The sequence below is a fragment of the Saccopteryx bilineata genome, chromosome 2 (genome assembly GCF_036850765.1).
Source record: "Saccopteryx bilineata isolate mSacBil1 chromosome 2, mSacBil1_pri_phased_curated, whole genome shotgun sequence".
NCBI classification, from domain to species: Eukaryota; Metazoa; Chordata; class Mammalia; order Chiroptera; family Emballonuridae; genus Saccopteryx; species Saccopteryx bilineata.
Window position 1 is genome coordinate 391747627 of NC_089491.1, and position 1131807 is coordinate 392879433.

The 1131807-nt window shown below is 51.2% G+C and overlaps 22 protein-coding genes, 2 long non-coding RNA genes, 6 other non-coding genes and 1 pseudogene across 77 annotated transcripts; 14 read left to right on the forward strand and 17 right to left on the reverse strand.

Annotated features, from left to right (window-relative positions):
* Positions 1-41130: 41130 nt before the first annotated feature.
* Positions 41131-55749, reverse strand: TVP23C (trans-golgi network vesicle protein 23 homolog C). The gene is made up of 7 exons (XM_066264314.1): positions 55609-55749; positions 51349-51431; positions 49984-50128; positions 46946-47035; positions 45724-45855; positions 43645-43773; positions 41131-42320 (listed from the first exon to the last, which is right to left on the reverse strand). The coding sequence occupies exons 1-7, from the start codon at positions 55618-55620 to the stop codon at positions 42294-42296; spliced, it is 618 nt and encodes a 205-aa protein (XP_066120411.1). The 5' UTR covers positions 55621-55749; the 3' UTR covers positions 41131-42293.
* Positions 55750-58759: 3010 nt separating this feature from the next.
* FBXW10B (F-box and WD repeat domain containing 10B) lies at positions 58760-85591 on the reverse strand. Its single transcript, XM_066264357.1, has 14 exons — positions 85072-85591; positions 82195-82371; positions 80983-81183; positions 80689-80816; positions 79803-79925; positions 74828-74937; positions 72192-72392; positions 68894-69015; positions 68633-68781; positions 66853-66995; positions 65417-65575; positions 63311-63573; positions 62591-62701; positions 58760-59675 (listed from the first exon to the last, which is right to left on the reverse strand). The coding sequence occupies exons 1-14, from the start codon at positions 85571-85573 to the stop codon at positions 58900-58902; spliced, it is 3165 nt and encodes a 1054-aa protein (XP_066120454.1). The 5' UTR covers positions 85574-85591; the 3' UTR covers positions 58760-58899.
* Positions 85592-86274: 683 nt separating this feature from the next.
* Positions 86275-106796, reverse strand: TRIM16 (tripartite motif containing 16). The gene is made up of 6 exons (XM_066264358.1): positions 106222-106796; positions 100278-100373; positions 96027-96260; positions 92793-92958; positions 91989-92084; positions 86275-87369 (listed from the first exon to the last, which is right to left on the reverse strand). Exons 1-6 carry the CDS (start codon positions 106702-106704, stop codon positions 86786-86788), a joined length of 1659 nt encoding a protein of 552 aa, XP_066120455.1. The 5' UTR covers positions 106705-106796; the 3' UTR covers positions 86275-86785.
* A 15777-nt stretch (positions 106797-122573) lies between these two features.
* ZNF286A (zinc finger protein 286A) lies at positions 122574-136078 on the forward strand. The gene is made up of 5 exons (XM_066264320.1): positions 122574-122632; positions 124752-124840; positions 128519-128633; positions 131028-131120; positions 133256-136078. Exons 1-5 carry the CDS (start codon positions 122575-122577, stop codon positions 134485-134487), a joined length of 1587 nt encoding a protein of 528 aa, XP_066120417.1. The 5' UTR covers position 122574; the 3' UTR covers positions 134488-136078.
* Positions 136079-152983: 16905 nt separating this feature from the next.
* Positions 152984-189683, forward strand: LOC136327280 (zinc finger protein 624). 4 transcript variants are annotated; one of them, XM_066264316.1, is made up of 7 exons: positions 171685-171886; positions 172239-172377; positions 172559-173144; positions 174023-174123; positions 175967-176093; positions 178010-178096; positions 187657-189683. In XM_066264316.1, the coding sequence occupies exons 3-7, from the start codon at positions 172742-172744 to the stop codon at positions 189225-189227; spliced, it is 2289 nt and encodes a 762-aa protein (XP_066120413.1). In that variant the 5' UTR covers positions 171685-171886; positions 172239-172377; positions 172559-172741; the 3' UTR covers positions 189228-189683. The 4 variants fall into 4 exon arrangements, with proteins under 4 accessions (XP_066120412.1, XP_066120413.1, XP_066120414.1 ...); XM_066264317.1 differs by having other exon boundaries at positions 172295-172377; XM_066264318.1 differs by having other exon boundaries at positions 172295-172351.
* A 26606-nt stretch (positions 189684-216289) lies between these two features.
* LRRC75A (leucine rich repeat containing 75A) lies at positions 216290-258409 on the forward strand. The gene is made up of 4 exons (XM_066264363.1): positions 216290-216692; positions 246193-246321; positions 253126-253241; positions 256312-258409. The coding sequence occupies exons 1-4, from the start codon at positions 216441-216443 to the stop codon at positions 256850-256852; spliced, it is 1038 nt and encodes a 345-aa protein (XP_066120460.1). The 5' UTR covers positions 216290-216440; the 3' UTR covers positions 256853-258409.
* On the reverse strand, positions 246931-247973 carry LOC136327295 (uncharacterized). Its single transcript, XR_010729592.1, has 3 exons — positions 247942-247973; positions 247739-247754; positions 246931-247245 (listed from the first exon to the last, which is right to left on the reverse strand). It is a non-coding gene; the product is annotated as an uncharacterized lncRNA (long non-coding RNA).
* Positions 258410-258476: 67 nt separating the features above from the next.
* LOC136327585 (small nucleolar RNA SNORD65) lies at positions 258477-258549 on the reverse strand. The gene has a single exon (XR_010729772.1). It is a non-coding gene; the product is annotated as a small nucleolar RNA SNORD65 (small nucleolar RNA).
* Positions 258550-260012: 1463 nt separating this feature from the next.
* Positions 260013-260083, reverse strand: LOC136327450 (small nucleolar RNA SNORD49). The gene has a single exon (XR_010729664.1). It is a non-coding gene; the product is annotated as a small nucleolar RNA SNORD49 (small nucleolar RNA).
* A 1634-nt stretch (positions 260084-261717) lies between these two features.
* On the reverse strand, positions 261718-286012 carry TRPV2 (transient receptor potential cation channel subfamily V member 2). 3 transcript variants are annotated; one of them, XM_066264322.1, is made up of 16 exons: positions 285900-286012; positions 285472-285690; positions 283135-283369; positions 280281-280414; positions 277116-277409; positions 276194-276492; positions 274137-274310; positions 273582-273737; positions 272515-272610; positions 271299-271369; positions 270685-270850; positions 267855-267921; positions 267410-267741; positions 265767-265894; positions 265169-265248; positions 261718-262108 (listed from the first exon to the last, which is right to left on the reverse strand). In XM_066264322.1, exons 3-16 carry the CDS (start codon positions 283332-283334, stop codon positions 262014-262016), a joined length of 2292 nt encoding a protein of 763 aa, XP_066120419.1. In that variant the 5' UTR covers positions 283335-283369; positions 285472-285690; positions 285900-286012; the 3' UTR covers positions 261718-262013. The 3 variants fall into 3 exon arrangements, with proteins under 3 accessions (XP_066120419.1, XP_066120418.1, XP_066120420.1); XM_066264321.1 differs by lacking the exon at positions 285900-286012 and having other exon boundaries at positions 285472-285762; XM_066264323.1 differs by lacking the exons at positions 261718-262108; positions 265169-265248; positions 265767-265894; positions 285900-286012 and adding an exon at positions 267158-267276 and having other exon boundaries at positions 285472-285762.
* Positions 286013-301279: 15267 nt separating this feature from the next.
* Positions 301280-303341, reverse strand: UBB (ubiquitin B). The gene is made up of 2 exons (XM_066264324.1): positions 303218-303341; positions 301280-302116 (listed from the first exon to the last, which is right to left on the reverse strand). Exon 2 carries the CDS (start codon positions 302108-302110, stop codon positions 301421-301423), a length of 690 nt encoding a protein of 229 aa, XP_066120421.1. The 5' UTR covers positions 302111-302116; positions 303218-303341; the 3' UTR covers positions 301280-301420.
* Positions 303342-311053: 7712 nt separating this feature from the next.
* Positions 311054-326794, forward strand: CENPV (centromere protein V). 2 transcript variants are annotated; one of them, XM_066264365.1, is made up of 5 exons: positions 311054-311693; positions 312716-312814; positions 314505-314614; positions 324458-324572; positions 325992-326794. In XM_066264365.1, exons 1-5 carry the CDS (start codon positions 311326-311328, stop codon positions 326041-326043), a joined length of 744 nt encoding a protein of 247 aa, XP_066120462.1. In that variant the 5' UTR covers positions 311054-311325; the 3' UTR covers positions 326044-326794. The 2 variants fall into 2 exon arrangements, with proteins under 2 accessions (XP_066120462.1, XP_066120461.1); XM_066264364.1 differs by having other exon boundaries at positions 311062-311693; positions 314505-314574; positions 325992-326787.
* Positions 324587-382399, reverse strand: PIGL (phosphatidylinositol glycan anchor biosynthesis class L). 5 transcript variants are annotated; one of them, XR_010729590.1, is made up of 9 exons: positions 382162-382399; positions 376740-376839; positions 348914-349004; positions 347527-347594; positions 343271-343302; positions 342713-342823; positions 339934-341464; positions 325360-325525; positions 324587-324844 (listed from the first exon to the last, which is right to left on the reverse strand). XR_010729590.1 is itself a non-coding variant. In XM_066264359.1 (7 exons), the coding sequence occupies exons 1-7, from the start codon at positions 382397-382399 to the stop codon at positions 340959-340961; spliced, it is 1146 nt and encodes a 381-aa protein (XP_066120456.1). In that variant the 3' UTR covers positions 339522-340958. The 5 variants fall into 5 exon arrangements, 3 of the variants coding, with proteins under 3 accessions (XP_066120458.1, XP_066120456.1, XP_066120457.1); XR_010729591.1 differs by lacking the exon at positions 325360-325525; XM_066264359.1 differs by lacking the exons at positions 324587-324844; positions 325360-325525 and having other exon boundaries at positions 339522-341464.
* A 337-nt stretch (positions 382400-382736) lies between these two features.
* NCOR1 (nuclear receptor corepressor 1) lies at positions 382737-506599 on the forward strand. Of its 23 annotated transcripts, none has more exons than XM_066264326.1 (47): positions 382737-382871; positions 401565-401742; positions 402602-402726; positions 406877-407069; positions 408848-409030; positions 415824-415937; positions 422209-422265; positions 422781-422833; positions 423161-423187; positions 425115-425181; positions 426537-426709; positions 427728-427818; positions 429583-429761; positions 430264-430318; positions 430989-431090; positions 436119-436246; positions 437615-437835; positions 439966-440028; positions 442957-443096; positions 443604-443730; positions 445198-445738; positions 446459-446588; positions 451473-451668; positions 458270-458430; positions 460667-460787; positions 460879-460980; positions 461329-461429; positions 462229-462397; positions 464141-464281; positions 465997-466080; positions 466923-467179; positions 470134-470494; positions 474621-474848; positions 478078-478287; positions 478752-478901; positions 479239-479367; positions 482083-482248; positions 482438-482922; positions 485683-485811; positions 486549-486703; positions 486855-487078; positions 491005-491145; positions 492778-492923; positions 500151-500204; positions 501003-501224; positions 503283-503462; positions 504862-506599. In XM_066264326.1, the coding sequence occupies exons 2-47, from the start codon at positions 401635-401637 to the stop codon at positions 505047-505049; spliced, it is 7377 nt and encodes a 2458-aa protein (XP_066120423.1). In that variant the 5' UTR covers positions 382737-382871; positions 401565-401634; the 3' UTR covers positions 505050-506599. The 23 variants fall into 23 exon arrangements, with proteins under 23 accessions (XP_066120423.1, XP_066120422.1, XP_066120424.1 ...); XM_066264325.1 differs by lacking the exon at positions 382737-382871 and adding an exon at positions 383315-383531; XM_066264327.1 differs by lacking the exon at positions 382737-382871 and adding an exon at positions 383315-383531 and having other exon boundaries at positions 492781-492923.
* Positions 506600-507865: 1266 nt separating this feature from the next.
* TTC19 (tetratricopeptide repeat domain 19) lies at positions 507866-524018 on the reverse strand. Its single transcript, XM_066264362.1, has 10 exons — positions 523593-524018; positions 523383-523486; positions 520165-520275; positions 519678-519716; positions 518913-518969; positions 518569-518630; positions 517570-517664; positions 511508-511662; positions 510098-510260; positions 507866-509487 (listed from the first exon to the last, which is right to left on the reverse strand). The coding sequence occupies exons 1-10, from the start codon at positions 523771-523773 to the stop codon at positions 509360-509362; spliced, it is 1095 nt and encodes a 364-aa protein (XP_066120459.1). The 5' UTR covers positions 523774-524018; the 3' UTR covers positions 507866-509359.
* A 93-nt stretch (positions 524019-524111) lies between these two features.
* Positions 524112-536922, forward strand: ZSWIM7 (zinc finger SWIM-type containing 7). Its single transcript, XM_066264366.1, has 5 exons — positions 524112-524341; positions 526729-526750; positions 527895-527997; positions 533985-534089; positions 535323-536922. The coding sequence occupies exons 1-5, from the start codon at positions 524251-524253 to the stop codon at positions 535434-535436; spliced, it is 435 nt and encodes a 144-aa protein (XP_066120463.1). The 5' UTR covers positions 524112-524250; the 3' UTR covers positions 535437-536922.
* A 117-nt stretch (positions 536923-537039) lies between these two features.
* SPECC1 (sperm antigen with calponin homology and coiled-coil domains 1) lies at positions 537040-780228 on the reverse strand. 7 transcript variants are annotated; one of them, XM_066264352.1, is made up of 16 exons: positions 780168-780228; positions 734828-735001; positions 728094-728229; positions 676612-678215; positions 667815-668022; positions 661808-661881; positions 661210-661388; positions 642531-642676; positions 641314-641414; positions 638122-638203; positions 633923-634079; positions 620392-620494; positions 588557-588673; positions 585526-585585; positions 582661-582713; positions 537040-538035 (listed from the first exon to the last, which is right to left on the reverse strand). In XM_066264352.1, exons 2-16 carry the CDS (start codon positions 734972-734974, stop codon positions 537354-537356), a joined length of 3849 nt encoding a protein of 1282 aa, XP_066120449.1. In that variant the 5' UTR covers positions 734975-735001; positions 780168-780228; the 3' UTR covers positions 537040-537353. The 7 variants fall into 7 exon arrangements, 6 of the variants coding, with proteins under 6 accessions (XP_066120449.1, XP_066120448.1, XP_066120450.1 ...); XM_066264351.1 differs by lacking the exon at positions 780168-780228 and adding an exon at positions 759645-759783; XM_066264353.1 differs by lacking the exons at positions 728094-728229; positions 734828-735001; positions 780168-780228 and adding an exon at positions 714050-714242.
* Positions 615668-615774, forward strand: LOC136327881 (U6 spliceosomal RNA). Its single transcript, XR_010729940.1, has one exon. It is a non-coding gene; the product is annotated as a U6 spliceosomal RNA (small nuclear RNA).
* Positions 728338-734311, forward strand: LOC136325128 (proteasome subunit alpha type-1 pseudogene; annotated as a pseudogene).
* Positions 780229-791353: 11125 nt separating the features above from the next.
* Positions 791354-839233, forward strand: AKAP10 (A-kinase anchoring protein 10). Its single transcript, XM_066264367.1, has 15 exons — positions 791354-791633; positions 803398-803445; positions 806571-806753; positions 808189-808743; positions 816228-816326; positions 818382-818466; positions 819334-819457; positions 821095-821231; positions 823396-823540; positions 825235-825408; positions 829038-829147; positions 832626-832708; positions 835248-835300; positions 836192-836287; positions 838154-839233. Exons 1-15 carry the CDS (start codon positions 791546-791548, stop codon positions 838157-838159), a joined length of 1986 nt encoding a protein of 661 aa, XP_066120464.1. The 5' UTR covers positions 791354-791545; the 3' UTR covers positions 838160-839233.
* Positions 807369-807444, reverse strand: TRNAA-GGC (transfer RNA alanine (anticodon GGC)). Its single transcript has one exon. It is a non-coding gene; the product is annotated as a tRNA-Ala (tRNA).
* Positions 839234-854322: 15089 nt separating the features above from the next.
* ULK2 (unc-51 like autophagy activating kinase 2) lies at positions 854323-907485 on the forward strand. Of its 7 annotated transcripts, none has more exons than XM_066264370.1 (27): positions 854323-854956; positions 856234-856326; positions 857372-857413; positions 861459-861491; positions 861789-861825; positions 864647-864820; positions 865896-865969; positions 868198-868299; positions 869405-869463; positions 870855-870937; positions 875008-875055; positions 875379-875473; positions 878311-878482; positions 879695-879755; positions 879890-880078; positions 882336-882481; positions 885022-885102; positions 888595-888881; positions 889555-889742; positions 890123-890226; positions 897214-897363; positions 898698-898906; positions 900280-900473; positions 900818-900936; positions 901220-901377; positions 904083-904318; positions 905860-907485. In XM_066264370.1, exons 1-26 carry the CDS (start codon positions 854867-854869, stop codon positions 904302-904304), a joined length of 3210 nt encoding a protein of 1069 aa, XP_066120467.1. In that variant the 5' UTR covers positions 854323-854866; the 3' UTR covers positions 904305-904318; positions 905860-907485. The 7 variants fall into 7 exon arrangements, with proteins under 7 accessions (XP_066120467.1, XP_066120471.1, XP_066120470.1 ...); XM_066264374.1 differs by having other exon boundaries at positions 904183-904318; XM_066264373.1 differs by having other exon boundaries at positions 900298-900473.
* A 25456-nt stretch (positions 907486-932941) lies between these two features.
* Positions 932942-944545, forward strand: LOC136327297 (aldehyde dehydrogenase, dimeric NADP-preferring-like). Its single transcript, XM_066264368.1, has 11 exons — positions 932942-933080; positions 938204-938370; positions 939053-939284; positions 939792-939877; positions 940540-940748; positions 941390-941507; positions 942105-942246; positions 942490-942656; positions 943007-943106; positions 944114-944244; positions 944336-944545. The coding sequence occupies exons 1-11, from the start codon at positions 933011-933013 to the stop codon at positions 944399-944401; spliced, it is 1488 nt and encodes a 495-aa protein (XP_066120465.1). The 5' UTR covers positions 932942-933010; the 3' UTR covers positions 944402-944545.
* A 1344-nt stretch (positions 944546-945889) lies between these two features.
* LOC136327299 (aldehyde dehydrogenase, dimeric NADP-preferring) lies at positions 945890-954483 on the forward strand. Its single transcript, XM_066264369.1, has 11 exons — positions 945890-945979; positions 948208-948374; positions 949056-949287; positions 949797-949882; positions 950492-950700; positions 951538-951655; positions 952254-952395; positions 953041-953207; positions 953556-953655; positions 954054-954184; positions 954289-954483. The coding sequence occupies exons 2-11, from the start codon at positions 948213-948215 to the stop codon at positions 954301-954303; spliced, it is 1362 nt and encodes a 453-aa protein (XP_066120466.1). The 5' UTR covers positions 945890-945979; positions 948208-948212; the 3' UTR covers positions 954304-954483.
* A 9136-nt stretch (positions 954484-963619) lies between these two features.
* Positions 963620-994073, forward strand: SLC47A2 (solute carrier family 47 member 2). 2 transcript variants are annotated; one of them, XM_066264379.1, is made up of 17 exons: positions 963620-966353; positions 967564-967665; positions 968603-968671; positions 969452-969600; positions 970679-970721; positions 974027-974071; positions 974328-974425; positions 974671-974768; positions 976316-976429; positions 981045-981112; positions 982795-982903; positions 983817-983892; positions 984306-984375; positions 989046-989178; positions 989258-989352; positions 990705-990789; positions 992399-994073. In XM_066264379.1, the coding sequence occupies exons 1-17, from the start codon at positions 966231-966233 to the stop codon at positions 992617-992619; spliced, it is 1698 nt and encodes a 565-aa protein (XP_066120476.1). In that variant the 5' UTR covers positions 963620-966230; the 3' UTR covers positions 992620-994073. The 2 variants fall into 2 exon arrangements, with proteins under 2 accessions (XP_066120476.1, XP_066120475.1); XM_066264378.1 differs by lacking the exon at positions 963620-966353 and having other exon boundaries at positions 966360-967665.
* TRNAG-ACC (transfer RNA glycine (anticodon ACC)) lies at positions 973554-973629 on the reverse strand. The gene has a single exon. It is a non-coding gene; the product is annotated as a tRNA-Gly (tRNA).
* ALDH3A2 (aldehyde dehydrogenase 3 family member A2) lies at positions 993265-1033242 on the reverse strand. 2 transcript variants are annotated; one of them, XM_066264380.1, is made up of 12 exons: positions 1033093-1033242; positions 1032792-1032952; positions 1030205-1030436; positions 1029349-1029434; positions 1025811-1026019; positions 1023345-1023462; positions 1004473-1004614; positions 1002751-1002917; positions 1000250-1000349; positions 998338-998573; positions 997543-997646; positions 993265-995001 (listed from the first exon to the last, which is right to left on the reverse strand). In XM_066264380.1, exons 2-11 carry the CDS (start codon positions 1032942-1032944, stop codon positions 997581-997583), a joined length of 1509 nt encoding a protein of 502 aa, XP_066120477.1. In that variant the 5' UTR covers positions 1032945-1032952; positions 1033093-1033242; the 3' UTR covers positions 993265-995001; positions 997543-997580. The 2 variants fall into 2 exon arrangements, with proteins under 2 accessions (XP_066120477.1, XP_066120478.1); XM_066264381.1 differs by lacking the exon at positions 997543-997646 and having other exon boundaries at positions 1033093-1033241.
* A 14259-nt stretch (positions 1033243-1047501) lies between these two features.
* Positions 1047502-1091102, reverse strand: SLC47A1 (solute carrier family 47 member 1). Of its 2 annotated transcripts, XM_066264383.1 has the most exons (18): positions 1090903-1091102; positions 1084299-1084400; positions 1082193-1082261; positions 1080570-1080718; positions 1079305-1079347; positions 1072298-1072342; positions 1066996-1067093; positions 1066596-1066693; positions 1066377-1066490; positions 1066201-1066268; positions 1064469-1064577; positions 1064271-1064346; positions 1060077-1060146; positions 1059710-1059842; positions 1057394-1057456; positions 1051337-1051431; positions 1049817-1049892; positions 1047502-1048133 (listed from the first exon to the last, which is right to left on the reverse strand). In XM_066264383.1, the coding sequence occupies exons 1-18, from the start codon at positions 1091038-1091040 to the stop codon at positions 1047904-1047906; spliced, it is 1776 nt and encodes a 591-aa protein (XP_066120480.1). In that variant the 5' UTR covers positions 1091041-1091102; the 3' UTR covers positions 1047502-1047903. The 2 variants fall into 2 exon arrangements, with proteins under 2 accessions (XP_066120480.1, XP_066120481.1); XM_066264384.1 differs by lacking the exon at positions 1057394-1057456.
* Positions 1091103-1100202: 9100 nt separating this feature from the next.
* TRNAW-CCA (transfer RNA tryptophan (anticodon CCA)) lies at positions 1100203-1100274 on the reverse strand. Its single transcript has one exon. It is a non-coding gene; the product is annotated as a tRNA-Trp (tRNA).
* A 14045-nt stretch (positions 1100275-1114319) lies between these two features.
* RNF112 (ring finger protein 112) lies at positions 1114320-1124519 on the reverse strand. Its single transcript, XM_066264385.1, has 18 exons — positions 1124343-1124519; positions 1123819-1124020; positions 1123626-1123711; positions 1121467-1121783; positions 1119775-1120066; positions 1119504-1119541; positions 1118459-1118738; positions 1118027-1118230; positions 1117770-1117898; positions 1117476-1117580; positions 1116989-1117039; positions 1116645-1116701; positions 1116489-1116563; positions 1116249-1116363; positions 1115911-1116077; positions 1115780-1115833; positions 1115600-1115674; positions 1114320-1115490 (listed from the first exon to the last, which is right to left on the reverse strand). The coding sequence occupies exons 5-18, from the start codon at positions 1119826-1119828 to the stop codon at positions 1115020-1115022; spliced, it is 1875 nt and encodes a 624-aa protein (XP_066120482.1). The 5' UTR covers positions 1119829-1120066; positions 1121467-1121783; positions 1123626-1123711; positions 1123819-1124020; positions 1124343-1124519; the 3' UTR covers positions 1114320-1115019.
* On the forward strand, positions 1120229-1123612 carry LOC136327305 (uncharacterized). The gene is made up of 3 exons (XR_010729593.1): positions 1120229-1120396; positions 1120813-1121058; positions 1123400-1123612. It is a non-coding gene; the product is annotated as an uncharacterized lncRNA (long non-coding RNA).
* Positions 1124520-1131807: the final 7288 nt, after the last annotated feature.

Here is a 1131807-nt window from a genome sequence, read left to right on the forward strand (position 1 = left end):
GCAGACCCAGGCGTCAAGGGCCCGAAGCTCCACCGCCCTTGGGGAGGCCATCTTTGCACCTTGCCCAAGTCCCAGCGGCACACACTTGGACAACATCCTCGAAATCACATCAGCAGAGACGGAGAGAGGGCAGGGCTTGTCAGGAGGCCTGGAGGAAGACTGTGACCGTGGACCAACCCGAGACGCACGCACACGCACACGCACACACGTGTACACAACAACAAAGCACGAGCACACGGCATCCGGAGCCCGTTCTCTGACCGCCGTCTGTGACCCTCTTCCCGCCAGGGAGCAGAGTCTGAGTCTGAACCCGGGAGCTCCGGCTTCCCACATCTCCATCCTTCTTCACCTCTGCTTCCGGAGGCAGGGTCAACGCCGCTCAGACCAGGGCAGAGCCCGAGCTGCCAGTGCGGATGGGGTGTGGGGTGGTGGCCTCTGTGTCTCCGGAAACACCCCCCCACCCCGCTGGTGCCTAGGGGCTGGGCAGAGGGCGGGGCAGGGGCCCCTCCTCTCCTCCCCTCCCCCCCCATCTGCGCCTGCAGGGCCTTCCTGGATCACGAGGTTGATGGATAGTTATCACTAACTAACGCTTTTTATTCCTTCTCCTTCATTATTTTTAAACAAGCCACTTGACTCTTCCTTACTTTTTTTTTGTTAAGTCTACTGTTCGTGGGGCCGCTGGAGGCTCTTCCCCTGAGGTTCTTATAGGCGCTTCATAGACGAGGGACGTAAGCACCAGCTTAGCGCGTCCTTGGTGCGCAGTCTGTTCAGACGCCAGGCATCTCTGGGGAAACCCGACAGGATCCGCGTCCCCCGCCCTCCGCGAGGAAGCATGGGCACAGTCAAGTGTGTAGTGAGCGAGTGTGTTTGGGTGGGTCCTCCTGGTTCAGTAGAGATGCCACCCTGAGTCACCTGGCTCTTTAAACACCAAGCCCTCTGCAGGTAAGGTTCATCAGAAGGCGGGAGGTGGAGATTGACATCAGTATCGTTCAGAGTGGGGGGTGGGCTGGGGTGGGGGGCGTGGGATCAGTGTAAGCAGAACCGGAACTACCGAAGGACCCCAGGACCGTGCCGGAGGCTCCGGGGAAGGGCGTGGCCGCCTGGTAGGTGGGTCTCCTGCATTTTTTCTTGTCCCCCTGTCTGGGGACAGCTGGAGTCCCCAAGTGTGAAGGGGCACCCCGCCCGGACCGTTTACCTGCGAGATCTCTGAGATTCCTCATGCTTTCTCCAATGTCTCGGCGGTTCTCCTGCCGGGCTGTTACGTGTGGTCTGGAAATGTCCCCGTGTCCCAGGTCCGATCCCACGTCCCCCCTGTCCTCTCCCTGCCACCCCGGGTGTTCCAGGAGCCGGGTGTCAGGGGTGAATGGGGGCGTTGTGACATCAGCAGTTGCCACGCTTTCCTTCTGGAACCTTCTGTCCCGGTTCTCTTCCTCCTCCGAGCCCAGCCTGACCCGAGGCGGCAGCGTCCGACCCTGGTGTCGGTATCGGTGTCGGTGTCGGAACCGCGGCCCCTCCCTGGGCTTGTCACGGGCTGGGCCTCAGACCAGACGCTGCATGTGCACAATCTCGTTTGAACTCTTTGATACTGAAAGGAGTAAAGAGAACACTTGAGTTCACTTCATTTTAACGGACACGGATTCCGTCTCAGACGTGGCCGGGACAGACACGGATGAGACCAGCGGCCGGCTTACCTGGTGTGAGACTCAGAGCCTCTTAGGGCCCGGTCGGCGGGGGGCCACCCTGGAGTTTAGTTCAGGGCTGCAGCTCGGGAATCTGTCTGTCTCACGAGCTCCCTTCCTCGTTCTCCTGACACGAGGTGCTCAGAGGGGGACAGAAGAGAGCGTTGCTGTCAACAAAAAACAGTGTTTGGGGTCAGTGCCTGCCCCCTCCAGTGGCCCGTCCGTGCTCGCAATGGGGCGCCTGTGTGTGCAGCTGGCCCCAGGCGCAGCCCCAGCTCTGAAGCGTCCCCCAGAATTCAGGGAGGCCTGGCGCAGAGCAGGCTGGGAAGTGCGGCCTTGTGGCAGGCGTCCACTTGGGACAGCGTCGGGGACAAAGGCAGGACTCCTCTGTTACAGAGCACTCACTGCCTGCTGGTCATTCCTCTGAAGTGTCCCTCCCCGTGTCCACCGTCCCCGTCCGATGCCCCCGCTCCAGTGCCCGCCCCCAGCCCATCCCACCGGGACTCTGAGGTTCCCTGGTCCCTCTGCCACCTCAGCCGGCACTCCAGCCTCCTCAGCGTCACCAGCAATGTCCCATGGTCCCCTCTCCTTCGGGGCGCTCTGGAGTCCGTCCGGAGAGAGAGGCGTACGCAGGAAGGGGCCCCGACCCAGAGGGCAGAAGGCCCGTCTCTGCCGCAGCGTGACCACAGAGGTGGTGAGACGAGGCACTCCAAGGGCTCCCCAACACCTCTCCTCACCGCCGGGCCCAGAGTCACACTCAGACCCTCCTAGCTGCTGCTCCGCTCAGAAAAACATCCTCTGTCTCTGCTTCCCTTCCCTCCGAGGTCCAGGCCCACGCCACACCCAGTCCTGCATTCCCTTCGAGTCCGTCCCCGCTCTGTCACTTCCCTGACGGGGGATCAAGTCTGTAGTCTCTTCTCGGGCATCGTGAAAGACTCCCCAACCGAGGGACAGAGCACACCTGGCCCGGACATTTGGGGGTGCCGGGGGGTGCACCGGCCGGGGAGGAGATGAAGTCTGAGAAGGGTTTGAACTATCTCCTGAAACTGCGGTCAGCTTTGTGTGCACCGGCCAGGGGCGGGGATAGATGTGACGTGCGGAGGTGGCGGGCGACCTGCCCCACATTTTCACAGGGATCTCCAAAATGCAACCCTTGCAGCCCTTCATAGTTTGCAGTGACTCTCTGAGCTGCTTACAGGTCTAGCACGACAGGTGACAAGGGACCAGCGCCTGACTGAGAGCCAGACCCCTGGACGCCACTGCCATTTGGGGGTGGCATCAGCCCTGCCACCTGCCAGCACACAGACAGTGCTCTGCGAGGCCCCGACGCTGACCACATCTGTGTCCCTGTTGTTCATGGAGAGACCCCAAGCCTCAAAAGAGAAACTCTACAGCCCCAGTTGCGTTCTCCCCACAGGGCTTCCCCGTCTTTGATGGCTTTAGGGAGGTGCGTTTTTTCCTCCACTGAGGGCAGCAAATTCCCCATGAGTCAGCCTGGTGTGCAGCTGGACCCACCCACCAGCATCTCGGGATGTGAGAGGGATGCACTGTGCGAGAGTGCAACACAGCCCCTGTGCCTCCCCCGTGCGGACCAGCCCCGGGACACCCAGGGCCTCCAGGGCCCGCCGTCTGCCGCACAGCCTCATCACTGGCGCCCCTCGTGACCTCCAAACAGGCAGGGGCTGAGCATGGCCCCTGTGCCTTGATTCAGAGCAGAAGAGTGAAAAGTGCCGGGATTCCAGGGCTGGGGCTGGGTCCCCCGTGCACGTACCCAAAGGCCAGCACTGTCTCAACTTGCTGTGCACCAACTGATCCAAAGTCACAGCCTTCCACACAGCTGTAGTGGGTAGAGTCTCCCATTTTAATCCCCACTTTACAAATGAAGAAACGGAGGCACGGAGAGGTACAATGAGCTGCCCATGGACACACAGTTCCCAAGCAGAAGGCTCAGACGCGCAAACCCCTAGAACAGGGGTCCCCAAACTTTTTACACAGGGGGCCAGTTCACTGTCCCTCAGACCATTGAAAGTCAAGACTATGAAAAAAAACTATGAACAAATCCCTATGCACACTGCACATATCTTATTTTAAAGTAAAAAAACAAAATGGGAACAAATACATTATTTGAAATAAAGAACAAGTAAATTTAAATCAACAAACTGACCAGTATTTCAATGGGAACTATGCTCCTCTCACTGACCACCAATGAAAGAGGTGCCCCTTCCGGAAGTGTGGCGGGGGCCGGATAAATGGCCTCGGGGGCCACATGAGGCCCGCGGGCCATAGTTTGGGGACCCCTGCCCTAGAACATGAGCCGTGGGGCGAAGGAAGCCCAGGAGGCTCTCCGCGTGAATTCAGCGGGTTTGAAATCCATGGTGAACTTGCCCAGAACCCAGCCTGCCTCTCCAACATGTCCTACCCTTTCCCCTCCCTCGCCCCAAACCACAGGTGACGTGGACTCAGGTATATATATTGTGTATATATATCTATATCTATATATCTATATATCTATATATCTATATATCTATAGATATAGATATAGATATAGATATAGATATAGATATAGATATAGATATAGATATAGATATAGATATATATCTTTGGCCTGCACACTCAGATTTTCTACGAAAATGAAAGAGTAAAATCAACACTTTTGGTCGGACGTTGATCAGCTCCCCCTCTGGGTCCCTGAGTTGCCTTCCAGGGTTTTTAACAACATCACGCATCCCCCCCTTCCTAGCAGGGTCCCCCAAAGCCCTTGCACCTTCAGTTGATTCGGTCAAAGATGGACGTATTGTCAAGCCGGGCAGGCCGTGGCCCGGTCTCTAACCTCCGGCGTGGGTGAGAAGGCAGAGAGGAGTGGGGTCCGTCGACACCTGGCGGGAACGCTAACTGGAGGGGAAGAAGGATGTGGCACTTGGCAGCAGGACCACCCAAAGCCAAAAAGATGCTCTGAGCAGCACAAAGGCCAGTAAGGGTCAGGCAAACCCGAGTGAGGACCCCACGTCACAGCAGGTTGCTGTGCCTCTTAAATCTCTTTTGTTATCCAGGCTCCCGTGCCCTCTCTCGTTGTCTCTCCTCGTTTGCAGAAGAAGCTGGCTTCTCCACAGTCGGGATTGTGCCGATTGCATCTCCAGGGTGTGTCCTTTCACCTTTCCTCTGTCCCCTGTCAGTTGGCCCCGAGCTCTAGAGCAGGGGTCCCCAAACTACGGCTTGCGGGCCGCATGCGGCCCCCTAAGGCCGTTTATCTGGCCCCCACCGCACTTCCGGAAGGGGCACCTCTTCCATTGGTGGTCAGCGAGAGGAGCATAGTTCCCATTGAAATAGTGGTCAGTTTGTTGATTTAAATTTACTTGTTCTTTATTTTAAATATTGTATTTGTTCCTGTTTTGTTTTTTTACTTTAAAATAAGGTATGTGCAGTGTGCATAGGGATTTGTTCATAGTTTTTTTTATAGTCCGGCCCTCCAACGGTCTGAGGGACAGTGAACTGACCCCCTGTGTAAAAAGTTTGGGGACCCCTGCTCTAGAGCCTCCGCCGGGTCCGCTTGGCTTTCCCACAGGTGGCGCTGTGAATATCGGCAAGCGGCTCTAATGTCCGGTCGCCTCTCCTTCTGTGACGTCAGCAGCGGCTGGGGCTCGTTGACGAGAAAAGTCATTTCACTAGAAGCTTCAAATGGGCAACATTCCAATGACAACATTTCTTCTTCATTTCTTTTTCTTTCTTTCTTTCTTTCTTTCTTTTTTAATCCAGAACACTTCTTTAAGGAGATCCTTCTCGTCCACTCTTTGGTGACACGGAGGTGCTGTTTATAGAAAATGCAAGACGAATTCCGGATTTTTTCCCCCACTCTCCTACTTTTATTAGTTTCAAAATAAGAAATTAGATACTTTGCCTGCTCCAAAAGTGAGTGATGCTACTGGGTTTTGTAGTAAGCATGGATTTAAATGGTGTTGGTGCCAAAGATTAGACGAGAAAGACAACAGATAAAATATTCAGTTAATACATAACAGATAATTATCGATTCGAGAGAGAGCTAGGTAGACAGAGATTTAAATACATAGGCCATTGATAGATCGATTTCAACCTGTTTTCTGTTTGTTTGTTTTTCCCTCACCTTTTCCCTTCCAAACTCCCTCACCAACCTGAGAGAGTGAAAGACCTGTCGATGAATCCTGAGAGTGACTAAGTTATTAAGAAATCAGCAAACAACCAAGGAAGAGCATTAAACACCAAGTCATAGTGCCTGACCAGGCGGCGGCGCAGTGGATAGAGCGTTGGACTGGGATGCCGAGGACCCAGGTTCAAGACCCTGAGGTCGCCAGCTTGAGCACGGGCTCATCTGGTTTGAGCAAGGCTCACCAGCTTGAGCCCAAGGTCGCTGGCTCAAGCAGGGGGTTACTTGGTCTGCTGAAGGCCCGCGGTCAAGGCACGTATGAGAAAGCAATCAATGAACAACTAAGGTGACACGACGAAAAACTGATGATTGATGCTTCTTATCTCTCTCCGTTCCTGTCTGTCTGTCCCTATCTGTCCCTCTCTCTGACTCTCTCTCTGACTCTGTAAAAAAAAAAAAAAATTAAAACACCAAGTCATAGACACGCAAGAGCTCCCTGCTCCCCAGCTCCCTCCCTGCTCCCCGGCTCCCTCCCTGCACCCTGGCTCCCTCTCTGCTCCCCAGCTCCCTCAGCAGCAGGCCCTGGCTGGTGCTCACTTCCCACAGCCTTCAGACCGCCTGTGAATTCTCTTAGCTCTACTTCAAAGCTCCCGGCTTCGGACTGTGTGATCATGTTGGAGCATAAGACATATTTCAACCCAGTCAACCTTCAACTCTTAAGAAAGAGTGGTGCAATCTAGTTATCCAGAAGAGAAGGTACACCCACAGGAATTGTTTTTTTATCATCTTTGGAGCAAGTTGCATCATTTATTTTGCAAGAGAGCCGCCTATCTCATTGGTTTTTTCATTGGCAACTGTTCGCACGAGTTCATCATCCCAGAAGAAGCTCTGTGGCCGCGCGGGGCTCTGGTAAGGTGGGAGAAAGAGCGGAGTCTTCCAACCACAGCCCAGGAGCGCTGGCAGGAAGGGACCCTCTCTGAGTGAAGCGGACCTCAATGGCGGACCCCCACGGACCCATCAGCGAAGGACATCTCCACCGTTCAACAGCTCCTGGAACTGAGAGCGGGAAGGGACTCAACGATCTCCTAAGGAACCGGAGGTATGAAAGCAAAATCTTGCCCCAGAGGATCTAAACAGAACCTTTCAGAGGATTTCTCTGTGAGCCACGCCAGTGGTGTCGGGGTGCTGGATGCTCTCGTCTAGAGTGCCAACGATCCCAGCTCCATCAGACATGCCCGTCCGTGCCATCTCCTCCACCTGCACTGCCCTCTCCTCCTTCTCTAAGCAAAACTCGATGTATCCTCGAAGGCTAGGCTTCTGTGAGGCCTTCTCTGATCCCACGGGGCAAAGCTAATCCCTCCTTCATTTTTGGAACTCTACGAACACACCGTTCACACTTCACTCCCTGTCACACTGTGGGTTCTTCCAGCGTTAGTTTACTCCAGTAGGTCAACGGATTCCCTCAAGAGGGTTCCCTCAAGAGCGTATCAGCTGTGTTTGCATCACCTCCAAGGCACAAAGATCTGGCCGTGTGGAGGAGTACATGTCCTGCTGAGTGTTGCTGAATTGTTACTTTTTAGAAATCCTGTAACGAATTAGAAACAGTGCAATCATTGCCCTGAACCAGCATGGCTAGTAATTCCAGGTCCTGAGTGGGAACGGCCCAGAATTAAGAAAATAGACCTAGAGAGAAATAGGATGGGCTCGGGAAGATAGCTTGCAAAAGGCAAACCTCCCCCACCACCACCACCTGCTTTATTTAAAGGGCAAAGTGAGGCCATTAGCAAATCAAAAAGATCACTAAAACAAAGTCACATTTCCAAGGCATCCCAAGAATTCTACCAAGTGCAGAAAACCCCCACCCTACATAACATCTTCACTTCACAAAACAAAGGATAAAAAGAAACTTGCCTCTGGTCTCTCTGAGGGACATGGGGGATAGGAGGAGTATAAACAATCCAGCACCACAGCTAACATGAAAGTGTGGGAAAAACTAGCCTTTAGCAACGTCACAGAACAAGTGAGGTGGGGGGTTGGGCAGACTGTCAGCTCACTGCCAGTTCCCACAGCTCTGTCCCCCAAAGATCTACACCTGCAAAGACCCTGTTGGCTTTTGGTCCCCAACAAATCGTGTTGCCCTGTAAAGTTTTAGTATATCGAAAAGCATGGATGCATTATAATCACTCCCCCAAATCCATCGTCTACCTGAGGGTTCACCTGTATATTCTATGACAGGGGTCGGGAACCTTTCTGGCTGAGAGAGCCACGAACGCCACATATTTTAAAATGTAATTCCGTGAGAGCCATACAACGACCCTTGTACCTTACGCATTATCCAATAAAAATCTGGTGTTGTCCCGGAGGACAGCTGTGATTGGCTCCAGCCACCCGCAAACCATGAACATGAGCGGTAGGAAATGAATGGATTGTAATACATGAGAATGTATTTTTAACGCTATTATTTTTAACGCTTTTATTTTTTTTATTAAAGATTTGTCTGCGACCAGATGCAGCCATCAAAAGAGCCACATCTGGCTCGCGAGCCATAGGTTCCTGAACCCTATCCTACACAGAGAGCATTCAGAAAATAACTGCTACCTTTTTGTGTAAAATTTCTTTAAGATGGACCAATGCCAAAAATGAATTGAATAAAAAATATTGAATTTTTTTTTTTACAATGAAGCCAAAAGCTGCTGAACATAAAAATGGTATGTTCTCTTTTAAGATACAGAAAATACTGGAAATAGATTAAACCATTAAGATGATATAAACAACAGCAACCAGAGATTACAAGTGAAAACCGGACTTCCTTTCGGAAGAGGGGGCAGGTGCCGTAAGCCCAGAGGGACTCGGAGAGACAGCAGCCCCAGGGCAAGTGCCCCACGTGGGAACCCTGTACAAACAGGCTGAAAACGGCTACAGGAAACGATCGGGAAACGCCACCTGGGAGCAGGAAGGATGTCATTGTCACCCACAGCTGGGCAGAGGGCCCGCAGGACTGGACTCGTGCAGGCCAGGCGGCCCTCCTGCAGAGGACACAAGGCAGAGGGCAACGAGGACGATGCGGGGGCATCTCCCGGTTTGGAGGCGCACTGGCAGGAGGCGAAGGCAGGCCGTGGAGGAACTGGTACCCACACCCGAGGAGTCCCAGAGGTGAAGACTGGGGACCACCGACAGCCGGCTTGGAGCACGGCACGGTCACCCCAGGAGTAACGCGGAGGCGAGACCCCTCTCTGCCTCGATTCTCACGAAAACCTGGGCTGGGGGCTTACGGTGTTGGCCTGGCTTCCCCAGAGTGAAACAGATTCCGCCGACCCCACTAGAATATAAGCCCCCGACATTTCGGTCTGAGTTTCTCCCACTCACTGCGGCATCCTCAGCGCTGGAACAGCGCACGGCCCAGGGGAGATGCTCTTCTCTGGTGGACGTGTAAGCCACCGGCCAGAGGGAAGTGCAGGCATCACTCACCGCTCACCCTCAGGTGCGTCTGTCACAAAGGAGACGCCAGCCCTGGCCAGTTGGCTCAGTGGTAGAGAGTCACCCGGCATGTGGATATTCTGGGACTGGTTCCTGGTTAAGGCACACGGGAGAAGCACCCATCTGCCACAGAGCCACACCCCAGATGGGCAGAGCATCACTCCCTAGTGGGCATGCCGGGTGGATCCCAGTCGGGGCACCTGTGGCAGTCTGTCTCTGCCTGCCCGCCTCTCACTGAATAAAAGCATTTAAAAAAAAAAAAAAAAACAAGGAGATGCCAATCTATGACATCAGCTGCCCATGTCCAGACAGCCCCCAAATCCAGCTTCTGCCCTTCTGTTCTGCTGGGCTGGATGACCAGCCACTACAGGGAAACTTTAACAGCACCAGGCAAACACAGAAACCCCTTTGCAGAGACCCAATAATAGTCAGGTTAAGTATGCTGTGATCCCAGGATTAACACATAAGAAAAAAACATAGGAATTGTGAAACATTCCCTATCATAGATGTGGAGATGATGGATGGATGGATGGATGGATGGATGGATGAGTGGATCAGACGATCGGATGAATGAATGGATGGATAGATGATAGATAGATGGTGATGATGATGATGATGATAATAGATAGATAGATGATAGATAGATAGATAGATGATAGAATTACAGAGAATGTATACACACACTGTACACACATATATGTTTATCTCTATGTATATATTATAAATATATCATATATACTGTAAGAAATGTAAAGTGCTACCTTCTGCTCAAATCCAGTTTGTTGTTTATTTAGTTTCTGGCCTTCTTCCTCCCAATTACATGGAAAAATTGTATAGGGGGAAGAAAAGGAAACTTTCTGCTCTTTATTTGAATGGTTTTCTACAAAATGTCGGATTTGCTTTGTGAAATTGGAACATTAGCAAGTCCGGCTCTCAGCCGCCGGAGGGTGTGGCACGGACTGAACTGCGTGTCCCCTGCGAGGATGTCGCAGCCCTACGCCCCAGCCCCTGTGTACGGGGTCTGATCTGGACACAGGATCATTTCAGAGGAACTCGAGTTAACATGAGGTCATCAGAGTGGTCTCTCGTCCAAAATAACCGGGTTTTAAACCACCCAGTGGGTGGGGCATTTTGACAACAGGAAGCAAAGACAGACAGACACCAGCAGAAGCAGAGAAACTGATGTCATCAGCACTCAGTTTTTCCTTATTTCTCTAAGCTCCACTTTCCTCAGACAGGGCTCCGCCCCAGGCAAGCTGTCACTCCCTGGTGGCCCGCAGAGGGGACAGACTGACAGCCTTGCAGTTTCAAGTCCTCTGGGGAGAGTTTCTCTTCCCAGGAATTCCAGCAGAAGACCCGGAATCAACTCTTAGTGACTTAAACCGCGGAGGTGGGGCTTGCCCCCACCCAGCGCCCCCAGAGCCTGAGAGTGAGATAAGCCTGTTTTCCTGAGGTGGGAAGGCATCTGGACCGCCTTGAAGATAAGGGGCTCAGGCCTGCCTGCATTTCATCAGCAAGTATTTGTTGAGTACAAAGCATGATTCTAGGTACTTGGGATACATCAGTGAGCAAAACGGAGAGGGATCTTGACCCTCCTGGAGCTGACAGTCTGGTAGGAGGGAGAGTGAGTCCCTGAAAGCCGGGGAAATCACTGACACATTCGGTGCCTGCTATCTTAGGGGCTCTGAATGTTCCCTGGATGAATAAGTGAATGGAAATGAGAACAAGGGGGTCTGCCAACTGACCTCCACCTGCTCTGAAATCTCGGGGGACTATGGGATTCCCAAATGTTCTGTAACATGGGATTGCACAGAAAAAGAGGTGGGTGGATCTTAGAACCCCAGAATGTCATGATAAATAACTTCATCCACCCTGGGAAGCCTGACACCTGGTGATGTGACATTCAGTGACAGGCACACAGACAACCGGTCTTTCAAAACGGACATGCGAGGCCCCTGTGACAATGGTCCTTTCAGGGGGCTGGAACGGGGTGTCTCGTAAACGTTGTTTTTCTGTTCCTTCAGAGGACTCTCGCCAGGCTGCCCCAGTGCGCAGAGAGCGGTGATTATTCTCAGGAGGGAGGAAGAAGAGCATGAAGTCACCCTATTTTGCAACTGGGATTCTTCAACAGCCAAATGCGTTTAAACTCAAAACGCTCCCTCCCTAAATGAGATCACAAATGCAGTGAGTACTTGCAGCTGAGTTGGTGAGCTTTCAGAAAAAGAAAAAAAAAAAAAGCAAATTTTTAAAATAATAGCTTCAATCCATGCGACTACCTCTGAAATTCTGAATTATTCATAAAAGGTCCCTGTTCCCCAAGAGAAAGACCCAGTTTTTCTGTTTGCTTTTATACAAGGGCAAAGGTGGTGGAAACTGGTGTAGGGCAGTTGTGGATATGGACTTTCAACACCATCAGTGATGTTTGGCTTATTTATTCATTCAACAGGTGTTTTTTGGTCACACCGTGTCTAAGCATGAGAAGCAATGGCCAGCAAAACAGACTCAGCTCTACTCTCACAGAGCTTATGGTCTATCCTAGCCTATAGAGAAGCGTCCATCAATCCCAAGCAAACACACCATTTCAGGTGGCCTGGAGCGTGAATGTGGACATTGGACTCGCCTGGGGGAGGGGACGGGCATCAGAGAAGGCTTCTGTGCAGAGAAGTGGTCATCCACAGAAATTTAAAGGATCGAGTAGAAGGTACCCAGTGAAGAGGACGGAGAAGGAACAGAATGTACAAAGGTTATTAGGAAAGGAAAAAAAAAAGAGAGAGAGAGTGATCTTCAGCATGCCTGAAATACACAAGGGAGGGTGAAGTGGGAAATGAGCCTGGGAAATTTGGCAGGGACAAACATTAAGGAGAAGCCACATGAGGAGGCTTTGTCTTCCTCCGAGGAGCAATAGGAAAATATGAAAGGGTGTTAAGCAGGGAGGGAAAAAGATCCATGTTTTGAATTCACAGTGGACATAACATGGAAAAAGAGAGAGAGATAGCCAGTGCAAAAGCCCTGAGGTAGAGAACTTCCTATAAAGTTCAAGGAATGGCAAGGCAACCAGGCAGCTATAGCAGAAAGAGCAAAGGAGCCCGACCAGGTGGTGGCGCAGTGGATAGAGCATCAGAATGGGATGCTGAGGACCCAGGTTCGAGACCCCGAGGTCGCCAGCTTGAGCGCAGGCTCATCTGGTTGGAGCAAGGCTCACCAGCTTGGACCCAAGGTCGCTGGCTTGAGCAAGGGGTTACTCAGTCTGCTGAAGGCCCGCGGTCAAGGCACATATGAGGAAGCAATCAATGGACAACTAAGGTGTCGCGACGAAAAACTGATAATTGATGCTTCTCATCTCTCTCCGTTCCTGTCTTCTGTCCCTATCTATCCCTCTCTCTGTCTCTGAAAAAAAAAAAAAAAAGAAAGAAAGAGCAAAGGAAAAAAGGAGGAAGAAATGAGATGATACTCTAGCTGCCGGGGAGCCAGATCCTTCATGATCCTGTAGTTCCAGTTCGTGGACTTGGGCTTTTAATTTTTATTTTTTTGAGTGAAATGTAGAACTGTTGCTGGGTGTTAAGGTGAAGGAATGACATGATTTTAGCTTGCATTTCATTTCATTTTATTATTTTATTTTATATTTTATTATTTTATTGTATTGTATTGGCTTGGCTTGCATTTCAAAAGGATCCGTCTAGTCTGCTGAGAAAACTGGAAGGAAGGGAACCTGCTGATGATTACAATAATTCAAGCAAGAGATGATAGTGTCTTCAGTCTAGATACAGACTGACTCACCAGGTCGTCCTGGCAGATTGGAGACGGGGCGAGCGAGAGATGGGAATCGAAGACGATTCCAAGGTTTTTGACCTGAACTCCTAGAAGGATACATTTTGCTATCAACTGAAAGAGGAAAGGATGCAGGGAGAGCGGTGTGAGGGACAGGGGGGTCCGGGGGTCCGGGTTGGAGGTGTCCATTTGAGATGCCTCAAGAGCGAAGGCCTGGAGACGTCAGGTAGGCAGCTGTGGGGAGTCTAGGCTGGAGATTTTCCGTCGGGCGCCTTTGCGTATAGAAGACATTTACCCTGACCCTGAGTGAGATGACACCGAGGGCGTCTTCACGTATAGAAGACATTTACCCTGACCCTGAGTGAGATGTCACCGAGGGCATCTTCGTATATAGAAGACATTTATCCTGACCCTGAGTGAGATGTCACCGAGGGCGACGTATAGAAGACATGTATCCTGCCCCGGAGTGAGATGTCACCGAGGGCGCCTTCGCGTATAGAAGGCATTTACCCTGACCCGGAGTGAGATGTCACCGAGGGCGTCTTCGCGTCTAGAAGACATTTACCCTGACCCGGAGTGAGATGTCACCGAGGGCATCTTCGTATATAGAAGACATTTATCCTGACCCTGAGTGAGATGTCACCGAGGGCGTCTTCACGTATAGAAGACATGTATCCTGCCCCGGAGTGAGATGTCACCGAGGGCGCCTTCGCGTATAGAAGGCATGTATCCTGCCCCGGAGTGAGATGTCACCGAGGGCGTCTTCGCATATAGAAGACATGTATCCTGCCCCGGAGTGAGATGTCACCGAGGTGGTGGAGGTTAGCGGAGGACGGAGCCCCGCAGTGCCCCAACAGGGCGCTCCTTGCTGCTTCCTTTGCCACACCCCGATCCAAAACTTGTCACCCCAGGGGCCACACCTGTTCACCTTCAGCTGGCTCACATACAGGCAGCCCAAGCAGTCCCTCCAAAGTCAGACTCCATCGCTGCTGCTCCCAGACTTGCTGCGGAAAACGGCCGAAAGGCCCCCGACAGGCAAGTGGGTGAGCAAAACGTGGTACGTCCGCATCAAGGGCAGCGTCCCAAAAGAAAAATGGCCACCGTGTGGTTGTGTGCTCACAGCGTAGATGGACCTCAAAAAATAGATCAAGTGGCCTGATCTGTGGTGGCGCAGTGGATGGTCGTCGACCTGGAACGCTGAGGTCGCTGGTTCGAAACCCTGGGCTTGCCTGGTCAAGGCACATATGGGAGTTGATGCTTCCTGCTCCTCCCCCTTCTCTCTCTCTCTCTCTCTCTCTCCTGTCTAAAATGAATAATTAAAAAAAAAAATTTAAATAGACCAAGTGAAAGAAAGCCAGTCACAAAAAAAAAAAAAAAATCCCATATGATGTGTTCCATTTATGGGCGTGGCCGGAAGAGACCCGTCCGTAGACGCAGGAAGTGGGCGATGGGCGCCAAGGGCTGGAGGGAGGGGGGAGTGAGGGCGGCTTGCTCACAAGGGAGGTGTCAGCATTGTTACCGTGGTCAAAGGCTACAATTTTGCAGTTAGCGTAATGACAGTGGTGATGGTTCTATAACCCGGGCTCTACTAAAACCATTGAATGGTATGACTTAAGCGAAGGACTTGTGGGATCCATAAATTCTTTTCCCACAAGCCTATCTGAAAACCCTGCTGTGGGTCCCGGGCCATGCAACCCTGGTCAGTCAGGGCTCCCTGTCCAGCTCACCCTGCCAACAAGGCCTTCCCGGTGGAGCACGCCACCCCACGGTGGCCCTGGCTCCCTCCGCCCGTTCTCGCTGCCTTCTGCCCATCACCCTTCCCCTAGCTCTGAGCTGCTTGCCCGTGCTGTGCATTTCCTGGGTCTCCTCTGGGAGGTAAGTTCCCCCGCGGGTGGGAACTCACATTGGTTTTGTCCACTGCCGAATCCACCGGACCTGGGGCAGAGCAAGGCAGCCAGAAGACAGCCAATAAATAAAGACACACATCTTTAAGGAATGAATGGTCACCTCTGCGGGCAGCATGAGGATGACCTTCAGATACCGTTTCTGAGGCTTTCTCTTTCTTGTTTCCCCTGCAAGTGTTCGACAATGAACACGCGTGACTCGCGTAGTCAAGGGGGACGTGTTACATAAGAAAATAAACCCTGCCACTGCTCTCCGCAGCCCACAGGATGAAATCCTAAACTCCTTAGCAGAGCCTGGCTTTTTTTTTTTTTTTTTTTTTTTTTTTAAGCCACACTCCACGTCCCTCTCCCTCTGCTTGGCCAGAGGGAGTCTTGGTCTCCGAAATGAAAGTCAGTGCTTTCTGAATCAAAAAGGAGAGGGTTTCCTTTGCTTAAAAGCGGCTCAAAGGCGGGCGTCTTGCTTTGTCTTGCTGTGAGCCTTCCGCATCCTTCTGTGTGTGGTAGGATCCTTTGAAGGCCATGTAGCAGGCAGTGTTCCCTGACAGATTTGTCCCGGGAAACTCCTTCTGGTGACTGGTCTCCAGGAATGCTAGTTCCATGGAACAAGGCACCGTCCCGGGGCGACCCAGAAGCCTCTCGTGTTCTCCGCCTGCAGAGACCAGGCCCTGCTCGCTCCAGAACCCAGCCCAGCCACTCCTGACCCGCCAAGTCCTCCTCCACCTCCTGCTCCACCCAAGCCAACGTCTTACTCCCCTGTGTTTCTACAGAACTTGATTTATAGGATCGAAGCTTGTGGTATAGTTGCCACTTGAACACTAATCAGTTGTTTAGATGTCTGCCTCCAACGTCACACGGAAGGCCCTGGGCGGGGGGGGGGCAGCAAAGAGACCTCCCTCCCCGGGGGTCTCCCCAGGGCTACATGGCATGGGGCTCTGGGATGGTTTGTGCCTCTGGAACCAATGCCCTGGAGGTGGGCTTCCCTGGTGTGGCCAGCCACCTGGAAGCAGGCTAGAGAGAGACGCCACCTGCATGTCCCTCCACCTCCCTTCTCCCTGTCCCTATCAACTGAGTGGCAAGTGTCCCGGGGACCTTTCACTTCACTCTTCTCATTCTTTGTGTTTGGTATTTCTTAGAAAGGCCTTTTCCTCTGTTTTATTGAGGTATAGTAAGCGACATATAACATTGTATCGGTTTTAGGTGTACAACATAATGGTATATGTATCCAATGTTGAAATGATCACCACAGTGTTTGGTTAACAATCACCACCTCCCAGTTACAATGTTTTTGTTTCATGATCAGAACTTTCAAGATCTATCCCTTTCACAATTTTCCAATGCACGATTTATGACTGTTAACTTTAGTCACCAATCTGTACATTACATCCCTAGGATGTAGGTATCTTTTAACTGGAAAAACTGTATCATTTGACCATTTTCACCCATTTCCCCTAACCTTCATCTCCTCTGTCTGGACACCGCTAATCTGGTTTCTGTATCTATGACTTTGGTTGTTTTTAGATTCTGAATATAAATGAAATAATACAGTATTTGTCTTTCTCTTTTTGACTTATTCACTTAGCATAATACCTCCTAGGTCCATCCACATTGTTGCAAACAGCAAGATTCCCCTTTTTTGTTTGTTTTTAAATGGATCAATAACATTTCATTTTCTTTACCCATTGACTCATTCATGGACACTTAGATTGTGTCCGTATTGCGGTTATTGTAAATAAAGATACAACAAGCAGGGGGGTACATTATCTTTTCAAGTTAATGTTTTTGTTTTCTTTGGATAAACACCCAGCAGTGGCATTGCCGGGTCAGAGGTCGTCCTGTGTTTAATTTTATGGGGGATCCACCATGCTGTTTCCCATGATGCCTGCATCTATTCATGCACATTTCCACTGTCAGTGTACAAATGTTCCCACTCCTCCGTGTCCTCTCCTCTAGCTCTTGTCCTTTGAATAACTCATTCTGGTTCTGATTTGCACTGTCCTGATGATTGGGGATGTTGAACACTTTTTTGTGCACCTGTTGACCACTTGTGGAAAATGTCTGTTTTTTTCTAAAATCAGATGAGCTCGAATTCTAGAACTAACCGAGCCAGGCTATGATTGAGTCATAGAAAACCTGACAGCTTCTATCAACTTACCAGCTGGAAAAAGAGGTATTTAGAAAACAAAAAAAATTGCCTACTCTGTGGAAGCAGGGTTTATCTGCCGGAAAAAAGGTACTGGACTGGGAGTTGGGGACAATTCACTAATTTGAGCCTCACGATGTCACTAATATTTATAAGGGTTTTGGGTCAATCGTTTAAGTTTTCTGGGACTCTTATTTCCGCAATTCTAAAATGAAAAGATCTTAGAGATCCTTTTCAACTTTAAGACTAAAGAGCAACGTAAAAGCTATAATACCTCAGGGTTATATTTGCTGAGAACTTTGTTCTAAAACAGTCTAATGTCCCCAGAGTACCATCGCATGCAGTAAAGCTCCGTGGCCCCCACCGCCACCAACCAGAAAAGTCAGATGGGATTATCATCCTCCTCGTTCGTCCCTCACAATGTGGTCTTTGAGCAGGTATGCAGTAATCATCTATCTGGCTACACCACGGTGACTCAGGTCAAAGGCAGTTGAGTGTGACTTGGAGCCATCCTACGCTGCCTCCCCATGGGCAAACTTTATCCAGAGAACACATTCATAAAGACAGTTTAAAATAGGTGGTCCTCATGTCCCATCAGTAGCCCTCTCTCTCCATCCACGCACCCTGTCCTGATTCAGAATGGTCACTATGGCGACGGCGTTGTTCCCCCAGCAGGCATGAAACTCAAGTGGAGAATGAGTCAACTCTTCCTGGCCTATAGGAGCCTCTGAGCGCAGGGAGGAGGACAGGGAGGAGGAAACAAACGGAAATTCTAGAGGGACGGTCATCAGGGCTGTCATCACGAAACCAATCCCGGGACCCTCCCCGCAGAGCCATGAGCAGTCACTGATCTGGCCGAGGGAGGAAGGGGACCTGAAGGGGTGACATCTCGGACGAGAGAAGGTACAGAGATCTGTGCTGGCTGCGATAAGAGAATCCTCAGGAAGTCTGAGTCACCTGGGGCCCGCTCCTTCTGGAAGGAAGGAGACCTCGCCGCAGCACAGCCCGGAGGCACCGCCGGCCCTTCCTGCCCGCCTGGGGACCCCGGGAGTCAGCACTTCCCGTCAGTGCGACCCGACCGGAGCGGCCACCGCCCCTCGGAAGTTCCCAGCCACCCGCACTGCTGCACGAGGAGTCTGCTGTGAGCAGGGTTCGGGATCTGTGCTCCTCTCGCACTGGCTCTTCCCGCGTGTCCCCACCCCACCGTATCACCTCGTGCTGGGATCCAAACATTCCCGGGCAGGCGAGAGAGGCTTCCTGTGACTCATCCCCGCGTGGGACTTGCCCGGGGGAGGGTCCGGAGCCCTGAGCCCTGACCCAGCTCTACAAACAACCAGCAGTCACTCTCGGGCCTTCATTGCCTCGTATACCAGCAGGGGGTGAGGGTTAGGACGGAACAACTTCAGGAAGGCAGACGTTGAGAACTGCAACAATATTAGGACTTTTACGCCTCCTGCAAACGATTCTCTACCTGTTGGCTGACGCCTGCCCTTTCATCCCCGGATGGGAAAGAAATACGTTCAGCTGCTGACACGCATGTGCTCCCGGGTGTAAGTGAGGGACCTAAGTGGATTTCTAAGGGGTGCAGAGAAGACTCACTCACGAACACCGGTTCCCTTCGGGGGTGGACTAAGCCCTGGTGAGGGTACAAAGAGAAGACTCCAGTCCACACGCTTCTTAGGATGTGACCTAATGAAGGGGTTTCCAGAGATTATGACATAAGGGAGTAAGTGTGAGAGCAAAAAAAAAGTCATTGGAAGCGAACGAACCCATCCTGATTTCCCCGGTAAGGAGACCCCACGACTTCAGCCTCTGAACCCAGTTCCTAAAGCCCGGGGGAGGGCCTGGTCTCTCAGCCTCACGGCTCAGTGTAGGGCGAGTCATTCCGTCTGTCGGGTCTTGGTCTCCTTGGCTGGGAAAGGGGAGAGGAGGGAGGATGGTGAGGAATACAGGAGACGCCACCGACCACGCCCGGCAGGTGGAAGCATGCAGTCGGTGCTAGAATACCGTATTCCCCACGTGTGATGTAAGACGCTCCTGTGATGAGATGCACCTTCATTTGGGGCCTGAATTTTGAAAAAAAAAAATGTATTGCATAAAGTTATTGAACTCAAGTTTTATTCATCATAAAATTCACACAACTCCTCATCACTGTCAAAACTCCCATCCATGAGCTTGTCCTCATCTGCGTCTGATGATGAATCACTGTCTTCAACAAGGAGCGCAGAAACAAGCACAAAAAAGCAGGAAATGTAAGTAAAAAATTCTACAATCACTGTGTGAGATGTTCCCAGTTTTCAGACCCCGAAGTTTTCGAGAAAAGGTGCATCTTATACATGGGGAACTACGGTAGTAGTAATAATGATAAGAAGAAGAAGAAGAACAAGAACAAGAACAAGAATGCCACCCAGGTCTCCCAACAAGTCCTTCCTGCAGAACCGCAGCTATAACATCCTTCTGAAGAATGGAGGTAATCTAAAATAGTTCTTCCATAAACCGAACCTTAATTTTCCATGGCCCCGTTTGCCCAGACCTAGGGAGGGTGAAGGTGGAAACCCATCCACCACGACCAGCCGTCTCTGGGTGGGGGCTGGTAGGCGGCAGAGGTCGTTCACGGGCACAGCGACGTGGAGCCCCCGGCCCATGGAACCGCACACGCCCAAAGAGAACGGGGCACGGAGGTGAGGTCAGACAGTGAAGGGGCGGAGGGAAACAGAGACACGTGTGTGGTTGGACGCCTTCCACGGGCGGGAGCAGACTGCCCCCCACCCTGCCTGGGTCTCGCCGAGAAGCTAATCAGCCGGAACAGGGAGAGCTGCTGACTGGGCAGGACAGTGTGTGCCCTTCCGGGCACAAGAGAGCAGGGCACGGGGTCCAGAGCCGGCCCCCGGGCGGCTGCCAGGACAATGCGGTGGCCAGCTGCCACTGCCAAGTTGTCCTGCGCCCTGAGAACACAGTCCTTGTCAAAAGAGTGGATTGGGGCAGCTCTAACCCCACCAGGCTCGGGCATTGTGGACCTGTCTGCCTGCATTTCAACTCTGGGGCTTTACCCTCTGCTGAAAATGACTCCGGTCACACAGGCGGCCAGAGCAGAAACGGGAGCCCTACGCAGCCTCGCCCTACGATGCGATGAGCTCGGTGTGACTCCAGCCGGAGTCCTGTGCTGGGGACAGTGAGCAGACGGACAGGAATCAGGACAGCTGGACCTGCCCACAGGGAGCTGGCTGTCTCACCACCCGGAGAAGGAACCCGTAGCATCTGAGGAAACAAGAATGAAGGGCTGTCTTCTCGAGCCCTGTCCTTCTCATCTACATCAACATTGACTGACACTAACTAGTTCAGCCGCTCTTACTACAGGCACTGAAAAATGGCAACGTGCCTGAGACGGTAATGACAATGATGCTCTCCGGGGAGACACAGTGAAACCGGTCATCACTACCTTTCCCACATTGGAAGGATAAAATTGTCAACTGAAGGACACTGGCATCAACTCTACACCCAGAGGAATCCCCGGTCTGGGGCGCGGTGAAGAAGGGAGTTGTATCAGCGTAAACAGCTCCGCTGTGAAGACAGCACTGCTATCCAGTGGCCCTGGGCTGCACAGTGGGGGTGCTTCCGCTCCAGCCCGGGAGACGCAGTCTTCAGTGAAAAGGGAACTTGGGTGGGGAGAGTCAGAGGTCCCTGCCCCTGGTCCCTGGTTGGTGTGTCTTGAAAATTAAGTCAAGAAAGGCTCGTCTCAGGATCTCAAGTACGTGGCTTACTAGGATGGTGGATCTCACCGATATGTTGAGGATGAATTTTCAAGGAAAATGCTACATTCCCGACGGAGAGCGAAGAGCGTTCTGAAGCGAGCTTGCAGGCGGTGAGTGTAGGGGGTGCTCTCTGTGGTTGGATTTCCAAGCCCACCGGAGGCTCTCTCATCCCCCTGCCCGCCCCACGCTTTGCCCTTAACCTTCTGGCGGCAGGCAGGGGGCCTCCTAAGGGAGCTTGACTCTTCCCTTCCCCTTCCTCTTCCCCTTGGCCACACCGAAGAGATCCCTAACCTCATTCTGGGTGAGAATATTCCCGTTCCTAACGGTCACCAAGAAAGTGGAGCGGAGTCCCGGCACGGGGCGCCCAGGCCGCTGAGCACCTCACAGAGCCCTGCACGTTCCTGGGGCCAGGAAAGTGGCCACAGGCTTGGAGAGGGGCAGGCAGAGGACTGGGAGTCGGCCGTCCGCAGGTCTGAGAGCCGGGGTACCCAGGCACTTGCTGGAAGGGCCGTGAGGCACAAGCCAGTGGGGATAGGGATGCCAGGGTATTCGGTGGGCACCAGGCAGGCTGCTGCGTCCCTCGGGCGGATGCCGCTCCCCACCGCCCCTGGTCTGCGTTAGATAGTGGGTGGCTGGACTCAGAGACCTTTCCGGAAAGACAAGAAAGGAGAGAGAACCCTAGATTTGAGTGAAACCCTGCCATGACTAAGTGTATTCTAAATGCTCTGATTGGCAGGTTGTTCTCTGCTCTCTGATGGGACTGAACCTCAGCGTCTAGACCAGGGGTCCCCAAACTTTTTACACAGGGGGCCGGTTCACTGTCCCTCAGACCATCGGAGGGCCGGACTATAAAAAAAAAACAACTATGAACAAATCCCTATGCACACTGCACATATCTTATTTTAAAGTTAAGAAACAAAACAGGAACAAATACAATATTTAAAATAAAGAACAAGTAAATTTAAATCAACAAACTGACCAGTATTTCAATGGGAACTATGCTTCTCTCACTGACCACCAATGAAAGAGGTGCCCCTTCCGGAAGTGCAGCGGGGGCCGGATAAATGGCCTCAGGGGGCCACATGCGGCCCGCGAGCCGTAGTTTGGGGACCCCTGATCTAGACTGTACTCCTGCGACAAGCGTAAACATAACGACTGCCATGAGCAGAGCTCCCTTCCCCACCATGCCGAGTACACAGTTCAAACAGCTTAGCCCCGTGCATTCCTGAATTAAATGTAAATATAGACGTTCAGCAGGTGGAGATTTCTGTCGAGGCTCAGGTGAGGGGCATGCTCGCTGCTGAGGCACCAACATCAGAACATTTAAAACCCAAACCTGGGGACAGCTGTTTTTGCCTTGGCTTTCACCCCAGCGACCACACAGCCGCCGGCTGGGTGCCCACGCCAGGAGAGCTAGAGAAGAAACATCTGTCGCAGGACATTTCCTTGGAGCAGAATACTTGGGCATTGAGGGCTTCAGAAACACTAGAATTTTATTTACACAAACCAGAGTGACAGCCAGGAACTGGAAGGAAAAAAAAGGGGGGGAGGGGAGATGGTTACAAGAAGTTAAGAGTTTCAAGGAGCCTGTGGATTCTCTCCACAGAAAGAAAACAAAGAGTTTCAAAGTCCCGCCTTGGAATTTCCACATGGACGCAAAGCCCCAGAAGGAGCCGGTTAACCTGTCGAGAGGCAGCCCCGGCCGAAGTCCTTCTCTCTTGATAAGTGAGAACGAGCTAAGGATCCAATCACCATCATCTTCAAAGCCATCCTTTAAAGCTCCCTCCGAAGTTAACCAGACGCCCACGTAAGACAAGACCACCGAGCTCATCAAATGTTAGAGCTGAGAACTGCTTCCACATTCACCCTGTCTGGCAGCCCCGTGCGGCGGATGAGGGCTCAGAGACCCAGAGACGATGGCCCTGACCCTGTATTACCGAGTTCGCTTTGGGGAATCGGACTGAGAACAGAGCTCTGGTCCTGTACCCAGTCTGCCTTTTCCATCGCGAACACTTTTTGAAAAAAACAAACAAACCAATGTCAAGTTGTTCTTTGTGGGATTTTGTTGTTGTTGCTGCTGTTTTCCTGAGTGACTTGTTCCGTGATGACAGCAGGTCACAGCAGGGAAACAGGACGCAGCAGCGTGACCTGGACGATGGGAAGAGGTGAGGGACTCCCAAGGGCCACGATGAATGAGAGAGAGAGTTGGTCCCAAGAGTCTTGAGATGTGGTTTCCGAATGTCTTTGATCACCTGTCACTGAAACGTGCGAGCATTAGATCACAGACGTGCTCTGTGAGAGTCGTGTGTTATATATATACAGAAACATGCACCCCAAAGATAGAAAATGTTTGAAGATGTTATTTTTTAAAGTGCGTTTAATAGACGGATTCCATTCATCAGTCTACATGCAGTCAGGTGATCTCCAGCTAACAGCAAGGGAGGCTGGGAAATGTAGTCCAGCTTGTGCCTGGAAGGAAGAGGCCATGGGGCAGGGGTCCCCAAAACTTTTTACACAAGGGGCCAGTTCACTGTCCCTCAGACTGTTGGAGGGCTGGACTATATATAAAAAAAAAACTATGAACAAATCCCTATGCACACTGCACATATCTCATTTTAAAGTATAAAAACAAAATGGGAACAAATACAATATTTAAAATAAAGAACAAATAAATTTAAATCAACAAACTGACCAGTATTTCAATGGGAACTATGCTCCTCTCACTGACCACCCATGAAAAAGGTGCCCCTTCCGGAAGTGCGGCGGGGGCTGGATAAATGGCCTCAGGGGGCCACATGCGGCCCGTGGGCCGTAGTTTGGGGATTCCTGCCATGGGGTTTTGGTGAACACTTAGCATACTCTGACACATGAGCCAAGGAGAGGTATGATAAGAGAGTGGGAAGGAAAGGAAGAGGGGACGTGAGGGGAGACGGTCATGGAGGATCGGACAATCCAGAGCCGACGAGGGACGACTATTCTCATGATGGACTCAATTATCTGACCTCTTCTAACTCACCATGTTGTTTCTCAGCCTATCGTTGATCCATGTGTTGTTTCAATAAGAATGTGTTGAAAATCACCGTGTGTAAAAATCTTATAGCCCTTCTATCTTAAGGGGTGTATGGAATTCTTAGGTTTTAAGCCCGGAGGGAGAGGCCAAGGGGGTAGAAGGTACCGTGTCCGCCTTCAAAGAGCTCATACAGCTGGTGCTCAACTTACGACCACGATTGGTCCCGACAGAGCAGTCGTAACACGATTTGGTCGTTAAGTTGAGTAGCCTATATGTACAGTGCTGTGAAATGATGTTATAAAATCTTTAAGTCATATTTTATCATAATTTTCTTTCATTATGGCTATATATCATAATTTTCTTTGTTCATTTTATGCCATTTGTATCATCTCTACACCATTTTGTTTCTTATTTTTACATTCATCAGGTTTAAGTAAAACACTGCATTACCAGTACAACTGGTTTAATATTGGCAAAGACAACTTCCTCTTGGTAGACATCTTGGGAGGGGTTTGATGAAAAATATCCAAGAGACAAAACACAAGTTGCTGTACCGAGTCTGGGATAACAGTTGAAATGGTGCACACGGAGATGGCAGTGCTGCCGGAAGCTGGTCTGCACTGTCGTACGCCCAGCTGGGCAACGCTTGCGCTGCCAGACGTGGAGCAGTCGTGGTCGTAAAGTCGAATGGTCGTAAGTTGCATAGGTTGTAAGTCAATCAGTATTTGTAACTTGTTCAGCCTGTCACGCATATGTTCACTCAGTTTCTTAGACCAAGACTTTAATATCCTCTAAGAACAACGGGAAGGCCCAGAATGTAGCTGAAGTATTTCTGTCAGGGTTTTCCTGGTGTCTCTCCCTATGTGTCACGGCCTCATCTCATTGACTCATTTGAACTTGGGGTTCACTGTGATCACACTAGGCCCTTTTTTTCTCTCCTCTCTTCCTTTGGAAGATCATTCTGACCACGTGGAGATTATTCTAATTCCGTATTGACAATGCCTGCCTCCCTAATTTTGAGCTGACTTGGTGACTTATTAATAATAGTTTCAGCCCTGGCCGGTTAGCTCAGCGGTAGAGCATCAGCCTGATGTGCAGAAGTGCCAGGTTCAACTCCCGGCCAGGGCACACAGGAGAAGCGCCCATCTGCTTCTCCGCCCCTCCCCTTCTCCTTCCTCTCTGTCTCTTTCTTCTCCTCCTGCAGCCAAGGCTCCATTGGAGCATAGTTGGCCCAGGCGCTGAGGATGGCTCCATGGCCTCCATCTCAGGTGCTAGAATGGCTCTGACCGCAACGAAGCAACACCCCAGATGGGCAGAGCATCGCCCCCTGGTGGGCATGCCAGGTGGATCCCGGTCAGGCGCTTGCGGGAGTCTGTCTCTCTGCCTCCCCGCTTCTAACTTTGGAAAAATACAAAAAAAAGAATGTTTCTATTTCATCCAATCTGTCACTGGGAAAAGGGGGGATGGACGTCACATTTGTGGGACGCTGCAGTACACCTCCAGTCAGAAGCCCCTGACTTGCTACTAATAACCCCTCCTCAGGGAGCCCCCCTAAGTAAGGTAAAGCAGGAAAAGGCCAAGAAGGCAGCTTAGCCTAGTCTGATGGCTCTACCTTAGAGCTCTGAGCCTCTTCTTCCACGGCATCCCACCGAATCCCAGCCTCCGGAAGCAGTGAGCCGACCTTGCAGCTGTCCACGACAGGGCAGCCGGCGGCCGCGGGCTTGAGATGGCAACCAGGTGGCTTAGCTGTGAAGGTATAAAGTGACCAGCTGCAGGGGCTGCCACTCACCTGAGAGCAGGTGTAATCCCTCCGTGGGCAGAGCGACCCACAGGGTGACACCTCTCCACTCTGCCTCAGCCAGGAACGGACCTCTGGCCTCAGGAGGAAGAGGAGGGCCAGCAGACCTCCCTCTCCGAACTGGAAAGCCATCGCCACCAGGGCGGACACGCCCAACCCCGTCCCCTCCAGGCCCTTCCCCACTCGGAGGGTCATCTGGAGCTCTTTGCAGTACGTGCCCGCACGTAGGTGCTAGGCGGTGAAATCCGTAAACCACTCTCTCCGTGAAGACCCCGAAAAAAGTAAATAAGTAAAAGATGAAATCACATTGGGGCGGGGGTGATGGAAGTGCGTGTTTATTTTCTGGAGTCGGACCCGTCCAGCCTGACCCATTTGTTAGCCTGACCCACTGGTCACCCACAGCAGCAAGGGGGCACACCCACTCTGTAAACTGATCACGCCACATGCAGGGGGGGGGGCGGGCCTCCAGCACTCACACCCCTCTCCGTCTCCCCCCGGGAGGGACAGCACGCCCAGGGCTCTGGGGATCGGTCGTGTCACCCTCTGTTTGGAGCCCTCCAGTTCATCATGTCTGTCCCCCAGGCCATGCCCTGTCCACCCAGAGCCGAGGTCCAGGGGTGTGGACCGGCCCAGCGAAGGGCAGACATGCACAGGCTTCCCCATCACGCGGTCTCTGCTGGTCTGCGTCTCTGCCCTCTTCCCCCCCCCATAACGTTTCAGTCTCTCTCTCTCTCTCTCTCTCTCTCTCTCTCTCTCGATGAGATTCAAATTTGTGGACTGTGGTTAATGCATTCCAGATGCCAGAAGTCTTGGCCAGGACTCAGCCGTCTGGTCATTGGGCCTCTCCCTCAAAGCCCGCCCACCCCTCGCCCTCCCCCCCCCAAAAAAGGCTGGGGAAGAAAACAGGTGACCTGGCGCCCCCTGTGGGCAGCAGCAGGGGCTCGGGGAGGAGGAGGAGGAGAAGGAGGAGGGGGACAGGGAGGAGGAGGACGGGGAGGAGGAGGATTGTAGGGTGGGACTGGAGGTTTCCAGTAAAAGGGCTCAATTCACAAGTTCTGGGCGGAGGGATGGCGGCAGCTTATCTGACGACAGGTCCTTGGGGGGCAGAGGATGACATAAGTCAGAAGCTCCGGTCCCTGGAAATGAACGCTAGGAGGGGGACTTGAGATGCCGGGGGAGCACTGGGACCACCTCTGTCTCATCCTGCTCCTCTGTGATGTTCCATGAAAACCTGTCTTTTTCTTTTCTTTTTCTTTTTCTTTTTTTTTTTTTAACCCAATCTGCAGGGGTATTTCTAATGCCCAGTCCTTTGAAGGGTAGAGAGTTTTGCATCCAGTCTTGTGCTAAACAAAATTAGCCAAGAGATGACTGTGTGCAGCTCAGCGAGTAAGTCCGGCGGTAGCCGGGTGAGGCTTACTTAACGGGCAGAGGAGGAGGGAAAGTTCAAGTCCGTGAGGCGAGGTGAAATAAACGGTCCTGTTCCTGTTGGGGGAAGAGCCCTCATGAAGGTTTTCCAGGGCCGGCCTATATCTGCCACTGAGTGACATTTTAATCACACAGAAGGGAGCTTTTTCAAGATGGTGCGTTATGGCCGGGCCGTGCAAGGGGCATCGGGGAAAGCCCATGAACTCAAGTCCCAGGGACAGGGAGCCCAGCACCACCTGGTCATCGAAAACCTCGATCATCGTTTCCAGAGAAAAAGGAGGAAGAGCCCAGTCTCCCTGAGAGCGGAGGGGCGGCCCTGGCCGCCTGTGTCTTCTGTCCAAGCCTGGTCCGGTCCCCGTGACACCAGGCCTGGCCCAGGACCCAGAAACATCACCAGGGCCTGGGTGCCCCCTCTCTAGCCGCCTGGCCGGGACCCAGGCTGGGCTCGTGGGAAGCATCCCATAGAGTAAGGTGACCAACCGTCCTCCTTTAGGGAGGACAGTCCTTATTTGTAAGTTCCGTCCTCCCTCGAAAAGTGTCCTCTTACATGTCCTCCTTTTTGATATTGGAAGACTAATCTGTAAATGTCCGTCTTCGATCGATGCAGGGTCGATCCATTGTGTGTGATGTGATGTATTTGTATCTAAAGGAGTGCTTTTTTCTTACAATTATTATAAAAAATTAATAAGCACGTAAGCATAATTACAATATAAAATCTTACAAATGTTTTCATTATGCATTGATCATATCACAGTGTATTATTGTTACAGTGAACATAATGTTTCTTTTATTTATGATACTGTTTTCTTCCATTTATTTTTGTCCTCCTTTTCATTGTAAAAAAGTTGGTCACCTTGCACAGAGGGCTTTCTCACTTGTGCGTTTCCGACGGGGCCGAACGGTTTAACCGGTGGGGCTCTGCACCCTTTCTTCCTGCGATCCCGTGGCCGAGACCAGCGTAGGGCCCTGTCTCACAGGCCGTGTGGGTTCAGGAATGTCTTTGCGTGCTTTGCTGGAGGCTCAGGAGGAGCGCTGTAGGGGAGGGAGAAGCTGAGAGCAAGGGCGAGGGGAGAGAACGGTTAAGGATGGAGGCTCCAGGGTTGGGACAGGGGTTCACAAAGCCTTCCTCAAGCATCAGGTGTGGCTGCTCCCTGTGGTCCGGGGGAAGAGTTCGGGGCTAAGGGCCAGTCATCTCAGCCAGAGCACCAGCTCTGAGGTGGCCCGCATGTCACCAGAATTCACCTGCTCCCACACCGAACGATGACAAGAAATTAGTAACAACCGATGTTTACGGAGCGCTCACCGGGCCCCAGCTCTTTTATACAAATGGACATACTTTCCCCAAAATAGAAAGCCAGGGTCGCCGGCCCTGTTTAAGAAGGACAATGAGAGAGGCAGCCACCCACCCGTGAGTGTGACCTTAGACGAAGCCATTCTCCGTATCCCGTAGCTAAAGAGACGGGATCAACACGAGTTCATGGCGGGCACCCGGAATCTGCATTCGACGTGTCATGTGAAGACAAAACACAGGACGGAATGTCAAGGAGCTTTGATAGCTTCAGGGCCACACACGTGTGACAGTTTATTATGGGCCCACGATGACATTCCACCGCTGAAAGTGCACACAGCCACCGAGAACAGGGGCCCTGCTCCACTCTGGCGCAGAGCACTGCAACAGAGACCGAGCCCCTAATGTCAGGTCCTGAGGTCGCTCCGCTGGAAGCCACCCGACAATGCCAGACTGTCCCCCGCTCACAGAAAAGCATCCCAAGGCCCTGGCCGGTTGGCTCAGCGGTAGAGAGTCGGCCTGGAGTGCAGAGGACCCGGGTTCGATTCCCGGCCAGGGCACATAGGAGAAGCGCCCATCTGCTTCTCCACCCCCCCTCTCCTTCCTCTCTGTCTCTCTCTTCCCCTCCCACAGCCAAGGCTCCATTGGAGCAAAGATGGCCCGGGCGCTGGGGATGGCTCCTTGGCCTCTGCCCCAGGCGCTAGAGTGGCTCTGGTTGCGGCAGAGCGACGCCCCGGAGGGGCAGAGCATCGCCCCCTGGTGGGCAGAGCGTCGCCCCTGGTGGGCGTGCTGGGTGGATCCCGGTCGGGCGCATGTGGGAGTCTGTCTGACTGTCTCTCTCCGTTTCCAGCTTCAGAAAAATACAAAAAAAAAAGAAAAGCATCCCAAGAGTTTGCACAGCTTCCAGGAGCCCAGTCACTGGTTTCAGATCTTGAAGAACTGGAATCACTCAGAAACGAATGAAGTACCAAGAGAGTTTCCAGCAGTCCTATCGTTTTAGTCTCTGCCCGGTGAAGAGACCAGAGACTACGCCGTTTTTCCCACGTATCGTTGCTGAAATCAGAAAAACCTCTTCCAGCCTCGTCCTTCTCCAGATCAGAGGAGCCCGAGTGTGGAGAACGGGCCGCCCTCGCCTCCGCTTGATGCCCGAGAGCCTCTCGATGGCCCTTCACTCCCTCTGTCAGCCGCGTTCTGTGCCTGTGGAAGAGTAACTTACAGGACGGGAGTGTGTCAGCGTGGGGCAATCTGGTATCTGTACAGCTTAATGTCACACTGAAATCACTGAAGTGCAAAGAAGACTCCCGGGGCTGGAGACTAGGGTTTCGTTGGTGGGGACACAGAGCGGCGGTTCTCAAACGGCGAGAAGCCACCAGGATCAGGAAGCCCCCTCCTAAAACACAGACCGTCGGGCCCCATCCTCGGACTTGCCGGCTCGCTGAGACGGGGGTGCCACGCCAGAGTCTGCGTTTCTGGTCGCTTCCCGGGGGCTGCAGGTCTCGGCATCCCGCTTGGAAAGGCGTTCTCATCTGTTTTTCTTGGGCTGTGCGTTTCTACGACGGTGGAGGCGCTACTGTCAGGAAGAGACTGGGGAAGATGTGTTGAGCCGGGATGAGTCTCCTTCGTAAAATCTCTGCCAAGGTTTCTTTAAGTCAGGTTATACTCTTGGCCCTGTTATTCTCCCTCATGGAGCTAGGAATCATGAGATTTGGGTCCTTCTTTTTATTTTTTATTTTTTCTTTATTAATCTGGAGAGAGAAAGGAAGAGAGAGGGAAAGAGAGAGACAGAATGAGAGAGACAGAAACATCGATTTGTTGCTCCACTTATTTATACATTCATTGGTTGTTTCTTGCGTGTGCCCTGACTGAGGATCGAACCTACAACCTTGGCATTGTGGGCTGATGCTCTAATGAACTGAACTACCAGTCCAGGGTCCTGAGGCCCTTTTTTGGAAACCAAGTTTTGTCTATCTCCCTGGGACCCCAAGGGGACCTTCCCTGACAGCATCCAAGGGGCCAAGACTCCGGGCGGGATTCTCCAATATGAGTAACTAGGACAGTGTCCACACGGCCCTTGCAGGGTTTAGGGGCTCTTAGAAAAGAACCCTGTTTGTTGTCCCGTTTGGTGGTCCCCAGCCCCTGAATGGGAAGTAATTTGTGTTACTATTATATAATCTGGAACTGTTGGGAGTGTTCCCTCTGTTGTGTGTATTAATTATTGGATAAATTTGTTTGTTTGTTTGTTTGTTTAAATAGCCCATAGAAGATCATTGAGATCTTTTTTATTAATGTAATATGGTTCAGATTTGGAAACACTGGTGACACTCCCTGCTCACCGACCCCTGTGGCATGCATCGCGTGTTCAGCAAACCGGTCTCGCTATGACGAACCAGCCTGACTGCGCTCGAAGGAAGGCGCCCGGATTGGGAGGCAGCTCCCTGGAGTCATGAGGGAGACGAACCTCTGAAGAAGGGACAGCCCACGGGCGGCGTGGGACCCCGGGCGGATGCCTCTCCTGCTCGGAGTGTCACTGGCCCTTCTGCAAAGGGAGGGCGCTGACCTCCGTGAGCTCGCGAGCCCTGGTGGCTCTGAGGGCCATGAACAGTGACCCTCTGTTCTTCCACATGCCACACGGCCGGTCCCCCCTGCCCGGCGCTATGCTAGGAACTTGCCCTCTCATCAGATTTGAGTTAGGGGGGTGTTGGATGCTCAGAAAGGCTGTGAACAGCCCCTAGGAAACCCAGGCAGACTTCAGACTGCACGGTCAGACTCAAATGGCAGAGCGCTTACACAATGTTCCATTGTGGACTTTAAAAAACACGCATTTTTAAGAGCCTGGGCTTACTAAGTCAGCGATCCGAAACATTCTCAAGAGACTAAAAATATCTCGAGAGTGGACTGATTTTTAAACTACGCTTCAGAAAACTTTCTATGCTGAAAACAATTGGGTGTTTCTTCTTTAAAACAGTTATGCACTTTCTTTATTTAGATTTTCACGACTGGAAACAATAAGGAATAGAGAGGGGGTTCAAGCCTCAGGTGGGGGCTTGCCCATTGTGGACCGAACGACCAGCCAGTCTAAGGATTCCATCCAGAGGGTCAAGATGTGTAACTCCAGATCTCTCAGGCAACTGACATTGCCAAAGCAAAGAGGCAACTGCTTTCTCTTCTCCTTTGACTCAGCTGAGAATTCCCTTTCGTAGCATCAGCTAGCGGGACGTCCTCCAGGAACCAGCCTCTGCCACATGCCAGCCCTTGATCTTACCTGCCTTCTCCCAGCAAGACATGAGCAAGAGGAAGCAGTCAGAAACAGTCCAAATGTGTGCCCGAGTGTCACCACCATCACCCCAGCGCAACTTGTCACACTAAAATACATCGATGGGGACATAGGAGGGTTGACCATGAAGCACTGAGACACTTGAACCGCCTGCCTGGATCCCGTCATGTCACAGAAGGAGCCCAGTGGAGAAAGTGCTTCCAGCGGTGTTCTCAAGCGGGCTCCAGTCCAGGGGCCTCCGTGAGGGCTCTGAGCCCAGGGGCCGTCTGTGAGGGTGGCCCAGGAACCCAGGGATTGTCCATGAGGGCTCTGGATCCAGCGGCCTCCGTGAGAGCTCAGAGTCCAGGGGCCTCTGTGAGGGCTCTGAGCCCAGGGGCCATCATGAGGGTGGCCCAGGGACCCAGGGATTGTCATGAGGGCTCTGGATCCAGGGATTGTCCGTGAGGGCTCTGAGCCCAGGGGCCATCGTGAGGGTGGCCCAGGGACCCGGGGGCCGTCCGTGAGGGCTCTGGATCCAGGGGCCATCTGTGAGGGCTCTGAGCCCAGGGGCCATCATGAAGGCTCTAAGCCCAGGGGCCATCATGAGGGTGGCCCAGGGACCCAGGGATTGTCATGAGGGCTCTGGATCCAGGGATTGTCCATGAGGGCTCTGAGCCCAGGGGCCATCCGTGAGGGCTCTGAGCCCAAGGGCCATCTGTGAGGGTGGCTCAGGGGGCCGTCTGTGAGGGCTGTGGATCCAGGGGCCTCCGTGAGAGCTCAGAGTCCAGGGGCCATCCATGAGGACGGCCCAGGGACCCACGGGCCATCACGAACCAGCAGGAAGTAGCCTTGCACACGACCAAGAGAAATTTTCTTTCCTTGTCTCTGGAATGCAGCCCCCTTACCTTGGGCTTGTGGCTTAGGAGCAGAGGTTGCAGGTAAATGCTCAATATTTACTTTTCTATTTCTAATTGAAAATTACTCTTCTGTTCCAACGCAGACCATCAATATGGCGGCAAATCCACTCCCTCCTAGAGCTAGAGAGCCTTCTCCCCGGTTGGAGCGGCTGTTTGCCTCCATCATGTCTTAGTAAGCTTGGCCGCCGTGATAGAATGTACCGTAGACTGGGTGGCTGAAACAATAGAAATTGTTTGTTTCTCACGGTTCTGGAGAGTGGAACCCTAAGGTCAAGGTGCCCCGGTACGGTCAGTCTCCGGCGAGGACTGTCTCCCGGCTTGCAGGCGGTCACCTGCTTACCGGGTCCTCGCGTGTCAGAGAGAGACGGACAGAGAAAAGGAGAGGAGACGGGGCTCTGACGCCTCTTCTTCACAAGGGCACGAATCCCATCGTGAGGACCCTTCCCTCGTAAACTCCTACAAACGCCGTCATCTCCAAAGAGCCTTACCGCCGGACTTTCCCGTCCACGGTTAGGGCTTCAACGTTTGAGTCTCGGAGGGAGACACACACTTCCGTCCACAGTACGTCTGACATTCAGCATCCATTTATCGAGCACCTATTATGTGCCAGACAAACGCTGAGTGCAAGGATATGGGTACTAGGAAGACATAGGTCCTGACCTTCGGGAACTCGCAGTCTGCGGGGGCCTGAGAATTAGACAGACTACTGCAACTCAGTACAGAAGCGACAGTGATAGAGGCATGTGGCGGGTGCTCTGAGGACAAAGAGAGAGCCTGGGAGCACCCTGGAGGCTTCCTGAAAGAAGTGGCATCTAAGCTGACTTCTTCTTTCTCTTTCTTTTTTTTACTGGTTCTTTTAATTATAAATTATATACAATTGTGCTCAGTCCAACAAGTAAAATAATATAAAGGTTTGTTTTTTTTATTAAAGTATCCATCTTTCCTACTCTGCCTACTGTTCCGCCTTTCCGGTCGAGTCACGGTTAACAATTGGGCGCGGCTCTGAGCCCACCTTTGGCTGTGCTCTCACACATAGATAGGCACAGACGGAAGAGTCTATTTGTGCTCTCACACAGATAGGCACAGACGGAAGAGTCTATTTTTGTTTAATTCTGTAACATAAGTGAAATCATTCAACGCACATCAGTCTACACCTGCCTTTCCTCAATTAACTCTGCCTCACGGCAATCCCTCCCAAATGAAACACCTGGCACCAACTGGTTCTCCTTAACCAGCTGCCCCTGGAGTGGCCCTGTGCCCTGCAGCAGATCTTCACGGTTAGGATGAAAGCGTCAGTGTGTTTTCCTTCTGTCTCCCTGTTTCTCTTCATTGACTCCTATTTCCGTTGGCCACCTCTTCTCAGGCGAGCCCGGGGATCCAAATCTTGACCGAGTGGTGATCGCGACCTCTGACTAAGTAGATGTTAGGATGTGGAAGCCAACTGTCCACTCAGCTCCCGGTGGCGGCAGCCCCTGGCCGTGGCCCAGCCGGCAGTGACCCTCAGCGGCTCCAGCTCCGTGTCCTTGCCGCTCCATCCAGGGGCCCCAAAGGAAGTGAGGTGCGATTCGAGGACGCTGACAGTCTGCAGCCCGGCCCAGGTCTACAGCTGAAAACGGGACAGGCGTGTTCACTTTCTCTGGGCTGTCAGAGGGTGGGCACACACTCAGTAACTGTTCGTTCACCGCGTGCCGCTCGGTGCCCAGCCTTGGGCTACACCCTGCGAATATAAAGGCAGACTGACAGCTCTGGCTTGCGGCTGCCCCGGTGCTTGCAGACGGCTGGAGGACTGGGGTGGTTAGCTTTCCGTGTCACCTTGGTTAGGCTGTGGTACCCAGCTCTTTAACAACTGGCATCTCGGGGTTGCCCGGGCAGGTATTTCGTGGATGTGGTTAACACCTTCCATGGTTGCCTTTGCCGTCCTAGACAATGTGAGTGGCTCTGATCCAAGTAGTTAAAAGCCCTTAAGAGCAAAACTGAGTTCGCTGAGGAAAAAGAGAGTTGGCCCCGAGATTGCCGCTTGCCCCAGCGCCCCAGCCTGCTGCTCAGCCTCCTGAGCGGGACTTGCCCTCTCCCACATCTGGACGGGCTAATTCCTTAAAATAAATCTCTCTGTGTATGTGTGTGTGTGCATCCTCGGTACACACAGACTAAAGAGATGTACTTCAAGGGATATATCCTACTAACGTGTAGCTAGAGATATACAAATATATAAGTATATACATATTTCTCCCTCCTACTGGTTCTGTTTCTCTCCAGAACCCCGACTGGTACAAAGAGGCTCACAGACACCCAAGAAGTTGCATCATACGTGATACTGAACAGTCTAAGGCTTAGATCCATATCTGAATCTTGGATCCATCGTGTCCTAGACAGACCACGACCCTGGATGAATCCCTACACTCTCGAAGTCTCGGCTTCCCCAGCTGTAAATGGAGGTAGATCTCATAGGGTTATCGCAAGGGGCCGAGGGTCCCGCCCAAGAGCACACAGCCACGAAGTCTGCAGCCAGGATGAACACCAGCCCTGTCTGCCTCAGGCGCGGGCACCCTGAGCCCTCCGCCCGACACCTCGCTTCTGGGGAATACGCGTCAGCTGTTCACCCTTCAACAGACACCGTTGCCGTCGACAGCCCCACACACGGCCACAGCGTCCGCTGTGCTCTGCAGACGTGCCTCGCAGATGTGTACCTTTGGCCTCCAGTCGAATTCCAGGCGCCCAGCATTCTGCTACTGGAGTGTAACTACGGGCTTCAGATCCAACGTATCTTCAATTCAAAGTCATCTTCCTCCACTCGCCACCACTGACCAGTAAGTCCTGGCTTCACCTCTCTGTCGTTATATGACCCTGAGGAAGCTACTGACCCTTTATTCCTCAGAGCTACCATTTGTTCAGTGGGGGGGGGGGGGGTGGCAATGTGAGGAAGGCGGGCACTTATGACAGAGACTTCCTACATCTCTCCGTGTCTGTAGTACCTGTCTCAGTGTCTGGTCCATCGTAGGTACATAAATATATTATTGTACTTCTTTATTCAACATCTGTACATTCATCAGCACTGATTTAATTAATTGCTCAAGGGGAAACATGGATTCGGTCCTAACTCACTACTTGTAGGCTAATTTTCCAGGAAAACCATCCTTTTCCATTAGACTAAGTAAATTAGATGTGGCAATATGGCGGACCCTGTACATTCTACATTGGTGTATTGCCATCTAGTGGGAGAGGCACAAACTACAAGCAGAGGGAGAGAAAGGGTTTGCAAGGGAAGGCAACATCCTAAAAAAAAAAAAGTTTGCTAGTATAAAGATTGATCCATAACACTGTTGAATTTCAACAATCTGAAAAACCTACATAACAGGATGTGCTTTAAATATAAATGATCAATGCACACTTAGAGCAAGTTACAAGCTCGTCCTTATGATCTCTGACGTGTTCCAAGCAAAATTTTTTAAAAAGTCTGCATCCTTTTCCTACAACGGACTACCTTGCTCCATGTAAATTCTCCGTGCCGCATACTGGATGTGAATCTAAATGAAAGAGAAGCCACTTGACTGGGGGGCAGGGGATTAGATTTCCTGACAACTCTATCTTTAACTAGCTAAGCAAATCTATTTTACTTTCTGAATGAGTTAACCATTATCGAGTGCTTGCCGTGGGCTTGGAACTATGCTGAATATTTTATATGGATCATCTATCTCACTTAATCCTCATGAGCCCCTCCTACACCCCCACGAAAGGGTAGGTAATCTTCCTTAGGACTCTCGGCTTACTTACTGCCTCCTCTGTCCAAACGGGGTAAGAAACTTGTTCAAAGTCAAAACCAGGATGTAGACCTGGACCCACAACCCAGGTCAGCCGGAGCCAAACACAAGTCCTTCACGATTCTATTTTCCCGCATGCAACACCGCCTGCATTTTAAGAGTGGTGTTACGATGAACCAAGTCATGGAAAGCACTTTGGGGGGGAAGCACAATGTTGTAATGCTTATGTAACAGAACGTTAACGACATAAATAGGTATAAAATGCTTTCTCTTCTGTTGGGACAACCCATTTACTTTACGGTAGTATTTATTCAGAAAGGGTTGCTTTTTCTCAGTCGTGACATCCTCTCTTTCATTCCAGATTTACTGAGGCCTGTTTTATAGCCTAACACGGGGTCTCTTCTTGAGAGGAGTCTCTCAAGTTCCATGTGAACTTGAGTAAAATGTGTATTCTGCTGTTATTTGCAGACAGTACTTTAGAGATGTCTGTTAAATCTGTTGAACTTTAGAGTGTGGTTGCATCTCTATTTCCCTATTGTTCTGCCTAGTTCGGCTATCCATTACTAAAAACAAGGTATGAAAGTCTTCAGTTCCTATTGTTAGATTTCCTAACCACACCATCATTCACTAGCAAAAAAGGAAAAAAAAAACACCAAGTTTTTCATTCTAGATAACAGTTTTTCTAATTACCATGTGCCTGGGACAATGCTGAATATTTTACACATATTATCTCAATCACTAAAAAATAATCATGAATCGCTTGTAACGATAATCATTGCCTTGTCTAACTCTCCCTTCCATCTTCCTCAGTTTTTGCTTCCTGCATTTTGGGGCTCTGTTGTCAAGTGCATATATGTTTATAATTGTTGTCTTCCTGATGGGTTGATCCTTTTATCAGTATATAATGTCCTTCTCTGTCTCTTTTAACAATTTTTTGGTCTAAATCTATATTAAAGAAGGTCACCTTACAGCTTTCTGACCTCATGGCTTCTGATGAGAGGCAAACTTTTAACCTTATTGACCATTCTTTACAGGGGATGGGTTTTCTCTCGCTGCTTTCAACGTCCTGCCATTGACTTTTAACAGTCTGACTATGAAGTGTTTCAATGTGGATCTTTCTGAGTTTATCCTAGTTAGAATTTGTTGGGCTTTTTGGATGTATGAATTCATGTTGTCTCTTTGGAAGTCTTTCATCAAGTTTGGGAAGTTTCCAGACATTAATTCTTCGAATATTCTTTCAGACCCCGTCTCCCTTGTCCTTCGAGTAGTGCCATAACATGCGCACTGGTATTCTTCATGGTGTCCCCTGCTGTGTTCACTCTTCTCCATTCTTTTCTCTTTCTGCTCCCCATACTAGATAATTATATTTGTCTTATGTTTCAAGTTTTCTGATTCTATCATTTGCTCAAACCCATTGAACTCCTCTACTAAATTTTTCATGTCAGTTATACTTTTCAGTTTCAAAATTTCAAGTTGACCTGTTTTTATACTTTTTCTCTTTACTGGTATTCTCATTGTTTCATAAATCATTTTCCTAATTTCTTTTAGTTCTTTGTCCTTTGTCCACGGCTTCCTTTAGCTCCTTGAACAGATGTAAGAGTTGATTCAAAGTCTAGGCTTTTATGTTCTGGGCTTCATCAAGAATGGTATCTGTTGATTTTTTCCCCCTCTGTATGAAACATACTTGCCTCTTTCTCTGCATGCCTCATAATTTTTTGTTGAAAATTAGTCAATTTAAAAATATAAGATAGAAACTCTGGAAATCAAATTTGCTACCCCTTCCCTTTAGGTTTTTCGTTGTGACTAAAAGATTTTTTTTTTTTTAGTGGCTTTCATGAACTAATTCTGTAAAAGCTATTCTTTGTCATGTGTAGCCACTAAAATCTCTACTGAGCTTCGTCTTCAGCAATGGAGGCTGTTGTTTCCACGTTTTTGGTCACTACCCAGGTGCCCACATATGTATGAAACTGTGTGTGAGCCCAAGGATGGACAGAATCTCAGGGGTGGAGTGAAGTGGAGTGGGGTGGGTGGGGGATGAGGTGGAGTTTCCAGGGGGCCAGGAGGTGTCTGCATCCAGCAGGTGTAAGGCAGCAAAAAGATGATACTCTCTCTCCTGTCTTTCAGGGTCTTTGGCTGAGACCATCTAGAGGTTTGTGATAGGTAGTCACAATAGCAGTGGTCATTTTTATTTACACACATGATCATTTATAAGTAACACACAGAAGTACCTTAAAGTTCATGTACATAAAAAGTACAAGTCACATCACCTTCAGAATATTGATGCCTGTGTCGTGCAGAAATGTAAATACGTGATTAGCCATTCCACTTTTTGTCATTATCGTAAACTTCCCCCAGCCAGGAGAGGTATTTGATGGGCTGAAGATAAGAGGCATTCCTGGCCAGAAACCACCCAGCCCCAGTGGGTCAGGGTCAGGGTCAGGGTCAGGGTCGGGGTCAGGACTGACTGGACAGCATCCCTTTTTTTTGCCCCTTTCAGAACACCCCACTCAGACATGCCCTAACTTGGGTCCAACAGGGGAAAATGGAAGGTGCTGCATCTCAGCGAATTCATCGCACCCTCTCATCTAGTCAGCCGGCTTGCGCGGCCTCCCCAGGCCATGCGGACCGGACCGCCTCTCACTGGGACAGACCTTGCCGCCTGGCTGCCATGAAGCTTCCCACTCCTCTCCTGCCCTGGGTTCCAGTCTCTGCCAATGGGAGCGCAGGGGCTGCTGTGAGTCAGTGATCAGTCGGTGGTTCTTGTTCTCATGTGGTGATTTCTGTTGAACTCCACACAGCTTAGTTTGTGGTGGTGGTTGTTGTTGAGTTGGGGTGGGGGGGGATAATACTCATGCCCAGTGTCATTAACTAACCACCTCTTTTGGCATCCCCTCCATCCCTCCCCCCAGTCCCCTCCCTAGCCCCTCTGCCCCCTCCACACCACCACCACTACAGTCCCTCTCCCCTACCCCAACTCCCAAGCACCCCATCTGCTGTCTCCCTCCAGGGTCCGACTATTCTGGCTATTATTTCACATGAATGGGACCGCACACTCCCCTCGCCTTCGCCTTCGATGACGGGGCTCCTCTGATGCAGCACCAGGTCTTCCAGACCCGCCCACGTCTGTGCAAGTCCCAGTGCTTCATTCCCTTGCCCGGTCTAATAATTTCCCATCGAAAGCCTCTGAGACAAAGTAACTGTTGGTGGATTTTCCACCTGCTACCAAGTCCAAGTCCCCTCCCCCCTTTTCCGAATTTTAAGCGGTGGTAACACACTGCTGCCTCCGCTGACAGACGCCCCTCACCAAACACCTTGGAAGGTACGTTCCTTTAGGAACTGTTCTGAAAGGAAGCAGGATGTGCGTTATCCGGACCGCTGCGGAGGTGGCCTGTAGTGAGCGTTTTACAGAATCAAGATAGGACAGTGTTCCTTGTAAAGGGAAGAAAATCAGAAGCCCGCACCCCCAAATCGACCACGTGGGCCCAGTGGTCATTCCGAGTTCCAGGAACGTAGGAAACAGCGGGCGCGATGAGCACCGTGGCATCTCGTGTCCTCGTCCTTGAACACGGGGACTAAGCTCCCGCGGGACCGGTGCCCGCCCTGGACAGGACGGGGCAGAGCCACAAACGGAATCTCACTCCCTTTGGCTTCCTCCCATGTAACTGATCTTCCTTCCCACAGTGCCACCTTGGAAGCCTAAATAACAGTGCTCCCCAGAGATTCCGAGAGCAAAGCAAGGGCTGCCAGATGGGAAGGGGAGGGGGCTGGGTGAAGGGGGCGGGGTTACAGGTACAGGCTGGCAGTTAGGGAACGTGACTAGCCACACAGGGACGTCAGGTACAGCTCGGGAACACTGTCGGCAATACTGCAGTAACTCCAGGTGCTGCTGTGGGGGTGGGGTGATCACTTCCTCTTAGCTCCAGGGTCAAGCGGGCACCCTCTGTGGGCGGAGAAACTTGCCTGCTTGTTTTGCCTCTGTTGCTGCCTCCATGAAAATTCACTAAGTGGTAGACAGTAATAGGAATGGTAATAATTGCATTATAAATGTCCACGTATTTTCTCTTTTTTATAGAGGCATAAATTTATAATATTGTGTTAAGTGTGCACGGTGACAAGAACCGACCAGATTTTGTAGGGTGATCATAATGTAAGCTACAAAAATGTTGAACACCTGGAAGTGCTGTGCTATTGTATACCTACCTAGACCAACTGTACTTATGAAAATAGCATCAATATTTACCCTACCCCCTCCCACACCACCCTTCCCAAATAAACGAATGCCGAAATGATTCTAAGGAAAGGAAAAGGCAATAGAGACAACTATTTCCCCTAAAAACAGTAATTAATCTATCCTGATGCAGCTTCCTATAATCTACGTTTCCCTGAGCAAGTCGTCACCTGATCTGAAGTTCCTTTCGTCACCTCACAAAAACAGGGTTGTTGGCCCTGGCCGGTTGGCTCAGTGGTAGAGTGTCAGCCCAGCATGTGGAAGTCCCGGGTTCAGTCCCTGACCAAGGCACACAGGAGAAGCCCCCATCTGCTTCTCCACCCCTCCACCCCTCCTTCCTCTCTGTCTCTCTCTTCCCCTCCCGCAGCCAAGGCTCCATTGGAGCAAAGCTGGCTGGCCCGGGCACTGAGGATGGCTCTATGGCCTCCACCTCAGGCGTTAGAACGTCTCCAGCCACAACAGAGCAATGCCCCCCAGTGGGCATGCCAGGTGGATCCCAGTCGGGCACATGCGGGAGTCTCTCTGCCTCCCCACTTCTCAGTTCAGAAAAATACAAAAAAACAAACAAAACAGGGTTGTCATGAGGATCAAATGAGAGTGACATGTTGAATCAAAGTGCTTTGTAAACAGTCATTTTATATAAATATAAAGTGATACACCTTCAATGCTGTCACTCTGATAAGACACTTCCTCATTTAAACAAAACACCTTTAAAAAATTTTTAACAATGTATAAATGCATTGAACAAAATAAATTGTTAAGACTCCAACAAAGTTTGCAGTATAGCTACAAGAGAATTTACAGAGGTCTGTTACAGTTTGTAGATTGTTACATATATTGCCTTTTAGGAAAAACCATTAATACAAATGCATGATTTACAATATCCCCACTATAGCAAGAAAAAAAACCAGATTCATAAAATAGTATGTCTTTTAGGCATTTATTATGCCAAGTATTTATATTATTATTCTCACTATGACATAAGAATAATACTCCTTCTGTGGTAAAAGACAGATTTCTTTAGGCCGTGAAGCTCTTCCGGTAAGTTCCAAAGTAAAATCTGACGAGCCTCTCCAGGAAATAAATAGAACAGCAGCAATCTCGTCAACATAAACTACACTAAGGCAGCCCTTCAACATAAACTATGACAGTCACTGTACTAACTGATCCTAAAGTTCATGACTTACTACAAATTTTAAAAATAAATATAGAAACCAGATCACGCCACTGACCCAAATTTGGTTTGTATCTTCCCGCGAACACCTAGCATAAGAAGTTTCACCAGGAACTACACATTAGGTTGTAAAATTAACAATTTTTTCTAACTTATACATAAGCCAAAGTGCTCATTCTTACCATGGACGCAAAACTTTGTTCTGAAAATCATCTACAGAATTAATATATAAACACACGGGGTTTTGAGATAAGATTAAGAACAACTTCATACATCCTCTGGATCGCAATGCGAAGGTCCTCATTACACATGGACATGCACACAGACACTCTCGTCATCGTCAGGCTGCGGCACATGGGGCTACATGGCTGCACACACATGTATGTATGTACACCATGAACCAAATTCTGACAGTGTTTCTGGCAACACCGTATTTCCAAGCCCGAAAGCAAGAAAGAAAATAAAAACTCAATATGAAAATGATTTTCCCTTTTTTACAAGTAAATATTAAAGTGGAACAACAAACCCATGTATTGAGTTCTAACAGGTCCAGAGTCTCTTCAGCCGTTACTCAATGTAACAGAACACACAGGCTCTCTCCCTCTTCAGGAAGCCTGGTCTTCTCCAGTGTTCTGCAAAAGGACAAGAACTCCTTAATAAATTTTTTTTTTTAATTTTTAAAGCTATTTCACTTAACATACTCAACTTCAAAGCACGAAGAACAAATTCCGTATTTGCAGAGCCGGTTACAGGTGAGCTTACATTCAACGGCCCAATGATGTTGAAAACTACAAACTCGCTGGAAAAGCCAATCAATGGGTCCACCCCCCAAAATGTCCGGCGAGACCACCTCATTTTAACAGAGCATCCCCAGGCACCATGTAGGTCCACTAATCCTGCCCACGTTACGTCCGGTTCAGCTTCCATTCCAGCTGGACTCCGCACCCAGCCCCACCTCAGAAACACTGAAAATCCCGAGGGGAGAAAACTCAACACGATCACCGTCAGGTGGACCACAGCGAAGGCATGCGGGGACCGGGCAACACCCCTCAGGAGAATCAAGCCCTGCAGGAACATTCCTCTCTACTTCTTATCCTCTACACAGGAAAGCGTCCAGCAGAGTGGGAGGGACAATGAGTCTCAGAAGAGTGCTGTGCCCCTCACTACAGAGCCCTGAGCATGGCCTCCATCTCCCAGGGCTTCCGTTACCTGAATGCAACCCCTGGGCCGGCAGCACCAGCGGCCCCTGGGAACTCGTCAGACGTGCAGACTGCAACCCACCCAGCCCGACTGCGAAGAGCCCTGGAGGTGTGCCCCAATAATGAGCGTCAGCCCTAGGCGATTCCAATGCAGGCTTACGTCTGAGAACCGCTGTCCCTACAACACTATCTGTCCAGGCTACTGCACAGAAACAAAGACTTAACTGTTTTCCCAAGAGACCGAATCAATAACTGCTTGCCTATGACTATAACTTACCCCGCTGAACACCCTGGTTTCAATATTCATGCTAAGGAACTGCAGTCTAACCTGCATTCTAAAAAAAAATTGAGTACTTTAAAACAATCTTTAATTATATAGCCTTATTTTGTTTGTACTCGTTCTTACTATATAAACCCTAAGACCATATATCATTCTCCAAAACTGCCAGAGCCACCAGAACTCATGGAAAGCAACCAAACTTAAGGTCATTTTTTTTAAAATAAATCATTATCAATGATTATCTCTCTGGTTTTAAAATGATTTCAGGACACTGACAATACATTTGTGGAATGTCCTAAAAGTCTCCCAAAAGTAATTAAATTAACTTTATCATCATCATCATCTCATATCTAAATAAACACGTGCCTTAAAAAAACTTCAAGTAGTTCATAAAAAGTAAGCCCTACAAGAGTCAGGAATCACTGCATTAGTCCCTGACCACATCCGATTTTCCCCTCACATCCAGAGTGCACTCACCTGTCTCAAAAACTGCTTTCCAAGATAAGACGTCGCCATGCTGGTTAAATTCTTCCTGCTGCCCACCTTGCACCTGATGTAGCCGTAGAGGTTGGCACCCTGGAGCACCACCCCCATGGTGACCACCGCCTGGGGAAGGGGAGAAGAATCCGTGATTCCTGGATGAAAACTGACTGCGCTCTCCCTGCACCACGCACAAGACACGCGTGAGACACGCACGAGACACGCGTGAGACACGCATGAGTGTCCTGGGGAAGAGAAGGAACAGGAAGCCCTGCAGAGCAGGGTTGTGCCGCCAGACCCATCACTCCCAACGTGGGCTCCGCTCCGGGCGCTCCATCCCCCACCAGCCAGTACTCCTTAAACACACGGCTCCGTGCCAGGCACCACGCTGCCCCTGGGAATGCCCTGGGGGAGGGGGCACGCTCTCTATTCTCCATGGGTCTGTGCGTCAAGATGTAAAAAATGTAAATGAGACTCGAAGAAGCGCATATACGATTGATCCCTTTAAGAATTAGAAAGCAATGGTCAAGACCAGATCCAGCTGGATAAACTGGGAGCACACGGAGCGACCAAGTCGCTCCACACTAAAAGCAGTCTCGACTGGCTTCTCAGCGGAAAGCCGGCCTCCAGGCAGCTGCTCCAGAGTCGGCTGTGACAGGCGGGGCGGGGCCAGCGGAGTCTGTGACAGGCGGGGCGGGGCCAGCGGAGTCTGTGACAGGCGGGGGCGGGGCCAGCGGAGCACTGGGAGGACACACACCCTGGCAGTGTTTCCTTCCTGGCAGCCACGTCCGGACCCTACAGGGGACCCCCAACATCACTGAGGAGTAAGAATGAGCCACTAAGCCCACTTTAAATATTAAGGAAATAAAGTTAATCAGGACAATGTAAGGGGACCACATGATTAAATGTCCTAGAAAGGCTTGGCAGTTTTCCTGCAGAGGCCAGACAACCATGGTGGGCTCCGGGGGCCCTGTGGTCACCGCTGCAGACACGCAGCCCTGCCAGTCCAGTCTCACAGCGGCCAGAGACAACATGCAAACGAACAGCCAGGCTGCCTTCTAATACAACCCCACAGAAACCAGGGCAGGCTGCCTCTGGCCTGCAGGCCAGGGTCTGCCAACCGGTTCTTGAAAAAACAACTCGCCTGACCAGGCGGTGGCGCAGTGGATAGAGCGTCGGATTGGGATGTGGAGGACCCAGGCTCGAGACCCCGAGGTCGCCAACTTGAGCACGGGCTAATCTGGTTTGAGCAAAGCTCACCAGCTTGGACTCAAGGTCGCTGGCTCCAGCAAGGGGTTACTCGGTCTGCTGAAGGCCCACGGTCAAGGCACATATGAGAAAGCAATCAATGAACAACTAAGGTGTCACAACGAAAAACTGATGTTTGATGCTTCTCATCTCTCTCTGTTCCTGTCTGTCTGTCCCTGTCTATCCCTCTCTCTGACTCTGTCTCTGTAAAAAAAAAAAAAAAAAGAAAAATCTCGTCAACTCATCTGCTATTCAAAGGATTACCTGAGAAACGATTATATCTTTAAAAAGCAAGATGGTCAAACAGAACATCTTTTTCTGGCCCGTTGGCTCAGTGAATAGAACATCAACCTGGTGTATGGATATCCGGCTTCAATTTCTGGTCAGGGCACACAGGAGAAGTGACCGTCTGCTTCTCTCCCCTCCCCTTCTTCTCCTTCCTCCTCTCCCACAGCCAGTGGCTTGATTGATTCAAACATGGCGCAGGGCGCTAAGGATAACTCAGTAGGTCTAGCGCAGTCTTTTCAAAAGATCACTGTGTTAGTTCCGAACGAAGCTAAACACGTGTGTCTGGAGCTTACTGAACACTCTCATCCAACAAGATGATGACGTGATACATACGGTAACCTCTGCACAAGGTGGGTTAAATTAAAACTGTGCGAGGCCCCCGGAGAACTGGTGAAATGGGGTCTTTAACGGGACTCCATTCGCCAATACGTCAGTGCAGAGTTGGGAAGTAAACTTGGGGAAACACACGATCAAGCTTCCTGTCCAAGGTCAACAGGACGGCCGCCCCCGCGTCCCCTGTCCTCCTGCAGCCACACTCACCAGCCACTTCACTCGGAAGGAGAAGAGGGCGCTGAAGGCAAACACCACCCAGAGCACGGGGCAGGCGATGAGTCCCAGCCAGAAGATTCTCGACTCAGCCTCCGACATGGTCTTGCTCTCTTGAGCAGACGCCTATAAAAGTGTACACACTTCACAACCAATGCTTTGCGATATTTATCAGTTAAGAAGATCACCATTTTTGATGACAATACCTTACCCTCAAATTCAAAATAAGTGAAGACAGACAACCCAAGTTCTAAGTTAGAACCCCCCTCCCCCCGCCAATAAAAGAGGTGAGTGGACCTACCACTATTGTCATTTTAGGCACTGGTTTTAATAGACTTTGTTTTAAATCAAGAATTCTGCATTTTCAGGACAGAGTTTAAGAATGGTCTCTGATAGGTTTCTATTAAATTCCTCTTCTATTTATACTGTCTATTCATAAGGAAGCTTAAAATGATACCCTCTCAGGTGAGAATCATGGCCATCGTCATCCTAAAAGGTCAAGTCAGAGTCCAGAGAAAGAAGTAGAATTAAAGGATTCTTAACAATATCTTAGCAAAACCCAGGAATTTAAAATGGTGCCGAGTTGTTAAAACATAGTTTATAAATAAAGAAACAGGCCCACTGAGCGTACTGCTGCTCTCTGAGAAGCACCTGTCAAGGGTCTTCCGAGCAGAAGCAGCAATTCCACTAGCACTGCCTGCGAGAACTTGTCCTCTGCCCCCAAACTGATTTCCACAGGGAAACAATGCTCACTACGGGCGGGCAGGCCAAACCCAAAGCAGACACTGGTGCGACTTAAAGAACAGACTGCTCTGATCAATTCCGATTTTCTACCCAGCCGCAATCTTTCTCTTTCCTGCCCACCAATGGAAAGACCGTGGGAGCAGGGACAGAGCAAGGTATGAAATTGGTTATTCCAGGCGAGGCCACAGAAAGAGACCCGTTATCACCACCAGCCGCCAGCAGGCGGCTCGGCACATGGATGAGCTCTGACCCAGGGTCCACTCCCGGGGGGGTCTCTGCAGCGCTCACATCGTCTGGTCTCCGCTGGCCAGAAACACGTCACTGGTTCTAGAAGGCCGTCTGGTTCAGTGCTGATATGCCAAATGAGCTGGGGTGGTACTTTTAATCCTGAATACTTCATCCATACATATTCAAGTGGAATCTGCACGTAACGGATTGAATGACGCTCAGAAGAGGGGCCGGAGGAGCTTACCTTCCTGGACTCGAACACCCAGTGGCTCTTCCCATCCTCATCGATGTGATTCCACCAGCGCAGGCCGACCATCAGTCTACCGGTGACATTCTGGGAAAGAGAAATACATACACACACATTTTAAAGATCTACCAAGAGGTCACAAACAAAACAGCATCAGCTTTACCTCCCTAATACTCCACCAAAGACCTATATGTAACAGGCCTGGACAAAATGGCGGCAGCAGGACCTGCAGGGGGAGGTGACAGGGTGAGTACATCCGTGAACATCACCCTCCTCTTTTCCCTCAGGAACTCTTGTCCTTTCTCCAGTTCCCTAAAGTGTCCCTCAATCCCTGCTCTCAGCTCCTGTGACCCAGTTTTCCTCCGTGTCCTGACTCTAGCCATATACGCTTTATGACTGTGTATCTCTAAAAATGGTGGTTATGCACTAAATGCTTATGTCCCCCCCCCAAATGTGTATGTTGAAACTCTGACCCCCACCATGTGATACGAGATGATTAGGATTAGATGAGGTCATAAGGGTGGAGCCCTCATAAATGGGATCAGTGCCATTACAAGAATAAAGAGAGAGCTTCCCACCTCTCTCTGCTCTCCACCACGTGAGGGTACAAGCAGGTCGGCCATCTGCAACAGGCAAGAGGGTCCTCACCAGAAGCCAACCATGCTGTCACCCTGGCCTGAGATTTCCAGCCTCCAGAACTTGGGAAATAAATCCCTGCAGTTTATAAGCCACAGTCTATGGTACTGTCACCGCAGCCCAAACTAAGACAATGGTTACAGGGACTGCCCTTCACTCAGTACCTCAAACGCACAAAGTTCTTCTCCTCTTATGAACATCAAACATTGCTTGGCTAACTTTCCTGATGCTTATTCACGCAACAGATACCTAGCGAGCATGTCATAAAACGGTGGTAACAGTTACACTCGTCCTCAGGGAGCTTCCAGTATAGTGGAGAAGGGAGGCATGTCGACCAGTGTCCACCTGTACCGTTACCAAACGCGGTAGGTGCTGTGAGGCAGGAGGGCGGGGTGCCGTAAGGGTCCAACAGGAAAATATGATCTCGTCAAGAACCAGAAAATGTCTCTCTGGGGAATCAACATTTGGACTGAAATTTAAAGGACCAGTAGGAATCAGTAACGCAGGGGACCTTTGATCAGTGGTGTCCACGAACAGAGTTCAGGGATTCTGAGAACGTGGATGAGGAAAAGGCGTCTTTTCATCTCTTCTTTGAAGAACTGTATTGAGATTCCTAGTAATTATGGCACATCTCTGAAACTCTGCCTAGGTTTGCAACCCTGCCTACCCCTTTCCCAAGTTCATTCAGTAATTTCCCTGTCTTGACTTTGTAATTGTGCTTTCTAGAGCAATTGTTTGGATATCTGTAAATAATTGTGCCACAAGTAAAAGGGTGACATTTTTTAAGCCCTCATTTAAAAAAACAAACAAAAAACAGCTTATCAGAAAATACATTTTTTGGCCACATGTTTTAAAACCCCAAACCCAGAGGGATTTAATTCTACGAATTTGGGAGAGCTGACTGAAGTCCACGGCTGAACAGAAATGACATCAGCCACAGAAAGCATTCCTGTAGACAAACTGTGACCAGGATGCGGGCAACACTCAGAGCCTAAAGCAACAGAGGAAATTCAGAGAAAAACAAGCCAAAGAGGACCAGACAAAAGGAAGCCTAAAGCAAAGAGACCTCTGTAAGCTTCCTCCTCAGCAGTGTGTGGTCTGGAAGCTGGCCACTGCGAAGCCAACCCCTTCTGATATCTGTATCAATCCAGAGACATAACCGTGGCTCGGCTGGTGGGTGTGAACGAACTGTAACCTCTTACTGGTCTTTGTAGCGATACGCGTGTCTCCGAAGTTCCAAACTAGCCTTTGTTTTCTTTTCTTTTCTTTGATTCCCCCCCCCCCATTTTACTATGAAAACATCCAAACACACAGAAGAGTCTAGTTTTACAGTGAACACCTATCTGCCTACCACCTAGCGTCTACAGCTAATATGCTAAGTACCCTCATCCCACTGTCCACCTCTCTGCCCATCCACCTCTCAATTCATCCTTGCCGTCGAGTGTGAAATCATTTCTTACAGCCCCTTCTGTCCCCTACAACACTGTTTTCTCGGTTTCAGCCCTGACTGAAATGGGCTAGAGCAGGGGTCGGGAAACTTTTTGGCTGGGAGAGCCATGAATGCCACATATTTTAAAATATAAATATAATTCCGTGAGAGCCATACAATGACCCATGTAGGTTAGGCATTATCCAATAAAAATTTGGTGTTGTCCCGGAGGACAGCTGTGATTGGCTCCAGCCACCCGCAACCATGAACATGAGCGGTAGGAAATGAATGGATTGTAATACATGAGAATATTTTACATTTTTAACGTTTATTTTTTTTTTTATTAAAGATTTGTCTGCGAGCCAGATGCAGCCATCAAAAGAGCCACATCTGGCTCGTGAGCCATAGGTTTCCAACCCCTGGGCTAGAACACTCTCCGTTGTGGGGAGCCATCCAATCCGGGGATCTTAAGGTACTTACTAGCAACACCCCCAGCCTCTACCCACTAGATCTTTCAAATAGCACACTTCCCCCACCCCACCTCAGTTGTCTTCAGACACTGACATACATGCCCTGGGGGGGGGTGAGAAGTACTGCCCTCGAGCCTTCACAGTGGATACTGCTGTAGTGTCTGTGAACAAACTCTCTCGGGGTCTTATCTAGAAATCCGCACAGCACACTGAAGCAAGCCCAGTGAACTGGATCAGAAGTGTCGCGGGCTCTGTGGCCACCGGCCACACTTCTGTGTTGAGTGTGAAAGCCCGCGGAGGCTGGCGGAAGGGACAGGCAAGCGGGTGGCGTCAGAACCCACACAGGATCTGAGAGAGCTCGCACTTACACCCAGAGGAGGCCTAAGGTCACAGAAGGATTCGTTAACACCAATCCAAAATGCTAAGATTTTTTTTTTCTGTCCATACATCATTTAATCTCACATTAAATGGTTTCAAAAAATAAAAACCATCAAACCTACCTTGACTGCCCAGAAGTCACATGACAGCAACAACATAATCGTCACCATGCAGGCAATGAAGCTTCTGCTGAACAGCTCACAGAGGAGGTAGACTACAATTGCACTGACTCGGAAGAACAAATGGAAAAAGGACGCCACTGGGTGTCTGAAAACCGAAAGGTAACAAAAGAAACATGGTTACATTTTAGACGGGGCTGCCCACGTGAATGAGAGACACTCCGGCCACAGTGTCACCATGCAGGTTTGGTCAAAACAAAAGGACCAAAATAGGACCAAAAGGACCAGAAATAGAGACACCTGTCTCCTGCATCTCTATTTCCGTAAGTCCCACTACCTGAGTAAGCCATGCTGTTGCGGCAGATACACAATGGAAACAAACTACCCTACTGAGTATAAACTTGCACAGAATATATATGAAGAAACTTTAACCAAGCTTGGGGAAATATAGGTCATACCCTCAGGACTGAATCCTATTTTCCTATGTCTAAAAACCATACAAAAAAATTTACTAGGCCCTCAGAAATCACTTCAGGTAATAAGACAAAGTAACCATTAGGAAGAGCTGTTTCTTTTTTAACAGCTTTATTGAGATACAATCTATATACCATACAATTCACCCATTTAAAGTCTATAATCCAGTGGTGGTGGTTGTTTTCTAATATAGTCACAGAGTTGAACAACCATCAGCACAATCCATTTTAGAACTTTCTCATCAGCTCAAAGGACACCTGTGCCCACTGGAGTCACTGCCCATTCACCCCACCACCCCACCCTTTCTCCAGCCCTCGGCAACCATTCATGTACCTTTTGTCTCTACAGATCTGCCCCGTCTGGCCATTTCACATAAATGAAACTGTACAGCAAGTGGCCTCCTGTGACTGGCATCTCTCAGTATAACGTTTTCAAGGCTCGGGTAGAGTTTGATTTCATTAAGTGAATTTCTTCAGACAGAACGAAATTTGGGATAGAAACGTCTGGCTTGATATTTTCAGGTCAGTTTATACAAGAGATGCAGTTCTGAAACTTGCACCATAAAGCACAGTGCCCTCCTGCGTCTAGGGAAACAGTCTAAAGAAACGGTGCGCTCCTAGTACCCAGGAGCTAGAATGAACACACTAGTGTTCACATAACTGGGTCTGCAGACCCGAAAACAGAGCGGGAAGTGAAATTCCACACGGCAGCTGCTGGCAAAGAAAATCTGAAGTATCATCTCTGTCCCCGACTAAAGACCCCACCAGGGTCAGACAACAGTCACAAGGATGCCACCATCACTCTGCCTGGAGTCCCGTCCCTTGGCACCAGGCTACAGACAGAGCAGCAGCGGTCACTGACACACAACTCTTAAAAGTTACCTTCCCCTCATACCTGATTTTCGATTTCTTAGGTCTGTTCGCCGTTTCCTCTTCGGCATCAAACAGTGCGACATCCTCAGCATCATCATTACTGTCCTAACGAGACAATGAAATATCCATGAGGCAAAATGAATTCAGCACATGCGTGCCGACAACACGCGAGGCAGCACGCCGGTCAGAATGGAAGACAAGATCAAGACATGGTCAGAGCCATTTGGGAGTCCACAACCCAGGAAGACGGTTCCTTCATCCCCACCCCAACCAACTGGTGAAACCCCCCAGGGAATCGAAGTCCCTGCTGTCTCCACACACCTCCCAAGCTGTGGAGCCTGTGAGAAAACCACCCAGGTGCTGATAACGTTCCTGCAAAGTCAGAGACCCTGCGACTATCGGGGAGAAACGCAATTATTTTTGACTCCTTCACAGAATCATCTGACTTACATTCACATCTCCGACTGCTCAAAATTCTTTCTCTTTTTTTTTTTTTTTTGTATTTTTCTGAAGCTGGAAACGGGGAGAGACAGTCAGACAAACTCCCGCATGCGCCCGACCGGGGTCCACCCGGCACGCCCACCAGGGGTGATGCTCTGCCCACCAGGGGGCGATGCTCTGCCCCTCCGGGGCGTCGCTGTGCTGCGACCAGAGCCACTCTAGCTCCTGGGGCAGAGGCCAAGGAGCCATCCCCAGCGCCTGGGCCATCTTTGCTCCAATGGAGCCTTGGCTGCAGGAGGGGAAGAGAGAGACAGAGAGGAAGGAGGAGGGGGTGGAGAAGCAAATGGGCGCTTCTCCTATGTGCCCTGGCCGGTAATCGAACCCAGGTCCCCCGCACGCCAGGCCAACGCTCTACCGCTGAGCCAACCGGCCAGGGCCCTCTTTCTCTTTTTATCCAAAGCAAAACCGACTATTTGTGTACAGAATCACTTCTGTTCCTGCCTTCTCAGGAGACATGTTTCATCAATGTTCCCCTATTTACACTTTATCTTCAAAGCTTTCTATTGGATCGTTTTAATCAGCACATCAACTTCTTCAACTGTCCTTTAGAGCAGCGGTCCCCAACCTTTTTTGGACCACGGACCGGCTTAATGTCAGAAAATATTTTCACAGACCAGCCTTTAGGGTGGGATGGATAAATGTATCACGTGACCGAGACAAGCATCAAGAGTGAGTCTTAGACAGATGTAACAGAGGGAATGCGGTCATTTTTTAAAAATAAAACACCATTCAGACTTAAATATAAGTAAAATGGAAATAATGTAAGTTATTTATTCTTTCTCTGCGGACCGGTATCAAATGGCCCATGGACCGATACCGGTCCGCGGCCCGGGGGTTGGGGACCACTGCCTAGAGCATGAAAAAAAAAATTTTTTTTTTAAAGCCCTGATCCTGAATCTCTCCTGTTTTCTACTTTCGTTCCCACTGTGTTCCTTCCTTTCACAACTAAGAGCGGTTCACATTTCAACTCACTGCAATTCACCTTCAGTCTCAACCACAGTAAACCTGCTCTTTATAGCAGGGGTCCCCAAACTTTTTACACAAGGGCCAGTTCACTGTCTCTCAGACCGTTGGAGGGCCGGACTATAAAAAAAAACTATGAACAAATCCCCATGCACACTGCACATATCTTATTTTACAGTAAAAAAACAAAATGGGAACAAATACAATATTTAAAAAGAAGAACAAGTAAATTTAAATCAACAAACTGACCAGTATTTCAATGGGAACTATGGGCCTGCTTTTGACTAATGAGATGGTCAATGTGCTCCTCTCACTGACTACCAATGAAAGAGGTGCCCCTTCCGGAAGTGCAACAGGGGGGCCGAATAAATGGCCTCAGGGGACCGCATGCGGCCCCGTGCCATAGTTTGGGGACCCCTGCTTTATAGCTTCACAGGTGCCAGCCACTCATCGGCCTCCCTGCTGTTTCTAGCCACATGCTCAGCTCTACCCCAGCCTCTCATTATCCCTTATCGTACCATGTGCCTTCCCAAATTTTTCTCTGGTGCCCCTACAAGTACAGGAGAAAACTAACCTTCCTCACACATAGCATAGGAGATCTCATAATCTGATCCCCCTACTTCCTTCTGGCCGCTCTCCCAACAGACATTCCAGCAATAGTTACTGCACGTTCTGCAAACACCACAGTCTCTCTCCTCCCTCTGCCTTCCACGTTTTCTTTACCCAGAAAGCTCTTCCCTTCCCCATCCATTCCCTACGGAGTCTCACCATTAAGCAAACACCAAATCATCTTTCAAATTTCAGCTCACATACTGAATTGGCGGAGAAACTTTCCCTGCAGTTGAACAAATCTCAGGATATTCTAACTACAAGACTACCCCCACCTCCATCACTCTAAGCTACCGGAAGGCAAGGTCTGTCGTGGCTCTGTAGTAAGTCCTAGTGTCTCGTGGAGCATCAGGCCAGGTAATATAGTATTTGTTAAAGTAGCAGCGAACACAAAGAAGTCAGTCACTGGCAATACATGGCAGACTGTGATCGGCACCAGGAAAAATGTCAGTGCAGACGGGAGCACAGGGAAGAGGCTCCGGGGAAGCTTCCTGGAGGCGAGTTCATCGGCTGGGCCCTGACAGAACAAGTAGGCCTCCTGCTCATGCTAGTCCCTTGCCTAGGTGTATTTTCAAAGGTACAGAAGTGAGAACACACAAAGTATTGTATGTATGAGGACGTGACAGACAGAAGGATGTAGCTACTCAAGCTTAGAAAGGTAAAACAGATTCAGATCTAGAAGACCAATGGTTCTCAACCTCGGCTACAGGCTGGAATTACCTGGGGTGCTTCTAAACAAACAAACAAACAGACACCTGGGTCCCACTCTCAGGTTCCGATGTAATTAACCTGGGGCGTGGTCTGAGCCTCTGGATTTTTCAAAGCTCTCTAGCTCAGTGTTTTTCAACCACCTGTCTGCAGATCAGTCCAAAAACGCCACCCCACAACTGTATGAAGATTACAAACCCAATGACCTGAGTCAAATTCACTTAACGTCCAGGGTCATCTCTGCCTTAGAGGTCCCCAAAGTAATTCTCCTATTTTCACCAGTCCCCAAGTGTAAAAAGGTTGATCAACACTGTTCTAAATAATAATCATGTGCAGCCAAGATTGAAATCTACTGTGTGATGTTACATTAATGAAACACTGAGGCCTTCAGCTCTGGATCCAAAGAGTCCAATCTCCATCCAGCAGCGAAGGTGACCTTTCCACATTAGGTCATATCATCCCCTACTTAAAACCCACCGCACTTTGGCTGAAAAACAGACTCCTGTCCTGACATATCACCACTGGGCCCCTGCCCACCTCTAAGTCCATCTCAGGCCATCTCCCCTCCATCCCTCACCTCCATTAACTGTGCTTTAAACTTTGCTAGAACCAATAATGCCTCCTCTTATTCCTCCAAAGAAGTCCAACTTCTAATCCCTGGATCTTATGAATGTGTCAATTTACCAGGCCCTCCCCCCCAAAAAATTGTAGGGCTGACTAAATTAAGGATCTTGAGATGGGGAGATCATCCAGGTGGCCCCAAAGATGTAATTACAGTGGTCCTTACAAGAGAACCCCAGAAGGGCCAGGAACGGGGAGGAGCTAATGGAAGCAGAGGCCATAAAGATGAAAACCGACAAGTGGCCACGGTGTTTCTGACGGGTCATCAGGGGCCTCAGGAACAGCAGCTTCGGTACCGAGGGCCTAGAACAGTGCCTGGGCCATAGTCATCCCTCCAATAAGAAAAAAACAAACAAAAAAACAAAAACCCTATGATAATCTAAGTCCAAGTGCACTTTACAGTAGTAAATTTTTGTTTTTAAAAAAGAGATTAAGTTATTTTTACTATTGTCTGGTGTGTAAACTTGCGGGCTGTAATTCAAGTCATGAACCACCATGCCCTGCGGTAAACTCGAACGCGGACCCCGGAGGCTCCTGCGTCGCGTCCCTGCAGGATGGCGGACCCCCGGGGGGACAGGCTACTGCCCTCGCGCTCGCCCGTCCACGCGGCCACAGCCGGGAGCCAGCGCGACGTCACACGGGGCGCCTCTGCGATCCCGCTCCCGGAACCGGTTCCGCCTGGGCGCCACCAGAGTCTCCGGCCAGATCCACCGGATCTTCGCGGCGTCCACCCCGCTCCGCCTCGGGCTCGGGCAGCACAGCGGCCCCGGGACGGTCCACTCGCGCCCCACCCGCCTTCCAGGCCGAGCCTCCCTATCCTCCCGGAGCCGAGCCCGCACCCCCGCAGCCCCACAGCCCGCGCCACGGCCCCGCACCTCACCTGCTGCAACATGACGGTCCTGCGCCAGCTGCACTTCCGGGAGCACGTCAGCACGGCCGCCGCCCGCGGGGCCTGGAACTGACGCGGCTCGGTCACCGGAGCCCGGGCGGAGCCAAGGACAAGCGCCCCCTTGTTCCGACTTCCGCTTCTAGGCGCCAGCACGGGCGGAGCAAATACGGGGCGGGATGAGCGTGTGGGTGGGGCTACTGTGTAGTCCAGGCAACGTGGAGTTGGGGCGGGGCGAGCGTGTGGGCGGGGCGACTGTGTAGTGCGGCCCATGTGGGAACTGGGGCGGGGCGAGCGTGTGGGCGGAACTACTGAGTAGTCCGGGATTGTAACCGGGGCTTGTGACTGACATCTGGGAGTAGCCTGGGTAATGTGAGGAATGGGGCGGGGCGAGCGTGTGGGCGGGGCGACTGTGTAGTCCGGGACATGTGTGGACTGGGCCGGTGTGTGGGTGGGCGGGGCGAGCGTGTGGGCGGGGCGATGCCTCGTCTGATCTGTGTGCAGAGTGGGCGGGGCGGGGCGGGGCCACCCGGGATTCTGGCAGTAGGCTCGAGCAGGGTCGAGTGCTGACCCTACGGAGCAAAAACCAGCCGGGAAAGGGTCCCTGTGCCGCGGCTGGCTTCGGGGTGAAAGCTCAGCGGCTTGTCGCATGGAGATATTACTGCTCCCTATGAGCCGTCATTACCCCCGGCATGATGTCCTGCAGGCGGGGTTGGGGGGAGGGCTTTTATTACTTACGTAGTTGCGTTTTATGTGAACGGTTCACTCGACATTTCCTGTCCAGTGTCCTATTTGTACCTTACATTTTAGAAGCAATGGGAAAAAAATAATTGCATTGCTCCTGCGAAGGGATCAAGTTACTTGGAGGAACAAAGGAGGGGGAGGAGTCCAGGTAAACAACGGAGCGTTTTAATTATGGGCTGAAAACGGACACCGGGAGGCAGTAAGGAACCGGGAGCTGGGGAGCTGGACCCTGAAGTTGGAACTTCTGGGTTTGGGCCCACCCTCCCTCTGCTTCCCAATGATCTAACCTCTATGCACACCTTCCCTACCTTGTAAAGCGGAGACGATAATGCTATGGAACAGGATAAACACCTACTAAATAGAAGATGGTATTATTACCGTTTTTGAGTCTACCTCTGAATGGTGTGCTCTTGCCCATATGAATGAAGGGCCTGAAATTCAGGGACTATTAGCCATGTTTGGCACTGATTGTAGTAGCAACATCCTACCTGGACAGCCTGTGGTCAAACTGCTGTTGAAGGCGCACGGAAGAATGTGTACTGGCACTGTTCCTTAACTGGGAGGATTCTTTCCAATAAAATCACTATTTTTCCATGGCTATTTGCCAAAGCTACTTTCAACCTAATAATGGGAGGGAAATTTTGTTTTCAATTTGGCCAACAATTGTACCCTGCGCTTGGTAGTGAAAAGCAGAGGCTGTGAACGGGGTACCCTGTGCCTCTAGACTGCCCATGCCATGTTTTCAGTGGCCGATCCAAAGAGTAGGTTGTGGAGTTTTGTGGAGTTGGGAGTTTTGTTGCTTTTGTTTTGTGTTCTGTTTGAACTCCTTACCATCTGTATAGGAAAGTCTTAATTCAGTTTATCTCCTGTGTGTGTGGGGGGGGGACAATTCTTCCCTACTGTGTTTGTCCTCTGTGTGTGTTCTTTACTACTCATATAAAACACTTCACTCTGGTCACCAAGTGTGTGAAGGTTTTTCTCCACACCAAGTAATCCTCTGCAACACCAGCTAGGTATGCCACAATTTAAATTCTGACGCTACCCTACCTGGAAATAGCATCAGATCACATAGGTTAAGGGCTCAGTCCTACAAGTCTCTCTGTATGTCTCTATCTTTATCTCTCTCTCTCTCTCTCTCTCACACACACACACACACACACACACACACACATTCAGATGTCAGTCTCAAACCCAGGTTACAACCTGTGCTTCTGACCAACCGGCTATAGAAGGGAGGTTCCCGGGACCCCCTCCTCAGGTTCAGTGAACTTGCCAGAGCAAGTTGCTCACAGAACTCAGAAGAACACACCAGTTTATTAAAGAATGTGATAAAGAATACAAATGAACAGCAAGATGAAGAGATTCAGAGGGCAAGGTCCCAAGCTCAGGAGTGTCTATGGAGCTGAGGTGTGTCACCCTCCCAGTATGTGGATGTGTTCACCAACCTGGGAACCCTCCAGACCCCCTACTACTGGGATTTCTGTGGAGCTTCCTCCCGCAGCCATGTTCAGTCATTAACTCCATTTCCAGCTCCTCTCGTCTCTCTAACGAATGGAGAGGTGGGCTGAAAATCCCAAGCTTCCAACCATGGCTTGGTCTTTCTGGTGACCAGACCCCATCCAGGAGGCCACCCAGTCACCTCCTTAGAACACAAGATACTCCTGGTGCTCTCACCACTTAGGAATTAACAAGGGTTTAGGAGCCCCATTTCAGGGTGGAAATCAAAGACAAATATTAGAACAAGAGGAGCTCCTAGTGTTCTTATCCTTTAAGAAAGTACAAGGGTTTCTCTAGGAGCTCTGTGCCAGGAACCTGGGGCAGAAACCAACGTATATTTCCTGTTATCTCACAGCATCCTATTAGCCACGCTGAGCCACCAAGTAGGAGCTGTCCCCTTTGTATGGGGCTTGAGCTCTCCAGCGGACCGTAGCCCTGGTGGTGGGCTGCGCTGTTCTAAATTACCTGCCTGGACCCTGATACCATCCTCAGAAGGCATTAGGGGAAGCCTCAGCACACCCCATATTAATGATCCCCTCTGTATAAAGGGTAAATACATTAATCCTCACTCACAGGAATTAGCCCCAATAAGGAAAAGAACACCTCATGTTCTCAAATGGAGTAGATCAACCCCTGTTGAGGGCTTCTCCTTCTATATTCTTAACTGAACTCACTGAGCTTCAATGGGCTGCCATGCAAACATACCAGGGAAGTCCAGTGCGTTATTCTGATACAATCTCATCAGTCCCTTTGCTATAAAAAAAAATGGTGACACTAACCTGCGGGTGATGAGTGGTATGTCCTTGCCAGTGATCACTGCCCCACACCCCATCCAGGAAACTGGGCTTCCACCGTCTCAGGGAACAGCTTTGAGCGGGAATCCCAATGGCGACCCTCCCGGCCTCCCTCTGTTTTCTGACTTCGATAATATCCGTTCTTTGGCTTCACAGGGAGATAATTAGGAGTCCCCCACATTGAAGTCAAACACTGACATCTACTTGCTTTCCTTTTTATTGCGATACATTGCCATTTCCCAAGGCGGGTTCAGATGAATACGTTTGAGCTGAGTTCAGGGGCTGCCGTCTTCCCTCGCTTCATGAAGTTATCTACCGGCAGGCCTTTGATCTTCCTGATCCACGCAGCTCTTCTGGCTTTTTCTGGGTCGATCAGTCCAGGGGGCTTTCTGGCCTGATGATACTCTTCCATCCTGGCTTCCTCGTACTCCTTCTCCTCCCTCACGGTCAACAGCATGAATCCCGTGTTCATTCTAAAGGGGTCGAGGGCGGTGGAGAAGCACAGCCGTTCTTTCTTGGCAGACGGGGTCGTCACGCCTACCGCTGGAACCAGCATACGGTTGGGCTTAATGAGTTGCGTGCTGGTTAAAGGGCGGACGCTGAGCCCCGCCCCGACGAGTGAGCTGGTGGCTGGGGCCACGCCCTTCGAGCTGCCGGGGAACCTCGGGTGGATGACCACGGGCCGGGGGATGGTGGACTGGACTCGGGGACTGTGCAGAGAGTTCTTCAGGTTGGGCTGCAGCTTCTGGATCTCAAGGGGGACACTGGTCTGTGTCACATCCACGGGAGGGTGGTTGGCTCTCAGCCGATCAACTGCACGTTGCAGTGACTTTCCTTTGAAACTAAGGACCTTCCTTGGGTATGAAATTAAAGGTCCCCAGGCATCACTGACTTGGGTCTGGGGCCTACGAGGACAGGCAGACTGCCCTGAATTAATGAAGCGGTCTGGCGACGTTCTCTTTGACTGACTGGTCAAGCCTCCAGGAGTTCTCAGTTGTCCTTGTTTTTGTACTTTCTCATCATCATCTGGTTTTTCAAAAGAAAAAGAAGAAAGGAAGGGAGAAGGAAGGGAGGGAGGGAGGGAGAGAGGGAGGGAGGAAAAAAAGAAAGAAAACAAGTCAGTGTTCCATTAAAAAACAGTAGGTACTCATGCATGAAAATGAAATCCATCCTAACAGCCATCATGCGGGCAAAAATCCTCTTAAGATACCAGACATAATGACATATTCGATACAAGTCTTTAACGAATATGCTAGTACAGTGTTTGTCTGCAAGTCTGTAGCCACCTCTAGATATGCATATTTTGGAGGGAACATATGTAATCCCAGCGCTCCACACATTTTTGAAACTTCATACCTCATTTATGATTCACATGAAATAGGCTTTATATGTTTATAGTTACATACCTCTGTTTTTAAAGAAAATTTGAATCACAAGTTTTGATGTCTATCACATGAATCAAATTTAACTCCAAATGATCTTTGGACATTTTCCAACATCAAAACTGCCTTCAAAATATATACCGCCCCTGGAAATACTAAATAACACAGTATGACCAGAAGGAGGTCAGTTTGAACGTGCTTTGAACGACAACAGCGAGTCCAAAAGCTGCTAACAAGGACCAGAGATTCATTCTGTCACACCAGGTTACAGTCAAAACCTCCAAGGTGCCTGATACAGTGAGTTAATAAAGATGTCTCCACGAGTGAGCAAATCTATTCTGTACACTCTTGTTATATCTCATTTGGGGCCTTTCAACCCCTACAGTAGCTCACGGATGTGCGGAAAGCATTATTCCCATTTTACAAGAGGAATAACTGAATCATGAATAGAAGGAGTCATTTGTCTAATCTGACCTAGCTAGCAAGCAAAAGTCTGTATCCCAAACTATACCAGTCTATAGCTAGCAAATTAGACGCAGCCATGTGTTAAGCCTATAATGTTCCTTGACCAAATAGTTTTATTCCAAGATACCAATGTTGTATGGACATATTAGAATGGAACGAAACTTCAAACTGCTCCCTGTCTTTTACTTTGTGAATGAAATAGTATTTGATTAGAACATGAATTATTTTGTTAGGACCATAAAATTAAGATGTCAAAATCATCTCCACTGTCCTTTCAATCCCAGAATAATAAACCATTCCACGCATGCGTGTACATGTGTGACAAAACCCAGTTTTTTTCTTCTTTTAGAAAACAGGATTATGATGACTCATCATTCATTAACTTGTATTTTTGTCTACAAAATACACACGGTGAGTCTGTTTCCAAGGCAATATATGTATATCCTCACGATACAATTTTAGCTGTTGTATAACATTGCATAACATGGATTTTTCATCATTTACTTAGTTATTGCCCACTGACGGACATTTAGTTTGTTAGTGATCATCCTTAAAGAAAAATGCAAATACCATTTTTTCTTATCATCAAAGCAAGTACAGAATGATGGTGAAGACCCAGCGTTGGCATGGTGCAGAGGGAGCACTCTTGCATTCTTGATGGGGTAGTAATATGATACACCCTTTTTTTTTTAGCAAGAGAGGCAGAGACAGAGAGAGGAATAGACAGAACAGACAGGCAGGAAGGGGGAGAGATGAAAAGCATCAATTCTTCGTTGCACCACCTTAGTTGTTCATTGATTGCTTTCTCAAATGTGCTTTGACGGGAGGTGGGGGCTACAGCAGAGTGAGTAACCCCTTGTTCAAGCCAGTGACCTTGGACTCAAGCCAGCAACCACGGGGTCATGTCTATGATCTCACGCTCAAGCCAGCAAACCCGCACTCAAGCTGGTGACCCCAGGGTTTCAAACCTGGGTCCTCTGCATCCTAAGCCAATGCTCTATCCACTGCACCACTGCCTGGTCAGGTGATATACCATTTTTTAAGGACAATCATGGTAATATCTTTCTAGTTTTTAAAATGCAGCTGTCCTTGGGCTCAGCAATGCCACTCCTAAGACTTCACACTGTAGGTGTACACACACAGGTACACAGACCTAAGTACACACAAAGACGCCCACGGTTAGCAGAGCCCTCCGAACACTTAGTTGTCCTACCCTTCTTTTGAAACTAGTCTCTGCAGGGAGTGTGAGTCAAAGAAACATTATTATTTGGATGTGAGGGCGATCTGGCTGCGACATCTGTCACCCCATTGATCGCCAGGGTTGATTCGGCTGATCTGGCTGGCTAGGCGGGTGTCCCCTTCCTCCCTCACCGCTCCATGTGCGTCCCTCCCGAAGCTGCGCGCTCGGTCGAAGAGGACGACCTTCCCCGCTAGAGGAGAGGACCGTTTTTCGGTCAAGGGTATAGGAGTAGCTGCGCTCCCCTGCTAGAACCTCCAAACAAGTCTCAAGAAACATTATTATATTAACTGAAACTCTTTGAAAGACATTGTAAATCTTTATCAAACTTTCTCAAAAACAGCTAAGGGACATACTATGTGTGATATCCAGTAACTCTTCTTAAAAGCCCCTCCCCCATCTCCCTCCCTTATCTCCTTATCTCACATAGATGGTGCCGCCCATCCCCAAACCTGTCTCCCTCCTCATGAGATCCCCTCAAACACCCTCTGAAGTCTTACGGATGACAGGACAGTCCAAGAAGTGAGGAGGGCAGGGAGTCAGGCCAGGAGCCCCAAAACTGGAAACCCAGCTCTTACAAAGGCCGGCACTCTGTGGCCTCAAGTTAGTGAGGGAGACACTTAAGTCAAACCAGTCCCTCTCAGGAGAAGCTGGGCCTTTTGTCTATTCCAAATTCTCAAAGAGAAGCAAAGTTATCAATCTGTTGAAAAACTAGACTTAAAGTGAGCGAGAGAGAGAGAGAGAGAGAGAGAGAGAGAGATGGAGAGATGGTTGGGTCTTGCCGCTGATTCAAAGTAAAACATCACCATTCATCTTCTCCCCTGCATGGGATTTTGCTTCCAAACTCTCCTACCCACCTTCCAAGCCAGTTGTTTTCTTAAGAACAGAAACCCCTTTCTTCCTGCCGTCTTCATCTCCTCGGGGCGATTTTGGCTTTTCTTGAGTTTGCGGGACCTCGACCTGCGCAACTAAATTAAGATTGAAGAAGAAACTAGAGCCGTTACAAAATCCAATGAGGTCGGAATACTGGGGGCGTAGCTGACGTCTTGACTGGTTTCCACCCACCCCATCATCTTGCTGTTTGTCAAATGAAAGCGGGTAGTCACGCAAGACCTAAGGACGAGATCACCTCCTGATGCCCCTCCGCCTGCTTTTCCTGCTGATCAGTGAGCTCTGAGCATTATCTAAAACTCCCTGTCCTCTCTAACCATAGATTCAACCCAGGCGGGATGTGGGGAGAGGCTCTCGGTTGCTTGTGTTGCTGTTTTGTTGTTGTTTTGTTGTTGTTTTGTTTTGTTTTGTTTTAATAGCAAGTATTAAGGGCTAGGGTTAGTGTTCACTACTGTCCAAAGATTCTAATAAGTTTGAAAACATAGGCTTTGAAAATCAGGTGGTTCCCTGGAGCTAGCTAACAGATTGGCGAATCAGAGAGAATTGCTCCCGCCTTCCCTAAAGGTCAGGGGTGTGTATCATCAAGGAGCCACTGGGCGAAGGAGCCCGCCCAGGAACGGGTCCTGGCCGCCTGTCGCCCGTTCCGTCGGGGAGCCCCGGGACGGCCCAGCGGTCAGTCCTCTCACCTGACAGCAACCTGGCCGTCTTCAGGAGGACGCGGGTCCTGCGGAGTTTGGTCAGCAGCTGCTCCTGGGACGGCGTCTGTCTCTCGGGGGCAGAGCCGCTCCGGCTCTGGGCCTGCGAGCCGCCCCTCTCTTCTCGGGAGCCTTCTTCCCTGTCCTCCTCCTTGTCCCTGCTCCTCTTCACTTTGGCCCGCTCCAGGTAGTAGTGCCACTTGACGTTCTCAAACTGGAACATGAGGACGTTGCTCTCCGTGTTGATCAACATCCTGGGGGTGGGGGGGACAAGACTGCTCACCAAAGGGGCACGGAGGTCGCCGTGGTCCGCCTCCAAACCCCTCATCCGTCCACTGCGGTCCTGTCTAATGCTAAGGCCAAGGGGAAGTTCCCCAGGACATGGCTGCGCCCAGAGGGCGTGTGAGTGGCTGAAGGGCCTGGAGTGGCCACAAGGAGCAAGCCCGTGAGCAGGACATACGGGCTCCCTGGCTGTCCGCTGTCATGGTCGTCGCTGATTAAATGTGAGCAGGGCACATGTGGGTCGATGACTTTGCTTTTTTTTTTTTCTTCTTCTTTTCTTTTTTTGTATTTTTCTGAAGCTGGAAACGGGGAGAGACAGTCAGACAGACTCCCGCATGCGCCCGACCGGAATCCACCCGGCACGCCCACCAGGGGCGACGCTCTGCCCCTCCGGGGCGTCGCTCTGCCTCGACCAGAGCCACTCTAGCGCCTGGGGCAGAGGCCAAGGAGCCATCCCCAGTGCCCGGGCCATCTTTGCTCCAATGGAGCCTTGGCTGCGGGAGGGGAAGAGAGAGACAGAGAGGAAGGAGGGGTGGGGGTGGAGAAGCAAATGGGCGCTTCTCCTGTGTGCCCTGGCCGGGAATCGAACCTGGGTCCCCCGCATGCCAGGCCGACGCTCTACCGCTGAGCCAACCGGCCAGGGCTGACTTTGCTTTTGAAGTTAAACTATTTTTAAAAGGATGTCTGTTCTCGGGGTGAGTACCAGCTGTCTAGGATGCCCAAGGCAGAACACGTGGGTACTATGCACAGGGCTGTCTGGAAACTCACTCTGTTTTAAAGCATAGCATCCAAACGCCGTGTTTCTATTGATGTGATGGGAAGATGGAAATCTCTTTATTAAACCGGAAGGAGTTCCCTCCCTGGATGACCCTCCGGTCCATTCTTCTTCAACTCCACCGCTCCGGAGTCTCTGAGCATGCTCTAAGTTCAGATGGAGTATTTGTACTTTCTATATAAACAGAATGATTTCTGTCTTCCTAATCCCCACTTTAATGAGCTGGTTGGTAAGAAAGGCATTCTAGCCTGAGTCCGCCCTCCAAGAACTGCCTCCCCCTACCCACCTCTGTTGTCCGCAGTGTTCACAGAGCAGGCTGCTCGCCCCAGGCTGTGCCCGAGTCAACCAGGAACAGAAATACTGTGGGGAGGCTCCTCTCTGCCCCAAGGGCTGAAATTTTAAGACCCTTAGCTGTTAGGGTAGACTCTCTAAAAGAATGACTTATTTTGGCCTGACCAGGCAGTGGCACAGTGGATAGAGCTTCAGCCCGGGACGCAGAGGACCCAGGCTCGAAACCCAAGGTCAGCTGCTTGAGCGCGGGCTCATCCGGCTTGTGCGTGGGGTTGTCGGCTTGAACTGGAGCATGGGATTATAGACGTGACCCCACGGTCACTGGCTTGTGCCCGAGATCACTGGCGTGAGCAAGGGGTCACTCAGTCTGCTGTAGCCCCCCACCGCCCGCCCCTGTCAAGATACATATGAGAAAGCCATCGATGAACAACTAAGGTGCCCCAACGAAGAATTGATGCTTCTGATCTCTCTCTCTCTCTTCCTGTCTGTCCCTCTCTCTGTCTCTGTCACCAAAAAAAAAAAAAAAAAGGTCATGTGCACCTTGATTGCTAAGGTTGGTGCCACATCCACACCGTCTCCCACGAGACTATTTATTCCTCTCCTCCAGCCAAAACTGGGAAAACGCCCAGCTGTACACTCTCTTACTGCCAGAAGAGCCAGGGCTGGCGTCCCAGAGAAGAAGAAAAAAGGAAGGAAAGAAATCGTCCAAACAGAATCATCGCAGCTCCGACCTCCACGCCGACCCCCACCTGTTGCCGTGGACGAAGAAGTTCAGCACGGGGTCCCCGCGGCCGTTGGCTTTCATCACCTTCAGACAGTTCCCGTCCATGAAGTTGTAAATGCGGATCTTGCCATCTGCGCAGGCGCTGATGACCCGGAGGAACAGAAAGGCCACGTGGAGCACCTCCCTGGGGGGGAACAGAGCCACAGGCAGTCCCTGCCCCCTGGTAAGCTGCTGGGGGGGGGGTCTTTTGCTGCAGTTTAGGGTATTTCGTGTAGGGCTGGGGGGCAGCGGTTAGAAGTGTTTGCATGCATTAAACCCTCGAGACAGGGCTGTAGGCAGTCTCCCCTCCCCTTACGCAGTGGTTTTCTTTCCCCTGCAGTTTGGTCAGAGTGCCCCACGGAGGCAGAGCACAGAGGCCTGCGATCGGGGCCTCTCGTAGAGGACCGTGCATTTTTCCCGGCGACTGACTTCTACAGAAGTCCTGCTGAGGCTGTTTTAACGTTTTGATTTCTTCTCAGATCATATTTGAGAAAAGAAACAAGGCCAAGCCAGCGTCCTTCTAGGCAGCAGAACGTGGGCAGGGGAGCAGTTTCTTTTGGTCTTCGGTGGGTGGCTCTCACTCTTTAGTGAAAGGTCCTGAAGGAAGATGGGAGTCCCCTTTGGGGGGACACAGCAGCCAGGAGAGAGACGGGAGCAGGAGGGGGCTGAGGCACGTGGCCTTCAACAAAACCCTCGCCACGACAGCGACCGCGGGGGCCAAGCTGGACTCCAGATAGGTGGGGGATTCTGTGCTGGGCGGGGTAATAAACCCAGTCCTGCTTACGATACTGACACGTTTAATTCCATGCCACAAATGTGTTTGATTTTATACGCAAAGCAAGTCCACCCGTCCCTGCCGTCTCTACCCATCTAAATCCGCCCAGGGCCTTGCTCGTAAAACATTCTCTTATCTCCATCTTCCCCTACCCACCCCCATACACACACACACACACACACACACACACACACACACACACACAAACTTCAGGTGTACTGACAGACTCTTTGGGGGACAACCTATGTCTTACTCATCTTTGCATGCCCAGCACAGAGCCCAGCCCACAGGAAGCCGTCAGTATCTATTTGGGACAGTTCTGCCCACAGTCATACATTCAGAAGGCAACGGCTGTACCGCATGTGTCGCAAATACAATGTTTCAAACATTTCTCAAATTCAGACCTAGTATTGTTATTTCTTAAAGGAAAGAACAACTGGCTGAACAGAGGATGGTGGGGGGTGGGGGTGGAGGGAGATAGATAACAGGTAAAGGAGGAGAAAGAAACAGGGGAGGAGCCAAGGGGGCGGAAGGTCAGCAGAGAGCAGAGGGGCTGCCGTGCCCAAGGCCAAGGCCAAGGCCAAGGTCCCCGCTGTGTCGGGGGAGGGAGAGAGCACGCCCCCCCCCACGGGCTCTGCCGCACGTACTTGGGGTGCTTGTAGGCCATGAGGCACCGCTCGTACTTGCCCACCATGCTCCAGGCCATGACCAGGCCGTCCGCGCCGCCCGACAGGAGGTGCCACTGGTCGCAGCACAGACACCTGACGGCTCCCTCGTGCCCATTGAGAGTCTGCAAGGAAAGTCGCCTCTGTGTCCAGCCCTAGCGGTGGACTTCTTCTCAGCTCTGACGTGTCTCCTCCCCGGGCAACGCTGGAAGAAGCTCCTGGGATAAATTCCAGCACCGCACTCCACCCACCCATCCATGACGTCCACTCCCCTGACATTTCACTCACACCTGGACTTGGGCTCTGAGGAGGCCGGACGAGCCCGGGCCTCCCTCCCTCTCTGCAGAGCTCTGTTCCCGGGAAAGGGAGGCTGTGGCCAGGGAGAAGGCGTGTGCCTGGTGGGTCTGAGGCTGGGGCGGGCCCGGGCCTCCCTCCCTCTCTGCAGAGCTCTGTTCCCGGGGAGGGAGGCTGTGGCCAGGGAGAAGGCCTGTGCCTGGAGGGTCTGAGGCTGGGGCGGGCCCGGGCCTCCCTCCCTCTCTCCAGAGCTCTGTTCCCGGGAAGGGAGGCTGTGACCAGGGAGAAGGCGTGTGCCTGGCGGGTCTGAGGCTGGGGCAGGCCCTACCTTCCTAGAGTACCAGAGAGGGCCGGAATTCACCATCCTCTGCTTCCAGAGGAGAAGGGTCAGGGGCTCCTCCCCAGCTCCTGGGCAGGACCCAGTGGGCACCTGGGGCATCCTTGACAACAAGGATGTGGGGGGGCACATCTGCCAGCCAGGTCAGCAGCATCTTTCTCACTGGGACCCCGTGCCCCTGGCACAAATAATACCTCACCGCCACCCACTAGGGCCAGAGGGGGGGTTCAGATCCAACAAGAACGTCCTGTGTATTTGAACATTCGATCCCACTCAAGAGAACTGATGGTCTCATCAGAGAATGAAGAGAAAAACCACTGACTTGGCCCTGGCCGGTTGGCTCAGTGGTAGAGCGTCGGCCTGGCGTGCAGAGGTCCCGGGTTCAATTCCCGGCCAGGGCACACAGGAGAAGTGCCCATCTGCTTCTCCACCCCTCCCCTTCTCCTTCCTCTCTGTCTCTCTCTTCCCCTCTCGCAGCCGAGGCTCCATTGGAGCAAAGATGGCCCGGGCGCTGGGGATGGCTCCTTGGCCTCTGCCCCAGGCGATGGAGTGGCTCTGGTCGCGACAGAGCGACGCCCCAGAGGGGCAGATCATCGCCCCCTGGTGGGCAGAGCATCGCCCCCTGGTGGGCGTGCCGGGTGGATCCCGGTCGGGCGCATGCGGGAGTCTGTCTGTCTCTCCCCGTTTCCAGCTTCAGAAAAATACAAAAAAAAAAAAAAAAAAGAACCACTGACTTTGTTCACTCCCTTATCCATACCTGAGTCAGAGAGGAACATTCTGGAAAAAGAAGAGGTACTTTATTTCCACTGCTGTTGACACATCCTGAGCCCGTGTATAATGCCGAGTCAGAATGCAGCCTCCCACTACCACACACACACACACACACACACACACACACACCGTGACACCATGGCTCCCATGGGCCCTGATCCTTTGCCAACACACCATGGTCCACATTTTTTTGGGGGGGTCTTTCCCTTCGGCTCTCTGGGACTGCCCTTCTGGTGACCGTAAGTTGACTGCTCCATGTGGTTCGGGGAGTTACACGGTACACAGGGCAGGGAAGACCACCAGTCTCCTCCAACCCATCACCACCAGTGCCCCGTTCCCTCCACACCCTCCTGCCCTCACCTTTACCAGATGACCCATGGACACGTGCCACACTCGGACTATTCCTCGCTCACAGCCGCTGACGACGTAGGTGTCGTTGATCTTGGTGGCCAAGATGGGGTCGCTGTGTTTAAACGTCTTCAGGCATTTCCCTGTCTCTACATCCCACTCTGGAAGGGAGAGAAGGGAAAGGTGGAGGTGTGGGTGGTTGTGAGGGAGAGAGAGAGGCATAACAGGAAAGACAGGTCACCGTGGAGGGAGGTGAGGGCATTTCTTTCTCACCTTTCACATGGCCATCTCTTGCTCCGGACGCGAGCCTGTTCTTACACAAATCCATGCACGTGATTGTCCCCTTGTGGCCGCTGAAGGTTCGAATGCAAGTCCCACTTTTCAGATCCCAGCATCTGCAAGAATGAGGCCCCCATAAAAAGGTTTTTGAGATTTTTTTCTGAAGGCCCAAGGGATCATACTGTATAGAGGTCCTGTAGGTCAAGAAGTAGTTGGGAGTCAGGAAAGTTTCCTGCTTAAGCTCAGAGGCCTGGAGTTGAATCTCAGTTGTAGCACCTATTAGGTGTAAATTGGGGGAAATCAGTTAATTTCTGTGTAAGCTTTATTTCCCCATTGATACAATGAAAATGATAACAGTATTTGCTCCATAGGATTCTTGTAAATAATTAAATACATAAGCTCTGGCCACTTTGCTCAGTGGTAGAGCATCAGACTGGCATGTGGATGTCCCAGGCTCAGTTCCTGGCCAGGGCACACAGGAGAGGCACCCATCTGCTTCTCCACCCCCCCTTCTTATCTCTCTCTCTCTCTCTCTCTCTCTCTCTCTTCCCCTCCTGCAGCTATGGCTCAATTGGAGCAAGTTGGCCCTGAGGATATCTCTGTGGCCTCTGCCTCAGGTGCTAAGAAGAGCTCAATTGCTGAGCAATGGGGCAACACTCCAGGTGGACAGAGTATCGTCCCCCTGGTAGGTTTGCCGGGTGGATCCCAGTCAGGGCACATGTGGGAATCTGTCTCTATGTCTCCCCTCCTCTCACCGAATAAAAATAAAAATTAAAAAAAGAATTAAATACATACACGCAGTGACTGTCAACCCAGGGTGATTTCCCACCCCTAGAGGACACTTGACAATGTCTGAAGACATTTTTTTGGTTGTCACAAGCAGAGAGGGAGGTGCCACTGGTATCTAGTGTGTAGAGTTCAAGGATGCTGTTAAACATCTTACAATGCACAGGACTGTCCCCACAGAAAGCACCTTCCAGCCATGTCACATGTCAGTGATGCGGAAGTTGCGAAACCTTGCATTAAGGCATATAACATTAGAAAAGTGACAACATGTACAAGACTTGATACATGTCAGTTGGTATCAGGTAGAAGGGTCTCCGGAATGACCACCCAGCCTAGAATTCATGGCAGTCGTTCAGTGGCAGAGCTGGTCTTCAAACAAGAACAACAGAACGGTTTTCCACAGACACTTAGATCCAACATATTTTATGTATGTTTCTGAAGCATATCTAGAGATACATGAGAGCATGTATGGGTCACACTGTTTTTTTTTAATAGGCACACTTGCCTGAGGTCTCTTAACTGACATTTTTATGGATTTCCACTTCAGCCAGAGTGCTTTTGTGGCCTGGAAAATTGTAACATTTGGATAGTAGGCACTCTGGAGCCAGGATGCCTGAGATGCAGTCCCAGGTCCGTCGCTTGCTAGCTGCGTGGTCTTGGATACGTTACTGAACCACTCTGTACCTCAGCCTCCTCGTCGATGAGAATAAATGGGTCAACGGGGGGGGGGGGGGGGGGAATAGGCCAAACCAAAATAAAATAAAATTGAACAGGAATTTCATAGAAGAGGAAACACAACGGCCAATGGCTTCCGAACATGCTGTGACGGCTAATACGATGGGTCAGCCTGGAGAGTGCCTTTGGATGGAGATCAACATCTGCTGTGAGTAAAGCAGATCGCCCTCCAGAATGCGATGGCCTCATCCGGTCTGCTAACGCCCTGAGGAGACTGGCCTCCCCGGCAAGAGGGGATTAATTCTCCGGCAGACAGTGCGTGGACTCCGCCTGCACCCTCGGCGCTCCTGCGTCTCCGGCTTGCCGGCCCACCCACATATTTTAGACTTTCAGGGCTCCTTAATCGTGTGAGCCAGTTCCTCCGAATCTGTGTATCACCCTGACTAATACACATATGAAAAGAGGCTCAGCCTCATTAGTAACCAAGAAAGTTCAAACTGAAACTGCACTGAGGATTTATTTAATACCCATCACGTCGGCAAAAACGTTCAGCGCGGACGACCCTAAGTGCCGGCGGGGATTTGGAAGAAGGGATCGTCTCCTGCCCTCCCTGCCCACAAAAGTGTCAGGTAAATACAACCACTTCGGAAAACAATTTAGTACTCCTACTTAGACAGTCCACTGCTAAGAATAGAGCGTTAAAAAAAGTCATGCGCTACATAGGTAATGATACCGTGTCATATATTTGAAAGTTGCTAAAAGAGATCTTGAAAGTTCTCATCACAAGAAAATGACAGCTCTGTGTGGTAATGGCTATAACTCAACTTATTGTGGTAATAATTTTGCAGTACATACATATATCAAATCATTATGCTGTACACCTAAAACTAATACGTTGTGTGTCAATTATACCTCAATACAATTTTTTTTCCCTAAAAACTCATACACAGGCACCAGGAGACAAATCCAAGAACATTCATGAGAGCACTTCATGAAAGAAAAAAAATTAACCAGAAACAATGCAAATATCCATGAACAGAAGAACAAATAGTGAATTAAGATATATTCATCCGCCTGGCCAGGCGGTGGCGCAGAGGACAGAGCATCTGGCTGAGACGCGGAGGACCCAGGTTCGAAACCCCGAGGTCACTGACTTGAGCGCAGGCTCATCCGGCTTGAGCATGGACTCACTCACTGGCTTGAGCGTGCAGTCTCTGGCCTGAGCACAATAAATATATTTGGAGATATATAAATAGATAACAAAACTATAAAGAAGCCTATATAACTACAAGGGAATGATTAGTATTAAATTGAGCATAACATTCCCTCTGGTTGGGAGGAAGACAGAAGCAATAAGGAAAAAGCACAGAGTGGGATTTGAAGAATGATAATGTTATATTTCTTGGCCTAGGTAATGAGTACAAGGGTGTTTATTATATTCTTTGAATATATGCATTTTGAACACTATTTTGCTTCTATATCATATTTCTTACCCACAAAAACCTACTTTCTCCTGCTATAAAAAGGAATATAAGCATGCCTTCATCTAAGAATGTTTAAAAGATACTGTCTGATATTTCACAGTCTTCAACTAGAAAACAGATTCGATAATTGTTATATATCATTCAAAGTTTAAACAATATACCAACTCTTGGTTTTTACCTCGCCAAAAAAGAAAAGTGTTGTGGGTTCTTCTAGAAGTTAGTGTTAGTATCGTTTAGGATAAACTCTTCAACGGATACAAAAAGGGAAAGGTATGCATGTTTTTTCCACAAGCTGACTTTAGGCCCCTGAGTGGGGTGAGGAGCCACCCCTTCCGCGGACCACTCACCTGATGCTCAGGTCATAGCTGCCGCTCAGAAGGAAGTTTTCCTCCTCACACAGGAAGAGGGCGCGGACGCTCCCGGCATGGCCCCGGAACTTGATGGGCATTGTCTTTACTTGTATGATGTCCAGAAGTTGGAGCTTCCAGTTGGACAGCACAGCTATCAGATCTCCCCCGGAATAGTGGATGACTCTGTTTTTGTCCCACCTGAGTTGCCAGAGAAAAGGATGGTCCATGAATAAAAAGAGTTAGTGTCCCGTCTGAGGCTCGCTTAGCAGGGTGGCTTCTACCTGCAAGCGTAATGGAGAATTCGAGGCCTTCCAACAAGGAAGAGGCGAAGGCAAGGCCCAGGATGAACGGGCCCCGGAGGTTCCTACCTCACGCCATACCAAAAAAATTCGTTTCAGGCAGATTTAAAACCTACAGACAAAAAGGCAAGAAAAAAAATCCTCTAATTAATGTATGATAAATCCCTAAGGCATAGACTAGAGCAGGGGTCCCCAAACTACGGCCCATGGGTCGCATGCGGCCCCCTGAGGCCATTTATCTGGCCCTCACCGCACTTCCGGAAGGGGCACCTCTTTCATTGGTGGTTGGTAAGAGGAGCATAGTTCCCATTGAAATACTGGTCAGTTTGTTGATTTAAATTTACTTGTTCTTTATTTTAAATATTGTATTTGTTCCCGTTTTGTTTTTTTACTTTAAAATAAGATATGTGCAGTGTGCATAGGGATTTGTTCATAGTTTTTTTTATAGTCCCGCCCTCCAATGGTCTGAGTGACAGTGAACTGGCTCCCTGTGTAAAAAGTTTGGGGATCCCTGGACTAGAGTATGCAGCATTTTCCAAACTTATTTGACCACAGAAAACTTTTCTCCTGGGAAACCTCAGAGAACACAGTTGGGAAGCCCTCTACCCACTGAATAGACCGCTGTTTTCTTTTTTTTTCTTACCAATATCCAATGAGCCTATATTAGGTTCTGAGTCCTGTGCCAATAAAAGCCCATGGGAAACACAAAGATGAGTGAGATATGGACTTTGCCTTCAGTGAGCTTACCGTCCAATACAACAGGGTGAGTTGAATTCATTTTCCAGTCATGAGATTATTAGCAAATAGATACAGTGTGAGCAGGATGACCGCATAATTCATCGTCCAAACATTTTTTTGTTGTGAAGGGGGACACTGTTATTATTACTTACTCCAGGATCATAAAGCGAGGTTGTTCCGGTAAAAAGGGAGGCACGGTCACTCCAGATATGAGAAGCCATTTTGTTCCCATTGTCCTTGTCATAGACCAGGGGTCCCCAAACTTTTTACACAAGGGGCCAGTTCACTGTCCCTCAGACCGTTGGAGGGCCGGACTATAAAAAAAAACTATGAATAAATCCCTATGCACACTGCACATAATCTTATTTTAAAGTAAAAAAACAAAATGGGTACAAATACAATATTTAAAATAAAGAACAAGTAAATTTAAATCAACAAACTGACCAGTATTTCAATGGGAACTATGGGCCTTCTTTTGGCTAATGAGATGGTCAATGTCTGGTTCCATATTTGTCACTGCTAGCCGTAACAAGTGATATGACGCGCTTCCAGAGCCCTGACGCACATCCCGCGTCACCGGAAGTAGTACTGTACGTGAGCGATGCCACGCTTTGTGGTGCTGCCACATATAGTGCTCCTCTCACTGACCACCAATGAAAGAGGTGCCCCTTCCAGAAGTGCGGTGGGGGCGGATAAATGGCCTCAGGGGGCCGCATGCGGCCCATGGGCTATAGTTTGGGGACCACTGTTTAGACCATCTCTCCTGAAGAGTGCTTATCACCATACTACTTCTAAGAACTCAACTTTGCCACTGCCCTATCTGCTCTGTCTGCCCCTTAAGAACTGACTGGTCAAGATACAATTTGTTCGTACGATTCACAGCCAAAAATAAAATAGAGATGTCCTACACAACACCTCAAGAATGAGGAGTAAAGTCCTAGGCCTAACGAGTGGCAGGAAGTTGATTATTAAACGGTTTTCTTATGGCGAAAACAAATGATGTCACCCTATGAAGTTATCATACATACCATTTTCGTATCTAACAGGGAAAGATATCTACAGTGTTTATAGATTCTGTATCCCACAGAGCTGGGTAGCGGAAATACATATAGCATCACCCCATTTCTAATTTAAATATATATATATATTTATATTTTATGCATGCAAAAAGAATTCTAGAATAGACATCAATATTAATAGTGGTTATCTCTAGATTATAAGATTGTAGGAGATCGTTGCTTTTCTCTGTACATTTTTTTTGGCACTTGGTGAATTTTTTTCCCACTAAGCATATATTACTTCTAAAATTAGAGTAAAATAATAAAGATATTTCAAAAAAAAGAGAAAGATTTTAAGCACGTAAATTGTTCAAAAGTTCGTTGGTCAGTATACCCGAAATTTATAAGGAGACAGTGTCCTGCACACACCGCGGATTACGGTCCACAAATCAAAGCCCTGTTCTCGTGTTGGTTTGAGTCACAGCCTGAGGTGAGGAGGGGTTGCCTTTCCAAGCAAACAGGGTCACGGGGACCCCAGGAAGCAACAGTGGGGAGGTCAAGGGTCTCTGAAGACCAGGGTTCAGACCCTAGTACCTACGTGTCAGAGAGAAGACGGACGTTGTAAGTTCCACAGAAGACGTTCCGTTCCTCCATCTGGACGTGCTGGGTCTCCTGGTTCTGGTAGGCCGTCCACAGGTTGTAGTCGTTCTAACAAGGAAACACGTGCAGTCAAGGTGCAGCGGCCAGCTTTACCCACTCTTCCCCTAGGAGGGTCTCCCCGGGCAAGGACACGAGGGCCCATGGATTCTTCCTCTTTTAAAGGCGGTGGCTGTGTCTACACGGTGACGGGGCGGGGCCCAGGAGCAGGCGCTAGAGTCCTCTGTCAGTTAGAAAACGTGGGGCCCCAGGTCCTCATTCTTCTTCCACTGCTTTGTGTTTCCCGTGCGTTCTGATTCCGTGAACTTTCAGTGTGGCTGGTGGCACTTGTTTAAACAATGCGCTTACAGAGGGGATGCTCACAGATAAAGTCACGCGCGTGACTTTTGACCGACCACTTCGTGGAAGTGTGTGGGGGGGGGAGTCTCACATTTATATCTATTTACGTGTGCCTGACAGTTCAAAGTGTATTCATGGGGATTCAAGCCGTACGGGAGGTTACTGCTACGTGATCTATGCACGGCGCTTCAAAGGTTTCCTACCTCTGCAACCTGAATTTCTCCTTATCACTGCCTCAAAAAGTCCGTCATTTGCCCCACAAAGTACAGTGTGTCCGTAAAGTCATGGTGCACTTTTGACCAGTCACAGGGAAACCCTCCCAGTTTCTGTAGGATGATGTGGCAGCATGTGCGCATGCACAGATGATGACATAACACCATGTATACAGCGGAGCAGCCCACGGCCATGCCAGTCCAGATGTGGACGGTAGAGAGGAAAGTTCAGTGTGTTCTGTGGCTCGCTAAATTCGAATCCAGGACCAAAGTGCAATGTGAATATCGGCGCGTTTATAACGAAGCACCACCACATAGGAATAACATTACTCGGTGGGATAAGCAGTTGAAGGAAACCGGCAGTTTGGTGGAGAAACCCCGTTCTGGTAGGCCATCCGTCAGTGACGAGTCTGTAGAGGCTCTATGGGATAGCTACCTAAGGAGCCCTAAAAAATCTGTGCGTGAGCCCACATCGAAGTGCACTGAATAGATATGAAACTGGGAGAGTTTTCCTTTTATTTGGTGCAGATTTCACATTTCTATCGTCTTTTGTTGCTTTCCTGTGACCGGTCAAAAGTACACCATGACTTTATGGACATACTGTACTCCCTCATTTCACAGATGAGCCATCTGAGCTTCAGATAGGAGAAATCGATATATCAAATCTCAAAGAGGTACTTGCTTTCCCTTTTCAATCCTTTCTTCCTTCCTCTCTTTCTTCTTCCTTTCCTCCCTCCATTCCTCAATCACACATTTTTCTGAGCAGCTTTGGCATGCCCCGACATGCTAAATTCCAGTACCGATGACTCAGCTGGACTCCTAGTTCCACTCTTCTCCCCAGCGATACCTTTACCCTCCAATCAATGGCAGAAACGAACAATCCCACTACCAGGAAACCACGACACAGAGAGTTCATCATGAGCGCCAGGAAGACCACACCATCCCGTTTGCACTGGGAGCCCTCCTGGGAATATCTCTTCCTCATTCTCCTTCCAAACCTCAGCCATCCCCCTGCCTGTAGACTCCTCCTCAGCTCACTCCCCTCCTTTCCTGGGTTTGCTATCCTCCTTAATCTCTAACCAAGCAGTGATATTCACTTTAGAAGTGTCTCCCCACAAAAGAATCTGTCCAAGCAGCTATGATAGTCTGTCTTGGATTAAATGAGGCATCCCCGGCTTCTCCCAGCCCAGGCTGGGGACTCCTAAGCTCATGCTCACCCGCTGAGTTCGGAGAGCCTTAGAAGCCACATGGCAGGAGTCATTAGGAGGAACAAGACCTGACTTCAAACTCCAGCTCGGCCACTGAACAGCTATGAGAACTTGGGCAAGGGTTCTAACCCCCTGGCCTTCCCTTCCACACCCATGAATTGGGAGCAATGCTCTCTACCCGACCTCTAGTAAGGACCAGGTGCATGATGGACACAAAGCCCTCGGCATGCGCCCGGCACGGTGTCTGAGCTCAGTTCCGCTGCAGTCAGCGCTCCCCTCCACCTCTGCCCAGCAGACCCCTTAACCGCTCTCAGTCTTGCCACTTCCCACGTTCCCTCTGCCTCTCTCTCTTCTCTTAACTTGTACATTTCTAAAGCACTAAATCCCGTCTGGCGATGACAGCTACGTCGGCTAAGGAAGAGGGGTCGTAGTTTCATTCTACACTCAGCGTAGCAACAGACTCGGGAAGCGCAGGTCAGCGTCTAACTTGGGTCTGTCGCTCTGCTGGTCAGGGACTCACACTCTCTGTGCCTCCGTTTCTGTGCCTATAACATGAGTGAATGGGCCAACTCAAACAAATTTTTTAACTTTTTTTTTTTTTTTTACAAAGACAGAGAGTCAGAGAGAGGGATAGACAGGGACAGACAGACAGGAACGAAGAGATGAGTTTTTCGTTGTGGCACTTTAGTTGTTCATTTATTGCTTTCTTATATGTGCCTTGACCACGGGCCTTCAGCAGACCGAGTAACCCCTTGCTCAAGCCAGCGACCTTGGGTCCAAGCTGGTGAGCTTTGCTCAAACCAGATGAGCCCGCGCTCAAGCTGGCAACCTCGGGGTCTTGAACCTGGGTCCTCCGCATCCCAGTCCGATGCTCTATCCACTGCGCCACCGCCTGGTCAGGCCTAACTCAAAGATTTAAAAAAAAGAAGTCGCCGGTCAAATGAGGTAAACAAATGTGTGTTAGTTGGCCCACATAGTTTTTGGGGGTTTCTTTTCAATGCTTTTAACTGGTCACCAGCATTTAAGAAAAACAAGGAGTGTCAGGTGATAAACTGGAGTTTCCACTTCTCTGGGAAGTTCAGAGGGTCTGGGAGGCTGAGTGCTGCACCCTTCAATAGCGGCACCGTATTTCCCCATGTATCAGACGCACCCTTTTCCAAAAAATTGGGGTCTAAAAACTGGGTGCGTCTTATACAGTGGTTGTAGGGTTTTTTTACTTCTGTTTCCCCTTTTTTCGTGCTTTTTTCAAATTCCGGGCCCCCAAATTAAGGTGTGTCTTATACACGGGGAAATATGGTCATTAGCCGCAGCTGTGTAGCAGAGGGCTCCTTAGATGGGCGGTGAGCCCCCTCATTCATCCAGTCCCACCATCCTTTGCCATTCACGCCACCCACTTCCCTCATTCATGGGACCTGTCTGGCCTCTACAAACATATGCATTAGGTGGTCTCTCTGGACACTTCAGTCTCTCAAATTATACTTGATACTGTACAGCTTTCATACGGGGAGCAGCCATCTCAGCACCTGTCATTAAGTATTCTTTGGGGGCCCACTGAACAGTTTCAAAATACAGTGTGTTCGTAAAGTCATGGTACACTTTTGACCGGTCACAGGAAAGCAACAAAAGACGATAGAAATGTGAAATCTGCACCAAATAAAAGGAAAACCCTCCCAGTTTCTGTAAGATGATGTGGCAGCATGTGAGCATGCACAGATGATGATGTAACACCATGTACACAGCGGAGCAGCCCACAGCCATGCCAGTTGAGATGTGGACGGTACAGAGGAAAGTTCAGTGTGTTCTGTGGCTCGCTAAATTCAAATCTGTGACCAAAGTGCAACGTGAATATCGGCGTGTTTATAACAAAGCGCCACCACATAGGAATAACATTACTCAGTGGGATGAGCAGTTGAAGGAAACCGGCAGTTTGGTGGAGAAACCCCATTCTGGTAGGCCATCAGTCAGTGACGAGTTTGTAGAGGCTATATGGGATAGCTACCTAAGGAGCCCTAAAACATCTGTGCGTGAGCCCACATCGAAGTGCACTGAATAGGTAGGAAACTGGGAGAGTTTTCCTTTTATTTGGTACAGATTTCACATTTCTATCGTCTTTTGTTGCTTTTCTGTGACCGGTCAAAAGTGCACCATGACTTTAGGGACACACTGTAGAAGGCCCTGGAGCAAAGAGGAGGGACGAGGAATCGACCGAGCCCGGGTAGGCAGAATGGAGCTCAGCGTTTCCCTCCACTGTTCACGACTGCCCGAGACTCGGTAGGGAGGCCTGCGGTGAAGTGGCTCCCCCTGCCACCCTGGAACCAGAGTGAACCGGAAGCAGAAAGTGAGAAGGCTCAGTTCGTCTGGAGCCTGGATGCTCCGGGCCTCCCCTCTGTCCTTCTCGTTCCAGAGCCTCAGGCTCCTGCAGCCTCTGGGGGCCTCCCCTCTGTCCTTCTGTTCCAGAGCCTCAGGCTCCGGGCCAGCCCCAGGCCTCCCCTCTGTCCTTCTGTTCCAGAGCCTCAGGCTCCTGCAGCCTCTGGGGGTCTCCCCTCTGTCCTTCTCATTCCAGAGCCTCAGGCTCCGGGCCAGCCCCAGGCCTCCCCTCTGTCCTTCTGTTCCAGAGCCTCAGGCTCCTGCAGCCTCTGGGGGTCTCCCCTCTGTCCTTCTCATTCCAGAGCCTCAGGCTCCAGGCCAGCCCCAGGCCTCCCCTCTGTCCTTCTGTTCCAGAGCCTCAGGCTCCTGCAGCCTCTGGTGGCCAGTACTGAGTTGAGGAGGGAAGCCCCAGCCCTCGCTGACACTGCTCCTGGCTCTGAGCTCTCCGCCCGATGACTCGGGGCCACAGACACGGACACGGCCGCGGTGTTTGAAGTAAAGACAAACCCCGAGCGGACAAGCACCTCGTCCACTCTTTAACGGGTGAGGGCAGGCAAGGCTGACAGGAGGGAAGTGGCCTGTTGAAAGGACACCCAGCACAGAGCTCTGGCCTCCCTTAGGGAGTATCCCCTCCCATAGCCTGCATCCCTGCACTGTGAGGACTTTCCTGCGCCTTCACGTGAGGACCGAGCCCGCCTTCAGCCCTCAGCGGCCAGTCGGCCAGTCCCACGGACGCTCACAGTTATTTGCACCCCCTTCCCCCCCCCCGCCCCATGCCGTCAGCACCCACCTTCGTTCTCAGTTTCCATTTCTGGTTTTTCCCACGCGGGCGCTTCCTGTCCTCTGTCATTTTAGGGATCGGGATTAAGAGCTTGCAGGCATAACGAGGGTCGAGCCCCCTGACGTCGGAACCCTGGGGGAGGGAAAGCAGGAAACGGCCACTCTCGGTTAGTTCCTCTCTTCAGCACGAGGGCAACGACTCGGGCTGGGCAGGATCCGGAGGACGAGTCGGCTCAGGCCGGGGGAGGCCCAGGCCTGGCGGCCAGGCCTGTGGGCTGTGTAGACTGGAGTGAGGACAAGGACAGCAGAGATCTGGGGCGAGACCAGAAAGAGACGGACGGTCAGCGCCTCCTAGCTCTCCAGAGTGGCTCGCCTCACCGTGCTCGCCTCTTCTCACCTTCTCTCTCTCCCACCCGTCTCTGCGGGCAGAGCCTGTCTCTAAGGGCAAAGGGTCTACCAGCCAGGAACCCATGGTCTGAATTAGGCTTCAGGCAAGAAACAGAAAGTTAATGTGCCGGAAACGATGACCACCAGGCAAAACTGCCTTTCAACCTCGGAAGAGACTTTGCGTCCTGACGGACACTGTGTACCGTATTGGGCCGACCTGGAAACACGCTTGGGTCTCTCGGACGGCGGGAGCCACAGCGCAGCTCTCTGGGAGGGAGACGCCATGCTGGTGAGGTTTCGCCAGGCCCCGCCCTCCTCTCTCTGAGAGGTTTTGGTCCCTGCTGCCCTGCTCCCCGCGGGCACTGACATGGTACCGTGGACGGGGACGAGTGGGAGGTCGACATGGAAAGTGAGGGACTATTGAGCAGACTGAAAGGCTCACAGTCAGGCCGACCCCAACAAAGGAGTGAGGCTGGTCCCCAGAGCACCCCCTCCCGGACAGGGCGTACCTGCAGTAAGGTAATCTGGTTCTGAATGACCGTGTGCCTCCACAGGTCCAGCTTGACCTCCTGGGCCACCACGGCCCAGTGCCGGCTCACAGAGGCACATCTGTTCAGGGAGTTTTTATCCAGCAGACCTGTGGGGGGGAGAAAGGTTGGGAGGGAGAGAGGGAGGGAGGGAGGGAGGGAGGGGAGGGAGGGAGGGAGGGAGGGAGGGAGGGAGGGAGGAAGTTAAGCCTGGGAACCTCAAGCTGGATTGCCATGGGAGGTCCCCGAGCAATTTCCCAATACACCCCAGCATACTTAGAATATACTTGGAGAGGTGGATGGGCAGGTGATGGATGAAGTCCAGGTACTTGCTGACCCCGGAAGACAGGTCTCTGACAGCATCCAGGTCAACCAACAGATTGGAAGGGGTGTCCCCAACCTTGGGCATGTCTTCTTTTCTGGAAAACTGCCTGTTCATCTCGGAAATACACTGGAGAGAGCTCTTCCATGGTCCCTCTAGAAGGGAGCCAGAGAAGGGTGCATGGTGGCTTGTCTCGGTGCTGATTCCTGGCCAGGAGAACTCATCAGTCTTCCCTTAGGCTACTGGATTTCATCATTTCTTCTGCCCAAATGAAAAGAAAGGACCCTCCCCCCCCCAAAAAAAGAAAATATACAAGTACTTTTCAGCCTTCCCAACTCAAGGAGATGTCTGTAGTCTCAAAGCCTGCCCTGCTCAGGTGAAATGCATGGTGTCTGAATTTCCTTTGATCACCCCCAACGAGAAAGCATTATACACAACTTTTTAAAAAGAGTGGAATGAATAAAATAAGATTGGTAAAATGTTGATCGTTATCGAAGAGAGGTGATGGTTGTATGAATGGTTACTGTACTGTTCTGCTTTTGAAATTTGAAATTTTTTATATATATAAATATATATATATATTGTAAACTCTATGTGCTGCATTTCCTATCATTGTTTCCTGGGTCGGTCTTGCTTTGAAAACCAACTTAGAATGGCCTAGAGGTCAAGGTCCAAATGTCCCCATGGCTTTTATTTCCTCCTCCAGGAATCCAACGCTGCAAAACAACAGCCACTGAGTTCTTTCAAAATGAGTTGGTTGGATTGGAGAGGTGCCCACAATCATGCCACAGGTCGGGGGCCAGACAAGGGACTGTGGCGCGGGACAGAGGGAGACTCTCAAAGAAGCCCTTGAGAACCTCCCTTCTGATCTCTATTTTCAGGTGTCACCCAAAGGCACCCCACTGGAGAGATAAAAACATGGACCGTTTTTATCCTGGGTCGTATTGACTGATGTTACCCTTCCTTCTCCCCTTCCCGAATGTAGGATTAAATGAAGGAATAACTATCAGAGGGTCCAACATGCCACCGGTGGACAGTAAATGTTGACACACACACACCCCCCACATCTGTCGTCCCCACGGGTTATGGCCCTCTCAGCCCCTCCAACTTCCCTGGAGACTGCCAAGTGTCAGATCTACTGGCTTGCTCACCGCAAGTGAACTTACCGGTACTAGATGCTTTCCCCGCAGCTTTTCCAAGCAAGCTTTTTCTTCCTGAACCCTTGGACAAAGGGAAGGCAGTGTTCTTAGTTGTGGGTGCCCAGTAAACGTGTAAAGTTTTAAACTGGGGACTGTAAACTTTTTCGGGGAGGAAGAACACACGGCTGGCGTCTTGAGCAAGCTCTGAAACACAGAAGTTCCAGACAAAGTTATTCTTGAAGCAGGTGTGTAGAGGGAAAAAAAGAGACAGAAGTAAATGATTTCATTTCTACTTGCTTCTTTTTGTTTGTTTTTGGTTTTTATTGATTGATTGTTTAAAAAATTTTTTTTTCTGAAGTAAGAAGCAGGGAGGCAGAGAGACAGACTCCCACATGCGCCTGACCGAGATCCACCTGGCATGCCCACCAGGGGGCGATGCTCTGCCCATCTGGGGCTTCGCTCTGTTGCAACCAGAGCCATTCTAGCGCCTGAGGCAGAGGCCACAGAGCCATCCTCAGCACCTGGGCAAACTTTGCTCCAATGGAGCCTCTGCTGCGGGAGGAGAAAAGAGAGACAGAGAGGAGAAACAGAGAGGAAGGAGAGGAGGAGGGGTGGAGAAGCAGATGGGCGCTTCTCCTGTGTGCCCTGGCCAGGAATAGAACTTGGGACTTCCACACGCCAGGCCAATGCTCTGCCACTGAGCCAACTGGCCAGGGCTACTGATTGATTTTTTTAGAGAGAAAGGGAGAGAAGGGGAGAGAAGAAAACACCAATTTGTTGTTTCCTTTATTTATGCATTCATCGGTTGATTCTTGTATGTGCTCCGACCAGGGATCAAACCTGCAACTTCGGCGTATCAGTACAATGCTCCTACCAGGGGTCGGCACACTCATCAGTCAGCAGCGCCAAATATCAACAGTACAACGACTGAAATTTCTTTTGAGAGCCACATTTTTTAAACTTAAACTATCTAGGTAGGTACATTCCTTATTGAGGTAGCGCCCGCACGTGCTATTTTGTGGAAGAGCCACACTCAAGGGCCAAAGAGCCGCAGTTTGCCGACTAGGGCTCTAAAGCGACTGAGCTACTTGGATGGAGCCTCTACTTGCTTCTTTTATATCTACACAAAATGGGCCAGTCCGGTTATGTCAGCTTTCTTTTGGGGTCTCTGAGTTTCTCTGCAAAAAAAAAAAAAAAAAAAAAACCACAGGAAACCCCTAATTTTGCCAGCCCGCCTCCCGTGCAGAATTGGTCAGAGAGAGGGCATGAGAGGGCTGTGGGCAGGAACTGGAAGACAAATCGCTCTTATGAAGCTCTGGTTTCACTTTCTTCAATGACACGGATAACTGCCCTTTAGTCGAAATAGAGAATTTAACTTTTTAAGAGAGAAGCTTCCCTAGGAAAAGGGACAGGTTGCGCAACCCGTAACGGAACTGGTCTCTAATGTCAGCGGCCGGTTCCCAGAGTGGGTGAGGAAACCCTTTGAGAGAGGACCGTGGAGTAACGCACACGTGGCAGAACTGCCACCTACGCACGCACCCCCCACGCCCAGCGGCGAGGGTGGCGAGGGGTCGCCTCGCACAGTGGGAGACGCCCGGGAGGGGAGTCCTGGTTTTCAAGCCCCTGGCTGGGTGACCTCATTCAAGGCCCTCAGATTCCCTGAACTTTGGGCTCCTTATCTAATAAAATGAAGGAGCTGGACTGGTTGGCTTCTGATCTATTTGTGGAAGTCTCTAGTTTTTTGAGAGGTGTTCTTTTTTACCGTATCTTCATTCCAGATGATCTTTCTTCTATTTGCCCAAAGCACTAACGAAGTCTAATGGCATTATGTCAGGATCGAATTGCACCATAGGTCAATCTAGCTTGCAGTTTCTCTCAGATGCCATAATTCTCCAATGGTGACCATGAGTCCGACCTCGTGAACATCAGGAATTGTCAGCCTTCAAGATCAGGAACTCTGAAACCCCTCCATCTGACGGCTCCCTGCCGGCCTCCCACCCCTCGCTGAGCCTCCGCTTCCCCACACCGGACCTCCCACTCCTGGACCCTTCTAGAGCCTTCTATGTATCTCTTCTTGCCTCCGTTCTGGCTTACTTGTTCCCCTCATTCACTGAACCTGCCAAACATCCCCAAGATCTTCTCACCGACACCCCTAGGTCGGTGGCTCTCAAGGTCGGTCCCACACCGGCAGTCTCAGCATCTGCTGGGGACCGGTTAGATGTGCGACTTGTCAGGACCCGCTGCCTCAGGAGGTCTGAGGGAAACCAGCCGTGGGGGATCGCGTAAGCCCGACCGGGATTCTGACATGAGCTAAAACTTGACCCGTCCTGTTCTAGCCCGATTTGGCCCATTCATTCACTCCAACCTTGGATAACCTCTACTTCAAGACTGGACTTTTATGCACAAGCAAAGAATATGGTGGAATAAAAAACACTAATTCCCTAGCTTTTGACCTGTTGCCCTGGTTTCTGCACAAGGCTGGGTGACGGGGGCAAAACAATTCTCACACACACACACACACACACACACACACACGCCCTCCCAAGGCCAGTCAGTCACTGATGCAGGAGCCACATCAACCTTAAATAATAGAGACAGACCGGCCATTTCTGGGCTGAAGGGTACAGAAACCCACTTGAAAGGCTTGACAGTTCTAAGTTCTGTCCAGCCCTCTTTATTTGTCGTGTGACCATTTTCTACCAGAAAGTTACTTGCATTCGGCAATTTCTCCTTTGGTACATAGGTTTCAGGATCCCGTGTCAGGAAAAAGAGCTCTATCCCGCCTTCTGTAAAATCCCCATCTGACCTAAGTTTGTCCACACCCCCGGTGCCTCTACAGGGCTCCTGAAACCCAGCTCCCCGGCCCTTGGGGCTCCCCGGTCTTCTGTCTGTGGCTCCGTTCACCTGACACGTTGTCCAGCTTCCTCTGCAACAAGACCTTGACGACGTTGGCGGCGGTGAGCAGCAACGGGGGGTCACACAGCTGTAGCAGCGAGAGCGTGTAATCGGCCTTCGTCCGCGGGGCGCTCTTCCCAAACCAGAACAGCGTCTCCTTCATCTTCGCTTCCACCGTTCGATGCAACATCTGGTCGAAGGAAGACTTGGCGGTTTTCCCCCCTCGAGAGAGGCTGACCCGGGACCGGTGGTAGATGAAGTCCTTCCCCTGGGTGGTCTGGAGGATATTTTGGAAATACTGTAACAGAGGCAAGCTGTCTAACTGCTGCAGAACGCTGACGAGGAACCGCCTCCGGTCCACCTCACCGACCCTCCAGAACCACTCCTTGGTGGAGAAGGTCTTCCGAGCCAAGACGCACGTGTCGCAGTCCCGGCAGACGGGGACGGACCCGTCTCCCTTCTCGCAGTGGAAGTAGGGGACGGCCTTGAGGCTTGAGTCCAGGTTTTCCATGGTCCTGAGATGACCGGTTCACTTCCTCCTCTGCCCCTGGTCCACCCCACCCCACCGCAGAGGAACAGGAGACGCTGATTCAGATCCCGAATGAGCCTTTTCTGTGATCACATCTCCCAGAGAAAGAAAAAGTGACCCTCTGCCAGGGATGGAAGGCTGATCTCTCCCGGAAGGAAACTGCCAGGAAACTGCCGGTAGAAGTCTGGCTTTTTGTACTGACCTCCTAGGAAACAGGGCTTTACCGTAAATCTCCTAAACCTGGCCCTGCCGAGGTGGAGGCAGTTGCTGTATATGCTGAAAGAGCTGGTCATCTCAGTTCTAGGAAGGCAAGAAGAGGGTTAATCAAACGTAAAGAATAGATAGACTGGCCCTGGCCGGTTGGCTCAGTGGTAGAGCGTCGGCCTGGCGTGCAGGAGTCCCGGGTTCGATTCCCGGCCAGGGCACACAGGAGAAGTGCCCATCTGCTTCTCCACACCTCCCCCTCTCCTTCCTCTCTGTCTCTCTCTTCCCCTCCCGCAGCCAAGGCTCCATTGGAGCAAAGATGGCCCGGGCACTGGGGATGGCTCTGTGGCCTCTGCCTCAGGTGCTAGGGTGGGCATGCCGGGTGGATCCTGGTCAGGCACATGCGGGAGTCTGGCTGACTGTCTCTCCCCGTTTCCAGCTTCAGAAAAATACAAAAAAAAAAAGAATAGAGAGACCGCTTCTTTTCTTTGGAAATTTAATGGGGCGACAGTGATCAATAAGAGTACACAGGTTTCAGGCGAACATCTCTATATAGCATGTGGCTACACGAGGGTCACATGGGACAATGACACAGGGAAAACTCCAAAACTGTCTGGGACACAGGAAATGTGCAATCAAGTTAGTCATTTATTATGATTACTCTGTAATTTCTTTTTTAATCTCTCTGAAGATTCCTGGTTACCAATTCCAGGCCCAATGGGCCATCCGTGCACCTGGGAGGGCAGGAGCATGACAGATAGGAGACTCCAAGATAGGAGACTCAAGTATCCCCGAAGGGGGTCTTTCACCGGAAGATGGCTAACAGCCATGGAGAATGGCATAGCCTGGAGCAAAAGGGGGACACCAGAGGCTCCCCATTCCCAGACCCACATGATTTCCAAAGCCAGCCGCCACCGGCAGAGATTTCTGTGTCCAGGTCAGCCTCAAAGCGCATGCGCGTGAAGTCTGGCACGTGGACCCCGCCCCTGGCTACGGGGCAGCCTCCGGCGCGGCCGAGGCCGGCTTCTCGGGCTCCTCTCCCAGATCCACGATCCGGATGGCGTTTTCCTTCTTGGAGAGCCAGAAGGCGGGGTAGACTGGCTCCGCAAACTTGCAGTCAAATTTGTGAACCAGGGTCATGGCGTCAGGCTGCACCCCATAGAAGGAGAGCGTCCCCCCCGGGAAGTTGACGTAGACGCCCAGCCTCCGGAAAGGGCCGGCGCTGAGCGGGGTCTCCGTGTCGCTGTGCCAGGCCGCGAACTCCTTCCCGTTCCACTGGAGGCTCCAGGAGAAGCTGTTTCCCGAGATGCAGCCGTTGCGCTCCTCCCCCTTCCGGTCGATGCCTTTGCAGGTCAGGCCGACGTACGTGCCGGCCCCGGAGATCTCCACCTCGAAGTAGTACCGGTGCAGGTACAGGCTCTGCTGGGCCAGCACCTGCCGCCAGTGCAGGAACCGGCTGGGGAGGTCCGGGTAGGGGTGCTCCCACGGCGTGGTGTTGGTGACCTTGCGGTTGTCTTCCTGCAGCCGGAGATACCTGTGCGCCGTGTCGGGGTCCAGCGTGATGTCACAAGCATCTGAGGAGAGACGGAAGTCGGAACAGTAGGTCAGAAACCCACGGAACGTTTCCAACCTGACCAGCCTCCCAAGTCTGAGAAAATATCCAGACCTCTCTATTCTCTGTTTACCCAGGACACTGTCCCCCCCCCCCCCGGGGGGAAGAAAATACAGGGGCGTGGAAGCCAGAAAACAGAACGTAATGTGGTATCGTCATTTAGAATAATACAGTCCCACTTCTGTCCCTGTCCCCACCGTTTCCTGACACAGAACTCATGCAACTCTTGTCATCTCCTAACTGGTAAGGACACAGGGAGCATCTTTTGTTCTAATATTTGGTCTCTGAATCCCAGTTTCTGACACAGGACTCTCGAAACTCTTGTAATTTCCTGGGTGACTGAAGCATCTTTTGTTCTAAAAAGGCAACTTTGGCAGGGGTGGGTGGGGGGTCCTGGACAACTCCTAGGTGGGGCGCTGTTTACCGGAAAGATCAAGCCGTGATTGGGAGCTTGGAGATTTCAGCCCCACTTCTCCAGAGAAAAAAGAGGGGCCGGCAATAGAATCAGGAGCCATTGTGCCACCGCGAGCAGGCTCCATGAAAAATCCCATCGGGGGGAATTCAGAGAGCTTCCAGGTGGGTAAGAACGTCCACTCTGGGAGGTGACCCTGACTCCGTGGGGATAAGAGCTCCTGAGCTCAGGGCCTTCCCAGACCGCGTCCGGCTGTCCACCTGTGTCCTTTATCCCACCCTTTAAAAACACTGGTACACAGAAGGCAGTGTTTCTCTGAGTTCTGTGAGGCGCTCTAACAACGTGATCCACCCCGGGACAGGGACGTGGGGACCTCCTGTTGATAGCCGGGTCGGACAAGAGTCGTGGGCAGCCTGAGGACCTACTACTCGCCCGGCGTCTGAAGTGGGGTGAGGACGGGCAGGTAACGCCAGAACTGAGTCAAGTTGTAGCACACCCACCTGGTGCCGTGGAGAACTGCTTATTGGGGACACCCCACACACACACACACATGCTGGAAGGGGTCCCAGACCCTTTGTCACAAGTCCCTCTACTTTCTTTGTCAAACGTTTGGCATTTCCTCTGTTATTTGCTGAGCCGAATCAAGAAATAAGATCCATTTGTTCATTCATTCAAGCGACTCTGTGCTGAAAGCCAGGCACCACTCTATCCAGTGTTGGCAAGGGTTTGGGGGCACCGGCGCTCACGTACCCACATCCGATCCGTTGTTTGGGGTTTGGTTTTTTGTTGTTTTTTTTAATATCTGACCAATATTCAGCCTGGTAAACTCTCGAACAATCGCCACTCATCTCTTCTTCCCAGTCCCAGAAAAACGACAGCGCCTCCACGCACGCAGTCGCTCCAGCCTCACTCAGCTTATTTTCCCCATCTCTTTTGTCCCCACCCCGCCCCTCCTCACACACCCAGGCAGCAGCAAGCCCTGCGCACCCCACCCGCTCTCCAGGGCACTGCCTGCCCCCAGCTGAGACAGCACAACTCTTCCTGACCAGGCTAAGACAACAGGCTCCTTGCTGGACATGTTGCTCTCCCAGGACCATGACAGGACCCTCCCCATGATGGAACCACGGTGCCTGTTTCCGGTGTGGATTTAGGTGAGGCGTGTCGCCCAGCCTACAGCCCTTTGATAGTACCCCTTGCCCTTACAGCAGAGCAATGGCCTCTTGCCCGGACCAACACGGCCCTGCCTGACTGCTCCTTGCCTGTGTCTCCAGCCCTGACCCCTGCCCTTTCCCCATTGACCGCCATGGCCCCCTCACCTCAGACCCACCCAGCCAACCCCAAACCCACTCCAGAGCCTGAGCACAGACTGCTCCTCCTGCGGTGTCATCGTGGCTCCAGCCTGAGTCTGGGTGGCTCCTACCGGTCCTTGCCAGTTGCGGCTGAGCATCCATGTCCTCAGAGAGGCTCCCTATGACTCTCCGACCTCAGTCGCTCCACCCCTGCCTCTTTTTTTTTTTTTTTTTTTTTTTTTTCTTCATTTTTCTGAAGCTGGAAACAGGGAGAGACAGTCAGACAGACTCCCGCATGCGCCCGACCGGGATCCACCCGGCACGCCCACCAGGGGCGACGCTCTGCCCACCAGAGGGCGATGCTCTGCCCATCCTGGGCGTCGCCATGTTGCGACCAGAGCCACTCTAGTGCCTGGGGCAGAGGCCACAGAGCCATCCCCAGTGCCCAGGCCATCCTTGCTCCAACGGAGCCTTGGCTGCGGGAGGGGAAGAGAGAGACAGAGAGGGAAAGTGCGGCGGAGGGGTGGAGAAGCAAATGGGCACTTCTCCTGTGTGCCCTGGCCGGGAATCGAACCCGGGTCCTCCGCACGCTAGGCCGACGCTCTACCGCTGAGCCAACCGGCCAGGGCCACCCCTGCCTCTTTTTAAACGTCGTGCTATGTGTCACAATGTGTGACCATCTACACGGGTGTTCAGTTCATGCTTGTCTTCCTTCTTACTTATAAGGACGCTGGGGTTCTCGCTCAGAGAAGATGCACCGTGTACACTTGCCAAATGAATTAACATTAAAGGGTATGTCTAAGTCTGCTCATTTTAACTCTGGCTGGTTGGCTCAGGGGTAGAACATCGGCCCAGCGTGTATAAGTCCCAAGTTTGATTCCCGGCCAGGACACACAGGAGAAGCACCCATCTGCTTCTCCACCCCTCCCCCTCTCCTTCCTGTCTGTCTCTCTCTTCCCCTCCCACAGCCAAGGCTCCATTGGAGCAAGGATGGCCCGGGCACTGAGGATGGCTCTGTGGCCTCTGCCTCAGGTGCTAGAATGGCTCTGGTTGCAACAGAGCGACGCCCCAGATGGGCAGATCATCGCCCCCTGGTGGGCGTGCCGGGTGGATCCCGGTCGGGCGCATGCGAGAGTCTGTCTGACTGCCTCCTCACTTCACACTTCAGAAAAATACAAAAAATAAAATTAAAATTAAAAAAATAAATCTGCTTATTTTTAAATTGTCTCAGCTTAACCTGGGGCTTTCCAAATTCCTTTGGTAAGAGGTCTTAGTCCATGTGAAAGACATTTGGCTTCCTGTATTAATTCTGTCTGTGAAACACAGGTGTTCTGTCAGGAAGAAGGAAGGACTAATGGAAAGCTTGTCCTGGGAAAAGCGGGCGTGGTGGCAGACACGGGGGAGACAGGTGTCAGAGCCTGAGGCTGCATGTGATCACCAGAGACAAGGGGTCCAGGGGTGAGTCCGCCAGTGGCCGCCCCCCGAATGCCTAGGAGCACAGCTCAGTGGCATGCTCCGAAAAGATGCATTAGCCGAAGGTCCGGACAGTGAGCCCTGGGCATGCACCTGCATGGTCCTCCACGAGGAGATGAAACCCCGCCAGCTTGTTAACCATAACGAAGTCCGGCTTGGAAACATGGGGCTTATAATGATGCTGGCGGACCGGTCAACACCACATCATGACAGGACAAGGGGCTATGCAATTCCGGCCACGCCGGACTTCACAGGGAGCCATTTGGCAACAGCCAAGCTCTATAAAAGAGCCAAGGTCACAGAAGACAACGAGAGACGTCAGAGACGAGACCCAGATCGGGGGAGACCACAGAGGCACGGCAGCGTCCGTGATCCTGGATCAGACTCGAAGTCTAAAAAGAAGGACGCTGGACCCTGGCCGGTTGGCTCAGCGGTAGAGCATCAGCCTGGCGTGCAGGGGACCAGGGCTCAATTCCCGGCCAGGGCACATAGGAGAAGCGCCCATTTGCTTCTCCACCCCCACCCCCTCCTTCCTCTCTGTCTCTCTCTTCCCCTCCCGCAGCCAAGGCTCCACTGGAGCAAGGATGGCTCCTTGGCCTCTGCCCCAGGCGCTAGAGTGGCTCTGGTCGCGGCAGAGCGACGCCCCTGGTGGGCGTGCCAGGTGGATCCTGGTCAGGCGCATGCGGGAGTCTGTCTGACTGTCTCTCCCCGTTTCCAGCTTCAGAAAAATAAAAAAAATTAAAAATAAAAAAAAGAGAAGGACGCTGGCCAGAGCCCTTGGAGACACTTGACTAAACCTGGCAGATTAGTGGACAGCGTGGTAGCAACAACGTTCAGCGCCTGATTTTGACCAGTGCGCTGTAGTCACGTGAAGTGCTAACATTTGGAGAAACTGGTGAACACTATCTGGGGACATGTCTGTCCTGTTTTCCGCAGTGTTTTTGTAAGTTTGAAGTTGTTCCAAAATGCAAAGTTCATTTTTAAATTAAGTTTTTCACACATGTACCGCTTAGAGACAGACTAAAGACAGCAAGAACCAGAGGCGGACGAAGGTCGGTTGAGGCCCTGGCACAGAAGAAAATACAGGGCCCCTTAAAAAAACGAGAGAGAGACAGTGAAAATAAAAATACATGTTAGCCATCTGCTTAAATAAATAAAAAATATTATGCACTATAAATGTTAAAAATTACACATGAAACCAAACTTGGTGTCATTAGAAAAAAAAATGTAAATTGGGGTTTTGTGGGAGCCTTCAGAAGTCAGGGCCCAGGGCACGCGCTCGGTGTGCCCGCCGCTACATCTGCCTCTGGCAAGACCCGGAAACCTATTTGAGAAGTGGTGTTCCTGCTGCAGCCGAACACTGTCCTGGCAGCAATGGCTAAGGAAGAGAAGGCTGTTCAAACTCACACTGGAGGAACTGTGGCCTGGTGCTGGGCTCCGGTTTTGAGGTCCAGTACTTGCGCTCCATGACAGTTGACACTTGAGTCCTGATGTCATACTCCTCTAGAAAATCAGAGGGTGGTGAATGCACACCCGTCCAGGCGTGCAGGGGATCAAGAACAGGTCTTGGCCCTGGCCAGTTGGCTCAGTGGTAGAGCAATGGCCAGGCATGTGGACGTCCTGGGTTTGATTCCCTGCCAGGGCACGCAGGAGAAGCGCCCATCTGCTTCTCCACCCCTCCCCCTCTCCTTCCTCTCTGTCTCTCTCTTCCCCTCCCTCAGACAAGGCTCCATTGGAGCAAAGTTGATCCCGGCTCTGAGGATGGCTCCATGGCCTCTGCCTCAGGCACTAGAGTGGCTCTGATTGCAGCAGAGCAACGCCCCAGATGGGCAGAGCATCGCCCTCTGGTGGACATGCCGGGTGGATCCCTGTCGGGCTCATGTGGGAATCTGTCTGATTGCCTCCCCGCTTCTCATTTGGGAAAAATACAAAAAAAAAAAAGTACATAGGCATCAGCAGTCTGAGAAGCTGAACGTAGGGAGGCCAGTCCAATGCCTGCTGTGGCTAACTCAGCGTATCTGGGTCTCCTCCGTAAAAAAGAAGTCAGGATGTGTCCATCAGTAACACAGTGGGGCTGAAGGACGGCCTTGGAAATGAGCCGTCCCCCTGACTTTGCCCTGATCCCCGAGTTCTCTCTCCCTCCCCCCCCACCCCCGTCCCAGCAGCCACGGGGGAAAAACACACCTACCGCAGCCACAGACAGCCCCTCACCTTCCTTTGCACACTCCTGGAGCTTGTCCTTGTAGCTCTGCAGCAAGTGGACGAGGTGCCCCGTGGAGTCCGTGATGACCCTGCGGATGCCCGAGAGCTTGTCCTTGAGTCCTATGTAGACGCTGGGGGAGGCGCTGTCCTCTGTGTTCTTAAACCTGCTGTACTCCTGCGGGGACGGAAACAGGGCAGACCGTGCCTGGTCTCTATGTCTCTGACACGGGGCTCTTCTCCTCCGTGTGTCCCCTCTGCCTCTGTGAAGTGGGTGGGTGGTCCTGTGCACGCCACAAAGAAAGCATGGGATGTGCCCACCTCAGGGTCTAACAACATAAGAAGCATTTATTTTTTTAAAACTGGGAAAGTGGGCTTTTAAAAATCAAGAGATACTAGATGTCCGTGGGCAGCTTCAATACACACAGCCCAGACAGGAAAGAAAAAAAAAAAAGCACATTTTATTCCAACAGCCCAGATGGAAGTAACATTCCTGCTATGCTCACACCCTCAGGGCTTTCTTTAAAAATAGTAATAATAGGCCCTGGCCAGTTGGCTCAGTGGTAGAGCGTCGGCCTGGCATGTAGAAGTCCCAGGTTTGATTCCCGGCCAGGGCACACAGGAAAGGCGCCCATCTGCTTCTCCACCCCTCCCCCTCTCCTTCCTCTCTGTCTCTCTCTTCCCCTCCCGCAGCCAAGGCTCCATTGGAGCAAAGTTGGCCCAGGCACTGAGTATGGCTCTGTGGCCTCTGCCTCAGATGCTAGAGTGGCTCTGGTTGCAACAGAGGACGCCCCAGATGGGCAGAGCATCGCCCCCTAGTGGGCGTGCCGGGTGGATCCCGGTCAGGCGCATGCGGGAGTCTGTCTACCTCCCCGATTCCAGCTTCAGAAAAATACAAAAAAAAAAATAGTAATAATAATTTACACCCAAGCCACAATAAGGAAGGGAGGGCCTGGTGCGGGACTCCCAGGACGCACAAACAGGTTCGAAGAGTGTTTCCACATAGATAATCACATTAGGCCAGTTAATGCTTCCGAACAATGTGATGATCAGGAAAGGTTGCTTTCAGACGTAACACATTGTCAAAACTCAAACGCTGTGGACACATTGAAGAGCGGACTGGCTACCACATGAAAATTGGTGATGAAAACAGCTGAACCACAATGGTTAGACAGCTCAGCGGGAGAGAAGGGAAGGCCAGGCTGGAGGAGCTGACAGAGAAAAAGCTAGATGAACATTATAAAACCATGTGCACATTGTGCTACACGTGATAAAAGTAGCATTTTAAATCAGCTGAAGAAAGGAGAAGCTATCCAATACATGATGTCCTTCCAACTGGGAAAAAGGAAATTGTCTTTAACCAAAATAAATAAGGTAACTTATGCTACAATGTATTTAGTGCATTTTAAAATTTTAATGTCACATTATAAAAGGAAAAATAAAGACAAATATTTATATACTCTTTGGAGAGACTCTTGACATGGAAAGCCAATTTTTATTCATATTTCTTCATGTTGTGCTCTTGAAAAGCAAGGAGCTAACAACAACAACAAAACACATTCTGTCAGTATTTTTATCTTTGCTTCTCTTTCTCATGCATTGCAGATTTTAACCCTGGTTGTGTGGGGGTGATGATTTTCCTTGATATTTGTTGTTAACTAGAAGGGCATTTTCTTTTTTCAAAAACGCAATCGAGAAAAAGTATCTGCGTTTGGGAATATCAGATCGATCGGAAGGAACTAGTTACTTACACCTGAGTTGATTGTTTGAGGAATGAGGGATTTCAGACCCAGAGAAGGTAAGTGGCTTGCTTAAAACGACTCAGCTATTAAGTGACAGGTGTGATGCCCAACCACGTGTGTTCCTCCCCTGCAAGGTGACAGGAGCTCGGGTCCAGCTCCCACAGCATGTGCCTTAGTGTACAGTGGTGCCTTGTAACAGAGCATCTCATCTCCTCCGCCAGGCCTCCCTCAGTCACCCCAGCGCAGGTAACAGATCTGCAGTCTCAGCCCTGCCGGGCTCCCCCTTACCACCGTCCAGAGTGGTTTCCGAGGGGCACTGACCTTAGTTCGTCACCCCCTGATCGGAGGGCCCACCCCCACCCCCTCTGGATCTGTGCCTTCCTGGTGACGGGCTAACTTGTCTCACAGCCAGACATTGCCTCGTCCGGCCACCCTCATCTCCCCTCGGCCACCCTCATCTCCCCTCGTTTGTGAAAGCACTGTACCCCCGTCTGTGTGCTCTCTCAGCCCCTCCACCTGCATCCACACCCTCCCGAACCCCTTCCCCCCGTGAGTACCCACCTGTGCTCTCTCAGCCCCTCCACCTGCATCCACGCCCTCCCGAACCCCTCCCGCCCGTGAGTACCCACCTGTGCTCTCTCAGCCCTTCCACCTGCATCCACGCCCTCCCGAACCCCTCCCGCCCCGTGAGTACCCACCTGTGCTCTCTCAGCCCCTCCACCTGCATCCACGCTCTCCAGAACCCCTCCCGCCCGTGAGTACCCACCTGTGCTCTCTCAGCCCCTCCACCTGCATCCACGCCCTCCCGAACCCCTCCCGCCCATGAGTACCCACCTGTGCTCTCTCAGCCCCTCCACCTGCATCCACGCCCTCCCGAACCCCTCCCGCCCGTGAGTACCCACCTGTGCTCTCTCAGCCCCTCCACCTGCATCCACGCCCTCCCGAACCCCTCCCGCCCGTGAGTACCCACCTGTGCTCTCTCAGCCCCTCCACCTGCATCCACGCCCTCCCGAACCCCTCCCGCCCGTGAGTACCCACCTGTGCTCTCTCAGCCCCTCCACCTGCATCCACGCTCTCCAGAACCTCTCCTGCCCCGTGAGTACCCACCTGTGCTCTCTCAGCACCTGCATCCATGCCCTCCAGGAACCCCTCCTGCCCCGTGAATACCCACCTCCTGGGGAGCTGGCCCGGGCTTCCTGCTGGGGAAGTCCTCCCTGCCTACCCTTCCTGCCCTCCTCCTGGACCCCTGGACTCGGCTGAATGCACCGAGCCCTGCCTGGCTCTGTCCCCACGGACGCCTCGCCCCCCCCCTCCCCCTCGCCCCCCTCGCCCCCGCGCCCCCCTCGGCCCCTCGCCCCCCTCGCCCCCCTGCCCCCCTCGCCCCCCCCCTCGCCCCCACGCCCCCGCGCCCCCCTCACCCCCTCGCCCCCCTGCCCCCCTCACCCCCCTCGCCCCCCTCACCCCCTCGCCCCCCCCCCCCGCGCCCCCGCGCCCCGGCCCGCACCTCCAGGAACAGGACGGTGTTGCTGATGGCGGCGATCCTGCCCAGCTCCTGCCGGCCCCGCTCCATCTCGGCGCTCCGCTGCTCCAGGTGGGTCTTGATGCCGTTGGCCTGGCTCAGCGCGGCCTGCTCCTTTTCCTCCAGGAAGAGCATCACGTCGGCCTGGGCCTTCCGCACGGCAGCCAGCAGTTCCCCGAACTGCTCCTCGGCGACCATCTTCACCTCGGACACGGACACCTGGCCGGGCGGGGTGGGGTGGGGAGGACAGCAGAGACCCTGTTAGCAGGCGTCCAACGTCCTCATCAAAGGTCAACACACAGAAACGTGAGCCTGATAAGCTTATTAAATTAAGGAGCAATGTTCTGTTGTAAAAGGAAGTTTTTATTCTCGTGAGAACCCTGGATCCCGGGGGGGGGGGGGGGGGGGGATTTACTCCCCAGCATGTCGGTAACTTACTGACCCATCCTCAACGTAAGCTCTCCTCCACTGGCTGAGCCAGCGAATCCCATCGGTCTGCAACCCCTGCCAGCTCCCACCGCTGGGCTGCTATTCGAGGTTCTGAAATCCATTCTTCTACCAGGCAGGTCTAGCATTCGGTGTGCTTCATAGTTCTATTCATTGTGCTCAGTGCCTCATTTGTTTCCTTGTACAGATTCCCGGCCTGCGTCAGCTCCCGAGGTGTCAGGGGAAACCGCCCACTGGGGCCGTCAGAGCCAAAAGCACGTCTAAGCTGATGATGTCCCACCAGGCAGGGAGAGTTTAGGGGGTGTGCGTGGTCAGCACAGTGCCCACACATGGCAGGGTGAGCAATGAGCAGCATGGAACGGTGCGTTCAAACGAAACGTAAGAACCATCCCAGTGTGGTAAATTTCAGAGCTTGCATGAGGGCACCTGTGCGTGGGGGACTCCTCGACCCTTCCCCCTTCCGCAGGGGACCGGCCTTTATACACGCCTTCGGTCGATAGCGTGTTCACAATACCCATCCAACTTGTCAATGGTTTCCTCTTCTCTCGGGTAGTTCTTAAGTACTGATGCTGACAGCTCTTATAGTAAAAACCTGTTTGTTTGGGTGTTTTGTGTTTTTTTTTTTACTAGTGGTAAGTGTTCCTTAAATATAGTAAAAATATGACACTCTTGCAAATAATTAGTCCTACAACTATTAGCCCTAGAATTAGTCCAGAAGGGTTATCAGTCGGATATTAGGCGGTCTGGGTGGTGGTGGTCCAGGTCGTCTAGAGCAGCGGTCCCCAACCTTTTTTGAGCCACGGACTGGTTTAATGTCAGAAAATATTTTCACGGACCGGCCTTTAGGGTGAGACGGATAAATGTATCACGTGACCGAGACAAGCGTCAAGAGTGAGTCTTAGACGGATGTAACAGAGGGAATCTGGTCATTTTTTAAAAATAAAACATCGTTCAGACTTAAATATAAATAAAACGGAAATAATGTAAGTTATTTATTCTTTCTCTACGGACCGGACCGGTACCAAATGGCCCACGGACCAGTAACGGTCGGCGGCTCGGGGGTTGGGAACCACTGGTCTAGAGGATGGGTCCCAGGAGATTGGGTCCCTGCCAGTGGTCTGTATAATGGATGCGATGTGGACGTCAGGTGGCCTGGATAGGTGAGTCCTTCAGGGAGGCCATCAGAGCGTTATCTGGAGGCCTGGGGTGCCCAGATGCACAGGCAGGCCTGGACACAGAACTGGGAAGTTCAAAAAGCTTAAGTTCCCAGGAGAGTGAGGACAAGAACAGAGTCTTCCCTCACGCTTCAGCCTTCATGATGTTCATCATTTTAGCCGCTTGGTAGCTGTGACTTTATTTAAATTTTTTTTTTACTTATTTATTTTTAGGGAGAGAGGAGTAGGTCACCCAGGGTTTCGAATGGGTGACCTCAGCGTTCCAGGTTGATGCTTTAGCCACTGCGCCACCACAGGTCAGGCCAAGTGACTTCATTTTATATATTCTCTATCTTTTCTCTTTCTTCTGAGGCAACAAGCATTTACTTGGAGTCAGAAAGAACTGCAGCTCAGAGAGCACACATTTGGGCAGATGCCCAATGGTGTCCCAATTACAGGATGAGGGCAAGGGGGTTTTTACGAGAAAAGGAAAGGAATAATTCCATGAGTAGAAAAAATATGTATTTCTCTTGGTGCTGAGAAGCTGGGTTAGTCTTTAGCGATACACAGCTGGCTTCTGGCTCTGTCTCCAGAAAGAGACTCCATAATATCCGCCCTCGTGGTCAGGATGCCTGCCTGCCTTCCTGCTCGCTGCGCACACGCTCGTTTGTAAGTCCGTGCTGCGGTGCGGGGTGTTGGGGAAAGGAGCAGAACCGACCTACTCCTCGTACTGATGGCACGTAGGTTCTTCACTGAAACGGGACACCGTGACGCTCAGAGGCGTGACACTGAGGACAGACCTCGGGGTCCACATCCTCCTCCTCCGCTGAGCCCTCCTGAGGAGGAGGGGTGGGCAGGGGCCCTCCAATGACACCGGTGGGTTTACTCTTCTGCTGTTCGGTGCAGCCTCGCATTCCTAAACCTCCCGTGGAGAAATTCCTCTTCCCGGCCGTGCAAATGGAATGTAGACAGGATATGACGTACTGCCCAGATGATGACAAATAAAGGCCATGGAGAGGAGGGGCCAGCAACACATCAAGATACCAAAGGTCAATGGTTTAAAGAGGCTGGTGCATGTGCCTGTCAATGCACTGACTCACTCTTAAGTTGGGGGAGCAACAATCCCGGGTCCACCTGTTCCATCAATCCAGGGGGCCCAGACAAGACTGATCTCTTCTCTGTCTTCATGTCCCCGTACATGGTGGCATTGTGAGAATTGCATCCCCTGGTTGCCATGAGATTATGGAAAGAGCTACATCGCAATCAAAGTGTCTGAAGATGAAAGAATCAGGGAAAGGCAAGATGTTCCGTGTGGTTCTCCAGCTTGTGCCAAGCCTGGAGATCAACCCTCTGTGAAGGTCTGGAAGGCTTTTAACGGGCAATTGTTTTTCTTCTTTTCATAAGTTGACGTGGGAAAGAAAGAGGCATTTACCCTCTAGTAGTTAGTTAGTTGTGAACACTAAGAAGGGGGGAATTAGGTTGAAATGAATACATGCATTACATAGGGATGGATGGATGGATAGGTGGATGGGTGGGTGGATGAATGTGTGGATGGGTGGGTGGATGGATGGATGGATGAATGGATCGGTGGATGGATGGATGGATGGATGGGATAGAATCATTCTTGGTGTGCAAAGATGATGCTATCTATTCATTGCCATTGTGTAGGTATTGACGTTTTCTTCTGAGTGATGGTTATTGGTTTGCCAGTGTGAGAAGCACTTGTGGGACTGTTTGGATCTACTTAGAGTTCACATGGAAAGTGGTCAGAAAGCCAGAGGGACTACAACTAAGTAGCCTGGCACACCATTGACCTTGACAAGTATCACTCCCTAGTCTAGCAGTTCTCAACTCTCTTTCCTGGCTGCCAGGACACAGGACCAGTGACACTCACATGCAGATGGAGGAGCCAAGATTTTGTATAATTCCTGGAGCTCTATTTAAACACCACCACCACCTGACCCACCTCCCCCCACCCCACCCCCTACACACATTTCTCCTGGTAAAAAAGCATACATAAATGTAAAAAATAAGAAGGCTGTTATTACAGCCTAATCTTGGTTCTATTTTATATTCCAAAAAAGGAACTCACTTGCCAATTTTGAGCCTTAAACCAATTTTATAGCAAATCCCAACAGCAAGGTTGGGCCACCCAGTGGCGTGGCCAACGGTATCTGTACCTATAATTCTCCTTTGCTGAGAGATCGCAAGGAGCCCGTGGACACAGAGGCTGGGCCTGCATCCCCGTGCGCCACGCCCCCGCCTCACGGAGGCTGGGCCTGCATCCCGGTGTGCCACGCCCCCGCCTCACGGAGGCCGGGCCTGCATCCCCGTGTGCCACGCCCTGCCTCACGGAGGCCTGGCCCGCATCCCCGTGCGCCACGCCCCCGCCTCACAGAGGCCTGGCCCGCATCCCCGTGTGCCACGCCCCCGCCTCACGGACGCCGGGCCTGCATCCCCGTGCGCCACGCCCCACCTCACCGAGGCTGGGCCTGCATCCCCGTGCGCCACGCCCCCCACCTCACCGAGGCTGGGCATCCCCGTGTGCCACGCCCCCGCCTCCGCGTGCTCTTGCTGAGCCCACAGCAGGACCCAGGTGTACTGACGCCCGTTAGGTGACCCAGACCAGCCTTACCAACACGGATTTATGGTTGGCTTGGAGCCTGGCGATGGCGTTTTCATTCAACCTGAGTTTCCGCTCCAGGTCTAATTGGGTCCCCCGCAGCTCAGCCTAAGGAACGGAGAGGAGAAGAGAGAACAGCGTTAAGCGGGAAGGAGTTCGGTGCCCACAGAAGGTCCCAGCAGCAACAGCGCTCCCACTTCCTGCCGCGGGAAGGAGGGTTTGACCCGGGAAGCTGCTCTCCGAGGCCGACCACACGCGCTCAGGACTGATCTCAGCACGGATTGGCTAAAGCTCGGGGAGCACAGACATTGTGCTGTGCTGCCATCATTTTGAGCGTTGACATGGACTACCTCCTCCCACCCTGACCACACCCACATGAAGTGAAGGTCGTCATCTCCATTTTACGAATGATAAAATCAAGCCACCTATCCAAGTTCACACGGTTCAGCGACGGAGTTGAGCTCAGGCCGTCCGACCCAGAATAACCTAACAGGGAGCGTGGGCGTGGGGTCTCGTGATGGTGGAGGCCGCCGGTTTCTGACTTAGCAGCCGAGACTTCAGAAAAACCCCACGTAACATCTCCAGACTCCCGTTCCTTCACCTGTGGATTGCGGACATTGCCTAAGTGCCGAGTGCATGTGGTTATCAGGAGACTTGAATGAGGGAGCGTGTGTAACAACAACACTGGGCAGTAGCTGGTGCCTTGTCACACTCCACGTGACGTCACGCTCTATCCACGCCAGAGATGCCATTGCCCACGTCATCGTCACTGCCACGGCTGTTCGCTCTGGGGCAGGCACGGCAAACCAGCCGAGACACATGCCTGCCGCCTGAGAACCCCGGGCTTGGCTGCTCTGACCCCAGTGCCCAGCCTGACTGTCACCTCCTGAGTACATGCTGGGCCTCCCTGAGTACATGCTGCCCAAAAAGAGCGTGCCAGGGCATGAAACCTATGCCTTTGCAAAAGCAGAGGCCCCGGTCACTGTCCTGCTTCCACAAGGACATGAGACAGCAACAAAAAAAGAAAGAAACACTTTGCTTTTTTAACAGGCTGCATCTGCATAGCCATGAGTCATGATGCCTTTAAAGAACGCAGAGGCTGTAAATGAAAGGTCTCTCCTTTCTCCCGCTGACCGCTTGGGGGAGTCCCAGGCCTCCCAGTGAGGAAAGCCTGGGCAGGCAGGAGACACTCTGCAGAAGGCAAGACACGTTTGCTCAGGCTCTGCAGCGGTGGCAGACCTGAGGGAACCCCAGTGACCTCCCACTCCCGGGACCTGAGACCCGAGGCCCAGCAGCGTGGAGGCGGAGCGGGAGGGACAGAGGGTCCGTCCTATTTGGGGGGCCCCGTGGACTCTTGAGCTATCTGAAAGGCTTACACAGTGCCCTGGGGCAGAGGTGGGGGAAGGAAACACGGACTGCGTGTTTACGGGCAGAGACAGGCACAACAGAACACCCTGGCGACGGCCAGAGATGTGAGCGTGTGTGGCGAAGCGGTCAGCCCCGGCGTGATCCGGAGCCACAGGGAGAGAGTCCACGGAGTCTCGCGTGAGGGGCTGCTCTGCACCGCCTGCAAGCCACCATCAAAGGAGAACGCAGTACCTGACGAGGCTCCTCTGAGTGAATCACCCCCGAGGGAGGTCACTCCCGTTTACCATAAAAGGCGAGGCCACTCTGGGAAACCAGTACCTCCCGTTCTTCTTCTTCCTGTAAAACGTGGGGGCGGCTCAGACTCTGGCTGCAGGGCTTCCCAGGGTGCCAGCCGGCCACATCTCAGGCGTGAACAGGGGCCTCAGTGAGTGTGCACAGCCCCATGCTGATGGGCACAGAGCCCAGCCTCCCTCATCAGGACAACTATGCAGAAGGCACCGTGACAGGGTCTGAAGGCCCGCCGCTGCCGGCCACGCAGTCTTCGTCCAATCATTTAGCGTCTGCTCTGGTGCAGAGCCACGAGGATGTGCCAGGAAGATTGGTCTTGCTTCTAGCTACCGGGCAAAGGTGGCAGCCCAGAGTTGAGTGGCCGGGAACCAGCTTCGAGGTGCAAATAGGAAGAGCAGAGGGCATGAGGAAAGAGGAAGGTAATTCCAGATGCTGTCACTTCCTTTGTACTCCCAACCGTGAGATGTCGGTCCTCCTGGAGTGTGTGCATTTATTTGGTTTGCCTCTGACTTCATTCTTCGGCCCATTAGTCAGAACCCACCACATGCCAGTCCAGTTAAATAAGACACCCTCCCTGCTCTTGAAAGACAAACAGCCTGGCAGGATGTTTAAGGGAAAAAAAAAGTTACATAATATTGAGTCCAAGGCATTCCTCAACATTTCCGGAAGAAATCCTTTTCCCGAGTGGCCTCCAATCATCCACTTTCTGGACACGAGCAGACGGCCTGGGAACAATGCTGGTCAGCTGCTTCCTGAGGACGCACGAATGCCGGTGCCTCTCAGAAATTTGGCTCTTGTTCCACATGGAGACAGAGCCAGGTCTGGACTTAGAGGAACCAGTGTCAACATTGAAGGTAATGGCCTGTCACTAATGGCTTCAAAGTCTGGGACAGGGCCCAGAGCAGTGCCCCCTCCTGCAAGGACTGTGCCCTGGCCTCCCCACCATCACCACTCCCCCCATGCGATTACGTGGCCGTTGTGTGGCCCTAGGCCTGTGGCATGTCAGGGAGCGGTGGAATGCGCCTTGGCCTCCTGATTAGAGTCCCACCCTCCCTGAGGATAAACAGTGTAGCCTCACACTTAGCCCATAGGAAGCACTCTAAGACGTTTGATAAGCTTGAGGGAAAACAAGAAAGAACCATGTACATTTTGTGGGTCAGAACAAACAGGAAAGCAATTAGAAGGAGTGTAAATATTTCTTCTTCTTTTCCAACTGAGAGGAGGGGAGATAGAGAGACAGACTCCCACAGGCACCCCAACCAGGATCCACCCTGCGACCCTCATCTGGGGCCGATGCTCTGCCCATCTGGGCCCATGTTTGCAACCAAGCTATTTTTAGCACCTGAGGCAGAGGCTCCATGGAGCCATCCTCAGTGACTGGGGCCAATATGCTTGAACCAATAGAGCCATGACTGTGGGAGGGGAAGAGAGAGAGAGAGAGAGGGAGAAGGGGAGGGGGAGGGGAAGAGAAGGAGATGGGCGCTTCTCTTGTGTGCCTGACTGGGATTCGAACCCGGAACAGTTGCACACCGGGCCAACACTCTACCACTGAGCCAACCGGCCGGGGCTAAGGAGGGCAAACTTTACAGTGCACCTGTGTGCCCCTCCCCACGTTTCCATGGCAGCGAGCCTGAGACAAAGAGAAGGTGGGAAGAGAGAGGGCCAGCTGCTCTTAGATGGGAAAAGGCCTGGGAACTTCTAAGATTCCCGTTAGGAAGAGTCCAGCAGAATAGAACAAATAATCCAAGAACACCCAGGACTCCCAAACTCAGCATTGTCCGCCCTCCACACAGCACAGCGGGAGACCGGGCGAGCTGTAGAAGGGGCTCACTGGGTTAACTGAGAACTGAGTCGCTCCAGGAACCGGATCAGGATCTTGGCTACTCTGTGTCCTCGTGGCCGACCCTGCCATGCGCAACACGCCTGCCCGGGTCATTAGCCCTTAACACAGTCCAAAGTGACCTTCACTCAGCAAGTCGTGCCAGCAGGCTGGGGCCAGCTGAAGGGAACTTTGGGCTTCTAGGGCCTTAAGCGTGTCCAATATAACTTTCAAAATAACCCTGGTGGCAGCTGCCGCCTCAGCAAGGTACTGTGTCTCCTGGGCTCGTCTGCAGGGCTCCTCGCAAGAGATCTTTTGGCTCCTGCGATTGGCAGAGCGAACAATGGTGTGGTTTCCACTTACAGAGCAAATTTACCCTCTGAGCTAAAAGAAAAACAAGGGCACAGGGGAGAAAGGACAAGAAGGCGTGTAGGCAGACCCCAGAATGCAGAGGTTGGAACTGGAGCCGTCACCAGAAACAGGGGGTCTGGGGTTCTCGTCCCCACATTTATAACCGTGATTGCTTGTCAGCACTGAACCCTTCCCGAGGACCGGGACCCCGTGTCCTCATTTTACCTTCCCTGTTCTCCCTTGGGGGGATGTCTGAACTCGGGGTTCCACACGTGCCCTTACAACTCTTCCTGCCCAGAAGGACGATCCCCCTAAGTCTCTGTACTGCGTCAGTTTACACTACGTTTAAAATTCAGATCGTGTCTGTGCCCCACAGGCATAGAACGTTTCCTAAAGGAAAGGGAAGAGCGTGTAGAGGGTGGTATTTGCCGCTGAGGTGGGGGACGAGGTGCCGGGATGGACCGGAGACCTTTCCTGGGGGGGGGCGGGGTGCCGGGATGGACCGGAGACCTTTCCTGGGTGGACTCAAATCTATTGCGTACTTGTTGGAGATTGTTTTCCAACGTGTTACGTGCATCACTCATCTGATGAAGGATAATGAAACTCAGATGTTATACCCAAAGGGAATGTTTCTATTATATATTTGTTAGGTTTTCAGTGCCAAGAGAAAAAAGAAAAAAATAAGTAAGGTTCTAATGCTATGACTTTGGGGTCCTTCTCTTGCATCCCCGCAGTAAGGTGGCTTCCCAGGGTTCATTCCTCTGTGTGACTTGGTCGCCTGCAGGAGTTCGGACCCGCGTGGTGAAGATACAAGAAAGAGAGCACCACCCCTCGAGTTATTTGAGGACTGGCTGCGGGAACCCACGGAAAGCACGCAGCACACCGCAAGGCTCAGCGGACATTCATTTCCTCGGGACACAGGGCTTTCCCCTGTGATCTGTGGTCAAGGCCGCCTCTGCGCTGCGGTTAGGAAAGCAGGGGAATGAGCCACCGTCCCTGCCGACCCTGGAGACACGAAGAAACCGCCGGCGAAGGGGCTTCCAGAGTCGGAAATGGTGACTCATGGGGCTCCTGGACCGCAGAGCTTTCCACAAATAGTTCCCACTGAGGCTGGGTGAAATCTCCGCCGAGATGGGCATGGAGGAGGGGCTCTGGCCACTAAACTACATTTCCCAGCAGCCTCTTCCCTTGGCGGCCCCGGAAGACGGGACAGGGGTGGGTCTGGGTGGGTCTGCCCCTGTGTGCCGCGCAAACAGAGCTCTGCCCGGAGCATGACTGTGAGGATCGTGGGGCAGAAGTCGACCGCCCCTCCTCGCCAGGCACACGAACAGTGCGCGTGGAGGGTGCAGGGATGAGACACGAAGCGTAGAAAGTTGCTCGATGCCTTCCCAAGAACGTCCCCGAGGCTCTGCGCTTTTAGGCGCTAAGCTGTTCTAGCAACAGTTCCCTGTCCTGTCCTTCGGGAATAAAATGACAGGCTCTGCGCGCGGTGTTTTCTTCTGCCTCCGGACACCCCTATCTGATGGGGAACTGAGCTTTTCCCTGAGTCAGGCTCTCCCTGACATTGCACGTGGAGGTCAGTTTCCACGTCTCTGTAATCTTAGCGCTTTTCAAGGTCTTGGGTTTCACCCCACCCCCGCGTACCTGTGGGCACTTTCTCCCGGGGTTGTTGTTTGGGGGTAGAAGGAAGAAGAGATATGAAGAGAAAGGTTTGCTTCTTTTCTCTTGAACTTCTGCCAAGGTGTACGCTTCATGAAGCGCCAGATAGACCCAGACAGAAGGAGGCATCGCCGTCCCGAGCCCCACGGTTTCTGCGCCCCGCACCCAAACACGAAACAAGCTGCATGAGAGAGAGCAGGACTCCAGCCAGCATGCGGAGAGACCAGCGCCAGGAGAGACAGGACAGGGACAGCGGGGACCGAAATGGGGACAGAGTGACCTAATTCAGTGTTCTAAGCCAAGTGAAATTGATATTTCATCTGGGGGACGAACAGCCCAGGCCCCTCGTGGATCAAGTCCTTCTCAGGTGAACTCGGAGCACAGAAGGGACGGCAGCCTCGCCCCGCCGGGCGCACGGCTCACATCGCTCACCAGCCCCCCTCCCCCCAGATGGTGGACCCCAGCACTCACCTCCTTGTCCCTACGGGCGACATCCAGGGAGATGGAGGCGTGGCCCTTGTGCTCGCCCTGGGCACACTCCTGGCAGATGCACTGCCGGTCCGGGCGGCAGAAGGCCACCAGCGGGCTGCGGTGGGCAGGGCAGGTGCGCAGGTCCCTGTCCCTTACCGGCTCGGTCAGCTGGTGGCTGTGCAGTTTGCTGTTCTCCTGGTGTGGCCGCAGGTGCTCCTCACAGTAGTTCACCATGCAGGTCAGACAGGACTTGACCGCCGGCACCTTGCTGGCCCCCAGGCAGAAGTCACACAGGATCTCCTCCTCCCCTCCGCCACCAGAGCCAGTGCCCTGTCCCTGGATCTCCCCTTGGGGGCTTTCCAGAGGGCCCTTGTCCTCCTCTTCTGCTGGGCTGGCTGGCCCCAAGTCTGGGCTGAGAGTGACCAGGGAGTGAGCAGTAACCCCAGGCAGTGGCCCCGGAGCCATCAGACCCAACTCAGCCATTTGGAAGGCTCTGCTGCCTCGCCTGTCCTTCCGCTGCTCCTTGGCCCAGGATCTGTGCCGCCCTCCCCGGTACGAGTCCCAGTCCGAGTCTGACAAGAGGGAACCACGCCTAGATGACTACAGCTGCTGCAAGATTTTAACTGTTTCCTCCCTCCCAGGGGAAGCTCAGCTAGTCATTACTCCGCTCCGGGCTTGGATGGCAGCCAGCCACTGTAACGAGGCAGCTAGATTAATCACACACTCGGGACGGCCGCTCAGGATGTCTCCCCAGAGGCTCGGGCCGTTCCTCGGACCTGGTCCAAAACTTCTATTCTTATGTGAACCATGTGTCCACCATAGGCTTAGCCCAGGACCGTGTGTGTCAGTGGCGTCTCCGGAAAGGACTAGAAATTCCTGAGCTCTGTTGTAAAAAGCCTCTATTTCCTTTACATGTTTTGACAGGCTAAAGTGTGTGAGGTGTGTGTGTGTGTGTGTCTGTGTGTGTGCTTATTTTTTAAAGAGAGCCAGAATGTAAGGACTTCAGCCATAGGGTAGCCATTCATCCATACCCCTCTCATGGAACTGGACACGAGGCAGTGAGGAACAAGGTATGTGTTTCTGAATCTGGTCTTTTCCATGCCATCTGCTTGCATGTTCCAGGACACGGGCTTCAGATGGGTGTTTAGTGTGGAGCAGGAGGGTCAGGGAAGGACCTGCCTCCTTCCACACAGAGGTCCGCTCAGACAACCCTCCAGGCTGCACGTCGTGTCCTAGGGTCCCAGGAGGGCTGTTGGCCAAAAAATAGCCCTTTTGCCACCTTCATAAGGTGTTCCTGGACATGCTGTCTGAGTTTGCTCGGGCTGCCATAACAAAATACAACGGCTGGTTGGTTTTGTTAACTTGAAAATAGAAGGCTAAACTGAGAGGCAACAAGCGTTTATTTAAGATCGAAAAGAAAAGCTAGCTCTGGCCGGTTGGCTCAGCGGTAGAGCATTGGCCTGGCGTGCAGAAGTCTCGGGTCCGTTTCCTGGTCAGGGCACACAGGAGAAGCGACTGTCTGCTTCTCCACCCCTCCCTCTTTCTCTCTCTTTCTCTTCTCCTCCCACAACCATGGCTTGAATGGTTCAAGCAAGTTGGCTCCAGGCGCTGAGGATGGCTCCAAGGCGTCACCACAGGCACTATAAAATAGCTAGGTTGCTGAGCAACAGAACAGCGGTCCCAGATAAACAGAGCATCACCCTTTAGGGGGTTTGCCAAGTGGATTCTGGTCAGGGTGCATGTGGGAGTCTACCTCTCTGCCTCCCCACTTCACACTTAGTATTAAAAAAAAAAAAGTAAAGAAAAGCTATTCAGGGAACACTGATTCAGGAAGAAACCTGTGGAGAAGGAAGAAAATTTCTTCCATCCTTCTAGGTTCTCCCAGGTGGGCTACTATTCACATAGACAGGAGCTAGATTAATAAGAGAAAATAAGCAAATTTAATGACACACATACGTATGGGAACCCTGCATATGTAGGAGAGTCAGAAACCCCACATACATGAAAGGGCCAGAGACAGAAGGGGAAAATCGTGTGTGTGTGTGTATGGCATCCAAGCTAAGGATGAGGTAAGGGCACCTTGGGGCTTCCAAGGGGAGGGAGGCCATTCACAGGAGAAGGACAAGAAGAACGTATGTTCAGTCATTAGATGTGTGCCCTGCCCGATAGATAGCTCATAAAAATTTATCTCTGGGCAATAACTTTTCTATAATGGCAAGAACCCAGATCTAAATTCTCAAAGGAAAAGGTAGAAGTTTCTCACGAGACGGCAGGATCTTGACTACCTTCAGCTCCAAATCATCCACATGCCACAGTGGCACATCTTGGGGAAGCCTGTTCTGAACGCTTTCAAACCCAAATAGTTTTTTGTTTTTGATCGGGAAGGGGAGAGTAAGGGATTTTTATGCGGAAAAGAAAGGAAAATAATTACATGAATAAAGAAAGGAATTTCTGAAGGTGCAAACAAGCCAAGTCATTCTTTCGCTATACGTGGTGACACTCATTCTAAAGAAGGTCTTTCATTTTCAGTCCGGTGGCTGGGATGCCTGCTGTTCTCAGCTTCCTGACAGTTGTTTAAAGCACAGTGTTGGTTCGGCCCAGTCCAAAGATGACTCTTCCCAGTTCAAACATTCCAAAGGTTGGAGGAGTCGGATATGCAAGGTTTCCCCAGTTCTGTGTTTAAATGGCTTTAACTTACATCCACACTCCACAGTTTAATCAATGGGAACTTATTTCCTCACAGCTATGGAGGCTGGAGGTTCCAGGGTAAGGTGTCGACAGGATTCCGCTGAGGCCTCTCTTCTTGGCCGGCAGACGGCCACCTTCTCTCTGGGTCTTCACATGGTCATCCCTCTGTGTGTGTCTGTGTCCTGTTCTCCCTTTCTTATAGGGACAGCCGTCATATTGGGTGAGGGCCCACTCACTTCCACTGTTGAAGACCCCCCCAGAGGAGTCTTCTCTCTGTATTTCATTTCATGGTCCTTTAAATCTCCAAACCAGGAGGGACAGCAGCTGGCGTCTGCTGGCAGGCCTTCAGCTTTCTCCAGATTTAACGGGACAGGGCTGCTGCACTCTCAGAATAACCACCGGGTGCTGGCAACTGAACAGAGCCTTTGATCTTTCTAAGGATGGTGGTTGCCTGCCTGACCCGTTCCACAGCCTCAAGTGCCCACGAGGGGACATCAGGACATCATCCAGCTTGGGGTCCCTCCTGTTCTTTACCTGCTGGCCTCACCCCCTCCCCTTCCTGCTCTCCTGAACTGTCGCCGGCCACACCTCCTTTACCTCTAATCCTGCAGGGCAGCTCATGGTGGTGTTCAGCCCTGGGGGGGGGGGGGGGACGGGGGACAGCTGACATTCCACAGCCAAGTGGAAAACAGAAAGTCTGCATTTTTAATCCCAGGCCGGTCTGATAAAGTCATTTTTCCTCTCTTAACCTCCGTGCCCTTGTCCAGAAAATGAGGGTGTTGGCGGCCTAAATAGGCTGGCTGGCTGGGAAACCGCTAGTGCGTGTCAGACCCTTCCCTTGATGAACGGAAGAGCTCAGGAAAGGCTTTCCTAACCCACAGACACCGTCCGGCTGCTTCTGGCTCAAGAAGCCACTCCAGCTTTCGTCCTGAGCAAACGGCTTTCGGTTCGTCCCTTCAACGCTCTCTCCGGATTTTTTTGATCGGTGCCTCTGCTGAGCCGGGCAGTCCTGTGATTCACAAACGTGGGAGACGTCTGTCTGCCCGTCAGCCTGTGGAACCTCAGAATAATCCGGCCATTCGACTGACCGAAATGAGAACAGCATAATGAACTAGTCACAAGGCTTCGTTTGATCGATGTTAAGGGATCGCACCTGATCGCGATGTGCCCTTCCCCCTTTTCCGGAGCTGAGTCTGATCCTTCATGAAACTACGGCGAAAATAGTGCGGGAGGGGGTGGAGTTATCTGGCGGAGTGACATCTTAGTCTTCCAAATGCACATTGGCCTTTTTCTGGTACTTGCATCCCTCTTCCCAGGAACTAACCCAGAATTCTCCTGGTTCCCCTGGGGACATGGGCCCAGTGGGTTTTCAGGCGTGGGGTTGCGATCAGCAAATTGGTGCCCAGCCCTGCGTTTCTCGGAGAGTATCTGTTCATTGATCTTTGCTAGCAAAACAAGAGAATGAATTGATGGAGAGAAAAGAGAGGTGACAGGCTCGAAGGATCACTGCTCCCACTCTCAGAACCCGGGGGTTGTACCGTACACCCCCACGCCTGCCTCTTTGGGGTAGGGACTGGGGCCCTCGGAAAGGAGCGACCTTCCCCATCTTCTCTCTTCATAAAGACTGGGGCACGTGTGTTGCTCAGAAGACTAGACGACAAACTCCAATAGGGTCCAGCTGTCCAGCACCTACCACAGCACCTGACGGACTTCTGCTGGGGGGGGGGGGGCAGAGCACTGGCCGGAATCCCGGTGCCTTTAGCTATGGACACCCTCTAAGAATGTGCGCCAGGGTCATTTCCTGCGTAAGCCACAGAGCTCTAGTCCTGAGGTGTTCCCGGGCGTCCTTCTGTTTGCCGATAGGTGTGACCATGGTGCACCCTTGATCACCTCTACTCTGTAACCACCCAGGCCGCCAGAATTAGCTGCAGGACTGCCCAGAACCTGTGGGAGGGGCCGGCCCGCCTTCTATGCCCTGGAGTTTGACCTCACTCTGCAACTATAGTCAATGAATTCCAGACCCGAAGGCCTGACCTTTCTATGTGGCACACAGTACGCACAATCACCGATGTGTTGACTCTCCATAGCAACTCTGACAGCTACAGTGATAACAAAACCCAAAGTAATTGCACAGATGAACCTCGTTATTCTCATGCATTAGGTCAAAAATGGCAAAGTAACCTACCTGTAACAAATGAAATAAATCTCTTTTTTTTCTTTTTGACAGAGACAGAGAGGGAGTCAAAGAGAGGGACAGACAAACAGGAACGGAGAGAGATGAGAAGCATCAATTCTTCATTGTGGCTCCTTAGTTGTTCATTGATGGCTTTCTCATATGTGCCATGGCCAGGAGGCTACAGCAGACCAAGTGACCCCTTGCTCAAGCCAGCGACCCCGCACTCAAGCTGGTGAGGCCATGCTCAATCCAGCAACCTCGGGGTTTAAAATCTGGGTCCTCCGCGTCCCAGCCTGATGCTCTATACACTGCACTAGTGCCTGGTCAGGCGAAATAAATCTCTTAAAATATGTAACAATATAAAAAAAATGTAACAATATTATCTCTCGCCCTGGGGACAGAAGATGGGTTGGCTCACCCCCGAGGCCCCGAGCCAACTTTGGTACTGCCAGTTAAACTGGAAGTCAGACAGTTGCCCCGGCCACAGTGGGCGCCTCCAGTCTGGCTGTTTGCTGGGATACCACACATTCCATAGAGCCCTACCTGCCTTTATAACATTACCTGAGGTGAACCGAGGCCAGCCGAGGAGCGGCCACCGCTGGCGTGCTGAGACGGCCGCGACTTAGCAGCTCACAAGGGTAGTGGCCAGGCAGGGCGGGCTCACGGGCAGGGAGCAGTCAGGGGGCAGGCGGGTCATGTATGGGGCCAGGGTGAAGGACCCTGTAGATTTTCTGAGAGGTTATACATCTTGAGAGTCGGAGGAACCTTAGAAAAACCATCCCCTCCACCCTCGTCCTTCCCAACATTTACAGATAAGGAAACTCAAACTCAGCAAGTACTAGCATGAGACAGCAAAAACACAAAAGAGATGGTGGGGTAGGGATGGTGGAGTAGAGATGGTAACAGGCGCCGGGCACTCAGCACACTGACTGAGCGGGTGCCTGACCTCTGTGGGGCAGAGCCACACAGAGGAGCGAGTTGCACGGGTCACTGTTGTGACAAAAGATGATTGTACGCAGAAGGAAATAAGCCACACCCTTGCCCACCACCCGTGAGTGTGTGTGCATGCGCATATGCGAATGGCTGAAAGAACTAATTCTGGTCAAAGTGTGGCTTAAAAATGACCAAAACCCATGTGTTTTCCAGAAAACACGCAGGACAGCTCCAAGGTAGACAAAGACTTATCAAGAGATGAGGCGAGCAGAGATGGGCCCCTGGTCCTCACAGGAGCCCGTGTGAGTCTGCACAGCAGGAGCGCCACACCGGAGAAGACAAGAAACAGGGTCTCTGCAGGAGGATGACGCTGCCAAAAGCTCCGGAACCTTCTTTCATCCGCTCAAGTCGAGGCTGGCGAGACTGGACCATGAGCAGGTGGGGGCAGCACAGATAGGAGATTCGAAGCAGCCCAGACCCGGTCCAGCCCTGTGCTGGCGTGCCGTGTCGATAATACCAGCATCCGTGTCAAGATGAAGGCTTGACACAGATCACACGGGTGAACCTCACCACCACCCAGAGAGGTTGCTATCCCTGCTCCTACTTTAGTAGATGAGGGAACTCAGGCTTATCAGGGTGAGGTCGAGGGAGGAGGGACTCGGAGGGCTGACTGGGTTCTTCGTTTGAAAAGTCACACACCCCAGCTGGGCAGCGCCTTTATCAGCTCCCTGAAGTAACTTGCAACGCAGTTGAACAACGGGATATGCGACCAGTCAAGGACAAACGGTTTGAACCTCCTCTCGTGCCCCCTGCCCTCCCTCCTGGAGATGCAAAAGTCTCGTAGGTCTGCAGACAGAGTAGTCAAAGAAATCAGGCACTTGTCTCGTGCCAGCTCAAGCTGTAAAGGTACCATATGTCCCCATGCATAAGACACATCCTTTTTCAAAAAATTTGGGGTCTAAATCCTTGGTGCGTCTTATACAGCGGTGGTGGCGTTTCAAATGCCATGGATGGAACTGAGGACGAGGCAATCTGTGACGACGGTGATTTGTCACCAGACACAGACGAGGACAAGCTAATGGATGGGAGTTTTGACAGTGATGAGGAGTTGCATGAACTTTATGATGAATAAAACTTGAGTTCAATAACTTTATGTAATGCTTTTTTTTTTCAAATTTCAGGCCCTAAAATTAACGTGTGTCTTATTCATGGGGAAATACGGTATACAAAACACAGAAGAGCTAACTTCCCAGGAACTCCTGTGCTGTGATGCCTAGTGGGCCATGTTGTCTGTGGGCTAAGAATGTCTGAGCTTCTCTCTCCTCTGAGAGTCGCCTCCTTTGTTCCTGCAACAAAGTAACTTTTCCAGAGATGCTGGGTTCTGAACCACCCCGATGGAACCCGGGGTGCTGCCTCAGAGCCCCAGGTGCTGCAGTACAATGGGAATTACTACCCTGCGTTTTGTAACTCTCTTCCAGTAATCTGGGAATCGGCTCTTGTTTTTATGTACTTGTTATATTTTTATAACAAATAAGGACTACTCCCTTAGATCTCTCAGCAAAGGGAGGAGAAACATTTGTCGTTCTAGTTCCACAACCCGCCCCTCCCTCAAGGGGTTGTTTGTGGCCAGGCTCAGTGGACAATGGGTCATTCTCTCCGTAAACAATCTGCTCTGCCTTACAAAGTCCGCTTCCTGCAGGAAGGTGCTTGTGTTGTGTCTCGGGAGCCCCTTGACCACCAGTCTTAGTTTCACTTCCCTCCCCGGGGGGGTGGGGCGCTTTGCTCAGATGGTTTTGATTCTGAACCACTGCCTTGTTGCAAACCAGATGGCTGAGGAACGCTCTTTATTTCTGCACCCCTGACATCTGCCCATGGGTCTCCTGGGATGAGGGGCAGCCCTCCCCCAGAGGATAGCCCAGGAGACTCAGGAACGAAATAAAACACGAGAGTGGTCAGAAGAAAACACAGAAGCTATTGCCTCCACGGGAGTGAAATAAGTTTCTGTCTTGCCAAGAATATTCCAGGAGGAAGGCTTCTTCAACAGGACTCTTGAGTGGTTTTGTTATGGGAGGGCTCCAGAGGCCATCAGAAAGAAAAGTTGGACTTAGAGTGTCAAAGGGTTGGTGTCCTGATCCTACAACCTACGAGCTCTGTCACGGTTGTGAGTGGCGGAGCCTCCTCTGAGCCTCAGTTTCCTCTCATCCACCAGACGAGGCTGCCGCCTGGGCTCCAACGAACTTCCAGGGCGTTCTCTGAGAAAAGGAGAGTGAGGATATCATACAAATGCCAGCGGATTCATACACTCATAATACGGTATTCCCAAACACACCAGAATTCGAGGACCTGAAGAATGCTTCAAATGCGTTGTCTTAAGCTGTGAAATGAGGGACGGACTAAGGACAGCCCACCTCCCTCTAAAATTTGGGAAAGCCTATTTAAGCAGGGTCACATTTACAGTCACCATTCATCTCTTCTTGCTCCTTCCCTTACAGACGACGGACAGAGTCCCAGCTCCGCACGACCCCTGCTCCCAGTGTCTCTTCAGGTCCCCGGGGGGGGGGGGGGGGACACCACCGGGCACCTTCCTCCTTCTCCAGAGGTGCCCAAATTGCCCAGGAGAGAAGTGTAACATATCCTGTCAAAGGAGTTGCAAAGCCAGGGTGTTTGGTACATCGTGACACTTCAGTTTTGCTCAAACTGCTCTTTCTCTTTTTACTCAGGGAGCCTTTTTCTCCCCAAAACTTCATGATTTCACAGAGGCGGTGACCAGGGCAGATCCTAGTGACACAGTCGGCCTGACTGGAGACTGCTTTCTCACGCGGCCCGGGACTGGGACCCGTGGCCCGGCTCATTCTGGCAAGTCCTGCCCTAGGAGGTGTCTGGGTTTCTCACGCCATGAGACTCCTGGCGGGCCGCCCCACGCGCTCACCAGACTCGCCTGAATCCCACATGCGAGCGGCACTGAGTCACCCAACATCAGCTTTGCTCTTTTGTCCTCCACGGGTTGGGAAATGTGACGCCCAACAGCCGCGCCCTTCCAGCCCCGAGGGTGGGCTCCTGTACCGGAGCCGGACCGGCCCTTCCAGCCCCGGGGGTGGGCTCCGCTCGCCTGTACCGGAGCTGGCCGGTTCAGTCCGGCGGCCGGTGGGGACTGCTCCAGGGAATGGGGGATCCTGTGCAAACCTAGGCCAATGGTAGTCAAGAAGAAATTCGCGGGGCTTTTCCTGGCTCTTAAGAGAGAGGTTTGGGGAAATAGCCCCTTCCCCCCAGAGGAGGATAGAGAAGCATTGTTGCTCGCAACCACCCTAAGATGTGAAGGGACCAGCCTCAGGGCGATGCCCTCACAGCGGCGGCAAAGCAGAGAGGCTCAGAGGACCTTAGTCCTCTGGCATCATTGAGCTGTGGGACCGACTCGATCCATTTTCTGTCTGCTTTGTTACGGCTTAAACGTATATGGGTTGCTCTGCAAATACCCTGAAACAGCCTAACGGATAAAGCAGTACTTTAGACAGCCCGTACTCTGAGGTTGGCCGGAACTCTTTTGCCACAAGAACTTGAGGTCAAGCTGCACCTCAAGCTGCTACTGGCCTTATTTCAGGAAGGAATGAAAATTTTCAAGACACCTGGGTCACAAAGCTCATTGTGCACACCACTGCATTTAGCTCACTGTTCTTTCTTTCTTTCTTTTAAATTTTATGCATCCACATTAGAGAGGCAGGGGATGGGGAGAGAGAGAGAGAAAGAGAGAGAAGAGAAAGGTGGGGGGGGGGCAGGAAGCACCCACTCCAGTATATGCCTCGACCAGGGTTTCAAACCGGCGACCTCAGGGTTCCAGGAGGACGCTTTATCCACTACGCCCTCCCTCCCCCCCCGTCAGGTTGGCCATCACTTTTCAGCCTGCTTTTCCTGCTCCTCCCTTCCTACCTGGCTGCTAGAGGCCAGAAGCTCTGTGAAGGTCGATCCAAGACAGCCTCCTCTTCCCAACTTACTCCCTCTTTCTCAGATAGCTCCTCCTTTCCTAAGATGGCAGCTGCCGTCGGGACAAAGGGCGCAAATGAGTGCCTGCGGCCCAGACTTTCAGACTCTGTCCCCCCAACCTCAGTGTGCCTGTAAAGTCATGGTGCACTTTGGACCGGTCACAGGAAAGCAACAAAAGGCGATAGAAATGTGAAATCTGCACCAAATCAAAGGAAAACCCTCCCAGTTTCTGTAGGATGATGTGGCAGCATGTGCGCATGCACAGATGATGACGTAGTAACACCGTGTATACAGCGGAGCAGCCCACGGTCATGCCAGTCGAGATGTGGACGGTACAGAGGAAAGTTCAGTGTGTTCTGTGGCTCGCTAAACTCGAATCCATGACCAAAGTGCAATGTGAACATCGGTGCATTTATAACGAAGCGCCGCTACATAGGAATAACATTACTCGGTGGGATGAGCAGTTGAAGGAAACCGGCAGTTTGGTGGAGAAACCCCGTTCTGGTAGCCATCAGTCAGTGACGAGTCTGTAGAGGCTCTATGGGATAGCTACCTAAGGAGCCCTAAAAAATCTGTGCGTGAGCCCACATCGAACTGCACTGAATAGGTATGAAACTGGGAGAGTTCTCCTTTTATTTGGTGCAGATTTCACATTTTTATCATCTTTTGTTGCATTCCTGTTACCGGTCAAAAGTGCACCATGACTTTATGGACAAACTGTACTTTCTAAATGTCAACACCCGACTTTCTCACGGGCACTTCAAACCTGACACATCCAAAATGAAAGTGGGACCTCTGCAGGTCCCGCCACAGACATCCGGCCCTCTACACCGTTCTTTCCCATAGACTGCTGCCAGCACCCGCCCCGAGGCCCAAACCAGAAACCCAGGGAACGCCCCTCGCCCTCATCCCTCATGGCCGTTCCATCCCCAGTTCACGTTTCAAGTTCCACCTCCGGAACCTTCACCCTTCCTAGTCCCACCGCCATGACAGAGCCTCTGCTGTCTCTCACACACCGCCTCTATCCCCTACACCTTCCAGCACTGGCTTCCAGACTGGAATCCCCACACCCCACACTGCCCCCTCTGAGCCACTCTGCGAGCCGATGAACAGATGAAGAGATCTCCAACCTCATTAAGAATGAAATAGAGCCAAGTAAGAATTAAAACCATTGGCAGTAGCCTACATAGGCAAGAGTGTGGAGAAATGTGTTCTCTCCTGCACTGTTCAGACTATAAATTGCTACGGCCAACTTACCATGATTCTAAATGTACGTACACCCTGACCCAGGTCTCATGTTCCCAAGAATCTATGCCACAGAAATAACACCATGACCGCACAGAATTGCTTGTCTCAGCCAAAAACAAACAAACAAACAAAAAACTGGAAAGGACACAAATGCCCATCAGTAAGAAGATACATAAATAAATTATAGTACATCCAGATATATAAATAAATTATAGTACATCCACACATTAGAACATTATGCATCCATTTTATTTTACATGAGGTAGTTTTAAGTTACTTGTAAAGATGTCTACAGGATAATGTCAATGTTTAAAAGTGAGTTGCAAAACAAAAGACTCAGTACACTAGTCATATATGTGTATGCACATATACACACATATACCTATATACACATACACATGTAAATAAGAAAAAATCTGAGCAGATTCATAGTATCAAACGTAATTATAAAGGGTAGGACTTGAAGAGGGAAAAAGGAATCCTTTTTTTTTTTTTTTACTTTATACACTTCTATATTATTTGAATCTGTTGCCAAAAAAAAAAAAAAGTCACTTTTGTGATTTACAAAGCGCGTGCCTGCGTGTGCGAGTCAAGAAGAGAGTGACTGTTTCAATCAACTATGCTCCGGGAAAAACTCCTTTGAGTTTTTTAACATCACAACAGCAGTCATGACTGCCCCCTGGTGGTCACATGGTAAATTGCCTTTCTAATGATTCCTCAACCTCAACACTTCTGCCCTTTGGGGCGGGACCCTTCTCTGTTTAGGGCTGTCCTGTGCGCTGCAGGACCTTTAGCAGTATCCCCTACCCCACCTCTCTAAATGCCAGTGACACCCTCTCCCCAAGTTGTGACAACCAAAACTGTCTCCAGATACTGGCCATTGTCCCCTAGGGGAACAAGAAATGCTCTAGGTTGAGACTACTGACCAATGAGAATAAAAGTCTTGTGAGTACAAAGTAAACAAACAAAATGTGTTAATTCATTCACACTCACAAAGACATCACATTAGGCAAAATCTTGACGTTAGAGCTTCTCTAAGTCAGTCGAGGTGACCTCTAACCCATGGCTGCACAGAACCATTGTCACAGCTTTGCGATGTTCACAAGAAATTCCATTCTTACCCTGTGGCTCCCCGATTGCCACAGGCAGAGACAAAGACGGCAAATCCTGGCCCGCTTGCGCCCACTTGCCACTCTCAGGCCTGTGGCAGGAATTCATAGCACTCCTATGTCGTGGCCTCATCACAGTACTGCGGTCAGTATCTGCCCCCAAATAGGAAGGCGGATTCTTCCTGTCCCTCCATTCAGTCTGCCGATTGAAAGGACCCCTCTTGCAAGGGTCCCTCTGGCCATTGCAGCCCTGGTATGGCTCCTCTATAGTCTGCATGTAGCTAAGGGGTATTATTTGGAGAAAAAAGTCCATGGACATTCAGCTCTACTGACTACCCAAAATAAACAACTTAAGCATATCACTTAACCTCTGCAGACCTCTATCTCATTGCTTGTCAAATAAAAAGCCCTTTTTTTAAAAAAAAGTGCCCTTTCTTTTTTCCAATCTTTTCCATTCTAAAATCTATGATTAGAGATGATTAGAGATGACCAGGTGGTGGCACAGTGGATAAGATGTCAGCCTGGGACGCTGAGGACCCAGGTTCGAAATCCCGAGGTCGCCAGCTTGAGCACAGGCTCACCAGCTTGAGTACAGAGTCGTTGGCTTGAGCGTGGGATCATAGACATGACCCCATGGTCGCTGGCTTGAGCCCAAAGGCCGCTAACTTGAAGCCCAAGGTCGCTGGCTTGAGTCCAAGGTCGCTGGCTTGAAGTCCAAGGTTGCTGGCCTGAGTCCACCCAAGGCCGCTGGCTTGAGCAAGGGATCACTTGCTGTGCTGTAACCCCCCAGGCAATGCATGTATGAGAAGCAATCAATGAACAACTAAAGTGCTGCCACTATGAGTTGATGCTTCTCATCTCTCTCCCTTCCTGTCTGTCTGTCTCTCTCTCTGTCTACCTCTCTCTCTCTTGCTTAAAAAAAAAAAAAAGAAAAAGAAATTATCCACTACAGCCTTTGCCATACTTATTGCAATATAAATATTTTCTCCAGTAATGACTATACTGTATACATAAGTTTGATGTTTCTGAAGTCTTTCTATTTATATATTTACTTAAATTCCAGGACTGGGGTCTTATGAAAACAATGATTTTGAATAAGGAGAGTTAAGCCATGGCTTCACAATACTTTTACTGTATTCCGGGGTTTTGTTTTTGCAAGTGTGCATCATTTGATGTCAATAATATATGAAAGAAGATGGTCTAATGTCTTCCCACTTTGGTACATTAATAATATACCACGCATAATGTGTGCATTACCGATGCTATTTATGGTTAAGCCAAGATAGAAGGCTTTGCTCTATTTATGTGGTCCCTCCGGGATGAACCGTCAGATGTAAAATAAAAGCTCAGTGGTAACAGGTTCTCTCATAGTCACAGCATTTGTAAGATTTTTTTCACTGGGAATGCTCTCACTTTCATCTTTATCTTAGAAATATAACTTGAGGAGGAGGCACTGACAGGCCGTTTCTTTACTTTTTATGAGCATTAAGTAAGGCAGCATTCAATGTACAGACTACTCTTTTTTTTTTTTTTTTTTTTTTTTTTTTTTTGTATTTTTCTGAAGCTGGAAACAGGGAGTGACAGTCAGACAGACTCCCGCATGCGCCCGACCGGGATCCACCCGGCACGCCCACCAGGGGCGATGCTCTGCCCCTCCGGGGCGTCGCTCTGCCACGACCAGAGCCACTCTAGCACCTGGGGCAGCGGCCAAGGAGCCATCCCCAGAGCCCGGGCCATCTTTGCTCCAATGGAGCCTCAGCTGCAGGAGGGGAAGAGAGAGACAGAGAGGAAGGAGGGGGTGGGGGTGGAGAAGCAAATGGGCGCTTCTCCTGTGTGCCCTGGCCGGGAATCGAACCCGGGTCCTCCGCACGCCAGGCCGATGCTCTACCGCTGAGCCAACTGGCCAGGGCCCAGACTACTCTTTATTTTTATTTTTTTTTTAAGCTTTCTCCCAACCTTTTTCAGAAGCTTTCCTTGGGCAGCATAGGTAAATGTATACTCGCCTCCTCCCACAACCACATCAAAATTACAACTAAGCTTCGGAACTACGGAACAATCATCATTCAGAACCACCTAAAATCTGGCGGAATGGAAGTCCTACAACTAGGAGACTGGAGAAACAGCCACATGGAGACTGTTAGTAAGGGCAGGGACACGGGACAGGCTAGTCCCACACCCACACGTGGCAGATAAAAACTGGAAGAGATACTTTGGCTTCAGGGGTTCTCCAGAGTAGCCAGGGGTCCCAGTCGCACACCAAGCTCCCCAGCCCAGGGTCCCATGTCAGGAAGAGGAATCCTCTCGCTCCTGGCTGTGAAAGCCAACAGGGACTGTGGCTGAGGGGAAGAGAGGGCTGCTTGCTGGTGTCCCAGGTGTTCCCCTTACGGGGACGGTGCACGGACTTACCCACTGACAGACTTGCTGACTCTGAGCCCCAACTCCGGGGCAAGAGCGTGAATAGAGCCAAGGACATCTAGGGAGGAACTGAATTGTCTGGCTTCAGGATGAGGACTGGAGGAGCAGCTTGCTCCCCGACAGAAGTGCAGGCAGAAACCACTGTTTTTTCGTAGACCCTTCCCCACCCAGCTTGCAGACCTATGGATAATTCCTTTAAATGTAAATGGTTTAAATGCTCCAGTCAAGGGACTGGTTTCCACTGATACACAAACCATAAAGAAAAGATGGTACCAGTCTAGCCATAAATAAAAAGAATTAAATCTTACTATATATGACCACAGCCAAGGATGGACAGGGAGAGGATTGTGCTAAGTGACGTAAGTCAGACAGAGAAAGACCAGTACCATATAATTCACTTACACATGAAATTTAAAACACAAAATAAATGAACAAAACAGAAATAAACTCATAGATACAGAGAACTAATTGGTGATTGCCAGATAGGAGCAGCAAGGGATTGAAGAGATGGGTTAAAAAGATGAAGGGAGGCCCTGGCCAGTTGGCTCAGCGGTAGAGCTTCCGCCCGGCATGTGGAAGTCACTGGTCCGATTTCCAGCCAGGGCACACAGGAGAAGCGCCCATCTGCTTCTCCACCCTTCCCCTTCTCCTTTCTCTCTATCTCTCTTTTCCCCTCCCGCAGCCAAGGCTCCATTGGAGCAAAGTTGGCCTGGGCGCTGAGGATGGCTCTATGACCTCTGCCTCAGGTGCTAGAATGGCTCCAGTTGCAACTGAGCAACGCCCAGATGGGCAGAGCATCGCCCCCTGTTGGGCATGCCGGGTGGATCCTAGCCGGGCGCATGCGGGAGTCTGTGTCTCTGCCTCCCTGCTTCTCATTTCAGAAAAATACAAAAAAAAAGATGAAGGGAGGCACTGGTTTGTTGGCTCAATGGTAGAGCATCAGCCCAGCATGTGAATGTCCAGGGTCTGATTCTAGGTCAGAGCACATGGGAGAAGCAATTATCTGCTTCTCCACCCCTCACTCTCCCTCTTCTTTCTCTCTCTCCCCCTCCCACAGCCATGGCTCTATTGGTTCAAGCACATCGCCCCAGGCACTGATGGCTGGTGGAGCCTCCACCTTAGGTGCTAAAAATAGCTCAGTTGCCAGCATTGCTCCAGATGGGGTTTCCAGGTGGATCCCAGTTAAGGTGCATGTGGGAGTCTGTCTCTCTCCCCCTCCTCTTGCTTGGAAAAGAAGAAAGAAAGAAAAAAGATGAAGAACCTGTTGCTCAAAATTTGTTAAAATTGGCTAAAAACCTTTTCAACTTATCTCACACATGTGAATTTTCAATATTACAAGTAGCCTATGGATTTGTGTATCCAACTTGCTGTTCCTCAAAATATGCTTTTCACATTACTTGAAGGCAAAGACGTCTGGAGAGGTAAAATAATATATATTTTAAAAGCCATCGCCTCTTTTTATATACCTTACATTACATTAATTTAGGTTGAATTCCTCCGCATCCCTAAGCAAGCACCGGGCTGTGAGTCCCTGGCGCAGACAAGCGCAACTCCCGCGCACTAAACTAAACCAGACCACCTAACCCTAGGGATGTTCCCCTGCGCCGTGGCTCCAACGCGGAGGATGCTGGCCCATACTCTCGCGAGAAGAAAAGAGACGGCCGCTCCTTCGCATCCCCCCAACGGCGCCACGTGGGCTCCCCACCTGCTGAGCAACGGAGCCCGGCGGACGCGCTGAGGCTTCTGGGAATCGTAGTTCTGGGGCTGCGTGAGGCTGGCCAGCCCTGCTCGCACTCCTTGTGACGCATGCGCGACGCCGAGCTGGCCGGAGAAGTTGGTCGCCTTTGTCAAGCCCGGATGGGAGGTGAGTTGGTGACTGCCAGGCCGCTCTTCTCCGCTTGGCGTCGGGGGTGGGTCCCCCGGGGCATCGGTCTGTGCGCCCGGGACGGAGCCGGAGTGCGCGTTTGGGACGAGCGGCCTGGAGAGAGGGCCGTGAGCCTGGAGCATCCCTGCACGCTCCGGCCTGAACCCCACGCGCGGCGGCCGCCTCCCGGGGACGTGGGTGCAGACGAGGCGCAGCGGGCGGGCGGGCGGCTGGCGGGCTTGGGCCCGCGCCTTGCACCCGGGCGGCAGCCCCAGCGCCAGCTCTTCCAGCGGCTCCGTCCCCTCGGGTTCAGCTGCCAGCGGCGGGGACGGGCATCCGGGGGGCGTGCTGTCCCCGGGCTGCCAGGTGCCACCCTCGTAGTACCGAGGAAGAAGCCGGGCCTGACCCCCACGAGTGGAGGCAGGAAGGGGTGGGGGTGGGCGGACAGGAGGCCCTCCGGGGTTCTCGCTGTCCTGTCCCCGGAGGTCTGTAAGTGGAGGGGGCGGGGAAGGTGGGATCAGAACCTTCAGCACCGGGGGGCGGCTGATCGGGGGGGGGGGGGGGGGGGGGGGGAGATTTGGCCGCAGAGCCGGAGAAAAGAGGTGAGAGTGGCTGAAGTTGAACTTGGGGAAGGTGCACTTCTTCCTCCTGCAGAGAAGTCCTCTGCCTCGGGGGAGGTGGCTCGTGGCAGACAGTCCCGCCAGTCTTCTTTGTCCGGGACGTGGACGGGCTCCTTGAGTGAGAACGCAGGGCTTGGCCTGGGAACACCCCCTTTTCCACCCCAGCTGGGTGCACTGTACCCCCCTCTCCACCCCAGCTGGGTGCACGGTACCCCCCCCTCTCCACCCCAGCTGGGTGCACGGTACCCCTCTCTCCACCCCAGCTGGGTGACCGGTACCCCCCTCTCCACCCCAGCTGGGTGACCGGTACCCCCCTCTCCACCCCAGCTGGGTGACCGGCACCCCCCTCTCTCCACCCCAGCTGGGTGACCGGCACCCCCCCTCTCCACCCCAGCTGGGTGACCGGTACCCCCCCTCTCCACCCCAGCTGGGTGACTGGTACCCCCCCTCTCCACCCCAGCTGGGTGACTGGTACCCCCCCCTCCACCCCAGCTGGGTGATCGGTACTCCCCTCTCCACCCCAGCTGGGTGCACGGTACCCCCTTATCCACCCCAGCTGGGTGCACGGTGCTTCCTTCAAAGCCACCCCAAAACGTGACCAAAATGTTCGCTTCCAAGGAAGGCATGATCAAAGCCTCAATTACTTATTCTCACATGTGCTTTTTAACCAGACTATCAGTGAATCTGAGAATTTGGCTTTTTCTTGGGGGAAAAAACATCCTGCACCTGTTCTTTCACTTTGCACAACAGTCTTAACAATCTTAGCGCAGATATTTTTGTTTGTTTTGCGTAATAGAAAACAGGCATTACTAGCCCAGGCTTTCTTGAAATTTGATCTGGGACCTCCTTGTCAGAATTAATTACTACACCCCCCCCCATTTATTAGATTTCTAGATTGTACCTCAGACTTAACTAACAACAATTGTTTGGAAGTGGGATCCAGTCATCTACATTTTAAATGAGCTTGCAGGATGGCCCTGGGCAGGTGGCTCAGTGGGTAGAGCATCCTCCCCGCTGCCCCAGTCCTGGGTTCCCTCCCTGGACAGGGTGCATATGGGAAGCTACCAGTGAGTGCACAACACAGTGGAACAACAGTTGATGCCTCTTTCACTCCCCCCTTCTTCCTTTCTCTCTCTCTAATCAATGGAAAAATTAAAAAGAAACACAGATAAGCTTGTAGGGTGACTTTTGAGAACTGGGCATATTTTTTCTTATATTGAATGTAGGTTAAGCTTTGGAAATAAACTAATTCTAATTTCTAGATTAGAGAGTGCCGCCTCCCGGTAGGTGTTATTATTAAAGCAACGATAAATTTAGGCCCCTAAGTGGGAGCCTTCCTGGACATTCTCCGTGATCCTAGGGATTATGAGTTGTTGGGGCGCCATTCATTTGCACCATCTGGAGGAAGCTCCATTAGTATGGTGGAGGGATTTTTAGTCTTATAAATCTGGATCACAAGACAGATTTAGATCCCATAATCACCACCTTCTTGCCCGTAGCTATGTCTTCCCAGGATTCATCCTTTTCCCGAGAGAAGAGCCCAGAAAAAGGAGAAATGGCAGCCCTGCGCCTCATAGCCAGATCCCAGGTGAGTGTGAGTGTCTGCTGGTTACAGAAATTCCGCTTTCTTTCTCAGAGTACAGACGCTCTCCCTTCTTTTTTGGTGTGGAGTTTCTTTGCCCGCTGGAGCCAGTCTGGAGAGCTGAGTTCGAGTTCTGAGACTACTCAGATGGCTCAGGGACTCGGTGGATAATGTTTCCTACTAACCCGTGTTGTCTCCTCCATCTGGTATTTATTGTTAGTCAACAGGCATGTAAGGAGGAGTGTTTCCCGCCTTTAGCCTGTTGTGCTCGTTTCTGAGCTTGGCAACTTAGGAAGGTATTTTAAGAAGAAAATAGGGGGCATATCTTAAAATGTATGTTTCTGTAGGGAAACAGCGTACCCGTGTCTGGTGAGTAAGAACTCTAAGAAAGCACCTCTAGTGCTGAAGTGAGTTCCAAAAATAGTAACTACTCAGAAGTTCAAAGGAGTGCTTGAAACGAAAGCTTATTATGGACGTGTGATTTAAAGGGTTACAATCCAGCCCTCCGAGCTGGTGAACGCTGGCCGCGGTTTAGAAGTGAAGTAGTGTTCTGTGCGGTCTGTCCCACAAGGGCAACTCTTATACAAGAGTTGTTGAATCAGTGCTGGTTGTGCTCCAGGGGTGATGAGTGTTAGTATTATTAGTCTTTCAACTTTTTGTATGTTTGAAATTTTTGCTAAAAGAAGTTGGGTAAGAGAAAAGAGCTCTCCGTGATGTGTGTGGCATGCCACCACCCTAGGGTTCCGGAGCTAGCCTGTTCCTTTGCTCCCGTGACCCCTGTGTAAAGTGTGCACATCGCACATCGGTGCCATTGGTAAAAGTGACGTCTCCAGACCCTTGCACACTTTCCTGTCTTCCTTGGGTTTTCACCCACCTTTCATTCGTAGTGAAGACTGCGTTAGTCAAGAAGCTCTAAGTTACAGCTGATCAAAGCTCAGCTCCAACCGCTGTAAGCAAAAAGAGGTGTTTATTGACTAGCAGAGCTGAAAACTCCAGGTCTGACTCTAATGTCTCAAGCAGTAACATTAGAACCTGTTTCCTCCATTTCACTGGACCTTTCTCTCTGCCTTTGCCTCTCAAGCAGGTTTTCCCCCTAGGGCTGGTCCCCATCAACTCTAGGCTTCCATCTTCCCCCGGTGAAGAGCAGAGACACAGGGCAGCTCCCCGCCCCAGTCTTCCCAGCAGACGCGCAGGGATTAACTCTTGAAGGGGCGGCACGCCCAGTCTCGCCCCAGGTGTTGTCCAGAGCTAAGTGTAGTTCTCTAACTGGCCAGACCTACGGAATAGACCTGCACTCCTGCATAGACGCACACACCACCCATGAGTCGGAGAAGGGATGGGTGCTACCTGAACTACAGGGGCCAGGCGTCGTCATGGCAGCCAGGGGGGAGTAGGAACACTTCGCCAGGAGAAGCCTTTGATACGAGGTTCAAGACTCTTTAGAGCCTCGAGGTAGATTGCACCTTTCATGGAAATTTTTAGACACTTTCTCTGTCCTTTCTACACTGCATTAGACTTAATGTAATGCTGATATTATCACTATCTTATTAGAATTTACCTGGACTGTTTCTGTCTTTTCTTATTAGAGAGTTTTTTTTTAAAATATCAAAGTTTTCATTCTTGGCCGTTGAAACCAGGTGAACAGCACAGACATATATGAGTATAAAAATAATGTTGCTTCCCTCCCCAGATTCAGTCCCTACGTTTCCCTACTGAGGATAACAGTTTGGTGTATATTTTTCCATGTGTTTTTGTTGAACTTGCACAACTGTATTCAGATGTGATATTTCCTTAGGTTTTCCCCACCCCCAGTTCTCAACTTAGGGTGGTTTTAGGAATGCCTTTGTGTAAACAGTATTTGGCTTTTTAAAAAAATTATTTTTAGCATGACCAGGCGGTGGTGCAGTGGATAGAGCGTCGGACTGGGATGCGGAGGACCCAGGTTCGAGACGCCAAGGTCGCCAGCTTGAGCGCGGGCTCATCTGGTTTGAGCAAAGCTCACCAGCTTGGACCCAAGATCGCTGGCTCAAGCAAAGGGTTACTTGGTCTGCTGAAGGCCCGTGGTCAAGGCACATATGAGAAAGCAATCAATGAACAACTAAGGTGTCGCAACAAAAAACTAATGATTGATGCTTCTCATCTCTCTCCGTCCCCGTCTGTCCCTGTCTGTCCCTCTCTCTGACTCTCTCTCTGTCTCTGTCTCTTAAAAAAAAATTTATTTTTAAAGGAAAATTAATTCATTTACATTAATATGATTTCTTGTATGTTTCCAATTTTTCTTGCCATGCGGTTTTATAATTCTGTTTACTATGCTTTCTTTGTTCTTTTGTTTGTTTGTTTGTTGTATTTGTTTCTGCCTTTTGTGCAATAGTTTGCTTTTTAGTTCTGATTTTTTTTCTTCTAATGGTCCGGAAATTAATTCCCATCGAGTGTTATTTTCCCTGTGGATATGCAAATTGTAAGATCACAGTTGTTTTCCTCAAACTACCTTGTCTAGCCCTGGCCTGTTGGCGCAGTGGTAGAGCATCGGCCTGGCGTGCAGAAGTCCTGGGTTCGATTCCCGGCCAGGGCACACAGGAGAGACGCCCATCTGCTTCTCCTCCCCACCCCCTCTCCTTCCTCTCTGTCTCTCTCTTCCCCTCCCGCAGCCGAGGCTCCATTGGAGCAAAGATGGCCCGGGCACAGGGGATGGCTCCTTGGCCTCTGCCCCAGGCGCTAGAGTGGCTCTGGTCGCAACAGAGCTACGCCCCGGAGGGGCAGAGCATCGCCCCCTGCTGGGCAGAGCGTCGCCCCCTGCTGGGCGTGCCAGGTGGATCCCGGTCGGGCGCATGCAGGAGTCTGTCCAACTGTCTCTCCCCGCTTCCAGCTTCAGAAAAAAAAAAATACAAAAAAAAAAGAAAGAAAGTGTTTTCTATCCAGTGATAGATAGCATTTGATATATATTTATTCCAACAACCTTGGAATAAATTCTATATAGGGCTTTATTTTAAAAGGCATGTAAAAATACTGCTGTGTGTCTACCTCCTTACAGTTTTGTATTTTTTTTGTCTCATATTAACTTAATTCTCTGTAATTCTACACATAAACATATATGAGTTATTTCTGTACCCTTAAATCAATTTGTCATCATTTTCCAGTGAATGCTTTTTTGCCTTGAATTAATTCCATGCTTAATTGGATTTGGTGTTCGCTGCCAACCTTTTCCTCCCATGGTTTCTCTGTTACACGGTCTGTGTTTCCGTTTATCTCCTGGTTGGCTAGATCGAGTCTTCAGGTTTTTCTTGAGGACTCACAAGAAGAGTTAGGCGGACATGCCGTTGTTTCTCCTCGGCCTTTCTTTTGTTTACTTTGCCACACTCCACTGCTGGCTCCTCGGTGTGGTGCATGGTTTAGCTCTATTCCCCGGAAGAATGATCAACTCTCAGTGGAGAAACCGTGGTTGTGTTTCTTTGGGTTCTCCTGCTGACCCGAACGCAATGTGCCTGACACGTAACTGATACCCAGCGACTTGACCTAGAATGTTCAGAATCTGAATACTATTCAAATACTTGTCATTTATCACTGTCATTTTTCCTCTCAAATGTATTCGGTCCCTCTGTCCCCGGGCCACAAGCAACTGGAGGCGGGGTGAAAGGGATGCTATCAAGTGAAAGATTGTGAACAACAGTGTGTTTTGTGTCTTAGGCATCTATGACATTCAAGGACGTGGCCATGGACCTCACCCCCGAGGAGTGGGGGAAGCTGGACCCTGCGCAGAGGGACGTGATGCTGGAGAACTACAGGAACCTGGTCTCACTCTGTACGTGACTCTGCACGCTGCCTGCGGGACGTCGTGACTTTATGGGAAGCGGAGTAGCTCAGCACAGCCTTCGCTTTCCCGTTCCCCGTTCAGGGGGCGTGACGTCTTCATCCCTTGGGACCCCGACAAAACCCGTTTCTGTTCTAGGTTGTTAGTGAACTGTCTATGCTGGTTTTGAATCGGGATTCTTTGGATTCAAGGGACAGAAACCTAATTCCGCAGTAGCTAACGAGATTAAAAAAAAATCTCGGTTTTCTATTTATTTATTTAAATCTTTATTGTAAGTTAAATAAACTTGTCTATTTTTTTAAAGAGAGGTAACCTTTTCCCTGAGGGTCTTCTGGAATTGAGTAACGGTTGGTCGCCTTGATCCTGCCTGGTGGTTTTTCAGGGGGTTTCTCTGAGCTTTTCCCTGACCCCTAAGGGACAGCACTACCCCTGGGGAGGGGAGAATTACCTTGAAGGTATTTCTCTTCTTTGAAGGTCGTGGCCTTGTGGGTTTTCAGCTAAAAGCCCGGAGGAACAGCTTGCCCGTGTTGATTCAGAATAAACTACAACCTCGCTTTCTAGAAGTCTGTAGTTTCTAAAGTGTCTCCTCAGCGTTTTATGACCCCGCCCCCCCAGCTGTTGTGTTCTACGGGTGACTTAAAGTTGCGCTGTTCCTCCGTGCATACAGCTCAGGGCTCAGGAAGATTGAGTGGCATTTGTATATTGATCTATCAGGGGTCGTCAAACTTTTTATAAAAACCGCCCACTTTTGCAGTGCTGGTCAACCTGGTCCCACCGTGCAACCAAACAGCGCTGCGATTGGCCCATCATGAAAGCTGGAACGCCCACTAGTGGGCGATAGGGACCAGGTCTACCAGCACTGCAAAAGTGGGCGGTTTTTATAAAAAGTTTGACGACCCCTGATAGGTGTTCCGTCTCTGCTGTTACTTCCTCTGTTGGTTGTTTCCTAAATAGCAGGTCATTGGGCAGCACTAAGGCGCAGTCTCTCCGGCAGCAGCAGCGAGACTGGAGCTTTTTACCTGCCCTCTGCCGCCGCCCACCTGATGATCTGGAAATCTCATCAGGGTGACTGTGAACACTTACCCGTGTCTGCTTCTGTCGAGGACTGTCGCCCAAGGGTTACTGCTCGCCTGTGTCTTCAAAGTGTGGCGTTAGGAAGTGAAGTTAGGTTATTACTGGTCTTTCTGCAAAAGACTTGATCGGTTCGCATGTTGACAGGAAGTGGGAAGAGATGGGGTGTCTTTGCTCCGAGGACACTCACTCTGAGCTGGGCATTTGTGAACCTGGATTAGGTGTGGAATTTATAACTATTTGTCTTCCTTCAGTCGTAATGCTAGGCCTAGTGTACATCTCCGCCCTTTCTCCAGGGGTAAATGTTTCTCTTACCTTCCCATTCCGTTCTCCCAGCGGCTCTGGGTTCCACCACTGTCCTCCTAGAACGGTGTGGAGTCCAGCCCTGAAGGTAAAGTCTTCTGTTCGTTCAGAGACAGGTCTCGGTCGGGTTTGGGTGCTGGATTCCACTCCCCAGCGGAAAAAGAACCTCGATTCAGGGAATCAAATATATTATCAGGAACTTCTTTTATTTTTTAATCACGCGGCTTGCCTTTGCCCTGTATTGGCTTTTTTCTTAGGAGTTCCCCATGTGGCGAAGATGGCCCTTGGCAGCTCTAGGGTTATGTCATCTTATAGTTAGAGAGCTACGAGGGGAAAGGTGGTTCTTCTGTCCGGGAGTTTCAGCAAATAGGATCACATGTTGACCAGTTCAACAAGTACTAGACCCAGCGAGATGGGTACCCTGGCCTGTTTGGATCCCGTGCCCAACTCTGTGTGCGTGAGCGTGTACGTGAGTGTGCACGCACACACTGGCACACCTGCATGCACATGTGCAATGTGTGTTTGCACGAATGGGGGAAGAACTGTGTCAGCCCCTCCGAAACCTCCTGGAACAAATTCCCTGAGAGAGTGGGTTAGTGAGGAAACAGAGAGAGGAAAAGCAGGAGACAGCAATTCTAGTTAGCACGTCAGGACTTTGTGGGGACGCTGGGCTCCCCTTTTCTCCAGCTTCTTCCCTCAGCTGAGGGTTGATCTGCCTTGTCTCCCGGAACGACCTCGGGAAAGAGAGATGAGCTCTCTTCTTTTCTGACAGGGACAAGCGTTTGTGTTTTCGAGTACAGGCGAAGCCCTTGCCGGCCTGGCTACCGCTGCGGGTGCTCTGAGCTTCAGGCAGACGTGCTCTTCTTTCGTTCCGCACCGGCCCGGAGCTCCCTGTCCTCTTTGCAGAGCAGGGCGTGGCGCTGTGCTCTAGGGTGGATGTTTGTGCCCATCACAGATAGCTGCTAAGTCCCATTTCTGTCTTCCCCCCCCCTTTTTTTTTTTAATGAGCAGGGCTTCCGGTTGCCAAGCCTGAGAACCACAGTTTGGAGAGTGGAAAGGAACCGTTGATGCTTGAGAGAAGAGTCCCCAGAAGCAGCTGTTCAGGTGAGTGGGGGGGGGGGGGGAGTCCTCAGAAGAGGTCCCTCAAGACGGTGAAGAACTGGCACTTTTCACTGCTTGAGAGAGACTGTTAGAAGTGCTATGTGCTTTTATTTTTTTAATAATTTAAATTATGTAGAAATTTAAATATATATATATATACACACACACATACACACACACACACACAAGTCAAGGAGAAACTACACATATGATCTACCACCAAGATCAAGCACGTGCCAGTATTTTGTTTTATTTGCCTCTTTTTTTTCCTTTATTCCTTCTTTCCCATGTGAGAGGAGGGGAGATAGATAGACTCCCGCATGCACCCCGACCAGGATGCACCTGGCAAGCCCCCTACCAGGTGATGCTCTGCCCATCTGGGGCTGCTGCTTCGTTGCTTGGCAACCGAGCTATCTCAGTGCCTGAAGCAAGGCCATGGAGCCACTTTCAGCACCTGGGGCCAACTTGCTTGAACCATTTGAGCCATGGCTGCAGGAGGAGAAGAGTGTGAGAGAAGGAAGAATAGGGAAGAGTGGAGAAGCAGATGCTCACTTCTCCTGTGTGCCCTGACTGGGAATCCAACCCAAGACATCCACACACCAGGCCAACGCTCTACTGGTGAGCCAACCGGCCAGGGCTGAAATCTTCCTATTTTTAACTGTTGGCAACTAATCTCAAAATTTTGTATAAGCAGTGTGGTCCAAACAGATGTCTGAGGGCCAGATTTATCCAGCTGGTCCCCAGTTTGCAGCTTCTTGCTTTTTCAGCAGTCTCGTCTATTCCCATAAGCAAATCATCCCTTATATCAACCCCAAAGTTGTTTCCATCCTAGACCTCCCCTTGCTGCGCCTGTTCTCAACATCTGTGTATGTCTCCACTTGCCTATATCAAAGACACTTCAAATACAACGTATTTGAAACTAAATGCCTGATACATATATGCCCACATCCTCCATTCCTCAGCTGGGCCTTTTTCTAATAACTGTCTTGACGACACTCATCGTCTCATTAAATTGTACAAGCCTAGATCTGTGAATAGTCTTCACACTTCCATCACTCTCCTTTATCCAGTTCATCAGTGTGGTTATCTAATTATATTCTCAGCATGTCTTCATTGTTACCGTACCTCCCTCTCCTTTTGTTTGCTGGGACTGCAGTGATCATTTCTCTGCCTGATGCCACCTTTGCCTCCAGGTACTCCATTCTTTATATCATGAGAGTGATGTTTGCAAAATACAATTAGCGTGGTAAAAAGTAGTCTTATGGCCCTGGCCGGTTGGCTCAGCGGTAGAGCGTCGGCCTGGCGTGCGGGGGACCCAGGTTCGATTCCCGGCCAGGGCACACAGGAGAAGCGCCCATTTGCTTCTCCACCCCCTCCCCTCCTTCCTCTCTGTCTCTCTCTTCCCCTCCCGCTGCCAAGGCTCCATTGGAGTAAAGATGGCCTGGGCACTGGGGATGGCTCCTTGGCCTCTGCCTCAGGCACTAGAGTGGCTCTGGTCGCGGCAGAGCGACGCCCCAGAGGGGCAGAGCATCGCCTCTGGTGGGCGTGCCGGGTGGATCCCGGTCGGGTGCATGCGGGAGTCTGTCTGACTGTCTCTCCCCGTTTCCAGCTTCAGAAAATTTAAATTAAAAAAAGTAGTCTTATGTATAGATTTGCCATTATATCTCTGGGAGCTCATAGGAGATTTTTTTATAAAAGCATTGTTAGAAAAGGTTAAACTGGAAATGGAATGCATATTTGGATATGTGTAGGATTGGATGTTGAAACTGTCCTTAGCACTCAAGTGATTACTGCCTGGATATGTATTACTACAGTAGTATTTTACTGTGCTCATTTCATGATTTTAGTATGCCCATATCCTGCTGGAAATGTGGTGATGGATTGCTTCATCTGCATCCCTCCTTCTTTCGTTCTGGTCATCTTCCCCCCGTTGACTCCTGAATACGATCTGTTCATTTTCTCTGCTTATCCTGCGTTTCCCTTCATTTTTCCTCTCTTTGCAAATCATCCCGTGTGTCAGACCCACTTACTCACTGAGGACGTGCTTTTCACCTTTATTACTCTTACTTACTTCAGAACAGCCTTTTGATTGAGCCCAGAAAAAAATGAAGGAAATCTGCATTTCCAATTTCTTTCAGATTTGGAAAGTAGACCTGAGAGCAAAGAGTCAACGTCAGGGCGAGACTGTCCCGGAGAAGAACCGTGCCAGGTTGCACTAACGGGCAGACCGACAGGGAGCAGTGCCTATGAGACCAGCCTGGAAACAACTGATGAGTGTGGAAGTGTGTTAGAGAGTCAGCAGGGAAATCAGGGGAGACGCCTGAGAGAAATGTTCACCTACGTGAACTCACTTCCCAGAGAGAGAGCTCACGAGCACGATGGGTACTGGAAAAACTGGAGTCATAAGTCTGTCCTTCTCACTCAGGACAAGGTTTCTAAAGGATCCTATGCCTTTTATACGCTGGAAAAAAGACTGAAACAGAAATCAAATTTAAGGAAAAAGCAAAGAACCTATAAGGAGAAAAAACCTCATAAATGTAACGATTGTGGTGAACTCTTCACTTACCATTCAGTGCTTATCCGACACCAGAGAGTCCACACTGGGGAGAAACCTTACAGCTGCAACGAATGTGGGAAATCTTTTAGCCACAGAGCTAATTTAACTAAGCATCAGAGAACTCATACGAGAATTCTCTTTGAGTGCACCGAATGCAAAAAAGCCTTCACAGAAAGCGCATCCCTTGCAATCCACCAGAGAATTCACATCGGAGAGAGACCTTACGAGTGCAGTGAATGTGGGAAAGGATTTAATCGAAGTACTCACCTGGTACAGCATCAGCTGATTCATACCGGAGTGAAGCCTTACGAATGTAATGAGTGTGATAAAGCATTCATTCATTCATCAGCACTCATCAAACATCAAAGAACTCACACTGGAGAGAAGCCCTATAAATGTCAGGAGTGTGGGAAAGCCTTCAGCCATTGCTCATCCCTCACCAAACACCAGAGAGTTCATACTGGAGAAAAGCCATACGAGTGTAGCGAATGTGGGAAAACCTTTAGTCAAAGCACTCACCTTGTTCAGCATCAAAGAATTCATACTGGAGAGAAACCCTACGAGTGCAACGAGTGTGGGAAAACCTTCAGCCGGAGTTCAAATTTTGCTAAACATCAAAGAATTCATATTGGAAAGAAACCCTACAAATGTAATGAATGTGGGAAAGCCTTTATTCATTCATCAGCTCTTATTCAACACCAGAGAACTCATACTGGAGAGAAACCCTACAGGTGCAACGAGTGTGGGAAAAGCTTTAAGTGCAGTTCCTCCCTCATCAGACATCAAAGAATTCATACAGAAGAACAACCCTGAAAAATTACTGTATGTGAAGAAACGTAAGTTGGTTTTATCACTGTGTTGAATACGAGAGTGTTAAGTGAAGGACCCTTAAAATGCTGCTTACGGACCAATTTTGTATGCATCTAATTTTACCTGCATAGTACATATTTTTGAGCCATAAACAAAATGTTCCTCATATCTATTGATTTCATAATTATGAAAGCTCATAATTTTTTTTTTAAGTGAAAGGAGGAGAGATAGGGAGGCACATCCCCGCATGTGCCAAGCTGGGATCCACCTGACAACCCCCGTCTGGGACCAATGCTGGAATCAACCAAGCTATCCTCAGTGCCTGAGGCTAACACTAGGACCAATCAAGCTATCTTTAGTGCCTGGGGCTGACACTTGAACCAATCAAGCCACTGGCTGCAGAAGGGGAAGAGAAAGGGAAGGGAGAGGAAGGGAAAGAAAAGCAGACGGTCACTTCTCATGTGTGCCCTGACGTGGAATCGAACCCCATACATCGGCATGCTGGGCCAACACTATCCACTGAGCCAACCAACCAGCATCAGGAAGCTCATAATTTGATAATTATGAAAGCCAGAAATTTCAGATTTTGATTCCTAACCCCTCTCCAATACACAGTTGTGAAAATTCAAGAAATCCTCAGAAGTGGGTAGCAATATAATCACCATGGAATCCAGTTTCTCCTCTTTTCTATGTCCTAACCATGTTATAGCTTGTAAGGAAGTTCTTATTTGGTAGGTTAGAGGATTCATGTCCTTATCATCAGGAAGACAGAGTTGTTCCTCTTTGAATCCAAAGTAGAGATCCAGATTTACAGATAGTGTCATTTCTATTAGCAAATAAATAAATAAACAAAAACTAAAGGTTAAAAGTTGAAATATGCTTTGTATTCCTCCCTCTCCCCAAAAATGGCCACTGTTTAATTTGATGAACACAAATAGAATGTCTTTACAGCAGGTTCTAAGTTAGGTTCACATGGATGGTGCTGGTCATAGATTTAGACGGTGGTGGTCCTTCTGCTGTGTAGAGAGAGCTTCATTTTTACTTCCTTGGAAGTTATCCTGAAGTAGCATGGGTCAAAATCTTCACTGTGGGTTTTGATCAAGTCCCTCTCTTATCCTTGGCATTTCCTGAATAAATCCTTGGTTTTCTGTAAATACAGTGTTAGATTTCATTTCTTTACATTATTATACATTCTGTAAACTATGTTTGTCGCTTTGAGGAAAAGCCGCTGGGATGTTGAGGATCTGCACACATTGACGGGTTCAATGTGTGAGCATGTTAGGATCCCAGTCAAGAAATGGCACGGAAGCAGCTGTGCGACACAGGACGTGTGTTCCTGTTAGATACGGAAAAGAGCTCACAGGACAGTGACTCACATGAGGATAAGCAGTTTCTCTGTGAAGAACTTGTCATTCTTCTGACCTTCATGTTTACCCACATATTTTTTGTTCTTGTTCTCTCTATCTGTTGGCTAGTCTTTGCTATATCCCAGAGCCCTTTCAAGAAGATCAGAAAGGCATGAAACCACATGATCTATTGATATTCCTACCTGGGTGACCAAAGACCAGTGATGGGATGGGGAACACAAGTAAAAGTAAACGTTCAAATAAATATTTAGCAAAACACTATACAAATGTCAGATTTTTTTTTTGTTATTACATATTGTGTGAAAAGATGTTCATAGAAAAAGGGGAAAAGTAGTTAATAGATTCTTCTCTTATAACTTCTATCCTGTATGTCCCTGTGACTTACAATTCCCTCTCTGTAGACTTGAGTTCTATCACTGAAGGAAAGTAGAAGGCTGAAGTGTTAAAAGTGGTCGTGGTGGAGAGCAAGCTCATTAAGGATGGGGTGATCGTCAATCCAGCGATGGTGGAAATCAGACAACAGGAAAGAAGTGGGACGGAAAGGACTGGGCAGAGGCTTTATTTTATTTTATTTTATTTTATTTTATTTTATTTTTTGCATTTTTCTGAAGCTGGAAACAGGGAGAGACAGACAGACCCCCGCATGCGCCCGACCGGGATTCACCCGGCATGCCCACCAGGGGGCGACGCTCTGGGCAGAGGCTTTAGAAAGAACTCTTTTTAAGACATTGAAAGGAGTCAAGAGGCTTGGGAAGGCTCAAGGTCCGAGACGTCGGCAGAACGGCTGACGAACAAAATGAAGGAAGAGGGGCTCAGCCCTTGTTACCACCTTCCTGTTCAGTGTCGGTCTAACGCGGGGTTGACAAAGTGCCCTGACCCATGGATTATGTCTACTGCCTGTTTCTGTAAAGAATGTTGCATTGGAATTCAGCCACTCTCATTTATTCATATGTCGGCCATTTTATACCATAAATGGCAGAGCTGAGTAGTTGCAGTGGACAGTGTGTGTCAGAAAAGCCTAAAATACAGAGTGTCCGTAAAGTCGTGGTGCACTTCTGACCGGTCACAGGAAAGCAACAAAAGACGATAGAAATGTGAAATCTGCACCAAATGAAAGGAAAACCCTCCCAGTTTCTGTAGGATGACGGGGCAGCATGTGCACATGCGCAGATGGTGACATAACACTGTGTATACCAGGGGTCCCCAAACTTTTTACACAGGGGACCAGTTCTCTGTCCCTCAGACCGTTGGAAGGCCGGAGTATAAAAAAAACTATGAACAAATCCCTATGCACACTGCACATATCTTATTTTTAAGTAAAAAAACAAAACGGGAACAAATACAATATTTAAAATAAAGAACAAGTAAATTTAAATCAACAAACTGACCAGTATTTCAATGGGAACTATGCTCCTCTCACTGACCACCAGTGAAACATGTGCCCCTTCCAGAAGTGCGGTGGGGGCCGGAAAAATGGCCTCAGGGGGCCGCATGTGGCCCGCAGGCCGTAGTTTGGGGACCCCTGGTGTATACAGTGGAGCAGCCCACAGCCATGCCAGTCGAGATGTGGATGGTACAGAGGAAAGTTCAGTGTGTTCTGTGGCTCGCTAAATTCGAATCCAGGACCAAAGTACAACATGAATATTGCGCGTTTATAACAAAGCGCCACCACATAGGAATAACATTACTCGGTGGGATGAGCAGTTGAAGGAAAGCGGCAGTTTGGTGGAGAAACCCCGTTCTGGTAGGCCATCAGTCAGTGACGAGTCTGTAGAGGCTAACGGGATAGCTACCTAAGGAGCCCTAAAAAATCTGTGCGTGAGCCCACATCGAACTGCACTGAATAGGTATGAAACTGGGAGAGTTTTCCTTTTATTTGGTGCAGATTCCACATTTCTGTCGTCTTTTGTTGCTTTCCTGTGACTGGTCAGAAGTGCACCGTGACTTTACGGACACTCTGTACTTACTGTTTCTCACGCCAAAAGCTGGAGCGAAAATAAATTCATCGTTTGGAGGCCAACATCTGACCACCAGAATGACATCCACATGGGCCTTACAAAGCTGGTTTTTAACTCTGCCACCTCCGCTTAGCAACTCTGTGACCTTAAAATGCTACTTATTCTCTGAGCCTCTTTGTTTGTTTTTATCTGCAAAATGGAGATAAATCATCTCCCTTTCATAAGGTTGTTGTGAGGATTAAATACAATGCACATGAAGGGCCTGGAAGACAGTAAATGATACAGTGTCCCCTTTCTCTCCCACTCTCCCCTTCTCTCTCTCTCCATGTGTGTGCACTACACACACACATTTTAATAAAGTGGTGTCTTAGCCCATTTGGGCTGCTATAACAAAAAATCACAGACGGAATGGCTTATGTTCAACATTCGACATCACAGCTCTGAAAACGACATCGAGTCCAAGATCAAGGTCCCAGGAGATTCAGTGTCTGAGGAGGGGCTTCCTGGTCCATAGTCAGCCATCTTTCCACTGTGTCGTCACATTGTGAGAGGGCGAGGGAGCTCCGGGGCCTAGTAGCAGAGGACTGCCCTCGTTCCTGAGAGCTCCGCCATCATGGCCTCGCCCCCTGTCCAAGGCCCCGCCTCCTAGTGCTGTCACATTGGGACGAGCTTTCAATCCACAGCGAGAAGCTCAGCATCCACCAGTAGACACTAGGAAGGGGTGTGTCTCCCACCCCTCTCACTGACTGATTTAAGAACTGAGCAGCCCACTCTCCAGCTCCTGCTAGGAGGGGGCCTCACTTCCTGCTCTTGCTTCTGTCTGGTGCTGTCCTGAAGACCAGGGGTCCCCAAACTTTTTACACAGGGGGCCAGTTCACTGTCCCTCAGACCATTGGAGGGTTGAACTATAAAATACTATGAACAAATCCCTATGCACACTGCACATATCTTATTTTAAAGTAAAAAAACAAAACAGGAACAAATACAATATTTAAAATAAAGAACAAGTAAATTTAAATCAACAAACTGACCAGTATTTCAATGGGAACTATGGGCCTGCTTTTGGCTAATGAGATGGTCAATGTGCTCCTCTCACTGACCACCAATGAAAGAGGTACCCCTTCCAGAAGTGCGGCGGGGGCCGGATAAATGGCCTCAGGAGGCCGCATGCGGCCCGCAGGCCGGGCAGTAGTTTGGGGACCCCTGCTGTAGACCTTGAGGAACCTGGGGGGCGGGGGGGGGGTGTTGGTTGTTTTTTTGTTTTTTCCTCTAAGTACCACTGAATCAGGAGCTATCTCAGAGTTCGCAAGTTGGTAATCAAATTCCAGTTTAAGTGGTGTTAAAGGATTTGCTCTTCTGAGTTTTACTGAGAACTCTGGCCCTTTGCATTTCTGTATTTTTTTAAAAAAAATATTTTATTTATTCATTTTAGAGAGAAGAGAGAGAGAAGGGTAGGGGGAGGAGCAGGAAGCATTAACTCCCATATGTACCTTGACCAGGCAAGCCCGGGGTTTTGAACCAGCAACCTCAGCGTCCCAGGTTGACGCTTTGTCCACTGAACTACCACAGGGTCGGGCCATGTATTTCCATATCCGTTCTCTTTATACTTCGTGTCCAGTCTATGTGTTTGTACCTTGACATGAATCTTAGAAGTTTTAGCGGTCTGCTTGTCAGATGTTTTTGCTTACCTATAAACTAAATTTGACTGCTTTTATTGGTCCACTGTCAGTACATGATACTTACGTCTTTATGGTCAGAAACTTTTGTAAATTGCTTTTAAATTCTCCTGATTTAAGCATATTTTAAGAGGTAAAGAAAAACCAACTGGGCCCTGGCCGGTTGGCTCAGCGGTAGAGCGTCGGCCTGGCGTGCGGGGGACCCGGGTTTAATTCCCGGCCAGGGCACATAGGAGAAGCGCCCATTTGCTTCTCCACCCCTCCCCCTCCTTCCTCTCTGTCTCTCTCTTCCCCTCCCGCAGCCAAGGCTCCATTGGAGCAAAGATGGCCCGGGCGCTGGGGATGGCTCCTTGGCCTCTGTCCCAGGCACTAGAGTGGCTCTGGTCGCGGCAGAGCGACGCCCCCTGGTGGACATGCCGGGTGGATCCCGGTCAGGCGCATGCGGGAGTCTAACTGTCTCTCCCCGTTTCCAGCTTCAGAAAAATACCAAAAAAAAAAAAAAAAAGAAAGACCAACTGTAAAACATACCCATGTCATTCAGGAAACCAGGCACATTTCTAAGTGTTCGTCCGGGCCTTCACAACTCCTGGAGACGTGCACATTGTCCACTCTTCCCAGTTATGGGGGCGGAGGAGCCGTCCACAGGCGAGTTCTTGGATGCCAACCAGGGCTCAGACCCGTCAGCAGGCCCTTCTAAAGATGGCAGTCTCAGGCGTGCTGTGTTAAGTTTTTTCTGCACAGTTTTGTTGCCATCCTTGTTCGAAAATAAGTATTTCAACCATTCATATTAATTACAACTTAGCTAACCAAAATAATTCACTGGAACACGTGATCGAGAACTCTGTTCTACACGAGCAATTAGGCAGATGAGCACAGGTCACAAACGCATGATATGACCAGAGCCACAGACATCCCTCTCACACTTGAGCATGGGAGGGAAATCCACCCAACAGCCACGAAGTCACGGGTCCTCTCCTGGGGAGGCCTGGCTTATGTCTGAAAAGAGACCAGCTCTGGGCATTGTGGCCGCTGCGTCACAGTCTCTGCAAAGCTATCTCTGTCTGATGTTTGGAAGTCCACAGCCAGTAAACAAAGGAAGATCACAAAATCCCGTTATCCCATGCACCTGAGCTAGGACCTCATGGAAAGGTGGACAGAGACCCGTGTCCATTCCTGAGGCCTCTGACCTTGGTGACTGAGGTGTCTCGCAGAAGCCAGCACCCATGGTCATGGAGCTAAACGCACATTGGCAATCCAGGAATCAGAAAAGTGAAAGAGGCAGGGCAGGCAGGGCAGCTGCAAGCCCAGCTTCCACTTCCTGCCAGTGAGGTGAGTCAGCAGCCCAGCTTCCACTTCCTGCCAGTGAGGTGAGTCAGCAGATCAGCAACAACTGTGTCCCCGTGCCACAAGATGCACTTACTTGATTTTACTACCAGTTCTAGGTCTACTACTATTATTATTATTTTTTTTTTTTTCATTTTTTCTGAAGCTGGAAACAGGGAGAGACAGTCAGACAGACTCCCGCATGCACCCGACCGGGATCCACCCGGCACGCCCACCAGGGGCGGTGCTCTGCCCCCCAGGGGGCGATGCTCTGCCCATCCTGGGCGTCGCCATGTTGCGACCAGAGCCACTCTAGCGCCTGAGGCAGAGGCCATAGAGCCATGCCCAGCGCCCGGGCCATCTCTGCTCCAATGGAGCCTTGGCTGCGGGAGGGGAAGAGAGAGACAGAGAGGAAAGCGCGGCGGAGGGGTGGAGAAGCAAATGGGCGCTTCTCCTGTGTGCCCTGGCCAGGAATCGAACCCGGGTCCTCCGCACGCTAGGCCGACGCTCTACCGCTGAGCCAACCGGCCAGGGCATTATTATTATTATTATTAGAGGCAGGGAGGCAAAAAGACAGACTCCCGCATGCATCCCAACTGGGATCAACCTGGCATGCCCACTAGGGGGCGATGCTCTTCCCATCTGGGGCCACTGCTCTGTTAGCTATTTCAGCGCCTAAGGCAAGGCCATGGAGCCATTCTCAGCGCCCAGGCCAACTTGCTCCAACCATTTAAGCTATGGCTGCAGGAGGAAGGGAGAGAGTGAGAGAGAGAGAGAGAGAGAGAGGAGGAGGGGTGGAGAAGCAGATGGTCGCTTCTCCTGTTTGCCCTGACCGGGAATCAAACCTGGGACTTCCACACACCAGTCTGACACTCTACCTGCCACTGAGTCAACCAGCCAGGGCCAGTTCTAGGTCTTAAAGTTAACTAAAGTCCTTTGGAAATTATGTACTGTGTATAAGCTAACTACAGGGCAACATAATTATTGATATCAAAATGTTTGTCACAACTATAATTCAATGCAATTAAATACATAATACTAAAATTTTCATAATCTTAAAGATATGCAAGTAATATAATTTAGCCAATGAGTAAAACCGGTTTAGATTAACTCAGCCCTCACTGAAGAATGGGAACTGGTTGCCAGGAGAACCAACCATGCGATTAGGAGGTTACAGGAGGGGAGAGGGACTTGAGGTTGAATCAATAACCAATGACCAATGATTTAATCAATCGTGCCTGATGTCAGGAAGACGCTTTAAAAACCCAAAAAGGGCCCTGGCCGGTTGGCTCAGTGGTAGAGCATCGGCCTGGCATGCGGAAGTCCCAGGTTCAGTTCCCGGCCAGGGCACACAGGAGAAGCACCCATCTGCTTCTCCACCCCTCCCCCTCTCCTTCCTCTCTGTCTCTCTCTTCTCCTCCCGCAGCGAGGCTCCATTGGAGCAAAGATGGCCCGGGCACTGGGGATGGCTCCTTGGCCTCTGCCCCAGGTGCTGGAGTGGCTCTGGTCGCAAAAGAGCGACGCCCCGGAGGGGCAGAGCGTTGCCCCCTGGTGGGCGTGCCGGGTGGATCCTGGTCGGGCGCATGCGGGAGTCTGTCTGACTGTCTCTACCCGTTTCCAGCTTCAGAAAAATATATATTAAAAACAAATCCCAAAAAGGATGGAGCTCACAGTGCTTCCAGGTCGGTGAACATGTGGAAATTTGGGGAAAGTCATGTGCTTGGAGTGGGCGTGAAGCCCCTTGCCATGTCCCCACACCTTGCCCCATGTATCTCTTCCATCTCGCTGTCCCTGAGTTAAGTCCTTTTTGTAATAAAGTGGTGATCTAGTAAGTAAAATGCTCCTCTGAGTTCTGTGAGCCTCTCTAGCAAATTAATTGAACTCAAAGGATGAGGAGGGGGTCTTGAATCCTCTGATCTACAACCGGTAGGTCAGAAGTACAGATGGCAACCTGGACCTGCAATTGTCCTCTGAAGTGGGGATGGGGCGGTCTTGTAGGACTGGTCCCTTCACCTGTGGGAATTGATGCTATCTCTGGGTAGATAGTTCAGAATTGAGTTAAATTGTAGGGCACCCAGCTGGTATTCAAGAATTGCTTGGATGTTTGAGATAACACCCCACACTTTGGAATGGTGGTCAGAAAAATACAGTACCAAGTGTTACAAAAAAATAGAATGCATACTTACAGTATATTCCATACTGATAAAACTCAGAAAGAAATGTCTGGCTCTTTTTTTTTTTTTTTTTAAGTGAAGGGTGGGTATAAACAGGGACAGACAGGAAGGGAGAGAGATGAGAAGCATCAACTTCTTGTTGCTGCTCCTTAGTTGTTCATTGATTGCTTTCTCATATGTGCCTTGAATGGGGGCTCCAGCCAAGCCAATGACCCCCTTGCTCAAGTCAGAGACCTTGGGCTCATGCCAGCGACTATGGGATCATGTCTCAAACCGGTGACCCTGTGCTCAAGCCAGTGACCCTGTGCTCAAGCCAGGTGAGCCTGTGCTCAAGCTGGTGACTTTGTGGTTTAGAACCTGGGTCCTCAGCATCCCAGGTCGAAGCTCTATCCACTGTGCCACCACCTGGTCAGGTTATTCTTGCATTATCATTTATTAATTATTGTACTGTATTTTATTACAACTGCAAACTTTTGCCCACCTATGTACATAATCTTTGTTCTTCTGTTTTTTAGATGTTCCTTTATCACTGCTTTGCAGCAGTTTGATTATAACATGCCTTGGTGTGGTTTTCTTCATGTCTCTTCTTTGAATTTCATTGAGCTTCTTGGATCTATGGATTTATCATTTTCATCAAATTTTGAAAATAATTAGCCATTATTTCTTTAAGTATCTTTCTACTCCCTCTCTTTCCTTTCCTTCTAGAATTCTAATTACACATAGCTAGACTACTTCATATTTTTCCATAACTCGCTGGTGCACTGTCCGGACCGCATCCTTTTTCTCCATATTTCATTTTGGACAGTTTCTATTTGTATGTCTTTGGCTTCACTAATCTTTTCTTTTTCAGTGTCTAATCTGCTATTAATTACTCCAACCCAATACATTTTTCATTTTTGACATCATGTTTGTTATCTCCAGGAGTTTGGTTTCCCATTTGAATTCCTTTCCCCTCTAATGTTCAAAGGCTATTGGGTTATGTCGCACTTTCCCCAGTTAGCCACCGGCTCTTTGAGATCTCAACAGCCATTTTACACTGCGTTCACTTTCCCTGGGCTTTCTTGTGCCCCAGCTGAAGGGGGTGACCCAGAATGGGCCTCATACACAACCAAAGCAGCACAGAACGCCAGGCACACAGGTTAGGACTGGATTTCAGAGGAACAGTCTTGTCTTTGTGGGAAGCTGCCCATCGCCCTTGAGGACTATTGGTGCAGAATATGGTCTTTGGCCACTGAAGCCATGGAACCAAGACAAAGGGAAACATGCCTTTGTAGGCCCTGGCCGGTTGGCTTAGTGGTAAAGTGTCGGCCTGGCGTGCAGAAGTCCCAGGTTCGATTCCCTGCCAGGGCACACAGGAGAAGCGCCCATCTGCTTCTCCACCCCTCCCCCTCTCCTTCCTCTCTGTCTCTCTTCCCCTCCCGCAGCCGAGGCTCCATTGGAGCAAAGATGGTGTGGGCGCTGGGGATGACTCTTTGGCCTCTGCCCCAGGCGCTAGAGTGGCTCTGGTCGCAACAGAGCGAAGCCCCGGAGGGGCAGAGCATCGCCCCCTGGTGGGCAGAGCGTCGCCCCCTGGTGGGCGTGCGGGGTGGATCCCGGTCGGGCGCATGCGGGAGTCTGTCTGTCTCTCCCCGTTTCCAGCTTCAGAAAAATACAAATAGTAATAATAATAATAATAATAATGTAATAATAATATAAGACATGTATACTGTATAACCATTAATAACATTGTATATTAATAAGAATATTAATTGTATGATCTATTTGTTACATTGTATAATACAACTATTTGGATGAGACAAGAAAGAGGCTCTGCTTTCAAAGACTCGGAAACTATAATGAAAGCCTTAACTGATTTTTCCCGTCAAGAACTTGAATGAGCCTGACCAGGCAGTGGCGCAGTGGATAGAGCATCGGACTGGGACATGGAGGACTCAGGTTTGAAACCCCAAGGTTGCCGGTTTGAGCGCAGCATCATAGACATGACGCCACAGTAGCTGGCTTGAAGCCCAAGGTCGCTGGCTTGAACAAGGGGTCACTCTCTCTGCTGTAGCCCCTGGTCAGTGCACATATGAGAAAGCAATCAATGAACAACTAAAGTGTCGCAAGGAAGAATTGATGCTTCTCATCTCTCTCCCTTCCTGCCTATCTGTCCCTCTCTCTGTCTCCTGTCAGGAAAAAAAAAGAAGAACTTGAATGAAAAGAGAAGCAAAGGCGTGCACACACACGCACCTGCTGGTGTCTGGGGTTTTAATTTTTAACTAAGCCAGAGGAAGGCCAAACTGCCAAACTACTCTTTCAATGACTTTATTTCTTCAGCCTCAGGGAAATGTTCCGAGGCCAGGGCTGTCCTCCTTCTTTGGGACGCTAGCGCCCAGTGGTAGTGCTTGACACCTAGTTGTGGCCTCTCAGGACAAATCTATTCAGTCTGATAGCCTTTCCAGGTCCCCCACAAATGAATGATCCGCACAGCCAGCTCCCTCCCAGGTGCAGACAAAGGGAAGCAGGGGCAGCTGGGCGCGGAGGGTTCTGGGCCTTGTAGTCCCGGCGCCGCAGCCGCGCAGGCGCAGTGCCGGGCTGGCGGCCGGCCGGCCAGCCGGGCCGCCCGCGCCATCGCTGGAAGTGTTCCCGCCCTGCTCTGCGAGCGCCTATCCCTGGTCCTCAGTGCGGCTGCCAGGTACCCGTCGCCCCGGGCGCCACCAGGTCCCGTTGGTCGCCGCCCCGCCGCCCCTGCCCTGCGCGGAGCTGCCCGGGAGGGAGGCGCGAGGGCCGGGCCGCTCGTCCGCCCGCTTCTGCGCTCGGTGTCCCCTCGGCGTCTTTAGGGCGTCGGTGCCGCCGGGCGCGGGCCGGGCCGAGCCGGACCGCAGCCCCCTCTCCCCGCGGCGGGACCAGCCCGGGCGCCTGCACGCGCGATGGAGCAGGTGGACCCTCTCCCGCTTGGGCAGCTCATTCTACGGCGTTGGAAAGACTCCCCCCTTTTAAAATACACATACATATACGTATGTATGTATGTATGTATGTATATGTCACTTTTAAGTCGCTTCTCTCGCCCCGACAGGACAGTAGTGTTGCTTTCCGTTGGTAAATGGTGTTCTGGTCCATCCATGGCTTGGGAACCACAGCAACGGGCAGCTTTTTCCGTTAGCCTGTGATACTTCTGGCCATGCTTGGCGAGACAGGTGGAAGTCACCACATCCGGAAAAGAATATCTAGGGAATTAGGACTCTGGGAAAAGACTAGCCTGGATAGACATCATTTGCAGTCGTCATGGCGTGTGGCCTCATGGGCTCGTCATGGCCGCTTTGTGTGGAGCTTAAGTTGACTTGCTGATGGTCGCATGTCCGCAGGAGCCAGACCGACATTAGAAGCTGGGGGCAGTGCACACATCTGGAATTTTACTCCTATTCCGTATATGGAAATACGTCGTACTGTCTACTTGGAAAGTGTGGGAAAGTAGGAAGAAGGGTAAACACAGGCCCAAGTCTCAGAGGTCTCAGAATTTGGCTTCCTTGCTTGCCAGTTTTTTTCTCTCTGTGTGTTATTTTACACGGTAGAGGTCAAACAATACATTACATTTTAAATAGGATTGTTTATTCTGATACTAAAAATTAAAAAGATGTTTAATTATACAGTTTGGTTGTTAAACTGTATAATTTGGGACTAGCCTTTATCTACATGGCATATTGCCAAGGAGATGTTTATGAATCTTTACAAATTTTAAAAGAAATGATGGCTCAGACCATTCTTAATAAGTTTTAAAGATGCAGAAGACCATTTCTGTAGTTCCTTAGAATTGAAAATGTGTTAAGTCGCTCTTTGTAGTTCTGTTTTTGTGTTTTAGAAGAAATAGTTTTCACTTATTATTTCCTTAGCCGTCTTTTTTTCCTTTACAACCTTGTAAAACTGGACTTCTTAACTTGGGAGTCAGCGTATGGGTTTGGAAGGGACAGGCCTCAAACTCCCTGAAATAATATGCAGCCTCATTTATTCACGTGCATTATTCTGTGGACTAGGTCAGATTCCCAGATGTAACCCCCAAAAGTTAAGATCTGGTATTGATTGATATGTAGTCATTGTTAATATTTGTTAGAACGGCTTCAATTTTTGTTTTAACGTGTGTTTAAGCTTGGCACAGGTATTGCTTCTGCACTGTGAGATGAGGCCCTAGCCAGGCAGCTGAGTCGATTGAAGTGTCCTCCCCATATGCCAGGGTCGTAGGTTCCCAGGTCAGGGCACAGACAGGAATCAACCAAGGAATGCATAAATAAGTGGAACAATAAATTGATGTCTCTCTCTCCCTCCCTTCTCTTCTCTCTCTAAAATCAATAAATTATTTTATTTTATTTTATTTTGAGAGAGAGAGAGATGAGAAGCATCAGTTCTTCATTGTAGCACCTTAGTTGTTCATTGATTGCTTCCTCATATGTGCCCTGACTGCGGGGCTCCAGCCAAGCCAAGGACCCATTGCTCAAGCCAGTGACCTTGGGCTTCAAGCCACCAACTTTTGGGCATAAGCCAGCAACATTTGGGCTCAAGCATGCGACCTTTGGCCTCAAGCCGGCAACCTTGGGTTTCAAACCTGGGTCTGATCAGGCTGCCTGGTCAGGCACCTGAGAAAGTATTTTAAAAGCTCCTTGTACAATGTCTGGCCTACCAGCTGTGACTGCATTTAAGAATATTGAAACTCTCAAGATCTCCAACGGCAAGAATCTTTTTTTTTTTTCTCAGTGCTCCTGGGGTTACTCTCGTGTTCTTTAAGGAAATCATGCTTACTTATGTGTCAGAATTCCAATGTGGTGAGTCTGAGATTTCCAAGGCAGAGTTGGTTTTCATGACTTGTTTCTCATTCTCAGATATGTCTTTGTAGGACTCCACTCCTTGAGAGGGGAACAGAGAGGAGGAGATAATGGCTGCGATGGTTTCTTCAGCTGGACTTCTGGTGAGTTTGGGGTTTCCTTATCTCTGATCTGCTGTCTGGGTTTGAGGACATGTCTTTTCCTGAAGCCTTGTGAATTGTCTGCCTTACTCACACCTCTTCTGGTAACTGAATCAAATTGTTGAATTTTTGAGTAAAGGCTGTAACCTATAGAAAGATTCACTATACATATTGAACCAAATTTCCAGATCTTTCAAGAAATGTTGGGGCTATCTTTAGGCAATCCGGGAATTTTACTTACGTTGTTAAATTTGTATTGTTCCCAGGAAATTTCAGTTATTGATAGGGTAATAAATATTTTTCAGCTGGAAAATTTCATTCAGGAAACTTTGGAAAAAAATATGTACACACAGTCACACTGTTAATTCATAGGGACCATTCCCCTGTGCCCACTCTCAGTGACTTCCTCTTTTTTACCCGTTAAGAAGTGATCAAGCTTAATAGATGACAGGGAGAGAGATGTTTGAGACACAGCGCTTGGCTGTAGGAGCTTACTTCTCATTGAAGTAAGGCATACAAAAGGAATAGCTACATCGTTTGTTTAGGTAAGTAGTGGTTGCCTAGCGATATAGTAAGCATGGTGAGTGCTGCGAAAGGAAGGAAACGCGACAGTAGTGTGGGCTAAATGGGTCAAGAGAAGCTCCAGACGATGGTTAGGAGGGTGTTTAGATGGAAGCTCGGATTGAATTCCAAATGGGATTGAAAGCCGGGAAAGCACTGGGGAAGGTACTTCAGGTGAGAAAGGGGTTCAGGCCAAGGCTCTGCAGCAGAGAGTCGTGAGTGCGCTAGTGACTCCAAATGGAGAACTGAAAGAGAGGACTGGAAATCAGATATTTCAGCTGAATCTTTTCATGTTTCTCTGAAGACGTGTAAGTGTGTGTGGGGGTGTATTTGAGATGGGCGTGAACGTATCGGAAGCTGTGTCAATCAGCGGCTTTCTGAAATAGCTTGAGAAGAAAGGGAAAAATAGAATTTGTTGTAGTGTGGCAGGCAGTTAAGACAGACGTGAGCAGAGCAGAGACTGTAGGCCAGACACAGAAGGCCACCAAGATGCAAAACTCCAGGTGCCTAGCAATGAGCAAAGCTGGGAAAACAGGGACCTCGCCCCCAGTGTGGCACCTTTGTTCCTGCAGCTGATCATGTGGTTTAGACCCCCTGGCCTCTCATATCGCTGGTCATGGAATTCGGACCCTCCCCTGCCCTTTCCTCCCCTGCCCTATCACTAGTCACATGGCTTTAGACCCCCTTTGAGAAGGAACAAACGAGAAATCCAGACACTACTGCTCAAGCATTAACACCTAGAGGTAACATCTAGTCCTCAGTTGTGTTTCAGCTCCAAGCCCCCCAAAAAGCAAAGCCAGACAAAGGAAAGCCCCGGCTGACCTCAGGACCAGCTGCCTTGGTGCTGACCGCTCAGTGGAGAGTACCATCCTGAGAACACACCTGGGGAACACACCTGGAGAACACACCTGGGGAACACACCTGGAGAACACACCTGGGGAACACACCTGGAGAGCACACCTGGAGAACACACCTGGGGAACACACCTGGAGAGCTGAGGAGTGTTCTTTCGAGCTCCTCCCTTGGGGCCTCCCCTAAAATTGTCACTCTTAAAATCCCTTAGGCGGAGGTCCCAGCACTCCCTCTGGGAGTGCGCCCATGACTTCCCTTCCCTCGTCCTCTCCTCCTCTTCCCCAGGGGCGTTTCCATTGCCCCCTCTTTCTCCTGAGCTCTGAAGGGCCCCACGAGACTCGCAACCAGGGGAGCCGTGGGCAGCGGCAGTTCATCCAGGGCCCACCCCCTGAACCTGTCTCCCAGGCCCCCTTTTCTCTGAGTTTCTTCCTGCACAGCCAGTAAATTCTTCCTTTACTGGCTACACTTTGTCTCGATTGAATTCTTGCTCTCAAGAAAGACAAGAATCGCCGTCTCATTCCCCCGTACCAAGAGTAATGACCCATAATAACCTGTAGTAGTGTGGTGATCTTTCTTTCTTTGTAGCCTGGATGTATAACATGTAACCAATCCTAAAAACATACCCTTAAGCCCTGACCGGATAGCTCAGGTGGTTAGGCTTCGTCCCTGAAGCACAGAGGTTGCCAGTTCGATTCCCGGTCAGGGCATGTACAGGAGTAGATTGATATTCCCGTGTCTCTCTCTCCCTTCCTCTCCTGCTAGAAATCAATAAAATAAACAAAGAAAAAGAAACGTATCCTTGAAAAGAGTAATAAAAAACAAATATTACTGTTATTAGTAGATCCAAAGTATCTGGCCAGCATTGGCCTGATCAAAGCCACTCCTAATCATCAGAGATTGAAGTCGTGTCATTGTACAAACCTGGGAGGGGTTTTTACAACATTTTTCTCAATGAAATTTAAGTCAATACTTTTAACCATATTTTTTTAAGTGGCACAAAATTTAAAACTGGTAAGTGCTACTATAAGGCATAGTAAAATTTCATTTCATAATATCAGGCCCTCATAGGATATCATTTCTAAGGTTTGGAAGAAAACAGTCATACGAGAGGTCCCAGAAAATATTTCCTGAGTACTGAGACATGCCACCTTCCCAAACACTAATAATTCAACGACAGAAAACGGGGTATTAGTTGCTTTTGAATATTATTCTTAAGCAAGATAGATACTTTCTAAGAATTAGATTTCATCCCCATATGAAAAAGAATTATATAGCATCTGAAGATCACTTAGCTAAGTTTACTTTTGTTCTGTTAGGTTCTGTGTTAAAAGTGTCCTTTAGGCCCTGTGCACTTATCCCTTTCTCAGTCTTGTGTGTTTGATGAAAGGAGATTATGATTGGATGTTACTATGGGACCTTGATATCAGCCCTAATAAGACAGTAAAGAAGTCATCCCACATAGACCACGTCCACAGTGAGCTACTGCGCTTTCCGAGGCTCTGCTGTATTGGCACAGGCAGCCTGTCACTGAGTGATCTTGCCCTGTATCCCTCGGAGCCCTGAGGGCCCCAGCCAGATGAAGATCTTCATCTTCGGGCAGAGAGCCCGAGGTGGTAAAGGTAATACTTCCCACTGCGTGTAAGGAAAATAAAGAGGACGGTTCTCTTCCTGCCCTGCCTCTCAATGTTCCTACTTCATTGCAGGTTCGAGGTGAATTCCGTCTGCTGTGATGGCTGTAGTAACCCCAGGGCTGGTAGCATCAATTTGTCACATTTCATTTTTCTTGATGGTGGCAGCCCTGATTTGGCAAATAGTCACATCATTGTTGCTAATGATCAAGTATCGTGTATCACATAGTCTGACTCTTGATTCACATTGTAAGACCCGGTACCATTAAAATAACAAGAATACATCAACATCAGTTCCTATTCCTTAATAATATTTCCATTTTTAAGATGAGTTTAATTTGTTTAGATATTTTTATTTCATTGTATTTAAGTTTACTTTCTTATTTGTGAGTACAGAATCCACCTGTTTATTTTTTAAGAAAAATATCAAAATCAGAAATGAATCAGTTGTGTTAAGAAAAAATTTTCAGCTTCACCAGTGGATAGAGCATCAACCTAGAACAATGAGGTCCCAGGTTTGAAACCCCGAGATCACCAGCTTGGGCACAGGGTCACTGGCTTGAGTGTGGGATCATAGACATGACCCCATGGTTGCTGGTGTGAGTCCAAATGTTATTAGCTTGAAGCCCAAGGTCTCTGGTTGAGCCAGGGGTCACTGGCTCGGCTGTAGCCCCCCTGTCAAGGCACATATGAGAATGTAATCAATAACAACTAAGGTGCCACAACGAAGAATTGATGCTGCTTGTCTCTCTCCTTCCTGCCTGTCTGTCCCTGTCTGTTCTCTCTGTTTCTCTCACTAAAAATAAGAAAAGAAAATAATTCTCATGGTTAGGTCTTTCATTTTTTACACAGTATTGTATATATTTCATATCCTGACCAAAGAAGTTCCACAAAGTTCTGTGATTTCTTATTTGTGTTTCTCAGAGAGAGATAATACTCTTTATCGGTCGTCTGAAAAACTGTTTTTTGGTAAGCTGTATTTTATAGATTAAACTGAAAAAATGTTGACATTATGCATAAAGCCAGGGTTTTGAAGAAGAAAAAATAATTTGGGTGGAAAGTACTATGAGCTGTTATGAAATATTTTAAATATTTTCTCAGGAAGGAGGAGTCCATGCTTTTGACTCCAGATGATATAGGAGGACCAGTATATAGAAAGCCAGATTTGAATTGGTCTGAAAAAAAAAAATCCTACTATTAGGTAACACTAAAATTAGATTGGCCTCCTCTTGTGGTTTTAAGTTCTTGTTACTGGGCAGAGTCATACATTCTCTAAGGGTTGAACGGGTTGACCTCCATAGTCATTGGTGATTCTGATTTCTGGAGTTCTTCTCCAGTTTTGTATGAATTATGCTGCCTAACTGGTCTTATTGTATAGGCCCTGGGTGATCATGGTGTGTTTATTTTAGGAGTCAGTGACATTTAAGGATGTGGCTATAGACTTCACCTTGGAGGAGTGGAGGTTGATGGACCCCACGCAGAGAGCCCTGCACAAGGATGTGATGCTAGAGAATTATAGGAATCTCGTCTCCCTGGGTAAGGGTAACTCCAGTGTTCGTGTATCTGCCCGTTTGACCAGGTTTGCTGAACATACAGAGTCTCCAAAGTACTTAACTGAATTTTGGCACTGAAATTTCATAAGTGGCCCTGGCCAGTTGGCTCAGTGGATATGGACATCCCAGGTTCGATTGTGGGTCAGGGTACACAGGCAAACGACCATCTGCTTCTCTTCTCCCTCCAACTCCCCCTTATGTCCCTCTTTTCCTCACACAGCCAGTGGTTCAATTGGTTTGAGTGTGGTCCCAGGCACTGAGGATAGGTCCACTGGAGCACAGCAGCTTGAGGTGCTAAAAATAGCTCTGTACTGGAGCATTGGCTCCAGGTGGGGTTGCCAGGTGGATCTCGGTCAGTGCATATGTGGGAGTCTGCCTCACTATCTCCTCTCCTCTCACCTAAAACAAACAAAAATATTTAATTTTATCTTTTTTTTTATTTATTCATTTTTAGAGAGGAGAGAGAGAAGGAGAGAGAGAAGGAGAGAGAAGGGGGGAGGAGCTGGAAGCATCAACTCCCATATGTGCCTTGACTGGGCAAGCCCAGGGCCTCGAACCGGCAACCTCAGCATTTCCAGGTCGACACTTTATCCACTGCGCCACCATAGGTCAGGCTAAAACAAACAAAAATATTTAAATAGCCACATGCAGCCATTCACAACTGTATTGGACAGCATTTCTCTAGAACTCCACTTTCCGCAAGAGATTAAGAATTAAGACTGAATGTGGCAGTAGTTCTTGCTCATAGGAACAATAAAATCCTACTCATTTCTCTCTGAACAGGGCTTGCAGTTTCCAAGCCAGACATGATGTCTCATTTGGAGGATGGACAAGGACTATGGGTGGTAGTGAGAGAAACTGCAAGAACCCCCTGTCCAGGTAAGCTGGTCAGAACCAGGCAAGCTGGTCAGAACCAGGCAAGCTGGTCAGAACCAGGAGGTGGAACTCATTCCATGGATGAGTCAGAACGTGTGAGATATTTTGGAGAGTATCTTCTCGTAGCTATCTCAGAGGGAAAGATTCTCCCTCTTTCTCTCTCCCTGTTCCTCCTCCCTCTCTCTTTCCTCCGGTCTCCCTCCATTTCCCTCTTTCCCCTTTCCCCCTCTCTCCATCCTCTACTTTTGGTTCCCATCCCACCCTACATTGCTTTCCAGGATTCATTTTTATTTTAATTATTGTTCCTTTATTCCTTCTTCATTCAAACATGCATAAAATATCTCTTTCAGCTCCAGTTAAATTGTCTCCAGTTAAACTTACATTTTTGTTGTTGTTGTTTACCATTATCTGAAATCTTTTTTCTTTATTTTTATGAAAAGGCTTTCTTGAGAATCATCACTGATTTCTTTAAAGCTGAGTCTGCATGGTCATTATTTAACTTTATCTGTAAGAATGCTGAAACCTTGGGGTTCTTAGATAATTGAGAATACAAGCAACCTTGGGGGTTGTCGACAGTCCCTCAGATTAGGTTTGCCTCCTGGGTGGTTGTTTTTTTAAGGTTCTATGTATTGATTTTTTTAGAGAGAGAGAGAGAGAGAAAGGCAGGGGGAAAGGAGCTGGAAGCATCAACTCTAGCAGTTGCTTCTCATATGTGCCTTGACCTGGCAAATCTGGGGCTTCGAACCGGCGACCTCAGCGTTCCAGGTTGACGCTTTGTCCACTGTGCCTCCACAGCTCAGGTTCCTCCAGGTCCTTAACTAACTGAAAATACAAAAAAGAAATCAGTTGAGAGTCAAAATACCATATTTACTTAATCAATGTTTATTAAACATACTGTGAACTGGGTGAGTGTTTTGGGAAAAGGCGTGTATACAAAGCAGCCCTCAAATGCCAAAAGAATCGAGCAGCCGCGGAAGGAAGCAGACAAGTCTAACTTGTCAGTCTTAATAGAGGACTCATAGAAACACAGCCCTGGGCAGTGGCAGGACAAGAAGAATCCTTGTCCCATTCACCACCCCAGACCACCTGTTATATACCCCCCAGGAAATGGATCTGCACTCCAAAAGGAACGCAAAGTGATCAAGGGGAACAAAGGGACCAGATTGAGGGGGATACCAGGGAGGGCACCTTGCCCAAGAGGAAGGATTAATGTTGGTTCCTGATAAACCTGGAGTCTCTGTACACACTTATAGCCCACCTGGGGGGAAGGCGAGAGGGTCAGGTGTTCAGGAGGATTTGTTTTCAAATGGAGTCAGCTATCTCTGCCCAGCTAGATGCTAGACCTACAGCAGTAAGATGGACCAAGTCCCTGTCCTCGTCAAGGTTAATTTCTGAGAAATACTAGGTAGTCAATAGGTAAGTGAACAAAAGCAAGCTAAATAGTGGTTGCAGTAACTTGAGCTCTGAGATAATCGGGGGTATGAAAGAGTAACTGGGATGGGGTGACGCTGCCTCCTTCCGACAGTGTGGTCAAGAAAGGCTTCTGAGGAAGTGACGCTGAAGCTGGAACGTGACGGATCAGAGGAGCCAGCCCTGGGAAGAGGACAAGGGGGCGTTCCAGGCAAATAGCCTGATACAGACAAAAAAGAACTGTGTTCTAGAAAGGAAAGGGAGCTGCTGAGATTGAGCGTGAGAAGGAGACTGGTATAGAATAAGTTAGAGCACAGGACACTGCCTGTGTGGGGATTTGAAGACGATAGTAAGGATTCTAATCAAAGTGGGTGTGAAGACATACAAAGATTTTAATGAAGGAATTTTACTGAATTTAAGGGCATAAAGCAAGTCCGTAATCAGTTAAGAGGTTGTTAACAATAGTCTAGGCAAGAGGTGATAGTACATTTGATTACGATGATGGTAGAGATGAAAAGAAAGAAGTGGATTCTAGTTCATTTGCATATTTAGTTTATTGTGATGCCATTCATAACATGCATATGTGTTACATTGTTTTTATATATCAAATATATATATATTTTTTTACTTTTTTTGTGTGTATTTTTCTGAAGTTGGAAACGGGAGGCAGTCAGACAGACTCCCACATGCACCTGACCGGGATCTACCCGGCATGCCCACCAGGGGGCGATGCTCTGCCCATCTGGCGCGTCGCTCTGTTGCAACCAGAGCCATTCTAGCACCTGAGGTGGAGGCCCTGGAGCTGTCCTCAGTGCCCGGGCCAACTTTGCTCCAATGGAGCCTTGGCTGCAGGAGGGGAAGAGAGAGACAGAGAAGAAGGAGAGGGGGAGGGGTGGAGAAGCAGATGGGCGCTTCTCCTGTGTGCCCTGGCCGGGCATCGAACCCGGGACTCCTGCACGCCAGGCCGACGCTCTACCACTGAGCCAACTGGCCAGGATCAAATATATATTTTTAAGAGAGTAAATTAAAAGTAGACTTTGGGCCTGGCCAGTTGACTCAGAGGTGGAACATCAGCCTGGCATGTGGATGTCCTGGGTACAATTCCCAGTCAGGGCACACAGGAGAAGCACCCATCAGCTTCTCTACCACCCCCTGTCGCTTCTCTCTCTCTCTTCTTCTCCTGCAGCCATGGCTCGATTGGGGCAAGTTGGCCCTGGGCACTGAAGATGGCTTCCTCAAGTGCTAAGAAGAGCTTGGTTGCTGAGCAACAGAGCAACACCCCAGATGGGCAGAGCATCGCCCCCTGGCTGGCTTTCTGGATGGATCCCAGTTGGAGCACATGCAGGAGTCTGTCTCTCTGCCTTCCCAATTCTCACTGAATTAAAAAGAAAAAATATTTGAGAGACTTAGATTCTAGGAGAATTAGATTACTATGAATTAATTTTTTAAATCATTTAACTTACTGATTTTTAGAAAGAGAGGAAGGGGCAGAGAGAGACAGAAACACTGAACTGTTCTGGTGTGTCCCCTGATCAGGGATCTAACTGGGAACCTCTGTGTATTGGGATAACACTTTAACCAACCAAGCTATCCGACAGGGCTGGATTTTTTTTTTTTTTAATTTTTTTTCCATTTTTTTATTTATTCATTTTTAGAGAGGAGAGAGAGAGACTGAGAGAGAGGAGAGAAAGACAGAGAGAGAGAAGGGGGGGAGGAGCCGGAAGCATCAACTCCCATATGTGCCCTGACCAGGCAAGCCCAGGGTTTCGAACCAGCGACCTCAGCATTTCCAGGTTGACGCTTTATCCACTGTGCCACCACAGGTCAGGCAAACAAATTCTTTTTTTTTTTTTTTTTTTAAAGATTTTATTTATCCATTTTCATTGGAGAGAGAGAGAGAGAGAGAGAGAGAGAGAAGAGATAGAGAGAACAGAGGGAGGAGCAGGAAGCATCAACTCCCATATGTGCCTTGACCAGGCAAGCCCAGGGTTTTGAACTGGCAACCTCAGCATTCCAGGTTGACGCTTTATCCACTGTGCCACCACAGGTCAGGCCCTGGATTTTTTTAATAGAGGAAAACCTTCTTGAATTTATTACTTTGGTTCTTGGCTTAACCAGCATCCCTTTATTTTAGGTTCTTCTTTCTAGAAAACAAAGCCAATCTGCAAACAGGTGAAACCACATATTCACTGTCAGTCCAAGTTCTCTTTTTATTACTCAGTTTAGTGAGATTCCCCCCAACTAAAGAAATGCAGTCATTTAATTTTTCTTTATCCCCTCCCCAGATTTGGACACCAAACCAGCAACCAAGAATGCTGGACTAACAGAAGATATCTCTGAATGTCTGTCCCAGGAGACCATAGTAGAGAAACTCACAGAGAAGGGTCTGTGGGGGTCCAGAGTGGGAGGACTGTGGAAGAGGAGTGACAGGATGTTGAGACTGCAAAATAGTCAGGAGAGGAAGAGCCAGAGAACAGTCACACACAAGAAAACTTCCACTGCTCAACGAGGTGTTAGATTTGGGTCTGTTTTCTGTCCAGAACCAGGAGTTATCACAGAAGAAATCCAGAGCAGATGCCAAACACATGAGGAAAATTTCACAGAGAATTTAGATTTCAATACAGACACCCATTTGGGAAAGAAAAATTGCAAGGATACAAACAGCAGCAAAGCCACAAGGCCTACTTCAGAACTTACTTTAGGGAAACAACCCTATAATAAAGAAAAACCCTTTCAGTGCACTACATGTGAAAAGGCCTTTCGTTATAGGTCATTACTCATACAGCATCAGAGAACTCACACTAAAGAGAAACCTTATGAATGTAACGAATGTGGGAAAACTTTTAGCCAGCCTTCGTACCTTAACCAGCACAAAAAAATTCACACTGGAGAAAAACCCTTTAAGTGTTACGAATGTGGGAAGGCCTTTATTGCTTCTTCATCACTTATGGTGCATCAGAGAATTCATACTAAGGAGAAGCCTTATCAATGTAACGTCTGTGGAAAGTCTTTCAGTCAGTGTGCACGCCTTAATCAGCACCAGAGAATTCAAACAGGAGAGAAGCCCTATAAATGTAGCGGATGTGGGAAAGCTTTTAGTGATAAATCAAAACTTGCACGACATCAGGAAACCCACAATGGAGAGAAGCCCTACAAGTGTAGTGATTGTGGAAAAGCCTTTAGGAATAAGTCATATCTTAGTGTACATCAGAAGACCCACACCCAAGAGAAACCGTTTCAATGCAACGAGTGTGGGAAATCCTTCAAGAATACCACGATTTTTAATGTTCACCAGAGAATTCATACCGGAGAGAAGCCCTTTAGATGCGATGAATGTGGAAAAGCCTACAGAAGTAATTCAAGCCTTATTGTACATATAAGGACTCACACTGGGGAAAAACCCTACGAATGCAATGAATGTGGGAAATCATTCAATCGTATAGCCAATTTCACAGAACATCAGAGAATTCATACTGGAGAAAAACCCTATAAATGTAGCGAATGTGGGAAAGCATTCATTAATTATTCATGCCTTATGGTACACCAGAGGATGCACACAGGAGAGAAACCTTACAGATGTAGTGAGTGTGGAAAGGCTTTCATGCGTTCTTCATCCCTAATCATACACCAGAGAATTCATACTGAAGAGAAACCTTATCTGTGCAGTGAATGTGGCGAGTCTTTCAGAATAAAATCACACTTAACTGTACACCAGAGGACTCACACTGGAGAGAAACCATATAAATGTACTGACTGCGAGAGGGCGTTCACCAAAATGGTAAATCTCAAGGAGCACCAGAAAATTCACACTGGAGTGAAACCCTATAAATGCTGTGACTGTGGGAAATCCTTCAGGACTAAGTCATACCTTATTGTCCATCAGAGGACCCACACTGGAGAAAAACCATATAAGTGTAGTGAATGTGAGAAAGCTTTCACTAACACATCACAGCTTACTGTGCATCAAAGAAGGCATACTGGAGAGAAACCCTATAAATGTAATGAGTGTGGGAAGGTTTTCACAAGTAACTCAGGATTTAGTACCCACCAGAGAACACATACTGGAGAGAAACCATTTAAATGTAGTGACTGTGGAAAAGCATTTAGCCAGATGGTGCATGTCACAGAGCATCAGAAAATCCATAGTGGAGAAAAACCCTATAAATGTGATGTCTGTGGAAAAGCCTTCAGGAGGGGTTCGTACCTTACAGTGCACTGGAGAACACATACTGGCGAGAGACCCTATACGTGCAAAGAATGTGGAAAAGGTTGTATTACTCTGTCACAGCTAACTCTACATTGGAGAATTCATACTGGGGAGAGGCCCTATAAATGTGAAAAGTGCGGGAAAGCCTTCAGAACGAACTCAGACTTTACTGTGCATATGAGGATGCACACCGGAGAAAAACCCTATAAATGTAATGAATGTGGGAAGTTTTTTAGGAGCAGCTCAAGCCTTTCTGTACATCAAAGGATACATCAGAGAGAAACTCAGTTAATATAGAAAACAATAAGTCATTTATACAGATATCCACTCCACAAGAAAAGCTGTGATCTGTATATTTAATGAATGTGGGAAAAATTTTAGAAACAATTTGTGTGATATACAAAGAAAAGACACTCCATAAATATAAGAATGTGGAAAGGCATTTATCACATTCAGTCTTAGAAGTTATAAGAAAATTCATAGTAGAGTACAACAATGGACAGATTAAAACCTTCCAGCTCTCAAACTTTATTCATTTAACAGATGACCTTTAATGAATTGCCTGTATATTTTTGCCTATTTTTCTATTGGTTTTTCTGTCAAATAAATCTGGAGTTGCTCTGTGTATATTTTAGATATTCATCCTTTGTCATGTGTGTTGCAGATGTTTTTCTTAATCTAGCATTTGTCTTTATGGTTTTTTATGTAGTAAAAGAAACCACTGCATTTTTATTTTTATAGTAAAATATTTTGTCCATTTTTCTCTTTTTTTCTTGATTTACCATTTTAGTTAAAAGGGTCTCCTTAATTCCTAGTTTATACATAGTCTCCTAAGTTTGTTTCTAAAATTTTGATAATTTTTTTACACTGAAGTCTTTAACCCATCTGGACTGGAGGGCGTTGGTAGGAGTGCACCTCCAAATGGCCATTAACCTGTGACAGTATTAGGAACCTAACTAGTACTCAGGTTAACCTGTGACCGTATTAGGAACCTAACTAGTACTCAGGTTAACCTGTGACCGTATTAGGAACCTAACTAGTACTCAGGTTAACCTGTGACCGTATTAGGAACCTAACTAGTACTCAGGTTAACCTGTGACCGTATTAGGAACCTAACTAGTACTCAGGGAAATGCAAATGAAAACATCCAGTGAGCTGTCACTTCCACTTCCTGGAGTTGGCAAAATGAAGAATCAGTTGCTAATGGGGTTTGGGAAATGTGCGCTCTTACCAAAAGGTTATGTCAACTTGTACTTCCACAAGCATTCCAATTTTTAAAATATCTAATATTTTAAAAATAAAAATGCTTTGACCCAGAAGTCTGTCCCACAGAAATAACAGCATCAGTGCACAAGAGTACACAGAAATAAGGATGTTTCTTGAAGTATTGTTTTAGAGGCAAAAGAAGAAAACCACCTGGAGACTAAATGAATGGCCACTAAAAGGCTCGGCTGGATGAATTGTGATGTATCCTGATGCATGGAATAGCATGAGAGTCATTTTTAAAGTAAGTTATACCTACAGTAGTTGACTGCAAGGATTTTTTACAATCTGTGATAGGTAACTGCTTTATTTCAGATATGTACATCTGTAATATTTCACTTTGTTGAATGAGTACACCCACTTAAGTATTTATATCCGTGTGTGTGATCAGATGAGCATGGAAACAGGTGAGACAGTTAATGGTTAACTTGAAGGGAGCAGAAAAGGAGAGGTAGGGAGATAAAGGGAAAGACTGGGGAAAACGGACGTGTGAAGTGCAGCAGGTATGGAGTAAAACTATGTAAAGCTATGTATTTGTGTGAACTTTTGAGAGCCATGAATGAAGGGGTGGCCTCCCAATCTTGATGATGGTTGTTTCAAAGTTGGTGGAGAATCGGGTGTTTTTTGTCTATTTGACTTCCCTGCACTTTTTCTATATTTTTAAATTTTTCTTTCCAATGAGCATGTCGTATTTACACGATCAGGAAAAACCTATTTTTCTTGCGAAGCTGGTTTGTTGGACACCTGTTATATGCCAGGAATCTCCGTGGTTGCTGCATATACATTGGTGGTGTTGGTGGTGGGGGAGTGGTCATGGATCTAAGAACGTGGGGATTGGTTTTGATCCTGCCTAGATTCCAAGGTTACCCAGCACCTCACTCCTCCATGCTCTGGGATTCATTTGGAGGAGGTAATAGGTATTTTATGTAGATGGAAAATGTATTCAAGAATATCTAGAGACCCCTGTCCAGGCTATAGATAAGAAGACTGCAAGCCTCAGAAGTTCCACTTCCAACCTGGTGCCCAAGTGAAGGTCACAATGGTAAAAAGTTCTGTGCATAGCCTCACAGAACATTGGGGCATTGAGAGGGAGAATGGCCAAGGACTCCCAAGTCCACAGTGGAGGCCAGGAATACTACGTCCTGAGTCAGAGTGGGAACCCAGAGGCCAGGGACCCGATGCCAGAAGGTTCTAACTGACTGGACCTGATATCCAAAAAGAACAAGGCGTGATGAGCTATGCTTCAGTGGAGACCAAAGGAAAGAAAATCAAATGCCCTTCTTACAATGTATGCAGTAGACAAATATCTACTGACTATTAGGAGGGGATATTGGATAAATGATATGAGCTGTCTCCCATTGTAAATGAATAATTTGACGACGTGGTTAAAATGACCTTTTTTTTTTTTTTTTTGAGAGGAGAGAGACAGGTAGAGAGAGGAGAGACAGAGAAAGAGAGAGAGAGAGAGAAGGGGGGAGGAGCTGGAAGCATCAACTCCCATATGTGCCTTGACCAGGCAAGCCCAGGGTTTTGAACCGGCGACCTCAGCATTTCCAGGTCGATGCTTTATCCACTGCGCCACCACAGGTCAGGCTAAAATGACCATTTCTGATTGAGTTTTAATAATGAAATGTATTGACTATTACCACGAGACTTATCTTCTTTGGATATAATACACCACTTTCTGACCAGAAGGTTTGAGGATTAGACCTTGAAATACCCTTAAAAACCTCCACTGTCATTAGAAAATAGTCACGGAGATGAAAATAGAGTGCAGGGAATCTGGTCACTAATATTGTAACAACTATGTCTGGTGTTAGTTGGGTAACTAAACTTATTGGCAGGATCACATAAGTTATATAAATGTTTAACTAGGCTGTACACCTGAAACTAATATTGAAAGTTAACTGTAATTGAAAAATAAAAAAATATTTTTAAAAACACCCTGCTGCCGAAACAGTTGACATGACAGTGCCCACTCTATTGGCCGCTGCTTTTTACCCCTAACATCCACCGCACCTAGACCCCGCCTCCTGCCCGTGTTAGAGCCGGCCATGTGAAGGACAGGAGCACGGTAAGCAGGTTCAAATGACAAGAACTGAAGTGTCCTTGGGTTAGGTCACCTTTATGGGAGCGGTTTCGGTGGAGGAATAGGTTCCAAAGCCTGGTTCTAGTGTGTAACGCTACCTCGCTATAGGTACAGTTTCCAGTTCCTTGGTGGCTGAGTGTCGAGTCCCCTCTCAGGTGTTTACTGGTGTTCAGAATACTCCTCTTCTGAGAAGTGCATGTTCAAGACTTTGCCCATATTTTTATTGGGAACTCTGCTCTTCTATAGGTTTCTTTAACCTTGGGTATATAATGTATTTTTAGATACTTGTATCACAACTATCTCCCCATCTGCAGTTTGCCTTTATCTCTCTACATGATGTCCTTTAATGAATAGATGTCTTTAACTTTTTAAAAAAGATTTTTTAAAAATTAATTTACTTATTTATTTATTTTAGAGAGAGAGAAGGGGGAGGAGCAAGAAGCTCCATATGTGCCCTGACCGGGCAAGCCTGGGGTTTTGAACTGGTGACCTCAGCGTTCCAGGTTGACACTTTATCCACTGCGCCAACACAGGTCAGAAGTCTTTAATTTTTTTTTTTTTTTTTTTTTTTTGGATTTTTCCGAAGCTGGAAACGGAGAGACAGTCAGACAGACTCCCGCATGCACCTGACCGGGATCCACCCGGCACGCCCACCAGGGGGCGACGCTCTGCCCACCAGGGGGCGATGCTCTGCCCCTCCGGGGCGTCGTTCTGTTGCGACCAGAGCCACTCTAGTGCCTGGGGCAGAGGCCAAGGAGCCATCCCCAGCGCCTGGGCCATCTCTTTTCCAATGGAGCCTCGGCTGCGGGAGGGGAAGAGAGAGACAGAGAGGAAGGAGAGGGGGAGGGGTGGAGAAGCAGATGGGCGCTTCTCCTGTGTGCCCTGGCCGGGAATTGAACCCGGGACTTCTGCACGCCAGGCCAACGCTCCACCACTGAGCCAACTGGCCAGGGCCAGAAGTCTTTTATTTTAATGAAAAGTAATTCATCAATCTTTTCAGTTTATTGATTTTAGGGAGAGGAAGGGAGAGAAACTGATTTGTTCCACTTTATGCATTCATTTGGTGGTTTTTTAAAATTATTGATCGATTGATTAATTGATTTTAGAGAGGAAGCCAGAGAGAAACATCAATTTATTGGTCCACTTACATATGCATTAATTGATTGATTGATTCTTGTATGTGCCCTGAATGGGATCGAACTCTGAACCTTGGCAAATCAGGACAATTCTCTAACCAACTGAGCTACTCAGCCAGGGCTATGAATCTTTTTTTTCATGATTAGTGTTTTTGTGCCCGGTTTAAGAAATCTATTTCTAACCCTACGTCATATATTTTCTTACATTTTATTCTGCATGTCCACTGTTTTTATATCTGAAATTAACTTTTATGTATAGTGTGGGGTAGTGGTAAAAATTAATGTTTTCCATTCAAATATACAATTTATTCAACATTATTTAATGAAAAAATAATTTCCTCCCCTCCTCCTTGGGTTGAAGTGATACCATTATAATAAATCAGATGCTCATATTATGTGAGGATCTATTTCTAGATTATTCTGTTTCATTGTTCTATTTGAACATCAAAGTTTCTTAATGAAAACAGATTTATATTAAGTGTTGGCATCTAGTGGTTATGTGTCTTCTAATTTTTATTCTTGTTCAAAATTATCCCTGCAATTCTAGGTCCTTGGCATTTTCATATATATATTTTAATGATTTTTTCAATTATTCTACCCAAAAATGTTGGGATATTCATGGGCATTACATTAAATATATGTTAACTTTGGAAGAATGGGAATCTTATCAATATTGAGATACCCAGATATGAGCTTGCTATACCTTTTCACTTATAAACATGTTAAAATTTCAGCAATTTTTTTCTTTCTTTTTTTTTACAGAGACAGAGAGAGAGTCAGAGAAAGGGATAGATAGGGACAGACAAACAGGAACGGAGAGACATGAGAAGCATCAATCACCATTTTGTTGTTGCGACACCTTAGTTGTTCATTGATTGCTTTCTCATATGTGCCTTGACCATGGGCCTTCAGCAGACAGAGTAACCCCTTGCTCGAGCCAGTGACCTTGGGTCCAAGATGGTGAGCTTTTTCTTTTTTTCTCAAGCCAGATGAGCTGGCGACCTCGAGGTCTCAAACCTGGGTCCTCCGCATCCCAGTCTGACGCTCTATCCACTGCACCACCACCTGGTCAGGGATCAGCAATTTTTTTACATTTCCAGTGTAGATGGTTTGCACTTTTTTTTTTTTTTTTTAGAGAGAGAGAGAGGAACAGGAAGGGAGAGAGATGAGAAGCATCAAGTCATAGTTGTGGCACTTCAGTTGTTCACTGGTTGCTTTCTCATACGTACTGGACCAGGAGGCTCCAGCTGAGTCAGTGACCCTTTGCTCAAGGTGGCGACCTTGGGCTCAAGCAAGCAACCTTGAGCTTCAAGCCAGCAACCTTTGAGCTCAAGTCAGTGACCTTGAGCTCAAGCCAGACCTTGGGCTTCAAGCCAGTGAACTTTGGGCTCAAGTCAGCAACTCACTTCTGAGTATATATACAAAGAAACCCAAAATACTAATTCAAAAGAATATATGTACCCCTATGTTCGTTGCAGCACTACTTAACAATTTCCACGTGCTGGGAGCAACCCATGTGCCCTTCAGTAGACAAGTGGATAAAAAAGTAGTGGTACATGTATTCAATGCAATATTACTCAGCCATAAAAAGAGAGAGAGAGAAGGAAAGATATTGCCATTTGTGACAGCATAGATGAACTTAAAATGTATTATGCTAAGTAGAATAAGTCAGAAGGACAAATACCATATGTTTTCACTTATTTGTGGAATCTAATGAACAAAATAGACTCAGAGAACAGACTGGTGGTTGGCAGAAGGGAGGGGAGTTAAGCGGTGAAAAAGATGGTCATTAAGTACAGATGAACCTAACCAGTGGTGGTGCAGTGGATAGAGCGTCAACCTGGGACACTAAGGTCCCAGGTTCGAAACCTGAGCATGGGCTCATCCAGCTTGAGCACAGGCTTGCCAGCTTGAGCACGGGGTTGCTGGCTTGAGCATGAGATCATAGACATCACACCATCGTTGCTGGCTGGAGCCCAAAGTTTGCTGGCTGGAGCCCCCTGGTCAAGGCACGTATGATGAGCAATCAATGAACAACTAAAATGCCACAACTATGAGTTGATTTTTCTCATCTCTCTCCCTTCCTCCATTTCTCTCTCTCTCTCTCCCCGCCCCCATGCTTGCTAAAAAAGAAAAATTACAAATGAATAGTTACAAACTAGTTTGGGGGATGTAAAGTACAGCAGAGGGGATATAATCAATAACATTGTAATAACTATATATGGTGCCAGGTGGGTACTTGAAATATGGGAGGGACCACTTTATAAAGCACATGGTAATCTAACCACTATGCTGTACACCTGAAGCTGATGCAAAATAATATTGAATGTAAACTATAATTGAAAAATAAAAAATAACAATGAAAAAGAATCACCACATCTAATGAAGTCTGGCTCAGTATCAGGTAAAATAAAAATATCAGTTTTAAAAGAGAAATACTTTATTAAATGTTCCCTTTTTTTGGAAAAAAAAATACCAGGACAAATTTAATTTGTTTTATGTGATTAGAGTAGCCTTTACCCATTGTGATTCTGCAAAAAAACCCACACAAATAAAATGCTGAAACTACAACAGGAATTAAGAACCCTCAGCAGGGAGCTGGGTGTTTCACACACTGTTTGGGAGAAATGTCAGGTGACACAGCCCCTTTAGGGAACCGTCTGGCAGTGTCTTCAAAAGTTGAGTATGTGCCTAGGTATGACATGACCTGGCCATTCCAGATCTGGGTATTAACCAAGGGAAATGAAAGCATGTGTCCATACAATGAATTTTTGAGTGAAAGAGGCTAAACAGAAAATAGTACATACTGCATAGTTATATCTATTTTTAAAATACTAGAAAATGTGAACTAATCAAGAGCGACAGAAAGCAGATGAGAAGTCACTTGGTGAAGGGGCAGAGGTAACAGAGAACAGAAAATGACTGCAAAAGGGCCACTAGGGGTCCTGGCCAGTTGCTCAGCGTTTAAGAGTGTCCTCCCGAGACAACAAGGTTGCGGGTTCGATCCCTGGTCCCGGCTCACATGGGAAGCAACCAAAAAATGCAACACTGAGTGGAACCACAAATGTTTCACTTCCCCTCCCCTTTCTCCCTTCCTCTCTCTGTCTCGCTAAAAATCAATAAAAAGTAAGCGTTAAATTGTAGATTTTAAGTCTGTGCAGTTGTGTGTTAATTATACCTCAGTAAAGGTAGTTTTTAAAAAACTTTTCACTGGATCTACTCACCATCTGTAATGGACACTTTCATTAACATTTTGACCTAAGATGTATTTATATAAGGCACAAGTCAAATTAGTATTCTCATACAAAAACAAAAATAAAAATGAGAGCCAGACTTTTATACAATGCAGGCACCCAGGATTGAGCCCGGGCGGGGAGACCCGCTGGGTCCTCAGCCTCCTCGGCACCTGGAAGAGCAGCTCTTCTCCACAGGTGTGTCAGCACCTGGCTGGGTTTCTGGAATGTGTCGCTATCTGAGCTGACTTGAGAAGTTAGTCTTTACTAAGCGCATAACACAGCCTTTCCGAGAATAAAACAAAACTTGCAACACCACGCCCACCCGCTAGGGTCCCCTGCGGGCAGGTCCTGAAAGCCCTTAAGGACATTTGATATTCTCCCTAGTCCCTGGACTCAGGAAACCAGCTCTGACCTTTCTTTTAAATAGTGAATTAATTTACTTCCCTTTGCAACTGAAGACATGATGACCGGGTGAGAAAGGCTGTAGGCCACCATGTTTGTATAGCAGGGTTAATATAAACAAGAGCAGGGCTATTTTAAAGCCAGTAGCCGCGACCCCCATCACAGCCACCTGGCCCGTGCAGGTTCGCATTAGATTCGGACAGACAGTAATGAAACAACGAAGCCAAGAACTGGTAGGCTGTTACATTTAATCCTAGCTTGCACCCTGCGGGCGAGAAACACACACAGTGGGAAAACACTTCCCTTTCCATTGAGGGCTCTCAAAGCCACTGACTCATCCGAGAATCAAAGGTTTCTGTTGTAAAGTAGCGCACCTTAATTCCGTGATTTATGTAGAGACACCAAGGCAGGATACAGAAGAGTTTTTAGGAGATTTATTAATAAGCTGGCTGCATATGACTTACACAGGGTATACCTAACCCAAATTGTGTGTCCCCAAAATAGCCCTGCAGCTAGTTATATAGACTTGATCACATATAGGTTGGGGGAAAAGGAGGGGGAGCATGACACAATAATCATTAACAAGCTTACAATATTCGTCTATAGCAGGGGTCAGGAACCTATGGCTCGCGAGCCAGATGTGGCTCTTTTGATGGCTGCATCTGGCTTGCAGACAAATCTTTAATAAAAAAATAATATTAAAAATATAAAACATTCTCATGTATTACAATCCATTCATTTCCTATCACTCATGTTCATGGTTGCGGGTGGATGGAGCCAATCACAGCTGTCCTCCGAGACAACACCAAATTTTTAATGGATAATGCGTAACGTACACGGGTCGTTGTATGGCTCTCATGGAATTACATTTTAAAATATGTGGCATTCATGGCTCTCTCAGCCAAAAAGTTTCCCGACCCCTGGTCTATAGGCTCTATAAAAAACATTCCTACATATTGAAACTTACAAGGTAACACAATAGTGGTGTCATTTTACATATCAAAGACATTCACAAATCTTTCCGTGTACCTCCCATCCCTTTGTCTAGAGGTATATGTTACTCTCAGGACTCCAGGAAGGGAGGAAGAGTTAAAATCAGTGTGGGATACGTAAATATTGCCTCTTATTGAAAGGGAAAGGAAGTTCTTCAGATAACCTTTCTCTTCTTTGTTGTCTAGGAAGTAGTGGCCTCAGTCCTTCCGGAGAACTATAGTTAAACTATGACTACTAGATGACCCATTTGTCCTTGTAAGCCAGGAGAAAGCTTCTGCATTCTTCTCCCTCCATTTTCCACAGAATGGAGGGGACAAGAAGCCTGACTTTTCCTCTTTAAAATGGCGTTGCCAGTACTAAGTTTTGCAGTTCTTTGGCACCTTATCACACTGCTGCCTTCTGCTCCGTGGGCCTTGCAGTCCTGGCCCCAGCCTCAGCCCCGGCCTCCTGCCGCTGCTGGCTCTCCACAACGTCCAGGGCAGTCGGCAACTCACGAACCTGTGATTCCTCCTCCAGCGGCTGCACCATTTCCAGGTGAATCTCGCAAACCTGGTCGGCCTCCTCCAGTGCTTGCTCCAGCTCCAGGGTCGGCATCTCTTTCTCCCCATGTTTGCTCCAGCTCCTTCCACTGCTTGGTTTGCAGGTCCCGGGCAGCCTCTTCCACAGAGCTCTCGGTTTCCTCACGCATGGCTGTAAAAGTCAGCTAGCCTACTGTCCCCAAAAGGACAGCCATGGGGAACCATAACAGCAGCCAGTCCTCTACTCCACCGCTCAAAAGTGGTGGTGGCTCCATACCGATGTGTATCGAATCCTGCCACAGACTATGCCAAATGTAAAGCCAGTAGCCACGGCCACCATCACAGCCCCTGGCCCATGCAGGTTCACATTTGATTCAGATAGATGGTAATGAAACAATGGAGCCAAGAACTGGTGGGCCATTACCTTTAATCCTAGTTCACACCCAGCGGGCAAGAAATACACACAGTGGGAAAACACTTCCCTTTCCATTTAGGGCTCCCAAAGCCACTGACTTATCCGAGTTTCCTAGAATCAAAGGTTTGTACCTCACCAGCCTTATTCACCTCTGTTCCCCATCTCCTTCTCTCTGCACAAACTCTGCACAAACTGGCTTCTCCTTCAGCACTCCACCATCTTGGCTGCTTCTCCTCTGCAATGCTAATTTCAGGAACAGAGAGAGAGAGAAAGAGAGAGATCGGTCTGCCCCATTTTATAGTGTAGCAATCAAAACCTTTAAGCCAATATACAAATAAGGAAGTCTCTGATACAAAGTCACTTATCTGAGGCATAAATGGGGTTCCTCATGAGAGTGCACTACCCCACATCATGCAACAGTCAAGGGTGTGGGGAAAAGTTTCCTTTTGAAAAGATCTTAGTATTAAAGGGGTGGGAAAGGCTTAGTCTTAAAACTAAGCCTTAGGCTATAATGACTTTGCTGGCTTACAGCCTGTCCCCCACACCCAATGCAAACTATAAGCGAGCAAACATATATATCATATTTGCAAACTTATTTGACCCACAGCTATGCTTGGAGGTAGAAGCCCAGAGTGCAAGGCCAGGCTCTGCCCGTACTCACTTGTGTCTGGTTGGACCAAGAGTATGATGGAAGTGGTCCTCTGAGACTTCCAAGGCTGTATTATAATCAGTCATAGAGGGTTTCTCTTGTTCACTGGAACACCTCTGCTCCTGGAGCCCGGTTCTACCATCGTACTTCCATAGTGCTTCCATAGTACCACCCTAGTACTTCATGCTGAAAAGGACACATATGGAAACTCGGGTCAAATCCAGGCTGAGCTCACCCTCAAGCCATCTTAGCGTACGCACAGGACATGTGAGTCAAGAAGTCCTGTTGGAAGCGGACCCTCTGCTCCATCAAATCCTCTATCTCTAGGGAGGCTCCAGACGGGATGTAGCAGAGAAGAGCCACGCCCACTGTTCCCCTTCCAAATACCTGAACCACAGAATCCGTGAGCATAGTAATAATAAATGGCTGTTCTTGAAAACCATTAAGTTTGAGGGTGTTTTGCCAAGACAGCAGCAGATAATCGGAATACCTGGAATATGTTTTCCTATCCTTTTATTTTCAAGCATTTTGTTTGAGTCTCTTATAATGAACATGTTTTTGTGTTATAAAGTAACGCACCTTAATTCGCCAGGTTATGTAGACACCAAGGCAGGATACAGAAGAATTTTTAGGAGATTTTTTTAAAGTTTTTATTTTATTTATTCATTTTTAGAGAGGAGAGAGAGAGAGAGAGGGAGAGAGAGAGACAGAGAGGGAGAGAGAGGAGAGAGACAGAGAGAAGGGGGGAGGAGCTGGAAGCATCAACTCCCATATGTGCCTTGACCAGGCAAGCCTAGGGTTTCGAACCGGCGACCTCAGCATTTCCAGGTCTACGCTTTATCCACTGCGCCACCACAGGTCAGGCAGGAGATTTATTAATAAGCCGGCTGCATATGACTTACATGGGGTATAGCTAACCCAAATCATGTGTGAGCAAAATAGCCCTGTAGTTAGTTATATAGACTTGATCACATTTAGGTTGGGGGAAAAGGAGGGGGAGCATGACACAGTAATCAATCATTAATAAGCTTACAACATTTGTCTATAAAATCTATAAAAAGCATTCCTACATATTAAAACTTACAAGGTAACACAATAGTGGTGTCGTTTTGCATATCAAAGACATTCACAAATCTTTTAGTGTCTACCTTCCATCCCTTTGTCTAGAGGTATATGTTACTCTCAGGACTCCAGGAAGTGAGGAAGAGTTAAAATCAGTGTGGGATATGTAAATATTACCTCTTATTGAAAGGGAAAGAAAGTTTTTAGATAACCTTTCTCTTCTTTGTTGTCTAGCAAGTAGTGGCCTCAGTCCTTCCGGAGAACTATAGTTAAACTATGACTACTAGATGACCCATTTGTCCTTGTAAACCAGGAGAAAGCTTCTGCATTCTTCTCCCTCCATTTTCCACAGAACAGAGGGGGCAAGAAGCCTGACATTTCCTCTTTAAAATGGCGTTGCCAGTACTAAGTTTTACAGTTCTTTGGCACCTTATCACATTTGGATGTTCTTTTTTTTTTTTTCCTACCTGAGGGTCTCAGAATCAGACTCCGGAAGAGGGACCCAGAACCTTTCAGAGGGAATGTTTATCTGCAGTAAAGCCTGAACCAGCACTTTGGGTCTTTTTTCCTTTAGACCCCCATTTCTTCGGCCCATCCTTCCTTCCTTCCTCTGGGAAGTCGGGCAGCAGGTTTGCTCTGCCTCTCCCCAGCCGCATCTCCCTCCCTCAGCCTCCAAGTCGCCTGATCCCGGGAACTTCGAGGTTTCCTGCAGAAGAACCTCGAAGGCTCACCAACCAAGTCACACCGCGCGGGCGGAGGAGGTTGCCATGGCGACAAGTCCAGGGGATGGAGGCGGCGGAGGCTCGGAGAGCCGCTTCCGATTGGCTCGGCGGCCGCGAGCGTTCGCCGCGCGCACATGCGTAGTGGCGCACAGGCGAGGTCTCGGCGGAGCCGAGGCGCGCGGGTGGGTGGGTTCCGGCTCCTCGGGAACCGGCGGGCTGGACTCGCGCTGTCCCCCCCTGCCCGGCCGAGACGCGAGCTGCTCTCCGGGGAAAGGCAGCGGCGGAGCCGGAGGCCGCTCGGCAGCGCGGGACGGAGCCCGCCACGCAGGCGCCCGCCGCCATTGTTGCCCGGGGCCTCCCGGCCGCTCCGGCGGCGCGTCCGCCGCTTCCCGGCGACAGGTAAGGATGCCGCGGGGAGGGGCCGCCGCCTCCGCCGGTCCCCGCGCGGGCGGGCCTGGCGGCCGGGCGCGGAGTGAGCGCCGTTGCGGGGCCCCGGGAGGAGAGGGGCTGGGGGGGCCCGCAGGACCTGCAGGAGGCGAGGCCCGCGCGGCCACCACGCAGGACCCCCCCCACCCCTTGTCCACGGGTGGCTTTGGTGACACCCGTGTGCGGGAGGAGGCCCCGGAGCTGGATGGAGCCTTGTGGCCCCAGATGGTGTGGCTTCTTCTCCAGGGCAGGTCGGTTGCAGGTGTTCTTCCAACAGGGATCTTGGTTTCCCTTTCTTTTTTTTTGTTCTTTTTCTTTCCACAAGGAATTGTCACCTTGAGAAGCACGTCCACCAAAAGCCCTTCCTCTCCTTCTTTGCAGTCCAACCGGCCTGTCTCCCTCGCTCTCCTGGCCTCAGATACAGAAAAGCTGGAATAGGTGGGCATTGTTCCTATGCGGGACAGGTAAAGGACTCGCCCCTTCCCACCCCCCCTTTTTTTTACAAGTCTAAATTTCTAACAGGAGACCGAAGTAAATAGTCTATGTGTTTATCTGCGCTCACGGGAGAGTCTGGTTCTGTCTGTGGGTGTGTCTAGCGGAGAGCACTAGGAATTCTTGACCTTGTGGTCTGTTCTTGTGTTTCAGGGTTTCTGAACCATCCCTGCGGGTTCTAGGCACCAGACTGATCACGCTTTAGCTTGACTCTGTCGTGTCCCTTGGCCGCAGGAGCCCTAGAGAAGTCTCTGTGGCTCTGTCATGAGACTTCAAGCAGTTGGCTCGCTACTAGGGAAGTAAAAAGGATATTATTACCAGATCCCCTCTCCCGCAATGCCAGCCCCAAGCAGGAGGATGACCAGTTCTTCACGCTCCCAGATCTTTCTAATGTGGAAGCCAGACAAGGCTCCGAGCGGACCCCACAAAGTGGAAAAAGAAACCCTGGCTTCCAGACTCTTGCGGGACACTGAGACCCGTCGACAGAACTTTAGGAACTTTCCGTACCCGGATCTGGCTGGTCCTCGGAGAGCATTGAGTCAACTCCGAGAGCTCTGCCTGAAGTGGCTGAGACCTGAAATTCACTCGAAGGAGCAGATCTTGGAGCTGCTGGTGCTGGAGCAGTTCCTGACCATCCTGCCGGGGGAGGTTCGGACGTGGGTCAAGTCCCAGTACCCGGAGAGTAGCGAGGAGGTGGTGACTCTGGTGGAGGACCTGACACAGATTCTCGAGGATGAAGGTGAGGAGGAGCAGAGCAGGGAGGGGAGGAGTCCTGGGGGGTTAGGAAAGATAACGAACATGTCAGAGAGAAGCCTGTTGAAGGAATCAGGAGAAGGCAGGCAGTGAGTGAGTGGGAACAGGCGTTAACATGAGTCCGTCCTGCACGGTGTTCCCCTTCAGATTTCCTGGGACCAGATACACATTATCTAAGCCCAGAGGAGCTGTGTCGTAAAGCAATGACCAGACAACCAGACTACCTCCTCGTGAGCCCTCAGGAAGTTGACCTGCAGAGGTCTGGACCATTCTGCTGATAAGTCATTTGCTTAGTGAGTTGGATTTTACAGTGACATGCTTCCAGATAGATAGAAAAGGGGCTAGAAAACATTTCTTTATTAACTGGAGACACGACTCATGGAATTTAGATCATGAGGATTTAGTAGAAAATTGTGAATTGGGTACATATTCGTAAGCGTTGCAAAGCAGACTTCTTTTTGAACCCTACGCTGATGATTTAGGACAAGTTATTACCTCTTCCCACTGATTTTTTTTTTAATTTTTCTATTGATTTGAGATAGAAAAAGGGAGGAAAGAAGAAGAGAGATAGAAAGACATACCACCTCTTTCCTCTTAGTTGTTCCATTTAGTTGTGCACTCTATTTGCGTCTCGAATGTGCCCTGACCGGAGATCGAACCCGCGACTTTGGAGCTCTGGGACAGTGCTCTATCCATTGTGCCACCTGGCCAAGGTCCCCCGCTGATTTTTTGCACTTAGGGGTGCTTTGTTTTGTTTCCTTCTGATTTCTCACTTTAAGACGGTGTAGGCATCCAGTTGGTAGTGAGTTCCCTAGGCAGGTCAAACAGGACTAACCTCCATCATGGTCTCTTTCTGTTCCCTAGCGGCTCCTCAGAGCTCTGCCCTTTCCCAAGAGGTCCCAGAGGAAGACCCCAAAGAAAGACATGCTTTCCAGACTAGGTGGCTAAGTGACTTGGTGACCAAAGTGAGTTTTCGTGTCCTCTGTGATTTTAAAATTCCTTTGTAGTATCTGATGACATTTTCTTTCCTGGACCTCTAACTTCTATGACTCCAAAAGTCCCATCCAGGACCTACGCCTGTTTTTCCCCTTCCATCGCCTTGGCCTTGAAGGTAGGTGAATGCCCTGTGGAAGAAGTGGGATTACTATTGCTCACTCTCTGGCTTGAAGGCAGCAGCATCTCCCGGAGTTTAAGGGGGTTGACCTACACAGCCAGATAGATCCAGGTTTGGTTCCTGGTTCTGCCACTGAACCTGTAATTTGGAGCAAGATAACTGATTACTCAGCCTGAGTTGACACTAATAAATAGAATATTCCTCTTAGATTATGAGGATTAAATATGAGACTTGTTACCCTGGATTATAATAAGTGATCAATAAGATCACAGTAGGATAGAAAATAGTTACTAATATTTTTTTGTCATTAAAAAGTAATTAGCCTTACCAGGCAGTGGCGTAGTGGATAGAGCATTGGACTGGGACGAGGAGGATCCAGGTTCAAGACCTTGAGGTCGCCAGCTTGAGCGCGGGCTCATCTGGTTTGAGCAAAAGCTCACCAACTTTAGCCCAAGGTCGCTGGCTCGAGCAAGGGGTCACTCGCTCTGCTATAGCCCCCTTGTCAAGGCACATATGAGAAAGCAATCAATGAACAACTAAGGAGCCGCAACAAAGAATTGATGCTTCTCATCTGTCTCCTTTCCTGTCTGTCTGTCCCTCTCTCTCCCTTCTCTCCCTTTCTCTGACTCTGTCTCTGCCACACAAAAAAAACAAAAACAGGTAATTAAAAGCCTTGTGTTATATGCTGTTCCTTTTTTTTCTTTTTTTAGTGAGAAAGGGACAGATAGGAAAGGAGAGAGATAAGAAACATCAACTTGTTGCTGTGGCTTTTTAGTTGTTCATTGATTGCTTTCTCATATGTGCCTTGACCAGGGGGCTTCAGGCGAGCCAGGGACCCCTTACTCAAGCCAGCGACCATAGCATGATGTCTAGGATCCTATGCTCAAGCCGGTGACCTTGGGGTTTCAAACCTGGGTCTTCAGCATCCCAGGTTGATGCCCTGTCCACTGCTCCATCACGTGGTCAGGCTCTTTTTTAGAGAAAGAAAGAGACAGGAACATCGAACTGCTCCTGTAGGTGCCCAGACCGGGGACTCGAACTGGCAGCCTCTGTGCTCTGGGACGAGGCTTCAGAGCTGTCCGGCCAGGGCTGACTTTATGTTGATTTCTAGAAGGACAGCAAGAGGAAGGGAGGGAGGAGAGGGAAGTATTAGTTGTTCCACTCAGCTGTACATTTTTTGGCTGCCTCCTGTGTGTGCCCTGACTGACCAGGGATCAAACCTACAACCTTGTTTCAGGACAACACTCTTACCCAGGTGTCCCCAAACTACGGCCCGCCACACCTCCGGAAGGGGCACCTCTTTCCTTGGTGGTCAGTGAGAGGAGCACTGTATGTGGCGGCCCTCCAATGGTCTGAGGGACAGTGAACTGGCCCCCTGTGTAAAAAGTTTGGGGACCCTGCAACCTACTGAGCTAGCTAACCAGCCAGAGCCAGTCTCTTTTTTTATTTTTATTTTTATTTATTGATTTGAGAGAGAGAGAAAGAGGAAGGGAGAGTGAAAGAGAGGGAAGCATCAGTTTGTTGCTCCCCCATTTATGAATTCATTGATTGATTCTGGAATGTGCCCTGACCGGGAATCGAACCTGCAGACTTGGTGTAGCAGGACAGCACTCTAACCTAACCCTAACCCTAACCTGGGCGGGGCTCCTGCCTACGAGTTCTTACATCAGGTTAAGTGACATGTGATGTTTCAGGAGTCGATGACATTCAGAGATGTGGCTGTGGATGTCACCCAGGAGGACTGGGAGCTGATGCGGCCGGCGCAGAAGGAGCTGTACAAGACCGTGACGCTGCAGAACTACTGGAACATGGTCTCCCTCGGTGAGCCCCGCCCAGCTCCCCCAGCTCCCCCCAGCGGGTCTGTCTTCCTCCCCCCAGCTCCCCCCAGCTCCCACCAGCCTGTCTGTCTTCCTCCCCCCAGCTCCCCCCAGCGAGTCTGTCTTCCTCCCCCCAGCTCCCCCCAGCCTGTCTGTCTTCCTCCCCCCAGCTCCCACCAGCCTGTCTGTCTTCCTCCCCCCAGCTCCCACCAGCGGGTCTGTCTTCCTCCCCCCAGCTCCCACCAGCCTGTCTGTCTTCCTCCCCCCAGCTCCCACCAGCCTGTCTGTCTTCCTCCCCCCAGCTCCCACCAGCGGGTCTGTCTTCCTCCCCCCAGCTCCCACCAGCGGGTCTGTCTTCCTCCCCCCAGCTCCCACCAGCCTGTCTGTCTTCCTCCCCCCAGCTCCCCCCAGCGTGTCTGTCTTCCTCCCCCCAGCTCCCCGCAGCCTGTCTGTCTTCCTCCCCCCAGCTCCCCCCAGCGTGTCTGTCTTCCTCCCCCTAGCTCCCACCAGCCTGTCTGTCTTCCTCCCCCCAGCTCCCACCAGCCTGTCTGTCTTCCTCCCCCAGCTCCCACCAGCCTGTCTGTCTTCCTCCCCCCAGCTCCCACCAGCCTGTCTGTCTTCCTCCCCCCAGCTCCCACCAGCCTGTCTGTCTTCCTCCCCCCAGCTCCCACCAGCCTGTCTGTCTTCCTCCCCCCAGCTCCCCCCAGCCTGTCTGTCTTCCTCCCCCCAGCTCCCCCCAGCTCCCACCAGCCTGTCTGTCTTCCTCCCCCCAGCTCCCCCCAGCGAGTCTGTCTTCCTCCCCCCAGCTCCCCCCAGCCTGTCTGTCTTCCTCCCCCCAGCTCCCACCAGCCTGTCTGTCTTCCTCCCCCCAGCTCCCACCAGCGTGTCTGTCTTCCTCCCCCCAGCTCCCACCAGCCTGTCTGTCTTCCTCCCCCCAGCTCCCACCAGCGGGTCTGTCTTCCTCCCCCCAGCTCCCACCAGCGGGTCTGTCTTCCTCCCCCCAGCTCCCACCAGCCTGTCTGTCTTCCTCCCCCCAGCTCCCACCAGCCTGTCTGTCTTCCTCCCCCTAGCTCCCACCAGCCTGTCTGTCTTCCTCCCCCCAGCTCCCACCAGCCTGTCTGTCTTCCTCCCCCCAGCTCCCACCAGCCTGTCTGTCTTCCTCCCCCCAGCTCCCACCAGCGGGTCTGTCTTCCTCCCCCCAGCTCCCACCAGCCTGTCTGTCTTCCTCCCCCCAGCTCCCACCAGCCTGTCTGTCTTCCTCCCCCCAGCTCCCCCCAGCCTGTCTGTCTTCCTCCCCCCAGCTCCCACCAGCCTGTCTGTCTTCCTCCCCCCAGCTCCCCGCAGCCTGTCTGTCTTCCTCCCCCCAGCTCCCACCAGCCTGTCTGTCTTCCTCCCCCCAGCTCCCACCAGCCTGTCTGTCTTCCTCCCCCCAGCCTGTCTGTCTTCCTCCCCCCAGCTCCCACCAGCTTGTCTGTCTTCCTCCCCCCAGCTCCCACCAGCCTGTCTGTCTTCCTCCTCCCTTGGGAGAAATGGGTGGAGCCTCTGAAGTGCTTTGCTAAGAATGGGGCCTCAAGGTCAGTTGTTACCCCCGTCTGGGCACGGAGGCGGTATGCCTCTTCCCTTTCCCCAACCGGAAGGTTCCTAAAGGGAGGATGGTTGGAAGCTGGCACCCAGTGCCACGCCTGGCCTGTTCCCCACGTCTCCGCCGGTCTCCTTCCCCCATAATCTCTGTGCACATCTTCTCCGGTGACCCAGGAAATCTTTCCCAGCTCTGAAACGGACGAGGACCTAATTTATTAGATCGCACGTGTGAACTCTTGTTCTCCTGTCGAGCTCTGTCCGCATGGCTAAGAAGTCAGGTCATAAAGTTTGAGCAAATGTTTATCTCCAGGATAAAGCTCATTCTGTTCTCCTGGACAGGACTTACAGTGTACAGACCAACCGTGATTCCCACACTGGAAGAACCGTGGATGGTGATAAAAGAAATCCTAGAAGGCCCTAGTCCAGGTGAGAGAAGCGGTTTGCCCCCAGCCTCTGTTACCCTGCGTGTGGGTCCAGGTTCAGACATGCCCAGTCATTCTCCACAGAAACATCCAGGCTTCAGGAGCGCTGCGCTGTCCGCCTCACATCCTTACAGAAGCCTCCTCCGGGAGAAGGTGTTCCAGGCGGGATTCACACACCTCTCCGTTGTGTCTCCTGGAGCCTTTCCCACGACCCCTGCATCCCACCCTTAGCGCTCTGTCTGAGGCCTTCATGGTGTGGCTGTGCTCTCCCTCAGCACACGTGAAAGTCTCCTAAAATCTGAAATCCCAAACCTTCTTTTTGTGTTTCTTTTCTTCTGTTTACTGACAGAACCTAGTAACCCCGTTTCTATATTTATCTTCTAATCATTTTCCTACATAAATACAGTGCCATTCTTTCACTCCAAGTGTAAATATTTACATTTATACAGTAATGTTAGCTAATGTGTAATCAGATACTTAGATTTCTCCACCGGTCCCAAAGTATTCTTTTCCCCAGAAGTACCCTGTATAGATGTTTCTCCTGCTCCACTTGGTTAGCCTGTAGTAGCCCTTTTCATAGAATGTTCCATAGCCTTTTCTCTTTTCTTTAATCTTTCATGATATTAACATCTTTTGAAGGATCCAGGCTAGGTTTTTTTTAAAAAAAAAAAATCCACATTTGCCTGAATGTGGCAATAATTAGATTCATAATTAGATTCAGGTTAAACATTTTGCCGAGAGCCCTTTACGGTGTGCACTTTCTGTTGAGTTTCCTCAGGAGACACGTATGTCAGTTTGTCTCATTGTTGATGATACTCAGTTTGGTTAAGGTGCTGTCTCATTGGATGTGTCCATTTTAAAGGTGTATTTTTTTTCTTTCTAATTAGGAAAGAAATCTGTGGATTGACACTCATGACTACCCTATTCCCGATAACCTTTAATTTATTAGGTTCTTAGCGTACACTGATGAGCCTTGCTTTGTTACATTGCTGGTTACAAAATGTGATTTTCTAAGTTAGCCATCTCTTTTAAATGATTAATTCTGTAAAGAATATCTATCCCAGTCCTGGACGGGCAGCTTGATTGGTTAAAGTGTTGTCCCCATACTCCAAGGTTGCGGGTTCAGTTCCCCAGTCAGCGCACACACAAGAATCAACCAATGAATGCATAAATAAGTGAAACAAAATCAATGTTTCTTTCTCTCTTTCTCTTTCTTCTTCTCAGCCCATTTTTATGTGTATATATCACTGTAGACAGATAGAATTTTTTTTAAAGATTTTTTTTATATTTTATTTATTGATTTTTAGAGAGAGAGGAGTGAGAGAGAAAGAGAGAGACAGAGAGGAGAGGGAGGAGCAGGAAGCATCAACTCCCATATGTGCCTTGACCAGGCAAGCCCAAGGTTTCGAACCAGCAGCCTCAGTGTTCCAGGCAATGTTATCCCACTGTGCCACCACAGGCCAGGCGGCAAATAGAATTTTTAAAAAGTCATTGTATTATTAGTTCATTCCAGCCTTGGGGTATTTTTTTCCTCCATTTTTGATGCTCAATTGTCCCAGATTTGGGCAATGTAAGACTTTTTTTTTTAATTGAGTATAATTAACATAAAACATTGTATTAGTTTCAGATGTGCCACATAATGATTTGATATTTCTATACACAGCAAAATTATCACCCAAATAAATCTAGTTCCCATCAGTCACCATGTATAGTGACAAATTTTATGTGGGAAGAGAACCTTTAAGTTCTCTTTGTTTTCCATACAAGATTTATTCCCCATACAAGAATCAACCAATGGGCCCTGGCTGGTTGGCTCAGTGGTAGAGCATTGGCTTGGCATGTAGAAGTCCTGGGTTCGATTCCCAGTCAGGGAACACAAGAGAAGCGCCCATCTGCTTCTCCACCCTTCCCCCTCTTTTTTTTTTCTCTCTCTCTCTCTCTCCTCCTCCTGCAGCCAAGGCTCCATTGGAGCAAAGTTGGCCCAGCCACTGAGGATGGCTCTATGGCCTCTGCCTCAGGCACTAGAATGGCTCCGGTCACAACAGCAATGCCCCAGATGGGCAGAGCATCACCCCCTGGTGGGCATGCTGGGTGGATCCCGGTTGGGCACATGCGGGAGTCTGTCTCTGCCTCCCTGCTTCTCACTTTGGAAAAATACAAAAAAAAAACCCAAACCAATGAATGTGTAAATAAGTAGAACGACAAATTGATGTTTCTTCTCTCTGAAATCAATTTTTAAAAATTTTCTCTCTCAGAAACTTAAATATGCATTACAGTTTTATTGATTACAGTCATCATACTGTACATTACATCCCCAGGACTGACTGACTTTGCAATTGAAAGTTTGTACCTTTTGACCCTTCACCCATTTCTCCCCCCCCACACCCCATACACCCCTTCTCTGCAGCCACGGACTAGTCTCCATACCAGCGAGCCTAGTGTTTTGTTTTTTGTTTTTCTTTGATTTGTTGGTGTTTTTGTCTTGTTTCTTTAGATTCCACATATAAGCGAGACCATGCAGCATTGGTCTTTCTCTGACTGACGGCACCTAGCGTGGTGCCTGCAGGGCCTGTGCACGTCCACAGAGCAGGCTTCCTTCCTACGGCCGAGGAGTAATCCGTTGTCCATAGACCACCACGTCCACAGAGCAGGCTTCCTTCTTACGGCCGAGGAGTAATCCGTTGTCCATAGACCACCATGTCCACAGAGCAGGCTTCCTTCTTACGGCCGAGGAGTAATCCGTTGTCCATAGACCACCACGTCCACAGAGCAGGCTTCCTTCTTATGGCCGAGTAGTAATCCGTTGTCCATAGACCACCACGTCCACAGAGCAGGCTTCCTTCTTACGGCCGAGGAGTAATCCCTTGGTCTATAGACCACCACGTCCACAGAGCAGGCTTCCTTCTTATGGCCGAGTAGTAATCCGTTGGTCTGTAGACCACCACGTCCACAGAGCAGGCTTCCTTCTTACGGCCGAGGAGTAATCCGTTGGTCTATAGACCACCACGTCCACAGAGCAGGCTTCCTTCTTACGGCCGAGTAGTAATCCGTTGGTCTATAGACCACCACGTCCACAGAGCAGGCTTCCTTCTTACGGCCGAGGAGTAATCCGTTGGTCTGTAGACCACCACGTCCACAGAGCAGGCTTCCTTCTTACGGCCGAGGAGTAATCCGTTGTCCATAGACCACCACGTCCACAGAGCAGGCTTCCTTCTTATGGCCGAGTAGTAATCCGTTGGTCTATAGACCACCACGTCCACAGAGCAGGCTTCCTTCTTACGGCCGAGGAGTAATCCGTTGGTCTGTAGACCACCACGTCCACAGAGCAGGCTTCCTTCTTACGGCCGAGGAGTAATCCGTTGGTCTATAGACCACCATGTCCACAGAGCAGGCTTCCTTCTTACGGCCGAGGAGTAATCCGTTGTCCATAGACCACCACGTCCACATAGCAGGCTTCCTTCTTACGGCCGAGTAGTAATCCGTTGTCCATAGACCACCACGTCCACAGAGCAGGCTTCCTTCTTACGGCCGAAGAGTAATCCGTTGTCTGTAGACCACCACATCCACAGAGCAGGCTTCCTTCTTACGGCCGAGGAGTAATCCATTGTCTGTAGACCACCACGTCCACAGAGCAGGCTTCCTTCTTATGGCCGAGGAGTAATCCGTTGGTCTGTAGACCACCACGTCCACAGAGCAGGCTTCCTTCTTACGGCCGAGGAGTAATCCGTTGGTCTGTAGACCACCACGTCCACAGAGCAGGCTTCCTTCTTACGGCCGAGGAGTAATCCGTTGTCTGTAGACCACCACGTCCACAGAGCAGGCTTCCTTCTTACGGCCGAGGAGTAATCCCTTGGTCTGTAGACCACACCCTCTTTGTCACTCATCTGATGATGGGCACTGAGGTTTCTATATTTTGACTATTCTAAGTAATGCTGCCATGGACAAGGCGTGCGTGTATCTTTTCGAATTAGTGTTTTCATTTCCTTCAGATAAACATCCAGAAGTAGAATTGCTAGACCTTATGGTAGTTCTCATGTTAATTTATGAGAAACTCCCATGCTGATTGCTGTAGCAGCTGCACCGGTTTAAATTCCTGTGAACAGTTCACGTTCTTGCCCCAACATTTGTTCTTTCTGGTTTGGTTTGGTTTTTATAGGAGCCATTCCAGCAGGTGTGAGGTAGCATCTCCTTGTGGTTTTAAATTCCATTTCCATGATGATGAGTGATGCTAAGCATCTTTTCAGGTGTCTGCCGACCATCGTGTGTCTTCTAGTATGAGTGCTGCCGAAGCGAGCACCATCGTGTGTCTTCTAGTATGAGTGCTGCCGAAGCGAGCACCATCGCGTGTCTTCTAGTATGAGTGCTGCCGAAGCGAGCACCATCGCGTGTCTTCTAGTATGTGTGCTGCCGAAGCGAGCACCATCGCGTGTCTTCTAGTATGAGTGCTGCCGAAGCGAGCACCATCGCGTGTCTTCTAGTATGTGTGCTGCCGAAGCGAGCACCATCGCGTGTCTTCTAGTATGTGTGCTGCCGAAGCGAGCACCATCGCGTGTCTTCTAGTATGAGTGCTGCCGAAGCGAGCACCATCGCGTGTCTTCTAGTATGTGTGCTGCCGAAGCGAGCACCATCGCGTGTCTTCTAGTATGAGTGCTGCCGAAGCGAGCACCATCGCGTGTCTTCTAGTATGAGTGCTGCCGAAGCGAGCACCATCGCGTGTCTTCTAGTATGAGTGCTGCCGAAGCGAGCACCATCGCGTGTCTTCTAGTATGAGTGCTGCCGAAGCGAGCACCATCGCGTGTCTTCTAGTATGAGTGCTGCCGAAGCGAGCACCATCGCGTGTCTTCTAGTATGTGTGCTGCCGAAGCGAGCACCATCGCGTGTCTTCTAGTATGAGTGCTGCCGAAGCGAGCACCATCGCGTGTCTTCTAGTATGAGTGCTGCCGAAGCGAGCACCATCGCGTGTCTTCTAGTATGAGTGCTGCCGAAGCGAGCACCATCGCGTGTCTTCTAGTATGAGTGCTGCCGAAGCGAGCACCATCGCGTGTCTTCTAGTATGAGTGCTGCCGAAGCGAGCACTGCCGAAGCGAGCACCATCGTGTGTCTTCTAGTATGTGTGCTGCCGAAGCGAGCACCATGTGTCTTCTAGTATGTGTGCTGCCGAAGCGAGCACCATCGCGTGTCTTCTAGTATGTGCGCTGCCGAAGCGAGCACCATCGCGTGTCTTCTAGTATGTGCGCTGCCGAAGCGAGCACCATCGCGTGTCTTCTAGTATGTGCGCTGCCGAAGCGAGCACCATCGCGTGTCTTCTAGTATGAGCACTGCCGAAGCGAGCACCATCGCGTGTCTTCTAGTATGTGTGCTGCCGAAGCGAGCACCATCGCGTGTCTTCTAGTATGTGTGCTGCCGAAGCGAGCACCATCGCGTGTCTTCTAGTATGAGCGCTGCCGAAGCGAGCACCATCGCGTGTCTTCTAGTATGTGTGCTGCCGAAGCGAGCACCATCGCGTGTCTTCTAGTATGAGCGCTGCCGAAGCGAGCACCATCGCGTGTCTTCTAGTATGTGTGCTGCCGAAGCGAGCACCATCGCGTGTCTTCTAGTATGTGTGCTGCCGAAGCGAGCACCATCGCGTGTCTTCTAGTATGAGCGCTGCCGAAGCGAGCACCATCGTGTGTCTTCTAGTATGAGCACTGCCGAAGCGAGCACCATCGCGTGTCTTCTAGTATGAGTGCTGCCGAAGCGAGCACCATCGCGTGTCTTCTTTGGGGAAATGTCTATATAGGTCCTCTGCCCATTTTTGGGCTGTTGAGTTGTATAAGCTCTTTATATATTTTAGACATTAACCCTTATCAGATATATGATTTGCAAATATTTTAGGTTGCTTTATCATTCTGTTGATGATTTCTTTGCTGTGCAGAAACTTTTTAGTTTTATGTAGTCCTACTTACTTATTTTTGCTTGTTTCCTTTGCTTTTGAAGTCAGATCCAAAAAAAATCATTGCCAAGACTCATGTCAGGGAGCAGCTTGTTGCCTGTGTTTTATAGGAGTTTATGTTCAGTCTTACAGTCAAGTCTTTTTTTTTTTTTTTTGTATTTTTCTGAAGCTGGAAACGGGGAGAGACAGTCAGACAGACTCCCGCATGCGCCCGACCAGGATCCACCCGGCACGCCCACCAGGGGGCGCCGCTCTGCCCACCAGGGGGCGATGCTCTGTCCCTCCGGGGCGTAGCTCTGTTGCGACCAGAGCCACTCTAGCGCCTGAGGCAGAGGCCACAGAGCCATCCCCAGCGCCCGGGCCATCTTTGCTCCAATGGAGCCTCGTCTGCGGGAGGGGAAGAGAGAGACAGAGAGGAAGGACGGGGGTGGGGGGATGGGGGGTGGAGAAGCAGATGGGTGCTTCTCCTGTGTGCCCTGGCCGGGAATCGAACCCGGGTCCCCCGCACGCCAGGCCGACGCTCTACCGCTGAGCCAACCGGCCAGGGCCACAGTCAAGTCTTTAATTCCTCTGAGTTGATGTTTGTGTGTGCTGTAAGATGGGGGTCCAGTTTTATTCTTTTGCACATGTCTGTTCAGTTTTCTCACCACCTATTGAAGAGACTGTCCTTTCCTTTTTTGTCCTAGATTGACCATATATGCCTGGTTTGGGCTCTCTGTTCTGAAGTATTAATCTGTGTCTGTTTTTATGTCATTACCACACTGCTTTGATTACTCCAGCTTTCTGACATAGTTTGAAATCAGGGAGTATGATGCCTCTAAGTATTGTCCTTTCTCAGGTTTGCTTTGGCGGTTTGAGGTCCTCTGTCATTTCATACACGTTTTAGCGTCATTTGTTCTATTTCCATAAAAAGTGCCATTGGAATTCTGGTACCTGTAGATTGATTGCTCTGGGGGACATGGACCTTTCAGCAATATTAACCCTTCCAGTCCATGAGCCTGGAATAGCTTTCCATTTATTTGTGCCATTGGAATTCTGGTACCTGTAGATTGATTGCTGTGGGGGACATGGACCTTTCAGCAATATTAATCCTTCCAGTCCATGAGCCTGGAATAGCTTTCCATTTATTTGTGCCATCGGAATTCTGGTACCTGTAGATTGATTGCTGTGGGGGACATGGACCTTTCAGCAATATTAATCCTTCCAGTCCATGAGCCTGGAATAGCTTTCCATTTATTTGTGTCTTCTTCAGTTTCTTTCATTAAATTGTTTTCTCATCTTTTCTATTTTTACTTTACTTTTTTATGCAGTTGTAATTGGGGTTGTTTTCTTAATTTATCCTGATAGTTTGTTGTTTGTAGAAACAACAGATTCTTGTATTCTGCTACTTCAGTGAATTTTTTAGTTCTGACAGGTTTTTGGTGGGTTTATTAGGTTTTTCTATATATAAAATCACAATCATCCACAAATAGGGACAGTTTTATTTCTTCCTTTTCAATTTGGGTGCTTTTTATTTCTCACCTACTGTTCTGGCTAGGACTTCCAATACCATGTTGAATAAAAGTGGCAGAGTGTATAAAAGAATGTATCCTTGTCTTGTTCCAGATCTTAGAGGAAAAGCTATCAGCCTTTCACCATGAAATATGATGTTAGCCGTGGGCTTGTCTTATACGGTCATTATTATGTTGAAGTATGTTCCCGCTATACCCACTTTTTGAGAGTTTTTATCGTAAAAGGATGCTGAATTTTGTCAAATGCTTTTTCTGCATCTTTGAGATGGTCATAAGATTTTTATACTTCATTTTGTTAATGTGGTATAGTACATTACTGATTTGTGAATGTTGAATCATCCTTGCATCTCTGAAATAAATCCCAATTGACTGGTGTATGGTCCTTTTAACACATTGTTGAATTGGATTTGTGCTTTTTTTTTTTTTTGAGAATTTTTGCATCTGTGTTCATTAGGGATGTTGGCCTGTATTTCTCCTTCCTTGTGATGTTCTTGTTTAGTTTTGGTATGAGGAATAATGTTGGCCTCGTAAATGTGTTTGAAGACATTTCTTCCTCTTCAGTTTTTTGTAGACCGTCAATGAAACCATCTGGTTCTGAACTCTGTTGGGAGGTTTTGATTACTTAGTTAATCTCTACTAGTAATTGTCTTCAGATTTTCTGTTTCTTCATATACAGTCTTGTAAATTCCTAGGAATATATTTATTCTAGATTCTCCTGTTTTGGGGCACATAATTGCTCATAGTAGTCTTTTATGATCCTTTGTATTTCTATGGTATTAGTTGTGTTTTATTTTTATTATTGTCTTTTATTTCTGATTTTATTTATTTGAGCCTTCTTTTTTTCTTGGTAAGCCTAGAGAGAAGTTTGTCTTTTTTGGTTATCTTTTTCAAAGAACCAGCTCTTGTTTTTATTGATCTTTTCTGTTATCTTTTTAGTGTCTATGTCATTCTTTTTGTTATTACAACTTTTTTTGATTAATCCAACATAATTTTGTCTATATCATTTATTTTTATTTTGATCTTTATTTCCATCCTTATACTAATGTTGGGCTTTATTTGTTCTTTTCCTAGTTCCATGAGGTATAAAGTTAAGATTTTTTTGGAGTTTTTTTCTTGTTTTTTGAGGTAAGAATATATCACTATGAACTTCCCTCTTAGAACTACTTTTACTGCCTCCCATAAATTTTGGTATGTTTTTGTATCAAGGTGGTTTTTTACTTCTTTGTTAACCCACTGGTGGTTCATAGCATGTTGTTTAATCCACACCTAGTTGTGATTTTTTTTAGTTTTCTTCTTGTAGTTGATACCTAGTTTTATACCATTGAGATTGAAAAAGATTCTTGATATAATTTTATTTTTTTTTACTTTATTAAGACTGGTTTTGTGGCCTAACATGATCTGTTCTGGAGACTGTTCCATGTGCACTTGAGAAGAATTTGGGTTCTGCTGACTTTGGATGGAACATACTGTATATATCATATAAAGTCCATGTGCTCTAATGTGTTCTTTAAGGCTGTTATGTTTTGGGGGTTTTTCTTAACGAGCGAGAGAGAGAAAGTGAGAGAATAGACAGGGACAGACATACAGGAAGGGAGAGAGATGAGAAGCATCAACTCATAGTTGTGATACCTTAGTTATTTATTGATTGCTTTCTCATATGTACCTTGACCAGGGGGTTTGAACTAAGTCAGTGACCCCTTGCACAAGCCAGCAACCTTGGGCTCAAGCTGATAACCCTGTGCTCCAGCCGGATGAACCCACGCTCAAGCCTGCGACCTTGGGGTTTCAAACCTGAGTCCTCAAAGTCCCAGGCCGATGCTCTATCTACTGTACCACCACTTGATCAAGCTCACTTTTTTTTCAAGGTTTTATTAATTTTATAGAGGATTAAAGTTATCCCAGTCATCATCCCACACAGTGTTTCCCACTGTGTGCACCTCTCTCAGCTCTGTCACCTGACCTAACTCTGCTCTGTGCCCGTGTTGAGTAGTGGGAGCTTCCTTTTTTAATTTAGTCTTGTTCTTCTCCCCTTTTATTCTCCTCTATTCGTTATTTTGTTTCTATTTTGGCATTTTCCTTTCTCCAAATAGAGGAAAACTTTTTATATTCTTTTTATTTCAGAACAGGAAACAGAAGCCCAAGATTGTAATCCAGTTAAAAATACTACTCAACTCAGAACAGATGGAACCCAGACCATCAAGTTGGAAGATCCGTGTGACTGTGGTGATGGGTTAGAGAGGTGGGCACCAGATATCTGCCAGAAGCTCCTCCCCCATGGAAGGAATTTCCGTTTGAAGTCAGTCTTGTCGGAAGCAGATGAGCCTACAGCAGAGTATCTCAGTAAATACGATATATACGGAAACCATTATGAACAGCATTCAAACCTATTTATAGAGTTTGATACCCAGTCAGATAGTAAAAGTTCTATGTGTGATGAAGGCAGGGCCACCTTCACTCACGTCTCATACGGTGTCGTTCATGGGAAAATCCAGCCGGGAGAGAAGCCTTATAAGTGCAGCGTGTGCGGGAAGAGGTTTAGGAAGTACCCGTCCTTCGTGAAACACCAAAGCGCCCATACCAAAGAGAAGTCCTACGAATGTGAAGAGTGCGGGAAGGGGTTCCGGCACCTGTCGTCCCTCATCGCGCACCAGAGGATGCACACGGGGGAGAAGCCGTACGAGTGCCACCAGTGTGGGAAGGCCTTCAGCCAGCGGGCTCACCTCACCATCCACCAGCGGATCCACACGGGCGAGAAGCCGTACCGCTGTGACGACTGCGGGAAGGACTTCAGCCAGCGCGCGCACCTCACCATCCACCAGAGGACGCACACGGGGGAGAAGCCGTATAGGTGCTTGGAGTGCGGGAAGACCTTCAGCCACAGCTCGTCACTGATCAACCATCAGAGAGTCCACACTGGAGAAAAGCCTTACATATGCAACGAGTGTGGGAAGACGTTCAGTCAGAGCACACACCTCCTTCAGCATCAGAAAATACATACCGGAAAGAAACCATACAAATGCAACGAGTGTTGGAAAGTGTTTAGTCAGAGTACTTACCTTATTCGACATCAGAGAATTCATTCCGGAGAGAAGTGTTATAAATGTAACGAATGTGGAAAAGCCTTCGCTCATTCCTCAACTCTAATTCAGCACCAAACGACTCACACTGGAGAGAAATCCTATATTTGTAAAATATGTGGGAAAGCCTTCAGCCAGAGCGCCAACCTCACGCAGCATTACAGGACGCACACGGGAGAGAAGCCGTACAAGTGCAGTGTGTGTGGGAAGGCCTTCAGCCAGAGCGTGCACCTGACCCAGCACCAGCGGATCCACAACGGGGAGAAGCCCTTCAAGTGCAACATCTGTGGGAAAGCCTATCGCCAGGGTGCAAACCTCACTCAGCATCAGAGGATCCACACCGGAGAGAAGCCCTATAAGTGTAAGGAGTGTGGGAAGGCGTTTGTTTACTCCTCGTCGCTGAATCAGCACCAGAGAACTCATACAGGAGAAAGACCTTACAAGTGTAATGCGTGTGATAAAGATTTCAGCCAGAGAACATGCCTTATTCAACACCAGAGAATCCACACGGGAGAGAAGCCCTATGCATGCCGGATCTGTGGTAAAAGCTTCACTCAGAGCACAAATCTCATTCAGCATCAGCGTGTCCACACAGGTGCCAGACACCGCAAGTGATGGCTGTGGCAGACTTGAGGTGTTACAACATAATCACTTAAATTCTGTTTTGTATGCTCTCTCTGTGGTAACACATTATTCAAAAGAAAAAAGTGCAAATATATATTAGATATCGCTGGGCGGAAGTATCAGAATTAGTTGTGTGGACCTAACCTATTTAAATTGACTGAAATTTGAGAAGAAAACGCCATTCCCTTCTTATTTGTGATTTGGGTTATTCCAGAAAGAAACCCTATGAAAGAAAGAGTACTCGGAAACCTGTAAACTCACCAACTCTTAACTGTATTTCACGTACTTCTCAGTGAGGCCTTACGAATGGGAACGCTGCCCTCAGGTAGAGATTTCACACGAGAGAGTCTGGGTCAGGAGAGGAGCTGCTCTCGGGCTGGAGTGCTGCCCAGCTTTGAAGCCTTAAGTGTGTGAAGGTCCCCTCCCTGTGTGCCTCCCTCGTCCTGTCATGCCCTGTGGGGCCGGTAGGTTGGGGGAGGGGGAGGGGGGGAATTGAAAGTATCTTCAAGGTTTCTATATGACCACTGTTTATACTTCCCTTTCAACACTGAAATCGTATGGGAAGAGAACCCTAATAAAAGATGACTTTAGGATAGAGGCACTAATGTGTAGACCACCGTTAGGCATGCACAGATTTACTTAAACAGGCAAAAGCTAAACACCCAAGCTTAAGTGACTCTTTAAAACAGCCTTAGTTATACTAGGTTTTGATAGCTGTCATCCTATAGGGAAAAAAATAAGAATACAGTTTATCTTTTTATTTTTTCACCTGAATTCTAAATATATAACTTACAGTTTCCCTGTGACTTTTACTGTAGAAAATCCAATTCTTCCATTGAAACACGTATTTCTTGAGTACCTCCTATGCTCAGGGCCCAGACTGCCTCCTCGGAGCCTGTCAGGGCCTCTTGCTGTGCTGCAGACACAGCTGCCTTGAGCAGCAGAGCATTCTAAACCAGTGGAGGGTCCAAGGGAAGACGTGAACTTCACTAGCGCATCGTGGAGTAACCATCGGAAACCTGAAATGGGTTGCCAAATTTGACCCTGTGCACTAAGGCAAGAAAATGATAAAATCTATTTCAACAGTGAGAAAAATATAAGTAATGGAAAATAGTTTAGTGCAGAAGGTGCGTCGGGGGAAAAAATCAAGATGAAGACGCCAGCAAGGAAAGAATTCATAGAGAACTTCTAACATGAAGTTTACCAAAAAACGATGAGTAACTGAATGAAAAAGCAAAATTTATCCCTGTCGTTTGTAAGAAGAAACTAGAAATGATTGATTTTAAAGGCATAATTGGAATCGGTTTTCCTTTATATAGATAAGTAAAATAGAGTATACTCTTAAAATACCAGGAATAAGTTTCATTGGAAAAAAGCATTGATGCAGAAACTCATTGATGCAGTAATCATTAGACAGTAACAGTTTGTCAGAGCCCTAGACAGCATGAGAGGGAAACGGCAGAAATGCAGATAGAAATAGGTAAACGTACTATTGCATCGAATGTTCCAGCATCCCTCTGTCAGAATAGAGGGCTGTGTTCTGCGAGATTTCATCGGGCTTTTGTTTCTCCAGTGCCTTGCGTAGAGCCGGTGGTCATTATATGTTTGTTAAATTAATAAGTCGACTAACAAGGTAGAATTAACTGACATGGAGTAAAATTGGTAGAATTTTTTGTGCGTACGGGCAAAGAAATATTTAACAAATACAGGTCATTGACTGGTTCGTAGGAACTACTTAATAATGAGGAATCAGAATGCCAGTAGCAGCAGTGGGGTGAGTCTAAGAAACCACAGGACACCTTTGCACAGGAAGTTTTCCTGAGCTAGGTGAGGAAAAACTGATTGATTCTGGCGCCATAAACATCAGTGTAAACGTGTTGACAGTGTGGCTTCGTTTGGACGTGACTTGATACAAACATCTTACAACCCGGTGCTGAAGGCAAGACATCTCCAGGGTGTTGTTGCATGTTTTCTCGGAGAAGTTGCTTTCCCTTGTCCTCACACATAAACCATGCTGTCATCGAGTCCCCTTCACAAAGTGCAGATTGTCTCCAGGTTGCAGAAAACTCACACGGATCTTACTCCCCTTACTAGGTTAAAAAATAACCATTGTACTTAAGATGCAGTGTTTATAATGCCACTTCCTACCTTACACAACACGTTTTTCTCCTAGAGTGAGTGTGCAGTCTTGTTGTCCATTGCACCTTTCTTAGCATTAATTTGTATTTCTTTTATATGTTTTATGTAAATAATACCTTTTATAAGGTCTTCCAGTGATAACGCAAACAGTTGATGTCCTTAGAATAATAATAGTGGCCCTGGCCGGTTGGCTCAGCGGTAGAGCATCGGCCTAGCGTGCGGAGGACCCGGGTTCGATTCCCGGCCAGGGCACACAGGAGAAGCGCCCATTTGCTTCTCCACCCCTCCGCCGCGCTTTCCTCTCTGTCTCTCTCTTCCCCTCCCGCAGCCAAGGCTCCATTGGAGCAAAGATGCCCGGGCGCTGGGGATGGCTCTGTGGCCTCTGCCTCAGGCGCTAGAGTGGCTCTGGTCGCAACATGGCGACGCCCAGGATGGGCAGAGCATCGCCCCCTGGTGGGCAGAGCTTCGCCCCTGGTGGGGTGCCGGGTGGATCCCGGTCGGGCGCATGCGGGAGTCTGTCTGACTGTCTCTCCCTGTTTCCAGCTTCAGAAAAATGAAAAAATAATAATAATAATAATAGTGGAGCATTCCAGATCTTAGTGTATTTTTCCCACTTTTACAGTTGTCTGGCCCAAATATAGCTCAAGCTTTTTATTTTCCTCATTAAAACAAACTATTGTATCTGCCACTTAGATGTAAAAAATCACATTTTGCCATATTTTTGTTGGGAAGTAACTTAAAGACGTGACATTTTGCCCCAAGCATGCATGGCGTAAGGAATAGACAGTTCTGTTTTTTCATAACCACAACACTGTTACAGATCTCAAAAAAATGAGTAATTATTACCTAATGTCTAATGCTCAGCCCATGTTTAAATTTTCCTCTTAATCCAGTTAAATATTATGCATAATATTTGATTATGTCTGGTTCATCTGTAACACTGACCACTTTGATTTTTTCCAGGACTCTTTTTTTTTTTTTTTTTTTTTTAATGGGGCAGGTCAGTTATAGACTATCTCACATTCAGATTTATCAAATCAGTGGGTTTATTTTTTAAATGTTTATTTAATTTAACGGAGAGAGAGAGAGAGAGACAGGAACATAGAGCTGCTCCTGTACATTCCCTGACCGGAATCAAACCAGCAACCTCTGAGCTTCAAGAAGATGCTCTAATCAACCAAGCTATCTGGCCAGGGCAGATCAGTGGTTTCTTTATCTGCTGCTGTAGTTTCTGTAAATCAGCAATTAGGACCAAAGGCTTGATGTCTTCAGGTTAAGCTTTTAGCACACTTCACAGATGTATGTCATATTGCATCATATCAAAAGCCTTATTAATATCTGGTTGACTCACTTATCAATGATGCAAAATTTGACCCTTCAGTTGAGGTGGTCACCACTGTCTTTCCCATCTAAAGGTATGTTTTTCCTGTTGCAGTTAATGAATCTGAACTGAGACCTTGGCAGCATGTGGATATAGCCTGTTTACCCAGAAACTTGACCTGGTGGTTTTGGTATCCAATGATGATTGGATTTCATCAAGGTGAAATGCAAAATGGTGACTTTCTAATTCTGTCATTCTTTCTACATTCATTGACTGGCATTCTTCTGTAAGGAAGAGCTTCCCTTCAGCTGGAATACACTGAAGGCAGGCTCAGGCTCAGTTCTTTCATTATGAATTGTCAGAGTATGGAGTTGACAGTGATAGATAATTCAGTGTGTTATGAAGTATGATCTTTTTTTAGAATTTGAATGTAATGAGGCGACGCTGGTCAGTAAAAGGACATAGGTTGCAGGTGAACGTCTCCATAGCACTTGAACTGATTGTGTTGTGTGCCCATCACCCAAAGTCAGATCATTTTCTGTCACCATCTGTTTGTCCCTCTTTACTCCCCTCCCCCCACCTACCTTCCCCTGGTAACCACTTCATTTTTATCTCTGTCTGTGAGTCCCATGGTCATTGTTTCTGATGCTCGAATGATCTCAAGTTTGGCCAGTTGGGGCCCTTCAGGTAGCTCTTACGTCCTTCATTCAGCATTTCCCTCTCCGGTCTTTGGGGACTTAATTGCCTTTGGACGGGTTCACCTTGCGCTTCCATGGCCCCAGATATGGGCCATTTCTCCAGGAATTCATGGCTCTTGTCGACAAGCGTGTTTAGAACCCAAGGCCCAGGCACTAGGCATACTCGTGGCTACTGGGGTGTGATGAGCAAGGAGCCTTTGAGCCTTTCCAACCATTCAGCTTAGTTTTATGAAGAGATCTCTACTTGTCTAAGACCTAATTATGTAATGAGAGACTTCATTACGTACTGGGACAGACTTAGGAGCAAACAACTGTCGTGTTAAATCTACAACTTGGTTGGAGAGAATAGAAGTGTCCTGTGTGCTAAAAGCAGCAAACGTAACTGCAAGAGGTCTGTGCCAAGGCCATTAGGAAATTTTACAGAGGAAGAAAGATTGGCAGTTAATGTGGCAATTAAGAGCAACTACATGTATGGCACCTACTGTAATTGACTTCTATAAGTTAATCACACTTCTTTTCCATCACATTCCTTAAGGCAGGTTTCTGATCTAAATTTGAATTCTGAGGATCTATTTTATGCAGATTTAAGTACTAGAGATTTTTTTCCCCTAAAATTCCACTTGGTCTTCAAACTTGAAGGTTGTTAGCTTTCATTCTTGGACTGTTACCTTCTGGTACTAACTCACTTGCATATGTGCCTGCAAATGTACTCCTAGTCCTTTGTCTCTGTTCTCATGGCGTGTATTTCTCTATAGTGACTCGCTCCTTAGGACACTATAGCCATTTACAGTGGCAAGCATGTGCACTGTAGTAATGCCTATAAACTTGTAAGCAACACTGAGTCCTCTGTTTCGGTGGGGAAAGGGTGGCCTTGGTGCTGACACGTCTCACTGGAGGTCGTACGGGGACAGAATACAGGCTGGAGCCCATTGCTCCTGCACGAGGTCTTCCTGTGGAATGTTAAATGAAAATTCAGAGCACAAAAATATATATGTGTGTATCTACAATTTAAAGTGGCGCATTTTGATGAGATTAGAGCATTAAAAGTTTGTCTCCCCTCCCACAGTTGCCTTAATTCAGATTTTTAAAAGAAGAGCCCAACAAGATGTACTGCTCCCCTCATTTCTGGTCCTCCACTCAGATCTTTGCCAAGTTTCAGAACCACACAGTCATTGATCACTTGGAACTATCTCAAGGACCCCCAAACCTCCTTAATTCACTTTACCTTGGTTGACAGGGACGCAGGAAGGCACTCTTCCTCACCCACAGTCATGTTAGTCCCACTGGTGTTACCTCCAGTATAGTCCAGTTCATTCTCTGTCACCACTGCCTCAACTTCATTTCTGGCTTTCAATCAGCTCTTGTTTAGATTATTTTATAACCAGGTAAGTGTTCACCCTGACCCTGACTTTCCCCTCTTTCAGTGTATCTTGCACATTTTTGCTGATGTGACTTGAAAACATCTAGCTAGGACCACCACGGGCAGCTAAGCTGGACAGGTTGAGTAAGGACTTTAACCATGGAACAGTTTGCTTAAAACCCTATCTTGCTGGCAACAGCAGTGCATCTCACTCTTAGCTACACAGTAGAATGACCTGGTGCAGGGGGCTTTTAAAAGTACAACTCCCCCAGGTGATTTCTAATGCTATAAAGTGGTTCAAGGACAGATGCAGGGACACCAGCTAGGGAGAAATTTCAGTGGTTTTGAGGAACAGTGCTGGTTGAGAAGTGACCGAACCCCAGGCTACACAAGCATGTTGGGGTGCTCAGGGCCCGTGATATATCATCTCTTCCAAAAGAGCCCTTTCTAGTGTAGACTTGCTCCTCTGAGGGTCCGGAGAACGTTCTGGCTTAGAGAAGTCACAGGAAGCAAAACGAAGTTGCCTGTTTGAAGCGTACATTGTGGACATTTCCCTGAAGAAAAAACAATTTTAGGTCAAATCAGAGGTATGCATACCCAGGGGGTGGAAAAGTAATCTCACTACAGTGTACATGAGAAGCTACGGCAGGAATACTAAATTCATTCTGGGCATCCTATGTTACACTAGAGTATGATACATTCGGTCTAAATCGTTGAGGGGAAACATCTCGCCTGTCATGATATTCGAATTTCAGCGTCAACAGAACATATGAGCCAAACTCCCCAAGTGGTGTCCGTGGCCGCTTTCCTGCTCCAACGGCAGAGCTGAGAACCGTAAAGAGACCGCAAAGCCTAAAGATGTACAATTAACCCTTCATAGAACAAGTCAGCCAACTCGGCGTCTACACAACGGGGGGGGGGGGGGGGGGGGGGGCAAGACTATCGGCAAACAAGCAGCGACACTCACGGTGTGGGGAGGGGAGCGAGGGTGTCACGGAATAAGAGTCAGGATCCCCGCTGCATGTAAGTAAAGGGGGCGCATCGGCAGAACTCCGGGGAGGGAGGGGAAGATGCTGCCGTCCGTTCAGGCCGCGAGCGCGAGCGGTCCATGCGGCGGCGAGAACCTGGGACAGTCCCCCCCCCCCCCCCCCACACACACACACACACACGCCCGCCCGCGTGCATGTGCCCGGTCGTCCCCGTCGCACTGGAGAGCCTGCGGCAGGTGCGGGGTGCAGGTAGGTGACACTCGGGGGGGGTCACTTGAACAGGTTCGGGAGGAGAGGCGTTCCCCCCCCCCCTGCAGTCGCCCCTTTTCGCGCACTCGTTCTCCGGTCATGCGAAAAAAAGCAACGCGGATCCAAATTCCGCACTTGATTCCTAAGCCGCAGTCTAACGCGGTCAGGCTGGAACCCCTCGGTCCTAACACGTCGCAGAGCATGGACACCCCCTTTTCCTCCCTAAAGTCGCTCATCCAGACCGGACCACAGGGAGGGCCGCTTCTCGGAAGTGAGTCTTCCTTTTACTCTTATATGTGAACCCCACTTCTCATCGATGCCCCCGAGGGTCTGCAAGTCCACGCGCGTGGCCGGGGGACAACCCCCGGACTCCAGACCCCCGCTCGTCCCCGGAGACTGGCCGAGTGGGAGGTAGGTCACTTCCCGCAGGGAGCGGGGGTCGCGCCTAACGCTCGTGCAAAAACAAGGTCTCCTGTGCGACAGCGACCCCGCCCTCCACGGGCTCCGGAGGGGGCTCGGGAGCCCACAGCGCCGCCAGCCGCGTCCCGGGTAAACGCGGGACGCCGAATGCGCGGCGCAGGCGCACCTGCCGGCTGGGCGGCCACGCCCCGCACGTCTCCGAGCCCCTGGGGGCGCCCTCCGGTGGGGGGGAGCCTTCTCCATGGTCTGCCAGCGAATCCCAGAGGACCTGTGTACCTGCTTCGACCATCATCCTGTCGCGATGCCCCTGGAGAGCCCAGCCCGCTCCCCCTGCCGACACACGCCATGTTACTTTGAAGCAAATACCTGTTATTTTACCTGCAAATATTTCAATATACGTGTCAAGACGGAGACTGTTTTTACACAGTGGCATAACTTTTATTAATTATTATATTATTATTTGAGAGAGAGAGAGGTAGAGAAACATCCACCTGCTGTTCCACCCATTCATACATTTCTGCATGTACCCCGGCTGGACACTGAACCCATAACCCCAGCTCATCAGGATGATGCCCCAGCCAACTGAGCTAACTGGCAGGGCCATAGTAACACATCTTTTTTTATTATTTATTTATTTAGTATTTTTCTGAAGTGAGAAACGGGGAAGCAGTCGAACAGACTCCAGCATGCCCACTGGGGGTGATGCTCTGCTCATCTGGGACGTTTCTCTGTTGCAACTGGAGCCGTTCTAGCGCCTAAGGCAGAGGCTATGGAGCCATCCTCGCGCCCGGGCCAACTTTGCTCCAGTGGAGCCTTGGCTGCGGGAGCAGACGAGAGACAGAGAGGAAGGAGAGGGGGAGGGGTGGAGAAGCAGACGGGTGCCTCTCCTGTGTGCTCAGGAATCAAACCCAGGACTTCCACATACTGGGTCAATGCTCTACCACTGAGCCAACCCACCAGGGCCCATAGTAACATATCTTTATTGCATTTTTAAAAAATAGTTCTTAAATATTATTTAAATTGTTTTAATGTTTAGATTTCCCAGCTTGATGTAAATATTTTCCATTTTTTACAGTCTGTTTGAGTCGGAATCCAGGGAGGTGCACACTTAAAAGCTGATTGATGTGTCACTTGTCTCCTTTGCAAGCTGTAAGTTTCTCTGACATTTCTCTTTTATTTCTTTCAACATATTTCTTAGAGAACCGAGGTGGAGTTGTTTTTGTTTGTTTGTCTGTTTTTGTCTGTAGCACTTCCACTCCATGTGTTTCCTGTAAATTGACAGCACAAGAAGCTTGATCCCATTCAAGTGCAATGTTTAGGCACAAATACTTCATAGGAAGGCACATAATGTCTAGATTTCTCTTTCTGGGATGTGTGCAACTATTGATGATCAATACCCAAATCTATTGATTCACTAAGGGTTGCAAAATACTTATATCCTAAATCTGTAGTTCCTTCTTCATTTATAAATAGAATTATTTATAAACTTCCCCTCATCAACTCTTGTGCTACCCTGGTGTTGGGAAAACAGCTGTGTCAAGCTTGCTTGCTTGTACCTTGCCTGATCAGTGCGTGAGCACGTGGCAGAGCCACGTGTATAGTGTATGTAAGGCTAGGGGTGCTTGCCCTCAGAGCTGATGGCGGGTTGCAGATCTCCTGCTCGCCACTGTGAGGGGCCATTTTGCTGTTTGTTTACCTGAGAAGCGGTTCACCCCTGCCTGTTTGCTCGTCTGCCATTGCGAAACTCTTAAATGGGAATGGCCTAATGTTTTCTGGCTCTGCAATTTCTCTACTGTCCACCTGAATCCAGTGTGGACCTGCCTGGCTTCGGCCACCAGCATTACATCTTATAAGAGTAAGGCAGAAGAGAAAAGAAGAAAGTAATGTGAGTGACCAGGGAACAGAGACTGAAATGATGTCATCACAAGCCAAGCAATGATAACAGCCACCAGGAGCTAGAAGAGGCAAGGAATGGTCTTTCCCACAATGGTGAAAGAAGAAATTTCCATTATTTCAAGCCGCCCAGTTTCTGGTGGGTTTTTACAGTGGTCTTAAGAAACAAATACACCCAAGTTCATGTGTTTCAGTTTACTTTCACAATTCAGGGATTGCTTTTTCTTTACTGTGGATAATTGACTTTTTGGAGCAGGAAGCTAATACTTGGGGTCAAGAGCTCGTGAACAAGTCTTCTGTAAATGAGAGGTTGTTGGGGTGACCAGTAGGTTTGCAGAAATATGATAATACAATGAGCATGAAGCTGTATCCTAGAAACCATGAGGTTTAAAGGAAAATAAGGCAAAATAATTGTATACTGAACTTTGGTTAAGCCCTCTCATCATGCTGTCCTATCCTCTATATACTTTTCTTATGAGGATCAGAGAAATGGAGAATTTAAGAAGACAACGTATTTATCATATGCAATGTATGTAGATATTTGCAATTTTTCATATATTAGATATTTAAACTTGGAAGAAAATGAAGAGAGTGTTTAAAATGCAATTTTAGGCCCTGGTTCAGTAACTCAGTAGGTTGGAGTATTGTTCTGGTACATCAAGGTTGAAGGAATGGATCAATCTTTCTCTCTCCCTCCCTCTCTCTCTAAAATCAATCAATAAATTTTAAAATAAATAAAATGCACCTGACCAGGCAGTAGAACAGTGGATAGAGCATTGGTCTGGGACACAGAGGACCCAACTTTGATCCCCAGGGTCGCCAGCTCAAGCATGGATTCGCTGGCTCAGGCATGGGATCATGGACATGACTTCATGGTCATGTTATAAAGTACTGCACCCCAGCCTGACCAGGTGGTGGGGCAGTGGATAGAGCATCGGACTGGGATGCCGAGGACCCAGGTTCGAGACCCCGAGGTCTCCAGCTTGAGCTCAGGCTCATCTGGTTTGAGCAAAAAGCTCACCAGCTTGGACCCAAGGTCGCTGGCTCGAGCAAGGGGTTACTCAGTCTGCTGAAGGCCCGCGGTCAAGGCACATATGAGAAAGCAATCAATGAACAACTAAGGTGTTGCAATGCGCAACGAAAAACTAATGATTGATGCTTCTCATCTCTCCGTTCCTGTCTATTCCACTCTCTGACTCTCTCTATCTCTGTAAAAAAAAAAAAAAATAAATAAATAAATAAAATAAAATAAAGTACTGCACCCCAGATTCTGAAAGGCACTGTACCTCATTTCATCGAGTTCACGTAGAGACACCCAGTCCAGATGAATTTGGAAAAGTTTTATTGAAGGAGGAAATTTATTAAATATGCCGGCTGCATATAGCTTACATGGGGCAGCAGTCCCAAATCATGTGTGTCTATAATATTCTAGGGGCTGGTTATATACCTTTAATTATACATGGGCGGGGGGAAAAGACTGATATCACAGCATAAGCTTATAACCTTTGTTTTCACCTATACAGGTTTGGGAAAAGGATGAAGGGGGGGATGGGACATAATTCATTAGCAAGTTTATAACATTCATCTATAGGATTCATAAAAAATGTTTCTACACATTAAAACTTACAAGGTAAGGCCCTGGCCGGTTGGCTCAGCGGTAGAGCGTCAGCATGGCGTGCGGGGGACCCAGGTTCGATTCCCAGCCAGGGCACATAGGAGAAGCGCCTATTTGCTTCTCCACCCTCCCCCTTCCTCTCTGTCTCTCTCTTCCCCTCCCACAGCCGAGGCTCCATTGGAGCAAAGATGGCCCGCACGCTGGGGATGGCTCCTTGGCCTCTGCCCCAGGTGCTAAAGTGGCTCTGGTCGTGGCAGAGCGACGCCCCGGAGGGGCAGAGCATCGCCCCCTGGTGGGCAGAGCGTCGCCCCTGGTGGGTGTGCCGGGTGGATCCCGGTCGGGCGCATGCAGGAGTCTGACTGTCTCTCCCCATTTCCAGCTTCAGAAAAATACAAAAAAAAAAATTTACAAGGTAACACAATAGTAAAAATGTCACTCTATATATTATTTTCTAGTGTTCACCTGCCATTCCTTTGTTCAGAGATATATACATTAACTACATGCTTTCAGGAGGGGAGGGGTAGTTTCCATGGGGACAAATGCCTGTAAATGGCCCATCAATATAAGAAAAGGTTTAATTTAATTTTTCTCTTCCTGCACCTGGCTAGCTATTCTCTGGCTTCCTTAAAGGTGTGGGGTGAGGTCAGAGAATCCAACTCTCCTTCCCCTCTGCATTTACAATACAATGCCATCGGCCATCCTGGTTTTGGTGCTAATCACACAAGTACAAAGATCATTTTCAAAATCTCTCTGTACCTAGCCCAAATTAATAAAATGTCCTTTAAGCTTCCTAAAATATTAATATTAATTCTGTAGCTTTTTGGTACCTTACAACAGTTGCTGGCTTGAGCCCAAGGTCGCTGGCTTGAGCAAGGCCTCATTGGCTCAACTGGAACCCCCCCCCCCCCCCCCCCGTCAAGGCACATATGAGAAAGCAATCAATGAACAACTAAGGAGCTGCAACAAAGAATTGATGCTTCTCATCTCTCTCCCTTCCTGTCTGTCTGTCTGTCTGTGTCTCTCTTGCTAAAAAATAAATAAATAAATAAAAATTAAAAATAAATGCAATATGGCATTTAGAAAATGGTTATTAAAGTAGGGTGGAATCATTACTTAACTGATCACTCCTCATCTAAGAAAAAAGTACATATCTTTAAACCTGTAAAAAAATCTTTTTACCAAATAAAGTAAGACATTCTGGGAAAATGTCTCTGATAACTTTAAAAAGTAAAGGTGGGGGAGGGGCATAAGGAGGACAAATACGGTGACGGAAAATGAGTCGACCTTGGGTGACGCGCGCACAATACAATCAACAGTTCGACTGCCATCGAGATGTTCGCCTGAAACCTGTGTACTCTTAGTGATCCATGTCACCCCATTACATTTCATTTCTAAATTTCAAAAAAGAAGAAGACAAAAATAAAAGGAAGTAAAAATCAGCAGTGTTCAAGGAGCAATGTTCGGATCTTTCACCCTGAGCCGGGGAGACTTGCTCTCACCCTCGCTGCTGCCACGCTGTGAAAGAGCAGGCAACACAGCTGACTTGATTATTGACTTGGAATTGAATTTAGCCTCCTTCTCAGGGCTTGTGGGTACAACCACCAGGAGAACAATTCAGCTGAGAAATCCGGCCCTTCCGGCTCCTCCGACTTCCTGGTGCCGCCGGCGTCATTAGGAAGGTTGTTGCTTTGGTTAGGCTGCCGGACAGGTGCAACCGTGCAAATTGAAATAAAACAGCGTCTCTGGTACTGAGGGTTACCAAGAAATGCGAGTGTCGGGCTCCCTTTCCACTTCCTGGCCAGAGCTCCTAAACCCCTGTCATTTTCTAGTAATAAGAGGACGGGAGCACAGTGTTTGTGATACAGTGTGGGTTGTATAAAGGTGGAAATAGCACCTTTTGTTATAAGGACCCCTGAGTTCATGTGAATGGGGTGACTTCTGGAAAGCCCCAGAGGATGGGGGCTGGTGTAGGGAGGAATCAACCCTGAGATTAGAGACAGGATTTCAGCCCCTCGGCAGGGTGTCGAGGGACTAGACGTTGACTTAATCACGAATTGCCTGAGGTTTAATCAATTGTGCCTACGCAGTTATAAAGGAAACACTCGGTTTTCCACCTTCTGGGGTCGGAGGGGAGGACTCAGTTCTTCTCTACCGTGCCTTTCTTTCCCGCGCGTCTCCTTTACTAACACACAGAGCACCACCGCTCTGGCCAAATGTGTGAAGGCTCTTCTCCACAACAAGCCATTCTTTGCAACCCCCCGCCGGGTGTCTACGCTTTAACTCAATTCTGACACTCTCTAGTTGGAGATGGTGTCAGATCTCACAGGTTGAGGGCTCAGACCCACAAGACTGCTCCCGGCAGACGTGCATGCATGAATGTGCTTCGGATGCCACCGCCCAGCCTGGGGTTGTCCCCTGTGCTTCTGACCGACCAGTGGTAGGTCAGAGGTTCCCAGAACACCCTCCCCAGGTTCGATTCACTTGCGAGAGCGGCTCACAGGACTCAGGGAAACAAGTACTTTCATATACCAGTTTATTCAAGGATGTGATAAAGGACACAGATGAAGGGAACACACAGGGTGAGAGGTCTGGGAGGGTCCCGAGCTCAGGAGACTCTGTCCAACCCCACTTCCAGCCCCTCTGCCCTCTCTAGAGAAGTGGAAGGTGGGGTGAGAATTCCAAGCTTCTAATGAATCATGAATCGCTGTTTCCAGTGGCCAGCCCCCCCCACCACCACCCAGGAGCCAGCCAGGAACCCAGCCAGCCAGTGTTGCCTCATTAGAACAAGAAACGCTCCTAAGGGCTCTTATCACTTAGGAATTGACAAGGGTTTTAGAAGCCCTGTGTTGGGCCGAGCTACCGATGTATATATTTTCTATTATCTCCCAGTAAGGAAGCCTCCATGAAAACCTCAGACAACAGGACCAGAGACCTCTTAGATCAGTGAAGACAGTGAAGTGCTGGGCAGGGGGTGTGCCCAGAGTGGACACGGAAGTCTGCCCCTCCCCCATATCACGCCCCATGCGTCTCACCCCCTTGGCTCTTCCTGAGTTCTCCTCTTTACAATGCACTGGCCAGCAGTGGTCAATGTTTTCCCTGAATTCTGTGAGCCATTCCAGCAAATGATCAAATCGGATGATTGTAATAGATGCGGGAAATACGTGCATTCCTTTTTTTTTTTTTTTTTTTTTTTGTATTTTTCCGAAGCTGGAAATGGGGTTAGAGACAGACTCCCGCATGCGCCCGACCGGGATCCACCCGGCACGCCCACCAGGGGGCGACGCTCTGCCCACCAGGGGGCAATGCTCTGCCCCTCCGGGGTGTTGCTCTGCTGCAACCAGAGCCACTCTAGCGCCTGGGGCAGAGGCCAAGGAGCCATCCCCAGCGCCCGGGCCATCTTTGCTCCAGTGGAGCCTTGGCTGCAGGAGGGGAAGAGAGAGACAGAGAGGAAGGAGAGGGGGAGGGGTGGAGAAGCAGATGGGCGCTTCTCCTGTGTGCCCTGGCCGGGAATCGAACCCGGGACTTCTGCACACCAGGCTGATGCTCTACCACTGAGCCAAACGGCCAGAGCCACGTGCATTCCTATTTTATTCAACATCAGGAGATTTATTCTGCAGAGACATCTTTTCAGTGCGAAGTGTGCAGAAGTATTTTCAAGCAGAAGACACATACCTTACGCTCCATTGCGGAATCCAAGCAGCCGAGGGACCCTGGACGTCAGCAGAATGAGGAAATGCTTTGGGGCACAGCTCATCTCTGTGCAGCGCAGAGAAGTCGTACTGGAATCTGTGATTTCAGAATGAGTGCGAAGAATTGTGGGGAGACCTCAGTCCTAGATCATCCCTTACAGTACACTGACTCAGAGAACTCATCTGTGGGCCAAACGCTGGTGGTGTCTAAGTCAAAGATCGTTCTTACTTCCCATCAGGATACCAAACCAGGGGGAAACTCTAAATGTCATGAATGTAGGATGTGGTTTCATAATTGCAAAATCATTTTTGAACATTAGAAAATATATAATATGGCCCTGGCTGGTTGGCTCAGTGGTAGAGTGTCAACCCAGCATGTGGATGTCCTGGATTCAATTCCTGGTCAGGGCACGCAGGAGGAGCAAACATCTGCTTCTCCACCCCTCCTACCTCTCGCTTCTATGTCTCTCTCTCCTCCCCTCCTACAGCCATGGCTCAATTGGAGTGAGTTGGCTCCATGGCCTCCACAGCAGGCACTAAGAAGAGCTCAGTAGTTGAGCAATGGAGCAATGCCCCAGATGGGCAGAGCATCGCCCCCTGGTGGGCATGCCAGGTGGATCCTGGTGGGGCGGGGCAGGTAGGAGTCTGTCTCTCTGCCTCCCTTTTCTCTTACTGAGTAAAAAAAAAAAAGGAAGACTTATACTAAAGAAAAACTTTATAATGCATTATATGTGAGAAAAATTTTTAGATAAAGCAGGGGTAGTCAACCTTTTTATACCTACTGCTCACTTTTGTATCTCTTTTAATAGTAAAATTTTCTAACCGCCCACCGGTTCCACAGTAATGGTGATTTATAAAGCAGAGTTACAGCAAGTTAAAGCATAATAATAATTACTTACCAAGTACTTTATGTCAGATTTTCGCTAAGTTTGGCAGAATAAATCTTTATAAAACTACTTACTATAGTTAAATCTATCTTTTTTTTTTTTTTTACAGAGACAGAGAGTCAGAGAAAGGGATGGATAGGGACAGACAGACAGGAACGAAGAGATGAGAAGCATCAATCATTAGTTTTTTGTTGTGCGTTGCAACACCTTAGTTGTTCATTGATTGCTTTCTCATATGTGCCTTGACTGTGGGCCTTCAGCAGACCGAGTAACCCCTTGCTTGAGCCAGCAACCTTGGGTCCAAGCTGGTGAGCTTTTGCTCAAACCAGATGAGCCGCGGACCAGCGCGGCTCCAAATAATGGTGCAGAATTGAGGAAACACACTTGTCAAAACAAAACCGATGGGACCGGGAGGACTCTTCAAACTGCCTTGCAGTATCTGAGTGCCCCACAGCCCCAGTTCGCTTTATTATATAGACCTATGCAAATCAAGGACCCTGATACAAAGTTGCACATCAAAGGCTAAGACAGGAACTCTCCCAAGGCAAAAACAGGATACATTAGTGAAATTTACAAACATCTGAAACAAACAAAGAGTCAGAGGAAGGGCATGTATATTGCTTCCTGCAACCTAAGGAAGCAAGTGGAGTGGGTGCAAATACTCAGCATCAAAGCCAAACATGGAGATGGAGGGGGGAGAACTTAACCTCTTGCCAAGCCTCGAATCTATAATGGCTTCCTGCCATTAACGGTCCACAACCAATAACCATGAACAGTGGTAAGTCACAGCTCCTCTCTTATTGCCCCCAGAGGAATCCTAACTATGGGCTATGAGAGGAAAACCCACTAGGTGTCCTGAACGTGGTGTAATTGTCAAACAAAGTAGGTATCTTACCACAGTAGTCACCTCTTATCCACAGTTTCACTCTCAGTGGTTTCGGTTAACCACAAGCAACCGCAGTCTGAAAATATTAAATGGAAAGTTCCAGAAACAAGCAATTCACAAGGTTTAAATGCTGTGCTGTTGTGAATAGCATGATGAAATCTTTTCTTTTTAATTTATTCATTTTAGAGAGTGGGGAGAGAGAGAGAGAGAGAGAAGGGGAGGAGGAGCAGGAAGCATCAGCTCCCACATGTGCCTTCACCAGGCAAGCCCAGGGCTTTGAACTGGTGACCTCAGTATTGCAGGTCAACATTTTATCCACTGCGCCACTTCAGGTCGGGCTCTCTATTACTTTATTGCTCACAAAAATTAGGGGATATAGGCCCTGGCCGGTTGGCTCAGTGGTAGAGCGTCAGCCTGGCATGCAGGAGTCCTGGGTTCGATTCCTGGCCAGGGCACACAGGAGAAGCACCCATCTGCTTCTCCACCCCTCCCCCTCTCCTTCCTCTCTGTCTCTCTCTTCCTCTCCTGCAGCCAAGGCTCCATTGGAGCAAAGTTGGCCCAGGCGCTGAGGATGGCTCCATGGCCTCTGCCGCAGGAGCTAGAGTGGTTGCAACAGAGCGACAGACACCCTAGATGGGCAGAGCATCGCCCTTTGGTGGGCGTGCCGGGTGGATCCCAGTTGGGCACATGCGGGAGTCTGTCTGATTGCCTTCCCATTTCCAACTTTAGAAAAATACAAAAAAATATAAATAAAAAATTAGGGGATATTTCAAAATGAATATGAAGCAATAAAAAAAAGAAGCATTTGATTTGTTTTCTTACTAAACAAGAACATCAGAAAAGCAAACAAGTCAAAGAAAGTTGTTTGATTAAGCAAATGAGACGCAAAACCAACTTTTATTTCATTGGTGAAAATGCACTATACAAAAGGCTGAAAATATTGGAATATCTGCACGTCCCTTGATCCCCTAATTTTTGTATTTCTAACATCAAATTATCTTCCCAATCTAATGACATTTTGGCGTTCCCCTGCCCCATGGTGGTTTCCAAGTTACAGAGCATGCCAGCTGATGACTTGGTTGTGATGCTCAACCGTGTCTTTCTTCCTCCCGAGCCTTGCAGCTTACGATGAAATGCCATCTCCCCAGGTGGTGATCAGCAATCGTTGTTTATTTTTCCCCAACTTCCTTTCATGACCTATTCTGCCCCCCACTTCCAGCAGTGAGCCTCCTGTGGAACATTTTTAGTTCTCTGTATCCCATAGGATTCAGACTCCCAGCCAGCTCGACCGACTTCCGGACCAGAGCACAGAGCGCAGCGAGGCGGCGGACCCGAGGCTGCAGTCCCCCTTCTCGGCATTTCCGCCGGCTCTCTTCTACTCCCAAGTATTCATCTTACCTTTCAGTGTGTCCAGATATTTTAGGTTTCACTACAGTATTCTATCTGTTCCTGCTGCGTGTGTGTGTGGAGCAGAGAAGGTACATCAATGCAGCAACTGCCCATCTGCTCCCTGACCTCTCTGTCTGCCCCCCCCTCCCGGTTTTTACGTCCTGTGGATACTGTGCCAGGGAGGTCCTGTGTCTGTGGACGCCACGGTGTTGACAACCCACCGTTGGCCAGATAATTTCATCAGCTGCCCAAGCTTTAACAAGATATGGGGAAGGCTCTGTTTCTGAACGGCTGACTAGATTAGGAACCAACTCTCTACTTCATGCCTGGAGGCAGTAAAAGCGGCATCCAATTATTACAAAATCGGAGGTCTGGTCCAGATTGAAATGACCTGCCCTTAAGAAATTGCTTCAGAGGGGGGCACAGCAACCATGCTGTGTTGGAGGGTTTGAACCAGTGGATTTCTAATAACCAAACTTAAAATTATTTATTTATTTATTCATTTTAGAGAGGAGAGGGAGAGACAAAGAAAGAGAGGAGAGGGGAGGAGCTGGAAGCATCAACTCCCATATGTGCCTTGACCAGGCAAGCCCAGGGTTTTGAACCAGCGACCTCAGCATTTCCAGGTCGACGCTTTATCCACTGCGCCACCATAGGTCAGGCTATTTTTTTTTTAATTTTTTTTTAATTTTTACTTTATTTATTCATTTTTTAGAGAGGAGAGAGACAGAGGAGAGAGAGACAGAGAGAGAGAAGGGGGGAGGAGCTGGAAGCATCAACTCCCATATGTGCCTTGACCAGGCAAGCCCAGGGTTTCGAACCGGCGACCTCAGCATTTCCAGGTCGACGCTTTATCCACTGCGCCACCACAGGTCAGGTCTAATAACCAAACTTGATTGTGAGCTCATTAGCCCATCTCCGCCTAGGTCCGAGGATATGGAAGCCTGAACAGCGGGTGATAGCCTTGCTACAGAACATCCCTGCTGTCCACTTACAAGTGCGATTCTTCTCATTGAGGAAGCTCCTTTTGCATGGATTTTGGGTAGTGAATTTGCAAGTCGAATCCCAACTCAGCGGTGACTTGGTTTATTTGTTGGTTTGTTGCCCATCTCCCTTACTAGAATATAAGCTCCCTGGGAACGGGGAAGCCTGCCTGTCCTGTTTCCTCCAGTGTCCCTCCTGCCGAGCAGGGCACCTGGGGTGCCACCGCTTGTGACGTGTGCAAGAGACTGAAAGCACAGAGTTCCGGGACTTTGCTGAGGGTCCATTCCGCTTTTTCTCCGCGTAGATTCACTTAAATGTCTGCACCTGTTGCAGACGTTCCCAGGAGTCTCTGAGACCTTCACAGCTGCGTTCTCCTTGGTCCTATGTAATTTCCTGCTGCTTGGTAATATGCCTTCAGTCATGTCAGTGATAACCTGGAAGATGGAGGTTCCTGGCACAAACAGAGGACGCAAGATCAGAGAGGCATGAACTGACGGAACAGTGATTCCTCTTTGGAGATGGCATTCATTTCCTCACCTCCCAGGGTTTCCAGCTCATCCCATAACACGTATTTATTTCCTTGGCAGGGACCCAGTTCACTTCCCCCACCCCCATGGGGTTCTACTCTATTTACGTTTAATCCATGGATCTAACTAACCCACAGGTAAGCAGTGTCAGCCAATGGTCACTGATGCCAGTTCAGCCTCAACAGGACTCCCCAGTTCGGAAACTTGATTCAGTGTAAACGGCTCAGTTGTGATACTACAGCAGGGCTGTTAGGTGGCCCTGGGCGGAGGCCCCTTCCAGCTGGCCGGAGGGCTCTGCCCTGCTCCCCACTGGCCAGCTCCGATCTGGGCGAGGTATCTTCGGAGTCTCAGCTTCAGCAGGGGAAACACAGTCCTCAGTCTCCAGTGGAAAGGGACAGCCCCCCCCCAATTCCTATTCCTGAACCCGAAGTCCCAGGTCCTCGTGTGGATCCGTCTGGAGCATTCGGCACCACGGACTGCGCTTTCCGTTCCGCCCCCCTCGCCCCCCCCCGCCCCCCCCCCCCCCCCCCCGCTGCCCCGGTGCTTCTCCCGAATCCGCCCTCTTCCTCTTCCTCCTTGACGTTACCTCTAGGTTCTCTCAACGGCTCCCCGGCCTCCTCCAGCCTGGTAAACAACACAGTGCCCCACCGACCGGCCCTGGTTCATCTTCTCATCCCCTCGCTGGGGTTCAGTTTCTTCCATGACGCGCCGGTTGGATCGCATGCGATGCGCATCTCAAACTCCACGTGCGCAGAACAGAAGCCGTCTTCTCCCCCCACACACACTCGGGCTCCTCTCAGCTTCCTCTCCAGCCCTCCGCACGTCCCGCCCCCTGGTTCCACGGGCGCGGAGTCCTGTTGGTTCTAAATCCTCAACATCCCCCTAGGACTCTCGCTCTCCAGCCCCACCAGCCTTCCTGTGACTTCAGCCGGCATGGCTTCTGTGTCCACTAGTTAACCCCTGCGCCCCCCCCAGCCCCTCGCCTCTGTCAGCTACCTCTACCCCTCCGCTAGGAGCATCTGCCCACCAGGCTGCACTGCCACATCCCTCTCTGGGGGATGTGGCAGTGCGCTTTCCAACACGTCAGCGTCGGGAATGCAGGTTAAGCCCCAAGTTCTTGTCACCTAAGGCCTCTCACGGCCGGGCTCCTTGCCCACCTGCTCAGCCTCCCTCCATCACCTGCACCCGCTACCCCAACGCTGTGGAACCGCCTGCAGGCAGGTGCCGACCTGCCGAGCCACCTTGGGGACCCTCTTCCTGCACCCCACCCTGTGTTTATATGCCACAGGCCCTGTAACCCGTCCTTCACTGGAAGACAAGCCTGCCTTCCCTGCCAGACTATAAATTCCATGGCACACAATAGGCTCGCCACATAATACGTTCCACGAGTGACTATTATACACACATGAACTCCATGACAAGACTTTGTTGTTTATCGACTGCTCTATCCTTAGACACTAAAGCAGCACCTGCCACATAACAGATACTCAACAAATATCTGTTGAATCCGTGCGTGGATACAGATAAAAGTGTACACACCAAAGGCAGGTCCTCCAGACAGACATATTCTAGAGACCAGCTGGCCGGGGTCTTCAAAGCAAGCCCAAGGAGACATCATTTCCCTCCCTGCCCTCAGGAGCCAGATATCAGCCAGATACCAGCCCAACAACTGCCAGCTTCCTCCCGGGCCGCCTGATGACTCAGGAGAGCTTCCTCAGGGACGAGTGGGAGGCGATGGTTGACAAAAATAACCACAGACGCTTGAAGCATCATCAAATCTCTGTGTGTGGCGTGAACAACAGAGGTGAATCCAGAGGTTTCTCCCAGGCAGGGCAAGGCAGGTAACCATCGCACCAGCACCAGCGGTGAGCAAACAGTGACTGTCAGAGAGTCAGACAAACGTGGGGTAAACGAAGTAAACGAGCGCCCGCTCCGGAGCTGTCAGTGGCCGCTGTTCTAGGGGAACATTCTCTGTAGACTGCGAAGGAAACACGCTTGGGAGTTGGGATTATTAAGCTTCATTATGTTGATCATTCCTTTTGTGTGCCTTTTTTTTTTTTTTAATTATTTTGTCTGTGAGATAATTGCAATTTTTTTTTTTTTTTTTTTACAGAGACAGAGAGTGAGTCAGAGAGAGGGATAGACAGGGACAGACAGATAGGAATGGAGAGAGATGAGAAGCATCAATCATCAGTTTTTCATTGCGCATTGCAACACCTTAGTTGTTTATTGATTGTTTTTCTCACATGTGCCTTGATTGCGGGCCTTCAGCAGACCAAGTAACCCCTTGCTGGAGCCAGCGACCTTGGGTCCAAGCTGTTGGGCTTTTGCTCAAACCAGATGAGCTCGTGCTCAAGCTGGCGACCTTGGGGTCTCGAACCTGGGTCCTCTGCATCCCAGTCCAACGCTCTATCCACTGTGCCACCGCCTGGTCCGGCAATCATCAGTTTTTCATTGCACATTGCAACACCTTAGTTGTTCATTGATTGCTTTCTCATATGTGCCTTGACTGTGGGCCTTCAGCAGGCTGAGCAACCCCTTGCTGGAGCCAGCGACCTTGGGTCCAAGCTGGTGGGCTTTTGCTTGAACCAGATGAGCCCACACTCAAGCTGGCGACCTCGGAGTCTCGAACCTGGGTCCTTTGCATCCCAGTCCAACGCTTTATCCACTGCGCCACCGCCTGGTCAGGCTGTGTGCCTTTTTTTTAATGTATTTTTTTACCAAGGGCTTTCCCTATTTGATCTCATTCAGTGATCACATCAACCAGGAGAGAAGGGCAATTGGACACATGAAGGAAAAGACAGAATCAGCGGCCTTCTTAGAGCCCGATTCTCCAAGTGACCCGAGGACCGGCAGTGTCCTCCTCATCGCCTGGGAATGTATTAGACATGCAAATTCTGGGCCCCACCCAGGTCTCCCGAATTGGAAACCAGGATGAGACCCAGCAATGTGTGTGGCAACCAGCCCTCCAGGTGATTGAAACGCATGCCTCACTTTGAGAACCTCCGAGAAGTAAAATCCTGCGGGCAGCAAGTTACAGACCCTGGGTGAGAAACCAAGGTTGTCCTTAGGTGTGACCCTTCTCTGAGTTCCTTGCAGGTTAACAGCTAACAGTTCCCTACTACTACCCTTCCGTAAAGCCCTGCCCAGACCAGTTTTAGCTACACCTCCAACCTCTCCCCACTCCACTCTCCCTCCCACTAGACCAGGGGTAGACAACCTTTTGATACCTACCACCCACTTTGTATCTCTGTTAGTAGTAAAAATTTCTAACTGCCCACCGGTTCCACAGTAATGGTGATTTATAAAGTAAGGAAGTAACTTGACTTTATAAAATGTATAAAGCAGAGTTACAGCAAGTTAAAGCAGATAATAATAATTACTTACCAAGTACTTTATGTTGGATTTTCGCCAAGTTTGGCAGAATAAATCTTTATAAAACAACTTACTATAGTTAAATCTATCTTTTTATTTACACTTTGGCTGCTCCGCTACCGCCCACCATGAAAGCTGGAACACCCAGTAGTGGGCGGTAGGGACCAGGTTGACTACCACTGCACTAGGCTAATCTGTACCTTAGGCATGCCAAGCTCTTTTCTGCCCCAGGACCTTTGCATAGACTGTTTTCATTGCCTGGAATGCTATCCCTCCAGGCTTGATTCTTCTCACGTTAGGTGTCAAGGAGAGCCCCCTGTGGGACTCAGAAGCACCGGGAACTGATGCAGATACACTGATGCTGATGTTGCACGTGCCTGACAGTCAAGTCCGAAGCCTCTGACCCAGGAGTCTCATGTCTTCTGCCAGCATCCACGGGTCAGTGACGGGTTAACTTGTTAGCTTCTCAAGTTGGAAAGAGAGACTGGGAGTCATCAGTGCGTGTGTGTGGTGGGTAAAGCCCCGAGTATAAATAACACTGCCTAGGAAGAGGTCTGAGGCCGTACCCTGGGCAACACCAGGTAAAGGAAGGGGGTAAGAAGAGAAGATCTCAGGAGACCCCAAGAAGGAGACCTGCAGGAGAGTAGCTCCCTGCGAGACAGGGGAGAAGAGTTTTAACCAAAGCAGAGTAGGCAACAGCTTAACCGTCAAACAAGATGAAGAACAAGAATGGCCACTGACTTTAGCAACCAGGTCACTGGCAAGAATCATTTCAGTGATGGGGGTGGGGGGCCAGAAGCCAAATAGGAGTGGGTGAGGAATAAGTAGAGGAAAAGGAGGTGTGACGATAAATATAAGGTATTTAAAAAAACTGAGGCCCTGGCTGGTTGGCTCAGAGGACAGAGCGTTCTCGTGACATATGGACGTCCAGGGTTTGATCCCCAGTCAGCGCACACATGAGACGTGACCATCTGCTTCTCCCCCACACCCCTCTCTTCCCTTTCTCTCTCTCTGTTCCCTTCCCAAAGCCAGTGGCTCAACTGGTTGGAGCACTGACCCGGGCGCTGAGGATAGCCCGGCTGGTCAAGCATCAGCCCCGGATGGAGGTTGCCAGGTGGATCCCAGTCGAGGCACACACAGGGGTCTGTCTCTCTATCTCCCCTCCTCTCACTTTAAAAAGAAAAATAAAAAGCTTCACTGGAAAGGAAAGAGAGAGATGGGGCGCTGGTGACCAAATGGAAAGATGGGGCAACTGAAAGTTTTATTTCTAAATAAACAGAAGAGACTGAGAAGAACAAGGCAGAAAAGAGGGAAAAGTCAAAAATAAAAAAATAAAAGAAACTAAGAGCAAGTTGAAGAGGATAAAACAGTCTCTGAAGAGGAGGAAAGGCGGGACATTCAGAACCCGAGGGGACTGCCCGAGCCCTCTTCCGCTGAGATGGCCTTTGCCCCAGCCACGCCCCTCAGCAGGCCACCCTGCCACCTCAGGGTGTGGGTGGAGCCACCGTCCCCAGAGCAGGGCCTGGCCAGCAGAGTTCCCTGTGGGCCACTACGTCTGGTGGCCTGCAGGCCCGAGACGAGAGGCACCACAGGGCTCTCTGGAGAGGCCAGCGGGTCTGTTCCACACACAAAGGGTCCCGGCAGGTGTAGAAGGTGCTGCTCCAGGCCTCGTGGGGCCCACAGGCAGGGAGGCTGACTGAGTGCCCAAGAGCGATGGGCACTGGGAAGCAGGCATGCCACGGGGAGAGAGCCTGCTGGGGGTACACGAACCTCACCCTCCCCGCGCTGGGGACCGGCAAAGGAAACCCCTACGGGAAGACCGCCATGACTCCCAGTGCAGGCAGAGGAAACCCCTACGGGAAGACCGCCATTATTCCCAGTGCAGGCAGAGGAAACCCCTACGGGAAGACCGCCATGATTCCCAGTGCAGGCAGAGGAAACCCCTACGGGAAGACCGCCATGATTCCCAGTGCAGGCAGAGGAAACCCCTACGGGAAGACCGCCATGACTCCCAGTGCAGGCAGAGGAAACCCCTACGGGAAGACCGCCATTATTCCCAGTGCAGGCAGAGGAAACCCCTACGGGAAGACCGCCATGACTCCCAGTGCAGGCAGAGGAAACCCCTACGGGAAGACCGCCATGACTCCCAGTGCAGGCAGAGGAAACGGGAAGACCGCCATGATTCCCAGTGCAGGCAGAGGAAACCCCTACGGGAAGACCGCCATGACTCCCAGTGCAGGCAGAGGAAACCCCTACGGGAAGACCGCCATGATTCCAGTGCAGGCAGAGGAAACCCCTACGGGAAGACCGCCATGACTCCCAGTGCAGGCAAAGGCACTGTCCTCAGTGGAGCACCTGTGCTCTGCTTGGCGTTTCCGCCCCCCTACCCCCACCCTGTCCCCCTTACTCTCCCGATTCGTGGCAACATTCGTGTCCGTATCCCGACAGGGCAGACGGAGTTGCTGGGACTTGCCTGCCGCTTAGCGGTCAGCAGATGGTGGGTTCCCGTCCTCCCTGACTTGGGATCTGGCTCTCCCGCCCCTACAGCATACCCATGTCCTTTCCTCCCTCCCAAAGCAGCATCCAGGGCCTGGGGCAGAGGCCAGCACACACCCTGGGGCCCCTACAGCCCTGTGGCTGAGACCAGGACAGACACCCCCCCCCACCACCGCCACCAGGTGGTCTGTGTTCTGTGATAGGGACGGTCCTCCGGGTGCCGGATTTAGCCTTCTCTCTGAAAGGACCCTGGTTGGCCTTCCAAGTACCATCAGACCCCAGGGCGCTCTGGTCCTTTATAGGCTAGGTCACCGGTCACCGGGCAGAGGTGACCAGGGAGGGAGGGGGCCAGCAGGAGTGTGCAGGTGGGATTACTTGTGGGCATGCCACTGCTTTTTTGTGTGAGGACTATTCCCAGGAGCCTTCTCCAGAGGTGTGAGAATGAGAACAAATGACAGCAGTTCTTAACACGTGATGGTCTGGACCACGTGGTGTGCCCCAGCCGGCTGCAGAATCTTTTTTTTTTTTTTTAATTTTTAATTTTTTTTTACAGAGACAGACAGAGAGTCAGAGAGAGGGATAGATAGGGACAGACAGACAGGAAGGAGAGAGATGAGAAGCATCAATCATCAGTTTTTCGTTGCCATACCTTAGTTGTTCATTGATTGCTTTCTCATATGTGCTTGACCGCGGGCGTTCAGCAGACTGAGTAACCCCTTGCTCAAGCCAGTGACCTTGGGTCCAAGCTGGTGAGCCTTGCTCAAACCAGATGAGTCCACACTCAAGCTGGGGACCTTGGGGTCTTGAACCTGGGTCCTCTGCATCCCAGTCCGATGCTCTATCCACTGCGCCACCGCCTGGTCAGGCATGGCTGCAGAATCTTAAAGCACACAGTAGCTGACTATTTAGTCAGGGCACTGACCTCTTTTCCCTCAGATCATCCAACAAGAAAATGACAACAGCCACCAACAATAGTTGTCCAGTGTGAATGAATCAAGATTATACGTTTTTGTTTTGTCAAATTGACAAAATATATGTATTTTGTGGTGTGCTGGAGAATTTTAGTAATGTTTATGTGTGCCCCGAGATGAAAAAAAAAAGGTTGAGTCGCTCTAGACTCTGAGACCGATGGAAGCAAGAGATGGAGTCTCTGCGTAAAAGGACACACACCTGACCTGTGGTGGCACAGTGGATAAAGCGTTGACCTGGAACACTGAGGTCGCCAGTTGGAAACCCTGGGCTTGCCTGGTCAAGGCACACATGGAAGCTGATGCTTCCTGCTCTTACCCTCTTCCCTCTCTCTCTCTCTCTCTAAAAATGAGTAAGTAAAATAAAAAAAAAAAAAGACACACACATAGCCTTGTGCATAGTTTTTGGGTCCACTCACCAACCACGACCACCACCACCAAGAACAACAACCAGTAGCAGCAGCCAGGTGTCTAAGGAGTCTACATCAAAACCACCCGAAAGGCTGGCTAAAAATGCAGGTTCCCCAGCACTGCTGCGGGCGCCTCATTTAATTGGTCGGGGGCAAGGCCCTGGGGTCTGCGTTTTGAGCCAGCACCTCAGAGGACTTGGGCGCTGATGCTCTGCGGAGCCCACTTTGAGAAATCGGCGTGATGGGTACACAACATAATCAACACTTCAAATGCTCTAGAAATGTTTACCTGAAACCTATGTTCTCTTATGGATTAATGTCATCCCCGTTAAATGTAATTTTCTAAATAAAATTAAGAGAAAGAGAGAGAGAGAGAAATCGGACGACTCCGGGGTTGGGAGAGCGCCTCGGGCTTCGAACTTTCCCCACCCTGCCGGGCGCAGGACCATCTCCCTCCACCTCCCGTGGGCCTCACCCGCGCGCGCTCGTGGAAGCACCGTGGAAGCCTGGTGGGGACCCAGAGCGGCAGGGGCCGGGAGCGGAGGGCGGGCAGCAGGAGAGAGGGAGGGAGGGGAGAGTGTGGAGGGCGGGGGGGTGGCGGCACGCGGCGCGCGGAGCCCGGGCGCGGGCGCCGGGGTTGGGAGCCGTAGCCGGAGCCGGAGCCGGAGCCGGAGCCGAGCCGGGGGCGGGGCGGGGCGGGGCGGGGCCGCGGCTGGCGGCGAGCGCCGGGGGAGCGCGCCCAGGGAGCGTGGGGGAGGAGCTAGGGGAGCGCGGGCAGCCGCCGCCGCCGCCGCCGCTGCCGCCGCCGCCCCCACCCGCGCCGCGCTCTCGCGCCCGCGCCGCCCGCGCGCAACAGTTCCCCCAAAGTTGCCGCCCGGGAGGCGGGCCGCCGGACGCAGCCGCGGCGCGATGGGCACCCGGCAGACGAAGGGCAGCCTGGCGGAGAGAGCCAGCCCCGGCGCGGCGCCCGGTCCCCGCCGCGAACGGCCCGACTTCTGGGCGTCGCTGCTGCTGCGCGCCGGGGACAAGGCGGGGCGCGCGGGCGGCGGCGCGGGGCCGCCCCCCTACCACCGGCGCGTCGGCATGGTCCAGGAGCTGCTGCGGATGGTGCGCCAGGGCCGGCGGGAGGAGGCAGGGACGCTGCTGCAGCACCTGCGCCAGGTGAGCGGGCCGCGGGGTGCTGGTGTGGGGGAGCATGGGCGCGGGGGGCGCGCCCCGCCCCTCCCCAAGGAGGCCCCGCAGCGCCGGGGGACACCGCCCAGGGTCCCCCTGCGCGGGGATGGAACGCGGTCTGGCAGCAGGTGCCTCAGGGCTCCCGTGGAATTGAGGCCTCAGGACTGGGCGGAGAAAGGATGGCCGGGCGAGGCTGGGCTGCGGACGACCTGTTGAAATAATATTCCCGCTCCTCTCCTCTTCAGGCAGAGGAGGCTGGTGCCAGGGATGTCTGGTGGGAGAGGTGGCGGGGAGGGTCGCGTGGTCTGGGCCCAGGTGCTGTCTCCCCTCTCTACCCACTCACTGGCAGTCACCCTCTGTCAGGGGTCCTCCAGGAATGCGTCGTTGTCAGCTTCTCCAAGGAGCCCAAGGGCCCAGCTCTGGGGCTGGTGCGATGCCAGTGCCTAGGTCGTTTATCACCCGGAGGCATCCCGGATGGCCCCTCAGGTGGGAGGCCGTGTTTTACCTCCCCTGAGTAACTTTGACAGGTGCTGGTCACGAGTTCTCGCTGAACAGTGGAGGAGAGACAGGAGTTGGGTTGGTTTCCTGTGTCACTTACCTGGCAGCTGAAACTTCAGGAAGCTGCCCGCCAGCACTCTGCGCTCTGCCTGTCCTTGTCTCACTGGTTAGCAACTGACTGCAGGTCTGGCTGCCCTGGGACCCACACTGTCACTCGTCTCTCTTTGGCTTGTTTTCCTTCCTTCCTTTCTTCTGAGGGAGGGGTACACTGGCCCATGGATTTTGTTGAGTGGGAGGCAGGAGGGTATACTTCTTGCATCACCAAATAGATTGTTTTCACCTAGCTTTGGAGGGGGCGGGGACTCCAGGGCCCCATTAGTGATGGCGCCCATGTGGAGGGGAGAGGAGATTTCAGGTGGCCTTTTCAGTGTGTGGTTTTCCCATCACTGATGAAAGAGGATGAGGGGCACCTTCCTAGTAGGAGCTTTCAACAGCTACTCAGATGCACATCCCTCCTGACTCTGTGTCCCTGCCCCCTTTCTCTCTGGTACGCTGGTGCCCTGGCGTGTGTGTTCCCGAGTTGTGCCCTGCACGGGCAGAGGGAATCAGAGACCTACGGGCCAGGGTGAGAGGCTGGGGAGGTCCATTCTCACCGTGCTTTTCCAAACAATGAGTCCTGAGATGTCACTGGGTTCCCAGGCACCTTCTCTGAATTGAAGCATCAAGGAGAGATGGCATTACACGCCACCACAGTAACTTCAGCTGTATTTCTTTGTCTTTCAAAACTCGGAAACCAGTGCGTGGCCCTCGGTGGGAACTGTTGCTTTCAAACAGAGGAATGGATTTTCCAGACAGTCATATTCCCATTTGCACACCAGACAGTGAGGAGAGTCCACTGATCACATGCTGTTCCCCCAGCACTGGGGTGGGGATGCAGAGGAGTGGAGGGAGCTGACGAGACCCGCCCTGCTTGGAGAGGAAAGGGCAGAGGGAAGGCAGCGTTCTTGAGGGCCACTCGTGGTAGGCAGACACCTCAGGCGCCTCCAGTGGCCCTGAGGCCGAGTGTGAGTTCACATCCTGAAGCTGACCTTCTCCCTGGTATTTGGAAAAGAGATGGTTTCCTGTGGCCCCACGGGGCCCTTGCGACAGGGAAGGTTTCCTGAGAAACTGTTGGTCTGGTTGGTGTCCTGACGCCTGTCTTAGCCACAGGGCTGGCAGGGCTGAGGCGGGCAGGATGGGGTTAATCAGACTTTCCCTTTTTCTGTGAAAACAGAGGAATAACTTGGCCGCAGCTCCTGGCGTGCTGGCTTCCTTGGCCTCTAGCTATGGGTAAGGTGGTGGGCCCGTCCAGAGCCAGTGACAGGCACGCCTGCGGGCCCTGGAGAGACGCCCCGTGGCCGGCCTGCCTGCCTGCCGGGGCCCTGGGCAGTGCGCGCGTGCGTGTGTGCGTGCATGTGTGCGTGCGTGTGTGCGTGCATGTGTGCGTGCGTGTGTGCGTGCGTGTATGTGCATGTGTGTATGCATGTGTGTGTGCATGTGTGTGCGTGTGTGCGTGCATGTGTGCGTGCGTGTGCGTGTGTGCGTGCGTGTGTGCGTGCGTGTATGTGCATGTGTGTATGCATGTGTGCGTGCATGTGCGCGCATGTGTGTGCATGTGTGCGTGCGTGTGTGTGCATGTGTGTGTGCGTGTGCGTGTGTGCGTGCATGTGTGCGTGCGTGTATGTGCGTGTATGCATGTGTGCGTGCGTGTGTGTGCATGTGTGCGTGCGTGTGCGTGTGCGTGTGTGTAGCACCGGATGCCCACATGTCCATGAGGCACAGAGAGACCGTTTCCTAGCCCCTGAGACTGTTGAAAGGAATGTTGAGCTGGGTCTGTGCTATGCACCGAAGCGGCCCTTTCCCCCACATTTTGTGTTCATTCTCGTTTCCTTTCCTGGTCTGGAGGTGGTGATGTTCAGAAAGGCAATGAGCAGTCACCGGAGACATGAAAACCCCCAAGGCCTCCCTGGTGAGGTCAGACCAGGGGAGCCTCTTCAGTAACACTGTCGGCAGAGACAGGTGTTCGCAGAGCGCAAGGTGCTGTGTCCCACGGTGATGCCGTCTGGAACCCACAGGGTGGGTACTGAGGAACAGGCAGGGAGTGATGACAGCCAGGACAGTAAGAGCCTCCTGCACTTGCCTGGCACTTTCTCTCCTGTGTCCAATAATGTCTGTTTGGCTGCAGAATTTGTGTGTTCCCAGAGCCCCAAGGTCGGAGGTGAACCCAAGATCTTTAATCCCTGTGGTCTTAACCTCAAGCCCTGGAGCTTTCTAAGGTCACGAAAGACATTCTTCCCAGACAAAGGCACCAGCATACACAGTGTGGCCAGAACTTCAGAGGGTTCGCTGACCCCAAGTTCAGGACGTGCTCCAGTCTGACACCCCACCTCCCCCGTTTACGGGACTCGCTGTAAGCCGCGTGAGATCTAGAAACAGAGGCTGAGGGACCATGCGTGGCGGCTGCTGCGGCTGCTGAATGCTCCACGTTTGAATTTAAGATCGGGTGCGTGGAGATGCCCTGATTGGAGACTGTCCTGCTGTCCGTGCTTGTCACTGGCTAGAGAGGTAGCAGGAGGCCTCTGCTCAGTGTTACAGGTCCTGAGCTGTGGCCAGTGACGCGGACAGGAGGCCGGGAAGCTGCCTGAGGGAGTGGAGCGTGACCCCAGCCCTTCGGGGGCCGTGTACTCACAGGAGGAGCCCGGGCCAAGGGTCAGCCCGGAGCCTTGCCTTCCACGCCTTGCTCTGCTCTGACCTTGGACCCGGCAGATAACCCGGGCGGTGTTTCCTCCTTTCCCAAAGGGCGTTGGAGGTACGAGGCCAAGCAGATGCTACAAAGTGTGTGAAATTTCATGGGGTCTGCAAATCAAGATGTGTTTGCTTGTTTTCTTTTTCTTTTTTTTTTTACAGCAAAGATGATAAGAAACAGAAGAATCTGCCCTTCTGTGGGTTTGGCCAGGCTAACAGGCAAGGCCTTGGTGTCCTTGCTCCAAGCAGCCGGGTTCAAGGAGCTTTGGGATTCTGTCCACCGGGCCAGGCAGGGCTCAGTCAGGGTCACAAGCTCAGGGCAGATGCGGAAGCCGTCTGGAGTGGACGCTCCTGGGGAGGGATAAAAGAAGCCAGCTGTGGCTAGAAGAGGCCATGCCTGTGTCCTTCCCCGGACCTCAGGCCGGCAGGCCTCCCCCTTCCCCAGAGGACCCTCCCTGCATCTTGGCAATCAGCGTTGCCATCTGTGAGGAGCCCTGGGGAAGAAGTAACCGTTGAGTCAGGAAGAGAGGGTGGGTGCCAGGCTACAGGAAGGTGGGGGCATCTCTCATCTGCTCAGGAGTGTCCCTGAGTCCCAAGGTTTCCAGACTGCATTGTCAGCCAGCTTCATGCAGCAGCAGCAGAAGGGGTCCGTTTCCCCAAAAGACACCAAGCTGAAGTGGCTCCTCTTCTTCTGCTCACGGGCCAGCCCCCCCCCCCCCCGTTTTCCCGTATAGAGGCGGTGATTGGATGGGTTCGCTGCCACTCCGTGTGGCACAGCCCTATTGGGCAGAGCTGTCCAGGGCTGGCCTGCCCGCCCCACCCAGTGGTGCGGCGTGGACATGGACTCCTGGTTCACTCCTCTGTGGCCAGGGTGGCAGGACAGGCTTCACTCTGTGTGGGGGAGAGTGAGCCGCATCAGCTAATGCAAAACAGGACCCTGTGCCCCACCCCCACCCCAGGACGGGCGTGTCGTGTTTCCCAAGGGAGACTAGGTAATGGACAGGCACTTTGAAGTCCCGTGGGGACCTGGACACTGGGCGGGTCTTTCCTACCTAGAGGCCGGAAGATGAGTGGAGTGGCCTCTGATGACCCCCTGCTCCCTCCGACGCCCCACCTATGACGATCTCTGTAGGCGGACAAGTCAAAAGGCCACCAGACCCCCACCCCACCCCCCAAGCAGGGAGGCCCCCCACCCTTGGTTTTGAGCTTGTCTTCCTTCCCCTGGAATGCATGCCCTTGTTTCTGCTGAATGCCCCTGGCCTTTCCAAGGCCACCTTCCTGGGCCGGGTCAGCCCCTGGCTCTCAGACCCCTTGTCCTGCGGCCCTCCTCCCCTGGGCGGCACTGAATCTTCCGCACACAGTACACCCCTGCTGTCCATTCTGTTTGTCAGACTGAGTCAGATGCTTCCTGGGCTGTGGAGACAGCACCACCACCATCGTCCCTGGCGTGGCGTTGAGCACGCACAGGCCCGTCACCTTGAGTAAAGTCCGAGCTGCGCTGTGCGTCTGCCTCCGCTGTCCCAGTGTGCCCTCAGAGACCATCTGGCAGCCGGGCACAGCCGTGTGCCCGCGGGCATCGTCACCAGGCGTGTTAGTGTGGTCGTGAGAGCTGGCACGTTGCCTTGGGTTCCTGGGAGCGAGGTCCGAGGGGCTTGGCTGTTCCCGGCAGCCTGTCAGGTGGTGGCGTTCTTGGATAGAGGGACGTGGCACAGTGCCTGGCCTCCGTGGGCACCTCGGGGATGCCGTCTGGCAGGTGCAGTCTGGGGCCCCTGCCGAGGCGGCAGAAGGGGACAGAGCTTGCAGGGAGAACCTGGTCTCTGCCTCCCTGATCTGCTGTTGGTGCTGAATCACATTCATTCCATCCATAAACAGAAACCTCACTTTTTAAAAATCCGCCGCTCTCGGGCTGGGCTGGGCACAGGTGTTTCCAGGGATAAAGATACAGAAGGAATTCAGTGCCAGGACCTGCTTCACTGGTTTCTAAGGCCAGGGACACGGCAGCCTCTGTGTGGCCGGGCGTGACCGCAGGGCCTGGTGCGAGGCCAGCTCTCTTGACTTCAGGTGGTAGGTCGGGGCTTTTTTGGTTGGGTTTTGTTTTTTTTTTGGAACAAATGCCTACCACTTTAGTGATGACCAGAACCTGCTTTGCTCTCTCTTCAGAGCTCCTGAAACACCTTGTGATCTGTGCATGGACACCCCCTCCCAGGGCACCCTCCTTGGTGTTTGGGTGTATGCCCTCCCCCCTTCCGGTGAACGAGTTTTAAACTATTTGGGGCGGCTGCCCCTGAGCCCTCAGGAACCAGTGGGCTCTGGCTCAGACTTATCTCGTGTTCCGTTCCCAGCACCAGACCCAGTTACCCTTCCCATCGCTCACGGAATGGGGACCGTCCCTGCTCCTCACCCTCAGGGTTCCGGTGGCTCCCCTCTGCACCCCACACCCCTCCTGCCGGCAGTACGTGGACTGCAGAAGGGTCACGCAGGCAATTAGGGCCTTTCTCCGGCTTTCCAATCAGGACGCCCAAGGGGTGGGGTCAGCGCTGGAGAGGGTCTCCCCGAGTGGGGATCTGGGCCAGCCAGCTGCCCGATCTTTTCCTCCACGACCAACACTGGGGGTGACTTAGGAGAACAGTGGACACGTGTGTCCTCTTTGCTGCCTCCTGCTGCCTGGATCCTACCCTCTCCTGGGGGGGTGGGGAGAGGGGCCCACGTGTCTGGGCCAGCGGACTTGGTCACTGTATCTTGGGCTCACTGTCACTAAAGAGTTGGCTGTTCTAACAAGACTAGTGACCTTGGCTTACAGCGTCCCCAAGTTACAGTGCCTGCTGTCCTTCCTGCCCCGCCCACCCACCCACCCACTGGCCCTGAGCCGTGCCACATGGCTCTCTGGGAGCATTTCCCAGCTTTTTATTTTTATTTTATTTTATTTATTTATTTTTTTTAACTTCTATTAGCTCCAACGCCTGGTTGCTGCAGCCACATGGAGTTCTGCCCATGGCTACCTCTCAAAGGGATGTGGCATTTTGCTGTTTCCAACTTGATCGTAACCAGGACAGACCCAGGAAACCAGCTGAGAGTGGGAGGTGTCCAGAGCTCGTTTGCCTGCAGAGGTGGCCGCTCTCTGGGTCTGAGGTCCGAGCCCACCTTCAGGGCGGCCCCTCCCCCCCACCCCTGGGTGAGAAGCAGCTTCTCATCTCTTGTGAGTTTGCCCGGTCTCGGTCACCTTCCCTGTCTCTGCACTCTGAGAGGACGCCTGTCTTGAAGGCAAGAAAGACGGGAGGAGCAGTGAGCTCTTGAGGAGTAGGCGGGGGGTGGCACCAGGAAGAAGTGGCTGAGAAAGGGGTCCCCAGTCGGTCGTCTTGGTTATTTAGGGGTTGGCTCAGTGTCTCGGGGCGGGGGGGGGGGGAACAAGCATTGGAGACACCCTTCCCAGCTGCGTACGGCTTTCTCGTCTCTAAAGCATCTCCTTGTGTGTGTGTTTGGCTCCTTATACACAGTCTTTTGGGTTTGGCAGCATAGTTTGTAGAGTGAAAAGTGGGCAGGGTTATGTCATGTAAAAGCATCGTGCAATTATAGAGAAATGAGAAAGGGCAGGTGAGCCGAAAGCAGACTCTGGGAATTCGGTGAACGGACCCTCCGGGACTGTCCGAGCTTCCAGGCGCCATTCTAGGCGCTGGGGAGACAGCAGGCAGCCAGACAGGAAAAGCAGTACTGGTCACTGTTCCCCACTGCAGGGAGGGGACTGTGAGGACCCAAGAGGCCAGTGCTAGTGGCCCAGCAGAGCATGGCCCAGAGTAAGCGTTTTGTGGCTGTGGAACCTTGACTGGGAAACTGGAGTTCCCAGCCCAGCTTAGACCTGAACTTGCCCAGCCCCTTCCCTTCTCTGGCCTCAGTTTTCCCATCTAAAAAATGAAGGGATGGGTGTGCTTGAGATGATCACTGAGTCTCCCTGCCACCACTCTGCTGTGCTTCTGGAAAGATGTGTTTATTTCCACGTTTGATTGGTTGGTTGGATGGATGGTTGGTTGGTTGGTTGGTTGGTTAGATGGTTGGATGGATGGATGAATGGATGGATGGTTGGTTGGATAGATGGTTGGATAGATGGTTGGTTGGATTGTTGGTTGGTTGGTTGGTTGGTCGGTCAGTCAGATGGATGGATGGTTGGATGGATGTTTTGGTTAGTTGGTTGGTTTGATGGTTGGTTGGTTGGTTGGTTGGATGGATGTTTGGTTGGTTAGTTGGTTGGTTGGATAGTTGGTTGGTTGGTTGGATGGATGGTTGGTTGGATAGATGCTTGGTTGGTTGGTTGGTTGGTTGGTCGGTTGGTCAGATGGATGGATGGATGGTTGGATGGATGTTTGGTTAGTTGGTTGGTTGGATAGTTGGTCAGATGGATGGATGGATGGTTGGTTGGATAGATGGTTGGTTGGTTGGTCAGATGGATGGATGTTTGGTTAGTTGGTTGGTTGGATAGTTGGTTGGTTGGATTGTTGGTTGGTTGGTTGGTTGGCTATTTCTTCTGGGCTCTGAGCCAGATTCACATTCATGCACTGAGGTCACTTGGCGTGAGCCAATACAAAGCCAGGACACAGGGGGTGGGGCTTCCACAGGAACCAGACCCCAGAGGCCCTGCAGCCACCACCATCCACCCCACACAGTGGCCGCCACAGAGGCCACCCTGTCCTGCTGGTAGCAGTCCTGGTGACTTGCCCTCATCAGATGGAGGAGGGTAGTCACCCAACATAGGGGCACAGGCCAGAGCCGGGGCCTGTGTCAACTTCCGCGGTGTACTGAGCTGTAGTGAGAGAGCCAAGGCCAGTGGACAGAGGCCTGTGCTGACCGTGAGCCCCAGGCCTCCCCCAGTGTGTCTGGGAGGAGCTCAGCCCTGGCTCCAGCCCTGGCAGCCTCTGGGCCTGCCGCCTGCCTGACTCGGTTTCCCCACCGCCTGAGGAAGCTGCCCCTCCCCCTAAGCTCCTCTCCGCTGAGGGGTCACTCAGTGTTCATCTGGCCCCAGCTGTGTGCCCCTCCCGCCCACAGAGCTCTCCCGGTCCAGGCAGAGCTCGGGTGCCTGGTTCTTTCACTTGACTGACACTCTTGGGCCAGTGGGGTGGTGGCACCAGGAAGAGGTGGACAGCATGGGGCCTGCGATGGCTCTTTGTAGGATGGGTCAGAGCGGCAGCTGGTGCTATAGCAGGGCGGTGAGTCAGTGCAGAGCCGGCCAGGGCCAGTCAGACTGTGGCTCCACCTCTGGCCACAGATGCAGAATGGCCGGGCTGGGCAGAAAGCCAGGAGAGGGTGTGTGTGTGGTGGGGGATGGACAGGGTGGGGCAGGGGCGGAATTCACAGGTGCAGAACACACAGCACATGCCAGCCAGCCGCTGTACAAACCCCTCTGCTCCCACGGCGCTCCTGAACGGACCCAGGCTCTGGGCCTGGGAGTGCAGGGAGTCGCCTCCCCTCCCTGTCCCTAGTTGGGGCCTTGCCTTACTTACCTGCCCTGCACGGCACCTCTTGGCAGCTCTGATGCCCAGACCTGTCCCTCTCTGTCCTGTATCCTCAGCCCAGGGACCCCCCAGTGCACACCATGCCCTGGAGGAAGCAGGAAGCCCCAGCTCTCCCTGGGCCCCAGCAGGTACCCCGCCCTTCCATCCCTTACCTCACAATAGCTGTCCCCATAAAGCCACCGCCCACAGCTGCAGCCTGCCCAGGGAGGTGTCCAGGGCACCCCTCTCCGACCGAGGGCCACCAGGTGAAGGTGAGAACCCCACGGGGCGACCAGGAGCCTTTCCCACCAAAGCACACCGTCCACCTCCAGGTGGGCCAGGATTGGCGGCCTGGAAGGTGTCCGCCTGGGACTCCCAGCCCCTGCTGCTCCTGGTTATGGAAATACAGTCACTGCTTTCTGACATACTGGGCTCAGGCCAGCCTTACCGGAGCCAGCTGGTCCCAGCACACCTGGCAGCCCCCCACTTCACCCACCCCCCATGTGGACTGGCCCCTCAGCATCCACTCTGCCTCTTCCGAGACCCACCCAGGGGCTGCGGGGCCCACCTGGAGAGTGCTGGGCTGCGGGCACGGCAGGGGGCAGGATGGCAGCTGCTTGTTGGAAGGGAGGGCTCTGTGGGCAGCAGATTGCTTGGCTCCTCTGATCCCAGGGGAGTCCCGTCTTTCTAATTTTCACTCCCAGCGAGTGGTCAGACCTCCGGGGCTGTCCCTCCCTCCCTCTTCTAAATGCCAGACCCACTCACCCGCCTGCTTGTCTTGACGGTGGTGACACCCACTAACGCAGCCTGATGACTGGCCCCGCCCACCCTCAGGCGCCTGCTGGGGTGGTCTCCCCCCGGGATTGTTCTGCTCTGTTGCAACCTGCCAGGACCCAGTGTTTGGAGAGGCCGGCTCTGCGTTCCGGAGAAAAGGCCTATGGTAAACTCCGCGTGCCCGTGAGGTGCTGGCTGAAGCTGGTTTATGATCTCTTACCTAGGACTCCGCACGGCCTCCCTGTGGGAACGTCACCACGTCCTCCCTGGGTCTGTGAGCTAGCAGAGGACAGCAAGGGCCCCAGAGAAGGAGGCATGGGAGGGGCTCCAGGCCCACCTGGACCAGCTGCCGGGCCAGCCGCCCCACCCTTCATTGGAATGCCTGACCAGCTCGTACACTGTGGTCTGACTGGCTGAATCCTGGCAGTCCTCCTGGGTCCCAGCCCCCAGAGGACCACAGGGCAGGGGCTTCATGTTCTCAGAGGTCCGAGGGGCCTGGACTGGCCTGTCTGCCCGCCCGGTGGGATTGGAGGAAAGGAAGGAGGTTCCTGTGGCCTCTTTGGGTGGAAGGCATGCTGCTGGCAGGGCTGAGGCGGTCTGAGGAGGGTGGTCCGGGTCTGCACAGTGTCACACAGGAGCGGCCCAGGGCTGTGCCGCCCGAGGCCCTGTCCCGCCCAGGGATCCCTGGGGAAGCGTGGCCGGCGAGACCTCGGTCCGTCCCAGGGATTCACCTGTGTTCTGAGTGCCCTCCGGTTGGGGCAGGTCAGGGGCCCACTCGCAGGGGCAGGCCGAGGGATGGATGGTCTGTGGGACTCTGCACACGATGTGACAGGGAACCCTGGCTGTCCCTTCCCCATGGCAGGAACCATATGGTGACCAGGAGGTGGGAGGAGCAGGCCTCAGGGGAGGAAGGGAGTGGACAGCATCTGGCCCCTGAGTGTGTTCTCCTAAGATGCTTTTTCAACAGCTTATTTTCTGAAGTAAGATGTTGAATCAGCGTCGGCCCGTCATGTGGAAGTCCTGGGTTCAAGTCCTGGCCAGGGCACACAGGAGAAGGGCCCATCTGCTTCTCCACCCCCCCCCTCCTTCCTCTCTGTCTCTCTCTTCCCCTCCCGCAGCCAAGGCTCCATTGGAGCAAAGTTGGCCCGGGCGCTGAGGATGGCTCTGTGGCCTCTGCCTCAGGCGCTAGAGTGGCTCCGCTTGCAATGGAGCAACGGCCCAGATGGACAGAGCATCGCCCCCTGGTGGACATGCTGGGTGGATCCCGGTCGGGTGCATGCAGGAGTCTGTCTGACTGCCTCTTTGCTTCTCACTTCAGAAAAATACAAAAAAAAAAAAAGATGTTGAATCAGTGGTGGCCCAGACTCTGGTGAACTAATGTGGGGGGAAGCAGAAAGTAGGGCGTGGCCCGGAGAGAAGGTGGTCCCAGGAATGGGAGCTTGTCTCATGAGCTCCCACCCCACAGTCGAGCTTGGCTGCTCCTGTGCCCCCGAGGAAATCCACCGGCTCTGGAGGTGTGGAGGCCGGTCAGTGGGTCAGTGAGAGCCGGGCCCCCAAGGCGCCCTGTCGTCTAGGTTTCTTTCAGTGAGACAGAGGGCCACTCCTCGCCCCTGCGGAGCCTCTGTGAGAAGTGGGAGAGGGCAGGCTGGCTGGCAGGGCTGAAGTCAAGGCGCGCTGACTGTGCCCCACCCAGATGGCCTTGGGCACACCTGCTCCACCGTCGGACTCACTCGGCAGCGGTGATAAGGTGCCCGGAAATTCAGGGTCATTTCCAGCTGAGGCCAATGCGGAGCCTCACCCCGCCTCCCACCCACTTCCTCAGGCATAGCCTGCCCAGGTCACCCAGGGCAGGGGACGGTGAAGTGACCTCCAGCTCAGGAGCTCTGCTTCTGAGACAGACGGGGGTCCTCGGCTTACGACCATCTCGACATGATGTTTCCAGTTTACCACGCTCACGCCCATAAAAGCTTAAAAAACATTGAGACGTGAGTGTTTGGGCTTACGCCGTTGGCGTCGTACTTACGGACTACGTGGTGAGCTGGTTTGGCTGGGCGGCGGAGGAACACGCAGTAGCGAGGGCGAGGGCGTCCCCCAGGGCACTCGCCTGCGCCAGCTTGGACTGTTAAAACTGCAGGTGTTCCGTTTGTGTTAGGCTAAGGGCGTGTTTTGACTCACACCAGAATTTGGAGTTACATCTCTGTCGTGGGAACGGACCTGTGTGGTAACCCGAGGACCCCCTGTACTGGCTCTCTCCCTGCTGAACCAAGGAACTGAAAAACAGTTGGGCATCTTCTTGTAGAAGGTTCCAGCTTGACACCTGTGCCTCTCAGAGGGTGTCCGACAGAGCCAAGGATGACCTGTTTGGGTCTGGAGTCAGGCCCCGTCAGGAGCACCAGGGGACAGAGCGGTGTCATAGTGTCCCTTCTTGCCCGGCTCAGGGATTCGGGATGATCCAGCTGCCCAGACGGTCGCAGCCCCACCTACACCAGTTCGGAGGGGGCGGGGGGGGGGGGGCTGATGCTGTCCACCGGCTGTGAGGCTGCAAGTAACTTCTGCGTCTCCAGAGTGATTCCGTTCCGTCTAGTTCTCCCCGGGATGTACCAGTCTCCTGAGTTCTTGATGATTCTCCGCTACATCTGCTTTCCCCTTTCTTCTAGAGTTGTGGGCTGGGGTGGGGTGGGGGTGAAAAGAACCATTTTTTACCTGGGATCCTGGCTGATGGCGTTTCCAGACAGCTGCTGGCAGGGGGACCCTCAGGAGTGCGGAGAGGAACAGTTCTTGGATACGGAACTTGAAGACAGGAAAGGCGCCAGGTTACCTGTTCCAAGAATTCCTTTCTCTCCAGAAATGGCCTGCCGGTTGAGAACTGGCCCGGTCAAGTGGGGCGAGGGTAACAGGAACATGTTTGGCGTGGTGCCTCTGAGAGGCAGGCTGGTTCGTGACTGAGGGCCAGGGAGAGTGCTCTCTCTGTGGGGAACGTGGAGGGAGAGGCAGGCGTGGGACGGAGAGGTGGGGGCTCCCGGGATGGACTGAGGGAAGCCGTGTTTAGAGAACCGGCGAGTCTGATGGGGAGTGCCAAGCAGTGAGGCCGGCTGGTCGGGAATCTGAGGGCAGGAGTGGAGCAACGTGCCCTCCAGGTGGGTCTCACCCGGGCGTGCTCCTGAGGGAGGAGGGCGGCCAGCTGGTCGGGAATCTGAGGGCAGGAGTGGGGCAACGTGCCCTCCAGGTGGGTCTCACCTGGGCGTGCTCCTGAGGGAGCAGGGCGGCCAGCTGGTTGGGAATCTGAGGGCAGGAGTGGGGCGACGTGCCCTCCAGATGGGTCTCACCTGGGCGTGCTCCTGAGGGAGCAGGGCGGCCGGCCGAGGTCCTGCAGGTGGAAGGAGAGGCCTGGGACCCTCAGAAAGTTCTGGGACGTCACCGGGCCTACTGGTCTGCCCATGTCATCTCACCCGCTCATGCCACACCCTCTCCCTCCCAGGGTCCCTGGAATCTGGGGCCAAACTCAGTGACCTCTCAGGAACCCAGCGAAGTCCCCCCACCCCGCCTTCCCCGAGGACACTGCTTCCAACCCTTTCCCTTGCAGCCAGTAGGTCTCCCTGGTTCCTCCGTGCTGCTGCTGCTGCGGGTGTGGCCCCTGTTCTTCCCGCTGCAGGTGAGTGAGGCCCTGAGGCACAAGGCTTTTGGGTGGGAGAGATGCCACCTGCCTGGGGTGTCCGGCTGTGGCTCTTTCCTGGGCCGGCCCCTGCCTCCCCTGCTGCACAGCTCCTCGGCCACCGGCCCTTGTGCTCACGGATTCTGACTTTGTGCTCACGGATTCTGATTTGAGAGGTCTCGGGGAAATTGGCAGCGCCTGGAGGCGCAGGCAGGGCCTTGCCCTCAGCCAGGGATCCTGGGGGGATCTCCTCCTCCCTCTGCACCACTTCCTGCCTAGCCTTGGGAGAGAGCAGGATTCCTTCTCCAGCGTGACTCATCTCTGCTCACCCAGCTTCTTGGAGGCTTTGCCTGGAACTGCCTCTGACCTAGAGATTTAAAGTGGTAAAGACCCTCTGTTTGTTGCGACAGTTAGTTTGACCTGTCTGCCGGGCTAGGGCAGGGTACCCCGTTTTTTGTTTCAACACAGACCTAGACGTTGCCGCAAAGGTATGTTTCCGCCGATGAGATTAACATTGAAATCCTTGGACTGTAAGTGAGGCAGATGACCTTCTGCACTGGGTGGGCCTCATCCGATCAGTTGAAGTCCTTCAGAGGAAAGACGGGGAGTTCTGCCCCCAAAATGCCTCCAGATTCGAGACTGCACCCTGCACTCTTCCCTGGGTCTCCACCCTGCACAGACCTGCCGGATCCCACAGTCTCGCCCTCTCTCTTTCTCCCTCTCCCTCTCCCTCTCCCTCTCCCTTTCCCCTCCCCCCCCTCTCCTATGCACACACACATTCTGTGGGCTCTGTCTCACTGGAGAACCCTAACGCATAATAATACACTTGTCCCCAGGAATGGCAGCTGAGTGAGATGGAGTTAGAAACCTCTGCCCCCCCCCACCCCGCACCTGCCCACCCTCCGCTGTCCCTGGCCCTTGCTCCCTGAGACAGCCCTCCAGTCCTCAGCTTCCCACTCAGGAGTGGGCTGCTCCCGGGGAGTCCATACTTCTTGGAAAGCAGGTTATTAGCTGGAGGTGCCTCTCAGTCATTCCTCCAGCTTGTTGTCATGACCAAGAAAGAGTTCCTTTGTCAATGAACCAAACTGACCACAGAGGGGGACAGATGGGCTCGAGTGCCTTCGCCGGAAGGAAGGCGTCAACAAGCCACTCGGATGATTTCCCGAGCAGAGAGATCAGGAGGGCTCTGGGGTGGATCCTAAGAGCTGAGAATTCGAGGAATGTAGGAGCGGATGGACCGCAGGACTTCCTGTGGAAGAATCCCGGTCTGGGTCCCACGAGATACTGGGGAAGGGGGCGGGGCCGGGGTGTGTGTGCCGAGAAGTAAGTGTGGGAAATGGTGCCAATGCCACCCGCCTTTCCTTGAGTACCGAAGCACAGCGGCTAAAAAGTCTGAGAGGAAAAAAGGAAATGGATATTTGTTGAGTTTCTTGTGCTCCAAACCTGTGTGGTCCAAGGCTCCTCTCTCCCCCCTTTCTGCTCACTCTTCAGGAAGCAGGCGGCTGGTGCAATCCTCATTTGTGGGGGTGCCACAGTGTGCAAGGGGGTGTCTTAGAGTCTAACCCAGGCCCGGCGCTGGGGGGTCTCCCACCCCCTGCTCTAAGCAGAGTCTGTGATCACAGGGGGCAGACCAAGCCTTCCACAGGTGGCTGAGCCTCCCAGCTAACTGTACATACATATTTTTAAAATTATTTTTATTTATTCATTTTAGAGGAGAGAGAGAGAGAGAGAGGAAAAAAAAGAGAGAGAAGGGGGGGAGGAGCAGGCAGCTTCAACTCCCATATGTGCCTTGCCCAGGCAAGCCCAGGATTTTGAACCGGCAACCTCAACATTCCAGGTCGACGCTTTATCCACTGCACCACCACAGGTCAGGCTGTACATACATATTTTTAAAGAAAAAAATATCCTTTAAAAAAAATTTTTTTTAGATTTTATTTATTAATTTATCTGGAAACCTATGTACTCTTATTGATCAGTGTCACCCCATTCAATTTCATTTTCTAAACAAAATTTTTAAAAAATAAATTGCAGGCCCTGGCCGGTTGGCTCAGTGGTAGAGCGTCGGCCTGGCGTGCAGGAGTCCCAGGTTCAATTCCCGGCCAGGGCACACAGGAGAAGTGCCTATCTGCTTCTCCACCCCTCCCCCTCTCCTTCCTCTCTGTCTCTCTCTTCCCCTCCCGCAGCCAAGGCTCCACTGGAGCAAAGTTGGCCCAGGCGCTGAGGATGGCTCTGTGGCCTCTGCCTCAGGCGCTAGAATGGCTCTGGTTGCAACAGAGCAATGCCCCGGATGGGCAGAGCATCGCCCCCTGGTGGGCATGCCCGGTGGATCCCAGTTGGGCGCATGCGGGAATCTGTCTGACTGCCTCCTGTTTCCAACTTCAGAAAAATACAAAAAAAGAAGGATAAATAAATAAATTGCATACCATTTCAAAAAAAATAAGAAACAAAAACCACCCCTTGCGTATTTATTTGTTGTTGGTGCTGCTGTTTCTTGGATTTTAATTTAATTACGCTTGGCAACAGCCAGGCATCTAATTTCCAAGAGCCTGTGCCTTTCAGAGGGTGTCATTTTTAAAGACTTCGAAGTTCAGACTCAAGCAGCACACAGCTGCCTGGAAGCCCCTCACTGAGCCACTTCCTGGCGGGGCGGGCAGCTCTGGCAGAAGCCCTTGCCAGAGAACGGAGGGCCCAGCTGGCAGCAGATGCCAGGCTCCCTAACCCCACAGAGCAGGGTGACCTTGGAGGAGCAGAGAGTCACCAGCCATCCCTGGGCGGGCAGCAGCCCTGAGGCGGGACCAGAGGACGCCACTCTGTGCCCCTCAGCCCTCAGCCAGGGGGGCACGGCAGGCTGGGAGCAGTGGGTGACCAGTGTCCTTCTTCAGCCGTTTCTCAACTCGGAGCTCCTCAAAGCGGCCCTTTCCAGGAGTGTCTGGCTGGTGTCCTCGGTCAGCCGTGCAGTGGGCGTCGCCTTGCATGCGGCCAGCTCCACGGGCCCATGAGGGCGGTGGGCGCTGCACCAGCCCGCCCTGGAGAAACCGAATCCAAGGCTGCACCCGGGGCAGGGCAGTGGCCGCCCCGCACACCCAGGAGCACGGGGAGCCCTCACCCTCAACAGGGACCCGGTGCTCCCTGGGTTTCAGGGCAGTGTGGGGGTTGCTGTTACGATCCCCAAGTTTGCTTTGCTGTCTGGTGTTGTCTTGAGCAGCACGCCTCTGGCTCTTCAAGTCAGTAGCCCCCTCTCTCCTGGGCAGTGTGCTCTGCTACCCACAGGGTAAGAGCTGCCCCTCCTGGACCTCAGCTGCGTAAAAGTGTCTGGGAGATTTTCCGTGGCATCCTTGAAGGGTGTGTCTGTGTGCACGCGCGTACCCACCTACGCAGAGACGGAGACGGCGTACAGCCGCGTGGGTTTTCTCAATTACTATTCAGATTACTGTTCAGTATATTGCAGTGAAATTTGTTTTAAATTGAAGTGTAATTGCTGTGAAATAGAATTTTGAAGCCTAATGGTTCCGAGATTTTAAGTTTAACCTACAAATTTCGTTATTCTGCTTATGAGTCAGTCAATTTAAATGATCGTGTTGAGTGGTGGGAGGCTTATAATTTCAACTAAACTTATTAAAATGTCTTAGTGATTTTTACAAATTCAATGTCTTCTCTTTTTTTTTTCTTTCTTTTATTTTTTTTTCAGGCGAGAGGAGGGGAAATAGTGAGGCAGACTCCTGCATGCGCCCCCACCAGGATCCACCCTGCAACCCTGTCTGGGGTTGATTGATGCTTCAGTACTGGGCTATTTTTAGAGCCCGAGGCTGATGGGCTGCTATGAGCCATCCTCAGCGCCTGAGCCGTCCTAGGTGCCCAGGGCCACTGTCTGCAGGAGTGGAAAAGGAAGAGAAAGAGGAGGGAGGGAAAGAGAAGCAGATGGTTGCTTCTCCTGTGTTCCCTGGCCGGGAATCAAACCTGGCACATCCATATGCTGGATTGATGCTCTACCACTGAGCCACCGGCCAGGGCCTCTTTTTTTTTTTTTAAGTTGACAAACATTCCAAGTTCCTAAAATTCCAAGTTCCTAAAACGGTTCTTAAAATCTAATAAATTTAAGTGTATAGATAGACAAATATTAAGTTTTCTTAAGCATTTCAAAACTGTCGGAAACTCAGATCCTCTTTCAACAACATTCTGCTTAAAATCATCAGCCTAAATAAAAGTCAATGCCTCCATTGCCTGTTTTCCATTGGAATTGCAGGGCCAATCTGTTGGTCCTCTGATAGAGCTAATTCTCTTACATGTTACAAATATGTAACTCAACCCCTCTCTGGGTAAAGGACACTTTGTAACAAAGGAAGTAGTTTTACTCTCCAGAGCCAATGAGCGGGGAGCCCAGGGTAGTGGTTGGGCCCTTGAATTCCAAGTGCCACTTCTAGTAGGTGGTCTCAGCCCCTATGTTCTGGTACAAGTTCCCTTCCCTCTTTTCCAGTCTTCATTCTCTCCGCATCCCTCCTCCTCCTCCTCCTCCTCCTCCTCCTCCTCCTCCTCCACTCCCACTCCCGCCCCCATCCAGGCGGCTTCATCCCCAGATTAGATTTTTATGTATTGCTTGATTCTTTCAGCGTTCTTGCCCTATCCTATGACTCTGGCATCTAGCTTCCAAGTCCATACTAAGTGCTCATGACGAGAACCACAGGGAGCCGGCGGGAAGGTTCCTTGGTGATTCCCTTCCCTCTTGGGACAGACATCCCCTGCTGCAGTAGTGCTGCGTGCTAGTGTCTCTCCCCTGCTTACATACTTTCGATGATGGGAGGCTCACCACTTGTATTTTTAAAGTGGTGATAAACTATGCATAACCTGAAATTTGCCATTTATTTTAGCCACTTTAGGTGTGCCGTTCAGCCTCATAGAGTATCTTCACGTTACTGTGCAACCGTCGCCGCTATCCGTCTCGGGGACTCGCTTAATTTTTTCAAACTGAAACTCTGTACCTGTTAACCAGCTCCCGTTCCCCTCCCCTCCCCCAGACACCGGCCAGCCACCACACTACTTCTGTCTCTATGAATGTGACTAGGATGGACACCTCCTATAAATGGAATCACATAGTATTTGTCCTTTTGTGTCTGGCTTATTGCCCTGAGCACCATGGCCTCAGGGTTCATTCTTGTTGCCCATGTCAGAATTCCCTTTGAAACTTGTTTTTAAATGTTCTGTCTTATTCTGAACTGGGACCCGTCTTGGGGCTGGTGTTCCGACAGGAGAGGTTCCTGACTGACCCAGACCCGCCTCCGGACAGACGAGCGAAGGAGAGGGTGTTGGGAATGCAGGCACCCAGGGGACCTGGGCTGATGAAACAGCAGGTGGATTTGTGACAGTAATATAGTAATGGTCCTTGGTAGTCCCCCGCGAGGCTCCAGACTGAGGTCAGCACTGCCGGAGGGGAGGGGTCCCAGCCCACTTGCCCTCACCTGTTCTCGCTGATTATTTATATATATATATATATATATATATATATATGTATGTATGTATATGTATATGTATATGTATCTCCATCCATCCATCCATTTCCCCGGGGAAAATGCCACCTCTATGTTGATGTGGTATTTTGGCTTCCTAGAGCTGCCATAGCCAATCGCCCACCAACTCTGTGGACAACAACAGAAAATTAGTCTCTTGCAGTTCTGGAAGCCAGAAGTCTGGAATCAGGGTGCCAGCAGGGCCCTGCTCCCCCCAGAGGCTGCAGGGGGCGTTTCCCTCTTTGCCTCTGCAGCCCCCTGCAGTCATGGCCGCTGCAGCCTCCCAGTCTCTGCCTGTCTGTCTCTCCATGGCCTTCTTCCCTGTGTCCTCTCTGCGCGTCTCATCCGGCACGCCGATGGGTTTAGGGCCCGCCCGGGTAATCCAGGATGATCTCCTCTTGAGACCTTTCATCTGATCACATTTGCAAAGACCTTTTCCAAACGAGGCAACGTGCACCGTTTCCAGGGGTGGACGTGTCTTTAGGGGCCTGCCATGTAGCCCACGGCGTCTGCATCTGTCTGCGGCATTCAGTGTGTACACGGACTCCTCCCCGCGCCCCCCCCGCCATGTCCTCGTGGCCCTTTGGGGACTCCTTCAGCGAGCAGCTGCCTGGGGTCTGTCCCCACCGGCCCCTTCACTCTGAGACATCTGGCTTCCCGCCCTGGTGCCTTCCTGGGGCTGCATCTCCCTTTCGGCACCTGGCCGCTTTCTCTCCTCCCCGGGGAGCCCCCCTACCTCCCCCCCACACACACACCCGCCCGCCCCCAGGCAAGCCAGAATGTCATGGAGAAAGAGGCGCAGAGCTGAGTCACCAGCTCAGGGCAGTATGACACAGGCTGCCGCGTCCCCGCCCTCCGGGGGAGCTGGCTGCGATGTTGTCTCGAACCACCAAGAGAAAAAGGCTGGCCTCCTCCTGCTGGCCCCCCGGACCAGTTAACTTCTTTCCGGGAGACTGGATTTGATGACAGCCTCGGCGGCAGCTCTGTGCGCACAGGCCCTGGGGTTTCAGTCCCGGAGGCGCCGCCTTGGTTCCTGTGCGGAGCCACTGCCTCCTCACCGCCCCGCCCCGCACTGCAGCAGTCGAGGAATTATGCCTGGAGCCAGAGAGACAGATAGATACAAGGGCTGCTTTCCCAAGGCGCTTTCCTCCTGGAAATGGGTTTAAAACCTGGCGTTTCTCAAGAGAAGGGGAGTGGTTGTGGTTTAAGATATACATAATAGCACGGCAGCCTCCTGCCTGGCTCCCACCTCACCCCCCACCCCAGCTGTTTTCTAAAGGACCAAAGACAGGCACAGAAAGATGAAAACAAACAACAGAGAGGAGGAGGACAGTCTGAGAGGAACGTCCTCTGGTTCTAACATAGTTGGAGCTGGTTCTGGGCTCCCCACACCCACCCAGGCATCTGAGACCCCTCAGAGGGAGGGAGGAAGCCCCTTTCTTCCTCAGTCTGAGGACTTGACCCGTGGGAAAGTCGGGCAGCTGCCCCTTTCCCGTGTGAGTGATAGTTCAGGGGGACAGAAAGAGCGCTGCTTCATTTCAGGTCCTCTTAAAAGGAGGCTTTGTGGTTTCTTTGTTTGTTTGTTTTTGCATTTTTCCGAAGCTGGAAACGGGGAGGCAGTCAGATTCCCGCATGCACCCGACTGGGACCCACCCAGCATGCCCACCAGGGGGCGATGCTCTGCCCATCTTTGGGCATCACTGTTGCAACCAGAGTCATTCTAGTGCCTGAGGCAGAGGCCATGGAGCCATCCTCAGCGCCTGGGCCAACTTTGCTCCAGTGGAGCCTCGGCTGCGGGAGGGGAAGAGAGACAGAGAGGAAGAAGAGGGGGAGGGGTGGAGAAGCAGATGGGCGCTTCTCCTGTGTGCCCTGGCCGGGAATCAAACCCGGGTCCCCCACACGCCAGGCCGACGCTCTACCACTGAGCCAACCGGCCAGGGCCGAAAGGAGGCTTTAGTGTTTTGGTTTCCTAGGGCTGCCGTAACAGATGGCCCTCAAGTCCGCCGGTTGAGAACAATAGGAATTGAATCTCTCAGTTTCAGGAGCTGGACGTCTGAAACCAAGGTGCCAGCAGGGCTCTGTCCACCACCTCCTCCCTGGAGGCCGCAGGGGAGAGCCGTGGAGAGCCAAGCAGGCCGTGGTGGCAAAGCAGGCCGAGGGGAAGCCAGGCCTGTGGACTTCTGGGTGGGCAGCAATTCAGAGCAAACCGAGCGCCCCTCTTGGTGAGGTTGGATGTTTGTGCTGGCCCCGCCTCCTGGCCCCGCCTCCTGGCCCCGCCTCCTGGCCCCGCCTCCTGGCCCCGCCTCCTGGCCCCGCCTCCTGGCCCCGCCTCCTGGCCCCGCCTCCTGGCCCCGCTGCCCCGCCCTCCGCTCCCGCCCATCCCCGCGCATCTCTGCCAGCAGTGGGCGGTGGTGGGCCTGTGCTGGTCACGTCTGGAGGCCCCGGCCTGCTCTTCCTCATGGTTTTGCCCATCTACTGTTGCGGCCCCGGGGGAAGGCCACACAGCGGTCACAGGTCCCTTTGCACTTGCAGGGGGTCTCAGATGCCTGGGTGGGTGTGGGGAGCCCAGAACCAGCTCCAACCATGTTAGAACCAGAGGACGTTCCTCCCGGGTGTGTGACTGCCCCAGGTCCGGTCAGGCTATCGGTGGGATTTGTGGCGAGGCTCGATGAGTTTCCCGACAGCTTTGTTATACTGTAATTTTCCTCTTGGGTCTGGTGAACTTTTTCTGCTTTTCCCCAATGGCGGGGGTCTCCCGGCAGAGCAGAGGTCCCGAGCGTGTCCTGAAAGCTTTGGTCACCTGTTGAGTAACGTGGGGAGTGAGCGATGGTCCGGTATTACTTTGTAGTGAAGCTAGGAGCCCACATTTTGGAATCATTTCCTTCAGTATGGATTTTACTACTTCCTGGACTTGTTCGGTTTGGTTGGGGAACACTTCTTCCCATCCGGTGAAGGTATCTGTCGACCAAGACACGTAGGTATTTGTATCCCTGGCACGGAGATATTTGGGAGAAGTCTAACCGCCATCCCTCAGCCAGGGGGGTCCCTCTCCTCCGGACTGGCTCGGCCCGTGCAGGGGGTAGTTTTCATCCCTGCCGGCTGTGGACTGTGCAGAGGGAGGAGCTGTGGCCGACAGGTTTTGTTAGCCCCTTAGTACTAAGTAGGCGCTCGCCACGTTGGGCTGAATTATCTCTTCCAGCGGGCAGGAGCCGTAGAGACCTTTGACAGCCTTCCATCGGACAGCCTGGGGAAGGGGGCTAGGTGGTTCTGCCACTACCGTCCTCCTCGTTGTGAACGGGCCCTTGCTGTTCTGACCAGTCTACTTCTTCCCTGGTATATTGGGACGCTCGCTGGCACAGGTCTGTTGAGGGTATCAGTTCCCCAGTGACAGAGCCCCCTTTTATAGCAGTGGCTTTAGCAGTGTGCTTTGGAGGTCTGTTTTCCAGGATACCCTCTTTTGCTCCCTCTTGCTCTCTCTCACAGTGGATTGCTGTGATTTCTGTAAGTAGAGGGACTGCTTGGAGGAGCTATAAAAGATGTGTGAACTGGCCCTGGCCAGTTGGTTCAGTGATAGAGCATCACCCCAGCGTGTAGAAGTCCTGGGTTCGATTCCCAGCCAGGGCACACAGGAGAAGCGACCATCTGCTTCTCCACCCCTCCTCCTTCTCTCTCTCCCTCTTTCTCTCTCTCTTTCTCCTCCTGCAGCCACGGCTCAATTGGAACAAGTTGGCCCCGGGCACTGAGGGTGGCTCCATGGCCTCCGCCTCAGGCACTAAAATATCTTGGTTGTTGAGCAATGGAGCAGTGGCTTGAGATGGGCAGAGCATTGCCCCGTAGAGGGTTTGCCGGGTGGATCCCAGTCCGGGCGCATGTGGGAGTCTGTCTCTCTGCCTCCCAGCCTCTCAATTCAAAAAAAAAAAAAAAATGTGTGTCAACTATATTTTATTTATTTATTTATTTATTTTACATTTAGGAGTCCTTTTTCCTTTTATATAGCTGTTATAAGCATGTAGCGCTGGAAATGTATATTTGGAGTTTGTGTAGATGTGTAATCTTTTGGATGCCGTGACCCGCGCGACAAGTCTATTCCAGGGTCTCGAGTGGGAATGGCACGAAATTGAATGAAAAATAGAGAAAGAACTAAAGACATATACAGGATGGGTTTCGGGAGGATGCCACAGTTCCATGCCAGCAGTAAAATTTACCACCCTGGCAAAGCCACCAAACATGGACACCCCCAGCAAACATCCTTCTTTATTTCCTGGAGGAGGTGGGCCATTAGCAAATCAATCACATTTCCAAGGCAACACAAGAAAACCACCAGGTGCAGAAAAACCCCCCACCCTCCAAGAGGTCGTCAAACTTTTTATAAAAACCACCCACTTTTGCAGTGCTGGTCAACCTGGTCCCTACCGCCCACTAGTGGGCGGTCCAGCTTTCATGGTGGGTCAATCGCAGCGCTGTTTGGTTGCGTGGTAGGCACCAGGTTGACCAGCACTGCAAAAGTGGGCGGTTTTTATAAAAAGTTTGAAGACCTCTGCCTGAGAGTAACTTCCTTCCAGTCCTTCGGGGGGACGTGGGAGGCAGCATGAGCACTGAGGCTCAATCGGGCAGGTGAGGTGGCGGGCTGGGCAGACCGTCAGCTGACAGCCAGCTCCCAGCACCTCTGTCTAAACTGCAAAATACCCTGTTGATTTTTCGGTCCCCAACATTTGGGCTCCGTTAAAGCAGTTAACTCTGCAGGTTGTGGCTGAGGCTTGGAGGGCTTCTGCTTCCACTGCTTGGTGCGGGGAGGTTTGATGGCGCCTGGCGTGTAGTTGGTCCCTTCTCTGACGTCGCTGCCCCTGTGAGAGAGCCAGGCCTCATCGGGGTTGGGGAGCGATGGGCCTGTGAGATCGGGCCTGCTGGCGTAGCCATGGCCTCTGTCTCCGGCAGTTCTGGTCAGTCTCTGGTGGGCTTTGGCAGGAGTGCAGCCGTTAGGGTAGTCGGGTTTAGTGTCCAGTGCCCTACTCTCACCTGAGGGCTTTTCCGGTAGGATGACTTGGTGCCTTAATCCTCTATTGTTGGTAAGCCAACAAGGCCTTTTGATATTTAAGAGGGGTCCTGTTTGATGGGAGGAATACAAAGGGATTTATTTCCTGCCCCGGGATATTTTGAAGGCCTCCTCTAAGCGTGGGGCAGCTGCTGCAACATTTCTAAGGCCAATTCTGTGCCACTAAATGTAGGGTTGTTTGAGAAATATCCAATAGGTCTTGTTTTTTTTTTAAGATTTTTTTTTCTTTTTTTTGACAGAGACAGAGAGAGGGACAGACAGGGTCAGACAGACAGGAAGGGAGAGAGATGAGAAACATCAATTCTTCGTTGTGGCTCCTTAGTTGTTCATTGATTGCTTTCTCATATGTGCCTTGACGGAGGGGGGGGAGGGGGGGCTACAGCAGAGCGAGTGACCCCTTGCTCAAGCCAGCGACCTCAGGGTTTGGAACAATGCTCTATCCACTGCATCACTGCCTGGTCAGGAAAGATTTTTATTTATTCATTTTAGAGTGGGGAGAGAAGGGGGGAAGCGAGAAGAGGGGGAGGAGCAGGAAGCATTAACTCCCATAGGTGCCTTGACCAGGCAAGCTCAGGGGATTGAACCAGCGACCTCAAGAGTTTCAGGTGGACGCTTTCCCACTGCGCCACCACCGGTCAGGCTAGCCAATAGGTCCTTTATGCAACCCCTTGTTTTTCTGTGACATTAAGTTAAGAAGGTTTCTCAGGGTCTGGTAGTCCCATTAGGGCGCATTTTGAATGCTCAAATGCTCTTTGCTGTTCTTGCTCCCCGATATTGGGGCATTTTGCTCATTATTACTGTCTTTGAGGGCGTTATAGAGGGGCCTGGCTATTTCTTCATATTCCAGTATTCAGACGATAATAACCTGTTAATCCTAAAAAGGCCCAAAGCTGCCTGTGGGTGGGAGCAGTTGGGGTGTCTGTAATGGTCTGTGATTTTTCAGAGAACAAGGGTTTTTTCCTGGGGTTACTATTAGCCCCCAATATTCTACCCTTTGTTGGAGGACTTACGCTTTCTTTCTGAACACTTTGTATTCCCTTTCGGCCAAGAAATTTAGGGTCCGTAGGACATGTAGGTGGCCCCGTTCTTCTGTTGGGAAGTAGATGAGTAGGTCATCTATATATTGTATGATTTGGTCATCCCCCAACCTCAACAGCTAGGTTTTTCAGATCTTTAGCTAGGGCCTGCCTACACAAGTGAGGGCTGTCTTCTGCAACCCTGGGGTAAAGCAGTCCAGGTGAGTTGTTTGCTGGTTCAGCCCCCGGTCAGGGCAGATACAGGAGCAGCTGGATGTCCCTGTCTCTCTCCCTCTCTCCCTTCCTCCCTTTCTCCCTTCCTCTCTTGCTGAAATCAATAAATAGAATTTTAAATAATAATAATAATAATAATAAAAGAATTACATATCTGAGACCATAGTTCGGCATTGGCAGCTGAGTACCAAAATTACCACTTAAAATTCAAAACGGAAACCTGCGGTCTTTTCAGAATGCATTCCTCATCTTCATGCTGTCACCGGCGACTGAGCCACGTACTGTAATGTTGCGGTAAGCAAGCACTGCTTTGTCATTAGGAGGAAAAAAGAACAACGATCAGACATAGATCATAATGAGGTAGTCCTTGGAAGACTGCACACTCTTTTGCTGTGCACAATATACAGGGCACACTGTAGATGACAGCAACACGCAAAAGACAGGTTGTAGAAACGTTAGCATAGCCTCTGCTACATCAGAATTCTGTGTAGCTGTTTGCAGTTTGGGAATTATAAGGACAAAAAGCAATTCTTTAATGCTTACATAGTAGAAACATGAGGACGGGTGCATCACAGTTACCACTGGGCACTGACATGGAATTCACAAAAACATAAAAGATTTAAATAAAAGACTGACCCATGTAACCTATGTTTCTATACCCTTTTTACAAATTGAGATATAATTGGACACCTAACATTGTGTAAGTTTATGATGTAGCACATAGTGACTTGATACATTTATATGGCAAGATGATTACCGTTATAGCATTATCTAACACAGGGGTCCCCAAACTACGGCCCGCGGGCCACATGCGGCCCCCTGAGGCCATTTATCCGGCCCCCACCGCACTTCCGGAAGGAGCACCTCTTTCATTGGTGGTCAGTGAGAGGAGCATAGTTCCCGTTGAAATACTGGTCAGTTTGTTGATTTAAATTTACTTGTTCTTGCCCTGGCCGGTTGGCTCAACGGTAGAGCGTCGGCCTAGCGTGCGGAGGACCCGGGTTCGATTCCCGGCCAGGGCACATAGGAGAAGCGCCCATTTGCTTCTCCATCCCTCCGCCGCGCCTTCCTCTCTGTCTCTCTCTTCCCCTCCCGCAGCCAAGGCTCCATTGGAGCGGGGATGGCCCGGGCGCTGGGGATGGCTCTGTGGCCTCTGCCCCAGGCGCTAGAGTGGCTCTGGTCGCAACATGGCGACACCCAGGAGGGTCGCAACATGGCAACGCCCAGGATGGGCAGAGCATCGCCCCCTGGTGGGCAGAGCACCGCCCCTGGTGGGCGTGCCGGGTGGATCCCGGTCGGGCGCATGCGGGAGTCTGTCTGACTGTCTCTCCCTGTTTCCAGCTTCAGAAAAATGCAAAACAAAAAACAAAAAACAAAAACAAAAAAAAAATTTACTTGTTCTTTATTTTAAATATTGTATTTGTTCCCATTTTGTTTTTTTACTTTAAAATAAGATATGTGCAGTGTGCATAAGGATTTGTTCATAGTTTTTTTTATAGTCCGGCCCTCCAATGGTCCGAGGGACAGTGAACTGGCCCCCTGTGTAAAAAGTTTGGGGACCCCTGATCTAACACCCCTGTCGTGACACATAATTGCTATTTTTTCTAGTGGCAGGAACAATGAAGAGCTAGTCTCTTAGCAAGTTAAATGTTTAGAATAGTTTTTATTGTGTGTTGGGTTTCCAGGACTTACGTTCTTTTTTTTTTTTTTTTTCTGAAGTGAGAAGCAGGGAGGCAGTCAGACAGACTCCTGCATGCGCCCAACCAGGACCCACCCCACATGCCCACCAGGGGGCAATGCTCTGCCCATCTGGGGCGTTGCTCCACTGCAACCGGAGCCATTCTAGCATCTGAGGCGGAGGCCATGGAGCCATCCTCAGCGCCCGGGCCAACTTTGCTCCAATGGAGCCTTGACTGCAGAAGGGGAAGAGAGAGAGAGAGAGAGAAAGAGAGAGAGAGAGAGAGAGAGAGAGAAAGGAGAGGGGGAAGGGTGGAGAAGCAGATGAGCGCTTCTCCTGTGTGCCCTGGCCGGGAATCGAACCTGGGACTTCCACATGCCGGTTCTATTCTCAACCCTGAGCTAGCCAGCCAGGGCCTCCAGGACTTTCGTTCTTATTGCAAGTATATGCTCTTAAATGTCACCCGTTCCCCCAGACCCTGATGATTGCCATTACACTCTTCTTGAGTTCAGTTCATTTTGGATTATACATACTGTAAGAAATATGCAGCATTTGACTTCCTCTGTCTGACTTATCTCTCTTAGTATAATGTCCTCAGGGTCCATCCATGTTGTTGCAAATGCCACGATGTCCTTTCTTGTGGCTGAATAGAGTTCTCTTCCACACACACACCACATCTGTTTCTGTTCATTCATTGATGGACACTCATGTATTTCCGTATCTTAGCTATTATGGATGGTGCTACAGTGAGTCGGGGGGTACAGATATGTCTTCAGTAGCCTGTTTTTATTTCCTTTAGACAAATCCCCAGAAGTGGGATTGCTGGATTATATGGCAATTCTAATTTTAGCTTTTTGAGGAACCTTTTTACTCTGAAAGGTTTTCTTTTTTTTTTTTTACCTTTTTTTTTTTTAAATTTTATTCATTTTAGAGAGGAGAGACAGAGAGGAGAGAGAGACAGAGAGAGAGAAGGGGGAGGAGAAGCTGGAAGCATCAACTCCCATATGTGCCTTGACCAGGCAAGCCTAGGGTTTTGAACCGGTGACCTCAGCATTTCCAGGTCGATGCTTTATGCACTGCGCCACCACAGGTCAGGCTCCTCTGAAAGGTTTTCTGTGTCTGGGCTATAGCTGATGAATGTTATTTATTACATTAGAAATCAAAAGTATTTTAAAGATAGACTTTTTTCATTTATTGAAAATTAATAAGCGCATCTGATGGGTTGTTTTTTTTTGTTTTTTTTTTTTGTTTGTTTTACAAAAGTAACGGTATTTTCTAAGAGAAAATGAAGTGAGCAGAGCGGCATTGCGCCTTGTTCTGTGGTGTCGCTTTAACGTGTGGTCCCGGGCACGGCGCGGGCTCCCTGCCTGCTGCTTCTGCTGCCGCTCACGATCGAGTGTCGTGGTCGAAGGCTGCGAGGGAGATGCGGTCTGAATGATGTGTTGTTGGAAAGAGGACTCCGCAGAGCCCCTGGAAGGGTCTCGAGGGCCCCTTCACCCCTTGGGAAATGTTGTTCTAACCTTCCTTTTTTGGAAAGCCACCCCACCCCCCGCACCCTTGCACCTCTTCTCCTTGGAAAGAGGGCCCCAGACTTGGTCCCTCAAACTTCGGGAGCGTTAGGACCCCACTTCCATGAGACAGCATCTGCTGGCCCTTGTCCCCCTTGGTCCCAGGCCAGTGACACTCTCCGTGCCAGTCAGGGACTTGGGCACACCTGCTGGCGTTCCCGGGTTCTCTGCTGAGGGGCCACCGTATGCACGGTTCCTGTGGGCAGGCCCGTTCCTGCAGTGAGGGGGCTGGGGCTTCCCTTGCTGCCTCTGTTTTCCAGGCAGACGAACCCCACCGAGGCCTGGGCTCTGCGGGGGTGTCCAGGTCCCACGTGTGGAGGAGCCACAGTGGGGTCGTGATTCTCCCACTTCCCATTTCCGTGCACGCTGCAGGCGCCGCTGGACAGAGGGGAGTCGAGCGTGAGAGGCCCCTACTGGGGCGTAGTAAGGCCGTGGGTGCCCCATGTGGACAGTGCTCCCTGGCAAACCGGCCTGGGTGGGGGTGCATGGAGAGAGCAGTAAGAAGTCCAGGAGCGGCTCAAGTCGTCAGACCACATGAAGTGTCCTCAAGCGGCACAGCCTTCAAGGGGTCTAGGGAGGGAGGGTCACCATGAAGAAATAAAGCAGTGAGATGGGCCGCAGCCTTTGTCCGGGTCCGTCTGGCTGTCCTTGTGGTGGCAGCTTGTAACCCGGAGCCCTGGGACCTTTGGGAGCCCCAGCCCAGCTGGAATTCATGGGGAGGACGGTGGCCATGACTCTCCCACACATAGGGAGCAGGGCCACATCTGCCTTCCTCCTGGGGGACCGTCCTCCCCACCTTCCCAACCCCCGCTCCTCCCGCAGCAATGACGGAATGGCCCCGGGCAGTGCAGCCTGCAGAGAGAGCACGCTGTCCGCAGCTGGTCCCGGGAGAGATGGGGGCCGCGTGGGGGTCAGCAGCTGGTCCCCCCCCCCCGAGAGATGGGGGCCGCGTGGGGGGTCAGCAGCTGGTCCCGGGAGAGGTGGGGGTCGTGTGGGGGTCAGCAGCTGGTCCCGGGAGAGATGGGGGCCGCGTGGGGGTCAGCAGCTGGTCCCGGGAGAGATGGGGGCCGCGTGGGGGTCAGCAGCTGGTCCTGGGAGAGATGGGGGCCGCGTGGGGGGTCTCTGGGGTAGGACGTTGTGCACCCCTCAGAGCCTCTCCGCTGCCTCCAGCTGGCTGCTCCAGGCATCTGGGGGGAATTGAGGGCAGAGCAGGATCACCTCTGAACTCTGGCCACCCCTGATTCCCGCAGGACCTGGGCATGGAGTCGACCTCGCTGGATGACGTTCTGTACCGCTACGCCAGCTTCCGGAACCTGGTGGACCCCATCACGCACGACCTCATCATCAGCCTGGCCCGCTATGTCCACTGCCCCAAGCCGGTAGGGTGGGTGTGTCTCGCTAAGCCAGCCAGGGCCGGGGTCTGAGGCAGGCACGCCCTTCTGGGCAGAGCACGCTGTGATACTGCCCGGACCCAAGGAGGATTCCCCACCACCACCATGCAGGCACCGAAAGGGTGGGCCTGAGACGCCCAGCCTCCATGGCTCCGGCCGCACGGGTGGTGTGGGCCTGGCACGGTGCCCCCCCGCCCCCCCGTGCACAGACGTGGAGGTGTAACTGCTCAGTGAGCACCGGGCACTTGCCCAGCCGGGTGCTCGGCCTGAGCGGGTTCAGTTGTGGGACGTGGTGGCAGGTAAGACACAGCCCTGAGGCCCGGCCCCTGTGGGTTCAGAGTCTCGGAAATGACCAAGCTGGCCTCTGACTCCCATTTCCAGAGCCAGCCAGAGTGGGGTTGGCCCTGCTGGAGGCCCAGGGGCGCGGCGTGTCCCAGCCATATCCCCCAGGGCTCCCGGAACAACCTCCAACCAGACTCTGGGCCCCCCCCCCCTCTGCTCCGGGAGCAGCCAGAGAGCGTCTGCAAGGTAAACCGGGTCGTATATGCACCTACTAGAAACCTTCCCCGAGGCTTTGCGTTGTGATTGAAACGAAACCCAAACTCCTTACCCGGCCCTGCTGGAACCCCCATCTCCTCCCAGCCACTGTCTGCCTGCTGACGGCTCCACCGCCCAGGCCTCCTGAAGCCTCTAGCCCCTCTCCTGCCCTAGTAGCTCTGGGCCACCCGGACCACACCTGCCTCTGACCACACCTGTCTGAGGTCCCCTGTGCTGCAGCCTCGTCTGCCCGCCCCCTGGCACCCCTGGCAGGGCCCTCCTTCCCTCGGCCACTGGTGCCCGGACCACACCTGCCTCTGACCACACCTGCCTCTGACCACACCTGCCTCTGACCACACCCGCCTCTGACCACACCTGTCTCTCTGACCACACCTGCCTCTGACCACACCTGTCTCTCTGACCACACCTGCCTCTGACCACACCTGTCTCTCTGACCACTCCTGCCTCTGACCACACCTGTCTCTCTGACCACACCTGCCTCTGACCACACCTGCCTCTGACCACACCTGTCTCTCTGACCACACCTGTCTCTGACCACACCTGTCTCTCTGACCACACCTGCCTCTGACCACACCTGTCTCTCTGACCACTCCTGCCTCTGACCACACCTGTCTCTCTGACCACACCTGCCTCTGACCACACCTGCCTCTGACCACACCTGTCTCTCTGACCACACCTGCCTCTGACCACACCTGTCTCTCTGACCACACCTGCCTCTGACCACACCTGTCTGAGGCCCCCTGAGCTGCAGACTCACCTGCACGCCCCCTGGCAGAGACCTCCTTCCCTCGGCCATTAGTGCCTGGACCACACCTGCCTCTGACCACACCTGTCTCTCTGACCACACCCGCCTCTGACCACACCTGTCTGAGGTCCCCTGAGCCAGACTCACCTGCACGCCCCCTGGCAGAGACCTCCTTCCCTCGGCCATTAGTGCCCGGACCACACCTGCCTCTGACCACACCTGCCTCTCTGACCACACCTGTCTCTCTGACCACACCTGCCTCTGACCACACCTGCCTCTGACCACACCTGTTTCTCTGATCACACCTGTCTGAGGCCCCCTGAGCTGCAGACTCACCTGCACGCCCCCTGGCAGAGACCTCCTTCCCTCGGCCATTAGTGCCCGGACCACACCTGCCTCTGACCACACCTGTCTCTCTGACTACACCCGCCTCTGACCACACCCGCCTCTGACCACACCTGTCTGAGGTCCCCTGAGCCAGACTCACCTGCACGCCCCCTGGCAGAGACCTCCTTCCCTCGGCCATTGGTGCCCGGACCACACCTGCCTCTGACCACACCTGCCTCTGACCACACCCGCCTCTGACCACACCTGTCTGAGGTCCCCTGAGCCAGACTCGCCTGCACGCCCCTGGCAGAGACTTCCTTCCCTCGGCCACTGGTCTCCTGATCAGTCCCTGGCGTACCCCGTTTATTTCTCCATTCCACTTCTCGGTCTCCAGAATCATCTTGCTTATGTATTTGTTGGTGCACGTGGTGTGTGCTCCCCCCCCACACTAGAAAATAAACCCACGAAGGAGGTGAGAGACAGCATCGGTCCTGTGCAGGTCACACCCTGCACCGAGCAGACAGCCCGGGCAGGGAGCCGAGACCCTTCCACTGTAGGTTTTTAAGAGAGTTTATTAAAGGGGGGTGGGCAGGGTAAAGGAAGTGAGCAGGGGACACTGAGAGCCCAGGAACCACGGCGGCAGGAAGTCATTTTCCCGGAGGCTCTGTCGTTCGTTGCGGGAGCCAGGACCAGAAACCCTTCCCTAGAGCCAAGTTGTTTTTCTGTGGCTGCCCGTCACCTCCACGCTGCAGGTTTTAAACAGACAGATACGTCTTGCTGTCCAGTCTCCGCGGGCCAGGAATCCTGGAGCAGCTTAGATGGCGGTTCTGGCCTAGTAGAGTCTCTGGAGACATGGGCCAGGGCAGCGGATCTGACGAATTGACAGAGGTGGGGAGGCTCGCCCCCAAGGTGGCACATTCCACGGTGTGGGCAAGAGGCCTCAGCTCCTTGCTGCGTGGGCCTCCCCACGTCGGGGCAGCTGGCTCCTCCCGCAGCGGTGGGTCCAGAGGAAGATCGGCAGGAGCTGCTGTGTCTCCGCTGACCCAGCCTCGGCGTGTAGCGTCACCGCTGCCACCTCCTGTCGGTTTCCGGGCCTCTCTCTCTCTTCCTGCCCTTCTGGTCTCTCTCCCAGTTGGTCCCATTAGCTTAACCCAACTGGGAGCTGTGGGCAAGAGGGCTGGGCGATGCCGTTAATGGGAGCTCAGCCTCCAGAGCAGAGAGGAGGGCAGAGCGTGGACTGGGGGAGGGCGTCAACAGGAAACCCAGCACACAGGGTCCGGTGTGGGATTTGATGAATGAATGGACGTATGAATGGGTGAAGGAAGCCTTCGGGCATTTGTTTGCCTGGGGGCAGCGTAGGAAGAAGCCTGGGGAAGGGAGGGCGTCAGGTGGGTGTCTCTGGCTGACAGGGTCCCAGCACCGGGACCTCTGCTGGAGGAGAGTTCAGACAGGTGAGCCAGTCCCTCAGACAGATTCTTCTCCCGGGCCCCCAGCACTGGGCAGGCCCGACAGGCTGCCGCCCTGACCGGCACCCCACATGGTGCCGAGGCACCCCTGCCCCGCCCCTGCCCTTCTTCCTTTCCCACAGGTAGCAGAATTGATTCCACAAATGGCCTTTGAGCCCCCGGTGTGGGTTAGGGCTGGGCTGTGAATACCGGAAGTCCCCTGGGACTGCCTCCAGCTAGGGAGAGAATTTATGCTGATACCGAGGGGTCTTGTGGGGGCTGAAGGCAGCCAAGCCTGAAAGAGTGGCTGGGACTACAGACAGACAGTGCCGACATCTCCCCTCTGACTCTTCCCCAGGGCCCACGCTTCACTCCATCTTTCCTAGACCACAGGTGCCTGAAGCCCTGAGGCAGAGCCAGGATTCCCGGGAAAGGGCTGATTGGCTGTGTTCTCCCAGTGCCCACGTCTGGACCAATCAGCTGTAGCTTGAGAATGCAGGTGGCTGGTTGCACAAAAGGGTTGCTGGGTTGCAGCCCTTTCAGAAGACTTCCCAGAGGGGAGGGACCAGCAGACCGGCAGAGTGCTGGGTGGGGGGCGCACAGACCCAAGTAGCTTTTGCTGCCTGTTGTCAGGCCCCCCAACCAAGAATGTGTGGCTGCTTTGAAGCCGAGAGGGAGCTGTTTCTCACGCAGAAATGCCACGGTCTCCTTCTTTGCCCCCCCCCCCCCTTTTTTTTTTTTTTTTTGCCTTTTTTTTTTTTTATAAATAAATTTTTATTTTAATGGGGTGACATCAATAAATCAGGGTACATACATTCAAAGAAAACATTTCCAGGTTATCTTGTCATTTAGTTCTGTTGCATACCCATCACCCAAAGAGAGATCGTCCTCCGCCACCCTCCATCCAGTTCTCTCTGTACCCCTCCCCCTCCCCCTCTCCCTCCTTCCCTCCCCCCACCCCCCATAGCCACCACACTCCTGTTCATGCCTCTTAGTCTCGCTTTTATGTCCCACCAATGTATGGAATCCTGCAGTTCCTGTTTTTTTTTTTGTTTTTTTTTTTCATTTTTCTTAAGCTGGAAACAGGGAGAGATAGTCAGACAGACTCCCGCATGTGCCCGACGGGATCCACCCGGCACGCCCACCAGGGGCGATGCTCTGCCCACCAGGGGGCGATGCTCTGCCCATCCTGGGCGTCGCCATGTTGCGACCAGAGTCACTCTAGCGCCTGAGGCAGAGGCCACAGAGCCATCCCCAGCGCCCGGGCCATCTTTGCTCCAATGGAGCCTTGGCTGCGGGAGGGGAAGAGAGAGACAGAGAGGAAAGCGCGGCGGAGGGGTGGAGAAGCAAATGGGCGCTTCTCCTGTGTGCCCTGGCCGGGAATCGAACCTGGGTCCTCCGCACGCTAGGCCGACGCTCTACCGCTGAGCCAACCGGCCAGGGCCTAGTTCCTGTTTTTTTCTGATTCGCTTATTTCACCCCGCACAATGCTACCAAGACTCCACCCTTCCGCTATAAGTGATCCGATGTCACCCTTTCTCCTAGCTGAATAATAAACCATGGTGTATATATGCCCCATCTTCTTCATCCAGTCCTCTATTTTTTTTACAGTGATTAACAGCCTTTAAGCAAACTCTTGGCCAATACAGCAAGAATCCATGAATGAGTAGTGTCCTTAACATGTTTCCCAAGTCCAAGTTGGCCCCATCACCATGCCAAATCCCTGAAAAATGCAACCCAACCACAGTTCAGTCTGTTAGGAGCTGTCACAGGGAGCAGGAGTCCAGGAAAGTTCCCCACAGGAAAAGTCCGCATGGCACTGGATTTGTTGTCACCATTCTATGCTTTGCAGCTCATGTTCAAGTCCCAATGACCGCTGCTTCTAGCTGGTAATGATTCAGGCAGACTGGAAAAAGCCATTTGCAGCATGCGTGGATATGGAGCTTCTGTTCTCCTCTGCCTGGAGAGTTGAGACCAGGTGGCTTTTCCCTGGAGCTCTGTGACTGTGGCCTGGTAAAGAGAACCTTGGCTCCTCCCTCCCTTTTTATCCTTCCTTTCCCCACCATGTCCAGCTCTTTCTCCTCCACTTCTGGGTCTGTCCCTCTGTGTTCTGTTCTCTGCGGGAGGAAGGCCTGGAGCGGGGGCGGGGGGGGGGGGCTTTTGAAGAGCCATGGGGTTGAGAAAGAATTAGAAGGGCCTTCTGAAGTCTTTTCTGGGTGCAAATGGTAGAAACACCCTGAACTAATGTCAGGGAAAGATGGTCTTCAGGAGGGCAGAGCAAAGCGCAGGACTCGGGGGCGCGTTGGCACCCGGCCACAGAGCCTTGCCGAGGTTTTGGGGGGGGCCGGGTCCTGATGCCCCCTTACACGCTGCGTGTGGCTCGCCAGTCCGCTCCACTTCTTGACGCCCCCGTGTCCTCGGGTGTAGCATGGAGACCACGGTTGCTGCTGTTTCATAGGATTATTGTGAGAGCCCTGTGATGCGTTCACGAGTGGGGGGGGGGCACGCACGGAGAGAGTGCCCTCCCCCCGTGTGGGCATTGAGAGCAGGTGCTCGAGAAATGTTAGCTGTCGTTGATTTAGTCCAGACAAGTGGAGGGGAGCTCTCACGTCTGTGAGGACACTACCTTCCTGTTAGCCTCAAGCCAGCTTTGTTCAGTGACTTGCATCTATCTACTGTCCCGGGTTCATTGAAGGGGAGATAGGCTCTCACCCCATTCTCGTGGGGCGGAGCCCCATGGGGAGTCGAGCCTGCGCCTCGCCCCGGGCACGGCTACCCCCTTGTGGCCGTGCCGGCGCACTGAGGCGGCTGCCGGGGAAGTGGTTGGAGGAGGAGCTGACACTTGGAAGGACCAGCCTTGTGGGTGGGATGCTGGCAACAGTCTGTCCGTGGGTCGTCCCGGGTGAGATGCTGGGCAGGCCGCCGGATCCCACCCACCGGTCCTTCTTGTCTCTAAAGCATCCGAAACAGTGCCTCTCCTTCTGCACCCTGGCTGCACTAGGTAACCCCGGGGGGGAACTTTGTAAAAGCCCCGCACCCGGACTGCTCACGCCCGGCTGGGCTGGCCCGGGCAGCAGCGTATCTTAGAGCTCCCTGGTGATCCCAGTGGGCGAGAGCCCCTCCGTTGTCACCTCCACGTCAACCCCCTTTGGCCTCCAGAGTTGGCCTTCAGCCTGGCCCCTACCCTTCTCGTTGGGGACCTGAGTAGACGCAAGTGGTTCTGGGTGAGAAGCCAGTGAAAAGGCAGGACGCGGGAATGACTCGCTCATTTCCAGCTGGGAGAGGAGATGGGATTTATGAGGTCGGGGCTCAAGACCGGTCCAGGCAGGACACCTCCATTGGCCTTTGATGAAAGCAAGCCCCTGGCCAGGAAATGAGGCTGGAGGAGGCGGGGCTAGGGAGGCCGAGACACTAGAGGAGGGGCGGGACTGGGGAGGGGGCGGGGCTAGAGAGGCCGGGACACTGGAGGAGGGGCGGGGCTAGGGAGGCCGAGACACTGGAGGAGGGGCAGGACTGGGGAGGGGGCGGGGCTAGAGAGGCCGAGACGAGGAGGGGCGGGGCTAGGGAGGCCGGGACACTGGAGGAGGGGCAGGACTGGGGAGGGGGCGGGGCTAGGGAGGCCCGGGGGCTGGAGGAGGGGCGGGGCTAGGGAGGCAAGGTGGCTGGAGGAGGGGGCGGAGGTCTCACCCATCACCCTCCCGAGCGTTGCACCTGCAGGAGGGCGATGCCCTGGGCGCCATGGAGAAGCTGTGCCGGCAGCTGACCTACCACCTCAGCCCCCACTCCCAGTGGCGGCGGCACCGGGGGCTGGTGAAGAAGAAGCCACAGGCATGGTGAGTGGTGGTCACCCGAGGTGGCTCTGCCCTGCCTCCCGGCCCGCACGCCTCCCTCTACCAGGGGAACCCAGACGGTCTGTGTCAGACGTAGTGTGTGAGTCGCAGCGGCCCCTCCCAGGGTAGTGGGGTAACGGGAAGAGCACGACCAGAGGGGGCTGTCCTGGAGGGCTGCCTGAAGGAGGTGAGATGGAAGGGGCATTCAGTAGCCAGGGGAAGCCGTCAGGTGGGCATTTGGGTGAGCATGAGCTATGAGAGGTGCTGGAGGCAGGGCCCTGGTCTATGGGGAGAGAGCTGGGGAATATGGGCCCATTCTGTTTCTTTTTTTTATAATGTTTATTGTATTTATTTTAGAGAGAGAAGAGGGAGAGAGGGAGATAAAGACAGGAACATCCATCTGTTCTTATTTGTGCCCTGATCAGGGATCGAACCGGCAACCTCTGTGCTTCGGGATGACACTCGAACCATCTGAGCGAGCTGGCCAGGGCGGGCCAGTTGGATGGATGGGTGGGGAGGGGGACACGAATGTCTAATTCCTGGTGCCCTAAGCATCGCTGAACATGCCGGTTCTTCAGGTTCTCCCTTGGGAAGACCCAGACCCTAGGCCTTTCCCTGGTCCCTGCAGCAGTGGGGACCCTCAGAGGTTGTGTGGCCCTTGTGATTGGGGGAGAGGGGGGCACTTGGGACATAGGGGAACCTGTGGAGCCTAACAGGAAGCAGGAGGAGGGGAGCCTGGCAGGAAGACTTCCTGGAGGAGGAAGCACCCTGCCTTTCTTATAAATGACTGTGGGGCAGAGCAGGACAGGAGAACCCATGGTACCTGGAATGCCCCGAGAGGACTGGGAGCCAGCCCCTCAGGATTGAAAAGCAGAGGACGCTTGAACCCTGATGGAATCCAGGGGCCTTTTCTACTGTGCCCCCCCACACACACACACGTGGCTTCTGGTCACATGGAGCGAAATGCAGACAGGGCCCTAGGTGATGGGTCCACAGCCCCTTCCTGTTCTGTCCCCTCCAGCTCTCCTCTGCCTCCTGCCTAGTGCGCAGCACCCTCAGCTCTTTCCCAGCCAGTGTCTTAGCAGCTGCCTGTCCTTCCTCTGCAGGAACTGTCGCCAAAACCTTCCCACGCCTGGCTTTCTTATTCTTAGCCAGTCCGCTCAAATGTGACCTCAGAAGAGCGTTCCCTGGGCAGCCATGGCCCCAGGCTTCTCTCCGTGGTTTGTGCTCGAGCAAGTATCTGGCAGAAGGCAAACACGAGTCTTGTCCATCTTGCTCACCACCCTGGCCTCAGTGCTTAGGACAGCGCCCGGCACCTAGTAGGATCTTAGCAAACCCTGGTTGAGGGATTGATCAAGGTGGGGGCTACTCCTGTAGCCATTTGACTGGCCACGGTCAGCCAGCTGGTGAGGGGCAGGGCTCGGTCCAAACCCCAGGCTCAGGCTATAACCACAGCACTACTATTTCGCTGGTGTGGTAAGCCTGCTTTATTACTGACACTGTAAGAATCACCCCCGACGCGTAAATCCTGCTGAACAAAGACCAGGCAGTGTGCCAAGCCATAGACGTCAGGCCTTCGGTGTTCTGCCTTCCCGCTCTCTGGGCCTGGGCCAGGGGAACATGCTGTGGGCGGCCCCCAAGCTGCCGGAGAGCCCATGTGTGTGTGTGGAGGAGAGAGGTTTGCCCAGCTCTGGCTGTTCCCGTTAACGTGTGCAGGCTGTTAGCACCCCTGACCACCACCGCCCTCTCCTGCCCAGGGTTTGGGGCCTCGGGGCTTGCCTGGGATACCAGGAAATGGAGAGCTGGGGCCCCAGAGGAGCAGGGGAAGAGAGAAGACGAGGAACGGCAGAAGGCAGGGAGGGGAGGACACTCAGCCTCCGGGAGTCAGCAGCTCCCACCAGGCCTGGAACCCCTGCCCCGCCCCTGCCTGCTGTCCAGTGGCGACCTCCCTTAGCACCCCCTTCCCCTGGGGAAGATGCCCTTGAAAAAGGAAGCGGCAGAGATCTTGTGTTGCTCTTGAGCAGGGGTCCCCAAACTACGGCCCGCGGGCCACATGCGGCCCCCTGAGGCCATTTATCCGGCCCCCGCTGCACTTCCGGAAGGGGCACCTCTTTCATTGGTGGTCAATGAAAGGAGCACATTGACCATCTCATTAGCCAAAAGCAGGCCCATAGTTCCCATTGAAATACTGGTCAGTTTCTTGATTTAAATTTACTTGTTTTTTTTTTATTTTAAATATTGTATTCCCGTTTTGTTTTTTTACTTTAAAATAAGATATGTGCAGTGTGCATAGGGATTTGTTCATAGTTTTTTTTATAGTCTGGCCCTCCAACGGTCTGAGGGACAGTGAACTGGCCCCCTGTGTAAAAAGTTTGGGGACCCCTGCTCTTGAGGAAGCTCTTGCTCAGTCCAGCTGATTAATGATAGCAAATGTTTCTTTTTTTAAAAAATGAGAGGAGAGGAGATAGTGAGACAGACTCCCACATGATTTGGATCAGGATCCACCCAACAATCCCCTCACCCCCCCCCCCAAGTCTGGGGCCAATGCTCAAATCAACCAAGCTGTCCTCAGTGCCTGGGACCGATGCTTGGACCAAGTGAGCTGTCCTCAGTGCCTGGGCCTGATGCTCTAATCAACCAACCTATCCTCAGTGCCTGGGGCTGACGCTGGAACCATTTGAGCCACTGGCTGGCAGAGCAAATGTTTCTTCATCACTCCCCATACTAGGCAGTTTGAAATGCTTTGCATTTAGTAACTGACTTCACATGACAACCCCTTAGCACTCAATTAGCTCCATTTTCCAGGAAAATAACTGAGGCGTAGAGAGGTTAAGGACCTAACGAAAGGTCACGCTGAGTAGGAAGGAGTGTAAGGTGCAAACCCAGGCACTGTGGCCCCAGAATGTACCCTGGGGTCCCTGCAGAAACCCTCGGGCTTCTCCCTTGTGGTCCCTCGGGGTCTGGCCTGCGGGGCCCAGCCAGGCTGAGATGTGGGCCCACCCTGGAGCAGAGGCTGGCTCCATGTCTGTCTCTGCCACCTTCTTGAACCCTGCTTGTCCTTTCTCCCCTTCAGCCTCAAGGCTGTCCTGGCCGGAAGTCCCCTGGACAACACGGTAGACCTGTCGGGCATCCCGCTGACCGCCCGTGACCTGGAGCGGGTGAGCAGCTACCTGCAGCGCTGCGGGGAGCAGGTGGACAGCGTGGAGCTGGGCTTCACGGGCCTCACGGATGACATGGTCCAGCAGCTGCTGCCGGCACTCAGCACGCTGCCCCGCCTCACCACGCTGGCCCTCAATGGCAACCGGCTGACCCGAGCCCTGCTGCGGGACCTCACCGACACCCTTAAGGACCCCAGCAAGTTCCCCAGCGTCACCTGGATTGACCTCGGCAACAACGTGGACATCTTCTCTCTGCCCCAGGCCTTCCTGCTTGGCCTGCGCAAGCGCTCCCCAAAGCAGGGCCACCTCCCCACCATCCTGGAGCTGGGGGAGAGCCCAGGCTGTGCAGAGGAGGCCCGGGACGGAACTGTGGGCCAGGAGGACCCGGGAGGGGACCTTCTGGTCCCTGCCAAGGACGAGGGCGGGGAGACTTCAGGGGCAGCAGCTCAGACGTGACACGAAGTGGGGAGCCTCACTGGTGTCCTCGTGGGTCAGGACAGCTGAGGCAGCCTAGCGCCTCCTGCCCGGGTACTCAGGCTTCCAGAACCCAGGCCTGGGCAACCCCACCCAGGGGAGCCAGGCTGTGGAAGGTGGGCAGGGGGAGGCTGGGTGCGACTTCTCGCTGGTCCTCCAGCTTCCCACTCGTCAATCCCCATGGTCAGCGTGGCTCCTGAGAGGTCCTCCCCATACTCATGGGTCTGGGGTGCTGGTAGCTGGAGCTGAGTGGTTTGTAGGAGCTCTGCCCCAGAAAAGGAGTATAGTTGGGGCCCCACATCCAACCCAGGGCTTCACAGTTCTACATTTGTTCAGTTCAGGGCAACACACTCCAGCCAGGTGCTCCATGTGCCCCTGCTCAAGGCAAGTGGGAATCTTGGCTCCCTAACTGGAATGAGGGACAGTGGGTGGGCTAGGGACTGGCTGCCTTAGGACTGAAGGCTGTCTACCTCCTCCTTGTGGAGCCTTGGGCTCCAGGCGCAGCCCTCACTCATGGGTACCCCCGGCTGGCCCGTGCCACCAGCCTTCAACCCAGAGCGTCTCAGGGTGCCAGGACAGGTGGTGTGCAGATATGCACGGGGAGCCCACTGAGAAACCCCATACCATAACCACCCTCCCCACCAGACGGGGTCCAGTGTTGCTAGTGTGCAGGGCAGAGGACTGCTTCTTATACAAGGACTGCAGGACCTGGGCGTCCCTGAAGTAACCTTTCCTACTTTACACCCAGGCCCAGTGGCCTCCAAAGACAAAAGTAAACTGGACATCCCAAAAGCAAAGGTTCCCACCCACCCTCACCCAAGGCCTACCAGCTTTGGAAAAATCCCAGCACGGCACAACAAAGCCCTAGACCCAAGTCCAGAGGGCCTGGAAACGTCCTGAGCCAGAGAAAAGCACTGGGAGCCTCTGGTCAGCTTACCCCTCAGGCAACCAGAGCACCAGGGGAGTACAACCCAGGAAGGCAGCAGGACGGGTAAGCTCACTGATTAGGTGTCAGCTTCCCCGAGGAACTAGGGGCTGGACTCGTGAATGAATGCCTTAAATGCTCTGGGACTTTTACCCTGGAAGTCAGGAAAGTTTAGCCCATAAGGAAGCCAACAAGTGCTTATGTGACAAGAGCTATCAAATTTAACTTGTTCATCCAATACACATTTTAAGAACCAATAACCAAAGACCATCTTTTATTACAATGTTAGTTTATGGTAATTGCATGGATATTAATTTCAGGAGGAAATTTCGAGCTGAATCCATTCCCTTGCCCAACATAAATACAATATTGATATAGAATACAGTATTAAAACATCAATTTAGGAGCTCCTTTTGAGCAAGGGACAATATTAGGAAACATGGATTTAATACCCAAGTGCTTGTCTTACAAAAAGGTTGCCAAAGCCTGACTCTTAGCACAAGGTCAGAATATTTTTACACCAGATGTTGAAGCTTCGGTTGTCAAGAGTCCAAACTGACGGTAGCTCCTGGCCCTTGGACTTCAAGTACAGCCGACCATGCTCTGCAAACAGCCTGCAAAGAAACTAGCATCAGCCACACTTCTACTCCCAACAGGTCAGTCGTTCCCAGCACAGGACAGTGTCAGAAAACCGTAGGCTCACCACCACACAATCTGCCGGTAATTCCAGCTATTTTGGGTAATTTCATCATTTGCTATCCTTTTCTGCAAGTTAATTTGAACAGAACTGACCTTTCATTCTGTCATGAGGCCATCACTGCAGATGAAATCTTACCTCCTCCCAGGGTCACCACCAGCTCTAGAACCATGCTGATCACCACTCTTCCGCACTCAAAACCTAGGGAACAGAGCACTCAGTCAGCAGATGCGGCCCCCCCCTTTTTTTTAGCAAGAAAGAGAGGGCCGGACAGGGAGGGTGAGATAAGCATTATCTCAGTTGCCTCACTTTAGTTGTTCATTGATTGCTTCTCACATATGCCTTGGCAGGGGTAGGGGGGCTCCAGCTGAGCCAGCGACCTTGAGGTCATGTCTATGATCTCTCGCTCAAGCTGGCAAACAGGGTTTCAAACTTGGGTCCTCAGTGTCCCAGGTTGATGTTCTACCCACTACGCCACCACCCGATCAGGCAGCAAATGCAGTTCTGATCATAACTGCCTCCCTCTACTTAAAAGGCTTTAAGAATTCAGTCCCAGTTGGCTTTTTGGGTGTTGTTAACTGCCATTTGGTCAGTTTCTATTTATTTTTGTTTATCTCTTTTTTAGAGAGGAAAGAGAAGGGGGGCAGGAGCAGAAAGCATCAACTCCCATATGTGCCTTGACCAGGCAAGCCCAGGGTTTTGAACTGGCCCCCTCAGTCCAGGTCAACACTTGATACACCGAGCTACCACAAATCTTGGTCAGTTTTCAAATCTACAAACCTAAGGCTATCATCATTTTTTAAAATGAGGAAGAGCCACATCCTGGGGCAGCAAGGCAGTTTACCCAGGAGCATAAGGCCATCAAGTAACAAGGAACTCCTGTTGTGCCACTGCCAACATCCGACCTCACAGCCGTTTCACAAGGTTCAACTTCCCAACTAAGCACCCTGCACCCCTAACCTCTAGGGACAGAAGCTTACCTCGCGGCAGGCCGGTGCTCCTCACGCCACACTAGGCTCTTCCCTTCCCAGTCCTTCTTTCATTTGCAACCTGGGTGAACGGAGAAATTAAAGGTCCCAGTTTCAGGGCTCCAAGGACCTGCTGACTGCACTCAGCCAGAAATCACCCCGTTATCACCTCCGACCCCCTCTTACTCCCAGTACTAGTCTAGAACACCGGACATCACTTGGAACTAAACAGCCAGGAGACATTTTAATGGGAGTTTGTTAGGTAAGTTTCAGGTTAGGGAAGGCCGTGTCCCCGCCATTGCAATGGCGCAAAGCGGTAGTGCAAAAACCCGCACGTGTGCGCCCATCAGGCAATGTCAGTGCATGAGAGTAAGGAGACAGCCAAGTTCCATATTAAACCGGACCGGAATTGGGTCTCACCCCGCTGGGACGCTGCTCCCGGTCTTTGGTCCTCTTCAGTGGGGCCGCCACCTGAAAACATGAAGGTGGACACGCGTTAGGGCCCCCGCCGGGAGTCCCGTGCAATGTCACGACCGAGGTTTCGCAGACTGCGGTCAGATAGGCATGAAAATCGTCAGTTATCGCATCTGACGGCACTTCCTAATCTTCGTATCATCAGGACAGTCCAGCAAGCCTTCCTCGTGGTCCGCACCCACGCGCGAGCCCCAAGGCCATCCCCGACTCACCCAGTCTCTCGGACTTCTTCACTCCCACCAGCCAGGCCAGGGGAAGGGGTCTCGGCCTTCGGGCACCGCGGGGACAACGCGCGCGCCGTCCACGAGTCTCCGTCCGCTGCGGGCGCGGCCCTGCCGGTCTCAACACCCGGCCACGGCGCCGCCCGCCCCGAGGCCCACGTGGGCACAGCCGCCCTCCGGCTTCCGGTTAAGCATCCCGAAAACATTTTCCAAAAAACGAGAAAGGGACGACCAGCTCCCGCGCCCTTGCCACCAGCCACCGACTACAGTAACACAAGGGAACAAGCCGCATGGGAAAGAGCGCTCCCACCCTGGCCCCGGCCTTTAAGGAGTTGGAACATTCCATTCTCGCAAGAAGGAGGGTGAAACCGGCAAAGACTCACGGGAACTTCACCCCTGAGTGTTACAGAGCAGGCGCCGCACCACCCCAGGGATTCCCCCTCCCTTGGAACGATGGTCTCTTCCACGGCCTCGGGAATTCTGGGTACGGGGCGAGCGGCGCGGGCCAGGGCCAGGACGCGTGCGCGGAGGTCTGGAGCGCGGTTCCCGGGCGGGTGGCGGTCCCAGCCGCCTTTGCAGCCGCTGAGCGCGCTGCGTGACCTTGACCTTCTGATGGCTCCGCTGGAAAATGCAGGAACCGGCGGTGCTGAGCATCGCGAGTTCACGCGTCTGAAACCCCGCGGCCTCGGCACGGCGCGCGGCGAGCGCTCACCCATGGTGGCTGCTCCTGATTCCCGGGGCGTTGCCCGCCTGTTGTCTCCCCACGGCGATTTCCAGTACCCCGTGGGGCACTGGCCGCGCTCATCCCTTCGGGATGACCCCGGGGGAGCGAGCAGCCTTTCAGCATGGGAACATGCCCAGGTCTTCCCCACTCCGAAAATAAAAAATGCACGTTGTATAAACACACATTACCCCAAGGAAGAGCAATTCATATTCGAGCTGGTCTTAGAAATAAGGGGAGTTATCCTACTGGAGGGACGGGATTTCCAGGGAGAGCCAAGTCCAAGGGGTCAGACACCCATAAATGAGATCCATCATCAGCCTGCGTGAAAAATTTAGAGAAGTGCCAAGGTGAACATAGGGGCACCAGGGAGGGTATTGGGGTGTCTGGAAGTGGCTTGGGCAGTAGTGTAGCGGGGGTGGGCAAGGGGGTCTGTCATGCCCCGGGCGCCACATGGTTTCCAAGACAAACAAGAAAAGCGTAGTAGAAGCATAGTTAGGAGGGGGGTGGGGGGGCGCCAGTTATGTTCGCTATGCCACTGGGCTTGGGCACAACCGCACAGGACTGGGGGTGCCTACCCAGGCATCCTCTGCATTCTGGGGAGCCTTTCAAGCCTCCGGAACACAGAAGGGCCACGTTTCTCTTGTGTCTTAGAAAAGTCCCCTCTGACTACAGAAAACGCTTGCAGAGTTGTAAACTAAGCAGGAAGTCTAATGGGGAGAGAAAGCCATAATCCAGAGTCTAAATTAAGCCAAGAAGTTTAAAGGCTTTGAGAGACATCTTGGAGGTTCCCTTCAGGGGTGTCTGGAGAGGTGGCTGTCCTTGCCCATGTCCACCACCACAAACCTGCCGTTACCAGCGAGCACAACACCCCGGCTAGCTCCCTGATTCCAGGAAGAGACCATCTCAAGGCTGGGGGGCAGCAGGTGAGGGCGAGGGGAGCCCAGCCCCAGAGTCATGAAGATTCAGCCATCCAGAGGAACCAGTAACTTGGCTCAAATGTTTCCAAAACAGTCAGTCATGAGAAAATATTTATTTATGTTTGCCACCGACATTCCCGAGGGCCCCCGGGCCAGCAGGTAGGGCTGGAAAGATGTCCAGGCTCTGTCCTGCTGGCCACCTTCTGCATCAGGGCCGTCAATGGGACTTGAGGAGCTGCAGTGGCAGATGGTCTTCCTCCAAGGCACTGTCCTCCCCGGGTTGGGAGGCCAGGACAGGGTTCTTCTTGCTGCCTGTCAATGGGATGGGGAGGACTGTGACTGGCCCTTGGGGTGTGTCCCCAGGAGGCAGGAGGCCCCCACCCTGAAACCACATCACACCCTGGTGGACATCGAGGGACCCTGAAATCCCCAGCAATCCCTCTCCTCGCCTCCCTCCTCCCACAAGCACTTCCTGACCCCCAGCCATGAGCCAGTGGAGGGCCCCTCCCAGGAGCTTCAGGTTTCTGGAGGTGACAGGCTTTGGCGTTAGAAACCTGAACACGCCAGACTTGCTGGAGAGCTGCAGGGAGGCGGGATTTGGGTGCTCAGAAAGCTCATAGGAGAGAGGGGATCCAACCCCTAGGGGAGGTGGCAGCCTTGGACACCCAGAGGACCAGGAAAGGCACTTCTGACAGAGAGAAGAGCCAAGGAAAGCAAAGAAGAAGGAGCATTGAAGAGGGACTGGCTGTCACATGGAGAGATGCGTGGGCAATGGATGGGACAACAGCTTTGATCACTGACCTCCATGCGGAAGAGTTTGGCCTTCCAGGCGGGGGCGGGGGAGGGGGGCATTGTACAGTGTGGGCCGTGCATAGTTTTCGTCTACATGGAGATATTGGAACTGGAGTGGGCTAAACTCGGAGCGGAAGGACATATCTGGAGGTCGGGGTGCAGGCTGAGCGGCCCTGTAGTAGTGCAGAGTCAGGAGGAGTGAGGGGTGGGAGGAAAGGTCAAGGGGCTGCCCGTGGGGTTCTGAGCCCACTTGGCACCAGAATGGGGGACCGGGGGAACAAGAAACCCTCAAGGCCTCCCACCTGGATGAGGATGGGGTGGAGTTACATGGTACCTGGAAGGGCATTCCCAAAGCTGTTCCTGTTTGGAACGTCCAGTTGGAAGCCTCGGCAGGCCGTGGGGTGTGGGGATTAGGGTGTGGAATGCTGGAGGCAAGGCCAGGAGCAAATCTACGTGCGCAGCTTGTCGGGGAAGTGACAGGGCAGCAGGATTCGGAATTCAGGGACACACAGAGAGGGTGGGCAGGAAACCCAGCGGTGTGTGAGGGCCTTGGGAAAGCAGTGAGCTTCGGAGCAGGAGGCCAAGGCAGTCCCCTGCACGAGGGTCGCGGGTGGCACGAGAGGCTGTTGTGGGAGGGGTTGGGACAGAGACAAGCAAGCAGAGTCTGTTTGAAAGTGAATAATAAAAGAGAGCGGGAGAGGTCACGGATGAGGTGGGAGCTACTGAGGGTTCCAGAAAGAATGTGCTATGGCGAGAGCTCATTCTCGGAACAAGGCTCTGGGGGGGAGGTAGGAGTCTCTCTTGGTGGGAGGAAGCAGAGTGGGGGACCAGAGGGGCTGTCACCACACTGAAATGGAAAGGAGGCCAGCCATGAGAGGTGTGAAGGGCTCCTTCTCGGAGGTAGGGGTGCTGGAGGTGGGAAGAGGCTGAGGGCTCGCGCAGAGAGGGGGAAAGCCCGGGTGCTCGGGTCAGCAAGGCTCGGGACAGAGCCAGTGGGGCGCAGAGAGATGCCATCTAAGCGATGGGATGGGTCTGGGGACATCCCTGACTGGTTCCCCTGCTGGGCCTCCGGGCTCAGCCCAGGCCTGGCACATGAATGGGCAAAGGGTGTCATGAACTAGAGCCTGCCAGGAGGAGGGGAGGGGATGGAGACGCAGGCGGTGAGGACAGGGTGAAAGCCTCCGAGCTCTGCCCAGGCCCGCGGAGGGGAGAGAGGGTGGAACGGACAGAGGAAAGCACCGTGGGAAGGGGTGCAGGTCCTTTAAATGAGGCAGCCGGGGGGTGGCCCCCACCGGGGACCTGCCCCAGACTCTGCACGGCCGTGTGGCCACACGGACACACACGCCCTCCGTCTGCTCCGCGGTCACTCACCGGGGACGCCCGGCTGGGACCTGCCCCAGACTCTGCACAGCTGAGTGGCCACACAGATACATGCGCCCTCCGTCTCTCCCCGCGGCCACTCACCAGGGACGCCCGGCTGGGACCTGCCCCAGACTCTGCACGGCTGTGTGGCCACACAGACACACGCGCCCTCCGTCTCTCCCCGCGGCCACTCACCAGGGACGCCCGGCTGGGACCTGCCCCAGACTCTGCACGGCTGTGTGGCCACACAGACACACGCGCCCTCCGTCTCTCCCCGCGGCCACTCACCTGGGACGCCCGGCTGGGACCTGCCCCAGACTCTGCACAGCTGTGTGGCCACACAGATACATGCGCCCTCCGTCTCTCCCCGCGGCCACTCACCAGGGACGCCCGGCTGGGACCTGCCCCAGACTCTGCACAGCTGTGTGGCCACACAGATACATGCGCCCTCCGTCTCTCCCCGCGGCCACTCACAGGGGACGCCCGGCTGGGACCTGCCCCAGACTCTGCACAGCTGTGTGGCCACACAGATACATGCGCCCTCCGTCTCTCCCCGCGGCCACTCACCAGGGACGCCCGGCTGGGACCTGCCCCAGACTCTGCACAGCTGTGTGGCCACACAGATACATGCGCCCTCCGTCTCTCCCCGCGGCCACTCACAGGGGACGCCCGGCTGGGACCTGCCCCAGACTCTGCACAGCTGTGTGGCCACACAGATACATGCGCCCTCCGTCTCTCCCCGCGGCCACTCACCGGGGACGCCCGGCTGGGACCTGCCCCAGACTCTGCACAGCTGTGTGGCCACACAGATACATGCGCCCTCCGTCTCTCCCCGCGGCCACTCACAGGGGACGCCAGGCTGGGACCTGCCCCAGACTCTCCAGGGCCGTGTGGCCACACAGACACACGCGCCCTCTGTCTGTCCCCACGGTCACTCACCGGGGACGCCCGGCTGGGACCTGCCCCAGACTCTCCAGGGCCGTGTGGCCACACAGACACACGCGCCCTCCGTCTCTCCCTGGGGTCACTCACTGGGGACGCCCGGCTGGGACCTGTCCCAGACTCTGCACGGCCGTGTGGCCACACAGACACACGCGCCCTCCGACTCTCCCCGCGGCCACTCACCGGGGACGCCCGGCTGGGACCTGCCCCAGACTCTGCACGGCCGTGTGGCCACACAGACACACGCGCCCTCCGACTCTCCCCGTGGCCACTCACCGGGGACGCCCGGCTCTGCAGGCTCCTCGCACACGGTTGGCAGCATCTGCTCCCAGGCGGCCCAGTTCACTTCCTCCACCCTGCGGGCAACAGAGCAGCTCTGAGGCTGCCAGGGGCCACCAGTGCCCTCGGCGCTACCCCAGCGTGGAGGCCTGGCCCCTCCGTGGGTGGCCTGAGCAGACATTCTGGTGGACGTGGGGACTGCAAGGAGGACGGCGTGTCTCTGCCCTGCTCCTCAGGACGCTGGCCCGCACACTGCTCCCCCTGACCCTGCCCTTGCAGCCATCCGCCCAGTGCCCTCTGAGCCTGGTGCCCACATGGAGGGATAAGTGTCTGTCCCTTCAGGCAGCTCACAGCGACCTGGGTGCCCCGAACATCCGGAGAACGGTTTAGATCGGGCGTGGCTCCGTGTGCTCAGCCAGCCCCAGGCCTGTGAGACCCAGCACCTCCGAACTCACCTGCCCAGGGCGGGCTGAGTCCCTTGGCACTCCTAAGCCCTGCCTTTCTCAGCAGCCCCGCTCCGGACAGCTGTCCCTGGCTTTCAGACGCGCTGGGCAGGCTTTCACCGGCTGCCCACCCTCCCCTGCCCCTCCCTCACCGGAAGCACCAGCGCTCGTCGGGGCTGCCGTCGGGCCTGGTGCCAACCGTCAGCTTCACGCCTGTCCGCTGCTTCCTCCTCCTGCACCACCAGTAGCCTTTCTCCATCTCCAGGACAGAGATGGCTTTCTGGGGACAATGGACACATCAGACAGCGGCCGGCCGGGGCGCCACGACACGCCCCTTACGGGAGAATCCCAAGTCCCCAAAACGTGCAGGTTGGAACTGGCTCTGACGTGTGGGGACCTGCGTGGGGTCATGCCCTCAACCCCTCTGACTCCATCTCCTCACTTACAGGCTGAGGACGAGGTACCTAGTGTTTGGGGGACGTCGGCCTGGAGAGACCGCTCAGCAATCACCTGCGATTGTGTCATTGCATGTCCCGGGATTTCACACCAGCCAGGTGCAAAAGTTCATTTGCCTGCCCCGCACACAGTCGGGTGGGGACAGAACTTTGCAGGTGAGGACATGAAGTCTCAGAGAAGACCAGGGGCTGACCTGAGGTCAACAGTGCATTGGTGACACCGTCCAGTCCCGGGGTGAAGCTCTCTGACACAGACTGCCCAGACCTGCACCCAACCCTCCCCCTTCCCAGGTCAAGCTGCTGTGGCTTCGGCCACAATAGGCGGTGTCTTTCTCAGCCGCCGGTTTCAGGGATCTCTGGTCCTCCAATGCCCCCAAGCTGACCAGCGCCAAGAATGCACAGCCTGCCTGCCTCTCCCACCAAACCAACCCACTGAACTTATGGTGAACAGGCCCTGGCCAGGTGGCTCAGCAGTAGAGTGTCAGCCTGGCATGTGGAGGTCCTAGGCTTGGTTCCTGGTCAGGGCACACAGGAGAAGCACCCATCTGCTTCTCCACCCCTCCCCCTCTCCTTCCTCTCTGTCTCTCTCTTCCCCTCCTGCAGCCAAGGCTCCATTGGAGCAAAGTTGGCCCAGGCGCTGGGGATGGCTCCTTGGCCTCTGCCTCATGCACTAGAGTGGCTCTGGTTGCAACAGAGCAACACCCCAGATGGGCAGAGCATCGCCCCCTGGTGGGCGTGCCAGGTGGAGCATGGTCAGGCATATGGGGGAGTCTATCTCTCTGCCTCCCTACTTCTCACTTCACAAAAAAAAGAACACATATGGTGAACAGTGAATGGGGGGGGGGTCTACGTGAGGGCCAATACGTCTTCTCTGCTGTCCAATGAGAACTGAAGACTGTGCCTAGCCCCATAGTAGGCGCTCGAAGAAATAATTATTATGATGGCGGTAACTAACACACTGAGCACGTACTGGGTGCCAGACACTCACTGATCGAAGGGATTGAGATATATGAGCTTATTCAGCCGCCCCCCCCCTTTTTTTGAGAGAGAGAGAGAGAAAAAAAAAAGAGAGAAGAGAAGCCTCAACTCGCTGTTCCACTTAGTTGTGCAGCCACTGGTTGCTTCTCATAGGTGCCCTGACCGGGTGGCCTCAGCACGCCGGGGCGCTCCACCTGCTGCGCCACGGGCCAGGCGCCTCGCAGGAACCCTTCGAAGGAAGTTGTGGAGGATGAACACCCCGACGAGAGCGAGGCCACCCAGGTCCCGGACCTGCTCCTCACTGGACCCAGACCTGGGAGGGGGAGGGGCCGGGGGAGGGGAGGGGAGCCTCCCAGGGGTACCTGCAGCTTCCAGATGCTCCAGCTGTCGGTGGCGACACTGTTGACGGTCTCGTTCATGAGGGCAATGAGCATGTTGAGAAGCAGGATGTAGGTGAGCAGCACGTAGGCCAGCAGCAGCAGCAGCACCACCCCGCGGAAGCGCAGCTGGTCCTGGAAGGCCAGCTCCCCCATGCCGATGGTGAACTTGAACAGCTCCAGCGAGGCGTCCATGATGCCGTCGTACGCCGCCTCGCCGCCCTCCTCCTCCGCCTCCTGGCCTGCCCCCGCCCCCTCTGTCTTGGTGGCGTTAGACCGTGTGGGGCCTCGGGCCTCCCGGCTCAGGCTCACCAGGGCTGTGGGGCAGGGCGGAAGGGGGTCCTCCCTCAGCCTGAGGGGTCCAGCGGGCGGACTGGGGGGGTCTACAGGGCGGGCAAGGGGCGGGCAGGGGCCAGAGGGGAGCTTTTACCTACAGCGAAGCCGAAGAGGAAGACTAAGTAGACCAGGAGGAAGCGGAGCAGGTCCCGCAGGATAACCTAGAAGACACGCACCGGGAGCTGGGGGTTGGGGCGGACCACCCACCGGGACCCCTGTCCCCTGCCGTGGCCCTGAGCACGGATTCCCGTGTACCTACCGCACACAGACACACATACACGTGTGTGTGTGCAGGCACGGGGCTCTGTGAAGCTACACTGAGCCCATGGGTCTTGTCAAAGTCTATCTCAGATCACATCATTTTTCTGCTTAAAGCCCTCCAGGCTCAAAGGAAAGAGAGGAAAGAGTTACCATGTGCCCCAGTGCTGCCACATCCGGGTGTGTGTATACCCAAAGGAATTGGAGGCAAGAACTCAAGGAGATACTTGGACACACCATTGCGGATAGCTACTTTGAAATCCTCTAGTATGTGGGACCCCTTTCCTCCTGCATCTTGGGCCTGGGAGTACCAGCATCATCCCCAACACCAGAAGGGGGGAACCACCCACGTGTCCCCTCATGGGCGAAGGGATGAACAGAACGTGGTCTCTCCACACCGTGGGATATTCTTCAGTCTAAGAAAATGAGGCCCTTCTGACACTTGCTGCAGCACAGAGAAACCCTGAGGACATCACTCTAAGTGAAATAAAACCCACAGCAGAAGGACACATGCTGTGCGATTCCACGTCTGTGAGGTACTTTCTCACCGAGACAGAAAGGGGGTGGGTGCCGCGGGCTAGGGGAGGGAAGCGGGGAGGTCGTGGTTAATGGCTGCCGAGTGGCAGTCAGTCTGGGACGATGAAAGTTCTGGAGATGATGGTGCTGATGGTCGCACAGGAATGCGAAGGTGCTTAATGCCCCCGAAGAGTACACTTAAAAAATGGTAAATTTGGCCCTGGCCGGTTGGCTCAGTGGTAGAGCGTCGGCCTGGCGTGCAGGGGACCCGGGTTCGATTCCCGGCCAGGGCACATAGGAGAAGCGCCCATTTGCTTCTTCACCCCCCCTTCCTCTCTGTCTCTCTCTTCCCCTCCTGCAGCCAAGGCTCCATTGGAGCAAAGATGGCCCGGGCGCTGGGGATGGCTCCTTGGCCTCTGCCCCAGGCGCTAGAGTGGCTCTGGTCGCGCAGAGCGAAGCCCCATAGGGGCAGAGCATCACCCCCTGGTGGGCAGAGCGTCGTCCCTGGTGGGCGTGCTGGGTGGATCCCGGTCAGGCGCATGCAGGAGTCTATCTGACCGTCTCTCCCCGTTTCCAGCTTCAGAAAAATATATATAAAAAAAAAAGGTAAAATTTTGTTATATATGTTTTACCACGACTTAAAAAAAAATTCTTTTCAAGCCTCCTGGGCCTCCACACCATTCCCAATGGCCAACCACCACTCCCGAGCACACACACCACAGCTCCGCCCCCCCCTCAGCCTCCCAGCCTCCGCGGTCTGTCTCACGCACTCTGACCTTGTTCTGACTCCTGGCCTCTTTCTCTCTCTGCTGTTCTCTCTGTGTCCCCAGTGCCTCTGCCTTGAGTCAGGGCTGAGTCCTTCTTCCCAGTCTCCACTGACACTTCTTGAGCGAAATCTGTTTCCCAGACCACCTCATCTAAAGCACCCTCTGTCCATCCTGGTCATTCTCCCTCACCTATCACGCTGTCCTATGGATCTCCTCCATAGTATCTAGCGGTCTGCAAGGTTCTCATCTGTTTTCTCAGGGTTTCCACGTCCCCTACCAGAATGCCATCTTCAAAAGGGCGGGAATTGGCCCTGGCCGGTTGGCTCAGTGGTAGAGAGTCGGCCTGGCGTGCAGGAGTCCCGGGTTTGATTCCCGGCCAGGGCACACAGGAGAGGCGCCCATCTGCTTCTCCACCCCTCCCCCTCTCCTTCCTCTCTGTCTCTCTCTTCCCCTCCCACAGCCACGGCTCCATTCGAGCAAAGTTTGCCCGGGCGCTGAGGATGGCTCTGTGGCCTCTGCCTCAGGCGCTAAAATGGCTCTGGCTGTGGCAGAGGGACGCCCCAAGATGGGCAAAGCGTTGCTCCCTGGTGAGCATGCCGGGTGGATCCCAGTCGGGCGCATACGGGAGTCTGTCTGACTGCCTCCCATTTCCAACTTCGGAAAAAAAAAAAAGAGCGGGAATTTATCTATTTTGTTAGTAAACAAAATAGTGTATCTGCAACACTTGGGACAGGGCCTGGCCCATTGAGTGTGCTTCCTCAACATTTGTCGAATAAATAGCCTGACCTGTGGTGGCGCAGCGGATAGAGCATCGACCTGGAGGTCGCCGGTTCGAAACCCTGGGCTTGCCTGGTCAAGGCACATGTGAGAAGCAACTATACTAGTTGGTGCTTCTTGGTCCTCCTTCACCCCTTTCTCTCTCCTCTCTCTAAAATGAATGAATAAAATCTTAAAAAAAAATTTTTTTTAAAAACATTTGTCAAACAAACAAATAAATAAATAGACAGATAAATAGATAAATGCAGACGCATTCCTCTGCCCAGATGTCCCCGGGCGCGGGCACATCAGGGAGCCTCTGTGCACAGTTTCTGCTCCCTCCGTGTGCAGAGACGCACGTGCTCCCGCCTAGACGCCTGCAAACACTCACACGCAGGTATCTGTGTGCCCGTGCCAAGCGCGGACCCCTGACACACCCACACTCCTGCGTGCACTCAGCAGGCATCTGGGTCCGTGTCGCACACACGCGTGTTCTTCTCTGCCCAGGTGAGCTGTGGGAGATGCCAGCTGCCTGCCAAGGCCATGAGGAGCCCCGGCGCTGGGGTGTGGCGTCTACCCCACCCCACCCCACCCCAGGGGCAGCGGGGCACCCCGGCAGCCCCTCACCTTCTGGATCATGACGCTGTAGATGCCCGTGTGCTGAAAGCCGCGGGTGTAGTACAGCAGGTTCAGCCAGCCCAGCACCAGCGAGGACACGAGCAGAGGCAAGTACCACTCCACAGCCAGGAAACACAGCACCTGGGACAGCACCGTGAGCAGGGCCTGGACCAGGCTGGGGAGGGGGGGCGTCCAGGTCAGTGGGCAGGCCCCTTGGCAAGGCATCCTCAGCCCCCACTGGCCAACACTGGCCACCACGGCCTCCCCCGCCCCTGCCTGTCTTGGGCTAGACCCACCTCCCCACCAGGCAAGTTCTTTAACCCTATGGGGCGGGGTTCCCTCCCTGGGGGATGGGGTCACAGCAGCCACGCCCAACTCGTAGAGCATTTGGGAGCATTCTGTGAAACAGGAGAGGAAGAGGTCAGGCTCCCCTGGTGCCTCGTGAGGGCTCAGTAAGTGAGGTACAAGGACAAGAGCATGGAGAGCCCCACGGGGCTCCTGAGCCCGGCCTGCCCTCCGGGCCCAACCCCCTGGAGGGGACTCCCTGCCTGGGCTCCTGCTCTACAGCCCTCTTTGCCACTCCCAGGCCTGAGATGCAGGAGGAGGGAAGGGGTCCCACATACTAGAGGATTTCAAAGTAGCTGTCCACAAAGGAGGTCCAGATGAACAGGCGGCGTCTCCAGAAGTACCACAGCTGTGGGGGGGGAGGGGGTGTGAAACGCGCTCCCCAGACCTCGACGCAGCCCTGCTGCCCACCCCCCCAGAGCCTGGGCCAGGGCTCCCACCGTGCCTCCTGCCTTCTGGCCATGATGGGACCGGCTTTGACCTTTCAGAGGGGCTGGTGAATTTTGCCAATAGCTGAGAAAGATTAGGACACTGTTTCCAGAAAGTGCGGCCACCCACAGACACCCAGGCGATGGCAGGGGCCTCCCCAGAGGAGGAACTCCTACGCTGGCTGCGTATGGTCAGGGGGCAGAAGGCCGCTCCCTTCCCTCCCTCTCTCTGGCTCTCCACGGAGCACCCAGTACTCCCGCCATCCTGGGTCCGCTGCCCTCTCTGGGACAGCCTCAGCACCAGCCTGTCTCCTGCAAGCCTGCAGCATCTTCCACCGCAGCGGCCCTGCTGGAGGAGGCTGAGCCCCACCTGCTCCCGGGATGCCTCAGCCCAGGGACCTGGGGGCGGGACTTCCAGCTCAGTTCCCTGGGAGCAGAGCGGACACAGCCTTGGAAGCCTCGGAGCCCTTTCCTACCCCCACGGGCACCCCGGAAGGCAGGGTAGGGAGGGGATCCAGCTCCAGCTGGGGAGACCTCCCACCGCCCAGACGCAGGTCCGTTTCCCCATAAACAAAGGGACTGGCCCTGGCCGGTTGGCTCAGCGGTAGAGCGTCAGCCTGCCGTGCGGGGGACCCGGGTTCGATTCCCAGCCAGGGCACACAGGAGAAGCGCCCATTTGCTTCTCCACCCCTCCCCCTCTCCTTCCTCTCTGTCTCTCTCTTCCCCTCCCGCAGCCAGGGCTCCATTAGAGCAAAGATGGCCCGGGCGCTGGGGATGGCTCCTTGGCCTCTGCCCCAGGCGCTAGAGTGGCTCTGGTCGCGGCAGAGCAACGCCCCGGAGGGGCAGAGCATCGCCCCTGGTGGGCGTGCCGGGTGGATCCCGGTCGGGTGCATGCGGGAGTCTGTCTGACTGTCTCTCCCCGTTTCCAGCTTCAGAAAAATACAACAACAAAAAAAAACGGACTGCGGTTCACTCGCTCTAAGGTTCCTTCTCTCAGAGCTCCAGGTCGGCTCCTGGGTAGGCTGGGAGCCCCATGGACGGGGGTGGGGTAGGGTGGAGCCCTTACCTGGCCCATGAGGAGGTAGATCCCCCCAAGCAGAATCAGGATGTGGCCCAGCAGCAGCATGGAGTTTCCAGCGGTCACTTTCATGGGATGTGAGGCCTGGGAAGAGACACTGAGGTAGAATGGAGGGTCCCCGCCCAACAGCCCATTCTCTGAAAGCCAGAGCAGAGGGCCCAGTCTGGGTCCTGGCGACGGAGAGGCCACTCGGAGCAGCAGAAGGAAGGCACGCTCCACAGGGCAGGACTCCTGGATCCCCGTCTGTCAGTGTAGCAGTTGTGAGCCTGGGATCAGGAGCCAGGCGGTGGCGGGGCAGGCTCCACCCCCACCACTTCCAGCCTCGGTGAGACCTTCCGAATTACTCAACCTTTCTGTGCCCCCTCCCCTCACCTGCAACCTGGGGATAATAGGTCATCATCCCAGGCCCTGGCCAGGTGGCTCAGTGGGAGAGCATCAGCCCGGCGTGTGGAAGTCCCGGGTTTGATTCCCGGCCAGGGCACATAGGAGAAGCGCCCATCTGCTTCTCCACCCCTCCCCCTCTCCTTCCTCTCTGTCTCTCTCTTCCCCTCCCGCAGCCAAGGCTCCACTGGAGCAAAGTTGGCCCGGGCACTGAGGATGGCTCCATGGCCTCCGCCTTAGGTGCTAGAACGACTCTGGTTGCAACAGAGCAACGCCCCAGATGGGCAGAGCATCACCCCCTGGTGGGCGTGCTGGGTGGATCCTGGTCGGGCGCATGCGGGAGTCTGTCTGACTGCCTCCCCATTTCAACTTCAGAAAAATACAAAAAAAAAGTAGTTCATCATCCCAGAGGGTTGCTGTGAAGCAGAATTAAGTGAGTTAGTCCCCACAGACCACGGAGAACACTTTCTCACGTCTGGATGAGCTGTTGTTCCTGCTGTCACCCACACTGTCACCCGCTGGGGAAAAGCTTGAGTGTCCACACCGGCCATCGGAGCCTCAGCGTTAGCAGGAGTAGGATGGGGCGGGAATCCCTGCTGCCTGCCCCTCCTTCTCCCAGGGCCTTCCAGGAGGCCTCCCCAGGATATGCCCCCCCCGCCACCCCCCAGCCCTACCTCGTCCAGGGCAGGCTGGTAGTAGACAACGGCGGTGAACATGAGCATGTAGACCAGGTAACTCAGGAAGTTGAAGAAGAACCTGGGAACAAGCAGGTCCCATTTCGCCTGCAGCAGCTTGTTCAGAGGCTCCAGAACCACCATCCGGTGCCGGTCCTGGGGCGGGAAGGGGCGAGCCAGGGCACAGTCAGCGGGGCACACGGGGCACCCACTCCTGGTGAGCCCAGCTCAGGGGCTGAGGCAACGGAGCGGAGGGGAGGGAGGGCTCACGGTCGTGGCTGGGGAGAGACCGAGGGCCTCTCCTTCCTTCCGTGCCCACTCTGGCCAACGAGAGGCCCAGCCTCCACGGTAGCTACCAGCACCCTGGTGTGATACCCGCGTCGGGTGGGACAGGAGCACGGTCTGAGTGTGGGCCCGACGGCCAGGGGTCGGGACATGCAGCCACACCCCGACTGGCACAAGAGCAGGGTCCGCGAGTGAGCAGCCCGCACGGCTGACTGTGCAGGGAGCTCTCGGCCAAGACCCTGATGCACACCCCAGCCCGGGCGGGCTCACCGGGCTTCTGCAGTGGAAGGCGATGATCTCCAGCACCGAGTTCTCCTCCCAGCTGTCCACAGAGGTCAGGTCATACAGGGACACCCGGACAGGCCCGTAGCACCACTCGGTGAACTTGCGGGAAAGGCACTGGTGCGGTTCCGAGAACTCCCGCTGCAGGATGTGCCTGAAAATCTGCGGGCCGGTCACGTTAGCTCGGCCGGCTGGGCCGCCTCCCAGCACCGATGGGAGCCGGGGAATACTCAGGACCCTGCAGAGCGGCCCACTGTCTCCGGAGCTGCGGCAGACACGTGCACACGCTGCGTATCTGTGGGTCCCTGCGTGCGTGCACTCTTAACACGCACCCACACACGCTCAGTCACAGAGTAGACACCCCCACATCCACATACACCCAGGCCTGTCAGCCAGACCGGGTCTTCCTTCTTTAGTCCAGCCCTTGGCCTCTTTCACGGACGGACTCCTCGCATGGTAGAGGGACCCCCAACCCCACGGTCCCTAAGACTCCCGAGATCAGGAGCTATCGGTTACATACATGTGTGCCCTTTGGTGGTCAGAGTCCAGAGCAGGCAACCGAGTAGAAAGGGGTACTAGCCGTAACAGGTGAAGGAGGAATTTGGTTTCACAAATGAGAAAGGGGGGAGGGGTTGGGCTGGACCGGGGAGCAGCTTCTCTGGGCCCCATGGCCACGCCTCCAGAGAGAGAGAGAGCAGAGGGGAGTTCCCACAACCCAGCACCCCTGGAGGGCAGGAACGAAACAGCAAAACTTCTGCTTCTGTTTGCTTTTATCTTGGCCTTTCAATATGTGCTAAGCTTCTCTCAGGGCTTTGTAAGCTGCACAGTTGTGTAGCCATGAAGCCAACCCTGACAATAAGGAGAAGACAACTGCTAAGCCATAGGGAAAAGAATGTTGACTCTTGATACAAAAAAGACTTTCAAGTCTTAGGCATTCAAAAGGAAATTTCAAAAGTCTGGAAGAATATATGAATGTGGAATACACACGTGTGTACACACGCACACAAAGTTATAGCTACCTAACCTCGCAGAAAGATTAAGTAATAGCAAACTCTAAAGGAAAGCATAATTCAATTTGTGTAGCTAAAAATGGAACAGTTCTGTGTGGCAAAAAACAAACAAAAAAAAAACCCCCATAAAAATCTTTTAAATTTTGAACTGGGAGAAAAATTTTGCACCTGTTATAGTAAACAAAATACTCATATGTTCAGTATAAAGGGCATCTAACAATCAAGAGGAAGAATAACTAATAACAAGTAGAATAGAATAGCTAAGACTATGAGAAGACTGTCTCCTAATTAGGAAACCCAAATGACTTAAAAAAAAAATCCCTGTGTTTCATTGAAACCTGTATAATTTTATTAACCAGTGTCACTATAATAAATTCAATTTAAAAAATGAAAATAAGATGGAAAAAAAATCCCTGGGTATTATAATGTAATATATCAATCAGTTTAGTAGTTCGGATATAGTTTTATTTATTTATTTACTTATTATTATATCTTGAGAAGCGGGGAGGCAGAGAGACAAACTCCCACATGTGCCTTGACTGGGATCCACTCAGCAAGCCTCTACAGGGGAATGCTTTGCCCATCTGGGTCTGTTGCTCTGTTGCTTGGCAACTGAGCTATTATATAGCACCTGAGGCAGGGGCCATGGAGCCATCCTCAGTGCCCAGGGCCAACTTTGCTCCAATGGAGCCTTGGCTGTGGGAGGGGAAGAGAGAGAAAGAGAGAAAGGAGAGAAGGAAGGGTGGAGAAGCAGATGGGCGCTTCTCCTTTGTGCCCTGACCGGAAATCGAACCCGGACTTCCACACGCCGGGCCGACGCTCTACTACTGAACCAACCAGCCAGGGTCCAGATACAGTTTTATCCATAAACACACATATTAGAGGTACATGCTGAAAGTGTTCTTACCATTGGAAGTGTTCAGCTGAAAAGTGAGGAGACCACTGATCTAAACCACCACCCCAGGCTCTTTCTGCAGAGACCTCCCCGTGAGCCCAGCTGCTTCCTGGGAAGGTGGGAAGGGGCCGGCCACTCACCTCCATCTTTCCCTCCTTGGCAGCCAGCTTCAGGGGCGTGAGGCCCTGCAGATTGGGGATGTCCTCCAGCCGCACGGCGGGGCAGAGGCGGGCCCCGGCTCGGAGGAGCCCATCGTACATGTGGGTCACCAGGGCGCTGTTCTCCGCCGAGTTGTCTGCGATCATCACCAGCGCATGCAGGACCGTGTTGCCCAGCGAGTCGGGAGCCTGCAGGCTGGCAGGCTGGTGTGGGTTCTCCAGGAGGTAGGTCACCACGTCCCACTGGTTGGTGCATGCCGCCAAAGAGAGGGGCAGCTCGCCTGGGGGCCGAGGGGGCAGCTTGGGCCTCGGGCCTCCCAGCTTTCGCCTGCCTACTCCTCCCGGTCCTTGGACAGTCAAAGCCAGGCCTCCTCAAAGCCGGTTAGGCGCCCACGGGAAAGGACGGGGCACTGCCTCAGGGTCCTGGGCCCCATTTGGGGCCGCTGCGCCTCCCCCTATGCTGGTGGAGGCCACCATGTTGGTTCTGGCGCCAGCGGGAAGGGAGCCGAGCTCGGTACCGTCTCAGGGTGCAGAGCAAGGGCCAGCCACCCGGGCCTGTCTCCCCTGCCTCTTTCTCTTCTTCAGCAGAGCCTGGGCCCCTTGCTGCCTGGCGCAGACACCCTTCAGCCAGGCCCTGCCTGGGTGACCCTTGTCACACGTCACTTCTAGCAGCCGTTCCCCAGCCCCGGTCCCGGCTTGGGTATGTGGTGAACCCCCGCCCCGGCCAGACACAGGTAAAAACATCTCTTAAAGAGAAACATGTCAGCAGGTGGCCTAGGGGTTCGAAGCACGGGGCCCCAGGGACAGACAGACTGGTTGCTAAGGGCCAGCTTGGCCACCCACGACCGGCGTGACCCACCCCCACCCCGCCTCTGCGGCCTCCCTGGAATCAAGGACCCCTCACCGAAATAGAAACAGGTCCCGCGGCTCTTCCTCTGGAAGAAGCGGCCGCAGGCCCGGGCGTGCACATCGGCGCCGTTCTCCACCAGCAGCTGCACGCACTGCAGGCTCCTCTTCTCCACGGCAACGTGCAGGGCGCTGTGGCCGCGGTAGTACTCGTCTGTGCACTGGGCATTGACCAGGGGCCGGGGGTTGCCGGAGGCCCGGTCGATCTGCAGCAGCGGCAGGATGCAGGCGTTGGCGCCGTCGCGAAGGTTCAGCACGGCCTTCATCAGGCACGTCTTCCCCGTGGAACCCTCTGCGGGAGGAGGGGCGGGGCGCGGCACAGGCGCGCTCAGGCCTCAGGTGGTAGGCGCAGTGAGCCCAGGCTCCCCAAATGCCCTTGGGAGGACAGAAAAAAGATGGCCTCCCCTGACCGCCCGGGGGGGGGGGGGGCTCGACCACCAGGTGGGAGATAGAGGCTCCTAGATAAGTACCCTTTCCGCCCTAGAACTTGTTCCTAAAACTTCACGTCAGACGTGCGGCCTTCGGAGCAGTTCTCTGCTAAAGTGTCTTCACCCCCTGGCCTCTCGCCAGCTCAGGGTTCCTCACGGAAAACGGGAATGTGCCAGGGTCATTGTCAGGAGGAGATGGAATTATATCAGTAAAAATGCTTAGCCCGTAGAGGGCCTGGTGCACACACGACATGGAGGCCAAAAGCTACAAACAACCTAAACAGCCACCGATAAGAAATTAGTTAATGAAATGATGGTTAAGTCTCAAAAATGGAAAACTCTGCAGCTATGAAGTGACTGAGTTAGTGGTATTTACCGTATTTTATTAAATATTTTTAACACACCATTTGGTTCAGAATATTTTTTTTCTTATTTTCCTCCTTAAAACCCTAGGTGTGCCTGACCAGGTTGTGGCGCAGTGGATAGAGCGTCGGACTGAGATGCCGAGGACCCAGGTTTGAGGCCCCGAGGCCCCGAGGTCGCCAGCTTGAGCGAGGGCTCATCTGGTTTGAGCAAAAGCTCACCAGCTTGAGCCCAAGGTCGCTGGCTCGAGCAAGGGATCACTCGCTCTGCTGAAGGCCTGCGGTCAAGGCACGTATGAGAAAGCAATCAATGAACAATTAAAGTGTTGCAATGCGCAACGAAAAACTAATGATTGTTGCTTCTCATCTCTCATTCCTGTCAGTCTGTCCCTGTCTATCCCTCTCTCTGACTCTCTCTCTGTCTCTGTAAAAAAACAAACAAAAAAATAAAAACAAAAAACCCTAGGTGTGTCTTATGGTCAGGTGCATCTCATGAAGCGACAAATCCAGTCTACTGAAATGGAAAGTGCCACAGAACGTAGTGAGTTGGGGGGAAGCACATTACACATTGTGGCATGACCCCACTTACATAAATATATACCTAACATCTGTATTTTAAAGGTTTGAAACTGTCCCAAATCATGAACGTGGGTCCAGGATGACAGAGACACCTTTTACCCTCAGCTTGATACATTTCTTGACTATTTGAATCTTCTAGAATGCACTAGTTATTTTTCTCATTTATTTACTTTTTTTTTTTTTTTTTTTTGTATTTTTCCGAAGCTGGAAACGGGGAGAGACAGTCAGACAGACTCCCGCATGCGCCCGACCAGGATCCACCTGGCAAGCCCATCAGGGGCTACGCTCTGCCCACCAGGGGGCGATGCTCTGCCCCTCCAGGGCATCGCTCTGTCGTGACCAGAGCTACTCTAGTGCCTGGGGCAGAGGCCAAGGAGCCATCCCCTGCGCCCGGGCCATCTTTGCTCCAATGGAGCCTTGGCTGCGGGAGGGGAAGAGAGAGACAGAGAGGAAGGAGAGGGGGAGGGGTGGAGAAGCAGATGGGCGCTTCTCCTGTGTACCCTGGCTGGGAATCGAACCCGGGACCCCTGCACGCCAGGCTGACGCTCTACCACTGAGCAAACCGGCCAGGGCCTATTTACTTATCTTGATTTTTTTTTTTTTTTTTGTATTTTTCTGAAGCTGGAAACGGGGAGGCAGTCAGACAGACTCCCGCATGCTGTGCCCGACCGGGATCCACCCAGCATGCCCACCAGGGGGCGATGCTCTGCCCCTCTGGGGCGTCACTCTGTTGCGACCAGAGCCATTCTAGCGCCTGAGGCAGAGGCCATGGAGCCATCCCCAGCGCCTGGGCCATCTCTGCTCCAATGGAGCCTTGGCTGCGGGAGGGGAAGAGAGAGACAGAGAGGAAGGAGAGGGGGAGGGGTGGAGAAGCAGATGGGTGCTTCTCCTGTGTGCCCTGGCCGGGAATCTAACCCAGGACTCCTGCATGCCAGGCCGACGCTCTACCACTGAGCCAACCGGCCAGGGCCCTTATCTTGATTTTGAGAGTACCTTTATTGAAGCTGCGGGCAGTGACACAGGAAGGGCTTAGAATAGAAGCAGCAGCAGGAGAGAGCCAGGCGGGGCTGCCTGGGCTTTCTAGAGAGTCATAGAAAAGGAGACCTTGGAGACGGGTTCAGGGGGTCAGCCCTTCACGAGCTGCTGCTGCCCACGGCTCCCCTGGCTGCAAGTCTCATGTCTGTGGGGGAAGAGGAGGGGGAAGGGAAACGTGCAGACCTACTCCCTGGAGGGAGAGCGCACCACAGGTTATTTTTCTAATCAGCTGAAATAATAAAGGTATTTAGATTTGGGGCAAAAAAAATGCTCTGCTGCGGGTGAAGTGTATGATATGTGCATTATACTTCAACAATGCTGTTATTTTAAAAGAGAAAGGGAGGGAGGGAGGGAGGGAGGGAGGGAGGGAGGGGAAAGGAAGAAGGGAAGAAGGGAGAGAGGAAGGAAGGAAGGAAAGGAAGGGAGGGGGAATGCATTGAGGATGCCCACAAGTTCGGCTGGGGTGGTCAGGAGCCAGTGGGGTGGGTGGACGTGGTAGGCGCAGCAGAGACAGTAAGGGAAGCAGAAGCCCTTGGCCCTCTCAGCAGGGCTACCCTGCAGTCATTTGGCAGGAGGGCAGGCAGCTAAGCACATTCCCCCTTAAAAGAAAAAGAAGACACCAGCCCCTTGTCTCCTGAGCATGGCCAAGCACCCCCACCCCCCAGCCAGCACGGTCTGGGCCCAGCCGGCAGGACACGGAGCCCTGGACAGAGCTCACCTGTGTACTCTGAGTCAGTGAGGTACTTGGACAGAGCTCACCTGTGTACTCTGAGTCCGTGAGGTATTTGCTGGTACGACGCAGGTACTCCGGCAGTCCAGCCAGGTCCTCGGGGACACCCCGGGCAACCACACCGAAGAGCCGGTCACGGTCGAAGCGGTTTGGGTCCTTCTGGCTGCAGGAATGAGGTTTGTGACTGATGCTGCGAAAGATGCCACGGGCCCCGCAGAACCAAGGAGACTGCACGCGCTCAGAGCCCCCAGATCGGGGAAGGAGAGGCCGCCTCTCTGCGGCTCCAGGCATCGCAGATACTCCCCAGCCTCGGGGGCTTGTCATTTGCTGGGTGCCTTGATGATCTCCAGACAGGGTGGATTTCAGCATAGGAACTTGTCATGGCCCCTGACCTGGGGTCCCGGTCAAGACAGGGTGACAGGAGGTGCCCACAGACTGTCAGGGGCTGCAGGCATCACCTGTCTCAACAAGGAAATCGAGAAAGGCCCTTCGTCTTCTCGGAAACCATTTGTGGACCAAAAATGGAGTCTCTGCACCTTGAACTTTCACTTCAGCCCCGGGAATCAAGAATCGCTACTTTGCCTGACTGGGCGGTGGTGCAGTGGATAGAGCATCAGACTGGGATGTGGAAGACCCAGGTTTGAGACCCCGAGGTCTCCAGCTTGAGCGAGGGCTCATCTGGTTGGAGCAAAAGCTCACCAGCTTGAGCCCAAGGTCGCTGGCTCGAGCAAGGGGTTACTCGGTCTGCTGAAGGCCCACGGTCAAGGCACATATGAGAAAGCAATCAATGAACAACTAAGGTGTTGCAATGTGCAACTAATGATTGATGCTTCTCATCTCTCCGTTCCTGTCAGTCTGTCCCTGTCTATCCCTCTCTCTGACTCTCTCTGTGTCTCTATAAAAAAAAAAAAAAAAAAAAAAAAAAAAAAGGTCTTAGCCGGTTGGCTCAGTGGTGGAGTGTTGGCCTGGCGTGTGGGAGTCCCGGGTTCGATTACCAGCCAGGGCACACAGGAGAGGTGCCCATCTGCTTCTCCACCCCTCCCCCTCTCCTTCCTCTCTGTCTCTCTCTTCCCCTCCCGCAGCCAAGGCTCCATTGGAGCAAAGTTGGCCCGGGCACTGAGGATGGCTCCATGGCCTCTGCCTCGGGCACTGGGGTGGCTCTGGTTGCAGCGGAGAGGTGCCTCAGACGGGCGGAGCGTCAACCCCTGGTGGGTGTGCCGGGTGGATCCCCGGTCGGGCGCATGCGGGAGTCTGCCTCCCCATTTCCAACTTCAGAGAAATGCAAAAAAAAAAAAAAAAAAAAAAAAAAAAAAAAAATCGCTCCTTTCTCTTTTAGACAAACAAGGAAATAAAATCATTTTCCCAAAGCCCCGTGGCGCAGAGCCCAGGGCTCCCACGGGGCCTGTCTAACTAACTTCAACCCTGACTCCTGACCCCAAGGAGACTCTAGGCCAGGCAGACAAAGGTTTCTCAGAGACGCATGGGCCGGGCACGAAAACGTATCAGATGTGCACCGGGGTTTTACTGAGAAGACATATTCCAGGAAAGGCCCCCAAAGGGAACTTACATTTCCTCAGAATCTGGCCACCTCTGGTTTCAAGGAAGGGAAGGAGGAGCCTCTCCTGGACATGTCACTATTCACAGAGACAAGCTCGTCGCTGGGGCTTCCGGCACCATGACCAGCAGATAGAAAGGGACAGACCAAGGGGACTATTGGACATTTGGGGGGACCCTCAGGTCCTAGATTCACAACTTGGGGAGAATGAACCAACCAAGAAAGGGCTGGCCACTCTGATCAGTGAGGGGGATGGTAGGGGTCAGCTGTGTTTTAGCCACATCCACAGGACCGAGAGGGCCGGACCCCGCCCCCTCCACACCGGGAAGCTGCGTATCTGCCCGGCCTGGCCAGACATACCGCCCTCCGCCCAGCAGACCGTGTGGCCGCAGCATGACCAAGAGGGCTCTGTGGCTGCCTGCAGGAGTCCCGTGGAGACTCCAGCCAGGGGAAGTATCTGTTTGGAAAAGTACTTCCTTTTCGCAGGGTGACCTCACCGTCTTGGGGAAGAGGAGCCCCCAAAGGGCACGGACTGAGACCCCCCCCCCAAGGGCATCAAGAAGCCCGTTCTTGCAGGCATCCTCTCCTGCCCTGGTCTGCACCTGTGTGGTCCTCCCGCACAGATGGGACAGGGGCTCTGGGCTGGGAGGCCAGGGCTAGTGGCCACATCCCGGGCCTGAGGATGAAGGAAGGGGCTTCGCTGGCAGCGTCCCCCCCCCCCAGACAGTGAGGATTCTCCTGGTCAGGCCTCACTCTGGGGGGTGGAGGGGCAGGGGAGAGCCAGGTGCACCCCCCCATACACTCCCCGCAGGAGTGTGCTCACGCAGCCTGAACTGGTAGAGATCACAGGGAAATCCCAGTGAAGATGACCCCCAGCGGAAGCCTCCCGCCCGCAGTCCCCAGAGTCTATATACATCCCCCGGTTGGCAGGTTCAGCCTAGGAGCAGAACCCAGGAAGTCCTGGGACACCTGCAGGTGTCCTTGACTCTCTTCTTGGGCTGCAATGAGGATCCTGCCACCCTCTGTCACTGGGACCATGACTAGGAGGGGGCCAGAGCATACGCAGGTCAGTGGAATACTTGGAGCTGGAAGAGTATTCCTTATATAGAAGAACGTGACCTCAGAAGGCAGAAGGCCAAGAATAGGAAGGTTCTGGAAGGAGCAAGCCCAGACAGCAGAGCAGAGTTCAGCCCGTAGGGCAGGGAGCTATGGGAGCCGACTGAGGACCTGCAGGCTATGGGGGAAGGGCGCCGTGTGGCTGCCAGGCGCTTGCTCTGCTGGGAGGGAAGGGGCCCCGACCCCCGGGCCGAACCCCATTCCTGCCTCACCTGGGCCCTGCTCCCTTTCGGTAGTTGATGTTCACTTTTATCTGAGGGGAGAAGTTCTGGTCCTCGCCTTGGAACGGGGACTCCATGGGGGGCGGCAGGTCCCCACCACCCAGCTTTCCTTTGTCGGCACCAGCGCCATCTTCCGGACCCACGTCGGAGGTCTCCAGCCTGAAGGCAGGGGGGCTGGAGGGCGAGGTCATCCTGAAGGGTGAGGGCTGCTCTGTCTGTCTGGAACCTACGGAGACCAAGACGTCAGAGGCCCCTCCCTCCCAGCCCCGGGTTGGGGCAGGGGGTGTGGCTGAGGGTGCAGACAGAGGGGTTCAGGAGCTTGAGGGCATGCACTTAGACCCACACACTGTGTGGGGTTCAACCAGTGGGGCCGGGGGCCGGAGGGGGGGTGCTCAGAGGAAGGAGGAAGGCCGAGGGGGAGGAGAAAGGGAGAGGTCCCGGAGTGAGGACGGCAGTGTCCTGGAACAAGGACCCAACAAGTCTGCCTCTTCCCCATGGTCTCACAAGAAGGGGCCATGGTTGTCCCCAACTTTCCCTCTAGGACACTTCCTTATACTGAGAAGCCCCAGCCGCTGGGGGCGGGGGGGGGGCAGCAAGTGTTTGCACCAACAGCACAACCCTTTCTTTTTTTTTTTTTTTTTTGTATTTTTTCTGAAGCTGGAAACAGGGAGGCAGTCAGACAGACTCCCGCATGCGCCCGACCGGGATCCACCAGGCATGCCCACCAGGGGGCGATGCTCTGCCCATCTGGGGCATCGCTCTGCTGCAACCAGAGCCACTCTAGCACCTGAGGCAGAGGCCATGGAGCCATCCTCAGCGCCCAAGCCAACTTTGCTCCAATGGAGCCTCGGCTGTGGGAGGGGAAAAGAGAGACAGAGAGGAAGGAGAGGGGAAGGGTAGAGAAGCAGATGGGCGCTTCTCCTGTGTGCCCTGGCCAGGAATCAAACCCAGGACTCCTGCATGCCAGGCCGACGCTCTACCACTGAGCCAACCGGCCAGGGCCAGCACAACCCTTTCTATATGTGACATTTTGTCCAGTGGCTGGTATTCACAACAGATAAAGGTTCAGTAGTGGGGGGTGTGTGTGTGTGTATGTGTGTGTGTGTGTAGGAACAAGTCCCTCAATCTCTCACCACAGAAGGGGTGCTGCCCTGGGGAAACCGTTGGAAAACCACTGCTCTGTCAAACCCCTCATTTTGCTGCCAGGACAACGAAAAGCTCAGAAAAGGGAAGTCCCTTTCCCAGAGTCACTACCTGCCAGCAGAGACCCGGCTAAAACCACCTCGCTCTGCCATGATGTTCGTTCCTCTTCAGTTCTTAAAATCCTTTGGGGCCCCGTCTACATTCTCAGTCTGACTCATCTCGGAAGACACTGAATGCCACCCCTCCGAGCTGCAGGGTCCCTTCCGGGCTTCAGAAGGGGAGGGAGGGCCCCCCAGGCTGCGGGCTGCTGACGCCCCCTCGGCTCTGGCGGATCAGCAGCCTCACCGCAGGCTCTCCCCCGCGGGCGCTGGGAGCTCAGCTGACAGTCCCATCGCACCCTCCCGAGAACTGAAACCACAGCTTCTGCACAGCAAGCAGTGCGCCACAGCCAGGACGGGTGGGGCTGGAAGTCCTATGCTCCCCCCACCACCACCCCAGTCGGAAGAAGAAAGAAAGAAAGGAAAGAAAGAAAGAAAGGAAGAAAGGAAGGAAGGAAGGAAGGAAGGAAGGAAGGAAGAAAGGAAGAAAGGAAGAAAGGAAGAAAGGAAGAAAGGAAGAAAGGAAGAAAGGAAGAAAGAAAGAAAGAAAGAAAGAAAGAAAGAAAGAAAGAAAGAAAGAAAGAAAGAAAAGCAGAGGTGGGTGGAGAGACAGCGGGGTGGGGAGGGAGGCCAGGGAGCGAAAAACGCATGGGAATGGGAAGGGAGAGGTGGGGATAGGCGGGTGCCAGGGCCCGGGCCCCTCTCCGTCCAGCCTTAGGCCCCCACAGCCCTGGGGAGCGTGGCTGGGGAACTTTTCCACAGAAGCAGGAAGACCTGGCTGCGGTCCTTCCATCCTTCTGCGCGCCCTGGGCGTCCCTCTGGGGACAGCCACCATCTAGCCTGACGCATGTCCTCGCCGCACCCCGTTCTGCCTCCCTGGCGGGCCCCACGCCCGCACCTCAGCAACAGCTGTCCATCCAGCCCCCAGCCCTTCGCGCCGGAGCCCCCAGCCGCCCTGGCCCGGGTGGGGGTGGGGGGACGGGGGAGAGGGCAGGGATGGCGTCCAGCGGGCCGGGCACCGGGGGCGGGGGACCCCTGCGCACGCAGACGCACGGAGCCCACCCCTGCGGAGTGAGCCCCGACTTACCCCGCACCGCCGAGCTAGGGCGTGACAGCCGCTGGCCGCGGGCCCCGGGCGTCCCGAGCGTCTAGGCGGCGGGGCTGCGGGAGGAAGTGAAGCCGGGAGGGGCGGCGGGGCTGACAGCCGGCGACCGCAGCACCTCCCCGGGCTGCGCCTCCCCTGGCTGGGTCGCTCGGGGCTCTGGCTGCAGGCGCTCCGCACCCTCGGTCGGCTCGGCCAGCCCGCCTGGTGGGGTGCAGGATCGGAGGTTAACACCCCCGTCCTGACTAGCCGGCCACCACCGGGGACTGCTCATCTGGACCACTGGCCACACCCTGGCCCTCGTGGGGACACGCCCAGCCTCCCCACCCCCACTCCTGCCGCCTAGCCACGGAGGCCATAGATGGGGGGGGGGGCAATCACAGGCAACCCTTGGGTGCTGGCTGGTGTCTTACCTCTGCTGGAAGCTGGCATGGGTGGAGGGGTCTTGCCCCAGGGCACTGGCATCTACCCTCCCCTTCCTCACCACATGCCTCCCAGCAGCCATGTGGCTCCCACTGGGAATTGGTGGACCCATCACTGGCAGAGAGGGCAGATAAGGGTGGCCCCAGGGGAGAGCGAGAGGAGGGGAGGGGAAGGGAGGAGGGGAGGGGAGAGGAGAGCACAGCACCTGATGCTAGAAATGCACCCTACCAGAACGTTCGCATCTCCTGGGGCTTCACCCAAGGTCCCTAGCCAGGGGCCCAGAGAACCCCAGTCTTCCCCTAGTTAAAGGTGCTCCCAGCACCGGCCAGCAGGTGGAGAGAGGCGGGCCCTCATGTACTGCCCTGGTCTGGACTCAGCCTTGGAGCTTGGGAATACAATATCATCCTCCAGAAAGCCCTAGGATACCTCGCTCTCCCTCACACCCTAGAATCCAAACCATCAGCAACCCCACCACCACCACCACCACCACACACATACACGGCAAACTGACCGAGTTTATCTCACTCTCCGCCTGGTCCAAGCCACTGTCATCTCTCCCCTGGGAGACCAGCCACCTCCAACTGGTCTCCCTGCCTGACCCCTCACCCTCACAATCCATTCCCTAACAGCAACTGGAGCGGTCTCCCAAACACTGATAACCAAACCACCTCACTCCCCTGCTGAACTCTCCTACTCCCGGCCAGCGGTTCCCCGGGGGCCTGGGTAAAATGCAGACTCCACACCACAACCTGTGCCCTCTGAATGCCCCTCTCTGTCACTTCACTGTCATCTGTCACTGCAACCCTGTTACTCTCTACACCTTTGCTGTCGATACGGTAGTCCCTAGCCACAGTGGTCAGTTGCATTTAAATTAATGACAATAAAATAAAACAAAATACATCCAATCCTACAGTCACATTAGACACGTTTCAAATGTTCTGTAGTCACATGTGGTTGGTTAGTGGCTGTCGTATTGCACAGCACAGAGATATTCTGAATACATTGTAGTCTCTTCTGTTGCCTCTGGGCCTTTGCACAAGCTTTTCCATCTGCCAGGAACACCCCCCCACACACACACACACACAAACATTACCCTTGCTGCAGCCAACGCCTCCTTATCTGTCACCTCTCTATTTAAAACATCCCTTTCCCTGGTAGCCTGTCCTAGACCCTGGACTGGGTTGGGAGCCCTTACTGTGTGTTCGCATGACACCTGTGCTTTTCTGATCATGGCTCATTATCCATGATTACCCATAACCGTCAACATTTATTCATTGTCTGGCTTCACCTTTAACAGTGAAAAATGCCTACTCAACACTCACGACATGCCAGGCGCGATGCGAAGTGCTTTACACTGAACTCTCTGAGGAACCACCTTGCACAGAGGAGAGAACCGAGGCTGGCTAGGCAAGGTTAAGTCCCTTCCACGGCCACGTGGCTGGGACTCAAGTCCAGAGCTGCACCTTGACCCACCAAGCGCACCAAGGGATGCAATTTAGCTTTTTTTTTTTTTTGGCTGTGTCCCAGCACCCAGAACAGCACCCAGCACCCAGCACCCAGCAGGTGTACAAGAAGGCCTTGAAGGACTGGGTGGCTAGTTGTAATTGAGCAGAGGGCATTACTGTACTGTCGGGGAAAATCCGGAGAGGAAGTGGAGAGTCTCAAGTCCTTCGGAAACATCACCCCATCATGAGACAGTGACAGTTGGGCAGACAACCTCCAAATGCTAAAGCTGCTTACAAAACGTCCTCCGATCAGTAGCCAGCAGGGAAATCCCCAAAACCACTATGAGACACTACTTCACACCCAACTTAGGATGGCCAGGATAAAAACATAGATCGTGCCCTGGCCGGTTGGCTCAGTGGTAGAGCGTCAGCCTGGCGTGCAGGAGTCCCGGGTTTGATTCCCGGCAAGGGTACACAGGAGAAGCGCCCATCTGCTTCTCCACCCTCCCTCCTTCCTCTCTGTCTCTCTCTTCCCCTCCCGCAGCCAAGGCTCCATTGGAGCAAAGTTGGCCCGGGCGCTGGGGATGGCTCTGTGGCCTCTGCCTCAGGCACTAGAATGGCTCTGATTGTGGCAGAGCGACTGCCCAGATGGGCAGAGCATCGCCCCCTGGTGGGCGTGCCAGGTGGATCCCGGTCGGGCGCATGCGGGAGTCTGTCTGACTGCCTCCCCGTTTCCAACTTCAGAAAAATACAAAAAAACAAACAAACAAACAAAAAAACACATAGATCGTGACAAGTGCTGGTGACGATGTGGAGAAATTGGAGTTTCTTGTAGACTGATAGTGGACTATCAACTGGTGCAGCCACTTTGGAAGAGTCTGGCCAAGGTCACCCCAACACATTCAATTTAAAAATATTTTAAAAGATGAAACAGACAGTTACCATACAACCCAGCTGACAGTTCAAAAAAAACCTGACGAATGTATATATATATATATAACTGTATCACCACCACAGCTATCAAGATAGGCAGTGTTTTTGACGGCCTGTCCGCAGACCAGCCGGTCAGAAGTGTCCTGCCCTCGGGGAAAGAGTGTAAACACCCTGATGGTGTATGAAGATTACAGACCCAATGATCTTAGTAGAATTCGCTTATGCTCAGGGTGATTTCTGCCTTAACGGTCCCAGAAATGATTCTTCTATTTCCACTGGTCCCCAAATGTAAAAAAAAACCCCAAAAACGTTGAAAACCACTGATGTAGATAGAGCATTTTCTTCACCTAAAATGTGCTCTGGGGACCCTTTGCCCCCCCTCCCCCACTGCCAAGCACTGATAACCACCGATCCGATCTGATCTCTGTTCCTGGAGCTTTGCCATTTCCAGAACGTCCGGTGAACGGAATATGTGTATGACCCACGTATCCTCAGCTGTAAAGGTCCCACGCAGCTTGTCCTTGCTGCAGTTCCTTTTGGCAGTGTCTGTCCCTTCTCCCCAGCCCCCAGATTTTGAGGAAAATTGGTTGTCACTGCCTTGGGGAGGTAGTGCAAGTCTGAGAGGGGAAGGACGAGCTGGGTTACAGATTTGAAGGTGTATTAGTCTGTTTGAGCTGCTATGACAAACCACAGACTGGGCAGCGTATTAACAACAGAGACTTATTTCTCATGGCTCTGGAGACTGGAAAGTCTCCAGCATGACCCCAATCCGGTGAGGACCCTCTTCCCGACTCATAGCCAGTAACCTTGCTGCTTCTGCTTTTATAAGGCACTACTAACCTTCCTGACCTGAACACCTCCCAAGGGACCCACCTCCTAACACCAGCACCTCTGGGCTTTAGGATTTCAACATTAGAATTGGGAGGGCAGGGCCCTGGCCGGTTGGCTCAGCGGTAGAGCGTCAGCCTGGCGTGTGGGGGACCCGGGTTCGATTCCCGGCCAGGGCACATAGGAGAAGCGCCCATTTGCTTCTCCACCCCCACCCTCCTTCCTCTCTGTCTCTCTCTTCCCCTCCCGCAGCCAAAGCTCCATTGGAGCAAAGATGGCCTGGGTGCTGGGGATGGCTCCTTGGCCTCTGCCCCAGGCGCTAGAGTGGCTCTGGTTGCGACAGAGCGATGCCCCAAGGGGCAGAGCATCGCCCCCTGGTGGGCAGAGCATCGCCCCCTGGTGGGCATGCCGGGTGAATCCCGGTCGGGCGCATGCGGGAGTCTGTCTGACTGTCTCTCCCCGTTTCCAGCTTCAGAAAAATACAAAAAAAAAAAAAAAAAAAAAAGAACCAGGGGCAGGAATTTGGAACAAGAGCTTAGAAAATTTCAGCCTGACCAGGTGGTAGAGCAGTGGATAGAAGGTCAGACTAGAACACAGAAGACCCGGGTTAGAAACCCCAAGGTCGCTGGCTTGAGCACAGGCTCATCTGGTTTGAGCAAGGCTCACCAGCTTGAGCCCAAGGTCACTGTCTTGAGCAAGGGGTCACTCACTCTGCTGTGCCCCCCTCCATCAAGGCACATAAGAGAAAGCAATCAGTGAACAACTAAGGTGTCGCAATGAAGAATCAATGCTTCTCATCTCTCTCCCTTCCTGTCTGTCTATCCCTATCTGTACCTCTCTCTGTCTCTGTCACACACACACACAAAAAAAGAGTTTAGAAAATTTCAAATATGTCACTCAAATTTAGACTTTAGCTTGTTAGTAAGAAAGAATATTTTAAAGTTGAGTGTGAGACTCTCCCTCAGAGCCCGAGGGTTACCAGGACCTGCCTCCTTTCTGCTAAAGCCCATCTCTGAATCGTTGTTGGCCGTCTGCTCCAGACCTGGATGCTTCAGGCCCAGCACTGCCTGAAAGGAACACTCAGGAACTGGAGTCAGAGAACAGAAACATTCACGCATCAGTTTTCTTCCTCTGTGTTATCTCTCTCTTTTTTTTTTCCAGTTCCGTTGGTGAGTGTGTGTGGTTTTCTCTTTCTTTCTTTTTCTTCAGAAGTGAGAGGAGGGGAGGCAGAGACAGAGGCCTGCATGCACCTGACCGGGATCCACCCGGCATGCCCACCAGGGGGCGATGCTCTGCCCATCTGAGCTGTTGCTCCACTGCAACTGGAGCCATTCTAGCATCTGAGGCAGAGGTCATGGAGCCATCCTCAGCGCCCAGGGCCAACTTGCTCCAATCGAGCCTTGGCTGTAGGAGGAGGAGAGAGAGAGAGATTGAGAGAGAAAGAGAGAAGCAAGAGAGGGAGGGGTGGAGAAGCAGATGGACGCTTCTTTTGTGTACCCTGCCTGGGAATTGAACCTGGGACATCCACACACAGTCAATACTCTACCACTGAGCCAACCAGCCAGGGCCAGTTTTTTCTTTCTTCAAGATTTTATTGATTGATTTTACAGAGAGGAGGGGTGGGGAGAGAGAAATATCAACTCATAGATATTTCACTTTAGTTGTTCATTGGTTGCTTGTTGTATGTGCCCTGACCAGTGATTGGACCTTAGGCTCAAGCCAAGCCAGTGACCCCTTGCTGAAGCTAGCAACCTTGGGCTTTCAAGCCAGTGACCTTTGGGCTCAAGCCAGCGACCTTTAAGATTGTGTTGATGATGCCGCGCTCAATCCCATGAGTCTCTCTGCTCAAGCAAGCAACCCCGGGGTTTAACGCCCGAGACCTCAGCGTTCCAGGTTGATGCTCTATCCCCTGTGCCACCACTGGTCATGCCCGCAATCATGAGTTTAAAATGAAATCAGTCTCCTTAGTTGTGTGATTTTCTTTTTCCTCCCCAGCGTTGCGGGCAAACAGGAAGAAGGCGGGTGCTGGACTCATCTGGACTTGGGGGTTTTGGCTTGGTGACTAAGAAAGAAAAACACAGCCAGTCACTCCTCCACCATAAAAGAAATCCTCAAATCACGTTTTTAGACTTTGCTTTCAGACTCAGCCCTACAAATATCATTCCCTAGGCCTGGGTGTTTCGATGGGCGGGGCATGCGCAGGCAACTGCCAGAAGTCAACCCCTCACCTGTTTTTCTTAGCATCCCTCAAAAGCAGGAGGTGTTAGGGGTGGGGGGGGGGCTGATTTGACTCCACCTGTGCCTGGAGCAGAGACCGGAGTCATTGCTGAGGTGGAGGCTGGGCGTTGGCTCCAAGGCCATGGGCAGGGGGAGCAGAGGCAGAACCCCACCCTCCGTTTCATCTTCCCAGTTTGGAGCAGCGCACCCCTCCCGGCCCCCCCAGGAGATTTCCACACCTCTCCTTCTCTTGTGGGGGGGCCACCAGCGGTGCCAACTCGAACTCTTGTTTGGCCCTGACCCGGCACTGGGTGGACCGTCCCCGGTTACAAGCATCAGCGTACCTGCCTGTTTCCATGGGTTGACTGGGTGTATTTGTCGGAGTAGCCCTACCTAGCCCTTGGCACAGGGTAAGAGAGACCCGTTTTATTTCTGCAACTAGGGGGCTCTAGAGTGAAGCTTAGAACAGCATACTGACACTCCCTTGGGAGATGTTTGGGGCCTGGATTCACACAGAGCCCAAACCTTGGACCCACCTTTCCGGAATGGATAGGGTGCTAGGTGCCCATTTCTGGGTATCCCCAAACTGTGCCCCACAGAACGTCTGGGTTGCCCCCTTTTTTCCTACCTGACATTCTGTGGTTTGGGACAGCCTGTGCAGGCGGTCTGTCTACTTTGAGAATGTCTTTAGGGACAGGTCTTTTCCATATAAATGTCCATGTTCGAAGACCCACTTCAGGCCCTACTCCCCTGAGCCCTGTGGACAGAGCTTAGAGCCAGGACATGCGGCTCTGGCCTGAAAGACAGGCGGAGAGGACAGAGCTGAAAGCGAGAACAGTGAATTATTTCAAGTGGGGGGGAAGTCCGTCCGCAGCGGAGCAGCTACTTAGAGAAAATCGTCAGCCTGCGGCTGGAAGGCGCGAAGCCCCAGCCTGTGTTCCCGTGGTTTCGCAGGAGAGGAGGAGAGACAGCAGAGCCTCCCGCAGCTCCGGGCGGCGGAGGGAGGCCCAGGGAAGCAGAGGATGCTCTGAACACTGCGCAGACTCTGCCAGCCCCCACACTCGGCGGCGCAGGACGTTGCCCTCTGTCCAGGTGCTGGCCGCCGTGGGGGCGGGCGAGGAGCCATATTGTTCCAGTAAACACTGTCAAGCCGCTTCTGGGAAGAGCTCCGGGGAGGAGGGGAAGGAGTAGGTTACCTGAAAGGCCGTCAGAGTTTCTGAACTCAAGTACTGGCTGCAAAAGAGAGAAGGCCGTTCGAGCTTCTAAAGGAGACTACACTCAGGCCCGATGCTGAGACTGAACCGCTCTCACAGAGGTGGGAGAGAAAGGGGGTGCTGTTCTGCAGGAAGCCAGGGCCAAGCACAAGGGCGTTGGAGGCTGCCAGCTCACCTGACAAAGTGTGGGGGTGGAGGCTTGGTGTGTTGAAAGGCTGGGAGCATTGCCTGACCAGTCGGTGGTGCAGTGGATAGAGCATTGGCCTGGGACACAGAGGACCCAGGTTCTAAACCCCAAGGTCGCTCAGCTTGAGCGTGGGATCATAGACATGACCCTAAGGTCGCTGGCTTGAGTCCAAGGTCACTGGCTTCAGCATCACTGGCTTGGCTGAACGTCCCTTCCACCCACCCCCGCCGCCTCAAGGCACATATGAGAAAGCAATCAATGAACAACTAACCCACAACTATGAGTTGATGCTTCTTATCTCTCTCCCTTCCTGCCCATCTCTGTCTCTGTCTCTGTCTCTGTCTCTCTCTGTCTCTGTCAAAAAAAAAAAAAAAAAGAAGAAGGGTAATGGGATGGAGCAAGGTGAGCCCCTCCCACAGGCAGGATGTGCAGCCGCATTGGGGTGAGCAGGATGGAGAAGCAGGTGGGGGGCGCGGGTGGGGGCCTTGAGTCTGCCCCTCCTTATGGCACCCCATAAAGAAGGACAGTGGTCCCCAGTCCCCCGTGGCTCAGTGCCTTTCTCCTGCGAAGAGGTAATGGGAGCTCCGGCAGGCAGCCTCTTGGGAGGGCTGGGCAGTGAGTCCCGCAGGTCCAGCCCCACGTGAACGTGAAGAGAAAGCGTTTCCAAGGCAACCTCAGAGCTCTTCAGGCTTCTCAGCTTGTTGACTTCCAAAATAACCTGAGGGTACTGGTGCTCTTTACCGAAATACACAGTTTTCAGTGTACTCAGTGATGTCAGACCAAGCAGAGGCAGTTTTAGCGGCCACGAGGGAGTGTCTGTGGGCTGTATTCAAGAAAGGGAAAAGCCTGGGAGGGGTGGTCAGGTGGTTAGAGCATGGTCCTGACGCAACAAGGTTGAGGGTTCCATCCCGGGTCAGGGCACGTGCAAGAATCAACCAATGAATGCATAAAGAAGTGGAACAACAAACCGATGCTCTTTCTCTGTCTCTCTTCCTCCCTTCCCCTCTCTCTCTAAAATCAATCAGTATGGCCCTGGCCGGTTGGCTCAGCGGTAGAGCGTCGGCCTGGCATGCAGGAGTCCTGGGTTCGATTCCCAGCCAGGGCACACAGAAGGAGCGCCCATCAGCTTCTCCACCTCTCCCCCTCTCCTTCCTCTCTGTCTCTCTCTTCCCCTCCCGCAGCCGAGGCTCCATTGGAGCAAAGATGACCCAGGCACTGAGGATGGCTCTGTGGCCTCTGCCTCAGGTGCTAGAATGGCTCTGGATGCAACAGAGCGACGCCCCAGAGGGGCAGAGCATCGCTCCCTGGTGGGCATGCCGGGTGGATCCCAGTCGAGTGCATGTGGGAGTCTGTCTGACTGCCTCCCCGTTTTCAGCTTCGGAAAAATGAAAAAAAAAAAAAAGAATAAAATCAATCAGTAAATTTAAATAAAGGAAAATATCTGCTATACCAAGTGTTAGGCAGATAAAATATATTATGCTCACTTTGTTAAAGATGGCGCTGCCCATGTGGAAGCCGTCACCCAGGTGATATTAATGTGTGTTGGGGGCTGGCTGTGGGCAGGCAGAATCCTTGTAGCCTGGGGCTTGGTTTTAGGACTAAGCTTTTTTTACCCTTTTTGATGTGGGGTGGACTTTGTATCAGAGACCTCCCTATTTTGTATATTGGATTAAAGGTTTGAATTTCTACAGTATAAAACGGGGCACGTCGGCCTAGCGTGCGGAGGACCCGGGTTTGATTCCTGGCCAGGGCACACAGGAGAAGCTCCCATTTGCTTCTCCACCCCTCCACCGCGCTTTCCTCTCTGTCTCTCTCTTCCCCTCCCGCAGCCAAGGCTCCATTGGAGCAAAGATGGCCTGGGCACTGGGGATGGCTCTGTGGCCTCTGCCTCAGGCGCTGGAGTGGCTCTGGTCGCAACATGGCGATGCCCAGGATGGGCAGAGCGTCGCCCCTGGTGGGCGTGCCGGGTGGATCCAGGTCGGGCGCATGCGGGAGTCTGTCTGACTGTCTCTCCCCGTTTCCAGCTTCAGAAAAATGGGGAAAAAAAAAAAAAAAACCGGCGCAGACCAGGAGATTGCTCTCTCTCGGTTCCTGAGATTAGCATTAGAGGAGAGAGCAGAGAAAGGCCACATGAGGAGGCCAGGAGAAGCAGCCAAGATGGCGGAGTGTTGAGTGAGAAGCCAGTTAGTGCAGAGTTTGTGCAGAGAGAAGGAAGGAGATGGGGAACAGAGGTGAATAAGTCTGGTGAGCTAGAAACCTTTGATTCTAGGAAGCTCAAAGAAGTCAGTATCTTTGTGAGCACTGAATGAGTGGGTTTTGGAGTCCAGTGTGTGTTTTTACTTGCCTGCTGGGTGCAAGCTAGGATTAAAGATGATGGCTCACCAGTTTTTGGCTCCATTGTTTCATTACCATCTGTCTGAATTTAATGCGAACCTGCATGTGAATGGCCACGATAGCGGCTCCTGGCTTTACACCAAGCAGAATAATGATATTAGAAATCAATATCAGAAAAATATGCAGAGTCTGACCTGTGGTGGTGCAGTGTATGATGCAACGACCTGGAATGCTGGGTCACCGGTTCAAAACCACCGCTTGCCTGGTCAAGGCACAGAGGAAAAGCAACTACTTGAGTTGATGCTTCCTGCTCCTTTCCCCCTTTTCTCTCTAAATCTCTCTCTCCTCTCTCTCTAAAATCAATGAGGTCTTGCCTGACCTGTGGTGGCACAGTGGATAAATTGTCGACCTGGAAATGTTGAGGTCGCTGGTTTGAAACCCTGGGCTTGCCTGGTCAAGGCACATATGGGAGTTGATGCTTCCAGCTCCTCCCCCCTTCTCTCTTTCTATCTCCTCTCTCTCTCTCTCTCTCTCTCTCTCTCTCTCTCTCTCCCCCTCTCCTCTCTAAAAAAAAAAGAATAAATAAAAAATCTTAAAATCAATGAGGTCTTAAAAAAAAAGAAAAAGAAAAATATATGGAATATCACCAATTGTCAGAAAGTTGAGTGACACTTTGAAATAACCCACGTGTCAAAGAAAACAAAAAATATTAAATAATTTAAACTGAATGAAAGTAAACATTTAAAAAATTATAGGATATAGTTCAGGCAATATGTTAGGAAACTTATAGCCCTAAATACCTGTATTAGGATGATTTTAAATTAGTTCAAGCATCATTTCTTTTTTTTTTTTTTAACGAGAGATAGACAGGGACAGACAGGAAGGGAGAGAGATGAGAAGCATCAACTTGCGGTTGCAACACTTTAGTTGCTCAGTGATTTTCTTTTTTTTTTTTTTTTTTTTTTTTTTACTTTATTTATTTATTTTTAGAGAGGAGAGAGACAGAGAGGGAGAGAGAGGAGAGAGAGACAGAGAGAGAGAAGGGGGGAGGAGCTGGAAGCATCAACTCCCATAGGTGCCTTGACCAGGCAAGCCCAGGGTTTTGAACCGGCGACCTCAGCATTTCCAGGTCGACGCTTTATCCACTGCGCCACCACAGGTCAGGCCTGCTCAGTGATTTTCATATGTGCCTTGACTGGGGTTCTTTAGCTGAACCAGTGATCCCTTGCTCAAGCCAGCGACCTTTGGGTTCAAGCCAGTGACCATGGGATGACCCCACACTCAAGCTAGTCACCTCAAAGTTTTGAACGTGGGTCCTCTGCACCCCAGGCTGACACTCTATCCACTGCGCCACCGCCTGCCTGGTCAGGCTTTAATGTTTATTTATTGACTTCTAGAGGGATTCCTTGATTTGTTCCACGTATTTATGCATTCATTGGTTGGTTCTTGTGTGTGCCCTGAATGGGGATTGAACCCACAACCTTAGCATATCGGTATGATGCTGTCACCAATTGAGCTACCCAGCTAGGGCTTGGAAGTAGGTTCATCTTGGTCTCAAACTTTGCTCTACCCTGAATGAAAGAAGCCAGTTGTAGTCTGTGGTTCCTGCTCACTTCACTTTACCGCTGGCGAGGGGCCGGCAGTGCCACAGAAAAATGTGATCAAGAGTGGAGTTGGCGCCTGACCCATGGGGGTGCAGTGGGTAAAGTGTCGACCTGGAATGGTGAGGTCACCGGTTCAAAACCCCGGGCTTGCCTGGTCAAGGCACGTATGGGAGTTGATGCTTCCTGCTCCTCCCCCCTTCTCTCTCTCTCACTCTCTCTCTCTCTCTCTCACTCTCTCCTCTCTAAAATGAATAATTTTTTTTTTTTTTGTATTTTTCTGAAGCTGGAAACGGGGAGAGACAGTCAGACAGAGTCCCGCATGTGCCCGACCGGGATCCACCCGGCACACCTACCAGGGGCAACGCTCTGCCCACCAGGGGGCAATGCTCTGCCCCTCCGGGGTGTCGCTCTGCCGCAACCAGAGCCACTCTAGCGCCTGGGGCAGAGGCCAAGGAGCCATCCCCAGCGCCCGGGCCATCTTTGCTCCAATGGAGCCTTGGCTGCGGGAGGGGAAGAGAGAGACAGAGAGGAAAGCGCGGCAGAGGGGTGGAGAAGCAAATGGGCGCTTCTCCTGTGTGCCCTGGCCGGGAATCGAACCCGGGTCCTCCGCACGCTAGGCCGACGCTCTACCGCTGAGCCAACCGGCCAGGGCGGTCCAGATGCTTTAAAGGGCAAGTACCTCACTGCCCTTCCTTTAAGGAACTGTCTCACTGAACCTCCCCACCCCTTATACACAGAATGCCACAGAGGGCTGCTTGTGGGACCTTTGGGACTTGGTAGGGTGGTATCCAGAGTATATGTGGTCTATAGCCAAACACCCTGAACACACCCAATCTGCTCTGCTCAGAGTATATGTGGGTTAAGTCTAACAAAAAATTTATCTTGAGCCCATTTTATTTTGGGCCTGTGCAGCCTCCGAAAAGCAAATTCCGTGTTTATCGGAACGACTTGTATTGCACGTCATTATGTCTTGAGATCCCAGAGTTTGCAGAACCAAGCTGCAATTTAACCGTCTCCCACTGTAATCTGCATTGCCTATCTTCTATTTAGGAATGTTAATGTGTTCTATTTCTTGTGATCTCTTCTGAAAGAATGCTTGTACTTGTGTACAAGGATGTGTTAACACTCCTTTGGCTTGCCTGACCAGATGGTGGTGCAGTGGATAGAGTATCGGACTGGTATGTGAAACCCCGAGGTCTCTGGCTTGAGTGAGGGCTCACGAGCTTGAGGGCAGGGTCACCAGCTTGAGCGTGGGAACATAGACATGACCCCATGGTTGCTGGTTTAAAGCCCAAGGTCACTGGCTTGAGCAAGGGGCCACTGCCTGGGCTAAAGCCTCCTCCCCCCTCCCCCCCCGGGGGGGGCAGAACACATGAGAAAGCAACTAAGGTGCTTCAACTGAGTCGATGCTTCTCATATCTCTCCCTTCCCGTCTGTCTTTCCCTCTCGCTAAAAAAATAAAATTAACCTACTTCCAAAAATGGATTGAGAGCACAGCACATGTAAAGCCTTTCCCTTGCTCAAATCTCAAGTGTGTGCAGGGATTTGCTGAGACCCATGAATGCCTTGGGGGATCCCTACGGAAGACATCTTGAGTTAAGAGACGGTAACAGCTGAAACCTCTTTTCACAAGATCCGAGAGCTGTCATGTTAGCAGGGCCAAGTCATTCAGTGAAATGCATTTACTTTTCAGGTTTCTTCATCAAGGCTTTTAGTAGGTGTCAAGAAAAACGTGGGAAAGAAAATGACAATCTTGACAACCCAGCTTTACTATCAAAAGGCCTGTTTTTAAATTATTTTATTGCATATTCAGCAAAAAAAGCTTACTCAATTAATAAGCACTAGTTTGAGGACTTTTTTTTTTTTTTTTTTTTTTTTACAGAGGCAGAGATAGACAGGGACAGACAGACAGGAACGGAGAGAGATGAGAAGCATCAATCATCAGTTTCTTGTTGCGCATTACGACTTCTTAGTTGTTCATTGATTGCTTTCTCACATGCGCCTTGACCTTGACTGCGGGCCTTCAGCAGACCGAGTAACCCCCTGCTGGAGCCAGCGACCTTGGCTCCAAGCTGGTGAGCTCTTTGCTCAAGCCGGATGAGCCCGTGCTCGAGCTGGCGACCTTGGGGTCTCGAACTTGGGTCCTTCCGCATCCCAGTCCGACGCTCTATCCACTGCGCCACCACCTGGTCAGGCTACTTTGAGGACTTTTAAAAATTTTTTATTTTTTTTTTTACAGGAACAGAGAGAGAGTCAGAGAGAGGGACAGATAGGGACAGACAGAAATGGAGAGAGATGAGAAGCACCAATCACCAGTTTTTCGCCGTGACACCCCAGTTGTCCATTGATTGCCTTCTCATATGTGCCTTGACCGCGGGCCTTCAGCAGACCGCGCAGCCCCCTGCTCGAGCCAGTGACCTTGGGTCCAAGCTGGTGAGCTTTGCTCAAACCAGATGCGCCTGCGTTCAAGCCGATGACCTCGGGGTCTCGAACATGCATCTTCCGCATCCCAGTCCGACGCTCTATCCACTGCGCCACTGCCTGGTCAGGCGAGGACTTTTTTTTTTTTTTTTTTTTTACTGTAGAGAAACAAGTACAGGGCTGGGAGGTAAACCAGAAGAGGGGAGGAGTCAACTGTAGGTGGACACAGAGGGGCTTCCAAACCACTACAGAACTGCAAGGGAACCCGCGATTGCCTGTCTGTCGTCTGTAGGCCTCTGACCACTGGGAATGGACAACGGCCTCAGACCACCCAGCTTTGGGGAAAACTGCAGGGCAGGCTGGGAGTGGCAGGCTGCATCCTGGACACCCAGTTTGCTTGCAGGTGGCACAGGTCAGAGCTAGATGGCCGTTGCACTCGTCAACAGGGCCCAAGTGGGGTCTGGCCTGGGAGGAAGTTGTCTTTCAGGCCAGCATTTGCCCATTAGACCCAAAAGTAGTGGATCCCGACCTGGAGAACAACTCGACGGTTGAGAAGGAACCTAATGTAACTTACGAATTTGAGCCGGGTCAGAGTTGACAGGGTGCTTGGATCCCAGCCCGTGGTCTGCCCCTAACAGGAATGAACCCTAGAGCAAGTCAACTGTGAAACACGGGGCCTGGAAATGTCTCCTTCCTGTAAGAGAAATGTTAATGTTTCCCCAAGGTTTTCTCCCCAAAAGCCTGGGGTGGGAGGGAGGTAGGATCATGGACCATGAACTTGTAGCAAGACCAGGGTTTTGAGCCAGGGACCTCAGCGTTCCGGTCAGCAGTTGATCCCGTCACAGGTCAGGCTGGATGGCTTTTCTGAGTTTGATCTTCCATTACCACCTCGTGTTTAATGTTTCCCCCATTTCTGGCCAAAATATTACCCCTCCAAGCAGCTGAAGCTTTAATTTACTAGATCAGTTTAAAATTAAGTGCTATCTTCGGTGTCTAACTTAAGAAACCCAGAGTTAAACGATCCAATTTAACTTTTCTTCTCAAATTTAGGTGGGTTTCTAAAACATATTTGAGCAACTATTGCTAATGCAGAATTTTTCAAATTACAGTGTCTTTCTGAGGTACACCAGGAATGTCAAGGGCAAATTTCTAGGCCTGCTGCTTGACTCTCTACATTTTAACAATGCACCTCTGGATGTGTTACCAGTAAAGCTATTTCCCTGCAGTATATATTGGGAAACCCACCACGGATTACTGGTTATACTACAAGGAATTAACTAAAGGGAAAGGAAACTGGAAAACTTAAGCACTATAGGGAGTCAAGGGTCCTCATGTCCAAATACTAATTCCCTCAAAATCCCACTGGTGTTGGAAATACAGTGCCTAGTGTTACTGGTATAGCAGCATAAAAACTGCTTGTTAGCAGTGGTAGAGCGTCGGCCTGGTGTGGAGTCCCGGGTTCGATTCTCGGCCAGGGCACACAGGAGAAGCGCCCATCTGCTTCTCCACCCCTTCCCCTCTCCTTCCTCTCTGTCTCTCTCTTCCCCTCCCGCAGCCAAGGCTCCACTGGAGCAAAGTTTGCCCGGGCGCTGAGGATGGCTCTGGTTGCAACAGAGCATCACCCCCTGGTGGGCATGCCGGGTAGATCCTGGTTGGGCGCATGCAGGAGTCTGTCTGACTGCCTCCCTGCTTCCAACTTCAGAAAAATACACACAAAAAAACCCAAAAACACACAAAAAAACCCTGCTTGTTAGGTCTAGATAATTAAGACTTTTTATCAAGTCCCGAAGTGAGTTGCACGTGTCGTTGCAATCTCGTTTCTCCTTACAATAATGTCAAGCTGTCAGTCATTGAGACTTGACTGTTAGAACCCACCTTCTCACCAGCCAACCGTCAACCTTGACAAGGGCTCCACTTGATCTGACTTCAAATACAGCAGACTGTATTAATATCAGTATTCAAACTACCTAAACATGTGAGCATAATGCACCAGCAAAAACAGCACTACAGCCAGGCTGTAATTACAAGACTTAGACTTAGTCTAAGTAAACATACCCAATCTTTACTAAAGTCAAGTGATATCATTTTAGTGATGTTAATCTCCAAATAAGTCCCTTTCTTCATCACCATATTAAGCAGTTAGAAGTTCCCGAATCACTACATAATTTCATGACAAGACGACAAATGTACCATGCAATGAAACTTTTATTAACATTTTGAACAGGTTTAGCTATTACTGAAATGGTGATTTCTAAACTTAAATTGGGGCAAACAGCTAGAATGCAGAGTAATGCCATCACTGGGCACTATGAAAGCAAAACTGAAGAATTAACAGCCACCCCTCAGGCGCAGAACCAGGTGCAGGGTGGACTCTTTCTGGATGTTGTAATCAGAAAGAGTGCGGCCATCTTCCAGCTGCTTGCCTGCAAAGATGAGCCGCTGCTGGTCAGGGGGGATGCCCTCCTTATCCTGGATCTTGGCCTTCACGTTCTCGATGGTGTCGCTGGGCTCCACCTCCAGGGTGATGGTCTTGCCAGTGAGGGTCTTCACAAAGATCTGCATTCCACCCCTCAGGCGCAGAACCAGGTGCAGGGTGGACTCTTTCTGGATGTTGTAATCAGAAAGAGTGCGGCCATCTTCCAGCTGCTTGCCTGCAAAGATGAGCCGCTGCTGGTCAGGGGGGATGCCCTCCTTATCCTGGATCTTGGCCTTCACGTTCTCGATGGTGTCACTGGGCTCCACCTCCAGGGTGATGGTCTTGCCGGTCAGGGTCTTCACAAAGATCTGCATTCCACCCCTCAGGCGCAGAACCAGGTGCAGGGTGGACTCTTTCTGGATGTTGTAATCAGAAAGAGTGCGGCCATCTTCCAGCTGCTTGCCTGCAAAGATGAGCCGCTGCTGGTCAGGGGGGATGCCTTCCTTATCCTGGATCTTGGCCTTCACATTCTCGATGGTGTCACTGGGCTCCACCTCCAGGGTGATGGTCTTGCCGGTCAGGGTCTTCACAAAGATCTGCATTTTGACCTACAGAGTTCAAAAAACGAAAGTTAATATACAATTTCAGGACCTTTACTTTAAAAAACAAACAAACAAAACTATTGACTTTAGTGAAACACCAAGTAGTAGATAGAGACAGGACCATCTATTCCTGTGTGTTCCCTGACCAGGGATTGAACTTGGCAACCTCTGTGCTTCCGGGCGACGCTCCAACCAATGGAGGAACCATCCGACCAGGGTGCATTTATTACTTTCCCACCTGACCAATCCTTCGAAACAGTTAACTCTCTTCACAAATGCCTTCCACTATTTGGACTAATCATGGGGGCACAAAACTCTTGAATCAAAGCTTCAACCAATGTTGGCCAAAAGACGGAGAATTCTTTGTCAATCTACCATCCTGAACTTTCTCCCCCCCCCCCTTGTGACAGAGAGACAGAGATAGGGACAAATAGACAAGAAGAGAGATGAGAAACCAATTCTTTGTTGCAACACCTTAGTTGTTCATTGATTGCTTTCTCATATGTGCCTTGACTGGGGGGCTATAGCAGACCGAGTAACCCCTTGCTCAAACCAGATAAGCCTGTGCTCAAGCTGGCGACCTTGGGGTCCCGAACCTGGGCCCTCCGCATCCCAGTCCGATGCTCCATCCGCTGCGCCACCGCCTGGTCAGGCTGAACTTTCTCCCTTCACTGCACCAGATACTCAGCTCACCTCAACCATTTCCCCAAAACCTAAGCATAGTCCGTAAAATGGGAGAAAAAATAAAAAGAAAAAAATCCCACGGGACAAGCGAAACAAAAACCCCCGTTTAAGCGCGGGTTGGAGGCGACACCCCTACGTCGCGACTGAGAAAGAAACGGTCTCTAGAAGCCACAGTGCCTTTTCTCCGCCTGCCCCCTCCGACGCCGACAGACATGAACCTCCATCCGCTCGGCGGCCGTTGGGCTCCCGCCGCGCACGCGCGCCGCCCGCGCCCGCACGTAAACAAGGCCCGCACTTCCGGCAAGGCCGCCGCCGCCCCTCCCCCCACAGACGCCCACCCAGCCCCGAGAACCCGCCGGCTCCCCCTCACGAGAGCCGCCCCTCCGCCCTCCACTCCGAGCCTCGGCGGCTGCGGACCCGCACCTGCTAACGAACGCCCAGTCCGCCCACGTCGAGTGGCTCTAATAACGGCAAACAAACCACCGCAGCAAACGCCAATCGCCTCTGACTGTGCCAGCCCCGCGCGGCCGAGATTTATGCGACGTCGGTTATGGTCCATCACCGCTTACGTCGCCGACGTGCCCCTACGCCGCTGAAAGTAGTCCGCCCGGCCCCAGCGCCCGCGATGTGGCGAAGATCTGGCGCAGAGCCCCGGATTCTCATCGCCGTAACCAAAGGGATGATAAAAATTCATTTCCCCTCCTGTGCAGGCTTACCTTTTTCCTTTTTTCGGAAATAAGTCGGGAAGTTACCGGGCGGATGGATTCGAGCCGAAGGCCCTTCCTCGAAAGCTCTGGAAACTTCCTCGCGGCGCCGGCGCTGATTGGTGAGGCGTGCGAAGGCAAGGCCGGCGCTGATTGGTGGGAGAGACACGGCGGCTCGGCTGTTGCTGGGCTCCAGGAGAGCGGACGTTGCTAAGTGACGGAGTGCGCGTGCGCCGCAGAGGCGTGCCGGCTCCGGAGAAGGCTGTTTCTGGCTGGTCGGAGAGGGGGGAAGGGAGGGTCTTCCGTTCTTCCGGGCGGACGCTACCTTACAGAGCTCGTGTTTTCGTGCCATTAGAGGAGGAGGTGGGGGTGGGGGAGGGGGAGGGGAAGGGGGAGGTGAGGTGGGCGTGGGAGGGAAGGGGTCGCTGGCCTTCGTGCTCCGGGGGACTCGGGGTCCTGGCTTTTCCCGGCTCCCGCCGAACCTGGAAGTCCCTCTCCCTTCTTGCTGTGTCTCCGAACTCGGGTGGGGAGAAAAGAGAGGCGCCCTGGGGGACTTGAAAACCCTCCCCCGAGGAACTGGGGGTTCGTGCACGAGAAAGTCCTGTGTCTGCCATTCACGGCGTTTCTCGTGCAGGCGACCCTGCAAAGCCGGGTTTCCCTGCACCCCGGGCGTGGTCCCTGGTCCTGCTGGGAGACACCCCCCTCCCCAAGCCCCCAGGCCCGAGAGCGAGGCGAGGTGTTCGGATCCGCTCGCCCTGCGGTCCCGTCTGAGTCACGGACCGGGCTGGGGGCGAAAACACGTGCAGGCAGCTGTCTCCGAAGACATTCCTGAGCAGTTTCACGGTTTGCTTTCATCCAGGTAGCTAGACGTCACTTAGAAAAAGTGGTTTCGTCATTAAATTAGAACATTTCTAAGCATAAGATGAAACTGGCGATTCCCTGGGATGCGGAGGTCAAACCGCTGGGCTTGCCTAATCAGGGCACATACAAGAAGCAGCTGCTAGGAATGGATGCTACCCGCCCCTCCCACCGTGTCTTGTCTGTCTGTCTGTCTGTCTCTCTCCCAAAAAAGAATGTCGATATATGTACAGCAGGCAGGTATATGAGTTAATACCTCGACAGCTTTAAGTTAAATTGAGAACTTGGTCAAGTTGACTTACTTGAATAATCAGGAGATAGACATAAAGTTTAAGATCATTTTGGAAGCCCTGGCCGGTTTGCTAAGTGGTAGAGTGTCGGCCTGGCGTGCAGGAGTCCCGGGTTCGATTCCCGGCCAGGGCACACAGGGGAAGCGCCCATTTGCTTCTCCACCCCTCCCCCTCTCCTTCCTCTCTGTCTCTCTCTTCCCCTCCCTCAGCCGAGGCTCCACTGGAGCAAAGATGGCCTGGGCTCTGGGGATGGCTCCTTGGCCTCTGCCCCAGGCGCTAGAGTGGCTCTGGTCGCGGCAGAGCGACGCCCCGGAGGGGCAGAGCGTCGCCCCTGGTGGGCGTGCCGGGTGGATCCTGGTCGGGCGCATGCGGGAGTCTGTCTGACTGTCTCTCCCCGTTTCCAGCTTCAGAGAAATACAAAAAAAAGAGAGATCATTTTGGACTTGGAAGTCGCCAGTGAAACGTTTATTTTTTATGAAGTATGAAGTTTGATGAGTCAGACCTTGTTTCCCCAGCTGGCGGCTTTTCCTGAGTCATACCTGTTGATTGGTGGGGTTATCCAGAGTGGAGACTTCCAAGATACCGCTAATGGTGATCTTGCTGGAAGTTCTAGCAGTTGCCAAAAGTTACATCATACAGCATCCTGATTTGATATTTTGCCAGAATAGGTTGTTTGTTAACCGCAACAAAGCAAAATAGTGTCAGGAGGAAGGCCGTGTGCTGTCCGAGAGGAATTATTTTGTAGTCTGTTTATAGAATAGAACACAAAATACCAAAGAACAGGAATTTTATAATCTAGCACAGTATTTAGCATTGTGCTCCAGTGTTTCTGTTTAGTGAATGAAATGCAATTTTCCCTTTTGTTCAACTGGGAAAAGAAATGCACACAACTTTATGACAGCCTTAGGGGCCTAAAATCCAAAGCAAAAGACAGTGCTTGCTCTCCACAGGCATGTAGGTTTTTGCCCCCCGGGGCCAGATTAGAAAGAAAATTTTTTTCATGGGCCAGATGAAATATTAAAATTAAAAAATGTTAGGCCCTGGCCGGTTGGCTCAGCGGTAGAGCGTCGGCCTAGCGTGCGGAGGACCCAGGTTCGATTCCCGGCCAGGGCACACAGGAGAAGCGCCCATTTGCTTCTCCACCCCTCCGCCGCGCTTTCCTCTCTGTCTCTCTCTTCCCCTCCCGCAGCCAAGGCTCCATTGGAGCAAAGATGGCCCGGGCGCTGGGGATGGCTCTGTGGCCTCTGCCTCAGGCGCTAGAGTGGCTCTGGTCGCAACATGGCGACGCCCAGGATGGGCAGAGCATCACCCCCTGGTGGGCAGAGCATCGCCCCATGGTGGGCGTGCCGGGTGGATCCCGGTCGGGCGCATGCGGGAGTCTGTCTGACTGTCTCTCCCTGTTTCCAGCTTCAGAAAAATGAAAAAACAAACAAACAAACAAACAAACAAAAAAATGTTAAATACGCCCTGGCCGGTTGGCTCAGTGGTAGAGCGTCGGCCTGGTGTGTGGAAGTCCAGGGTTCGATTCCCGGCCAGGGCACACAGGAGAAGCGCCCATCTGCTTCTCCACCCCTCCCCCTCTCCTTCCTCTCTGTCTCTCTCTTCCCCTCCTGCAGCCAAGGCTCCATTGGAGCAAAGATGGCCCGGGCACTGAGGATGGCTCTGTGGCCTCTGCCTCAGGTGCTAGAATGGCTCTGATTGTGGCAGAGCAACGCCCCAGATGGGCAGAGCAACACCCCCTGGTGGGCGTGCCGGGTGGATCCTGGTCAGGTGCATGCGGAAGTCTGACTGCCTCCCCATTTCCAGCTTCAGGAAAAAAAAAAAAAAAAATGTTAAATACAAAAACGATTTGTTTAAGTAAACAAAATTTTATTATGTAATTTGTTTATGAATAAATGTAAGTAATTTAGTACAAATTAACAAAAAAAATCTTTATAATGGAATTTTAAAAAAAAAAAAGTATCACAAACCCATTCGACCAATTATTGGAAGTTAACCCTGGATTAGGCACATGCGGAATTCTTTTCCACATATCACTATCTTCTTTTTTTTTTTTAATTTTTATTTATTTTTTACAGAGACAGAGAGTGAGTCAGAGAGAGGGATAGACAGGAACGGAGAGAGATGAGAAGCATCAATCATTAGTTTTTCATTGCGCGTTGCAACACCTTAGTTGTTCATTGATTGCTTTCTCATATGTGCCTTGACCGCGGGCCTTCAGCAGACCGAGTAACCCCTTGCTGGAGCCAGCGACCTTGGGTCCAAGCTGGTGGGCTTTTTTGCTCGAACCAGATGAGCCCGCGCTCAAGCCAGAGACCTCGGGGTCTTGAACCTGGGTCCTCTGCATCCCAGTTCGATGCTCTATCCACTGCGCCACCGCCTGGTCAGGCATCACTATCTTCTTAAATATTTTGATTTTTAATAATCAAAGACGCTTTTGCTTCTGAGTAGCTGAGATTTTAACTTTCATTGTTGTACAGTGGTTAGATACTGTAGTTTATGTATAACAATTTAAAAGTACCACTTCATTTCCACAGTGTGTCATGTGGAGAATATTAAAAATTTAATCGTGGGCTGCATAAACTCATTACCCGGGCCGCATTCGGCTCATGGGCTGTATGTTGGCCATGCCTGGCCTAGGCAGTTCCTTTGAAAGAAACAAAGAGGAATTGATTCTGAGATTTTTTTTTTTTAATTTTATTTATTTATTTATTTTTTACAGAGACAGCGAGTGGGTCAGAGAGAGGGATAGACAGGGACAGACAGACAGTAACAGAGAGAGATGAGAAGCATCAATCATTAGTTTTTCATTGCGCGTTGCAACACCTTAGTTGTTCATTGATTGCTTTCTCACATGTGCCTTGACTGTGGGCCTTCAGCAGGCTGAGCAACCCCTTGCTGGAGCCAGCGACCTTGGGTCCAAGCTGGTGAGCCTCGCTCAAACCAGATGAGCCCGCACTCAAGCTGGCGACCACGGGGTCTCGAACCTGGGTCCTTCCGCATCCCAGTCCGACGCTCTATCCACTGCGCCACCACCAGGTCAGGCTGATTCTGAGATTTGATCAAGTGCTTTTACTTGGCTGGATGTCTTAAATTTTTTTCTTTTAATTTATTGAATTTAGAGAGAGAAGAAAAGAGAGGCAGACATCGATCTGTTAGTTATACCTATCCAGGCACTCGCTGGTCAATCCCTACTGACCAGGGCTAGAAACGTGCAACCTTGGTGCATGGGGACAATGCTCCAACCAGCTGAGGTCCTGGGCCTGGGTTTGGCTAGATATCTTTTTTTTTTTTTTTTTTTTTGTATTTTTCTGAAGCTGGAAACGGGGAGGCAGTCAGAGACTCCCGCATGCGCCCAACCGGGATCCACCCGGCACACCCACCAGGGGGCAATGCTCTGCCCCTCTGGGGCGTTGCTCTGTCACGACCAGAGCCAGTCTAGTACCTGAGGCAGAGGCCATGGAGCCATCCTCAGCACCCGGGCCATCTTTGCTCCAATGGAGCCTCAGCTGCGGGAGGGGAAGAGAGAGACAGAGGAAGGAGAGGGGGAGGGGTGGAAAAGCAGATGGGTGCCTCTCCTGTGTGCCCTGGCCGGGAATCGAACCCGGGACTTCTGCACGCCAGGCCGACGCTCTACCACTGAGCCAACCGGCCAGGGCCGCTAGATATCTTTTAATAGAAATCTGTGGGAAAACTGTGGTTCCAATTTCTACTTCACAATTGTATTGAGGTGATCAGTTGATATTTAATGTAAAGTTGGTTTGTGATTTGTCATATCCACATTTGGCTGTTTATCTCGATACAATTATGAGCAGTGGACAGCGGGTAAGAGTATAGGTGTGGGATGCTGAGGGCCCAGGTCAGAAACCCTGAGGTTGCTGGCTTGGGTGTAGGCTCATCTGGCTTGTGCATGGTGGGCTCATCAGCTTGAGTGCCGGGGACACCAACTTGAGAGTGGGATCATAGACATGACCCCACGGTCACTGGGTGAAGCCCGAGATGGCTGGCTTCAGCAAGGGTCACTGGCTCTGCTGGAAGGTGTTACCCCCACCCAAGGCACATATGAGAAAGCAATCAATGAACAACTAAAGTGCCACAACCACGAGTTGATGCTTCTCATTTCCCTGTCTGTCCCTCTCTCTCTCACTCAAAAAGAGAAAAAATACAATTGAGACTAACTCCTAATTTATTACCAGCAAATTAGAAACTTTAATTGTAAATGCCCAAATGAATATAGAGCACAAAAATTCTGTATTGTCTCTACACTGGACCTCAAAGTTATTGAAATCTCTTCATTTAGATGTAGCTACTTACAAATGTTTTATGGCTCTAACTGGGTTGCTTGGTGGATAGTGTCATTGTCCTGGGGCACAAAGGTGTCATGAGGTCCATCCCTGGTCAGGGCACATATGAGAAGCCACCAATGAGTGTACAACTAAATGGAACAACTAAGTAGAAGAATGAGTTTGTGTTTCCCTCTCTTTTCCTCTCTTCCCTCCCTTCCTCTCTCTCAGAACAATGGAAAAATATTTTTAAAATGTTTTATTATGAAATATGAACATATGGAAGTTGGAGATATAATATCATAAAACAACCCAAAAAATTAGAGTGTAAAACTTACCATTTTTTCTTTATTTATTTACTTTTGTATTTTTCTTAAGTGAGAAGCAGAAAGGCAGAGAGACAGACTCTCGCATACGCCCAACTGGGATCCACTTGGCAAGCCCACGCTGTAACTGGAGCTATTCTAGCACCTGAGGTGGAGGCCATGGAGCCATCCTCAGCGCCTGAGCCAACTTGCTCCAATGGAGCCTTGGCTGCGGGAGGGAAAGAGGGGGAGAGAGAGAGAGAAAGGAGAGAGGGAAGCGTGGAGAAGCAGATGGGCGCTTCTGTGTGCCCTTCTCCTGTGTGCTCCTGCTGGACACCTTGTGACATCGAACCTGGGACATCCACATGCTGGACTGATGCTCTACTGCTGAGTCAACCAGCCAAGGCCACCATCTTTTCATTTTTAAGTGTACAGTTTAGTAGGTGATGAGTTAGAGTAAATGTTATTTCTTTGAAGATCTGAATAAAATAGAGCAACTAATAGGTTTAGAAAATATGTAGGTTTCATCAATGGTTCTTGGGATTTGGGGCTTTTTTATATATTTTTTTTTGGCTTTTTTTTTTGACAGAGACAGAGAGAGAGAGAAGGACTGATAGGGACAGACAGACAGGAAGGGAGAGCGATGAGAAGCATCAATTCTTCATTGCAGCTCCTTAGTTGTTCACTGATTGCTTTCTCCTATGTGCCTTGACTGGGGGGCTACAGCAGACCAAGTGACCCCTTGCTCTAGCCAGCAACCTTTGGGCTTAAGTCAGCGATCATGGGGTCATGTCTATGATCCCATGCTCAAGCTGGAGACCTCGGTGTTTTGAACCTGGGTCTTCTGTCCCAGGCCTACTCTTTATTCACTGCACCACTTCTTAGCAGATTTTTGGCTTTAAACTGTGGTGCTGTGTTTGGCCCTGACTGGGTTGTTCAGTTGGTCAAAGCATGATCCTGATATTCTAAGGTTGCAGTACAATCCTGATGAAGGCACACACAATAATTGACTAATGAGTGCATAAATAAGTGGAACAATAAATCGATGTTTCTCTCCCCCTGTCACCCTCTCTCCCCATTTCCTTTCCTCTTTAAATAAATTTTAAAAAAGACCCCTTGGGCCTGACCAGGCGGTGGTGCAGTGGATAGAGTGTCAGACTGGGACGCGGAGGACCCAGGTTCGAGACCCCGAGGTCGCCAGCTTGAGCGTGGGCTTATCTGGTTTGAGCAAGGCTCACCAGCTTGGACCCAAGGCTGCTGGCATGAGCAAGGGGTCACTCAGTCTGCTGTAGCCCCCCAGTCAAGGCACATATGAGAAAGCAATCAATGAACAACTAAGGAGCCTCAACGAAGAATTGATGTTTCTCATCTCTCTCCCTTCCTGTCTGTCCCTATCTGTCCCTCTCTCTGACTCTGTCACACACACACACACACACACACACACACACACACACACGACTTTGGTGCTGTGTTCAACAAAACCATAACCACATAATTTAGTGAGGGTTTTATTCCTTTATTACTTTTAAACAAACCTGTTGACCATGAGGTATCAATCAATGGTCAATAGTTTTGTTATTTTTAAATAATAAGTTATAACACAGTTTTATAAAGTTAGAAAGAGAAAGTTGAAGAACTGTGATTTTGGCGGCGGCTTGTCCGTCAGGTATCCGGTGCCAGGCCATTTAGGCAGAGCTCATGTTGGGCGCGCTGGCTCCTGCGAGGTGAGCAATGCCCTCTTCTAGGAGATGAAGTTACCGCAGGCTGCCCTCTGGGGTGCGGCGCTGAATTCAGGGCTGACCCAAGACCACCTGATCGGGAAGGTAGCAAGAAGCCCTCTGGATTAAGAGGGACCGGGGACGGAAGCGCCTCTGCAGGTGCAAACGGGCTTTGGGTGTCGGGGGCTGCGGCCCGAAGAGCGGTCCCGCGGCAGGTGCGGACCCGGAGGCGGAGAGGGGTCAGGCGCTGCCGGCCGGGGCCGGGGCCGGGGCGCAGCGCCCCCTGGGCGCCCAGGCTGGTTGGCGCGTGGGGAGCGCGCAGGGCGGCGGGGACGCGCGGGCGGCCTGGCCTGCGCACCAGGCTGCGGGAGCCATGCGGCAGACCAGGAGCAACGCGTCCTCCGAGCCACGCGGGCAGAAGCGGCCTGGGGCCGCCCGGGCTCCTGCCTCTAGGGCTCCCGGCCACACTACCCGTGCGCGGACACCCGCGCGCCAGGCCGGGAACAGGAGCCGGGCGGCGACGAGGCGCCCACCGGCCAAGCAGCCGCCGCAGCAGCCAAGGCAGTCGGCGCGGGCACAGGAGGCGGGCCCCGGGGAGCCGCCGCCGCCCTCGACCCCGGTGACTCCGACGTCCTCAGTCGCCGCGCTGGACCTGGGCGACCAGCGGGAGCGCTGGGAGACGTTCCAGAAGCGGCAGAGGCTCACCTTCGAGGGGGCCGCAAAGCTCCTGCTGGACACCTTGTGAGTGCCGCCGGGCGGGGATCCGGGGCTGGGCCCGTCCGCCGCCCGGCCCCCGCGACCCTCTGCCTGCTGGCGGGCTGGGGGCCGCCTGGGCGTCTCGCGTCTCTCCCCGCGTCTCTGCCGCGCTGCCCGTGGGTGAGCGTCGCACTGGGCGCGTGGCTAACTCTTAGCGGCTGCGCGGCCTGGCCTGGCGGCTCCTTCCCGGGAAGGCTGAGCGCGCCCCCGCGGACACTGCGGGGGCGGGGGGTCGCGAAGGGTCTCTCCCGGGTGGGACAGCCGTCGCGCTGGGGGTGTGCTGTGTCGCTTGACTGGGCGGACCGAGGGTCCCGGGACCTTTCCCGATGAAAAGAAATCTCGTGACATTATTCGCACCTGAAGTCGCTATTTATGTTTACGCAGGTGTTTTTGGTGAGAAGGTGGGGTGGAGGGAAAGTTTCGGGGGGGTGAGAAAAGCTTAATATGTTTTGAACCAACTAGGATGCGAAGTCCCGGTTTTGTTCCTGGCGCTCGCCGCGAGGGGCGGGGTGGCCGAGAGGGGTTTCTGAGAGCATCCCGAAGGGCGCGCACAAAACAAAGAGGGGCTGGGTGCGGGAACGCAGCGCGGGTACCTAAGATGGAGGGAGTCTTTTTTTTTTTATTTAATGTAAAAATAGAGGCCTTTATTTAATTAAGGTTTCTAAGTAGCTTCTCTGGGAGCCTATTCTAACAACTTTAAATTTTCTATTTTTAGATCTTAAACGTTTCCCTTTTTTTAAAATTGAATTTATTGGTTTGCAAAAAACATTCAGGTTTTACGTGTACAAGTCAATAAATCATCATCTGCACACTGCATTTCTTTTATCAGATTCACAGTTCCTCTTCAGAGCGAGGCATCTGGTGGTGCTGTAGCGAAGAGTTCTGTCTGTCTTGCTTGTATCTTTCACCAGGAGGACAGAGAGAGAGCGCGCGCATGAGCTGTGTGTGCAGCAGGGTCCCGCGTGACTACTCAAATGCTTATCTTTCTGATTTTCCGTTTTACGTAGCGAATACCAGGGCCTGGTGAAGCACACAGGAGGCTGCCACTGTGGAGCCGTTCGCTTTGAAGTCTGGGCCTCCGCAGACTTGCACATCTTTGACTGCAAGTGAGTGTGTCCTCTTCCCAAGTCGGTTTAAACGGACTCATGAGCTAAAACGCAGTGTCTTCAGACCCCATCTGGGGAGCTGGGGGGGAGCTCAGACAACACAGAGCTGGTAGTTGTTGGGAGTTGAGTCCTGGGCGTGTGTTCTGTTCTTGTTCTCATGTTGTATATGTGCTGGAAGTTTTTAATAATGAAACACATTTGTAAAAGATGGAGTCTGAAGTGTACTGAGTCTGGTGTGTGTGTGTGTGTGTGTGTGTGTGTGTGGAAGGGAGACAGAGCTCACTCCCACAGCACAGCCCCAGGTGACACAGAGCAGGGTCCACTGGCTTGTGCCTAGCAGAGTCCCCCGTAGGCCTAATTCTGCTGGTGGGTGGAGGGAGTGGTAGCTGGAGATGTGGGTCAGTCTGGGCACTGAATGAAATGCCTTGGACAGAGTCTTCAGATTTAGGGGGAGGTGGAGGGTGCTAGCACCTGGAAGTTCACCATGCCCCAGGCCCTCTTGCTCTGCTCTTTCAAACAAGGCAGATGGCACTGCCAGGATCTGTGGAGGGCTTGTTTTTTAGTACCTTCCCGAGTATTGTAACTGAACAAGGGTTACAGTGAATTATGTGTGAAAAATATCACAGAACCTGACCAGGCAGTGGCACAGTGGACAGGTTCAAAACTCTGAGGTTGCCGGCTTGAACGTGTGATCATAGACATGACCCCATGGTCCCTGGCTTGAGCCTGAAGGTCACTGGCTTGAGCAAGGGGTTACTCGGTCTGCTGTAGTCCCCCAGTCAAGGCATATGAGAGAGCAATTAGAACAACTAAGGTGCCGCAACAAAGAACTGATGCTTCTCATCTCTCTCCGTCTGTCTGTCCCTGTCCCTTTCTCTGTCTCTCTTGCAAATAATAATAATAATAATAATAATAATAATAAATCTCATGGAACTATTCAGATGGGGTACTGACCAGGCTACTAACAGTGGAGTCCAGTTTGAAGAGTTGCCATGGATTATACTAGAGGATTAGAGGGTCCTCTAGGTAGGGGATTTATACTAAATTAGAATTTTTTTAAAAGGAAGACTGAAAAGAGGGGGCTTAGATTTAATTCCAAAGGTGGTAATCCTGAGGACCTCTTTTACTTGGAGCTAGGCTTTCTGTGATATGTGGACGAGGAAAGAGGGAAATATAACCTACCTTATCCACTTTTGGTATAGCTACCCCCAAGGTATAAGGTTGTAGTTGGCCCTGGCTGGACAGCTCGGTTGGTTAGAGCATCATCCTGAAGCACAGAGGTTGCCGGTTCGATCCCCGGTCAGGGCACATACAGGAGCATCTCGGTGTTCCTGTCTCTCTCTTTCTTGCTGAAGTCAATAAATAAAAATTGTTTAAAAAAAAAAAATGTTGTAGCTGGGCCAGACACAGGTGTCTCTAGAATGTGACGGTTCCCTTCACTGTAGTGAACTGAGGGTGGTCACAGGAATGCGGGTCTCTAGGTCCTGGCCTTCCTGTTGGTTGTGAGACCTGCAGGCGGACACCCCAGGTGGGTCAGTCGGTCTTCCTGAACACCCCGTCCTGAGTTGTCCTGGAAAGGGTTTCACTTCTGGGGTCAGCCAGTCTGAAATCATGTCAGGTTGGGCCCCGTGGGCACTCAGAGGGAGCAGATGGCTGTTCACGACCTGAGACTTGCTCTCTTTGTCTGTAGCTGCAGTGTTTGCAAGAAGAAGCAGAACAGACACTTCATTGTTCCTGCTTCTCGCTTCAAGCTCCTGAAGGTTAGTGCTAAGAGCAGGGTTGAAGATGCAGAGCCCACTGGTGAGTTCCTCCTTACAGCATACCCCCGTCTCTGCAAGGGGACAGAGAACACAGCAGGGCCTCTCTGGGGCTTTAATTTCCCTGGTCGCCTAACGGCTCTCCTTCCTTCCTCCCTCCCTCCCTCCCTCCCTCCCTCCCTCCCTCCCTCCCTCCCTCCCTCCCTTCCTCCCTTCGTTCCTTCCTTCTTTTCTGAAGCTGGAAACGGGGAGGCAGTCAGACAGACTCCTGCATGTGCCCAACCGGGATCCACCTGGCATGCCCACCAGGGGACGATGCTCTGCCCATCTGGGGCGTTGCTCTGCCACAATCAGAGCCATTCTAGCGCCTGAGGCAGAGGCCATGGAGCCATCCTCAGTGCCCGGGCCAACTTTGCTCCAGTGGAGCCTTGGCTGCAGGAGGGGAAGAGAGAGACAGAGAGGAAGGAGAGGGGGAGGGGTGGAGAAGCAGATGGGCGCTTCTCCTGTGTGCCCTGGCTGGAAATCGAACCCGGGACTTCCGCACGCCAGGCCGACGCTCTACCACTGAGCCAACCGGCCAGGGCCTCTTCTTTATTTTTTAAAGGTTGTGTTATGTTTTTCTGTTTCTTTTGGATGCTTATTTGATATTACTGAATAAATAGGTGTAAGTAAATAAGATGACCCAAATCCTGTCAACCAGAGGCAACCACTGTTAATATTTTGGTGTGTGTCCTTGTGTATTATCTTCTACACAGATAAATATGTATATATCTAAATATATATTATATGTTTTTGATTGAAGTAGATTTTGCCTTTCTGGTTTTTTTTAAATTTATTTATTTTTATTTATTCATTATAGAGAGGAAAGAGAGAGAGAGAGAGTGAGAGAGAAGGGAGGAGGAGCAGAAAGCATCAACTCCCATATGTGCCTTGACCAGGCAAGTCCAGGGTTTTCAACTGGCAACCTCAGCGTTTCCAGGTTGACACTTTATCCACTGCGCCACCACAGGTCAGGCTCTGTTTTATAATCGACTTTGGCATGCCTGGCCCAGGCGATGGTGCAGTATAGCGGTAGTCAACCTTTTTATACCTACCGCCCACTTTTGTATCTCTGTTAGTAGTAAAATTTTCTAACTGCCCACTGGTTCCACAGTAATGGTGATTTATAAAGTAGGGAAGTAACTTTACTTTATAAAATTTATAAAGCAGAGTGACAGCAAGTTAAAGCATATAATAATGCTTTTAAGTACTTTATGTCAGATTTTCGCTAAGTTTGACAGAATAAATCTTTATAAAACAACTTACTATAGTTAAATCTATCTTTTTATTTATACTTTGGTTGCTCCGCTACTGCCCACCATGAAAGCTGGAACGCCCACTAGTGGGCGGTAGGGACCAGGTTGATTACCACTGGTGCAGCAGATAGAGCATTGGAGTGGGATGCAGAGGACCTAGGTTTGAAACCCCAAGGTCACTGGCTTGAGCAAGGGGTCACTCGGTCTGCTGTAGCCACCCCAGTCAAGGCACATTCGAGAAAGCAATCAGTGAACAATTAAGGTGATGCAACGAAGAATTGATGCTTCTCATCTCTACCTTCCTGTCTGTCTGTCCCTATCTGTTTCTCTCTCTGTCACCAAAAAGAAAAAAAAAAAGGCAGATGAGTACATATAGCCCTGGCTGGGTAGTTTGTTAGAGCATCATCCCCCTGTGCCGAGGTTGCGGGTTCCATTCCCAGACAGGGCACATACAAGAATCAACCAATGAACACATAAATAAGTGGAAGAACAGCCTGACCTGTGGTGGCACAGTGGATAGAGCATCAACACAGAATGCTGAGGTCGCTGGTTCGAGGCCCCGGACTAGCCTGGTCAGGGCACGTATACCAGAAACAACTACTGTGAGTTGATGCTTCATGTTCCTCCCCTCATCCTTCTTTCCCTCTCTCTCCCTCTCTTTCTCTCTCTCTCCCCTCTCTTTAATATCAATGAATAAAATTTAAAAGAAAAAGTAGAACAACAAATCGATGTTTCTCTCTCAAGAAAATAATTTTTTTTTTTTTGTATTTTTCTGAAGCTGGAAATGGGGAGGCAGTCAGACAGACTCCCGCATGCGCCCGACCGGGATCCACCTGGCACGCCCATCAGGGGGCGATGCTCTGCCCCTCCAGGGCATCGCTCTGTTGCGACCAGAGCCATTCTAGCACCTGAGGCAGAGGCCAAGGAGCCATCCCCAGCGCCCGGGCCAACTTTTGCTCCAATGGAGCTTTGGCTGCAGGAGGGGAAGAGAGAGACAGAGAGGAAGGAGAGGGGAAGGGGTGGAGAAGCAGATGGGCGCCTCTCCTGTGTGCCCTGGCCAGGAATCGAACCCGGGACTTCTGCACGCCAGGCCGACGCTCTACCACTGAGCAAACTGGCCAGGGCCACAAAATTTTTTTAAAGTGTGTATATATGGTGAAAAGTTTTTCCTGCATGGTCCAGGCTCTTCCTCTCCCACACCATTTCCTACTGCAGTTATCCTGTCGTTCCTGTATTTGCATCATATTTTGTTGTATGAATCCACCATAAGCAGTTTCTTGTATTTGAACTTTGAGGTTGAATGCAGTTTTTTCAATGTTAAGCAATGCTCTGGTGAACCTCCTTTGTGTAAATCTCTGATGGTTTAGAAATTATTTCTTCCCTGGCTGGTTGGTTCAGTGGTAGCGTGTCTTCCCAGTGTGTAGATACCCTGGGTTCAATTTTCAGTCAGGGCACACAGGAGAAGCGACCATCTGCTTCTCCACCCTTCCCCTTCTCTTTCTTTCTCTCTCTCTTTCTCTCCCACAACCATGGTTTGATTGGTTTGAGTGAGTTGGCCCCAGGCACTGAGGGTGACTCCATGGCCTCCCCTCAAGTTGCTAAGAAGAGCTCGGTTGCTGAGCAACGGAGCAGTGCCCCAGATGGGCAGAGCATCGCCCCCTAGTGGGCTTGCTGGGTAGATCCCAGTTGGGGCACATGCAGGAGTCTGTCTCTTTGCCTCCCTCCTCTCAATAAAAAAATAAATAAATAAAAAGAAATGGTCTTTGTTAGTTCTCAGAAATAAGATCAGTGGTCAAGCGACACACTCTTCCTGGGAGAGCTTGTGGTACTCTGTTGCGCATGTGAGGAGGGCTGTCATTCCATCCTTGCTTGTCCTTGTCCCTGTTCTAGTCTCAGACCTCTCTGTGCTTTGGCGTCATGGACTGTCCTGTCTCCTCGGCTAGATTGTGAGGGTCTCCAAATACCATCTTTTGTCACGTCTGACCAGCTCCTGGCATCACAGGTTTGACAATTGAGTAGCCTCAGCACGTGTCTCGCAAGAAGGACTTGAGTGACCTCGTGAGTCCTGGTCTTTCCCGGGTCAGGAGACACGTAGTCCCAGATAGGTCGGGCCAGGATCCCTCCTCTTCTTTGTTGGCCCCCGTGATCCTCCATGGGAGCAGTGGGGGAGGAGGGACAGGTGGGCAGCACCCCCCGCCCCGTCTTTCCCAGAAGCCCCGGAGACTGCTGGAGGCTGTGGCCACTCCACCTTCGTCCTGAGCACACGTGACGGTGGTTTCCGAAGACACCGCCAGGTGCAGCCTTGGGCACTTGGGTCTTAGAATTGATATATTTTTTCCCTTTATTTCTCATTCTTAGGCCTGTTTCTCAGTGTATTTTTTATTATTAGTGCGAGAGAGAGAGAGAGAGACAGACAGGACGGGAGAGAGATGAGAAGCATCTTGGGTCACTTTAGTTGTTAATTGGTTAATTGCTTCTCATCTCAATGCTTTGCTTCTTTTTTGTGTGTGTGTGTGTGGTGTGTGTGTGTGTGTGTGTGTGTGGTGTGTGTGGTGTGTGTGTGTGTGTATGTGCGTGCGCGCTGGAGCTCCATTCTCTTTTTTGGCTCCAGCCTGTTGAAGAAGCAAGTTTCTGCTTATTTGTTTGTATTTCTTTCATTCTCCCTCTCTCTTTTTTTTTTTATTAGATTCAGTGAGAGGAGGGAGGCAGACACCGACTCCCACCTGTGCCCCGACCAGGATCCACTGGGCAAGCCCACTCGGGGGTGATTCTCTGTCCATCTGGGCGTTGCTCCATTGCTCAGCAACCGAGCTCTTAGCAACTTTAGGCGGAGGCCATGGAGCCGTCCTTAGCGCCCGGGGCCAACTTGCTCCAGTCAAGCCATGGCTGCAGGAGGAGAGGAGAGGGAGAGAGAGGGAGAGAGGGAGAGAGAGAGAGAGAGAGAGAGCGAGATGGGGGAGAGAGGGGTGGAGAAGCAGATGGTTACTTCCTGTGTGTGTCCTGACTGGGGATCAAACCCAGGATGTCCACATGCTGGACCGACACTATCTACTGAACCAACCGGCCAGGGCCAAGAGAGCCACTGTTTTAGAGAAAGGGCCAACAGAACTCTGTAAAGCAGTGATCCCCAACCTTTTTTGGGCCACGGACTGGTTTAATGTCAGAAAATGTTTTCACGGACCGGCCTTTAGGGTGGGACGGATAAATGTATCACGTGACCGAGATAAGCGTCACGAGTGAGTCTTAGACGAATGTAACAGAGGGAATCTGGTCATTTTTAAAAAATAAAACATCGTTCAGACTTAAATATAAATAAAACGGAAATAACGTAAGTTATTTATTCTTTCTCTGCGGACCGGTACCAAATGGCCCACGGACTGGTACCGGTCTGCCGTCCGGGGGTTGGGGACCACTGCTGTAAAGGATTGGGTGTGAAGACAAGGAAGAGGGAGGAGTCAGAGTTACATCCACAGTGTTGTTGCTAAGCAACTAGGTGACTGGAGATGCCAGTCCTAGGGGAGAAGCTGGTGAGAGTGCTGGGATCAGGGCTCTTTTCTGGGAAAGTTTGATGGAGGATGTGTTTTGGACATTCGTATAGGGACAGGAAGTCGCAGGTGGATATAAAGTCTGGACTTGTGAGAGAGGTCAGAGCTGGAGCTACCAACTTGGCAGTTGGCTTATTGGTGGTGGTTAGAGGTATGAGACCGGGCGTGGTCAGCTGGGCAGAGGGTGTAGCCAGTGAAGGGAGAGAGCAGAGGACAGAGCCCTGGGGCTCACCAGCACGGATAGCGCCCGAGAGGGAAGGAGGGAAAAAACAGGAGTGTGGTGTCCTCAGACACAAATGTTTCAAAGAGGAAGGGGGAGTACTGAGAGGCCAGGTGGAGAAGAACAAGTTAAGGACCCAGTGGTCAAGAGGAGTGGCCATCAGGCCCTAGCTGGTCTCTCTCCCTCCCTCCCTTTCTCTCTGTAAAATCAATCAATTACAAAAAAAGAGAGAAGTGACCATTAGATCTGTCACATGGTGGTCACTGGTGATTTCTGAGCAGGCATGAAGACAGAAGAAATGACCAGACAGGTTGAGAACACGGCAGTTTGACGAGGACAGGCTGTGCGTTTCCGCGGGGAGCAGGGCTGTGGTCAGGTTGGTGAGGGGATGAGGACCTGAATGGCGCGGGCGGCCTCTCCTACGTACTGCAGGAGGAGTAAGTAGGGTGTGAGGCAGCTCCCAGTTCCTCTCGGTCACGTCCTGGGGCAAAGCGTGTGGTCAGATGGCTCTGGCTGGTTTGGGACCACTGGGCAGCTGTCCTGTGCCGCTGTTCTCTGTATCCTGATTGGCGGCAGGGAGCTCTGAGGGAAAGTGTGACGGCCTGCGGCCCCCTGACACGCTCACGCACGCACACACAGGTGTGTGTCTTCTTTATCAAAAGCACGAAGAGGGCACTACGCTGCACGGTTTGTAGGCTTTGCTTTTTCACTTAACCTTGTCCTCTTGGAGGCTGGTTCTGTAGTCGAACTTGTAAGCAGAACTGCCTGGTTCTTTTCAAAAGCTGCAGGTTATCCCATTCTACGAGTGTCCCTCATTGCTTTACCCAGTCTTCTGTTGATGGACAGTTTCAGTTTTTCAGTCTTTGAAATTTACAAACAGTGCTATATCTCTATACATGTGTCGTTGCACACATATGGAGCTTTTATTTTCTTGAAAGAGAGAGAGAGAGAGACAGGAAGGGAGGAAGAGGGGGAGAAGCATCAGCCTGTGGTTGCTCACTTCAGTTGTGCTCTGAGCTTCTCCTGCATGCCCTGATGGGGGGCCGTGTCGGTGCCCCTTGCTCAAGGGAGCAACGTTGGCTTTTCATGCCAGTGACCTTGGGCTCAAGCTGGCGAGATTCAGGATCGTGTGGATGAGTCCCCTGCTCCAGCCAGGGACCCCACAGTGACAAGCCCGCGCTCAGAGCCAGGGACCCCACAGTGACAAGCCCGCGCTCAGAGCCAGGGACCCCACAGTGACAAGCTCGCGCCCAGAACCAGGGACCCCACAGTGACAAGCCCGCGCCCAGAACCAGGGACCCCACAGTGACAAGCCCGCGCCCAGAGCCAGGGACCCCACAGTGACAAGCCCGTGCTCAGAGCCAGGGACCCCACAGTGACAAGCCCGCGCCCAGAGCCAGGGACCCCACAGTGACAAGCCCGCGCTCAGAGCCAGGGACCCCACAGTGACAAGCCCGCGCTCAGAGCCAGGGACCCCACAGTGACAAGCCCGCGCTCAGAGCCAGGGACCCCACAGTGACAAGCCCGCGCTCAGAGCCAGGGACCCCACAGTGACAAGCCCGCGCTCAGAGTGACAAGCCCGTGCTCAGAACCAGGGACCCCACAGTGACAAGCCCGCGCCCAGAACCAGGGACCCCACAGTGACAAGCCCGCGCCCAGAGCCAGGGACCCCACAGTGACAAGCCCGCGCCCAGAACCAGGGACCCCACAGTGACAAGCCCGCGCTCAGAGCCAGGGACCCCACAGTGACAAGCCCGCGCTCAGAGCCAGAGACCCCACAGTGACAAGCCCGCGTTCAGAGCCAGGGACCCCACAGTGACAAGCCCGCGCTCAGAGCCAGGGACCCCACAGTGACAAGCCCGCGCCCAGAACCAGGGACCCCACAGTGACAAGCCCGCGTTCAGAACCAGGACCCCACAGTGACAAGCCCGCACCCAGAAACAGGGACCCCACAGTGACAAGCCCGCGCTCAGAGCCAGGGACCCCACAGTGACAAGCCCGCGCCCAGAACCAGGGACCCCACAGTGACAAGCCCGCGTTCAGAACCAGGACCCCACAGTGACAAGCCCGCACCCAGAAACAGGGACCCCACAGTGACAAGCCCGTGCTCAGAGCCAGGGACCCCACAGTGACAAGCCCGCACCCAGGGACCCCACAGTGACAAGCCCGTGCTCAGAACCAGGGACCCCACAGTGACAAGCCCGCGCCCAGGGACCCCACAGTGACAAGCCCGTGCTCAGAGCCAGGGACCCCACAGTGACAAGCCCGCACCCAGGGACCCCACAGTGACAAGCCCGTGCTCAGAGCCAGGGACCCCACAGTGACAAGCCCGCGCCCAGGGACCCCACAGTGACAAGCCCGCGCTCAGAGCCAGGGACCCCACAGTGACAAGCCCGCGCTCAGAGCCAGGGACCCCACAGTGACAAGCCCGCGCTCAGAGCCAGGGACCCCACAGTGACAAGCCCGCGCTCAGAGCCAGGGACCCCACAGTGACAAGCCCGCGCTCAGAGCCAGGGACCCCACAGTGACAAGCCCGCGCTCAGAGCCAGGGACCCCACAGTGACAAGCCCGCACCCAGGGACCCCACAGTGACAAGCCCGCGCTCAGAGCCAGAGACCCCACAGTGACAAGCCCGCGTTCAGAGCCAGGGACCCCACAGTGACAAGCCAGCGCTCAGAGCCAGAGACCCCACAGTGACAAGCCCGCGCTCAGAACCAGGGACCCCACAGTGACAAGCCCGCGCTCAGAACCAGGGACCCCACAGTGACAAGCCCGCGCCCAGAACCAGGGACCCCACAGTGACAAGCCCGCGCCCAGAGCCAGGGACCCCACAGTGACAAGCCCGCGCCCAGAGCCAGGGACCCCACAGTGACAAGCCCGCGCTCAGAACCAGGGACCCCACAGTGACAAGCCCGCGCCCAGAGCCAGGGACCCCACAGTGACAAGCCCGCGCCCAGAGCCAGGGACCCCACAGTGACAAGCCCGCGCCCAGAGCCAGGGACCCCACAGTGACATGCTCGTGCTTAGGGACCCGGAGCTTTGCCTGGTTTCAGGCTGACACTTGATCTGCTGGCCACGCTGGTCAGGCTGGAGCTTTAATTTTGGGATAAATGTGTAGAAGTGGAGCTGTTGTATTAAAGGGCGTGTTCATGTGAGATACTGTCAGGTGTCAGTTGTTACCTGTTTGTGTCCACATGACAGATACACAAGTGTGTGTTTTTCTGTGTACTGGCTGAGGCTGTGTTAAACAAGGTTTTGCTTTTTTTGCCCACCTGATGGTGGAAAATACCTCGTTGCATTTCGCGAGTGGAAACATTGTTTTGTGGGTTAAAGAGCTATTTGTTTGCTCTTTTCACTGTTTGTTCAGGTCTTTGCCCCTTGTTAGTATCCATTTAGGAAATTGGCCCTTTGTCTAGGATATCTGGCAAGTATTGTTTTCTTTTTCTGTGTGTGTGTGTGACAGAAACAGAGAGAGGGATAGGGACAGACATGAATGGAGACAGATGAGAAGCATTAATTATTAGTTTTTCGTTGTGATACCGTAGTTGTTCATTGGTTCTTTCTCATATGTGCCTTGACACAGCAGAGCAAGTGACCCTTTGCTCAAGCCAGTGACTTTGGGCTCAAGCTGGTGACCTCGGGGTTTCAAACCTGGGCCCTCTGCATCCCAGTCCAACATTCTATCCACTGCACCGCCGCCTGGTCAGGCAAATACTGTTTTCTTTTTTTTTTTCTGAAGCTGGAAACGAGGAGAGACAGTCAGACAGACTCCCGCATGCGCCCGACCGGGATCCACCCGGCACGCCCACCAGGGGCGAAGCTCTGCCCACCAGGGGGCGATGCTCTGCCCCTCCGGGGCGTCGCTCTGCCACAACCAGAGCCACTCTAGCGCCTGGGGCAGAGGCCAAGGAGCCATCCCCAGCGCCCGGAACATCTTTGCTCCAATGGAGCCTTGGCTGCGGGAGGGGAAGAGAGAGACAGAGAGGAAGGAGGGGGTGGGGTGGAGAAGCAGATGGGCGCCTCTCCTGTGTGCCCTGGCCGGGAATTGAACCCGGGTCCCCCGCACGCCAGGCCGACGCTCTACCGCTGAGCCAACCAGCCAGGGCCAAATATTGTTTTCTTAATTTGTCCTTTGTGGATGAATTCAGATGCAGTCAGCTGTTTTCTTAAGACTGTTCGCCGTGCTTTTTGGGGACAAGGAGAGCCAGTCCCCAGCGTGAGCTGCCTGCCCACCGAGGTCCCAGGAAGCAGACGCTTTCACTCCCTGACGTCGCTGGCGGGACAGGGACAGTGTGGGATGGAGCTGCTGTGTGCGCAGTGGACCCAAAAGAAGGCTGGAACGTCACTTCTCTAGGACGGGGACCCGTCTGTACTGATGTATCTCCTGGCAGTGTAGACGGGTCCCCGTCCCAGAGAAGCCTCTCGTCTCTGCCCTGGCTGATTGGATATGTCCTCATTGTCCCAAGCACAGCCTTACACAAGTGCTTCCCAACCCAGTGAGCCTTTTGTGTTTTTTTTTTAAAGAACTTTTTTTAAAAATTATTTTTATTTGTTTATTCATTTTAGAGGAGAGAGATTGAGAGAGAGAGAGAGAGAGAGACAGAAGGGGGGGAGGAGCAGGAAGCTTCAACTCCCATATGTGCCTTGACTGTGCAAGCTCAGGGTTTTGAACCGGCAACCTCAGCATTCCAGGTCAATGCTTTATCCACTGCGCCACCACAGGTCAGGCCCCAGTGAGCCTTTTAAAAGATACATATATATATATATTTTAGTGACAAAAAAACTTTGTAAACAAGACACCGACCCGTTGGTCTGTTTTCCCCTAGGGAGCCAACAGCATAACCACCTACACGTTCAACACGCACAAAGCGCAGCACACCTTCTGCAAGATGTGCGGTGTGCAGAGCTTCTACACGCCCCGCTCCAACCCCAGCGGCTTCGGTGAGTGCCCCGCCTGCGGGGACGCGCCGCAGGGAAAGGTGGGCACCGGCTCATGGGGCTGGCCTCCTGCGTGGTGTGGTATGGCGTGGCGAGACTCTTCTGTGGGCTCGTTTCCTGTGGATGGGGCTTCTTCAGCCAGCGGCACCCCTTCCAGACGGTGGGAGGCAAGACCGGCTCCGGTCATCCCTGGTTCTCACCGCTGGTGCCGCCACTGCTGTGCGTCCCTGAGGTGGACATGGAGGGGTGGCGAGAGTCCAGGACAACGGGCAGGCCTGTGGGAAGGGGGGAGTCTCTATTTAGTTATTTTTATGTATTTTTCTGAAGTGAGAAGTGGGGAGGCAGTCAGACAGACTCCCGCATACACCCGACCAGAATTCACCCGGCAAGCCCACTAGGGGGTGATGCTCTGTCCATAAGGGACGTTGCTCCATTGCAACTGGAGCCATTCTAGCACCTGAGGCGGAGGCCATGGAGCTATCCTCAGTGCCTGGGCCAACTTTGCTCCAGTGGAACCTTGGCTGCAGGAGGGGAAGAGAGAGAGAGGAAGGAGAGGGGAAGGGGTGGAGAAGCTGATGGGCACTTCTTCTCCTGTGTGCCCTGGCCGGGAATCGAACCCGGGACTTCCGCACCCTGGGCTGACCCTTTACCACTGAGCCACCCGGCCAGGGCCACTGGGGGGAGTTTTAGCAACAGTGCTTGAAGGGATAGAGGAGGCAATAACAAGGGGCATTGATAATACCAGGCAAATTGTTTTGGTTCAGAACGCAGAGAGGAGAAAGCCCCCTACCCGAGTCCCTCTTGGGGTCCCCTCGGATCTGCAGAGAGAACAGCCTGAGACGGTTGTTTGCAGTGTCGCCCGCCGCAGGGTGAAGGGACGCAGAGGGGCGTTGAGGACGATCCTGGGGGTCTCACTCCCGGCAGGCGGGCAGCCCAGGGCTGTGCTGTGTCTTGTGCTGGGGGTGGAATGTGACGTCACCCTGCCCCTTCCTGCCCCGTCTCGTCAGCAGCCCCTCTGTCCCTTGTGGGCCCCCCGAGGTGCAGGCAAGGCCTGTGGACAGCATAAAGCCTCGTGCAGGTGGGAGGCGCTTAGTGCTCACAGGTGACCTGCCTGAGCCCTGGAGAGGCCTGTGAATCCCTCAGACCGCCGGTCGGAGGTGGCCCTAGGCAGAGCCCTTCCACTCGTTTTGCTCTCATCGTGGTGGGGGCGGCCATCCAGCCTTGGCCGTCCCTGGCTTGGGAAACCTGACACCGTCTGAGACGGGGGACGTCGGCCAGGAGGCCAAGGCCAGCCTGGTGTGTCCCTCGGAGAGCCTCGCACACCCGGCCGCAATGCTGGCCGGTGTGCGTGTGTCCGTGAGCCGGGGCAGCCCCTGGGCTCGCTCACGCTGGGCACCCCATCTCTGTGCCCCTCCCCCCTAGGCATCGCCCCCCACTGCCTGGACGAGGGCACCGTGCGGAGCATGGTCATTGAGGAGTTCAACGGCAGCGACTGGGAGAAGGCCATGAAGGAGCACCAGACCATCAAGAACATGTCTAAAGAGTGAGCTCCCGCTGGCTCTTCCTCCCGATCAGGAGGACCCATGGGGCCGTGGTCTCGCAGGGCCCCCACACCGGGGTGGCGCGGTGCTCGTGAGCGGGGCTGACCCGGGCGGCCAGCGCTATCGGCCGCCCGCCCGCCGCCTGACCTCCGTGCTTTGCTCCAGCTCCAGCCTCTAGGGAGCTCTCTGTTGTTTCCCAGCCCAGATTTTGATGTAGGGTAGTTGACATCTTCCTTCCTCTTCCCAACTTTTGTGTGATCTTTTAGAAAAATAAATATTTTAATATCAAAGCAGTTACTATGATTTGTCATTTTCTTGGCACTTCAATTTTGTTTCTGAGGCCATCGATTAATAGCAGATATTGACTGAGCACCGTTAAGATGCGTCAGCCAGCCTGACCAGGAGGTGGCGCAGTGGATAGAGCGTCAGATTGGGACGCAGAGGACCCAGGTTTGAAACCTTGAGGTTGCTGGCTTGAGCGCGGGATCATGACCCCATGGTCACTGGCTTGAGCCCAAGGTTGCTGGCTAGAGCAAGGGGTCACTCGGTCTGCTGGAGCCCCCGGTTAAGGCACATATGAGAAAGCAATCAATGAACAACTAAGAAACCACAATAAAGAATTGATTTCTCTCATCTCTCTCTCTTCCTGTCTGTCCCTATCTGTCTGTCTCTGTGACACACACACACACACACACACACACACACACAAAGATGCATCAAGTTGGGAGGGGGAGAAAAGGCAGGCGAGCAGATACTAGAAACGTAAGGACGTGGGTTACCACAGGCCACGTGAGCTGTGGAGGTAACAGGCTCTGGGAGCTCAGGAGGGGAGAGGGCCAGTCGTGGAAGGCTTGGGGCGTGGGGAGGGTATGATTGGAACCTTAAGGTTAATCAGCTTCTCATTTTTTTTAAAGCTGTGGTAAAATACACATAACATAAAAGTTACCGTCTTAACCAGTTTTTGAGCGTACAGTTTGGTGGTGCTAAATACATGCCCATCGTGGCACAGCCGATTTCCAGAACTCGTTTCTGCAACACTTTTTTTAAGCCCTTGTACCCATTAGACCACACGTGAGTCTGTATTTTTTAAAAATTTTATATATATATATATTTTTAATTTTTTTAAAATTTATTTATTCATTCTAGATAGGACAGGGAGAGACAGAGAGAGAGAGAGAGGAGAGACAGAGAGAGAAAGGGGGGGAGGAGCTGGAAGCATCAACTCCCATATGTGCCTTGACCAGGCAAGCCCAGGGTTTTGAACCGACGACCTCAGCATTTCCAGGTCGACACTTTATCCACTGCGCCACCACAGGTCAGGCGTGAGTCTGTATTTTTAAAGGAAGTAAGATTTAGGAAGATAGAAGGGAACAGTAACTGTGAACAGGTATGGGCATGTGGTCATGCCAGGCTGAGACGGGTCCTTTTTTTTTTTTTTTTTTTTTTTTTTTTTTGTATTTTTCTGAAGCTGGAAACGGGGAGAGACGGTCAGACAGACTCCTGCATGCGCCCTACCGGAATCCACCTGGCACGCCCACCAGGGGCGATGCTCTGCCCACCAGGGGGCGATGCTCTGCCCCTCCGGGGTGTCGCTCTGCTGCGACCAGAGCCACTCTAGCACCTGGGGCAGAGGCCAAGGAGCCATCCCCAGCGCCCGGGCCATCTTTGCTCCAATGGAGCCTTGGATGCGGGAGGGGAAGAGAGAGACAGAGAGGAAGGAAGGGGGGGGGGTGGAGAAGCAGATGGGCGCTTCTCCTATGTGCCTTGGCCGGGAATCGAACCTGGGTCCCCCGCACGCCAGGCCGACGTTCTACCGCTGAGCCAACCGGCCAGGGCTTGAGACGGGTCCTTCTGATGGGAAGAAGCAATAAATAGATCAGAAAGACACGCTGAAGCCGGACCGTGGACTGTCTGGGATATGGAGGCTCAGGAATGTGGCCTGTGTCCTACAGGTACTGGGAAGCCCTGCACGGCTTCAGACACGATAGAGAAAGCCCAGCCTGTCCCACTGCGCTTCTCCTGGTCCCTGTGCCCCTCCTGGTTCCACACCCTGCTCTGTGTATGACAATCAGGTTAACTTTTTTCCTCAAGCATTCCTTTCACCACCAAACACATGATCTACAATATTGGCAAATGCTTAATAAGTATCTGCTCTTTGCTTTAGGAGAAGCAATCAAAATGATTTTAAGGTCTACGACGAGGTAAGGGAAACAGAGGGAAGAGGAAATGAAGTAGTTCCTCCTCTCCAGGGTTTGGCTTTCTGCAGTTTCAGTCACCCACGGTCAACCACAGTCCGAAACGATCACATGGGAAACACCACCACACGCTTCATCTCGCCACGTAGGCCTTGCACCATCTCAGGTCGCCAGAAGAGGGAGACGGAGCAATAAGATCTTTTTTTGGAAAGAGACCAGACCACTCGTTGACATAAATTTTACTACGGTCTATTATAATTTTTCTGTTTCATGACTAGTTTTTGTGCATCTCTCATGGTGCCTAACTTATAGGTTAACCTTTGTCGCAGGCATGTATGTATAGGGGAAAACCGTGTATAGCGTTAGGTGCTGTCTGTGGTTTCAGGTAACCCCCTGGAGTCTGGAATGTCCCCCGCTGTGGGGAAGGGGGTCCTGCTGTACAGATGATCGGTGCTGTGTGCGGTCACCTCTCCCAAGTTGTCGCCAGCCTGTTGGCAGATAGCCACGTTCAGACTTGACGGTGGCAGGAGCTGGTAAGGGGTACAGGTAAAACATGAATATATTCTGATACAGTGATTGTCCCCTCTGGTAGACCCACCTTGCCAATTGCAGTAGTATGTCAAAATACATAGTTTTGTGTCTCTTAAAAACATACATGACATGCTATTATACCTTTTGTTCTGCAACCTCTATTTTCGTTTAAACGCATCTTGATATTTTCACAGGAAGATAACAGACCCTCATCATTAGCTATTACATAGAATCCCACAGTAGGGGTATAATTTATTTAACCTTTTTCTTTCATGGAAATTGGGGTTTCCAGTTTCTGGCTCAGAATCAGTGTGAACAGTGAACATCTTTTTATATGCCTCTAGATAACCTGTGTGTTCTTACAGGATGTAGAAATAGAATCACTGGGTTGAAGATATGCAGATTATTTTTTTCTTTTTACAGAGACAGAGAGTCAGAGAGAAGGACAGACAGGGACAGACAGACAGGAATGGAGAGATGAGAAGCATCAATCATCAGTTTTTCATTGAGACACCTTAGTTGTTCATTGATTGCTTTCTCATATGTGCCTTGACTGCGGGCCTTCAGCAGACTGAGTGACCCCTTGCTCGAGCCAGCGACTTTGGGTCCAAGCTGGTGAACTTTTGCTCAAACCAGATGAGCCTGCGCTCAAGCTGGCAACCTTGGGGTCTTGAACCTGGGTCTTCCGCATCCCAGTCCGACGCTTTATCCACTGCGCCACTGCCTGGTTAGGCAATATATGCAGATTTTAATTTCTTAAAAATGCTAAGTTGCCCTTAAAGTGTATCCCAGCCCCTAAATAACCATCAACGTTGTATATAGCTGAGCTCCTCACCAACACTTGATGTTATTCATCTTTTTCATTGTGACCAATGTGTTGGGAAAAATGTTTCTTTTTAAAAATTATCATTATTGATTTTAGAGAGAGAGAAACATTGATTTGTTGTTCTACTTATTTTGTGCATTCATTGGTTTGTTCTTGTATGTGCCCTAACTAGGGATTGAACCAGCAACCTTGGTGTAGCGGATGATGCTTTTACAACCTGGCCATGGCATTCATGGTTTATATCCATTTTCCTGGCTACCTGTTAGGACAGTGAACATTTTTTTTTTTTTTTTTTTTTTTTTTTTTTTTTTTGTGACAGAGAGAGAGTAACAGACAGACTGGAAGGGAGAGAGATGAGAAGCATCAATTCTTCATTGCGGCACTTTAGTTGTTCATTGATTGCTTTCTCACATGTGCCTTGATCAGGGGGTTACAGCAGACCGAGTGACCCCTTGCTCAAGCCAGTGACCTTGGGTTCAAGCTGGTGACTTCAAGCTCAAACCAGATGAACCCGCGCTCAAACTGGCAATCTTGGGGTCTTGAACCTGGGTCCTCCGCATCCCAGTCCAACGCTGTATCCACTGCACTGCCGCCTGGTTAGGCGAGAGTGAACATCTTTATATACTTTCTGGCCATTTCTATTTCCTATCCTGTCAGTTGCTTCATCATATCCTTTGCCCATTTTTTTTTGGGGCTACATTTTCATCTGTCAATTTAAAAATATTAGTTTAAAAAAGAAGTGTTGCCCTGGCCGGTTGGCTCAGCGGTAGAGCGTCGGCCTAGCGTGCAGAGGACCCGGGTTCGATTCCCGGCCAGGGCACACAGGAGAAGCGCCCATTTGCTTCTCCACCCCTCCGCCGCGCCTTCCTCTCTGTCTCTCTCTTCCCCTCCTGCAGCCAAGGCTCCATTGGAGCAAAGATGGCCCGGGCGCTGGGGATGGCTCTGTGGCCTCTGCCTCAGGCGCTAGAGTGGCTCTGGTCGCAACATGGCGACGCCCAGGATGGGCAGAGCATCGCCCCCTGGTGGGCAGAGCTTCGCCCCTGGTGGGCGTGCCGGGTGGATCCCGGTCGGGCGCATGCGGGAGTCTGTCTGACTGTCTCTCCCTGTTTCCAGCTTCAGAAAAATGCAAAAAAAAAAAAAAAATAAAAAAGAAGTGTTTCAGATACTATTTTAAAATTTTTAATTTTTGGAGTTCCTTATGTTCCAGATATAATGTGTTATAATTTTATTTATTTATTTTACAGAGACAGAGAGAGAGTCAGAGAGAGGGATAGATAAGGACAGACAGACAGGAACGGATAGATGAGAAGCATCTAGCATTAGTTTTTTGTTGCACATTGCGACACCTTAGTTGTTCATTGATTGCTTTCTCATATGTGCCTTGACCGTGGGCCTTCAGCAGACTGAGTAACACCTTGCTCAAGGCAGCAACCTTGGGTCCAAGCTGGTGAGCTTTTGCTTAAACCATATATGCCTGCACTCAAGCTGGCGACCTTGGGGTCTCGAACCTGGGCCCTCGGGCATCCCAGTCCGATGCTCTATCCACTGTGCCACTGCCTGGTCAGGCTATAATTTTAAAAAAATATTTTTTATTTATTCATATTTATTTTCTATGTCTGTAACCTTTTTTTGTTTGACAGAGAGAGGGAGAGACAGACAGGAAGAGAAAGAAGTGAGAGGCATCAGTTCTTCGTTGCAGCACCTTAGTTGTTCATTGATTGCTTTCTCATATGTGCCTTAACAGAGGGGGCTACAGCAGACTGAGTGACCCCTTGCTCAAGCCAGAGATCTTGGGCTCAAGCTGCGGAGCCCAGATGAGTCTGCACTCAAGCCAGCAACCTTGGGGTTTTGAACCTGGGTCGTCTGCGTCCCAGTCCAACACTCTATCCACTGCGTTACCATCTGGTCAGGCGTGTTATAAATTTTAAACATTCTCTTTTGATCTCAATTTTCTTTATTAGTTTTAGGTTTTGATGTGTTCAAATTTATGTCTTTTTTTTCCTTGTTTTTATGGAGTTCTGACTTTTGTGCTTCGTGGGTTTTTTTTGTGATTTATGTCGTGTTTGGGATTATTTTCCTTAACATGCATATGAACATATTTACCTATATTTTCTTTTACTTTCATAGTTTTATGGTTGATTCTTGTATGTGCCCCCTGACAGGGGATCAAACCTGCAACCATGGTGTGTGGGAATGACGCTGTACTTAACTGAGCAACCCGGCAGGGCATACCTAATTTATTTTTTAAAACACTTGAGGCCAGAAGGGAATGGCAGGAAATATTCAAAGTAATGCAGAACAAGAGCCTACAACCAAGACTACTTTATCCAGCAAGGCTATTGTTTAAAATTGAAGGAGAGGCCCTGGCCGGTTGGTTCAGCGGTAGAGCGTCGGCCTGGCGTGTTGGGGACCCGGGTTCGATTCCCGGCCAGGGGACATAGGAGAAGCGCCCATTTGCTTCTCCACCCCCCCTCCTTCCTCTCTGTCTCTCTCTTCCCCTCCCGCAGCCAAGGCTCCATTGGAGCAAAGATGGCCCGGGCGCTGGGGATGGCTCCTTGGCCTCTGCCCCTGGCGCTGGAGTGGCTCTGGTCCTGGAAGAGCAATGCCCCAGAGGGCATTGCTGGTCGTGGAAGAGCATCGCCCCCTGGTGGGCAGAGCATCGCCCCTGGTGAGCGTGCTGGGTGGATCCCGGTCGGGCACATGCGGGAGTCTGTCTGACTGTCTCTCCCCATTTCCAGCTTCAGAAAAATACAAAAAAATAAATAAATAAAATTGAAGGAGAAATAAAAAGCTTTCCAGACCAAAAAAAAAACAACAAACTCAAGGAATTCACTACAACCAAACCAATGCTGTAAGAAATGCTAAGGGGCCTGTTGTAAACAGATCAAAGGGGAAAAAGAATATAGTAAAAGAGGAATACAGTTTTAAAGGATAAAATGGCAATAAACAAATATATATCAATAATAACCTTAAATGTAAATGAATTAAATGATCCAATCAAAAGACATAGGGCAGCTGCATGGATAAGAAAACTGTACCCATACATTTGCTGTCTACAAGAGACACACCTTAAAACAAAAGATGCACATAGACTGAAGAGGAAAGGATGGAAAAAAATATTTCACGCAAATGGAGATGAAAAAAAGCTGGGGTAGCAACACTTATATCAGACAAAATGGACTTTAAAACAAAGGCTAGCCCTGGCCGGTTGGCTCAGCGGTAGAGCGTCGGCCTAGCGTGCGGAGGACCCGGGTTCGATTCCTGGCCAGGGCACACAGGAGAAGCGCCCATTTGCTTCTCCACCCCTCCGCCGCGCTTTCCTCTCTGTCTCTCTCTTCCCCTCCCGCAGCCAAGGCTCCATTGGAGCAAAGATGGCCCGGGCGCTGAGGATGGCTCTGTGGCCTCTGCCTCAGGCGCTAGAGTGGCTCTGGTCGCAACATGGCGACGCCCAGGATGGCAGAGCATCGCCCCCTGGTGGGCAGAGCGTCACCCCTGGTGGGCGTGCCGGGTGGATCCCGGTCGGGCGCACGCGGGAGTCTGTCTGACTGTCTCTCCCTGTTTCCAGCTTCAAAAAAATGAAAGAAAGAAAAAAAAAACAAAAACAAAGGCTATAGTAAGAGATAAAGAAGGTCACTAGATAATGATTACTAGATAATAATTGCTTTCTTAGCAATCCAGCAGGAAGATATAACCGTTACAAATATCTACGCACCTAATATAGGAGCACCTAAATATATAGAGCAGACTTTGATGGATTTAAAGGGCGAGATCAACAGCAATACTATAGTAGTAGGAGGTTTCAATACCCCACTAACATCACTAGATAGATCCTCAAGAAAGAAAATTAACAAAGAAACAGCAGACTTAAAGGACACACTAGATCAACTTGATTTAATAATTATCTTTAGAACCTTTTACCCTAAAGCAGCAGAATATACATTCTTTTCAAGTGCTCATGGTACATTCTCTAGGATAGACCACATGTTAGGGCACAAAAGTGGCCTCAACAAATTTAAGAAGATTGAAATCATATCGAGCACTTTTTTTTTCTTTTTTTTTCATTTTTCCGAAGCTGGAAATGGGGAGGCAGTCAGACAGACTCCCGCATGTGCCCGACTGGGATCCACCCGGCATGCCCACCAGGGGGCGATGTTCTGCCCCTCTGGGGCGTCACTCTGTTGCATCCAGAGCCATTCTAGCACCTGAGGCAGAGGTCACAGAGCCATCCCCAGCGCCCGGGCCATCTTTGCTCCAATGGAGCCTCGGCTGCAGGAGGGGAAGAGAGAGACAGAGGAAGGAGAGGGGGAGGGGTGGAGAAGCAGATGGGCGCCTCTCCTGTGTATCCTGGCCAGGAATCGAACCCGGGACTCCTGCACGCCAGGCCAACGCTCTACCGCTGAGCCAACCGGCCAGGGCACGAGCACTTTTTCTGATCACAATGGCATGAAACTAGAAATCAACCACAACAAAAAACTGAAAAATACTCAAACACTTGGAAACTAAATAGCATGTTATTAAATAACGAATGGGTTAACAATGAGATCAAAGAAGAAATAAAAGAATTCCTAGAAATGAACGATAATGAGCATACATCCACTCAAAATTTATGGGACACAGCAAAAGCAGTCCTGAGAGAGAAGTTCATAGCATTACAGGCATACCTTAAAAAGCTAGAAAAAGCTCAAATAAACAACTTGACCCTGCATCTAAAAGAACTAGAAAAAGAACAGCAAGTAAAGCCCAGAGGTAGTAGAAGGAAGGAAATAATAAAGATCAGAGCAGAAATAAATGACATAGAGGCTAAAGAAACAATACAGAGGATCAATGAAACCAGGAGCTGGTTCTTTGCAAAGGTAAACAAGATCGATGAACCTTTAACCAGACTCACCAAGAAAAAAAGAGAGAGGACTCAAATAAATAAAATTAGAAATGAGAGTGGAGAAATAACTGACACAACAGAAATACAAAATATTGTAAGAAAATATTATGAAGAACTGTATGCCAAAAAACTAGACAACCAGATGAAATGGACAAATTCCTTGAAACATATAATCTTCCAAAAATTAATCTGGAAGAATCAGAAAACCTAAACAGACTGATTACAACAAATGAGATAGAAACAGTTATCAAAAAACTCCCAACAAAGAAAAGTCCTGGGTCTGATGGCTTCACAAGTGAATTCTACCAAATATTCAAAGAAGAACTAACTCCTATCCTTCTCAAGCTATTTCAAAAAATTCAAGAGGAAGGAAGACTTCAAGCTCCTTTTATGAGGTAAGCATAATTCTGATTCCAAAACCAGGCAAAGACAACACAAAGAAAGAAAATTATAGGTCAATATCCCTGATGAATTTAGATGCTAAAATCCTCAACAAAATATCAGCAAACCGGATCCAGCAATACATGAAAAAAATCATACACCATGATCAAGTGAGATTTATTCTTGGGAGCCAAGGCTGGTACAATATTCGCAGTCAATGTGATTCATCACATAAACAAAAGGAAGGAGAAAAACCACATGATAATTTCAATAGATGCAGAAAAAGCATTTGATAAAATCCAGCACCCATTCATGATCAAAACTCTCAGCAAAGTGGGAATACAGGGAGCATACCTCAACATGATAAAGGCTATCAATGACAAACCCACAGCCCACATCATACTCAATGGGCAAAAATTAAAAGCAGTTCCCTTAAGCTCAGGAACAAGGCAGGGGTGCCCCCTTTCATCACTCTTTTTTTTTTTTTTTGTATTTTTCTGAAGCTGGAAACGTGGAGAGACGGTCAGACAGACTCCTGCATGTGCCCGACCGGGATCCACCCGGCACGCCCACCAGGGGCGACGCTCTGCTCACCAGGGGGCGATGCTCTGCCCCTCTGGGACGTCGCTCTGCCGAGACCAGAGCCACTCCAGCGCCTGGGGCAGAGGCCAAGGAGCCATCCCCAGCGCCCGGGCCATCTTTGCCCCAATGGAGCCTCGGCTGCGGGAGGGGAAGAGAGAGACAGAGAGGAAGGAGAGGGGGAGGGGTGGAGAAGCAAATGGGCGCTTCTCCTGTGTGCCCTGGCCGGGAATCGAACCCGGGACTCCTGCACGCCAGGCCAACGCTCTACCACTGAGCCAACCGGCCAGGGCCCCCTTTCACCACTCTTATTCAACATAGTTCTGGAAGTCCTAGCTACAGCAATCAGACAAGAAAAAGAAATAAAAGGCATCCAAATTGGAAAAGAAGTAAAACTATCATTATTTGCAGATGATATGATATTGTATATAAAAAACCCTAAAGTCTCAGTCAAAAAACTACTGGACCTGGCCCTGGCCGGTTGGCTCAGCGGTAGAGCGTCGGCCTAGCGTGCGGAGGACCCGGGTTCGATTCCCGGCCAGGGCACACAGGAGAAGCGCCCATTTGCTTCTCCACCCCTCCGCCGCACTTTCCTCTCTGTCTCTCTCTTCCCCTTCCGCAGCCAAGGCTCCATTGGAGCAAAGATGGCCCGGGCGCTGGGGATGGCTCTGTGGCCTCTGCCTCAGGCGCTAGATAGAGTGGCTCTGGTCGCAATATGGCGACGCCCAGGATGGGCAGAGCATCGCCCCCTGGTGGGCGTGCCGGGTGGATCCCGGTCGGGCGCATGCGGGAGTCTGTCTGTCTCTCCCTGTTTCCAGCTTCAGAAAAAAAAAATGAAAAAAAAAAAAAAAAAAAAAAAAAAAAAAAAAAAAAAAAAAAAAAAAACTACTGGACCTGATAAATGAATTCAGCAAGGTGGTAGGATATAAAATTAATACTCAGAAATCAGAGGCATTTTTATACACTAACAATGAACTGTCAGAAAGAAATTAAAGAAGCAATCCCCTTCACCATTGCAACCAAAAAAATAAAGTACCTAGGAATAAATTTAACCAGGGAGGTTAAAGACTTGTACTCGAAAAATTATAAAACATGATAAAAGAAATCAAGGAAGATACAAACAAGTGGAAGCATATACCGTGCTCATGGATAGGAAGAATAAACATCATTAAAATGTCTATATTACCCAAAGCAATTTATAAATTCAATGCAATACCGATTAAAATACCAATGACTTACTTCAAAGATATAAAACACATATTCCAAAAATTTATATGGAACCAAAAGAGAACACGAATAGCCTCAGCAATCTTGAAAAGGAAGAATAAAGTGGGAGGTATCACACTTCCGGATATCAAGCTATACTACAAGGCCATTGTACTCAAAACAGCCTGGTACTGGCATAAGAACAGGCATATAGATCAATGGAACAGAACAGAGAACCGAGAAATAAACCCACACTTTTAGAGACAACTGATATTTGACAAAGGAGGTAAAAGCATACAATGGAGTAAAGACAGCCTCTTCAACAAATGGTGTTGGGAAAATTGGACAGCTACCTGCAAAAAAATGAAACTAGACCATCAATTTATGCCATTCACAAAAATAAACTCAAAATGGATAAAAGACTTAAATATATGCCGTAAAACCATAAGCATCTTAGAAGAAAACATAGGCAGTAAGCTCTCTGACATTTCTTGCAGCAATATATTTGCCGATTTATCTCCATGGGCAAGGGAAATAAAAGACAGGATAAACAAATGGGACTATATCAAACTAAAAAGCTTTTGCACAGCTAAAGACAATATCAGAATAAAAAGACAAACTACACAATGGGAGAACATATTTGACAATACATCTGATAAGGGGTTAATATCCAAAATTTATAAAGAACTTGTAAAACTCAATACCAGGAAGACAAACAATCCAATCAAAAAATGGGTAAAAGAGGCCTGACCTGTGGTGGCGCAGTGGATAAAGCGTTGACCTGGAAATGCTGAGGTCGCCGGTTCGAAACCCTGGGCTTGCCTGGTCAAGGCACATATGGGAGTTGATGCTTCCAGCTCCTCCCCCCGTCTCTCTCCTCTCTCTCTCCCTCTCTCTCTCCTCTCTCTCTCCCTCTCTCTCTCCTCTCTCTCTCCTCTCTCTCTCTCTCTCCTCTCTCTAAAATGAATAAATAAAAATAATAAAAGATTTTTTAAAAAATGGGCAAAAAAAATGAATAGACACTTCTCCAAAGAGGACATACAGATGGCCAATAGGCATATGAAAAAATGCTCAACATCACTAATCATTAGAGAAATGCAAATTAAAACCACAATGAGATATCACCTCACACCTGTCAGAAATGCGCTCATCAACAAAACAACACAGAATAAGTGCTGGCGAGGATGTGGAGAAAAGGGAACCCTCCTGCAGTGCTGGTGGGAATGCAGACTGGTGCAGCCACTGTGCAAAACAGTATGGAGATTCCTCAAAAAACTGAAAATCGAACTGCCTTTTGACCCAGCTATCCCACTTTTAGGAATATACCCCAAGGATACCATAGAACGGCTCCAAAAGGAGAAATGCACCCGCATGTTTATGCAGCATTGTTCACAATAGCGAAGATCTGGAAACAGCCCAAGTGTCCGTCAGAGGATGAGTGGATTAAAAAGCTTCGGTACATATATACTATGGAATACTACTCAGCCATAAGAAATGATGACATCAGATCATTCACAACAGCATGGATGGACCTTGATAACATTATACTGAGTAAAATAAGTAAATCAGAAAAAACTAAGAACTATATTATTCCTTACATAGGTGGGACATAAAAATGAGACTCAGAGACATGGATAAGAGTGTGGGGGTTACGGGTGGAGGGGAGGAGAGGGAGCAGGTTGGGGAGGGGAGGGGCACAAAGAAAACCAGTTAGAAGGTGACGGAAGACAATTGGACTTTGGGTGATGGGAATGCAGCATAATCAAATGTCAAAATAACCTGGAGATGTTCTCTCTGAACATATGTACCGATTTATCAATGTCACCCCATTAAAATTAATAAAAAAACCCAAAACCCCAGCATGTAGAGTAAAACAAAAGCAGAAACTAAGTCTCGGATCCCACCACCCACAAGCAGCTACGAATGATAATCGTATATCTCTAAGATTTAAAACTATTTGTGAATAGATCCTGTGTGCACTTGGATAAAAGATGTCCACTGTGCTTCCCTACCCCACCCCCTTCTCAGAGACAGGGTGTGGCTACCAGAGATAGCCTGTGTGCTTACACGCACTTGGATGTGGGGACATATTTCCCCCTCACAATTACAATTAGTTGTGTTCATTAACACTGTTCTGCACCTGGGTGTTTTTCATTTAATAATATACCTTAGAGATCTTTCCATATCAATGCATTGCCTTAGTTCTTTTTTTTTTTTTTTTTTACATAGGCAGAGATAGACAGGGACAGACAGACAGGAACGGATAGAGATGAGAAGCATCAATCATTAGTTTTTCGTTGCGCGTTGCAACTTCTTAGTTACTCATTGTTTGCTTTCTCATATGTGCCTTGACCGTGGGCCTTCAGCAGACCGAGTAACCCCTTGCTGGAGCCAGCGACCTTGGGTCCAAGCTGGAGGGCTTTTTGCTCAAACCAGATGAGCCCGCGCTCAAGCTGGCGACCCCGGGGTCTCGAACCTGGGTCCTTCCGCATCCCGGTCCGACGCTCTATCCACTGCGCCACCATCTGGTCAGGCACCTTAGCTCTTTTTAAAAATAGCTTTATGGTATTTTACTGTTTTTCCTATAATTTAAACAAGCCTTAATTGATGGACATTTGGACTGGTCCAGTATTTATATGTCTACCAGCAGTGTATAGATGGCTATCATCTCTTCACCTAATTGAAATTACACTGCCTATGCATTTAACATTTTAATTATAGCAAAAGTATTTTCTTACATCAAAACTACTCATCACAAGTTTTTTTTTTTAATTGTAAATGTTCTTTGTAGAAAGATGACTTAATGAATATAGATATTCTTCAATATTTTATTTATTTGGAGACTTTTCTGTATTGGTGTGTACCATTCCTAACCTGCTTTTTAAAAAATTTAATACATCATGAGAAGTTTTCCTTGTTACTAAATATGGTTGCATTACTGGTTTTTTTCTGGGTTTGCTGTTTTAAATAAAACTGTGATGATCTTTGTGTATATTACTTTTTTAACAAAATATTTCCTTAGGTCATAGAGTATGTGTATTTTTTTTAAGACTATTCATTTTAGTGAGAAAAGGGAGAAGGGGGCGGAGCTGGAAGCATCAACTCCCATATGTGCCTTGACCTGGCAAACACAGGGTTTTGAACCGGCGACCTCGGCGTTCCAAGTCGACGCTTTATCCACTGAGCCACCATGGGCCATGCTATTTTAAAAGCTCTTAACACATACCAACAGCTGCTGTCCCAGAGGCTGTGACAGTGTCTGTTCCAAGCAGCAGCTTGGGAGTCGGCCTGGTCCACCGCCCTCTACCTAGTCAGTGCCTTGTTCTTGGGTCACTTTCCCTGGAAGGCCATGAGGAGCTCCTGACCCGTGTTTAGCGGGCAGACGTTAACAGCCGGTTTTGCATTTTCGGTTCCGGCTTCGGGGCTGACAGCTGTCAGCCCTGGGGGGGCACTCAGGATGTCTGTGCCCTCTGCGCAGTACAGCAGGTTTGGGTGGGGACCCATGAAGCAGGTCTCTAAGCGGCTGCCCTGGCGATGGCCATTTGGAACGTCATCTGACAGGCGGGCAGAGGGAATTCCTGGGAGTTCTGTGTCAGGCGCCCGGTTTATGCGTGTCCCTCTGCTCCCTGCTCGTAGCTCGTCTTCCTTGAGCCTTTCCCGCTCTGCCCTTCAGGCACCGTCTCCGCTGAGGCATTACTGTCCCCATTTTGCAGGTGAGAGAATTGAGGCAGTGAGTGGTCAAGCACCTTGCCCGCCTGTGGTTACTTGGCTGGTCATTCTGTCCTCGCACCCAGGGTCGCCAGTCTGCCGAGCCTGCACTCTTCACCACTGGGCTTCCCTGCCGTGTGCCACTTCCCGGACCATTAGCTAGATTCTGTGAGTAGGTTCCAAGCCTGAGGTTTCTCTGTGTGTGTGTGTGTGTGTGTGTGTGTGTGTGTTTAAAAAGGTCCAGATTTCTCTTCCTATTTCCTGCTTTTCCTGAAAGACTGAGAGCTGAGGTACTCAGAGTTCCCTGAGGACTGGGCCCATGTCACAGTTGTCTCTGTGTGGAACAGTGCCCAGCACAGGGGTCGGCGCTGGGCTGCCCCAGTCAGCGGCTCTGGCATTAAAGCAAGTTCTCCCTGGATTCAATTCTGATACACAGGCCGCCAAGATGAACCAAAGGAGTTGTTGTTGAGCTAGTTGAATAGACTATTCTGCGTGTGCATGTGTGGTGAGCCTGCCTGGACACAGTGTAAACACACTGCATCGTCACATCAGTGACGTGGCTTTAGAGCGCTGTACATTCATTACAATAACCACAGGCTCTGGGCGAGGTGTCTGACACGCGCTGTTCTGTGTCTCACGAGAACTCGAGAAGCTAGCAGGGGTAGCGATGATCATCCTTGGCTCGTTTTTGCTTGCCGTGTTTTGTTTTTTTTCCCCAGAGGAAGAAGTTGAGGTGTAGCTAGCCCACTGGCCGCATGGCCTCCCTTTTATCAGGGTCGGACCGGCACCGCCGAGCAGGGTCGGACCAGCACCGCCGAGCAGAGTTCCGGGAAGCCGCCCTCCACCTGATCTCGCATGGCTCAGGGAGATGGGCCAGCTCCAGCCCAGGTCCCTCCGCCTTCCTGGTCTTTTCTCTCCTTGCTCCTTGGGTCTGAGAGGGCCTCCAGGCTTCAGAGGCGGTGCAGAGAGTTGATCCTCATGTACCGGGAGAAGAGTACATAGAGCCGGCGGAACCAGAGGAGCTGGCTGCGGTGGCAGGACATGGCTCTCTAGGAAAACCAAAGAGGACCCATTAGGAAACACCCACCTGGAGGAACAGTTCCTGTCGTTTATGTTGATCAGTTTTGTCTTCCTCCCCAAAACACGCCTCATGTTAGAGGCTTATCTGGCTTCTTCTTATAACCCGGGACACTCTCCAGATTGACCCCCAGCCCCTGCCGCCCCCCCATCCCATCTCCACTCCCTCCGTTGTAATGGCAGGTGATGCTAATGGCAGCTGGGACACTCCATCACTCCATCTCTGTGCATGAGTTCAGTTTCAACAACCCAGTGAGGTAAGTACTATTATTATTGCTTTAAAAAATATAGATGCGGAAACTCATCAATTTCAAATAGCAGGTGGAAGAGCTGACATTTGAACCTGGAGCTGTCTGATTGATTCTGGGGTCTTCTCTCTCAATCACTTTGCATAAACAACATCACCTCTATAACACCTACAGGGATGACTTATGGGAAGCAAGCTAGAACAAACACTGCCGGGATGCTGAGTTCGGCAGTCTGGGAAGGTGCCGTCCCTGCTGGAGAAGAAAGGAGAAGGCAGCCATAGGTTAGGGTTCTCTTTGCCACCTAGTGGAAGGAATGTGTATCATCTTGTCATGCACATCTCCTGTAGTTCAGTTTTGAAAGAGAATCATAGATCATAGCAACTGATTTAAGTATATGTAATTATATATAAATGATTCCTGCCTGTTTTTCTCTAAGTACCCAAACTGATCTTCCTAAGTTAATATCATTACAAACCTTTATATCTAAACAACTCATTTCACCCTGACTGGGTGGTGGCACAGCAGGTAAAAGCATTGGCCCGAGATGCTGAGGATCCAGGCTCAAACCTCGAGGTTGCCGTTTGGGTACAGGGTCACTGGCTTGAGTGTGGGATCACAGACATGACCCCATGATTGCTGGCTCAAGCAAGGGGGCTCAGCTGGAGCCCCCCTCCCAGTCAAGGCACATGTGAATGAATGAACAACTAAGGAGCCACAACAAAGAACTGAGGCTTCTCATCTCTCTCCCTGTCTGTCCCTGTCCGTCCCCTTCCCCCACACTCTCTCTCTCACGTAGAAAGAAAGGAAACCTCTGCCTCCGAGGTCTGGCAGCAGCACTAACACTGGGGCAGAGGCTGAGCTGCCCGCTGTGGAAGGTCTCCGGCTGGGGCCTGTGCAGAGCCAGTGTTCTGGGGGGCCAGGCGTCTGGGGCACAGTCTGGAGCTGGGGTGTCCAGGAAGCTGCAACCCTTACCTTGGCCCGGGCCGCCTCCTCGCTGCCAAGCACGAAGAGGACGTCGCGGGCATGCAGCAGAGAGAAGGGCAGGTCCAGGAGGGAGAGGTACTTGCGAAGCACATTCACCGACTGCAGCGTGAGCACAGTGCACCCTGCGTGGGGCGGGGACAGGGACAGGGAGAAGGGAAGGGGGCTGCTGCTTCCGGACAGGCTTTCCCCTGAGCACCGTGCCTGCCGCCTGGGGTGCAGGGCAGGGCAGGGCAGTGGCTGGGGCTGCTCTCTGTCCGTCATCCTTGCAGACGGGAAGAGCGGGATGGCCGGAGAACACCCGGTCCCCTCTCCCGGCTACAGGTTCCAGCAAGAAAAGGTTGGTTGTAGAGGCTGGGACTTGGCTACCTAGGGGCCAAGGGACGGGGGACAGTGACAGTCTATCACTGTCACCCCACCTCCCACCCACCTCTGCTGGGCCCAGGGCAGCTCTCTGTACGTGTATTTAAAATTTCATGCTAATACGTTTCCTAGAGGGGCCGTGGCTTTACTTGTCTCGTGGCCTTCTGCAAAAGGGACAGGCCTTACCTTCAGGTAACTTCCTCTCGGAGTGGAGGGTCCTGGGGGAAGGAAAGGCCAGAGTGAGAGCAGGTGAGCTCTCCTTTGCAGCGAGCGGGAGGGCCCCTGGGTGCGGCCCCCGCAGCCCACGGTCTCTCCAGGGGCCTTTCCAGGCCCCCTCTTTTGTGTAAATTGCCACAGAGATTTATGGGGTTCCGGATGTTTGGCTACAGCTGAAGGGACCATGGTGGGCACCTTGCCCAAGGACAGCCAGTCTGGGGGCTGGCCAGGGGCTCAGGAAGTGTCCTGGCTCAGGCTCGGCCGTCAGGGACCAAGGTAACAACAGCTGATGTTCGGCAGTGGATTCTTCAAGGTTTCTGTAAGGCCGGTGGCCGAAGCCAGGCAGGTCCACACTGGACTCGGGCGGACGGTAGAGGAACCGCAGAGCCAGAAAGGGTGGGTCCATTTCGTTCAATAAAGCCTCACAACGGTGGACAAGTACACAGGCAGGGAAACTGCCTCTCAGGCAAACAAACAGAACAGCAAAGTGGCCCCTCAAGGGCGGGCGGGCCATCTGTGCATCCGCAAACCACAATCTCTCCCTAGCAGTGAGCGCAAGCACCCAGTCACACAGGCCACGCACGTGTGGCACTGCCAGGCACTCGCACCCATCAGGCAAAGTGCTTGCCGCTGGTAGCCTGGTGAGCAAGCCTGAGACCCTGCTTTCCCCACAGCTCTCTCCTTTGAAATGGCAATGGTTCCTTCCTCCTTTAGGGCCTGCCCTACTCCCACCTCAGACAGTGACGGTGATGGTGATGTCAGGGTGTCCCCTGCCTCAGGGGGCGGAGGGGGGCAGGTCCACCAGCAATGACTGACCCATCTCCCCACCTCTGACGGTGACAGTGACGTCACGGTGTCCTGCTTCAGGGGGCGGAGGGGGGCAGGTCCACCAGCAATGACTGACCCATCTCCCCACCTCTGACAGTGACAGTGACCTCACGGTGTCCTCCTGCCTCAGGGGGCGGAGGGGGGCAGGTCCACTCACAATGACTGACCCATCTCCTCATCTCTCACCCACTTTGATTTGGAAGCTGAGAGATGGAGCGCGAGGTGGGTGGTCCCCAACACACAGACCGGGGTGTGCGCAATGGAAAGGGATTCCCAGGAGCAGAGGTTGAGGAAGAGAGGCCGGGAGAGAACGGATACACTAAGGGCCTGACTCCCCAGCGGAGCCCCGAGAAGCAGGAACACCTGGAGGAGGTTTCTGGGACCCTGGAAGTGCCTTGTCCTGCCGTCCCACCAAGCCATGAGCCACGGGGGATGTTCTGCGTTGGGGGTGGTCCGGTCCCCAAGAAGCCCCGGGCATCGCGCCCGTGCTGAAATCACACAGTGCCACAAGGAAGCAGCACTTACAGAGGCCCAGAGCCAGGAGGGAGGTCGGGGAACAGAGCAGGGGAGAGACCCAGGAGCCAGACGGGCCAGAGGACAGAAGACAAGCTGGTTCGGGGCAGGTCAAAGCAGCATCTCTGTGAGCGACAAGCAGCGTCCAGTGCCACAGAAAAAGTCAAGACAGAGGACTGAAATAAACGCTGGGAGTGCAGCAGCCGGGGTGACTGGGGACGACCGTGTTGGCAGACCGGTGGGAGCAGAAGGCAGGCGCGGAGGAGAGGAAGGAGGAGAGGAAGGAGGAGAGGAAGGAGGAGAGGAAGGAGGAGAGGAAGGAGGAGAGGAAGGAGGAGAGGAAGGAGGAGAGGAAGGACGGAGGTGGAGGGGAGCCATCCTCTGCTCCGAGGGGCTTGAGGACACGCTGTCCGGTAAGCGTCAGTGCTGGAGGCTGGCGCCCACCCGGGCTGAGGAGGGTCCTAGGGCCACAGATGGAGCCAAGGTCCAGAGAGGGAAGGCAGGCGGCTCAGAAGACAAACCTTATCCCCTTGGCATTTCTGCTCAGAACTGAGGGGCCGTGTGCGGCTGCAGGTGGCAGCGTTAGGGGACAAGGAGAGAGGAGCTCGAGGCCCCAGGGAGCAGAGCTGCAGGTGGCAGCGTTAGGGGACAAGGAGAGAGGAGCACAAGCCCCAGGGAGCAGAGCTGCGGGTGGCAGCGTTAGGGGACAAGGAGAGAGGAGCACGAGGCCCAGGGGGCAGAGCTGCAGGGGGCAGCGCTAGGGGACAAGGAGAGAGGAGCACGGGCCCCAGGGGGCAGAGCTGCAGGTGGCAGCGTTAGGGGACAGGAGAGAGGAGCACGAGCCCCAGGGGGCAGAGCTGCGGGTGGCAGCGTTAGGGGACAGGAGAGAGGAGCACGAGCCCCAGGGGGCAGAGCTGCGGGTGGCAGCGCTAGGGGACAAGGAGAGAGGAGCACGAGCCCCAGGGGGCAGAGCTGCGGGTGGCAGCGTTAGGGGACAGGAGAGAGGAGCACGAGCCCCAGGGGGCAGAGCTGCGGGTGGCAGCATTAGGGGACAAGGAGAGAGGAGCACGAGGCCCAGGGAGCAGAGCTGCGGGTGGCAGCGCTAGGGAACAAGGAGAGAGGAGCACGAGGCCCAGGGGGCAGAGCTGCGGGTGGCAGCGTTAGGGGACAGGAGAGAGGAGCACGAGCCCCAGGGGGCAGAGCTGCGGGTGGCAGCGCTAGGGGACAAGGAGAGAGGAGCACGAGGCCCAGGGAGCAGAGCTGCGGGTGGCAGTGGCACCTGGTCTGCCCCCAAGACGGGTGCTGGGCACCGGGGCCTTCTGTGAGACCGCGGAAGGGCTTTGGGGCTGGAAATGGAATGCTGGCATGGGGGCCGCCTCTTCCAGGAAGGCTTCCTGCAATCAGGGCCTCTCTACAAGTGTGGTCTCTAGCTGGGGCAGGACTGACTAGTCCTTTGGCGGGGGGTGGGGATGAGACAAACAGGAGAAACCCTGTGGAACGACTGGATGGGCAGCGATTTCTAGCCTCTTCCAGTAGGTTCTGCGTGACTCAGGAACCACGCTGGGAGGCCCCGACACGGGATCGGTCTTCAGTAGCAGACAAGAGAATAAGCGCAGAGACCTAAGGCTCCTGGGTTCTGGGGCTGCCTCTGTCGCTGCTCAGCCCGGCAGGGCCGGCTGAACTGCCTCACAGCCCCGGTGAAACGAGGAGGCCAGATTTAATGACGGGCGTCGGGAGAACCGCGGTGTCAGGCTGGCTGGCTTGCACTTGGCATGATGAGTGCGTGACCACGGGGCAGGGCCACATGTGTGTCGCCAACATAAGGCTACGGGCAGTGTGACGTGGGGCGATGGCGGCCAACTTGCCTGCCCCCGTGAGGGGTCGTCCGGCTGTTCTGTTCGCCTGCTGCCCTGAGAAGCGGCTCCCCCGGCCTGTGTGCTCGTCCACCCTCGCAAGAATCTATTAGACGGGAACGCACAGCACTCGCCGGCTCGCGGTTCCTCCGCCGCTGGCCCGGGTCTGGTGTGGACCGCCTGGCCTCGGCCACCGGAGTGACGGCTGGTGAGGGCATTTCTGGATCTGGTGTGGACCCGCCTGGCCTCGGCCACCGGTGTGACGGCCAGTGAGGGCATTTCTGTCTCTGCACACTTTCTGCTCCCATCTGAGGACACTGGGTGTGTCTGGGGGAAGGCAGCAGGGCAAGTCCTCCGCGTCCAGCTGCCCTTTCCCTCCGGCAGCAGCCGGGCCAGGCCAGCCGCACAGCTGCGCAGGGCGCCCAGGAGAAGCGCTTCTCGGGAGGCTGGGACACGCGACGCATGGTTGTGCGGCCCTGAGGAAGTCCCTACTGCCTTCGCCGTTCAGGTTATTTACTTACTTTTAACCAGTAAAATACAGACCCATATCAGTAAGATACGGTGGAGGAAGTACGCACGAGCTTTCATATTATGTATATATAGGAAGTGTACAAAATATGCCACAAACAGTAACAAAATAACCGAGAAGGAGGGAGGAAAAGGAAGCCAGAGGCACCCTGTTCACAGAACTCCGTCCTCCAAGTCTCCTGCATGTGCGACCAAGGCTTGCAGATTTGACCCTAAACCTTTCGCAGCCAAAGCAAAGAGGAGTTAAATCAGTTCCCCCTTTGCTGCCTCCATGGTGGGGCGGGGAACCCTCAAACCTCAGCTGTTTAGGGGCTGAGACAGTAATTAAGACTTGAGAGCCACGACTCCCGGGGGCACGCAGTGAGCTGTCACGGGCAGCGGGGCCGGCACTGGCTCACCAGCCGAGTGGCACGGGGTGCAGACAGGGAGGGGACAGCACTTTAGGAGCTGCCCCCCTGACCGAGCACCCACACCTCTCCCAACTCCAGCGCAGGAGACCCGTACCTCGCCGCCGCGTACAGAGCAACGTGATTGCTGTGACCACTGACCCCCTCTGCGTCGAAAGTCACCACCTGCGGAGAGACGGACAGAGTGTCACCCGTGCCTTGATTTCAGGCCAGATGTCGTCCCCATTCCCTTGAGGGGCGGGGGAGAAGCGTGCAGAACCATCTGGACGGACTGGCTCAGATCGATGGTTGGTAACTATCGGTTTGGCCAACTGCATGGAGGCTTTTCCAGAGGGGTTTTTACTGTCATTCTTGGTCCTGGCGGGTGGGGCAGAGCGGAGTCCAGCCAGGATGGAAACCTGGGTTCAGCATATCATTTTTAAAAAATTATTTATTCATTTTAGAGAGAGAGAGAGAGAAAGTGAGAGAGAGAGAAGGTGGGGAGGAGCAGGAAGCATCAACTCTCATATGTGCCTTGACCAGGTAAGTGCGAGGTTTCAAACTGGCCACCTCAAGCGTTCCAGGTCGATGCTTTATCCACTGCGCCCCCACAGGTCAGGCGGTTCAGCATATCTTTGCTCTTCTCTGCCTCGCCAGTGACGAGCTCATCTAGTTGTCCTGGCTGGCTGCTGTGGGAGCTGGGGTCCCGCAGGTACTGTCTGACTGATGGGGTCTCACCCGGTGCCTCACTGCGGACACAGCTTTCAGGGACAGTGTCCACCATGGCCCGGGGGTGAGTGCACAGAAGAGATCTGTTGATTCACAGACTGCTTCTGTTTCCCTTTTCACAAGATCAGATCTGCTCATTAACTAAAAGTTTAGTCTAAGTTCTAACATTTCACTTTGACCCCGGTGGATTTTAAAAAGCCCAAGGACCAATTTGAGTAATAAAATTGCAGGGTTGCCGGCTTGAGTGTGGGATCATAGACCTGACCCCATGGTCAATGGCTTTAACCCCAAGGTCACTGGCTTGAGCAAGGGGTCACTGGCTCAGCTGGAGACCCCCAGTCAAAGCACGTATGAGAAAGCCATCAATCAACAACTAAGGCGTAACAACTACAAGCTGATGCTTCTCACCTCCCTTCCTGTCGGTCCCTCTCTTTCTCCCTTGCTTAAAAAGAAAAGGGAAGTTCTAAACAAACGAGGGTTGCAGCCCAGGCTCCTGGGGACCCGAGTGTTCAGGTGGCAGGGCGGGGGGGAGGTGGGGAAGGTGAAGGGGACACGGTGAAGGGGACACACTGGGAAACCCTCTGTCTCTGAGTGCTGGCAGCTGGGTTCCTTAGTCTCACCAAGGTGTGTTGTCAGCGGGAGGGTGAGGGAGAGCCCTGGAGGTTCCGGCCCGTTGTGAGAGCGGCCCTGGAGAGGGGCTGGGGTGGGGTGAGTAGTCACAAGGCGGTTGTGACCGCGACCCCCAGCTTGGCCTTGTGGGTGGCCGTCCCCCTTACCAGGTTGATGTCATGCTCCTCTATGTGCCGGAGGAGGACGCGGGCCACGTGCTCTGTGTCCCACTGCACACCGGGGTCGTCTGGGAAATCCCTGCAAGGAAGAAGCACAGCTTGGGCGTGGGTGCCGCGTGCACGCAGGTGCAATTTCTCCCTAAGCACTGGTGGGTGTGTGCCAGTCCTGTGACAGGAGTTGTACGGGCAGGGGGCTGCTCTACTCTTAAGTGTCCATATTTCTGTTGAAAGAGGTACAATTTAGAACACGATGCAACTAGAAGCTGATGGACAGTTCCACAGGACACACTTTGGGGGCTTTGGGTTCATTGCTTAGGGGGAAGACACAGACATCAATGAGGAAAGGCTCTGTCTACAGGTCGGGAGACAGATGTTAACAGCAAGTCTGACACAGGCTGAATGACACACATCTTTATAAAAATAATGGTCATAGTGCTTTAATTGAAAGGGTACAGCCTGGCCAGGTGGTGGCACAGTGAATAGAGCATCAGACTGGGATGCAGAGGACCCAGGTTCAAAACCCTGAGGTTGCCAGCTTGAAGCCCAAGGTCACTGGCTTGAGAAAGGGGTTACTCAGTCTGCTGGAGCCCCCTGGTCAAGGCACACATGAAAGCAATCAATGAACAACTAAGGAACCGCATAGAAGAATTGATGCTTCACATCTCTTTCCCTTCCTATCTGTTTGTCCCTATCTATTTCCCTCTCTCTTTCTCCTTCTCTCCTGCAGCCAAGGCTCGATTGGAGCAAAGTTGACCCGGGCGCTGAGGATGGCTCCATGGCTTCTGCCTCAGGTGCTAGAATGGCTCTGGTTGCAACAGAGCAACGCCCAGATGGGCAGAGCATCGCCCCCTGGTGGGCTTGCTGGTTGGATCCCGGTTGGGTGCATGCGGGAGTCTGTTTATGCCTCCCCTCTTCTCACTAAAATTAAAAAAATTTAAAAAAGAAAAAAAAAGGACAAAGATATGCTACCTCATTGAACCCCACGAACGTCTTTTAAGGAGCCTGGACAGGTGAAGTTAAGGGGCCTGGACAGGTGAAGTTAAGGGGCCTGGACAGGTGAAGTTAAGCAGCCTGGACAGGTGAAGTTAAGGAGACTAGACAGGTGAAGTTAAGCAGCCTGGACAGGTGAAGTTAAGGAGCCTGGACAGGTGAAGTTAAGGAGACTAGACAGGTGAAGTTAAGGAGCCTGGACAGGTGAAGTTAAGCAGCCTGGACAGGTGAAGTTAAGCAGCCTGGACAGGTGAAGTTAAGCAGCCTGGACAGGTGAAGTTAAGGAGCCTGGACAGGTGAAGTTAAGCAGCCTGGACAGGTGAAGTTAAGCAGCCTGGACAGGTGAAGTTAAGCAGCTTGCTGGACAGGTAGTGAAAGCTGCCTGTGAACCCAGGCTTTCTGGCTTCAAAGCCAAGGGTGCTGGCGACACCCCACCGCCTGCCTCAGGAGCAGGGGTCCTGGGGTCAGTCTGCCCTTTATCTGCGTCTGCATCTTTCCACACCGCAAACCGGTCTCCCCCTTGGCCCCTTTTTCGGTGCATGGATCTATGGCATCACGTGACAGGAGGCCAAGGACTCGATTTCAACCCCTTTGTGAAGATACTATCAATACCTGTCCGTCTCTCTTTGCCTCAGGTCCTGTGGCAACACCCACGACGTGACCACGAGGACACAGGCTGCCGTGACCTCTCTATGGACGAAGGTGGTGACCACGAGGACACAGGCTGCCGTGACCTCTCTATGGACGAAGGTGGTGACCACACAAGGACACAGGCTGCCGTGACCTCTCTATGGACGAAGGTGGTGACCACGAGGACACAGGCTGCCGTGACCTCTCTATGGACGAAGGTGGTGACCACACAAGGACACAGGCTGCCGTGACCTCTCTATGGATGAAGGTGGTGACCACGAGGACACAGGCTGCCGTGACCTCTGTATGGACGAAGGTGGTGACCACGAGGACACAGGCTGCCGTGACCTCTGTATGGACGAAGGTGGTGACCACGAGGACACAGGCTGCTGTGACCTCTCTATGGACGAAGGTGGTGACCACGAGGACACAGGCTGCTGTGACCTCTCTATGGACGAAGGCGGTGAACCAGCTGTCTTAGGACTTTGGTCAAAGGAGAGTCCCTGGAGGGTTCTCGGCAGGAAAATGACATGAGCCTCAGCACTAAATAACAGAGTTCCTTCTATTGCTGCATTGCTGCCCCTACCGAACCCCTGGGGTGCCTTCTGTGGAGGGCAACTGTAGACCTTTCAAAGCGGTGTCCTGTTAGCCATTCGATGTGGTCCTCATAATGTCCCTGCAGGAAGCAGGACAGGACAGACAGCTCAGCTGGTGGGGGAATAGATAGGGAGAAAGTAGAGACCAGTAACGTCCAGCCTTATGCCCTGGGAATAGAGCTAAATATGGTATGTAGGACATGACCTGCTGAGCTCAGACTGCTGACGGAAAGAGACATAGGAATCAGGGAAAACACCTTGGTGTGAAAACAGCTACGTACATACTCCTGGTAGGGAGGTCTGCGTCAATGTATCAAGGCATCATTTTGGAAACTGAATGTACCAGTAATAGTCACATGGATGGAGAAGCAGTCTAAGGGCCCTCACCCTGGGGACTTATGGACTGAAGCAATCACTACAGCCTCAGAGAACACACCTTTCCCTCTTAGTTATTGTGGTTTTGTCTTTTTTTAACTCAGTGAGAGGAGAGGAGGCAGAGGTCTGCCTTCAGCAGACCAAGTAACCCCTTGCTCAAGCCAGAGGGAGACCCACATGAGCCCTGAATGGGATCACCCCGGCATGCCCACTAGGGGGCGATGCTCTGCCCATCTGGGGCCCTTGCTCCGTTGTTCAGCAACTGAGCTCTTCTGAGAGAGAGAGAGAGATATAGAGAGAAGCGAGAGGGGGAGGGGTGAAGAAGCAGAGGGGCGCTTCTCCTGTGTGTCCTGACTGGGAATTGAACCGGGGACTTCCACACAGGGCCAACTGAGCAAACCAGCCAGGTCCTTATTGTGGATTTTAGGTCATTTGCTATATTCCCAAATCCCAATTTATATATACCATACATTTTTTAAGTCTCTACCTTATCAATTATTTAGGTTCTTTCCAGATCTTTTTGTTTTTGTTTTTGTTTTTTCTTTTTTTCATTTTTCTGAAGCTGGAAACAGGGAGAGACAGTCAGACAGACTCCCGCATGCGCCCGACCGGGATCCACCTGGCACGCCCACCATGGGGCGACGCTCTGCCCACCAGGGGGCGATGCTCTGCCCATCCTGGGCGTCGCCATGTTGCGACCAGAGCCACTCTAGCGCCTGAGGCAGAGGCCACAGAGCCATCCCCAGCGCCCGGGCCATCTTTGCTCCAATGGAGCCTCGGCTGCGGGAGGGGAAGAGAGAGACAGAGAGGAAAGCACGGCGGAGGGGTGGAGAAGCAAATGGGCGCTTCTCCTGTGTGCCCTGGCCGGGAATCGAACCTGGGTCCTCCGCACGCTAGTCTTTCCAGATCTTATCATTGTAATAAAGTTGCAATGAACATCCTTCTACATAACTATTTGTATGCATCTCTCAATTTATTTCCTTGGGATAAAATAATAGACATGTAATTTCTGAGTCAAAGGTGTAGTGAAGAGAACGTGGGTAGATATCTCTCTTAAGAATCTTGTGCCTGACCTGTGGTGGCGCAGTGGATAAAGCGTCGACCTGGAAATGCTGAGGTTGCCGGTTCAAAACCCTGGGCTTGCCTGGTCAAGGCACGTATGGGAATTGATGCTTCCAGCTCCTCCCCCTTCTCTCTCTCTCTCTCTGTCTCTCCCTCTCCTCTCTAAAATGAATTAAAAAAAAAAAAAGAATCTTGTGCCTGACCAGGCGGTGGTGCAGTGGATAGAGCGTCGGACTGGGATGTGGAGGACCCAGGTTTGAGACCCCAAGGTCGCCAGCTTGAGCACAGGCTCATCTGGTTTGAGCAAGGCTCACCAGCTTGGACCCAAGGTCGCTGGCTTGAGCAAGGGGTCACTCGGTCTGCTAAAGGCCCAGTCAAGGCACATATGAGAAAGCAATCAATGAACAACTAAGGTGTCGCAACGAAAAACTGATGATTGATGCTTCTCATCTCTCTCTGTTCCTGTCTGTCTGTCCCTATCTAGCCCTCTCTCTGACTCTCTGTCTCTGTAAAAAAAAAAAAAGAAAGAAAGAAAGGAAAAAAAAGAGTACTGTTATGGCCCCTGACCCATACACTGAATGTATACCTACTTTCTTATTCCTCTGAGCTCCCCTGAAAAGGCGAGTTCTTTTACTTCCTTTCACAGCTGGAAAGACCTGGTTGGAAGAGAATGACCGAGTTCCATGGGGAGGTATGCGGGCGCTGAAGAGGCCGGCTGACTGGTGGGAATGTGACAATACGTATGTTGTCAAGACTGCAATTTCATCCTATTAGCCAGCCCTTGTCCTTGGAAATCCCATGTATGCAACTCAAAGCCAATATGAAAGTAGAACTCAAATCTCAAAGAGCAGGTAAGCTTTAGAGTTAAAAAAAAAAAAAAAAAAAAAAGCCAGGAGTCACCCTCCCTATCTGACCCGAAATACAAGCCAGGCAGCAGACCTGCTTCAGGAGAGCACAGGTACTCTAACGCTGCTCCTGTGCTGCTTGTGCTTGTTACCTCCCCAGATCAGTACAGACCTTCAGGGAATGGTGACAAAGTTTTGAGCATCGAGTTCCTAGAGACGTTCCTTAACTATTAGCCAAGTCCTTGATGGTGTTTGTTGCCTTTTTTTTTTTTTACAGTGACAGAGAGAAAGAGTCAGAGAGAGGGATAGACACAGACAGACAGGAACAGAGAGAGATGAGAAGCATCAATCATCAGTTTTTCGATGCGACACCTTACATTGTTTGCTTTCTCATATGTGCCTTGACTGCGGGCCTTCAGCAGACCGAGTGACCTCTTGCTCGAGCCAGAGACCTTGGGTCCAAGTTGGTGAGTTTTGCTCAAAACAGATGAGCCCGTGCTCAAGCTGGTGACCTCCGGGGGTCTCAAACCTGGGTCCTTCCGCATCCCAGTCCGACGCTCTATCCACTGCGCCACTGACTAGTCAGGCTGTTGCCATTTTAATGATAGTCTGGAGATCTCTCAGAGGCTGACACGCCTGGGTGGGTTTGGTAAGCTGTAAAACTGAGCAACTCTTTCTGGCTGAAACCAGGTTCCGTCCGAGTTGAGCAGAGATGACAGCTGTGAAGCACTGAGGGCCAGGAGAACCAGGGACTGCAGCGGGCGGTGGGGGCACATGGCCCTTCCAGGACGTGCCTCTCTTCTTCCCGGACGTGCCTCCCTTCTTCCAGGACGTGCCTCCCTTCTTCCTGGAGAATCCCAGTCTACAGAGCGCTCTAGGCTCAGAAATGACCACAGGAAGTCTCCGCCCTTCCTGGCAAGTGACACCTTACACCTGGACTTCCTAACTTTAGAGACCTGAGGTCTTTAACACTAAGCCTTCCTTCCATTCTGACCCCTCAGATCAATCAGATGGTGCCTTACACCTGGACTTCCTAACTTTAGAGACCTGAGGCAAGTGACACCTTACACCTGGACTTCCTAACTTTAGAGACCTGAGGTCTTTAACACTAAGCCTTCCTTCCATTCTGACCCCTCAGATCAATCAGATGGTGCCCCGTGCTAAGACGCCAGCAATAGCGAACTGGGGACAAAGGCAGAACTCCCAAAGGAAGTCTCGGGACTGTTTCTAAAACATTCAAGAAGGTCCATTAAAGAGTGTTGAAAGAAACGGGTATTTTACAAAGCAAGGCATGGAAGCCGCCCACATCCGTCCTTCTTTGCAGAAAGCATCCAAGATGCACTGAATCACAGCAGGGCCTTCACGTGGAGAAGGGCGCGGGGACAGGGTGGTCTGTGCAGTGGTCCTGAGTTTCAAGTGCTGCATCTCAAGCAGGGGGCAGCTTGGATCTACAGGTGATGATTTGTGCCCTCTGGCCTTATTTCTCTAGACACATATTGTCAGGACTTAGGAAGCCTCAAACGTCAGTCCAGGTCGGGCAGGCAGAGACACCACCCACTTGCCTGCAATAAAAGGGGCCGGGCTGCAGTTCTGCGCGGCCCCAGGGAGGGTTCTGTCTTCCTGTGCTGCGGTTTATGAAAACGGCTAAAGATAACAGAGTTTGAGGGCCTGTGCAGAGCAGAAGTGGACGAAGTATAGACACCCCCCGAGGTAAGGAATGTTCATGCAAAATAAACAAACAAAAAACCCCCTCAAGTTACTCAAGTTTAATTTTTGCTTTTTGATTCTTTGGTCTAAGAGAATGGGAAATGAAAGAGGAATGGAAATGTATCTAGAGGAATGGAATTTTGAAAGCAAAATCAGTTTGTGAAAGAAGTTCTAAAGAAAGGGTTCTGAATCTGTCCTGGTCTGCAGGTGACCCCGTCTAGGCCCCCGAGACAGCGGAGCGAGGATGCCTGCATCCTGTGTGTGTGTGGGTGGGTGGGTGGGTGGGGGGCGGGGTCCCGCGGAGCGCCCGGAAGCAGTGAGTGACGGAGGGAGAGCCCACTCAGGACACTTTTATCAACTTGACTCCCCGCCCTCCTCGGGCACTGGCGGCCTGATCTCCCAGGACTGGATGAAAAGTTGCATGAAGGCATCTTAGAACTGTTCATCTGTGCAGAAGGAGAAAGAGGGAAGTACTAGGGGGTGGGGGTGGGGGGCAAAAAGAGGTCTACAGTTGTTCCAGGTGTTATGACATAGCTCTGTTAACTGTGTTTCACATACTCATAGCTGTAAATCTACTTTCACCCACCCCCATGGAGTTTATTTGTGTGTGTGTGTGAGAGAGAGACAGAGAGAAGAGAGAGGGAGAGAGATAGGGACAGACAGACAGGAAGGGAGAGCAATGAGAAACATCAATTCCTTGTTGTGGCTCCTTAGTTGTTCATTGATTGCTTTCTCATATGTGCCTTGACGGGGGGGGGGGGGCTACAGCAGAGCGAGGAACCCCTTGCTCAAGCCAGCGACCTTGGGGTTTCGAACCTGGGTTCTCTGCATCCCAGTCCATTGCTCTATCCACTGCTACACCGCCGGGTCAGGCCCAACACCCCCCCATCGCCCCCATGTTTATCTTCATAAACTTCATTCTCCAATATCTGAGGGCTGAGCAGGTGTGCACACCTGAGTCTCTGAGCGGTGGCAGAGGAAAGAGATGACAGAAAGCAAAGGGTGCAGAGTGGGCCTGAGGGGAGCAGCTGGCACAGCCCTGGCTAGGGGTGGGGGGACCCGGAGGGGCACAGAACCCCCACCACTCAGGCAGCTCTGAGAGGGTGGATCACTGCACATCTAACCCGTTCGGGCTAAGGGTGTGCAAGGCACTGAGCCCGGGGCCAAGGACTTGAGATACCAACGTGTGACCATGAAGGGGAAGCACTGCCCCTTCCCTCAGGAAGCATCAGGCCGGGTGGGGGCGAGGGTGGCACTGCTGCAGGATGGGCAGGAATCTGCCTGGCGGGGAGGGGAGGGCAAGGCAGGGGGGCAGAGAGCTGGGGAGGGCTGTGGTGGCAGCCCCCCCCCCCCATTCGAGGCCACTGAGGCACACGCAGCCCTTGTGGAGACCGGCACGGTGTCTGGCTCCGGGGACCTCTGAGCAGAAGGAGATGAAACTACGGAAGGAACACCCCAGAGGAAGATGGCTCTTGCCAGTCTCTGGTCCTCAGCACCCTTCCCTGGGGGGCACTTATTAGCAAACATAGTGTTAACACCGCTGGAGCCTGGCCCAGCCTTCGCCCTGCCCTGGACCTTTGTGGTCAGTAAACAAGTTGGACCTCTCAGCCTGTGCGGGTTCATAAACACAACGTTTGTTTTCCTCCTGGCTGCGTGGCCTCAAATGCTGACCTTTTCTACACATTCTCATGACTCACCCCCGTCTGCCCGCCAGCCGGCAGGCTTCAGAGCCATGGAAAGGCTCCCTCGTCTTTTGGGGGCTGTCAGTTCCTTCAGACACAACAGTCCCGAGGCCCTGTGCTCCTGGGGCTGGGAAAGCCCCCCCCCGGGGGGGGGGCCCATGTCTGCCCTCCCTCAGGGCCACCCTGCAGGAAGCGGCTGGCTGCCCAGAGACTCCCCGGGCTTGGGCAAGAGTTTATCTCTCTCCAAACCGAGTCCAGTTTGCACACTGCACTCTGAACTTTCCTACAGACGGACAAGGCGGCCTGCACGCCCTTATTTGGTCTTGTGGCTGGTACAGCCCAGCTGGAAGGTTCTGCCCACCCTTCCCCCACGGGCCTCCGGCACATTGCTAAACTGGATTACTTCCTTTGTCATCCGAGGCGGGCAAAGGTCATTTGAGTTCGTGAACACCCGATGAGAGCACAGAATATTACCTGGGGCCCGTGGCCGCCCCAGAGGGCCTAGACTGCTCGCACACTGCCCAGGGGCCAGTGTGGGCCGGCGGTCTCGCCCTCGGCAGGAGCGGGGCTGCTGGGCGCAGTAGAAATCTGGAGAGGCAAAGGGACTGGATCCAGGCTGAAGGCAGGCTGGAGATGTGAGAGTCTACAGCCCGGCGGGGCAGCTTCAGGGGGTGTCTCAGATAAATAGTGAGGAAAGGAAACAGGGAAAATGAGTGAAGGAGACAGTGGAAGACAGAAAGTTCTGAGGACTGAAAAAAGGAGATGCATAATAAAAAGCAATCTATTCTTTTGTTTGTTTTGTTAGCATCTCACTCTGATGCTCAGGCCGTGGAGGAGCCCAGACAAAGACCAGGTGTCCCACCCTTGTCTGGGTGGGTAGTCCGGTGGTTAGAGCATTGCTGGGAAGCACAGAGGCTGCCGGCTCGATCCAGGTGCGGGCACATAAAGGAGCAGACCCATGTTCCCAACCCTCTCTCCCTGCCTCTCTGGGGGGTGGGGGTAGGGGTGGAGAAAGAAGCAATCAGTGAATGCATAAATAAGTGGAACAACAAATTGATGTCTGTCTGCTTCTCTCCCTCTCTCTCAAAATAAATAAATAAATAAATAAACAAACAAACAAACAGGAGGGACTTCAGTTTTAGTAACATTCCTTGAAGTCAAATGATGTCAATTTATTTATTTACTTGCTGTCAAATTTTTTCATGATTTTTTGGTATAACAATCCAAAACGCTTACCTTTCTGGTTCGTTTTAATATCAAAATCAAACCAATGCATTAAAGTATTATCATAAAGAAGTAACTGGAGAAACTGCTGTGGGCCGCCTGTCCCGCGTCCAGGCACCCCAGCCTGGAAAGCTCTAGGGGGGGGCAGGGAGGAAGGGCAGGCTTGAAGACAACAGGCCAGGGTAGCAGGACGGACGCAGGACGGACGCTGGCAGAGGGGCCGCACAGGGAGACCGCAGGGCGGCCACAGGACCCACGCCGCCTGGAGGCTGAGCAGGAGCAGGGAGAGGGGTCCCAGAAGAGGCCGTTGGGTCCTGCCCCTTGAGGGACCATGAGCGGCCTCAAAAAGCAGTGTAAGTGAAGGGGGGTCAGCACAAGGACAGAGGTCAGGGGGCCATGGGAAAGCACCAGTGCGCGCTTTCAAGAAGTTTCAGAGTGGGGCCTGACCGGCCAGTGGCGCAGTGGACAGAGAATTGCATTGGGACGTGGAGAACCCAGGTTCGAGACCCCGAGGTCGCCAGCTTGAGCGCAGGCTCATCTGGTCTGAGCAAAAAGCTCACCAGCTTGAACCCAAGGTCGCTGGCTCGAGCAAGGGGTTACTCGGTCTGCTGAAGGCCCCCTGGTCAAGGCACATATGAGAAAGCAATCAATGGACAACTAGGGAGCCGTAAGGAAGAACTGATGCTTCTCATCTCTCTCCCTTCCTGTCTGCCCCTATCTGTCCCTCTCTCTGACACACACACACACACACACACACACACACACACACACACACACACACGTTGTGAGTGGGAAGAAAGGAAGAGAATGGAAACGTGAATGGACGCACCAGGAGCGGGTTTCTCACGACCTTGAGCATGTCGGAGGAGGGAGGCTAAGAAGCCCGTTGGTTGAGTTGGTAGTGGCGAAATAAGAGACAGGACACAAGGTAAAAGAACAGCTGTTTTTATTAAGCATCTGCTGGTAAGGGTAGTTTGTAGAAGAGGAACAGGTCAGGCAGAGAGCAAACAGCTATCGGTCTTAACTGGGCCAACTGTTGGCACGTCATCAGGTTGCGGTGAGAGTGAAATGAGGTACTATCTGTAAAACACCTGCAACAGAGCTTGGCAATGCGGTGAGTGGCCCGTATATCGGCTGTTTCGCCGATTCTTGATCTGAAGGGGACTTCAGTGCCGGGGAGTGAGATGAGCAAGGGGGTGAGGGACTTCCCCAGGTACAGGTGTGCTGGTCAATGGCAGGTGTCCTGCGTGAGTAGCTCACACGATGTAAAGGAGAGCAAGGGCCGGGGTCTGACGGGCCGTGGACACTCGGCTAAAGACCCCTGGTTGCATCAAAAGGCAGGCCCAACAGGGGGCCTTGAAAGGTTTCTGAGGACTCAGGCTAGGCTTTGGGAGGGCACACACACTCCAGGGCCGGCGAACATGAAATTCTGGACGGAATTCCAGGCAGGAGACGCTGAGGGCTGGACCCGAGAGTGTGGGCATAAATAGATGGAGATCAACACACATGGAGCTGGACCCTGCGGGAGCAGAGGGGAGGGAGGCTGAGGGGGGAGCAGAGGGGAGGGAGGCCGAGGGGATCCAAGAGGCCGGACCCCGCAGGAGCAGAGGGGAGGAGGGCCGAGGGGACCCGAGAGGCCGGACCCCGCGGGGGCAGAGGGGAGGGGGGCCGAGGGGACCCGAGAGGCCGGACCCCGCGGGGGCAGAGGGGAGGGGGGCCGAGGGGACCCGAGAGGCCGGACCCCGCGGGGGCAGAGGGGAGGGGGGCCGAGGGGACCCGAGAGGCCGGACCCCGCGGGGGCAGAGGGGAGGGGGGCCGAGGGGACCCGAGAGGCCGGACCCCGCGGGGGCAGAGGGGAGGGGGGCCCAGGGGACCCGAGAGGCCGGACCCCGCGGGGGCAGAGGGGAGGGGGGCCCAGGGGACCCGAGAGGCCGGACCCCGCGGGGGCAGAGGGGAGGGGGGCCGAGGGGACCCGAGAGGCCGGACCCCGCGGGGGCAGAGGGGAGGGGGGCCGAGGGGACCCGAGAGGCCGGACCCCGCGGGGGCAGAGGGGAGGGGGGCCCAGGGGACCCGAGAGGCCGGACCCCGCGGGGGCAGAGGGGAAGGGGGCCCAGGGGACCCGAGAGGCCGGACCCTGCGGGGGCAGAGGGGAGGGGGGCCGAGGGGACCCGAGAGGCCGGACCCTGCGGGAGCAGAGGGAGCAGAGGGGAGGAAGGACGAGGGGACCTGAGAGACACCCACCGCAGCCACTGTGGGGAGGGGGCTGGGGCGGCAGCACAGGCATGAGAACGGCTGCCTAGGAGGCGGCCAAAGAGAACTTGGCAGCTCTACAAAGAAGAGTTAGCAGAGGAGCCCGCACCGAAGACCGAAGACCAGAAGGAACCGTGGACACTGCTGTCTGACTCGCTCTGGTGGTGTCACACGGACACCCAACACCAGCAGTGTGCGTGCCCAGGACGAGGCGCGGTTCCGGGCACTGAGCGTGAGGACCAGACAGGGACTGAGGGTGTATCACAGCGGCTTTCATGAGCAGTGTCCTGGTGGCCATCGGTGAGCGGGGAGGGCAGGACCGAGCCCGCAGTGAATTGAGGGGCTGGCCAAGAGCGAGCGGAAAGCCGAGCAGTCTCTGCAGTGACCGTCGAGAATGACCCTGGATCCGGGCCTGACCTGCGGAGTCCCGAGGCGACCCTGACAGACCAGGGCGGCAACGATGAGAGAAGACCTTAAACTTGCTCGATGGATCCTGAGACCATTAGAGTGGATGTGGATTCTTCATTTGTGATAGGTTCCTTTGGAACACTTCATTTATTTATTTATTATTATTATTAAATTTATTGATTTCAGTGAGAGAATAAGGGGGGGGGAGAGAGAGAGAGAGAGAGAGAGAGAGACAGACAGACAGGAACATCGAGCTGCTCCTGTATGTGCCCTGACCAGGGATCGAACTGGCAACCTCTGTGCTTGGGCATGACACTCGAACCAGCTGAGCTACCCAGCCAAGGATGCTTTGGAATACTTTAGACCAGGGGTAGTCCACCTCTTTATACCTACTGTCCACTTCTGTATCTGTTATAGTAAAATTTTTTTATTTTTTATTTTTATTTATTCATTTTAAAGAGGAGAGAGAGAGGGAGAGAGAGACAGAGACAGGGGGGAGGAGCTGGAAGCATCAACTCCCATATGTGCCTTGACCAGGCAAGCCCAGGGTTTCGAACCGGCAACCTCAGCATTTCCAGGTCGACGCTTTATCCACTGCGCCACCACAGGTCTGTTATAGTAAAATTTTCTAACCGCCCACTGGTTCCACAGTAATGGTGATTTAGAAAGTAAGGAAGTAACTTTACTTTATAAAATTTATAAAGCAGAGTGACAGCAAGTTAAAGCATATAATATTAATTACTTACCAAGTACTTTATGTCGGATTTTCGCTAAGTTTGGCAGAATAAATCTTTATAAAACAACTTACTATAGTTAAATCTATCTTCTTATTTATACTTTGGTTGCTCCACTACTGCCCACAATGAAAGCTGGAGCGCCCCCTAGTGGGCGGGAGGGACCAGGTTGACCACCACTGCTTTAGATGAACACCTTGCCTGATTAAGTCCCACCTAGAAGGCCCTGGTGACCTGAGGCTTTGGTCCACACCCTTTGAGCACCCAGGACATGAACTGAGGCCAGCACCTTGCTGACAAGGACGGGAGCCTCTCCTCAAGCTGGTGGAAACCTGGACACATGGAGGCCATCGCCTTGCTGACGAGGACGGGAGCCTCCCTTCGAGCTGCTGGAAACCTGGACACGTGCTCTTGCCCCGAAGCTCTGGTCAAGGCTCTAACGCCCCCGTCCCAACATGCTTCCAATGGCTCAGTTTAGCAGTAGGGCAAAAGGGAAAATTTACTTCTTTGAAAACTACTTCTTTTCCCCTTTTTGGCAGAGTGACATTTTCGGTGTCTAGCCTGACTGGGATGGCGGAAACCTAAGTCTTCCACTGGAGGTCACATGTCTGCCCAGTCACTGAACCCCCACATGGGGATCCCCTTTGGCTTCCCCTCTCCCTCGTCTCCGACGGCCAGCTCGTCACTACATGCTGGAAACACGACCCCTGCAGCAGCCCGAGCACCCACCCCTCCTCCGTGTCCTCTGCACCGTTTCCTGTCTGATCACACAGCTGACCCTTGTACACGTAGGGGTTGGGGGTGCCAATTTCCTAACAGGCAAAAATCGGAGTCTACGATCTGACTGCCCCAAACCTCAACTCATCCCTTGGTATCTACGGGGGGCTGGTTCCAGGACCCCCGTGGACATCAAAATCTGTGGACAGTCAAGTCCCTTTCATCCAATGGTGCAGGACAACGCCCTCAGTCGGACCTCCGCATAGCGGATCCGCGCTGCACTCTGGAAAAGGCTGTCTTCGCCTGCAGCTGGTCGAATCTGTGGATGCAAGACCCAGGGATACGACAGCCGGTGTATATTTACAGAGAGGACTTTGCACATAAGCAGAACTGGGACGTGCGAACCCGTGCTGTTCAGGGGTCAGCTGTGTTTCTCCCCTGCACCCGGTCTGGCCCCTCCTTCCCAGCTGCTCTCCAGAGTGTTGTCCGAGAGAGCTCCCGAAGATGCAAACCAGATTAAGCTGTTTCTCAGTTTATTATATTTCAAAGCTCCTTAGTTTTAAAAAACTATTAAAAGCCCTTAACCTTTACCTAACACAGAGCCTTCGTGGTGTGCCTCTGCCCAGCCAGCGCATGACCCTGTCCACTCACCGTCCCTCAGGCACGCTGTGCTCCAGCTCCCTGGAAGGACACACACTGGGCGTGGAGTGCATGTGGCTAATTCCGACTTGTCCTTCAAGACTGAGACCACAGGCCACCTGGCTGTGGAATCTCCCGACTCCTGCGCTGAGAGTCCAGGGCACCCTTGGGGGCTGGCCTTCGGGATAGCCCTTCTGTGCTGCCCTCGTATCCTAAGTTGGTGTGCTGGCCTTCTCTACTGAGCTGTAAGCTGTTTGAGAGCAGGAATCTGATTTTCATTTTGTACTTTTAGGGCTGGCACTGGAGAGACAGCACACGCCCCAAAGTGAGGGTTACATGAAGACTCAGAAAAGCACATTTCAAAATGAATCAAGATACAACCAGCACACGGAAAGCCAGGTGCCTCTCATGAGCTGTTTCTTCCTGACTTCCATGCGAACCTGGCTCAGTGGGCACTGGTGTTTTGTTGTTTTTTTTTACAGGGACAGAGAGAGAGTCAGAGATAGGGATACATAGGGACAGACAGACAGGAACGGAGAGAGATGAGACGCGTCAATCATCAGTTTTTCGTTGCAACACCATAGTTGTTCATTGATTGCTTTCTCATATGTGCCTTGACCGCGGGCCTTCAGCAGACCGAGTAACCCCTTGCTCGAGCCAGTGACTTTGGGTACAAGCTGGTGAGCTTTTGCTCAAACCAGATGAGCCTGTGCTCAAACTGGCAACCTTGGGGTCTTGAACCTGGGTCTTCAGCATCTCAGTCTGATGCTCTATCCACTGCGCCACTGCCTGGTCAGGTGGCATCGGTGTTTTGTAAACACCCTCGCCCCCATGTGCAGAATGTGCACCGAACATAGGCTTAGGGAGAAGGCAGAAAATTCCACATGGACTTGTGACATTTAAGGACCGGGCAGCTGAACAAGAGTGGCTGAAGATGACCGGCACCAAGTGGCCAGGGAAGTGAAGAGGTAGGTGGACAGTTAGGGCCAAGAACTGTTATGGACACCAAAAGTAGATTTCAGAAGTGGGAGGAGAGGGAATGGTCAACATTCACCTGAGCTTCTGAGAAGGGCAGTAAAGTTGGGACTGAAAAGTATTGGGCTGGCCCTGGCTGGTTGGCTCAGGAGTAGAGCATCGGCCCAGTGTATGGAAGTCCCAGGTTCGATTCCCGGCCAAGGCACACAGGAGAAGCACCCATCTACTTTTCCACCCTTCCCCCTCTCCTTCCTCTCTATCTCTCTCTTCCCCTCCCACAGTCAAGGCTCCATTGGAGCAAAGTTGGTCCCGGGCACTGAGGTTGGCTCCATGGCCTCCACCTCAGGCACAAGAAAGGCTCCAGTTGCAATGAAGCAACGCCCCAGATGGGCAGAGCATCGCCCCCTGGTTGGCATGCCGGGTGGACCCCAGGCGAGTGCATGTGGGAGTCTGTCTTCGCTTCTAACTTTGGAAAACAAAAAAACAAAAAAGAAGTATTGGGCTGATTTGACAGGAAGTTACCAGTGACCTCGAGGAAGAATAAGTTTTTAAAATTATTTTATTTATTCATTTTAGAGAAGAGAGAGAGAGAGAGAGGAGGAGGGAGGAGCTGGAAGCATCAACTCCCGTATGTGCCTTGACCAGGCAAGCCCAGGGCTTTGAACCGGCAACCTCAGTGTTCCAGCTCCGCTTGATCCCCGCGCCCCCACAGGCCAGGCAGGAGAGTAACTTCCACGGCAGAAGGAAGAGAGGAAACGGAAAGTGGGGTTTCTCTGCACGGGGGAGTGAAATAAAGAGATGAGGACGTGCAGATGGTGTAGTTCAGTGGTCAGCAAACTCATTAGTCAGCAGAGCCAAATATCAACAGTACAATGATTGAAATGTCTTTTGAGAGCCAAATTTTTTAAACTTAAACTATATAGGTATGTACATTCCTTATTGAGGTAGCGCCCGCACATGGTATATTGTGGAAGAGCCACACTCAAGGGGCCACAGAGCCGCGTGTGGCTCGCGAGCCACGGTCTGCCGACCAGGGGTGTAGACAGGTGATAGAAGATTATGAAAGAAGAGAGAAGTGAGTAGGAATGGCTGGGGGAGAGCTAAGTGGAGGGTGGTTGTTTTCTGTTTGTTTGAATAAGAGAATCTTGAACAAACATATGGTGAGAACCTCAAGCAGTGCCACAAGAGCACCAGAGGTCAGTGAGAATTCCCACTGATGCTCGCGACGGGTGCTACGAACTATGTGGCACAGGTCAGGACCCCTGACGACAGGCTGGCAACCAGGCGGTGACTAACAGAGGCCCGTCCAGGCGTGGCCCTGGCAGCTGGTTCTAGGAAACGTAATTGTTTCCCATCCTCTAAATTCTGGGAATTTCTTTCCTAGGGGAGGTGACGGAAGAAGCAGCAACGTGACACTCACAACCTGTTCTAGGCTACGAAGAGAAGACAGGAGACAGGCAGGCTCACCAGGGGGAAGCGATGGGATCAGACTTTCACAGATGAGATAAAAGGGTAATGACATTTTTGGGGCCTCTTGGCTTTTATCTGGTGACCCTGTTTAGGGTACATACCTTGTTGCAGGGCAATTATTCTGTGTATTGAATCACAAAATGTTCGTTGTGAAAAAGACCTCAGGGGTAATCTAACTCTGTGCCCTGTTGTGTTAAGAGAAGCGGGTGCCGGAGCGCAGACTTGCTGGACAGGATGTGGGGCGGGGGCCATGTCTCAGAGCCCCTGGAAAACCCCAGTCTGGATTTCAGAGTCTGGCTCCAGGGGAAATCATACAATTCTCTAAGATTAATCTGCATCACCATATTGATTTATTTAAAAAGGAACTCAATCAATGCTCTATGCCATTGTTAGGATCTATTCCAGAAAAGGCACGTCGTTAAATTGAGCAATCATGCAGCATAACATAATCCCAACTGTAAAAAAAGATTGAAGGATAATAGTTTACAACGGACCTAAGTCCAAGGGAGATGTTATGTCTACTTAAGTTTTCGGGGGGGAGGTGAGACTTCCATGGGTAATCTAGCGTGTTTGTAGGTAGGTGGCTGATAATCATACAGTGGAAAACATTGCCACACCTGGGAGATGGCAGTGACTGTGAGGCTGGCGTCTGATTATATCCTGCATGCCTCTGGCCCTGACGGTCCCTGCCCTATGTCCCTGAAGAATGCCATTCTAGCCCCCACCTGCAGGCTGAGGAATTAAACATGCCCACATTGCCACCTAATGCTTATTGGTGCAGTTATGCTCCGCGGACACTTCCTTCAGGATGGCTTAATAGGAGTCACATCAGGCATTTCGATTTTTTTCTTCAGCTCAGCTAGAACCAGTGAAAGATGTTTCTCTATGCCTTAGAGATGCAAGCCTTTCATCTGAAAAAGAGTGATTTCCAAAGCTGAGGACACTGGATTGGAGGGTAAGGAGGTGAAAGAGAAGACAGAGTCTGCAGGACAACTTCATGGAACACAAAGGAACTGTACTCTCATCTGTTAGGCGGAAGGAAGCTGAGATGGTGAGGAGGGGCCCTATCCACGGAGCCACACCCAAGGACCCAGAACAAAAGTGGCCACTGAAGTCAGAACATAAGGCTGTGTCATTTTGTACACTGGGTAAGGGCATACTCCATACTTTGGGTACACACAGAGGTTTGCCCCAAGAAGGACAAGTGACGAGAGAGTCCATTAATTTCCCCCTTACTCTCACAGTCCTTTCTGCCCTTGCATTCTTATCAGAAAGCTTGCTCCCAACAGGAGCCACTCAGCAGAAGCGTGCGCTGCAGGCGCTGGGCGGTGACTGGGCAGCTTCCGACTCCCCCCCTCCATTACTCCAGATCGAACAGTCGTGGGGATGTGTTTATTTCACAGTGACTAATGACTCCTCTGGTAAGGCCAGGAAACACCTGATTAAATAAATTATTGCCTGACGTGTGCTGGCGCAGTGGGTGAAGCATCAACCTGGAACTCTGAGGTCGCAGGTCTGAACCCCCGGCTTGCCTGGTCAGGGCACATAGAGAGGAAGCAAGTACTATGCACTGATGCTTCCCACTCCTCCTTTCTCCCTCTCCCCCTCCTCTCTCTAAAAATCAATAAATCTAAAAAAAAAACAACCCCCAATAAATTATTATATAGGTATCCCATGGAATAGTACACAATAGTTAAAAAAAGAACTCTATTTATGTTTGTATATCAAGAAGTATTTGTAAAGTTTTGAGGGTATGTAAGTTTACACACCAAATAGTTAACAATGGTTTTCTCCAAGGAGACTAGAGATGGGGGAAGAATAGAGGAAGACATTCACTTTTTCACTTGATATATTTTTGTATTGTTTGTTTTTACAATGAGCATGTATACTATTATCTTTTTTTTAAAATTTTCATAATTTTATTTTTTATTAAGTGAGAGACAGGGAGGCAGGCAGGCAGACAGACTCCCACACGTGCCCTGACCAGGATCCACCCAGTAGGGGGCGGTGCTCCGTCCATCTGGGGACGCTGCTCTGTTGCTTGGGCAACTGAGCTATTTTAGCGAAGGAGAGGAGGCCATGGAGCCATCCCTCAGTGCCTGGGGCCAACTTGCTTGAACCACTGGAGCCATGGCTGCGGGAGAAGTGGGGGTTTGAGAAGCAGATGTCTGCTTCTCCCCTATGCCCGCACAGGGAATCGAACCGGGGACATCAACATGCCGGCCAACGCTCTTCCATTGAGCCAACTGGCCAGGGCCTGTATGTTACATATTATCTTAATACAGCTTCATTGAGATATAGTTCATATACTATACAACTCACTCAAAGTATACGATTCAACTTTTTTTTAGTACAGAGTTCCCGCCACTAACTTCACAATTCATTTTAAAGCATTTTAATTACCTCAAAAATTAAACCCCATAATGAATCACTTCCAACTTCCCAGTTCTCTCACCCCCTCTCCCCAGAACCCCCCCCCCCCCCCCCAAGCACCAGCCAGTCTACTTTCTGTCTCTGTGGACCTGCCCCTCCGGACATGCCAGATAAATGAAATGAACATGGATGGCGTTCTGCGTCTGGCTTCTCTCTTAGCAGAATGCTGTCTGGGCCCATCCACGCCGCACCACGTGCTGGTTCTTCTTCCCTTTCCAGGGCTGAGGAATATACAGCGTACGAATGTGACACGTTTTGTTCATCCATTTGTCAGCAGATGGCCATTGGGTTGTTTCTGTTTTTTGGCTGTTTTGAATAGTGCTGCTGTCAACATTCACGTACCGGCTTTGGACTATCTGACCCCAATTCTTTTAGGCATTTACGTCACAGAATTGCTGGGTAATGGTCAAGTTACGTTAAATTTATTTTGAGGAGCCACCCAGCTGTATTCTATAGTGACGGCACCATTTTACCTTCCTGTTGGCGATGTACAAGGCTTGCGATGTCTCTGCAGCCTTGCCAGTGCGTGGTATTTCCTACTTCTGTGGCATCTGCGACTGTTTGAAGGAGCCCCTATTAGCCACAAATATGTGCTTTGTTGGGGCCCCCTCCCTGCCCTGTCCCACTCTACTGCTTTTGCACCGACTCCCCCTGCTCCCCTCCCTCAGGCCTCCGGGAGGCCCAGCCTCCCCCCAGTTCCCCGGGGAACCCTGCCTTTGAGTCGCCCTGAAGCAGCTCTCAGTTCTCGCAGAATAGCTCCGTATCAGATAGGCCCACTCCGTCTCCTTCCCTGGTTGCTTTTCTAGGAAACATTCTTGTCCACTGCGCCTCCCGGGAGGACGGGAGCCCTGCCTTGTTCTTGCCAACTGGGCCTGGAACTGTGCCCTCGGGCTCCGGCTGAGTCACCTCTTTGTGTATTTGGGGAAAAGGGTGGCAGGAGGGTTCCCTTTGTCTCTTCCAGCCAGAGGACTGTTGGTCAGATGCCCTTGGGCCTCCAGCAATTGGTCTGTTTTGCTTTTTGTTTGTTTTTTCCATTTTTCTGAAGCTGGAAACAGGGAGAGACAGTCAGACAGACTCCTGCATGCACCCAACCGTGATCCACCCAGAACGCCCATCAGGGGCAACGCTCTGCCCACCAGGGGGCGATGCTCTGCCCCTCCGGGGCATCGCTCTGTTGCCACCAGAGCCACTCTGGCGCCTGAGGCAGAGGCCAAGGAGCCATCCTCAGAGCCCGGGCCATCCTTGCTCCAATGGAGCCTCGGCTGCGGGAGGGGAAGAGAGAGACAGAGAGGAAGGAGAGGGGGAGGGGTGGAGAAGCAGATGGGCACTTCTCCTGTGTGCCCTGACCGGGGATCGAACCCGGGACTTCTGCACGCCAGGCTGACGCTCTACCACTGAGCCAACCGGCCAGGGCCTGTTTTGCTTTTTGTAGGGGTGGGAGCCTCAAAGAGCACATTTCATTGTCCACACAACCCCAGCGGTCCCGGCTCCGCTCTGCAGCTTCTCTTTCGCCCTATGGTTTGCATGGATTGACTGGAAATCACAGACTTCTAGGAACTGCCAGCGAGCCGGGCTCACGTTTCCTCCTGGTCCTGGACTCCCATTTCCTTGTGCAGCCGAAACTGGTCTGTCATGGTCCTGGGCTTGCTCGTGTCAAACGGATGCGAAGGCAAGCACTGGGAAAAGTGAGATTTTCATTGTGTTGTGGCCAACTCTGTAGAATGGCAAAATAGAGATGTAGAAGAAAATCCTTCCAAACTGAAATACAACTTTCCAAAGGGTTAAAAATAACCACGCAAATCAGGAATCCAGTTTTACTTAGTTAAAGAACGTGAAGATAATTTTACTCGAGTCTTGGGAAATGGTCCGCTAACCACCATTCCTGGGTAAACCGAGGTAAAGTGACGGAAGGGGCTGAGGTGTGTAGGGTGTCAGTGTCCACTCAAGCTCTCTAAGACCACAGGCTGACAGGCTGGCCCCAGGGAGAATGCTTATGGTGTAAGTGGGGTCACTCATTTATTCAACAAACATGTACCGAGCAATGACTATGTACCAAGGGTGATGACAGAGGCTGGGGATACAGGGATAAACAATGCAGAGGGGCTTAGGGCATGGAGCAAAAACCAGCCTGCGTGTTACTACATAGCGGGACAGTGACAATGTTACAAAGTGTCTGTGAAAATCTGTGTACATCAGGATGGTGCCGGCGTCTACGGGAACCCTTGAACTGAGGTTGGAGCACCTTTGCTACCGAGAGGAGGGGAGGGGTGTGGAGACGTGAGAAAGCCCGTGAGCAGCAGGGACCAGCGCAGGAAGAGGTGCGTGCACTCCAGACGTCACGAGAGGTCTGAGGTCAGCTTACAGAGGAGACCAGACGTGCAGAGGAGACGCAGACGGGGTGCTGGGAAGTCTGACCTGTTTCTGTTACGGGAATGGACGTGGTGCGGGGTAGAGCAGGGGCTGGGCGATGAGGCCAAGCAGGGAGACTGATCAGACCACGGACAGCCCTGAGACCTTGCAAGTTTTGCCAAATGAATGGTCACTGGGCCCCGGAGTATGTTAATGGTCAAGGATGATAACGGGGATCTGCCCTGTTTTGCCCCATCACAGCTCACCATTTCTAGTCAGAGTGCTCTGCAGGAGAACATCTGAGCCCCTTCCCACTCATCCGCCCCGCGGCCCAGGAGAAGACCATGATGTGTATAAAAAGGCTTAAAAACATTATTACCATATCATGCTTTTTTTTTTCTTTCTTTTCTTTTTTCTTTTTTCTGAAGCTGGAAACAGGTGGAGACAGTCAGACAGACTCCCGCATGTGCCCAACCTGGATCCACCCGGCACGCCCACCACGGGGTGACGCTCTGCCCACCAGGGGGCGATGCTCTGCCCATCCTGGGCGTCGCCATGTTGTGACCAGAGCCACTCTAGTGCCTGAGGCAGAGGCCATCTTTGCTCCAATGGAGCCTTGGCTGCGGGAGGGGAAGAGAGAGACAGAGAGGAAAGCGCGGTGGAGGGGTGAAGAAGCAAATGGGCGCTTCTCCTGTGTGCCCTGGCTGGGAATCGAACCCGGGTCCTCCGCATGCTAGGCCAATGCTCTACCACTAAGCCAACCGGCCAGGGCCATATGCTTTTTACTTAAAAAAATTTAAATTTCTTTTGAATGCTGATGAACAAGAGACGCCAAATCTTTTTCTCCTGCAAACTTGTACCTTCTTTTATTTGATCCAGCTAATAACATTGTTTTGTCTTTTTCCAAATAGCTCCAGATATACGGAAAAGGTTTATATAGGCGGATGGGGATCCTCAAACCCCTCAGTGAGATCTTCTGAGCATGGCTTTTAAGATACCAAGAGGCAGAAAAAGCCCAATAGAGATTAGGGGAACTACCAGCTTTTAGGATACGCCCTTAAAGGTTCCAACGCCCCAAGGGGTCTCATAGGATGCCATCTGGGTCCTGCTTCAATAGTGGAAAGGTCATTGAGCTAAAGCCTGCCAGACTTACATGCCTCTGCTGTGAGGAAACAGGGACACTGGAAGGTAGGCTTCCCCCTCACTCCTCTAAGGGAGGGTTCAGTCTCTTCCAGCGCTGCTCCAGCCACCTATGACCTAACCTTGCCCAGAAAGCTGGGGTTTGCCACTGAAGGCTGAAGGTGCCCAGGGCCATCGGCCCCATCTACGAAACTGTGGACGAGCCTAGGGTATTTCTTCCAAGAAGCAGGTAAACTGATCTCATTTGCACAAGGCCACTTAACTATGTCTTGCCTGAATAGTCAGGTTTTTTATTCTTCCCTCAAAGATCTCTGCTGTGGGTGTTGATAGTCCTATTTTCTGCTGCTTTGTTTAATATATAGTGTTTCCTTTACTCCTCCTACCTCAATGCCCCACTCATATTTCAGCTGGGATCTACTCCTAATTTAGAGCTCTCTTTCCCCTTTTGCCAACTTCTATTATGAATCTACCTTTGCCACCCAGCTTAATGTATCCCAAGGTTCTCTTTACCAAGCCACAGTCACAGAGCTCCAGGGAAAAGCAACCTGGTCTCATCTCTCCAGGCAGAGGAGAACAGAAGCTCCACCTTCACACATGCTACAGATGGCTTTTCCAGTCTACTTGAATCATTACCAGCTAGAAGCAGCGGTCATTAGGACTTGGACGTGAGCTGCAAAGTATAGAATGGTGACAACAATTCCAGTGCCATGCGAACTTTTCCTGGATGTGGACTTTTCCTGGACTCCTGCTCCCTGTGACAGCTCCTAACAGACTGAACTGGGGTTGGGTTGCTTCACAGGGATTTGGAATGGTGTTGGTGCCAACTTGGACTTGGTGAACATGTTAAGGACACTACTCTTTTATGGATTCTTGCTGTATTGGCCAAGAGTTTGCTTAAAGGCTTTAATCACTGTAAAAAAAAATAGAATACTGGATAAAGAAGATGTGGCACATATACACCATGGTATACTATTCAGCCATAAGAAATGATGACATCGGATCATTTACAACAAAATGGTGGATCTTGGTAACATTATATGAAGTGAAATAAGTAAATCAGAAAAAACCAAGAACTGCAGGATTCCATACATTGGTGGGACATAAAAATGAGACGAACAGACATGGACAAGAGTGTGGTGGTTACGGGGGGCGGGGGGAGGGAAGGAGGGGGAGGGGGAGGGGCACAAAGAAAACTAGATAGAAGGTGACGGAGGACGATCTGACTTTGGGTGATGGGTATGCAACATAATTGAATGACAAGATAACCTGGACATGTTTTCTTTGAATATATGTACCCTGATTTATTGATGTCACCCCATTAAAATTAATAAAAATTTATTTATAAAAACAAAACATTATTACAGTATTTTTTTTCAAGGAACTCTACTGTTTTGAATTTATCCAATCAAATATCAAAATGTACGCAGGCCCTGGCCGGTTGGCTCAGTGGTAGAGCGTCGGCCTGGCGTGCAGAAGTCCCGGGTTCGATTCCTGGCCAGGGCACACAGGAGGGGCGCCCATCTGCCTCTCCACCCCTCCCCCTCTCCTTCCTCTCTGTCTCTCTCTTCCCCTCCTGCAGCGAGGCTCCATTGGAGCAAAGACGGCCCGGGCGCTGGGGATGGCTCCTTGGCCTCTGCCCCAGGCGCTAGAGTGGCTCTGGTCGCGCTAGAGTGGCTCTGGTCACGACAGAGCGACGCCCCCTGGTGGGCGTGCTGGGTGGATCCGGTCGGGCGCATGTGGGAGTCTGTCTGACTGTCTCTCCCCGTTTCCAGCTTCAGAAAAACACACACACACAAAAAAATGTACACAGATTTATTTATGACTTAGTGTTCACTTGTATGACTAGAGGCTGAGTAGAGAGGAAAGAGTGTTTTATTAGCTATGTGGGGTGGTAATAAAGGCTTCCTTTAAAAAAAATCAAACTGGCCAGACCTGTGGTGGCGCAGTGGATAAAGCGTTGACCTGGAATGCTGAGGTTGCCAGTTCGAAACCCTGGGCTTGCCCGGTCAAGGCACATATGGGAGTTGAAGTTTCCTGCTCCTCCTCCCTTCTCTCTCTTTCTCTCTCTTTCTCTCTCTCTCTCCCCTCTAAAAAATGAATAAATAAAAATAATTAAAAAAAAATCAAACTGTACAGAATTCTGTGAGATGAAAAACTGAAAGTGTTCCTCTTCCCAGAGCCAATTAAGTAGCAGCTACTATTAAGGTGTCAGGTATGTATCCTTTTAGAAATTATCTAGGCTGTATAAAAATGTGTGGATGCTTTTTGTTTTCTTTTGCTTTGAAACGTAAACGAAAGAATTCTATGGATTCTACCTAATGTATCAAGATACACAAAAGCAACAGATGACAGTGGTTCCTCGTCTATTGCAGGATTAGGTTCCAGAACCATAGGCGAAAATCTGCAAAGTAGCAACCTTATATCTATTTTATTATTTACTATATTTTTCACTCCATAAGACGTACTTTCACACCCCCCCCCCAAAATGGAGGGAAAATGCCTGTGCGTCTTATGGAACAAAAAATATGGTATTTTATTAAATATTTTAACACACCATTTGGTTTGGAATATTTTTTTTCTTATTTTCCTTAAAACCCTAGGTGTGTCTTCTGGTCAGGTGCATCTTATGGAGCAAAAAAATATGGTATATATATTTTAAGGCTTTATAAACCCTCCCCACACTCTTATTAACCTTTCCCACACTGTTGTGAACCTTTCCCATACTCTTATAAACACTTCCTATGGTCTTAAATGCTTTCTAAATAATTAAAATAATATACTGCATAAAATTACCTATATACCACAAAATCCCACAATAGAGCGAAAAATCCGTGGTAGAAAATTAGATATATACAATTAAAAAACCCGTGATACAGTGAGACAGTGGAAAGTGAACCGTGCTACGCCGAGGGACGACTGCATTAAGTCCATAGGTTGCCCTTTCCAATCCCATACCATTTCCCAAGCATATCCCGGGAGTGTCTGGTCTGTGTCGCAGGCGCACAAGGACACAGCTTCCTGCAAACACAGCCGTGGTGGTTGTGTTGCCAACCAACGCCTCTCACTCAGCTCCTATACCTGGAACTGTTCTTCTCTTTCCTTCTTTTTAAAAAAATTTTTAAAGACTATTCATTTTAGAGAGGAGAGAGAAAGAGAGAGAGAGAGAGAGAGAGAAGGGTGAGAAGAAGGAAGCATCAATTCCCAAATGTGCCTTGACCAGGCAAGACCAGGGTTTCGAACTGGCGACCTCATTGTTCCAGGTCAACGCTTGATACACTGCGCCCCCACAGGTCAGGCTGTTCTTCTCTTTCTTCAACACCTGTGACAGCGCCTTGCCCACTCTGGGCATTTAACATGCGTCTGTTAACAACATGCGTTTTAGTATCATATGACTTAACAGGACCCCTAGATAGGAAGAAACTGGGCAGTTATTCAAAGTATCCACTGAGGTGTCTAATGACTGAAATGACGCCTTCTCCTCTTGAGAACTGATTTTTTTTGTTTTTGTTTTGTTTCCTCTTGAAGGGATTAGATAAGGGGTTTACTTCAGTAAGCTCCCCTGACTAAATGTTTCCCTGAAATCCAGTAATGTAGCTCAGAACAATGGGGAAGAAAAGAACTGACCATGCACAACGACCGACGTCACACAGTAACTCTTTTTTAACATGCACCTCGGTGGTGCAGATACAATAACAAATCGCTGACCTACTTACTTTCTTGCCAACAGCCAGAACACATTCTGTCTTCCTGTTTTTGAGCTTCAGCACTGCCGTTTATTAAATGTGTGACCTCAGAGGATTCTATTAATCTCTCTGAGCTTCAGTTTCTTTGTATGAGATGGAAAAAAAAAAAAGGATAATAAAACCTACCTTGCACAGTTAGTGCAACTCCCTTTGTGAAGGACATGTCAGGTGTGGAGCAGACATGAAATACAGTGGTTGAGCACAGGCTTTGCAGCCAGATTGCTTCAGCTCATATACCAGCCCCGCCATGTAAGCTGGGTGACACAGGACAAACTACTGGACCTCACTATTCCTTGGTTTCTTTTCTACAACGGCGGAAAAGTGATCGGGGTTATCTTAAGGATTCAGTAAGATGCTGTATTTGGTGTGGTCTTGGATTCTGACAATAATGGTTTAATACCTATTTGCTGTTCTTCATTACGGGTATAGGCCCTCCATAAAACTTTCCTTTCTCTTCCTAAGCCTTCATTCTTCTCTGACTCATCACCTGAAGTAAAATTCTAAAGCTTGGCTTTTTTTCTGGGTTATGATGTTAAGAGGTTGAAAGACCGAAGGTTGCATGTTGCTAGGGACTGAATTGTGTCCTCCCCAAATGTATCTGTTGAAAGCATTAACTCCCAAGGTGACTGTTTTGGAGATAGGATCTTTAGGAAGTATTGAATAATTTAGGTTAAGTGAGGTCATAATGATGGAACGCTAACCTTATAAAATGGGTGGTCTAACTTCTCTCTCCCCCCTCCATGTGAGCAGGGAGTGAGAAGACAGCCATCTGCAAACCAACAAGCACAATCCTCTCTAGAAATGGAGCCTGCTGGACCATGACCTGGGAATTCCAGTTTCCAGCACCGTGAGCTAATACACTGCTGTTGTTGAAGCCACCCAATCTATATTTTGCTGTGGTAGCCTAAGCAGACTAAGATACACGGTTTCTTTGCATCTTTAAACTGGTTTCTTAAAAATGTTATTTTATTTTATTAAGTGAGACAGAGAGAGTCAGAGACAGATCAAATCGTAGTTGCGTCACTTTTTAACTGTTCATTGATTGCTTCTCATACGCGCCTTGATGAGGAAGGGGGGGGGGCCCAGCTGAGCCAGTGACCTCTTGTTCAAGCCAGTGACCTTGTGCTCTAGCTAGTGACCTTGGGATTATGCTGATGATCCCACACTTAAGCCAGCGACCCTCACTCAAGCTGGTGAGCCTGCGCACAAGCCGGTGACTTTGGGGTTTTGAACCTGGGACCCCAGCGTCCCAGGTTGACCCTCTATTTACTGCACCACGACCACTGGTCAGGGTATTATTGTTAATATGAATAATGAGAATAAATCACAACATGTACCCACAGAATAAAAGGGAAGTTTGTGATCCTTGAAAACAAGTGAGCAAATAAGTCACTTCACAAACTGACTCCAAACCACTTCTCTTCCACGGCTTACTAGGAAGAAGTTTGGGAAGAGAGATTAAGTAACCTGCCTGGTGACACAGTTACTAACCTGATAAAGCCGGGGTTCGGTCGCCGCAGGACTGGCTCTAGATCTGTCCTTCTGAAGGCATTGCCAAACCCACTGGCATAGTTAGAGAAGAAATTCCCCACGACGATCTCAACAGTTTCCCCTGAGCCAAGTGAAACTGGGAATAAACTGAAACTTTTCCCTTAACTCTGTAGGGCACTGAAATGAGCAGGAGCTGCCTCCCCCAACCCTCGCCCACCCAATCTCACAAAAAGAATATCACTTCCCAACAACGTCTAGCATGAACGAGAACATCTTTCATATCTAGCAGCCAACACAGTGAAGGGTGCATCACTAGCTGTGCTCTCCATCAAACCACTGACACGCACACATTACCTGTCGTCAATAATCATTACACTGGAGGGCGGGATCCCCAGAACACCACAGCTCCGCACAAGCTCTTTCTTACGCGTCTCCCCTTGATTGTAGTAATTTCCTGAGGGTAACAGATATCCGGTGGAAGGTTTAACAGTGGGGATTTACGAGTTTGCTCATTTTTACCTCACCTTGTTCCCTAAAGGAACTAAGCCACTTGAAAAATGTGTGGTTGTGACACAAGGTTGAAGACATCAGAGATCCCACTCAGACACCGCCGTGAGACTACCAGCGGCAGAGCCTCTACAGTCACTGTGGGATCCGTCCCCATCTCTGTACTGACCGCTGTGTCTATCTCCACATCTCTCTGTCTGTCTGTCTGGCAGCCTGCCTGCCTGCATTTTAGTTTCATATTTACATTGTCCATCTTGGATTGCAATGGCTTTCGAGTTAAGCAGATTTAGGATAAAGCCTTCTGTAACCACTCAGAACAAGTGGGGTACCAGCGCCTACTATTCCTTTAAGGCCCTTTAGTTAAATCAACAGTCCTCAACTATCTGTTACAGTTATATAAAGAAGAGGCTCCTGAGTATGACAAGAAAACAGGCAGGCTTCATTCCGAAGATATCCTCCTCGGAAGAGTTTAGCAACCAGCCGTGCCAGCATGCCCCAGGGGACCCGGACACACAGGCATCCCACAGGGGACCCGGACACACAGGCATCTCACAGGGGACCCGGACACACAGGCATGCCCCAGGGGACCCGGACACACAGGCATCCCACAGGGGACCCGGACACACAGGCATGCCCCAGGGGACCCGGACACACAGGCGTCCCACACAGCTCATGCTGTTCTTCTCCCAGCACATGCATTCTACTTCCTAAGACTAGTTCTGGTAGGCGCAACTCCTCCGCATCCTGCAGGATCTACACAGTGACACTTGGTGTCACTAACCTGTCCTTATCTAGCTAATGCACCCCGTACTTAAGCGCGTAGGATCTGTGCTGGTCACCTCACTTTCCAGAGCCGCAGTTCTCTGCGTGTAATGTGGGGATAAGAGCCGTCTGGTAAGGCTTTCCTGACAACTACATGAGCCAATGTATATCCACCCAGCTGGGTCCTCAGTGTTCACTTTTTCTTTCCTTGACTTCTCTATCTTTACCTTCCCATTCCTCCTCTTCCTTTCTTCCTGATCTACAACTCATCCTCATCCTCATCCTCCAGATCACATGGCCTTCCCTTTGGCAAGCCTTGTCCTATTTTCCCTGGCAAGTAATCATTTCCAGTGTTCTGCTCTTCAACATGAACTTTTCTCCATGATTGAATTATTAATTCCCAAAGATCAAAGACCTAAACACTCACGGTCTCGGCCCCGGCAGGGCAGATCTGTAGGTTTGAGTGTCCGCCCAACACGCCAAGGTTGCAGGCCTGATGCCTGGTCAGAGCACATAAGAACCAGCCAATGGCCTGCCCTGTGGGGCGCAGCGGTTAAATGTCAGGCTGGAAAGCAGAAGTCGCCGGTTTAGAACCCTGGGCTTGCCCAGTCCAGGCACAGACGGTCAAGGCCTAAGTGGGAAGGAATGAATTGATGCTTCCCACTCCCCACCACCCCCTTTCTCTCTCTCTGTCTCCCCTCTGTCTAAAATCAATAAAATCTTAAAAAATAAAACGCAACCAATGAATGCATAGATATATGGAACAACTGTTCTCTCCCCCTTCCTCTCATTCTAAAATTAAAAAAAAAAAAAAATAGAAAGACACGGTCTCATTCAACTTTGTCTCGTCCCAGCGTCCAGCTCTCTGGGGGCACTCGTGAAGTGCTGAATGAGAGGCTCTGCTCACTGTTCCCCAAAACACAGAGAAAACTACCCACACTTTAGCAGGGATTCCCCCTAAGGCTAATTTTGAACTGTTTAAACCCAAATGAGACAGTTATTACACTGTATCTAACAAAGGGACTCAATTTTTTATTTTTTATTTTTTTACAGAGACAGAGAGTCAGAGAGAGGGACAGACAGGGACAGAGAGATGAGAAGCATCAGTCATTAGTTTTTCATTGTGCGTTGCAACACCTTAGTTGTTCATTGATTGCTTTCTCATATGTGCCTTGACAGCGGGCCTTCAGCAGACCTAGTAACCCCTTGCTGGAGCCAGCGACCTTGGGTTCAAGCTGGCGGGCTTTTTGCTCAAACCAGATGAGCAGGCGCTCAAGCTGGCGACCTCGGGGTCTTGAACCTGGGTCCTCTGCATCCCAGTCCACTGCGCCACTGCCTGGTCAGGCACAAAGGGACTCACTTTAAAGAGACTCCAGATAACAGCTTAATTTGTATATGCTGTCATCAGAATTTTTTTGTGTGAACATTTTTTTAATGTATCTAGGGTATCTAGGCCTCTGTTTCTATTTTGTTAACATCAGTTGTATAAACATTTTTTAAAAGTCAGATAGAAACAAGTTGGTCTTGTAATGGTTTTGACTAATTTTTTAGACTTTATTTATTTTAGAGAGGAGAGAGAGAGAGAGAGAGAGAGAAGGGGGGAGGAACAGGAAGTGCCAACTCCCATATGTGCCTTGATTAGGCAAGCCCAGGATTTTGAACCAGCAACCTCAGCTTTCCAGGTCGACGCTTTATCCATTGCGCCATCACAGGTCAGGTGGTTTTGACTATTTTGGTCACTGTCAAACCTATACAGATTTCCTGTCCCATTTTGTATTAAGGTTAGTTGATTCTTGGTGATGAAGACTCTAATGCTTATTTTTTTATAAATGTCAACTTTTATTTTTTTTAAGCAAGAGAGAGAAGAGAGACAGACAGGTAGAGAGTTGAAAAGCATCAACTCATAAAAAACAAACAAACAAAAAAAAACTACCTCATTTGAGGTACCTTAGTTGTTCATTGATTACTTTCCCATATGTGTCTTGACAGTGGGGCTCCAACTGAGCCATTGAGCCCTTGCTCAAGTCAGCGATATTGGGCTCAAACCAGCGACTTTGGGCTCAAGCCAGAGGCCATGAGGTCACGTCTATGACCCCACACTCAAGCTGGTGACCTTGGGGTTTTGAACCTGGGTCCTTGACAGCTCATTTCTCTTTAGCACTAATATTCCATTGCCTGGATGTACTAATTTATTTATCCATTCACCTACTGAAAAACATAAAAAAAATTGTTTTCCCCATTGATTTGAGAGGAGGGAGAGAGGGGAAGGGAGAGAAACACTAACTCATTCCACTTAGTTGTGCACTCATCCATTATTTCTCTTAGGTTCCCTGACCAGGGACTGATGAACCCAAGTCCTCTGGGAGGACCCTCCATCCATTGAGCCACCTAGGCAAGGCCCTGAAGAACATCTTAATTGCTTCCAAGTTGTGGCAATTATAAATAAGCTGCTTTAAACAACTGTGTGCATGTTAACATTTTAAAACGTTCATTGATTTTAGAGAGGAAAGGTTAGGGAGAGAGAGAAACATTGATTTGTTGTTCCATTTATCTATGCATTCATTGGTTGATTCTTGTCTGTGCCTTGACAGGGGATTGAACTTGCAACCTTGGCATGTCAGGATGATGCTCTAACCAAATGAGCTGAGAACATCTCCTGAGCCGGGGCTGTGTGCAGGTTTTTGGACATGTTTTCAATCGCTTTGGGTAGATAAATACCAAGTTGGCAATTGCTGGGTGGTTTGGTAAGAATGTTTAGTTTTGTAAGCATCTGCCAAACGAACTGACTTCCCAAGTGCCTGAACTGTCCTGCATCCCTGACACTCATAAATGAGGATTCCTGTCGCTCCTCGTCCTCACCAGCCCTTGGTGGTGTCAGAGTTCCAGATTCTCACTATTCTAAATGTGTAGTGTACACAAATTTTTACTTTTTGATTTTTAATTTATTTAATTTATTTATTCATTTTTAGAGGAGACAGAGAGAAGGGGGGGAGGACCAGGAAGCATCAACTCCCATACGTGCCTTGACGGGGCAAGGGTTTTAAACCGGGACCACAACGTTCTAAGTCAACACTTAATCCGCTGTGCCACCACAGGTCAGACTACTTTTTGATTTTTAGATAAGAATGGGAGAGGGGAGAGAATGGGAGAAAAAGAGTGAGAGAGATCAATTTGTTGTTCCACCTGCACGTGCACTTATTGGTTGATTCTCATATGTGCCCTGATAGGGAGACAATCACAACCTTGGTTATTGTGGGATGATGCTCCAACCAACTGAGCTACCCGGTCAGGAGTAGCACACATAAATTTTAAATAAATGTGCTAAATAAATGAAAAAATCATGTTCATTGAAAAAAATAAAACTGTATAAAATGGTATTTCTGTGAAAGATCTGTATTGAGCCTGACCGGTTGTAGCACGCTGAGGTCCCAGTTCCAGAACTCCAAAGTCACTGGCTTGAGTGCAGGCTTGGGCAGGGGAACATCAACACGATCCCAAGGTCGCGGGCTTGCACAAGGTGTCACTGGCTCAGCCAGAACACCCCTCCCCTCGGCATGTATGAGATGCAATCAATGAATGACTGAAGTAATGCAACTACAAGGTGATGCTTCCCATCTCTCTCCCTTTCTCTTTCTCTCAAAAACAACAGCAACTAAAAAACAACACTGTATTGAAGGAGAACTGGAATGACACACAAGCAAATGGGAAGAAGAGGTCATCAGCATGTTATAAACAGCTTTATTGAGGTAAAACTTTACAAGCCATAAAAAATTCACCCTTTGTATATGTACAGTTCAATGACTTCATTTACAAACTTGTACAATTTTCATCATAGTCCAGTATCACGGTCAATTTTGTTTTCTCATTCCATTTCTGAATGTATGGTAAAGGAGTACTTACTCTCTGCAAGTACCCTTCACTGAAAGATGGGCAGTGTTTAACTGCAAAATTACCTATAAAATTATCTTCTAGTCTAATGATCTATCTGTTCACTTTGGCGTGTGCATCTTTTTTTTTTCTAGGACAAGATCAACATTTAAAAGCATCAGGAAGGTCCTTTGCTATGGCTAGAAGTAAAACGTTCAGGGCTGAGCAAGCATGATACAACCTAGCTTGTTTGACAAAGCCTGACAAGACCGTTATTCATGGTCCTTCTGCAGGTAAAAGGTTCCACAGAATGAGCCCAGTCGCATTTCCCATGGGAAAAGTCGGTACTGAACGGAACCACAGGTGAGCAGTTCTCTTGCGCTCAGTTCTGCTATAATAGAAGAGAGTAGAGTAGATAAAGCAGAGGACGGACCCTAACCAAACCTGGGAAGCTGGGCGCTCCAGTCCCTAGGCTGGGGCCACCGCTTCTCGGTGAAGCGCCCAGAGAAAGGACCTTCGGCGTCATTATTCACTTAGCTCTCTGCAATATAAAGTCCTCTGGGGGAAAAAAAGTCGACCGAGATAGGTTAGCACTTTAAAACAGCCCCCGGTCCCGACACCCCGCCTGCAGTCTTCCTACCTGCAGAGAAGCAGAGCAGGAACACGCGGTGTCTCCGGCGGGCCAAGCCCAGCAAAGTGGGGGCAAAGAACATGGCTTCATCGTCGGGGTGCGCGATCACCAGGAGGGTCCGGCTGCCGCTTCCCAACGCGCCGGCCTGCCCCTGACGCTTCATTCGTTCCCAGGAGTCCCAAACCCAGAAGATACCGGGGACTAGGACCACCGCCACCGCCAGGCACACGACACCCATCGCGTCCATGCTAAGCGATACTGCGCCTGCGCCACAGAAAAAAACGTGCGGCGGGTCCGGCCTCCGGCGGGAAAACCGCTCCCTGCAGAAACTGCGTTCCGGTGTCGGTCCGTTCGCCAACCCGCTCCAATGGCTTCTGCAAGCTTTACACGTCGGGTTCCCCGTCGTGGTTCCACACGACCGCCTCCCCAACACGTGTTTTGCCAGGCCGGTGGCCAGCTCGATCTGAGAGCTGAGCCGAACCCCCCAACCCCCCTTTCCTTCCCGGTTCTCTACACTGATCTTTGCACCGTCCCATCATTTCCCTAGAAGCGTGCGCCCCGGGAGCACACTCTGTCGTCGCCAGGGCCGCAGGCTCCTCCGACGGGGTGACTCTTAAGAGAGTCGGGGCCGACGGCGCGGGCAAGTCGGCATCGCCCGTGTTTTCAGCGAGGTCTCCGTGCGAACAACAGCCGGAGCACCGCACCGGGCAATGTCTCAGGTAGGTCGACTTGCACCCAGCCGGCTCCCAGCATGTGGGGGGCCGGCTCTAACCCCCGCAGGTCCGGGCCGGAGGAGGCTGATGCCGTCCCGCCGCGCCGCGAAGGGGTCGCAAGGTCCGAGGCGTGACCCTCCGTCCTTCCCTTTCCCACGCGCGAGGGGCGTCGGCCGGTTCGTGGTGGGCGCCCCGGCTCGTGCGCAATGGCGGCGGGCTGGCCCCGGGCCCGTGTCAGGTAGAGGAAGCTGCTGTTATTGTTGTTGTCGCCGCCGCCGCCGCCGCAAGGCTGAGACGAGACAGGCAGGACCCCGGCGCAGGGCAACCCAGGAAGCAGCGCCGACTGCGGCGGCCCGTCCCGCCGGCGGAGGGAGTGGCTCCTCCCACTTCCGGAAGGGGCGGATCCCGAGCCGGAGCCGCCTCAGCCGCGGCCGCCGCGGCTCGGGGTGGGGGAAGGGGAGGGCGAGGGGGTGAGTCAAGATGGCGGCCAAGGTGGCGAAACAGCAGCAGCAGCAGCAGCAGCCGCCGCGGCGGCGGGGGTGGCGGCTGGAGTGAGCACCCGGCTCGCCGCGCCCAGCGAGGTCCGAAGCGAGGGACCCGCAGCCGGGGCCGCGTCCCGCTCCTCAGCGCCGGGCCGCGCCGGCTGCCAAGCTCCGCCCGCTCCCGGTGAGTAGGCCCCGGGCCTCTGGGCTCCCGGGCCCCGGCTCGGTGTGCGGGGGGCTCCCGAGGGCCCGGGCCGCGGGGGCGGCCTCACTGCAGGGCCGGGGGGACTCCTCGGGCCTGGCGGGTTGGGGACCCGCTTCTCCGCGGCCGGGCGAGCGGAGCGGAGGCGGCTCCGGGGTTCGGGGGGAAGGGGGGTGGTGGCCGCGCCCGGCCGGCGCGCGGGGGGCGGGGGCGTGCGTGGCCCGAGGCCCCCCAGGGGGACCCCGAGTGGGCCGGGCGCGTGTGGGGTTCCCAGGGCGGGTGGGGGTACCCCGAGTGGGCCGGGCGTGTGTGGGGGTCCCAGGGCGGGTGGGGGGACCCCAAGTGGGCCGGGCGCGGGTGGGGGTCCCAGGGCGCGTGGGAGTCCCAGGGAGGGTGGGGGGACCCCGAGTGTGCCGGGCGCAGGTGGGGAACCTCGGGAGTGTGGGGGGCCCCGGGGCGGGTTGGGGAACCCCGAGTGGGCCGGGCGCGGGTGGGGGCCCCCGGGGCGAGTGGGGGTCCCAGGGCGCGTGGGAGTCCCAGGGCGGGTGGGGGGACCCCGAGTGGGCCGGGCGCAGGTGGGGAACCCCGGGAGTGTGGGGGGCCCCGGGGCGGGTTGGGGAACCCCGAGTGGGCCGAGCGCAGGTGGGGGGCCCCGGGCGCGGCCCGCACAGGTGGCCTCGGCGCGCGCTCTTGGGGCGGAGTTGGTGGCCGGGTTACTAGGGGGGGTGACAGCGAGGGACGAGTACAGGGAGAGCAAACTCCTTCTTTCTCACCGGCTCGCTCCCGGGTGTCATGGCGAAGGGCTGGGTAGAGGCAGAGATTGCAGAAGATGAGAATTTTGTACCTTTCTCTGCCCTTTTCATTGTGGGGGCCTTCGTAGGCGAAGTCGGGACTTTTTTTTTTTTTTTTTTTTCTGTTTTGGGGAAGAAAGAGGGATTGTAGGAGCTATAATTGAGAAATCAGCTCTTCCTGGAGAGGAAACGGACTTTGCTTTTTCCTTCTTTTTTGGGGGAAGGAACTGAGTTAGGTAGACTCGTCTATGCAAGCCGTGGATGGGGAGAAGGATGTTGAAGTCGGTTTTGTTTTGCCGATGTTGTCGGCCACCCTGCGTGCTGCCTTAACAGAGTTCACCTGGGAGAGGAGTGGGACGTGGGGAATTATGATTTTTGGGATGAGGATATATCCACCTGCATCCCATTTGCTTCTCTAATCGTATTCTTCATTCTATTGACATCTACATTCCTTGTGTGCACCCGGGTGAGGTTAATAATAGGAGGAGAAACATTGTGCAAAGAGCGACAGGCCTGGGATTTTAAGATGGCAACAGATAATCATTCCTTCAACATATGCTGATGGGTCACATGTGATTGTCCCTCGGATAACAGAAGTTGATGGCATTATTTAATATTTAATGGTTGTTTTTTTTTTTAATGTTTTCATGTACCTTTTCATAAAGATGTTTATTGGTTGAACTAATTTTCCTGGGCTTCGGAGCAGACCGGTTTTTAGAACCTTAATATCTAAATGGGTAGAAATTGCAGACAAAATAAGTTGTTGGGAAAGAAATAGTGTCTTAATTTTCTTCTTTTGTGAAAATCCAGGGGAAGTTTATTTTCATGTTGATAGTACACAGCTGCTTTGCCTTGCTTTAATTTAAGCATACTTGTTAATGGAAATTGAGGTTAACACACGTGTGTGTATATATAAATACTATATGCATACACATACACATAAGGGTGTGATTACTTGCAATACTAAAATAAAATCGTCTTTCTCTTTACAAAAGGCTTGCCATATATTGGGCTACTCTCCCAGAGAAAATATAATACAGAGTCCTGATACTTCCTTTACTGAACATTATGACATTTGGGAATAATCAACCTTTGTATGCTTCAGTTTCCTCACCTATGATAGTATGAAAACATCTGCTCTCCTAGGGTTGGTGTTGTGATCCTGAGAAAGTTAATAGTTATGAAATTAGTACTTTGGCCAGACTGAAAGGGCTACATTTCTGTAAGGTAGTAATAGTTTCCTCGCGCCTGTGAAATGTTTTATTTGCCCATCTAATGGCATTAACTGTTTCTACCTTGTGTTTAGGTTTTTTATGTACCTGTTTTTATCTCCTCTTGAGGGCAGGACAGACCCTTCTCTGATTTTATGTTTAAGGCACTGTAAGATTTTATTTCTGTGTAAGATATTGGCATGGCAAATATCTGTTATAAACATTGTATTTTAACTAGAAAAATGTATTCCTGTTCCAACTTACCAGATACACTTGTTATCTCTGCTGTGACATATCTATATAGCTGTAATTCTCTCTCTGGCCTCACAAGAATATACATATATTTTTAACTGGATGTCTTGTTCAGTTTAATTATATAGTAAAACTTAAGTATTTGGCTGCCCACGTAATTAAAAAGAAGCACAAAATGCTTGAAAAGAACTTATGCTTTTTGAGTTTAAGTGATTAAAAGTTTGTTCCAAGGCCAAAGAAATTTATATTAGTTAGGTTTTTTAAAGTTTTTTAAAAAAAATTGGTGAAGGGTGAGATTTTTCTTGCCATTGTTTTCTGCATTTGAAAACGAAGGACTTTGACTAGGCCAGGGATTGATTGATGTAGGTTAGAGATTTTCAACCTTTTTCATCTCATGGCACATATGAATTACTAAAATTCTGCAGCACACCAAAAAATATAGGTTTTTCTGATCTGACAAAAAAAAATATAGGCATAATTTTGATTCATTCACACCAGACAGCTGTTTGTTGTGCTGTTGCCTTTTTTTTTTTTTTTTTTTTTTTGACAGGCTTGAGGGAAAAGAGGTCAGTGCTCCTGACTAAATAGTCAGGTATTACATGTTTTAAAGTTCTTGCAGCACACTGGTTGAAAATTGCTGATGTAGGGCAAATGTCAGGCTATTTGTTACTTGTTTTTTTTTGTGGGTTTATTTTTTGTTGTTGTGGGTGCTCTTCAGTTTTATTGTATTTTGTGATGTCTTAATTGCAATTTTAATTTCTTTTTGATGCCTAGGAATAATAGAGTCTCCCATATTTAGTTATTTCCATATCTGTTTGTTTTACAGGTTTGGCTTTTACTGGAATATGGCATAAACATGTAGTAAATGTTGATCATAAATTATTGTGTGGACTTATTTGTTGATTAGAGAATCAGTTATAGTTCATTGCATTGTAACCAGTGTTAGATGCCTTTTATGTTCTGGGTACATTACTAAATGTTATAAAGGTATAAAATTGAACAGATTAATATATGCACAAATAATTCAGTCGATGGGTTGCTTGATATTTTGTCCTTTTCAAGTTTAAGGATGGAAAAAATACATTTAGATAGATGGTTAAGAAAACATTTTGTGCGTGACCAGATGGTGGCGCAGTGGATGGAGCATTGAACTGGGACACAGAGGACCCAGGTTCGAAACTCTGCCAGCTTAAATGTGGCTCACCAGCTTGAGCATGGGGTCACTGGCTTGAGCCCAAGGTCTCTGGCTTGAGCAAGGGGTCACTTGCTCTGCTGTGGCCAACCCCCCCCCCCCCAAAGGCACATATGGAAGGCAATCAATGAACAACTAAGGTGCTGCAAGAAAGAATTGATGTTTCTTATCTCTTCCTGCCTGCCTGTCTGTCCCTGTCTGTCACAAAAAACAAACACAGAACATTTTGTTTCCCATCAGGACTTATTAGGAGTATTGGAAAGCTACAAAAAGCTTCTGCTATGTAGCAATTACTATGTAGAGCATCTGTTTTTTTATTTTGGTATTTTGTGATGGTGGTTTTCCTTGAACATTTTTTACTGTTTTACTACCATCTTTTTCTACCCTAGGAGCTAGTGTGCTCAAAATATATTACTTAGATAGTGTTCAGATATAACATGCGTTTTTTTCTGAGTCTTCTTTGTATTTGAAGGTAAGACTGTACAAAGCCATGTAACTGTATCTTGGAGTCCTTCAGTTTAACCCTTTGAGTAGAACGAACATTCATGTATGTCCTCGTGCCTCCTGAGCATCCAGAGTACAATCAATTTATTTTAAAAATGTGTAAGGCAACATTAAAGAAAGGCAAATGTATGTGTTCTTCTTGTTTCCATAAATTGGTAATCACACAAATACGATTTTAAATTAATAAATCTGTAACTGGAACTAATTTCATTTTTTGAAAAATAAACTCACTCCGGGGATCAGCGAGCATGAAAAAACTCACTACTCAAAGCATTAATTCTTCCATGTGTGCTGCTATTACTTTTACTTAAAGGTGATCTCAAAAACATTTAAGTTGCTTAGAACAAAATGCTAATTGATAGGTTTACAGACCGTGGAGTTACATGGATGCTCTAGAGGTGCTCCTCAGTGGTGTTACACCCTGATAAACCCACCTGCAGTTGAAAACAACGTAAGCCGGAAGTGCACTGAGCAGACCTAACCTGCTGAAGGAACATCCTAGACCAGCCTGCCTTCAACATGCGGAGGACGCTGACATTCGCTTACATTTATTTTGGGCTGATGTTTCATCTCAAGAGTGACTGCTTTCCTTTTCCCACCAGAAGCAAGAGGCACAGATGGCTGTTTTGTAGATGGGATGGGATGGGAAAACACAAAACACTATCCAAATTGTGCTGGTAACTCCATCCATTGTAGGGTGTCTCCTGTTTGCCCTTGTGAGGGCAAGCCTGACTGGGAGCCTCGCCTACCGTGCTACGCAGCGTTACCAGGGCGTGTTGTACTGCACATTGATAGCCCTGGAAAAGATGAAAACTCGAAGCATGGTTTCTACTGAATGCTATCACTTTCACAGCATCATCAAGTCAAAAAATGGCGTTAAGTAGAAGAAGTGTAAGTTGGGGCTGTCTGTAGTCTTAACTTGTTTTCCTGTTTTCTGAGGGTTACAGAAATGAAAAGATCGCCTAAATGACTGTAGTTGAACTAGCAGAATCTGATGCTTTGACATCCAGTGTAGTGTTCCTGTCATTATATACTGTATCATCTGTGACAGCAGTTTTCAACTGGTGTGCCACAAGAATTTTAAAAACATGTAATACCTAATTATTCATTTAGGGACAGTGACCTCTTTTCCCTTAGATTGTCAAATAAAAAAATGGCACCAGTCGGCCTGACCTGTGGTGGCGCAGTGGATAAAGCGTCGACCTGGAAACACTGAGGTCGCTGGTTCGAAACCCTGGGCTTGCCTGGTCAAGGCACATATGGGAGTTGATGCTTCCTGCTCCTCCCCCTTCTCTCTCTCTCCTCTCTCTCTCTCCTTTCTAAAATGAATAAAAAAAAAAAAAAATGGCACCGGTCAACACAACAATAGCCGTCCAGTGTGAATGATTCAGAATTAAGCCTACTTAGTAATTAGTTTATATGTGCATAAGATAAAAAAGCTTGAAAATCTCTAACCTATGGGATTATTCAGTGTGATGATTGACAGTTACTTAAAACAAAAATTGGAGTGGGTAGGAATGAGTATTGAATTTATTTCTTAATTTTAAATTTCTGCAATGAAAATGCAATTTGAGAACAGTATTATTGTATATCAATAGTATGATCACTGGAAATTATTTACTTAGCTTAATTTTCAATGCCATGATTAAACAAAAATATGTTTGAGCTTATCTGGACCTAGTGATATTTCATGTAATTAAAGTATTGACAGAAATTTTATTGTGCCAGTGGTTACCTCTGAGAACTAATCAGATGCTTCACTAACTCTAAAACTTCTGGATTTTTTTTTTATTATGAGGGACTTTAATTGTTATATAGAAGCTTAGATAACTAGCATGAGCATGGACTGTATTCTTAATGCTACATTGAAAAGCTCATATAGAATTATCAGTTTTCTGTAGTACTCAAGCCATAAAATTTATTTTAAAGAAAAAGTTTTGTTTTATTTTTTATTTTTATTTATTTTTGTATTTTTCTGAAGCTGGAAACAGGGAGGCAGTCAGACAAACTCCCGCATGCGCCTGACCAGGATCCACCCGGCACGCCCACCAGGGGCAATGCTGTGGCCATCCAGGCGTCGTTCTGTTGTGACCAGAGCCACTCTAGCGCCTGAGGCAGAGGCCATGGAGCCATCCCAGCGCCTGGGCCATCTTTGCTCCAATGGAGCCTTGGCTGTGAGAGGGGAAGAGAGAGATAGAGAGGAAGGAGAGGGGGAGGGGTGGAGAAGCAGATGGGTGCTTCTCTTGTGTGCCCTGGCCGGGAATTGAACCCGGGACTTCTGCACGCCAGGCCGATGCTCTACCACTGAGCCAACCGGCCAGGGCCTGTTTTATATTTTTTTAAGGCTGATATCTTCATATGAATACTCAAGTATTGCACATTTTTTTATTCTATTGGGCTGTTAAGTAATATGCTTCTTTTATGTTGTGTTAAGAAGTTTTGTGCCCAGGCCAATTTGCTCAGTGGTAGAGCCTCACCCGGTGTGAGTAAGTTCCCAGGTTTGATTCCTGGCCAGGGCATACAGGAGAAGTGCCCATCTGCTTTTCCACTCTTCCCCACTCTTCTCCCTCTCCTTTCTCTCTGTCTCTCTCTTCCCCTCCTGCAGCGAAGGCTCCATTGGAGCAAAGTTGGCCCAGGCACTTAAAAAGGCTCCATGGACTCTGCCTCAGGCGCTAGAATGGCTCCGATTGCAGCAGTGCAGTGACCCAGATGGGCATGCTGGTGGATCCCGGTCAGGCGCATGCGGGAGTCTGTCTCTCTGCCTCGCCACTTCTCACTTCGGAAAAATACAACAACAACAAAAATGTTGTTATTTCTCATACAATGCCTTTTGCTAGAATGCTGTTTCCCTACCTTCCTCTTCGAAACTTGACCACATTTTAATTCTGCCTATTTTTGGAGGGTTTGATGACATATCACTTCATCCAGCAAGTCTCCCTCCACTCCTGTTTCTCCAAAGATTTATATTTTTCATTCTGAAAATTAGTAATGTTTTATTTATGCCTCTACTATAACATCATAGTTATTTACGTTCGTGTTCATTTAGTCCCCTCCAGACCATAAGCCCATTGTGGGCATGATTATATTTCAGTAATTTCTAATTCTTCCTCTGTCCCAATTCTCAGAATAACACTTTGAACCCAGGGAGTGTACGGTAGAAATTGGTGAACTTCCAGAAAAGAGTCTAGCTGCTGGAATTTTTGGTGTGGTGGTTGTTGAAGCAGACTGATGCATATGTGGGAGCTTGATGGAGTCAGTTTTTGGAAATTAAAGGGCAGGTAAGAATTCACCAGTGCTGGCGATGCAGTATGTCTATAATCAGTGAGTTTCAAAGCATTTCTTTCTTTCTTTCTTTCTTTCTTTCTTTCTTTCTTTCTTTCTTTCTTTCTTTCTTTCTTTCTTTCTATTTATTCATTTTAGAGAGGAGAGGGAGAGACAGACAGAGAGAGAGAGACAGAGAGAGAGAAGGGGGGGAGGAGCTGGAAGCATCAACTCCCATATGTGCCTTGACCAGGCAAGCCCAGGGTTTTGAACCAGCGACCTCAGCATTTCCAGGTCGACGCTTTATCCACTGTGCCACCACAGGTCAGGCCTCAAAGCATTTCTTTAAAAAAATATGTAAGTTTACTGGGATATTTGGGAGAAAGAGAAACTAAACATGGGATTCGTTCACCTGGGACTTTATATTTCCAGATAATAGAGCAAGAATGTTAACTTATATACTCAGGGACTTTAGAGCTTTTCAGTGGTGGGAAAAAATTGTGAATTAGGAATATGGACTAGTTGGTTTGCAGGATTATTAGCGAATCCCTTTTAAAAAATAGTGCTGATAAATTTTTATTATTTTTTAAGGGTTTTTTTATTTAATTTTTTTTTTTTTTGTTTTTTTTTTTTTTACAGAGACAGAGAGTGAGTCAGAGAGAGGGATAGACAGGGACAGACAGGAACAGAGAGATGAGAAGCATCAATCATCAGTTTTTCGTTGCGCATTGCAACACCTTAGTTGTTCATTGATTACTTTCTTATATGTGCCTTGACCGCAGGCCTTCAGCAGACCGAGTGACCCCTTGCTCGAGCCAGTGACCTTGGGTCCAAGCTAGTGAGCTTTTGCTCAAACCAGATGAGCCCGTGCTTTAGCTGGTGACCTCGGGGTCTCGAACCTGGGTCCTTAGCATTCCAGTCCGACGCTCTATCCACTGCACCACCGCCTGGTCAGGCAAGGGGTTTTATTTTTATTCATTTTAGAGAAAGAGAGAGAGAGAGAAGGCAGGGAGGAGCAGAAAGTATCAACTCCCATATGTGCCTTGACCAGACAAGCCTAGGTTTTCGAACTGATGACCTCAGCGTTCCAGGTCGTCCACGTTTTATCTACTGTGCCAACACAGGTCAGGCCGGCACTGATAAGTTCTACATCAAAAATGAGCCCTGGCCGGTTGGCTCAGCGGTAGAGCGTCGGCCTAGCGTGCGGAGGACCCGGGTTCGATTCCCGGCCAGGGCACACAGGAGAAGCGCCCATTTGCTTCTCCACCCCTCCGCCGCGCTTTCCTCTCTGTCTCTCTCTTCCCCTCCCGCAGCCAAGGCTCCATTGGAGCAGAGATGGCCCGGGCGCTGGGCATGGCTCTGTGGCCTCTGCCTCAGGCGCTAGAGTGGCTCTGGTCGCAATATGGCGACGCCCAGGATGGGCAGAGCATCGCCCCCTGGGGGGCAGAGCACCGCCCCTGGTGGGCGGGCCGGGTGGATCCCGGTCGGGCGCATGCGGGAGTCTGTCTGACTGTCTCTCCCTGTTTCCAGCTTCAGAAAAATGAAAAAAAAAAAAAAAAAAAAAAAAAAAAAAAATGGAACCTTTAAGTAAATTAGTCAAATGCTAAGGAAAAGTCAAGATTATCAAATTATTTTAACCCCCTCCTCCAGTATCTACATTTCCCTTGGAATAACATACAGATTTGTATAATTTTGAAATGTTTAAGTAGTTATTATGTCTTTGAACTCTTCAAAGATGTTTAACTTTGTATGGCTTTTGATTAAGTTCTTTTAATTCAGTTTTGATTTACAATAACTTTTGTGTATTTGGAATGAAACCAAAACTTGTGGTGTATAGGAGTTACAGCCGAAAATATACACAGTGTAAATGCACCAGGCGTAGGTAGTGTGCAGTCCATTAACTGTGTGTGTGTGTGTGTGTGTGTGTGTGTGTGTATGTATGTGTATGTGTGTATGTGTGGGGGGGTGGGGGAGGAGGGAACTCCACGGAGCGGAGGGGAGAGGGAGAAGTTACTCTGTAGTCATGCAAAATCTCTTTCATGAGTGAAGGAGGATGTGTTATTTTAAAATCTTGTCTTTTGTTTATTATAAGTAATATTTTTCTTTTTTACACAAGTACAATATAGAAGGATATAAAGGAATTGAAATTTCCACTTTTGGTATGATCTAAGTGTTGCATATTCTTTCAGATTTTTTTTCTATGTATGTGTGTAATTTTTTCTGTTATGGTATCAGTCTAGACTGTTCTTCTGTATACTACTGTTCTGTGTTGGTGTAGTTAGAGCTATTTCTATCATTAATATTAAACTACATAGTATTATACTTACGAAAATACCATAATTTGTTTAATCAATTTATGTCCACTAGTGTTTTCTGTCAAAACAACAAAGCTGTAGTGGATTATTTGTGTGTGTGTGTATTTCTTTTGTACACTTGTGCTAGCAGCTTTGTAGGATAAGTTCCTGAAGTAGAGTTGCTTTTGTATGTGTGATGTCAGTTTGATATTGACATAAGTATATTGGTGTGCCCTAAACCCTGACCAGCACCAGATATATATTAAAACCTTTGACAATTTAAGAAGTGGGGAAAAAAGTTATTCTAATTGGCCTTTTATCAATCACTATTGATGTTGGACATTTTTTAATGGAATTTTATTTCTTTTATAAATTGCTTGCTTTTCAGTTATTTTTGATGAAGTTATTGGTCTTTTCAGATGGATTTGAAGAGTTCTTTACATAGTAGAGCATTTACTTTTTCAAACATGTGCACATTCCCCCTCCAGCTATTTTCTTTGTAATATTATATAGTCAGAGATTTCAGCCCAGCATTGTGCTATGTGACTTTGGGCACATGACTTAACCTTTCTGAGCCTCAGTTTCCTTATTTGTGGAATGGAGGTAATGTAAGCAACATTTAGTGTATTACTGTCACATTTAGTAAGTATAAATAATAAAGTTTGCTCTCTTTATCATTATTAGTCTATATATGACATCTGGTTTCATGCTCTACTTTACTTTTTTTTTTTGTATTTTTCTGAAGCTGGAAACGAGGAGAGACAGTCAGACAGACTCCCGCTTGCGCCCCACCAGGACGAAGCTCTGCCCACCAGGAGGCGATGCTCTGTCCCTCCCGGGCGTCACTCTGTTGTGACCAGAGCCACTCTAGCGCCTGGGGCAGAGGCCAAGGAGCCATCCCCAGCACCCGGGCCGTCTTTGCTCCAATGGAGCCTCGCTGCGGGAGGGGAAGAGAGAGACAGAGAGGAAGGAGGGGGGGTGGAGAAGCAGATGGACACTTCTCCTGTGTGCCCTGGCTGGGAATCGAACCCGGGACTTCTGCATGCCAGGCCAACGCTCTACCACTGAGCCAACCGGCCAGGGCTCATGCTCTACTTTAGAAAGGCTTTTCTTACTGTAAAATTTAAAATATTTCCCCATCTATAAAATGAAAATGCAAAATGAGGAATATTATGTAGAATATGCTATTGTTTGAAAGAGGAAAGAATAATGTATACATATTTGCTTCTATATCATAGGATATTTCTAGAATGATACCCAAGAAACTGGTAACATTGGTTGTTGTAGGAAGGAGAACTGAGTGACTAAGGCACATGAGTAAAAGACTTTTTTTTAAAATTTGAGAGGGGGAGAGGGAAGGAGGGAAGAGAGATGAGAAGCATCAACTCGTAGTTGCTTCACTTTAGTTCATTGATTGCTTCAGGGGCTGGGGTGCAAGCCAAGCCAGTGACCTTTGGGCTCAAAGCCAGTGACCAGGGGATCATGTCAGTGATCACCTGCTCAAGCTGGCAAACTTGGGGTTTCGAGCCTGCGTCCTCAGCATCCCGGGTTGATGTTCTGTCCACTGTGCCAGCACCAGTCAGGTTGTGTGTCTTTATTACAGTAGTCCTTCCTTATCTGCAGGGGATATTACCTGACTGCCTCCACACTGGGGGTGGCCCTGCCCCGGCACAGTCTGGGCTGGGGCTTGTTGGCATGCCAGGTAACCTCCAGGTTCCTGACTTACGCAGGAAATTTTTTTTTTATAACAGAGTCAGAGAGAGGGATAGACAGGGACAGACAGACAGGAACAGAGAGATGAGAAGCATCAATCATTAGTTTTTCATTGCTCTTTGCAACACCTTAGTTGTTCATTGATTGCTTTCTCATACGTGCCTTGACCGCGGGCGTTCAGCAGACCGAGTGACCCCTTGCTCGAGCCAGTGACTTTGGGTCCAAGCTGGTGAGCTCTGCTCAAACCAGATCCTGCGCTCAAGCTGGTGACCTCGGGGTCTCGAACCTGGGTCCTCGGCATCCCAGTCCGACGCTCTATCCACTGTGCCACCGCCTGAACAGGCTGCAGGAAAAATTTTAAGAGAGGTGTAAGGCTAGTGGCCGCTGTCATTGTGGCCATGCAGGATTCGGGCCGATGGTAACGGAACTGTGGACCAGAAGTGGTGGACCGTTCAGTTTATTAAAGTCTTGAAAAAGGCGGACGCACAAAATGTCAGGGGACACTGCTTCCCTTTCCAGGTCCAGTTCCGGGGCTCCCAGGCCCCGACTCTGCCTCGGGTTCCACAGCCCGTACTCCTCCAAACTCACCCTCCAACTCACAGCCCCTACCAGCCTCAGCAGTCTCCAGAAAAACAGGCTGGTGGGAAAGCCCTTTTCCAGCAAACAGTCTCCCTCCCAAGGCAGAGGGCAATCTGTTGTTTGCAATCTGCTGCCCTGAGGGCAAGCACTGCAGCGTTCCAGTTCCAGGGACTGTAGGGACTGTACATGCAGGGCGCTGCCCCAGGGCAGAACACCAGAGAGCCAACCTAACGCACTGTTCACCCAACAACAGGAGTCCTGGTGAAAGCCAGAATAAGTTTATTAAAAGTTTATTAAAGCTTGGGACCCTGAGGCAGAGGAAGGGCCCTGGACGCAGGATCGGGGGATCACCGGGATAAGCTGCCTGACGCAACCCATTGCTGCCCATTGGGATCCTGCGTTTAGGACAGAAGGAACCTCCTTTGTCCTGAGAGTTTTATCTGTTTTCTATAGGTGGGAATTTTAGGGGAGGTCCTGGGGAGGATCTCAACAGAATATTCATTAGATTTCCAGGTATGTTGTTTAGTATATTAAAATGAGCTTATAATGAGGTTTGGGGTCATTTTCTGGTTAGTTTTACTTTAATCTTGGATTAGTCTGGCTCTAATTGTTTTTGTTATTGTCATCTATCTCCCTGGCTAAAATGACTTAAACCACCTGACCTTATACTAGGTATCTTTGGGTTGGGAGGATAGGTTTAAACCCGGCTTGACCAGGGGCTCACCAGCTTGAGCGTGGGGTTGCTGGCTTGAGCAAGGGGTCACTCACTCTGCTGTAGCCCCTTGTCAAAGCACATATGAGAAAGCAATCAGTGAACAACTAAGGCGCCACAATGAAGAGTTGATATTTCTCATCTTTCTTTTTGTCTGTCTCTCTCGCTAAAAATTAAATATATAATAATAATACAAGAATAAACTGTTTTATGTACTCACAATTGTAAACCTCCTTTGCTCCACCCTGTATATAAAGAATTCCTGTCATGAATATATGTATACACACACACGTGTGTGTGTGTGTGTGTGTGTGTGTATTTCTCCGGGGAATTTTACATATTTGTAGATATAACTAAGATGAGAAATATATATATGTAGCCTACACATCTTTCCATTATATAATATTCTTTATCATATGTACATGTACATAAAATATTCCCATCTTAATTACACATACAAATATTATTTTCTATCCTAAAACATAACACATATATAATCATGTTAGAGGATGAGAATGCTCAGTAGTATAGAGTTATCTGTTGTTCTCCCCTTAGCCTGTGAGTTCAGTATTTCTAGACTCTTGTCCAGAATTTTAAGGGACCCGACAGGCTGACTGACCTTCCTGTGAAGGAGGTGCAGCCTGGATTAGCACTCTGAGGGCTTTGAAAGTAGCAGCAACAGCTAACCACCCTGAGGGGAGACTTGTCCGAGATAGCGAGCCTCCTAATGTTCCAGTAACTCAGTGTGGCGTTGGTGTAGGAGAGACAAATGAGTGAGTCTAGGGTCATGGACATATGGAAATACAGTTTATGATAAAGATGAGTTTTTCTTTATGAGTTATTTCAGGTCCATAGAAACATTCAGAGAGTAATATAACAAATATCCATGTACCTGCCATCTGTGTTTAAGAAAAACAGTATTTTATCATAGTTGATTCAGTTTTTAAGAAATAAAAGTAATAAAGATTATACCCCCTTCCTTGATCATTTTCCTTCCTTAGTTGTGGCTATTATCTTAAAGTAGGTGTATATCTTATATGTATATCTTATATGTTTATGCTTTTATTATGTACATATATAAAAATACATAGTATTGTTTTCTGTGTTTGCAACATGTTTGTATGACTGTAAATTGTTTTTATTCAGCTTTATTTACTTTGAGGGTTATATGTTTGAAACATAACTAGTTTTTTCATTGTAACTACTATATAGCATTTTAACATATGACTAGTACATTATGGAATTTATATTGTCTTCAAACTTGCCTTTTGCATTGCTGCAATAAATACCCTTTTGTCTGTAAGGATATGAGTTTCTGTAGGATATATGCTGACATTGCTGGACTGTAACAGGGATGGCATTTCAGAACTGTGTAAAGGCAGACATATCAATAAGTATTTTGTTGGGATAATTAACTACCAATTAAAATACAGGCAGACCCCTACCTAATCAGTTTTTAGAAAAAATTTGGATGATTAAAGAACTAAATATTAAAAAAATTAAAAGTTGTAAGAGGAGAATGTAAAAGAATATAAGATTTTATGTATTGATTTTACAGAGAGGTGGGGGGAGATAGAAGTATCAACTCCTAGTTGCTTCACTTTAGTTGTTCGTTGATTGCTTGTCCTCTGTGCCTTGACTGGGCCAGCCTAGGGTTTCTAACTGGCAACCTCAGGAGTCTCGGTTGACTCTATCCATTGTGCCACCACAGATCAGAGTATTTTTTAAATTTGAGGAAGAGAGGGTCTTCAGGAAGATGAAACAAATTATGAATTCTGGAAGAAAATACGTTAAGTCCTTGCCTAACTTACCTGATAGATTCTGTGACTTGAAGTGAAACAGTGTATAGTATAATGAAACCAATTTTACCATCAGCTAATTGAAATACTGTACACGAAATTTACGTTCCTATGGCATCTCATCAAATTATTAATGTAATGTTGAATGAAAATGACTTAAATTGGGGATCTGCTATATTTGTAACAGATAGAAAAGGATTCATGTTCAGAATACAGAGCTATTTCTATTTCTAAGTACTCTATATGCACCCCAAACCCCTCCCAGCACCCCCAGGCCCCACCCGTCCTCAGGCCTGGCCTCCTGTAGTCCTCTCCCTCCCTCTCCCCAGGCTTCTGCAGCGCTCCAGTGCTTCCATGCTTTTGTCTCTGCGGGCCCCTGGGCAGTCCTCTCCCTCAGCTTTGGCTCAGGTCATCTTAGAACTGGGAAGTTTGGGGAAGGAAATGGAGCATAATAAATAATTGCACTGGCACAATAGCTGTAAATTGAGTTTGTTTAAGGAAATCAGGGCCTCCAGTCATCCTAGCTGAGGTTGGCCTTCTGTGATCACCCCTAAGAATTGTCTGTCTTCCCCTCTTTTGTTCTGTTTTAGTTACAGCACTTAATGAGACTGTTTTCATGATTATTTCCTAGGTAGCCTCACAGTAAGATAGCATGTCTTGTCTTCATTCTCCCTCTCTCTTTCTCTCTCTCCCCCCTCCCCCTCTCCACTCTCCCCCTTTATCCCCATCTCTCCCCCTTTCTCCCCATCTCTCCCCCTTTCTCCCCATCTCTCCCCCTTTCTCCCCATCTCTCCCCCTTTCTCCCCATCTCTCCCCCTTTCTCCCCATCTCTCCCCCCTCTCCCCCTCTTTTTCTCCCCTCACTCCTTTCTCCCCCAGCACCCCCTCTCCCCCTCTTCCCCCTCTCCTTCTCTTCCCCCTCTCCTCTTTCCCTCTCCTCCTCTCTCCCCTTCTCTCCCCCTTTCTCCTTCCTCCTCCCCCTCCCCCTTCTCCCCCTTTCTTCCCCCTCTCCCTCCCTCCCCCTCTCTTCCTGTCTCCCTCTCTCCCCCTTTCTCCCCCACTCTCCCTCTTTCTCCCCTCTCTTCCCATCTCCCCCTCTTTCCCCCACTCTCCCTCTCTTTCCCCTCTTTTCCCTTCTTCCCCCCTCTTCCCCCCTCTTCCCCTCCCTCCCAATAAGGTAGTTCACTTGATACAAATATGGTATCAGAAACACACCTTAACTCTGGACAGGTTCTCTGTAAGGAGTGTGTGCACATGGACCTGGGGTGGCTGGCCTGTGTAGGACACGAATGCTAGTTAATCTGAAGATTGTCCTCATTTTTTCCGCCAGTGGTCATTAAACATTTTGGTCTCAAGACTTAGTTACATTCTTAAAAATTTTGAACTCCAAAGAGCTTTTGTTTATGTGGGTTATATATATATATTGATACTTAGCATATTAGATATTAAAATGGGGAGAATTTTAAAGATATTTATTCATTTAGAAATAATGTAAGCCCACTTAATATAATAACATGATAAATAACTTTTTTTTTTACAGAGACAGAGCGAGGGATAGACAGGAATGGAGAGATGAGAAGCATGAATCATTAGTTTTTCGTTGCACATTGCGACACCTTAGTTGTTCATTGATTGCTTTCTCATATGTGCCTTGACCGTAGGCCTTCAGCAGACCGAGTCACCCCTTGCTTGAGCCAGCGACCTTGGGTCCAAGCTGGTGAGCTTTTGCTCAAACCAAATGAGCCCGTGCTCAAGCTGGCGACTTTGGAGTCTCAAACCTGGGTCCTCGGCATCCCAGTTCAGTGCTCTATCCACTGCGCCACGGCCTGGTCAGGCTGATAAATAACTTTTTAAAAATTAAAAATTTGTTGAGAAGAGTGGCATTAATATACATTTTTTTGTAAACCTTTTAAAATCTGGCTTAAAAGAAGATAGCTTGATCCTCGTATCTGCTTCTACATTCAGTCTTGCAGTATGTTGTTTTGATTGAAGTTTATGAAGAAAAGCTAACCTCACACTTATGTTTCTGGAAAAGGAAGGGAGGGGTACTTTAATAACTTTAAGATAATTGTAAATATTCTTTTTTTTTTTTTGTATTTTTCTGAAGCTGGAAATGGGGAGAGACAGTCAGACAGACTCCCGCATGCGCCCGACCGGGATCCACCCGGCAAGCCCACCAGGGGCGATGCTCTGCCCACCAGGGGGGGTGATGCTCTGCCCCTCTGGGGCGTCGCTCTGCCGCGACCAGAGCCACTCTAGTGCCTGGGGCAGAGGCCAAGGAGCCATCCCCAGCGCCCGGGCCATCTTTGCTCCAGTGGAGCCTTGGCTGCAGGAGGGGAAGAGAGAGACAGAGAGGAAGGAGGGGGAAGGGGGTGGAGAAGCAAATGGGCGCTTCTCCTATGTGCCCTGGCCGGGAATCGAACCCGGGTCCCCCGCACGCCAGGCCGACGCTCTACCGCTGAGCCAACCAGCCAGGGCCTGTAAATATTCTTTGATACTACATCTAAACCAGAGAAGTGGTAACTTTATTTATTTATTTTTTATTTTTTTTTTTTGCGACAGAAACAGAGAGAACATAGAGACAGGAAGGGAGATGAGAAGCATCAATTCTTCATTGCGGCACCTTAGTTGTTCATTGATTGCTTTTTCATATGTGCCTTGACGGGGGGTGGGGGGCTGCAGCAGAGCGAGTGACCCCTTGCTCAAGCCAGCGACCTTGGGCTCAAGCTGGTGAGCCTTGCTCAAACCAGATGAACCCGTGCTCAAGCTGTCGACCTCGGGGTCTCGAATCTGGGTCCTCCACGTCCCAGTCCAATGCTCTGTCCACTGTGCCATTGCCTCGTCAGGCAGTGGTAACATTTTTTAAAGGTTAGATGCTGTGTAGAATCTAAAGCCATACCAGTGAATCTTTAATATTCTATCAGGGTAAACATTTATTGGTTGTTGTTTACTTTATTTATATGTATATTTTGAGAGAGAGGAGGCTGGGAAGCATCAGCTTGTAGTTGCGGCAATAACCTTGCTTCTCTTGAATGCTTTCCCAGGAATGCCTGTCTAGGCTAGGCTGTCTTTGGGGGCAGAATTGTTTAACAAAGACAAAATTTCCTCTGTACAGATGATTACCTTATAAGTACTCCTTTTTTTTTTTTTTTTGTGACAGAGACAGAGACAGAGGGACAGATAGGGACAGACAGACAGAAAGGGAGAGAGATGAGAAACATCAATTCTTTGTTGCGGCTCCTTAACTGTTCATTGATTGATTTCTCATATGTGCCTTGACTGGGGGGCTAGAGCAGACCGAGTGACCCCTTGCTTGAGCCAGCGACCTTGGACTCAAGCTGGTGAGCCTTGCTCAAACCAGATGAGCCCGCGCTCAGGCTGGCAACTTGTGTTTGTAATATATGATATTTGTCTCTCAGACTCATCAAAAGAAAGACACTTCCTGAGCAGTTGCTATGTGCCTGGTCCCGTGTTGTTACTATCTATAGCTACTGATACTATTTGTGATACATTAAAGAACCCTTTTTAAATGTAAAGGGAAAGACCCGATTATGGTTTTTAAATGTCAGTAACTTCTATTATATTAAGTAAACACATGAGAGAAAGCTTTTACTGGTAGTTGTGGTTTTATGAAGTTATAGTTATAATTTATTAGAAGTACACCTGGTGCTTTAGTTCTTATCAGTTGTTTTTTCCCATTCTGTTTAGGTGGTTTCCTAGAAACATGATTATTTGTTGGACTTGATCTCACAGCCTAGTGAGGACTTCTTTACTTATAATGTCAAGTTCAGGTTATCCTCCCAACCAAGGAGCATTCAGCGCAGAGCAAAGTCGCTACCCCTCCCACTCTGTCCAGTACACCTTTCCGGGCACCCGGCACCAGCAGGTAAGGAGCACATTCTCTGCAGATGGCACGTGTGTTCTCTTTTCCTTGACTTCTCTTATTACATTTGTTGGTCAGAAACCACATGTTATATTGTTACATATATATTTACTGGCAAGAGCCATTCTCAAAGGAGAGCCAAAGGTTGGGGATTAATTTGTCTTCTTCCTGTGGCTTTATGACAGATTTCTAACAGAGTGACCATGCAGGATTTTGTTGTGGGTTTGTTGTATCTGATTGTCGGGTTTGTTGTTAGAAGAATATCAGTTACCTAGAGTTTCTAGGGTAAGACCTAGGTTTATGCTCCAAGTTTTGGTTGAGTATTAAGCTGGCCGGATAACTTGGCCTCTTTTGAATATAGCCAGGAAACAAACATAAAATTCCTCACCTAGATATGATGGAAGAACTATTTCTCTTAACTAGCAGGTTGATTCTCTGGACTTTTCTTTCTTCCTTTGTAAATTTAGTACTTTGATTTAACTATAGGGCTTCTGTGACCCTTCCAGCTTTCTGATTTTGAATTTAAGATTGTCATGCTTTTTTAAGATTTCATATTGAACACATGAGTTTGAGATCTTACCACATAGATAATATAAATTGGAAATTATTGTCATAGTTGTTAGAAGAATGAATCAAAATCGAACACAAAATTTAATTTGAATTCTTTGGAATGGCATATAACTAAAATGTGAATTGTTTTAGGTTTATGGGAAGGAATTTCTAAGTAAAGGTCAAAGTCATCATTGCTGTTTTTTCCATACTTAGTGGCCTGTCATGGCCCTTATGCATTTACAGTTGGTCTAATTTCATGATGTTTTTCACTTTTTGATTAATAATTAATTTGTGGTTATTTTCATACTAGGAATTTGCAGTCCCTGATTACCGCTCTTCTCATCTTGAAGTCAGCCAAGCATCCCAGCTATTGCAGCAGCAGCAGCTCCGCAGACGGCCTTCCTTGCTCTCAGAGTTTCACCCAGGTTCTGACAGGTAGTGGGGGTTCTTTTATGTTTCTCTCTGGAACTGAACTTGTGAAGTGTGTCTACTTCACAAGTGGATCATTTTTCTGTATTTTTGCATTTTATAACTTTATTAACTAATCTGTGACTTTATAGTTTGTATTTCGGGCTCCCGCAGCGAGGCTCCATTGGAGCAAAGATGGCCCGGGCGCTGGGATGGCTCCTTGGCCTCTGCCCCAGGCGCTAGAGTGGCTCTGGTCGCAACAGAGCATCGCCCCCTGGTGGGCAGAGCGTCGCCCCCTGGTGGGCGTGCCGGGTGGATCCCGGTCGGGCGCATGCGGGAGTCTGTCTGACTGTCTCTCCCCGTTTCCAGCTTCAGAAAAAAAAAAAAAAAAAGGGGAGAGAGAGAAAGGGAGCAGAGGGGTCAGTGTCACCTCGTAGTAGTTGCTTCCTCTGTGTGCCCTGACTGGGCAAGTCCAGGGTTTCAAACTGGCGGCCTCAGCATTCCAGGTCGTCCCTTTATCTACTGTGCCACCGTATATCAGGCTCACGAGTACTCTTTAATTTGAGAAACTGGAAGTGTGGGTGGTGATGGTCATGGGTCTGCTTGGGAATTCTCATATACCATCCTCTGGGAAGGACTGTCATAGTGCATTGTTTTCCAAATCAGTGAGCCAAAACTCAGGACTGGTTTACATCAGCTGGTAGAGTGGGCCAGGATTCTTAGCAAAGTCTGTGCAGCCTCCACCAAAGATTCCCTCGCTTTACCCCGTTTTCCTGTTTCCTTGAGCTGTAGGAAAGTATCTGGAAAGCCACCCTCAGCCCTCCAGGTGTAGACAGCCACCTGCCAGGCAGAGTGGGGATGAGCAGGGAGAGCCCATGCCAACTCCTCCTCACCAAAGAGGAAGTCTGAGTGGGGCTGCTCACGGTGTACCTGCCTGTAGGCTGAGGCTGAGGGCTGCCCCAAACAGGGCACACATGTTCCTAGAAGGAAAATCGGTGACCAGTACAGTGTGCTCAAAACAAGAGCTTTGTACGTGAGAAGAGAAAATGCATAACATGCGTGTGAGTGCTGTGCACTGTGGAAGAACTTAATAAGTCTTCAAAACGCAAAAGAGCCAAATTAGATAGAATGAGAGATTGGGCATTCCAGTGCCCATCACTATAAATTCAACATATGAAATGAGGCAAGCCTGACCAGTGGTAGTGCAGTGGATAGAGTGTTGACCTAGGATGCTCAGGTCCTAGGTTCGAAATCCTGAGGTTGCTGGCTTGAGTGTGGGCTCATTGGCTTGAGTGCTGGGTCACCGGCTTGAGCACTGGGTCACTGGCTTGAGTGTAGGATCATCAACATGATCCCATGGTCACTGGCTCGAACCCAAATGTCACTGGCTTGAAGCCCAAGGTCGCTGGCTTGAGCAAGGGGTCACTCGCTTGGCTATAGCACTCCCACCTGTCAAGGCACATATGAGAAAGCAATCAATAAACAACTAAAGTTCTACAACTATGAGTTGATGCTTCTCATCTCTCCCTCTTCTCCTATTTGTCCCTTCCCCCAACCCCTGCTAAACAAAATAGAAAAAGAAGTTGATAAATATGGAGGACAAATTAAAATCATCCAATGTATTATAAGAACATGTGTTTCTTAGGTGGAGAACTTGGTAAAGGAAAGAAAATATATTCAAAATTAAACAATCTCTTTTTTTCCTGATGAAGTGAAAGAAGTATACTCTCTAGATTGATAGGACATACTCTTACCCATCTCCAGGAAAAATTTGCACAGAATTACCAATATTAAGACATCCTGGTAAAGTTGCAAAGTTCAAGGATAAGTAAAATAATCAGGTATCCAGCAAGCAAAATAAAGTTTTGACAAGGGGAGAAAACAGTCTGGCCTCAAACTTCATAGTGACAGAAGATAGTAGACCAATGGCTACAGAGTTCTCAGAAAAAGAAACAGATTCAAGAAAATTATGCCAGGCATGTTTAAGAAGAAAGGCAGGAAACATTCTTAGACATGAAAGCATTGAACATCTGAAAACCTCTTAGAGAATTTCTAGTAGGTGATGGAACCCAGTGACACAAAGAATGGATGCCAAGACCCATAGAAGTCAAGTCTGTATGAGACACCTAAATGAGCTATGCTTTCCTAACAGATGTACATAGTAAATCCTGACAAGATAACAATACTATAACTACCTAACTAAAGGTATGGCGGTACTAGGAGAATGTATAAAGGTATGAATTTGGAAAATGGCTGGAGTGATTTGATGCCTCTAAAATGGATATCTTAAGTTAAATAGACTTCTATGTTTTTAATGGTTTTTATCATTTTTTCCTTACCCCTTAGCAGGATTTTTTTTTTTTTTTACAGAGACAGAGAGTCAGAGAGAGGGGTAGATAGGGACAGACAGAAAGGAACGGAGAGAGATGAGAAGCATCAATCATCGGTTTCTCATTGCGACACCTTAGTTCATTGATTGCTTTCTCATATATGCCTTGACTGTGGGCCTTCAGCAGACCAAGTAACCCTTTGCTCAAGCCAGCGACCTTGGGTGCAAGCTGGTGAGCTTTGCTCAAACCAGATGAGCCTGCGCTCAAGCTGGCGACCTTGGGGTCTGGAACCTGGGTCCTCCATGTCCCGGTCCGACGCTCTATCCACTGCGCCACCGCTTGGTCAGGCTTAGCAGAAATTTTTTTAGGAACCAGTTTTCTTGTGGTAAAGGAACATGTGTCTGATATGTAGCAGCAATTCCTTCCACTTTAAGCTTTGTTACATTTTATTTTTTCTGTACAAAAGTAAACCAAAACCCTTAAAAAATACTGTGATTCTTTGTTTTATTTTTGCCGTGCATTTGTCCCTCCGTATGTAAAAATAAGTGATGTGTGGGAATGGTATTCATGTAATTTTAGCTTTGTTTCTTTTTCTTTTTTTTTAAAGTGAGAAGAGGGAAGATAGTGAGACAGACTCCTGCATGTGCCCTGAGCAGGATCCACTGGCCAACCCCCTTTTGGGGCTGGTGCTTGAATCAACCAAGCTATTTTTAGCACCTGAGGCTGATGCTTGGACCACCCGAGCTATCCTCAGCACCCAGGCTAATGCCCACCAGTCAAGCCTACTGGCTGTGGGCTGGGGAGAGGGAGGGGAAGAGAAGCAGATGGTCACTTCTCTTGTGTGCCCTGACTGGGAATCGAACCTGTGATGTCCATACCTTGGGCCAGTGCTTTATCTACTGAGCCACCAGCCAGGGCCTCATATTTTTTATAATAATAACAATAATTTTATAGATGAGGAAATTGAGGTTTAGAGATGTTTAATGGGTTCCAGAGTTACACAGCTTAAGTATATGCCAGACCCGAGACTTGAACACAGCAATTCTAAAGTGTAACGTCGTGCACCATGCACTGTACCACCCTGCCTCTCAAGGGAGGTCAGTTTATGTAAAGAATGTGGAAGTTCAGAATCTCTGAAGTTGATTGTTTTAAAACTATCAATTCTGGTTTCCCCTGTGGAGAATCGTTGTGTGAGCCAGCAGAAGGCTGTTAGAATATGACTGAGGGGAGAGCTTGTCCTGGAAGCCAACAGATGGAAGCTTCAGGCAGCACAAAATGGAGCAGATGGGTCAGCACGTGTCTAAGATATCTTTCTGTCTTCAGTGTCGGGAGGTCATTGCTGACTGAGTGCCTGGTGAGCTCTGGGAATAAAGATCTTCAAACCAGTGTTGAGTTTCCTCTCGAGAATTTTTTTTTAAGTCTTCATGATACCTCACAACTCAAGTCATTTGTCCATGTATCAATTACTCGACTTTTTTTCCTGTTTGTTTTTATTATTGGTTGCAAATGGTGGTGTTCTAGTCTAGATTATACTGAATTTAGCAATTGTATCATAGGTTTAGAAAGTCTATTTTATAGCTATCTTTCAACAACTTTCAATTTTCTGCAAACTGAAACCTGTGTGACATCCTGTACCTTTACCACTAGCCGTCCCGCCTGTCCTGAAGGACAGTGTTCTGTGAGGGTTCCTAGTCTCACAGTGCCGTGTAGTGACATGTAGGCTCCACTGGGGTGGGGCTCACTGTGCACCAAAGTAAGCACAGCTTTTCCATTGATTTCACAGTCCAGCCAGGAAGTTGTACATTGCCTAAACATTTTTAAATGCTCGTTTTCTTGGTGTGTCGTAGGCCTCAGGAAAGGAGACCCGGATATGAGCAGTTCCACCAGGGCCCGTCCCCAGGGGACCATGACTCCCTGGAGTCGAAGCGGCCGCGTCTGGAGCAGGTATCTGACTCCCACTTCCAGCGGGTCAGCGCCGCGGTCTTGCCTCTGGTGCACATGCTGCCAGAAGGCTTGAGGACCTCTGCAGATGCTAAGAAGGTAAATATTGGTTCTCCTGCCCTGTGGGATTGTTGGTCTCGAATGTTTGTTTAGTTGGTGATCAGGCACGGGGCCTGAAAGGAAGTCTAGTTAGCGCCGGTCTCTAAGTGTTAGTGCTCTGGGAAAGTAAAAACTTTGTTAAATAAAACTCAGAACCACAGACTCACCGTTTCAGACTTCTGAAGTCAGTTCTTTTGACTTTTTGGTATATGAAAGCGCTCTGAGGACTGTTGTAAGGAAATACTGCTGTTGAATAACTCATATCTTTTGTACTGGCTTGCTGGGCTGTAAAGTGAGGACGGGACACTCAAGACACCATAATTTTATTAACTTAAAATTAAATTTTAAGTTATCCTGTGAAATTCACTTGCAATTTATTAACTTGATACATGAAAGAAGACACATTTTTGGTAAGGTTCGGCTATGCTTTTTATCAGGAAACATTTTTCCCCTAAATTATTTTTAAAATACGTCTTGGCCCTGGCCAGTTGGCTCAGCGGTAGAGCGTCGGCCTAGTGTGCGGAGGACCCGGGTTTGATTCCCGGCCAGGGCATACAGGAGAAGCGCCCATTTGCTTCTCCACCCCTCCGCCGCGCCTTCCTCTCTGTCTCTCTCTTTCCCTCCCGTAGCCAAGGCTCCATTGGAGCAAAGATGGCCCGGGCGCTGGGGATGGCTCTGTGGCCTCTGCCTCAGGCGCTAGAGTGGCTCTGGTCGCAACATGGCGACGCCCAGGATGGGCAGAGCATCGCCCCCTGGTGGGCAGAGCATCACCCCTGGTGGGCGTGCCGGGTGGATCCCGGTCGGGCGCATGCGGGAGTCTGTCTGACTGTCTCTCCCTGTTTCCAGCTTCAGAAAAATGCAAAAAATATATATAAATAAATAAATAAATAAATAAATAAATAAATAAAATACGTTCTTTAGGAAACTTGCAAATACAAAGGAAAAAGTTACCTGTAATTTTGTATCTTGGAGATACCAACATTTTTTAAAAATGTTTATTTTATTATTATTTTTTTAGAGAGAGGGACAGACAGGGACAGACAAGCAGGCAGGGAGAGAGATGAGAAGCATCAAGTCTTCGTTGTGACAATGTAGTTGTTCATTGATTGCTTTCTCATATGTGCCTTGACGGGGGGGGGGCAGAGGGGGCTCCAACTGAGCCAGTGACCCTTTGCTCAAGCCAGTGACCTTTGGGCTTTAAGCCAGCAACCTCTGGCTCAAGCCAGTGACCCCACGGGGTTCTGTTTTGGATCCCACACTCAGGTTGGTGTCCCCATGCTCACACTTGATGAGCTTACGTTTCAGACCTGGATCCTCAGCATCCCAGGCTGACACTATCCACTACGCCACGACCTGGTCAGGCTATTTCATGTTTAAATTATTGTTTTAATTTACTGTTGACCTGTTTCAAGTGTCCCACTTAATATAACAACCCCCACATCATGCCCCCATGTTCCATGCAGAGTCTTTTCCATTCTCCTCACACCCCCTTTGCCCTTTCCCATACCTCCATGCCCCTTTTCCTCTGGCTACTGCCACCCTGTCTTCTGTATCTGGTGAGCCTGCACTCAAGCCAGTGAGCCCATGCTTCAGCTAGCGACCTCGGGGTTTTGAACCTGGGTCATCAGTGTCCCAGGCCGACACTATCCATTGCGCTACTGCCTGGTCAGGCCATTGGTTGATATTTTAAAATTGACTTTTTCAGTTAAGATTGTCTTGACACTAATATTGGCTATTAGTGAGTAGTAAGTTGTTACTCTTGATTTTCTTCTCTAAAGGATCCAGCATTTGGAGGCAAACATGAAGCTCCATCCTCTCCAATCTCTGGGCAACCATGTGGAGATGATCAAAATGCTTCACCTTCAAAACTTTCCAAGGAAGAGTTAATACAGAGTATGGACCGTGTGGATCGAGAAATTGCCAAAGTTGAGCAGCAGGTCCTTAAACTGAAAAAGAAGCAAGTAAGTGTTTCATTTTACTGCTTAATTTATTCTAAGGATGAATGTCTTCTTAAAGAAGGTAATGTTGAATTTTCCATTCATTTCAACTCTATTCTTTGATTCTGTGACTTCCCTTTATTTTCTTGGTGTGACAGAGAGAGGGACAGATATGGACAGAGAGACAGGAAGGGAGAGAGATGAGAAGCATCAATTCTTTGTTGCAGCTCCTTGGTGGTTCATTGATTGCTTTCTCATATGTGCCTTGATGAGGGAAGGGGGGGTTCCAGCTGAACCAGTGACCCTTTGCTTAAGCCAGCGACCTTTGGGCTCAAACCAGTGACTTGGGGTCATGTCTATGATCCCCTGCTCAAGCCAGTGACCCCTCACTCAAGCTGATGAGCCTGCTCTCAAGCCAGCAACCTCAGGTCCTCCGCGTCCCAGTCTGTCGCTCTATCTACTGTACCACCGCCTGGTCAAGCCTGTGACTTGCTTTTTTTATTTTTATTTTTTATTTTATTTTTTTATATTTTTAATTTTTTTCTTCATTTTTCCGAAGCTGGAAACACGGAGGCAGTCAGACAGACTCCCATATGTGCCCGACCAGGATCCACCTGGCATGCCCACCAAGGGGCGATGTTCTGCCCATCTGGGGCGTCGCTCTGTTGCATCCAGAGCCATTCTAGTGTCTGAGGCAGAGGCCACAGAGCCATCCCCAGCGCCCGGGCAATCTTTGCTCCAATGGAGCCTCAGCTGCGGGAGGGGAAGAGAGAGACAGAGAGGAAGGAGAGGGGGAGGGGTGGAGAAGCAGATGGGCACCTCTCCTGTGTGCCCTGGCCGGGAATCGAACCCGGGACTCCTGCACGCCAGGCCAACTCGCTTTTTTTTTTATTTTTATTTTTTGCTTTTTTTCTTAGTTTCATCTGTTAATTTCATCTGTTGTATTGTTTGATTGTATGCTAATAGATAGCAAACCTTGTTCCATCTATGTATTTTTTATCTAATTCGATGAGTTATTTCTAATTTGTTGCTGTGATGTATATTTTGGTTCACATGTAAACCGATTTTGTAGGGCATGTGCTCAGGAATGACGTTGCTTGGCCAGAGAGTGCCTCTGAGTATACTACTCCTGGATACCAAGTTTGCTAAAATTGTAGAACCATTTTACATTCTCACTGCTAGCATGTACAAGTTACATTTTGTGTATAACCTTGCCTTCATTGGATAATTTTCTTCAGTTGGATGTGAAACAGTTTTCACTGTGGTTTTAGTTTGCATTTCCCTCATCAGAAATGAGATAGAGCTTATTTTCATTGTTTATGGTTTATTTGTGTTCCTTCTGGGGATTTTTTGGACCATTTTCTTATTTCCTAAAGTCTCTTGTCATTTATGTGTGTAGCAGATAACTTCTATTTTGTGTCTTGTCATCTTGTGGGTTTTTTCTGTGGAGTTGGGGGAAGATTTTTTTATTGAGATAAAAAAATTCACAAACCATAGTAGTGACCCTTTTATTTTTTTAAATTTATTAACACCGTGACTGGGGATTGAACCCATAGCCTTGGCACATTGAGACAACGCTCCAACTGAGCCACCTGGCCAGGGCAGTAGTGACCCTTTAAAGTGTATAATTCAGGCCTGACCTGTGGTGGCGCAGTGGGATAAAGCGTCGACCTGGAACACTGAGGTCGCCGGTTCGAAACCTTGGGCTTGCCTGGTCAAGGCACATATGGGAGTTGATGCTTCCTGCTCCTCCCCCTTCTCTCTCTCTCGGTCTCTCTCTCTCACTCCTCTCTCTCTAAAAAAATCAAATTAAATATTAAAAAAAAAGTGTACAATTCAGTGGCTTTTAAGGTAGTCATAAAGTTGTGCAACTATCACCGCTGTATAATTTCAGAATATTTTTATCATTTCAAAAAATAACCAGATATCTATTAGCAAGTACTTTCTGTAACCCCCCTGCCCCCCGAAAATGAATACTCTGTTTTGGTCTCTATGGATTTATGTATTTTGTCCATTTTAGATGAACAAACTCATCTGATATGTGCCCTTCTGTGTCTGGTTTCTTTCATTGAGCATGTTGTCAATATTTATCCATGCTGTCTTGTATCTGCACTTCATTTCTTGTTTTTCTTTTTCTTGATTGATTTTAGAGAGGCAGCGAGAGGGAGGGAGATAGAGAGAGGGAAGCATTCATTAGTTCCACTTAATTGTGCATTTGTTGGTTGCAACCTGTATGTACCTTGACTGGGGTTTGAACCTGCGACCTTGGGGTCAGTGCTCTAGCTGATTGAGCTAACTGGCTGTGACAGCACTTTTTTTTGTGGCTGAATGAAATTGTATTGCACAGATATACTATTTTTTATTTGTTCACTAATTGGTGGACATTTGGGGTGTGTCTACTTTTGGGCTGTTGTGAATAATGCCGCCATAACTTTCATGTGTAAATTTTGTTTTGAGATCTTAGGAGTGAGATTGCTTTAAATCCTGGGAGGGGCATGGGTGGGGGGTGGGTCAGGAAAGGGGATTGCTATTTAAATAGAAGATTTCATTGTGGATGTTGGTAGTCCGCACTTTATTTTTCTCTTTTTTCCCTTTCTCCCCATTTTGGGCTCTGTTTACCAGGGCCTTTCAATGTGTTTTTTTTTTTCTTGATTTGCTTGAATTTTTAAATTTAATGTCATCTACAGCTCTTTTTGGTGTTTCAGTAGATTTTCCTGTTTTCTGAGTGTTTTTCATTCTGGTTTGATGTTTGTGATCCTTTGGCTGCAGTTATCTTGTATAGATTTATGAACTGGAGCTGTTTCTTCAGCCACCTCCTCGTTACATTCGTCATGATCTTCATAATTAAGTTCCTTTTCTCTGGGACTTGCTGTCACTTCTGGGGGCAGATCACTTTCCAGCTGCGTGTGGGAATTTCCCATCCTCTCTTCATCTTCCTCCACAGCTGTGCTGCGTGGTCCATTCATGTGCGCAGGCCCTGGGCCTGGGGAGACCACAGGGGGGGGGTATTTCAGAGCCCCCAAGGGAAACATTGGCTGTATGGATGGTGTCAGTTACCAGTGTTACTTAAATTGGACTGTCTTCATAATTCATTGCCTTTTCTTCAACAATCTGCAATTCATCCTTTGCACCAACCTCTACACTGACCATTTTTAAAGATAACTGATGCTCATTTTCATCTTATCCACTTGAGAGTGACAGTCTCCATTGACCTTTAGTTCACAACTGAAAAGATAGTTCTGGGAGATCCCTAGGGGGCTCATGTCCATGTCTGTTGAATCTTCTTTATATATAAATGGCTTTCACATTTTTATTTGGGGGCCAGAAATTTCACTTTAGCCAAAAAAAAAAAAAAAAAAAGTTTAAACTGTAGAATAACTTAACAATTTTGAAGAGTAGGAAGTGCTGAGGTAAAAAATGTGTAGCCTTAGTAATAGAATAGTGAGATTCCAGTGCACGGAAAGCAAAAGGAATTACCTAGAAATGTTAGCAATGGAAAGAAACACGTTGGGGGTTTATTTTATTTAATTAGTGAATTTAATTGGTTAATGTGGGGTGGTGGCGCCCTCTTAGGTAAGGGAGGAGGAGGGTGGAATTAAAGGATTACTGTTCTAGATAATAGCTGCTCAGACGGAGTTACACCAAGGCCAAAAGTTTTTAATTATGATGAAGTTTATCATTTATTACTTGTCCTCTTGGTGTCCTATTTAAGAAGCTGTTGTGTAATCCAGGGTTACCAAGATTTATATCTTTGGTTTCTTCTTTTTATTTTGTAGGTACAAACTTTATTTTCCATGTATGATTAACATTTTCCTGTCTAAAACTCTCTGTTTACCCTTTTTCTGTATTTCCTTTTTTACGCCTCCAGTTGTTTGACCCATTCATTTTCTCTGTGTTCAGCTTCTTGGCTTCTCATGTTTCTCAGCTGTTTGAACAAAGCACCCGAGAACGTGCTCCCTTTCATCACCATCCTGTCTTCTCCCTGGCCCTCCATGACCACCCACTCCTTTCGGGAGAAGAGTACCTGTTGCGGGTCCTGTGGCAGTCAGTTCCTTCAGCTTCTCTGTGTCTGGAAATGCCTCTTTTTTCTGTATAGATCATTGTGCTGGATATATTATTCTTTTGTGTGTGTGTGTGACAGAGACAGTGACAGAGAGGGACAGATAGGGACAGACAGGAAAGAAGAGAGATGAGAAGCATCAGTTATTTGTTGCAACTCTTTAGTTGTTCATTGATTTCTTTCTCATATGTGCCTTGACCAGGGGGCTACAGCAGATTGAGTGACCCCTTGTTCAAGCCATTGACCATGGGGGTCATGTCTATGATCCCACTCTCAAGCTGGTGAGCCCGCGCTCAAGCGAGTGACGTCGGGGTTTTGAACCTGGTTCCTCTGTGTCCTTTCTATCCACTGCACCACTGCCTATTCAGGCTGGATATATTATTCTTGTCTGGTGGTTTCTTTCAATAATTTGAATATTTTTTAAAACTTTATTTTTTTCTTTTTCGAAGTGAGAGGAGGGGAGCTAGAGAGACAGATTTCCGCATGCACCCCCAACCGGGATCCACCTGGCAGCTCCTGTCTGGGGCCAATGCTCTGCCCATTTTGGGTCATACTTGCAACCTAGCTATATTTAACGCCTGGGGCAGAGGCTCCGTGGAGCTGTCCTCAGTGCCCAGGGCCAGTGCGCTCGAACCAATTGAGCCATGGCTGTGGTAGGGGAAGAGAGAGAAGTGTGTGCATGCCAGCAGGAGAGAGAAAGAGAGAGAGAGAGAAGGGGGAGGCGGAGGGGTGGAGAAGCAAATGGTCACTTCTTCTGTATGTCCTGATCAGGAATCAAACCAAAGACATCCACATGCCAGGCCTATTGTCTACCACTAAGTCAACTGGCTAGGGCAATAATTGGAATATTTGCACTCTTTCTCAGCTTTTAGGGTTTCTGTGATGTCTGACAAGAATTTAGTGGGGTTTCTTTTAGAGGCTACCTTTAAAGGTTACTATCTTTTCTCTGGCTGCATTGAGAATTTTTCTTTTGTCATTAGTTTTTTGTTTTTGTTTTTTTTTTAAATTTTTTCTTTTTTCTTTTTTTTTTTTTAACAGAGTCAGAGATAGACAGGGACAGACAGACAGGAACGGAGAGAGATGAGAAGCATCAATCATCAGTTTCTCGTTGCACGTTGCGACTTCTTAGTTGTTCATTGATTGCTTTCTCACATGTGCCTTGACCGCGGGCCTTCAGCAGACTGAGTAACCCCCTGCTGGAGCTAGCGACCTTGGGTCTAAGCTGGTGAGCTCTTTGCTCAAGCCAGATGAGTCCGCGCTCAAGCTGGTGACCTCGGGGTCTCAAACCTGGGTCCTTCAGCATCCCAGTCCAACGCTCTATCCACTGCGCCACCACCTGGTCAGGCTGTCATTAGTTTTTGAGAGATTTAATATATGCCCTGGAGAAGACCTTTTTGGGTTGAGACAATTAGGTGTTAGCTTTTTGGAATCATGGGTCCATAGGTTTGGAAGTTTCATTGATTCTTTGTTTGAATAGGCTCTCTGTTCCCTTTTACCTCTCTTCTTCCGGTAGACCCATTATTTTCACGTTACTCTGTCTAATGCAGTCAGTTCTCATAGAAGTCTTTCATTTATCTTTTGGCTATCTATTTTTTTTTTTTTTTTTTAATAAATTTTTATTAAAGGTAATGGGATGACATTAATAAATCAGGGTACATATATTCAAAGAAAACATGTCTAGGTTATTTTGTCATCAGCTTTTGGCTATCGTCTCTCCCACCTGAGTCATTTCTTGATTTCTAGCTTCAGCGTAACTAATTATTTTCTTTGTCTGGCCTCCCCTATGTCTGGGCTCTGGTTCATTCTTCATTGCATATATTGAGTTCTTTGGCTCCAGAATTTGGTTCTTTTCTGTCATTTCAATCTCTTTGATGAAGTGCTGCTTTTGTCATTGATTTTATTTCTGGGCTCAGTGAATTGCTTTTCTGTTTTTTCTTGTATCTCCTTGATTTTTCCCAGAATTGTAATCTTGAATTCTCTGTCATTTAAATCGGTCTTTCCTATCTTCAAGTTTATTTTCTGGAGATTTTTCATTTTCTTTCTTAACTGCCTTTTTACTTTGGTTATTCATTGTACTTGATGGGTTATTTCTCCTCTTGGGCATTTGTGGGAATGAAATCTCCTGTTTTTTCTTTTTTTTTTTTTTTCCTGTTTTTTCTTTAAAATTTTTTTTTAGAAGTATTTGAATCTTCACTGTTCAGTGAATTGATAAGTAGGCCTTCCTTTCGTTTTCTAGTGGGTGGTACTGAAGGGCAAATGTCTATTTTCTCTTACCCGCACTGCTGGGCTTCTGGGATCAGTGTGGCAGTGCTGCCTCAGCCGTGGAAACTCCCGTGTTGCCTATGGTAACGGGTGTCTCCTTTATGGCCCAGTCCTGGGCCACCTTGGTCTTTGGCCAGCAGCCCTGTGGTGGGAAGTGGTGGTCTGTGGGTCTCCTGGCCTGCGTGTTCCCGACGCTGTCTTCCTGTGGTCAGGGGCGCTGGCAGGGCCGCTCTGTCTGAATGGCCCAGCTCTTTCTCTGGTCTCTGCAGCGATGGGGGCTGGTTTGTGCGTCTGCTGTTTAGTCATTAGTTCAGAGAAATCTGACTGGATGTGTTAGAGCTCTTGGGTCTATCAGACCCTAGTAGGTTAAGTGATCACCCCGTGGAATCAGCACAGCATTGCTCAGTAGCATGTGTTAACTCAGGTGATTAATTACTGGGGGGGGGGGGGGTGACATGCAGCAGATGCCTGACTCTTCCTGTCTGGGTCTCTTAGCAACAGCTCGAAGAAGAAGCAGCTAAACCTCCTGAGCCTGAGAAGCCTGTGTCTCCTCCTCCTGTGGAACAGAAACACCGCAGCATTGTCCAGATCATCTATGATGAGAACCGGGTAAGCGCTTGTCCAAACACGTCTGGTGGTGGGAGCCTTTGTGACCATCTGTGCTTCTCTCAGTCATCAGTGTGTCCCACAGTGGTGTGGATTACATTAGAGCTTGGTTTCTGTTATCTTTGTTATGAATTTTTAGACTGTTGACCTTTAGGTAGTCTTTGCTTTTTTAGGTTTATTAAAATAAAATTTTTTATATTCATAATTACCGTATTTTTTGCTGCATAAGACTCACCTGACCATAAGACACACCTAGGGTTTTAAGGAGGAAAATTAGAAAAAAAATATTTTGAACCAAATGATGTGTTAGAATATTTAATAAAATACGGTAAAAGTATCCATGGATTTAGGAAAGCCAGACCTCAATTCTGTGAATAATTTTGTAACATCAAAGTTAGTGTTTGGCTAGAATCCAGCCCAGGAACTAGGAGTTCAGAGGAAACCGACACTCTCCAGTGGAGCCGGTTAGCAGTGGACTTGCAGAAGTGCGCAGCGCAGCATGAGGAGCGTGTTTGCCCTGCTCAGAAGCGAGAGGCTTGTTAGGTGAAGGTGGTCACAAGGTAGAAGTTGGGATTGTTTCAGTTTGCTGCTTCTTTTTTTTCTTAATTTTTTTCTGAAGCTGGAAACGGGGAGGCAGTCAGACAGACTCCCGCATGCGCCCGACCGGGATCCACCTGGCATGCCCACCAGGAGGCGATGCTCTGCCCATCTGGGCCATCGTTCTATTATGACCAGAGCCACTCCAGCACCTGGGGCAGAGGCCAAGGAGCCATCCCCAGCGCCCGGGCCATCTTTGCTCCAATGGAGCCTCGCTGCGGGAGGGGAAGAGAGAGACAGAGAAGAAGGAGAGGGGGAGGGGTGGAGAAGCAGATGGGCGCCTCTCCTGTGTGCCCTGGCCAGGAATCGAACCCGAGACTTCCGCACGCCAGGCCGACGCTCTACCACTGAGCCAACCGGCCAGGGCCTCAGTTTGCTTCTTTGTAGTGAGTGGAACAGTAGATCTTACAGGCAACCTGTCCTAAAGGAAATTGACCTTAAGAAAAGCAGCTATGAATTAGTCATTAAACATTTACAGAAATGATCTTGGACTCATATATACATGTATGTGTCTGTATGGATAGCTGAAGGACGTCAGATACGTGAGATAACCGGACATGTCGTGGCAGGTAATGTGGGCAATTAATATTATTATCTTGACTGAGTTCAAAATAAGTTCAGTTTATTGAGTGAACAGAGGCATGTCCATGAGGAGGTCGAGCCAGTGAGGGTCAAGGGCAGTAGGACTTGCTCATGGCACACCTGGAGGGCAGTGCTCTGTGGTCATGCTGAGTGTGGCCTGACTCCACAGTACTCCCGGGTTTAAGAGAAGACGAACGTGGAGTTTTATATGAAATTTCCTGCTTTTTAAAAAGATACGCTGTGGAACAATAAAAATACCTTGGTGGGTTCATGGGCTTCAGGGCCAGTTTGTGACCTCAGGGATAAAGTAAATAGGGATTAGAGATGGTAATAGTGGCAAAGAATCTTATAAAATAAAATCCTGAATTCTTTCGTAGTATATCTTCAAATAAATTGAATTCAGTGATACTTATAAGTTGATTGGATTTCTTTATGAGCCTTGCCTCACAAGCCTAATGCACAGTTTGAACATTAGTAAATTCTGTGGTTGTCTGACCCGGATGTGAGGGCTGAAACCAACTGAATTAGCTCTGATATAGAATTTAATCTGTGTTTGCTTCTTGTGTGTGTATTCATTCATTAGTGTAGTAGATGTTTCTTGGTGCCCATCAACAAAATGGAAAACTTGGAGACGTCTCTCTTCCGTTTTAGAATTCACACATGCAGTTTGCAGTGCAGTCTGTGAGGAATAGATGACCAGACTTGAAGTCTGTGTACTGTTAGAATTACAGTGAGGGTGATTCTCAGCTCACAGTATTGTAGGAATCATCTTTTTGCAAACACTGTCTTTGTGCACCCTGCTAGCAGCCATCCGTTGTGTTGGCACCTGTGTGGCTGTGGACTTGGAGCGAGGTTCCTGGACAAGGTGAGGGAGCAGCCCTCGCTCTCACTCCTCACTCCTCACTCCTCGCTCCTCGCTCTCGCTCCTCGCTCCTCGCTCCTCGCTCCTCGCTCTCACTCCTCACTCCTCAGCGCCCTCTCTGCCTCGCCCTGCTGCCTCTTGAGGGTTTCCACAGCTTCTCAGGCTTTCTTTGATGGCTTTGCTCTGACACCATGGGCAAGGAGGGAGTGGGTGTACCTCTTGTGCCTTGTTTGACAGCAGTTGGTTCTGGTTAGGAGTTAAGCTAAATGTGGCTTAAGAGATAGGGGCCATTATCTTGTGTAAGACATCTTTCTTTTATTTAGAAAGTTAGTGGGAGGAAGAAATCTCCCCGCAGATGACTGTTAACTTTAAAATTAGCTTCCTGAGAAATTGCCTTCCATCATATTTAAACTTCAGACTAAGATTTATTTAGTCTCTAAACAGACTTTTATCCTGTACTGTTTTTAAAAAGTTTAATTTCTGTTACTCTTCCCGGTTTTGAGTTCCAAAAATATTTATAAGTGCTCTAATATCAGAATTATAAGATGTGTATCAGTAGAAGACCAGGATGAAGTGGACTGGAGTTTTAAAAATCATCTTGTTTATATATATATATATTTGTGTGTATATGTGTGACGGAGACACAGAGAGGGACAGATAGGGACAGACAGGAAGGGAGAGAGATGAGAAGCATCAATTTTTTGTTGTGGCACATTAGTTCATTGATTGCTTTCTCATATGTGCCTTGACCAGGGGGCTACAGCAGACCGAGTGACCCCTTGCTCAAGCCAGTGACCTTGGGTTCAAGCTGGTGAGCCTTGCTCTAGCCAGATGAGCCCGTGCTCAAGCTGTTGACCCAGGGTTTTGAACCTGGGTCCTCTGCGTCCCAGTTTGACGCTCTGTCCACTGTTTCACCACCTGGTCAGGCTTGTCTATATTTTGATTAAATGATTTGCAAGTTAATGTGACAGCAGAAGAAAGGAGATTGACAGTAGAGTGTCAACAACCTCTGCTCACCTGGGCAGGTGTCCTAGGAATGATCTATTTTGCTTTTTTTTTTTTTGCCACTGTAGATTTAGCTAATCAGTGAAGAGCATCAGTCCTACCTCCTAAATATTGGTCTGATTAGTTGCTTATCTTCCTTTTTTGGCAGTACCTTAATTTGAGTCCTTATCTCTCACATATTTAGTTTCCTTCCTTCAGTCTCTTCTAAGTCATCCTTTGTATGAGTCCCATGATGTGATTCTTCAAATAAAACTTTTTTTTTTAAGTGAAAGAAGGGCAGACAGAGACTCCCACATGTGCCAGAATGGGATCTGCCCTGCAACCCCCATCTGGGGCTGATGCTTGAATCAGCCAAGCTATTTTCTTCAGTGCCTGAGGCCGATGTCCTCAGTGCCAGGGGCAGTGTTCAAACCGAGCCACTGGCTGTGGGAGACGACGCAGCAGAGGGAGAGGGTGGGGGAGAAGCAGATGGTTGCTTTCCCGTGTGTGCCCTGACTGGGGATTGAACCTGGATGTCCATATGCCGGGTTGATGCTCTGTCCACTGTGCCCCTCGGCAGGGGACCAAATAAAACCTTTTGATGATATCCCACTTTCTGCAGAACAGTCCAGACTTTGTTTTATAAATATTAGTGATTACACGTCTTCCTGGCCCTTGGCCAAATATGTACTTCTTTCTTTAGTGATGTCCTGTCAGAACAAGTTCTGAGTGTTCCTCTGAGGTTGTTAGTATCTTTGCCCCATAATGTTGCCTCTGCCTTCAGGTGTTTTTGTGTCTTCACCTGTCTCTTGTCTGTTGATTGCACTTTTACTTCAGGACCTCGTTCAAGTGTCATTTTCTCTGTGAAGAACCTTCAAGACCCTTCTCTTCCTGGCTCACTAAAGGCAGTCTTATTCATTGTTACTTGGGGTCCAGCAAGTGCCCAGAACATACTCAGTGTATATTCGGAGAATTATTTCTGTTTCTAGACTTAGAATAAAAATTATAATATGGAAATGTGAGGGTTTAAAATGAAAATATTTTTCTGCCAAGCTATTGATAGGTTAATCTGTTCTTAGCAATTAAGCCAACATGAAGTTAAGTACTTAATAAAATTTTGCAAAGCTTAAATCTTGAGGTTTGCAAACACCTGAAGTACTAGCCTTTGATATATATGAATTATATATAATTACATATAATAATATATTTATTATATGTAAGAAATATATAATTATACATAATAATTATAATAATTAGCTCTGAAAAGGTAAGTGCCTTTACATAATATACTAGTAAATATTTGCTCTAAGATAATTTTTCTTCCTTGTTTCTCAGTATTATTTATGAACAGTTCCACTTAGCCTGCCTGTTCTTGGTATAGACTCTAATAGAGAGTGCTTTGTGAAAGCAGATTTAAAAACTGGTGTCGGGTCTAGAGAGCGTAATTTGCAGGTACTAGATATTTCCAAATTTATCATCTATAATGATATTTGTGTGTTATTTAATATATGCCTATGAATTTTTGTTATAATTACATTTTGGCTTCTTGAGATGAATAGTTGCCTTGGAGCAGCTATTCTCAGCCAAAGACTATGTATTTTGATTGTCATAACTTGGCTGAGGGGTGGAGGCTGCTGACATCTGGGGAGAGGCCAGGGATGCTGCCAGATGTTTTACAGTAAGTACATAGGGCAGTCCCGCAACGAGGAAGTATCTGGCCCAAAATGTTAATAGTGCCAAGGTCAACAAACCCTGCCTTAAAACTAGCTATGGAAATAAGATTTGCTCTGCCAATTTAATGGGTATATTTATACCATTGTTTTTGACATTTTTGATACATATTTTTTTATCTGAATAATTAATTGCCTTTTAAGTTTCTTGGAGTTTGGAAAGTGCATTACACTATTTTGTACTTCTTAATCTTTATTTATTTATTTTTAAAAAAAAAATTTTTCTGAGGTTGGAAACGGGGAGGTAGACAGACTCCCGCATGCTCCCGACCGGGATCCACCCGGCATGCCCACCAGGGGGCGATGCTCTGCCCATCTGGGGCGTTGCTCTGCCACAATCAGAGCCATTCTAGCGCCTGAGGCAGAGGCCACAGAGCCATCCTCAGCGCCTGGGCAAACTTTGCTCCAGTGGAGCCTTGGCTGCAGGAGGGGAAGAGAGAGACAGAGAGGAAGGAGAGGGGGTGGGGTGGAGAAGCAGATGGGCGCCTCTCCTGTGTGCCCTGGTCGGGAATCGAACCCGGGACTCCCGCACACCAGGCCGACGCTCTACTACTGAGCTAACCGGCCAGGGCCTACTTTCTAAGCTTTTTAACATGTTCTTTAAGCATTCTATATACTATATGATAAATAGGTATTTGACTGATTATGATTGATAACTGAGATGACAGGGTGAATACTTATTTTAAGGGAGCGTCTTTCTTTACTCTTGGAAAATACTGATTAATACCCATTTCCATTTGTATGTCACATAAGAAGCCTTGAAAAGTTTCCTGCCAAATGCAGTGGGCTCTGCCGTGGGCCTGAGCCGTTGTTACTAGGGAGACTGGTAGGGGCACCAGGGGCCTGAGAACCATGAGCCGTTTATTTGCTAGTCATATAATTCTAGTTTAAATATCTTCAATGTTGAATTTTGTTAAATTTCATTTGTCTTTTAAAAGGATTTCTGTTAGCACTTATTTTACTTTTGAAAATAGCACATAAAATATATATAATTCAACATTTATTTACTACTTACTGAACACTTGAGTAAATCAGCCTAGTAGTTTTCTCTATTGTTCAGGTTATTAGGAAAGTTTTCTTGTAACTAGAAAGTAAGCTAAATTATAAGCTGTTCTTCAAAGAGATCTTTTTGGCTTATCACAGTAAAAAATGACAAACTTTATGGTATTTTATGTATTTTAATTTCATTAAAGACATTGTGAAAGAGAGTACAATATTTAGAATGTTTGAGAGGTTATTTCTAATTGCGGATTTCTGTTCCCTCTCTAATACGTGTTTGCTTTTAAGAATTTACCAATTCTTTACGTAGTGCTTTCAGTACAGATGTTAAGCCTTGACCGAATTTGGCGAGGAAACTATGAAAATAGAAATAATATTTTAGGCTATCATGAAAGAAGAATATTTGGAAATAAGGATAAGTTTACCTATAGCCTGGTCTTTAGGTAAATATTATTAAATTGATAGTGATTTTGCACTTAGGTAATGTAATTTTTAATTATGCAATATAATGTCTTTGTAGAAAAAAGCAGAAGAAGCTCATAAAATATTTGAAGGTCTGGGGCCAAAAGTTGAACTGGTAAGAAGTTTTTTTGTTTTTAGTGCTTTTTGTAGTAGTTTTTCATGGGGTAAGATGGACTGCGATCTGTTTATTTTGGGGTGAGAGGAATGTAGCTAGGCGGTAAGTTTGTGATACAGTTTAAAATAATGGTGCATGAACTTGGCTACCTTTGAAGAAGCATTGTCCTAAGCAGTCATTCAGTTACTCCAGAGGGGAAGAAGAAGGAAGGACAGAACTAGCTCTTTGAATCATTCTGTTAGGATGATGATGGTGCTTAATCTTTCTTTGTCTTTAAAATTTTAAATCTCTAAATGAATGGATTTTCTATAAGATAAAATGGATTTATAAATCTTCTTATAGAAGTGGAATTATTAGGAAAGTTATTCAGGTAACCCAAAAATCTGGAAGTTTTGATAGGGCATACATTGTATAGACCCATTAGTACTTTATTTAGGCTTACAGTAAAGTATAACTTCTTTCTTTGTGGACCTGTGTACAACATTTTACATGTATATATTTGATTTATTTTATAGCCACTCTATAACCAGCCATCAGATACCAAGGTGTACCATGAGAACATCAAGACGTAAGTATTTGTTGTCTCTGGAGTTCTTCAGTTAAAGACCATTATTCTATAAAGAGATTGTTTTCATGTTATCTGCTGACATATTATAATATAGCATTGGTATAGTTTAGATTTGTGTAATTTGCTGTCGTGTTACTATATGTTATCTTCCTCTGGCTTCTTGGGGGTTGGGGTAACAACTTTGAGTTTCCGAGGCCAAAAATGAAATAAATTATTGCATAAAACTAGCTGGTTTTATGATCTGCTAGTAAAAAGGTGGATACTTAACATTGAAATGGCTTACCTTGAGGCTTGAATATTTTGCCTCCTGTTTTGTCTTTTTTTCAGTGGAGTCCCTGCAAGGCGCATGATGAAGTAAGATAATGAAGCTTTTTCATTTAAGACTAGTGATGACACCGTCCCCCACCAAGCCACATCTGCCATTGCAAAGTAGACGTGCCACGGATCATTTTACCATTATTCAAAACCCTATTCTAGGGAAATCCCTTCCATGACTCTTGCTAATGACGGTATTTGTAGACCCTTCTGCCATTTAACGTCCTGGTGCCTTGGAAGCGCTCAGTCCCCTCGCCTGGCTGAGGAGACGGCTCCAGTGTAGTTTGCTCAGCCCTGTTCATCCTAGATGCCAGGCTTCTAAGGATGTGGGTTTTGGAATAAGAAAATAAGTAAAAAAGAGAACCTACTTTCTTGATCTGATTGAAGTAAGAGAGGAGGCTAGATAGGTATCTTTTCAAAAAAATTATACTTTAAGAGAATTTTAGGTGAATTAGTTTGTAACAAAAATGTGATATTTCTACTTTATATGTTTTATTAAGTATTACCAGAAATTATAATTAGTAGTTACTAATGAGCATATTGCTATATATATATATATATATATATACACACACACACACACATATATATACCTATATGTCATTTCTATTTAAAAAACCTTTATTGAGAGTATATATAGTAGTTGACTACTTTGCAGAACTGGTGGCAGATATAATTTGCATGGTAGTATGCATGAGAAAAATGGAAATATGAATAATTTTAAATATTGTTAAAGTGGTTTCTAATTAAAGTCATATACTTAGAATTTTGGATAAAATATAGTTGGCTACTTTTAATGATTTTTCCCCCACACAGAGCTTCAGTTATGTTGTGTTCTGTGTTCCCCACTCTCCTCCCCCCAATATTAGCTAGAGAGCAGCTCTGTCTGATTTATTTTATGTTACTGTATTGTAGAATGCTTAGCACATTGTTCTGAGCTGGGTTACTGACTAGCTGTCTTCTTCATTTAAATACTTAGGAACATTTACAATGATGTATATTGGTTATCATTTGTTTTTCAGTAGTTCATAATTACAATTAGAGCAAACTTAATATGTGGTAATACTGCTACTGTACATGTGAAATTCCTTGAGAAGTAGCATTTACTCAGCTGCATGTACCCAAGTAGCTATTCTTTCATCACTGTCATTTGCTTTGTATGAAATAGCAAATGTATCTTTAATAATTCTTGTGCTCTCTCAGCTACTTTTCCATATAGCCAGCTCCTGATTGTCCATGCTCATTTGAGTGGAGCCAGTGTCACTATTAGTCCTGAGTGGCAGATAATCCAAAAAATTACTTCTGCTTGCCTTGGCCTTGTATTTATATTTGAATAATCTGCTTGAAATTCTTTCTGGAAGTAGGTGGGGTATAAAATATTTTTATTTGAACCTGCATGTTGTTGTTTTTGAAGGTCACAATGCTTCAAATTTGAAAAAAGTGAAACTTACATTAAGATAACGAGTTTTACTGTCTGGTCACATTGCCCTCCATTACTTCTTAGAGTGGCTGTGTCATTTTTGTGGCTGAAGGAAATCTTCTGTTTAAAGCAGAAGTCACCTCTGTGTGTTGGTGTACCTTCTTATAGAAGGAGGTCAGCACCAGTCCTGAGGAGAGGGGAGGACTCAACACTTTTCCTTCTCCCACCTCCCCTCCTCCAGAGTATAAAAGATGTTCATATCACCAGGGTTCTCAAGAACTGTGTAATTATAACTGGAAAATAATATTTACATTATAATTAAATGCAATTAAAAATAATCTAGATAAAGTCTTTTTGTAGATTGGGAGGAATTTTGGTTCTAATTATTGCAGAGATTTTACTTTGCAGGGTGAAAAATTAAGATTAATTTTGATCACATATGTTTTTAAGTGAACTTTGCTTGTTTTTCAGTGTCTGAAAAAAAGTAAATGCATCATTCAATTGTGGTTTTTCTTAATGTCATACAACCATATTTTTCTCTTCTAGAAACCAGGTGATGAGGAAAAAACTCATTTTATTTTTTAAAAGAAGAAATCATGCAAGAAAACAAAGGGTGAGGTCCTGTCCTTGTTCACTGAGACTTGTACAGCTTTTCCGTTCGTGCTCGTTTAGGCGTTCACCTTCTCATTATGAATGAGAGTCGATCTTGATTACATGTGAGAGAAGGTAAAAACAGATGGGACTTAAACATAAATCTAATTCTAGCACTTTTTGATATCATAATTCACATTTAATGTCATCAAATAAATTTCTTTGGTCATCTATGTATAAAATTTTCATCTAGCCAAAGTAAAAAAAATGGTGAGTAGTTAATAAAAAAACATGATAGTAGAGAAACAGGATGATCTACATTTATTTTCTTAACCCTCAAACAAATGTGGGTAAGTTATGGTCATGCTGATTAGATATTATTGTTTTCTCATTAGAATGTGGGTCACCTAAAGTTTAATAGCCTTTTCAAATTCAAATAGTTAGCTTTTCATATTTATTATACGACTTGCAATCCAAAAGTTTTGTGGGCATAGTCTTCATGGAAATTAAGTTACAGAAAATATACTAGTATATATTTTTTTTAGTGAGAAAGAGAGGGACAGACAGACAAGAAGGAAGGGAGAGAGATGAGAAGCGTCAGCTCCTAGTTGCTGCACCTTAGTTCACTGATTGCTTTCTTTTCTGAGCCTCAGCGGGGTTAATGGTGTCTCATGAGTCCTTCCACCCTTTTATCTGTGTGTCATCAGACACAGGCACAGTTTTTCGCAGGAGGGTTCTTCTTTCTTTCCATTTGTATTTATAAAATGAGATCATGTGTTACTCATTTTTCTAAAAGTGTTCTTGATTTCATGTCATTCACTGGATTTTTTAAATAAAGTACAACCAATTTCTTTTTTCAGACTGTCAAAAATGTTTCTTATACAGCATTATTTATAATAAAAATATGCATGTAACCAAAACCTGCAACAGTGAAGGAATGATAAAGTGTGTTTTTTCTGACACATTGAAAGGATAACAATAAAATGTTAATTAATATGGTTGCCTTTTTGGTGATTGGGATCGCAAACCATGTGTTTTTGTTTTTAATTTTACGTTTTTTAACAATGAAGACATATTGTTATCAGAAAATTAATAAAAGCTGGTCAGCTAAAAGTAGTAGTTTGTCAGTGTGTTGATTAATTTGTATAGTCTTCATGTTAACTAGAAAGTCCCAGCAGACATGTTCTCCAGATCGGGACTTGTGTAGGCATCGGAGCTCCTTCCTCTCCCACGCCATGGACAGCTTTTCCCTCACCGCCGAGTCACTGGGCAAACACTCCTGTGACTGAGCCTTAGGAAATAACAGGACTTTAAAGCGTTAGGTTTGTCAGAGTCACAGTTCTGTTTAAGTATTAATTTGCTATGGGTATTTAATAGGAACAAAAAATCTGTCAACGTTACGATCAGCTCATGGAGGCATGGGAGAAAAAGGTGGACAGAATAGAAAATAATCCTCGGAGGAAAGCTAAAGAAAGCAAAACAAGGGAGTACTATGAAAAGCAGTTTCCAGAAATTCGGAAACAAAGAGAACAGCAAGAAAGATTCCAGCGGTAAGTAGTGTCGTGTTTAATGTGCTGTTTCCTTTGAATCTCACTTTTGATCTTGTACCATATTTATTGTTACCTGATTGGTTGTTAAAAAGTTTATAAAGAAATTTTGTTTTGAGTATATCTTGGCGAATTTAGCATTAACTTTTTAACCCTGGCCAGGTAGCTCCGTTGGTTAGCGTCATCGCAATGTATCAGGTCTACGGGTTGGATCCTGGTCAGGGGACAAGAAAGCATCAACCAATGAGTGCATAAATAGTGGAACCACAGAGAGATGTTTCTCTCTCTTTCCCTGTCCCTTTCTCTTTCTCTAAAATTAATAAAATTAAAAATGTATATGTAATTACGATACTGAATCTAAATTTAAGTGACTATTTTGAAATTCCTCAGTTGTTGAAAATACTCATTTCTTTGGAAATGACAGTTAATAAGGATAGACTTGAATATCTTGTAATCCTTTACACCTACCAGCCTAGTCAAACAGTATCAAACTGATTGCTAGTTACAGCATTCTTTGATATTAGTAAGATAGTTTCTGATTTACTTTCGAGGAACAAGTGTTTTTTGCAAAGGGAAAAATGTTAGTATTCTTTGTTGTCCCATGGAAGAGTCATGTAAGTCCTTTTAATCACGATTAAGTTTTTGTGAGGGATGATGGTTTTCTCCTTGTAAAAAACATTTGAAAAAAACAAACAAAAACATTTGATATCTTTTTCTAACCCTACTATTCTGTTCTCTGAGAGGCGGCAAAAGACTGGTATTTGAAATGGAAATGGCACCAATAACTGATTTTTCAGAAGTTTCCCGTAAATAGTTCTACCATTTGAACTTGGACTTATAACCTTTAAATCTTAATCTCAGTGTTTAAATTATTATTAATCTTATAGATAACTCAAGCAAATTACAGCTTAGGCTTCTTCTCTGACTTCTAGTTTGTTAAAAAGGTCTTATTCAGGAAAGTAATCTATGTAAAAGTAGTTTAATTTATGTGTCTCGTATATAATTTCTCGCTCGTATTTAGAGTTGGACAGAGGGGAGCTGGTCTCTCAGCCACTATTGCCAGAAGTGAGCATGAGATCTCTGAGATCATTGATGGGCTCTCTGAGCAGGAGGTAAGCAAGCTAATGGATTTAATTTAAGCCAAAGCATTCTTCAGGAGTTTTAGCCTTCTACCCCAGGAACTAAGGGTTTATTTGTATGTAAGTGAGGGAACACTTTACAGTTGCATTTGGACTGTTCCAAAGACTGTAGCCGACCATCAGAGATTTTAAAGCAGGCAGTCACATGATCTCATTGGCATTTTACAGATGTGGCAGTAGGGGGTGTGGAAAGAGATGAGGAGGCTGTATGATGAAGGACCTGATTCCGGCCACAGTGGTAGGAGTTACAGGAGGGGCTGAGAGATCAGTAGAAGGTCAGATGGACAAAATGGATGGATGAAGTGTGGACTGAGAAAGGAGAGCAATAGAAAGGGACGCCCTGGTCTCTAGGTTGGAGGACTGGGCTGGTGGTACCTTTTCACAAAACAGCACTAGCTTGTGCGTTTTGCAGGTGATTGTGCTCTAGCCAGGTAAGCCTGGGAGAAAGAGGATGTGATACCAATAGAATCAATTTCAGCTTCAAGCACCGAGTCTTTGTAGTTGTGTTCAAATTATCTCTTAAGGTAGTTTCAAAGCCTTATCTACTTAATGAGTTTTCTAGTTTTGATTTTATAATACGGCTTTTTCAAACATCTCCAAATTTTGAAGGTCTTGCTTATTTGAACATGGCAGTCCCTTAAGTAATGACCAAAGGCATTTATTACATTGCTGTATGTTTCAAACTTTGTGGCCATAATTCCTGCAATGATGACTAAATCTGTGTTAAATTTCTTAGCTTGCTTTGTGACTGATTCCATGGAGGCATTTAAAACTAGTATCAGTTAAACTGATTTCAAACTGATGTCTGCCCCAAACAGTATTTTGGTATTCAAACGGATTGAGAACAGCTCCTAAAATTATAGACTTTATAAAGATTTGTAATATTTACCTATCTGAGGAAAAGTTTTAGGGAAAAACTTAGCCTTGTATTGGGTTCAGTACTTGTATTTTTGGTTAAACTTTGTTCATGGAAGTTTGAACTTGTAAATATAAACTAAACCTTGGGGAAATAAATTGTATAGATGTAAAAAAAGTTTTAGTTGAATGTCTAAGGATAATATTCTTAAATTTTTAATGGAAAGATATTTAAGATTAGCAAGAAGTATTCAATACTTAAATGAGTTTAATTACTTTAAAATCAGTGATCTTAAGATTTTAGTGCCTGTTTGCTTAATTTTCTGTTTATTTTTCTTTAAAATGATACTAAGTTTTGTTCTCTAAAATGGTGTTAATGCTTTTTAAAAAAGACTAAGTATAATTAAAGTATCTCATAAGTTCATTACATGAAGAAACTTGACATAACTGGTCAGGTCTCAAATTCTATTATCTGAAGTATCAGCTTTGTTTGAAGAACTCTTCTCAAATTGTACTAGTGGGTTATAAAAAATAATGTGCTGACCTGTGGTGGCGCAGTGGATAAAGCGTCAACCTGGAAATGCTGAGGTTGCCGGTTCAAAACCCTGGGCTTGCCTGGTCAAGGCACATATGGGAGTTGATGCTTCCTCCTCCTCCCCCCTTCTCTCTCTCTCTCTCTCCCCTCTCTATAATGAATAAAAAAAAAATAAAAAAAATGTATATTCTCTAACTATGGTTCACTGAATGAATATTAGATGTTATGATATGCACTGCTATTTTCATTGAAGTATGTGGTTTTTAAGAATATATTAAGACAGTTGGTCTGTGGCCCTCTTTACATTTTATTTTATATAAACTTTCCTTTTTTTTTTTTTTTTGCAGAATAATGAGAAACAAATGCGACAGCTTTCTGTAATCCCACCTATGATGTTTGATGCAGAACAAAGACGGGTCAAGTTCATTAACATGAATGGGCTGATGGAGGACCCCATGAAGGTTTATAAAGACAGGCAGTTTATGAATGTTTGGACTGACCACGAGAAGGAGATCTTTAAGGACAAGTAATTTAAATTTTAAATTATTATCCAATAGAAGCTTATGTAAGTCAGTAAAATAAACTTGGCCCTGTTTTGGCATTTGAATGGATACTCTGGAAAGTAGAGAATATAGATTTGACTTAATCTTCCCCTAAGCTTATAGGTGGAAATACAGGTAACAGATAAGAACTGGGGTGATAAAATTGTGTGAAGAGTGGAACCCAAACACGGGTGGTGTCTTAATCACCTGGCGGTGCTTTTTTAAAAGTACAGATTTCTGTGCTCGGCCATGGACCAATGCAGTCAGTTCCTGGTAGATGGTTCCCGGGAATCTGTGCCTTTGAAACGGCTACCGTGATTTTACCGTTGTTCCTCAGGGTGGCAGCTAGATATCATGGGGAATTAGTTGTTGCCTAACCTTTCTATTCTCAAGGTCCCCCCTGTCCACCCCCCACTTTTGAGTTGTTAAAATGTTTGTGTGTATGTGTGTGTATGTTTTTTCTGTGTTTATTTTTTTTTAACACAGGTTTATTCAGCATCCAAAAAACTTTGGACTAATTGCATCCTACTTGGAAAGGAAGGTAAGAAATGGTTCTCATTGAGAGTGGTTATAGGTTTGTGATGGTTGCTACTTTGAGATTATATGCTCTAGTATCCCATGAGAGCTGATTTTTGCAAAGGGATTGCTACAGTAAAGATTGTCATGTGACTAGTATAGTGATATTTACAATTATATGATCACACCCTGAACACATAACGCAGACTCATATATTCATGGTTATGAAAAATGATCTGATATACTGTATTTTTCTAAAAACACATAATTACAATGCTTTTTGAACCTCATTAAGTTTCTAATTAAAGTATCAGGGTTTTAATTTTCCCTGAATTCTTTTCACTGTGGAGTGAATGTAGTGTTTTGGGGCAAGATATTTAAAGAGGTATTTTGAATGTTTACATATATGCAGGAAGAAAGAGAATTTAGTTCCTGATTAATAAAGTGTTTGAATGTTTCTGATAGTTCTTGATATTTTTTTATGCAACTTGGATTGCCCATTAAAGCAGTAGACATAATGTGTGAAGTTTTTTAGCCTAGCTATGCTTTAAAATGCTAATCATGTATATTTCTCCTTAATTTATACTTTGAGATACTGGTGATTTTTCTTGAAAGTGTTACTTGGTTTTTTAAAAATTTTATTTTATTGGCTCCTCAGAAGTTGTTTTTTGTTTTTGTTTTTTTTTTACTTATAGAGTGTTCCTGATTGTGTCTTATATTATTACTTAACCAAGAAAAATGAAAATTATAAAGCTCTAGTGAGAAGGAATTATGGAAAACGCAGAGGAAGAAATCAGGTGTGTTTCAACATTGTATGGGTTATATATCAGGGTTGGTATAAGTATGAAGACAAAATTGTTATAACAGGAGCTTTGTACTTAATGTGTACTTTAGGGATTGGTTTTTCTATGAAATTAATTAGGCTACTATGAACATGTTATGATTATTTTGAAGATAGATAAAGCGTTATATTTTCTATTTTCAGTGTATTTTAAGTTTTTAGTATGAGAAACCTATTAATGATTAAAGTTTTATATTTAATAAAATAATTAAAGTTTTATATTTAATAATTCCAAGTTGCATGTGGGTTGACAGTAATGGTATAATTAAATAGACTTCTAACACCTTATTTAAGTTATCCTCTTTATCAGGCCTTTTATCTAGCCAGGACAGGTAGGTGAGGGAGAGAAATACAGTGTGGTATCCAGAGTAGAGGATTGTTCACTGAAATACACAGGGCTGATTTCCTCTCAGATTAACTTCATTTTGTGAGTTTGGATAGTTTAAGTCTTAAAAAGCATTTGACCTACCTGAATGGTAGTGGCACAGTAGATAAATCGTTGGCCTGGAACACTGGGATCACTGGTTTGAAACCGCGAGTTCACTGGCTCTGAACGCTGTCAGTGAGGGGGTCAGTCTTCAGTGGGGGAATTGTCCACATGATCCCGGAGCTCACCAGCTTGAGCCCAAGGTCGCTGACTTGAGCAAGGGGCACTGACGTGGCCTGGTCAAGACACGTAGGAGAAGCTCAGCTGAAGTGAAAACAACTACGAGTTGATGCTTCTCATCTCTCTCTTCCGGTCTCTCAAAAAACCAAAAAGCACTTGACCTAAAAAGATTAAGGGGTCCCCAAACTTTTTACACAGGGGCCCAGTTCACTGTCCCTCAGACTGTTGGAGGGCTGCCACATACAGTGCTCCTCTCACCACCAATGAAAGACCACCCCTTCCAGAAGTATGGCGGTGGGGGGGGGGCTGGATAAAATGGCCTCAGGGGGCCGCAGTTTGGGGACGCCTGAATAGGTTTTAATACAATGCAATAGATGTTTCACAGTTGAACTCAGGTAACTCCTCAGCAGCTGTGACAGCTCATGTCTGCTGTACCAGTGAGGCTGTGGGGCCATGCACCTCCTCTCCTGTTACCCTCCCCACCTAGAGACAGGCCGCTGTACCAGTGAGGCTGTGGGGCCATGCACCTCCCCTCCTGTTACCCTCCCCACCGAGACAGGCCGCTGTACCAGTGAGGCTGTGGGGCCATGCACCTCCCCTCCTGTTACCCTCCCCACCGAGACAGGCCGCTGTACCAGTGAGGCTGTGGGGCCATCACCTCCTCTCCTGTTACCCTCCCTACCGAGACAGGCCCCTGTACCAGTGAGGCTGTGGGGCCATGCACCTCCCCTCCTGTTACCCTTCCCACCTAGACAGGCCGCTGTACCAGTGAGGCTGTGGGGCCATGCACCTCCTCTCCTGTTACCCTCCCTACCGAGACAGGCCCCTGTACCAGTGAGGCTGTGGGGCCATGCACCTCCCCTCCTGTTACCCTCCCCACCGAGACAGGCCGCTGTACCAGTGAGGCTGTGGGGCCATGCACCTCCTCTCCTGTTACCCTCCCCACCTAGAGACAGGCCGCTGTACCAGTGAGGCTGTGGGGCCATGCACCTCCCCTCCTGTTACCCTCCCCACCGAGACAGGCCGCTGTACCAGTGAGGCTGTGGGGCCATGCACCTCCTCTCCTGTTACCCTCCCCACCGAGACAGGCCGCTGTACCAGTGAGGCTGTGGGGCCATCACCTCCTCTCCTGTTACCCTCCCTACCGAGACAGGCCCCTGTACCAGTGAGGCTGTGGGGCCATGCACCTCCCCTCCTGTTACCCTCCCCACCTAGACAGGCCGCTGTACCAGTGAGGCTGTGGGGCCATGCACCTCCCCTCCTGTTACCCTCCCCACCTAGACAGGCCGCTGTACCAGTGAGGCTGTGGGGCCATGCACCTCCTCTCCTGTTACCCTCCCCACCGAGACAGGCCGCTGTACCAGTGAGGCTGTGGGGCCATGCACCTCCCCTCCTGTTACCCTCCCCACCGAGACAGGCCGCTGTACCAGTGAGGCTGTGGGGCCATGCACCTCCCCTCCTGTTACCCTCCCCACCGAGACAGGCCCCTGTACCAGTGAGGCTGTGGGGCCATGCACCTCCCCTTCTGTTACCCTCCCCACCGAGACAGGCCGCTGTACCAGTGAGGCTGTGGGGCCATGCACCTCCTCTCCTGTTACCCTCCCCACCGAGACAGGCCCCTGTACCAGTGAGGCTGTGGGGCCATGCACCTCCCCTTCTGTTACCCTCCCCACCGAGACAGGCCGCTGTACCAGTGAGGCTGTGGGGCCATGCACCTCCCCTCCTGTTACCCTCCCCACCGAGACAGGCCGCTGTACCAGTGAGGCTGTGGGGCCATGCACCTCCTCTCCTGTTACCCTCCCCACCGAGACAGGCCCCTGTACCAGTGAGGCTGTGGGGCCATGCACCTCCTCTCCTGTTACCCTCCCCACCGAGACAGGCCGCAGCACGGAACTGTGTGTGCACTGGCGACAGTGCTGACCGTTCAGCAGCATTCCTCAGTTTCTTATGGTTTCTGTACACAGCTACCCTTTCTTCCCTTGGTCTCTCTGGTCATCAGATTCAGGGGATTTGACAGTTTTTTCATTATTGATAGTCATAACTCTTTCGTGTTCTCTGAGTCATGGTTTCTTAAAAGAACACTTATCACCTCATAAGATGTGATTAGATATTCAGAAATGGTATTTCTTGCTCAGAAAAGTATAGGAGTGTTTCCTGAGTGTGCTGTGTAGAATGCTGCTAGAGGCTGAGTCACCGGAGGTGACCTTGAGGTGTTTTCAGTGGCTTGGCGAGAGCAGAGATCAGTTCACAGTGACTGAAGGGGACATGAGGGTGTGAAGGCAGCCGAGGGGGAAGCATAGCCTTGTTGGTGAGGTTTGTTTATAAAAGGCAGCGGCGAAGCAGCTGGCAGTGTCAGCCGGGAGGAAGAGCGTGCATGCACGTTGATGGGACTCAAGGTCTGGAGACAGACAGACGGACGATCACAGGGCTCTGTGGAGCTCTGAACCGGGGGAGCCAGCTGGATGTCAGTAGTGAGGTCAAAGCCCCCCTCCCGCGGGCGGAGCCAGGACCTACTCCCCGTCCCCGCCTGCAGAGTTGGGACCAAGGCCCTTGATCCAGAGCTGCCTGAGCCCGTCTTCGTTTCCAAAGAGCTTCACTTACGCATTTTAAAAAATAGCCTTATTTTTAATTACAAAGTAGTGTTTATAACATTTTATTTTTAGAAATTGTATATGTAACTTTTTTTTCAATCCCAGCTGATGTAAAGGGATAATTTGACATTTATACCTTACTTTTGCTGGATTAGCAGCCTCTTGCCGGTGATGATAAAGGAGCAAGCTCCTGCAGGAAGTTTGGTGAGTCAGGGAGTGTCTCTTAACTTGGAGACATTTGTCTTGTGAAGTTATGTGGGTACCGTTTCCTTCTCTGGAGGCCCAAGGCCCTCGTCAGGGTTCCGTGTCAGCGGTTTCCTCTGCATCTTGTTCTGCGTGACGGCAGCTGGGGCAACCCCCCCCCCTCGCGTGCAGCACTGCAGTGTTCCTTCCCCATGGGCCGAGTCTTCCGTTGCTCGCCCCCAGGTCAGCTCAGTTTTGTTTTGGTCAGCCTTCCCAACGGTCTAGTCCTGCCCACACTCTCTTTGAGGTTACCTTGAAGATTTCCCCTCTACTTCTATATGTTTCTGGTTCTTTCACTGGGAATTTTTGAAAAGAGGGGGTTAAATGATTGATTTAAACCATCCAAGACCAAAAGAGTCTTATCTCTGTTTCTTAGTTGCTTATGAACTTCATTTTGTTTGTGTCAGAGTAGATGGACAGTTATTTCAGAAATGAGTTGATGACAGTTTAGTATCGAACTAATGATTTTAGAGCCGATACCAAATAATAGGACAAGAGCTGTATCAGACTGGAGCAGTGTCAGGATTGCTGCGGCTGCTCTGCTGAGGTCAGACTGAGGCAGCTGGAGAGGAGCTAGGAGAGCACGTTGCTCACGGGGCCCGTGGGCAGAGAGGTGAGGAGAACCGGCCATTTCTGGATCTGTAGTTCCAGGTAAGGTAGGCGATTCTGCTGAGAGATTGAGTGTGGCGATATGTGAGAAGCAGTTGTCAAGGATGAAATCCATCTTTGGCCGTATGGGGGTGCCCTTTACCGTGATACGCACGACAGGAGGAGGAGTAGATTTTGGGGGGGAATCAGGGCATGCTAATTTTCAGATACCTGTTAGAGACTCAAGTGGAAAGCTGAAGTACACAGGTAAGTGGTGTTTAGGAAAAAGATCTGGTTTGGAAATAATAAAATCGGTATAGGAAAAAATTCAGAAACACTTAAAAAATTAGTTATAAGAACGTTTAAATTAATTAAAATAATGATTTTACTCTGGTGGATATATCATAGAGATATTTGAAAATCACTTTACTGATTGTTATCCAGTCAAGTTTGAATCTCTAGGAATTACCTCTGGTAGTCCCAGAGTTACTAGGACAAATTTATTTGAAGACTGTAGAGTTCAGCTGAAGTTCTGCTTGATTCTTTCAGGTTTGTTTGTTTGTTTGTTTTAGCGAGAGAAAGACAGGGACAGACAGGAAGGGACAGCGATGAGAAGCATCAATTACTCGTTGCAGCTCCTTAGTTGTTCATTGATTGCTTTCTCATATGTGCCTTGTCCAGGGGGCTAGAGCAGACCGAGTAACCCCTTGCTCAAGCAGCGACCTTGGGCTTCAAGCCAATCATCTTTGGGCTCAAGCCAGTGACTTTTGGGTCATGTCTATGAGCCCATGCTCAAGCCAGTGACCCCATACTCAAGCCCTAATTACATTATAAATGAGGAAGAAATTATTAATATTCTATTGATCTGTTTTGCATAGATATTTACTAAAATTGATCATTAGAATTTCAGGAGCTAATTCTTTTGCCTCTGAATTTTACACATGATTTATCCCAGCAGCAAATTGCCCGACCATCCCAAGAAGAAAAAGTAGAAGAAAAAGAAGAAGATAAAGGGGAAAAAACTGAAAAAAAAGAAGAAGAAAAAAAGGATGAAGAAGAAAAAGATGAAAAGGAGGACTCTAAGTAAGTAAAATAGTTAAATGTTGTAGTTATTTTTAAATAATGAAATTGAATCTGTTGAAGGTATAAAATTTTAGATAAGAGAATCAACAGGGATGAGTGCTTTAACCACTTAATAGTTATTTGACATAATTAAGGGGTGGAGTATTTTAGTAAATATTCCTTTTGGCTTAATGGACTTAGGTGCCAGACATGATATACATGGTATATTACTTCATATGAGGTAGGCTACAGTAATACACACTTATCACTGAGGTATATCATATATAATTTAATCTCTGATTTGGAAGAGTCCTCAGGATCTTTTTTTGTTCCTCAGATAGTATACGTTAGTGTGAAATGCTGACACATGGGTTTTCATTTCAATACTACTTAAATTCCAGCCTTATTGATTTTATTGATCATATAAAGTAGAGTTTCTGGTTTGTTTAAGGTTGTTGATGCTGTTTTCCTGGTTATAAAAGTAATTCTCGCTCATTATAGAAAATTAGGAAAAGAGAGCAAAAGACAAAGAAAACTGACCTGTGATTCTGCCACTCAGAGACGGCCACTGTGGACCCTCTGGTGTGCACACTGGGTCAGGGCAGTGCGGGCTCTGAGCTGCTGGCTTGGTCCGTCTCCTCCAGGGGTCCACTTCACTGTAGCAGTTTTACACAGGACAAAATGCACCCGTTTGAGGGACATACTTGATGCATTCTGACAAGTGTGTGCATTGGTGACACTGTTGCACAGCCGTGCTGTAGACGGAACGTCTTCCTCACCCCAGGAGGTTCCCGCTGGCTCCTCTGCGTGGTTTGCCTTTCCCTTTGCTGGCCTCTGGCAACTGCTGGTCTCTCTCCTTTTCTATAATGTTATATAAACTGAATCACACAGTGTATAGTGTGTGTGTCGCTGCTTTTACTTAGGTAATGCCTTTGAGGTCCATACAAAACACACTTATCTGTGGTTTGTTCCTTTTTGATATTTATTGTGCTGTCTTTAGAATCCTCTTGAAAGTACTGAAGGGTCATCTCGTTTTGTGATCTCTAAAGCAGCCTGAATCACTTGATTTTCTTAGGTGTTTTTTTTTTTTTTTTTTTTTTTTTTTTTTTTTTGATTTTCTTAGGTTTTTAAAGGTTGTATACTCATGCCATTCTAATATTCTACTTGAGGAAGATACCTATTTAAAAAATTTTTTTTTTCAATGTTCAGGTATAGTATCATATTTATACTCCCACGTTTATTGGTTCTGCTCATATGGAACTTGTCTTGATTTAACTTTGTTTTTTTAAATCTCTATTTTAAACAAACATTCAGTTATTACTGAAGTGAGCTAGGTTTTATGGAAGGTGCAAAAACACACATAAATTTTTCCTGTGCTTTTGTTTCCAGAGAAAACATCAAGGAAAAGGACAAGACTGAGGGCGCCGCGGCGGAAGAGACGGAGGAGCGGGAGCAAGCCATCCCCCGGGGCCGGAAGACCGCCAACAGCCAGGGCCGCCGAAAGGGCCGCATCACCAGGTCCATGACCAGCGAGGCGGCGGCTGCCAGCGCTGCCGCCGCAGCTGCCACCGAGGAGCCGCCCCCGCCCCTGCCGCCACCGCCTGAGCCCGGTGCGTGGGCAGCTTGCGTGTGGGGTTCTGCTCCTGGGAGGCTAGGGCGTGGGCGACTGCGGGCTTAGACCACCTAGAAATAGCCTGCCAGTCTGGCCTGTTTCATTTTCTAAACCTTTCTATGAAAGTCTTGTAAAAATATGACAGCCCCAGTTTTGCTACCCTAATACAGCTGTTTTTCTTTTTACTTCTAATCCTGTGTACTTGCTACTTTGTGTTCTGAGGCTATAACTTAGCATACACCATGAATGTTTTCTAGGTTTTTGGGGGGTTTTTTGAGAGGAAGGGAGAGGGAAGAGTGGATGGGGGGAGAGAAGCATCAACTCATTGTTCACTTAGTTGTGTCTTACACATTGTGCTTCTCATACTTGCCCTGATTGGGGCCAGCGACCTTGGGGTCGAACCTGTGACCTCGGTGCTTTTGGGACGGCACTGGATCCTGTGCCATAGGCCAGGGCCAACAGTTTCTAGTTTCTAAGCGATCTTCAGTATTCCTTTTTGATAGCTGTGAAATGTTGGCATTGTGCTGTGTCCTAAGCCACAATTTCCTGAATTGTTCCCTGTTGCTGAATGATCAGGTTATCCCTTCTTCTCCTTTTAAACTAATATAGATAGCACTATAATTTAAAATATATTCACACAGCATTTTCTTTGTTAAATTATTTTTATAGGAATAAGTTATTATACGAAGGACTATTGAGTCTATAAGAGGCTATGCATTTTTCTGTTACTAAACATTGTCTCCTTAGTGGATAAAAGATCACGTTAATGACAAGTACCACTGTTGGTGGTTCAGTGGCACCAGTTTTGTGGTAACATTAAGTATGAAAGAAAACACAGGTTCTGGGAATGGCCAGAATGATGTGAGGGAACTAACTACACAGCAGTAGGAGGCAGATTACAAACGGCCTTGTTTAAACTGTATCCTGCTCTGCTTACAAAGTGGGGAGGTTGACAAAGGTTTGGGTTTTTTTTTACTTCAAGTGAGAGGAGGGAAGATAGTAAGACAGACTCCCACATGTGTCCCAACCAGGATCCACCCAGCACCGCCCCCCATCTTGGGCTGATGCTCACAACCAAGCTATTTTTAGTGCCTGAGGCTGACCTGCTCTGACCCTTAGTGCCTGGGGCTACACTTGAACTAATCAAACCACTGGCTGAGGGAGGAGAAGAGAGAGAGGAAGGGGGAGAGAAGCAGATGGTCGTTTCTCCTATGTGCCCTGAACAGGAAGCAAACCCAGGATGTCCAAATGCCGGGCCAGCACTCTATCCAGTGAACCACTAGCCAGGGCCTTAGAAAGGTTTTAAAATAGAGGAGTGCTTTGATTAGGTTGGTGTGTAGAAAGATAACTGGTGACTGTGGAGGTCAGGTTAGAGTAAGGGAGCATAGAGGAAGAGGCACCAGCTAGAAGGGTGTTGTTACTCAGTGGTCCAGGCAAGGAGGGGATAGATTCAGGAGATTAGAACTGACTCACATCACTGGATGTGCAGGGTAAGTGGGAGGAGGGACTCAAACATTAGTCTGAGGGTTCTGTTCCTGATTCTGGTGACTAGGTGGATGGTCGTACTATTAATTGAGAAGGAGGGTAGAGCAAGTAGTTCATTTCAGTCCTGATGATCTCAGTTTTCTTTATAAAGTACAAGAGAAAGTGTTCAGTTTGCTGTCCATCTATGTTTACTAGATGGCAGGCACCGGGGATGAACAGAAGAGCCTCCGAGGGTTAGGAGGAGGTGGGGGGGTCACAGGACAGGAGGGAGCTGTGGCTGGCAGGAGATGGGGTGTGGTTTTTTCCTCTGACACTACAGGAGAGGAGGGATGGAAGTCTAACAGGTGGGAGGGTATTGAGTAGAGTGGGACTTCTTAGATTGTAAATTACCGGTATTCAAACAAGTAGCTATGGGCGGAACTTTAAAACCCATTGAGAAAGGTCATGGAGGTGTTGAATTTTCCCCTTTAGTTTGGAGGAGGAAGAGGCTGATACTGACCTATGTCAGGAGTTCTTTCACCAGATGCTTTAAGCGGGCTTTGTGTCAGATAAATTGCTTACAGATTTTGTGGTTGGTGCCATCGAATCTACTGAAGGATTTAGCTTCATCTTTCTCTACCTTATTGGATTCTCTCTATTTCAGTTTCTACAGAGCCTGTAGAAACCTCTCGGTGGACGGAAGAAGAAATGGAAGTTGCTAAAAAAGGTAAATGATAGTTCAGATTCTATAGGGTTTTCTTTGTTTTTTTGTTGTTTTTTTGTTGTTTTTTTTTACAGGGGCAGTGAGAGAGTCAGAGTGAGGGATAGATAGGGACAGACAGGAACAGAGAGAAAAGAGAAGCATCGATAATCAGTTTTTCATGGCGACACCTTAGTTCATTGATTACTTTCTCATATGTGCCTTGACCGTGGGGCTACAGCAAACCGAGTAACCCCTTGCTCGAGCCAGCGACCTTGGGTCACTGGCTGGTGAGCTTTGCTCAAACCAGATGAACCCACGCTCAAGCTGGCGACCTCGGGGTCTTGAACCTGGGTCCTCTGCATCCCAATCTGACGCTCTATCCACTGCGCCACTGGCTGGTCAGGCTCTGTTGTTGTTTTTTTTAAAGATTATTAGTAAGTGAGATAGAGCTAATTTGTTTTTATTAAAAAGAAAAGTTCTTCTACAATGATAAATAAAATTTAGAAGTACACTTAAAAGTTTTTGTTTTTTTTTGACTGTGTGGTACCTTTGATGATTTCTCATGTGGGCCTTGTTGAAGAGGCCTGCTTTTTTTTTTTTTTTCCCCCTGAAGTTGGAAACAGGGAGGCAGTCAGACAGACTCCTGCATGCGCCCGACCAGGATCCACCTGGCATGCCCACCAGGGGGTGATGCTCTGCCCATCTGGGGCGTCGCTCCATTGCAACCAGAGCCATTCTAGCACCTGAGGCAGAAGCCACAGAGCCATCCTCGGCGCCCGGGCCAACTTTGCTCCAATGGAGCCTTGGCTGCAGGAGGGGAAGAGACAGAGAGGAAGGAGAGGGGGAGGGGTGGAGAAGCAGATGGGCGCTTCTCCTGTGTGCCCTGGCTGGGAATCGAACCCGGGACTCCTGCACGCCAGGCCAACGCTCTACCACTGAGCCAAATGGCCAGGGCGAGGCCTGCTTTTGAGTTCCTCATTTTATTAGAGAGCAAGTAGGCTATTTTTACTTTTCCAGAATAGTTGTGTTTAAATGCTATTAAAGTTGTTTTGGAAGATATTTTTATATAAAAAGTTTATTATTTCTGTTATTTAAAAGTTGCATTCAATAGAATAGTAAATATTTTCTTAGTTTTTACTTGGTAAAGCATTTGATTATAAACTCTTAAAGGGGAAAAAAAACTAAAAATTCGCACTGCAATTCAGAGAAGAGAGTGTGAACTGTGTAGCCAGACAGAAGTTTGAATCCTGTCCCTGCTGCCACTTTCCTAGCTGTGTGGCCTTGATCTTACTCTGAAACATTACAGATCTTGTATTTTTCTGTTGTTGCTTATTAATGTAATATAAAATGGAACTAAAGTTTGTAATAGGATAAATAACTGGTTTGTAAGTAAATATTTTAAAAATAATTTTGAGAAAGATTAACCAACTTTTTTGAGGGTTAAGTATAAATATTTACCTTGTAGTTCTAGAGAGAAGTGATTATAAATAGCTTGACTTTTAGTGACACATTCTAGACTTTCTGTCTAGCACAGGTAATGAGGGATACATTCAAGGATCATATAAGCCAACTTAAAGTGTTCTGTCCTTTATTTGAAATTTGTCTTGATTACATGTATAACTTTTTAAGATACATTTATTCTCATTTGATCAACAAAATGTCATAGTAAAATAAGTAGGTATTAGTTGTATCATAATCTTTTTCAGGTAGATATACTTCCATATGACTGTTCAGTCACCACTCTTCATCTCTTATTCATATATCGGGAGGGATTCAAAAGAGATCTTCCAATTATTATTAAGGAAGCAATACTATCAACTTTATTGTTTATTTTTAAAATTGATTTTAGAGAGAGACAGGAAGAGGGAGAGAGAGGGAGTAGAGAGATAAGAAGCATCAACTCGTTGTGTCACTTTAGTTGTTCATTGATTCTCATAACGTGCTTTGATTGGGGGGGCTCAAGCCGAGCTAGTGACCCCTTGCTCAAGCCAGCAACCCCTCCTTGCTCAAGCACACAATTTTGGGGTTTGAACTGGGTACCTCAGTGACCCAGGTTGATGCTCTGTCCACTGCACCACCACTGGCCAGGCATGGAAACAGTTGTAACCATGAAAAATCGATATTTTTCTATAAATTCTTAAATTTGTACTGGAAATGTTTGCTTGGTACACCTGTATTTAAAATTTATTTCTGGCAGTGTAGTATGTGTGCATACGTGTATCCATGCTCCTTACATATGTGTGTGTGCATAGATGTATTGTTTGATTAAAGAAATGGCCGATGGCATAGTTTTCTGTGATGTATTACAACAGGTTTTTTTTAAGTGGTAATTTTTTTAAGGGCATTTCTTGAGATATGGACTGAAGACATGCTGGTTATCGTCTATGGAATTGCACATATATATGCACACACTCATACATACATACACACATATGTATACACAGAGCAGGGCAAAACTAGATTTACAGTGGTATGAAAAACACAGAATTTGTTCTTGCATTATTATTAATTATTATATTTTCCATATGAACAACTGCAAACCTACTTTTGCCCCACCCTGTATGTATACCCTTATGTTAATTATTTATATTTATATATGATTACATTATTAACTTTATATTAATATACTGTTTCCAAAGATTTAGAAGTACCTTATTTATCAGTTTGAATTTTTACTATGTGTCCAGCATTGTCCTAGCCCTCAGGGAGATATATAAAGATAAGTTTGACTGCTTTCATTAGTGAACATGTTTTAAGTTTGGGTGGGTAAATAGAGCTGTTAGTGAATTTTGTGTCCATACTAATTTCAGTAAGTATTGAAGTATATCAGTAAGTAACTAAAAACACGTTTAGTGTTAATGATTGGGAATATAATAAATATGTTTATTATATTATTATTATTGTTTGCTTTACTCGGTTACTGTTAACATTGAGTCTGTTTTTAAACTACAGGTCTGGTAGAACATGGTCGTAACTGGGCAGCAATTGCCAAAATGGTGGGAACTAAAAGTGAAGCTCAGTGTAAAAACTTCTATTTTAACTATAAAAGGCGACACAATCTTGACAACCTCTTGCAGCAGCATAAACAGAAAGTGAGTATATCGGGTGGTGGGTCTTTTACTGTTTTTTACTTACAATTTTTTGTTTGTTGTTTGAGCCTCAAAGATTGTCTGTGAGAGAGCTTGTGTAGGTTATATTTTTATTTATTACACTCACCTGTAAAAGGTGTGCTAGTTTCTTGGCAGAAGGCAACTGTTTCTTTATTTACTGCCCTAGGAATAAAATTTCTCTTAGTAGTAATGAGAATTCATTACTTTTGAACTACTGTAGACTGGGACAGTTTGTGCATATATAGTGGTGAGTAGTTTGAAAAATGGTTCAGATGTTACTTTTGGTGAATTTGATGAAAGTGATTCATCTGCAGGAAAGGCCAGTTAGTGGGAACGCAGAGATCGCTGCACTTGGAATGGCAGTCAGACCCAAAGCCTTCTCGTGTAGTGTGTGTGTACATATTAGCGTTCTCTGCGCTCTCAGATATGGAAAGGTTCCTTTTGGTTATTTAAGTCATTAACAATTTATTTTAATACTTTCCATTGTAGACTTCACGAAAACCTCGTGAGGAGCGAGATGTGTCTCAGTGTGAAAGTGTAGCTTCCACTGTGTCTGCTCAGGAGGATGAAGACATTGAAGCCTCCAATGAAGAGGAAAATCCTGAAGACAGTGAAGGTATCCAAAATAGGAAGCTTAGTTTGACGACTGCTGTCCCAGTCATGTGGCTTTTAGCTTAATGATTTGACAATTAGGAATTGTTTCAATAAGAACATAGTTCATCAGTGTTTCATGGATTAGAGACTTTAAACTTAAGCAAAATGTATATATCTATTCAACAACAAATATAGGGTCTACCGGAAAGTTCTGTCCGTTTCTATCACAACAAGTTTCGACACGTAAGCACGTTTATTTGGCACATGTGTGCCTCTCTATTTTTATCACTTAATGTATATATACTGATGTAGCAAATTAACTAAAACAAAGTTGATTCACGTTAGTCTTATGTGTGAAGTGATAGTGTACCCATGGCTACTGATAAAGTTTATTTACTCCACTGTAATTTTTACGAATTTCAACAAGGAAGAAATGCTACAGAAGCATGTCTGTCGCATCCACCATATTCCCCGGACTGAGCACCCTCCAACTATCACTTGTTTTTGTCCTTACAAAATTTTTTGAAGGGCAAAAAATTAAAAAATGAAGATATCAAACAAGCACTGGTTCAGTTTTTCGCATCAAAAGATAAAACATATTTCAAAAATGGGATATACAAATTGCCCTCACGCTGGCAAGAAATCATTAATAATAATGGCAATTATATTATTCAATAAAGTTTATTGACGGTAAGAAAAATTTGTATTTTGTTTTATTCCAAAAACGGACAGAACTTTCCGGTAGACCTTATATTTATGCATGGAGTTCCTGAGCTGGTCCAAGTGCTACAGACAGAATATCTTGAAAACGGCAGTCATGCTTCAGATACTTTAGTGCCTCCATTAGTGTTTCTTTTCTTTCTGACAACAGCCATTCTAATAGGTGTGAGGGATTGCTCACTCTGTTCTTTTTTTTTTTTTTGAGTCAGAGAGAGGGACAGATAGGGACAGACAGACAGGAAAGGGAGAGAGATGAGAAGCATCAGTTCTTCGTTGCGGCTCCTTAGTTGTTCATTGATTGCTTTCTCATATAAACCTTGACCAGGGGGATACAGCAGACTGTGTGACCCCTGGCTCAAGCCAGTGACCTTGGGCTCAAGCCAGCGACCTCGGGCTCAAGCCATTGAGCTTGGGCTTCAAGCTAGTGACCTCTGGGCTCAAACCAGTGACCATGGGGTCATGGTCGATGAGCCCATGCTCAAGCCAGTGACTCCTCGCTCCAGCTGGATGAGCCTGCGCTAAAGTTGGCAACCTCAGGGTTTCGAACCTGGGTCCTCCGCATCTCAGTTCAACACTCTGTCCACTGCACCACCACCTGGTCAGGCTGATCATTCCCTGTCATCTTCTAGCTGACCCTGTGGCTGTAATACTTCAGTGAGGCCACTGAGGACTTACGATTCACCCTAGACATCTGCTGTCAAACATGGTTTCTGTCATCACCTGAAACATGTTCATTATCAGATTTTTATGCTGTACCATTATCTTTAAGGTGCTGAAAATAGTTCTGATACAGAAAGTGCTCCTTCTCCTTCACCAGTTGAAGCTGTGAAGCCCGGCGAGGACTGCACTGAGACGGGAACTTCTCGAGGAAGCACTGAGCCTGGGGCTGAGCGCGAGGGCACCCCCGACCCTGCACCCAGTGCGTCCCCCCCATCAGTTCCGGGTACAAAGCCGGCCGAGGGTGAGAGTGCGGAGGCCCTGGCTAGTAACAGCCTCCCTGGTGACCTGGCAGAGCGCATGGATCAGGAGCACAGTGCTGACGTCACTTCTGCTCTGGGTCTCCCCGCGACAACTGAAGCCGACTCTGGAGATGCTGAGATGGGGGTGCTGGGAGACAGCGCGTCGCGAGGCGAAGGCGATGCCAGAGAGAGGGAGCTGGAGAGAGTCAGCGAGAAGACAGAGCCCGGAGATGACGAGCTGGGGGGCGCTCAGCGGATCGGCGTCCAGCGGCCGGAGCCCCAGTCTGACAACGACTCCAGCGCCACTTGCAGTGCTGATGAGGACGTGGACGGGGAGCCGGACAGACAAAGGTGAGCCCCTCCCGTGGACGCCACTCTCTCCTCACCCTGTTGGTCGCCGACTAAACCCCAGCACCATGCCGGCTACAGAGCACACATGGTGTAAATAACGGGCATGGTAAAGGCAGAGTGTGCAGTCTTAGTATGTGGTAGGTTATGGGGCTCTTCATTTTAGTGACCAAGAACACTGGTGTGATCCTTTATTTATTTATTTATTTATTTGTTTATTTATTTATTTATTACAGGGACAGAGAGAGAGAGAGAGGGATAGATAGGGACAGACAGGAATGGAGAGAGATGAGAAGCATCAATCATCAGTTTTTTGTTGCGACACCTTAGTTCATTGATTGCTTTCTCATATGTGCCTTGACTGCAGGCCTTCAACAGACCAAATAACCCCTTGCTTGAGCCAGCGACCTTGGGTCCAAGCTGTTGAGCTTTGCTCAAACCAGATGAGCCCTTGCTCAAGCTGGCGACCTCGGGGTCTCGAACTTGGGTCCTCTGTTCGAGATGCTGTATCCACTGCACCACTGCCTGGTCAGGCTGATCCTTATTTTTTAATGAAAATGATTACATATTTGTTTACTTCAGTTGCATTCAGGCCACATGATAGCAGAAAATCCTTACTGTTCAGACGCCATGTAAGGTTAACATGATGTGTGTGTGTGCATGTTGACTCAGGAGGAGTTATACATGTATTTAAAGTTGACTTTTTATAATTGCCACTTGCAGAATGTTTCCTATGGACTCAAAGCCTTCAATGTTAAACCCTGCTGGGTCGGTCCTGGTCTCCTCCCCAATGAAGCTGAGCCCGCCGGACCTGCCCCAGCTCCAGCACCGAGCTGCAGTGATCCCACCAATGGTGAGTTTGCCAGGAAAGCTGGAAAGGGAAAGACCTTTACAGACACTTCTTTAACTAGTGCTTGATTTTTTAAAAATTTGTGGTAAAAAGCAGTGAACATATAATTTATCATCTGAACTGTTTTTTCGTTCAGCAGTATTAAGTATATATATATTATGGTGCAACATCTCCCGAATTTTTTCATTTGGTAAAACTGAAATTCTATTCCCATTAAACCATAACTCCCCTTTCCCCCAGCCCCACCCCAGCCCGTCGTAGCCCCCATTCTGCTCTCTGCTGTATGAATTTGGCTGCTGAGGGTACCTCGTTCAAGTGGAGTAGATAGTACTTGTCTTTTTATGACTGGCTTCTTTCACTCAGCATACTGTCTTCAAGGTTAATCTGAGTTGTAATGTGCCAGTATCTTCTTCCTTCCCTTTTTTTTTTCTTGTGCCAGAGACAAAGAGAGGGGACAGACAGGGACAGACAGACAGGAAGGGAGAGAGAAGAGAGGCATCAATTCTTTGTTTAGCTCCTTAGTTCATTGATTGTTTACTCATATGTGCCTTGACCGGGGGCTACAGCAGACCCAGTGACCCCTTGCTCAAGCCATTGACCTTGGGCTTAAGCTGGTGACCTCAGGGTTTCATACCTGGGTCCTCCGCATCCCAGTCCGACACTCTTTCCACTGTGCCACCGCCTGGTCAGGCTCCTCTTCCTTTTTAAGGCTGATAATAATCCATTTTGTTTATCTTTATGTTGCTTTTTCAAATGCATTCATTGTGATGATTGATTGAGATAGTCATTTCTAAGAAAAAAGTAATAAGATGCTTTAGCCATAAATGTTAGTAACTCTTGCTTTTGTTTGTTTTGCTGTAAAACGGTAATAGAATGGGAAGGTATTGAATAGTTAGGATGAACTAGAGATTATGGCTAATTTTAGTATACAGTTCCCAATCTAGTTTTACTTACATTTTTCCTTAATCTTCACAAATTTGACTCTGTCTTGATAATGAATTCCAGTCATGGGAATTGATCTTTTACTTAGTTATATTCTAGCTCCTGCTTTATTTCAGGGGATAAAAACTTGTTTCCTGTCTCATGTGGTAATTGGGAAAAGTTAGTGTGTGCTTATGAATGGTCTCACACACACAAAATCATTATACATTTGTTTATTCATTGATTCATTCAAATGCGTATTTAGTGTCTGCCCAGTTCAAGACAACATTTTTAATGCTGTATGTAATATATTCATATTATAGTCTCTAACTTCGAAAGACTTACAGATTGGTCTTGATAGTAAATCATAGATAAGAATCATCATAAAAATTAAAATGGGAAGCTTTCTTCTTAATGAGACACGTAAGGAAGACTCCACTTAGGAAATAATACTTTGGTTAGATCAGTGGTTCTCAAAGTGTAACGCCAGGACGCACTGGTGTGCCCTAGAACAGTGGTCCCCAACCCCCGGGCCGCAGACCGGTACCGGTCCCTGGGCCATTTGGTACCGGTCCGCAGAGAAAGAATAAATAATTTACATTATTTCCGTTTTATTTATATTTAAGTCTGAATGATGTTTTATTTTTAAAAAATGACCAGATTCCCTCTGTTATATCTGTCTAAGACTCACTCTTGACGCCTGTCTCAGTCACGTGATACATTTATCTGTCCCACCCTAAAGGCTGGTCCGTGAAAATATTTTCTGACATTAAACAGGTCTGTGGCCCAAAAAAGATTGGGAACCACTGCCCTAGAAGATTTTCAGGTATGCCCTATGGCAGGGGTCCCCAAACTACAGCCCGCGGGCCGCATGCGGCCCCCTGAGGCCATTTATCAGCCCCCGCTGCACTTCTGGAAGGGACACCACCATCTCATTAGCCAAAAGCAGGCCCATAGTTCCCATTGAAATACTGGTCAGTTTGTTGATTTAAATTTACTTGTTCTTTATTTTAAATATTGTATTTGTTTCCATTTTGTTTTTTTACTTTAAAATAAGATATTTGCAGTGTACATAGGGATTTGTTCATAGTTTTTTTTTATAGTCTGGCCCTCCACCGGTCTGAGGAACAGTGAACTGGCCCCCTGTGTAAAAAGTTTGGGGACCCCTGCCCTATGGTATTCCAGAGAAATGTGTGCCTGTTGGGGACCAAAAAACCAACAGGGTTTTTGGAGTTTAGATTTTGGGGGGACAGAGGTGTGGGGAATTGACTGTTAGCTGACAGTCTACCCAACCCCCCCCCCCCCCGCCTCATTTGCCTGATTAGGTTGCAAAAGGCTGTTAAGCTGTGGTGCTGGATTGTTTACACTACCCCCCATGTTCCCCGGAAAGACTGGAGGCAAGTTTCTTCTAGCCTTTGTTTGGTGTCAAGTTAAGATGATATGTATGGTGGGTGTTTTCTGCGCTCAACACAATTAAGAGTAAAAAGAGAAGAAATTTTCAATGTATTGACAAGGAAATGAGAGTTTGCCTTTCAAATACATGCCCAAACATTGAAGAAATTGCTAGGACACATCAGGCTCATGTTTCTCATAAACACAAGAATGAAAAAAAACTTAACACATTCATGCTGGAACCTGTCGAATTTACTAAATCTTACTAAGAATGTATCTATATATATAAAAAGATAACTTTTTTGTCATTTTTTAATTTTTTTAACCCCTTTTTTACGAATTCTAAAAAGCATAACTCAAAAAATGTAACATAAAAATGTTTTTTAATGTCAGAATAAATTTAATTTTGTTATATTTATTTTGTTTAATTACCATAAAAGCACGCTTGGACTTTATATTTTTTCCTTTAATATTTGACTTAATTGCCTGACCTGTGGTGGTGCAGTGGATAAAGCGTCGACCTGGAAATGCTGAGGTCGCCAGTTCGAAACCCTGGGCTTGCCTGGTCAAGGCACATATGGGAGTTGATGCTTCCAGCTCCTCCCCCCCTTCTCTCTCTCTCTGTCTCTCCTCTCTCTTTCTCTCTGTCTCTCTCTCTCCTCTCTAAAAAGTGAGTAAATAAATAAAAAAATTTAAAAACATTAAAAAAAAAATTTGACTTAATTATTCTATTTCTCAGAAATTTGTATATAGTCCACCTACAATTATTTGTCAGATTTTAAATGCGCCCCGACTTCAAAAAGTTTGACCACTCGGTTAGACCATAGTAGTTCATTTGGCTTTTTATAGCAAAAGGAGGAAAAAGCATGTTTACATATAAGCCAAAGCACAAAAGCAAGAAAATTATGTGTGTTTACATTCAGTGAAAAACCCTGTTTATAGTAACAGAAAAAAACTATGGAAGTCTTTAGATAATGGGTTCTAAAATATAGTCAAATCTTGCCTCTTCCCAAGACTGTTTTCACAAAATAATGGATGATTATTTCACAAAATAAGGGCAATTTGTTTAGTACTGGACACAGCAGCGCTTGGGTCTTTCCTTAATGACATGGGAGAGAAAAAGAGAACGAATACAGAATTGCAGAGTGTCATAAGTGCTGTATGCTGTGAAAGAAATGAACGGGCTACATACAGGAAGAAGAAAAATGGGGGGCTAGTTACAGTACTGTATGGGGTGGGGCAAAACAGACTTACAGTTTGTATGGAAGGTAATAATACAGTAATTAATAATAATATAAAACCATACTCTGTTTCGTGTACTCACAGCTGTATGCCTACTTTCACCTCATCCTGTTTGTTATTGGTTAGAGGTGGTGTCTCTGAAGAAGTAACCTTTAATTTTCCAAAGGGAGAATTGATATGCTAATGACTTAGTTATGGGAAGCTAAGAGATTGATTAGATTAGTTGAGGAAGATTTCCAGTGTCTGGCTCAAACTGCCCAGGTGCCATTTTCTAAAATGGAGATCGCTGAAAGAGAAGCCTTGAGTTTAGAAAATCAGTTCAGTTTTAAATATAATAGGCTTTGAGGTGCTTTGAGATATCCAGGTGGAGGTGTTAGGTCGGTGATTTTTATAAATGTGGACTCTGGAGAAAAATGTCTTAGAAAGTTACGAGCTGTTAACATATAGGTGACCTCTCACTCCACAGAGGTGGGAGTGGTTCCCTGGCAGGAGGTCACAGAGAGTCAGGGTCAGGGTGCCGGCTGCACCACCAGAGATTTGTCCATCCTAAGTGAGAAGCAGACAAAAGTATTATCATTCCTGATTTTGAGTTCTCTTATCACGACTTTTGTGATTTAAAAAAATAATAATTTTTTTTAATTGATTTCAGCGAGAGAGGAAGGAGAGGGAGAAAAAGACAGGAATATCGGCTCTCCCTTGATGTGCCCTGACTAGCAGTCTAACTGGTCACCTCTGTGCTTCCGGAGGGTGCTCTAACCAACCAAGCTGTCTGGCCGGGGCACAACTTTTGTGATACATATTGTGTTCAGTTCTAAAAGTAACTGATGATCTTTTTTTTTTTGTATTTTTCTGAAGCTGGAAATGGGGAGAGACAGTCAGACAGACTCCCGCATGCGCCCGACCGGATCCACCCAGCACGCCCACCAGGGGGCGATGCTCTGCCCCTCTGGGGCATCGCTCTGTCGCCTGGGGCAGAGGCCAAGGAGCCATCCCCAGCGCCCGGGCCATCTTTGCTCCAATGGAGCCTCGCTGTGGGAGGGGAAGAGAGAGACAGAGAGGAAGGAGAGGGGGAGGGGTGGAGAAGCAGATGGGCGCTTCTCCTGTGTGCCCTGGCCGGGAATCAAACCCGGGACTTCTGCACGCCAGGCCGACGCTCTACCACTGAGCCAACCGGCCAGGGCCACTGATGATCATTTTAAGCATGGTACTTAAAGATTACTTTGGTTCAAAAATGGTAAAATCACTTCAGCCTGTAATAGTAACAGAAATGTGCATTATTTGCAACGTGAGGATGTTGACTGTGCACGCTCAGATGTTCTGGTCTCCCGGCAGGTGTCCTGCACGCCCTGCAGCATCCCGATCGGAACCCCAGTGAGCGGCTATGCTCTCTACCAGCGCCACATCAAGGCCATGCACGAGTCCGCGCTCCTGGAGGAGCAGCGGCAGAGGCAAGAGCAGATGGACCTGGAATGCAGAACTTCGACCAGCCCGTGCAGCACCTCCAAGAGTCCGAGCCGCGAGTGGGACGGTAGGTAGAGCCTTCGCCACGCAGAGTGCGCTTGGAAGGAGACGGCGCTGTACTCGCAGGCCGTGTCCTGTGGGCTTGGATTAATCAGCACGTCAGCCGATGTGTGTAGTACACTTACTCCGCACAGAGAAACTGATTTCAGTTAAGTCACTAAGCTGTGTCAGTGTTACTAACTGTGATGCTCATCCTCATGCCGGAGACTGTAGAAAAGCCCTGCTTCATGCTCTTTGCCTGAGTTTTCAGAGTCAGTGTGAATTGTCTTGTCCGCCAAGCCAGTCGCCATGACAGGGCCACATTCTCTGTAATTCTCTGATGTGATGGGCGACAACCTTGTGTAACACGTAGAGCCAGTCAGACCCTGACTTGACCCTTCTCCAGCGTGTACCCGTTGTGTGGCCGTGGCCACGGCTCGTAACCTCTCTGAGCTTCAGTCTTCTCATCTGTCGAGTGCAAACTCCATGCCTACCTACCTTGCTGGGATCACAGCCCCGAAGAAAGAATGGCTATTCAGTATTGTTTATAACACATGGCTCAGTCTTGTCTTATGTAAAATATTTATATAATGTAATCTATAGCCGTAAATACTGATTGGTGTATTAATATAGACATAGTATAAGTGGATACCATGAAGGTACTTTGTTACATTAATGTTTTTATTTCAAGTGGCAGCTTTGACTTATGCATGCTTTTTTAGTTGCTGCATGATACACTTGTTTTGTTTTTTGACAGAGAGGGACAGATAGGGACAGACAGAAAGGGAGAGATATGGGAAGCATCAATTCTTTGTTGCGGCATCTTAGTTGTTTGTTGATTGCTTGTTTTTTGATTGCTTTCTCATATGTGCCTTGAAGGGGGAGGGGGAGCTACAACAGAGCAAATGACCCCTTGCTCAATCCAGCGACCTTGGGCTCAAGCTGGTGAGCCTGTGCTCAAGCTCACAACTTCGGCGTTTCAAACCTGGGTCTTCCGCGTCCCAGTCTGACACTCCATCCACTGTGCCACCGCCTGGTCAGGCTGCACTTGTTTCTTTTTAAAGGAGAAGAAATGGAGTGATTTCTAAACTTTATAAAGTTCTGGCCTGGTTAGAAGATGGCACATGTGTTCTGGTTGATAGTCCATTTATAGGCCTTATGTTTGATATGCTTAGAATCTAGGAATATTAAAATCTTCTGTAATTATGGTTCAGTTTTCTTCCAGTGATTCAGAAGACTGCAGTACCTTTTATAAATAAACACTATTAACTGTAGGATGCCATGCATTTCAAGGGCTGTGTAACGTAAAACAGGAACTGGAGAACTTAACTGATCCTGCTATCTCCCACCTGTCACACCAATAATGAGTTAACAGTTACATGATACTGAACCTCTTATGTTAGAGTTTTAGACACAAACTTTATGCTAGTAAAAATGTGAACCCAGTGATAATACCCATCAAGGCTTGGTATATAACAGATACTAAATGAACATTTCTTGAACGGAGGTGAAAACACTGATAACTTTTGGGATTTTTTCTGTATTGTATCTAGAGAATCCTTAATCACTAACTCAACAATTGATGTTGCAACTGGAGCCATTCTAGTACCTGAGGCGGAGGCTGTGGAGCTGTCCTCAGTGCCTGGACCGACTTTGCTCCAGTGGAGCCTTGGCTGTGGGAGGAGAAGAGAGAGAGAAAGGAGAGGGGGAGGGGTGGAGAAGTAGATGGGCGCTTCTCCTGTGTGCCCTGGTTGGGAATCGAACCCTGGACTTCTACACGTCAGGCTGATGCTCTACCGCTGAACTAACCGGTCAGGGCTGGTATCCTAATTTTTAATCATTATACAGTGGTCTTAAAATCAACCTCTTTATATTTTTTGATTAATATGACACCAAAATGTTTATTGATATGATACCAGTTAGGTTCAAGGTGACTCTACAAACTGGGACAGTTCATTACATTGTATTCCAAGCTTAAGTTTTGTTTTTACTAATCTGCCTAGTATGTTCATCCAGTAATTTGTTTAATAAGTACCTGAAGTCTCTCCTGAAATTTTTTTTTTTTTTTTTTTTTCCTGAAGCTGGAAACGGGGAGAGACAGTCAGACAGACTCCCGCATGCACCTGACCGGGATCCACCCGGCATGCCCACCAGGGGGCGACGCTCTGCCCCTCCGGGCGTTGCTCTGTTTCGACCAGAGCCACCTCTAGTGCCTGGGGCAGAGGACAAGGAGCCATCCCCAGCGCCCGGGCCATCTTTGCTCCAATGGAGCCTCGCTGCAGGAGGGGAAGAGAGAGACAGAGAGGAAGGAGAAGGGGAGGGGTGGAGAAGCAGATGGGTGCCTCTCCTGTGTGCCCTGGCCTGGAATCGAACCCGGGACTTCTACACGCCAGTCCGACACTCTACCACTGAGCCAACCGGCCAGGGCCGAAGTCTCTCCTGATTTATAGCTAACCTGTAGTTCACCATAAAGGATAATCTTCCAAATGACATTTGCATATTTGTAGTTAAATTACACGTATGTAGAATGTTTGACCAACATGTTTTTATTGTAACATCACAGAGTAGGTTCTAGGCTGTTAAATATAGTCAGAATGAGGATTTACGGATCAACCATCACTGATTTTGTAAACCAGGCTGGTACAGTCCTCCTGAATTAGGACTATGGTTTTGGTTTTTCTTTTCATGGTCTTAGGCAGCATCTGTTTTCTAGCTGTTTGATTATATTCATTTTCTCTTCATCTCAGTGGTTCAGGTAACTATGGTAGATGTGCCCTTTTGAAGTGACGTGAAGCCTTTCCATCTGTAGAAAGCTTAAAAAGTACCTTAGGGAAGGGTGGTTTTCACTTTCCAGGAACATTAGACAGGCTGACCCTTGCCTTGACTTGAAACCTTCATCCTACAGCGAAGGAACTAAAATTTATACATGTGGAGATAGAGTTAGAATTGAACCTTAATGCAAAGTAATAAAATCTAATTGAAATAAGAGTTAATTCTTTTATGCAGCTGAATCTAGTTTGTTTATTTTTTGGTTATTTTTTCAGCTCTGTGTACATCAATTTAAATAGCTGTACTTAGAACCATATAAATTATTTTATTTCCATTTCTTTAACTACTATGACAAAGTGGGTTTTTCCATATAATTACAAAACCAGAAATGGCAGAGCAACCAGGCACTGAATTTATAATACCTTATCACAGGGGTCGGGAACCTGTGGCTTGCGAGCCAGATGTGGCTCTTTTGATGGCTGCATCTGGCTCGCAGACAAATCTTTAATAAAAATAATAATAATGTTAAAAATATAAAACATTCTCATGTATTACAATCCATTCATTTCCTACCACTCATGTTCATGGTTGTGGGTGGCTAGAGCCAATCACAGCTGTCCTCTGGGACAATACCAAATTTTTATTGGATAATGCTTAACGTACATGGGTCGTTGTATGGCTCTCACTGAATTACATTTTAAAATATGTGGCATTCATGGCTCTCTCAGCCAAAAAGGTTCCCGACCCCTGCCCTATCATGTTCAAGTCTCCAGCAACCAAGAAGTGGTTTTCTCCTGAAGTTGGTTTATTTCATAAATCTTCACAGTGTTAGAGCGCTTCTTGATCTAATTACAGAAGTATGGCAGATCAGGATGAGTGCTGTTATCTTGTTGGGTGTCCCAGAGGCATATAAATTTCAGCACCCAGTATGTCAGAGAGAAGTGAGTACATTGTGCTTTAGAGGTCAGGGCCAGGAATTATATTGCTTTCGAAAAATCCTGGTAGTGTGACCTGGGCAATTAAATGTGGTTCTTTGAGTCTCAGTTACATTATCTGTAAAGTAGTATTAATCTCATTGGTTGTAAAGTCTAAATGAGACAATTCATGTAACACGAAGTAACACATACTTCATACCGAATATTAGCTGATATTATAATTGTTTCTGGGTTTCAAAAATATCTTAGTAAACCAAAGAAATTTTCATGCCTTACACTAATGAATCAGTTTTGGAGACGGAGTATAAATCTTCCACTTACTAGTGAAATGCTAGAGCCCTTCCCTTTGGAGGGGAGCTCCGGGGATGCCGACCATGACTTGTTACAGTACAGTCAAGATCAAAGGAACCAAAGAAGAGGGTTAGGCATCTGAAGGAAGAAGACATATTAATACTCACAGTATTAGATTATCTGCCTAGAAAGCCTGTAAGAGTCAACTGAAAAGTTGTCAGAGCTAAACGGAAAGTCCATTCAGTTTCTATGAGAAAATTAGTATACAGTATATAGAAATCTGCATCTTTCTCCACTGTATATCTAATAGTCAGTGATATACATAAACCCAGATATGAAAAAGATGGTTTTCCTAGCAACAAAATATAAAATTTCTGTAAACAATTTTTAAAGAATATATGAAAACATGTAGGTTTCTTAATTAGAAAACTCATTATGGTAAAATGTCAAGTCTTCTGTAGTCATAATTTAATGCAAATCTAAGGAATATTTCAGGGGTACTTTGGGAAGAAACTACTCAGAATGATTTTAAGTTTAGTTTTATTTTGAAGAATAAATGGGTAAGGCTAGGTAAGTAAAGGAACAGAGAAACGAGCAGGAATTTGTTCTGGGAGACATTACAGTGCCACAAACGTAAGTGGTTTGGGTAACGGGTGATATCACTTCTTTGTGCTTTTCTGGTTTTCCAAAATGATAGTGTGTCAATTTCACTTAAAAAAGGAAAAATTAGCCTGACCAGGTGGTGGCGCAGTGAATAGAGCGTCAGACTGGGATGCAGAGGACCCAACCAAGTTCAAGACCCTGAGGTTGCCAGCTTGAGCGCAGGCTCATCTGGTTTGAGCAAAGCTCACCAGCGTGGACCCAAGATCTCTGGCTGGAGCAAGGGGTTACTCGGTCTGCTGTAGCCCCACGGTGAAGGCACATATGAGAAAGCAATCAATGAACAACTAAGGTGTTGCAACAAAGAACTAATGATTGATGCTTCTCATCTCTCTCCGTTCCTGCCTGTCTGTCCGTGTCTGTCCTTTTCTCTGACTTTCTCTTTGTCTCTGTAAAAAAAAAAAAAAAAAAAAGGAAAAAGGAAAAATTATATATTATATGTAATACATATATTTTAAGTCTTAATATGACTCGTCTGTCTGATACATCCTTTAAATCCTTAAAGTTTATTCTTTCTTTGGATATAAATGATGTCGAGTAATTTTTATTAGCATTATTGTAGTAAATTCATAGTTTTATAAGCTTATGCAGTGTAGGTGTTTTGGATTAGTTCGACCGGCACTGTTGAAAGGCTTCTTCCATTTCTTCCATTTCTCATTACCTTTATCTCTGCACATTAAGCAGTGGGCTTCAACAGGCTACTCCTTAAAAGGTTTGGAATCCTCAGAGATCCAACCTCTGATTGAGGCCAGCCTTGAATACCCAGAATGGATGGGTAATGTGATGTTTGTGTGTATGGCCTTTGTTGCATGTGAAAACACTTGATTTTCCTAATGAGAGGAAAGAGAAGTCCTTTTACCTTTTAAAGAGAAAAATCACAATAGAAATTTTGGGGACTTGATTAGCTCATAGTGACGATATGTACACAGATGATTTCTGTGGAGGAATTTTTGGCCTTGATATTAGTATATAGGTGGATCTGCCCCGAATGGTGTGGGCTTGGTCCTTTCACACTTAATCTTTTAATTTGAAGCTCTTCCCTTATTTTGATGAATTGAACTTTCATAGGAAACTCAGTCGCCTGTATGCCTTATGCTGCGGTCAGACGCGCTCTAGAGCAGGAAGCGCAGAGGTGCCGTGCTGCAGGGCCAGCATCACTGCACAGACTCTCCCCAGGGGGCAGTAAAGCCGCTGCACAGCCTGGGGGAGTGCGGCCGCTCCAGGGTCCTGCCAGGCACGTGTCCCTCCGTGCAGTGGCTGCCGGATGTCTGCCCACAGATGTCCCACCTCATGAATGAAGTGCTCTTCTAGGACACGTCCTCGCTGTTTCACACTTTCTTGTTTCTCTGCATTCCATCACTAGTTACACTGAGCTGAGAGTCCCCGGGCCGCTGGGAAGTTGATGTTGACACATGTATACCGTGATGCTGACTGGCTTTTCTCTCAAGAGTACATTCACTTTGTAAAAATATTGAGATCCCCACTCTCCCCTAACCTGTTGCAGAAATTCAGGAGTCTGAGAGAGAGAATCAGTACATGTTTCTCAAACTGTGAGATGCAAAGAGGACGTATGATTGGCTGTCTGTTGATCATGTCAATATAGTCTCCAAAGTTGTAACAGCAACTCTTCCTGAGAGGCAGCCTTTGATCTCACCTCTACTGTGAGGTCCAGAGAAGGGTGGAGAGGAAGAAAAATTCTTAAAGATTGCTGTTTATGTATGCTAGGCAGAAAGTTTCAAAAGAACCTTAACTTGAAAGCTCTGGTTTGACACAGGGGGTTGAATATTTCCACCTCACAACCAACCATTAGTGACCTGAATATGTGTACAGGTTTAATTCAAGTGACAGGGAAATTTAAAACAAATGTTCATTTTCGGCTTAATCTTGTACTGATATTTTGGGAATGACTGAGACAGTAAAAGGTTGCAGACTCGGAAATTGACTATTTTAACTCATTTTTTTCCCTTTTAAAAGTGCTCCAGCCTGCTCCACATCAAGTGATAACTAATCTTCCTGAAGGGGTGCGGCTGCCCACGACCCGGCCCACCAGGCCGCCTCCGCCACTCATCCCGTCCTCCAAGACCAGCGTGGCTTCAGAAAAACCATCCTTTATCCTGGGGGGCTCCATCTCACAGGTGAGTGTGTTCTCACCCAGCAGCTCTTCTGCTGTGTGGCTCTGGCAAACTTTCCCCTCCTTCTCATACTAGTGTTTCAGAGTCCTGATAAATAAAAAGTCTATGTAGATATATGAAGGCACAGTGGCCAGAAAATGCAGCAGTCACTCTCCTCCATGCCACACACGAGGAGTTACATGCCCAGGTTGAGTGTGGCACGTTATCTGGTGCAAGTTAGAAAAGGCACATATGTGCTTTGAAGTTCAGTGCAATGTAAGTGAAAATGGAATATTTTCAAGGAACTACAGTGTGTGTTGACTCTATTATAAAGCCTCCACCTATTAAACTATAGATGATCAGCAAGCCCTAGTTTATTCTGGCTCTGGCCACTATCTCTGTCTCTCTCTCTTTTTAACAGTCTGATCTGAGCGGTCTAGTCAGCTTTTAGTTATTTTCGGTGCATGGGGGGCCACAGCCACCCCCATCAGGTCGTGGGCATGGCCATCACTCGGACCGCTCTCTCACGCCCTTTCTGAGCAGCCTTCTCTTCCAGAACCTGAAACCGCCCCTGTTCTGCTTTCTGTCGTGATGGATTAGTTTTGCCTTTTCTAGAACTTCATATGACTGAAATTATGCAGGGTGTGCTCTTCTGTGTCTGTCTTGAACTTTGCTCAGTTGTTTAAGGGATTCACTCAGGTGTGTGTGTAATCAGCTGTTTCTTCCTTTTTATTGCTGAAAACGACTCCAGTGTGTGAGCGTAAGAGTTTGTTTATCCATCTTCCTTGATGATGGAAACCTCAGCTGTTTTCTATTTTTTGGCTACAATGAATAAAACTGGTAGGGACATTTTTGTACTGGGCACTTTGAGGATGTGTGTTTTTATCTCTTTTAGATAATTCCGGCAGTGGAACTGCTGGGAGTAGGCACGTTTTACTTGGTAATTTTCCAGAGTTGGGTGTACAGTTTCACACCATCACAGCAGTGAGTGAGGGAGACTTCAGGCAGTGGAACTGCTGGGAGTAGGCACGTTTTACTTGGTGATTTTCCAGAGTTGGGTGTACAGTTTCACACCATCACAGCAGTGAGTGAGGGAGACTTCAGGTTGCTCCATTTTTTTGCTCAGTCTTTTTTATTTTAGTCAATCTAGTGAGTGTACAATAAAGCACTTTTTCTGACACTTATTGGTTGTTTGCACATCTGATTGTTAAGTGACTGTTTAAATCTCATTATTCAATTTTATGGATCTGTTTTGTTACAAGGCTGTAGAAATTCTTTACATTTAATGAACGAAAGTCCTCTGTTAGCTGTATCTTCTTCCATTCAGTATGTTGTTGCCTTTGATGTTTTGTTGATGGTTTTCTTTGTAGTGTAAAACCTTCTAAGTTTAATGTAGTCCTATTCGTTTATTTTTTGTTGTTGTTGCCCTTGCCTGAGGAGACATATCCAAAAAAACACTGCTAAGAATGATATCAAAGCATTTACTGCCTACGTCGTCTTTTTTTTTTTTTTTTGTGACAGAGACAGAGAGAAGGACAGACAGGGACAGACAGACGAGAAGGAAGAGAGATGAGAAGCATCAACTCTTTGTTGCGGTTTCTTAGTTAATTGATTGCTTTCTCATATGTGTCTTGATGGGGGGGGGCTACAGCAGACTGAGTGACCCGTGACCCCTTGCTCGAGCCAGCGACCTTGGGCTCAAGCTGGTGAGCTTTGCTCAAACCAGATGAGCTCGCGCTCAAGCTGGCGACCTCGGGATCTCGAACCTGGGTCCTCGGCATCCCAGTCCGACACTCTATCCACTGCGCCACCGCCTGGTTATGCTGCTTACGTATTCTTATAGGAGTGTTACAGTTTCAGTCTTACATATTTAAGTCTTAAATTCATTTTGAGTTTAATTTTGTGTGCAATGTAGGAAAGTTATCCATTTTTATTTCTTTACTTTTGCACACATCTGTTCAATTTATGAAGAGACTGTCTGTTCCCTATTGGACCTCCTTTGTCACAGATTAATTGACCATGTAAATGTATATTGACATTTAAAAAATTGACCATTTTATTAAATTTTTACTAATTGGCATTTTATTAATTGACCATAGAAACATAGATTACGTGACCAGATGAGGATTTTCTGCTTTATAGATACCTGTTTTAAATTTTGGGCAGTGGGGGTATAAATTTTTATGAACAGAAACGTGACCGTTACATTTAAATTGATTGTGAAAAGAGTGTTATTTTAGTCTTTAAAAATTATTTTTAGGGCACACCGGGCACTTATTTGACTTCTCACAACCAGGCTTCCTACACTCAAGAAGCAACAAAACCCTCAGTGGGCTCTATCTCTCTTGGACTGCCACGGCAGCAGGACTCGGCCAAATCAGGTCAGTGAGGAAACAGGCACTAGGGTTCTGGTCTTGAGCGCCCCAGCCGAGACGCGGCCCTGAGCGCCTCCCCTCTCTGTCTGGCCCCCAGCTCCTGTGCCCTACATCAAGCAGGAGGAGTTTTCTCCCCGGAGCCAGAACTCACAGCCTGAGGGCCTGCTGGTCAGGGCGCAGCATGAAGGAGTGGTCCGAGGTAAAAATCTGCTGTTACACGGAAATGTTAAACTTTTGTCCCCAGTAAATGTATTAAAGTAAGTAATGGATGTGTTTTAATGGTGGGTTTTTAAGTTTAGAGCCCTTAAATTCTAAATTTAAGTTTTTTTCCATATAAAAATGATTTAAGAACTTTGAAATTCCGTATTTCAGCTTTCCTTTGTAATAATTACAGTATTATTTTAAAAGTACATTTCAATAAAACAAAAGCTTTTTCTGTGCTGCTGTTTCCTTCTTATCCCTCTCCTCAGTAGAGGCTGATTTTGGTGGTGTTTTTTTTTTGCAGGGGTCAGGGCTGTAATTTGCTAACAAGTTTGTTTTGATCCAGGCACCTCAGGAACCACTCAAGAAGGTAGTATCACTCGGGGAACTCCCACCAGCAAAATTTCCGTGGAAGGCATCCCATCTCTGCGAGGCTCCATCACGCAGGTTAGTCCGTCATTCCTGCGTGTAGGGGTGCTCAGTGGGCCAGCTGTCCCGGCTGCGGAGTCTGTGATCACGTTGTTTGTTCTGGGTTATGGGACTGGGTGGTTATGGGTTTCAGGGATGGCAAGTCCCAGATCTGTAAACTGCCTGCATGAAGACATTACAGTGATTAGTTTGACTACAAGCTGTATAATCTGTGCTGTCGTTCATCTGAAAGGTTAGTTATTTGAAAATTGGCAGAAGAAACCAGTTCCAGTTGATGCGGCTTCACTGTCTTCCTAGCAAAGCTTTTGCTATGTGTTCAGCTTAAATGGAAATGGAGAAAGTCATTGTAAATTATTTGCTTGCTTTTGCCTCAGAAATCAATTAAAAAGTTATTTTTTCCTCTTTCACATTATGAGAAAATGTGGCACTCTAAAAGTGACAATTTATTGTCTTATTTTTATTAGAAATTTTGAAAACATTTTATTACATTTGCATAATTTTAGGCCTTGAAAGAAATCTTTTTCTCTAGTTAAGTGCCTTCATAAAGGTTTGACTTCATGGCAGAGAAGGAAAACTGATTCAACTCATCTCTCTCTCAGCATTTTGAGAGGTTTTGTGTGTCAATGATGTGTTTAAGGATGAAGCTATATAGCATTTCTTTACATTTATGAAAACTTAATGTCTAATTCTCTCATGCTTGCTTTTATCTCCTTTGAAGATATGCATGATCTGACTCTCAGTGTGGTAGGTTAAATTTTCTGAGTGTCTTGCATTTCCTGAGTGACTTTTCTGGTCCTTGTGTTTAATTTGATGACAGGGCACCCCGGCTCTGTCCCAGGCTGGCATACCAACGGATGCTTTGGTGAAGGGACCCATTTCTAGAATTCCCATTGAAGAGAGCAGTCCTGAGAAAGGCCGAGAGGAAGCTGCATCCAAAGGCCACGTCATCTACGAAGGCAAGAGTGGACACATCTTATCTTATGATAGTAAGTACTGCGTCTCTACGCTGAAGCCAATACTGCGGCGTGTGACTCAACGCAATGGTTCTGGTTCCCCAGCTACTTGCTTTAGGTAGGTTAGTTTCTCTCCCCTGAGCCGAAGTTAATAAACAGGGTTAATAATAGTACTATCTCCTGAACTGCTTGTGAAAGACGAACTGAGGCGGTCTGTAAAAAGTGATGAACAGTACAGTCTGTCCATTTAGCCTAGGAAAGAGTCTTTATTTAAATACAATCACTTCCATTTTAAAGAGATTCTGTTTTGTAAGTTAAGCATTAGGGAATAGATATACTAGCTTGATAATCCTGGAAAATATTTAATTTAAATTCTCCTTAAATAAAACTATTTTAATGTCTATATGAAAACATTATTGATTTTAGAGAGAGAGGAGTGGGGGGGATAGAGACAGACAGACCTGCTGTTCCACTTATTTTTGCATTTATTAGTTGATTCTTGTACGTGCCCTGACCGGGGATGGGACCCGCAACCTCAGTATATCGGAACCATGCTCTGACCTACTGAGCTTCTTGGCCAGGGCTGAAAACATTTCTTTAAATGGACTCTTTAAGTTATATGTTCCCAGTAATAATATTGTATAAGAATTACTCAGGTATGGTGTACAAGCCAGGTGATGAACTGGTTTTGAGTTGTCGTTTGAGACTGCTTTTGTGATCTGAGTGGCCATTAGCCGTGCTTGATCTTTCTCATTGAGTACAAAGAAGTAGCGGATGTAAACAGTGCCTGATGCAGAGCATATGGTGGTTTTCCTGTGTCCTTTCTCCTCTGGATTCTACCACGCTGGCATAGATCGGTTTACATTTTGTTCCTGGGGAAGTCTGTTCATGTACATTTTCTAAGGCAGAAACCTGGACGTCATCTCAGACAACTGCTTCTGACACTTTCCACATCCAATCAGTCACTAAGTTCTCTTTCCTAAAGTCTCTGGAAGGCGTCCATTTCTGTTTATACCCACTGCTGCCATCATTTTCATCCAGATATTTCAGGAGCTGCCTCGCTGGTCTTCCTTCAGGTTTCAACTGCAGTCAGAGCTGGACTTGACGTCACCTCTTCGGCTCCACATTGCCTTGAAGAAATTGTCATCAGCTCCTTCCCTTGGTCCCCCTACGATCTCCTCAGCTCATCTCTTCAGACTGTGCTCTTCCCACGTCTTCCTGAAGCCCCTCTGTGCTCACTCCCCTTCCTTCCTTCCTCCCTCCCGCTCGCTCTGCACGGTGCTGGTGCCGGGAACTGAGTGTGAGGTCTTTTCATGTACCACACACGCCTTCCTGGGGTCCTTGTGCTCACTGTCTCCGGGGCCTGTGTCCCTCTTCCTCCCTTCACTCTTGACTCCAGCAGCTCTTATGTGTCCTTCAGTTCTCAGCTTAATCTTCACTTCTAGGCGACCTCATCTGGGCCCCTAGGTGTTAGGTTTCCAGTCCAGCCTTTTCATAGCACGTGGTACTGCTCTTTTCATAGGGCTCGCTGTCCTCGGTAGTGACTGCCTAGAAATTTATCTGTATCTGACACTCTTAGGTAAGATTCATAAGCAAAGGGGCTTGATTTGTTAACCTTATCTGCAAGCCTTGCTTGAGCCTTGAACTCAATAACTATATTCGAATGAACAAACATTTTTATAGCTGTTGTTTTTATGAGCTAGACTATTTATGGTAATTTCCTTACTGTGTAGTAGGCCTTGAGCTCCGAGCAATTCTTGTTTGTATATTCTGCAGATATTAAGAATGTCCGAGAAGGGACAAGGAGCCCGAGAACAGCTCATGAGATCAGTTTAAAAAGAAGCTATGAATCAGTGGAAGGAAATATAAAGCCAGGGTTGTCAATGAGGGAGTCTCCTGTATCAGCGCCATTAGAGGGTAAGATCTTATTTCCAGAACGAGATACATTTAATTTTCTATAGGAAGTTGGCATTGTTGGGTTAGGTTGTATTCAACCTCTGTTGTTTCTGCCTGAAGTTTGTATTAATATGTAAGTGAAACACATTAAAATTAATACATTGTGAATATGAATATTATATAAAATAGACAATATATTAATTTGAAGCATTATTATATGTTTAAATTTATATTAATATTTACATATAAATCAGGTGGCACATGGCAGTGGAGGGAAGTAAAAATTAAACATGGTTGGCCAACATCATAGGTCACTATTAGAATGCTCATAGAATTTGTAGAGTTTTCATCTTTGAGTTAAATGAGTTTAAAAATGTAAACTTCATTATGAGAACTTTGTTTTTATCGCGAGGCAGATAAAGTGGTGTAATGCATAGAGCAAAGACATGCATGTGAATCTGAGCTTCACCCTTTCTTGGTGAGTCTCTGAGTCTCTGTCTTCTGCTGTAAATTAGTGATTATACCAATCATTGTGAGGGTTAGAGACAGGTGCCCAACCTGTGCTGATCATGTGATTGATATGCATTCAGTAAATGATAATATGATTTTGTTTTTTAATGACTCACTTTCTTTACATCTTAACCTGCCTAAACTGTTTAATTAAATCTAGATAAAATACTAAAAACAGGGTAAAGGCTCCTCAGTCTTAGTAGTCTTATGTAAATTTTTGAAGAGTTGGATTTTCTTTGTATTTTAAAAAAGGTCTCACTTCCCTTTATTTTAGGGTAAATGGGTGTGGTTATTTCCAGACCTTGATTCAAATTTATTAGCATTATGAGATGTTGTGAATATGCAAAAATTTATTCTTGTATTATTATTTATTATTTATTTGTATTATAACTGTAAACCTACTTTGGCCCCATCCTGTATATGTATAACATGAAACTTCATAAGAAGTTATTTATACCTCTTTGATTTTGATTTCCATGTTTCAAGTGGTTTATTTTATTTTTTTTTAATTTTTTATTTATTTTTTAGAGAGGAGAGAGAGACAGAGAGGGAGAGAGAGGAGAGATAGAGAGAGAGAAGGGGGGAGGAGCTGGAAGCATCAAATCCCATATGTGCCTTGACCAGGCAAGCCCAGGGTTTCGAACCGGCGACCTCAGCATTTCCAGGTTGACGCTTTATCCACTGCGCCACCACAGGTCTGGCCTCAAGTGGTTTATTTTTGAGGTGTCCATTTTTCAGGGTTTCCTTTTCTCATATATATTTCAAAGCTAAACTATGATTTTCAGTCCCATTGTGTTTTCTCTCACCTTGATAAAGAAACATTGGGAGTTTAGATTTAGCTCTGAAAGTGTTTTTCCTTTTTGACCTATAATAAATGTCTCTTGTGACCATTTTCTATTTAGGAAAACATTAGAAAAGAAATAGGTGATATCACGTCTGGTACTTTCAGCTTTCATTCTATCACATTCTTCTGAATAGTTCACAAATTTAAAATATCCCCCCTTTTTCTTCTTATAGTTGATATTCAATATCATATTAGTTTCAGGTGTACAGCATAGTACTTAGACATTTACATCACTTATGAAGTCCCATACCCACATAGGTCAGAATGATGCCCTTCTCCAAAGAGCTTTTATCAAAAATGTGTGCTCTGAAAACAGTGTAACGTACGTGTGAATTGGCGTGCACCTTGTGTTTGATACTTGAATTGCCTTCTTGTTTGAAAGGGCTGATATGCCGCGCGCTACCCAGGGGCAGCCCCCACTCTGACCTGAGGGAAAGGACTGTGCTCTCCGGCTCCATAATGCAGGGTAACGTTTCTGTTTGTTTCTCTCCACTTCCTTGCTGGCAGAGTAGCTTGACATTAATCTACGGTGCATGAAACCTGCTTTTCGAGATGTTTTCTCTTTTGAAATACTAGATATTTAAGTGTTGATTATAAGTGTTCTCTTTCTGAGCTACCTACTTGATTTGAAAATGATAGTTGCTTAATCTTGAATGTAGAGACATATTCATTGTATAAGAACCGTTCTGGGCCCTGGCCCGTTGGCTCAGCGGTAGAGCGTTGGCCTGGCGTGCAGGGGACCCAGGTTCGATTCCCGGCCAGGGCATGTAGGAGAAGCGCCCATTTACTTCTCCACCCCCCCCCTTCCTCTCTGTCTCTCTCTTCCCCTCCCGCAGCCCAGGCTCCATTGGAGCAAAGATGGCCCGGGCGCTGGGGATGGCTCCTTGGCCTCTGCCCCAGGCGCTAGAGTGGCTCTGGTTGCGGCAGAGCGATGCCCCGGAGGGGAAGAGCATAGCCCCCTGGTGGGCATGCTGGGTGGATCCTGGTTGGGCGCATGTGGGAATCTGTCTGTCTCTCCCCGTTTCCAGCTTCAGAAAAATACAAAAAAAAAACAAAAAAAAAACCGTTCTGTGATTGTGACAAATGATTTATTACATTTTGAATGACCCTAAAAAAAAAAATGACTGATGAATATTTATTTAAGGCTCCATTGGACCAGAAAATTAATTAGAAGCTGCAATGTGACAACCTTTATTTGATTTGTCATAAAATATACGTAACACAGAATTTACCATAATAACAATTTTTAAGTGTATAGTTCAGAGGCATTGTTGTAGTAAGTATTTTTCTTGAATTCTTTTTCTGAAGGCACACCAAGAGCAACAACTGAAAGCTTTGACGATGGCCTTAAGTACCCCAAACAGATTAAGAGGGAGAGCCCCCCTATCCGCGCCTTCGAGGGGGCCATCACCAAAGGAAAACCCTATGATGGCATCACCACCATCAAAGAAATGGGCCGTTCCATTCACGAGATCCCACGACAGGATATTCTTACTCAGGAAAGTCGGAAAACCCCAGAAGTGGTCCCGAGCTCGAGGCCCGTCATCGAGGGTTCCATCTCCCAGGTACCCGGGTCATGGTTCTGTGTCAGCCCTTCTGCCTTAGACTGTGAGGTTGATGAAGCATTTTAGAAAATGCAGCGTACTAAGTGTAAGAGCTCTTGGAAGTAAACGTGACAGTTTTATGTATGCTTTATCATTAGTTTTTTTGGTCCTTTCATTATTTATTTATTTATTGGATTGTAATACATGAGAATGTTTTATTTTTTTTTAGTGGGCCATTACGTTTTTTTTTTTTAATTTTAATGGGGTGACATTGGTAAATCAGGGTACATATATTCAGAGAAAACATCTCTAGCTTATTTTGACTTTTTTGTTGTTGTTGTTTTTGTTTTTGTATTTTTCTGAAGCTGGAAACGGGGAGAGACAGACAGACTCCCGCATGCGCCCGACCGGGATCGACCCGGCATGCCCACCAGGGGCGACGCTCTGCCCACCAGGGAGTGATGCTCTGCCCCTCCGGGGCATCGCTCTGTTGTGACCAGAGCCACTCTAGCGCCTGGGGCAGAGGCCAAGGAGCCATCCCCAGCGCCCAGGCCATCTTTGCTCCAATGGAGCCTTGGCTGTGGGAGGGGAAGAGAGAGACAGAGAGGAAGGAGAGGGGGAGGGGTGGAGAAGCAGATGGGCGCTTCTCCTGTGTGCCCTGGCCGGGAATCAAACCCGGGACTCCTGCATGCTAGGCCGACACTCTACCACTGAGCCAGCCAGCCAGGGCTATTTTGACTTTTGATTATGCTGCATTCCCATCGCCCAAAGTCTAGTTGTCTTCTGTCACCTTCTAACTGGTTTTCTTTGTGCCCCTCCTCTCCCCCAACCCCCTCCCTCTCCTCCCCTCCTACTATGTAACCCCCACACTCTTGTCCATGTCTCTGAGTCTCATTTATATGTCCCACCTATGTATGGAATCATATAGTTCTTAGTTTTTTCTGGTTTACTTGTTTCGCTCAGTATAATGTTATCAAGGTCCATCCATGTTGTTGTAAATGATCTGATGTCATCATTTCTTATGGCTGAGTAGTATTCCATAGTATATATGTACACCAAAGCTTTTTTTTTTTCTGAAGTTGGAAACGGGGAGGCAGTCAGACTCCCGCATGCGCCCGACCAGGATCCACCTGGCACGCCCACCAGGGGGCAATGCTCTGCCCATCTTGGGGCGTCGCTCTGCCGCAATCACATCCATTCTAGCGCCTGAGGCAGAGGCGACAGAGCCATCCTCAGCGCCCGGGCCAACTTTGCTCCAATGGAGCCTTGGCTGCGGGAGGGGAAGAGAGAGACAGAGAGGAAGGAGAGGGGGAGGGGTGGAGAAGCAGATGGGCGCTTCTACTGTGTGCCCTGGCCAGGAATTGAACCCAGGACTCCTGCATGCCAGGCCAACGCTCTACCACTGAGCCAACCGGCCAGGGCCCACCAAAGCTTTTTAATCCACTCGTCCACTGATGGACACCTGGGCTGTTTCCAGATCTTTGCTATTGTGAACAATGCTGCCATAAACATGAGGGTGCATTTCTTCTTTTGAAACAGCCGTAAAACCATAAGCATCTTAGAAGAAAACATAGGCAGTAAGCTCTCTGACATCTCTCGCAGCAATATATTTGCCGATTTGTCTTCACAGGCAAGTGAAATAAAAGACAGGATAAACAAATGGGAGGACTTCATCAAACTAAAAAGCTTCTGCACAGCTAAAGACAATAAGAACAGAATAAAAAGACAAACTACACAACGGGAGAATATATTTGACTGCATCTGATAAGGGGTTAATAACCAAAATTTATAAAGAACTTGTAAAACTTAATACCAGGAAGACAAACAGTTTAATCCAAAAATGGGCAAAAGAAATAAATAGACACTTCTCTAAAGAGGACATACAGATGGCCAATAGGCATATGAAAAAATGCTCAACATCACTAATCATTAGAGAAATGCAAATTTAAACCACAATGAGATATCACCTCACACCAGTCAGAATGGTAATCATCAACGAAACAACACAGAATAAGTGCTGGTGAGGATGTGGAGAAAAGAGAACCCTCCTGCACTGCTGGTGGGAATGCAGACTGGTACTGCCACTGTGGAAAACTGTGGAGATTCCTCAAGAAATTAAAAATCGAACTGCCTTTTGACCCAGCTATACCACTGTTAGGAATATACCCCAAGAACACCCTAGCACTGTTTCATTAGTTTTTATTGTGTCCATAGTGTGGAGTGTGTTATGTGGGAAAGCACGCAGCTCAGGATCAGTAGGTTTGTGATTGAGACGTGCACACCGACTATAAAGGCTACTACACCCAAAGCATTCGTTTGAAAGACTATGTGCCCCTGTGTGTGGTCACTGCAGCATTGTTTACAAGTCAAGATACTGAAGCAGCCCACGTGCCCATCAGTAGACAAGTGGATAAAATAGTTGTGGTACATACATGTGATAGAATATGATTTAGCCATTAAAAAAATTAGATCTTACCTTTTGCAACAGCATGGATGGAACCAGAGAACATTATGCTAAGTGAAACAAATCAAATACCATATGATTTCACTTATATGTGCAAAATAAATGAATAAAACAAACCTACAGAGAACAGATAGGGTTGCCAGGTGGGAGGAGTGTTGGGAGAGTGGGTGAAAGGTAAAGGGATTAGGAAATACAGATTGGTAGTCCCAAATAGTCATGGGTATGTGAACTACAGCCTAGGGAATATGGTCAGTAATACTGCAGTGATTACGTACTGTGCCAGGCAGTACTTGAAATATTAGGGGACCAATCATGTAAACTACATGATTGTCTAACCACTGTGCTGTACACATGAAACTAATACAGTCATTGTGAGTGTAAACTGTAATTGAAACAGAAGTAATGATTACTACGGGAAACTATAGTTACTATGAGCCAAGCATAACCTTAGGTGGGAAAAGACTCGGGTGCTATAGTGGGTGACCTGTAATGTTTGCTCCTTTCCCTTTAGGGTACACCAATAAAGTTTGACAGCAACTCAGGTCAATCTGCCATCAAACACAATGTCAAATCCTTAATCACGGGACCTAGCAAACTAGCCCGTGGAGTGCCGCCACTGGAAATTGTGCCAGAGAGCATCAAAGTGATCGAGCGGGGAAAATACGAAGACGTGAAAGCTGGCGAGCCCCCGCGTTCCCGGCACGCGTCGGTGGTAAGCTCCGGCCCCTCAGTTCTCAGGTCAGCACTTCACGAGGCCCCCAAAGCTCAGCTGAGCCCAGGGGTCTACGACGATAGCAGTGCACGGCGAACACCTGTGAGCTACCAGAGCACCATGTCCAGAGGCTCGCCCATGATGAGCAGAACTTCTGATGGTATGTTGTTGTTGTTTTTTTGTATTTTTCTGAAGTGAAAAGTAGGGAGGCAGAGAGACAGACTCTTGCATGTGCCCAACCGGGAGTCACCCAGCATGCCCACCAGGGGGCGATGCTCTGACCACCTGGGGCGTTGCTCCGTTGTGGCTGGAGCCATTCTAGCACCTGAAGCCGAGGCCATGGAGCTGTCCTCAGCGCCCGGGCCACCTTTGCTCCAATGGAGCCTTGGCTGTGGGAAGGGGAAAAGAGAGACAGAGAGGAAGGAGAGGGGGACGGGGTGGAGAAGCAGATGGGCGCCTCTCCTGTGTGCCCTAGCCGGGAATCGAACCCAGGACTTTCACATGCTGAGCCAATGGCCAGGGCTTGTTATTGTTTTTCTTGTGTCCTTGTCTGACAACTTTCCTGTGGGTTTCCACATCGGGCAGGCAGTGAAGGTCAGGTGGTTGGTTTACATTGTTGCAGGATCTGTATATAGGTTGTGCTTCATGCTGGCTGTGACCGTCTACCAAATTAAAAGTAGGCATCATTGTAGGTAGGATGCTCAGAATTTTGATCAGTGTAGAGGATGATGGAGTCTAGAAATGTTCTAGAATAAGTATAGTCTTAACAATGAATCCCCCCCCCCCCTCCAGCTGACCCTGTAAGGTTTTCTGGAGTCAGTTTTGACAGTTGTTTTTCACCAGCAATCTGGTGTGGCAGGTGAAAAGTTCAGGCTGTGAACCAGGACTGTTTGGGCTTGAATTAAGTTTCTCCTTACTACATGAGCTTGGACAAGTCACAGCATTGTGCCCTAGTGTCCTTCCTCCTCGATGAAATGGTCATGTAATATGAAGACCTTTCTCACTGGATTGCTGGGGAGATAAAATGAGGTTGTAAGTATAAAGAACTTAAGGAGCGCCAGGTGTGTCTGAAGGACTCAGTAAATGGAAACTGTTGTTGCTGGTGGGACGTCAGTGAGGCAGAGAAGACACTGACTTGTTAGGTTCCCGACACTCCAATGCTCTGAAAGGTGTATCCGAATGTCATTTACATTTTGCTGAAGGACCGGTGAAGTGAGAGCTCATGGGCGGGGCCCCAGGCTGCACGCGGGTGAGGAGGTGAAAAGGGTGTCAGGGTTTGGGAGGTGTAGCAGGTGGAGGGAGGAGGATGGGAAGGCCCTGCTGTGGAGACGGGGTGAATTCCAAACCTTGGGCTCCAGTCCGGAAGAACTGTCCGCTGGGGGGGAGTGCATTCTACAGCTGAGTAGGGTGAGGCTTGGAAAGGGATGGAATAAACCAGACTGTGTTTCTTGGTTGTGGCCAAGTTTGTTTGACCATGGTCAGATTGATATCAGAACATTAATAATTAGGTGGTGGTGGTGGTGGTTACATAACATGGTAAGTATATTAATGCCACTAAACTCGCTAAAATGATGTTTTATTTCCTGTGCATTTATTTTGGGTGTTCTGAGCCCCATTTTCTGAACAATTCTCAGACATCATTAGGGTGCCCAAGAACTCAGCTTAGTTCTAGCGCTGTCTTCCCAGAGGTAGCGCCACATTCCGCTGGTTAACGGTGCAGCCCGCAGGCTTGCTCCCCATCAGTTCTGCCCTCTGGAAACCTCACGTGCCAGTCGGGCTTTCCTTCTGCGTCTGACCAGCTGGCTGCAGGTTGGAGGGTCCAAGGACACCCTCCATTGCAGGATGCCAGCCACATGTCCAGATCGTTCCGTTCTTTTGACCAACTGGCAGTAACATCAGAGGTTCCTACCGCCCTTCCTGGGGTTCAGTTCATTTCTAGAGACTGATGGAAGTCGGGAACATTTTAGTTACTAGGTGACCAGTTTATTGTGAAAGGACGTAACTCGGGGCAGCGAGATGGAACAGATGCACAGGGCAGTGTGTGGGGAGGGGTGTGGGGCCGCCCTGCTGCTCCCCCAGCGCGCCCACTGCCCACCAGCTGGCTCTTTTGTGTTCTTGGGTGGTTAGATCGTTGGTGGTTGACAGTTGGATTTTGTCTCCAGCCTCCCTGGAGGTCTGGGAAGTTCTGACTCCAGTCATGTGCTTGCTTCTCCTGACAGACCTCCCCTTCCCTGGGTGCTTTCTGGAAGTCACTTTATTAACATAACAAGACACCATTATCCCTCTAACATGAGGGAATTCCAAGGGTTTTGGGAGCTGTAAATCGGGAACTATGGACAAAGACCACATATATAATTCTTATAACTCGCATATCACAGTGTTTTGCCACAATATGAAAACAGTTGAGGATGGTAGCCAGTAAGTGTTAGGGTATGATAGATGCTGGTGGGCTCATCTACCCTCTCAGCCCGTAATGTCATTTATAAAGGAGAGGCTGGAGCAGGGGGGAGATGGTGGTTGTGAGGGTAATGAGGAAGTCTCTGGAAGACAGAGCAAGGAAAAATAGTGCAGTATTTCCCATTTCTCAGCAGGGTGTACATTCTGGAACCCCAGGACCTGCCCCCCTTTGATGCCTGGAACCGAGGACAGTACTGAACCCTATACATATGCTATGTGTTTCCCTATACACTTGAAGTAGACTGCATCTTCTCTTTCACATATCTGAATGACAGCATTCCTACTCTTGTGCTGAGGCCATTATTAAGTAAAATTAGGATTCCTTGAACACAAATGTTGCCATATTTGGACAAGATACTCAGGATGGCTACTGAGTGACTAACGGGGCTGGAATCATTCTGAGTGTGCAGTGCTGCACCGAGAGCACTGATGGGCAACAGGCCAGGGTGCTACAGAGAGAGGAAGTGTAGTGCAAGTGACAGAGGAAGTGTAGTGCAAGTGACAGAGGAAGTGTAAGTGACAGAGGAAGTGTAGTGCAAGTGACAGGAAGTGTAGAGTGACAGAGGAAGTGTAGTGTGCGTGACAGAGGAAGTGTAGTGTGAGTGACAGGAAGTGTAGTGCGAGTGACAGAGGAAGTGTAGTGCAAGTGACAGAGGAAGTGTAAGTGACAGAGGAAGTGTAGTGCAAGTGACAGGAAGTGTAGAGTGACAGAGGAAGTGTAGTGTGCGTGACAGAGGAAGTGTAGTGCGAGTGACAGGAAGTGTAGTGCGAGTGACAGAGGAAGTGTAAGTGACAGAGGAAGTGTAGTGCAAGTGACAGGAAGTGTAGAGTGACAGAGGAAGTGTAGTGTGTGTGACAGGAAGTGTAGTGCGAGTGACAGGAAGTGTAGTGCAAGTGACAGAGGAAGTGTAAGTGACAGAGGAAGTGTAGTGCAAGTGACAGGAAGTGTAGAGTGACAGAGGAAGTGTAGTGTGCGTGACAGAGGAAGTGTAGTGCGAGTGACAGGAAGTGTAGTGCGAGTGACAGGAAGTGTAGTGCGAGTGACAGAGGAAGTGTAGTGCGAGTGACAGGAAGTGTAGAGTGACAGAGGAAGTGTAATGTGCGTGACAGAGGAAGTGTAGTGTGAGTGACAGAGGAAGTGTAGTGTGAGTGACAGCGGAAGTGTAGTGTGAGTGACAGGAAGTGTAGTGTGAGTGACAGAGGAAGTGTAGTGTGAGTGACAGAGGAAGTGTAGCGTGAGTGACAGAGGAAGTGTAGCATAGTGTAAGTGACAGAGGAAGTGTAGCGTGAGTGACAGGAAGTGTAGTGTAGTGTAAGTGACAGAGGAAGTGTAGCGTAGCGCAAGTGACAGAGGAAGTGTAGTGCGAGTGACAGAGGAAGTGTAGCGTGAGTGACAGAGGAAGTGTGTAGTGTAAGTGACAGAGGAAGTGTAGCGTAGCGCAAGTGACAGAGGAAGTGTAGTGCGAGTGACAGAGGAAGTGTAATGTAAGGCCACGGGACTCGAGAAGGTTAAACAGAAGACAAAACCACGTGTAAGGAGCTTTAAAGAAGAGTGTTGAACTTCATCTTGACCTTAACTTTAGGTCATAAAATACCGGTTCTGTGATCCAAGTGGTGTAATCTGCAGACCTCAGAATCTTCTGCTGCTGCTTCACACTTGCATATTTTGCAAGATTGAATGTTAAATGTTGAGTGGACTGGGAAGCTCAAAATATTATTATATGATTGTTGTCTGTATTTGACTGAAAGTTCCAACCCTCTGAGAAATGGTTCAATATCATACTCAGAAAATTTTCTTAAGAATTTGTGGTGTTGGCTCTTGTTTCCAGTTACGATTTCTTCTAGCAAATCTATCAGTCATGAGAGAAAATCGACACTGACCCCTACCCAGAGGGAAAGCATAGCCGCGAAGTCTCCAGTCCCGGGGGTGGACCCCGTAGTAAGCCACAGTCCTTTTGATCCCCACCATAGGGGCAGCGCCACAGGAGAGGTGTACCGGAGCCATCTCCCCGCGCACCTGGACCCCGCCATGCCGTTCCACAGGGCTCTGGATCCTGGTACGCACAGTGCGCAGCGCTGCTGCATGGCCAAGACACGACACCCCTGGAGGGTGTTTTAAAAAATATTTTAGAAGATTTTATTTATTGATTTTACAGAGAGAGGGGGTGGGGAGGAACGGGAAGTATCAGCTCATACTGCTTCACTTTCATTGTTCATTGGTTGCTTGTCATATGTGCCTTGCTCAGGCAGGCCTGGGGTTTCGAACCGGTGACCTCAATGTTCCAGGTTGGCACTCGACCCACTTTGCCACCACAGGCCAGGTTACCTGTATGATATTTTAAACTTTCTGTTTATTAAAGTGCAGAATGCAGATAATTGCACATATTATTAGTTACAGCTCAATGAATTTTCACAAAGTATATCATCACCCTCATGTTACCAGCATCTGAGTCAGGGAACAAAATATTACCAGTACCCCTTCAAGAGCTAAAACTAATAGGTATGCAAAGAACCCTCTTTGTTTAAGCTGACTGGAAAAGTGGCTTACAGACTGAAGAATTATTTTTAAATGGCACAGGCATAGCTTAAACATTTTAATTTACAGCATAGGTGTTCACTTAGCCCGTGTTCTCATCTGAGGCCAAGCTTCAGTGATTAAACCTCACCTTTGTCTTTCTTATATAAACAATACTTACATTTCTGGGGTTGATTTTTTAAGTGAAGCTAGAATTTAGAGACACTTCAATCTAAGTACATAATCCTTTTAGATCCTCCCCACCATCTTTTAGAATCATGTAGTTCATACTTGATTCAACTTTTTTTTTTTTTTGACAGAGACAGAGAGAGTCAAAGAGAGGGATAGACAGGGACAGACAGGAACAGAGAGAGATGAGAAGCATCAATCATCAGTTTTTCGTTGCAACACCTTAGTTGTTCATTGATTGCTTTCTCATATGTGCCTTGACCGCGGGCCTTCAGCAGACCGAGTAACCCCTTGCTCGAGCCAGCGACCTTGGGTCCAAGCTGGTGAGCTTTTTTTTTTTTTTCCTCAAGCCAGATGAGCCCGCACTCAAGCTGGCGACCTTGGAGTCTCGAACCTGGGTCCTCGGCATCCCAGTCCAGCGCTTTGTCCCCTGCGCCACCGCCTGGTCAGGCTGATTCAACTTCTATATTGAGTCTTTCCAAAGCAGTCAACTTAATTTCCAGAAAACTGCTCTTTTCATTCTTCTCCCATTGATTTACAGATGATTTCATTACATAATTACAGTAGCAGGTACAGCTAGGAGGAGCTTTTGAACAGACAGCTGACTGTGGGTCAGTGTGACTGGTGGGTGCAGGAGGGTGTGGTCTTGAGAGTGGTCCTTCAGGTTGTCAGTGGGCTGGAGGCACGCCCCCTCTGCTGGGGAAGCCTGTCGGGCCCGCCTGCTGTGCAGGCCCCGCCCTGTCCCCCCAGATCCCCCCAGGTCCCAGGCCCTGCTCCTCTTGCTGCCTGGCTTGCTACATCATTCAGGTTGAAGTTGGGACACAGCACTTGTGTTTGACCTTAGTCTTTAGGGAAGCGATTTTCATCACCAGTATACCATGGTTTCTAAGCGTACAGGTAGAAAATACTGTATCTGAAAGCTGTATTACTGCCATCAAGTCGTTTGCTAATCGAGTGTCAGACGAGTCCACATCCAGTCCATCGGGCTGTCCAGACTGAGGCAGAAGTTCCCACAGAATCAGTTGACAGACTTACCTGGCTGGAGTTCTAGGTCCCTGGTTGGCAAACCATGACTTGTAAGCCACATGCAGCTCTTTGACCCTTTGAGTGTGGCTCTTCCACAAAATACCACGTGTGGGTGCTACCTCAATAAGGCATGTACCTACCTATATAGTTTAAGTTTAAAAAATTTGGCTCTCAGAAGAAATTTCAATCGTTGTACTGTTGATATTTGGCTCTGTTGACTAACGAGTTTGCTGACCACTGTAAACGGGAAGTGACATTCCAGAAAACTTGTCATAGGTCGTTCTGGGGGGGGAGGGGTATAAACACACACACACACACATCATAGTTTACTCAAGTTTTCAGACAAAATCAAATGTTTATACTTTCATTTAGTGTTTATCATAGTTCTTTATTATAGAGCAGTTTCATTTTCTTGTCATTTTTGAGCTTTCCTGGGTTACAGATGTTTTGAGGCTAGAGATGTTGTCCTTTTCACCATCCCTCCCCCTTCCTAACACCTGTGTCATGCTCAAACTTAGGGTCTGCAAGCTGCAGCCGGGGGCAGGCTCCTGCTGCTGCCTGTGTGTGTAAATAAAGTTCCTTTAGCACACAGCCAAGTGCCAAGTGGCTCCGAAGGCAGAGACAGTGTGGTCACAAAGCCTAAAGTTTTTGTCATCTTGGCCCTGGCAGGTTAGCTCAGTCAGTTAAGAGCATTGTCCCAAAAAAGACATGGTTGAGGGTTTGATCCCCATTCAGGGCACACATGGGAAGTAACCAAAGAATGCACGACTGAGTGGGACAACAAATGAATACTTCCTTTCACCCTCCCCCTCTCTCCCTCTCTATGTCTCTCAAAGAAAATAATAATAAGCCCTGGCTGAGAGGCTCAGTGGGTTGGAGCGTTGTCCCCGAGCACAGAGGCAGCTGTGCTCCGTTGCCTGGTCAGGGCGCCTGCTGGAGCAGCTCGGGGTTCCTGTCTCTCTCGCCCTGCATCTCCCCTCTACACCCCCAAGTTATTTTTGTTATTTTTGCCATCTGGCCCTTTATTAAAGGAAAAGTTTGGTAATCTCTCCTAAACACATGGACTGATTAAATGCTTACAGATGAATCATTTTATCCCCAGAGAACTAAAGTTATTATTTTTCATTAAGTGTTCTCATATTTCCATTTGGGTGTATTGGATCATCAGTAATTCAGAAATAATTTTATTTTCAAACAGCTCTTGGAGGCTTCAGGTGGAAATAAAGTTACATGGCAAAGACTGAAATTGAAATTACTTGAGAATTTATTTAGCTTCTGTACTACTGGTGAAAATGCTAACACTCATAGTTTGTCTTATTTCTCCTTCCCCTCTTCCATTACATCTGACATTAAAATGTATATATTGATACTGCTGCTATATCAAGGTCTAAAATGAATCCACCTCATCTCTGTAGCCCCGACCCCCATGGTAAATAAAAGATGCATGTGCACGCTAGCTCAACAGATTGTTTCTTCCTCCCTCCTTGTATGGGAGATGTCTGGCAAATGAATTGTACCTGGACTAAACGAAATGCCTCTCTCGTTCTCTCGATCAGCAGCTGCTGCTTACCTGTTTCAGAGACAGCTCTCGCCAACCCCAGGGTACCCGAGTCAGTATCAGCTCTATGCGATGGAGAACACACGGCAGACAATCCTCAATGATTACATTACCTCGCAGCAGATGCAAGTGAACTTGCGCCCAGACGTGGCGAGGGGCCTCTCCCCACGAGAGCAGCAGCTGGGCCTCCCGTACCCAGCAACAAGGGGTCTGTGTCTTTGCCGTTCAGACTTCATAGGGTTTACTCTGTGTGCCCAGGGTTTCCCGGGCACTCGACGAACAGTTGTTGAATGAACGATGCAGACAAAGAAGGCCATGCCTTCTCCATGGCCTCTGGCCCTGGAAGGTGAACAGTAGTGGACTGAGACAGGTCGGCTGGTGAACGCTGAGATGACTAACCCAGTCACTGTGCTGGTTATTTGAAGTCATTGTTTGACCAGTTCTCAAACCAGTGCTTTTCGGTTCCTGGTGTGGGCAGAGTATTTCGTGTCCTTCCCTAGATTTAAACATGGTCTTACGAAGTGATGATGTCTTAAACATTTTTATGTGTACTGTATACAGGGTATCATTGGGTTGTAGAGATAAACAACGACAGAAAAGCCATGTGTTGTTTCTTATCTTGAGGGTAATACTGAAAGTTAACATAATTTCATTGTATTTGTCTTTGAGCAGGAATCATTGATCTGACCAATATGCCTCCAGCAATTCTAGTGCCTCATCCGGGGGGAACGAGCACTCCCCCCATGGACAGAATCACTTATATTCCTGGTACACAGATCACTTTCCCTCCCAGGCCGTACAACTCTGCCTCCATGTCTCCAGGTAAGGGTCCTCACGGCCATGCCCCTCTGCGACGGCCCACGGGTGCCAGTGGTCACAGCGCTGTCTCTGCTGATGCTTTAGGCTCTTTTCCCATTTGATCTGTTTTTCCTGTACTGTTTAGTGCTGGTTCCTGTGTGCCATCGGTCACTAGATACTCTAGAAATATCCTAAAAGCTTGTTATGCTCCATTTGTCATCTAAGACTCTTAATAAAATGAACTTCTCACCCCTCAAATAGGAAACTTTTTGACAAACTTGCAGTCATTGAGGACTTACAGTTACTTGGCAGGCTTGATGGGCTGCTAGTTCTGTCTGTGAGCACAGGGCTCTGTTTCCAGGACACTCCACACACCTGGCGGCTGCAGCCAGCGCCGAGCGGGAGCGGGAGCGGGAGAAGGAACGTGAGCGTGAACGTGAACGTGAGCGTGAGCGCATGGCGGCCTCCTCTGACCTCTACCTCCGGCCCGGTGAGTGGGGGCCTGTCGTGCTGTGGGGGCTGTTGGTCCACCTGACAAAGGAACTGTGGCGGAGACCGCAGCTGCGGGCCTCGGGGAGGGTTGCAGAGGAAAAGTGCAGCGGAAGCTGGACCAGGCTGAGGGGCGTTTTAGACGGGAGAAGGTTTTGATCATGACGCTGTCGTTTGGATGTGGCCCTATAGCTGGTTACAGTGGGGCCTGCAGGGACTGGCCGGAGCTCGTCGGAGCTGAAAACAGCCCAAGCATAAGGCTCACAGAGGTGAAACTATGGTTGAGCCATAGTTTAAAGGAAGAGTGGGAAATATGATGAAAAGGTTGTGGACATTTTGAATTGTAAGTGAAGTGCACCTGCCGTTTGGTGCGGGAGGGAGGTCACGTGATCAGGGGCGTTTGCACAAGAGTGGCGTGAGGTGGGTTAGACCCAAAAGGTGGGCATGGACGGGTGCCAGGAGGGACCCGTCTTAGTCTCTCCATGTCCTAACGGTGGCCTGACACACGGACAGTTGGACCTGTTGGAAAGGAGCTGCCGGAAGAACATGGTTCAGGTGCAGCAGGAGGACTTACTGACTAGATGTTTTCTGGATGAGGAACAAACCAGTGTGCACCTAAGAGACCACAGCTAGGGGAAGCAGCGGCAGTGGTTTTACTTTGGACATAACTTCCTTTGTCTTTGGAACATTTCTTCTTATGTATAGTATCCCTGTTTGCGGCAGTGAGATCAGATCACTGTGCTTATATCGTCATGTGTTGGTCTGACACTTAGGAGAAAGGGCAGAACTTGGAGACTGTGACCTAGGTGTCATCTGCAAAGGTTAAGCTGGCTTGACTGAGATTTCCAAGGACAAGCACATGTAGAGTGGACTAGGCCCACCCTTAGGTGTCACTGGAAGGGGCTTCGTAGCCGGAGGCAGAAGGGGCCAGAGGCATGGCCGAGAGGTTGGTGCAGAACTGAAGGGCAGAGCGCGAGGAGGTGGTCGCACTTATGAGGTCACAGGAGACGGGCCCTTTGAGATTTAAGTAATGGAGTGTAGAGGAGGAGACGGATAGCCAGCCGTCACGTCTGAACCCATGCTGTCAGGCCAGAGGATTTGCCTTCAGTTCAGCGGCTACAAAACCCAAATTTAGATGTCACCTATTATCTACATAGAACAAAAAATCACTAAGTGTCTGACAGTAGGAAATATTTAATGAATGGTGGGAATTCTATAACATTGATTGTAGTTTGTATAAAAACATGGAAGTTGACTTGATTATAGATAGCAAAGTACAAGTGACACATAGCTTAAGTAAGAACTGTATTTTTAAAACGCTTATGGTCCTACTGATGAGGAACATGCAGATTGAACATAATAAAATACTTTTTTTTATCACATGTAAAAGCTTGATAAAAACTCTGTTACAATGTGTGAAGAAACACCAACTCTCACACATTGTCAATCACATTGTAAATGTGGATAGCTTTTTCAGAGATAAAACTTTTCAAAAATTTATTTAGTGAGAGGAAGGGAGGCAGAGAGACAGACTCCCACATACACCCGACCAGGATCTACCTGGCAAGCCCACTAGGGGATGGTGCTCTGCCCATCTAGGGCCCTTGCTCCATTGCTCAGCAATCAGTCTCTTCTTAGCACCTGCAGCGGAGGCCATGGAGCCATGCTCAGCACCTGGGGCCAAATCATTCCAATCGAGCTATGGCTGCAGGAGGGGAGAAGAGAGAGAGAGAGAGAGAGAGAGAGAGAGAGAGAGGCAAGAGGGGGAGAAGTGGAGAAGCAGATGGACACTTCTGTGTGCCCTGGCAGAGAATTGAACCCAGAACTTCCACACACCAGGCCTATGCTCTACCACTAAGCCAGCTGGCCCGGGCCAGAGATATAAAAGTTTAACCAGCAATTCCACTTCTAGGAATACACCCTATAGAAAAATCCTATGAGCTGATGTGTGATCGGAAGGGATAAAGTTGCAGAAAGGGCTTGCTGCCATAGGTGCTCCGTGCTGTGAGAAGAGGGTGTGGACTGAAACAGCTGGCTCTCACCCGTGGAGCACAAGTTAGAGGTGGAGTGAGGGCACGAGATGGAGGAGGAAGTAAGAGTAACAGGACAGGAGACTTGAGTCTTTCAAGTGAAGTAGTTTTGGCCAAGTCCAGGAGGTGGCTTTCTCACAGGAGGGCTGAGGTTAAGGGACAGGACAGCCTCGGACACTGGGGTGTAGGTGGCTGGGCTGCACTTCGGGAAGGGCTGGGTCCACGATCTCACTCAGAGGAGGGAGAGAAACAGCTGTGGGGCGGCAGCAGCGGGGCAGCCGCAGACCCTGGGCAGCAGTGGGGCAGCCGCAGACCCTGGGCAGCAGTGTCTGTCTTCACTGTGATGCTGAGGAAGGTGCACCACCTTTGTTTTGGAAATGATGAGCACACCAGAGTTTGAGGGAACACCTGACAGATGAACTTCCGTGGTGTGTACTGGTCCTTCATTGCTGGTGTTATTTTTGTTCCTCTCTGGAATCAAGATGGAAACTTGTTCCAGATGGCAGTGGCAGTAAACGCTAGCTGGTGTTTTTATTTCAGTTTACTAGTGTGGTTATCTTGTGTTTCATTAAGAAGCTCTCATAGAACGTATTTTTATGAAGGCCAGAAAGTGAACAATCCGTGAGTCTTACTGTTTCTGGCTTCCTCCTTATGACTGTCCTCGTGCGCGCGCGTGTGCCCTGCAGGCTCGGAGCAGCCCAGCCGTCCCGGCAGCCATGGGTACGTGCGCTCCCCGTCCCCTTCTGTGAGAGCGCAGGAGGCCATGCTGCAGCAGAGACCCAGCGTCTTCCAGGGGACCAACGGGACCAGTGTCATCACACCTTTGGACCCAAGTGCTCAGCTACGAATCATGTACGTCGTCTGTACATTTTGACAGAAGACAGCATTTTCTTGCACACACCCTTTTTAGTTTGCGGGTGCAGTAGCTACAGTGCTGATGCACTGCCCACTCGCATTATCTGTTGTTGGGGTTCCTGTCCTCACCTGCCCTCCCGCCTCGTGCAGGGTCCCCTTACACCTGTGCTTTGGTTTTGTTTGCAGGCCTGCTGCGGGGGGCCCTTCCATAAGCCAAGGCCTGCCGGCCTCCCGCTACAACACTGCTGCAGACGCCCTGGCTGCTCTGGTGGACGCTGCAGCTTCTGCCCCTCAGATGGATGTTTCCAAAACGAAAGAGAGTAAGCATGAAGCTGCCAGGCTAGAAGAAACTTTGAGAAGCAGGTCAGCAGCAGTTAGTGAGCAGCAGCTAGAGCAGAAAGCCCTGGAGGAGAAGAGATCTGTTCAGTGTCTGTACACTTCTTCAGCCTTTCCAAGTGGCAAGCCCCAGCCTCACTCTTCAGTAGTTTATTCTGAGGCTGGGAAAGAGAAAGGGCCTCCTCCCAAGTCCAGATATGAGGAAGAGCTAAGGACCCGAGGGAAGACCACCATTACCGCAGCTAACTTCATAGACGTGATCATCACCCGGCAGATTGCGTCGGACAAGGATGCCAGGGAGCGTGGCTCTCAGAGCTCAGACTCTTCCAGTAGCTGTATGTATCTCCATCTGAGTTTCGCAATGTGCTATCTGAGTAAAGAACTACTTTGTTCTCCAGGCAAAGCAGAACAATATGGTATAAAGAAAATCCTAATCTTGATAGTAAATGTAATAGGAAGGTTTTGTGGGTTAGTAGTGCAATAATGTCTCTTCTGCTATTTTTATGATGATTTAAGTATCAGCGTTTCTTACATATACCTTTCAAGCTACTTTTTTTTTTTAAGCGAGAGAGAATAGACAGGGACAGACAGACAGGAAGGGAGAGAGATGAGAAGCATCAACTCATAGTTGTAGCACCTTAGTTCATTGATTGCTTCTCATACGTGCCTTAACTGGGGGGCTCCCGTGAGCCAGTGACCTTGGGCTTCAAGCCAGTGACTTTTGGACTCAAGCCAGTGACCATGGGGTTTCGAACCTGGATCCTTGGCATCCCAGGCCAGCGCTCTATCCACCGAGCCACTGCCTGGTCAAGCCAAGTTATTTTTCATGAGAAGATTATGCTCTTTATTAGATTGGAAAGTAGGTCAATAGAAATTAGAGCTTATTGACATTTTCAGGTATCTGCAAGGTAATGTGTCATTAGCTCTGCGCTACTGAAGCCTCATTTTCCAAGCAGTGATTTTTGGGATATGGTTCAGTATTTAGGCCGCTACTCCAGAGCCTCTTCTGTCTTTTGTCTAAAGCATGGAGTTTTTAAAAGGGAGACCACCCTGTATTACTGGTTATTGGTATTTACATTGTGCCCTTCTTGCAAGTTGGATTTTGATCACATCCGCTAGTCACTTGGGTACCTATGCTCTGTAGGTCTGTAAGAATTTACAACTGTATAGTAAAATGCTTGAAAAGTTACTATATTTTTAATTACTGCCTAATTCTGTGTAAGCAGGTATTCACACAAGCATCTGCTGTTTGAAGTAATTTAACTGTATATAGCCATTTCTCTGTTGTTACCATTAATGAAATTGAGTAGCGTTGGAGACAATGAAAAAGAAAAGATTTCTGGTGCATCATCCTGCAATGTGCAATTCTTTTTACCTCCATGCCCGATTATAATTTGTTTGGGTAACTATCTCCCCCAGTCCTGAGATGTTTGGAGAGATGGGGGGTAGCTTGGTAGTTGGGTAGACACAAGACTTCCTTTAGCCTGGGATCATGAAATTCTGGAAAGCAGGTGTTATGCGTGCAGACATTGCTAGGCCCTTGGGAGGGAAGTAGCAGCTCCCACGGGGACCCAGCCTGGGCTGACTGAGCGCTGCAGCACAGGGCTTGTTCCCTGCTGACACTTCTTAGTTTCCATCGCAGACCAGACCCCCGCCAGGAGGTGAAAATAGAAGGTCAGCTTCTCTTCTGAGAGCTCACGGTTCTGAGTGTGGTGTTTTTGTTTTTTGGGGTTTGTGGGTGGGGTTTTTTTTGTTGTTTTTTTTTTATTAGTGGGTAAATTACTTTCATGAAGCCCACAGTTATTAAGAGTTACTCAGTGTGGTTTTTGGTTTTTCTCTTCAGAGCTCCCCTTCCTCTTAGGGTGAAGCACAGAGCCTGCACTTGACCCCCTGGCGTTGGGAGCAGCCTGTGCACCAGACTCTGTGGCCTCTGTACTTGGTGTGGGAAGCAGATGTCGGGTGCTGCGTGCGTGCAGAGACACGTGCCAGTGGCTACCAACGTCACAGAGGGGTACAAGCTACTTTGGCTCTAGTGACTTCCTTCAGTTCCCCAAAGATGATTTTCACCCCAGGGTCAGGTTTCCGTTCTCCTGAGCAGCCTGGACCTCAGGTGGCTATGACTCCCTGGCCTGGTGGAGGGTCAGAGGGAAGGGCTGTGCATGAGGACTGTCGGGACAGGCGGTCCGGTGCTCCAGTTCTTCCCCGTCTTCTGTACTGTGTCCAGGACCCACTGAAGATCACACTTGCTGATCGTGGCAGCGTCGTGCTTCCTTTGGGGCTTGACGATTTCCCAGTCCTTAGTAAGCACGGAGGTGCAGAGAGCATACTCCGACGTGAGCAGGTCCCCAAAGAGGAGGCTACATCTGCTTGTCTCCTGTTCTCGACTCTGCGGCCTGGCAGGACGGGGGAAAGGTGCCTGGACCCCTGTTGAACAGACCCTCCGTTTCCTTAGCAACCTTGCCTCAGGGGCGCCCTCCCCTATGAGGGCACCCCGCTTTCAGCCTGCAGAGTGCACCTGCTCCCCTCAGACACCCCTGCCCCTTCTGTTCACTTTCCCAGTGTGGGTGGCACCAAAACTGTGTGGAGTACTTCTTGTCAGCAGTGCCGCAGCAGTTTGAGAAAACAATTATAAAACATTACTTAACCTATCGCTTTAAAATCGCCATGGTAACAAAGCAGCTTTGTTGTCTCAGAGTTCTTCTAAGAGTTGACTGTCCCACAGACTTTAAATGACTGGAAACAGTGAACTGTTACGATCTGCTCTCTCCTTTGTTAAATTTGTTCTGATGAGTGTTTGTCTCCTGGTGACTTTCTTTTCCAGCTCCCAGGATAATGTCACACGTCCGTTCCTTACTCTGCTTCACCTGAATGTCTAGAGCCAAAACTCCAGAAAACCCTGTGTCCGACTAGGATCAGGGACGCAAGGACGCATGTGGCCCACTGAGCTCTTTGTTTATTAATTGTATCACTAACCGGATGCCATTGAACAATTCTGAGAGCAACAGTGAAAACACGTGAATAGGTTTGAAGAACTTGGACTCTTAAAACTGTTCCTAGGATTCGTTTTAAAATCAGATTCTTTTCTTTTCTTAAAGTGTCTTCTCATCGGTATGAAACCCCTAGCGATGCTATCGAGGTGATAAGTCCGGCCAGCTCCCCTGCGCCACCTCCAGAGAAACTGCAGGCCTACCAGCCAGAGGTCGTGAAGGCCAGTCCACCAGAAAGTAGGTCCCTTTTAGCCACCAGTGCACGTGTTTTCACAGTTGCGTTTCATCACTTGCTTCTCGTTAGCTGTCCAGAGCAGGGTAGGAAATAACTAGTTTTATTTTAGAGTGATCTGCATTAATTAAAAATCATCTTTAAGCCCTGTCTGGTTGCCTCAGTGGTAGAGCGTCAGGTGATGTGTAGGAGTCCCGGGTTCGATTCCTGGCCAGGGCACACAGGAGAAGCGCCCATCTGCTTCTCCACCCCTCCCCCCTCCTTGCTCTCTGTCTCTCTCTTCCCCTCCCGCAGCCAAGGCTCCATTGGAGCAAAGTTTACCCGGGTGCTAAGGATGGCTCTGTGGCCTCTGCCTCAGGCGCTAGAATGGCTCTGGTTGCAACAAAGCGATGCCCCAGATGGGCAGAGCATCGCCCCCTGGTTGGCTTGCTGGGTGGATCCTGGTCGGGTGCATGTGGGAGTCTGACTGCCTCCCCATTTCCAACTTCAGAAAAATAAAAAAAAATAAAAAATAAATCATCTTTAAGCTATTATTTGATTATCCATTTCCTTATATTTTAACAATACAGAAGATAGTTGATATTAATTTTGTTTTGCTCACTTATGATTTCAATATTTGTTTCTCATTAGTCCTCTATTAAGATCTGAATTCTGCTTGGAGATCTGTACTGTGTCCCCGTCCTGGGTTCCCCTGGGTGGGAGGTGGGCATCCCCGGTTGACACACTGTCTTCCCTCTGGCAGCGGAGGCCGCCCGGCAGTACGAGGGCCCACTGCACCACTACCGGCCACAGCCAGGCTCACCGTCTGCGCAGCAGCTGCCCCCCTCCTCCCAGGCGGAGACGGCGGGCCAGGTGCCCCGGACCCACCGGCTAATAACCCTGGCTGACCACATCTGTGTAAGTCCTGCATTCTCTTTACTGGTCTTTGTTTCTTAATCAGGACACATTTCACATAGAGTCACAGTAAAGATGTCCAGATTTAGTTTTATGCACCTTTTTTTTTTTGCAAGCACTCAGTGGGTTTAATTAATTCTTTTTTCATTCACAGCAAATTATCACACAAGATTTTGCTAGAAATCAAGTTTCCTCACAGCCTTCCCAGCAGCCTCCCACTTCAACATTCCAGAACTCACCGTCTGCTTTGGTGTCAACACCTGTGAGGACTAAAACGTCAAATCATTACAGCCCAGAGCCCCAGGCTCAGTCTGTCCACCATCAAAGACCCAGCTCACGAGTCTCTCCAGAAAGTCTTGCAGACAAATCCAGGGGAAGGTACGGTCTTTATCTCAAACCAAATGAAGATTTTTCAACAGTGAGACATTTTCATACATCTATAAGGTAGATGCCTTTCTGACACCGCAGTTTATTGACCTTCATTACTTGGAAAGTGTAAATGAGGGAACGGTTCCCCTCATGTGTTCTTGGAATGTCCAGTGTGTGAGCAGTTGCTACTTTGTCTCTTCAGCGTGCATTCAGAAGGTGATTGCTGCATTTCGTTTGTGGGTTTGCAGAGGCAGGTATGAAGAGTGTAGTGTGGCAGTAGTTTCGGGTGCTTGAGAGGTCTTCAGAGTCACAAAAGCATTGTTCTTTCTCAATGGTTTTTATTGGGTCAGCAGCAATAGATGTTTAGGAAGCTGACCTTAAAGGAAGAAGAGGAGGCCAGTAGAGGCACCATGAGAGGTAACAAGTGTTACATGGCAGGTCTGTCTGGTAAAGAGAGTGTCTTCTTACCCGGTGTTAGTGCATACAGACCCAGAGGAAGGTCCTGGGACTGAACATGGGCCTCTGTAAGCAGAGGGCAGGAAGAGACCACAGAAAGAGGCTGCTGCGTCAGTCTGGTAATTCTTAGTTTCTTACGGAAGCGTGCATGCAGAGCGCGTGGGGGCGTTACAGGATGAAATGGAGTTTGCACTAGTTGGTGAGCATCAGAGAATCACACAGCCTGGCGAGGGGCTGGCACAGGGCTGGCACGTGAGGGCTGTGGGAAGTCACTGCACATGCCTGGCCGGGCAGCACAGTGGCCTGTGTCAGTCCCACAGGGAGTGGGAGGAAAGGAAAGGGTCACTAGTTGATGTCAGAACAGACTTCGATTACCAACAGTTTCCACTGCAGGTGGGAGGGAAGCAGTTTCCCTGTCTCGGGTCCAGCTCGCAGGCCGGGCAGTGGGCGGTGCCTTGGGACAGGGTCCTCTCCACACTCCACCCCTGCAGCTGGCCCTTATATCCCACGTGCCTCACTCGGTCTGTGGCGTGGAAGGGGGAGACAGTTTCTGAGACTTAGCGTGCATTAGGGTATATTCAGTGTGTGCCAACCACAGCAGTTCCCGTTCATTTCTGGGGGGCTAATGGATGGTGAGTTCCACAGGAAGCCTCTGACCGCCCTGCGCTGATCTTGGCCTTCCACCTGTCGGGGTGGGCGGTGGGGCAGCACCCAACTGGAGCAGGATGAAACCCCGAGGCCCCTCTGGACCTGTCAGCGTATCCACTGGAGAGCCGCGGGCGTTGGGCAGAGCTGGGGTTCTGGATCACAGCTGGCCGTGTCCCACTGGTACTGTGTCGGGCTGCTGCTCGGTCTTGCCTTCTGGGTGTCTGCGGCGGCCAGCATGGCCACACTTACTCTCGGGTTAGCCTCGCAGGCCCCTTCTCTGCTGCCCTCAGGCTCACTCTTTCTCTCCTTCTGTCCAAGTTTAAGTCTTCCCTACACTTGAGTGCGCTCTCATGAGTGGCTCGTTCCCTTTAGGTCTGCCCCATCTCATTACCCTGGTTTCTACCTCGAGCTGGGTGTCCGTGGTCTGACGAGGGCCAGCCTGCAGCTGTGGCCATGCACCCCCTGCCTCGCTGTAGTGTGCAGTGTGCAGTTCCTCAAAGGCCTGAGCCAGCCTGCAGCTGTGGCCATGCACCCCCTGCCTCGCTGTAGTGTGCAGTGTGCAGTTCCTCAAAGGCATGAGCCAGCCTGCTGCTGTGGCCATGCACCCCCTGCCTCGCTGTAGTGTGCAGTGTGCAGTTCCTCAAAGGCATGAGCCAGCCTGCCGCTGTGGCCATGCACCCCCTGCCTCGCTGTAGTGTGCAGTGTGCAGTTCCTCAAAGGCATGAGCCAGCCAACATTTTCAGGGGGTCTGGCACTCACGCGGTGGTCCCCATAGAAGCAGACGGCCAGCGTGGGACCCCTTGTAGATGGCTCTTTTCCAGGGCTCATTTCCTTGGTCTCTTGCCTGGCTCACCAGCTGTTAGTGCAGACAGACCCAGGGGAAGGGCGTGGGGCTGGAACCCGCCTCCCTAGGGAAGGACAGGAGACTGGGGACGAGGCTGGCACTCCGGGGTGGTGGCGAGCAGAGCTTGTGCCGGGGACCTGCCATGCGGGCAGCTGCAGGGCGAAGCACAGCCTGTGCCTGTGTCACTGTCTCGAAGAGGGTTCAGGAAGCAGCCTCCCCTTCTCGCCCCACAGGGAGTAGTTTCCTCCATAATGTTCTGCGCCTGGGTCTTTGAAAAATGGAGGCCAGTTTCTGGTTCAAGGTGGTAGGCAGACTAAGCATTGGCATCTGTTAAATTACAGTAAAGCAGCATGAACATACATAAAGTTCGTAAAAATGCCAAGAACAAGACTGCGACGTTAGCAGATCAGAGGTGCTGGAGGTGCTGGGAGCCCCTGCAGTGGGTGGGCCGCTGAGCCGATGCAGTGGGATCCAGAGCGTGGCGAGGAGCTGTGGCAGAGGGGCATCTGCATCCTCCCTGCCCAACCCTCACCTTAGCAGAGAACATAAAGAAGGAGTATGTCAGAAGCTGAATAGTCGTGATGAAAAAAAACGGTGGTACTTTTTGAACATACACCGAACTGGAGAGAACTGTACAGTGTGCTTGTGTGTATCCGCTGCCCAGTGTCAGCAGTCAGCAGTACAGGGCCAGCTTTGTTTTCATCCCCGCTTGACCACCCCAGTTGGATTGTTTTGAAGTGTATCTCAGGCATAATCATGTCAAGAAGCTGGATGACATCATTCAGTTGAAGAGCACAGAGCTTGTAGAGCAGAATCAGGGTTCGTTTCCGAGGGAAAGTGTGATGTAGCGATTGTGAGCAGTTGATGGAATTTATGGAAAGAAAATCCACTTGATTTTTTCCCTTGTAATTTCTACATCACAATAACTGTGCATCGGGAATAAGGATGGTTACATTTCTTTCATTGATTTTAGTCAAATGCGTGGTTTTGCAGTTTAAAGTGTTCCATACAATCCATAGTGTCGTAAACACCATTATTGGGTGTTTTCAGTCTATAAGCACACACAGCACAGGAGTTTTCCTGGTCTAGCCAAGTGCTGTGAGTCACACAGAAAGTGAGTGAGTATGCTATGTAAAGGTAACACAGGCAAACCACACATTAAAGTAAAAGGGGCAACAACATAGAGAAGGTTGTCAAGTTCTTCATCTTTCTTGGAAGTTGATAGATACTCTTTCAAGTTTGGTAAATCAAGAAAGGGATAAGATTATTTAGTTTTAGAGGTAACCACTGAAGAACTAGAAGAAAAGTAAAAAATGGCCACCTCTGAGAAATGTTTTACACACACATGCACACGCACACACATAGATATATGTATAACTATAATATTAATAAAGGCAGATGTTAAAAATCACAGGTATCTCATTTTTTTGTATCTTTAATATGAATAACCATGAAGCCAAAACCTTTTTTTTGGTCTAAACAGTGCATTGATCTCATACTGTCCCAACAACGTGGTAGCCAAAGGAAGAATATGAAATTGCAGAGACTGCTCAGCCCTAAAATGCTGTAACTAGAGCCTGTCTTCACTCACTGGACAAACTTCTCAGGTTTCAGTTTAGTGCCCAAGTCTTTTATCTTTTAACCTCGGCAGTAAGCCGCACGGGGGTTCACCCGAGTGGCTGGCCCAGGCCGCTGGTGGTTCTGAGCCCTGCAGGGCCTGGGCAGCTCTGCCTCGCAGGCTGTTTGTGTCACAGCTCCCACACCCAGGGGCGTGCATGGGTGGACCAGCAGGAAAAGAGCTTTCTTGATAGCTGCTTATAGAGTGAATGCCTGAGGACATTCTTTTTTATCCCAACCCCCCATATAAATTGGCAACTTTTGTTCTTTTTCTCCTGGATGAAGTAATGTGTTAACCAGTTTCTGTTTAGGGTCAACTGTAGGGGAGTCCTAGAAGCACAATCTAATATTTAGTATGTTACAATATTAGGCCTGGAAAGTCCCCAGAGAGGAGCCATGTCTCTTCAGAGCCCTACGAACCCATCTCCCCACCCCAGGCTCCAACTGTGCACGAGAAACAGGACAGCGTGCTGCTGCTGTCTCAGCGAGGGGCAGAGCCCGCGGAGCAGAGGTGAGCGCGTGCGCGGCAGGCGTGTGTGTGCGTGTGGCCAGGGCCCTTTGGTGCTCTTCAAGTCAGGGTCTTTTTCTCTCTTGGGTTGTATGTCAGGGTAGGACTCTCAGAGGACCATTTAGTCTGTTTTCCTAGTGACCTAATATAAGTGGGTTTTAATGAAAAATTATAATACTTAAATAGGTTATAGGAAAATGTGTTTGTTGTTTTTCTTGAAATTATTTCCTTCTAGATCTTTTTTTAAACCTTTTTTTGTCTGTGGTCACCCACTGAAGTCAGCCCCACGTGAGTGCTCACCATGTACCCAGCGCTGTGGACCACGTGTGGCAGGGAAGGTAACAATGAGCACCCGTGCCAAACTGCTCTCCGTTATTTTCTTACCCGTTTCTAACCATAACCCGGCCCTGTGAATGATTCGAGTTCCCATTTGGAGTGGACATCTCTGACTTGGCCCCTGTCCGGTCCATTTCCACCCCCGTGATTTGTCTGAAACTCATACCGTCAAGCACTAAGTCGATGGTGTGACATGGAGTTCATTTATGACTGCTCATCTCCTGTCCTGCCCCTCCCCCTTACACTTCATCATCGGCCATATCCACTGCCAGTTGTCGCTGATTTCTGGTGTGGGGCGCCCTCCCCTGACCGTTTGTAGAGGTGCAGGCGAGCCCCGCCTTAACCCGGGGTCTGTCTCCCTCCAGACTGGGACCGCGTTTCTTTCAGTGTAAGTTATTTACTCAGTACAGATGTTTGTTCGTAAGTGATCAAATAGATGTTTGTACCTTTCAATGAAATGAGGAAGAAAATCCATTTTTGAAGAGGGAGTGCTGATGAATGTAATTATACGCTTATATTTTCTCCTAAGTTTGCGTATTTTTTTAGGACATTTTATTCATTCTTCTGTCACCTTATCTTTCTTGGCAAATAGTAGCTTTAGACATGTTCCCATGTTTGGATGAAGAATGAATCTACGTGACCAGACTGTTATCTCCAGCCTTCCCTGTGTTCTGTTGTCGTCTCAGGCTCTAGTGAGGTCCTTGCTAGTCTTGAGCAATTAGAGGAAACTGGTTGTTTTAAATGTGTTTGTATAGAAAGCTGCCAATGCAATGTGAAACCTTTCACACAGAACTTATCTCATCCAGTGGGAGGCTTTGAAATGATTGTAGTGACTTCTGTTCACGTCCAATTGTTGACTGCTTAGGTGTGAGTTCTTGCTGTTTTATAGTAAGTGTGCTATTCATGATAATTTTATTGTATATACTTCAAAGTAATTCTGCTAGAAAAATAGTTCCCAGTCCGTGTGGTCACCATATCAGCATTGGTGCTGTGACTCTTGACAGCGTCATGAGCTGTTTCTTAATTTTTCTGTTAACATTGCTGCTTGTTCATTCTTTATTAAGAATCTTTATTCTAGATTATCTTCATTCTAGTCCTCATTTTATGATTTCATCTCTGAGTGTTAAAAGTATTTGTGTCCTGGTAAACAATGTACTGACTGGTTTGCTGTCACATGCAAGCACACACTCGGGGATAAAGAGGTCGTAGTTTTCCCGAATCCTCTGTGATTGTTAGTACCACTGATGGGAAAGTCCCCCGGGCTAGTTCATGATGCTAACAGACATACTGTGTTCCTAGCAGGAGTGATTCCCGCTCACCAGGGAGTATAAGCTATTTGCCGTCATTCTTCACCAAGCTTGAAAACACATCACCCATGGTTAAATCAAAGAAGCAGGAGATTTTTCGTAAGTTGAACTCCTCTGGTGGAGGTGACTCTGATATGGGTAAGTGGGATTTCTTTCATAAACTTCAAATAAAATGTGCATTAATAATGACATCTCCAATGTGACCTGGTAGTCCTGTGTTGAAAGGCTTTCGTAGGCTCCTGTCTAACCACACCTGACGCTAAATTTCTTCTCAAATGGCTGCCAGTGCATGAAGGTTTTCTGTTAGGGAGCAGGAGCTTGCTACTTTTGGAGCTGTCCCATTTTCTCTTTGAATAAATGCTGGGTCTAGGAAACCTTTCTTAAGTGGGGCTGGATTAACCTGCCATAGTTTTATACCCATGGGTCTTGGATTTACCCATTCGGGCTATTTTTACATGACATCTCTTCAGCTGTTGGAAGACAAGCCCTGGCCTTTGAGTCTTCTCTCTGTAAATAGCCCCAGTTGTTTACCCCATGGCTGGGTTCCCGGGGCTCATCCCACACCAGCTTCCCGGGGTTCATCTCACACCCAGGTTCCCCGGGTTCATCCCATGGGGGGGTAGTTCCCGGGGTTCATCCCACGCCCAGGTTCCCAGGGTTCATTGCACACCAGCTTCCCGGGGTTCATCCTTTCTCAGTTGCTCCACACTAAAAACGTTTTACTTCGTTGAGCCTTTCTGCAGGTTCTGAGAGTCACCATTGTTCAGGGAGTCTAAGACTGTCTCAGGATTTTTAGCCACCTGTGTCCTGTTAGTAGAGTGCGCGTAGTATCTGTGCACTGTCCAGGTCTCTGGACCCGTGCCTCGCCCTTGCTGTGCTTTTATAATTAACCAGCTCCAAGGAGCGGGTGGCGCAGGCTGCGCCTGTGTCATTCTGACCTTTTCTGCCCTGTGTGTTGTGGGTCTCAGTTCAGTCCGTTGGGATCCATCTGCAAATTGGCTACACCCACCTTCTAGAAATTGAGCATTAGTAATAACAAGGTAGGAAACCGTTGTGTGTGTTACATGTACGGCACTGACTTTGCTCTCAGCACTGCTCTAAGCATGTATGCGTGTGTGTGTATACTATGTATGTATGTGTACCAGTTTAATCCTCACAAAAACCTACACACTACATATTATAGTTATCTCCACTTTGTAGTTGAGAAAATTGAGACTCGGAGGTTTACTAACTGGTACAAGTGACACAACCAGCAGTAACGGGGCTGTGCTTGGTCAGGCGCTCCAGCTCCAGAGTCCGTGCTGCTGATGTGCACAGCTGGTTCTCAGTGCTGTGCTCAGCTTCTTGCCCAGGTGGTCAGTAGACATCCACCAGGATACAGCACGGGGCATCCAGGCCTGTCTTTGGGTTGATCCACACGTTAGTCAGAATCTTCCCGACCCTCATTTCGCACACTCCCTCACACCACCACCTAGTCTTCCGTGCCCATCTTTTCCTGAAGTCAGTCCAGGGGTAGAGACTTTGTTGAATGGCTTGCAGAAATCTGCGTAGACCACGGTTCCCTTTATTTCTGTGGTATAGATCCAGTGTCCTGACTCTGTCAAGAGAAAGGAAACTGTGGGCTATGGACTGGAAGCTGCCTCGTGGATGTGTGTTTTGATCTGTGACAGTTGGTGATTAATAAAGGTTGAATGTCAAAGGGGAAGAGGACATGCCCAGTGTCACTTATCATATATTTGTGGACTTACCCTAGCTCTTAATTACCAGATTATCTTAACTGGCAGCGTATCATTTAAAAGATAAGTACTGCAGCCTGACCAGGCGGTGGCGCAGTGGATAAAGTGTTGGACTGGGATGCAGAGGACCCAGGTTTGAGACCCCGAGGTCGCCAGCTTGAGTGCGGGCTCATCTGGTTTGAGCAAAGCTCACCAGCTTGAACCCAAGGTCGCTGGCTTGAGCTAGGGGTCACTTGGTCTGCTGAAGGCCCGCGGTCAAGGCACATATGAGAAAGCAATCAATGAACAACTAAGGTGTCACAGTGATGATTGATGCTTCTCATCTCTCTCCCTTCCTGCCTGTCTGTCCCTGTCTATCCCTCTCTCTGACTCTCTCTCTGTCTCTGTAAAAATAAATAAATAAATAAAAGTGCTGCAGAATGTTGACCAGAATTGCTCTTAGGCTTGCAGGTATCTTTTCTTCTCCTTCTCTTTAAATAGTACCATTACATTCATCTGTCTCCAGGCGTCAGTGGTTTCACCTTCATTTCCAGCTCTTGCGATAGGGTGCTCTCACTTCCAGTCTCTGAGCCCAGACTCAAGCAGCCTGTCGGCACCCGAGATGCACAGCTGTCAGATGCTGTCTCACCCCTGTGTGGTCTGCACTTGCCCCTGCTAGTCCGTGTGCTGCCTTTCAGTGGGGCAAAACCTTCTTGGCAGGAAATGCTATGTATCAGTTAAAGACGCCTACATTATGATTTTCTCTTACGGTTTGTCCATTATACGTATGTAGAAGCTCTCTCATTCATTAATTTAACAATTATTTATTGAGCAGGCTACTGCGTTGGGTGTTGTTAGAATGACAGGTGGTCTTTAGTCTCTGAAAATGTGTAATGAAACAATCTAACTTTAACAATATAAAGTACATATATTAATGTCTTAAGGCAGATACTAACAAAATTGTTTAAATCTTGGGGGTTTTTTTGTATTCCAAGACCTTGTTTTGATTGTTGAAAGGGACAATTAAAGAATTGTAGTAAGCAGTGATTTTCAATCTTTTTCATCTCATGGCACACATAAATTAGTTACTAAAGTTCTGCAGCACACCAAAAGAAATATTTTTTGCCAATCTGACAAGAAACAGGTGTACAGGCAGCCCCTGGGCTATGAGTGAGATGGGTGCTGTAGCTTGTTCTGTAGTTGAACTTGCATGTAAGTTGGAACAGGTACGTTTACCTGTTCAGTGCAACTTAGAGGCTTGTCTTAACATAGTGTTTTTAAATTATTTTTTTATTTTAAGACTTTATTGATTTTACAGAGAGGAGGTGGAGAGCAAGAAGTATCAACTCATAGTCGCTTCACTTTAGTTGTTCATTGACTGCTAGTCGTATGCGCCTGACCAGGCATGCCCAGGGATTCAGACCAGTGACCTGAGCGTTCTAGGTTGATGATCTCACTGTGCCACCACAGGCCCACAGGCCAGGCACACAGTATTTATTTTTACCTTTCTCTGCATATAAATACTTAAACCTTTTCAAACCTACAGACCCTCTCTCATTCATAACCCAGGACTAGGACTGTGTAATTTTGATTCATTCACACCAGATGGCTGTTGACATTTTTTTGACACTCTAAGGGAGAAGAGGTCAGTGCCCTGACTAAAGAGTCAGGTGCTGCGTGTTTTACACATTCTTGCCCCGGGTCTCACTGAAAACCACTGGTGGGAAGGAACCAGTGGGCTCGTGGGACTCCAGGGCTGACTCAGTCCTCAGCAGGACGTGTAACCGAGAGAGCCAGGAGCACTGTGGACAGCTCACGTGCACACAGGGGTCTCACTTCAGGGTTTCCCCTGAGGACGTCCGGGACTTCCTTCTTCAGAAACCTCAGTGTTGAGACTTCTGCATCTGAGCTCTCTGTAGCTGGTGATACTGGGGAAAGCACCTCCCTCTTCAGAAAGACTCGGCTTTCAGACACTACTTTTTAGTTTGTTTTTCTCTACTTCTTTGGCCATTTCTTATGTCTCCTCAGAGTCTCAGCCTTGCTTTTCCCTTGAATGTTTGTTTTCCTAGTTTTCTTCTCAAGCAGCTGATCTGATTCATTTCATCCACTCTGGCAGTTTAAACTGTGCACTGAAAACTCCCAAACCGTCCCAAGATTTTCGTTTTCCTACAGAGCTCCTTATGCATCTCTGCAGACCTCACTCTTAAATACTTGACTGGCTCCTTAAATGTCTAAAACTGAATCAATGCTGTGCCTCTGCACACAGACACCGCCCCCCCCAAGTACCCTCTGCACACAGACACCGCCCCCCTCAGGTACCCTCTGCACACAGACACCGCCCCCCCAGGTACCCTCTGCACACAGACACCGCCCCCCCAGGTACCCTCTGCACACAGACACCGCCCCCCTCAGGTACCCTCTGCACACAGACACCACCACCCCAGGTACCCTCTGCACACAGACACCGCCCCCCACCAGGTACCCTCTGCACACAGACACCGCCCCCACCAGGTACCCTCTGCACACAGACACCGCCCCCCTCAGGTACCCTCTGCACACAGACACCGCCCCCCTAGGTACCCTCTGCACACAGACACCACCACCCCAGGTACCCTCTGCACACAGACACCACCACCCCAGGTACCCTCTGCACACAGACACCGCCCCCCTCAGGTACCCTCTGCACACAGACACCGCCCCCACCAGGTACCCTCTGCACACAGACACCGCCCCCCCAGGTATCCTCTGCACACAGACACCGCCCCCCCCAAGGTACCCTCTGCACACAGACACCGCCCCCACCAGCTACCCTCTGCACACAGACACCGCCCCCCCAGGTAACCTCTGCACACAGACACCGCCCCCCCCAGGTACCCTCTGCACACAGACACCGCCCCCCCAGGTACCCTCTGCACACAGACACCGCCCCCCCCAGGTACCCTCTGCACACAGACACCGCCCCCCCCAGGTACCCTCTGCACACAGACACCGCCCCCACCAGCTACCCTCTGCACACAGACACCGCCCCCCCAGGTACCCTCTGCACACAGACCCCGCCCCCCCAGGTACCCTCTGCACGCAGACACCACCCCCCCCCCCAGGTACCCTCTGCACACAGACACCGCCCCCCCCCCCAGGTACCCTCTGCACACAGACACCGCCCCCACCAGGTACCCTCTGCATACAGACACCGCCCCCACCAGGTACCCTCTGCACACAGACACCGCCCCCCCCCAGGTACCCTCTGCACACAGACACCGCCCCCCCCCATACTCTCTGCACACAGACACCGCCCCCCCCATACCCTCTGCACACAGACACCGCCCCCACCAGGTACCCTCTGCACACAGACACCGCCCCCACCAGGTACCCTCTGCACACAGACACCGCCCCCACCAGGTACCCTCTGCACACAGACACCGTCCCCCCCCATACCCTCTGCACACAGACACCGCCCCCCCCATACCCTCTGCACACAGACACCGCCCCCACCAGGTACCCTCTGCACACAGACACCGTCCCCCCCCATACCCTCTGCACACAGACACCACCCCCCATACCCTCTGCACACAGACACCGCCCCCCCAGGTACCCTCTGCACACAGACACCGCCCCCCCAGGTACCCTCTGCACACAGACCCCCCCCTCCCCCCAGGTAACCTTTGCAGTGGGTTCGCTAAAGCATTCTGGGTAGCACTGCCCCTTTCTTAACCTGCTGGTGGTGGCACCTCTGCCCCCCCAGACAGCTCAGACAGCTAGTTTTCCGCCCCTCCTTGCTGACTAGTTGTGTTCTCTCATAAGTTTGCCTGTCTGTTTAAACCAGAAGTCCTTAAACTTGAATATTGTAACTATTACAACCACCTGGACTGTTTGTTAAGTGTGAATCACAGAGCCACGAGAATCCAGGACATTGGTATGTTTACTAAGCGACCTAGCGATTTTGGTTTGATGGCTGGCCTCAGTACCACACTGAGCTGTAGGCTCCATGGGTAAAAGAAGCACGTTTTTAAGTCCAGTATTACGGCAGGGTTCCCCAAACTACGGCCCGCGGGCCGCATGCGGCCCCCTAAGGCCGTTTATCTGGCCCCCACCGCACTTCCAGAAGGGGCACCTCTTTCATTGGTGGTCAGTGAGAGGAGCGTAGTTCCCATTGAAATACTGGTCAGTTTGTTGATTTAAATTTACTTGTTCTTTATTTTAAATATTGTATTTGTTCCCGTTTTGTTTTATACTTTAAAATAAGATATGTGCAGTGTGCATAGGGATTTGTTCATAGTTTTTTTTATAGTCCGGCCCTCCAACGGTCTGAGGGACAGTGAACTGGCCCCCTGTGTAAAAAGTTTGGGGACCCCTGATCTACAGTATTATTGCCGGCCGTAGTATACAGAATTTTCACCTGACCATTTTTGATTAATAGGTGATTTTATTATGGTCCAACCAAATAATAGAATATTTGTAAAAAATGAATGATTCCTATTCCATAAACTTCTGTGGTAACTACAAGGCTGTATCAATCACTATTTCAGGGTGTTACCTGGCTCCTAAGTAAGGAGGCTGTCATTGTAGTCACTGTTCATAGTCCTTCCTGGAGACTGTTCTTCTCCACTCCCCAGTTGAAAGTTCCCTCATGGAGGCCTGATCTCCAGGTGGTGCAATGGATACATCAGACTAGGACGCAGAGGACCCTGGTTTGAGACCCCGAGGTCACCGGCTTGAGCATGGGCTCATCTGGTTTGAGGAAAGCTCGCCAGCTTGGACCCAAGGTCGCTGGCTCGAGCAAAGGGTCACTGGGTCTGCTGTAACCCCCTGGTCAAGGCACATATGAGAAAGCAATCAGTGAATCACAACAAAGAATTGATGCTTCTCATCTCTCCTCTTTTCTGTCTGTCCCTATCTGTCCCTCCGTCTTTGACACACACACACACACACACAAATTAAAGTTCCTTCATGGAGCAAGTGGACGTCTAGGCCCATGCACTCCCCAGCTGCACAGATAGGTTTCACCTGTAGGGAAGGCTCCATCCTCCCACGGTCTCATCCAAAACACTCCTTTGGGACCTCACTTGTTTAGCCACCCACCCTCTGTACCCTTTCTTTTTCCAGTGGTCCCCATGGAGTTGAAAACACCCTTCACGCTCCCAGGTCCCTGTGTCTGGTGCAGTGCTTTCTAGGCTGCTCCCAGGCTGTCCTACCTGTCCCCTTCACACGGTACAAAGCAGGGATGAGAAGACTCCAAGGAGCCTCTTTGTCTCGTCCTGTAACAGACGAGCAGTTTCCAGGAGCCCTGGCGAGGAAACGGTCCTCATGCTATTGTTCGGGAGTGTCCTTCCCGGATGGATCTAGGCGGGCTCTTCTCCAGAAGTGTGGGCTCCTGCCCGAGGGCAGTGCCTCCTCTCTGCTCCTCCTCCCCCCGCAGTGCAGCGTGTCTCTCTCCACCCTCTGGGCTCCATTCTCCTGCCTTACCCAGCTCCCTATTTCCTGATTTCTTCTCTTCAAAAAGATTATTTCTTTCACTTTATATTAATGGGTGAAAAATAAGGTCAATATCATGGGAAAGAAAAAGGTTAATTTTATTGTGGGATTTTTTTGAGACTATCTCTCGTACTTGATGATCACATCTCAATTAACTTAAACGTTCATTTAAATACAGCAGCTGCTCAGCCAGGAACCGAGATCTTCAATCTGCCAGCAGTCACTACCTCAGGTAAGACTCAGACAACAGCATCTGCAGTAGGAAGTTGGTGTGATAGCAGTGAAGCCACAGGGAAATGGTGGGGACCAACTGCAGACCAGGCCACGACTCCAGCCTCCCAGAAGTGAGGAAGAACTTGTCATTTACTCGGGGAGAGGGGCACTAAAAAGTGAGTTGAGGCCCTGGCCAGTTGGCTCAGTGGTAGAGCATCGGCCTGGTGTGCAGGAGTCCCGGGTTCGATTCCTGGCCAGGGCACACAGGAGAGGCACCCGTCTGCTTCTCTACCCCTCCCCCTCCCCCTCCCCCCTCTCTCTCTCTTCCCCTCCTGCAGCCAAGGCTCCATTGGAGCAAAGTTGGCCCCGGGCGCTGAGGATGGCTCTGTGGCCTCTGCCTCAGGCGCTAGAATGGCTCTGGTTGCGTCAGAGCATCACCCCCTGGTGGGAAGAGCATCGCCCCCTGGTGGACATACTGGGTGGATCCCGGTCGGGCGCATGCGGGAGTCTGTCTGACTGCCTCTCCGATTCCAACTTCAGAAAAATACAAAAAAAAAAAAGAGTTGAGATTCAGTAAATACACGTTGAAAAGAGAAGTGAGCAAAGACTGATAGCAGTGTAGGAACTAGGACAGAGGAGACTGTTAGTAACTAACGCAGGTGGGTGGCTGACTCCATGGGGGGGGGTCGGGACGGCTTCTCCGTGGGCGCCTTGCCGGGCACTCTGCACTCAGTGGACTGGAGGAGGGTGTCACCGTCTGTGCATTTGTTCCTGGAGCGACCCTCAGAAACAAGCAGAACTGTGCTGTCTCTCTCAGGCTCCGTTAGCTCCAGAGGTCACTCCTTTGCTGACCCTGCCAGCAACCTTGGGCTGGAAGACATCATCAGGAAGGCTCTCATGGGAAGCTTTGACGACAAAGTGGAGGACCATGGCATGGTCCTGTCCCAGCCCGTGGGCGTAGTGCCAGGCGGCGGCAATACCTCGGTTGTGACCAGCGCAGAGACGCGGAGAGAGGAAGGGGACCCGTCTCCTCTCGCAGGTGAGGGCTGCACCCTTGGCTCCCCAGTCCTGATGCGTCACGCAGGGCTCTCGTCTGTGCCCTGAGGAGCCTCGGAGGCTCTCAGTTCTTCACTTAGACGTGTTGGTGACGTGAACAGAAATCAGTAAGAACCAAGAATTCTCCCGGAACGTCCCCCCTCCAGCGTGTTTCTCTGTGTGCATCTAGTCGTCATCTGCGGGCACACGGTCGTGATGACAACAGGACCATTTCTTGTTCTGCTTTTGAATAAAAGTGACTTACTATCACAACAAACAAAAAAACAGGTTCAGTATAAAAGAATTTTATACCATAGAAAAGAGTTAAGAGAAAAGGAGAAAAAACCCTTCAGAGGTCACCTTGCCCAGAAAGCTGGTGTTACTGAGGAATGAGCGTCATTCCACAGGTCACGGGGCAGGTGCATATAAAAGGATTAAGGCTGAGGTCATTTTACACATCCTGTGGCAGGGAGCAAACACACAGAAATGACTCGAAGGTTTTTCTTGTATTTTGAGAATGTCGCTTATGCGTAAAGCATGATGAGAAGGGCAGCTGAGTGCAGGTTTGGTTCCGGTTTCTTTTCCTCTGACTCAAGCAAAAAGTCTCACTGAGGTCACAGAAAAGGTTAGAGATTAGAGCTTCTTGTTTATGGTTTTTACTTTCACACATAATTTCAGGGCAGTGTGGATTCACGTCCGCTCTGAAAAACAAGCTTTTCTTCCCCCTTTTGCTCTTACCTTTTAATTTCATGATTTTAAGTGTGTGTGCTTTAAGATCGCAGCACTGGTGACTTAAGAGGTCATTTCCACTGCGGCATTTCTTTCTAGTAAGGTTCTCACACACCATTTTCTTACAAAGGGTTCTGTATTCCAAGAAACTTCATGCTCAAGATCGTCTTGGTGGCCTTTATATTTGAAATGACAGCTTGGCCGGTTATAATAGTCTTAACACATACTTTCCCCAAAACATCCTGTAGACTTACATTTTTTTTCTGGCATTCGTTGTTATATAAGAAATAAGGCCAGGTGCCCCCCCCCCCGACCCCCACCCTTTCAGCAGGTGACAGTTGTCTGCCTGAAGAACCTTTTTCCCTCAGTGTCAACAAATTAACTCTCAGCATGTGCCAGTAGCGCTCATTCTTCTGTGGCAGCTCTGGGCCACTGGAGGGTTTGCATTTTCAGGGAGATGTTAACACAGGTATCTTGTACCTTCTAGTAGTTACTTTAATCATCTTGAATTCTGTTATTTTTCCTTTGTACTAACAATTACATATATTCTGATCCTTGCTCTATTGTTTCCTAAGCCTTGACCCCCTCATTCTTGATTTAACTATTTTTTGAGCTTTTATGAACTGGTTTCAAATATTTTGAAGTTTTTCTTCAGTATACAAAGCACCTTTCGCCCCTTGTTCTATTATATTCTCTAATCATCAAGGACTTCTCTTTCTACCCACTTGTTTTCTGTACATTGAAGGACACGGGGCAGGATGGAACTTTCTGCTAGGCGGAGGAAGCGTGCTGATGACCCAGCTCTCCTGACGTCTTTGTCCCATTTAGTTTCCGAGCCCAGCAGGGCATCCCACACCTGTGAACTGCTGAGCTCACAAACTAGATGCAGAAGGCGTCGCCAAGACTTGCCAAGCCTTCGCTGAGGTCCAGCACTGCCATGCAGGGGTTCCTGTTCTGAGGCTTTTTCCTTTGACGTGTCGTCTTGGCCTGGTGTGATAGTCCTCTGTGTGAGGTAGTGAGGATTTTAGAGTCCTGTCCACCTGCCAGTGCCAGGAAAGAAATGTTCCACCTTGTTTCACAAATTGTTCCACAATGTTTCAGTTCCTTGGTTACATTTTTAAGTGTATAGCATGAAGATACACCCCTCTGTCTTAGTGGCCTTATTTCTGACTTTAAATACTTTCACTTCAGTGGATACTAGGGTCTGGGCTCTTCAGTGCTCAGTTCAGCTTCTCTCACTTGGCATTGTGCAGCCACTAGCTCTTTGGTAAGTTTTATCTTGAGAACATAATTACTATTTACCAACAACTGATTTAGTTTATTTCACTTATAGGAGGAGTTTGCAAACCAAAGCTTATCAGCAAGTCAAACAGCAGGAAATCGAAGTCTCCTATCCCTGGACAAGGCTACTTAGGAAGCGAACGGCCTTCCTCAGTGTCCTCTGTGCACTCAGAAGGGGATTACCACAGGCAGACACCAGGCTGGGCCTGGGAGGACAGGCCCTCATCAACAGGTGAGCCGCTTGCTGCTGGGAACTGCGTCTGACGGGTTCACTGAGTGCCTGGGTGAGAGCTTCTAAAGCCGGGCACTACCTGTAAAATATGTCTCCGTTACTGTACCATTGATAAGTCCACTTTCCAGAATGGAAAGTGAATACATACAACCTTAAAAACTAAAAATTTAGGGTCTGATTACCGTGAACAAAGGAAGTTTCCTCCCTTCTGCGCGCTGGGAGTCAGCCAGTCTGGTGGAGTCAGTCCTTCCGCAAACTCGCAATGGGACATGCACCCAGAACAGGTGCACCCTGAGCCTTCCGTACAACATTCTTACAGAAGGCTCTTTGGGGACACCAGGAAATCAGGATCAGAAATGGGAAACATAGTTTTGTCTGGACAGACTGATGAATGACAGTATTCTAGGATATTTATTAATGTTTTCCATTTTGTGCCCATTTGTAAGCTTTTTAAAAAAAAAAATAATAGTGGCAAGTCTCCAAAAGGAAGACTTTACTTTTTAAATCTATTTTTTAGCTAGAACTGGGATGTTTGCCGTGGATTTAAGTTTTCAGAGAATTATAAGCCGTATTTTCCTCAGGGGTTAAATATACATATATGTCAATGGAAAAATCTGAAGTGTGTCCTCCCCTTAAGACGTGTATAAATTTCATATGAATATTAGCATAACTTAAGGCGTTTTGGTTCCTAAAATTCTCACACCTCATGTAAAGTGGTTATGTTCTAACTTGAAAACTTACAGCCTAGATCAATGATTGTTCTCAGATTTGTCTTAGGGAAGGAATTACTAAACCACAAAGTTACTTGTCACAATGGTTGGTTTCCTTGAGTTTCTGAAGCTCTAAAAACGGAGCACAGGCAGCCGTGCTCTCATTAGGTTTGTCCCCCTCCTAAATCTTGTTTCTGCCCCGCGAGATCGAGGGTGAGCTGCTTCCTGCTGCCTGACCTGCTGAAACCACTGAGCCCCTGAACTGACCTCCAGCAGTCAGGAGGTGCTCGGGGTGACCGCTCCTGTGGTAGAGCTTGCTGTCTCGTAGCCCTGCTTGGACTCTAAGGCACCGTCTCACAGCCACCGGTCAGTGGACCACTGGTTGGAAACCACTATTCTATGGAAACACCTAGTTTTAGACTTAATGACTAAAACTCCGTTAAATAAACTTTAATTTCTGGGCTCAGCAACTCTCACCTCATGTGCTTCTTCATGTTACTTGTCCTTTCTAGACTCATTGCTGGATTGTCACTGGCTACAATCTCAGTGGTGAAACCTGGGCCCTTCTGTCGCTTTGTTGTGCTTAGTGTCGCGAAGCGGTTGAACCCGGTCCCGTTCTCCTCCAGCCTGTGCGCGCTGGTGGGTCCGCAGCGGGGCCTCTAACGGGGACCGTGCTTTTCCCTCACCAGGCTCCACCCAGTTCCCGTACAACCCCCTGACCATGCGGATGCTCAGCAGCACGCCGCCCACGCCCATCGCCTGCGCCCCAGCCGCTGTGAACCCGGCCGCGCCGCACCAGCAGAACCGGATCTGGGAACGGGAGCCCGCGCCGCTGCTCTCAGCCCAGTACGAGACGCTGTCGGACAGCGACGACTGAGCCGCTCGCCAGAGGCATCTCGGTGGGGCCGGAGTGTGGGGGCGGGTCTCCAGTCTAGGGGTTTTTTTTTCATCGCAGGCCGCACACCTGCCTCCCTGACTTACGCCCAGAGACTCTCCAGGAGCCTGGCCTGTGCACGAAGCAGAAACCACGGACGCGCAGGGGCCGGCAAGGAGGCGGCCTCCACCGCAGGCGGCTCTGGGTCAGAATCATAGTGGAGGCTGAACTGTAGAATTTTTAAAAAGTGGACAATTCTTGTTCTTACATCTGTAAAGAAACCGTAATGTCTTTAAAATCACTCTTCTGTAAATAGATGATCTTTTTGCAGTGTCTCCCCGTGCTGTAGTATCTGGTGTACTTACGTTCAAATCAGCATCAACCTCGGGGGTGATTTTTAAGAATCTTCTTGTCTCTCTTTTGAACCCTTGTCTTCTCGGCAACCTCACACAGCCCAGGGATGGAGTGCTGGCTGTCACGGGCATTGTATTTCTCTCCTCCTTTGCTTCCGCCAAATACAGGTTCCCAGGAGATATTTAAAACCTTGTGGAAATGTTTAGATTTTTAACACAGACCCAGTCATAAAATCTGTGCATTAACATGTTAAGGTTGGAAGGTAGAAGGAACAAAATTCTGCCATATTGTAAATTTCCAGCGCAGGCTTAAAATTTTTTTTTAATTAGCACTTAAAAAATATGACTGCATGGGTATGTTCAGTTTTTAAAGTTTTATAGCCTTATTTGAAGCATACCTCACTGTTATGCACACTGGTAACTAACCACGCCCCAAGCACCCTCTCTCCTCCCGCATCTGACGCAGCACAGCGCAGCTTCCATTTTGAAATAAATTTGATCACCTTGTCCACAGGGACAGCAGATGTGGTTCAAGGCTCTTGCTGTCTCAGGTTTCAGAGGAAAAAACTTCTCTTCACTCTGATGATGACTCACTGAGGCAGATGACCCTGCCCTTAGCCCTCGGCCACTAGGTGTGCTCTGAGCACACCCTGCACTCCCCCCTCCCCCCTGTGCCGCAGGACCAGTCTGCTGAATCTCAAGGAGCAAAGAACATCAGACTGAACTTGAAACGGACTATGGTACTGGAGGGTTGGTTGTATCTATTTTTCATACCACTGAGGCACAGTGTGGAAGTACTTCTGTAGCAGATAGCTACTAAACATTTAGGGAGAATGCCCAACTGATTACAGGGGAGAAATAGAGGTCTCTCAGGATGGTAAAAATTAGCACTTTAAAGACTTTTAAACCTAAACTTTTTAACAATAGTACTCGAGCCTCAAAACCGGTCTACGATAACCACTGCCTTCTTTGTAACGAAGCGTTTTGTGCTGATGGAGACCTTTCCGGCACCTGCAGCGCTGCTGTCTGACCTGGCTTTCTAGATGAGGCCCAGTACTTGGCCCATGTAGTGAAATAAGTGACAGAGGCCATAAACGCATGTCTGTCTACAGTTAAACCTTCACTCCTGTTACTATTCCACCCTTGTGTACTTGAGGCCCTCAAATAAACTTTAGATCAGGTTTAGTGACCAAATTCCTACCACCTGGAAAGTTGATGTCACTTTCTTATAAATATATATCGTACACATTGTCATATGAATGAAAAGCAACTATGTTCTACTCACCAGTGTTCTGCTGAAATGGGGGGATGGAGAGATCATTACTGACTTACACTGTCGGCTGACCCAGAGAAGAACACGATGGCATTTTTCTATGACCCTGGGGGTCTTGAGCTATTCCAAGTCAGAATGGTTTTTGAGAACATGTCGATCAGAGCCTACCTTGTCACTTCTGCAGTTCCACTGGAGGACCAGAGTGGGCAGCTAGTTCCTCACTCAGTCCTGTCACAGTTCCGTGTTTACTTCATCTGCCACCACATAGAGCAGCGCTGTCCGAGTGGGAGGTTAAGTCCCTGCTCGTTTCTCAGCTGAGTGATCAGGGACAGAGCTGTCACGCACCTTACCTGCGGAGCAGCCCGCTGGGAGGGAGGAGGCCCGCCGCAGCACGACAGAGTGACAGGCACAGCCCGAGAGGGACCGGTTTCCTGTTGAAGCGAGCTGTAAATCACGGTGACACTCTTTGCAGGCTGAGATTTCTGTGGTCAGCAGGTACGTCCTCACACACACGATTTCTTAGCACCCAGGACTAAATTACAAGGTCTTCCTAATACTGTTCCTAGAAATACTTTTGACAGTCCAATTTCCAGTGCATGTTCATAATCGAAACTTTCATAATGCTTTAATTTTGGTATGCTGAGTGACTGTTCTTAGAAACCTGAACACTCCAGTGATGTGATCAGTAAGTGGTCACAGTCCACTGGCCTTGCCACCTGGTTTTACACCAGTACAGATGGACTTGAATACGCACTCACATGAAGAGACTCTGAAAACCTCCACGGTTTTTCCAGCACTGGGACCATGAGCTGAGTTGTTGTGGAGTATCAAAAATCCTTAAAAACTTGAAGTGAAAACCTAGCTTTCAGTAACCTGTGCAGGTGAGTAGTAGTTGACGACGACGATTTCTTTTTAAATCATCAATAAATTAAGAAGGGGTGCCATGGAAACTTCGTGTGCTTCACATTAGTCTGTCTCCCCAAGTTAGGACTTGATTAAAGGAATTAGGTGGATGGTAAATAACATAACCTCAGACAGAAAGTGGGAAGAAATTTACATCTGCAAAATACAAAATTCTAGTTTCAGTCTTGTCTCTGAGGATCTGGACCTCAGGGTTTCTGGCACTTGATTTTTAACAACTCTTTGGTAAATTGCTTCTTATGAGAAACTCCAAGATTACAGAATACGTGCAATATTGTGGAGCCTACTTTATTATGAAAGGATTCTTCCAGTATGTAATAGGAACCAGAAACACCAGTGTACCATTCCCACGCACAGCCCACCCCGAAGGCATACCGACACCACCAGGGTTCCTTCGTGGGGCTGAGCAGAGCGACTTTCCCCGGCGGACTGCTGCGTGCAAACACCCAGCCAGACTCGCGTGTTTGCAGCTGGTCCACGGCGGCGTAAAGGCGATAGGCTCATTAGAAACCAGCTGGGCTGAGCCAGGGCGTCTGGTAGGTTAGGCGTGTTATGTGCACTTTTGACTTAACAGTATTTTAAACTTCGGATGGGTTTATCAGGACATAACCCCATCCTTTTTCTAGACTTCGAGGAAAATTGAAGCAGTCTGTTCCCTGAAGGTCATCTGACCACGAGGCTCTCATTTGTTCCCTACTGTACAAACGAGGGTGCTGAGACCACATTCGAGAAGCCACCGCCAGGACCCAGATCAGCAGCTCTGCGATCCCTCTCAGCATGACCAGGGGGGTGGGGGGGTGACCCTGAGTCACAAGGTTCTGCATGCAGTCTGGGCACTGTTTCTGTAAAGAGCCCCTCAGGTGACTGCTCTGACACCTACCTGGGTTGCGAAAGGAGTGTCCAGCAGCACTGACCCCGAGAGGCTCCAGCATCCCCTTCCCCCTTTCCCTAAGTGTATGTGACTGGATACATGTGGAGACAGACATACGGCTCACTTTTATTTACACTCTAGTAAGAGGCTATACTTTTAGGTGACTAATCCTACTTAAAACTTCACTGAAGATAGTGGTGGCAACAGCAGGATACAATGTTTCCTCCTCATGGATTTAGTCCCACACTGGGTCTCATGAAATAGGTAAGAAAAAATGACTCACCATAACACGTCTGCCACGAGGCAGGTAGCTCTGGTCTGCCAAAGGATGGTAAAATAAACGAGGGTAACAGACCCACGGGCCAAGCCCGAGGGCAGAGATGCTGTGTGACACTCGGCCACTCAGAGGAAAGCGGCCACCTTGGGACCAGCACGGATGGCCTCGCTACAGCCGACAGCAGCGTCCTTGGAGGTCTAAGCCGTCGGGGCTGAGGCTCTTTCCTTTAGAAGGCAGGAGTGGCAGTGTGGACGTGTCCCTCACTGAGGCTTTGCTGCGTAAGCCCAAGTGTCAGAACCGAGGACTCAGTCAGTGGTTTACGACCGCTTTCATCTCAGGACACACGTCACCGTTCCTCAGTGCTACAGCACACCAGCACACCGACACACCAGCACACCGACACACCTCCTCTTGCCAATCGGACAAAAAAATAGGTACTTGCTTCCCTCCCACCGGACGGCTACTGCGCTGGCACTTTTTTACTTGGCAGTCTGAGGGAAAGAGGCCGGTGCTGCACGTGTTCCAGAGCCTCGCCGCGGCGCACCCGGAACACCACTGACCTAGGCGCGGCAGCCGGCTGGCGTTCTCGGCTTCCTGGGGGAGGGCGGCAGCGCCAGGTCAGAGGCCGCTTCTCCTGGCCAGCTCGGCCAGCTCCTCCCGGATGTGCTGGGCCGAGGCCTCGTCCTGCTTCCGCTGCGCCTGCTGCAGAGCCTCCTGGTAGACCTCCCTCGCTTGTGTGTATCGCTCTGAAGCAGCCGGAGAGAGAGAGGGGAAGGAGAGATGGAGGTCCTCAGGGAGAAAGTGCTGCTGGGGACACAGACCTCACCCTGTGCTCGGGAAGGGTCCACCTCACTGCCCCCCATCTGGCGGGCCGGGTCTGCAGAGGAGGCGCACCGGCACCGGTGTGGGGAGCTCGGACCCGGGAGCACAGCCTGGGGGCCCTGGCTCCATCGGCCACAGACCTCCTGAAGGAAAGGGAGGACCTTGCCCTTCCAGGCGAGGCCACGAGGAACACGGCACAGTGCGGTGGCCGCCGTTTGGACGCACCCACCACTTCGTGAGGACGCGAGGGACCCCTGGGACACGCTACAGAAAGGAGCTGCCTCACTGCCAGGCTTTCCCGTGCTGATGTGGCTCAGCAGTTCCGTGAGGGGCACGTAACTCGCAGCCAGACCCCCGCTGGCCCGCCGGGACCTGGGCCTTCCTCGCTGCCCGCCCACCCGACAGGCGTGCACACCGGTGCCCCCTACCTCTGTGCGTCAGGACCGCCCACCCGACAGGCGTGCACACCGGCGCCCCCTACCTCTGTGCGTCAGGACCGCCCACCCGACAGGCGTGCACGCCGGCGCCCCCTACCTCTGTGCGTCAGGACCGCGGCCAGGTTACTGAGCACCATGTGCAGCTCCGGGTGCTCCGTCTGCCGGGCCAGGTCCGATGCCCTCTGCACGTGCACACAGGCCTCCTCAAAGCGGCCCTGAGCGTCCAGGGTGGTGGCCAGGTCGCTCAGCAGCACGATGGTCTGTGAGAGAAAGGAGGCCGCTTTCACGTGCATCCGGAGTCACGGACTGAATCTGCACTGGATTTCACCTCCCCTCGCCCTGCAGAGGGCGCCACCCGCCTTGAACCTGTGCCTTTGCCGCTCACACTGCGACCAGCAGCTTCGGTTCAACTCTCTGGACAGTGACGCACATCCAGAAAGGAGGGGACAGGATGAATGTTATTTAACTCATCATATTAGAAACAAAAAATAGAAGAAAAAAAAAAGCTATACCATCCCATTTAAGGTTCAGCAATCTTAAGTAGCCAGCCCCTGGAGACGTGTCTTAGAATAAGGTCATCCCTACTGGTGACCCTGGACTCCCCAAAAAGAAAGACATCACCCATGTTTAGGGAGACCCCCAGGAAGGGTACTAAAGGAGGCAGGTCCCACGCGCTCAGCCCCCAGTTGTAGAACTTGGTGATCTGAATTCAGTTTGTCTTATTCCTCAAGGATATTCCATTAAGGGGACTAACAAGTCTCCTTCCTGAAGGTCATTCACAGCCGTATAACTGCCCATCCGCCCCAACCTGGGGACACGTTCAGTCCAGTTACAATTTTTGTGCTCAACTGGTTAGAGCGTTGTCCTGAAGCACAGGTTGCCAGTTTGGTCCCCAGTCAGGGCACATCCAGGAACAGACTGATGTTCCTGTCTCTCTCTCTCCCTCTAAAAGCAATAAAGTAAACAAAAAAATGTTGTCCTTTGTTGGCAGTAGCAAGCCTTCACAGATCTACTTGTTATCTCTACAAACTCACTTTGATCGAGGAGAGACAAAGATGATTTCAAATCAGTGTGTTCAGTGTTCTAACAGAAATTCTGCTTTGCACACTGTGCTTTCTTCTGTCTGGGTTTTGTTTTGTTTTTTAACGTGGTCCCTCCTGCCTTCTTTCCCTGTCATCGTATCTGTGTGGCAAGGGAGGCGGGGACCCCCAGCTGTTACACTCCCACATTAGAGCCAACATTCGGACACACTGTGCTGTGTGTGGATTCTGGAGGCCCAGGAACATGCGGTACTGGCCAGGCCTGCCTTTGAGCAAGGCTGCTCTGCTCTGCACAGCGGCCAGCACTCGGAGTGCTCCGGGCAGACCCAGGAACTGACCGCCAGTCTCCAAGCCTCCTGACACAGGCGGTGGGAGGCATGAGGAGGGCACACCAAGAACCATCGGCCGATGGTTCTCCGTGAGTGTGGCCTCCACGCCCATCAGTTCTGAAACCTGTCCGCTCTCACCTGTGGGTGTCTCTCTCCTAGGATTTCTTCAGAAATACGCAGGGCTCTCTCAATCAGCGCTTGGGCCTGCGACGGGTGCTCGGAGAGCAGCAGGAAGCGGGCGTAGGCATCCAAGCACATGCCAAGCAGCAGGCGGGTGTTGGCCTTCTCGTCCACTGAGAAGGAAGCGAGAGCATTGCTGGGACACGTCCAGGACAGTGAAGCAAGGGCGTCAGAGTTGGTCAGCATACCCTCATCATTCCTCCTCCTTACCAAGACCCACAGATAAGAGTGTCTCACGTCACTTAGTGACAATTTAGGTAGATTAACATCTGCACTGGTTCTAATGCCAGCACGTGTGTACCGCAACATCTAGTTAAACAAGCTTTCCCCCTTTTCACTGAGTCCACACATTGATGAAAATGTGGGACATTTTTAGTTTGAAACTCATACTTAGCAGATACATGTGAAGATAAAACTCAAAGTGGGATGAGTTAAAGAAAAGTCTAGGGCCAATGAAAAAGTTTTAAGGTACAATGAGAATCCTGAAATGGAAAATCACAAACCAAATTTAAAAACCAGTTTTTGGAGAATAATTATAACGGCTGCAATGATACAGTGTCTCTTGAGACACGTTCTAGAAGTGACCACACAATGTCGGGGGGAACCATCCAGTGTCACAGAACTGGAGAACATGCAGGAGAACAGCACCCAGAGAAGGAGTCTCATCATACATGAGAATCGGCGGACAGAGGAAGGAGGCTTCACCTGGGAGAGTTTGAGACAACCCCACACTGTGAACTAAAAAGGTTACTTACACGTCAGGCGTGCTCTGCCCCAGAGCCTTGCCCTTGTTCCTCCTCTGCCTGTAACATTCTTCCCTCGGCTGCCACCTGGTGTGTGCCCTTCCATGCTTCAGTTTTCTTACCAACTCGGCCTTTCCCGACCCCTCCATCAAACAGCACCCTGTCCCAACATACTCGCTGTGCACGTATTCCTTCACACACACAGGCATGGAGCACTCCTTCATTTTTGTCTTTTGTTTTGTTTTGTTTGTATTTTTCCGAAGTGAGAAGCAAGGAGGCAGAGACAGACTCCCGCATGCGACCGACCAGGATCCACCTGGCATGCCCACCAGGGGGCGATGCTCTGCCCATCTGGGGCGTTGCTCTATTGCAACCAGAGCCATTCTAGAGCTTGAGGCAGAGGCCACAGAGCCATCCTCAGCACCCAGGCAAACCTTGCTCCAATGGAACCTTGGCTGCGGGAGGGGAAGAGAGAGACAGAGAGGAAGGAGAGGGGGAGGGGTAGAGAAGCAGGTGGGCACGTCTCCTGTGTGCCCTGGCCAGGAATTGAACCTGGGACTTCCACACACCAGGCACCAACCGGCCAGGGCCCATTTTTGGATAATTACCAATTTACTGGATAGTGGGGTTTTTTTAGAGTTGGAGAGAGAGAGAGAGAGAGGCATATAGGGACAGACAGACAGGAAGGGAGAAAGATGAGAAGCATCAATTCTTCATTGCAGCTCCTTAGTTGTTCATTGATTGCTTTCTCTGATGTGCCTTGACCAGGGGGCTACAGCAAAGTGAGTGACCCCTTGCTCAAGCCAGCGACCTTGGACTTCAGGCCAGCAATCATGGGGTCATGTCTATGATCCCACACTCAAGCTGGTGTCCTCAGGGTTTGTACCTGAGACTTCAGCGTCCCAGGCCAATGGTCTATCCACTAAGCCACCACCTGGTCACACTAGGAAGTATCTTTTAAAATGCTAAATTTAGACCAAATATCACTTTTTTTTAAGCAATTTTTTTTTTTTAACAGGGAAAGAGAGAAAGTCAGAGAGAGGGATAGACAGGGACAGACAGACAGGAACGGAGAGATGAGAAGCATCAATCATCAGTTTTTCGCTGCAAGACCTTAGTTATTCATTGATTGCTTTCTCATATGTGCCTTGACCATGGGCCTTCAGCAGACCAAGTAACCCCTTGCTCGAGCCAGCGACCTTGGGTCCAAGCTGGTGAGCTTTTGCTCAAACCAGATGAGCCTGCACTTAAGCTGGCAACCTCAGGGTCTCGAACCTGGGTCCTCTGCATCCCAGTCTGACGCTCTATCCATTGCGCCACCTCCTGGTCAGGCCCAAATATCACTTTTAAAAAACGATTTTATATATTGATTTTAGAGGAAAGAGAGAGAGGGGTGGGGTAGGAGTGGGAATTATCAATTCATAACAGTTGCTTCTCATATGTGCTTTGACTGGGCAAGCCTGGGGTTTCAAACCAGTGCCTCAGTGTTCCAGGTCAGTGCTTTCTCTACTGCGCCATCACACGTCAGGCCAAAGACCACTTTCAATACTAATATAAATAGGTTTCAAGATTATCGCAAGAGCCTGACTAGGCGGTGGCGCAGTGGATAGAGCGTTGGACTGGGATGCAGAGGACCCAGGTTCAAGACCCCAAGGTCAGCTTGAGCGAGGGCTCTTCTGGTTTGAGCAAAGCTCACCAGCTTGGACCCAAGGTCACTAGCTCGAGCAAGGGGTTACTCGGTCTGCTGAAGGCCCACAGTCAAGGCACATATGAGAAAGCAACCAATGAACAACTAAGGTGTCGCAACAAAAAACTAATGACTGATGCTTCTCATCTGTCTTTGTTCTTGCCTGTCCCTATCTGTCCCTCTCTCTGACTCTCTCTAAAAAAAATTAAAAAAAAAAAGATTATCACAAGATGTCTAACAGAGAGAGAGAGAGAGACCCTCGTTGTGCATTCACCAATTGCTTGCCACATGGGCCCTGACTAGGGATTGAACCCACAACTCTAATGTTTTAAGACAATGCATTAACCAACTGAGCTAACTGGCCAGGGTCAGATTAGGTTAAAAAAAAAAAGTCCAATCATAGCCTTCCACAAAAGATACAAAAAATAAAATGACTCAGAGAAAGTTAAAAAGATGGTCAACAATGTAAAATTAAAATTTGAGGCAAATAGGACAAAAATCATTTTTTCCTGATGAAAGGATAATGAAGATATGTATCAGTAGCATAGATATATGTATAGAGGAAAATAATCACAAAAAATTTGTCTAGAACTAAAAATCAGCAAGAAGACTTGGGCAAAACTGTAAGCCAATTAGACATAAAAGACGTACAGAACACCCTACCCACTGACAAGGGAATGCACTTCTCAAATGCACACGCAACATTCTCCAGGAAAAACCATATGCTGAAATTCTACAAAGCATGATCTCTGATCACAACACAATGAACTTAGAACCAACAGATAAAAAATTGAGTAATTTCCAATTGTATGGAAATTAATCAACATACTCCAAAATAGCCTAAGAATAAAAAAAAATGACAAGAAAAACTAGAAAATACTTTTAGAAATTAAAAAAATCAATTCATGTGATGCCACTGAAGCAAGGGAGAACTTTACAGTTGAAAATGCCTGTGTTAGAAAGATTGGAACTCAGTAACCGATTCCCACCTAATGAACCAGAAAAAGGGCAACATAAACCCAAGGAGATGTAACAGAAATCAGAGTGGAATTAATGAACTAGAAAAGTAAGAGAAAACAAAACTCCAAATTGCCTCTTTTTGAAAAGATCAACAAAACAGCAAAGGAGAAGTTGCACAGCCAGGCTGACCCTCTACAAACTGAGACCAGTAAACAGAGAAGGTAACCGTTTAATAAGTTACGTTACTACATCACATGGCAGCAAATTCTTACTAGTACTAGTGAGTGTATTAGTCCCAGCCCTAGAGCACTTAACTCCCATATAACTCCATAAGGGAGGTTCTACTATTACTTTATTGACAAGGAAACAGGAAAGTTAAGTAGCTTGTTTATAGTCACACCAAGTGGAACAGGCAGAATTCAAACTCAGGTGCCAGACTTCAAGCACTCATGAAACTAAATAGACCACCAAAAAATACTTCAACTTTCCAGAAATGCTTTAATTATTTAAAATATAAAAATAAAGTCAACTTTTAGTTCACGGAAAGGAGGAAGGACTCAATGGGGAAAATCTCTTAAAAAGAAAACTCCATAAAGTTAAAAACTAGAAAAGGAGTATGTTCTCAGGTACACAGAGAATACTGTAGCTTATGCGTTCAAAATATAATTCCATAAGGAAGTTTCTTCTAGGAAAACAGGTCTTTTCTCCCACTCAATTCCCTTGCAGCACCTGGCACTGTCCTAGGTACTGAAGTCAAGTTGAGAAAATGGGAGAAACTTGAGGATGAGTGAGAAAGGGGAAAGGTAGCCAGAGAATCAATTCTAAAGGAGATCTGGCCCATGTGGCGTCAGAGATCCCACAACTCTGAAGAGATCACTCCTATGGAAGACCCCATACATATTCCAGAACAGAAAATATAGAAAGCATCCCAATTCATTTTATCACATTCAGACAATCCTCTGATGACAAGCATAAAAAATAAACCATGGATGTCACATAAGAAAATAAATGCAAAAGTTCTAAAAATCTCAGCATTCAAGATTAATCCAGCAGTATACTGAACAATTAACCATTACTAGCAAGCCTGGCTTACTCTAGATATATAATAAATCCATTCACTCAGTTGGCACCAAATTCAGTACAAGACAAAGTTGTCCATTACCACTGTGATTCAATGTTGCTTTGCGATTACAGCCAATGAACTAAATTGAATGGGGGTAGGGGGAGGATTAGGGACACAGAAGTATATCTAAATGGAAACAATTATAATTTCCCAAATGCCTAATTACACATCAGGACACAGTATGAATATCAACTGAAGAACAAAGAGTCACGTATCCACTTGGAACCAAATGTAATAAAGTAGCTGCCACATCGGTGTGAACCCGTCTGTAGGCAAGAACGACATCAACATCGTGTTCCTCACTGTGTTCCTGGACGGGAACTCAGGGTCGCGGACAGTGCAGTGAGTGACTTCCCTTGCTAGCTCAGCTGCAGTCTGTCCCAGGACCCACCCCGTTCAAGCAGGGGGATTCCCACCCATTGTTAGGAATGGATCCTGATCAGTTTTAGCCAATCATAGTTATCCCATTTCTCACTGAAATGCCATGTCACCCAATTCCAGCCAATAAGAAATAAGGATAAATCTACCTGTGGACTTCTAGAGAAAAACTACCTTCATCCTAAGAGAAACAAAGAAATCCAAGGTCACTAGCTTGAGCAAGGGGTCACTCGCTCTGCTCTAGCCCCCCAGTCAAGGCACATGTGAGAAGCAATCAATGAACTAGAGACACAACTACAAGTTGAAGCTTCTCGTCTCTCTTCCTGTCAGTCTGTCTTGCTGTCTCGCAAATGGCAGTGCGCTTGGAATGTACAAGCACAGCAAGAAAAGGACCTGTGGGGTGGAAGTGGATTTGCAGGGGGAGCAGCAGGTGACACGGGAACAGCAGTCGGGGTCAGATCACGCAGGACCCCCGAGGTCCACACAGTCTGAGTTTATTCTGAAGGGGTTGCCCCGGCACTGAAGTTCTAATCCTAAAAAACCACTTTGCCTGCTGCACGACCCGCAGACTGAGAGAGAATGCAGGGAGCAGGACAGCCCCCAGGCGGCTTACACGTGTCCAGGCAAGAGACCAGGGTGGCCTGGACCGAAGCAGCAGGGCAGGAGGGAAGATGTGGTCCGGGATGGAGTTATTTGGATGGTGGGTCCAATATAACTTACTGGTGAAGTACCATATGAGGGAAGGAGGGAGGGAGAAGGATACAGCGATGTGGTCCCCTATTTACACATTTGCTGGTTGACTCCTGTGTCCCTGGAGATGGGACCTGCAACCTTGGCGAATCCGGAGGGTGCTCTAACCAGCTGAGCAACCCAGCCAGGGACCAGAGCTTATACACAACAAAGTGAACAGATAAATTATAGACATGCCACCAAAGGGCTAAAAAAAACACAAAACACCAGTGGTCATTTAACCAAAATATCTTATTCCAAATCTTCTGCTGAGAGCTTAAAAACAGCCACTTAATTTCCCAAACGGATGACACCCCCGACACCCAGTTCCCTTGACCACAGATGAACAGCGACGCCCTTTGTGGCAATCAATGTCCAGAAAGCAGTCAGACCTCCCTACCTGACAGGATGTCTTCTGACACTCCCTTCTCCCTCTCAATCCTTCCCTCCAGCGTGGAGACGCAGAACTCGTAGCCAGCAAAAGCAAACTCCGGCCTGGAAAGCAAGGGTCACCACTGGGCTTTCCCCTTCCACACGCTCCTCCTTTGTTCTCATTCTTCCAGGGTGGGGTTTGAATATTATCCACGGAGGAAGTGTAAGATGGGAGAGAAATCTTGTTTCAAGCCTCTGAGGGATGTCAATATGCCTTTTTTCAAAAGTTGTATTTTTCTTTCTGGTCATTTAATGTAAGGCGAGACATAAGGAGTTAGGAACACAGCCAGTTTCAGTGACTGACAACCAGCAGTTTCCATCAGTCCCTGACCTTGGGCACACGTCCAAGTTGTTTTCTGACGCCTTTCCTGTGTGGCCGGCACACTTTATACAAGAACTGAGACTCATCTAATACTTGACAGTCAGCACCTGTTTCCTGTCCTGCTTACGCCAAGTCTCTCCTCTAATCCTAGACATTGCACCTCCCTAAGACCTCCCTACCCGATCGCCTCTGCAAGCTGTCACCACACTGCCCCACTCTCCACTGAGACGTCCCCGTAGCAACGCCCGCCTCACCTAACCTTGTCCCTAAGGTCCCGGTCTCGGGACGCTTGTATCAGCACGATGGCTTCTTCAAACTTTCCTATCCCGAGCTGCTCTTACGCCACTCCCTCTAAACTCAAGTTCCAGCTCGATCTTCCCGTGATGACCTTGAGAGCAGTGTGCTGCCAGGGCTGAGGGCTGTTTGCCCTGCCCAGCGTGTTCACAGAAAAGGCAGGGGCCTGTCTGGGAAAGCCTAATGGTTTCCAAGATGAGGGAAGGAACACTCTGGATGTGACACCCAGTTTTCTGGAGACCCAATGATTCAGTAGGTAAATGAAAATTACACAGCACATCGCAGGATCCGAGTTTTCTACCCACAATCCCATTCCGTCTGCCGCCACACCTAGGTTCAGACTGTGCTTACCTATTCTGAGCAGCATAGATACTAGCCAACTTCAGAGAGATTTCAATTATCGCATTGTCTTCCTGTTGGGAAAAAGAAAACTGAAGGAAATACATACGAGTGAATCTTCCTTGTGGGACATTTCAGATTAGCCTCTAGACTGACTGGCAGGAATCAGTGAGTGGTGAGCCCCTCAGCCACTGTGCTGTGGGTGAGTGAGAAACCAGCAGTCTTTACACAAACCCTGGGGATAAAGCCACCTTTATTTTTATTTATTTTTGGCCAAAGTACGTGTTGGGTGTTTTCAGAAAGCCTGTTTGGAAACCTGTGTCAGCTGGGGCCCAACCCTAAGCGATGGTCCTTACCTGTAGCATGCCTTCTCCAAGAAGGTTAGTCATTGTTGCCTTAAAAAGGCTTTCTGCCTAAAAGCACAAGGACAAGAGTTTTCTTTTACTTGGGCCCCATCTTAAGTACTAGTCTGATACATCGTTCCTTATAAAACATAACAGACACACATTCACACACACCAATGGAAAAGTATCCTGGTGATGGGAAAACAGACCAAAATACCTGCACCCCCACATCCTCTGAGCACCTTCTAAAAACTATTCTATTCTGAGTTGAAACTTCAGGAATTAACTTCTCATCCAAACTCACTGTGGCAGAGGCTGCAAACTATTCCCTAATATTCAATTCCTCTCTCTACCTTTTAGTTACAAAATCTCAATTTTTAAGAGGTCAGCCTCCTCTGCAACTAGAGATGGTCACATGATAAAGTTTTGGCCGAAAGATGCAGGCAGAAGGCATACGAACCGTTTTTAATTCATATTGTATAAGGAAGCTGCCGGCTTTCCATCCCTTCTTCCTTCCTTCCTGCAAGCTGGAGGTGAGCCAGCTCATCTACCATGTGAGGGCCTGTCTAAGGAGCCTGGCCTCCGGGCCACTTGCCGGAACAGACGTCCACAGTCCTCTCCGGTGTTTGTCTGCCTCTGTGCCAACTCGTTAAAGAGAAATACACCTCCTTCTTGTAGGAGTCACCCTATCTTAAAGAGTTTCTTTGTTACAGTGGCTTAGCCTGTACCCTTACCAGTCCTTCACAAACTCAAGACATCACCACGTGATTTACTTACATTTTCAAGCTGACCCCGTATGTATGCTAAGTTGGCCATCTGAAAGCAAATTACAAGTTGTTTTTTCAGTTCACAGCACTGTGTTCCTACTTATTTCAAAATCTTTATGCTAAAAGCTCCTTTTTGCATTCTCCCTCTAAATAAAAACATTGTTCAGAGAAAAAAGTATGTCACTAATCTGCTAGAAGCAAAGGACAGCAACAATACGAGAAATAAATACCTGCATCTGCGTTGTGGAGGTCAAACCAAATATAAATCCACTCACCCCTGAAGAAACAAATGTCATTTGTTTCTTTTTGGTCTGGCATTGAAACTTTGGATAAGTGACACCCCAAGTGTAATAAAAATTGAACCAAAAAGAAAACTTAGTAAAAACAAAAACCAAAAAGCTTTCTATTCCTGAAGGTCAGGACTATACATCAGGAGAGCTAACACCCCTCTTCTGCCCCACCCTTCATTAGTGGCTCAGATTAGTGAGAGGCGTTACCAAGTCATAAGTGTAAGTGATGGCCTTCTTGTTGTCACTCTGGTAGGCAAGACGAAGTGCGTCGTGCAAAATTACCTCGGCCTCTTCCGGCTCATCTTTCATGATGCTCAACTGAAGAGAGAAAGATGTAAAAAAAAAAGTGGAACGTGAAGACAGCAGATGCATGTGCTCCCACAGAGAAGAGAATGTGGCCAGGCCCCCCATACACAGACCCAGTGGCCCGTTCATCAAATGTTGACTGACTTCCCACTGCGCACCAGGCACCCACTCTACAATGCCGACAGGGAGGTCAGCCTCCCTTGCAGCCTGCGTGTGGCTACAGGAGAGAGTTTTGGCCAACAGCTGCCGACAGCAGGGATGTGAGCAACTTTCACATCATATCTGATAAGAGAGCTTCCTGCCCGACATCCTCTCCCTCTTCCTGCAGGCTGGAAGGGACCCTGTACAACTCGTTAGCTTCATTATAACTGATAAGGAGAGCTATGAAAAAAGTGAGGGAGAGGAACAACAAGGGTGTCCTCTAAATGAGAGACAAAGCAGCTTTACCAGGAAGTGACAGCTACACTGAAGCAGAAAGGATGAGCTTTCAGTCAACCCAATAAGGAATTGTGGGGGGAAATGGCCAGACTGGACTGTAACTGGACCGTCTGTGCTGAGAGGCAGTGCTAAGGCACCTGTAAGGAACGAGGAAGGAATGAGCAAAGGTCCTACGGGCTGAAGAGAATGGTTAAGAACCACTCAAGAAATGAAAAGAAACACATGTGAAAGGAACGAGAATTATTACTGTCGAACGAGGGGGCAAGGCAGGGTGGTGTCACTGTGTAGGGTCGGGCAGGTCACGGCAAGGAGTTCAACTTTTTCTTTTTTTGGTATTTTTCCAAAGTTGGAAACGGGAGGCAGTCAGACAGACTCCCGCATGCGCCCGACCGGGATCCACCCGGCACGCCCACCAGGGGGTGATGCTCTGCCCATCTGGGGCGTCTCTCTGCCATAATCAGAGCCATTCTAGCGCCTGAGGCAGAAGCCATGGAGCCATCCTCAGCACCCGGGCCAACTTTGCTCCAATGGAGCCTCGGCTGCAGGAGGGGAAGAGAGAGAGGAAGGAGAGGGGGAGGGGTGGAGAAGCAGATGGGCGCTTCTCCTGTATGCCCTGGCTGGGAATCAAACCCGGGACTCCCGCACACCAGGCTGACACTCTACCACTGAGCCAACTGGCCAGGGCAGGAGTTCAACTTTTATCAAATGCACTAGGAAGTCATTCCTAATTTTGAGGCAAGAAGGTGATATGATTTATTTTTTTTTCCTCATCACTCTGGCTGATGTCTGAAGAATGGAACATTGAGGGGGAGGGGAATAAGGTAGGCAAGACAACTAGGTAGTAGGCTGTGACCATATATAGCCAGAGTGATAACCGGGGAGATAAGAGGAAAGGTGGCCGCCTGACCAGGTGGTGGCGCAGTGGATAGAGCGTCCGACTGGGATATGGAAGGACCCAGGTTCGAGACCCCGAGGTCGCCAGCTTCAGTGCGGGCTCATCTGGTTTGAGCTAAAACTCACCAGCTTGGACCCAAGGTCACTGGCTTGAGCAAGGGATTACTCGGTCTGCTGAAGGCCCATGGTCAAGACACATATAAGAAAGCAATCAGGCCCTGGCTGGTTGGCTCAGTGGTAGAGCGTCGGCCTGGCGTGCATAAGTCCCGGGTTCGATTCCTGGCCAGGGCACACAGGAGAAGCACCCATCTGCTTCTCCACCCCTCCCCCTCTCCTTCCTCTCTGTCTCTCTCTTCCCCTCCCGCAGCTGAGGCTCCATTAGAGCAAAGATGGCCCAGGCGCTGGGGATGGCTCCTTGGCCTCTGCCTCAGGTGCTAGAGTGGCTCTGGTCGCAACAGAGCGACACCCCGGAGGGACGGAGCATCACCCCTGGTGGGCAGAGCATTGCCCCTGGTGGGCATGCCGGGTGGATCCCGGTCAGGCGCATGCGGGAGTCTGTCTGACTGTCTCTCTCCGTTTCCAGCTTCAGAAAAATACAAAAAAAAAAAAGCAATCAATGAACAACTAAGGTGTTGCAACAAAAAACTGATAATTGATGCTTCTCATCTCTCCGTTCCTGTCTGTCCCTATCTCTAACTTTCTCTCTGTCCTTGTTAAAAAAAAAAAAAAAAGGCCCTGGCCGGTTGGCTCAGCGGTAGAGCGTCGGCCTAGCGTGCGGAGGACCCAGGTTCGATTCCCGGCCAGGGCACACAGGAGAAGTGCCCATTTGCTTCTCCACCCCTCTGCCGCGCCTTCCTCTCTGTCTCTCTCTTCCCCTCCCACAGCCAAGGCTCCATTGGAGTAAAGATGGCCCGGGCGCTGGGGATGGCTCTGTGGCCTCTGCCTCAGGCGCTAGAGTGGCTCTGGTCGCAATATGGCGACGCCCAGGATGGGCAGAGCATCGCCCCCTGGTGGGCAGGGCATCCCCCATGGTGGGCGTGCCGGGTGGATCCTGGTCGGGCGCATGCGGGAGTCTGACTGTCTCTCCCCGTTTCCAGCTTCAGAAAAATGAAAAAAAATAAAAAATAAAAAAAGAAAAAGAAAAAAAAAAGGTGGCTGGTTTGTTTGTTTTTTGGTGGCACCAGGATTTGTTGCTGAACTGAAGTGTATTACTGGGAGGCGGTGGGAAGGTACCACAAGGTTCAAGGATGGCTATGAGGTTTCCAGGCTGAAAAACTGGGTAGATAGAAAGAAAACATGGTGAAGAAAAAGTGTTCAGGGAGGAATTTAAGATCAAGAGTTTCGTTTTGGACAGGTTAAGTCTGAGAGCGTCAAGGTGGAGATGGCGTGTCGGCGGCACACTGCAGCTTGGCAATATAAACTCGGACGCCCTTGGCATCAAAGCAGTGATAACCCCACAGAAGAGCTAAGATAACCTGGGGAGGAGAAGAGAGAATAGAAGGGAAGGTGGCGGAACGGAAGCGTTTAGAAAGAAGGGACGCAAACTGCTCATCACTGGCACTCAACTGCATTTTCAGGACGTTACATACGGTACGTGAAGCATCCTCTGTGCCAGTCCTGGCGGCTTAGCTGATTCGCTAACGACCAACAATTCTGCTCATTCTGTTCAAATGAATGACACCTGTGCTGCCACTTCCTCCTGCATCCGAGACTGCAGTGGTTTCCCGGGATGGGGCCCAACGCCGCCCCGGCGACCGGGGACAGCGCCGCCCGGCCCGGCGTCTCACCTTGGCTCGCTTCAGCAGCTGGATGATCTCTGCTTCGGTCTCGTCCGCCGCGGGCTCGGCGGGCCCGTCGTCTGCGGCCGCGGGCCTCGAGAACCACGCGAGCGCTGCGGGGAGCAGGAGGTCACCGGGCGGATGCGCCTCCCTCCCCGCGTCCCCCACCCGGCCCGACCCTGCCCCGGCCGCCCCGCGCCCCCGGCCCGCAGCGCTCACCTGCCAGCAGCGGCAGCAGCCCCGCGCCCCCGCCCTGCGGCGCGCCCCGGGGCGGCGGCACCTGCACCCCGGCCGCCTGGCCTCCCGCCGGCCCCGGGAGCGAGGGCGCCGAGGCGACGCGGCACCGCCGCCCCGCGGCCCGCAGAAGCCGACCCAGGTTGGGGCTCAGGAGCCGGAACATGACCGCGCCGCGCACTGCAGACCCTGCCAGACCCGGGAGGTCCCGCCCCACCCCCCAGTCCGACGCCTGAGGGCTTGGCAGGACCGTGACGTGGCTACGCCGCTCCGTGACGTCACTGTCCCGCGCCGCGTCCCCTGCGCACTTCACCGGAAGGCTCCTTGCAGTGGTGGGCAGTCCCGCCCCCACAGCCCGACGCCCGCGGGGTTGGGAGAGCCGTAATGTCACCGCTCTTTGACGTCACTTCCCCGCGTCGCGCTCCCTGCGCACTGCAGGCCCAGTCAGACCCCGGGACGTCCAGCTCCTACAGCCCGACGCCCGCGAGGGGTCGGAGACCGTGACGTCACTTCTCCGCGCCCTATCACGCCGCGCCATGACGTCACTGCCCCGCGCCGCGGCCCCACCGGTGCTGGTGATCCCCATAGGTGTCGGCGCGTCACTCCCGCTGGGTGTGCGGGGCAGGTCGCGTCCCGCAGAGCTATGGCCGTCGCCTTACCGGCGGCCACACTGCCGGCTGTCGTGGAGGAGCTCCTGAACGAGATGGCCGCGGCAGTGCGGGAGAGCGCGCGAAGTACGAGTCCCCGGGGTGCGCCGTGGCCCAGGCACCGCCAGCGGGGAGGCGAGAGGCGGCGGCCTCTGTGCGCCCGACCCCGCGCTCCCTGCTCGCGGTGCTTTTTTCCCCTGTGGATCTATCGCCCAACCTCCTGGTTCGTAAAAGTTAAAAAAAAAGGAAGGGAGGGAGAGGACAGGGAAAGAAGCGAGGAAAGCTGAATTTGCTAAGGAATCAATAGCTCAGGTGTCCGTTCAGCCCCTCCGGAGGAGGCGGGCGGCTCCGCGGAGAGCCAGGGACTGAAGCGCCGAGCGCTGCCAGGCAACACGTGAGCAGGCTCCCGGGAAGGCGGAAGAGGTGGGGGCCTTCCAGGGGCTTCTAGAAATTATTAAACGTCCCTGTATTCTTTTTTCTCAAAACATTATGTTAACTTGAATCCTCTTAAACACTTTGTCCAGCAATTATTTTAGGGCCATGTAACGCCGGTGGGCAAGGCAGGCAGGTTCACACCGGGTTGGGGCGGATGGTATAGGAACCAACCAGCCGAACGGGGAGCGTTGGGTCACTGCCGTATTATAGTCTCCCAACGGGGACATGAGCGAGCAGGCAGGGGAAAACCGCTTCTCAGGGCAGCAGGGACCGAAAGGCTCCTTGCCCTGGCGGGCAGTCCGCCCTGAATGAAAGCACCGTCGCCTCACATAGACCATATACACCGGGCTCTGCCACGTGATCACGCACTAATCATGGAAAGTGCAAGCCTGACACAGCTGATTGCCCTACAGGCCACAAAACCCGGATGCTTAGGCAATGACGAGTAAATCTGAATGCATGCTATCTTTTTACTCACTCTGACCAGCAGAGGATGCTCTGTGGCCATGTTCGCCAAAACTACCAAGATCTCAAGATCGTTTTAAGGGGATACTTATAATCAACTGCATTGACTTATTAGAACTAGTCAACCAATGTAAAAACGGCCATTTTAATAAATAGCAGATTCGACCTCCAAGCTGCCACTGCTTATTCACTTGGAAGTCTTGTTTCAAAAAAGATTGCACTGTTTTTAAAGAGTTGGGAAGAGCAAGCCAATCTTTTTTCTCATTGCAATGAAAACTAATGCAATATGTAGGCTTAAAAGATTAGGCCAGCCAGGTATTCAAACTATTCTGATCCCAAAAAAGGTAGGGGAAAAGTCAATCTGTCCTCGGCTCAAACTGGCTGCTAGAAGTGGGCTCTGTGTCGGAATGTATCAATCTGTGCACTGGGACAGTTTTGAAGACCGCCTCTTGACACTCGGCTCAGACACATGGACCACGGCCATCGAGTCAGGCGTCTTTCCAGCAGAACTGTTGTCTGCTATTTAAAAATCTTTGTACTAGTCACATACCCTTCCTGACCCCCGTCCTTCAATGGCAGGGTTTTTTTAGAGCAAGAGTGAGTTTCCATTTGTGTAACGATGTAAAAAACCCAGTCACCGCTGAGCCATGTAGGGAGCTATGATTACTTTTCCGTTCCTGTGTAACCTTTCATTTCCCCTGGAGTTACAGCTGTCAGTGTCGTGTGTACTTGCATGTTTAGTTTTCTACATATTTCTCCCTAATTCAGCCTCAAACTCGTCCTCGGTGCTCTAAGCCCGTACTCAAGACGTTCAGGTGAACCACCTGTTTTATAAATTTCATCTTCCTAGACGGACTGGCTGCTCTCCAGGCTGTTTCTTGACTCTCCATTCGCCATTATTGTCCTGGGAAATCCCATTACCAGCCTGGAAACTTATGCTTCGACAGTGTTCTTTTTCTTGGTTTACTGCTTCAGAGAGCCCATACTCTAGTAACTTCCTGAAGAAAAGTACATGAGGTGTGCTTTTTTTTGAGACTTGGCATGTCTGGAGAAGTTCTCTTTCTATACTCACACTTAATTGATAGTTTGGCTAAGTAAGGATTGAATTATATGTTGGAAGTAATGTATCTTCAGGCTTCTGAAAACATTATTCTACTAATTGCAGCTTTTTACAGCATCTTATTTAAGCCCCCCTGATTCATCCCCACCTGCAGAGGTTTCTGGTGCCTCCAGTATCTGAGGGCTGGAGGGCAGTGGGTGGTGGATTCCGGAGTGTCAGTCGGGTCCTTGTCATTGCTTGGTTCTCATCAGTAGGATTCAGTTTTCTCAGGGCTTGTGCATTGTTTTCCAACATATCTTAGATGTTGTTTCTCCCTGTTGTTATCCTTGGGAGTTTATGCTTTTAAAAAAAAATCTTGTTATTGCTAAGTGAATACTGGGAAGGAGTAAAATTAGACACAGATTTCAACCCAGCACGTTACACAAGAGTCTTTTTGGTTTTAGGCTTTTTAAGATTTTAATGTTTGCAGTCACTGGTTAGTATGATTAACTCTCTTCCCATCTCTGTTTTACAGTTCCTGATGAGCATCTATTATCGTAAGTATGGATCTATCCTGTGTGGGGTCTTTAGTCATTAGTGTATTTTAAAAGCCAAATCCTTTCAACATCAACTCTTGATTTTAAAAAATACATATTCTTACTAAACTAGAAACAAGGTTTTCCTGGCATGATTATCAATAACCTGTTTCAAGTGGATCGCCAAAACCGTATTTGATTGTACAGGGCATTCCCACGTTGTCTGGTGTGCCACTTGAGTTTACTGTTGTTCGAAAACTGTAGCTGTCACAAGAAATTAGAGTTATACCTATTTGCAAGGAAAGACAATTGCAGTTATTTGTAGGTGAAAAAAAAAGTTACCAAAAAGCCCACAATATACCTTTTGTTTTAAAACTTAGAACACAAAACCATATATGTAACATATGTCTGTGTATACATGTACGTGTGAACATCCGCACATGCAGTGCTGCGTATGATAAAATATGGCGACATTAACCAGAAGGAAACCATCAAGTGTTTGTGGTCGTCTCAGAAATGACGGGAAGTTGGGAGAAGAGGAAGCATTTCGGGGCATAAAGAGAGCTTCTGTGTTTGTAAATAATGTGAATGTTCATTCTGGAGGATTGCTTACATGGATTTTTGCTGGATTATTATTTTTTTCCAAATGAAAATGTATTAAATATATATATATATTTTTTGTATTTTTCTGTAGCTGGAAACGGGGATAGACAGTCAGACTCCCGCATGCTCCCGACCGGGATCCACCTGGCACGCCCACCAGGGGGCGACGCTCTGCCCACCAGGGGGCGATGCTCTGCCCCTCCGGGGCGTCGCTCTGTCGCAACTAGAGCCACTCTAGCGCCTGGGGCAGAGGCCAAGGAGCCATCCCCAGCGCCTGGGCCATCTTTGCTCCAATGGAGCCTCGGCTGCGGGAGGGAAAGAGAGAGACAGAGAGGAAGGAGAGGGGGAGGGGTGGAGAAGCAAATGGGCGCTTCTCCTGTGTGCCCTGGCCGGGAATCGAACCCGGGACTTCTGCACGCCAGGCCGACGCTCTACCACTGAGCCAACAGGCCAGGGCCTAAATATTTTTTTTTAATGGCTGCTGGTGACCCTTTGGATCCCCAAGCTCCTGAGTGGAGTTTGAGAGTCAGGCCGTCTAACCCGAGGCCTTTCTGTTTCACAGGCTGAAGTTTATCTTCGGCTCAGCAGCCCTCCAGGCCTTGGACCTAGTGGACCGCCAGTCCATCACTCTCATCTCATCGCCCAGCGGGAGGCGTGTTTACCAGGTAGACATCTAGCGGTTGGGACTATCTCAGCAGAAACCCCTTGGGACAGAATGTTTTCAAGAATCTCCATGGAGACTGAGCAGTGGTGGTGCAGTGGATTGAGCGTCAGAGCCAGGGCCCGTTGGAAACCCAGAGGTCGCTGGCTAGAACGCAGGGCACATCAGCATGAGTGTGGGCAAGATTGCAGGGTCGCTGGCCAGAGTCCAGAGGTTACTGGCTAGAAGCCCAAGGTCATTGGCTTGAGCCCAGGGTCACTGGCCTGAAGCCTAAGGTCGTTGTCTTGAGCCCAAGGTTAGTGGCTTGAACAAGGGGTCATGGGCACAGCTGGAGGCGCCCCCCACCCCCAGTATCAAGGCACATATGAGAAGCAACCAGTACACAACTGAAGTAAAGCAGCTACGAGTTTATGCTTCTCATCTCTCGCGCTTCCTGTCTCACGGACGGGCGGTTAATGTCTGTGGAAGCTGGTGACCAGCTATAAGTTGTTTTCTGCACTTGTTGAAAAGCATTTGACCCAACTTAGTAAAACTAGTGTATTAGTAAATAAAATAAGTATGAGCTATTCACTCTATGTAGTAGCAATGTAGAGAACCAGCATGTACATATGGAAGGGCTCTTTCTCCAATCTGATGGAGTGTCGTTGACATTTCCTTTCCCGTTGATCAAAGGTACTCTCCCCACCCCCCGATGTACTGACATCTTCAGTTTGTTCGTTATCTCTTGCTCACGAGCAAAAGCCAAAGTGCCTCTGAAGTCCTTCCACGAGCTCGTGTTCATCAGAAGTGATCTTTTGAAGCTGTAATCAGGAAGTACTTACTAAGGTCAGACTGCACTGAAGGCCCAGTCCACTCGGACCTCAGCTCTGCCCTCTGGAGTGGAAGGCAGGGAGATCTGTGAAGTAACAGCCTCTCACCAGACTCTGAGTCACTGGCATGTATTTTTGATCATTCTCAGCGAAAGCCCAGCCACATGTGTTTCAGGGAACTGAGATGCAGAAAAGTAGCAGTCACAGGTGGCAGCTGGGACTCGTAACTGCTGCCCCAGACTGCCTCTCTCTCTCTCTGTCAGCAGTGGGCCCAATGCGCCCGGCCTCCCCACCCCCGCTTCAGCTCTGGGGGAAACCCTAAGTGCAGCGGACAGAAGGAAGGGGAGAAGGAATGAGACAGAAATATTGGCAGTGGTTTCCAGAATGCTGTGACTGGCTTAGGAGGGGCTGAAGAAGCAGCTGTCAGCTCCTGTAAATGCAGTGCCGGCCTTGCTGGAATCAGGCGGGGGAGCTTTGCCATGTTGGTTCCGGTTGATTTACAAGGAGCTCTGCTCAGAGCTGAGACCGGGTCAGTTCATTCTTAGGGAGTGAAGACGTGAGTAGAGCCGGCTCGGGCAGGAGGGCCTCTGCTGAGTGAGGTAACTTGCCACTCCACATTACAGCAGCGTCTGGCTGACCCGGCCAAAGCGTTATGCACTTCCTTGTGAAGGAAGGTGGGGCCACGAGTGTTGAATGCCGTAGTTAAAACTCCTGGGCTGTATTTACTTAACAGGCTCTCTGTGAGAATTTCCTCCTGGTGATCAGTAATCAGAGCTGTTAAATGTCTCTGCCTGGGGAGGTGTTTTCATTTTCTTTCCTCTGTTTTTATTTTTTATATATATTTATATATAACTAAAATACTCTAAGAAGGACCTTTGAATTTTTCTCACATCCTTTAGTCTCAGACATCTTTGTCTTGTTTGTAGTCTTAACACATCATCTGACCTGCCAGGCAGACTTCTAACTGTCCCTAGTTCTGTCATCCAGGGAAAATCTTAGAGTTTGTTTGAAACACTTGTCATTGTTGACTTTTTGTTCCTCCCAGGATTACCATGACTTGTTTATTTTTTGTCATTTATATCCCGTATCATATCTTTTTCTTTTTAATGAGAGGAGGGGAGATAGACTCCCCCATGTGCCCCGACTGGGATCCACCCAGCAACCCCCGTCTGGCTGGTGCTCGAATCAGCTGAGGTATTCTCAGCACCTGGGGCCAACACTCAAGCAGTGGAGCCACTGACTCTCGGAGGGGAAGAGAGAGAGAAAGGGGAGGCGGAGGATGAAGAAACCGATGGTTGCTTCTCCTGTGTGCCCTGACCGAGAATCAAACCTGGAATGTCCATATGCTGGGCTGACGCTTTACCCACTGAGCAAGCCAGCCAGGGCCCTATATTTATTTGTCATAAAAATGCTAACTTCCTAGAATTACGGCCGTTGGCTTGGACTTTGAATTAAATGAGGCTGTAGAAATCTTAAATACAAATTAACCTTCATGGTTTCATTGTGTTATACTACAGTAAGAATTTGGCTCAATTCACAGGTTCTAGGAGATGGTAAAAGTTGAGTGAGACGTTGCCTTGATACCCTTCTAGCTGTCTTTCCATAGGTCAACCTTCTGATATTCTTACATCCTCCAGCTATAATGGTGACTGTGCTGAAGTCATCAGTATGTTGCCACCTGAGTTGCTTTTTTTAAATTTTTTTGTATTTTTTGTATTTTTTCTGAAGCTGGAAATGGGGAGCGACAGTCAGACAGACTCCCGCATGCGCCCGACCTGGATCCACCCGGCACGCCCACCAGGGGGCGACGCTCTGCCCCTCCGGGCGTCTCTCTGTAGCGACCAGAGCCACTCTAGTGCCTGGGGCAGAGGCCAAGGAGCCATCCCCAGCGCCCAGGCCATCTTTGCTCCAATGGAGCCTCAGCTGCGGGAGTGGAAGAGAGAGAGAGAGGAAGGAGAGGAGGAGGGGTGGAGAAGCAGATGGGCGCTTCTCCTGTGTGCCCTGGCCAGGAATCGAACCTGGGACTTCTGCACGCCAGGCCGACGCTCTACCACTGAGCCAACCGGCCAGGGCCTGAGTTGCTTTTTTATTGACATGTTTGGTTCGCCTAGGAAGGGGGATGTATCAGTCAGGAGAGGCTAAGTCATGCTGTGGTAACAAAGACCCCAGAATTTGAAAGGCTTCCACAGTCTTGTGTGTCCTTCACACTACACACCCGTTAAGAGTCCATTGCTGCTCCTCTCTGAAACATCTTCACTTGGGGATCCCCGCTGGTGGAGCGGCCCCTCCCTACTGAGCTTCCCCTCCCCCCCCCGTGGACCTCATAGCAGAGGGAAAAGGGGGCTGGCGTGCACCACTCTTCAGTGCTCCTGCCTGACTACACACAGGTGACTGGCTGACGCAGGTCCCAGCCAGCCGTCTCTAACAGAACAGGGCAGGAACGTGTGCTCCCTCTCAGGGCGCGGCACCGAACACGGAGAACCATGAATAACACGGCTGACCACTGCGGTGGGTCCTGAGGCTTGGCGCAGTCGTAAAACCACCTGTGAGTGGATGGAGCTGGGCCCCTCCTTAGAACCTCGCTGAAGTCTCAGCACGCTGCCCCAAGTAACCTTCATACACGTCCAGTTATGGGTCTGAGTAGCCTCTTTTATGCTTGTTTCTTTTTAAAGCTCCTTCCTGGAATAAACATTTCAGACTAGGACTGGGGGAACTGGGAGCAACTGCTGTAAGAGCTTTTCCCACCGAAGAGTAAAGCAATTAAAGTAGACGATCCCCGAGGTCAGTTTCCAGTTCCAAAGATCGCTGGCTCAGATGGTTGCTGTGATCGGGTTCATTAATTGTTCCCTGCTAGAGGGGGAAGGAGCGCTTCCTAGGTTGCTGTCTCTCTGGTATTCACTGCCTCAGGCGACTGAACAGAGCTGGAATTTCTCCCCATCTCTGAGTCATGCATTTATTCTGCATAATCCAGAGCGCATTCTGATAGCTTGGAGACCCACAATAAGAAGGAACCAGTGGATCAGCCTTCCAGGGGCTTATGCCTGTTTAACTTTCTATAGAGAGAGAAGAGAGAACAGGAGACAACTAAAAGCTGAAGACATCTAAGATTTATTCATCGGTACTAGATTGGAGACCCAAGAATTAGTCATGTTACTTGCTGGGGTTGGTGGGTTTTCTTCCAGGATTAAGTGGAAAATGCTCTAATGTTCTCCCCTTAAATTTCAGTTTTCCAAGGTGTACTAGGGTAATTCCTCCACTGATCCTTCATGGTGTAGGTCAAAGGTCCCCAAACTACGGCCCCCTGAGGCCATTTATCCGCCCCGCTGCACTTCCGGAAGGGGCACCTCTTTCATTGGTGGTCAGTGAGAGGAGCATAGTTCCCATTGAAATACTGGTCAGTTTGTTGATTTAAATTTACTTGTTTATTTTAAATATTGTATTTGTTCCCATTTTGTTTTTCTACTTTGAAATAAGATATGTGCAGTGTGCATAGGGATTTGTTCATAGTTTTTTTATAGTCCAGCCCTCCAACGGTCTGAGGGACAGTGAACTGGCCCCGTGTAAAAAGTTTGGGGACCCCTAGTGTAGGTAATGTGTTTTTAAAACAAGTCAGTCAGGGCCTCGAGACTGGAAACGATGTCAGATGTGACTTTTTTTTTATACCTGCTTTGTAATTGAGGCTTAAGTTTTTCACGGGAATAGCAGGCATCTTCATGCCTGCAGTAATTGGCCATTTCTGGTAACCTAGCAACCCCTGAGGAATTCTGTTAAGTTCGTAAAAAAAAACACAAAAAAACAAAACCTTCGGTGAAACACTGGACGTCTGGCAGAAGCACAGCGTGTGGACGCTGTGGAAGCCTCACCTGCCGCTTTGCTTTTCTGTCGGGGAGAAGGAGGGAGGACCCTTGGGAGTGGGCTGCAGTATTTTCCAAAACAACAAGTTCTGGCCTTTCCACTTAGATTGCCATGTTCAGCCTGAAACTAACTTGAAAGTCGTCTGGCAGATTCTAAGTGGCAGCTCACAGTAAAACAACCCTGGGGGGGTGTCAGCTTCCTCAGTGCTAACCTTACCCTTCCAGTCTGGAAATTACCTGTAGGGATGAAGCTCTCAACATTTTTGTTTCTGGCTGTTTGGTGACAGAGAGACTTAAGTGATTTCTTCAATAAGTTTGTCACAATTGCATCATATTTTCCCTGCGCATCTGCTTTTGTTTCTTGACTGCCAGCAGCATTGTTTTTGGACAGGGCTCGTCCCAGCCCCTCACGTCTGCACGTCTCCCTCCCAGCCTCCGGATGAACAGGCAGACCCGGGCTGGCCTCCTCTGGGCCCTCCGTCCTGAGCAGCTGAGTCATCCGTTCTGCAAGCGTCTTTATTGGTTCTCCCTGTTCTCAAATACTTTTCGAAAGCCTCTTCCCAATCCCTGGCCGGTTGGCTCCGTGCATAGAGCATCGGCCCAGTGTGTGGATGTCCCGGGTTCAATCCCTGGTCAGGGCGCACATGAGAAGCGATCATCTGCTTCTCGCTCCCTCTCCCTCTTCCCCTCCCGCAGCCAGTGGCTCCATTGGTTCAAGTGTTGGCCCCAGGCCCCAAGGATGGCTCAGTTGAGTCAAGCATCAGCTCCGGACAGGTTTCCGGGTGGATCCCGGTTGGGGCACGTGCAGGAGTTTATCTCCCCTCTCTCACTTAAAAAAAAAAGCCTTTCCCACTTCCTTCTGAAACCTTTCTGCCTCACTGCTTAACCATGACACAGTGTTCCCACTGTCTTAAGGTGTGTGGTGGAGGCTTTTAGAAGTCTGCACATGTGCTGTGAGATACCAAAGGTTAAGTGAGAAGCGCCACACTAACGGGGATGAGGGAGCACCCCCCACCCCTTCTCAGTCACCCCGCAAGCCGGCCCTCGGCATCGCTAGGCAGAGGCACGCCACGGTCTGTGTGGATGGTTTCACCGTCCCGAAACTCCTCCGTCTGTGTCTCGCCCTCTGAGGTCCTCCGGCCGAGCACCACGGAGGGCAGAGTCTGCATGCAGGGGGCTGGGCTCCCACTTCTCCGTAAAACATCCGGGGGCAGTCTGCCCAGCGACTCGCCCACCCGAGTCATCCAATAAATGAGATAAATGTGAGGGAGCGAAGCCTTTTCCCAGCATGGGCGCCTTTTGAAATTTGGTCCCATCTCCTTTTCCAGGTGCAGGGAAGTTCTGGGAAAACATACACGTGTCTGGCGTCCTGCCATCACTGCTCGTGCCCTGCGTTCGCCTTCTCCGTGCTGCGCAAGGGCGACAGTCTGCTGGTGAGCACGGAGGGCGCTGCCTGCTGCGGTCGGCCGTCGGCCGGGACAGGGTCTGCCAGCCCTCTCCTCACGGCCGAGACCTGCACACGAGGGGAGTTTCTCTAGGTGTCGAAACAGCTGTTTCTTGTCCTCGGCTTCCGTTAGCCATCTCTTGGGTTTGCCCTCCTGAAATGCTGTTTTTAGAAATGCATCAAGCCCAGTTTTTTATTTAAAAGGGTGGGGGGAGACAAGAATCCTGGGAGTTGGCACCAGGGAATCAGACAGCCCAGTAGAAACATGGACTAAATTGGACGCTGGCAACTGGCCTGTCCCCAGCGGCAGCCGTGAAGGGCTTCTTCCCGCTGCAGGTGAAGTAGTGTGCACTGCGCCACGCTTGACTCGCGTGGGGCAGGACAGCACCTGGATGCCCTGGCCGGCACCTCAGGCGTCCGGAGCCTCAGGCAAGGGAGAGGACACACCCACACAGCCTTTACTGGGAACGGGCACCACCCACTCAGCAGGCAGCTAGTTTTTAGGCCTTGCTGAAGAAGAAAGTGATGGCAGCCATTCCGTTCTCCCCTTCCTTTAACTGTGACGTCAGTAAACATCTTGGGAACCAGGTGGCACACTGGGTCACCCGCCGTAGGACAGGCCACATTCCTAGCTGAAGTGCCCGAGGCTTACCCCACCTGTAGGGTGACCCAGGTCGACCAGCTGTGTGTCCTGTGACACAAGGTCCCACACAGAGCCTCTCCCCCGAGGTGTGTACAGGCTGCTGTGTGAGGGTTCCACCACATCCCCCCCCCCCCGTCCCCGTCCCCGTCCCCAGGAGAACAGTGTCGAGGTGCAGACTGCAGACGGGGTTAGATGGGATGAGAGCTGTCACGCTGTAGGTGGCGGATTTAAATGAGATCATCTGTGGAACACTGACGACACATAGCCCAGGGAATGGCATCCTTGCTAGGAACAGCTCTCAAATGCTGAAGAAAGAAGGGGTGGAGCACAGGCTGAAACGAGGAGCCAGTCGATCCTACAGCGAGCCCGTGCCAGCCCGTTTCCCAAAGCAGCAGACCGAGTCCGACGTCCTCGGTGCCCCTGCCTGCCAGAGAGGCCTCTGTCTCGTTTACCTGCAGGCTGCAGGCTGGGAGGCGAGGGCCCGTCCTCTGTGCCCACCCCGCCCCTGTGGACGGCAGTGGCGCTGGGAGGGCGTGGTTAGCCCCGCCCGCCAGCCCCTCACGGCATGTGTCTCTGCAGTGCAAGCACCTGCTGGCTGTCTACCTGAGTCGGGCTATGGGGACCTGTCAGGAGCTGAGCATCTCGGACAAGCAGCTGGCTGACATCCTGATGCAGAAGCCGCAGGAAGCCTAAAGGGACAGACAGACTGAGTACCACTGCTTTTCAGACAGAAGTCCCAACACGACAGCCTTGACCCTCTCGTGGTCCACAGGGAAGAGAGGTGAAACATCTTCTAGAAGCTTCTTGTTGCAGTCCCTTCTTCCTCCCGGACTGTAGAAGGCGCTGTGGGTTGGAACCTGGGACGTGTACGGTTTAAAACCCCGTGAATGTTTTTTTTTTTTTTTTTAAATGTTCTTTTTTAAATATTTTATTGATTTTTAGAGAGAGGAGAGAGAGAGAGAGAGAGAGAAGGGGGAGGAGCAGGAAGCATCAACTCCCATATGTGCCTTGACCAGGCAAGCCCAAGGTTTCGAACCGGGAACCTCAGTGTTCCAGGTCGGTGCTTTATCCCACTGCGCCACCACAGGTCAGGCCCCGTGAATGTTTCTTTGTGAAAAATAGGAACCAGCCTCTAAGCTCTATGGGTAAAAAAAATTTCTAGCTGAAAAATCAAGCATTTTAGACTCAAATAAAGGGTAATATCTTATCCACAATTAGATTCTTAAGTAACTAAAGTGCCAGTAATTTCTAAGAAGTCAAAATGGTAGACAAGTGGATGGCCTGACCCGTGGAGGCGCAGTGGATGGAGCATCAGCCTGGGAGCTGAGGACTCGGGCTCGAGACCCCGAGGTCGCTGACTTTAGCACAGGCTCACCAACTTGAGTAGAGGGTTGCTGACTTGAGCCTAATGTCACTGGTTTGAAGCCCAAGGTCGTTGGTTTGAGCAAGGGGTCACTGGCTCGGCTGGAGTCATCGTCTCCCCCCCCCCCCCCCCCCCCCGGTCAAAGCAGTGAACAAACAGATGAAAAAAGATGATTTCACAGCCTAGGAACCCCCGAGCCTGTGCCCCGACCATGAGGTGCTAGCGGATGAATGGTGTGTGCAAAGGCCCCAGGTGTGGCCATGTCTGTGGCTGGCAGAGCCTTTTGTTACAGTGAGGTGTGGCAAATAAAACCTCGCCGAGGCTGTGGAACCCCCTTTTTCACCCGAGTGTTCACTGCTCCAGTGGCTTCCACAACCTCAAGACCCTTCTGCTCCTTGGGAGACCTTACAAGCAGTCTTCAGGATAAAGAACAAGGTGTATGCAGCTCTGTGACAAGCCAGCACAGCATCCTGAGCTGTTCTTCTGAGTTTTGTATCTGTTTCCCACAACACACCTACACTGTGGTGTAATTTTACTTCGTAAGAATCTTACCCTTAAGAGCTATCAGGTTGGCAGAGCTTGAAGTTGGGAGAGAAGTGAAATGGACTGCTCACTCTGGGAGGGAAACCGACCCTGGTGGCAGGAGGCCCCTTTCTCTGCTTTCTCCGGGGTCGTGTGCTGAGATGGAGAAGAATGTCACCCAGATTGTTGGGGTGTTCCGCTAGGAGAGGGTCATGTCCCTGAAGCAGTAGTAGTTTGTTTGTTTTTGATGAAAGAATTATACTTTAATTTTTCTGGTCTCCTCCTTAGAAATAAGTGTATCATTTTTAGTATGTTCAACTGTCCAACTTTTATTTTTCCATTGCCTGTAAGTTTAAGGAAATACTGGTATAATAGTTCACAGTGTTTTCACAGTAAAATAGTTTCACTCATTTTCTACCATGAAACAGGCAGACTTTAAAAACAAAACATTCATTTACAACTCATTCAAGCTGTCAGCTTCCTGCACACAGTACGAGCGACCAGACAGACCACATGTGTCTGTGGACGCCTGGAACCCGTTACGTGTGCAGGACAGACACATGTGTCTGTGGACGCCTGGAACCCGTTACGTGTGCAGGACAGACACATGTGTCTGTGGACGCCTGGAACCCGTTACGTGTGCAGGACAGACACGTGGGAACTCCCGGGAGTGCTTGCCGTGTGCACGAGAGCACAGCTGTCTTCCACATGTCCTGTCCCTCTGCTCATGGTGACCTTGTGCCTTCTCGAAGGGGACAGGGCCGAGGCCGCAGGCCCCTGTCCAGAGCAGGCGGTGCCCCGGCCTGCCCACTGCCGCTCTGGGAGACCTGCGTCCGGCAGAGCACGTACCTGGAGATGATCCCGTGGAAAGTGGAGCGGAAGTCCCGGTTCCTGTAGGCGTACACGACGGGGTTGACGACCGAGTTGGCGTGTGACAGGAGAATGGCCACGTTCATGAGCCACTTGGACTTGTTCTTGACCTCCCCCCGGAAGAGGGTGACGCAGTTGATGGTGTGGACCGGCAGCCAGCACAGGGCGAAAATCCCCACGATCACGGCCAGCGACTTGGCGGCGTGGGCCTCCCGCCGCAGGGTGGTCCTGGAGTGTTCCACCAGCTCGGCGTGCTGCAGCTGCCGGCAGACCACCGCGAAGATCTGGGCGTAGATGACCAGCATCAGGAGTAGCGGCAGCAGGACGCAGCCGAAGAAGTTGAAGTACACCATGTACTCCATGAGGACCACGCTCTCAAAGAGGCACTGCACCCCGGGGCGGGGCGGCTCCGTGCAGTTGGGGGTACTGTCTGGGCTCCTCCTCCACAGGAAGGGGGTCAGTCCGATGCCAAAGCTCAGCACCCAGAGGACAGCAATGACTCCCCTCACGCGGGTCCCAGTGACCAGACTCTTATATCTGTTCAAAAGGACATCATCTGATTAGTGTCAGTTTACAGCACTCTGCAGCCCAGTCGGGGCCCCACCTCTGCTACGGCTCTGTGGCCTTCTGCTCGCGACCCGACCGAGACACGCAGACAGGTAGGAGCAGCGTTGCCCTAACGAGCCCTAACTTCGCGGACTTACCGACTCACCTCAATTTAGCGAGGAATCACGGTCAATGAGGACAAGTGCAGAAGTCTTGAGGGGCGCTCTCAGCCACCCAGGTCCTGACCTCTGAACCCGTGTCTCTAGGGCGCTCTCAGCCACCCAGGTCCTGACCTCTGAACCCACGTCTCTAGGGCGCTCTCAGCCACCCAGGTCCTGACCTCTGAACCCACGTCTCTAGGGCGCTCTCAGCCACCCAGGTCCTGACCTCTGAACCCACGTCTCTAGGGCGCTCTCAGCCACCCAGGTCCTGACCTCTGAACCCACGTCTCTAGGGCGCTCTCAGCCACCCAGGTCCTGACCTCTGAACCCACGTCTCTAGGGCGTTCTCAGCCACCCAGGTCCTGACCTCTGAACCCACGTCTCTAGGGCGCTCTCAGCCACCCAGGTCCTGACCTCTGAACCCACGTCTCTAGGGCACTGCCCCAGGGGTGGAGACCACCAGCGAACAGAACACACAGACACCTTTACTTTGACAGGGACTCGCGTTCTGGTAGGGGCAGACAGGTGACAATGACAGACATGGGTACTGAGGGCTCTAAGCAGGGGAGCGGTACTGACTCATGTTTCACAAAAGCTCACAGGATGGAGACTGCAGGTGGACTTGGAGCGTCCAGCCATGATGGCGGCACAGGTAAACGCAGTACGTCCCGCCTCCCACAACCACATCCCAGTAACGACTCAACTGCAGGGCAGGCTACACGCCTGCAGCTGGGCTGAGCACAAGTCCTAGGGCTGAGGTCAGCCAGACGTGGAGGAGGGGCAGAGATACGGAGTGGGCTGCTCACACCCACACCCACGTGGGGGAGCTAAAAGTAAACTGGAGGGACCAGCACTTTCCCGCGTCCTCTGTGGCCGCGGGGCGAGGATTTGGTCGCTGGTGCTGAGAGAAAACCCTCGGTGTCCTTGCCCGGGGACTGTGCCACGGGGCAGCTGCCACTCAGTGCCACAGAGAAAAACCACCACAAGTAAAGCCAAACGGGGGGCTATCTCAGCTGCACAGGTTCCCCCCTAAGAAGCCAGGGGTCCCAGCCACACCAGGCTCCCCAAGCCAGCCTTCTAGTGCCGGGAAAAGAGGCCCAACCTGGGCGATGACAGCGAGAGGGAATGGTGGCTGAGGTCAAGAGAGGTAGAGGTGGGGGCCAGTCCCAGGGATCCTCTTACAGGGCCCACGCACGGACTCCGCGTGGACTCACTCCCTGAGCTCCAGCGCTGGGGCAGCAGTTTGAAAGGCACCAGGGACACGTGGGGGGAGCTGAAGTGTCCAGTGAGGGCTGGGGGCAGCCTCCTCCCAGACGGAGGTGCTGGCCGTGTCCAGCGAGGGCTGGGGGCAGCCTCCTCCCAGACGGAGGTGCTGGCCGTGTCCAGCGAGGGCTGGGGGCAGCCTCCTCCCAGACGGAGGTGCTGGCCGTGTCCAGCGAGGGCTGGGGGCAGCCTCCTCCCAGACGGAGGTGCTGGCCGTGCCCAGCGAGGGCTGGGGGCAGCCTCCTCTCAGACAACCACCACGTCAGAGTCTCCGTCAACCTGGCTAACACCGTGTGGCTCACCCCGGTGATTCCCGAAACCCCACCACTCCCAACTGGCAGGACCACCCAGGCTGGTTTCAGTGGATTTTCCATACAAATCCTGGCCCACGCTGCAGTCCCGCTGCAGTCCTTCCTGAAGTCCGTCGGTTCTCAAACAGCACACAAGCAGCATCGAGCCTGCACGTGTCCCCTGCAGCTGCCGAGTGGCCCCAGGGGCGGCACTAGGGGCAGCCGGCTGTGGCTTGAAGCTTGGCCCGTCCAAGGCACCTCCCAGCCCAGCACAAGTAGCAGATGCAGTTGCTTTGCAGCTTGGGCTGGGTGGTCACGAGCAGGGCACGGGCAGTGGTGACCTCGGCCTGCACCTCCCGTGGACAGCTCCAGACCACACTGAGCACCACGCAGCCACCTGCAGGAGGAACACACATGAGCAGATGGGGCGGGCCCCAGGTCTCTGCTGAAGTGAGTCCCCCCCAGGGTCAGTGCTGGGGTCACAGCCAGTCCCCAGTACCCGCTGGCCTGGCGGAGGGCGTGGAAAATCTCTCCCATTGACCTGCCGACAGGAATGAAGACTCAACTACAACACGGGCGGACGCAGAGGGCCCAGCTCGGGACAGGAGGCCGCTCCACCGAGACCGGGAGACCCGGCAGCTGTTCCTGATACACAGAAGCAAACAGGGAAGCAGCCAGAGGAGGAGATAAACGTGTCCCGGACGAAAGAACAGGACAAAACCCCAGAAGTCAATCCACCAGATGCGGAGTTCAAAACACGGGTTGTAAGGATGCCCCACGAGCTAAGGGGAAAGGTAGAGGCACTCAGAACTCCAACGAACAGGCAGGACCCATCGAAACGGAGACAGAAGACAGGAAAGGACCAGTCCAACACGCCGACCAGCATCCCCGAAAGGAGGAGCGCCTCACAAGGAATCACCAGTAGACAGAAGGGGCAGGGTCGTGGGGCAGACCACCAGTAGACAGATGGGGCAGGGTCGTGGGGCAGACCACCAGTAGACAGAAGGGGCAGGGTCGTGGGGCAGACCACCAGTAGACAGATGGGGCAGATCACCAGTAGACAGGTGGGGCAGGGTCGTGGGGCAGGCCGGGCTGGGCGGAGAGCACACACCTCCAGGGGCCGTGCTGCAGGACTGCACCCGACTCCGTGAGACTGCTCACCAGTGTCGCCCCAATAAATTCAATAGAACTTTTCTTTTATATTGAAAAGAAAACCAAGCAAAACCAGAAGACAAAGCACATAATACAACCACGGAAACAAAAGAAAAGAGAGAGCAAAGGTTGACTTGGAGCAGGGCGATAGTGCAGATGGTAAAATAACCGCTCTTCTCACAAATCCCTGTCCCCTGCCCCCGCCCGGTCACCCAGCCTTCCCCAGGCACATCTGCTCTGGCCCAAGCTGCCCGTGGCTTCCAGGAGCCCGCACCTGCCCAGCGCGTGGGAACTGTGGACTTGCAGGAAGAGCTCCGCCACCCTCTGGGCAGCAGAGGGCGCCACCCTGTTGGACAGCGCACCAGACCCTCAGGAGAAGTGTGGGCTCCAGGGACAGCAGGACGTTCAGCCCCGGGGCTCCGGCTCCATGGTGGCAGCATGGTGTCCATGAGGCCCATGCCGGGGACAAGGGAGGAGAGGGGACGGTCAGGGATGCTGTAGGAAGTGCACAGGTGTCCCTGCACTGGGCAGGGTGCTGGACGAGGTGCCCACTGGGGTCTCTGGCATCTGATGCAGGTTCTGGGGACCTCTTGCCGCTTCTCATCTCCCACTTCTAGCTGTGCCTCTCTTTTCCCTGAATGCCCCCCACCCCTCGGACCCCCCAGCCCCCCCCCAGGCTCCCAGACCCCACCACTCGCTCTCTGGGCGCCAGGGACTCTCAGAACACTCTGCGTGCACGTCCAAACCATTCCTGACAGGAGGGGCCGTGACCTCTCCTCCACCTGCCCCTGTGCCAATCCGTGCCCATCTGTGGAGGACACTGACCGCAGCAGTAAGGTCAAGGAAGCAAGACATCCGTCCCGAGTGTAGAAGTCAATAAAAGGCCAAGAACGAGGGAAGGAAACATGGCGGCTCTACTATTCCAAACAAGCGGGTTCGGTTCTAGAACGCGCAGAATGGGGGTTCTGTGGACGTCCACGTTCTGGTAAGTGGCCATGCCCCACTGCTGGGCAGGGCTGTGTCTGGCCCACCCATCCTCCATGGAAGAGGCTCAATGGCTAAGGGGACGGAGAGAGTGACAGTCACACGGAGGGAATCAGCAAGAGGGAACAGTGTGGGCACTGAGGTTACATAATCAGCGCGAGCCGCCAGGCCCTGAACAACAGCTGCTGCCCTAGTTCTGCAGCAGGGGCTCCACAGCCACCCCGGGCGGGGACACGGAGCCCGGCCAGTGCAGCCGGGGGGCCAGAGCGTCTGAGCTCTGCAGCAGGGGCTCCACAGCCGCCCCGGGCGGGGACACGGAGCCGGCCAGTGCAGCCGGGGGCTGGAGCGTCTGAGCTCCGGCGTCAGGAGAATGGGGGTCGTCGAGGCTGCAGCACCCAGCTCAGTGCTGGGGCTTTTCACCCAGACACAAGGTGTGTGAAGCACTTTACAAACGCAAGTAACTACCTAAATAAAGGCTGCGGAGTTCTGTCCCGGCTCCTCAGAATGGTTTATTTAGGGACTTGGTTCTCTGTGCCCTGCCCAGCTCACGGGTCTCCCCGTGGCTCTGTCGCACAAACATTGCCACTACAAAGCAGTGTGCACATTCTCAGAAAACCTCCCATTCTCACAGCAGCACACAAATGATAAATAGCGGGACTCACGTGAAAACGGGGTCAGGACAGGCCACTCAAAACCTACAAAATGCCGTAACTAGAGCACTGATAAAACAGCTTAGACCACCCAGGCGCAGGTCAGCCTGGGCTAGGAGGATGCCACAGGGACTGTTTAAAAATGTACCCCGAAAATGTCTAATGGAAAACCTGGCAAAGTTTTAATTAGGGCAAGGTCCACAGGTGCCAAGACAATGGCATGGAAGAGGCACTCGGAGCTGGGGACCGTTGTTGAGCTGGCCACCACGGGAGGTGTGGTCGGCCGGGACCGCGGTCGAGAGGCTGGGTGACGGCGTCTGGAGCACGGAGGCCCAGGTCCCACACTGCCTCCCCCGCCCTGTCCCCCAGCGCCCAGAGGGGCTCCTGCCACCCCGCCTCAGACCGAGGGCTTTCCCCCGTCCTGACGAAGACGGCATGGCTGCTCCCAGCACCGTCTGCCTGGGCAGAGCCAGTGAGCCGAAGCAGCAGTCTGCTCGGAACCAACAGCCTTCCCCGTGAGCCGAAGCAGCAGTCTGCTCGGAACCAACAGCCTTCCCCGTGAGCCAAAGCAGCGGTCTGCTCGGAACCAACAGCCTTCCCCGTGGACCAGTTCACGTGACAGAAATCCAAGCCAAGGAAGAGCGGTCGGTACTGAATAGGCACAGCGCCCCGCGGCGTCCGTGATGCCCACGGCACACCACCCACATGACTCCATCTGCTGTCCCCGCCTGCAGAGCCACGCACGCCTGAACGGCTCTGTCTGCTGCACCCAACACACCACGTATCCGGAACACGCAGCAGTGGGCCCAGAGGAGCCAGAAGACATCAGGAGGGACTTAGTGTCAGATGATGTTAACCTTGGCCACCTAGTTATTGTGGTGTCTGCCAGGTTTCTCCACTTGAACTATGCTTCCCTTTGTCAGTAGCAGGTATCTTGGGGTAGATGCTGTGAGACCTTTCTTCCTTCCTTCCTTCCCTCCCTCCCTCCCTCCTTCCTTCCTTCCTTCCTTTCCCTTCCCTTCCCCTTTCTTCCTTCCTTTCCTCCCTTCCTTCTCTTTCTTTAAGATTTTATTTATTCATTTTAGAGAGGAGGGAGGGAGAGAGAGAGAGAGAGAGAGAGAGAGAAGGAGGGAGGAGCAGGAACCATCAACCCCCACATGTGCCTTGACCCGACAAGCCCAGGGTTTTGAACCAGCGACCTCAGCGTTTCCAGGTCGACGCTTTATCCACTGCGCCACCACAGGTCAGGCAAGCCTAGGGTTTTGAACCAGCGACCTTAGTGTTCCAGGTCGACGCTTTATCCACTGCGCCGCCACAGGTCAGGCCGAGACTTTGCTTTTCATCAAACTTTCACCAATGAGTTTTAGCACCTATTGATGAGTGTTGCCTAAATTAGTTATTACTGTGATAGTTGACAAATGATGATTTGCTTAACCCAGTCGTCCCTTATTCATCAGTTAGATGGCATTCTACATATGCGAGAGTTCTCCTGCCTGACCAGTGGTGCTAAGTGGACAGAGTGTTGACCTGGGACACGGAGGTCCCAGGTTTGAAACCCCGCGGTTGCCAGCTTGAGCGTGGGATCATAGACATGATCCCATGGTTGCTGACTTGAGCCCAAGGTCACTGGATTGAGCAAGAGGTCACTGGCTCAGCTGGAGCCTCCTGGTCAAGGTACATATGAGAAACCATGAATGACTAAGCTGCCATGACTACGAGTTGACGCTTCTCATCTCTCTCTCCACCCTCTCTTTCCCTTCCTGTCTTTCTGCCTCTCTCTCTCTCTCAAAAAAAAAAAAAAAAAAAAAAAAAAAAAGCCTGACCAGGTGGTGGCGCAGTGGATAGAACATCAGACTGGGATGTGGAGGACCCAGGTTCGAGACCCCGAGGTCGCCAGCTTGAGTGCGGGCTCATCTGGTTTCAGCAAAGCTCACCAGCTTGGACCCAAGGTTGCTGGCTCGAGCAAGGGGTTACTCAGTCTGCTGAAGGCCCGCAGTCAAGGCACATATGAGAAAGCAATCAATAAACGACTAAGGTGTTGCAATGAAAAACTGATGATTGATGCTTCTCTTCTCTCTCCATTCCTGTCTGTCTGTCCCTATATATCCCTCTCTCTGACTCTCTGTTTCTGTAAAAAACAACAAAAAAAGTTCTCTGTTCCTTGCAGAGGCCTGGAAGAAACGACACTCCAGTGATAATGAACACCCCCCCCAAATCTTGTCTTTTTTTTTTTTTTGCGGGAGAGAGCAAGAGAGAGCGACAGAAACAGGAAGGGAGCAGCATCAGCTCAGAGTTGCAGCATTTTAGTTGTTCACCAATGGAGAACACATACCTTGCAGACAGGTATAACCAGTGCTCAGGTCACACCTACCAACCACCTACCAACCACAGGACAGACTGACATCGCCTTCTGGTGGGATGCCCTGGAATGGATACAACGTTGTGTAGTCGGCATGCCAACAGTAAAGGACCAAAAATGTTTATCACGAATCTAATCATAAGGAAACAACCAAACCAAATTAAGGGACTTCAAAAATATCAGTGTCTTGAAAGAGAAAATAAAAACAAAGACTGAGGGACTATTCCAGATTAAAGGACACTAAAGGAACTAAATGCAGGCATGCGCATATATATACACACACACATATATACACACACATTTATACACACACACATATATATACACATATATATACACACACACATATATACACACACACATATATACACACACACATATATACACACACATTTATACACACACATATATACACACACATATATATACACATATATATACACACACACATATATACACACACACATATATACACACACATTTATATATACACACACATATATATACACACATTTATACACACACACATATATACACACATACACATATATATACACATATATATACACACATATATACACACACACATATATACACACACATATATACACACACATTTATACACACACACATATATACACACATACACATATATATACACATATATATACACACACACATATATACACACACACATATATACACACACACATATATACACACACATTTATACACACACATATATATATACAACATATATATACACACACATTTATACACATATATACACACATACACATATATATACACACACACACATATATATATATTCTTTTTTTTACTGCAACCTGGATTTTTTTTTAAAAAGTTTAAAGAACATGATGATTGGGAATATTGGGGACAGCTGACTATAAACTGGCTGTCCTTTTATAATTCCGAAGTATAATGTGAGTGGGTGTATGAGACAGAGAGAAAGCAACTACAGCGAAATATGAACAACTTGTGTATTTAAGTGAAGAGAATCCGAGGATTCATTATATTGGTTTTGCAATTTAGAAGTTGTGGAAAAGTAAAAACACTTTCAGAATGACTCACTCTTTCCGAGACCATAGACCACATTGGACGAGTCAAATGGATACACACGTGTGTGTCTATGTACATATATGTGTGTATATTTTAATGGCAGGCACACTTACAGAATGAATGCAATGTGTGTACACTTACATGTGTTTTCTCACAAAAACACATACTGCACTTGGTTTGTAAGCTTTAAAAATGTCCCTGTTATTGGAGTTATATTCCAAGATGGTGACAGAGTAGGCTGACGGATGTTCCACTCGCTTCCTCTCAGAACCAAACTGGAGTTATAACTAAAGTTAAGAACAGTCATCCTGAAGAACCAACTGAGGACTAAACGAAGAGGAGTCCATGACCACGGAGTCGCAGAAGCAGCCACCCGAGACTGGCAGGAAAGGCAGAGACACGAGAAGCCCCGCCCTGCTCCCGAGAGTGAACGGTGGCTGAGGGTCTGGAGGGACATCTCAGCTGCGGGGAGGTTTTCCCTGAGAGGTGAGGGTCCCAAACCCCAAGCCGGGCACCCTGCCCCAGAGCACCAGACCCTAGAAGAGGTGTCCACATAGCATCTGGCAGTGAAAAGTGGCAAGGTTTCTCTCCGGGAGAAAGAGATGGGACATCTCAGAGACTCAGGCACCGTCTTAAAGGTCCAGCGCAGAAAATCTCATTCACAGGCTTTACCTGGGGCTCCATGCTGAAAGGCCTGAGAGGATTAGAGTCACGTGAGGAGGGTGTGAAATTGGCAGCCTCAGGGAGAGACACAGTAGAGGACGGCTGCCGGAGGCCCTGTGCCTGTGCCGAGTCACTCTCCAGTTCTGCAGAGTCACCATCCCCTTGGGTGGCACAGTCCCCTCTGTGAGGCATCAGCTGGGGGAAAGCAACGGCCCCACCCTCGGTGTCCTCCTGCTCCACCCTGTGGGGATGGGGCGCCGCTGAGAAGAAGCCTTGGCCAGAAAGCAGGGGGCTGAAAAGACTCAGGGGGTGACAGTGACTCAGCTGCCTGGTGTTGAGGCCAGAGCGTCCCCCCTCTTCCCTGAGGATATGACTGGTGCTCCAGCCTCACGAGAGATTCAGTGGAAACTGTCCAGACTGTGGGCAGACCACATCTCTGGGTTTCAGAGGCCACACCAGCAGACTCCTACTGGCTACACCTTACTGAGATCTGAAAACCTCCAGGACAGACCAACACCTGGGGCCCTGGGGTGGGGGGCCACACCCACCACCTCTCCTAATTCCTGAGTGGCCCAGCCTCTGTACTGTACCAGCGGTCTTTCTCAGGGCTGAGCCCCACAAGCAGCCAGCAGACAGAGGCAGCAGGAGGCGGCTCTCAGGGAACCCTGGGTCTTTTGCTGACCTACTTCCAGGTCTGGCGCTGGTAAAAGCCAGCCCAGGTGTACAGCTGGGTCCTCCCATGTGCACCTAAGCCCAGCAGAGGCAGCCACAAACTCTGGATTGCTTGTAGCTCCAAACAGGTTGCTGAGGGCCAGTCACGGGCAGTGTGTACACTGGTCTGCACCAGGTTCCCTCCTAAGAGGCCCAGAACCAACACACCCAGTGGCCAGCTACAGACAACATCAGAGCAGGATCCAACTAGCTTCACTAGCAGCGTATTCAAAGGGAGAGCTTGTCAGACACCAGACCCAGCTGGGGTGATTCCGCTCCCTGTGGTCAGCACAGTGCAGCTCGCGTGCACTGGTCGAGGTACAGCCTCATGGTCAGCCGGCCCAAGTCCTGGACATCCTGCCCCCCTGGGCTAAGCTCCACATGGGAAGAAAGAGAGATCAGAGCACAGACATTCAGAGCACAGAGTGTGGGTTCCTTGGAGCCTATTTCTGGGACCGGTCGAGGGGCTTAGCCACCTGCTGGGGTCACAGTCAGCCCCAGTGGAAGGCTCGGTCTTCTTCCCTGAGACCAGGGGCTCCTCAGCTGGAAGAACCTCTGCAGAGGGGACAGTCGGCCCCACTCAACCTGAACCTGCTGCTCACCTCTCTGGGGAGAAATGGAAGAGGGGTATCCAGCAGTGGGGGCAACTATCCCCATTGCTAAGCTCTTGACCAAGAGACCCCCAAAGTAGGGGGTCGCACTAACATTGTCATCCCGACCCCAGTTGCCCTAACCCACCAAGCCTGCAGCCTGTAGAGAGGTTGGTGGGGTGAGGCCAGTCTGGGCCCATACTACAGTCTTTCTACAGAAGACTCTGTGGGAAGACCAGGCAGCGGCAAGAGGAGGGGGAGCAGCTGAAAAATGGAGGCAACTCTTAAGGATCTTGAGCCCTTTTGCAGAGCTGCTGTCAGCTCTAAGCAGGAGGATGCCGGTCCGTACACACAGGCTGGGCCCTCCCACACACACCCTGGTACGGGAAACGCAGACACAAACAGTGAACAGAGTGGTAGCCCACAGGAGGTTACAAACAATGTCAGACATCAACCCATATCTGAACCCAGCCCAGGAGAACCCAGACCAATACAACCAGTAGTGGGTGGCAGATCGCACGAACACTAGACCCAACTAGTCACACAAGTGGCACACCCAATGGAGGAGGACAGCAGACACCAGACCCTGCTAAAAATAACCGTGCCCCACAGGACAGACACGGCCCAGTGTCTGATACACCTGACCAGGGCTGACCCTCAGAGCCAGCCAGCCTGAAGGGTTAACTCTACCCATGAAAGTGGCCACCAGCATTCAAGACTCACATACAACAGGAAGTAAATATAACCTTCAGGAAACATTCCTAGAGCAAGGAGGTCAGGTTGCCAGGTGGTTAGTACCACTGAGCCCACCTTCCTCATAAAAACGTCATAACAGCCTGACAAGGTGGTGGTGCAGTGGATAGAGGATCAGACTGGGACGTGGAGGACCCAGGTTTGAAACCCTGAGATCACTGGCTTGAAGGAGGGCTCATCTGGTTTGAGCAAAGCTCACCAGCTTGAGCCCAAGGTTGCTGGCTTGAGCAAGGGGTCACTTGGTCTGCCATAGCCCCCTGGTCAAGGTACATATGAGAAAGCAATCAATGAACAATTACAGTGCTGCAAGGAAGAATTGATGCTTCTCATCTCTCTCCCTTCCTATCTGTCCCTATCTGTCCCTCTCTCTGTCTCTGTCACAAAAAATAAAAAAAGATGTCAAAACAAATTTGGGAATCAGGGCAGAGCTACCTAATACACAGACTAAATGATCTGACAAAGAAATATGATCCAAATGAATCAATAAGGCCCTGGCTCAGTGGTAGAGCGTCAACCCAGCGTATGGAAGTCCCAGGTTTAAATCCTAGTCAGAGCACACAGGAGAAGCGCCCATCTGCTTCTCCACTCTTCCCCCTCTCCTTTCTCTCTATCTCTCTTCCCCTCCCGTAGTCAAGGCTCCACTAGAGCAAAGTTGGCCCTGGCACTGAGGACGGCTCCATGGCCTCCATCTCAGGTGCTAGAATGGCTCCAGTCGCAACAGAGCAATGCCCCAGAGGGGCAGAGCACCGCCCCCTGGTGGGCATACCTGGTGGATCCCAGTCGGGCACATGCGAAAGTATGACTGCCTCCCGCTTCTAACTTCGGAAAAATGCAAAAAACAACAACAAATGAATCAATAAGAGAAACCCCCAGGAAAAGAATTAAATGAAATGGAAGTAATCACACTACCAGATGCAGAGTTTAAAACAACGGTTATTAGGAAGCTCAAGGATCTTAAATTAAGAATGCATGATCACAATGAGAACTTAAACATAGAGATAGTAAGCATTAAAAAGGACACTAAAACCAATTGTCAGAAATGACAAATACAATATCTGAAATAAAGACTGCACTAGAATGCATCAACAACAGGTTGGATGAAGAGGAGGATCGACTCAGCGATTTAGAGGACAAGATAAACATAAGCACAGAAGCAGAACAGCAAAAAGAAAAGAGGCTCAAAAAGGCTGAGGAAACTCTAAGAGAGCTCTGTAACAACATGAAGTGAAATACCATCCGCATCATAGGAGTTCCTGAAGGAGAAACAAACAAGGGATAGAGAACCTGTTTGAAGAAATCACAGTGGAAAACTTCCCTAATTTGATGAATGAAAAACTCACACAAGTTCAAGAAGTACAAAAAGTCCCATTAAAGATGAACCAAAAGAGGCCTACACCAAGACACATTATAATGAGAATGCCAAAGATAAGAGACCAAGAAAGAACACTAAAAGCTGCAAGAGAAAAGCAATTAATTACCTACGAAGGAGCTCCCACAGGCTGACACCTAACTTCTCAACAGAAACACTTCAGGCCAGAAGGGATCGGCAAGAAATATTCAAAGTGATGAAAAACAAGAACCTACAACCAAGACTACTCTATCCAGCAAAACTATCACTTAAAATTGAAAGAGAGCCTGATCAGGTGGTGGCGCAGTGGATAGAGCGTCAGACTGGGATGCCGAGGACCCAGGTTCAAGACCCTGAGGTCACCAGCTTGAGCATGGGCTCATCTGGTTTGCACAGGCTCACCAGTTTGGACCCAAGGTCGCTGGCTCAAGCAAGGGGTTACTTGGTCTGCTAAAGGCCCCACGGTCAAGGCACATATGAGAAAGCAATCAATGAACAACTAAGGTGTCACAACAAAAAACTAATGATTGATGCTTCTCATCTCTCTCCATTCCTGTCTGTCTGTCCTTTATCTATCCCTCTGACTCTCTCTGTGTCTCTGAAAAAAAAATTGAAGGAGAAATAAGTTTCCCAGACAAGGAAAAAAAAAAAGGCTCAAGTTGTTCATTACTACCAAACTAGCACTGCAAGAAATGTTAAACGGCCTGCTATGAAAAAGAGGAAAGGAAAAAATAAATCAAGAGAAAGAGGACTGTAGGTTTAAAAGACAAAATGACAATAAGTACAGGCCCTGGCCGGTTGGCTCAGTGGTAGAGCGTCGGCCTGGCATGCAGAAGTCCCGGGTTCGATTCCCGGCACACAGGAGAAGTGCCCATCTGCTTCTCCACCCCTCCCCCTCTCCTTCCTTTCTGTCTCTCTCTTCCCCTCCCGCAGCGAGGCTCCATTGGAGCAAAGATGGCCCAGGCGCTGGGGATGGCTCCTTGGCCTCTGCCCCAGGCACTAGACTGGCTCTGGTCACAACAGAGTGACGCCCCGGAGGGGCAGAGCATCGCCCCCTGGTGGGCAGAGTGTCGCCCCCTGGTGGGCATGCCGGGTGGATCCCGGTCGGGCGCATGCGGGAGTCTGTCTGACTGCCTCTCCGTTTCCAGCTTCAGAAAAATACAAAAAAAAAAAAAAAAAAGTACATGTCAATAATAACCTTAAATGTAAATGGATTAAATGCTCCAATCAAAAGACATAGGGTAGCTGTGTGGATAAGAAAACAAGACCTGCATATATGCTGTCTAGAAGAGACCTACCTCAGAATAAAAGATACACATAGACTGCAAATGAAGGGATGGAAAAAGTATGCCAAGCAAATGGAAAATTTTTAAAAAGCTGGAAGAACAATACTTATATCTGATAAAACAGCCTTTAAAACAAAGGCTATGGGTCCTGGCCAACTGGCTCAGTAGTTAGAGTGTCAGCCCAGTGCATAGATGTCCCAGGTTCAATTTCTGGTCAGGGCACATAAGAGAAGTGACTATCTGCTTCATCTGCCTCTTCTCCTTATCTCCCTCTTCTCCTATGGCCAGTGGCTCCATTGGTTCAAGCATTGCCTTGGGCACTGATTATAGCTGGGTTAGTCCCAGCATGTCAGCCTCAGGCACTAAAAATAGCTCCACTGATTCGACCATTGGCCTCAGACAGGAGTTGCCAGGTGGATCCCAGTTGGGGCGCATTTGGGAATCTGTCTCACTATCTCCCCTCCTCTCACTTAAAAAATAAACAAACAAATATATAAAATACAATAAAACAAAGGGACAAAAGGTCACTACATAATGATAAAGGGAGCAATCCAACAAGAGGATATAACCATTGTAAATCTGTATGCTCCTAATATAGGAGCACCTAAATGTATAAAGCAGATTAAAAAAAATTTTTTTTTACAGAGACAGAGAGTCAGAGAGAGGGATAGATAGGGACAGACAGACAGGAACATCGAGAGATGAGAAGCATCAATCATTAGTTTTTCGTTGTGACACTTTAGTTGTTCATTAATTGCTTTCTTTTTTTTTTTTTTTCTTTTGTATTTTTCTGAAGCTGGAAACAGGGAGAGACAGTCAGACAGACTCCCGCATGCGCCCGACCGGGATCCACCCGGCACGCCCACCAGGGGCGATGCTCTGCCCACCAGGGGGCGATGCTCTGCCCCTCCGGGGCGTCGCTCTGCTGCGACCAGAGCCACTCTAGCGCCTGGGGCAGAGGCCAAGGAGCCATCCCCAGCGCCCGGGCCATCTTTGCTCCAATGGAGCCTTGGCTGCGGGAGGGGAAGAGAGAGACAGAGAGGAAGGAGGGGGTGGGGGTGGAGAAACAAATGGGCGCTTCTCCTATGTGCCCTGGCCGGGAATCGAACCCGGGTCCCCCGCACGCCAGGCCGATGCTCTACCGCTGAGCCAACCGGCCAGGGCCATTAATTGCTTTCTCATATGTGCCTTGACCGTGGAGCTACAGCAGACCTAGTAACCCCTTGCTCGAGCCAGTGACCTTGGGTCCAAGCTGGTGAGCTTTGCTCAAACCAGATGAGCCCGCGCTCAATCAAGCAGGTGATCTCGGGGTCTCGAACCTAGGTCCTCCGCTTCCCAGTCCAACGCTTTATTTATTGCACCACCGCCTGGTCAGGCATAAAGCAGCTTTTTTTTTTTAATTTATTTTTTACAGAGACAGTGAGTCAGAGAGAGGGATAGACAGGGACAGACAGACAGGAACAGAGAAAGATGAGAAGCATCAATCATTAGTTTTTCATTGCTCGTTGCAACACCTTAGTTGTTCATTGATTGCTCTCTCATATGTGCCTTGACCGCGGGCCTTCAGCAGACCGAGTAATTCCTTGCTGGAGTCAGCGACCTTGGGTTCAAGCTGGTGGGCTTTTTCCTCAAACCACATGAACCCGCACTCAAGCTGGCGACCTCGGGGTTTTGAACCCGGGTCCTCTGCATCCCAGTCCAACGCTCTATCCACTGCGCCACTGCCTGGTTAGGCTTAAAGCAGCTTTTGATGAACATAAAGGGTGAGATTGCCAGCAATACCATAATAATAGGGGATTTTAACACCTCACTAACATCAAGAAATAAAATCCACAAAGAAACAATGGCCTTAAAGTGACACACTAGATCAACTAAATTTAATTGGTACCTTCAGAACATTTCACCCCAAAGCAGCAGAATATACATTCTTTTTCAAGTGCTCATGGTACATTTTCTAGGGCAGACCACATGTTAGGACACAAAACAAATCTCAATAAATTTAAGAAGATTGAGCCCTGGCCAGTTGGCTCAGCGGTAGAGCGTCGGCCTGGTGTGCGGGGAACCCGGGTTCGATTCCCGGCCAAGGCACATAGGAGAAGCGCCCATTTGCTTCTCCACACCCCCCCCCTCCTTCCTCTCTGTCTCTTCCCCTCCCGCAGCCAAGGCTCCATTGGAGCAAAGATGGCCCGGGCGCTGGGGATGGCTCCTTGGCCTCTGCCCCAGGCGCTAGAGTTGCTCTGGTCGGGGCAGAGCAACGCCCTGGAGGGGCAGAGCATCGCCCCCTGGTGGGCAGAGCGTCGCCCCTGGTGGGCGTGCCAGGTGGATCCCGGTCGGACGCATGCGGGAGTCTGTCTGACTGTCTCTCCCCGTTTCCAGCTTCAGAAAAAAAAAAAAGAAGATTGAAATCATATCACCAAACCTGTGGGGGTGCAGTGGATCAAGTGTCGACCTGGAATGCTGAGGTTGCGAGTTCAAAACTCTGGGCTTGCCCATCAAGGCACATACAAGAAGCAACTACTATGAGTTGATGCTTCTTGCTCCTCCCCACCCTCTAAAATAAAAAGTTAAAGAAATATAAGTCATATCAAGTATTTTCTCTGACCACAATGGCATGAAACTAGAAATCAACTACAATAGAAAAACTGAAAAACATTTAAACTTAGATGCTAAATAGCATGTTATTAAATAACAAATGGATTAAAAACGAGATCAAGGAAGAAATAAAAAAAATTCCCTTGAAACAAAGGAAAATGAGCATACAACAACACTAAATCTATGGGACACAGCTAACGCAGTCCTGAGAGGGAAGTTCAGAGCATTACAGGAATACCTTAAAAAGCAAGAAAAATGCAAATAACAACCTAACTCTGCACCTAGAAGAACTAGAGAAAGAGCCGCAAACAAAGCCCAGAGGAAGTAGAAGGAAGGAAACAATAAAGATCAGAGGGGAAATAAATGACATAGAAGTTAGAAAAAATACAAAAGATCAATGACACCAAGAGCTGTTTTTTTGAAAAGGTAAACGAGTGATGAACCTTGAACCATACTCAAGAAAAAGAGAGGACCCAGATAAATAAAATTAGACACTTCTCCAAAGAGGACATACAGATGGCCAGTAGGCATATTAAAAAATGCTCAATGTCACTAATCATCAGAGAAATGCAAATTAAAGCCACAATGAGATATCACCACACACCTGTTAGAATGGTTTGCATTAACAAATCGGCAAACCAGAGCTGTGAAGGGTGTGGAGAAAAAGGAACACTCCTGCACTGCTGGTGGGAATGCAGACTGGTGCAGCCACTGTGGAAAAACAGTGTGGTATTTCCTTAAAAGATTAAAAATGGAACTGCCTTTTGACCCAGCTATCCCACTTTTAGGAATACATCCTAAGAATCCCAAAACACTGATTCAAAAGAAGAAGTGCACCCCCATGTTCACTGCAGCATTGTTCACAATAGCCAAGACCTGGACACAGCCCAAGTGTCCGTCAGTGGACGAGTAGATTAAAAAGCTGTGGTACATATACACAATGGAGTACTATGCGGCCGTGAAAAAGGAGATATCACCTTTTGTGACAGCATGGATGGATCTGGAGATTATTATGCTAAGTGAAATAATCCAGGCAGAGAAAGAAAAGAATCATATGACCTCACATATATGTAGAATCTAAAGAAGACAAGAAACTGAGGAACAAAATAGAAACAGAGGCAGAGTCACAGGGAGCAGAGGGACGGCTGTCAGAGGGAAGGGGGAAGAGGGGACGGGATCAGAGAAGGTGAAGGGATTAGTGAAATTATATATACATGACACACAGATACAGACGACAGGGTAGCGACAGCTGGAGGGAAAAGGGGAGGTGGAGGCCGGGGTCGGGGGGCAAAGGGGGTAAAATGGGGGTGGAGAGAGACTTTGCATGGGGCATGGGGGCACAACGTAGTTTGCAGAGGGTGTTATATTGAGTGGGGCACTTGAAACCATGTCAACACATTAAAAATAAAAATAATTAATTAATTAAATAAATAAATAAAATTTAAAATGTCTGCCTGACCAGGCGGTGGCGCAGTGGATAGAGTGTCGAACTGGGATGTGGAAGAACCAGGTTCGAAACCCCGAGGTTGCCAGCTTGAATGCGGGCTTGCTCACCAGTTTGGACCCAAGGTCGCTGGCTTGAGCAAGGGGTCACTCGGTCTGCTGAAGGCCCGCGGTCAAGGCACATATGAGAAAGCAATCAATGAACAACTAAGGTGTCGCAACGAAAAACTAATGATTGATGCTTCTCATCTCTCTCCGTTCCTGTCGGTCTGTCCCTATCTATCCCTCTCTCTGACTCCCTCTGTCTCTGTTAAAAAAAAAAAAAAATTTTTTTTAAATGTCCCTGTCACTAAAAAACGAAGTTAGCTAATGATTCCTCAAAACGCCAAATTTAGGAGCTATCCTGACCCTCTGTAAGACTGCTAACCTCCCCCTGTGAAGTCTCCCCACCCCTTCATCTGCTCTGACCTCCCCTTCCCCACACAGGCAGCCAGTGCCTAATAGGTCACAAGTAGGTGAACCGGGTGCAGGAAATAATGAGGGAACAACGTGACTCCGCTGGAAAGGGAGAAGGGAAGGCAGCCCTAACAGGTTAGAGACCAGACAGCGGCACTGGGCGCGGAGCTGCTGAGGAACCCCAGCGGCTCCCAGGGACGGCATCGTGAAACCTGGGCAGAGTGGGCAGGTAGAGGACATCCCCGACCGTCCGTCCGTCCGAGAGCTGAGCAGTGCCACAGCCGGACCCCAGTCAGTCCCGGGAATTCAGCGGAGTCCTGAGAAGCCAGGGCAGAGAAATCAGAGGAGGACCCTGGAGGGGAAGGGACTGCAGCTGGTACGAGTTGCAACCTCCTCACAAGGCACTTGGAACAGTGGGTCGAGGAAGGTGGTGCCATCAGGTTTCCAATTTAGAAAGATAGCCGATATGTCCAGAAAGGGGTCCCGGACCAGCAGGGGTGCAGGGAGAGGCAGGCCTCCCGGAGCTGGGTCGAAGCAGAGATGGGACAGAAGGGAAGTGACTGGAGGGCGGGTTTAAGAAGTGTGAGTGACAGGGTCTGTTCTGTAATGTCTTTCAATAAAGCTCTACGGCTCTCTCCATTAAAAACTAGTGGATGTCTTTGGCAGTGGTGCTGAAATCAGTGTTGGAAATGAAGACGTCATCTATAGAGAGCCGCTCCGGGAAGCCTGTGGGTGGCGGGGCCGGAGAGGGAGAGGTGGTGAAGCAGAGATGGCGAGTGTGAGGGCAGGGACGGGAGCTTCCGCAGGTCTGAACAGCTCAGGGAAAGGGCCGGCACGCGGCCATGGACACTGCTGGGCTCCCACAACGCAGGAGGACCGCGGCCCAGAGCCCAGGAGAGGGGCTGACCAGCCTCAAAGTTACCACACTCCACCACCTACTGCACAACCCAACCGTCTACGACCCCATCACCAGCTGGCAGGTACCCAGACACATAACCTATGCCACACTTCGCCCAAGCTCCCCCGCCTTTGCGATGGCACCACCCAGCTGCCCCCCAAACCGGGGAGTCGCCCTGTACTCTCCCCTCTCCCACATGCCCAACCTCCAACCACGTCAACAGGTCCTCGTGCGCCTGCCCCATGAGCCCGGTGCACCGTGCACCAGGCAGTGCCCGTCCATGGACGCAGCTGCCCCTCACACGGGCTGACTGGGCCCTGCAGCTCCCACATCTCCAGCCCCACACCGGCGGGCCCTGACCAGCCCGCGTCCAGTCCTGGCTCGCGGACTGAGGCTCCAAAGACCGTCTTAGGTTCTCGAGGGTCTTCCCCATCCTGGTCTCTTGGTGGGCTATGTGGCTTGACCTGTGTGTGGCCCCTCTCTGCTCCAAACTCCGCCAGACCCCCCTTGGCTGGCACCAGATATGAGCCTTTCCTGGGGCAGACGTTCAGATCATTACCGTTGTGCTGGGTGGAATGGTGGCCTCCCCCCCAAAGGCTCAGACTCTGCCACCAGGTAATCCAAGAAAAGCTCCCCCTCTCGGGATCCGTATCAGGAAGCAGGCGTCCCTTCCCTGGAGAAGGTAGTGATCACAGGTTCTGGGGATCAGAACACAGACATCTTGTTTTGGGGGGGCCTCCATTCAACCCCCACAACAGTAACGTTCTGGAAGGGGAAGATAGCACTGATGTGGATAAAGGGGGGAACCCAGAGGGGGAGTCCTTGGAAAAGCCGGGGGGTGGGGGTAGGACCCAGAGCTGAAAATGTTCTTTCTTCGTTATTTCAAAACATGAATGGTGACTTTTACTGCATTAGAACTGTTAACTCAATAAAAATTTTTTTTAAAAAAAGGCAACCAAGAAAGGGAAAGAAAGGAAAGGAAGGAAAGGAAGGAAAGGGAGGAAGGAAGGAAGGAAGGAAGGAAGGAAGGAAGGAAGGAAGGAAGGAAGGAAGGAAGGAAGGAGAAAGGGAAGGAAAAAAACTTACTTTTGAAAAAACACTCAAAGTCCCCTGCGGACTCCCACCCTACACTCAGTTCTGTCAGCTAAGAGGAGGCCACGTTCTTACCCAAGGCATCAAGTGTGGCTAAGAAGTTACCAGATGCTGATCTGCTTCTCCACCCCTCTCCTCTGGCTTCTCTCTGTCTCTCTGTCTTTCTCTTCCTCTCCTGCAGCCAAGGTTCGATTACAGCGAGTTAGCCCGGGCACTGAGGATGGCTCCATGGCCTCCACCTCAGGCGCTAGAATGGCTCTGGTTGTAACAGATCAATGCCCCAGATGGGCAGAGCATCACCCCCTGGTGGTCATGCTGGGTGGATCCCCATCAGGCACATGCAGGAGTCTGTCTGACTCCCTGCTTCTCACTAAAAAACAAACAAATAAACAAAACCCCAGAAGGCTTCAATACCTACTCACAGACTGGACATGTGAGGTGCTGAGAAGTGACCAAGGGGCCAGGACCAGGCAGGGGCCAGGTGCCCGGACAGGCCAGACAAGCACGCCCCTTCCAGTCTGCTGTTGGAACCAGCAAACCATACACTCCCTGGGAAACCCACTCCTCAGCCCCCCCTGGGAAGCAGCTGCCCCCCCCAACTTAGAAGAATCACAGGCCCCTCGACCCCCATCCCCAACTCAGCTGGGTGTGGCACGAAGAGGACTGGACAAGGGACGGGGGTGGGGGTTCTCCTGCTGGGCCAAGGGGGGTGGGAGCTGCCTGGGCTGACACCCCCCACCACAGGCATGTGCCCCCCAGAGTCGCACACCTGGCTCTGCTGCGTGCACCTGGCTCCCCTCCGCCCCCAATCCTGCCCGCTCCCGACGGCACCACTAGCACTGGACCCTCTGTCAGGGGCACCCGGAACTGTGTGGACTCGGATTCTGAAGGCCAAGGGCAGCCCCTGGTGTGAGCAGACACTCCTCCTTTGCACGTCCGGCCAAAGCTGTCCTTTCTGCGCCTGGCATCACCTCAGTGCCCTCCTCACCCCCATGCCCCCCGTTCCTCTGGCACTGGAACCTCCCCCAGGTTAGTCACCGCCCTGGCATGTGGGGTGCCCTGCGGCTCCCTGGCCCGCGCTGTGCTCAGGCCTCGCACTCAGGGTCTTGAGGCACAAAGCCTTCCGGCCCGGAGCATCAGCGAACGGGGTGGAACCCAGGCCAGGCCCAGGGGCTGGCTCTGCCCTCACTGCCTGGACCTGGCCTTCGTGACCGCTGGCCTTTATAAGGGAGACACCTCCTCCCACACAGGGCACTTCCAACTTGACTGCCACTGGGCAGGTGGGCATTGCACGACTCCCCGGGGGGCCTCGGGGCTGAGTCAGAGCGCCCCGCTCTCCCACTCTGGTAGGACCACAAATCTCCCGCCAAAGACGCGGACACAGGAATCCCACCCACCCCCACCCACCCCGGGGACTGGTTCAGCGGGGCCGGGTGGGGCCCCGTCCTCGGCCTGTTTGCCTGCTCTCAGGGGGCCACAGGCCTCAGGAGCAGGAAGTGCGGACGCTGCCCGCCTACCTCTCCAGCCGCGAGGGTGCAGGTGGGCGCGGGGACCGGTTGGACGCCCGCAGGTACCTGGGACAGGGAGCCGGGGCTGCTCGGACACGCCTCTTCCGGGCCTCTACGCTCACGTGGGCAGGCCAGGAGGAGGGCGGCAGGACGGGGTGAGCTCTGTGCCCTCTCTCTGCCTCCACATCCCACCTCCTGCCCTTGGCAGATGCAAAGGAGAAGTCAGGGAGCAGAGATTCACATGTCAGCGTTTCCCTTAACGTGCCCACACCCTTCTTCTTTTTTCAAGACTCCACCCAGCACGAACCAGGGCAAGAACTAACAGATTTAAATTTCTATGGAACTTCCTGCTCCACGGGGCACATGGGATTCTTCCAGGATCTGCCACTGAGCTGGGGCCTCTCTGGACCTCTGCCAGGGGCAAGCCCCAGGAGTCTCCATCAGATGGGCAACCCAGGGTGGTGGCTTGGGACTGCCTGCCCGTTGGAGAATGCCAACGATCCAAAAAAACCATCAAGTAACCAACGTGAGGACCAAGAGGCAGGAACGTGACCTAGAGAGAGAAGAGTGTGCCACGCCACCCCAAACTTTGGAAAGCCCTGGACTCTCTCAGTCCTGGTGGGATGCATGGGGGGGGGGGGGCTTCCTGGTCCGTTGCCAAGGGCAGCAGCACCTGGAAAGGCCCAGACACACCGATGAGGCTCACAGGCTGTGCAGCCGGAGGTTCCTGTTCAGGTGGGGGCCCGGCACAGAACCCACAGGGATAAACACCTCTGCCTGTTAGAGACGCTGCTGGGAGCATTCTCCTGGTCTGTTCCTCCAATACATTTCCAGCCACCCACTGACGACAGGCAGGATCAGCCTCCTACAAACGGCAGTACACCTTCTGGCCACATCCCTAACACTGATGCTACACAGAGCCCCCCCCCCCCCCACGCAAGACAGCCTGACGGCACCGTAGGAATACAGTACCAGCTACGGGTTCAAGTCCTGGCTCCGACACACGTATTCCGAACGCACCCTCCTAAGTAAGACTCTCATCTCCCCCACCTGCAAGCCACCCTCCCCTCACGGACAAGACGCAGGTAACAGGACCGACCTTCTGGAATTACTGAAATAATTGAAAGACGTAAGTTTACGATAAACTGCCTCACGGAGGGGGCACTCAAATTAATTCCTTCCCTTCCTTCTTACTCCTGAGACAGTTTCCCGTCTCAGCCCCCAAACCCAAAGAGACCTCAAGCTCACCGAACTCAGAAATGCTAGAGGTGCCCAGATACCAAAGACGGAGCATAAACATTTTCAGTAAGGCACCCCCACCCCCACCCACCCAGAGGTTCTCGGACTCTCCTGCTCTCAAGCCCTCCACTCTGAAGTCCTTGGTCAGCTACAGCTGGGGCTCCACTCCCAATGCCGGCTGGCTCCATCCCCTGAACCTCACATTTTCTCTGTGGGAGAAACAGAGGACCCTTAGGCTCTTCAGTTCTGAAATCCCAGTGCCCTTCTCCCATTCTGCTGGGACAGGGCAGCGGGGACACACAAGGTTACACACGGGCGCGGGGCCCGAGGTTCCTGGTGAAAGGAGAGAAACAGTTCGCCTCTTTTTCAAAGTATATGGAGGTGACTTGAGTCACCATTAAGCATGCAGGGGCACATGTCTTAGCATTCCCCAAAGTTAACTGGCGCTGACCCGCACGGGGCTGCATGGCCCTCATTTTGCATCAAGTACATTCTGAAGTTGGGTCGTGAGTAGTGTCCATTCTGACAACGCCAAGTCCCATCGTTCCAAGTACCCCTGGAAACGACCCCCGGAGGGGGTGGAAGCTAGCAGTTCTCGCCGCAAAGGAGGGGATGCGCTCAGCAAACCTCCCGCCCTCTCCTGGGCCTCCACTCAGGAGTTTCCAGGGCAGGCGAGGCTCCTGGGGACCACACTCCCGGCAACCCCTAGACTGGCCCTACGCAGCATCCCTTATGGAGACGCGCGCGTCCGGAGGCGCGCGAACCCCCAGGGAAGCCGACCAGGGCACCGAAAGAGGCCGGGCGGCCCGGGCGGGCGCGCACGTCTCCGAGGCTGCCCGGCGTCCTCCAGGCGGGGAACCCGGGCTCCGAGCGCCGCGCGCGCCTCAGCCCGGCCGGTCTCCGAGGCTAGGATCCCGGGCCCGGGCCCAGGGCGGGTGCGCGCCTCACCTGAGCGGGACGCTGATGGCCAGGTACCTGTCGACGGCCACGGCCAGGAGGCTGAAGATGGAGCTCTGCGTGGGCACGAGCACGAAGCAGGCGAGGAAAAGGCAGCTGTTGATGTCGAGGCAGATGCCCCAGCTGATGGTGATGGCGAACGGGATGGCGAACAGCCCCACGGCCACGTCGGCCGCGGCCAGGGACACCAGGAAGTAGTTGGTGGGCGTCTGCAGCGCGCTGTTCAAGCCCACGGCGGCGCACACCAGCACGTTGCCCGCCACGGACAGCAGGGCGATGGCCAGCTCCAGCACCACGTACAGCGCGGCCGGCGTGACCAGCGTGTCCTGCTCCATGGCCGGTGGGTGGCGTCGCCTACCCGGGCCGCGCCGAGTGCGGGACAGCCGCTGGGGCCCCGCTGGGCATGGCCTGGCCGTCTGGGCCGCGCGTCCGCCGGCCGCGTCTGGCCCGCTAGGCTGGCGCACTCGGGGCCGAGACTCACGGGGCGGGACCGCGGAGAGCTGGGCACGCCCACCGGCCGGTGTGCCCGCGCGTCGGGGACTCCGCGCGCGGAGCACCGCCCCTCCCTCGAGCCTCGGTCCTCGCCCACGTGGGGCGCGGTGGTCTCCGCGGAGCCTCCCTGCGGGCCTCCCGGGATGACAGCCTCTCACTAAAATCAAGTTCATCAACTTTCCCTAAAGTCCCAGCTCGGTGGGCGGGGTGTCCCGAGAGGTCGCACGGTCTCCCCACCCCGCCCCGGGCGGCGCGTAGGCGGGGCCGCTCCGGGGGGGGGGGCTGAGACCCGCCCCCGCCCCGGGCGCCCACCGCGGAGGACTGCCGCCTCCCCGCGCCAGGAGCCACCCCCCGCTCGGCCCGGCGAGCCCAGGACCTGAACGAAGCCTTTGGAGGCGCTACCACGCGAACCCTGCGGACCCCGCTGGACAGGCAGGGAGGGCACCGCGGGGCTCGAGCTCGCACGGCGCCCCACGGCCAGGAGGGCTCTGCGCTGCTGCGCCGGCTGGCCAGCCCCCTCTCCGCCGTCCTCCTGTCCTGGGCCCGGGCGCCTCCAGCTCCGCCTTCTCCTACCTGGCGGCCTGCTCTGCCGTCCTCGGCCACCCGCCTGACCTTCGGTGTCCTCAGGCGCTCTCTTCATCCTCCACTCGCTCCCCAGGCCTCACGCGTGGTCTTTCCACCCTGAACTCCCAGACCTCTCCCCTGCAGCCCGAAGCGCCTGGCCTGAGCATCCCAACTGCTGTGACCACTCCGGGCTTCTCCCGGGACAGCCCGGGGCCCCAAACCGGCGAGTCCAAAATCAGGCTCTTGTGCAGATCCACACCTGTGTGCTCTCTCTCCTCTTTCTGGGACCCAGTTACTGACCTCACTTCCCATGGGCACCCACACCCAGGAGGGGCGCTGACACCCTCCTCCTCCACCCTTCCCGACGTGCCCATCGGTGGTGCTGCGATTCCGCTTCCAGAGCTTTCCTTCTCTGCACCCCGAGGCCATGACCGGGTCGGTCCCCCCTCTCGCCCCCCGCGCGGCAGTCTGCCTCCCCCCCTCCTCAGCGCCCCCGCGGCCTTCCCTCAGGGCTCCATCCATCTCCCCAAGTCCTCACCAGATCATCATTCTAGAACACACCTGGCTGTGCCATGCCCTCACCTGGTAAAAGGTAGTTATGAAGACGTTCAGGCAACAGGAAAAGCTGCTTGCAAAATCACTTTAAGCAAAAAAATAAAAATAAAACATGGAGGGGCCTGCTAACGGGTTGGCGATTTCTTTTTGGGAGGGGGTGACAAAAAGACTCAATGTGATGGCTCTACAGCTCTGTAATATACTAAAAACCCCTCAATTATATACTTTAAATAATCGAATTGTATAATACATGAATTATGTCTCAGTGCAGCTGCAGTAACAGCAGAACTGCTCGGCCTCCAACAGGCCTGAGCAGTAACATCTGTCTATGTATCAGCAAGGGCAACAAAGTCTCCACAAGCACTCATAGTAAGAGTCCTGGCTGGGTGAGGTTGTCATACATTTTCTCTCTCTCTCTCTCTCTCTCTCTCTCTCTCTCCATTTTCCTGCTGGTGTTTTACTTCCTTATAACAAAACACCAGGAAGGGAGGACAGTGCATATTGTCCTTCACTGTCTGTGTGACTGCTAGAGGGAATTTTTTTTTTATTTTTTTATTTTTTTTTTTTTTCTGAAGCTGGAAACAGGGAGAGACAGTCAGACAGACTCCCGCATGCGCCCCACCGGGATCCACCCGGCACGCCCACCATGGGGGGCGCTCTGCCCACCAGGGGGCGATGCTCTGCCCATCCTGGGCGTCGCCATGTTGCGACCAGAGCCACTCTAGCGCCTGAGGCAGAGGCCACAGAGCCATCCCCAGCGCCCGGGCCATCTTTGCTCCAATGGAGCCTTGGCTGCGGGAGGGGAAGAGAGAGACAGAGAGGAAGGCGCGGCGGAGGGGTGGAGAAGCAGATGGGCGCTTCTCCTGTGTGCCCTGGCCGGGAATTGAACCCGGGTCCTCTGCATGCTAGGCCGACGTTCTACCGCTGAGCCAACCGGCCAGGGCCTAGAGGGAATTTTTAAACTTATAATTCGAGTGTCCCAGGCCTCACCAGCTTGTACATAAAGATGGGGCACAGCAGAAATGATGGCCTATGTCCTGACCTGATAGCATGGTTGGTTAGAGCATTGTCCCAAAGTGCAGAAGTTGCTGGTTCGAGCCCCAGTCAGGGCACACAGAGGAATAAAATCGGTGTTCCTGTCTCTCTTTCCTTCCTTCCTCTCACTAAAATCAAGAAATAAAAATTAAAAATATATATATAACAGCCTATATAATGGAGAAATGGTGGTACATTTCTCCATTCACCTGTTGATAGACATTTGAGTTTCCAGGCTATACAAATAAAACTTCTAGAAATGTTAATAACAAACAAAGAAACAATGGGAAACAAACACTTTCAAATCAGATATCTGATAAGTCTAGGATCTGAAATATATCAAGAAGTTTTATAAGTGGATCTTGAAAAAACACAATCCAACATTTTCAGTGGGCAAAGTGTCTGAGTGGACATTTCTCCAAAGACGTTACCCAACAAGAACAAGTCACACAGCTCGGAACTTGATGCTGGGCAGAGAGGTGAAGTAGCCACGGCTAAGGGACGGGAGGAATGTTCCAGAGCCGGCACACAGAGCTGGGTCTTAAACCAGGTCCGTTCTCCTTCCAGCTGCCCCTCGTGGCAATGTCCACACCATGCCCGGGGCAGGAAGAGATCTCTCTGTGGGCCCTTAGTAAGGACAAGGGCATTGAAGTTTCTCTGAGACAGGCTGGTTCTATCCAATCCCCATGGTTTTTAAGGCTATCAAATCTCCTGCCCCAAATGGAAGGATGCTGGGAGTGACTTCTGAACCGGGGTGAAGAGCTGGCCTTAGGGAAGGGAGGTAGTTAAAGCACTGGGCCCCTGGGGGACGCAGGGCGGGGCGATGTGGAAATGGACGCCCAACTTCCTTCCTCTTCTCGTCCTTGTCTGTGTGGCCCCAAGGTTGTGCAGAATTCTGTTCATTCTTTATTTTGAATTTTTATTGATTGATTTTTAGAAAGACAGGGAGGGAGGGAGGGAAGGAGGGAGGGAGGGAGGGAGAGAGAGAGAGAGAGTTCAATTTGTTGCTCCACTCATTCATGCCATCATTGGTTATTTTGTTTTTAATTTTATTCACAGTTCTAAGCCAAGATAAAGTCCTGGATTACAGTTGTTTTTGTTTGTTTATTTTTAATTTATTCTTTTTTTTTTTTTTTTTTTTTTTTAGAGAGGAGAGAGAAAGAGAGAGAGAGAGAGACAGAGAGAGAAGGTGGGGAGGAGCTGGAAGCATCAATTCCCATATGTGCCTTGACCAGGCAAGCCCAGGGTTTCGAACTGGCGACCTCAGCATTTCCAGGTCGACGCTTTATCCACTGCGCCACCACAGGTCAGGCCTCATTGGTTGATTCTTGCCTGTGCCCTGACCCCGGGATCAAACCCACAACCTTGCCATATTGGGAAGATGCTCTAACCCACGGAGGTACCTGGCCAGGGCCAGGATATTGCTCACTCTGCTCTGAGTTGGGCTCAATGTACACCTCCAGTTTCCAACAGAGCAGGGGGCTGGAATGAGGCTGAAGTCACCATCCAGACCCCAGGCAGGCTGGCGGCTTCTCCCCCTTCTCCTCAGAGGGAAAGTAAAGCTGATCTCTTTCCCAGGCAACTGGTTCGATGTTCCACCCAATGCTTACGCTTGCAAGCCCATGACACCGTCCATGCCCGGTCTCTGGAGACGGCTAGAGTCCTATGTGTGAAACGAGGCGCTTGTTCCTGTCCCTAGCTATTCCACGGACCTCAGGTGGAAAGTGTCATTTTTCACCAGTGTGGTCTGCAAAACACATCGTCTGAGGAGGCTGAAGGAGTCATCAGGAAATTTCAGAACCCATTAATCGGCTCTTGAGCACATGTGTGAGCTGTTTAGTCTACATTTACGAGTGTGACTTCACTGTTCCCCTGAGGACTTTGGGACGGTTACCTCAGACCAAGGGCTCAGTAGGGTCACGACCAAGACCCAGGAGCTGGTGGCCACTGTGCTCCCTGGCCAGCCGGCAGTAAGCCCTCTCTAGAACGCTAACAGAACCTCAGTGTAGCTGTAACGTCCACAGACCAGAGGATGAATCATGACTGACCTAAGCCAATCAGACAACCCCTTTCTCCTCTGCCAGTGACTGATCTAAGGGATGGTCACGTGACAAATTCTGGCCAACAAGATGCAAGAAAATTATGCAGGGAGCTTTGGACCTCCTCCTTCCCTTCCTGCTTTGGTGCTTTGGAGATTGCCAGAGTTGGAGCTATGGCAGCCCTCTTGTGACCATGAGATGATAAATCTGACGTGAGCACCGGCCCTGGCCAGGTAGCTCAGTTGGTTAGAGCACTGTCCCAAGGCACAGAGGTTGCTGGTTTGATTCCTGGTTAGAACACATACAGGAGCAGACCAATGTTCCTGTCTCTCTCCCTCCCTCCCTTCCTCTCTCTTTAAAATCAATGAAATAAACATTTAAAATAAAATCTGACGTGAAGACCCACACACCGAAGGTGATCGGGGAAAAGGTGGAGGAGAACGCTTATGTCCCAACCAACCCTGAGAACGGCTCACTCTTGAGCTTCTTGTTTGGCAAAGCTCTAAATGTCCCTGAGATGTACACCGTTGTTGCACGCTTTCTGGGTCTTGCAGCAAAGCAGCCTACAGAATGTAGAGCCACACAAACGTTTAGGTCAAGGAAATGGTAGTGGCTGGCACATCCATTCAGACAGAACTTCACGGAAGAGAAGGACAGCCTCGTGTCCAGGGCAGGCCAGCAGCCCCTGCTGGACTGGGACCAGTGCTTCGCCTCTTTGAGCCTTTGTTTCCTCAATCATGAAGGGAAGAGTTGAATCCAGCGGTTTCTAAGGTCTCCTCCCTCTCAGTCTCTTGCTAAGGGAGCCCAGACAGAAATTCAGACTGCTGTATCAGCCCCGGGGAACAGCACAGACCACAGCAGGGGTGGGCAGGGGACAGAGAGACTCAATTCTGCCCTGTTCTTCCTGGCATCTGGGGTGACAGCTTGGATTCTGGGAAAAATGAACAAAAGCAATTGGGAAAGGAGAATTGCTACCACCGTAAGAGTAAAGGTTGTCCAGGGTGGGAAAGTTAAAACCGGCCGGTCAGCTGCCTGACCAGGCGGTGGCGCAGTGGATAGAGCTTTGGACTGGAATGCAGAGGACCCAGGTTCGAGACCCCGAGGTTGCCAGCTTGAGCACGGGCTCATCTGGTTTGAGCAAAAAGCTCACCAGCTTAGACCCAAGGTCGCTGGCTCGAGCAAGGGGTCACTCGCTCTGCTGAAGCCCTCCGGTCAAGGCAAATATGAGAAAGCAATCAATAAACAACTAAGGTGTCGCATTGAAAAACTGATGATTGATGCTTCTTTTTTCTCTCTGTTCCTGTCTGTCTGTCCCTATCTATCCCTCTCTGAATCTCTCTCTCTGTAAACAAAACAAAACAAAACAAAACCGGCCTGTCAGGGACTCAAGGTGAGTCCGGTGCTGCTGGCCAAGGCCGGATCAAGTCTGTCTGCTGTTCACGTTTTGTTAATATATATCTATATTGCAAAGGTGACGTGCTCAAAGTCCAAATATAAACTCCCAGGAATGTTTAAAATTAGAAGGGCTGCTCCCCAACCTCCTCAAACCTCCCCTCCCACAGTTCAGCTTTGAATATTGTTCCAGAGGTTCTTCTGTGCTTATGCAAATGTAGTGCCATAAATGATAAAATCAAAGATGCTAGTGACGACACATAGCCCATTAAAACAGGGCAAGGGCGCACCACCTGCATGGACGTAGTGAAAAGGAGAGTATGAGTTTATACCAGGGATCCCCAAACTTTTTACACAGGGGGCCAGTTCACTGTCCCTCAGACCGTTGGAGGGCCGGACTATAAAAAAAACTATAAACAAATCCCTATGCACACTGCACATATCTAATTTTAAAGTAAAAAAACAAAACGGGAACAAATACAATATTTAAAATAAAGAACAAGTAAATTTAAATCAACAAACTGACCAGTATTTCAATGGGAACTATGGGCCTGCTTTTGGCTAATGAGATGGTCAATGTCCAGTTCCATATTTGTCACTGCTAGCCGTAACAAGTGATATGACGCGCTTCCGGAGCCATGCGTGACGCGTGCGTCCCGCGTCACCGGAAGTGAGTGACAGCGCTTTGCAGCGTCACCACAAACAGTACTGACCACCAATGAAAGAGGTGCCCCTTCCGGAAGTGCGGCGGGGGCCGGATAAATGGCCTCAGGGGGCCGCATGCTGCCCGCGGGCCATAGTTTGGGGACCCCTGGTTTATACAGACACAGATTTAAAAATAGAATCAACGAAAGTAGACTCTCCCTGCCTACACCATCAAGAAACCTGTTTTCAACAACTCTAATTGTGGACATTTCCTAAGTACCCGTTTGCCTCAGTTTTCTCTTATTTCTTTGGTTTGTTTTTTAGTGAGAGAGAGAGCGAGCACACGCGACAGGGACAAACAGGAAGGGAGAGAGATGAGAAGCATCAACTCATACTTGTGGCACCTTAGCTGTTCATTGACTGCTTTCTCATATGTGCCTTGACTGGGGGGCTCCAGCTGAGCCAGTGACCCCTTGCTCAAGCCAGCGACCTTTGGGCTCAAGACGGCAACCATGGGGTCATGTCTATGATCCCATGGTCAAGGCGGTGACCCCACGATCAAGCTAGCGACCTCTGCCCCAGTCTTTCTGACCAATGTCTCATATTCCATAGCAGGGGTCCCCAAACTTTTTACACAGGGGACCAGTTCACTGTCCCTCAGACCGTTTGAGGGCTGGACTATAAAAAAAAACTATGAACAAATCCCTATGCACACTGCACATATCTTAAAGTAAAAAAACAAAATGGGAACAAATACAATATTTAAAATAAAGAACAAGTAAATTTAAATCAACAAACTGACCAGTATTTCAATGGAACTATGGGCCTGCTTTTGGCTGAGATGGTTAATGTGCTCCTCTCACTGACCACCAATGAAAGAGGTGCCCCTTCTGGAAGTGCGGCGGGGGCCGGATAAATGGCCTCAGGGGGCCGCAGTTTGGGGACCCCTGTTCCATAGTATTGGACACAATTTATTTTTAAACCACTCTTCCATTTAGGAAAATTCCTAGTTTACTGCCGTTATATTTTGCTGTTGCTCTTGTCCATGGCTCTTCTGAGTACCCGTGATTACTGCTGTGGAGTAAATTTCCAAAAGTGGAAACGCTGTATCACAGGTTTACGTTTGAGATTCTTCTGTGCACATTAAACGTCAAGTCACTGTCCAGACAGGGCGTACTTACTTATCCATCTCCAACGGTGTAGAAAAGCATCCATTTCTGCATAAGTTTGCCAAAACAGGGCGTTATCAATATTTTTTTTTTACAATCTAAGTAAATATATATATATATATTGTTGCTTTAATTTACATTTCTTTACTTTCTATAGAAGTCAAGCGTCTCTTCAATTTAATACATTGCAATTTTTCCCCCCTAAGAATTGTCTGAGAACCCATTTTCAGACTGGATTGTTTGTCTCACCCAATTTTAGAAGCTGTTTGTGTATCGGTTCTTATGTAATGAATATTATGTAGCGCTCACTGTGCACTGCAAATATTTTCCCCAGTCTGTTTTTAATCTCTTAATTTTGTTTATGCGTCTTTTGCTATACAGAAGTTTCTCATGTTCTGTGGTTAGGCCTGTCAGCCTCCCTCCCCCATTTTCAGCTGCTGGGTTTTGCGTCTCCCTCAGGGAGGGAATTTCGGATCTGTCTCCTCTCCTCTACACCAGCCGGGAGCCCCCACCCCTGCCTGAGGGCCGTCCTCTCTCCACAGGTGACCTCGCCTCCTTGGCTCACACCTGAAGTCGCTGTGGTTGAGTGCTGCGTTTCTGGCCCTGACTCAGGATCTGGTTCTCTCTCCTCTCTTGCAGGACCACACTTCTGACCAGCTCTGCACCTCTCGGGCGTGTCCCGACAGAGGACAAGCGTGCACACTCCTTCATTTTCTTTTATTTTTTTGTATTTTTCTGAAGTGAGAAGTGAGGGGGCAGACAGACTCCTCCTGCGCCCGACCGGGATCCACCCGGCATGCCCACCAGGGGGCGATGCTCTGCCCATCTGGGGCGTTGCTCTGTTGCAACCAGAGCCACTCTAGCGCCTGGGGCAGAGGCCAAGGAGCCATCCCCAGCGCCTGGGCCAACTTTGCTCCAATGGATCCTTGGCTGCGGGAGGGGAAGAGAGAGACAGAGAGGAAGGAGAGGGGGAGGGGTGGAGAAGCAGATGGGTGCTTCTCCTGTGTGCCCTGGCCGGGAATCGAACCTGGGACTCCTACACGCCAGGCCGATGCTCTACCACTGAGCCAACTGGCCAGGGCCTTCTTCCTTTTCTTGTTCGCTATGTCCTTGGTCCTGCTCTTCTCTGTGAGCTCTCCGCCAGGGACCCTGTCACATCTCCGATGAGCACCGCGGGGGCCAACCCCCCCCTGAACAGACACTCAGGCAAATACCATGGCGGAGTTCAGCAGACGCTCTTCTTTAAAGGAAGAAATCTGGATGTTTTAATGATAAGTTCGGAGATCTGGCACTTGCAGCTGAGGTCAGGAGAAGAACCACAGTGTCAGGCTGGCTGTTTGTGAGCGTTTTGTTGCTGAGCCCGGAGCTCAGCCAGGCCCGGGGAGCCCGGCTCCACCCAAGGAAAATCACCACCCTCGGAAACTCTGGTGTCTCCATGCGGTGCAGGATCCGAGTGTGGAAACGTTAAGCAGATGTCCTGCCCGATAGGCACCCAGAGCCCGTCGGGCCCCGCACAGCACGGGGGCTGTCCTCACCTCCAGTGACAACCAGCCATGATTCCACCCCCTAGCCCAGAGCCCGTAGGGCCCCCGCACAGCACGGGGACTGTCCTCACCTCTGGTGACAACCGGCCGGGATTCTACCCCCTAGCCCAGAGGCCGTAGGGCCCCGCACAACACAGGGGCTGTCCTCACCTCCAATGACAACCGGCCGTGATTCCACCCCCTAGCCCAGAGCCCCTTGCCGAGAGGGATGGGTCCTCTGCGTGGCCGTGAGGTCACAGGGCAGCCACATTCTCCCCACGTGGACTTTTTTTTAAGAAACCATTTTAACCCTTTCGACGTGTAGAGCTCAGTGACATTAAACACAGAGGGTTGTGGAACCATCGCCGCCACCCATCTCCGGAACTTTTCACTTCCCAAAGGGAAACTGTTCCCACTGCAACATCAGCTCGTCTCCCCCAGCCCTGGGCGGGCACCTCTACTTCCTGTCTCGATGCCGCTGGCCTGTCCGGGGACGTCACGTAAGTGGAGTCGCACAGTTGCTGTCCTCCTTGTGTTCCCGTCATTCCACTTTGGCATACAGGCCTTCAGGGTTCATCCACGCTGGAGAGCGTGTTAGGACATCCTTCCTTTTTAAGGCCCAATCGTAACCCACTCTGTGGACAGACCAGACTTCCACCTCTGGCTACAGTGACGAGGGCTGCTGGGGCAGAGACAGGCATCATGGTGACTTCTTTAAAAATAGTTATTTATTTTGAGAGAGACACTTTATTCATTAATTGCTTCTCGTATGTGCCTTGACTAGGGGGCTCCAGCTGAGCCAGTGACCCTTGGGTGCAAGCCAGCAACCTTGGGATCATGGTGAAGACCCCATGCTCAAGCCGGTGACCCTGCACCCAAGATGACAAGGTTGCACTCAAGCTGGCACCTCAGGGTTTTGAAGCTGGGACCTCAGCATTGCATCCGGGTCAATGCTCTATCCCTGTGCCACCACCGGTCAGACAGTGACTTTAGAGACAGGACGGAAGGAGGGAAGTCCAATGCTCTTGGCCACTTCCACAAGGAAAGGACCCTCAACCTGGCCAGTCCCCTGGAAGCTGGGCAGAGGTCACAGCCCCAGCTCACCTTGGGGTCCACCCCAGGGCTCCTGGGCCCATCTGGGGCTTCCATTCTGCCTGCTGCTCTACTCCTGACTTGACAGTTCAAACTGGACTCCACCTCCTATTCCACAGTTACGATCCTCAGATGGCTCCAGATGTTCCTTCGTGTGCCCCGAATGTCCCCCCTTCCTGATCCGTAAATTTCTACTGGGACACTGGTAACTCGATGTCACAAGAAAATGACTCAAACCCGTGGCCTCTTCCCTAAATGTTCCAGTGACCCCTCCCGCTCTGAAACAGACCCCTCGCCTCCGCCCTGCCTGGCCTGCTGCCCCTGCATCTCTCTCCGCAGGGGGCAGATTTTGTCGGGGAGGGGGGCGGGCTGCACCCCAGACCCGGAGCTGACTGAGCGCCCCTCCTCTGCCTCCCAGAATATTTCTCCCCTCCTTCCCTGATCACGAAGCGTTTTCTCTGCAAAGCATGCTCCAGACTGCGATGCCATCCCCCCTTCCCGACCGCGGTCCTCTGCTGACCTCTCCGTCCCTGTGCCCATTTCCAAGGAGGCTCTTAGCACCACGCCCCCTTTCCTCTCCTTTCAGCACCACGCCCCCTTTCCTCTCCTTTCAGCACCACGCCCCCTTTCCTCTCCTTTCAGCACCACGCCCTCTTTCCGCTCCTGGACGCTCCTGTCATCATTCCGGGGAGCGCCAACAATGTCTCTTTGTGAACTCCTCTAGCCCGTTGCCCAACGCCCTGGTTGGCCCTCTTTCCCTCCCGACCCGCCCCAACCACCTTCGCCCTGGTCGCCCCGCCCTCGCGTTGCTGGGGCAGCGGATGGCTCCAGGTTTCTGTTTCAGACACCGCCCGTCCCACCCCGCCCCCCTTCCTGCCCCGGCCAGCTGGTGCTGTTCTCTGGGCCCCTGTGCAGTTACACCAGCTGTGAAAATAATGACATACGTCCGCCCATGAGGTGGACAGACAGCCCCTGGCCCAGGTCCCCAGCCTTCCATTGCCTGGGCCCCCAGAACCTGCTCTTTCCCTCGTTGGTCCCCGCCGCCCTGCCCCCACACAGCCCACCTGTCCCAGGGGGCATGCGGGATCCTTCCAGCCCTTAAGGAGAGAGAGAGAGAGAGAGAGAGAGAGAGAGAGAGAGAGAGAGAGACTCTAACCAGGCAGTGGTGCAGTGGATAGAGCATCGGACTGGGATGCGGAAGGACCCAGGTTCGAGACTCCGAGGTCACCAGCTTGAGCGCGGGCTCATCTGGTTTGAGCAAAAGCCCACCAGCTTGAACCCAAGGTCGCTGGCTCCAGCAAGGGGTTACTTGGTCTGCTGAAGGCCTGTGGTCAAGGCACATATGAGAAAGCAATCAATGAACAACTAAGGTGTTGCAATGCGCAATGAAAAACTAATGATTGATGCTTCTCATCTCTCTTCGTTCCTGTCTGTCCCCATCTATCCCTCTCTCTGACTCTCTCTGTCTCTGTAAAAAAAAAAAAAAAAAAAAGAGAGAGAGAGAAAATGGAAATGAGAAGCCCTCCCTAACCTCACATCCCTTCCGCAGACTTCTCCTTCTCTCTGTTCCCGTTTACAACAAAACCCCCCGGAGCTAGGTCTTCTGTGGCCTCCACGTCCTTCCCCACTCCCATCAGTCTTGGGTCCCCACCCCATTCCTGAAATCCATCTGGCAAAGTCACCAGTCGCTGACATCTTGCCACATGGCCAGTGTCACTTCCCAGTGCTGCTCACTCAGGTTCTCAGCAGTGATGGTCGCAGCCTGTCACTTCCTGTGTTTTGAAACACTGGCTTCCAGAGAGGCCACCGTCCCCAGCGCCCTGGCTGTCCTCTGCTCTCCTGTCCCCTCCCCCCAGTAGCTCCTGGGCTGGATCACCTGGCTCTCCCAGCTGCTGGATGTTGGAGGAACTAAAAAACAACTCTGGATGGTTTTCTTTCTTTTTTTCCCTCTTCTGGGCTTTAGACTCCTATAGTTTCCAGTCTACTCAACTTCTCCACAGGGATGTCCAAAAGTCCTGTGCAACCTGACCGGAGATTCCCGAGCCCTCCGGCCCTCCTGTCTCCTCCAGTCTGGCAAGTGGCACCAGGGTTTGGAACCGGCCTGCTTCTACCCGCCTTCCCTGCCATCACTGTGATCGGTCTAAGCCCCCACCTCTCATCTGAAGAACTGCAGGGACCTCTTCCCCAAGCGTTATCATTTGTGTTTTCCTTTATCTGTACACGCTTGTCTCTCTACAATCACTTCCCTGCTTGACCTCCAAAAAAGAATGTTTAAGAATGTCAACAGCCCTGGCCAGTTGGCTCAGCAGTAGAGCGTCGGCCTAGCATGCAGAGGACCCGGGTTCGATTCCCGGCCAGGGCACACAGGAGAAGCGCCCATTTGCTTCTCCGCCCCTCCGCCGCGCTTTCCTCTCTGTCTCTCTCTTCCCCTCCCGCAGCCAAGGCTCCACTGGAGCAAAGATGGCCCGGGCGCTGGGGATGGCTCTGTGGCCTCTGCCTCAGGCGCTAGAGTGGCTCTGGTCGCAACATGGCGACGCCCAGGATGGGCAGAGCATCGCCCCCTGGTGGGCAGAGCGTCGCCCCTGGTGGGCGTGCCGGGTGGATCCCGGTCGGGCGCATGCGGGAGTCTGTCTGACTGTCTCTCCCTGTTTCCAGCTTCAGAAAAATGCAAAAAAAAAAGAAAAAAAAAAAAAAGAATGTCAACAAGACACTGTTCAGAACCCCCGATGATTTCTGATGAGGCTCAGAGGTTCTGACCCAACCACCTCTTCTAGCGGGCGGCTGCCTTGAACATTCTGCTGCTCACACCGGCCTTCCTGCCACGTCCCCAACACATACTCACCCACCCACACCTGCCCACCCCCCACCCCCACCCCCACCCAGCTGGCATGTTCCTGCTGCAGGGCCTTTGCACATTCTGTTCCCAGCCCAGCAGGCTCCCCTCCCCCCACATCTTCACTCCTTCCTACGAGCCTTTTTTTTTTTTATTTTTTTATCTTTTTTTTAAATTTTATTTATTCATTTTTAGAGAGGAGAGAGAGAGGGAGAGAGAGAAACAGAGAGGGAGAGAGAAAGGAGGGGGGAGGAGCTGGAAAGCATCAACTCCCATATGTGCCTTGACCAGGCAAGCCCAGGGTTTCGAACCGGCGACCTCAGCATTTCCAGGTCGACGCTTTATCCACTGCGCCACCACAGGTCAGGCCCTACGAGCCTTCTGAGAACAGCACCCGCCCCCCACGGCACACCCGACTTCCTGCCCTGCTCAGGCTTCTCCTCCTGCAGCACCTGTCGTGTTGTGTGTTCCGCTGTTTCTGGTCCCCCTCCCCTACCAGCAAGTGAGCTCCATCCAGAAGGGCCCAGGCGGGTCTGTCTGCTCACTATTGTGTCCCCGCACCTGGGACGCCCCGTGCAGAGGAGCCTCAGGGCTGAACCCGGGCCGCAGCAGAGAGACCACACACTGGCCGTGGCTTCCTCAGAGACACACGTGGCCAGCTACAGCACAGGCCCCGTAAGGAAGAGCGCAGGAGTGGTTAGGAAAACGCTTTAGAGAAAAAAAAATCAGGAGTGCCTCCCTCCCACGTCTTAGCCCCAAATCTAAGGACGCAGGAGGTGACCATGACTAAATCAGGCCACTTACTGGAAAATGAACAGATACTTCTGAAAAGAGAAAACTTGAAGACAGCCCAGTCCCAGTCCCAGCTGCCCAGTGACAGGCTGTCAGTCAGTCCGGACGGACGGATTACAGACAGATTTCACAGGCACTGGTGTTCAAGGCTGTGGGGGTAGAGGTGTTAAGACTGAAATTCTCATGTCACATAACAACAGAACACCTTTTTTTTTCCCTCCTTTTCCAAGTGAGAGGAGGGGAGATAGAGAGGCCAACTCTGGCATGTGCCCTCACTGGGATCCACCTGGCAACCCCTATTTGGGGCCATTGCTTTGCCCATCTAGGGCCCATGCTCACAACTGAGATATTTTTAGCGCCACCTGAGGCAGAGGCTCCACAGAGCCAGGACCCGATGTGCTTGAACCAATCAAACCATGGCTGCGGGAGGAGAAGAAAGTGAGAGACAGAGGAGGGGGAGGGGTGGAGAAGCAGATGGGTGCTTCTCCTGTGTGCCCTGACGGGGAATCAAACCCAGGACTTCTACATGCCGGGCTGACGCTCTACCCTTCAGCCAACTGGCCCGGGCCACTACAGAGCACTTTAAAATGATGACAGGGATACAAAGCCCTATAAGTTATACTTTATACATACAGAGGTGAACATTAAAAGACACTTTGGAAGAATTGGGAAGTGGCTAAGGAGGTCTAGGGTAACAGCAAGGGCAGGGGACTGCTTCAAATACAATTTGACTTTTTAACTATGAGTTTGCATTGCTATGGAAAAGGTAAATATACTTATTTAAACCTACATATATACCATGAGCCATCCCACATGCACCAAGGATTTAAAATAGAGAAATGAAAAGTTCTTGAAGAAACGGAGCATTCAGAACTGGGAAAGGCTTTCTAGCTTTGATTTAAAATCCGAAGGGAGCCTGATCAGGCAGTGGTGCAGTGGATAGAGTGTCAGACTGCGATGCGGAGGACCCAGGTTTGAAACCCCGAGGTTGCCAGTCTCATCGGGTTTAAGCAAAGGCTCACCAGCTTGAGCCCAAGGTTGCTGGTTGAGCGAGGGGTCACTCAGTCTGCTGTAGCCCCCTGGTCAAGGCCCATATGAGAAAGCAATCAATGAACAACTAAGGTGCCGCAATGAAGAACTGATGCTTCTCATCTCTCTCCCTTCCTGGCTGTCTGTCCCTATCTCTCCCTCTCTCTGCCTCTCTCTGCCCCTGTCACAAAACAAACAAAAAATCTGAAGAGATAAAAGAAATTATAAAAAATTTTAAAAAACTTCTGTATGGTAAAAAACAACAACAACAACAAACCAGCCACCGTAAGTAAAGACAGACAAACCACCAGCCGAGGAAACTGCTCGCACTTGGAAGCAGAGATGTCAGCGCTCTCGTGTACAGAAAGCTCCAAGCTCAGACTTCTGGACAGTGAGAAGTACGGGCAAAGGGAACACCAAGGCAATTCACAGGAAAAGGGACCTGAATAGTCACTTTTTAAAAGAGGACATACGAAAAGATGCTTAATGTCACTAATCATCAGAGAAATTCAAGTTAAAACCACAATGACATCACTGCACACCTGTCAGAACGGCTGTCATCAACAAATTCACACACAACAAGTGCTGGCGAGGCTGTGGAGAAAGGGGAACCCTCCTGCACTGCTGGGGGCAACGCAGGCTGCTGCAGCCACTGTGGGAAGCAATGTGGAGGTTCCTCAAAAACCGGAAACTGATGACCCAGCGATTCCCCTGCGGGGAATGTATATCTGAAGAAATCCGAAACACTGATTCGAAAGAATATGCGCCCCCCTATGTGCAATGCAGCGTTATTTACAGCAGCCAAGATCTGGAAGGAGCCCGAGGGCCCATCCGCAGACGAGGGGATAAAAAAGCGGTGGCTCATTTAACACAACGGAACACTAGGCGGCCACGAAGAAGGAGGGAGTCTTACCTTTTCGCAACCGCAGGGCCGGACCTGGAGAGTATTAGGCTGAGTGACACAAGCCAGTCAGAGAAAGACAGGTACCGTACGATCTCACTCACATGTGGAATCCAATAGAAAATAAACGAAACGGAAACAGACTCATAGATTTGGAGGACAGACTAGCAGCCCTCAGAAGGGAGGGGTTTGTGGGGCTGGGATGAAATAGGTGAAGGAATTGAGCAAAAACAAAACAAAACACTCCAAAATCACACAGACAAGTACGACAGCATGACAATTACTTGAGGGGAAGGGGGGTGGGGAGAGTTTGAAGAGGGCAAAGGGATACATGGTGACAGAGGAGTCTTGACCTGGGTGGTGAACACAATACAATGTACAGACGGTGAATTATAGAACTGCACACCTGAAACCATATAATTTTATTAACCAATGTCACCCCAATAAATTCAGTAAAAATATCTTTTTTTTTTTTTCAAAGAAGGAAAAACGACCAGGACCTTCAGGCTCTCAGTCTCCCAGTTTCTCCCCAAGGCCCTTCCTGTTGGTAGTGGCTGGACTGTTACCATCCGGCCGGAGAGGGTTGGAAACGACCGTCCACGGGACGCTGAGGCGGCTGTTCCCAAGCTCTGCGGGGAATTCCGAGCTGGAACGAGAGTTCACTTTGGTAGCCGGATGTTTCCGTCGGTGAAGTAGAAATGATTTATCCCACAACAATTATACAGAAGACAGGTTATCATGAGCCAATAAGCAGGTGGAGCTTATAGGGGGCTTATAGGGGGCTCCCTTTCGGGGAGCGAGGTGTGGCGTGGGGACGGGAGAAATGTCCGAAGCTCTTAGAGAAGGGGAGCCAGCTCCACACCAGGGGGCCCCCAGAGGCCAAGGCCCACGGCTTGGAGTCGTCAGTCCTCCGGAGTAGCTCAGAGCCACGCTCCACAGACCTGGTCACAAGCAAGTGCCGCAGAGCGCCGGGCACTGTCGGGGACCTCTTGCTGATGCCTGACTCAATACATACAGACCCAGACGAGGCACAGGCACGCATGCCAGAGACCTGCTTCACTCAGAGGGTCCGGGCCTCCGGGCTGGGCCCCAAACAGCGGGCCCCACAGGCGGGATCAATTTGCAAGTGCAGAGGCATTGGCCACCCGTCAAACGCCCGTGTGCGTGCATGCATGCGTGTGTGTGTGTGTGATGTACGCACATGCGTGTGTGCAGACGAGCAGCTGTGTTTGCTCTCCCGGGTGCCGTCCCTCACCTGACGGCCCACAGTCCCCACCTGCTTAACCCCACACCGTGTGCGGTTCCCAGGGTCCGTTAGCGTTCAAGCACGCCGCACGCCGGGTGGGGTACCGGTGTGTCTGCGGCATGCTGTATGGGCCCTGAGATTCGGCCCCAGCAAGAGGGCTGGGGATAGGAGGAGGCCGAGGGGTGTGAGGACCCCGGTCCGTTCCGGTAACTTCTAGCCATGCCCCCTAAGAGCAGCGCCGTGAGGAACCGCTGCCCAGCCCAGAATAAGAACGCGAAGGTGCTGGTTTGAGAGCAGACTCAGGGAACGTACACTTGGCACTCCGAGAAAACATTAATACATGTCACGGGGAACAATTCACACTCAGACAGAAACAAAATATATTTATTAGAAAGATCACACAGTCATACATCATACACTCTCAGGTTAGTAGTTAAATAGAGCTCTGTTGGCACATGACAGCCCAAGGATGCCGGCTACAACCTCGTGGGCTTTATTTAGAAACAAGGCTACAGATGTTTTCAGCTGCATTCAACTAACGCAGTTAAAGTGAGTGAGCTGACTCAGGACGCGATGAGCCAGACTCGAACCCGGGTCAGAGAAGGAAAACGCCTAGTCAGCGCGGGCAGCGGAGACATTAAAAATAGTATTTAAAAGGGTTGCTAGGTGACAGCCTTCCCTGCAGGTGCTTGGGAGTTCAATCTCAAAGCGGTGGCCGGCTTTGGAACAGGAAGAGCTACTGCTGGGTGTGGCACAGGGGTCAGCATCTACAGACCCGAGTCCTTCATCTCCACGCTCTCTCGCTGGCGTGGAACCCTCCCCTCGATGGGGCAGATGGAGGGGGGACAGGGAGGGAGTCCGCTGGAGTGTCCGTGGGGGAGAGGACGCTGCCCTAGCGGTCACTGCCAGGTGGCCCACTGCTTTTGGGAAGCGTATCTTGGGACACCAGCACATCTACTTCGAGTGGTTTCCACGGAAGCTGCAGGACAAACGACAGCGTGGAGAAGGACAGCTGAAGGCTGACGTTGGTTCTGGAGGGAGAAAGGCCTCGGACGGACGGACTGACTGACGGACGAGAGAGGTGTGCGCTGGGCGGCGCCTTGGGCCGCGTCACAGATCAGGTTGAAGTTCAAGTCCATGACACAACCCAGGGTGCGGAGAACCACGCACTTCTCTTTATGTCTTTGAAAAACTCCACTCTTCTGGGTCTTGCATTTTGCACGTCTTTTATAGAAATATAACACACTAAAAAACAAACAAGCCAGGATCTGCAGAACCACCAAATAATTTTAAAGGACGGAGTTCTGGCTGAAGGAAGACGGGAAGACACATGAACATTGAGGCCCCTGAAAAATCTCAGGACAGAAAACAGGAAATGATACAACTTGCAGACCAGCACTGTAGCCTCCGAAAACCTCAGAGGCGACCTGTTTCCTCAGCTTGTAAATTTCACACATTCACCTTGCCTTGGCCCTGAGCTCTCCAATTACAAACAGGGCTAAAAACCCCACTCCATGGCCCAGCCTGGGTGGGGACAGTTCACCCCAGTCCCTGCAGTGCTTGAAGGACTGACCTTGCACCTTGGCCGCCTTCGGCCCCCTCCCAGCACCCAGCAGGGTCAGACCCACCCCACCCACCATCACCTGTGTTTCTCGTAAGGGGACACATGCTTCCTCTCCATGCAAGCCCACCAGCAAAGAAAATGAAAGTAAAGGAACTTCCTTGAATTATAAAAATAAATGGCCACATGGCCCTCCTTTCCTATGACATTTGTTTCCCTCTCTACCCTGAAGGCAGCAGACCCCAGCATGGGGGGTGGGGGGGCTGCACCACCACACGGACGGCTTTGGGGACGCCTTTGGCCAGAGCCCGTGCGGCACCATTCCTGGTGACCACTAACAACAGGCAGTCACACTCCCTCCGGGGACCAAGGCCGCCATGTCTCCCATGCACAAAGCCTGGTGGCAGGTGCCAGCTCACACACAGCCACCAACAGCCCAACCCAACCGCGTGGCCTGTCACTCTGCCCCCTGGGGAAAAGGAAAGTGGATCAGTCACATCAACAGAAGACATGCAGGGAGCGACAACTTTCATCTGGACGTGCTCATCAGGAAGGAGGGGGGTGAGCCGGTTCAGACGGTGCCTCCCACTCCTACTGGACAACAAAGGGCCACTGAGGAGCTCATCACCATCGCCAGTCTGCTCAGAGTGCCCTGGGCTGGCAGAGGCTCTCAGAACTCCGACAGCACGGAGGACACACACCTGGTCCAGTTCCATATATCTGGATCCATCTACGGGGCAGGCCAGGAGGGCGCGTTTCTGACGGAGAGCGCAGCACCTGGGCAGGAGTATGGGCCTGCAGGGGGCCCTGCCTCCCCCAGGACAGGGGCTGGGCCAGTGGCCTCTAGTCCCCGACTGTGAACAAGGGCCACCATCCTTGCACAGTGGCTTTCCGCAGAGACAGGAGCAGTGCCTTTCAGTGTGACCTGTGGTAAGGATAACACTTTGTCTGAGGGGCACAAACAGAGCCCTGCCTGCGGGCTCCTTCATTTGCAAGAAAGGGCAGGTTTATTGACTCATGTGAGCCGCACCCCATTTGCTGTGTGTAGCGTGCTATTTGCCCACCGGGAATACCAAAGAACCACCAGGTGGCTACTTGTCCGGAGCACTTCCCAGGTGGCTGGGGCCCCTGGAAGGGTGGGGGTGGGGGTGGGGCTCTGCTGTCCTTTTCCTCTGTCCAGTTATAAACAGACCCCTCTCTGCCTGCCCCCACCCCAGGGCTTCCCTGTGTCACGCACACACGAGGCCTGATGCTGGATGAAACGCTAAGCAAGTCTAACGCTAAAATACGGTTTAAATTCGCAGTCTCTCTCGTCACCCAGGGACCCCAGCAGACACAGCTGGGTCACTCGGGCGGCTTTCCATCTGTGCTGCGCATGGGAGAGATGTGTGTGTGTGACAGTGTGAGTGTGAGCAAACGGGAGCCCAGACGGAGGAGGCGAACAGTCGTGCACGGGACCAGCAGGGCGCAGGAAGCCGGGTGTGACCGCCCCGGCACAGTCGCACGCACACAGGCACGCACGCACAGGACAGCACACGCCTCCCTCGGCCGCCACCCCACAAGGACAGCGAGCCAAACCGGCAGGGGCTCGGTCTGACTCTCACACGTCTTACCTCCCATCCCCAGGACCCAATGAGAGACAGTGAGATCTAAAAATATGTAACCAGGTTCTAGGTGTGACAGTGGTCATCCATACGGTCACCTAGAAGACGGTCACCTAGAAGACAAGCGCACTTCTCCAAGGGTGGGGTTCCTGTGTGTCCAGGGCTCCGAGAGCAAAGGTCTGTCTTTTGTTGGGTGGTCTTGTTTTGTTTTTTTTTGGAGGGCTGATGGGTAGAAGGGCAAAGTTTTTATAAAGGCAAAGGCCAGGACTGGTGGGGAAGAGAGGGACGATTTGGGGGGTGCTGTCTGCTGCGAATCTCCGTGCAGCCCGAGTGTGAGGTCATGCAGCCTGACTGCAGGTGTCATCCCGGGGCCTCAGGTCTGGAAGGAGGGAGGCCCCTGGGAGAGCAGAGCTTCCCCGACATTCACTCCAAACACGTCTAGAGTCGAGGTGGGTGCGTGGGGGAACCCAGCCAGGCTCCTTACTTGTCCGCTGGTCCCTCCCCCAATGGACCCTTCCAGAAACCCAAGATGGCCGAGCTGCGGCCAGGCAGAGCGGGCCCGAGGACAGTGAGCAGGCGCTTCCAGAACAAACCGCAGGCCGCGGGTGGTGGCTGTCGGGCCGCCGCATTTACGTCTCAAAGTATTTGTATATCTGGGCTACGTACTGCATCACACTCTGCCAGTCCGGCCGGTCCGTGTACAGCATCTCACTGAGCTCCTGCCGGAGGAAGGGAGAGGTCACAGGTTGGGGTGGGGGCGCCACAGACCCCTCCCACAAAGCAGCTCCAACCCAGCTGCGGGCTTGTGTTGCCCCGAAACCCCCCCCCCCCCGTCTGTGAGACTAAGGGGTAAGGCAACAGCAGACAGTGTGATGTGTGATTTGTTAAAAGAAAAGCTCTTTCTTCCTATTTATTCGGGAGATATCATCCCTTAAAAAAAGACATTAGCTGTGACCTTCCCCCCCTGCTCATCTTTTAACATTGACTCCATTAAAAAAAGTTTTGAAAAGAGAGACCCTGGCCGGTTGGCTCAGTGGTAGAGAGTTGGCCTGTTGTGTGGAAGTCCCAGGTTTGATTCCCAGTCAGGACACACAGGAGAAGCACCCATCTGCTTCTCCACCCTTCCCCCCTCTCGCTTCTCTCTCTCATTCTTCTCCTCTCCTCCTGCAGCCATAGCTTGATTGGAATGATTTGGCCTCAGGCGCTGAGCATGGCTCCATGGCCTCCACCTCAGGTGCTAAGAAGAGCTCGGTTGCTGAGCAACAGAGCAAGGGCCGCAGATGGGCAGAGCATCCCACCTGGCAAGCCCTCTAGTGGGCTTGCCAGGTGGATCTCGGTCAGGGTGCATGTGGGAGTCTCTCTGCCTCCCTCCCCTCCTCTCACTAAATAAAAAAAAAGTTTTGAAAAGAGAAAGTCACCCATGATTCTGTTATTGTAAAAAGATTTCCACTTCTCTCTGTGACCTCTGATTCCCACATACACTTTTGGTGCTATGGATCCTGCCTTTTTTTTTACATAATTTCCCACACCACTACACTGTGTCGCTGGCTGACATGTTAGTGGATACACGCTGTCTGGGGGAACTGCCATCCCATAACAAGCTTTTTAGTAGCTATCAACAAACCAACCTAAAGGCAATAATGGTACTACGACAGCCGAAACAATTTTGAAAAGATTGAAGTGGGAAGACTCGGTTTCATGATTTATAAAGCTGTATTATTAATCAAGACTGTGGTACCGATCCAGAGACACACTTAGATCATGTTGTTTGTATTTTACCACAATAAAAAATTAAAAAAAAAAAATCTGAATAGGCCCATGTAAGGGAACATTTTCCTGACTAATTTAAGGACAGAGCTTGATCAAAAGTCTGGGATGATTACCGCCGCCTATTCTAGATCGGATGGATGCATTTTAAAAAGTATCATGTGCAATTAAAGACATTATTTTTCCATTCACAGCAAGCTATTGAGAAGCAAATTTAATAATAGAGGAAGTTTCTATTCTGCTGATGACATAAGCTGGTTAAATTGCTCCCACACATTTCTAAATGCTTTTGAGGTTAATTGTGCTCCTCCGAATTCTCCTCACCAGCCTCTGTCAAGACGAATCTGCCGGCTCAGACAATTAGGTCAACAAGATGACTCACTCACTTCCCCGCTTCCACTAACTTCTAAAGCACATTAGATGAAAATTAGGAGAAAAAATGTTAAATTACAATGAAGCAAATATTAATTATAACATGATAAAGAAAAATGTATCTTTGTACCTAGTAGAATCTCCTAATATGTTCTCATCACATCTCTGATTCCTCATGTACATTATCTGTGGCTGCTTGTGAGCAGGTCAGAGTTTCCGAAGGGAAGGTAAATCAGTTCCTGACCGGAGGAGTAAGGCCCATCTTTACTTTTTAAATTCTCTAGATGCTGATATACGAGATAGGGATATCTGTTTTCTAAAGGGTTAGCAGAATTTGGGGCTTACTGATTGTGTGTGTATGTGTGTGTGTGATTCAAATTCTATTTATTTTTGAGTAAGTGTTGAAATACTGGCATAGCTGTGTTCACCGCACTAGCATTTCTGTGACAGGTAAACCTCCACTTTTCCCATTTCCCAGACTCTCGTACATCCCGAGGGCAGGGACGTGTCTCACTGCTATTTCAACTTAGATTTGCCTGATCGCCCATGACAGCAACCATCTTTTAAAATGTTCACTGGCCATTTATGAGTTGCCTATTCCAGCCTTTGCTAATTTTCTACTAGATTGTCTTTTATTATTATTATTATTATTTAATTAAAATTATTTGTAGATGATCTGTCTTGACGTTGCCCTTTCTGAAGTTTAGTTACAATTCATTTGAATGAGTATTTTGTTTTCTTTATCCTGTCTGAGATTCATGTCATCATTCCAGAAAACTTTCTTCAAATATTGTCTCTCAACCATTTCCCCCCCCCTCTTCTTCTGGAATTCCTACTTAACACGGGACAGAGTTGCTGTCTGATTTTATCTCCTATGTCTCCTAAGCTCTGTGAAAAATACTACCTGTTGGTTAACCCAACAGTCATTCCCAACCTTGTCCCTTGCAGGCTTCCTACTACAGAGGCCGAGAATATCAGCAGCTCACTTTGTCAGGCTCCCTTGCAGCTAGAGCGACCAGTAAGAGAGTAATTGCCAATGAGCTCGGAAACTCTGGGAAGTCTCTTGATTTCCTTGTCAAAGGGGAAAGGTGTGAGGCCCTTGTTCTGTCCCTTCCCCCTTCTTCCTGCCCTACGGATGGGAGTGACTTCAAGGATAACTCCACTCACTGTGTTGACAGAACGGACAGAGCCACAGTGACTTTTAATTGGAAGAACTCTGTATCCTATGTGGTCTGACTGACGCATAATTTTATAGGAGGGATCATAAGTCACAAACACATCTTCGACAAGTGGTTTTTTATGTTCTGTAAGAAACTCTTAGTAGAGGGCACCGAGTTCTTCCTCACAGAAGACAGACTAAAGTAGAACAGGAACACCAAATGGGCTACTTACCAGGCTGGGTTTAATGCCTACGCTTTCGGCTGCTTCAAATGCCAACAAGAGATTCCTTTTCTAAGTGGAAAAGACAGAGAGAGACTGAAATTACCACCTGAACATATAGAGCTTTTGCTAAGAAAGGACACCAACGAATACTACCCTGTAGAAAAATCTATAAAACAATGAAAGATGTTAAGTCAGGTCCATAAACAGTGCTCTCAGGATAGGAACAAAAATTCACAGGTTACCATCGTCACTAAAAATGACATTACTGATGGACTCCTGACTACCAAAGATAATTTTTTATTCATTCTGTTATTTTTTTTCTTTTACTTTGTCTAGCTCGGTGACATACGCTTCTTTTTTTTTTTTTTTTTTTTTTTTTTCTTTTTTCATTTTTCTGAAGCTGGAAACAGGGAGAGACAGTCAGACAGACTCCCGCATGCGCCCGACTGGGATCCACCCGGCACGCCCACCAGGGGTGACGCTCTGCCCACCAGGGGGCGATGCTCTGCCCATCCTGGGCGTCGCCATGTTGCGACCAGAGCCACTGTAGCGCCTGGGGCAGAGGCCACAGAGCCATCCCCAGCGCCCGGGCCATCTTTGCTCCAGTGGAGCCTTGGCTGTGGGAGGGGAAGAGAGAGACAGAGAGGAAAGCGCGGCGGAGGGGTGGAGAAGCAAATGGGCGCTTCTCCTGTGTGCCCTGGCCGGGAATCGAACCCGGGTCCTCCGCACGCTAGGCCGACGCTCTACCGCTGAGCCAACCCGGCCAGGGCGACATACGCTTCTGTTGTGTATCAAGGACAAGCCGCCCCCTTCTTCCAAATTAAGGGAAGTTGATGGGGATAAACCAGGAACCTCACAGGTGTCTGTAACGCGACCCTCTGTCCCGTTGAGAGAGGCCCTGCACGTGGGCTATGGCTTCCTTTAGCTCAAACTACGGTGGACAGCAACCCCTATTTTGATGCTAATGAGGTCTTGGTCCTTATTTTTTAAAGTCTTTTTGGTTAGTTTTGGGGAGGAGAGGTTTTGTAGCCAGGTGTTAGACTACTGTGATTTCAGACGTTAAGATACAAAATATTTTGTATGGCTTTTGATACGTAATGCAAAATTGCTCTCTTCAACCTCATGCCAGTTTTCAGCTCCAACAATCGTGTTTCCTTGTTCTTACACGCTTACCTGCTCAGAACACCATGATTCTGAAAAGCCTCTGCCCACTGGGACAAGCTAAAACTCATATTTCCTTGTTTGGTTTGTCTTCTTTGATGACTAGTGATTTCTAAGGAAAAGGCATTTCTAAACCTAAGGTTTTATACAGAATTGCCCCCCAAAAACCCCTCATAAAACTACTGGTGTTTTCGAAGTAGATACTCAACAAAGAGGAAATGGTTCATGGTAAGAAAAAAAATGGTCTCAAAATGCTCTGAAATAGTGTAGAGCAGGGGTAGTCAACCTTTTTATACCTGCCGACCACTTTTGTATCTCTGTGAGTAGTAAAATTTTCTAACCGCCCACCAGTTCCTCAGTAATGGTGATTTATAAAGTAGGGAAGTCACTTTACTTACTATAGTTAAATCTATCTTTTTATTTATACTTTGGTTGCTCTGCTACCGCCCACTATGAAAGCTGGAGCGCCCCCTAGTGGGCAGTGGGGACCAGGCTGATCACCACTGGTGTAGAGTATGACACGGACCAGGAGAGAGAGGTTCTTGGTGAACGAAATGAAATGAATTTTATTCATTTGGGCAGCAGCGGGGCAGCCGTAGCCAGCCAGCATCCCTGTCCCAGTTCCCTCGTCAGAACACTGTCGCCATCACTGAGGGGGTGCCCGGGGCGGGAGCTCAGGGGCCACCCTTCGCCAGCACGGCAGCTGGGTCCCGAGGCCAGGCTGGATGAGGAGACAAGACTGCTTCAGTCCGTGTCCCGGGTGGGCACAGCTGCAGACGCGGGACCTGTCAGTCTAGGACAGTGACAGTCCCGACCTTTCCGGACCCACAGTAGAACTTCGCCACCGGCCTGGCTAGTCGGACCCTCACCTGAACGGACAAGAGGAAATCCCAAGCCCAGAAGCTCTCCTCTCGCATGAGTATTTCCTTTCGGACACTGGCACGGACATTTTCCTCTGTCACCTGAATCGGTTTAGCATCATAAGCAGAAGTTTCATCGTGCGAACATGCTTTTTGTCAAAAACGCCTGGGCGCGGGTTACGGAGAAGGGTTTCCGCCCTACATTAGAGAAGCGGTCCCCTGGCCACAGGGCAATGGGACGGGAGCAAGCCGTGTGGTCTGCGTGTGCCAGCGAGCGTTTCCATGGCTGCAGCGGGTGGCGGGGAGGTGGGCGTGCACGGTGTGCGGGAGTCACTCACTGGGCACCCGGGCGAGACAACACGGGTTCTGTCTCTGGGAAGCCAGGCTTGTGAATTCAGAGCGCAAAAGCAAACACTTTTAGACTCATTACTTTCCCATTGATCCTACTGACCCGAGGACAAGGGGAGCCTGGTTGTGCTTGCATGACTGCCGACGAACGCTTCACGCTTTCACCAAGGTGCCTGTTTTAGACAGCATGTGTGCACGTATGTGTGCGCGTGTGTGCATGTGCGCGCGCGTGTGTATGTGTGTGTGCGTGTGTGTGTAAGTGCTCAGACTGACACTTGCAATCCTTTTAGTAAGGTCTTCCAATTATTTTAAGTGGTAGTATGCCCATTATTTACTCAATTATCTCCCTGAGGTCACCTGGAGAAGGCAGATTCTGTCAGGACTTTCTCTGAAAAATGGGTGATAGGAACTGAGGGGCCAGTTACACTGGTCTTCACTGCGTTCTTCTAGGTAATGGGCAGTCTCTATCAAGAAGGGAAACCAAGAAGTATTTCCGGGGGGGGGGCTCTGTAGTACTGTACAGTCACACACTGAGCGGTCCTCTGTGCCTGTATCAATATCCTAGTCTCTACTTCAAGTCAGTAAACCTCACCCCCAGTGGGATGTATGCATAGAATTAGGACCCCCCTGCATGTTCTATAGAATGACCAGGGTGCTCAGCAGGGACTTACTTTCTCCTGGCCGTTCAGCTCCTGGTATGGGATGTGAGCGGGCAGGTAGGTGTGAAGGAGAGCACAGAAGGCCAGGCCGTCACTCCAGCTGCTGCTGAAGTTGGTGATGTCGATGTTCTGTGGGGGAGGAAAGCAGTGTCAATGATCAAATGTGTGCACAGTCACAGAAAGCAAGTGAGACTGTGTTAAAGCAGATAGGTACCCATCTCTGGGTTGGCTGTGAGGTCAGGTAAGAAGTCACTGAAGTCTGCTGCTGGGAGTACCTTTAATTTTAGTACCAGGAGCAGCCTGGTGTTGCCCAAATCTGTTCACAGAATGGCATAGGGGAAAAAAAAGTCTTCAGAGCTCAAAACAGTAGGGGATTTCTGTCTCTGGTACAGTAAAGGATTTGAGACATCTTATTCCCAAATTAACATAACTGAGTAGGTCTGTACATCCCAGAATTTCCTGGCCCAATTTGGCCAAAGAAGAATCATCATTAACATCAACATCAGCATCATCATCATCATCATCGATGTCATCCATCTTCATCATCATCAATGTCACATCAACATTGTCACTATCAATGTCATCATCATCACCATCATCATCACCATCATTCATTATCTTCATCATCATCATCATCGTCATCAACATCAACATCATCGTCATCCATCTTCATCATCATCAATGTCACATCAACATTGTCACCATCAATGTCATCATCATCATCTACATCATCAACATCATCACCATCATCATCATCACCATCATTCATTATCTTCATCATTGTCATCATCATCAATATCAACATCATCAATGTCATCAATGTCATCATCATCATCATCAATATCATCAATGTCATCATCATCATCATCATCAATATCATCAATGTCAACATCATCATCATCATCCATCATCATCAACATCAACATCATCATCATCATGTACAACCTCAACTAACAACAGCTGGACCAAGACAAAAAGCAGGATCTTAAAGACCTCCAGGCTGGACTGTAGCCTGCTCCCCCACCACACTCTTCTCCCTACAGAGAAAAACCCCCATGCTCCAGAGTCACTGGCTGCACACCGAACACCAAGGGGTCACGAGGCTTCATGGACGGGGGGTGGCAGGGACCCTTGGAGCTACTTGGTAATGGAGGAGAAAGAAACCCAAATCCAAGTTCACACGGCAGCCCTTGGTGATGAGGGCTTCTGGCGGGTCCCAGGGCTCCTGGTAGCTCCAGTGTACCCCACCTCTTCGATCCTCACACCTGTCACCCACCTGCTTCTTTCCCCTGACTATGCTTACCCAAACAGGGTTTCCTTCCCTGGTTCACAGAGCTCGTCCCAAAGGAAGTGTCAGGCCCCAAAGCCCACGGATTCTTCAGCGCTTAGGCTGCGGGGATGTCAGGGCTACTTAATTGTATTGAAATGGTCTGTGAGGGGTCATGCAGGGAGGGGGACTGCAGAACTGGTGCATGTTTAGGTCTGTGCCTGAGCACTTCTGGTCTGATCCGGGGACTCAGAAAAGTGTGGGGCTCCCTTCTGCAGTCTCCCCATAGCCACTGAGCGCTGGGGTGGCAGGAGGTCTTCCTCCTCCTCAGAACACCCCATCCTGGGAAGCAGAGAGCCGGCAACACCAGCAAAGGGGAGGAGAGGCAGGGAGCACGTGGTTCTTTCTGGAGGAGGGAACTCTGATTACTTCTCCCTCCTTCTGCCCAAGCCAAATGCAAAACACCTGCCACATACCAAACACCGCCCCAGAAAGGGGATGAAGGGTGTTTGCCCCAAGAAGCAACAGCAGTGGTAAAAAGTGAAGAGGAGCAATGCATGACGTCCAACTGGTATGGGGTGGTGGGGCATTCTGGAATTCTCTCAAAGTCTGTGTCAAGACGGAAATGTGCAATAAAAAGTGTGGAGTTCTGTTTCCTGGGAGGTTTTGGAAGCAAAGGGCCTATAATCTTGTTTGAGCGTTTTCTTTGGACTTTGCCAGCACCGGTCTGAACCGGCTTGGCCCTGAAGGATGACTGTAAGTACAAGTCCTCCTTTGACAGTAACGAGACGGAGGCCAGAGGAGGAAGTGCTGCACACGGCACGCAGACAGACGCAAAGAACGGTACCGAGAACACGGCATGGCCCTGAGCCGGCAGGACACGCCAGTTTGTGAGGTGTCCCCTCACTCCCCGGAAGACAGTGTTCACATCTTCATTATCCTTCACGGACGTTTAAAGGGAACACTTCTGCTCTAATTTGGAAACGCGTTTGTTTGGTTCCCCGGGACAATTTGGGCAAAGAAAAAAAAAACACAACCCAACTTTCTTCTGTTTTCCAGCCATGAAAGATAATAAATGTTGAGAAACGAATGTATTTTCTTGAGAAATTTCACACCACGGGAATAACAGAGAACACTCTGCCATGTATAACATCCTCTACGGTGGCAACGGAATCTTCATTAGCAGGAGGTCCTCGGGTTATGACACGGTTCTGTTCCTATGACAGGGACGTAACCCAGTTTTGGTGTAAGTCGAAACACAAAACGGAACACCTGTGCTTTTAACAGTTCAAAATGGTGCAGGTACGTGCACTGAGGGCCGAGCCCCCTCCCTCCCTCAGACGCCCCCTTACTGTGCGTTCTTCCTCCGCGCTGTCAAACCAAGTTCACCCACACAGTCCCTAAGCGCGATGCTAACAGCGTCAGCTGAAACACTCGCGTCTCAATTTTTTAAAAGTTTTTATGGGAGTGAGTGTCGTAAACATGAAATGCCCTATGTCGAGACTGTCGTAACCTGAGGACCCTGCATTTTCTATTTTTTTTTTTTGTTTTTGTTTTTTAGATGCTCATTTTTTTTAAATTTTATTTATTCATTTTAGAGAGGAGAGAGAGAGGGAGAGAGAGGGAGAGAGAGAGACAGAGAGACGGGGAGAGGAGCTGGAACATCAACTCCCATATGTGCCTTGACCAGGCAAGCCCAGGGTTTTGAACCGGCAACCTCAGCATTTCCAGGTCGACGCTTTATCCACTGCGCCACCACAGGTCAGGCCTGCATTTTCTATTTTTAAAACAACCGCTGAATTGATTCGTGGGACGTCTACATCTTTTAACTTATGCTTCTGTAATAAAAAGACAGTTACGGTTCACGGGCAAAAACATTTCAAAGAACTGACATGAGCATGTGATGACATTGAGCGTTAAGATTGGCAATCTGGATCCTGGAACTGTACACCTGAAACATACCATTTTATTAACCAGTGTTACCCCACTAAATTTCATTTTAAAGGGGAATAAAAAAAAAGCAGTGAAAGAAATTCCAAATCTACTCAGGTCAACAAACCCAACACCTAGGCCGGGAAATACTTCTCTCCCAGGTAACCGATCGATGTTTACCCCGTTTAAAACCGTCATGCTAACAGACAGATCTTCACACACTTCTTTACTTCCGAGTGGAACAAACCACATTCCAGTGCCCTCAACGCCATTTAAAAAAAATATCTATAATGCTATTTGAACACGAGAGGTTCAGTAATTCCTAACTCCACACAGCTGGCCGAGTCATTAAACTACGCGCTCATTCACGACACCTCACGTCGATGGCGGAGTCGGACCTGCAGAGCGTGCCGGGCTCCCAGCGGCTGCTCTTGCTGCTGTCGTGGCTCCCGCAGTGGGTTGTCGCGGCTCCCGGAGGAGAGTCTGTGGGGCTGGAAGGTGCACCTGAGTGAATGAGAAGTGAGCTGCGTGGCAGCACAACTCTGTGACGCTCCTGTTTTCACACGAATCGGAAGAGAGGAGCTGCAGCAGGGCTTCCCTCCCTTCAGTCTGGAAAAGTCACCTCGTTGGAACTACCGTTCCCCTGTGGACCTCGCTGTCACCTGGGTGGTATCCTGGACTCTCTCAGCAGTCCCCAAGGGCATGCAGAGGAAGCTAAGCACAGGTGTGGTGGCCTCCCGGAGCAGGGAAGGGACAGGTTTAGCATGAAAGGGACCCAGGTTTCCCCGGAGGGCCTGTGGACTGGGCCGTGCGGACAGGACCAGGGACGCGGGCAGCAGCCCAGGGCAGATCACCTGGGGCCTGGGGGGCCAGCTCCCTGGACTAGACAAGCATCCCAGTGGGATGTGGGGGTCCCAGAGAAGTGGGCCAAGACCCAGCCACACTGTAGCGACCAGAGAGGTAAAGGAAACCAGTGCAGGAAGGTACTCAGGTGCTTAGACTGGTGGAGGCGGTGAGTGTCGCCAAGCTCGTGGGCAGCACCCCCCAGTGCTCCCAGACCCCAGGACAAAAACTAAGGCGCGTAACACAGACACCCCAAGGGGCGTCCATACAACCTCCTCGTCCACCCCACCCAACAGCCTCCCGCTGGATCTTACAGGTTCATCAAAGGAACAACATAGAGGAAGATGAAAAAATGGCCAACAGAGCACTCTGCGGGATGTCTTCAATTACCTTCCTGAGTAAAGCTGACGAGGATCACTGTGGTCTCTGAGTGGAGGCTCACAGCCAGAACGGAGCAGGAGGACGGTTCTGGGGGCCGACACGGCTGTGTTTCTAAACCTGGGTGCTACTTACATGGGTACGTTCACTTTCTGGGCAGGAAAATTCACGGAGCTGCACTTTTACAAGTTATCTACCTCAGTGAGGGAGGGCGGGAGGGAAGGAGGGAGGAACAGAGAGTGGAAGAAAGAGGGAGGGAGGGAGAGAGAGGGGGAGGGAGGGAAGGAGGGAGGAACAGAGTGCAAGAAAGAGGAAGGGAGGGAGAGAGGGAGGGAGGGAGGGAGGGAGGGAGGGAGGGGGGGAGGGAGGGAGAGGGAGGGAGGGAGAGAGAGGGAGGGAGGGAGGGAGGAAGAGAAGGAGAAAGAAAGAAAAGGAAGAAGGGAGGAAGGAAGGAAAACAGAAAGAAAGGAGACAGGCCTCAGGGACTGAACCGTGGCTGTTGAAAAGAACACTAATGCTAATGCTAATGCTACAGAATTGACGTGTATCACATTTCCTGGGAGGAAGAACGGGATGGGCAACGAAGAAAAACTTGCCGACTTATTTTCCCCGAGGGAGATGGCTATTCCTCACTGAAAAACAATCTCTAACTTTCTCTAGGATATAAATACTTCAGAGATATTTCTGAGACAAAGTTCTGGGGAAAGGGAGTTTCAGAAATTTAAAAAAAAAAAAAAAAGATAACCTTCGAAATATCTCCAAAATAGGTTAAGTCTCTAGGAACGCTTAGAAGGAAGTTTTGTTAAGACGTAGCATTTTGTCCTCCTTGGAAGAAGGAATACACTGAAAAACACCGGGGAAGCTAAAAACCCCACTGCTAAAAACCCCAATAGTTGACTATTCAAGAACATTCTCCCAGACCTGACCTGGCCATGGTGCAGTGGATAGAGCATCGGACTGGGATGCGGAGGACCCAGGTTCGCAACCCTGAGGTCGCCAGCTTGAGCACAGGCTCATCTGGTTTGAGCAAAAGCTCACCAACTTGGACCCAAGGTCGCTGGCTCGAGCAAGGGGTCACTCAGTCTGCTGAAGGCCCGAGGTCAAGGCACATATGAGAAAGCAATCAATGAACAACTAAGGTGTGGCAACAAAGAATTGATGCTTCTCATCTTTCTCCCTTCCTGTCTGTTTCTCCTTATTTGTCCCTTTGTCCCTTTCTCTCTGTCACATAAAAAACAACAACAAAAACTCTCAGGAGGGTTGAGGTTGGGGACTAACAGAGCTCTGCAGGGTGAAGGTAGCAGGGACTGGGTGTGTGACACAGAAGCAAAGCAAAACTCAACCACGCATGACATCTGCTTCTAGAAGGTTCATTCCATTTGCCTTCGTTGCCTGGAAACACCAACACTGGTGGCAACGTGGGTACCGGGGACAGAAGCCACCTAGCACTGAGCATGCGCTGAAATGGGTCCTGTGCACCCCCCCCCGCCTCCTCCCCCATTCTGCGGCTGCCCGACTTCCTTCCGCCACGCCTGTCCTTTTCGTCACTCCACTGGATTCCTATGAATGAATGAGTCGGCTCTGTGTGCAGGAAGTGCAAACGTTTTAAAAAAAAAAAGTTAAAAAGAAAACAAGCAAAGCTGCTGCGAGGTAGGCAGGAGACTGGCAGGAAAATGCAGTCTGTTCACTTTTGCCAGAAGGAAGCTGTCTCGGACCCGGTGACCTAAGCGTCCTCGGTTCCTGGAACTCCTCAGGGGCTTATCTCGATTGTACTTGATCTTCACAGCTGTGGACTAAGACCCAGTCTTCTATTTATGGGGTTTGGAAACAGAACCATCTAAAGATCGGAGAGGATCGTAAGAGCAGCTTGCTACTCAGGTTGGTCCAGTACGCGTACGAGGAATCCGGGGAGGGTCAAGCTCGCTTTGATTTGGTGGGAAAAAGTACAGGGCAGGTGTACATGTAAAAGCGTGTTCACCTGAAGCCTCAACAGCCGCTGCCTCCACCCCCTCCCTGCTGCGGGTGCTGTGTTCACATCCTGCCTTGGGCAGGTGTCCACACCTGCCTAGCTCTGGTGTATCTTCGTTCTGATCTCAGGCTGTCCGGTAAACCCTGAGTAGTCTGGTCCTGCACACAGCCGGCCCGGCCCTCAGCCCTGGACTCACAAAGACCCACGCGTGGACTGCTGGGGCCCCGCTCTGCACAGCTCCCTCCTTTCTGAGGCCCCCGCCCCCACAGGTCACTGAGATCACTGCCTCCTCTGCTCAGATTCAACTCCAGGTCTCCGCCCTGGCTACGCAAACTGTTCTCAAGCAGACAGGCGATCGATCGATCGATCAATCCATCTATCGAGGACACTACCTCCTGAGCTTCCCTTCTTTCAAAGACCAGTCCTGTGCTACCTGCTATTTAGAGATTAAGTTCCACATGGCTGAATTTATACTCTTGGAAAAAGAAAGCCATTGAAGGCATACAATAGGGTAGAGAAATTTGACCACATAAAAATGAAATTTCTCTATGACAAAAATTATACAATGAAATACGCATATATGACAAATTACCAATACCCAGACTATAGGTCTATAGTTAATGAAAATGAGATAAACACAGGTAAAAACTGGCAGATGAATGAACCGTCATGCACTAAAGAGGAAACACAAATAGATGGGAACATGTAAAAAAGGTGTTCAGTCTCACCAGAAAACAGAACAAAACAAAAAACACATCAAGGCCCTGGCCGGTTGGCTCAGTGGTAGAGCGTCGGCCTGGCGTGCAGGAGTCCCGGGTTCGATTCCCGGCCAGGGCACACAGGAGAAGTGCCCATCTGCTTCTCCACCCCTCCCCCTCTCCTTCCTCTCTGTCTCTCTCTTCCCCTCCCGCAGCCTAGGCTCCATTGGAGCAAAGATGGCCTGGGCGCTGGGGATGGCTCCTTGGCCTCTGCCCCAGGTGCTAGAGTGGCTCTGGTCGCAACGGAGTGACGCCCTGGAGGGGCAGAGCATCACCCCCTGGTGGGCAGAGCATCGCCCCCTGATGGGCGTGCTGGGTGAATCCCGGTCGGGCGCATGTGGGAGTCTGTCTGTCTCTCCCCGTTTCCAGCTTCAGAAAAATACAAAAAAACCCCAAACCACTCCCCCCCCCACAAAAAACGCATCAATTCGGCAAAAGTTAAAAAGACTGCTAATTCATGGAGTAGATGAAAATATGGGGGAAATGGGTATTCTTATATTAGCTGATGGGAATATAAATTTGTATACTGTTTTAGGAAGGCAATTGGGAGCATTTTTTTTTAATTTAATTTGTTTATTTTTTACAGAGACAGAGAGTGAGTCAGAGAGAGGGATAGACAGGGACAGACAGACAGGAATGGAGAGAGATGAGAAGCATCAATCATTAGTTTTTCGTTGTAACATCTTAGTTGTTCATTGATTGCTTTCTCATATGTGCCTTGACTGCGGGCCTTAAGCAGACCGAGTAACCCCTTGCTGGAGCCAGCGACCTTGGGTTCAAGCTGATGGGCTTTTTTGCTCAAACCAGATGAGCCGCACTCAAGCTGGCGACCTCGGGGTCTCGAACCTGGGTCCTCTGTATCCCAGTCCAACGTTCCATCTACTGCGCCACTGCCTGGTCAGGCGGGAGCATTTTTTTTTAATGAAAATATATCAGCCTGACCTGGTGGTGGCGCAGTGGATAGAGCGTCAGACTGGGATGCGGAAGCACCCAGGTTCAAGACCCCGAGGTCGCCAGCTTGAGTGCAGGCTCATCTGGTTTGAGCGAGGCTCACGAGCTTGGACCCAAGGTTGCTGGCTCCAGCAAGGGGTTGCTCGGTCTGCTGAAGGCCCGCGGTCAAGGCACATATGAGAAAGCAATCAATGAACAACTAAGGTGTTGCAACGCACAATGAAAAACTGATGATTGATGCTTCTCATCTCTCTCCGTTCCTGTCTGTCTGTCCCTGTCTATCCCTCTCTCTGACTCTCTCTCTGTCTCTGTAAAAAATAAATAAATAAATAAAATTTTAAAAAAGAAAATATATCATAATTTCAATCAAGTAATTTCACATCTCGGTATCTCTAGAGGAAACTGTCCTACAGCTGCCCAAAAACATAGCTATAAGCATATTCACTGTAGCACAACTGGTCAGAAAGGAGAAGTAGAAACATCCGACTTGTCTACCCATTAAGCTGAGTAAACCTGTTTCTTGAGGAGGGGCGGAATTTTTATGAAAAAATAGCCTATAACTCAGTTTTCTAACCTGTAAACATTAAGTTGAAGCTCAAGGGAAAACTCGGATGTTCTAGTTTTTTGATAGGTTTGCTGTAGGCAATAAATTCTAGATACTTGGTGTCTTTTTCACTAAGTATTGGATCAATGTGAACCTAGAGGCATTATCACCTGGGTGGGGTAGGGAACGCCAATGGGTAGATTCAGAATCCAGAAAGTTTTCAACCGGCCAGAAGCAGAAACCCATGTTAAATGAGATGACATTTAAATGTATTTCTTCTTCGTCTCCTTTTTGTGTCCATTTTCCAATTTTCCTGCAATGACCTGTCTGTTGCTTTAACAACTAGGAAAAATGATACGTGTTATTCAAAATATTATGATACCACATACTGTTCAGTAATGAATAAATAAGAATCTTAATAATTATATGTCTCTAGGCTGGAGTAGATTCTGGGGTTAACTAATGCCTTCTTGGTTTTTGTCCCCCACCCCCCCATTTTTTTTGAGGAAGAAGAGTAAAGACTTAGCTATATATAGGTGACGGAAGAGGGTTGCAGTTAAGAATGCACCAGAAAGGCAGACTAGAGACCTTAATATTTCTTCCTTCTGTGATAGATCAAAGGTGGTTCGAGTCCCTGAAATCTTCCCATTGAGAGGTGGAGTCTAATTCTCCTCTTGAATTCGGCAGGCCATAATGATTTGCTGGAAGGGAGAGGAAGTAACTAACATTCCGGACTTTCAAGGCTAAGTCCTAGGAAACTTGAAGCATCTACCCCAGAACTCTTGAAACCCACTGTCTGGGTGCCCGGGGGCTCCTGCACTGTGGGGAAGTCCATGCCAGCCACGGGTGGGCGGAGGCTTCCTGAGAAGAGGCTGGTCAGCCCCCCCCCCAACTGGTCCAGCCGCTAGGCCCCAGACCTGGTGGAGCAGAGGGGTCAGGCCTCCCCTGCAGACGTGTGAGCAAAACAGACCTCACTGTTACTGCAAGCCCTGCATTCGGGGGTGGCCGGCCATCCAGCTCCAGTGAACGTGGGAGCTGAGGCCGTTCCACTGTTTCACCCCCTCTACGCCCATGGCTGAGGGAGAACGAAAACCAGCCCCGGTTCCTCGAGTGAGTCGCTGTGGCCCGGAAGCTCCTGAACGTGGGAGCTGAGGCCGTTCCACTGTTTCACCCCCTCTACGCCCGCGCGAGGTGGAGGAAGAACGGAAACCAGCCCTGGTTCCTCGAGCGCGTCACTGTGGCCCGGAAGCTCCTGAACGTCGGATCCTAGTTGTACTGTTGCTGTTACCATTTATTCCATCCAGTCTGAAAACGTTTGCTTAATCTGTTTAGATTTTTGAAAAAAAACACGGACCGACTCGCTCTCATTAACGACATCTTTGATACCCTTACACATGCGCTTTGGGAACCGCGTTCCAGTCCAGCCCACTGCTGGTGTCATCCACCTGGGATGTGAGGCTGCAGAGTGGGACTTCTCTACTGCATGTTCCCAGTCAGCAGGGCAAACTCGCCTTCCTGGTTACTCTTTCTTAAAACCTTCTTGGCCATTCTTGTTTGTTTTTTCCAGGTGAACTTTTTTCTTTCTTTCTTTCTTTCTTTTTTTTTAAATGAGAGGAGGGGAGATAGTGAGGCAGACACCAGCATGCACCCCAACCAGGATCCACCTGGCAACCCGTCTGGGGCTGATGCCTGAGTACCGAGCTATTTTTTGCACCTGACGCTGACACACTCAAACCAATGAAGCTAATCTCAGTGCCCAGGGCCACGCTCAAACCAATTGATGCATTGGCTGCAGGAAGGAATAGGGGAGAGAAAGGGGAGAGGGAGAGAAGGGGGAGAGGGAGGAGAAGAGAAGCAGAGGTTGCCTCTCCTGTGTGCCCTGACTGGGGATCAAACCCGGGATGTCCACACACCAGGCTGACACTCTATCCACTGAGCCACCATCCAGGGCCAGGTGAACTTTTAATTATTTTAAGCACAAGAAGAAAAGAAATCATGTTGGGATTTTAATTGGAATCAAATTAAATTTAGAGATTAATTTAGAATAATTCACTTTTTTTTAGGGTGCTGTTTCTGGTGAGAGAATGATGGTGTGGCTACCAGCGTGACAGTGGAGACTGAGGAGAGCTGTCTACCCCGTCTGGCAGGGGAACCCTGGAAGGGCTGAGTGACAGGAGCAGGGGACGCGGCGGGGCTTCTGTACTCACAGCTGAGGAAGCCACAGTGACAGTGCAATGACGGAAAACAAGCTCCTCAACACAACAGAAAGGCACAGAGGAAAGGAAGGGGAACGATTGTAGAAAAGTGTTTCTCCAGAAAGCTTGCCCCAGGCCCGGGACAGACGTGACAGAGAGTCTCAGGAGCTGGGCCCGGGGACAGACGTGACAGAGTCTCAGGAGCTGGGCCCGGGGACAGACGTGACAGAGAGTCTCAGGAGCTGGGATCAGGGACAGACATGACAGAGAGTCTCAGGAGCTGGGCCCGGGGACAGACGTGACAGAGAGTCTCAGGAGCTGGGATCGGGGACAGACGTGACAGAGTCTCAGGAGCTGGGCCCGGGGACAGACGTGACAGAGAGTCTCAGGAGCTGGGCCCGGGGACAGACGTGACAGAGAGTCTCAGGAGCTGAGCTGCAGGCTAGAGAGACATCCTGCTCACAGGACGCTGTACAAGACCCGGCGTCCCCTGCTGCCACTGACAGCGTTGGCTGTGCCAGGCCAGCCCTGCTCGCGGAGCAGCTGGGTGGGGCCAGAGAGGGGGTGCTGGCAGGGGGCGGACCCTGCCGGGTGGTTTAGGCCTCGGGCAAGCCCTCAGGGGGAAGCTGTGGGTGGGGACCCCCTCGTGTTGCTAAGTCAAAAAGGAGGAAGAAGGAGAGAGAGACACAGCTGCAGCTGCTCTTGTGATGGCAACACCCTCCCGAGTCCACCTCTGGGGGAGGCTGTACCGTGTCTGCCTCGGATCTCTGGAGACACAGCAGCCCTTGTGTCACTAGAAAGCTGTCGTCTACAGAGGGCATTTCTGCTCTCCTCCTTCGCAACTTAGCAGTTTGGTCCTCACCATGCATGTAAAGCAAAAAGTGGCCCTTTCTTTCCTTCTTTTTTATTCAGTGAGAGGCGGGGAGGCAGAAAGACAGACTCCCGCATGTGCCCTGACGGATCCAACCAGCAAGCATCGCCCATCTAGGGCCACTGCTCTGTTGCTCAGCAACTGAGCTATTTTAGCACCTGAGGCAAGAGGCCATGGAGCCATCCTCAGCACCTGGGGCCAACTTGCTTGAACCATTCAAGCCATGGCTGCAGGAGGTGAAGAGAGAGAGAGAGGGAGGAGGAGGGACAGAGAAGCAGATGGGCACTTCTCCTGTGTGCCCTGACTGGGAATCAAACCCAGGGCATCCACATGTCAGGCTGATGCTCTATCACTGAGCCAACTGGCCAGGACCAGGGTGTCCCTTTCTAGACTTGTTAAGCATTGTGGCCAGCACCACATTCATCAGGCCCCTGTGTGTGCAGTGCTGAGGGGCGGGCGGGCAGACAGAATGCAGCCTGGTCCCTGGCCTGTATGACTGGCCTCCAAGGGTGGGGCAGGCAGGGCACAGGCAAGCCGGGTCCACAGTGTGGGGGGTCCACAGTGTGGGGGGTCCACAGTGTGGGGGCTCGACACAGGCTGGGCCACAGCGAGTGAGCACGTTGTTGGTGGTTCCGATAACACTGGGCACAAAAGTCTCTTTATTGCCTTTTTTTTTTTTTTTTTTTGAGCCGATCATCTGCTTGAACAAAGCCTCGGCAAGCTGGGATGTAACTTATTCTAGGGAGGAAAAAACAGGCCCAGACCGTGACTTAGCTCCAAGTCCTAAGTCTCCCTGCCACAGAAGTAGCTGTGTGGTGGGCAAATGACTCCACTTCCCTGGTTTCCAGTGTCCTCATCTCCAACGAAGTGGCTGGATCACGTCAGGGGTGTTGCAGTGATTAACAGTGGAACCTGTTCTTGTAAATAAACTTGCACGCAGAGCTTTTTCTAAGGTAGAGTCTGAAAGCCACAGACCAAATGGTCTCCCCCAGCCTCTCTCGCATTCTCCCTTACAGATTTTATCCCACACTGTCTGATACACATGAGCCGCTAGCCACGCGCGGCAACTTCAATTGGCTTAAATTAAATGAAATTTACAATTCAGTTTCTCGGTCATGCCGGCCACCTTGTAAGTCCTCAGGAGCCAGGGGTGACTACTGGCCACCCTACACAGCAGCGCAGGTCTAGAACATTCCCATCATCACAGAAAGTTCTGCTGGACAGCACTGCTCTGCACTTACACACACACACAATATATTTCTCTCCCTTTCAATGCAGATGGTAGCACGTGATCACAACCTTCTGCATCCTGTTTCTTGCCCCCACTTGCTAAGAGCTAACGAGCCAGGTCCTGTCCCAGCACGACAGGAAGAGTGACAGTGTAGAGGCTGAGAGACTGGACTGTGAGAACAGACGGCCCCTGTAGGATCCTGGCCACTCACTCACTGGTCATCTATCTGACTGCGATCGCTTTACTTCATCTCTTTGAGCCTTAGCTTCCCCATCCTTAAAAAAATGGGTATGGACAGACACCGCGTGGGACCGCCACGCAGACTACACACACCAGGGCGCGGAAGGCATCTCGGGCAACGCCCGTCATCAAGACGAGCTCATTTCTCATCACCGTTAGCGACTCCGCATGTTTTTCTAACGGCTTAGGCAGAGGTCATCATCGAGTTGGATCCAACATCGTCTGCTTAGGGGGTTTCCAGGGTTTTTTTGTAATTACTCAGCACACAGAGGAATAAATTATGCTGAATTCCACCAAACAGCGCTGGGGGGCTCTTCCACCACATACCCTATCCCCCCACCCCACAGGACTCCTCACCTCCCAAACAGTCTTAAGAGAATCCACAAAGTTTCAGAGAACTCAGGATTTTTTTCCACACTCCCATGGTCTAGCACTCCAAACAGAATATTTTTAGTCAAGGGGAAAAAAAATTTTTTTAAAGGGAAATGGTACTTCTATATTTTTGGATGTGCTTACTAAGAAAATAATATATAACAACTAAACAATCTGTTCTGAAGAAGTCAGTTCCAAGACCATGTTTAAGTTATACTCTAGACCAGGGGTAGTCAACCTTTTTATACCTTCCGCCCACTTGTGTATCTCTGTTAGTAGTAAAATTTTCTAACCGCCCACCGGTTCCACAGTAATGGTGATTTATAAAGTAGGGAAGTAACTTTACTTTATAAAATGTATAAATCAGAGTTACAGCAAGTTAAAGCATATAATAATAATTACTTACCAAGTACATTATGTCGGATTTTCGCTAAGTATGGCAGAATAAATCTTTATAAAACCACTTACTATAGTTAAATCTGTCTTTTTACTTATACTTTGGTTGCTCCACCACCGCCCACCATGAAAGCTGGAGCGCCCACTAGTGGGCGGGAGGGACCAGGTTGACCACCACTAGTGGGCGGTAGGGACCAGGTGGACTACCACTGCCTTTAGACACACAAGCCTCACCTCCCACCTCCAGAGAGACGGAATTCAGCCTCTGATTCATAAGCTTCTTCTGGCTAGACGACTTACTGCATTTTTCCCCCCAGATGAACATTTCATGAATAAGAAAATGGAAAAAATAAATATCCTGCAGACTCACTTGGGACTGTAACTGCCTAAATAGGCTTGCGTGCTGTCCTGAGGGACAGAGGAAATGGTGGCGAACATCTTTCTAAATGATGTCAAGATAATGGCCTTGGTGCTGGATGGAGCCAGGCTGCAGGATCAGCTGCTGGCACATCTGACTGACAGAGGGCCTGTGCCTGAATCAGTCATCCACAGGAGGAGAACGGGAAGGCTCTCTATTATTATTATTATTATTATATTATATATTATTATATTATATTATATTATTATTATATTTTAGGTGAGAGAAGTGGAGATAGTGACGCAGACTCCTGCATGTGCCCCAACTGGGTTCCACGTGGTAACCCCATCTGAAGCTGATGCTCAACTATTGAGCTATTTTTAGCACCTGAGGCTAATGGGCTCCAACAGAGCTATCCTCAGCACCTGGAGCAAAAGGCCAATGTCCCTTTATTACTTACTACTAATAGAGTGTATATATATATATATATACACATACTTTGTATCAAAGAATAACCACAGAGATTCTCCCCCAGGAATAGTATACCATATTATATAGCACGTACCATAACCAAGCTGGAATTTTGCCCCCAAGAATATAAGATTGTTTTGCTCCACTAGGAAATTAACATATAATGTAATACATATATACATTAATTACATAAATGGGTTAGAAGAGAAAACACTTTATGAATTGCTCAACAAAGGCCAAAAAGGAATTTCATACAACTCTTTCCTATTTCTGGTTAAAAAAACAAAAATGAAAACAACTCACTAAACTCAAACCAGAAGCTTCCTGCAGCGACAGAGTACCAGGAAACAATATAGAAAGCACACGTAAAGGCTAGATGTTCCTGTGAATGGAAACAAGACGGGGACATCCACCATCAACAGCCTTCAACATTTTTCTACACTTTCACAATTGCAATAAAGAAAGGTACATGAGGTGTATATATGATGAAAAGAAGTGATTGTTTGCAATAAGATAGCTTGAAGATGCTAGAAAATCAACAAATATGACCACATGATAAAAAATGTTAAGCTGTGAAACTCAGAATTCGGAATGTCAGTGACAAGAGGAGCAGGCACTTCCAGAACCGACCCTGCAGTAAAGCAGACTGTCCCGTATTTCTGCACGGACACCGTCTGCCAGAGGACCAGGCTAACCAATCTCCGGGTGGACAGTCCAGACACCTACGAAATTCCGATCAAGCGGTTAAACGAAGACTGTTCAATCAACGATACTAAAATCAATGACCATCCAGTCAGGGAAAAAAGTGACAGTACTATCTAGTAAAGTAAACCCAAACTGCAAAAGAGAAGAAAAGGTTTAAATGTTTAAAAAAGGGCACGCAGAACCCGGTGACCGATGAAGGTGACTGTTTCTCAGGTGTGACGAGCGCTGAGACATCTAAGTAACGATGGCAGATCGGACCCGCTTACTGCCCTTCCCTCTCGAAGCCCAGCCAGAACCATCGGAAGGAAATTTTCTTTCCCCCCAAAGGCATGAATTGGCAGGGAAAAGGGAAACAGAAATTCTGGCAAGCTGCCCTGGCCAGTTGGCTCAGTGGTAGAGCGTCGGCCTGGCGTGCAGAAGTCCCGGGTTCGATTCCCGGCCAGGGCACACAGGAGAGGCGCCCATCTGCTTCTCCACCCCTCCCCCTCTCCTTCCTCTCTGTCTCTCTCTTCCCCTCCCACAGCCAAGGCTCCATTGGAGCAGAGATGGCCCGGGCGCTGGGGATGGCTCCTTGGCCTCTGCCCCAGGCGCTAGAGTGGCTCTGGTCGCGGCAGAGCGACCCCCCGGAGGGGCAGAGCATCGCCCCCTGGTGGGCAGAGCGTGGCCCCCTGGTGGGCGTGCTGGGTGAATCCTGGTCGGGCACATGCGGGAGTCTGTCTGATTGTCTCTCCCCGTTTCTAGCTTCAGAAAAATACAAAAAAAAAAAAAGAAATTCTGGCAAGCTGATAAGCAGATGGAGCAGAAATAACTAACATAACAGACCTCAGAAAACTGAATCTCCAGCCAGCAGCGGGGGGAAGGGCAGAGGCCCAATCCGATTTCAGCACAAACATGGGTGGCGGGAGGTGCTTGGAGCGGGGATGGGGAACGAAGGTGGAGATGGGGGGACTGGGTGGGAGGATGTCACTGACCCGGCAGTGAGAGATACAGGTGCCCTCTGCTCAGCACCGAGCACAGCCCCGCCCTCAGCCACGCCCGAAGAGTAATGTGGGGTCTCTGACAGGGCGGTATTAACCACAACTGATTTCCTTCTGGATTTAAGAAAACGAATTCTCAGTAAACTCAAAACAGAAGCCAGCTTCTTTCAGTTACCAGAGCATTTATCAGAAAACAATGTAAAAAATTACAAATTACATTTCCTTTTATTTTAATTAAAAAAATTTTTTTTTCTTAAGTGAGAGGCAGGGAGGCAGAGAAACAGGCCCCCACAGGTGCCCCAACCAGGATCCACAGGGCACGCCTATCATGGGGCAATGCTCTGCCCATCTGGGGTGTTGCTTCATTGCTAGACAATGGAGCTATTTTTGGCACCTGAGTGGAAGCCATGGAGCCATCCTCAGTGCCTGGGGTGCAACTTGCTCCAACTGAGCCATGCTGTGGGGGAGGGAGGAAAGAAAGAGCAAAAGAGGGAGGGGTGGAGAAGCAGATGGTCACTTCTCCTGTGTACCCCAACCGGGATTTGAACCCAGGGCTTCTACATACCAGGCTGATGCTCTACCACTGAGCAAAACTGGCCAGGGCCAAAATATCACATTTCAAGGTGACGGATGAGTGATGTCTTGAAACTACAGGAATCAGAGGTGGCTACCGGCTGCCTAGGTGGTCAACAGTCCCTCCCAACCCTCGTTCCTTCTCTGGTTCTTCCCGAACCCTGGCTACCAGGCCAATGCCCACAGGCAGGTCCTGGAAGATCCTAGTCTGGACAGTGTGACCAGCTCATGACAAAAGCCCGGGAGACAGCGACATCAGGAGTCTGTCCGGACAGGCACAGGCACCACACTCTGCAGTGACGACCAGGGTCACAGGCCACACACACACAGCGAGGGGCTGCCGCAGGAGCCTCACAGGGTGGCCCACAGACGGCCGAGGGCCACCATCTTCTGACAAAGCCTCCAGTGCATGGAGACAGACCAGGTGATACCAAGAGGACCGAGGGACCTGCAGCAGAGAATCTGCTCAGGGAGAAGATGAGGGAGAAAACAGCCCGTCATTCTCAGTGAGGGTAACGGATATGACATCTGTCTGTGAAACAGAAAAAGAACAGAATGCTATAAAAAGTTCAGGGTCTGAAAAAAACAACAACCTCCTAGAACTTAAAAATACATTAGCAGATACATACAACAGGATATTACTCAGCCTTAAGAAAGAGATTCTGATACAGGCTCCACCACGGATGAGCCTGGAGGGCATGTATGCTCACTGAAATAAGCCAGTCACAGAAGGACAGATACCGTGTGATTCCACTTATCTGAGGTCCCTAACGTGGAGTGGTGGCTGCCCGGGGCCTGGGAGCAGAGGGAAGTAGGGAGCTACTGCTTGTGGGGGACAGAGTTTCAGGGGTGTTTTTGTTTGTTTTTGTATTTTTCTGAAGTTGGAAATAGGGAGGCAGTCAGACAGACTTCCGCATGCGCCTGACCGGGATCCACCTGGCATGCCCACCAGGGGGTGATGCTCTGCCCATCTGGGGCGTCGCTCTGTTGCGACCAGGGCCATTCTAGCGTCTGAGGCAGAGGCCACAGAGCCATCCTCAGCGTCCGGGCCAACCTTGCTCCAATGGAGCCTTGGCTGCGGGAGGGGAAGAGAGAGACAGAGAGGAAGGAGAGGGGGAGGGGTGCAGAAGCAGGTGGCCACTTCTCCTGGGTGCCCTGGCCAGGAATCGAACCTGGGACTTCCACACGCTGGGCCGACATGCTACCGCTGAGCCAACAGCCAGGGCTCAGTTTTGTGAGACGAAAAGTTCTCAAGATTGTGGCACAAACAATGCTTCAAACTAGTGAGCTGGAGTCCGTCTCAAAACGGTGCCAATTTTGTGATGTGCCTTTTACCACCACTCACGACGCAGAAGATGGAAACGACAGAGCGACCTAGGGCAGCAGAAATGGCACATTTACTGGATTCTGGAAGATGGAGTCAAGAAGTGTCTCAGAAAACAACACTGCAAAACCCAGAGATGGGGGTAAAAAAAAGTCAAAAGATATAATTAGGGAACCAGATCAGGAGGAATTCAAGAGGAAGGAAAAAAAAAGAGAAGAAACTACCAAAGAAATCACTGAAGAACGTTAGGTCGTGAGTTTGCTGACTGAAGAGGCTGAAACGGCCAGAATCGCCAGGAGCTTCCGAGATGAAAAACAAACAGAAAACATCACCTGCAAAGGGTCGGAATTGTTCTGTTTCTATGGCGACGCTGGGACCGACAATCAGGCTGATGTCTCTACACCATGATAAAGGAAAAATACCTGAGGAGCTAAAATCTTTTCCTTTTTAATCCAACACATCTGTCAAGGGTCAGGGGACGGGAAAGATGCACCGTCCTACCATCTGGCCTCCCAGGAGCCCTTTCTCTGGAAGATCCCAGAGGAACCAACAAAAAGAACAGAAGCAGGAGACGAGGACTAGGACGAGGACGAGGACATAGGACCGGAGAGAGGGAGACAGAGATGTTAACAGCCGGGGACACCTGGTCTGACCCCTCTCGGAGGAACTTCCTTCAAGGGGACACACCTGTGCACCTCTGACACACGCGGAGTGTGGAGACATCCATCCGGTTTGGGACTGAGTTAGAGATTAGAGATTCGTGCCTAGCACATTCCAGAACTCCAGACCCCCAGCAGGAGAGCCCACAGGCGTTCAGCATGAACCCCGTTGTACCGGTTCCCCGGATTGGGCACGGCGAGCCTCTCTGATCCGTTCGGGGAATGAGCGAGCCTCTCTGATCCGTTCGGGGAATGAGCGAGCCTCTCTGATCCATTCTGGGAACGAGTGAGCCTCTCTGATCCGTTCTGGGAATGAGTGAGCCTCTCTGATCCGTTCTGGGCACGGCGAGCCTCTCTGATCCGTTCTGGGAATGAGTGAGCCTCTCTGATCCATTCTGGGAACAAGTGAGCACCCTCCTGAGAGCCCAGTGAGCAGATGCCGCTGGAGGGCCAGCCTCGCCATCGCCCTCGCGAGGACACACCCACTGTCCTCTGCACGGCAGCGCGCGCACACACACACACACACACACACACACACACACACACACGGCAGGCGCGTTCTGTATTCCAGAGTCTTCCTTCTCTTGGTTCTACTTCTGAAACTCCTGGGGGAGGCTGACCGGCCGGCTCCGACCGGGTACCCGCCCCTGGACCAATCGGTTAGTGACTAGGACAGTGCGGGCTGCTTCTTTGTCAACCAAGCTCAGCAGATGAAGGTGGGGGAGGCCCACCGTCCGCCGTGCAAACAGTTCCACGGGTATCGCCACACCCTTTAATGTGATCTTTTTGTGCAAAAGATAACTTTTTGTGACTCGCAGTTTCAGACAGGCGCACACGCAGTGGAGACCGGGCGAGGGAGCCAGCTCCTCAGCCTGCTGGCTCCCGAGATAAAACCGACGGGAATCAGGGATTGCCAGGAACTGCCTGCCTGAGCGGCCACCACGACTCTCTTGGGGAAAGAAAGCCCTTCATCTCTGTTTTCCAAATAAACTCCCTTTGCCTTAGAATGTTAAGCACACTCCCTGGCGCCCTTTAAAATGTCGACACAAATCACTGGGTTTCATAAATAGCTGCAGAGATGGAGACATCGGGGCGGAATCGACGGAAGGGAGGCCAGTGGCAACATCCATTTTCTACTGGGAATCTGCAGGGAGGTCAGGAAAAGAACTGCCTTCGTGATGAATAAATCAGAACTTCGACATTCTTCGAATCGTGCAGCAGCCCTCAAGAGACCCGTCTCAAAAAATAAAGAAAACAGTGGGAACCCCAAACGGCCTGATCTCGCGGTGACGGCTCGCTGTGGGACGGGCTTGTGCCAGTGCTTGCCTGTGGGAACCCAGAGGCAGAAAAACAGAAGTCGGTGAGCAGCGAGGGTGTTCTTTCCAGAGGCAGAGTAAGATCTGTTCTGAACAGAAAGACAGCTTTTTTTCTTAACAGCTCCCTAGCTAACTGGTTAAAAAAAAACACAACAGGTTCAAAGATAACTTATTTGTGCCTTAGTGAAAACGAGCTATCCCCTGCCAGCTGAATTCTTGCAGACTTCAGAAACCGAACAGATTCAAAGTTTCAAGTAAGTCTTGCCGTCTGAACACTTGGTTTCCTGCTGGCCATCTGAGGTAGAAGAACCAGAGGTGCTTTGAATGACAGGAGACACTTGTGTCCATCTTTACCTAAGGGAGGGGTTGGCTAAGTTATTCTGTAAAGGGCCAGGTAGAAAAGAATTTGGTTATATAGGTCATATTTTTGCTGAGAACTCTGCAGTTGTTGTATAAAAGCAGCTACAGGCTGCCTGACCTGTGGGGGTGCAGCGGATAAAGCACAGACCTGGAACGCTGAGGTCGCCGGTTCGAAACCCTGGGCTTGCCTGGTCAAGGCACGTATGGGAGTTGATGCTTCCTGCTCCTCCCCACTTCTCTCTTTCTCTCCCCCCCTCCTCTCTAAAAAAATAAAATCTTTAAAATGATTTTTTTCTTAAAAAAAAAAAGGCAGCTACAGGCAATAAGTCAACAGTTGGGTGTGACCATGTGCTGATAAAGCTTCACTGATAAAAGCAGAGGTCTGCTGGATTGATCTGCTTTGAGACAAATCTAGGTAACAGGATCAGACCTACCTCATGGCTGTTTCCAATGCCAGAGCTTTGATGATTAAAAAAAAAAATGTTCGACTTTACTGTCTTAAAAAAATAAGATAGGGCTAGGCCAAAATAAAAAAATTCTGAGTTACAGCATGTGTAATTCAGGGTGAGTGCATTTTAAGTACTCCGTCCGCAAAAGAAACGCCACTTTTTCTGGGGGAAAAAGTTTTCTCAGTCTTTTCTGTTTGTGTTTTGATTTAAAAGCTGTGGTTAAAGTGGACACATGACCCAGCAGGGCCGTGAACGAGCCGGACCCCGTGAGCCAGCCAGATCCATGAACGAGCCGGACCCCGTGAACGAGCTGGACTCTGTGAACGAGCCGGACCCCGTGAACGAGCCAGACCCCGTGAGCGAGCCGGACCCCGTGAATGAGCCGGACCCCGTGAGCCAGCCGGACCCCCTGAACGAGCTGGACCCCGTGAACGAGCCGGACCCCCTGAACGAGCTGGACCCCGTGAACGAGCCGGACCCCCTGAGCCAGCCGGACCCCGTGAACGAGCTGGACCCCGTGAACGAGCCGGACCCCCTGAGCCAGCCGGACCCCCGTGAACGAGCCAGACCCCCTGAGCCAGCCGGACCCCCTGAACGAGCTGGACCCCGTGAACGAGCCGGACCCCCTGAGCCAGCCGGACCCCGTGAACGAGCCAGACCCCGTGAACGAGCCGGACCCCCTGAGCCAGCCGGACCCCGTGAACGAGCCGGACCCCGTGAACGAGCCGGACCCCCTGAGCCAGCCGGACCCCCGTGAACGAGCCGGACCCCCTGAACGAGCCGGACCCCGTGAACGAGCCGGACCCCGTGAACGAGCCGGACCCCGTGAGCGAGCCGGACCCCGTGAGCGAGCCGGACCCCGTGAGCGAGCCGGACCCCGTGAGCGAGCCGGACCCCGTGAACGAGCCGGACCCCGTGAACGAGCCGGACCCCGTGAGCCAGCCGGACCCCGTGAGCCAGCCGGACCCCGTGAGCCAGCCGGACCCCGTGAGCGAGCCGGACCCGTGAACGAGCCGGACCCCGTGAGCGAGCCGGACCCCGTGAGCCAGCCGGACCCCGTGAACGAGCCGGACCCCGTGAACGAGCCGGACCCCGTGAACGAGCCGGACCCCCGTGAACGAGCCGGACCCCCTGAACGAGCCGGACCCCGTGAACGAGCCGGACCCCGTGAACGAGCCGGACCCCGTGAACGAGCCGGACCCCGTGAGCGAGCCGGACCCCGTGAGCGAGCCGGACCCCGTGAACGAGCCGGACCCCGTGAGCGAGCCGGACCCCGTGAACGAGCCGGACCCCGTGAACGAGCCGGACCCCGTGAGCCAGCCGGACCCCGTGAGCCAGCCGGACCCCGTGAGCCAGCCGGACCCCGTGAGCGAGCCGGACCCGTGAACGAGCCGGACCCCGTGAGCGAGCCGGACCCCGTGAGCCAGCCGGACCCCGTGAACGAGCCGGACCCCGTGAACGAGCCGGACCCCATGAACGAGCCGGACCCCCGTGAACGAGCCGGACCCCCTGAACGAGCCAGACCCATGAACGAGCCGGACCCCGTGAGCCAGCCGGACCCCTGAGCCATCCACAGGTGCTTCCCCTGGCCCTGTGCTTACACTTTACAATTCTTTTCTCAGAAAGGATCTGGTTTAATGATTGATTGTAATACACTTTTATGGCCCTTTTCCTTCAGACTTTTGCCCCCAAATTATTGGAGACAAAGGATACGGGCTCTGAATCACCACAATAAAGCGAACACCTAGGAACCCTACCCGCCCGATAAACGCCAGTGCGAGACACCTGCTTCTCCCCCCCCTGCTCCCCCGCATTCTTGCCGACGACACAAAGTCATACGCAGGTGTGCTTAACAGGACAGTCTGATGTCTCAGTTAAATAGCTGTTCCCACCTCTCTCCCCCTTAGCCACCTCCCAATCCCCAGATGTAAGTTCTTCTAATTGCCTTTTTTAAAAAAAGAATAGTAATAAATGACAGGTTTATTGAGATATATTTCATATATCATAAAGCTTACCTTTTTTTTAATTGAATTACCTATTCTGTTTTTTTTGTTGTTTTTTTGTATTTTTCTGAAGTGAGAAGCGGGAGGCAGTCAGACAGACTCCCACATGCGCCCGACCGGGATCCACCCGGCACGCCCACCAGGGGGCGATGCTCTGCCCATCTGGGGCGTTGCTCTGTTGCGACCAGAGCCATTCTAGCGCCTGAGGTGGAGGCCATGAAGCCATCCTCAGTGCCCGGGGCATCTTTGCTCCAATGGAGCCTTGGCTGCGGGAGGGGAAGAGAGAGACAGAGAGGAAGGAGAGGGGGAGGGGTGGAGAAGCAGATGGGCGCTTCTCCTGTGTGCCCTGGCCGGAAATCGAACCTAGGACTTCCACACACCAGGTCAACGCTCTACCGCTGAGCCAACTGGCCAGGGCCAGCTCACCCTTTTAAAACTTACCTTGCAGTAGTAGCTTTTAGTATGTTCGCAGGGCTGTGTGACCCACACCACAAATTGTAGGACCCACTTTTATCAATCCCAAAAGCAAGGAACCCTGCACCCAGTCACCCCTTGGCCTCCCTCCCTCAGCACCTGGCAGGCACCAGTCTGCTCTCTGACTCCGTAAGTTGGCCCTCCCGAGAGGTTTCACGTCAAGGGAATCATAAATGATGTGGCTTTTTGCACCTGGCTTCTTTCTTTTAAAAAAGATGCAATTATAAAAAAAATTTTTTCTGTTAAAAATGTACATGTTCATTGTAGAAAATGAAAAACACACAGGAAAGCATGAATAAAATGTAAGTGACAACCACAGTTCATGTCAGCGTGACGCTGGCACGAATTATTGTCACAGAACTGGAACCACACTACAGAGACGGCTTTGATTCCATCTACGTCCTCTAGCTGGCAGGCGCCTTCTGGTCCCTTTCCACGTGTTTGTACAAAGCAACAGGTTTTAAGCTTGATTCCCCTATTTTTAGACATCTGTATCACTGTCAGGTTTAAAGTAATTCTAAGTAAGTAAAACTAGAGTACACTTGCTCGGAATGATTATCTTGTAGGTTTTCATGCTGACTTTCCTGAAACACAGTTTCGAGAAACACGATTTCTGTGTTAAAGGGCATCATCATTTTTGAGATTCCTGACACATACTTTCCTCCCCGAAAAGCAGTATTCATGCACACTCCCCCCAGAGCAGAGTACAAACCTCATTTAAAAAAAGAAGTCCCCAAAACAACATCTATTTTTCTGACTACATGTGAGATGGAATCATCTAATGCTTAGTTTTTAAAAAAACCAACGTTCATCTTTTTGGCTATTTTATAACGACTGTTCCTGTAGCTGATGAAAAGAACATTTTAGTTCACATAGAATTCGCTACAATAAAGCTCAGGGGTCCACAGCCATAGACCTACAGAGAAGGTACGCAGGACTCCGGAAGGCCCTTGGGGACTAACGAGGGACGCAGGGAGTGCCGCTGGGACAGCGCGTGACCACAGGCACGGCGTGTGACCCCAGGCACGGCGCGTGACCACAGGCGTGGCGCGTGACCACAGGCACGACTCTCCAGCCGGGACGCCGCTGCTGGTGGGGTTTTATTTCAACTCTCACCCAGGAGCCCTGAGTTCCGTTCTCACTGGAAATCAACCTACACTCCAGATGCTCAACTAACTATCCAGTCTTGTCCCAGCCCACTCCGTACCTTGCCGCCCAGGGTCTCCCCGCCCCCCACCCCCCAGCCACATGCGCCTGTGTTCTGTCCCTCCAACACATCGGGCTCCTCCTTTCTGTCCCAACTCCTCATGCTGACGGCTGCCTCTGCCTGGTGACCCTTACACCCGGTTCCGGTTCCGTAGGGCTGGCTCTGCCCTACGTCCCTCTGGCCCAGGGGCTCACACCCGCTCTCAGCACGCCCTTCCCACCCAGAGTTCCCCAGGTCCTGCCGCACCGTCCTCACTTCTCTGCATAGCCCCCGGGCCTCCTCCCGGCCCGTCTCTTTGATTTCTCCGTGGTCTGTCGCAAGGCCCTTGACCGACACCCTTCCTGAAGGTCGGAACCTGGGAGCTGAGCACCACACGCGGCGGCTGTTCCAGACATACCTGTTACACGTGTGCACACGCAAAATCAGTGTGGTCGCTACACCCCAACCTTGAACTACAAACCACTTCGGTCTTCCCGTGATCCACCCGCCTTCACGGGCTGTCTCAGGTTGGGGTCGGGAGCATCCTTCTAGCCTGCCCCTCCCCCTCACAAGGCCCTGAACCGGAACCGCGGGGAGCCCCCTCCTGCTGCTGCCACTGCAGGCTGACAGCGCGCCTCCTGAGACAAGGGTGCTGGAGGCGGCTGGTTCCTAACTTCCTCCGTCCCCACAGCTCAGCCAGGCTCCCCCGGGCCCTGCTGCTCCACTCCACGGGCTCTGTGCTTGTGACATAAAAATGATCAGGTCCCCAAACCTGGATCTGGCGCTGGTCAAAATGAAGAGGTAACATGTGAATCGCAGTGTCACGCGACGGGATGCTTTGGGAAGAAACAAACGTGTGGACAGAGGTCCTGACGAAATCCCTTACTGGAAGTCTCTTCCTGAGGGGCAGCGAGGAAGGGCTGGTCAGAGGGTGGTTGTGCCCCAGGGCCACAGCAGCTCCCTGAAGAGGATGCCAGGCAGGACGGGCAGAGGTCTCACGTGAGCTTAAACCCACGGGGCTTCCGTTACTCCACACGGATCACAGTCATTCTGCTTCAAGTTTCCCGAGAGGAGCAAAGGAGCCCCTTGGAACACCCAGCGCTTCACCCGGTTTTCTGGTTTAATCTTTCAGGAGTAAAACCGTTACCTCGGAAGCACACAACGGCAACAAAGCTTTGTAAAACAGGCTTGTTATAGAAAATAGCGTTCACTTACTAACACGTAGAATGTGTTATTAGAAAATAAATGTGCACTTAGGCAGTAAATGAACTCAAGAGGCTTGAGATAAATGACCCACTGCCTAAGTGCACATTCTCTCTCTCTCTCTCTCTCTCTCTCTCTCTGGCATAGGGCTTTTATTTTTTTAAGTCAGAGGAGGGGAGATAGAGAGACAGACTCCTGCATGCGCCCCAACCTGGATCCACCGAGCAGCATCCCCTCCCCCCTCCCTTCTGAGGCTGATGCTCCAATCAACTGAGCCATCCTCAGCGCCAGGGGCCAGGCTTGAACCCATCCAGCCGCGAGCTGCAGGAGGGAAAGAGAGAGAGAAGGGGGAGAAGGAGAGGAAGAGAAGCAGATGTGTGCCCTGGCCGGGGATCTGGGGATCTCACCCAGGAAGTCTACATGCCCGGCTGATGCTCTATCCACTGAGCCACTCGTCCACCTGGCGCATCAGAGGTTCAATCCCCATCAGGGCACATAGGAGAAGCAATCAATGTGTACTCAAGTAAACGGGACAACTAAGTGAAACAGTGAGTTGATGCTTCTCTCTCTCTCTCTTCCTCCCTCTCTTTCTCCCTTTCAAATCAATGGAAAAAACATGAAAGAGCTTCGGAATCACTGGTCTGTCCAGCCGTGTAAACCTCTGAAACGAGCATGCCGCCAGCACAGGACCCTCCCCCATCTGTGGTGTCGCTATCTATGGTTTCCGTTACCCATGGTCAACCACAGTCTAAAAATATTAAGTGGAAAGTTCCAGAAATAGACAATTCATGAGCTTCTGAACTGCACGCCACGCTGAGCAGTGGGATAGAACCTTGTGCCGTCCTGCTCCGTCCCCACCTGGGACGTGGGTGCCTCGCCCCTCGCCCCGGGCTGAGGAAGGGGATGGACTCGCCCCTCCACTCCGGGCTGAGGAAGGGGATGGACTCGCCCCTCCACTCCGGGCTGAGGAAGGGGATGGACTCGCCCCTTGGCCCCCCGGGCTGAGGAAGGGATGGATATGCCCAAGGCTGAACCGGGCTCAGCACCCAGGCTGGCCGGCCAGTCCCACTTTTCAGTGCCACCCAACGGAAAGGCCGCCTTAAAACCCGTTAAATTCCGTGCTTGCTTCAGCAGCACATATACTAAAATTGGAACGATACAGAGAAGATTAGCATAGCCCCTGCACAAGGATGACATGCAAATTCGTGAAGCGTTCCATATTAAAAACAAACAAACAAAAAAACACGTTAAATTCCAACCGATAAGGTCGTGAAAGGGACAACCTCCCCTTCCTGACCTTCCAAGCCTAGCGCCTGGTGAGAGGTGGACGCTGGTGAAAACACTAAGTCCTCACAGTTGCTCAGGTGAGGTGGGCCATCCCTCAGATGTCACCTCCCCGACCTCTGTATTAAAATCATATCGACACACCAAACATATCCAGTCCTCCTTCCCTGCTTTATTTTTTTCCCCTGCAGGTCACACCACCTTCTAATACTGCACACACTTTATCTTTCTTTCTTTCTTTCTTTCTTTCTTTCTTTCTTCCTTTCTTTCTTTTTTTTTGACAGAGACAGAGTCAGAGAGAGGGACAGGTAGGGACAGACAGGAAGGAAGAGAGATGAGAAACATCAATTCTTTGTTGCGGGACCTTAGTTGTTCACTGATTACTTTCTCATATGTGCCCTGACTGGGGGGGCTACAGCAGAGCGAGTGACCCCTTGCTCAAGCCAGCGTCCCCATGCTAAAGTCAGTGATAAGCCTGTGCTCAAGCCGGATGAGCCCATGCTGACGCCGGCGACCTCAGGGTTTCGAACCTGGGTCCTCCGTGTCCCACCCAGTCTGATGCTCTATCCACTGTGCCACCGCCTGGTCAGGCTACTTTTCTATTTTAATAAACTGACTCGCCCAAGAGAAGGTAAGTTGCATGAGAACGGATTTTGCCTGATACATTCACTGCTCCCTTCCCTGCCCCTGAAGGGTTACCTAGCACCAAACAGGCTCTTCAATAAACATTCATTAAGTTAATATATGAAGAGTTTTGTCGTAATCTAGCATCCTATTCATTGGTGGAATAAAAAAGAAAGTTATTTTGGCCCTGGCCAGTTGGCTCGGCGGTAGAGCGTCGGCCCAGCATGTGGAAGTCCCGGGTTTGATTCCCGGCCAGGGCACACAGGAGAAGCACCCATCTGCTTCTCCACCCCTCCCCCCTCCTCTCTCTCTCTCTCTCTCTCTCTTCTCCTCCCACAGCCATGGCTTGAATGGTTCAAGCAATTTGGCCCCGGCCACTGAGGATGGCTCTATGGCCTCGCCTCAGGCGCTTGAGATGGCTTGGTTGCCGAGCAATGGAGCAGCAGCTCCAGATGGGCAGAGCATCACCTGGTAGGGGGCTTGCCGGTGGATCCCGGTCAGGCCACATGTGAGAGTCTGTCTCTCTGCTTCCCTGCCTCTCAGTTCACTAAAATTAAAAAATTTTAAAAAAAGGTAGCCTTATGAAGCATCTTAGACAAACAGGTCGAGACAGGAAATATTTTATGAGTAAATAAATCAGATAGCTATGATTTCTATTTACCTTTAAAATTTACCGAAGTTTACCAATGAATGAAAAATACTCCAGGCAAAACAAGCTTTGGGTTTCATCAAAGGTAAGGTGTTTGGAAACTTGTTTCAAGATGTTCATAAAACAAAACAAAAAAAATCACGACAGCTGGAAATCTCCTTGCTGTCAGACCAGAAATGCCCTATTGCGTAACTCCTCTGGGCGATACAATGTTGCGTTGTCTAACTCCTCCTTAGCCCCCGGCCAAGCAGAGGGACAGAAAAGCTAACAGGAAAAACAAGGGGTCAGAAGCAAGTTTGTACTCTGAGTCTCTGTTATCAGCCATGAACTTGACCAACTCTTTTTTTTTTTCCTTTTTTTTTTAACAGAAACAATGAAAAGACGTTAATGTAAAAGATATATAGACACAAGACGTGTTTGTTCTTGGGGCAGACTGACTGTAAGACACTCTGCTATTGCATGAAGGGAATCCCAGCCTTGCTGGGGGTCAGCTCCCTGGGCCGGACTCTGTTTTCACGCCATTTCCTCCTTCCTCTGTCCCTGCCACCTGAAAATCCTGGCCTTGGGACAGGAGACCAAGGGTGCCAGCATCTTCAAAAAAAAATTTTTTTAACTCTTTTTCCTCCTTTTCAAGAGATAGGAGGGGAGATAAGAGAGACAGATTTCCCCATGTGCCCCAACTGGGATCCACCCAGCAATCCCTGTCTGGGCCAATGATCTGCCCATCTGGGGCCATGCTCACAACTGAGCTATTTTTAGTGCCTGAGGCGGAGGCTCCACAAAGCCATCCTCAGTGCCCAGGGCTGATGTGCTGGAACCAATCGAGCCTCTGGCTGTGGGAGGATAAGAAAGAGAGAGAGAAGGCGGAGGGGGAGAAAAGCAGATGGTCTATTCCAAGGTTATAATAATAGTTTCCTGTGTTTTCTAGAAGTTGGGTTATTTCATTTTCCCCTTGAATAAACACTCTCTTTAAAATTGTCAACTCCCACTCCCTTTTTTTGTCCATCTCAGCTTTCCCATGCCTTTCCCCCATGTTGTTAAAAACATGTTGTGTCCCTGGCAGGTTGACTCAATGGTAGAGCGTCGGCCTGGTATGGGATGTCCTGGGTTTGATTCCTGGCCAGGGCACACAGGAGAAGCACCCATTTGCTTCTCCACCCCGCCCCCTCTCACTTTTCTCTCTCCCCCCTCCCTCTCTCCTCCTTCCAAAGCCATGGCTCAATTGAAGCGAGTCGGCCCAGGGCGCTGAGGATGGCTCCATGAGCTCTGCCTCAGGCGCTAAAAAATGGCTCTGGATGCAACAGAGCAAGGGCCCTAAATGGGCAGAGCATCGCCCCCTCATGGGCTTGCCGGGTGGGTACCAGTCAGAGCGCATGCGGGAGTCTGTCTGCCTCCCCTCCTCTCATTAAAAAAAAGATATAAATAAAAGAGTGGTTAAGTATATCATGGTATGACCCATGAAGTGGGCAAACTATATGTGACACCGCTACGGATCAAGCTATAGGTTTATTTGGGCATCGATAAAACTAAAGCTCATATGTATATGCAACAGCCGTACGGATACATCTTAATACTGTGTGAAATAAGCCAGGTGCAAATGTCAGAATCTTTTTTTTCATTTTATAAAGTTGAAATGCAGGCAAAACTAAAAACATTCAGAGGCGCAGAGTTCTGTAGACGACGATAAGGAAAATAATTGTGGGTGACTTATGCTGGGAGCAGTGAGCGGTCGTGACTCAGAAGTCACCTGAAAAGACCCCGGAGGACCGGGAGTGCCCTCTATTTCTGGGATGTGAGAAGCGACTGCCCGAAGCTATTATTTATATCTGATGCCCGTTTATCTCTGTGTGCGATACTTCATCATGGAAAAGCTTAATCTGATATCCGATGTCACTTTCTTGTCTGGCTTTCAGAGAAAACAAAGACCGTTCTGGTGAACTGAAATTCCTAAATTAAGTAAAAACAAATCTTATAGCAACAGAGGAATTCTGGAGGTCAGCCTTTGTGGGACCTTTCCTGTGATTTAGAAAAAGACAGCCTTCGGGGGAAGACGCTACGGCAGTTGCTGTCTCCTGAGGCTGGGGCTGCCTGTGGGGGTGCCCTGGTTGGGGACTCTGTATCACCCCTTTTCCCACAGGGGACGGAGGCCCGTGCTCAGGCACACAGCTGCTGGGCGAAGTGCGGACCGGCTCTCGGCCCCACGTGCCTCTCTGCCTGGCACCTCTGTGCCGAGCGCGGAGGGCACCCTGCCGGGCACCTCTGTGCAGAGCGCGGAGGGCACCCTGCCTGGCACTTCTGTGCAGAGCGCGGAGGGCACCCTCTCTGACACCTCCGTGCTGAGCGCGGAGGGCACCCTGCCTGGCACCTCCGTGCTGAGCGCGGAGGGCACCCTCTCTGACACCTCCGTGCTGAGCGCGGAGGGCACCCTGCCTGGCACCTCCGTGCCGAGCGCGGAGGGCACCCTGCCTGGCACCTCTGTGCAGAGCGCGGAGGGCACCCTGCCGGGCACCTCTGTGCCGAGCGCGGAGGGCACCCTCTCTGACACCTCCGTGCTGAGCGCGGAGGGCACCCTGCCTGGACCTCCGTGCAGAGCGCGGAGGGCACCCTGCCTGGCACCTCCGTGCCGAGCGCGGAGGGCACCCTGCCGGGCACCTCCGTGCCGAGCGCGGAGGGCACCCTGCCGGGCACCTCCGTGCCGAGCGCGGAGGGCACCCTGCCTGGCACCTCCGTGCCGAGCGCGGAGGGCACCCTGCCTGGCACCTCCGTGCCGAGCGCGGAGGGCACCCTGCCTGGCACCTCCGTGCAGAGCGCGGAGGGCACCCTGCCTGGCCACCCTCACACGTGCCTCTCTGACACCTCCGTGCTGAGCACGGAGGGCACCCTGCCTGACACCTCCGTGCCGAGCGCGGAAGGCACCCTGCCTGGCACCTCCGTGCAGAGCGCGGAGGGCACCCTGCCTGGCACCTCCGTGCAGAGCGCGGAGGGCACCCTGCCTGGCACCTCCGTGCCGAGCGCGGAGGGCACCCTGCCTGGCACCTCCGTGCCGAGCGCGGAGGGCACCCTGCCTGGCACCTCCGTGCCGAGCGTGGAAGGCACCCTGCCTGGCACCTCCGTGCAGAGCGCGGAGGGCACCCTGCCTGGCCGCCCGCCCTGAGGAAGCAGGAAGGTGGCTCTCACAGGCACATGGGCCTGTCCATGCAGGAAAACACCCACACACAGAAACACGAGCTGGCCCCGGCCGGCCGCTGCCCAGAGCGGCGGGGAGCTGGCGGCTGCGTGCCTTACCGCATAGCCTTCTGTCTTCTTCTGACACCACTTCAGGAGGGCGTTGCGCTTGGAGCCGCCGTATTCCCGCGCCAGGGCAGCCAGGGGGTCTCTCCTTTCCACACTAGTTAGAGGGAAGAGCACACGATAAAGAGGAGATGAAAAATCCCAGAACCCTCAAGCACATAGAGAAGTAACAATCAGATCATTATGAACAGAAGCTGAGGTCATGCCAGCCAGATGCTAGAAACAACTATCGGTCCCACGAGCCACACACCTCTATCACGGCTCGCGGTAACAGAGAAAAATTAAATTGTGTTTCTTGGCTATGAGAAGTCTAGAAAGAGTTTTAAAAAATGTTTCCTTGAATCCATCTGTGGCTCTCGCCATCTAGCCCGTTATTTAAGTACAGTATCATTTTAATTAAAGATATCATCTGTGGGAAAAACACCTCAGGTGTTTGGAGGCCGTGCCAACATCCACACGTCATATACCAGGTTGGCTACGTACAGGGAGGGGCTGGGAACAGAGACAAAGGCCACAGTCGGCAGAGAAGGTTCAGAGGGGGCTCTGCCTACACCACGGCGGCCCTGTGCTCCTCGGTTCACAGCACAGTCACTCAATTCTCGCGCCTGTTTAACCACCGGAAGTGATTTCACGTAACACTTGGTGTCCTGAGAGATAAGAGCTGATGCACCCGGCCTTGCTCAGTCAACCCAGTGTGTGGAAGTCCTGGGTTCAATTCCCGGCCAGGGCACACAGGAGAAGCGCCCATCTGCCTCTCCACCCCTCCCCCTCTCCTTCCTCTCTGTCTCTCTCTTCCCCTCCTGCAGCCGAGGCTCCATTGGAGCAAAGTTGGCCTGGGCACTGAGGATGGCTCTGTGGCCTCCGCCTCAGGCGCTAGAGTGGCTCCCATCACGTCGGAGCAATGGCCCAGATGGACAGAGCATCGCCCCCTGGTGGGCATGCCGGGTGGGTCCTGGTCGGGTGCATGCAGGAGTCTGTCTTTCTTGCCTCCCTGCTTCTCACTTTAGAAAAAAAAAAAAAGAGTTGACGTGCCCCATCCTCAATTTTCCTATAAATGTCAATGTTTACCTATCCGCTGCCTAAAGTTACCCAAACCCTGAGTGGACCTTAGGATCACGCGGTTTCTCCTGGGAAGGATGCTATGAAAGAAGAATCATGTTCCTCTCATCTTGGGACAGGTCCCTACTTCCAGCCCCACGGCAGGAGTGTGGGGACAGAGCAAGAAGAACAGGGGGTGACAGCTCTGGAGCTTCAATGGTCATAGGCAACAATGTCCGGGCTGGCAGGCTCTACTCCCAGATGCAGACACATCATCAGGGCACCGGAGCATTCACGGCGGTGCGGTGGGCAGGTAGAGCGGAAGGAGCAGAGCAAGGACGATGGGTGAGGTATAGAAGGTCGCCAGGGCAGAAAGTCCTGGGTGCCTGGTAACAGGCAGAGCTGGCGAAACAAAGACTTCACCCCAAGGGTGACCTTTCTGCCCCCAGCACAATCCTGGTCCTGTGGTTTAGAGTCCCTGATCCCTTATATCACTGGTCATGTGGTAGACCGTCCTCTGACCTCTCCTCCCCTGGCATGTCGTGGGTCATGCGGTAAGCCCCCTTGGAGGAGGAACAACAGGACCCAGATTGGCCTCATGGGACCCCCATGTGGGCTCTTACATGACCATTCCCTTAAGTTTAGACCCCTAGGGACAACATCGAGGCCTCAGTTATGTTTCAGCCCCAGGCCCAGAAAAGCAGCAAAACCAGACAAAGCCATACCCCCCCAACCCCCACCCGGCTGACCTCAGGACCAGTTGCCACGACAGGACCCCTCCACTGGCTCGACCAATCAGTGGAGACCACGACCCTCAAGGACACAGCTGGAGAGCTCATGGATATTCCGTTGAGATCCTCCCCCCCCCCCCCCGACCACCCCTAAAACTCCCCTCCCTAAAAGCCCTGAGGACAGAGGCCCCCCACAGCTCTCTCTGGAACACACCTGCCCCCCACCCACCTCATTCCACCTGCGTTCCCCTTGCCTCTCTCCTTCACCTGAGCTCCAAGGGCCCTTCTTTTGCTCCTGCAACTTGTTTCCTGAGCCTGCTTCTTCAAAGGCTACTCTTCCCACCTCTGTGACTTTCTAAACAAACCCTCTCTTATAGTTTGAGTCCCGGCACTGAATGCTTTCTTAGCCAGAATTCAGGTACTGAGGCTTCTGAGCCAAGCTCTCTAACGGGCAGTGACCACTGGTGCCGTCTTTGCCGCCGCCACCAGCAGCACTTTTTACAACAGCCAAACACACATCCTTAGGGAACTGGGTCAGCTGTGCTCTATTTATATAGGAGAATACTATGTAGCAGTAAAAAAACAAAAAACAATGAATGACAGATGATGCAATAACTTGAACAGCAGAAACAATTTTGAATTAAAACCCCCCACAATATTTCTACGTATACAAAATTGCAAATATGCAATTTAAATAACGTAACATGTATGTACTACTTGGGATACAAAATACGTGGTGAAATTGTAAAGAAAAGCAAGGCAAGTCTTAACATGCAGAACGGCATTGACCTTGGAGCTGGGCAGGGCAGGGCAGGGGTTAAAAGGAAATTTCAAAAGTGGTAACAATTTTCTTTTCCTGGTCCCCACGTGGATCTCCATTGGGTGGATATTCCTTGTACCTTACTCGGATCTATTACTGTCATTTGATGTCCAGCCCATATTTAATAAAAATATTTTAAATGATTTACAAAGGGTTAACGGGATGATTCTAGGTCTTGGCCATCTGAATCAAGGTAGAGAGACTTTTGAGAAAAACATCACACTTGAATCAGAACCTTTCCTGCACAAGCTGGTGACAGCTTGCCCTTCTAGCTGACATGTTTGCAAACTCAAACCCATGACTTTCTTTCTTTTTTTTTTTTTTTGTATTTTTCTGAAGCTGGAAACGGGGAGAGACAGTCAGACAGACTCCTGCATGCGCCCTACCGGGATCCACCCGGCACGTCCACCAGGGGGCGATGCTCTGCCCCTCCGGGGCGTTGCTCTGCCGCGACCAGAGCCACTCTAGCGCCTGGGGCAGAGGCCAAGGAGCCATCCCCAGCGCCCGGGCCATCTTTGCTCCAATGGAGCCTCGGCTGCAGGAGGGGAAGAGAGAGACAGAGAGGAAGGAGAGGGGGAGGGGTGGAGAAGCAAATGGGCGCTTCTCCTATGTGCCCTGGCCGGGAATCGAACCTGGGTCCCCCGCACGCCAGGCTGACGCTCTACCGCTGAGCCAACCGGCCAGGGCCCCCATGACTTTCTGTGGTCAGAGTTGCTGCTGATCACAAAGTTAGGGAAACTGCCTGTGTTGACTGCCTGGCCTGATCTCATTTCACTTCTGGGAGCTGAATTTCTGGGCCTGACAGATGAGGGAAGACTGAAATACATGTTTAAGAAAGAGTTTCTGGCCCCAGCTGGGTAGCTCAGCTGGTTAGAGCATCGTCCTGATATGCCAAGGTTGCGGGATCGATCCCTGGTTAGAGTACATGCAAGAAGCAACAAATGAATGCATAAATAAGTGGAATAACAAACTGCTATCTCTCTCTTATTTTCTCTCTTTTCCCTGCTTCCTCTCGCTCTAAAATCAATCAGTAAAAAATTAAAAGGAAGAGTTTCTGTATAAATGGCTAACTAAAATATTTACCAAGCAGTTTTCTTTAAAAAATAGAGCTAACTAGATGATTGAAAAAAAATAAATAAAATTAAAAATATATATATATAATAGTATGGAACTTAATTTCTATTCTGCCATTGGTTTTGTCTCAATAACATGAATATAAAAAAATAAGTCACAAATTAACTTCATTAATTTAAGCTTTCATGATAAAAGGTACAAAATAAATAGCATACTAATATACAATTAACTTTTTTGGCATGAAGAGAAGAGCAAATTCAGAATGGCACTAATTTTGGTTCTTAAAACCTGTTTTGATTACTGAAATCTTTTGCACATAAACAAGACAGACCTGCAAAACCTGGGCTGTAAATTAAACCTCTGAATGATATGACTTCATCTACCGGGGCCCAAACACAGACCACACCCGGAGAGACGGCAGGAGCGGAGTGTATTCAGACTTTCACAAAACCCTTGTATAGAATTCATCACGGAGGTTACGATGTCTATCAAAGGCCATCCCCCCAACAGCCAATTCTGTGCACTCACTGATCTACCTGCTCTGAAGTAGTTACTGGGTGAAATGTGTGTGTAGCACAATTCTGGGGGCTGAGAACAACACAGATGTCAGGTGGAGTCTTTGTTGTCTTCTGAATTACAGTCTAACTGAGGACAAAGACATGCGTCCTATGCAGCAATGACTTAACACCCAAACGAGCGTAAGCCACCCAAGACAAAGGAGAGGGTGTCGATAATTCCTGGGTAGTTAGCCACGAGCTCATGCATAGTGTGACCCTGAAAGAGAAGTGGTATTCAGGAGTGTGGAAGGAGAAACAGAAGACAGGTCAAGCCAGACGCTTGTCCGTGGGCAGAAGCGCCTGCACTACGTTGCAAAGGTGAGGAGCAAACAGGCTCTGGGGGGAAAGGGCTGGGGTATCCTGGCACCTGAGCCGGGCGCGCTGAGACGCGGAGACTCCGGAAGAGCCGACGAGGAAGTGCGGCCGAAGTGTGGACAACAGAGTCACGGGAGGTGGACAGCGGAGTCACGGGAGGTGGACAGAGGAGTCACGGGAGGTGGACAGCAGTCACAGGAGGTGAACAGTGGAGTCACGGGAGGTGGACAGCGGAGTCACGGGAGGTGGATAGCAGAGGTGGACAGCGGAGTCACGGGAGGTGGACAGCGGAGTCACGGGAGGTGGACAGCAGTCACGGGAGGTGGACAGCAGAGTCATGGGAGGTGGACAGCAGTCACGGGAGGTGGACAGCATAGGTGGACAGCGGAGTCATGGGAGGTGGACAGCGGAGTTACGGGAGGTGGACAGAGGAGTCACGGGAGGTGGACAGAGGAGTCACGGGAGGTGGACAGCAGTCACGAGAGGTGGACAGTGGAGTCACGGGAGGTGGACAGCGGAGTCACGGGAGGTGGACAGTGGAGTCATGGGAGGTGGACAGCGGAGTCACGGGAGGTGGACAGTGGAGTCACGGGAGGTGGACAGCGGAGTCACGGGAGGTGGACAGCGGAGTCACGGGAGGTGGACAGCAGAGGTGGACAGCGGAGTCACGGGAGGTGGACAGCAGTCACGGGAGGTGGACAGCGGAGTCACGGGAGGTGGACAGCAGAGGTGGACAGCGGAGTCACGGGAGGTGGACAGAGGAGTCAGGGGAGGTGGACAGCAGTCACAGGAGGTGGACAGAGGAGTCACGGGAGGTGGACGGCAGTCACGGGAGGTGGACAGAGGAGTCACGGGAGGTGGACAGAGGAGTCACGGGAGGTGGACAGAGGAGTCACGGGAGGTGGACAGCAGTCACGGGAGGTGGACAGAGGAGTCACGGGAGGTGGACGGCAGTCACGGGAGGTGGACGGCAGTCACGGGAGGTGGACAGAGGAGTCACGGGAGGTGGACAGAGGAGTCACGGGAGGTGGACAGAGGAGTCACGGGAGGTGGACGGCAGTCACGGGAGGTGGACAGCAGTCACGGGAGGTGGACAGCGGAGTCACGGGAGGTGGACAGAGGAGTCAGGGGAGGTGGACGGCAGTCACGGGAGGTGGACAGAGGAGTCACGGGAGGTGGACAGAGGAGTCAGGGGAGTTGGACGGCAGTCACGGGAGGTGGATAGCGGAGTCACGGGAGGTGGACAGCAGTCACGGGAGGTGGACAGCAGTCACGGGAGGTGGACAGAGGAGTCAGGGGAGGTGGACGGCAGTCACGGGAGGTGGACAGAGGAGTCACGGGAGGTGGACAGAGGAGTCAGGGGAGTTGGACGGCAGTCACGGGAGGTGGATAGCGGAGTCACGGGAGGTGGACAGCAGTCACGGGAGGTGGACAGAGGAGTCACGGGAGGTGGACAGCGGAGTCACGGGAGGTGGACAGCCGAGTCACGGGAGGTGGACAGCAGTCACGGGAGGTGGACAGCGGTCAGGGGAGGTGGACAGCGGTCAGGGGAGGTGGACGGCGGTCACGGGAGGTGGACGGCGGTCACGGGAGGTGGACGGCAGTCACGGGAGGTGGACAGCGGTCAGGGGAGGTGGACAGCGGTCAGGGGAGGTGGACGGCAGTCACGGGAGGTGGACGGCAGTCACGGGAGGTGGACAGAGGAGTCACGGGAGGTGGACAGAGGAGTCAGGGGAGGTGGACAGAGGAGTCACGGGAGGTGGACGGCAGTCACGGGAGGTGGACAGCGGAGTCACGGGAGGTGGACAGAGGAGTCAGGGGAGGTGGACAGAGGAGTCACGGGAGGTGGACAGCAGTCACGGGAGGTGGACAGCAGTCACGGGAGGTGGACAGAGGAGTCAGGGGAGGTGGACGGCAGTCACGGGAGGTGGACAGAGGAGTCAGGGGAGTTGGACGGCAGTCACGGGAGGTGGATAGCGGAGTCACGGGAGGTGGACAGCAGTCACGGGAGGTGGACAGAGGAGTCACGGGAGGTGGACAGCGGAGTCACGGGAGGTGGACAGCCGAGTCACGGGAGGTGGACAGCAGTCACGGGAGGTGGACAGCGGTCAGGGGAGGTGGACAGCGGTCAGGGGAGGTGGACAGCGGTCACGGGAGGTAGACAGCGGAGTCACGGGAGGTGGACAGAGGAGTCACGGGAGGTGGACAGAGGAGTCAGGGGAGTTGGACAGCAGTCACGGGAGGTGGACAGCGGAGTCACGGGAGGTGGACAGCAGTCACGGGAGGTGGACAGCAGTCACGGGAGGTGGACAGAGGAGTCACGGGAGGTGGACAGCAGTCACGGGCGGTGGACAGCCGAGTCACGGGAGGTGGACAGCAGTCACGGGAGGTGGACAGCGGTCAGGGGAGGTGGACAGCGGTCAGGGGAGGTGGACAGCGGTCACGGGAGGTGGACAGCGGAGTCACGGGAGGTGGACAGAGGAGTCACGGGAGGTGGACAGCGGTCACGGGAGGTGGACAGAGGAGTCACGGGAGGTGGACAGCGGAGTCACGGGAGGTGGACAGCAGAGGTGGACAGCGGAGTCACGGGAGGTGGACAGCGGAGTCACGGGAGGTGGACAGCAGTCACAGGAGGTGGACAGCAGTCACGGAAGGTGGACAGCAGAGTCACGGGAGGTGGACAGCGGAGTCACGGGAGGTGGACAGCAGTCACAGGAGGTGGACAGCAGTCACGGAAGGTGGACAGCAGAGTCACGGGAGGTGGACAGCAGAGGTGGACAGCGGAGTCACGGGAGGTGGACAGCAGTCACGGGAGGTGGACAGAGGAGTCACAGGAGGTGGACAGCAGTCACGGGAGGTGGATGGCAGTCACGGGAGGTGGACAGCAGAGTCACGGGAGGTGGACAGCGGAGTCACGGGAGGTGGACAGAGGAGTCACGGGAGGTGGACAGCAGTCACGGGAGGTGGACAGCAGTCACGGGAGGTGGACGGCAGTCACGGGAGGTGGACGGCAGTCACGGGAGGTGGATGGCAGTCACGGGAGGTGGACAGCAGAGTCACGGGAGGTGGACAGAGGAGTCACGGGAGGTGGACAGCAGTCACGGGAGGTGGACAGCAGAGTCACGGGAGGTGGACAGCAGTCACGGGAGGTGGACGGCAGTCACGGAAGGTGGACGGCAGTCACGGGAGGTGGACAGAGGAGTCACGGGAGGTGGACAGCAGTCACGGGAGGTGGACGGCAGTCACGGAAGGTGGACAGCAGTCACAGGAGGTGGACAGCAGTCACGGGAGGTGGATGGCAGTCACGGGAGGTGGACAGCAGAGTCACGGGAGGTGGACAGAGGAGTCACGGGAGGTGGACAGCAGTCACGGGAGGTGGACAGCAGTCACGGAAGGTGGACAGCAGTCACGGGAGGTGGACAGAGGAGTCACGGGAGGTGGACAGCAGTCACGGGAGGTGGACGGCAGTCACGGGAGGTGGACGGCAGTCACGGGAGGTGGACAGCAGTCACGGGAGGTGGACGGCAGTCACGGGAGGTGGACGGCAGTCACGGAAGGTGGACGGCAGTCACGGGAGGTGGACAGAGGAGTCACGGGAGGTGGACAGCAGTCACGGGAGGTGGACGGCAGTCACGGAAGGTGGACGGCAGTCACGGGAGGTGAACAGTGGAGTCACGGGAGGTGGACAGCGGAGTCACGGGAGGTGGACAGCAGAGGTGGACAGCGGAGTCACGGGAGGTGGATAGCAGAGGTGGACAGCGGAGTCACGGGAGGTGGACAGCGGAGTCACGGGAGGTGGACAGCAGTCACGGGAGGTGGACAGCAGAGTCATGGGAGGTGGACAGCAGTCACGGGAGGTGGACAGCATAGGTGGACAGCGGAGTCATGGGAGGTGGACAGCGGAGTTACGGGAGGTGGACAGAGGAGTCACGGGAGGTGGACAGAGGAGTCACGGGAGGTGGACAGCAGTCACGAGAGGTGGACAGTGGAGTCACGGGAGGTGGACAGCGGAGTCACGGGAGGTGGACAGTGGAGTCATGGGAGGTGGACAGCGGAGTCATGGGAGGTGGACAGTGGAGTCACGGGAGGTGGACAGCGGAGTCACGGGAGGTGGACAGCGGAGTCACGGGAGGTGGACAGCAGAGGTGGACAGCGGAGTCACGGGAGGTGGACAGCAGTCATGGGAGGTGGACAGCGGAGTCACGGGAGGTGGACAGCAGAGGTGGACAGCGGAGTCACGGGAGGTGGACAGAGGAGTCAGGGGAGGTGGACAGCAGTCACAGGAGGTGGACAGAGGAGTCACGGGAGGTGGACGGCAGTCACGGGAGGTGGACAGAGGAGTCACGGGAGGTGGACAGAGGAGTCAGGGGAGGTGGACAGAGGAGTCACGGGAGGTGGACAGCAGTCACGGGAGGTGGACAGAGGAGTCAGGGGAGGTGGACGGCAGTCACGGGAGGTGGACGGCAGTCACGGGAGGTGGACAGAGGAGTCACGGGAGGTGGACAGAGGAGTCACGGGAGGTGGACAGAGGAGTCACGGGAGGTGGACGGCAGTCACGGGAGGTGGACAGCAGTCACGGGAGGTGGACAGCGGAGTCACGGGAGGTGGACAGAGGAGTCAGGGGAGGTGGACGGCAGTCACGGGAGGTGGACAGAGGAGTCACGGGAGGTGGACAGAGGAGTCAGGGGAGTTGGACGGCAGTCACGGGAGGTGGATAGCGGAGTCACGGGAGGTGGACAGCAGTCACGGGAGGTGGACAGCAGTCACGGGAGGTGGACAGAGGAGTCAGGGGAGGTGGACGGCAGTCACGGGAGGTGGACAGAGGAGTCACGGGAGGTGGACAGAGGAGTCAGGGGAGGTGGACGGCAGTCACGGGAGGTGGATAGCGGAGTCACGGGAGGTGGACAGCAGTCACGGGAGGTGGACAGAGGAGTCACGGGAGGTGGACAGCGGAGTCACGGGAGGTGGACAGCCGAGTCACGGGAGGTGGACAGCAGTCACGGGAGGTGGACAGCGGTCAGGGGAGGTGGACAGCGGTCAGGGGAGGTGGACGGCGGTCACGGGAGGTGGACGGCGGTCACGGGAGGTGGACGGCGGTCACGGGAGGTGGACAGCGGTCAGGGGAGGTGGACAGCGGTCAGGGGAGGTGGACGGCAGTCACGGGAGGTGGACGGCAGTCACGGGAGGTGGACAGAGGAGTCACGGGAGGTGGACAGAGGAGTCAGGGGAGGTGGACAGAGGAGTCACGGGAGGTGGACGGCAGTCACGGGAGGTGGACAGCGGAGTCACGGGAGGTGGACAGAGGAGTCAGGGGAGGTGGACAGAGGAGTCACGGGAGGTGGACAGCAGTCACGGGAGGTGGACAGCAGTCACGGGAGGTGGACAGAGGAGTCAGGGGAGGTGGACGGCAGTCACGGGAGGTGGACAGAGGAGTCACGGGAGGTGGACAGAGGAGTCAGGGGAGTTGGACGGCAGTCACGGGAGGTGGATAGCGGAGTCACGGGAGGTGGACAGCAGTCACGGGAGGTGGACAGAGGAGTCACGGGAGGTGGACAGCGGAGTCACGGGAGGTGGACAGCCGAGTCACGGGAGGTGGACAGCAGTCACGGGAGGTGGACAGCGGTCAGGGGAGGTGGACAGCGGTCAGGGGAGGTGGACAGCGGTCACGGGAGGTAGACAGCGGAGTCACGGGAGGTGGACAGAGGAGTCACGGGAGGTGGACAGAGGAGTCAGGGGAGGTGGACAGCAGTCACGGGAGGTGGACAGCGGAGTCACGGGAGGTGGACAGCAGTCACGGGAGGTGGACAGCAGTCACGGGAGGTGGACAGAGGAGTCACGGGAGGTGGACAGCAGTCACGGGCGGTGGACAGCCGAGTCACGGGAGGTGGACAGCAGTCACGGGAGGTGGACAGCGGTCACGGGAGGTGGACAGCGGTCAGGGGAGGTGGACAGTGGTCACGGGAGGTGGACAGCGGAGTCACGGGAGGTGGACAGAGGAGTCACGGGAGGTGGACAGCGGTCACGGGAGGTGGACAGAGGAGTCACGGGAGGTGGACAGCGGAGTCACGGGAGGTGGACAGCAGAGGTGGACAGCGGAGTCACGGGAGGTGGACAGCGGAGTCACGGGAGGTGGACAGCAGTCACGGGAGGTGGACAGCAGTCACGGAAGGTGGACAGCAGAGTCACGGGAGGTGGACAGCGGAGTCACGGGAGGTGGACAGCAGTCACGGGAGGTGGACAGCAGTCACGGAAGGTGGACAGCAGAGTCACGGGAGGTGGACAGCAGAGGTGGACAGCGGAGTCACGGGAGGTGGACAGCAGTCACAGGAGGTGGACAGCAGTCACGGAAGGTGGACAGCAGAGTCACGGGAGGTGGACAGCGGAGTCACGGGAGGTGGACAGCAGTCACAGGAGGTGGACAGCAGTCACGGAAGGTGGACAGCAGAGTCACGGGAGGTGGACAGCAGAGGTGGACAGCGGAGTCACGGGAGGTGGACAGCAGTCACGGGAGGTGGACAGAGGAGTCACGGGAGGTGGACAGCAGTCACGGGAGGTGGATGGCAGTCACGGGAGGTGGACAGCAGAGTCACGGGAGGTGGACAGCGGAGTCACGGGAGGTGGACAGAGGAGTCACGGGAGGTGGACAGCAGTCACGGGAGGTGGACAGCAGTCACGGGAGGTGGACGGCAGTCACGGGAGGTGGACGGCAGTCACGGGAGGTGGATGGCAGTCACGGGAGGTGGACAGCAGAGTCACGGGAGGTGGACAGAGGAGTCACGGGAGGTGGACAGCAGTCACGGGAGGTGGACAGCAGAGTCACGGGAGGTGGACAGCAGTCACGGGAGGTGGACGGCAGTCACGGGAGGTGGACGGCAGTCACGGGAGGTGGACAGAGGAGTCACGGGAGGTGGACAGCAGTCACGGGAGGTGGACGGCAGTCACGGAAGGTGGACAGCAGTCACAGGAGGTGGACAGCAGTCACGGGAGGTGGATGGCAGTCACGGGAGGTGGACAGCAGAGTCACGGGAGGTGGACAGAGGAGTCACGGGAGGTGGACAGCAGTCACGGGAGGTGGACAGCAGTCACGGAAGGTGGACAGCAGTCACGGGAGGTGGACAGAGGAGTCACGGGAGGTGGACAGCAGTCACGGGAGGTGGACGGCAGTCACGGGAGGTGGACGGCAGTCACAGGAGGTGGACAGCAGTCACGGGAGGTGGACGGCAGTCACGGGAGGTGGACGGCAGTCACGGAAGGTGGACAGCAGTCACGGGAGGTGGACAGAGGAGTCACGGGAGGTGGACAGCAGTCACGGGAGGTGGACGGCAGTCACGGAAGGTGGACGGCAGTCACAGGAGGTGGACAGCAGTCACGGGAGGTGGACAGCAGAGTCACGGGAGGTGGACAGCAGAGTCACGGGAGGTGGACAGAGGAGTCACGGGAGGTGGACAGCAGTCACGGGAGGTGGACGGCAGTCACGGGAGGTGGACAGCAGTCACGGGAGGTGGACAGAGGAGTCACGGGAGGTGGACAGCAGTCACGGGAGGTGGACAGCAGTCACGGGAGGTGGACGGCAGTCACGGGAGGTGGACAGCAGTCACGGGAGGTGGACAGCAGTCACGGGAGGTGGACGGCAGTCACGGGAGGTGGACGGCAGTCACGGAAGGTGGACAGCAGTCACGGGAGGTGGACAGAGGAGTCACGGAAGGTGGACAGCAGTCACAGGAGGTGGACAGCAGTCACGGGAGGTGGATGGCAGTCACGGGAGGTGGACAGCAGAGTCACGGGAGGTGGACAGCAGAGTCACGGGAGGTGGACAGCAGTCACGGGAGGTGGACAGAGGAGTCACGGGAGGTGGACAGCAGTCACGGGAGGTGGACGGCAGTCACGGAAGGTGGACAGCAGTCACGGAAGGTGGACAGCAGTCACGGGAGGTGGACAGCGGAGTCACGGGAGGTGGACAGAGGAGTCACGGGAGGTGGACAGCAGTCACGGGAGGTGGACGGCAGTCACGGAAGGTGGACAGCAGAGTCACGGGAGGTGGACAGTGGAGTCACGGGAGGTGGACAGAGGAGTCACGGGAGGTGGACAGAGGAGTCACTAGCGTGGACAGAGGAGTCACTGGAGGTGGACAGAGGAGTCACTGGAGGTGGACAGCAGAGTCACGGGAAGTGGACAGCAGAGGTGGACAGCGGAGTCACGGGAGGTGGAGAGCAGTCACGGGAGGTGGACAGCAGTCACGGGACGTGTTCGACACAGGATACACTCAGTGTTTGAGAGGACTGACCCCACATGGAGAGGCAGAGGAGTGACCGCAGGGTGGAGAAGCAGGGTGCACAGGTCACCAGGAGCCCTGACGAGGAAGCAGGTGGCAGAGACGGGGAGTGAAGCCTGGCCTCGTGCCCTCCCCTGCTGTCTCTGTCTTCCCCGTGTCCCCCTCCACCCTCACATCACCACTCAAGTTCTCTCTAACGCCATGTCCTGTGCCACCACCGCCACACCAACCAGAAACGGATCCTGCAGACTCAGGGGTCGCCCCTGCTTTTACCAAAATGAGCACAAACATCTTCCCTTGGCAGCGAAATACCTTGGTCACGTGGCTCCCACCTGCCTCTCCAAGTGTGACAGCCTCCCTGTCCACCTCCCGGCCAGTGCCCGGAGGAGAGCCGACTCTGCCTACAGTCCGGCCTTCCCAAGCTCACACCCACACGCCCCTGACTCTGTGCCAGAGCTCCTCCGGAGGGCACCGCGGCTGCTGGCCAGAGTGTCCCCAGAAGACGTCCTGAGCCCAGCAGCCACCACCGCGTCCTCCGCCCGCACCTCCGCGCCCACGGCCTGACCTGCGTTTGCAGGGCACTGCGGTCCGCGCCCTCCTCTCGGGTGGGAGATGCGTGTAGAAGTACACTGACCACAAGGGATAGAACAGGGTGAGTGAGCGTACAAGGCTCTCTGTCGACCGGCACTTTTCTGACTTCTCGTTGCGAACACGGTACCTGAGTTTGCTGGGTGGTTTCAGGCCCCCCGTGGAGGCGCTCAGCAGCCTGGTGCTTCCAAAGCCCAGGGAAGGGGGTCTGCTCAGGGACTCCAGGGAGGGGCTCTTGCGCAGGAAAGGGTCTGGCTTCGGGTCCTCCGCTCTGCCCTTGAGGAGACCTGTGTGGACAAGAACAGGGTCACCGACTCCCGAGGAAGACACAGGTGACCTCCCTTCCCGGTCGGTCGTCGCACTTTTTTCTCTCTCAGGTACAATACAATTCTCCTTTTATTCCCTGGCACAAACGGAGAACAGAGCTGAACATACAGACGTGGCTTCTGGATAAGTAATGAAAATACACGTAGGGGAATGGTCTCTTCCAGAGGGGACGCGTCAGGCAGGGCTGTCCTCTGCAATGCAAAGGGACGAAGGCCCAATTATCCCCTCGTTCAAAAGTTACCGCGGATTTCAAGATGGCACCCGCAGAGCGCCGGACCCACCCCTGAATCAGGAGCCTCGCTCAGCCCAGCCGCACAGGGTCCTGGTGCCCACAGAGCAGCTCTGCCCTCGGTCAAGTGCGTGGTCCGCCCTGAGGGCGCCCGACAGGGAGGGCCGGCCAGAAGGTGCCTAACGGGGGGGGGGGGGGGGGGGGGGAGGACCAGGTCACAAAGACCTGGGACCTAGAGTGACGACTGTTTTACATGAGAAAAAGCCAATCACAGGGTTGGGCTTGCTAAAAATAAGCAAAAAAATAGTAATAATAATTCATTTAAGCTCTTCCTCTCTGCTGTCATAATAGTCTGAATCTAAACCAGGTCATAAAACAGTTCATGAAACAGAGTGACCCCACCCCCGCCCCAGACGGACCACAGACGTGGAGACGGAAAAAAAACTTCTGGATCTCCGAGGCTGTGTTTACAAAGGAAAGGGGAGCTCAGCGGGTTAAGGCGCTCTGCTCAGTGCCCCAGGCGGGGCCCGCAGCCACCTCCTAGGATGCCATAAATAGCCAGGGAAGAAAATAATATTTGTACAGCTAATAGCCACCAATTATGGGTAGTCGAGTTGGGAGTGAGGCTCATTAGCTTGGCAGAGCGGAGCAAAACAGTGTTTACATCACTCAGGAAAACAACAACCAAACAAACCAGAACCCGAGTCCCGTTCCTGCAGCTTCTGATGCCCTCAGCCTCCCCCCCACCCCGAGAGCCAGAGCCTCCCCGTGCCCTCAGCCTCCCCCACCCCGAGAGCCAGAGCCTCCCCGTGCCCTCAGCCTCCCCCACCCCGAGAGCCAGAGCCTCCCCGTGCCCTCAGCCTCCCCCACCCCGAGAGCCAGAGCCTCCCCGTGCCCTCAGCCTCCCCCCCCACCCAAGAGCCAGAGCCTCCCGTGCCCTCAGCCTCGCCCCCCACCCAAGAGCCAGAGCCTCCCGTGCCCTCAGCCTCCCCCCCACCCCCAGAGCCAGAGCCTCCCCGTGCCCTCAGCCTCCCCCCCCCACCCAAGAGCCAGAGCCTCCCGTGCCCTCAGCCTCCCCCCCACCCCCAGAGCCAGAGCCTCCCCGTGCCCTCAGCCTCCCCCCCCCACCCCGAGAGCTAGAGCCTCCCGTGCCCTCAGCCTCCCCCCCACCCCCAGAGCCAGAGCCTCCCCGTGCCCTCAGCCCCCCCACCCCGAGAGCCAGAGCCTCCCCGTGCCCTCAGCCTCCCCCCCACCCCGAGAGCCAGAGCCTCCCCGTGCCCTCAGCCTCCCCCCCCACCCCGAGAGCTAGAGCCTCCCCGTGCCCTCAGCCTCCCTCCCCACCCCCAGAGTCAGAGCCTCCCCGTGCCCTCAGCCCCCCCCACCCCGAGAGCCAGAGCCTCCCCGTGCCCTCAGCTCCCCCACCCCGAGAGCCAGAGCCTCCCCGTGCCCTCAGCCTCCCCCCCCCACCCCGAGAGCCAGAGCCTCCCCGTGCCCTCAGCCTCCCCCCGGCCATCCCGAGAGCCAGAGCCTCCCCGTGCCCTCAGCCCCCCCCACCCCGAGAGCCAGAGCCTCCCCGTGCCCTCAGCCTCCCCCCCCACCCCGAGAGCCAGAGCCTCCCCGTGCCCTCAGCCTCCCCCCCCCACCCCAAGAGCCAGAGCCTCCCCGTGCCCTCAGCCTCCCCCCCCCACCCCGAGAGCCAGAGCCTCCCCGTGCCCTCAGCCTCCCCCCCCACCCCGAGAGCTAGAGCCTCCCCGTGCCCTCAGCCTCCCCCCCCCACCCCGAGAGCTAGAGCCTCCCCGTGCCCTCAGCCTCCCTCCCCACCCCCAGAGTCAGAGCCTCCCCGTGCCCTCAGCCTCCCCACCCCGAGAGCCAGAGCCTCCCCGTGCCAGCGCCTCCGCAAGGGGAACGGTGCCGGCAGACAGGTGCCCGGAGGGGGCACGGAGGGGAGGCATCAGTCCATGTCCACCCTTCCCACGAAAAGAACAGTTTCTCTACACAAAAGGGAACTTTCAAGACAGTGAAACAGAGAAGACACGAACATTATGACCAAGAGCGCACCCACCTAGTACACTCAAAAATGGCTCAGGCAGTGAGTTTTGGGTCATTTGTCTTTTACCACAGTTTAGAAAAGACCCTGCCCTCAGTCACGGTGCTCAGCCCACGAGGCGGCTGTTCCCTACGTTACACCACACACGGCAGACGTGCAGAACGCACACCAGGCAGGCTTCCCATCGTTCGGTTGCGGCCTCCCCTCGATCTCTAGCAGAGGGTCCCTCAGTCTGCAAAGGAGCAATGACCACCTTTATGACCTCCTTCAGCTCTGCCCTCTTTTCTTCTTACTCTGCTGAGCTGGGAGGACCCACTGGTCCCTGGCCACCACGTCCTTCTCCCTGGAGGTCATCACGGTGACCAAAGTCCCATGTAAACCCTTGTCACTCCTCTAGGAAGCCGCTCATCAGAGCGGTCACCAGCCTCACCGTAGAAAAACGAGGACCACCCCTGCCCAGGCCCTGGTGCCGTTCAGAGCCAGGGCCGCTACTGGACGTCAAGGGTCAACCACAGGGACGAGGCCCAGGTGGTCTTGACATTCTCAACGTCAGTATTTATCTCAGTCTAAAATCCTTCAGTCCAGGAAAAAGCAAACAAAACTCAGAAGAGGAAAAAAAAATAAAATAAGGGAGTCAGGCCAAAGAATTGACGATCAGAGTGAAACCTGACAGAAACAACCATTTTAAAGGATAACTCTGTCCATTGTTGGACCACGATCTAAAAAGAAGTTCAGTAGGATTTCCTCTTCGTCACACCGTGTTACAGAAATTCCGTCTTAACCTAAACACAAGGGACTTCTCTCCCCAGCGATCAGGGTTTTGGCTTTCGCCCCTTCGACAGGCAGCAGCAAAATAATCGCTTAGTGTTCCCATCTTTTCTGTTTCCTCGCAACAGTGACACAGAGACACCGCGAGGAGCGAGGGCGTGTCTTCTGGACGATCTAACATGCAGCCGCGTCTCCTTGTTCTGGCCCAGGAGGTGGGAAGAGCCCCACTGCCCAGCCCACAGCCCGCCCGGGCCGTGTCCAGCGCACCCCGACGTGACACTGTGTGGCGACAGCATTGTCTGGGCTTTAGAGACGGGCGACCACCGTGCAGGGAGCTGGAGTCACTGGACCAAAGACGGACTGCAGGTGGCAGTGCCAAGATTCAAATCCCGGGGGGTCCCATTCCTGCCTCCCCACCCCCACCCCCACCCCCACCCCCACCCCCACCCGCGACTTCCCACTGGCCGTCAGCACGCAGGCCCAGCAGGACGGAGGTGTGACCCTGTGAGGACCACAGGCTACGAACACCACTTCATCAGCAAGGTGAGGAATTAAAAAAAAACAAACAGACAGAAGAGGGCTATACCCAAAGACAGAAATATCCCAAAAGAGGCATATTTTAGACACTATGGAAGGAACAGACCTTCAGAATTGAAAAAAGATTTCTTTTTCTTAAAATACTTTTAAAGATATTCTCCTGAGATTTGGTAAAAAAAAAAAAAAATCTTCCAAAGTTTGACATTTCTCTCTCTCTCTCTCTCTCTCTCTCTCTCACACACACACACTGTGCAGTACAACCAGCAGGACAGGGATCTGACGATGTTCATCACACACATACATCTAGAGCCTGAAATCGTCTGGAAGAAATGCTACCAATCAATTTTTTAAGCTCAGTTTCATAGAGGAAAAGGTAACCCCCACAACAGGAAGTCGGCACCCCCTCTTTGCGGTGACTTACCTGAGAGGGGCAGGTCTGGGAGGTCCAGGCGCTGGGCCACCCCGCTGCTGGCCGGGCGCGCACTGCTGTAAGCTGAATGCCTCTGAAAAGCAAAGGGCACAGCGCCTAGGTGAGCCTGCGACATCAGGAACCACACGATCAAGGTGTGTGCCTACCGTGTGCACGCCAGTTCTCAAGCTCGTAGGCATCGCCGGGGGAGCTTTTAAAACGACTTACTACCGTGAGCAGATAATCGATGCAACTGGCATCGAGAGTTAAAAGAAAGTCTCCCTTTCACTTCCAGCTCCCAGTTCTTCTCCCAGGGGGCAATCCTCGCTAATCAGCTGTGTGACTCTCCTTCCTGGAGTAGTCTATATAGTATATTTAAGTATATCTATAAAAATACTGATTTTTTTTTAAGTGAGAAGAGGGGGGATAAAGAGACAGACTCCCACATGCGTCCCGACCAGGATCCACCCGGCAATCCACGTCTGGGGCTGATGCCTGAATCAACCGAGCTATCCTCGGCACCTGAGCCCAATGCTCAGACCGACTGAGTCATCCTTAGTGCCTGGGGCCGACACTCGAACCAATCGAGCCACCCACCAACTATGAGAGGGAAAGAGGGAGAGAAGGGGGAGAGAGAGGGGGAGAGAAGCAGATGGCTGCTTCTCATGTGTGCCCTGGCCAGGAATCGAACCCGGGACTTCCCGCACACCGGGCTGATGCTCTCTCCACTGAGTCAACTGGCCAGGGCCCAAAATACTGACTTTTTAAATAGCCAGCAGATCTGAAAAGATGCCCAACGTCACTCACTAATCATCAGCGAAATGCAAACCAAAACCACGATAAATATCACCTCACACCTCTCAGGATGGTTATTATGAAACAACAACAACAAAAACCACCATAAAATAACAAGCAGTGGAAGATGCGGGAAAACTGGAATGCCTGCCGCACTACTGGGGGTTTGCAGAGTGGCACAGACCCAGGGGGGAAGAACAGGAGGTTCCTCAAAAGTGATTAAAACTAGAACCACCCCAGGACCCAGCGGTCCCACTTCTGGGTCTATATCCCCCCCAAGATTGAAAACAGGATCTTGAAGAGATACCTACATGCCCAAAAGAAGTTAAACAGAGGAGTGTTTAAATAAACCATGGCGTATTATGTAGCCTTTAAAAAATGAATTATTTCTCCAAATGCTGCATTTGCAGCTGTCTCTGATAATAGTGCTTCGTTCGTTAAAGAAATGTTCACTGAGCTTCTGCTACCTAACTGCATACTGGCCACTGATGCAGACGAAAGACAAGAGCAAGTGCGGCAGGTTAGTCCCTGCCCGCAAGGGTGCTAGTCCCACGGCAAAGTGACATGAGCCAGTATCTGAATAATGTGTACAGCAATCCAATCACAAAACTTTCTCTCCCTCCCCCTCCCTACCCACACTCATACACACTTTTATGCTCAAGAACAACATCTACAATAGAAGAGTAGACAATCAGCTATATATAGTGGTTATTTCTGGGGTGATCGGGCCAGGGAGATTTTTTTTTTTTTTTATTCATTTTAGAAAGGAGAGGGGGGGGAGAGAAGGCAGGGAGGAGCAGGAAGCATCAACTCCCATATGTGCCTTGACCAGGCAAGCCCAGGGTTTCGAACCGGCAACCTCAGCATTTCCAGGTTGAAGCTTTATCCACTGTGCCACCACAGGTCAGGCAGCCAGGGAGATTTTTAACTTTTCCTTTTTAAACTAAAATTTTTGGTAAAAGACGCTTTTAAAATCAGACCCAAAAGTCAACCATCAGTAGAATGAACAAGCTGTGGCGTATTTCCACAAGGGAACACTAGGCAGCAATGAAAAATAATAAACTGCCGTCGCAGCATGAGTCAATCTCACAGGCCTAGGGTGAGCCAAACCATCCGGTCACAAAAGAAAAGATACAATGTGATTCTCCCTACAGGAAGTCCCAGATCACACAAAACTAACCTACAGTGACAGAGGTCGGGATATGGATGATGTCGACGGGGTTACAGACGGGCTGGTGAGGGGAGGGGGCCTTCTGAGGTGGGTACCGTGGGCGTACACCTATGGAGACATTCACGCCATACATTTAACATGTATGTACCTTACTTTACATGCCAGTAGCGTGCTGCAGCTGGTGCGTACCAGCTCATAATGGCCAACTCAATTCTTCAGGAATTTTGCAAGGCTAGTTGTCAAACCCATTATCGACATTAAACTTAATATAAGCAAAAGCAATTAATACTCAAAACTCAATGCCTCTTAGTTATTTTGCAACATTTTACGGTGGAGGCTATTTATGCCCACTGTTATCTGTACTGTAGAAACACTATACAATGCACATCTCTTTTCCACACCGTGTTCACTGATGTCATCAGGATACTCTGAAATCAGCAACAACGGTAACGTCCGCAGCACAGAAACTGGCGGACAGTACAAATCTCGGTCTTTCCCGCGAAGAGCCCGTTGTTAAACATTTACAGAAGACTCGTCTTTACAGCTCAATAAAAATAAGTACGAAGCCCTGGCTGGTTGGCTCAGTGGTAGAGCGTCGGCCTAGCGTGCGGAGGACCCGGGTTCGATTCCCGGCCAGGGCACACAGGAGAAGCGCCCATTTGCTTCTCCACCCCTCAGCCGCGCTTTCCTCTCTCTCTCTTCCCCTCCCGCAGCCAAGGCTCCATTGGAGCAAAGATGGCCCGGGCGCTGGGCATGGCTCTGTGGCCTCTTCCTCAGGCGCTGGAGTGGCTCTGGTCGCAAAATGGCGACGCCCAGGATGGGCAGAGCATCGCCCCCTGATGGGCAGAGCGTCGCCCCTGGTGGGCGTGCCGGGTGGATCCTGGTCGGGCGCATGCGGGAGTCTGTCTGACTGTCTCTCCCTGTTTCCAGCTTCAGGAAAAAAAAAAAAAAAAAAAAGTACGAATGAAGCACACCCTGTTTCAGTTCTATTAAATAAATGTGATGATTATCACAAAATAAATCATTGTTGGCCCTGCACCTCTTTTAGGCTTCAGAAGTGTAAATTCTAATGAAAGTGAAACTACTATTACTGTAGGCTTATTCAAAAACGATGGTTAACATGCCTCAAAAGATAAACCAGTTGGTTTTCTCCTTCCCTCTCGTGGCCTGTGTAGAGCAGGCTGTGACAGCATGGCGTGACCCCGGCCACCGCCCGCGCACGCAAACGCTTCCGGTACCTGCATGGGAGAAACGGCGGCGGCTGGGGCAGTCCTCACCGGTATGCCACTCAGGGGACTTCGCGGGGCCTTATGGACAGACACATTCTGTCCCGGTCCACCTGCCAAGAGATGGAAACACTGATATGTCAGCGAATTAAAAAATAGCAAATACAAGTTCCCGACTGGTTACTTTTCAGCGGCTAAAAAAAGCATCCCCTGCTGTTTATAAAGTATGATGTATATACACCTTTCTCCTCGGGGTTAGTGCTGAAGTGGGGAACGCCAGGGTGGGAATTAACTAAACAGGGTTGGTCTGAGAAAACAGGACACCCGAGGAAACAGAAAACATATTAACGAGGCTCCCATGGTGAAGGAGGGACAGGTAACTCCTGGCACAAACCATCGTGTTCACTCATCTCCCATTTTCCGGGACTGCAGTCACTGGGATCTCACGTCTTCCCATGGCTGTACTCTAACCCTAACCTAATCCAGCTGCAACCTATCTGAGCAGAGATAACCAGCCCCATCCTGAGATGAGCTATTCCTCTAGTCTTCCGACACGACAGACGTTCTTTGTTGCAGCCAAGTGAAGACACAGTCCGTTGTTATTTTGGGTAGACTCACGTTCGGTTTTTTCTATTTACTGTCTTTAGGTGTGCAGGGCATGGGAGCGCATCGTTCTCAGATATGTGGGTAATTGTGAATAAAGGCAAGTGGTCTGTCAGCCAGACGTTTCCAGGAAAAGGCGGGGCTGTGCACCGAGATCAGGACCGATAGGTCAGCCCAGGGGGTCACAGGGCAGAATCAAAGCCAGGTACAGAACAGCCTGGCCGCGCACAAGTTGCCAGATGAGGTAGGCACCAGCGAGAGAGCTGAATGCAAGGATTCGACGGCTTGTTTCCTAGGAGACAAACCGTCTGGCCAACCCTGCTCATCCACATCAGACCGGAGAAGGCAAATAAATAAATAAAGAGTAGTGACCTGTACGTAATAGGCGGAGAGGCAGAAAAGGAAGGGGAAGAGGCAGAGAGGAGACTGCGCTCTGTGTGAGCCAGCCCCCCCTGACAACATCCCATGGGGGGGGGGTGTCCCCGGAACACAAGGGGCCTCACGCGGAATGAACTGGGAGAACCCTGTGGTGGTTACCGATCTGGGGCCGGTGTGGGGTAGAGACACGCTTGCTCTTGGGGTCCCTGGTTTGAATTCTGAGTTCTGCTTATGAAACAAAAAGATACCTGGCTGTCCCAAGTCAAAGGACTTGATGAGGGACTTCACGGTGGCTGCAGGCTCCAAAGGCGTCGGGGAGGCTCTGCTGACATAGACCCCGGGCCACCGGCCAGGAGCATCGACCTCGGGGGGCTCGGGCTCTTCACGCACCAGTCTGCACGGTAAAGAGCAGAGCAAACTGAGCAGGGCGAGGGGGAGGGCTGGCCCTGGGGGAGGAGGCGCAGATCGATTTACACCGAGACAACGTGGAGAACACACACCCGTCTCGAAGAGGAGAACCCCCAGTTTAAAACCCCCGGTGTTTCTGTTTTGTTTTGCTTCAAATATTTTATTTATCGACTGTACAGAGGTGGTGCGGAGCGAGAAGGATCAGCTCAGAGCTGTCCCCGCTCTAGCTGTTCGCTGAATGCTTGTCCTCGGTGCCTTGACCTGGGCAAGCCTGGGCTTTCACCCCGGTGACTTCAGCGTCCCCGGCTGACGCTTTTTCCACCGCACCTTCGCGAGCGGAGGCTAAAACCCTGTGCTCTGAATCAGCGCTGCATCCTTAGGAAATCACCTAGGTGCTGCTGTCAGTGTTCAGCAAGAGATGTCTTCCTGGGAATGGCCAGAAATAGTCCTTTCACAGGTAGGGTGACGTGACCCCTACACAGAAAGAATGTGCCTGACCAGGTGGTGGCGCAGCGGATAGAGCGTCGGACTGGGATGCGGAAGGACCCAGGTTCGAGACCCCGAGGTCACCAGCTTGAGCGCGGGCTCATCTGGTTTGAGCAAAAAGGCTCACCAGCTTGGACCCAAGGTCACTGGCTCCGGCAAGGGGTTACTCGGTCTGCTGGAGGCCCGCGGTCAAGGCACATATGAGAAAGCAATCAATGAACTAAGGTGTCGCAACGAGGAACTAATGATTGATGCTTCTCATCTCTCCATTCCTGCCTGTCCCTATCTATCCCTCTCTCTGACTCTCTCTGTCCCTGTAAATAAATAAATAAATAAATAAACAAGAAAGAATGTGAGTCAACTCTGCAAACTATTCCACACACACAAGAATGTTCTTCACCGTAAATATCTACTGTCCATGGTGACCACGACCACCTGGCTTGTCAGTGTGCATTCCCACCCCCACCCACCCCCCACCCGGCATGGAAAGGTTGGAAAGATGACGTCGCAGGGCTCCCCGGCCACTAGAACGTCAGCTGCCACTGAAGTCCCATCCATCAGGAAGACGTGGGCAAGGCCCGGAGAGGGGCCCGAGTGGGGAAGAGGCCGGCACAGGGCATTCACTGCAGGCACAGGTTACGGCCGGCGTGCGATGCTTCTGCCGCTGTGCTGGCGGTGACAGCGTCCACCTGGGCGGGCGGGCTCCTGAGTCTAAGACCTGTTCGTTTGTTCGTTCAAACGTTCATTGGGGCAGAGACAGCAGCTCCTCTGGTGGCCCGGTCTCCTGTGCTGTGACTTTGGGAGTTGTTCCTGGGAGCTCAACCTGGAATCCTGTGTCTTCAGCCCTCCCAACGGTCCTGCAAACCCCGGGGAACCTTTCTGCTTAAACCAGTGAGGCTGTGATCTCCGTTATGTTCAACAGAACCCCTGACTCCCTACACTGTTTGCCCTCCAAGAGCGAGAACGGGAGCTGTATTCTAGAGGAGGGGACCTGCACTTCTGCGTGAGACGAAGCATCTCCCCTCGCCCAAACTTTCCCAGGAAGTTGTTTTAAAATGTGGTTTCTGCCCTGGCTGGTTGGCTCAGCGGTAGAGCGTCGGCCTGGTGTGCAGGAGTCCTGGGTTCGATTCCCGGCCAGGGCACACAGGAGAAGCGCCCATCTGCTTCTCCACCCCTCCCCCTCTCCTTCCTCTCTGTCTCTCTCTTCCCTTCCGGCAGCCAAGGCTCCATTGGAGCAAAGATGGCCCGGGCGCTGGGGATGGCTCTATGGCCTCTGCCTCAGGCGCTAGAATGGCTCTGGATGCAACAGATGGGCAGAGCATTGCCCCCTGGTGGGCATGCCGGGTGGATCCCGGTCGGGCATATGCGGGAGTCTGTCTGACTGCCTCCCCGTTTCCAGCTTCGGAAAAATGAAAAAATAAAATAAAATAAAATAAAATAAATAAATAAAATGTGGTTTCTAAACGCAGGTAGACTCAGAGAGAGCCTTTGGAAGCTCGGTCACCTGGCTCAATCCTCTCGTGCCTGGCTTCCTCATCCAGGGGACTTTAGAATGTCACTTCATCGTCCCGTGAATGATCTCCCAATCCTCTAGTTTCTACATCACCGCCTTTTATTATATATACCCAATCGCCACAGCTGTTTTGCAAGACGATGACTAATGTATGAGCCCGGCTCAAAGAAAAAGGATTATTTCTGGCAGCGTTGTTTAATAAGGTCAGTGGAAGTTTAAAATATCTGCTTACTGATCTTTTTAAAATTACCCTGGTTCCTGTGAGCTTCCACGATTGAATTTGCTTTGCCCTCAGCCCCCGAAGCCGTCTTCTGTTGGCCCGTGATCGACGTGAACGGAATAGGAGCAAGGCAGAACTCAAAACACTACGATCACACGGCTCTACACTCCTGTCTCTACAGCCCCCGCTTTTGGGTGGGGAAAAAAAAAAGCAGTCAACTGGTGACAACTTTGGGAGAAAACAGTAGGGATTCCAGAAGCTGGTAGGAGGTTGGGTTTAAAAAAATTTTTTTTTCTAATTGAATGGCTTAGTTTTTGTGTTTTCTTCATTGTGTGGCGTAGTATAAAATCGGGTGGTGTGGCCTGACCTGTGGTGGCGCAGTGATAAAGCGTCGACCTGGAAATGCTGAGGTCGCCGGTTCAAAACCGTGGGCTTGCCTGGTCAAGGCACATATGGGAGTTGATGCTTCCAGCTCCTACCCCCTTCTCTCTCTCTGTCTCTCCTCTCTCTCTCTCTCTCTCTCTCTCTCTCTCTGTCTCTCCCTCTCCTCTCTAAAATGAATAAATTAAAAAAAAAATCAGGTGGCGAACAGTATATGCAGAAAATGAATAAAGTCAGGCTGGGTATGAGCAGATGAAAGTATCTCAGGAAGGTCAGATATGCAAGCGGGGGACCACCCTGTCACAAATCCACTCATACAACCCGCTCCCTCACTGAGGGTTTCATTTGTATTTCTCTGGTGACCAGGGACGGTCAGCATCTTTTCATATGCCCTGCCGGCCACCTGTCTGTCCTCTTTGGAGCACTGGGTATTCAGGTCCTTTGCCCATTTTAAAATGAGGTATCACCTCACACCTGTCAAACTCAACAAACAAGGTGCTGGCGAGGGTGTGGAGAAAAGGGACCCCTCGTGCGCCGTGGGTGGGAATGCAGACGGGTGCGGCCACTGGGGACACGGTATGGAATCTCCTCAGAAAGTTAAACATGGAACTACCTTATGACCCAGTGATTTCACCTCTGGGGATATATCCGAAGAAACTCGGAATACCAATTCAAAAGAATAAACACGCCCCTGTGTTCACTGCAGCACTCCTTACAACAGCCCAGCGATGGGAGCGGCCCAAGTGCACGCGGACAGATGAACGGGCAGACAAGCTCTGGTCCATTTACGCAACGGATACCACTCGGCTGTAAGGAAAGAACGGAACCTCACCATCTGCGACGGCGCGGACGGACCCAGAGGGGGTCACGCTAAGTGAGATAAGCCAGGCAGAGAGAGACAAATACTAAGTGATTTCGCTTCTGTGTGGAATCTAAAGAAAACAAACAAATAAAACAGAAACAGACTCCTCAACACAGAGAACAAACGGATGGTTAACAGAGGGGGAGGAGGTGGGGGGCTGGGTGACAAAGGGGAGGGGCTGAGAAGTAGAAACTGGTAGTGATGAAATAGTCCTGGGGGGTCAAGTTCAGCATGAGAAAGACAGTCAATGATAACACTGTAACAACTATGTATGGTGCCCGGTAGGAACTCAGAATATCAGGGGAACACTCTGTGTATGATTGTCTAACGACCGTGCCGTACTCCTGAAATTAATACAAAATAATATTGAATGTAAACAGTCATTGAAAAAAAATGTAAAAGATTTTAAATAACTTGCTATCAAAGGGCCTTGTAGAAACTTAAGGCACCCCTCTTCAAAGGAAGATCAGTTAAAAAAAAATTCATTTTCAGCCTGACTGGTGGTGGCACAGTGGATAGTTTCAAGCCGGGACTCTGAGGTCCCAGATTCGAACCCCCCCACCCCCGAGGTTGCCAACTTTAGTACAGGCTCATCTAGTTTGATGAGGTTTGCCAGCTTGAATGTGGGGACGTCGGCTTGAGTGTGGGATCATCGACATGATCCCGTAGGTCACCGGATTGAGCCCAAAGGTCGTGGGCTTGAGCAAGGGGTCACTGGCTTGGCTGAAGCCTCCCAGTCAAGGCACATGTGAGAATCAATCAACAGCTAAGGTGCCACAACAATGAGTTGATACTTCTCATCTCTCTCCTCCCTTTCTGTCTCTCTCTCTCTCTCTGTCAAATAAATAAGTAAATAAAGAACTAATTCCTTTTCATTTCATTCCCTGGTAATATAGTAAGAATTAAATGGAAATTCAGTATCTCCTGAGGTATTCCCTACAATTATCCAAGCTTCTCGGTTGATTCAAAATATCAAATGATATGTCAGAACTCGTGTAGACTCCGTCAGAAAACTGCAAGGCTATAAGAACCAATTGCTCGTCCTTCTGCCTGCTTGCCTCGAACTAAAACCACAACCAGCCTGCTTGCCTCGAACAAAAGAGTCAGTATGAGAAAACTCTGCAAGTTAAGTAGATTACAGGATCTCCTGGTCTAAATACCCACCATGTTATGTAATAGTGTGTGTGCGTGCACGTGTGTGCGTGCGTGCTCATGGCTTCACAGAACAAAGCCTGAATTGAAGAACCACAGAAAGCAGTTATTAAGACTGCTACTGGTTTTATGAGTCCTTTCCTCATGAACAGGCTTGAACTTCATTACACCAGCCTGTCTTAGAATCATCTGGGGATCCACTAGGAAGAACCCTGGCAATAAACAAAGCACGGCTGACCTCCGACCACGGGTTTGAACTGTGCAGGATCACGTACTTATCCGTGGACTTTTCTTTCAATAAACACAGGACACACAGAGAAAAAAGAAATGTCTTTTCTCCTTATGATTTCTCCCCATAATAGCTTTTCTCTAGCTTGCTTCACTGTAAGACTGCAGTACTATATAATACACACCACACACAAAATATGTGTTAACAGACTGTTTATGTTATTGGTGAGGATGCTGGCTGACCCGTCGGCTATCAGTAATTAAGTTTGGGGGTGGGGGTCAAGAGTGACACACAGATTCTCGCCTGTGCCCCCAACACCAGCGTCGCTCAAGGGTTAAGTCTCCTATGTCCTTCTGTTCCAAGGAAGAGGAAGAACTCTGCATTACATAAAACCTATTAATAAACGTTGAAGCATACAGCCAAGGTGTATCACAGCAAATTCATTAAATACAGGAAAAACTGCAAGGGACTCCTACAGGGTAAACATCTGTCCAAGGCTAGCTACTGGCGCTTAAGACAGAGGCTCGCTTCTAAGGTCGATCCAAATCACCCCAAAGTACGGCTGACGTGTTTTGTAACCACGACTGAGGACCAACACGCCGCCATCTTTCAATCAGCCCGGCGCATTCACTTTTCCTGCAGCGTTTAGCTTTTTTCCTCGGGCACAGCTCAGATGCAACAGCTGCCCTCACTGAGAAGCCGTCTGTACATCAACAGAAATGGTGCACGTCTCCATGTGAGACTAGGGCAACAAAGGATCATTTCCACGAGAAAATACGTGCACGACAGAACACGACAGCACCGTGTGTCTTAAAAACATCTCATTGAATTTTCCCTCACGCTCCAACATTTTAGGAAAAAAAACCCAAAACTTGACAAAGGCCAACTGTCTTATAGATGGTACATCTGGAATGCAAATCTAGCCGTTTGACATGCTTTTCTCAAACTTTCAAGAATGCAGGAGTGTCCTGTGAGAGGCGTACAACGGTTCTTAAAAAAAAAAATCTGATGGTATTTCTTGGTTAAATTAGGTTAAATCTATATTTAAGAAAAATACTACCAATATTTATTTCATCGCTCTTGTTTTAATGCAATAATATGCCCTTAGGGACTGGGAACCCATACCTGAGAATGACAGGTTGTCAGTTGTAGGTGAGGTCACCTGATGCAGGGACACAGGGCAGGAGACCCATCTCCCGAGGACCATGTCATCTGCTACTCACTGGCTGCTGCTCTACCTTACAGAGCTTCCACTACAATCTAAACATATAGATGATATATAATCGCACATATGTGTGTACCTTTTATTATTTTTTTTCTTTCTTTTTTTTTTTTTTTTTTTGTATTTTTCTGAAGTTGGAAATCGGGAGGCAGTCAGACAGACTCCCGCATGCGCCCGACCGGGATCCACCCGGCATGCCCACCAGGGGGCGATGTTCTGCCCATCTGGGGCATCGCTCTGTCACGACCAGAGCCACTCTAGCGCCTGAGGCAGAGGCCATGGAGCCATCCCCAGCGCCTGGGCCATCTTTGCTCCAATGGAGCCTTGGCTGTGGGAGGGGAAGAGAGAGACAGAGAGGAAGGAGAGGGGGAGGGGTGGAGAAGCAGATGGGTGCTTCTCCTGTGTGCCCTGGCCGGGAATCGAACCCGGGACTCCCGCATGCCAGGCTGATGCTCTACCACTATACCTTTTATTTTAAAAATGTTATCAAATCTCTCCAATTTATTGCTTTCCCTGCTTGGTTACAGCAGGGAAACAGTCTACAAATGTTGGTTTACTACAGCACTTACATCACCAACACAGGACACCACTCTGTGTTCTCTAACTTGATCCGAGAACAGATGAGCTCTTCAGTAATGATTTTTAAAGTATTCAAAGGTTGGCCCTGGTCGGTTGGCTCAGTGGTAGAGTGTCAGGCCAGCGTGTGGAAGTCCCAGGTTCGATTTCCAGTCAGGGCACACAGGAGAAGCACCCATCTGCTTCTCCACCCCTCCCCCCCCCCTCTCTTCCTCTCCCGCAGCCATGGCTCCACTGGTTCAAGTCCATCGGCCCTGGGGGCTGAGGATGGCTCCATGGAACCTTCACCTCAGGCACTAAAAATAGCTCGGCTGTGAGCATGGCCCCAATTGGGGGTTGCCAGGTGGATCCTGGTTGGGGCACATATGGGAGTCTGTCTCACTATCTCTCCTCCTCTCATTTGGAAAATAAAAAAAAGTATTCTAAGGTTAACTAGGTTTGGAAGCTGTCACATTATGCCAGGGCAACCTTCACCACTGGCAGGTTAATCCTTGTAAAGAACACCGGTCCTGTCCAGCACGTTTACAGCCAGTCGTTCCGTGAAGGAAGCCCAGCTCCAAGCCTTTCCCGGTGCTACACAGACTCACTACCACGACCCGCCCCCGCCCACCTAGCTTCGGAACCAGACGCCTAGCCACCTGACCTTCCGTTACTTTATTTAAGTCCTGTCCTTGTGCCTTTGCTACTTCTATGTCCTGACCTGAACCGCAACTGTCTCCAAATATTTATTTGTGATTCACGAACTATATATCTCAAAGAAGTCTGTAGCTCCAGAGTGAGACAAATTAGTAAGTCTTCTGTCGCTCAGGTGTCAAGCAAAGTCTGCAGTTCCACTTTTGAACTTCAATATAAGTCTGTCGAGGACAATGAAAACAAACAGGGTGAGATGGTAATCTGGACGCCCGCGTCTCACTCTCTAAACCACAACAAGAAGAACCGAAGAAACAGATTGTAAAAATCCTTCCTCAGTATTGGAAACCGCAGAAAGATTATCATCTACTCTCATTAGACTTTGAAGAATTTCTGCTTTAGAGAGAATAAGGGGGGAGAAACAGGGAAAGAAAATACTAAGGGATTATCCCAATTCCCTTTTCAAGAAAACAGAGATAAGGGGAAACCCCGCTAACATCCCGTACAAGCGGGCCAGGGCCGGGAGCAGCACAGGCTGCCCAGACAGCAGGCAGAGCGTCCTTCCCGAGAAAGATCGGTGCCCTTAGGTTGTGACCGTCCAAGGAAGCTAGGGATGGTTTAGCCCAGGGACAAAGGACAGTGCCACATCAGGAAGAAGGCCATGGTACGTCCTGAGGTAGACAACAGGCCCAGACAAAACCAGTCCTAGAAAGCTGGCTCCCACATCCCAATTTCACCAAACAGAAGACACTGGACACAAATGAATTTTCCCCTAGGCAAGCACACCTATATACTCTCTCTGTAGAGAGTGCGTGCGTGCATGTGTGTTATATAGGTATATATATTTCTCTATTCTCTATCGGAGCTTCTGTGTCTCTGACATGTAACACAAAGTTACCTCAGGAGACTTCCTCCTTGTCTAAGACAGAAAAAGGTAGTTTGAAGTCATCAGGCAAAGGGAGTCAAGAACTCAGCAGAATCTACAGACACTAATCTGGGGGCCAGCGCCAGCCCCTACGACACTTCTATCTGATTAAGCAAGAAAAAGTGGTAGGCAGACGCAAGCTCTCATCTATGACTGCATTTTGTGACACAGATGGAGAGAATCACTGAACTCAAGGGAGAACGGGTATTTGTAAATTCATGACAGAACACAGAACCAGACGCTCGACAGCACCCACCCTGAGAACACAACGAAGTGCAGGAAAACGATACACGAACGATGACAACTTAAACGAAGAGACCAGTTCAAAGACGGTTATCAGTGATCAAATAGAATGCCATTCAACGGGGTTTTTTTTGTTTTTTTTTCCTGTATTTTTCTGAAGCCAGAAACGGGGAGAGACAGTCAGACAGACTCCCGCATGCGCCCGACCGGGATCCACCAGGCACGCCCACCAGGGGGCGACGCTCTGCCCCTCCAGGGCGTCGCTCTGTTGCGACCAGAGCCACTCTAGCGCCTGGGGCAGAGGCCAAGGAGCCATCCCCAGCGCCCGGGCCATCTTTGCTCCAATGGAGCCTCGGCTGCGGGAGGGGAAGAGAGAGACAGAGAGGAAGGAGAGGGGGAGGGGTGAAGAAGCAGATGGGCGCTTCTCCTGTGTGCCCTGGCCGGGAATCAAACCCGGGACTTCTGCACACCAGGCCGACGCTCTACCACTGAGCCAACCGGCCAGGGCCAACTGTTTTAAAGTAGAACCAGTTCAAGAAAAAAAAAGAGGAATGAAGACAGATCAGAAAAGTCTCCTGGAACGTAGAGGAAATGAACAATGAGAGGTGGGACTTCGAGTCAGCGGGCAAAGGGGGACTCTGGTTATAACCGGTGCTGGCAGGCCTGGCTTCCCACGGAAGGAGAAGACCTACATTTCACATCAGACGAAACAAAGAAAGGAAGGTTTAATATCTGAGAGAGAGAGAGAGAGAGAGAGAGTGTGTAAGATGAAGAAAATGTAACAGCTGATTTGTACAAGATTAGGGTAGGGGAAAAATCTTAAAAAAACAAAAACAAAAAACCAACACCCAGAAGGAGTCAAGAAAAATACTGACAGATTGTAACACGTAACAATATAAAAATTTTCTATGACAAAGAGGACAGAGACAAAAGACCCAAAATACACTGGGATGAACACACATCCTTAATGAGAAAAAAATCAGCTTGAGTGTGAAACGAGCAATTTTCAAATGATTAATATACATTTGGGTGTTGGGTTGCATTTCTCAGGGATTTGGCATGGTGTTGGGACCAACTTGGACTTGGTGAACATGTTAAGGACACTACTCTTTTATGGATTCTTGCTGTATTGGCCAAGAGTTTGCTTAAAGGCTTTAATCACTGTAAAAAAAAAAATAGAAGACTGGATAAAGAAGATGTGGCACATATACACCATGGTATACTATTCAGCCATGAGAGATGATGACATCGGATCACTTACAACAAAATGGTGGGATCTTGATAACGTTGTACGGAGTAAAATAAGTAAATCAGAAAAAAACAGGAACTGCAGGATTCCATACATTGGTGGGATATAAAGATGAGACTAAGAGACATGGACAGGAGAGTGGTGGTTACGGGGGGGGGGCAGGGGGAGGGAAGGAGGGAGAGGGGGAGGGCGAAGGGGAGGGGCACAAAGAAAAGTAGATGTAAGGTGACGGAGGACAGTCTGACTTTGGGTGATGGGTATGCAACAGAATTGAATGACAGGATGACCTGGACATGTTTTCTTTGAATATATGTACCCTGATTTATTGATGTCACCCTATTAAAATTAATAAAAATTTAAAAATATATATACAAAAAAAAAAAAAAGCTCCAGGAAATGTACACTGAAGTACTAAGGAGATGGCATTTGTGGCTTACCCTCTGGGCAAAAATTAAGACTGACACTCGCTGTGTGTAAACAGCGGCTCTCATCAAGGTTAAAATGTTACAGTCTTAGTAAAGCAATCTGACGCTACCTGTTAAAATAATGCAGCAATCCTATCTGTTAAAATAATGAACCCATCCTCTCAAAATAAAAAAACACAAGTCTATAAGGCTAGATGAATAAGGATTATTATGGTATTATCTGGAAAGAAAAAAACGGCAAAATATAATCTTGATTCATCAGTACGGCAATAGTTGAGTAAGGCACACATCCGTTCTCTGGGGATACCACATAACGATTAAAATGAGTTAAATTCCTGTATATCAACCGGGAAGGACGCCCATGATACAATCATTATGTGAGATGTAACCACCCGGAGTCACGTATAGGCTATAATCCCATTTTTTGTAAAAATATACAAATTAACCATATATATGCACACGTGTATGTGTGTGTGTGTGAATACATGAAGATGTTAAGGGAAAATATAAATATATACTATGAGCACTGATTACCTTACAGGGGGTTACTGGAGGGCCAGAAAGATTAACATTTTTCTTTTTTTTTTTTTCTTTTTTAACAGAGACAAGAAAGAGTCAGAGAGAGGGATAGATAGGGACAGACAGACAGGAACGAAGAGAGATGAGAAGCATCAATTATCAGTTTTTCGTTGCGACACCTTAGTTGTTCATTGATTGCTTTCTCGTATGTGCCTTGACCGCGGGCCTTCAGCAGACTGAGTAACCCCTTGCTGGAGCCAGCGACCTTGGGTCCAAGCTGGTGAGCCTTGCTCCAACCAGATGAGCCCGCGCTCAAGCTGGCGAGCTCGGGGTCTCGAACCTGGGTCCTCTGCATCCCAGTCCGACGCTCTATCAACTGCGCCACCGCCTGATCAGGCGATTAACATTTTTCTTGACACACCTCCATTTTGTTACCCATATAACCTAAAAAGTCTTCTTAAGAAGGAATCTGATGCATGACATCACCCAATGACCAATCTGTTTTTCAACTTCTACGAGACAAACCCAGACTTCAGATTTCATGTGGTATTTTCCGACCGAGTTTTGCTTTAAAGACTAATTCTTGCAAAATTAGTATAGTTTCGCTCCTTGCTCTCTTGTTCTAATAAGAAAACTGCGTAAAGGAAAAAATGACGCTTCCATTTAAAACCAGCCTCCTCCTCGTCCACAACTTGTCTTGGAACTCCGAGCTCCGTGCAGTTACTGGACGTGGCTTTCCCGGTCTGAACCGAACGCACTAGGAAACGGAGAACAAAATGCCGTCAAGGCCCTGTAGAAATGCAGCCGGTGATTAAAATAAATAAATAAAAAATCAGGCAATGGACTCTTCTAGATAACATTTATTTAGCACTTCATAAACACTTACATATAAAAATATCTGAAAGTCCCCAGAGAAAGGACAGGTCAGAACAGGGGTGCAGACGCAGCTGGGCGACTTGACCTGAGTACTTTTCTTCTTGCTGAGATCTGAAAACACCCGGCAAGTGAAATTTAGAGAGCATTCTAAGGGTTCTCAACCTGAAGTAAAGATCTCCCGGTATATAAATTTTTATCTGGCTAGGTTCTCCAGGGTGCCACCCACAAGGTCCTTCTGAGTTCGAGGGCGTTCCTGTTCCTAACCCCCCTAGGGGGTCAGACAGCGCCTCCTGTCTTAGCCCAAGGCCGTGGGGAGTGTGCCCCAGCTCCTCACGTGAGAACGGCCGTAGGGTTGGCTGAACTGGACACACAGAGTGTTCACCAATGTCGTGCTTCCAAAAGTTTAAAATCACACTTTGAACTTAATGCTTCTGAATTAAAAAAAAAAAAAAAAAAAAGTCTTGAAGTTTCCAGGGTAAGTTGTATTCATTTATGAGGCTTTGGTTGTATCAATAGTTTGTGACAAGTTTTCAGGGAGAGCTCAGCGCTATCACTGCGCTGAGCTACCTGGTGTAACGACATCCTTTCTTATCAACCCAACCATCTACTTGCGCTGGGCCCTGCCGAGATTTCTGGACATCCAACGGAAACTTAGTGGGTGGCTTTGCTTCAGATGAGGCAATGGAGTCAGACCCACCTTCCACAGGCCGATCGTGCCTCGGCAGAAAGGAAGCAGAATTTTCTAACTTCTTCGGAACGAGCCATCACACAGATGGCTTCCTCTTTTGCCTTAAATAGCATGAATGCCAAGATGATCTAACAGCATATGAAAGAGAAAAAAAAAAGCATGAAAATAAATTCCAGAAAGTAAAGCACAAGCAGGCTGGCACCTCGAACTTGTTCCCTAAACACTCTGGCTGCGCATTCAAACTTGGTTCACAACGGACGTGAACTTTTTTTATTTTTCCTTCCAGAATTTCGTTTGACGCTCCAATAAAAGACTGCTGGATCTTCTGAGAAAAAAATTTTTTAAATAAATAAATAAAGGGGAGGCACCATCTTTGCGCAATGAGTCGATGTCAGAAATGTTGGACAAAAGGTAACGAGACTCGAAGCAAATTGACTCTGTGTGAGACGGTCAGTGGTCGGAGGGGACGGTGGCTCTGTACAAAGGGGCAGCGGGTCCTGTCCGCGAGCCCCCGTCCACAGACATGGGGCAGCGGGTCCTGTCTGCGAGCCCCCTTCCATAGACATGGGGCAGTGTGTCCTGTCCGCGAGCCCCTGTCCACAGACATGGGGCAGCGGGTCCTGTCGGTGAGCCCCGTCCACAGACATGGGGCAGCGTGTCCTGTCCGCGAGCCCCTGTCCACAGACATGGGGCAGCGGGTCCTGTCCGCGAGCCCCCCGTCCACAGACATGGGGCAGCAGGTCCTGTCCGCGAGCCCCCCGTCCACAGACATGGGGCAGCAGGTCCTGTCCGCGGGGCCCCCCTTCCACATAGACAGGCTGTCGCTTCCCCTCACGGCAGGGCGGGGCTGGCTGGCTGTCCTCCGTCAGTGCTGTCTCTGCTCTGCTAGCTGACAGAGACCAGGGAGCTGTGGAAATAGAAGCGGGGGGGGGGGGGGGGGGAGGCTGGTGAAGGAGTGTCTTAGCGCAACGTGACCTTCGTGTATGAACGTCAGGGCCGACCGCCACGGACACTGTCCCACAGGGAGAAGGTAACGCCCGGGACGGGACCCACACGGTCCTGCCGTCCCGATTTCTCAGGAGTCAGAAGTCTTCGGGCGGGCAACACGGCCTAGGCTTCACTACCCTCCGCGAGGTCCTCCCCGGCAGCCGAGGATAAACAAAAGCAGGCTCCTGGTGATTGACAGCAGCCTGCGCCTCCCCTCATCTGTCCTATCATCAAGGCCAATAAAATGAATAATAATAATAATAATAATAACGCCTTTTTTATCCTAGCATAAAGCCCTAAAGGCCTGAGGGAGCTCCTGTCCAGACATTCCAAAGCTCATCCGTAAGGGGGTCGGGGGGCGAGGAGCAGGAAGGCAGACAGCTGTTTCGAATGACAGGCTGTGCATCAAAAGCCACAAATGCAAACTTAAGCCGTGAACAAATAAATAGTAAAGAATGGCGGGAGGGCGAGGCTGGCTGGGACACCAGAGGACTACCCTGGTTCTACAGGGACCAAATGAAATGTCGTCAGCCCCCAACGACCTAAAGAATGGCTGTGAGGTCTGCTCAGGCACCTCGTCGGGGTCTCCGCGGGAACCAGCCCCTTCCACCAGAGCCAGAGATGCCGATCAAAGCATCTGCAGCCAGACGGCTGGGGGGAAAAATAACTTCGTGACAGGAACCCACACCTCCCACTTGCACACGCTCCCTGGCAGTGACAACCACAGAGCACCGGGTGAGCGGCGGTGACGCAGGGCGGCCGTGAGGACAATACCACAAAGGGCGACGCGGACACGCGGCCGACAGGGCAGGTGACGCGGACACACGGCCGACAGGGCAGGAGGCGCGGACACGCGGCCGACAGGGCGGGCGACGCGGACACACGGCCGACAGGGCGGGCGACGCGGACACACGGCCGACAGGGCAGGAGGCGCGGACACGCGGCTGACAGGGCGGGCGACGCGGACACACGGCCGACAGGGCGGGCGACGTTTGCGCACACACAGGGTTAAGAGCCAGTTCCAGGGCATCTGGAGAATGACCTGCAGCCATGCCGCTCGCTTCAGAGGTGACAAGACGAGGACCAGCGGGGACAAGCGAACACCTGCCGAGTGTCCGACATGCTAGGTTAGAGACCGAGACAGTGAGTTAGGCACAGATGGTTAGTATTTTCAAAGATCTCTCTCTCTCTCTATCTTTTTTTTTTAAGATGTTTTCCTTGGGTGCTTATCGGCGTCATACGATAAACAGTAAAAATGGAAATGCGTCACCCTAACCCGAATGGTCTTGACTGAGAGAACACACAGACTGGGGTCTCTCCCTGCTACCGTCTGAGAGGCCTGTGTCAGGTATGGCTCACCAGCAATCCTCTCTGTAGAAAGACTGTTATGTGGCCTGTCAAGTCAGCAAACGTCAGGCTGTGTGTGCGCTCTCTGTGTCTGTCATGCTCTGGACTCAAGACGTTTCAGGAAAAAAAAAAAAAGATCTGATGTGTTTGTTTCGGTAGGTGAAAATTTTCATGGCCGCGTCTCTCTCCCAAAGGTTCACAATTAGAAGAAGCCGGCGTTGAAAAGTTCTTCATTCCCCTTTCATCCGTGCATCGGTCCATGTCCAGCAAAACGGATCACGTTCGGGTCCGTAAAAACTACACTGGCTTGCCTGACCAGGCAGTGGCGCAGTGGATAGAGTGTCGGACTGGGATGCGGAGGACTCAGGTTCAAGACCCCAAGGTCGCCAGCTTGAGCGCTGGCTCATCTGGTTTGAGCAAAGCTCACCAGCTTGGACCCAAGGTCGCTGGCTCGAGCAAGGGGTTACTCGGTCTGCTGAAGGCCCACGGTCAAGGCACATATGAGAAAGCAATCAATGAACAACTAGGGTGTCACAACGAAAGACTGATGATTGATGCTTCTCATCTCTCTCCGCTCCTGTCTATCCCTCTCTCTCTCTGTCTCTGTAAAAAAACAAAAAAAAACAAAAAACAAAAAAAACTACACTGGCTTGTTCAACTTTCTGGAAGAGGGAGGTGAGGTCCACAGCCCAGCCAAGAGATGGACATGCCATTTCCCCGGGAACCTGCACTGGAAAGAAGGTACTGTGGGCAGCTGAGCCCTGACTCCCCTGTCAGAGGAAGACCAGCTCTCCAGCAGTCTCAGGGAGCAGCAGAGCGCACAGGGCCCTTTAAAGATAGCCTGCTCTTACCTCCTCATTTAAGAGAGGAAGGAGCGAGGTCTGGGAAGGAACTGTTGACAACTGGTGGCAAAGAAGAGCCCAGTGTCTCATTTTCCCATAACATCAGTTACCTGCTACAATCAACACACCTTTGAAAACGTAACAGGACTGGTGATCACTAATGAGCCAAGTTTTCAAACTATCTAGAACGCTAAATTATATAACAGTCCACTTTGCCTGAGTTATTGAATTCTTGGTAATAGATGCCAACTTCATCTGCCCTCCTCGTAGCCGAACTGAATGTCTTCGAATGTCCGTGCCGGCAAAATGGGAATTCAGGTCAGTTAATCCCGTGTCACGGTCAAGGTATGCTTTTCAGGTGCTCTTACCTTCTCTTGGTTGTACTTGGAAGACCTCATCAGAGAATTTCCTTCGAGTTCTTTGGCTTGTGCCAAAACCAAGAATGACTTCTGAGTTCTCGCTGGAGGACTGTCAAAGTTAAATCGAGTTCCAGGCAAGAACCCCCTCAGTCAAGGTGAAAAAACACTATGTCACTTCATGACCCATTGAGGGCGTGAGTTGGTTTCAAGTCTTGAGCATGTGGTCAGGTTCAGGAAGTGGCTGAGCCCTCAGCGAGCCAGGAGTAACTTTCAAAAACAGTCAACTCTTTAGAAGGAACAGTTTGCCAGAGGAGCGCAGAACCGGACAGGAACAGCCCGACAGCTGTCTGAGGTCCTGCCCAGCGCAGTGACACTCAGGAAACGCACTGAAGCCTTACAGGGATTCAGGACTATGCCACGGGCTGGGTGGGTGTCAATTCTAAAATTTGATGTTTTGCAATAAGAGATTAAATTGATAAATGGGGAAGGTCGGATTGCAAATCACTAGAAAAGCATGTTTTTTTTTAATATGCTGTTAAAAAAAAAAAAAAAAAGTGAGCTTACGTTTGAAGAGGTGGGACCCACCACAGGGAAACAGAACTGTCAAGACGCATGCAAAGATTCCCTAGGGCCCAGGGCCCGGGCTGCACACCCAGGCCTGTCGTCCCAGAATCTCTGCTGGAAGTGCGGTTCCTCCCAGCATAACAGACTCAAGACTGGTCTTTTACTGTTTGCTTCTAAAAATACAACATAAACATGAAGTAATGCAAGCTATGGTTTGGTTCCTCTGCCAAAAACATACAATGTTAAAAAAAAGCAAGACAAACGGACACATCAAGGAAACAAAGGAAAACCAGAATAACTTCACAACCACGTCAGTACAGAACGGCTTTCTTACTCTCCTTCGCCCTGAACTGAGAATTCACACGCTGTCTTGGCCAGAGGGTACGGGCGTGGCTATAAAATCATGATCTTGCTTTTCGGGCGTGAACTGTGGAAATCAGCTACATGTCTTTATCTCAATCTTTCTCTTAGAGGCTGTTGTCTATAAAACTGAACAGGAGACTGATTGAAGCAAGTTGAGCAAAAGAATCAACACAAAATTCTGAGAAAGAAAAAAAAATCTATTCTTTGCCAATGTCACGAAACCCATAATACTCAGAATCAAGCCAATAAACAGCCTTCCCAATCGGGAAAAACAAGTAAAAAGAGCAGACTGTACAATCAACCCTCAGACCTACTAAATTTGATGTAAAAAATGCTACGTTTGAAAGACATCTGAAAATTCAAAATGATTTCCTAATGGCCAAAAATCTCAAAGTCAAGGACATTATTGGGGAACTTAAGACTGCATTTGTTGCCCTGGCCAATTGGCTCAGCGGTAGAGCGTCGGCCTGGCGTGCAGGAGTCCCGGGTTCGATTCCCGGCCAGGGCACACAGGAGAAGCGCCCATCTGCTTCTCCACCCCTCCCCCTCTCCTTCCTCTCTGTCTCTCTCTTCCCCTCCCGCAGCCGAGGCTCCATTGGAGCAAAAGATGGCCCGGGCGCTGGGGATGGCTCCTTGGCCTCTGCCCCAGGCGCTAGAATGGTTCTGGATGCAACAGAGTGATGCCCCAGAGGGACAGAGCATCGCCCCCTGGTGGGCATGCCGGGTGGATCCCGGTCGGGCACATGCAGGAGTCTGTCTGACTGCCTCCCGGTTTCCAGCTTCGGAGAAATGTAAAAAAAAAAAAAAAAAAAAAAAGACTGCATTTGTTTAAAACCTAACCTACTGCCCCTGGCCAATTGGCTCCCTAGTAGAGCGTCGGCCCAGTGTGTGGATGTCCCAGGTTCGATTCCCAGTCAAGATACACAGGAGAAGTGCCCATCAGCTTCTCTACCCCTCCCCCCACCCTCTATCTCTCTCTTCTCCTCCCCTCCTGTAGCCATGGCTTGATTGGAGCAAGCTGGCCTTGGGTGCTGAGGATGGCTTCATGGCCTCCACCTCAGGCACTAGAATATCTCAGTTGCTGAGCAACAGAGCAACACCCCAGATGGGCAGAGCACTGCCCCCTAGTGGGCTTGCCCGGTGGATCTTGATTGGGGCTCATGTCCAGGAGTCTGTCTCTCTGCCTCCCCTCCTCTCACTAAAAAAAAAAAAAGAAAAAAAAAAGCCTAACCTATTGTTTGTAATCCTGCAAACCATTTAAATTTTATATAACAATGAACTCTGGGACTGCTTTGGGAATACCTCTCTCTGAAATTCGCTGCTAAGAAAGTTTAAACGGGGCCACAGATGCACGTTTCCCACGTTCATCCTTTTTTAACCCTTATTTCAAGGGTTTTTCGAAGTAGCCCACCTATATTGCGAACACAGAAGCATGTCCCCGGGCCAGGAGGAACGAGTCCCTCCTCTGCGGGCCGGTCCCCTGCTGTAACAGAGTGCCCTACGAGAGGGGCCACGCCCCTCCCTCCGCTGAACTGTGCTTCCTGCGCTAACAGACGCTGCGATCTGAGCGGCGTCCGGGGCGTGACGTCCAGTCTCCCGCCCCGAGGCGCCTGGCTAGAGTGCTGATACACGTGCAGAGGCCCGAGAAGGGCATGACCAGTGCCGGACGGCCTGTGCTAGGTTGTGTGGTGGCGGCTGGGGTGGAGGGAGCCCCAGGGAACAGCCCTGCAGCACGGACAGACGCAGGGGCGCACAGAAAGCCATGCGCGGGGTGGGGTGGGGATGAAGTGAGAAGCCAAGTGCTGCGTGGGAGCGCGCAGCCTCGTGGGGCATGGGTGCGTGGGTGCGCGGGGGGGCCCACCTGCGGCGGCCCTGCATGTCCCCCAGCTCCTTCTGCAGCCGCGCGTTCTTCTCCTCCTCCTCCAGCAGCCGCCTCCGCACCGTGCGCAGCTCCTGCTGAGCCTCGCACTTGATGTCGTTGGCCACCACCACGGCCATCTGCAGGTCCGCCTGGAACCGCCGCCACTCCTCGGTCTCCTCCTGCAAACGCCCGAGTCAACGCCCGCATCAGACGCACGCGCACGGGGCTGGTGACCCCGCCCCCCACAGAGGGCTCCAGGGTCGTGTGTCCCCCCCACCCCCCTACACTCAACGCAGACCGCAGACCAGCTGGGCAGGCCTTTGGGAAGCACTGCTTTGCTGATATCTCACTTCCCCAGACGGCACAGGTGGGGATGACACCCCTCTGGTACCTGAGGGCTCCGCCCTGAAAACTGCCGGAATTTTACTTTCCGCTAACGCGAATTCGGGCCCAGGCCAACGCCCTGGAAATGGACCCGAGAGCACAGGCCAGACAGAGCGAGCAGGGTATCCTTCAGAGGTTTCCAGGCCTAAGAGGGAACCACTCCCTGTGAGGCGTGGGAGGGGGTCCCCGCCCCCGGCTGTGACGCGCCCCTCACCTTGACCTGCTTGGTCAGGGCCTTCAGCTGCCTCTCCAGGTCTGCCTTCTGTTCCTCCAGCTGCATCACGCTGCCTGCGGAGAAAGGAGAAAGGAGAAAGGAGCCGGGCAGGGGTTGGAGGGGTTGGTGAGACTTCCGTGGAGAAGGTACGCCAGGTGGCGAAGGGGCAGCTCAGGGCTGGGCGACCGGCTTCCAGTAACATCCACCTGTTCTCCTCTCCACTCCATTCCCAGCACCCAGGAGACCGGAGCCGGGCGCCTGGAGCTCTCTTCTGAAATAGAGAACGAACGGGAAGAGTGGAGAAACCCACCCGGTGGAGCCTAGGCTAGGCTGTGAGGAAACCCGAGAGCTACACACGTTTCACACTCGCTCCCAGCCTCCCTGGTATTCGTACACATCATCCTGAACGCCCTGTCGCTGTTGAGGCTTCTGTGGAGCAGGACCTGACGAATTATCCCTCTTGTGACGTTTAGACCCATTCTAACATTGCCGTGCTTGATCGCAGTTAAAACTCCGAATCCACTCGGGAAGCTTTTCAAAACCATGGATGCGGCCTGACCTGGGGTGGCACAGTGGATCAGGCATCGACCTGGAATGCTGAGGTCACTGGTTTGAAACCCTACACTTGTCTGGTCAAGGCACATGTGGGAGTTGATGTTTCCTGCTCCCCCCTTCTCTCTCCCCCCCCTTTCTAAAATGAATAAATAAAAAAAGACAAGCATGGGTGGTCAAGCCCCAGACTCGGACTCACGGAATGAGAATCCCCCCCGGGGCAGACGGGATGCAGGTATGCGTAAGCTCGCAGCTCCACAGGCGACCTGACCACCTCTCCCTCCTTACAGAAGAGCATGTTTAGTTCCTCCCTCTGTCTCCGCCCCGGTTCTCTCCCTGTGGCTATCAAATCTGGTTGTGTCAAAAAATAAAAAAATAAAAAAATAAAAAAAAACAAAACAAAAAAAATCTGGTTGTGTCCTCTACCGAGTTAAAATTCTGCAACGTGTCCTCACACTCCACCTTGGAGCAGGTAGTTGCCTATTAAGAATATGAATCAGAATTGTCAGAGAAGCTGAAGCCACCCCCAACAGCGTCAGGTCCTACCCCAGCGGTTCTCATTCAGCACGCGGGGAATCCGTGGGGGGGGGGGGGGACACTGCAGAATGGGAAAACACTCCTCAGGGTTTTATTTGATTTTCCTGTTCGTTTCTTTCAAGGATCTTATGGGGGAAGGAGTGGCAGTTACTCTCGGCTGGATTTGTGCGTCCCTGGGCCTCCGAGTGAAGACATCCAAAGAATAACCTTAATATCCCTGACAGAAGTTTACAACGTCTTGAAAGACACACCGTCTGTGTTTATTTTCAATCTTGGGTATGTTACCTTTCAGACACAGGAAGCAGGCCTGACACCTTCTCAACACATTAATTACATGCACTGGCCCAGTGTGTGGAAGTCCTGGGTTCGATTCCCAGCCAGGGCACACAGGAGAAGCGCCCATCTGCTTCTCCACCCCTCCCCCTCTCTTTCCTCTCTGTCTCTTCCCCTCCCGCAGCCAAGGCTCCATTGGAGCAAAGTTGGCCCAGATGCTGAGGATGGCTCCATGGCCTCTGCCTCAGGCGCTAGAATGGCTCTGGTCGCAGCAGAGCATCGCCCCCTGGTGGGCATGCCGGGTGGATCCCGGTCAGGCGCATGTGGGAGTCTCTCTGCCTCCCCTCCTCTCTCTAAATAATAGTAATAAGAAAAAGAATACAAAGCTGGACTTTTCTCCTTCATACTTTTCCAGAACGGCACTGCGTCTGTACAGACCCTGGCCACTGACAGTGGCAGGGAGGATTTGGCTGTGTTGTCAGCATGCCTGCTGAGAGCAGTCTGGACGACACTGACCTCGCGTGCCGATCGATGTCTACAGCTCTACTGTGTATCAGGTCTAACAGAGCCTGGAACCCGGACACTACAATCAATCGGTCAATCAATCAAGGTGAAGTACGTAGACTCAATTCTTATTACTTGTGTTCGCTACACAAAGGAGCCACGCACCCCGCCTTAGCGAACTGGACTATTAGGGTTCTGACACGAAACACAGAGCTAGCTAGGTCCTGCGGAGCCTCTGGTCGTATTTTCGTCAATTGAAATGCTCTTTGTGTTTTATATAACAAGTTCCTTTGCCAGTGTCCTTGTGGCAAAAGTCCCTCCCACGGATGCCGAAAACCTGCTCGTCCACCGAATGCTCTTCCTGCGTTTCAACAGGCAGTCTCCTTGTCTGCAGAGCCCACCTTGACCTGCAAGTGACTGAGGACAGGGAACACTTTCCAGACCCTGGGGAATGGGATTGTGAGTCTGTCCTGGTTTGGGCTTCACAAGAAGGTTGTCGTTTTGGGTTTTTTTCATCGGCTGTCATCTCGTGAAGCCACACACGACTTCAGCCACTCTTCCACGCTTCATCACACACCACCCATGTCTCTGTAGCAGTTTCTGACGTAGTCTCCTGGGCAGGCTGGTCAACTTCCTCTTCCCTTCTCTGGAAGTGTCAGTTAACGCTGGACCAACGGCGAGCACTGCTGATCAGTTAACACTGAACTCAGGGCCAACGGCACGGTGGCTCGTGTGTCAGCCCGGCTCCTCTGACACACCTGGGACCCGCACGTCAGCCCGGCTCCTCTGACACACCTGTGGCTCTCTGACACACCTGGGACCCGCGTGTCAGCCCGGCTCCTCTGACACACCTGTGGCTCTCTGACACACCTGGGACCCGCGCGTCAGCCTGGCTCCTCTGACACACCTGGGACCCGCGCGTCAGCCCGGCTCCTCTGGCACACCTGTGGCTCGCGTGTCAGCCCGGCTCCTCTGACACACCTGTGGCTCTCTGGCACACCTGGGACCCGCGTGTCAGCCCGGCTCCTCTGACACACCTGTGGCTCTCTGACACACCTGGGACCCACGCGTCAGCCCGGCTCCTCTGGCACACCTGTGGCTCGCGTGTCAGCCCGGCTCCTCTGACACACCTGGGACCCGCGTGTCAGCCTGGCTCCTCTGACACACCTGTGGCTCTCTGACACACCTGGGACCCGCGTGTCAGCCCGGCTCCTCTGACACACCTGTGGCTCTCTGACACACCTGGGACCCGCGTGTCAGCCTGGCTCCTCTGACACACCTGTGGCTCTCTGACACACCTGAGACCCGCGTGTCAGCCCGGCTCCTCTGACACACCTGGGACCCGCGCGTCAGCCCGGCTCCTCTGACACACCTGGGACCCGCGCGTCAGCCCGGCTCCTCTGACACACCTGGGACCCGCGCGTCAGCCCGGCTCCTCTGACACACCTGTGACTCTGACACACCTGGGACCCGCGCGTCAGCCCGGCTCCTCTGACACACCTGGGACCCGCGCGTCAGCCCGGCTCCTCTGACACACCTGTGGCTCTCTGACACACCTGGGACCCGCGCGTCAGCCCGGCTCCTCTGACACACCTGTGACTCTCTGACACACCTGGGGCCCGCGCGTCAGCCCGGCTCCTCTGACACACCTGGGACTCTCTGACACACCTGGGACCCGCGCGTCAGCCCGGCTCCTCTGACACACCTGGGACCCGCGCGTCAGCCCGGCTCCTCTGACACACCTGTGGCTCTCTGACACACCTGGGGCCCGCGCGTCAGCCCGGCTCCTCTGACACACCTGGGGCCCGCGCGTCAGCCCGGCTCCTCTGGCACACCTGTGGCCCGCGCGTCAGCCCGGCTCCTCTGACACACCTGGGACCCGCGCGTCAGCCCGGCTCCTCTGGCACACCTGGGACCCGCGCGTCAGCCCGGCTCCTCTGGCACACCTGGGGCCCGCGCGTCAGCCCGGCTCCTCTGGCACACCTGGGGCCCGCGCGTCAGCCCGGCTCCTCTGGCACACCTGGGGCCCGCGCGTCAGCCCGGCTCCTCTGGCACACCTGGGGCCCGCGTGTCAGCCCGGCTCCTCTGGCACACCTGGGACCCGCGCGTCAGCCCGGCTCCTCTGGCACACCTGTGACTCTCTGACACACCTGTGGCTCGCGCGTCAGCCCAGCTCCTCTGACACACCTGGGGCCCGCGCGTCAGCCCGGCTCCTCTGACACACCTGTTTCTCCACGAGGCACAGCACACAGCACAGCTTTTGCCTAGGGACACCACACAGCATCTGGGGACTACACCTGGGGTCCATTTTAGACAGTAAAATCACCCCCCAAAAAGCACAAAAATGCAAAAAAGAAAAAAAAAGAAAGCACATGGCACTCAATGAAAAGATGCTTGTCTTCAGCAGAAGAGCTGAAGTGAGAGGGAAGGGTCAGTCTGAGCTGGGAAGGCCCCTCGGGAGATAAACTCTTCACCGGTCCGCACAGGTCAGCACAGGACCGGGGCTGTGTCCAGAGTGCTGGTTCTGACGTTCTGGATACATTGTGGAAAGCAGGTGAATCCACAGGTATGGACTCCACGAATAACCAGCTTGAACCATACACGTTGGGGAATTTTTCAGGCCACCGATGATGCTATTTTTAGCACTGGTCAGTGTCACTAAAAGCTCTGTGCGTTCATTCTTTTGTTACAAAAGCAGAACACATTAGAAGACGTGATTTGAAAAGACCTATTTGGACGAAAGCAGGTGATGTTTAACTGGGCTCTTTTTAAAATAAGTCCCTATTCAAAGCAAACTGATTTCATACATAAGCCCTATGCATCAGTGCCTCTTGAGTAACAAAGTGACCACCTTTTCAGGTTATCTGATATCCTGCCGTCAACGGGACACACGCTGAAACTGTTTTCTCTCTGACACCAAGAGCACACACTGTTCGAGTCAGCCTGAGCCTCCGTCCCCCACCTTGTTACCCATCGGACCCAAGAGGACCCGCTGTCGTACCGGGTGAGGCTCACACGCTCAGTGTACCTAACACTCCAAAAATATATTGGCTTTTTTTTTTTTTTTTTTTTTACAATCACCCCACAGTTGACTCAAGTTCAACATCTTTTCCTTCTACATCCCCCGGTTTTCAACTTAGTTTAGGAGATGATTTCTCTTTCTTAATGGCCCTTCTTCCTAGGAGATGACAGGACAATCCGTTGACATCCTCCCCTGCCTTCCCCCAGGTCGCCCGCGGCCGGCCACCAGTTCCCTCTGTGCCCTGTGCGCTCTGGACCCCACGCCTCCCCGGAGCCCCCACTCACTCACTCTCCAGCTCCCGGACCCCACGCCCCCCTGGAGCCCCCGCTCACTCACTCTCCAGCTCCCGGACCCCACGTCCACTCACTCTCCAGCTCCCCGGAGCCCCCGCTCACTCACTCTCCAGTTCCCGGACCCCACGTCCCCCCGGAGCCCCCACTCACTCACTCTCCAGCTCCCGGACCCCACGCCCCCCTGGAGCCCCCGCTCACTCACTCTCCAGCTCCCGGACCCCACGTCCACTCACTCTCCAGCTCCCCGGAGCCCCCGCTCACTCACTCTCCAGTTCCCGGACCCCACGTCCCCCCGGAGCCCCCGCCCACTCACTCTCCAGCTCCCGGACCCCACGTCCCCCCGGAGCCCCCGCCCACTCACTCTCCAGCTCCCGGACCCCATGTCCCCCCGGAGCCCCCGCCCACTCACTCTCCAGCTCCCGGACCCCACGTCCCCCCGGAGCCCCCGCCCACTCACTCTCCAGCTCCCGGACCCCACGTCCCCCCGGAGCCCCCGCTCACTCACTCTCCAGCTCCCGGACCCCACGTCCCCCCGGAGCCCCCGCCCACTCACTCTCCAGCTCCGGGACCCCACGTCCCCCTGGAGCCCCCGCCCACTCACTCTCCAGCTCCGGGACCCCACGTCCCCCCGGAGCCCCCGCCCACTCACTCTCCAGCTCCCGGACCCCACGTCCCCCTGGAGCCTCCCGCCCACTCACTCTCCAGCTCCGGGACCCCACGTCCCCCTGGAGCCCCCGCCCACTCACTCTCCAGCTCCCGGACCCCATGTCCCCCTGGAGCCCCCGCCCACTCACTCTCCAGCTCCCTGGAGCCCCCGCCCACTCACTCTCCAGCTCCCCGATGAGCTGGTTGTTGTGGAGCTTGACGGCCCGGTGCTGCTCCACCTGGTCCTCCAGCTCGAAGATGGTCTCCTTCATGTCTTTGATCTCCGCGTCGTTCTCCGAGGCTCTTTCCTGCAGCTTCAGGCTGGTTCTGCTCAGCTGTTCGGCTTGACGGTCGCATATCTCCTTCAAGTAAGAGTAATCCTTCTCCACCTGAGGATGAGAGGAAGGTTCCCTGGTCAGGGTGACAGGAGGAGGCTCCCCGCACACCCCGGCACACGGCCGCACACGGGCATCGGGGCTCGTGGACGGGCAGCCAGGGGAGCTCTCAGCACACGCTGTGCCCCAGACGTGCCCAATGCTGTACACAAAGAAGTGTGGCATACGCAAAAGGACAGGGGGCTGGAATCTGTGTCCCCCCCCTTGCTACCATCCTTCTCTCAGGCACCTGGGTAGCAGGGCACTTGGCACTGGGAGGGAGGCTTAGCCCCTCCTGCAGGAGAGCCAGCTGGGCAAGCTGGGGGGTGTGAGTGTGTGTGAGATTCACCCCGTATCTGCTGTGGGACAGTGCCACCTGCTGGTAAGTCAGAGACAACACCCCTACGGGCTGACATCTCTCGACAAACCCCACAGCTCTGTAACCATAAAGTACTTCCGCTACACTGTTTTTCTTTTCTTTTCTTTTCTTTCTTTTCTTTTTTCTTTCTTTTTTTCTTTCTTTCTTTCTTTCTTTCTTTCTCTCTCTTTCTTTTCCTCCTTCCCTTCCTTTCTCTTTCTTCTCTCTTTCTCTCCCTTTCTTTTTATTTTTTAAAAGAAATATAACATTAAAATGCCATAGAGAATGCCAGCTAAAGGCACAGAATGTAGACATGTTGAGACACCAAAGACAAAAACTCATTCTACCTTCTCAATTTTTTAATCATTAAACATTTAAAATACACAGAAAAGCATGCCCATCTGCTTCTCCATGCCTTTCCCCTCTCCTTTCTCTCTCTCTCTCTCTCTCTCTCTCTCTCTCTCTCTCTTCCCCCTCTCTCTCCTGCAGCCATGGCTCGACTGGGGCAAGTTGGTTGGCCCGGGATGATAAGGATGGCTCCATGGCCTCTGCTGCAGGTGCTAGGAAGAGCTCAGGTGCTGGGTAACAGAGCAACTCCCAATACAGGCAGAGCATTGCCTCCTGGTGGGCTTCCTGGGTGGATCCTGATCAGGGCGCATGTGGGAGTCTGTCTCTCTGCCTCCCCTCCCCTCACTGAATAAAAGAAAAGGAAAGAAGAGAATAAGAGTTTTTATAGAGAACAGACTGGCAGTTGCCAGAGGGGAAGGGGGCTGGAGGGGCTGGGGAAGAAGGGATTAAGAAGTACAAATTGGTAGTTACAGAAGAGCCACAGGGATGTAAATGACAGCATAGGGACTACAGTGCAATAATACTGTGCTGACTGTATAATGCCAGGTGGGTACCTGACATGCCAGGGGGCCACTTTATGAAGTACATCGCTATCCAACCACACTGTGCTGTACACCTGAAACTAATACACAGAGAGTAACACTGAATGTCAACTGTAACTTAAGAAAAAAAAAAAAGAGTCCTGGGGTCAGACCCGACTTTGAATTCCGCCCTTCCTCCATTTACTAGCCTGAAGTATAATATCTATGATGATTCAGTGAAATGAAATGATGGAAAGGCTCTAAGAGTGCCTAGCACATATAAAAGCACGAAAACATTAGCTATTATTATTAAAATGTGATGAGATAAACTTTTATTTGTTTAACAGATGGATATAATGAGAGGGGCCTCCTGGTTCTGTTGCAAGTTCCTGTGATTCATTCCCTTGACTCATTCAACCAGTATTTACTAAAGACCTAATATACGGAAGAAGTCACCATGTTAAAATGATAAACACTGTAAAACTTAAATAAACTTGGAATGATGGCTTGAGGAACTTGACTGTAAGAAATGCGTTTAACTTTTTGTTGTGTCTGTTGTTACATCTCCACTTGCCTGCTCGTCCACTCCTGCTTAATTCCTGGCCCCGAAGGGGTGCAGCTGGCCAAGGGAGGGGGGGTATGGCTGAGGGAGGGGGCGTATGGCCGAGGGATGGCCGCCTTCATTCCTACTGGTCTAAGTGTGAGCTCCCTGACCCGCCACACTGCCTGCCGGGGAGGGGATTATACGCTCGTTTAGTGGACACTACGGAAGATCCGGGGGCTAAACACCAGCATCCCACTGGGGAACTCTCTAGAGAACCTTCAGAGAGCCCACCAGGGGGGCTTCGCAAGACCTCATCCAGGAGAGATAAACGCTGGCTGATGCCAGAGGCCTCAGAGACAAGTCCCCAGGTCACGTTCAAGACAGAGAATGGTGTTCCGGTCTCACTTCATGAGAGGTATTATTAACACGTGTAAAGAGAAAGCCAGGTCCCTGTAAAGCCAGTAGCCATGGCCACCATCACAGCCGCCTGGCCCATGCAGGTTCGCATTTGATTCGGACAGACGGTAATGAAACAACGGAGCCAAGAACTGGTGGGCCATTACCTTTTAATCCTAGCTTGCACCCGGCGGGCAAGAAATACACACAGTGGGAAAACACTTCCCTTTCCATTCAGGGCTCCCAAAGCTATTGACTTATCCGAGTTTCCTAGAATCTAAGGTTTCTACCTCACCAGCCCTATTCACCTCTGTTCCCCATCTCCTTCTCTCTGCACAAATTCTGCACAAACTGGCTTCTCCTTCAGCACTGTGCCTTCTTGGCTGATTCTCCTTTCCTCCACGTGGCCTTTCTCTGCTCTCCTCCAGCATGGGCTCCTCTGCCCCATTTTATAGTGTAGAAATCAAAACCTTTAATCCAATAAACAAACAGGAAAGTCTCTGACACAAAGTCACTTATCTGAGGCCTAATGGGATTCCTCATGAGAGTGCACCACCCCACATCATGCAACAGTCAAGGGTGTGGGGAAAAGCTTAGGCTTAAAACTAAGCCTTAGGTTATAACAACCCTGCCTGCTTACAGCCTGTCCCCCACACCCAATGCAAACTATAAGCGAGCAAACATATAGATCATATTTATAAACTTATTCGACCAACAGTTTCCCACAAGGAACCCCCAAAAAGACCAGTGACGATGGCTCCGTGCAGAGAAGCAGGGCCACCCGCCTCTCTGATGAATCACATGGAAGCCCAGGGGGTGGAAGCCCAGCTTCTGTGGTTCTGGCCCCACTGGCAAGACCGCCTTCCTCAAACCTCGGCTCTCTCTTTGTCAAACCCCCTCCACACAGTTCAAGAGCAGAGCCCTACACAGGGAAGTTCCAACAGTCTCATGCCGGCACACGACCGCCGTGTGTTCTGGGCCACATGACAATCACATCTGTCCTAATAAAGGACGGATGGGTATTCTGGTATGTCGCTGACTCTTCCGAAGCTGCAGCTCCTGGCGCACAGCGGGCTTCAGGCTCTGCACCAGGTGGAGGCCTGTGACACATTTCCTGAGGCCACAGCCCCCCTCAGAGGCCGCCAGGTAGACAGCCTGCGGCCCTCCCCAAAGCTGCCTCAACGTGCCTGCTCTGGACTTTCGCGGGGGAGGAGGAGAATGGGCTCTGTTCACACAAGTTTCTTACACGCCTTCTTCCCAGCACGAAGCTTAGGGCTCTGTTCTACCAGAGGTGATACACTGTTGCCAGCCAAATACACTGGGGAGAGGGGCAGGAGCTGTCCAGACAGCAGACACCTGAAAGGTCTACGTTTTCAGCTTAAACCTCCATCCTAACCAGTATTCCCAACAGCATCCGGCCCATGATTCATGGAGAAGTGACCCCAGGGTTCCCCTCAACTCTCCCAAAGCGATTCCCCAATCCTTCTGGGCCCCTCTGAGGTCCCAGGGCTCTTACACCAGTGATTGCAGCCAATCTGGATGTGGCAGCCTTCTGAGACACTCACCCCACAGAGCTGAAGGCTCTTAATATTCACCTTCCGCCCAGAACGGGAGAGCTGGGCACACGCAGAGCTCAGGGTCAACACTGCTCACCTCCGAGCGGTCTGCTGTGGCGGTTAACACAGGACAGGCACTCTGCTATCTGCTTCTGGCGGTTCTATCCGAAAGCTCTATGCAAAAACGTCAAGCGAAGCAACTTGGAACTGAAGAGTCAGAACTGACCCCAGGCACGCACAGAGGATTTCATACTAGACTACGTCAGAAAATCTGTTATTGTATTCACACCTCATTAAGGGAGAAAAACATTTTGATTCCATAAAAACTGTCAGATCATAGTAGATGTCCAAGAGCTACAGTACAGATCTTCCAAAATGCGTAAGATCCACAACAGATGCAGAAAAATCCAATCTTCCTTATAAAAATAAAACCAAATAAAACTCTTCTTAGTAAAAACACTTGCATAACTCAATAAAGTGTATAGAGATTTTATTGAGTTATGTATAGATGGCCACCACACATCCTTAATGACAGCATGTTGACAGCACTCCCTCTAGATAAGGAACGAGGCTGAGATCCCTCCGCGCTCACACTTCTATTCAACACTTAATGGAAAGGTGCTGCCCGTGGTCACAAAACTAACGGGCAGCCGGGTCAGGAGGGCCCAACCTTTCCGCCTCCCGGGCCAGCACTTATGTCCTTCACTCTAGTTTTGTGTTACAAGTCCTCCTATTTCCTCTGGGCATGGGTCCCTAATAAATTGTATTTATTTATTTCATCTGAATTCATGGTTGCTGGTGGACTCGTTGATATTCTGGCATGGGACTAAAATAAGCTGTTAGACTTCCTAGGAGGGCTGGGTTTTACTTTTTCTATAGTAATAGAAAAGGGCAGAAAGATTAGCACACGTTACTACCTCACGGCAATTACAGATCAATACGTCTAGGATCTTTTTCTTTTCTTTTTTCTAAAGTTGGAAACAGGAGGCAGTCAAGACAGACTCCCTCATGTGCCCGACCAGGATCCACCCGGCATGCCCACCAGGGGGCGATGCTCTGCCCATCTGTGGCGTCGCTCTGCCGCCATCAGAGCCATTCTAGCACCTGAGGCAGAGGCCGTGGAGCCATCCTCAGTGCCCGGGCCAACTTTGCTCCAATGGAGCCTCGGCTGCGGGAGGGGAAGAGAGAGACAGAGAGGAAGGAGGGGGGGAGGGGGGGGGAGAAGCAGATGGGTGCTTCTCCTGTGTGCCCTGGCCGGGAATCGAACCCGGGACTCATGCACGCCAGGCCGACGCTCTACCGCTGAGCCAACCGACCAGGGCCCGCCTAGGATCTTGATACATATAAAAGGAACTCTATGTGACACCATACCTCACACCTTTTACTTCAGACTCTTAACTCAAAATACTAGCTAGCCTGACCTGTAGTGGCACAGTGGATAAAGTGTTGACCTGGAATGCTGAGGTCTAACCATTCTAATCAGACATATGAATATATGAATAATATAATAACTTGTTTTAAAATACGTTATACCTCGTACAGACAATGCAAATGCTTTTCCTTTTTCTCCAAATTACACTTAGTTTATCCCTCTAAATCAGGGGTCAGGAACCTTTTTGGCTGAGAGAGCCATGAACATCATATATTTTAAAATGTAATTCCATGAGAGCCATACAACGACCCGTGTACATTAGGCATTATCCAATAAAAATTTGGTGTTGTCCCGGGGGACAGTTGTGATTGGCTCCAGCCACTCGCAACCATTAACATGAGTGGTAAGAAATGAATGGATTGTAATACATGAGAATGTTTTATATTTTTAACATTATTTTTTTATTAAAGATTTGTCTGCGAGCCAGATGCAGCCATCAAAAGAGACACATCTGGCTTGCAAGCCATAGGTTCCCAACCCCTGCTCTAAATTCTAGAATTTATTGTCTTCCTATAGCCAAAGCTGTACTAAAGGGCAAATTCGTACCTTTAAATGCTTTCATGAACAACCAAGAAAGGACAAATTTAAACAAAGAATTTTACTCAATAAACTAAAAAGAAACCAAGGACATCTACAAAAAAGCAAGATGAAAGAATTGCTTAAAACAGATTAGAAACAAATTAATCATAATTAGGTAAGAGTAGAATTTGATAAGGTACACTAGCTGGGTTTTGTATTCATAAAACATGTCATGACACACTCCATTTTTTCTAAGTAGGAAGATTAAATATGGTTAAGTATGTCAATACCAGTCTGTATGCATGCCCAAACATACATTAACTGGGAAAACATCTGCAAAGACATACAACAAAATGTTAGCGGTGTTTTGCTCCAAGCAGTTAGTTGAAAGATAATGTTTGTTTTCATCTTTATACTTTTCTGTATTTTCTAATCGTTCTGTAATGAATATTCAATTTTGTGGTCAGAAAGAAAGAAGCTGTTGTTTTGGGGTTTTTTTTGTATTTTTCTGAAGCTGGAAACGGGGACAGACAGTCAGACAGACTCCCGCATGCACCCGACCGGGATCCACCCGGCACGCCCACCAGGGGCGACGCTCTGCCCACCAGGGGGCGATGCTCTGCCCCTCCGAGGCGTTGCTCTGCCGCGACCAGAGCCACTCTAGCGCCTGGGGCAGAGGCCAAGGAGCCATCCCCAGCGCCCGGGCCATCTTTGCTCCAATGGAGCCTTGGCTGCGGGAGGGGAAGAGAGAGACAGAGAGGAAGGAGGGGGTGGGGGTGGAGAAGCAAATGGGCGCTTCTCCTATGTGCCCTGGCCGGGAATCGAACCTGGGTCCCCCGCACGCCAGGCCGACGCTCTACCGCTGAGCCAACCAGCCAGGGAGAAGCTGTTGTTTTAAAATGCCAAATTACTTCTCGTGGACACACATATATATTTGATGTAATACCAACTGAAACACCAAAGAAACAGATGAAGGACTGAGAGAAGACCTCAAAAAGGTTGCCTGGGAGATGACAGATACATCTTGCGACAGAGTAACAGAAGGGGGGCTTATTCCATAGACATTGCAACTTAATGTTGTCATGCTCCAATTAAAGCTACAGTTACCAATCGACAGTGCAAATGGGCACCTGGCTGCTACCTTCCATAGAACTGCTTCCACACTTTCAATAAAATGTGAATTTAAGGACACAGACAACGATAAAAACCCCAACACGACGACAGCCCAAGGCCAGTATCAGGTTGCAACTCACTAATCTGAAAGCAGATGAAGCCGCAAAGCAAAACCCCCCAGCAGCTCATGGCATAATCTCTTTCTTTAAACAGTCCCAACCCCTGACACAGGTGGGAAGACGTTTTCAGCCCCACTCGCCACGCAACCCCTAAACCACAGACCCAGAGCTTAGAGAAAATGGGGAACTCGGGAGTCTATCACGTCCAGCACTGCTCTGTGAGTGAGCAGAATATTATATGACCACCCACCACCTTTATCATGTTCCTAAGGCTTCTCACCTTTTAAAGCAAAGAAGTGATCGTTTAGTTTGGCCTTGGGTCAGAGGAATAGCTTTCTAAACAAAAAAAAAAAGGTGAGGAAAGAGAGGAAATGAAGACCGGGTTTGAATTATCCAACACCTCGATGTCAGCTCTGGCACGGGCTCAGGGAAACAAGTCGTCTCATGATCCGCTGGTGGGAACAACCTGGGATAATATTCCTGTAGGGCAATCTGGCTAAACGCAGTGAAAGTCTTTAAAATGGTCATACTCGGATACAAGTCAATGTCTAGGAATTTTTCCTAAGGAAATAATGAGAGCTATAAAGAAAATGTATTTATAATAGCAAAAGATTGGAAGGGAACACAAACGGTCAGCAGCCGGCAACTAGAAAAGTACATCCGCAACAGTTACGTAATAGAATACCAGGAGGTCTTTAAAATCACTTCAAAGAATAACAATGAGAATATGCTCAGAAAAACATTAAAATACCTCAAGTTAACAATATGTACAGGGTGATTCTAAAAAAGAACTGTATTTTAACGTGTAGGAAACAGAGACACATCTATCTGGAAGAAATAAAATAGTGGTGATATGACTACGTGGCAGGGAAATTGGGGGTGATGTTAATTTTCTGTTACAAGCAGCCCAAAGCAGACCTGGGTAACTCTCACTCGTTCTTCAACTGACCCAGCTTCCCACCTGACCGGGCAGTGGTGCAATGGATAGAGTGTCGGACTGGGACTCGAAAGACCCAGGTTTGAAACCCCGAGGTCGCAGGCTTGAGCGCAGGCTCACCAGCTTGACCACAGGCTCGCTGGCTTGAGCATGGGATCACAGACATGACCCCAAGGTCGTTGGCTTGAGCAAGGGGTCACTTGCTCTGCTGCACCCTCCCCCCACCCACGTCAAGGCACATATGAGAAAGCAATCAATGAAAGACTAAGGAGCTACAACGAAGAAGCTTCTCATCTCTCTCCCTTCCTGTCTGTCCGTCCCTATCTGTCCCTCTCTGTCTCTCTGTTTGTCACACACACACACACACACACACACAGACCCAGCTTACCATCACTTCTTCCAAGAAGTCCTCCTGCACTACGCTCTCCTTTCTCCCACCTATTATTCTTGGTGTTCCTCCTTGGCACAAGATTCCGGGCTGTCCTCTTATAACGAACATCCTTTATCCCTGCCTCACACATAGTCATTGATCTGGTTCGCTATTCCCCGAGGACACTTTGAACTGCCTGTGGTCAGACACTGGGGCGTGTCAGTTTCATACCCCCCAGTCTGCCTGGAGCCTCACAGATCTTCAAGCGGGAAAACGGGGCTGGCCAACGCAATTGACTAGGCAAAAGGTTCTCTGCGATTTCAAGATCAAGAGGGGAAATGTCCTAACAGGATGAGCGGGTCAATCCGGAGACAAAGAGGTGCCTTCTTACCTTGGCTAACAGGCTGGAAACACGTTTCACTTCCCCGTGCGCCTTCAGTGCCTCCTGCCTGAGCTCCGCGCAGGACCGCTCCAGCTGATCTTTCTCAGCCCGGGCGACGTTCAGCATTTCCTGGACGTCGCAGCCCTCCGCCGCCGGCTGCCCCGTGGGCCGGGTCTGCTGCTCGCTCTCCAGCTGGGCCTTCAGAGACCCGTTCTCGGCCGCCAGCCCGGCCACGGCCGCCGCGCGCTCCTCCAGCGTCTGGGCCAGCGCGCCGTGCTTCTGCCGCTCCAGCTCCAGGGCCCCGCGCAGCCGCTCGTTCTCCTCCTGCAGGCGCCGGACCGCGTCCGCCGCCGCCTGGTTCTCCTCCTCCGCCGTCCGCAGGCGGCCGGTCAGCTGCTGCTGGATGCTGAGCAGCTTCTCCCTCTCGAAGCGGCCCTGCTCCAGGATCTCGGCGCAGCGCTGCTCCAGCTCCCGCAGCCGCCCGCCCGGGGCGCCGGCCCCCGCGGCCTCGGCCTCGGCCTCGGCCTCCGCCCGCTCCTGCAGCAGGTGCACCAGCGTCTCCTTCTCCTGGCTCAGCAGCTCCGCCCGGGCGCGCTGCTGGTGGCAGGACGTCTCCAGCGCTGTCTTCTCGTCCGCCAGCTTCTCGTTCTCGGCCGTCAGCTCCTGCACCATCTGCTGCTGGTCCGACAGCTCCTGCAGCGTGGCCTGCAGCTCCTCGGCCGTGCTGTGCTGGCTCTCCTCCATCCGCTGGATCCTCTCTGTCAGCGAGGCCAGGGACAGCTCGCTGGCGTTGTGGGGCGAGCTCCCCGCGGGGGAGCCCCTGGAGTCCCTGGAGGGGTGGTGGCCCGTGGCGGACAGGGGCCCCGAGGGACTGTCCGCCGTCAGGTGCTCAAAATCGGAGGCGTCCGGGGACAAAGAAGCTTTGGTGACGTCGCTACTTGAAGAGCCCGACGTCCGTAACGCACTTTGGGGCACGTGTTTTTTATCCTGGTCGATGTTGTCCGAGGACAGCGGCTGGCCCGTCGTCGGGCTTCCCAAGCTGGACTCCTGGGTGACGGACGTGGGACAGCTGCTATGATCACCGCCGGTGTGGCTGGCTCCTCCCTCCGAACTGGGCGAATGCTCGAAATAACTCAGTTTCTCCTTCAGGGCCCGGTTTTCTGCCTCTAGATCAGCAAGCTCTCTCTGGAAGTTCTTGTTCGTCCCCTCGAGGGCCCTTCCCGGGGGTTCTGAGTCGCCTGGCAGGACGGAGGTCCCATCCGCCGTCGGGTCCGAAGCATCGTTTCCTTCGGGGTGTGGCGTCCGCCTCTCCCTGCACTTCTTCAGCTCGCTCCGCAGCCGGTTAATCTCGCTGTCTTTGGCTTTGGCCTCGGCCAGAAGCTCCCGGACCTGGGACTCCAGCGCGGCCTTCTCGGACCCTTCATGCTCCTGCTTGGGTCTGGCACACGCAGGCCTCAGGTGCTTGGTGGGGGTGGGCGTGCTGGAGGACGTCGGACTGGGCACCGGCTTCTTCGGGTTGGCAGGGCCGCGTGGCGCCGTTCTCTCCCTCGAGATAGTGGCCGAAAGTTCCCGAGGAGCTGGGATGCCCGTCCGTTTGGCCGTGGTCACAGCCCCTGGAGACAAAAGTGGACACCAGTGAAACAAAGCAAGCGCTTGTATCAATGAAGCCCAGATGACTTCGACGGGCGCAGTGCAGCCCACGGGAGGCCGTCGCCCGCGTCCACGGCCTCCCTTTGAGATGACCGCCGGGTTCTGACCGGGGCTTCTCCGCCCCCTCCCACAGCCCCGCACTGTAGGGAAGGCTGACTCCACGCCTGAGCGACTCAGCATAACCCCACCCCCAGCCACAGCGACTCAGCATAACCCCACCCCCAGTTCAAGCCCCAGACACCCCCCTCCACGAAGGTCAACGGAACACAAGGAAAGGCTTCCTGGGTGAGCTTCTAAAAGATCACTGGACAGGAGTCAGGAATCACTTAAAGCCTGGGAATGGCTGGAAACCATCCTGTCATCGGGAGAAGGTGAGGACCAGAGAACAGAAAGAAGAAAGAGAAATTCTTCATTGCACCGGGCATTTGCTCAATCAACCAACCCAATGCTTGGCCTATGGCGGGCCTTCCAGTTTACAGAGGCCAATAACTACCCTTCACAGAAGTCACCCTGAGTTGGGTTTTCTGTAACTTGCAACTTCGTACATCTGAGCTGACAACCTTGACAGCTAAAGAACAGTCTTTTGACAAAATAAGATTTCATATGAATTCCTCAATAAGTACTTAAAAATTCATTATTCACCTAATTTGACCAAGAATAAATCTAATTAAGAAATCAAGGCCCTGGCCGGTTGGATCAGCAGTAGAGCATCAGCCCGGCGTGTGAGAGTCCCGGGTTCGATTCCCAGCCAGGGCACACAGGAGAAGCGCCCATCTGCTTCTTCACCCCTCCCCCCTCCTCCTTCCTCTCTGTCTCTCTCTTCCCCTCCCGCAGCCAAGGCTCCATTGGAGCAAAGATGGCCCGGGCGCTGAGGACGGCTCTATGGCCTCTGCCTCAGGCGCTAGTATGGCTCCAGTTGCATCCGAGCAACATCCCAGATGGGCAGAGCATCGCCCCCTGGTGGGCATGACAGGTGGATCCTGGTTGGGTGCATGCAGGAGTCTGTCTGACTGCCTCCCGCTTATAACTTCAGAAAAATACCCCCCCAAAAGAAAAGAAATCAAAAGACTCAACACTACAAAGAGACTGATCTTGTCCTACTGCTTTTAACATCAGTAAAAACGGTGTGCTTATTTGTATCCATATATAAACCAGAATAAATGGGATAAGGGCATACTAAAAAAATTAGTGGTACAGCTTTAAATGTTAAAGGGACTGCCATAATATGGAAAGAATATAGACTTTAGAATACTAAATACTGCTAAGCCTCTGAGAGTTAAGTGCTTTTAAAAGTTCAACAATAAGAAAGGCTCAACTGTCCTACTGATGTACAGAAAAACCAAGCTATTCTTTTTTTTTTTTTTTTTTTGTATTTTTCTGAAGCTGGAAATGGGGAGAGACAGTCAGACTCCCGCATGCGCCCAACCGGGATCCACCTGGCACGCCCACCAGGGGGCGATGCTCTGCCCCTCCGGGGCTTCGCTCTGTCGCGACCAGAGCCACTCTAGCGCCTGGGGCAGAGGCCACAGAGCCATCTCCAGCGCCCGGGCCATCTTTGCTCCAATGGAGCCTTGGCTGAGGGAGGGGAAGAGAGAGACAGAGAGGAAGGAGAGGGGGAGGGGTGGAGAAGCAAATGGGCGCTTCTCCTGTGTGCCCTGGCCAGGAATCGAACCCGGGATTTCTGCACGCCAGGCCGACGCTCTACTGCTGAGCCAACCGGCCAGGGCCCACGCTATTCTTTTATATTGACTTTTCAAAGTGAGTAACTGGGAAGGTCAGAGTAGACCAGACACATTTATTGCTTACTTGCATCATACTGGATATGCAATGAAAAAAAAAAAGACATTTAATTATTCTTGTTAAAGGAAGATTAAAATCACTCAGCAATAAAATGTTTCATGAGCGCCGGAGCTCTGGAGTGGAGTCATCTTGGCCAGGACTGTAACAAAAACCGGAGATCGTTGAAGTTTCACCCAAAACTCTAGTCAGATCAGGCAAAACTGAGAGTCCGGGACTGACGATCACAGAGGCACCTGCCGTTCCTAATAACGCTACTAAAACGAAGGCTCCCTTTCAACTGTCTGTTGGGTTTGACGACGGCCGGAACTGAAAGGAGACAGCCACCAACTCAGTCTTCATTTCCAGCTACCGTCTTTGCCGCCAGACCTTTTTTGGCTTGGAAAGCGACTTCCCTGACCCAAGGCCAAATTAAATGATCACTTCTTTTACTTAAAAAAAAAATAATAACCCTTCGTTACATGATGAAGATGGTGGGTGGTCGTATGATATTCTGCCTGCTTACAGAGCGGTGCTGGGACGTGACACAGGTGACAGGTTCTGGTTAAACCCCCACCTGTCACAGCAGGAGTCGACACAGTGTCTAAATTTGAAAATTAAAGAGCAGTACCGGGAGAACGACAAGCCAAGCCACAGGACTGGGAGAAAATATCTGCCAGGGACCCACATGAAAAAAAAGGACTGTTACCGAAAATGTACAAAGAATTCAACACTCAGAAAATGAACCACTGAGGCTCAGATCCTGCCATCAGCATTGCAGAGAAGAGGCAGCCAAGATGGTGGAGTGCTGAAGGAGAAGCCAGTCTGTGCAGAGAGAAGGAGATGGGGATCAGAGGTGAATGAGGCTGGTGGGGCCTTTGATTCTAGGAATACTAGGATGAGTCAGTGGCTTTGGGAGCCCTGAATGGAAAGGGAAGTGTTTCCCACTGTGTGTATTTCTCACCCACTGGGTGTGAGCTAGGATTAAAAGTAATGACCCATCAAAAAAAAAAAAAAAAGAAAGAAAGAAAATGAACAACCTAATTCAACCTGAGCAAAATACACACAATGCTAGATTTATCAAGGGTACCACTTTGTCAGTTATATACGTGTCTCACAACGATGCTGGACACCTGAAATGAATATATTTAGTGTCAACTGTCATGGGCAAAATATTTGAATAGGCACTTCCCCAAGGAAGACATACGGACTGCAGATAAGCATAGGACAAGGTGGCTCCACATCCAATGTCAGTAGGGAGTTACAAATCACCATGACGATGGGATACCTCGGCACAACTACTAGAACGGCTAACACCCAGAAAGCCGACAACACCAGACGCCGGCGAGGACGTGGAGCAGCAGGAACCCTCATGCCTCACTGACCGGAATGTAAAATGGTACAGCCACTTGGAGAAGGCGGGTTGCAGCTTCTTACAAAACTACACATACTCTGGTCATCATCCAGCGATGGCACCCTGTGGTCTTCAGCCAAAGGAGATGACAACTCACGCCGTCACAAAGACCTGCACGGGTACCTGTGGCCGCTTTGTTCACGACTGCCGAAAGTTGGAAACAACCAAGGTCTGTCCTTCGGTTGGTGGATAATGGGTCAAGTGTGGTACACCCAGACCGTGGAATGTTACTCGGCGCTAAGAAGAAATGAACTATCAAGCTAAGAAAAGCCATGGAGAAACTCAGTGCATATCACTGAGTGAAAGAAGTGAGTTTGAGAAGGTAAATACGGCATGACTCTCACGACAGGACGTGCAGGAAGAGGCAGCAGTGTGGGGACGGTAAAAAGATCAGCTGTTGCCAGAGCTCTGAGGGGGGGGGGATGAATGGGCAGAGCACAGAAAATGTTTAGGACAGTGAAACTATTCTGTGTAATATTTAATGGATGGACATGTGTCATTATGTATATTTGTCCAAACCCACAGAATGTACAATGCCAAAAGTGAACTACGGAGTTTGGGTGACTCAATGTAGGTTCATTCATTGTAATGAGTGTACCACTCTGGTGAGGGATTCTGATGGTGTGGAAGGCTGAAGGGGGGGAGCAGGGGTGTATGGGAACTCTACTTTCCACTCAATTTTGCTGTGTTAAAACAGCTCTGAAAGTCTACTTAAAAAACAGAGGCCCTGGCTGGTTGGTTCAGTGGTGGAGTGTTGGCTCGGGGTGCGGATGTGGGTTTGATTACTGGTCAGGGCACATAGGAGAGGAGCCCATCTGCTTCTCTCCCCCTCCCCCTCTGGCTTCTCTCTCTCTCTCTCTCTCTCTCTCTCTCTCTCTCTCTTCCTCTCCTGCAGCCATGGCTCATTTGGAGTGAGTTGGTCCCGGGCTCTGAGGATGGCTCCATGACCTCTGCCTCAGGCACTAAGAAGAGCTCAGTTGCTGAGCAACAATGCAGCAGCCCCAGATGGGCAGAGCATTGCCCCCTAGTGGGCTTGCCAGGTGGATCCAAATCGAGGTGCATGCGGGAGTCTGTCTCTGCCTCCTCCCCTCTCATTGAATTAATAAAAAAGATAAAAACAACAAGCAGTATAAGCACAATGGAGTGGTTACCTTTGAGAAGCAGGATGAGGGACAGGAAGGTGTAAGGTCACAGCAGCTTCACTTTTCATACATGCTTTGCCCTGTGTCTTTTTTTTTTAAACCTGTGCACATACTTCCTGGATAATAAGAGTCAAGAAATAAATGTGAATGCCTGCAAGTGGGACACAGAAGGAGGTAATCGTCAACCTGTTCTTTTTATGGGCAGGGCTGATCTTTTGGACTTAGAACAAATGAGATAAAAGAAACAAAGTTTCAGGAGGCACAGCAACAGAGCAGGGCCATAAGGAATCACGTCGGCCATCAAGTCTCAGAGCCCCACCTGGCCCGTGGAATACTGTCCTTTCTTTTTAGAGTTGGTCTGTCCTTTGGGGAGTGTCAATGAAGTGTTTCCTAGAGAACAATGTGCATCTCACATTAAAGTGACTGGAAACTCTTTGCAAACCAGATGGAGGAAAAACCCCCACAAAAGTATCCATATATACATGAACCACATGACTTACTCATTTACTTCCTCTGTTAAAAGCAAACAGTGAGGTCCATGTTTAGAGATGGTTTTTATAACAGGATTATGTTTTCTATCTTGTTTTCAATCAATGAGAGGAAGGAGGTAGAGAGAGACTCCTGCATGTGCCCCAACTGAGATCCACCCAGCAAGCTCACTAGGGTGCAATGCTCTGCCCATCTAGGGCATTGCTCTGTTGCTCAGCAACCAAGCTCTTCTTAGCACCTAAGGCAAGGTCATTCAGCCATCCTCAGTGCCTGGGGCCAACTCACTCCAATAGAGCCATGGTTGAATGAGGAGAATGGAGAGAGAGAGAGAGAAGAGAGAGAGAGAGAGAAGGGAGAGGAGGGAGGGTGGAGAAGCAGATAGGCACTTCTCCTGTGTGCCCTGACCAGGAACCAAACCCGGGACATCCACACACCTGGCCGATGCCCTACCACTGAGCCAAGTGGCCAGGACTCTTTTTTTTTGCAGAATATCAAAAATAATTTGCTCACGCCCCACTTGCTCAGCTACTTGGGCTAGAGTTTAAAACACCTGTATATCTGCATCTTTCTCTTCCGCCAAATACTCATCCTGTTCCATGGCCAGTATGAATAGCGTTCCTGAATGAGGGGCTTCTGAACAAAAGACCCCCCTGACACCCTGAGAAAGGGCTCCGGCCTGGGGAGGACACAGTGGCCGCTCTCTGTCAAGTTAGAGACGAGATAAGGCAGGAGAGACAAAGCGACCGTGTCACAGGAAGAGAGAACGCTGTGGTCTGACCTGCTTCTCGCGGGCGTGGGCGGCTGGCCGTGTGGTTAGTCATCTTCGGGAAAAGCCAAAATTGCAAAAAAAACCAAACAAACAAAAAACCATTCTGGGAGGGCAGCTCCCACAGGGCCCGAGCCGTCTGAAGAAATGCAGAGCGGGCAGGGACGTCTGATTCCCATGGACACTGAAGTGGACGGAGAAACAGCTGGCCCCAGCGTCCGCTGTGCACACGGGGCGAGCCTCCTCGCCCACTGAATGAAATCCGCACCCCCTAGCTCAAGAGCTGGGCACCCCTGCGTAGGAGTGTGCCGCCCCCTCCGTGGTCGCTGGGCGGCAAACAGAAGAATGAGGAGAAGCTGAGGGGGCTGGGCCTGGAGCGCCTCTACAAACGTCCTTTCAGCCGAGGTGGGGAAGAGACGGACTCGACCCATCTGTGAGGCTTATCAGCAACTCAGAAGGACCTCGTCGATCACAGCTTCAGCTCTGGCTCCCTAGAACTATACACCTGGCTCGGTGACGGCTGTCTCAGAGTGGTCACCGGGAAACTTCCAGGTTCCACCATGAGAAGATAATGTACATTCATCTGAATTTACAGTCAGAGAAACTGGAGGATTCGGTGGACGGGGCGTGCTGAGTCCTATTTATTTGGATTAACGTCACTTTTTCTTTTTCTTTTTTCTTACCCCACCACTCTTAGGTCCAAACGTAATAGAAGGTTAAGGAGCTGTCCACATGCTTTACACCAGGGTTCACACGCAGGAAATGAACACGTAAGTTCACCTTCATGCCGCGCTGTGGCTTTCAAAGAATTTTCACAGACGTTCATCTGAGGCTCACAAGAGCCAGTCTGAAAGCTATCTTTGATTTTATGGATAAGGAAACAGCGTCCTGGGACTTGACAATTTTTGCCCAAGGGTCACATCAGTAAATACACCTTCTGATACCTAAGGGAGTATACAATTGTATGATTTCAGAACTGAAAGAAACAGAAGTCACACAATCTTTCACATGAAGTAGTATCAAGGGCCCCCAACTTGTATCGCTATTTGTTCAGCTCTGATATTCCAGTTATCGTTGAAACAGCGTCGGTGAAAGAGACCCCAGTGCTAGACAACCCGTCCACTGCTGAGCAACTCAGACAGCCGGACAACCATTTTCTATGTCGGCCTGAATCCTAGTTTCGTTAACATGACACGTGGTGGTTCCCTGTTCTCTGAAACAATCTGGAACCACAAAGGACAAATTCATTGCTTCTTCCACATGACAGCTGAAGATCTGAAGGCAGCTTTGTTTCTGTGGGTCTTTTTATTCTTTAAGCAAAACATTCCTAATCCTTCCCACCCGGCCTCACAGGACCTGGGGTCAGCTGAGCTAACTGCCTGGAGACCCTCTGATGTCGTAGTGAGGTCCCTCCGAAATGCTACCCAGAATCTCAGAAATGCTGTCCATGTGGTCACTAGAGGAGTCGGGAATCTTTTCATTGCAACAGAACACCCAACTCAAGCTTGCCACAATAAAAAGAGAAGTTTCTCTGGCTTGCCTAACTGAAAGTCTCGGCGTGGGTCCAACCTCAGGTCCAGCCGACTGTCAAGTGTGTTGGGGGGGGGGGTCCGTTCCTCTCCACTTCTCGCTCCAGCCTTCCTCAACAGGCGCCCTTGGTCGGGAAGCCAGCTTGTCTCACGCCAGCCCTTACACCAAGTCCAACGAGGAGGTCTACCCCCCTCTCACACCCCCACGGGTGTCTCCTCGCTCACGCTGAGTGGGTCTGTGCCACCCTTGACTCCTGGAGGTCAAGGTGATGGGCTGATCCGCTGAAAGTGGTGAATTATCCGAGGAGAATTCCAGAAAGAGGAGGGAAGCAGAGGCTGGACATGAACGTCAGAGTGTTCCTGACGTGGTCTGACGGACGCTGGGGCGGGTCTCCTGGTACAGTAACTCATCATACAGAAAATGGAACCATGCACCAGTGTACAACAAACACCACGGGCTTCCGACCCCAGCAGGCGATATCAGCCAACAATCGAACATGAAAATTAGGTTCATGGTTAAGCATGCGTTTATTATATATGCGTAAGAGATAATGCTTAAAATACAATGCTGAACGGAAAAAGACCAACATGGGATACTGAATTTTAAGCCTACGGTGATTATAACGAGGCAAACACTTCTTGTTTGTGATCACGTTTATCTGCAGTAAGTCGGGGGGGTCAGCTCTAGAAAGGCTCGTCTGACCTGCTGAGTGACCATCATCACAGGTAAGATGCTTCCTCCACCCGCCCGTTCCGGTGTCCCTGTTTCAGGACCCGACTGCGTATGTCCCAGCAACCGTTTTGTTCAGCCCACGGTTCCTGCAGCGCGTGAGTTCCGGAAGGGCTGGCCAGGCAGTTCTCACGTAGGACGCTGCGGGTGGTTGCAGTCCAAGAACAGCTGCAGCTGCAGTCACTCTGAGGACCCGGCTGGGCCAGCGGTCCCGGCCGGCCCACTCGCACGTCCTGACGGTGGACGTTGTCAGATGGGAGCTCAGCTGGGCTGCTGGTCAGAGCGCCCTGGTGCGGCCTCTGCAGCGCGGTGGCCTCGGGGCGGCTGGGCTTGTTACTGGGTGGCTCTGGGCTGTGCGTGTGCGTCTTTCTGCAAACCAGGGTGGCCGCACAGTCTCTTAGGACTGTCACCTGAGAGGGGCTGTCACCTCGTGCCACTTCTGTTACACCCGCCTGGTGGGACGGGGCAGTCCCAGGCTGCCCGTTTTCACGGGTCAGACTCCTTCACGGAGAACATGGCCGCGTCACACTGTGACAAGCACGGGGCCTGGGGACAGAGTCACAGCCATCTTTAAAAAAATACAACTCGTCAGGCCTTGGCTGAGGAAACATGAATTTTTATCTCCTAAGCCCATCAACCGTGTGCCTCTGCTTCCCAAACTGGCATTTCCACCGTTGACATGTCGGGACACGGAAGCCATCATGAGCTCTGCAGAGCTGCCAGCTCCCAGGATGCGGAAAAGACAGCGGGGAGGCCGCCTCTGGCGCACACGGGGCTCTCGGGGCTCTCCACCGCCCTCTGGCGCACACGGGCCTCTCCACCGCCCTCTGGAGCACACGGGGCTCTCCACCGCCCTCTCCACCGCCCTCTGGAGCACACGGGCCTCTCCACCGCCCTCTGGAGCACACGGGGCTCTCCGCCGCCCTCTACACCGCCCTCTGGCGCACACGGGGGCTCTCCACCGCCCTCTCCACCGCCCTCTGGCGCACACGGGGCTCTCGGGGCTCTCCACCGCCCTCTGGCGCACACGGGCCTCTCCACCGCCCTCTGGAGCACACGGGGCTCTCCACCGCCCTCTCCACCACCCTCTGGAGCACACGGGCCTCTCCGCCGCCCTCTGGCGCACACGGGCCTCTCCGCCGCCCTCTACACCGCCCTCTGGTGCACACGGGGCTCTCCACCGCCCTCTGGAGCACACGGGGGCTCTCCACCGCCCTCTCCGCCGCCCTCTGGCGCACACGGGGCTCTCCACCGCCCTCTCCACCGCCCTCTGGCGCACACGGGGCTCTCCACCGCCCTCTGGAGCACACGGGGGCTCTCCACCGCCCTCTGGAGCACACGGGGGCTCTCCACCGCCCTCTCCACCGCCCTCTGGCGCACACGGGGGCTCTCCACCGCCCTCTCCACCGCCCTCTGGAGCACACGGGGGCTCTCCACCGCCCTCTCCACCGCCCTCTGGCGCACACGGGGGCTCTCCACCGCCCTCTCCACTGCCCTCTGGAGCACACGGGGGCTCTCCACCGCCCTCTCCACCGCCCTCTGGCGCACACGGGGCTCTCCACCGCCCTCTGGAGCACACGGGGGCTCTCCACCGCCCTCTCCACCGCCCTCTGGAGCACACGGGGCTCTCCATGCTTTACCTTTTCCTGGGCAAGCTGGTCCGTTTCTTCATTACAGTGCAAGGGAGAAACGTCTAAAGTTGATGAAAATACCCACAGAGTTGTACCACAAAAGGAATCAGATAAATTTTCCCTTCTCTTACCCTTGACTTAATTTCTTAATTTTTTTAACTGAAAAAAAAAAAACCACAAAAAAACCCAGCCCTCTCTCTCTCTCTTTTTTTTTTGACAGAGACAGTGAGCTAGTCAGAGACAGAAACAGATAGGGACAGACAGACAGGAAGGGAGAGAGATGAGAAGCATCAATTCTTCATTGTGGCAGTTCAGTTGTTCATTGATTGCTTTCTCATATGTGCCTTGACCAGGGGTCCAGCAGAGCAAGTGACCCCTTGCTCAAGCCAGTGACCATGGGGTCACGTCTATGAGCCCATGCTAAGCCAGCGACCTCAGGGTTCTGAACCCGGGTCCTCCACATCCCAGTCCAACGCTCCATGCACTGGGCCACCACCTGGTCAGGCCAGCGCTTTCTTATGTACAACTTTATTCTTCCCCAAACCCTGAAACCCTATGGAGTGGGGACGGCTATTATACAAACTCTACCCCGCAGGAAATGGAGGTGTAGAGGTGTCTGGAAAACTTGCCCAAGGTTATATAGCTCGAGTTGGGATTCAAACCCAGGAAATGTGGGCTCCGGAGTTCATCCTCTTTAATTGCTAAACTCTCCCCTCTGCGTACAGAAATAATAATGCTCTTTCTAGAACTAAAATGATCAAATCCCTTACTTTCCTGAAATATCAATACAAAGTATGGAAAACTGAGTTCTCCCATGCTGACACAAACAGGCTTGGTCTTTGGCTGGGATCATTACATCTGCAGAAATAACACGAGGTGGTAAACATTCTTTTGTGAATTCTATTGTATTGCTTCAGAATACGTATTTATAGCCTTCCAGGACAGGAGAAATGGAGCTAACTTGTTCTTTTTAATAATGTAATACTTGCGAAGAATGATGTACTACAATTTATCACAACCAGTTCCCACGGAAGGTCAGAATGTTCCGACATTTGGGTTACGACAAAAAAAGTACTGCAATTAAGAACCTTTTTCTGTATTCGTACATACTTAAGTACCGGCGCTTTTATTTCTGGAGGACAGAATCCCCCAAATGGGATCCACAATGAGACTAAATACTTTTCACCTTATGGTCTATAATATTCTGGCGAAAATCATTCCTAGATATTTAATGATACCTGTGAATTGGATTTTCCCCAATTTCCAGTGATAACCAGTTAGTGCTAACACGGGGGAGGGGGGGGAGCTATTGTTCTTTTTATATTTATCTTATATACAGTTACTTACAAATGCTCTTATTTTGGGGTTTAATTTGTTTTTGTCTTTTTGATACATAAGTCAAAAGATGTTTTTAACCTTACTGCATGAACACCAAAGTGTTAAATAATAGTGATAACACGTCCATTTCCTCCTGTTTTTCAAATTACTTGGTCTAGACTGTACGGTTCGTCTCTTTCGTACCTGCAACAATAGATCCTTACGCATGCCTAACGTTTCCTCCAGTTTTCTCCTTCAATCAGAAATAATTTCCATCACTGGCCTTTTCAAAGAAGATCTTTTATCTTCTTTACCATGTTCTGTTTTCCTATTGTATTCATTTCAGTTTTCATCATTATTAATTTATTTCTTTTATTTTATTTCCTAGTTTCACAAGCTGAATATTGCGCTCCGAGATTTTCAGCCTTTCTTCTCTAATACTAATATGAGCGATCTGCGACATGTTTTCCTGAGTACACACAGCTTTATTTCTTTTCCTACAAAACTCTCCCATCCTCTCCTTCCTCCATTTATCTCTATGTGACTTAAATTTGTTTTGACTTTTGTTTGTGCAGATTATTCTTTTTTTTTTACAGAGACAGACAGAGAGTCAGAGAGAGGGATAGACAGGGACAGACAGACAGGAACGGAGAGATGAGAAGCATCAATCATTAGTTTTTCGTTCCGCATTGCAACACCTTAGTTGTTCATTGATTGCTTTCTCATATGTGCCTTGACCGTGGGGCTACAGCAGACCGAGTAACCCCTTGCTTGAGCCAGCGACCTTGGGTCCAAGCTGGTGAATTTTGCTCAAACCAGATGAGCCCATGCTCAAGCTGGCGACCTTGGGGTCTCGAACCTGGGTCCTCCGCATCCCAGTCCGATGCTCTATCCACTGCGCTACCACCTGGTCAGGCTGTGCAAATTATTCTTAAAAAGAGTCTCTGAACTTTAAAGTAGTTTTTAAAAAATAATCATCTTTTTATACCATTAATTGAATTGAATTAAAATAACAGATTATAGCATATATAATTAATTTTTTTATATTTCACTTTTGGTTCTCTGTGACAAAGTTACACGATCAACTTCCGTAAACAATCTGTGGATCCAGAGGAAAAACGTCTACTCCCCATTCTATAAATGTGTTGACTGTGTTATTTAAAACTTCTGTATTTTTGTTTTTCCTTGTTTTAGAGTTTGAGGAAAACTGGCAGCTTGCAAACTACTGATATCTTTTGTTTGGCTGGCAGAATGCTTTAAAATGAACAAATCTCAATGCCCTAGCATACCTTTCATCTCTGTGGTCATTCACCTCCTAAGTCACACAGCCACGCCCCCCACGGGTCCCTGTGGGCGTCCACGTGGGCCACCCACTTTCCCTGACCCCTCAAGTTAGAAAAGAAACAATTTACATCTCCAAGTAGAACAGGGGTCTCAAACTCACGGCCCGCCGAACAATTTTGTGCGGCCCGCAGACTAATCCACGAAGTTCAAAATATTTTGGATAAAATTAAGTAAGCCTAGGGGCCTACTTGTATTTGCCGAACGGCTGTGATCTTGCTCTGCGGCCCACATGCTGAGTTGAGTTTGAGACCCCTGAAGTAGAATATGATATTTTTAAAAATTAAATCCTTCTTTTATTCTATTTTTGTTCTGTGTATTTTTGGAGGGTTTTTTAAATTTCTTTTTTATTTTATTTTAGTCTTTTTGCTTAACGTTTAGAGACAATCACATATTTTTAGCCTTTATCAGGACACCATGTCCCTCTCTGTTCTGTGCAATGCTTTGTCCTTGCCCTCTGCCTTGTCTGACAACTAATATTGCTGATCTCTGTGTTTTCATGGGGAACAGAGCCTAAGAGTACAGACATGGTGGGACTCTCTGGCTTTACTGCCTGCTGTTTCCTACCTCTCGTCTCACCTCGTTCCCTTCTCCTCACTGTGCTGACTTGGTGTTGCTTCTCTTTTTCCCGTTCTGACCTGCCTACCCCTACCGCCCCCATTATCATCCCCGATCGCTCGTATTTCAGGAACATGGTGGATACTGACCATTCCCAACGCTCTTAACCAGGTCACCATCACAATTAAATAACTACGTCCCCCAAGTCCCGGACAACAAAGGCAAGATTAATTTTCGAGTACTTTTCCATCTCAGCGTCCCGAATGTCTTCACCCACAAGCTTGGGTTTTGCCTGAGTCTAGAATTTACAGTTCTGGGCTATTTCCTAGGTTTCTCCCGGAATGTACGATCTTTCTTTTCACGACTACGCCACGGACTTCAGCCACATTCGTTTCCTCCGTCTATGAATACAGTGGTTCACCTGCGAGATCTGCGGACACCAGTTTCTTACAGCCCTCCATCTGCCCCGAGCTTGACGCTTCTCCTGACCCAATGACCAGGTCTAACTGGGCATCTGACTATTTGCTCGAGTACACTGTGTCAATCTTTCACGTCTAAAACTATCCTTCTTTTGATCTGAGTCACTGAACACCATCCTGGCAGGAGACCCTCTGTCCGGCATTCCTTCTGATCACCCAAGCTCTTCCTGAACCTCTCCTTCCCAGGCCTGGGAGCGTGGCCGCACTGTCAGTCCGGGTCGAAGGCTGGCCCGCCTCCCATGAAATAAGCTGAAAATGTCAGCCGTTTGCTTTCTTACCTCCACCCTCAACCGCTCACAGCGAGGGCGGCCCCCGGACCTGCCATTAGTCACACCTGCCCCAGACTGTGACTTGGGAGCTAATGCTACGGAGCAAGGACTAGGATGTGCAGCAGCCACAGGCAGCGACGGGGGCTGTAGAAAGACCAAGGCCCCGAGCAAGGATGAGGATGGGCAGCAGCCACAGGCAGCGACGGGGGCTGTAGAAAGACCAAGGCCCCGAGCAAGGACGAGGATGGGCAGCAGCCACAGGCAGCGACGGAGGTTGTAGAAAGACCAAGGCCCCGATGAGCCAAGGACGAGGATGGGCAGCAGCCACAGGCAGCGACGGGGGCTGTAGACAGATCAAGGCCCTGAGCAGGGACGAGGATGGGCAGCAGCCACAGGCAGCGACGGGGGCTGTAGAAAGACCAAGGCCCCGAGCAAGGACGAGGATGGGCAGCAGCCACAGGCATGGCGGGGGCTGTAGAAAGACCAAGGCCCCGAGCAAGGATGAGGATGGGCAGCAGCCACAGGCAGCGACAGGGGCTGTAGAAAGACCAAGGCCCCGAGCAAGGACGAGGATGGGCAGCAGCCACAGGCATGGCGGGGGCTGTAGAAAGACCAAGGCCCCGAGCAAGGATGAGGATGGGCAGCAGCCACAGGCAGCGATGGGGGCTGTAGAAAGACCAAGGCCCTGAGCAGGGACTAGGATGGGCAGCAGCCACAGGCATGACGGGGGCTGTAGAAAGACCAAGGCCCCGAGCAAGGACGAGGATGGGCAGCAGCCACAGGCATGGCGGGGGCTGTAGAAAGACCAAGGCCCCGAGCAAGGATGAGGATGGGCAGCAGCCACAGGCAGCGACAGGGGCTGTAGAAAGACCAAGGCCCCGAGCAAGGACGAGGATGGGCAGCAGCCACAGGCATGGCGGGGGCTGTAGAAAGACCAAGGCCCCGAGCAAGGACGAGGATGGGCAGCAGCCACAGGCATGGCGGGGGCTGTAGAAAGACCAAGGCCCCGAGCAAGGATGAGGATGGGCAGCAGCCACAGGCATGGCGGGGGCTGTAGAAAGACCAAGGCCCCGAGCAAGGACGAGGATGGGCAGCAGCCACAGGCATGGCGGGGGCTGTAGAAAGACCAAGGCCCCGAGCAAGGATGAGGATGGGCAGCAGCCACAGGCAGCGATGGGGGCTGTAGAAAGACCAAGGCCCTGAGCAGGGACTAGGATGGGCAGCAGCCACAGGCATGACGGGGGCTGTAGAAAGACCAAGGCCCCGAGCAAGGACGAGGATGGGCAGCAGCCACAGGCATGGCGGTGGCTGTAGAAAGATCAAGGCCCCGAGGAGCGGCAGCCCAGGTGCCCGCTGCAGGCTCCAGTGCCCGCACGCCTGGGGCCAGCTGCAATGTCTGTGTTCGTGCAGAGCAGCGGTGCCCAGCCCGAGCCGACTGCGTGAGACTTCGAGCACTGTTTCTGGCTGTACAAGTCTCCACGTCTCGCTCTCCAGCCCCTGCGACAGTTACACAGCAACTCAATATCCTCTAAAAAAATTGACTTTTCTTCCTAAACCAACCAAAATCCGTCTCTGTGGCCCGCAAGCAAGAACCCCGGCCGACGCGGCTGAGTACAGAAGACTCGCTGTTTTAGCGTCAGTGGTCCCTGCAGACATGGCTGAGGCTCGTCCTGCAAGAGCACGCTGACACCACCCCGAGTCTCAGAACCGACCCATCTGACGACACCAAGAGGACCTGGGAGGCAGGCGTGGGGCGGAGGGGGTGCACTGTGGGTGTCACTACCTCCCTGTAAATTACTGAAGAGAAGTGGGAAGATGAGTGGTGGGAGGAGGAAGAAAAAGAATTTACTTGTTAACATTTATTAACATTCTTTTGACTCATTACTTCCAGGTGTTCTTCCGAGAATGCCTGTAAGAAGTGCTATTGTCCCCACTTTACAGAGGAGAGAAACAAAGCAAGAAATTAAGAAATCAGCTCACTAGAGAGCCTCTGGGGCAACTCCAAGCGTACCAGCCCTCACATCACGGGGTGCTGGAAGGAGAAGAAAGAGGGACAGCAAGAAATTGAAACCTAACTGAAAAAAAATGAGGCCCTGGCTGGTTGGCTCAGTGGTAGAGCATCAGCCTGGCGTGTGGGAGTCCCAGGTTCGATTCCCAGCCAGGGCACACAGGAGAAGCACACATCTGCTTCTCCACCCCTCCCCCTCTCCTTCCTCTCTGTCTCTCTCTTCCCCTCCCGCAGACAAGGCTCCATTGGAGCAGCGTTTGCCCGGGCGCTGAGGATGGCTCCATGGCCTCTGCCTCAGGTGCTGGAATGGCTCTGATTGCAGCAGAGCAACGCCCCAAGATGGGCAGAGCATCACCCCCTGGTGGGCGTGCCGGTTGGATCCCGGTCGGGCACATGCGGGAGTCTGACTGCCTCCCCGCTTCCAACTTCAGAGAAATACAAAAAAGAAAAAAAAATGACGGCAGAAAACTTGCCTACAATGGTGAAGGAAACAGACACACAAGTCCAGGAAGCACACAGAGTCCCACACAGAACGAACCCCGAGAGGCCACAACAAGACACAGCAGAATTAAAATGCCCAAGTTAAAGACAAAGAGAGAACCTTAAAAGCATCAAGAAAAGCAGTTAGTTACCTACAAGGGAGCTCCCATAAGACTGTCAGCTGATGTCTCAACAGAAACTTTGCAGACCAGAACAGATTGTCAAGAAATATTCACAAGTGATGAAAAGCAAAGACCTACAACCAAGGTTTCTCTACCCAGCAAAGCTATCGCTCAGAATAGAAGGACAGATAAAAATAAGACTTACCGGACAAAGAAAAAGCTCAAGGAGTCCATTACCACCAAACCAGTATTACATGAAATGTTTATTAGAGGGTCTTCTTTAAGAAGAAGAAAAAGATTTAAAAAAATACAAACAATAAAATGGCAATAAATACATCTATATCAACAACTGAATCTATAAAAACTAAACAAACAAGCAGGAACGAGACAGACACATAGATGCAGAGAAAATTTTGAGGGCTGCCAGGTGGGCGGGGTGGTGGGGGATGGGTAGAAAGGATGAGGGATTGAGAAGCACAAATTGGCAGTTAGTTACAGAACAGTCACAAGGCTGTGAAGTGCAGCACAGGGAAAAGAGTGAATAATATTGTAATCGCTGTGGACGGTGTCAGACGGGCGTGCGATTTATCAGGAAGATCACTCAGTAAGTTATATGACGTCTCATCACTGGGGTGTACCCCTGAAACTAACATAGTAATGTGTGTCAGCTGTCATTGAAAAATAAAAGTGAGTTTAAAATGGGGGAAATAAATAAATAAACCCAACAGGGTCCCAGGCCATGAGAGGGACACACACACACACACACACACACACGCAGAGGAAAATAAATCAGCTCCCAACGTCACTGCTAGTACACAGGAAAGCCATGATAATAATGCAGGAATTCCACCTCCAGGGCCCATGCTGTGAAACGTCAGGATGAGGACGTTTACACAGGGCGGGATTTACAGGAATTTGCGCATTTACGTAAGCCCAGGGACCACTCGTTGTTTAAATCAGGCTGAAGTTAGTAAAGGAATTCTTCTCGATCGGACGGCCCAGGACGACCCACATTCTGCGTGCTCTGCTGTCCGGGGCGGTCTGATTCACCCCTGGATGCAAATCCCTTGGCAGCGACGCAGAAGGGGACGCGGAGAGGCTGTGGACTGCTGCCCCGTGGCCACCCTTCACGTGCGTCCAGCACAGGCTCCCGCTGCCCTCCTGCAGGGGCCCAGAGGAGGCTCCTGCCCGGGGACCTGTGCTGGGCAGGGGCGAGAGCAGCCCCAGCACCTGAGTTCCGGTCAGGAACGCTGCAGGGACAGAGCTGGGTGACCAAGGGCAGGCGCTGCAGGGACAGAGCTGGGTGACCGAGGGCAGGCGCTGCGGGGACAGAGCTGGGTGACCAAGGGCAGGCGCTGCGGGGACAGAGCTGGGTGACCAAGGGCAGGCGCTGCGGGGACAGAGCTGTGTGGCCGAGGGCAGGCGCTGCGGGGACAGAGCTGGGTGACCGAGGGCAGGCGCTGCGGGGACAGAGCTGGGTGACCGAGGGCAGGCGCTGCGGGGACAGAGCTGGGTGACCGAGGGCAGGAGCTGGGTGACCAAGGACAGGCACTGCGGGGACAGAGCTGGGTGACCAAGGGCAGGAGCTGGGTGGCCGAGGGCAGGAGCTGGGTGACCAAGGGCAGGCGCTGCAGGGACAGAGCTGGGTGACCAAGGGCGGGCGCTGGGTGACCAAGGGCAGGCACTGCGGAGACAGAGCTGGGTGACCGAGGGCAGGCGCTGCGGGGACAGAGCTGGGTGACCGAGGGCAGGCGCTGCGGGGACAGAGCTGGGTGGCCGAGGGCAGGAGCTGGGTGGCCGAGGGCAGGAGCTGGGTGACCAAGGGCAGGCGCTGCGGAGACAGAGCTGGGTGACCAAGGGCAGGCGCTGCGGGGACAGAGCTGGGTGACCAAGGGCAGGCGCTGCGGGGACAGAGCTGGGTGACAGAGGGCAGGCGCTGCGGGGACAGAGCTGGGTGACAGAGGGCAGGCGCTGCGGGGACAGAGCTGGGTGACCGAGGGCAGGCACTGGGTGACCAAGGGCAGGCGCTGCGGGGACAGAGCTGGATGACCAAGGGCAGGCGCTGCGGGGACAGAGCTGGGTGACAGAGGGCAGGCGCTGCGGGGACAGAGCTGGGTGACAGAGGGCAGGCGCTGCGGGGACAGAGCTGGATGACCGAGGGCAGGCGCTGCGGGGACAGAGCTGGGTGACCGAGGGCAGGCGCTGCGGGGACAGAGCTGGGTGACCGAGGGCAGGCGCTGCGGGGACAGAGCTGGGTGACCGAGGGCAGGCGCTGCGGGGACAGAGCTGGGTGACAGAGGGCAGGCGCTGCGGGGACAGAGCTGGGTGACCGAGGGCAGGCGCTGCGGGGACAGAGCTGGGTGACCGAGGGCAGGCGCTGCGGGGACAGAGCTGGGTGACAGAGGGCAGGCGCTGCGGGGACAGAGCTGGGTGACCGAGGGCAGGCGCTGCGGGGACAGAGCTGGGTGGCCGAGGGCAGGCGCTGAGGGGACAGAGCTGGGTGACAGAGGGCAGGCGCTGCGGGGACAGAGCTGGGTGGCCGAGGGCAGGCGCTGCGGGGACAGAGCTGGATGACCGAGGGCAGGCGCTGCGGGGACAGAGCTGGTGACCGAGGGCAGGCACTGGGTGACCAAGGGCAGGCGCTGCGGGGACAGAGCTGGATGACCAAGGGCAGGCACTGTGGGGACAGAGCTGGGTGACAGAGGGCAGGCGCTGCGGGGACAGAGCTGGGTGACCGAGGGCAGGCGCTGCGGGGACAGATCTAGGTGACCGAGGGCAGGCGCTGCGGGGACAGAGCTGGGTGACAGCGGGCAGGCGCTGCAGGGACAGAGCTGGGTGACCGAGGGCAGGCGCTGCGGGGACAGAGCTGGGTGACCGAGGGCAGGCACTGGGTGACCAAGGGCAGGCGCTGCGGGGACAGAGCTGGATGACCAAGGGCAGGCGCTGCGGGGACAGAGCTGGGTGACCGAGGGCAGGCGCTGCGGGGACAGAGCTGGGTGGCCGAGGGCAGGCGCTGCGGGGACAGAGCTGGGTGGCCGAGGGCAGGCGCTGCGGGGACAGAGCTGGGTGGCCGAGGGCAGGCGCTGCGGGGACAGAGCTGGGTGGCCGAGGGCAGGCGCTGCGGGGACAGAGCTGGGTGGCCGAGGGCAGGCGCTGCGGGGACAGAGCTGGGTGGCCGAGGGCAGGCGCTGCGTCCCAGGAGCAGCACACCAGCCCCGGCCCCCAGGTCGCCCAGCAAGCCCAGTGAGGTCAGCAGTGAGGTCAGCAGTGAGGTCAGCAGTGAGGTCAGCAGTGAGGTCAGCAGAGAGTCTCTCATCCAAATCGACAGTAAGACTTACAAGGGAAACATCATGAAAAGAGGAAACTTGGCATCAAAAATAGACCGCTTCCACGTGCAAAACACCGAGGACCGGGGACACTGAGCGCTGTAGGAAAGCCCGTCGGTGAGTCAGAGACCGACTAAGGAGAGTCACTCAGGATTCTGAGAAAACGGCCAGGGCAGGGGTCTCAAACTCAACTCAGCATGTGGGCCGCAGAGCAAGATCACAGCCGTTCGGCGGGCCGCACTAGGTCTACAAAAGGCAAGTGTTACACAACACTTTTCTCACTGCAGTTGAAAACAAAAAAAAATCAGTACAACAAGCACAATCGTGCATGCAGTTTACTCAGTGTCACAAAACGACCAGAAACTGTAGTTTGCATCACAACTGCTGTTAACTAAGCTAATATCTAGCTAGGATGTTAGAGAAATACGCACAAAATTGTTCAAAATTGTTCGGTGGGTCGCATGTGGCCCGCGGGCCGTGAGTTTGAGACCCCTGGGCTAAGGTGATGAAGGCGACTGTTTGGTTTGTTTTTTTTTTGTTTTTCTTTCTGAAGCTGGAAACGGGGAGAGACAGTCAGACAGACTCCCGCATGAGCCCGACCGGGATCCACCCGGCACGCCCACCAGGGGCGAAGCTCTGCCCACCAGGGGCGATGCTCTGCCCCTCCGGGGCGTCGCTCTGCCGCGACCAGAGCCACTCTAGCGCCTGGGGCAGAGGCCAAGGAGCCATCCCCAGCGCCCAGGCCATCTTTGCTCCAATGGAGCCTCGGCTGCAGGAGGGGAAGAGAGAGACAGAGAGGAAGGAGGGGGTGGGGGGTGGAGAAGCAAATGGGCGCTTCTCCTGTGTGCCCTGGCCGGGAATCGAACCCGGGACTCCTGCACGCCAGGCCGACGCTCTACCGCTGAGCCAACCGGCCAGGGCTGGTTTGGTTTTAATGAAGAGGCATGGAGGAGGAAGAGTGGAAAGGTCCATTATGAGCTCGATGGAAACGCCAGACGATGAGAAGAAAGTGATGGGAGAAACTTAACCAGAGGTCAAGGAAAGGGTTTAAAGCCTGACCTGTGGGGCGCAGTGGATAGAGTGCCCACCTGGAATGCTGTGGTCGTGGGTTCGAAACCCCAGGCTTGCCTGGTCAAGGCACACGTGGGAGTTGATGCTTCCTGCTCCTCCCCCCTCTCTCTCTGTCTCTCTCTCTGTCTCTCTCTCTCTCCCTCCTCTCTTAAATAAATAGTCTTAAAAAAAGAAAAATCAGAAAAAAAAGAAAAGGGTTTAAAGACCTAAAGGGAATCACCAATGAACAGGCAAAATTAACGAAGAGGACTTCTTTGCACTTGGACTTACTACCGAATGTCTGGATTCCAAGCACCGGGAGCAGTGTCCTCGACCAGAGGCTAGAGGTGAGGGCTCTGACAACGTGATGATGCTGTTCGGGGCAGAAATCCCGGATGCCTAGATCCTGTCTGGCTAGGGGCTCCACCCTCCTCTCCATGGGGCCCCAGACCAGAGGGGCTGCACCCGTGAACAAATCCCACGGAGAACTTCACACCGGAAGGAGCGCCTCACTGAGGGCTGGCCAGGGCGCTCCTGCCAGCGCTGAGCGGAAGAACGAGGGGGTGGGCGGGGGTGGGATCGAGACACGCAGAGGCCTGGAAAAGGCAGTTTCTCCTCTGTATTCACACCGACTTCTGACACCAAGGGTGTGGGTTTCCTCATACTGACCAACTCCCCAACTCTCTGGGTGCCAACTGGGCATCCTGTAACGCAACTGACTACCCAGGCGAAGGGCTCAGCCCGAGACGTCCCCACGTGAGGTGCCAGTCACGGGTCCCAGGTTGACTTCTGACACCAAGGGTGGGGGTTTCCCCATACTGACCCACTCCCCAACTCTCTGGGTGCCAGCTGGGCGTCCTGTAACGCAACTGATTACCCCGGTGAAGGGCTCGGCCCGAGACGTCCCCACGTGAGGTGCCAGTCACGGGTCCCAGGTTGTCACCTGTACGTCGGACCAACCGGCTATCCATTGGGGGTGCCCACAAGCTCTGCCCCAGGTCTGGTCATTTGTTATAACGACTCACAGAACTCAGGAAGCGGCTGACTCAACTGGACGACAGGGTAAGGGAACAACCTGGGAACAGCCAGGTGGGAAGAGATGCTCGGGGAAGGCACGGGGGCGCACGGAGCTGGCCTGCCCCCGGCTGTGCCCCCCCCGCCTGGCATCTCCACGTGCTCAGCAGCCTGAAAGCTCTTCAAATGCCACAGTTTAGAGTTTTTATGAAAGTGACATTATGTGGGCACAATGGATTAACTCATTGGCCACGGGTGATTAAACTCGATATCCAAACCTCCCTCATTCCCCCAGAGGTTAGGGATGGGGCTGACCATTCCAACCTTCTAGCCGCTTGGTTGGTTCCTCGAACAGCCAACCCCACCATTCTCTGAGAGCATAAACTCAAGTATGGTTGAAAGAGGCTTATTATGAGTCACAAAAGTGCTCCGCCTACTGCTCCCTGTCACTCAGGAATTCGAGGGTGTCATGAGCTCTGTGCTAGGAACAGCAGACCAGACACACGTTCCTCATCCGTCATCCATCACAAGGCCTCCCACTGTCACCCTCCGCTCTGCAAGGCAAACAGTGGCCTGGCTGCCCCCCTACCCCAGCCGTGGGTACAGGGGAGGCAAGTGGTCATGAGGCCCCAGCCAGATGTCCCAGCCGGGGAAACAGGCCCCGACAAGGGTGGCAGCAAGGCGTGGAAGGGAGTGAGTCAGGCCTGGGTGCTGACCTCCTGAGTCAGAGCCTGTGGTCAGCCGTGGAGCCAACTCCCCGAGGGTGAACTCTTTGAGGAAGAAAACACTGGGTGGACGTTTATGTGCTTTCAGGGTATCAGAATGCCCTCTTTGGGAAAAAAACCATGAAGGAAACGAGGGGCTGCTGGGAAAAGCGAGGAAACAGATTCCCCGCTGAAACCTCGCCCAGCCCGCTGCCTTCACCCCATCGCAGTAGTGTGTGTGTCTGCAGGCGGCCCCATACACCTCCGCACACACACCTCTGCAGCAAGCCCTATTTCCCCGGGAAGCAACCAGGCAATCTGTTCTAGCCTAAACATTTATGTGCAGTCCATTCATTTAATTATTTTAACTAATCTCAATATTTATTGTAATTCAGTCTTACTCAGTTTTAACTAGTCTTATTTGTTTAAAATCAGAGGTCAAAGGCCCTGGCCGGTTGCTCAGTGGTAGAGTGTCGGCAGAGGGTATGGATCTCCTGGGTTTGATTCCCACCAGGGCACACAGGAGAAGCGCCCATCTGCTTCTCCACCCTTCCCCCTCTCCTTCCTCTCTGTCTCTCTCTTCCCCTCCCGTAGCCAAGGCTCCAATGGAGCAAAGTTGGCCCGGGTGCTGAGGATGGCTCTGTGGAGCCTCAGCCTCAAGCACTAAAAATAGCATGTCTCCAAATGGGCAGAGCATCAGCCCCAAACAGGGGTTGCTGGGTGGATCCCGGTTGGGGTGCATACAGGAGTCTTTCTATCTCTCCTCCTCCGTCAAGACATGATTACTCAGAAAGCCGTACGACCAATTTGTGTCCTCCGGACGCCACTTTTACAGAGACGTGATTGGTACACACACAGTGTTACCCTCAGCTTTGTTCGTTCGCCTCTACGTCAGACGTCCCTCGCCCTGGGGATGTAATCCTGACGGCTACCGTCTGGAGGGCGGTCTGCTTGCCGCAGCCACAATCACACGATCCTATCGCCACCGTGGCCACACCACTCCTTCGGGCTTCCATGGCTAACCGCCGGGAGTGATCTGGCGCTGCGTGCTGTGTTAGTTGACTGAACATCTACCGTAATCATTGCAGCACTGCCCCGGCACCTGTGCGACTAAGCACGGCGGTGTTCCAGGTACAGTGAGCCCAGCCTGCTCCAGGACAACACATCGTCTCTGTGTTACACAGACGTCTTAAAAGTCTGAAAGAGAAACTTCTCTGGGGAGAATGGTCAAAGCTGACCGTTTCACTTAAATATGAAATAAAACAGGAACCTTCAGGTCAGTCAACCGTCTGCATTCTTTCCCTGTCGGGGCAAAGGCCAGACGAGTATTTTACATATTGTTTCACATTGTTTCCCAGAACAGCTCGTGCCTCCTTATTTGGAAGTCTTCTTTTCTGGTCTACAAGTGCAACAAAACTAAACAAAAGACAACAGCCACGGTCCTCTGTAGAAATTCAAATGCTTTCTTGTTCAGCCCCTTCAAAGCAGCTGACGGAACCATCCACTCGTAAGAGGTGGCAGGGACATCGTGGGCAGTACAGGTCCCTCCGCCGTCATGAAAACCCACCCAGGTCAGAAACACGGAGGAGTGATCCTCGAATGTGTCTGTCTGCACCCGCAGCTTGGTCTAGCTTCCCATCGGTCACCTAGGGAAGGTGGATCTGTTTCCTGTGCTCTTTGTAATGAAGCCTCACCAGAAGTCTCTCTACGTCCCACTCCCCTCCGTCCACAGTCTCATCTCTAAAACACTCAAGTCTGACACGTTCCTCAGCCTGCAGGAGACAGAGGAGATTAACATTCCTCTGGGGATGACACACGTTAACCTCAGCAGGCCTTCCTGTGAGTTCAAGCCTCCACGGCCCCCCTTTCCTCTCCTCTCGCTTCACTTCACGGTCCCCCGGACACGCCCCTCCCAGTCTGGCCCTGCGCGGTCCTCACGGTCCTCACGGTCCCCGGACACGACCCTCCCAGTCTGGCCCTGCACGGTCCTCACGGTCCTCACGGTCCCCGGACACGCCCCTCCCAGTCTGGCCCTGCGCGGTCCTCACGGTCCTCACGGTCCCCGGACACGCCCCTCCCAGTCTGGCCCTGCGCGGTCCTCACGGTCCTCACGGTCCCCGGACACACCCCTCCCAGTCTGGCCCTGCGCGGTCCTCACGGTCCCCGGACACGCCCCTCCCAGTCTGGCCCTGCGCGGTCCTCACGGTCCTCACGGTCCCCGGACACGCCCCTCCCAGTCCGGCCCTGCGCGGTCCTCACGGTCCTCATGGTCCCCGGACACGCCCCTCCCAGTCCGGCCCTGCGCGGTCCTCACGGTCCTCACGGTCCTCACGGTCCTCACGGTCCCCGGACACGCCCCTCCCAGTCTGGCCCTGCGCGGTCCTCACGGTCCTCACGGTCCCCGGACACGCCCCTCCCAGTCTGGCCCTGCGCGGTCCTCACGGTCCTCACGGTCCCCGGACACGCCCCTCCCAGTCTGGCCCTGCGCGGTCCTCACGGTCCTCACGGTCCCCGGACACGCCCCTCCCAGTCTGGCCCTGCGCGGTCCTCACGGTCCTCATGGTCCCCGGACACGCCCCTCCCAGTCCGGCCCTGCGCGGTCCTCACGGTCCCGGACACGCCCCTCCCAGTCTGGCCCTGCGCGGTCCTCACGGTCCTCACGGTCCTCCCGGTCCTCACGGTCCTCACGGTCCGTGCCAAGTTTATCTGCTTCTCATCCCCCTGGCTCAGCCCAACCCAGCTGGGGGCTATTCAACAGCCCCTGCCAACTAAAGGATCCCATACCTGGGGGAGAGAGGAAGCCTACCTTGTGGGGAAAGGTCTACGTGGTGGTGACATCTTAGCTCAGGAGGCCAGAAAGGATGAGCAGGAGGTACAAATCTATCTTTCAAATGGCAGCACTTTTAAGAGTAAAAACAACAGGCGAGGCCCTGGCCAGTTTGCTCAGTGATAAGAGCGTTGGCCCAGTGTGTGGATGTTTCTCTTCCCCTCCCTCTTCTCTCTCTCTCTCTCTCTCTCTCTCTCTCTCCTGAAGTCAAGGCTTGATTGGTTCAAGCACATCAGCTTGGAGAGCTGAGGATGGCTCCCTGGAGCCTCTGCCTCAGGCACTAAAAATAGCTCAGTTGTGAGCATGGCCCCCGATGGGCAGAGCATTGGCCCCAGACGAGGGTTGCCAGGTAGATCCTGGTCGGAGAGCATGCGGGAGTCTGCCTATCTCCTCCCCTCCTCTCACTTAGAAAAGAAGGAAAAATAAAATAATAGGCATAAACTGACCCCCAATGGATGCTCACTGGGACTACCCTGGTCAGCGTCAAGTTCTGATAGGAGCATCCCTCAAAGCACAGGGTGGTGGTCCACGGGACACAGAGGAGCCCTGAGCACCTCAGGGCAGCACCAAGGCAGGGGACTGGGGTCTGGGGGTGCTGGGATACATCCATGCAGCACCCTGAGATACGGTCATTAACCAGGAACAAGAGGTCTCCAGAGAAGCTGAAAATGTCTGTGCCCTAACCTTCACACCCTCGTATCAGGAGAAGGATTTCCCACAGTCCCGGCAGCTTCTTCGGCTACTGGTTTCCAGGCTCAGGGAACAGATCAGAGGCGGCAAGTGATAAAGGGAGTTCAGGATGCTGACAAGCATATGACCCCAGCGTGGACTGACCACAGCCATCATGAAGCCCCCACGGCACCCCCAGAGTCAGGGGTGACAGACTTGACACCCACAGTGATGACCTGACTAATGGGAACATAATAAACAAACGGGGTGTATGTATCAATAATACCGTAAGAACCCTTTTGTATCGAAATGGTTAGCAGAACATTCTGCGTACCGGAGTTGATTATAAAAAAGAGGTCACACCAAGGTATGGTTTACATCAGGGGTCCCCAAACTTTTTACATAGGGGGCCAGTTCACTGTCCCTCAGACCGTTGGAGGGCCAGACTATAAAAAAAAAAACAACTATTAACAAATCCCTATGCACACTGCACATATCTTAAAGTAAAAAAACAAAACGGGAACAAATACAATATTTAAATTAAAGAACAAGTAAATTTAAATCAACAAACTGACCGGTATTTCAATGGGAACTATGGGCCTGCTTTTGGTCAATGTGCTCCTCTCACTGACCACCAATGAAAGAGGTGCCCCTTCCGGAAGTGCGGAGGGGGCCGCATGCGGCCCGCGGGCCGTAGTTTGGGGACCCCTGGTTTACATGAACGTGCAATCACTGATCCAATTCCTGTTATCCCTTGATTTTCATTCTTCTTTCTTAATCTCAATTACTGATTGAAAATTCCCTACGAAGACATAAAGCACAGAAACAGAATACCACAGAAGGCCAGGACGTCAGGGAAGCTGTGAGGGACACACACACACACACACACACACACACACACACACACACACACACACACGCCCTCCAGGCCACGCCCCCTCCCCTCCAAGCCACGCCCCTCCCCCTCTTGTTAACCTGCAGAGACTGTTGTACCACATCTCTCTGGTCTGGTTTGCAAGCATGTGACTCCGTGTAACTCTGGCACAACGTGATGTACTCAGGTTGAAAGCAGAGCAGAAAAGACCGAAATAAAACTAGACTCATCCTTTCCATGATAGTTCTATGACCGCTATGAATAGGCTCTTTGTTTATCTGTTGATAAATCTGAAGAATAGAATGCTGATAATTTAACCTTCCAAGATTTTGTTTTTAATTTGGCTACTGGCTCTAGAGATAAAAGGCAAAGACCAATTAGAGGAAGGAGATGAATTCTTTGGCAGACAAAACAAAAAGGATGTTCAAGGGCTTTGGGTGGAGGGTGGGGGGGGGTGTTGGCAGTAGCTCTTTATTGGATACAGTTTCAGGTCAAAAATGTATGACCACTTTGCCAGTTTGATCATAACCCCCTAATACCAACACTTATCCATGGTTAGGTTCAATTTGGAACAAGGATCAAGAGTGAAGAAGAAAAGACTAATTTCTTTCTGAAGTAACAAAGCAAAGGTTAAAAACATATATATATATATAGATATAGATATATAGATATATATGTATAAGCAGAGGCAGGGGATATCAGTAAGAGGATATTCACAAACAGATCCCAGCGGCAAGAGACAGGGGAACAGAGATGCAGGGCTGTGTGCAGTCTTTTCGGCAGGGACGCAAGGAGACAGTGCATGGTCAAGTTCCCAGTGCCGGCCTCCGGGGCACTCGCTGGCCCAGGATACTCGGGTTCTATTCACAGTGAGGTAGAACGCAGGAAAACTCTGTAAAAGAGGGTTTTCTGCAAGTTCAGAGCATTAAAGGATTTTTTTTTAATCTCAATTTTAAATATTTGGCCAATTAACTAATTCAAAAATATCAAAGCTCCTGTCTGCTGAGAATTGCAGAATTTTCCAGGAACTGCAAGGGACAGCTGCCGTCCGTGCAGAACAACCCCCCTCCCTTTTGCCAGAATCTCCTGTAGGGTGGTAGGGCCAGGGAGCTGAGTAAGACAACAGGGGTTCTCAGGTGGTTCTGACTCAGCTGGAGAAGAAACAACGCTTCTCCAATGTGTAGGGAAAGGGGAAGCCAGGGGGTCCCGACGGCAGATGGGAGCGTGGCAGACGAACCAGGGAGAGGACGGCTCACAAAAGGGCACGACAAGGGTCAAGACCCACCAACCCGCTTGGGTCTGGCTGGAGGACGGTTTCATGGGATGGCAAAGCCTTCAAAAGGATACAATGACACCTTCCAGCGTCTCAGTGTTTCCGTGCTCCTTCCGTGGCCCTACAACAGACGCTGATCTCATCTGACTGAAGTCACATATGAATTTTTTTTTTTTAAAGTAAAACAGAATTCAACAGATGAGCCATCTCATATCCAAAGCACATTTGGACAACTCACGCAACATGTGAGGTCCCAGTCTCCTTCGCCTTCAAAACACTGCTCTGAGTTAGAAAGTTTCAAAGTTTAAAAAATAGACAGTCACACCCCACACAACAATGAAGGCTCCACGAGCACAGGAGGGCACGTACAACCCACTCAAGGGGCACCCCTGGAAAGCACCCAGCTCAGGTGACCAGGGAGACGGTGTCACTGGGTCCCACAAGACATCCACCACATGAGGCTACTCTTTCAAGATGGGGAGATGTAGCAGCTCTCCCTGATACATAAAACAAACACAGGAGGCAGTCAAAGCGAGAGGGCAAAGAAACATGCCCCCAAATAAAAGTACTGGAGAACTTTCCAGAAAAAGAACTAAATGCAACGGAGGCAGGCAACCCACCTGATACAGACGGAGTTCAGAACAATGGTAATAATGCTCAAGGAACTTAGTGAGAATTCTAACAACATAAAAAAAGGACACAAAGCCTGATCTGTGGTGGCGCAGTGGATAAAGCGTCGACCTGGAATGCTGAGGTTGCCGGTTCAAAACCCTGGGCTTGCCGGGTCCAGGCACATATGGGAGTTGAAGCTTCCTGCTCCTCCCCCCTTCTGTATTTCTCTCAATCTCTCTCCTCTAAAATGAATAAAAAAATAATAATAATTTTAAAAAAAAGGACACAGAAACCATAAAACCAGTCAGAAATGAAAAATACAATAACTGAAATAAAGAAGAGGCCCTGGCCGGTTGGCTCAGTGGTAGAGCATCAGCCTGGCATGTGGATGTCCCAGGTTCGATTCCCAGTCAGGGCACATAAGTGATTCATCTGCTTTTCCTCCCCTCCCCTTCTTTCTTCTTTTTTCTTTTCTTCCTTTCTCTTTCTCTTTTCTTCCTTCCTTCCTTTCTCTCTCTTTCTCTCTCTCTCTTTCTCTCCCCCTCCAGCAGCCATGGCTTGATTGATTGGTTCAAGTGCATCAGCCCCGGGTGCTAAGGATGGCTTCACAGAGCCTCCACCTCAGGCACCAAAAATATGCTGCTCACTAAAGCTAGGGATATTTCAAAATGAATATGAAGGGATAAAATAGCCCCTAAAATTTGTGAGCAGTGCAGCTCAGTTGTGAGCATGGCCCCAGATGGGCAGAGCATCAGCTCCAGACGGGGGCTGCTGGGTGAACCCCGGTTGAGGTGCATGTGGGAGTCAGTCTATCTTCCCTCCTCTCACTTGGAAAAGAAGAAAAAAGGGGGAAAGGGAAGTACCCCAGCAGGAGGAGGTTAACCTGAGGGGGAGACAGGGCCAAAAGCCAACGAAGTCCAAACTAAAACATGAAGTCAGAGGAAGGCGAAGAGCAGCACAAACTCGCAGCTTCCGATGTGCAGCCTGCCCTAACTTCATGCCTTTCAACTCGCTAATCACCCCAACAACCCCTTTCCAGACAAAGAAACCGAGACTCAAAGCACTTACGTCTCCTGACCAAAGTCTCAGAGCTACAAAGTGACAAGACGAAGATTATGAATAGCCAGTCTGACTCCAAAGCCCAAACTCTCAACCACTTCTTTCTGTCTTTGAGAAGAATATAATTCTCTGTAACAATCTGTAAAGTTGAGAAGTTGGATAACAGGATAAAAACATGTTCACGTAATCTGAAAATTAAATAATTATATCCCTTGTCCCAACTCCTTTCTCCTCGGCCCCATTTTTCTCCTAAAGGAATACTGTCTGTTGCAGATCACAAGTTAAGCAATGCAAGGATTTCTTTCCTTCTCTGCAAACTTCAACCCACTGCCTGATTCTTCAGTAAGTACTGCCTCTGGGATCCTTATTGTTTAAATGCTGATTGTTATTCAATTTTTAGAATCAACCTGTAAACGATGCACAGAAGATTTAATAATACGAATCACAGGACAAAATGTTCTGGCTATGTAAAAAGGTTGAGAGGCAGACCAGGAATAGGGTACAGAGGATGCAAGGGAAAAGGCAGAAGAGATTTAGGGGTACCATACCTCACTGACCTAGGCAAGTTAACTCATCAACAACTACAGGGGGTAAGCAACAGAAGATTTCCTTAGAATTTTTAAGTATTCTAAAATAAAAATTTCATACAGGAAGCTTGAAAAAATTTTTCAGTGAAAAACTATATATATATATATCCATCCCCATTAGCATTTCACTACACTAGCAAGAAATTTTGAAAACTTAAAAAAATGACTTGCAAAAATGGGGGAGAAGAGGAATATATCAGCAAAAATGCACTTACGTCTTCAACTCAGAGTAAGGGTTGGTAGACAGCCTCAAAAGTCAGTAAGTTGGCCCTGGCCGGTTGGCTCAGCGGTAGAGCATCAGCCGGGCGTGCGGGAAACCCGGGTTCAATTCCTGGCCAGGGCACATAAGAGAAGCGCCCATTTGCTTCTCCACCCCCTCCCCCTCCTTCCTCTCTGTCTCTCTGTTCCCCTCCCGCAGCCGAGGCTCCATTGGAGCAAAGATGGCCTGGGCGCTGGGGATGGCTCCTTGGCCTCTGCCCCAGGCGCTAGAGTGGCTCTGGTCGTGGCAGAGCGCCGCCCCGGAGGGGCAGAGCATCGCCCCCTGGTGGGCAAAGCATCGCCCCTGGTGGGCGTGCCGGGTGGATCCCGGTCGGGCGCATGCGGGAGTCTGTCTGACTGTCTCTACCCGTTTCCAGCTTCAGAAAAATACAAAAAAAAAAAAAAAAAAGTCAGTAAGTCAAGAGACAGTATAGATATAGCATATAAGGTAGAATTTTACAGTCACTTACCATTTGTTTGAAATGCATAAAAAATATGATGGACAGATGGCTGGAAAGAGGGACAAATAGATGGATAGATATATGAATAGAGCGAATACAGCAAAATGTTCATTGCAGAACCTAGCCTGACCTGTGGTGGCGCAGTGGATAAAGCGTCGGCCTGGAACGCTGAGGTTGAGGGTTCGAAATTCCGGGCTTGCCCGGTCAAGGCCCATATGGGAGTTGATGCTTCCTGTTCCTCCCCACCCCATTTTCTCTCTTTCCTCTCTCTCTCTCTCTCCTCTCTCTCTAAAAATGAATGAATAAAATCTAAAACAATATGTTAAAAAAAGAATGTAGGTGGTGAGTATATGGGTATTTACTATATATGTCTTTCAATTTTTCTGATTAAAACTTCTGCAATAGAATACAGTCACAAATGCAGTGGAGAGTGAGTAGTCATCGTGTCTGGAAAGAGATTGCTAGGATTCACCAACATCTATCCATGGTCTCTGCTTGGCACTCCACAGAGACATTCCCAACCAATCAGCGTCCAGGTGGGGCCATGGGACGGGGTCTGGCCAGTGGAATGTGGGTGGGAACTATCTGCATAACTTCTAGGCCAGACCCCGAAAACGCCCCTGCAGGACCAGCCACACGCCTGGTCCACTCTCCTGACGGCTGGCAGGTCCCGTGTAACTCGGGAGCCAGGCATTGAAGATCAAAGCCCGCCAGCCAGAGTCTCTAACACCTGGAACTACACAGACGGCCACCAACTCACACTAGACCACGGCGTGAGGAAGAAATCGACTCTTAATGTCTATCTTGGGACTCCCCTTTAACCACAGGTACCATTAACTAGAACTACCCCAGAGGCGGACCGGAGGGAGGGTTTGAGAAGGAGCTTTCAGTCTGAACTCACTGTTTAAACACAGACATGCAAACTGAAAGCCAATAGTAAGAAGCTAGCAATGATCACGGGGAAGGCCTTCTAAACTCACCTTCCACGAAGACCTCGTTCGCATACTGGGCACCTTTGTGGGACTATAAAAAGGCAAAAGTGATCAATGGCATCTCTTCCTCTGGACTGATACAACCACAACTGGGCCCAATCATCCCTTTTCCCAGATGCCTCCGAACAGGGCACAGGCTGTGGCACTACACCCGGCAGCCCTCCCTGACCACACAAATGCTGACACCCCTGTCGGACACTGAGGGACTGTTAACTGGGACCTTCTAAGTAAGAGCTGCGGTCAACATGTGCTCATTCTACCTGCCCTCCTTCATGCAACCTCTCAGGTCTTTTACTTTGACCCATGTCTCTTGTCCATTCTGCAATACCACAACAGTCACAATGACCCAACTCAGAGGGCCGTGGACGCCAGCAGAGAGGAATCTTGCTGCTACCACGGCCAATTCCGGGGGCAGAGAGAGGCAGCAGGCGAGAGCCTGCCTGTTGCCCCAGGTGTGCCCCAAGTGGGCGGACAGCTTCCTCCTGGGAGGACTGGGCAGTCCCAACACCCAAAGCAAAGGGCGGGGCTAAGATGGGGATTTTACTTCATTGACCCTTAAACCGACCACCACCACCCTCATCTACCTTTTAAATAGACCACCCCCACCCCTGCCCAAGCCACTGAGGTCCTGCGGAAGCCAGCCATGAGGCGTGCCACCTGGGTCTCTATTCGAGAAAGAACCTGGCATTCAGCTGAGAGGGCACCCCCAGGACCCCAGCAGCCAACTTGGCTTTGAGCTTAGGGCCCATTCTTTCCCTGCAGCCTCCAGCAGTGACTGACCACAGCAAGAGGACTGGGACCGCCGATTCCCTGGGCCCACCTGGGACTCCTCTCGTGGGTAGTCTGCTTTGAAGCTCCCCCATCAGCTGGCCAAGTTTTCATCAGATCTGAGGCTCTCTGTGCCCAAACCGGCTGCTGCCTCATTTTCCTAAGTGTTAGGTCTGCATCATCCACTAACGCTTTCCTGGCCCAATTCTGTTTCCCACCTGTCACGCTGGTGGTGGAGGCCAGGCAGGTCCACACTGGATTCGGGCAGATGGTAGAGGAACTGCGGAGACGGGAAAGCATTGGGTCATTCCCGTTCAATAGGCTCTCTCAACAGCGGAGGAACAAACGGAGGAAAACCTCTTCTCACAGCAACAGGCGAACGAACAGCAAAACCGCCCCTCGCAGAGGCGGCCAGGTGATCCGCGATCCGCGATCCGCCATCCGCAATCTGCCCTGAGTCAAAGCACCGGTAGCCTTACATAGGCTGTGCACACGTGGTTCTGCCACGTGCTCACACACTGACCACGCAACATTCAAGCAAGCAAGCCTCGCACAGCTGTTTTCCCAACACCGCCCCTTTTGTCTTTCTTGTGTACTACTATACTCTCTAGTAAGCCTCATCCATTCCTAATTCTGTTTAAGGATTTGATGTCTCTAAGAACAAAACTCACACAAGGTGGAAACTGTGGAAAAATCGAACGTGGGCGTTGTTCTCGCCCCACCCAGCCTCCCTCGCTGGTCCCTTCAGCTGTCCCACTAATCTTTGGGCCCCTTGCTGTGATGGCCCATGGAAGCACTTGTTCTGATTCTAGTCCAATGCACAACTGCCTCATTCTAACCTCCTCACAGAGCAGACTGAAGGCACATCATTTCTAACAAAACGAATTTCCAGGATCTCATGGATGCATCCTAGAGTATTTCATCACAGCACTGAGACCAGTTAAAATCATCCTCACACTTTCAGCCAACTATAGTCCAGCATTGAAAGTCTTTCCTAAGGTTTGCTAATCTTATTTGCAGCAAATCAAACTGAGGCTCCCATTCTCAAGTGATATGCACTTTGAAAAATGCAATATTAATAAGTCACTGGAAAAAGTCTCCTTCTCATCTCCTATCTGTCAGAATGCTTTAAAAAGCACAGTCACTTAGAAATTGGAACACAAGGCCTTGGCCAGTTGGCTCTGCATTAAGTGTCAGCCGGGCAGACATATGAATGTCCCTGGTCTGATTCCCGACCAGGGCACACAGGAGAAGCAACCATCTGCTTCTCCACCCCTCCCCCTCTCCTTTCTTTCTGTCTCTCTCTTCCCCTCCCGCAGCCATTGCTTGGTCGGGGCAAGATGGCCCTGGGCGCTGAGGATGGCTCCATGGCCTCCTCTCAGGAGCCAAGAGCTTGGCTGCCAAGCAACGGAGCAACGTCCCAGATGGGCAGAGCATAGCCCCACAGGGAGCTTGCCAGGTAGACCCCAGTTGGGGCACATGCAGGAGTCTCTCTGCCTCCCCGCTTCTCACTTAAGAAAAAAAAAATAAAGGAAATTGGAACACAAGCACCCAAGTAATTCTTAAAAGCTCTAACAAGGGGGACAATCTCTTTACAATTTTGATACAGAGGAAATATATACACAGTTGGTTTTTTTTCACAATTCCTGGGCAGTTGTGTACTAATGAGAGGTGGGTTTTGTTTTTTTTAATGTTAACTAGCCTTTACTTAATAGTTTATTACAGGATTATTTATGACAAAGTCATTATTTTGCAAGTATTGGTTATTCTGCCCAATGAAGTTTGGGTAAGTGCTGCGTAATTTAGAGAATAGTAATCCTTATGTAATCTATGCAGTAACCCCATCTCTAAAACTTTCCTTCATAGTATTCCCATGTGGCAGTTTCTGACCCTGGGTGTTGTCCCAGTCCAAGGTACCACATCTGCCAGGGCGGTACCCACCTCAGCTCCACCCAGCCCCAAGGACAAGGCAGCTGAGGCACTGGGAGGTGAGCCCCAAGCTGAGGCTAAGACCATGGTCTTCACGGCCAAACTCCCAATTCAAGGAGGAAGTCACCTGAACAAACTGCCCCACCTCTCAGAACCTCATTTCCTCATTCAAATTCAAATCAAAAAATTTTTTTTACAGTCCTGGCTGTCATAGAAAATACATACTTGTCACCCATTACCTCTAGACTCCAGCATCAGATCGACCATCGCCCCCCCTCCCCTCCCCTCAACCAAACAAGGGGCAATGTTTGGGGCTACATTAAATCCTATGCACTTCATGAGACAGTACAGGAACGTTCTGTTCTGTATTTTAAACGCAACCCGGCGGCTGTCAGCATCTAAATCTGTGCTGGAGGCCAGGATGAAAACTAGGACCCAGCTGACTCTCCAACAAGCTCCCTTCATTTCCTCTAGGACAGCGGTTCTCAACCTGTGGGTCGCGAACCGGGCGGGGGTCGAACGACCCAAACACAGGGGTCGCCTAAAGCCAAAAAATATGTATTTCCGATGGCTTTAGGCGACCCCTGTGTTTGGGTCGTTCGACCCCCGCCGGGGTCGCGACCCATAGGTTGAGAACCGCTGCTCTAGGACATAAAAATGTTCTAAACCGGGTTTAAGTTTCTGGTATCCCAGAACATGCACAGGCTATCCTGAGTAAGAAACAGTCACAACCAAAACAAAACAAAACAAAAAAAACAAAGCCCGTGGTCTGACCATGAATAACAGATCTGCTGATGGGTCCACGGGACTCCAGAAAGTGTGTGACCTGCAAGCGATGCGCCGCAGAATGCACAATGAACCAGAAAACGACGGCCAAGTCCCACTTCTCGTGGCAAACGCCTAGAAAGTGCAAGAACCGCCTGCACGCGCGTAGACCCTCTGCCCGGGCGGCACACCGGGGAACCCGGTCCGAGTCCACCGTAAAATCCGGACAGAAGACACTCCCCAGCCCCCGGCCCCTCTCCACCGGCCCGGCCCGCGCACTGCGCCCACGGAGCCCGGGTCACGCCCGCCCCACTCGCGGCGTCCGGTCGGACCCGGGGCTCCCAGGTACGTGTTTACAGTGAGTGGCGTCTATTTCCTTGTCGCGGCGCAAGCACCGGTCATGTCACAAGCCCGGGAGCGCATTCCAAAGGCCAGACTCACGCCCCGGGAACTTCACCTCTCCGCACGCCCCCTCGGCGCCCGCGGGCAGCCAGGCCGCCCGGCCCCCGGCAGCGGGTGGGGGAAGGGCGCCCGGCCAGCGAGGGGGGCGCGGCGCGACCCCCGCCGACCGCACCGACCTGGCTCGGGGTCCTCCGGCCGCCCCGCGTGGTTGCCCATGCTCAGCCGATTCGGCCGCGGCCGCCTGGCCGGCCTCAGACACGGTGTCCACCGCGCGACAGCTCGCGCCGGCCCCGACTGGAGGCGACTGCGTCCGGCGGGTCCGCTCCAGTCAAAGAAAGGGCCGGGCGCCTTCCAGTTCCCGGCGGCCGCCCGCCGAGCGCTCCAAGCCGCGCAGGCGGGCCCCGCCCCCTCATCTGCATAGCGCCCGCCCACTCCGGCCACAATGCCCGCCAACTTCATCTGCATAGTGCCCGCCCCCTCCGGCCACAATGCCCGCCAACCTCATCTGCATAGCGCCCGCCCCCTTCGGCCCCAATGTCCGCCGGGGTGCGCCCACACCCTCTTATCTGCATAGCACCCGCCCACTTTCGACACACTGCCCGCGCCGATGGGTCCCGCCCCCTCACCTGCATAGAGCCCGCCCACTCAGGCCACACTGCCCGCCCACCTTATTAGCATAGATTACGCCCACTCCGGTCACCCTGCCCGCCGTTATCTGCATAGTGCCCGCCCCCCTTCGGCCACACAGCCCCACCGGGGCACGCCCACACCCTCTTATCTGCATACCGCCCGCCCACTTCCGTCACACTGCCGAGATAGGCGGGTTCCGCCTCCTCATCTGCATAGCGCCCGTCCACTCCGGCCACCCTGCCCGCCAACCTCATCTGCATAGCGCCCGCCCCCTTCGGTCACACTGTCCACCGGGGCGCGCCCACACCCTCTTATCTGCATAGCGCCCGCCCACTACCGTCCCACTGCCCGCGCAGACGGGGCCCCGCCCTTAGTTTGCATAGATCTCGCCCACTTTGGCCACACTGCCCGCCAGGCGCGCACCCCCGCCCACCTCATCTGCATATCGCTCTGGAGGGTCCAGTCCCTCCCCGGCGTGGGAGAGACTCACAGCTGACCGACTCCAGGCCCCTAGGGGCAGGCGCTGGGAACCGCAGCTGGACGAAGCTGGAAAAATCCCACTGCGGAAGGAAGCCCGAAAAGGCAACATCCTGCGCGTGGCAAATTAGATTTAGGAGGACAAGAAAAACCTACGGTTGGCGGAGGACAGGCGCTTAATAACTATTTTGGTGGGGAGGGGTAAGTGAATGAATGGACTGACGAGCCACTCTTGAGGAGTAGGGGGTGAAGAAAAAAGACAAAGACTTGCCCGTTACCCAACATGAATACTAACGCTAATAAAAAAATGCATACAACTCCAAGGAGTCACTGTTTTCGCGGCTATCAGAAATGACCGACTCATACAAATTACCCTGAACAACTTGAATAGTTCATCTTACAGTAACGCTTAGAACTAAATCTTGCTGTGAAAAAATAATATATTTTTTCATAAAATCCTGAGTTTGGAATGACTTGGTTCCTTCTCCTGCGTCGCTTGAACGTCGTCTCAGTTCTCATCTTTCCTAGCAGCATCATAGGTCACCGTTTACCACCCTCAGCGCCTCAGAACAGTTTCCTCACTTGGCTTCCAGAACCCCACGTTCTCCTAGTTTTCTGCCCGCATGCCTGGTCTCCTCTTATCAGTCCCTTTTACTGGTTTCTGCTCATTTCCTTGACCTTTAGACCCTGGAGTGCCCTAAAGCTTAGACACCTCCATCCCATGTCGTCATGTCTTCTCTAACTTGCCCAGCATCACCAACTTGCCGCTTTTTAAATACCATCCAGGTATCTTCAGTCCTCTCTTGGGAACTCCAGAATCATCTACCCAACTACCTTTGGGACACTCCTCTTCGATGCCTTAATAGGCATCTCCAGTTTAACTAGAACAAAGCTAAGGTCTTGATTTTTTCTTCCGTCGATGTTTCGTCTGGTCTTCTCTATCTTCGCGAATGGAATAGGTTGGAATATATATATATATATTTTTTTAATTATTTTTATTTATTCATTTTTATTAGAGAGAGAGAGAGAGAGAGAGAGAGAAGGGGGGAGGAGCAGGAAGCATCAACTCCCATATGTGCCTTAACTGGGCAAGCCCAGGGTTTTGAACCGGCGACCTCAGTGTTCCAGGTCGACGCTTTATCCACTGCGCCACCACAGGTCAGGCTATATATATATATATATATATATATATATATATATATGCCACCGTCTCTTAACACTTCTTACCACTTCTGCTGAGACCATCTGGTCCAAGCCATGGCCGCCACCTCTAGTAATCCTGCCAGGATTACTGCAAGTGTCTCCTAACCAGTCTCCCTGTCTCTGCCTCTGCCTCTCTCTAGTCTTCACATAACAGCATGATCCTTCTAAATAGGAAATCAAATCATATCACACCTCCACTTACCATGCTCTCACGGCTTTCTGTCTCATTAGGAGGAAAATCCAAAGCCCTCACAATGGCCTCCAAGGCTCTGAATAATCTTGCCCCACCCCCACCCCTATCAGTGGACTCACTCCCCCGCCCCTTCACATTGCTTTTGCTATAGGAGCGTACTTGCTGTTCTTCAAATAAGCAAAGCACGCTCCCACCTAAAGGCCTGCGCAGGAGCTGTCCCCTCTGCCTAGCATGCTCCCCACCCCCCGCATTCCTACATTACATAGACCACGTGGTTCACGCTCTCTCACAAATGTCACGGTAGTAAGAGGGGCTTCTCTTGCTGCATCACGTTAAATAGTAAACCGGACCCTCAACACATCTACTTTATTGCTTTGTTGACCTCCATGACACTTACCTCTGTGTAGTATAAATCCTAAGCATTTACTAGTTCATTGGTTTATTATCTCTCCTCTAGAGCAGTGGTCCCCAACCTTTTTTGGGCCACAGACTGGTTTAATGTCAGAAAATATCTATTTTCACAGACCAGCCTTTAGGGTGGGACAGATAAATGCACAAAATAAAATTATGCGACCAACGCAAAAAAAACCGTGGTATTTTTAAATATAATTGTCGAACTTATGAGACAAGCGTCAAGAGTGAGTCTTAGACAGATGTAACAGAGGGAATCTGGTCATTTTTAAAAAATAAAACATCGTTCAGACTTAAATCTAAATAAAACGGAAATAATGTAAGTTATTTATTCTTTCTCTGCGACTGGTACCAAATGGCCCACGGACCGCTACCGGTCCATGGCCTGGGTGCTGGGGACCACTGCTCTAAAGGACAAGGTTCGGGAGAGCTATACCAGCCACCTCTCAAGGATGCCAACGTCTGGCTTGGGTTCCTATAGGAACCAAAGCTGCTTCCCAGGTTGTCAACTGTACCAATAAGTGTTTTTATAGCTGTATCCCTGCTGAGAGAGACATCTGGAAAGATCATTACCATCGATCAATCGTTTAACACTGGTCGCTCCAGAGAGCTGGTGTTCTGGATCATGCTTTAACCTTCTTTGTACTTTGCTCTAACATCCGAAAAGTTTAAGCTATCAGCGTTCACCATTTTCATAAAAACAATGTCATTTTTTTTCTTACCAAAAACTATTGACTACCAAAAATAATAATTAAAGTGGCCTTATATACACCATACTATATATAACGAGAGATGAGATTTCCCCCCCATGTTTCAGAGGGGCTTAGATTGCTTTATTCAATAAATAATATTCAGTATCTGTTTCGTACATGACACTATTCAAAAGGGGGGGGGAGAATCTCAATTTTCTTAATAAGCCAAAGGCCAACTTGCTAAACTGGAGATAAGTTCACATACGGAAACCAAAGAAACGGAAGAAAGAATAAGAGAGGGTAGCAAAGTTTAGTTACTGAGTAAAAAAAAAAAAAAAAGTTCTTAAAAAGAAAAGGAAAGAGTCCCTGGCGGGTTGGCTCAGCGGTAGAGCGTCAGCCTGGCATGCGGGGGGACCCGGGTTCGATTCCCGGCCAGGGCACATAGAAGAAGCGCCCATTTGCTTCTCCACCCCCCCCCTTCCTCTCTGTCTCTCTCTTCCCCTCCCGCAGCCAAGGCTCCATTGGAGCAAAGATGGCCCGGGCGCTGGGGATGGCTCCTTGGCCTCTGCCCCAGGCACTAGAGTGGCTCTGGTCGCAACAGAGCGACACCCCGGAGGGGCAGAGCATCGCCCCCTGGTGGGCAGAGCATCGCCCCCTGGTGGGCGTGCTGGGTGGATCCCGGTCGGGTGCATGCGGGAGTCTGTCTGACTGTCTCTCCCCGTTTCCAGCTTCAGAAAAATACAAAAAGGAAAAAAAAGAAAAGGAAAGAAAAGTTCTTTGGGAAAATAGCGTGTATATTGGTCTAAAAAACAACAACACTCTGATGCTGAAACAATAAGATAAGCCAAGGGAGGATCTGTAGACAGAAAGCAGATTCGTGGCTACGTGGAGCTGGGGCTGACACACACACTGACCGGAAAGGGGACGAGGCATCGTCTCGGGACGATGGAAATCTTCTCAAACTTAGTTGTGGGCAGTTACAACTCGGTAAAATTGCTAAAAGTCATTGGTTTGCACATGATAAGTGGGTGAATTTTATGATACATAAATTATACTTCAAGAAAGCTACCTTATAAAAAAAAGGAATCAAGACAGTCTGACCAGGCGGTGGCGCAGTGGATGGAGCATCAGCCTGGGATGCTGAGGACCCAGGTTCAAAACTCTGAGGTTACCAGCTTGAGTGTGGGCTCACCGGCTTGAGCGTGGGATCATAGACATGACCCCATGATCCCATGACCCCATGGTCACTGGCTTGAGCCCAAGGTCACTGGCTCCACTGGCGCCCCCCCAGTCAAGGCACATATATGAGAAAGCAGTCAATGAACAACTAAGGTGCCACAATGAAGAATTGATGCTTCTCATCGCTCTCCCCCCCTCCCGACTGTCTGTCTGTCTGTCTCTTGCTAAAAAAAAAAAAAAAAAAAAAAAAAGTCAAGAGAGATGAATGGCTGAGGATTGAAGATCGTGTATTCTTCCCGGACAAAGGGAGCCCGTCCTCACTCTGAACCAGTTAGCATCAGTGGAGCCTGGGGTGTCTCACCGCCAGGAATTAAGGCCGGAAAGACCAAGGCTTTGAAGAAGATGGGATAAAGGGGAAAAAGAGAGACAGCAGCATCACCCACACTCAGGATGTGCTTGCTTACTGAATGTGCCACCAGCAGGTCCGACAAACTGGGTTCTGCCCGAAGCCACAAAGAACTTCGAAGGCAGGACACAGGCACAGTACAAGGCGGGACAAGGCAAGTGGCAGAACAGAAATACAAACGCAGCGCTACGGAAGATGTTTCAACAGGGAAGAGCACATCCTGCTGTGAGATCCAGAAAGGCTTTCTGAAGGAAGGGCTGCTTTGAGCAGGTCCTTTCAGGGAGCACAGCCTTCCTGTCAGTGTCCACAGTGGCAGGAGAATGCAGGGGGCAGTAGGAAGGAGGTGCCCGGCACGGACATGTGCGCCCTGGACGAGCAGGCCCCCGCAGCAGGGCCCAGCCTTTGTTCAGAGGAGTGAACAAGGGCTTGATTGTGAGACAGTCCTCTGTGTGTTCAAAGAACAAGCCAGTCCGTGGCCTGGGGCTGGAGCTCCTGGCGTGAGCAGGGATTGAACGAGGCTGCAGTGGGGTCTTACTGAGTCAAGAAAGAGGGCTGCCCTCGGTTCCTAACCTGTGAGCAACACCGAACAGATCTGAGCAGAGAAGCGGTCTAAGGAAAGCTGTGATTTATAGTGATCATTCTGCTAAGACAGAATAATGCTCTTTTAAAAATTTTTAAATATTTGCCTGACTGGGCGGTGGCACAGTGGATAGAACGTTGGACTGGAATGCGGAAGACCCAGGTTCGAGACCCTGAGGTTGCCAGCTTGAGCATGGGCTCATCTGGTTTGAGCAAAAGCTCACCAGCTTGAGCCCAAGATCGCTAGCTCCAGCAAGGGGTTACTCGGTCTGCTGAAGGCCCACGGTCAAGGCACGTATGAGAAAGCAATCAATGAACAATTAAGGTGTCGCAATGCGCAACGAAAAACTAATGATTGATGCTTCTCATCTCTCTGTTCCTGTCTGTCTGTCCCTGTCTATCCCTCTCCCTGACTCTCTCTCTATATATAAAAAAAAAAAATTAAATATTTTATTTATTCATGTTTAGAGAGAGAGGAGAGAGAGAGAAAGAGAGAGTGAAGGGGGGAGAAGAGGAGCAGGAAGCATCAACTCCTATATAGGCCTTGACCAGGCAAGCCCAGGGTTTTGAACCAGTGACCTCAGCGTTCCAAGTTGACACTTTATCCACTTCACCACCGCAGGTCAGGCCCAAACCCTGCTCTTAGATACCCTCTACCTAGCACTTTACAGATAACCAAAATCACCAACACACCCATTTTAATTAGACGTACTGACTAGCCCTGGGCAAGGAGGATACTATTGGTGGGCGGGCTCCTCTCCAGAACACCTGTGCCCTTCTGCTCCCACCATTGGGGTTGCCTGTTTACGAAGAGCTGGGAGCATTTGTTTCAAACCCATTTGTGTACTAAAGATGTTATTTACGTAACTTCATTATCGTGTAAACCAATGAAATAAGAGCACAAAGAGAGAGACAGTGTCTTTAAAAGCCATGCTGAGGTCCTGGCCGGTTGGCTCAGTGGTAGAGCATCAGCCCAGTGTGTGGAAGTCCTGGGTTCAATTCTCAGTCAGGGCACACAGGAGAAGCGCCCATCTGCTTCTCCACCCTTCCCCCTCTCAATTCACTCTCTCCCCATCTCCTGCAGCCATGGCTCAATTGGAGCGAGTTGGCCCCAGGCGCTAAGGATGGCTGCAGGGCTTCTGTCTCAGGCACTAAGAAGAGCTTGGTTGCAGAGCATCGCCCCCTAGGGGTTTGCCCGGACAAATGCGGGAGTCTGTCTCTCTGCCTCCAGTCCTCTCACTGAATTAAAAAAAATAAAAGCCATGCTTGAATGCTTTAAAAAGACTTGATGAAGGTGAGTCATTAAAAAGCAGTTTGTCTTATTAAAATGGGGTGTGTTGGTGATTTTGGTTATCTGTAAAGTGTTAGGTAGAGGTATCTAAGAGAGCAGGATTTGTGCCTCACCTGTGGTGGCACAGTGGATAAATGAAGCACTTTTATAAAAGGTCAGGGGGACATTTGTAAACACGTGAAAGGATTCTGCAGGAAGTCTTTTTCTGAAGTACCTAAGTTCTCGCTCCTGTGTAAAGAGACTAAAACTGGAAATCACGTAAGATGTATTACACGCGTGAAAAGACGTTAAAGGACTCCAGCAACCAGTTTGGCTCTAAGAGGACCTTGTGGCCCGGTAATTGAAGATGGGGGAATAAATACACACTTGTGTGTTTTGGGTGAAAATAACATGTGTAAAGTATACATGTTACATTTTTTAGTACTCCCTGATTTAACCAACTTTATCAATGAATTGACCCAAACTGATTGCAATCTCACAAGACGAAAGAGTATGGAGTAAGTGTTAATAGTAATGCAACTTGTCCTAGGCAGGTAACTCAGCTGGCTAGAAGGTCCTTCTGATACACCAAGGTTATAGGTTTGAATCCCGGTCAGGGCGCATACAAGTATCCGCTTATGAACGCACAAATAAGTGGAACAACAAATCAATCTCAATCTCTCTCTCTCTCTTTCTCCCTTCCTTTCTCTCTAAAATCAATAAAAGTAATTTAAAAAAATAGCAGCGCAACTCCATCCAGGAAACCTCTGTGCTGCTGTAGGTGAGAGAGACTAAGCTGGATGAGGTCAGGGGAACCCTGAAGAAATCAGAAGACGTGGAAAAGGTGCGGCTGAAAAAGACAATGCACAGGTTAAAAGGAAAGGAAGCTGACAAAAGTGAGATGAGAATTTACCCGGGTGACGGAAACAGGGCACTGTAGTCGTGCTAAGTAAGCCCAGACGTTCAAGGAAGCAGTTAAGCACCTCTGCAATGCATGCGGGTGGTGAGTTTCAACTACCGAAAATGCCGAAGAGCAGGAGCTTCCTGATATTGTTACGTAGTTGCTGCATCCCGGGCACCTAGAGAGACACTCAGCGAACAGTCAACGTTCTAAGTGCTCGTTAAAGGAACGAATGGGTGTAGCAGACACGTGCAGAACGCTCACAAGGCATTTCAGCAAACAGCTGGAGCACGGACAGAATGCGGGGTGCAGGCTGGGGAAGAAAGAGGTGCAGGTTGTGAGAGGCATCGGGCACCTCATCTATCTAGTATCCGAGGCCCTGACACAGTGTTTCCCACAGGGAAGGAGACAAGGGAAGGTATCACAGGAAATGTCTTTGACCTGAACAGCAAAGCCGTCAGGGTCAAAGGGACTTCAGGGAAGGTCCTCTCACCCTTGTTACCCGACACCGTCCGCACGAAGGAGTTGCTAAGGGCGGAGCGAACGCTTCTCTGGCAAGAACAGAGAATTCTTTCTTTCCTGCGGTGACACACCTCTCCGAACACCTGTGGCTATGGGACATTCTTCCACGTAGTAAGTCAAAACTTGGCCCTCATTTACCGTTTGGAACTGAAAGGAAACGTTTGATTTTGACCAGAAAAGGAATCGGTTGACAAAGCACAAGTGATAGAAAGCTTTGGAAGGAAAAAAACAAAAAACAAACACATCATGTTAGGAAAGCACAGCAGAGGCCCCGGCTGGGTAGCTCAGCTGGTTTGAGTACTGTCCCAATGAGCCAAGGTTGTGGGTTTGATTCCCGGTCAGGGTAGGTACGAGAATCAACCGATGATGGCATGAATAAGTGGGACAAGAAGTCGATTTCTCTCTCTCTCTCTCTCTCTCTCCCTCATTCTCTCTGCTTTTTCTCTTCCTCTCTCTAGAACTCAGTAAATAAACATTTAAGAAAAGTAAAATAAAATAATAAAATAGGCCCTGGCCGGTTGGCTCGGTGGTAGAGCGTCGGCCTGGCATGAGGAAGGCCAGGGTTCGATTCCCGGCCAGGGCACACAGGAGAGGCGCCCATCTGCTTCTCCACCCCTCCCCCTCTCCTTCCTCTCTGTCTCTCTCCTCCCCTCCCACAGCCGAAGCTCCATTGGAGCAAAGATGGCCCGGGCGCTGGGGATGGCTCCTTGGCCTCTGCCCCAGGCGCTAGAGTGGCTCTGGTCTTGGCAGAGCGACGCCCCGGAGGGGCAGAGCATCGCCCCCTGGTGGGTGTGCCGGGTGGATCACGGTCAGGTGCATGCGGGAGTCTGTCTGGCTGCCTCCCTGTTTTCAAAAAAGAGAAAAATAATAATAATAATAATAATAAAATAAAACAGGAAAGCACAGCCAGATAAGTCTGGGCAAGATGTCCCAGCGTCTAAAGGCAGGTGGATTTCTTTTTTTAATGGCCATAATTCCTAGGTAGGATATTCTGTTTAGGAAGACGGTGCGAGAGGAATATCACGTTTTACAAGAGTATCCACATTACAGGTTCTGCTCTTGGTTCCTGGCATGTTTTTATCTTTGCTTCATCCTTGACAACGCCCAGGATAGGTGTGATTCTCCTCGCCTTAGAGGTGAGGAGAGACCCCCAGAGAGGACGAGCAGCACACGACGCTTCTCCGAGGCGGAGGCTCCGACTCCCAGCGGGTCACGGGTACCGGCGGAGGCGGCTAAAGCCACGGAAGCCGCCGCTCAGGTGGTCCTCGGTGTGCTGCGGCCAATGCCAGGGCAGGTAGGACAGCGGCGTGTGGACGGCTATGGGACCGTCTGAAACCCAGCAGACACGGTCTGGAAAGCCACCCCGAGGCGGCACCAAGGGGGTGGGGACTCTAAGGACCAAAGCCACCTTGCTGTTTGTGCAGCGCTGCCTGGGTCTCGGTCCTCTCTCGTGCCAGGGCGCCCCCCCCCCAAAAAAAAAACAGGTCCGTGCCCTGTACAGGAATAGATCAAGCCTTCATAAGAGAAAACTGAAGTCCAAGAAAATCACCTAATGAGCTTCAGAATCCTGGCCGGCGGGGGAAGTTACAGCTCACGGCGCTGAGACAACGGGGGGAACGAGAGAACCAAGGAATGCGGAAACCACGCCAGGGAGGTGGACGCCAGAACCCGGGGGCTTCTTGCGATGGAGTGGTCCCCAAGTGCCACTGGTGAGAGAAAAAGCGTGCGTGCAGAAGGGTGTGTCCATTTACACCACCGTGTGTGTACAGGACACATTGGCTTCCATACACACCGGGCGGCTCTTAAAGGACACCAGCTTGCCGGATGGTGGGGACAGGGTGTGGGGGGGCTGCTCCAAGGGTTAGGAGCGAAACTTTTCATCCTGAACCATGTAAACAGTGTTACCTACTCAAAAATATGAATAAGCCCTGGCCGGTTGGCTCAGCGGTAGAGCGTCGGCCTAGCGTGCGGAGGACCCGGGTTCGATTCCCGGCCAGGGCACACAGGAGAAGCACCCATTTGCTTCTCCACCCCTCCGCCGCGCCTTCCTCTCTGTCTCTCTCTTCCCCTCCCGCAGCCAAGGCTCCATTGGAGCAAAGATGGCCCAGGCGCTGGGGATGGGTCCTTGGCCTCTGCCTCAGGCGCTAGAGTGGCTCTGGTCGCAACATGGCGACACCCAGGATGGGCAGAGCATCGCCCCATGGTGGGCGTGCCGGGTGGATCCCGGTTGGGCGCATGCGGGAGTCTGTCTGACTGTCTCTCCCTGTTTCCAGCTTCAGAAGAAAAAAAATATATATATGAATAAAATTAGACCGCTCTCCCTGACCAAAGTCTCCTCCCTCAGCCACAATCCCGTCTGGTTTTTACAGCCGGAAGTCCTGAGGACCTCTCTTCCTGGCTCTGCTATCCTGAGCTGGGGGGCCTGGGGTGAGGCTGGGACCCCTTGCTCATCAGGGGGGACCTCTGCAGCTGAGATATCTCCCCCCCAATTCTTCACCGCCACACATGGGTGTGGGACCAGCCCGATCTGTGTCTCCAGCCCTTCCTCCGAGTCTCCAGCGGCTTCTTTAAATCCCTGGTCTTTGGACTTCCATTCGGCTGGATTTCAGGTGGTTAACGATGGTTGTTCTGCAGTTTAGTTGTACTTTTGATGTGGCTGGGAGGATTAGAGTACTGCGTTTACCTATGCAGCCATCTTGACCGGGAGTTCTGTTTTTTGGGAGTATTTTTGTTTGTTTGTTTGTTTCTTTGTTTTTGTTTTTTAAAGTGCCTTTTTTCCATTTGGCAGTTTGATAAGGAGTCTTTCTTTTGTTTTCCAGCAGGTGGCACTGAAGCACAAGTTTTTCAGTTGCTCTTGCCCGGCTTCTCAGATCCCCGTGGGGTGGTGGGACCTGCCCTGAGTTCCCCAGGGAGCTGGGTGTCTGTCTCCTCTGGGACCGGGTCACCTCGGTGCCAGGGCTCCACCCTGTGGGGAATGCCATGGGGTTCCAAGCTCGTGTAACCCTGGCGCCTTTCCCTGCAGCGGTGGGCGCGGGTGGTGTGAGCTGGGAGGCTGTTGGTGCATTTGTGGGTTTGTACCTCCTCCCAGTAAGGGCGACCGCTCCACTTCGGCCACCTCCCCTCTGTGTCTCCACCGTCACGGGGGTTAGCTGCAGTGTGCACCTGCGGCTCAGGGAGGCATGCTCCCCTCTCTCCAGTTCTCAGAGCTGCGAGGGTGTGCTCTGTAACCCAGCACTCACTGCTACAGCTTGGGGCCCGCTGCTGGCCCTGGGAGGGTGAGGGGAGGCGGCCAGGCTTCGTGGCTCTGTCTGCCTGGCAGTGGCAGCCACCAAAAAACCATGCCCTCACCTCTGTGCTGCCTCTCTGCCCAGGTCTGGGCTCAGGCACCGTGCTACCAACTGCTCCCTCAGGATGCTCACCACACTGTCTTTCTCTGCTCCTCCATCTGTCTGCAGGGTGTGCAGGAGGCACTCTGCTCCCTCCCCTCTCCTGAGACCCAGCGAGCTTGGGCTGCGTCCCTTCCCTCCTCCCTGACCCCTCGGGGCCGGCGTGCCTCAGGAGTTTCAACGCTGGATCTCTGGGGTGTAGTTGTGTGGTGAGCAGGGACTGCTTCACGGAATGATAGCTGTTCCACAGGTTGTAGCTTCAAGGGGGGGGCAGGGGGGCCTCTCACGCCACCCCTCCTCCGATGTCACTCTCCCATTCTTTCAGGTTTTAAATTGTCCATGCTCTGAATTCAAATCAAATAAAAAATAATAATAAAATAAAAACCTTTCCTGTTTCTCAAAGAGATAGTAACACTGAGAAAGTTCCCGGTTCCAGTGGCCACTGCCGTGGAAGCAACTCAGAGACCTTCCTGTGAGAGTCCACCCACTCCCCACGGTGCGGAATGCCCTATACCCACCTCTGCAAGTGACCCACAGGGCCGGCTCGCTGACCACCCCGGGACACACGCCGCCTCGCCGGGATTCCACACGCACAGGGTGACAGATGGACAGCTGGAAGGACAGAGGGAACTGTGCCCACCCCCGCCCGGAACCTTCTCTTCTAGTCTGTCTCCCCACTCCATGCTGTGACCTAATACGGTTCCCGGCCCAGAGTAAGTGCTCAATGCAGATCGGATAAAAGACGGGGTGGGCCAATCCCTGAGGTGCTTTCATACGGCTGGGATGAATGGCCCTCCTCAGCCTCTCCAGCCTGGGTCCCTCTGACCTGGGTCCCTCCAACCTGAACCCCTCAGACGTGAGCTCCTCTGACCTGGGTCCCTCCAACCCGAACCCCTCAGACGTGAGCTCCTCTGACCTGGGCCCCTCCAACCCGAACCCCTCAGACGTGAGCTCCTCTGACCTGGGTCCCTCCAACCCGAACCCCTCAGACAAGAATTCTTCTGACCTGGGTCCCTCCAACCCGAACCCCTCAGACGTGAGCTCCTCTGACCTGGGACCCTCCAACCCGAACCCCTCAGACGTGAGCTCCTCTGACCTGGGTCCCTCCAACCCGAACCCCTCAGACGTGAGCTCCTCTGACCTGGGTCCCTCCAACCCGAACCCCTCAGACAAGAATTCTTCTGACCTGGGTCCCTCCAACCCGAACCCCTCAGACGTGAGCTCCTCCGACCTGGGCCCCTCCAACCCGAACCCCTCAGACGTGAGCTCCTCCGACCTGGGCCCCTCCAACCCGAACCCCTCAGACGTGAGCTCCTCCGACCTGGGACCCTCCAACCCGAACCCCTCAGACGTGAGCTCCTCCGACCTGGGACCCTCCAACCCGAACCCCTCAGATGTGAGCTCCTCCGACCTGGGTCCCTCTAACCCGAACCCCTCAGACGTGAGCTCCTCCGACCTGGGACCCTCCAACCCGAACCCCTCAGACGTGAGCTCCTCCGACCTGGGACCCTCCAACCCGAACCCCTCAGACGTGAGCTCCTCCGACCTGGGTCCCTCCAACCCGAACCCCTCAGACGTGAGCTCCTCCGACCTGGGTCCCTCCAACCCGAACCCCTCAGACGTGAGCTCCTCCGACCTGGGTCCCTCCAACCCGAACCCCTCAGACGTGAGCTCCTCCGACCTGGGTCCCTCCAACCCGAACCCCTCAGACGTGAGCTCCTCCGACCTGGGTCCCTCCAACCCGAACCCCTCGGACACGAGCTCCTCTGACCGGGGACCCTCCAACCCGAACCCCTCAGACGTGAGCTCCTCCGACCTGGGTCCCTCCAACCCGAACCCCTCGGACACGAGCTCCTCTGACCGGGGACCCTCCAACCCGAACCCCTCGGACGTGAGCTCCTCTGACCTGGGACCCTCCAACCAGAACCCCTCAGACGTGAGCTCCTCTGACCTGGGACCCTCCAACCCGAACCCCTCGGACATGAGCTCCTCTGACCTGGGACCCTCCAACCCGAACCCCTCAGACGTGAGCTCCTCTGACCTGGGACCCTCCAACCCGAACCCCTCAGACGTGAGCTCCTCTGACCTGGGTCCCTCCAACCCGAACCCCTCAGACGTGAGCTCCTCTGACCTGGGACCCTCCAACCCGAACCCCTCAGACGTGAGCTCCTCTGACCTGGGTCCCTCCAACCCGAACCCCTCAGACGTGAGCTCCTCTGACCTGGGTCCCTCCATCCTGAACCCCTCAGACATGAGCTCCTCTGACCTGGGTCCCTCCAACCCGAACCCCTCAGACGTGAGCTCCTCTGACCTGGGACCCTCCAACCCGAACCCCTCAGACATGAGCTCCTCCGACCTGAGTCCCTCCTACCTGGGTGGCCCCTCAGGCGGCTCTCGCTGATCTCAGAGATGGTCCCGGCCGTCGAAGTCTTTTTTAGCCGAAGGACCCCGGGAGCGGTGGTGCCTCCTGGTTTGTTGAGCATGTCCTCACTGCTGGCCCTCTTGAGCTATGTGAGAGGCGGAGGGGAAAAGAGAGGACAGAGAGATACGTTTTCAGTAAGGAGTGCTAGACACCGAGAAGGCACCCGAGAAGCACCTCCCGCCCAGGGGTTAAGATGCAGTGCTGGCACATCGAGGGGTACAAACACCAGGGACAAACACCAGGGCTGGACAGATCTGTGGGTATTGCTCACAGGACGGAGTGCAACCTTCCGTTACTGTCTCAAAGGACAGTGTAAGATTATGGGTGGGTATCACCCAGCATGTCGCATTTCAAATAATGAATTCTTTAAAACCCTGCTTTCCTGGGGGAAAATAAATTTAAAGAATGGGAACTGATGAAGAAAGAACTGAGAGGCACCAAAATCAGGACACGGTGACACACAGAACAAAAATTCAAGGACCACAACGTGAATTTAAAAGTACATGTCTGTATTATAATTACGTATGTATGCTGTCAGATGGGTACTATATTTACTAGGGTGATCACTCTGTGAGTTATAGAAATGTCTAATTGAGCCTGACCCGTGGGGGCACAATGGGATAAAGCGTCGACCTGAAACACTGAGGTCGCCAGTTCAAAACCCTGGGCTTGCCCAGTCAAGGCACATATGGGAGTTGATGCTTCCTGGTTCTCCTTCTTTTCTCTTTTTCTCTCCCTCTTCCTCTTTCTTTCTCTCCTCTCTAAAAACTGAATTAATAAAGTCATTTAAAAAAAAAGAAATGTTTAATTGCTAGGCTTCACACCTAGAACTAATAATATAATATTGTATGTCAACTGTAATTGAAAAATAAAATACTTAAAAATATATGTCGGCCCTGGCCGGTTGGCTCAGCGGTAGAGCGTCGGCCTGGCGTGCAGGGGACCCGGGTTCGATTCCCGGCCAGGGCACATGGGAGAGGCGCCCATTTGCTTCTCCACCCCCCCTCCTTCCTCTCTGTCTCTCTCTTCCCCTCCCGCAGCCGGGGCTCCATTAGAGCAGGGATGGCCCCGGCGCTGGGGATGGCTCCTTGGCCTCTGCCCCAGGCGTTGGAGTGGCTCTGGTCGTGGCCGAGCGACGCCCCAGGGGGGCGGAGCGTCGCCCCCTGGTGGGCAGAGCGTTGCCCCTGGTGGGCGTGCCGGGTGGATCCCAGTCCGGCGCATGCGGGAGTCTGTCTGACTGTCTCTCCCCGTTTCCAGCTTCAGAAAAATTAAAAAAAAAAAAAAAAAATATATATATATATATATGTCTGGCCCTGACCAGTTAGCTCAGTGGTAGAGCATCGGCCTGGCGTGTGGAAGTACGGAGTTTGATTCCCAGTCAGGGCACACAGGAGAAGCGCCCATGTGCTTCTCCACCCCTCCTCCTCTCGCTCCCCCCCCCCCACCGCCCTGAAGCCATGGCTTGGTTGAAGCCAGTTGGCCCTGGGCGCGGAGGATGGCTCCATCACCTCTCCTCAGGCACTAAAATAGTTCAGTTGCTGAGCAATGGACCGGCAGCCCCAGATGGGCAGATAATCACCCCCTGGTGGTCATGCCGGGTGGATCCTGGTCCAGGCACATGTGGAGTTTGTCTCTCTGCCTCTCCGCTTCTCACTTAAGAAAAAAAAAAATCAATATATATATCTGGAGGAAGCAGAGAGAAGAGATACAAAACACCTGAATATCTTCAAAGTGCTCAACGACAAGTGCTCTGTATACGATCTCACACAGATAACAATGTGTTCAAAGGGAAGAAAGAAACATTCTGGAGTCCGGAAGGACACTGATCATGGATGACAGAAAGACAGCAGAACCCCTCGCTCCTTTTCTGCCTTCTCTGCGGTGAAAAGGGAGCCCACACACATTTGTTGGAAGAAACTGACGTTTAAGAGGGGGTGCGTATCTCTGGGCTGGCGGGAGGGGTGGGGGGTGTCGGGAGTTGGTGTGTGGCCTTTCTCTCCAGAAGGGTTTTCAACCAGTATGGTAACGATGTCACTGTTTGGAGCCCTCGGGGCAGGATTCATCAAAGTGAATACGGAATAGAATCTGTCAAACCAGGTTCAGCCACAGTGGGTCTGAAATCAAAACGTGGCGTGGGCTGCGCTGAAGAGAGCACAGTCAGAACTCGCGGCTCATCAGGAGAAACGTTCTCCGTGTTGACAGCCACGCTGGCGTCTCAGTCGCGGGCGGACGGCGGAGGCCAGACATGCGTGGGACTTCCTGCTCCCGGCGCGTTTGGATTCCGGGTTTGCACTGGACGGACCTCTTCCCGGGTCTCAGCCTGTAGCGCTGGTGGGAAGCAAGGCCCAGACACCAGCGCAGGGAGATGGCCGAAGACGCGTGGCGCTGGGCTGCGCATTGCTGCGTATGATCCCGCGGGTCCTCCCGCTTTCCAAGCCTGCCCGTCCGCCAGCTGTTCTGACCGCTGAGCTACGTCCACTGGGGCCGGTTCCCAATCAGCTCCTACTTCCCTGGAGAGGCGCCTGTCTGACTGTGTGGAGCTCAGTCTGAATGAGCTGGTCGAGCGTGGTCTACGCGCTTTAAGAGGGACGCTTCCTGCCCTGGCCGGTTGGCTCAGTGGTAGAGCGTCGGCCTGGCGTGCAGGAGTCCGAGGTTCGATTCCTGGCCAGGGCACACAGGAGAGGCGCCCATCTGCTTCTCCACCCCTCCCCTCCTTCCTCTCTGTCTCTCTCTTCCCCTCCCGCAGGGAGGCTCCATTGGAGCAAAGATGGCCCGGGCGCTGGGGATGGCTCCTTGGCCTCTGCCCCAGGCGCTAGAGTGGCTCTGGTCGCGGCAGAGCGACGCCCCGAAGGGGCAGAGCATTGCCCCCAGATGGGCAGAGCGTCGCCCCCTGGTGGGCGTGCCGGGTGGATCCCGGTCGCATGCGGGAGTCTGTCTGTCTCTCCCGGTTTCTAGCTTCAGAAAAATACCAAAAAATATAAATAAATAAATCAATTAATTAAAAAAAAAAAAAAAAGAGGGACGCTTCCTGCGGGACAGAACCTAACGACAAGGAACGGTTCCACTGGAACTGTCAGTCAAGACCTGAGTTCAGGATTCGTGATGTTGATGATGATGATGATGATGATGACGGATCTCTCCATTTCTGGAAGGTCTTGAAAGGCCACAGAGAAAGGCACAGCCTGCTCCCCTGCTGGTGAACCCGCAGAAAAGGCTGATGAACCAACAGAGCACTAAGTGACAGTCCCCTGGTCTGTACGTGTGCTGTCAGGTGGGTAAGAACACAGGAACACGTATGTACTGATGACAATACTCTACACTTTGAACCAAAAGATGCAGAGGTGGAATGGTGTGTCCTAGGAGTCAGTCTAGACGTGAGTTGTTGTTTTTTTTTCCAACCAACTTCACTGAAATCATCTAATGGGGATGCATTTTTCTTAGAGACGTTCATATTCTACAAAGTATCTCTCTGTACAAATGTTTTTATATGAAGAACACAGTGTCTGTCTTTGTGGTTTTAAAGAGGGCTGTAAAGTAACATTGTTTCATCTGCCGGTGGGGGGAAAAGAAAGAAGGGGACCCCCTAAATAAGCTCATACTTCTGGTCCAGGAAAGTTACATTCAGGTTTAATGAGAAAAATCACAAATGAGGGCTCCCGACTATTCCAAGTCTTCTGGAAGGGCCACTGCTGAAGAGGAACGTAGTTCTAGCACGGTGACTTTGAACCGTTACACCACGAAAACGATAAAACACGGCATTCCTGGCTACTGAGTTAGGGGCTGTGATTTCTCTTCCTTCGCATTAGCAAATTTAAAAAAATGACAACAGCCAACACAACAATAGCCGTCCGGTGTGAATGAATCAAAATTACACCTATTTTTTTTTGTGTGTGTGTCAGATTGGCAAAAATACATATACATATTTTTTGATGTGCTGCAGAATTTTAGTAATTAGTTTATGTGTGCCATGAGACGAAAAAGGTTGAAATCGCTGTTCTAGAATACCGGAGGCTGGGTGATGCCCAGAGCCATTACGAATATATCTGACATCTGGATTAAACAGTGTGTACAGCCCTCGAATCAACAGAGACACGGAGTAGTAGTCCAAAGGCCCTGTCCCATCCTCCTCCACTGGCTTTTTAGGGGTTGAAAGGTTTTCAAAATAAAAAAAAAAAAAGCAGTTTCCACTTTTGTACTGTTTACATTTCAGGGTACCACATACCCCCCAAATAACTTAAAAGAGAAAAGAAATGCTCACACCAAGTGTCAGTGAGGTGGTGGACAAGGTGCTCTGCAGATGGGAGTGTAAACTGGTGTGAACATTTCGGACAGCCGGCACCGTCCGCTAGAGCTGCGTGTCCGTGGCCTAGGGCCCTGACGGGCAGAGGCAACAGAGGGCAGGAAGACGGGAGTCTGCAAGCAGTGGGAACACTCCCCACTTCGTGGTCCCAGTCTGTATTATATCAGATCTGATCCTGTCCCTTTAGGCAGAAAGACAACTAAGACACGCTACAGGCCCTGGCCGGTTGGCTCAGTGGTAGACCGTTGGCCTGGCATGTGGAAGTCCCGGGTTTGATTCCCAGCCAGGGCACACAGGAGAGGCGCCCATCTGCTTCTCCACCCCTCCCCCTCTCCTTCCTCTCTGTCTCTCTCTTCCCCTCCCGCAGCCAAGGCTCCATTGGAGCAAAGTTGCCCTGGGCGTTGAGGATGGCTCCGTGGCCTCTGCCTCAGGTGCTAGAATGGCTCCAGTTGCAACGGAGCAACGCCCCAGATGGGCAGAGCATCGCCCCCTGGTGGGCGTGCCGGGTGGATCCCGGTCGGGCACATGTGGGAGTCTGTCTGTCTGCCTCCCCGTTTCCAACTTCAGAAAAATACAAAAAAAAAAGAGACATGCTACAGCCTAACAGGGCGCCCTCTCCTCCCCACACAGCACGGGGAGCATGGGAGCAGCGAAGGTTTTACAACAAGCAGCAGCTCACGCCCCCAGCACCTTCCACGAGGAATTCCATTTGAGGAAGCGGTATTGCTTGGAAGATCTTTCAGGAAGCAGAACACAGAAAGGCAGAAAGCTCATTCCCCGTTCTCCTGAGCAAACAGCCAATGCTGCCCATCCCTGATCACCATTTTCTGGACACAACATCAGGCACGGGGAGCGGCTGGCCTCGGCTCCTAGTCCTTGCTCTTCCTCTGTTTGTGGCTTTGCATCCTGGTCGTGGGATGCCGCTTGAGCACGGCTTGTGGTTGCCTGGTTTGTCACAGAAGATCCCTACGAAGGCGTGCCCTTCGGTGTGGCTTTGACATGTTTACTAAGTCCTTTCACTGACTTGATCAGCGGCCAAGCACCTGCCCATGAAACTTAACAAAAGGAAAAAGTTTAAATAGCCTGACCAGGCGGTGGCACAGTGGATAGAGCATCGGACTGGGACGCAGGGGACCCAGGTTCAAAACCCTGAGGTCACCAGCACGAGCGCGGGTTCATCTGGTTTGAGCAAAAGCTCACCAGCTTGAGCCCAAAGGTCGCTGGCTTGAGGCCGAAGGTCGCTGGCTTGAGCGAGGGGTCACTCAGTCTGCTGTAGCCCCCTGGTCAAGGCACATATGAGAAAGCAATCAATGAACAACTAAGGTCTTGCAATGAAGAGCTGATGCTTCTCATCTCTCTCCCTTCCTGTCTTTCTGTCCTTATCTGTCCCTCTCTCTGTCTCTCTCTTTGTCAAAAAAAGAAAAAATATTCTCAATTCCACAGAGATGGTAAGAAAAATCCAAACTCCTGTCTACAATCATCACACATAATCCAGTCTTTTCAAGAGCATCTGGGTAGGTAGGTTATCCTACCTCTGATTTCATCTCGGGGGGGTAAAGCAGGGATTGGGTGTGACCCGGCAGGAAAGAGCTGAGGGTCACAGACCCTGCGCCCGAGGCCCAAGCCGTGGTGGACACCAGGCGGGAGGAGGAGTTGGCAGTGGAGACGCTAAGATGCTGACCCCGAGGGAGGAGACAACCGGGAGAAGATGCTCCCAGACACGGGGCCTTACCCACAGTGCCAGCTCCGCTGACCGTCAGGTAAAGACGAGGATGAAGAGTCGGCCGCTGGATCACCAGGGTCATCAGCGACCCTGACCCCCATCCGGTGGGTGCCGGGGATAAAACTGACCGGAAAGCCCAAGTAACCCGGGGCAAGGGGTCTGAATGACTGTTAACCACTTTTCCAGACTTTCCTCCCCTGAGCCCCCCGTTTGCTTCACTCCTGTAGGTCGGGGTACAGCTGGTCCTCCCGGGACCCCATCTGGAGGCCCCGTCCCAGCCCTGCGAGGCCAAGAGCCTCAGCTCACTGCCCTCTTCCCGTCCCAGCCCTGCGAGGCCAAGAGCCTCAGCTCACTGCCCTCTTCCAGTCCCAGCCCTGCGAGGCCAAGAGCCTCAGCTCACTGCCCTCTTCCCGTCCCAGCCCTGCGAGGCCAAGAGCCTCAGCTCACTGCCCTCTTCCCGTCCCAGCCCTGCGAGGCCAAGAGCCTCAGCTCACTGCCCTCTTCCCGTCCCAGCCCTGCGAGGCCAAGAGCCTCAGCTCACTGCCCTCTTCCCGTCCCAGCCCTGCGAGGCTAAGAGCCTCAGCTCACTGCCCTCTTCGGTCCTCCCGAGCGGGGACACGGAACACCCAGCCTCCCCTCCCTGTGTGTTCCGGTCTGCACCTTGCTGAGGTGGGACTCGAAGGCCAGCGAGGTCGAAGACTTAGAGCTCTTCATGCCAGGAGAGGCAGAGGGAAGGGGCCGTGTCCGGTCAGCCCCATGGCCCGCCACTCTGGTGACCGGGTTCCAGGACTTGGCCGTGCTCCTCATGTTGGTCAGGTGAGTCCGTCCGTCTTTCTGCAGAAGGGTAGAAGAGAGAAACGGGGGAGTTCACCTCTTGAGCCTGCTGAGCGACCTCACAGAGCTGTACCCCCCAGACGCCACATTCACCGCTGTTGTCACGGAGACCCGGTGTCCGTGCCTGGGCTGCGGATACAGCGTTGTTGCTAAGACAATGCCTGGGCACTAAGCTCATTTTTACAGTTTCACCAAACAATAAACACATGTGCAATGTTACTGATGTTCTGATGATCCTTCCAGAAAAAGATGGCTTCTCATTCATGCATACCGAATGCAATATAATCATGCACCCAAACACTCTATAGATAACTCCCCATGGAAAACAAACAGGTCAGCTTGAGCCAAGGCGTACGATGTCCACGAACCTTGCAGCCTTAGGGCTGACAATGGCATGACCCACCTAATTTTTTTTATTTATTTATTTAATTTTTTTTTTGTATTTTTCTGAAGCTGGAAATGGGGAGAGACAGTCAGACTCCCGCATGCGCCCGACCAGGATCCACCTGTCACGCCCACCAGGGGCTACGCTCTGCCCACCAGGGGGCGATGCTCTGCCCCTCTGGGGCATCGCTCTGTAGCGACCAGAGCCACTCTAGCGCTTGGGGCAGAGGCCAAGGAGCCATCCCCAGCGCCCGGGCCATCTTTGCTCCAGTGAAGCCTTGGCTGCGGGAAGGGAAGAGAGAGACAGAGAGGAAGGAGGGGGGGGGTGGAGAAGCAAATGGGCACTTCTCCTATGTGCCCTGGCCGGGAATCGAACCCAGGTCCCCCGCACACCAGGCTGACGCTCTACCGCTGAGCCAACCGGCCAGGGCCCCATCTAATTTTTAAACAGACGTCAATGAATTACCTGAATCTTAAGAGTTCACAGATGTACAGCTTTTTCCCTTCTCTTATGTTACGATCAACAACTTAAGATATAACTATCACCGGGCTCATGTTATGGTCACACACCTACATTTTTCAACATCTGCCCGGGTGGCCCCTGAAATTCAATGCCTCTTACTTATTCCCCAAAAGAAAGATAAGAATATGAAGATGAAAAATGGCAGGAAGAGGGATGGGAGTTTTCTTTGTGATCTTTTTATTTTTCAAGAGTTTAAGATCTTGGTAAAATGAAATGAAATGAAATTGAAATGAAATAATGAAATGAAATGAAATTAAAAAGCCATCTCAGTTCACATCTAAACTCCTCTCTCTCATGTTTTTTTTTTAAGATTTTATTTATTCATTTTAGAGAGAAAAGAGAGAGAGAGAGAAAGGGGAGGAGCTCCCACATGTGCCTTGACCAGGAAAGCCCAGGGTTTCGAACCAGCGACCTCAGTGTTCCAGGTGGGCGCTTTATCCACTGCGCCCCCACAGGGCAGGCTCTAAACTCCTCTCTGAAGCTCTGGCCACAAACCTGACGGTCTTCAGGACAGTGGGTTTGAAAACTGTTCAACCATCCACCAAAGACAGACTGGGCTGCGTGCCCTGAGGCGACATTCTCGGGGTCCCTTCATTGGTATCCCGACATTCTCGGGGTCCCTTCATTGGTATCCCTGCACCTCTTTGTGATCCTCCCACCCAGGACCTTCTGGAACCAATCAAATTATTCCGACCTGACTGTGCCCAGGGGGACTGCTCCCATCCGGACCCCTCCTGCCCACCATGCTGTCCATCCTCAGTCCCTCCGCGCTTCCTTCCCGTTGTTCTCCCCAGACTACGCCGTCTATTTCGTACCCACCCGCCAGCCAGCTTGTTCCCTTCCAAGTCCGCATTCTTCCAGAATTCTAAATACACAGCAGTGAAACCCTCGGGGTCCCACTCGCTTGAACCAGGAAACCTACAGTTTGGGGAAGTGCCAGGACGGGCTCTTTTTTGTTTGTTTGTTTTTGTATTTTTCTGAAGTGAGAAGCAGGGAGGCAGTCAGACAGACTCCCACATGCGCCCGACCGGGATCTACCCGGCACGCCCACCAGGGGGAGACACTCTGCCCCTCTGGGGCGTTGCTCTGTTGCAACCAGAGCCATTCTAGCGCCTGGGGCAGAGGCCAAGGAGCCATCCCCAGTGCCTGGGCCATCTTTGCTCCAATGGAGCCTTGGCTGCAGGAGGGGAAGAGAGAGACAGAGAGGAAGGAGAGGGGGAGGGGTGGAGAAGCAGATGGGCGCTTCTCCTGTGTGCCCTGGCCGGGAATTGAACTCAGGACTTCCACGCTTTGGGCTGACGCTCTACCGCTGAGCCAACAAGCCAGGATCTGCACCCTGCTCTTGTTCACCGTGTCTTAGGATGTGATTCAACACCGCCCGGCCCTCACCCCCAGCCCAGACCAGCGTCTCCCTAGTATTCTCCAAATTGGGAGGTTTCTCCTCTCTCTTGTTCTGTCCAGCCCAGCCCTGGGCTCTTCTGGGACAGACTCGGAAAGGTTGGCTCATCCTCAGAGCTGTCCACCCGCAGCGCTCGGCCCACCTGGGTCCTGCACTCTGTCCCCTTCGGGGAAGTCCCTCCGGCCACATGGAGAGAGGAGGTGGCCCCAGGCCCACTCTTCACTTTCTGCAGATTTCATCCAACCTGCGACCCCCCACCTCCCCCACCGCTTCCTCCATGGCCCTCCTTCCACCCCTCACCGTGGCTGTCTGATACAGGGAACACCGGTTAATTACACAAGGGCCGTCGTGTCCCAGAGTGGCCACGCTGACCCACTCCGAGCCTGGCAAAGCACAGCTACGTGGGCGGCTCATTAAGTCCCCGCTGGGACCCTACGACATAAGAGTCACCCCCAACTTACAGAAGGGGAGACCCCATTAGGCTCAAGGAAGGCTACTAAGCTCACACTGCGGAGATCACGACACAGACGGTTCGGTACTGACACCCAGGTCCAGTCGGCTTTCAGCACCAGGGATGGTCCATCCAGCCTTCCTGAAGAACTTGGGTCCTGTGGGAGGCACGAGGGCTCCCGGACCCGACGTCCCTGGTCCTGTGTCCCTGGTCCTGTGGGAGGCACGGGGGCTCCCGGACCCGACGTCCCTGGTCCTGTGTCCCTGGTCCTGTGGGAGGCACGGGGGCTCCCGGACCCGACGTCCCTGGTCCTGTGGGAGGCACGGGGGCTCCCGGACCCGACGTCCCTGGTCCTGTGGGAGACACGGGGGCTCCCGGACCCGACGTCCCTGGTCCTGTGGGAGGCACGGGGGCTCCCGGACCCGACGTCCCTGGTCCTGTGGGAGGCACGGGGGCTCCCGGACCCGACGTCACTGGTCCTGTGGGAGGCACGGGGGCTCCCGGACCCGACGTCCCTGGTCCTGTGGGAGGTACGAGGGCTCCCGGACCCGACGTCCCTGGTCCTGTGGGACCCGATGTCCCTGGTCCTGTGGGAGGCACGGGGGCTCCCGGGCCCGACGTCCCTGGTCCTGTGGGAGGCACGAGGGCTCCCGGACCCGACGTCACTGGTCCTGTGGGAGGCACGGGGGCTCCCGGACCCGACGTCCCTGGTCCTGTGGGAGGTACGAGGGCTCCCGGACCCGACGTCCCTGGTCCTGTGGGACCCAATGTCCCTGGTCCTGTGGGAGGCACGGGGGCTCCCGGGCCCGACGTCCCTGGTCCTGTGGGAGGCACGAGGGCTCCCGGGCCCGACGTCCCTGGTCCTGTGGGAGGCACGGGGGCTCCCGGACCCGACGTCACTGGTCCTGTGGGAGGCACGGGGGCTCCCGGACCCGACGTCCCTGGTCCTGTGGGAGGTACGAGGGCTCCCGGACCCGACGTCCCTGGTCCTGTGGGACCCAATGTCCCTGGTCCTGTGGGAGGCACGGGGGCTCCCGGGCCCGACGTCCCTGGTCCTGTGGGAGGCACGAGGGCTCCCGGGCCCGACGTCCCTGGTCCTGTGGGAGGCACGGGGGCTCCCGGGCCCGACGTCCCTGGTCCTGTGGGAGGCACGGGGGCTCCCGGGCCCGACGTCCCTGGTCCTGTGAAAGGCACGAGGGCTCCCGGGCCCGACGTTGCTGGTCCTGTGGGAGGCACGAGGGCTCCCGGGCCCGACGTCCCTGGCCCAGACCCAGCTGCGCACTGTTTGCTGGGGGAACGCGGGCAGGCGTTCTCGACGCGGTGACTCTGGATCTCTCCGCCTGGCAGAGTGGCATCGTTCATGCCCACGTCCCGACACGTGAGTCCCAACACGGAGAGCGAGGGCTGGGCACACGGGGGCACTTAAGCGTGAGCCGCCCTTCCCACAGACACTGTGCGAATGATGTTTCGAGGAGGCCCAGTCCCCTTTTGTTCCTGCAACAACAATACACGGCGTCGGAGTGACGGAATCAACGTTCAGTAGCAGAGGCCCGGACAGACACGCCAGGTGTAAGGGAAGTTCTATTTGTGTCCACAGAGCAGCTATGTTCACATAGAAATGTGAAAGAGGAAAAGTAGAGAGGAAAATAAACACTGAGAACAGACAACTGACAGTCGTTAGAATTGGTCCCAGCCTTAACACACCCTAGCTGCTGAAAGATACACACTGGTGGGAATGCTGGTGAGTGATACTTTTCTTTCTTTTCTTTTTTTTCTTAAATGAGAAGCAGGGAGGTGGAGTGACAGACTCCTGCATGCGCCCCAATCGAGATCCACCCAACAAGCCCCCTACTGGATGATGCTCTGCCTATCTGGGGCTGTTGCTCAGCAACTGAGCCATTTTTAGCACCTGAGGCAGAGCCATGGAGCCATCTTCAGCACCTGGGGCCACCTTGCTTCAACAGAGCCAGGGCTGTGGGAGGAGAAAAGAAAGAGAAATTGAGAGAGAGAGAGAGAGAGAGAGAGAAAGAGAAAGGCAAGAGGGAGTGGGGTGAAGAAGCAGATGGGCACTTCTTATGTGTGCTCTGACCAAGAATCAAACCCAGGACATCCATATGCTGGGCTGATGCTCTACCACTGAGCCAACCAGCCAGAGCTAAATGATATTTTTCTAATGGACATGAAGTAGTAACAGAAAATACATAGATGGGCTCTGGCCACATCTAAGACTATGAAAAAGAAAAGGTGTCACTCATCAATCCTTTGGTTTCTAAAAATCCTCCCAAACCACCTCAAAGGATCAGGCCGATCAAGGGATTGCGGTGAAATCTAGGAACCCACTCCCACAGCGGCTGGGCAGAAGGTCTTTCCGGGGAGTGTCTTGTTTAAATTTTTCAAGTATTTTATTTTCTTACCTGGCTTATTTCCTCTCCAGAGTAGCATAAGATGTATGTTTAAACTGTAACCCATCAACTGTATGACGTAAAGCAGAGGAGAGAGCAGAGAGAGAGAGCAGGAAGGAGGGCAGAGAGAACGGCGACCTCAGGAACACAAGAAGAAGAGGTGTTTGGGCACCGGAGGGTCAGAGCCCGCGGGCCAGCCTCCTGCCGCCTCCGGCACAGTACGCTGCCTGCCGCCTTCAGAGCCTGTGTCGGACGGGTGGCTCTGGCGGCCTCTGATTTACTACCATTTTATTAAGGCGAGAAAACAGAGAGGCAACTGGGAAGCCCTTCTGGACTTTCACAGAATAACGAGTTCCTGAGAGCGGGCGGGGCACGGAGGTCGCGGCTCCGAGCACAGTCAGCGCCAGGAAGTGGGGCGCTGAGGCACTGAGGTCTGGAGCTGACGGAATGAGAATGTTCCACATAGCTCAATCGCCAGGGGACTCGGCAGGAAGCGGAGTGGGAGTGAGCAGCATGGCAAACACATCTAGCTGGAGCTCTTCAGAACGTGCGTCCAGCTTGCTCGCGACCTCCTCGGCCGTGGCGGTTCTGACCTGGGCGTGAGTGGGTGAACAGAGTCCGCCTTCCCCGCCTGGGTGGGAGGCGTTTGGCAATGCGTGGAGATGTTCCGGTTGTCCCCCAACTTGGGGGGTTGCTACTGGGTAGGGCCAGAGATGCTGCTGGTCAGCCTACAACTCTCAGGGCAGCCCCCCAGCAAAGGAGCGTCTGGGCTAAAGTGTCAGTGACCAAGGCTGAGCGACTCAGACCTAGACGAAGAACGAGAACCGTGGGTCAACTGGCTCTCCGACCCACACCCGCTTCCTTTCCCGCCTGACACCCAAGTGTTCACGCTGAAAATCAGGCGGACGAGCAGCCAAGGGAATCCCAGGCCTCGTCTGGAGACCACAGGGAACATGTCAAAGCACTTCCTGTCCTCCTGACATGAAACATCCTCCCGTTAGCTCCAGATTCCTTCCCCAGAAAGAAGGAAAACAACTGGTATTTCTTTCCCCGCCATCTCGGAAAGAAAAACAGCAAACTAGAATTCAGTCATGCTCCCATCTGCCGGAAGTCACTTTAAGAAAACGAGAAAGAACCAAGAAGTGGGATAAAACAAAAAGCTAAATGGGGCCTGGCCTGTGGTGGCGCAGGGGATAAAGCGTTGACCTGGAAATGCAGAAGTCACCGCTTCGAAACCCTGGGCTTGCCTGGTCAAGGCACAGATGGGAGTTGATGCTTCCAGCTCCTCCCCCTTCTCTCTCTCTCTCTCTCTCTCTCCCTCTCCTCTCTAAAATGAATAAATAAAAATTTTTTTTAAATGAATAAATAAAATAAAAAAAAAATAAAAAAAGCTAAACGGGGGGGGGGGGGGAAGAACATTTGCACATCACTAACCAGCCACACACCACTGCAAGCCCGGAAACCAACTTTAAAAATGACATGAGAACATGTAGACACTGCAAAAACACTGCCACAGAGCAGAAGACCCAGAACAAAGAGGATGTAATCTGGGATAAGAAATAGAGGAGGAATCAGGTCACTAACCCTGAAATGCAGACAAGAGAGAGAGAGAGAGAGAGAGAGAGAGAGAGAGAGAGAGAGAAATGCTCTAATCTGGGAGCTATATTGAGACCAAACGTTCTCTCTCGGAATCACTGCCCTGGGCAACCCTTCTGTCTCCAAAGCTCAACCAACAAGCTGGCATCCCACAGAGCCGGATGGCCACTAATCAGGAGTTACTGCCTTACCTAGATTGTGGTTTTACATGAAAGCATTCAAAGTGAGGGGGCCAAGGCAGCAGAAAAGATGATGGAAAAAAAAAAACTTCATGAGCTCTTTCTCTAGGAGCGGTTCTAAAAGGCCCTCCTGAAGAGAAAGTAGGAACAAACACGGCAGTGCCCTGCCAAGAGCATTCCACAGGGGCAGTCCAGTCTTCTCGACAGACGGTGCTAAGTAAGACAACAGGATGTCCACCTTCAAAAGAATCAAGTCGGGCCCTTCCCTAACACCACAGGCAAAGCGGAACTCAAAAATGGATCAGAGCCCTGGCCAGTTGGCTCAGTGGTAGAGCATCGGCCCGGTGTGCGGAAGTCCCGGGTTCTATTCCTGGCCAGGGCACACAGGAGAGGCACCCATCTGCTTCTCCACCCCTCCCTCTCTCCTTCCTCTCTGTCTCTCTCTTCCCCTCCCGCAGGCAAGGCTCCATTGGAGCAAAGTTGCCCCGGGCGCTGAGGATGGCTCTATGGCCTCTGCCTCAGGCACTAGAATGGCTCCAGTTGCAACAGAGTGACGGCCCAGATGGGCAGAGCATCGCCCCCTGGTGGGTGTGCTGGGTGGATCCCGGTCGGGCGCATGCGGGAGTCTGTCTGACTGCCTCCCCGCTTCTCACTTCAGAAAAATACAAAAAAAAAACAACACCCAGAAATGGATCAGAGCTCTAAATGGAAGAGCTACAACCTGTATACCTCTTAGAAGAAAACACAGAGGGGAAAAGCTTGGTGACGTTGGATTTCGCAATGGATTCTTAGAGACGATACCAAAAACGCAATCAGCAACAACAAAAAGTGAATTGAACTACATCGAAATAAAAAACAAAAAGTTTTGTGCATCAAAGGACATCATCAAAAAGTTCCTCAGAATATCCAAAATCAAATAATCACACGATAGAGCAATTCCGCTTCGGGGCGTATTCCCAAACCACCGGAAGCGGGGTCTCAGACACTGGTACACCCGTGTGCAGTACTCATGACAGCCACAGGGCGGCAGCAACCCGAGTGTCTGTCGGTGGATGAACGAACCAGATGAGGTTCATCGCCGAGTGGGATGTTATTCAGTCTTCAGAGGGAAGGAAACCCGGACACCTGCTACAACCTGGACAGACCGCGAGGACATGATGCCAAGTGGAATTAGCCACTCAGAAAAAAAAAAAAAAAGAAAAGAAAAGAAAAAGAAAGTCAAGGCAGAAGGACTTCACTTAGGGGAGGTACCTTAACGCCCTCAAGTTCACAGAGACAGAAAATAGGGTGGGGGTAGCCAGGGACAGGGGGCAGAATAAATTGGGGGTTCTCGTTGAATGGGCCCAGAATTTCACTTTTATAAGATGAAGAAAACAAAAGTCCTGAGGCGAGATGGTGACAACGGCTGCACCACAAGGTGAATGTGCTTTTAAGGACACGGAATGTTCACTTCAACTGTTTAAGCTGGTAGATTTTATACGATCACCATTTTTAAAAAAATGTCATGAGAAGAAACAAAACAAAAACTGTGGGGTAAGGAGGGAACTGGGGACCTTTTCTTATTTTCTTTTTCTTTTTTTCCAATCTATTTAAGGCAGAGGCCTCTCCAGCGGTAACCCTCAGGCCCCATCCCTGGCCCCCGGTGTGCCCCCGGCCCCGCCTCCGTCCCTCCGGGACTTTAACCGTGGAAACAGTTAAAGCTCAGAGAGGAACGGTGGACCAGGGTGCGGGCGGGGCTCAGAGGACCACGTCTGGAAGGTGCAGAGCCCCAGGGTCAAGGCCATTATCGCCCCCAGGCCGTCAGGGGGTCAGGGGAGGAAGGTGAAGCCAGAGCTGGACCGAGACAGAGGCTGTGGTTTCCAGCAGGGAAGAATCAACTCAGGGAGACTCGGCTGGGAGGGGGCTGGGGAAAGAGAGACCTCAAACGAGCCCTCCCTCCATCCTGCTGCCCGTAGGCTCAGAGGGACGCCCCCCCCCCCCCCCCCCCCCGTCTGGGGGAGAGAGAGACGGGGAGGAGACCTGGAGGGGCAAACAGAGAAAGCTCAGGAGACCTGCCCCGCCGCCCCACTGGCCCGCTAACTTCAACACCGCCTTCCACGGGGAGCGCAAGGGCGTCTCCCCACTCTAGAGACGGCCCCCAGGCTAGGAGCACCCCGCGAGGGACTTGTCTGATGGCCTGCGTGCTCTGAACCCAGCCTGTGAGCCCTTCCTGGGGGCGGGGGGTGGGGGCAGCCTCCTGGCTCGGCCTGAGCAGAGCGCCCAGCCCAGCAGGCACAGACCCTGGGCAACCACCTCACCCCTGACTTCCGTTTCTACGCCCAGGGTGGCCTTCCCCTCGCTCTCCCAGACTCGAAACCTCGGAGGCCTCCCAGACGACTCTCTGAGGTTCCTGTTTCTCAAACCGGGTGCTGCCCAGACTGGGAGCTCAGACTCTGCAGTGCTTCCTGCCAGAGCCCAGCCTTTCTCTGCAGCAGAGACCTGGCTGCCAGCTTGGGAAGTTCCTAGTGAAGCCCACGGCCTTCCCAGCTCCCGACAGACTCCCAAGGTTCTGCCGGACGGGTCACTCCCCGCTCCAGACCCCTCGTTTTAACTTCTTTATAAGCTTCCACTTGTCAACACTGACTCCGTGCCAGGCCTGAGGCTCGGCGATCTCGGAGATGATCCTCTCCAGTGTGCCAGGCCGCCCCACGGAGCCGCCGTCATCGCACCTACAGCCAGGGACAGCCCGTGCCGGGGGCTTGCTAACCTCCCTCCCCGGAACCCACGTCAGGCAAGCACCCGAGTCTGGGGCCCCCGCTCCTCCTCGTTCCACAGGAAGGACTGCCTGGCTGACCCTGGCCATGCCATGCTGACCACCTACCCTGTAGTTTAGCCAAAACTGATTCTATTTTTTTGTATTTTTCTGAACTGAGAAGCGGGGAGGCAGTCAGACAAACTCCCGCATGTGCCCGACCGGGATCCACCCGGCACGCCCACCAGGGGGCGATGCTCTGCCCATCTGGGCCGTTGCTCCATTGCAATTGGAGCCATTCTAGTGCCTGAGGCAGAGGCCATGGAGCCATCCTCAGCCCCGGGCCAACTTTGCTCCAATGGAGCCTTGGCTGTGGGAGGGGAAGAGAGAGACAGAGAGGAAGGAGAGGGAGGGGTGGAGAAGCAGATGGGCGCTTCTCCTGTGTGCCCTGGGTAGGACTCGAACCCAGGACTTCCACACGCCGGGCCAACGCTCTGCCACTGAGCCAAGAGGCCAGGGCTCAAAACTGATTCTGGTCCACCTCGCCTCGTTGTGCGGCCCCCGAGACCCTGCTCTGAGACCTCCCCCAGTGACTGTTCTATCTCCTCCTTTGAGACACAGGCTGGTCTCAACTTTCTGACAGGTTCTGATACTCCCACCTTAACCCTCCCAAAAAGTCAGAGGCTCTCTTTCCATATGTCCAGGTGCAGGTGTGCCTCCACCCCATCCCCCTCCCGCCTGCTCCTGGCCGAGCCCTGCAGCCTCCCGCCTGAGCGAATGTCCTGACAACCCCCCTCGTCCTGCCCACGGTACTCAACGCCTACGCAGCAGCCGGAGGGCGTCTTTAAAAATGCAAATCATAAAAATGGCTAGTACGGTAAATTTCAGGTTGCATGTTTTTCACAATTCAATTTTTAAAAGTTATGAATAAGGGTGATGGGTATGCAACATAATTGAATGACAAGATAACCTGGACATGTTTTCTTTGAATATATGTACCCTGATTTATTGATGTCACCCCATTAAAATTAATAAAATTTATTTATAAAAAAAAAGACACACATAAAAAAATCCTACAAATAATTGTAAGTGCACTACATACAAATTTCTGAGAAATATGTTATAATAATTAAGTCAAATATTAAAGGAAAAAATATAAAGTCCAAGCGTACTTTTATGGTAATTTCTATGACAAAATTAAATTTATTCTGACATTAAAAAAGAAACAAACAAAAAGTTATGAATAATATTTTAAAACACAAATACAGATCATGTTACTCCCGGCATGGGGCCGTCCGTGCATGTGGGAGGAGGCACTTACCACGTCGGTGCTGAGTTGATGGGTAAATACACAATGAAACAATGAAGCAGTGACACTCCTTCACATGTGATACACAACATAGAACTGTCTCTGAACAACAGCAAAAACAAAATCCCCAAAGTTGCTCTTAAGATGAGAACCCCGTTGATATAATACAGAGCCTTCTAACGTCATTACCTCCAAATAATACTCCTGTTGATCTATCTTACAGGAACATTATAAAAGTTAATCTCAGGCCTGACCAGGCGGTGGTGCAGTGGATAGAGTGTTGGCCTGGGATGCTGAGGACCCAGGTTCGAAACCGCCAGGTTGCAGGACGGAGCGTGAGCTCACCAGTTTGAGCATGTGATTCGCTGGCTTGAAGCCCAAGGTCGCTGGCTTGAGCCCAAGGTCACTGGCTTGAGCAAGGGGTCACTAGCTCAGCTGGAGCCCCCCAGTCAAGGCACATATGAGAAAGCAATCAATGAACAACTAAGGTGCTGCAACGAAGAATTGATGCTTCTTGTCTCTTCCTTCCTGTTTCTCTCTCTCTCTCTTTCTCACTAAATAAATAAATAAATATTAATCTCATTTACTCATAAATGCTTGCGTTTCCTCAAGTTAATCAACACCCAATCTCTAAAAGCATCTGTTACATCCATTTCCTGGAATGATTCCTGAAGGGTGGCTTTTTAAAATGTTTTCTATAACGTCCTAGTTTTGCAGTACCAGCAAAGACTTTCTATTTCTATGGTTTCAAATTTCAGCCGTCTTCCTTGTCCACAGAGTAATAACTGAATTTATGGCAGGTGCTTTGAAAAGTGGTAGCCAAGGGAAACCGTCGACGTCGGGACCCCCCACCCCACCCAATCATTTCAAATGTCTGATCTCACTACCTCCTCTTTCATCCAACCTTTTCTGTTTCTTTGTTCCTAACTGGAGCACCCACGTCCGAGGGGACCAGAGGCAAAGCCCTGTGAGGTCAGCGGTGCAGCCGGTGCAGCCTCTCGTGGAACGGGCGGGCCAGTTCTGACTCAGTCTGCTCCGTTTCCTCCGGGAACAATGCAAGAGCTTCAGGGCATGCTGCCCCACCCACCCAGCCAAGCCCCGGTGCCCTCCACCCACATAATCCGCTGCACTGCCCTGGCACTACCAACCCCAGAAGGAGGGGACACATCCCCTCCCCAGCACTGCTGAGCAGAGATGCCAACAGGGGACCCCGTGACAAGAGCTCCTGTCCCCAGATGCGATGTAGGTCCCCTCACCCGTCCACCGTCTCCTCTTGGCTCACTTTGCATGAGCCACACTGGCCTCTGGCCGAAGGAAAATATAAGCAAGAAGGAAGCCCCAGCCCTGCAAACTCAGAGGTGCAGCCTCAGGGTCCCACGTCCCCCCCCCCACACGCCCCCCTCCCCGCACCACGTAGCTGGCTGATGGGACTCATAAGAGTAACCAGAGGGCGTCCCCTCACAAGTCCCCTTGCGGAGAATGGGGCTGAGCAGTTCAAGAATTGTAACGAAAAAATCCCACCCCACCGACACCCCCACTTCCAATTCCAGGGCAAGAGCACTGGTGTTGATGTCCCCAGCGTCACGGTCCAGTCCCCACCCCAGCAACCGATGGGACCTCCTCACGGGGCTAGTTTACCCATCAGCAGTCACTCCATCACGACCACTTCATTGCTCCTCCCTCGAGAGGGGCGTGCCCACCCCAACTCCCTCCTCTCCGCTCACCTGCATCTCCCGTCAGACAGGATGTCCTTAGACAAGTGTCTGACAGTGTGTATGTGTGCGGGCTGTGGGAACAACCCACTGAATAATAAAAGTAAATTTTGATTTGGGCAAAATATAGGACTTATAGATGAAAAAAACCATCCAGCCTGACCAGGTGGTGGCATAGTGGATAGAGCGTCGACCTGGGGCGCTGAGGACCCAGGTTCTAAACCCCGAGGTCACACTGGCTTGAGCATGGGCTCACTGGCTCGAGCGTGGGGTCATCAACATGATCCCATATCGCTGGCTTGAGCTCAAGGTCTCTGGCTTGAGCAAGGGGTCACTGGCTCAGCTGTAGCCACCCAACTCTCATCAGAACACATATGAGAAAGCAATCAATGAACTAAGGTGCTGCAATTATGAACTGGATGCTCCTCATCTCTCTCCCTTCCTGTCTGTCTCTCTCTCTCTCACTTAAAAAAAAAAATGCAGGCCCTGGCCGGTTGGCTCAGCGGTAGAGCGTCAGCCTGGCGTGCGGGGGACCCGGGTTCGATTCCCGGCCAGGGCACACAGGAGAAGCACCCATCTGCTTCTCCACCCCCCCCTTCCTCTCTGTCTCTCTCTTCCCCTCCCGCAGCCAAGGCTCCATTGGAGCAAAGATGGCCCGGGCTCTGGGGATGGCTCCTTGGCCTCTGCCCCAGGCGCTAGAGTGGCTCTGGTCACGGCAGAGCGACGCCCCGGAGGGGCAGAGCATCGCCCCCTGGTGGGCGTGCCAGGTGGATCCCGGTGGGGCGCATGCGGGAGTCTGTCTGACTGTCCCCGTTTCTAGCTTCAGAAAAGAAAAGAAAAAAAAAAAGTGCAGACTGGACCATGGTTCCTCTCCTGCTCCTGCTCAGAGCTGGTGGTCTTCCCCGCTGGTACGGTCCATCCGGGGGCCTGTGGCCCCTGACAGGCTCAGAAAGGACAGCGCCAGGGAGAGGTGGGTGTTCTGTCGCGACGGCCGTCATTGGGAAAGACTTGCACCTGCGTTGCCCGCCTGCCTACCCCAGAGGCACGGTGGAGAACCTCTCTGAGTGACGGGGAAAGCCCAAGACTTGGCACGGCTGCCCGCCTGCACTGCCAGGGACTGAGTCACAGCAGTGGACGCGGCTGATTACTCTCTGCAGTCCTGTTCCTGAGGCGGTCTCTCCCAGCCCAGAGGGGAGCAGGGCCAGCTGGCTAAGGGACGTGGCTTCTGTGCTCTGCAGGGTTAATTTATCCAGTGCCCAGAACAGGCCCTGTCCTTCCCCTGCATAAAACGCTTCTAGTGCTGTGTTTTAAGGATATACAACAGCAATACATGTATGTATGTACGTACGTACACACGCACGCAAGCCACCAATCTGAGGGGTAATGTTGCGGGCTGCGCTGGGATCACCTGGTCATTTCACGTCCCTTGCGTGGTCCTGGGAGCCACTCCCCAAGGACAGCTCTGTGAGCTCTTCTGCAGGGCGGGATGGAGGACAGTAAGGAACAGCCGGGTGGCTGCCCCCTAAGGACGGGCTCACTCGTGATACAGACTCGCTCAGCTGACGTGTCGTGAAGAAAGACCGTCCCTGTCCTTCAGAGAACACGGCGGGAGCCCCATCGTGAAGCCGCCCTCACCTCCTCTTGTTTCAGGTGACGCACACCACGTGCTCCGCCACTCCTGCCGGGCACCTCGCACCGCAAACCCAGCACAGCAAAATCCTCCGTGCTCCAGGCCTCCCCAAGGCCACTCCACACCCAGAACAGAGGGCTTCCCACCCTGATTCTTACTTTCAACCTGATCCCTGCTTTCCCATAAACCTCAGTTCCCGGCCCCTCGTCCAGCGGGCAGTCCAGCTTCTCCACCACGATGAGTGCCCTCGGACCCCTCACACCAGACCTCAGTTCCCGGCCCCTCGTCCAGCGGGCAGTCCAGCCTCTCCACCACGATGAGTGACCTCGGACCCCTCACACCAGACCTCAGTCCCCGCCCCCTCGTCCAGCGGGCAGTCCAGCTTCTCCACCATGAGTGCCCTCGGACCCCTCACACCAGACCTCAGTTCCCGCCTCCTCGTCCAGTGGGCAGTCCAGCTTCTCCACCACGACGAGTGCCCTCGGACCCCTCACACCAGACCTCAGTTCCCACCCCCTCGTCCAGCGGGCGATCCAGCTTCTCCACCACGACGAGTGCCCTCCGACCCCTCACACCAGACCTCAGTCCCCGCCCCCTCGTCCAGCGGGCAGTCCAGCTTCTCCACCATGAGTGCCCTCGGACCCCTCACACCAGACCTCAGTTCCCGCCCCCTCGTCCAGCGGGCAGTCCAGCTTCTCCACGATGAGTGCCCTCGGACCCCTCACACCAGACCTCAGTTCCCGCCTCCTCGTCCAGCGGGCAGTCCAGCTTCTCCACGATGAGTGCCCTCGGACCCCTCACACCAGACCTCAGTTCCCACCTCCTCGTCCAGCGGGCGATCCAGCTTCTCCACCACGACGAGTGCCCTCCGACCCCTCACACCAGACCTCAGTCCCCGCCCCCTCGTCCAGCGGACAGTCCAGCTTCTCCACCATGAGTGCCCTCGGACCCCTCACACCAGACCTCAGTTCCCGCCTCCTCGTCCAGCGGGCAGTCCAGCCTCTCCACCACGAGGAGTGCCCTCGGACCCCTCACACCAGTCCAACATTCTACTGACTTTTCTTCCCTCCAACTCCCCGGCCCCGGTGATCTTTGAGCAAAGCACTGTGTCTTATTCCCCCGTGTCTGGTCCACGATAAACATTAGTTAAACATGGATCATAAACCGAAACGTGAACGTAAAGAAAACTACAAAACTGCTGGAAGAAAACCGGAGGAAAACCACTGTGGCCTCGAGTCGGGCAGTGATTTCTTAGGTACAACACCAAAAGCATGATCCATAAGACAAACTTATTTTCCTTCTTTTCCAAGGGAGATGAGGGGAGATAAAGAGACAGACTCCCGTATGCACCAGGATCCACCACGCAAACCCCCATTTGAGGGCAATGCTCTGCCCATCTGGGGCCATGCTCGCAACAAGCTCTCTTTAGCGCCTGAGGTGGAGGCTCCACGGAGCCATCCTCAGCACCCAGGGCCAATGCGCTCGGATCAATCGAGCCATGGCTGTGGGAGAGGAAGAGAGAGAGAGAGAGAAGGGGGAGGGCAGGGTTGGAGAAGCAGATGGTTGCTTCTCCTGTGTGCCCTGGCCAGGAGTCAAACCCAGGACACCCACATGCCAGGCTGATGATGAACCACTGAACCAACTGGCCAGGTCCCCTAAATGGCCGGAAGGCAGAAGCTTCATCCACAGGGGGCAGACACACACACATACACACACACGTGTGAATGGGTCATCAAATTATAATATATCCACACCTGGCAGAACACAACATAGTACATGCTTCCATTGATATGAAATCTAGAAGAGGCAAAAATAACATAGAGTGGCAGTGGTGAACCCGTGTCTGCCTGGGGTCACAGGGTTGGAGGTGGGGGCGGTGGCCTGGAAAGAGACCTTCCATAAAGAGACACAGAGGAAACTTTCTGGGGTGACAAAAATGTTCATTATCTTGATTGTGGTGCTTGGTGGCTCCGCAGGGGCACACACGAAGCCAAAGTCCCCGAATCACACATTCAAGACGGGCATCCGCTGAGACTCGGAAGCCAGGACATGAGGAGGATCCCATCCCTGTCCCTTCGCCCCCTCTGTACCTAGCCAGCCACCAAGTCCTGTCACTCTGACCCGAAAACCTCGCCCAGATCTTCCTCTGCGCCTTGTCCCCGAGCCGGACAGGCGGGCATGACCGCTGGTCCCCCACCTAGACTCAGACCGCAGCCACCGCCATGCTGCTAGGAAGTAGGCTTCCTGGAAACACATGTCCACTCACGTCCGTCCCCTGCTCATAAACCTTCCACCACCACCACCCTCTTCAGGAAGAAGACCACATCCCAGGTGCCAGGCATCTCACAGCCTCACACCCACCTGCAGCCCCTCTTCCCCGTTCCGTTCTCGCCCACACGCATGGCCGAGACCCGCTCCCGCACCGGGCTCCCCGCAACCCACCGCGGTCTCGCGCGACTCCGGGCCTTCGCACGTGCCACCCCCCTGGCTGCACCTGCCTCCCTGCTCCCTCCGGCTCGGGACTCCCAGTCGGCGTTCCAGGCAAGGCGGAAGCGTCCTGACCCGGGAGCTTTCCCGGCTCGGTCCGACCCAGCCCAGGGTTGGGCGCCCATCCTCGGAACACAGGCATCTGCAGTTGCTACAACTGGTCTGTCTGTCTCTCCCCGAGGCAGCCAGGGTGGGCATCCTGGTTTTCACCGCGGGGTGTCTGGCACCCAGCAATGGATCACTGGCACACAGAAGGGGACTCAAGTCCTGTTTCTAGGTGTTTCGGAGGAAGGAAGGAAGGAATACCAAGGCGCAGCGTGTTAGTCCACCAAGGGGCTCTGAGGCAGCAGAGCAGGGAGGGCCTGGAGTTGAGCTGTTCTGGGCTGCACTGTGCCCTTCCCCCCAAAGTCCCGTGCTGGATGAAGCTCTCACCCCAGCACCTCCGAGTGTGATTGTATTTGTTGATAGGGCCCGTACAGAGACAAGATAAAAAGAGGTCCTGGGTGTGGGCTATCATCCAACGGCAGGTGCCACAGGAAAGGAGATGGGGCCACAAACACAGACAGGGACGACCGTGTGAAGACACGGGGAGAGAGGCCGCGGAGGGAGCCAGCCCTGCCCCCCGACACCTCCCTCCCGGGCTCTGAGCCTCCAGTGCTGTGAGGAAACCGATGTCCACTGTTTAAGCCACTCGGCCTGTGGAACACACACAGCTCAGAGGATCGGGAGGCCTTGCTAGGTGGCCGCTGGAGGAAGGGGCGTTCCAGGTGAGCCGTGCGCGGGGAAGGCGCGGGAGGGCGGGTGCAGGTGACCCACAAATGGAGAAGGGTGGGTGTGGCTGCCAGATGTGCATGGAGAGGCGTGGTCTGGCCGCACAGACAGCACTGGGGTGAGGGGCGGGCGACAGGCCCCCGAGGGCCCGAAAGCCAGGTGAAGGGGTCTGTATTTCACGCTGCAGGTCAGAGCACCTCATCCTGATGGGACTGAGGCAACTCAGTATTTTCTGTGACCGAGGAAGCAGCGGGCTGGCATGGGGCAGGCGTCCCTCGGGTGGGCCCCACGGGGAAGGGCTGGAGGTCCCCGGAGCTGCGTGTCCTCGACAGGTCGTACAAGCTGTGGAAGCCGCCCAGAGTTGTTCCCTTAAAAGTTCTATATGTATTTTAGCCTGACCAGGCAGTGGCGCAGTGGATAGAGCGTCAAACGGGGTCACAGAGAATCCGGTTTGAAACCCTGAGGTCACCAGCTTGAGCGCAGGCTCACCAACTGGAGCGCGGGTCGCTGGCTTGAAGCCCAAGGTCGCTGGCTTTGAATTCAAGGTCACTGGCTTGAGCAAGGGGTCACTTGCTCTGCTGTAGCCCCCGCTCCCCACCCCCGTCAAGGCACATATGAGAAAGCAATCAATGAACAACTAAGATGCTGCAACTATGAGTTGATGCTTCTCATCTCTCTCTCTTCCTGTCTGTCTGTCCCTATCTGTCCCTCTCTCTGTCTCTGTCAAAAAAAAAAAAAGAAGTTGTATATGTATTTTAACATGAGAAACTCAAGATCATGCTCTGTGGCTCTTCCGTAAAAAGTTAGAGCATTGTTGACCAGAACAGCAAACAAATACCGGGCCCCTGGTCATCAGAAGGGCCATGTGCCACTGGCTCTACGGCCAGGCTGCGTTGCTCACCCTCCACGGGTTCTCCCAGCTCGGGCTCAACCTGCCCACAGCGCCCCCCCTAAAACACAGGTCAGCGCCTGCCACCCCCTTGCGCAGACTCTTCCAGTGGCCCCCAGAGCCAATGAAATCCCAGCACCCCCATCATGTTTCACATGTGCACCTGCCTTTCCCCCACTACCCCAGCCTCCCAAGCTGCTCCCCGTCTGTCCCGCCCTTCGCTGCACGGGGGACAGGAAAGTCAGGCCCAGAAGGAATCGTGGAGGGGGGGGTCAAGCAGCTGAGAGCTGTTGTATTCATTAGTTCACTTGGGGAACACCCGCTGTGTCTTGGACAGGGTGACACTGCGTGCCGCAGATAGGGATGGGTACACAAGACCCCCCGCGCACCTGGGGTTCATGATCCGGAGCACGTGACTGTCAGACAGCCCCCAAAGTACAAGACTTCACCCGGGAGGAGGAGGCGACTGCTAGGAGGGGTCACGTGGCGCTATTAGACCTCGTCCTGAGGGAAGCCCGATCAAGTCCCGGAGTCAAGCCTGAGAAGGTTCCCCGGGGACAGGACCTTCCCAGGAAAACAGGCACTGACTTGGTGTCAAGGGGGAGGAGGACATCGACGGGCAGAGGGAAGAGCGGGGCAGGGAAAAGAGACTGCGGGGGCGGGGCGGCACCTGGGGGGACGCAGAGACCCTCGGGCTGCAGGGAGAAAGGCAGGGGTGGGGCTCAGGACGCCACGGTGGAGCGGGAGCAAAGGAAGGCCCTCGCCAGACCCCCTCTCCCCGCCCAGAGCCCATCCGAGGGACGGCCAAGGAGATGGCCAAGTGGTCAGCGGCCCGCGTCAGCTCACACACTGCTGTGTAGCCTCTCGCAGGGCCGGCGGCTGAGGCTCCTAGGAAGCCCTTCCTCGACTGACGCTCAGACCTCAGCCCCGGGACCAAGGACAGACCAAGGACGCCCTGGGCGTCCGAGAGGTTCTCAAGCCCCCAGGTTCAGCCAGGACTTCCGTTTGCGACGCAGGTCCCCATCATCACCCTAAGAGCTCATCGTCTGCGGACTTCATCCGCTGCATCAGTCCCTCCCGGACTCCTCGGGCGACTCTCCCCAAGCACCCCCCCGAACCCCCCCATCTACGTCCTTCAGGCCTTTGTGGAGGTGGCAGGCACAGTACCGGCACCGGGCGTGCTCCAGCCCAAACCCTGGATATGACAGTATGGACGTATCTGGAGATAGGGTCTTCCGGAAGTCGTTTAGATTAAACGAAGTCATCAAGGTGGGACCCTAATTGGATTGGATGGTGGGCTTCCTGAAAACTTTGTTTTTGTTGGTTTTTATTCTTTTTAATACTTTTCAGTATATTAAAATTTTTTTCCATGCCAAGACAGTAGGACAAATACTGTGTAAGTTGAAAATGTACATTTAACATCATAATTTCTTTGGCACAAAAAATACAATATCCTTGCATGTTGCCCAAAATAATTATAGGATTCAGGAGGGTTGTGACAGAGGGGCCCTGCCTTCCTGGTTCCCACGTGTCCTAAGCAGACCTCACTCTGCTGATTGCACAGAATAAATAAGTCCTTCCCCGCCCCCCCTTTATTTATTTATTTATTTCATCTCTTTCTTGTGGTGTCTTCCCTGAATTCGCTAACAAATAAGAGTCATTTCTACTGGCTAAATCTCTACACCTGATACCTTTCCTTCCACAAAGAGCAAACCTTTTGTGATCAGAGCAACCCTGAAGGCCCTTATGGACCATGTTACAGAGGTCTGCCTTCATTCTGAATAGCTTCCCATTTTAATTTTTAATTTAGCATGACTTCCTTTCTGTTGTTTCTCATTCACAACTACATGACAAAGTTTCTTTTTTTAATTTTTTTTCTTTTTTAAAAAAATTTTTCTGAAATGAGAAGCGGGGAGGCAGACAGACAGACTCCCACATGTGCCTGACTGGGATCCACCCGGCACGCCCACCACCAGGGGGTGATGCTCTGCCCATCTGGGCCGTTGCTCTGTTGCAACTGGAGCCATTCTAGCGCCTGAGGCAGAGGCCATGGAGCCATCCTCAGTGCCCGGGGCCAACTTTGCTCCAATGGAGCCTTGGCTGCAGGAGGGGAAGAGAGAGACAGAGAGGAAGGAGAGGGGGAGGGGTGGAGAAGCAGATGGGCGCCTCTCCTGTGTGCCCTGGCCAGGAATCAAACCCAGGACGTCCATGCCCCAGGCCAGTGCTCTACCGCTGAGCCAACTGGCCAGGGCTTTGCAAAGATTCTTGTGTCAAAATATATATGTTCATAATGAAAGCCGGCTCTGGGAACTCAAATGAGTCAATGACAGAATGTCAGCCACGGCAAAAACCTGTGAAAAAGAGGAATTAAATGTCTAAAACCTAGCAGACAGTGGTCCCAGCGAGAGGAAGGAGGAAATGAGAGCAGGGGTGGAGAGAAGGGAGCAGGGGTGGAGAGAAGGGGGCAGGGGTAGAGAGAAGGGGGCCGGCGCGATGGGACCAAGCAGAGGTCCCGACAGGTGGGACGTGCATGTGGCTGACGGGGAGGAGCCCTGGGAAAGGACGATGATGCCCCACCACTGCCCCTCTCCAGAACAGCCTCGCCCTGGCCGCCCCGTGGAGCGCCTGTCCATCTGCAGGACCTCTTGTCTTTTACCACCCACAGCCCCCCTCGGGTAGCTCCAGAACTAAGTGTGAACCCCGCCACATGAGAAGAAGCCTTACGCAATAACATCTGTACGAGTAGAAAGAAACACCGAGGTTGTAAGTTGTCTCAGGACACGGGGTCGAGCCACGCTCTTCTCTCCTGTCTATGCGTACTCCGGGTTTAGAAAGACCCGGGCTTCCATCCCAGCAGCACCCCTCTACCCGCCAGTCAGTGGGGCCGTGGCCAAGTGACAGCCCTTTGGAATGTCCCCGTTTTGTCACCTAGAGAGAGTGCACACCGTAACTGTAACCACCTCGTTAGAGGGCTGCGAGAGTCACACCACATAAGCTCGTGAAGAACTCAACGGTTACACCTGCCTGCCGCAGGGTCAGCGCACTCAAAAAGGCCATTTCTATCACTGAAAAAAAAAAATGTAATGATTTAAAAAGTAAAACTGAACTAAGGGGAAAAATATATTTCGCATGGAGTGTTTCTTTTTTTCTTTCCAACGGCGAGTTTTAGTCTTGTTGATGATTTTGACTCCCTCTACTTTTGTGGGTTCCTCCCACTGAGAACAGACAGCCCGTCAGTAAACATAACTTGGCGAACGGAGGAATGGAAGGAAGCGAAACACCTGCCGTAAACCAGAACCGCGTGCGAACATATAGTCCATGGCGCTGAGCTGCCCAGGGGCCAACGGAGCCACCTTGGGAGGGCGGCGGCCGGAACAGCCCATGCGTTCTAACGGGGGAGGGGACAAATAATCACATTTCTTTCTTTCCTTCTTTTGTGAGAGAGAGAGAGAGAGAGAGAGAGAGAGAGGAACAGATAGGAACAGACAGGAAAAGAGAGAGATGAGTCGCATCAGTTCTTCAATGTGACTCCTTAGTCTCTTTAGTTGTTCATTGATTGCTTTCTCAGAGGTGCCTTGACAGGGGGAATGGGGACCTACAGCAGAGCGAGTGACCTTTTGCTCAAGCCAGCGACCATGGAGGGGGTCATGTCTATGATCCCATGCTCAAGCCACAACCCCGCGCTCAAGCCTGCGACTTCTGAACCTGGGTCCTCCGAGACCCAGGCCGATACTCTATTCACTGCGCCACCACCTGGTCAGGCAGCAAATCACATTTCTTGAGTAAACATATGGCCTTCCTATAAGACTGAGCTAAATAGTTTATTTTAATTTATTTTAATAAGGAGTCAGCTCAATGTGGGAATAAAAAATGAAATAAAACCCCTACACTTAATTTCTAGAAAACAGAGTGGTGAAGAGACATTCTGAAGTACATAAACTGAGCCAGTGGTGGGATTCATCCGGCTCATACCAACCAGTTCGGCAGAACCGATACCTAACGTTTTGTTGAGTTCGGTGAACCGGTTGTTAAAATGGCACTTGTCATCAGGGTTCTCTCTAAGGGAGGCGCCTGGGCAGCCCCCCAATGTGCAGATCACCAATGGACATCCCTCATTCTTTTTAATGTCCATCTGTACAACGGTGTGTTCTAAGTGCCTTTAGGCATGTTCATTCATCCCTGGGGGCAAAAATTTTAAGCGAGGATGCCAATCAAGAAGCAATATGGAAATATCTTAAATCACAGTTTTATTGTTCTTTGTCAGGTATTATTTAATACTTCTTTTTTTTTTTCGTGAAGTTGGAAATGGGGAGGCAGTCAGACAGACTCCCACATGCGCCAGACCGGGATCCACCCGGCATGCCCATCAGGGGGCGATGCTCTGCCCATCTGGGGCGTCGCTCTGTTGCAACCAGAGCCATTCTAGCACCCGAGGCAGAGGCCACACAGCCATCCTCAGTGCCTGGGCCAACTTTGCTCCAATGGAGCCTTGGCTGCGGGAGGGGAAGAGAGAGACAGAGAGGAAGGAGAGGGGGAGGGGTGGAGGAGCAGATGGGCACTTCTCCTGTGTGCCCTGGCCGGGAATCGAACCCGGGACTCCTGCACGCCAGGCCGATGCTCTACCACTGAGCCAACCGGCCAGGGCCTTAATACTTCTTTTTTAAAATTTAATTTTATTTAAAAAAAATTTTTTTACTCATTTTAGAGAGGGGAGAGAGAGGGATAGAAAGAGAGAGAGAAAAGGGGGAGAAGCAGGAAGCATCAACTCCCATATGGGCCTTGACCAGGCAAGCCCAGGGTTTCGAACTGGGGACCTCAGCATTTCCAGGTCGACGCTTTATGCACTGTGCCACCACAGGTCAGGCTTAATATTTCTTCATTAATATTTTAAAACTCTTTCTTATAACATAATATAGTTTTGTGTACCTCTTTTATGGTTCTCATTTAAGTATCAAATCCATGAAATAATAAACTACCTTTTGGTATATCCATTTTTTATACATACTTAAAACGGTCATTAGGGCAGAGAACCAGTTGTTAGAGTGTTTGAATCCCACCCCTGGTGTGAGCCCCTTGCTGGGGGAAAGAGGGGCGGGGACAAAACACAGCCTACGCCCAACCAGGCAGTGGCGCAGTGGATAGAGCGTCGGACCAGGATGCGGAAGGACCCAGGTTCGAGACCCCGAGGTCGCCAGCTTGAGTGCAGGTTCATCTGGTTTGAGCAAGGCTCACCAGCTTGGACCCAAGGTTGCTGGCTTGAGCAAGGGGTCACTCGCTCTGCTGAAGGCCCGCGGTCAAGGCACGTATGAGAAAGCAATCAGTGAACAACTAAGGTGCCACAACAAAGAATTGATGCTTCTCATCTCTTTCCCTTCCTGTTTATCTGTCCCTATCTGTCCTTCTCTCTGACTCTCTCTCTCTGTCTGTGTCAAAAAAAAACAAAAACAAACAAAAAAACCCCACAGCCTACACAGAAACCATATAAGTGACTCTCTAGAAAAGCCTCCGTCTTTGCCGTATCTTCGACACTCTGCCACCTGAGCCACATCAGCACAATGTCTGGCCCAGAAAGTGAGCACCGGACATGGTCAGGCCCTCTGCAAGATGGTAGGGCACACTGGGAGGTTCCGGTCTTCAAGGGGAGAAGGCTCGAGAACCTCCTGGGGGCTGAGAACCAGTCAGGTGGGCCCCTCAGTTCCCTCCACAGGACTTCCCAACCTCTCGGGCTTGGGGGAGAAGAATGCACAGAAGCAGCCCTATTCACCTCAGTGGTGAAAAATAGGTCTCCGCCCCGCTGGTAATTACTACCCACAGAGAGGCTTTCTTTTCCAAAGGACTTTGTACAGTTTAACTTGAAGTGAGCATGAATTATCCTTACTTTGCAAGATGAAAAAAATATTAATAACAGGCAGAGTGAAAAGACTATTTTTTTTCCAAGAGGTCAGAAGAGAAGTTTCCAATGCACTTTTAGCCCCAGCTCCCCTCAAAGTATGTGTGTAGCGTGAGCCCATCGGGTCCACGCACTAAGTGAATGCATTGGCCGTGGCTTAGTCGAATCAAGATTCACGGTGGGGGCACGGAGACCTGCAGCAGAAGGACGCCTCCCCTCCATGCAGAGCCGTTCTTCTAAGATTTTTTTCCACCCCCATCTTAGATAACAACCGAGACCACGGAACTTACTGCAAAACCAGCCGCTCCTCACGCTTCTCTGGAGCTGCTGACCTCGATCGGCAAGTCAGCGGCACTATTCTGGGGTTTGGTGCCGGCCGGGGAGGAAAACCACACGGAGGGGGCCCAGGCAGTGAGCATTTGAGCAACGCCTCACTCAGGAAGCAGGCAGCCTCTGCTGGCCCTGACCTCAGCCTCTCCTTCCCCTCCCTCCGCCTTCCTCTCTCTCTCTCTCTCTCTCTCTCTCTCTCTATCTCTCTCTCTCACACACACACACACACTCACACACTCACATACACACTGGGCAAAATCATTTCTATCCTATTGACTCCTGAACACTCAATGCATGTCTCTGTAAAACCATGAGAATTGAAGATGTTCTCTGTACGACTTAGTTTCTTGCTGCTTGCCTCCTGAGATATCCAGCAGTTATCAGGAAACTAGCCTGACCTTCAGAGGCGCGTCTGCCCCCGAAGCCTCAGGGCTCTCTCGCTGGCCGTGGCCGGTGCCCTGTTGCTGAACGTTCTGGGTGGCACAGGGAACTGAGGTAACAACAGTTGGGAAGGATTTCAAAGCAGGCAGGTCTGTTAAGCCCACCCAAGGGAGCTCAAGGGGAAGGTGTCTTCCAACACCCCGGTGATGTGTTACCATTTCTTTCTCATTTGAAATAAATGCTTGCTTTCGTTCCTAGTTTTGAATTCAGAGAGCTCCAAAATGACACGAGCACTCTCACAGAACCTGGGGGTCCGTGTCCAGTGCCGCTACGGGGGTGTCTACACGCCCCAGCGACAATGAGATCTGCAATAAAGGAGCAAACACGCTGGGCAGAAAAACGGTAAAAAGAAATGGGAGGAACTTGGTGCAGGTCAACAAGCTACCCGTGTTCTATCCACACTCACCAAACACCCCAGTCCTCAGGGCGAGGCTAAACGAAGTCACAGCCGTGAGTTGCAGTTTTACCGGATAACAGGTGTGCAAGGCAACCACGTAGCTCTCACGTGGCAGAGAGCTCTCGCCAGACCACAGTGTGAGCGTGCAGAGCCTCAAGGACACTGACCCCTGGTTTCATCGCAAGTCCGACCCCCATAAGCACGCTGCCCATTCTACCCGCCGACCACAGTCTAGAGTTGTCCTCACGCAGCCTGGCGCTGGCCTCTGTCTGCCAGGGGTGCTATCACACCTGTGGCCCCTACCCCCACCCCGCCTCCGGCAAACGGGGCCACCTTCGGTAGCTCCCCCTCTTTGCCTTGAAGAGAGCAAGAGACACAAAGCCTGGAACCTGCGGTCACTGAGGAGTACTCATCCTCGTGGGGGTCGGGGGGCATACAGGGACCTCCCTTATCTGAGTGTTCCGCCAGGGCGTGGCATCATGGCACCGACACGAGGTGGCAGTGCTGGGTGGGGCTCTGCAGGTGACAGAACTCCACTGTGACCTTGCTTAAGCAAAGAGCAAAGTTACTGCTTGGCTGGCTGGAAAGTCTAGGGATAAATTCAAGCCGGTTTTAAGCCAGCTAGACCAACAGGTTCGAATATCATCGGGAATCTGCTTGTCTGAGCCTTTCAGCTCTGCTTCGCTAAGTTTGCTTCATTCAAAGACAGGTGCTCTTGGGATGGGAAAATCTCTTCCAGGAGCATTCCAGGACTAGAGTTTTTTAGAACTGAAGATTCCAGCAGGATGACACACCTCAAAAAAGAACCCCAGGGTGATGCTCTGTCTAACCTAGTGGCCAGGGAGCGCTACCTGGGTGACTGGCACCTCACTAGTTCACAAAACAGTTCACAAAAGGAAAATAAAAAATGCAAGACAAAAATGTAACAAGCTAGTCGCCCACGAGTGCCTTTTATTTATTTATTTAAAAAAAAATTTTTTTTTTCTTTTTCTGAAGCTGGAAACAGGGAGAGACAGTCAGACAGACTCTCGCATGCGCCCAACTGGGATCCACCCGGCACGTCCACCAGGGGGCGCATCCAGGGCGTCGCCATATTGCGACCAGAGCCACTCTAGCGCCTGGGGCAGAGGCCAAGGAGCCATCCCCAGCGCCCGGGCCATCTTTGCTCCAATGGAGCCTCGGCTGAGGGAGGGGAAGAGAGAGACAGAGAGGAAGGAGAGGGGGAGGGGTGGAGAAGCAAATGGGCGCCTCTCCTGTGTGCCCTGGCCGGGAATCGAACCCGGGACTTCTGCACGCCAGGCCGACGCTCTACCACTGAGCCAACCAGCCAGGGCCTACTAAGCCTCTCATGTGATCTTATCTTACTTCTCCAATTGGACTGCCAATCTATTAATAGAGGATAAACACAAAATTAACTGGAGGAACAGCCAGTTAACAGTGCTTATGTCTGTGGCCAAGCTTCCGCCAACCTGATAGTGCAGCCACAGAGGGTCCCAGAGCAGATGTGCAGACCCCTGGGTCAATCCAGGGCTCTCAGGAGCTGACCGCAGGGGATACATTTCTTGTTTAGTACTTAGAAAAGAAATTCATGGAGACAGTAATCAGTCCTAGAAAAAGTTTGTTAAAAGGATTAAAGTCTTGGCCCTGGCTGGTTTGCTCAGTGTTAGAGCATCGGCCTGGTGTGCAGGAGTCCCGGGTTCGATTCCCAGCCAGGGCACACAGGAGAGGCACCCATCTACTTCTCCACCCCTTCCCCTCTCCTTCCTCTCTGTCTCTCTCTTCCCCTCCCACAGCCGAGGCTCCACTGGAGCAAAGTTGGCCCGGGCGCTGAGGATGGCTCCGTGGCCTCTGCCTCAGGCACTAGAATGGCTCTGGTTGCAACAGAGCGACGCCCCAGATGGGCAGAGCGTCGCCCCCTGGTGGGCGTGCCGGGTGGATCCCGGTCAGGTGCATGCAGGAGTCTGTCTGACTGCCTCCCCGTTTCCAACTTCAGAAAAATATAAAAAAACAAGAAAAAAAACCAACATAAAAAAAAGGATTAAAGCCTTACATGGAAGAATAGAAACCATGCCCTGGCCAGTTTGCTCAGTGGATAGTCAGCCTAGAGCACATGGATGTCTTGGGTTCAATTCCTGGTCAGGGCACACAGGAGAAGCAATCATCTGCTTCTCTACCCCACCCTTGCCCTTTCTCTCTCCCTCTCTCTCTCTCTCTCTCTCTCCCCATCCTGCAGCCATGGTTTGATTGGTTCAAGCACATTGGCCCCAGGCATTGAGGATGACTCCATGCAGCCTTAGCCTCAGGCACTAAAAATAGTTCAATTGCAAGCATGGCCCCAGACAGGGATTGCTGGGTGGATCCTGGTTGGGGTGCATGCAGGAGTCTGATCTTCTATCTCCCCTCTTCTCACTTGGAAAATAAGAAAAAAAAAAAGAAATCCAAAAACTTCTGCAAATAAAAAATACTACACACAAGATGTAAATACTGATGACCGGATGAGACCAGCATCTGAGCATAACCTTTGGTTCAGTTATTCCATTTACAGGATTGTATCCTATGAAAATAACCATGAATGACTACAAGGCTATATGTACAAGGTATACAGTTATTATTATTTTTTTTTTGTATTTTTCTGAAGTTGGAAACCGGGAGGCAGTCAGACAGACTCCCGCATGCGCCCAACCGGGATCCACCTGCATGCCCCCCAGGGGGCGATGCTCTGCCCATCTGGGCTGTTGCTCTGTTGCAATCAGAGCCATTCTAGCGCCTGAGGCAGAGGCCACAGAGCCATCCCCAGCGCCCGGGCCATCTTTGCTCCAATGGAGCCTCAGCTGCGGGAGGGGAAGAGAGAGACAGAGAGGAAGGAGAGGGGGAGGGGTGGAGAAGCAGATGGGCGCTTCTCCTGTGTGCCCTGGCCGGGAATCGAACCCGGGACTCCTGCACGCCAGGCTGACGCTCTACCACTGAGCCAATCGGCCAGGGCCTATACACTTATCTTTGATTAAAGCAATGACAACAAAGAAAATAAAAGTCTAATTGGTTAGATCATGGTATATCCACATAATTAAAGACTATGCAGCCACTAAAAGTGACACTATGTCAATATTCTCTATGATATAGATGCAACAAAATAACCACCAAACCAAATATAGCTATATATAAAATATATGAAGGATTATACACCATAACCAAGTGGGATTTATCCTGGGGATTCAAGGTTGGTCCAACATATGACAATCGATGTAATACAGCACATTAGCCGAATAAAGGACGAAACCACAGGATCATCTCAAGAGATGTGGGAAAAGCATCTGACAAACTCCAATGTACGTTCACGATAAAAATAGTCCACAGATCGGGAATAAAGGGGAATTCCTCTACTTGATAAACAGGAACTACAAAACACTCTAGCAATGAACGATATACTTAATGGTGAAAATCTGAAAGTTTCCCTTTAAGAACAGAAACAAGATAAAGATGTCTTTTCTCACCACTTCTAGTCAACATTACAATGCAGTCTTTAGCCAGGGACATTAGGCAAGAAAAAGAAAGAAAAGACATCCAATTGATATGAAGATAAAACTATATCAGCAGATGACATAGTCTTGTAAGTAGAAAATTCTAAAGCATCTACAGCAACAAAACAGCTAATAAGCTTGTTTAGCCAGGTTGTAGGATACGAAAATCAATGTTATTTCTATTCATTTGCTACGCCCAATCCAAATGTATTAAGAAAACAATCCCATTTACAATAGTATCAAAAAAGAATAAAAGCCTGACCAGGCAGTGGCGCAGCGGATAGAACGTCAGACTGGGATATGGAGGACCCAGGTTCAAGACTTCGAGGTCGCCAGCTTGAGTACGGGCTCATCTGGTTTGAGCAAAGCTCACCAGCTTGGACCCAAGGTCGCTGGCTTGAGCAAGGAGTTACTTGGTCTGCTGTAGCCCCACGGTCAAGGCACATATGAGAAAGCAATCAATGAACAACTAAGGTGTTGCAACGAAAAACTAATGATTGATGCTTCTCATCTCTCTTCATTCCTGTCTGTCTGTCCCTATCTATCCCTCTCTCTGACTCTCTCTGTCTCTGTAAAAAAAAAAAAAAGTGGCCCTGGCCGGTTGGCTCAGCGGTAGAGCGTCGGCCTGGCGTGCAGAAGTCCCGGGTTCGATTCCCGGCCAGGGCACACAGAAGAGGCGCCCATCTGCTTCTTCACCCCCCCCCCTCCTTCCTCTCTGTCTCTCTCTTCCCCTCCCGCAGCCGAGGCTCCATTGGAGCAAGGATGGCCCGGGCGCTGGGGATGGCTCCTTGGCCTTTGCCCCGGGCGCTGGAGTGGCTCTGGTAGCAACAGAGCGACGCCCTGGAGGGGGCAGAGCATCGCCCCCTGGTGGACAGAGCGTCGCCCCATGGTGGGCGTGCCGGGTGGATCCCGGTCGGGCGCATGCGGGAGTCTGTCTGACTGTCTCTCCCCATTTCCAGCTTCAGAAAAATACAAAAAAAAAAAAAAAAAAAAAAAAAAAGAATAAAATATTCAAGACACATAGTTAACAACATATGTGCAAGATTTGTACACTAAAAACTATAAAATATTGCAAATACAATTCAAGCATAACAATAATATGTATCCTGAGAACACCAGCCTTTTTGTGACTTTGATGGCTTATACTACAGAAAGTAAGTTCAATTCAGCCCAAGAAAGTCTTTTTGTAATTGTAGAAATAATTAAACCATGGAAGAGACTCCCTTTGCAGAGACTATGAAATCTCTACTTGTGGATTTTCTGAGAATAGTCTAGCACAGTGGTTCTCAAAGTATGCATTAGGGTGCACTGGTGTGCCCTAGAAGATTTCCAGGTGTGCCCTATGATATTCCAGAGAAATAGGTGCCTGTTGGGGACAAAAAAACCAACAGGGTTTTTGGAGTTTAGATTTTGGGGGGACAGAGGTGTGGGGAATTGGCTATAAGCTGACAGTCTTCCCAACACCCCACCTCACTTGCCTGATTAGGTTGCAAAAGGCTGTTAAGCTGTGGTGCTGGATTGTTTACACTACCCCCCATGTTCCCCAGAAAGACTGGAGGCAAGTTTCTTCTATCCTTTGTTTGGTGTCAAGTTAAGATGATATGTATGGTGGGTGTTTTCTGCACTCAACACAATTAAGAGTAAAAAGAGAGGAATTCTTCAATGTATTGACAAGGAAATGAGAATTTGCCTTTCAAATAGATGCCCAAACATTGAAGAAATCACTGGACACATCAGGATCATGTTTCTCATAAACACAAGAATGAAGATACTTAACACATTCGTGCCGGGACCTGCCAGATATACTAAATCTTCCTAAGAATGTATCTATATATATAAAAAGATCACCTTTTTGTTTGTTTGTTTTTATTTTTTAACCCCTCTTTTTTACAAATTCTGAAAAGCATAACAAAAAATGTAACATAAAAATATTTTTAATGTCAGAATAAATTTAATGTTTTTATATTTATTTCATTTAATTACCATAAAAGCATGCTTGAACTTTATATTTCTTTTTCTTTAATATTTGACTTAATTGTTATAACATATTTCTCAGAAATTTGTATATCGTGCCCCTACAATTATTTGTAGGATTTTAAATACGCCCCGACTTCAAAAAGTTTGAGAACCCCTGGATCAGGATGATGGACAGTGAAGGCGTCCATTGGCATGGAGGCTGGACAGCGTGAAGGTGGTCGAGCTTTAAGAGCTGGGCCATGAGTTGAGACCACGGCTGGAAGGAAACTGCGCCGCTAAGCTCACAGTGCCTCCTCGGTGGGAAACCCGCCAGCTCTCCAAAGAACAGAATTTTCTAAACCTCCGCCAGAAAATCAAAGCCTAACTATGTTCTCTTTCCTCTTGGAAAGTAAATTTATCAAACCTAAAAATAACTAGGACAAAGTCAAAAGATGAAAGTGACTCGAAATGAATTTCAAGCAGATGTTGGGCTCATTTCCGCGAACGCAGTTGGAGTGTGAGTCCCCGGGATTCCTCCATTCCAGCAGAGAGGTGCCCGAGAGAATCCGTCACGATGTGAGGATGAGAAGGCATCACTCCCAGGGGCCAGAAAGGTGAAACTCTTTCTGGGTTGCTACGTTTCATCTAGGCAGCCACTGATCCAGTATTTATCACCAGGAAATGAGTATAAACAGAAATTATCTGGTGAGTCCGCAGGTCATGTCATGAATAGGCTAATCCACTAAATAAAACGTTACATTTGACATAAGCACATGGTATAGAAATATGTTGCTCTTCTTGGTAAAGATCTCTAAAGCCTGACTGGAAACACTCGTTCTTACTAAGAGGAACTTGACTTCTATGTTAACCAAACCTTCTCTTTGGATAAGTTTTTAATTTAGTTCTAAAACATAGCAATTTCACTAAGAAATGACATGGAGGGAAGTAATTACAGAGGAAGACACTGCCCGGGGGAAGCTGTGGTTAGCGAAGATGGCCTTCCCATGAGCTACGAGGCAAGGTTCAGTGCACCCTCCCTAAGAAAATATTGTTAAGGCAAGCTTCTTTTGTAAACATGACTAGAACAAGAAGTTTATATTTTATGTACTTATTTATTTATTTTCAGGTGAGAGGAGGGGAGATAGGGAGATAGACTCCGGCATGCACCCTGACCGGGGTCCACCTGGCAACCCCATCTTGGGCCAATGCTGGAATACTGAGCTATTTTTAGTGCCTGAGATAAATAATCTTCAATGGAGCTATCCTCAGTGCCTGAGGCCACACTCGAACCAATCCAGCCACTGACTATAGGAGGGAAAGAGAGAGAGAAGGGGGAAAGGGAGGTGGGGGAGAAGCAGATGGTCACTTCTCCTGTGTGCCCCAACCAGGCATTGAATCTGAGACATCAATATGCCAGGCTGAGCCTGACCAGGTGGTGGCGCAGTGGATAGAGCGTCGGACTGGGATGCGGAAGTACCCAGGTTCGAGACTCCGAGGTCCCGCGCGGGCTCATCTGGCTTGAGCAAAGAGCTCGCCAGCTTGGACCCAAGGTCGCTGGCTCCAGCAAGGGGTTACTCGGTCTGCTGAAGGCCCACGGTCAAGGCACATGTGAGAAAGCAATCAATGAACAACTAAGAAGTCGCAACGCACAACGAGAAACTGATGATTGATGCTTCTCATCTCTCTCTGTTCCTGTCTGTCTGTCCCTGTCTATCTCTGCCTCTGTAAAAAAAAAAAAAAAAAAAAAAAAAATGCCAGGCTGACACTCAGAGGTGGATTAAGGTCGGTTGAGGCCCTGGGTGCAGAAGAAAATATTGGGCCCCTTAAAGAAAAGAGAGAGACAGGGAAAATAAAAATACATATCAACCATATGTTTAAATACATAAAAAATATTATCTACCATTAATGTTAAAATTGCACATAGGTAACCAAACTTGGGGTCATTAGAAATAACTGTCAAGTTGGGGTTCTGCGGGGCCCCTCAGAAGTCGGGGCCCAGGATGCCTGTCCAGTGCACCCGCTGTTAAATCTGCCTCTGACGACACTCTATCCACTGAGCCACTCACTGGCCAGGGTCTGTATTTTCTTTTTACAAAGCAATTTACCTGAGGGCCCGGTAAATTCATATGCCTGAAGGAACCGTGAAAGGTGGTGTGGCGAGGAGACCTGCCCGGCCCTGCCCAGCGACAACACTCCTGCCATCCTCCTTCCCCAGCACTGACCTCCTTCCCTCGGGTCACACACCTGCCACCCACAATGTGCTCCCTTCCCTGGCTGTACGAGATCACTGAATGAGGCTATGCATGTGTGTGGATTTGTTTACCTGGCCAAGAATAAGAAAGCAGTTGACTGTTGAGTTTTAAGCAGATGTTAAAACTAATTTGGGGAGGACAATAAAAGACCCAGAGAGTCTGATGAGTGCCCAGAGAGTCCGCTTCAGTCCCCCGCAAGTTCCATCATACCCAACTCTTCTGCCATAAAGATTCTGAATCCAAGTCTTGGCCGGTTGGCTCGGTGGTCGAGTGTCAATCCAGCGTGTGGATGTCCCAGGTTCGATTCCTGATCAGGGCACACAGGAGAAGCGCCCATCTGCTTCTCCCTCTCTCCGTCCTCTTTCTCTCTCTCTCCTTCTCTCTCTTTCCCTGCCACAGACATGGCTCGATTGGTTGATTGGTTCGAGTGCATCGGACTGGGGCCCCGAGGATGGCTCCTTGGAGCCTCTGCCTCAGATGCTAAAAAAAGCTCAGCTGCAAGCATGGTCCCAGATGGGGCTGCCGGGTGGATCCCAGTCAGGGGATCCTCCTATCCAAAATTTATAAAGAACTCATACAACTCAACACCAAAAAACCCCCAAACAAATCAATTAAAAAATGGGCAGATGACCTGAATAGACATTTCTTCAAGGAGGGTATACAGATGACCAGGAGACATATGACAAGATGCTCAAAGTCAGTAATCACCAGAGAAATGCAAAGTAAAGCCCCGTGAGACCATCACGTCACATGTGTCCAAATGCTGTCATCAACAAATCCGCGAAACAAGAGCTGGCGAGGATGTGGAGAAAAGGGAACCCTCCTGCACTGCTGGTGGGAATGCAGGCTGCTGCAGCCACTACAGAAAACCAGTATAGAGGTTCCTGAAAACAATTAAAAATGGGACTGCCCTGTGACCCAGTGATTCCACTGCCGGGTGTGTATTCAAAGAAAGCGAAACACTCATTTGAAAGAATACATGTACCCTCTGTTCATTGCAACATTATTTAAAATAGCCAATATGTGGAGGCAGCCCAAGTGCCCATCAATAGACGACTGGTTCAATCAGATTTTGGATGAATACATAATGGGATACATATGACTCAGCCATAAAAAGAATGCAATCTTTCTATGTCCGCTTTACGTCACTTTAATGTCCACTTGTGACAGCATGGATAGACCTAGAGGGTGGTATGCTCAGCAAAATACATCGGCCAGGGAAAGACAAATACCATATGATCTCACTTATATGCAGAATCCAAAGAACAAAATAAATGGACAAACAAAATTAAAACAGACTCACAGATGGGGAGAACAGACTGATGGTTGCCAGAGAGGAGGCGGACACAGGAGACTGGGTGAAAAAGGTGAAGGCATTGAGAAGGACAAACTGGTGGTCACAAGAGTCAGGGGAGGCCCTGGCTGGCTGGCTCAGTGGTAGAGGATGGGCCCAGCATGTGGAAGTCCTGGGTTCGATTCCTAGTCAGGACACACAGAAGAAGTGCCCATCTGCTTCTCCACCCTTCCCCCTCTCCTTTCTCTCTATCTCTCTCTTCCCCTCCTGAAGACAAGGCTCCATTGGAGTAAAGTTGGCCTGGGTGCTGAGGACGGCTCCATGGCTTCTGCCTCAGGTGCTAGAATGGCTCTGTTTACAAAGAAGCAATGCCCTAGATGGGCAGAGCATTGCCCCCTGGAAGGCATGCCGGGTGGATCCCAGTTGGGCACATGCAGGAGTCTGTCTGTCTGCCTCCCTGCTTCTCACTTCAGAAAAATATATATAAAAGAAAAAGAGTCATGGGATTGTAAAATATATCACAGGAAATATAGTAAAAAATACTGTCATACTGTGTATGGTGCCAGGTGGGGACTGGGAATATCAGGGGGAACACTTTATACAAAGTAGATGATTGTCTAACCACTATGCTGTGCACCTGAAATGAATACAAAATAATGTTGAATGTCAACTGTAAGTTGAAACAAATTTTTAATCTAATATATATATACATATATATATACACACACACATATATATATACACATATATATACACACACACATATGTTTGGAGGGTTCAACAAGAAGCCCGTTAAAGTTGAATAACTCCCATTGGTCAGAGACACTGAAGGCCACATGGCTTCACAGGAGCTCAATCTCTCTAGTTCCCTGTGGAGACCCAGGTCGGGAACAAAGAAAGTGAATGGACCACGTTCTACACACATATTGTCGATGGTGACTTTCAAGCTGTGAGGGTGGGGCTGAGGAGTTGTGAGAGACCCCATCAACCTGCAAAACCCAAAATATTGACTGTCTGGCCCTTCACAGGAAAAGTCTTAGCCCCCTGGTTTGGGGCTGGCGCTCGTATGCAGGCTCCACTAAGGAACGGACTTCTGTGCATCAGAATAAGACACAAGTGAGGAGATGTCTGGCACAGCGAGTCTGTTTCCTGTTACTGTACTGGCTGGCATTCGTGTGACATCATGAGAAGCCGCAATCGTGGCTGGGCTCTCAACTCCTAGGGCACGTCACCCCCTCATCATGCTTACTTAACAGCTGCATGAATATTATCATCATGCGTGTTTATTTTCAAAATATGGCGCTTCACGTACCGCGGGGGTGGAAGGGGTCACACACTCAAATGACCAGGAGGTCCAGGGAAAGGCTCTCTCTAATCGATGTCAAAATACCTCCCACTTTTTCAACTGAGGCTAGATATCGGGATTTTTGTGTGAAACGGATCCATTGTTCAAATGCTGTCGATCAGCATATCAAAAGTCAAACTAAGTTTGTAGGAAAATGTAGGTGTTAACCTTGTAGGGGGGGGTAACTGGTTGTTTTGATTTCAGAATTAAGGATTTCCCTTGAACAAACACGCTAACAACAAAGTTAATAGACATGTCACATGTTCGGAGAAACTATGCACACTGCCTAAAAATAAACAAGTGGCTCATGTCTAAAATATTCCAGTCAGAAATATCAATTGAAAAATGGGGCAAGGGCAAGATCAGGCCATTTATGTCAGAGGGAACTCCAAAAAGATGAGTGGATGTAAAGATATTCTTCAGCTCGGTAGTAATCAAAGAATGGCAGATAACAAGCACGAGACTGCTAAAAACTAGAAAAGAAAAAGCCAAGTGTTTGCAGAGATAAGGGTCCCTGGACCCCTGGGCACTGCTGGGGAGAGGGGGGTGGTGCGGACACTTTGAAGATGGATTTGGCGGCCCTTGGTTCCGTGAAAAATAGGCATGCTATGTATGGCCAGTCTAAGTCTCAAAGGGTGTCTCACACAAGTCCATATGGAGACAGGGACGAGAGCTTCGTTCAGCACTCTTTGTGGTGTCTGGGTGTAGGAATCAATGTGGGTGTTCATCATCGGGGAGCAGAGAGGCACCATGTGGTGGGTACACAGACCAGATAGTCACGTAGCAACCGGGATGGGCCAGAAACCACGGGGGGGAAAGATAACACTGAGAAACAGAATGAGGCCTATAACACGCCACCGTTGACGTAAATTAAAAATACATGCACATAAAACAGTACCTGTTTTTAAGTATCCGGACAACAAAAGAGTCTCTATTGAACACGTTAGAATATTTGTCTATGGGGGGGGGGGAGAACAAGAGTGAGGTACACGGGATAAAAAGGAAGGAAGGAATAGAATAACCAACCAACACATGAACAAGTAAACAAAACAAGAGACTAAACTGTACTGTCCCACGATGATCAGGTCCTAAGAATGAGAGCAGGACTCGTGAAACTCCCCACGCCGAGTTCTAAAAACATGGAGAGGGGGAGGAAACAGGTCTCCAACTCGGTACAGCCCTCAGAAGGCAGAGAGAAGAGACGGTTGGACGGTCTACGCCCACATGCAGGCCACTGACTTCAAAAAGCCTTTCGTGCCCAAACATTGAACTATACCGTCTGCCGCTTGGTAAGACAGAACTCAAGCAGACAACCCCAAGCAGTTCACGTCCGCTTGGTGCTTGAACATACATCCCCGTGCACAGAACAAGAACAGGGTGAAGGGACTGCTTCCTGCTTCTCTGCAGCTATTCATTCAACAAGCACCAACTAGAAGCAGGTCACGCTGTTCGAGAGGCACAGGGGATTCGCGGAGGGGGCTTCCTGGTTGGTCTTCAGGTCATTTTCAGTCTTGTGGGAAGCTCCACTCGGAGAGACACAAAGTGAAGCAACAGAAATGAGTTCAGCCACGGAAGAGAAGGGACTGGTGAAATGCCCCAGGGGGCGGAGCCACCGCCGAGTGTAGAGACTTGAAAGGGACCGGTCCCAGCGTGAGCAGAACGGTTCCGTGGGAACCGTGCAAGAGGAAGCCGTGGACTGCTGTGTTCGGTGACGAGCTGCACATCGTCTTGCAGTGACCAAGGACCAAAAAGAAAAACAAAACTGTCTAAGGGTGAGCGGTTTCTCCGCGCTCTGCCCCTGACCCCAGGCTGCTTGGCGTGCAGCCGGGCGCTGGCTTCTTCCAAAGTCAAGCAATAGTCCTTGACACCCCCCTTCCCCCCCCCACCCCGTCTGCATCCTAGTACTCAAAAATGCTGCTCTCTTCTCCTCAGAGAAGGCGTGAAACACTCAATAATCTCACTGAGAGAAGTCATTTCCAGGTGTGGTATCCATTTTTTTTCCCTGTGGGAAATAGGAGGGGAATTTTGTAGAAAAGAGTTAATATAGCAGGCCTGAGGTTGCTGTTCTTTTTAGTGTTATTATTTGCATAGAGGAAGGGAGGGAGGGAGGGAGCGAGGGAGAGAGAAGCATCAACTCGTTGTTCCAGGTAGTTATACATCCATTGATTGCTTCTCATACATGCCTTGACCAGGAATCGAACTGTCAACCTCAGGCTCAAGCCAGAAACCTCAGGAGAGAAAAACCAGCAACTCCAGACTCGAGCCAGCAACCTTGGGATCAAGCCAGCAACCTCAGGTCTTGAACCAGTGACCTCAGTTCTCCGGGTCAACAAACTATCCACTGCGCCATCCCCAGGATCAGGCAAGACTACCATTCATTAAAAAGCCTATTTATCAGGTTGGCCCTGGGCTGACATCTGGAAACTTAGATTTCGAGAAAGTTCCTAACATTTGCAGAACTGATAAGAGAGGTTCACTGTGCCCACACTGCCTGTGTGAACACTGTGGTTTATACTGATTTACTTTGGGATGTCTGGGGGTTTGTTCCACGCTGGGCACAGGGTGTCCACCTGACCAGCCTCCGGCGGGACCCTGAGCCCTGAGTCTTGAGTGAGCCTCCCTGGCAAACAACATCGTACACATGCACTCTCAGCTCGTTGCTGGGGGATCAGCGCGTCCTCTGTAAACCACTGGGGAGCGGACTCTTCAATGCTTGTGCCTGACGCCCAATAAGCCTTTTCCCGTTGCTGATTTTGCTTTTTATCCTTTTCACTGTAATTAATCATAGTCATGTCAGTATGACAATATGCTGAATCCTGTCAGACTTCCTAGAGTGAATTACCCAGTCTGGAGGTGGTCTTAGGAACGCCCGACCTAGAAATAAATTCAAGATAAAAAATGAAATTGGAGATTGAAGTACAAACATACATCTGTCTGCCTTTCTGGGTGTCCTAAAATCCTTCGGAATGTAAGAAATATTATTTTTAAAACACTAAGCCAGTAAGGTTTCTTGTTCTAAGCACTGGTTATATGTGTGTTCAGTGTGTCCAAATTCATCGAGCTAGACACATAACATATATGTACCTTTACACATTTATCTTATACCTCAATAAAAAGTTGCCCCCAAATTTAAGGGCACCTACAACAAGCAGCATAGAAATAATATTTGTAACTTTCATGTCCTGAGAGGGATAAAATTAAACAAGAAAAATTCAGTCAATCCAACAGAAAATAGAAAAGGAGTGGAAGCTGGCAGGAAATAAGCAGAAAAATATAGAAAACATAAAATAAGATGGCAAGAATAAGCTCCCAAATATCAGTAATCAAAATAAATATAGGCCCTGGCCAGTTGGCTCAGCGGTAGAGCATTGGCCTGGTGTGTGGAAGTCCTGGGTTCGATTCCTGGCCAGGGCACACAGGAGAAGCACCCATCTGCTTCTCCACCCCTCCCCCTCTCCTTTCTCTCTGTCTCTCTCTTCCACTGGATCAAAGTTGGCCCGGGTGCTGAGGATGGTTCCATGGCCTCTGCCTCAGGCGCTAGAATGGCTCTGGTTGCAAAGGAGCAACGCCTTAAATGAGCAAAGCATCGCCCCCTGGTGGGCATGCCGGGTGGATCCCGGTCAGGCACATGCGGGAGTCTGTTTCTCTGCCTCCCTGCTTCTCACTTCAGAAAAATGCAAAATGTGTGTGTGTGTGTGTGTATTTAGAGATAGGCTTAAAGAGAGGATGTGAAGAGATTGGAGGCTTGTGCCCTGTTGGTGGAAATGTAGAACGATGTGGCTACTGTAGACAAACAGTATGATGGGTGGTTCCTCAAAAATTAAAAATAGAACTACCATATAATTCAGCAACTCCACTTCTGGGTCTCTAGCTAAAAGCACTGAAAGCAAGGTTGAGAAGAGATCACTAGAAACCTATGTTCATAGCAGCATTATTCACAATAGCTCAGATGGGAAAGCCACCAAGAGATGGATGCATATGCAAAATGTGGCACGTAAATACACACATGGACTGTTATTATTCAGCCTCAAAAAGTAGGAGAAGTCTGACACAGGCTACAAGTCAGACTTTATGCTAACTAAAATAACCCAGACAAAAAAAAAAGACAACTACTGTATGATTCCACTTATGTGAGATACTTAAAGTAGCCAAAGTCACATAGATAGAAAGTCGAATACTGATCGCCAGGAACTGTTGTTGTTTAATAAGTCCAGAGATTTGATTCTGCAAAATGAAAAAGTTCTGGAGATTGATTGCAAAGCAATGTCACTATACTTGACACTAGTGAATTCAAAACAGATTAAGAGGATAAATTCTATGCTGTGTGTATTTTATCACATTTTTAAAAAGACAAACATTAAGAAAAAAAATCTAGCTTATAAACTAATCACAAGACTTACACCTAAAACAAAATAGAGAAAATTGAAAATAAATGAATAGGAAAAGATATGCCATATACATGCTAAAAAAAGAAAAAAGAAAAAAAGAAAAAGCATGTATAGCAACAGTGATATCAAACAAAACATAAAATAAAAAGTATTAAATAAGATAAGATGACTATTTTATTCCCCAAAAGGTACAAATCACCATGAAGACATAAACACTGTGAAGTTTTAAGCATCTAAAAATATAGTGCATACATATTACATATATACATAGCAAAAAACTGATACAAATAGAATAAAAGAAGCCAAATAGGAAGCATAGTGAAAATCTTTTTTTTTCTTTCTTTTTTTTTTTTTCTTTTCATTTTTCTGAAGCTGGAAATGGGGAGACAGACAGACTCCCGCATGCACTCGACCGGGATCCACCCGGCATGCCCACCAGGGGGCGACGCTCTGCCCCTCCTGGGCGTCGCTCTGTTGCATCCAGAGCCATTCTAGCGCCTGAGGCAGAGGCCACAGAGCCATTCTCAGCACCCAGGCAATCTTTGCTCCAATGGAGCCTCGGCTGCGGGAGGGGAAGAGAGAGACAGAGAGGAAGGAGAGGGGGAGGGGTGGAGAAGCAGATGGGCGCTTCTCCTGTGTGCCCTGGCCGGGAATTGAACCCGGGACTCCTGCAAGCCAGGCAGACACTCTACCACTGAGCCAACCGGCCAGGGCCATAGTGAAAATCTTTAACACAACTTTCAGAATCAACAGTTCAAACAGAAAAAATAAGTTGGTACAGAGAACATAAATTATAATTAATAAATTTGAGATAAATATAGAACTTTGGGTGTAATATAATAAGGGCCCAGGGAAAGGTCACAAAACTAACAGTTCATTAGACTACAAATTAATTTGTTTTTAATCTTCACCTTCCTTTCAGCAATATGGAATATGGCAGAATAGAGATCCCAAAACATACCAGCTATAAATCTTTTTAAAATTATAGAACCAATGAAAAAATAACTTTGAAATCAATGGACTAGAAGCCAAAATTCAAGGATGCTGGCTAAAGACCAGTCAAGCCTGACCAGGCAGTGGCGCAGTGGACAGAGCACTGGCCTGGGATGCTGAGGACCCAGGTTCAGGACCCTGAGGTCACCAGCTTGAGTGCAGGATCACCGGCTTGAGCGTGGGATCATAGACAAGACACCCATGATCACTGGCTTGAGCACAAACATGGCTGGTTTGAGCTCAAAGGTTGCTGGCTTGAGCCCAAGTTCACTGGTTTGAGCAAGAGGTCACTGGCTCTGCTGTAGCCCCCCTGGGTCAAGGCACATATGAGAAAGCAATCAAGGAACAACTAAGGTGCCACAACTATGAGCTAATAATGCTTCTCATCTCTCTCCCTTCCTGTCTGTCTCTCTCTTGCAAAAAAAAAAAAAAAAAAAAAAAAGAGGACCAATCAAAACTGAAGAATACAATACCTGAAATAAGAATACACTAAAAGGAATCAACAGCAGACAAGATAAACCAGAGGATAAATCAGCAATTTGAAAGACAAAGTAGCAGAAAAAACCAAATTGGAATTGCAAAAAGAAAAAATAATAATAATTTTTAAATGAGGGTAGTTTAAGGTAGTGGTCCCCAACCATTTTTGGGCCACGAAACCGGTTTAATGTCAGTAAATATTTTCATGGACCAGCCTTTAGGGTGGGACGGATAAATGTATCATGTGACCGAGACAAGCATCAAGAGTGAGTCTTAGACGGATGTAACGGAGGGAATCTGGTCATTATTTAAAAATAAAACATCGTTCAGACTTAAATATAAATAAAACGGAAATAATGTAAGTTATTTATTCGTTCTCTGCAGACCGGTACCAGTCCATGGGCCATTTGGGGGTTGGGGACCCCTGGTTTAAGGGACTGCTGGGACCACGTCAAGCATCATAGCATTCGCATCAAAGGTGTACCAGAGCAAGAGAGACAGCAAAGGATGGAGAACGTCTTTGAAGAAATAAGGACTGAAAACTTCCCGAACCTGGTGCAGGAAATAGACATAGGAGCCCGGAAGTGCAGAGCCCCAAACGGGATGAACCCAAAGAGACCCACACCGAGACGCATCATAATTACATTGGTAAAGGATAAAAAGAGAGATTCTTTAAAGCAGCTATGGAGAAAGGCAGTTCGTTACTTACTAGGGAGCTCTCATAAGACTATGAGCAGATTTCTCAACAGAAATTTTTCAGGCCAGAAAAGATTAGAATGAAATATTCAAAGTAATGAAAAGCAAAGACCTACAGCCAAGACGACTCTCCTCAGCTAGGCTATCGTTTAAAATCAAAGGAGATGTAAAGAGCTTCTAGCTAAAGAAAGCTCATCACCACTAAATCAGTACTATGAGAAATGTTAAAGAGACTTCTTTAAGAGAAAGAAAAAAGGAACACAAATCTGAATTTAAAATGGCAATAACTACGTACTGATCAACAATCACTTTAATGTAAATGGATTAAATGCTCCAGTCAAAAGACACAGGGCAGTTGAATGAATGACAAAACAAGACCTATACATATTTTGTCTACTAGAGACCCACTTCAGATCAAAAGACACACAGAGACTGAAAGTAATGGAGAAAGATATTTCATGCAAATGGGGAAAAAAAAGGCTGGGGTAGCAATACTTATATCAGGTAAAATAGACTTTAAAACAAAGGCTATAAGAGGCAAAGAAAGACATTTTCATGATGATAAAGGGATCAATCCAACAAGAGGATATAACCGATAATGTATAACCCTTGCAAACATTTATACACCCAACAAAGAAGCACCTAAGTGTATGAAGCAAATATTGATGAATAAGGAGAGAGATCTACAGTAATACAGTCTTGGTAAGGGACATAACACCCCCTTGTTATCCACGGATAGAGCTTCCAGACTGAAAACCAATTTTCAGATATTACAAAAACCGAGAATTTATTATCACTGAAGGATGACTTCTAGAGAATGTTCTTCAGGGAGAAGAAAAAGTTCCAAAGGAGAATACCGGTGATTAAAAAGCAATAAAGAAAATGGTAAACGGGTAATTAGAGCTAATGAATACTGATCTAGAAAATAATAATAATAATAACAACCGTAGCAACGTCTAATTTGAAGAGTTAAAAGTAATGACAGAGCTAAGCCAAAGGGGACGTGACCGGACACCAAAACCCTAAATATCAATAAAATGTTTGGCTACTTGGATCTATCAGACAACCCAAAAGAGCGTTTTCAATTATTCCAGGATTTTAGAGACAGAAAAATCTAGCAGTATTATCACCTATGTTAACAATTTTAAGAAGAAAAGTACATGGTCATATCCATATACTATGTTGTGAAAGCAGTTGGGGGGGAAAAAAAATCAGTACCTAACCCCGACTTCTTAAATTCTTAATAATTTGACATAAAGGGAAACTTACTATGACACAGTGAAGATATAGGAGGAGCATTCCCCTAAAATCAAGCCCCTAACATTGTAGAGAGAAGGTGGTCAAAGGAAGACAAGAAACAAGAAGTACAAACGTGAGAAAGAGACACCTGTTGTTTCTTAACAAGAAGACAGGATTGCCTACCTAGAACAACCAAACCGATCAACTGACCGGGTATTAAAACCGATCGAGTTTAGAATGGAGACTTCAGCTGCAGACCTAGTCCCGGCTACCCAAGTATAAAGGTGGGTAAAATTATAAAGCTGCTTGCTTTGACAGTGAATTATGATAAGCTATTTTCTGCAGAAGCAGGCTATCCGAGTTGAAATGACATCGCGTTTTGTAACCAAAACCTTCTGAAACCAAAATTTGTCCTCAAGGGTTGACTTGTGACTCCACTCAAAAACACCTTATCTCTCGCCTCCAGGGATCGCAGTTACTGAAGGATAAGCACGTCAACCAGCCCAACATAATTCCTCCGATAGAGGGCAAGGAAGAGCACCTTCACACGAACATCATTATTTTTTTTTTCCAAACCGAAAACTGCCTATTACATAAACTTACATACCAGCAAATGGAGCTCCCACAAAATAAAAAATAAGATATTCAGGGTCAAACTTCTTCTTCTTCTTCTTCTTTTTTTAAAGCACAGAATACTAATTTTACTGTAAAGATCTTCGAGAAGAAGAATTGACCCTATTGCACTCCTGCCAACCGCGTAACCCCGGGCCACACCTAACCTGCAAGCGGCCCCCCAGGGTTCCGCAGGTGCACTGCGCTGTGACAGCGCCCGCGGAGCGCGGAGGCGCGCAGCCCGCGCCCTGGCCGGGCCAGCCCCGGGCAGGAGGAGGCCCGGAGCTCCGTGGACGCAGAGCAGCAGGGCCGAGGGCTCCCCGATGCCGGACACCACACAGCATCCGCAGGACAGCCCCAGCCAGGGAGGACGCGGGAGGCTCCCGGGACGCTGGGAGCCCCGGCCCGGGGCGCCCACCTATCTGTCCCACCGCAGCGAGGGCTGGGGGCGCCTCTCCGGCCGCAACTGAGAGTCGTCCCCCCCCCCACCCCGCCCCCGGTCCTCGGTCCTGGGCTCTTGCGCCAAACCCGGGGCCCCGAGGGGAGAGGACGCCCACTTGCCGCTGCCACCTGCCGCACGGATCACCGGGCTCCCGGGCTGGGCGGGCAGGACAGAGCTGGACGTCCGTCCGGGGCTGGAGGCAGGACACCCCGCTCCCCCCAGGAGGAGGGGATCGGTAAGAGGAATGGGGGGGGGGTGTCGGGGAAGAAGGGGGCTGGGGGGTTCCGGGGCCACCGCGGTGCGGACCACACGCAGCCCGTCTTCCCTCTCGGAGGGGCAGCCCTGCGCCCCCCGCGCCCGGACCCCCGGACCCCGGCGATGGCCCGCCCGCGCGCCCCGGAGACTGCCGGCGGCCAGTGCGGCTCCGACTCACCCGCCTCGCTCCGCTCCGGGCTCAGGGATGCTTGGCGAAAAGTCACCGGGATGCTACCGGCGCCTCCCGAGCCGCCTGCAGGGGGCGGGCGCGAGCCGGCGCGGGGCGTCCTGGGAGATGTAGTCCTGGGGCGCCTCTGCATCTTCACCGTGGGCTTGCTCTCCACCAGCCAGCGGGCTGGTGGTGGTGCTCCATGGCTTCTCCTGCTTCCGCTGTCTCCCTCAAGGACCCACCTCTGCTCACGGCTGAAGAGGTGTTGGAGCGCTCCGTCGAGCCCTGGCCCCTCTCTCCTTAACTCCAAACCAGTGGTTCACAAAATGTGATACTTGGACCAGTAGCTTCAGTGTCATCTGGCAACTAGGTAGAAACGCAAACTCTCCTCCCTATCCAGGCTATACAGTTTGTACTGTACTAAAAAAAAAAAACTCCAGAGATGGGTCTCATAAATCTGCATTTTTTCAAGGACCCTAAAGTTTGAGAACAACTGCTTTAGACACCCCCCTTTTTTCTTTCAAGGGACCTCGTCACTGTTACACACATACCCATGTGTTCCAGGTACACTGCCAAAGGCCCAGGCATTTAGGTCCCAGCCTAGACCTACTCCTTCACTCCAGCCCTTGTTGCCCCGATATCCACCCAACATCTCCTCTAGGATGCCGCCGAGAACCCTGAAACTCAAAAGGTCAAGACCAAACTCAGGACCTTCACTTCCCTCAATGTGGTTTTCCTCCAGTGTGCCTTAGGTCGGGCTGAAAGGAACGTCCTCTGCATATATTGACACGGAGGTCACTTATTTGAAAGCTATGGGACAGAATGACAAGAGCCTGGGCCATATTTGAGGGAGTGGGACACCGAGTGAGGAAGGAAGAGTTGGAGGCTGGGAGAGGAGCTCTTGCACGATGTGGTGGGGAGGAGAGCTGCTGGTAGTGGGGCGTGTTGTTGAGGGAGGGTATCTTCTAAGATGGGAGAAGCATGTTTAAACAGCTATGAAAATAATTCCGTTGAAAGGGAGCTATGCAGGAGAGAAGAAGATATTCCTGCTGAATGTTTCCTGAGAATATTGTGCCTCTGTGATGGGGCAGTAGCTTGCCAGGCCCAGGGAGAGGGATGAACCTCGATTAGTGCTTCTCAGCCAGGGACACTGGCTCCCACCTCCACCAAGGCATGTTTGGCAATGTCTGGAGACATTTTTGTTGTCACAACTGGGGTTACTACTGGCATCTAGCAGGTAGAGGCCAAGAAGGCTGGTAACTGTCCTGCAGTGGACAGGACAGCCCACAACAAAGAGTGAGCTGGCCCCGAGCATCAGTAGTGCTGAGACTGAGAATCCCTGGCCCAGACGGCAATAAGCTATCTGTCGTGAAAAGAGGGAAGAAAGAAGGTCAACAGTTTGGTTTGGCAGAGAAAAGTCTAAAGGAAGAGAGGAAGTTGTCTGTGAGGATAGGCAGAGGTAGGAAAGAGAGAGAGAGAGAGAGAGAGAGAGAGAGAGAGAGATGCTAAATCATGAGATCTAAACTGATTAAAAAGAGACGTGCCTGACCCGTGGTGGTGCAGTGGATAAAATGTTGGCCTGGAATGCTGAGGTCACCAATTCAAAACCCTGGGTTTGCCTGGTCAAGGCACATATGGGAGTTGATGCTTCCTGCGCTTGCTCTCTCTCTCTCTCTCTCTCTCTCTCTCTCCCTTCTCTAAAATGAATAAATAAAATATTGAGAAGTAAAGGAAAGAGAGAGCTGAATGGTTGGGAAACAGTAGTGAGTTCAATAGACTGGAAGTTTTGATAGGGCCAGAGAGTCACTGCTCTTGTTGGAGTAATTAGAAAACCAGGATGGAAAAGAGTTTCCAGTGAGAGAATAAGGATGGTTGATAATGAACAGCTCAGGCTATGAGGACGAATGGTTAACATGGAGGAGAAGGAAGGCCACCGAGTACCCCTCTGTGGATTGCACGGCCCTGGGTGGATGCGTGGAGTAAACAGAGAGGTCAAGATTGTGCCTGCGGATGTGGAAGCCAGTCATACACATGGCTGGACACTTTTTGCATCACTGGGAGCGATGGTTTCAGTAGGTGAAAAAGGCGAGAGATATGGGGCTTGGGGTAGAGTCAAGCAATTGAAACCTTAAGGAAGCAAGACTTTGGACAAGAGCTCAGGGGAGACGCGGTCTGGCCCTTTAGATAACAGGCATTCTCAGATATTTTCAGGGAGGTCTGTGTCCCAGTCAGGGCACAGGTGCAGAAGTGGAACTACTCAAAGAGCTTGAGGACTGGGGTGGGGGTGGGAGGTGGGAATAAAAGGTCTGGAGCAGAAGCTCCAGGGTGTTCTAGGTCCAGATGGGAACTGCCTGGGAGGTGGGTTCACAGAAGTATGAAGAAGGGGCCTCAGTTGGGGAGCCACAGAGAGCCAGACTCCGAGTAAGAAATAGAGAGCATGGGGGGAGGGAACTTGGAAGTACAGTAACATCTAACATTTGGGAAGTTGACTGATGAAAACAGAGATGAAAAATAAAGACTGAGCTTCAACACCAGAGGGTTTGCTTCATTCTGCATTGTGGAGGCTGAGGGGGGTCGTCCGTCCTGGCCACCGGAGTCTCAGCAAGCCTTGCCACAGCGGATTTCATCGTACTGAAACAATGAGTCTGGTTATAATAAATTCCTAATAAAAAATGTAATTTATTCCTGGAATAAGCTACCGTGTCATTTTGTTGTTGTTTTTTTGTTTTGTATTTTTTTTTTAATTTATTTATTTTTAAATTTTTTTATTTTATTTATTCATTTTAGAGAGGAGACAGAGAGGGACAGAGAGAGACAGAGACAGGGGGGGAGGAGCTGGAAGCATCAACTCCCATATGTGCCTTGACCAGGCAAGCCCAGGGTTTTGAACCAGCGACCTCAGCATTTCCAGGTCGATGCTTTATCCACTGCACTACCACAGGTCAGGCTGTTTTGTATTTTTTTGAAGTGAGAAGCAGGGAGGCAGTCAGACAGACTCCTGCATACGCCTGACTGGGATCCACCCGGCATGCCCACTACAGGGCAATGCTCTGCTCATCTGGGGGGTTGCTCGGTTGCAACTGGATCCATTCTAGCACCTGAGGTGGAGGCCATGGAGCCATCCTCAACACCTAGGCCAACTTTGCTCCAATGGAGCCTTGGCTGTGGGAGGAGAAGAGAGAGACAGAGAGAAAGGAGAGGGGGAAGGGTGGAGAAGCAGATGGGTGCTTCTTCTATGTGCCCTAGCCAGGAATCAAACCTGAGACTTCCACACACCAGGCCAACACTCTACCACTGAGCCAGCCGCCCAGGGTTTCATTTCTTTTGTTTTTTAAACTAAAATACAGAATTAGATAATCCAAGATGGAGGCAGAGCAGGTGGAAGCTACTGTCACCTCCTCCCAGTACCAAAGTGGAGTTACAACTAAAATATAAAAAAATCAACCTGAGTAACCAACTGAAGACTAGCTGAACAAAAGTCTTATAAACAGGACTTAAAGAAGAAGCCACTAGGAATCTGGTAGGAAGGGCGGAGATGTGAAAAGGGCTGACCCCAAGCCCTCGGGCAGCAGCTGAGATTCTGGAAGGAGGTCTCAGCTGCCAAGGTTCTCCCTGAGGAGCGTGGGATCTCCACCCCATGCTGCGCTCCCCGCCCCTGGACACCGGAGCAGGAAGAGGCATCCACATAACATCTGGCTGTGTGAATCAGTGGGGATTCCATCCATCCGGGAAGAGATGGGAAACCGCTGGAGACACCAGCATCCTCTTAAAGGGCGAGCGCACGCATAGATTTAGCACTATCGTATGTTTAGTTCATTCAGAGATAAACAACTGACAGTGCTTGAAAGAAGTTAGTGCCCTGGCCGGTTGGCTCAGTGGTGGAGCGTTGGCCTGGCGTGCAGAAGTTCCGGGTTCGATTCCCGGCCAGGGCACACAGGAGAGGTGCCCATTTGCTCCTCCACCCCTCCCCCTCTCCTTCCTCTCTGTCTCTCTCTTCCCCTCCCGCAGCCGAGGCTCCATTGGAGCAAAGATGGCCCGGGCGCTGGGGATGGCTCCTTGGCCTCTGCCCCAGGCGCTAGAGTGGCTCTGGTCGCGACAGAGCGACGCCCCGGAGGGGCAGAGCATCGTCCCCTGGTGGGCAGAGCGTCGCCCCTGCTGGGCGTGCCGGGTGGATCCCGGTCGGGCGCATGCGGGAGTCTGTCTGTCTGTCTCTCCCCGTTTCCAGCTTCAGAAAAATACCAAAAAAAAAAAAAAAGAAAGAAAGAAAGAAAGAAGTTAGTTATTCCATCCTTGGCGTAAAAAAATACGGGCTAAGAAAATTCAAAATCCAGAGGGAGTAGGTTGACTTGAGGGTTTTGCTGCCACCTAGAGGACTGATCTATTAGTGAACTGTGAGCGCCGAAATTCAGAGCCCCAATCCTGGAGGCTGCTTTCAACTATAATAAATAAAGTTAAAACGAAGCTAGAGTTAAATAAAATAATATCTATATATTTTAAACTTAAAGATTTTTCGGAATTTTTAACAAAACCTTTTAGATGTTTAGACATGAAGAACTCTTTGGATCATGAACCCATTTTAAGATGTGATAAGATGACGTCTGGATGTTATCGTTGGGTTAAAAAAACAAAGAAACAAAAAATGGACAGTGTCCTGGAAAAATACTCACACCAATGCAACATATTTCTAGGCCTCCAGGACCACAGAAGATCATACACTAGCTTAGTCCCAGTTGGGAAACTCTGTCTACACGGGGATTAACTAAAACCTCAGAATTCAGTTCAATTCCGAATGCAAATACAACTCAAAAACAATATTTCTGAACAGAAGTCAATGCAATTCCGAATGCAAATACAATTCAAAAACAGTATTTCTGAAGTACTTACTTGCCCCAGTTCCTGGTGAGATGCTGTTACCCACAGAGACAGATGGCAGAGCATCGCCCCCTGGTGGGCAGAGCTGCCCACAGAGACACACGCAGCGTGCTCAACGTGGTGGGGTGTGGAGCAGGCACCGTCAGGCCAAGCCAAATGTCCCTCTACGACCAGGACAACTCGGAGGACCCCTCCGCTTGCTCCAGAGCGGTGGGTGGTGATGAGCAGTGGGCAGGCCTTCTTGGAACACAGGAGGGACCATTAAACACATGTGTTGCGTTGGATCTCAGCCTCAGTTTCCCAAATACAACAGGCAATGGGCTCAAAAGTAAACTCCTACTTTTCTCCAGAGGGTTAGAATGAGCGTTAGATGGGGTAATATTGATACATGCAAAATATATGTCCAGTGCCTGATATAGATAGACTACAGGTTTCATGAATGTTAACTGTTCATTGCCTATAGATGGGTTTGGTAGGACATTGCACAGACCTCTTGCCTCCGCACTGCACCTTGAGTATTTGTGCAGGTAAGGAAGAGGTCCGGGTAAGGATGGCCAACTGACATGGGGCACCGGAATCTCCCACACCTGAAACATAATGACTTAACAAAATAGAAGGGGAAACAGTCAAAAGTTCACAGTGGCGATGAAAGAAAGTGGAAATAATCTTATACGATCAACTTCAAAGATTGGTAGCCAGGGAAGAGACCAGAGATTCTGGTCACAAGTCACACGGCTCAGCAGAGGGCCAGGTTTCCAATTCTGACCCAAGCCCCACGTGAGGCTGGAGAAGAAGCTGCCTGAGGAAGTGTGTGGGCAGAGGTGGGGGTCATTACCGCTGTTCACACGCACACTGTTTCTTCCTTTTCCAAGTTCACGGTGGGATAACAGCTCCCTGCTTCACTTCCCATTCCCTTTGAAGTTAGGCATAACCATGTGACTTGCTTTGGTAAATGGGGTAGGTGAGCAGAAGCTCCGAGACCTAGCGCATGCTTTGACATGTCCCGTTCACATTGATGTGGTCACAGTGGAAGCGTATGTGGCAACAGAGGCACTGTCAACTTGTGTTCTTGAGAACCACGATGAGCAGAGCTTCCCTGTGGACCTGTGCTGGAGATGTAAGAGGAACGGGGAATAAACTTTGTTGTCTTCAGCAACTGAGATATTAGACTTAGTTGTTACTCAGCATAACCCAGCCTATACTGACTGACATAGCTGGCTTGGAAAAAGGACAGAAATCAGCTTTTACTGATAGCAGCCTCAGTGAAGAACTCGAATAGACGTTTCTCCAAAGAAGATAAATAAATGTCCAATTCGCACGTGAAAAAATGCTCAACACCACTAGTGATCAGGAAAATGCAAATCCAACCCGTAATGTGATACCACTTCCAATAGTCCTTAGTATGGCTCTTGTTTATGAAAACAAGAACAAAAAGACCCAAACTAACAAGTGTTGGTGAGACTTTGGAACCCGTGTGCATTGCTGGTGGGAATGTAAATTGGTGCAGCTATTTTGAAAAAACAGTTAATGTTTTTGAAAATGTAAAATACTGGATGAAGAATTAGCCTTTGTTGTGAGTAGAAGGAAGGAAATAATAAAGATCAGAACAAAAATAAATGGTATAGCTGAACACACAATATGATATATAGATGATGTATTATATGATAGAGTTGTACATTTGAAAAGTATCTAATTTTCTTAACAAATTTTGCCCCAATAAATTCAATGAACATTCTTTTTTTTTTAATTTAATTAATTAATTAATTAATTTTTTTACAGAGACAGAGAGTGAGTCAGAGAGAGGGATAGACGGGGACAGACAGACAGGAACGGAGAGAGATGAGAAGCATCAATCATTAGTTTTTCATTGCGCGTTGCAACACCTTAGTTGTTCATTGATTGCTTTCTCATATGTGCCTTGACCATGGCCCTTCAGCAGACTGAGTAACCCCTTGATGGACCCAGAGACCTTGGGTTCAAGCTGGTAGGCTTTTGCTCAAACCAGATGAGCCCGCGCTCAAGCTGGCGACCTCGGAGTCTTGAACCTGGGTCCTCGGCATCCCAGTCCGATGCTCTATCCACTGCACCACCACCTGGTCAGGCCAATGAACATTCTTAAGTAAGAAAATAAAGATCTAGAGTCTAAGAAACAATACAAAGAATCATAAAACCAAGAATTGGTGGGAATGCAGGTTGGTGCAGCCACTGTGGAAAACAGTATGAAGGTCCTCAAAAAATAAAAAAACAGAATTACCATATGACTCAACAATCCCACTTTAGAATATTTATCTGACAAAATCTAAAACAGTAATTCAAAAAGACATACACATCCTTATGTTCATCGCAACATTAGTCACAGTAGCCAAAATATGGAAGCAACCCCAGTGCCCATGAGTAGACAAGTGGACAAAAAAGTTGCGATACATATGTACAATGGGATATCTATCTCTCAGCCATAAAAAAAATGCATGAAATGTTGCCGTCTGCGACAACATGGATGGGCCTGGAGGGTATTGTGATGTGTGAAATAAGTCAGAGAAAGACAAATGCCATGTGATTTCACTTACATGTGGAATCTAAAAAAATTTTTTTTAAAAGTAAATAAATAAGTAAACAAACAAACAAGCAAAACAGAAACCAGTCCATCGATACAGAGAACATTTTTTTTTTATTTTTTTTATTTATTCATTTTAGAGAGGACAGAGAGAGAGAGACAGAGAGAGAGAAGGAGGGGAGGAGCTAGAAGCATCAACTCCTATATGTGCCTTGACCAGGCAAGGCCAGGGTTTCAAACTGGTGACCTTAGCATTTCCAGGTCAACGCTTTATCCACTGCGCCACCACAGGTCAGGCAATATAGAGAACATTTTGATGGTTGATATCTTGGAGGAGGGTTGGGGAGATGGGTACAAAAGATGAAGGAATTAAGAAGGACAATTTGGAAGTTACAGAATAGTCACAGATGTAAAATACAGCACAGGGAATAGAGTCAACAGGATTGGAAGTCATTGTGTCTTGTGTCAAATGGGTACTAGAATTACTGGGGTGAGCACTTCATAAGTTATATAAATGTGTAATCACTGAAACTAGTACTGTATGTGGACTGTAACTGAAAACATTTTTTTTAATTAAAATAAGCTATGAGGGGCTCTGGCCGGTTGGCTCAGCTGTAGAGCGTCAGCCTGGCGTGCGGGGGACCCGGGTTCGATTCCCGGCCAGGGCACATAGGAGAAGCGCCCATTTGCTTCTCCACTCCCCCCCCCCTTCCTCTCTGTCTCTCTCTTCCCCTTCCGCAGCCGAGGCTCCATTGGAGCAAAGATGGCCCGGGTGCTGGGGATGGCTCCTTGGCCTCTGCCCCAGGCGCTGGAGTGGCTCTGGTCGCGGCAGAGCAACGCCCCAGAGGGGCAGAGCAACGCCCCCTGGTGGGCAGAGCGTCGCCCCTGGTGGGCATGCCAGGTGGATCCCGGTCGGGCGCATGCGGGAGTCTGTCTGACTGTCTCCCTGTTTCCAGCTTCAGAAAAATAAAATAAAATAAAATAAAATAAAATAAAATAAGCTATGAGGACTAGTATATTTGAAATTTAGGCATGCTTACAAAAGTTGGATTATAACAGATCTTTTTAAAAATCATCTTTTAGTCTCTACTTCTTTTCAGTTGTTAATCTTTAGGTTTCTTTCTTAAGACTTTATTTATTCATTTTTAAAAGGAGAGAGAGAGAAGGGGGGTAGGAACAGGAAGCATCAACTCCCAGGGTTTTGAACCAGTGACCTCAGCGTTCCAGGTCAACACTTTACCCACTGCGCAACCACAGGTCAGGCCAATCTTTAGTAAACACAAGATGAAAATAATTGATAGTAACCTAGTGATCACTTGTTTGTTTATTTAAAGATCTTAGTTATAAATTTTTAGAGAGGAGAAAGAGAGAAAGGCGGGAGGAGGGGGCTGGTGGAGAAGGAAGCATCAACTCATAGTTGCTTCTCGTGTGTGCCTATGGATGGCTGTGACTACCTAAACGGGATGTATTCAGCAGCCTGGGGTTAATAAAAGCAGCTCCAGAATTTCTGCTAGGAGGGGCTCAAGAGCAGAGATCACATTGGCTGGCAGGCAGGCAGGACGTTGGTATTCCACTGACTCTATGCTTAGTTGGAGATGAGGAACAACGTCAGAAGACAGAGCGTTCCTCCCGTGCACTTTGTTCACTGCTCCTATCCTGGAATCTTCAGGGGATTTCTTGCGCTGCCCCCCCCCCCATCCCAGCCAACTAATCAATCAACAAATAAAAAACAGTGGCTGCCAAGGGACTGGACTCCTCAAGTGACCGAGACAAAGGTGCTGCACTTTCTTGATGGAAGTGTCCGGGTGCTCAGTGCTCACACTAGATACCACTTCTTCCCTCACCCGGACCCGCAGAGAAACCCCAATCAGCGCCCAGCCCTGCTTCTCCCTGACTTCACCGAAATTCTTCCGTTGGGGCAGGTGGTGAAGAGAGACGTGATCCATGGTTGTATTGGTCACAGGCAACAGAGTGTTTGCTCTTGAGCACAGGCTGGTTTCCAGGCCCTTGTCTGACCCCCAGGGGCACCACTCAGACCTCTCTCTCAACAACCTCTACTGAGACCTGGAGGACACGGCCAGCAGACGTCCATTCTCAGCACCAGTCTCCCTTGCTTCTGCAGGGACGTACTCCTCTCACCCAAAAAGAGGCTTGGCCTTGGGTTCTGGGGTCTCATTCTTTAAGTTTGAAACCCAGACGTCATCTTTAGTTAGCTCTGACCTTGGGGGGGGGGTATTTTTATGTGCCTAGTTGTCCCCATACCAAAACTGATGCCAGAAACTATTTATTCATCTGGAGGGTTTAGCACAGTACCTGCACAGTTAACTTTCAATAACAATCAACTAAAAAACAAACAAACAAACAAATAAAACAATCAACTGCTTGACCTGTGGTGGCGCAGTGGATAAAGCGTCGCCCGTTCGAAACCCTGGGCTTATTTATTCTCTCTAAAATGAATAAATAAATAAATAAATAAATAATAACGATCAACTGTGATTACCTTACAGGCCCCAAATTGTTAGGTAGGGCAAGGGTCTCAAGGTCGTGGCAATTCTTACTGAATGCTATTTTTGCTAAAGGTAAAAATGTAAAATGTAACATAGCATTTTGCTGACCAAACAAAATAAGATTGCCCAGTCTCCTATGTGTAGCAACTGCAAAGAGGAAATCAACATGTAATTTGTTCATTAGCAATGGGTATGCCTCCCTTAGGGGAGACAGAGCTTTGGATAGGAATCCTGTCTCCTTTACTTGCTGCAAAGAAATAAAACTGCCTCGGACAACCAACCACATGTCGTGTCTGAACAGAGCACCCCCAAGAGGTGAACAAAACCAAAACAGAGAAATCAATTCATCTGCTCTGATTACAGATGGTGAAGAACCCGAGTTCTAGTGACAGCCTCGGTTTCCCTATCTGTCCCCTGATGGCCATCATCGGTGTTAAAAAGTCGGTCACCCTTGGCTGGGTTGTAATGGTCCCCCTTCGCAGCGGGAGCTCAAGGTTAAGTTACGAACGACCCGGCCCCCCGAGGTCCTGGTGGGGTAGCGAGAGGCCCTGAAAGGGGGCGGGCTTGTCCCGCTCTGGCTTAAGGAGGTAGGTAAGGGGACGGTCACCAAAGCCACAGGCTAACGGTCCGTGAACGAAGCTGGAAGAACGAGTCCCCGGCGTGTGCAGGGGGCGTCCCGCGAGGCTTGTTTTCTGTACCCCTGAGCCGGAGCCCTCGCCGGGCTTGTCACATATGGGAAGCATCAACTCCCATATGTGCCTTGACCGGGCGAGCCCAGTGAGGCCAACCCTCTCTCACTGCCAAGGTCACGGACGGAGGGAGCCAGGGCAGCCGCATCACACAGGCCATCTGGAGGCTCCCGGTGTCCAGCGGGGGCGCCCGGGCGCCTCCGACCGCGGCCGGAGGGGCGGGCCCGGGAAGGCGGCAGCGGCGGCGCAGGTGGAACTGCTCTCGCCCGCGGGCACCTGCGAGCCAATCTGGAATCGAGAAACCAGAGGGGCTGAGCTGGCGCGCGGCAGGACCCCGACCTGCCCGGAGGCGCGCTCCGCAAGGGGCCCCGGGGGCGCCCAGGCCGAGGCGGCTCTCGCCCCGGACCGAGAGTCGGGCAGAGGAGACCCGGCCCATCGGGCGCGTGCCCGTCCCGGGAGGCTGCGGTCCAGCACGCACGCACACGCACGGGCACGCGCACGGCACGCGGGCGGCCCAGGCACGAGCGCGCCCCGGCGCCCCCGCGCCCCGGCACGGGGGTGGGGCTTCGGGCGGCCTCCCGTGAAGCCTCGCGCGGCTGAGGACCGGAACTCCGGGCTGGCGGCTTGTTGATAATATGGCGGCAGGCGCTGCCCGGGCATCCCGAGGCGGCGGCGGCAGCTGCGGGGTCCACGCCCGGAGGAAGGGTCTCTTTTCGGGCTAGTACGGCGGCCTCTGCAGACCCGGCAGTCCGGGCCGGCGGCTGGATGAGGGGAGCCGGGCCTTCCCCGCGACAGTCCCCCCGCGCCCTCCGCCCCGACCCGGGCCCCGCCATGTCCTTCTTCCGGCGGAAAGGTAGCCGAGGGGGCGCCGGCAGGGGGCCGCCAGGCCTAGGCAGCGGCGGCGCGGCGGGCCAGCCCGGGCTCCCTGCGGGCGGCGGCGGGGACGGGGCAGGGGGCCTCCGCGGGGGGACGGGGGTCACCCCCGGGGCAGAGTGGTCTGTAGGGACGTTTGCACGTTACCGCCCGTGGGCGTGAGAGTCGCTTTCGAGGACAGGGGGCGGGGCGCGCGCGTGTATGTGAGTGTGCGCGCGCGTGTGTATGTGTGTGTGCGCGCGTGCATGTGAGTGTGCGCGCGTGCATGTGAGTGTGCGCGTGCCCCGGGTCACAAGGAGGAAATGCCCTGGGTGCTCTGTTGGGGACGTCTCTGCCTCTTCAGAATAGTGTCGGTTTTATGTCTAAAAGCAACATGTGAAATAACCATTTGTTTTCTCCAACGAGTGCTACGACGACTTTCCAAGTGTTCCTCTTTTTTGGGGAGGGGAGATGGGCGGGCAGGTCGGGTTCTGCTGTTCCCTCCATGGCATCGCCTGGCGTATGACTGAAAAGTTCCCCAGTGAAGAAGGCTTGACTTCTTTTGATAACGTAGCACAGGGGTCGGGAACCTTTTTGGCTGAGAGAGCCATGAACACCACATGTTTTAAAATGTAATTTCGTGAGAGCCGTACAAAGACCCATGTACGTTGGGCATTATCCAATAAAAATTTGGTGTTGTCCCAGAGGACCGCTGTGGTTGGCTCCAGCCACCCGCAACCATGAACATGATGGATTGTAATACATGAGAATGTTTTATGTTTTTAATATTATTATTTTTATTAAAGATTTGTCTGCGCGCCAGATGCAGCCATCAAAAGAGCCACATCTTGGCTCGCGAGCCATAGGTTCCCGACCCCTGACCTAGCAGGTGTGTGAACTACTGCAGCTCCTGGCTTGTATAAACAAATGACCTGATAGTTCTGATTTTGTGTGTCGGTTAACAGCTGTTCAGTTGTTTGTTTTGTTTTTTTTTTTCCTGAAGCTGGAAACGGGGAGAGACAGTCAGACAGACTCCCGCATGCGCCCGACCAGGATCCACCCGGCACGCCCACCAGGGGCGATGCTCTGCCCACCAGGGGGCGATGCTCTGTCCCTCCTGGGCGTTGCTCCGCCGGGACCAGAGCCACTCTAGCGCCTGGGGCAGAGGCCAAGGAGCCATCCCCAGCGCCTGGGCCATCTTTGCTCCAATGGAGCCTTGGCTGCGGGAGGGGAAGAGAGAGACAGAGAGGAAGGAGGGGCGGGGGTGGAGAAGCAAATGGGTGCCTCTCCTATGTGCCTTGGCCGGGAATCGAACCTGGGTCCCCCGCACGCCAGGCCGACGCTCTACCGCTGAGCCAACTGGCCAGGGCCAGTTGTTTGTTTTTTAAGTGGAGGCAGGGTGATTTTGGGTGTGTGCTGTACACTGGATTGTTGCATTTCATTAAAAACAACAACAAAAAATACATATCGAAAGGGAACAGGGGCTTCTGGGAACACAGGGGTTCTTGTATCAGTGCTTCCTGCTCCGGAGAGAATGTACCAGGCAAAAACTGGGCTTGGGAAAAGGCACTAAACTCAACTACAACTAAGTCACAGGAAGTTGGGCGCACATGACTACTAGCGGTGTCACCTGGGACAGAAAGGTGTTAACCGACTTTGTTCTCTGCTGTCAGCTGAGGATTAGTTGTTCCCCAAAGGCTCCATTCAATGAGGACTGAATGAAAGAATTCCTTTTAAATGCATCCCAGGTTTGGGGACTGAATAAAGACGCTGCTGCTGAGTGAACGAAACCCCGTCAAGTGGTACAGGGAAGTCGAGTACCCTGTAGTCAGTGACTGTCTGGTTTGTTTGACGGTTTTGATGTGGTTGGTTTTAACGGGTGGAAAAACATTCTTTGTATAATGAGACAGATTGCACGTTTCACCGTAGACTGTTGTCTCTGTTTAGTCAACAAGTACATTTGAATGTCTACGGCTTGCCAGGCACTGTGCTAGGTCCTTGGGAGAGATCACCGGAACAAGACAGTGTCCTCACCCATGGAGCTTATTTGATCTCTCTCTCTCTCTTTCTCCCTAAGTTGAGTGAGGTGTTTTGAAAGAGGTAACTTGACAGAAGAAACATTTAGGTTGGATGTTAGAGAAAGGCTTCAGTAGGTGACCTTGAGATTTAGAGCTGAGGCGGCAGCAGCAGGAGGTAGCAGGGAGAGGCCGGGAAGAGCATTCTAGGCACAGAGCATGTTCAGAGGTAGGGAGGCGAGAAAATGTGGTGCCCTCAGGAAAGGAAAGGAGGCCGTGGCACTCAGGCCTAGAGAGAGAGACGGGTCACATGATTCAGAGCTTTGTAGGCAAAGTTAGGTTCTTACTCCAAGTGCAGAGACAAGACTCTTAAAGTTTAAAGAAGAATAACTTGATCTTTATGTTTTAAAGAAGATGATTGTAGATGGTTTTTGGAGGGAGACTGAATGTAACAAGAGTTGAAGCTGGAGATGGTCTTATTCGGGATCCCATCCGAGTCTTTTTTTTTTTTTTTTTTTAAAGATTTTACTCATTTTAGAGAGGAGAGAAGGAGAGAAGAGCAGGAAGCATCAACTCCCCTAGGTGCCTTGACCAGCAAGCCCTCAGCGTTCCAGGTTGACGCTTTATCCACAGCGCCACCACAGGTCAGGCCTATCCAGGTCTTTACATACCATGTTTAAATACTTTCCCATGTGCTCATGACTCCCAAATTTACATCTCCAACTTGGATTGTCTCCCCCTAATCCAAACTGGCCTGTCAGTTGTCAGTCCACTGTGTACCTCTACCTGATAGATCTCTACTAAATAGACTATTAGTAGATAGTTATACCTCTTGATAGATATGCTAGACTGCCTAATAGATACATATTTAACTTTATCTAAAACTTAACTCCAGATTTTTGTTCTCTTAAACCTGTTCATCAGATTTTCTCATTTTAATAAATTTCATTTCTATCTATCTATCTGTCTATTTATTTTTACAGAGACAGAGAGTCAGAGAGAGGGATAGACAGGGACAGACAGACAGGAACGGAGAGATGAGAAGCATCAATCATTAGTTTTTCGTTACACATTGCAACACCTTAGTTGTTCATTGATTGCTTTTTCACATGTGCCTTGACCAGGGGCCTTCAGCAGACTGAGTAACCCCTTGCTCGAGCCAGCAACCTTGGGCTCAAGCTAGTGACCTTTTACTCAAACTAGATGAGCCCGTGCTCAAGCTGGCGACCTTGGGGTCTCGAACTTCGGTCCTCCGCATCCCAGTCTAGCACCCTATCCACTGCGCCACTGCCTGGTCAGGCCATTTCTGTCCTTTTAATTGCTCAGGCTAAGATTGGAGTACCTTCTTGGACCTTTCTCCCACTGCTACTCTGTATCTGATCCAATAGCAAATCTGTGAGGTCTACCCTGCCAGAGGTAAACCACTTCTCACCGTCCCTGACCTGAACGCCCTCCGCTAGGCGGTCATCTGCTTAGATTGGGTGGTCAAGGAAGTCCTCTGAGAGGATGCCATTTCCGGTCTCAGCTTAAATTTCAAGAGGAAGCTGGTTTTATGAAAATTGAGGAAGCAGCATTATTTTGCTTACGATGTGGTTTCCCTTCTTTCATCCTTGACCCCTATGGTATGATATCCAAAATGCCACTCTTCGTGTCCCTTCAGTGGCTTCCTGTGCGTGGCCCTCGTAGAGGTTTCATTTCCTCTTTGTTTTCACCTCCTGCTCTCCTCCTCCTCCTTCACGCCTCCGTTTACCTGCCCTCCTGGTTGTCAGGTGTGTTCCCACCTCAGTGCCCTGGCGCTTGTTTTCTCTGTCTGTCTGGGAAGCTCTTCCCGCAGACACCCGTCTGTTTCCCTTCCTCCTCTCTTCAGGTTTTCGATGCGTTGGCATCCTAGTGAAGCTTTGTTGGACCATCCTGGTTAAGATTGCAGTCCCCGGCCCCCAACACGCCCATCCAATGCCTTACATTATTTTTTCTCTATAGCATTTATCACCCTCTGCTCTACTATGTATTTTATTAGAATGGACACCAACTTTTTTTTTTTTAATGGCTGAATCCATGTCTAGGTCAGTGCCTAGAATATAGTTAGGAATTCAGTAATATTTGTTGAATAAGTGAGTAAATAAATAAATAAATATCAGCTAGCAATGAGGGCTGCCGGGGAAATTTAAAGTGATGTGGGGACGCATCACCAGGTAACAGCCTGCATTCGGGGACAGCTTGTCTGAGAAGGTGCTGTTGAATTGAGATCTCTGAGGAGAGCCAGCTTGGTAAAGATAAGGGACTGCGTTCTAGCCAAAGAGAACTGGTGGTGCAGGTGCCCTGAGCAGGGTGAGCGCCCTCTGTGCAAGGGGCAGAGAGAAGGCTGGAAATTACTTGGAGGGGAGAGGAGTGGGGCATGTTTTAGTTGAGATAGTGTCACTTGAGTAAGTGATGGGATGAATAAAAAGTGGGGGAAGGCTTTGGGGTCAGGGCTTGGGGCAGGGGGATGGGGAATTCCCTTTGGCAGGTGTGAGAATGCAGCACCTTGGACATCCGTGTGGACTTGTTGGGGAAGCAGTTGGATGTACAAGCCTGTCGTTCTGGATGGAGTTTGGAACTTGAGATCTGGATTTAGACGTACTTTGTATAAATGACAGACATGGAACCAGATAAGATCGCTTAGGGAGTATATAGTATAACATGAACTCATTAGGTTGAAAGGCTAAGCTGCCATAGCAAAGAGACACTGGAGTACAGTGCCTCGGACAAGACAGACCTTTCTCTCTCTCCTGGAGCAGTCCAGGCCCCTCACCATCGGGGGCTTTGCTTCACGGTCGTTCTAGGACCACATTCCTCCTCCCTCGTGATTTCTCTTTCCCTTGGGTTATGGTCTGTTTTATCAAAGGCAGGTCATAGCCTCTTCTGTCTGTCCTCGGCCCTCTGACCCATAGTAAGGGGAAGAAGTGTGAAGGAAAGAGAAGCTTTGGCCAGAAGATGGCAAATGCCATTTTTTCTTCCCAGTCTATCCATGAAAGCCTTGTCATGTGGTCATAGATAACTGATAAACCGGAGTGTTCCTCAGGTTAAGATCTGGTCTCATCTTTACGTTTTAAATATTTCATAATAAAAAGAAACATACACGTAAGAAAAAGCATAGTAGTACAAAATAAGGTGGCAGAAATAACCCTAAATGGGTGAATAATCACAATAAATGTAAATAGACTAAAATCGCTATGGCTGAACATCTAGTAAAGGTTCATTTAGCTAAAAGATGAAAACTCAGGTTGGGTGATAAACCAAAATCCATCCATAAGCTATTTATTAGAGACACAAGTAAAACATAAGGGCATATAAATGGAAAATAAATGGGTGAATACTCTAGACAAATATTCATCAGAAGAAAGCTTGTGTGGCCGATGAAAATACTTTAAAGCATAAAGCATTTTGGGGCAAAAAAAGTCACTACAGCCTGACCAGGTAGTGGCGCAGTGGATAGAGCGTTGGACTGTGACACAGAGGACCCAGCTTCGAAACACCGAGGCCACTGGCTAGAGTGTGGGCTCATCTGGTTTGAGCAAAGCTTACCAGCTTGAGCCCAAGGACACTGGCTTGAGCAAGGGGTCACTTGATCTGTAGCTGCCCGGTCAAGGCACATATGAGAAAGCAATCAATGAACAACTAAGGTGCCGCAATGAAAAGTTAATGCTTCTCATCTCTCTCTTCCTGTCTGTCCCTATCTGCCCCTCTCTCTGTCTCTGTCACATACACACAAGTCACTATAGCCTGACCAGTGGTGACACAGTGGATAGAGCGTCTACCTGAGATGCTGAGATCCCAGGTTTGATCCCGGAGGTCACCAGCTTGAGTGCAGGCTCACCAGCATGAGTGTGGGGTCGCTGGCTTGCATGTGGAGTCATAGACATGATCCCATGATTGCTAACTTGAGCCCCCTGGTCAAGGCAGTAGGAGAAGCAGTCAATGAAAAACTAAAATAACATGACTATGAGTTGATGCTTCTCATCTCTCTCCCTTCCCACCCCCTTGCTAAAAAAAAAAAAAAAGAAAGTCACTACATTATGATAAAGTGAACAGCGTACTAGGAAGATAGAATTCTGAACTATGTGGTTTGTACCTTATATCTGTCTCAAAATATATACTGTAAAGCAAAATAATAGAGTTACCAGGAGAAACCAACCAATTCGTAGTCATGGTTAGAGTTTTGAGAATGCCGTGTTTTAGAGATCAAGAGCAGTAATCACAGTAAGTAGAAATAGGCTAACCCAGACAGTGAAGAGGTGGTCATCTTCAGATTGGATCCCTGCTCTGTACTGCTTACATATATAAAAGATTGTGGGGGCCTGGCTGGATAGCTCAGTTGGTTGGAGAATAATCCCCATATGCCAAGATCGTGGGTTTGATCCCCAGTCAGGGCACATACAGGAAACAACCAATGAATGTATAAATAAGTGGGACAACAAAGCGATCTCTCTCCCCCTCTCTCACTCTCCCTCTTTTTCCGGCCATGCCCTTGTCCCTTTCCCTCTGTCAATAAAAATTTTTAAAAAGCATGAGGTTAAAAGTAAAAGTATGGGGATATACATCATGAATATACAAACAGAAAGCTAAGACAGTCTTCACAATAGCATAAACATGAAAAAATGAAGTAAAATTAAGTTTGGGGGGGGAAGGGAACAAATGAGTCATTTTCAGGTAATGATTGTATACAGTGTGTTGTAAAGTCATGATGCACTTTTGACCAGTCACAGGAAAGCAACAACAGATGACAGAAATGTGAAATCTGCACCAAATAAAAGGAAAACCCTCCTAGTTTCTGTAGGATGATATGGCAGCATGTGCGCATGCACAGATGATGACATAACACCGTGTATACAGCGGAGCAGCCCACGGCCATGCCAGTCGAGATGTGGACGGTAGAGAGGAAAGTTCAGTGTGTTCTGTGGCTCGCTAAATTAGAATCCATGACCAAAGTGCAACATGAATTCGGTGCGTTTATAATGAAGCGCCGCCACATAGGAATAACATTACTCAGTGGGATAAGCAGTTGAAGGAAACTGGCAGTTTGGTGGAGAAACCCCGTTCTGGTAGGCCATCAGTCAGTGACGAGTCTGTAGGGATAGCTACCTAAGGGGCCCTAAAAAATCTGTGCATGAGCCTACATCAAACTGCACTGAATAGGTATGAAACTGGGAGAGTTTTCCTTTTATTTGGTACAGATTTCACATTTCTATCGTCTTTTGTTGCTTTCCTGTGACCAGTCAAAAGTACACCATGACTTTAGGCGACCCCTGTGTTTTGGTCGTTCAACCCCCGCCGGGGTCGCAACCCACAGGTTGAGAACCGCTGGGCTATACAGTTAACTACTTGAGGCCAGATGGTCTCTGTCTCACTATGTAGCCATAGATAGTATCTAAACAAGTGGACAGGGCGGTGCTTCTGAATGATTTCTCTGTAGCACTTAACACCTTCTGATGGCATTTTACCCAGTAGTAGAACGTCTTTCAAAATAGAAATCAGTCGTTTCAAAGCCTGACACTGCTTATAGCTACTAGATGTATGTGCTATTCTAAATCCTTTGTTGTCATTTCAAAACTCTTCAGGACACATCTTCCCCGGGCCAGCAGATTCCATCTCAAGAAACTGCTTTCTTTGTTCATACGTAAGAAGCAACTTCTCATCTGTCACAGTTGTGTCATGAGATTGCAGCCATTCAGTCACTAGCCCGTTCTCTTGCTGTTTCCAAACTCCTGTTAATATTATTTTGACCTCTTCCCATGAATCACAAAGTCATAATTTTTTTTTAATTAATTGATTTTAGAGAGACAGAGGAAGGGAGAGCAAGAGAAGCATTCATTTGTTGTTTCATTCAGTTGTGCATTCACTGGGCACTTGTCGTCTTTGCCGTGACCGGGGATAGAACCTGCAACCTTGGTGTTTTGGGAGGACACTGAAATACTGAACTAACCAGTTAGGGCCACAAATGTTCTTAATGGCATCTAGAATGGTGAATCCTTTCCAGAGGTTTACAGTTCACTGCCCAAGTCCATCAGCGGAATCATTATCTGTGGCAGTTGTAGCCTTACGAAATGTATTTCTTTATTATATGCGGCTTAAGTGTCTGTTTGTCGCCGATAGCTTATTGGTTGCTTGCATAACTTGTACTAGCCAATGGGGTGAAGTTGCCACGGCTGAACGCAAATTGAGCGGGTCAGGGGGAAGATGAACATTTGTTTGCATTGGCAATCATCTGTTTTACATAAAAACTACGTCTTAACGTAATTTCTTTTAAGAATGCCTCCTAGAAAATACAGCACTGAAGAGGAGAGAAAAAGGAGCTAAAGCTGCACAAAAACGGCTTTCTCGACAAAAAGAAACCACTGAGCAGAGAAAAACAAGGCTTGCTTCAGATTTATAATATCTAGAACAGTGGTCATTTCGTATGACCGCCAGGCTTTCTAGTCTTAAATAATGACACTTGAAAGTCAGAAATGTTTTCCACTTGTTTATGCACTCCTTGACCCACGGTCTGTGGAATGGATGTGGCCTCAGCAGGCGTGAAAACAATGTTAATATTGCGCATGACCAGGGGCATTGTTGATGGGCAGTGGTATTTTGAAAGGAATCTTTTTCTGACTAGATCTCAACAGAGGGCTTAAAATATTCAGTAAACCATGTTGTAAACAGATGTGCTGTCTTCTGGGCTTTGCTGTTCCATTTATAGAGCACAAACTGTAAATTTAGCATGATTCTTAAGGGCCCTAGGATTTTGGAATGAAAAGTGAACATTGGCTTCAACTTAAAGTCAGCGGCTGCATTAGCCCCTAACAGCCTGTTCTTTGGAGCCTGGCACTGACTTCTCCTCTCTGGCTGTGAAAGCCCTAGGTGGCATCTTCTTTCACAGTAAGGCTACTCTGTCTACACTGAAGATCTGTTGCTTGCTGCAGCCCCCTCCTTAGTTCTCTCAGCCAGGTCTTCGGGGGACCTGCTGCAGCTTCTGCACCAAAACCTGCTGCTCCACCTGCGCTTTTCATGTTAGGGAGACGGCTTCCTTCCTTCCACCTCATGGACCAACCCCTGCCGGCTTCCAGCGTGACTCCTGCGGCTTCCTCTCCGCTCGGCCTTCAGGGAGCTGAGGGGAGTCGGGGCCTTTCTCTGGATTAGGCTTTGACTTAGGGAATGCTGGGGCAGGTTCGGTCTTCTCCAGACGCTGAGACTTTCTCCGCATCAGCAATAGGCTGTCTTGGCTCTCGACATGCCGTTTCCACTAAGTTCAATCACTGTGATTTAAAGTGAGACTGCCTTTCACTTGAACACTTAAAGGCCATTGTTGTTCCCAGTTGGGTTATTAGTTGGCCTGACTTCAACGTTGTTGAGTGCCAGGGAGCAGGGAGGCCCCAGCAGGGGAGACGGGAGTTGCAGCGGCAGGAACACATGCAGTATTTATCAGATAAACCCATTGTTTTATATGGGAGCTGTTCGTGGCATTCCAAAACAATGATAAAAGTGACATAAAATAATGAAAAAGTTTGAAATATTAGAATTACCAAAATGTGACACAGAAGTGAGCAAAAGCTTTTGGAAAGTGAGCAAAAGCTTTTGGAAAAATGGCGCCTGTGGACTTGGCTGGAAGCCGGGGCGCCACAGACCTTCAATCTGTAAACTGCACTTAGTTATACAGTGCAGTCAAGTGAGGTATGCCCATACCATGTTTGTAATTTTTAAAGATGTGCAGAATGATAGCACGATGGTGTGTCATTTATGAGAGAACAGAAAGACCAGCACAGGAACAGGTTTGGGGAAAGATGGTGGTGTACTTACGTCTTGAATTTAAGATTTAAAAGGATTTAGACTAGAGATACTAATTTAGTAGTAGCATATCTATGGTATTAAAAGCCTTAAGAATGAATGAGATTATCCAGGAAATATAGATACAGGAGTAGGCAAAAATAATACAAACCGGTACTACAATAATTAATAAATAGTAACACAAGAATAAACTCTGTCTTACATTCTCACAACTGTAAACCTACCATGTCCACCCTGATACGTGGTGAACAGAAAGGGGACCCAAACCCTTTCCCCTGGGAACTCCTGTGGGCGGAGGAGACGTACCAAGAGGTTTGTAAACCAAAGAAGGAGCAGAGAGGATGGGGGTGGGGGTGGGGGGGCGTCGAGAAGCCAAAGATGATGGTGTTTCCAGCAGATGGAGTCTGCTGGCAGATCCGGCGGAAAGGGCTGTGGAAAGCAGCGGCCCCGCCCCGTTTCCTCCTCTTGTTTCCCTGACAGCAGTGACGGGTGCCCGAAATGACCCTATTTTTGTCCGTGTTTCTGCACATACTTACACGTGAACTTAACTTCTTGAAGGCAGGACCATCTTTTCTGAGCCAGGAGAGTATCTGGGACATAATAGGCACGCAGATATTTATTGATGGATTGATTTATCAGATACTAGGAGAGCTGGTTGTTTCCTGCTCCTAGCCTTTAATGTTTTTTGTTTGTTTATTTGTTTGTATTTTTCTGAAGTTGGAAATGGGGAGGCAGTCAGACAGACTCCCGCATGCGCCCGACGGGATTCACCCGGCATGCCCACAAGGGGGGATGCTCTGCCCCTCTGGGGTGTCGCTCTGTTGCAACCAGAGCCATTCTAGCACCTGAGGCAGAGGCCACAGAGCCATCCTCAGTGCCCGGGCCAACTTTGCTCCAATGGAGCCTTGGCTGCGGGAGGGGAAGAGAGAGACAGAGAGGAAGGAGAGGGGGAGGGGTGGAGAAGCAAATGGGCAATTCTCCTGTGTGCCCTGGCCAGGAATCGAACCCGGGACTTATGCACACCAGGCCGACGCTCTACCACTGAGCCAACCGGCCAGGGCCACCTTTAATGTTTTTAAGAGCACAAGGCGAGAGATGGTTATATTTCGGGATTTATTTTGATAGGCTTTTCATGGTGAGGTTAAAGAAAATGTAAACTCAGGGAAAGAGGGTTAAAGTAGTCGTATGTGAGGTCCTGTAATAGCCCCAGCTGGCCTGGGGGCGGCCACGCACCTTCCTTTCTTGAAAATGTTGTTAGCATATCTGCAGTAGAATTGCCAACGTTTTGTGTGATAGAGATTGTATAGTTTTTTAAGAGCGAAATTGTTAAACCTTGAGTATTAGAGGTTTCGAGTGTTTGTATTTGATGCTGTGTGGGGAATACACAAGAAGTCAGATACACTCCACAACCAGAGAACTTTCTTCAGCACACATCTAAGTAGTGGGTGGTATGTGGCAATAATGTTAGCTAACACCCTAAACTTCCTGTGTGCCAGCTATGTCTCTAAGCCATTTACAAGTATTTATTTTTTCATCCATAACCCTCTAAGGTAGGTATTATGACTATTGACCTTATGTTATAAATCAATGAAAATTAAGACCCAGAGAGTAAAGTAACTTGTCCATAATCATATGGCTAATAGGCGGCAGAGCTAGAATTTGAGCCCAGGGGTTCTGACGTCGTCCCTCCGTAGCACACTCAGTGTTCTTGCCTGAGTGCTGCTCAGAGGTCACTTCCTTGGAGAGGCTGCCCCCAGCGCTGTGTGCTGGACTGCTCCCCTGCGCTCCTCGCCCCTCTCTTGTAGGGCTGTGAAGACTCGTCTGTTAGGATAAAGCTGTACAACTTTGAATACTTATGTTGGAATAAAGCTTGTCTAATTTTTACAATGTGTAGAGTGGATCGTTTTTTACTGTAAAGGTTGATCACAATGCTCTTTTATCTTCTAGTGAAAGGCAAAGAACAAGAGAAGACCTTGGATGCCAAGTCAGTTAGAGGTGAGTTCAGTGACATCCTGTTGTGTTAGAAAGTGATGTGCTTGGCATTTCTGACCTCAGTAATCCTGTTATCTTTGCCTTTTCTGCCCCCTTCTTTAGAATTATTTATTTAGATAGACTTATTTCCCTATTAAACATTTATATATAGGCTCTTACTAAGCATCTGTTGGCTGTCCTGGTGATTATAGCGAACCAGTGTGTTCCTTATTAATCACACATTAGATTGCTCCCTAAAAGCAATTGGTTGACTTTATTTTAACATAGTAAAAAGCAAAACAGGCCCTGGCCGGTTGGCTCAGTGGTAGAGCGTCGCCTGGCGTGCAGAAGTCCCGGGCTCGATTCCCGGCCAGGGCACACAGGAGAAGCGCCCATCTGTTTCTCCACCCCTCCCCCTCTCCTTCCTCTCTGTCTCTCTTTTCTCCTCCCACAGCCAAGGCTCCATTGGAGCAGAGATGGCCCGGGCGCTGGGGATGGCTCCTTGGCCTCTGCCCCAGGCGCCAGAGTGGCTCTGGTCGCAACAGAGTGACGCCCCCTGGTGGGCAGAGCGTTGCCCCTGGTGGGCGTGCTGGGTGGATCCCAGTGGGGCGCATGCGGGGGTCTGTCTGTCTCCCCCATTTCCAGCTTCAGAAAAATATTAAAAAAAAAAAAAAAAAAAAAAAGGCAAAACAGTACTCTGACCCGAGTGAAAACATGGCCACTTCCAAGGCTTGGTTTTGTCCCCTAGAAGTACAGACTGTTACAGTTTCACTTTGTCACTTTGGATGAGCGGCCTTAACATTTATTCCAAGTATGGACTTTATTGGAATCGCTCTATTTTCCTATTTATAAGACATTCTTAGATACAATCTCTGCTGCAGGTTTGACTTGCCTCATTCTGTCAGTGAACCACATTCAGAATGGGAAAATTATTTCCATAGCCATTACATATAAATTTTATAAATGGCATTTATTTACATGATATCTATGGATTGTTACTTAGGTTTTCTTTCAGATGCTTGTATGTGGGGTGCCTAGCATTGGATATTAACTCTATGTGCTCAGTTTGCCAAAGAGGGACTAATTATAACTTTCTAATTAATTTGTAAGATGACTTTCTGCTTACTTCTGATCATTTAAAGCTAGTTGGGTTCCACGGTAGCTCCTTGTGCCCTCAGATTTGATTGGTGTTGATAGAGGCCAAAGGCCCCACCCAGCAGAGGCCAGGGACCACTGCCTCTGGCTGCAGTGGGGGGAGGGGCGTTGATGTCCCAGGCACACCCTGTGCATCCACACTAACGGCGTCACTTTGGAAGTCTCCAACTCTCTTTAGATTCTTCGTTTGTAGAATGAGAGGATTGACTGGCTTACCTAACTTCTAAATCTGTACCCGGCTAAAACAATTCTTTGCTCTTGTTCTGTTTATGACACTATATCATCTGTACTTAGCATTCCTGCCATAACTGAAAAAAATTATTTGAAGACAGCTTCATTGTGTAATTCTCTCAACTCTTGTTGAACTACTGATAAATATAGATACCTGGGAAATAGGTATAGACATTCACGTTTTTATCTGTTTTATAAATGCATCTCAAGAAGTAATAGATTAAATTACAGTGCTGTGTATTCTTTATAAGAAATTTTGCCAAGTATTACTCAGACTCTGTGTCTGGGAACTGTTCGCCTAGACTGAGAACACCTGTCTGCTGCCTGCTCCATCAAACAAGTGGCGTTAATGGGTCAAGTTCAGTTATTTCAGAGTAACTAGGGTTGTGCAGTGCTGAGTGACCTGTGTCATTTCTGTCCTTGCTATAGCAATGTGTACTAAACCACAACTTACCGTATTTCCCCATGTATAAAACACCTGAATTCGGGGGCCCGAAATTTGGGGAAAAAATGTATTCCATAAAGTTATTGAACTCGTTTTATTCATCTTAAAATTCATACAGCTCCTCATCACTGTCAAAACTCCCATCCATTAGCTTGTCCTCGTCTGTGTCTGGTGACGAGTCACCGTCTTCAACAATGAGCACAGAAACAAGTGGGAAATGCAAGTAAAAAAATCTACAACCACTGTATAAGGCGCACCCAGTTTTTTTTGTGTGTTTTTTTTTTTGTTTTGTTTTTTTCTGAAGCTGGAAATGGGGAGAGACAGTCAGACAGACTCCCGCATGCGCCCGACCGGGATCCACCTGGCACGCCCACCAGGGGTGACGCTCTGCCCCTCTGGGGCGTCGCTCTGCCGTGACCAGAGCCACTCTAGCGCCTGAGGCAGAGGCCAAGGAGCCATCCCCAGCGCCCGGGCCATCTTTGCTCCAATGGAGCCTTGGCTGCGGAAGGGGAAGAGAGAGACAGAGAGGAAGGGGGGGGTGGAGAAGCAAATGGGCGCTTCTCCTATGTGCCCTGGCCGGGAATCGAACCCGGGTCCCTCGCACGCCAGGCCGACGCTCTACCGCTGAGCCAACCGGCCAGGGCCCGCACCCAGTTTTTAAACCGCAAATATTTGGAAAAGGGTGTGTCTGATACATGGGGGAATATGGTATTAAAAAGTAAGAGCCTTTGATATTTGTGTGGAGTAAAGAAGACAGGTACAGCCTGACTGGTGGTGGCGTGATGGGTCCAGCATTGACCTGGGACGCGAAGGCCCCAGGTTTGAAACCCTGAGGTCGCAGGCTTGAGCGTGGGATCATCAACGTAACCCCATGGTTGCTGGCTTGAACCCAGAGTCACTGGCTCAGCTGGAGCGCCCCCCCCCCCCCCGCCTTCAAGGCACATATGAGAAGCAATCAGTGAACAACTAAGGTGCCACAACTATGAGTTGATGCTTCTCATCTCTCTCCCTCTCTCTCTCTCTAAAAAAAAAGAAAATAGGATAGGTAGACTATTAATTCAGCTATAGCAACAAGTTCATAGTGTTACTTTATAACATTGTTTCATTTATTTGTTTGTTTATTTTAATTAAGTGAGAGGCGGGGAGGCAGAGACAGACTTTTCTGCTGGTAAATTTACCCTTAAGTCTTGTGAATGTGCTCATGCAAGTCAGAGGCTACAAAACTTAATTTTTAAAGCTCTCTTAAAGACCTCTTTTGAGACAGTCTTACAAACTATCAAATTTTGTCTAATTTTGAACAATTTTTGAAAACTTACAGCCTCCCTCTCCGTACATTCCCCACAAAAGAGCACTAGAAATCACGCCTTGCTGGAGGCGGCAGGGCCGAGTCCTGTTGCCCTCAGCGCCATCTCCGCCAACATGGACTCCTTCTCCAGCAGCAGGACGGCGGCTCTGCAGCGGCAGCCCAGCCACATGGAGGCCGCGCACTTCGGAGACCTGGGTGAGTGGCGGCCCCTCTGCTCACCTGCTCACCTGCGGCTGCAGAGGGAAGGAGCTGGGTATACCTTGGGAAACCCTTGCCAAAGGATACAGAGATGTATCATTGGAGGGGGCTTTGAAACAATGTATTTATGTTAAAATAACAGCTGCGAGTGTGATGGAAGCCCCCATGTTGTATTCCTATAAATACAAAATGTGAAGCAGGCATAGTAGAAACATTGGCCATTTCCAGAAGGAGAAATGCATTGGCCTGTGTCAAAAAGATGCCTTATTTTACTAATACTTGGGGAAATGCAAATTAAAATAACAGGTTAATGTTCCCCTAACACATTAGCAGATTTTTTTTTTTTTCTGAGGTGAGAAGCCGGAGGCAGAGAGACTCCTGCATGTGCCCAACCGGGATCCACCTGGCATGCCCACCAGGGGGTGATGCTCTGCCCATGAAATCTCCGCTGCAACTGGAGCCATTCTAGCGCCTGAGGCGGAGGCCACAGAGCCATCCTTAGCGCCCGGGCCAGCTTTGCTCCAGTGGAGCCTTGGCTGTGGGAGGGGAAGAGAGAGACAGAGAGGAAGGAGAGGGGGAGGGGTTGAGAAGCAGATGGGCGCTTCTCCTGTGTGCCCTGGCCGGGAATCGAACCCGGGACTTCTGCACGCCAGGCAGATGCTCTACCACTGAGCCAACCGTCCAGGGCTACTTTTTATTTTTTGTTCATTAGAGCCCACGTTTAAGTGAAGTCACGTGGTACTTGTTATTCTCTGACTGGCTTTTAAGATAAAATCCCAGAGCTACTCTTTATTCTGTTTTAAATGATACTAGGAAGTTCATAGCACTTTTCTAGCTCTATCCACACATCTACAACTGTTCCTCAGGACAAGGTCCTGGAGGTGGAGTTACTAGACTAAAAACCATGCTGATGGCTAAAGGTTACTCTGTTACTGAACGCTCCTCCAGAGGGGCGTGGCCGGCTCACCTTCTCCAGTGGCAGAGGGCTTCCTGTTTCATCCGCCCTTGTTAGCACTTGTTACCAGTGTTTGAAAAAAATACCTTCCCGTTTGACAGGCAAAAATGTAGTCTTGTATTGATCCTCTTTTCTGGGATTTTTAATAAAGTTGAAAAGTTAAACATTTTTTTGGCCTTTTTTCTTTCTCTGGGACTCGTATCAGAAGATTTTTAAAGAGTTTGCAGGGTCTGGATTGCCATTAAAAGAGAAGTAAGGATTATTTGATTAACAAGGAGCTTTTTGATCATGTGAATAAGTTTTGGACAGTTGTCTCTTGGCTCACTTAGAAACCAAAACCATAGTAGTTCTAGCTCTTTATTTATTTAAGTTGCTAGGAAGTAAACTTTATTTAAGAACTTGGATGCTAGGTGACTAATTTGTTCATCTTTAAAAACTATGTGTTACTGAACTGCTAATTCTTTTGCTTTTTTTTAGGCAGGTCTTGTCTGGACTACCAGGTTCAAGAGGCTAAGTCAAGTCTTTCGAAGACCCTTGAACAAGTCTTGCATGACACGCTTGTCCTCCCTTATTTCGTTCAGTTCATGGAACTTCGGAGGATGGAGCATTTGGTTAAATTTTGGTTGGAAGCGGAAAGTTTTCACTCGACAACGTGGTCCCGCATAAGAGCCCACAGTCTGAACACCGTGAAGCAGAGCTCGCTGGCTGAGCCCGTCTCTCCGTCCAGAAAGCAAGACCCTGCAGCACCCGTTCTGAGCGCGTCTCTGGACAAGAGACTCGAGGGCTCCAGCTCAGCCCAACTGCTTATGCCTCCGTCGGGAGGAACCGACCCGAATTACAGAACTAGCAGCTCCCCGAACCCCTTGCTCCTTTCCCGGGAATGTGACAGTACCCACTCTCTCCATCCCGAAGTAACCAGAAGAGAAGCTCATCAAGTTTCCATGGAAACCCAAGACTCCTGCAGACTTCCAGTAGCCAGTAGAAATAGTCTGTCTTCTCCACTAAAGGAATTATCAGGAAAACTAATGAAAAGTAAGTATGTGGTTTCCATCTCTCTGTATCTTTTTTTTTAATTAATTAATTAATTTTTTTATTATTTTATTTTTTGTATTTTTCCGAAGCTGGAAATGGGGAGAGACAGTCAGACAGACTCCCGCATGCGCCTGACCGGGATCCACCCGGCACGCCCACTAGGGGGCGACGCTCTGCCCACCAGGGGGCGATGCTCTGCCCCTCCGGGGCGTCACTCTGTCGCGACCAGAGCCACTCTAGCGCCTGGGGCAGAGGCCAAGGAGCCATCCCCAGCGCCCGGCATCTTTGCTCCAATGGAGCCTCGCTGAGGGAGGGGAAGAGAGAGACAGAGAAGAAGGAGAGGGGGAGGGGTGGAGAAGCAGATGGGCGCTTCTCCCATGTGCCCTGTCCGGGAATCGAACCTGGGACTTCTGCACGCCAGGCCGACGCTCCACCACTGAGCCAACCGGCCAGGGCCTCTTTTTTATTTTTTTTTAATCAGTGTACAAGGTGGAACTTGTGATGGGGAATAAAAGGACTGGAATGGTTTTTTTCTCTCTCAGACCCACTTTCAAGTTTGGAGAGTGCCCTGCAGTAGGTCAGTGCATCAGAAAGGAACCGGGCGGGTATCAGCAGTGGTGGGAGTCTCTAAGCAGAAGGCCCGCAGAATTAGCCGAAGAAGAAGGATCCAGTGCCATGCTGTCCTACATTCCCTTCCACAGATTTCGAAATCAAAGCATTGTGCTGATGATAGTAGCTTAGTCCCTCCTGTCGGTCTTAATTGTGTTACAATTTTACCGTCCTTTGCAGACGAATGTATTTTTTACTTGCTAGTTAGTAGGGGACTTTTCTCGAGGTCCTGTGCTCAGTGCTACACTTAGGGAACCCTGGCTTATGTCCTGCACCCTGGCCCTCGGCTGTATCTTCCGTGGGGAGCTGGAGGCACAGCCCAGGATTTCCTCAAGGGCACCTTTCTTGTTTTAGTCTCTACTTGGAAAGGACGCACTCTTATTTTTCAGTTTCCACCTTCCGGCATTTTAATTAGACCGCTTCTGTTTGTCTGTTTTTTATCTTATCTGTCCTTTGCTTCTCAAAGGGCTAGGTGATTTTCCTTTTTGTTTTCTTCTCTTGTGCTTTTTTTATCCTATTAAGACTGCATTTTTTTTTTTTTTTTTGTATTTTTCCGAAGCCAGAAACGGGAAAAGCATGCACCGGACTGGGATCCACCTGGCATGCTCACCAGGGGGCAATGCTCTGCCCATCTTAGGGCATCGCTCTGCCGCAGTCAGAGCCATTCTAGCGCCTGAGGCAGAGGCCACAGAGCCATCCTCAGCGCCGGGCAAACTTTGCTCCAATGGAGCCTGACTGAGAGAGGGGAAGAGAGAGACAGAGAGGAAGGAGAGGGGGAGGGGTGGAGAAGCAGATGGGCACTTCTGTGTGCCCTGGCCGGGAATCGAACCTAGGACTCCTGCATGCCAGGCCGACGCTCTACCACTGAGCCAACCGGCCAGGGCCGACTGCATATTTTTTTAGAGCAATTTGAAGTTGACATCAGAATTGTGGGGAGGGTGCTGATATCCCACGTACTGCCAAGGTACTGCCAAGGCGTTGTGTGGGTCCCGGGCCACTGCCCTTGAAACCGCAGGCTCTGCTTCTGGGATTGGTAGTTTTTCTCCTGTGAATCCCCCACCCCCATGCACTTTTACCCGTCCTGACTTGCACTGGCTTCTCCAGGTCCACGATTCCTTCTCCGCAGCTCAGAACTCCAGGAAGTGCTCGCTGCCACAAATTCTTTTTAAAATGAACCAAACTAACCCTGACCTGGCATGAACTTACTGCAGAACTGTGAACATATTTGATTACGGAGTATTGTCCCACATGCTGCTGGGTTAGTGATACGGGATATGTAAATACAGTGTGTTACCTCTAAGCAGCCCCTCCCCAATTTTGAATTCTAAACAATTACTAGCCCCAAAGGTTTCTGATAAGGGAGCTGCCTGTACTTGTTTCTGCCTCTTGTTTCCTGTACTCACCACAAGCTCTGATCCACTCTCTAAACGCTGTATGGAAGAATTCAGTGTTGGGGAAACTTCCTTTGAACATCCAGTCAGGCCTGTTTCTTTACTGTAATATACTTTGTTGTTTTGCTGGTACTTTGTCATTAGAAAGTATCAATAGAAACAGCAGCCCTGTCCCAGCACGCTAAGGTCCCTCCCGTGTTCCATCCTGGTCGTGCAGGAGAAGCAGTCGGTGAGTCAAGTGGAACAGCGAGTTAGTGCTCCTCCTCTCCTCTCCCTCCCCCTCTCCCCTCTCCCCCCCCCAAAGAAAAGGAAAGTAGAAATAATAGAGATATTAAAAGGGTACATTTTTTTGCCTGACCTGTGGTGGTGCAGTGGATAAAGCGTCGACCTGGAAATGCTGAGGTCGCCGGTTCGAAACCCTGGGCTTGCCTGGTCAAGGCACATGTGGGAGTTGATGCTTCCAGCTCCTCCCCACCCTCTCTCTCTCTCTCTCTCTCTCTCCTCTCTCTCTCCCTCTGTCTCTCTCCCTTTCTCCTCTCTAAAAAATGAATAAAAAAAATTTTTTTTTTAATCTTAAAATGGTACATTTTTTTTCATTATTTTAAAAATTTATGTGCAGTAAATTGATTTTTTTTCCCTAACAGAGACAGAGAGAGAGAATCAGAGAGAAGGACAGACAGTGGAAGACAGACAGGAAGGGAGAGATGAGAAGCATCAATCATCAGTTTTTCATTGTGACACCTTAGTTGTTCATTGATTGCTTTCTCATACATGCCTTGACCGCAGGCCTTCAGCAGACCGAGTGACCCTTTGCTCGATCGAGCCAGCAACCTTGGGTCCAAGCTGGTGAGCCTTGCTCAAACCAGATGAGCCTGCGCTCAAGCTAGTAACCTTGGGGTTTCGAACCTGGGTCCTCTGTGTCCCAGTCCGACGCTCTATCCACTGCGCCACCACCTGGTCAGGCAGTAAATTGATTTTTTTTATGTATACTTGTATGAACCCTGACACATGCATAGATGCCTGTAACTGTCATCACAAGCAAGATAAAGATCAGTTGTCACCTTTGTAGTTAACTCCCTTCTGTATCCCAACACTTGGAACCGCTAATCCATTCTCCATCTCTAGTTTTGCCTTTTCCAGAGCACCAGATAAGTGAGTTTATACAGTTTATAGCTTTTGAGCCTGGATTCTTTTTTCTTTTCTTTTTTTTTGGTGGGGGGTATTTTTCTGAAGTGAGAAGCGGGGAGGCAGAGAGACAGACTCCCGCATGCGCCCTGGCATGCCCAACAGGGAGCAATGCTCTGCCCATATGGGCGGGGGGGTGGGGTGGGTGCTCTGTTGCAACCGGAGTCATTCTAACGCCTGAGGCGGAGGCCATGGAGCTGTCCTCAGCTCCGGGGTCAGCTTTGCTCCAATGGAGCCTTGGCTGCAGGAGGGGAAGAGAGAGATAGAAAGGAGAGGGGAAAGGGTGGAGAAGCAGATGGGCGCTTCTCCTGTGTGCCCTGCCCGGGAATTGAACCCGGGATTTCCACACACCAGGCTGATGCTCTACCACTGAGCCAACCGGCCAGGGCCTTGAGCCTGGTTTCTTTACTCAACATAATGGCTTATATCAGTAGTTCATTGCTTTTTTTTTTTTTTTTAAGATTTTTTTATTTTTTTTTAATTTTATTTATTGATCTTTAGAGAGAGAGGAGTGAGAGAGAAAGAGAGAGAGAGAGAGAGAGAGTAGGGGGAGGAGCAGGAAGCATCAACTCCCATATGTGCCTTGACCAGGCAAGCCCAAGGTTTCGAACCGGCAACCTCAGTGTTCCAGGTCGACGCTTTATCCCACTGCGCCACCACAGGTCAGGCTAGTGCATTGCTTTTTATTGCTCAGTCGCGCTGGACTGTGTGGATGTACTTCCTCTCCATCCACCTGTCAAATGACACCTGGGTGGTTTCCAGTGGTGGATGACTATCAATAACACCATTATAAACATTTGTTTGCAAGATTTTGTGTGGACAGAGTGTTTATTTCACTAGGGCAGGTACTTCATGGGGTGCTGGATGGTGTGGTAAGTCTGTATTATCTAGGAAACTGCTGGACTGTTGTGTGGAGCAGCAGTGCTCTGCTGGGTTGCATTCCCACCCGCAGTCTGGGAAAATTGTTTGCTTGTTCCCTGGCCAGCGCTTGGTGTAATTGGCTCTTTGCTTATTTAGGTTGTTTTTTCTTGAAGCCATCCTAGCAGACGGTAGCAGTGTCTTACTGTGGTGTATCTTTGCATTTCCCCAATGGCTAACGGTGTTGGGTCAGGCACGTACTTGCTGTTCCTAGATCTCTGGGAAGTGTTCAGACTCCCACACATTCTGTTGGGTTGTCTGTTTTATTATGGTGTAATTTTGAGAGTCCTTTATATACGTCTTGGATATAAGACCTTGATTTGCACGTGTTTTCTTGTAGTTTATAGTTTACTTGCATTCACTGAACAATGTCTTTCACAGAGCAAAAGAACTTTTTGAATAAGTCCAGTTGATCAGCTTTTCTTCTGGAGATTGTGCTTTTGGTGTGGTATCTAAGAGCTCCTCGCCTTAACAAAGGTCATAAAGATTTGCTCCTGTGTTTTCTAAAGGAGGTGTTAGGTTTTATACTTGACATTTAGATATGGGCTCTGTTTTGAGTTAGTCTTGTGTAAGGTATGAAGGTTAGGTCAGCTTTTTGTTTAATTTTTGCATGTGGATGCCTGATTGTTCTTACACCATTGATTGAAAAGACTGCCCTGGCTACACTGAATGAATGGCCTCTGGACGTTGGCTGGGTTAGTGTGGGTCTGTTTCTGGAGTTTGGTTCCATTATTGTGTGTGTCCGTTTCTTCACTGATGTCACACTGTAGCTTTAGTGAGGCTTACTGTCGGGGGCTATGACTCTGCCAACTGTTTTCTTTCTTTTTGACTGTTCTAGTTTCTTTCATTTTCATATAAATTTTAAAATAGTCTTGCCTGTATTTATGAGAAGCGCTACTGGGATTTTTATTGGAATTGCACTCAAAGAAAAGGTCAGTTTGGGGAGAATTTACATCTGAACTGTACTGAGTGTTAAAATCCATAGACATGGTGTGCCTCTTTGTCGATTTAGGTCTTTGATTGCTTTTATTTATTTATTTTCTTTTTCTTTTCCAAGTGAGAGGGTGGGGGATAGAGAGACATACTCCCACATGTGTCCCAACCGGGATCCACCTGGCAACCCCCATTTGGGGCCATGCTTGCAACTGAACTATTTTTAGTGCCTGAGGTGGAGGCTCCAGGGAACCATCCTCATGCCTGGACTGATGCGCTTGAACCAATCAAACCATGGCTGCAGAATGGAGAGAGAGAAGGGGGAGGGGTGCAGAAGCAGATGGGTGCTTCTCCTGTGTGCCCTGACTGGGAATCAAACCCAGACATCCACGTGCTGGGCATGTTTTTTTGTTGTTTGTTTTTGTTTTTGTATTTTTCTGAAGCTGGAAACAGGGAGAGACAGTCAGACAGACTCCTGCATGTGCCTGACCGGGATCCACCTGGCACGCCCACCAGGGGCAATGCTCTGCCCACCAGGGGGCGATGCTCTGCCCCTCCGGGGCGTCCCTCTGCCGTGACCAGAGCCACTCTAATGCCTGGGGCAGAGGCCAAGGAGCCATCCCCAGCGCCCGGGCCATCTTTGCTCCAATGGAGCCTTGGCTGCGGGAGGGGAAGAGAGAGACAGAGAGGAAGGGGGGGGGGTGGAGAAGCAAATGGGCGCTTCTCCTATGTGCCCTGGCCGGGAATCGAACCCGGGTCCCCCGCATGCCAGGCCGATGCTCTACCGCTGAGCCAACCGGCCAGGGCCGGCATGTTTTATTTAAGGGTATCAAAACATTTTTCAGAGAGTTTTAAATCCCCAGAAAATAAATGTGCTTTAGCATCTCTACAGTGTACAAATGTTACAGCCTTTGTCAGGAATTAGCAACTTTTTCGTTGGTGGAAAAGCAGAGTCTCAAGTGCAGGGGCTGCTGCCTGTGTGGTGGTCTGATGTGCAACCCTTTTGGCACATGGGTGCATTTACTACCCTGGAAGCGAACCGCTGCTCTGAAGGTTTTTATGGTTTCAGTGTGTGGGCATGACTGATTTAATTATTGGACATTGGTTATTAGTTTTATGACCCCTGCCTTTCTACCTTGCTCTGACATCTGTCAGCCAGCCCACGTCCCTCCAGTCACCTAATTACCATACACTTCCCTAGGCTGAGAGGGGCGAGTGAGTAACTCAGGGTGCTCCCAGCATCCCTGCCACTCCAAGGGCATTAGAAGCTCTGTGCCAGGACCCAGGATAGGACTTCATGTGTTTCTTCTATCACGATGTCACAGTATACTTCCACAAAAATATAGTAACATAACCGATTGAATTCCAAAGCAGGTAGGAGAATCCAGCAGTTTCCCATCAAGGCAGATTTAAAACATTGCCTTCTTCTAATTAATTTTTTCAACTTGAAAAGGTTATTTTCCATTTTAAAAAAATGGTGTCTGTGTTAACTTCTAGCATATTTAATATTATTCATTTTAACTGAATCAACAGTTTTTCTTATTTTTAATTTCTAATACCTTAATGTCTGTAAATGAAATTCATTAAACAAAAGCTCATTTGGGCCTGACCAGGCGGTGGCGCAGTGGGTAGAGCGTCGAACTGGGATATGGAGGACCCAGGTTTGAGACCCCGAGGTCATCAGCTTGAGCGTGGGCTCATCTGGTTTGAGCAAAGCTCTCAGGCTTGGACCCAGGGTCACTGGCTTGAGCAGGGGGTTACTCAGTCTGCTGACGGCCCGTGGTCAAGGCACATATGAGAGAGTGGTCGATGAACAGTTAAGGTGTCGCAACGAAAAACTGATGATTGATGCTTCTCAACTCTCTCCGTTCCTGTCTGTCCCTAACTATCCCTCTCTCTGACTCTCTCTGTCTCTGTAAGAAAAAATAACAAAAAACTCATTTGGGGTTCTCAATAATTTTTAATATATCAAAGTTCTGAGAATACGAAGTTTGAGTTTCATTGTTTTAACATTCTGGGGTTTTGAAGGTCAAGTGAGTGTAGTATTCATAAGTGTGAAACCATTTTGTAAAATACGTGTAGATTCACAAGTAACTTCTGAGCCCCTGCGGTTGTAGTGCTGGGCGTGTCCCTGGAGCTCAGGCTGGGAGACCTGGAGAGAGTGTGCACTGCTGCCCTTAGGGAGGCAGCTCGCTCCGGTGAGGGCCGGAGGGGTCCACAGAGCTCCTCTCCCGCAGACCAGACAGCTCAGAACGACCTCGTGACGAGGCTTGTTTTGCCTCAGTGTATTTGTGTTTCTGTCTGTAATACTCACGCACACGTCTGTGTGTCTGTGTGTGTGTGCACGTGTGCGCGGGCTCACAGCACATGGCCCCCCGTGCATGCACAGAGTTCATTAGGAGGTCAAGTGCGTTTTGGGTTGTGACGTTTCCGCTTCTTTCCTTGCAGGTATAGAGCAAGATGCAGTGAACACTTTTACCAAGTACATATCTCCAGACGCTGCTAAACCCATACCCATCACAGAAGCAATGAGAAATGATATCATAGGTAAGCAGTGCTTCAAGCTGTGGCAAAAAGAAAAAGAAAAAAATATATTTTTGGTTATTGATTTTAAGAGAATTTTTTATGGACATGAAATTTAATATGCCCTTTCCTAGTCTGTTTTCAGATATCTGGTTGAAGCTCACTCACAAACTTTCTCTCTTAGATGTTCAGACCAAATTCTTAGACTTTGACTTGAACAACAGCAGCAGCAAGAACAGTAATATCACACATTTATTCAGTGTTGAGTTTGCCCCAGTATTCCGAGTACTGTCCAGTGATAAACTCATTTAATCTTCTAATGAACCTTGCCACATAAATACAGTTACTATTTTATAAGTAAGCAAGTAAGCACAGAGGGGAGTACTGTTCCCAGCGTCACACAGCACGGATGTTGGCCGAGGCAGGATTTGAAACCGGGTTCCTGCATGCTAACCAAGACGCTGTTGGGCAGTGTTTTCCCAACAGGAAGGAGACCAATCTCTAATGTCCTCATCCCACTGCCCAAAAAATACGAGAGCAGAAAAATCAAAGTGAAGCATCGTTTCAGGAAATTGTTCCCATTATATGTGCGTACGTGTATACTCAGTCACATCAGTGTATTTCTCTGTAAATCATAGTAAGAAAAAACGAAGGCCCTACGTTTACCTGTAATCCCAGATATAGTGGTTCAGTCGTTCACTGAACAAATACCAAGTCCTAGTAGTAAGTCTTGTATCTTTATTACAAAACTATCAGTATTTTTGGTTGGTGAAATACAGTGCTCTGTTCTGCTCTTAGCAGATTCTTCCCTGCTGAGGCCTCTGTGGTCTTTGCTGCGGGTCCTCTGTGGTCAGACTCTTCCCTGCTGAGGCCTCTGTGGTCTTTGCTGCGGGTCCTCTGTGGTCAGACTCTTCCCTGCTGAGGACTCTGTGGTCTTTGCTGTGGGTCCTCTGTGGTCAGATTCTTCCCTGCTGAGGCCTCTGTGGTCAGATTCTTCCCTGCTGAGGCCTCTGTGGTCAGATTCTTCCCTGCTGAGGCCTCTGTGGTCTTGGCTGTGGGTCCTCTGCGCTCCGTCGGCTGGAGTCTCCACCGCGCTCCTTACAGTGGCCACCATGCTGTCCAGCGAACGACTGTGGGCCGTCCCGGGGCCCCTCAGATGCGGTCCCCATTGTTTTCCTTCCTTTCCCCCACCGGACACCTGTAACACATGGCTCTTCCTGACTCGTGGGTTGCAGTTCCTTTGTTTTTATGTGGGGATTTGTTACTACCATCTTCCAGACTTTTCTCTAGACTGACTTTTTCCAATAATACATCTAGGGTGTCTTAACTGATTAGAATTTGGCAGTTTAAGGAATTGGTTGGCTAGTGATATCCTAGGAGGTTTGATTGTCTCTATTGATAACCAGTTTACCTTTTGATTCTTTGGGGGGTGTTTAATGTATAATTCTATACAAATTAATTTTATGTTAAAGCTTTTTGTTTCTGCTTTTGCTTATGTAGATGCTTAGAAGGACCTTCTCTACCTTAAGCTTAGCTGTTCACCTGTGTTTCTTCTTAGTTTCATTTAAAACCTAATTTATGTTTCTTTTTCTTTTTTTTTTTTGTATTTTTCTGAAGCTGGAAACGGGGAGAGACAGTCAGACAGACTCCCGCATGCGCCCGACCGGGATCCACCTGGCACGCCCACCATGGGGCTACGCTCTGCCCACCAGGGGGCGATGCTCTGCCTCTCCGGGGCATCGCTCTGCCGCGACCAGAGCCACTCTAGCGCCTAGGGCAGAGGCCAAGGAGCCATCCCCAGCGCCCGGGCCATCTTTGCTCCAATGGAGCCTTGGCTGCGGGAGGGGAAGAGAGAGACAGAGAGGAAGGAGGGGGGGGTGGAGAAGCAAATGGGCACTTCTCCTATGTGCCCTGGCCGGGAATCGAACCCGGGTCCCCCGCACACCATGCCGACGCTCTACCGCTGAGCCAACCAGCCAGGGCCAATTTATGTTTCTTTACAGTTATTTCCTACTTGAGTCAGAAATTTGTACGTTTTGGATTTAATAGAAATTACATTATTTACCATTTCTTTTACAGCAAAGATCTGTGGAGAAGACGGGCAGGTGGACCCCAACTGTTTCGTGTTGGCGCAGTCCGTGGTCTTCGGTGCAATGGAGCAAGAGTGAGTCCCTCTCTGCTCGCGTCTGCCCGCGGGAAGCTCCGTGCAGACGGAAGCTGCTGTCTGAGAACTGTAGTGCTCAGGATGTTTACAGTCTTGCAGGCATACTCTAAGACTCTTGGTTAAAAAAATTTTTTAATGTAAATTGTGAACTCTTAAAAATAAAACAAGTTTTTATTTTTCATGTTACTGTTTCCTAAGTTAAAAGAATTTGTTTTAATCCTGAAGTCATTCGGGGTGATTGTTACTACTAGAATTGGTCTGTTTCTTTAAACAATGTGTCTTTAGACGGATGTCCTCACGTGCACGCTCTAAGCTCAGTGTATGCCGTATGACTAAATTCATATAGACTGGTTGGAACTGCCTCCAAAGGTTTTTTGTTTTTGATTTTGTGTTTTTCTGTATTTTTTCTTTTAATAATCACTGCTGCGTGCCGTTAAACTGATTCTACATATTCGTTCTTTCATGTAACATCTGTGAAGAGGGTGCTCTGAGCAAGGCGTGGTTAGATATCCTACCTGCCTGCGAGTTGCAGCCTCATAGGGAAGTGGGGCCTGTTCCGTTGTCACTGGGACGTGAGGTCGCAGGGGCTGGCTGTCCAGCGGAGCTCCGAGGACCTGAGAGGCCGCTTACAATTCTGTTGTCACTGTGACGTGAGGTCGCAGGGGCTGGCTGTCCAGCAGAGCTCCGAGGACCTGAGAGGCCGCTTACAGGAGGCGCGGTCCATCGGCACAGCACACGGGGAGGGAGGACGCGTGGACCTGAGGCCTTTCAGATGCTATAGGCACAGGATGGAAAGAGTATACTATTCCCAACGGAGCTCTTTCCTTCGGTCCTCCCCTCAAATTGTCCCTTTTTGTCCACGTGCAGGCACTTTAGTGATTTTCTGCGGAGTCACCATTTCTGTAAATACCAGATCGAAGTGCTGACCAGTGGGACCGTTTACCTGGCTGACATTCTCTTCTGTGAGTCAGCCCTCTTTTATTTCTCCGAGGTAAATCTGCTTTCCTTGCCTACGCCCGGAGGGTGGGGGGCTCTCAGCCTCCGCATGGAGAACGCAGGGCTCCTGTCCACAGCAAGTAGCATAGAAGGGACAGTGATTTCCCAGAAGATCAATTGAATTTAAATAATTTTATTGTTTTAAGTTGTAGGTAATGGCAAGAGAACTTTAGTGACACGCTAGTCAGATTAAGGAGAAAACGTGAAAATTCAATGTAAAATAAGTCTAATTTTGGAAAACATAATGATGAGGAAGTATATTTTTAATTATTTGGAGTTGTTTTAAAAACCACAGAATTGCCTTACCTGAGGTGGTGCAGTGGACAAAGCATGGTCCTGGAATGCTGAGGTCGCCAGTTTGAAACCCCGGGCTTGCCTGGTTAAGGCACATACAAAAAGCAGCTATGAGTTGGTGCTTCCCACTCCTCCCCCCGCCTTTTTCTTTCTCTTTCTCTCTAAAATCAATAAATAAAATCTAAAAATTAGCCTATCAATTTTTATTTTTTTTAGAGGAAGGGAGAGTGATGAGAAGCATAACTTTGTAGTTGCGTCACCTTAGTTCTTTTTTTTTTTAAGATTTTTTTATTTATTCATTATAGAGAGAGAGAAGGGGGGAGGAGCAGGAAGCATCAACTCCCCGTATGTGCCTTGACCAGGCAAGCCCAGGGTTTTGAACCGGCAACCTCAGCGTTTCCAGGTTGACGCTTTATCCACTGCGCCACCACAGATCAGGTACCTTAGTTCTTTGATTGCTTCTGATACGTGCCTTGGCCAGAGGGCCCAAACTGAGCCAGTGACCTTGAGCTTCAAGTCAGCGACCTTTTGGCTCAAGCCAGCAACTGTGGGATCATGGTGATGGTCCTGTGCTCGAGCTGGTGAGCCTGCACTTAAGCCAGAGGAGCCTGGGCTCAAGCCAGCAACCTTGGGGTTTCAAACCTGGGACACCAATGTTTCAGGTCAATGCTCTATCCACTGCGCCTCCACCAGTCGAGCAAAAAGCCACATTTGATACTTGATTCCAGTGCACGGATACTTGCAGAGCAGATGTCAGAAGAGAGAAAGAAAAGCAATGAATTTTTTCCTACTATCGTCACCCTTGCTTTAGCCACTTGATAGGACTGAGTACCTTCATCGCTGAGGCACGCACTTAGTGTAACGGTATGAAGTAGAGGGGGTTCTCCGCTCGGAGCAGAGACTCGGTCCACCCTTGATTCTGCCTGGTCACAGGACTGCAGTTCAGCTGGTTTACTGTACCAGCCCCTCTCTCTGCCGAGTGTGAGTCGGCGTCGTTGAGGTTGAGCTGGCTGCACGGGGTGGTGGGGTTGGTCAGGTGGCAGGCCTTGGCCGGGCCCCTTGACTGCACGTTGGCCGGCACGGAGCCGCTGACCCATCTGCCCGGTGGTGTCCACTCTGGGTCGCTCAGGGGTGCATCCAGCTGTGCAGTGGTCATGCTTCTGTTCACTTTCTGTTTTTGTTTTTCCCCAAAAAGAATGTTTTTGAACTTTTCAATCTCAAGTGACGCTAAGTTGCTGGTGAGCAGTAACTAAGAAACGGACCTGTCAGTTTTGTTGTTGTTTTGTGGGGGTTTTGCCTATTGCAGTCTCATTGCCCTCCGATGCCTTCTCTCCCCAGTACATGGAGAAGGAGGACGCCGTGAACGTCTTGCAGTTCTGGCTGGCCGCGGACAACTTCCAGTCGCAGCTCGCCGCCAAAAAAGGCCAGTATGATGGGCAGGAGGCGCAGAACGATGCCATGATTTTATATGACAAGTGAGTTTCATCAAGAGGTGTGTGCAGCCTCGGCCAGTATTGACTGTTTCGTATAAACTTCAGAAAGAAAGGCGAGTAAACTCAGTCTGTGTTGTCAGGGAGCTGCAGGGACCAGCATACAAGCTGCTTTTCACATGGTGCGTGGGGAGTTTTGAGGGTCCTTAGGACCAGACCTTCTGCCAGAGGAGGAGGGGAAGGTTGTGTGTGGCAGGCAGGACAACAGTGGGACATTCGGGAGGGCTTCGCAGGAGAATGATCTAAATTTAGAGTTCTGAAGAATGAATTGAATTTGCGAGCCAGAGAAGGCAGGAGAGAACATTCTAGCAGAGGCACTGGCCCATGCAAAGCCATAGGAACTTCTGGGAATGCAGCCTTTCAAGAGGCTTGAGTTTGGGTAATTGAAACTTGGGTATGGGATGCTAGAGGAAGAGGCAGCCAAGTGGAATATATTATCAAGGCTCCTGAACATCTATGGGTGTATTGTAGTTTTCTGGTGCAAATCTGCCCAGCCGGCATAACTGTTCAGTAACGAATAGTTTTTCATTTGTCTTCACTGCAGAGGAGAGGGTGGCCCAGTCTCACAGTGAGCGGAATCGAGAGCCCCAGGCAAGGGACGGAAGTTGTGGCCCACTTCGTGTAACTTTCCCACTCTGTACAGAAGAGTAGTGAGCTCATGTCACCCGCCGGCCTGTGCTCAGAGGGTGACGTGGGGGCAGAGAAGCCCCCGTGGTCGTCCGGGTGGGGAGAGAGCGGGGAGCACACCTGAGCCTTGCTGTGCAGCTGGTGCTGGGCTGTCTGCGTGAGCCTCTCACCTGGGAACTTGTTAAAAATAGGTTTCTGGTCCTCCTCTCTCAGAGACACTGACTCAGCAGGTGTGAGGTGAGACCCAGGCATCTTTATTTTTAGACGAGACCACAGATGACTGAGGAGTAGCCAGCTAAGGGAGAAGTCTGCTTCTCCTGTTCTGCAGATACAAACGCTAAGGCCCAGAGAGTCGGTGGCTCTTTCAGAGTCATAGGGCAAGTTCATGGCAGCACGTGGGCTGGAGCACAGTTCTGCACGTCTGTCTGGGTTATTTTAGTGTATTTGTGGAAGATACAATATAGGAAACACTATTGTTTGGTCAGTAGATAGCAAGTATTTACGTACAGAAATGTAGTCATGGGTCCCCAAAAATTCAAATCATGGAGGAATATTTATGAACTGATATGTTGAAAGGTGGCAGACTCACTTTTCATTAAGAAAACACTGGTAACAAACAATAGTTTTCTTTGTGCCGCGACAAGAGGGGCGCCAGCCAGGTCCCAGCAGGAGACGGGACCACACAGAGCAGAGGCGTTTCCCACCGGGTCCCGTTTCCACAGGAAGGTGACTGTTCACCCCCCACTGTGCGGCCACTGTGACAGGTGCATGTGCCAGACCTGACTGCCCATCCCAGCGAGCCTGTTTTTATACCCTGTGTGTGCGTCCTCACACCTCGTCCACCTGTCTGTGTTTGTACCACGGACAGGAGTGGGGAGCCACGAGAATGCCCGGAAGAGAGCATGTTTTCCTCCTTTATCACCTTTCTTTAATATCTACTTTATCATTAGCTTACCAGAACACTGGTAGTATATCCTGTTGAGTTAAAAATCTTCGAGTTCTCATTGATTGCTGCTATTCTGTCCAAATACAACAGAGCTGCCCACGGCCCTTCAGTGCTATTTGTTCTGCGTCTCTCCACGTATATCACATAAGCCTCGTGGTTAGGATGCTGTGTTCTCGTTGAATCCTGTGCAGGGATGATTTTCTGCTCTGTTTCCAGGGGAAATGACTGTCTCTCACCCTGCTTTAAATTCATTTATTTCTACCAAGTGCTGAACAGAAAATAGATTCCCATTAAATACATGTGACATTGATTTCTTTGCTTCAGTTATAGTCTGGCCCTCGAAAATCTTAAAACAAGAACTGAGTGTGATGGGAGGCAGGTAGGGAGGTGGCCAGCTGATGCCGCTCTCCCTGGGGCAGCAGGGACAAAGGCCTGGCACGGCGTCACCACGCAGTTCTGTGGCACTGGGTCTGCGGGCCCTGCCCGGTGCCCTCACGAGATGCTCTGACGCGGGTGCCAGAAGATGCGTGTATTTGCTGTGGATTTTGGTTTTACTTGGCTGTCTTTCTACCATAGGTACTTCTCCCTGCAGGCCACACATCCTCTTGGATTTGACGATGTTGTAAGATTAGAAATTGAATCGAATATCTGCAGGGAGGGTGGGCCACTCCCTAACTGTTTTACAACTCCGTTACGCCAGGCCTGGACGACCATGGAGAAGGTAACCAAGAACTTCAAAAGTATGAAACTGTAAGAAGTTTTTACTGTTGGAACCCAGAAAATACGGCATGGGGGAAAACCACAACAACTCCACAAATGATGGAAGAGAACTGTGGGAAACTAGTGCAGTGTAGCTGAGTCCTCGTGGTCCGTGTGACCCTTCCCCTGCACAGGCCCAGGAGCCCCAGCCCTGACGGAAGTCCTCGATGTATTTTCCTGCTCTGCAATACGGGGGTAATGTGAATACTTACCTTAAAGTTACTTGAAGATACTGAGGTAAGAGGTGTATGGACTCAGTGCCTGTCCCTGAGGTAGCGAGACGGTGGAGTTAGGTCAGGATGTTTCTCCCATCTCTCAGGGTTAGAGCACTACTTTTATGGAGTATCATGATCACTTATTAGGGTATAACTGATAGCCGACTAATAATAAAGTATTAGTATATGTGAATGACTTATTGTTGTCATGAACCAGAACGGCTTCCCCAGGAGTTGCACAGAGCCCGGGCCGAGCCCACGAGGTCATGTTGCCTGTGTGTGTCGTGTATCTGGGTGGAAGTTCTAAATGACCACTGTCACCTAACAGCCATGTGAAAGCTGAATTCCAGGATGCAGGAGAGTTAAATATGAAAACCAAGTCATTTAAAAAGCTAGCAGTAAACTGAACAGAGTATTAGCTATTTATTGCCCAGGAATAATAATTTTTTCATGTTTAAAATTAAAATCTTTCTGATCTTAAAGGAAAAGTTCCAGGGAACGTTCTGGGTCATAAAGAAAATTAAGATACAGAGGAAAAACAAAATCCAAAAATATTTCTTACTGAATGTAAAGAACTTACACGAAATTCGAGAATCAGGTAGCTACACGGGAACAAGACGGTGACTGATTCATTGGCCAGCACGCTGTCCGTGCTCGCTGCCGGTGTCAGCGTGGTGGACGGGAGAAACGGGGTCTCCGCCCGCCCTCTGGGAACGACGTCTGTAAAGAAGGCAGACGTAACATTTACCGTTGTGCCTTGTGCTGTGAAGAAAACACTGGTGATACCAGAGCAAACGCCAGTGATAAACATGGGAATGTATCCACAGCATTCATAATTTTGAAATGTGAATAAAAACATCTATGTATCAGGTATTTATTGAACAATAGTTTGAAAAACACAACCTGGTGTTAAGAAGCCTGTGTCAAAATTGATACACCTTGTGGGACAAATGGACAGCATCCTTCTGAAGGGAAATTGACCACGTAGATTAAAGCTAAAACGTTCATCCTATTGAACTCAGTAATCACATCATACTCCTGGTCATTTATCGTAAGGAAATCGGTTAGAAAGTAAACATTAAAAAAAAAAAAAAAAAAAAAAAAAAGAAAGTAAACATTAGTACATACACGAAGACTTTAGTATTTATTACCAACCAGAAAAACCTAGTTTCAATGTCTATCCACTCCCTGGACTGTTTTCTGGTCACTAAGAAGTCTAAATATAAAGTCTGCGTAACAATTTCATGGCAAGTGTTTTTTTGGGGGGGAAACCTATAAATTGTACATGTAATTTTAGTTATAATGTAAACTATGTATAAAGGGATATTACTTGGAGTGTGAAAAGAAGAAGTAAAATTATTTGTAGGTAACATTTTGTTTTAAAATAAAGTTTCAGTTGTGTTTGATTTTAGCTTTAAAATACGCCTGTCCTCTCTTTCAGGTGTTTTTGCCCGGCTTTTTGTCCAGCAGTCTTTATTATAAATATTTGAACGATCTCATTCATTCGGTTCGAGGGGACGAGTTTCTGGGGGGGAATGTTTCGGTTGCTGCTCACGGCTCTGTCGGCGTTCCTGATGACTCTCACCACAGCAGCCCCGACAGCTCAGCCGCTCAGGTAAGACCCCATTTTCCTCTGCCCTTAGAAAGGGGTATAGGCCTGACCAGGCGGTGGCGTAGTGATGGACCGTTGGACTGGGATGCGGTGGACCCCGAGGTCGCCAGCTTGAGTGCGGGTTCATCTGGTTTGAGCAAAGCTCACCAGCTTGGACCCAAGGTCGCTGGCTCGAGCAAGGGGTTACTGGGTCTGCTGAAGGCCCGCGGTCAAGGCACATATGAGAAAGCAATCAATGAGCAACTAAGGTGTCACAATGAAAAACTGATGATTGATGCTTCTCATCTCTCTCTGTTCCTGTCTTTCTGTCCCTCTCTCTGACTCTCGCTCTGTCTAAAAAAATAATAATAAAAAAAAAAGAAAGAAAGGTCTCCTCCAAATACCTCTTACCTGAGTCACAGATCCCATGTGTAAGTTATTGAAGGAACAGGTGAAATAAAGTTAGCCTTCTTCCTGTGTGTCCTTATCAGTGTCTGTGTCTGTTGTATTGTAAGGGGTCATGACTCCTTACTGCCCGTGTGCTGCTTGGCACTCCAGCTGTCGCTTAAATAATCAACTAATGTGATACACATTTGTAGCCTCTGGAGAGCTCTTTGTGTAATTATTTGGAAAAATTTTAGTAACTAAACTTGGTGTTACTAGTGCTTTTTTAAAAGACTAATTGAATGAACTGCTAGATTTCTTAATAGTGTGTATTTCATTTTGAACTATAATGTTACTGTACATTTCCTAATCATTTTTATTGTTTTGGGGGTGCTTTCATATATCAAACCTTACGTGATTCTCCCCAGAATCACATGAAGTGGTTTATGCTCAGGAGAAGAGAGCTGAGGAGGTGTTGAGAAGTTAACTAATCTTATTAAAGTCACTCAGTAGGTGGTGGGGACTAGATTCCCTGTCTAGTGTTCTTCATCATAATTTGAATAAGACAGCATAATTATTTCCTCGTCACTAGTGATGAGTAAATAACACCTTAGTTTTTTGACACGGCCTCAAACTGATTGTCTTAATTTATAAGATTTTACTGCCATTAGCCCGGGTCCCCTGCATCCGCTTTCCTCCTTGTCAGGCTACACAGAAGTAACCTGCTGCGTGAAGAGCTGTTTTGTATATATGTAGCCTGTAAAGTACACATTTTTGGTTGAAGTATAATATATGTACAGAAAACTCGGTGTTACCATAACCAGACACAGCTTGAAGATGTTTCATAAACAGACCTACCCCATGTCACCAGCCTCCAGATCAAGGCACAGAGCCTCCGCAGTCTGTCAGAAACTGCCCAGTGTCCCCTGCAGTCACCAGCTCCCCCACCAGGGCAGCTGTTCTCTGACTTTTGATGGCATAGATTAGGGTTATCTGTTCTTGTCATTTTATACAGATTTATTGAGATAAAATTCACATACCATACAGTTCACCTTTTGGCACTATATATAATTCAGTGGTGTTTAGTATCTTTGTAGAGTTGCTTAACTGTCTCCACATCCAATTTAGAACACTTTTTTCACCCAAGAAAGAAACCCTGTCTTCCTCTAAATCTTCTATTCCTCCAGAAGACTGCTAATCTATTGTCTCTCTGTTAATTTAATTACCCTGGAGATTTCATGTAAATGGAACTATGTAATACGAGCTCCTTTGTGACTAGCTGCTTTCCTTTGTTTTGTCTCAGCATAATGTTTTCAGCGTTCATCCCTGTTTAGCATGTAACAGAACTTTTTCCCTTATTGTGACTAAATAGTATTCCATTGTGCAGACATACCACAAACATAACCAGTGTGGACATTTGAGTTGTCCCCACCTTTGTCTATTATGAGTAAATGCTACTGTGCCAGTTATTGTGTGGGTGTATGTTCTCATTTCTCTTGTGTGCACATAAGAATAGAATTGCTGAGTCAGATGATCACTGTCTTAACTCTTCCATGATTACTGTTGTTTCATAATAACTTCTGAAATCAGGAAGTGAAGGTCCTCCAATTTAGTTCTTTTTTTTTTTTTTCTTTAAGATTGTTTTGACTATTTGGAGGCCCTTAAGTTTCCATTTGAATTTTAGGATCAGCTTGTCAGTTTCTATGAAGAAGCCAGTCAGGATTCTGATCAAGAGCACATTGATTCCATAGATCAATTTGGGGGTGTTGCCATCTTGACAATATTAAATCTTCTGGTCCATGAACATGGGATATCTTTTTATTTAGTCAAATCTTCAATATCTTTCAACAATATTTTATAGTTTTCAAGTGCAAGCTTGTACTTTTTAGAAATTTATTTCTAAATATTGTATTTTTGAAGTTATAAATTGACTTTTCTTAAATTCATATTCATGCTGTTAATTATAAGTGCATAAAAATGCAAGTAATTCTTTTTATTGAGGTAAGATTCACTTAACATACCATTAGTCAGTTACTCTCCATGGCCACCTCTGCTTTCTTCTAAGAGTTTTAGGACTTTGATCCGTTTGAGTGAGTTTTGCATATTATGTGGGTATGATCCAACTTGAGCACCATTCATTGAAAGAAACTGTTCTTGCACCATGGAATGGTCTTGGCACCCTTGTTGAAAGTCACTGGACCACAGATGCATGGTGTATCTCTGGACTCTCAGCCTACTCTGTTGATCTGTATATCTGTCCTTACGCCAGAGCTACGTTGTTCTGATTGCTAAGGCTTTGTAAGTTTTGAAATTGGGAAGTATTTGTCCTTCAACTTTGTTTTTATTATGTGTGAGATAGTTTTAGCTATTCTGGGTCTCTTGCAATTCCAAGTATGGATGTTCGGGTCAGCTTCCATTCTGATTAGGACAACATGGAATCTGTAGTTTGCTCCGGGAGTGTTATCAGCCTAACAATAGCAAGTCTTCCCGTCTGTGGACACTTTGACATTCTGTCTGTCCAGGCAGCCTTTAATTTCTTCCAGCGGCATTCTGTTCTTTTCAGTGTACAAGTCATACACCTTCTTGGGTCAGTTTATTCCTAAGTATTTTTTTTCTTTTTTATGCTATTACAAATACAGTGTTTTTTAAGTTTTCAATTACAGTTTACAGTCACTGTTATTCTGTGTTAGTTTCAGGTGTACAGCACAGCAGTCAGACAACCAGGTGCTTTCCATGGGGGGGCTCCCCCCCTGGCAGTTCCCGTCCCCTGCCCCACACCTTGTGCAGTTGTTACAGTGTTACTGCGGTGTTGCCACTGCACCACACTTTGTGCAGTTGTTACAGTGTTACTGCCGTGTTCCCCCTGCACCACACCTTGTGCAGTTGTTACAGTGTTACTGCTGTGTTCCCCCTGCACCACACCTTGTGCAGTTGTTACAGTGTTACTGCGGTGTTCCCTGCCCTGCTGTGTGACAGCCAGTCTGGACTTTTTCATCCTCTTCACCCAGCAGAACTGTATTCTTAGTTTTATTTTTTTTTAATTCACAAACTATTTTTTTCCAAGTCATATCACATCTGCCCACTTTTTCAATTTAAATATTCTATAAAGTTTTGTTTTTGTTTTTTAATATCAAGACCTGGGTGACAGTAAGTTGTGATTACAGTATTTCAAACACTGAAGATTTTGTACAAATCTGTCATGTTCCAAACCCAGGAGTGACTCAATTGCTAAATAAATGTACCACTGATTCTTACCATTTCTGTTTTAGTCCAGTGTGAAAAAATCTAGTGTTAAAATTCTGAAAAACTTTGATGAAGCAATCATTGTGGACGCAGCAAGTCTGGACCCGGAATCCTTGTACCAGCGGGCGTACGCAGGGTAAGCCTGGCGCGTGTGGAAGTCCCTCGCACGTGGTGAACCTCTCATCGTTTTGTATTTTAATTTAATCTGTTTCCACCTGTTATTGTATGCCCGGCGCGTGCACGTGTGGTCTGCCGTCCACGTGATGAAGGGTGCAGGCTCAGGAATGACTTCCTGGGGTTCAGCCCCACACGGGCAGGCTGCGTCCGCTCTCTGTGTCTGGGTGTTCTCCTGTGAAGTGGGCCAGGTCTGCTGCCTCGACGGGTTGTTGAGAGCATGACATGAGATAACACGTGAGCACTTAGAACCATGGAGAGTAGCATTCCTGGTGCCTAGTCAGCACTTGACAGATGTGATCACAGCCACTGTCGTCACCACGTCTGAGGTGGATGGGTGTTGCGGCTGTATGGTGTGTTTTGGGCTACCTTTTATATTTCATTTGATACGTAGGTTAGCTGTTTCAAAGTTCCTGTCTTCAAAGCAAAAATTAAGTCCAAAGGTGCTAACATCATTTATTACGGGCTGTATAACTAATACTTGGAAAACAGTAAAATCATTCCTTTGTATTTGAGAATAACTTGTTTGCTTATCTTATCCTATATCAAAAAGACAGCGATTCGTAGGATATGCCACTTATTACAGTTGACGACAGAGCAAATCATAAACCTACTTTCTCTTTCCCAAAGACGGCTGATTCACACATAATAAATCTGTGTCCAGGCTCGGTTACCCCCAGCCCCGCAGCAGTGCCGTAAGGAGGGGATTTCAGCATGTTCATTGCTCTTATCAGAAGGTAGCAGTGGCCGTTGGGGGCCCAGGGAGTCTGGAGGTCGCTTGATGACAGGCTGTCTGACCTCGTCGTCTCTGGACAGCAGGCTTCGTGTATCAGGCGGCAGTAGTGTCTGCTCTTCTTTCAGGAAGTGAGTTCATTTCCAAAGTCGAGACTTATTCTTGGGGAATGGTTGGTTCATTTTTTTAAAACCTTACTTAAGAAAATATCAATTGCCAGCCTGACCTGTGGTGGCGTGGTTGATGGAGCATTGACTTGGAATGCTGGGGTTGCTCGTTCGGAGCCCTGGGCTTGCCGGTCAAGGCCCATGCAGCAAGCAATCAATGAACAATTAAAGTGAAGCAACTATGACTTGATACTTTGTGTTCTCTCCCCTCCTCTCTCTGTAAAATCAATGAATAAAATTTAAAAAAAAATTTTTTTTTAAGAAAATATCAATTGCCAGATGTTTTACTTCTGTAGGTGTCTTTATGTGTAAAATATAATTTTTAAAAAATTATAAAATGGGTCATAAATAGATACAGTTTTTCTCCATCTTTGAAGTTAATTTCCAGTGTTTAATTTTGGGATTTTAGCCTCCTCCTGAAGCAAGTCAGACAGATTTGTGTCAGGTGGTGTAGGGGCCCGTATGTGAACTGATGACTTGTTAGGACGGGAACTCTGGAATAGGAGCTACTCGGCCTGAGCGCAGATACTGTGTACACATCACAGAATTTGCTTTTCTTCTTCTAACGAACTTCTAATTACAAGTATAGTAATATCTACCTACAAAATTAAATGTATAGATAAAGCTAATGTCCCCTTTGATCACACACTGATGCTTAGTTTCTCTCTTCCTCTCATTGTCATGTTATAGTATATATTTTTGCATTGTTGTGTAATTGATACTACACTGTATTCTGTATTTTACACTTTTATTCTTGGTAAGTTTTGTAGATCTTTCTGTTAGCCTATGCAGGTTTACTTCATTTTAACTATGTCATAGTATGCTATATATAATATGAATTATAGCTTACACTGCAGCAAAGTAGCCCACGTGTGGTGCCACTATTTGGTCATTTGATATTGAGTATGTAAGTGGTTTTCTTTTTTTTCCCTCCTTCTTTTCCAAGTGAGAGGAGGGGAGACAGACTCCCACGTGCACCCTGACCAGGATCCTGGCAAGCCCACTGTGGAGTGATACTCTGCCCATCTGGGGCGTTGCTCCGTTGCTCAGCAACCCAGCTATTTAGCTCCTGTTGCCAAGGCTCCACAGAGCCATCCTCAGCACCCAGGGCCATCTTGCTAGAGCCAGTCAAGCCATGGCTATGGGAGAGGAAGGCGGGGAGGAGAGGGGTGGAGAAGCAAATGGGCACCTCTTCTGTGTGCCCTGACCAGGAATCGAACCTGGGACTTCCACATGCCCGGCTCACACTCTACCACTGAGCCAACTGGCCAGGGTCTTAAGTGGTTTTCAATTTTTCAATGTTATACACAGTATAGCAAAGCACTTCCTTTTATATACTTTCTTATACCAAGAAGCAGATTTGAAATTTTAGTAGATTTTACTAATCTACCCTTTAAAGGTATCTGTACATTTTACATTCTTAGTCAACATTAATAAAGATACTAAGCCCTGGCCGGTTGGCTCAGCGGTAGAGCGTCGGCCTGGCGTGCGAGGGACCCGGGTTCGATTCCCGGCCAGGGCACATAGGAGAAGCGCCCATTTGCTTCTCCACCCCCCACCCCCTCCTTCCTCTCTGTCTCTCTCTTCCCCTCCCGCAGCCAAGGCTCCATTGGAGCAAAAGATGGCCCGGGCGCTGGGGATGGCTCCTTGGCCTCTGCCCCAGGCGCTAGAGTGGCTCTGGTCGAGGCAGAGCGACGCCCCAGGGGGGCAGAGCATCGCCCCCCTGGTGGGCAGAGCCTCGCCTCTGGTGGGCGTGCCGGGTGGATCCCGGTCGGGCGCATGTGGGAGTCTGTCTGACTGTCTCTCCCCGTTTCCAGCTTCAGAAAAATACAAAATAAATAAATAAATAAATAAAGATACTAATTTTACCCACTCTTTTGTCAGTACTAAATAATACCAAACTTTTCATTTTTTACCAATTTTGGATGATCGCTCATGAGATGGGATTTCTTTCGGCGTGTTTGTTGGTTGGTGAGGTTTTTCTTCCATGAGTGGACTCGTCTTTTTCTCACATCTTCTGTTGCACCCAGCATTCTTTAATCAGTTGTTAGAATTCTGTATGTTTTGGATATTAATTACTGGTCAATAGTAATTTGTTAAAAATAAGACCTTTTCACTGTGCTCTTTGCCTTTTAACTTTGCTATTACTATGACTTTATGAAATATGATCATGTTATATGTTACTCTGGTTTTAATATATTTTGTCCTGCCTTTTTGTCTGTTCTTTTACAAAATTATCTTGGCTATTTTTGGGCCTTTTCTCATTTGTTTGAATTTTAGAAATGTGAATTACTTATTAACTCATCATCTTTCATAAATCTTTTTGGGATTTTGAATGGAATTGCATTGAACTGAAGATCATTTTTGCTTTCTATGGGGGATGGTTCTATTTAAAGTAAGCCTCACTTTGAATAACATGGGACAGCTATAAATTGTATTTCTAGCTTTCTAGATTTAGGTGAGATACTGAGAAATTGATTTTTTTTCTTCTTAATTTAAAATGGATTGTTAGAAATGACACTCTTTTCATACTCACGTAGGAAGATGACGTTTGGGAGAGTGAGTGACGTGGGGCAGTTCATCAGAGAGTCTGAGCCTGAACCCGATGTAAAGAAGTCAAAAGGTTTGTGCTGTTCTTGCACCTCCTGTTACACTGTATCCACATTAGTCATTGGCTGTAAGTAAAGGTCATTTAAGATTTAAACCGTTTATTTTGTGAAATAATTGCCATATATTTCACTTTGTATTAGTACATGGGCTTCGTGTGACCACATCTCTGAATAGATTCTCTTTCTCTCTCTTTCTGAATCAAACGTTACTTTATCATTAGGAAGATCCATTTGTACGAGGAAAATACTTATCACCTTTTTATTTAATGACAAAATACCCAAACCAGGTTGAACTTGAGGTTTATCTTGGGACCCTCTATCTTTGCATACTTCCTCTAAATCGCTGAAAGGGATTATGAAGTATATGTGGAAAATATTAATCGGTGAAATTCAAACCCTTTGTTTACCTGTAGAAGAGTACTTGGTCAATTCCAAGAGTTAAACTCAGAAATTCTTTCTGACGAGTTAGGGACAGACTGGGATTGCGAGAAGCCAGTCGGTGGCCGGATTAACTAGTACTGCAGGTAGAAGAAAGAGAGGGCTGGGAGGGAGGTGGTGGCAGCAGGGATTAAGGCAGGGGTCCCCAAACTACGGCCCGTGGGCCGCATGTGGCCCCCTGAGGCCATTTATCTGGCCCCCGCCTACTTCCAGAAGGGTCAGTGAGAGGAGCACATTGACCATCTCATTAGCCAAAAGCAGACCTATAGTTCCCATTGAAATACTGGTCAATTTGTTGATTTAAATTTACTTGTTCTTTATTTTAAATATTGTATTTGTTCTCGTTTTGTTTTTTTTACTTTAAAATAAGATATGTGCAGTGTGCATAGGGATTTATTCATAGTTTTTTTTTATAGTCTGGCCCTCCAACGGTCTGAGGGACAGTGAACTGGCCCCCTGTGTAAAAAGTTTGGGGACCCCTGGATTAGGGGAAGGCCAGAGTTGTTGTAGGAGACTGCATCCACGGTAGAATTTGGTGACGGATTTTACCTCAGAGTCAATGAGCAAGGTAGACTGAGTTTTTTACATCGGTTCTCTGGCTGAAAAGTTGTGGTGTTAATTTTGAATAGAAGATTGGGTTAATTTCTGAGATAGAAAATAGGAGAAAACAGGTGGGAGAGAGAGAAGCCCCATTCGGCATGTGTTGGCGTTTGGAGTGCCTTTAGGACCATTTGTAAGTGTGGGTTCAACACCCAGTTTTGAGTTATTTACGTTTTGGGGGAAGTTAAAACCCCAGGAGGAGATGAGATGCCCCAAAGAGAAGGATGAGGGAGAAAAGAGGGCAGGGGGCCTGGAGAAGCCGTGCTGGAGGGAGTGGAGCAGAGAAGAGTCAGAGTGCGGGATTATGAGAGGAGGAGTGTGGGCGAGTGGGCACTGTCGGCGCGACTCCGTGGTGAGCCTGAAGGGAGAGCCTGGTGCACGGGGTTACCTGGTGCTGCTGGAGACTTCGGTGGAGCAGGCACGTGGCCCTCCTGACTTCGCTTGGCTACACAATTTAAGTAGGCCAGCATTCAGCCTGACCTGTGGTGGCGCAGTGGATAAAGCGTCGACCTGGAAATGCTGAGGTTGCCGGTTCGAAATCCTGGGCTTGCCTGGTCAAGGCACATATGGGAGTTGATGCTTCCAGCTCCTCCCCCCTTCTCGCTCTCTATCTCTCCCTCTCCTCTCTCTCTTAAAAAAAAAAATAAATAAATAAATAAATTAAAAAAAAAGATTTTAAAAAATATATATTTAAAAAAATAATAAGTAGGCCAGCATTCAAACTTTCAGCTAGAAGAAAAAATTATTAGGGGAAAAGGATCAGGTTTTGTATTTTTCATGAAGGCTACATATAATTCTATACCAGTCCTTGAATTAATCAGGACCTTGTTTAAGATATAATCTACAAACCACTTGGTTTAAGACAAAGTTAGAACTTGAGCCTGTTTATAATAATGAAAAGATAAGCTGTGTGTTTCATTCATGGAAATGGAGACTAGCCTACCGCTGTGGGCTCTCTCAGCGTCTGGTAGGCTTGTGAGGCTGCTGGGAAGCTGAGCTGTGCGGTGGCTCGGACAGAGCGTGGCTGGGAAGGCTCAGCCCCCCCCACCCCCACCCGTGTACACAGTGTGGAGCCGCGGGCGCTGTGCCGGAGCCGGGGTGCGGAGGGCCTGCTCCGGAAGGGGTGGTTGCACAAGCATGTTGGGTGTCTCCCGAGGTAGTCTAGATTCTCACCCAGAGTTAAGTCCAGGTCATGATATTGTTTTCACTCTTTTGGCTTGTGGCAAATCTATCACTACCTGATAGTTTCGTTTATCAAGTAGAAGAAAAATCCAGATCCCATGAACAGCTTTCCAGAGGTTCTTCAAAGCATGATGTTTGCAAGCTGAATGCTCTGTTATAGAGACAACCTAATTGGTTTCTATTGATAGTAGTCCTTAATGTTTTAGGGGAAATTGTACAGAAAAACAAACAAGGGAATGTCCCGTCCCTGTCTGGAAGTGGCTTGTAAGCAAGAGTATTTTTAATGTGAAATTACGCCTGAACTCTGCGTTCCACTTCGGCTTTGTTTTCTAGGGTCCATGTTCTCACAAGCTATGAAGAAATGGGTGCAGGGGAGCACTGACGAGGTAAGTGGTCCTCGTGGTGGAGAGGGCGTCCTCTCTGACAGCCGCCTTATCTGAGGGTCTGGACTTCTCTGTCTTCACTTCCCGTGTGGAGGCAGCACGGCAGGCGTCACTCCCTTGTCCAGGGGTAACAAGAAAGGTCGTCACTCCCTTGTCCAGGGGTAACAAGAAAGGTCGTCACTCCCTTGTCCAGGGGTAACAAGAAAGGTCGTCACTCCCTTGTCCAGGGGTAACAAGAAAGGTTGTCACTCCCTTGTCCTGGGGTAACAAGAAAGGTTGTCACTCCCTTGTCCAGGGGTAACAAGAAAGGTCGTCACTCCCTTGTCCAGGGGTAACAAGAAAGGTCGTCACTCCCTTGTCCAGGGGTAACAAGAAAGGGTGTCTCCCCAAACGGGGGAGGTAGAGGTGGGCCCTTCTCAACATCTGATAGCTGCCTGGTGCAGGCAGGGGAGGTGTCTTCGGCCCAGGACTCTGGCTGCCGAGAAATAACCGTGTAGTCAGGTTTCCCTCAGCCACGGCGTCAGCGGTCCGTGCAGAAGCGGAAGCTCAGACGTCTGCTCTGCTGTCATGTTGACTGCGAAAGTGGAGGCTTCCTTATTGAATAGCTAAGTACACTGAGAGAAGGGAGTAGAGAAAGAGACGTTTTGTTCTGTCCTTGTGACGTGAAGGTTGTGTGAGGCTGGGCGCCTGTGGATGGCTTTGGAAGACCCTGAGTGGCTCATTCGTTCCTGTATCGCAGCCAGAGGGGCCCCGAGTCTTTCCACGTGGCAGCACGCTGCCACCCTGAGCGAGCAGACCCGCTGTGCACGTCCAGTTGTGTTCAAGCACCGAGAATGTATGCCTTTATTCTTCCAGCGAATAACTGTTCTCAACAGTTTCGATCACTTCTTTTAGGCGCAAGAAGAGCTAGCTTGGAAGATCGCTAAAATGATAGTTACTGACGTCATGCTGCAGGCGCAGTGTGATCAGCCGCTAGAGAAGTCGACAAAGGTGAGGATGACTTGTTCTGACACTGTTTAAAATGGAGAAGAGTTAGAGTCCAGATTCCAAACACGATGTGTGAGCTTCTGCCCTCCCTCGGAGGGACTGATTACGGGAATTACCTCTCATCATCAACAACTAGGAAACTGACAAACTAAATGAAATGGCTATTTCCAGATATTGGGCAACAGGCAGTAGAGGGCTGTAATCATCAAAAGAAGGGTAACCGTGGGTTGATCCATAACTCACTGCTCAGAAGCAATTTCCAAAGGACAGGCAGGGGAAAACCTAACAAGAGTTTATGGTCTTGCTTGACCAGGCGGTGGCGCAGCGGATAGAGCGTCGGACTGGGAGGCAGAGGACCCAGTTTTGAGACCCCGAGGTTGCCAGCTTGAGCGCGGGCTCATCTGGTTTGAGCAAAGCTCACCAGCTTGGACCCAAGGTCGCTGGCTTGAGCAAGGGATTACTCAGTCTGCTGAAGCCCCACGGTCAAGGCACATCAATGAGAAAGCAGTCAATGAACAACTAAGGTGTCGCAACGAAAAACTAATGATTGATGCTTCTCATCTCTCTCCGTTCCATCTGTCTGTTCCTATCTCTGACTCTCTCTCTGTTCCTGTAAAAAAAAAAGTCTATGGTCTTGCTGAATCGAGGAGTCAGCAGTTGAAGTTTGGAGAGCCCAAGCCATGGCACCTAGAAGTTGCAGAACGGGGTCCAAGAAAAAGAGCCTCACTGAAGGAGAGCTTGAAAGATACTTAGAGAGGTCCCTTCACGTCCTCGGTCGAGTACATGTATCAAGTGAAGGTGTCCATGGCTGGCGAGAGACTACCCGATATTAGTTAGGCTGAACAGTTCCTAGCACATGGGCTCAGAATAGTTCGCATCTCTGCTGACCAGTGAGGGCAGATCTGTAATACACGGGCATTAGGCAGTGTCCTCAGAAACACGCCTTACTCCTGGAGCTAAATCAGCCCTGGAATAAAGCACCTTCACCAGGATGAGAAGCAGTTTTGGAAGGATCAGACTGCTTCTTTAGGTAACAGCTGTATGCCAGGACAAAGGGCAGCAACAGAAGTCACCACTTAATAGTGTAACAATACACCTGGCCAGGCGGGGGCGCAGTGGATAGAGCATTGGACTGGGACACGGAGGACCTGGGTGAGAAACTCCAATGTCGCTGGCTCGGCTGGAGCCCCCAGTCAAGGCACACATGAGAAGCAATCACTGAACAACTAAGGAGTCGCAACCATGAGTTGATGCTTCTTATCTCTCTCCCTTCCTGTCTGTCTCTGTCTCTCTGCCTCTCTCTCATGCTAAGAAAAAGAAAGAAAATCTTTAAAAAAATAAAATAAAAGATAATTGTTGTATTTTACCCCACATTGAAGTCAGCGCCTGTATGGAGTAGACATTCACTATCGAAGTTCCCTTCGTCCTTTATCTGTAACAATGTATCACTTCGTCATAGAAATGCACCTTACCGCCTGACCAGGCAGTGGTGCAGTGGATAGAGTGTTGGACTGGGATGCGGAGGACCCAGGTTCGAGACCCCGAGGTGCCAGCTTGAACATGGGCTCATCTGGTTTGAGCAAAAGCTCACCAACTTGGACCCAAGGTTGCTGGCTTGAGCAAGGGGTTACTCGGTCTGCTGAAGGCCCACAGTCAAGGCACATATGAGAAAGCAATCTAGGAACAACTATGTGTCGCAATGCGCAACGAAAAACTAATCATTGATGCTTCTCATCTCTCCATTCCTGTCTGTCTGTCTCTGTCTATCCCTCTCTCTGACTCTCTCTCTCTGTCTCTGTTAAAAAAAAAAAAAAAAAAAAGAAATGCAGCAATGCACCTTACCTTTTTCTTTTCTTTCTTCTTTTTCAGCTATGAGTCAATGCCTGAGATAAAGGAAATCTGCTTTTGAAAACTAAGAGAAAGTTTTTCCTTTGGTTGGCTCCTTAACACAGCCACTGAAAACAGAGCACTGTATTTCTTCTCTCCGACCCGCCAGCCACGTGCCCACGCAGGCACGGCAGGCAGTCCTGGACTCCCACCACGGGCAGAGTGACATGGAGACACATCAGCTGCACAAAGCTTCCCCACAAGGAAAGTCCTGGAGAGACACGTGGTATTGTTTACATTAGTAGGAGACAAGTAGTTTTCCAATGGCAATAACCCACTCACGAGCGAGTTTCAGTCCACTGGACGGACAGGGACCACACACTGTGGCAGGCAGGTCAGCATGGGCTCAGAGCGATACCCGTTCTCAGTGGTGACCTGTCCCCAACAGCCCCTGGAAGCGGGTCCCAGAGGCTCTTTGCTTTGGCCTGTAAGCAGACGGGGGCCGGACCCTCTGAGAGCCAGGCCACGCGGAGCCGTGTGCGCAGGTGGCTTTGTGTTTGTGGCCGGGCCCGGACTCGCTGAGGAGTCTGCCTTCACGGAGGGTCAGTGCAGGCAAGCCTGGGCCACAGCGAGGGCCAGCGACACTGGCCTTCCTCTGGTGACAGTGCCGTCCGTGTTCACGTTCCACTTGCTTCCCTGGCGCAGTGCGCTCAGCTGCCCCCTCCGTTTCTCCAAAGGCCACCCTCCTCTGAGCATCAGGACCTGCTCCCGGGCCTCTGGGCCCAGTTCCGTCCCCTTCCCTCCAGAACACAGCTCCGTCACTCCAGTGTCCCTGCGGTTCCTCAGCATAAGGTCTGCTCCCGGGTTAGATGGTTTTGTTGAGAAGGTGAGCGGGCGGGGCTGGGGCAGCAAGAGCACTCTGTCTTGGCGGCCGTCAGCGGCCTGTCTCCCCCTGTCTTCGGGGCAGTGGGAGACTCCCGTGCTGCACTTCCACGTAGAGGGCGTCCCGGTCCGGGCGCGCTGCCCTCAGCGACACCCCGCTGGCTGGGAGGTGCCAGCCCTTCCTCACCACGGGCGGCTGCGGGGACAGTGTCCTCTTCCGTGTCCCTGCTTATGCTCAGACTTGGCAAAAAAATAAATTATATAAATATATATACACACACGATTATTAATATAATTATTAATCACCTGTGTCCTTGAGAAAGGCTTGAATGAATAGAGAACTTGACTCCACTGCAATATTTGATGGTAGAGAGGGGCACAGCGCCTGCGGGCACACGCGAGGGGCTGGACGTTCTTGGTACTGTGTACCACCGCTGTTCTAAAGCCGGAGTGTTCGTGTACGGAAGCCACATTCTATTTAATTGTCTCTGATTTTAAATATATATATAAATGAATTCTATTTACAGTTGTGTCAGCTTTCTGCTTTCAGGGCATTCATTGATAGCTCTCATGACAACGTGTTGATTCTTCCAGATCTTTCCATTTGTTCACAAAAACCCAGACCGTGAGCCACCCTGGACTTAGCCTGGTTTTTGGAGTGTACGGCGTAGGCCGGAGATCTCCAAGGGGTCTGTCCTGTGACTTAACTCATTTCCGTCTTTGAACGAGATATTTCCATCCATTTCACTTTGCTTTTAATCGTTAAATAAGAAAAATAATACAAGATAATAGAATAAAGTGTGGTTCGGGGTGACTTGTTGCCTCTGTCTGTCTTGGAATAACTGTTTCTGTGAAGCTGCAGGCTGTTTAAATGAGCGCTTTCAGGTAAGAGACTTACTTAGGCATTTCTGTGCATACATTCTGTGCTTCTGAGCTAGAGGTGTCAGCGGTGTAGGATAGCGAGTCTGAGACTCAGCTACTTTCTCTGCCTCACCTGCTGTGGGACACGGAAGCAGAGCATGGCCTGAATTGTCACCCAGGTTTAATATTTGATCTGAAGTAGATCCTTGTGCTTATTTTTAAGTTGGAATTGGATTCATCTAACATCGATGACTCGCTGTGTTCCAGGCGACAGGCAGTGTGCTCACAAAATATGATTCCCGGTTAGAGGAATTGTTGAACATCCATCCTTATTATGTTGTTGACATCAACACAAATTGTTAGAAAAGAAAATGTCAGTGAGAAAGTGAAGCCGTTTGTGACTGGACTTGACTTGACCCTCCTGTCAGAGCTGACGAAGGTGAAGGCCAGTGTGCTCCAGGTGTCGGGAGGGCAGGGACGGGCACAAGGTCCCACAGCCTCTGCTTGGCTGCGCTCCTCGGCGGGGCTTCAGGAATGTCCGTGGCTCGCGCACTGGAGCTCTGACTGCTGCAGAGGCACCTGCAGGGGAAGGTCACCGGATCGCAGAAAACCGCACACTCTGCTCTTCCACACAGGCCTGAGAGCGAGCCCCGGAGGGGACCTCTCTGAGGACACGGCCTGGTGCCGGCCTGTCTCACACTGACCCTCCCTCCCTCCCTCCTGCAGGAGCAGGGACCACAGCGATACACGCTGACCCTTTCTGTCCCTGCTTTCTCCCACGTACAGTCGATTGGACAGGGCTGGAACCTCCTGATCCAAACAGGCCCAAGAAAATTCTTGATTTTAAGAATTCTGCAGGTGGGGGCAGAAGGAGGGGTACCAGACACCATCCTAGAAAGGCAGGACCCATGAGCCAGCCCTGCCTGGACAAGCAGAGGTTTAGAAGTAGAATAGAGAGGAAGTGGGCTTGAGAAAGGCACCCCTCCCCCCCGTGAGCCCTGAGTACCCTGGGCGCCGGGTCCAGCTGCATGTCCTTGCCGTGAGCTCTGTGACTCCCTCTGGTCCCCTTGGACTGATCTCTGGCTTTCTGAACATCAGTCTAAAGTGAGTTTTCATTCTGTGCACTCAAAAGGCCCTTGACTAAAATAATACCGAATGCTCTAGTGACCAATGGTGGTGTTTGCTGAGGATCACCAGACCCTGGGGAGTGCTTCTTTAGTAGACCATCCTTGGTCATTTTGTGTATTCTCGCACAGTGGAACCCTAAACTAACGGAACTAGCCTCTCGGGCCCAGGGAAAGGGCAGGTGCTTGCCCTGCTGTGGGATAGTCACCGTTAGAACGCAGTCCTTCTGGACCAGGGTCCTTTCGTACTTGAGCATCCTCCCGAAGGTTATACACACCATCACCCTTTTAGCAACTATAATAAACCCAAAAAAGAGAGGGCACTTCTATTCATGAGTAACTAATACAAACTTAAAATGACGGCAGGCAATGATTACTAGAAAACTGGTGAGTGCTGGTCGTGTCTAGTGACTGGGCAGGGTCTCCGGCTGTTTATTGGCCGAGCAGAAGTAAGTCCCAGCAAAGCCCTTCAAGGTTACAACTCAGGCGGCCCACGCAAATAGCTACTCTTGGGGCCTTTTCCAGCCGAGCACTGGGGACACCCAGGAGGCCCGTCTGCTTGGCAGGCTTGGGACTGGCTCCGGAAGTTGGAAGGAGGGTGCTGTGGGTTTCAGACAAGTGGAAGTGGCCGTGGGGGACCTTGGAGGGACCAGTGTCGGCAAAGGTCCAGAGGGCGTTTCTGTTGGGAGGCAGACACCTTTCTGCTCACCGGGCACAGGCTGGGGAGTATTTCTGCCTCAGACACATCGTTGCCTCAGTCTTCCCTCCAAACCACCTACTCCGGCCCAGTCAGAGCCAGAGCTAGAGCTCCCCTGGGTCAAGTAAGCCCACCCCCACCCCCGCCTCGGGCTGACAGTGTGTCCCCCACCCCACGGAGGCGCCTGCAGGACTGCTCCGTGGTTGTCCCTGGGAAGACCTGCAGGGCACTGGCCGGGCAGCGGGGCCCTCTGGACCCAGCCTGTGGCTGGAGGGCCAGGCCTAGAAAGAATGGCCCGAGTTCAGCTGGAAGGGGCCGGGACTGCCGAGGAGCCCACGCCAGGCGCCCTGTCTTGAATGTACTACCTGTAGGTGCACCCCTGGCCGATTCCAAGTTGGCCTTGGCCTGCGTCACAGTAAGTGTCCCACAGGCCATACCTCGTGAGAAAGGCCGTAGCTGAGCAGCGCCCGGGGCCTCCTAACTGAGCCGAGCGCTTAGTAGGGGCGCAGGCGGGCTTAGCAAAGCGCAAGGGGCTCCTCCCAGACCTTTTGTTTGGCAAAGAGCAGCTGTTGCCCCTTCTAGTTTACAGAACTACTGGTTCGGAAGTATTTTGATGCCAGACCTTGGTGCAGGGACACAGGGAGGCATAAAACACACTCTGGGAACTCCTGGCATGTCCGTTCTACCGAGGGGGAGGTGTAAGTTGGGAATTCCATCAAACGTGCTGGTGTTTTTGACTCAGGACGGCCTCTTCGAGCCTACTTAATTCAACACCCTTTCCTTCCAAAGTCCTACCGGGAGCTGTCAGGCTTCCCTACCTAACCCAGAGGGGGACCCACAAAGGAGAGGGACTCCCCCCTCCTGGGACTCCTCACCCTTTTCGGAGCACCTGCCCTCCCAGAGTCCCTCAAGGGCCTATTGCTGGGCCAGTCCAGCTGCTCACCGCCAGACAAGACCCTGGGCACGCACCAGGAAGGCGCGGGCGCCTGGTGTCCAAGGCCGAGGAGGGCACCTCGCGCTCTGGACAGGCGAAAGCTTCGACTAGAGCAGGTGTCAGAGTTCTAAGGAAAATTGAAGGGATTGCGGATTTAAAATGAAACACGTTCCCCTTCCCCTCTGGTAACCACCATACTGTTGTCTGTGTCTGAGTTTTTGGGTTTTTTTCATTGGTTTTCAGTTGTTGGTCTCACTCACATGAGTGAAATCCTAATGGTTCTTGGCTTTTTCTGACTTAATTTCGCTTAGCGTGATAGTCTCAAGATCCGTCCATGTTGTCACAAACTGGCAGTATTTCATCTTTTCATTCGATCCTTGTACCCCGTCTTTATCTAATCCTCTATCTAGGGACACTGGTTGTTTTCCATGTCTGGGACACTGAATAACACTGCAGTGAACGTGGGGGTGTATAGATCTTCGTGAATAAATGCTTGTAGATTTTTTTTCAGGTAGTACCCAGAAGGAGGATTGCTGGGTCGTATGGTAACTGTTAATTTTTGAGCAGCCAGCCTCTGTACTGCTTTCCATAGTAGTTGTATCCGTCTGCATTTCCACCAGCAGTGGATGAGGGTTCCTTTTTCTCCACAGTCTCTCCAACTTGTTATTACCTGCCTTGTTAATGACCGCCATTCTGACAGGTGTGAGGTGGTGTCTTGTTGTAGTTTTGATTTGCATCCCTCAGATAGTTAGCAAAGATGAGCATCTTTTCATACACCTGTTCGTTGTTTGTGTGTCTTCATGGGAGACGTGTCTGTTCAGGTCCTCGCCCCATTTGTTTAATTGGACTGTTTGTTTGATGTTGACTTGTGTGAGTTATTTATATATTTTGAATATTAACCCCTTGTTGGAGCTGTATGCAAATATCTTGTCCCATTCAGTAAGTGTTTTGTTTTGTTGACATTTTCTTTTGCTGTGCAGAACCTCTTTAGTTTGATGGAGTCCTATTCATTTATTTTTGCTTTTTCTTCTCTTGCCTGTGGGGTCCAATTTATAAATTCTCTCTCAGACCAAAGTCTATAAATTTAGTACTTACAACATGAAGAGTGAAGGGGGTCCAGTGGATGGTGACGGCAGGGGACTTGGTGTTCGGTGGTGAATACACAGTGCAGTATACAGATGGTGTAGCACACATAGGCTCGCGCACTGGAAACCTATATCATTTTATTAACCAGTGTCACCCAATAAATTTAATTTCTAAAAGCAAAGTGTATGCTCTTTCCACACATGCACACACACACCCACAAAAAAAAATTAAATAACATTCCATCCATGACCTCAAAGCAATTCTTAAACTTGTTCATGCATCTGGATCCCCCGGAGAACTTGTTAAAACAATGATTGTTAAACCGAACCCCCAGAGTTTTAGTAGGTGTGGGGGAGCCTGAGAATTTCCTTGCGTTAACAGGTTCCCGGATAAGGCCCTGCTGCTCGGAGACCACACTTGAGAATTACTACTGCCTTAAAGGCTCCTGTAAATTGCAGGGGGGTTGTGAGCATTTTCATTCTTTTACTGAAGAAGCCCATGCTTGACAGAAACGGCATTTGAGACCTTGAACTTGAGATTACGTCAGACAAGCACATGGCTCTCTATGAGGATTCAGATGTTTATCAAAGCCGAGAACACCCAGACCCCACCCACGGTCTCAGTCAGTGGGCAGGTCTGAGGCCGCACTAGCCTGGGTCCCGCCCCTCTGGACTAAGGCTGAGAAGAGGCCGCAGACCCGCCCCAGCCCCCGGTGCCTTTGCTGGAGACGGTGCCCCTGCACGGCCCTCCGGGGCTGAGACTGGACTGTTGGGGACCCACCCAAGGTCCCACTGGATCCTTTGGCACGAACGCTGCCCGGTCCGTTTCCTCTCGGTTGGTCCCCAGGTCCTGATGCGACCGCCCTCTGAGACCCTGCTCATGCCTCTCCCGGCCTGTCTCCCTGCTGTCCTGAGTGTCCCACAGGCCGCGGGTCACCCGTCCGTCCGCCCTCTGAGACCCTGCTCATGCCTTTCCCGGCCTGTCTCTCCCTGCTGTCCCGAGTGTCCCACAGGCCGCGGGTCACCCGTCCGTCCGCCCTCTGAGACCCTGCTCATGCCTCTCCCGGCCTGTCTCTCCCTGCTGTCCCGAGTGTCCCACAGGCCGCGGGTCACCCGTCCGTCCATCCTCCTCCGTGTCTTCCCCGCACCTGTGCCCTGAGGCCCATTCGGTGCCTGTTCTGCTTGCTGAGGGTGCAGCAGCACCCAGCACAGACACACTGCCCGGTGGCCCGGAAACGCCACGGTGACGGACACGTGCTGAGTGTCACTGCAGCAAGCACGGGAGCGGTTGGGGGAGGGACGCAAAGTCGAGGTGGACGCCCTCCTTTCGTAACCAGACTTCCTGGTCACCTTAGTCTTTCCCCCCAGGACACCCACATGGACCTTTTCCCTATAGACAGGGTGTTGGCTTCCCAGTCCTTGACGTGGGCAGCCCGCCCCTCCCCAGCCAGACCAGGGCTTGTTCTCCGCGTCGCCCGGGACCACCCGCCCGCTCCCGGCCAGTGCTGCCCCTCTCTCCTTGCCCTGCGTCCTCCACTGCTACCTGGGGAGCCTGTCCTCTCGTGTCCTGCCACCTGCTGGGCTCCAGGACACTCCTCCCACGCTTCACTGTCTTCCTCCAGGTCTTTGACACACTCCCACCCTCTGCCACCCCTTCTCCTCACCCTGGGAAACGTCAGCATTCACGGCCCGGAGCTCTGTGGCCTATTGTACTCTTCAGACACAACCACCCCAGACTCTTGTCTCCTGCAACGGCTCTACCTCTGGTCCCTCCTCGTGAGTTAGCCCACAACAGCCTCCGGCGAGGCACAGCCTCGCGTGGGGCGGGTTCCTCCTGTTGGGATGCGCTGAAAGAGGGGAGGGGAGAAACTTTGTAATCAGTCCGGGGAGGGGGGGCTATTCCCTCACTGTTAACAAGAGTAAGGTTTTGTAAACCAGCCTTTTAAAAGAGCAACTTCGAAAAGCAATAAGTCCGTAGTATGTTTGTAAGGGTCCCAAACACGCCCTCCGCGGTTAAGTTGTGGGGACGCAGGACCGTCCTAACGTCATGACTTGGATCAGACTTGCCAGGGACATTGTCGTCCAAGTGTTTTTAAAATGCTGCATCTCAAACCACTCAGACACACGTGGAGGAGAGACGCTTCCAGGAACTGTGTGGCTCTGGACAGGGATGAAGGCGTGAGTGTCCACGATGCGTGTGGAGCGTTTGGATAGATTTTTACTTGAAATGCGAATGGATGGGGGGAGAGGAAGCAATATTTTGTATTACTGTATGATTGTGTATAATGTTATTTTAAACATGCATGTGTAACTAAAATAAAGTAGCTGTGACTAGAAATCTATTTCATCAGCCTTCCTAAAAGATTAAGTTCTCAGATTGGTGTCTTAATTTTTTCTTTTTTCATTTGCCTTAAATAGAGGATCCCACATGTCACTAATGAACTCCCTGTTGTCCAGATTCCTCGCTTAGCATGTACGGCCCTGACTGATGTGGCATCCTGGGGTCTTGGAACGCTAGACTTTAAAACGAGACCTCTCCCCCTGGTCCTTCATAGCCCCTGGCACCTCAGAACATGTGCCTTGTCCCCCACAGGGCTCGCCGTATAGAACGTCCTTCCCCACAGTCTCCTTCTCATCGTCGAAGGCTGGTTCACCTTCACCTCTCCCTCTCTCCAAAGCCCTTCCCTGGTTGCCGTCCGTGTTCGGCCCGCCCGCGTTCCCCCGAGCACGCCTGAACCAGCCTCCGGTTTGGCATCGGTGAGGGTCGGTTCTGAACCTCTCTGCTCCAGCAAACGTGAGCACTTCCAAGGGAAGACCTGGGTTTGACTCAGAGTACGGCCCAGGAGATGATGGGGTTCGGGGGGTGCAGGGTGTCAGCTTTTAAAATGAGCCGGGCGCCTGGCCTGTGGTGGCGCAGTAGATAAAGTGTTGGCCTAGAACACTGAGGTCGCGGGTTCGAAACCCTAGGCTTGCCTGGTCAAGGCACATATGGGAGTTGATGCTTCCTGCCCCTTCTCTCTCTCTCCTCTCTAAAATGAATAAGTAAAAATAAAATAAAAAATAAGTAAAACAAGCCGGGCCCTGCAAACTCGGCCCGAGGGCCCGTTCTCCCCCGTGTGCCCCTGACGCACTCTCCAGAGTCACCGGCAGTGCCGTGCCAGCCTCGCCCGGTGCCGTCCAGACCTGACTCGATGCTTCTAGTCCTGCCTTCAAAGCATCACCCGGCTCCTAGGAAGCCCCAGAACCTGCGTGAGCACTGAGTCAAAAGCAAGATTCATCCATTCAACAAACAGAGCCTTTCCCGTGTGCCGGGCACCGCTCTAGGTGTGGTGGGGCCAGGGTTATGCACAAAGCTGACCTTCCAGGGGGAGGAGACGGGCACCAGCGAGACAGTGGGTCATCTGGACGAGAAGACAGTGAAGGGCCCGGGGCAGCAGATGCAAATCCCTGGATTGCAAGGTTGGGGGAACTGGCAGTGAGGGACCCAGGAAGGACCAGGGGTTGGGAGAATCCCACAGTGAGGGTTAACAGGTGAGTTGGGCCTTTAAGAACAAGAAGGGCTTTGACAGAGCGTAGAGTCACACTGGGCGGAAGGGTTACAGCAGCCGCCAAATCCCTCAGAGGGGCGAAGGGGCTGGTGTCTTTGAGGAAGGGCTGTGCACACAGGCGTCTGAGCAGAGACCTCGGCGGGTGTGACTGGGGAGAGACCTCGGCGGGTGTGACCGGGGGCCGGGGAGAAGTGAAGCAGGAAGGAACCAGGATGTGGGTCCAGGTTTCCTGATCCGGAGCTGTCACAAGACTGGCGGAACCCAGAGGACAAAACCGCCACCCACAGCCTCAGATGAACTTCCACGGGTTCTCAAATCACCATCTGTCCCCTCGGTACCAGGAAGTTGCCATCCCTGACGGCTACGATGATGGCTCCAGCAGCGAGGTAGCTTCTCCTCTGCCTGGACGCAGCCCCTAGGGTTTCCCTGGGCCCCATAATGCACCTTACACCCTGCTAGGCGGAGTGAAGACCATCCCGTCACACTCACCAAAGGGATGAAAAAGACTGAACACGCCTGACCAGGCGGTGGCGCAGTGGATAGAGCGTCGGACTGGGATACGGAGGACCCAGGTTCCAGACCCCGAGGTTGCCTGCTTGAGCGCAGGCTCATCTGGTTTGAGCAAAAAGCTCACCAGCTTGGACCCAAGGTCCCTGGCTCGAGCAAGGGGTTACTCGGTTTGCTGAAGGCCCGTGGTCAAGGCACATATGAGAAAGCAATCAATGAACTAAGGTGTCGCAACGGCAACAAAAACTGATGACTGATGCTTCTCATCTCTCTCCGTTCCTGTCTGTCTGTCCCTGTCTATCCCTCTCTCTGACTCTCTCTCTGTCCCTATAAAAGAAAAAAAAAACCAAAACACTGTAGAACCATTTAATGGCATTAAAAGGAGATTCAGATTTATAACTATCAAAAAAAAAAAAAAAAAAAAAAAAAGACACAACGAACGTACACCAAGCGGTGGGAACGCAGAGCGACTGGAGCTCCCATCCTCGGCAGGTGGGGTGCAAGTCCGTGCGGCCCCTGGGAGTACACACTGTTAGGGTGTGTCGGTGCTGGTTACATCTGTGCACAGTCTGTGACCCAGCAATTCCGCCGCTAGGTGGATACCAAACAGAAATGTATACATATGTTCACTAAAATTCACCTGACCAGTGCTGGCGCAGTGGATAGAGCGCCGACTGGGATGCTGAGGTCCCAGGTTCAAAACTCTGGAGTCACCGGCTTGAGTGTGGGCTCATCCAGCTTGAGCGTGGGATCATAGACATGACCCCCTGGTCATGTCTTGAGCCCAAAGGTTGCTAGTTTGAAGTCCAAGGTCGCTGGCTTGAGCAAGGGGTCACTGGCTCAACTTGAGCCCCCCCCCCCCGTGTCAAGGCACGAATGGGAATGAATAACTAAGGTGCCACAACTATGAGTTGATGCTACTTATCTCTCTCCCTTCTATCTGTTTCTCTCTGGCTAAATAAAAAAAAGAAAAGAAAAGAAAAAATCCCTGCATGGTTTTGTGAACCAATGTTATCTCAATAAATTCTATTTAAAAAAAAAAAAGAATTTGAGTTTCATACTGGTCACTGTTGGTGCTTCTGTCCTCCCGCCCTGTGGCAGGACCGCTGCCGTGAGGGCGCAGGTGGGCTCCCCTGGCCGTCTGCCCCAGAGACCCTGTCTGTGAACGGAGCGATGAGAGGCACAGCTGTGCTGGTATCTACATTCCCTTTTTACTTTTTGCTTTATCAGTCTTGGTGTTTGTTATTGGCTACCGAGATAGTCCTAACTAAATATTCCCTTAGCAGGGTTCCCCACCACCACTTTCTTTCAGTAACAGGCCATGGAAGGTCAGAAATCCTTATGTGCGCAAGCTACACACTTTTTTTTGTAAAGCAATGGTGTGTTCATGGGGCCCCTGCTTGGTATGTGCATATAGGATTATGATGCAGGTCTGAATTAAAGGCCTCTGTGGCTTCTTAAAACATCAACATAGCCTGACCAGGTGGTGGTGCAGTGGATAGAGCATTGGACTGGGATGCGGAGGACCCAGGTTTGAGACCCTGAGGTCACCAGCTTGAGCGCGGGCTCATCTGGTTTGAGCAAAAGCTCACCAGCTTGGACCCAAGGTCGCTGGCTCGAGCAAGGGGTTACTCAGTCTGCTGAAGGCCCGCGGTCAAGGCACATATGAGAAAGCAATCAATGAACAACTATGGTGTCGCAATGTGCAACGAAAAACTAATGATTGATGCTTCTCATCTCTTTGTTCCTGTCTTGCCTGTCTATCCCTCTCTCTGATGCTCTCTGTCTCTGTAAAAAATAAATAAATAAGTAAAATCAACATAATGTTCTAGTGTGGAATTGCATTTTTTTTTTTAAGTAAGAGGAGAGGAGATTGTGAGACAGACTTCCGCATGCACCCCGACCAGGATCTACCTGGAAACCTCTGTCTTGGGCTGATACTTGATGTCAATTGAGCTATTTTTAGCACCTGAGGCCGACTCTCAGACCAACCAAGCCATCCTCAGCACCTGGGGCTGGCACTCCAACCAATTGAGCCACTGGCTGTGGAAAGGGGAAAAGAGCGAGAAGGGGGAGTGGGAGAGAAGCAGATGGGCGCTTCTCCTGTGTGCCCTGACCTGGAATTGAACCCGGGACATCCACACACCGGGCAAACGTTCTACCCACTGAGCCAACTGGCCAGGGCCTGGGGTTGTAAGTTTGATGACATTAAATATAAACAGTTCAAAATCGTATATAATTTATGAGCTTGAATTTGTGGCGGATGTGATGTGACCCTGTGAACAGGGCCAGATTGTGAATTATGTCCCATGACAATAGCTCTGGGACACAGATGTGCCTTGGCTCAGACACAAAGGGCACAGCTGTCCTCTTCTGGATGCTGAGGTGACCAGCAGGAGGGCTGAAGTGCTGCTCCCGAAGAGTACTGAGACCCAAGGAAGTGCCTCACTGGACAGACCATGAAGCCAGCAGCTTCCACCGCCTCTGGGCAGCTTGGGAGGGTTCCCGCTGGGCTCCCTGGGGCGTGGGCTGCTGCCAGGTCCACTTCAGGTGTGTGAGCCCACTTCCCAGGGCTTCTGTGCGAGGTCCAAAAACGTTATACTCATTGCTTCTGCAGAGAAAGTGTATTTGGGAGTGTCAAAAGTGAGGCAACAGGCCCAAAGTAGTATCGCTGTGCTCAAACTCCAAGTCAACAGACCGAGATGTAATTACAGCTTTGGCTCTCCCAGAAAAGGAATCTTAAACCATTCCGTGGGGGGAAATGTGACTGATAGACCCCTGCCATCCCCTGAAGGAAAGTGACCTCGCAATAATCAATTAGATGTGTATTTTTTTCACCAGTGTAACTTCCTTGTTCCTCCTCTCCCTTCTGCCTACAAACATCTTTTATTTTGTACAGCTCCTCAGGGTTTTATCCACTGGAGGGGAGGAGGCTCCTGATTTATGAATCATTGAATAAAACCCATACAACATTTAAATTTTGCTCAGGTGAAGTTTGTCTTTTTAACAGGTGAATTCTCCAGACATCTGTTAGACAGCCATGTCGATAGGGGGTACAGATGGTTCTTCCCTAGAATGAAAAAAAGCTTGGCTTCTGTTCACCTAAGAACTGTCTGGGGAGGGAATGGGCAGAGGGAAGAGGAAGAGATCCCGTGGCCCTGGTCTCGGGGTGGGGAGTGTCGCCTAAGGCAGACTTTGATATCATTTTCCTTACCTACCAAGAGCTTGAATAGTACTTAGTACAAGCCAGGCACTGTTCTAAGCTCTTTCTCCATTTAATTCACCTAATGCTTTTTTTTTGCTTTTTTTTTTTTGTATTTTTCCGAAGTTAGAATTGGGGAGGCAGTCAGACAGACTCCCACATAAGCCGGACCGGGACCCACCAGGTATGCCCACCAGAGGGCGATGCCCTGCCCATCTGGGGCATTGCTCCGCTGCAACCAGAGCCATTCTAGCACCTGAGGCAGAGACCATGGAGCCATCCTCAGCACCCCAGCCAACTTTGCTCCAATGGAGCCTTGGCTGTGGGAGGGGAAGAGAGAGACAGAGAGAAAGGAGAGGGGGAGGGGTGGAGAAGCAGATGGGCGCTTCTCCTGTGTGCCCTGGCCGGGAATTGAACTCAGGACTTCCACACACCAGGCCAACGCTCTACTGCTGAGCCAACCGGCCAAGGCCTTCACCTAATCCTCTTAACAACTCCATAAGGTAGCTGCTCTTCATTTTACAGTTGAGGAAACTGAGGCACGGCAAGTGAAATAACTCATTCCGGGTCCTACACCTTTGATACATATTCCTGAAGACCTTTTTTTTTTTTTTACTGAATTTTGGTACATTAATCCTATATCTACTTAAATACTCATGTTAATCTTTCAAAAAAAGTTGAGAAATCATCTCCAAATGAATTTTTGTGTGTATGTATAAATTTCCTTCATTTGCTCTTTAAAAAAAATTTTTTTTTTTTTGAGAAAACAAGAGAGACAGGAAGGGAGAGAGATGAGAAGCATCAGCTCATAGTTGCAGCACCTTAGTTGTTCATTGACTGCTTCTCCTATGTGCCTTCGCGCAGGGGGAGGGGGGAGCTCACCTTGAGCCAGTGACCCCAGTGCTCAAGCTGGTGACCCCCGTGCTCAAGCTGGTGCACCGGCGCTCCAGCCCATGAATCTGCGCTCAAGCCTGCGAACGGGGGGTGGGGGTGGGGTGGGGGGGTGGAGGGGTTCGAACCTGGGACCTGGACCCTGGCCAGGTCCACACTACCCACTGTGTCACCACCCATTAGGCAGCAATTAATTGTTGAAGGCTCCATATTTTTACAGTGTCAAACACTCACCTAGGCCAGAATTATGTAGATTTACACAGTAATGGGTGCAGAATTCCAAGGCCCTACGTTTTGAAGGTTTAAGGAGAGGAGGGGTTCCTCCCAGAATTCCAGGGCTGACTGACCACCTTGAGCAAGGTTGAACCGGGTCACTTCCCTGCCTTCAGAGGTCACTTTGCAGGGATGCGCCCGGGGTGGGAAATATAATACTGGAAGCAAGGGATCGCGTGAGAACAAGTATACTGAACAGCTAAACATACAGGAGGCCTGAGTTTTCTAGGACATTTTCAAGCTATTCTTTTTTTTTTTTTTTTTTTTTTTTGTATTTTTCTGAAGCTGGAAACGGGGAGAGACAGTCAGACAGACTCTCGCATGCGCCCGACTGGGATCCACCCGGCACGCCCACCAGGGGCTACGCTCTGCCTACCAGGGGGCGATGCTCTGCCATGACCAGAGCCACTCTAGCGCCTGGGGCAGAGGCCAAGGAGCCATCCCCAGCGCCCGGGCCATCTTTGCTCCAATGGAGCCTTGGCTGCGGGAGGGGAAGAGAGAGACAGAGAGGAAGGAGGGGGGGGGGGTGGAGAAGCAAATGGGTGCTTCTCCTGTGTGCCCTGGCCGGGAATCAAACCCGGGTCCCCCGCACGCCAGGCCGACGCTCTACCACTGAGCCAACCGGCCAGGGCCTCAAGCTAATCTTTATTAAATAGTTTCATAAGATATTTCCTAAGAGTAAATTGACCAAGGAGTTCCTCTTGGTCACTTGAAACTGAATAATCAGGTAGGAAAAAAAAAAAAAAGCTCCCTTAACCCATTCAAGGTAAGCCTGAGGTCAAATTGGATGGACACCAGGAGGTTGGGAAGTGGGGGTTCTCACCAGAGCCCTTCAAAGTGTATACAGTACCGAGTCTACGTGCATCATAGCATTCGGGAAGAGAGAGGGTTCTGAGCACTCATCGGCTTCTCACAGAAGCCAAAGGACCCGAAAAGGTGCATGATCTCTGCTGTATCCACCCCATCTCCTCAGGAACCCTGAGCAGTCGACCCACGGGCCGGGGTGGGGGCGGGCTAGGGAAAGACTGACAGCTTGTCAGCCTGACTGCTGGTTTTGTTACTGAACTCAAGGGGTCCGCTGTGGTTGTTGCAAGGCAGCTTTATTTCCTTGCGGCAGGTAAACGAGCCGTGGCGCTCTGCCTGTGGGGAAGGGAGGCTGATCCATTGCTTATACTGTCTATGCTATTTGGTCAATTGCATGTTGATTTCTTTCTTTTGGGGGGGGGGTGTCTTTTTTTTTTTTTTTTTTTTGCATCTGGCTACCTTGAGCAGGTTGGGATCCTGTCGAGTGAATCTTGTTTACAGCTGTTCTGCAAAATACTGTGCTACAGTTTGCTTTTTTTGGTTTGTTTTGTTACATTTAGCAAGAATAACGTTTAGTAAGAATGGCTCAGCGTGACCTGTGGTGGCACAGTGGATAAAGGATTGATCTGGAATGCTGAGATTGCCAGTTCAAAACCCAAGGCTTGCCTGGTCAAGGCACATATGGGAGTTGATGTTTCCTGCTCCTCCTCCCTTCTCTGTCTTCTCTAAAATAAATAAATACATTTTTTTTAAAAAAAAGAAAGAAAGAAAGAATGGCTCAGACCTGGAGCTTCTGCTATTTGGTCAATTGCATGTTGATTTTCTTTTCTGTCTTTCTTTTTTTTTTTTTTTTTTTTTTTTTTGTTTCTTTTTTGCAGCTGGCTACCCTGAGCAGGTTGAGGTTCCTGTCCAGCGTATCCAGTTTACAACTGTTCTGCAAAAATACTGTGCTACAGTTTGCTTTTGTTGTTGTTGTTGTTACAACTAGCAAGAATAACATTTAGTAAGAATAGCTCAGACCTGGAGCTTCTTGTCCTAACCAGTTTCAGGGGGCTCCGTCCCCGAACAGGTTGTAGGAGATGCTCCTTGGCTGTCACGGGGGGTCTCCGGGGCTCTGCATTGTCCAAGCTATTCTCGGGTCCGGCTGACAGCTGGGAGGGAGGGAGGTCAGGACCCGCTTTCCATGAACGCACCTCCCAGCGGGTCCCGCCCAGGCCCGCGCGGAGACCGTAGAGAGTTACTTAGAGCGGCGGTAGCCGCGAGTCCGGCGCTTCTCTGGACTCGGCGATAGCCTGGGGACCCCCGCGGGCCCGGCGGGCGCACTCCTTTTCCTGGCGGAGGGAGCGCGCCCGGCTGCGTGCTGCGTCATATAAGAGCCGCTGACGTCGCGGAGGGCCGGCAGTCGGTGCACCGGGCGCCGCCGTGAGGCCAGGGGCAGGAGGGTTCGCAGCTGGGTCGGCGCTCCGGGCGGCGGCCGCTGTTCCTGCTGCTCCTGCTGCTCCTGCTGCTCCTGCCGCCCCTGCCGCCGCCGCCGGAGCGGCGCCCCGGGGCCGAAAGGGTCGCAGCGGCCGGACGGCGAGCCGGGGGATGGGGGTGGGGAGGGCTGGGCGCGGCGCCGGGGCCGCCCAGTGACGGCCGGGGTTGCGCCGAGGCCGTTGGGCAGGTTGCGCCCCGCGGCCCCGAGGCCCCCGCAGCGGGCGGGCGGGCCATGAGCAGCGGCCGCGGCCGGGCCAGGCCTCGCGGGGCGGGCCCTTCGACATGAGCGTCCGCCAGGGCCCGGGGCCGCGGCTGCCCCAGTCCGGCCGCCCGCGGGCGCGCTCCCGGCCGGCGGGCCCGCGGCACTGATCCCGGCCCGCGGCGCTGATCCCGGCCCCGCGCCGCCGCGCCGCCTGCCCGGCCCGCCTGGTCTGCCCGGTCCGCCTGCCGGATGCCCCGCGGGGCGCGGCCATGGAGGTGGTGGGCGACTTCGAGTACAGCAAGCGGGACCTCGTGGGACACGGGGCCTTCGCGGTGGTCTTCCGGGGGCGGCACCGCCAGGTGAGCCGCCGCCGGGGACCCGGGACCTCCCGGCGCGGCGGGCGCCCCCGAGGCCGGCCGGTGACCGCGCGGCGCGGCCATTGTGCGCACTGTCAGCGCCGCGTGTTTGTTTTGGTCGCGCGAGGACGGCAGGGAGGCCGGGCTCCGCCTCCCGAGGGCCGGGGCGCCCCGGGGAGCCTCCCTGCCCCCCTGGGACTTGCCCTGAACTCCGCAGGACCTCTCCTGCGGGGCCCGGGAGCGCGCGCCCCTGGGACTTGAACCCCCTCTTCTTGCGCGCCCCGCGCTCTTGACCCCTTTGAGCTCGGAGGTTGCAGCCCCAGCGGAAAAACGGGCTGCTTTTCACGAGTCTGTCTCAAAACTTGGGGGAGGGGGTATCTCCCCACTTCCCAGCGTCGGTGCCTCTACACCCCCGGAGAGTCCCGGACCGTCTTCATTTCCTGGGGGGCGGGAAGGGGTCACATAGGCGGACCCCGGGTGGGAAAGACGGTTGGGTTGGGTGGACACTCCCGTTTTCCAACACAAATCAACACGAAAGCAGGTTGCTTTTATTTATTTATTTAATTTTTTTTAACGTTTTCTTGCTCTTTCGAAAAGAGGGTCAGCCGAGGTTTTAGAATCTAAAGAATTTGGAAAGCCACCTCAGGAGTGGAAGTAATCATATAAAGGGTTTGGCAGTTCTTGACGGTTGTTGCCAACGGGCCGGGTTTGTTTCTTATCTGATCAAGTAATAAATACCGCTTTTCATTTGTTATGAAAAATAACTTAAAACTCGAGAGGAAAAAAATGGTTTTAAAGCATGGCTCAATCCAGCCAAGGTGTCAAATACTGTTTGCAATTAACCATCCCACCTCCCTGTCGACAGGAGCCGTCCGCCAGGGACGCTCATCCACTTCTCATTTTTACTATCCACATTTCCTCATGACTTTTAATAGTTCTAAACTGTTGTTTGTTTCTTTTCCACCTAATGCTGGTTACTATGTGTCCTTCGTATTATTTTTTAGTAGCTATCTTGTCGGACATGAACTGTTACACTGTAATTTTTTTTATCCATTTTGAGTTTATTTTTGTGAATGATGTAAGTTGGTGGTCTGTTACACTGTAATTTTATGAAATCATTTTCCAGTTGCTGGGGATGCAGATTCTTTTCCATTTTTTACCCTTAGTGCTGTCCATGGATTTTGCTAAAAACATCTTTAGGCTTATAGATTTTTTTTCCCTGTTGAATTATTTCTGTGAAACAATTTATAGGAGGAATAACACTATTTTTTCCTTTTCAGAAAACAGATTGGGAGGTAGCTATTAAAAGTATTAATAAAAAGAATTTGTCAAAATCACAAATACTGCTTGGGAAGGAAATTAAAATCTTAAAGGTATGTTTCTTGAGGTGGCATTTCATACCGGGTTAAGACTTATTTTAAGTGAACACATGATGACATACATACTTTGTAATTTTGGTAGTTGGACCCAAGTTTGAGAATTTTTACCTGTTGCTTTTATTTTTGCATGCCCTGTTTTTTAAAACATTGAGCATTTAAAAAAAAAATGATGTTAGTGGCTCTTGTCCAATGCTTAGAGGGATTCTGTGGAAACTCATTTTAGTTTCTCATAATTTCTTTTCCTCCTTCCCCTGTTTTGTTGTTGTTTGAAGAGAGACAGGCACCCCTTGTATGCATTGACCTTTTCTGTTGTTGATCCCTTTCACCGTACGGATAAGTGTACGGAGAGCCGAGCCGGGTGCCCTTGGGATCTCACTTTCCTTGGAAGTCGTCTTTTAGATCACTGTCACAGCAGTGTTATCCAAGTGAGATGCTTTGAGTGAAAGACTCCAGTGGTCACATGAATTCTGATGCTAAACACGCCTTGAAGAGTCCCAAAGCACTTGGCGTATTAAAGAAAGTCTGAAAATCATGCTATGTAGAAGTCGATGCAGGTGAATGTAGCCCAGTGCTTCCCAAACTAATGTGAACATGGACTCTCCTCTGTTAGGTGGATGGCCCTTTGAGCAAAGTGCTATACTTCATTTTCTTTCAGGCAAATAATGTGCTTTTAAGAAGTGCTGTGGAATTTTATGCCTCTATTGCTGTTACAAATTATTAAATTTAAAAGGTTAGCAGAAAGTCTGTAGTCATACTAACTATATGACACTTATTTTGTAAACAAGTACTTTGATCGGTACCTTGTTAAGCGTCTAAAAAACAATAGTGGTAAAAAGATATTTAGGCCCCAAGTAAATTTTGACCAGGCACATTTCTTATTCTTTAGTAGGTTGAATGTTACAATAACAGAACTGTCGTGTACTAGAAATAGCATATATGTACGTGTGTGTATACTTAAATTAATTTTTATTTGCATATTAAACTATATTAACATTATTAAAATAAAATATGAATTTTGAATTCTTCATTTTCTTAACAGGAACTTCAGCATGAAAATATCGTAGCACTCTATGATGTTCAGGTACTTTCTTTTGGATTAAAAACAAACTGTCATGTCTCTTAATAAGGAACTTACATTTTTTTCCCTATTTCATAGACATTTAAGTGAATCTGCATAGAAATAGAAAATTGCCTTATTCTTTTTGAAAATATATATAGCTTGAGTTATATACTTATTAAGAAGTTGTTTAAAAAAGTGTGGGACAATAGGGTAAAACAAGTCATGAGCTGCAAGAGTAAACTTTTTCAAAAGTAATAGTGTTGTTTTAAAGGCCAAGCAAAGGAATGCTGACACCAGATCTAGCATTTCCGTGATCAGTGTAGGAAGGACTGTAGTGGACTAATAAAAAATTAGAGTGCTTTTTTTCTTACTGCAAAAGCAACATCTGCTAGTTGTAGAGATGTTAGAAAGTAAACAAGAAGGAAACTGCATATTCGTGTCCCAGATGGAGCTGTGATTATCCCCATGGCATGTCGTGCTTTATTTGGAGATGGAACAGCTAGTTTCTGAAGTCATCTTCTAAGACAACATTTCTGTATTGTCAAAACTGCCCTTGGAAATCCTTTTAAAAAGCCCGTCTGTGGAGCAACTTACTGTTTCTGGGATGGAGCAGCAGAGCAAGTAGTTGGCTTATAGTTAGAGGGCATATTGTGTTCTAAAAATCCTCCTTTAACTACTCGAGTCACACTTGCCTAGTGTGGCATTTACCCGGTGACAGCCTCCAGGCTCTGAGATCTGTTGTCAAAGTCGGCCAACGTGCATGATTGGCAATATTTCATCTTTTGTTTTGCTTAACAGACATGTTATGTGATTTTATTATACTATATTTCTTTTTTTTAATTTGTTTGTTTTAGCAAGAGAGAAAGAGGGACAGACAGACAAGAAGGGAGAGAGATGAGAAGCATCAACTCATAGTTGCAGCACCTTAGTTGTTCATTGATTGCTTTCTCATGTGTGCCTTAACCAGGGGGCTCCAGCCAAGCCAGTGACCCCTTGCTCAAGCCACTGACCATGGGCGACCTCGGGGTTTTGAACCTGGGCCCCATGTCTATGAGCCCATGCTCAAGCCGGCGACCTCGGGGTTTTGAACCTGGACCCTCAGTCTCCAGGCTGAAGCTCCATCCACTGTGCCACTCTCTGGTCAGGCGTGGAATACCAATTATTAAAATACCCATCAGAAGAAGTTTGTGTGCTAAGTTCTCTTTATTTCACAGGGCAGTGTTGTTTCAAAGGAGATCTTGTTGCACAGAAATGCTCTAAACTAGCTGTTTTGAGACCCTAGTTTTTATTTATAGTCTATGGGAACTGATAACTTTTATAAAATCCAATAAAAATAAATTATGAAAACAAAATAAAAAAGACTCTACAAACAGATGCCCAAAGTTTTTATTATTAGGTTCAACAGCAGACATAAAATTATTTTGTTGTTAGTTTAAATCTTTAAAACTTATCCTTTTTTTTTTTTACAGAGACACAGAGAGAGTTAGAGAGAGGGATAGACAGGGACAGACAGACAAGAACGGAGAGATGAGAAGCATCAATCATTAGTTTTTCATTGCACATTGCAACACCGTAGTTGTTCATTGATTGTTTTCTCATATGTGCCTTGACCGCGGGCCTTCAGCAGACCAAGTAACCCCTTGCTGAGCCCCAGATGAGCCCGTGCTCAAGCTGGCGACCTCGGGGTATCGAACCTGGGTCCTCTGCATCCCAGTCTGACGCTGTATCTACTGCGCCACCGCCTGGTCAGGCAAAAAAAAATTCTTATTCTTAATTAACATGATAAGAATTATTATTAGGCCCTGGCCTGTTGGCTCAGTGGTAGAGCGTCATCCTGGTGTGCAGGAGTCCCAGGTTCAATTCCCAGCCAGGACACACGCGCCCATCTGCTTCTCCACCCCCCCCTCCTTCCTCTCTGTCTCTCTCTTCCCCTCCCGCAGCCAAGGCTCCATTGGAGCAAAGATGGCCCGGGCGCTGGGGATGGCTCCTTGGCCTCTGCCTCAGGCATTAGAACAACAGCTCTGGATGCAACAGAGCGACGCCCCCTGGTGGGCATGCCGGATGGATCCCGGTCAGGCGCATGCGGGAGTCTGTGTGACTGTCTCCCCGTTTCCAACTTCAGAAAAATACAAAAAAAAAAAAAGGTTATTAAAGAATCAGCTAATCAATCTTTGAATTACTTAACCAAGCAACAGAGCTGGAGCTACATAAATTCGAGAGACTGGATAAAATTTCTCAAATCGGTTCCTTAAAACCAGTCTGTTACCAAGATGTGATGGAATGTTTTCAAGGAAATTGCCAAACATCCCCAGATAATGTGATTGCCTCCAAATCAACATAAAAACAAACCAGAACATCGAAAGTGAAGTACCCTGGACCATGTCTGTATTCCAGAAGTCATCGTGCAGTTAGTGTTGCTGGGGGTTACCAAGTCCTCACTCCAAATCATGAACTTCCAAAGTAGAAGTGCTTCCCTGAGGGCTAGAGAATCCTTCTTTTCCCCCCAAGTGGTGAATTTACTATAACCACAGCCAAAAGATGGATCTTTCTGTAGTTCTTTCATGAACAGAATTGAACTTTTTTATTTTTATTTTTTAGTGAGAGGAGGTGAGGCAGAGACAGACTCCCGCATGTGCTGGGACCAGGATCCACCAGGCAAGCCCACTAGGGGGCGATACTCTGCCCATCTGAGACCCTTGCTCTGTTGTAACTGGAGCCATGTGGTTTTTTTTAGCGCCTGAAGCGGAGGCCGTGGAGCCATCCTCAGTGCAGGAGGTCAACTTGCTCTGCAGGAGGGGAAGAAAGAAAGAGGGAGAGAGAGAGAAAGAGAGACATATAAGTGAGAGGGGCAGGGGTGGAGAAGCGACCATCTGCTTCTCCTGTGTGCCCTGATCAGGAATCGAACCTGGAACATAGGCTGGGCCGACACTTACCTACCATTGAGCCAACTGTCCAGGGCCTAGAATTGGACTTCTTTTTCTTTTTTTTTAATATATTTTTAATTTATTCATTTTTTAGAGAGGAGAGAGAGAGAGAGAAGGGTAGGGGGAGGAGCAGGAAGCATCAACTCCCATATGTGCCTTGACCAGACAAGTGCAGGGTTTTTTTGAACCGGTGGCCTCAGTGTTCCAGGTCGACGCCTTATCCACTGTGCCCCCACAGGTCAGGCAGAATTGAACTTTTTTTTTTTTTTTTTTTTCCAGGGACAGAATCAGAGAGAGGGGTAGACAGGGACGGACAGATATGAGAAGCATCAATCATCAGTTTTTCGTTGCAACATCTTAGTTGTTCACTGATTCCTTTCTCATATGTGCTTTGACCATGGGCCTTCAGCAGACCGAGCCAGCGACCTTGGGTCCAAGCTGGTGGGCTTTGCTCAAACCAGATGAGCCCGTGCTCAAGCTGGCGACCTTGGGGGGTCTTGAACCTGGGTCCTCCGCATCTCAGTCCAATGCTCTGTCCACTGCGCCACCACCTGGTCAGGCAGAATTGAACTTTTTTTTTTTTTTTTGTAATTTTCTGAAGCTGGAAACTGGGAGGCAGTCAGACTCCCACATGCGCCCGACCGGGATCCACCCGGCACGCCCACCAGGGGGCGTCGCTCTGTTGCGACCAGAGCCACTCTAGCACCTGGGGTGGAGGCCAAGGAGCCATCCTCCGCCCCCCCCCCCCCCCCGGGCCAACTTTGCTCCAATGGAGCCTCTGCTGCGAGAAGGGAAGAGAGAGAGAGGAAGGAGAGGGGGAAGGGTGGAGAAGCAGATGGGTGCTTCTCCTGTGTGCCCTGGCTGGGAATCGAACCCTGGGACTACCACTGAGCCAACCGGCCAGGGCCAGAATTGAGCTTCTTAATGACTACATTAGTATGGTCAAAACCTCATTTGCCTTTGAAGCTGAGATGCTTAAATCATTGTTGGGGATTTAAACTTTCACTTGCTAATGGATTCTGTGATTTCTTTTCACTTGTTTAATAATGAGCAGGTATAGTATTTTTGTTCAAGTTATTTTTTTTAATTTGTGCTTAATTTTTTTCTAATCTAAATGATGTTTAATATCATTTACTTTTCAGGAATTACCCAACTCTGTCTTCCTAGTGATGGAGGTAAGCAGTATACAAACTTCTGTTTAATTTATTTCAAATTCCTTTTAGTTAGTACGCACTTTAAAATTGAGACTAGAAAATTATTTGTAATTTTGAATTAATAAAGTTGATTCAGTGATTTAGATTCTACTTTATAAGGAAAATAGTATTAAAGATTTTTGATTCTATAATTCTTATGTTTTTCAGGCTAGATTTACATTAGATACAAGTGAATTTTTAATTAAAATTAGCTGATAATAATTGAATTAATCTTGAACTGGTGTCCTAATTTAAATTACTTTTTCTTTTCTATATCAGTATTGCAATGGTGGAGACCTGGCAGATTATTTGCAAGGTAATTTTTTGTGTGTATCAGTGTTCAATAAAGATAGTACTATAATCTGTTTAATTCTGGGAGTTATTTCTGAAGTATGCTACCTCTGTTTTCTGTACTTATATAGAAACATTCAGTAAATATTTGTGGTCACTTTGCTGCCTAGTTATAGGTTGTTGTGGTTTTGTTCTCAAACTGTACTTGTGTGTGAGTACTTACCTCTGTGTGCCTCTGTCTGACAGTGTTTGAGAGGTGGGTCCCTTCCCAAGAGAGGAGAAAACCACATTGATTTCTCTTCTGCAGAGGACTTAGGGGTTGCCATCAGTGAACATTTAGCCCCTTTCGCTTCTTTCAAAATAAAAAGAAAATTGCAATGGAAGAATGAATCCAAGAGTGGTATTGATTAATGTGTAATTGATGAATCTTTTAAAAAAAACTTTATATGTTGATTTTAGTGAGAGAAGAAGGGAGAGAGAGAGAGACGGGAACATCGGTCTGTTCCTGCATGTGCCCTGACTGGGGGCCAGACTGGCAGGCAGCCTCTGGGCTTCAGGATGACACTAACCAGCCGAGCTGTCCGGCCAGGGCCAATGTGAATGTTTTACTTAAATTTAACAAATGTGGCTCTGCTGGCTGGCTCGGCAGTAGGGCGTTGGCTTGGCGTGTCCCGGGTTCGAAGCCCAGTTAGGGCACACAGGAGAAGCGACCGTCTGCTTTTTCACCTTACCTCCCCCTTCTCTCTTGTCTCTCTTTCTCTTCTCCTCCTGGAGAAGCCAAGGCTTGGTTGGTTTGAGCGTATTGGCCCCGGGTGCTGAGAATGGGCAGTAAATCCCCAGTGGAGTTTCAAGGAATTATACTGGTGACTTTTAGACTAACTGCAGTAAAATTATATGTGTGTACTGACTATATTTGAGTAGTTATGTGACAGGCCTTTATCTAAAGTCTCCATTATTAAATGTGCTATCTTTTTAATTATTTATTTTTATTTATTTATTTATTTTTTTGTATTTTTTCTGAAGTTGGAAATGGGGAGAGACAGTCAGACTCCTGCATGCGCCCGACCAGGATCCACCCAGCACGCCCACCAGGGGCGATGCTCTGCCCACCAGGGGGCAATGCTCTGCACCTCTGGGGCATCGCTCTGCCGAGACCAGAGCCACTTTAGCGCCTGGGGCAGAGGCCAAGGAGCCATTCCCAGCGCCCGGGCCATCCCTGCTCCAATGGAGCCTTGGCTGCGGGAGAGGAAGAGAGAGACAGAGAGGAAGGGGGGGGGGTGGAGAAGCAAATGGGCGCCTCCCCTATGTGCCCTGGCCGGGAATTGAACCTGGGTCCCCCGCACGCCAGGCCGACGCTCTACCGCCGAGCCAACCGGCCAGGGCCTAAATGTGCCATCTTGTTGGATTGTCACAAAAATCAAATATAGTTCATCTATTTTCAGCTTTTTATTGACGAGGGGTGGGCAAGCCTCTTCTAGGTTCGCACAGTAGGTGGGAGGAGGAGCTAGAATCTGAACAAAGGCACTCTGACTCTAAACCAAGCTCTTCAGCAATTCTCTGCAGTATTTACTACTCCTGACCACTTACTACTTCTTTTTATTTTTTTATAGAGACAGAGAGAGAGAGGGATAGACAGAGACAGACAGACACGAACGGAGACAGATGAGAAGCATCAATCATCAGTTTTTCGTTGCAACACCTTAGTTGTTCATTGATTGCTTTCTCACATGTGCTTTGACCGTGGGCCTTCAGCAGACCGAGTGACCCCTTGCTCGATCCAGCGACCTAGGGTCCAAGCTGGTGAGCTTTTGCTCAAACCAGATGAGCCTGCGCCCAAGCTGGCGACCTTGGGGTCCCGAGCCTGGGTCCTCAGCATCCCAGTCTGACGTTCTATCCACTGCGCCACTGCCTGGTCAGGCCCTACTACTTCTTTAGTGAAAGTAGCTTAAAGCATTTCTCCTTAACGGTGTCTTTAGTGGTGAGAGATGTGATGGGGTAGGAGTGTCGGGCAGCAGGGGAGGGGAGAGGGGGAGGGGAGGGGAGGGGAAGGGAGGGGAGGGAGGTGTGAGGACACGGAGTCCTGACAGGTCTAAGTGGTGGTCATGTCCCAGTCTCTCCAGTCAAGGATCTCACCTGTTTTTAACTTGTGGTCATAGAATGATTGGAATCAAATATGGACATTCATCCCAGATATTTGACTACTGTGAAGGGGGACTTCTTTTTTGGCTTGTCAAAAGAACTCCCCTTTGCTGAGCACCTGTGGTACTAAGAGTAATGAGGGAGCCTGACCAGGCGGTGGCGCAGTGGATAGAGCGTCGGACTGGGATGTGGAGGACCCAGGTTTGAGACCCCGAGGTCGCCAGCTTGAGTGCGGGCTCATCTGGCTTGAGCAAAGAGCTCACCAGCTTAGACCCAAGGTCCCTGGCTCCAGCAGGGGGTTACTCGGTCTGCTGAAGGCCCGCGGTCAAGGTACATGTGAGAAAGCAATCAATGAACAACTAAGAAGTCGCAATGCGCAACGAGAAGCTGATGATTGATGCTTCTCATCTCTCTCCATTCCTGTCTGTCTGTCCCTGTCTATCTCTGCCTCTGTAAAAAAAAAAAAAAAAAGAGTAATGAGGGAAAAACAATGATGAACAATGATGAAAACGAGCGACAACCAGTGAAAACGTCTGAGATACCTGGTGTCTCTTCACGGACCTCAGTTACTACAGTGAGAAGAGGAGAAGGATGTGGACCCAGTTTCCTCCATGCTGGCCCCTTAACAGCAAGACTGTCGATGGCACGTGCAGATGGCATTTGCCTTTGTGTGCTTAATCCCGTATTTGTGACTCCTTTCCTGCCAGCTAAGGGGACCCTCAGCGAGGACACCATCCGAGTGTTTCTGCATCAGATTGCGGCTGCCATGCGAATCCTGCACAGCAAAGGGATCATCCACAGGGACCTCAAGCCTCAGAACATCCTGCTGTCCTACACCAGCCGCAGGAAGTCCAGCGTCAGCGGTATTCGCATCAAAATAGGTACCGGGCCCTGCATTGTTTCCTGCAAAGGACGCTTTGAGACTATGTATTTTTAGATAATTTTAGTTCAGCTTTGTTAGAATGAGTGATTTTGCTGCACTTTGGAAATGTTTATCGGATTTAGTTAGGTATTTGAGCAGTGTGAACCCTTTACATTATTGGCAATCGATGCTAAAATTCTCTGGAACTCGGACCGGGAACCTGGCCGGACACCCTGCTTCTCCTCGGAGGGAGCCCAGGGCCTGCAGTGTCGGCAGCAGAGGCGTAACCCACACTTTTTACAACTCATGGGATTTATTCTTTTAAATATAGAATTATTTTTTAGATTAAAAAAATACTCATTTTAGAGAGGGGAAAGAGAGAGAGAAAGAGAGAAAGAGAGAGAGAGAGAAGGGGGGAGGAACGGAAAGCATCAACTCCCACATGTGCCTGCCTTGACCAGGCAAGCCCAGGGCTTTGAACTGGTGACCTCAGTGTTCCAGGTCGACACTCTATCCACTGTGCCACCCCAGGTCAGGCCAAGTCATGGGATTTTAACACAAGAAATCTGAGAGACCATTTAGTTCAGTCTCCGTATTTGGCAGGTGTTTTAGCACTCTTCTATCTCAATTATTTGAGGCAGTTTGTAATACTAGATTTAAAAATAACAAGTTTTCCTTGGCTGTTAGAAAAATAATTTCTTAGCAATATTTTAAGAATTTTTTGATGTTGTATAGGTTACATCTGATATCTGCAGGATAAAAACAGTTCAGGTTCTGTGCCTGGTACTGATATTTAATGAGAGGTGTATTAATGAATTATTTACTTTAATTAGCGTCTTCTCTGGCAAAGCTTGTGCTGTCTCCTCAGTCGTAAACTGGTGCAGAGCAGTGACTAGTGGGTTGGTGATGACTGCTCTTTCTCGGTTTGTCAGGGTGGAGGTGGTTCCTTTTTTATTTGGTAAACAGTCTTATTCAGTGGCTGTTAATGTCTCACAGTTCTTTTGTGCCCCCTTGTGTCTTGAGAAATCACATGATGTATGTTCAGTGTGAACAAAGGTATCATTTGGTTTTCTCCGTTTTGTTTTGTGAAACAGCGGATTTTGGTTTTGCTCGGTACCTGCACAGTAACATGATGGCTGCGACCCTGTGTGGGTCCCCCATGTACATGGTGAGTGCGTGTCCGCGTCCCAGTGCCCACAGAGCCACAAGCACTGGGCGCGAAGTATAGTGCTTGTTTCCTGGCGGGGTGTGATTGAATGCAGTCTGAGCTGTCCCCTGTGTCACTAACACTGGTGTCACCGGCAGCGCTACCCTGCAGACACCTTTTGCGTTAGCGTAGTGGACTAAAAGCTAGTTGACTTTGCTCATTGCCTTTTGTGTTATTTTTAAAATTTGGTCATTGAGGTAGAAATTTCCTTCTAGGTTAAATTGAAGATAAAAAGTGACCAACTGTGGCCATGCTATATTGATCTGTAGTATTAGGAATACTTAAAACACCTCTTGGGGACACCTCTTCAGCTGTAGGATATACTGATCTTTGGCATGGGTCTCTCAACAAGACCCCTGTGGTGTTCTCTTCATCAGTGTCCCAGTTAAAGCGGAAAACCTCAGCTTTCCTCCTCAGCCTCTATTTGCAAACTGTGAGGTCTGATCGGGAAGGCTATGAGACTTCGGAACTGATGGCAGGTAGTAAGTCTAGAAATACCTTAATTCTGAGACTTCAGAATCCTGTGACATAAATACTGTGCCACTTCCAATTCTAAGTTTAAAGTGGGCTTATTTTCCATTAGGATTTCATCTAATCTAAAATCAGCTTTGAAATCAAGGGAACTAGTAATCAAAGTTCAAAAAAAATTTTTACATTAGGTTTACTTTCTTGATTATTATTTTACTGCTTATATATACATTTTTAAATTTAATATATGGTAATCTTAAAATTACTTTGCACTCCTTGAGTATGAAATTAGCCCAGCTATGGACACATAGCTTTAAGGATAAGAGAGAGTGCTTGGACTAATTTTTAAAGGAAGTTGACTCAGTAAGAGATCTGCAAGGGACAATAGACACGTTATGCCTGGGAAATGAATTTTCACCCTCTTTTAAAACGTTTGGCATTTCTATTTAATGTTTGTCTTGATTGATGGTATTTTTAAAAGCAGCATCTGCTGAGAGGTGGGAACACAGCTGTAACAAAGGAGCAGAGAAGTGCCTTTGCTCTTATGACAGTTTTATTTGTGTTCTGTGGGACAGCTTTTCTATTGTAAAAGCTTTCAAATGACAGGAAAAAATGGAGTAATAGAGCAAACACTCTTGTGTGTCCACCATCTGTTGTTTGGTTTTTTTTTAATTTTTTTTTAAATTTATTTATTCATTTTATAGAGGAGAGGGAGAGACAGAGAGAGAGAAGGGGGGGAGGAGCTGGAAGCATCAACTCCCATATGTGCCTTGACCAGGCAAGCCCAGGGTTTCGAACTGGCGACCTCAGCATTTCCAGGTCGACTCTTTATCCACTGCGCCACCACAGGTCAGGCCTCCACCATCTGTTTTTAACAAAGTTAACATCTTGCCATGTTTGCCTTGATCTTTTTTTTTTAGAAATAAATAAAATATTTCAGAGTTCAAATTCCTAGTGTACCCCCGATTCCCATTCCCCAGTCTTCACTCCCACACCCCAGAAGTAACCTCTGTCCTGTAATTGGTGTGTGTATTTCATTTTTTTTTTTTTTTTGTATTTTTCTGAGGTTAGAAACCGGGAGGCAGTCAGACAGACTCCTGCATGCGCCCAACCGGGATCCACCCGGCATGCCCACCAGGGGGTGATGCTCTGCCCATCTGGGGCAATGCTCTGTTGCAACCAGAGCCATTCTAGCGCCCGAGGCAGAGGCCACAGAGCCATCCTCAGCGCCTGAGCAAACCCTGCTCCAGTGGAGCCTCGGCTGGCTGTGGGAGGGAAAGAGAGAGACAGAGAGGAAGGAGGGGGGAGGGGTGGAGAAGCAGATGGGCGCTTCTCCTGTGTGCCCTGGCCGGGAATTGAACCCCGGACTCCTGCATGCCAGGCCGATGCTCTACCACTGAGCCAACCGGCCAGGGCGGTGTGTGTATTTTTTAATCATTATTTTAATATTCTTGCTGTATTTTATGTGTCCATAATAATATATATAAATGCCCTTTCTACAACTTCTTTTCGTGCAACATTGTTTTTGAGATTCACCAGTAAGTCCCAATGTAAGAAAGTAGTTCAGTGTTCGTTATAGAGTCATTTTAATTAGGGAAATATCACAGTGGGTTGTTGTTATTTTAGCAGTTTTGCTAGTAGCTGACCGTTTCCAGTCAGTTAATATATGCACATTAATTACGTAACAACGTAACTTGTGTCTCCTGACTCTCCCGCCCCAGGCTCCGGAGGTGATTATGTCTCAGCAGTACGACGCCAAGGCGGACCTGTGGAGCGTGGGGACGGTCATCTATCAGTGCCTCGTCGGAAAGCCTCCCTTTCAGGTGTCCTGACGTTTGTCTCATCGGCTCCGTTTGGGGTCTCCTCATCTTGGCAGTTCGTTGCCTGTGACTTATGAAATGGAGGCCGCTGTGAAAGTGGTGTCTTTGGATTCTTTGTGACGTATTCTGATTTTGTTTCGGACGGAGACGGCGCCCTGAGCCAGACCAAGTTCTCCTTCCCCTTTTCTATCTGCCTTCCCTCTGTGGTTGGGCTGAGCAGGAAGCGGGGCCTGTCCTCCAGGGCAGTGAGCGCTAGTGAGGGTCAGTCTAACGGGCCGGGGGGAGGGGGTGTGGACTGTGATGTCAGCGCTTCCTGCTGGCCTGGTGTGGGGGTTCTGGAATCCAGGTAGGCGCGAGAGCAGGTCTGGCAATATTGCTGTGCACTATCTATTCTATCCAGATATCTGCTCCTGTCACTGCCGAGGGGGAGAGCGCCAGTTCAGGCTTTATAGGAATTATTTTGGGTCCGTCTCCCTTTCCTTCTCTCCCCTAGCACCCTGCAATAAGCAGCCCTAGAGCATAATCATGATGTTCCTGTTGAGCTCAGAGTGCCTGACCACATAGAGGGTTTCTGGGTCTGAGCACTGCATCAAACAAACGGAAGTTATTTGGCATTTAAAAATCAGAGACGCAGCCGGGTTAGCCGTTAATTTTTAGTCTGGTCTGTATGTGTAGGCAGCTGCCCCAGCTCATGGCTCCCATTGTGAGGGTGCTGCTGTCACTGCGGGGGTGGGGGGCTGGGACATGGCTGTGAATCTCTTCACGTCCTAAGGTAAAGCACACCCGGGTTTCACAGGGTACGAGTACCTGCCAGGTGCATATTGGCCGTGACTATTGGTCCCTGAGCTCCAGAGTACTGGTTCTTGAGCTTTTCTAAGTTTCAGGCTTCTCCAAGAGTCTGACCGCAGTGCCCAGATATGCGTAATTTGTGTATAATTTTATGGATTTTATTAAGTTCCTGCTGTCCACCTATGGCTCCTCAGCAATCCATGCTTTCAAGTTCAGAATCTATGTCCTATAGCAAGAATAGAAGCATCAACCATATGATTTGGAATTTTTATTCCTGTTGTTTAATTAATAAACCTATTTTTTTTTTAAATAAAAACAGGCCAATAGTCCTCAAGACTTAAGGATGTTTTATGAAAAGAGCAGAAGCATCCTGCCCAGGTAGGTGTTTGGTCACACTGAGCGTTACACCTGTGACTGCAGTGCTGTGTCCTCTGTGTGTCTGTTGTTGAACCTTTCCTCAGTGACAGTGACAGCATTCGTCGTGACAGGAGTGTGGACGGCACTCGTGCCCCATTGCGGCCTGTGTAGCGCTGAAGTGTTTTTCAGTCCTGCTCACATTTCAAAGTATATCTAGAAGAAAAAGCTACGCAGGTTGTGTGTGTTCTGTGAGGGAAAGAGATGCAGACAGAACAGTCGTGCGTGAGCGAGAAGTCAATTCCCTCCGCCCTCCCTCACTGTCCAGGGTCACGGGGTTTGCTGTGTGTCTTGTGAAGTCTTTCTTATGCAAGCTCTTTTTTCACGTTTGAATGCTTCTCACGCACATCTGTTTACTCACGCACATCTGTTTACTCACGCACATCTGTTTCCACACGCACGCACACGCACGCACACGCACGCACACGCACGCACACACGCTATTAGCCGTCCGCCACCCTTTCTGCTCTTCAGTGCAGCGTGGCTGCAGTTCAGCTCCCGCGTGGCTGGGACGGCTGCATGGAGTTTCAGATGTGTCCTGTTTTGTTGAATCAGATGCCTGTTTTCGTTTTCTGGTTCCCACAAACAGGCTGTCGTGGGGCTGGGCAGCAAAATGCAGGCACACCGGGCAGGACTTTAGGACAGATTCCTAGAAGTGGACCTGGTGAGCCGGAGGGCTGCTCTCCAGATCGGCCTCTCCTGTTTGTTAACTGCAGAGAGGGCTCCTCGTCCACAGTTTTACAAGGTGGGGTGTCGTCAGACTCAGTGCCTCACCGACAGGGCGGCACACGCTAGCTGTTCCTTTAATGTGCATTATTCTCTCTCCTGGTGAGGTCGGCTCTCTTTTATTTGCTTAGTGTCCTTTTTGTAGTTTTTAGCCTGTGAAATGTATATTCCTGTTCCTTACTCATTTTCCCATTGCTAGTAAGAGGTCTTTTTCTTACTGGATTTCAGCAAGCTGCATTATTTTTCACTTGTGCTTATTTAGCTCTGCCCTTTTCCAGAAAGAATTGGGAGTGGCTCTTTTCTAACGGAGAAGTCTAGAGCAGCTGTTAGTGCCAGGCTGCAGCGGTGTTGAGACTGGAGCTGGTCTGAGCCTGGTCAGTGCTCTGTCCGTGCCAATGCCCTGTGTGCTGCCGTGGGAGGGCCGTGCGGCTCTGGGGCCAGCTCTCAGAGGCAGCTGCGCTGTGCATTTTCCTCCTTGAAGGCGTGAGGCTTCAGCACGGCCCTCTTGTTGTGGCGTGTCCTGTTTGTGAGACCCGTGTGCACCTTTGTCTCCCGTATTTGAGGCAGAAGCCACACAGTTAACGTGTGTGCATAAACTCACCACTCAGCTGTTGCTTTGCTTTCCTCAGCATCCCCAGAGAAACATCGCCTTATCTGGCTAATCTCCTTTTGGGTTTACTTCAGAAAAACCAGAAAGATAGAATGGATTTTGGTAAGTAATATTTTCAGATTTTGCATGCTTTCTAATTTTATTTCTATGCATTCTGGAAAGGTGTTTTGTTTTTTTTAAAAAGATACTAGAGAGGTTTCAGAAGACAGTGTCACTTCCACTTTTTCTTGCTCTCTCTGTCTTTTTCTGTCACTTACTGTGTAAATCTCCACTGAGTGCCCGCTGTGTCCTAGGGGTGGGGGGGTGACCAGACCCTGCCCTCTTGATCCACTTCTCGTCGGGGGGAGATGCAGACGGAGTATAAGCTCTAATTATCCGCTCTGTTAGGAAGGGATGCGTACTGTGGGAAAAAATGAGAGAAATGAGGGTGGGTAGGAATTAAAATTTTCAGTAAGGTAGTCAGTGAAGAGCTTTCTGGGAAAGTGACGTTTGAACAGAGGCTTGATGGACGTGGGAGAGCTATGGGAGGAGCCCTTCAGGCAGGCGAACGGCCGAACCAGTGTCCTGAGCTGGCACGTGTCACGTAGGCAGGTAAGGACTTCGGCTTTCGCTTGAGGCGTGGCGGGATGGGGGTCAGTCTGGCTGACAGGGGCGGTGGGCAGGGCAGGGACGAAGCCTGGAGCCTGATGGGGAGGCTGGACCAGTGGCCCTTGTGAACGACGGAGCTGCTCAGACTGGGGTGCCGCAGTGGGCGTGGTAAGAAATTGCTGAATTCTGGGTTGTGGGGGTAAAGGCAGCGGCATTTCTGGACGGACTGGTGTGGGTGTGAGAGGAGGAGAAGACTCGGATGGACTCACAGGGTCTGTGGGCTGAGCAGCTGGAAGAAGGGCGTTGTCGGCTCCTGGACGGGCAGGGCTGTGCAGTGGAGCCGGCGCTGGGGGTTAGGAGTGCAGGCTGGACGTGCTGAGTGTCAGGTGCCCTCGGACGTCTGCATGCAGATGTCAGAAGGTGCCTGGGTAGACCAGGGCGGAGCTCAAGGCTGGGAAAATGTCTGGGAAAGGCTCTGGGAAGAAGGAATAGCAGAGTAACACCCTTGTATCTTGGTAGAAAAGCCCCCAATTTAAAAAATGGGGTTTAGGAGCCAGGGAGGGGCACTTCCCTGTGGGTACCCCTGTGAACTTGTGCTCCGTGGCAGCTTGCTCAGTGCGGCCCTATAGTGTGGACTGTGGGTGCCCTCAGAGGCTGCTGCCTCAGTGTTGGGGTTTTAGACTGCTAAGGTGGACTCTCGTTAATTCTGAACCTTTCTTCTTTTATAATATAAGCATTAAAGCTAAATATTTCCAGGTACTTTAATTTGTCTCAGTCTATTCCAATACTGTTTTGCCGCTTCCTGTGTGGTGAAGAACTTAGACTGTGTAACATTGGAGGGGCACCCAGGTTCTGAAGGGATAGGAAGAACAGTTATCTTTGAAGCTGGGTCTCAGCTCCTCTTTGGGGGATAGTTTGTTAACTTATTCTAATCATTCTAATGTAAAAATAGCAAGACTTCAAACTGACAGACCAGAAAAATCATAAAAATATGTTTAATAAAAATGCTTACAAGTTAACTCTGTTCTTCAAATTTTTAGAAAAAAAGTTTTGGTTATTTTTTTGTAATAATAATTACAATAATAATAGAAACTTGCAAAAACTTATTCCAGAGCTTCGGCCTGTTAGTGTATATTATGGAAATCCACAGAAGCTTCTGGATGAGACGAACCGGGGCTTAAGTTTTATCCCTGCACTGACCAGGGCTTTGACATTGGGGAAGACACAGGGCCTGTGCTGACCAGGGCTTTGGCATTGGGGAGGATACAGGGCCTGCACTGACCAGGGCTTTGACATTGGGGAAGATACAGGGCCTGCGCTGACCAGGGCTTTGACACTGGGGAAGATACAGGGCCTGCACTGACCAGGGCTTTGGCATTGGGGAGGATACAGGGCCTGTGCTGACCAGGGCTTTGACATTGGGGAGGATACAGGGCCTGCACTGACCAGGGCTTTGACATTGGGGAGGATACAGGGCCTGCACTGACCAGGGCTTTGGCATTGGGGAGGATACAGGGCCTGCACTGACCAGGGCTTTGGCATTGGGGAGGATACAGGGCCTGCACTGACCAGGGCTTTGGCATTGGGGAGGATACAGGGCCTGCACTGACCAGGGCTTTGGCATTGGGGAGGATCCAGGGTCTGCACTGACCAGGGCTTTGACATTGGGGAAGACACGGGGCCTGTATGTGCCCTGGTTTCCTTCCCTGTGAAAGGGAGAGAACACTGCGTCACCCGTGTGAGGACGGCTGAGGAACCGGAGTGAGAGGCGCTCAGTTCATTGTCCTGGTAGATGTTCTCAGTAGGTGACAGCCCTCATGGGTTCTACACAGGGAAGGATGGAATAGTCCGAATATATAATACTGTTTTGTGAAGTTGGAATTCAAATTCGGTTCATGAGGTTGGTAAATATTTTTATCTTTCAGAGCAGGAATTAAATTGAGAGTTGCTCTATAACCATAAGAAACATGGGTCGACAATGAAACAACATACTCAGGGATAATAATTTTAAAATTATAGATGATACTAAGTATTTATATACTTTCCATGCCGTTGCAGTGGATTGGGAAGTGGTGTCAGGGTCTTTGTGTTGAGCCTGTCTAGTTTCTTCATTTATATCCTTTCTTTTTCATCCCCGTTATGTCCTTGTAAAAATCAGCATACAAAATCTTACATGTCAAACTAGAATTTATGTATATATGTATGTTTTTGATCTAAGGTAAAATACTCATGTTTCTCTTCAGAACTCTAGACGTTTCCATTCCTTTGCAAGTGTTGTGATTGATGTTTACTTTAAGGGGCTGTGGGTGTTAATTTCTGTGAAACTCTTTGGGTCGTCAGAGCGGAGGATACTGTAGTGACTGAAGCTTGGTCTAAACCTGAACAAAGCCTGCTCCTCACCTTGAGTGGAGGATACTGTAGTGACTGAAGCTTAGTCTAAACCTGAGCAAAGCCCGCTCCTCACCTTGTACTTCTTAGCACACCTCCGTGTGGTGCTGTGCTCACCGTGCCTGCTCTGGTATTTAATGTGTAGGGTGGAGACTTAATTAAAAGTGAGGTTATCTTTGTGGGTTTTCTAAGAAATAATGAAGTAATTCGCACACACAGGAAGATCAAGACGGTGGAATCATGAGCTGGCATGTGTGCGTCTCACTGCCATGCTTATCACAAAGCTGCTTCTCTAGGTGGATAGTGAAGACGTGAGTTTTTTTTAAATGTGTTTTTTTAAATAGTTTTTGAAACCAGCCAAAGGAATACCTCTTCTGGGATAGAAGGGTAGAATTAGTGTATAAGTCAGCACCTGGGTTTCTCTCAGGACAGTGAGCAGCCGTAGTCCCGGTGCCCTGTGGCAGGGCCGGCACCTCCCAGTGCCCAAGGCTGTCCGCTCGGGACCACACGCCAGAACAGCCCACTGCCGCTGGCGCGGGCGCTGTGTTGGTAATGGTGCTGAAAATCCACAGTTACTGCTTTAAATTTTTCATTGATTGGCCCTGGCTGGTTGGCTCAGTGGTAGAGTGTCTGCCTGGCATGCGTAAGTCCCAGGTTCAATTCCCGGCCAGGGCACACAGGAGAGGCGCCCATCTGCTTCTCCACCCCTCCCCCTCTCCTTCCTCTCTGTCTCTCTCTTCCCCTCCCACAGCCAAGGCTCCATTGGAGCAAAGATGGCCCGGGCGCTGGGGATGGCTCCTTGGCCTCTGCCCCAGGCGCTAGAATGGCTCTGGTCACGACAGAGCTACGCACCGGAGGGGCAGAGCATCGCCCCCTGGTGGGCATGCCGGGTGGATCCCGGTCGGGCACATGCGGGAGTCTGACTGCCTCCCCGTTTCCAGCTTCAGAAAAATACAAAAAAAAAAAAAAATACAGAAAAAAAAAATTAAAAATATTAAATTTTTCATTGAGAATTGCTTATAATTTGGTAAGTTTTTGATTTATAAAAACATGCTTTTACATTTAAAGGGTATGGAGGCAACATAAATAAGTTAGTTGTTTATGATTGCAAGACATTATGTTGACTACGTTGACAAGATTGACCTGTTTGCTAGTCAGCATCATTGTAAAGGTTGCATTCTTGTTTTTCATTGCAGAAGCATTTTTTAACCATCCTTTTCTTGAGCAAATTCCAGTAAAAAAATGTGAGTACCACTTTTTGCATTTCTACTAAAGAGTAAAAGCAAGCTTATGGAGAAATTAGTATTTTGTATTATAAAAATTAATTTTTCATTGTGCTTCTTGAGATTTCATGGGCCTTTTCTAAATGCCTGTAGTTGTGTCTATTCAGTGGCAGTTCTGTTTTTCCTTCCAAATCCGAGCTGACCTCGTGTTAGTAATTGCTGCGTTGAATCAGTAGGTGAATGCACGTGTGTGGTCAGCGCACAGATGCAGCAGTCTGACCCATGTTCTACGAGATGGGCCGCGTGCTGCACTGCAGTGGCGCCCCGTCTGTCTGTCCTCACAGCCTGCCCGGTGCCCGTGCCTGTGCCCGCGTCTGCCGGCCGCGTCCCCGGGGGCCCCTGTGGCGGCGTGCTGTCCTGCCGCTTTGCCTCTCCTCCAGTAAGTGCTGGTTCTGTTGAAAGTCATCTCAGTCACTGCTGTTCACAGAGGGAGCTCGTAAATGCACTGTGGGCATTCTTTTTCTTTCCTTTTACCTTTTATAAAAAAAATTAATTAATTAATTGTGTTAACATAGATTCTAGGGTCACCCCGAATACATCCCCCTCCCCCCTATTCCCCTCAACCTTTTTCCTTTTTTTTTTTTTTAAGTTTTTATTTACTGATTTTACAGAGAGAGGAGCCAAGGGGTGGGGGGGGGGTGAGAAGTATCAAGTCATAGTTGTTTCACCCTCGTTGTTCTTTGCCTGCTTGTTGTGTGTGCCTTGACCAGGCAAGCACAGGGTTTTGAACTGGCGACCTCAGCGTTCCAGGTCGACGCTTTATCCACTGCGCCCCCACAGGCCAGGCAGGGATATTCTCTCTCTGCAGTGTTAGTGGTGCTGCTGAGGCTCAGGCCAGGTGGACCTGACGTCTGCCCTTACTGAGCTGCGGAAGCTTCAGCAAGAAATTGTACCTTTCTGAGCCGTCTCCCTCTGAACCAGTGAATACACTGCTCTCACTTTTTTATGCCCTGTGAGGTTGGGGAAGATGATACTTGTAAACAAAGAGTGCCTGTTACAGCCTGACCAGGCATTGGTACAGTGGACAGACGGTTGACCTGGGACACTGAGGACCCAGGTTCGAAACCCCAAGGTCGCTGGCTTGAGCACGGGGTCATACACATGACCCAGTCCTCACTGGCTTGAGCCCAAGGTCACTGGCTTGAGCAAGTGGTCACTGGCTCAGCTGGAGCCCCCTGGTCAGGGAACATATGAGAAGCAATCAATGAACAACTGAGGTGCTGTAACAACAATTGAGAGGGCTCCAGGGATTCGAGATGTAAGAAGAGTAAAGGTGTGTGTGCAGAGGGGGAGAGCCAGCCCAAAGGGGGAGGGAAAGTCGGGACCAGAGGACAGCTGATCTAGGACCTTGACGAGTAAGAGAGTGGAACTAGAACACAGGTGCAGAGATGGACTCTGAATGCAGAGAGAAGCATCTCTTTCTCCAAGATGGTTGTGGACGCAGATAAATAGCAGAGGAAGAAATTCAGAAAGTTTCTGCCTGAACCATTGGCAGGAAGTTGTGGACATACTTAGAATCACATCTCAACTCTCCTGCTTTTTAATTATGTGATCTTGGGCAAATCCTGATCTTCTGAATTTTGTTTATTTAAAAGTGAGATGGGGCCCTGGCCGGTTGGCTCAGCGGTAGAGCGTTGGCCTGGCGTGCGGGGGACCCGGGTTCGATTCCCGGCCAGGGCACATGGGAGAGGCGCCAATTTGCTTCTCCACCCCCGCCCCCCCTCCTTCCTCTCTGTCTCTCTCTTCCCCTCCCGCAGCCAGGGCTCCATTGGAGCAGGGATGGCCCCGGCGCTGGGGATGGCTCCTTGGCCTCTGCCCCGGGCTCTGGAGTGGCTCTGGTCGCGGCAGAGCGACGCCCCGGAGGGGCAGAGCTTCGCCCCTGGTGGGCGTGCCGGGTGGATCCCGGTCGGGCGCATGTGGGAGTCTGTCTGACTGTCTCTCCCCGTTTCCAGCTTCAGAAAAATACAAAAAAATTAAAAAAATAAAAGTGAGATGGATTTTATAATGGGGTGAAAGTTAGATATAAAAGTTAGATAATACATGGAAAGCTCTCAAAAGTGCCTAGCCCATGGTTGATGTTCGGTAGAGTTAGTCCTGCCCTCTCCCCTCCTTGAGACATACAGGTTCTCTCCAACGAGTAATGAGGTTTTATGTCATGTGTACACCACACACAGACGAGGAAGTGACAAGATCTGAGACTGGGTGTTTAAGATGGGTTTAAAATCATTATGTAATATCTTTTCTTAAATGGAAATGAAGGTTAAATCTAATGGGAACTTAACACAATGTATATATACTAAGTTGTGAAGTTCGTTGTTGTAGAAAACCATTGTATAGTCAAGGCACTCAGTTAGAGCTGCCCCTGGCGTCCTCGAACTAGGCAAGTGCCGAAGTCACGTAGCTCCTTAGCCCTGAGCACTTGATTAAGTATATTTTTTTCTTCCCTTTCTGTCCTGTCTCCCACAGACCAGCTCCTCCCCCAACAAAGGGGGAAAAATGAAACACGCCCATACCTTTAAGGTTCTTCAAATTTTGTGTCTGTATGTGTGAGTGAAAACAAATGCAGTTATCTTATCAATCTCTTGCTTTCCAGTGTATGTGTTCTTTATTGGAGATGTAAAACTGTGTGTGCTTGCCAGACGTCCTAAGTCCCTGAACATTCATTTCTGTCGTTAAGTGGACCACTGTTGACCATCTGCTGTGCTAGGCCATGACCTGAAACGGGATGCTGAGACGGTCCAAACTCAGCTCAGAAACTAGGAGAGGCACATGGGTACATGTGACAAGTGGCAGGATACATTTTTAAGGCTCACTTTTGGAAAACATTTAAGAAGCCTTTTTACAAAGAGATTGGGGGAAGATTTTTCTTTTCTAGGGGGAAGATTTCCAAAGAGGTTTTTTGAAATTTTAGATGGAATTAAACATTATGCCCACTTTTATGAAAAAACATAGTCTTTAGTGTACTGGCTATTCAGACTTGTGCTTTATTATTAGGCCAGTGGGTTTTTGTTTTTGTTTTTCTCTTTTAGATTTTATTTATTTTCAGAGTGAGATAAGGGGGGGGGGCAGGAAGCATCAACTTCCATAGATGCCTTGACCAGGGCAAGCCCCGGGGTTTCGAACTGGCGACCTCAGTGTTCCAGGTCGACGCTTTATCCACTGCGCCACCGCAGGGCAGGCTGTTAGGCCAGTTTAATTTTATGTTGTTAATTTTAGTCCCTCGCAGATCTGCAGCATATTCAGGAAGAGCACCTGTCCTCGCCACCACTGGGCCCCCCCAGCTGTCTGCAAGTGTCCAAGGACTCTGCCAGCACCAGCAGCAAGGCCTCCTCCTGCGACACGGACGACTTTGTCCTGGTCCCGCACAGCCTCTCCTCGGACCACTCCTGTGAGCCGCTCTCTGCTCCCACCCGTGCCGTTTTGGCAGGGGCTTTGTTGTTGGGTTTTTTAAGCTTTTATATCACACTCTCTTGAGTAGGGGCATTTTCAAATGGGCATTTGGTTTAATGTTTTGAATTCCCGTTACATACCCACCTTTCTAAAATCTGCTCCGTCATCTTCCATGAAGCAATAACGGTACTCTGAAGGTATATAAAAACGTTACAGGACATGATCTCAGATTCTGTTTGTATCTAAAGAAATAGAGAAGCCAGCAGAATAAGAGAAGTTAAATTAAATTTAAGGAAAGGGTTTAAAGGAAGGTCTCGAAATTGCTCAGTAAGAGCCAGAGTTTATGGGCAAACTGGGATTAGGGGTGACAATACTCAAAACCTTTATGTGACACTTTAAAAGGGACACAGTAAACCAGTTGCACGTTAAATGGTGAAAAAAATACATGAATACTGCAGTAAATGTGACACTTTCCCTTGGAAAGTCCTGATGGTTGCTATAGAGGTGGACATGGGAGGGCCGCGGCCTCTGAATCAAGCTGGGTCGTGTCCGGTGGTGACTTGCTGCCACTCATGGACGAGAGTGCATGTCAGCCAGTGGGTGTCCTCAAGCGGTTTCCTAATAGCAATGTAAGAGCATCCAATTTGTATGAGTTTATTTGAACAAACTGAAAGCTGCTGGGAGCAAGCTGAGCGGGTTGAGAAAAGGCTCGGAGGGCAGGGCTGCTCCTTACTTTACACATCAGAAGAGAAGGCCGGGGGCGGTACAGAAAATCCACGCTTCCCTCTGAAGAGACTGGAATGGAAGGGTAGAAAGTAACAGGATAGACCCTGTTACATAGGTGGGTGTGGGGTAGTTAGCAGTCAACATTTACAGCACATGGCGAAGGTATTTGGGCAACTAGGAGGGGTTCCCCATCCCCTGCCCGGGGGGGCCTGGCAAACAGATTACTCTGACATTCCAAAGGTGTGTTATCACAGATGCAGAAAGACAACGGACAGGCCCAGGTAAGGAAAAGCGGAGCTCTGACTACCCACCATGCACTGCTTTAGTGAGGACGCCTTCATTTCTGACCGTCCTCAGGTCACTAGGTCTGTGTTCCAGGGTCTGCAGGGCAGGCCTGCCCGGAGCGTGTCCGGTTCGCCCAGGCTGACACTCACGTGTAAGGAGAGGGCGCAGCAGAACTGACTGCTTTCTCTTTCTCCTCCAGATGACATGCCCATGGGCGCTGCCGGCAGACGGGCCTCGCATGAGTTCTTGCTGTGTGGTGGGTATGTGCACATATGACTGACTAAAAGGTTGTTTTGGGGGGGTGTTCTTGTGAGTAAAGTTATAGAACTTTGTGTATTCTTGCTTCTAAAATTTATTTTGTTTCTCAAAATATCACCCGTGGGTCAAATGGAAGAAGATTGGTCTCACTTGGGTTTCTTTCCTTTTCCGTGAATCACGGCTGCAGGCAGTGTCCGCTGCCGACCTCGTCACACAGTGAGACGGCGCCCATCCCAGTCCCCACGCAGATAAAGAATTACCAGCGCATAGAGCAGAACCTCACCTCCACTGCCGGCTCCGGCTCCGCTCTGCTCGGCTCGCCGAGGTCAGCTCTGTTTTCCCCCTTTCTGCTGTCTTTGTCTTTTCCTGTAAAGTTTGGGGGTTCCGGTCACATGGCGGCGTAGGTAGATGCGGTACTGGGTGCCTCCCACAGCTAAACTGGAGGAAGACCGTCATTCAGAACCCCTGACCTCTAGCTGCCTGGGAGTCTTAGAGTTCCCCATTGCTCTGAGAGAGTCAGCTGGTCCCACTCAGCTGTCCCGTTTTTGCTGTGCACGCATTGGTTGCTCCTCATAGGTGCCCTGACCTGGGGTCAAACCCACGACCTGTGACACACCGAGTCGATGCTCTGTGCATTGTGCCACCCTGCCAGGGCCTGGACAGAAAGAAGCTTTGTAATTAAGGTTATGACTGCTGGGAGGGGTGGGCGAGCTGGCCCCACACCCACGTGTGGCAGATGAAATCAGGAGGAATGCCTGGGCTGTGGAGGCCCTGCCTGACGAGCGAGGGGTCCCAGCCCGGGGTCCCAGTGCCAGGAAGAGAAGCCCCCATCATTTCTGGCTCTGAAAGGCAGTGGGGAGTGGTGCTGAGGGAGACGAGGGGTCCGCCTGGGACTGCTGCCGCCTCTGAAGGGCTGTGCAGACTCCTGGGACTCCCTCCCTCGGAGCTCAGCCCGGTGGGGCGGGAGCTGGGAAGGCCCCAGGGGTCTGTGGGGAGGAACTGCATTGCCTGGGCGTGGGGGGGGGGCGAGAGCTGAGCCAGAGAGGAGCCCTCCCCAGACAGCAGTGCGCAGAGCCCGCCCCCCACAGAGTGAGGAGGTGGGTGCCCGCCCTGTTTGAGTCCTGGTCAAGCTGCTCACACCCTTTGCCCCGCCCTGGTGATCTCCTGAGGTCCTGCCCCACCCAGCTTGCTGTCCCACCCCAGACAGCTAGTGGCTTTTCCCTGTAAATAGCTTTTCCATGCAAATAGCCTCTGCTGCCTCCTGTTTCAGACTTGCCTAAAATCTGGAACAAGCAACATCTGGCCGATCTGATCCCCAGTCAGGGCACATCCAGTAACAGCTGAATGTTCCTGTCTGTCTGTCTGTCTCTCTCTCTCTCTCTCCCCCTCCCGCCCCCCTTCCTCTCTCACTGAAATCATAAATAACATTTATTTTTTAAAAAAAGAAAGAAAGTAAATGTTCAGTGGTGGGTGAGAGATTTCGGTACGTTTCTGGGAGCCGAGGGCCTGCTGCGGTGGGTGGACGTAGGTGCTGCTGCTGTCCGAGGGCCGACAACTCCGAGCAGCGGTGCCCTTGTCCCCGAGGGCCTGCTGCGGTGGGTGGACGTAGTGCTCCTGCTGTCCGAGGGCCGACAACTCCGAGCAGCGGTGCCCTTGTCCCCGAGGGCCTGCTGCGGTGGGTGGACGTAGTGCTCCTGCTGTCCGAGGGCCGACAACTCCGAGCAGCGGTGCCCTTGTCCCCGAGGGCCTGCTGCGGTGGGTGGACATAGTGCTCCTGCTGTCGGAGGGCCGACAACTCCGAGCAGCGGTGCCCTTGTCCCCGAGGGCCTGCTGCGGTGGGTGGACGTAGGTGCTCCTGCTGTCCGAGGGCCGACAACTCCGAGCAGCGGTGCCCTTGTCCCCGAGGGCCTACTGCGGTGGGTGGACATAGTGCTCCTGCTGTCCGAGGGCCGACAACTCCGAGCAGCGGTGCCCTTGTCCCCGAGGGCCTGCTGCGGTGGGTGGACGTAGGTGCTCCTGCTGTCCGAGGGCCGACAACTCCGAGCAGCGGTGCCCTTGTCCCCGAGGGCCTGCTGCGGTGGGTGGACGTAGGTGCTCCTGCTGTCCGAGGGCCGACAACTCTGAGCAGCGGTGCCCTTGTCCCCGAGGGCCTGCTGCGGTGGGTGGACGTAGTGCTCCTGCTGTCCGAGGGCCGACAACTCCGAGCAGCGGTGCCCTTGTCCCCGAGGGCCTGCTGCGGTGGGTGGACGTAGGTGCTCCTGCTGTCCGAGGGCCGACAACTCCGAGCAGCGGTGCCCTTGTCCCCGAGGGCCTGCTGCGGTGGGTGGACATAGTGCTCCTGCTGTCCGAGGGCCGACAACTCCGAGCAGCGGTGCCCTTGTCCCCGAGGGCCTGCTGCGGTGGGTGGACGTAGTGCTCCTGCTGTCCGAGGGCCGACAACTCCGAGCAGCGGTGCCCTTGTCCCCGAGGGCCTGCTGCGGTGGGTGGACATAGTGCTCCTGCTGTCCGAGGGCCGACAACTCCGAGCAGCGGTGCCCTTGTCCCCGAGGGCCTGCCGGAGCACCGCCTGTGTCCCCTTTCAGGTCTGCAGTGGTGCGCAGGTCTAGCACCAGCCCCGTGGGCTTTCTCCGGGCGGGGTCCTGCTCCCCAGCGCCAGCGGACACGGCACCGACGGTCGGACGAAGACTGTCCACTGGGTCTTCCAGGCCTTACTCACCTTCCCCTTTGGGTAAGCAGAACTTAGAGCCATTGCTTTCGGCCTTTTTACACTGTGACTTCTGACATGACATTCTCTTTAGGAACTTTGGCTCATGGTGGCACTGAGTCTCAGCTGATTAGGAACCACATTCTCCGCCCCCCTCTAAGTATACCCTACTCCCTAGCCCCTCTTGAGACTCTCCGTAAGTCTGTCAGGATGTCTGTTGACAAATGGATCTTATGGATAATACTTATCTCCGGTAGCTTTGGGCTCTACACACAAAGTCAGAAATCCTAGGTTAAAGTACCTAAAATGCCTACCCTGCTCACCACTCAGATTTATGGGGTTTGAGAGACGTGAGTGTCCCTAACAACCCTTCGTTGCACCCCTCAGCGGTCTCACTGGGGGGGGCTTGGGTCGGCTTCCCTACAGTCTTCCTGCCCCTCTTGGAATCCATATGCAGCAACAAGAAAAAATGCTAAAACAAACAAAGCAAAAGCAAATAATAAAACAACAGCAACTATAAAATCGCCACCTACCATAAAACAAAATGCAAAGCACAGTGTTGGTGAAACTAAGAGACATACAAAATGCTTCAGGTTTGGAGTACAGGTGAGAGAGGCCAGAGCAGACCTTGGGGGAATAGCACGGTATGGTGAGTAAGAAAAGGGGTTAGAGAGAGGGCCCAGGGTGACAGGTCTCGAAATTGCGGGATAAAAAGGAAAAAAATGTATTTATGTATGTATACACATATTAAAATATATATTCTGTATGTTTTTAAAAGGAGAGGGCCACCACCCTCAGGACTGCTGGGGTGGACGGAGGGGAGGGAAGGAACCCTGGGGGAGGCAGAGCGAGAGTGATCGAAGTAGTGCCCGCAAGCCCTGGCTTCAAAACAAAAAAGCCACAATGATAATGGTTTAAAAAAAAGTTCCCAGCCAGGACACAGGAGAAGCGCCCATCTGCTTCTCCACCCCTCCCCCTCTCCTTCCTGTCTGTCTCTCTCTTCCCCTCCCGCAGCCGAGGCTCCATTGGAGCAAAGTTGGCCTGGGCGCTGAGGATGGCTCTGTGGCCTCTGCCTCAGGCGCTAGAATGGCTCCGATTGCAACAGAGCAACACCCCAGATGGGCAGAGCATTGCCCCCTGGTGGGCGTGCCGGGTGAATCCCAGCCAGGCGCATGCGGGAGTCTGTCTCTGCCTCCCCGTTTCCAACTTCAGAAAAATACAAAGAAAAAGAGGGTTAGTATCACTGGCCCTGGCTGGTGCTGCAGTGGATAGAGCGTCATCCTGGAGCACCACAGGCACCAGCTTGAGCCTGGGTCACCAGTGCCGAGGGCACTGGGTCAGTCCTGGGGTCATCTTGATCTTGGGGGCTGTGGCTCTATCCTGAGGGCACTGGTTTGAGCCCCATTCAGGGTAATCAGTGGCTGCACAGCTAAGGGGAATAAATCAAGTCAATGTTTCTCTCTCCCTCTCTTTCTCTCCTTCCCATCCCTCCCTTCCTCCCTCCATCTCTCTCAAAGAAAAGTTTATATTGCCATCTCACCTGTTGCAGTGGTTTTGAAGCTGTTTTTAGCTGAAAATTTTTTAATTGGTTTCAGAGAGAGAAGCATTCGTTTGTTATTCCACTTAGTTGTGCACTCACTGGTTGCTTCCTGTGTGTCCCCCGACGGGGGCTTGAACCCACAGCCGTGGCACGTCAGGTCGACGCTCTTACTGACTGCAGACCGGCCAGGGCCTAGCTGAAATTTTCTTTTCAGACAGAATCTTGGCCCTGCTCCAGCCCCTCTGCAGCGCCTGAGGGACTCCAAGGTCGCCAGACACAAGTTCCAAACTTACCCTGCACTCTAGGAGAAGGCTGTCCCCAGGGTCTAACCTTTGCCCGCCTATGTAACCGCGTGGTCAGGGCCTCTTGTTTTACAGACCTGGCCCTTGTCTGCGTGATCTCCCTGAGGCCCTCCCGCCTCTCTTTTATGTGGGTTGGGTTCCCAGAGGTCCCTGCGAGGAAGTGAGATGCAGAGATGTGTGGGACAGGTGGGGTGACAGCTGTGACATGTGCTGGGGAAGAAGCAGGGCCACTGTGCACGTGTGACCCCGGGCGTGCTGCTGCAGCGGGGTCTGAGAAGGCGGCCCGCCCAAGAGGTGACCCCAAGCACTAAGTGGTCCACGGTTCCTGACCTGCCCGAGGAGGCCAGAGTCAGTGCCCCGGCTGTGCAGTGGCGGCCAGGGGCAGCCCTGGAGCACGCCAGCAGGAAGTGGTGGGTCAGAGGGACGGCGCTGGGCTGTCAGCTCCACAGGGCCGGGCACCGCGCCCGCGCTTCTCGTGCTGCCGGGGTGAAGATGGGCCCGCTGCGGGCATGCGTATGCGCCTGCCTTTCCCGCTGATCTTGTCCTAAGGCAGATCATAGGTACTTCGATCTCAGTGTGCCCAGCACATGGATTGCTTCGTGTTAGCTGAACTAAATCTTTGCTAGTTATGTTTTATAAGCTATAATGTGTGCAGTTTGTGCGTGTGGTGTGTTTCCGTTGTCTGTTGGGTTTGACTCATCTCTCTCCGTCTCTGTCTCTAGTTGGCACCATCCCCGAGCTGTGCGGTCAGTGCTGCTGTGGACACCCTCAGGGCCACGAACCCAGGAGCAGAAGCTCGTCAGGTACGAGGGGCGTTTGCTCTGTTAGCCATTGTGACCCTGTGGCGGTGCTTTTCAGTTACGTTTTTCTAGTCTTAGCAAGAAAACAGTTGACACGAAATATTTTCTCCACTCTCTGTAGTCTTGGTAATTATATTTTAGCAGTCAGCCAATCGAATATCTCTTTTTGGGTGTATGAGCCTTTTATAAAAATAACTTTTAGGAATTAAGTAATTTAGCTAAATTTTGGTCATTGTCACAAAGATAATGAAAATTAGTCTGAGAAATGAAATTTTGTTACTTTGATTAATACTGTTCTTAATAAGAGCTACCATTTAGCATTAAGTGAAACAAGAAATATTGATGTTTATTTGCTTAATTAAGGTCTACTGGAAAGTTCTGTCTGTTTTTGGAGTAAAACAAAATACAAATTTTTCTTACCGTCAATAAACTTTATTAAATAATATATTTCCACACCAATCCTATCTTCCAAATATGGTCCGAAATGGTTTTCTGAGCTGAATTAAGTCTTTCTGCGATCTCCGATGTTGTCAGAAAAGGATCTTGCTCCAACATGGTCTTAACAACATCGTCATGGATCAAAGATGGTTGCCCAGAACGTGGCTTATCAGAAAGGTCGAAATCACCTGTTTCGAATTTTTCGAACCATCTTCTGCATGTCCTATCAGAAACTGTACCTTCACCAAACACTTTCAATAAATTTCTACATGCTTCTGTAGCATTTCTTCCTTGGTGAAATTCGTATACAATACAGTGGCGTAAATGAACTTTATCAGTAGCCATGGGTACACTATCACTTCACACATAAGACTAACGTGAATCAACTTTGTTTTAGTTAATTTGCTACGTCAGTATGTATACATTAAGTGATAAAAATGGAAAGGCACACATGCGCCAAATAAACATGTGCTTACGTGTTGAAACTTGTGACAGAAACGGACAGAACTTTCTGGTAGACCTTATATAACATGTGCCTCCAAAGGTGTGTGTGCAAGTCCGATGTCACTGTGTGTGCAAGTCCGATGTCACTGTGTGTGCAAGTCCGATGTCACTGTGTGTGTAAGTTCAATGGTACTGTGTGTGCAAATCCGATGTTGTGTGTGCAAGTCAGATGTTATTGTGTGTGCATTGGAAGAGTTGGTCAATGAAAGGAATTCTGTGTCACTTAGGAAAGCATAAAACTTACCTTTCTCTGGATCGTAACACTTTGCCACTAATTTTATTTGTGTATGTGTGTATTGTGTATGTGTATACATATATGTGGGTGGGTGTTTGGCAGAACTCAGTTCTTAAAAATTAAATACCAAGGCCCTGGCCGGTTGGCTCAGCGGTAGAGTGTCGGCCTAGCGTGTGGAGGACCTGGGTTCGATTCCTGGCCAGGGCACACAGGAGAAGCGCCCATTTGCTTCTCCACCCCTCCGCCGCACCTTCCTCTCTGTCTCTCTCTTCCCCTCCCGCAGCCGAGGCTCCATTGGAGCAAAGATGGCCTGGGCGCTGGGGATGGCTCTGTGGCCTCTGCCTCAGGCGCTAGAGTAGCTCTGGTCGCAACATGGCGACGCCCAGGATGGGCAGAGCATCGCCCCCTGGTGGGCGTGCCGGGTGGATCCCGGTCGGGCGCATGCGGGAGTCTGTCTGACTGTCTCTCCCTGTTTCCAGCTTCAGAAAAATGCAAAAAAAATGCAAAAAAAAAAAAAAATTAAATACCAAATCTAGGATGAGATTAAGCCAGGAGTGGTCAATATCAGAAGCTCCTACTGGTGTCCGTTTTTGGAAAGATGATAGTTATAGATCTCTAAGAAGACTTCTGTGTTCTTAACGTTATTGGTAGTAGTTTGGCTTGCAAGAAGTGCCAAAGAATTTGTAACCGGAGCTCAAGCTTAGTGGACATTACGTTGCAACAGCGAGGTCTGTGTGGTGAATCCCCTCACTCACTGTTGGCGCCTGTGGAGCATATCAGACTGTCTCCCAGGCTCTTGTATAGCATCCTAGTGAGAGTCGGGAATATCTGGACAGCTCTTTTCTTTGTAGAGAATTGGATACTTTGTTTTAATGAATTTCTTTAATGAAATTGACAATATATATAAATTACCCATAAACTTTTTTTTTTTGAGAGAAAGAGAAGGAGAGAGACAGGAAGGGAGAGAGATAAGAAGCATCAACTGATAATTGTGTCACTTTAGTTATTCATTGATTGCTTCTCATATGTGCCTTGACTGGAGGGCTGAAGCTGACCCAGTGACCCCTTGCATTTTTTTTTTTTCATTTTTCCAAAGCTGGAAACGGGGAGGCAGTCAGACTCCTGCATGCGCCCGACCGGGATCCACCCGGCACGCCCACCAGGGGGCGATGCTCTGCCCCTCTGGGGCGTCGCTCTGTTGCAACCAGAGCCATTCTAGCGCCTGAGGCAGAGGCCACAGAGCCATCCCCAGTGCCCGGGCCATCTTTGCTCCAATGGAGCCCTGGCTGCAGGAGGGGAAGAGACAGAGAGGAAGGAGAGGGGGAGGGGTAGAGAAGCAGATGGGCGCTTCTCCTGTGTGCCCTGACCGGGAATCGAACCCGGGACTCCTGCACACCAGGCCGACGCTCTACCGCTGAGCCAACCGGCCAGGGCCCCAGTGACCCCTTGTTCAAACCAGTGACCTTGGGCTCAAGCTAGCAACCTTGGGCTCAAGCCATTGACCTTAGGCTTCAAGCCAGTGACCTTTGGGCTCAAGCAAGTGACCATGGGATCATGTCTGTGATCCCACACTCAAGCCTGCGACCCCACATCAAGCCGGTGAGCCTGCGCTCAAGCCAGTGACCTAAGTTTGAAACCTGCGACCTCAGTGACCCAGATCAACACTCTATCCACCATGCCTCCACTGGTCAGGCAAGCTTGTATTTTTGTGGGTTTTTTTTTAAAGCTTGTAATTTTTAAGCAAATTTAAAATAAAGTCTAGGAAAAATGTATTATCTAATTCTCTTTCTTACATTTTATGTGTATTTTTTAAATAAAAGATTATTCTGAGTTAGTTTGAAAAGTTTATTTTAGTTGCAATGTGAGAAAAGGGAGTAATCACATGGATATGCTCGAGTACAAATTTGTAGAAAGGGTAGAAATCCCCTTGTTCGTTGTCAGTGTTTGTTGTCTTCATTAACGTGGTCCCTTGACTGTATAATTCTCTTTGGTCCTAATTAGACCTTGCATTAATCTGAGTTATCTGCTGATAAAAATGGTTAATATAGGGATTGTCAACCTCTCTGAAAACCAACGGCAGTGTTCTTGTCACTGTAAAGGGTGCCAAGCACACACTTCAGAGTGTCTCCCGAGAGGTGAGGCAGTCGGGGTTCTCATGTTAGGGATTGTCTGCTGACGCCGCGGGCTGCCGCCGTGCCCGTCCCCACACGGGCTCACACTGCACCCGTCCGTCTGCGGACGCCGCCGTGCCCGTCCCCACACGGGCTCACACTGCACCCGTCCCCACACAGGCTCACACTGCACCCTTCTTCCGGTAGGTTCCTCCGTGCCACAGGCTCCATCCCCACAGTCTTTCTTGCTGGGGGCGAGACTGCAGAGCGCCCCCACCCTCACTGACATCTACCAGAACAAGCAGAAGCTCAGGAAGCAGCACTCGGACCCCGTGTGTCCGTCCCACTCTGGGGCTGGGCACAGCGGCTCGCCACAGCCCGGTCGGCCCGGCAGTCTGGGCACGTCTCCCACCAAGCACACGGGCCCCTCTCCGCGCAGTTCTGACTGGTTCTTCAAAACCCCTTTACCAACGATCATCGGCTCTCCTACTAAGGTGCGTCTGTCAGACCCTCTGGAGGTGTTAGGACTTCGTTAGATCAACCTCTACCCAGTGGGGCCCAGGGCGCCAGGCGGAGAGCCCAGGTCAGCGGCAGACCAGAGAGAAGCTGACGTGGACGTCTGTTACTCAGGTCCTGAAGGAGAGGCCCTGCACACCTGGGGCGGGGGTGGAGGTGGGCGTGGGGGAGGCACACAGACACATGCAGACAGGGAGAGACAGGACCTGGGCACACGCCTTCATTAGGGGTTGTGAGTGGGGTCTTCTGGTGTTCCTGGCTAAGGCTGGTTTGGGCAGTTCAAACCGAAAGAGCAGGGTTCTGGAAAGCTCCATGGGGCCTTGTCTAAGGGGGAGGCTTAGCTGAAGCTCCACAGTAGGTGATGAGCTAGTACGGCAAGCACTTACAGAGAGGATTCCTAAAGAGACCAGCACAGGTGAAGGACTGTTTGCTGAGGGCCAGGTAGCAGGTGGGCAGGTCCTTGACTTGCTGAACACTTTGTGTACGTTATCCCACTGAACTGCTCACGGTCAGAGGGCTGGAAGTAGAAGAGCCAGTATTTGAACCCCGGTGTGTCGGACTGCAGAGTCTGTGCTGACCGCAGGGCCACGCTGCCTGACAACACTGAGTGCTTCCTACATCATAATAACGAGCTTACGTGTGTTTCTTTAGACCACAGCTCCTTTCAAAATCCCTAAAACACAAGCATCTTCCAACCTGCTAGCCTTGGTTCCTCGCCACGGGCCTTCTGAAGGGCAGTCTAAAGAGGGGAGTGACCCACGAGAAGGCTCTCGCTGTCTGGCAGGACAGGGCAGTGAGAGGCAGAAGTCCGAGCAGCAGAACAAGGCGGTGTTTGGCAGGTAAAGGACACTTTCCTTCCAGCTTCAAACAGGAAAACTGATGATACATGTGTTTCTATTATAAAAATAACCAGGCCGGAGTAGTTCAGTAGCTGGAGGTGAACTGTGTACATTCCGAGTCCCTGAGAACCGTAGTTGTGTGCCATGACTGTAAATGCAGAGCTCTTGCTGAATTTCCTGAGTATTCTGTTTCTGCCTCGTGTTTATTTTGGTCAATGAAGTTTAGCTCTACCTTAAATTGTTTGGGATCTATTTTTTGTCTCCTTTTCTCTGACTTACAGTAACCCTTTTATGGCTTGACTTAAGTCCTTATTATTTAAGTGTCTGGACTGTTTAAAAGTATACTTTTACGATATTAGGCATCACTCTTTTCTTTTTAGATCTGTCAGTGCTGGGAAGTTATCTGATCAACAAGTGAAGGCCCCTATGGGTGGACATCAGGGCAGCACAGACAGTTTAAATACTGAGCGACCAATGGATATAGGTAAGAAAAACCTGTTTGGTTTTTTGGGGGGAGGGCAGGGGGCAGGTAATTTGTTAGCAAATGCAATAATTTCCTATTGCTGCTATAACAAATTACCGCAAGCTTGGTAGCTGAAAACAGCATACATGTATTGTCTCACAGTTCTGGGGGGTCAGAGTCGGAAGTCGGTCTCACTGGACTAGCGTCCTGTGTCAGCAGGACTGTGTCCCTCCTGGAGGCTCTAGGGGAGAGGCATTTTCAGCCTCCAGGGCTGCCCTCATTCCTTGGCTCATGGCCCCTTCCATCTTGAAAGCCAACAGTGGCCAGTCTAGACCAGGGGTCCCCAAACTTTTTACACAGAGGGCCAGTTCACTGTCCCTCAGACCGTTGGAGGGCTGCTACATACAGTGCTCCTCACTGACCACCAATGAAAGAGGTGCCCCTTCCGGAAGTGTGGCGGGGGGCCGGATAAATGGCCTCAAGGGGCCGCATGCGGCCTGCGGGCCCTAGTTTGGGGATGCCTGGCTAGACTCTGACCCGCCTCCCTATTCTGCATTGAAAGGACCCTTGTGATTGGTTACATGGGACTCACCAGATAACCCAGGATTCTCTCTTTGAATTTTACTAGTAATTCTAGTTCCATCTGCAACTTCCATTTCCATCTGCCGTGTAACAGCACATTAGAAGTTCCAGGGGTCAGGACAGGGGCGTCTTTGGATGGAGCTGGGGGTAATTATTCTACTTACCTGCTTCTGTTGATTGAGCATGATCTTACTGACCCAGATTTCTCTGTCCTGTCTCTGCCATTTTCTCTGCTCTCTCAGGAGCCCGTCGAGATGGGCCTGTTCAGCCTCTTGATGATCAGCAGCAGCCCGTGAGTCAGAGGAGTTCTGACCACAGTCGTTTTTATCGGTAGCTAGGATAACACTGACTGAAGTTAGACTAAACGTACATGGACTCGAGCATTTCTTACACAGCAAGGAGATCCTATAAAGAGCAACCAGTCGCCTGAGACCCAGGGACTCCGTGTCTGTAGATCCGCATCTGGATTACTCAGATACTCAGACTGCTTGTCAGACAGCGAGAGCGAGGGGCAGGCTCCCGGCCAGGGGTCCCCAGTCTTTTTACACGGGGGGCCAGTTCACTGTCCCTCAGACCGTTGGAGGGCCGCCACATACAGTGCTCCTCTCACTGACCACCAGTGAAAGAGGTGCCCCTTCCAGAAGTGCGGCGGGGGCCGGATAAATGGCCTCAGAGGGCTGCAGTTTGGGCACGCCTGCTCCAGATCCTAACCAGACTTGTTTGATCAAGTTTTCTGAAAATGGATTCTAGGTATCCATCTCTTTAACAAGCTCCCTATGTGATTATCGAGGGCACTTAAACTTCAGAATCACTATTGTGACCTCTTTACTCTTGTTTTCTCTATAAATTTTAAAAATCATCATTGTTTATTAAAGATCTTGACACAGGAGCAAGAAATGAGTAAACACACCGCAGGGACTCGGCCCCCAGTCTCGACTGTCCCAGCGTTTCTACTGTTTTACACCTTTATCTGTGCCAAATGTGTGGGAGGAACAGGGGTTTCCGGAAGCCACAAGGACTTCCTGAGGGTTGGTTTCCTCTCGGGTCAGCATCTCTGGGAACTTACAGGCCGAGGTCTCTTGTGACACAGTGTGATCTGCTGGCACATGGGTTCTAATCTAAGGGAATGTCGTACGTAGGACTACCTGCTTCTGTCACTCCCTCCTGCGTGCTTCTGCAGAGGGCCAGCTGCACTCACCTGCTGCTCTGTCGGTCGGGGGGCATTTCTTTCCTCTGGCTTATTCCAGGATCGTTCTTTGTCTCTGATTTTCTGCTGTTTGAAGTGAGGGGCCTAAGTATGGAGTTTTCGGTGTTCATCTTGCTTGGTGTTTTGAGCTTCCTGAGCTGAGCTTTGCTTCTGTCATTAATTTTGAAAAATTCTCAGTTATTAGTGCTTCAGATATTTCTGCAGTTCTTTGACTATTGGTTATTGGAAGTTGTTTTATTCCCATATATTTGTGAGTCCACTGAATTTCATTTGGTTGTTAATTTTATTCCATTTGTGACTGGCCAACTACTTTGCTGGGTTTCAGTCATTGAAACGTATTGAGGGGTGTTTGTCACCCCCACTGCCTCCCCAGGCACACTGACTTCTCCCAGACACTGTCAGCTGTGACGTCTGGTCTGACCCCTGCCTCACCTCGGAAGACCACGTGCTCTGAGTCGCCGAGTGGCAGCCGCATGATAACTCTCCCTGGGAATGCTCTTCGTGTACAGTGGCGTGGTGCTGAAAGGGGTGTCTTTCGTGACCACTGTTTAGATGGGTGCTGTTGTCATGATGCCAGTCTGGGAAGGTGGTGTGCACTGTCCTGGCGAGGGAGGCCAGGAGGAAGGATGTCTGTGGTGCACCAGCTGTCACCAGGATGGCTAGTGGGTCATCTTTCTTTCAGTAACAAGATGAGCTACCCAGTGCGCCAGCATCAGAGCCTGACTGCAGTAACACGAGCCCACTCTGCCCACCTCCTTTCCCTCACATGGACTCTGTGTCCCCTTTGGATCCTCTGCTATACCGCTAAGCCGGAGAATGGTGGAGGAAGCTGGGAAGTGCTCGTGTGGAAGTGTAGTTTTTGATCTGAACTGTTTGATACCACCAGACCTTACATAACTTCAGCTATTCCCAACGAAAGCCAACAGTGATGAGAAGGAAGGGCTCCTGACAGTGTTAGAGGAATCTCCATTTCTACTCTTGGGAAGGTGGGAAGTTTTAAGAGATACTTACATTTCTATAGAAAACACAGAATAAATGTGTCAATGTGTCATTCCAATGTTGCAAGTATCTTGTGATTTACTAAGTATAAAGAATAAGTCATAAGAAGCACTAAAGCATAAGAAGGCTTTAGCATGTCCAGAGTGATTTTTAACTCTGCTAACAATCTGCCAGTTTTAGAAGACTAACTTGGCATATTTCAAAAGTAAGCAAAGTTGGTTCAGAAGTGAATGCTCTGTAAATTAATCAAAAAATAAAACTACACAACAAAAAGAAAACCTGCTTAGACATATATATTGTGTATTTTCAGCTGTTTAAATCTGCCATCCCACTGCCCACTGGCCTCCATTGTTTCGCATTGTAAGTTAGCGTTAGTCCTATTGAGTTCCTTTGTCTGTGAGAAGTCTCAAGATTTTTCTCTTAGTCTCTGTCCTTTATTATTTTACTGTGATGTTTCTGGGTGTGGACCTTTTTGAGTTTATCTTACGCCAAGTTTGTTGAGCTTTGATTTGTAGGTCAATGTTTTTCATCAAACTTGAGAAGTTCTTGGCCATTATTTTTCTTGGATTTTTCTTTCTGCTTCTTCCTGTCTCTACTCTCTGGTACTTTCATTACCCATATGTAGGTATATTTAATGGTATTTTAATTTCACTAAGGCTTTGTTCATTTTAGTTCATTCTCTTTTTCTCTGTTCTTCAGATTGCATAATCTCTATTGATTGATCTTCAAGTTCATGGATTCTTCTGCCAATTCAAATCTATTGAGTCTCTCTAGTGATTTTTTTCACTTAGTTATTGTTCATTTTCACCCCAGAATTTCCATTTGGTTCTTTTGTAATAAGTTCTCTTTTTTTTTTTTTTTTCTTTTTTTTTTTTCTTTTTTTCTTTCTGAAGCTGAAAATGGGGAGAGACAGTCAGACAGACTCCCGCATGCGCCCGACCGGGATCCACCCGGCACGCCCACCAGGGGCGACGCTCTGCCCACCAGGGGGCAATGCTCTGCCCCTCCGGGGCGTCGTTCTGCCGCGACCAGAGCCACTCTAGCGCCTGGGGCAGAGGCCAAGGAGCCATCCCCAGCGCCCGGCCATCTTTGCTCCAATGGAGCCTCGGCTGCGAGAGGGGAAGAGAGAGACAGAGAGGAAGGAGGGGGGGGTGGAGAAGCAAATGGGCGCTTCTCCTGTGTGCCCTGGCCGGGAATCAAACCCGGGTCCCCTGCACGCCAGGCCGACGCTCTACCGCTGAGCCAACCGGCCAGGGCCTAAGTTCTCTTTTTATTGATATTCTTCATCTGATGAGACATGGTCATTGTGCTTTTCTTTACTTTTTAAGTATGGGTTCCTTTAGTTGTTTAACATGTTTAATATAGCTGCTCTTAAGTCTTTGCTTGCTAATTTTGACAGTTGAGCCTCTTGAGGGCAGTTTCCGTTGCCCCTTTCTTCATGTGTGTGGTAATTCTGTCATTTGTTTGCAGACACCATGGTTTTTTGTTGGAAGTTAGACATTTTCTGTGACATTTTTGTGGCAGTTCTGGATGTGGAAGCCCTAGTCCCTCAGCCTTCAGCTTGTTGGGTTTGATTGTGTAGTCTTGGCTGGACTATTTCAGTGCAGTCTGTTTGACCCATAATGTGAAGCCTCCGATGTTATTTCTCGAGGGCACAGCTCTGAGCGTGTGTACAGTTCCCATGCGGTGACAGTGGCTTTAGAAGGTCTCTCTGACGGTTCCTCTGATCCTTAGGCCGTCTGCCTCTGTCCATGTCACACCAGCTGGTGGTCTCCACTAACCGACAGCTGATTGCACTGTTGGTTTTTTGTTGTTTGTTTGTTTGTTTGTTTTACAGAGTCAGAGAGAGGGATAGATAGGGACAGACAGACAGGAACGGAGAGATGAGAAGCATCAATCTTTAGTTTTTCGTTGCGCATTGCAACACCTTAGTTGTTCATTGATTGCTTTCTCATATGTGCCTTGACTGCGGGCCTTCACCAGACCGAGTAACCCCTTGCTTGAGCCAGTGACCTTGGGTCCAAGCTGGTGAGCTTTGCTCAAGCCAGATGAGCCCGCGCTTAAGCTGGCGACCTCGGGGTCTCGAACCTGGGTCTTCCGCATCCCAGTCCAACGCTCTATCCACTGCACCACTGCCTGGTCAGGCCTACACTGTTGTTTTTGACAATATATTGTTGTGGCATAAATTATTTTACTGTCTTGTTTAGTTAAATTCTGGCCCTTTTACTGAGGTGGACTCGGAAGCTGGTCTCTGAGCCTGTTCTGACCAGAGGAGGGCTCCTGTTTGCATCTCCTTCCCTGGTTCTCTCTGTTAAAGAGACGGTCTCTTTGTTAGCTTGTTTCTCTCCTGGAGATCCCAGCCTCCCTTTCTGCTTACCATCAGAGTCTCCATTGTGTTCAGCGGTGCCCTGAGGCCTAGACTTCCCCGTGATCTGTTTCAAGTAGAGTCAGTTTCCTTGGAGAAAGTTTCAGAATCTCTTCTCTCTGCCCCCTTCAAGCCTCCGGGGAGATGCTGTACCCCATTACTCTAGAGTGGACATGAGGACAGTGACCCATTTCTCTTAGAGCAGCGCCCTGCTTTGGGAGCCTGGTGCTGGCTGGGTCAGGGTGGAAACCTCTGGCCTTCCTGGCTGTGTCTACCGGCCTGGGACCTCTGCCCCTAGTGACGGGTGAGCTGGGGTGAGGGAGGAGTGGCCTGGGACCTCTGCCCCTAGTGACGGGTGAGCTGGGGTGAGGGAGGAGTGGCCTGGCTCAGAACTCCCGCTGCCTGAGAAGGGGCTGGGTGGGGACACAGAGCTTGCTGAGACATGAGTCGCTCTGCTGATGTTCGTGCTTCATTTCCCTTGTGCCCTCAGGACAGTTTCCAGAGAAAGGAAATGGCTGCTTTTAAAACATTTCCACCAGGTGTGATTGTGTCACGGGGAGCAGTCTGTGGTGCTCCTCTGGAAGTTCCCCTTCTGTGGGCCTCCTGCTGGAAGCAGGAGCTGTGACAGTTTCTGAAAACAGCTTTCCCGAATGATCGTATTGTGTAGAATTGCTATTTCTCATTCTCTTTATAAAGAAGTTTAAATTCCATAGAAATTTATGTGAATGTGTTGTAAGTTAAGTCCAAGTTTATGGATATGAAACCAGATATTTTCTTAATTTTTAGGCATAAAGTACATCTTTGATCATTTTTATCCTCTTTTTTCTTTCTACCACATGAACTTGGTTATCACCATTTTAAATTATGAATGTCTTTTTCTAATCATGAAGTTTCAGTTTCTGAAAAGAAAAACTACTGATAGTGGGAAAACCTTAAGCAAAAACTTAAAATAGTCATTAGTTTTTAAAACATACCCATGACTGTCTTTAAATATTTTCATACCTGCCTAAATGAAGACATAAAGATAATGCATCAACTAAAGAGAGTATCTGTCATTTTTCACATCTTGTGTAATAGTAGATACTATTAAATTAATTTGCACTTGTTATTCCCTTGCTCCTAGAATGTCTTTATGGGCCCACTTTATTGCTATTAATTCAATGCTTTAAATTTTTTACACTCTATTGCAGATAAGATAGACACTATGAGGCAGTTTTTTTTCTGTATCTGGTTCAGAGTCTCTCCTTAAAATTTATGATTTATGTTGTTAACTACCTCCATTCTGTGGTCTCAGAAATGTAATGTTTTTCAGATGCTTGAGTGTAAAAACACTTAGGACAACTTTTATTGATTCTACTTGGTTTAGTGGGTGGGGGAATTTTTACCTTCTCTTCATTTGGGCCCAAGTGAGCTCCTCACGCCCCTCTGACGCCCGTCCCACCTTCCTTCCTGACAGTCGCCAGGGTGCCATTCTGTGGCGTAAATGTACGTGGACTCAGTTTTCTGTGTCCTTCTATAGCTCTGTTGCTATGGAGACTCCTGATCTCCTCAGCCTTACCTCAAATTTTTATCCCATTTTTGGTTTCTACTTTTTCAAATTACCTTCAACAGGTGTGTCAAGTGTGTGCAGTTCGTGTATTTTTAAAAGTAAACAGAAATTATTCTGAATACTAGGCTTTGATGTGAAGAAGATTCACAGTCACAGAAATTATACCATAAAATACTTTTAAAGGGTATCTGTATGGAATGCTTATTGTAGAAGAAGCCTGGTATAGAAGTACAGGTCTCCCCGTAACCCCGCCCCCGAGTGTGCTCGCTGTCACAGTGACATGATGCTTGTGCCTTTCTGTGGCAGCCCCCGCGGGAGCCTGTGGTGGTGTGCTGGCTCCGCCCGTGGGCACAGCAGCAAGTTCCAGGGCGGTCCTGTTCACGGTCGGGTCTCCGCCACACAGTGCCGTGGCCCCCGCTTGTGCCCACATGGTCCTTCGGACAAGAGCGGCCTCAGGTGAGGAGCTGCCCCACGTGGTGTTTGGTTGGTGTGTGGGGTCCAGTGTTCTGACGGTGACTGGCGGGCGGCTTAGATAAGTCACGTAACTCTCTGGAGGTTGGGTTCGCTTTCCAATGACAAGGAAATACATATTTTTGTTTTTTTATCGTAAAGGGTTGTAAGGAGTAAATGAGGCAATATTTGTGGGGGAAAAAAAACCTTTATGAAATAGAAGTACTGTATTATTATATATTTGCAACAATGTATAGTAAGTGTGACTGCAGTGCTGAGCCCTGTTGCGTCTGCCGTGCTCCCCAGCGTATTCGGAGGCTTGTTTGGTACATCCAGTAAAGGTACCAAATGAAAGGTGGTTGTTTATCTCTGTTTTGCTTTATTCGAATCCTAAGTTCTATCCTTTTTTTTTTTTTTGTACTTTGGGTCCTGATCTTTGCAATTAATCCTAATACACAATTGGCAAGCTGATGGATTTGTTTTCTCATTCATACACTGTCAGTAGGGTATTAATGCCAAAACTTAAGAAAGTATTTAGATTGGACTTGCAAGGGGTCATCATGTGACACTGCTTCATATATTGGACCTGGGGTCCTTCAAGTTCTCTCCTGCGAAATAAGTTACTAATCAAGATTCAGTACCTTAGTAAGCAGAGGATATAAATAGGTAACAAGAAAGGAAGTAGAACTAATAATCTTGTTTCTAAGGTTTTAAATGTATTAAGTGATAACAAAGTAGCATTTTAATAAAGTAACATTTTATGCCTGCTTGCTAGCAGGTACAACAACCCAATGCCCGTGGCGCTGGGCTTGGGCAGCTCTGTGCTCGCTCTCAGCTGCGTTACAAGCTGTGGCGCTTCTCCCAGCACTGGGAAAATGGTCATGTGTGCTCTGTGACACCCCGTTCCTGATGATAATACCACTTTGGAATATTAATCACAAATTGTTCAGAAAAGGGAAAAACTTTGGACTGTATTACAGTGTTATTTGTGATATAAAAAATGTGAAACATAAATGATTTCAGATAAGCATTACCTTTATAAATGTAGTGAACTGCTATTGTGCCCACTGAGTTTATGGTTATGGTGGGACAGAAGACATGTATATGCTACAAATTCGTTAGAAACAGAGTATTTTAAAAAGTGGCTATGATGATATCTGTAAAATATACATGTAGAAAAGGAATAAAGGTCAACATGGAAAAATACACCTATTCCTATGTCCAAATAGGGGATCAGCGACTTCTCCTGTGCTGTGTGCTTTGCTCCTTGTACGGTGGGCGTGGCAGGGGCTGACCAGGCACTCACTCTGGGCCCTGCGCCCGTGTCCGTTCCCTTGCAGTGGGCTCCAGCGGCTCCGGGGGTTCCCTGTGCTCCACCAGCGGCCGTGTGTGCATGGGCTCCCCGCCGGGGCCGTGCTGGGGGTCCCCCCCTCCGGGAGCGGAAGCGGCTCCGAGCCTGAGATACATGCCTTATGGTGCTTCCCCCCCCAGCCTGGAGGGGCTCATCAGCTTCGAGGCTCCGGAGCTGCCGGAGGAGACGCTGATGGAGGTAGGGAGACAGCGCGGTGACAGTCTTGGTGCCACCGGGGTGTGCCCACGGGGGTGCTGGTGCTGGTGGAGGAGCAGACAGAGTGCCAGGGCCGTCTGACGTCCCTCCCTCCCTTCCCGCACCCTGAGTGCCAGGGCCGTCTGACGTCCCTCCCTCCCTTCCCGCACCCTGAGTGCCAGGGCGTCTGACGTCCCTCCCTCCTTTCCCGCACCCTGAGTGCCAGGGCCGTCTGACGTCCCTCCCTCCCTTCCCGCACCCTGAGTGCCAGGGCGTCTGACGTCCCTCCCTCCCTTCCCGCACCCTGAGTGCCAGGGCGTCCGACGTCCCTCCCTCCCTTCCCGCACCTTTCTCTTCTGTCTGAGAAACGGGGCTGTGACATGTGCCCGGGAGAAGCTCTGGGTGCCAGGAGGTGGCTGGTGGAGGTTTTGTGTCCTTTATTTTTTTAATCTGAAGTTGATTCACTACTTACAGGAATTTTGAAGTATAATCTTTCTCCTGAAACCATAAAGTTTTATTCTCTAAGCTTTTTTTAAATTTTTTAATTTTTTTTTAAATTTTATTTTTATTTTTTACAGAGACAGAGAGAGTCAGAGACAGGGATAGACAGGGACAGACAGACAGGAACGGAGAGAGATGAGAAGCATTAATCATCAGTTTTTCATTGTGTGTTGCCACACCTTAGTTGTTCATTGATTGCTTTTTCATATGTGCCTTGACCGTGGGGCTTCAGCAGACCGAGTAACCCCTTGTTCGAGCCAGCGACCTTGGGTCCAAGCTGGTGAGCTTTTTGCTCAAACCAGATGAGCCCGCACTCAAGCTGGCGACCTCAGGGTCTCAAACCTGGGTCCTCTGCATCCCAGTCCAACGCTTTATCCACTGCGCCACCACCTGGTCAGGCTCTCTAAGCTTTTTTTTTTCATGAGAGAAAGATGAAGCAGGTGAACTCAGGTTCAAAGAAATAAACTGTGACTGGAAAGGCCAGACGGGCTCTGTTCCTCAGTCTCGACTGGAGCTGGCATTCCGTGGGCCACACTGTGTCCTTGGTCCCTGCATGCACTGCTGGCTTAGTCTGCGTTTCCAGTTTAGATGGTTAGTTCTCTAAACCAGCTGAAGAGTCCATTTCTCTTTCTGCGGGACCTCCGGCATTTCTGTCTTGTGTGAGTGAGAAATAGTTCACATGTGAGTTATGACGCACACACAGGTTCAGTGGTGATTTTGAAAACGTGTAACGCAATCTAAGACTGGAAAAGCAGTCCTCGGAGTCTTTCTCGGTCTCCCTCAAATGGGATGTAAATTATGTTGTCACGTGCCATCATCCTGACGTTGGCAAGGACAGTGACATGGGCAGTGCACTCACCCTGGGCGTGTCTAAGGCGGGTCGCTCTGCGCAGCGGGAACACACGGACACCTTGCGCCACCTGAGCCTGATGCTGACGTTCACCGAGTGCGTGCTGGACCTGACCGCCGGGCGGGGCGGCCCCGAGCTCTGCAGCTCGGCCGTGTCGGTGTACCAGATCCAGGAGAGCGTGGTCGTGGACCAGATTGGCCAGCTGAGCAGGGACTGGGGGTAGGTCCCCCCCGCCCCTGCTGCTCCCCCGCCCCTGTCGCTCACGGTCGAGGGAGGTCTTGTTCTCAAGGGAGGATCGCAGCTCGTTAAACGCTTTGCCGCGGGCCCTGCCTTATTCCCTCAGGCTGGACTGGACGCCTGAGCCGGGACTGAGGGGCGCCTTCCCCCTGCAGGTTCTGCAGGGGGGGGGGGAGTTTGACAGAGAGACCCCACTGAGGTTTAGCTGCGCCTGTCATGCAGTGACACTGGGGGGGGGGTCCCGCACTGGGCGTGGCGAGGCGCTGCGTGGCGCAGGGGCTGGCCGGGCTGGGGGTTCCTGCTCACGTGCTTCTGTCCGGGCGCAGGCAGGTGGAGCAGCTGGTGCTGTACATGAAGGCCGCGCAGCTGCTGGCCGCGTCGCTGCACCTCGCGAAAGCGCAGATCAAGTCCGGGAAGCTGAGTCCGTCCACGGCCGTGAAACAAGGTATGGGGGTGCTGGGCGGCCACTGTTCCCGCGTTCTCCGGTGGGAGAGGCCGCCGGCCTTCTGCTTCTGCCTCTGCCTTTCCATCTTCCATCGACACAGAGGGCGGTCAGACGCCGCCGCCTCAGTCTTCCCGCCGGAAAGGGAGCGTGGGAAGGAATCGATTTCCAGTCATTTTCTAAAAATAATTGTTTGGTGTCATTTCCCTTAAATCGTCAGGAAAGCTTCGTGTCACTGTGACGTCACTTCTGAAGGAAAATTTAAATTCTCTCAACTTTTTTTCAGTTGTCAAGAACCTGAACGAACGCTATAAATTCTGCATCACCATGTGCAAGAAACTCACAGAAAAGCTGACCCGCTTCTTCTCTGACAAGCAGAGGTTTATTGACGAGATCAACAGCGTGACTGCCGAGAAGCTCATCTACAGCTGTGCCGTGGACATGGTAACGCTCTCTAGGGCGCAGCCCTCTGCAGTGTCCCTGATCGCGCAGAGCGGCTCCTGACGGAGCGTGTCCCTGACGCTACCCAGCCCTTTAAGGGGACCCGAGGCCCTGCCACTCCCACGTCCCCAGTGCTGTGATTCCCTCCTGCTGGTCGTGGACTTATCCTTTAAGTGACATGTAAAGTAACGGGGGTACCACATTTGGTGTAAATTTGGCCATAACTCTGAAAACCTTGCTAACATTGTGATTACTAACGTTATCATTTCTGCCTCTGGGGGAAACTTTGCCCTGAAGTGTGGGTGATGTTGAGGACTGTTACAGAGCAGTGGTGAGTGGGGGACGTGTATCCCTGACCCATCTTATTGTCACACAGTGCATCACGGACCCCCTCCCCCTCCCAGGCTCTCTACCTCGCACGCACTGCTAATCACATCCTTGGGCCTGATATTGAAAGCCATTATAATAAAGAGTTGCACAGCCCTGGCCGGTTGGCTCAGCGGTAGAGCGTTGGCCTAGCGTGCGGAGGACCCGGGTTCGATTCCCGGCCAGGGCACACAGGAGAAGCGCCCATTTGCTTCTCCACCCCCCCCCCTCCTTCCTCTCTGTCTCTCTCTTCCCCTCTCGCAGCCGAGGCTCCATTGGAGCAAAGATGGCCGGGCACTGGGGATGGCTCCTTGGCCTCTGCCCCAGGCGCTAGAGTGGCTCTGGTCGCGGCAGAACGACGCCCCGGAGGGGCAGAGCGTTGCCCCTGGTGGGCGTGCCGGGTGGATCCCGGTCGGGCGCATGCGGGAGTCTGACTGTCTCTCCCTGTTTCCAGCTTCAGAAAAATGAAAAAAAAAAAAGAGTTGCACAAAAATAACTTTGGAATATAAACTGTTGACATGAAGAATATGCATTGTATCACTCTATACCTAATTAAGACAATATGATATATATATATTTTTTACAGAGATAGAGTCAGAGAGAGGGATAGATAGGGACAGACAGGAATGGAGAGATGAGAAGCATCAATCATTAGTTTTTCGTTGCAACACCTTAGTTGTTCATTGATTGCTTTCTCATATGTGCCTTGACCGTGAGCCTTCAGCAGACTGAGTGACCCCTTGCTCGAGCCAATGACCTTGGATCCAAGCTGGTGAGCTTTTGCTCAAACCAGATGAGCCCGCGCTCAAGCTGGTGACTTCAGGGTCTCGAAACTGGGTCTTCCGCATCCCAATCCGATGCTCTATTCACTGAGACACTACCTGGTCAGGCTGATAATTTTTTTATAGAAGTTGTGCCAGGAAAAATACTCTCAAAAGGAATCGGGACGCTGCTCTCTTTGCTGATAATAAGAGCCATGTAGTGTCACTGAGTCCCTTCCTCCGCCTGGCTGCTTAGCTCAGAGAGGGAACCACTTATGTTTAGTTCCTTATTTTCCTGGCTCTGATTTTCTGTGTTCATTTTGTTTGTCTTGCTATAAGTGGCTTTCAGTTATCTTTGGAAGGATTCAGCATATTGACAGGTAGATTAGGACACTGGATCACCAACAGTCCAGGCATCTAACGACTAATGAGAAAACCAAAATGCCATTGGGCAACTCAGATATTCACACCACAGTTGTCCCCTGTCTGGAAAGCTCCGCCCACCTTCGCTGTTGCCTGGCTACTACTCCTGCTTCGTTATGACTCGGCCTGAGTCCTAGAGCCTCACGGAGGCTTCCCTGACCCCCTCTCCCTCCCACGGTCAGGTGAGAGGCACCTCGTGTGTGTTCTGGGCCCCGGGGGGCTTCCTCCTAGGGCAGCACAGGCCCCTTCAGTTAGAGCGCCTGTGTCTCCCAGCCCGTGAGCCCCTCTGTGTGCTCAGTGCCCGTCTCTGAGTGAGGGGGTGACTGCACCACCTCAGTTACACTGGTAACTGAAAGAAGAGTCTGAGACCTGACATTAACATCCTCTGGCTCTTTTGTCATGACACAGTCTGCTTCAGTGAAGTGCCAGGTTGCCCCGTGTGGAAGTGCATATTTAAATGTTGGGTTTTTTTTGTTTGTGTTGTTTTTCATGGCAGAGACAGAGAGAGAGAGGGACAGATGGGACAGACAGACAGGAAGGGGAGAGAGATGAGAAACATCAGTTCTTCATTGCAGCTCCTAGTTGTTCATTGATTGCTTTCTCATATGTGCCTTGACCGTGGGCCTTCAGCAGACTGAGTGACCCCTTGCTCGAGCCAGCGACCTTGGGTCTAAACTGGTGAGCTTTCCTCAAACCAGATGAGCCTGCGCTCAAGCTGGCAACCTCAGAGTCTCGAACCTGGGTCCTTGGAATCGTAGTCCGACGCTCTATCCACTGCGCCACCACCTGGTCAGGCTAAATGTTTTTACTATTATTGAGTTATTTTTAGAGAGGCAGAGGGCGAAGCATTTGTTCCATTTTAGTTGTGCATTCACTGCTTGCTTCCCTGTGCCCTGATCAGGGATCAATCCCACAACCTTGGTGTTTCAGGATGACTTTAACCGACTGAGCTGGCCAGCCAGGGCTCTGAACGTGTGTGTTTAAATGAGCTTTGTAGTGAGGTCCTAGGAGAGCCCAGTGAGAAGCACAGGTTCCGGTCACGAAGGCCCAAGGACCCGAGCCTGTGCTGGACGCAGAACTGCTCCCGTGCCAGGCAGCTCCTCCTGTCGATCGCTCGTCCACGAGTCTTGTTTCATGTAGTTTGTATCCTTCGCTCAGACCGGATCGATTTCGGGTAGACTCCACGTACAGCTGCAGTACCCAGACGGACCAGTGTTTTCTGGAGAAGAATCTTCTTGTGTTTGTTGCCTGGCCCCAGGTCCAGTCGGCAGCCCTGGACGAGATGTTCCAGCAGACAGAAGACACGGTTCATCGCTACCACAGGGCAGCCCTGCTGCTGGAAGGCCTGACGAAGATTCTCCAGGACCCTGCAGATATTGAAAATGTCCACAAATGTAAGTGGTTTAAAGAGGAGCGTGGCTCCCACAGGCCCGGGACGAAGCGCCTGGAGTCTGGAGTCGCACCGCCTGGGTTTCAGTATTGGTTTTCTGGTCTCGGGCACATCACTTGCCCTTCCTGTCGTCTCAGTTTCTTCCACAGGAGAAGGGGACCGGGCCTGCCTTGCCGAGGGTGAGGAGTAGAGAGAGTGCTTGTTGTAAAGCTCTGATGTCTAGATTTTTTTTTTTTCTTTTCTGAGGCTGGAAATGGGGAGAGACAGTCAGATAGACTCCCGCATGCGCCCAACCGGGATCCACCCGGCATGCCCACTAGGGGCGACGCTCTGCCCACCAGGGGGCGATGCTCTGCCCCTCCGGGGTATCGCTCTGTTGCGACCAGAGCTACTCTAGCGCCTGGGGCAGAGGCCAAGGAGCCATCCCCAGCGCCCGGGCCATCTTTGCTCCAATGGAGCCTCGGCTGCGGGAGGGGAAGAGAGACAGAGAGGAAGGAGGGGGGGGTGGAGAAGCAAATGGGCGCTTCTCCTGTGTGCCCTGGCCGGGAATCGAACCCGGGTCCCCCGCACGCCAGGCCGATGCTCTACCGCTGAGCCAACCGGCCAGGCTGATGTCTAGATTTCCACACTGAGTTCTTGCGACAGTGGGCACACTCGTGTGTGCAGAGGACTTAGTTTTTGTGTGTGTGTGTTTTTTTTGTATTTTTTTTTTCTGAAGTTGGAAACGGGGAGGCAGTCAGACAGACTCCCGCATGCACCCGACCGGGATCCACCCGGCATGCCCACCAGGGGGCAATGCTCTGCCCATCTGGGGCGTTTCTCTGTTGTGGCCAGAGCCATTCTAGCGCCTGAGGCAGAGGCCACGGAGCCATCCTCAGTGCCCGGGCCAACTTTGCTTCCAATGGAGCCTTGGCTGTGGGAAGGGAAGAGAGAGACAGAGAGGAAGGAGAGGGGGAGGGGTGGAGAAGCAGATGGGCGCTTCTCCTGTGTGCCCTGCCCGGGAATTGAACCTGGGACTCCTGCACGCCAGGCTGACGCTCTACCACTGAGCCAACCAGCCAGGGCTGCGTACAGTTATTTTACACCTCGTGGGCTTGGCAGTCGCAGACTGCACCATGTGTTTGGTTCACATGGAGACCGCCCCAGCCCCAGGGTGGTATCACTGCTCCGCACGCACACGGGACCTGGGTTTTCAGGAGGCAGCGGTGGACCCGTAGAGGGTATGTGGGCACCACATCTGGAAGAGCCACAAGGGATGGCAACTCTCAAATTATTTGCAGTTGTGAGCAAGCTAGCTGATAAAACCTAAATGTTCCTTATTCATTCAGCATGCTAATCTAAACTTGACCATTGTGCAGCACTAAACTGCAAATCACGTCTAAACAATTGTCAGGCAGAAAAAGAAAAAATACTCGGAACACTGGGGGCAAAACAGAGCAGACACGAGGGTGTATAGGTAGGGAGCTCGTGCTTTTTTGTTAGTGTTTCTTTCCTTGGTTTTGCTACTATAAATGATGTTTATTATGCATTTAATTTTATTTCTAGATAAATCTAGTATTGAAAGAAGATTGTCGGCTCTCTGCTATAGTACTTCCACGGTGTGAGCAGCAGCGTGTCCCGGGGACCAGTGCTGGGCTGGGAGGGGTCCCTCCGGGCACACGGCTTGGGTCCGCAGCCCCACCCCCGGGAACCTGGCTCCTTACCTGGTGACTACCAAAGAACAAGCAGTGATTTCAAAGCAAAATAATCCCAGAACTACACATTTGTAGGAAATCTGCCTTATTGGAGAAGTCACCCCTTCCTTTGTCCTTGTACAAGCAGAAGCAAGTCTTCCGCTGGGCTCTCAGCTTGAACTTGGTAAATAAATGTACCTTAGAACCAGATCTGGTGACCAGCACATTTATTCTGGAGGAGAGTTAAGAATGAAGCAAAGTGAGCAGCCCTCCCTCGCTCACCGGAGGACTGTGTGAGTCCCCGTGTTCACCGAGGTATAAAAGCAAACAGAAAACCCAGCTCTGACCCAGGCAGTGCGCTGCAGGGGGTGAGTCTGTCTGAGTCAGAGCCTGCCGCCCCGCAAGAGCTCAGGAGGAAATGGCGTAAGGAGATGCGCAAGGTGGCGCTCAGAGGCATCGAGAAAGCTTCGTTGTGGTCTGTAAGGACACTTGGAACTCTTCCATAATTAATCTTTGATCTATTGCACTAATTTATTAAAACAACTCTGTATTGGATTTTGCAATTTAAAACTAATTGAGGCACAATGGACTTGTTTAAAAAGCATTTTACTTGATTATATACACACGCCCTTTCCAGAATTCACATGTAAATCTCCAGTGGACTTTTCAGCGCAAACCCCTTGTGTTCATGCGACCCTTTGCATTTTCTTGACCTCTGCATCCACACCCATGGGCTCTCAGCCTGGCTCTGAGCTGCTGGTGGTTTGCTTGGGCTTTGTTTTTCGTTGTGCATGCCAGGCCGAACGTGCATTCATGCCTGTGACTCCCAGGTTTATCGAGGCGGGGTTAATTTGGGCAGTTTTAGAAAAAATGTCAATCAAGGGATACCCTCAAGAATTTAATAGGGGCCGAAACAAAGTAGGTGATCTCAAGGCTTGTTAATGACATGGGGTTTCTACATGAAATTAGTGAAAAGGCAAGGTTTGTTTTCTCTTAGGAAGACAGGCAGCTCTCTCCAGCCTGACACGCATTTCCCGTGCGAATCTGGACAGTGCGGCAAAGCGCGTCGTGGAGGACGTGGGCAGGGGCAGCCTGCAGAAACGACCCGTGCCCACGCTGTCTGCGATTCCGTCTCTCATTTACCTGCTGCTTGAATACTTGAATAAACCACTCTCCAGTTTTAATCCTTTGAAAGAATCCTTTTAGATAATAAATCTGAACGCTCACAAATGGCACAGAAGCTTTGGCATTAATCTAATTCTGATGTACCAATAAAAGAAAAAAAAACGTGGTTTTCCTTTACTTTGACAAAGTAATGTAATTTTACCTTATTTATCTGAATGAAATTCCAGCAGTTAATTTGAACATTTATTTATATGACGTTTGTATTTTTAGGTCTTTAATACAGTGTTTCTACCTCTCATTTGTAACCGCATGCATATTCTTAAACCTAGGTATAATTCACCGCATTGTTCAATAAATAGCCTTTTTATTATCACCTGTCCAGATGTAAATTAAGGTAAAAATAAACCTGACAGCGTTTCTGGGGTAATGCTGGGTCCATGTCACGTGGCTTTTCAAGCCAGGTCCTTCCTCGGTGAGTTTGGGAGTTTGGTCACGGGAGCCCTTTGCCCTGTCCCAGGGTCTCTGGAAGCACAGACCAACGGGGACTCCTGTCCCTCTCTGCAGGGGTGTAAGCCCTGGTGTGGGTGACACTATTCTGTATAATTTCTGAAGTTCGCTCAGTTATTGCCATCCTGTCTCAGTTGGTCCTGTAAGAGGGTGGGTGCATTCTGGTCCTTTCTCCCCTCCATTTTTTTTTTTTTTTTTTTTTTTTTGCATTTTTCTGAAGCTGGAAACAGGGAGAGACAGTCAGACAGACTCCCGCATGCGCCCGACCGGGATCCACCAGGCACACCCACCAGGGGGCGACGCTCTGCCCACCAGGGGGCGATGCTCTGCCCATCCTGGGCGTCGCCATGTTGCGACCAGAGCCACTCTAGCGCCTGGGGCAGAGGCCACAGAGCCATCCCCAGCGCCCGGGCCATCTTTGCTCCAATGGAGCCTCGGCTGCGGGAGGGGAAGAGAGAGACAGAGAGGAAGGTGCGGCGGAGGGGTGGAGAAGCAAATGCATGCTTCTCCTATGTGCCCTGGCCGGGAATCGAACCCGGGTCCTCCGCACGCTAGGCCGACGCTCTACCGCTGAGCCAACCGGCCAGGGCCAGTTTTTTTATAAACAGGTTCACAACGAGCAAGTGATTGGTGTGAAGTCAGGTTGCGAGGGAAAGGGCTAGCCATGTGTTGTGACTTCCAAGTTCTTCCTCTTGTGAATAAAGGTTTGGTGGTAGGTGGTCCTTGTGAAACTGAAGTCTGAACAGCAGAGATCAAACTGTAAATTCACGAACAATGGTTCTGATGATCAAGGCTGATTGTTCAAGATTTTTGCCTTGATTATAGCAATAATAAAGACTGTTGCCATGAGTGTTTTTAAATTTCATATCAATTTCATAATGTAGAAATGGACCAGTCCCTACATTCACGGGTTGACACCTATACTCAAGCCATAACCTGGAAAGTTATTGACCATACAATTGTTCACCTGTGAACTTGCTCATCGGCTGTCCGTTGTCAGGATTTGCTTTTTTTTTTTTTTTTTTTTTTTTTTTTACAGAGACAGAGAGGGAGTCAGAGGGATAGACAGGGACAGACAGACAGGAATGGAGACAGATGAGAAGCATCAATCATTAGTTTTTCATTGCGCGTTGCGACTTCTTAGTTGTTCATTGATTGCTTTCTCATATGTGCCTTGACTGCGGGTCTTCAGCAGACCGAGTAACCCCCCGCTGGAGCCAGCGACCCTGGGTCCAAGCTGGTGAGCTTTTTTTTTTGCTCAAGCCAGATGAGCCCGCACTCAAGCTGGCGACTTCAGGGTCTCGAACCTGGGTCCTTCCTCATCCCAGTCCAACGCTCTATCCACTGCGCCACCACCTGGTCAGGCAGGATTTGCTTTAACGGTGTGCCCTGTGCTAGGCTTGGCGGTCCCCACAGTCACACGCCCCCTCGGCTCGCCCAGAGGAATAACCCGGAGCTGACGCGAGCCAGGAGCGGAGTTCAGCATGGAGGTGGGCTGTCACGGTCAGCACCGGGTCCCGCGGAGGACGCTGAACTGGACTTAGTGGACAGGAGGTCGCCGACTCAGGTAGCTAGAGAGCTCTTGAGACGACAGAAGTGATTTGAGCACAGGCCCTGGAGGGTGACTTCTCCTTTTCGATGTATGCTTCCTGCTTGGGTTGCAGTTGCCGTAAGCAGTCTTCAATTCTCTCTGGAATAAAGAAAGGCTGTGCTTTCTCTCTGAGGGTTGCCTGCGGACGCACTTGACCAAGGTAGCTACTGCTCGGAGAACGTGTCGTCACCCCTCCGTGGACGGGTGCACCCTAGAAGCGCCTGCTCCCACCACTGCACGGTCTAGACTGACACGCGGGTGTGGACCCTCGAACCCTCAGCCGTGGCGGCTCCCAGGCCCACGTGGGTCTCTTCCTTGGTTGGCAAAGCCCTGGGAAAAGCTTGCTTTCTTTGGGAGGGAGGGGGTCAAGGTGGAGTTTTCCTCTCCTGGCTGGGGAAGCCGTGTCAGCAGCAGCCCACCCACCCTGAAAAGCACTGCTCTGCGGAAATGGAGGGCCCCCCTGAAATCTCGGGTTTTGTGGAGAACGCAACGGCCCGCGGACCTGAAGGGTGCGCGTGCCTGGGGGTGGGGCTCACTGGGGGTGGGGCTCACAGCACTCGACAGTGGAGGGACAGGCCAGGCACGGGGACCAGCTGGTGGGCAGCCCCATGCACGTGTCCCTGATGGACAGTGTCTGTGCTCCCTGCGGCGAAACTAATCGGGAGTTTTTTGTTTCTGTTTTGATTTTTGTTTTGGTTTTTGGAGAGGGGCTTTCAGCCCAGTTTCTGATGAGTCCAAGATCCTGGGTCCCTCCTGAGAGGGATGCGGCCCGTGAAGCTGTGGAGGTGACCAGGTCTCGGGGTTTCCCTTGGCATACAGGCCCTTCCGAGGTCTGCACCGAGGGGGTCGCAGGGCACACAGAAACTATCAGGAAGGGCTGCTCTGATTGCCCCCACCTGGGCCTGGGCGCGGGCCTGGGCTGCCTCACACCGCGTGCCCGCCCCCCCGTGCCCCCCTTCCCTGCTCTCTGAGAGCTTCTCTCCGTCCTGGGGCATAGATGTCCCCTTGGTCTCAGAGGTCCCCCAGCTCTCCTGGGCACAGCCCTGTGTCCCTGGGCACCTCCCTAGCCTGCTGCGCTCTGCCTGTCAGCCCCGGGGAGGGTGCGCAGGGCAGCGCCAAGGGGACCCCGAGCAGGCTGAGGGGTGTGGGGCTGTAGGAGCAGTCTGAGCACAAGACAGTCTCCACCGGCGGTGCTCCTGGCACAAGTCAGTCCGCCGTGTGTGCTCCTGGCTGCTTTGTTTTGGGGAGAGACAGAGAACAGTTTGTTTTGTATTTGTTTGAGGCGAGGCCTGGATTTGAGGTTCACTGGGACCACATTCGCTCTAACCAGACAACGGAAAGGACACAGCCTCGGCCCCAGCTGGCCCACGGGCACCTGGCCTTCAGGATCCCCTTTAATGACCCCTTTAGTCTATCTGGCAGTTTCAATGACATGCGTATCGATCTAATACTTACGACTCTGATTCTCATACCAACCCTTCTCGGCCTCATTTTACAGAGGGGAAGCAACAACTTGGAGAGTAACTTTCTCCAGAGAAAGGCCACACGACTAGATGGCAGAAGGAGACCCCTCGCTGCCAGGGGCGTGGCCTGCTGGGCGGGTTGCCTGGGCACGGGGCACGCGCCCACACACAGTGCACCGAGTCCCACACCTCTCACTCCCGTGTCCTGGGACACCCCTGTCCCTTCTGAGGATGTGCAGGGAGGGGGCACCTGTGTGCTGGTGGGTGTCCAGACGCCCTGGCTGCCGCCTAGACCGGGCATTGCGAGGACGGCAGAAGATACAGGCCCTTTCCCGCCATCACTGAGCAGCTCATTCCCATGGGGACCTGTCCCGCGCAGAGCAGAGCTCGGTGCCAGCTCCTCAGCGCACCGGGGAGGGCTATGGGCACATCGTCTTTGTCTCAAGCACCGAGGCCTCGCCCGGTGGCTCCTCCTCCCCCCTGCCAGCCGTGCCCTTCCTGTTCCTGCCCACTGAGCTGCCTGCGAGGCCCTGTGCCCACAGCCTGGGTCTGCGGGAGGGTCCACCAGCATTTGGGCCCCGCCCCAAGGGCAAGGACACGCGGGGGTAGGTGGGGCAGGGAAGCCTCTCCCGAGTGGTCCAGATGGATAGAATGTTGCTTCCCGCCCGGCACAGGGAGGCCCATCGGGAAACAGCCAGAGGAACCCGGCAGCCAGGGGTTCAGATGGACACTGGCAAGTTCCCGCCGGACAGTCCCATACAGGTGACCGGTGAACGGGCCGCACACGCGGAATAATCCCTAAGTCAGGTGGCGGCTGACCTAGGGATTTCCACGGAGAACAGACCAGGCCGGCAGCTGAGCTGGTGCACGACACTTCAGTGAAGGCGGGAGGCAGGGTTACAGTTTCTAGTGGAAACCCAGATATTCTGAGCGTTATTTCCTTTTTAACCTTTTTACTGCGAAAAAATAGCAACCAGTGGGGCAGCCAGAGAGCACTGGGGACAGTCTGCTTTTATTTATTTATTTATTTATTTATTTATTTATTTATTTATAGCAAGAGAGACAGACAGGAAGGGAGAGAGATGAGAAGCATCAATTCTTCCTTGCGGCATCTTAGATATTCACTGATTGCTTTCTCATATGTGCCTTTAAGGGGGGTGGGGGGAGGCTGCAGCAGAGCATATGACCCCTTGCTCAAGCCTGGGACCTTGGGTTCAAGCCAGTGACCATGGGGTCATGTCTATGAGCCCACGCTCAAGCCAGTGACCTCACGGGGTTTTTTGTTTGTTTTGGGTTTTTTTTTTTGCAGGTGTTGACAACTCTTTATCTTTTTTATTTTTATTTTTTGTATTTTTCTGAAGTTGGAAACTGGGAGGCAGTCAGACAGACTTCCCACATGCGCCCGACCGGGATCCACCCGGCACGCCCACCAGGGGGCGATGCTCTGTTGCAACCAGAGCCATTCTAGCGCCTGAGGCAGAGGTCACAGAGCCATCCTCAGTGCCCAGGCCAACTTTGCTCCAATGGAGCCTCAGCTGCGGGAGGGGAAGAGAGAGACAGAGAGAAAGGAGAGGGGGAAGGGTGGAGAAGCAGATGGGCGCTTCTCCTGGGTGCCCTGGCCGGGAATTGAACCTGGAACTCCTGCACGCCAGGCCGACGCTCTACCACTGAGCCAACCGGCCAGGGCCGAACCTCACGGTTTTGAACCTGGGTCTCCTGCGTCCCAGGTCAATGCTCTACCCACTGTGCCACCGCCTGGTCAGGTGGGGGACAGTCTGCTCTTAACTCATCTAACTATTGACAAATATACTGAATGCAAAACTTGTACAGTCCTTAGTCTCGGAACATTTTTTTGGAATACTTTTGTTTTTCTGTTTCTTTGACAGATGAGTGTTTCTTACTCTTGTTTTGTGGACCTTGAGCCAGTGACCTCACCTGTCCTGGCCTCTGTTCTTTTTGGGTGTTTGTTTGTTTTGGTTTTTTATTCATCCATTAAAGAAAACCAAAGAAATCCTAATATAATTTTTCTGGGGAAAAGATCCTTTGCACACTGACAGGTACTAGCAAGTACACAATAAATTGTGATGGTTTTGTTTTAGTATTAAAAATAGGCACCACTGTGCCCTCTGAGCCCGGGCTGGGTGGGTGCCTGGGGGTCGTCCTAACGGCTAACGTCGGTGTCCATCCGTGGGCGCGCACCGGGAGGCCTGTCCCTGGGCCCGCGCCCCGACTCTCAGCAGAGCAACACGGGCTGGTTTGACTTGGTAAAAGCAAGTCCCAGTGACTTGCTGTGGGGCCAGTCTTCCATAGCAGCACGCCCCACCTCCAGGCCTTGGGGAAGAAACTCGTGCAGGCAGAGGACTTCCCTGGCCCCCCTCGTGTGCCTGGCGCCCCGGGGGTGGGGGTGGGAGGCTACGCCCACGCTTGTGGATGAGAGCTGGCGCCCAGACCCCGCCAGGCAAGTCCCGTGCGCGGCCACCAGAGGGCGCCCACCCCCTAGGAATGAGAAACTACTTGGGTGCACGCAGCACCAGCTCCCTGCGTGCCCACGGCGCCCCGCGCCCCAGAGGCCAGGCTCCCTTCCTAATGGAGGCAGGGAGGTAAGTTCTTATTGCCGTCTCCCCCTCAAAGATTCAACCCCTCCTGGGGCCGGTGAGGTCAGCCTTTCTCTGAAAAGGTGCGGAGTGGGGCTAACCCCAAGGAGACGGAGGGCCCGATCCAAGGGCTGATCTTACGTCTCCTTCCCTTCCTCCGCTGCCCGGAGCCTCTGTCCTTAGGTCCTGAGCCGGGCAGAGGGCGCTGTGTGTGCAAGGCAGCCCCGGTCGGACAGACGGACGATGAGAGAGGCCGGGCCTCCTGCCTGCCAGGGTATCGACAACAGCAACAAAAACAAAAGCCTCCCAAGTTGCTCCACAGTCGGACTGAGGCTGAAGGCCTAGAATTTAGGGAAGAGGGGTGGGTGTGAGGCAAGGTTTAGGGAAGGCCTTCCCCTCCCCTATGAGACGTTTCCCGTGCCAGAGGCTGGTGGAAAATTCCGAGGAACTAACAACGGTGGTGTCTGCTTTAAATCTGCTTCATTCAGGCTCTGATTGCGGCAGAGCGATGCCCCAAGATGGGCAGAGCATCGCCCCCTGGTGGGCATGCCGGGTGGATCCCCGTGGGGCGCATGCGGGAGTCTGTCTGACTGCCTCCCCGTTTCCAGCTTTGGAAAAATACAAAAAAAAAAAATCTGCTTCATTCATACATTCAAAACCGCTAAGCACCTTCTAGGCGAGCCACTGGGGTTACAGCAGTGAGCAGAAGGGGCACCGCCCTGCCCTCCGGGGGGGGGTACAGGTACACACTTTGAACAGAAGTGATTAGTGCCACAGAGAATGGATGGTGGCGTTGTTATGGGAACCTGTGGTGGGCAGCATGGGACCCGTATAAAGTCAGGAAAAGATACGTGGTCATTAACCAGGTTAAGAAAGAGGAGAATGTTCTAAAGAAAGGGACTAGCATGTCACACACACACACACACACACGTGCACACGCTGTAGCAAGCAGTTAAGGCGACAAAGATATTCTTTGGCCTGGCACGGTCATCAGCGTCTGACGATCTCTGGCTTATAGTTTGACTTGTTCGTTAGCTACTCACCTCACTCAAGTGTCCGCTCTCCAAAGCCAGGAATCTTACTGTCTAGTTCACTGTGTCCCTAACCCCTGGGACCGCACCGGCCAACCGAAGGTCATGGTTTCGTGCTGGTCTCGTCCTATCAACAACCAGTGTCCCATGGTCGGACCGCCTCTCTGGTTCTTATGAGGATGGCGAGACTGTACTTCCACAATAATAATCACCAGGAAACTTTGAGAGGACAAAGGTTTCATTATTTACAGGACCTGGAAATTCCACAGCACAACGGAGGCCACACAGGAAGGTGTGGCTGGGAGACCAAGAGAGACAGAGAGAGAGAAAGCCAAGTCCTGGGGTCTGGATTTATTGGGATTGGGTGAGAGGAGACGAGGGTTTGGGGAGCTCACTTTTGTTTTGGAGGTGGGTCTCAATTTTTATTCGTGAATTTAAAATTTTTAAACATAAGGATGGGAATTTAAAGCACAAGAAAGGGAAAGAGGCAATTGGCCCAAATGATCAGTTATTGAAATCAACCAAAATTTCTAAAACAAGGCCCTGGCTGGTTTGCTCAGTGGCTAGAGTGTTGGCCTGGCATGCAAATGTCCTGGGTTCGATCCCCGGTCAGGGCACACAGGAGAGGCACACATCTGCTTCTCCACTCTTTCCTCCCTCCCTCTCCCCCTTCTCTCTCTCTCTTTTCCTGCAGCCAGTGGCTCAGTTGGTTCATGCATTGGCACTGGACATGGGCCTCAGGCACTAAGGATAGCTTGGTTGATTGAGCATCGGACCCAGACAGGAGTTGCCGAGTGGATCCCAGTCCAGGCACAGCTGGATGAAGTCTATCTCTCTGTCTCCCCTCCTCTCACTTAAAAAAAAAACACAACTAAAACAAAGGAGCCTGGAGGAGGTGGCCTGGCTCTTTAGTTGTGTGGCTAGCCACGTGTTTATTGAAATGGACGGTGCAGTGGAAGCCTCAGCCTTCTCTGCAGGGCGGGGCTCTCGAGGTCCCTGCTTTTCCTGCCGGGCGGGGACTCTGAGAGCAAGGGCCACCTCTGCCCACCCCCTTTTTTCTTCTTTTTAACTATTGTATTTCCAGCACCCGGTCCCCAGGGGGCGCTCAGGACAGGGCATGATGTGTTTGCCGCACGGCTGGTCCCGTGTGGATGGGTTTGAAGGGAGGAAAAAAATTTTCATTGTGGTAAAATCCGCAGAACATAGAACTTACCATCTTTACCATTTTAACGTGAGGCGTTGCGCACTGACATGGTTGTGCGACCACTGCCACCGTCCACCTCCGGAACTGAAACTCGGTCCCGTGAAAACGACAGCTCCCTCCTCCCCTCCCCCTGCTCTCTGTCTCTGTCACCCGACGACGGTGGACACGTTCTCTGAGCGGAATGCACGGTAGTCCCCCTTCTGTCCCCGGCTGGTTTCTGATAGAAACCTGTATCCCAAACCACCCTCTTGATGTTCCGCTTGTCAGACCTCACCCTTACTGGACTATCGCCCCTGAGACAGAGGAATTCCAAAAAGCTGACAAGCCGCCCCAAGGAGGGGCGCCGGACATACCAGGACTTTTGATTCAACACCCACATGCTCGAAGCCCCCCAAGGAGGAGCGTTCTGGACATACCAGGACTTTTGCCTCAGTATCCCCTCGGGCTCTGTATAACTCGCCCCTAGTCTGTAACCCGGTGCACTTCTCCTGGAGGAGTGCCCCGGCAGGTCTTTCTCCTCTAATGAAGCCTGCACATCTGGTGATGGAGTGCCGTCTCACTCTTACAGATTCCGTCGGCAGAATGTCCTCCAGGTTCACCCGAGTGGGCACCTGGGCCGGGACTTCCCTCCTTTCTCAGGCGGGATGTCTGCCTTGTGTGTCTGCCGTGCAGACGGTTTGCAAGGAGGCCGCACACTCTGTGGGGGTCTCGGTGGTCCTGAGAGCTGGCTGCCGGCCCCTGCCAGCGTCCCCACCAGGGCTGGACACAGGTGAGATGGCTCGTGCTGCCGTCCGGGGGACTCACCGGCTCTCCGCCTCCCCCACCACCACCACCCCAGGTCCCGGGGCCGGCAATGCCCCATCCTCGGGGGCCGCACTCCCTCTGTGTGCTGCGGGCCTTGTGCCCTGCGGAGACCTCTCTCCAGAACCAGGGAGCGCTCCGTCCATCCAGTCCCCGGGAAATAGGTACGGGAGAGTTAGTTCGCAAGCTGAAGAAATGGTGAGCCCAGGGGGGAGGGGGCATTTTTCTTCTTCCTCCAACTCTCTACTCTGCAGCCAGCACAGGGGGACTCCGAGAGAGGCACCGATGGAGATCGGGGTACAGGGCCAGGTGGGGCATCTCCGCCTGCGGCAGACTTGACCTGGGGGCGGGGTGGGGGCCACGCCCTCATGTGGCCCAATGGGGATGCGAGTTTCCCACGCTTCCTGCCCTCAGGACGCTGGGAGGGAGGGGGGTGGTGGACATCTTGTCGATACCAGGGCCGCTGCCTGCCAGGTGAGGGGGCCCCACATGAAAGGTGCCGTGAGGGTGCGGGCGGAACCAGGGGACGCGCAGTCCCAGGGCTGCAGGGTCCCCCCACCCCCCACCCCGCGAGCTGGTTCAGCATCTGCCCACAGAGGCCAGCGGGGCACCAGGGACGTAAAAAGACTTTGCCTTCGTCTATTTTTCTATAGCCCCCCCTTTCCCCGCACAACCCTATACCGGGGGGGGGGGGGCCCAGGGGACATGAGGTGCGGAGGGAGAGTGGAACCCCGCCCCCTTCCTTGGAGTTGCCCTGCCAGACTGGGTTCAAAGCGTGCGACTCCTCTGGACCGAGCCTGTGACATGGGGAAACTGAGCAGGAAGTGATGGGCCCGGCTTGGAATGTTCGAAGGAACAGAAAATAAACATCTGATGAGGCCCAGTTGCAGGCAGTAATTGAAAACAAATTTAAAAGGCCATGTTGTATTCAGATGTCCCTTGGTCCAAATACTAATCTAGAATTGAAAGTACTGAACTCTCCTGATGGGAGAGGAAATGACACCAGGTGCAGACGCCCTCGGGGGAGGGGAGGGTGAAAGGAAGACCGACCTGGCCTCAGTCACAGCCGCGGCCTGCCTGCGGCGGGGACAGTGGGGACCAGAGAGGGAGAAGGCGTCCGAGAGCCCCCCCTTCTCTCGGGGGAGGAGAGGCAGAGCAGCCCCCCAGGAGGATGAGTTGGCGTTTTGCTTTCAAACAGTTGTGAGAGGGACAAGCGTCTGACTCTGAGGGCAGGAAGTTGGGGGGCGGTGGACGCCAGGGGGTCAGGTGAACAGGGAGAGGGAGGAAGCGTCAGACCACCTGAGAGGAAGGACAAGGGGCCCGGGCAGGCGGCGAGCGACCACACAGGAGCGGGAAGAGTGATACGAGCGTTCCGGTCACTGTGCTGCAACAAGAGGAGGCAAACACAACACACCCGGCTCCGCGCTCCTGGCGAGAAGTGCTCACCCAGCAGCTCGGCGGAGAAAGGCCGGAAAGGATTAGGTGTGTGGGCTCTCGGTGAGAAAGGCGAAGACGGTGCTCTCCGGCCCTGCCCGCACCAGGCGGGTGGACTTTAAGGGCCAAGCACGGGACATGAAGGAGCAAAGCAGAACTTTTAAAGTAGATCAGTCATGAGCCTGTATGAACAACACAAAGATGGTGGTTCAATACACAAGGCCAGAGAACTGGCCTGCAAGGAGAGGGCCCACCACACGTCTCTCTGAAGCAGACCAGATGAGGTGAAAAAGAACGATACAGAGGACTAATCAATCCATTTGACTTACCTATGTTCTTTTAAAAAAAATAATAAATTTGACCAACTAGGTGGAGATTCTTACATCTGTGAACAGAAAACATGTATCTTTTTTTATTATTATTATTATTTTTTATTTTAAGATTTGATATTGCCTTGGCTGCGGGAGGGGAAGAGAGAGAGAGGAAGGAAGGGGGGGGTGGAGAAGCAGATGGGCGCTTCTCCTGTGTGCCCTGGCCGGGAATCGAACCCGGGTCCCCCGCACGCCAGGCCGACACTCTACCGCTGAGCCAACCGGCCAGGGCCAACATGTATCTTAAAAAAAAATAAATTATTGATTGACTTTAGATACAGGAAGGGGGAGAGAGAGAGAGAGAGAGAGAGAGAGAGAGAGGAACATCAGCCTGTTCCTCTCTGTACCCTGACCAGGGATCAAACCAGCACCCTCCATTCTTTGGGACGATGCCCTAACCAACTGAGCTATCCAGCCAAGGCAGAAAACATATCTTTTTATTCCCTCAATTGTTGTTTTCTTCTTTTTAAAAAAATTTTTTTATTGACTTTATAAACGCATATTGTAAACACACATCTTATGATTCATGTGTCCCCGGGAAATGCTACAAAAAATAATGATACCTTTGACCACCAAGAAAACCCTAACCAGCACAGAAAAGTAGAGGAAAGGCCGTATTTGTATCACCACCTGATAAAACTGGTAATAAATGAGAAAGGCGTGAGCGATATAATGTGGACGACTTGGACGTTAGGAGACACACTTCTAGAAAACACTTAGATTTAAGGAGGACATCAAGACGGAAATTAAATTACACTTGATCTTAAGCCAGGAGTCCAAAAAAAGCCAAGAGAAGGAAATTAAATAAAAAACTATCGAGAGAGCAATGACAATAAGAGTGCCTCATTCCCAAACCTCTGCGGGACATAGCAAGACAGAATTTGGTGGAAAATGAAATGCTTTCAGTATTAACAAAACAAAACAAACAACCCCCCCCCCCACACACACACAAAACCTACATACTCAGTTCTAAGTACCGAAAGAAAGTCCGCAGCAGGACTTGATAAAGGTCACAGAAATGAATAAAGTCCATAACCAAACCTGCCTTTCCCTTCACATCTGTATTAGAAGAGATAAGTGTGCATAGGTCTTTGCAAACCCTGGACAGGAAAACCCCAGCTCATCATGACTTGCATTTTCCTTGGTGGAGAAAAAAAACAAAACCAAAGCACAAAAAAACCCACACACAAGGCAGCGGAAATAAACAAGATGAGGAATGAGAAAGGAGGCCTAACTTCAGATTCCGGAGAGATTAAAAGAATTTTCGGGCAGCAACCTTCCGCAGGGAGGCAACCCGTCTGAAACCCTGAAGGGCAGGGGTCAGGCGGAAGGGGTCTGAGCCTCCGCGAGGGGAAGGCTCAGGTCAGTTGGGTGCCTCTCGGGGGGACACCCGGCTCTGTCTTCTCACTGGCTGGGCTGACCTTGGGCCAGTGCTTCACCTCTCTGTGCTTCAGTTTTCTCATCTGTAAAATGGGGAGAATAATGGTTTCTTCCCCCCGAAGCTGGCTGTGAGGATCGAATGAGCACGCACATTAAAAGTGCGCGTAGCCTGACCTGTGGTGGTGCAGTACATAAAGCATTGACCTGGAATGCTGAGGTCACCAGTTCGAAACCCTGGGCTTGCCTGGTCAAGGCACATACGGGAACTGACTGTTCCTGCTCCTCCCCACTTCTCTCTCTCTCTGTCTCTCTCTCTCTCCTCTCTAAAATGAGTAAATTCTTAAAAAAAAAAAAAAAGAAGTGCGTGTAGTTAGAGACTCCGTAAGTGGGGCCTGGTGCTGTTGCTGGTATTTTTATGCAACAATGGTGTCCACGCAAACAGGCAGTCCGTCAAGAAGAAAGTACACATGGACTTCCCTCCTACTTCATATGCAAAATAGTTTCAATATGTAGTCAGAGTAAATAAAACAGTATAAAGCTGGCCCTGGCCGGGTCGCTCAGTTGGTTAGAATCATCCCCATAATGCCAAGGTTTCTGGTTCCATCCCTGGTCAGGACACATACAAGAGTCAATCATAAATGAGTGGGACAACAAATCGACGCTTCTCTCTCTCTCTCTCTCCTTCAAATCAATTTGTAAAAATACTGTATATAAATAGGCCTGACCTGTGGTGGTGCAGTCCATAAAGCGTTGACCTGGAAAGCTGAGGTTGCTGGTGCAAAACGCTGGACTTGCCCTGTCAAGGCACCTATGGGAGTTGATGCTTCCTGCTCCTCCCCCTTCTCTTTCTCTCTCTCTCTCTCTCTCTCTCTCTCTCTCTCTCTCTCTCTCCTCTCTAAAATTATACACACACACACACACACACACATCTTACAAGAATATCTAGGGAAATGAGATGAACAATCAAGGATCACAGAGGACTCACATCCTTCAAACTGAAAGAGAACGGTTCTAGTTCTTGTAAAAATCAGTGTTGTAAAAAATGGTCCTTGTAAAAATCCTTGTGTGTAGCAAAAGATACAACAGTAGAAAAAGTCCCCGGACAAATGAGAAGTAGGTTGTCAGTAAAGCAGAAAGCTCTTAAATAAATATTGATGCGGAACGCCCAGAACAGGAGCGGCGAGGCAAAGCCTGCGCCTTCCCAGAGGCGAGCGCACACAGCCGGCATGAACTGACCCGCGGGGCCTAACGCGGAGCTGGAAGCACCCAGCGGTGGTGGGGGGTGCGTGCTGACTGCACCTGCCATCTTCTCTCGCAGCCCTCCCTCCCTGGGGGGCTCCAGTAGGGTCCTCTATGGAGAGCAAGCTATCGTGCAACACCCTATGAAATGAAAAATGCAAATATTTCCAGGACGCTATCCATAGAAATAGCATCACCTGGAAGTTCCAGGAAGTTTACCAAGCAGTGGTTTAAAACTGCAAGCAGAGACTTGTCCCCTAAACGGGGCACATTATGGCCACAGGCATATGACACATTATTAATATTAATATTAAGCAGCCACGAGAGTGGATAGGATTACATTCCCTTGGAGGAACTTTGTGCTACATACACACACACACACTCACACACACACTCACACACTGAGTAGGGCGGGAAGACCCTGTTTTTTGGGAAACAGCATCAACTTCCCAGCATGTCATGTGCATGTTAACTGTGGGATATTGTACAAGGATTCAGGCGACCACAGGGAAACACTGGGACGACACAGGGTGGTCCACGCTGCGGGAGAGGCGAGCGGGGGAGGAAGAAAGACTGGCCTGCAAAATAGTCCGTGCGTCTCCGTGCGCCTGTGCGTCTCTACCTGTGTGTTGCCGTGCAGAAATAAATAAAACGGATTCTTTCCGTGTTGGTGTCAACAGCACATTTTCTTGTGTGATGAGGGGGCGTGCTCCGTCTGTTTGCTGTGATTCAGGGTGCGGCTTCCCAAAACCCAGAGGGCATGGGAGTGCCCAGGCCGCGTGCCCAGGCGCGCCCGGCTGCGTGTGGCCCGCCAGCGGGCGGGGGCGGCCTCAGAGGGGGGCTCTGCGCCGGGTCTGGGGCTGCTGCCAGGCACCCAGGGCCTAGCTCACCATGACTTGCAGTTTGCAGCTGCCCGGCCCTGCCCTTGCCTTCTGTGCCACTAGGCTGCTCCTGGTTCTGACTCAGGCCCTGGTCACCTGGGCGCTTCCTGAGCGCCTCCTGGGAGCCTGCCCCATTGGGAAGGGGGGGGTCGGGATGAGAGTGAGAGGGGGGGGCTCTGCAGCTTCTCCCTCCAGCACAGACTGATGAAAAGACCCGGGGTGGGGTGGGGGTCCTTTCCTATCCATATTTCCCCATGTATGATGCACCCCTTGGGGGTCTAAAAACTGGGTGCATTTTATACAACGTTTGTAGATTTTTTTTACACTTGCATTTCCTGCTTTTTCGCGCGGATGAAGAGTTGTATAAATCTTATATGGTGAGTAAAACTTGAGTTCAATCACTTTATATAATACATTTTTTTTTAATTTTGGACTCCAAAATGAAGGTGCGTCTTAGACACGGGAGCGTCTTACACATGGGGAAGTGCGGGTATGTACCACCCCACCCCCCAAGGAGCAGCGGGGAGGCACAGGGGCAGGGACATTCGGCTCCTGCATTCCCCTCTAAACAGAGGCTCAGCACAGGGCAGTTGACTGACCGATAAAAAAACGAACAGCCACAACAGCGTCATCTGGTGGCTCACCGGTGGGCATTTTAAGAGTTGCCCGCCTGGACACCCCCCCCCCCCAACCCCCATACCTGCCAACTGCAAGGATTGAAGGGGACTCGGGAGGGGGACCCTACGTCAGGAAGGACGCGATTGGGGGAAAGCCAGGTCAGCTGGCCACACCCCACACCTCCTCACCATCACCCTCCCCGCACCTGGGCAGCCAGCCCTCTAGGTGAGCGAGCTGCTGTTGGTGCGTCATGCGTCATGCGTAAGCGTCCTGGTAAAGGACTTTGGCCAGCTGGAGGGTGCTGCCGCTGGGCCTCAGTGGGAGGTGACATCCACCGTGGACGTGGACGGAAGGGGGAGGGCTTGCACCAGGCAGGGGACAGAGCAGACTGCAGAGGGCGCCCATGCAGGCATTACCTGGATAGGCCGGAGAAAGAGAGAAATGAATGCAGCCCCCCTGCAGGTGGAAGGGTCTGCACTCTGGCGGCCAGAGGCCAAGACCTATCATAGACATTAACCCTTTGAGTAGCACCAACGTTCATGGACGTCCTCGTGCCTCCTGACCATCCAGAGTACCACCGTACATGTGTAAGGCAACATTTAAAAAAGGCAAATGTATGTGCTTCTTGTTTCTATAAATTGGTTATCAAACAAACATGATCTTAAGTTAATAAAACCGGAACTGGAATTTTCATTTTTTGGAAAAAAAACAACAACCTCACTCCTGGGGCTCAGTTAGTATGAAAAAAACTCACTACTCACAGGGTTCAATCAGGAAAACAAGCACGTTTGGAGAATAGAAGGTCCCCACCTTAGGATGGGTATTTATTTATTTATTTATTTATTGTATTTTTCTGAAGTTGGAAAAGGGGAGGCAGTCAGACAAGACTCCCACATGAGCCTGACTGGGATCCACCTGGCATGCCCACCAGGGGGCGATGCTCTGCCCATCTGGGATGTTGCTCTGTTGCAACCAGAGCCATTCTAGCGCTTGAGGCAGAGGCCATGGAGCCATCCTCAGCGCCTGAGCCAACTTTTTGCTCCAATGGAGCCTTGGCTGCGGGAGGAGAAGAGGGAGACAGAGAGGAAGTAGAGGGGGAGGGGTGGAGTAGCAGATGGGTGTTTCTCCTGTGTGCCCTGGCTGGGAATCGAACCCAGGACTCCTGCACGCCAGGCCAACGCTCTACCACTGAGCCAACCGGCCAGGGTTAGGATGAGTTTTTAAAATAAACTTCCTTTACTTCAGAACTGTTTTGGATTTTTTTAAGCGCTATTTCCTCACATCACTGGGAACACACTGTGAGGCTGTGTTCCACTCCACCTCTCCACTATGGCCACTCCCCCATCCTGTCCACAGCGGCCTCTTGGAAAGGAGGTCACAGCACTCATCACACGCCTACAGTGAGGGGCTTCTGTTTCACCTTCTCCCGGAGCGTGATCCTACACAAATAATTCCGGATTGTTCTATAAGGGAGGTTCCGGAAGGATTTTCAAATCATTTCCCTATTTTCTTAGAGTGACGATACTGGCTATAATATGCATATTTAAATAGCTTTATTGATATACCCAGCTCGACACCGTATTATTCACCCATCTGAGCGGACCGTTCGATGCTTTTGAGTTCTTTGTGCAGCCATCACCGCAACCTAATAGTGAACTTTTTGGGCTGCCCCCTCAGAAACCCCGTACCCGTTCACGGTCGGTCCCCACACCCCACCTGCAAACCCCACACCCCACCTGCAAACCCCACACCCCACCTCCAGTCACCTTCCTCAGCTTTCTGTCCGTAAACTGGACTTTCCTAGACGCTTCCTATGAATGGAATCGTATAGTACAAGTCCTGTGTGACCGGATTTTTCCCGCTTAGCATAATGTTTACGAGATGTACGCATGTGGTAATGTATATCAGAAATTCTTTCCCTTGGGAATATGCCCCGTTTTGTTTATCCGTGCAACAGTTCACATGGATATTTGGGTTGTTTCCAGTTTGGGGGCTGCTATGAACAGTCAAACATAAGTTTTTGTGCGGACATATGTTTTCATTTTTCTCAGTTATATATCTGGGAGTGGAACTGTTGGGTCGGATGGTAACTTGTACATTTAATTTTTTGAAGAACCGCCATGCTGTTTTCTGAAGCAGCTACCCCATTTTACATTTCCACCAGCAAGGTAGGAGGGCTCCAATTTCTCCACATTCTCAACATTTGTTATTGTCTGTCTTTCAAAATATATGTGTAGCCATTCTAGTGGGCTTGAAGTAGTATTTCATTGTAGTTTTGTATTTCCCTGATGGTTCATGATGGCAAACAGCTTTTCCTGTGTTTATTGGTTACTGGTCTATCTTCTTTGGAGGATTTTTTGTACAAATCTTTTCCCCATTTAAAAATTGGGTTATGCTCTGGCCGGTTAGCTAAGTGGTAGAGTGTCAGCCTGGTGTGCAGGAGTCCAGAGTTCTATTCCCGGCCAGGGCACACAGGAGAAGTGCCCATCTGCTTCTCCACCCCTCCCCCTCTCCTTCCTCTCTGTCTCTCTCTTCCCCTCCCGCAGCCAAGGCTCCAATGGAGCAAAGATGGCCCGGGTGCTGAGGGTGGCTCTATGGCCTCTGCCTCAGGCGCTAGAATGGCTCCGGTTGCAACAGAGCGATGCCCCAGATGGACAGAGCATTGCCCCCTGGTGGACATGCCGGATGGATCCCGGTCGGGTGTATGCAGGAGTCTGTCTGACTGCCTCCCCGTTTCCAACTTCAGAAAAATACAAAATAATAATAATAATAATTAAAAATTGGGTTATTTGTCTTTTTATTATTGAGTTATAATAGTTCTTTATATATTTCGATACAAGTCCGTCCTCAGGTAGGTGATTTGCAAATATATTCTCCCACTCTTGTGTGTTTTCTCACTTTCTCAATAGTATAATTTGCAGCACAAAAGTTTTTTAATGTAGATGAGGTTTAATTATCTATTTTCTCCTTTTGCCATTTGTACTTTTGATCTTATATCTGAGAAGTCACTGCCTAACTCAAAACCATCAAGATTTAGTCCTGCGTTTTCCTGTAAAGTTTTATAGTTTTAACTCCTGCATTGAAACCACTTGGAGGTAATTTTTGCTTATAGTGTGAGGTAAGGGTTCAACATCATTCCTTTGCATTTGGACATTTAGTCATCCCAGCACCATTTGCTGGGAAGACTATTCTTTCCTCATTGAATTGTCTTGGCATCATTGGCAAAAAAAACAATTGGCCACAAATGTAAGGGCTTGTTTCTGGACTCTCAGTTCTATTCCATAGAAGAAGACAGATGCCTGTCTTCATGTCAGTATCACAGTCTTGATGAGTGTAGTGTTGCTGTAAGTTTTGTTCTTCTTTTTAAGGTAGTTCAGGCTATTTTGGGTCCCTTGAACTTTAAGATCAGCTTTCCTATTCCTGCAGAAAAGCCAGCTGGGGTTGTAATAGGAATTGCATTGAATCTATAAATCAGTTTGGGGAGTATCTTAATATTAAGTGTTCCAATCTGTGCATGTGGAATTTCCTTCCTTTTTTTTTTTTTTTTGAGAGAGAGAGAGAGAGAGGAAGGGAGAGAGATGAGAAGCATCAACTCATAGTTGCAGCACTTTAGTTGTTCATTGATTGCTTTCTCATATGTATTTTGATGGGGGGGGCTTAAGCCTAGCCCTTAAGTCAGTGACCTTGGGTTTAAGCCAGTGACCTTGGAATCATGTCGATGATCCCACGCTCAAGCCGGCAACCTTGGGGTTTTGAACCTGAGACCTCAGTGTCCCAGGTCGACACTCTATCCACTGCACCACCACCGATCAGGCTCCTTCCATTACTTTAGATCTTCTTTAGTTTTTTCGATAATGTGCTGTCATTTTCCATGTATAAGCCTTGTGCTCCTTTTGTTAAATTTATTTCTTCTTGTTGGCGCCATTGTAAACGGAATTGTTTCCTCAGAGCAGCCCCCTTCCTCGTGCTTTTCAGAGCCATCCCTCTCCTTTGTTCTTCCTCTTCCCCCACGGTGTCTGATTGACCGGAAATGAGGCATCAGATCGCCAGGTAGGACCTGTCTGTGTGATGAGGCTTGGTGCATTTGAAGGAGGGCGGGAGGGCTCTGCTCTGCGGAACAGACTTGGATTATGTTGTTTCCTGTTGGGTGGCTTTGGGATCATCTCACTTTTGAGGGAGACAGTACGTTTTGGGTGTCTGAGCCTGCACTTTGGTGCCTGTCAAGCCTGGGCTGAAATCCTGGTTTTACCACCTCTGAGCTGTGAAAGCCTGGACCGGGACAAAGAAGTTCTTATGAGCTTTTGTGACCCTGGTCTGTTGGCTCAACTGTGGTAGAGCATCGGCCTGGTGTGTGGAAGTCCTGGGTTCGATTCCCGGCCAGGGCACACAGGAGAGGTGCCTATCTGCTTCTCCACCCCTCCCCCTCTCCTTCCTCTCTGTCTCTCTCTTCCCTTCCTGCAGCCAAGGCTCCATTGGAACCAAGGTGTCCCAGGCACTGAGGACAGCTCCATGGCCTCCGCTTCAGGCGCTGGAATGGCTCTGATTGCAGCCAAGCAACGTCCCAGATGGGCAGAGCATCACCCCCTAGTGGGCGTGCCGGGCGGATCCCAGTCGGGCGGATCCCAGTCGGGCACATGTGGGAGTCTGTCTCCCTGCCTCTCCACTTTTCACTCCAGAAAAATACACACACAAAGAGCTTTTGTTCCCCTTCCTACAAAATGGGGGTAATAATACCTTTCTTCTAGAGTTCTGACCAAAGGCCCATGCCTTCACTGCGAGTGCTCAATGAATGGCCGCCATGGTGACCACAAGCAGCCCCTGGCCTGACAGGAGAATCGCCGTCATCCGATAATGTCATGTTTGCCTCTACAAACATCTAATTTGCCTCTAAGGACAAGTTATTATAAGGTTTGATGATGTCCCCTGTAGCTCCGTGGCCACTTAAAAAGTGTCACCTGAATTCTGTGCCACAGACGGATATAGAAAGTCTTACATGCACATCATTACCACGAATCTACCCAGACCCAATTCAAGTGTGTGTGTGTGTGTGTGTGTGTGTGTGTGTGTGTGTGTGTGGTGGGGGCGGGGTGCCCCGGTGTGGGGTGCCCCCAGCCTCAACAGACAGTTCTCAGACACAGTAGGAAACAGCAGCAGATCCCACAGGTTAAGGGTCCGGTCCTGTAAGACCCCCCCCATCCCAGCTTCCCAGTCACCACCCACGCTTCAGATGCCAGACAAAACCGGGCTCTTACCTGTGCGTCTGACCGGTTGGCTATCGATTGGAGGTTCCAGCGACGCCTTCCAACTCCGAATCCCAAATGCAAGTCCAGGTTGTTACCTGGACTTCTGACTGATTGGCCAGAAACCGAAGGTTCCCCAACTCCCCTCCATGGGTTTGATCAATCTGCTAGAAAGGCTGGCAGAATCCAGGGAAACATGCTCACTGACTAGATGACCAGTTAGTTAATGATACAGGCTCAGGAGCAGCCGGATGGACACGACGGGGAGGGCGAGGTGTGAGGGGAGGACCAGCCGCTTCCACGCCCTCTCCGGTGCCTCTCCGCCCACATCTGCTGGTTCGCCCACCTGGAAGGTGTCCGAGGGAGAAGGCAACAGGCTGTCCTCCTGGGTCGTTAGGGAGGCTTTGTCACACGGTCACGGTGGACTGAGCAGGCGATTTTCAACCGTTGGCATCTCATGGCACACGTGAACTAATTACTAAAATTCCACGGCACACCAAAAAGCATATTTTTTTCCTGATTCGATAAAAAAAAAAAAAGAAGAAGAAGAAGAAATAGGTACACTTTTGATTCATTCACCCCGGACAGCTATTGCTGTGTTGGCTGTGCCATTTTTTAAATTTATTTTTTATTTTATTTTTATTTTTATTTTTATTTTAACAGAGACAGAGAGAGAGTCAGAGAGAGGGATAGACAGAGACAGACAAACAGGAATGGAGAGACGAGAAGCATCCATCATTAGTTTTTTGTTGCGCATTACAACACATAGTTGTTCATTGATTGCTTTCTCATATGTGCCTTGACCGTGGGCCTTCAGCAGACCGAGTAACCCCTTGCTCGAGCCAGCATCTTGGGCCCAAGTTGGTGAGCTCTTGCTCAAACCAGATGAGCCCACGTTCAAGCTGGCACCTCGGGGTCTCGAACCTGGGTCCTCGGCATCCCAGTTCGATGCTCTATTCACTGCGCCACCGCCTGGTCAGGCCATTTTTTTTTATTTGATAATCTAGGGAAAAGAGGACAGTGCCCCTAAGTACTCAGGTACTGCGTCACACCAGTTGAAAACTCCTGGACATTGGTGATTGAAGGTCACCTCCAACCCCTCTCCCCTCTCTGGAAGTCGGGGTGGGGGTGAGACTAGAAGTTCCAGCCCCCTCATCACAAGCAGCCCCCGTTCTTAGGTGCTTCCAGTATCACTCGTTAACAGGACAAAAAGACAGCTTTATTCTCTCACTGTCTGGGAAATCCCAGGGGTTTTGAGAGCCCTGAGCTAGGAACTGTGGATGAAGACCAAGTATCTTATAAATCACAATATCACAACGGGTTTACAAACTTATACCATGTAGATGTTATAGACTAAATAACATGATTTTCTTTTTGTAAAAAAAAAGACTTTATTCATTTGAGAAAGAGAAAGAGAGAGAGAGAGAGAAGGAGGGAGGAGCAGGAAGCATCAACTCCCATATGTGCCCTTACCCGGCAAGTGCAAGGTTTGGAACTGGCGACCTCAGCGTTCCAGGTCAGTGCGCTATCCACTGCGCCACCACAGGTCAGGCAACATGATTCCCTTATAGTAATTTCTTACAGGAATAAACACACAGGTCAAATGGAACTCTGCCCAGGGACCTACAATCAGTGGCTATTATGCCAGAGGCTGTCAAACCTCTACCTTGGAGGCACCAGTCACCGGCCCTGCGGTACTGGCTTCAGCAGGGCTGGTGGGGTCTCAACCCAGAGTCTCCGACTCCGAAGAGCCAGCGGGGCGGGGAATCTATCTGCAGGGGGCGCTGCCGCTGGTCTGGGGCCCGCGTCTTGAGAACTGCCCACTTAGTCTTGAACTTCTTTAGTAGGATGACAGTAAGGGCCTGGGGTCGTCCGATAGGTTCCCACGGGGTCCCATTTGTCTGGATCCCTTCGCTGTGGTCTAGGGCCTGGTCCTCAGCGCCCCGCGAGCCCAGAAATTCGCCTGCGTCCGCAGGACGAGAACTGGATCCACGGTCGGGGGCAGGGTGGTTGTGACCTGAGCTCCCAGAGGTTAAACCAAGAGGCCAGTGTGCTGCACCCACAAGGGAGATATCTGCCAGGTGAGTCAGCCTTTCAGCGGGTCTGGCCCTGGGGACAGCTTATGAGGCACAGCCAAGTATTATCGCGAATGACAGTCCATCAATTTACAATAACAGAAGTCACTGCCGGCTCAGCTGTACCAAAGCACCCTCTCCCTTTCTGCAGATGGCTGGAGAGGCCCAAGAACTGGAAGGCAGCGCGGTGGGCATGAGGCGGGGGCAGGGCACGCCGCCAAGCTGCACAGGCCTTGGCAGAGGCGATGTAACCGCGGGCGCGAGCCCTGGGCCCCGACTTCTGAATTTCCCGCAGAGCCCCAACTTGACACTTTTTTCTAATGACACCAAGTTTGGTTTCCTACATGCAATTTTCACATTAATAGTGCATAATATTTTTTATTTATTTAAAAATATGGCTACCATGTATTTTTAGTTTCCCTGTCAGTCTCTCTCTCTTTTTTTTTTAATGTGCCTTGACCACGGGCCTTCTGCAGACCGAGTAACCCCTTGTTGAGCCAGCAACCTTGGGCTCAAGCTGGTGGGCTTTTGCTGAAACCGGATGAGCCCGCGCTCAAGCTGGGGACCTCGGGGTCTCAAACCTGGGTCCTCGGCATCCCAGTCCGACGCTCTATCCACTGCACCACCGCCTGGTCAGGCTCTCTCTCTCTCTCTCTCTCCCTTTTTTTTTTTAAGAGGCCCTATATTTTAGCCCGGGGCTCAACCAACCTCAATCTGCCTCGGGCCTTGGCACTGCGCCTGGGTGGGGGGGCCCTGGGGGTGGTGGGGGGGAGGTGATCGTCAAGCTGCCGCTGCTGAGCCTCCTCTCCGGACTCACCGGACTCAGGCTGCGAGACCTCTGGTCCAGCCCACGGCCCCTTCTGGGCGCGTGGCCTTTCTCCAAACAAGGGCTCAATTAAGTGTCTGCTGATTGGGGTCACCTGCCAGGCTGCACCCAGAGAGAGTTCCCTTTTGGCCGGGGGTTTAGATGTTCCGGAACATTCCATTCCATGTTCACAAAAGAGTCCAGTCTCTGTTCCCTCACCAGAGGGGTTGTGCATGCATTAAGAGTTTACGGGTTCGCCTGACCAGGCGGCGGCGCAGTGGGACACAGAGGACCCAGGTTCGAAACCCCGAGGTCGCCAGCTTGAGCGCGGGCTCATTTGGTTTGAGCAAAGCTCACCAGCTTGAGCCCAAGGTCGCTGGCTTGAGCAAGGGGTCACTCGGCCTGCTGCAGCCCTCCTGTCCCCTGGTCAAGGCACATATGAGAAAGCAATCAATGAACAACTAAGGAACCGCAACAAGGAATTGATGCTTCTCATCTCTCTCCCTTCTGGTCTGTCTGTCCCTATCTGTTCTCTCTGTGTCTCTCTGTCTCTGTAAAAAAAAAAAAAAAAGAAAAATCAAATGAAGAGTTTATGGGTTCAACAAACTAGGCAGTTTCAGGTTTCCGCCGGGCACTGCGGGATCTGGTCAAAGGCTTTACTTTGACATTCTAATTCCAAGAGGCTTTTCTACCTCACCTCCAGTTCACCTCTGATGCTGGGGTGTGCAAGCTCAGCACCGCGAGGGATCAGAGCCCCGGCCAAGTTCACTCTCCTCCTGCCCGTGGGCCCAGCTGCACGACAGACCCTCGTGTGGCTCCGGCTGCCCCGCCCCCGCTCGGGAACAAGGCGGGGCCATCTCCCCCGCGGTCAGCGCACTGTGTTCCCCCGTGTTCTGTGTGCCGAGCTTCTCCTTCCTACCTTACCTCTAACACAAAGGAAGACGATCCCACAGACTTACCGCTCAGTTTTTGGTTTTTTTTTTTACTTTCCGTTCTTAAAAAAAAAAAAGTCATTTCCCCTTCCAAACATCTATGTCTAATCTAACCATTCCTTGAGAAATTTAAGCAAAAAACTTAGTCACACAAACAAATGTATGACTGGAATTTGTGACAGGTTACTGGAAGCAAGGAAGGTATTACTTGCGAGTGGGGAGATCGGAGAAGCTGAGAGAGGAACAGGAATAAGGGTGATCGTCGTGCAGAACAGAGGGAGAAGCATTCCAGGGAGACACTAGCAGGTGCAAAGGCCCTGGCGGATTAGGGCTTGCAAAGATTGAAATCTAAAAAGCATGTATCGGCAACACTTTTCATGACAACTCAAGCCTTGCTGGAACTGAAACTTAACCAGAACAATAATAAAATTTTTTTAAAAATCTTAAAATCTAAAGATTTTGTTTTCCAAAGACACAAAAAAGTTTTTTTTTGTTTTTTGTTTGTTTGTTTTAGGTGAAGGAGGGAGATAGTGAGGCAGAATCCTCCTTCATGCACTCCCACTAGGATTCACCTGACAACCCCATCAGGGGCCGATGCTTAAGTACTGAGCTATTTTTAGCACCTGAGGCTGATGTGCTCTAAGCTATCCTCAGACTAAACTCATATTAATCAAGCCACTGGCTGTAAGAACGGAAGAAGGAGAGCAGGAGGAGAGGGAGGGGGAGAGAAGCAGATGGTTGCTTCTCCTGTGTGCCCTGACTGGGAATTGAACCGGGATGTCCATATGCCGGCTCGATGCTCTATCCACTGAGCCACCAGCCAGGGCTGACATAAATAGGTTATAAGGCTTCTTTTTCCACATTACCAGGAACTAAGAGCTGCGGCTTGTGACAACAATGACAACACCACCATTTACACAAGCTTTCTGTATGCCGGGTGCGGGGGGGGGGAGGGATCTGACTATTTTATGTATTCATTGTTGCCTTTGCTTGTTTTCCTTCTGCTTCCCTGGTTCTTGGGGGGGGGGTCAACTTCATGTTGAAAGATGAGGGAGGGGATGAAGTGAATGAAGGCACCTTAGAAACAGTGAAAACCGCTTCCGAGGAGGGCAGAGGAGTGACCAGCTGTGGTCTCACACATCTGCCTCCATCCGCACCGCAGGGCACAGAGCAGATGCCCAGCAACATCTGTTAAATGGCAGAGGAAGGGGCTTTCAGATGCCTACCTTCCCAAGCGTGTCTGGTGTCCTGGACGACCAGACCACGCCGAGGGAGGTCCCTGGAGTCATCACTGGTTCCAGGACTCCTCTCTGCTCTTCCACAAGCCGGCGGGTCCGCATATCAGTGGAGAAAGCGTCCCCCCGCCCCAGCCTGCAGGCCCCAGGCGAGAGACCTCCGCCTCAGTGGGGCCCCGGTACCATGCCTGGCCACGGTGTGCCCTTCCACGAAGCTGCGTGCACACTCACTGTGACCCGAGCCTCACCTGCTGACCTCTTTGGAGAATGGCCTCTGGCAGTTAGTTGCACTTTGGAAGCCTGGGAGAGGTCCACCTCGGGTTGAATCAATCAAGGCCTAATCCCCAAAGCCGGGGTTCCTAGGAAGCAGGTTCTGATGATGCTACACCCCACATTTGAATACTGTTTTTGGTCTGGTTACACAATCTTCCAGGGTGGGGTTGCCAGGCCGGACCGGCGGGGGAGAAGGGCGGAGCTTGCGGGAGAAGGGTCCTTAAATGCATCCTCTTGGCCCGAGGAGAGCATTCATTCAGGGAGCTGCAGCCACCAGGAGAGACTCTATCAAAGGTACGCCTCTTCCTGTCTTCCTCCCACGTTCTTTCCTTCCCTAGGTGGGAAGAGCTAGCCAATGCCCGCGCTAGGAGCGGAGTGCGTCTCTGTGGCTGGTCCTCTTCACCCCCAGGAACATCTAATGAGAAGTCTTGGCCTGGGTGCCCTGAGGGTCCGAAGCCACCTCTGGCCACTCTGCCATCCCCTGCATCCGACCCTGGCACAGGGCGGTGGGGGTCCTGAGGATCTGAGAAATGGGGGGCCGGGGCGATGATGGGTGAGAAGCCCTGATTTACCGCCCTGGGCAGCAGCAGAGCTCAGTGGTTAAAAGGCGTGAGCTGAGGATAGAGATAGAAGCCGTTCAAATACTGACTTTGCCAGGCCACTTGCTAACGGAGACGAAAGTCAGAGCATGTAAAGTATTCCAGCCTCACTCTCCTCATCTCTAGAATGGACCTAGAGCAGTTGCAGAGTTTTTTTAGGAGGAGAGGGGTGATGGTGGGAGAGCCAACCACGGCGATGCCTGGGGACAAAGTCCGCACAGGCTAGCCGGGCAGGACCCAGGGACGTAAGAAGGTGGACTCCCCTGTCCTCACTGGGGGGACAGGTGAACCTTGAGGCAGTTTCTGCTCTGTCAATCTTTGTAATAACTGTGAGGGGCGCTACGTTGATCACCCTCCACAAAGGAGGCAGAAGGCAGCTCCTCCCAGAGACCACGCACTGCTGAGCACTGGACTTGGGGAGGACGAAGCCCTCTCACTGGGTCCCCCTGGCTCACTCACACCAGGTTCTCCTACCGTGGGCCGCCCGGCCTTGGTGGCCAATGCCTGGAGGCCGCTGCTCTGGGTTGACCGCAGGTTAGGGAGGGAAGGAGGACCTTGCTGTTGGACTGTGTGGCTGGGTCAAGGTCAGCAGGGGCACCCAGGGAGAGGGCTCCCTCCAGCTCCCCATCAGAACTAGGGAAGGTCTGTAACACCTTCAGGCTGGGGCGTCCTGGATGCCAACAGCCCCCCCACCTGTGCAGAAAGCTGAGGGTGGGGTCAGGACCATGGAGACAAGAGACAGTGGAAGGAATCAGACACCACTTTCTGAAATTCAAACAGGAACATACACACTCAGACACACACACACACAGAGCTATTTCTATTTTTTGAAAAACATATATACCATATATAATAATACATACCATATATGGTAAATATAATACATACATACACATGCATGACATATAGTATATATACCATATATACATACATTCCCCACATATATTATATATGTGGTATAAATACATATATATGGTATATATCAGTGGTCCCCAACCCCCGGGCCTTGGACCGGTACCGGTCCATGGGCCATTTGGGAGTGGTCTGCAGAGAAAGAATAAATAACTTACATTATTTCCATTTTATTTATATTTAAGTTTGAACAATGTTTTATTTTTTAAAAATGACCAGATTCCCTCTGTTACATGCGTCTAAGACTCACTCTTGATGCTTGTCTCGTAAGTTCGACAATTATATTTTAAAATACCACAGTTTTTAAGCCGGTTGCATAATTTTATTTTGTGCATTTATCCATCCCACCCTAAAGGCTGGTCCGTGAAAATATTTTCTGACATTAAACCGGTCCATGGCCCAAAAAAGGTTGGGGACCACTGGTGTATATAACTTTTTTGCAAAATGGAAATAACCTTGTTTTTGTTTTTGTTATTTTTATTTTTATTTATTGATTTGAGAAAGAGAGAAACATCTATTTATTGTTCCACTTATTGATGCATTCATTGGTTGATTCTTTTTTTTTTTTTTGTATTTTTCTGAAGTAAGAAGCGGGGAGGCAGTCAGACAGACTCCCACATGCACCTGACCAGGATCCACCTAGCATGCCCACCAAAGGGCAATGCTCTGCCCATCTGGGGCATTGCTCCATTGCAACTGGAGCCATTCTAGGGCCTGAGGCAGAGACCATGGAGCCATCCTCAGCGCCCGGGCCAACTTTGCTCAAGTGGAGCCTTGGCTGCGGGAGGGGAAGAGAGAGACAGAGAGAAGGAGAAGGGGAAGGGTGGAGAAGCAGATGGGCGCTTCTCCTGTGTGCCCTAGCCAGGAATCAAACCTGGGATTCCCACATGCCGGACCAATGCTCTACTGCTGAGCTAACCTACCAGGGCCCTTTCGTTGATTCCTATATTTGCCCTGACTGGGGATCAAACCCACAACCCTGGTATTTTGGGGCAATGCTCTAACCAACTGAGCTACTGGGCCAGGGCTCTTTTCTTTTTAATATTTATTTATCTATTTATTTATTTTTCTATTGATTTGAGAGAGAAGGGGGAAAGAGAGAGAAGCACCAACTCATTCCATGTAGTTGGGCCCCCATTGATTCCTTCTCAGACAGGACCTCCGGATTGAGCTGATGACCTTGGGATCAAACCGGCAACCTTGGCGCTCTGGGATGGTGCTCTATCTGCTGAGCCACAGGGCAGGGCTTCATGTTTATTAATTGATTTTATTATTATTTTAGCCTGTCTTCTTTTGTATTTGTTTTTTAATTTAATTCATTGCGGTGGCATGGATTAACAGAATTATATAGGTGGGTTTTTTTCTAATTTTTTACTTTTTTTTTTTTTACAGTGCTAGAGAGAGTCAGAGAGAGGGATAGATAGGGACAGACAGGAACACAGAGAGATGAGAAGCATCAATCATTAGTTGCACATTGCAACACCTTAGTTGTTCATTGATTGCTTTCTCATATGTGCCTTGACCGTGGGCCTTCAGCAGACTGAGTAACCCCTTGCTCGAGCCAGAGACCTTGGGTCCAAGCTGGTGAGCTTTGCTCAAACCAGATGAGCCCACTCTCAAGCTGGCGACCTCGGTGTCTCAAACTTGGATCCTCTGCATCCCAGTCTGATGCTTTATCCACTGTGCCACCGCCTGGTCAGGCTATAGGTTTTTATTTATTGATTTTAGAGAGAGAAAGAGAGAGAGAGAGAGAGAGAGAGACATCAATTTGTTGTTTCTCTTATTTATTCCTCCATTGGTTGATTCCTGCATGTGCCCTAACTGGGGATCAAACCTGCAGCCTTGGTGCATGTGGACAATGCTCCCACTGAGCTACTGGGCCAGCGCTTTTTATTTATTTTCTTCTGATATTAGAAGTTATACAATGTTTACACATGGGTGACTATCTCTGGGAGGACAGTATGGAATTTCAGAGGGAGAAGTGAGCCTTACTTATCTTTGTGACCTCCTTTTTTTTAGTAACTTTTACATTTTCTAACAGGAGGATGTATTGCCTATTACCGATTCTCGTTATTCAAAAAGTTAACAGATATTTTTTAAAAAGTTGCAAGCTCATTACACAAAAGTTAAGTGTTACAGACAGTGAACACAAAGACCAGCAGTAATGGTGCCCATAGGGACGTGCACACCAAGTTCTTGCTGTTCTGTAGCCTGTCCCCCCCCCCTCTTTCTTTTTGTGACAGAGACAGAGAGACAGAGAGAGGGATAGGGACAGACAGACAAGAAGGGAGAGGGATGAGAAACATCAATTCCTTGTTGTGGCACCTTAGTTGTTCATTGATTGCTTTCTCATATGTACTTTGACCAAGAGGCTACAGCAGAGTGAGTGACCCCTTTCTCAAGCCAGCGACCTTGGGCTCAAGCCAGTGACCTTAGACTCAAGCTAGCAACCTTGGGCTTCAAACCAGCGACTTTGGGGCTTAAGCCAGCGACCATGGGGTCATGTCTACGATCCCACACTCAAGCCGCGACCCCACACTCAAGCTGGTGAGCCTGCGCTCAAGCCAGCAACCTCGGGGTTTTGAACCTGGCTCCTCTGTGTCCCAGTCCACTGCGCCACTGCCTGATTAGGTTAGCCTGTTGTCTCTCTTAGCCCTCATGGAGGGGATACTTCTGGCTCAGAGAGAGGGCTCCCTTTACGAAGGTGCTGGTACACCTGCTCTCTCTCCTAAATACCGCACAGCAGTTACATAGGTGCAGCATAGTTTAAATTGTCTCCTGCTGATGAGCATTTATAATGTTTCCAGTATTTCTCTGTTATAAACAAACCTGATGAACTTTCTTATTCGTGAACGTTTAGAAATGCTATTAATTTGTGTAAGCTCCTGAATATAGAGAGAAAGGAGAGAGAGAGAGAGAGAGAGAGAGAGAGAGAGAGAGAGAGAGGAAGGGAGAGAGATGAGAAGCATCAACTCAGTTCTGGCACCTTAGTTGTACATTGATTGCCTTGCGGAGGGAGGGGCATGGAGAAGCGCCCTCCAGCTGAGCCAGTGACCGCTTTCTCAAGCCAACGAGCTTGAAGTTTTGAACATGGGTCCTCAGCGATCCAGGCCGATGCTCTATCCACTGGCCACCGAGTAATACCTTTTAAAGGTTTTGCTGAATGTAGCCAAATGGCTCTCAGAAAGAGGCATCCCCGTCTGTTGACACGGCTCCGGGTGCGGAAGCAGGAATCTCCCCGCTCGTGTGTGTGGAAATCGGAAGCGCTGCGAGACCTGTGCCGGCAAGCGCTTCGTGTCTCCCTGGGTGGCGGGGCGCACTGATTCAAAGACCAAACCTGGTTCTGCCTTCGAGTGAATCAGTGCTTTTGAGAACAACTGCGGACGTGTGACGCTAAAGTGTCCTTTCATCAGCCTGGGTGTGCACTCACCACCTGTGGCCGCCATCCACTGGGGGGTCGGCCTGGCCGGGCGCGTCGAGCTCTTGTGTGTGTGTGTGTGTGGGGGGGGGGGGTGGCCTGGACAGAAGCGCGCCGGGAGGGGCTGTCCCAGCAAAGCCCCGAGGACCCGCCATCAGCAGTCCCACGTGGGTTCTCGTGTCATTGTTTCCCGGCCCTCAGTGCAGACGAGTTGGCTGCCGGCTCGGGCGGTGTCGGTGGGGGTGTCGGTGGGGGTGGGGGTGTCCACAGGACCAGAAGGGTCCAGACAGCGGGGCTGGGGGGGCTGCCCAGGCGACACAATGCCCTTCTCCCCAGCGCCCCGGGATCTCCCTTTTCCTATGGAATGAGCCGGCTGGAGGGGCCGTGAGGGCGCAGCCCCGTAGCCCCCAAGTCCCGGGCACCCGGCGGGGAAAGCGGCCACCACGCACCCCGTCCCCGGCTGCACGCGGCGCTGTCTCTCTCCGCAGGAGCCATGAGCGGAATCAGCGAGGTCGTGCAGCGGGCGCGCGCCGCCTTCGACTCGGGCAAGGCCCGCCCCCTGCAGTTCCGGCTGCAGCAGCTGGAGGCGCTGCGGCGCATGATCAAGGAGCGACAGAACGACCTCGCGGCCGCGCTGGAGAGGGACCTGCACAGGGTGCTCGCCCCGACCCCCATCCCCCGCACCCCACCCCACTCCCCACCCTGCCCCCCCCGCAGCCTCCTCCCCCACTCCACGAGGACGCCAGCAGCACTCCCTCCCTTCCTTGGCGGCGTTTCTCCTGGATTCGCTCCTAATTCTCTCTGTGGCACCCTCTTACCTGCACCCCCTTCTTGAAGGTGGTCTTCTTAGGGCTCCATCCTGGGGTCAGGTGCCATTTTAATCTGTGTTTCCAGACACTCATTGGTGAGGTTCCCTCCACTCACTAATGACTCTCAACTCACTGCCCTTCAGAGCATCTTAAACTCAGCGTATCCAAACCAGCTTGGTCCCCCCACACCCCCCAGCACTGGCAGAAAGGAGCCCTCAAAGACCCACCGCTCCAATGGCTACTGCTCAGCTTTATACCCCCAGTGCCTCTCTGGCTTGTCCCCCTGGGGAGCCCATGACGAATGGCCTCCATCGCCCTGGCGCTTGAACACACTGTCTCTGTTCAGTGAGCCCACCCTGCAGTGCTAGGATGTACAGATCATGCTCGCATTGTGCAGATTGGGAGACAGGAGGTTAGGAGAGTAACAGGGCTATTCAGGGTCACAGGGCTGGGGAGCCGTGAGCCAGGTCCCATAGTGCCCCACTCAGCTCTGGGGCTGGCGAGCTCACCAGAGACCTCTCCCCATAGAATGAATGGACCGCGTACAACGATGAGATTGTGTATGTCCTGGACGAGATCGACTACACTATCAAGAACCTCCCCGAGTGGATTCTGGATGAGCCCGTGGAGGGGACTGCCAGAACCAGGCAGGACGAGAACTACATCCACTCGGAGCCCCTGGGCGTGGTCCTCATCATTGGCACCTGGAACTATCCCTTCGACCTCACCGTGCAGCCCATGGTGGGCGCCATTGCTGCAGGTACCGAGGGCCTCCTTCCGGGGGGACGGAGGGAGGATCACTGGTCCTCACTGCGGAGTGGGGCTGGGAGGCTCAGGGTGGTGAGGAGAGGGGTCCTGGGCTCAGATAGCAGTTTGACGGGTCTGTGTGTCACAGAATACTGAAGGGACCAAACATTTTAGCCAGGTGTCCTGTGTCCTCAAGGACCAGCCAGGCTCACATGTCCAGATAATGCCCCTCCCTGCCTTGTGTGTGGAGGGTCAGGCAGCTCTCAGCTAAGATGTACCAGGGTTTTCTTACCCGTCATCTCATTTGGCTTGGGCCACAGGCACTTCTGTCCCCTTTCTCCTTTCTACTTTTCCCACATCTCATCAGCCACACAGCACTGGTGGTCAGGACCTGGGCGTCGTGTCCACAGCTCTCTGTCCACTCTTCCGAGGACACAGGAGATGGAGGGAGGCACCAGGCTGGGACCCTGGGAGGGCAGGTCATTGGGGTGGGGCCACAGTGACTCTGTGTGCTCTGCAGGGAATGCAGTGATCCTCAAGCCCTCGGAGGTGAGTGAGAACATGGCGAACACGCTGGCCACCGTCATCCCTCAGTACCTGGATAAGGTAAGGTGCTCTCCAGGGCACAAGATACATAGTGTTGAAGCCAGGTCTTGAGGTTGAAAGATAATGACTTCATGTTTTCTTTTTCTTACGTGAGACACACACACACACACACACACACACACACAGAGAAAGACAAAGAGAGACAGAGACACACAGGAAAGGAGAGAGATGGGAAGCATCAACTCATAGTTGTGGCACCTTAGTTGTTAATGGACTGCTTTCTCATATGTGCCTTGACTGGGGGCTCCAGCCAAGTCAGTGACCCCTTGCTCAAGCAAGCAACTTTAGGCTTCAAGCCAGCAACCTTTGGGCTCAAGCAGCGACCATGGGGTCATGTCTGTGATCCCACATTCAAGCCAGAGGAGCCACGCTCCAGCCAGATGAGCCCGCACTCAAGATGGCAACCTCAGGGTTTCAAACCTGGGACCTCAACATCCCAGGTAGATAATCTATCCACTCTGCCACCATCTGGTCAGGCAAGATAGTGACTTCTTATAGCAAAGAGCCCAGCCACTTGTGCGAGTGAGGAGAAGTGGCCTCCCTCATTGGGGTGAAAAGAGCCGCTGAGCCAGGAGAGGATGTCTACTGGGAAGTGGCTGCCTGGACAGGGTAAGCAGGGGCTGTGGTCCTTTCTGAGCCTTGCCTCTCTGCTCACATGGAAGGATCTGTACCCGGTGATCACTGGGGGCGTCCCCGAGACCACGGAGCTGCTCAAGGAGAGATTTGACCACATCATGTACACCGGGGGCACCAATGTGGCAAAAATCATTATGACAGCCGCAGCCAAGCACCTGACCCCTGTCACCCTGGAGCTGGGTGGAAAGAGCCCTTGCTATGTGGACAAAGACTGTGACCTGGACACTGCCTGCAGGTAAGGAGGCTCGGAGCCTGTCTGAGCTGGAGTGCCCATTCTGACTGCCCGCTGTCTCACCAGGACTACAGTTGTGCTCTGAGTGACACAGCCACTTCCCGGCCTCAGAGGGCCTGCAGTCCTGGCCAGGAGCTCGGGTGGGTGGGTTGGGAGGAAGTGGGTGTGTGGGAACGGAGGAGCGGGCGCCCAGGAAGGCTTCCCTCAGAGGAGAAGTCTAGCCAGAGCTCTGCCTGATTTCCATCTCCCACTGCATAGCCTTCCGGGTGGTGGGCGGCGGGGCCCCAGCAGCAGGGACACCTGGCGGGCAGGACTGAGGGGCAGGAATAGAGAGGCTCAAAGGCTGCCCACTCCGGACAATGCCCTCGGAAGTCCCCCGCAGTCTCTGGTGAGGTTAACATGTGTGGTCTCACCGGCCCCTGGGGACCCATTCAGAGTTTGTCCAGTCCGGAATCCAGAACCCAGTGGACCAACAGGGAGAACCCTGCTGGGAGGCTCATAACCTCTGGCCTCTGCTGACCACAGAGCTCTCCCCTAGCATGCTCAGCCCGTGAGCCTCGGTCCTGAGCTGATGGAACAAGGTGCTTGCTCTCAGGTAGCCTCTCCTGCCTTGAAAAACACAGTCTAACCTGGGGTTTTCACAGACGTATTGCCTGGGGGAAGTACATGAACAGCGGCCAGACCTGCGTGGCCCCCGACTACATCCTCTGTGACCCCTCCATCCAGAACCAAGTCGTGGAGAAGCTCATAAAGGCTGTGAAGGTGAGTGTTGGCCACAGGGGGTGGGGGTAAGATGCGACAAGGCAGAGAGGTGGGTGGGGGCTTCAGAAAATACCGGATCCCTTTTTCTTAATTTTTAAAAAAATTTTATTTAGAAAATTAAATTGCACAGGTTGGCATTGATCATAAGAGTACACAAGTTTCAGGTCAATGGATCCCTTTTTTTCTGATAAAAGTAATCCACAGTCTGTAGATAATTAGGAAAAGATTAAAAAGCATAAAGGGTAAAAAAATGTCCCGCCCAGAATGCTGTCCCCCGAGGACAGTCCCTGCTCACTGGTTCCTCCCCCGTTCCTTCCTGTGGGCACACTCCCCTGTGCTCCTCACCTGATGTCCAGACACTGGGCAGGTGTTTCTCTGGAACAGGGCCGCCTCGGGCACTGATGTGCTGTGATAACCATAGCGTGCTCCCGATGTTGTGGCCTCCCAGGCGTTGTTGGTGGCATGGTGCCACTGCCCACTGCCCTGGCCAGGCAGTGCCCATGTGCTTTCCCAGGCTGGGGTCGCTGTCAACCTTGCAGCCTTTGGCTGTGACGAGAGTCTGTGTCCTTCCTGAAGCCTGTCACCTCTCCTCCGCAGGAGTTCTACGGGGAAGACGCCCAGAAGTCTCGTGACTATGCAAGAATGATTAACGACCGGCACTTCAAGAGGGTGATGGGCCTGATTGAGGGCCAGAAGGTGGCCTACGGGGGCACCGGGGACGCAGCCACCCGGTACATAGGTGTGTGTGCTCATCATTTGGAGACCATTGCCCACCCACCCAGCTTCCCACGCTGCCAGGGTCCCAGCAAGTTGGTAGCAAATTGGCACAGAGATTGCAGAGCAGATAACCCCCTTGTCCTGCCCCTCACTGAGCCTCTGCAGACTTCCCAGTAAGGGAGCTGCAGGAGCAAGCTGGAAGCCGAGACTGGCTGGGCGGGCGAGCGTGTCGGCACAGCTAACTCTGGTTTGCTTCCTGCCTCAGCGCCCACCATCCTCACGGACGTGGACCCCGAGTCCCCGGTGATGCAGGAGGAGATCTTTGGGCCCGTGATGCCCATTGTGTGTGTGCGCAGCCTGGACGAGGCCATCCGGTTCATCAACCACCGCGAGAAGCCCCTGGATCTCTACGTGTTCTCCGATAACGACAAGGTGGCTGGGGGTGCCCACCCTCCAGGTTCCGGGGCTCCCGGGCATAGCTCTCAGTGTAAACAGGGTCTGTGTTCTGTGGACCTGGGTTCCAATCCCAGCTCCCCTGTCCAGCACTGTGTGGTCTGGGCCAGTCATTTGTCCTTTGAACAAGATGACCATCGTGCAGTCATGGGACCTGTTGTCCTCTTCCCCCCAGTAAGACCCCGACGGGGGCTCAGGGAGCAGACCTCAGCCGGGGTTTCGCCTCCACCAGCTCACATCATTGGGGCTCCAGGGTGCCCCCAGACAGGGTGGAGGGGCCTGGGGTTCCTGGGGCCACATCCTGAGGCCAGGGCTTGGTTCTGTTGCAGGTGATCAAGAAGATGATTGCAGAGACATCGAGTGGTGGGGCGACAGGCAATGATGTCATCATCCATCTCTCTGTGCACACTCTGCCCTTTGGGGGTGTGGGTGAGTTTGGGCTGGACGTCACTGCCTACCTGCCCCCTACAAGTGTCCCCTCCGACCATGGGCTGGGAGTTCAGGAGGGGCAGAGCCCCCCTGGGCCTCCGACGCCCACTAATGTTTCTGGTGTGGCCCTCTGACCTCTGCCAGCACATCCATCAGCCACACTTGACCCTTAGACCCTCGAGGGTCCAGTAGGTTTCTGTATGGCCAGGAGTCACCACCGTCATGGCCATGCACATGCAGGTTCTCACTGGATTCGGGCAGACTGTAAAGAAACAGCGGAGCCAAAGAATGGTGGGCCTTTCCTTTGTTCAAGTCTCGCTCTGGTCGACGGAGCAGACACACAGGGAAAACACTTCCCCTTCACTCAGGGCTCCCAACGCCACTGATACACTCTCCAGTTCCATAACCAGGAGAATCTTCTCCGGATCCTCCTAGGGGCCCACCAGTCTCAGCGGAGGCCCCACCAGTCTCAGCGGAGCTCGCAAAAGCCCCTCAGCTCTGGTTCTCCATCTGCACACCTTCTCTCTCTCTGCCAACATGGCTTCTCTCTCAGCATCCTGTGTACTCTCTGCTCTCACTCTGCAAACATGGCTTCTTTCTGCCTCTTATTCTTCTTCAGCTCTCTCTTTTCAACACTCTCTGGCATGGAAACCTCTCCTCCAGCAAACATTAGCAAAACAGTGGCCCTCCCCAAGCAGGAAGAAAATTTGGAATTTCACAGATCAGATTACCTGGCACCATTTTTAACAATAAAAGTGACCAAACTCAAAAAACACAAATTTTACAAACATATTTGCCCAACAGTCACCTAGCGCCCTGGGCCGGCGTTCGGGAGGCCCTGAGAGAAGCAACACGGCCGAGGTCACACAGCTGTCCTGTGCCGTAGCTGGGGTTAAACGCCTCTTGGGTTCCCAGTGCCTCCTCTAAAGGGACAGCCAAGGATGAGCAACCCCTCGGAGGGCCTGGGGGTCCTGGGGCCCCTGGGCCTGAGCGTCTCCTCCCCGCAGGGAACAGCGGCATGGGAAGCTACCACGGCAAGCAAAGCTTCATCACCTTCTCCCACCGCCGCTCCTGCCTGGTGAGGTCTCTGCAGAAGGACGACCCTTTCAAAGGCCGATACCCTCCCAGCCCGCCTAAGGTGAGAGTTGGGGGGGAGACCGGCCGGGGGCCTCTGGGCCTGCGGGAGGAAGGGGCCTCACTGCACTCCCCACCCCCTGTCCTCCTCACAGGTGACTGATGAGGAAGCTGCCACGGCTGACCCCCCTGCTCAGCATCCCCGTGCTCCTGCCCCATAGAGAAGTGCTCCTGGGCTCCCCTTCCTCCTCCGTGAATCCGTGCCTACCCCCCCCCCCCCGTGATCATGCAGGCCCTGGGTCCCCTCCCCATACCCCTGCCCCTTTGCTGGACTTGTAAGACCAATAAAGTGTTCCGGATGGACAGTGATGTGCACACGTGCCTCATTTGCAGCCCTGCGCCCCCCCCCCCCCCCGCCCCACAAACACAGACCGGTTCCTTCACCATCCCTCACAACAATTAGCATCTAGACAAGCAGTGAAGGGCTCTCCCAAAGTCTCAAATTAGTACCCCCCCCCCAGGGATACAACAGGAAGGGGGAGGGATGGAGGGGGTGTGGGCATGGAGAAACAGATGGTCTCTTCTCCTGGGTGCCCTGGCCGGGAATCGAACCCCGGACGTCCATACCCCAGGCCGATGCTGTATTCACTGAGCCACCAGCCAGGTCCTACACAAACGAGTTTTAAAGCTCCTTTCTCCATGTGACCAGGACTTAAGAGCTGCTGCTTGTGACAGCAACACCACCCTTTACACAAGCTTCCAGTTTGCCACCCACCACCCCTCTCCCCGCCCCCATCTGATCACTTTACAAAGTCGTTGTTGACTTGGCTTGTTTTCCTTCTGCTTTCCTGGTTCTGGGGTGGAGGGGGTCAACTTCATGTTGAAAGATGAGGGAGGAGATGAGCTGGATGAAGGCGATTTACAAACAGTGAAAACCGCTTCAAGGGAGGGTAGAGGAGTGACCAGCTGTGGTCTCACACATCTGCCTCCATCCGCACCGCAGGGCACAGAGCGGATGCCCAGCAACATCTGTTAAATGGCAGAGGAAGGGGCTTTCAGATGCCTACCTTCCCAAGCGTGTCTGGTGTCCTGGACGACCAGACCACGCCGAGGGAGGTCCCTGGAGTCATCACTGGTTCCTGGACTCCTCTCTGCTCTTCCACAAGCCGGCGGATCCGCGTATCAGTGGAGAAAGCGTCCCCCCCCCCCAGCCTGCAGGCCCCCAGGCTGGAGACCTCCGCCTCAGTGGGGCCCCGGTACCATGCCTGGCCGCGGTGTGCCCTTCCACGGAGCTGCGTGCGCACTCACTGTGACTCGAGCCTCACCCATTGACCTCCTGTAATCACCAACCCCGGAGAACGGCCTCTGGCAGTTGTACTTTGGGAGCCTGGAAGAGGTCCCGTTGGGGCTGAATCAATCCACATGTCCCACGCCCATGGCAAACACAGCAGGGCGTTTTTTGAAGATTGGATGTGAGCCCCACCCAGCCCTCAAAGACACATTCTTGCATTTTAGAGTAGGACAAAATGAGACAACTGAAAGCCTAATCCCCAAGCTGGCACTCCTAGGAAGCAGGCCCTGATGTTGCTACGCCCCACATTTGAACATTGTTTTGGTGTGGTTACACAACTTTCCAGGGTGGGGCTGCCCAGGCCGAGTGGGCGGGGTGGGCGGGGAGGAGGGCGGAGCTTGCTGGAGAAGGGCGGGGCTTGAGGGGAAAAGGTCCTTAAATGCATCCTCTTGGCTAAGGAGAGCATTCATTCAGGGAGCTGCAGCCACCAGGAGAGACTCTATCAAAGGTACGCCTCTTCCTGTCTTCCTCCCAAGTTCTTTCCTTCCCTAGGTGGGAAGAGCTAGCCAATGCCCGCGCTAGGAGCGGAGTGCGTCTCTGTGGCTGGTCCTCTTCACCCCCAGGAGTCTCTAATGAGAAGTCTTGGCCTGGGTGCCCTGAGGGTCCGAAGCCACCTCTGGCCACTCTGCCATCCCCTGCATCCGACCCTGGCACAGGGCGGTGGGGGTCCTGAGGATCTGAGAAATGGGGGGCCGGGGCGATGATGGGTGAGAAGCCCTGATTTACCGCCCTGGGCAGCAGCAGAGCTCAGTGGTTAAAAGGCGTGAGCTGAGGATAGAGATAGAAGCCGTTCAAATACTGACTTTGCCAGGCCACTTGCTAACGGAGACGAAAGTCAGAGCATGTACAGTATTCCAGCCTCACTCTCCTCAACTGTAGAATGGACCTAGAGCAGTTGCAGAGTTTTTTTTTAGGAGAAGAAGGGTGATGGTGGGAGAGCCAACTACGGGGATGCCTGGGGACAAAGTCCTTACAGGCTAGCCGGGCAGGACCCAGGGATGTAGGAAGGTGGACTCCCCTGCTCTCACTGGGGGGACAGGTGAACCGTGAGGCAGTTTCTGCTCTGTTAATCTTTGTAATAACTGTGAGGGGCGCTGCGTTGATCACCCTCCACAAAGGAGGCAGAAGGCGGCTCCTCCCAGAGACCATGCAGTGCTGAGCACTGGACTTGGGGAGGACGAAGCCCTCTCACTGGGTCCCCCTGGCTCACTCACACCGGCTATCCTGCCGTGGGCCGCCCGGCCTTGGTGGCCAATGCCTGGAGGCCGCTGCTCTGGGTTGACCGCAGGTTAGGGAGGGAAGGAGGACCTTGCTGTTGGACTGTGTGCCTTGGCTCAAGGTCAGCAGGGGCACCCAGGGAGAGGGCTCCCTCCAGCTCCCCATCAGAACTAGGGTCTGCAGGTGAACACAAAGACCAGCACTAACATCACCCATGAGGAGGTACACACCGCGTGTTCCCGCTATTCTATAGCCTGTTCTCTCTCTTAGCCCTCGTTTCAGCGGATACTTCCAGCTCAGGGAGGTAGCTCCCTTTATGAAGGTGTTGGAACACCTGCTCTGTCTCTCTCTCTCCTAAATACTGCACAGCAGCTTACGTAGGTGCAGCATAGTTTATTTACATTGTTTCCTGCTGAACAATTAGAATGTTTCCCGTATTTCTCTGTTATAAACACACCTAATGAGCTTTTCTTATTCACTTTAGAATATCCTATTATTTTCTATAGGCTCCTGAGCATCAACTCCTAGTTGTGGCAATTTAGTCGGTCGTTGATTGCTTTCTCGTATGTTTCTTGACGAGGCGGTGTCCTGGGGGAGCTCCAGCTGAGCCAGTGACCCCTTGCTCAACCTGGGGTCCAGCCAACAACCCTGGGGTCCTGTCTATGATCCCACGCTCAAGCCGGCAACAGCTAGTGAGCCCGAACTCAAGGCAGCAACCTTTCGGTTCCGAACCTGGGTTCTCAGTGTCTCAGACCAGCGCTGTATTCACTGCGCCACCGGGTGGTCACTGGAGTAAAACATTTGAAAGGCTTTGTCAAATGCAAAGGCGGCCCAGTTTGTCCACGAGGGTCCCTGTGCGGCAGCAGAATGGCCTCCCCGCTCTCTGCCGGCAAGCGCGTCGTGTCTCCCTGGGTCGCGGGGGGCGCACTGGTTTAAAGACTAAGCCTGGTTCTGCCTTCGAGTGAATCAGTGAGAATAACTGCGGACGTGTGACGCTAAGGTGTTGTTTCATCAGCCTGGGTGTGCACTCACCACCTGTGCGCGCCATCCACTGGGGGGTCGGCCTGGCCCATAGGGCGGAGCTCTTGCAGCCCCCCCGCCCCCCCTCCCCACAGAAGCGTGCCGGGAGAGGCTGTCCCAGCAAACCCCTGAGGACCCGCCATCTGTAGTCCCACGTGGGGTCTCGTGTCACTGTTACCCGGCCCTCAGTGCCGACGAGTTGGCCGCCGGCTCAGGCGGTGTCGGTGGGGGTGGGGGTGTCCACAGGACCAGAAGGGTCCAGACAGCGGGGATGTGGGGGGGGGACTGCCAGCGCTCTGGGATCTTCCTTTTCCTATGGAATGAACCGGCTGGAGGGGCCGTGAGGGCGCCGCCGTGGGGAAAGCTGGGCACGGGGCGGGGAAAGCGGACACCACGCACCCCGTCCCCGGCTGCACGCGGCGCTGTCTCTCTCCGCAGGAACCATGAGCAGAATCAGCGAGGTCGTGCAGCGGGCGCGCGCCGCCTTCGACTCGGGCAAGACCCGCCCCCTGCAGTTCCGGCTGCAGCAGCTGGAGGCGCTGCGGCGCATGATCAAGGAGCGCGAGAAGGACATCGCGGCCGCGCTGGCGGAGGACCTGCACAGGGTGCTCGCCCCGACCCCCATCCCCCCGCACCCCACACCCCACCCCTCTTCTGCAGCCTCCCCCCCACTCCACGAGGACGCCAGCAGCACTCCCTTCCTCCCGTGGCGGCGTTTCTCCTGGATTCCCTCCTAATTCTCTCTGTGGCACCCTCTTACTTGCACCCCCTTCTTGAAGGTGGTCTTCTTAGGGCTCCATCCTGGGGTCAGGTGCCATTTTAATCTGTGTTTCCAGACACTCATTGGTCGGGTTCCCTCCACTCAATAATGTCTCTCAACTCACTGCCCTTCAGAGCATCTTAAACTCAACGTATCCAAACCTGCTTGGACCCCTCACACACACAACCCCCAGCACTGGCAGAAAGGAGCCCTCAAAGACCCACCGCTCCAATGGCTACTGCTCAGCTTTATACCCCCAGTGCCTCTCTGGCTTGTCCCCCTGGGGAGCCCATGACGAATGGCCTCCATCACCCTGGCGCTTGAACACGCTGGCTCTGTTCAGTGAGCCCACCCTGCAGTGCTAGGATGTACAGATCATGCTCGCATTGTGCAGATTGGGAGACAGGAGGTTAGGAGCGTAACAGGGCTATTCAGGGTCACAAGGCTGGGAGCCGTGAGCCAGGACCCATGCTGCCCCACTCAGAGCTCTGGGGCTGGCGAACTCACCAGAGACCTCTCCCCATAGAACGAATGGACCGCGTTCAACGATGAGATTGTGTATTGCCTGGAAGAACTTGAGTTTGCCATTAAGAAGCTCCCCGAGTGGATTCTGGATGAGCCCGTGGAGGGGACTGCCCAAACCAAGCAGGACGAGTGCTACATCCACTCGGAGCCCCTGGGCGTGGTCCTCATCATTGGCACCTGGAACTATCCCTTCGACCTCACCGTGCAGCCCATGGTGGGCGCCATTGCTGCAGGTACCGAGGGCCTCCTTCCGGGGGGACGGAGGGAGGATCACTGGTCCTCACTGCGGAGTGGGGCTGGGGGGCTCAGGGTTGTGAGGAGAGGGGTCCTGGGCTCAGACAGCAGTTTGTCGGGTCTGTGTGCCACAGGATACTGCAGGAACCAAACATTTTATTCCGGGCCTCCTGGTGCCCTCAGGGAACAGCGTGTCTCACATGGCCAGGTGGTGCCTCTCCCTGCCGTGTGTGAGGGGTTTTGGGCAGCATCAGCTAAGATGTACCAGGGTTTTCTTACCCGTCATCTCGTTTGGCTTGGGCTACAGGCACTTCTGTCCCCTTTCTCCTTTCTACTTTTCCCACATCTCATCAGCCACACGGCACCGGTGGTCAGGACCTGGGCGTGGTGCCCACAGCTCTCTGTCCACTCTTCCGGGGACACAGGAGATGGAAAGAGGCACCAGGCTGGGTCCCTGGGAGGGCAGGGCTTTGAGGTGGGGCCACAGTGACATCTGTGTGCTCTGCAGGGAATGCAGTGGTCATCAAGCCCTCGGAGGTGAGCGAGAACATGGCAAAACTGCTGGCCACCATCATCCCTCAGTACCTGGATAAGGTGAGATGCTCTCAGGGACACGTGGACACTGTGTTGAGACCAGGTTTCCCAAGGTTGAGAGACACTTTTTTTTTTTAGAGAGTCACAGAGAGAGAGAGAAAGAACAAAGAGACAGACCGACAAGAAGGGAGAGAGATGAGAAGCATGAATTTGTAGTTGAGGTGTTATAGTTCATTGATTGCTTTCTGATACATGCCTTGATGGGGGTGGGAGGCTTGAGATGAGCCAGTGACCTCTTACTCAAGCCAGCGATCTTGGGCTTCAAGCCAGCAACCAGGTGGTCATGTCTCCAATCGATGCTTAAGCCAGCAAATCCACTCTCAAGCTGGTGAGCCCACACTCAAGCCGGCGACCTCGGGGTTTCAATTTAGGATCTTAGTGTTCCAGGTGGATGCTCTGTCAACTCTGCCACCATCTGGTCAGGCAAGATAGTGACTTCTTATAGCAAAGAGCCCAGCTGCTTGTGCGAGTGAGGAGAAGTGGCCTCCCTCGTTGGGGTGAAAAGAGCCGCTGAGCCAGGAGAGGATGTCTACTGGGCAGTGGCTGCCTGGACAGGGTGAGCAGGGGCTGTGGTCCTTTCTGAGCCTTGCCTCTCTGTTCGCACGGAAGGATCTGTACCCGGTGGTCACTGGGGGCGTCCCCGAGACCACAGAGCTGCTCAAGCAGAGATTTGACCACATCCTGTATACCGGGAGCACCGGTGTGGGGAAGATTGTCATGACAGCCGCAGCCAAGCACCTGACCCCTGTCACCCTGGAGCTGGGTGGAAAGAGCCCTTGCTATGTGGACAAAGACTGTGACCTGGACACTGCCTGCAGGTAAGGAGGCTCGGAGCCTGTCTGAGCTGGAGTGCCCATTCTGACTGCCCGCTGTCTCACCAGGACTACAGTTGTGCTCTGAGTGACACAGCCATTTCCTGGCCTCAGAGGGCCATTGTCCTGGCCAGGAGCTCGGGTGGGTGGGTTGGGAGGAAGTGGGTGTGTGGGAACGGAGGAGCGGGCACCCAGGAAGGCTTCCCTCAGAGGAGAAGTCTAGCCAGAGCTCTGCCTGATTTCCATCTCCCACTGCATAGCCTTCTGGGTGGTGGGCGGCGGGGCCCCAGCAGCAGGGACACCCGGCGGGCAGGACTGAAGGGCAGGAATAGAGAGGCTCAAAGGCTGCCCACTCCGGATAATGCCCTCGGAAGTCCCCCGCAGTCTCTGGTGAGGTTAACATGTGTGGTCTCACCGGCCCCTGGGACCCCATTCAGAGTTTGTCCAGTCCGGAATCCAGAACCCAGTGGACCAACAGGGAGACCCCTGCTGGGAGGCTCATAGCCTCTGGCCTCTGCTGACCACAGAGCTCTCCCCTAGCGCACTCAGCCCGTGAGCCTCGGTCCTGAGCTGATGGAACAAGGTGCTTGCTCTCAGGTAGCCTCTCCTGCCTTGAAAAACACAGTCTAGCCTGACCTGTGGAGGCGCTGGATAAAGTGTTGACCTGGAAACACTGAGGTCGCCTGTTCAAAAACCCCGGGCTTGCCTGGTCAAGGCACATATGGGAGTTGATGCTTCCTGCTCCTCCTTTCTGTCTGTCTGTCTCTCTCTCTCCTCTCTAAAATGAATAAAAAATAAAAATAAAAATAAAGGAAAACACAGTCTAACCTGGGGTTTTCACAGACGTATTGCCTGGGGGAAGTACATGAACAGCGGCCAGACCTGCGTGGCCCCCGACTACATCCTCTGTGACCCCTCCATCCAGAACCAAGTCGTGGAGAAGCTCAAAAAGGCTGTGAAGGTGAGTGTTGGCCACAAGTGTGTGTGGTGTGTGTGAAGATTCAAGGCAGAGAGGTAGCTGGGAACTTCAGAATATACTAGATCCTTTTTCCTCAACTTTAAAAAAAAATTTATTTAGAAAATTAAACTGCACAGGTTGGCATTGATCATAGGAGTACACAAGTTTCAGGTCAGTGGATCCCTTTTTTCTGATAAAAGTAATCCACAGTCTGTAGATAATTTGGAAAAGATTAAAAAGCATAAAGGGTAAAAAAGTGTCCCGCCCAGAACGCTGCCCCCCGAGGACAGTCCCTGCTCACTGGTTCCCTCCCCCGTCCCTTCCTGTGGGCACACTCACCTGTGCTCCTCACCTGAGGTCCAGACACCGTGCAGGTGTTTCTCTGGAACAGGGCCGTCTCGGGCACTGATGTGCTGATAGCCATAGCGTGCTCCTGATGTTGTGGCCTCCCAGGCGTTGTTGGTGGCATGGTGCCACTGCCCACCGCCCTGGCCAGGCAGTGCCCATGTGCTCTCCCAGGCTGGGGTCGCTGTCACCCTGCAGCCTTTGGCTGTGACAAGAGTCTGTGTCCTTCCTGAAGCCTGTCACCTCTCTTCCGCAGGAATTCTACGGGGAAGACGCCCAGAAGTCTCGTGACTATGGAAGAATAGCTAACAGCCGGCACTTCCAGAGGGTGATGGGCCTGATTGAGGGCCAGAAGGTGGCCTACGGGGGCACCGGGGACGCAGCCACCCGATACATAGGTGTGTGCGCTCATCATTTGGAGACCATTGCCCACCCACCCACCTTCCCACGCTGCCAGGGTCCCAGCAAGTTGGTAGCAAAGGGCACAGAGATTGCAGAGCAGAGAACGCTATGGAGGGTTGGGGTCGAGCTGGCACGGGCTCTGGTGCTCTTGGTGGGCCGGGGCCCCTGGGAAGCCCTGTCCCAGCCCAGCAGTGCCTCTGCCCACAAGGCCCAGAGAGGAGCACCCCCACCTGGCCCATCCTCACGCGCCAGCAGGGGGTGTGAGCAGCACAGCCACGGAGGCCCAGGCATGCGGAGCTAGAGGAGCCCCTGGTACCAGGGCCTGAGGGGCACCAGATGGGGCCCCACGTAGCCTCCAGTTCTCGAGGAAACCCAAGAGCTCCTCGAAGGGGCTCAGGTGGCCAGTGGGGTGCGGTGCCCGCCCCTTTGAGGTGTGGACCTGGCTCCCTTCCATACAACTTTGCCCAGGATTCCTCCCAGGGTCTGCCAGGCGGAGCGGGTGGGAGGAGGCCTTGTCCCGCCCCTCACTGAGCCTCCCCAGACTTCCCAGTAAGGGAGCTGCAGGGGCAAGCTGGAAGCCGAGACTGGCTGGGCGGGCGAGCGTGTCGGCACAGCTGACTCTGGTTTGCTTCCTGCCTCAGCGCCCACCATCCTCACGGACGTGGACCCCGAGTCCCCAGTGATGCAGGAGGAGATTTTTGGGCCCGTGATGCCCATTGTGTGTGTGCGCAGCCTGGACGAGGCCATCCGGTTCATCAACCACCGTGAGAAGCCCCTGGCTCTCTACGTGTTCTCCAATAACGACAAGGTGGCTGGGGGTACCCACCCTCCAAGTTCCGGGGCTCCCGGGCATAGCACTCAATGTAAACAGGGTCTGTGTTCTGTGGACCTGGGTTCCAATCCCAGCTTCCCTGTCCAGCAGTGTCATCTGGGTCAGTCACTTAACCTTTGAACAAGATGACCATCGTGCAGTCATGGGACCTGTTGTCCTCTTCCCCCCAATAAGACCCCGACGGGGGCTCAGGGAGCAGACCACAGCCGGGGTTTCGCCTCCACCAGCTCACATCACTGGGGCTCCAGGGTGCCCCCAGACAGGGTGGAGGGGCCTGGGGTTCCTGGGGCCACATCCTGAGGCCAGGGCTTGGTTCTGTTGCAGGTGATCAAGAAGATGATTGCAGAGACCTCGAGTGGTGGGGTGACAGCCAATGACGTCATCATCCATCTCTCTGTGCACACTCTGCCCTTTGGGGGTGTGGGTGAGTCTCGGCTGGAGGTCAACTGCCTACCTGCCCCCTACAAGTGTCCCCTCCGACCATGGGCTGGGAGTTCAGGAGTGGCCAGAGCTGCATGGGCCTCCGACTCCCACTAATGTTTCTGGTGTGGCCCTCTGACCTCTGCCAGCACATCCATCAGCCACACTTGACCCTGAGACCCTTGAGGGTCCTGTAGGTCACCTAGCGCCCTGGGCCAGTGTTCCGGAGGCCCTGAGAGAAGCAACACGGCCGAGGTCACACAGCTGTCCTGTGCCGTAGCTGGGGTTAAACGCCTCTTGGGTTCCCAGTGTCTACTCTAAAGGGACAGCCAAGGGACGAGCAACCCCTCGGAGGGCCTGGGGGTCCCGGGGCCCCTGGGCCTGAGCGTCTCCTCCCCGCAGGGAACAGCGGCATGGGAAGCTACCACGGCAAGCAAAGCTTCATCACCTTCTCCCACCGCCGCTCCTGCCTGGTGAGGTCTCTGCAGAAGGACGACCCTTTCAAAGGCCGATACCCTCCCAGCCTGCCTAAGGTGAGAGTTATGGGGCTGGGTTTGTTGGCAAGAAGACCGGCTGGGGCCTCTGGGCCTGCGGGGGGCAGGGTCTCACTGCCCCCACCCCCGTGTCCTCCTTACAGATGACCCGTCACTAAGCTGCCATGCCTGGCCTCCTGGCTCAGCATCTTCGTGCTCCAGCCCCGCGGAGAAGTGCTCCCGGAAGCCCTCTTGTTACTCTGTGAATGGGTGCATGCCCCCATGACCATTCAGGCCTGGGCCTCCCCTCCCCATACCCCTGCCCCTTTGCTGGACATGTAAGACCAATAAAGTGTTCCAGATGGGCAATGATGTGCACACGTGCCTCATTTGCAGCGCTGCACCCCTCCCCCTTATCATCCGGACAAGCCGTAAAGGGCTCCCCGAAAGTCTCGCATTAGCACCCCCACTCCAGCCGCGTGGGCGGGGGCATTGGGGTGGAGGAGGGGTCTCCCACCTGAGCTTTGCAACATCAGCTTCATTTCTGGCATGTCTAGCTGAGGGGGGGATGGAGGTGGCTGAGTGGCTCAGAAACCAAGGACCAACGCGCTCCTGTGTAATTAGATTTGGCGGCTAGGGCCAGGGTCACTCAGGGAGACCCCACAGTTGTCAACACGCCCCCAGGGCGACTTCAGAGTGCTGCTCGGGGTGGGGGTGGGGAGGTGGGCAGAAGGACAGGAAGCCAGGTCAGCCTCAAGGACCCACCGTGCCCGACAGATCCGCTGTAGACAGGGCCCTGTGGTCTTCGGGGCCTGAAGACCTGGGACGGGGTCCCGGGAGGACAGTGAAGCAGGGCTCTGGGCAGAGCAGAGCAAAGTTTGTATCAGGCCAGTGTGGGCAGCTGGGGAGAGCACGGCTGAGGCCAGCACAGGTGCCCATCTGGGGGGGTGAGTGTGATGGTGCTCACAGGGGCGGTCCCTGTGAGCTTAGCCAGGCTCTAGGGGCCGCACCCCCACGTCCATCCCTCCTACCACTGCCCCAAGTGTCCCTGCTCCCAGCAAATGCCAACCCTCCACTTGGCGAGGACCCTTCACATCTCTCAACTTTGCCAGCTCCTTATCTTCTGATTTTGGGAGATAGCGTGGGAGAGATTCAGAGAGAGAGGAAAGAGAGAAGAGGGGAGGAGCAGGAAGCATCAACTCCCATAGGGGCCTTGACCGGGCAAGTCCGGGGTTTTGAACCGGTGACCTCAGTGTTCCAGGTCGAGGCTTTATCCACTGTGCTACCACAAGCCAGGCCTGTAATTACTTCCTAGCCAATGTATCTAACGGACAGATCTTAATGCTTACCTAGAACTCTGTCTGCAAGAGTCTGCAGATTCTCGTTTTTAATCTTTCTGGCCACGATGGCAGAAATCAGGAGTGGACGCTGAGAATGGGGCGAGGGGACATGGGGGGGGCACCCGGACACAGGACCTTATGCAATACTGTAACACTGTGAAGGAGAGGTGGATGGCTCCGCCCCTCCCAGGCTTGTCTGTGATCTGCAAGCAGTTGTCATTTCCATGTTTACCTCCTAGGGTCAGTATGAGGATTCAATGAGCTCATGCAGGTAAAGCCCATGGCACGGGGCCTTCTCAGGGGCCAGCAGAGGCCTCTTCTTCCTTCTAGCCCCTGTGGCTTCGCCAAGCCCTCATTAGGCCCCTTGCTCTGCAGTAGGCCCCAGAGATCCCTCCCTTGGTGGAGAGCTTGCAGAAAGTTTAGAATGAAGACCCTGAGAGGCTGGCCCAGCCATGGCCGTGAGTACACCCAAAGCCCCTCAGGAGGCACCAGGCTGCCCTCTAGGCTCCCGCGGGCCGCGTGGCCATGCCAGTGACGGCTGGCTCTCCAGCCAGGGTGTGCATTACACAAACTGCATCTTTCACTCTGCATACACAGAATGTTGAAAACAGCAACTGGGTGAGGCTATGTTGCTTAACTTCTCCAAAGGCAAGAGACTGTTTGTGCAGCGAGGTGGCCTAATGCAGAGCAGCTGCCGGGGCCCCGTGGGACAGGCAGCTGCCAGCCGTCTCCCGCTCAGTCCCCCTTTGCTGTGAGATCCCAAACCCAAGTGCCTGGGGGGAGCCGTATACTCCGGAGTGTCTGTGTGCGGCTTCCAATGGTGCGCGCCACTGGACTGGGGGGGCCCTGCCTCTGGCTTCCTGCTGGCAATGAATCCTCATCCACCGTGATGGTGGCTCCTCGAACTGCCAGATACCAAGTGGGCTGGGAGCTCACCCTTGTCTTGGTCAACGCTTTGGACAGCCCTCAGCCTCTTAGCAAAGCAGGGAGAGAGGGAGGCCCAGCAGGGTAGGTGGAGAGGGAAGACGGGGCGGACGGTGGGGTTCGACCCAAGCTTCTAAATCAAGAGATGGGGAGCAAGCCCACACCCTTTATCCCCTCACATGACCACGGTGCCTTGCAGGTCACCTGGTCATAACTGCCTGGGCCCACCCAGGGATTGCTACCCCATCTCAGTCCCAAGGTACTGCATTCATGGAACATCTTGCCTTTGAGGCAGGGCCAAACATGAGCTCACAAATCCTCCTGTGACCTTCTAGAAAACAAATGCTTGTGTGTGCTAGTCACTGGTGGGCTTGAGAAAGACAACAGCTCTCTGTGAATCCCAATGCTTCTCTGCCGGAAGGGGTTTACCGGGTGGGGGGCCGGTGGGAACAGGAGTACCATCCTTTCTACCTTGGGAAGTCGAAGGGTTGAAACCAGAAAGACCTCACACCAGCTAGACGCCCTCTGGGTGGAGCACCTGGTCCTGCCCGAGCGTTCTGAGGCCGAGTTCTTTCTCAGAGGCTACCCTGCCATTCCAGCACCTGAGGTGGAGGCCACGGAGCCGTCCTCAGTGCCCAGGCCATCTTTGCTCCAATGGAGCCTTGGCTGCGGGAGGGGAAGAGAGAGACAGAGAGGAAGGAGAGGGGGAGGGGTGGAGAAGCAGATGGGCGCCTCTCCTGTGTGCCCTGGCCGGGAATCGAACCCGGGACTCCTGCACGCCGGGCTGACGCTCTACTGCTGAGCCAACCGGCCAGGGTCCCAGTTCTCTTTTGAGTCCTTTTCTCCTCCCCCTTCTCTGTCTCCTCCTTCTTCAAAAAGATTTGTTGCACAACAGAATTTGTTGTGCAGAGACTTTAACATGCTCAGGAAAAGAACCCTGAGAACTTCCGCAGTGTTTGTGGGCATAAAGGTCAAGTCTGGGCTGTTCATACATTAGTTCTTTTTTTTCTAGTCTATACCAGTGATTTTCAATTTTTTTTTTATTTCACAACACACATAAACTCATTAAAATTCTATAAAACTCATAAAATTCAGCATTTACAAATTATTTTTTGCTGACCTGACAAAAATAAAAAATAGGTATAATTTTGATTCATCTACACTGGACGACTTTTGTTCTGTTGGCTGTTGTCATCTTTTCATTGGAAAATCTAAGGGGAACAGGGTCACTGCCCCTGACTAAGTAGTAGGATATCAGATTTATTTATTTTTTTTTATTTTTCTGAAGCTGGAAACGGGGAGATACAGTCAGACAGACTCCCGCATGTGCCCGACTGGGATCCACCCGGCATGCCCACCAAGGGCAAGGCTCTGCCCCTCCGGGGCATCACTCCGCCCGACCAGAGCCACTCTAGCGACTGGGGCAGAGGCCAAGGAGCCATCCCCAGCGCCCGGGCCATCCCTGCTCCAATGGAGCCTCGGCTGCGGGAAGGGAAGAGAGAGACAGAGAGGAAGGAGGGGGGGTGGAGAAGCAAATGGGCGCTTCTCCTATGTGCCCTGGCCGGGAATCGAACCCGGGTCCCCCGCACGCCAGGCCGACGCTCCACCACTGAGCCAACCGGCCAGGGCCGGATATCAGATTTTTAAAAAATTCCTGTGCCACACTAGTTGAAAATTGCTGGTCTATATCTTTAAAACATCAGGAGTCAAGGACCAGAATTTAAGGAAGAAAAAAAGACCCTAAGCCCTGGCCGGTTGGCTCAGCGGTAGAGCGTCGGCCTAGCGTGTGGAGGACCCGGGTTCGATTCCCGGCCAGGGCACACAGGAGAAACGCCCATTTGCTTCTCCACCCCTCCACCGCGCTTTCTTCTCTGTCTCTCTCTTCCCCTCCCGCAGCCAAGGCTCCTTTGGAGCAAGGATGGCCTGGGCGCTGGGGATGGCTCTGTGGCCTCTGCCTCAGGCGCTAGAGTGGCTCTGGTCGCAACATGGCGACGCCCAGGATGGGCAGAGCATCGCCCCCTGGTGGGCAGAGCGTCACCCCTGGTGGGCGTGCCGGGTGGATCCGGGTCGGGCGCATGCGGGAGTCTGTCTGACTGTATCTCCCTGTTTCCAGCTTAAGAAAAAAATGAAAAAAAAAAAAAAAAAAAAAAAGACCCTATTATCCGTTAAATGTCTACAATGCTCCAGGTACTTCCGTATATATTATATTCAGCCATGTTTTTTTAAGAGAGAGAGAGAGAAACATCAACTTATTATTCCACTTATTAATGCGTTCAGTGGTTGATTCGTGTACGTATCCTGACTGGGGACTGACCCTGCAACCCTGGTGTACTGGAACAGCACTAACCAACTGAGCCACTCAGCCAGGGCTTATAGTTCATTTACTTCTTGTACTAATATGAGATTTTCGTGTGTGTGTGTGTGTGTGTGTGTGTGTGTATTAGCACAAGGGAGAGAGACCCCTGGCTCAAGCCAGCGACCTTGGGCTCAAGCTAGCGACCTTGGGCTCATGTCTATGATCCCACGCTCAAGCTGGCAACGCTGAGCTCAAGCTGGTGAGCCTATGCTCAAGCTGGGACCTTGAGGTTTCAAACCTGAGTCCTCAACATCCCAGGTCGACACTCTATTTCTCCATTGTGCCACCACTTGGTCAGGCAAAAAAAAAATTTTATTTAAAAATGTTTTAAAATATACTTTCACTTGATTATTGTCTTCATTCTATTATTAGAAATGCCTTCTGCTTTCATTTTTCTCCCTGGTAAGATGTGTTCCTACCTTTTACCCTGTAGTATATATTTCTTCTTCCTTCTTGCATATATATTGCAAACTGCTATACATTGTTTCCCTTAGATTAGGAGCACTGTATGTCAGTAACCTCACCACTCCTTAAGGCCGTCACATTTTTTGGAAGCTTAACAGAAATTTTAAGAAGTTATCCGAGCAAAGATCTGTTCGAATCAGGCAGCACCAACCAGAATGGATTAGGACAACACCCCACCCCACCCCCCCCACCCCCCCACCCCCCCACCCCCCCACCCCCCGCCCTCGCCCCCGCCCCCGCCCGGAGCCGGGAAAGAGACTCATGGTGGGGGCGGGGGCAGGAACAAAGGACATGGTGGGGCAGGAACAAAGGAAAAGAACCCTTGATGGGCTGCCCCTTAAGCCTTTTCCTTACCTGGAAATGCTCGTTGCTTGTTTGTGTTTGGTTGCCCCCGGGTTTAAATTTCTTACCCTTGTGGCATTTATAGGGTTAGGTTTTGGTTTGCTGACCTCGTGGTTAAGGAATCAGAAACACCTCACTCTAGGGAATTCCTGTTTAACCCTTTGAGTAGCGAGTTTTTCGTTAACCCTTTGAGTGAGGACGTACAGGAACGTCTGTGCTACTCAAAGGGTTAATTTAATTAAACACTTACTTGAGCTGCGTCCAACCAGCTGCCCCACGGAAGTGGGGAGGGGTCAGTGTGCTTCCCAGGCTGGTCTATGACCTGATTGGTGAGGTGATGCCCCTGACGGTGAGGAGGGGTGGAATTCACACCTGGGTCTGCCCAACATCATCGTCTTAGCAGAGCTCTTATCTGGAGCCACAGAAAGGCATGCTCTTAAAAGAAACAAGGGAAGCCATTGTAACAACGTATCAGGTGGTCTTAAGTTGGGTTCCTTAAAAGGACACCCTTGGGTGAGAATTCGGGTGATTTATGAAGAACATACAAGGGGAGGTACATACGAGGCGGGCTGGAAGCACCCTCCCTCCCCCTTTCCGGGTGGGCGGTCTCCCTTCGACCTAGCAGGACCCACGTGCAGGCCCCGGAGCCTAGGGTCTGCTTTGCTCTGTGTGGTCAGAGTGAAGACACGCAGTCTGGGTGGGGGCGGGAGACAGGGAGTGCAGACCCCGGGCAGGACCACACTGCGTGGGGTTGAGCGGCTGCAAGGAACAGACCCCCCCCCCCATTTCGAGTAAAAAAAAAAATGCAGAAGTAGGCTGAAGCATCGTCTCACTGGGAAAAGCAACAGGCAGGCAACGTAGTGACCAGAAATGGAAACACGATGGAAAAACAAACTAAAACCCCCCCACATGGCTGGCTGGATGGGTGATGCAGCGACCCATCTCGGGGGAGTCTCATCTCTGGCCTCTCCCTGGGGCCAGCTCTCCCCGTCCGCCTTGCAAACTGGCCGCCTCTGCTTCCTCAGTCCTCCAGCGCCTGGGTTCGTCTGGGCTTGCAGGCCAAGGCCTGGGAGAGGGCATCGGGTTGGTTCAGCCGGGGATGGACGGTCCGAGGGTCGCAAGGCACACAGGACCACCTTCTCCAGCTGGGCGGGCGGGATCCAAGGGCACGGGAGGGGGGGCGGGTCCACGTGTGGCCACTGCCTGGCTCCACGTGCTAACCCAGCTGGGCACCCCCAGGCCACCTCGGTAATCCAGGCCATCTGCTCCCAAGGCCGGTCTGAATTACAGCGTGTTTTTAAAGAGAGGCAACTTCTTCCTGTCCTGTAGTGGTCAGGAGTCTTGAGACTCCAAATGTTTCGAATCAGCCAAATTCAGTTTCCAAACGGCACTGCCGGAGGCTGGCCAGCTACCAACGTCTGCTGCAGCCCACTCCGTGAGGAGGGGTCTTACACGGTCTATCTCGTTGGGGCCGCCACGTTGCGGATTCTTTGTGAACTGGAATGGCCAATTTAAGAGCAGACTGGCCAAACCAAGGATTGCTAGACCCATAGAAAACATCCATATTCAAATGCTTGTCTGGGACCCTTTGGGGAATAAGATAACCTTCCCAGAAGTTTCTCAACCAACTTCAGATGGAATTACTAAATTTGGGGTTGAACCAGCAGTTCTAAACCTTGACTTCATTTTAGAATCACCTGGTAAACTTAAAAAAAAAAAAAAAAATGCCGCTACCCAGGTCCCACCCCAGAAGTTCTGACGTAATTAGTCTGACGCGGGCCCAGACAGCTATTTCTTTCCCTCTCTTTAACTCCGTATTGACGGACAGCCTTCTTACAGAAAAGCACACAACCTAGGCTGCCTCCCAGGAGGAGGTGGCCCCCCAGACTCTGCTGGTCCCACACTCTGGGTCTGAGTCAGGAAGGTTTTCCTACCCTTTTCCAGACTGTTTTGAAATGTAGGGTTTTATTATTATTATTATTTATATTATTCAGGTATAGCAAGGGCAACAGATCAGGAGACATGGCTACTGAAAAGATAAGTTTCTTACACAAAGTTCCCAACAGGAGGGAGCCCTCTGTGGCACTGGGGGTCCTCGGGAAGCACCCGGCTGGTCAGGAGAGGAGACGTGAGCCAGAGAAGCAGGGGATGAGGCCGGCTAAGCAGGGGTAAGGCTGGCTAGCTTGGACAGTTCTGGCTGGCTCTGAGGCACAGGGTGTCCCAGCTGTCTGGCATCTGGCCGGGGGTGGTTAGGGCGGACAGACAATGGCGTGGGTCTGCAAGCTCACGGAGGAGGTGTTGGGGTGTGAATGCCTGGGATGCTCAGCGTGCATACGATCGATCGGTGTGAAGCTGTTTGTGTATCGAGGAATTGGCTAGCCCTGGGAGGGTCGGTCCCCTCAGGGTCAGCAAGGCCTCCAGGCTGCCAAGGTGTCAGAAACACGGAACAGAAAGACAAGATGAACACAGAATGCCTCTTTTTTTTATGAAGTGAGCATCAGTGGCACCCACAGCGAGGAGCCTGCTCTCCGACCCGGGCGGGCATGCAGGCAACCTCTCCAGGAACTGGGTCGGCATCACGCCGGCCGGGAGCAGGGAGCCCACAGCGCCCAGGAGCAGGGAGCCCACAGCGCCCACAGCGCCCACAGCGAGGAGCCTGCCCTCCGACCGGGGCAGGCATGCAGGCAACCTCTCCAGGAACTGGGTCGGCATCACGCCAGCCGGGAGCAGGGAGCCCACAGCGCCCACAGCGAGGAGCCTGCCCTCCGACCGGGGCGGGCATGCAGGCAACCTCTCCAGGAACTGGGTTGGCATCACGCCGGCCGGGAGCAGGGAGGCCAGAGACAGAGGCCCTGCGTGAGGAGGCTGCGGGGAGGCCAGAAGGTTGGTGAAGGGGAACAGCCGGTGGGGAGGCTGCACGCAGCTGAGGCAGGTAACAGCCTGACGGGTGGTGGTGCGCAGAGCTGGCAGGGAGCCTTCCCTCGTGGGAGCTCGGGGGGAGAAAGCAGGGGAGGAGGGGTTCGTTTCCCGCAGAGCAGACACCAACAAGTGGGGGGTATTTGTGACAAGTCAGTAGCAGGGTCGGCCCGTGAAAACTCCAGGCGGGGTGACAGCGACGGCGTGTGGAAATGATTTCCGGAGGCTGGGGCGCGGGGAAGTAAGGAGGATTAAGCGTGGAATCTCACCGTCAGCCCGGAGAGGAGGGCACGGACGCGTCCCATGCCCAGCCCTTGCCCACAGTGCGTGGTAAGGCTGGGGGTTAACTGTGACTAGCTGGGGGCCGGGCACGGGCCACGTCCACCAGGACGGGAAGAGGGATGCCACCTGGAGGGCAGAAGGCAGCCAGGGGCCCTGCAGAAGGCTGTTAGGTTTCCAAGGCTAGAGTCACTGTTTTCTAACCTCAGAACACATTTTCCCATGTTGGAATCCCGAAGTCAGCAGGTCTGGGTGGCAGGGAGTGGGGGTGGGGTGGGGGGTGCAGGGCTCAGGGGGGGTGCAAAGGGGAAACGCCATGGCCCCTGCTGGTGAAGCGTGACCAGCCAGTCAGAGTTCACAGAATTAACAAGTAACCGAGGTCACAGAGACCCTGGCTGGCTCCAGCAGCGCCTGGCGGGACCCTGGGCAACCACACACCTGAGGGCAGGCCTGCGGGCCACGCCCACCGTCCCCTGTGCCCCCGCAGCAGGACTGACCCTGGGGCTGCCGGACTTGCCCCTGCAGACAGCGTCCGCGGCGGCTGCTCTGCGGCCAGCGGGGAGCCAGAAGCACCCTCGAGGTTGCTGGGGCTTCAGATTTGTCTAAGTCAGTGGCTGCTGGCCCGGTTCCCTGTTCCTTCTCTGTTACTGAGCGCTGCGGGTGCGCTCAAGGGCCTCGGGGCACAGTGAGGCTGCCAGCACAGTGACCAGCTGCCCAGGAAGGCTGCCTCTGTGGTTGGAAACCTCCTTAACTCCAAGCTGCGCTGGCGGGAAGGTCTTGCAGTGACCATCTGCTCCCCTTTCCCCTCTCCTGCCCTTCCCAGGACCTTGTGCCGCGGACCAGCGCGGCCCCAAATAACGGTGCGGAATTAAGGAAACATACTTTGTCAGAACAAAACCGATGGGACCGGGAGGACTCCTCAAACTGCCGGGCAGCATCTGAGTGCCCCACAGCCCCAGTTCACTTTATTATATAGACCTATGCAAATCAAGGACCCTGATACAAAGTTGCACATCAAAGGCTAAGACAGGAACTCTCCCAAGGCAAAAACAGGATACATGAGTGAAATTTACAAACATCTGAAACAAACAGAGTCAGAGGAAGGGCATGTATATTGCTTCCTGCAACCCAAGGAAGCAAGTGGAGTGGGTGCAGATACTCAGCATCAAAGCCAAATAAGGAGATGGAGGGGGGAGAACTTAGCCCCCTGCCAAGCCTCAAATCTATAATGGCTTTTTGCCATTAACGGTCCACAGCAACGTTGTATACTGGGTCCTGCTTCCTGGTGTGGCCCCCAGCCCCCTCGCCAGCAGGGCAGAAGACCCCATCCGCTCTGCCCTCCTTCAGGCCCAAGGCACCGGGAATGAGGTGGGCGGGAGTCGCGAGAACAGAGGCAGCGCCAAGTGGGCAAGTGAGTGTGTCTGTGGGTCACAGAAGCTGGGGGGTCCCCCCAACCCCCCACGTCCCCCGTCAGGAAGGGGAGCGGTCTCCTCTCCAGTGAGGTCTGGGCTCACCCGCAGCATTTCACGGTGGCCAGTGGCACCAGGCAGAAGTGACGTCTGTAACTCTCTAGCTGGGGCTCGACAGGGGTGCTCCTGGCCTGCGCTCCCAGGACAGCTACCACCTATGAGGTGCCCCTGGGGTGCCCATGGGGTGCAGAAAGGTCCCGGAGGAGGAGGAGGAGGAGGGGTGCGTGCAGCGAGCGACACTCTCAGCGGCACGCCCGCCCGCCCGGCCGAGAATAAGCACCCACGGCCACCAGGCCAGCCTTTGGATGCCCGGCCCGGTGGGAGTGACAGAGGCCACCAAGGCTCAGGTCCCCCAGGGCCAAGGCAGGTAGGTTTCTCAGTCACCTGCTCAGAAGAGGAAGCCAAACCAGCCGAGAACTGGCCAAAGACGAGAAGGACGTGGAAAAGGCGTGGGAGGAGTGACGTTTTAAATCTGAGCCACGACCTTGTAACCAGAGTAGCCTTCAACCTGCATCCCTTCCTTTCTGCGTCAAAAAGACTAACTACAGTCACAGTGGTAGTGAAATGTCTTCTCTCTTCTCTTTGTCGGGGATAAACGTACTGAGCAGGAGGTGCACAGGTTGTAGAATATTTCAGCAGGAGCTTGGCAGAATGAGGGAATACACATCGCCCAGGTAACCTGGGTGCCACGACCAGGGGGACATTTTGGAATTCTTTATTTATTTATTTTTTTATTCAGTGAGAAGAGAGAAGGCAGAGGCAGACTCCTGTATGCAACCTGACCAGGATCCAACTGGCATGCCCAGTAAAGGGCAATTTTTGCCCATCTGGGGCCATTGCTCCATTGCTCAGCAACTGAGCTCTTCTTAGTGCCTGAGGCAGAGGCCATGGAGCCATCCTCAGCTTCTAGTGCCAACTTGCTCCAATCGAGCCATGGCTGCAGGAGGAGAAGGAGAAAAGCGAGAGGGGAAGGGGTTGGGGAGGAGTGGAGAAGCAGATGGGCACTTCTCCTGTGTGTTCTGACTGGGAATCGAACCCAGGACATCCACACGCTGGGCTGATGCTCTACTACTGAGCCAATCGGCCATGGCCACATTTCAGAATTCTGTATGTAAAGGAAGGAGGTTGTGTGTGAAGGTGGGGAAGGGTATGCATGGATCTTCTGGTCACTCCCTCGCTGCTACAGGGGCTAGGAAGAGGGCACCCAGATGGGCATTTGGGGCAGCGGCATGGAGCCCGGTCCCAGGGCCAGCTGTCCTGCCTGCAAACCCTGCTGGCCCCCCTCACCTCAAAGCCCACCCCGGTGGAGCCACGTGAGGTGGCAGTTGTGAGCGCCCCTCGGTCTTTCCCTGCCCGGCTTGCCCTTGGTGGGCTGCAGTCCAGCCCGGCATGGAGAGGAGACAGGACAGACCGGCTGGGCCAGGAAGGAGCCTGGCGACAGCTTCCCTGGGCAGAACGGACGGCAGGAGTGGTGGGCTGACTGGGCGAACCGGGTCTCCTGGCCTCCAAGGTTGCTGCCGAAGGGGAGGCCTGGGGTCTTCCCAGGGGTCCTGGGTCCTGGCCTCAGCTCCTGGCCTCAGGCTCCCGTCCCCTCCACCTGACCCTCCGGGGTCAGCGTCTTCCAGGCTTTGCTGCGCAGAAGTGGAGCCTGCCGCTTCGCTCTCTGCACACCCGCTTCTTCCTCTGGGATGTGGGAGCTGTCTGGGCACAATCATGCCCACGGTAAGCCTCCCAGCATCCCGGTCCACCCACCCCAGGCCCAGCAAACCGCTGCACTGCCCCCCACAAGCATCCGCCTGGGTGACCGCCAGGTGTTCGGGGCTCTGTCCTGTCCCTCCCTGGGGCCGGGGCCAGCGGGCTGCCCAGGAAGGCACAGCCTATCCCACAAGTCTCCTCCGAGCCAGAGCCTCCTCCCTCCCCTTACTCATTAGCCAGGCTTCAAGGTGACTCGAGAGGCTGCCTGGCCGCGGCCGGCTGGAGGACCGCTCAGGCGTGCAGGGTGGCCGCAGCTGGGAATGGGCGACCCTCAGGACACAGTTCCCCTGGACCAAGGGGGTCGCTGCCCTGCCCTCTGCAGACTGGTCCCTGTCGGCTTCAGGGCCGAGGCCTGGAAGCTCTTTGTCCTGTCTGGACCCCTGGTAAGGAGGCTGGGTGGTGAGGGGCCCGGGAGCCCAGGAGCCAGCGGGTGTCCCAGCACGACCAGGGGCTGCTCACAACCCTTCCCCAGACAGTTCCCATGCTGATCCTGCTGCCCAGAACGGGTGACAGCAAGACGGCTGTCCTTAGTGCCAGGGGTAGCCATGGGGCCCGGCCACACTCCGCAGGAACAGGTCCCTTCTCTTCGGAAACCCACGGAAAGTCTGGGTTGAAGGAAGGACGTCACGATGACAAGTGAGAGCCATTCGTGCACAAGCAGCCAACAGATCCCACACCTCCATGGTGGCTGCGATGCTGATTGTTTCTACTCGTCCCATTCCCCGTATTCTTCGCGTGCTAAAGGCAATTTTCTTTTTACCCTTTGTTTTGTGAAGTCAGGATGTTATGCATGGTGGGGGTTTTTCTGCACTCTTGGGAGAATTCCTGGTATATTTCAGAAATGTGACTTTGTATCAGAGATCTCTTTGTTTTGCAAATGGCTTTGCTCTCTGCACTATAAAATAAAGCTTCTTGGGAGTGCAGGCTGCTCTTGTAGGTCATCAGCTTACAGGAGGCCTCCCAATCCCCCCCCCCCAAAAGAAGCCAACAGATCTTCCCAGAGAAGCACTTGCTGGGAAGAGGGGGTCCTCTGCCCTTTTTATTTGCCAAAAGAAACGGCTTTAGATACATTTTTTCCCCCACAAGAGTTAATAGGTGCTCCTTGTAAAACTTGCAGACAAAATAAGTCAGAAAGGAAAAAGAAATTCACCTCTCATCCCACCGCCTGGGCATAGCCATTGCTAAGATTTTGGTGGATTTGACGCTTCCTTTGGTTGTGGTGGTGGTGGTGGTGGTGGTTGACATGTGGGCTGGCCCAGTGAGTATAAAAACATCAGTAGCAGGATGGAATGCTTGAGTTCAGCTGTCCCCATCCGGGCTCTGTGCTGGGTGATTCCTGTGCATTCCTGCACTTCGAGGCAAGGAGACCATCGCCCGAGGGGACCCTGGGTGCCCCCCCCGATGGCCCCAGGCCTGGCTGCTGGGTCAGCCTCCGACTCACGCTTGTTCCCGCTGGCGTGGGCAGTTTGCCGGGTGGCTGTGAGGGTTCTCCACAGGTCACCGGAGGTAGTGCGGGCTGCGCGGCCGCGGTGGGGGCGCTGGCAGGCCGGGGCGAGGCTGAGGGGCGCCCTTGACCCCGGCCGCCACCCCCAGTTCCTGTTCCAGCTGCTGTCCTTCATGATCTACATCGTGAGCTCGGCGTTCTGCGGGCACCTGGGCAAGGTGGAGCTGGCGTCTGCGGCGCTCTCCGTGGCCGTGAGTAGTGGCCGGTGGCTGCCCGCACAGCGCGGACCTCAGGCCCTCGTGGGAGGGGACCCAGCGCCTGTGGGCAGGGCCCACCTGGAGGGACGTCTGGCTCAGCTGGTCCTCAGAGCTGCTGCTGGGTGGCCTCGCCCCACGTGCGGGGGGCCCCCCTCCTCGGCCCCCACCTGACCAGCCCTGTGTTTTCTCCTGTGTGTGGCTTCAGTTTGTCATTGGCCCCCCTCCCCGGCCCCCACCTGACCGGCCCTGTGTCCCCCGCCCCCACCTGACCGGCCCTGTGTCCCCCGCCCCCACCTGACCGGCCCCGTGTTCTCTCCTGTGTGTGGCTTCAGTTTGTCATTGGCCCCCCTCCCCGGCCCCCACCTGACCGGCCCTGTGTTCTCTCCTGTGTGTGGCTTCAGTTTGTCATTGGCTCCCCTCCCCGGCCCCCAGCTGACCGGCCCTGTGTTCTCTCCTGTGTGTGGCTTCAGTTTGTCATTGGCCCCCTTCCCCGGCCCCCACCTGACCGGCCCTATGTTCTCTCCTGTGTGTGGCTTCAGTTTGTCATTGGCCCCCCTCCCCGGCCCCCAGCTGACCGGCCCTGTGTTCTCTCCTGTGTGTGGCTTCAGTTTGTCATTGGCCCCCCTCCCCGGCCCCCAGCTGACCGGCCCTGTGTTCTCTCCTGTGTGTGGCTTCAGGTTGTCATTGGCCCCCCTCCCCGGCCCCCACCTGACCAGCCCTGTGTCCCCGGCCCCCACCTGACCGGCCCTGTGTCCCCCGCCCCCACTTGACCGGCCCTGTGTCCCCGGCCCCCACCTGACCGGCCCTGTGTTCTCTCCTGTGTGTGGCTTCAGTTTGTCATTGGCCCCCCTCCCTGGCCCCCAGCTGACCGGCCCTGTGTCCCCCGCCCCCACCTGACCGGCCCTGTGTTCTCTTCTGTGTGTGGCTTCAGGTTGTCAACGTCTGCGGAGTCTCCGTAGGCCTGGGCTTCTCCTCGGCGTGCGATACCTTGATGTCCCAGGTTGGTGGGGCTCCCGGGGCCGGGCAGGGGGCAGAGAGGGACCCTCGACTGCTGCTGAGATGGTGGGGGGAGGGGGCCCCCAAAGGCCCCTCAGTGCTTCCTGGAGCTGGAGGTCCTGTCAAACAGACCTGGTAGGGGGGGCAGCTGCCTCCACCTCCCCCACCCACCTACTAAGGACCAAGTGCTATCAGGAAACCAGACCCCCCCTCTTTGAAAGAGACTGGACAGACAGACAAGAAGGTCCTGGGAGGAGAGGGGTGGAGACAGTCTCCTGTCCCTGTATGTGGAAAGCTGAGGTGCACTGATGGGACCCCTGTCGTTGGGGTCCCAGAGCCCGGTGGGGGCTCAGTTACCCCAGAGTCTGAGCTTACCGCGGACCTGGGGTCCCGGGTTCAGCCCTGGCTGCCCCTTACTGGCAGGGTGACTTGGCAGACACTCTCAGAGCCCCCCTCGCCCCAGCTGTGATGTGGGAGATAACGCCTTCCTCACCCGCGGTGCTCCTGAGGAACTGGGCACAAGGCTGGTGCTCAGCAAATAGCTGCTATTATAATTCTGCGAGCCGGCGGAAGCCCCGCCCCGCAGAGGGAGCCCCACCCCCCGCCCCGCCCCGCCAGGCTGTACCTAAGGGTGCCCAGTGTCTGCTACCGGGCACACTGGGCGGTGCCTTTGCACGTGGGGCCAGCCCACGGCACCAGTATCACTGGCAAGCTGGCACACTGGCTGAGCTCACCCAGGGACAGAGGAGGTGCCGAGCACAGTGGGGGGGGGGCTGTTTTTCAGAGCTACGGCAGCCCCAACAAGAAGCACATGGGGGTCATCCTGCAGAGGGGCACGCTGGTGCTGCTGCTCTGCTGCTTCCCCTGCTGGGCGCTGTTCCTCAACACCCAGCAGATCCTGCGGCTCTTCAAGCAGGACCCCGAAGTGTCCAGGTACCACTGGGCTCCTGCTGGACTACAGAAGTCCCCCACCACCACCCCCGCTCCAGGCCCCGTGATTTTCTGGGTCACAAGGGTAGCTTCTTCCTCTGGGGGCGGTTCCAGGTTAGGCGTTTGCATGCTGCTCCAGCTGTGACCAGTAGGGGGCGGACAAATGCCCAATTTTCATTTAAGAGGAAAGAGAAAAAAAAAGAAGGGAGTTGCATGTTACTGTGTTGGTGTCCCAGCACCAGTTGGAACTTCAAAGTGTGCAGTACCCTGTATTCCAAAAAGGAGAAAGAGGACTGAACCAATTTTCTGATGAATCACACAGTTTATAATTCATTTTAGACACATGCCCTCATAGAAGTACCTTCTTCATTTTAAACTATGTGCACTTGATTTGGTTCTTTTTTTTCTTTTTCTTTTTTTTTTAATTTATTTTTTCTATTCAGTGAGAGGAGGGGAGGCAGAGACAGACTCCCACATGCACCCCGACTGGGATCCACCCGGCAAGCCCACTAGGGGGCGATACTCTGCCTATCTGGGGTGCCTATCTTCTTAATGCCTGAGGCAGAAGCCATGGAGCCATTCTCAGCAACTGGGGCCAACTCGCTCCAATCAAGCCATGGCTGCAGGAGGAGAGGAGAGGAGGGGGGGGAGAGAGAGAGAGAGAGAAGCGAGAGGGGGAGGAGTAGAGAAGCAGATGGGTACCTTTCCTGTGTGCCCTGACCAGAAATCAAATCCAGGACACCTGGCTGACACTCCTGAGCCTACCGACCAGGGCCAGATTTGGTTGATTTTTGATAAGAAAAACCCCTTTATTTTAACCCCTTACAAACTACATATCACTCCAAACTTAAGTTCCTTAGTGATGAGGCCCCTGTGGGTGGGTCCATGGATTCCCCTCTGGCTCCTTCCTGGCATGTGGTAGCAGCACCCCCAACTACTGACGTGTCGCTTGCCTTAGTGGAGACCTTAGGGGAGATCTGCTGGGCCTGGGAAGCCTCTCCTCACACCAGGGGTGTCCAGCATGTCCCCAGTTTAGGAGGGCGCAGCCTGGACAGCTCTGAAGCCTCTGGCTCTCTTGCAGGCTCACCCAGGACTACGTGCTGATTTTCATGCCCGCGCTTCCGGTGAGTGCCCCGGTCTGCTGAGTCTGCAGGGGGGTGGACGTGGGCGCTCCCAGATTCTGGCTTTTGGCCTCCCCCCCCCCGGTCCCCCAGCATGCTGGGGAAGCACACCGGCCCCACAGACACTTCCCACTGTGCAGCGAGGATGGCCGAGTGGGCGGTGCAGGTGGAACTTAAAAAAAAAAAAAAAAGTAACAGAACATATTTTTCTGATTAGAAAACGATTTATTGAAGAAATTGTAGAAAGCCGAGGGAATAAAAATTGCAAAGCACCTACAATCTTATTACCCAGAGAGAACCGAGAGCTCTCTTTCCAGGAGTATCTCTATTCACAGAAACCACACACACACACACACACACAATTAGCTGAAATGAGGCCAGTGTGTGTAGATGGTGTTATAACCCACTTTTTCCCTTTCAACTATGTCATTAGTCTTTGGAGATGGTAAAATAGCTTCCCACAATAGCCATTTCAAAAGCTTTATAGTATCCCACTGTGCTGTAATTTAGTAACCCATTCCCTATAGGTTAGACATTTAGGTTGCTTGCAATATTTACTATTAGGAATAGATGTGATAAAAATCCTTATAAAAAAAACTTGGTGAACATTTGTAACGATTTCCTTAAGACGCATTATGGAGTTACTCTGCCAATGGTTTTTGTTTTTTTTTAAAATTTTTATTTATTTATTTATTCATTTTAGGGGGGGAGAGAGAGTGAAAGAGAGAGAGAGAGAGAGAGAGAGAGAAGGGGGAGGAGCTGGAAGCATCAACTCCCATATGTGCCTTGACCAGGCAAGCCAGGGTTTTGAACCGGCGACCTCAGTGTTTCCAGGTTGATGCTTTATCCACTGCGCCACCACAGGTCAGGCTGCCAATGGTTTTTGATGTCAATTTGTACCAATTTTTCCCTAGCGACATTCTCCTCAGCAGAGTATTATTCAATATCTTCCCAATTAGAAATAAATTGTGTTAACATGTATTTTATTGCCAATGAAGCTGAACATTTTTTTCCAGGTAGTTATTGATCATTTGTTTTTCCTCTGTGAATTGTTTATACCCTTTGCTTATTGTAGTGGGTTTATCTTTTTCTAATTATAACTCCTGTGAAATAATAGTTTTTAACCTTTTGCCATATATGTTGCAAATGTTTTTTAGTTTGCCACTTGCTTTGTAACTTTTTGATACAGTTGACTTAAAGAATTTTTAATATATCTGTCCCACATCCATAAAATCCTATCCTTGGTTGTATCTGTGTTTGATAAACTTAAAAACACTTAACCCTTATTAAGATTCTATTACATTTCTTATATTCTCTTTGAACCCTTTTGTGGTCTCTGTTCTTCTGTGTAAGACTTGAATCGATCTGACAGACTTTTTCTAGGACTGATTACTGTCTCCATGAATTCCACTAAGTACTAAACAATCAGTGTGTCCCCTGAGGTCAGCTCCTGAGAGTGCTGGCCTGACCCAGTGGTCTGTATGTCCACTCTGGGAGCCTCTGCTACACTATCAGATTGGCTGACACTTAGCGACACGTGCTGCTTACTGCCTGGCAGTTCTGTATGGGGGATGGCCTCCCCGGCTGGGGTGTCTTCCCGTCTCTGGAAGTGCCACACCCCTTCATCCTCTGTGGCACCAGGGGGTGGAGTTCTTCAGCAGAAAGCTGGGAAGGGAATGGGCCAGGTGACCTCAGAATGCTTTGAAGCCCACCCAGGTCCTGCAGGGTGGACTCTGGCGGCCACGCCCACACGGAAAGGAAAGGTCAGTGCCGTGACCCCATCGGGGCCCAGTCAGGTGCGTCACGGAGCCACCTGAAAAGGCTGGCGCTTCCCTACAGAAACCGTTCTTGGGTTCTTCAGACCGGCAAGATCTGATCTCGGCAAGCCGGGCCGTTGTGCCAGGGCCAGGAGAGACATCCTGTCACGTTGTCTCTGGTGCAACTCCTTCATCAAAGAAAGCAAGTCCCTCCCACAAAATGCAGCTGCAAAATTTCATTAGCAACAATAACTCTAACAGAATGCTTACCTGACATTTGGAAAGCTTCGCTATGCCAGACGCTCTTTAGTAAGCGCTTTGCCGATACATGTATATGTATATGTATATGTAAATATTAAATACACGTTATCATCCCCTTCATGAAAGAGGGAAACAAGCAAGAGAGATTCTGTATTTGCCTAGAATCACGCAGCTCCTAAGAAGCAGAGCCAGTGTCTGAACTCAGGCAGAGTAGTTCTAGCTCCCATGTCCTTAGTCACCGAGCTACGCTAAAAATGCAGAAGGGGCTAAGGCAGGGGTGTGGCAGGAAGGCACAGGCCCTGGGCCACGCTCTAACAAGGGACCGAAAGAGCAGTGGCAGTGCCCCCAATCTCTCTCTCTCTCTCTCTCTCTCTCTCTCACACACACACACACAGAAGGCCCCGCCCTCTTCCATGGGACCTTAACTTGCTCAGCAGAGGGCGCTGGTGGCCAGCATGCTTAGTTCCTGCCACGCCCTTAGTCCAGGGCCACTCCCTTCAGTTTCTTTTTCTTTTCTTTCTTTTAATTTTATTTTTGTATTTTTCCGAAGTGAGAAGCAGGGAGGCAGAGACGGACTCCCACATGCGCCTGACTGGGATCCACCTGGCATGCCCACCAGGGGGCGATGCTCTGTCCATCTGGGGTGTCGCTCTGCCACAATCAGAGCCATCTAGCGCCTGGGGCAGAGGCCACAGAGCCATCCCCAGCGCCCGGGCCAACTTTGCTCCAATGGAGCCTCGGCTGCGGGAGGGGAAGAGAGAGACAGAAAGGAAGGAGAGGGGGAGGGGTGGAGAAGCAGATGGGCGCTTCTCCTGTGTGCCCTGGCCGGGAATCGAACCCAGGACTTCCACATGGTGGGCCAACACTCTACCACTGAGCCAACTGGCCAGGGCCCTCCCTTCAGTTTCTTGTCTCCAGGAAGCAACGCCAGGGCCTAGGGTGGTCACAACCTGTGGATTTGGGCCCCGGTGTGTCCTGGGCACAGGCCCCTGGGCAGATGGAAGGCCTGGGTGGGCAGCCAGCACCCCGGCCCGGTGCTCTGCCTCTCACGCCAGCCTGCTGGCGGGGGCTCTCTTGCAGAGCCACCGTTCCCCGCCTGCCTGTCCCCCACCAAGGCAGAGCCACATGCAGGACCAGAGCACACATCCGCCTGGAGCCTCCCTGTTGGTCCCAGACCTACTTTGGTGAAGCAATTGCCCCCAAATTCAGATACCTAAGAAATGTCTGTTAGTGTCTATGCGAGTTTTCAGTAGTTTATTTGTGTGTATGCGTGTGTTCTACTTTATACAGGTGGCTTTTCTTTACAACCTGCTGGCAAAATATTTGCAAAATCAGGTACCGGTCCCTGGCTGGAGGGGTGGCCAGCACACTGCCCTGTGCCAGTGGGAAGGGGCGCCCGGGGCTTCTTCCCTCTGCCGCGTCCGTAGTCTGCAGTGTCCGTCCGTCTGCAGTGCTCTGTCCTGGTCCCCAGGACCGGGCCAGCGATGAGCCGCATTTCCCAGCCTCTTTCCCACCCCAGGATGTGCCCACACCTGTCCACACACCCTTGGTCCTGCCCACCCACAGCAACGACGGTTTTCATTCATTTTAGGGAATCATCTGGCCCCAGGTCCTCAGTGGTGTCGTGGGCAACTGCGTCAACGGCTTGGGCAACTACATCCTGGTTTCCGTGCTGAGCCTGGGGGTCAGGTGAGGCTGGGGGGCTTCGGGGGCGACTCCCTACCCCTGCCCCTGCCCCTTCCTGCAAGAGTGAGGACCAGGCAGAACAGCGTGGTGACAGGGCCAGCAGCCCACTGATGGCTCGGCGTGGATGGAGTTGCTCAGCGAGCCTGCCGGTCCCCCCTGCGTTTCTTGCCGGCTTCCACAGGGGAGCGCCCTCCTCCCCGGGGTCAGAGCGGGCCATTGGCTCCCGCCGGCTCTCTCTCCCGTCCCAGGGGTTCTGCCTACGCCAACACCATCTCCCAGTTTGCTCAGGCCGTCTTCCTCCTCTTCTACATCGTGCTGAGAAAGTTGTATCTGGAGACGTGGGCAGGTGAGGAGGGTGCCCTGCTTTTGGGGGGGCTGTGTGGGCGAGCGTCAGGTGGGCCCCCAGCCTGGCACCGGAGGGAGAGATGCCCAGCTGGGGCCCTGTGTGGGGAGCTCCATCCCCACCCTGCCTGTTTCCCCCCAGGGCCCCCTTCCCTCTGCCCCACCCCTCGGGACTCCCACCCCAACGCCCCGGGGCCCCCTCACACCCTGTGCCCCAGTGCAGAGCCCCAGTGGAGACAGGCCCAGGGAGCATCCCACTGGCTCTGTGATCTCGGGATGGCGGTTAGAGTAATGGTAACAACACAGGTAAAATCCTGGGTGTTAGCCGTGGGCTGAGCGCCCGATATTCCTGACCTCCATTTAACTTCCCAACACTATTATTCCTATTTTATTTACACGGAGGAAATTGAGACAGAGAGGTTCAGGGATTTCCACAAAATGCCAAAGACGGACTCGAACCCCATGCCTGTCTACCTCAGGCTTCAGGTTCCAAGCTTTCCTGCCTCCTGAAACCTAACTTGTAGCCCATGGGTTCCATTTCCAGTCATTTCAAGAACAGCTCTGGGGCCCCCAGGCCTCATTCAGGGGGTGTGGCCGGTACCCCTTTCCAAGCCTGCACAGCCGTGTCTTCCCTACTCATCCTTTGCACCCCCCCTTTTTTAAATTTATTAACTGAGAGGCAGGGAGGCAGAGACAGACTCCCGCATGTGCCTCACAGGGATCCAACTGGCAAACCCACTAGGGGGAGATGCTCTGCCTGTCTTGGGCCACTGTTCTGTTGCTTAGCAACTGAGCTATTTCAGCACCTGAGGCAAGGCACCTGGGGCCAACTTGCTCAAAGCATTCGAGCCATGGCTGTGGGAGGAAAGAGAAAGAGGAGAGAGAGAGACAGAGAAAGAGAGTAGGAGGGAGAAGGATGGAGAAGCAGATGGGTGCCTCTCCTGTGTGCCTGATCGGGAATCGAACCCAGGACTTCCACACGCCATGTGAACACTCTACTGCTGAGCCAACTGGCCAGGGCCCCTTTTGCATCCTTGACCTCATGCCATCCTTCCAACAATCCCTCTGGGAGGCAGGACAAAGATAAGAACTCAAATTTTCAGATGAGAAAACAGAGCCCAGAAAGGGTAGGGTACTTGCCCAAGTGCCTGTGGTGTCTCAGCCAGAGAGGGAACCCGTGCCTGAGGGTCCCACCCTGAGCTGCCCATGGAGCTGGCTAGGTGAGCTGGCGCCCTGTCCCTACACCCTCCTCCACACCCACCCTCACTCCCCCCACCAGCCCTGGACCAGCTGGCACGCCTGGTGTAAAATACCAAGTGTCTGGACCAGCAGAGCTGAGCCCAGGAGTGGACAGAGCCCGAGGCCCTCGGGGGCTCCTGGCACAGGGTGGGCACACAGGGCCCTCGGGGGCTCCGGGCACAGGGTGGGCACACAGGGCCCTCGGGGGCTCCGGGCACAGGGTGGGCACACAGGGTCCTCGGGGGCTCCTGGCACAGGGTGGGCACACAGGGCGGAGGCCTGCTGCTCCGCTCTCCGGACTTCTGCTCCTAGGCTGGTCCGTCCAGTGCCTGCAGGACTGGGGCCCCTTCTTCCACCTGGCCGTCCCCAGCATGCTCATGCTGTGCATGGAGTGGTGGGCCTACGAGATCGGGAGCTTCCTCACAGGTATGGGAAAGGGGGGCTGAGGGGGCGGGAGGACCAGAGGGCGGCTCACTCAGCGAGGACCCCGGCCCTCCGGGATCAAGAGCTCAGCAGCCCGGCCTGGGCTAAGTCAGCTGTTCTCTCATCTCCCCTCAGTCTGAGAGCCCCCAGAGACCCCAGTCTCCCCTCAGTCTGAGAGCCCCCGGGAGACCCCAGTCTCCCCCTCAGTCTGAGAGCCCCCGGGAGACCCCAGTCTCCCCCTCAGTCTGAGAGCCCCCGGGACACCCCAGTCTCCCCCTCAGTCTGAGAGCCCCCGGGAGACCCCAGTGTCCCCCTCAGTCTGAGAGCCCCCAGGACACCAGAGTCTCCCCTCAGTCTGTGAGCCCCCAGGACACCCCCGTCTCCCCCTCAGTCTGTGAGCCCCCAGGAGACCCCAGTCTCCCCCTCAGTCTGAGAGCCCCCAGGAGACCCCAGTGTCCCCCTCAGTCTGAGAGCGCCCAGAGACCCCAGTCTCCCCTCAGTCTGAGAGCCCCCGGGACACCCCAGTCTCCCCCTCAGTCTGAGAGCCCCCGGGACACCCCAGTCTCCCCCTAAGTCTGAGAACCCCCAGGAGACCCCAGTCTCCCCCTCAGTCTGAGAGCCCCCAGGACACCCGAGTCTCCCCTCAGTCTGAGAGCCCCCAGGAGACCCCAGTGTCCCCCTCAGTCTGAGAGCCCCCAGGACACCCCAGTCTCCCCCTCAGTCTGAGAGCCCCCAGAAGACCCCAGTCTCCACCTCAGTCTGTGAGCCCCCAGGACACCCCAGTCTCCCCCTCAGTCTGAGAGCCCCCAGGACACCCCAGTCTCCCCCTCAGTCTGAGAGCCCCCAGGAGACCCCAGTCTCCCCCTCAGTCTGAGAGCCCCCAGGAGACCCCAGTCTCCCCCTCAGTCTGAGAGCCCCCAGTCTCCCTCTCAGTCTGAGAGCCCCCAGGACACCCGAGTCTCCCCTCAGTCTGAGAGCCCCCAGGAGACCCCAGTCTCCCCCTCAGTCTGAGAGCCCCCAGGAGCCCCCAGTCTCCCCCTCAGTCTGTGAGCCCCCAGGAGACCCCAGTCTCCCCCTCAGTCTGAGAGCCCCCAGGAGACCCCAGTCTCCCCCTCAGTCTGAGAGCCCCCAGGAGACCCCAGTCTCCCCCTCAGTCTGAGAGACCCCAGGAGACCCCAGTCTCCCCCTCAGTCTGAGAGCCCCCAGGACACCCCCGTCTCCCCCTCAGTCTGTGAGCCCCCAGTAGACCCCAGTCTCCCCCTCAGTCTGAGAGCCCCCAGAGACCCCAGTCGCCCCCTCAGTCTGTGAGCCCCCAGGAGACCCCAGTCTCCCCCTCAGTCTGAGAGCCCCCAGAGACCCCAGTCTCCCCCTCAGTCTGAGAGCCCCCAGGAGACCCTAGTCTCCCCCTCAGTCTGTGAGCCCCCAGAGACCCCAGTCTCCCCCTCAGTCTGAGAGCCCCCAGGGACCCCAGTGTCCCCCTCAGTCTGAGAGCCCCCGGGAGACCCCAGTCTCCCCCTCAGTCTGAGAGCCCCCGGGACACCCCAGTCTCCCCCTCAGTCTGAGAGCCCCCGGGAGACCCCAGTGTCCCCTCAGTCTGAGAGCCCCCGGGAGACCCCAGTCTCCCCTCAGTCTGAGAGCCCCCGGGAGACCCCAGTCTCCCCCTCAGTCTGAGAGCCCCCGGGACACCCGAGTCTCCCCTCAGTCTGTGAGCCCCCGGGACACCCCCGTCTCCCCCTCAGTCTGTGACCCCCCAGTAGACCCCAGTCTCCCCCTCAGTCTGAGAGCCCCCAGGAGACCCCAGTGTCCCCCTCAGTCTGAGAGCCCCCAGAGACCCCAGTCTCCCCTCAGTCTGAGAGCCCCCAGGAGACCCCAGTCTCCCCCTCAGTCTGAGAGCCCCCAGTCTCCCCCTCAGTCTGAGAGCCCCCAGGACACCCGAGTCTCCCCTCAGTCTGAGAGCCCCCAGGAGACCCCAGTGTCCCCTTCAGTCTGTGAGCCCCCAGGAGACCCCAGTCTCCCCCTCAGTCTGAGAGCCCCCAGGAGACCCCAGTCTCCCCCTCAGTCTGAGAGCCCCCAGGACACCCCAGTCTCCCCCTCAGTCTGAGAGCCCCCAGGAGACCCCAGTCTCCCCCTCAGTCTGAGAACCCCCAGGAGACCCCAGTCTCCCCCTCAGTCTGTGAGCCCCCAGGAGACCCCAGTCTCCCCCTCAGTCTGAGAACCCCCAGGAGACCCCAGTCTCCACCTCAGTCTGTGAGCCCCCAGGACACCCCAGTCTCCCCCTCAGTCTGAGAGCCCCCAGGAGACCCCAGTCTCCCCCTCAGTCTGAGAGCCCCCAGGAGACCCCAGTGTCCCCTCAGTCTGAGAGCCCCCAGGAGACCCCAGTCTCCCCCTCAGTCTGAGAGCCCCCAGTCTCCCCCTCAGTCTGAGAGCCCCCAGGACACCCGAGTCTCCCCCTCAGTCTGAGAGCCCCCAGGAGACCCCAGTCTCCCCCTCAGTCTGAGAGCCCCCAGGAGACCCCAGTCTCCCCCTCAGTCTGTGAGCCCCCAGGAGACCCCAGTCTCCCCCTCAGTCTGAGAGCCCCCAGGAGACCCCAGTCTCCCCCTCAGTCTGTGAGCCCCCAGGACACCCCCGTCTCCCCCTCAGTCTGTGAGCCCCCAGCAGACCCCAGTCTCCCCCTCAGTCTGAGAACCCCCAGGAGACCCCAGTGTCCCCCTCAGTCTGAGAGCCCCCAGGAGACCCCAGTCTGCCCTCAGTCTGAGAGCCCCCAGGAGACCCCAGTCTCCCCTCAGTCTGAGAGCCCCCAGGACACCCGAGTCTCCCCTCAGTCTGAGAGCCCCCAGGAGACCCCAGTGTCCCCCTCAGTCTGAGAGCCCCCAGGACACCCCAGTCTCCCCCTCAGTCTGAGAGCCCCCAGGACACCCGAGTCTCCCCCTCAGTCTGTGAGCCCCCAGGAGACCCCAGTCTCCCCCTCAGTCTGTGAGCCCCCAGGACACCCCAGTCTCCCCCTCAGTCTGAGAGCCCCCAGGACACCCCAGTCTCCCCCTCAGTCTGTGAGCCCCCAGGACACCAGAGTCTCCACCTCAGTCTGTGAGCCCCCAGGAGACCCCAGTCTCCCCCTCAGTCTGAGAGCCCCCAGGAGACCCCAGTCTCCCCTCAGTCTGAGAGCCCCCAGGAGACCCCAGTCTCCCCCTCAGTCTGAGAGCCCCCAGAGACCCCAGTCTCCCCCTCAGTCTGAGAGCCCCCAGGAGACCCTAGTCTCCCCCTCAGTCTGTGAGCCCCCAGAGACCCCAGTCTCCACCTCAGTCTGTGAGCCCCCAGTCTCCCCCTCAGTCTGAGAGCCCCCAGGAGACCCCAGTCTCCCCCTCAGTCTGAGAGCCCCCAGGAGACCCCCGTCTCCCCCTCAGTCTGTGAGCCCCCAGTAGACCCCAGTCTCCCCCTCAGTCTGAGAGCCCCCAGGAGACCCCAGTGTCCCCCTCAGTCTGAGAGCCCCCAGAGACCCCAGTCTCCCCTCAGTCTGAGAGCCCCCAGGAGACCCCAGTCTCCCCTCAGTCTGAGAGCCCCCAGGACACCCGAGTCTCCCCTCAGTCTGAGAGCCCCCAGGAGACCCCAGTGTCCCCCTCAGTCTGAGAGCCCCCAGGACACCCCAGTCTCCCCCTCAGTCTGAGAGCCTCCAGGAGACCCCAGTCTCCCCCTCAGTCTGAGAGCCCCCAAGACACCCGAGTCTCCCCCTCAGTCTGTGAGCCCCCAGGAGACCCCAGTCTCCCCCTCAGTCTGTGAGCCCCCAGGACACCCGAGTCTCCCCTCAGTCTGAGAGCCCCCAGGACACCCCTGTCTCCCCCTCAGTCTGAGAGCCCCCAGGACACCCCAGTGTCCCCTCAGTCTGAGAGCCCCCAGGAGACCCCAGTCTCCCCCTCAGTCTGAGAGCCCCCAGTCTCCCCTCAGTCTGAGAGCCCCCAGTCTCCCCCTCAGTTTGAGAGCCCCCAGGACACCCGATCGTTCTGTGTTGGGATCCCAGCACCGCCCTGGCACCGAGCGCCCCAGTGCCCAGTGGAGGGTCGCGTCAGTCAGTGGGAGGTTGAAGGGACTCCTGCCTGAGTGTGCAAGGTGTGGCGGGTCCCGGGCCCTCCCCTGGGGCAGGTGTGCTCATCAGAGCTCGCAGCGCGGTCCAAACGGCCAGAGAAGCATGTAGCCAGTGCTGGGGTCGCCCGGGAGACCTTCTCGTCCAGCCCTTGCCCCCACCCCTCCCCACCCCCGGTTCACGGGCAGGAAAGCCAGGCCCCCAAGAACAAGGGACTCCAGAATCTGTCCAGGGGCAGAGCTGAGACCTGGGTTTCCTGACGCTGGTGCGGTTCCCTTCTCACTCCCACCAGGGCTTGAGATCAGCTTGAAAGACACGCCCGGCGACAGACCCCACCCCCGTCAGGAGAGTCCCGCACAGCTGGGCAGGGTTTGTTTCCCGGAGGGCCAAGCAGGAACGTCTTCTGTTTTGTTTTGTTTTGGCTGCGAATCTGCCCTTCAAAATCGTTTACCCTTCGGCCTCCGAAGCGGAGGGGGTGTTCTGTCAGCCCAGGGTCCCTTAGCTGGTCCCCGGGCCATGGGCTCACCTCCCGGTCTCCCGCAGGCCTGATCAGCACGCTGGACCTCTCTGCCCAGGCCGTCATCTACGAGGTGGCCACAGTGACCTACATGGTGAGGCACCCCCCACTGCCCTGCGGGTGTCGCCAGACGGGCAGACCACCCTTGCACTACAGGTCCAGGCCTGCCGGACGCACACAGAGCCCCTCCACTGGGCAAACTGAACACTGCTGTTCTTCAACACAGTCCCAGCGCCCTCCTTTCCCCACCGAGACAGGACTGTCCCGTCCCACTCGGGTACATCTGCCACCCCGGGTGTAAGCAAAGGATTCGCAAAAATCTACACTTACAGAACTAATTGATCAAGTGATTTTTATTAGCGAGAGACAGAGACAGACAGGAAGGGAGAGAGAGGAGAAGCATCAACTTGTAGTTGCAGCACCTTAGTTGTTCATTGATTACTTCTTGTACGTGCCTTGACTGGGGGCCACCCGCCAAGCCAGGGGCTCCTTGCTCAAGCTGGCAACCCCACGCTCAAGCCGATGAGCCCGTGCCCAAGCTGGTGACCTCAGGGTTTCAAACCTGGGTCCTCAACATCCCAGGTTGATGCTCTATCCACTGTGCCACTGACTGCTCAGGTGAGGTGATTATTTTTACAAGCGGTGTACTCTGACTTTTCCCCCCTGGCTTACTTAGGGCCACATTCACCTTTAAAACACTCACTTACTCATGAGGCTTTGGGAACACAATGACTTTTACTGCAAGGCCAGTCTACCTATGATGTTGGACAGAGTGGATTGGGGGACACAGGGGATTGGCTGGCTCACTTGGAGTATCCCCACCCCATCTTCTAACCTCAGATGTGACCACCTGTTTGAAGCAACCATGAGGGCCAGCTCTCCTCATGCTGCCTGTAATGCAGGTGGCCGAGGTTCACGCTGGATTCGGGCAGACGGTAGAGAAACCGAAACGGTGGAGCCGGAAAGCCTCAGGCCATTGCCTGTTTTGGGAGGCTCGCAGAGACAGGCCAGCGAATAAACAAAGGAAAACTGATTTTCACAGTGGAGGGCAAGGGGTCAGGGACATGGCCCCTCAGGGTGGTGGCTGAGGGAGTCAGGGAACTGCACCTCGCAGTGGCAGGGGGGCAATCTGAGAGAACTGACCTCGAGGGAGAGCACCCATAGTTTTTTATTTTTTCTTTATTCAGTGAGAGGAGGGGAGGCAGAGAGATAGACTCTGCATGCACCCGAACTGGGATCCACCCAGAAAGCCCACCAGGGGGCGATGCTCTGCCCATCTGGGGCGTTGTTCCATTGCTCAGCAACTGAGCTCTTCCTAGCACCTGAGGCGAGTGCCATGGAGCCATCGTCAGCACCTGGGGGCCAACTCGCTCCAATCCAGCCATGACTGTGGGAGGGAAAGAGAGAGAGAAGCGAGAGGGGGAGGTGTGGAGAAGCAGATGGATGCCTCTCCTGTATGCCCTGACCAGGAAACAAATCCGGGACATCTGCTTGCTGGGCCGACACTCTACCACTCAGCCAACCGGCCAGGGCCTGTAGCTTTTCAGACCCACATGGCTTTCTGTCACTTGCTCACACACTAACCTTTCAAAGTGCTTGCAGGCAGGAAGCAGCGAGCTAGCCTGACAGCGTTTCCCCCACACTGCCTCCCTGGAACCCACCTTCATTCCCGCTCTCCCCGTCACGACCAGGCTGGAGAGCTGGAGGGCTGCTCATCGGCTAGCCCCAGGTTGCGGGGCGGCTCCGCTCAGAACACCCTCTTATCGTTGGTCCCAGGTTCCCATGGGGCTCAGCATCTCCGTCTGCGTCAGAGTAGGGACGTCCCTCGGGGCTTCGGACACTGCGCAAGCTAGGCGGTCTGCTGTCTCCGGCGTGCTCTGCACAGGTGGGCGGCTCTCTCCTGGGGGCGGAGGGAGTACTTGGAGGGCTAGAAGGTCAGGGGCCTGGGGGGGGGGAGGGCCTGGCGCATTGGAGGCAGGGCTGGCTCTGGGAGCAGACAGGTGGCCCTTCCGGACCTGCTCTACCTGATGGCTCTCTCCTGGGGGTTGAGGGGGGCACTGTGCAGGTGGGTGGCTCTCTCCTGGGGGCTGAGGGGGGGCACTTGGAGGGCTGGAAAGTCGGGGGCCTGGTGGGGGGGGAGGGCCTGGCGCGTTGGAGGCAGGGCTAGCTCTGGGAGCAGACAGGTGGCCCTTCTGGACCTGCTTTGCCTGGTCTGGCCCAGGGCAGCCCCTGCGGATGCCCCGACAGCGACTCAAGACCCCCACCCTCTAAGCAACAGGCATCTCTCTTGCCCACCGTCCGCCTTCTCTCCCCTTCTGAGCTGGTGGCAAGCTGGCCCTCCCAGCACCCCCAGGAGCTTGGGACCTGCCCGCCCCGCCCCACCCCTCAGGAGGAGCCAATCTGGCCCTCCACCATGGCTGAGGCTGGCTGACAGCTCAGGTCGGCTCCGCTCTGGAGAGCGGTGGTTCTCGGGCTTCGGGTCACACTGGAGTCACCTGGCCTCACGGGCAGAGTTTCCGGTTCAGCGGGATGGAGGTGGGGGACCGAGAAGCCGCGTTTCCCTCGTGCTTCCAGGGAACCCTGATGCTGCTGGCCCGGGAGCCGCGCTTGGAGGGACACAGGAGGAAAGGCCGTGTATGTGTGGTCCTTCCTCCGTCCCAGCCTGAGTGAACGACTGACCCGATTGCAGGGGACTTTCGGTGCCTGTGTGAGGAGGGCTGAGTGGACTTGCTGACCGGAGCCGGCTCTTCCGTGGGTTCTGTTTACCAAAATGCCTCTCTCCCTTCTGTCCCTTCCAGTGGGCACCTCGCTGGTCATCGGCACCCTCTTGAGCATCCTGAGAAACGAACTGGGTTATATCTTTACCAATGATGAGTAGGTAATCGGTTTCCCTCACTGACTTCTGGGGAAATGTCAGAGGACTTTGCCACCCAGTCCTCGGAGACATCATGTGCCCGGGGCCCGGGGCTAGGTCCAAACGAAGACAGACCGGCCCGGACTTTGCCCTCACGGGGAGGCAGCCGGCGTCTACGCTTGTCTCCCCGGGGCCGTGGCCCCCACCAGTTGCTGACTCAGAGATGAGATGAAACTGGGGGCTCCTCTGGAGCTCAGGGAGACCCACAGACAGGCAGGAACTCAGGCCAGGAGTGTTAGGTTGGGGGGGGGGTGCCTACCTCTATGCCCAGCCTTTGGGGGAGGTGGTGTAATAGGAGGGACACAGCTAGGTCTCTACGAGCCGAGCCGTCATGTCTCAGCGCTCCAGCGACTCCTCCCTGTCCCTCCTGCAGAGAGGTCATCGCCCTGGTGAACAAGGTCTTGCCCATTTACGCCGTCTTCCAGCTGTTTGAGGCCATCTGTGTGAGTAGCGCTGACCTGGCTGCCCTCCCCACGCTCCTCGCGCTGGAGGGTTCACTTATCCGTGCCTGCAAGGGCTGACCTTCCAGTCAGGGCCCCGAGTATGTGCTCCTCTCAGTCTGTTTTTATTCACTTTATCATTGAAGCGGTTTTATCATTATCGTTATTATTATTATTGAGAATTCTTTATACACGTTCTGTACGCCAGTCCTTGACCAGCACGTGACTGGCCACCCCATCCTGCAGCTTGTTTTCCATTTCCTTACAGGGCTCCTTTGAGCTGCAGAAGTTTGTGCTGTACTTGTTTGTTTTTAATTCAGTGAGAGGAGGGAAGGCAGAGAGGCCGACTCCCGCAAGCACCCGGACTGGGATCCACCCGGCAAGCCCGCTAGGGGGCGTTGCTCCATTGCAACCAGAGACATTTTTTAGCAGCGGAAGCCGTGGAGCCATCCTCAGCGCCCAGGGTCCAACTTTCTTCAATTGAGCCACGGCTGCAGGAGGAGAGGCGGAGGAGGAAGAGAGAGACAGAGAGAGAGAGAGAAAGTAGAAGGGAAGGGTGGAGAAGCAGATGGGTGCTTGTCCTGTGTGCCCTGACTGGGAATCGAACCTGGGATTTCCACACGCCAGGCCAACGCTCTACCACTGAGCCAACAGGCCAGGGCAGTTTGCACTTTTAATGTAGTAAATTTCTCAGTTGTTGTCCCCCCCACACACACACACGCTCACACTTTCACTGTCCTATCTAAGAACTCTCTGCCTAACCCAAGGTCGCAAACTTTTTCTCCCATGACTTTCTCCAGACATTGTAGTCTCAGCTCTTACACTTAGGTTTATGATTTGAGTTCGTTTTTGCGTATGGTAGAAGAAAAGGATCTCGATTCATCTTTTTGCGTATGGATGTCTGATGGTCTCGGGTCCAATTGTTGGCATTGGAAGGCCACCCCTCTCTCCAGTGAATTTCCTTGGCACTTTTGTCAAAAATCAGCTGGCAGCCCTGGCCGGTTGGCTCAGCAGTCGGCCTGGCGTGCGGGGGACCCGGGTTTGATTCCCGGCCAGGGCACATAGGAGAAGCGCCCATTTGCTTCTCCACCCCCGCCCCCCCCCCTTCCTCTCTGTCTCTCTCTTCCCCTCCCGCAGCCAAGGCTCCATTGGAGCAAAGATGGCCCGGGTGCTGGGGATGGCTCCTTGGCCTCTGCCCCAGGCGCTAGAGTGGCTCTGGTCGTGGCAGAGTGATGCTCCGGAGGAGCAAAGCATCGCCCCCTGGTGGGCAGAGCGTTGCCCCTGGTGGGCAGAGCGTCGCCCCCTGGTGGGCGTGCCGGGTGGATCCCGGTCGGGCGCATGCGGGAGTCTGTCTGACTGTCTCTCCCCGTTTCCAGCTTCAGAAAAAAAAAAAAAAAAAAAAAATCAGCTGGCCATAAATGTACTGGTTTACTTCTAGCCTCACACCTCTGTTGCATTGATGTATATGCCTAGTCTATGCCAATGACAGCACTATACTTTTTTGCTTTTTGGAAAGAGAAAAAAAGCATCAGCTCATTGCCCAGCAACCTGGTGATCCTGGGATCAAACCAGTAACCTTGGCACTCCTTAAGGATGATCTATTCACTGTGCCACCCTCCAGGGCGCGCGCTCTCTCTCTCTCTCTCTCTCTCTATATATATATATATATATATATATATAATTTATTATTTTTTGGAGAGGGGGAGAAGCGGGAAACATCTGCCTGTAGTAGTTGCTTCCTGTGTACGCCTTGACCGACAAGACCAGGGATTCAAACCGGCAACCTTAGCATTCCAGGTCGACGCTTAATCCACTGCGCCACCCCAGGTCAGGCCCGCCACTGTCTTAATTACGGTAGCTTTAGTGTGTATTGAAATCAATTAGAATGGATCTTACAACTTCGTTCTCTCTTTTTTAATTGATTTGGCTCTTCTAGATCTTTTGCATTTCCAGATGTCGTTTAGAATAAGCTTTTAATTTCCACTAAAAAGCCTACTGGGCTTTTGAAAGGAATTATGTTGAATCTATTGAGCAAACTTTGGGAAATGCAGCCATCTTAATAGTCCACAGACATGGACTGTCTACCCAACTATTTAGATCTTCTTTAATTTAGCAATATTTTTGGTAGCCTATCTGTCCATGGACAAATCTTGCCCTATTTTTGTCACGTTTATCCCAATATTTTGTTCTTCTTGATGCTATTGTAAATAAAAATTTTTTAAATTTTGTTTTTAGGTTGTCCATTCGTTTTATAGAAATATAACTGATCTTTGTTTTATGATCTCTTCTCCTGCAACCTGGTTAAACTCATTGTAGTCGTTTTTGTGTGTTTGTGGATTCCTTAGGATTTTCTACACACAGGATCGTGTCACCTGTGGATAAAGGGTTTCACTTTCCCTTTTCATCTGGCTAGGACGTCCAGTGCAATAACGAACAGAAGTGGCAACGTGTTTCGTCTCTGCCTTGTGCCCAATGTTAGGGAGAAAAGTGTCACCTTTCAGCGCTAAATATGCTATCTGGAGGGTTTTAAACACCCTCATCGGGTCAAGAAAGAGCCTCACTTCTCCTAGCAGGCTGACACATTTTCTCATGGATTTGAAGAATGCTTTTTCTACATCTATTGGGATAATCATATGTTTTTTTGTCCTTTATTAATATGGTATAATGACATTAACTGATTTTCAGATGTTATACTTTGCATTCAACTAAATTATCGAATCCTTTGGCAGGAAGTTGCTCACAGTATTCCCCCTACTCCTTGTTTTTTATTTTTTTGACAGAGTCAGACAGAGGGACAGATAGGGACAGAGAGACAGGAAGGGAGAGAGATGAGAAGCATCAATTCTTCGTTGCGGCACCTTAGAGGTTCACTGATTGCTTTCTCATATGTGCCTTGACTGACGGGGGTAGGGGGTGGGGGAGGCTACGGCAGGGCGAGTGACCCCTTGCTCAAGCCGGCGACCTCGGGCTTCAAGCCGCATACCTTTGGGCTCAAGCCAGTGGCCTTGGGTTTTTTGTCTGTTTTTTTTTTGGCCTTGGGGTTTTGAACCTGGGTCCTCTGCATCCCAGTCCAATGCTCTATCCACTGAGCCACTGCCTGGTCAGTAGTAATGCCCCTTCTTCCATTATTGATTTTGATCATTTGTGTTTTCCCTTTCCTGTTTTCTTGGTCTTACTGACCGATGTGAAATCATTGGTGTTTGTCAGTTTTGTGGATCTTATCAAAGAACTAGAATATTTGGTTTCAATGATTTTGTTTTTCTCATCTGCATCAATGATTTCCATTCAATTATTCCCATCTTTCGGCTTGATCGAGGTCTAGTTTTCTCCTCTTTTCTGGTTCCTTAGGGTAGAGAATATGAGGCTATTGATTCGAGACCCTTCTTCTTTTCTGATCTAGGCACCTGAAACTGTATGTTCCCCCCCAGTGATGACTGCTTCAGCTGTATCTAATAAACCTCAGTATGTCATGTTTCTTTTCACTTATTTACTTTTAAGATATTTTACAATTTCTCTTGTGAGTTCTTTGACCCATGAGTTCAGAAATGTGTCGTTTAATTTCCAAGCATTCTGGTTCCCAGATTTCTTTCTGGTAGGCATCTTTAACTGTTGTGGTCAGGGAACGTCTTTTCTTTGAGTTCAGTAGTTTTAACTGTATTGAGGACTGTTGTGTGGCCTAGCACAGGTCCACCCTGGGGAATGCTGTGTGTGGCCTTACCCCAAGCACTGTGGCCTTGTTTGGTAACTTCATTTGACTCCACGACCTGCAGCTGCTCTCTCTGTTTTGTGTTTTTTCTTGCTTACTTTTAAGCTTAGCTCCCTAGGAGCCACTCCTATGCCTGCACGGCTCAGTGTCCAGCCAATGCTGACTGGAGGCTGTGTCCAGACACCCCTGAGCACTGGTGAGGTTTCCACTTTCTGCGGAGGGATCAAACGTGGGCTGGGGGCACATTCCACGTGAAGGCCGTTTTCAAGTGTGCCCAGCGTTTACTTCCTGCTGGGGTGCTCCGTGCCTCTGCCGCCTCGAGCCTCTGCCGCCTGGGCACTGGCTCCGTGCCTCTGCCGCCTGGGCACAGGCTCCACGGCCCGGGACGTGCAGGTGGCTCGGGTCTGCTCCGGTCTGAGCTGCAACCACGCTCAGCCTCCAGCCCACTTGGGGTCTGGGGAGACCCTGCTGACCTCTCCCCCACTCCCTGGGCTGTTTCACCTCACGGAGCTCTCTGGCGCGTCCTGGTCAGGTCCAGCCGTCCACCACTTTTCCTGGACAGACCCCCAGCTGCAGGCTGCTGGCCCTTCCTGTAGAACTGCCACTGGATTGTCCTTGTGAGCTTCCATATGCTCCAGGGCCCTCCACCCTGGCACTGCTGACAGAGGGCAGAACAATTTTTCGGGTAGGACAGCTGCCCTGGGCATTGCAGAATGACCAGCAGCATCCTGGCTTCAACCCACAGGATGCCAGGAACACCTCCTAGCTCTTACCACCACAGCCTCTGCCAGCTACTTCCTGGAGGGCAGCGCTGCCCCTGGGGCTCAGTGTCCTCACGGAGGGGGGAAGCACCGCCCTCCTGGGGCAAGGGCTCAGTGCGGCTGCGCTGTGAACTGTTCAGAGAGGTGCCTGCTGCATGAGCCCGCACTGGCCTCATCGGTGCCAACCCCCTTCCCCTTTCCCCCAGTGCGTCTACGGTGGTGTCCTCAGAGGCGCCGGCAGGCAAGCCATTGGAGCTGCTGTCAACGCAGTCGCGTATTACGTCATCGGCCTCCCGCTGGGCATCGTTCTGATCTTCGTGTTCGGAATGGGAATCACAGGTACGGGCTGTGAGGACACGGCGGGAGGGGCCTGGGTGGCCGCTGTGCTCTCCGACTGTCTGTCGCTGGTCCCCTGCAGGCCTCTGGCTGGGCATGCTGGCCTGTGTCCTGCTGGCAGCCGCCGCCTTTGTCGCCTCCACTGCCCGGATGAACTGGAAGCTGGCCGCGGAGGAGGTGAGTCAGCAGCCCCTGGCCGTGGGACACCTTCGCCCGGCCAGCCAGGGGAAGGGAGTGCTTCCCAGAAGTGCCCCGAGCACGTCAGGCCTGGGCAGCGGTGACCTGTGATTGTAACTGCGTCCCAGGATGAGCAGCACGCGCTCCAATCATAGACACGCACTCATCAGACACAGCCCTTGGCCGGCCAGCTGATTGGCCCAGCTGCTGCAGGCCCAGCTGATTGGCCCAGCTGCTGCAGGCCCAGCGAGAGCACGGGGCTCAAACCAGTCTGGGCCCGCATGCGCCCCCGAGTGCACGTGGCCTTGGCCCAGGGGCAGAGGACTCTGTCCAGCGTCCCCTCGGAAAGGGCAGTGTCTGCTTCTGACACAAGAGGCACAGCTCAGTCCGGGGCAGAGCACAGAGGGGCTGTGTTCCCCCAGCGCCCGATCCCTAGCAGGGCACGGTCTTGCCCTCCCGTGGGGAGAGGCCCTCATGGCACCAAGGCCACGGTAAACACGATTTCAAACAGCACTGCTTTCATTCCCTTCCCCGCAAAGGCGAGGACATCAGCCTGCATGGCTTCAGGTCTCCAGGTTCTCCAGGCTGGCCATGAGGCGGCCCGTGGCATCCCAGCCTCCGGTCAGGGGCCTTCTGACGTGTCACCTGAGACCGCCTGCAGGCAGGCAGGCAGGGGACAAAGAGGAGGACTGCTCCAGGTGGGCAGCTGCCAGGATTGACAAGCCAGACATCGCGGCCTGTCTGCGGGGGCAGCGAGACAAGAGGCTGTCCGCACCGGCCACCAGGGTCCTAAACGTCTGCACAGAGGCCTTCCCTGGGGTCGGCCAGCCCCCGTGCACCAGCCACCAGGACCCTAAACGTCTGCACAGAGGCCTTCCCTGGGGTCGGCCAGCCCCCGTGCACCGGCCACCAGGGTCGTAAACGTCTGCACAGAGGCCTTCCCTGGGGTCAGCCAGCCCCAGTGCACCGGCCACCAGGGTCCTAAACGGCCACCAGGGTCCTAAACGTCTGCACAGAGGCCTTCCCTGGGGTCAACCAGCCCCAGTGCACCGGCCACCAGGGTCCTAAACGTCTGCACAGAGGCCTTCCCTGGGGTCGTCCAGCCCCCGTGCAGGGGTCTCCCCACCACAGGCTCTCAGGGCAGCGTCCCCGCCGCTTCTAGATCAGAGGTGGGCAGAGCACAGTCCCAGCACAGAGGAGAGCGTGCGGAGCCTCCGAGTCTGGGGCCAGGTCTTCTTGGGTCAAACGGCAGCCGTGTCTTGTCGACCCCCCCCCCCCAGGCCTGTGGTGCGCGAGGCGGGGGTGCTGGGGGGCTGCATTTCAGGCCCACCCAGTCGTGCTCTCCCCTTCAGGCTCAGAAGTTCGCGGGGCTGCCGCAGCAGGGCGCGGCGGACGTGGCCCCCAGCCCCGGGCCTGAGAAGGCTGCTGCATCTTCAGGTAATGCTGTCAGGGTGCTTTGTGGGGTCCACACAAAATGGCCAGTGTCATATGCTCCTGGCTGTCCTGTGAGTCTCTTGGGAACCAAACACGCCCCATCCTCTCAACATGAAAAAGAGGCAGGAGGCCCTGGCTGGTTGGCTCAGTGGTAGAGCGTCGGCCTGGTGTGCGGGGGACCCGGGTTGATTCCTGGCCAGGGCACACAGGAGAGGCGCCCATCTGCTTCTCCACCCCACCCCCCTCCTTCCTCTCAGTCTCTCTCTTCCCCTCCTGCAGCCAAGGCTCCATTGGAGCAAAGATGGCCCAGGCGCTGGGGATGGCTCCTTGGCCTCTGCCTCAGGCGCTAGAGTGGCTCTGGTGGAGGCAGAGCGACGCCCAGGATGGGCAGAGCATCACCCCCTGGTGGGCAGAGCATCGCCCCTGGTGGGCGTGCGGGGTGGATCCCGGTCGGGCGCATGCGGGAGTCTGTCTGACTGTCTCTCCCTGTTTCCAGCTTCAGAAAAATACAAAAAAAAAAACACAAAAAAACAAACAAAAAACCCCAGGAAGGCATCACTGACACACTCCGCCATCCTCAGCCTTGTGAGGCGGCAGCCACAGCCCCATTCCCAGAGGAGGAGGAGGCCAGGCCGAGGGCTCAGGTCCCTTCCCCGCTGTCCTGTGACTTGCAAAGGCAAGAGACAGAAGTCCAGGCACGGACCTGTCCGCCTACAGCGTGTTCTAACCGCGTAGCGCCAGCTCAGGGCAGGAGGCCACATCCTGGCCTACCGCTGTTGGTCAGGGCCGGTCAGCCCGGCTCGACTCACTGGAGTTGGGGGGCACTTCTCCTGTCCACCTCTCTGCACCCACACCAGACAGACACCTCTGGGGGACAATGTCTCCGCGATGAAATGGTGGCCCCAGCTCAAGGCACAGGTGCTCTCCCACCCCAGGCTTGTGCCCAGTGCCAGGCGGGCAATCTGTGGCCCAAAGCCCTGTTGTCTTGGTGACCCCATCACCCCCGGGGATCCTCCGTCGGTTTAGCCAGCTGACCAAAACCCTGGGAGCTCAAACTGTCCCATGGCTACAGCGTGACCAACAGAAATCACACGTGGCAGTGACACTCGAGGTGCCGGCTGTGGGCTGAGGAAGGCTCCGGCAGGGGCACGCCCCCTCGGGCAGGAGCACGCCCCTCGGGCAGGAGCACGCCCCTCAGGCAGGAGCACGCCCCCTCGGGCAGGAACACGCCCCTCAGGCAGGAGCACGCCCCCTCGGGCGGGAGCACGCCCCCTCGGGCAGGAACACGCCCCCTGGGGCAGGAACACGCCCCCTCGGGCAGGAGCACGCCCCCTCGGGCAGGAGCACGCCCCCTCGGGCAGGGGCACGCCCCCTCTGCTCTCAGGGACGCTGATGGAGCCCCCCCCCCCCCCCCCCCCCCCGTGGTCCCCTCCACCTGCTGCACCAGGGAACGCAGGCACTTCCCACCGCACAGGAGTCCCCTCCCGGGAGGGGCAGAGGTCAGCTAGCCAGTTCCGCAGAGCAGACACCGCCTGCCCGGCAGCTGGCTGACCCCGGCCTCCCAGACGTCCCCCGCCCCGGGAGCGCTGACCTTGCTCGTTTGTCTCCGCAGTGGCTACGGGCAGCTCCCCGGGCGTCACCCTGACACTGTATTCGAGGCCCGACTGCCACCTGGGCCTCTTCAGGACTCCGGAAGCAGCCCACGCCCTTGCAGCTCCTTCCAGCAGACTGTCCGGGAGGCAGCTGGCCGTCCGCCGAGGGGCTGCGCTGGGCGCGGCGTCGGCCACCCTCGCCGCAGGGCTTGTCATCAGGACCCTGACCTCTCGCCACTAGCAGAGCAGCTTGGGGACAGAGAGGAAGCGGAGGCAGCTGCCTCCTCCACATGCCCATACCCATAGGTCCACCCTGCAGCACCAACAGCACCCGCTGCAGGGGACGCTCGGCCCCCTCCTCAAAGGACCGTCAGCCACACCTCCCAGGACAGAGAAGGGTCTGCATTGCACAGACTTAACAATTCTGTCGTGGGCAAAACAGCACTCTCTCCTCTGACCTGCAGAGCTCTTTAGAGGACCAGCTGACAGGTGGAGAGAGGATCACCACTGTTATTCAAATTGGAAACTTCAAATCAAAAACCATTACATTAAAGGTAGTATCCCCAGCCCCCCGTCTCCATCTGTTCTGCCTCTGTAGCTCTGGAAAAGGGGCCACTGGGCCGGACCCCGTTTCCTGCCCCCACAGCTCCTGTGAGACCCCCCCCCCAACTAGGGAAGGCTGTTTACAGACCCCTCTGCCCCTCTCCTCCAACCCTATCCCTGCTGGCATCTCCTCTGTCACTAGCCTTGAAAAACACCTGTTACTAAGTAAGGATACTGCCACAAACAAGAGCAGCACACAGTCTGCCTAGAAACCGAAACAAGTAACAGAGAGAAATGCTCAGAAAGTCTTCTTAGCTGAGAATTTAAAATGAGAAAGCGTGACTTAGTTGACAAGTACCACCTTTAATAAAGATCAAGTATGGATTTACAGTGGGACAAAACTTACGATCAGAGAATTATCTCCAAAAAGCATCTGAGGACCCACACTAAGAATGTTACTGAAATCATGTGTTTTATCAAATATAAGGGATTTATTTTGAAGCGGAGCATACAAGGCAACAAGCCAGTAATTTAGTTTCACTAGTAATGATAACATACAATATACATACTAAATGAAGATGCCATGTTGAAATTCTGTCTAGGACTTTTTTAGGATTGATTATTCGGACAGGTGGAGACACTGTTTTAAGCAGCTTTCCCCTGAAACTAGTCTAAGTGATGAATTCTTGACACTTCATCCCGATGAAGACGTAACAACACACTTCCAACGGCCTCCACGGAACAAATCCACTCCACAGCGCTGACTGCACTCTAGCCAGTTACCTTCCCTCCCTGAGTGGGCGGAGTCTGTTTCCGAGTGGGGGTGGAGGAGGGCACAGAGCCCGCCTGCAGGGAGGCTGTGTGCTGCCGGCCTCTTCTCTGGCACTTTCTCACTGGCTGAAGGGCCTCAGGTCTTGACCGTGTTCAGCTCTTCTTTCAATGGCCGCCACCCTCTTCAGAGTGGCCAACCGCCAAATCTGACACGGCCCTCCTGCGGACGTCCCCGAATGACCCACCAGCAGCCCTCCTACTACCCGGAGGATCTCGGGCTCCCGAGTCCTGAACACCCACAGTGGAGTCTTGTCCACAACAGACAGGACATGGTTTCCCTATGTTGAGTTCTGGGGGCTGAATTTATTCTAAAAGGGGTCTCCCTGGAAGTTTAAAAAGTGAAACTTACTTGTTCTAGTGCTATAGAAATAGTTAAAGATCTGTCCTTGGGAGAGCCACCAAGTTGCAACACTAGGGTCCTAACAGAGGATAAATATTGTTCTAAGTACAGTACTTTTATTACTATGTTTAAAAGTGTCAGCTGGGTTTTATAAGATGCAGAATTCTACAACTCCTACATCATAAAAATGACAGATGACACTTGAAGGAAATTGGCAATGGATTTACCAGGTGCTTTGGTGTGATTTGGTCACAGTAAATCTTGTGGACAGGAACAAGAGGTTGCCACAAGCCAAACACAAGGCACGGTGGTGAGTGGGTGGGAAGAGGAGGAAAAGCACGGGTCACCAGAGGGCACATTAGACAGGAAAGCCAATTCCTGGTGGCCAGGTCCCCAAGTCACAAGGGATGAGGAACAGCCATTGCCCCACCCCAACCCCCCAATTCAGGTGCTGGAAGATCTACCCCCTTTCTCCGGACTGCTGGTCACACGGGGCAGGGCTGAGCTCTGCCGAGTTTCCAGAGGGGCGGCGGCCACAGCGGGCACGGGGTGGGTATCCTGTGTTCCCCGAACTGGGGACAGTCACTGAGCCGGTTCTGAGACGCCTTCCATCTCCCAGGGGTCCAGGGTTAGTCTGAGACATCCTCCTTCCCTAGCCCAAAGCCAAGGTCTGGGTGAGGCAGCCCAGGGTGGGTTCTCCGAGTCTCCTCACTGGGGGAACGATGGGAATGTGGCTGAAGCAGCAAGTTTTATTGAAGGAGCTTGGCAACTACTTTTAGGGTTGATTCCATTTTCTTACCATTTTTGGTTGGACGTTAAAATGATCAGTTTATGAACTATTAAACAGAGAAATAATTCAGTAGAGGCAATTAGGAGGCTGAACAGGATCATTCTTCAGTAATACCAAGTCTGGAGAGAGAGAGAGACCCCCGGTTACCCGGCTGGAGGGGAAGCCCTCGCAGCCAGCTCCGGCCACGAGCTGGGCACGGGGCTCTGAATGCGTCCTACCGTGAAGGCCCTGCATCCCTCAGAAGCGGACGTGTGGTCTGGACCGAGGATGAAAGATCATGCTCTCCTCCACAACAACAGCAGCCAGACAGGTGGTAACAAAGGCAGGACTCTGACCGCCACCAAGGGGACATCAGACCCGAGACAGGGGCTGCAGTCGCTCGCTCACTGCCCTCGCGCTGGGAACAGGCGGCTGAAGTCTCCACGACACTGACCCTGCTCCACCGTGCCAGCAGCACGAAGACTCCACCGCAGCACTGACTCCCTCCCTGCCTCCCGAGGTATGCCGCCAGGTAACGTTCCATGTACATGTAGTATTTCACGTTCAAAGGCCGAATGACATTTATCAATTTTAGCCCTGGCCGGTGGCATCGGCCCAACATATGGAAGTCCCGGGTTTGATCCCCGGTCAGGGCACACAGGAGAAGCAACCATCTCCTTCTCTCCCCCTCCAATTTTAGAAAAGCAATTTTAAACCAATGTTTGCAATTTTATAATAAAGATTCCTCAAGTAAATGACCAATATAGGCTCAGTCATTTATTTAAGATAAAAGGTGGTATCATTTTTTTTTTTTTTGTATTTTTCTGAAGCTGGAAACGGGGAGAGACAGTCAGACAGACTCCCGCATGCGCCCAACCGGGATCCACCCGGCACGCCCACCAGGAGGCCACGCTCTGCCCACCAGGGGGCGATGCTCTGCCCCTCCGGGGCGTTGCTCTGTTGTGACCAGAGCCACTCTAGCGCCTGGGACAGAGGCCAAGGAGCCATCCCCAGCGCCGGAGCCATTTTTGCTCCAATGGAGCCTTGGCTGCAGGAGGGGAAGAGAGAGACAGAGAGGAAGGAGAGGGGGAGGGGTGGAGAAGCAGATGGGCGCTTCTCCTATGTGCCCTGGCCGGGAATCGAACCCGGGACCTCTGCACGCCAGGCCGATGCTCTACCACTGAGCCAACCAGCCAAGGCCTCATTTTTTTTAATGGATAAAAACTCAGAGACAGCCTGACCAGGCGGTGGCGCAGTGGATAGAGCATCGGACTGCAATGCAGAGGACCCAGGTTCGAGACCCCGAGGTTGCCAGCTAGAGCACGGGCTCATCTGGTTTGAGCAAATCTCACCAGCTTGGACCCAAGGTCACTGGCTCAAGCAAGGGGTTACTCAGTCTGCTGAAGGCCCGTGGTCAAGGCACATATGAGAAAGCAATCAATGAACAACTAAGGTGTTGCAATGCGCAATGAAAAACTAATGATTGATGCTTCTCATCTCTCTGTTCCTGTCTGTTTGTCCCTGTCTATCCCTCTCTCTGACTGTCTCTGTAAAAAAAACAACAAAAAAACAACAACAACAAACAAACTCAGAGAGAAGAAGAGCAGAGAAGCAACCAGGAGGAAAGAAACACCAGATCGTCAGCTCGTCTCACTCTGAATTCAACCCAGTCTGAACAACTGGCACAGCCCCTCACGGTGGTGAGGATGGAGGTGGAGCGGAGGGCGGCCTGGACATTGGTGTCCACCCCTCACTCTGCACTGAGCAGTTTAAACCAGGCCTCTGGGGCGGCTCAGAGAAGGCCTTGCCCAAAGTCATCGCTGAGCTGACCTCAAAGCCAGGAATCAAAACCGCACTTTCTTGTTCCCAGCTAAACTGTTTCACACACTGCTGCTGCTGGTCTGCCAAACCCTCCGGGCGCTCTGTGCAGAGGCCGGCCTGTTCCCGCCCGTCTGGCTCGGGGCAGCGCGCCTTTGGGAGCTTTCCTGGGCACGCACCTGGGAGGGTGCAGTCAGCTCCGACCAAATTCTCCAGGAGACGAAGAAATCCCGTCCCGACCAAGAAGGTGCGTCTCTGGTTGGGGGACTGGTGTCTCGGGAACAGGGCGAGCTAGGCAGGCAGGGACAGGAGACTCAAACGCCCCGGGGACCTCAGGAGGGTGCAGAAGAAGAACAGAGCCCCTAAACCACACGCACTAAGTTTGCTACGTGAATTCTCAAGTCACTTTTTTTTTATTTTAAACCAAAAACAAAATACTGACTTAAAGAGATTTTTAGGAGACTCTCGTATTAGGACACAAAGAGCTCAGTGTCCAAACGGTGACTACCGGTCTGGACAGGCCGGTGGGAGGAGGCCGCACGTGGCGGGAGGAGGCCGCACGTGACCGTCCTCTCCGTGAGAACGCCCTGTGCTTCTTCCAGGCCTGGTCCTGCGGTCGCCTCTCCGGTTTCCAAGCCTCCGGCAACCTGGCCTCACCCTTTCAAAACTGCGAAAAAGTCAAGTTCTCTAACAAGTTCTCTAACACAGATACCCTGGGCCAAAGGCCAAACTCTCTGCAGACAAATAATTGAGACATTGGTTTTTCAACAAGCACCAGCCTCCAGCTGTGGAAAAACAAATACCTGGATGAGAACGCACCCAGACGCTGCCCGCGTTGCACAAATGAGAAGGGGAGCTCCTACCTCACGCTTATCAGAGCGGGCTGGGCTCGGGGCGCTCCTCACCGCCGCTCAGGGACGGCCAGGAAGGCCAGCCAGGGCCTCCTGCTCAGCATGGCTCGGTGTTTCTGAGGAAACCCAAACGAGGTCAGATGCAGCGGTCTCCAGCTCCCCCGATGCAGTGAGCCCCCAGGATGAGCCAACCCCCTCTCACACTGAAGGTGAACGAAACACAGGCGTAAACAGCCATGGCCATTCCGTGCTGACCCCTGCCTCTCTCAAGCCTGTTCTGTTCTTCAGACGTCACTACCCTCCCTGCGTCCCTGCAGACGGCCGCCGGCTGACAGCTCCACGGGCGCACACATGGCCCTCAGCAAACCCGCACCGTAACACCGAGCCCCAGAGCTGAGCTCCTGATTGCCCTCCGCACCGGGCTGCCGCGCACCGCACGCTGCACACCTCGACGGCCGGCACCGGGCCCGCGCCTGCACCCGCACCACATGCTTCCAGCCAAAGCGAGAACAGAGCCGACACCAAGGCACCGGAGCCCAAGGACCCGAGGGTCACACAGCTCAGAAGTCCGCAGGCGGGTCCCACGGCCCCTCTCAGACTAGAGGTCAGCACATTGTCCCCAAGACCCTCGGGCTCCGTGGCGGAGGTCTCCACGGCACACCCTCGGCCGGGCCTTTGCAGGACAGAGGCCGCCAGGCTCCAGAGGAGCCGGCCGGCAGGCGACAGGTTGCGGCCCTATCTCTACACGAGAGACAGAGCGCACGGAAGCCCAGCCCGGAGGAGGGCGGGCGGCCGCTCGGGCCTTACCTTGGCGAGCACGGCGGCCACGAGGCCCAGCATGGCGAGGAATAGCAGACCAAGCTTGCCTCTGTTGAACCGTGTCAGGAAGAAGAATTTTGACCACTCCACCTTGGACTGGCTGTTGGGAGGATATCTGAGCTTGTTAGCACTTTCTCCCTTGAAACTTTTTAACAAACAGGGACGCTGGTGAGAGAAGGTATTGAAGCTGTGTTCTCCGTGATAAGCTCCCATCCCACTGAAACCTGGAACACAGGAAACAGAGAGAACAGCTCCACTGTAGGTGACACCAGCGACTTCCCTCTCCCTCCGTCTTCACACCGACACGGGACCCACAGTTCTCCCGGCTGCCGTGGGCACCTCCAGTTCACGTCTCGGCCAGCACAGGGGGCTCCTTCCAGGGAACCCTCTCCAGCATTCCCCAGCAAGGTAAGCCTCCCCGTAAAACAGGATGCGCTCCAACAGCGGGGGCGAGGTCTGCCGCTCTCTGCCGAGTGGCCCTCACTGACGCTAGGGACAGCACCGTGCATGCTCTGATGTCCCCGTCACCACACCGCGCAGGTTAACCAGCATCACGGCCCCCCATCCCAGGGAGGGGAAGGAGCTCCGTGGGGTCGAGCCCCCTGCCCCAGGGGAAAGGGCAAAGCTGGAACGTGCACCTAGCCCGTGGCACTCCTCCCGTCCCACGTGGCTCTGTGTGTCCCCAGCCCCACACCCCCACCTGCCCCCTCCACGCTCCTAGAAGGGACACCGGCCAGGACGGCAGGTGACACACTGCCCGAGAACAGGCAAGCGCAGACTGCTGGGCAGACGTGTGTGAATGGCACAGTGGCATAAGGCACGGGGGGAGGGCCAGGAAACAGTTCACTGCGGCAGCTGCTGGTCCGCCCGTGAGATGACAGTGGAGGATGGGGGGGGGGATCCGGCAATTTGTACCAAAACACCAGAGGTTACCTTTAAATAATGAGTTATGAGTCATCTCAAGTTTTTTTTTCTTTGTGTTCTTCTATCTTTTCCAAATTTTCTTAATATGCCTAAATTAGTCCTTTTGCACGGGGGGGGGGGGTTGTTTCGTTACAAAGAGGGGCTGGTCAATGATGCAGAGTGATGCCTCGTTGAAGACGACAGGGACTGACCCCAAGTCACTCGACTGGCACCTCGCCGGCACCCGTGACCGACAGTGGAGCCACGAGGGTCCCTGCCGCGTCGGCTCGCGGGAGCCAAGGTCCCACCGGCACCGAAGACGGACAGGACAGTCTGGCCCAGCCCTTCCGGGATCTGGGCAGTGACGGGACAGGGACTGCAGCCCTCCTCCTACCCTGCCTCTCATTCTCTACCTCTCCCACACCAAACACATCCAGTCCACCAGCACACTGTGTCTGACCCCCCAAAACACCCACTCCCTCTCTACTAGCTCCCTGACATCACCCTCGTCTGAGCCACCAGCACCGGTCAGGAACCTGAAACAACCCCCCAGCCCCACCCACCCACCGCTCACACGTGTCTGTCACCGTGCTGGCCCCTGGCGGTGTGCTCTCGTCCTAGAGAGGGACCTGTGGCAGTGACAGTGACAGAGAGCAGGCCAGGGCCTCCTGGGACAAGCCTGCCTTAAACAGGGACAGGTGGTTAACAGAGGGGCCTTATTAATTAGACCTGTTGGCTCCCCTAAACCCCCTAAATGTGGGAGGACAATAAGTAAAGCGATGGAAGAACAGTATCATCACAGAGGACAGTGAGCGCTCCTCAGGACGGAGGCGGTGAGCCCGCAGCGGGGGGCCCGGCGGGGTGGCAGGAAGGGGACTTCCCACCAGGTGTCGGGGGAGGTCTCTTTCAGGACAGGACCCTCAGGCAGGGGGCTGCAGCTGCAGCTGCTGTGCGTGGAACACTCTGGCACGGTGCTGTGAGCAGCACGAGGACTCACCCACTCCTCCGAAGGGCAGAGAGGCGAGCATGAAGTGCATGATGACGTCATTGACGGTGACGCCCCCGCTGGACGTGCTGTCGATCAGCCGCTGGACAAGCTGAGGGACGGAACGAAGGCTCTGGGTCAGCAGCGCCCACAGCGGGCGCTGTGCTCTGATGTGCGCTCTGCCTTCATGCGGGTTGGCATGACGACGAGTTTGGGGGCACCGTGCCAAACACACGGACCACCTAAAGGGTCCCCAGAGCTTCACCAGCACCGACCTCCCTTCTGCCTGTCCTGTCTACAGCACTGGGCGTCTCCTGCTCTTCCCAAGTCAAGGAACAGCTCAAGGAGCGGCAGATCCCGGGACAGGACAGACAGCAGATGTGGTCACCAGCTAACCTCTCAGACGCACATCTTGTAACTGGAGGGAGGCAGCCCCTGTCAGTCCTGTTCGGGCTGGGCCACCCCAAAGGGCAGCAAAAAGCCTTTTTATTTTTTTTTGTATTTTTCTGAAGTTGGAAACGGGGAGGCAGTCAGACAGACTCCTGCATGCGCCCGACCGGGATCTACCTGGCACGCCCACCAGGGGGCGATGCTCTGTCCCTCTGGGGCGTCACTCTGTTGCATCCAGAACCACTCTAGCACCTGAGGCAGAGGCCAAGGAGCCATCCTCAGCGCCCGGGTCAACTTTGCTCCCATGGAGCCTTGGCTGTGGGAGGGGAAGAGAGAGACAGAGAGGAAGGGGGGGGGGAGGAGTGGAGAAGCAGATGGGCGCTTCTCCTGTGTGCCCTGGCCGGGAATTGAACCTGGGACTTCCACATGCAGAAAGACTTTTTAAAATAATGGACAGTTCAGACTATACTCTAGTTTTTACTATTTCCACTTTAAGTTACAGCATATGCACTATGGGTATCATTTGGTTTCCCTGAAATGCAAGATTTAACATCCAGTTTTTGAAGAAATAAGCAGCTGTCCTCAGAACCAGCCTGACCTGTGGTGGCGCAGTGGATAAAGCGTCGACCTGAAAATGCTGGGGTCGCCGGTTTGAAACCCTGGGCTTGCCTGGTCAAGGCACATATGGGAGCTGATGCTTCCAGCTCCTCCCCCCTGTCTCTCTCTCCTCTCTCTCTCCCCCTCCCTCTCTTCTCTCTAAAATGAATAAAATAAATAAATAAATAAATAAATAAAGAACCAAATAGGGAAAATGACACTTGAGTAGTCAATGTCATTTCACCTGGTGACAACAAACCCTTGAGAGTTCCTCACAGGAAACGTCGCAGGGACCGTGGTTCCCACAGGTCACCCAGCTGCTGGGAGGCTCCCCACCACGTGCACCCCGGCTGGCAGACCTGAGGCTTCAGGTCCCGTCCACGTTACCCATAGTCACTGACAATGTCAGACCACCACTCATCCAAAGTCTGTTTTCTTTTTTAAGTGAGAGGACAGGAGATAGTGAGACAGACTCCTGCATGTGCCTGACAGGGAGCCACCTGGTAACCCCGTCTGGGGCTGATGCTCGAATCAACCAAGCTATTCTCAGTGCTCAGCTATCCTCAGTGCCCAGGCCGACACTGGAACCAATGAAGCCACTGGCTGCAGGAGGGGAAGAGGGAGGAGAGAGGGAGGGGGAGAGAGGGGGAGAGGAAAGGGGAGGGAAGCAGATGGTCGCTTCTCATGTCTGTCCTGACGGGGAACAGAACCTGGGCCATCTGCGCACTGGGCTGATGCTCTATCCACCCAGCCAGACAGCCAGGCCACAGCCCACACACCTGGTCTCACTGAGTGTGTCTGCAGACACCTGGGTCTCAGCGGCACCACAGGCCCCTGAAGCAGCCACAGCACAACCTGCACGTTGCATCAGCGCTCTCCACAGCGCCACTGGGCACTCCTCAAACCCTGGCCGCCCCATCTCCCCCTCTCAGTCTTTGCTCTTCTTCAGAGGGCTCCTGAGCCTACCTGCCCACCAGGAGGCCAGTGTCCCTTAGTGGTCAATCCCTCTGTGATGCGAGTAAATAAGCGAGGCAGAAAAGTGGCCGGGCTCTTCCTGCTGGCACCACGTGGTGTGACATGCCCCCCAGCTCAGCACGGCTCTACCATCCTAACAGCAAAGTAACCCGACGGAAGCCACCACAGCCACTCCCGTCACGGTGCCAGAGGTTTCCGTGCCGCTCAGCCCCCACCTGAGCGGCTGTGAATGCCCCCGGCACAGGAGGAAGGCTCTTACACAGAAATGCTCGGTGGACGAATGTCAGAGAAGCTTCTAATGCTGGGACACGGGAGTCTCCCAATTATCCCGGAGGTATCTGAGCCAAGATACTTGTGACACTCACCACCACAGACACAGCTCTATCCTCAAGGAATATGGGAAAGGTCACCGCAAGAGCCCCAAGGCCTCATTACCCAGTCCCCGGTTGGTGGACTTCTAGTATTACACAAGTAACTGCCATGTGCTTCGCTGCAACGAGGGACCTGGCCTGTGACAGGCCTACAAGAGCCTGCGGTTCTGTGACGCTTACCTTCTTGTTACGAGAAAATACATATAAAGCCAAGGGCTTCTCGCGGTCATTGATGAACTTGATGGCCTCCTCAGCGTTCTTTACAGGCACGATCGGAAGAATTGGCCCAAAAATCTCCTCCTGCATCACCTTGGTTTCGGGGTCGACGTCAGTGAGGACGGTGGGGGCTGAAACGGAACCGAGCGAAGTGGACGGACACGCGACAGGAAATCGCAAGTGCCAACCCCGCACCTCCGTTTCCTCAGCGGGCCACCACCACCCTTCCCCCTTTCCAGCCACGGATCAGCGTTAAAGAACACATTCCGAGTATGTGGAAGAACTGTGCAAGTTCAGGGTCTCCAGGCACGTGGGTCAGAGGATTCTCAGACAAACCAAGACAGGGAGAGAGACCTGCACACATCTATCCACCATTAACCCCTCCATGGCCTCGCTCATGTCCATCTTCCCAACAGGGGGGCATGTTGACACTTTCCTGGGGGCACAGACAGCCCCTCTGTGGATCAAACGAACACTCCCATTCCATAACAGAGTAAGAAAACCTATCTGAATGGTCAAGGCTCCCTAACCCTGGTTAACGGCTCCACCAACTGTGGGGAAGGGCGCACGACAGGAAGGCAGCCTGGGCCCCGGCAGAGCCTGGCAGAGCCTGGCAGAGCCTGGCAGAGCCTGGCCGAGCGTCCCAGCACCCGCGCCCGTCGGTCACTGGGCAGATACTCAGAGGGACCCGTCAGCAAGCTGGGCCATCAACTAAAACGGAAGACACCTGACAATAACACGTCTGCTCCTCCCCTTTCCTCCAGGGTCCTAGGAGCTGCTTCTGGTAACGTGGTGGACACACTCTGGGGGCGTATACGCTGTCACCCCCAACCCACTGCCCACTACTGCCCCGGGGCGGGTCAGAACTGATTTTTGGCTTGGGGTGTCCACCCTCCTCTGCACAGTCAAGTGCTCAGATAATGTGACCCTGACTCCAGGTCACGGGGCAAGTTCCTAACGAGTCCAAACGAATCAGGATGGACCTCTCCTCCTGCCACTGATGAGCCCGAAGTGGACAAAGCCAACATGCTGAGGGCGGGAGGGCAGGTCTGGAACAGAGGGATTACTGAACCACCGAGCCAGCAGCAGGAAGAGTTTGGGGGCTGCTCCCTATGCAAGGAGGGGACGTTTTTCCTTAGTGAGTCTAAGCTGTAAAGCTAGGTTTTTGTAATGCACAGCAGCCTAGCTGGTAAGAAGACAAGCAAAGCTCGGTGGGGCAGTTTTCACCAAATAACTAATTCTTCTGTTACTTTATTAAAACAGAACAAAGACGTAGGCACGGCAAAGAATAAAAAAACACAAAAAGAAAGTAAATATGTAACGTTAAGCATGATCAATCAAAAAAATTATTTCTGCCACAGTCCTGCGGCAGCTAGTTGTAGAATTGTGGCTGTTTCCCGCCGTGTTTCCAGCCATCAACTGCAAATAATTTCATAAAGTTCTATTCTGCTTCTCGGCGTAGTAGGGAAGAAGAAAATTAGATAAAAATATATGTAAAGAAAAACAAAAAACAGAAACAGTGTGACACACGGTCTTATTAAAAGCATGTGTGCATATGTGATCACCTTCAAACAGTTTATTTACAACAAAGACTGTATTTGATAGTTGATATTTAGTGTTGGTAACTAGGGTCAATTAACAACTGTCCAACCGCCCCTCCCGGTGAGAACAGGTGAACCCCATTACCGATGTAGCGGGTGGCCTCGTCTGCCTCCCCACCAAGCGCGATCTTCTGTCCCTGGAGCAAACTGAGCACCCTCTTAAAATGACGTGCGGTGATGATCCTTTCGTAATCGGGAGATTCTTTCACATTGTCTCCATAAAATTCCTACGAAAAACAGCAGTGCTTAAGCATCACAAACAGACCTGTATCTCAGCTCCGTCAGTAAGGACGACATCCACGCCCGCTCGGTCCTCTCACAGCGCCGACTGCCCACCCACGAGGGTTCAGCTCCTGGTTTCTCCGACTTAGGAAGGAACCACAGCGAGACGCAGTCAGTAGAAGCCGTGCTTCGAAGTCTGATCATTTCTGATCTCCGCTGGTGACACGTGGCGCGATGCGGCCTCATGCCAGGCCACGGCAGCGCCCGTAAGTGTGATAATGGGGTTTATCAGGCGGTGATCCCACTGTAAGCGAGCAGAACCTATAACAGCAGTGGACTCAAGACTCCTGGCCTGTCAAGGACAATAACCAAGGCGCACACACGTCTTGACCATCTCCCGCGGTCCCAGGGGTTCACGTGGGTCTCCTGCAGCCTACCCAGGGGCCCTCCCGGGGTGGGCGCAAGAGCAGCTGTAGGAGGAGGACTTCTTTAATTTCAGGGTCATATCTGTCCCCCTATCAGCGGAGGCTGTGCTTCTGCAGAGCTGTGTAGCTGCGGCAGTGACCCTACGGCCTGCAACGCCTAATGTTGACTATCAAGGCCTTCACAGAAAGTCTGCTGAGCTACCTACATTTCCTTGTCTCCTCTCTCTCTGGGCTGCTTATTTCTACCAGCCTGTTCACCCAACAGAGAAACCACTCAGAAGATCAATCCTGTGCTGGTCAATTAGACAAGGTTCAAAGACCTTCCAAGGCCCTCTCATCAGCACTGACGATGTCAAACAGAAACACAAAACTCCTGAACTGGCACCACACCTCAAAGCCTTGCCAAAGAGCTCAACTTACTTTCAAACCAAAGCGAGCACGGTCCACCGCACTGTCCACAAACAGCCCGTCTGCTGGCAGGGACCATGCCAGCAGCTCGCTGACCTGCATGTCCCCGGGTCCCAGCTCCAGCACCATCAACCACTTTTTTTTTTTTTTTGTATTTTTCTGAAGTTGGAAATGGGGAGACAGTCAGACAGACTTCCACATGCGCCCGACCAGGATCCACCCGGTATGCCCACCAGGGGGCGATGCTCTGCCCCTCTGGGGCATCGCTCTGCCGCAATCAGAGCCATTCTAGTGCCGGAGGCAGAGGCCACAGAGCCATCCTCAGTGCCCGGGCCAACTTTGCTCCAATGGAGCCTCGGCTGCAGGAGGGGAAGAGAGAGACAGAGAGGAAGGAGAGGGGGAGAGGTGGAGAAGCAGATGGGTGCTTCTCCTGTGTGCCCTGGTCGGGAATCGAACCCAGGACTTCCGCACGCCAGGCCGACGCTCTACCACTGAGCCAACCGGCCAGGGCTGACCACGGCTTTCAATGCGGGCTGCACCTTGCAATCACCTGGAGACCCCAGACCACCTGCACCACCGTCCGCAGGGTGAGGACGTTTCTTACACGGCTCCCTAGTGGCCTCAGTTGAAAACACTGTGTTGACAGTATGAACACCTCAGGGAGAAAGGCTGGACGGGCCCTTAGTGCTCTGAGACCGAGTTCACCATCCTCAGTGGAGTGCATCCTCTCCGATGCTCAAGTCCACTGCTCACAGAAATGAGGGGTCAGGGAACGTGCGACACCCCAGCCCTCTTAGCCTTTGTACAGTGCGTTTCCACCAAAGAAATGACACTGGTTTTGCATCTCATTTGCATCTCATTTGCATCTCATTTGCACAGTCGAACTTTCTTTACTTGTCGTTTCCTTTTCTGATGTTCTTGTTTAATGAAAATAAAAAAATCAAAATTTTTTTATTGCTTCATATTCACGTTGAAATATGCCCTCACTTCGTGAGCAGTGTGCACGTGCCCAGCCTCGCAGGGTCCTGACCCCCTCCTGGCTGCCCCACACTCTGGTCTGGCCAGCTCTCCTCTCGTAGGCTCCTCGCCCGCTCCACCTGCAGTCCCAGCACTTCTGCCCAAGACCCCTGGCACCCCAGGCCCAGAGGGACCCTGCCCGGAGCTCTGGACCTCCCGAAAACCCCTAATTCAGTTTGTTCTCTGACCATAAACGTTCCTCTTTGCTGTTCTGGACCTCTCCGCGCTCAGTAAACACGGTCACGTGAATAGTCGTTGTTCCAATAATTTCTTCCACCCAGGGGGCTTAAACTTAATGACCCCCCCAACCCTCCCAACCCCCCCCCCCGTGAACTCAGTCCCCCTGGTTCATCTCATCCCTTTCTTCAATCTCGATCATGTACTTCTTCAAGGCTTAGCTCAGGACACCGCCATACAGCCTTCCTTGATTCTCAGGAGAGATCTGCACTTGCAACACCCCGGGCGACCGATAACCCTGTCAAGAACAGACTGTATAGACACCTGATTAAGTCACTCACTCCTCCAAACTACTGGCTTTCCTGAACACTCGACATACACACAAACTGATAACCTTCATTAGCAGTGACCAATTTGCCAAAGCACCTTTGATTACATTTCAAAGGACTGGCAACATTCTCTCAAAACCACAAAACATAGTTAACTGCTTTATTTAAAGCAGTGCCTTTCTGCCCGTGTGCTGCAAGGATGTTTAAAACATGCAGCACCTGACTACTCAGAGGCACTGACTCTCCTCCCTTAGACTGTCACATGCAGCACCTGACTACTCAGAGGCACTGACTCTCCTCCCTTAGACTGTCACATGCAGCACCTGACTACTCAGAGGCACTGACTCTCCTCCCTTAGACTGTCACATGCAGCACCTGACTGCTCAGAGGCACTGACTCTCCTCCCTTAGACTGTCACATGCAGCACCTGACTGCTCAGAGGCACTGACTCTCCTCCCTTAGACTGTCACATGCAGCACCTGACTACTCAGAGGCACTGACTCTCCTCCCTTAGACTGTCACATGCAGCACCTGACTACTCAGAGGCACTGACTCTCCTCCCTTAGACTGTCACATGCAGCACCTGACTACTCAGAGGCACTGACTCTCCTCCCTTAGACTGTCACATGCAGCACCTGACTGCTCAGAGGCACTGACTCTCCTCCCTTAGACTGTCACATGCAGCACCTGACTACTCAGAGGCACTGACTCTCCTCCCTTAGACTGTCACATGCAGCACCTGACTGCTCAGAGGCACTGACTCTCCTCCCTTAGACTGTCACATGCAGCACCTGACTGCTCAGAGGCACTGACTCTCCTCCCTTAGACTGTCACATGCAGCACCTGACTGCTCAGAGGCACTGACTCTCCTCCCTTAGACTGTCACATGCAGCACCTGACTGCTCAGAGGCACTGACTCTCCTCCCTTAGACTGTCACATGCAGCACCTGACTGCTCAGAGGCACTGACTCTCCTCCCTTAGACTGTCACATGCAGCACCTGACTACTCAGAGGCACTGACTCTCCTCCCTTAGACTGTCACCTACTCAGAGGTACTGACTCTCCTCCCTTAGACTGTCACATGCAGCACCTGACTACTCAGAGGTACTGACTCTCCTCCCTTAGACTGTCACATGCAGCACCTGACTACTCAGAGGCACTGACTCTCCTCCCTTAGACTGTCACCTACTCAGAGGCACTGACTCTCCTCCCTTAGACTGTCACATGCAGCACCTGACTACTCAGAGGCACTGACTCTCCTCCCTTAGACTGTCACATGCAGCACCTGACTGCTCAGAGGTACTGACTCTCCTCCCTTAGACTGTCACCTACTCAGAGGCACTGACTCTCTTCCCTTAGACTGTCACATGCAGCACCTGACTGCTCAGAGGCACTGACTCTCCTCCCTTAGACTGTCACATGCAGCACCTGACTGCTCAGAGGCACTGACTCTCCTCCCTTAGACTGTCACATGCAGCACCTGACTACTCAGAGGTACTGACTCTCCTCCCTTAGACTGTCACATGCAGCACCTGACTGCTCAGAGGCACTGACTCTCCTCCCTTAGACTGTCACATGCAGCACCTGACTGCTCAGAGGCACTGACTCTCCTCCCTTAGACTGTCACATGCAGCACCTGACTACTCAGAGGCACTGACTCTCCTCCCTTAGACTGTCACATGCAGCACCTGACTGCTCAGAGGCACTGACTCTCCTCCCTTAGACTGTCACATGCAGCACCTGACTACTCAGAGGCACTGACTCTCCTCCCTTAGACTGTCACATGCAGCACCTGACTACTCAGAGGCACTGACTCTCCTCCCTTAGACTGTCACCTACTCAGAGGTACTGACTCTCCTCCCTTAGACTGTCACATGCAGCACCTGACTACTCAGAGGCACTGACTCTCCTCCCTTAGACTGTCACATGCAGCACCTGACTGCTCAGAGGCACTGACTCTCCTCCCTTAGACTGTCACATGCAGCACCTGACTACTCAGAGGCACTGACTCTCTTCCCTTAGACTGTCACATGCAGCACCTGACTGCTCAGAGGCACTGACTCTCCTCCCTTAGACTGTCACATGCAGCACCTGACTGCTCAGAGGCACTGACTCTCCTCCCTTAGACTGTCACATGCAGCACCTGACTACTCAGAGGCACTGACTCTCCTCCCTTAGACTGTCACATGCAGCACCTGACTGCTCAGAGGCACTGACTCTCCTCCCTTAGACTGTCACATGCAGCACCTGACTACTCAGAGGCACTGACTCTCCTCCCTTAGACTGTCACATGCAGCACCTGACTGCTCAGAGGCACTGACTCTCCTCCCTTAGACTGTCACATGCAGCACCTGACTGCTCAGAGGCACTGACTCTCCTCCCTTAGACTGTCACCTACTCAGAGGTACTGACTCTCCTCCCTTAGACTGTCACATGCAGCACCTGACTACTCAGAGGCACTGACTCTCCTCCCTTAGACTGTCACCTACTCAGAGGTACTGACTCTCCTCCCTTAGACTGTCACATGCAGCACCTGACTACTCAGAGGCACTGACTCTCTTCCCTTAGACTGTCACATGCAGCACCTGACTGCTCAGAGGCACTGACTCTCCTCCCTTAGACTGTCACATGCAGCACCTGACTACTCAGAGGCACTGACTCTCCTCCCTTAGACTGTCACATGCAGCACCTGACTACTCAGAGGCACTGACTCTCCTCCCTTAGACTGTCACATGCAGCACCTGACTGCTCAGAGGCACTGACTCTCCTCCCTTAGACTGTCACCTACTCAGAGGTACTGACTCTCCTCCCTTAGACTGTCACATGCAGCACCTGACTACTCAGAGGCACTGACTCTCCTCCCTTAGACTGTCACCTACTCAGAGGTACTGACTCTCCTCCCTTAGACTGTCACATGCAGCACCTGACTACTCAGAGGCACTGACTCTCCTCCCTTAGACTGTCACCTACTCAGAGGCACTGACTCTCCTCCCTTAGACTGTCACATGCAGCACCTGACTACTCAGAGGCACTGACTCTCCTCCCTTAGACTGTCACATGCAGCACCTGACTGCTCAGAGGCACTGACTCTCCTCCCTTAGACTGTCACATGCAGCACCTGACTGCTCAGAGGCACTGACTCTCCTCCCTTAGACTGTCACATGCAGCACCTGACTACTCAGAGGCACTGACTCTCCTCCCTTAGACTGTCACATGCAGCACCTGACTACTCAGAGGCACTGACTCTCCTCCCTTAGACTGTCACCTACTCAGAGGTACTGACTCTCCTCCCTTAGACTGTCACATGCAGCACCTGACTACTCAGAGGTACTGACTCTCCTCCCTTAGACTGTCACATGCAGCACCTGACTACTCAGAGGCACTGACTCTCTTCCCTTAGACTGTCACCTACTCAGAGGCACTGACTCTCCTCCCTTAGACTGTCACATGCAGCACCTGACTACTCAGAGGCACTGACTCTCCTCCCTTAGACTGTCACATGCAGCACCTGACTGCTCAGAGGCACTGACTCTCCTCCCTTAGACTGTCACATGCAGCACCTGACTACTCAGAGGCACTGACTCTCTTCCCTTAGACTGTCACCTACTCAGAGGTACTGACTCTCCTCCCTTAGACTGTCACATGCAGCACCTGACTACTCAGAGGCACTGACTCTCCTCCCTTAGACTGTCACCTACTCAGAGGTACTGACTCTCCTCCCTTAGACTGTCACATGCAGCACCTGACTACTCAGAGGCACTGACTCTCCTCCCTTAGACTGTTACATGCAGCACCTGACTACTCAGAGGCACTGACTCTCCTCCCTTAGACTGTCACATGCAGCACCTGACTGCTCAGAGGCACTGACTCTCCTCCCTTAGACTGTCACATGCAGCACCTGACTACTCAGAGGCACTGACTCTCCTCCCTTAGACTGTTACATGCAGCACCTGACTACTCAGAGGCACTGACTCTCCTCCCTTAGACTGTCACATGCAGCACCTGACTACTCAGAGGCAGTGACTCTCCTCCCTTAGACTGTCACCTACTCAGAGGCACTGACTCTCCTCCCTTAGACTGTCACATGCAGCACCTGACTACTCAGAGGCACTGACTCTCCTCCCTTAGACTGTCACATGCAGCACCTGACTACTCAGAGGCACTGACTCTCCTCCCTTAGACTGTTACATGCAGCACCTGACTGCTCAGAGGCACTGACTCTCCTCCCTTAGACTGTCACATGCAGCACCTGACTACTCAGAGGCACTGACTCTCTTCCCTTAGACTGTCACATGCAGCACCTGACTACTCAGAGGTACTGACTCTCCTCCCTTAGACTGTCACATGCAGCACCTGACTACTCAGAGGTACTGACTCTCCTCCCTTAGACTGTCACATGCAGCACCTGACTGCTCAGAGGCACTGACTCTCCTCCCTTAGACTGTCACCTACTCAGAGGCACTGACTCTCCTCCCTTAGACTGTCACATGCAGCACCTGACTACTCAGAGGCACTGACTCTCCTCCCTTAGACTGTCACCTACTCAGAGGCACTGACTCTCCTCCCTTAGACTGTCACATGCAGCACCTGACTACTCAGAGGCACTGACTCTCCTCCCTTAGACTGTCACCTACTCAGAGGTACTGACTCTCCTCCCTTAGACTGTCACATGCAGCACCTGACTACTCAGAGGTACTGACTCTCCTCCCTTAGACTGTCACATGCAGCACCTGACTACTCAGAGGCACTGACTCTCCTCCCTTAGACTGTCACATGCAGCACCTGACTACTCAGAGGCACTGACTCTCCTCCCTTAGACTGTCACATGCAGCACCTGACTACTCAGAGGCACTGACTCTCCTCCCTTAGACTGTCACATGCAGCACCTGACTACTCAGAGGCACTGACTCTCCTCCCTTAGACTGTCACATGCAGCACCTGACTACTCAGAGGCACTGACTCTCTTCCCTTAGACTGTCACATGCAGCACCTGACTGCTCAGAGGCACTGACTCTCCTCCCTTAGACTGTCACATGCAGCACCTGACTACTCAGAGGCACTGACTCTCCTCCCTTAGACTGTCACCTACTCAGAGGTACTGACTCTCCTCCCTTAGACTGTCACATGCAGCACCTGACTACTCAGAGGCACTGACTCTCCTCCCTTAGACTGTCACCTACTCAGAGGTACTGACTCTCCTCCCTTAGACTGTCACATGCAGCACCTGACTACTCAGAGGCACTGACTCTCCTCCCTTAGACTGTCACCTACTCAGAGGCACTGACTCTCCTCCCTTAGACTGTCACATGCAGCACCTGACTACTCAGAGGCACTGACTCTCCTCCCTTAGACTGTCACCTACTCAGAGGTACTGACTCTCCTCCCTTAGACTGTCACATGCAGCACCTGACTACTCAGAGGTACTGACTCTCCTCCCTTAGACTGTCACATGCAGCACCTGACTACTCAGAGGCACTGACTCTCCTCCCTTAGACTGTCACATGCAGCACCTGACTACTCAGAGGTACTGACTCTCCTCCCTTAGACTGTCACATGCAGCACCTGACTACTCAGAGGCACTGACTCTCCTCCCTTAGACTGTCACATGCAGCACCTGACTACTCAGAGGCACTGACTCTCCTCCCTTAGACTGTCACATGCAGCACCTGACTACTCAGAGGCACTGACTCTCCTCCCTTAGACTGTCACATGCAGCACCTGACTACTCAGAGGCACTGACTCTCCTCCCTTAGACTGTCACATGCAGCACCTGACTGCTCAGAGGCACTGACTCTCCTCCCTTAGACTGTCACATGCAGCACCTGACTACTCAGAGGCACTGACTCTCCTCCCTTAGACTGTCACCTACTCAGAGGTACTGACTCTCCTCCCTTAGACTGTCACATGCAGCACCTGACTACTCAGAGGCACTGACTCTCCTCCCTTAGACTGTCACATGCAGCACCTGACTGCTCAGAGGCACTGACTCTCCTCCCTTAGACTGTCACATACTCAGAGGCACTGACTCTCCTCCCTTAGACTGTCACCTACTCAGAGGCACTGACTCTCCTCCCTTAGACTGTCACATGCAGCACCTGACTACTCAGAGGCACTGACTCTCCTCCCTTAGACTGTCACATGCAGCACCTGACTGCTCAGAGGCACTGACTCTCCTCCCTTAGACTGTCACATGCAGCACCTGACTACTCAGAGGCACTGACTCTCCTCCCTTAGACTGTCACCTACTCAGAGGCACTGACTCTCCTCCCTTAGACTGTCACATGCAGCACCTGACTGCTCAGAGGCACTGACTCTCCTCCCTTAGACTGTCACATGCAGCACCTGACTACTCAGAGGTACTGACTCTCTTCCCTTAGACTGTCACATGCAGCACCTGACTACTCAGAGGCACTGACTCTCCTCCCTTAGACTGTCACATGCAGCACCTGACTACTCAGAGGCACTGACTCTCCTCCCTTAGACTGTCACATGCAGCACCTGACTGCTCAGAGGCACTGACTCTCCTCCCTTAGACTGTCACATGCAGCACCTGACTACTCAGAGGCACTGACTCTCCTCCCTTAGACTGTCACCTACTCAGAGGCACTGACTCTCCTCCCTTAGACTGTCACATGCAGCACCTGACTACTCAGAGGCACTGACTCTCCTCCCTTAGACTGTCACCTACTCAGAGGCACTGACTCTCCTCCCTTAGACTGTCACATGCAGCACCTGACTACTCAGAGGCACTGACTCTCCTCCCTTAGACTGTCACATGCAGCACCTGACTACTCAGAGGTACTGACTCTCCTCCCTTAGACTGTCACCTACTCAGAGGCACTGACTCTCCTCCCTTAGACTGTCACATGCAGCACCTGACTACTCAGAGGCACTGACTCTCCTCCCTTAGACTGTCACCTACTCAGAGGCACTGACTCTCTTCCCTTAGACTGTCACATACTCAGAGGTACTGACTCTCTTCCCTTAGACTGTCACATGCAGCACCTGACTACTCAGAGGTACTGACTCTCTTCCCTTAGACTGTCACATGCAGCACCTGACTGCTCAGAGGTACTGACTCTCCTCCCTTAGACTGTCACATGCAGCACCTGACTACTCAGAGGCACTGACTCTCCTCCCTTAGACTGTCACATGCAGCACCTGACTACTCAGAGGCACTGACTCTCCTCCCTTAGACTGTCACCTACTCAGAGGCACTGACTCTCCTCCCTTAGACTGTCACATGCAGCACCTGACTACTCAGAGGCACTGACTCTCCTCCCTTAGACTGTCACATGCAGCACCTGACTACTCAGAGGCACTGACTCTCCTCCCTTAGACTGTCACATGCAGCACCTGACTACTCAGAGGTACTGACTCTCTTCCCTTAGACTGTCACATGCAGCACCTGACTACTCAGAGGCACTGACTCTCCTCCCTTAGACTGTCACCTACTCAGAGGTACTGACTCTCTTCCCTTAGACTGTCACCTACTCAGAGGCACTGACTCTCTTCCCTTAGACTGTCACCTACTCAGAGGCACTGACTCTCTTCCCTTAGACTGTCACATGCAGCACCTGACTACTCAGAGGCACTGACTCTCCTCCCTTAGACTGTCACCTACTCAGAGGCACTGACTCTCTTCCCTTAGACTGTCACATACTCAGAGGTACTGACTCTCTTCCCTTAGACTGTCACATGCAGCACCTGACTACTCAGAGGCAGTGACTCTCCTCCCTTAGACTGTCACCTACTCAGAGGCACTGACTCTCTTCCCTTAGACTGTCACATACTCAGAGGTACTGACTCTCTTCCCTTAGACTGTCACATGCAGCACCTGACTACTCAGAGGCAGTGACTCTCCTCCCTTAGACTGTCACATACTCAGAGGTACTGACTCTCCTCCCTTAGACTGTCACATGCAGCACCTGACTACTCAGAGGCACTGACTCTCCTCCCTTAGACTGTCACATGCAGCACCTGACTACTCAGAGGCACTGACTCTCCTCCCTTAGACTGTCACCTACTCAGAGGCACTGACTCTCCTCCCTTAGACTGTCACATGCAGCACCTGACTACTCAGAGGCACTGACTCTCCTCCCTTAGACTGTCACATGCAGCACCTGACTACTCAGAGGCACTGACTCTCCTCCCTTAGACTGTCACATGCAGCACCTGACTACTCAGAGGCACTGACTCTCCTCCCTTAGACTGTCACCTACTCAGAGGCACTGACTCTCCTCCCTTAGACTGTCACATGCAGCACCTGACTACTCAGAGGCACTGACTCTCCTCCCTTAGACTGTCACATGCAGCACCTGACTACTCAGAGGCACTGACTCTCCTCCCTTAGACTGTCACCTACTCAGAGGCACTGACTCTCCTCCCTTAGACTGTCACATGCAGCACCTGACTACTCAGAGGCACTGACTCTCCTCCCTTAGACTGTCACATGCAGCACCTGACTACTCAGAGGCACTGACTCTCCTCCCTTAGACTGTCACATGCAGCACCTGACTACTCAGAGGTACTGACTCTCTTCCCTTAGACTGTCACATGCAGCACCTGACTACTCAGAGGCACTGACTCTCCTCCCTTAGACTGTCACATACTCAGAGGTACTGACTCTCTTCCCTTAGACTGTCACCTACTCAGAGGCACTGACTCTCTTCCCTTAGACTGTCACCTACTCAGAGGCACTGACTCTCTTCCCTTAGACTGTCACATGCAGCACCTGACTACTCAGAGGCACTGACTCTCCTCCCTTAGACTGTCACCTACTCAGAGGCACTGACTCTCCTCCCTTAGACTGTCACATGCAGCACCTGACTACTCAGAGGTACTGACTCTCCTCCCTTAGACTGTCACATGCAGCACCTGACTACTCAGAGGCACTGACTCTCCTCCCTTAGACTGTCACATGCAGCACCTGACTACTCAGAGGCACTGACTCTCCTCCCTTAGACTGTCACCTACTCAGAGGCACTGACTCTCCTCCCTTAGACTGTCACATGCAGCACCTGACTACTCAGAGGCACTGACTCTCCTCCCTTAGACTGTCACCTACTCAGAGGCACTGACTCTCCTCCCTTAGACTGTCACATGCAGCACCTGACTACTCAGAGGCACTGACTCTCCTCCCTTAGACTGTCACATGCAGCACCTGACTACTCAGAGGCACTGACTCTCCTCCCTTAGACTGTCACATGCAGCACCTGACTACTCAGAGGTACTGACTCTCTTCCCTTAGACTGTCACATGCAGCACCTGACTACTCAGAGGCACTGACTCTCCTCCCTTAGACTGTCACATACTCAGAGGTACTGACTCTCTTCCCTTAGACTGTCACCTACTCAGAGGCACTGACTCTCTTCCCTTAGACTGTCACCTACTCAGAGGCACTGACTCTCTTCCCTTAGACTGTCACATGCAGCACCTGACTACTCAGAGGCACTGACTCTCCTCCCTTAGACTGTCACCTACTCAGAGGCACTGACTCTCCTCCCTTAGACTGTCACATGCAGCACCTGACTACTCAGAGGCACTGACTCTCCTCCCTTAGACTGTCACATGCAGCACCTGACTACTCAGAGGCACTGACTCTCCTCCCTTAGACTGTCACATGCAGCACCTGACTACTCAGAGGTACTGACTCTCCTCCCTTAGACTGTCACATGCAGCACCTGACTACTCAGAGGCACTGACTCTCCTCCCTTAGACTGTCACCTACTCAGAGGTACTGACTCTCCTCCCTTAGACTGTCACATGCAGCACCTGACTACTCAGAGGCACTGACTCTCCTCCCTTAGACTGTCACATGCAGCACCTGACTACTCAGAGGCACTGACTCTCCTCCCTTAGACTGTCACCTACTCAGAGGCACTGACTCTCCTCCCTTAGACTGTCACATGCAGCACCTGACTACTCAGAGGCACTGACTCTCCTCCCTTAGACTGTCACATGCAGCACCTGACTACTCAGAGGCACTGACTCTCCTCCCTTAGACTGTCACATGCAGCACCTGACTACTCAGAGGTACTGACTCTCCTCCCTTAGACTGTCACATGCAGCACCTGACTACTCAGAGGCACTGACTCTCCTCCCTTAGACTGTCACATGCAGCACCTGACTACTCAGAGGCACTGACTCTCTTCCCTTAGACTGTCACATGCAGCACCTGACTACTCAGAGGCACTGACTCTCCTCCCTTAGACTGTCACCTACTCAGAGGTACTGACTCTCTTCCCTTAGACTGTCACCTACTCAGAGGCACTGACTCTCTTCCCTTAGACTGTCACCTACTCAGAGGCACTGACTCTCTTCCCTTAGACTGTCACATGCAGCACCTGACTACTCAGAGGCACTGACTCTCCTCCCTTAGACTGTCACCTACTCAGAGGCACTGACTCTCTTCCCTTAGACTGTCACATACTCAGAGGTACTGACTCTCTTCCCTTAGACTGTCACATGCAGCACCTGACTACTCAGAGGCAGTGACTCTCCTCCCTTAGACTGTCACATGCAGCACCTGACTACTCAGAGGCAGTGACTCTCCTCCCTTAGACTGTCACATGCAGCACCTGACTACTCAGAGGCACTGACTCTCCTCCCTTAGACTGTCACATGCAGCACCTGACTGCTCAGAGGTACTGACTCTCCTCCCTTAGACTGTCACATGCAGCACCTGACTGCTCAGAGGCACTGACTCTCCTCCCTTAGACTGTCACATGCAGCACCTGACTGCTCAGAGGCACTGACTCTCCTCCCTTAGACTGTCACATGCAGCACCTGACTACTCAGAGGCACTGACTCTCCTCCCTTAGACTGTCACCTACTCAGAGGTACTGACTCTCCTCCCTTAGACTGTCACATGCAGCACCTGACTACTCAGAGGCACTGACTCTCCTCCCTTAGACTGTCACCTACTCAGAGGCACTGACTCTCCTCCCTTAGACTGTCACATGCAGCACCTGACTGCTCAGAGGCACTGACTCTCCTCCCTTAGACTGTCACCTACTCAGAGGCACTGACTCTCTTCCCTTAGACTGTCACCTACTCAGAGGCACTGACTCTCCTCCCTTAGACTGTCACATGCAGCACCTGACTACTCAGAGGCACTGACTCTCCTCCCTTAGACTGTCACCTACTCAGAGGCACTGACTCTCTTCCCTTAGACTGTCACATACTCAGAGGTACTGACTCTCCTCCCTTAGACTGTCACATGCAGCACCTGACTACTCAGAGGCACTGACTCTCCTCCCTTAGACTGTCACATGCAGCACCTGACTGCTCAGAGGCACTGACTCTCCTCCCTTAGACTGTCACATGCAGCACCTGACTACTCAGAGGCACTGACTCTCTTCCCTTAGACTGTCACATGCAGCACCTGACTACTCAGAGGTACTGACTCTCCTACCTTAGACTGTCACCTACTCAGAGGTACTGACTCTCCTCCCTTAGACTGTCACATGCAGCACCTGACTACTCAGAGGCACTGACTCTCCTCCCTTAGACTGTCACATGCAGCACCTGACTGCTCAGAGGCACTGACTCTCCTCCCTTAGACTGTCACATGCAGCACCTGACTGCTCAGAGGCACTGACTCTCCTCCCTTAGACTGTCACATGCAGCACCTGACTACTCAGAGGCACTGACTCTCCTCCCTTAGACTGTCACCTACTCAGAGGCACTGACTCTCCTCCCTTAGACTGTCACATGCAGCACCTGACTACTCAGAGGCACTGACTCTCCTCCCTTAGACTGTCACATGCAGCACCTGACTACTCAGAGGCACTGACTCTCCTCCCTTAGACTGTCACATGCAGCACCTGACTACTCAGAGGCACTGACTCTCCTCCCTTAGACTGTCACATGCAGCACCTGACTACTCAGAGGTACTGACTCTCTTCCCTTAGACTGTCACATGCAGCACCTGACTACTCAGAGGCACTGACTCTCCTCCCTTAGACTGTCACCTACTCAGAGGCACTGACTCTCCTCCCTTAGACTGTCACCTACTCAGAGGCACTGACTCTCCTCCCTTAGACTGTCACATGCAGCACCTGACTGCTCAGAGGCACTGACTCTCCTCCCTTAGACTGTCACCTACTCAGAGGTACTGACTCTCCTCCCTTAGACTGTCACATGCAGCACCTGACTACTCAGAGGCACTGACTCTCCTCCCTTAGACTGTCACCTACTCAGAGGCACTGACTCTCTTCCCTTAGACTGTCACCTACTCAGAGGTACTGACTCTCCTCCCTTAGACTGTCACATGCAGCACCTGACTACTCAGAGGCACTGACTCTCCTCCCTTAGACTGTCACCTACTCAGAGGTACTGACTCTCCTCCCTTAGACTGTCACATGCAGCACCTGACTACTCAGAGGCACTGACTCTCTTCCCTTAGACTGTCACATGCAGCACCTGACTGCTCAGAGGCACTGACTCTCCTCCCTTAGACTGTCACCTACTCAGAGGCACTGACTCTCTTCCCTTAGACTGTCACATACTCAGAGGCACTGACTCTCCTCCCTTAGACTGTCACCTACTCAGAGGCACTGACTCTCCTCCCTTAGACTGTCACATGCAGCACCTGACTACTCAGAGGCACTGACTCTCTTCCCTTAGACTGTCACCTACTCAGAGGTACTGACTCTCCTCCCTTAGACTGTCACATGCAGCACCTGACTACTCAGAGGTACTGACTCTCCTACCTTAGACTGTCACCTACTCAGAGGTACTGACTCTCCTCCCTTAGACTGTCACATGCAGCACCTGACTGCTCAGAGGCACTGACTCTCTTCCCTTAGACTGTCACCTACTCAGAGGTACTGACTCTCCTCCCTTAGACTGTCACATGCAGCACCTGACTACTCAGAGGCACTGACTCTCCTCCCTTAGACTGTCACCTACTCAGAGGCACTGACTCTCCTCCCTTAGACTGTCACATGCAGCACCTGACTACTCAGAGGCACTGACTCTCCTCCCTTAGACTGTCACATGCAGCACCTGACTACTCAGAGGTACTGACTCTCTTCCCTTAGACTGTCACATGCAGCACCTGACTACTCAGAGGCACTGACTCTCTTCCCTTAGACTGTCACATGCAGCACCTGACTACTCAGAGGCACTGACTCTCCTCCCTTAGACTGTCACATGCAGCACCTGACTACTCAGAGGCACTGACTCTCCTCCCTTAGACTGTCACATGCAGCACCTGACTACTCAGAGGTACTGACTCTCTTCCCTTAGACTGTCACATGCAGCACCTGACTACTCAGAGGCACTGACTCTCCTCCCTTAGACTGTCACATGCAGCACCTGACTACTCAGAGGTACTGACTCTCTTCCCTTAGACTGTCACATGCAGCACCTGACTACTCAGAGGCACTGACTCTCCTCCCTTAGACTGTCACCTACTCAGAGGCACTGACTCTCCTCCCTTAGACTGTCACCTACTCAGAGGCACTGACTCTCCTCCCTTAGACTGTCACATGCAGCACCTGACTACTCAGAGGCACTGACTCTCCTCCCTTAGACTGTCACCTACTCAGAGGTACTGACTCTCCTCCCTTAGACTGTCACATGCAGCACCTGACTACTCAGAGGCACTGACTCTCCTCCCTTAGACTGTCACATGCAGCACCTGACTACTCAGAGGTACTGACTCTCCTCCCTTAGACTGTCACATGCAGCACCTGACTGCTCAGAGGTACTGACTCTCCTCCCTTAGACTGTCACATGCAGCACCTGACTACTCAGAGGTACTGACTCTCCTCCCTTAGACTGTCACATGCAGCACCTGACTACTCAGAGGCACTGACTCTCCTCCCTTAGACTGTCACATGCAGCACCTGACTACTCAGAGGCACTGACTCTCCTCCCTTAGACTGTCACCTACTCAGAGGTACTGACTCTCCTCCCTTAGACTGTCACATGCAGCACCTGACTACTCAGAGGCACTGACTCTCCTCCCTTAGACTGTCACCTACTCAGAGGTACTGACTCTCCTCCCTTAGACTGTCACATGCAGCACCTGACTGCTCAGAGGCACTGACTCTCCTCCCTTAGACTGTCACATGCAGCACCTGACTGCTCAGAGGCACTGACTCTCCTCCCTTAGACTGTCACCTACTCAGAGGCACTGACTCTCTTCCCTTAGACTGTCACATACTCAGAGGCACTGACTCTCCTCCCTTAGACTGTCACCTACTCAGAGGCACTGACTCTCCTCCCTTAGACTGTCACATGCAGCACCTGACTACTCAGAGGCACTGACTCTCTTCCCTTAGACTGTCACCTACTCAGAGGCACTGACTCTCTTCCCTTAGACTGTCACATGCAGCACCTGACTGCTCAGAGGCACTGACTCTCCTCCCTTAGACTGTCACCTACTCAGAGGCACTGACTCTCTTCCCTTAGACTGTCACATACTCAGAGGCACTGACTCTCCTCCCTTAGACTGTCACCTACTCAGAGGCACTGACTCTCCTCCCTTAGACTGTCACATGCAGCACCTGACTACTCAGAGGCACTGACTCTCTTCCCTTAGACTGTCACCTACTCAGAGGCACTGACTCTCCTCCCTTAGACTGTCACATGCAGCACCTGACTGCTCAGAGGTACTGACTCTCCTCCCTTAGACTGTCACCTACTCAGAGGCACTGACTCTCCTCCCTTAGACTGTCACATGCAGCACCTGACTGCTCAGAGGCACTGACTCTCCTCCCTTAGACTGTCACATGCAGCACCTGACTACTCAGAGGCACTGACTCTCTTCCCTTAGACTGTCACATGCAGCACCTGACTGCTCAGAGGCACTGACTCTCCTCCCTTAGACTGTCACATGCAGCACCTGACTACTCAGAGGCACTGACTCTCTTCCCTTAGACTGTCACATGCAGCACCTGACTACTCAGAGGCACTGACTCTCCTCCCTTAGACTGTCACCTACTCAGAGGCACTGACTCTCCTCCCTTAGACTGTCACATGCAGCACCTGACTGCTCAGAGGTACTGACTCTCCTCCCTTAGACTGTCACCTACTCAGAGGCACTGACTCTCTTCCCTTAGACTGTCACATGCAGCACCTGACTACTCAGAGGCACTGACTCTCTTCCCTTAGACTGTCACATGCAGCACCTGACTACTCAGAGGTACTGACTCTCCTCCCTTAGACTGTCACATGCAGCACCTGACTACTCAGAGGCAGTGACTCTCCTCCCTTAGACTGTCACATGCAGCACCTGACTACTCAGAGGTACTGACTCTCCTCCCTTAGACTGTCACATGCAGCACCTGACTACTCAGAGGCAGTGACTCTCCTCCCTTAGACTGTCACATGCAGCACCTGACTACTCAGAGGCAGTGACTCTCCTCCCTTAGACTGTCACCTACTCAGAGGTACTGACTCTCCTCCCTTAGACTGTCACATGCAGCACCTGACTACTCAGAGGCAGTGACTCTCCTCCCTTAGACTGTCACATAAAAAATGACCACAGCCAACACAACAATAGGCATCGGGTGTAAATGAATCAGAATTATATCTGTTTTTGTCAGATTAACAAAAAATATATTTTTCAACATGCTGCAAAATTTTTTTATTGATTTTAATTTATTGTGTTTACATAGATTCAAGTGTCCCCCTGAATACATCCTCCCACCCCTGTGTTCCCCTCAACATCCCCCCTTGACCCCCTCCCCCCAACACCCTTCCCCCTTCCCTCCAGGATTTGCTTTTCTGCTCTCTATAACACTGCGTTATGAGTGTATAATTTCACCAATCTCTTCCCCTTCTCTGATCCCATCCTCTCATCCCCCTTCCCTCTGGTCCCTTTGATCCCGCCTCCACTTCTATTCAAAATTTCTTAAATTAGTTTATGTGAGCCATGAGATGAAAAATGTTGAAAACTGCTCTGTTAAGCATGTGCCACGGCCCCGGGCAGTTAGCTCAGCTGGTTAGAGCACTGTTTCCATAGGCCAAGGTTGTGGGTTCTCGATCCTTGGGTCAGGGCACGCAGAAGAAGCAATCAATGAATGCATAAATAATGCATAAACAAGTTGATGTTTGTCTCTCTCCCCCTCTCTAAAATCGATAATTTTTTAAAAATAAAATAATTAAGCATGTGCCCCCACTAACCAATTGTTTTATCAACCAATCAACTCAACAGTCTAAATGGGTTTCACACTCACCTCATCTTGTTCCCAGATAGTCTATGAAAGTGGCACAAAGCATTTTAATTAGCCAGTAAATTCATTTAGTCACAGACACTGTTGGGATTTTCCTAGGGAAGGGAGGCTATTAAGGATACTGCCCGAAGGTAGTTGATGCGAATCACCTTAATGAAACCAGCGGAACTCAGTGTGTTCAACACAAACCTTGATGGTTTCCCGAATCTTCTGCACGATCGGCTCCTGCAGAGACGGCTCACAGAGGATGTAGTCAGGAGCGATACAGGTCTGGCCGCAGTTCATGTACTTCCCCCAGGCTATGCGTCTGGGGGGAAAAACCCAACAGCCAGGAGATGAAGTCCATTCTCATTGTGACACCTCTGTGTTGACCGAACGCTTTCAACTAGCATGTACTCACAGGCTAACCTGGTCATCTTTAAAAAAAGTAAAAACGGCCCGACCGGTGGTGGCGCAGTGGACAGGGGGGGCATTGACCCAGAATGCTGAGGTCCCTGGCTTCAGCACGGGGTCACTGACGCAGCTGGGGCCCCGCCCCCTGCCTCCCCCAAGGCACAGACGAGAAGCAATCAATGAACAACTAAAGTGCCGCAAATATGAGTTGATGCTTCTCATCTCTCTCCCTTCCCCTCTCCCTCCCCCCCCCTCTCTCTATATATAAATAAATAAAAATGGTTTAAGAACTCATCTCTGAACCAGCTGGCTGTATCTCAGAATGCACCTTCCAAATGAAGGAAGCCTTTTTAAGAAACAGGGCAATGCCTCACCAGCTCACGGGCAGGGAGGGAAAGCACTGTCGCCACAGGGGAGAGAGAACGAGCCCTCCCCACACCCTCCTCCTCCAGGGACACCGGGAGCTCCACACACAGACCCCCCTCTCCTGGCTGTAGCCTGCCGGTCCTGCTGGCACGAGGCTGGGCTGCGCTGGGCAGAGCAGTGCCCCCCCATACACACACACACACACACACTTTGGAGAGCTTTGCCCACGTCTGAATCCAAGTCCACTCACTAACTGAGGGTCCTGCACGCTGGCAAGCAGACTTCTCCCGAAGCCGACCCAGACGGCAGCCTAACTCTGTGCCTCTTCCACGCTCCCCAACTCTGCAGGGGAGGGAAAGCCACACCAAGCACCCGGAGCATGCCACAGCACGCCAAGCACCCGGAGCACACCACAGCACCTAGAGCATGCCACAGCACGCCAAGCACCCTGAGCACACCATAGCACCCGGAGCATGCCACAGCACGCCATAGCACCCGGAGCACGCCACAGCACGCCAAGCACCCGGAGCACGCCACAGCACGCCAAGCACCCGGAGCACGCCACAGCACGCCAAGCACCCGGAGCACGCCACAGCACGCCAAGCACCCGGAGCACGCCACAGCACGCCATAGCACCCGGAGCACGCCACAGCACGCCATAGCACCCGGAGCACGCCACAGCACGCCATAGCACCCGGAGCACGCCACAGCACGCCAAGCACCCGGAGCACCCGGAGCACGCCAAGCACCCGGAGCACACCACAGCACCTAGAGCATGCCACAGCACGCCAAGCACCCGGAGCACGCCACAGCACCTAGAGCATGCCACAGCACGCCATAGCACCCGGAGCATACCATAGCACCCGGAGCATGCCACAGCACGCCATAGCACCCGGAGCACGCCACAGCACGCCACAGCACCTAGAGCATGCCACAGCACGCCAAGCACCCGGAGCACACCACAGCACCTAGAGCATGCCACAGCACGCCATAGCACCCGGAGCATACCATAGCACCCGGAGCATGCCACAGCACGCCATAGCACCCGGAGCACGCCACAGCACGCCACAGCACCCGGAGCACACCACAGCACGCCACAGCACCCAGAGCACGCCACAGCACGCCACAGCACCCGGAGCACACCACAGCACGCCACAGCACCCAGAGCACGCCACAGCACGCCACAGCACCCGGAGCACACCACAGCACGCCACAGCACCCAGAGCACGCCACAGCACGCCACAGCACCCGGAGCACGCCACAGCACCCGGAGCACGCCGCAGCACGCCAAGCACCCGGAGCACACCACAGCACCCGGAGCACGCCGCAGCACGCCAAGCACCCGGAGCACACCACAGCACCCAGAGCACGCCACAGCCCCCGGGGCACGGGCTTCGTTCTGGGCCGGCACTTCCTGGTAGCTCACCCTGACTTAGCAGAAAGAACCTGACACCTTTTTCTTTCTAGTCCCAGAGGCAAGGTACTAGGCTAAGGTAAACGACAGTTGATACCGGTTTTATCATCCAAGGAACTCAGTGAAGAGATCAACACATGCCCACACTGCTGGGAATTCAGAGGATTAACCAGGCGCACACTAGTCCTCTGAACTACCTACTTCCCGGGTCACCAACCGGCGGACCAGCAAAGTTTCCTGCAGCTCTAGAATCTCAACAGAAAGAGCCTTTCCATAAAGCCCAAGGAAAACCACATGCTATCGTGACCTGCTCATCTCCTCTAAGCCGTGGCCTGTCGCCCTCGAGGACATCGACCATCCAAGCTTAAGGGTGGCTCTCGGGGCCGGGGGCGCAGGGTTCTAGTGTAAACAGGACACACAGCCTGTCAGAACCAGTCTCCACCAGGCCGGGAAACCCCCCATGACCAGAGAAGCCGTCTCACCTGCACGTGGCGTCCAGGTCACAATCTTTGTCGATGTAACACGGACTCTTTCCTCCCAGCTCAAGGGTCACAGGGGTCAGATGCCTGGAAGCAGCCGCCATGACAATCTTCCCAACAGCAGTGCTTCCAGTATAGAGAATGTGGTCAAACCGCTCCTTCAGCAGCTCCGTGGTCTCCTCAACACCACCATTCACCACCACACACAGGTCCTCAGAGATGGAAAAACATAACAGCTTACAGTGCTGAACTGATCCGGTCGTCTGACATCAGCTCGTTTCTCTGACGTGCACACGTGACATTCAGCAGAACCATGAAGACAGACAGGAGGGGACAGGGGAGGGGACAGGGCAGGGAGCAGGGGAGGACACGGGAAGCCAGAGCCTGATGGCATCTCAGAACCATCACCCGACGACGGTGGAACGGATGAGGGAGTCTGGAGTCTTCTACCTGAGCACAGCAAAGAGGGAGAGAGGGAGAGCAAATGGCTGGATGGACGAGGGAACTGGAGTAGATGACAGCTGAGCAAGTTGAGGACGTGGATGAGAAAAGAGTGGTCCCGAGGTGACAACGTCTGACCCCGAACATTCACTACTCTCTCTACACAACACAGCGCAGGAATCTGCCCGTGGCAGACACCAAGCAGATGCCTGCCGAGCGCGTGGCACATAAAGCATAGCGGGCGAGAACGTCTCCGAAGTCAGACCTGGACAAATCCGCGCCCTGCGCCTGGCTAGCTCCCGGGCGAGAACGCCCCGAAGTCAGACCTGGACAAATCCTCGCCCTGCGCCTGGCTAACTCCCGGGTGAGAACGCCCCGAAGCCAGACCTGGACAAATCCGCGCCCTGCGCCTGGCTAGCTCCCGGGCGAGAACGCCCCGAAGCCAGACCTGGACAAATCCGCGCCCTGCGCCTGGCTAGCTCCCGGGCGAGAACGCCCCGAAGCCAGACCTGGACAAATCCGCGCCCTGCGCCTGGCTAGCTCCCGGGACCTCCGACAAGCGCTGAGCGCTGCTGAAGCCTCGTCTCCCCACCATTACTGGGGAGAGGTCGCGTGGCCTTCCTTGACCTGATCCTCCTGTGACTGGACCATTGTCAGCATTGCTGTGAAAGGGAGGACATCTTGAAAAAACAACATGAAAAGCAACGACGACAGAAGAGATGACAAGGAAGAGGGAGACGCATTCAAGGGACTCCGAGGCGCAGGCGTGAAGTAACAGTTGGCTTCTGAACCTCGTTTCCACTTGGTCACTTTGCTAATTAACTAGGAGGGCTGATTAGTCCTCATTTACTTCCTAGTTCAACTACCCAACAAATGTTTCAAGTTTTAACTTGCATAAAGCTCGATCTGCAGAGCATATGTGATTGATCCCCCTCCCCCAACAAGCTAAGGGAGGCAGGGTGGGCATTATTTCACCCAACTGGACAGTCAGAGAGAGAAGCATTTACCCCTGGTGGGGGCAAAGCAGGGCCATCAAATTATCTTCTGGTTCCAAATCCTACTTAGTTCATGACATCTCACTGTTTTCATCACCCTTCTGAGTTGGATAACCACAGCTGTTAGAACCAACTTGTTCTGTGAGCTGCAGCAGCAGTGTTAAAGAAAAAAAAGAACAAGCCTGAACAGGTGGTGGCACAATGGACAATGTCAACCCGAGACACTGAGGTCCCAGGTTTGAAACCCCGAGTTAGCCGGCTTGAGCGTAGGATCATAGACATGGACCCAGGGTCGCTGGCCTGAAGCTCAAGGTCACTGGCTTAAGCAAGGGGTCACTGGCTCAGCTGAAGTCCCAGGTCAAGGCGCATATGAGAAAGCAAGCAATGAACAACTAAGGTGTTGCAACTACAGGCTGATGCTCCTCCTCTCTCTCCCTTCCTGTCTGTGTCTCTTCTCCCTCTCTCTCGCGTGCCCTAAAGAAGAACAATATTCTAAGGGCCAGAATTGGTCTCTAGATTATTATAAATTAATGCCTGCAACTACAAGTATGCTATTTTAAAGCTAGCTGTCAATGAAAACAAAGTGTGGACTCATTTCTGCCCATCTCCATGCAGAACCGAACGGTCCCAATCCCACAGTGGTGGCCTCGTAAACTTCCTCCCTTCGAGGGCATGAGAACAGCTGATGCGAACAGAGAGATGAACCACCCTGTGGCTGAGGAGGTCACGCTCTTCCTGCAGCTCTGAGACTCTCAAATGCCAGCACCACTTTAACCTGAGTGACCGTCCACACGTGGTCTGGGAGGCCATCTTCTTTCTGTAGTTTCATGCCACAGCCCGTCCATTTTAAAAAGCAGAAGTGGGCCCTGGCCGGTTGGCTCAGCGGTAGAGCGTCGGCCTAGCGTGCGGAGGACCCGGGTTCGATTCCCGGCCAGGGCACACAGGAGAAGCACCCATTTGCTTCTCCACCCCTCCGCCGCGCTTTCCTCTCTGTCTCTCTCTTCCCCTCCCGCAGCCAAGGCTCCATTGGAGCAAAGATGGCCTGGGCGCTGGGGATGGCTCTGTGGCCTATGCCTCAGGTGCTAGAGTGGCTCTGGTCGCAACATGGCGACGCCCCGGAGGGGCAGAGCATCACCCCCTGGTGGGCAGAGCATCGCCCCATGGTGGGCGTGCTGGGTGGATCCCGGTCGGGCGCATGCGGGAGTCTGTCTGACTGTCTCTCTCTGTTTCCAGCTTCAGAAAAATGAAAAATAAATAAATAAATAAAAATAATAATAAAAAGCAGAAGTGTTCGTACCTCGTCATACTCCAGTAAGACAAAAGAGATGAATTATAAGAACCCAGCATAGGCCTCGTCCCTCATTAAATAGTTCTCTAAATGAACACACCTAAAATCATGTTAGATCAAACAAAGGTTAATCCAAAATGCCAAGTGGCAAAAGAGAGGTCTGTAAGTAGCAAGGGATGCCTATGAAGCCACGGGTCCAAATGTACTGCATGACCACAGTGGCCGAGCTTTGCCACGGTCCATTTTATATATTTATTTATTTAATAAAGAGAATAAATTTTGTAGTCTAACTTTTTTTTTTAGATTTTATTTATTCATTTTAGAGAAGGGAAAAGAGAGAGAGAGAGAGAGCAAGGAGGAGGAGCAGGAAACATCAACTCCCCAGGGCTTTGAACCGGCAACCTCAACATTCCAGGTCGACGCTTTATCCACTGCGCCACCACAGGTCAGGCCACAGTTCATTTTAGAGCTTAATTTCTTTCAGTAATCCAACCAACGGGAGATCTCTAAAGAGAGATCCCTCACCCATCACTGACACGTACTAGTGGATACCATGTGTGTTCCCCACCAGAAACACAACAGATGTGTTAAAGATTGGAGCAAAGTTGGCCCGGGTGCTGAGGATGGCTCTATGGCCTCGCCTCAGGTGCTAGAATGGCTCCGGTTGCAATGGAGCAACAGCCCAAATGGGCAGAGCATCGCCCCCTGGTGGGCGTGCCAGGTGGATCCCGGTCTGGCGCATGTGGGAGTCTGTCTGACTCCCCGCTTCTCACTTCAGAGAAATACAAAAAAATAAAAAGACAGGCAAGACACTTACCGGGTCTAAATACTGGGGGAGGAGCTTCGCCAAGATGTTGGCAGTATTTTCACTTAGTTCCGAAGGCTTGACAATCACAGCATTTCCTACACAAAGCAAAAAAGCAGGGGCAGTTGCGTTTGATAACTTGACTAGACTTTTTAGTTGCCACCAAAACAATGTCCAGGTAGGGAGCACAGGCCAACTACCCCAATTCCTTCTGCTGCTTTTCATTCTGCTCTCCTCGCCGTGAACATACTGCCCCTCTCCCTCGCTCCCTCTCACATGCTAGCTCCTTAGTTCTCGTTCTCTGCAGGTCACGGAGGGAGGCTCCAGCAGCCTCCCCGCCTCCTCCCCTTTCCAGCCAGCCCTGTCCTCCCAGCCCCACTCCTGGTTCCCCTCTCTGCCCTGAAATTCCTGGGCAGACAGGCCTCGTCGGCATAAGGCTGGGGCTCTGGACCCTGCAGAACTCAGACATTCATCTCTTGGCATTTACTATCTAGATCCAGCGAGCCTTTCTCCCCTAACCCTTCTCTGAATGAAGAAATGGTCAGACTGAATCCCATGGTTGATCCCCAGCCAGAGCTGGCACTGGAAACCACATCAGGATACGGCTGTCTGACTCACAATCACCCCGGGGCCCATTGACGCTGGTGCCTTTACATCCAACAGGTTCATTTCCTGGGTGCTATAAAAAAGCAACCATGCAAATCCCCTTTGGAGCCCATTTAAAAAAATAAAAACCACAGATAATCTTGACGAATTCTCAATACACTGCTGGTGGAAACCAAGGCATACTATCAAAGCCAATTATTTAACTAGCCACCCTCCTTAATCCATCAACAGTGACAGAATAAGACATCAGGGGACACAAGACCTGCAGCAATGGCTCCTATCAGGGGATGAAGGGTGAGAGCCAGGGGGTAGTTCCAGGCTCCGATAATCAGGACGACTCCCAGGGGCTCTGGGTAAACATAAGCTTCGTCCAGCAAGGTGGGCAGGTTCCTTCTGGCTGGTTTAGCACGAACCCATTCCGGAAGCTTCTCCAGCACTAGATCAATTTCCCCAAGAAGGACAACAAGTTCCTGAGTGTATACATTATATTCACTCTGTTATAAGAGAAGCACAGAAACCTTGTGTGAGCGTGACACATTCTGCTCTGAGTGACAAAAACATCAGGGCCAGGCACGCCTGCGGTAAAAACTGGCATTATCAGACTAGCTAGTTTGCCATTTAGATGCCTTCTGTGCCCTTCAAGCACTCAATAAAGACTTGCTAACTCCCTCCCTAATATAATATATTCAGTCCCTTTAACTCTTCTTTACTGGTCCAAACTCTTTAAAATCAGGCTTACATGTCACCTTTCAGGAAGATTTCCATGACTCATAATGGCTTGCTTTGATCACACTTTATAAACCAGAGCAATTATGCTTTTGACCTGTTATCTTAATACTTCACCCTTAATACCACGGTTTATAACTAACTATACTCATATTTTATCTGTAAATGTTTTGTTTCCCAACCAAATTTAAACCTCTCAAGAGCAAGGAACTTCCTGTTATTTCTTCCGTAATTCCATATGTATGCACACATTCACACAAACATTTGATACTTGTAGCAAAAATGACTCAGGTGTTCTGAAATCTTAATTACCCCACCTTGTTTATTTGATATCACAACCCCTCTACACCTAAAATGTACTAAAGGAAATTTTAGAGACTGTTGTTCCTACTACTACTGATGTTACTACCCTTCAAAATGACCTATGAGTGGGGGGTGAGGAAGGGGGAGACAGAGAGAGAGCTATTTAGAAAGCCAGAGCAAAGTCTTGCTACCCCTGGAATGAAGAAAAAAATAAACGCAAGGCTGACCAGGTGGTGGCGCAGTGGATAGAGCGTCTGGCTGGGACACGGAGGACCCAGGTTCCAAGCCCTGAGGCAGTGGGTCAGCAAATTCATTAGTCAACAGAGCCAAATATCAACAGTACGACGATTGAAATTTCTTTTGAGAGCCAGATTTTTTAAACTTAAACTATATAGGTAGGTACATTCCTCATCGAGGTAGCACCTGCACGTGGTATTTTGTGGAAGAGCAACATTCAAGGGGCCAAAGAGCTGCAGCATGTGGCTCGCGAGCCGTGGTTTGTCAACCACTGCCCTGAGGTCACTGGCTTGAGCGCAGGCTCATCTGGTTTGAGGAGGGCTCACCAGCTTGAGCCCAAGGTCACTGGCTTGAGCAAGGGGTCACTCCCTCTGCAGTTACCTCCCCAACTCCCCAATCTCCATCAAGGCACATGTGAGAAAGCAATCAGTGAACAACTAAGTTGCTACAACAAAGAATTGATGCTTCTCATTTCTCTTCCTTCCTGTCTGTCCCTATCTGTCCCTCTCTCTGTCTCTCTGTGTCTGTCACAAAAAGCACAAAATTGTAAAATTATTGGAATATACAAGGGAATATATTTATGGCCTAAACATGACCCCAAACCCTTGCTACTCAAAGACTGGTTCTGAAATAAAGAGCATGGTATCACCTGGGAGCTTATTAGAAATTTGGACTCTCAGATACTCCTCCGAGATCTCCTGAACCATCATAATACTCTGCTTAACAAGATCCCCAGGTGACTGATTCACCATTGCACTAGGGTTGGAGCACTGACCTAAAGCAAAGTCCTGGAGAAACATTTAAGTGCAACACAACCAAGAGAAACAGAAACACCTCTTTCTACTAAAGAAACTGTTAACAATGTTAAAAGTCAAGAAACAGGAGGCGGGAGAGCCCTGGCTGGACAGTTCAGTTGGTTAGAGCTTCGTGCCCTCCCCACATGCCAAAGTGGGGGGTTCAATCCCGCCCCTCTGGTCAGGGAGGGCACCTACAAGAATCAACCAATGAATGCATAAACACGTGGAACAATAAAAAAAAAAATTCCTTTCTCTCTCTCTTTCTCTCTCTCCCGCTTCCTCTCTCTAAACATTTAAGTGAGTAAAAATTAAAAAGCTAAAAAATAGACCCGGTAAAAAAAAAAAAAATCTGCAATCTAGGACACTAATAAATGACCGAAATGCAGGCTATACTAAGAAAAAAGAAAAAAAAAATTCCTAGAGGGAAAAAACCATACAGGCAACAGAAAACTAACAAAGAAACAACAACAACAACAAAAAAAAAACCAGGCCAAAAAATAAAAATAAAAATAAATCCTAAAAAGCAAAATTCAGAACAGAGGTCAGGGAAACACCTGCGCGTAAGCGTCTCGCAACAGGTGTGAGGACCGAGAAGGCCAGGAGAACGTGGCTGGACCCGCGCCGCTGGAGGGGACACTCCCACGGCCTTGCGTCATCAAGAAAAATAATAAAGGAAGAGGAAGAAAACACGAAAAAGTGGCAGGGCCGCGCTCCGCCCCCCGCTCCGTCCCCGCTCCGTCCCCGGACGGGCCGCGCTCCGCCCCCCGCTCCGTCCCCAGCGCGCACCTTGCGCAGGTCGGCGCCCACGGCCCCCACGAGGTCCTTCTCGCGCTCCAGCAGCATCCTGCGCAGCGCCTCGAGCTGCTGCCGCCGGAACCGCAGGGGCCGCGACCTGCCGGACGCGAACGCGCTGCGAACCCGCTGGACCAGGCGCTCCATGGCCTTCCCTGGACGGGGAGAGAGGGGACGTCAGGGGCGCCGCGGCGGGCGGGCGCCCCCCCACCCCTGCCCGCCAGCCCCCCGCCGCCCAGCCCCCCAGCCCCCCAGCCCCCTAGCCCCCCAGCCCCCTCAGCCCCCAGACACTCACTCCGATGCGTCCCCGGTGCCGGCGCAGTCCGACTGCCCGGGAGCCGCCCGGACCGGCGACCTCGACCCCGAGCTTCGCGCCTATTGGTCGGAGCGGACCGCGTGACGCCGACCCGCCACCCCAGGCCCCGCCCACTGCCTGGGTCTGAGGGCGGGGTTTAGGCGGAGAGCGGAGTTAGGGTGTGGGGACCCGGTCCGCGGAGGCCCCGGCGGGCTGCTGGGAGGAGGCGCTGCGCCCCCGCGGGCACTGCACCGCACTGCCCACGCGCCGAGGCGCGTGCTCCCGAGAGGGGATTTCTTCCGTGCGGCCACCCCAGCTCCGGCCGCACTGCTCGCTGCCTGCACTCCGAGAGGATCTAAGAAGCCCTCCGAGGGGAGGATCCCCGGGAGGGGGGTGTCCCCGCCCCGCGCGGCCTTAAAAGAAGCGCCCCAGCGCTCGCGTCCCCCTCCAGCCGCCTCCTGGCCCCTGGTGTCTTTATGTGGTCGCGCTGTAAAGGGGGAACCCCTGCACTCGGAGGCTCCCCTCTGCTTCCCATCAGGTGCAGTGGGAGACCATCGCACCCCAGTGACGTCATAGGCCGTCTCACTCTAGCGGGCAGCAACCCGGGGCGCAGCGGGGCCCTCGCTGTCCTTCAGCGGGTGACACCGCCTGGGCCACCTTCCTGTCCCTCCCGGACCTTTCACCCTTCCACACCTCCACCTGCTCTGGTGCCCCAGGGCTCTGTCCTTGGACCCCTTTTCTTTGCAGCCGCGCCCTCCTTCCTCTAATCCCGGGGAGGGTGGCCGGGGCGGGGCAGGCGGGAGGCTTTCCTTCAGCTCCTCTGGTCTCTCTCTCCTCTGAACTCCCAACGACACCTTCTTCTTCCATACTTGAGCTTGGAACCCACATCTTCCAAGTTCACTTCAGCTAGATGTTTGGGATGTTTCCTCATCCCACTCAACAAATACAACACACACTTCCTCCAGTGTGCCCAGTCTGAAGAGATGGAACCAGCCTTTACTCCAATTTGCTCAGGCCAAGGGCTTTGGAATCATCCTTGACTCTTCTCTTTGGGTTCTATCTTAAAAAAAAAAAACAAAAAACAAAAAAAAGTCCACCCAGAGATGCCATAGCTAAATGGGAGAGGGCAGGTGAGCAATCTTCTTACATTACAGGGGGATCTGTAGCCTCCAACACATGCTAAGTCTTGAAACCAACTCCATGATTAACCGTGAAGGTTGTCTGTGCCATTTGTCTAATGTCAATATCTAGGTCTCTGTAGCAACATTTTAAATGAGCTCAAAGTTCACGGCAGAGTTGACCCAATTATCTTTTTAATCTGATGTGACCGTTTTTAAAATTTATTTTTATTTATTATAAAGAGAGATATAAAGGGAGGGGGACGGGAGAAAAATAAATATCAACCTGCTGCTCCAACTACCTACCCGTACATCTGCTGGTCGGCTCCTGTACGTGCCCTGACCGGGGATGGAACCCACCACCTTGACACCTCCGGAGGGTGCTCCACACAATGTAGCTAACTGGCCAGGGCTCAGTGACCATTTCTAACCTTGAGCTAATAAAGATTATGTAGGGGACTAGGTAAATTGAGGTATGAATCATGCCACAATTTTCAAAACATACAAATAATGAACAGAATTTCAACATAAAAATAGAACAGAAGTCATTATCATCGAAGGCACGTTCACCTCTGAGTAGCCAAGAGCTACTTCTGTTGAGGATTGGATGTGAGGGTTTCTTACAAAGAACCTATTTTGATTCTAATGGCACAATCACCAAGAGTTTGACTCCTGACCAACTCTTGAACGTTTGTCTTTATTAGTTCTAGAAATCGGTTGACGGCATATCGTTGGGCATAATTTAAAACCACAGCCAGATGCCTTTTAACCGAACAAGGTGATAAATTCACGGAACCAAAGAGAGAGGCCTTTGACCAAGTCCCCAAACTGACACAGTCTCCCAGCTTTTCAGTATGATATATTCATTGACTTAAGTAGCAAAGGGCCAAAGCCAGGATCTAGGACTATGGGGCGAGTATTCACAAGCTATTTCTTTCAGGAAATGGAGTAGACTTGTCGTCGTTTTAGTATGCCTGCCCACGATACTTGTCCCTACTCGCCTCCCTTTTCTTGTTCTTCAAGACAGTTTCTTTATTGGGGGTGACATACTCCATCACCCCCGGTCCTTCACACCCTCAGGATTTTCATATGACCCACGCCTGTCGTCAAAATATCAAATATTCCTACCGCAGTTATTGATTTAGGAATAGGCAGGTGACTCAAGCCTCACTATCCAGCCCTCCCTGGAACTAATGTTAGAACTATTATGAAAGAGACATGCTTTTCCCCCATGGGATCACTAGCTATGTGGAAATATAATCCTGGAGCCACCTGGAGCTAATTTGTTGGCCCTCAGAGGGAAATGACTTGCCGAGAATAAAGCTAATACTGAGGAAGGCAGAGCCCAAAGACAGTCTGGATAAGCTTATTCAGACGTCTTTGAAGGACACCTCCACAGTTCTATAAGCCAAGTATTTCCAAGCGTTAGGGACCTAAAGCTTGAATTTTTGCCACTTACTACCAAAAGAGACTTTTTTCTAGAGAAAGAGAGACGTGATACGTTTCACCTAATTCTGTTGACCAGGTCTGCAGATGAATTCCACTCTGGGGCTAAAAGAGTTAAAAGATGTTAAAACTGAAAACGTGTAAACAAACAGTGCCTATTCTCCTTGAAGGTAAGGTGACCAAGTTTTTTACAATGAAAAGGAGAACAAAAATAAGTTGAAGAAAACAATATCTTAAATAAAAGAAACATTTTATTCATTGCAACAATAATACACTATAATATGATAAATGCATAAAAACATTTGTAATATTTTATATTGTAATTATGCTTACATGCCTATTAATTTTTAATAATAATTATAAGAAAAAGTATTCATTTAGATACAAATATGTCACATCACACACTATGGATCGACTCTGCATGTATCGAATACAGACATTTACAGATTAGTCTTTCAATATCAAAAAGGAGGACATGTAGAAGGATACTTTTCGAGGGAGGACAGAACTTACAAATAAGGACTGTCCTCCCTAAAGGAGGACAATTGGTCACCTTATAAAGGGAACGTAAATTATGAGCAGATCATTCTACTTTCTAAGAAACCAAATTAGGGCCAGAAAAGAGATAGAAGTCTAGGGCAAAACATTATAACCCCCCACGTGGCTTCCCATTGGCTGAGTCACAGAGGGTTCTTCCCATTGGCTGAGTCACAGAGGGTTTCTCATTGGCTGGTTGTGTTGGGGGAAATCTTCCTCCTGCTTGAATAGCAGTAGACATATTTCCTGTTGGGAATATGCAAGGTACCCTCTCTTCCTGTGGAGGTCTGTAACTGAGCTGCAAATGCATGGGAGCTCCCCCTTTCAAGCTTCTTGTCTCCTCAAGAAGAGGAGACAAGAAGCTTGAAACTCAGCTGACATGAGTTTTCCTTTTTTTTAGAAATTTTCATTTTCATAATAACAATGAGTTTTATTTTCTTTAATTAGCAGACTAAGCGAATGCTGGAGTAGATATTCAAGATATATATATATATATATATATATATTTTAAATTTTTTATTTATTCATTTTAGAGAGGACAGAGAAAGAGAGGGGAGAGACAGAGAGAGAGAATGGGGGGAGGAGCTGGAAGCATCAACTCCCATATGTGCCTTGACCAGGCAAGCCCAGGGTTTCGAACCAGCGACCTTAGCATTTCCAGGTCGACGCTTTATCCACTGCGCCACCACAGGTCAGGCTCAAGATATATTTAAATAGCTCCTTTCTGTTCTGTATCCTCCTGGTACATTTTTACAATGAAAAAATTTTTTGAATCAGTTCCATTGCTCTGAAATTTCAAGTTTGCAGCTGTCACAAGAGCTTCCTTTTGTCCTCACAAACAGAGGTGCTTAGTTTCTTAATCTTGGCTTTTTGGAGAGGTCATTTAATGGCTTAATGAGTAACTGTCTTCAATGTCATCTCTCTTTTCAAAGTCCAGTACAGGCTGGGAGCCTATGGGGAATTTACTAATGTCAAGATGAATTTTGAATTCTCTGTTTGGGACAGAGAATGATCAAGTACTTAACACTGTCTCATCTCTGCCAAGCATTGTCCTACACATCAGAAAAATACCTTTTATTAAAAAGCAACTAGCAAGAACAACTGCCATAATGAGCTGCTGGGGTTTTACAATTCAACTCTACTTTTAAAAAAGCAAAAATGGTCCTGGCCAGTTGGCTCAGTGGTAAAGCATCGTCTGGCATATGGATGTCCCGGGTTCAGTTCCCAGTCAGGGCACACAGGAGAAGAGCCCATCTGCTTCTCCACCCTTCCCCCTCTTGCTTCTCTCTCTTTCTCTCTCTCTCTCTCTTCTCCTGCTGCAGCCATGGCTTGATTGGAGTGAGTTGGCTGTGGGCACTGAGGATGGCTCCATGGTCACCCCCTTAGTCACTAGAAAATGGCTCTGGTTGCCACCAAGCAAGGGCGCCAGATGGGCAGAGCATCGCCACCTCGTGGGCTTGCTGGGTGGATTCTAATCCAGGTTCATGCTGGGGTTTGTGTCTGCTTCCCCACCTCTCACTAAATTAAAGAAAAAATAAATAAAACCTCTCCCCTATTGGACTCTAAGCTCCTTTAGCATAATTGGGGATCAATGAGAAAAATATATATATATATAAAGAATTATCTTTTTTTTAAATTTTTTATTTATTCATTTCAGAGAGGAGAGGGAGAGACAGAGAAAGAGAGAGAGAGGAGAGACAGTGAGAGAGAAGGGGGGGAGGAGCTGGAAGCATCAACTCCCATATGTGCCTTGACCAGGCAAGCCCAGGGTTTCGAACCGGTGACCTCTGCATTTCCAGGTCAACGCTTTATCCACTGTGCCACCACAGGTCAGGCCTATAAAGAATTATCTTAGGAAATATTTTGGTGTTATCATCTTAGAAAAATAGTAGCTTGTTTTTCTATTTTTATCGGTCAGTTGTCTGTTTGTAGGCCTCGTTTTATAAATCTTTTTTGTCCGTGGTTTCTTAAAAAGCAATATGCTAAGTGCCAGTGACCCGTAGGAAGTGCATGGGGACAGAACCACACCTGTGCATATAGGATCGGGATCTTGACTGCGCTAGCATCTTTGTGTTGAGTTGTTAGCCTTACCTGGTGCATCGGGTTTGAGACGAGATGGATAGGAAATGGACTTGGGGGAGGCATTCTTGACAAAGACACACGAAGGTGGGTTTAGAAACACAAACTGTCACAGTCTAAGTTTCAACCACCCTCTAGTTTTGTCCCTTTTGATTTTTCTAATGATGCTGTATTATGTCTTTCCTATCTTTGGTTTGAGTTATGGAGAGAGTCAAGTGTATGGTACATTAAGTTGGACCATAAACTACCCAGTAGATAACACCATTTATCTTTAGACTTTATTCCTTTTATTGGTGTTCAGTAACACCGAAGGACACAGTGCAAAAGAAAAAAAAAAAAGAAACAAGTTAAACTTAACCACCATAGCCTGACCTGTGGTGGCGCAGTCGATAAAGCATCAACCTGGAATGCTGAAGCCGCCTGTTCAGAAACCCCGGGCTTTCTTAGAATTGAATATCTTGCTTCTTCCAGGGGAGCATTTCATTGTCCTCAAAAATTAATTGCTGGAACTTCCAAGCTGGTGAACATGTGGAGGTTTGGAGAGCTCAGAGGGGCATGGGCCCTCCGCGCCCCTCCCCACATGCCTCCCTTGCCCAATGCGCCTGCCTCTTCCTTCTGCCTGTTCCTGAGTTCTGTGCTGTCATAATCAGTGGGTGATCTAGTTGGACTATAGATCACACGACATCTTGCATCTCCAGGATCTCCCGGGTTCTAAGAGTTTTTAAGCTGGTTTGATGAAAGAGCATGGTATCCACTGGGAAGAACGACAGATGGTTCTGATTTACTCAGGGTGGATGGTAACCACTCACCTTCTCTACTGGGGTTTAAAGACATTGAACGTAACAGTTCACATAAGAGTTGTATGTGAGTTCCTCACACCAACTTTTAGTGGCCTTACGTCCTATCCACACCTACTTTCCTGCCTCCCAGAGAACCTAGGGACCAAGGAGCAGGGCTTTCAGCTGCGTGTTTTATTGCTGTAGTGCCAGGTGACGTTTCTCAGTCAGGAGCTGCATCCTTTGATGATGAAGGCATCGCTGTTTTTTGCCCTTCAGTTCACATACTTCTCATGGAATTGTCCTTTGCCTTATATAAATTTTAGATCAACATCTACTCAAAAAGCCAACTGCATTTTTTTTGTGTGTGTGTGGCAGAGACAGAGAGAGTCAGAGAGAGGGACAGACAGACAGGAAGGGAGAGAGGTGAGAAATATCAATTCTTCGTTGCGGTTCCTTAATTGTCCATTGATTGATTTCTTATATGTACCTTGACCGAGGGGGCTATAGCAGACTGAGTGACCCCTTGCTTGAGCCAGTGACCCTGGGCTCAAGCTGGTGAGCCTTGCTCAAACTGGATGAGCCCGCGCTCAAGCTGACGACCTCGGGGTCTCGAACCCAGGTCCTCTGCATCCCAGTCCGACGCTCTATCCACTGCACCACCACCTGGTCAGGCACCAACTGGAATTTTTATTGGGAGTACCATCACATCTATAGATCGGTTTGGGGAGAATTGTCCTCTAAACAATAGGATAACCTGGTGGAGGCCCATGGCAAACAGTTTGTCAATCTGTAAAAAACTGGAACCCTGAGCGGGTAGCTCAGTTGGTGAGAGGATCGTTCTGATAAGCAAAGGCTGTGGGTTTGATCCCTGGTCAGGGCACATATAGGAACAGATCAATGTTTCTTTTTTTCTCTCTGTTTCTCTCTCCCTCTTTCCCTTTCTCTCTTTCTAGACTCAATCAATAAATTTTTAAAAATTATAAAAATTTGATCTGTGTTTTGGACAGTGTGCTGCTTCTTATTGTATTGCTACATGGTCTGTGGTTGGGGATAGTTACATGTTTGTTATTAGCCTTATCCCCACTGCAGGTATTTATGTTCTTACTGACACAGAGATGCAACAGTGTTGCTTCAGAAGCAATGCCATTCAGGGGTTGTATCACCTGTACTTTACTACCTAAATGGAATGTGACTGCATGGCACTAATGCATGCTATGGTTTTAAAATTAAAGTCATTTGTTCATATATCCACTAGAATTATTATTATTTTTTCTGCAGGAAAGATTTTGACTACAGTCTTTCATTACCACAAATCATAGAGTCAAGTCTCCCACATTTGGGGAGAACTGCAGGGTTGTGGGCGTCCAGGGTGCAATGGAAAAACCACCATTGTGATCATGGCATATTCTAGTAAACTCACCCCGTCAGCAACAGGTCACGTGATGAGATCAAGCCACTTAACAAGAGTGACATAGAACAAGCAATTGAAAAGTTCCACTGATAAAAACTAGAAAAGGACAGAAGGGGTTTAATTAGTACAAAATTTCCAGTTTCAAACACAATTAGACTTTTATAATTCTATTTTGAAGTTGTTTGGAGAAAACTTTATTCCTATGGACAGCTACTTATCTTTTATGCTTATTATTGACTGGTTTCCCTTGTAATATTTTTTGGGTCCATACTTCTTTGCATTAGGGCATTATAAAAATACCAAAAGCTAGAAAATTACAAAAACTAACAACACCTAAGACACAAAATTTTAAAAATCTATTTAGACACAACTCTCAATGTTAATGGCCCTGGCCGGTTGGCTCAGTGAATGGAGCATAGGACTGGCGTGTGGATGTCCTGGTTTTGGTACCTGGTCAGGGCACACATGAGAAGCGACCATCTGCTTCTCTTCCCTTTCCTCCCCCCCTTCTCTCTCTCTCTCTCCTCTCTCTCTCTTTCTCTCTCTCTCTCTTCTCTCCTCACAGCCAGTGGCTCGGTTAGTCCAAGCATCAGCCTCAGGTTTTGAGGATAGTTCAGTTGATTCGAGCATCGGCCCCAGATGGGGGTTGCTGGGTGGATCCGGGTTAGGGAGAATGCAGGGGTCTATCTCCCTTCCCTTCACTCAAATAAAATAATAATAATAATAATAATAATAATAATAATGTTAAAAAGGTAAGTGCGTTTTTAACAAGATAAAACACTTTAAAAATGTGAGAGCTCACAGTTCTTATAAACACCAATGCTTCCATGCATAGATACTCTCACAAAATGTTTTAAAATAAAACTGACAACAACGTGAATAATTTGAAACGGCTCGTTTTGCAAGAACTAGTGTGATAGCACACGAGATGGAAGGAAAGACTGGCAGTGTGGACCTCTGGAACACGCTACAGCACACGTGACCTAATATCTACGGCACGTAAAAATACTTTAAATGTTGTCCTAAAATCTGGTAGCAGTTAAAAAAAGAAAAAAAGAAAGAGAAACAATGTGTATTATCAGAAGATCTCTCAAAGGGAATCAGATTTAAAAAACATTAAAAATAGATTACAACTTGTGTCAGTATTTTAACTCAAATTTCTAAAGTAGTGATTGAGAATGACCAGCCTATCACAAACTGTCTAATCAAGGTGAGACGGCTGATTGCTAATTCTGCAATTACAAACATATGCTAGGCAAGTGCTTATACTGTGGGCCTATATGCCAGACAGGTTTGAAAGAAAAAAAAAACTTTAACTAGTAACTCTAGCATGAATCAATAGGTTGCAGTGGGTATATGTAGAATTCCTTAAACTGTGGAGACAGGTTACAATCTATCACCTCCCATTATACTCCTAGGACAGGAGTCGGGAACCTATGACTCGCGAACCAGATGTGGTGTTTTTTTATTATTATTATTATTTTTTATTTTTCTGAAGCTGGAAACAGGGAGAGACAGTCAGACAGACTCCCGCATGCGCCCAACTGGGATCCACCCGGCACGCCCACCAGGGGCGATGCTCTGCCCATCCTGGGTGTCGCCATGTTGCGACCAGAGCCACTCTAGCGCCTGGGGCAGAGGCCACAGAGCCATCCCCAGCGCCCGGGCCATCTTTGCTCCAATGGAGCCTTGGCTGCGGGAAGGGAAGAGAGAGACAGAGAGGAAAGCGCGGCGGAGGGGTGGAGAAGCAAATGGGCGCTTCTCCTGTGTGCCCTGGCCGGGAATCGAACCTGGGTCCTCCGCACACTAGGCCGACGCTCTACTGCTGAGCCAACCGGCCAGGGCCAGATGTGGCTCTTTTGATGGCTGCATCTGGCTCGCAGACAAATCTTTAATAAAAATAATAATAATAACAACGTTAAAAATATAAAACATTCTCACGTATTACAGTCCATTCTTTTCCTACTGCTCATGTTCATGGTTGCGGGTGGCTGGAACCAATCACAGCTGTCCTCCGGGACAACACCAAATTTTTATTGGATAATGCATAACATACACGGGTTGTTGTATGGCTCTCATGGAATTACATTTTAAAATATGTGGCGTCTATGGCTCTCTCACCCAAAATGGTTCCCGACCCCTGACCTAGGAGAATAACTCAGTGTAAATAAACATCGCACCCTTCAGAAATCTATAGCAACCAGAAAATAAAACTAAGGTTTTCTTGACTCAAATCTGTCAGGTAGGTTGCTGAATTTGCACTGCCTGTGGCTTTCCAAAAGCCATGTAGTGGTTACAAAAACTATCCATATGAAAATATAAGTTACTGTTGCATCAAATCAGAACTGTGGAAGTATTTCTCAAATGCCAGCAGTTGACAATTAAGCACTTTAGCACATCCATGTTGTAATTAAGCTGCATCACTGTAGCAAATAACTATGGGTCTTTACTAAAATGTTAAAAAAAAATCAGAAAATTGCTTTGGCCCCTAATACTTCGCCTGGAAGTTCTGCCCATGAAATTTCAGCTTTCACAAGTTTACATATCATTTGGCAAAATCACAAGCTAACAGAGGTGGAGATGGGGGTTTGAACAGTCAAGAAAGCAAAATATAGAAATATTAAATATCCATGGTTTCCATAGTATCACCTATCATAGTATCAAAATCAAGGGCAATAGACAGTTAATTGGTATGTTTGATTCACTGAATGCAAGCTGAGATTGATGCATATCCAAAAACGCTGTTGCAGTGCTTTTTAAAAGGACAGAACAAATATCATAGTAACACCATCTGTAGATATTGCTGAACACAAGACTTCCCCTGAGGTGCAAATATCAAACACCTTGAACAGCCTTACACATGGGCCTCAGTAAATAGTTGATTACAGCACTACATCTATTGCAATCAAAGGTGGTGGTGTTGACAGACGTTATCATAGTAATTTTTTTTTCAGAGACAGAGAGTTAGAGATAGGCAGAAATGGAGAGAGATGAGAAGCATCAATTTTTCGTTGTGATACCTTAGTTGTTCATTGATTGCTTTCTCATATGTGCCTTGACCGTGGGCCTTCAGCAGACCGAGTAATCCCTTGCTTGAACCAGCAACCTTGGGTCCAAGCTGGTGAGCCTTGCTCAAACCAGATGAGCCTGCGCTCAAGTTGGCGACCTCAGGATCTCGAACCTGGGTCCTCCGCATCCCAGTTCTGATGCCCTTCCACTGCACCACTGCCTGGTCAGGCCATAGTAATATATATTTTTTAATACTTTATTTATTTGTTATTTCAGAAAGAGGAGAGGGAGGGAGGGAGATAGAGAGAGAGAGAGAGAGAGAAGGGGGAGGAGTAGGAAGCATCAACTCCCATATGTGCCATGACCAGGCAAGCCCAGGGTTTCGAACCGGTGACCTTAGCATTTCAGGTAGATGCTTTATCCACTGTGCCACCACAGGTCAGGCCATAGTAATATTTTTTAACAAGAACAAGCTAGGCCTGACCTGTGGTGGCACAGTGGATAAAGCGTCGACCTGGAAATGCTGAGGTCGCCAGTTCAAAACCCTGGGCTTGCCTGGTCAAGGCACATATGGGAGTTGATGCTTCCAGCTCCTCCCCCCTTCTTTCTCTCTCTATCTCTCTCTCTCTCCTCTCTAAAAATGAATAAATAAAATATAAAAAAAAACAAAACAAACATTTACTTGACATTTTCCCAATTGCTTGCATATTATAAAATGTGTATAATCAGCCCTGGCCGGTTGGCTCAGTGGTAGAGCATTGGCCTGGCGTGCAGAAGTCCCAGGTTCGATTCCCGGCCAGGGCACACAGGAGAAGCGCCCATCTGCTTCTCCACCCCTCCCCCCCTCCTTCCTCTCTGTCTCTCTCTTCCCCTCCTGCAGCCAAGGCTCCATTGGAGCAAAGATGGCTCGGGCGCTGGGGATGGCTCCTTGGCCTCTGCCCCAGGCGCTAGAGTGGCTCTGGTCGCGACAGAGCGACGCCCCGGAGGGGCAGAGCATCGCCCCCTGGTGGGCAGAGTGTCGCCCCCTGGTGGGTGTGCCGGGTGGATCCCGGTCGGGTGCATGCGGGAGTCTGTCTGTCTCTCCCCGTTTCCAGCTTCAGAAAAATACAAAAAAAAAAAAAAGTGTATAATCAGTAATAAAGTTGAAAAATCTGTATGTTTTTAAATCCCATAGGCTTTCCTTCAAATAAAACCATTAAGTAACAGAGAAATAAAAGTAGAGGGGAGATGACCGTCATAGTAATGGTAGTCAGAGATACAACTGATCTCTACTCTCGAAATTTCAACAAAGTGAGCAGCTATAACTCAACGAAGGAACCCCGGCTGGGCTCGAAGGCTTGCCTGAAATATCTGCATATCGAATGGACTAAAGGTGGAAAGGGTGAAAATGGAGGGCGGAGGATAAGAAGCACTTGGAGGCTCCAGAGAGGAGAGTGGCCAGGAGTGTCTGGTTTTCTGCCTGCCGGGGCTCCGGAGAGCAGAGAAATCTGGAATGACCGGGTCTTCTTCAGCTGGGAGGAGCGGAGAGATTGGCGGGCAGTTGGAGGGGCACTGAACCTAGTGCTCAGTGTCCAGTGCTCTGCCTGCAGCCCACACTCAGGGCAGAGACAGAGATATACAAAGTGCAGCCCTCCCAGCCTCCCAGACCCCGCCTCCCACCCCTCATGCCTAAGAAAAACGGCAGAGACATTCACCACAGCTGGTCCTGTAAAGTCACTCTTTCCCCTGAAGAACAAAGGTACTCTGTGTCTGGTCCCCTGGCTGCTGAGACACTGAGAGGGGCACCCAGAGGCCTGAGACCATCACTGCTAAAGCTGCAAACCTCACTGCAAATCCTACCCATCATCATGACGGTAACCCCATCTTCATTATTGGGACAGCAGCTTCACTGGGAGGCTGACCTGGGGATGTCACAGAGCTAAAACTTGTAATCCAGTGCCGTCTGCTAGACCCGTGGTCGGCAAACTCATTAGTCAGCAGAGCCAAATATCAACAGTACAACGATTGAAATTTCTTTTGAGAGCCACATTTTTTAAACTTAAACTATATAGGTAGATACTTTCCTTATCGAGGTAGCGCCCACACGTGGTATTTTGTGGAAGAGCCACACTCAAGGGGCCAAAGAGCCACATGGGGCTCATGAGTCACAGTTTGCCGACCACTGCACTAGACTATGATAGAATAACTTCTCCTTTTTTTCTATTTGGGGTCTTTTTAGGTTCTTTGTTTTGGTTGTTGTTGTTTTGTTTTGTTTTGATCTTTTGTTCTTTGTGTTTTCTGGTGGTTTTTCTCTTTTAATTTTAAAATTAATTCTTTATTTTTACTTTCTTATTTTTATTTTTCATTTATTTATTTTATTTTTATTTATTTATTTATTTATTTATTTGTATTTTTCTGAAGCTGGAAACGGGGATAAACAGACAGACTCCCGCATGCACCTGACCGGGATCCACCTGGCATGCCCACCAGGGGCGACGCTCTGCCCACCAGGGGGCGATGCTCTGCCCCTCCGGGGCGTCGCTCTGTCGCGACCAGAGCCATTCTAGTGCCTGGGGCAGAGGCCAAGGAGCCATCCCCAGTGCCCGGGCCATCTTTGCTCCAATGGAGCCTCGCTGCGGGAGGGGAAGAGAGAGATAGAGAAGAAGGAGAGGGGGAGGGGTGGAGAAGCAGATGGGCGCTTCTCCTGTGTGCCCTGGCCGGTAATCGAACCCGGGACTTCTGCATGCCAGGCCGACGCTCTACCACTGAGCCAACTGGCCAGGGCCTATTTTTATTTTTTGTTGTATTTTATGTGATTCCTTAACAAGTTCACTCTCGAATGCCATCAAGGCAGAACAAAATGAATACTGTGACTACCCAACAAAGAGATGCAGTTCAGAAAGAAAATTTTAAAAATCTCCAGAAAGCAATCTCAATCACATGGATACCTCTGAGTTAAACAATAGAGCATTCAAAATTGAAGTCCTGAAAATACTCAGTGAGATGTGAGAAAACACTGATCGGGAACTGGAGGAGCTCAGAAAACAAACCAAGGAGATTGAAACTTTAAAAACAGAAGTGAAGGGCTCAATACATGAATTGAAAAATGAGGTAGAGCCAGTTTAGCTAATAGAACAGGTAAGACAGAGGAGAGAATCAGTGACACTGAAGACAGACAACTAGAGATGCCACAGAGAGAAGAAGAAAGGGACTCAAGAATTTTTAAAAATGAGATTCTGAGAAGGCGATGGAGTAGGCAGACATTCCTATTGCTGCTACCTCTCAGGGCCAAATTGGAGTTACAACTAAACTTAAGAACAATCATCCTGGCCCTGGCTGGTTGGCTCAGTGGTAGAGCATCGGCCCAGCACGCAGATGTTTCAGGTTTGACTCCTGGTCAGGGCACACAGGAGAAGCAACCATCTGCTTCTCCAACCCTCCCCCTCCCCTTCTCTTATCTCTCCTCCCACAACCAGTGGTTCAACCAGTTCAAAGGTCAGCCCCAGGCACTGAGGATGGCTCCATGGAGTCTCTACCTCAGGTGCTAAAAATAGCTCAGTTGCCAGCATGGCTCCAGATGGGCAGAGCTTGGCCCCAGACAGGGTTGCCAGGTGGATCCCAGTCAGGGTGCATGCAGGAATCTGTCCCTCTATCTCCCCTCCTTTCATTTGGAAAAGAAGGAAACAAGTAGGAAAAGGCCTGACTTCTTCCTCCAGCTAACTCTTCAAACCCCTTATTTTTCTCTGTGGGATGTTCAGCAGGCTGGAATAAAGACGAAGCACTGGTTTCCAGTGGAGCCGCAGCCTACAGCTTTACCCCTCCTGTCCTCTGCCAATCCACCGTCAGTCCAAACGGATATCATGATGGGACCTTAACAGGAAGTGTGCTGATCGACGCCACGGACTCCTCTCTTCTGAATAATCTGCCTTTCCCCACTTTCGCTCCTTGAGCATCTTCAGCGCCCTCCGTGACTGAGATCTGACCCCAGGTGAACACTAACAGATGTCATCTCCCGTGGAATAACAATATAACACACAAGGAAAGATATATGGCAACATGTATTTAAATAATTCAGATAGCAACAGTCAGTCCTTCAGCGGCTCAGAACATGGGTTTGTAACTAAAGGAAAACAAAACAAAACAGTAGGCAGAATATTAGAGCCGTACATGAATGTGGTCAGTACACAATGGTCCTCGGTTGAGACAGGGGTGGATGGATTACTCCTCTCACGTAATCTTTCAGACATCGTCTTGGACCAGAACAGAATACAGTCCTTCCCTCAGCTCCTTCTCTTCACTAGAAAATAGATCTTTGAACTCTCAATCCTTGAAATCCACGAGCACAGTTGAAATGACCGTAAGTGGGGACACGGATTCCCACCCCTGGGCCTATGAATTATTTGCTTGTGAGCTCAGAAGTGTCCCCCTGGCCTGCCCTTTCTTGCCACGTGAACTAAACCGCGACACACACTCTCACTAAAATCCCCGCCAGCAGGATGGAAACGACCCCGAGGAGCAGAAGCCCCCGTCGCAACACCAACTGCCTCCCGGTCAACTTGGTCACGTCCCTTGGCTGGACCCGAATGACGTGGTCTTCCTGGCGCATCTGCTGATCCTGCTGCTGGCTCTCGTCCTTTTTGTCCACACTTCTCATTAAAATGTCTTCCTGGCTCTCAGGGCCCACTGAGGGGGAAAAGGAACTGAATTAGTAGCTTAAAAGGATTTTTTTTTTTTTTTTTGCCCCATCCGTATAAAAGAAATAGAAAAGGTGAAGCGTATTGTGTGTTGCTAGCTGGGAGGAAGTTGATTCAGGAAGCAGTTGTTACGCTGGAGGAATGCAAGGAATTCTATCTCAGAGTGCCTCTCCCTTCCTTCACGGGAACACTGACATGTCTGGGTCCTCCGAGGAGCTCGGCCCCGCCGCAAGCACTAGAGAAATGGGAAGCTCTCGGAGTTAAAAGTCATAAGGGAAGTTTTCGAGGGACCGATACTCACATGATCATTTCGGAAAGAAATAATTCAAAGCCATTGAAGACGGATGTGAGTCTTCACATGGAAGGTCTAATAAGTAACCAGCAGGACAGTGAGTCGGACCTAGATTTAGTTTCGTGACCCTTCAGAATAGTAGGCATTAAAAAAAAAAATCTCCTAAAAGCTTCCCAAGAGAGAGCATAAAGGCAGATGACCTCACGGAACAAGAAGAAGACGGGCACTGACTGCTTGACCAGCGCCAGCGGACATCAGGAACGTTAGCACGCCCTCGGAGCTCTGAGAGAAGATCATTCCAAACAGCGGAGCAGCGCCTCCCGCTTCTGAAACGCTTCCTCTGAGCCCGGCACTACTCTCGGCAGGCACGTGTGGGAGCCCCCTGAGCGCTCACAGCTACTGTTCTTACCCTGGCTCTGTACAGGCGGTGGGCGCTAGAGAACTTGGACCAGCCCCTTCTCTGAAGAGAACTATGAAAATGAAAAATGTCATCTTGAAGGTGTCAGAGCACTAAAATATAATAAAAAGCCAGGCATCTATCTGGGCAGGATTTAGAGGCAGGTGGAAACCCAAACCCGGGTGAGCCAGCCAGGCTTGGTGGTGGTGGTGGGAGGGGCAGGGGTCACTTTTGACCTGAGAGTTTTCCGTCTGGACCTAGCAGTGCTTTGGAGAGATCATCCAAGAATTAAGGATGAACCACAAGGACATCAGCCCTTATGCCGGTCACCTTGGGGTCAGCCAGGCTGCCTAGAAACTTCCATTCCTCCAACTGCTCTAGAGACTGCTCATAACGGGGTCAGGCAGAAGCCGAGGCAGATCCTGACAGAAATGGACCACTGCCTGCAATTCGGGATCAGTCCAGGCACTCAAGAGGGTTTGGGTGGTGAAGGGGCAGGACTGGTAGGAGGGCCTGACTGCACACCTCAGGATCGGGGAGAACCCCACCTGTGTGCCTCCAGGACAGGAGGACCCCACGGAAACAAACACTCCAACGCCAGTTTCCAAGATAAGATCAAAGCACAGGACTGCCAGGGCATGAGAAACACCCGGGGAATGTTTGCCCGGGCACCTTGACGTCGCCAGCGGCAGCCTTGAATGATCCTTACAGCGGTCTGTTCTGTTAACGCTCGGAACTCGAGCCAACACAGCTCCAGTCCCTGTACCTCCCATTGTTTGGTTGTTTTTTTTTTTTTAAGTTTATTGTTTGTTTCTGAAACATGACTTCCCTATTTAGATGGCAGCTCCCAGCAGCAAACCTAGCTGTGTCCTGCAGATGGCCCCTCCGGGACCCCTGAGAGAGAGAGAGAGAAAGAGAGAGAAAGAGAGAGAGAGAGAGAGAGAGACACGCCTGTTCCACACGTGGGGGCGGTGACAGCATACCTGGGTGAAGGGAGTCTTGAGGGAGGGAAGTCCCATCCTGGGCCATGTTTAGTTTTACGTTGGCATGTACCTGAGCCTGCAAGGTGAAATGCAAAGTGAACCCACGGGGCTCGGCCCCTGTGCAGCTAGAACCTCTGACCTGGACGCCCCAGTTCAGGAGAAGCCAAGCCATGGCTCTTCCTTGACGTGCAACATAGGAACTTCTCTAGTTCACAAACGGAACTGCCCTTCGTGGCGACTGACACGGGGTCAGGGTTGGACGTGAAGCAGAAGAAGGGGAAGATGGGGACCAAGGTCATTTAGGGTCATCCCTTCTTTCTCCTTCATCTCACTTATCTATCCCCTATTTCTTAGACCCCCGCACGGACCTAGAAAGTTGGAGAGAAACATGCGCACAAGTATCCTAATGTGGTATTTTGGGATTGTAAAAACAACAACAAACAATGTTAGGATGAATTTCATGGCATACCACCTTTCCAGTTCCAAATTTCACCCTGAAATGGGCTTTTCAGGCACAATGGAGGGCAGCCTAACACAGGACACAAAGAAAGGGACCCCGTTTTTCTAGTCAACGAATAAACAAAGGGGCCTGGAGAAAGCAAGGCTCATCTTGGCCCCTCATGTCTGAATTCAATGCAGTCTCAACAATAACGACAGCCCTGGCAAGTTGGCTCAATGGTAGAGCGTCAGCCCAGCATGTGGATGTCCCAGGTTCAATTCCTAGTCCGGGCACACAGAAGAATCAATCATCTGTTTCTCCACCTCTCCCCTTCTCCTTCTCTCTTCTCTCTCTTCCCCTCCCACAGCCATGGCTGGATTGGATTGGCTTGAGCAAGTTGGCCCCAGGCACTGAGGATGGCTCGTGGCCTCTTCCTCAGGCACTAAAAATAGCTCAGTTGCCAAGCAATGGAGCAATGGCCCCAGATGGGCAGAGCATGGTGGATCCCAGTCGGTAGCATGCAGAAATCTGTCTCTCTGCCTCCCCTCATCTCACTTAAATTAAAAAATAAAATAACAGCCTGACAAGGTGGTGGCACAGTGGATAGAGAGTCGGACTGGGATGCGGAAGGACCCAGGTTCGAGACCCCAGGATAGCCAGCTTGAGCGTGGGCTCATCTGGCTTGAGCAAAAAAAGCTCACTAGCGTGGACCCAAGGTCACTGGCTCGAACGGGGGCTTACTCGGTCTGCTGAAGGCCCACAGTCAAGGCACGTATGAGAAAGCAATCAATGAACAACTACGGTGTCGCAACAAAAAACTGATGATTGATGCTTCTCATCTCTCTCCGTTCCTGTCTGTCTGTCCCTATCTATCCCTCTATCTGACTCTCTCTCTGTCCCTGTAAAAAATAAAAAATTAAAAAAAATTAAAAAATAAAATAACAAAAAAGTAGCATCTGTGATAAAAAGTGAAAGAACCTTCCAAAAGGAGGAGAGAGAGAGAGAGAAGTACCAGCCAAAGCTAATTCTGTTTGTTTTCTGGGAGAGGAACGTTTACCAGGATAACAATGAGCATAGTTACCTGTTGACAGGCTTTTTCCCAATTTAGCCGAGAAATAAAGCCGAGAAAACACACTGCTTGGCAGACCGTACAGATGATGATCCCAGACCACAGACCTGGATGTGGAAATAGTTCACAGAGGTTAACTCAGCGGAACGCCAGCCGGCCTCAGGGAGCACAACTGATTCCCTTCAGAGAACCCACGTTTCCGGCTGCGGTCGAGCCAGAGACCTCTGTCCCTGGCTCTCCCCTTTGGTTTTTCAGAAGGCTCTGGGGGTCCAGGGCTCCCCCAGGCTACTTCTTGGCTTTTTTGGGTCTTGGAACAAACATTCGGAATCATAATGCTCAGCTATTAGGAAGAGTGACACATGCCTGACCAGGCGGTGGCGCAGTGGATAGAGCGTTGGACTGGGACACGGAGGACCCAGGTTCGAGACCCCGAGGTCGCCAGGTTGAGCACAGGCTCATCTGGTTTGAGCAAAGCTCACCAGCTTGGACCCAAGGTCACTGGCTTGAGCAAGGGGTCACTTGGTCTGCTGAAGGCCTGCGGTCAAAGCACATATGAGAAAACAATCAATGAACAACTAAGGTGTCGCAATGAAAAATTGATGCTTCTCATCTCTCTCCCTTCCTGTCTGTCTATCCCTCTCTCTGACTCTCTGTCAAAAAAAGAAGAGTGACACTTACAAGGAAATACAATTTCCACCAGGACAAATGACACCCTGTTTCTAATAGGACTACTAAACTACCGTGCCCTGTTTATTTATTTGCGTATTTATTCAAACAAGGGAACTGACAAGTTAAATATACAGAAGTCACCAGCCACCTGCAGTACTAGAGCCCCCTCCCCGGGAGCCACCTGGTGATGCAGAGAGACATCACATCCAAGGAGGGGCTGAGCGGTTAGGGAGGACGGGACAAGCCTCGGAAATCCCAAGGTGCCCAAATCCTCAAACTCTACCGACTAAACCAGGGGTCTCAAACTCAACTCAGCATGTGGGCCGCAGAGCAAGATCACAGCCGTTGGGCGGGCCGCACTAGGTCTACAAAAGGCAACTGTTACGCAACACTTTTCTCACTGCAGTTGAAAACAAAAAAAAAATCAGTACAACAAGCACAATCGTACATGCAGTTTACTCAGTGTCACAAAAAGACCAGAAACTGTAGTTCGCATCACAACTGCTGTTAACTAAGCTAATATCTAGCTAGGATGCTAGAGAAATGAAAAATACAAGTAGGCCCCTAGGCTTACTTAATTTTATCCAAAATATTTTGAACTTCGTGGATTAGTCTGCGGGCCGCACAAAATTGTTCAGCGGGCCGCATGCAGGCCGCGGGCCGCGAGTTTGAGACCCCTGGACTAAACCCACAGGTAATACAGAGGGGGACCCCAAGTGATGGGGGGGGCTGGGGGTCATTTCCGGTCGACAGCGAAACTCGAATGACCTCAGAAACTCTAACAATAGATGTGAGAGAATAAATATCCAAAGGTCAAACCATAAAAAAAAATAAAAAAAAAAGAACCTTGACCTACAACCAAAAGCAACCAACCTGTCCAGAAAACCGACCCTTGATCTGCAATCCCAGGAGCCCGGCCTGCGCGCGCGTGTGCACGCGCGCTCTCTCTCTCTCTCTCTCTATATATATATCTATATCTATATATATATATATATACACTTCAGCAGTCGGGTTGGGAGGCCAGATGTGCCTGGCCAGGGACAGTCTAGGAAACTGAATAACAAGTTCTGTAACCATTGATCCGACATGGCCGGGACATGGTCGATCAATAACTGACAGCTTCCTTAACTCTTGTCCCTGCTTCCAACTTGGGACCTGCCAGAGAACACCAAACATACACCCTCTAACCAATTGTGCAGGAGGCCCCGCTTCTTGTTAAACCTGCCTCCAGCCTCCCCAAGCCCACAATGGCCTCCATGGGGGTGCACCCTCTGTTCCCCTGAAGAGTCCTCCCGCTCCTCCGCCTTGCCTTTGAGTCTCCGCCAAAATGCAAGCGCAGGGAGCGACTCCCTTCCTGAGAGCCTTTATTTGTTCCTTGTGGTTGGTCACTGTTTATTTTGGGATAGGGGTTAAAAGTTGTTACATTGGAACAGGAGAAACAGACGTTTGCCACGCAATTAAATAGCCACATTAAGGAGTCTTTCTTTCAAAAGTCAGGCGGGACCAATGAGGGAACTAGCAGTCCATAAACTTAGGACCCACACACACTCAGGAGCAAGCTTTAATATTTTTTTTAATATATATTTTTTTATTTATTCATTATAGCGAGGGGAGAGAGAGTGAGAGAGAGAAGGGGGGAGGAGCAGGAAGCATTCAACTCCCATATGTGCCTTGACCAGGCAAGCCCAGGGTTTTGAACCGGCAACCTCAGCGTTTCCAGATTGATGCTTTATCCACTGCGCCACCACAGGTCAGGCCTCAGGAGCAAGCTTTAAAAGGCACAGTTACATTCTGGCCAGGGTAAAACAAAGCAGTGAAGCAAACTCATTTTACAATGTTGATCTATAGGATTAATTCAGGGAGAAACATTCAGGGCCCATCTGCAACCCTGTGAAACCCTAAGGCCACACACAGCCTTGCAAGACTAGCCCCAAAGCCAGGGGTAGGGAGTCTTTTAGAAAAAGTAAATTCTGGGCCCTGGCCGGTTGGCTCAGTGATAGAGCGTCGGCCTGGCATGCAGGAGTCCAGGGTTCAATTCCCGGCCAGGGCACACAGGAGAAGCGCCCATCTGCTTCTCCACCCCTCCCCCCTCCTTCCTCTCTGTCTCTCTCTTCTCCTCCCGCAGCCAAGGCTCCATTGGAGCAAAGTTGGCCTGGGTGCTGAGGATGGCTCTGTGGCCTCTGCCCCAGGCACTAGAATGGCTCTGGTTGCAACAGAGCAATGCCCCAGATGGGCGGAGCATCGCCCCCTGGTGGGCATGCCGGGTGGATCCCGGTCGGGCGCATGCGGGAGTTTGTCTGACTGCCTCCCCGTTTCCAACTTCAGAAAAATACAAAAAAAAAAAAAAAAAAAAAATTAGAAAAAGTAAATTCTGCTAAAAGTCTTTTTGTTTTAGAGAAAGTGAGTTCTGCTAAAAGTGACTTATGCTAAGGGCCTTTCTTTTCTACATTTCAAAGTAAGGTGGCCAAACTGGGGCTAATGGTTTATGGGTTAAGGTGCCCGGCTTCAGGGCAAAGTTTACAACTCTGCTCCTGCGTGCCAATCATGTAATCAGCCTGACATGTAGACTAAAGTTGGGGACTGCCTGCCATTCTGATAACAGACCAGTAAAAACCAGTATCCAGTATATCAAATCCAGCGTTCCCAACCCATGGAAATGACACGCTCCGCCTGTCTTAGACAGAATTTAACCAGCTATCTCCGGCTGTAACTTGATTCCAGCAGTTTCACTACAGGCTCACTGTTTGAAAGATGCTGTTCTGTCTGCCCTGGCCAGATGGCTCAATTGGTTAGAGTGCCGACCGGAAGCACAGAGGTTGCCGGTCCAATCCCCGGTCAGGGCACATAGAAGAACAGATCGACATTCCTCTCTCTCTCTCTCTCCCTCTCTGGCTAAAAATCAATAATTTTGTGGGTTTTTTTGTATTTTTCTGAAGCTGGAAATGGGGAGAGACAGTCAGACAGACTCCCGCATGTGCCCGACCGGGGTCCACCTGGCACGCCCACCAGGGGCGACGCTCTGCCCACCAAGGGGCGATGTTCTACCCCTTCGGGGCATTGCTCTGCCGCAACCAGAGCCACTCTAGCGCCTGGGGCAGAGGCCAAGGAGCCATCCCCAGCGCCCGGGCCATCTTTGCTCCAATGGAGCCTTGGCTGCGGGAGGGGAAGAGAGAGACAGAGAGGAAGGAGAGGGGGAGGGGTGGAGAAGCAGATGGGCGCTTCTCCTATGTGCCCTGGCCGGGAATCGAACCTGGGTCCCCCGCACGCCAGGCCAACGCTCTACCGCTGAGCCAACCGGCCAGGGCCCAATCAATAAATTTTTAAAAATTAAAAAAAAAAATTGTGCCTGGCTGGATAGCTTGGTGAGTTAGAGTGTTGTTCCTGATAGGGTTGCAGGTGGGGACCAGGCCCCCTCCACCCTTAAGAGGACAAAGGGACACTGACAAACTGGATGTTCCAGGTCACTACCCCCTGGGCATCCCGGTGACTCACGCAGGTGTGGAAGGTCCCCTAGCTTACTTACAGTTAACCCTATTTCCTGTAACGACTACCAGCCCCCAGCCCCCTCGAGCCCCCTACTTAACCCGACCTGTTACAGAACCGGTTGCTGACCCCCACCTTGCCTTAGGAGTCAGCCCAGCAGGTGACACCCCCCTAATAAATATTTTTTAACCTTCGGCCGACTTTACGGTCCCGAAGCACAGAGTTTGCTGGTTCGATCCCCAGTCAGGGTGCGTACAGAAACAGATCAATGTTCCTATCTCTCTCCCTTCCTCTCTCGCTAAAATCAATAAATAAACGTTAAAAAAAATGGCTGTTGACAACAGGCTCAACCTAAGAACCTTAAAACAGGAAGGTTATCAGAATTCCGAGCCCAGGAGTCGGCGTGTTTGTAAAGCTTGCCAGGAAATTACGGCCGTCGTTAGGATTTGCGGGCGTCGTCCACGGGGACCTGTGGCCTCCTCAGACTCCCTCGGGGACTTTGTGTAGGCATTCTACAGCCCCTCTCAGAGCAGACAGAATATTCAAAACCAGGTAGTACTATACTTATTTTTATTTTAAGTGGTGGGTGACAGAGCCTGACTGCAGACTTCTCAAAGAGCCCTCACTTCCCTGGAGTCCTCAACATTTTTTATTGGGATATAATTGACAAGACAGCCTTCTAGTCATTTCAGGTGTCCAACATGACGATTCCATCCTGGGACATTAAGCTGACCCCCGAATAACGCGGGGTGAAGAGGCGACAGGGGCCCGTGCAGTGGACAACGCCCATACAATTTCTGGCTCTCCCAAAGCGTAACTGCAGTTGGCCCTTTGCATCCAGATCCAGCCAGTATTTTCAACCCACAGTTGGGAAACTGCTATTGGGAATGCAAAAAGATTGTTTTGACCCACGGTTGACTGAATCCATAGATGCAAAATCAGAGGATACGAAGGGTTGGCTGTATTTATTGAAAAAAAAAAAAAAAGGAAAGAAAGAAAGAAAGAAAGAAAGAGCCTGACCAGGCGGTGGCGCAGTGGATAGAGCGTCAGACTGCGACGCAGAAGACCCAGGTTCGAAACCCCGAGGTCACCGGCTTGGGTGCGGGCTCATCAGCTTGAGCGTGGGCTCATTGGCTTGAGTGTGGGATCATAGACATGACCCCCTGGTCACTGGCTTGAGCAAGGGGTCACTTGCTCAGCTCTAGCGTCCAGGTCAGAGCACATATGAGAAAGCAATCAATGAACAACTAATGTGCTGCAACAAAGAACTGATACTTCTCATCTCTCTCCCTTCCTGTCTGTCACACACACACACACACACACACACACACACACACGAAATACACGTATAAGTGAACCTGTGCCATTCAAATCCATGCTGTTCAAAAGGTCAGCTGAATTGTGAGATGATTACCCCAATAAGTCCAGTTAAGATACCACCTCATATAATACAATGATTTTTCTTACGATGTGACCTTTTAAGATCTACTTTTTTACCAACTTTCAAATATACAATATGAATAGTACTATTAACTATAGTCACCAGCTGGTACATGATACTCTCCTTGACTTATTTATTTTATACCTGGAAGTTTGTACCCCAGCATTTTTTTTTATAAGTGATTCCTAAGTGCTTGTACTTTGCATGTGGCAGGTATAGCTGTTAGGTAAGTTGGTGAGCCTAGTATAGCACCTGGGACACAGAGAAATCTATATTTTCACGTGGATGCCTCCAATATTTCCCTGAGCTCTGCCATCGTCAAATCTAAAATATGAGTAATGCCAGAAACTCAGCTAAATAATTTTCTGAGCCATGACGCAAGCCCAGGAAATGTTACATTGGCAATGGCATTCTCCGTTCATCTCACATATTTTTCATTAAAATATTATTGAACTTGAGAAAAAAATGTGCAACACCGTGGGACACTTTGGACTGGAAGTTCACTCTGGGTATCGGATGACTTCTCATCACCTCTGAACCTGCCAAGAACCAACAGATGAAAACAAACCGTCACACTGTAGTCAGTCACAAATTCTAGTGTAATCAAGTATTAACTGCCAATGGATTCCAGATTATTATTTTAGAAATCAAAGATGGGCAGTCAACTCTTTCCCCTTCTATAAAGAAAAAATAATAGCTCTGGTAATTTCAGATCCTGTAGATTAAGTTCTTTTTCCCAAATGTACAGTGTGTCCGTCAAGTCACGGTACACTTTTTTGACCAGTCACAGGAAAGCAACAAAAGACGATAGAAATGTGAAATCTGCACCAAATAAAAGGAAAATTCTCCCAGTTTCATACCTATTCAGTGTGGTTCGATGTGGGCTCACGCACAGATTTTTTAGGGCTCCTTAGGTAGCTATCCCATAGAGCCTCTACAGACTCGTCACTGACTGATGGCCTACCAGAACGGGGTTTCTCCACCAAACTGCCGGTTTTCTTCAACTGCTTATCCCACCTAGTAATGTTATTCCTATGTGGTGGCGCTTCGTTATAAATGCGCCGATATTCACGTTGCACTTTGGTCATGGATTCTAATATAGCGAGCCACAGAATACACTGAACTTTCCTCTGTACCGTCCACATCTCAACTGGCATGGCCATGGGCTGCTCTGCTGTATAGAAAATATGATGTTTCTATCGTCTTTTGTTGCTTTCCTGTGACCAGTCAAAAGTGCACCATGACTTTACGGACACACTGTAGTGAGCTGATAAAGAGCTCCCCTCCACCCTCGTCTTCCTTCTGAGTTGTTCACACGCACAACAGCCATGGCCTTGGGGACTAGGGAGAGACACAAGACACACGGCTTAGAAGTTGTACCAGGCTGGCCCTGGCCAGTTGGCTCAGTGGTAGAGCATTGGCCTGGTGTGTGAATGTCCTGGTTCAATTCCCGGTCAGGGCACACAGGAGAAGTGACCACCTGCTTCTCCATACCTCCCCCTCTTGCTTCTCTCTCTCTCTCTCTCTCTCTTTTTCTCCTGCAGCCAGGGCTCCATTGGAGCGAGTTGGCCTTGGGCACTGAGTATGGCTCCATGGCCTCAGACTCAGGTGCTAAGAACAGCTTGGCTGCTGAGCAACGGAGCAGCACCCCAGATGGGCAGAGCATCGCCCCCTAGTGGGCTTGCTGGGTGGATCCCAGTGGAGGCACATGCGGGAGTCTGTCTATCTCCCCTCCTCTCACTGAATTAAAAAAATAAAGTGGCACCAGGCCAGAAGTGCAGGTTGTGGAGTGGCCTGAGGGGACACGGAGAACCCAGCTCCGGGACTGCCCTGTGCGCTGCCCTCTATGAATCCTCCCAACTGCCTTGGCTAAGACCGAGGGGACATGGTTCCAGGGTGGGGACTGCCACCGCGGATACTCCCACAGCTCTGTGAGAGTCACACCAAGGCTGTCCAGCGCCCCTGCCCCTGCCTCAACCACAAACATTCCAGTCTGGTCAGTCTATGATGGCCTCAGGCAGTCCTGCAGGCTCACTCTCAGGGCCTCACCACACACGCAAGGGCCGTCACCAACGGGTGGACAGAGCTGGAGCCACAACGGGTCCATTTCCGAATGCTTCTAGAAGCAGCAGCCTCTGCTGTCGGCAACTTTGGAGAAGTGATTTTTTTTTTTTTTCATTTCTCTGAAGCTAGAAACAGGGAGGCAGTCAGACAGACTCCCGCATGCGCCTGACCGGGTTCCACCCGGCATGCCCACCAGAGGGCGATGCTCTGTCACCACCAGAGCCACTCTAGCGCCTGGGGCAGAGGCCACAGAGCCATCCCCAGCGCCCGGGCCATCTTTGCTCCAATGGAGCCTTGGCTGCGGGAGGGGAAGAGAGAGACAGAGAGGAAGGAGAGGGGGAGGGGTTGAGAAGCAGATGGGCGCCTCTCCTGTGTGCCCTGGCCAGGAATCGAACCCGGGACTCCTGCACGCCAGGCCGACGCTCTACCACTGAGCCAACTGACCAGGGCCGAGAAGTGAGCTCTTGATAACACAGGGCGGGGAGGTGAGCAGAAAGGCCGTGTTGCTGTGTTCGGGTAGGTAAGTGTGGGAGATTGCCCCCTGGAGAGGGGCCTGGCCAGGCAGCCCCGGGCCTCCTGCTCCCTCCCTGGTCTCCCTGACAGGGCACGGAATGAGTGTGGGGAAGCTCCCATAGTCCCAGGGCCCTCAGGCAAGGCCCACAAGCGTGGACGGTCATTTCCGGGGCCCACGGGGAACTCAGCCCTGCCTGCCCGTGGCTCAAGCTTACCGATCACTCCCAGCCTGGCCGCGAACATCAGCGAAATCCCGATCGGGAGACCAATCACGTAGTACCCAATGGCGTTCACGATGGCCCCGACTTTCTGATTTCCGCTTCCTCTCAGAATGCCGCCGCTGGTACACTGCGGGCAGAGGACAACCGTCAGTGTGAACCCTGCTGATGCTTCTGAGGGACCCCCCCCCCACACGCTGTCCCATTCTGTGGGACTCTCACGGGCCGGTGTTCTTGGAAAGCAAATACGAAAGTATTCAGTACCGACCGACCTACCCACCTCCCTTCCCCGTTTCAGCTTCCCATCCTCGGAATACAGAGAATGAATGTGAAGATGCTTAAGGGACTGGCGCATAGTACTTACAGCGAGACTTTCAAAGAGGTGGGACACAGCATAAATTGGAACCACTCGAGCCACGAGAGCAATGACTTCCCTGTTCGGGAAATGAAGCACAAGGTGATCAGCAGGAGACAGACACTTGAAAAAGTAAACAGTGCGGGCCCTGGCCGGTTGGCTCAGCGGTAGAGCGTCGGCCTGGCGTGCGGGGGACCCGGGTTCGATTCCCGGCCAGGGCACATAGGAGAAGCGCCCATTTGCTTCTCCAGCCCCCCCTCCTTCCTCTCTGTCTCTCTCTTCCCCTCCCGCAGCCGAGGCTCCATTGGAGCAAAGATGGCCCGGGCGCTGGGGATGGCTCCTTGGCCTCTGCCCTAGGCGCTAGAGTGGTCACGGCAGAGCGATGTCCCGGAGGGACAGAGCATCACCCCCTGGTGGGCAGAGCGTGGCCCCTGGTGGGCGTGCCAGGTGGATCCCGGTCGGGCGCATGCGGGAGTCTGTCTGACTGTCTCTCCCCATTTCCAGCTTCAGAAAAAAAAAAAAAAAAGTAAACGGTGCTGTTTCTTGGGGAATGGCACTCGGCTTTCTGTGTGTCCCGGAAGAGACTCATGTGGTCCAGCCAACACCCTGTTCAGGGACAGCCCTACTGTTTTTTGGCATGTGTGTGGGTGGGAGGGTGTGTGGGTGGGGAGACCAACTCTACATCATATCCCATGACTTTTAGAAAAAAAAAAAATATATATATATATATAGTCATGTTGGTCAATGTAGACAGTCAGATCAAGCGACTGGGTCTCTCTCGGTCTGTACACACGAAGCACAACAGAAAAGCTGGATTTCTTTCTCCGGAACCAGGTCGCCTAGGGAGAAAGGCTCTACAGGTGAAGCTGGCAGAAATATCGTTGGTTCCCAGGCATGGGGCCTGGCCTCCAGAGCTAGACACGGCTTATTTTGGATTTTAAAATTGATCTTAGTAAGTTACACATTGGTGCGTGACTTTCCTTTTTATTGGGCTAGCTTTGTCAGAGTTCAGTACCAATGTTCTATTTGCTTCATAAACAGAATGTGGAGCTTTTTCCCCTTTTTCTGCTTCCTGGAACAGTTCAGACAGCACGAGAATTACCTAAGTTTAAAGGTTTCCATAAAATCCTCCTTCAGAACCCCCCCCCCCCGGGATTGGTGCTTTTCATCATTTTTAAATAATTTCTCCTAAGGAAATCAGTCTTTTTTAGACCTTCTCTGTAGGATATGTTCTGATAAATTATTTTCCCAGGTAATTATTTATTCCTTCCAGATTTTTAAATTTACATGCAAAAGTTATGCAAACTAGTCTCTTGTGCTTTAAAAAAAAAAAAAAGTATGTTTTGTGATTTCCCCCTTTATTTTGCGTAGAGGCGGCCTCTTTTCCTCCCTGATGACGGTCGGACCGGAGCCACCTCCGCGTCTGGCTCTGAGCCTGCCCGGGCGGTTCATCCTGGCTCACTTACAAATAACCTGACTTTGCAACTTTTCTGTCTGCTGATTTCATCAGAGGTATAGTTTTTCTCACCCCCCCACCCCCGCGTGGTTTCCGGGATGTGGACAGATTCAGATTCAAACATCCACCGTGTTCCCCCTGAAGCCGCCGGTGCAGACTGCACTCCCGATACACAGCCCCCCTTAGAAGAAGAAGAGAACCTCCGGTCCCTCCTCACTCCTTCTGAAGGGAGGGTCCGTTCAACATCTCCTTTTCCCCACAGCAAACAGCGGAGACCGAAAGCTGACAACCTAATAAACATCAGAGATCAAGAGACAGATACCTCCCTGGCATGTGGAAGTCCCGGGTTCGATTCCCAGCCAGGGCACACAGGAGAAGCGCCCATCTGCTTCTCCACCCCTCCCCCTCTCCTTCCTCTCTGTCTCTCTCTTCCCCTCCTGCAGCCAAGGCTCCATTGGAGCAAAGTTGATCCCGGCTCTGAGGATGGCTCCATGGCCTCTGCCTCAGGCACTAGAATGGCTCTGGTTGCAACAGAGCATCGCCCCCTGGTGGGCGTGCCGGGTGGATCCTGGTCTGGCACATGTGGGAGTCTGTCTGTCTGCCTCTGCGCTTCTCACTTCAGAAAAATACAAAAAAAAAGAGAGAGAGAAGAAGACACTTGAAGAACAGGAGAAATTTAGTGCTCTCCCTTCCCCTGCTTTTTGAATCCAGGGAGGGAAGTCAATTAGCACAGTGTCATTGCTGATAAAAATAAAAATCCCAGATAAGAAGTGCCCTCACAAAATATCTACATAAGACAAAGCAGCTAGCCTCGCTGATGAACCCCGAAACAGACAGAACCTGCAGAGCAGGGGTACCCCTTGTAGAAGGTCTCCCCTTCAGGAATCGGCCTGACCATGCGATTTTCCACAGACAGCTCCTTGGTGACATTTTTAACTTCAACTGGGTTTAATAAATATATGACACAGCTAGACAAACTCTGGCAAATCCTGAGCTATCACAATGGTTGTTGTCATTGGAATGAAATAATTAACATGATAATGTAACCAGTGGTGCCAAAAAAAAAAAAAAAAGGAGTTTCCTTCTTTAAAATACATCAGTAAGCCTGACCAGGCGGTGGTGCAGTGGATAGAGCGTAGGACTGGGATGTGGAAGGACCCAGGTTCGAGACCCCGAGGTTGCCAGCTTGAGTGCGGGCTCATCTGATTTGAGCAAAAGCTCACCACCTGGGTTCGATTCCCGGCCAGGGCACACAGGAGAAGCGCCCATTTGCTTCTCCACCCCTCCGCCGCGCTTTCCTCTCTGTCTCTCTCTTCCCCTCCCGCAGCCAAGGCTCCATTGGAGCAAAGATGGCCCGGGCACTGGGGATGGCTCTGTGGCCTCTGCCCCAGGCGCTAGAGTGGCTCTGGTCGCAACATGGCGACGCCCAAGATGGGCAGAGCATCGCCCCCTGGTGGGCAGAGCGTTGCCCCTGGTGGGCATGCCGGGTGGATCCTGGTCGGGTGCATGCGGGAGTCTGTCTGACTGTCTCTCCCTGTTTCCAGCTTCAGGAAAAAAAAAAAAAAAGCTCACCAGCTTGGACCCAAGGTCGCTGGCTTGAGCAAGGGGTTACTCAGTCTGCTGAAGGCCAGCAGTCAAGGCACATATGAAAAAGCAATCAATGAACAACTAAGGTATGGCCACGAAAAACTAATGATTGATGCTTCTCATCTCTCTCCGTTCCTGTCTGTTTGTTCCTATCTATCCATCTCTCTGACTCTCTCTCTCTGTCTCTGTTAAAAAATAAAAATAAAAAAATACATCAGTATCCCGTCAAAGTCAAGGCTCATTACATTTGGCATGCTAGGTTATAAATTACCATAGTTCCCCACGTAGAAGATGCTCCACGTATAAGACCCTCCTTAATTTGGGGACCCAAAATTTGGAAAAAAATGTATTATGTAAAGTTATTGAACTCAAGTTTTATTCATCATAAAATTCATACAATTCCTCGTCACTGTCAAAACTCCCATCCATTAGCTTGTCCTCATCTGTGTCTCATGACAAATCACTGCCTTCAACAAGGAGCGCGAAAACAAGTGCGAAAAAGCGGGAAATGCAACTAAAAAAAATCTACAACCAGTGTATAAGACACACCCAGATTTTAGACCCCAAATTTTTCAAAAAAATGTGTCTCTTGTACATGGGGGAATACGGTAGTTCCTATACCTCATCGTTTCTGCCCAGGTCACATCAGCAAGTTCCTGATTTTGCACAAGTGCCTCCGGAGTCCTCTAAAGATACTCCAGCCCCAGGAGGCCCAGAGTGAAAGCACCAGCCCAACCATTTCTATTTTTTTCCTGAAGTGAGAAGCAGGAAGGCAGACAGACTCCCGCATGCGCCCGACCGGGATCCACCCAGCATGCCCACCAGGAGGTGATGCTCTGCCCATCCGGGGCTTTGCTCTGTTGCAACCAGAGCCACTCTAATGCCTGAGGCAGAGGCCACGGAGCCGTCTTCAGCGCCCGGGCCATCTTTGCTCCAGTGGAGCCTCGGCTGCGGGAGGGGAAGAGAGAGACAGAGAGGAAGGAGAGGGGGAGGGATGGAGAAGCAGATGGGCGCCTCTCCTGTGTGCCCTGGCCGGGAATCAAACCCGGGACTCCTGCACGCCAGGCTGACGCTCTACCACTGAGCCAACTGGCCAGGGCCCCCAACCATTTCTTTACCTCAGAGTCTTTTCACGTTTCAAGGACAGTCTCAGCACTTACCTATCGGTGGTGAAAATGTATCCCACGTGATCCTTACAGCCTAACAGCAGGGCACAGAAGGCCACAGCGAAGAGTTCTGGAGGGAAGGAAACGGGCAGAGAGAGCACCGTGAGAAAAGGAGGTCGGCGAGGACCGGGAGCCCGGGCGTCCCGTGCACAGGCGGCTCCGCCGAGTCACCGGCTGCCACGCCGACGCTACCTGTGACCAGCACGGAGACCGTGGAGGACCTCCTGGCCTGCTCGATGTTCCCAGCGCCCAGCGCGTTCCCGATTCGGACGCTGGCCGCCACGCTGAAGCCTGTGGGTATCTGTGAGGAGGCGGGAACGGTGAGGGCTCAGCGCAGGCAGCAGCTGGGCCTCTCGCTCCGGCTGTCCTGAGGCTCGCCGCGCACCCTGCCCAGCTCCGTCCTGAGGCTCGCCGCGCACCCTGCCCAGCTCCGTCCTGAGGCTCGCCGCGCACCCTGCCCAGCGAGGAGGGACTGGGCCCACCGCGCGTCCCCACCTCGCCGGGGAAACGCAGTCCCAGAGGTTATAAGAAGACTGATTTGCAACAGCCTCGTGTCTGGCGGTGGAGAGCCCCCAGGCCAGCACGGACCCTGGGACCCTGGGCTCTGATCCTGCCAGAGGCCCGGCGGCTTCACACTGGACTCGGCAGACAGCAGAGGGGCTGTGGAGCCGGAAGGCCTCGGCCGTTATCTGTTGATGGGAGGCTCGCAGACGAAGGAAAACCTGCTTTTTGTCGTGGAGGGCAAAGGGTCAGGAACACCGCCCCTCACACTGGCGTCTGACGGAACCAGGGAACCTCACTTCTCACTGAGGGCGAGCGATCTGGGAGAATCGCCCCCGAGGGAAAGAACCCACAGCTTTTCACGGAGACCCACACGTGGCTTTCTGCCACATGCTCTCGCACTAATCATGCAGAGTGCTTGCGGCTGGGACACCAGCCAGCAAGCCTGACACAGCTGCTTTCTCCACACTGCCTTTTCCGCACAGCTCCCGACCGGGGCTCTGGGAGGCTCTACAGTACAGTCACCGTTGCCTTCTGGGTGTGGAAGGATGGACTGCCAGGAGCCCAAGACTGGTCTGTTCTAAAGACCATCAAGGGAGTGAGGTTAGAAGACAGAATCCTGCCCCGGCCAGTTGGCTCAGTGGTAGAGTGTTGGCCTGGTGTGTAGAAGCCCCTGGTTCAATTCCCAGTCAGGGCACACAGGAGAAGCGCCCATCTGCTTCTCCACCCTCCTCCCTTCTCTCTCTCTCTCTCTCTCTCTCTCTCTCTCTCTCTCTCTCTCTTCCCCTCCTGCAGCCAAGGCTCCAATGGTTCAAGCAAAGTTGGCCCTGGGCACTGAGGATGGCTCCATGGCCTCACCTCAGGCACTAAAATAGCTTGGTTGCCAAGCAACAGAACAGCAGCCCTCACAGGCAGAGCATCCCCGGTAGAAGGTTTGCCGGGTGGATCCCAGACACAGGAAAGCAGTGGGGCACAGTGGTTAGAGATGGGAGCTCTGCAGCCAGATTCCCTGGGTTCGAATCCTACTTTGCCATCTACCTATCAGCTGTGGGACCCTGCGTGGGTTACCCTCACAGGCCTCAGTGGTTATCTGTGGAAGGGACCTCGTAATAGTCTGAGGATTACTGCCAGGATTAAACGAGTCCCTGCATGCTGACCACCCCACAGCGCCTCACACATCGCCATTGCTCAGTACCATTAGCCGTGACCATTAGGAGGACGGACGACTCGAGCAAACAACTCACTCAGGGCTCCTCCCCAGCCCCACTCAGCGCGCAGGGAGACCCCACCAAACCAAAAGGACCTTCTTAGGTCCTAGGAGAAAACTGTCCTTTCTCGCATCATTTCACAAACGATGACCGACGGCCCTGAGCATCCAGGTGTGTCTTGAGGACCCTGTTCACGACCAGCCTTGGGCACTCACCATGAACACCACCATGGCCAGCTCGTACACAATGGAATGGGCTCCCAGCTCCACGACGCCAAGGACACCTGAGGGAGACAGACAGACGGCCTGTGCTGCGCCTCTGCGCCTCTGGACGGTGTGTCCCCCTCCGCCCCCACCCCCAGCCGGCCGTCACCGTGCGTCCCGGCACTGACCGCACAGGAAGCTCCCGATCTCGTAGGCCCACCACTCGATGCACAGCATGAGCATGCTGGGCACGGCCAGGTGGAAGAAGGGGCCCCAGTCCTGCAGGCACTCGAGGGACCACCCTGCAGGCAGGCAGAGATGGAGACAGGGGACAGCACATCCGTCCACCCCCCGGGAGCTCCCCAGGAACCCATGCCCCAGTGGGGAAGACAACAGGCGGCCTTTACCTCCCCAGGTGGCTTGATACAGTTTCTTCCAGAAGATGTAGAGAAAGAGGAGCAGGGCCAGAGAGAACTGGGAGACCAAGTTGGCCAGAGCCGAGCCCCTGGGGAGACCAGAGCGGGATGGGAGGGCTGACCTCCACCCTTCCTCGGCCTCACGTAGCACGGTGAGCGCCCCTCCCTGCCGGGGTGTCTGCCCCGAGACCCACTTCTTTCCAGAGCACCCTCACTCTCCATCCCCAGCCGCGGTTTCCACCCCGGTCCAAGGAGGAGACCACCCATGGACCCACAACCAGGTCAAACGGTCTCATTCTCCATCCCTCCCCCTCCTCCCCGATCTCCCTGCAGAAGCCACGTGCAAGGTCATGTCTTGTCTCCCCTGTCCCAAGAACTGGGGTGAACTCACATCACTCCAAGATGCAGTTGATGGAGAAACAGATAGTTGATGAGGGCGTTGACGAGGTTGGCTGCCACTCCGCTTAGGATCTGGGGCAGGACGATTCCCTAAAACGAGGAGAGACCGCCCCCTGCTGGAGGCCCATGGCACCAAACTGCCGGCTTCCACCCAAACGCATCCGGCTTTTAAGCGGCCTGTGTGACAGGCGGCCACAGGGACACAGAGGTCCTAACTGTGGACGCCCCATCCTTACTGCTCTCACCTGTCCCCTTCCCCCCACCACCTCCTCTTCCTCCTCTTCCCAGAGGCGTGAAGACCACAGTTCTGGCCACAGGGGGACATGGCAGGAGATGAGAAAGGCAGCAGAGAGGAAGGAAGAGAGAGATGGCTTGTCACCAAGAGTGCAAGGACCAGCAGGGGCTCGAGACAACACCGTGTTCCTTTTCCACCAGAGACTGCGGGTGAGAAGGCAGCACGGACTCCACCTAAACCGAAGTGTGGAGACCTGACCTGAGAGGAGAGGGGCCCATGACACGGGAGCGTGGAGCGCGTCCCATCCCCGCGAGCTCCGCTCACCAGCGCAGGGAGGAAACATCCAGCCTCATCTGGCGGCCCAACCGAGACAGACAGAAGGCAGGGGAGGGAAGGAAGCAGAGGGCCCTCTCGTCACGCATCGGGGTGTAACAACACGTGGACAAAGCCAGCCGTGAACAGGAAACACCGCTTCTCCCCACCAGTGTCATCGCACCCCCTTCTGCGTCAGGGTGTAATAACAGTGGACAAAGCCAGCTGTGAACAGGAAACACCGCTTCTCCCCACCAGTGTCATCGCACCCCCTTCTGCGTCAGGGTCTAATAACACGTGGATAAAGCCAGCCATGAACAGGAAACACCGCTTCTCCCCACCAGTGTCATCGCACCCCCTTCTGCGTCAGGGTCTAATAACACGTGGATAAAGCCAGCTATGAACAGGAAACACCCTTTCTCCCCACCAGTGTGTCATTGCACCCCCTTCTGCGTCAGGGTGTAATAACAGTGGATAAAGCCAGCTATGAACAGGAAACACCGCTTCTCCCCACCAGTGTCATCGCACCCCCTTCTGCGTCAGGGTGTAATAACAGTGGATAAAGCCAGCCGTGAACAGGAAACACTGCATCTCCCCCCCGCAGTGTCATCGCACCCCCTTCTGCGTCAGGGTGTAACAACAGTGGATAAAGCCAGCTATGAACAGGAAACACCGCTTCTCCCCACCAGTGTCATTGCACCCCCTTCTGCGTCAGGGTGTAATAACACGTGGACAAAGCCAGCTATGAACAGGAAACACCGCTTCTCCCCACCAGTGTCATTGCACCCCCTTCTGCGTCAGGGTGTAACAACACGTGGACAAAGCCAGCCGTGAACAGGAAACACTGCATCTCCCCACCAGTGTCATCGCACCCCCTTCTGCGTCAGGGTGTAACAACACGTGGACAAAGCCAGCCGTGAACAGGAAACACCGCTTCTCCTCACTGCAGTGTCATCGCACCCCCTTCTGCGTCAGGGTGTAATAACAGTGGATAAAGCCAGCCGTGAACAGGAAACACCGCTTCTCCCCACCAGTGTCATCGCACCCCCTTCTGCGTCAGGGTGTAATAACAGTGGATAAAGCCAGCCGTGAACAGGAAACACTGCATCTCCCCACCACAGTGTCATCGCACCCCCTTCTCTGACCACTTGCTTTCTTACTCGCTGAGACACCGGGTTCTCTAAAACCGCAACTGTGAGAAACCTTGCTGTTTGAAATCATATCAGAAGAAAATAGATACAACACCCCGACTCTTGACTGGAGTTTCGGAGTTGTTTCCTGTGTAGGTTTTTTCCTAAGTTTAGGGCACAGGGTACCCCTTACGTATTTCTCCTTAAACAGCCTCGATTTCCAACGGGGGGGGGGACATCACCTGTACTCCTGGACAAAGCAGTTCACTTTGATCTAGGCTATGCCGTTTCCAAGGAGAGAGGGCTCCGGCGGGGAGCGCGCAGACCCCACGAGGACCCCTTTACTCAGAGCCCACGTTGTTCCGAGCCGACAGAGGCGCGGCTCCCTTAGAATTCCATCTGAACTCCATGCTCCTCTATCTGGTGACCCCCCACGGCGGCCTTCAATCTCCCAGTGTGGATAAAACTGCCCGCTGTACTGCAGGGCTTGTCTCTGGTGGTCTCGGTGGTCTTTGGGCACAGAGGCCAGGGCCAAGGGCCTGAGCCGACCGTGTGGGTGGGCCACTTAGCTGTCAGGGGGCCCCGGCCAGTTTTTAACTAAGGGCATTATTAGGCGATCCGATTTGCACGTCAGGAAGAGGGCGAAAGAAGCAGCGTGGTGTGCGCGAGGGACCCAGGCAGCCAAGGGGGTGAGGTGAGACCCCGCGGAAGCCGCCCAGAGGAGGAGGGAGAGCCGGGGAGGACTCACCGCAGGACGGGGGGGGGGGGGGGGGGGGGGGGGGGGAGGGGAGGACCCGGTGACTCATCCGACCAGGGGAGCGGGCGGAGGAAACGGTGGAATCACACGTGATGGGGATGCGCGGATGAAGGATCAGTTACCAGAGAGATAAGGCCACTCACTGAGAGCAGGAGGAGGAGGAGGAGGAGGGGGAGGGGGGAGGGGGAGGAGGAGGAGGGGGAGGGGGGAGGGGGAGGAGAAGGGGAAGGGGGAGGGGAGGGGGAGGGGGAGGAGGAGGAGGGGGAGGAGGAGGAGGAGGAGGAGGAGGAGGCAGCCAGCTGGGAAAGATGGCGTGGGCGTCAGAGACATACACGTGGGAGTCATGGACAGACAGGCGGAAATCGAAGACATGTCAGGAGATAGCTCCCCTCGGAGGAAGGTAAGAGGAGGCCAGAGGCATCGGCTTCTTTTTCCAAAGTTCCCTCTCTCTCCCCCCTGCCGGGTTCATGGGTTCTCCTCTCCGATACCGGACACCCTCTCCCCTCTCCGACAGTACCAATGTTCTCCAAAACCCGAGGCTTCTCTTGTGTCCTACACTTACAAACAGCTGGGGCCTCCAAGGTGGGGACTGTTTTAAACGTTTATTTACTTTTTTATAGAGAGAGAGGGAAAAGAGAGAGATGAGAAGCAGCAACTCGTAGTTGTGGCACCTTAGTTGTTCACTGATTGCTTCATACTGCCTGGACTGGGGGCTCCAGCTGAGCCAGTGACCTCTTGCTCAAGTCAGCGACCTCGATCTCAAGCCAGCGACCATGGGGTCATGTCGATGATCCCACGCTCAAGCCAGTGACCTCAGGGTTTTGAACTTTGGTACTTAGCATCCCAGGTCAACACTATATCCACTGAGCCAGATCCTGGTCAGGGAAAATTGGTGTCATTTATTTTTCTTAAGATTTATTTTATTTATTTATTTACAGGGACAGAGAGAGAGAGTCAGATAGAGGGATAGATAGGGACTGACAGAAACAGAGAGAGATGAGAAGCATCAATTATCAGTTTTTTGTTGCGACACTGTAGTTGTTCATTGATTGCTTTCTCATATGTGTCATGTCCGCGGGCCTTCAGCAGACCGAGTAACCACTTGCTCGAGCCAGTGACCTTGGGTCCATGCTAGTGAGCTTTTTGCTCAAGCCAGATGAGCCCGCGCTCAATCTGGCAACCCTGGGGTCTCGAACCTGGGTCCTTCTGCATCCCAGTCTGACGCTCTATCCACTGAGCCACCGCCTGGTAAGCCACCGCCTGGTCAGGCTATTTTTCTTAAGATTTTTAAAATTCATTTTGGAGAGGAGAGAGAGAGAGAGAGAGAGAGAGAGAAGTGGGGAGGAGCAGGAAGCATCAACTCCCATATGTGCCTTGACCAGGCAAGCCTGGGGTTTCAAACCGGTGACCTCAGCATTCCAGGTCGACGCTTTATCCCCTGCGCCACCACAGGTCAGGCAAGACAACGACTGTTTTGAATGCAACTCCTTCCTCTCCTGAAGTCATTTTATTCCACGGATCAACCCTCCTGTGTCCCCCATTGCTCCTGCAAGGGCCATTCTTTCTTTATCGAAGACCTGCCTCACCTCGTTTGGGCCACATTCATAACTCTTCTCTCTTCCCCCTGACAAGGAACCGCTTCTCACAAACTAAGATCCAACGCGGAGAACACCAGGGCCCGCCCGTCTCCAGCTCTGCCGTCTGCTCTTCCTCCCACCCACACCGCGGCCTAACCCCCTGCTCCACGACCAGGCTCCAGCTGCCCCGCGCTCTGTGATGCCCACAGCTTCCTCCTTCCAGACGCCGCAATCCTACGTGTCCTTCATGACCCCGTGCCCACCCGGGGCCCCTCTCAACTCCCGGCTCCTGCCATTGGGTCTTTGCTTCTTCCTCGGAGCATTGGAGAGAGGGGTTTTCACACCCACTCTCCTCATCAGATCAGGAAAGTCTGGAGACCCTGTGTTTGCTGGCAGACGGAGAGTCTGGGGAGAGAGCCCCACAGTGGGCTGAGGCTTCTAGACTGTTCTGGACAAAGTTACAGACCCCAGGAGGCCGCCCGGGAACCAGATGTGCTCACTTATACCTCTTCACAGACATCTCAAGTCTGTAACTGGGGTACAGATTTGAAATACTGTTTTGTTAGTAGGGTAACATGGTAACATCTTAATTTGATGAATACTAAGCAGGTGGAAGCGTCCTCCCTCTCTCCTCTACCTTCCCTGCACTGTTACACGCCCCGAGAGCCTGCCCGCCTGCCCAGGACCCATTGCCCAGGACCCGCAGTTACCCGGGTCTGTCTGGAAGAATACGGACCCCTCCCTCACAGGCTGGTGTCATAAACCCACACCCACTGAGCCAGGGCCGCCACCCTTGGGCCTTTGGCCGTTGCTGCTGGTCACGTGGGACGAGTTCTGGCTGATGTGAGGTATTGCTGCAATTTGGGCATTCCCTTCCCCACTGAGGAAGGACACCTTCCAGGCCAACCCGAGCTGAGAGCGTGGCTGCCCGGAGCCTGGCGGGCGCTCTTCCTTCCCTGGAGCTGGGGACGGCACAAAGCCAAGCAACGCTATCGCTTCAGCCCACCCTGCCAACGACAATATTTCCAAGTGGGAACCTGAGAAGAATTTCCCAAAGCCAATAATAATGTGTCTTTTTTTTTTTCTTTTCCTTTAACTGCCCACAAACCTTTCCACACTCGAGTCCCGCATGCGCACATGGGCAGTGACTGCAGTGGCTCCTGGCAGAGGAGCTCCACGCCCTGGCCCCCACCCCATCCCTGCACATTTCCAGGGACCCCAACCCCTGAAAGCAGTCGACTCCCACGGTTAGCCCCACCGAGACAGAGGGACGTCTGCCTTACCTGGGTGAGCAGATATTTGACTTGTAAGGTGTAAAGGAACGTTGCCTACAAGAGAACGACAGAGAGAGGGGTCAGCACTCAGAGCTGGCCGCGCAGACCGAGCTGAGAGGCACTGCGTGGCTGTCCCTTGTCCCCACCAGGAGCCATAGGGGTGTGTTGTCACCTGAGCAGGGCTAGAGGGGGCAGGTCTAGAGCTGAGGGGTTCCAAACACCTCTTTTCTAAGTGAACGTGACCCAAACGACCCCGGGGTCTGGGAGCGCCCCTTTCTTGGACGCACGCAAGGACTCCCCCTGTTGGTCACGGGCTGTAAAAGAAACGCCTCTCGGCAACTCGACCAACAGTGGGGATCCTCCGCCTACAGACCGTGGGGGGTCTCCTCCTACAGACCGTGTAGCCTCCTCCTACAGACCGTGGGGAGCCTCCTCCTACAGACCGTGTAGCCTCCTCCTACAGACCGTGGGGAGCCTCCGCCTACAGACCGTGGGGAGCCTCCGCCTACAGACCGTGTAGCCTCCTCCTACAGACCGTGGGGAGCCTCCTCCTACAGACCGTGGGGAGCCTCCGCCTACAGACCGTGTAGCCTCCTCCTACAGACCGTGGGGAGCCTCCTCCTACAGACCGTGGGGAGCCTCCTCCTACAGACCGTGTAGCCTCCTCCTACAGACCGTGGGGAGCCTCCGCCTACAGACCGTGGGGAGCCTCCGCCTACAGACCGTGTAGCCTCCTCCTACAGACCGTGGGGAGCCTCCTCCTACAGACCGTGGGGGGCCTCCTCCTACAGACCGTGGGCAGCCTCCTCCTACAGACCGTGTAGCCTCCTCCTACAGACCGTGTAGCCTCCTCCTACAGACCGTGGGGAGCCTCCGCCTACAGACCGTGTAGCCTCCTCCTACAGACCGTGTAGCCTCCGCCTACAGACCGTGTAGCCTCCTCCTACAGACCGTGGGGAGCCTCCGCCTACAGACCGTGGGGAGCCTCCGCCTACAGACCGTGTAGCCTCCTCCTACAGACCGTGGGGGGCCTCCTCCTACAGACCGTGGGCGGCCTCCTCCTACAGACCGTGTAGCCTCCTCCTACAGACCGTGTAGCCTCCTCCTACAGACCGTGGGGAGCCTCCGCCTACAGACCGTGGGGGGCCTCCTCCTACAGACCGTGTAGCCTCCTCCTACAGACCGTGGGGGGCCTCCTCCTACAGATCGTGGGGGGCCTCCTCCTACAGACCGTGTAGCCTCCTCCTACAGACCGTGGGGGGCCTCCTCCTACAGATCGTGGGGGGCCTCCTCCTACAGACCGTGGGGGGCCTCCTCCTACAGACCGTGGGGGGCCTCCTCCTACAGACCGTGGGGAGCCTCCGCCTACAGACCGTAGGGGGCCTCCTCCTACAGACCGTGGGGGGCCTCCTCCTACTGACCGTGTAGCCTTCGCCTACAGACCGTAGGGGGCCTCCTCCTACAGACCGTGGGGGGCCTCCTCCTACTGACCGTGGGGAGCCTCCGCCTACAGTCTGGGCTCCAGGCCTTTGTGGTGGAATCAGTAAAGAATAGTAAGCTCGGCCTGACCTGTGGTGGCGCAGTGGATAAAGCATCGACCTGGAAATGCTGAGGTCGCCGGTTCGAAACCCTGGGCTTGCCTGGTCAAGGCACATATGGGAGTTGATGCTTCCAGCTCCTCCCCCCTTCTCTCTCTCTCTCTCTCTGTCTCTCCTCTCTCTCTCTCTCTCTGTCTCTCCCTCTCCTCTCTAAAAAAAAAAAAAGAATAAATAAAAAAATTTTTTAAAAAAGAATAGTAAGCTCTCTAAGGTCTCGGGGAACCGATGGAAGACCACCATCCCAGTTACTGAGAGCGGATAGCTACTTGTAAGGGCTGAAGTGTGCACCTCCCCTGCTCCTATGTTCAAGCCCTAACCCCTCGTGCGACTGTATTTGGAGATCAAGCCTTCAAAGATGTGACGAGGTTCAGACGAGGCCACTAGGATGGGGCCCTGATCCAACTGGACCAGTGTCCTCGTGAGAAGACAAGAGACACAAAAGGTACACACGGAAGGAGGGTCAGGACCGCGGCGGTCTGCTGGCCGAGGAGAGAGAGGCCTCAGAGGAAACTGACCCTGCGACCCCTTGACCCTGGACTTCCGGCTGTGAGAAAACAGATTTCTGTGTTTAAGCTCCCACTCCCCCCCCCAGTCTGTGGGATCTTGTTATGGTAGCCCCAGCAAACTAACGGTCATTCGCTGCTTAACCACGGGTGGGGGGGGGTGCATTCTGAGAGATGCGCCCTTAGGTGATCCCATCCCTGTGCAAACATCACCGTGTGCACTCGGGCGCACACCCAGGGGCGTGGCTACCGCACACCTAGGTTCTACGGGGCTCTGCAGGGGAGGAAAAAATAACTCTCCCTCTAACCCTTTCTGGTTCTTGGCTGAGACATCCCTGTAATAAAAGACAGATTAGCAGGAGGAAAACAGACAGAAGTTTCATAACACGTACACCTCCCGAATTCATGGGAGAGACCCAGAGAAACTGAGTCGCCCACCAATGTGGCTAAAGCCACCGAACTACCATGCTCAGCTGAAGACAAAAGAAAGTTTGGCGGGAAGCCGGGGGGGGGGGGGGGGGGGCGGGGGCTCTGTTATGGGAGGTCACCAGGAAAAGCGCAGTCACAATGGTCAGGTTGTTTGTGGCACAGACGTAAGCCCTTGTCTTCTGGACAGAAAGGTCTCTGGAGTTAAGGTCTGCCCCTCTTCCCAGTACAGCCAGGGAGACACCCTTACAAACGGGGGCTTCCCTGACAAAGGTTAATGTCTTTTACAAACTGGACTTCTGCTTGGTTTTCAGAGCTTCTTCCATGTCTGCTATTTTTTTGTTTGTTTTTGTTTTTAAAATAACCCATATTTCCCCTATAGCCACTACACTACCCTCCGATTCAGCATGTCACAGTGCTGACGACTGCGAGTGACTGTAAGGGGACCAGAAAGGGAACCTGGCCCCTCAGGTCTGCCTCGGTCCAGCCGGTAGTGCCTGGGCCCTCGACTTCACGCAGGAGAGACTTCACAGCATGAGTCCAGGCGATTTCGAGTGTCTGTTGATTAAAAAGCTGGTACTAAACCTGACCAGTTCAGGGGAGGCCTGCAGGAGGGGGGGCCTTGTAAATTCAGGGACCGAAAGTAATCACACAGGAGGGTCTGAAATGAAATCTTTCTAACTAAAAGCAGTTCACGGCGGGTATTCATAACAAAGGTCAATGTTTACCGGTTCAGGCCTGTCTTTCCTTCCCTTCCCTTCCCTTCCCTTCCCTTCCCTTCCCTTCCCTTCCCTTCCCTTCCCTTCATTTCCTTCCTTTTCTTTTCTTTTTGCATCTACAATAATGTGCCTGATAACATACTTTAGAAATTGTAAGAGTAATCTTCTTTTCTACCCCCTCAGAGCACACCCCCCCCACCAGAACCAGAACAGAACCAAAAATTACCTCCTTATTATCACCAAATTAATTGCTAACTGTTAACTATCCATTACCTGCCTATGGAAAAGAAGCAGATTTTCCATTTTACTTACCCCCTCCCCGTTTTGCTTTCTCCCGCCTTCCTACTCTATCCGCTGATTTCCAGTGACCCCCTTCTCTCTTCCCCTCTGATTCTAACCCATAAAATAAGTGGTGGTGAAACCACCGTTGGCCGGAGCATTTTCTCAACCCGGTGAGAGATTTGCTTCCGGGCGATGGTCGTCAGTTTGGCTCAGATAAACTCAAAAAATTCTTACAGGCTTGGACGACTCTTCTGCTGACCCTGGAGACAGTAACGTCTCTCTCTCTCTCTCTCTTTCTCTCTCTCTCTCTCTCTCACACACACACACACACACACACACACACACACACACACACGCGCGCGTGCGCGCGGAAGGGCCTGGGGCTGCTTTGGCTCACTAGAAATGTCGTAGGAAAGAAGTGAGCTTCGGTGGGGCTGCTGCCCGCTCACTGGGAACTCAGAGTAAAGGGGTGCCTGGCAGACAGGGTCAGGGGGTCAGCCCCTGGTGAGCAATGGCTGCAGCCCCTTGCCCCCCTGGCTGCGGGTCTCTTGGGGAGTTTAGAAGATGCACCCCTGCGGGGAAAGGAAGGGGCGGTGAGCATGTGCTGGGTCCTCTGGGTTGAGGGTTTCTAAAGGCTGGACGGTTAGGGGGAGGTCTTAGGGATGCTCCCAATAGAATATTCATCAGCTTCTCCAGGTGTGTCACTTCAGGACACAGTGATTTGGCCACTGATGGGTCAGTGCCAGGGGAGGGCGGGGGTCATTAGTCACCCACGAGGTAGTACTGCTTGTCGGGAGGCCTGGCGCGGAAAACCAATGAGGCTTAGATGTGATCTCCAGGGAGGTGACCTTCTGTAACTGGCTGTAAATGGCTGGGCCAGCTTGTTCGGTTCTCTGCCTCAGTTTCCCCATTCCACTTGCCAAGGGGTTCTCCTGGCTTCTCGCTGTCCTGCCTCAGAGACGCCGTGGTCAATATCTGCGTAATGCCTTGTGGTAAAACATCAGGACGGCAACAACTTCAGTAGTCAACAGGAGCTTTGTCAGCTTGTGGGGGCCCAGAAAAGTCACCCCCAAATGTGCCTCCGTGGTGTGCAGAAGGTTTTGAGCTAAAGGCCACCTGAGCTTCAGGCTCGAGACACTTCTGCCCCTCTTTTGAGCAGCCTAGAAGTTGTTGAATTAGGGGTTTGGCCCCTACAGAGAGATGATCCCAAAGATCACACAGGGGGACCCTTTATGTGAGAAACATCCGCTGGCCCTGGCGGGGTGGCCCGGTGGGTAGCGTGTCATCAGGCGCACCAAGATCACAGGTTCGATCCCCCGCTCAGGGCAGATGCTAGAAGCAACCAATGAGTGCCTGACTGAACAGAACAAGGAAGTGGAACAAAGACTTGATGCTCTCTCTCTCCTCCCTTCCTCTACTCCCTCAAATCAATGGGGAAAAGAATTTTTTTAATAAACATCTGCTATTTTTTATCATCCTGCGATGACCCTTTGAAGCCTGAGGCAGCTCACCTTGCCCCTCGCTCAGAATGTCTCGGATACCTAGACACACACCCCTTTCTGTTCCCAAGCCGCTCTCCTGTTTGTGGGGTTCCCGTTCGGGTGTTCGGGTGTATTGTCAGCGTAAAAAAATGTCCCAACCTGTGAAGAATTTGTATGGGTTTATCTGAGCCAAACAAACAAATGTTGACAACTGCCAGGAAGCACAGTCTCAGCGGCTGAGGAAACAAAGGCTTCAAAGAATGGCAGTCTTTAAACGCTAGAGTCAGAGAAGGCGTCAGGAGGTGACCTGAAACCCCCAGGGGGCGGGAGATCGTGGAGGGGGGAGAAAGCCCGGCTGGGAAATCTCTGGGATTGGCTGAAAAGGAAAATGGACGGACACATTCTTTTACGTTGGTAGATGCGGGGTAGTTAACAGTCCACGTTTACAGCACGTGGAAATGGTATGTGTCAGGTTTGAGTTCAGGGCTCCCCACCAGAAACTTCTACTGAAGCCAGGTTAAACTTTCATCTGGTGCCCGGGAAGTTCCCATCACGTCGCAGCTGAGCACACCTGACTGATCTCCTACCTCCCCTCACCAACCTCCCAGTCTCCTGACTGAGCATAACCCCACACTCAGCTGCCAGATTTCACAGATGCGTAAATAAATCTCTTTGTGTGTGTGTGTGTGTGTGTGACACAGAGACAGAGAGATAGGGATAGACAGGCAGGAAGGGAGAGATAAGCAGCATCAACTCTTTGTTGCAGCTCCTTAGGCTCCTTAGTTGTTCATTGATTACTTTCTCACATGTGCCTTGACTGGGGGGCTACAGCAGAGTGAGTGACCCCACACTCAAGCCAGCGACCCCATACTCAAGCTGGATGTGCCCACGCTTAAGCCGGGGACCTCGGGGCTTCGGACCTGGATCCTCCACATCCCAGTCCGACGCTCTATCCACCGTGCCACTGCCTGATCAGACATAAATACATTTCTTATAAAACTCATGAGGCCTTGCACATCCCTCCTTGGGCGACCTAAGAGTGTGCAGGAGAACAAGATAACAATGAGGGGGTCCCGTGGCCTCCACTTTGGGTGGGAGATGGTACCCTGAGGAGTCTGGAAGAGGGGATGACTCGGACATTCCAGAGGTGTGTTATCACAGATGCAAGAAAGGGCAACAGACAGGCTCAGGTAAGGTCAAGACCTGACACTTGACAAGGAAGCTACAGGCCTAGGACATGATGACTCGTCATGACTCACTTTGCATTAGACAGTTTCAGTTCAGACCATCCTGTGTGGTGACCTGAGGTCTCTGAGTTTCTAAAGCCACCATGCAGGGCCCCCCTGAGCCTGCCAGCTTCAGCCTTGGGCCGCTTTCTCGCCCACAGAAAGTACTCAATGTGTTTATTTTCTCTTGCTAATCCGCCTGGTGTCTGTTTGATTATTAGAGCAGCCAGAAGAACCTTGAGGGTGAGGGAAAGTCCGTTCCTCCCCCACAAGCTCCGTTCCAATCTTACGGGACCACTGTTGTCTACGCGGTCCGTCCAGAACATCATTAAGCAGCCCATTAACTGTACAGCTAGTGTAGGCTGTTCACTGCCTGCACGGCTGTGTCAAACAGCAACTAACACGCACACATGTTCAGTGTGATCATATTCAGCAAGCAAAAAAAAAGTCTAAGGGTTCAGAGTGAGGCCCTCAAGTATTCTGAGATGTAGAAGATTTACCCCTATACCAAAAAAAAAAAAAAGTCTGAAGTCCTCTCTGGACGATTCCAGAGGCCCCTCCCGCGGCCAGAGTTCAGGACAGTGGCCGGCTGGAGCCCCTTAATGACCAATGGCATCATTAAATTCACGGGCATAAGTAAAAGCACACTTTCTTGACGAAGCCAACACCACGTGCAGGGGTCGGGTAAGGTCGGTGGAATTCATTGCACTCAAGGGCACCTCGGCTGCCTCTCCCTGGTGGACCTCGAGACGGGAAACAGCTTAACCCTTTGACAACTTACGGGAAGAGCAGGAAGGAAGACCATGACATAGGTGTGGGTGAGCCTGTACAGCAGAAAGAAGAGAAAAAACAAAAGGTGACGGAGGTCTCCGTTCCCAGGAGAGGAAGACAGAAAAAACATTCCTGGCTCTTTCTAAACGAACCAACTGCCACTGCTTGAGCAAAACGTGGACACTGACCATAGATTCCATGTGGTCTCATAACCCCACAGGACCTCTTCCGTTTCTCCCAAGCCTTTCGGTGCCGGAGAGCACTTTTCGGGCCCAGCCCTACGTGGCTCATTAATTCTCTGCAGTGGGACCTTTTTTCCTGTGTGCCCTAAGATGGCTCGTCACATCCCGGGCTTCTGTAGGTAGGGATGCCCCAGTAGCGGTTCTGATCACCATAATAAACGACTTCCAACGTTGACAAATGTCCCCTGGGTTCAGAGCCACTAGGTCTAAAGCAAGGGCCTTGAAAGGTCTTTATCCAATAAACCAGCCACTGGTTACCAGCAGGTCTCAAACTTGGCAGTTTTAACATCACCTCGGTGATCTTTGGATGGCACTGAGGCCAAGGCTGCACCCCAGACCAATCAAAACAGGATGCGGGAGGGAGAAGAGGCAGGGGTGGGTTTTAAAAGCACTGAGGTGATGTTTATACCAACCAGGGTCCATAAATCACAAAACCACAAAGAAACACCACAAATGACCATCTCACATGGAGGATGTTTGCCAATCTTACCTCTTACAAATGTATTTATCCTTGGCTCAGTGGTAGAGCGTCGGCCTGGCGTGTGGAAGTCCAGGGTTCAATTCCCAGTCAGAACACACAGAAGAAGCGCCCATCCTCCCCTCCCCTTCTCTCTCTCTCTCTCTCTCTCTTCCCCTCCTTCAGCCGTGGCTCGAATGGCTGAGCAAATTAGCCCCAGACACTGAGGATGGATCTGTGGCCTCTGCCTCAGGCACGCAAATAACTTGGTTGCCAAGCAACAGGGCATCCTGGGTGGATCCCAGTTGGGGGCTCATGGCTCCCCATCTCTCACTTAATAACTTTTTTAAAAGTATTTAGCCTGAAGTCACCCAGATGACAAGGGGGGGTCTAGACCTCAGGTGCCAGGTGTGTGGGAAGCACGAAGCCCTGGTCACGTCACCTGAGCAGAAGCCCCCTCCCCGCCCTTGGTGTGGCCTTGTCCCTGGCCTCTGTCATTCCCAGAGGCTAACCCTGGATGGGAGCGTCTCTCTGCTGGGGGGGGGGCGCCTCCCGCCCTGGCGTGGCCCCTCTTACCTGGACACTTCGGGGTCCTGCCTGAAGAGCCACAGGATCTGCTGGGTGTTGAGGAACAGCGCCCAGCAGGGGAAGCAGCAGAGCAGCAGCACCAGCGCGCCCCTCTGCAGGATGACCCCCATGTGCTTCTTGTTGGGGCTGCCGTAGGTCTGGGGGCACACGGCCAAAACGAACCCATGAGCCCCCCTCAGAGGCCTTCAACAGGCCTCGTGAAGAGACAGGCGGCTCTAGAGACCTTGACGGGTTCCTGAAGCGTTAGCGGCGATCAAACTCGGCCATTCATTAGAATCACCGGGGAATATTTTAAAACACAGAAGCCGGGGTCCCAGGAAAGAGAGTCTGGATTTAACCGACCCAAGGTGGGCCCCAAATATCAATTTTTTTTTTAAAGCTCTCCAAGTGATTCTAGGCCCCGGCCGGGTAGCTCAGTTGGTTAGAGCATCGACCCAGTACACCAAGGTTGTGGGTTTGATCCCTGGTCAGAGCACATACAAGAATCAACCAGTGATGCATAGATAAGTAGAACAACAAATCGACATTTCCAGCCTGACCTGTGGTGGCGCAGTAGATAAAGCCTCGACCTGGAAATGCTGAGGTCACCGGTTCAAAACCCTGGGCTTGCCTGGTCAAGGCACATATGGGAGTTGATGCTTCCAGCTCCTCCCCCCTTCTCTCTCTCTGTCTCTCTCTCTCCCTCTCTCTCTCATCTCTAAAAATGAATAAATAATAAAAAAAGTAAAGTAAAAAAAAAATTCAATGTTTCTCTCTCTCTCTCCCTCCCTTGCCTCTTCTCTCCAAAATCAACCAATCTATTTTTTATTTTTAAAGAGAGAGAGATTGTTTCCCCTACATCCCCTCAGAGACGTCTGACCCCTCTGAGTGACCCCTCCCCTACGCTCCACAACATGCTGGTTTGTGCCGGTTCCTAGAACAAGCCATTGCCCTGCCTTGGGCAAGCATGTAAGGCATTCCTCCCCTTACCGGGGTGGCTGGCACCGCAGTGCCCCTGTCCGTCCTAGCGTGCCCTGCATCACCCCTCAGGGCACACCACAGGGCACAGAGGACACCCATGTGGTCGACCTGCCAACCAGCTAAGACACGCCTCCTCTGTAGGTTCCCTCAATAAATTCTGGGTGTAATGACGGGCTTGTCAGCCTCTTCCTTTGGGCTCTTGGCCCCGGGAAACTTTATGAACATTCCTCCGCCCACTACCGATCTCGTTCAACAGCATTTCCCAGCATGCCCTGGGGTGGGGCCTGCCAACCTGTGTTCTAACAAACCCCCCGGGCTGATTCTGAGGAATGCTACCATTTGAGAACCAGGGACTGTACCAAACTCAGCAACGACGTGGAAAGTGACAGACAGGACTTTTACAAAATGTCCCCTGTTTGGTCAAAATGTATGTTGCTCATGCAGATCAACAACGACTTCCCCAAGCCTGAGAAAGATATTGGGCCACATTTCAAAGACAACAGGCACTGGCTCCATGGTTTTGAGCAAATGCTGCAGGGTTTTGTCCCCTGGGCACGTGAGGCTTCCTGCCGGAGGCGGGGTTCTTCCAGATGCATTGGGGAAAGCTACCCAGGGGGTCACGGGGACAGCGACCTGGGGGCTCCCATTTACCTGAGACATCAGGGTGTCGCATGCCGAAGATAAGCCAAATCCCACTGAGATACCAGTGACATTGATAACCTGGGGATAAACGGGAAGGACAGGCCACTCAGAGCCTGAAGGACAGGAAGACAAGTGCCCTGCGCGGCTGGGACCTGCAGGTGCCCGTGTGGACCCTGCAACTCGGCCAGCTCTCATGATGGGCCTGGAGCCCCTGCACACACCCGGGGTGGGAGGACACGGGTAATTAAAGGACGTGCGGACATTTAGGAAAGGAAGGGAAAGTCGAGGTCGGAGGTCATATAACGCAGCCTTCTTCCTGCTTCCCGTCTTAAGCATCTCGCTCCCTACTTTCAGAGGAACACAAGTCCTTCCGAGGGGGAGGGAATGCGGCACAGGGCAGCTGGGCCAAGTCCGCCCGCTCAAGACTCAGCACGGCTCATCACAATGCCCTGAGGGATGCCCTGGCCGGTTGGCTCAATGGCAGAGCGTCGGCCTGGCGTGCGGGGGACCCAGGTTCGATTCCCGGCCAGGGCACACAGGAGAAGCGTCCATTTGCTTCTCCACCCCCCCCCCTCCTTCCTCTCTGTCTCTCTCTTCCCCTCCCGCAGCCAAGGCTCCATTGGAGCAAAGATGGCCCGGGCGCTGGGGATGGCTCCTTGGCCTCTGCCTCAGGCGCTAGAGTGGCTCTGGTGGCGGCAGAGCGAAGCCCCGGAGGGGCAGAGCATCGCCCCCTGGTGGGCAGAGCATCGCCTCTGGTGGGCGTGCCGGGTGGATCCCGGTCGGGCGCATGCGGGAGTCTGTCTGACTGTCTCTCCCCGTTTCCAGCTTCAGGAAAAAAAAAAAACGAAAACAAAAAAAAAAAAACAATGCCCTGAAGGATGCTGGGAGGGCCGGTGGCAAGTCTCTGAGGCCAAGGCTAAGAGCCAGAGGCCTTCCAGACACACTTGTCCTGACCAGGTCAGCAACCAAACCCCAGGGTTCCTAAGGCTCTGGGGAGCCCAGGGCAGCAACCCCCAAATCAGGGGAGTGTCTCAGAGCCTGCAGGTGCCCGTGTGGACCCTGCAACTCGGGAAGCAGGAAGAAAAGCAGGACATCTGATGCCCACCTCGCCTGGACCGGCTCCCTCCACCTGTGGGGGTGGGGGGGGGAGCTGCCCAGGGCAACAGCCCCCAGGGAACCCAGCCTGGAAGCACCAGCTGTTCTGTACTTTCCTGACCACAGAGAATCTACTTCCGGGAGGCTAGCCGAGCGCCTCTCTGTCTCCCCCCAAATTGCCAAACATTAACAATCAAAAAGGATGATTACATCCGGGGGTGTCCAAGCTGCTCCCCGCTCCCCAAAAGTAAGACAACCTGTTTCCACCAGGGGACTAATTCAGAGTTCACAGTGGGCAGCTGGAGGCACCCAGAGGGAGCCAGCAAGCGGGCAGGTGAGTGTGCACCTTGTCGCCTTGGGGGGGGGGGGCAGGAGCAGAAGGGAGGGGGAGGGGGAGGGCTCAGGGCGACAGGAACACGTTCTGGAAGTCACTGAAGCCATCTTTCTAGAACATGCAGGCCAAACCAAACAAGCTGGCAGTGCCCTTTGGCCACAGATTGCAGTGAACCCCTGGCAGAGGTCAATGGCGTAGCTCTGGGGTTTGTGTTGTGTAGTGTGTGTGTGTGTGGGGGGGTCCTGCAACTAAGACACAGAGAGGGTGTGGGATGGGGTGGAGGTGATAGTTTCTTCTGAAGTCAGAGTTGAACCCCTGTTTTCCGATTCCCTGCTCCCAGATGTGAGACCAGGGCTGTGAGCCAGACCGGCATGGATCACAAACGGCCAAGCAAAGATGTCCCTGTGCTCACCCCCCCCCCCCCGAGTGCGGGGACACGTGAAGTTATATAGGGCAAAGGAGAATGAAGGCTGTAACCCTGCCAACACCTTGATTTTAGTTGGCTCAGGGAAACCCATTTCAGACTTCTGACCGCCCCCCCCCAGCCCTGCAAGATAATAATACATTTGCATTGTTACATTGTTTCAAGCTACTGGACTGTGGTCATTCCTAACAAGAGCAAGAGGACACTAATACGGATGGCTTTCATAAACAGCACCGAAGGGTCGGAACCATCCTGCACGTACCGCAATGGCGAGGGTGACCGCGTCCAATTCCAGCTTCCCCAGGTGGCCGCAGAACACCGAGCTTATGAAACTGATCAGAAACACCATCAGCTGGGCCAAGAACTGGGAAGAGACAGAAAACAGAAAGTTACAGACGACCGCCAACCATCACAGTCAGAGGAGAGGTGGGGTTCCCGGCTCCCGGGGCGCCCCACATCTCTGAACCAACAAAGAAGCTGGCTAGTGAGGGAGCTGTCAGCGCTCTCAGGTAAAAAGTGTGATCTCTGGTCGGCTCCTGGGAAATGATTTAAAAAGTTCGTTTGTAATGGCTATCAGATCTCATTTCTGAAAACAGCCTGGCTTCTCCCACCCCCCTCAAAGTGAGAAGCGGGGAGGCAGAGAGATAGACTCCCACATGCACCTGACCAGATCCACCCAGCATGCCCACCAGGGGGCAGTGCTCTGCCCATCTGGGGCGTTGCTCCATTGTAGCTGGAGCCATTCTAGCGCCTGAGGCGGAGGCCATGGAGCCATCCTCAGTGCCGGGGCCAACTTGGCTCCAATGGAACCTTGACTATGAGAGGGGAAGAGAGAGATAGAGAGAAAGGAGAGGGGGAGGGATGGAGAAGCAGATGGGCGCTTCTCCTGTGTGCCCTGGCCGGGAATCGAACCCGGGACTTCCACATGCCAGGCCGACGCTCTACCGCTGAGCCAACCGGCCAGGGCCATCCTAGTTTTTTTAATTTATTTTTCACTTCTAGGTTCTCCTGCCGCAGATCACCGTGTCTATTTTTCTCTGAAATTTTCAGAGCCTGCCTTCTGAGATAAACCACTTGCAATCCGAAACTCATAGTGAGAACTAGAGATACTGAGGCCCCCAATAGCCAGCAAGAAATTCCACACGCAGGCCTGACCCGCGGTGGCGCAGGGTCAACCCCGAATACTGAGGTCGCTGGTTCGAAACCCTGGGCTTGCCTGGTCAAGACACACATGGGAGTTGATGCTTCCTGCTCCTCCCCTTTCTCTCTCTCTCTCTCTCTCTCTCTCTCTCTCTCTCTCTTCTGTAAAATTAATAATAAAGTCTTAAAAAGAAAAGAAATTCCACAGACAGGAGAAACTGAGACAGAAATAAGACCATCCAACTGGAAGGCAGACAGGATCTGGAATCTGGGGGTGAAATATTAACCACTCTTCAGAATACCATTAATCCTCAGATTCTATGAAGCCTCAGATAGGAGAGCAAACTCAGCTTCCGGAACGTTCTTCCTCGCAATTACAGGAGCCACTGCGAACGGCTCGGGAATGCTTTAAGCGGCAGATCTGGACACATCTTATTTCCTTTAGTTAACTGAAAACCACCTCCCACTCCCCACCTTCCCTCACCTCCCCCCCCCAACCCCCTTGCCAGACCCAGGCAGTCCATCTTGGGAAAACCTCTCTCTCTCCTGGGAGGCTCATGCGGTCCGGTCCGGGCTGGTCCGGTCCGAGAGGCGGATTCATCCGACTCCCGCTCCGGGGGTGGGGGGTGGGGGGGAGCGCAGGTGTCTCCGGACAGCCCGCTGGTCCTGCAGCGTGACTCTCGGTCAGTCCTCCGAGGGAAACAGACGCCTCTGTTCCGAGCTCAGACAACACCCCGTCTTTCCGGGGTTCCCTATGACAGCGTCCAGTCCTCACTTCCAGAAGCCCCACAGGCAGCCAACCCTGACGCAGGTCCCACCAGGTCCCCGCCCCGGATGTCTCAGAGGGCAGCCCCACTTTCTGTCCCCGAATCCACATCTGATCTGGGGAGAGAGTTTTCAGTTCCCCCGATGGACCCAGATCTTCATAAAACACGAAAGGCCTACTCCTAACCGGTCGGGGTCGGGGGAGCATAGCTTTCCCACATGGACTTCTAAGCCACCCCCCGGGGTAGACCATGACCCAGGCACGTCTCCCACCGCCACTGTGGTCTCCACAGGGCCTCCTGTTGCCTCGCAGCAGGGATGCTTTTAGAATATGTTGCAAGAGTAAGCCAATATGAAGCAGAGGATGGAGGACCCTGAAAAGCTGAGGGGCCAGGGGTGCAAATAAAAAAGGTGGGTATGAAAGCTCAATTTTGTAGAACCTGAAGCTCAAACCAATGGACCCCTGAGGGTCAGTACGAGGAAATGGGCCCTGATTTAGGTGTTGTCAACTTTTCTTTCTTTCTTTCTTTCTTTCTTTCTTTCTTTCTTTCTTTCTTTCTTTCTTTCTTCCTTTCTTTCCTTTCTTTCCTTTCTTTCCTTTCTTTCCTTTCTTTCCTTTCTTCTCTTTCTTCTCTTTCTTCTCTTTCTTTTCTTTCTCTTTCTCTGAGAGGAGAGGAGATAAGGAGACAGACTCCCACATGCACCCTGACTGGGCTCCACCTGGCAACCCCCATCCAGGGCCAATGCTCGAATCAACAGAGCTATCCTCAGTGCCTGAGGCTGACACTCAGACCAACCAAACTATCCTACGCTCAAATCAACCAAGCCACTGGCTGCAGGAGGGGAAGAGAAAAAAAAAGAGGGGGAAGGGAAGAGAAACAGATGGTCACTTCTTCTGTGTGCCCTGACCGGGGATAGAACCCAGGACGTCCGCATGCCGAGCCAATGCTCTGTCCACTGAGCCACCCGGCCAGGGCCATTGTTAAGCATTCTAACAGATATCCTCTGTGGTTTCATCCAGGGGAGTTTGATGCCTCTTTGACTGAATTTATATATTCAACACTGTAGAGTCTTTCCAGGTAATTGTCCTTTAAGCCTTTTTTTTTTTTTTTTTTTTGTATTTTTCTGAAGCTGGAAACGGGGAGAGACAGTCAGACAGACTCCCGCATGCGCCCGACCGGGATCCACCCGGCATGCCCACCAGGGGAGACACTCTGCCCACCAGGGGGCGATGCTCTGCCCCTCCGGGGCATCGCTCTGCCAAGACCAGAGCCACTCTAGCGCCTGGGGCAGAGGCCAAGGAGCCATCCCCAGCGCCCGGGCCATCTTTGCTCCAATGGAGCCTTGGCTGCGGGAGGGGAAGAGAGAGACAGAGAGGAAGGAGGGGGTGGGGGTGGAGAAGCAAATGGGCACTTCTCCTATGTGCCCTGGCTGGGAATCGAACCCGGGTCCCCCGCATGCCAGGCCGATGCTCTACCGCTGAGCCAACTGGCCAGGGCCTAAGCCTTTTTTTTTTTTAAACTTATGGATTGATTGTAGAGAGATGGAGAGAGGAAGGCAGAGCGAGGGAGAGAGAGAGGGAAGCATTCACTTGTCCCACTGAATCGTGCCTTCATCGTTTGTTTCTCACCTGTGCCGACTGGGAACACCCGGTGGCCTCGTCAATTCGGGACAGCACTCTAGCCGGCCGAGCTAACCAGCCAGGGCTGCCCTTTAAGCCTTTATGCCTGTGAAATCACTGCAACCCGTTATGCCACTGACTCTGCTTTACCCTTTTCCGTGTAACACGGTGTTACCGTGATGCAATGCCCTGTTTCCCCACAGGCCACACATACAAGGCTCTTGTGGCTTCACGGGGAAAAAGGGCTCGGTCTCCCCAGATTTTGATATTACAAATCGTACCGCGCGGAACATCCACCTATTCCCAGTTGGGTGGAGAACGGGCATTTTCCTAGGGTCAGTGCCCAGTCCAAGGGTAGAAATACAGTCAGGTGCCGCACAACGACATGTTGGTTGATAAAGATGATGACTGAGTTAACACCACCTGTTTTCTATCCTCTGCCAGGCTGTGCACGGCCCACGCCCGTGGGGGACAGGCAGGTCCCCCAGCCTTGAGGTTCTTTTTCAGAATCTGACAACTCAGACTGTCAGGCAGTGAGCGAGGCGTCAGTGGCAAAGAGAAGGCGCGGTCAGGACGCCCAGGCTAGGTCCTGTCGGCTACTACCTTCCCTCTCTCACAGACACAGCTTCCGGTTGATGAGTCAATGGTGTATTCGGAACACCCTGGCACGCACGCACTGTCCACCTCACACTTTTCTCTGCGGTGTGCATGAGATGCCCCCTTTCCAGGCCCCCCATAAAGCTCCCCGGGAGAGGGCTGAGTGCTAACACCTTAGCCTGAGTCCTCTTGGGTACTCACGGGTCAGTGTTCAGATGAGAGGCCTGTAAGGGAGACAGGGAACTGGGAGAGAGATCACAGGGAGGAAATCCCAACCAGGCATCCTACCCAATGTGTGGTGGAGCCCTGGAGAGCACAGTACGGGGCACTGAGCTTGGGGCAGAAAAGAGGACGTCTCCTCCTCCCCCTCTCCTTGCCCCTGGGGAGATAGAAAACTCCCAGCAGGTGGTAGGAACAGAAAGGGAGGCCAGGAGGGGCGGAGGGGCTCCGTATACAACCACAATTGGTAAGAGACCAACCACGGGCCAGAACTCCACACCCTCACTGGGTAAAGCAGTCACAGAGAAACACATACAAAAGACAATTTCCAAATTATCTCTCAGTGGTGAAATTTCAGCGGGTTTTCCCTGTCATTGACCTTGGTTTTCTAGTTTTTCTACATGGCATATATATATATAGATAGATAGATAGATAGATAGATATAGATATAGATAGATAGATAGATAGATAGATAGATAAAAATGGCTACTCAGCCATCATTTTTCCTAAGAACAAGGCAGGCCTGAAGGAGGAAGAAGGACTTGCCTACTCAGTGATCCAGCTCAGACTTCCTTTGTTAGCTGGATGCTGACAGGGACCATTGGATGAGGGTGCAGACAGTTTTGAGGAACTGAGGACACTCCCAGCCACAAACAGAAGTGATCTCGCAGCTGCCTTTGCCCAAGGCCCTTTGAGGAATCCCTGTAACCCCTGCCTCATTCTTTCCTCGGGGCTGACACCCTTTGCTGGTCTCAGCCCGTCTGCACCCAGGTGTTTCTTAAAATAAATTTTCCTTGCCCTGGCTGGCTGACTCAGTGGTAGACCATTGGCCTGGCGTGTGGAAGTCCCGAGTTTGATTCCCAGCCAGGGCACACAGGAAAAGCACCCATCTGCTTCTCCACCCTTCCCCCTCTCCTTCCTCTCTGTCTCTCTCTTCCCCTCCCCCAGCCAAGGCTCCACTGTGGCAAAGTTGGCCCCAGGCGCTGAGAACGGCTCCATGGCCTCTGCCTCAGGTGCTAGAATGGCTCCGGTTGCAATGGAGCAACAGCCCAGATGGGCAGAGCATCACCCACTGGTGGGCTTTCTGGGTGGATCCCAGTTGGGCACGTGCGGGAGTCTGTCTGACTGCCTCTCCGCTTCTCACTTCAGAAAAAAAATAATAATAATAATAAATAAAATAAAATTTTCCTTTGGAACACACTAGCCTCGTGTTTTTGATTGGGCCCATGGTTTCTGCCTTTCGTATATTACATTTGTACTTAACAGTCATATACACACGCATGCATACATATATAATAAATATATACGGTGAGGGGCTCACTCAGTCAGTCTAGTGCTCGTACCTGGAGACCAAGCCCGTCCCCTACATCAGGGGAACCAGGTTACTGCAGGAGTCAGCAGAGACAAACTCCCAGGTCCTGGGAGGGCCTGGGCCTCACAAAGCTGACTTGTTTACTTTTATTATTATTTTTTTGTAATATTAGCACCGTATCAGCCTTGCCTAGACCGTTCTCACAATCACTCTGTGAGGGAGTATTGAGCCAAAGCGCAGTTATTATCCTGACGTCTTGGCTGAATGAGCAGAGGGGAGAAGACCACTGGGTTTCCTAACCCATCTTCTGAGATCAAGCAGGGAACCGGCCCCAGGTACGCGATGCCAAACCGTGCGTTCTAATTTTCTTTCCTTTCTTTCTGCGAGAGAGCTCCACAGGCTTCTTCCTGCTGGATGGATTTTCCCTGACATCATTCTTGCCATTGTGCAGACCACAGTGGGTATCCCAAGATCCCACAAACAACAACGGAGTCGCCATGCCAGACGGGCACACTTGCCACCACAGGCCTTGCAGAGGCCAAAAATCTGTCTACCCAGGTCCAAAGGTGTCCTTGTGCCCTAAAATCACTTGGGCTCCTTGTCTGATAATGGCTCTCTCACCCTGTTAACTTGAAAACCACCCCAAATGGCAGAGGAACAGGAATGGAATTCCATTTCTGTGGGTCTTGCGTTTTTTAAAAACCCACATTACTTTAAAATAGATAATAACACCGAAAGAGCCCTAATCTCATGATTTAAAAACAAACAAAAAATCACCTCAACCAAAAACTGTGCACAATAATTGGGTGGGGGTGGGGGGCTGTGGACAGGATGCCCCTTGTTTCCTCGCGTAGCGGTTGGCTCGAGATAAGGAATATTTCGGAGCTCTGAAGACAGGACAGAGGGTGCACCACCCTCCCCAGCCTCTGGATCATTGAGAGACCTCAGCCCCAGGGCTGCTAGTTGTTCAAGTTTGGGTAACTTGCTCGCTTCGCGGGAACACGCACCTAAAGGCAGTCTGAGTCCCTTAAGGCGAGCAGGTCCCCACGCCCCGGAGGCTGCCCACACCCGGCGCTGGCCAGCGGCACCAGCTGCCGCCCGAGGGACGCCCGCCCGGGACGCGCGCGCGCCCGCCCCGAGCTCGCTCCGCTCCACCCCTCCCGAGTAACAGGGGCAACAAGGTCACCGAGCTCCCGACCCGCCGGCACTCACCGCGGGGCCCGCCAGGACCAGGAGCGCTCTCAGCTCCTCTCGGAAGTTGGACAGTGGCCGGCAGCGTGGCGCGCAGCCGCGCTCGGGAGTGTCCTCCCGGCCTCGGGGCCCGGCGCTGGGCCGCGCGGGCGTCTCCATGTGCCCAGCGCGGTGCTGCCGGGACTGCGGAGGCTGCAGCCAGGAGGGCGCAGGGAGGCGGCTCCTCCCAGCGTCCGCCCTGGCCCGCCCCGCCGCGGCCACAGCCGCCCGCCCGCCCGCCTGCTGCGCGGGGCCGGAGGTGCGCGCCAGCTAGTCTGCGCTTCGGGGCGCGTCCCTTGCACCTGTGTGTGGACGCCCGCTGTTCTCGCGGGGGCGCACGGACTCCCAGACTTGGAAGGCAAAGTTTGGAAAAGCTCTGGAAACAAACCCTAGAGCATTGCAGGGGCTGTCCCCGGCCCTGCACCTCCTGGGCGTGGGGTCCCGGGTCTCAAACGTGCGCGGTGTGGAAGGCGTTCGCCATCCGCCTGGCTCCAGCCTGGGGCGCTCCGGACACCGCGGGCTTTGGTGGTGGCCGTCCACCAGTCTGCAGGCTGCCTCCAGGACCTACCTTGAGCACATGCTTTGAACTGGGTTTGGAATTTGACCATCGGCTTCTCTACCCCTCCTTCTCCCACCAGCTGTTTCATTAAAGAAAACCCACATTTCGGCGGTGGACCGTTCCATGTTAGTTCGCTGGTTTTCTTGGGTGTTTCTCCCTTAGCGTGATGTGAGGCACAAGAGCCTGTGAGCATCCGCAAAGGTGGGTTCAGGGGACAGCTGCCGCGTTCTACCCAGGAGAGCACGGGCAACTTGCCCGCCTCCTAGGACCTCAGTTTTCTCACATGTAAATTCAAAATAGTATTACATCACCGGCGGTGATGAGGAGTGAGTGAGATTGTGTAGGTCAGGGGTAGTCAACCTTTTTATACCTACCGCCCACTTCTGTATCTCTGTTAGTAGTAAAATTTTCTAACCGCCCACCGATTCCACAGTCATGGTGATTTATAAAGTAGGAAAGTAACTTTATTTGATAAAATTTATAAAGCAGAGTTACAGCAAGTTAAAGCATATAATAATAATTACTTATCAAGTACTTTATGTCAGATTTTCACTAAGTTTGGCAGAATAAATCTTTATAAAACAACTTACTATAGTTAAATCTATCTTTTTTAAAATTTACTTATTCATTTTTAAAGAGGAGAGAGAGAGAAAGTGGGGAGGAGCTGGAAGCATCAACTCCCATACGTGCCTTGACCAGGCAAGCCCAGGGTTTTGAACCGGCAACCTCGGCGTTTGCAGGTTGACGCTTTATCCACTGCGCCACCACAGGTCGGGTTAAATCTATCTTTTTATTTATACTTTGGTTGCTGTGCTACCGCCCACCACGAAAGCTGGAGTGCTCCCTAGTGGGCGTAGGGACCAGATGGACCACCACTGGTAGGTGAACCACACGCCCGCCCTCATTCCCAGGAACACAATGGTTACCTAACCATTGATAGTTACCAGGACAAGGATGACTTCTGCAACGGTAAAAAATTCCTTCCGTTGTAAATGACCCAACTCGAGCAAAGAAAAATGAAACGTGTGAATTTGGGGGCTTACATTCTCAGGAAGTTTGGGTTCAGGAATTTTAACACAAAGTCACTAAAGTGCTCTCCTTCCCCCCTCCCCACCACCCTCTTCTTCCCCCCCTCCCCCCGCTATTTTTTATTCTCTCCTTAGTGCTGTTCTTTCTCTGTAAGCAGCTCTCCTTGCCTGCTCAGGGCAGGGTGGCCTCCAGTACAGAGGTTCAGAATGAGTCACCCCAAGATGTGCCTCCGAGATATGCCAATGACTTTGCACTAAAGAACCCCACCTGCAGAGAGTGGAGAGATTAGGGGCAGTTGGAAAGATACTAAACCACGGCGGTGGAAGAATGGGGGGTCGCTGCCGGCATTCCCACAGTTGGACAGTCTCCCACTCTCAGCATAGAGACAGGGACAGTCTCCCACTCTCAGCATAGAGACAGGGAGAAACAAAGTGTGACTCCCCCCAACTCCCTGAGCCTCCTTCCCTCTCCTCGTGGGGAATGGAGAGTTCTGCATTCCCACAGCTAGTTCTGCAGGGCCACTCTCTCCCCTAAAGAATGGGGGTGCTCTGTGTCCGGTCCCCTGGTTTATTGAGACATGGTGAGGAGCACCCAGAGACCTGAGCTCACCACTGCTAGAGCCACAAAGCCCACACAACACACCCCACCCATCACCCCAACTGCAGCCCTGCCTCTGTCATCCCGACAGCAGCGTCCCAGCTCAGCGGAGGTCAGCCCAGAAATTCCACAGAACTGAAACTAGTCATTCAGCGCCACCTACTGGAAAAAAAACCAAATAACCAGAAAACCTCTCCCCAGTTCAACAATTTTTTTCTTTTGAATTTTATTTCTTTTTGCTTTTTTATTTTTTTTCTGTGCAGGTGTGTTGTTTGCTTTTGATTATTTTTGTTATTGTTGTTGTTCTTTTTTTTTTGTATTTTTCTGAAGTTGGAAATGGGGAGGCAGTCAGACAGACTCCCGCATGCACCCGACAGAGATCCACCCGGCATGCCCACCAGGGGGCAATGCTCTGCCCATCTGGGGCGTCACTCTGCCGCCATCAGAGCCATTCTAGCGCCTGAGGTGAAGACCATGGAGCCATCCTCAGCGCCCGGGCCAACTTTGCTCCAATGGAGCCTTGTCTGAGGGAGGGGAAGAGAGAGACAGAGAGGAAGGAGAGGGGGAGGGGTGGAGAAGCAGATGGGCGCTTTTCCTGTGTGCCCTGACCGGGAATCAAACCCAGGACTCCTGCACGCCAGGGCAATGCTCTACCACTGAGCCAACCGGCCAGGGCCTGTTATTGTTGTTCTTTATTCCTCGTGGGTTTTCTCTTTTTATTTTTTAACATTTCTATTTTTATTGTGTCTTTATTTTTTATTGTTCGTAGTTGTTTTCTTGCTTGATTTCTTAATAATGCCACTCTCAAATGCCTTCAAGGCAGAAGAAAACTAATGCCATGGCCACCCAAGAAAGCGACATAGATCAGAAAGAAAATGAAATCTCCAGAAAGCAATGGAAACCTGGGAGTTAAATAATAAAGAATTCAAAAATGGAAGTTCCAAAAATAATGAGATGAGGGAAAACACTGATAGGCAATTTAAGGAGCTCAGAAAAACAAATTAATGAACAAAATGGGTACTTCACCAAGGAGAATGAAATTTTAAAAACAGAGATGAAGAGCTCCATACATGAACTGAAAAACGAGCTAACGAGGTTAGTTCATAGAACAGGCCAGGAAGAGGAGAGAGTCTGTGACGTCACAGACAGGCAGCTGGAGATGTTCCAGAGAGAAGTTCAGAAAGACTGACACGTTAATAAAAGAGAGAGCTCTGAGAGATCTGCCTGGATCCATCAGAGGAGCAATATAAGAATAATGGGCATATCAGAAGAAGAGATGGAGAAGAGAATGGAGAATCTATTCAAAAAATAATTAATGAGGCTGACCTGTGGTGGCGCAGTGGATAAAGCATCGACCTGGAATGCTGAGGTCGCCGGTTCAAAACCCTGGGATTACCTGGTCAAGGCACATATGGGAGTTGATGCTTCCAGCTCCTCCCCCTTGTCTCTCTCTTCTCTCTCTCTCTCCCTCTCTCTCTCCTCTCTAAAATGAATAAATAAAATAAAAATTAAAAAAATTAAAAATAAATAAATAAAATTAAATTAAAAAAAAAAAACCCTGGGATTACCTGGTCAAGGCACATAGGGGAGTTGATGCTTCCTGCTCCTCCCCTCTTCTCTCTCTCTCTCTCTCTCTCCTCCTTATCTCCTCTCTAAAATGAATAAAGTCTTAAAAAAAAAGAAAAAAAAGAAAAATAATTAATGAGAACTTCCCAATCCTATGGAAAGAGATCCTCGAATTCAAGAAGCAAACAGAATGCCAAGTTACCTCAACCCAGATAAGCCTTCTCCAAAGCACATTATACCCAAACTGTCAAAAATCAATAACAAAGAATCTGAGCAGGTGGTAGCACAGTGGATAGAGTGTTGGCCTGGGACACAGAGGACCCAAGTTCAAAACCCTGAGGTCACCAGTTTGAGCGCAGGGTTACTGGCTTGAACGTGGGATCATAAACATGATCCCATGGTGGCTGGCTTGAGCCCAAAGGTGACTGGCTTGAAGCTCAAGGTGACTGGCTTGAGCAAGGGGTCACTGGGTTGGCTGGAGCCCCCCGGTCAAGGCACATAGGAGAGAGAAATCAACCTATGACCAGACCACCCTGAACGTGCCCGTTCTGTCTGATCTCAGAAGCTAAGCAGAGTCGGGCCTGGTTAGTATTTGGATGGGAGAGAGCAATCAATGAACAACTGAATGTCGCAACTACAAGTTGATGCTTCTCATCTCTCTCCCTGTCTGTCCCTGTCTGTCCCCTCTCTTCTCTCACTTAAAAATATTTAAAGTAATAAAAAAAAATCAATGACAAAGAAAAAATCCTCAAGGCAGCTAGGGAAAAAAAAGAATGCAACATATAAGTTATCATCAGACTTCTCAGTAGAAACTCTACAAGTCAGAAGAGAGTAAACCAACACATTCAAAGTACTGAAAGAGAGGAATACCAGCCAAGAATACTATATCGATCAAAGTTATCCTTCAGATATGAAGGAGAAATAAAAACTTTTCCAGCCTGACCTGTGGTGGCGCAGTGGATAAAGCGTCCACTTGGAAATGCTGAGGTTGCCGGTTCAAAACCCTGGGCTTGCCTGGTCAAGGCACATATGGGAGTTGATGCTTCCTGCTCCTCCCCTCATCTCTCTCTGTCTCTCCTCTCTCTCTCTCTCTCTGTCTCTCCCTCTCCTCTCTAAAATGAATAAATAAAAAATTAAAAAAAAAAAACTTTTCCAGACATACAGAAGCTGAGAAAACCCTCACTGCTAGAAATATTATTCAAGGCGGGATATTCTAGCAGATACAAAGAACAAAACAAAACTACAAGTAAAAGCTCCAACAAGGTTACAATACGAACAAGGATAATCTATGACAACAATAACATAAAAGGGGAGTGGATAAAGATCTGACAATCCCACCTGACCAGGCAGTGGTGCAGTGGATAGAGTGTTGGACTGGGATACGGAGGACCCAGGTTCGAGACCCCGAGGTCGCCAGCTTGAGCACAGGCTCATCTGGTTTAAGCAAAGCTCACCAGCTTGGACCCAAGGTCACTGGCTCAAGCAAGGGGTAACTCGGTCTGCTGAAGGTCCGCGGTCAAGGCACATATGAGAAAGTAATCAATGAACAACTAAGGTGTCGCAACGAGAAACTGATGATTGATGCCTCTCATCTCTCTGTGTTCCTGTCTGTCTGTCCCTGTCTATCCCTCTCTCTGACTCCCTCTCTGTCCCTGTAAAATAAATAAATAAATAAATAAATAAATAAGATCTGATGATCCTTCTATATGTCAGACTTGGAGGAAGTCAAATTGTTGTTTCCAGTAACAATCCAGTGAAGATATAAAATGGAGTCACTGTGGTCAAATTACTAAATTGTTAAAATCAAGTGGGTGACCTGACTGGTGGTGGCACAGTGGATAGAGAGTCCAAGGCATGACCACCCACCATGACCTGAGCAGTTAGGGATTTATGATTTATTACAGCACCCCTTTTTTTGTCCACACTACAAAAACTTTTAAACTTTTCCTTTCTCCTTTGTAACAGTTGCTATTTCCTAGTTGTGTTTATGGTTTGTAAACCCTTAGACCTTTGAGTAAATCTTTATCATTTGTTTCTAGTTAAAGCTTCCTGACTCTTTTGAACTGAGTCGACACCAGAAAACCTAACAATAGCCCTGTATGGCCAGATATCCTGCCCTGGTCGGGGAGCTCAGTTTGTCGGAGCATTGTCCTGATGCATCAGGGTTGTGGGTCACACGCCATAACGTCTTCTTTTTTTTGTTTTTTTGTTTGTTTTTATTTTTTTATTTTTCTGAAGTTGGAAACAGGGAGGCAGTCAGACAGACTCCCACATGAGCCCAACCAGGATCTACCCGGCACGCCCACCAGGGGGCGATGCTCTGCCCATCCGGGGAGTCATTCTGCCACAACCAGAGCCGTTCTAGCGCCTGAGGCAGAGGCCATGGAGCCATCCTCAGCACCCGGGCCAACTTTGCTCCAATGGAGCCTTGGCTGCGGGAGGGGAAGAGAGAGACAGAGAGGAAAGAGAGGGGGAGGGGTGGAGAAGCAGATGGACGCTTCTCCTGTGTGCCCTGGCCGGGAATCGAACCCGGGACTTCTGCACGCCAGTCCAACGCTCTACCACTGAGCCAACGGGCCAGGGCCATGTCTTCTTTCTGTTAGACTCAAAGCAGTAAGTACAGCCCACACTCAAGGGAAAGAGAATTAGGCATCATCTTTTGAAGGAGTGGCAGTGTGGGTGTGCCCTGCTTGGGTGGGCCAGCCAGTAAAGAGAAGTCCCTGCCCATTGAGGGAGCAGTTCGATCCCTGGTCGGGGCACATAAGAGAAGCAATCAATGAGCGCACAACTAAATGGAACAACTAAGTGGAATAAAGAGTTGATGCTTTTCTCTCGCTCTCTTGCTCTCTCTCTCTCTCAAATCAATGAGGAAAAAACTTTTTTAAAAGAATCTGTGGATAGCCTGACCTGTGGTGGCGCAGTGGATAAAGCGTCGACCTGGAATGCTGAGTTCGCCGGTTCAAAACCCTGGGCTCGCCTGGTCAAGGCACATATGGGAGTTGATGCTTCCTGTTCTCTCTCTGTCTCTCCCTCTCTCTCTCTCCTCTCTCTCTCTAATAAAAATGAATAAATAAATTAAAAAAAAAAGAAAAGAATCTGTGGATATATTTTGAACCACCAAAATATTTCATTTCATTAATCCTTTTTTCAGCTCTGTCTTATCTGCTGTTTAGTGTAACTATTGTTTCTAATTTCAAATATTAAATATTTCATTTCCAAATATATATATATATTAGTTCTTTAAAACATACTTGGTCATTTGTATTGTCTCTTGTTCTGTGGTCAATTTTTTAGTCCTCTTTTTTTACTTTTAAAAGACGAAATAGGTAACTGTGACTTCTGTAACTGGAAATCCCCATATCTGAAGTCTGTGGATCTGATTTTGCTGGTTCTTATTCGTAAATTCTTCTTTATCAATTTATTTTCTTTTAAAATATCTTATGAGCCACATTTTTTTTTTTTTTTTTTTGGTATTTTTCCGAAGCTGGAAACGGGGAGGCAGTCAGACAGACTCCTGCATGCACCTGACCGGGATCCACCCGGCATGCCCACCAGGGGGCAATGCTCTGCCCATCTGGGGCGTCGCTCTGCCACAATCAAAGTCATTCTAGTGCCTGAGGCAGAGGCCACAGAGCTATCCTCAGCGCCCGGGCCAACTTTGCTCCAGTGGAGCCTTGGCTGCGGGAGGGGACGAGAGAGACAGAGAAGAAGGAGAGGGGGAGGGGTGGAGAAGCAGATGGGTGCTTCTCCTGTGTGCCCTGGCCGGGAATCGAACCTGGGACTCCTGCACGCCAGGCCGACGCTCTACCACTGAGCCAACCGGCCAGGGCCTATGAGCCACATTTTGATTTGGACAATTTATTTTCTTTTGAAAACCAGAAGGCCTGTTTTGAGGATGTGTTTCTTTCAGAGAGAATTTAACTCTGCTTCTACTGGCATATTGTAGGTCCTTCTAACCTAGGAAATTATAAATTAATTTTCTGACTTGGAGGTTTTGGAGTTATCTATGTAGTGTGAATCCCAAACTGAAACCCATATTTCAAAATATCAGATTACATGAACCCTCTAACCAGATTCAATGAGTATTAACATTTTGAAAATGTTCATTTAAAAACAAACGAACGAACAAACTAAAAACCGTAAAATCATTGCATGGTCCATGGTGGTGCAGTGGATAAAGCATCAAATTCAAACACTGAGGTCGCTGGTTCGAAACCCTGGGCTTTCCTGGTCAAGGCACATATGGGAGTTGATGCTTCCTGCTCCTCCCCCTTCTTGCACTCTCTCTCTCTATCATCTCTAAAATTAAGGTGACCAATCGTCCTCCTTTAAGGAGGACAGTCCTTCTTTTGTAAGTTCTGTCCTCCCTCAAAAACTGTCCTCCTATATGTCCTCTTTTTTGATATTGGAAGACTCATCTGTACATGTGCGTATTCGATCGATGCAGCGTGGATCCATTGTGTGTGATGTGACGTATTTGTATCTAAATAAGCACTTTTTTCTTACAGTTATTATTAAAAATTAATAGGCATGTAAGCATAATTACAATATAAAATATTACAAATATTTTTCTTATGCATTGATCATATTATAATGTATTATTGTTGCAATGAATAAAATGTTTCTTTTATTTACGATATTGTTTCCTTCCATTTATTTTTTGTCCTTTTCATTGTAAAAAAGTTAGTCACCTTACTAAAATGAATACATAAAAATAAAGCATTGTAAGTTGTTCATATCCCTTTTTCTGCATGCCCCAGAGGTAGCCATATTCCAGAGTTATGTATAATTCCCACTCATAGCTTTAATATGGATATAGGTACAGTATGTGTTTAATTTTATGTACCTTGCTTTTTTTTCCTATACATTCCTTTGCTGGTGAGTAGGCAGAGCTTGTTGTTTTGTTTAAACTATTAACAAACAATATTGACGTGAATGTCTAGGCCTTATGGATGTGGCTACATCCATAGAGCTTTTGAGAGGGGGGACATTCCAGGCGAGGAAAGACCATCAGAAGGAACGTCTGAGGCGGAGAGGGAACAGAGACCCTCAAGGTACGGAGGGAGGAGGAGACATGCCAATCACACCAGTCATTCTTGGGCTTTCCAGGGGTGAATTAAATTACCCAGAAGGTAGAAGTGAGTATGGTTTGGGGGGGGCGGGAGGGGGGAACCCTGCGGGTAGCTGGGCAACCCGAGGGGGCCACCCCAGAATGAGCAAGGGTGGGCAGGGGACTCCGTCCACGCTCCCTCCGGGGGTCACCCTGTGGCTTGCCGACGTCTGTCCGTCGCCAGAAGGAACCTCTTCCTCTCGCAGTTGCAAAGAAGTTGATAAAATCCTCTATTCGTGATGAATGAAAAAGAAGAGTTGGAGGAGGTGGGGGTGGGGTGGGGGAGGAGATTCCGGCCTGTTGGAAGAACAACGCATTTTTCAGGAGGCGCAATTTCTCTCTCGTGGCTTTTATACTCCGTCCCACACCTTGGTCAAGCGCGGGGAGGGGCTGGAGGTTTTAAAAAAAGAAGCCGAATATGTGACCCCGACGTGACTTGAACACGCAACCTTCTGATCTGGAGTCAGACGCGCTACCATTGCGCCACGAGGTCCCTGCGAGCCGGTGACTCTGCATTATTAAAGGCCTCGCTGTCTGCGCCGCCGGGGGACTCGCGGAAGAGATGCCGTCCCCGCGGAATGAACGCCGTGCACGGGGCCAGGGGGAAGGGGCGCCCGCGCCGCCTCCTCCGGGGTTGTGGGGACAGGAAGGAGAGCTTCTGGAGCATCCGAGCCCGAGCGCGGCGGCGCGCGAGCGAGCGGAGCCACCACCGGGCGGAGACGCGGGGCGACACGGGGGTGGGGCGGGGGTGGCGGAGGGAGGAGGGGAGAGGAGGGCACGCGCCCCGGGAGGAACGGGAGGCAGTTCCCGGGGGAGACCGGGAGGAGGGGTGCCCGGGTCCCGCGGGGGGCGGGACTTGCCGGGTCCCCCGCCCCCTTCCCCCCCATTCTTGACAAGGAGCTGTCACCGCCGCGAGGAGCATCGGAGAACAGCGAGCCAGGTGGCGGGTGGCGGACACGCTGGGCCGGAGCTCCTTCCTCCTGGGCACCCCCTGCGGTGGGCAACTCCCCACAGCAGGACGAGGGGCTGGATAAACAAGCTTGGGGAACGCAACCCTTTTATTATTTTTAAATTATAAAAGTAAACTTTTTTTTTTTTTTTTTTCTGAAAGTAAGAATGGTATCTGAAAGAAAATTTATAAGTCATTGAAAAATTCACCATCCGGAGATAACACTGACAATATTTTTATGTGCGGTGTGTGGTTTTTTTGTTTTGTTTTCTTGCAGATTTTTATTCACTATATACCGGGTGGGGCAAAAATATGTTTCCATTTGTGAGTACAGTAAACAGAAGGGTTTATCCTTGTATGATTATTTATTTATTATTGTATTTTTTCCATACAAACAACTAACCCTATTTTTGCTCCACCTTGTATATTATATATTCCAGATATTTGTTTTGAATCTTCAACTGACAAATAGCACACGTACAAAAAAATATTCCGGAAATTTTTTTTAATTTTGGGGGGTACAGGTTATTCGTGAATTTTTCAAAGTGCACATTCCTGTGGGTTCCGCGCCCAGATCAAGAGAGAGTATCCGTATCCCCCTTCCAGTCACTTCAGACTCCTGACTGAGATGAGGTTCTTTTATACATAATGTTCATTGTCTCACTTGTTGTTATATTGTCTCCATGATTTAATATTTTTCCCCCTAGCCTGACCAGGCGGTGGCGCAGTGGATAGAGCGTCGGACTGGGATGCAGAGGACCCAGGTTCGAGACCCCGAGGTCGCCAGCTTGAGCGTGGGCTCATCTGGTTTGAGCAAAAGTCTACCAGCTTGAACCCAAGGTCGCTGGGTCCAACAAGGGGTTACTCCGTCTGCTGAAGGCCCGCGGTCAAGGCACATATGAGAAAGCAATCAATGAAAGGTGTTGCAAGCGCAATGAAAAACTAATGATTGATGCTTCTCATCTCTCTCTGTTCCTGTCTGTCTGTCCCTGTCTATCCCTCGCTCTGACTCACTCTCTGTCTCTGTAATAAATAAATAAATACTTAAAAAAATACTTTAATAATATTTTTCCCCCTAGCATAATTTTAAAGGGTGCATTGCTCACCTCGTAGGAGTCTTACCTTCCTGCTTTGGGACAGTACTTTTTCCTTTTTTATTAAATAAAACTACTGCTAACGGATGATCCTTGGTGCCCATTCAACCTGAATCGCCAATTTGGGGGTACCCCGAAGAAGGAAATTTTATTCCGTGCAGAGTTCAGCTATCATACAGCACTATTGTAAGACATCGCAACACTGTTTCAATTATGAAATAGCACGGGTGCAAGTCACTCGTGGGGTGCCCTGTGAGCCACACGAGAGCTGCCTTGTACAGAGAAAACTCCCCGCTGCTGGTCCCTGTCTGGTGCATCCTCAGGCAAATGAAGACTCCGAATTCTCACAGTCTGATTGGTCTAAAAAGCACTTTCCTGATTGGTCTGGACAGGAACTGCTCTGATTGGTTGGTAAAGATGCTAAAGAAGAAATAGCTGCTCATCTCCGATTGGATGGAGAAAGCCTCAGGCCTATTGGTCGGAACTTAATTCCAGGAACTTTTCTCCGCCCCGCCCCCCCCACCCACCCACCCCAGGAACTTCCTTTTTAAGGAGGTTGCCTTCCACCCTAAGCAGGGCTTGAGTGAGAGACTGTTGTGTAGCAGTAATTGCTGGGCTCTATTTATAAGTATGAGCCCAGTTAGGCACTAGGAGCGCTTCTCAACAGGCACATTCATTCTCAGAGTTAACACTATGAAACAAGTGAATAAATGAGCTCTTAAATTTAAAAAAAGCAATTAAATAAGAAAGACAAACCACTAGCCTAGTCTGTGTAAGAACCTGCAAGTGTGGATCTTAATTTAACAAATACAACACTCACAGAGCCTGATGTTCCTAAGAGAAGGAAAGATCTAGAATGGGCTCCAGTCTTTGTAGAAGGAGAAGAGGAACTGTGTCTGGTGCATAAAACAGTGGGGCTGTGGAGAGGGCTGTCTCACCACACTCATTACAATGGGGCAATGCTGACAGTGGTTGAATTTCATTCTTTTGCATGTGACTCTTGTTTTCCCAACACCAATCATTAAAGAAGTTTCCTTCCTCTATTGTATTTTGTTGGCTCCTTTATCATAAATCAGTTGTCCATATATCTACTGCTCACCAAAATGAGGGGATATTTCAAAGCTTCATATTCATTTTGAAATGTCCCCTAATTTTTGTGAGCCGTGATATGTATTTGTGGGTTTATTTCTGGACTCCCAATTCTGTTCTGTTTATTCTCTGTGTTTCTTTTTCTGACCATACCATATTGTTTGGTTACCACAGTTTGGTAGACCAGTTTGAAATCAGGTGGTATGATTTTACAAATACCTCTGGCTTTGCTCTTCCCCCCCACCCCCCGCACCCCACACAAGGGCTGCTTTGGATATCTGGGGTCTTTGTGGTTCCAGAAAAATATTAGGATTTTTTGTTGTTGTTGTTTTACTTACGTTTTTTAAAAATGCTACTGGGAGTTTGTTAGGGATTGTACTGAATCTGTAGGTGGCTTTGGGGTAGTATGTACTTTCAAACCATGTTAATTCTTCCAATCCATGAGCACGGAATATCTTTCCATGTCTTTCTGTCTTCTTTTTATCTTTTCTTTATGTCTTCTTCAGTTGCTTTTAGCAATGTCATAATTTTCGATGTATGGGTCTCCCACCTCCTTGGGTAAACTTATTCCTAGGTATTTTATCTTATTTTTGTGTGTGTGCTTGAAATGGAATTGTTTTCTTCATTTCTCCTTTTGATAGTTCATTGTTAGTGTATAAAAGTGCAACAGATTTTTGTATATTGATTTTGTAGCCTGCAACTTTACTGTGTTTATTTATCTTTTTGAATCTTTTTTTTAGTGGATTCTTTGGGGTTTTTTACATAGAAAATTATGTCATTTTCAAATAGTTAGTTTTATTTTTTCATTCCCAATTTGAATGACTTTTATTTCCTTTTCTCGCCGACTGCTGTGGCTAAGACTTCCAATGCTATCTTGAATAAAAATGGTGAGAGTGGGCATTCTTGTCTTTCCCTGATCTTTTTTTTTTTTTTTAATTTATTTATTTATTTATTCATTCATTTTAGAGAGGAGAGGGCGAGACAGAGGGAGAGAGAGAGAGAGAGAAGGGGGGAGGAGCTGGAAGTATCAACTCCCATATGTGCCTTGACCAGGCAAGCCCAGGGTTTCGAACCGGTAAGCTCAGCATTTCCAGGTCAACACTTTATCCACTGCGCCACCACAGGTCAGGCTCCCTGACCTTAGAGGGAAACTTTTTGTGTGTTTTTTTTACCTCTGAGTATGATGTTAGTTACAGGTTTGTCATATAAGGCCTTTATGATGTTAAAGTGATTTCCTTCTATACCCATTTTATTGAGAATTTAAAAAATCTTAAATGGATTTGAATCTTCTCAAATGTTTCTTCTGCATCTATTGGGATGATCATATGATTTTGATTATTTTGTTAAGACGATGGTATATCATGTTGATTGATTTCCAGGTATTGAACTATCTTTGCATACCTGAAATAAATCCTACTTTATCATGGTGTATCACCCTTTTCATGTATTGTTGTATTCAGTTTGCTAATATTTTGTTGAGGATTTTTGCATCTATGTTCACCAGATATATCGGCTTGCAAGTTTCTTTTTTGTGTTGTCTTCATCAGCTTTGGTATCAGGATAATGTTGGCCTCATAAAATAAATGAAGAAATATTCTCCCCTCTTCAGTTTTTTGGAAGAGTTTGAGAAAATAGGTTTTAAATATTCTTTGAATGTTCTGTAGAATTTGCCAGTAAAGCTATCTGGTCCTAGACTTATGTTTTTTTGGGAGCTTTTTGATTAGTGTTTCAATTTCCCTATTACTGACCAATCTATTCAGATCTTCAAGATTCAGTCTAGGAAGGTTGTATATTTCTAAGAATTTATCTGTTTCTTCTAGGTTGTTCAGTTTGGCAGTATATATACATTCGCAGTAATCCCTTATGAAATTTTGTACTTCTGTGATATCTATTTTTTTTTTTTCATTTTTTTTTTCTGAAGCTGGAAACAGGGAGAGACAGTCAGACAGACTCCCGCATGCGCCCGACCGGGATCCACCCAGCACGCCCACCAGGGGCGACGCTCTGCCCACCAGGGGGCGATGCTCTGCCCATCCTGGGCGTCGCCATGTTGTGACCAGAGCCACTCTAGCGCCTGAGGCAGAGGCCACAGAGCCATCCCCAGCGCCCGGGCCATCTTTGCTCCAATGGAGCCTCTGCTGCGGGAGGGGAGGAGAGAGACAGAGAGGAAAGCGCGGCGGAGGGGTGGAGAAGCAAATGGGCGCTTCTCCTGTGTGCCCTGGCCAGAATCGAACCCTGGTCCTCCGCACGCTAGGCCGACGCTCTACCGCTGAGCCAACCGGCCAGGGCCGAGTGATATCTATTTTAACTTCTCTTTTGTTTCTGTTATTTGGAAAGCCTAGCTAAAGGTTTTTCCATTTTTTTGCCTGACCAGGCGGTGGTGCAGTGGATAGAGCGTTGGACTGGGATGCGGAAGGACCCAGGTTCAAGACCCCAGAGTTGCCAGCTTGAGTGCGGGCTCATCTGGCTTGAGCAAAAAGCTCACTAGCATGAACCCAAGCTCACTGGCTCGAGCAGGGGGTTGCTCAGTCTGCTGAAGGCCCACGGTCATGGCACATATGAGAAAGCAATCAATGGACAACTACGGTGTCGCAACAAAAAACTGATGATTGATGCTTCTCATCTCTCTCCGTTCCTGTCTGTCTCTCCCTATCTATCCCTCTATCTGACTCTCTCTCTGTCCCTGTAAATAAATAAATAAATAAATAAAAATATTTTTCCATTAAAAAATTTTTTTTTAAAAACCAGCTCTTGGTTTCATTGATTTTTAAAATTGTCTTTTTAGTCACTTTCATTTATTTCCTTTTAGTTTTTTTTACTTCCTTTATTCTACTGACTTTGGGATTTGTTTGTTCTTCTTTTTTTAGTTCCTAAGGTAAAAAATTAGATTGTTTATTTGAAATTTGTTTATTTGTTTCATGAGGTAGACCAGTATTGTTATAAACATTCTTCTTAGTATCACTTTTACTGAATTCCACAGATTTTGGTACATCTCACATTCATTTCCATTTCTATCCATGTATTTTTTTATTTCTTTATTGACTTAATAATTGCTCAGTAATATGTTGTTTAATCTTCACATGTTTGTGAATTTCCAGAGTACTTAATTCTATACCATTGTAGTCAGAAAAGATGCTTGATATGATCTCAAGCTTCCTAAATTTATTAATACTTATATTGTGTTCCGACATATAGTTGGTCTTTGAGAATGTCACATGTGCATTTGAAAAGAATGCATATTCTGTTGCTTTCGGATGGATTGTTCTGCATATTTTACCAAGTCTATCTGCTCTCCTGTGTCATTTAAGGTGAATGTCTTCTTGTTGAATTTCTGTCTGGGGGAATCTATCCATTGGTATAAGGGAGATGTTAAAGCATTCCACTATTGTTGTGTATCCGTCCGATTCTCCCTTAAGTTCTGTCAATGATCGCTTTATATATTTTGATGCTCTTAAGTTGCGTGGTAATAAATGCTATGTCTTCTTTTTTTATTATTATTATTTTTTATTTATTTATTCATTTTTAGAGAGGAGAGAGAGAGAGGGCGAGAGACAGAGAGAGAGAGACAGAGAGGAGAGAGAGACAGAGGGGAGAGAGAGACAGAGGGAGGAGCTAGAAGCATCAACTCCCATATGTACCTTGACCAGGCAAGCCCAGGGTTTCGAACCGGCAACCTCAGCATTTCCAGGTCGACGCTTTATCCACTGCGCCACCACAGGTCAGGCTGCTATGTCTTCTTGACAGATCATCCCCTTTATCATGATATACATTATATAATGTCTATCTTTGTCTTTTGTTACACTTTTAGGCTTACAAGCTATTTTGTCTTATACACGTATGGCTACGCCCACTCTCTTTTTGTTACCTTTTGTCTAGTCCAGCCCTTCACTTTGCGCCTGTGTTTGTCTTTGGAGCTGTGATGAGTCTCCTGAAGGCAGCCTATAATTGGGTGGGTGGGTGGGGGGTTGTTTTTTATCCACCCTGCTATTCTGTGCCTTTTGATTGGTGATTTCAGTCCATTTTTATTTAGGGTGATTAGTGGTATATGAGGACTCACTACTGCCGTTTTAATCTTTTGTTTCTTGGTATCTTTTTTTTTGGTATTTTTCCGAAGCCAGAAACGGGGAGGCAGTCAGACAGACTCCCGCATGCGCCCAACCGGGATCCACCTGGCACGCCCACCAGGGGGCGATGCTCTGCCCATCTTGGGGCATCGCTCTGCAGCAATCAGAGCCATTCTAGCGCCTGAGGCAGAGGCCACAGAGCCATCCTCAGCACCCGGGCAAACTTTGCTCCAATGGAGCCTTGGCTGTGGGAGGGGGAGAGACAGAGAAGGAGGAGAGGGGGAGGGGTGGAGAAGCAGATGGGTGCCTCTCCTGTGTGCCCTGGCCAGGAATCGAACCCGGGACTCCTGCACGCCAGGTCGACGCTCTACCACTGAGCAAACCGGCCAGGGCCTCTTGGTATCTTTTTTTATTTTTCTGAAGTGAGAAGCAGAGAGGCAGAGAGACAGACTCTTGCATGCACCTGACAGGGATCCATCTGGCATGTCTAGGGGACGATGCTCTGCTCATCTGTGGCCATTGCTCTGTTGCTTGGCAACTGAGCTATTTTAGCATCTAAGGAGAGGCCATGGAGCCATCCTCAGCACCCAAGGCCAACTTGCTCCAATCAAGCCATGGCTGCAGGAGGAGAAGAGAGAGAGAGAGAGAGAGAGAGAAGAGAGAAGGGAGAAGGGAGAAGGGAGAAGGGAGAAGGGAGAAGGGAGAAGGGAGAAGGGAGAAGGGAGAAGGGAGAAGGGAAAGGGTGGGGAAGCAGATAGGCACTTCTCCTGTGTGCCCTGACCAGAATGGAACCTGGGACTTCCACAAGCAGGGCCGAGGCTCTACCACTGAGCCATCTGGCCAGGCATCTTTATATCTACATTGTTTCTTTACCTGTCTCTGTCTTCCATGTTAGTTTGGTGATTTTCTATGATTTATTCCCTCCATTTTCCTTTTTTTTTTTTTTTTTTAGTGTTTAATTTCTCTGCTCTAAATTTTTTGTCTTGCGGTTACCATGAGGTTTATATAAAATGTCTCGTAAAGTAGTTCTTTTTCTTCGGTAAAGTACTCCTTCTGCTCATTATTCCTGAGCTCGTTGAACTGCCTTGCTCAGTCCTCCTGCATCTCAGTGAGTGACTTCATGACAGCTGTTTTTCATTATCTATCATTTCATTATCTATCATCACACATCTTCTGTGACTTTGAGTTTGGTTTCTGGAGAATTGTCATTTCCTTAAAAAGGATTTTATTTATTGATTTTTGTGAGAGGAGAGAGAAAGGCAGAGGAGAGGAAGGCATCCACATGTGTGGTATGTGCCTTGACCAGCTAAGGGAGGGCCTTGAACCGGCAACCTCAGTGTTCTAAGACCCATGCCTTATCCACTGTGCCACCACAGATCAGGAAAGACCTGCTGTTTCCTTTCTGTATAGTGTGTTACAGTGATTATTCATGGTCCACTGTCAGTATGTTTGAAATAGCAAATGGTTTTCTTATCTAGGTACATTTTTGTTTAATTGTAACAATTCAAAGCACATTGGTAATTCGAGGTTTTTCTTTGGTCCTCCAGCAGGTGGCACCACAGCACAAATTTTTGGTTTTTCTTACCTGCACTGACGGGTTCTATTTGAGAGCCGCCAGCACCTTCCACCCTACTCTGCCTCTGCCCAAGACATCACAGGTGCCGGCTTTGCCACTACTTGTGCCTCTGGAGTCGCTGGTGCCCTGTTGCTGCCAATGGCACTGCAGACGTGGATTTCACCGCAGTCGGCGGGAAAGCCGGGGCCTCGGCTGCTACGGGGGTTTTCCGGACCTCAACACCAGAAGCATGGCGGGAGGATGGGGAAGCAACATCTTGAGCTTGCCCCCTCTGCTGCCCAGTTCCCTGTTTCTGCCGCATTCTGCTCTTGGCAGAAGAGAGAAGGTGTTGCAACGGAGGTGTCCTCTGGTTTGAGCATGGGATCATAGGGTCGCTGGCTTGAACAAGGGGTCTGCGGTTTGGCTTGAGCCCCCCCCCCCCAGTCAAGGCACCTATGAGAAGCAATCAACGAACAACTAAGATAAACCCCAAACTTAAATGTCTCACTTTTAATACAAGTCATTTCTGTTCATTTTCAAAACTATGCTTTGCAAAAGGAAGTGGGCGAGCAGGAGAGGGGCTAAAGGCAATGAGATGGGGCTATGGGCATCAGCTAACGGGTGATTCCTGGGGCTGCGGTGGGAGAGGTGGGGAGGAGGAGAGGGCGTAGATGGTGATGGATGGAGACCTGACCTGAGGTGGTGAATACAGTGCAGTGTACGAGGCGTGCTGTAGAATTGGGCGCCTGAAACCTGTATAATGTTGTTAACCACTGCCGCCCAATACAATTAAAAAATAAAAATTCCTATACCACACGCCCCATCTGTTTGACTAATAATGTGTTATTAACAAAATCATCTGTGTCAACCATCTCAGAGGGATTTGAAAGGCACTAGATCTTACCATGGCTACCAGACACGTGACATCATCCCAAATGTATGAGCTGTGCGGTGTGTCAGCCTGTCCGCAGAGCCCGTTACAGGCCACAGCCAAGGTTAAGTGCTGGAGCTCCCCCTGACTGCCTTTGCCAGGCACCTGGTGGCAGCTGGAGCCCCCAGACTCACGGCCTGGGGAAAGGTAAGAGGTCTGTCCTGTACGGCTTGCAGGATGTCCAGATGGCCTGCGGTCCACTCATGATTTCCCATGCCCTGTTCCCTCAGCCCTGTGGACCAGTGGAGCAATGAGCCTGACCCTGGACATGTCATGCAGCAGTCTACCAGGTGAAAATGGCCGGTGGCTGGGACCACCAACCTAGTCAAGTGTGAGGGCAGCCCTCCCAGAAAGCATGGCCTGGCTCCTTTTGAACTGGGTGCTCATGTTTGGCAGCCTGGGATTAGGGTCTGAGCCCATAGCTGAAATCTCTCAGAAGCACTTTCAGTATTCTCTCCCTAGAAGCCCTGAGACGTAACTGTCGTAAAGCCTGGAAGGAACCTGTAGACAGAGGTCTGCCCTCCCCATCTGCCAGGGGAGTCCCATGCCTACCGCTGTCCTGGAGGAAGGACGGCTGCCACCAGTGGGGGAGGACACTTCCAGGCGTTTGGACGTGGCTGCCAAAGCGAAAGGCACACCCAGTCGGCCTCACCTGCCTCAGGAGGAAAGGCCTGAAGTTCCCAGAAGGACTCGCAGCCCAAGTCTTCTAAAATCACTGATACTGGCACAGAACTCCACTGAAAGAGCTTTTGTAGTGAAATTATTATTATAATAAACAGCCCTACCTGACCAGGCGGTGGCACAAATAGAACATCGGCCTGGGACACTGAGGACCCAGGTTGGAAACCCCGTGGTCGCTGGCTTGAGTGCGGGCTTATCCGGCTTGAGCACAGAGTCGCAGGCTTGAGCATGAGATCATAGACGTGACCCCAGGGTCGCTGGCTTGAAGTCCAAGGTCTCCAGCTTCAGCAAGGGGTCACTGGCTCGGCTAGAACCCCCAGTCAAGGCACATATGAGAAAGCAATCAATGACAACTACAAGTTGATGCTTCTCATCTCTCTCCCTTCCTGTTTCTCCCTCTCCCTCTCTCGAAAGAAAGAAAGAAAGAAAGAAAGAAAGAAAGAAAGAAAGAAAGAAAGAAAGTCCTCTCTTCCCTAACCAAGGACACAAGAGTAAATGGCTTACACTTGTCCTCCCCAATCAGAGGGTCAATAGCCTAAATCAGCAGAAATACAGTTAGTGCCATCTGTGCCTACCGCACCCAAGGACGAATGAAGTAAAAGAAATAAACCTCCTTTGGGCACATCAGCATAAAGCTGATGAATATGAATATGGAGGTTGAAATCCTCCCCTAAGACTTCCCCTAAACTCCCAGCCTTTCAAACCCTCAAGACGAGGACCCCGCACACTGTCCCTCCTGGGTCCCCTCACCTTCTCACCCACACGGTCCCCTCCCCTTCTCCGCCCCCCCCCCAGCAGGTGCCTTACCTTTGCCTGTCTCTCTCTTAAGCTCCAAGGGCCCTTCTTTTGCTCCTGCCACTTGCTTCCTGAGCCCACGCAGCCCAGCTGGCTCACTTCTTCAACCTCTGTGACCCTTATAGAGAAACCTTCTCCCACCGGATACCCTGGTGGGTGAGAGCATCGTCCAGAAGTGCAGAGGTCGCCGGTTCGATCCCAGGTCAGGGCACATCCAGGAGCAGATTCATGTTTCTGCCTCTCCCTCTCTCTCCCTTCTTTAAGTCAACAAAATCAATATTAAATAAAAAGGAAAAAAACCTTTCTCTTATAACTGGTGTGTCTGGCTCTGAGTTCTTTCTTTGCCAAACTCGGGAATGAGTGAGGTCCAACCTCGCAGGTAATGACCGGTGCCGCCACCGTTAGTTGAAAAGCGCCCTCTACCTGGCTCATAGATGACCACGTCCTCACAGGGTGAAAAGGGCGAAGGTTCTCTGGGTCTCTTTTATAAAAGCACTCATCCCATTCTTTTTTTTTTAAATACTACAGCTTTTTTAAATTTTATTTATTCATTTTAGAGAGGAGAGAGAGAGAGACAGAGAGAGAGAAGGGGGGAGGAGCTGGAAGCATCAACTCCCATATGTGCCCTGACCAAGCAAGCCCAGGGTTTCGAACCGGCGACCTCAGCATTTCCAGGTCGACACTTTATCCACTGTGCCACCACAGGTCAGGCTCATCCCATTCTTGAGGACTGCTCCACCCTTGTGTCCTAATCACCCCCACCACATCCACCCCCTGCAGTCTTCACCACCTAACACCATCACGTGGTGGATTAGGGTCTCCACACGAATTTGAGGGGGGACATGAACGTACAGTTCACGGCAGGGCAGCTGCCTCTTGTGTTGTGGTCCCTGCCTCTTCGGCGTGACAGAGTCCTCAGAAGCAGGAATCGCAAGTAAGTCACCGATCTCTAACCCCAAAACTCGTCACCTGAGAATCTTGAAGTATCTCGGAGTGACTTTCAACATAGTCAAAGAAAAACCAGCTAGACTCCAGCACGTGGCTGAGACCTTGGACACAGTCACTCAGGCTCCTGTAAATTATAGGACAAGTATTGGAAGATCTGGAATCCCCCCGATTGGATTTGGGACCCAGAGGCCGGGTCTCGGAGTCTGGATAGACCTGTGGGATGGAATTCGGCCCCAGAAATCTTGGGTTCAATCAGTGGTGGGATTCAAATAATTTAACAACCGGTTCTCTGCCCTAATGGCCATGTTAAGTATAAAAAAAGATATACCGAAGGTAGTTTATTATTTAAGTATTTATTTAATACTTAAATAAAAACCATAAAAGAGGTGCACAAACTAGATTATAAAAAAAGAGTTTTAAAATATTCATGAAAAAATACTAAATAATATCTGACAAAAAAAATGAAACTGTTATTTAAGATATTTCCATATTGCTTCTTGATGGGCGTCCTCACTTGCCATTTTTTTTTCACCTGTGGACGGAATAAACATGGCTACGGGGGCTTAGAACACGCTGTTGCACAGATGGACATTAAAAAAGAGGGATGTCAATTGGTGATCTGCACATTGGGGGGCTGCCCAGGCGCCCCCCTTAGAGAGCACCAGGATGACAAGTGCCATTTCAACAACCGGTTCACCCAGCTCCACAAAACATTGGGTATCAGTTCTGCCAAACCAGCGAGAACCGGCTGAATCCCACCCCCGGCATAAGACAACTGCTACTTAATACACTTCATCTTCCCTCGGCAGAGCACATCCTCAACGTGTCCCTTCTGTCCCGAGAGCAGGGAGAAGGAGCCACTGCAGTTCCTCCCGGGGCCACTGGGCGAGACTCTAGCCCCCTGGTGGCTCCCTTCCACGCCCTCCCCCCACGTCCCGAAGCGGCCAGTCCCCATCGTCGGGGACGTTGTGTAGCTTTCGTGTCCGGCAGAGGATGACGGAAGTATCTGACAACCTGCTTTCAGGACGCATGTCTCGGCAAACCCCTCACAGGACGGGGACACACCTGTCCGCCTGTCCTCACCTCCGGCTCAGACCTCAGCACGCCATTCCCTCTTAGCCCTTCTGTCCTCAGCCACCTGCCTTCCACCTTGGCTTTGAGATTTCTCTGCAACATTATTCATCCTCAGGTTACGAGCAGCGACTTCTGCCGTGGAGCCGTGTAGATACCAGACCACACCCGCCTGCCTCTGGACCCCCCAACACTGCTTCTTAGAAGTGGACTGGATTCAGGGGGTGGGGGGGGACTAAGAAATCACCACAGAGGAGCATCTCAGTTTCAGCACCCCTGGGACTGGCACCACCCCTTCCAGGGTCTGTGGGGGGTGCCCAGCTGGGGGGACCAGGAGTTCAGGGCTCCCTCGCCCACCGGGGAGCCTTTAGCTGGGACTCTTTCCCTCTCTGTGCTTGCATCTGTTTACAAGGCAGGGTTTGGGCAGTGTGACCCCTGCTGTGATTCTGGCGGTGGGGGGTCTGGGTCCCAGAGGAGGAGACACTGACGAACCCTCCCCTGTCTGGCCCCCACAGAGACGGTCCTGGGCTCCTCCTCTCTGCCCAGCTTTAGAAAGGGCTTCCTGTCCATGCCTCTGTTCTCTCTTCCTGCCAGGACAGAACCCAGGGGACCAGCAGCTGTTCACAGGGCCACCTGAAATGGGAGAGACCCAGCAAGCAGGACCTCACGTCCTAGCAGACAAGCCCTGCGCCTTTGGCCTGAGCCCCCCAACGATCTCCCGAGTGGGGAGTGGGTGGGTGAGGGGCCTCAGCCACTCAGCTCCAGGACCTTGTATGTTTCCTTCCCCCTCTTCCTGCTGTCCATGAGACCCCACAATGGACTGCCTGGGCTCACCTTCTCCTCCCCCAAAGCCCTCTGGGGCTGAATTCAAGAACTGCTTCAAGAACTGCTTCAATCACTTCCTGGGAAACTAACATTCAAGCACACACACTTTATTCTTTGTATCATGTGTCGGTTAGCCCTGGACAGTTTGACAGCCGAGAAGTTTTCTTGGGAGGGCTTTCCTGAACCCCTGGGAGGAGCAGCAGACCCTCGGGGTCCCCGTGGGGGCTGCAGCCGGGCCTCCCGCCAGCAGGCTGGGTGGGGGCACGTGGGCGCGAGCACAGCCCCCTTGCTAATGCTCACGGGACTGGCTCACCGTGCCAGGGGCCGGGGCCAGGCGCTTTGGCTCTGAACCCGGTCACGTGATTTCTCTTTGGCACTGAACCCATTTCTGGGGTGGCATTTCCACCAGAAACACAGGCACTCTGCATCTGACCAGGTGTGACAAAGGGCACAGCCGTGAGACCCCATTCAGGGCCCTCAGGCCGACTACCTGGGGTTTCAGGGGGGGGGCCCACCTTTGTCCTGTGGGGGCAGCTCTGGGAAGAGTCGCAGGGACAGGACTGTCCATCACAGGCAGAGTCTTTGTTTCTTTGTTTTTTAATTTTTCCTTTGATTGATTGATTGGGAGAGAGAAAGACGGATAGGAAAGGGGAGAAAGAGAAAAAGAGAGAGCAGCAGCAACTCGTTCCATTCAGTTGTATACTCATTGATTGCCTCTCGCATGTGCCCTGACTGGGGATCGAACCCGCGACCTCAGCATGCCGGGGAGATGCTTCATTCACCCAGCCACCCGGCCAGGGTGAGTCTTTGGTTTTGCCCAGTGGCTCCCTTCTCTCTCTTCCCCAGCCCCTCATGAGTGCTCCCCGATCCTGAACACGAAGGTCACTCAAGCTGGTGTTGCTCCTGTCTGCGAAAGGACAGGCCCTGTCCACCCCAGAGGAGACTTCCTCAGCCTCTGACCGTCCTGGGAAAACAAGCCTGGGCAGGGAGAGTGGAGCCTTACTCTGGGCGGGAGACACTGTGGTCAAGTTTATTTAGGTCAACGGCAGGTGAGTGATAGTCGGCAGCCATAGCAGGCCCTGACCCTATGGTCCGCCCCTGGGCCCTGGAATCGTCGGCTCGGCCAGCCATCCTGACCCTGGATGTCCACCCAGGGCAGCGAGGAACAGGGGGTCCTCAGAACATCACTCCCTCCCCGCACCCTGGATCTCTCCCTCTGACTGTCTCCTGGGGGGGTTACTCGTCCTGGAGCAGGGGCTCCCGGTCCCCGGCCTGCACCCTGTCCTCCTCCTCCTTCTCCATGCAGCCCACGGAGGCCGCCAGCCCGGCCCCCACGCCGCCCCCCACCATGGCCGCCCCGGTGGCCCCCACCGCAGCGCCGGCCGCCACCATGCCGGCCTCCGCGGCCAGGGCCGCTGCAGCCATGCCCGCGCCCACCACGCCACCGGCCAGGCCCATGAGCCCGGCCCCCACGGCGCCCCCCACGGCCGCCAGGTGGCCGCAGAAGCGCTTGGTGTAGGTGTCCATGAAGGCCTTGGCCTCGGCCTGCAGCTCGGCCTCCAGGGAGCCCAGGGTCTGCTCTCGGTCCCGGCACTGCAGGGCTGTCCCGTGACGGGCCAGGATGGCGTCTCTCCGGGCAGAGAGGAGGCTCCGCATGGTGTCGGGCAGGACCCGGAGCGCGGCAAAGAGGCGCTTGGTGGCCACGTCCTGCACCGGAGGAGAAAGGAGGCACCCTGACCGGGAGCCTGGGGAGCCCTCTCCCGGGATGGGCTTCCCCCGGCCGGACACCTGGCCCCCGGGTCGCCCTGAGGCCCACCTGCTGCTGCACGTACTCCTTAAACTCCTTCCTGGCGGCCTCCACCGTCCTTAGGTCGTGCAGCTGGGCAGCCATCTGTCCACAGGAGAACCCGGCTGTCCCCCTCCTTCCTCCTCAGCCCCCGGGTGCACCGGCCCGTCCCCCTCCTCGCCCCTTGGGTCCTCCCAGGGAGCTCGGTACCTCATCTGGAGAGGCGAAGCCGGGCCCGGTCCTCCCCATCCAGCCCGAGAGGTTCTGCGGAAACATCAGCGAAGCGGTCAGGGAGGGCAGGGGCCCGGCGGGCTCTCCTGGGTCTCTGTTAGTCTCCACACCTTGATCTCCTGAGCCAGCTGCTGCCCTGTGAGCAGGCGTCTGTCCCCCCTGGTCACGGGGCGCCCCTCGCTCCAGGACCCCTGGCAACGGCTCTTGGCATGCTGGGGTGCGGCGCTCAGCACGTCGGCGACGTAGTTTCGTAGATGGCAGAAGTCGTCGTCTGTGTCTGAGGGAAAGACTTTTCGTGCTCCGGAGCCGGGGTGGGGTGGGTGCCCAGCAGGACCCGGCACGGGAGGAGCAAGGGTGTCAGAGGCTGTGGGGCCCTGGCCAGTGTCAGAGGGTCCGGTCACCAAGAGGAGGGCGAGCTGAGGAGGCCTATGCCGCTGGGAACACTTACTGCTCGGACCCCTGTGGGCTCTGCTGGCCCAGCGTCTCCTCAGAGCGGGCAGGAGATAGCAGCGGGCTCGCCTCCCTTGCAGCAGCTCCCGAACGCGGGGGTATTTGCCAGATTTCTGAGGGAGGGATGAGATCTCTGAGCTGAGGGGTCCGGCCTGGGCCCATTATTCCCCGCTCACCGACGGGATCCCTCAGCCCTGCCTGTGCCCCTGCCCCTCCGTCCCTCCGTCTGCACACTCACCTGGAGGACGTCACCCAGGTGCCCCTGCCCTGCCTGGCTGGGGTGGAACGAGTCGTGAACCAAGAGATCCAGGTGCTGAAAGAGAAGACGCCCTGACACCAGCAGCCGGGAGGGCATCTGGGTCTGGGTGGCCGCGTCCCGAAACGGGTATCTCACCTGGATGGGCACCATCCCGTAGTGCCTGCCCATCACCTCAGCCACGTGGGCAAACATCTAGAGGGGACAGTGCGAGTCACAGCTGGGCCGCTCCGGTGTCTGTGTGTCCGCTCCCCCTGGGCCTGCCCAGCCGCCCACATTCCCAGCGCCCACCCGCCCCAGCCTCCGCCACCGCAACCAGGTGCCTTGAGCTTCATCCTCAGCCTGGAACCCACCCACCCAGCTCCCGGTCATCATGACCCCCTGGGTCAGGGCTGGGCAGCGTCTGATTCCAGCTGGTCCGGCCGCCCGCCTCGCAGCCCGGGCAGGGCTGGGGTAGCACCTCCGCCCTGATGTCCCCTCACCTCCAGATACTCGAGGTCTGTGTCCTTCAGCTTCTGGGAGGTGTTGAGAATCTGGAACCAAGGAGAACAGGATGGAGGAAGGTCTGAGAAGGCAAAGAGATAACTGGAAAGACCCTCGTGAGGGTGGAGCCCCCAGGCCGGCTGTGGGTCTTGGGACGTTGCAGAGCCTGGCCCGGGGTCCCCATAGCCTGCCGGGTAGCTGTCTGTGAGGGGTGGAAGGCTGGCGTGGGAATAGTCCTGCTGAACCCCAACGGCCCACCGGGGGGCCTTCTGCCCACCTTTAGAACAAACAACGTTCCCACCTTCACCAACTGGGGGCGTCCCTCCCTTGTGGGGGGCACCCCTAGACTCTGCAGAAACCCTGGACGCAGAACGGCCACCGCCCTGCGCGCTGAAGGCCAGACCCAGCCATGGTGCCGGCGTGTTTGCAGAAAGCTCGGCTGAAGCGGGGCGGCGGGCCACAGGGCGGCGGCCACAGCGCCCGCACCTGGTAGGAGCTCAGCATCATGGTGAGGGCGCAGAGCTTCGTCCTTGTTTCTCGGCTCAGTTCGGGGCTCATGGCGTCCCCCGTGTCCACCAGAAACACGGCCACCTGTGCAGTGTTGGGGGGACACACCGAGGGGTCAGGCCTGCTCCAGGTCCTCTGGCCACCCTAACTTCTCGTCCTTGCCCCAGAGCTTCCCTTCTCCTCTTTCCTCCCCCTGCGCCCACCCCTGCTCTCTCTTTCTCCCCTTCTGCCCCCGACCGCCTCTCGACCTCCTCTGTGCTCTGTGCCCCTCACCTTCCTCCCCTCTTTCTCGAGCAGGAAGGGCTGGCTCCACATCCATATGCCCCTCGAGAGGGTGCTGGCACCCCATGAGAACTCGGGCAGACAGCCCTCCCCTCTCAGCGGGCCGCACTCGCTGGACTCCTGAAATGCAGAGGAGAACGGCAGTGGGTGCACCCCACCTCCACACCCCTCCCAAAGCCCGGCTGGGCTCGGACCCTTGACCTAACCCCCAGCACACACCCCACCCCCAAACCCACCTTTACCCTTACCAGGCCCGGCAGCCCCTGGAGCAAGCAGTTGAGGAGGAAGGTCTTCCCCGAGTGCTGCTCCCCCAGCACGGCCAGGAGGCAGACGGGGGTGTCCCTGGCCAGGGGGTGCTTCAGGCAGCGGTTGATGGCACCCATCCTCAGGATGAGGCCCCCGGAGGCACTGACCCTCACCAGCAGCAGAGGCTCCGTCCTCACGGCACAGGTCTCCGGGGCCAGGGAGAAAGAGGGGCCTTTAGCATCCAGGCTGTGGAGTCAGACTCCACGTCCGACGCGTGTCCAGCCCAGAACTCGACGTCTCACCCCGATGCCCTAGAACAGAGCCAACGCCGCACGCCCCTCCCGGACAGACGCACGCCCCTCCCGGACAGACGGGACCCCGGTCCCCCCACCGCCGCCCCCACCTCCGGGCGCCAGCCTGGCCGGCCCCCAGACCTGCAGGACGGACGGCGGCGGCCTCCGCAGCAGAAGCTTCATCCTCTCCTCCAGGCCGCGGAGGCCCCTCCTCTGGCCGCAGGTCTTCCGGCACTCGGGGCACCGGGGCCGGCGGCCCGGCAGGTGCGTGCTGACACACCGCGGGCAGAAGTCGTGGCCGCAGCCCAGTGACACCGGCTCGCGCAGCCTCTCCAGGCAGACGGAGCAGGCGGGAGCCTCCCGGGGTGTCGCGGGCCGGGACCCCAGGCTCAGCTCCAACTTGGGGAACGGTGTGTGGGACCTGGGGGGGACAGAAGGGGTCGTGTGAGAGCCGCCCGTGGGGTGCAGGGGGTACGAGACAGGGGCAGAGGGGGCGGGCAGTGCCTAGGGAGGCTGGGCTCTCTGCTTGTTCTCACGGGCTGGCACCCCAGAACCGGGGGCCCCCCGGGTGGACGCCGGTCACGAGTGCGGAGCAGCGGTGAGGGTGATCCAGGGACGGGGACAGCCCGGAATGGATGGCGTTTCGCTCTGCCATGTGTCACCGAGAACAACCGTGTCAGCAAGTTCCTCCCCCACCGGGCCCCAGCTCCTGACTGTCCCAGAGGAGAGGTGAGCAGCGTGCCCCGTGGGGCACTGGAGCCATCGGAGGAGACCCGTGCACTCGGTGCCCTGCTCAGCGCCCGGCACAGCCTTCGTGAGAACCCTCACCCACCACCCCCTGCTGCCAGGGCTTCCTCAAGGAGTTACTGACCCGGCTGGACCCTGAGGAGCCATCCTGTCTACAGCCTCCTCCGGCCACTTAAACACACCCATAGCGGGGACTGTAAGGAGCAGGCTGGTGCCCTCTGGTGGCGGGGCAGGAGAATCTGGTTCTCAGTCTCTCCCCCTCTGAGCTGGACCGGCCTCCCTGCAGCACCCCCCCCGATTTTCCCCCAGCCCCCCAGATCCGGGCAGATCCAGCCTTGATCTCCTTCCCCGGGACAGACACAACCCCCCGTGTCCCTGGACCAGCCGACCCACGAGGCCCACGCTGCCAATCCTGCTGCCAGCAGGCCCTGCCACTCACCAACTGTTGCTGTTTCCCATGAAGCTCTGTTTCCTCTCCTTGGAAAGAACATTTGGAGGTGGGGGGCGTGTGGGGGGAATAACAACAACAACAACAATGAAAAACCCCCAAATCCCAAACGTTACTTAGAAAAGAACCCAGGCTTCTGTCTCCATCTGAGGTTGTGGCGGCCTCCCCATCCCCCCTCCGCGCTCCTGTCCTGTCCCCAGGTAGCCCCCTTCCCCACCCCCACCTCTCCCCCCCCCCCCCCGAGTCCTGGGAGAAGACTTGCCTGTTTGCCAAACCAGTGACAGAAGGGGAGGACTGACAAGGCGGACCTCGGCATGGGCGCTGGGCGTGGGCAGTGGGTCCAGCAGCCACAGGCGGAGGCCCGCGGGACCTTCGGTCAGCCGTGAGGCTGGAAGGTGAGCTGTGGCAGGTGGCGGGTGGGGGGGGTGGTCTCCCCAGAGGAGCCGGCTCAGCTCGGCAGAGCCGGAAAATAGATGTGACAGTCGGGGAAGAGGAGGCTGCCCCTGGACTCGCCCCAGGAGGAGGAGCAGACAGGACTGCAGGGAGCCCGGGCTCTGGAGGAGGGGAGGGGACAGAGCCAGGCTCAGAATCCCTGGCAGAAGCTGGGATGCAGGCAAGCTGAAGTGGTGAGTCACCATGGAGACAGGGGTGGGGGGAAGGTAAGGACAGGGAGGGGGAGCGTGCCTGCTTTCCCGTCAGACCTCACTTACGGGAGACAAGCTCCAAGCTCACATTAGGAATGACTTCCAGAGGGTGACGGCAGAGCACACCCCCCCCCCTGGGCGCGGAAGTCCGTCCTGCTGCGGACTGCTCCCAGGTGACCGCACTGGTCACACACCCAGCATGCCAGCCTTGGTCACTCTGGCCGCTTGTGTGGACATCAGGTTAGAAGGACAGAGCTGGGGGTGGGCAGGAGGCCAGGCGCCAGGGCAGAGCCTCCACCCAGGCCCGGGCACCTGAGAGGCTTCCCTGTGAAAGACACAGAGGTGGGGGTGCCCGCCGGCAGAGGGGAGAGCTGGTCCTCCTGGAGAGGGGCCTGGACCACCCCCACTGCTCTATACGCCCCTCATTTCCCGGGCTCTGAGGAAACCCCTTGTCTAAGGAGGCCAACTGTGTCCACTGGGCTTCCCAGGCCTGGGAGCACTTCTAGTCTCTGAGGATGACTGACACCTGGTGAGAAAATAAGAGTCTCCAAACTAAGGAAAAAAAGCAAACATAACAACTTCAAAATCAAAACTATTGAATAATACCTGCTTAATTCAGCATCTGCCTCCCCCCCCCCCCCCCCCCCCCCGGTTAGGTCACCTGGGCCTGATCTTCTGGAAAGTCAGACTCACAGCACGAGGGCCGCTGGGTCAGCAGACATGGATTGAGCACCTTAGTGCCCAGCACAGACCTAGGCCCTGGGCTGCCAGGGGGACCACAAGAAGAGAGGAAATAGGCCCTGGGCTGCCAGGGGGACCACAAGAAGAGAGGAAATAGGCCCTGGGCTGCCAGGGGGACCACAAGAAGAGAGGAAACAGCTGTTACGTGTTCATGCACAACCGTAAGTCATCGGTTCTTACCGAATTCAACATTGTGAAGATTGTCTATGTCCCCTTTTAAAAATTCACAGTAAAAAAATATTTTTTCAGTTCCCCATGGGCTGTGGGCAGCCCATGCGTTGACATGTCTGCTCTGATGTGTGTGTGTGTGTGTGTGGGGGGGGGTGTCTCCTGAAGGTCAAAGGGCAAAGTCCATGCCCAGTTCCTCAGCCTGGTAGGGGATCCGGTGCAGGAGGGGACCAGCTGGTAGGTTGGCCCAGGGCACCTGCCCTGTGAGGACCACACTGTCTGGAAAGGAAAAGGAGGAAGGGGAGGGGAGGGGAGGGGAGGAGAGGGAAAAGATGGAAGCTCCTGTGTTCTAACCAGGGTGGGACACTCCAGGCAGGTCCTCCATGGGGCCCCTGACGTACCCCAGGGACTCACAGGGACAGGGAGGGCCACGTGGAGCCCGGGTCCAGCCCTGCAGGGGAGACAGGCCCTTGGGGTGTGGCTAGGAGCCGACAGGTATCTTCAGGGAGAACGTCATCGACAGGGAGGAGCAGGCACGGGAGGATTGTCCTGGCTCCCAGGAACTTGAGCTGTAGGGACCGAGTGAGTTCCAGGCCCTGGACGCAGATAGGCTCGTTCGCTTGTCCGTCACTGGGCTCCGCCCTCTCTGTAGCACCAGGCTCCCGCTGACCAGCTCAGGCTGCTTGCTGACCGCGGAGGTCTGGCTCCTGCTTCTGGGCTGGAAGGAGGCGAGACGGTGAAGTCACTTTTGGAAAAACCAGCTTCCAAAGCCACAGATATAGGCTCTTAGACTGGGGACCCTGTTTTGGGGGAGGGTTCTGAGTCCCCCTGATGCAGGAAGGAGCCTGCTTCACACACACACACACACACACACACACACGCACACGCACACGCACACACGCGCGCGCACGCCAGCGCACGCGCGCACATGCACACTGACTCACTTATCGCCACCTGCTTCACGATCTTCCACATAAATTCACACAGCACGGCGGAAATGCTCCCAGTTCCCCGCACGGGGTACACACACGCCTTTACTCCCCTCTCTTGTCTCTGTGCACCCCCAAACGCCCATGCACATGTGTGTACCGGTTCACACACACCTGCACTTGGACTCACACATGCACACCCACACACACACGCACACACTCGTGGGCTCATTCAGTAACACTCTGGGACACAAACACACTGCCTGTGAACCAAGGCCCTCCCTCTCGTGCACACGTGAGCTCACAGACACACAGCACACACGCTAGCCCACAGGCGCGTTCCTAGCATGTCCCTGAACTCGCCGTCGCCCACGCAACCCGCAAGGGGGGGGCCGACATTCCAGGTGAGGGCACGGAGGCGGGGGTGGTATTACCAGCAGAGCGGAAATCCAAACCCAGGCAGCCGGGCCTCCACGCCAGGCTCTTAATCACTATATTCTAGATCGTTTTCTTGGGGTGGCAGAAATCAAGTCAGTTATGATCATTACTAGCCTGGAAAAGGGTTCATGGTCTTGCTGTGTCTCAGTCCCTCGCCTCGGAGGAGACTGGACCCCCCACGGCCGGCCTGTGTAAACCAGGCAACGGAATTTGGAATGGTTCTGACCCCAGCTTGCTGAGAGACCTGGGGCAAGTCCCCTGATCTGATCTGGGCCTCAGGCTCCCGTTGTGTAAGCAGAGAGGGGCTCAGTGAGACCACAGTCCACTTCTGTTGGAGGGTCCGGCTCCCCTCCCACTGCCCTGGCCTGGGAACTGCCCCGGAGGTAGGGGGGGCATGGTCAGACTGGCCCTCACCAGGAAGCCTGGCACAGTGGGCGCCGGTGGGCACGGGAGCTGTCCCCTCCTGGTCCCGCCATCTGGGTGTTTCTACATCCTCCGTGCCCCTGGGAAACACCTGGACGCCCCCAGCTCTGCTGGCGTGGCACAGGCCGTGGGGAAGGGGGGCTGTCCTCCTCCCTCCGGGTCAGTCGCGGCCCTGCTACCGCTCTCCAGCCACGGTGTCCTTTGCCCAGAAGAACAGTGGTGCCCCCCCCCCCCCGCTCCCGCTCTGCCCAGCTGCACAAGGACCCTTCTTACTGGGCCAGTGGCTAGGGAAGAGGGAAGGAAACACTTTCTCCCAGGCTCGGGGCACTGGGGCCAAGGGGACATCCTCTCCCCTTCCACCCTGAACCTGGTCATGCAGTTCTCTGCTTCTCCTCCCTGAGCGCTCCCAACCCCCGCCCTGAGCCTCCAGGTCCCCTCACCACCGCCGGGGCCCCTGCACAATACTCCCCACACACATGCAAGCAGCTCTCTCAGGCTGTGGCCCAGGAAGACTGCCACTTCTCCTTCTCTCTGTCTCTCCCAGCGGCCACGGTCCACTCCCAGACCAGGAAGCCTATGACAGTGTCTAAGACAGGTGTCTCCCCCGAGAGGCCAGAGACCCCGATCATTGGGCAGGACATGCTGTGTGCTGACTTCGCCCAAGGTGTCCGCGATGTCCGCCCGCTGACCGTGGCGTTGACCCACCCTCCCGTCCTCCCATGGGCACTCACCCACGTGTCTGCCGTCCAGTTATCCATTGGCACGCTTACCCATCCATCTCAGAAATGTTTACTGAGCGACAGACACCAGACGTCATGCTGTCCCAGGAGCAGACCGATGACCCCTCGGGCTTTTACTTCCGGTCAGGTGAGGAAGAGAGAAAGGTCATCAGACAAGTCCTGGGTGAAGAGTTCCCCCAGGAGGGTGAGGGAGAGGTGGGGGAGGGGGGCCACTCCAAGGCACCTCGGTTGGAGCTGGACACCTGGGCATCCCGCATGAAGCAGTGCCCGAGGTGAGCCCGGAAGACGAGGATGAGTCCGCCGGCAGAGGTGGGGGGTCGGCGAGAAGACAACACTTCTAGCAGGAAGACCAGCACCAGCGAAGACCCGGAGGCACACGATAAAGAGCCCAGTGGCGGGAGTGCTGCTTGTGACGTCAGAGGAGACTGGGGGGACACCATCTCTCAGCCTCTGCCCTCCTGTGCTCTGTTGCAGGGCTCAGGAGGAAGGCCACCACCCTGTGAGCTAATGGCCTCTGGGTGCTGTCAGGTGTGGTGAGCTGGGGCTGGGGGGCGGTATCCCCAAGTGCCTGGTGCCCGGGCCCACACGGCTGCCTCCAAGCCCTGGGCTCTGGGGCCCCCCCTGGCCCCCGAGGGGAAGCAGGATGTTGCTCCCCATGCCCTGCAGGCCTCCTGAGCATCCTTGCTCTCGCCCTGGGCCTGACCAAGGGGCACCTGTGCCTGGACCCCCTGTGTGAGCCCCAGAGACCTGGTCTGTGCAGCTGGGCCTGAGGGGTCAGGCCTCTCCTGGGTGAGGGGGAGCCGGCCTCAGGGCAGCAGAACACGTTCAGACCAGAGCCGGCAGAGCTGGACAGAGGTGCCAGCTCTTCCAGCAGCTTCCATATTTGGCTGGCACCGTTTACTTTTGAATAAAGATCAAGACAAGGCCATACATGGTCTGGAATTCCTGCAAGGTTTTTGACTTCCTGGGCCGTCCCTCCCAGAGCCATCTGTCCCCTCTCATCCAGGTGGCCCCCGTCCTGAGTGAGGCCCTCGGACCGAAAAGCCACGCCAGGCCGCGGCCTAGATTTCCAAAACTCGGAGGAGTTGGAGAGGCTGCTGTAGGCTCGGCCAGGCTCCCCACAAATGAGGTCCCCTGTCCCTCCTCCCACAATGGCCATGGTCACAAGTGGTGTCTACTTGAGACCTGTGTTCCGAGCTGGTGGGAGGCACTTGGCAGGGAGACACCGAGGCCAGTCCCAGAACTCTGTGGCTGGGTCGAAGTCGTCCAGAAGTGAGCAAGGCCTGGCCCATGTGTGGCTGCTCTTGACCCTGACCCTGAAACCTGGCTCCACCCCCTCTCCTGCTGGGAAGCTTCCCAGGGCTTCCCACTGGCAGCTGGAGGGAAGTTGAGCCCCCAGTGTTTCTTCTAAAGCACCCCCCCAACATCCATTCAGTCCCAGGCTTCCTGAAATAATTTTTAGAATAAAACACTAGCCAACGTTGGCTTAGCAATAGAGGGCTCACGGTGTGTTGGCACGTGAGCTGCCTCAGCCCCTTGCGGTCGGGACAGCGCCATGTCATTAGGCGCCTTTGAGGAGTTAACGAGTCCTCCAGCGACAGTCATCTAGAGGGGCGCTAACACTGTGCTCTAACGAGCGGGCTGCCCTGTCCTGACACTGCTTCCCCCGGGCCTGTATGATTCAAGGGCTGTCTCGTCAACGTGGCACGCCCGCACGTGGTGGCCTTCGCTGGTGTTCGCTCCGAACGTGAAAGGGTGCGTCTCAGAGCCTACCCAGCATTTCTAGTTTGCTCAGCAGTTTTGAAGTTATCCATCAGCCATGTTGCCAAAAAAAGAAAAAATAACTTTTTTTTTTTTAATGAAAGGGGAAGATTTAAAGCATCCTAAATGTCCAGTCATAAATGAAGAGTTGATGATGAGCCTGACCAAGCGGTAGCGCAGTTGATAGAGCATCAAACTGGGACGCAGAGGACCCAGGTTCAAAACCTCGAGGTCACTGGCTTGAGCGTGGGATCATAGACATGACCCCATGGTCGCTGGCTTGAGCCCAAAGGTCACTGGCTTGAAGCCTAAGATCACTGGCTTGAGTCCAAAGGTGGCTGGCTTAAGCCCAAAGGTCGCTGGCTTGAAGCCCAAGGTCTCTGGCTTGAGCAAGGGGTCACTTGCTCTACTGGAGCCCCCCCCCCCCCCCGTCAAGGCACATATGAGAAAGCAATCAATGAACAACTAAGGAGCTGCAACGAAGAATTGAAGCCTCTCATCTCTTTCCCTTCCTGCCTGTTTGTCACTGTCTGTCCCTTTCTGTCTCTCTCTCTGTCTCTCTCACTAAAAAGAAAAAAAAAGAAAGAAGAGTTGATGATTAAACAACTAGACGTTGCAGACCCGGGGTTACTCGGGCAGTGTGGCTGCTGATCTCTGGCACCTGAGGCCAGCCCCTTAGACTGAGTCCGTTCCCAAACAGAATCCGGGCTCTTACTGAGAGTCTCAGGTACGGCACGTGTGGCCGGCACCCGTGCCAGTCCTTGCCGCGAAGTGGGCGCGACCTCAGGGGCTCTTTCTGGCAGGGGCCCCCCGCCATGCAGGTGGTGGGCAGGGAAGGCCCAGAAGGAGCGGCACTTCCAGCAGACATCAGGAGGGGGACCCTGCGAAGGGAGGGCAGGCGCCACAGGGGGAGGGAGAAGTCCGAGCAGGGAGTGGGCAGCCCCAGCCCTGACAGTGTGAGCGGCCTCCACATGGTGATAAACAAAGCAAGGCCGGCCCAGGGCTATGGAAGCGGAGGCAGACTTTTAAAGTTTGCAACAGATGCTTTAAACAACAGAGAATTCATTCGGCGTGCACAGCGCGGGCCTGCACGCGAGGCCCTCGGCCCGGTCGCTGGCCGGCGACAGGCCCTCTGGGAGTCCGCACAGGCTGCCATACAAGGCGCCGCAGACTGGGTGGCTTCAAGACTGGGCGGCTTCAAGACTGGGTGGCTCCAACCGCAGAAACGCGTTTTCTCACGGTTTTGGAGGCTGGGGATTCAAGGTCAAGGTGTTGGCAGGGTTCGCTTGCTTTGAGGTCTCTCTCCTTGGCTTGTAGATGGCCGTCTTCTTCCCTGGGTCTTCACACGGCGAGCGTCTGTGTCTAAAACCTCTTCTCACAAGGACACTGGTCGCTGGAAGAGGGCTCGCCCCCGTGACCTCATTTCACCTTAGTTCCTGATTTGAAGGCTCCATCTCCCAATCTAGTCACCTTCTGAGATCCTGGGGGTTAGGACATCAACATTTGGATTTTTTTTTTTTTTTACAGAGACAGAGAGAAAGTCAGAGAGAGGGACAGACAGGGACAGACAGACAAGAACTGAGAGAGATGAGAAGCATCAATCATCAGATTTTAGTTGTGACACCTTAGTTGTTCATTGATTGCTTTCTCATATGTGCCTTGACCGTGGGGCTACAGCAGACCGACTGACCCCTTGCTCGAGCCAGTGACCTTGGGTCCAAGTTGGTGAGCTTTGCTCAAACCAGATAAGCCCGTGCTCAAGCTAGCGACCTCGGGGTCTCGAACTTGGGTCCTCCACATCCCAGTCCAACACTATCCACTGAGCCACCCCGCCTGGTCAAGCAACATTTGGATTTATTTTTTATTATTATTATTATTATTATTTTGTATTTTTTCTGAAGTTGTAAACGGGGAGGCAGTCAGACAGACTCCCGCATGTGCCCAACCGGGATCCACCCGGCACGCCCACCAGGGGGTGATGCTCTGCCCATCTGGGGTGTCCCTCTGTTGCAACCAGAGTCATTCTAGCGCCTGAGGCAGAGGCCACAGAGCCATCCTCAGTGCCCGGGCCATCTTTGCTCCAATGGAGCCTTGGCTGCAGGAGGGGAAGAGAGAGACAGAGAGGAAGGAAGGAGAGGGGGAGGGGTGGAGAAGCAGAGGGCGCTTCTCCTGTGTGCCCTGGTCAGGGATCGAACCCGGGACTCCCGCACACCAGGCCAACGCTCTACCACTGAGCCAACCGGCCAGGGCCAACATTTGGATTTTGATGGAGCATAACTCAGCCTGAACAGGCCCAGGAGACAAGCATGTGAATGTGAAGAGGGTGAAGTGGGGGTCTTGGAGGACCGGCAGGAACCAAGAGGCCCTGGATTCAGGCTAAGAAAACTAGACTTGGTCCCTTAAAAATACCAGATGGAGGCCCTGGCTGGCTGACTCAGTGGTGGAGCGTTGGCTCAGCGTGTTTATGTCCTGGGTTCGATTCCCGGCCAGGGCACACAGGAGAAGCACCCATCTGCTTCTCCACCCCTCCCCCTTCCCCTTCTTTCTCTCTTCTCCTCCTGCAGCCATGGTTTGATTGGTTTGAGCATATCGGCCCAGGGCACTGAGGATGGCTCCACGGAGCCTCTGCCTCAGGCTCTAAAAATAGCTCAGTTGCAGGTATGGTCCCAGATGGGCAGAGCAGTGGCCCCAGGTGGGGGTTGCCAGCTGGATCCTGGTGGGAGAACATGCAGGAGCCTGTCTATGTCCTTTCTTCTCACTTGGAAAAGGGGGGGGGGGGAGATACAAACTGGAAACGAGAAGAGCAGACTTTCCAGCTGAGTGTGTGGACCCTCGCTCTGGCCACTGGTGTAGTAATCAGAACGGCGGCTGGGGGAGGAGTAGGGGCCGCTCTGTGGGGGAGGGAGGAGAGGCCGGAGGTGCCTGGAGACTGGGGCCAGCTCCTGTGAGCCCTCACAGCCCCCCTGGGATGGGAACCACCGCCCCCCAGAGTCTCAGTCTCCCCAGCGCTCACACCAGCCTCTCACGTTGCGGCCTCCACAGCCAACACGGTCAGGCCTGCGGGGGCCCAAGAGCCGCTTGCGGAAGGTGATGAAACAAATAGAGAAGCCACATGGACATGCGGGGGGGGGGAGGTGGGCTGCAGAGGGCAGGGACGAGCAGAATGCACGGATTGGGGGGTGCTAAATGATGGGGGGCGGCAGGGGAGGGAGAAGGAGGTGACGTCCGTGGTAAAGCTGTGAGACCCCACAGTGCCTTGCTGGAGGTTCGCGCCAGCCGGTGGGGGGTCCTTGGTGGCTGGCACCCACCCACCTTCATGCTCCATCTTCCTCCCAAATCGGACCCCGGACTTGGCCCCAGATCCTTCCGCGCTCCGTACCGCCCTCTGTTCGACCCCCACGTGCTGCCCACCCCGGGTCTGCAGCACCCAGGCCGTCCGCCAGGAAGCCGAGAGATGCGGCCAGCTGGCGCCCGGGGAGCCGAGTCCTCACTACAGATGCTGCCCAGCTGGACTCGGACCCCCCCCCACACCCCCCAGACCCCTTCGAAGTGAGAGGCAGAGCCTCCCAGCTGGACCCAGGCAGACGGCCAAATTGAACACAGTCGGGGCCTGCTGAGTCCAGACCTCTGCATGAGACTCTCCGCCGGCCAGCTGGCCTAGACTGCGACCCTTTCAGTGTGGACCAGACAAGCAAAGTTGTGGGCCCCACCCCGGGCAGCGCCCAGGCTCTGGCCGGCTTCACACACCGGTTTCACCCAGCTCCCTGGGGCTGAGTCACGCCCCTCACTCAAGCTCAGTTTCCTCCAAATTAAACAGAAGATAATAGTGACAGCTCTTAGGGCGATGGCAGAGAGCCTGCCATGGAAATGGGGCTCGAGACAGCCTTGGAGACCGAAGTAAGCCTGTGTCCCTCCGCTCCTGCGCCCACACCTCCCCAAGCCCCTGCCCTGGCTCTCAGCCTCCCTTCTCCCTGTTCTCTGTCAAATAAAAGCCAAGAAGTTCCGACAGAAACGGGACCGTGGGGCAGCCGTGGAAACAGATGCCCGATGGACAAAGTGCCATGAATGTACGACATGTTTCCTGGGCTCCTAAAATACGCCGAGGCCTTCTCATCCCACAGAATCCTCCGCGTCTCCCTGAATTCCTCCGGAGGTGGTAATGTTGGCTCCGCTTTACAGGTGACGACACGGAGGGTCCCCAGTGACTCACAGCCAAGACTACCTTGCCTCTAGTCTCTCTCTCCCTCCACCCGCCCCGCCCCCACCACACACACGCGCGCACACACACACGCACATACACACATGTATGCACACGTGTGCACAGTGTTTCTCCTTCCTCTCTCACCACCTTCACCCCAGCCTCATAACCTGGAGTCGGGCAGAGCAGAGTGGCCGCAGCATCAGGGCCTTGAGCAATCCGTGAGACCACGTATTGTTGATGAAATGGATGGGTCACCGCTGTGAAGCAAGGTTTGAAAACAGGAAATTAGCAGCTGACCCGGGGGTCAGACGGGAGGGAGGTGTCCAAAGGCTGGAATCTGCTTCTGCTTTCCGACAGTGAGTCCGGCGGCAAGGGGAGCAGGAGATGGTCACCCCAGATCAGACGGCGCTGGCTGCTCCATCCCAGCTGATATCCCAAAGGGAGGGGGAAGGGAGGCCACTGGCTCCCGAGAGACCCGCGCAGACTTGGGAGCACCGCACAGTGCAGGACACCCCGCGTGAGCGGCAGGGCCCTCCTGGAACAGGTGGCAGGCTTGAGAACCTCAGGCTTCTTCCTCCTTGCTTCTCACCAGCCCACCCTCCATCTGCACCCTTTATTTTTTGAGAGAGAGAGAGAGAGAGAGAGAGAGAGATTGCTTCTCATACATGCCTGACCAGGGGCTCAAGCTGAGCCAGTGACCGCTTGCTCAAGCTGGCGACCTCGGGGGTTTCAAACCAGAGACCTCAGTGTACCAGGTCGAGGCATTAGCTGCTGTGCTCCAACCGGTTGGGCGAGTTTTCAAAAGAATGTACGTGGAAATGGGTCCTTCCCAGGACAAGGGAGCCTGCCGGGCTGCCAGAAATGTTTCACCTGGATGCAGTGGTGACCGAAATCAACACCCGGAAAGACAAGTCACCGGCACGGTGTGTACAATTTGTTTAAGGGACTTCCACCTGCAGGAATATGAGGTTGATGTGCTTTCTTCCCATTCCTGTGCAAAGAGTGACTAAAAATCCTGGATGTTAGGTCTGAAACCGGAAGCCTTGAAAGGCAGAGAGACACAAGGTGATGGGCTGGGGCGGGGGTCCTGGCAGAACAACATGGGGGTGCTTGCCTCGGTTCCCTCATCTCACGGCCCCAGACCTGGAACCAAGGGGCTGGCCACCTGGCAACGCCATGGCCACAAGCAAAAAGCAAGCCTGCTCTCTCTAGCCAAAGAGCCAGAGAAAGAAAAGTCTGGTAGGACAGAAAACTCCTAGACAATGAATACTCTACTCCAGCTAGACACCACAGAGAGGAGGAAGCTCCCCCCTCGCTCCAACACAGTGCCAGGGGGGAGCCCAGACGTCCCCCTCGCCCACGTGGTGTCAGAGACGGCCAGACGGGGAGTGCTCCCTTTCCTCCCAGCTGGTAACAAGCTCTGCTTCTGACCCCAAGTCAGTGGAGGTTACATGGGGAGCCAAAACTCTGACCGCACTCAGCAGTCACAGGGAGCCCTTTGGGGTGTCAGAGAACGCCATCTGGTCCTGGCTGGTCGGCTCAGTGGTAGAACATTGGCCCAGTGTGTGGAAGTTCTGGGTTTGATTCCTGGTCAGGGCACAGAAGAGAAGTGACCATCTGCTTCTCCACCCCTCCCCCTCTTCTTTCTCTCTCTCTCTCTCTCTCTCTCTCTCTCTCTCTCTCTCCCTTCCTCCTTCAGCGTGGCTCAATTGGAGCAAGTTGGCCCTAGACACTGAGGATGGCTCCATGGCCTTGCCTCAGACGCTAAAGTAGTCAGTTGCTGAGCAACGGAACAACGCCCCAGATGGGCAGAGCATCGCCCCCTGGTGAGCTTGCCGGGTGGATCCAGGTCCGGACACATGTGGGAGTCTGTCTCTCTGCCTCCCCTCCTCTCACGGAATATAAAGAAAGAAAGAAAAAGAAAGAAAGAAGGAAAGAGAGAGGGAGAGAAAGAAAGAAAGAAAGAAAGAAAGAAAGAAAGAAAGAAAGAAAGAAAGAGAAAGAAAGAAAGAAAGAAAGAGAAAGAGAGAAAGAAAGAAAGCCATCTAACACAAGTTTAAATAGGATCCAGTGTCTCCTAACATAGTTTAAAACTATCCAGGTTTCATTTGAAAATCACTGTCATCGTTCTAGGAACCTGGAAGCTCTCACACTGAATGAAAGAAAACAAAAACAATTAATAAATGCCAACATTGAGAAGTTAGAACGATCCGATAAAGATTTTAAAAAACATTTTAACTGACTGATTTT

Excerpts from the sequence above, each read along its gene's own strand:
- TVP23C (XM_066264314.1), bottom strand. Across the intron at positions 47,036-49,983 it reads GTGACTTCTGGGCAGTCAAG|AATGTCACCGGTAGACTGAT; the intron begins GTAGGTTTGATG and ends TCTCTTTCCCAG. Across the intron at positions 42,321-43,644 it reads GAAAGCAGTTTTTGAGACAG|AACACTGGAGAAGACCAGGC; the intron begins GTGAGTGCACTC and ends GTCCTTTTGCAG.
- FBXW10B (XM_066264357.1), bottom strand. The coding sequence starts at position 85,573 with ATGGAAAACCTGGACTCAAGCCTCAAGGCCGTCCCCTACTTCCACTGC. Across the intron at positions 74,938-79,802 it reads AATGGAAACTGAGAACGAAG|AACGACTACAACCTGTGGAC; the intron begins GTGGGTGCTGAC and ends TTTCCTTGTTAG. Across the intron at positions 62,702-63,310 it reads GACGGCCAGGTTGCTGTCAG|TTGCGCAGGTCGAGGTCCCG; the intron begins GTGAGAGGACTG and ends ATCTTAATTTAG.
- TRIM16 (XM_066264358.1), bottom strand. The coding sequence starts at position 106,704 with ATGGCTGAGTTGGGTCTGATGGCTCCGGGGCCACTGCCTGGGGTTACT. Across the intron at positions 96,261-100,277 it reads CCAACCATAAATCCGTGTTG|GTGTCCGTGTCCGAGGTGAA; the intron begins GTAAGGCTGGTC and ends CCGCCCGGCCAG. Across the intron at positions 92,959-96,026 it reads ACACCGTCCTGTTCCTGGAG|GAGTACAGCAGGTTTAAGAA; the intron begins GTGCGGGCCGGG and ends CCGTCCCCGCAG.
- ZNF286A (XM_066264320.1), top strand. The coding sequence starts at position 122,575 with ATGCGCGACGCCGAGCTGGCCGGAGAAGTTGGTCGCCTTTGTCAAGCC. Across the intron at positions 124,841-128,518 it reads GCCTCATAGCCAGATCCCAG|GCATCTATGACATTCAAGGA; the intron begins GTGAGTGTGAGT and ends TTTGTGTCTTAG. Across the intron at positions 128,634-131,027 it reads CAGGAACCTGGTCTCACTCT|GGCTTCCGGTTGCCAAGCCT; the intron begins GTACGTGACTCT and ends TTTAATGAGCAG.
- LOC136327280 (XM_066264315.1), top strand. The coding sequence starts at position 153,316 with ATGATGTCTCATTTGGAGGATGGACAAGGACTATGGGTGGTAGTGAGA. Across the intron at positions 153,389-157,080 it reads TGCAAGAACCCCCTGTCCAG|ATTTGGACACCAAACCAGCA; the intron begins GTAAGCTGGTCA and ends TCCCCTCCCCAG.
- LRRC75A (XM_066264363.1), top strand. The coding sequence starts at position 216,441 with ATGGGCACCCGGCAGACGAAGGGCAGCCTGGCGGAGAGAGCCAGCCCC. Across the intron at positions 216,693-246,192 it reads TGCTGCAGCACCTGCGCCAG|GACCTGGGCATGGAGTCGAC; the intron begins GTGAGCGGGCCG and ends TGATTCCCGCAG. Across the intron at positions 246,322-253,125 it reads ATGTCCACTGCCCCAAGCCG|GAGGGCGATGCCCTGGGCGC; the intron begins GTAGGGTGGGTG and ends TTGCACCTGCAG.
- TRPV2 (XM_066264322.1), bottom strand. The coding sequence starts at position 283,334 with ATGACCTCGCCCTCCAGCCCCCCTGCCTTCAGGCTGGAGACCTCCGAC. Across the intron at positions 274,311-276,193 it reads CCAAGGAGGGAAAGATGGAG|ATTTTCAGGCACATCCTGCA; the intron begins GTGAGTGGCCGG and ends ACCGGCCCGCAG. Across the intron at positions 262,109-265,168 it reads TGCAGAGCCGGGCGTCCCCG|GCAGCAAGAAGAACCCTGTC; the intron begins GTGAGTGGCCAC and ends TCCCATTGACAG.
- UBB (XM_066264324.1), bottom strand. The coding sequence starts at position 302,110 with ATGCAGATCTTTGTGAAGACCCTGACCGGCAAGACCATCACCCTGGAG.
- CENPV (XM_066264364.1), top strand. The coding sequence starts at position 311,326 with ATGCGGCAGACCAGGAGCAACGCGTCCTCCGAGCCACGCGGGCAGAAG. Across the intron at positions 311,694-312,715 it reads AAGCTCCTGCTGGACACCTT|CGAATACCAGGGCCTGGTGA; the intron begins GTGAGTGCCGCC and ends CGTTTTACGTAG. Across the intron at positions 312,815-314,504 it reads TTGCACATCTTTGACTGCAA|CTGCAGTGTTTGCAAGAAGA; the intron begins GTGAGTGTGTCC and ends CTTTGTCTGTAG.
- PIGL (XM_066264359.1), bottom strand. The coding sequence starts at position 382,399 with ATGGACGCGATGGGTGTCGTGTGCCTGGCGGTGGCGGTGGTCCTAGTC. Across the intron at positions 342,824-343,270 it reads CGAGAGGAAGTTACCTGAAG|TCGGTGAATGTGCTTCGCAA; the intron begins GTAAGGCCTGTC and ends CTCACGCTGCAG. Across the intron at positions 341,465-342,712 it reads AGGAGGCGGCCCGGGCCAAG|AGAGCCATGTCCTGCCACCG; the intron begins GTAAGGGTTGCA and ends TGGTTTTCCTAG.
- NCOR1 (XM_066264326.1), top strand. The coding sequence starts at position 401,635 with ATGTCAAGTTCAGGTTATCCTCCCAACCAAGGAGCATTCAGCGCAGAG. Across the intron at positions 436,247-437,614 it reads GATGAAAAGGAGGACTCTAA|AGAAAACATCAAGGAAAAGG; the intron begins GTAAGTAAAATA and ends TTTTGTTTCCAG. Across the intron at positions 464,282-465,996 it reads TGTATCAGCGCCATTAGAGG|GGCTGATATGCCGCGCGCTA; the intron begins GTAAGATCTTAT and ends CTTGTTTGAAAG.
- TTC19 (XM_066264362.1), bottom strand. The coding sequence starts at position 523,773 with ATGTTCCGGCTCCTGAGCCCCAACCTGGGTCGGCTTCTGCGGGCCGCG. Across the intron at positions 518,970-519,677 it reads TACGGGGTCAGCTTGAAAAT|GCAGAAAGCCTTTTTAAGGC; the intron begins GTAAGTAAATCA and ends TTGTGCTTTTAG. Across the intron at positions 517,665-518,568 it reads ATCTATGCTGCTCAGAATAG|GCCGGAGTTTGCTTTTGCTG; the intron begins GTAAGCACAGTC and ends CTTGCTTTCCAG.
- ZSWIM7 (XM_066264366.1), top strand. The coding sequence starts at position 524,251 with ATGGCCGTCGCCTTACCGGCGGCCACACTGCCGGCTGTCGTGGAGGAG. Across the intron at positions 526,751-527,894 it reads CCTGATGAGCATCTATTATC|GCTGAAGTTTATCTTCGGCT; the intron begins GTAAGTATGGAT and ends TCTGTTTCACAG. Across the intron at positions 527,998-533,984 it reads GCGGGAGGCGTGTTTACCAG|GTGCAGGGAAGTTCTGGGAA; the intron begins GTAGACATCTAG and ends CTCCTTTTCCAG.
- SPECC1 (XM_066264352.1), bottom strand. The coding sequence starts at position 734,974 with ATGAGGAGCACGGCCAAGTCCTGGAACCCGGTCACCAGAGTGGCGGGC. Across the intron at positions 678,216-728,093 it reads CCGCCTGAGGGGCCACCCAG|GGGCTGTGACCACGGCCAAA; the intron begins GTAGGAGGGACT and ends TTTTGTCTCCAG. Across the intron at positions 638,204-641,313 it reads CCGCCGTTTCTCCCATGCAG|AGGCATTCAGCTTACAGCAG; the intron begins GTACCGGAAGCG and ends TTTGCTTTTCAG.
- AKAP10 (XM_066264367.1), top strand. The coding sequence starts at position 791,546 with ATGAGGGGAGCCGGGCCTTCCCCGCGACAGTCCCCCCGCGCCCTCCGC. Across the intron at positions 816,327-818,381 it reads AATGAGAAATGATATCATAG|CAAAGATCTGTGGAGAAGAC; the intron begins GTAAGCAGTGCT and ends TTTCTTTTACAG. Across the intron at positions 835,301-836,191 it reads TGCAGGGGAGCACTGACGAG|GCGCAAGAAGAGCTAGCTTG; the intron begins GTAAGTGGTCCT and ends CACTTCTTTTAG.
- ULK2 (XM_066264370.1), top strand. The coding sequence starts at position 854,867 with ATGGAGGTGGTGGGCGACTTCGAGTACAGCAAGCGGGACCTCGTGGGA. Across the intron at positions 875,474-878,310 it reads GCCGCTTTGCCTCTCCTCCA|TCCCTCGCAGATCTGCAGCA; the intron begins GTAAGTGCTGGT and ends TGTTAATTTTAG. Across the intron at positions 898,907-900,279 it reads CGGAGGAGACGCTGATGGAG|GCGGGTCGCTCTGCGCAGCG; the intron begins GTAGGGAGACAG and ends GGCGTGTCTAAG.
- LOC136327297 (XM_066264368.1), top strand. The coding sequence starts at position 933,011 with ATGCATCCTCTTGGCCCGAGGAGAGCATTCATTCAGGGAGCTGCAGCC. Across the intron at positions 933,081-938,203 it reads CAGGAGAGACTCTATCAAAG|GAGCCATGAGCGGAATCAGC; the intron begins GTACGCCTCTTC and ends CTCTCTCCGCAG. Across the intron at positions 939,878-940,539 it reads TCCCTCAGTACCTGGATAAG|GATCTGTACCCGGTGATCAC; the intron begins GTAAGGTGCTCT and ends CTCACATGGAAG.
- LOC136327299 (XM_066264369.1), top strand. The coding sequence starts at position 948,213 with ATGAGCAGAATCAGCGAGGTCGTGCAGCGGGCGCGCGCCGCCTTCGAC. Across the intron at positions 948,375-949,055 it reads TGGCGGAGGACCTGCACAGG|AACGAATGGACCGCGTTCAA; the intron begins GTGCTCGCCCCG and ends CTCTCCCCATAG. Across the intron at positions 950,701-951,537 it reads GACCTGGACACTGCCTGCAG|ACGTATTGCCTGGGGGAAGT; the intron begins GTAAGGAGGCTC and ends GGGTTTTCACAG.
- SLC47A2 (XM_066264378.1), top strand. The coding sequence starts at position 967,255 with ATGGAATGCTTGAGTTCAGCTGTCCCCATCCGGGCTCTGTGCTGGGTG. Across the intron at positions 967,666-968,602 it reads CTGCGGCGCTCTCCGTGGCC|GTTGTCAACGTCTGCGGAGT; the intron begins GTGAGTAGTGGC and ends GTGTGGCTTCAG. Across the intron at positions 969,601-970,678 it reads CAGGACCCCGAAGTGTCCAG|GCTCACCCAGGACTACGTGC; the intron begins GTACCACTGGGC and ends GCTCTCTTGCAG.
- ALDH3A2 (XM_066264380.1), bottom strand. The coding sequence starts at position 1,032,944 with ATGGAGCGCCTGGTCCAGCGGGTTCGCAGCGCGTTCGCGTCCGGCAGG. Across the intron at positions 1,026,020-1,029,348 it reads TCCCCCAGTATTTAGACCCG|GACCTGTGTGTGGTGGTGAA; the intron begins GTAAGTGTCTTG and ends TCCATCTCTGAG. Across the intron at positions 1,002,918-1,004,472 it reads CGAGGCCACCCGCTACATCG|CCCCCACCGTCCTCACTGAC; the intron begins GTAATGGGGTTC and ends GTTCCGTTTCAG.
- SLC47A1 (XM_066264383.1), bottom strand. The coding sequence starts at position 1,091,040 with ATGGAGACGCCCGCGCGGCCCAGCGCCGGGCCCCGAGGCCGGGAGGAC. Across the intron at positions 1,060,147-1,064,270 it reads TACATTTTCACCACCGATAG|GGAAGTCATTGCTCTCGTGG; the intron begins GTAAGTGCTGAG and ends TTTCCCGAACAG. Across the intron at positions 1,049,893-1,051,336 it reads GGGAAAAAGCCTGTCAACAG|GCTCAGGTACATGCCAACGT; the intron begins GTAACTATGCTC and ends TTCACCTTGCAG.
- RNF112 (XM_066264385.1), bottom strand. The coding sequence starts at position 1,119,828 with ATGCCGAGGTCCGCCTTGTCAGTCCTCCCCTTCTGTCACTGGTTTGGC. Across the intron at positions 1,117,040-1,117,475 it reads TGATGCTGAGCTCCTACCAG|ATTCTCAACACCTCCCAGAA; the intron begins GTGCGGGCGCTG and ends CCTTGGTTCCAG. Across the intron at positions 1,116,564-1,116,644 it reads ACGGGATGGTGCCCATCCAG|CACCTGGATCTCTTGGTTCA; the intron begins GTGAGATACCCG and ends CTTCTCTTTCAG.